Source organism: Diabrotica virgifera, chromosome 8, assembly GCF_917563875.1.
Source record: "Diabrotica virgifera virgifera chromosome 8, PGI_DIABVI_V3a".
Classification (NCBI taxonomy): Eukaryota; Metazoa; Arthropoda; class Insecta; order Coleoptera; family Chrysomelidae; genus Diabrotica; species Diabrotica virgifera.
The window spans coordinates 187,089,127-188,242,559 of NC_065450.1; the positions used below are offsets into that span (position 1 = coordinate 187,089,127).

The 1,153,433-nt window shown below is 32.8% G+C and overlaps 9 protein-coding genes and 1 long non-coding RNA gene across 29 annotated transcripts in view; 4 read left to right on the forward strand and 6 right to left on the reverse strand.

Annotated features, from left to right (window-relative positions):
• LOC114341504 (GRAM domain-containing protein 2A) overlaps nt 1-118,070 on the forward strand; it is a 390,019-nt gene extending 271,949 nt beyond the window's left edge. For all 9 annotated transcript variants that reach the window (XM_050657718.1, XM_050657717.1, XM_050657723.1 and 6 more), the window contains 5 exons: nt 77,265-77,547; nt 80,851-81,054; nt 108,063-108,192; nt 109,884-110,203; nt 117,659-118,070. In XM_050657718.1, the coding sequence (XP_050513675.1) occupies nt 77,265-77,547; nt 80,851-81,054; nt 108,063-108,192; nt 109,884-110,203; nt 117,659-117,772 (1,051 nt within the window). In that variant the 3' untranslated portion in view covers nt 117,773-118,070. The remainder of the gene's footprint in view (nt 1-77,264; nt 77,548-80,850; nt 81,055-108,062; nt 108,193-109,883; nt 110,204-117,658) is intronic.
• Nucleotides 118,071-182,706: 64,636 nt separating this feature from the next.
• LOC126889419 (probable phospholipid-transporting ATPase IM) lies at nt 182,707-717,679 on the forward strand. Of its 5 annotated transcripts, none has more exons than XM_050657714.1 (18): nt 182,707-182,859; nt 498,747-499,258; nt 565,203-565,261; nt 594,082-594,294; nt 619,021-619,226; nt 632,542-632,872; nt 635,315-635,642; nt 641,263-641,582; nt 642,637-642,921; nt 647,623-647,899; nt 651,007-651,328; nt 671,587-671,864; nt 673,221-673,444; nt 675,859-676,084; nt 680,994-681,097; nt 685,984-686,259; nt 699,303-699,552; nt 703,525-717,679. In XM_050657714.1, exons 2-18 carry the CDS (start codon nt 499,210-499,212, stop codon nt 703,584-703,586), a joined length of 3,810 nt encoding a protein of 1,269 aa, XP_050513671.1. In that variant the 5' UTR covers nt 182,707-182,859; nt 498,747-499,209; the 3' UTR covers nt 703,587-717,679. The 5 variants fall into 5 exon arrangements, with proteins under 5 accessions (XP_050513671.1, XP_050513670.1, XP_050513669.1 ...); XM_050657713.1 differs by lacking the exon at nt 182,707-182,859 and adding an exon at nt 366,029-366,400; XM_050657712.1 differs by lacking the exons at nt 182,707-182,859; nt 498,747-499,258 and adding an exon at nt 517,612-518,213 and having other exon boundaries at nt 703,498-717,679.
• On the reverse strand, nt 484,530-486,313 carry LOC126889421 (piggyBac transposable element-derived protein 4-like). The gene has a single exon (XM_050657726.1). The coding sequence runs from the start codon at nt 486,269-486,271 to the stop codon at nt 484,916-484,918; it is 1,356 nt and encodes a 451-aa protein (XP_050513683.1). The 5' UTR covers nt 486,272-486,313; the 3' UTR covers nt 484,530-484,915.
• LOC126889422 (uncharacterized) lies at nt 530,520-533,027 on the reverse strand. Of its 2 annotated transcripts, none has more exons than XM_050657727.1 (3): nt 532,764-533,027; nt 531,690-532,619; nt 530,520-531,624 (listed from the first exon to the last, which is right to left on the reverse strand). In XM_050657727.1, the coding sequence occupies exons 2-3, from the start codon at nt 531,787-531,789 to the stop codon at nt 530,570-530,572; spliced, it is 1,155 nt and encodes a 384-aa protein (XP_050513684.1). In that variant the 5' UTR covers nt 531,790-532,619; nt 532,764-533,027; the 3' UTR covers nt 530,520-530,569. The 2 variants fall into 2 exon arrangements, with proteins under 2 accessions (XP_050513684.1, XP_050513685.1); XM_050657728.1 differs by lacking the exon at nt 532,764-533,027 and having other exon boundaries at nt 531,690-532,194; nt 532,427-532,700.
• Nucleotides 568,861-569,940, forward strand: LOC126889424 (uncharacterized). The gene is made up of 2 exons (XM_050657730.1): nt 568,861-569,452; nt 569,512-569,940. The coding sequence occupies exons 1-2, from the start codon at nt 569,182-569,184 to the stop codon at nt 569,682-569,684; spliced, it is 444 nt and encodes a 147-aa protein (XP_050513687.1). The 5' UTR covers nt 568,861-569,181; the 3' UTR covers nt 569,685-569,940.
• A 7,235-nt stretch (nt 717,680-724,914) lies between the features above and the next one.
• Nucleotides 724,915-737,012, reverse strand: LOC126889423 (syntaxin-18). Its single transcript, XM_050657729.1, has 2 exons — nt 736,225-737,012; nt 724,915-725,315 (listed from the first exon to the last, which is right to left on the reverse strand). The coding sequence occupies exons 1-2, from the start codon at nt 736,901-736,903 to the stop codon at nt 725,059-725,061; spliced, it is 936 nt and encodes a 311-aa protein (XP_050513686.1). The 5' UTR covers nt 736,904-737,012; the 3' UTR covers nt 724,915-725,058.
• Nucleotides 737,013-743,968: 6,956 nt separating this feature from the next.
• On the forward strand, nt 743,969-898,629 carry LOC126889420 (glutamate dehydrogenase, mitochondrial-like). Of its 2 annotated transcripts, none has more exons than XM_050657715.1 (8): nt 743,969-744,613; nt 780,267-780,467; nt 817,913-818,101; nt 822,529-822,731; nt 845,201-845,359; nt 851,405-851,609; nt 858,499-858,650; nt 898,193-898,629. In XM_050657715.1, exons 1-8 carry the CDS (start codon nt 744,178-744,180, stop codon nt 898,307-898,309), a joined length of 1,662 nt encoding a protein of 553 aa, XP_050513672.1. In that variant the 5' UTR covers nt 743,969-744,177; the 3' UTR covers nt 898,310-898,629. The 2 variants fall into 2 exon arrangements, with proteins under 2 accessions (XP_050513672.1, XP_050513673.1); XM_050657716.1 differs by lacking the exon at nt 898,193-898,629 and adding an exon at nt 889,082-891,278.
• A 12,267-nt stretch (nt 898,630-910,896) lies between these two features.
• On the reverse strand, nt 910,897-943,331 carry LOC126889665 (collagen alpha-1(IV) chain-like). Of its 5 annotated transcripts, XM_050658178.1 has the most exons (8): nt 943,216-943,331; nt 937,773-937,802; nt 925,453-925,481; nt 922,828-923,053; nt 917,550-917,624; nt 915,738-915,965; nt 914,208-915,557; nt 910,934-911,155 (listed from the first exon to the last, which is right to left on the reverse strand). In XM_050658178.1, the coding sequence occupies exons 2-8, from the start codon at nt 937,795-937,797 to the stop codon at nt 911,019-911,021; spliced, it is 2,070 nt and encodes a 689-aa protein (XP_050514135.1). In that variant the 5' UTR covers nt 937,798-937,802; nt 943,216-943,331; the 3' UTR covers nt 910,934-911,018. The 5 variants fall into 5 exon arrangements, with proteins under 5 accessions (XP_050514131.1, XP_050514135.1, XP_050514133.1 ...); XM_050658174.1 differs by having other exon boundaries at nt 910,897-911,155; nt 914,208-915,965; XM_050658176.1 differs by having other exon boundaries at nt 910,934-911,152; nt 914,208-915,965.
• A 98,039-nt stretch (nt 943,332-1,041,370) lies between these two features.
• On the reverse strand, nt 1,041,371-1,052,438 carry LOC126890322 (uncharacterized). The gene is made up of 3 exons (XM_050659186.1): nt 1,051,628-1,052,438; nt 1,044,854-1,045,164; nt 1,041,371-1,041,803 (listed from the first exon to the last, which is right to left on the reverse strand). Exons 1-3 carry the CDS (start codon nt 1,052,436-1,052,438, stop codon nt 1,041,726-1,041,728), a joined length of 1,200 nt encoding a protein of 399 aa, XP_050515143.1. The 3' UTR covers nt 1,041,371-1,041,725.
• A 73,264-nt stretch (nt 1,052,439-1,125,702) lies between these two features.
• LOC126889773 (uncharacterized) lies at nt 1,125,703-1,129,064 on the reverse strand. 2 transcript variants are annotated; one of them, XR_007700172.1, is made up of 3 exons: nt 1,128,416-1,129,064; nt 1,128,181-1,128,334; nt 1,125,703-1,126,573 (listed from the first exon to the last, which is right to left on the reverse strand). It is a non-coding gene; the product is annotated as an uncharacterized LOC126889773 (long non-coding RNA). The 2 variants fall into 2 exon arrangements; XR_007700171.1 differs by having other exon boundaries at nt 1,125,706-1,126,573; nt 1,128,893-1,129,064.
• Between the last annotated feature and the right edge of the window lie 24,369 nt (nt 1,129,065-1,153,433).

Genomic DNA, 1,153,433 nt, shown 5'->3' on the forward strand with positions numbered 1-1,153,433 from the left:
TCTACACTGTTTTGTTTATCATGAATCGCGAAAACAATAAGCACTCTCACTATTATACAACGTGTAAATTCCATATTATCACTAATTATCCATACGTACGGAGCATTAGCATTAGAACGCATGATCGCGTCTCAGTTTTATTAAATATTATTGTAGGCAGGACCCTAGGTTATCCCGAGATGCATGGACGGAGCCGAGAAGCCCAGCAGTCTCCGTTGCTAATGCTTCGTGCAGCGCAGCAGGCGTTTAAGGAGACCCGGTCTCCTAACAGTGGCATCTACGGGGCCATCACACGCTGCCCGGAGATATACCAAGGGAGGCAGAGTAGCTTCTCGGCTCCGTTGCGTGGTTGCGTGCGTCTCGGGACAACGAATTTTAGGGTCCTGACTAAAAATAATGAAAAATCTAAAAGTGCGAATTTTGTTATGAAATTTGGTATGTGGGGTTATAATAATATTTGGAACAACTTGCTCAAATAACTTTTTCCGATATCTCTAACTCAAAGCAAAATATCGGTAATTTATCATGTTTTTGAATTCGCAGTAGGCCGCGTTTAGAATTAAAAAAATTCAGTTGAGTATCTTAAAAAATTTGAAGCTTCATTATGTATGGACTGCAAAATTTAAAATCTGTATTTATTTTGATATGCATAGGTATCTATTTACAAATAGATGGAATTGTTAACAAATAAACGACACAAACTTTGGTATTAAACTTTTACAATTAGACTAACTATTTTTAAAATGATATGATATCATGAAATTATGAATTAGGATGATATTATGAAATGTAAATAAAAAATGGTCAAAAAATGGAGCCTTAAATTACATTTTTTGGCGCATTTTTTTGCTAGTGCAAATTTGTCTAGATATTTTTCAGTTAGGTATAGCCTCCCCTATTGTAAAAATCACGAGCCGCCACTGCCTGCCACAGGTGCTTCTTTCCACACAATTACATAAATTCAAAGTAGATTTATAAGGTTGGTACTACATTAAAGTTAGCATTGTTTGTAAATTTAACTTACAATGAATAGATACGAACGAAATTTCAACTCGTCAATTATTTCTGGTGGAGAATTAACCGTAATCGTTTTAAAATTATTTTTAGAAATAACAATAAAGTCACGAGCATTAGGAAACACACGGACGAGCAATTTGTTTAATTATATTTATGAGGTAGAAGTCATAAACTATCCGCCTTTTATATTAAGTAGTCAAGTTACTAAACGATAATACATTTTAATATTAAATCAGGTCAAGCCGCAGGTTGCCTGAATGACACAATATGGAGAAATAAAAATATCAGAAAAGAAATGAGAGGCAGAATTTACAAAACAGTCATCAGACCAATAATGATATACGCGACAGAAACACGACCCGACACAGAGAGAAAAATATTGCTCGAAACAGCGGAGATGAAAACCCTTGGAAAAATCCATGGAAAGACTCTATGGGACAGAGCTAGAAGTACAGATATACGACGGAGATGCAGTGGCGTAGCGTGAGTGTCGGCCACCCGGGGCGGAAGACAATTTTGCCGCCCTCTTATTGAGGTGTTTTAATTTATTGTATGCTATACATTACATACATTAATTATAGAGAACTTTTTGGCGAGAACAGTCATCATTATTTTGCATATTAGGGTGTTTGGTAAAGAATGGGCCATAGCTTAACCTTAGATTCCTGAGCTTAAAATAGGTCGATTTAAGCTAACTTACCTTAGTACAAAAGGTAATAATAACCTAAATACAGGGTGTCAAAGTTAAACTTTTATTTTATTTATTTTTGAATATTTCCTAACAGGCATGGGACAACAACACGAAATTTGGTAAGTGGCGCTGGTATTGTACAATCTACTAAATTATGTTAAACAAACGTTTCTGGCTACTACCAGAGGCGTACTACGGGGAACGTAAATGGTTGACCCTTCCCAAATTCTACGCCACTGGCGGAATTGATATTTTAGTGCAATTTTTTTATTCTCCAATACTTTTGTAAAAAACATACTCTTCATTCGTAACGATAAAGCCATTAGTTTTCGAGATATTTGAAGCTAAAAACGAAGGAGCATAATACAATAATCAAAATAAGTGTGCCTTTTCATTTTTAACTTCAAATATCTCGAAAACTGATGACTTTATCGTTACGAATGAAGAGTATATTATTTGCATAGAAAGTATTGGAGAATCTAAAAATTATGCTAAAATAGCAGTTTCGTCAGTGGCGTAGAATTTGTGAAGAGTCAACCATTCACTTTCCCCTGTCATACGCCTCTGGTAGTAGCCAGAAACGATTATTCAACATAATTTATTAGGGTGTACAGTGCCTACACTTTCTGCCAAGTATCACACGGATATGTCAAATTATTTTAAAGTATTCTTTTTTTTTTTTAAATAATTTATTCTATATTTAAAACTTTAAGAACTATGTGTGCCCGATACTATAAAACTATTTGACATATCCTTATGGTACTTGGCAGAAAGTGTAGGTACTATACATCCTACTAAATTATGTTAAATAATCGTTTGTGGTTAATACCAGAGGCGTACGATAGGGGAAAGTGAATGGTTGACCCTTCCCACATTCTACGCCACTGACGAAACTGCTATTTCAGCATAATTTTTAGATTCTCCAATACTTTCTATGCAAATAATATACTCTTCATTCGTAACGATAAAGTCATGAGTTTTCGAGATATTTGAAGTTTAAAATGAAAAGGCTCACTTATTTTGATTAACGTATTATGCTCCTTCGTTTTTAGCTTCAAATATCTCGAAAACTAATGGCTTTATCGTTACTAATGAAAAGTATGTTTTTTTATATAAAAAGTATTGGAGAATCAAGAAATTGCACTAAAATAGCAATTCCGCCAGTGGGGTAGAATTTGGGAAGGGTCAACCATTCATGTTCCCCCCTCGTACGCCTCTGGTAGTAGCCAGAAACGTTTGTTTAACATAATTTAGTAGATTGTACAATGCCAGCACCACTTACTAAATTTCGTGTTGTTGTCCCATGCCTGTCAGGAAATATTCAAAAATAAATAAAATAAAAGTTTAACTTTGACACCCTGTATTTAGGTTATTATTAACTTTTGTACTAAGGTAAGTTAGCTTAAATCGACCTATTTTAAGCTCAGGAATCTAAGGTTAAGCTATGGCCCATTCTTTACCAAACACCCTGTACAGGTTGGATTTTAAATTAAAAAGTTTACCTAGGTTTTACAATCACGTATATTAATACAAAAATTCTTTAACTTTAACCAATTAGATATATTAATATAACTTAAGTACCTTTCACTTAAGATTAGGTACACCTTGACGATCGACAAAATTAAATAAAATCAATTTTTAATTAGAACTAGAACGATACTGTTATATTTTTATCAAAAATGAATAACCATTTTCAATTTCGTTGCAACACGAAACTACAGCCGCATCATTATTCTAGTTCCATTATTAGTTTTTTTTTTTATATTTTTATCTTTATTGAAAGGTAATATGAGTATTTGTTAGAATTAAAAACAAAACTTCCGTCTTCAATTAAAAATTTATACGTGTACTTTTTTTAAGAGCAAATTCTTTTATTGCACCGTCAATGTCTATCGCATCACACACCTCTTACTCAATAGACAAAATAGCCAAATTAGTTAGTCTTATAGTACTCATTGTCGATCTTAGTGGCAATTTTGTAAACCCCTCTCATAGCTGGCATTGCTTATATCAACTGTGGAAAATATTCGGAATATTATTAAAATATTGGGCAGTATTGGAGTATCTTCCAGCTTGGATTTAACAATAAATTTAAATAATTCAAGTTAGTGCATTAATCAATTTCGTTGCCTGTAGCAGCAACGAAAGTCCGCAGTCGAAGTTTTTATAGCTTGAAACCCTGCTCGTCAATTTCGTCAGATGCGTAGTCTCTACATTTGTACATTCAGTGCACCCCCACCCCCTTATCTATGGTTCAGTGTTGTCTGGATCTAATAATATAGCCGACGTTAGATAAACAAACTTATCCGTTAAATTCTGTACCTGTTTAAAACGCTCACGAATTTCTACAATAACTCTATCTAACGAAGAAAACAGCTTTCGTCTCAACTCATTTTAACAAGACAAGTTAGCACCTCTAGTTCTGTCATCAAAAATATGCTTTCTTGTTATGCGCCTCCGAGGTTTTAAGGAAATTCCAAGTTCTTCACACATATTTTTGCATAACCTACAACGCCATTTGTCCATTCCTCTCTTTTCTCTGTCAATACCATCTGCAAAGCATTTACTTTATGAGCGCACAATCTTATGACAAGTCCCCTTGTTTGTAAATATTTTTGTGCATCATTCACTTCATGTAGCACCAGTTGCCACAGGCCCAAAAAAACAAAGAAAGGAAAATAACTGCATCGAAACTAGTAAAGCACCTGCATCTGTGCTAGTGTTTAAGCTTTCACCTGCCTCTATCAGTTTTTCCAAAGTGACGAAAATGTCTTTGTAATGATGCCATGTCACATTTACGGCATCGCCTCTTGCACTCCACCGCGTGTCTTGAATCCTTCTTTTGCCTGTAGTTGCTATCAGAACTTCCCAACGATGTGTCGATGAGGAAAAAAAAGAATAAGAACGTTCTAAAGTGCCGAAAAAAGTTGTGTTGATTGTTAGTCATAAACGGGGAATTCCCACAAATAAGTATAGACGTTGTTGCCAGTCGCTACAAAATATCCAAAGAAAAGGAATTCCCCGAATTCGTCACAAAATAATTAATGACAAATTCCGTGCTCCTTTCAATCGGTCCGACTTCGTAGTTGCGATAAAAATATAAAATGGTTCAAATATTTACAAAATATTTTTATTATTGATTGTTAAATTTTGCCGCCCCCTAAAACGTGCCGCCCGGGGCGGACCGCCCCTGCCGCCCCCACTACGCTACGCCACTGCGGAGATGCAAGGTGGATAACATTAAAAACTGGGTAAGAAGCAGAAGAATAGAATGGAATGACCACATAAGCCGAATGACAACAAATAGAGTAGTCAGGACAGCGAGAGATGGTTCCCCAATAGGAAGACGATTAGTGGGAAGACCACGAAAACGATGGAACAACTTACTAGAGGCACATTGAAAAAACAGACAGAGTTATGTCTGTGTTATAGTCAAAGCCCGAATTTCAGGCACTCCTAGGTTTGACTAGGCAATCCTCAGGTCTGACTGACGGTCTTAGTCAAAGCCCGAAATAAATTACAATTTCGGCCTTTGACTAGTCAAACCTAGGAGAGACTACATTGGTCAGGCAAAGGTCGAAATTTAATTTTATGAAATCGGGGTTTGACTAGTCAAACCCCGATCAGCTATTAAAATGTCGTAATTTGTTATATTAGGTTTAATAAAAAGTCATTTTTTAATTTTAATGTTTAATATTTTTATATGTTCGTAATTAAAATAAAAAAATTAGTGTTTATTCTCACATGTTGAGGCATTATGGCATTTAGATTTGCACAATACGTTAGACCTTTTACACTTACATAATTTTGAAGAGCATTTCTTATTGCAGTAGCATTTTATAAAGCCTTGTCCTTCAAATTTAGAATATTTGTACTAATTTCTCTTAGAGACAGCTTAACGTCTAGAACATCTTCGAAATTAAGTAAATTCTCTTTGCATAGTCTTATTTGATTTCTTGAAAAAAGTGTGTTTATTTTTCCTTATTTCGTACCCACTCTATACAAACCGTCAATTATTGTTTTATCGTCAACTGTGAAAGAAGATATTGCAATCGGAGAAAAAACTAAGTATCACAATAATACTAACGAAGCCCCTGGACCGTCGTCACTAGGAGAGGAAGAAAATTGTCAAACAATTCAGATTACTTCTTCAGATGTGGCTTGTTGTATTTGCCAAAAACAGAGCTTTGACGCACATACGTGCATAATTTGTAGTATGGTGGTACATGTTGGATACGCTGACAGCACACTTGGTGCATACTATGAAGGTTTTGAAAGAAAAGTTACATGCATGCTTTGTGCACACACAAAAAAGATTAAAATAAATAAAGGAAAGGCGATTGAAGGTCTTTATGCCCAGGCTAATGCTATGGAACAATTAAGTGAAAAAAAATTCCTCCAATTTCGATCGGAAAAACTGTAACAATACCGATCCCTAGCTTTGATACAGCCATAGGAAATGCTCGAAATATTTTGGGTATCATACAAGATCAAACAATAATTGACGGTTTATATAGAGTTGGTACGAAATACGGATCAATAAACACACTTTTTTTCAAGAAATCAAATAAGAGAATTTTCTTAATTTCGAAGATGTTTCAGACCTTAAGCTGTCTCTAAGAGAAATTAATATAAAAGATTCTAAATTTGGATTACAAGGCTGTATAAAATGCTACTGCAATAAAAAATGCTCTTCAAAATTATGCATGTGTAAAGATCTAACGTACAGTGGTACCTCGATATACGAGCCCCCCTACGAGCTGCCGAGCGAGCGATGTTTTGCTTTGAGATGAGAGCAAAATTTGAGATACGAGAAACCGCTTTTATTAAATTTCATGCCTCTTTTTGACTACCTATTTCTAACTTGAAGGAGGTGATAAATGGTATAATGCCAGCTAAGGGCGTTACAATAATTTCCAAGCTCCGGACCTCTCTCCATGAAAAGATGGAGAAACTACTGATGGTGTGGGTGACAGAGAAGCAGCTTCAAGGAGGAACCTTATCACAGAGCAACGTATGTGAGAAGGCACGAGCGATTTATGAAAGGGAGGAAGAAACAAACCTCTTTGGACAGTTTTTTAAACGAGCGGCAGATGAAAAAGAGCAAAGTGTGATGAAAATAGCGAAGACAACTGACGAAAATTAGCCCTTCCGTAAGCACCTCACTTTTTCTTATGTTTTTACAGAATATGTATGTATTTTTTGTTATTTATAAATAAATGTTTCTTCTTGTAAAAACATTTTTCTTATTTAAAAAAACTTAACAAAAACAACTAAGGTGGTTTTTTGGGACTAGAACGGATTAATAACACTTCAGTTAATTTCAATGGAGAAAATTGCTTTGACATACGAGCAATTTGACATACGAGCAATTTGACATACGAGCAAGGTTACGGAACGAATTATGTCGAGGTACCACTGTATTGTGCAACTCTAAATGCCATAATGTCTCAACATGTGAGATTAAACACTAATTTTTTTATTTTAATTACGACAATATAAAAATAATAAACATTAAAATTAAAAAATGACGTTTTATTAAACCTAATTTAATAAATTACGATATTTTAAGCTAGATTTCATAAAATTAAATTTCGACCTTTGCCTGACCAACTTAGTCTCTCCTAGGTTTGACTAGTCAAAGGCCGAAACTGTAATTTATTTCGAGCTTTGACTAAGACCGTCAGTCAAACTAGTCAAACCTAGGAGTGCCTGAAATTCGGGCTTTGACTATAACATCTATACAAAACGAAGAAGAAGAGAAGAATATTAAATCATGTGTACATTTGTCAAATTATTAAAGAAGATTAGGTAGTATTAATAATTTAAATTAATTTAAATTTACAAGATCTCCAGACATTAGTAAATCTAGTCAGTGAACAAGTTATCGGAGAGGTTTAAAAATCAATACATATTTCAAAGACAAAGTGGATGGAAGTTGGAAAGATTAATGTAGATCAAGGCGTGCTTTCTCTTGATGGAGACGAGTTGGTTAAATGTAAAGTGCGACTCGGATGAAGAGATAATAACCAAGATCGAAATATCACGCAAGGCTTTTATGACATGGAAACCAGTTTTATGTAACCGAAGCCCGTCGATAAATATTCGCAAGAAGGTCCTGCTATGTGTGGTCTATATTATTGTATGGTTGTAAGACGTGGACGTTAAAAATCACAATGATAAGTAAATTAAATCTTATTTTTCACTTAGAATACGGAGCGCAGTCCAGCACTCTGAATCGACGATTTTCGACTCTTATTGGAGTCATCATCGGAGAGACGTAGGCCTGCTGCTCCATACTCGAAGTGACCAACCATGAAAGCTTACCCCCACATTGCAACTGACGTGTATGGATTAGGTGACTAGCGTCATCTGGCAATTGAAAGGTAAAGTTTTCAATCCTAATAGCAACAGATTGAAAACTTTACCTTTCAATTGCCAGATGACGCTAGTCATCTAATCCATACACGTCAGTTGCAATGTGGGGATAAGCTGTCATGGTTGGTCACTTCGATTATGTAGCAACAGGCCTACGCATCTCCGATGATGACTGCAATAAGAGTCGAAAATCGTCGATTCATAGTGCTGGACTGCGCTCCGTATTCTAAGTGAAAAATAAGATTGTTTTGCCTTCGCATTACAACTGAATAAAAATGGTATACATTTTTATTTTTATTTTATATTAGTATTAGGTACTCCTATAGAGTAACTAGGTCCATTTTCCGTTGGAACTTTACCAAGCTGCAGACGGGGGTTGTGAATAATTGCATAGTGTAGAATTCCTTACCTTTTGTCTTCACTGCAGCATCCATCTGGCTTGCATATTGTAGAAACCTTGGGGGTGTCACGAGGGAAATGGACCACTAAGTTTTCAATTTAAAAATCTTTTAGTAATATTTTTATTGTTTTTCAATATTATTAATGTTGCTATTAGGATTGAAAACGTTACCTTTTAAATGGACAGCCTAAGTCTGACGTCACAAATGTCACAAAATTGGGAGGAGCTTATATTTTGCAAACAATTTTGTTTGTAACGTTAAATGGTCATGAGGAATTTTTCATGTATGTGCTTTGTGTGGCAAAATAAGACTTCATTTAGGTATTTCGTTAAAGAAACGTGTTAATTAAGAGATTTTTATTCGTTTTTGCTCAGGTGGTTTTTATTTCTTAGTGGTTGAAAATAAACATAACCTCAAAACTGTTTACGTTCTAATCATTGCATTATATTAACTCACCTGGACAAAAACGAATAAAAATCTCTTAATTGACACGTTTCTTTAACTAAATACCTAAATGAAAAGTCTTATTTTGTCATACAAACCACGTAAACAATAAATTAAAAATTCCTTATGAGTTATGAGTGTTTAACATTATAAACAAAATTGTTTGGAGTCAAATAAATAAGCTCCTCCCAATTTTGTGACGTCAAGACTTAGGATGTCCATTAGAAGTATTTGAATTGTGGTGGTATCGACGAATCCTAAAGATATCGTCGGTTTCGCACACTTCCAATGAAGATGTTCTCCAAATGATGAATTCAGAACGTCTCATAAACATCATAAAGAGGAGAAAAACAGAATACTTCGGCCATATAATTAGAGGACCTAAATACCTCGCATCTACTTCTCCTTACAATACAAGGAAAAGTAGAGGGAAAGAAGGCCTCTGATCCTTAATGGTGAACAATTGGAGCTGTCTAAAGAGGTAAAGTATCTAGGGGTTATACTGGACCCAGAACTTACCTGGAACAGACAGCTTGAAAGAGTAATTAAAAGAGCGGAGGCGACATTAATGCTGACCAGACGCACACATGGAAAAACATGGGGACTCTGTCCGAAAATGGCGTACTGGACATATACAACGATAGTGAGACCCATGACAACATATGCATCCTTGGTATGGTGGACAAAGATGCAGCAAAGAACCGCTATAAACAAGATAAGCAGGATACAAAGACTTGCATGCTTGGGAATAACGGGAGCAATAAAAACAACACCGACGGCGGCACTGGAAACCCTGTTAGACCTACCACCTCTTGATATATTTATCAAAGGGGAAGCGAGGATGGGAGCATACAGGCTGCAAGGAAAACCAAGGGATAAATACGAGAACCTTGGGCATAATCAGATTTGGAACCATGGTGGGGTAAGTATATCTGATACATACACTGACCACATGGTACCAAAATACACATTTAATAGGAACTTCGGAATAGAAATCAATAACCGAAGGGAATGGAACAGCATCAGTAGCAAAATCAGGGGAACGATCTGGTATACAGACGGATCCAAAACCGATGAAGGCACTGGAGCCGGTATTTTTAGTGAAACAGAGAATGTAGGACTCAGTTTCTCACTAGGAACATACACAACTGTGTTTCAAGCGGAAATGTACGCAATTCTGCAGTGTGTCGCAATGAACAACTTGAGGGCCTATGAAAATAGACGGATCAATATACTCACAGACAGCCAAGCATCACTGAAGGAACTAATGAGCCCGAAAGTGACGTCAAGGCTGGTATGGGAATGCCGGCAAGAACTGGAAGAACTGGCCGAAAGAAATAGTGTAACTCTATTCTGGGTGCCAGGACACACCGGGATAGACGGTAATGAGAAAGCAGATGAGCTGGCAAGGAACGGTTCATCAACTTTATATTTTGGCCCAGAACCTGCTCTAGGAGTACCTAAAACAATAATGAGGGGACAAGTCAGGGAATGGGTCAAAAACAAACACAAAGAATACTGGGGGAACGTACCTGGTCAGCGACACGGGAGGCCCTTAATAAGGGAACCCTCAAAACGGAGAGCTGAGGAACTAATAAAATTACATAGGAGTCAGCTCCGCATAATTACAGGTCTTCTCACGGCTCACTGTGCCCTGAAAGGACACCTGAATAGAATTGGGCTGTACGAAGGGAACCTTAACTGCAGACTGTGCAATAGGGGAACTGAAACAGCATATCATGTACTGTACGAGTGTGAGGCTTTGGATCACAAAAGGCAGGCTATTTATGGACAACCAAAATTAAGTCCAGCAGAATATGCCACCCAACCCATGCGAGGGATGTACAATTTGGTACGTGGAACCAAGCTTGTGGATTGGGTGACATAAAAGGTAAGATGGTTGGCACAATAAGCCCATGAGGCTGCAGTGCCATCGGAGACATATGTCAGACGACCTCCAAAAAAGGCGACCTCCATCAAAAAAAAAAAAAAAAAAAAAAAAAAAGAGGGAAAGAAATGGATTGGTCAAAAGAAACTTTCATGGTTGCGTAATATTAGACAATGGTGAGGTTCCACGGTAGAAGAATTATTTCGCGAAGCAGACGATGGAGTAAGGTTTCAGGAACGTGTAAACATGATGACGGCCAACTTCTGGATACGGACACGGCACCCAAAGAAAAGAAGAAGTATTAATAATTATGATGATATTTTACTTATTATTGCAATCACAGATTGGTGCGCAATCACATTTACAATAGATTGTTAGTGTAGTCACTGAAGGTAGATATGAGCTATTACCTCCGATTTCGGTGAACCTCCATCGATTTGCATGAAAATTGGTAGTTAAACTTGCACTTTTACTCTGGAGGTGGATGCCTCCCCTTCTCGGGAGTGAAAATTATTTTATTAAAAATAACTTTATAAATCGTTATGAGAGACGAATTCTAACCAAAATTTGTTATATAGTGTTAAAGTTGTATTAAAATAAATCACTACTTTTTGAGTTATTTAGGACCAAAAAATTTTATTTTTCGTGAAAAAAATACATGTTTACATATTGAATGTATGTATGAATATTTGTTTTTCGGCAAGTACTGAAATCTAACCATTCAAGCTTAAATAACAGGAAACCGATGCATTTTATAACATATACTGGGTTGGGATAAAGTATGGAACCAAGCAAATATCTTTGAAACGAAAATAACAATATTTATGAAACTTTGCATGCAAGTACAGTGACGCAAAAGGCGGCATCTGCTGCCATATTTTGTGTTACTACTCCACTTCCGGTTTCACCGGAAATACCCTTAACTTATTTGATTTAAATGGGACACCCTGTATATTTTTGCGGATTTTAAAAGAACTTGTTATTTTTAATTCCTACATACCAAATTTGGTAGAAAAAATTTAATTTTTAAAATAGTTTTTATTTAAAAACTAATTCCAAAATTCAACACACACAGTTTTCCTATTCCCACAGGCGAAAAATATTCAGCTACTACCTTGCCATGTTTTGACGTTTATTTGTGTGTCAAGGCATGTCGTCAGGGGTCAAAGGTCTGGACCAGTCTCACAAGGGTTTCTAGGGAGACTGGTCGAGAGCAAAGCACGGACAGTACACGTAAATGTCTATGGAACCAACAACAACTCCATCAAACTTTCTTCTCTGTTGCCTTTTTAGCCTTCTGGACACCACCGTCCGGCATAACCCAGGAAACCAGAAACACCAGGATACGACACTTGCCCCAGTGTGTTTTTCGGACTGTTTGCTTTTGCGGCCACATTTTACATTCACCACAAACCCTGAAGAGGACTAAATCCTAAACGGGGACACTCATTGATAGCATTTCTACATAGCAATTTATTCTACAGTGCGTCCATAAAGTAACGGATAAATTCATTATTTCGTAAACCGGCGACTTTAAGGAAAAATCCCGAAACAGGTCGATTTTTATTTTTAATTTCCGATTTTTTGGCATATATATCATACTAGTGACGTCATCCATCTGGGCGTGATGACGTAATCGATGATTTCTTTAAATGAGAAATGGGGTCATGTGATAGCTCAATTGAAAGGGTATTCAATTATCTATTCACTAATATAAACATTAACATAATTATTTATACAGGGTGTTCAAAAAAACATTTTTTTAATTAAAATAATTGAGACAAAAAGAAGAATGTATGTAATTTATTTTATTCAAAATGCGTTTTACTACTGTCAGAAAACAGAAAAAAAAATTATTTGACAAATAAACATTGATTTTCGCTTAAACGAAATGTTCAAACTGGCAAGAGGCATGTGGGTGGCAGCTTTAACATTGAATTTAAGCGAAAAACAATATTTATTTGTTAAATAAACGATTTTTTCTTGTTTTCTGACAACATTAAAACGTATTTTAAATTAGATAAATTACATACATTCTTCTTTTTGTCTCAATTATTTTAATTAAAAAAATGTTTTATGAACACCTTGTATAAATAATTATTTCAAACTGGCAAGAGGCATGTGGGTGGCAGCTTTAACATTGAATTTAAGCGAAAAACAATATGTATTTGTTAAATAAACGATTTTTTCTTGTTTTCTGACAACATTAAAACGTATTTTAAATTAGATAAATTACATACATTCTTCTTTTTGTCTCAATTATTTTAATTAAAAAAATGTTTTATGAACACCTTGTATAAATAATTATGTTAATGTTATATAATGGAATAGAGAATTGAATACCCTTTCAAATAAGCTATCGCATGACCCCTATTCTTATTTAAAAAAATCATCGATTACGTCATCACTCCCAGATGGATGACGTCACTAGTATGGTATATATGCCAAAAAATCGGAAATTAAAAATAAAAATCGAACTGTTTCGGCATTTTTCTTTAAAGTCGACGGTTTACGAAATACTGAATTTATGCTTTCACTGTATACACGCAAATCAAACAATGAGAAGAAAGGTCAAAGGTCAAAGTTTCCTCAAGTGGCTACCTTAGTAGTGTCCTCAAGTGTCTGTAGATAATTTTTTGTATTAATTCAACGTACTTAGTAGGAAATAAACGAGTACCATCTATACCAGAGGTTCCCAACCAGTGTGCCGCGGCACACTGGTGTGCTCTGAAGTACCTGTAGGTGTGCCGCGAAATTTGATTATACTCACTACCATTAAAGAGATTATTTAACCAAGTGTGCCGTGGTTGAACCAGTTTTTGAGTTAGTGTGCCTCAAGATAAAAAAGTTTGAAAATCGCTGATCTATACTGTAGACTAAAATTGTTGTTTGCATGCACTGCATGACTTATTTGAATTTAGTATAGTAGGTAAATAAAACTGTTACTGAACTAATTGACAGAAATAAGTTGTATTAAAACTGATTCATTTAAGTGAAAAAGATCGTATTGAAATATTAATAATAAATCGGTTATGGTGAATTTTTATTTTTTGGAAGTAAATTTTCCAAATCGACGGATTGGACGTAGAGGATTCATAGAATGGCCCGCTCGTTCTCCGGACCTCAACCCGTTAGATTTTTTTTTCTTTGGGGTTATCTAAAATCACGTGTTTACGTTAGGCGATCAATATGCTTGCAGGATTTGAGACAAAGAATAATTGATGAATGTGAATACGTGGAGAAATCTTGCAAGAAGTGACTCACGAATTCATTTATAGGCTTGCACGTTGTCAGGAGGTGAACAGCAAACATTTTCAACATTTGAAATTATTTTTTTTTTATTTTTAATATCATTGGTATAACGTAAATAAATTAACCTATTTTTTAATTGTAAAGAGATTTATTTTTTGTTTTAATAGTTTTTCTTCCAAACTTGGTATGTATGAATTAAAAATAACAAGTTCTTTTAAAATCTGCAGAAATATACAGGGTGTTCCATTTAAAGTAAACAAGTCAAGGGTATTTCCGGTGAAACCGGAAGTGGAGTAGTAACAAAAAATATGGCATCAGATGCCTTTTGTGTCACTGTACTTGCATGCAAAGTTTCATAAATATTGTTCTTTTCGTTTCAAAGATATTTGCTTGGTATATAAGATTTTTCAACTCTGTATACTTGCTAACCACTTGTCAAAGTACTCAAAAAGCTATTAAATGCGCTCCAGAAGATGTTGATAGTATTAAAATTTAGATGTGCTCCAAGAATTTTTCAAAATTTAGTTGATAAATTTTTATTTTATAATTTTTTAAGATGTCCGGTTCATCCAAAAACCATTTGAAAGGTGATTGCAAGGGCTTTACCATCATATTAAACTTAATCTTTTAAATCTCATATTTTTTTAAGCTAACTGTTAAAGGAACCCGGTTACATAGTTCTCGCAGTTTCTCTTTAGGCTTTAGACGTTTCTATCTCGGTTATTTTTTATCCTACAAAAAAGAAAGATCTTTGTTAAAAAAGACTTGAATTTGCATTCTAAACTGGTCAAAATATTTAAGGTTATTACTTATGCTAAAGTATATAAATTATTATAGGGATTACTATAGATCAGGGGTTCCCAACCGGTGGTACGCGTACCTGCCTGTCGGCGGAAGTGCCATTGCGCTACTTGTATTAAATTTGTACAATTTGATTTTCATGAAAAAGTTATAGAAAATGTTTCTGCGAACCGCTGGAATCAAACATTACAGCGGTACTCATTTTTAATACAATAAATGAGTATGTGCAAAAGCTATGTCAGGAAAATTGACTTGGCTAGAAGTAAAAATAAAGAAAGTTGCTCCTGAATGCCAGAGTACACATTGTGTCATACATCGAAAAAATTTAGCTGCTAAAAGCATGCCGGAAAATATGATATCCGTTTTATCGCCTACTTCATAAACGCTAGAGCTCTTAATTCAAGATTATTCTTATTGATGTGTGAAGATATCGGTAGCAAGTTTAAAACTCTTCTGGTACAGGTGGTTATCTCGAGGGAAAATTTTCACCCGTCTCTTCGAACTGAGGTCAGAAGTTTTAATGCTTTTAACTGAAAAAATAATGACATGAAAAACGTGTCCTGTGATGAAGAATGGTTGTCAAGATTCGCGTATCTAGCCGACATTTTTGACAGACTCAACACGCTAAACATGGGTCTTCAAAGAGTAAACACAACGCCCTTCGCAACCAATGAGAAAATTAACTTAAAAAAGTTGGTTCTTTTATGTTCTCAAATACAGTGGAAGAATGTATTTGCATTTCCTATGCTGTCATCCTTTTTTGAAAAAAAAAAAACGAAATATCTCCAATACCAGATGTGGTTGCTGATATAATTCTTCACTTGGAGTCTGTTCAAGAAAGTTTTGATAATAATTTATCTGCAGATTATTCCAAACTTTACTGGACCAGAAATCCTTTCGCAAGAATCTCACCAAATGAGTTGAAATTACAGGGAACATTCATCGATCTAACATTAGACAGTTCTATTAAAGACAGTTTTAAAGAGAAATCCTTCATTTGCACAAAAATTAGAAAGCATAATTGACAAATAATTCTATTTATTGTTGTCTTGATAAATGCTTGGAAAAGTGGATGAATAATTAAATATAAAGTTATATTAGTTATTTAATTAAAATAAAACAAGCCAGTGGACATGTTTCTGATAGTAAATATGAGGCTATGCGTGCAACAAGGGCGAACTCGACTTTGAGCGATTTTTTTTACCATGTTCGTCACTTCACATGACACATTGTTTCATTAATTCATAATTCGATTATTGAGTAAAATAATCAAATATGGCGAGTTTGTCCTCATTCAACAACTTAATAATTGCATTTTTCTCGAAACGGAGATTTTCTACAAAAATAATTAGGGTCGCCCCCCCCCCCCCGGTGTTTGGTGGTACGCCAAAATCTTCAAAATATTTCAGGTGGTACGCAAGTGCTAGAAGGTTTGGAACCCCTGCTATAGGTTTTAATTTTTATGAAAAAGGCGTATATTTTATTATTCACTTTTTCCTAAAAAATGCGAAAGGATCCTCTTATTTTCATCATAACTTCCTTAATTTTGCTGGTATCGATTTCTTCTGCAGCTCATTTGATAGGTATTTCTGAGTACTTTGACAGTATATGTTTAATAAGTATATTTTATCAAATGCATAGTTTTCCTGTTATTTACACTTAAATATTTGAAAAAACGATGGCTAGACGACATCAAAGCAAAAATGGAGAGAAACTGGCACCAAATAGTACAAAACAGAGAAGAGTGGAGAACTCATGGGGAGGCCTTTGTCCAGGAGTGGATGCAAACAGGCTGAAGAAGAAGACTTGAGATTTGAGTACTTCCGAAAAAAATATACATTACTCACTTTGAATTAATATTAAAAGGTTTCTCAAGTAAGAAATTTATTCTATTTTTTAGTAGCTTCAATTTTGGTAATGTTAACTTTTTTGTAAAAACTTATAGTTTTTGAGTTATTTAGGAAAAACCGCTTTAAAACGGGCATTTTATTCACGAAAAATTAAAATCTTTGATTCTCAATATCTCAAAAATAGTATGGTATAAGAGCCTCAAACCCAGAAATCCAAAGTGAAAGTAATCCTTCAACACCAAATTGTTCTGTATGGCCCATATATTGTTCAATAAAAGGTCACACCATTTTGAGCGTCAGGTTTGGGGGGGAGGTGCGGGAGAAATTGGTAAATTAGGAGTTTTTACGTTTTTCGTCAATATTTCTAAAACTATGCGGTTTAGCGTGAACAATTTTCTATACAAAAATGTTCTACATTAAATTTTAAACAAAAAAGGTTCTATGCACAGTCCTTCTAAAACGAACTGTTCCAAAGTTACGGAGGTAGTATAGTATAATTGGTCCAAAAAAGGCTTAACCCCGTCTTAAGGTCCAAATTAAAGTTTCCCTGCAACACCAAATTGTTCTACATGGGCCACATATTCTTCAGTAAAAAGTTACACCATTTTGAGCGTCGGGTTTGCGGGGGATTGGAGGGGAAAAGTCGGTAAATTAGTATTTTTACGTTTTTCGTCAATATTTCAAATCCTAAGCGGTTTAGCGTGAACAATATTCTATACAAAAATGTTCTACATTAAATTTGAAATGAAAATTTTACTGTTGGAAAGATATTCATGCGATATTGTCCATAGAAAGTTCAGATTGGGTTTCTCCGTACCAGAGATAACAAAATCCTGTTAAAAAAATTAGTTTCTTCAGTAATAATAATATAATTTGTCCAAGCAATATAAAAAATATGGAAAACCTCCACTTTACACCCTCTGTAACTCCGGAACCGTTGATTTTAGAACAATTATGCATATAACCTTTTTCATTTCAAATTTAATGTAGAATATAGACTATTGTTTACGCTAAACCGCTTGGGTTTTGAAATATTGACGAAAAACAAAAAAAAATACTAATTTACCGACTTTTCCCCTCCCCTCCCCCCCCCCCAACCCGACGCTCAAAATGATGTAACTTTTTACTGAAGAATACGTGGACCATATAGAACAATTTGGTGTTGGAGAAAAACTTTAATTTGGGATGCCGGGTTAGGCCTTTCTTTTGACCAATAATTATACTATACCGAATCTTTGGAACCGTTCATTTTAGAAGGATTATGCATAGGACCTTTTTTATTTAAAATTTAATGTATAACATTTTTGTATAGAATATTGTTCACGCTAAACAGCATAGTTTTAGAAATATTGACGAAAAACGTAAAAAACTCCTAATTTATCAACTTCTCCCCTACCTGCCACCCAAACCAGACGCTCAAAATGGTGTGACTTTTTACTGAATAATATATGGACCATATAGAATATAGAACAATTTGGTGTTGAGGGATAACTTTCATTTTTGATGTCTGGGTTAGGTATGCCTTTTTTTGGAACAACTGTCATACTAAAAGTATTGATTTATTTTAATAACATGATATAACAAATTTTGCTTAGAATTTGTCCCTTTATCGATTTATGGGGTTATTTTTAATAAAATAATTTTCACCCTTGAGGAGGGGTGGCATCCACTCCAGGGTAAAAGTGCAAATTGGCACCATGTCACTTTTGTTTCTTAAGGTATCCTCTAACTACCCATCAATTTTCATGAAAATCGATGAAGGTTCAAGGAAATCGGAGGTAAAAACCTTCAGTCTGACTGTCTGTACTAAACGGTTTTTTAGTTGTTATTTAAATTGCAAATTTGTGCGCAATCACATACTCACAATATAATAGATTGTGTAATACGAATAAAAGATTTGGAATAAAAACAAACATTGCGTTTTAGAATAAATATTAATATCAAGATCAATATTAGCCTAATTATTTATTAAATCCATGTAGATCATTCGTAAACGTACATACAAGGTGTCCCATATTGTTAGGTTTAAATATTTATTTATTTATATTTATTTAATAATATTGTTTTCGCCCATTTTACAACATTAAAATGTAAAAAAAATTGTATTATCCATGTCTCTATGTCCGTCCGTGAACACAACTCCACCGTATTAGAACAGATAGGATGACAAAAATAAGGTGTCGAATGAGACGTATCTACTTCCGGTTTTTATATTGCTACCGGTTACAATGTTGTACCCGGAAGTACCAGATTATAGCAGCAAAAATAGTACATGTGATATTAATCGACGAGTAATTTGAGTGGAACTCGAATATTTAGTTCCGATTTAGATGTCATTTCAGTATAAAATGTACGACCTTTTTTTCTGAAAAAAAAAACTTACCATTTTAGTATGTTATGCCTTTTTGGAATTAAAAAATGATATGACGACATCGTTTTGTTGGTCGTTAAAGTAACGTTTACACGTATCCAGTAACTGGCGCCAGTCTCACTGGAATGCGAGTGCTTGACTAAGACAGCGCTGGATAGGTTAGTTTACACGTATCCAGTAACTGGCGCCAATCTCACTGGCACTCTTATTAAAAATCCTAATACGGCCACTGAAACCACAGGTACGACAGCGCCAGCGACTGGAACGCTGTGTTTACACGTGTCTACAACCACTGGCACGGGGTTAGAGGGGACGCGGACGAGTGCCACTGGCACGAAAAATAGACCAGCCTTCTATTCGAGACAGCGCTGGCAGACAACGCTGGACTGGAACAAAAAAGCGTTTACATGATGCCAGCACTGTCGTTCCAGTGCGACTGGCGTCAGTTACTGGATACATGTAAACGCGCCTTAACACTTCTGCAACATTACTAGTAGCCAAATCAAAGCTTTTCACTCTTAACCCAAATTCACTGTTAATAACTCTACCTTTGAATAGATTCTAATAGATCTGCAGATTCACATACTCTCTCAAAAGATCAAGATGAGACTGGTGAATGCCCTTGTATTCTCAATATTTTTATACGGGGCAGAGGCTTGGACTCTTCGCTCGCGCGAGCGCCAAAAAAGTGATGCCTTTCTGATGTGATGCTGGAGAAGAATGTTGCGCATACCTTACACAGCTCATAGGACAAACGTTTCCATTCTAAACTAACTCGAGATTAAAAAAAGGCTGTCCACAATATGTCTGCAACGAATTCTGCAATTCTTCGGTCACGTGGTTCGCAGATGTGACGATAGTTTGGAGAGATTAATTGTTTCTGGAAACGTTCCAAAGAGAAGATCAATAGGACGATCACCAGCTAGATGGTCCGACCAGATTAAGAATTCAGCTAGAAACTCATTCAGCGAAGCTCTTAGACCAGCTGAAAATAGAGACCAATGGAAAAAAATTGTTAGGAATATTGGAAGAAATCACGATCCTCTGTAATGGGGAAACGAGAGAGATGACCAATGGCCACTTCCTATCGGAAGAAATCAAACGAAGAATAAGTATTCTGGAAAACAAGTGCAATTTTGGGCTGCGTAGACACATAACTCAAGCCAGAAATCAAAAATAACAATACCTATACAAAAACCCTTATACTGCCAGTGTTGACATAAGAATCAAAAATTTGGACCATCTCCAGAACAGATGAAAATCTCTTTCTCATGCTTGAACGAAAAATCCTAAGAGGAATATTCTGTGGCATTGCTGAAAACGCTATTTGGAGGAGAAGGTACAACTATGAGATATACCACAAATACAAACAGATAGCTGGTGGTAAAGACGTCATAGCTCTCATACAATTAGGAACACTAAGATAGACAGGACATCCAGCAAAATCGTAGCAGAACAAAGTACAACACTCCTTGATGAATCTTTATATCAAGTCGGTGGGAAGTAAACGAAGAGATCGAGCAAAATTTGGAAGAATAGTGTACGATAACTTGTACATAGGTGAGATTGTGAATACAATTTTAGGATTGGACTGTATGAGGATTGCTAGTTTACTGGTTCAAGTGGGAGTATAAAGGTTTTATACATACAATATTGATATGTAGATAAGAGTCTTACCAAGTTGTGAAGCCTTGTTGAACACTAGAGCCGGTCACACACACGAGTTGACTGTTCTCGTTCCACGTGCCCTGCGTTTTTACTGCTACGAAATCATGTATTGCGTCACTCCCGAATTAACTGTTCGTGACCGACTTTTGATTGTTCGTTTCAGCCCAAAAGAAAGGCTGTATACCCTCAAGAGATGAGCGGTACCGACTTGATCCGTCGAAAGATCGTAAAGAAAAAGAAAGAGGTTGCACCCTCGGGGAGAGTGGTACGTGTTGACCGTTTTACCGGTGTAGGAGAAGAGAGAAATTCTCAATCGCAAGTTGTCCAAATATTGTCTATCTCTAAGGGTGAGGAGAGATGGTAAGAAATAGGAGGGATGAAATGGTACTATTGAACAGGACTGGCTTGAGATCTATTTAAAGTTAAGGGTTTTAATAAGAGAAGGGGTAGAATTTTATAAACTGGAGTATCGTTGGAGAAGTATGTTGATGTTCTGGGAGGCTGTACTGAATAATGAAGTGTATTTCAAACCATAAAATTGTGTTTTTCTTAACTTATTGAACAGTTTAAATAAAGCGTAAAACTTAGTGAATAGTCTACTAGTATATTGGGAATGTCGAGGCTCCACAATAGGGCTGTAGCACCAATGATGACGATGATGATAATGATGATAATCATGATAATGATAATAATGATGTGTTTACGTATATCTTATTTATATTTTTTTGTTTGAAAATAGTTGTTATAGTCAGTGTAGTATTATGTTTAGTTTGTGGCATTTTATCGCGAAATGTTTGTAATTTGCAGTTGTTATCAAATTAGTGGTTTCGCTGCCCTCAATTAGTTACACTTTTTTTATAGTTTTACTACTTTTAAATAATAGCTCGGGGAAAAAACAAAGTTTTTATTATTGTGAATTAAGTTGTTTTCAACGGTTTTTTGCAAAGTACAGGCATCAATAAATCAACACTGTTTTTAGTTCACACGAAAATAGAATTAAAAAATGGCACCAAACTTTCAAAACAAAAATACATTTCTGGTAAATATGTTGCAATTGTTATCTTGTATTTAATTGCGAATTATTAATATTAAATGCATAGAAGATTTTTCATTTAATTTGTTTTTGTTTTCTCTTCTTCTTCTTCTTCTTCTTCTTCGTTCTTGTATGTAGGCTTTAAAGCCTGTTTCTTCTTCAATATTAGCCTCCTAAATTGTTTAAATTATCGCACCATCTTTTTCTTGGTCTGCCAATACTTTTTCGTCCATTTGGTCCATTTTTTATTAAACTCTAAGGTATTCTAGTGCTAAAAAGTACTCTTGCTTTAAGTCGGTATGATTCACCGTTTTCTAGAAAAATCGATTTCAAAGTTGCCATAAGAAAGTTCATTCTTTCTTATTTATTATTCGATTCAGATTCATTCAGTCAACATGAAGCTTCACTATACAGGGTGAGGCAGATAACTGGCCTATTAGAAATATCTCGAGAACTAAAGGCAACAGAATCATGAAAATTGGAATACAGGGGTTTTGAAGGATGATCTATTAAATGAAAATATTTTCATCTCTTTGCAACTTCCGGTTATACCGGAAGTTGCTTATAACTTCGTTTTTTTTAATGGGACACCCTGTATATTTTTACATTTTTGGATTTTCCTCAACATCTTCTTTCTTAAAATATAAGATTTTGTAATATTATACAGGGTATTTTTAAAAGATATTTACGTTTTTTTATTAATTTCGTAGCAACATTCACACCCTGTAGAATTGTAATAGTTTGACACTAAAAACTCTGCTTTCGTTCAAGTGATTTTTAATATAGTCTACTATTGTTAAGAATCATTAGTATAGCTAAATTTTTAATTTTAGTGTACAGGGTTGGTCGAAACTCGGAATGAGTATTTTCTGAGTTTTCTTAAATAGAACACCCTGTATTTTAGTATTGTAATGAAATGATATTTTATGGTACTTTTTTATTTCTTAAGCATTCCCTATACCTAACTGCTTTAATTTGTGCTTAATTGTTAGTCGCACCAACAATCTTAACTACGTAGGTATTTTAATAGCTAAACCATTATTGGTAATTTTAAGGAACAGTCTGGATTAATATGTATTTATTTCTGAAAAAATTTTTGTGATTGAATATTTTCACGGCCAACCTAATAAAATTTTAGTTATTTTTTGTTGCAATTAATGTTTAGTTTGAATCACCAATAACTCACAAATTAAAGCAGGTAGGTATAGGGAATACTTATAAAATAAAAAACTACTATGAAATATCATTTTATTACAATACTAAAATACAGGGTATTCTATTTAAGAAAACTCAGAAAATATTCATTTTGAGTTTCGACCAACCCTGTATACTAAAATTTCAAAATTAGCTATACTAATGATTCTTAACAATAATAGACTATATCAAAAATCACTTGAACGTAAGCAGAGTTTTTAATGTCAAACTATTACAATTCTACAGGGTGTGAATATTGCAACGAAATTAATAAAAAAACGTAAATATCTTTTAAAATGCCCTGTATAATATTACAAAATCTCATATTTTAAGAAAGGAGATGTTGAGCAGAATCCAAGAATGTAAAAATATACAGGGTGTCCCATTTAAAAAAACCAAGTTATAAGCAACTTCCGGTATAACCGGAAGTTGCAAAGAGATGAAAATATTTTCATTTAATATATCATCCCTCAAAACCCCTTTATTCCAATTTTCATGATTCTGTTGCTTTTAGTTTTCGAGATATTTCTAATAGGCCAGTTATCTGCCTCACCCTATATATGGCAATTATTATTAAAGAGTCTATAGAGTATAATATACACTATACCTTCGTTTTCTCTAAGTTCCATCTTCTATTGAAGGTTGGAAATCATCATGGCTATGCGGACCCTATTGACTGCCGCTCTTAATAGCTCTGCACTACTGCACTGGAACTCTATGCTCTATACTAAACAAAATTTACATTCAAGATGCAGTAGAAATAAACAAACCAAGATACGTTAAGTGCTACTAGGAGCACTCCCGAATCATAATTTACAATTTATATACATTGCAAATCCCAAATCATGATTTCCAAAGTTTATACATTATAAATTATGATTGGGGAGTGCTCCTAGTAGCATTTAACGTGTCTTGGTTTGTTTATTTCTACTGCATCTTGAATGTAAATTTAGTTTAGTATAGTGTATAGAGTTCGAATGCAGTAGTGCAGAGCTATTTAGAGCGGCAGTCAATAGGGTCCGCATAGCCATGATGATTTCCAACCTTCGATAGAAGATGGAACTTAGAGAAGAAGAAGGTATAGTGTATATTATACTCTATAGACCCTTTAATAATAATTGCCATATATAGTGAAGCTACATGTTGACTGAATCAATCTGAATCGAATAATGAATAAAAATTAATGAACTTTCTTATGGCAATTTTCAACTCGATTTTTATAGAAAACGGTGTATCCTACCGACTTAAAACAAGAGTACCTTTTAGCACTAGAATACCTTAGAGTTTAATAATCTAGTGTCAAAAATACTTAAAAGTTAAAGAAAACAAGTTATGCCATGGGTTAATCTGGAAATATTTTTAACATCCTTTAAAAATCTTAAACCACATATTATGTAACCTTTTTAATGTAACAATTTTTAAAACAACTCAAGGATTTTTACCCGTATATTTTGGTGGCTTAAAACATGTAAACCTGTAAGTATAACTATAGTCCAGGGCCCATCTGTTTTGAGATGGACGTTGAGAGGAACTCAAATTTTTTTGCAGAAATTGCTTGAAAATAACTCAAATAATAATATTTGAGTTATCCTCCCACTCAAAATGGCCTGGAACATTGTTTAAATAATCAAAATGTCAAAAAATTAAGAAAAAATTCGATTTTTTTCTTCGTTTTTTGATTATATCTTTAAAAGTATTCATTTCCGGGAAAAGATGTACTGACATAAAAGTTGCGTAATTAAATTTCCTACAATATAGAATTGGTTAAAAATTAAAAAAATAGTCACCCTTGTTGCAAAATAGCAATACTTGCGAAAAAAACATACAAAAACAAATATTTGCATTTTACGTTTTTCAACCATTTATGCTACACTTAGGACCTTAATATTTCACCCAGAAAAACATTATGATACAGTAAAAAAATACTATAAATTTCATTAAGATCGGTTCAATAGATTTTGCAAAATAAATTTTGCAATCCAGCTTTCTCAAAAAAAAATCATTTTTTCAAAATGTTACAGGACTGAAAATAAAGCAGATAGCAAGTTGAAATTTTTTTTGCTTATAGAAGTGTACTGTATCTTTCATTTTCAATTTGCAAAATTAAAATCGATTAACTATCACGGCGTCAGGAATTTTTTTAAATAAACATTAATTATTGGTGCTACGCGCAGGACAGCGGTGTTCGATTCACACAAGTTGATTTCCACCAAAATTTCTTCCAATCTTTATCTAATATATTATTTTCTTACTTTATATTTTGTTGTATTTTAATATTTTAATTCCACAAAAATCAAACTAAGTTTATTATTGTTTGTGAAATATTGTTTAAACAATTGCATATGTTTAAAAATAATAAACTTTTATTCTCTAAGTTAAAATTTTATGTGAACAAAGAAAGTTTTTGCTAAAAAAAGTGTTATTTCAAAGGATAAAGTATGTGTTTTTATTTTGCAATAAACAAATTTATTTATTTATATCGAAATGTAATAAAAATTAAAATGTATCAATAATTATCAAAGGTCATTGGAATGCCCAATTAGAGCAAACTATCCGCTGTCCTGCGCGCAGCACCAATAATTAATGTTTATTTAAAAAAATTCCTGACGCCGTGATAGTTAATCTATTTTAATTTTGCAAATTGCAAATGAAAGGCACAGCACACTTCTATATGCAAAAAAATGCGACTTGCTATCTGCTTTAGTTTCAATCCTGTAACATTTTGAGAAATGAATTTTTTTTGCGAAAGCTGGATTGCAAAATTTATTTTGCAAAATCTATTGAACCGATCTTAATGAAATTTACAGTATTGATTAACTGTATCATAAAGTTTTTCTGGGTGAAATATGAAGGTGCTAAGTGTAGCATAAATGGTTGAAAAACGTAAAATGCCAATACTTGTTTTTGTATGGTTTTTTCGCAATTATTGCTATTTTGCAACAAGGGTGACTATTTTTTAAATATTTAACCGATTCTATATTGTAGCAAATTTAATTACGCAACTTTTATGTCAATACAACTTTTCTCGAAAATGAATACTTTTAGAGTTATAATCAAAAAACGAAGAAAAAAATCGAATTTTTCCTTCATTTTTTGACATTTTGATTATTTAAACAATGTTCCGGACCTTTTTGAGAGGGAGGATAAATCAAATATTACTATTTGAGTTATTTTCAAGCAATTTCTGTAAAAAAATTGGAGTCACCTCTCAATGTCCAAATGTACCAATATTTTTACAGATGAGCCCTGGTCTACTATCTAATAACTTTTTACCTTAGGCTTTTTTTAGGCAAAACTTAACCTTACCTAGTTATACTTATTTTAGGTGATAACACTGATGATGGAATATTGATTCCGAAAACGTTCTGTTTGTGATATAAATCTTTTTAGTGATTTTAAATATACCTTTTGCAAGATAAGGTTTTTATTTTTTGTGATTTATGGTATACAGCCAGTTACAGAAATTTTTTCCTTGTGATATTTTAAAAAAGGTTATGGAATAAAATAACCGTTGCCCTACCCAAAACCATAGCTGGCCAATACCCGGGTACAAGTACCCGAATTTTGTACTCTAAGTACATTTTGAGTACTCAGTACCCAGTACCCGAGTACATTTTCAATAAAGTACTCGGTACTCGTAGCGTATGGGTAAAATACCCGGTACCCGCCTTTATTATACGAGTACATTTTCCAAGTACTTTTTGCAAGTCTAAACTTGTCGCTGCATGTGGTACAGCAAATTAATAGCAACACGCAAAACGCCGTTTTCAGTATCAGTCCATTCGCAAAGTCAAGCAAACGCCTATTAGTCTAGTAAAATAAAATTACACTACATGTAAATCAAAATGTAAATTCGTACAGGTTGAAACAAATTTTATATCAAAGTTTAGGTGGGTACAAAAGGTATTTTCAAGAAAGTATCCAATCATACAAGGGGATCATTGTTTAAATAATTAAAAAGGAGTCATTTTTGCAAAAAAAATACTTTTTTAACGGCTGAGGTCATTCAATTACTAATGAAGGTCTATAGGATTGTTTTCTGCAAAGTTGAAGGATAAATCTTTCACATAAGACTTACTAAATTAAATTTGACCCCCTATTTATTTAAATAATCATACATAAAACTTTAAAAACAAATTGGCAATAAATTATTTTTACCGTTTTAAATCAGCATTATAAAACATCTTATTTTACAGGACAAGTTGCGCTATGTTATTGGTATTAATTAAAAAAAAATTGGTCCAAAAATATTTAATATTTTTTGAGATATTGAATTTGTTTATTAAATGTTGCTCTATTTTCAATTGCAAAAACGCGATTGTTGCCAAAGAAATAGTCACCTGTATTAAATCTTATTATTTTTATTTTTATGTATGTTTTCGATAAATGTATTGATAAATTCAAATTTCAATTAAACTTCCCCCTAAAATGGCATTTGAAAATTATTCAAATTTGTTTCTAATGTTTTTTTTAATAACGTCGCGGAGATGAATTTTTTTTAAAAAGCCCTTTCGATAATTGCGTTCCTGGGAATTTTTCACTAATTAACAAATTTTTTTGTCTTTTTTCCTATTCTTTTTTTTTTCTTGGAGTTATATTGCTACGGGCCCTTTTAGGGTTAAGTTTCATTAAGAATGTCGAATCTCTAAGTTGTAGATTCTAGACCTAAAAATATTAAGATTTAACTAAAATCACTTAAATAAAATGTGACTACTTACTGAGTTACAGGGTGTTTTATTTAAAAATTTAAAAATTATTTTTACCAAGTACTTTCAAACTATTTGACGTATCCTTATCATACTTGGCAGAAAGTGTGGGTACTATACAGTCTACTAAACTGCGATAAATAAAAGTTCCTAGCTACTACCAGAGGCGTACGACAGGGGATAGTTAATGGTTGACCCTTCCCAAATTCTACGCCACTGAAGGAATTACTATTTTAGCGAAATTTTTCGATTCTCCAATACTTTCTATGTAAATAATATACTCTTCACTGGTAACGATTAAGTCATTAGTTTTCGAGATATTGGATGTTAAAAATGAAACGGCATATTTATTTTGATTCATCCATTCATTCATTTTAAACTTCCAATATCTCTCAAACTGATGACTTTATCGATACCAATAAAGTTATTTACATATAAAGTATTGGAGAATCGAAAAATTTCGCTAAAATAGTAATTCACTCAGTGGCGTAGAATTTTGGAAGGGTCAATCATTCACTATCCCCTGTCGTACGCCTCTGGCACTAGCTAGAAACGTTTATTAATCACAATTTAGTAGAGTGTGTAATAGCCACACTTTCTGCCAAGTATGATAAGGATACGTCAAATAGTTTTAAAGTACTTGGTAACAATAATTTTTAAATTTTTAAATAAAACACCCTGTAACTCAGTAAGTAGCCACTTTTTATTCATGAGATTTTAGTTAAATCTTAATATTTTTAGGTCTAGAATCTACAACTCAGAGATTCGACATTCTTAATAAAATTTAACCCTAAAAGGGCCCGTAGTAATATAACTCCAAGAAAAAAAAGAAGAAGAAAAAACGACAAAAAAATTTTGGTAATTAGTAAAAAATTCCAAGGAACCCAATTATCGAAACGTCATTTCAAAAAACTTTATCCCCGCGACGTTATTAAAAAAACAAATTATAAACAAATTTGAATAATTTTTAAATGCCATTTTAGGTGGGAGTTTAATTGAAATTTGAATTTATCAATACATTTGTCGAAAATATACATAAAAATAAAAATAATGAGATCTTAAGCAGGTGAATACTTCTTTGGCAACAACCGCGTTTTTGCGATTGAAAATATAGTAACATTTAATAAAAAAATTCAATATCTCAAAAAATGTTAAATATTTTTCGACCAATTTTTTTTTGGTTAATGCTGGTAATATAGCGCAACTTACTCTGTAAAATAAAATATTTTATAGTGCTTATTTAAAACGCTAAAAATGATTTTTTGCAAATTTTTTTTTAAAGTTTTATATACAATTATTTAAATAAATAGGGGGTCAAATCTAAATTAGTAATTTTTATGTGAAAGATTTACCCTTCAGCTTTGCAGAAAATAATCCCATAAAACTACATTAATAAGTGAATTACCTCAGCAGTTAAGAAAGTAATTTTTTTGCAAAAATTACCCCTTTTTAATTATTTAAACAATGATCCCCTTGTCTGATTTGGATACTTTCTTGAAAATATCTTTTGTACCCACCTAAACTTTGATATAAAATTTGTTTTAACCTGTACGAATTTACATTTTGACTTTTTTTATTTTATTAGGCTATATTCTCTTATGCCATAATAATTAATAAAAATAACAAAAACGTTGAAAAATTAGTTATCTTAAAAGCCGATAAAATTAATCAGTGAGTATGAGTGGTGTTATACTGATTACAGTAAAACCTGTGTTACCGGCCACCTGTACTTACGACCGGTTTCAAAATTCCACAAGCCAATTACATATTGTATATTACCTTATTTATGACCTGCTATTTACGGTCACCTTGATAATACGGACGCGGCCAAATAATCACATATTTTTAAAGCTCATATTATGAAAATTGAATGTGAATGTCGGCCAAAATAATTTTGGTCAAAACGGCAAACAGGTGTATGTTTTCAAAAAAACTTTTGATAGTGTGTAAAAAATATTTTATTATCAGCTAAGTACTTTCGACACATAACGTGTCATCATCAGAGCTTCGTCACAGCATAGAAAACGCAACAGCAGTGACACACTAGTAGGCGGGAAAAGTTCGCGCACTATTACTGCGCAGATCGTCGGCCATTTTGTGCGTAGTACCAGACAATGTAGAAAATCGACAGTGTTGCCGATTTGTACATAATTATCAGATTTACTCAACTTTTGTGACATTCATATTTTTTAACATAATTTTATACGTATGCCTGTGGGAATTATGTCAATAATTGGGACATAACACAAAATATTGACGATGAATGGCGATTGTATTGTTATTCTTTTGCATAAATTCCAGAAATTATTCAAAAAGAATCTCTTACGGGTAATAAAGTTGGTGACATCGGCAACACTGATGAACCAACACATCACATCACCACTGAGATGTACTACGCGAAAAATGGCGACCCTGTACTTTTCAACTTCAAAGGCGGCATCAGGGAGTGTCCTTGCTGGTTTCGTTTATTATGCTGTGGCTTCGTCCTCTTATAAAACCTTCATAGAAGAGCAATTGCTAAACAAGACAATAAAAAACATCGATACTGGGCAAAAGCCACAGATATAGGGTATAATAACCCTTTATTTATTGTGTTGTTTAGCAATTGCTCTTCTATGAAGGTTTTATAAGAGGACGAAGCTCTGATGATGACACGTTATGTGTCGAAAGTACTTAGCTGATAATAAAATATTTTTTACACACTATCAAAAGTTTTTTTTTTAAACATATACACCTGTTTGCCGTTTTGACCTATTTAGAAGTGTGTACAAGTCTTGCAGTCTTTTCCAATTCAAAATAATTTTGTTAAAATAATTTTGTTTATTTGTTGATGGAGATTCCCAGGATTATTTATTAAGACCTATTGTATCTACCTAAACAGGAGATTAAATAACCTGCATCGGGTCGGTGGTCACAAGGTTCTTAAATTCCTATAATAAAATGTCGTAAAAGCGTTGCAAAAGAGAAACCTTTGTCACTATTTATAAGTATGATTTAAATTCACAAAAGTTGGCCGAAAAATATGGTACATAAAAAAATAAAAGTGAGTTGAAACATTCTTTAAAAAAGCTTAATATCAATCTGTTTTTTCCGTAGTATAGTATGTACCTACCTAGTTTTGTTTTATATTAGGATATTAAAGTCGTTTTTTTAGTAGTTTCCGTTTATGTGTAGACTGGTACTAGAAATTTGCAATTAATAGAGTCGATTTATCTCTGGAAGATAAATAGACGTAACAGTTTTCGTTTTTCTAAATAGAAACGTTCTTGAGCTATTTTAAAAAAACTAATTACAAAACGTCATCTTCAAAGCCATCTAGCTCCCTTAAGAAGCATTTTCGGACTAGATGAATTGGGTTAAATTATCTTAAAATTATCTGAGGAATCTCCGGTCTTCGTTTGTCGGGAGAGTTTCTGGACACCCTGTATATCTACGAAGAAACTAAAAACTTTATTTTACAATCTCTCATTATTACCACAATACCAGTCATAACGTAGAATAGAAACTATTATTTTTTGATAAGTACATTAATTACACGTGAGTGTTATCATTTTCTTGGGTTACAATAAGTACTGTTACAATGGGCGCGTTCACCAGATGCAAACGTTGGCAATCAGTTTGCGCTTTATGGTTCTGAACGACTTGCTAACGTCAAACATGTTTGGAAAGCGGTCGCCATTTTTGCAAACATAAGATATTTAAGTTGAACTTTGCAAACGTGTTGAAATATGGCGGGAATTTAAATTCTATATATTGTAAAATATATTGATAAGGGTTTTATATATAAAATAAAGGCTACTGAAGACATTCTGCTACGTTATTATCTATTATATAAATTTTCTTTTTTCCTTTAATAAAAAAAATAAATTCAAAAACGTATTTATTGAGAAAATTTATTTTAGGTTACGTTCAAACCAAGCAAGCAAAATGTCAAATTTTAACCTAAACAACCAACCGTTCAGTTCGCTGTCAACAAGTTTAGAATCAAAGCGCAAACATTTGTGAATGTGTTTGCATCTGGTGAACGCAGTCAATACCGAAGTTTCTTAAAATTTTGGTAGGAACGCTGGAAAAATCCAGCGTCAATTAAATTTGGTAACATCGGAAGATCCATTCATATCCTGTGTAAATAACCCATAAAATTTACATATTATTGTTTTTATAAGTACCATTATTTCTTTTATTAAACGCATTATATACTTAAATGTCGCTGTAAAAGCAGCATTAGTTAGTTTTATGTGGATTTATGATGTGAATGGACGCAAAACACAAAATATAAGGTGACGCATTGGATAAACCAACCTTGTCTATAGTTCGATTCAAAAGTTTGGTTAACACTTTGTTGTGTTAGTTTTCGTTGTTTATATCTCGAGAATTATTGTGTTTGAATCAATCATGTTTTCGCCTTACTTCTATATTGTAAAGTAAGTAAATATATTTTAGCTTCCTGTTATGGACAAAAAATTATTTTTGTCAAATTTATATAAATAGGATTTGTTGGGTTGTTGTATATAAAAATATTTGTTTAAATTTTAGAATATAAAATTTTTCAAAACATAAATTAAGGTATCTCGATTTAAAATATCATTTCAGATTCAAACATTTTTTAATTAACTGAGATTTTTTCTATTTTTTGTATTTATTTATTCATTAAGCATACTGCTGTTTTGATTGTATATTATATGGCTTTCTTTGATTTATTTTTCTTGAATTTTTATTTGCGAATTACTTTAAAGTATTTCATTGTAAGCTGTATGATACGTTAATCTATAAAATAAAAGTAAATTTGGTTCATTTCTAGACACTGATCATTATATCTGCTGCTACACCCTGAAAATAAAGCCTTGATAATCCCAACTCTTTTTTGGCTAATGTCTTTGACAATATTACCAGTTTTTCGCATTATTTTTCTAATACTATCATCCAAGCCATCCTTCTATTTCATTTTTGATCTACTTTACGTGTCTTTCTCCTGCAGATGGGTGGTCAGATAACAGAACAAGTGATGGAGGTTAGATATCTGGCATCACACTATCTAGCTACGACGGAAAGCTCGAAACAGAAAAGTGAATAGAGCAAACAGAGCCGCAAGTTGCCTGAATGCAGGGCCGGCGATAACGGGCCTGCAAGGGATGCACTGCAGGCGGGCGCCCCTGTTCAGGGGGCGCCAAACTGAGCTTTTTGTTCAGCTGGTGCAATACAAAATATCAATTTAAAAAACCGAAGGGCGCCTATGCTAGTGTTGCAGGCAGGCGCCTTATACCCTAGCACCGGCACTGCCTGAATGACACCATATGGAGAATTAAAAATATCGGAAAAGAAATGGAAGGCAGAATTTGCAAAACAGTCATCAGACCAATAATGACATACGCGGCAGAAACACGACCCGACACAGATAGGACAAAAAGATTGCTCGAAACAGCGGAGATGAAAACCCTTCGAAAAATCGATGGTAAGACTCTATGGGACAGAGCTACAAGTACAGATATAAGACGGAGTTGCAAGGTGGAGAACATTAATAAAGAAACAGAAGAATAGAATGGAATGACCTTCTTCTTCTTGCAGTACCGTCTCCTAGCTGAGGTTGGCTACCATCATAGCAATCTTAACTTTGTTGGCTGCAGCTCTGAACAACTGTATTGAACTGCACCCATACCACTCCCTTAAATTTCGCAACCAGGAAATCCTCCTACGTCCCACATTTCTCTTTCCGGAGATTTTTCCTTGGATTATGAGTCTTAGCAGAGAGTACTTTCCTCCTCTCATTATGTTGCCTAGATACTCCAGTTTTTTCGTTTGTATGGTTTTTATGACTTCGCATTTCTTCCCCATCTTTAGCAAAACATCTTGATTTGTTACTCTTTCTGTCCATGGTATTTTCCACATTCTCGTATAACACCACATCTCGAATGCCTCAATGTTTTTGATGTTTATCTTTTTCAGTGACCAAGCTTACATGCCGTACAGCAGAACGGAGAAAACATAGTACCTTAACATTCTCATTCTTAAGTTTATATTTATGTCCCGGCTGCATAGGAACTTTTTCATTTTGACAAACGATTGTCTCGCTATCTCAATTCGCCTCTTGATTTCTATTGTCTGGTCATTAGTATCAGTGAAACAAACCCCTAAATATTTGTAGTACGTAACTCTTTCAACTGGCTGATTATTTATGGTTAAATTCATATTGGTGTATAGCTTCTTTGTTACAATCATGAATTTAGTCTTTTTGATGTTCAGTTTTAGACCATACTTATTGGTATGAGTGTTTATGTTTTCCATCAAATACTGTAAATTTGCTAGGTTATCTGTTACTATTAGCGTGTCATCAGCGTATCGTATATTGTTAATTAACTCTCTGTTAATGTTCACACCAATGTTTTGCTCTAGGAGCGCTTCCTGACATATTGTTTCGCTATATATATTGAATAGTAGTGGAGAAAGCACACAACCCTGACGCACACCTCGACGAATCTCAATTTCTTCGGTTAACTCATTATCAACCTTGATTTTTGCTGTTTGTCCCCAGTACAACCTGGATATGATGTTAATGTCGCGACTGTCGATGTTTTTACTTCTTAGGATTTCATACAGCTTTTGGTGTCTGACTTTATCGACGGCCTTCTCAAAATCTATGAAACCTACGTAGAGGACTTGGTTTACATCCAAACATCTTTGCATTAACACACTCAGACCAAACAAAGCTTCCCGTGTTCCCAGTCCACTTCTGAATCCAAACTGTGTGGCGCTTATGTCCTCTTCTAATTTATTAAATATTCTTTTGTGAATTATTTTTAAAAATACTTTTAGTGTATGGCTCATCAATGCTATAGTTCTGTGGTCTAAACACTCTCTGGCGTTATTCGTCTTCGGGATTTTGACAAAAGTAGAGGAGAGCCATTTCTTTGGTATGATGCCTGTTCTATAAATTGTGTTAAAGAGGTTCACCATTATTTCAAGTGTGTCGTCGTCTATAAGTTTCAACAATTCTACAGGAATTTCATCTGGTCCTGCAGCTTTACCCCCTTTTGTGACCCTTATAGCATATTCTATCTCGCTTTTTAGGATTTCAGGCCCTGTTGTGTCGTCTGTAGGTTCTGCCACTGCTATTTCTGGTCTTTCGTCTGCAAAAAGTTCTTCAATGAATGTGTATTCTGTCCATCTTGCCAGTTTTTCATTTAAATCTGTAATTATTTTACCTTTTTTGTCCTTTACGATGGATCCTTGTTTCACTTTTTTACCTGTTATTTCCTTGATCTTTTTATCCATGTTAAAGCTATCGTACTTTCTTTCATATTCTTCTATTTCCTTGCAGTTTTCCAGAACCCACTTCTCTTTGGCTAATTTTTCTCTTAATCTCACGGTTCACTTCTTTGTATTTTGTCTTGTTGGTTTTATTTCTTCGCCTTTCCTCCATGAGGTACAAAATTTCGTTTGTCACCCATTCCTTTTTCTTAATTTTGCTTGGAGCTAAGGAGCCTTCACCAGCTGTCTTAAGGGCCTTTTCTATCTCCATCCATTTGTCCTCTACACTGCCTGTGTTCCTATTTTTTGCAGCGAGGTTTCTAAGATTGTTGTTTACCTGTTCTCTTGTCCTTTCCAGTATAGTTGCGTCTTTCAGTTGCTTAACGTCTATCTTTTGTTTAGCTGCATTTTTCTGTAGTTTCTTGAATCTTATATTTACTACAGCCACCACCGGATTGTGATCCGACTCTATATCAGTACCTGGATATGTTGTTGTAGACGTGATGGAGTGTTTAAACCGGCTTCTGATTAGTATATAATCTATTTGATTACTGGCGATGTTGTCTGCGTTATCCCTTGGTGATGTCCACGTGTACAATCTACGGTTTGGTAATCTGAACATTGTGTTCTTTACTACAAATTCTTTTTCTTGGCAAAATTGTACGAGGCGTTCACCTCGGTCGTTTCGTTGTCCAAGTCCAAATTCACCAGTGCATCCATCAGTTTTCACCTTACCAACTTTAGCGTTGAAATCGCCCATGATTACGGTGACCTCTTCTTTTTTGGTCGATTCCAGAATGTATTCTAGTTGCTTGTAGAATTCTTCTATTCCCTCATGCTCTTTCTCTGCTGTCGGTGCATAGACTTGAATAATGTTAATTTTTCCTTTGTTCGACTTTAGTTGGATTGCTATGATTCGTTCTGAATATGGGGTAAAACTTAGTACCGATTTGTTGACTTCCATTTCGACTATTATTCCGACGCCATAACGGTGGTGTGATGGAATGACCAAATAAGCCGAATGACAACAAATAGAGTAGTAAGGACAGAGAGAGACGATTCCTCATTAGGAAGGCGATCAGTGGGACGACCACGAAAGCGATGGAACGACAATAATTTACTGGTAGTGTAGGAAACAGAGGTTGAACCTTGCAAAATGGACACAAGTCCGGTTTTATTTTTTTTCTGGCATATCAAGGGGTGCTTATTATAAGACTAACTTTTTCTGAAAAAATTTCGCCCCGGAACCCCCCTTTTCTCCCCTTTAAAGGGGGTAATTTATGGTTTTTGCAGAACGTAACCCTTCCTGTACCTTTTACAAAAAATTTCTTTTATAGAAATATGAAGAGGACTATATTTTCTACGATTTATTTCCGACAGCATCTCTCTATCATCCACCGTTTAGCAAGGGTGGCGCCCCAAAGTTGACAAGTTTTTAAAAAATATGTTTTTAAAAAATATATATTTTTCCCTAACTGTAACGGAAATTAAAAAGAAATGCTGCGGACATTATTCACAAATAGATGATTGATTTTTTGGTATAGGTTTCACTTAAGGGTAATTGCCCTTTTTTTAATTACAGGGTGTTACATTTTAAAAAACCCCTTTTTATACCATCTGAACCGTTTATGCTAGAGTAAAAAGACTTTCAGCGATTACCCATGTACTGGTGTTATTTACAAATTTGTATAATGCACCCCCATTTTTTCCCCGGAACCACCCAAAAAAAAGAAGAATTAATAAATAAAGTGATTTTCTTGGAATCCTTCACACACAATGCCCTTCATTAATATGCTTCATATATCATTTTGTGCAAGTTATTATTGCCCATGCATGGACACTAAAAGCGATTTTCTAGTGCAACCCCTGTAGCCAAAAACAATAAATAAAATGGGGGGTTAAAATTTTTTTTTTGTTTTTTGCTTTTTGATCCATATGGGCATATGCTTCATCAATAGTGCTTTTCAAAAATATATATGGTTATTGCAACATCCCTGCGCAAACCACCCCTATCCTTGAAAATATACTGCAGAAACTACCCCTATACCTTATCCAGCATGTTTTTACGATTTTCTCATTACCTATTCATTTTTTTAAACAAAACTTATACAAGGTTAAAGACCACTATTTACTCTAAAAATTAGGTCCTATTCATTTTTTTCGTTTAAGCAACCGTTACGGCACAGTGGCGCCGTAAACCTCATATATGCTTTGACGGGCTCCAGTTTTTGTTTATTTTTTCGTCATCTGTTTGTTTTATTGATAAAGTACTTATATAAAATAAAACAACACAGTGTAACCTACAAATCATGACCTATGCACATTTTACATTCTTTGCTCCCCAAAGCTACAGTGGTGGCCCAAAATAAATTTTTTCATATTTTCGCCACCTACACGCATTTTATTGCGTTAATGCTACCTTAATAGCACAATATTCACCCCTAAGTGGTCGCTAAGCAGTGGCGGATCCAGGGAGGGGTGATGGGAGCGATCACCCCCACCCCTCTCAAACCAAGTGATATTATATTTGAAGATTATAAAAATATTCATTTATTTTTATAGAAATACTTATATTATATTAATATTATTTTTATAAGAATGACTTTTTATGCTTTAGCGACAGTGGCGGATCCAGCATCGTCAAGAGGGGGGTGCCAATTGGTTAAATTTCTATAAAAATAAATGAATATTTTTATAATCTTTGAATATAATATTACTTGGTTTGAGAGGGGGGGGAGGTGATCACCCCATCACCCCTCCCTGGATCCGCCACTGCGTAGCGACCACCTAAGGGTAAATATTGTGCTGTTAAGGTAGCATTAATGCAATAAAATGCATGTAGGTGGCGAAAATATGCAAAAATTTATTTTGGGCCACCACTGGGGCTTTGGGGAGCAAAGAATGTAAAATGTGCATAAGTCATAATTTGTAGGTTACACTGTGTTGTTTTATTTTGCATAAGTACTTTATCAATAAAACGAACAGATGACGAAAAAAAAAAACAAAAACTGCAGCCCGCCAAAGCATATATGAGGTTTACGGCGCCACTGTGCCGTAACGGTTGCTTATACGAAAAAATGAATAGGACATAATTTTTAGAGTAAATAGTGGTCTTTAACCTTGTATAAGTTTTGTTTAAAAAGAATACATAGGTAATGAGAAAATCGTAAAAACATGCTCGCCAAGGGATAGGGGTAGTTTCTGCAGTATATTTTCAAGGATAGGGGTGGTTTTCGCAGAGATGTTGCAATAACCATATATATTTTTGAAAAGCACTATTGATGAAGCATATGCCCATATGGATCAAAAGCAAAAAACAAAAAAAAATTTTCAATCCCCCATTTTTTTTATTTTTTTTTTTTGCTTCAGGGGTTGCACTAGGAAATTGCTTTTAGTGTCCATGCATGGGTAATAATAACGTCCACAAAATGATGTATGAAGTATATTAATAAAGGGCATTGTGTGTGAAGGATTCCAAGAAAATCAATTTATTTATTAATTCTTCTTTTTTTTGGGGTGGTTCCGGGGAAAAAATGGGGGTGCATTATACAAATTTGTAAATAGCACCAGTACATGGGTAATCGCTGAAAGTCTTTTTACTCTAGCATAAACGGTTCAGATGGTATAAAAAGAGGTTTTTTAAAATGTAACACCCTGTAATTAAAAAAAGGGCAATTACCCTTAAGTAAAACCTATACCAAAAAATCAGTCAATTATTTGTGAATAATTGCCGCAGGATTTCTTCTTAATTTCCGTTACAGTTAGGGAAAAATATATATTTTTTTAAAAACATCTTTTTTAAAAACTTGTCAACTTTAGGGCGCCACCCCCGCTAAACGGTGGATTATAGAGAGATGGTGTTGGAAATAAATCGTAGAAAATATAGTCCTCTTCATATTTCTATAAAAGAAATTTTTTGTAAAAGTTACAGGAAGGGCTACGTTCCGCAAAAACCCTAAATTACCCCCTGTAAAGGGGTGAAAAGGGAGGTTCCGGGGCGAAATTTTTTCAGAAAAAGTTAGTCTTATAATAAGCACCCCTTGATATACCAGAAAAAAAATAAAACCGGACTTGTGTCCATTTTGCAAGGTTCAACCTTTGTTTCCTACACTATGGAGGCACATTGAAAAAAAACAGAGTCATGTCTATACAAAAGGAACAAGAAGGACTAACAGGTAGTCAAAGTTTTTAGAATAGGATGTGTATCAATACATATTACTTACTTAGTTACTTAAGCCGTCCTCGTATACTTTACTATGTCGAGGTACAACCACCAAAATTTTTGATGTTTGGCTAGGTTTATATCTGTATATTCTTTTTTTTTTCGTCCTATGAATTCTATTTTCTATTTTATTTATTTACATCGTTTGTTAGAAAAAACTGTTTTATATATTCTATATGTTTGTATTTTTTGTTATCTATGAATAGTAAAACCGCCTACATTTTTAATGATACACTGTGTGGTTTACGATTTCCTTTGGTTATTCAGTTGCATTTATTGTGGTTTTTATAGTTATTAAGGTACCAAGGGTATTTTATGGACATTAACGCTTGAGGTCAATGGTGTATAGACCGAGGGCCTTCGGCCCGAGGTATATACGTTGACCGAAAGCGTTATTATTATAATACCCGTGGTGCCTTCAACGTTTAATGTCCGACTAAATTATTCTTTATATGCAAAAAATTTGAATAATATTTGCCAGAAATAGTCGTAACGTAATTGTGGTAGCCATAGTTTTACTTAGAGTTTTATTTGTCAACTTGACAGTATTTAACTCGTTATTTAAATTTAGTAGGCCCTAGGGCGTTTTTTTTTTTCAATAACACGCCCTTGAGCGTTATATCGTACTTAATAGACTTCGAAATAATGTCATTATTTGTCAAATAATAGACCAGTCGGACATTAAAAGTTTTAATTACAAAACGCATTGATATGTTAAATATGTAGAGGTTATAATTGACATTAACAACGGACAGAATATATTGGAAAAAAAATGTCATAATAAATATAATATTGAGTTAAAATAATCATCAATGGCGTTTCAACTAGCAAAGCGAAAAATTCCAGATACAAAATTTATTATTAAAATTATAATAAATAATTATTTAAATCTTAAAACTTTTCTTGTTGAAACTTCTTTCTGGTACATTCTTAATCTCTGCCTTTTACAATGTATAAGACAAGAGACGACGAATAAAGAGAGCGAAAAGGACTCTACAATATGCAGTCACATTCCGCTTTCATTAGTCTAGGAAAAACGGTCCGAAAGAAAGTTACTAGTACTCAAATCTGAATAAAGATAGAAAAGAAAAAGACAGCTTATGCTTTCTTTCTATTCAGAGGCGATGCACAATCTCTAGACAGCTGTTTCTGTCTTACGACTTCCTCAGTAGAGCTGCGTGCACACCTCTGAAGCAAATCGAAACTCGTGTCAACTAATTTCTCGTGTCAACTCTTTATGAGCCATTGCCACCTTTAGGCCCGGCGCAAATTGAACCTAAGCGTGACACAACCTGCACCGGCGAACTGTGTAGACAGTTTTGCGCATCGTACTATCAGTCTTGCTTGGGAACGTTTGTCATCGGCGTATAGTTTTCTTGGACCGTGGGACGCGTGACTCACCGCCAGATGTTTATTTTTACTTGTTTTTGTTTGCGATATGGACGTATCTGACATGAATACGGATGGTACCTAAGTATGTACAATTTATTATGATAAATAAAAATATTAGCATTGTGCATAGTCAACACCCCGAGAGAAAACTGCTTTGTCTTTGTCATTAAATTCTGATAACTTTTGGTAGACTAAATAAGCGACGATACGAAATTAATAATCAAAGTTATGCCTTTACAAAAACACATTATTAGAAAAATAAGGTGAAAAATTATTCATGTTACTTAAAACCGTGATCGATAAAAATATCGTATTTCCCTCAAATTTAACTTGTCGGCATATTAAATTTTTGTTTATTACATATTACATTTTTTATGCTTAAAAATTAAAAACGAAATATGCAGATAGTGTTATTTTTTATGACCGATCAGTAGTTGAGGGATTATGAATTATGACCTGCAGTAATTGTAAATGATTGCGATCCTGCAGTAATCGTAAATGATTGTGATCCGAGCAGTAAATTGAGGAATATGAGTAATGACCGAGCAGTAGGGGAGAGAGTATTTTATATATGTACCGATTTTAAGTTGGAAATACCGATTTTAAGTTGCCTACTCAATTCAGTATAATGATCAGATACATCAGTATCTTGTAATCAGTATTTGTACTCAGTACCTCTGAGAAGAAAAGAAAACTAGCTGTGGAAGAAAAGAAAACTAAATTGACGCTAATAATTGGAGACTTCAATGCCAAATTAGGGGTAAGAATAGACGAAGACGAACACAGAATAGGACAATATGGATACGGCGAAAGAAATAATAGAGGACATACATTAATGAACTACTTGGAGGAAAGACAACTTTTTGCTATGAACTCGTTTTTTAACAAAAAACCTCAAAAAAAAATGGACATGGATAAGTCCCAACGGCAATACTAAAAACGAAATAGATTACATCCTTACAACAGAAAAAGCCATCATCAAAGATGTTACAGTGCTGAATCGTTTCTCAACCGGTAGTGATCACAGAGCCAAACTCAGCATTAATAGCCAATTCGAAACAAAAAAGAAAATTGAAAATAGATCGAAACTAGATATGGGAAAACTTAAGAAAGCAAAAGAGGAATATAAACAAAAAATAAGGGAAAGTATACCGGCCACTAGAGATTTGGAAAACAAAAATATCGATGAAATAAATCAGCTATTAACCGATACATTAGCAAAGGCGGAAAAAGAGGTAGCACAAACAAGAATAAAAAAGGAAAACTATATATCCCAGGAAACAAAAAACCTCATGAGCAAAAGAAAAACATTAATAGAACAAGATAAGAGAAACACAGTAGATTACAAAGAGGTAAACAAAGCTATCAGAAGGAACACCAAGGAAAGTCAAAGGAGAGTACAGGAAGAAAAAATAGAAAAAACCATTGAACAAAATAAAAATATGAAGTGCTTAAAACCACAGCTTGGAAGCACACAGATTAATAGTATAAAGAACAAAGAAGGCATAGAGACCAATAATATAGAAGAAATTATACAAATAACACAAGAATATTATAAAAACCTCTACAATACAAAACAGAAACCAACACAAGAAATCCTTAAGCAATTACAAATAAAAATAAAAAATGTCAATTCCGACTTACAACCAGAAATCAGTAAGAATGAGATAAAAAGAGCACTCAAGGAGATGAACAATAATAAATCGCCAGGAAAAGACGGGATAACTGTAGAAATGCTAAAAAATGGTGGGAAAACAACTAGAGAAGTTTTGTACACACTTATGAATAAAATATTAATGACAAAACAAATACCCAACACTTGGAACGAAGCAGTAACATTGTTACTATTTAAGAAAGGAGATAAAAAGGATCTAAAGAATTACAAACCCATAACTTTACTAAATGTGATGTACAAACTATTAACCAAGATATTAACAAACAGATTAACAACTAAATTAGATGGATACCAGGCAAGAGAACAAGCCGGATTTAGAAAAAACTTCAGTACAAGTGACCAACTTTTAACGATGAAGATATTAATCGAAAAAGCTAACGAATATCATATCCCGCTATATATGGCATTTATTGACTTCCAAAAAGCATTTGATAGTGTGGAACACTGGGCAGTAAAGAATTCCCTACAAAACAGCAGAATAGACTACAGATATACCGACTTAATTACAAATATATATGATAAGGCAACAACAACTATCAAGCTAATGAAACAAACGGAGCCTATTAAAATAAACCGAGGAGTAAGACAAGGAGATACCATCTCGCCCAAGCTATTCAACCAAGCGCTAGAAGATGTGTTCAAACAACTGCACTGGGATTGTTTGGGTATAAACATAAACGGGCAATATCTGAATCACTTACGATATGCTGATGATATTGTATTAATAGCAGAAAGAAGTGAAGAATTACAAAGAATGATGGAAGAACTAGATAGAGAATCGACAAAGATAGGACTGAAGATGAATTACAGTAAAACAAAAACCATGACCAATCAACAAGAAAAACTAGTAATTACAGTGGCACAAACAAGAATAGAACAAGTAAAAGAATATATATATATATATATATATATATATATATATATATATATATATATATATATATATATATATATATATATATATATATCTAGGACAAATCACTAGATTAAATAGAGAAAATCAGACCGAAGAAATAAAGAGAAGAATAAGGTTGGCCTGGGCATCATTCGGAAAACTGTCTTATATTCTAAAGAACAGAAAATACCCGCAATACCTAAAAACAAAAGTCTTCAATCAATGTATACTCCCTGTTTTAATATATGGCTCTCAGACATGGACGTTTACAAAAGAGAATATGGAAAAAATAGCAAAGACAGAAAGAGCCATGGAAAGACAAATGCTGAACATTAAATTATCAGACAGGAAAAGAAACGAATGGATCCGTAACAAAACAAAAGTGAAAGACGTCTCTACCCAAGTAGCAAAGCTTAAATGGAAGTTCGCCGGACACACCCTACGGCAGAAGGATGAAAGATGGACTAAGATGATTATACATTGGAGACCATGGAACCACAAACGAAAAAGGGGAAGGCCACAGATGCGATGGTCAGATGACCTGAAGAAACACACTGGGTCAAAATGGATGCAAATTGCCCAAGATAGAGAGGCATGGAAGAAGGAAGAGGAGGCCTATATCCAAGGATGGATGTTTAGGGCTGATTAGATAGATAGACCTCTGAGAACCGGTATCAAAAGTAACCGTTACATGTTGGCACTGATTTTGCCCGTCTCTATTCGCCACGTCGATAGCCAACGGTTGGGTTGGGTTGTGTTCAATATGCGGTGCGCTAGAAAAATAAATGCACGGGTCACCCGTCCCGCCGGCGCAGGTTGTGTCTCGCTTAGGTTCAATTTGCGCCGGGCCTTACTGTTAGTCCCCCATTTTCTCAGACCCTCTCCGACTACATCTTTCCACGTCTTTTCTAGGCCGTCCAACAGTTCTCCCAGCTTTTAAAAAACAGGTTGTTTATAAGTTGGCTGTGCCTACTCCGTATCACATGTCCTGCCCATTTTATTATATTGATCTTTATGTATTACACTAGATTATCCTTTCCGAACAAAGTATCTAGTTTGTTGTTTTATCTGAGTCTTCATTCGTCTCATACTATTTCTGCAAGAGATATAAATAACTCAAAGGATTTTCCTTTTGTTAGTGTCCATGTTTCGCTTCCATACGTGTGTCGTATTATGGTCCTATAGATTTTGATTTTGATACCTCGTGTGAAAAGTTTTGACTTCATTAGATGTTAAAGTACAAGATGTAGAAACACACAAACTAATGAAATAATTCCACTGTCAAAAAACCGACAGCGCACGCTAATACATGGTATTAATTACTTAGTGAAAATTTCGGTAACTCTGTTGCGTTTTTAAATTCCCAAAATGCAATCGATATATAAACAAGTTTTAATGTTGATACTGCCACCAATTTTCCACATAGAATTTCCAATATACTTCTGTGGTTATCCATATCTAACCAAAATTTAGTATAAAAATCCTTGAATAACTTACGATTTTTTATTGTTTACATCCTACTTGAAGTGTGTGTAAAACGTTTTAGCAATTGCAATAAATTTAGTTATTAGTATTGTGATTAGTGTTTATAAAAAAAATTGGTAAGATGGTTGCGTTTATATCTTAAGTGTCCTACATGTCTGTAACAAATAGTAAAGAGGTAGCTTATAGTCTATGTCACAGGAAATCAAAAATTAAAAATTTTCTACCATATCTAGTGAACAAATTTTCAATAACTGATGCCTATTTCAAAGGACCCCGCAACACTCCTTATGGAAAAGTGGTCCCGGTCAAATTTAACGAAAGTTCGGTCAATGATAGCTCTTAGAGAGTAGATTAAAAAAGTCCATGGCACCTAGGTCTGAAAAATTATTATTCTCGAGCTACAGCCGTCTAAAGTTCTGCAATTAAGGTACTCGGTTTACGTTAAGTGCACTTAAGTGGTCAGTGAATGAAAATATCTATTATTGAAAGAAGACGTTCTTTAGAAGATTTTCTTTATGCACATTTGCGCGTTTCATATGAATTCGTGGTCAAAAATAGATGCATTGTATTGTAGTCTTCAGAAAACCTCCGAAAAATCCTCAGAAAACTGAAGAAGTGCGATAGAAAATGTGCTGCTAGAAATGACAAGAATTATCATGTTTTCATAAATGCTTCACACGTATCCAATACCAGCTTGCAGTTCCACCTTATCTGTAGAAAACTACTGAACAGTGGCGAATCTATGGGAGAATAGGGGAATTCTCCCTAGGTTGGGTTAGGTACAGCTCTCTTTCATTGCTCTGATCTCTCTTTCTTTTAATAATTTAATTCGTTAATTCCAGAGTAGACGATAACAATTTTTATTTACTAAGTATATGTAAATAATACTAATTAATTTATTCTACGGGAAATAATACAATTTTATGTTATTCTTTGTCCTATAAATTCATATATATTCAAATATTATATTTTATGAAGCCTGACTAATATGTCTGTTTTTTTGTTTAAATTTATTATAAGATTTAATTTCTTTATTTGTAACAATTATGCTCATAGAATAAATAAAAAAATAAATAAAAATTAATTACTTGTGCAAACAGTGTTTATCCTGTAAGGCGTGTCATTTTTTAGTTTGTCGTGAGAAAGAGAATATTCAGGATAATTAGAATGGAAAATAATGATAACATTATGATAATCAAATATATCTTGTTTTGTGTTCCTCTAGACTTTTGTTGGTTTTATTATGTTGTTATTTTGTGCTGCCTGTGGTGACCAAGTCTTTACAACGCTATGAATGAGTTAGGAATTCCAAAAAAACTCAAAAAACTCATATGTTTGATAAAAATGACAATGGCGAAGATGCTATCAGCAGTAAAAATTCAAAACGACTCGTCAACCCCATTTGAAATACATAGGGGGTTAAGTCAGGGAGATGCGCTGGCGTGTAAGCTTTTTAATGTAGCCTTAGAAAAAGTTGTACCAGACGCTAATTTAGATAGCAGGGGAACAATATTTAATAGATCAGTCCAAATTCTAGCATATGCAGACGACGTTGACATTATAACAAGCACCAGGGCGAGAACTGCGGAGATCCTAACCGATCTAGTAGCAGCAGCAGCAGCAGAACAAATGGTATTACACATAAATCAAAATAAAACCAAATTCATGGCGACTAACACAAACACAAGAGCTGGAAATGTTGACGCGGATCTAATCATCAATGACCAAAACTTCGAAGCGGTCAAAGAGTTCATATATCTAGGGACATCGGTTAACCCCAATAATAACACATCTGAGGAAATAAAAAGGCGAATAATAATTGCAAACAGGTGTTATCATGGTCTATCGAAGTACTTATCCAACAAACGTCTGTCTCAAAAAACTCGTATAAGGCTGTATAGAACATTGATAGTCCCTGTTCTCACATATGGATCAGAGGCATGGACGCTAACTAAAACAGATGAATCAACTCCATCGATTTTTGAAAGAAAAGTGCTACGCAAGATATTCGGAGCAGTCTGTGAGAACGGAATATGGAGGCGTAGATATAACTTTGAACTGTAGAATATCTACAAGCATACGTTTGGTGGAAAAGATATTATCACTGTAATTAAGCGAAACCGCCTGCAGTGGGCAGGACATGTAGCCCGGGCCCCTGAATCGAACATGATAAAAAAGATTCTAACAGCTCAACCCGTGGGAATGACAAGACGGGGTAGACCAAAGTTGAGGTGGATGGACGGGGTAACACAAGATGTCGAGAAGATTGGAGTCGGCAACTGGAAAATGCAAGCAAGGGACAGAACAGAATGGCGTAGAAATCTTGAGAAGGTCGAGGCCCTCTAAGGGCTGTAACACCAAGATGATGATGATGATGATATTTTGTGCTGCTTTTCAGTTGAAATATCATAAGTGAGATAGAAAGAATAACACCCAGTAATACTGAATTTTTTACCACTAATTTCTAGGAATATTTATTGTTACTGTTACTTCCGATGGCCATACAAACCTTTCAGAGTTTTACCCCTCCACTCACCCCGTCACCTTTCCAATGGTGCAGATGTTATTGAACATACATATTATGGTCAGACATATAAAAGCTAACCAGATAATATGGGCGGCTCATGTAGTAAGATCAGAGGAAGACAGAGTATTAAAGATAGTGTTTTTTGAGAGACCAGAGGTTAGAAGATCAGTAGACCCTTCCAAAGATGGAAGGATGATGTTGAAACCGATTTGTCTAGGATTGGGGTAAAAAATGGGGTAAAACTAATTTTAAACAGTGAAAAATTATTTTGCAAAAACATGTCGATTTTTTGCTTACTTATAAACAATTAGAATAACTTTTTAACCGTTACCCGTAAAAAAATTATTTTTTGACATTTAGAAAGACTGAATTTTTATACACATTTAGAAGGAAAAACAATTGTCCAGCACCCCACCCCCCGGTTTTTTAATTCACATGTTGTTGCAAAATAATTTTGCAATATTCAGAATTATTTTTTGTCATTTTTTTTTAATTAAATTAATAGTGTAAATTTATGAGTTACTTACTCTCAAAGTACCCCGCACAAACCTTATGGAAATTAGGTCCCAGTGGATTTCGTTCATACTTTGGGAAAATACTCTTTGAAGCATCCTGATAAAAAGTTCTCATGGGCACAACTCAATCGTATGAAGGATTTTCAAGATATAGAGGCACAAACTCGGAAAATTATAAGATTTACTGGGTATTCCAATTCCCTGAGTTACTGGTTATCTGGCAACATGTAGAAGTTTGGATCAAGGAAAAGTACTATAGTCTAGGATTTTTTCCTGACTATCCAATGGCGACCTTTACTTTGACCTTGACCTTCAACGGACATCGTCTTCTAGAGTTTCGAGGGTTTTCGGCATTAAATTAATATAAACAGATTACTCATGGGTTTTTGGGATCGCTAAACACGAATATGCCATCACAATTGACCTCCGGAGGACGTGGTGGCCAGGGCTACTGCAAGGGACGTCATCTTCTAGAGTTTCGATGGTTTTCGGCATTTAATTGATGCAAATGAATTACTGGAGGTATTTTGAGGTCGCTAAATACGAATATGCCACCGACTCCCGGAGCACCTGGTTTAAAGGTCAATGAAAGGCGCTCCTGGAGTTTCGAGAGGATCTTTGGTACTACATGAGTGCAAACGGATTAGTTATAGGTTTTTGGGGTTGCTGAACACGAATGCGTAATCAGCACAGACACAGGAGCACCCGGTGCCTAAGACAGGTTATCTTCTGGAGGTAAAAACCTAAGAGTAATCTATTTCTCCGAAACTCCAGAAGATAACCTGTCTTAGGCACCAGGTTCTCCTATGTCTGTGCTGATCACGCTTTCGTGTTCAGCAACCCCAAAAACCTATAACTAATCCGTTTGCATTAATGTAGTACCAAAGACCCTCGAAACTCCAGGAGCCCCGTTCATTGACCTTGGAAACCAGGTGCTCCGGGAGTCGGTTCTGGTGGCATATTCGTATTTAGCGACCCCAAAAAACCCTCCAGTAATTCATTTGCATCAATTAAATGCCGAAAACCATCGAAACTCTAGAAGATGACGTCCTTTGCAGTGGTCCTGGCCACCACGTCCTCCGGAGGTCAATCGTGATGGCATAATCGTGTATAGCGATCCCAAAAACCCATGAGTAATCTGTTTATATCAATTTAATGCCGAAACCCCTCGAAACTCTAGAAGTTGACGTCCGTTGAAGGTCAAGGCTAAAGTAAAGGTGGCCATTGGATAACCAGGAAACAATCCTAGACTACTAGTACTTTTCCTTGATCCAAGCTTCTACATGTTGCCAGATAACCAGTACTATCGAACAAGCGAGACCTAGCGCGTGACCTTGTCGTATTGTGCATTTATCGCTGTGTATTTTCGGGCAAGGTCAGCCGCCAGGACTCGTTTGTCAGATAGTAACTCAGGGAATTTAGACCAGGGCGCATCTGTAAAAATATTAGTACATTTGGACGTTGAGAGGTGACTCAAATTATTTGCAGAAATTGCTTGAAAATAATAATATTTGAGTTATCCTCCCTCTCAAAAAGTTCCGGAACATTGTTTAAATAATCAACATGTCAAAAAATTAAGGAAAAATTCGATTTTTTTCTTGGTTTTTTGATTATAACTTTAAAAGTATTCATTTTCTAGAAAAGCTGTACTGACATAAAAGTTGCGTAATTAAATTTCCTACAATATAGAATTGGTTAAAAATTTAAAAAATAGTCACACTTGTTGCAAAATAGCAATAATTGTGAAAAAAACATACAAAAACAAATATTCGCATTTTGCGTTTTTTAACCATTTATGCTCTACTTAGGACCTTCATATTTCACCCTGAAAAACTTTATGATACAATAAAACAATACTGTAAATTTCATTAAGATCGGTTCAATATATTTTGCAAAATAAATTTTGCAATCCAGCTTTCGTAAAAAAAATTCATTTTTTCAAAATGTTACAGGACTGAAAATAAATCAGATAGCAAGTTGAAATTTTTTTGCGTATAGAAGTGTACTGTACCTTTCATTTGCAATTTTGCAAAATTAAAATCGATTAACACCACGGCGTCAGGATTTTTTTAAATAAACATTTATTATTGGTGCTACGCGCAGGACAGCGGATAGTTTGCTCTGATTGAGCATTCCAATTAGCTTTGATTATGATTGATACATTTTAATTTTTATTACATTTCGATATAAATAAATAAATTTGTTTATTGCAAAATAAAAACACATGCTCTATCCTTTGAAATAACACTTTTATTAGCAAAACTTTCTTTGTTCATATATTTTAACTTAAATAATAAAAGTTTATTATTTTTAAACATATGCAATCGTTTAAACAATATTTCACAAACAATAATAAAATTAGTGTGATTTTTGTGGAATTAAAATATTAAAATACAACAAAATATAGAGTAAGAAAATAATATATTAGATAAAGATTGGAAGAAATTTTGGTGGAAATCAACTTGTGTGAATCGAACACCGCTGTCCTGCGCGTAGCACCAATAATAAATGTTTATTTCAAAAAATTTCTGACGCCCTGGTAATTAACCGATTTTAATTTTGAAAATTGCAAATGAAAGGTACAGTACATTTCTATAAGCAAAAAAAAATTAACTTGATATCTGCTTTATTTTCAGTCCTGTAACATTTTGAAAAAATGAACTTTTTTTGCGAAAGCTGGATTGCAAAATTTATTTTGCAAAATCTATATAACCGATGTTAATGAAATTTACAGTATTGTTTTACCGTATCATAAAGTTTTTCTGGGTGAAATATGAAGGTCCTAAGTCTAGCATAAATGGTTGAAAGACGTAAAATGAGAATACTTGTTTTTGTATGGTTTTTTCGCAATTATTGCTATTTTGCAACTAGGATGACTATTTTTTAAATTTTTAACCCATTCTATATTGTAGGAAATTTAATTACGCAACTTTGATGTCACTACAACTTTTCTCGGAAATGAATACTTTTAAAGTTATAATCAAAAAACCAATAAAAAAATCGACTTTTTCCTTCATATTTTGACATTTTGATTATTTAAACAATGTTCCGGACCTTTTTTAAAGGGAGGATAACTCAAATATTATAATTTGATTTATTTTCAGCAATTTCTACAAAAAAATTTGAGTCACCTCTCAACGTCCATCTCAAAACAGATGCGCCCTGGACTAATTGGAATACCCAGTAAATCTTATAATTTTCCGAGTTTGTGCCTCTCTATATCTTGAAAATCCTTCATACGATTGAGTTGTGCCCATGAGAACTTTTTATCAAGATGCTTCAAGGAGTATTTTCCCAAAGTTTGAACGAAATCCACTGGGACCTAATTTCCATATGGTTTGTGCGGGGTACTTTGTTAAAATGCTTAACTTTTAAGTAATAGACGAAAAAAGCGAAAAGTTACCGTTTTTTGATCTTCATTTGTTTATAACTATGTATATCATCAAAATCGGCTGCAGGAAACGTATAGGTTATTATTATAGATGTCCATACTACTCAAAAAATTTGGTTTCGGCCTGGAGGGTGTTGTGTCACCAACAGGATATTTTTTCCCTTATTTCTCTGAACTATAACTAAATAACTGATTAGTCAACATAGAGAATTAGTCACTGTCATTTTGACAAACCTGCGTCAGATTTCTAAGTGTAATAGCTAGCACGATTCTCTTATCTGTTCTGTTATCTGGGCCCAGAGCACGCCAAATAGAATTCTGTTTGGCCTGCTCCCGGACCAACTTGTATCGATATCTGTTCAGTGCAGTAGTGTATTATTATTTTAAGGATTCGTTAGTGTTGATCCATAGTGAAGTACTGTTTATTTTATAATTAGCTTATTATATTTTTGTGTAATAGAACAAAATTGTTGGAATATGTATTTGAAAAAATAAATTATTGTTAATTGTGAGTTTTACTTATAGGTACGTTGAAACTAGTTCAGTACTATTGGCGCTCTATGAACTAAATAAAATAAGACGGTTCTTGTTTCGCTTCAAAGCGAAGTGACTATTTAATATTATTGTTTTATTATTATTTCGTGCAAGTACTTATGTTAACATAAAATTTTCACCCATTTTGGTTTATTTTTATAAATATGTATTTACTAATAATAAACTGGTTTTCTATTACTTCCATTTAGCGCGGCTATGAGTATTATGTCAAAATATTGATCTTAGATAATGTCAAATATTGTCACTGTTGCCAAAATTTCACAGAACTTTCGAAAAAAAATATACTATCTCCCGAAGTTATATTGATGTTGCGCTGCTGTAGGCTCTTAAGATTTTCAGTTAGACTGCATAAAAAATAACGCCGATTATTTATTAATCACCGTGTATATTTTAACTTAACTACTCATCTTCGTAAGATATTTCAATTGGGGTCAGTCTACCAAATAAAATATAAATATTCATTTCCAAAATGATAATTAGTTGGTGCATTCGGGTTATCCAATCAAGATATTTTTAACGTGGGTTCAAAAATATTTTTGTTTGGTTACCAACGCGTCTGTCTACCGCTGGCACGTAGCAAGATGATAATATTTAAATTATTATAAATCATATTATTACGTTAGCGTATTATCACAATAACATAGTGGACGGTTTTATTGGTTGAATGAAAAGCTCCAATGCTAATGCATTCTAGTCGGTTGGCGGTGGCGGTGGTAGAGTGTGATTGTGATTGTGCTTGATGAGGTTAATTGGTAATGTATTTCGATTTTTACGATTAGGAATATCCATTTAACAAAAATGCTAATAGGTCGAGGCACTGGCGTTTGACCTTTTAATAATATCTCTACATAAAATGGATAAACAAACTTTGAATTGGTTTATTTAAAAGTATTATACCATATACACTAACCGGCACAAAATTCCGCCACTAATAAGGTTTGATTAAGTTTGACAACCTATAACTTTATTATTTGTACTCAGATTTTCAAGATTCTTGCATCAGTTTGTAGGTACATCGTTTGTTATTATTCCGGTAACCAAAAAATGTTTGCTTAGATGGCATTATACGGGAGTAAATGGAAGCGTTGTATTTTCTCCTAACATTAAAAATTCCCTGGAGAAATTGAAGGCTGGTTTTATTTCATACTCCTTTATATTACATATTTCGGAGGCAACCCATTTATGAAAGTCAGAAAGTGACTAAATCAAAGTTTAAAGCCCCCCCTACCAGATCCTGAAGAAATTTGTGCCATTAATTTATTACTACTGTTATTTTTACTTATTAACAATGAGTGGTAAGAGCGTATTAAGGCGGCCGTCAATGTGAGTGCGAGTAAGATGCGCCATTGGACTGCCAAAATGGTGCATCTCTTTCGCACTCACCATTGATGGCCACCTAACACGTGCATAGCGCTCATTGTTAATAATTAAAAATAACAGCTTAGTAATAAAATAATGACAAACATTTCTGCAGGCTCTTGTAGGGGGTGCTTTAAACTTTGATTTAGTCACTTTTTGACTTCCATATTAATTTTTAACCGATTTATTAAGTCTTGAAAATGGCCATTTTCGCGTTTTTCAAATTTTAAATCGCATATAACTCGACAACTATCAATTTTAGAGAAAAATCACAAGAGACTTTGCTCAGAATGACCCAAAGAATCTAAAAACAATTTGTCCGAAGTGACAAAATTGATTTTTTGAATTTGTGTAAAACAAATTGTTTAAACAATTGTCCGACCGCGCCACCTCCCGGCACCCTGTGGATTTGTTATAAGGACCTCTTTTTGAGTAAGTTTGTGCAAAAAAAACGAATCGGAATCATTTACCTAACGGGGGCGACGATATAGCCTGGTCTACACTATCAGAGCATGCCAATCATCTATAAAAAATACATTAAAAAAAGTGTGCTTCGACAATTTTATCAAAAATTCAAGGGGTGTCGGTAGAGTTTCACGATATTCGATAAAAATAAAATATCGATATTGTATTGATATCGTATCGAAAACCAATACGATACCGATACAATACATACCTTAGCAATAGTAATGTCGATATGGTACTTATTATCTGAAATCAATATTGTATTGTCGATACGCTTGCCTCGATATTATTGAAAATATCGATATCGAGAAAAAAATAATAAAACGCCACAGTTGTTTGATTATATTTTGTGGAATAGGTATTTAGATCATAATTATTTATTACATAAAAGTATAAGTCATCTGCAACCCAAGCATCAGCTGTTATAATATTTTACACTTGAGTGCATAAACTTAAAATTCTTGAGAGTGCAGCGGCGGATCCAGCATCGTTAAGAGGGGGGGCCGATTGGCTAAAATGAAAATCGGATCGAAGAACTGAAAAATACCTGTTCATTAATTTTTAAAAATCTACCGAATGACACCAAATACGACCCCCCACTCCAACCCCTGGAGGTGGGGTGGGGCTCAATTTTAAAATCGAATTGGAAACCCACAGTTTTTATTGCAGAATTGGATTCCTTACGTAAAAGTAAGTAACTTTTATTCGAGACATTTTTTCTATTCCATAGAAATAGAATAATATAGAAATAGTCTGTCTCGAGAAACACACTTCCAAATGAAAAACTAAAAAGCACGTGTTTAATATTTTTCAAAAACCTATCGAATGACACTGTATCGTGATTGGTGGCATTCGATTATTCGATAGGATTTTGAAAAATATTCAACTTTTGTTTTTTGATTTTTCATTTGAGAGTGTGTTTCTATAGATATTAAACAATTTCTATAAATTACCTATGGTATCACGATAAATCGTTTTTCAGATTATAGCGCCATCTATCCAGAATTCGAAAAAATGTCCCGAATAAAAGTTGCTTACTTAGAAATACAAATCTGCAATTAAAACTGGGGGGTCTCCATTAAATATTTTAAAGTTACCCCCATCCCACTTCCAAGGGATTGAGTAGGGGGTCGTGTTTGGTACCATTTGATAGATTTTTAAAAATTATTGAACACATATATTTTTCATTTTTTCGATCCGATGTTCATTTCGCGAAATATTCAACGGTTTCGCTACTTTTGGGTTGGGACACCCTATATATAAATTTGATGAAATAAAAATAAATATATGTAGTGAATTATCATTGAAATTTAAAAAAACCTACAAAATGAGACTTTTATAAGTTAACAACTCACAGTGTTTCGGAAATGTAATAATGAATTAACCGAATGTAATTTTCAAAAAATCAAAATACTTTACTTTTTTCAAGGCAAAAAAATTCATGTCGAAATAATAGTTTTAATTTTATTTCGTAATGGGAAAGTACGTCATGTGACACCTCATTTAAAATCGTTTTAAATACTGATTACAAAAATGTATAATACGTACATGCGCAAAATTTTGGTCAAATGCTTTTTAAACGCACTTTTTTTTCGAATCCTGAGAAAACTAATACGAGAAGCTTTGAAAAATTTAAACGCAGAATAAAATATTACATCATTACCGAGGGCCAAAAGTCCATTAAAATAAACAAAAAGTTTCTTTTGAATGATATATTTTAAATTAACACGCTGACGGACAGATCGTCTATAGACGTCTAATTTCCATTGATGTAATGTGACACAACGTCTATAGACGTTGCATTTTCCCCTATTCTACTTTGCAAAATACATATAGTGTCACAACACTTGCTTATACATTTGACGCACTGTCCGTCAACGTGTTAAAAATCATACTCAATTTTCTCTTTTTTTCACCCCTGTAACTTATTAAAATAAACATTATAGAAGTTTTCAGGGACTTTAGACCCTCGGTAATAATCTAATCTTGCATTTTGCGTTTAAATTTTTCAAAAATACTTATTAGTTTTCTCAGGATTATAAAAAAATTAATGCATTTAAAAAGCATTGGACAGACATTTTGCACAAGTATTGCCTATACATTTTTGTAATCAGTATCTCAAAAGCTTTTAAATGAGGTGTCAAATGATGTACTTTCCCATACGAAGTTTAAAATTTAATTTATTACCATAATTTTATATATGGATGATTGCATCCCGCGACATAAATGACTATCTATCGTACTCGTGTAGAAATACTCACTTCTGTCAAACGTGATATAAAATAAACTTATATAATATATACGACATACATTTCATGCATATAAGACATACCTTTTTTCATAAAACTCTCGAAAGTAGAATTGGTATTTACTGCATCATCGTTGATTTTTATCGGACACACTGAAAAATCGCATGACTTGTTTTGAATGCTCTCAGAACTTAAAAATTTGATCCAAGATCAGTAGGTCACATAGTATGATCTATCTGATAAGATGTACCTTGTACATATTTATTATCATAATTACTATTAATATTATTACTTACCCAAATTACGTTGATTTTAAAAAAATATTCAGTTATATTGCGAAATTTGAATTTTTTACTTTTTAAGTTCTCGGTAGAAGCTTCTGATTCCTTTCGTTTATTTGACATCTTATAACTCTTCGTAAATCACAAACTATATTAATATAAAAAAAGAAGAATAAACTGAAAATACTATTAATCACGCTAACATTTTACAAACTAAGATCTGTACGAATCAGTAGAGATGTTACTTGCATCAATACCAAAAATACACTAATTAATTGACTAATTACTAATAATTAATAAGGGTGTTCTTTTTTCGTGGTCAGCTAAATCGGCGCGGCGTCTGAACATATTTATATTTTCGGCGAATTAATATAGTTTTTGCTAGGCGCGCAATTTTCGAGAGATTTTCGGCGATTCTGTTATCTGCAAACGATTTTATAATTATACGTGGAGATGCTTAAGTATGCGTTCACAGTATATAGGATTACATATTTTTTTAAATATGCTTATTGTGATCATTTTTAATTCTTAATATATAAGGATTATAAATTACTCATTTCCAAAAACACTGGCGTCCCTGGCCCGTTTTACCCAAGCCCATACATACTGTGCCCATACTAATAAAATATATTTATATATAATTCATAATTCATATAATATTGTAATTTTAAAACTGTATAATCCATTTGAAAAAATAAATGATTCTTGTAATCTTTATATTATAATTTAAAAAAATAAATCACTTGGGTTGAGAGGGGGGGCCGATCGCCCCCATCGCCCCCCCCTGGATCCGCCACTGTGAGAGTGAGTAAATGTCTGTTATGATTACCCTGTTTATATCATAATGTGGCATTTGTGGCAATATTGTGGAAGTAAGTGATGATGACTCAAAAATAATTTTTAACAAATACTGAATTGCGATTTATTCCGAAGCTCCGGGGATTTCCCTATATTTTCAAAAGTAGTTTTTAAATAATACAGAATTAGTAAGTATTTGTCGACTTTCAAAGAAGCATTCAGCCATATTCAATCTTTATAAGAATATACATATAAGTTATAAGCAATATTCGTAATATTTTTAGAATAATGTCCATTTGCCAAGCATGCAAAAGTGGGCATAAAGGGCCTACACAGCTCAGCCTCAGATGTATAATCCTTTTTATGTCGATATTTTATCGAGTATTGTATCGATATCGTATTGAAATCAATATTAATACCTACGATTTTTATAAGAAAGTATTGCCGATATCGATACTCGATACGATACTTCATCGGCATAACCAATACAATACTCAATACTTAAAAAGTATCGATATTGTATCGTATCGTGAAGCTCTAGGTGCCGGTGACTGTAGAATCGAATAAAAAAAAAGAATGTGTGTGTACTTTGTACGCACGTAAGAAGTTATACTTCTATTATATGATTTCAACGAAATTAATACACTTTAAATAGTTTATTTATATTTTATTTAAATATTAAACTAATTTTAATACTTACTACTTCTCAAAAATTTTTATTAAAACAGTGCCAAAAATTAAAATAATAAAAGAATAAAACACAAACAAACACATTGAAAAATGCCACAAATGATTTCTGAACAATGTAGGAAAAAATTTTAACTAAATACGTATTTTCTGAAAAAAAATTATACAGCGTGTCCAATTAAGTCGGCATCCTATGGGAAACTTTTTTATTCTTAGTATTATGAAAAAAAGTTATTCTTTTAAAAAGTTGTGCATGGTCTAAAACTTAAAATGCAACCATCAGTTATCAATTTTTTTAAGCCGTATACAAGGTATGTCAAAAAATATGAATTTTACTCAAGAGTAAAGTAGCTTTATTTTCCACAGTATTGAAAATTGTTATATTGAAAAGTTGTTTGGAATTAAGAACTATATTTTAATATGCAATTTCGTCCTTCCAATTGAAAAAAAAAATTAAATGTTTTTATGGATAACCAACATTATTTTTAGTTATTTCCATTAAAATAACTCTTTTATTATTAATTTTACGAAAAAAATGTATGCTTTGTAAAAAGTTCCGCATGGTCAAAAGCCTTAAATACAACCATATAATATCAAATTTGATCAATTTTATACGAGGTATGTCAAAAAAGATGAATTTCGATCAAGAATAAAGCACCTTTATAGTTCAAAATATTTCAATAAGAAGGATGTATTTACATATTGAAACATGCTTTTTAGTTCAATACAACTTTACATAATCACAATTTTCCATTTTGTGAAAAATACCGGTATGTATTTTATTTAAGTACTCATATTTTTTATATACCTCGTATAAAATGGACAAAATTTGATATAAGATGATGTAAAATTAATAATAAAAGAGTTATCATAATTGAAATAACTGCAAATATTGTTGGTTAAGTTTCCATAATTAAAAAAAAATTCAAGTTTTTTTTTTCAATTAGAAGGATAAAATTGCATATTAAAATATAGTTCTTAATTCCAAACAACTTTTCATTATAACAATTTTCAATATTGTGAAAAATAAAGCTACTTTACTCTTGACTAAAATTCATATTTTTTGACATACCTCGTATACGGCTTAAAAAAATTGATAACTGATGGTTGTATTTTAAGTTTTAGTTAGACCATGCACAACTTTTTATAAAGAATAACTTTTTTTCATAAAACTAAGAATAAAAAAGTTTCCCATAAGATGCCGACTTAATTGGACACGCTGTATAATAAATAAACTTACAATCATAAAATGTATAAAAAACATAAAAAAATAAAAGTTTCCATTGGGGTTCGAACCCGCTTATCAGCGCAGTTAGTATTGAAATTCATTCACCTTAAACTTTTACCCACGGAGACCATGTGTTATCATGTGCGAAGATCAACTAACTAAACGGATTAAACTTTTGACGGTTCTGAATTTAACCAAATTATTTTGATTTTGAATTGAAATTATTTAGAATTGAAAGAAATATTAAAATACAACAAAACATAGAGTAAGAAAATAATATATTAGGTGAATATTGATAGAAATTTTGATGATAATCAAATTATGTAAATCAAAGCATTACATACTATTTTGGTAGGTTCTTATAAAATTTTTTATTAGGATACTGAAACATTTACAATTATTACGTATCTGTCGCTTTTAAAAACTATTTAAAAAGTCACTACAATATTATAAACTTGCTTTTTCTCTGCCATCACAACAATAAAAACTAATATACACAACATTAATTTGTTTATCCAAAATCTCCATATTGAACAATTATTGACAGATGATTTTAACACCCAATTAGATCCCGTATAACGTTTATACCATACTGTGTGTGTGCGCATGAGCGCAGTATTATGAAATTTTACTCTCAAGCGCGCCTAAAGAAGTATAACTTCAAAATTATATTGTGCGATAGAAATGCAAAAAAAAATAGTCAGTAAATTTCGTTTCTAATCGTTTTTTAGGGGTTAACCGTTCGCCTTTTACATTCAGATGGAGTAGTAAGTAACTTAGCCGAATTTCTTCTTTAAACATCCTCATATTAAGTTTGGTTTAGTATTATATAGGAACTCGGCGCCAGTGAGACTGGTTGACGATCTGGCCTTTTAAAAATTTCCTGTTCCCGGTAGTATATTTTTCGCTTGAAGGATACTTGGCAATTCCCCAAGCTTTCAGTGATATTTGATATATTTCCTTTTATTATATTTATAGGGTTGTAAACCTAATCGTTAAAAACCGTTATAAACATTAACAAAACTTCCATAAAAATAATGTCTTTTGTGATAGAAATACCAATACGACTTTTAAAATCAAGAAAGTAAACATGAACTACCAAGGAAACTCTGAAACATTTCATAATATGTAACCTATTTATTTATGCGTTAAGGATTGCCTACATATCAACATAGAACTGCAAATCTTTTAAAATTAATTCACTGTTACATTTAAGGAACTTATAAATTGCGAAAAATAATAATACTAGGTCTGGATCCTGCGTACCAAAAAAAAGTTGATTAATAGCAAGCTGAAAATTTTTTAATAGCTTAACGGTGTCTAGTCGGACAAACTTTGATGTACGGGAACACTGGAATGGGGAAAGTTTTAATTGTGGACATGATTACCAAGTATAAAATATATGGTGTTTAATTTATGATAGTCTCTTTAACAACTAATTCTAATTCAACGACTATTAGACGTAAGAGTATTAAATTAGTAGATAATTACTTCCTCTCTTAAACATAATATTTCAAGAAAAAAAATTGAATATAGAACAGAGTGTTCCATAAGAAAAAAATATAACTTTCCGATATTAAAATTTATTGGTCCATTCTGAACGTTGCCTTTATCAATTACTACTAAAAAATACTAAAGTGCCAAAATTTTTATTGTTTCGCTGTATATCTCCGTTGGTAGGGGAGCCCAAGCGGGGATTTTTGCAGTTACTCGAGCGCGTCAGATTAGCATATAGGGAGAAACCTGGTACCCTGCAGATGTACCTCTGCCATAGATTGGCTCTTAACACAGTGGAGTTCGTTAAGGGGGGCCCGAAAAAAAAATCTATTCTTAAAAAAACTCGAAATTGTCAGATTAAGATAAGGTAAGTTAAGTACATGCAAAAGAGTGTATATTTCAAAAATCTGACGATTTGAGCCGGGCGTAAGGAAATGGGCGAGTCCCAAAGATTCACAAGAAAAAAGCGAATATTTCGCGAAATGAATGACAGATCGAAAAACTAAAAAATATGTGCTCAATATTTTTTAAAAATCTATCTAATGATACCAAACACGACTTCCCACGGAGAGGGGTGGGGGGTAAATTTAATCTAACAATAAAAAACTGAAAACGTTTGTTTTCTATACTTCCACAAAATTTATTATATCTAAGTGACTACAGCTGTTTCGGCGGAGTGCCTTTCTCAAGTAATATAGTTTACAATGTGTTTGCCTTTTTAATCTTCAACTGAAGAGGTTGAGGAGTGGGGAGCTGTTTGTCTCGAGTTGGTCATTCAGAATTATATCTGTATTTTTCAGTTTATTAATTTCCATAGATTCTAAAAAAGATAGCTTAAGGCCTTTATTTTGAATATGTAGAATTTTAAACTCTTCATTGAAAGAATGATTATGATCTAGAAGGTGAAGTGCGTATGTAGAAGTGTCTGTTTTTCTATTGTTGAATGCCCTTTTGTGTTCTGCTATCCGTTTGTCAAAAGTTCTGCCAGTTTGACCGATGTACGTTTTCGGACAGTCACCACAAGTTAGTTTGTACACACCACTCTGTAGTTGCTTTCTCTTTCGGCTTTTATTGTTCTTAATATATTTGCTTAAGTTGTTGTTAGTTCTGAAAGCTGGTGTTATTCCTTTCTTTTTTATGTATCTGGCTATTGTTGTTGTTATCTTGCCAGTATATGTGAGAGAGCAGAAGGTACTGGGTTCTTTCTGTGGTGGTGGATACACTAATTTCAGGGCTTTCTTATGGAGTTTTTGGTTTAAAATTTTGTTAACTGTTTGTTCGTTATAGCCGTTGTTTACTGCTATTTGTTTAATGATGTTTAGTTCTATTTCGAAGTTATTTTTTGTCATGGGAATTTCTGTCAGTCTATGTATCATGCTATGGTAGGCTGCTAATTTGTGTTGTGTAGGATGGGATGATGAATTGTGTATAGTTGTGTCAGTATGGGTAGGTTTATGATATATGGAGAACTCATGTTTGTTGTGTAGTCTGGAAATCGTTACATCTAGAAAGTTTATAGAGTTATTCTGTTCTGTTTCTACTGTAAACTCAATATTATTATGAAGTGAATTAATATATGATAGAAATTGGTCAAGTTGTCTGTTAGTTCCTGTAAAGCATACTAGTATATCATCCACGTATCTCCACCAATATAAGAACTGTTTAAATACGGGATGTTTAGAAATTGTTGTTTCAAGTTGGTTCATAAATATATCTGATAGCAATGGGCTTAGAGGATTACCCATAATAAGTCCTGCACTGTTGTTTGTGTATATTTGATTATTGAATTCAAAATAGTCTTGATTTATGCAAGGTAAATTTAATATTTTAAATACGAATCCCGCGATATTTCGCGAAATGAACATCAGATCGAAAAACTGTAAAATACACTTACTCAATATTTTTAAAAAATCTATCGAATGGCACCAAACACGACCCCCATAGATGTAGGGTGGGGGGTTACTTTAAAATCTTAAATAGGAGCCCTCATTTTTTATTGCAGATTTGGATTCCTTACGTAAAAATAAGTATCTTTTATTCGAAACATTTTTTCGAATTATGGATAAATGGCGTTATAATCGGAAAAAACGATGGTTGGAAATGGAAAATTAAATTAAAAAATGGCAAGCGCCCACTAAAATGGAAAACTTTACTTAACTTTTTTTGGTTTTAGGACCTACTCTTCACAAACCAATAGGTCCCCAAAGCGCTCGAGTGACTGCACATTTAGCATACTTTGCTCCCCTACCACGTCCCATGGGTAGTGATTCATCCTGTATATTTGGAATAAAAAGTAAAATTTATTTAGGTTACTCATCTACAGAGAATTTCACGACAGATAAAACATATTAAAATATGTTTTATCGACAGATGCCAGGTCTCCAGCTCCGACTTTTTGTTTACCACAAAATGAAGCACAGTATCAAACGATATAACAAATTTAATCGTGCATGTTCTGTCTTTGTGGTATGTATACAAAATATTGTTTGTTCGTATGTATATGTATACCAGCATGTTGGAAATAGTCAGAAACAGATATTTGTGCCATTTTGCATCCATCTTTTTTTGTCTATTTTCCTTTTTTTCCATGTTATGAGTTTTGCCAATAATTATTACGTATCTGTTTATACTAAAGTTGATTTTTTAACCAAGAGGAGTAAACTAAAAAGACAGATTCACACCCAAGAAGGTTACTAGAAAAGTCACCAAATTCATCTTCTTTTTTCGTTGATCATATTAGCTTTCGATGATAATCCATACATATTATATTATACTAACACATCGCTAAAGAGTTCTAAAAACAACTGTTTTTATATAAAAGTAGACTAAAAATCTAAAAATTAAAGGAATAATGCAGAAAACACAAAAAATCGCCGATATATTTAATTAACCTATAAAATGACAGAAGTGCCAAAATTTCATAAATGTCATTAGTGTCAAAATTTAATAACAGTGGAGTAAACTTGCCTGCGGTTGGACCAATTAGAAACAAGCATTACGGCGTGGTACATTTGAATCACTCCTCTTGGTTAAAAAACAAACACTAGGACCTTCATGAATTGACATCTTTTGTATTATAAAAAATTCTGGCCTTCCTTTCTTCATGTTGCTGTAGCTTCCTCCGTGGCTGTGTTAGTAGCTTTGGAGATTCAGGCTTTTCCAACATTATTACCACAAAATGGTCGCATTGCTCCTTTAGTGATTCTTTCTCACGTTAACATACACCTATTCAAACTTGGCTATTGGGACCGTGCAAGTTCGGAAAAGCGACACCTGGCCTCATAGCTTAGCAACATTTTTAGCACTTTTAATTGTATTGGCCAATTACCAGAGAACGGCAGTTCTCGCCAGTGGCGCACAATACCCCTACATGCGACACTATACACGAAATTTTCGATTTTCTAAATCTGACTGAATTGAAAATTGGGCCAGATCCCTTCTTAAAGTTTAGGAAAAGACTCATCCATCCATATGTCATTTCTCCATTTTGGTCCAAGGAAGTGGATTTCACGGCCCCTCCCACTTAGGGTCTGTTTTTCGTTCTCGTCCCCAAAACTCCCAAAAATTTTAAAAATTTAAGTCCCACCTTTGATCATTACCATTCCAACGCATGTCTAATTTTGAAAATCGGTTATACTATTCAAAAGTTACCGAGCTCAGAAGTATGACTCAATTTTTATTTAAAATGGGGAAAATGTTTGTCTGTTTGTGGATATGTATATGTATGTGTGTGGAAAAGTTACACCGATCTCAATTTTTTTCTGTTTCAAGAGGGGGTCAGGGCCAATTCAAAACCGGTGTAGTTTGTGACTTTTGACCACCCATAAGCCAGCTGTAGGGCTAGGAAGATACAAAATGGCATATTTTTTGGGCGTATATATCTTAGTTTCAAGAAGAGACAGGAAAACCGCAAATACACCAAATCAATAGCGTTGAGTTAGTCTTTCAAATGGTGCCTGAGAGGTCAAGATCAAACCTACACACGGCTCAGGGCTCAGTATAGCCGAAAAACTGAAGAACTAATCTTTGAAAATTTTGGTTTTTCGACAACTACTCAAAACGTCAAGCTACGAATTGCGCCAGTAACTGAGCGTTTGTAGGGGGACTCTAGACGCATCTAAAGGTGTATACCGTATATCTGGGAAAATTCGAACTTTTAAGTTATTGGCTTCATAAGTATGATCAAATCTATTTCTTATGGGAAAAACGCTTTTTCAAGCTCAATAATTCCTCTAATACCTTCAGTTATCATACTTGACCTTGGATGTATCAGATACTACTTGTCAATACGATTCAAACTGATTTTTAATGATCAAAATCAGTTAAGTCGTTCAGAAGTTATTGAGATCCAAAGGTATAATCCATTTAACCATTATCGCCGAAATGGCTTATGTAGTTGTAGTGGTTACGACGGTAAATTGATATGGCAATTCGAGTTCGTCCTGTCGCCAGGGGGGGTACAACGGCCTCCTTAATTCAGATGGACTTACCCAAGTTTTTTTTATATATTTTGACCCGCAGAATACGAATTTTTTGGGTAACAGTTGATCCGGATGTCGATAAGATTGTTATAGACAAAGAACTTGAGGAATTACATAACAGCGATTTCTCGCAAAACAAAACATCTTTTTGTATTTTTTGGGTCATTTTAAGCAAAAAATATTCCTACAAGTTTTTTCGTAGAATGCATAGTTTTCGAGATAACCGCGGTTAAACTTTCAAAAAATCGAAAAATTGTAAATTTTAAACCCGAATAACTTTTGATTAAAAAATAAAGTAGCAATTCTGCTTACCGCATTTGAAAGTTTAAGTCAAATTATATCGGTTTTGATTATTTGCATTGCTAAAAATTTATTATTTTATTGTTAAACAAAGCTGTAAACTGTAGTAAACACCTAGTATGTGAGTGATGTTTTCTATGATTTCTCATTTAAAATCTAACGAGTAGGTAGAGTAGCTACAAGTGCAAGCGAGGCAATTTCTACGTAGCATGCGGTAAAACGCATGTATTAGGCACGGGAAACCTATGTGTTTATAGATTAGTTTAACAATAAAAAAATTAATTTTTAGCAATGCAAATAATCAAAACCGATATAATTTGACTTAAACTTTCAAATGCGGTAAGCAGAATTGCTACTTTATTTTTTAACCAAAAGTTATTCGGGTTCAAAAATTGCAATTTTTCGATTTTTTGAAAGTTCAACCGCGATTATCTCGAAAACTATGCATTCTACGAAAAAACTTGTAGGAATATTTTTTGCTTAAAATGACCCAAAAAATACAAAAATATGTTTTGTTTTGCGAGAAATCACTGTTATGTAATTCCTCAAGTTCTTTGTCTATAACAATCTTATCGACATCCGGATCAACTGTTACCCAAAAAATTCGTATTCTACGGGTCAAAATATATAAAAAAAACTTGGGTAAGTCCATCTGAATTAAGGAGGCCGTTGTACCCCCCCTGGCGACAGGACTGTACCGGCCATCCCAATATTTTTTCCAATCTATTTCGAATAGAAAAAAATATACTGTACATTCGATGGACACTAGATCATTTAAGAGATAATGCTATAAAGGCGACCATTTATAACACTTAACTTGGAATCCAAAAATATTACATTCAACTTCATACATTTAATTTATAAATAACTTTGAAAAACTCCTGATACAAGAATAAAAAACCGCTAAACGCCGTAAAAATGAGTGGCGCATACAATATTTCAAGCTACAAAGGAGCTGATATGAATATTAGGTACGTGGCGCGAAAATATATTTTGATTTTGGTGAAAAATAAAATTCTGGTTTTATTTTAAAAAAGGTTTCCATAATATTTTCTAAATTTGAAGTAAAACGCTCCACAAAAGAGCTTCAAAATACAAACTCTATCAAAGTTACTCTTTTGTGGTGCGTTTTACTTCAAATTTATCAAATATTATGGAAATATCTTTCCAGCTCATTTGTAGCTGGAGTATTGTATGCGCCACTAAGTTTTACGGCGTTTAGCGGTTTTTTATTCTTGTCATATTAGTCCTGGTTGCTGGATAACTGTCAAGGCCACAGCCCAAAAAATATAAGAAGAAAAAGTAAGATTGAGGTTATGTTATTAAAAGGTAAACAACTGTATGTAGTAAACAAAATTAATTATTAAAATGCAGTACTGCAAGAAAAATACAATTAGGTGTTTAAATTAAATTTTACATATATATGTAATATTTGCATATCATATCAATATTGTGGAGCAGAATATAATTTTTCTTCTTCAATGACAGTAGTAGGTATGAAATATACGTCAATTTGACAATTTGAATTGACAATATGAATTATTTAAGAAAGTTGGAATATTTCTCCGCTATTCGCTCACGATCGTTTCTCGTATCCCCTCCAAGTACTTGCACACGGCGAATACCATACTGATGACGACTAATAAGTCAGAAACATGTGTCTACGGTTGAATTCCACCTTTTTATCTATTTTTCTTTACGTTGGATACTCATAATTGCGGACTTTCGCTTTTAATACCACTCTAGCTCACTTTAAAAGTCACGGTATATTGCTTGGTGATCCGTTATTCAGATTGGATCGTTATTCTCTCTATTTTCTATAACTTCTTAATTTTAGTTTTTCCTAGATTTTTGATTTATTGATTATTACTTTTATCTTGAGTACTTTATGATGTAACTTGTTTGTATACTTCTATCCTGGCATCTTAGTGTTTGTTCACTTTATAGCGACGGTATTAGTTTTTCACTACCAACTTTATAAGAGACTACTTAATATTCAGCTCAGCTGGCTGTTATTTTTGAGGTGGTGGAATTCCATAAACAAGGGATCTTCCTCTTTTATGAAATGGTACCTTATTTATGTAATTTCATACATCGAATGAAAATTAATCACCACCCACGCGATGGACGAACGATATAAAAAGAATGACCACTAATTGGATTCTAAGCGCCTAGGACAGAAGACAGTGGAGAGAAATAGGGGAGGCCTACATCCAGCAGTGGATGCAAAGGGCTGATTGGTGATGATACATCGAATCATAGCTCGAATAATAGACTGAGTCTCGCAAAAAGATGGTAATACTATTCTGATCTATTCTTAAGCGGCGAAAACTCATATGAAAGTGGACAGTCATATTTTACAGACCGATTTAATTTTTTGACTATTTTTGTATTTTCGATAAATTACTACCTAAGTATGGAATCAATACTTGATACAATAATTAAAAAAAACATTGCATTTTAAGCTTATCTTTTGAAATATTTATTACTCTCTTACGCAACTACATAGCTAAAATTTACAATATTTTGTATATAAACCAAATAGTCGAGGAAATGAAACAGAAAAAATGGCAAAACCTCGCAATTTTTTCGTCCAGCATCGATTTGTACAAAAATTTGGGATTAGTCTCATTTCACCCTCTAGTTCATTTTCTATATTGAGCCGTTGTACGCTTTTGGTTTTTTAAGGTTGAAAACTACCCCTAATTCTAAAAAATTATAAAATAACATTTTAAACTTTAATATTGTGAACATTTGGTTCTTATTAGTTACATAATGATTGTTTTATGCTTTAAAATACACTATCATAATATTTCAACCCTTAAAACCACCCTTGTTGGAGCTATATATACAATATTTACTTATCCTAAAAGAATAATTTAGGATCATCTCAAGGGCGTTGATAATTTTTAGGGGTGTAAACTACCCATTATTGTCAAAAATTATATAAAAACATTCTAAACTTTAATATGGGTAAAATTTGGTTTTTATTGGTTAAATAATGATTGTTTTAGTCTTTAGGATATATATACAGGCTATACACTCCGTGCGGAGTTGGAGCCACTCTTATTGAGCTCATTGACTCATTTTTTGTGGTGAGTCACTCCACATTCTTTCTTCTCTCAGGTTAACTAGTCTAATCTAGGGTTCCTCTTTGCGTCCTCTGTTATTTTCCTCCATATATCCCGGTCCTGTATTTTCTGTCTCCATCTTGGCACTTCCAATCTTTTTATGTCCTCCAATACCTGGTCTTCCCACCTGCTTTTTGGTCTTCCTTTCGCCCTTGTTATATTTGGGTTCCACATTGTAACTTTTCTTACATCTTTTTCTTCTCCGATTCTTCTTAAGTGTCCATACCACCGTAGTCGCTGGGTTTTTATAGCTTTCACTATGTCCTCACCTCCTAGTATGTCTCTTATTTCTAAATTCAAGAGCCTTTCATAATCTCCGTGCACTGTTTTCTTTGGTCCATAAATTCTTCTTACCATTGTTCTTTCAAATATTTTTAACATTTCTTCTTCCCTCTTTGTTAGGCTCATGGTTTCTGCCCCATATATCACCACTGTTCGAATTGCTGTTCTGTATACTCGGATTTTCGTAACCCTGCTGATTTTTTTGTTTTTTAAAATACTGTTGTACTTATAATATGCTCTATGACCCGCTTGTATTCTGTTGGTAATATCTATGTTTCTTTCATTTTTGTTGTTAATTGTGACTCCTAGGTATTGAAAAGTACTGACTATTTCAAAATTATAATTCCCGATTTTTATATTTCTTTCCTCTGTATCTTTGTTTTTCCTCTCTATTTTTATGTATTTAGTTTTCTCTTCATTTATTGTTAAGCCTCTTTTCATCGCTTCCTTTTCAATTTGTCTGGTTATGTCATCTAAGGTTCTTTTGTCTCTCGCCAGCACCGCTAGGTCATCAGCATATGCTACTATGTGGACTGAATTGTTGGTGATCGTCCCATTGAGTTTGCACGTCTTAATTATGGCGTCTAAAGTTATGTTAAAGAGCGTAGTTGATAGCCCATCTCCTTGTCTTACTCCTGCATTGTATTCGAATTCTTCTGTTGTTCCTTCCTGCGTTAATACGGATGCCTTTGATTCTTTCATCGTCATTTCCACGAGTCTTATCATCTTTCCAGGCACTTCTATATTCCTCATATCGTTTACTACTTCTGGCCTCTTAATACTATCAAATGCTTGCTTGAAGTCAATAAAGAGGATATGCAGCCACATGTCATATTCATAGAATTTCTCGACTGTCTTAGTCACTATGTGTATGGCATCTACGGTAGATTTTCCTTTCCTAAAACCATTTTGATAATCTCCTATTTTTATATCTGTATGCTCCATCAATCGTTTATTTATCATTGTGGTTAAGATCTTATAAACCACATTTAGAAGAGTAATGCCTCTGTAGTTTTCACAAACTTTTGGGTTTCCTTTTTTAAATATCGGAATAATTAACCCTTTTTCCCATTCTTTAGGCATTGATTCTTTTATCCAAATCTGTTTAATCAGGTTATACAATCTTTGCTGTATTGCTGTCCCTCCATGTTTAATCAACTCATTAACTAAACAGTCTGTTCCCCCTGCTTTATTTTGTTTTAGTTGGCTTATCACTTCGTTAAATTCTTCTGCCGTTGGTATGTTTTGTTCAGGCCGTTCTTCTTCTGTTATTTCCAAAACTTCATCTTCATTTGCTTGAATGTTTTCTTGCGTTAAGAGATTTTTGAAATAATTTTGCCACTCTTTCTTTTCTATTGTTGTCATATTTAATTTTTTATTTTGCTTGTTAGTATATTTATACAGCTTGCCGTTGTTTTTTGTGTCTTTTTCCAGTGCATCCATGGTTTCTTCAATCCACCTCACCTTTTTGTGTTTTATTAGTTTTGTGGCTCTGATTTTTTGGTATATTCTGTAATCATCTGTGCATCCCGTTCTTAACCATTTGAGTCTTGCTGATTTTTTCTTCTTTAATATTTCTTCGCACTCATTGTCGAACCAGTCATTCCTTTTCTCTACATATTTTCTTCTTAGCACTGTATTTGCTGTGTTTTCTATATTTCTTCGTATATTTTCCCAGTCTGTTTCAATGTTTTCATTTTCTACATTTTCCAATAGTTGTTGTTCCATTTCTTGTTGATATTGCCGTTTCTTTGTTTTTAACTCTTCTATTCTCCATCTTTTCCTTTTGTTTTCTTTTTTCTCCATATATATCATTCTTAGCTTAAGCTTTGCTATTACAAGGAAGTGATCAGATCCCACATCCGCGCCTCGATATGACCTTACATCTTGGATCATTCTTGTTCTCTTTTTATTTATTAGAACATGATCAATTTGGTTTCCTGTATTTCTTCCTGGAATAAGCCATGTTATTTTATGCTCTAGCTTGTGCCGAAATTTAGTACTTACTACAAACATATTCATATCTGTTGCTAGATTGCCCATTCTTGTCCCATTTTCATTTGTTGCGTCATGTGCTGTTTCTTTCCCTGCTACCGATCTCCAATGTTCCTCTTTACCCATCTTTGCATTGAAGTCTCCTAGAATTATAAGTGTGTCATGATTTTTAATTTCCTCACAGAGCCTTTCTAGAGCTTCATAAAAAACATCCTTCTCTTGATCATCGGCTTGTTCTGTGGGTGCATAGATATTTATAATTGAGATATTAGCAGCTCTATTCTTTATCCTTAAATAAGATATTCTTCCATTTACTTTTTTAAATTCTAATACATATTCTCTCCATCTTCTACTTATCATGAAGCCTGTTCCATTTCTACCTTGTGTATTTTCTCCTCCGTAGTACATTATGTAATTTTGCTTGTCGATCCTGCCTTCTCCCTTCCACCTCAATTCTTGCAATGCTATTATGTCTATCTTATAATCTCTCATTTCTTTTGCTACTTCTTCCATTTTGCCCATGGCTAGCATAGTTTTTATATACCACGTTCCTATATTTATTAAACCTTTCAATTTTCTATTTCTATTACTTTTAGGTGCTCTCTTATTCGTTTTCCGTATCCACGCCTGGTCATTATTCTGTACATCCACCCTTTGACCATCACTTGCTAGTTTTTTGGGTCTGTTTTAGTAAGTTTCCTTTGTTGTTCATTTAGCCGATCACTCTCTGGGGATCGTTCACTTGTAGAGCGTTTGTAGTATTTTTCTTTTTGTTCTTGTTCTTGTTCATTAAAGTTTTCCACTGTATAGCTCTTGTCCTTTACAATTTATTTTGTCTGAGATATGCTCGTTTTCCATTTTCTCTTGCTTCTCTGAGATATGGTAGCAGCATTTTTCTTTCTTCTTGCACCTTTTTTGGGAAGTCATCAGATATCCAAATATCGGTGCCTTTTAGCTTTTTTGATTTTTCGAACACATCTCTCTTCTTTGCCCAGTTTTGCAGCTTTATTAGAATTGGTCTGTTTTTGTTTGCTTTGAATACTCCCAGTCTACATATTTCTGTGGTGTCAGTTTTCACATTGACCTCTGCTCCGATGTTGTTAAAAACTTTCTGTACTTTATCTTCCACCTCTCTCTGTGTTTCGTTATTTATGTCTTCTATGCCAACACATACAATATTATTTCTTCTTATTTCTTTCTCTACTATATCTAGCCTTTTTTCTTGATTTTTTATTATTTCTTTTAATTTTTTATTTTCCCTTTTGAGACCTATTATTATTTCCGAATTTTTATCCATTTTTTCCTCCATCGTTGTTAATTTCGCCTGGATTATCGAAAACATGTCTTTAATCTCTTCCATGTTATCCATTTATTTGTGCTTTACAGCTGGCGCCAGAAAAAAAAAACACCCTCGGTTCAACCCCGCTGTAGAGTGTTTTCTACCTACTGAACGTTTTGACTATTATTTTGAATTTTTTAAGCCCTGACCTGTTTAGATCTCAAAAATTTTGAAGTGATTATTTCTACTTTTGTAGGACGGTTTTTATCTCTATTATTACTAATCACCTTATCTTTTTATGAATAAATTGGAATTTAATGACATGTAATTTGTATTAATTTCTATTTTTCTACTGTTTACGAATTTTAAAATTGAGAAAAAGCATGCAACAACTTACAGATTATGGCTGTTGTTTTACACACTAATTCACTGCACTTTATATTTTGTTCTATATTAAATTTCATTAATTTACTGTTCGTTTTAACCACTGAATTTTAATTTTTAACAGGAGTTACTTCTAACTGCGTGTTAACTGTCCATTTACCAGGACCGGCTTTCAGTCTTTAGGATATAATATAATATTTCAACCCTTAAACACCACCCTTAATAACATTACAATTTTTATAAGTAGATAATTTAATAGATATATATAGAAAAGAAAGTAGAATTAAAGAATTACCACATTTATTTACACAAAAATACGAATTCACAAATACGTACAAATACAAATAGAAATAGTTTTTTAGTCATCTTCCAGTATACTAACCGCTTCTGTGGTATTATACATACATTGAAAATGGTTCACAAGCGGTCTATTCGAATTTTTCAAAAAAAAAATCGTTTTATAAACATAACTCCTTCATTTTTGGCGATAAAAAGTTTTTTTAAAAATTATTTTGTAGGATTTTTGAAAAGATATACGACTGTGCAAATTAAATTTTGTAAAATCCTTTAGTTTTTAATTGGGGTGGGTTTAAAGGGCTCGAATAAGGGGGTGTTTGCTCGTAAATAGAGGTTTTAAATAGCTATATCTGGCTAACTCTTCACTGTAATGAAAATCTATGCATAATGAAATTTTAGTTATTAAAAAAGCTACAATTTAGAAGTCTATCATTTTTTTCGTATCTCCAGCATTTTCGGAGATATTTTGAAGTAAAAGGTGAAAAATACGAAATGGCAAAAAAATTAATTTTCCTTTAAACTCCAATTTTTCTAAAATTGGGCCGTTTAAATAGGTCAAACTTTTTGGGTGTATTGATAATACCAATATAAAAGGAATTACAGAAAGGTAGAGACCAATTTTTAATTAGGAGGGTAGTTGGGGGTTGGTTTCACTGATTTTTTCCTAGAGAAAAGCAGGTACCGACCATTTTTTGATCATAAGTCGGTCAATTTTCACGCTAGAAACTTTTCATTATTATTTTTTGAAAGGTCTTTTTATACTTGAAAAAACATGGTTTAAGCTTTCCTCGAAAAATGCAAAGTTTTCCCGTTATTTTTCTTTGAATATTTCAATTTCAAATTATACATTTGACGAAAAAAGCTAACCTTTAACATGCCGTATCTCGGTTTATTTTGGTCGTAAAAATATTATAGAAAAAGAATTTGATTTGTGTTACTAAAAGATACAATTTTGATATCTACAGTTTTTTTGATTAAATGCATATTTTTCGAAGTATTCTAAAAAAACCCTCTAAAAAAGTCGATTTTTTCGTCGAAAAACTGTTACTTTCAAACGCGAATAATTCGAAAAATATTAGTTTTACGAAGAAAATGTAAAAAACGTTTTCTTCTTAGAATTACTTTTTACATCGATTTACATATGTAGTTAAAGTGTAATAAAAAATTCCCACCCCCGAGATGGGGTGGCAACCACCCCCAAGGTTTTAGCTTACAGCGGCATGATATAGAAAATGATCCTTGTACTATTCCCTGCCTTTTGTGAAAATTTCAAGTAAATCCATGCTGGACGAAAAAATTGCGAGCCAAAATGCTTCATTGCCTGGACTAAAAGTGACGTTAATACAGACGTAATTCAGCTGGCATGTCATGTGTTCTGTGTGCAACAAGTAAAGACTGGATTATATGCAAAATGCATATGCATATATATGCTGCATATTTCTCATGTTTTTCATAAATGCATATGCCTTGCATATTTGGAGATTTAAGAGCATATAAATGCATATTTTGATGGGAATTTACTCTACCCCATTTAAAAATAAGGTATATATTAGTAACATCAACATCCATTAAAATAAAATGTGAAAGTAAATATTTTGCTGTTAAGCTCCTTTGTTGTTGTACCCATAAACATAATGGGCGTTATTTATAGCTGCAGGTATCATTATCCGGATATTTAAGATTTATAGACTTCTCAGAATTTACAAATTACCTAAGTAAATACCGATTATATTTTGAATAACATTACAAATATTACCTGTACTTTCTGCTGGTGTCGGCCAACTATGAATTATTCTGGGAAAACCAACCAAAACGAAATTTTAAGGCAGCGTTGCCAATTTAGCTTATTTTATGCTAGATTTGGCATATTTTTGTGTTGTTTAGCTTATTTATTTCTTGTTTAGCATATAGCATATTTTCTAGCATATTAAATAATATAAAAATTATTTAGTAAAAATCGAAAATCTTCTAATTCAGAACAAATTTTTATGTTGGCCTTACAATTACTAAAACAACTTAGGAACTCTCTCACAGGAACTTGAAACTGATATCAGTGAGTCAAATCTGATTCCTAACAAAAAATGTTTAACCATTCACACATACACACCTACATCAGCAAATCCCTTCGCCTTCAATAATGTTTATATTAGTACTTATGTCTGTGGACCATGAGATTACTATTAACTACAGGATCATGTTTCAGCATTTTTTAAAACAAATAATTTATCTGTACTGGGTTATGCTTGCTATAGGGATTTTTTATTAGTTGATAATGGAATACCTACTGTTGAACTGATCATTCCATCATTCTTGTGAGGTTTGGCAAATACTATATTGGTCGAGTTGGCAACACTGTTTTAAGGGTAGGATAGATTATTTTATTTTATGAATGGTTAGTCTTAAATCAATCGCCGATTATTCAACTTTTGTGATTGCAAGTTATTGACTATACTGTGTAAAAAAATCATTTTATTATTATTGTGAAAATGCCTAAAGTAGCAAGGGAAAAATCAAGTCTTCTCAGAAGTTGGATTGGAAGTAACAATCATCTAAAAGTTATCGACAGTGAAAGTATGTTTTGCACCATTTGTGATAAAAAGGTAAGTTCTCCACTTCAATAGATTTTTAAACTTATCAAACTTCTTTGCACATCTATGTGTCTGTCTATTCTAAAATGACAAACCGTCCCATTTCTTCAAAAACTGTTTTTTAAAGTTCGCAACGGTTTGGCTTATACAGAGCGAGGTGTTGAGAGTGGCCCACCCTGTATACTACGGTACACTGACTGTACTTTATTGTTTGACGATTTCAATTTCACTTTGAGAAATAAAAAAAAATTGGGGGAGGTTTAAAAAGTTTGATCATTTTAATGTAGGTATCTATTTACGAAAACATCTAAAACATCATTATCATTATATTCCAGATTCCATGTCAAAAGAAATTCCAAGTAGTTCAACACATAAAAACTTCACTTCACCAAACTAAGCTATCAAAAAATGATAATAAACCTCGCCAGCAGATTCTACAGAACAGTTTGCAGATTCAGAATACGTCAGTTGGGCAAGAAACCTTTGCAAAGGATTTATGCCATTTTTTTTTGAACTGCAATATCCCTCTGCACAAGTTAGAACATAAATCGTGTCAAAACTTTTTAAAAACTTATTGCAAGATTAAAGATAAACCAGCTCAAATACCAAGTTCTTCAACTCTTCGGAAAAAATATGTCAGTGCATGTTACAAAGATGTGATGACGAGTATTAAAAATCAGTTAAAAGCCGATTATCTTTGGATTTCCGTCGACGAAACAACGGATACAAAGGGTCGACAAATTGCGAATCTAATTGTTGGAGTTCTTAACGACTCTGGCGATTTTAAAAACTCATACTTAATTAGTGTAAAATGTTTGGAAAAAACAAACTATGCTACAATAGCTAGATTTGTTAACGAATCCCTAACAAATTTTTTTTTACCTGATCAAGTACCATTTGAAAAAATATTATTAATGCTTAGTGATGCCGGCTCATATATGATGAAAGCTGCATCCAATCTTAAAATCTTTTTCCCTAATTTAATTCACTGTACATGTTTGGCGCACGGCCTAAACAGAGTTGCAGAGAAAGTTAGAATTGAATTTCCCAATGTAAACACCTTAATAAATAATGTAAAAAAAGTATTTCTGAAAGCACCACTACGTGTACAGGTATATAGGGAGATGCTTCCCGATATTCCTTTACCACCAGAACCAGTATTAACCAGATGGGGAACTTGGCTTAAAAGTGCTATATTTTTATCTGAACACTACGACGACATCAAAAGCGTTATTTCAAGTTTTGATCCGACTTGTACCGCTATTGATAACTGTCAAAATATTTTTAAAGAAAAGTCTATTAAAAATCAATTGTTGTATATAAAATCGAATTTCGATATCATTGAAAGTTCAATTACAAAATTAGAGGCTCAAAATTTATGTCTTCACAATAGTATGTCTATTGTTGATTCGGTTAAACAGAAAATAACAAATCTGAATGGGGAAATTGGAGTAAAAATTAAAGATAAACTTGATGACGTTTTAAACAAAAATGAGGGTTTCACTTTATTGCGTTCAATAAATAATATAATCAATTTTGGAAACTTCGATGAAAATATTAATATGGATCCGTCTCTAATAGCAAAGTTTAAATATGCCCCAATTACATCTTGTGACGTTGAGAGATCTTTTTCTGCCTATAAACAAATATTAACAGATAGAAGACATAATATTAGTTTAGAAAATATGAATCAATATATGATTATTTATTGTAACAATAAAAATATGTAAATTTGTTTTATTGTACTCTTTTTATAATATTAGTTTAGAAAATATGAATCAATATTGTAACAATAAAAATATGTACATTTATTTTATTGTACTCTTATTTATCTTGTGGTCAAAATAAAATATTTTGCCGTTTTATTTGTCACAAAACCTGAAGTTAAAAAAATATATTAAGAAATAATAATACAATTTGGTTTAAATTCAAACCTATTTATTTATTTTTATTATTTTTTATTTATTTATGTATTTAACGTAAACCATAAAATTATTCATATAAAAATAAGTGCATATATAAATGCATATTTGCATGTTAATTGTGCATATTCAGCTTGTTTTAAAATGCATATTGCATGCATATTTTAGACATTTTTTAGTGCATATTTTCCAGTCTCTAGCAACAAGTCTTAATGCGAATGCTTGGAGCAGTACGGCAAGAGATAAGGGCTTGCAACATGGTGGTACTCTTCCATAGATCCCTTCCGAAAGTGCGTGACGCGCATAACTTAACAAATATTGGAAAACTTGATTATAACACTTTGAAGTTAAACAAAATTAAAATTATCTAACTAAAACAGCTAATAAAACCATATCTTTCTTATTAAAGCAACTATCACTAACGATTATATTTTTATTGTTACAGAGCATCTTTAAAGCACTTGTCAACATCAACACCAATAATGACAGCACAAGCTCAAGTAACAGAACCTCCTAGTCCTAAAACAACCAAAGATCCAAAAATCCGTACAACATCCAAAGCGAGGCAGAAAAAATTCATGAGGCACTTTCCTAATGTGGAAGAAGACGAAAAAGTATTGAACTATTACTCATGTGCACTAATAGGAGACATTCTATTACAGGGTCATCTTTATATCACGAAAAACTATTTCGCGTTTTACTCAAATGTTTTTGGATATGTTACAAAAGTAAGTTGATTTTTGCTTTAATGCGTATTTTTAACTCTCTCGTAACATTTTCTGTTTATAAAATATATCTCTGTTTCCATATTTTCTTGACTGTCTAGTTCCTTTGACTATTTCTGTCCAATTATCTTCTTCCTTTGTATATTGTTTTGCTTCGGAGAATCAGTAAACAGTCAGGTCCGACCATCGTGCTCATGGGCGCCGTGCCCCCCCCCCTTGATTTTCGGGTGCTTTAAATTATATGGTTATCCAAAATATACAAAATATAATGTGCAACAACTTCACGTCTGGCCCCCCTAAATTTTTTTATGGGCGCCCGTGATCGTGCTAGAGATCTTCCTCTGGTTATAATGTCCAGGGGTATTTTGCTCGCACGGAATACTAATGCTCTCTCTCTTGTCGTTTCCCCATTACTGAGGATCGTGATTTCTTCCAATATTCCTAACAATGTTTCTCCATTGGTCTCTATCTTCAGCTGCTCTAAGAGCTTCGCAGAATGAGTTTCCAGCTGAATGCTTTATTTGGTCAGACCATCTAGTTGGTGATCGTTCTCTTGATATTCTCCCCGGAACGTTTCCAGAAACAATTAATCTCTCCAAACTGTCATCACCTCTGCGAACCACGTGACCAAAGAATTGCAGAATTCGTTGCAGACATACAGGGTGTCCCAGATAATAGTGCGTTCCTTAAAGGTATAGGTAGAAGGCACCATGTAGAACAAAAAACTCTTATAACATTTTTTTCTAAATGCAACCGTTTGACCAAAAAATTAAAATGTATTTTGGTAGGCAAATTTAAATCTGACAACTATGTGCGGTACGCAAATTTAAGCATAGACAGTCCCATGTAAATAAATAGATAGAAGATAGATAGTAAACAGATAGTTTTAAAGAATCCTGTTTAGTGTCAATGCCGAAAATGTTTCCGAATAGTGAGTGTATTACCTACATATTATGTTATTACCTATGAATGGTGTTTGTGAAACGTTACTTGAAACATCTATTCGGTATAATAATTATTTTCAAGTAAGTACAACTTAGTTATTTCAGTTCACAAGTAAACAAATTACTGAGACATTATCTGGTGTATTTAAGTTCCACTGTAAACTATTAAAACTATGTAATTCAGTTAAAGCCCTCAGCAATACTCAGCATTCAACCCATTTAAACCTTACTAAATACATAATACTAGTTCAGTTAAAAGATGTGTTTTTATGTTAAAAGATGTGTAATTCGTTTAAAATTATGCAATAGGTATTTCAATACATTTCAAAAGAAAATAATTTTAGTAAACAAATAGTAAATACATAAGTATTACCTACTATTAGGTTGGATTATTTTAAATACTGTTAATCACAATCACAAACGAGTTCTTATTATGTTATTATTCCGTAGTGCGTACGATGTTGCCAGTTTATTAAAATTTCCAAACATTAAAATACAGGTATATGGAAAACAATGTTAACTTTTTTTTGGAAACGGTTAACTTTAGAAAAAAATGGTATAGGACTTTTTTGTTCCAACTTGTGTATTCTCTCCATACCTTAAAGGAACGCACTATTTTCCGGGACACCCTGTATTGTGGACAGCCTTTTTTTAATATTAAGTTGGTTTAGAATGGAAACGTTTGTCCTATGAGCTGTCCAAGGTATGCGCAGCATTCTTCTCCAGCACCACATCTCAAAAGCATCAATTTTTTGGCGCTCGCATGCGCGAAGATTCCAAGTCTCTGCTCCGTATAGAAATATTGAGAATACAAGGGCATTCACCAGTCTCATCTTGATATTTTGAGAGATAGATCTGTCTTTCCAAACTTTAGTTAGCGACTCATCGCATTTTTTGCCATACCAATACGTCTCCGAACTTCTGCTTCACATATACCATCGTTAGTTATACTAGACCCGAGATAGACAAAGGTGTTTACTATCTGGTATTGCTGTAACGTGTTAGACAGTTGAATAGTGTCGAATCTGTCGACCACCATTATTTTTGTCTTAGCTTTATTGATTTTCAGACCAGCTTTATTGCTTTCGTACTCAACTCTTCGCAGAAGATCAATTTCTTGCTCATTTGCTGCTATAAGTGTAGTGTCATCAGCAAATCTTAAATTGAAGATTTTCCTACCAGCTACTGTTACTCCACCGGCCCATCCTTCTAAAACCATGCTCATGACATGTTCACCATAAATGTTAAATAAGTCAGGTGACAACACGCATCCTTGTCTAATACCTCTCTCGGTCTTGAATTGGTTTGAGAACTTCTGATCTAGTCGTACTGTCGCTATATTAGACTGGTACAGATTTTTAATAAGTGTCACCAGGTGCATTGGTGCGCCCATTTCTATTAAAATTGAGCACAGATTTATCCAGCTTACACAATCAAATGTCTTTTGGTAGTCAACGAAGCATATAATCATAGGTACTTGAAATTCTCTAGACTTTTCAATGAGTTGTCTCAGGTTCAGAATTTGTTCCCTTGTACCTTTGCCCTTTACAAACCCCGCTTGTTCCTGAGGTATTTGGTAATGTAGATAGATTTTTAATCTGTTTTTGATGAAATGCAACAAGATTTTACTAGCATGTGTTATTAGTGACATTGTGCGGTAGTTTTCACATCTGGTGGCCATTTTCCTGAATTCCAAACAGCGACACAAATGAAATGGATGATATGTAATCCTTTGTCACCTAGTAACTGTAGTATTTCACATGGTATTGAATCAATGCCTGGGGATTTATTTCTCTTTAGTGATTTAATTGCATCTTTGACTTCAGCGAGTAAGACAGTAGGTTTTCTAAGGTAGATCATACTAATGCTACTACACGATAATTGTTGCAATTTGTCGGTGGACCTTTTTTATGTTCTTCTTCTTTTTGAACCTGAATATTCTTGCAGAGTAATGATTGAAAACTTGAGGAGACAAAATACAGCCTTGCCTCATACATGGATCATACTTGATGTCCAGAATCAGTTAGATTTTCTTTATGCCTTCATCTTAGTCCACCTGTGAAGACTTTGACTTTCCTTTGTATATTGTGATTATCGTACCTACTTTAACTATAGAGTCTAAATTTATTCTCATCTTTCCATTGCTTCATTTTCTTTCGATTGTCTGATCTTTCTTCTTATTCTTATATTTATGGTTTTATTTCTGCTTGCGTCATTTTTGTCTTTTCTTCTTTCGTCCATCAGCTTCTGGATCTTATCTGCCATCTATGATTTTGTATTGATTAATTTATGTGCCTTTAAGTGCTTTCCTTTACATTTTGAACATTTTGAAGTTAATAGCTTTTAACTTTCTTTATTTTAGTTATTGATTCCAATATTAACGGTGGAAGATATTACAAAAGAAAAAACTGCAAGGATAATACCTAATGCCGTAGGTATAGCTACAAGTGAAGACAAGCATATATTTGGAAGTTTGATATCGAGGGACAGTACGTTGGTGTATATGAAAACAGTATGGCAAAAAGCAAAAAATGCATCACCAGTTATAATTGAACCAGAAATAGAGGTAAGGAATATATATTTTGTTTACATAAACACACATATTGTCTTAAAATAGTAGATCATTGTTGTCTTAATCTCCTAGTCTGGTAGATATTAAAACCAATACCAGATTTGTCTTTTTTACATGTTAACAATTTGGACAAAAGACTGAAAAAGAAACTTCTACCAAATCGTAGATCCGGCAGGCTTCCTGATACAGTATGGAGCAAATGATCATATTATTATTTCATCGAGAATGTACATACAATAGGCCATTGATGGTTGTGTTTGTTGACATGAGACCATTGAAATGATTTCTATTTTAGAAGATCTTATTCAATACCGGGTATGATATAAATACACCCGTTTGATAAATGCTATTTACAGCAACCAAGTGCGTTTTTCAGGACCACACAACTTTAGCTACAACTTCCACTCAATACCGCGTTGGTTGCATCATTGTCCATGACGTGAGATCGTTTGTAATGTTTTTTTATGTAATTATGTTTTTTTTTGCAATCTACATCATTAAAAAAGTATTAAGCAAATTTGTTCCATGTTTTTGGGCATAAAGAAGAGACTTCCAATGATGTCTCATCTTATTCTATTTATGTTTGAGTTTTAAAATAGGTCCTGAGGCCAGGTTCTATCTAGTCTCCTTGTGGCAGGGCCATTATGGAATAATTCCCTTACTAACTCATTTTCATGGTGAATGGTACGCTCTTTTTGTGACCCCGTGGCTCGATGGATTTCTTCTCTGATGAAAGGCATATTTAAGTCTTCGTGAAGTGTTTGATTACTTACGTACCATGGTGCATTCACTATTGATCTTAGAACTTTAGACTAAAATCTTTGGATGATATTCAGTGATGTTGACTTTACACAGCCCCAGAGGTGTAGTCCGTAGTACCAAATAGGTTTGAGTATTGCTTTGTACAGAAGAATTTTGTTTTGGATGTTGAGTTTTGATCTGCGTCCAAGGAGCCAATACATTTGCCGGAATTTCAAGTCTAGCTGTCTTCTTTTGGTCTGGATATGTTTCTTCCAAGTAAGACGTTGGTCAAGATGGAGGCCAAGGTATGTAGCGTCTGTTACTGTTGGTATTCGTACATTTTCCATTCTTACAGGTGGGCATGTGTTGTGGCGGTTGGTAAACGTTATTTGAGATGATTTTGTTTTGTTTACTTTTGTTCGCCATTTTGTGTACCATTCACTGAGTATGTCCAGATGGTGTTGCAGGTCTTGTGAGGCCTGTATGGGATCTTCATTTACAGCTAGTATTGCTACGTCATCAGCGAAGGAAGCGATCGTAGTATTATGAGACTCTGGTATATCGGCTGTGTAGAGTGAGAAAGCAGCGGCCCGAGAACACTACCTTGCGGAACTCCGGAGTTAATAGGAGAGAGGCTGGATTGTTGGCCTTTGAATTTTACAGAGAAATATCTATTTGAAAAGTAGGATTTGATTAGGAGGAAATAGTTACGAGATAGTGCTAATTTTACTTTGTAAAGCAGACCTCTGTGCCAAACTTTGTCAAACGCTTGTGAGATATCTAGGAATACAGCGTTGCAGTATTTCCTTTCTTCGAGAGTTTTTGATATTTCATTTACTATTCGATGGACTTTTTGTTTAGTAGAGTGATTTTCCCGAAAACTAAACTGATGTTCTGGTAGTAATGTTAGGAATTCATGATCTGCGTATATTCTTTGTAGCAGCAATATTTCAAAAACTTTGCTAACGATTGGGAGTAGGCTGATGGGTCGATAAGATGTTACTTCATTGGGCGCTTTGCCTGGCTTTAGTATCATTATGATTTCTGCAAATTTCCATATTTTTGGAAAGTATGATAAACTTAGCATGCGATTAAATATTACTGTTAGCATAATAATGGACTTACGAGGAAGTTGTTTTAGTACTTGTGCCGAGATTAAGTCATAACCTGGAGCCTTTCGTGAGTTAAGTTTCGTTATTTCTTTCTTGACTTCTATAGGAGTAAAACTTTTGATTGGAAGGGACATTTGACATGCTGCGCTAATTAGTTCTTCCACTTCTTCATCAGGGTCTGGTGGCTCGGTTTGAAATACACGCGTAAGATGTTCAGCAAAGACGTCCGCTTTTTCTTTGTTGGAACAAGCCCATTCACCATTTTGTTTATGGAGGGGAGGAATAGTTGTGTATGGTTTTTTGAGCTTCTTAGTCGCCTTCCATAGCGTCTGATTATTTGCTGTAAGGTTTGTAATGTAATGTTCGAAGGTTTCGTTGTTTGCAGCTTTGATGGCTACTCCAAGTTGTCTACGTAGTCTATTGTATATATGTTGATCTATGTTGTTTCCAGATCTTTGCCAGTTTCTTCTCGCACGACGTTTTTTAGCAATGACTTACCGAATGTTTAGGGGAACATTTGTTGTATGTGTCGGTCTGCGTTCAGTTCGTGGTGTAGATTGCCATGCCGCTTCTTGCACAAGGATGGTGAAATATTGAGCTGCTGTATCTATCTCATATATGTGGAGATTTGATTCGCAAATTAAGATTAATATTTTCTTCTAGGTAGTATTGGAAATCTGCCCAGTTGGTGTTTTTGACGCTAGTCGAGGAGGGGGTGTGTTGTTTATAACTGTGGTACTCTTGTTCATAATAACTGATGTATAATCAGATGAGAGATCAGAGATCATAGCTGGATTCTATTAGACAGGTGTTGTTTGTAATGTGAAAATTTAAAAGTTCAGCCTTTATAGACATATTTCAAATGCCTCATATTTGTTGCCAAAACTCAAAATGGAAATTTCTTGTTACAGATTTTGAAGATTAGTCTCTAGCAATGGAATATCCAATATTTTGTTCATTTCATGAGTATCGCAAAAATCGCGCAAAGTTTATTTATTTAAGAACTTTATAGAAACAAAGCCCGGATTTCACGAGGCTAGTTTTTCAAGCTCGGATAGAAAGCTGGATATCCCGGTATCCTAGCCTGAGTTAATATCCTGGCTTGGCTCATGCTATAACGATTTACATGTGGCTAGGAAATTTTCAGCCAGTAGCTAGTACTATTGATATAACATGAAAAGGGAATAGAATTTTGACAAGATGTTGTTATGTCATATTAGGGAATGTTACACAATGAAGGACATGGCCACGGTCGCTCAAGTCTCAGAGATCTAAGGACTTGGATTCTTAAGAGATGTTATAGTATACTCTTATTAGCTTAAAAAAATAAAAGAAAAATCGAAATAGGGATGTCAAATAAAAAAATAAAATATTGGGCGCCACTGGTTACCTCAAGGGAACCAAAAATTTTACAAAATAGAAATAATAAACGAAAGATAGATAAATCAAAAATAAAACAAAAAACATAGTCAAATAAAAAATATATAAAATACTTTAAATTTACAGCAAATATGGTGTGACTTAGAAAAGAGAAAAAATAAGATGGTAATTAGCAAATAAAACATTATTTATTAAAACAAAAACGAAATGATGAATCTGTGATCTCACGGTGTTACAAATTGAGATCGAGATTACCAAACAAATAAATGAAAGAAAAGTTCTACATAAAAAAATACCTTGTAATCATTGTCCTTGAATCTTCCTGTGGTTGTTGTTAGGTATAAGACGCGATTTCACTGCACAAAAGTCACTCCACGATATTAATAGATACAGCAACAGTACATATTTGATGAAACCAATAGTTCATAAAAAAAATTTTATAGAAAAATTCAGCATTGTCTAAATAAATTAGCACTTAGGTACTCGAACAAAAATATATACAATGATTTGTCTTCTAGTTCATTAAACTGGATCAAAAATACTAAAATGAAAACAACTCCGTGCTTTAAAAGAAAACTTCTACTTTCTTGTAAAGAACGATGGTACCAACAGTGGTACAAAATTTCGCGTTCGCCTAAAAACGGAGAAAACGCGGTGGTCCACGACTTGCTTAGACCATGATGGGACCAACACCAACCAGTCACAAAAAAAACCTCTGCAATACACTTGCAAAACTTAGCTGGAACTGCCCTGCTAATTTTTGCCGGTAGCCGCATATCGCAGCCGGCAAGATCTTAACTTTTCGGTAGCTCTCTCTCCTGAACTCGATGACAGCCTTACTAGAACTCTCTAACAGAACTACTTCTCTCGATCTCCTCAAACTCTAATCCCCTCTAGAAATAATTCAATCTTTCATCTTTCCCATCAAGAACTCAACAACCAATTACCGATCTAAGACATTCAATTAATCAAATCCTAACCAATAAGAAGTTGCAAATTACGCACCAGGGTAATCCCTTTGGCGTATACCAAAACAGCTCATCCAATCAATGAAAAGAATACACCAAGAGACCTCAATATTTCACTCCACCCATTTTTCTCACCAAAAAAATGCGTACTTGGACGTAGTCACAGCGAAGAACCGTTCTCATCGAAAATGCTTAAGTCAACTATAAGAACACTTGTTAGATTATATAAACACACTCAAAGGCTCTTATCGATATTCCAACTCCTAAATAAATAGAACCCAGATTTTCTGTCGGTAAAAACAATTTACTGAAAGATCTATGACTTTGATGCCTTTGGCGGTGAGCCTCTCGGCAAACACCGCTGATACACTTAAAACAATTACGTCACATTCTGCGTAGAAACAGACCATACATTCGCATTCGACTATTCGTGAGAATCAAGAACAAATTACGTAGTACGAAAGATTTGTGAGAACTTACGATTCCTCGATCAACAAACATGAATTCAACAAATCTATTAGACAAAATGCTTATACTGGGGTAGTAATATAGTTATTGTCTTAAAACAAAAAAATTAAGGGGTGATCATTGACCTTCGGATCGTTATATTGTGAGATCACTGCTCCAGACTGGTTGATTTTTCAATTTTTGACAGTTCCTGACAGTAAGTTGCTCGTAAATTTTTTATCTTCATTTTTATGTCTTTGATAGACATTTATGTCAAGTTCTAATACCTTGCCAATTTTTTTGTAGTGCTGAATCACGAATAAACTTATCTTTATATGATGGAATAGTGGTGTTCCACAGACATGCTTCCTCACAATACATTTATACAAACTTTAAATTAATCTCAGCACTTAATTTTGGCATATTAGTTTTAGAAGCACATGGTTATCTCTTTGAAAAAATAAAACAGGTCGACACTACGCACTGGCCGTTCGAAAACACTAGCTTTGCCGGCCAGACGAGGGTGGTACACAAGCCAGGATAGTAAAACCTGTAGAGGGGGATGCAGTAGCTTAACAAAATTGAACTCCATGCTATTAAACTAACTATCCTAGCTTAAGACACTGGCTTACTGTCTTTCTCACTAGCTTACTAGCCTACACGCGAAGCTAGTTCTGTATACATAAAGCTAGTAATACTAGCTTGCTAGTTTAAAAGCGCTAGCTTGCTATCCTGGCTTGGAAAACTAGCTTCGTGTAATCCGGGCATTGATAGCACACTCTGATTAAAAGATATCGAATTTTTACCATCGAGTAACTGTCATTCAGGGGTCTAGGACGTTTCATCGCCGCCGTTTCGATGCCGCCAGTTCGATGCCGATGCCGGCCGATTCATCGCCAGTCAATTAATCGCTATCTGATATATTTCCGAATTTTCGACAGTTACAATTATTAGTTATTTTTAGTATTAATTAGGAATTCTAGAAAATGCGAGATATGACTGCGATGAAATGGACTGGCGATGAACCGGCGGCATCGAAACGGCCGGCGATGAACCGGCGGCATCGAAACGTCCCATTCCGGTCATTCAGAATCGCCGGTCGTTTCAGACGTTGTTTTTGAAGAACGGTTCATTCTACATAAAAAGTGTTAATAAAGTTTTTTTTCAAAATTACCTCAGCTATATTTCTTGTGAAACAATTTTTTCTACGGCGTACAGATTTGGAAAATAGATATTTTCCATCCCCCCCCCTATACGAGGGTGGCTTTTAAGGGAAAGTCCGGAGGTATAATTGGCAAACTTTTTTGCATCATCCAAGTTTACATTCTCAACAAAATTCAGCTCTAGCTGTTCGTCTCGTTTTTAGAGACAAATTTTTGACGACTGGACCAAAAAGTGATTATTTCATTATTTTGTAGTATAGTTAGGACAATCTATATAGAATAATATGTTTTAAGTTAATTTTAAATAACCTTATCAGATGTGCACTATCGGAGTGACATTGACCGCAGGTGAACTGATGAGACGTGTTGTTGTGATTAACAATTAAATATAAAATAGAGGACAAAACATATGAGGAATCAATTATATTATTGTACGTAGAATTGCGACATGCCTCGGCTTATTTAGTATTATTGTTTATAATAAACTTCGAAGACTTATAAATAAAGTATGTAGTTAGCAGATGAAGTAGTAATTATTTAAATAAGGACTATAAGGGTTAATTATGTACCAACCCTTCAACATTTCCTTACAATATTATTTTACTTAATAATCAGTTGGCCTTGAATTTAATATTTATTACAAATTTTATAGTTATCTTGAAAAATTAATTCAATATAAATTTTTAAACTACACCCTTTTCCCATTATCTGCTGATTTGTTATATTTTACAAAAGATTTTATCGACTTTCTCCTTGGATTAAACTATATAAAAGTTTTTACAGCTCTAACTTATACCCTTCTTTCTTTTTACGACATATTTTTTAGATGTTTTTTGGTAGTATCCAGCCTTTTTGATTAAGATTTAGTCATATCTTTCTTAAAGTAACAGTTTGAATATAGAGGATCTTATTAGACTCCCAAAAATATAAAATATGCAACAGACGAAACCTCGAATTAAAATACCGTTTTTTGCTTTAAAACTCAACTTTAACTCAATAATAGAACCTACCGTTTTTCAGGTTTATTCATGTTGTTACATTTATTATACCCTATATACAGGGTAGCGACCAATTATGGAAACTCGGTAATTTCTCGGAAACAGCTATAACGATTTTTATAGATTTTGGTATTTAAGGGTCTTCTAATGCGGCCGATATTATACTGATTATTTCATTCATAGGAGATTCTGACCAATCTGTAGAAAGCTACAGAAATCTGAATTAAATTGATAATTTTTGATAATTGCCTGTCGTTAAGTATATTACGTCAGATGCCCGTCAGGTGATAAAAGTGATGACTTTCAACCGTCAAATTAATATTTATAACAACTGTTTCTTTAATTGTTCTAATTTGTACTTGCATAAATAAATTACAATAAAATTTTGGTTTTGAACAGTTTTATTCATGAAATAATCGCAACAAATTGCACTCGGTCTCTAAAATTAATATAGAATTTTAGAGCTCTTGTGCAATTACTACTGATAATTACATTGTTGTCAAATCTTCCGTTTTTCTGTAAATCCAATGAACTTTCTTATTTCAAATGGAACACCCTGTATATTTTTTGGGTTTTGAAGTCCATGAGAAATACTGATTATTTTTCATGTTATATTCCCTATACCTAAATTCCATAATTTCGGAGTTATTGCTACATTTATTAAAAAAAAATTTTGAACAAATTATAAAAATCTTTTTCCGCCCAGGTAGACATTACTTCAGGTTCTTTGGATCATTAGGAATAAAAAAGGTCTTTTGTAATTTTCCTCTAAAGTTAGTCGTTTCCGAGTTATAAATAATTTAAAAGTGAAAAAAAAAATCGAAAAATGACGATATTATTCAAGGTTCAAAAATACAAGTAAAAAAATAATCTGTGAAATTACGAAACACCTAAATTCAATCTCTAATCAGCTCCCTATAAGAATTTTTGGCACTCTTTATTCTAAAACATTGTTTTTTTAATTGTTAATGAAGCGCATATGAGAAAAAAATTGATCAAGCTCAATTAACAACTAAAAACAATGTTTAAAAACGAAATAAGACCAAATTACTTACCGCTAATAATTAAAATAAGGTTTGAGCTTGAATTTAGGCACTTCGTAGTTTCAAAAATAATATTGTTGACTTGTGTTTTTGAACCTAGAAAATCGTCATTTTTCGATTTTTTCAGTGTGAAATTGTTTGACTTAAGAGGAAAATTAAAAAACACCTTTTTTGTTCCCAATTATCGAAAGAACCTAAAATAATGTCTACTCGGGCCGAAAAAATTGATTTTTATAATTTGTTCAAAAAAATTGTTTTAATACATGTAGCAATAACTCCGAAATTATGGCATTTAGGTATAGGGAATATATCATAATAAATAATCAGTATTTTTTAAGGACTTCAAAACGCAAAAAATATACAGGGTGTTCTATTTGAAATAAGAAAGTTCATTAGATTTCCAGAAAAACGGAAGATTTGACAACAATGTAATTGCCATTATAATATCGGGATCATTAGAAGACCCTTACCCACCAAAATCTATTAAAATCTTTCTAGCGGCTTTCGATAAATTACCGTGTTTCCATACTTTGGCGCTACCCTTTATGAGTGCCCTAATAACCGGCAAAATAACGCGAAAGATGGAAAACATATTTTTTAGTTTTGAGATTTTTATTTTAATGTCCCATGTTATTCGTGTCGGCTGACATAAATAAACGTCAAATCGAAATCGAAACGTCAAAGGAACTTAATTTCAAACTAAAATTGTGGCTTATTCCAAACTAAAATAGTAGAACACTTAAAAGGAATATCAGGTCCCAAACTTTGTTTAAAACAAACATTTCCAAATTCGTACATCGAAACCACTTGACTGAGTGCCAATTAAGTATAAACTAAATAGTAAATTGCATAAGCTGCCACAAGAAAATGTTGCTCTAATTGTTTTTTAGAAGATTTTCCGAACTTTTTTAATCTTATTAGTCCATTCTTTCACGGTTTTTGCTCTAAATTTTAAAGAACCGCTTGGATTGACATGAAATTTGGCATAAGTATAGCTTACATGTCAAAGAAAAAAAGTGATATTGTGCCTATGTGTGCTTTTGCCCTGGGGGTGACTTTCACCCCCTCTGGGGTGACTATAATGATTATAACTTTTTTAAAGTGTTTAAAAAATCTTTATTTCCGTTTTTACAAAAAGTTTCTAGCATTAAATTTAAGCAAGTTACGCTCAAAATAAAGTTGGTCCCTTTTGTTTTTGCAAAAAAAATCGGGAAGACCACCCCGTAATTAGCAACTTAAATTAAATTAATCGTTATCGCTCCACAAATTATTTTACTTATGTTGTGTTTATATGATCTGTAAGTTTCATCGATTCAAACTGCTTATTTTTGAAAAAATTTGGTTTCAAAGTATAATTTTTAAAAACTTAAATTTTGGAAAATATGCTTTTTTTAAAAATAACTTAAAAATTGTTGGAGATACCAAAAATCTCGAAAAACAAAAAAAGTCAGATTTGCTTTTCTGAATATTAAGTATTTTTTTGTTTTTCTGTTAGACAAAAATTGATTAAGATTTGGTGTTTCTAAATTTGCATACATTCGTGATCAGTGACTCGTTCAACCCTTTTTAACTATAGCCCTTTCAATAATAAGGACTTGGAACCGATGAAACTTACAGATCATATAAACAATATATACACGAATCAAGAAACTTGTGAAGTCGTAACGATTAAGTTCATTTAAGATACTAATTGTGGGGTGATTTTCTCGATTTTTTTACCAAAACCAAAAGGGACTAACTTTATGTTGAGCGTAACTTGTTTAATTTTGATGCTAAAAATTTTTTTTAGAAAACAAAAATGAAGCTTTTTTTAAACACTTTAGATAAGTTGTAATGAGTTTTCCCCGAAATCTGCTTCATTTTTGGTTATTTCACGTTAATGTATTCCGTTTGGAATTTGACGAATATGAACCAATTTTTCATTAGCTATAACTCTGCTTCTACTAGGTGTAAAGACGTGACATCTACACCATTTTTTAAATTTTTTACAGGCTATATTTTTGCTAAGAATATTTTTTCGACAAAATACTTACTATTTGAGTTATTTGCGAGAAACCGTCTAAAAGCGTGGGTATTTTGTTGAAAAAATGAACATATTCACTGCCAAATAACTCGAAAAGTATTGACTTAGTGAAAAAACTCTATAGAACAAAAGTTACTTAAAATTAGCCAATTTATCCATTTCCTGACTTTCTTTGGACGAATATTTTTTCACCCCCAAGAGGGGGTGAAAACTACCCCCAGGTCAAAAGCACATATCAGCACAATATCACTTTTTTTCTTTGACTTGTTAGCTATGTGTATGCCAAATTTTATGTCAATCCAAGCGGTTCTTTAAAATTTAGAGGTTTTGCAATATTTTACCGTTAAAGAACGGACTATATGCTGCCTTATTTGACGATAACTAAAACATTACAAGTATTACCTTACAATAATTAATGAAGAGGGCTAGTGAAATGAGATTAAGCTGACTTATACTCTTTTTCCCAAGGAGCGTAGTAGGGAAGAAAGTGAAACAAGGTTAGCTAGAGCCGTATAGACTGAGAGAAAAAGGTCAAAACGTAGGAAAAAGAGCAAATGTGAAAGCTAGTTGTGAAAAAATAGCAGAAGTCGGAATTTCACATTTTGATTATCGAGAAATTAAATATTTTTCAACTAAACAAAATCATTATTGAATGAATCAATGAACGACTGAACGAGCATTTAGAAGTAAAACAGCGTAACTCATAACAAAACCAAATAAACAACAATAATTGTTTGTATTCGTTTTAATAAACATTCTAAACGATTTCCACAAATTTGAATAATAATACTGGTATGTAGGTATTTTCAAATTTAAATTAAACTGACTAATACCAGATAGTGTGCGAACCATTTACAATTGTTATCATTACTCCGTGACCTAATGAGTCATTTAAGTTTATGTCAATTTATCATAATATACATATGTATACTACAAAATAACTATGTACAAAGTTTTACATTAAAAATATTATATTATATTAACATTATTGTAATATGTTAAACTTATACATGTTTAATTTGGTCCAAAAGGAAAAGGGGGCCGATTTTAATGCTTGGATTACACCCAAAAGTTGCTAAAAATGTAATAGTATGGTATAACTATACCCAAACCCAGACATCCAAAGTGAAAGTTATCCTCCAACACCAAATTGTTCTATATGGTCCACATAATGTTCAGAGAAAAGTCACACCATTTTGAGCGTCGGGTTTGGGGGGAGAGGGGAAGAAATTGGTAAATTCGTAGTTTTTTAAGTGTTTTGTCAATATTTCTAAAACTATACGGTTTAGCATGAACAACTTTCTATACAAAAATGTTCTACATTAAATTTGAAATAAAAAAGGCCCTATGCATAATCCTTTTAAAATGAACAGTTCCAAAGTTACGGAGGTAACTGGTCCAAAAAAAGGCCTAACCCAAACATCCAAAGTAAAAGTTTTCCTCCAACACCAAATTATTCGATATGGTCCACATATTGTTCAGTAATAAGTTGTGGGGGAGATGGGGGAGAAGTCGGTAAATGAGTAGTTTTTTTACGTTTTTCGTCAATATTTGTAAAACTATGCTTTAGCGTAAACAATGTTCTATACAAAAATGTTCTACAAGAAATTTAAAAAAAAAAAAAGCATACATAATTGTTATAAAATCAACGGTTCCAGAGTTACGGAGGGTGAAAACTGGAGGTTTTCGATACTTTTTATATTTTCTGGGCAATTTATATTATTACTGATTTTATTACTGAAAGAAATTTTCTTCAACATGATTGTGTTTTGTAAATCAAATTTGCTATTTCAGTGGCCGATGGTATGTTAGTGATAAGCCCTTGAAGTTACGTCAACCTCACCACCCAAAATCATCATCAATTGCCCAGTAAATATAAAAAGTATCGACAACATCCACTTTTCACCCTCTGTAACTCTGGAACCGTTGATTTTATAGCAATTATACGGTACACGACAATTAGACCGAAATCATTAGACCGAAAGCAGTAGACCGAACTCATTAGACCGAAAAGCACTTTACCGAAACCTTACTAGACCGAACAGCATTAGACCGAAATGGTAAATAAATTTAAAAAGTTTGCAGTAAATTATGCTAAGACTTTGTATATCTGTCCTTTTGTTTATTGTATTTTTTTTGTATTATTTTATATATAGACTGTGTAAATTGTTACTCTGTGCAGTCTGATATGAAATAATTTTCATCCGTTAAACAAATTAGTGAAGCTAAAAATAAATTAAGGGTAGAGTGACGTTAACACTATTTTAACTGTTTATAATAAACATCCAAATAACATTTAGTTGTAATTACATTAGTCTTATCTCTTTTACTGCGACAAGCAAAAAGAACTGCTTTTCGGTCTTCTGCTGTTCGGTCTAGTGAGGTTTCGGTAAAGTGCTTTTCGGTCTAATGAGTTCGGTCTACTGCTTTCGGTCTAATGATTTCGGTCTCTTTACAGTAAACCCAATTATACATATATAGGACCTTTTTTGCTTTAAATTTTATGTAGGACGTTTTTATATAGAACATTGTTTACGTTAAAGCATAGTTTTAGAAATATTGACGAAAAACGTAAAAAAACTACTAATTTACCGACTTCTCCCCCATCTCCCCCAAACCGGACGCTCAAAATGGTGTAACTTTTTACTGAACAATATGTTGACCATATACAACAATTTGGTGTTGAAAGAAAACTTTCACTTTGGATGCCTGGGTTAGGCCTTTTTTTGGACCAATTATACTATACTACCTCCGTAACTTTGGAACCGTTCGGAGCCAAGCTCAACTCTTCTTCTAATAGCTTGCCATAAGATTTTTTGGCTCGTTTTATTCTATAACATTGCTTTTTAATTGTTAATGAAGTGGATACGAGAGGACGGGCGAACTAAAAAACAATATTTTAAAACGAAACATACTCAAATTATTTATTGGCAACACTGATAAAATATTGCTTGAACTTGAATTTGGGTACTTCGCAGTTTTAAAAATAATATTTTTTATTTGTGTTTTCGAACCTTGAAAATCGTCATTATTCGATTTTTTTCAGTTTTAAATTGTTAATAACTAGGAAACGATTAATTATAGACAAAAATTACAAAAGATCTGTTTTGTTCCCAATGATCCAAACAACCTAAAATAATGTTTACCCGGGCCGAAAAAATTTACTTTTATAATTTGTTTAAATTTTTTTTTTATAAATGTAGCAATAGCTCCGAAATTATGATATTTAAGTATAGGGAATATCACATAAAAAATAATCAGTATTTCTTAAGGACTTCAAAACGCAAAAAATATACAGGGTGTTCTATTTGAAATAAGGAAGTTCATTATATTTCCAGAAAAACGGAAAATCTGACAACAATGTAATTAGCACTATAATATCGGTCGCATTAGAGAACCGTTACACACCAAAACCTATAAAAATCGTACAAGCCCTTTCCGAGATAATTGAGTGTTTCCATACCTAAAACTCACTCTGTATACAAAAACTTTGCATTAAAAAATATTTAAGCTTTCTAGATTTGTCTTAAGCGGGCTTCACACTCTCGGCGAAGTTACTTTGCCAAAGTTGACCGAAGTCCGAAGTACTCTCTCTACACACTCGTTCTACTTCGCGAGGAAGTTCGATACCGACAAAGATCCCTTTGACTCGGACGCGCCAGACCGACAGAGAATGGAAGTAGAACGAAGTGAGGCAAAGTTGCTCATGGTGGCCGTCTACACTCTCGTACTTGTTGAACCTCAATCGACTTCGGCGAGAGTGTGGAGCTCGCAGTAAAAGCTATTTAAATAAAATGTTCGAATATGTTGTTGGTATACCCTACTTTCTTTATATTGTCATGGTCAGAAACTTCTAAAAAATAGTATTTGTCAATGCTTTTGCATTCCCACTTGACCTACTTATTACTTATTGACGCACAAAATACAACCTGTCCAAACACAAGAGGCGTGTAATCAAATTGAAACGACCTTTTTAGACGCTGATTAATATGCGCTGGATTATATAACTACACTGCATCCGATAATCCAGTAATGTATTGTATTCTGTTATGTTACACGAGTGACGGAACTTCTGGCTATTTCAAATAATAAGTGTTATCTCTGAATAAAATTCGTTTATCCACAGAGAACGGCAGTTCTCACCAGTGGCGCACAACACCCCTACAAACGACACTATATATACACGAAATTTTCGATTTTCTAAACCTGACTGAATGGAAAATTGGGCCACATCCCATCTTAAAGTTTACGAAAAGACTCGTCCATCCATATGTTACTTCTCCATTTTGGTCCAAGGGTGTGGAATTTACGGCCCTTCCCATTTAAAGCCTGTTTTTCGTTCTCGTCCCCAAAACTCCCAAAAATTTCAAAAATTTAAGCCCGACCTTTGCGGCTTCTGATAGCATAGACCAGGGGTGGGCAAACTTTTTTTAGTAAGGGCCACAAAATGTTTTTGGTCGGCCACAAAATATTTTTGGTCGATTACCGAGGGCCGCAATATTTTTTACCTTACATGTTCGAATTTTTAACTTAACTTTTTACTAATTTTGTTTAGGGGGGGGGGAGAATGATTTTATATGGGTGAGTATTCACAAAAACACATATTTTGTGAATTTTGTTTGAAACTATGATAGAAATATTTTATTTTTAAATTAAATAGACATATGTATTCAGTACAATTCAAAGAATATTCAAAAAAGCTTTCAAAACCAAACTTTGCAAAATAAGCCAACAGCGGCAAATTTTTACACACACCTCAAAAAAATGGATTTTGCAGTAGACATCAGAACTCGTCATTGGATCATATGAAACAAAGAATATAAATTAATATTTTATTAGCTCATGAGTTTCTCGAGGTAACGCTACCGAGGTTTTTTGGTGTTAACGATTTTTGAGTTCATGATATCACTCAGAAGTCAAAATGAGAAAATTATTTGTAAAGGTTAAAAATCAACATATTTATTATTATTGAACAAAAAATAAGCATAAAACAAAAGATATCTCGACAGCGTTACCTCACGAAATGTCTAAAGAAAATCTATGAAAAAATTTCAGGTGGATATGTCAAGTCAAGTAGCTTTTGAGTTCTAGTTGAGTTGATGTCCAACGCCTTTGGGGGTTTAATAAAACCGGTTAATAAAAGCAGTTTTGAGAAAAACGCGTTTAAAGTTTTGACAACTTTTTTTTCAATTTCTTTTTTGTCCGTCAAATCGTAGAGTAATGCACACCGTAAAATGTTTTTGAATGGTGGAGTAATTTACAAAAAAAAGGGAACAGCTTTTAAATTTTGATTGTTTCTCACTACGCTCAAGCTGCTGCAATGTGAGTGGAAGGTAGGGATATTAATCATGTTGTTTTTCCGGTAATTTTACTCCGGTCAAACACATGAACACAAACGGTTTCTGAAACACATTATTTATTATTTACAAGCTTACAATAATATTTATTAAAATACGAAAAACGAACCTTAAGAGCGTAAGCGCCAAATTTCGGTCTAATGCTTTTTACATGCATTCATTTTGTTTTCGAATCCTGAGCAAACTAATAGGTGTTTTTAAAAGATTTAAACATAGAGGGAAAGATTACATTATTACCGAGGGCCGAAAGTATCTAAAAACTTCTATATTATTTATTTTAATAAGGTACAGGTGTGAAAAAGAACAGAAAATTTAGTGTGATGTTTAATTTTAAATATGTCATTCAAAAAATACTTATTGTTTATTCTAAAGGACTTTTGGCCCTCGGTAATAATGTAATCTGTCATTCTGAGTTTAAATTTTTCAAAAATATTTATTGTTTTTCTGAGGATTCGAAAAAAATGCATGCATTTAAAAGCATTGTTCCGAAATTTTGCGCCTATGCTCTTAATGGCTTTTATTAAGTTTTACTTTAGTAGTTTTATGTCCTCGTACGTTCATGATTTTTTCTATTTCGGGAGTAGTATTTATTCTAATTGCCGCTTCTAATATAAGTCATCACCAATTCCGGTCCTCAATAGATTTTTATTAATGTTCATTATTCAAAATGTTTGTTCACAAATGTAAGTAAAACTATAAATAAAAAAAACAAGTAAAATCCTTTATAAAAGGTATATTTATTAAAATTTCCTAAAAAGGGCTACATCACAGAACTAGTTTTCGATCGGATGTCTGAGCCATCATCAGTGCTGATATGGTAACCACCAAAATGCAAAAATATACGGGTAAAAACCTTTTAAAATTGATCCGTCAGGGAAACATAGATTAAATTCGTGAACTTGAAGATGGATGTACAAAATATCCCATGTATTCTGCTCGAGGTACCATTTGAGCCCAAATTGACTTGTTCACATGTTGAATAGATGATGGCAAGTGGAAAACTTGCCATCTAACTATAAATAATTTAGCTATGTAGGTACTTTCGGACATTTGCAAAGATTTGTAAAATGCAAAAATATTGCAAAGATATGCAAATTAATCTATTATTTCTAGTTGAATGTAGACTGGTACGGAATCAATTTGAACTGGAAAATAATCTTTATGTTTTCTCAACATTACAATATTTGTTCCTCTTAAATTTGGTACTCCGTCGGTTGTTACACTTACTAGCTGGTTACGGGTTAATTTAAAAATTTCCAAATAGTTCCTAACTACTTCAAAAATATCGTTTCCATTTGTTGAAATTTCATGGATATCATTGAGGGAGCCGACAAAACTCTGTGCCAGAAACTCAAATAATTTCCCGCGTTGAAAGTTTGCGGAAAAATCACCCGCTGCGAAACTGTTGATTAACAGCTGCATTAACATTATTTAATTATTACTATCATCAATAAATAAAAATCTTTAAATGAAAATAATCCCCTTTTTTTCGCGGGCCGCAAAAAAATGTCTAAAGGGCCGCATGCGGCCCGCGGGCCGCACTTTGCCCACCCCTAGCATAGACCATTACCTTTCCAACGCATGTTTAATTTTGAAAATTGGTTTTACCATCCAAAAGTTATCGAGCTCAGAAATATGACTCAATTTTTATTTAAAAAATGGAAAATGTTTGTGGATATGTATGTTTGTATGTATGTATGTATGTGCAAAAGTTAAACCGATCTGAATTTTTTTTTCTGTGTTTCAAGAGGGTGTGAGGGCCGATTCAGAACCGGTCTAATTTTTGACTTCTGACTACCCGTAAGTTAGCTAGAGGACTAAGTAGATACAAAATAGCATATTTTTTGGGCGTATATATCTTAAGTTCAAGAAAAGACAGGAAAACCGCAAATACACCAAATTAATAGGGTTGAGTTAAGCTTCCAAATGGCCCTTAAGCGATCAAGCTGAGACATACGCACTGCTCACCATAGCCAAAAAACTGAAAAATTAAACTTTGAAAATTTTGGTTTTTCGACAATTACTCAAAATTTCAACCTACGAATTGCGCCAATAACTGAGCGTTTGTAGAAGGACTCAGGACGCGTCTAACGGTGTATACCTTATATCTAGGAAAATTCAAATTTTTAAGTTATAGGGTTCATAAGTATGATCAAATCTATTTCTTATGGGAAAAACGGTTTTTCAAGCTCAATAATTCCTGTAATACGTTCAGTTATCATACTCGATCTTGGATGCATCAGATACTACTTGTCAATACGTTTCAAATTCATCTTTAGCGATCAACATCAGGTAAGCCGTTCAGAAATTATAGAGCTCCAAAGGTATAATTAGTCCAGGAACTGAAATTTTTCACTTCGCAATTTTTACAGAATGGATAGATTTGTTTAAAAATTTGACAATAAGTAGTGGATAGTCCAAGGATCAAAATCTATATGATGCCGAAAGACGCTTTTACCAAAGGGGTAGTTGCCACCTCATCTCGAGGGTGGAATTTTTTTTTTTATATTTTGACCGCAAAGGCTGGTAAAAATATTAGTTATAAACAAAAAATGTTCATTATACATTTTTTTGATAAAATTAATAGTTTTCGATTTATTAGTTATCGAAGCTGTTAGTTTTATATCGGAAAGATTACCAGATAACGGCAGTTCTCGCCAGTGGCGCAGAAATACACCCCCCTACACGCGACACGATTATATACACGAAATTTTCAATTTTCTAAATCTGACTGAATTGAAAATTGTGCCAACTCCCGTCTTCAAGTTCAGAAAAAGACTCACCCATTCATATGTCAACCATCTATTTTGGTCCAAGGGTGTCGATTTTACGGCCCTTCCTATTTAGGGTCTGTTTTTCGTTCTGGTCCCCAAAACTCCCAAAAACTTCGAAAATTTAAGTCCAACCTTTGCGGTTTCTAATAGAACTGATCATTACCTTTCCAACGCATGTCTAATTTTGAAAATCGGTTATACCATTCAAAAGTTATAGAGCTTAGAAATGTGACTCAATTTTTATTTAAAAAAGGGAAAATGTTTGTGGATATGTATGTATGTGTGTTTGAAAGTTAAACCGATTTGATATTTTTTCTCTGTATTTAAAGAGGGGGTCAGGGCCGATTTAGAGCCGGTGTAGTTTGTGACTTTTGACCACGACCACCCATAAGCCAGCTATAGGACTTTGTAGGTACAAAACGGCATATTTTTTGGGGGTACATATATTAGGATCAAGAAGAGGCATGAGAACCGCAAATATATCAAATCAATAGTGTTGACTTAAGCTTTCAAGTGGTGTCCAAGCCGTCAGGATCAGACATACACACGGCTCAGTATAGCCGAAAAACTGTAAAACTAAACTTTGAAAATTTTGGTTTTTCGACAATTACTCAACATTTCAACGTACGAATTGTGCCAATAACTTAGCGTTTGTATAAGGACTCAAGACGAATCTAACGATGTATACCTCATATCCGGGAAAATTCAAATTTTTAGGTTGTAGGCTTCATAAATATGATAAAATCTATTTTCTGTGGGAAAAACGGTTCCGAAAGCTAAATAATTCCTGTACCTAATAGCTTCAGTTATCATACTTGACCTTAGATCCATCAGATACTACTGGTCAATACGTTTCAAACTCATGTTTACTGATCAAAATCGGTTAAGCCGTTTAGAGAAGTTATTAAGATACAAAAGTATAATCCAATTAACGATTATTCCCCAAATGGTTTATGAGTTGTAGTGGTTACGACGCTAAATTTGATCTAGCAACGGGCAATCCGACTTCATTTACCGGCCATCTCAATATATTTTTTTTTTCAATCTATTTCGAATAGAAAAAAATCTAGTGTACATTCGATGGACACTAGATGATTTGGGAGATAATGCAACAAAGGTGACCATTTATAAAGCTTGACGTGTAATAGAGGAACATTGCATTCAACTTCATACATTTAATTTATAAATAACTTTGAAAAACTCCTGATACAAGAATAAAAAACCGCTAAACGCCGTAAAAATGAGTGGCGCATAAAATATTCCAGCTACAAAAGATCTGATATGAATGTTACGTGGCGCGAAAATGGATTTTCATTTGATGCAAAACAAAATTCTAGTTTTATTTTAAAAGATTTTTCCATAATATTTGCTAAATTTGAAGTAAACGCGCCACAAAAGAGTTTCAAAATTCAAACTGTATCAAAGTTACTCTTTTGTGGCGCGTTTACTTCAAATTTAGCAAATATTATGGAAAAATCTTTTAAAATAAAACTAGAATTTTGTTTTGCATCAAATGAAAATCCATTTTCGCGCCACGTAACATTCATATCAGATCTTTTGTAGCTGGAATATTTTATGCGCCACTCATTTTTACGGCGTTTAGCGGTTTTTTATTCTTGTATTTTTATACAGTAAACGCCACCGTACTAGATACATATGGTAGGGGAGCCCAAGAGGGGATTTTTGCAGTTACTCGAGCGTGTCAGATTATCATATGGGGAGAAACGTGGTACCCTGCAGATGTACCTCTACCATATATTGGCTCTTAACACAAGGGCGTTCGTTCAGGGGAACCCGAAAAAAAAATCTATCCTTAAAAATACTCCCAATTGTCAGATTAAGATAAGGTAAGTTAAGTACATGCAAAAGAGTGTATATTTAAAAAATCTGACGATTTGAGCCGAGCGTCAGGAAATGGGTGAATCCCAAATTTTCACAAGAAAAAGTCGAATATTTCGTGAAATGAATGACAGATCGAAAAACTAAAAAATATGTGCTCAATATTTTTTAAAAATTTATCGAATGATACCAAATACGACTTCCCACGGAGAGGGGGGGGGGTAAATTTAATATTTTAAATACGAATCCCGCGATATTTCGCAAAATGAACATCAGATCGAAAACTGATAAATACACTTATTCAATATTTTTGAAAAATCTATCGAATGGCACCAAACACGACCCCCCACGGAGGTGGGGTAGGGGGTTACTTTAAAATCTTTAATAGGAGCCCCCATTTTTTATTGCAGATTTGGATTCCTTACGTAAAAATAATTAACGGTTATTCGAAAGATTTTTTCGAATTATGGATAGATGGCGTTATATTCGGAAAAAACGATTGTTGGAAATGGAAAATTAAATTAAAAAATGGCAAGCGCCCACTAAAATGGAAAATTTTACTTAACTTTTTTTGGTTTTAGGACCTAATTTTCACAACCCAATAGGTCTCTATAACGCTCGAGCTCGAATGACTGCACATTTAACACACTTTGCTCCCCTACCAATAGGAATATTGAGCTATTGCAGTCCTGGAACCTTCACTTGTTGCAATGTTAATTTTTATGTCTAGTGACGTTCAGAACGTCAGAAAATGTCAATGTCAACCAACTGAACAATAACATAAAAAGTTGACAAATAATGGATCAGCTGTATACGCTGTGAGCTCGTACGTAGAGGGGATATTTACAAATTCGCGAGCGTCAGTAGTGGCAAGTCTGTAAACGTTTACCGGAAATTGGACATAAATGTCAAAGTGATTAATTTAAAATTAAAATTAAAAACATTAATTATAAAAAATATTAGTTGGTCAAAGCTGTGGTATATATTTTTACCTTAAATATACTTACGTTTTAAATGCTGAATTTAAGTTTTTTTTAATGTTCCGTAATATGTAATTATAAATTAATCTGCGCCATCTCCACGATAATTGTGAAAGTATCCGAAGTAAGAAATTCTTATTTTATCAATAGAACGTCAAAATGATTAGCAAAATCTTTAAAAAAATCGATTACAATTTAATTGCTTTTTTGCGTTGTAAATATTAAGCGATAACAATTAAATAATAAATTTAAAAATTACCGGTGAAAGTTGAATTAGTAATCCGCCAGGAGCGACACCAGCGAAGCTCAGAGTGTATACGCTGTGAGCTCGTACGTAGAGGGGATATTTACAAATTCGCGAGCGCCAGTAGTCGCAAGTCTGTAAACGTTTACCGGAAATTTGACATAAATGTCAAAGTGATTAATTTAAAATTAAGATTAAAAACATTAATTATAAAAAATATTAGTTAGTCAAAGCTGTGGTATATATTTATACCTTAAATATTTACGTTTTAAATACTGAATTTAAGTTTTTTTAATGTTCCGTAATATGTAACTATAAATTAATCTATTAATATTAGCGCCATCTACACGATAATTGTGAAAGTATCCGAAGTAAGAAATTCATATTTTATCAATAGAACGTCAAAATGATTAACAAAATCTTAAAAAAATCGATTACAATTTAATTACTTTTTTGCGTTGTAAATATTAAGCGATAACAATTAAATAATAAATTTAAAAATTACCGGTAAAAGTTGAATTAGTAGTCCGCTAGGAGCGACACCAGCGAGCTCAGAGCGTATACTACAGATCGATGAAATATTAATTTCTTACTTCGGATACTTTCACAAATATCCTGTAGATGGTGCTAAGATTAATAGATTAATTTATAATTATGGTTTGTTCAACAGTAAATGGTTGAGTTCAATTAGTGCGGTCGTAAATATTATTAAATTTATCTGACCTGGCCCATTTTTAAGACCCACCCGGAGCGATAAGCCACCGAGGTAGACAGTGTTGGTCTTTTGCAATTAACACTGACTAGACGGTACTCCCATAATAAAGCCTGAAATAAATTTTACCTGAAACCGGGCCTTTTATACTATTATCGGTTAATCCAGGATGTTTATAGTGGTAACTAATTGAACTCAACCATTTACTGTTAAACATACCATACATATTACGGAACATTCAAAAAACGTAAATTCAGTATTTAAAACTTAAGTATATTTAAGGTAAAAATATATACCACAGCTTTGACCAACTAATATTTTTTATAATTAATGTTTTTAATTTTAATTTTAAATTAATCACTTTGACATTTATGTCAAATTTCCGTTAAACGTTTACAGACTTGCCACTACTGGCGCTCGCGAATTTATAAATATCCCCTCTACGTACGAACTCACAGCGTATACGCTCTGAGCTTCGCTGGTGTCGTTCCTAGCGGATTACTAATTCAACTTTCACCGGTAATTTTTAAATTTGTTATTTAATTGTTATCGCTTAATATTTACAACGCTAAAAAGTAATTAAATTGTAATAGATTTTTTAAAATTTTGCTAATCATTTTGACGTTCTGTTGATGAAATATTAATTTCTTACTTCGGGTACTTTCACAATTATCGTGTAGATAGCGCTAAGATGAATAGATTAATGTATAATTACATATTACGGAACATTAAAAAAACGTAAATTCAGTATTTAAAACGTAAGTATATTTAAGGTAAAAATATATACCACAGCTTTGACCAACTAATATTTTTTATAATTAATGTTTTTAATTTTAATTTTAAATTAATCACTTTGACATTTATGTCAAATTTCCGGTAAACGTTTACAGACTTGCCACTACTGGCGCTCGCGAATTTATAAATATCCCCTCTACGTACGAGCTCACAGCGTATAGGGCTTTTCATTCACAGTCATTTGTTTCGAGCTTCTGTCATATGTCGTATAATCCGTGTATCATAGAGGTAAATATTAACATAGAGTGAGTCTACCCTCCGCGCTTCCTGACGATAAGATCTCTTGGACTGGTTTGCGGTATCTCTTTTTACTTTCTAGCACATTGTATCGCGGAACTAAGATGACATAAATGTGAGTATAGGCACGGAAGGGGAGGACTACTGTCGCAGCTTTACTATGCGTAAGAGTGAAACCTTGGTGCAGAGAGTACAAGCATACAAGAAACTAGGCTGCTGGGTGAATGAAAAATGGGATTTATCACAGGAAACCAAACGTAGAATAGAGCAAGCGAGAATATAATTTAGGAAAATGCAAAAGGTATTAACCAACGGAGAGCTAAAAATTACGCTAATAATTCGTTTATTACGCTGCTACGTGTTCAGCATTTTGTTCTATGGAATGCTTTCTATGGATCAGCTTTCCGCGAGATTATTGAGGATATCGTGGATGAACAGAGTAACAAATCAAGCGGTATTGCAGCGGCTAAACAAAGAAAGAGAAGTACTGAATATCATAAAAAGAAGAAAACTAGAATACTTTGCCCACGTGATGAGAAATCCGAAATATGAAATGCTACGTGTAATTATCCAGGGAAACGTAGAGGGAAAGCGCGGCCCCTGGCGCAGTAAAACATTAGAGGGAAAGCGCGGCCCCTGGCGCAGTAAAACATTAGAGGGAAAGCGCGGCCCTTGGCGCAGAAAAACATCCTGGCTTAATAAGCTCCACCAGTGGTATGGAGTGAGCACCACGATGCTATTTAGGTCAGCTGTGAAAGTAAAGATCATGCGACTGATCGCCAATGTTCTGGCAGGACAAGGCACTTAGAAGAAGAAATGAATACAGAGTATTTTTTATTGTTATATTACCTATTTTCGTACAAAATGTACATTTTGTCGTAAAAATCTATAGAGACAATTTCATAAATTACTTACTTAAGCCGTCCTCTTGTACCTTACGGTGTCGAGGTAAGTGGAGAAATCAGACGTCTCCATGCCTTTCGGTCAGTAGCTAGTCTTTCTACTTCTCTACACCCAATATTTCTTTTTACGCAAGCCTTTCCAATATTTGCGTCACACGTTCTTGCTGGCCTGCCTCTTCGTCGTTTGTTGTCAGATGCCGCTTTCCATACCCTCTTTACAGTTCTACCTTCACTCATTCTCGCCATATGTCCGAACCACGATAACTGTTTCGTTTCAAGTCTGTCTAAGGTCCTTCCAACACCGCACTTTTCACGTATGTCTTCATTTCTTATACGATCACGTCTGGTCACCCCGGATACCGCACGTAAATATCGCATTTCGCATGCTTGAATTTTACTACGGATGTTGTCGTTCACTGTCCACGTTTCACTACCGTAGAGTAGCACCGGCTCGGTTACAGTTTGAAATACTTTTATTTTTGTTTTCAGGCTTACTTCTTTCTTCCTAATAAAACTTTTATTTAGTGCATAGTATAATTTTGTTGCACTCATTATCCTGCTGTTTATTTCTGGTTATATATTTCCTTGCCCATTCATTGTTGATCCTAGATACTTAAAGTCCTCTACTTGTGTAATGGTCTCATTATTCAGCTTTACATTTATATTTTCTTGAGTTTTCGATATTACTAAAACTTCTGTTTTTTCAATATTTATTTTCATCCCAAATTTCTTAAAGGCTTCATTCCAAACATTCACATTCACTTGCAAGTATTTTTCTGATTTTGCCACAATTACCAGTTCATCGGCATATATCAACTCTGACACGTAAACTTGTTGAAGTTTATACACCCCAACCCTAGTTCTTTTTACCTTACCCCTGCATTCTTTTGCAATTTCGTCCATTAGAGTGATAAATAACAAATGACTGAGAACACCACCTTGTCTTACACCTGTCCATGTGTAGAATTCTAGAGATGAGCGATTGTTCGTTCTTACATTATTACGTGTACATTTATATATACTCTATATTGCTTAGATTAACTTCGGTTTCACATTTCTACGGTTTAATATTTCCCAGATCTTGTTCCGTGGCGCGCGATCAAATGCTTTTTCCAAGTCCACAAAACAGATAAACAACTTACTGTTATGCTCTAGGGCTTTTTCTGATAACTGTCTCACCGTGAATATGAGATCGGTTGTACCTCGCCCTGGCCTAAAGCTGCATTGGCTGTCATCCAGTGTGGCCTCGATATTTTCTCGAAGCTTTTTCTCTAGTATTATTTCGTAGATTTTACTAGCAACTACCAACAATGATATTCCCCTGTAGTTAGAACACTTATGTTCATCTCCTTTTTTGTGTAATGGTAGAATAGTTGCAAGAGTCCAATCTCTAGGTATGCATCCGATACGCCAACAGCTCCTTATGATCTTCCATAGCAATTCTAATCCTTCTCCTTCCATATATTTAATTAGCTCAGCCTTAATATTATCGTGTCCTGCAGCCTTGCCATTTTTTAATTTTAGAATTGCTTCCCTGTATTCTTCGTATGTTATGTCATCATCATCTTGTTGTTCATTTAAATTGTACTCCTCCCTGTCATTCTCTATTTCGTTGTTGTCTCCCATTAATACTTCCATAAAATGTTCCCGCCATCTTTCGGTGATCTCTTCATTTTTTAATAATATGTTACCATCTTTGTCCTCTAAACCTGTTACTCCGTTTGATTTCTTTTGTCTTAGATTTTTTAGGGTCCTATAGAGCAATTTCGCATTACCCTTACGATCACTTTCCATTTTATTTCCAAATTCTTCCCATTGCCGATTCTTAGCTTCTTTAATTTTATTTTTAACCACTATTCTCTGTTCCTTATATTCTTGATAATTACTTTCACTTTTATTGCTTATATACTTTTTCCACAATTTTTTCTTCTTCGAAACTTCCAATTTTATGTCATTATTCCACCAAGCTGTACCTTTCAGATATCTTCCTTTCGTACCAAAATTATGGTAAGGTTGTATACACTTCTTGTCTTTATAAAATATCCATCACATTTGTCATATTTAACTTTATTTGCTAAAAATTCTAATTTAAAATAGTGACCGATCTGGAAGCTCTTTATGTTATTTATATCAAGAATATAACTTAAGCTTCTAGCACAAATATTATATCTATATTTTTTCCATTCCATCTTCATCCAAAATAATTTCACTATAGCTCAAAACCTTCCACTGGTAATTTAAATAGTCTTTCAGAATATTAAATAGTGATAGGTAAAGGTAAAACACAATAATAAAATCAAAAAACGGAATAAAACGGTCATAATCAAAGACAAAGGACAAACACACAATAAAACAAAGATGAAGAATGTCCTTAATGAAAGAGAGTGTATAAAATAGGATGCTGGATAAAATTATGAGAACTTTTACTTGTAATTTAGGAATGTCTTAAGGTCATTAAACATTAACGGACCAAAAAGTTATCCAAAGGTACTAAGAATTTAGAGAGAGAAATACAAATTACTTATTAGTCTTTCGCATGTTTGTGTAGACTGTAGACTATTATCCATATAAGTCAGTATCAACGCAGGTCTTGAATGTAAAGATGTGGTGATGTGGCAACCCTGGGGTCTAAGGTTTCCAAGAAAACAATGCAAAAAACTTCATAAAAATCACTTACTGCTTTACACAAAAATGGCACAACTTATAATCATTTGCTAAATCCTTGACGAACTTGTAAGTGCATCTGCCAACAGATATGATGACAGAAGCAAATAAATAAAAATTAATTAATTGAAATATTCTGCCGGATTTATACTCAGCTATTGCCACTGCTGCTGCCGGAAATATTGCCCGAAATACGATATCGACGCGAGTGAGGTGTTCACATCAGTTCCTCGCCAATGTCCTCACAACTCATTTATCTCGTCAACCGAAACGACTTTCAAGAATGGAATGTAACGACAGCATCGTCTTGCTCCCTTACTCACTTGCCGCTTTGCCGGCGGCAAGTGAGAGAAAGAGAGAGTAGTTGAATGTGAATGCTTACTCGCCCTCGCGCTGCCAGTCCTCTGACTTCCATCTCGAAAACCGACTTTCGAGGGAGCGCTGTACAATGGCAGTAGCATGAACAACAGCAGCGCGAGTAAGCTATTTACACATTCACGCTGCCCACTTCCCTGTCCAGCAGGACTGAGTGTAAATGCGGTATTACATGGTATTGATCTTTATCAAACAAATACAAGTTTTAAAAATATCTTTAATAATTTAAATTTGTTCTTTCGTTTTAGGAACCAGACTTAGATTCTAGTGATTCAATAGAAGTAGAAAGTGGTCGAGATTCACCCCCAATTGAAATAAAGCCTAAGTTTTCTTTAGTCAAAATAATTCCAAAAGATCTACGACCTAGTGGAGTAGAAGGTGAGTAAATTTTTATTTTATTTTAAAAAACTTAAATGTTTGCTTTTCTGTGAGTATCTAACTCCATTAAACATATAACTGTATCATATTATGTTTAATGTTTTTTCATAGCTGATTCAGATTTGAATCTATAGCTAATGCCATGCTTTTGGTTCTGGATCTTATTGTACTCATATCGATTCTGTGTGTACTCTTTTACACTCAACCAGAGTACGGAACATAAATTCATTAAAGGTAGAGAAACAGTAGATATTAAATATGTAGGTATATGCTGTATGTACCATATCTAGTAATCTACACTCACCGGCACAGAAAACGGGCACCCCAAAAAATGGGTCATTTTTAATGTCTTGTATTTCCTAAACCTGATGTCCGATTTAAGTATTTTTTTAATATGTTATAGCCTTATTCTTTATCAATATCGCTGTATACAGGGTGTACGAATTTGGCAAATTTACTAATTATTTAGTAATTATTTTTTTTGCCAAATTGGTAAAATTACTGACTAAAATCACTAGTCAGTTGTGTCTGAGTTTAGCGAACCGACTATATGAAACGTTGTTTGGAATAAAAAATTATGGTCTGATATGTGCAATTACATCCTTTTAATGGAAAAAAATATTTGAAGATTTTTCTCAAATTATGGATACCAATAACATTTTCATTTATAATTCTTTTATTTTTAATTTGACGAAGAAAAGTTATTCTTCATAAAAAGCTCTTCATGGTCTAAGATTTATGATGCAACCATCATATATCAAATTTTATTAATTGTATACGAGGTATATAAAAAATATGAGTTTCGATCAAGAGTAAAGTACCTTTATAATATAAAATATATAATTGCACATTAAAACATAATTTTTAATTCTAAACAACTTTTCATAATAGCAATTTTCCATATTATGAATTAAAATACGTAAATAAACAAAGTTTTCTTTATGATAATTCTCGCATTTTCAGTTTGTTTCTCATTATTTCTCATATTTTTAATTAATCTCCAACACTCTCTAACGAACATAACAACTCTTCAAAAAAAAAAGAAAGGGCGACACTGTTTACTCTATCTCATATTATGTATAAGTTTTTAGTTTGTGAAAACTGTCATTATAGTGCTTGAAGTAACAATGTATTTTAAATGGGATTTACTTTTTCGCACTGTTTTTTAGCACACTTTCATATAATAAAATATCCTTAACTGTCGCATTGTCATGGTGATGACATGTAAGCAATAAATTACTACAAAAGTTTGGACAGTTTTGTGGTTTGAAAGTAGTTAGAATTTTTAAATGTCAAAGTTCTAAAATTGTAGAATAGAAATGAATTCTAGTGACGAAGAGTTACAGTTTTTTATTTGTTTATCGTAGATAAAATATTGTATGAAACTGTGCGTGAAGTACTTTTTGCGAACTTACGCGATGTATAGCACTCGCACCTCTGTCGCTCGTGCTCTAAACATCGCGTGCGTTCGCGAAAAAGCATACTTCAAGAACTGTTTCATAAATAACCATTAGGTATTGATTAGTAATGATTACTATGACGTAACTATATTAGTCTCCTGTTTTATTTTTAACCTTCATAATTAATTTAGCAGCCCTGCAATTTTACAGTATTACAATAAAAAATTAAGGTGTAAACTATTCAGTGATCGTAACTGTACATACTTAAATTTAATTGTCGTTAAATTTTAGGGTCGGATTATGACAAGGACTCTGGAGGGTTCATGAAAGTGCTAAAGGAGGCCATCGTCGAGTTTAGAAAATTACCAAGACAAAGCATAATCTTGTGTGCTACAACACTCTTGCTCATTCTTCTCTTTTTCTCAGCCGGGCTGTTGCTCTATCGAATAAGCAAAATTCAAAACAAATACTCTCTGGCGCTGCACGAGAACATGATCAAAGGATCCAAGGATGTATATAGCGACCTCTTGCAGTGGCATTCTCAGATGCATTCGAAATCGGCAGGGGCCGTGAATGACTTTTTAGATTCGAATTTAGTTCTTATTGCTCAGGTTAGTATACTTACTGATTACTGTTATTATCATCATCAAAACCACTATTATAATCAACATTATTGTGATAATTCGAGGGCTCAGAACAGTAAGGTTCCAAGCGTCATTTCTAATTTTAAACTGTCGCAACTTCGTTATTTGAAGCCCTCTCTTGTATCCTTCTCCTCCATTGTCTTACATTCATAGTTTTCAGGTCGTCTTCCACGTCATCCAACCATCTCGTTCCTCTTTTTTCGTTTTTCTATCGGCTTCCATTGTAATATTTTCTTCGTTATTTTTGAATCTTCTTGTCTCTTTACATGTCCTAGTCATGACAGTCTTTGACTTTTCACAAATCTTATAATATCGTACCCTTCATGTAATTCATTAATTTCGCCATTTCTCCTGATTCTCCATGTACCTTCTTCCTCTTGCACCGGTCCGTATACTTTTCTCAGTATCTTTCTCTCGAATGTCTTGAGTTGGGCTTCATCTTTTTTGTCATTACCCCAGGTTTCACAACCACAGGTTACTACGGGTCTAATCAATGTTCTGTAGATAGTCATTTTGGTTCTTTTGTCTAATAATTTCGATGCGATCAATCTACAAATATTTAATGGTTTGATCCAAAAATTTAAACTGATACTAATGATCAGACAAGAGAAATTAAGAGGCGAATAGAAATATCGAGACAATCATTTATTAAAATGAAAAAGTTCCTATGCTGCCGTGTGTGCTATGTTTTCTCCGTTCTGCTGTACGGCATGGAAGCTTGGACACTAAAAAAGATAAACATCAAAAACATTGAGGCATTGGAGATGTGGTGCTACAGGAGAATATGGAAAATACCATGGACAGAGAGAGTAACAAATCAAGATGTTTTACTGAAGATAAAAACCATACAAACGAAAAAACTGGAATATCTAGGCCACATAATGAGAGGAGAAAAGTACTTCTCACTAAGGCTCAAATTCCAAGGAAAAATCTCTGGAAACAGAAATGTGGGACGTAGGAGGACTTCCTGGTTGCGAATTTTAAGTGAGTGGTACGGGTGCAGTTCAATACAATTGTTCAGAGCTGCAGCCAACAAAGTTAAGATTGCGCTGATGGTAGCCAACCTCCGATAGGAGACGGTACTGCAAGAAGAAGAAGCCTTCAATCTTTTATTAGCATAGTACGATTACCACTGGATATACGTGGATTAATTCGCTACATACGAAATTCTTTCGATCGATTTCTTTGCCCAGATATTTGAAGGCATCCACACGTTCAATGGTAGAGTTCTCTATTATATTATTATTTGCATTGTCAGGTGTTCTTTGGACGGTTATTTTTGTTTCTCTTATTTTAAGCTCTCGTTTTTGAATAATACTAATCGGAGTTATTTTTCTGATATTTTATTACTTACTATTCTAGCAAATCGGTATTCTCCTTTCGAAACGCAATCAGTGCCGGATTTACCATTTTTCTGCCCTACGCTAGTTAAAAATGCCGCCCCTAAGTTACCTAGGTAAATAGAAACAACACTCCAAAACTAGATCATCATCATCATTGGCTCGACAGCCCTTTCTGGGTCTTGGCCTGTTCCAGGATTCTTCTCCACTCTGATCTGTTTCGTGCTTTTTTTCTCCAGTTTTTTATTTTTAAGGTTTTATATCATTTTCTATTTGTTCTAAATATCTCAGCTTCGGTCTTCCTCTTGTTCTTTTTCCTACTGGCATCTGTTTGAATATTTTGTTTGGTATTTCGCCTTCTTCCATTCTTTCTACATGTCCCATCCAACGCAGCCGTCCTATTTTAATGAATGTTATGATATCTGGATCCTGGTATATTTCGTATAGTTCAAAGTTGTACCTTCTTCGCCAAATTCCATTTTCTTTTGTGCCCTTATATATGTGTCGCAAGATTTTTCTTTCAAAGGTGGCTAGCAATGTTTCCTCTCTTTTTGTGAGTGTCCAGGTTTCTGAGCCGTATGTGAGTACCGGTCTTATTAGGGTTTTGTATATTTGGCATTTTGTTTTCCTTGCGACGTTGTCTGATCTTAGTTGCCGAATTAAGCCATGATAACTTTTATTGGCAATAAATATTCGCCTCTTCACTTTTTCTGCTACGTTATTATCAGATGTGACTAGGGATCCCAAGTATGTAAAGTTTTTTACCCCCTCAATGTTGTATTCTCCTATTGTTATATTTTGTGGCTGCCTTATTTCTGTGTTTTTACTTACCTGCATATATTTTGTTTTGTTCTGGTTGATTTTCAGGCCACTATTTTGTGCAGCTCGTTCTATTTGATTGAATGCCTCTATCATTTCTCTTCTTGATCTTGCGATTATGTCAACATCATCTGCAAATGCTAGTATTTGCACGCTTTTATTAATTATTGTTCCTCGAGTATTGACTGTTGTGTCCCTCATTATTTTCTCGAGTACAATGTTGAACAAGATGCATGATAGAGCGTCTCCCTGGCGTAGTCCCTTTTTCACATCTATTGTTTCCGTTAGTTCGTTTTGTATCCGGATTTTACTTTCTACTTTTAGAGATTCTTTTATCAGTTCTATTAGTTGTGTTGGTATATTAAATTCTTTCATTGCTTTTATTAAGAATTCTCGGTTTATATTGTCATATGCGCTTTCGAAGTCTATGAAGAGATGATGTGTGTCGATGTTATGTTCACTTGTTTTTTCAAGGATCTGTCGCAGAACAAATATCTGGTCTATTGTTGACTTCTGTCTACAGAAGCCACTTTGGTACCTGCCAACTATTTTTTCAGCGTGTGGTCTAAGTCTTTCATGAATGACGTTGGACATTATTTTGTATGCTGCATTCAGCAGCGTGATTCCACGGTAGTTTCCACATTCTAACTGATTCCCTTTTTTATGTAATGGTACAATAATACCACTATTCCACTCCGCTGGTAGCTGTTTATTTGACCATATCTTTGTTATCAATACATGTATTGTTTTCTGTAGTGCGTCTCCTCCTTCCTTCAGTAATTCCGATGCTACTTGATCCGATCCCGGTGATTTATTGTTCTTTAATTTGTCTACTGCTGTTCTAATCTCGGCTATTGTTGGTGGACTCTTTTCTCTGTTGTCTGCTTGGTCTAATGGTATATCAGGGTTCGTCTGACTCCCATCTCCTTCAAGCTTTTCCGTAAAATGTTCTGTCCATCTTCTTAGTATCTCTTGCTGTTCTGTCAATATATTACCTTCCTTATCTCTACACATCGTCGTTCTCGGTTTGAAGTCTTTTCTGCTTTTGTTCAGTTTCTGATAAAATTTTCTTGTCTCTGTCGATCTACTTAGTTCTTGCAGTTCCTGAAGTTCTTTGTTCATATATTCTCTCTTTTTTCTTCGGTGAGTTTTCTTTTCTTCTCTGCGTAGTTGTTTATATTCTTCCTCTGCTTGTCGGGTTCTGTGCCCCTGTTGCATCAGTAAATATGCTCTGTTTTTTCTGTCTGTTATAATCTGACATTCTTCGTCAAACCAGTCATTCGTTCTTGTTCTTCTTTCTTTACCTTCTATGCCTAACACTTCTTTAGCTGTCTCTTTTATGATTTCTCTGCACTCTTCCCACTCCTTATTTGGGTTTTCATGTTTTGGTCTGTTTTCTAGTTTGATGCTTATCTTTTCTTTATACTCTTTATTTTTGTTTGTTTCTTTGAGTCCTTCTACCTTGTATCGTTCATGTTTAGAGCCTCTTTCCTTTTTGATGTTTGAAATTCTAGCCCTTACTCTACTTTCGACCAGGTAGTGATCAGAATCCGCATTTGCCCCTCTTCTGGTGCGGACGTTTATTATATTCGATTGGTGTGTCGAGTCTACAATAACATGATCTATCATATTTACTGTCATTCCATCTGGGGACTTCCAGGTACCCTTGTGTATATCTTTGCGAGCGAAGTATGTGCTAGCAATCACCATGTTAAGTGATCTTGCTAGGTTTATTAACCTATTGCCATTGTCATTTGATTGCTCATGGAGACTGTGCCTACCTATTGTGGGTTGGAATTGCTGTTCTCTTCCAACTTTGGCGTTTAGGTCTCCATAGATTATTTTTATATCATTTTTTGGGCATGACTGATATGCGGACTCTAGTTCATCATAAAACTCTTCTTTAGTTTCATCTTCTTTTTCTTCTGTCGGGGCATGCGCATTAATTAGACTGTAATTAAAGAAACGTCCTTTAACTCTTAAAATGCACCCAAAACTAGATTATTATTCAAAAAATACATCTAAATCAGTATAATAATTTACATTACTTTTCGTCCAGATTTCATTTCATTTAATAATCGTATCAAAATCTAAGGTTGTAGTCAAAGATTCTATGGTCAATATTGTCAAGCAATTAAGTCTGTCTTGCTCAATGGTTGATCTTAAGTACGTTTTTAACCGTTTAAGTGTCCATTTAGTGTCCGCCGAGCAAACTGTGACAGCAATGGAGACAAATATGCGCATGGCGATTTCGACGTTAGGAAAACCGGCTTCCAAATTATAAGCCCGAATATATAATAGTATACAGGGTGTAACAAAAATACAGGTGATAAATTTAATCACATATTCTGGGAATAAAAATAGTTCGATTGAACCTAACTTACCCTTTACCTTAGTACAAATGTGCACATAAAAAAAGTTACAGCCCTTTGAAGTTACAAAATGAAAATCGATTTTTTCCAATATATCGAAAACTATTAGAGATCTTTTACTGAAAATATACATGTGGCATTCTTATGGTAGTAGTATCTTAAGAAAAAATTATAGTGAAATTTGGACACTCCATAAAAATTTTATGGGGGTTTTGTTCTTTAAACCCCCCCCAAACTTTTGTGTACGTTCCAATTTAATTATTATTGTAGTACCATTAGTTAAACACAATATTTTAAAAACTTTTGTGCCTCTTGGTACTTTTTCGAAAAGTCAGTTTTTATCGAGATATTTTGAATATTTGTCAAACCTACCACGTATTTGGATATGGCTAAGTACGATTATGGAGACTTGGTAATAATGAAAATTTATTTATGATTTACATTTTTAGGTATATTTTGAGCCATATTAAAAAAGAAGTCACATCTCGATAAAAAGTGCCTTCTCGAAAAAATACAAAGGCGCAAAAAAGTTTTAAAATCACTGTGTTTAACTAATGGTATCGCAGTCAAAGTTTAATTGGAACATACACAAACATTTGGGGGGTTTAAAGGAACAAAACCCCCATAAAATTTGTATGTAAATATATTAAAAAAGAAGCCGCAACTCGATAAAAACTGCCTTATCGAAAAAATACTAAGAGGCAAAAAAGTTTTAGAAATATTGAATATAATTAATGGTACCACAAAAATAATTTAATTGGAACGTACACAAAAGTTTGGGGGGGTTTAAGGGAACAAAACCCCCATAAAATTTTTATGGGGTGCACAAATTTCACTATAATTCTTTTTTAAGATGTTCCTGCTATAAGAATGCCACATGTCCATTTTCAATAAAAAATCTCTAATAGTTTTTGATATATTCGAAAAAATCGATTTTAATTTTGTAACTTCAAAGGGCTGTAACTTTTTTTATGTGCATATTTGTACAAAGGTAAATTAGGTTCATACGAACTATTTTTGGTCTCAGAATATGTGATTTAATTTATGACCTGTATTTTCGTTACACCCTGTATTTGATAGAGTAATTTTTTCATAAATTACGTCTTTTTTAATAAATCGGAGAAATGCAAAGATTCTTGTGGAAAGGAATCTTCCAGATAGTCCTGATAGCATTGTTGTAGGCAGTGCCGTTTTTGTAACAACATAGGTTCCGGTACGCAATGTTCTGGAGGGTCTGGGGAGTGTTCATAAGGGGGTCCACCCCCGGGAAAACGTTTTAAATTTAGCCTCAGTAAGGGCGTTTTAAAGTTATTTGGGAGCAAGGAAAAAATTCAGGAATTTGTCTATAATTTTGTTTTTTTTTAATTTTTTCCCAAGAGGTACCGGCGCGTACCGTCACAAAAACAGCACTGGTTGTAGGTACTTGGCACTTTCTATTAACGTTTCGTGGGAGCTTTCTTTGATGGTAAAAGGATTCTCTAAATTTTTTGAAAATATTTTCATATGCTTCATATCTTTTTTCAATTTTATCGTAACTATCAAGTATAGAAAAATATTTTTCTACCTTTAATTGCTCCCTGCCAGTCAGGATAGTGTCATCATCCCTATTTTCATCTAGAAAAAGTTTAGGTCTTCGATTTCGTTGTCGACTATCATTGTAATTTTCGTCCATTTTAGCTTTGTTGAGATACATTTCAAACGTTTCAGTATTTCGTAATGACTTTATAAAATTTATCAAAGATAAAAAAAGGGTAGTTGGGCCTTCAGGGTTGGTATCAACGCTTTGAAGTATTTGATTATTCCAGTTGCTTCCGCGCGAACCATTGGTTTTTCAGAGATCGATGGCTCAATCATTGTCAAAGCATTTAAATATTCGCTCCAACTCTGGCATAACCTCACTAGAGCATCATGGAGCGCAGACCATCTTGTTCCATCGACCCGTTTTGGAACTTTAGCGCCAGTTTTTAAATGGGAAAGTAAAATTTTCCAACGGCGAGTAGATGCTGAGCAAAATGTATGTAGGTTAAGCACTGTTTCAAAAAATCTTACACCTTCTTTGTCACATTCAGCAGCACAAACGCCCACCAATGAGTGGGCAGCGCATGGTATGTAGTCGGCAAGTGGGTTGCGATTTCAAATCCTTGCTTATAAACCACTTTAAAATCTAGACATGTTACTGGCATTGTCATTAGACTGGCCTCGACAACGCTTTAATTCTAAATTAAGCTTCCCCAATTTAAAAATTATGGCATGTTTCATTTCTTCCGATTTATGTCCCACCTTTGGTAAAAACCCAATAAATCGCTCCACTGGTTTTCCGTTGATTGTAATATACCTAATAAGTCGACTGTCGAGTCAAGCATTATGGAAAAGTATTTTGACTTTTTAATTTCGGACATGATCTGTCTTATAAGCTCAGTCGACATTAATTCGATGAATTTTTCACATATTGCGGATGAAGGGTATAACGTTTTCCCACTTCCTGGATTTTCATGTTAACGTTTATGCGTTACTAAAAAAGGATCAAATTCCGCCATAAGCTCCAAACACATCATGAAATTTCCATTGTGTGGATTTCCAAACTTTTCCACTGTTCCTCTTAAACGGTAGCCCCCTGGAAGCCAATGTAACAGCAACCGTAGACCGGCTTACTTCGTCGGCTATGTTTAAATATGCATTTTATTTGATTTAGCATTGAAGCTGTACGTCTTCGCCGCCTTTTATATTTTGCCACCTGACGCCTTTGCGTATTTGGCGTAATGGGAAATACGGCACCGGCCGCCATGGTATTCTCCTGTAATGTAATCACTACTCTCTCTTGCGTACTGATCTCCAAATTTATTTTTAATTATAAGCATACATAATAGGTTATTTAATTTTTTGTTTTTTAGGTTAGGCAATCGTTAGAAGCATTATCTTCAATTCTGGTGCAGTCTAAAAGTACATCTCAAATGCACGAATCAAACGCAAAGCCCATAGAAGGAGCAACCAAAGACAACAGTTAGCCAATTAATCAGTCCTGTATGAACAACAATCCTTTGTCCCGATGAATATGTTGAAAGCAAAAAACCTTATCAGTATTTTGATAGAATTTTAAAAACTCCACCAGTAATAGGTCACAAAAATTTCAAATCCTTATAAAATAGGTTATTACCGCTGAAAGCAGTATATTGAATTTCTGATCGTTTGATAAATGGTGGTAAATGGTGGCTTGAGTTGTATAACCTCGATAGAAATCAAAGAGGGTAGATATGTTAAGTAAATTAGCAGAGATATATTAAAAGATTATTTTGTTTAAAATAATTATTATTTTTTCATCCTATGTTAGTGAATTTGTTTAAAAACACCCGAACCCAAACGATCCTCTATTGTAAACTCTATTTAACTGTGTCCAAGAAACTGTAAAAAAAGAATAATCTTATCTGTAGACAATATTGCGTAGGCAATGGTCGCATTCAGAAGACGAAAAAGTGAGGGAGCAGTTCCCGATGGAGCGGTAACAGTTCTATTTCGTCTTGTGAACGCTCAGCTCCCTAAATTCGTGACAGTCTATTACTTTCTGTTATATGTGAGGTTATATACTTGCCTCTGCATAATAAATTGTTTTTATTTCATAATCATGGTCATAGACCATGGATTGTTTACCGTCTGCGCTATTTTCCAATTGATAATTAGTACTTGACGCCATCTTTCAACAAGTCTATTGACAAATTCACAAAAGGAGCCATTGGACGGAGGTAGCAGAATTAAAGTGTCATGGCGACCGTTCCGTAACACGTTCCGCAAGTAGCGCCACATTCAGAAAATGAATTCCCAACAGTTGCGGAACCGCTCCGTCACTTTTTCGTCTCCTGAATGCGACAAATGACTACTGGGATCCAAACAGCATAGGGATTACGTACACTCGATACGCATCGTATCCGCCATGTTTTCCCGTAAGGCGCTATGGGAAAATATGGCGGATACGATGCGTATCGAGTGTACGTAATCCGGGCCCAGATATACCTACGGTTCTAATTGTTGACAATTTGTTGACATACTGACAGGCATAATCCAATAGACGGCCGAAGTGTGACGTCACGGCCAACTGCGGCTATATTCAGTGTTATGATCACTTTCCAAAAAAAGATTGTAAACACGTTGAAAAGTAAGGTTTTACCGAATCTAGAGACTTTTTAATTAGTGTAAAATCTAAAAAAAATAAAATAAAATCTAAAATTTCTAAAAATCAAATAAATTCTAACCTTACTTCACCCATACATACATTTTATTGCTATTTATATAAAACATCATGCTTTATTATTTACACAACCTTGTAAAATTGTTGTAGTAACTATAACAATACTTACTTATTGCAAAAAACGGAAATATTATCTGTAAAAACTGAAAAAATAATAAAAAATACAAATTTGCCACACTAAACAACGTTTGTTTGGAAAGGTTTGGAAAAATTTGACATGACATATGTCAATAAAAATTGACACTTCTACGTCATCGCTCCGGCCGTCCATAGGTAGCACATGGTATGTATTTTCAAGAGTCGATCACCATTGCTAACTCGTTCTTTGCACTCGTGAGAAAGTAACAGGTAAGCTAATAACGGTAATAATATCCAAAGCTCTCATTAATATTCAGTAACCTCAAATTACTTTAAGATATCTTTGACCTTGACGTACGTACATGACATATGATGTTTCACGTAACCGTTATGTTTAATTCATATAAATTTAATGATGGTGCATGTGCAAAATCTCATCGCAGCAAAAATTTGTATTTGTTGTACCTATTTTTTGTCTTTGAGATAATTTCCTAAATAAAGTAAATATTTTTAAATGCCATGGGAATTACAAAAAAAAAACACCTAAAATATAAATAATAAAAAGTAGATAAATAAATTAGAAGCTAACTATACGATATAGGTACGCTTTGCAGTAAATCGGCAAAAGGCACAAGTGATTCTTTAGATTACCCGGAATGGATCAATTAGTTTCTAACTTATTTAAAGTTAAAACTGTAGTGCTAATGAGAAATAATGTTTAGGACGTTCTGACAGCTAAACTCTAGAAAGTTTTATATCAAATATAGACTCAAGATATTAGTTAAAATGGTGAAGTGTAAAATCCAACAGACCAATCAAATGGATACTATTAGCAGGCGACTATTATCATAGAATTTTATGTTAAATTCAATCAATTCAATAAGTAATCAGAATTTGATATCATTCTGAGGGCAAAAACCCCACACAAATAATTTTAACTAAAAGCATGACTAGTTACCTACAACATTGAGGCCAAAGTAAGTCACCCGTCAAGTTTGAAAAATACATAACTCTAAACAACTTTCGGGTATAAAAATCATAGATATAATAACCTGTAGATTAGGCTGCTATGAGCCGCTCTGTGCATCGAGGTGTTCTGTGGGTGGTGTGTTGACGGAAACAATTAACTAAAATAAAATAAGTGTAAAACAACGAACAGTAATATATTTATTTATTTTTGGTTAAAAAGGCGTGCTTATATCTCGTAAGAGGGTTTGTTATTGTTTGGGCCCAGCGAGGGTTGTATGACCGACCGATGCCTGCTGGGGTTGTGTATCGACTGCTGTGGCTGAACTAAAAACACATGTCTGTGGTTTTACGTTGAAGACTAATTTATCGACATAAACAAGGCTGGCCCTTTATCTGGTGTTTTAAAAGCTGAAAACACTTCTGTAGTTTTAAGAAGCGTCTTCGAATGCATTTAAAAAGTGATTTATTAAAATAAGGTCTGATAAGGTAACTATTTAATGGGGAATTTGTTTCCCAGAAAAAACATTAATTTTATACAATCTGGTTTTGTATTTTACGAGCGAAACACATGTGAATTTTAAATGACCCATATTATTTTCGTTTAGAAAAGAAAGTTAATATTTAAAATTAGCAATTAAAAAAATAATAAATGAAGCGTGTCGCTATAGAGGTGTAACGCCGATATCAAGGACGCCGTTGGTCAATATTCATTTTGAGTGGTCTAGCCATCTTTGTCCGTCATATGAGCGGTATCGCTTAGTAAAAAGAGATAGATAGACCACCGATCGACTGGCGCGCGTTACGCTTTTTTGCTCAGTATGCCTTGTCTACGGTTAACATGTCTCTGATAAAAATAGACCGTACTATTTCTTGAACTTAAACATAATAGTTATAGTCGGTTCGCTAAACTCAGACACCACTGCCTAGTGATTTTAGTAGGTAATTTTTTTGTTTTTTGCCCATTTTGCCAAAATTGGCAAAATTACTAACTATTTAGTAATTAATAACTATTTAGTAATTATTTTTTGCCAATTTTACCAAATTGGTAAAATTACTTACTAAAATCACTAGCCAGGTCTGAGTTTAACGAACCGACTATAACTTAGCTTCGACATACCACATGCCACTCTAGGTGTATTTCTAGTCCTTAAGAAACCAGTAGGGCAACTAGATCAATAATAAATAAGATTAGAAACTAATCGTAAACTGAGAATAAGTTTGGAACTTCATTAGTAATAAAGGAAAACCAAGAAGGGATAATGAAAATAGATCAAAAAGAGAAAACAACTCTGAAAATAAACTAAAAAACCAACAGTGAAAAGCAAATAACGTTATTAAGCACTCAGTGGATATGAAAATATAAATCGGCTTAAATAAGGGCAGGGATGAGCGTGATTACATAACACAAAATCACGAAAAGTTATAACCTATACATTAACTTTTGTAAAAACAATAAAATAAGATTTTGCAAAATAAAAAATCGTTTCCGACAAAAAATTTACTAGAAAGCCCAGAAACTTATCACGAACCATCAGTGAAACATCGTAGTGATTATTTAGCACGAATTATTTGCACTACTAGTGCTAGTTATAAACGTACTAGCTATCTAAGAGACTCATTAATGTTCAGCTCAGTGGGGTGCTACTTTTCGAGGTGTGGAATTACATAAACGGGATTATTTCATGAAACAGGTAGATCCCTTGTTTGTGGAATTCCACACCTCGAACAATCTCACCCTGCTGAGCTGAACATTAATGAGTCTCTTAGATAGCTGGTAGGTACTACTTTGCTATATTTCATACTTTTACATTAATATTATCAAGCGATCGGAAATAATAGATCTGTAAAATGCCAAATATATAAAATGCCATTGTTTAAAAAGGTAAGATTAGTAGCAACCACTTTGAAAACATGTATTGTACTTTTAGTTAAGCAGCACTTTTTGCCTAATGTTAAGCTCTATAAAGGTTTGTAGGATTGGAGTTGTCACAACTTATACTCTCTTCGAAATAATTTTGGGAATGTTTGTTATTGTCTAATTGACCAAATTAATTCTTTTTCCAAAAGATTAAAGCCTTCATTTCCAGCTATCATCTTCTTCTTTCTGGTTGGCATTCGAGTGCTTGTTTAGTTAATATCATTTTGGTATAAGTATAAGCAAATACATTAGACTATAATACATACAACTCTTGACATTTCCCATTAATTTTGTGGAAGCAAACAAAATAGCGCCATCTAGTTGTATGAGTTATAACCACAAACTATACATTTAAAAGAAAGGTATTTTTATAGGATTAAATCAAAATACAAATTTAGGTGTGAGCTTTTGCTTGTTTTCGATTCAGAGGGATGCACAATCGCTGGACAGCTGTTTCTGCCATTGCAGGCTTCCTCAACAGCGCTAGCGTGCACACCTCTGAATCGATAACCAGCTAGCTCATCCATTTAAGGGAAATTTCAAAGATGATTGAAATCCCCATTGGGACGCAATTCAGCGACATCTCTTAAACAAACTGAAAAGTCTCAGATGCAGAAATCAGCATTATAATAAAAATTAAAATGGTAAATAGTTATTTAAATCTGAAACTTTTCTTTTTTTTATTTGCAAACTCACTTCAGCCTGTATGGCTATTAGCGAAAATGATAGTTTTATTAACAATAATAATAATAACTATAGAATACTACAATTAAATTTTATATAAACAGTTTATTGCTTTTAAGAATTGAAGGATCACTTTGGAACCGCACTTTGAGAATAGTATTTTCAAATCATCCGGGATTCCGAATTGAGCTCTATCCGAGCTGTGTAAAGGGCATTCCACTAGAAGGTGTTTTATTGTCAGAGGGGTCTCACAAGCATAACCTGCTGTTGAGGATCTCGTGTCATCAGATCTTCATGCGTGAGGCGGCTATGACCAAGCCGCAATCGCGAGATGATCACTTGGGAAAAACGATTTTTGGAATTATCATACCATCGTTGAAATGTTGGTTTTATTTCAAATAACTGAAAATATGATTTGAGATGTGACGCTGGAGTTTTTGGATAGATCTCTATAGTTGCGTCCTCTAAGGCTTCTCGAGCATGTTTATCTGCCAGTTCATTTCCAGCGATTCCAATATGAGATGGAACCCACAGGAAAGCAACGTTTTTGTGATTTAGATTGTGCAATTCTTGTCTTATGAGTTTGGCCACAGGGTGGAGAGAATAGATTTTAGAGATGATTTCTAAAGAATTTAAAAAGTTCGTAATTATGAGAAAGTTAATTTGAGTAACTTTTTCTAACGTGACTTAGGGCTTTATATATCGCAAAGAGTTCTCCTGTTAAAATGGGTCTAGGACGTTTCATCGCCGCAGTTTCGATGCCGCCAGTTCATCGCCGCTGTTTCGATGCCGCCAGTTCATCGCCGGCCGATTCATCGCCGGCCGTTTCGATGCCGCCAGTTCATCGCCAGTCAGTTAATCGCTAACTGATATATTTCCTAATTTTCGACAGTTACATTTATTATTTATTTTTAGTATTAATTAGGAATTCTAGGAAATGCGAGATATGACCATTTTCGTTGCCATACTTAATCTTTTAATAGACTTTTAAACTTTTATAATATACTCGTAAAATATAATTTCAAACTACAAATTTAATACTGTTTAGTATCAAATTTCGGGGAAGTAAAAATAGAACAGTAAATTAATATAATAATATTTTTTATCTATTTATTTGTCATAAGTTTTGAACTGAATTTAACGTCGTGTCGTGTCATCTCCCATAATACAAGATCAACTGACTAACTGGCGATGAAACGGCCGGCGATGAAATGGACTGGCGATGAACCGGCGGCATCGAAACGGCGGCATCGAAACGGCGGCGATGAAACGTCCCATTCCGGTTAAAATAGTGTTTGTCTCCGCTAGTTTATATTTCTTTATTTCATTCTGTGTTACAAAGGCAGATGCTACACAATATTTAGTCTTTGATCCATCAGTGAATAACTGTTCGAATGAGGAAAATTGAGAAATTAAGGTTTGATATTTAGAAATAATTATATGACGACTCGTTTCTTTCTTATTTTCTGACACTAGATCCAATATTAAATGAGGAGAAGATATTAGCCAAGGAGGGGGAGTTGGTATTTTGCTAGGATAAATTTCGGGAACTTTAAGGTGTAGTTCATTTATGATTCGTCTGCATTTTTCTTGAAAGGGAATGTGAGTTTTTGTATGCTGAGTACTTGAAGAGGAAATGGTTTGGTGACATTGTAAAGAGTACCACTTCACTGCATATGAGAGTATTAATTCCTGTCTTCTTAAATCTAAAGGTAGTTCACCGAGTTCGGCCTGAAGACCTATAATAGTAGTTGTTTTAAATGCACCACATATTTTTCTAAAAGCGTTGTTTTGAACGATATCTAAAACTTTTAGAGTTGTTTTTGAAGCAGATGAGTAAGCTTGGTATCCATAATCAATCTTGGAACGGATCATATAATGTTAGTAGAGTTCTACCGTCCGCTCCCTACTTTGTGCCAGAAAGACATTTCATTTCATAGTTATATAAATCTGAAATTTTTCTTGTTGGAAGTTCTTTCTGGTACATCCTTAATCTGCGACTTTTACAATTTATAAGACAGCAGACGACGAATATAGAAATCAAAAAGGACTACTATATGCAGTCACATTCACTTGCTGCACTTGCTTTCGATTCAGAGGGATGCACAATCCCTGGACAGCTATTTCTGCCTTATAGGCTTCCTCGGCAGAGCAGAGGACTTTCTGTCCTTTTCCTAGTCGAATGAAGAAGATATAAGACATTTTCTATAAAAATACAAACACAATTTGCCAAGATTAGCTAATTAATTATCCAAAAGTTAACGAAATTAAATTGTATGTTTACGTTGAAAAAACGTAGTTCAACTCAAGCCGGCAGAGGCGCTAGTGGCAACGTGCTTCCAGTTTTCTGTGGGAGTTGTATATATTATAGTCTAATGTATTTGGTATACGTTAAATGTATTAAATTAACTTAGGAATATGGCTCTGCAGTTGTTTCTCAAAATTAAATAAAAGTAAGCGTTCCTCTTATTGTTTCGAATAGTGTACTTAGTTTATAAAATTTGTTTGTTCAAAAGTAACTTGAAACGTTTGGATTTTTGCCAGATTCCTAGTGTAGATTAGTACAAATTACGTATTCCAATGTTTATAGATTTTTTAGTTATTTTGTTTAATACGGGGTAAAAAACGAGCAAGCCAGTACCAAACAAGAATGAAAGTGACACCAATATGTATAAAAACAAAAAAATAAGAAAAGTATATTTCCGATATAACTTTAAGAATTTGTTTTATGTAAGTATCTTTTTGAGACCTGTATAGTTCGGAAACCTCAGGAAGGTTAAATTTATGTTAAGTTAGTTACTTCACTAGCTTTAAAAAATTGTTTTAAAGATTTTGCGTTTTAACAGTTCTTCTTTTTTATTGCGAAAAAGATTTTGGTTCTAGTTTTTTTTAATTTTCTTGAAAACAATTTTAAACGGACTGATTTTATATTATTTATCCAAAACGGCACTAAGACCTTATTCTATCGTTATAAAGATATATGATCTTTTTTATTTTGAATATTAAATTTTCTTTTGTTTGACATATATTTTAGGGATATACAGTGACTCACAGCTTAAATGATGCAATCCCTACTCAATAAAACTAGCTTGTGTCAGTGGCTCAATATTTATTAGAAAAAAATTACATAATAAAATTAAACAACTATTAGTCTTTTAAAATAGCATGAGCTATTTTTTGGGTTTTAAATATACCTTACTTAAATAACAATAAATATTTAATTATTTTATGTATGATTTTGATGTCACAGCTAAAATGATGCACATTTTAAAAGAAGAAAATTAATAAAGAAAACAAACTTAACGCATTGAAAAATGATTGCTAATATTTTGTAGGGCCTCCTTCATTATTAATTACAGCCTGTAGTCGTCTAGGCATGGATTCCACCAACTTTCTAGTGTACTCTGGGGAAATTGTGTCCCAAGCTTCAGTAATTTTGACTTTTAATTCATTTCGATTTGATATTGGGGGACTATTTACTTTATTTTTAATCTCAACCACAAATTCTCAATAACATTTAAATCTGTAGGTCGAAGTTTACATCGATGACCAGAACATACCGAAGATACCTTGCTTTCAGTGTTCTTTGCGGTTTCTATATAACCAAAAGTTGTCTCGACCTGATTACAACAAGAAATGAATGAATAAATACAACCAGCCGTATCTCCGGCGAATGTCACGTGGTTTAAAAACTGCCAATAAACTTTAATTTACCACACGATCAGCAGCTAGATCGCGATGTAAAACAAACTATATTCGCATTGCAACTGAATAAAAATGGAAATTTTATTTTTATATTGGTCGTTACTTCTTTGAGTAACTAGGTCCATTTTCTGTTGGAATTTACCAGCTGAACAGACGGGGTCGTGAATTGTAAGTTTTTGAATTCCCTCTTGTCTTCTTCGCTTCAGCATCCATCTGGCTTGCAAATTTCAGAAGCCAGGAGGTGTTACGGAGAAAATGGACCAATAAGTTTTCAATTTAAAAATCTTTTAGTAATATTTTAATATTTTTAAATAATATTAATATTGCTGTTAGGATTGAAAACTACTTCATCTTTCAATTGCCAGATGACGCTAGTCACCTAGTCCATTCACGTCAGTTGCGGTGTGGGGGATAAACTCTCGGTGTTGGTCAATTTGAGTATGGAGTAGCAGGCCTACGTTCTCTCCGATGAGACTCCAACAAGAGTCGAAAATCGTCGATTCAGAGGGCTGGACTGCGCTCCGTATTCTAGTTGAAAAATAAGATTGTTTTGTCTTCCCATTGCAACTGAATAAAAATGGAATTTTTATTTTATTTTTATTATGGTCGTTACTTCTTTGAGTAACTAGGTCCATTTTCTGTTGGAATTTACCAGCTGAACAGACGGGGTCGTGAATTGTAAGTTTTTGAATTCCCTCTTGTCTTCTTCGCTTCAGCATCCATCTGGCTTGCAAATTTTAGAAGCCATAGAGGTGTTACCAAGAAAATGGACCAATAAGTTTTCAATTTAAAAATCTTTTAGTAATATTTTAATATTTTTAAATAATATTAATATTGCTGTTAGGATTGAAAACTACTTCATCTTTCAATTGCCAGATGACGCTAGTCACCTAGTCCATTCACTTCAGTTGCGGTGTGGGGGATAAACTCTCGGTGTTGGTCAATTTGAGTATGGAGTAGCAGGCCTACGTTCTCTCCGATGAGACTCCAACAAGAGTCGAAAATCGTCGATTCAGAGGGCTGGACTGTAGAGATGTTGAAAAAGTATCTATTCGTTACAAAGTACTCGTTACTTACGAATACCGAAAGTAACGATTACTATACAGAGAGGCAAATCGTTACTTTGATTACTCTGATTACTTCGTACCACAGCCACCTTTACTTTACAAGCCATGAAGAGAAAAAGTTGACGTCGGTAGTGTGACTTTCGGAATACAGCTTTCGAAACTACAATTTTAAAGTACAAATTCAAGTAAAATTTATAGTATTTTTTGAGTCGAACAGGAAAATATATTAATTAGAAGCTTTTACAAAATCAAATTAAAAGTAATTCAAAAATAAAATAAAATTTTTAAAATGGAAATGGACCAATAAGTTTTCAATTTAAAAATCTTTTAGTAATATTTTAATATTTTTAAATATTATTAATAATGCTATTAGGATCGAAAGCTTCATCTTTTAATTGCCAGATGACGCTAGTCACCTAATATTTTCACTTCAGTTGCAATGGGTGGGAAAAGCTCTCGGTGCTGATCAATTGGAGTATGGAGAACAAGCCTACGTTCTCTCCGATGAGGCTCCAATAAGAGCCGAAAATCGCGATTCAGAGGACTGGACTGCGCTCCGTATTCTAATTGAAAATAAGATTGTTTTGCCTTCGCATTGCAACTCAATTAAAAATAAAAAAAAAATTTTAATTTTATTTTATTTTTATATTGGTCTTTACTCCTTCGAGTAACTAGGTCCATTTTCTGTTGGAATTTACCAGCTGAACAGACGGGGTCGTGAATTGTAAGTTTTTTGAATTCCCTCTTGTCTTCTTCGCTTCAGCATCTATTTGGCTTGCAAATTTTAGAAGCCTTGGAGGTGTTACCAAGGAAATGGACCAATAAGTTTTCAATTTAAAAATCTTTTAGTAATATTTTAATATTTTTAAATATTATTAATAATGCTATTAGGATCGAAAACTTCATCTTTTAAGAGTAATTCCTTGTAAGTAACGTTTATTATACAAAAAACAAACAATGACAAGAATATATGTAAAATACTTTATTTTAAATAAATAATATCTTATTTTAAATTATATATACAAAATATCGCTAGAAATAACTATAAAAACAATTGCTCACAATATTTGATGTGCATTGTTATGCTTTAAAGTAGATACCTAACTCTTTTTTGTTATCGCCCTTATCGTTATTTTTCTTTTTATAATTTTTTGAAGATTCATTACTTTGATGGCTGCTATTTTTGTATAATTATTTAAAACAATATTACACATAATTTTTATAACAGCAGAATAAACTTTGAAGGCATTTTCCCCACATTCTCACTAAAATTCAAAATTTAAATGAAATCCTTCATGCTGTTGTAAACTTTTCATTACCAAAGATCATAATAACATCAGGTGACAATAATTGTTTTGCAAAAATAATTTTTTAAGATTGAGATTATTAATAATACATTCAAATGATGAACAAAGGTAACTATAAATAAATTTTACTGAATCCGTTGCTAAGCACAAACCATCCCTTTGCAAATAATCATGGTAATCTGCTCCAGTTGTCTCTCCTTTCCTGCAAAAAACAACTGATTTGAACTAGAATCTCTGTTTGAACTAGAATCATCTGAATAACATACCTGTTAAAGCTCTTTATATTTTGTAGCACGAAATATTGTAAAAATTTTCATGTATTTCTATGTAAATATGTGAATATTGTATACAAACAAATGAGAACTGACAGACTTAACCGGTCTACCATTAGATGTTGCCAAGTTTTAACTTCATGGCTTGTTAAGTAAAGGTGGCTATGTTCGTACCAATCGTATCAGAGCGAGTAACGACTATTGTATCTACTTTGATTACTCTGATTACTCTGATTACTTCGTACCAATCGTATCAGAGCGAGTAACGACTATTGTATCTACAACCAGTACACTTGATTACTTTCTACCAATCGTATCCCAGCGAGTAACGGACGGGACCGGTATTTTACGAGTGTTATCGAATATCTTTATCGGTATGAAGCGTTTTAAGGGTGTGAGCCTCAGAGCCTCACACTGTGAGGGTGAGGAGAAGATAGAAGATGAAACAGAGGGAGGTATAATGGAGATAAAATATGTAATGTATGTCATTAACAAAGATCGAATGCGAGAACCCTATATTTTTATCTAGATGTATATCTATACCTATACAAAATACCTACCTACTGAGAAATACGATTCTCGATATGATTACCGGTACTCAAATACAAAAGTAATCATAGTAATCAAAGTAACGAATACTGTAAATGATTACTTTATACAAAAGTAACGATTTGCAACGAATACTCGAAAGTAACTATAATCAACATCACTACTGGACTGCGCTCCGTATTCTAGTTGAAAAATAAGATTGTTTTGGCTTCGCATTGCAACTGAATAAAAATGGAATTTTTATTTTATTTTTACAAACTATTTTATTTTGGCATCGACATCGCTGTAAACCGCGATGATAGGTCTCGAAGGAGAACGTATGACACATTCTTGGTATGTGCGATCTCATAAGAAAATGAAGGTTTGTTTTGACATCGATGTAGACCGCGATCGCGACCTACACCGAGCACATCCATGTATCTTCGGCATGTTCGTACCCTTATGAAACTGACCACTGCGTACTGCGTTACTGGCTTGCCGCTTATTTGATAACACTCGGCAGAAAGAAAGTATTTTGGTCAAAGTGACGAATGTTAAAGGAATTGGACAATATTCATTCACGTGAGGTATATATTTTTGATTAACTTTCTATATACATGATATATAAAAACAATGTCGAAGTGTAAAAAGTAGGTACATGTGTATCAACAGTATGTTCCGTATTTAGTACGAATAATTTTAGAACATATCAAAGAAATTGAAGCCGTTGAAGTACACAGAATGTTCTTGACTTAGAAAAGTAATAAGTTTAGGATGCTAAGTATATTGGGTAGCTTAAAACTAATCTAAAAGGGAAACATGGCAGTGATTGCTTTAAAAAAATATTAAACTTTATGGAAAATAGCTAGTTAGTAGGGACCAAAATAAATATTTAAAATGAAGTATTGCTGCATCTTATAAAAATCTGCTTTAGTATGATGTTTTCGTTTCCAGAAAGGAAATAAACCCTTTTATTAAAAATTGTTATAGAATATAAGCAATATACTAATTTACAAATTCAGGAATAGTAACAATACACATCAATTTTTAGTTACTTTTATTTGCATGTCCATTAGAATATTTTTCACCAAGAATAAAAGACCGAAATCTTTGTTATTTGACTACTCATAGTATATAATATACATTTGGAAGGTATATTTGCCATCAAGTTATTGCAGAAAACCTTAATCTTCAGCATATTACAAAGTAATTTGTATTTGAATGGTGTGGTTAACTTTACGCAACAGGTAGAAATTAATAGATTTTAAAAAGACTAAGTCTTCAATCTAATAACACATAAAACAACACCAAAAACTGTTGTTCCACATCCTACCAGACTGAAAACAATGGGAACCTTCTCTACTAACACCTCCGAGGCTTCTACAATTTGCAAGCCATAACGGATGCTGAGACTAAGGAAGATGATGGAATTTTACAATTTATAATTCACGTCCCTTCGTACTCCAATCGGAGTAAACATGTAAATCAAAAATGAATAACCATTTTCAATTTCGTATCAACACGAAACTATAGCCGCATCATTATTCCTGTTCAATCAGAGAGTGCAACAAGCACCTCTACCGGTTTCGAAACTAATTAGTCTCTCATCAGGAGGCACATATGCTGCTCTCTCTGACAAAACTACGACAAATCCCGGCGTGCAGTCACGGATTGCAACGAACGAAATGGCAGAGACGCCCTAGCGGCAACTGCTAGCAAAAGACTAAGTCTTCAATCTAATAGCACATAAAACAACACCAAAAAATGTTGTTCCACATCCTACCAGATTGAAAACAATGGGAACCTTCTCTGGTAACACCTCCGAGGCTTCTACAATTTGCAAGCCATAACGGATGCTGAGACTAAGGAAGATGAGGGAATTTTACAATTTATAATTCACGTCCCTTCTGCTCAGCGCGGATGGAACTTCACCGCAATAAATTGTAAAATTCCCTCATCTTCCTTAGTCTCAGCATCCGTTATGGCTTTCAAATAGTAGAAGCCTCGGAGGTGTTACCAGAGAAGGTTCCCATTGTTTTCAGTCTGGTAGGATGTGGAACAACATTTTTTGGTGTTGTTTTATGCGCTATTAGATTGAAGACTTAGTCTTTTGCTAGCAGTTGCCGCTACGGCATCCCTGCCATTTCGTTCGTTGCAATCCGTGACTGCACGCCGGGATTTGTTCTAGTTTTGTCAGAGAAAGCAGCATATGTGCCTCCTGATGAGAGACTAATAAGTTTCGAAACCGGGAGGTGCTTGCTGCACTCTCTGATTGAACTGGAATCAACGGCGTAACCAGGAGGGCCCTAAGGGGGGTTACAAGGCCCTAAGAGGGGTTACAAGGCCCTAAGGGGGGTTACAAGGCCCTAAGGGGGTTACAAGACCCTAAGGAGGGGGGTTACAAGACCCTAAGGAGGGGGGTTACAACTACTGGAAGGTCTCTAGCTGGTATGGTGTTAAGCGTATAGAGCTCAAAGTACATCCCAATGAGGGGGTTATAACCCCCAAACCCCCCTGGTTACGCCTATGACTGGAATAATGACGCGGTTGTAGTTTCGTGTTGCAACGAAATTGAAAATGGTTATTTATTTTTAATAGATTTTAATCTATTGTCCTTTTAATTATTATACCTACTATTCAGTATGTTTACCTTTATAAACTTAAGGACGCCATTTAAATACGCCATACGCCATTGTAATAAGAATAAGATTAAGGTTTTCTAAAATTACTTGATGGCAACTATACGTGCTAATCGATTCACCGCTTAAGGCCCTTGAGGGCTTTCATTTGACACATACCTTCACCTTGAGTGACTAATTTATGGTACTACTGGTATTGTATAACAATTCCAACTTACGCCGTAGAAATACATTTTGCAGAGAATAAGTTAGTATTACATAATATAGGAAATGAAAAATATAAAATACATAATGAAAAATACATAATATAGGTATGTAGATGAAAATGCAACTATGATAGTACAACTAGACGAAAATACAAATCCCATCCCCATTAAGAGAGGAGTGAGACAAGAAGACGTAATATCGCCAAAGCTTTTCAACCTAGCCCTAGAAGACGTCTTCAAGACTACAAATTGGTCAACCTATGGCATTAACGTTAATGGCAACAAGTTAAACCACCTCAGATTCGCTGACGACATTGTGATTATCTTCTTCTTGATGTGCCTATCCGTGACGAATGTTGGCGATCATCATGGCAATCTTCACTTTATCTGCAGCAACGCGGAAAAGCTGCACAGATGTTGTGTTGAACCAGGTTCTGAGATTCTTTAACCAGGATGTTTTTTTCTTCCTGGACCTCGCTTTCCAAATATTTTTTCTTGCAGGATGGCTTGCAGGAGGGCATATCTGGATTCATTTCGCATAATGTGTCCAAAGTATTCCAACTTTCGCGATTTGATGGTGGTTAGTACTTCTCGGTTCTTCCCCATTCTTCTAAGAACCTCCTCATTTGTGACCCGATCAGTCCATGGGATTTTAAGAATTCTCCGATATAGCCACATCTCAAATGCTTCCAATTTTCGGCACATATCCTCGTTGAAGGTCCATGATTCAACACCATAAAAAAGGACAGAGAAGACGTAACATCTCAGCATTCTTACTTTTATACCAAGAGAAATGTTGTGGCTCTTGAAAAACGCCCCCATACGGTTGAAAGTTGATCTAGCTTTTCCGATCCGCGCTCTTATTTCTTGGTTGTTTGTCCATTCTTCATTTATTGTGGTGCCGAGGTAGTTGTAGTGCCTCACTCTTTCTAAAGGGGTTTGGTTGATATAGAGTTGAGCTTCTGTTATCTTTTTCTTGCTGACGATCATAAGCTTTGTTTTCTTTACGTTTATATTGAGTCCCTATTGTTGACTGTAATACGTGATTTTGTCCATGAGGACTTGTAGGTCTTCTAGGTTGTCCGCAAATACTATGGTGTCATCTGCATACCTGATAATATTTAGCCGGTACCCGTTTAGTAGAATACCTTTTTCAGTTTCGTGCAAAGCTTCGATAAATATTCTTTCAGAGTAAAGATTGAAAATTATGGGGGACAAAATGCAGCCTTGCCTCACTCCACGCATGATTTTGACATATTCGGTGAGTTCACCGTCAACTCTGAGGTTTGCAGTCTGATTCCAGTAAAGGTTTCTAATTATTTTCAGATCTTGGTTGTTAATTCCGGCTTCTTGTAGTATTTGCATCATCTTGGCGTTTTGTACTCGATCAAACGCCTTCTCGTAATCAACCAGACATGTGTATACGTCGCAATTTACGTCTCTGCATCTCTGGAATAAGACTTGTATTGAAAACAAAGCCTCTCTCGTACCAACAGCATTTATGAACCCGAACTGGTTGGGCAAAATTTGACTTTCACATAGCTTGTAAATTCTCGTATGGATTACCTTTAGGAACAATTTTGGGAGATGACTCATCAGGCTTATCGTACGGTATTCTTCGCACTTTTTGGCTCCTGGTTTTTTTGGAAGTGCAATAAACTCAGACTTCAGCCATTCTGTTGGTATTTGTCCAGAGTTGTATATGTTGTTGAATATCTTTGCGATTATTGCTATTGATTCGTTGTCCATCAGTTTAAGTAGTTCTGCTTGTATATTATCGGGACCTGCTGCTTTGCCATCCTTTAGCTGTGTTATGGCAGAATAAACTTCCTACTGTAATATTCTTGGTCCATCATTTACCTCTTCTTCTAGCTCAGAGGTGTTATCTCTTTGGTCTTCAAATAGTTTTTCTAGATATTCTTTCCACGTTCTAATTTTACTCTGTTTATCTAAGATGATGTTTCCGTCAGAATCAGTTAGATTTCCTCTGTGTCTCCGTCTTAGTCCACCTGTGAGTTCTTTAACTTTCCTATGTACATTGTGACTATCGTACTTTGATTGTAGAATCTCAATTTCTTGGCACCTCTCCATTGCTTCTTTTTCTTTCGCTTCTCTAATTTTCCTTCTTATTGATATATTGATTGTTTTGTATGTGTCGGGGTCATTTTTGGCATTTCTTCTTTCGTCCATTAGTTTCAGGATCTCATCTGTCATCCATGATTTCTTCTTGGTTAATTTATCTGCCTTTAAGTGTCTATCCTTTACACTTTGAACTATTTCGGTCATCTGTTTGATCATTTGTTCTTCGTTCGATGCGTCTCTAATTGCAGTCACTTGCTCGTTTAACGTGACTTGGACCCTCATTTTCGTGGCAGGGTCTTTTAGCATACGTAGGTCGTATGATTGTGATTTCTTTTTCTGCACTATTTTGAGTTTGATGCGAAATACTCCCACCAGTGGAACGTGGTCCGTCTCTAAATCTGCTCCAGGATAAGTCTTGACAGATGTAAAGCTGTTTCGGAATCTTTTGTTTACTAAAATGTAATCCATTTGATTTCTAATAATTCTCCCGGGTTTGTCTTGAGGGGATTTCCATGTGTACAGCTTTCGAGATATTAATTGGAAAAATGTGTTAGTGACAACGAGATCTGAGTCTTCTGCGAATTTTTCTAGGAGGTCTCCTCTGTCGTTTCTGACTCCAAGTCCATATGGGCCGATGTATTGCGTCTTATCTCCAGTTCCAATCTTGGCATTAAAGTCTCCCATAATGATAAGAACTTCCTGTCGCGGAATTTTCTGTATATATTGTGATTATAGCGAGCTCATTAGAGGAACTGCAAATTCTGATGGAGGAACTCGCAGGCAGCTCCCAATACGGCGGCCTAAAATTGAGTATGTGAAAAACAAAAATAATGACGAAACACAGATGACCCTAAACTTATGACTATAAATGACAGTGAGATAGAAAAAGTCCTGAAACTTGACAAAGAGAACCAAAGTGCGGACATTACTGGGAGAGCAAGACAGCATGGCAGGATTTGGAAAACTTAGTTGAATACTTAAGAATCGCAAAATACCCCAATACTTGAGAAGCAAAGTGTTCAACAAGTGCATCCTTCCTATCATGACTTATGGATGTTAAATCTGAACCCTCACCAAGGCAAATATGAATAAACTAGCCACAACAGAAAGAGCAATGGAAAGAGCAATGTTAGGTATACGACTGTCAGATAAAAAGAGGAACGACTGGGTAATATCAAAAACAAAAGTCGAGGACATAACAACAAAAGTTGCCAAACTTAAATGGAGCTTCGCAGGCCACACTGCTAGACAAAAATACCAACGTTGGAATGCAACAATACAACATTGGAGACCTTACCAAAGTAAACGAACGAGAGGAAGACCACACATTAGATGGGTTGATGATTTTAAAAGAGTAGCCGGAACGAATTGGAAATATGTTGCTCAGGATAGAGACCGATGGAATCAGTTGGGTGAGGCCTATGTCCAAACGTGGACGATAGAAGGCTAAGAAGAAAAAGAAGTTAGTATTTGGGTTTACTTTTTTCTTTCAAGTGAGTTAATAAAATCTTATCTGTTATCATTCTAAAGTACCAGCCTATTATAGTATTTAATACTTACTCATATATTACTAACGAAGAATTCTCGTGCTTGGTGAATTTGTATAATTTGACATGTGCGTCTTTTATTTTAAGTGCATCTCTATTTATTTTACTTCTAATTTATTTCTACTAACCCTATTTGAACATTCTGTGTACATTAAGCCTTTGTATGAACACCGGTAAAGCATATTTCAGCGTTTTTGTAAATATAAGTTATTGTAACTGCTTAAAAATTGTGTTTGTTCCCATGATAGCTATTAGCCTTTTTTCCCCATTGTGTAGTAATAATTGTACCAATGTTCGCTGTGTAACATGTCTCAATTTCGTAACCCTGGAAATATGTTTCTTGTTAATTCCTAGTCATGTTACTTGTTACATTACATTGTTTTTCAGTTTTAACTCTAGCAGTAAATATATGTATTGTGAACATTTATGTTTACAGTAGAGATCATATAACTCACAAGAACTCTGAAGTAGATCATACTATACAGGTAAAATAGACAATTGTGAAACTCCTAATCTTACCTAATGTAACCTAACTTAATTTTAGAATTAAATACTACAATGTATTTCTTATGTACCTATACCTATCAGTGGCGGATCCAGATATTTTGTTTGGGGGGGTCATGAGTCTTGAGGGTGATTTAATTACCTATCTCTGATGCAAGGTCACTTAGTCTTACCAACCCTAGGATACGTGGGTTTAGAATTATGAAAGGGGGGGGTCATGACCCCCGTGACACCCCCCCTGGATCTGCCAGTGATACCTATACCCTATACTATAACCTATAACGTTAATAATAGGTTTGTTCGTGCAACGATCAGTAACCGTTGTAAATGATCAGACGCATGCGCAGTTAACAGTTAGCGATGCGCAGTTAACAGTTAGCGTTCGTAGACTACGAACGCGCATGCGTCTGATGGTTGACAACGGTTGCCGATCGTTGCACGAACAAACCTAATAACACCGTCAAAACTCTGAAGCCTCTTAATTTTAAAGTGACAGTGCTAGTATTTGAGGCTATTTTACCTGTACCAGAAAGACTATTTTACTGTAAAAGTAACATTTACCGATTCGTACAAGGCAGCATATAAGCATAAGATACTTAAAAAGAGTTAATTAGCGCCGATGTAATAATGTCCCTATAACCCTTTACCAGAATGGAAACACATTTTAGTCTATGTTTGTAGACTTCTAGTCAAGGGAATTTGTTATTTAAAGTTGTATATTTTTGTATGTAGTCTAGAGGTAGGTATTTTTTAAGTTTTATCAACTGGTTCAGTAATTTTAGATGTTATTTTATTATTTATTATTATCAACCGTAGTTGATTTTGTATGTTGTTATAGTTTTGTTGTCTACTTGTCCAGAAAAGACTTTCTCAACAAAAGAGGAAAAATGTTAATGGTGTGAGTGAAACAGTTAAAAAAGGTGCTTAAAAATAGTCCTTAAAAGACGTGCTTGTGAATTTTTTGAAAAAGTCTTCTCTGTTATTCCTAATACAGAAATACCTGTGATATCTTTGTTTTGCTTTTTTCCATTTAATACATTATACCTAACATTTCACTGTAAAGGTTTGTTTTATTTACCAACTTTTCTCGATCATCAAAGGCTGACAAAACAACTATAATGCAGTTACAAGTTTCCGTTTCATTACAAACGAACCAATTATGAACAAGTCAGTGGCGGCTCGTGAGTTTTACAATAGGGGAGGCTCTAACTATAAAAAATCTAGACAAATTTGCACTAGCAAAAAAATGCACCAAAAAAAGTAATTTAAGGCTCCATTTGTTTTTGACCATTTTTATTTACATTTCACCTTACGGGGACCCTCCCTCTTACCGCATGCTTGCATTGATAACTGCGATGTAGAATAGCTTTTGTAACTAATAATAATATTATTCTTACTAAAGGAACTTTATAAAAACAGGATTAAATCTAAAATTAACGAAATTTTTCGAATTTTGAGTCATAATTACCCCACAACGATAGAAGTTCCTTGTAATTGCCGCGATTAATGGAATAATCATCACTTTCATCGTGTCTGCGAAAAGCTAATTCTTGCGAAGCCAAATATAGTGTTATATCGATAAGCCTTTTTAAATTCATCCTATTCTCCAAAACCTGATTATTGTAAGTAATTATGGCCTCTTTTTGAGCTGTATCTAAAGCAATTACTATATTTTGTTTAGCAAAAAGTTTTAATTTACACAAAAAATTTTTTCCCTCTTAACAGACCCGGTTAACCAGTCCCATTTATTATACCAGTTAATATTAAATGCACGATTTTGACGATTACCTGAGAATTTAATAATAGTTAAATTTGGCTGTGGTCTTTCTAAGGTTTTAATAATATAAGCTTTATTATAATATATTACTATATTAAAGTATTAAAATTATTCATTTATATACATTTTATATAAACAAACAACGGTACGTAAATTGTAAAAATAACCTTACCAAGCCAGTAACAACACAAATAAAAATATATCAAATACAAAAATTCACCAAACACTAATTAAATGAAACACACCAATAAATACCCTGACTATTAACTTCCTTATAGAATATAAGTAAAACCACAAGTCTAATTCTGGTTTTGCCTCCCTTGGCATATATTTCTGGGTAGTTTGACGTGAAGCGATATAATATTACGTTTCTCTATCGAGTATTATTGTACGCATAGGAAACTATATCGCTGGTTTCGAGACGTTTGTCGTAACTTAGAACACAACGGAGTCGAGTCTGGCTTCTACCTCCCTTGGTAGGGATATGAGGAGCTGTTCACAGCATACAGGTGGGCATATTGATGCATTCCAGATGCGTTTAGTTACAAAAGTGTGCAATAATTTACACTTTCTATTAGTACGAGCGCTTGTTGTTTCTCGTGATTCAAAATAAACAAAACAGTGACATTTCATCAATAATTCTAGAAATATTATGTCCCAGATATGACATAAAATGTGTAAAAAATTATGGGGAGGCTAAGCCTCCGTTGCCTCCTCTGACGAGCCGCCACTGGAACAAGTTTTTGAAATTCAGCGGAATTCAGTAATGAAGTTTCACCATAAGTTTACCCGGACCTATGGGGTGGTAGGGGCGAGCACGTGATCCGGGCGGCAGATTTCAGGGAGCGAGGCGGCAAAATTTGAAAAGTTTATAAAAAAATAACATTTTTCAAAATCACTACAAAATACCACAATCAATATTGTTTAATTTTATTTGATTTTGTTGCACAATTTATCTGCTACATTAGATTGATACTATGTACCAAATTATTATCTAAAGAAAAAAGTGATCTAATTGAAAAAAATGAAAAATTGACTGAACATAAAAATTTATCAAAACTTTGCTTTTATTCGTGGAAAACTGTAGAATATTGTTTAGGAATGAGAGGTATTGGTGGAGAACTCCCAAAACAAGATCCATGAAGAAGAGTGTCACTGGAAGACGGTATTGCGCTGCATTATTGATTAGGGGAGTGCATATAGATTTTCACTTCAGAAAAAATCAAACAAGATAGAACTTTTTGTAATTTCATTAAGAAATGTTTAATACACAACATATCAAAAAGTTCTACTCGATAAGTGGGTGCTTCATTTTTTATTAAACAAATGAACTGCGAAAATAGATGTTTTTTAAATAACTCCGAAAATATAAATTTTTGAAAAAACTGACTTGGCCATTAAAAAATTCAGAAAATTTTACAAAAAAAACCTTATATGAAGATGTTTCTAAAATTAGATCTGTAGCTTCTATAATTTTTTATTTATAACGCTAAAGTCACCCTTCTCACAAACATTGACGCACTGTAACCTAGCGTACGGCGAAGCGCACGGTTGAATTATTTTAATGTAATTTTTTAACTAATCGATCAAAGAAAATTTTACAAATTGAACATGAAATAAGAATAATTAAGCTATTTTAGAGTTATAATAAAAAGAAACAAAATGTATGGGCATAAGTACGGTGTGGGCTGAAAGTAAGACACATGAATTTTGTTCAAAAGTGATTTAAAAATAACTAATACCATTTTTCTTATAAAACTCTCAATTTTGCACAACTTTCCTTTCAATCCTCTTACTAAACGATGTTTCATTCAAAAAAAATCTCAAAAATTTAATTCAAATGATACGCCGTCTCAAAAAATGTAATTTTTGAAAACTTCATAGTTTTACAGAATTAACACCATTTTAAGACGGTATTACTAAATTTTCAACAGATCTATTACAGTTTTATAGGTGTTTTTTAAAGCTCAGGATGTAGTCTTTAAAATGCACGATATTATTTTACTTTAGAAATAGAAATGAAATAAACTATTTCTTTTTGAGAAAATTAAGAAAGATAACAAAAATGTAATACAAAAGCCGAAAATTACCAGCTAAAAAAATGTTTATACAAAGTGATCAAAACTTTTTTCTGTAAAACTTATATAAAATACATTTAATAATAAGCTTCAACAATAATAAATGTTCAACAAAAAATTTTTTTAGCTCTTATACAGTATGTCTGCGTAACTTGGAACCTATTGATAACTTTTTTATTATCAGTCTTACAAAAAAAGTTATTCTTTATAAAATACTCTGCATCGTATATAATCTAAGATGCAACCATCAAATATAAAATTTTATTAATTTTAAAAAACCAATACAGAAGTAAAAACTTCGAGATGTATTCTGGTATAAAATCGTTTATTTAAAACTATAAAATGTCATCGATTGCAGAACGTTTTCGTTCTAAACAGAACATCTTCAGTGCCTAGAATGAAGTATTTCCACGTTAGTTTAAAGCAAAAGGTTAAAAATGTGACTGTTAAAATGAAAAAATGTGGGAATACTTACATCCTGCCGAGTATTTTGAAACTAGCACACTGTAAATAGTGTTAACATCATCATATATGGTTTACATAATGTAATATGTTAAAATGTTATGACTACAAGTCGATGTTAATGGATAAAGTGGAACACATGCTAAAAGGGTGCCATGGTTCCCTGCTCGAAGATACTAGGTACTTGCCAATTCAATGGGCACAGACCAACTGAGAAATTATGAAGTGGATATACAATTTGACAAGGGTGACATGACATGACAAGATAAAGCCAATTTTTGGTTAAAGTTTCATTTGATTTTGGATTTTTTAATAAAATGCGAAGGTTTGTCTGCAAAAGTAATTTAAATTATTTGAATAATAAAATCTACTGTAAAGTTTAAATTAGCAACTCTCTATTCCAGAATAACTTATAGATTCATTAAAAATGCAGATATATTACGTGGTTTAAGTTGTGACGTCATCGGATGTGAAATGACGAGATGAAAGTTGAGTTTTGTTGAAACAAGGAAATACACTACATAATAAAAGATAATTAGACTTGCGTGGAAAAACAAAGCTAAACAAGCCGAGAAAACCAGAATTTAAGAGTATTTTTATGTGATGAAATGTTGGTTGCCTAACAAGGCAAGCAGGCAACAGGTTGAAGGTAAACGGTAGAATATTGCGGGAAAACAGTATATATACAAAAGGTGGCTATTTATTGTGTTAAATTTATTATTATACTATTGTAATGAATAATTATGTCTGTTAAAAGTTGGAAAATAGTTGTTAACAAAATTAAATAACTAAAGATTACTGTTAGTGAGGTAGATATATGTGTGAAGGATATGATTGTATATAGTATTGTGAAATGAATGAAAGTATGTAATAATGTAATAAAACTAAACTATGTGACATAAACTCTAATTCATCTTTATGTAGTTTTGAAAGGACTGAATGAATTGGAAGTATTGTATCTTGATAGTCTACTAACGTAGAATAGTGAATAAAATAATTAGAATGAGAGCTACCAATATAGGTCAAATTGTGGGTTGGTGTCAGTATGTAAAGAAGAATCTAAATTGAATGAGTATATGAAGTAGAAAAGTATGAGATTGATTTCTATTGGTGCTAGTGGAGTGAACAGACTGAACTAAATGAAATATATTTAAGTGCAGAACTTTATGAACGTATGTGATTGTAACTGAAATCAAACAAATGAAAATGTGAAAAATTTTTATTTTAAATTGGGATAAATGGATATTGGAAGTTGCCTGATATGAATGGAAATGAAAAGATAGATGAAAAAAGAAGAAAAGTGAATGCAATAAAACTTAAATGTTATAGTCTGAAAGAAGTTTGACTGAATGGGTCGTAATGGATATAGGTGTGCAGTATCCTATTGTTAAGTAAAGTCTAAGAATCTAAAAAGAAAGAAGTGACAGAATGTTACTAAGTAAGGAAAGTGATATATATGACAGACCAGAGTGATTGGATGTATGGTGTTTTTTATTATTGTAAGCGGAGATGAGAGAAAATGAGTAAATAACATAACAGGCAACAGGATAAGTGAGTGTGAAGAACATTCCAAAGAGACAATAAACCAGACCGATTTAAGGATTAATAATAATAAGAGCCATTTAAATAAATTATGAAAGAAATGGTGAGATGAGATATAGAGGACCTGAAAAAGAGACAGAGACACAAGGTCAAACCAGAAATGACTAGGAGTGGAGAAAAATATGAAGGATAGGAAAATAGAAGAATCAAAACTGTGTTAGGGATGGGATAGTGGGGGAGGCAGTAATGAAGTTGAAAAGAAATTGCAAGTTGAGATATGTGTTAATGGGTGATTAGTATGGAAAGAGAAGATTGTTATAAACTAGTGGGGTAGTGGAAAAAGAGGGGGAGGGGGAAATGGAGAATAGGAGTAAAGGGGAAGGGGGGTGAGGGGAATAATGAGAGAAAACTAGGGTTGGATTAAGGGAATAGTTGTCGATGGATAGGAGTAAAAGGACGATTTAAAGTTGTTTGACGATTAACGCAATTGGGGCTGGTCCTCATGTCTCTGGAAATCTCAAGGTACTCGTACAAATCCAGGCGTAGATTGTTTCTGTCTTGGATGTTATGAATTAATTTAACACCATCAGGGATGTCAAGATGATGATTATTAACTTTTAAATGATGGGAAAAGACTGATGTAGTGTCTCTTTTAGAATGTTCAGCAGATCTGGTTGAGAGTGATCTGTAAGTCCTGCCGATGTAAGAGGCATCACAATCAGAACAAGTCAGTCCACCACCACAAGTCAGAACACCACTACGATTCATATAGTGTATTGTATCCTTAGTATTTGTCAAAAAGTGGCCAAGGGTATTTCCAACTTTGAAAGAAATATGTATATTCTCAGAAGAGTTAGATACAATACGTTTAATCTTTTCAGATAGATGTGGGTTATGATATGGTAGTGACCTGTAAATAGCAGAAGAGGAAGATGACTGATGGAAAGCAGAATTTTGAAGCAATTTAGATTCTCTTTTACGGATGAGTTTATCTATTATAGAGGGATCGTAACCATTGTTGACAGCTATTTGTTTTATAAACAACTTTTTGTTTTTGTTTTCATTTGTTTTTTCAACAGATGAAATTAAATTATTAAACTATGGTCTCAAATACTCCGTTCCTAAAGATTTATCTTTACACGATCTTGAGAGTCTATCTATTGAGACAGATGTAGTAATCCAAAACCTTTCATTATCTCTTTCACAAAGAACGTCAACTAGAAATTCCTGTTACCGTTACATAAATAAATATAAAAATAAGATTTCTTCATCTTCAAATTCTTCTTCTTCTCAGAACTCTTCTTTTATTGATAATCTATCATTTAAACAAGCTCAATCTCATCTCAAAACTCTTAAATCAATTAAACATAAAATTGCTAATCACAACCTAATTTTTTCTAAAGCTGATAAAGGTAATTGATGACAAGATTTCTTTCAATTCAACAACAAATTCTATAAACAACCAGATGGTTTAGCAATGGGCAGTTGCTTATCCCCATTCCTAGCTGATGTCTTTATGGATCATTTAGAGTCCAATCACATTATGAAAAATCCAGAAATTTTACATTGGTTTCGTTACGTAGATGACTGTTTGGTCTTCATCGCTGGACATCATGACTCAGCTCAACAACTACTTCTTAAAATTAACTTAATTCACCCTAATATCAAATTTACCATGGAACTAGAATCTTCTCAGGCCATTAATTTCCTTGATTTATCTATTACCAGACTTAACAACCAATTCAACTTTGGTATCTTTCGTAAACCCACCCAAACTGACCATGTAATTCATTTTTCTTCTAATCATCCTCTATCACACAAACTAGCAGCTTTCAGAAGCTTCATACACAGACTTTTCTCTATACCTATGTCAACAGATTCATTCAACAAAGAACTCAACATTTATAAAACAAATAGCTGTCAACAATGGTTACGATCCCTCTATAATAGATAAACTCATCCGTAAAAGAGAATCTAAATTGCTTCAAAATTCTGCTTTCCATCAGTCATCTTCCTCTTCTGCTATTTACAGGTCACTACCATATCATAACCCACATCTATCTGAAAAGATTAAACGTATTGTATCTAACTCTTCTGAGAATATACATATTTCTTTCAAAGTTGGAAATACCCTTGGCCACTTTTTGACAAATACTAAGGATACAATACACTATATCAGCGGTTCTCAATCTGTGGTACATGTACCACTGGTGGTACATTTCATTATTTGAGGTGGTACACAAAACTCAAAACAGCCAAAATATCAGCACCACTATTGGCACAATTATAGGTAATTAGATCACCTAGCTAGATAGGTATTTTAGTTAGGTGGTACCAAAAATTATAAAAAGTATTTGGTGGTACCTTACTCAAAAAGATTGAGAACCGCTGCACTATATGAATCGTAGTGGTGTTTATAGACTGACTTGTTCTGATTGTGATGCCTCTTACATCGGCAGGACTTACAGATCACTCTCAACCAGATCTGCTGAACATTCTAAAAGAGACACTACATCAGCCTTTTCCCATCATTTAAAAGTTAATAATCATCATCTTGACATCCCTGATGGTGTTAAATTAATTCATAACATCCAAGACAGAAACAATCTACGCCTGGATTTGTACGAGGACCTTGAGATTTCCAGAGACATGAGGACCAGCCCCAATTGCGTTAATCGTCAAACAACTTTAAATCGTCCTTTTACTCCTATCCATCGACAACTATTCCCTTAATCCAACCCTAGTTTTCTCTCATTATTCCCCTCACCCCCCTTCCCCTTTACTCCTATTCTCCATTTCCCCCTCCCCCTCTTTTTCCACTACCCCACTAGTTTATAACAATCTTCTCTTTCCATACTAATCACCCATTAACACATATCTCAACTTGCAATTTCTTTTCAACTTCATTACTGCCTCCCCCACTATCCCATCCCTAACACAGTTTTGATTCTTCTATTTTCCTATCCTTCATATTTTTCTCCACTCCTAGTCATTTCTGGTTTGACCTTGTGTCTCTGTCTCTTTTTCAGGTCCTCTATATCTCATCTCACCATTTCTTTCATAATTTATTTAAATGGCTCTTATTATTATTAATCCTTAAATCGGTCTGGTTTATTGTCTCTTTGGAATGTTCTTCACACTCACTTATCCTGTTGCCTGTTATGTTATTTACTCATTTTCTCTCATCTCCGCTTACAATAATAAAAAACACCATACATCCAATCACTCTGGTCTGTCATATATATCACTTTCCTTACTTAGTAACATTCTGTCACTTCTTTCTTTTTAGATTCTTAGACTTTACTTAACAATAGGATACTGCACACCTATATCCATTACGACCCATTCAGTCAAACTTCTTTCAGACTATAACATTTAAGTTTTATTACATTCACTTTTCTTCTTTTTTCATCTATCTTTTCATTTCCATTCATATCAGGCAACTTCCAATATCCATTTATCCCAATTTAAAATAAAAATTTTTCACATTTTCATTTGTTTGATTTCAGTTACAATCACATACGTTCATAAAGTTCTGCACTTAAATATATTTCATTTAGTTCAGTCTGTTCACTCCACTAGCACCAATAGAAATCAATCTCATACTTTTCTATTTCATATACTCATTCAATTTAGATTCTTCTTTACATACTGACACCAACCCACAATTTGACCTATATTGGTAGCTCTCATTCTAATTATTTTATTCACTATTCTACGTTAGTAGACTATCAAGATACAATACTTCCAATTCATTCAGTCCTTTCAAAACTACATAAAGATGAATTAGAGTTTATGTCACATAGTTTAATTTTATTATATTATTACATACTTTCATTCATTTCACAATACTATATACAATCATATCCTTCACACATATATCTACTTCACTAACAGTAATCTTTAGTTATTTAATTTTGTTAACAACTATTTTCCAACTTTTAACAGACATAATTATTCATTACAATAGTATAATAATAAATTTAACACAATAAATAGCCACCTTTTGTATATATACTGTTTTCTCGCAATATTCTACCGTTTACCTTCAACCTGTTGCCTGCTTGCCTTGTTAGGCAACCAACATTTCATCACATAAAAATACTCTTAAATTCTGGTTTTCTCGGCTTGTTTAGCTTTGTTTTTCCACGCAAGTCTAATTATCTTTTATTATGTAGTGTATTTCCTTGTTTCAACAAAACTCAACTTTCATCTCGTCATTTCACATCCGATGACGTCACAACTTAAACCACGTAATATATCTGCATTAAATTTAATGAATCTATAAGTTATTCTGGAATAGAGAGTTGCTAATTTAAACTTTACAGTAGATTTTATTATTCAAATAATTTAAATTACTTTTGCAGACAAACCTTCGCATTTTATTAAAAAATCCAAAATCAAATGAAACTTTAACCAAAAATTGGCTTTATCTTGTCATGTCATGTCACCCTTGTCAAATTGTATATCCACTTCATAATTTCTCAGTTGGTCTGTGCCCATTGAATTGGCAAGTACCTAGTATCTTCGAGCAGGGAACCATGGCACCCTTTTAGCATGTGTTCCACTTTATCCATTAACATCGACTTGTAGTCATAACATTTTAACATATTACATTATGTAAACCATATATGATGATGTTAACACTATTTACAGTGTGCTAGTTTCAAAATACTCGGCAGGATGTAAGTATTCCCACATTTTTTCATTTTAACAGTCACATTTTTAACCTTTTGCTTTAAACTAACGTGGAAATACTTCATTCTAGGCACTGAAGATGTTCTGTTTAGAACGAAAACGTTCTGCAATCGATGACATTTTATAGTTTTAAATAAACGATTTTATACCAGAATACATCTCGAAGTTTTTACTTCTGTATTGGTTTTTTAAACTATGGTATACAGCCAACTATTGGGATTTTCCCATTGATTTTTTATTAATTTTATACGAGGTATGTCAAAAAATATGAATTTCACTCGAGAGTAAAGTACCTTTATATTTCACAATATCGAAAATTGTTATAAAGGAAAGTTGTTTGGAATTTAAAAATATGTTTCAGTGTTCAACTACATCCTTCTAATTAAAGTATGAAGTTGAATGTAATGTTCCTCTATTACTCGTTAAGCTTTATAAATGGCCACCTTTGTTGCATTATCTCCCAAATGATCTAGTGTCCATCGAATGTACACTAGATTTTTTTCTATTCGAAATAGATTGAAAAAAAATATTGAGATGACCGGTAAATGAAGTCGGATTGCCCGTTGTCAGATCAAATTTAGCGTCGTAATCACTACAACTACATAAACCATTTCGGGAATAATCGTGAATTGGATTATACTTTTGTAGCTTAATAACTTCTAAAAGGCTTAACCGATTTTGATCAGTAAACATGAGTTTGAAACGTATTTACCTGTAGTATCTGATGGATCTAAGGTCAAGTATGATAACTGAAGCTATTACAGGAATTATTGAGCTTGAGAAACCGTTTTTCCCGTAGGAAATAGATTTGATCATACTTATGAAGCCTATAACTTAAAAATTAGAATTTTCCCGGATATGACGTATACACCTTTAGATTCGTCTAGAGTCCTTCTATAAACGCTTAGTTATTGGCGCAATTCGTAGGTTGAAATTTTGAGTAATTGTCGAAAAACCAAAATTTTCAAAGTATAGTTTTTCAGTTTTTCGGCTATACTGAGCCGTGTGCATGTCTGATCCTGACGGCTTAAACACCATTTGAAAGCTTAACCATTATTGATTTGGTGTATCTGCGGTTCTCCTGTCTCTTCTTGATCCGAAGATATATACCCCCAAAAAATATGCCGTTTTGTACCTACCAAGTCCTCTAGTTGGCTTATGGGTGATCAAAAGTCACAAACTACACCGGTTCTGAATCGGCCCAGACCCCCTCTTCAAACACAGAAAAAAAATTCAAATCGGTTTAACTTTTAAACACACATACATACATATCCTCAAACATTTTCCCTTTTTTAAATAAAAATTGAGTCATATTTCTGAGCTCGGTAACTTTTGAATGGTATAACCGATTTTCAAAATTAGACATGCGTTGGAAAGGTAATGATGATCAGTACTATGAGAAACCGCAAAGGTCGGACTTAAATTTTTGAAGTTTTTGGGAGTTGTGGGGACGAGAACGAAAAACAGACCCTAAATAGAAAGGGCCGTAAAATCCACACCCTTGGACCAAAATGGATGGTTGACATATGAATGGGTGAGTCTTTTCCTGAACTTTAAGATGGGACTTGGCCCATCTTTCAAATCAGTCAGATTTAGAAAATCGAAAATTTCGTGTATAGTGTTGCGTGTAGGGGGGTGTTGGTGTGCGCCACTGGCGAGAACTGCCGTTCTCTGGTAATTCTACTCATAGTAAAGCAAGGCAGTTGAGAACTGTAGAGGTCAATCCTACGGAAATGGGTCAAACATGGTGGGAAAGAAAAAAGGAGTTTAGTCCAGTTTACGTTAGAAGAACGAGCTAGCATATTTTGTCCCTTATGCTGCTCACTCCCTCAATTTGGTTTGGTACTGATGCGGCCAGTGCTACTATTGCGGCTAAATTTTTTTCTGAACTTTGAATACCTACTTAGTATGTTGTTTCCTTGCGGCTTCAACTACAAACTGGGAAAATTCCCGCTGAATCCGAAAATATATGCCACGGGCATTGAAACCTAAAAACAAAAGTAGATGGTCTACAAGATTAGATGCGGTCGAATATGTGTAGAAACATTACGGTAAAGTTGTGCAGGCTATAGAGGATCTTAAAATCTATGACCTCTCAACACTTCAAACTATGAGTGAAGCCAACCCCCCTTGACAAATATTTGGAAACTTAAATTCATTGTTTTGGCGTGGTTTTGGCATGCTTTGTCAAAAAATTCCGTTGTCAATGAGCTTCTCCAAAGAAAAGATCTGACCGTAAATTTGGTTGCCCGGAACCTTCAAGGTCTTTTAACGTTCTTTTGAACACTTACAGAAAGTTTATTAAAAAATGTTTATTTGATAAATAAATATTGTTTTTCGCTTAAATTCAATATTAAAGCTTCCACCCACCTACCTCTTATCAGTTTGAACATTTAAATTAAGCGAAAAGCAATGTTTTAATCTCAATTATCTCAATTAATTGAGATAATTTTTGTGGGCACCCTGTATAAATAATTATGTTAATGTTTATATTAGTAAATAGAGAATTGAATAACCTTTCGAATGAGATATCACGGGACCCCTATTCTCATTAAAAAAATCATCGATTACGTCATCACGCCAGATGAATGACGTCACTAGTATGGTATATATGCCAAAAAATGATAATTTAAAAATAAAAATCAACCTGTTTCGGGATTTATCTCCAGAGTCGCCTATTCTCGAGAAAATGAATTTATTCCAACTCAAACGTTCTCACTGTATATTCCAAAAGCGAAGTGAACAGTTTCGGTGATATGGTGTCCCCCTGACATACTCTACACTCCACGTTATATCGGGAATTTCTGGATTTGACGATCACCCACTCTAACACTAGCTATTGCGTTTTGGTATATTACTCCAGGGAAATAAGGTTTTTGTCGGGACACTTGAGCAGCCAGGTTCCAAATGGGTTTGTTGGGTACTATATACCTAATACATTTACATACAAAAATGCCCGTCACAGTTCGGACGAGAATTTTGGTTATTAACAAATAAGGGTCAAAAATGGCAGTTTTTTCGTTTAAATCGATACAGATAAAAATAGGGTAATTATATATCTTATTTATAGTATTCTTCTTTTAGTAGATGAGCCAATGTTTAAAACGGCAGTTTTTTAATTTTGGTCCGATAATTTGTTGCTTCGAAAATTGCAAAATAAAACTAAAATTTCGAAAATAAAAAATTTGCTATAACTTTCGCGAAAGTGACCTTACGACTTTTATATTTCACAAAAAGTTGAGTCAAAGAGTCCATATATTGCACAAAAATGTTTAAGACGATTCGTCAATTAGTTTAAATTTTATTCAATTTGTTTATCCCAATGAACTTTTTTTTGGAATGTTATTGTTCAGAAAATAATAATTATATAGAAATTCTGTGTAAACCACATGAAAGAACAATAGTCTTGTTTTCAAATTATCGAAGAAAATCAATAAAAAGCAATTTTTGTCACTACGAAAACATTTTACTAAAGTAGAGACATTTTTGGCTTGAAAACAATTGGAATATATTTGTTAATATTAACTGTAGAGTAAATTTACCTTGGAATTTCAAAAACTGGTATTTTTACACAAATTAAAAAAAAACTTTTCGCCTATGTTAATTACGGTCAAAGTTAGCCACTTTTATTAGTTAATTCACAGTTACTTCAATATACATAAAATTCTCCTTTAACAGTGTTAGTTACCATACTACTCCAAAACGGCTTGGCCGATTTTTATGATATTTTACAAGTATATCCTATGGGACTGAGAATAGGTTTTAATATATTTTTCATACCCATAAGTTATAAGGGGGGTTGCCCCCCTGACATTTGTTTAAATTTTTTTGGACAAAATTGTCTATCTTAATTTTATATGATCTAGGATTAAAAAATACATACAACCCTTAATTTACACTTTTCCATCACCAACCCCTATTTGTTAATACCCATCTATATATTTACACATATAAAATTCTCCTGTCACAGTGTTTGTTGTCATACTCCTCCGAGACCGCTTGACCGATTTTTATGAAATTATATATGTATATTCGGTAGGTCTTAGAATCGGTCGTAATCTATTTTTCATATCCCTGAGTGATAAGGGAACTCCCCCTAACATTTTGAAATGTTAGGTGGGGATTTACGTACATAACGTACTCTACAAGACTACGAGTACATACAATTTTAAAAAATTATGATCAAAATCCATCAACAAGCTCTAGAGATTTTAATCGCAGCATATGTTTGAAGAATCAGTTTAATTTTTTGAGTGCACGGATTTTAATAATTCATTTCCACCGACCACAAATCGATTTCGTTTGATCGTTATTTTAAAGCTTTATTAACAACTCTGTTGAAGTTTAAAGTTTACTCAAACTTTTACACATAAACTATATACCTTTAACTTCGAAATGGCGCTAGTTGGGTTGCTTAATTGTTATAAACAAAGTAGCTGTCAATTAAATAAAAAAAGTGGCTAACTTTGACTGTAATTAACGTAGGCAAAAAGTGTTTTTTTGAAAATTCGTATAAAAATACCAGATTTTCAAATCCCAAAGTAGTTTTAACCTACAGTCAATATTAATTAAGTTATTCAAATTGTTTATGAACTAAAAATGACCCTACTTTAGTAAAATGTTTTCGGAATGATAAAAATGACTTTTTAATGATTTTTTTAAAACACTTTGAAAACATGACTTTTCTTCTTTCATGTGGTTTTCACAGAATTGCTATTACTTTACTATTTTCTGAACAACAATATTGCGAAAAAAAAAACTCATTGGGATAAACAAATTGAATAAAATTTAAAATAATTGACGAATCGTCTTAAAAATTTTTTTGCATTATATGGACTATTTGTCTCAACTTTTTGTGCAATAGGAAAGTCTTAAGGTTATTTTCACAAAAGTTATAGGAATTTTTTTATTTTCAAAATTTTAGTTTCATTTTGCAATTTCTGAAGCAACAGATGATCAAACCGAAATTCATAAACTGCCATTTTAAACCTTGGCTCATTTACTAAAAGAATGACAGTAAAAATAAGATATTTAGTTACCCTTTTACCCGTAGCGATTTAAACGAACAAACTGCCATTTTTGACACTTATTTGTTAATAACTAAATTTCTGGTCCGAAGTGTGACTGGCATTTTTGTATGTATAATGTATTAGGTATATAGTACCCAAAAAACCCATTTTCAACCTGGCTGCTCAAGTGTCCCGAACATGATATATTTTTGCCTTATTTCCCTGGAGTATATGTGTTTAATTATATTTATTACTGAGACTTAAGGCCATTCTTCTTCTTCTTTTAGTGCCTATTCGTTTCGAATATTGGCGATCATTCTGGCTATAATTATTTTATTAACTGATGCTTTAAATATATTAGTTGTTGTTGTGGGGAACCATTTCCTCAGGTTCTTTAACCATGATATTCTTCTTCTCCCAATTCCTCGCTTTACGAATACTTTATCTTGAAGGATTACCTTCAGTAATCTGTATTTAGTGCCGTTTCTCATTATGTGTCCGAGATATTCTAACTTTCTCCTTTTAATGGTATACATCACCTCTCTTTCTTTGCCCACCCTTCGTAATACGGTCTCGTTGGTTATCTTATCCGTCCATGATATCTTTAGGATTCGCCTGTATAGCCACATCTCGAAGGCTTCAAGTTTTTTCTCCATTGCTTCAGTGAGTGTCCAGGATTCAACTCCGTAATACAATATTGAGAAGATATAACATCGTAGGAGCCATATTTTTATCTCTTTGTGGCTTTTAAAGAGTTTGGCCATGTTCTTGAATGCACTCCTAGCCTTCTCTATTCTACATTTTATTTCTTGTGAGTGATCCCATTGTTCATTTACTATTGTTCCAAGATGGTTATACTGTTTTACTCGGTCCACTGGTGTATTATTGATAAGTAGTTGGGCGTCTCTAATTTTATTTTTGCTGATGATGATAAATTTAGTTTTTGATATATTTACTTGAAGTCCAAATATTTTACTTACTTCATTTACTTTGTTTATTAGTTGCAGTAAACTGTTCAAACTGTCTGCAAACTGTTCAAACTGTTAGCCATGCAAACTAAGGCCATTACTGAGAGTAAATTCGTAACATGCCTAATGATCTATCACCTGACTTCTCAGAAAACAGAAAACAGACAAAGAACAAAGAAATAAATACCCGATGAGCTGTGTAGCGATGAAGCTTTTATAAGTGTCGAGAATGTGTACTAAGTAGCAATATTTCAGGTTATTGACTGGGCGATTAAAAAACTAAGTGACAGATTTGGGAATTTGGACAAACCAAATAGCAAGTTTGGATTTTTGAATGGAGTTCCTATTGAAGGGATACAAATAAAAAACAAAATATCTAAAAATGAAACCAGAAGAATTGGCAAGCATCTACGCACCGATAATCTTAATATTGAAGAATTTAAATTTGAAATAGAAAGTTTCAAGCACCACGCTGTATGCTTATGGAAATGTAAAGAAAGCCGCATCAAGAGAAATGTTAAGTCTTATTTTTCGGTGTCGGAAAGTTGGTCGAGAACACTTCGTCGTCGGAAAATTAGTCGACAACGTTTGGTCAACAAACAGTTGGTCGAATGCACAATTCGTCGACGAACATTTGATCGAATGCATTTTACGTCGACAAATACCCAAAGGGAATAATGGTGACAAATGAAGGATTATTGATTTTTATTTTTTTTTCAAGATTTTGTTTAAATTTTCTGCTGTAGTCTAAAATGTTGATAAGTATCAATTGTCCGGAAATGCTCCGTTCGCAAGTGCGCCGACACCAAAAAGAAGAACGGTATAACATCACTAATTAAAATATCGGTTTATATTTGCTGTCTACTTTCCCACTGCAGCCAATTTTTTCATTAAATTTAAAAATAATTAAGATTTAGAAAAAAAAATTAACAAAATACCAAAAAATAAATAAATTCAGATATTTATAATACAATATTCCAGTTAACAAAATAAAAACCAATAATCCGTCGTTTGTCACCATTAATTCCTTTACCCTAAATAACAGTTTGTCGACGAAAAATCCATTCGAACAAAATTTGTTCGTCGACGAATTGTACATTCGATGAATTGTGCATTCGACCAAATGTTGTCGACTAATTTTCCGTCGACGAAGTGTTGTCGACCAGGACCAACTTTCCTAGACTCATCTTATTTATAAAGTCCGGATTATAAGCATTTTGCTTTTTTTGCTTATTATTGGGATTTTTAGTAGAAATGCTTATTTTTAAGATATTTATGTTGCTTATCTTTGTTTATTTTGCTTCTTATGATAAACTATAGTTAAATTTCATGTATTACTGTCTTAAGCAAAATTCTATAAGTATACAGAGCTATAAAACCCTCGGCTCCACGGGCGAGAAATTGACGCTAGCAGTAGCAGTAAAATGAACTTAAGGTTCCGCGGAACAGAATGGGAATAGCCGAACTGTACCGACTACAGGACCAGGGACGCGCCGTCCATATGGGCAAGGTCGTGCGGCGCACGACGGCGCCAAGGCGTTAAAGGCGCCCTTTGACTCGGCAAAGTTAAACAAATATCCAATTCAAAACTAAATATTTTTTGAAGCAAAAAAACATTGCAAAAAATAACTTAGTCCACTCATTCCCAAACATTACTATTTCGTTACGTATATTATTAATTATTATAGGTAACGATTTCTTTAGCTTCAGCCGTTCTAGCTAAGCGTAGTCAACATGTGAACAACACATGTCCATTTTTCGAATTCGACTTTATGTATTGTTCTTATAGAATAGTAGTTTATTTCTCCAGTTCACACATTTGGTTCACATTGCATAGAAAATTTTGATAGTTTTAGAAAAACAACAGATGTCCATGCGGTTTTTTGTAAAAACAACACTTGTCCCATCCTAGTCAACGGTAGTTGTAAGTGTGAATGATCTTATCCTTAAATTTATCAGTTGTGTGCATTCTTTGATAGTAATAATGTGATGTTTGTTTCTTTTGTATTAGAAATAGTTCAGCATAACAGAAACTATATGTACAACACAATACCTCTCTATTTTAGAATATATTTTGGTAAGTTTGTACAATTATTTTGATATCCACATTCCTTCCACTGAATGTATTAATAAAAGTAAGATTTGAAATAAATTAAAGCTGGGCAGTTTTACTTGATTTTCCAAAATTTTCATTTTTGGACAAGTGTTGTGTTTCAAATAAACGCTTCAATTACTTAAGATCTAGAATGGGTCAGGAACGGCTAGAAAATCTTACTATTATTTCTACAGAATCTGAGTTTTTAAAGGACCTGAATAATGAAAATCTAATTAATGAATTTGTCAAAGGTAAAGCAAGAAAAGTTCAATTTCTATAAGAAATATCCGTTGGTTTTCATCACAATAAGTACATTTGTTTAAAAAATCGCAATATAAATATGTTTAATTTTTTTATCTTCAATCTTTTTTAATAATTTTAAGTAACGCTGTATAACTTTAACATAGTTTTTATTCTGTTCTGTTTTATTAAGCAATATAATTTAAAAAAAATTATTTTTAGCAACTACTACACTACTAGAAACAACGGAGATGAAAATACTTCGACGAATATCAGGCAAAAGACTGTTGGATAGTAAGAGAAGCGAAAACATAAGAAGATCATGCAATGTAGAAGACATAAAATGGATGGGTGACAAAACGGAAACAGGAGTGGAACGAACACATTAGTAGAATGGCAGAGGATAGGATAGTACGAATAGCACGAGATAAGTCACCAAATTGACGAAGAATTATTGGGAGACCAAGAAAAAGATGGTGCGATAATCTAAACAATTTAGGAGGCAAATATTGAAGAATAAACATGCTTTAAAGTCTCCGTACAAGGTACAAGAATGAAGAAGAATATATTATTTTTTATAACAGTACTGTGTACTTATTATTTCCTTCAAAAAAATCTGGGTAGACGTAGAAAAAATTTCATAGTTTTCCACGTTGAAATGTGAAGGAGTGATTGATATTTCTACCATGGTAATTTTGATAAAGGCGCTTATCAATATTTTGCACGACGGCGCCGAAGTTACTTGGCGCGTCCCTGTACAGGACTTGTGCGTAGTCGGTTCAATTCGGCTATTCCTATTCCGTTCCGCGGAACCTGTTCGTTTTATGGCTACTGCTGGCGTCAATTTCTCGCCCGTGGAGCCGTAGCCTTAGCCCTGGGAAATTGACGCTAGCAGTAGCAGTAAAATGAACTTAAGGTTCCGCGGAACGGAATGGGAATAGCCGAACTGAACCGACTACGCACAAGTCCTGTAGTCGGTACAGTTCGGCTATTCCCATTCCGTTCCGCGGAACCTTAAGTTCATTTTACTGCTACTGCTAGCGTCAATTTCTCGCCCGTGGAGCCGTAGCCTAATGATTCAATAAACCATAAGAATTTTAATGTTGTTCTGAAGCTATTTCCTTGTGGCATTTTTATAATCAACTATTTTCAATGGGAAATAAGCCACAATTTTACCAAAAAAATGATTTTATTAACGTTTCGAAGCCCACATCGGGTTTCGTTGTCAAAATACAAAATACTACTAAAATAAACAAAAATGTTATTGCTAAGTAAAAAAATTCTTCTAAAAATTTATTTAATCTGACTCATTTATATTGGCAATTCCGACGTATATTATACATTTTAAAGTAGAAGACTTTAAAATGATATCGAAAATATTTATGAGTTGCGTTCCTGGGACGACTTTACTAAAAGATAGTTCATTCGATTACATGAAATCAATCTCAACTCAAGAATATCCGTCACAAAAAAATCATAGCATGTGATCTGTCTTTAAAAAGACAACCAAATGCAACGATGACAGTAAAATTCTCGCGTTAGAGATTCCATAGTAAATCACGATATCATTTTAAAGTCTTCTACTTTAAAATGTATAATATACGTCTGAATTGCCAATATGCATAAATGAGTCAGATTAAATAAATTATTAGAAGAATTTTTTTACTTAGCAACAACATTTTTGATTATTTTAGTAGTATTTTGTATTTTGACAACGAAACCCGATTTAGGCTTCGAAACGTTAATAAAATCATTTTTTTGGTAAAATTGTGGCGTATTTCCCATTGAAAATAGTTGATCATAAGAATTTTAATCCCGTAGGCTTAGGAGATAAACGGGAAAACCCATCGTTATATCTGTCCATGTAATAAACTAATATTTGTCTGCAGAAAGCCCAAATTTATTATATTGTTGTAAAATACTTTTCGGTAGTATCGGTACATTTGCCTAAATTTAAATACCTACACACCACTCACATCTGCAGATGTTGAAAGAAGTTTTTCTACGTATAAATAATATGTCTACAGATAGAAGACAGCTTTTTACAAGAAAATTTTGAAAAACATATTGTTAATTGTTTTTATGCTGATGGCCATGCCATGAATAAAAAATATATAAATACTATGTTAATCATTTTTCGATTTTTTTATTTATTATAGTTTAATACTTTTGTAATTTTTTATTTATTGTTAATAATACGATAACTAAAAATAAATGTAATTTAATGTTAATGTCCTTTATTCATATTTATTTCATATCCATGTTTACTTACAGGGTTTTTCTTGAACTTTGCTTATTTCATAAAAACTTTGCTTATTTTTACGTCATTTTTTGCTTATGTAAGTGCTTATTTTGACCTTTCTGTCATGCTTATAATCCGGGCTTTATTTATAAACATAAATTAGAGGACGAAGGCTACCCTAACAATATTACTGCACTGATAATGTTTCTCACGCTACACGAAGTTTTGACAAACTCAAAATCATCAAAAGCTACATAAGAAGTACACTGGGACAGGGGGAATCGTTAATCTAAGAATGACATCATGGTGAACATAAAATGCTTAATTGTATGTCAAGAAATGCACAATAGGGCTTTTCATTCACAGTCATTTGTTTCGAGCTTCTGTCATATGTCGTATAATCCGTGTATATTAATATTATATACAGATTTTACAACATATGACAGAAGCTCGAAACAAATGACAATCGATGAAAAGCCCTCTTAAAACCCACCAAATTTCATTTGCATATCTCAACCGGTTTTATAGTAATAAATAAATCATCAGTTTGTAAGAAAAATTTCAACACCCACTATCTCGGAAACGAAGCATTTGCAGACATACATTTATAAAGCAATATGCCATTGTATATTCCACATTAGAATATTCCACAGGGTGACGCAAACTTTGAGAAAAAAATCACAGTACCACAATTTACCTGTCTAGCAACAATATCATTATAGACCAGGGCAATAAGCTAGAAATAGACCATGTTCGGGACACTCAAAGATCCAGGTAGCTGACTACTTTTTTAGTTATTGTATACCTATAGGATGAAAACCTACCTGTTTCCTGCCTAGAGTTCGCGTCCGTTTTTTAATTTTTAACAATTAGTCCATTCTTTGACGGTTTTTATGGTAAATTTTAAAGAACCGCTTGGATTGACTTGAAATTTGGCATACATATAGATAATATGTCAAAGAAAAAAAGTGATATTGTGCCGATGTGTGCTTTTGCTCTGGGGGTGGGTACCACCCCTTCTCGGGGGTGGAAATATGTAACCTCAAAAATAACCTCGGAAATTAATAGATATTTCAATTCTGAGTAAAAAATCTTATATACGACTTTTTCGGTAAATTGATATTTAGCAAGTTATTCACGATCGAAATTGATGATTTCCTACATGAAAAATGCATGTTTTTGAGTGGATTTTCAAAAATATCTCTAAAATTATGCATTTTTTACGAAAAAGTCATTATAATCAAAAAGAAACCTATTAAATGAGTGAATGGAGTGGTGTTTTTTAAATTATTATAGCAATAACACAACCTAAGTTACAGCCTACTTAAAATGGGGGTTTTTTCGAATTAACCTTGAATCAAACATTTTATCATTAAATAACGCAAGAAATAGAGATTTTTAGAAAAAAATTATGGAGACATCTTTTAAATATTTTACTGATGCCTTTAAAAGGTGCTATGATAAAAGTGATTTGGATAAAAAATGGCTGAGTTATTACAAAAACAAAACGATTATGTCGTTGAAAAATCAAAAGAGTAATTACTTAAATTGGTGAATTTTCCACAAAAATAAAAATTAACATTATTCCATACACAATTAGGTTTATTTATAGCCTGACTACGCGTTCTGAGATTTTAACCAGTTTAAATTGCTTAGGTTTGAAAAAAATTTAAATTTAGTATTAAATTATTTTTTAATATTTTATAAATGTTTTCCATTTTTCCAAAATTACTTGAAACCTAAAAGAAATCTGAAAAATATATATCAATACTAAAATGTAGTCTTTTTTATACTAAAACTTATTCAGTTTTTTCAATGTCCCTATGGTAAACACTGAGTGAGATATTTATATTTTAAGTTTGCACGTAAGTGTGAGAAGCAGTTTTCTAAGCCCTTTGAATCGCATGTTTTAAAAATCAAAGACATCCAGAAAGTTCAGCTTCTGCTTACTATTAGCACTTACAATTTCCCACAAAATAAGCTTTGGAACAATGAAATATCTTGAAAATTACAGAAGTTATCGTTAAAAAACCACATTGAAACTTATGTCGAATACTTTTTAAGCGTTGATATAAGTATTTTATTTTTTTTTTTCATGAAAAAGGCGCATCGTGTGAAAAAAAGGGAAGATATATTTTCTGTCATAAATTAAATAAGTAACTCAAAAATGCTTTTTAATTTGAAATACCTCAGTGACGTACTATTTTTTTTTTAATTCAGAGTAGTACCCGTATGCGCGCCAATGATGAATATAAAATTCTTAATATTAAGCCTGTCAATAAATGCGTAATAACTACCTCTTAAAACCCACCAAAATTCGTTTGCATATCTCAACCGGTTTTAGAGCAATCAATAAATCTTCACTTTGTAAGAGAAATCTCAACACCCCGTATCTTGGAACTTCATTAGCTACGACACTGGTTCTACTAGGTCTCCAAACTTCATACATACACAAATTTTTTCAGTTTTTTATAATCTATATTTCTGCTCGGAATATTTTTTCGATAAAATACTTACTTTTTGAGTTATTTGCGAAAAACCGTATAACAACGTGGTTCTTTTGTTGAAAAATGAACATATTCACTCGCAAATAACTCGAAAAGTATTGACTTAGTGAAAAAACTTTATAGAACAAAAGTTGCTTAGAATTAGTCAGTTTATCCATTTTCGGACTTATTTTGGACCTATATTTTTTCACCCCCGATAAGGGGTGAAACTCACCCCCAGGGCAAAAGTACATATCGGTACTATATCACTTTTTTCCTTAACTTATTAGCTATATGAATGCCAAATTTCATGTCAACCCAAGCGGTCGTTTAAAATTCACAGGTTTTGCAATATTTTAACGTGAGTGAATGATCTAATAAATCTATATGTAGGGGTAATTTATAAGGGTTGAAAATATTAAATACTTAATAAACTAAATTGCAAACATAAAATAAAGTTTAGATCACTACAAAATACATTATTACTTAATTATAGTTACAAAATATTTTTAAACAAATTCTTATTTAGAGGGTAGTGTTTAAGGGTTTAAAAATAGTTATAAACTATAAAATACATTTCAATATGAGACGCAATCAAATTCCTATATTTAACATACTATTTAACGTACCTACACATAATTTAGATTTAAATAACGCTTATATAGGCTGTTTTTAATTTTTGGTAAAAAAGGGTAGTTTTCACCCCTTAAAAATAAAAAGCACATATTGTAGTCATATCACTTTTGAAGAGAAGGATAAGATAAGCTTATTTGCAAAATTTCTTCTAAATTGGAGCGGTTCTTTAGAATTTAGAGGTCTTGCAATATTTTACCGTTAACGAACGGACTAAATTTAGTGCAAAAATCGCGATTTTTTCGATTTTTTGCACCTCTTTCAAAAGCTAAATAGTTGACATAAAATTACAAAATTTAATTTTTTAGAACATTAAAAAACCTTCAAAATGCCAATTTTTGAAAGTTAAAAAGTTAATTTGTTGCTACGCAAACTGCAAAATAAGTCAAAATGGTTATTTGTTAATAACTTTTACTAAAACTACCTTAGCACTTTAGTGTTTCACCCAAAGTTGGGTATTGGGGTACTTAACAAACCCTCAAAATTTGAGACCGATCCATTAATTAGTTTAAGGGTTATTCTAATTGCTTATCCCAGAGACCTTTATTGTGCAGTAACATAAGACAGAAAATACTGAAGATACGGCAATTCTGAGTATGCCAAATGAAAGTAGAAAACTGATTCTATAAAAATGTACTAAAAAACGATAAAAAGATTATCTAATATACGCTGTGAGCTCGTACGTAGAGGGGATATTACAAATTCGCGAGCGCCAGTAGTGACAAGTCTGTAAACCTTTACCGGAAATTTGACATATTTGACATAAAGTGATTAATTTAAGATTAAAATTAAAAACATTAATATTATAAAAAATATTAGTTGGTCAAAGCTGTGATATATATTTTTACCTTAAATATACTTACCTTTTAAATACTGAATTTAAGTTTTTTTAATGTTCCGTAATATGTAATTATAAATTAATCTATTAATCTTAGCGCCATCTACACGATAATTGTGAAAGTATCCGAAGTAAGAAATTCATATTTTATCAATAGAATGTCAAAATGATTAGCAAAATCTTTAAAAAAATCGATTACAATTTAATTACTTTTTTGCACGATTAATCATTTTTGACTGTTTACCGTGACAGATTTTACGTCAGTGGGTGACATTTACTAGCAACTCGACGGTAAGTAATCCAACTCGACGGTAAGTACTCCAACTCGACGGTAAGTAATTCATTTACCGTCGAGTTAAAAAATGTCTTAATTTTAATTTATTTTTTGAAAGAATAAAGAAAACTAACGAATTATTTATTGATATTGAAACTTATGGTACAATTTGTTAAATTATTTAATGAAATCCCACTTAAAACTTTGGTAGGTATTTTGAATTTTGATAACGGATTTTGGATTTTTCGGGAATAATTGCGGAACACCCTTCTTCCCAAGCCCGTTCAATTTCTTCAAATTCACTTTCGCTCATATTTTAATTTATAATAATCAAAATTGTACTTAAAATTATTGACAACTAAATAAAAACTCAATTCTCCATTGTTGTTATGCACCCTAGTTACTACCTAACAACCAAAGTATCTATCTTGATAAAATGAATGAAACTAGTCAATATGACGAAAATGTTTAATTTCATAATTTATAATGGTATCATTCGTGCAAAAAACGTTATAAGCATGTCGAACGTTAAGGGTAACCGATCTCAGACAATAATTGGAGTCGTCGCCCCGCTCCTCCTCCAAACAATTGTCTTCGATCGGTATAAAACCCTTACCGTTCTCCATACTTAATATACTATTTTGCGTTGTAAATATTAAGCGATAACAATTAAATAATAAATTTAAAAATTACCGGTGAAAGTTGAATTAGTAGTCCGCTAGGAGCGACACCAGCGAAGCGTATAGTCAAAACTCCTAATGCCAAATTTGTGAAATTTTGTAGTTTAAAAACATTTAGAATAACTTTAAAAATATTGTCTGAAAAAAGTCATTTTACATAAACTGCGCGTCATAGAAAACGGGCACCCTAAAAAATGGGTAATTTTTGAGGTTGCGTATCTCCTAAACCTGTTGTCCGATTTAAGTGATTTTTTGGATATGTTATAGCCTTGTTCTTTGGTAATATCCCTGTAATAATATTTTTGCTAAACAGGTAAATTTTAATTGTATATCGGGTGTACGAATCAGACTGTGTTTATTTCTCAAAGTTCGCAACACCCTGTGGAATATCCTAGCATTTATAAAATACTGAAATTAAAACTCAACTATAGCCTCAGGTTTTCTCAACATTTTTTTTTTGATTCACTCGCTTATGTTGGATAATACAAAAGTTAGGTACTTTAACAATTAGCCATGTTCTTTTTCAGTACAGGGTGTTTCTAAACAAGTGCGACAAACTTTAAGAGGTAATTCTGCATTAAAAAATAATGACAATTTGCTTTATAATCGTATGTCCGCAAATGCTTCGTTTGCGAGATACGGGATGTTGAATTTTTTCTTACAAACTGACGATTTATTTATTGCTTTAAAACCGGTTGAGATATGCAAATGAAATTTGGTGGGTTTTAAGACGTAGTTATTGCACATTTTTTGACATACAATTAAGAATTTGATATTCACCATTGGCGTGCATATGGGTAATATGATCGGTCATATTACCCATATGCACGCCAATAGTGAATATAAAATTCTTGATTGCAAGTAAAAAAATTCGCAATAACTATCTCTTAAAACCTACCAAATTTCATTTGCATATCTCAACCGGTTTTAGGGCAATAAAATAAATCGTCAGTTTGTAAAAAAATTTAACATCCCGTATCTCGTAAACGAAGAATTTGCGGACATAAGTTTATAAAGCAAACGGTCATTATTTTTTCATGCAGAATTACCCCTTAAAGTTTGTCGCACTTGTTTAGAAACACCCTGTACTGAAAAAGAACATGGCTAATTGTTGAAGTACCTAACTTTTGTATTATCCAACATAAGCGAGTGAATCAAAAAACAAAATGTTGAGAAAACCTGAGGCTATAGTTGAGTTTTAATTTCAGTATTTTATAAATGCTAGGATATTCCCGAATATTGTATACACCCGGTATACAATGAAAATTTACCTGTTTAGCAAAAATATTATTACAGGGATATTAACAAAGAACAAGGCTATAACATATTCAAAAAGTCACTTAAATCGGACAACAGGTTTAGGAGATACGCGACATCAAAAATGACCCATTTTTTAGGGTGCCCGTTTTCTATGACGCGCAGTGTATTACAGAAGCTGGTATTTTACACGAATTTTTAAAAATATTTTCACTGGTGACTAGTCGTAGTAAGTGAAGGGGGAGCTGGGAGCTGACAAATGCACGAGTTCAAAAACTAAAAAAAGCAACTTAAAACTACTATCATTTTCTATATCTCGGGATCTACTGAATATATTTTGATCGTTCTTTTTTTAATTTGTATGTAATTTTTCTGTACATTACAAATATGTAATTTGTCTAGACATTTATTAATTAATAAACAGTCTAATTTGTTTAAACAATTTTTGAAAAAATATTTTTGTCACAAAAATCCATGATTTTAATCATACTATCCCTATTAATCATAGAAAAAGTTAAGATATACTTTAATAAATAAATTATCTTCAATAAATAATTATCCAATAAAAATCATTTATTTATTAAAGTGTACTTTAACTTTTTCTGTGATAATTAATGATACTATGATTAAAAAAATAGATTTTTGTACAAAAAATATTTTTTCAAGAATTGTTTGAACAAATTAGACTGTTTATTAATTAATAAATTTATAAACAAATTGCATATTTGTAATGTACGTAAAAATTACATACCAATTAAAAAATAAATATCAAAATCCATTGAGTTGATCCGGAGATACAGCAAATTATATTCGTTTGAAATTGCTTTTTCGGTATTTTAAATCGCTGGATTTGTAGGTTCCCCCTAGTAATCGTTTGCACTAAATTTTTGAAAAATCGTAGAGGGTGCTGTGAAGGTATAATGTTTGTGCAAATTTTTTGAGAAAAAATGCAAATCCCCTTCTTTAAAATGGCATTAATGAGATTCCTTAATTAGTATAAACAAATTAGCTGTGAGTTAAAAAAAACATATGGCTAACTTTGTCCCAAATAAGCCCAGGCTAAATTTTTTATTTGAAAATTTGTGTTAAAATACTATCTTTTCGAATATATAAAAAGATTGTTTCTACGGACAACATTTTTAAAGTTATTCTAAATGTTTATAAACTACAAAATTTTAAAAATTTGGCATTAGGATTTTTGGCTATGTTAACCATTTTTTTATATTTATTTAATACATTTTGATACTATCACTCTTCTACTTTCATTTGGCTTAATCAGAATTGCTCTATCTTCATTATTTTCTGTCTTATCTTATTGCAAAATAAAGGTCTCTGGGAAAAACAAATAGAATAACTCCTTAACTAATTAATGGATCAGTCTCAAATTTCGAGGGTTTGTTAAGTATCCCAATATCCAACTTTGGGTGAAACACTAAAGTTGTAAGGTAGTTTTAGTAAAAGTTATTAACAAATAACGATTTTCACTTATTTTGCAGTTTGCGTAGCAACAAATTAACTTTTTAACTTTCAAAAATCGGCATTTTGAAGGTTTTTCAATGTTCTAAAAACTGAATTTTGTAATTTTGTCAACTATTTAGTTTTTGAATAGAGTGCAAAAAATCGAAAAAATAGCGACTTTTGCACTAAATTGTTAATAATTAAGAAACAGGTAGGTTTTCTTCCTATAGGAAGAAAACCTACCTGTTTTTTTTCTACAATAACTAAAAAAGGAGTCAGCTACCTGGATCTTTGAGTGTCCCGAGAAAATCCTTATTACCCTGGACTATTACAGCGATATTGTTAAAGAATAAAGCTATAATAAAATGTTAAAAATCGGACAACACATGTTAAAATCACTTAAATCGGACAACAGGTTTAGGAAACTCGAGACATTAAAAATGACCAATTTTTAAGGTCGTGCGTTAATTTCTTGGAGAAGTATAGGCAGGGCCACCGAGAGGGATGAGCGGGCCCCGGTAAGAAGTGAACTGGATAAACTGACTAATTCTAAGCCACTTTTGTTCTATAGAGTTTTTTCACTAAGTCAATACTTTTCGATTATTTGCGAGCGAATATGTCCATTTTTCAACAAAAAAACACTTTCTTTCACGTTTTTCTTTCGCAAATAACTCAAAAAGTATTTTATCGAAAAAACATTCTTAGCAAAAATATAGCTTATAAAAAAGTGAAAAAAATGGTGTATGCATGAAGTCAGTAGATCCAGATGAAGCAGAATTGTAGCTATTGAAAACTAGGTTCTTATTCGTCAAATTCCAAATCAAATACCTATTTCAACGAGAAATAAACAAAAAATTAAGCACTTTTCGGGGTAAACTCATTACAACTAAGTTTCATCGGTTCAAAGTGCTTTTAAAAAAAATTGGTTTTAAAGTATTTTTTTTTTAATTTTGAAAAAATTACATTTTTTTCAAAAAAACTTGAAAATCATTAGTGATACCAAAAATCTCAAAGAGTAAAAAAATGTACGTTTTGCTTTTTTGATTATTTTGGATTTTTTGTTTTTCTGTAAGACAAAAATTGGTTAATCAGCGGTAAAAAAATGTAAAACCGTAGAATTTTCAGAATCAACACCGATTTTAATGAAAATTTGGATTTAAGCTCGGTTGATCCTCTTCTTCAAAATCTACCCTATGCCGAACCGGGCTTTTGCCCTGGGGGTGAAAACAACCCCATCTAGGGAATGAAATTTTTTCAATCAAAATAACTATGGAAGTCGTTAGATTGACCAATTCTGAGTAAATTTTGTTCTATAAATTATTTTTGCAAATTTAATATTTTCCAAGTTATTAGCGATTGAAACTATGCATTTTTCATTGAAAAAACTCACGTTTTATGACCGTTTTTCATGAATAACTTATATATTTTTAATGACCTATGAAAGATGTCTCTTGTTTTCCCAAAAATATTTCACCACATTCGAGATATTTGAGATTGAAGGTTCTCATAATTCGGTTCTAATAACTTTCAAAGTATCAACTTTCCAAAAAAATTTTATAGAATAAAATTTACTCAGAATTGGTCAATACATCGACTTCCATAGTTATTTTGATTAAAAATATTTTCAACCCCTAGACGGGTTTGTTTTCACCCCCAGGGCAAACGCCCGCTTTGGCGTAGGGTAGATTTTGACAAAGGTTAAAATCTACACTACCCTGAAATCGACTTTGATTCTCAAAATTCCACGAGAAAATTTTGATTGGACAGATTGGACTATAAGATATGGCTGTTCAAAATTTGCATACTCTCGTAATTAAGGAACTCGTTCAAGCCGTTTCAACTACAGCCCTTTCAAAAATAAGCAGTTTGAACCGACGAAAGAAACAGATAATAGAAATAATACATAAGTAAAGTAACTTGTGAAGCGGTAACGGTTAATTTCATTTAGGATGCTACTTAGGGGGTGATTTTCACGATTTTTTTTACTAAAAAAAGGGACCAACTTTATTTTGAGTGTAACTTGCTTACTTTTAATGGTAGAAACTTTTTTAAAAAACAAAAATAAACAGGTTATGATGAGTTTTCCCCGAAAACGTGTTTTTGTTTTTTGAAAAATGGACATATGCACTCGCAAGTAACTCGAAAAGTATTGACTTAGGCCCATTCTTTTCACCTCCGAATAAATAGTTATCGGGAAGTTTAACCGGCAGATCACATGTAAATCTGTCAAATAAACTTCCCGATAACTAGTTATTCGGAGGTGAAAAGACCGGGCTTTAGTGAAAAAACTCTATACAACAAAAGTTGCTTAGAATTTGTCAGTTTATTATTTATATCCGGACTTGTTTTAAACGTATACTTTTTCACACCCGAGAAGGGGTGAAACTCACCCCTAGGGCAAAAGCACATATCAGCATATCACTTTTTTATTTGGCAGGTTAGCTATGTGTATGCCAAACTAGATGTCAAGCGAAGCGGTTCTTTAAAATTTGGAAGTTTTGCAATATTTTATTGTGAGTGAATGGACTAGAATCGGTATTCGGTATTCGATCCGTGCGTGACCATGGTGGGGGTACCTAGAAACGATGTCAGCGTGAGTAGTGGCGAAAATGACATTTTTGGAGCTATCTTTGTAATGTCATTGACATTGTTGGTATAACCAATTTTATAAAAAATGGTAAATAAATGTTATCTATTTATCATACGCTTAACGTCAATTTGTAAGACCCTAAAAAGGTCAGCACCTCGATTTTTGACCCTTCGCTTCGTTATCGAACGTATTCGCTTGGTATCTGTTTAGTGTACAGATAGCGAATGATCGATAACGAAGCGAAGGGTCAAAAATCGAGGTCCTGGTGAAGCTAGGTGTTGCGTCAGTCATGCACGGAGCGAATACCTACAAACTATTTGTTATGTGTTTAGGAAAGTAATATACCGGGTGATCAGTTAAGGGTAGCGAGCGGCCATATCTCATAAGATATTGGTCGTATAGAATTGAGAAAAAAAAAATCATGATAAAAGTCGCCAAGAGAAATTGCTGGAAATTATTTTCGAGTTTGTCAAACGTCCGCTAGAGGGCGTAACAACCAACACATAGTAGAAAAATGCGATTTTCATAGAATTTTGTCTAATGAAAGTTTATCGATGATATCATTTTCATATTAACAGACCATTTCCCTACATTTTTTGTCTAAAACGTTTTGTTCTATCTATCAAAATAAAGCGGTGGGAGAAGTTCAATTGTTTTTTTAAACAAACCAAGATTTCTTCCGTTTCTTTTGACCGATTTTAGCAAACTTAGGCTCATATAAAAGAGCATAATTTGCACTACAAAACGCTTATTTGGTTTTTAATTTTTGACGTTTGCTGTCGCCGCTAGATGGCGTTAACTGAAATGGTAGCAAATTTTTGAGCTTTTTTCAAAAAAAACAAATGTAATGATATATTAATTTTTATATATTTTAAAAGAGGATAAATTTCTCTATAATTTAATGAAAATAATTTATTATCTACCTTTTTTTGAACCGTTGATATTGACCAAAATATAATTTTATTACATTAAAAAATGTCACGCCACTGTTTTTTATCAAAATAAAAATCAGTTTCATAATCTCTTATGAGTTGCTAACAAAAAGAACCTCTTGACTTTTTTTCGTCAGACAAACGGTTTTGGATTGAAAAAATAAGATATGTTTACATGGGGCGCCCATATCTCGAAACATACTAATTTACATATTTGGAAAAAAATCTTAATAAAACTGTCCAACAACAGCAAGAGCAGTAACACTAAAAACAAGAACACAGAACTTTAAAAATAAACGTTAAAACTAAATTAATAATTTTGTCGTAAATGTTCAAAATGTTGTCCGTTATTTTGAATGCACTGGTCCAATCTCTTCTGGGTGGAGTTGACAGCTGCCTCAATTTCCGCTCTTGGTATAATATTTATCGCGTTTTGAATTCGGACTATCATGTCTTCTCGAGTAGTTGGTCGAGTTTTATACACTAAATCCTTTATTCGGCCCCATAGATAAAAATCAAGGCAGGTTAAATCAGGGGACCGTGGTGGCCAGAAAAATAGGCTGCCTCTACCAATCCAACGGTTAGGAAAATGCCTGTTCATAAAATCTTGCACATTTCGAGAATAATGTGCCGGGCATCCGTCTTGTTGAAACCACATGTTTCTTCTTACTTCTAAAGGCACGTTTTCTAAGAGTCCTGGTAAATCGTTCAATAAAAAGTTCAAATACATGTCACCGGTTAGATTGCCATTAAATATGTGCGGACCGATAATAGTACCATTAATAACACCGCACCAGACGTTAACGCTCCATCGACCCTGCTGATAATCTTCACGTAACCAGTGTGGATTAGTGTCCGACCAGTAATGCATGTTATGCAGATTTACCTTGCCATTACTGCTAAACGATGCTTCATCTGTCCATAATATTTGTGACAAAATAAGACGGTTTTCCCTAATGAAGTCTCTAAGCCAGTAGCTGTAATCGAGCCTACGTTCAAAGTCAGTCTCTTTTAAGGATTGATGAATCACGACGTGATACGGATGCATTTTAAAATCCATTAATATTTTTTGCACTGAGCCATAGGATATTCCTAAATATCTGGAGATCTCTCTTATGCTTAAATGGGGGTCTGCATGAATATAAGCCAACACATTTATAATGTTATCTTCTCTTCTTACTCTACGATTTCTTCTCAAAGTTGGAGTTGGTTGCACTTGGCCATGTTGCCTTAAACGTAAGGCTAAACGACGAAAAACCATTCTCGAATGCCGTCTACGGAGGGGATAACGCAGTGCATACTGCATAGAAGCAATCGCCGCATTTTCAAAACATTGAAAATAAATTCTCAACATATCAAAGGCTTCTTCATTCGTAAAAGGCATGATTTGTTGTAAAAATACTTTTTACATAACATTAAATTAGATGTCAATGGCAGGAACTGTCAAAATAAATATCAGCGTGATTGACAATTTGGTGTTTTCTTTCATTTTATTTTCAGTTTCGTAGATCATGGCCTGCTTCGCTTAAATGCGATGTTAGTTCAGTTTGATTTTTAATTTAATTTATGAAATAATAATAATTATTATTAATAAATTATGAACTAATGCATTCTCTCGCTAATTAAATAATTATTAATGATAAAAATAATAGGTAATAATTTTATTATTGTGAGATGTAATATTTAAAAATAATTTTGAACCTTATAATTATCAGTATGTAAACCTATTTTATTTTTTCAATCCAAAACCGTTTGTCTAACGAAAAAAAGTCAAGAGGTTCTTTTTGTTAGCAACTAATAAGAGATTACAAAACTGATTTTTATTTTGATAAAAAACAGTGGCGTGCCATTTTTTAATGTAATAAAATTATATTTTGGTCAATATCAACGGTTCAAAAAAAGGTAGATAATAAATTATTTTCATTAAATTATAGAGAAATTTATCCTGTTTTAAAATATATAAAAATTAATATATCATTACATTTGTTTTTTTTTGAAAAAAACTCAAAAATTTGCTACCATTTCAGTTAACGCCATCTAGCGGCGACAGAAAACGTCAAAAATTAAAAACCAAATAAGAGTTTTGTAGTGCAAATTATGCTCTTTCATATGAGCCTAAGTTTTCTAAAATCGGTCAAAAGAAACGGAAGAAATCTTGGTTTGTTTAAAAAAACAATTGAACTTCCCCACCGCTTTATTTTGATAGATAGAACAAAACGTTTTAGACAAAAAATGTAGGGAAATGGTCTGTTAATATGAAAATGATATCATCGATAAACTTTCATTGGACAAAATTCTATAAAAATCCCATTTTTCTACTTTGTGTTGGTTGTTACGCCCTCTAGCGGACGTTTGATAAACTCGAAAATAATTTCCAGCAATTTCTCTTGGCGACTTTTACCATGATTTTTTTTTCTCAATTCTATACGACCAATATCTTATGAGATATGGCCGCTCGCTACCCTTAACTGATCACCCGGTACATACCGATAAATTATTATGAATACTATAAATATTTACAAAAAACAACGATTACACCATCAGAGAACAAATATAGTTCAGTTTAATAAGAGAAATAAGGGTTGGTAATACAATTATGGGATCAAACTAATACTTTCTGCCATTCTTATACCTACCTACGATTGGTAAGTTTTAAATTTTGCAAGATAATAAAATATTACTAACATTTCTGGTAATTTCGCTATTGTAAAAATTTTTTTTTGGCTCCTACTGGCGCCTTTTGAATAGGGCGCCGGGGGGCTCCGCCCCCTTCGCCCTTATGGACGGCGCGGGCCTGCCCGAACCAGATAAGTTGTTTTGTCGATAAGTCATCCATGGTTGTTTGTTTGATTCCCATTATTTCTCTAATGCGTTAGTTGGTAATCCTTTCTCTTCTAGATCTTCCTGCTGCTCTTCTTCAAAAATCCGTTTCCGTTGCTCTCAGCGTTGCCAGTGTTCTTTCTTTCAATAGCCATACCTCACAGATGTATAGGGTGATCCTTTTCACAACAGTCTTTTATATCCTCTTTTTATTTTCTTTGCTGATGGATTGGTCCCCTAAAATCCTGTTTAACACAATCCTGTTCAATGCACAAGTATTCGGTTTTCTTTTCTTTTTATTCACTTCTAGACTCCATAATATATCGTACTCATCAATTAATTTTCGGGCCATATAGTTAATGGCAACTCACCGACATAATGGAACATATGTTACAGTTCAAGTTGATTATCCAGTTGGAGTTGACTCCAACTAGTTGGAGTCAACTCTAACGGCTGGTTTCAGTAAAAGTTGATTATAAATATAAAATGAAGATTTATATTCAACATTTACTAGTAAAAGTAGACTCCAACTAGGAAAAGTATACTCTTCCCAATGCCATTTAGTAAAAGTTGATTCTGATTCACACAAACAGCCGATTCTAGAAATTAAATGTTACTGAATATGTTCAAATTAGTCTAGGCTGTATCGTCGCCCCCGTTAGGTAAATTACTCCGATTCGAATTTGTTGCACAAACTTACTCAAAAAGAGGTCCTTATAACAAATCTACTGGGTGCCAGGCAGTACCTTGATCGATAAATTGTTTAAACAATTTTTTTTAGAAAAAATTCACAAAAATAATTTCTCAATAATCATTTGCGTTATTCTGAGCAAAAAAAGGTAATTTGTGATTTTTCTCTAAAATTGATTGTTGTCGAGTTATACGCGATTTAAAATTTGAAAAATGCGAAAATAGCCATTTTCAAGGCTTAATAACTCGGTTAAAATCCATTATTATGAAAGTCAGAAAGTGACCAAATTAAAGTTTATAGCCCCCGCTACAAGATCCAGCAGAAATTTTTGTCACTATTTTATTACTAAGCTTTATCTTTAATTATTAACTTAACAATGAGCGCTAAGTGCGTATTAGGCGGCCGTCAATGGTGAGTGCTAAAGAGATGCAGCATTCCAGCCGTCCAATGGTGGATCTCACTCGCACTGACATTGACGGCCGCCTCAATACACGGTTAGCGCTCATTATTGATAATTAAAAATAATATCTTATTAATGAAATAATGATAAAAAATTATTCAGGATCTTATAGAGGTAGCTTTAATCTTTGATTTTTTTTAGTTTCTGACTTTCATAATATATAATATCGTATGGCATTTTTGCCTTTCGGACAGTTCCGGCGCCAATTACATCTTTAACCCTGAATCAAGTAACTAGTGTCGATGAACACTAGCCCAGGGGGACCGACGGCTTAACGTGCTCTCCGAGGCACGGTGAGACGGCTCGTGTCATTATTGGAAATAAAAATAGTTTGTCTTTAGCAGGGCTCGAACCCACGTGCACTGGCGTATGAGGCCAGCGATTATGCCGTTACTCCACGGCCGCTCGCTCGACTTTCACAATAATTATCTTTAACCGAGTTATTAAACCTTGAAAATGGTTATTTTGGCGTTTTTCAAATTTCAAGTCGCTAATAACTCGACAACAGTCAATTTTAGAGAAAAAAGGCCCAACGGATCTAAAAAAAATTTGTACGAAGTGAAAAAATTAAATATGTTTGCGAATTTGTTTAAAATCATCGTTTATCGCCAAACGTCACTAAAATCATTCATTATTGTACTCATTTGCCCTCATTTTCGGCAGTAAAGTAACACTTTGTTGTATCGAAAGAAGAATGTTACTTTACCTGCCGCGATTATTAATCAAATTAACCGAGATTGAATGTAAGTGGTCAATGGCTGCAATCGATTATTTATTTGAGTGAAATTAAAATTTGTTTACTTTAATTAATAAAAATATTGTACAAAATTTATCTTATTATTAATAAAATTTATGTCAAAAAGTAAAATTCCGTGTTTCGCAATTATATTCATACAAAATAAATCAAAACTTTACAGATTTAGTAATTAGGTAGGTATACAATATTGATAACTATCGATTAAACATCAAAACCGGCCATCATGCATCAAAAAAGTCATCTGGGATTACTGTCATTACTGTCATACAAATTTTTTATTTCGTCTAAAATTAAAAAAAAATCCTCAAAGTTGTAAGTGTTAATGTTTTTTTATGATTGAAGATACAATTTTGTACGCACCACCTCAATACTCTTTATCGAACGCGTCTGTTCCTTTGCTCGTAATATCAGACTCGTTCGATAAAGAGTCACTTTACTGACTGACTTTACTGAAATTGGACAATTTTTCGACCGCGGTATCGCGTGACACCCTGTGTATTTGTTATAAGGATTGTTATACGGATGTATTTCTTTGAGTAAGTTTGTGCAAAAAATCGAATCAGAATAATTTACCTAACGGGGGCGACGTTACAGCCTATACTAATAAGCAGTTGAAACGGTCAAAACAAAGAAACGCACACTCATTAAAAATGCACTTGAGATTCTCGTATAATCAACATTTACTGAATCGATCCAGGAAGAGTCAACTCCAACTAGTAAAAGTTGATTTAAATTTTTAAAATCAACTTTTACTGCTCGTTTCAGTTGGAGTTGACTCCAACTAGTTGGAGTCAACTCTAACTGAGAATCAACTTGAACTGTAACATATACATACACTCAACTTTGAAGAGTTATACGCTCAACTCTTCAAAGTTTAACGTTTGTATATACATACCATAGTGTTGGGGAGTGGGAGCCCCATTTTTTTACATTTTCGTTTCCATCTTTTTAAAGCACTTTCTAAGTATATATCAAATAAAGTGGGGGACAGGCATCATCCTTGCTTTAATTCTTTTGATGTTACACACCCTGGTGTTATTTGTGTCCCTGCATTTATTTTTGTTATGTGATCAATGGTGGATGGATCTATACAAAATCGTGCTTGTTCTTCTACTTCAGAATCTAAATATTCTTTCTCGATTCGATTCTTTAAAACTTTTCCATATAAGTATTCTACTCATAGATGATATATTCTAACTAGGGCTTCCAATCCCGCAGCCTGAGTTCAATCTCGGTATTTGCGGGACTACAAATTTTCAATCCCGCGGGATCTCGGTATTTGCGAGATCCCGCATATTGAAAATAGTCATATAAGGCAAATAAAACAATAAGTTAATCAACTAACTCCACATTTATTTAAGTATTATTATTAGTATGAGATCAAAACTGTTTTTTCTTCACACAAAACAGTAACAAATACTGAAAAAACAAAAAATCTATCTTCTTCAAAAAATACACCAACGAAATTTAAAAAATCAACCAAAAAAACCCATTTTCAACTGAAAATTATTATAGTTTACTAATATAGTTGCTATATGTATTACTTAGCTATAAGTTACTATTATTTAGCTAAAGCTTTCAATTCAAAATGTTTGCAAAGGAAACACAACATATTGGATAGTATGAATAAAAACGGAGTATAAACTCCGAGTACGTTCTCATAAGTATGAGCATAAAGTATAAGTTTATACTACATTTCATATGAATAAAAATATGTTGATGTGATGAGTTTCTACTCACCGTACATGAGAGCAGATACTACCGCGTGGAGTATGTAGGTACTCCAAAATTTGGAGTATAAACTACATTCTCATTTTTATTCATACGAGTCAATATCTAAATCTAAACTGTCATCTGCCAAACTCCTGCGTATTTTAGACACAATATAGTCAGCAGCAGAAAATGCCCTTTCAGCTTCCATACGTCGACGGTATTCCTTTTTAGGGTTTATATGTAAATGTATGATATTTTCCCGTTGACTCCCCAGATTCATAGAGAGTCATTTTTTCTATTTTAATAATGGACTCGAGTGTATTAGCTCGAGATGGCGACGGACAAAGTAAATACATTACATGCTGACGATATAGTTAACTCTAACTCCTGTTGCAATGTAAGATCAAGATCGAAACCCGATGATGGAACCTCTACATTGTTTCTCACGTGTTTGCTACTTGATCAGCCTCTTCGTCATCATTGCTCTCAGATGAATTTAAAAGGCTAAAGTTCATTCCCGTTACAAAATCATTAATTTCTTTTCGAAGTAAACTTTTCGGTGGGAGATGAAAAGTTTCATCGTCACACGACGCGCGACGCTTGGTAACTACGAGGCTTTTGGAGATAAATCAGTAGTGCAGTCACTTTTCTACGTCGTTGTAAAATACGGCGCAAAGACAGTTTTTTGATCATTTTGAGCGTAGCTACAGCAGTAATGTACACTTTTTTCAGTCCCGCAAATCCCGCGGATCCCGCGCCTGTAATCCCGTATCACGCGGGATTGGAAAATGACGCGGGATCCCGCAATACCGAGATCTCGGTATTGCGGGATTGGAAGCCCTAATTCTAACATATTCTACTGTTACAGCTATTCCTTGGTAATTTTCACAATTGATTTTATCATCCTTTTTATGTGTTGTACTGAGATATGATGTTTTCCATTCCATAGGGATTTCGCTTTTGTTTATGCATTCTTAAAGTAGTTGCCGAAGATTTTTGCATAATTCAATATAATATATTCAAAAAGATAAAGGTCATATTAAATATACAGGGTGTCCAGAAACTCTCCCGACAAACGAAGACTGGAGATCCTTTAGATAATTTTAAGACAATTTAACCCTATTCACTTAGTCCGAAAATGCTTCCTAAGGGAGCTAGAGCACTTTGAAGATGGAGTCTTGTAATGAGTTTTTCTTAAATACCTCCAGAACGCTTCTGTGTAGAAAAACAAAAATTGGTACGCGTATTTATCTTCCATAGATAAATATATTCCATCCATTGCGATTTTTTAGTACCGATCATAGGCGTCCGTTTTGGGCAGGGCAACGGTTATTTTATCGCATAATTTTTTTGTCTTTAATTTTTAAGCATTTTTGTCACTGTATTATTAAATTGTGAGATATTCTAGTGCTAAAAGGTACTCTTGTTTTAAGCCGGTAGGACACACCGTTTTCTAGAAAAATCGATTTGAAAATTTTTCGTTCTTTGAATTAAAAAAAAAATTCAAAAAAAACCTATTTAGAAAGTCGAAAACTGGTACATTTATTTATATTCCAGAGATGAATCGATTTCATTAATTGCGAATTTCTAGTACCGGTCATAGGCGTCCGTTTTGGGTAGGTCAACAGTTATTTTATAGCGTAACTTTTTTGTCCTTAATTTTTAAGCATTTTTGACACTAGATTATTAAATTATGAGGTATTCGAGTACTAAAAGTTACTCTTACTTTAAGTTAGTAAAATACATCGTGTTTTTTTGAAAATTTTGAAGATATTCTTCTTTAGCGGCGATTCGATTGAGGGTAAAATTGTACATAAAACTGCGCGCCTGCGCACACAGACCGTATGTAGTTCCTTGCTAATCTTTCAAGATAGGTATTTATGTATCTGTATCCGTGGAAATAAGTCATTAGAAGAATATATTAGTGTTTTTAGTAAATGTATTATTTATTATAATTCTTGTGTTTTTGGATTTGTGTTTCTCTGTAGTAAAATAATAAAATATTATAGACATAACATTCATTTTTACACTATATGTCGCCGTGTTGTGTAATTATATCCGAAACTTACATGTCAATTAGAAGTACCTCGGTGGTGTAGTTGGTAGGGCGTTAGCTCTGTGAATGGAATGACGCGGGTTCTAATCCCGGCAGATTCATATTTTTTTATTTTTGGTTGTTTTAATTTGGTATTTAAAGAAAGTTACTTTAATTGTTAAATAAAATACATATAACAAAAAACAATAAATCCTGTATAAAAGGTATATTTAAAAAACCCTCAAAAGGGCCACATCAAATTCACATAACTAGTTTATACAATACAAATAACCTATTAAGTATATTTACTTCGTTGAAATTACCTATATAATAGAAGAATATCTTCTTACGTGCGTACAAAGTACACACACATTCTTTTTTTTCAATTTTTTTCAAATTCCAAAAACGAAAATCTTTCTAATCGATTTTTCTACAAAACGGTGTGTCCTACCGACTTAAAGCAAGAGTACCTTTTAGTACTAGAACACCTCATAATAATCCAGTGTCAAAAATGCTTAAAAGCTAAGGACAAAAAAGTTATACGATAAAATAACCGTTGTTCTACCCAAAACGGACGCCTATGACCGGTACTAGAAATTCACAATGGATGGAATCGATTCATTTCTAGAAAGTAAATATGCGTACCAATTTTCGTTTTTCTAAATAGAAACGTTCTGGAGTTATTTAAGAAAAACTAATTACGTGACGCCATCTTAAAAGAGCTCTAGCTCCCTTAGGAAGCATTTTCGGAACTAGGTGAACTGGGTCAAATAATCTTAAAATTATCTAAAATATCTCCTGTCTTCGTTTGTCGGTAGAGTTTCTGGACACCCTGTATAAATTATAAAAATATATAAAGCCGAGTGATAAATTACTAATTAAGCACATAAAGTGAAGAGAAAAAAACAGGAAAAAATTATGTCTTTGGTCTGGTCGACACCGGGCCCCTTACATCGCCGGGCCCCTGTAAAATATACCGGCTGTACCGCCCGGCGGTACTCTCGGCGGGCCTGAGTATAGGTATGTCTATGATGAACTACTTTTTTTTGATTTTACTTCTCGCGTCTCGAAAGGACGTCTTTACACATAAAGAATAAAGAATGTGTTGGCTATTTTTCTAATGGTAGGTGAGCCCAAGCGGGGATTTTTGTAGTAACTCGAGCGCGTAAGATTATCATATGGGAAGAAGCCTGGTACCCTGTAGATGTACCTCTATCATATGTTGGCTCTAAACACAGGAGAGTTCGTTAAGGAGGGGGGCGAAAAAAAATCTATCCTTAGAAAAACTCGACATCATCAGATTAAGATAAGGTAAATTAAGTACATGCAAAACAGTGTACATTTCAAAAATCTGACGATTTGGACGGGGCATAAAGAAATGGGTGAGTCACAAAGTTTCACAAGAAAAAAGCGAATATTTCGCGAAATGAACGATAGATCTAAAAACTAAAAATACGTGTTCAATATTTTTCAAAAATCTATCGAATGATACCAAACACGACTCCCCACGGTGAGGGGTGAGGGGTAAATTTAAAATTTTAAACACGAATGGTATCAAACACGACCCTTCACGGAGGTGGGGTGAGGGGTTACTCAGAGGCGGCTCTAGCCCATAGAGCGCCCGTGTGCAGTCGATGCCCTGGCGCCCTTTAGTAGACGCGCAGTCAAAATGGAATAATCGAATACGTACCTACCTAGTACTAGTACATAGGGTTTTAGAGGGTCTTAGGTACTCTTATAATGCAAACAAAAATCCAGATGCAAATAGTGCAATATTAAATTATGTCGGGAGCTAATGGGTATTCACGGCGTCAGAACAACTTAGCCAAATTATGTTAAAAATATTTTAATTAAAAATGAACTTTTTTATCTGTGAGGTGAGGTTGAAAATGGGTTAAGGAAATTTGACAGGTTTGAGTACACGAGTAACTAGTACTTTTAGGAGGTATTGGTTAGATGAATAAAAAGGATTAACTTTGTGATTATTTAAAAAAATAATAATTTATTAATGAATTATTACAGGACGCACATACTACAACATATAATTATAAAAAAGATTCTTTTTGTGCTTTTGCATTATAGTCCATTCTTTCACGGTTTTTGCTCTAAATTTTAAAGAACCGCTTGGATTGACATGAAATTTGGCATACGTATAGCTTACATGTCAAAGAAAAAAAGTGATATTGTGCCGATGTGTGCTTTTGCCCTGGGGGTGACTTTCACCCCCTCTTGGGGGTGAAAAAATATATGTCCAGAATAAGTCCGGAAATGGGTAAACTGACTAATTTTAAGTAACTTTTGTTCTATAGAGCTTTTTCGCTAAGTCAACACTTTTCGAGTTATTTGCGAGTGAATATGTTCATTTTTCAACAAAATAACCACATTTTTAGACGGTTTTTCGCAAATAACTCAAAAAGTAAGTATTTTGTCGAAAAAAACGTTCTTAGCAAAAATATAGCCTATAAAAAAGTTAAAAAAATGGTGTACACGTTAGGTCTCTGGATCTGGTAGAACCAGAGTTATAGCCAATGAAAAATAGATTCATATTCACCAAATTTCAAATAGAATATTTCGACGTGAAATATCCAAAAAATTAAGCACTTTTTGGGAAAAATCCATAATAACTTTTTTAAAGTATTTAAAAGAAGCTTTATTTCTGTTTTCGCAAAAAGTTTCTAGCATTAAATTTAAGCAAGTTAAGCTCAAAATAAAGTTGCTCAATTTTGTTTTTGCAAAAAAAAAATCGGGAAGACCACCTCCTAATTAGCAATTTAAATGAAATTAATCGTTACCGCTCGACATATTATTTTGCTTATGTTGTGTTTATATGATCTGTAAGTTTCATCGATTCAAAATGCTTATTTTTGAAAAAATTTGGTTTCAAAGTAAAATTTTTAAAAATTTAAATTTTGAAAAATATGCTTTTTTTCAAAATAACTTGAAAATTGTTAGAGATACCAAAAATCTCGAAAAACAAAAAAAGTCAGATTTGCTTTTCTAAATATCATGTATTTTTTTGTTTTTCTGTTAGACAAAAATTGATTGAGATTTGGTGTTTCTAAATTTGCATACATTCGTGATCAGTGACTCGTTCAATTCCTTTTCAATTCCAACTAGAGCCCTTTCAATAATAAGAACTTTGAACCGATGAAACTTACAGATCATATAAACAATATATACACGAGTCAATAAACTTGTGAAGTCGTAACGATTAAGTTCATTTAAGATACTAATTAGGGGGTGATTTTCTCGATTTTTTTACCAAAACCAAAAGGGACCAACTTTATTTTGAGCGTAACTTGTTTAATTTTGATGCTAGATTTTTTTTTTATAAAACAAAAATGAAGCTTTTTTTAAACACTTTAAATAAGTTGTAATGAGTTTTCCCCGAAATGTGCTTCATTTTCGGTTATTTCACGTTAAAGTATTCCATTTGGAATTTGACGAATATGAACCTATTTTTCAATAGCTATAACTCTGCTTCTACTAGGTGTAGAGACGTGATATATACACCATGTTTTAAAATTTTTTACAGGATATATTTTTGCTAAGAATGTTTTTTCGACAAAATACTTACTATTTGAGTTATTTGCGAAAAACCGTCTAAAAGCGTGGTTATTTTGTTGAAAAAATGAACATATTCACTGCCAAATAACTCGAAAAGTATTGACTTAGTGAAAAAACTCTATAGAACAAAAGTTACTTAAAATTAGCCAGTTTATCCATTTCCTGACTTTCTTTGGACGAATATTTTTTCACCCCCAAGAGGGGGTGAAAACCACCCCCAGGGCACAAGCACATATCGGCACAATATCACTTTTTTTCTTTGACTTGTTAGCTATGTGTATGCCAAATTTCATGTCAATCCAAGCGGTTCTTTAAAATTTAGAGGTTTTGCAATATTTTACCGTTAAAGAAGGGACTATAAGCAAAATCTTGAATAATGTCACTTACTTAAATTTTTATTTCAGGTTCAATACTTACTATGATAAAGTCAATCGACTTTGCGACAATGTTGACCGTAGATAATTTTTAATTATTTTTAATTTAGAAAATGATCTTTCACTGTCACTGGCAATGTGAGGTAAATTCTAAGAGCAGTGAACAAATTTGGGAACACTGACAATAATTTATTTGTATACAAGTAATTTAAAATATCCAAAGGTGTAGTAGAATCATCAATAAACATTGGTAATAATTCTATTTCATTAATGAGCTCAAACCTATCTACGTCTGAAGAGCCAACATGACACAATTTATTTTCTAACTTAGAAAAATATGCTCTTTTTGTATCTAACTCTAAATCCTTCCAGTCTTTTAATTTTTGAAGAAACGAGAAAGTGTCATTATTTTTCTTTAAAAGTTCACAGTAATAGTAAAAGTTTACTTTAAAATGTAGTTTCGCGACAGTTACTGGTTCATCTCCCCCCTCATAATTAAAAAAATTTCTACGAGTACGAGGGCGGGCAGGTGTGAAAAATTCTGCTATTGCTTCGACTTTTCTGCTACATTTTTCGCAGTATTAATAAACTTGAGGAGTTCATTACGCATACTCATTGCATAAATCACACAAACTTATTTTTGCATGATCAATCATTTTTACAGCTTCTGACAATACGACATCTGACTTTTGAAGAGCTTTGCTAACTATATTTATCTTGCTTAAAATTTCAAACCAAATAAGCAAAGAGCAGATAAATTTAAATGACTTAATTTTTGCCAATATTGAATTTGCCATATTTCTTTACTCTGCATCTTTGGTGTTATCGGAACATATGCTAAACAAGGCATCATACATTTTTTTCATATTAAAACGAAGAGCTTTTACTGCTTCAACCCTGCTCTTCTATCGAATATTTGTCCCCAAACAAAGTAAAAGACCCGCACTTTGGCGCCCGGCGCCCCCGACCTATCGGCGCCCGTGTGCACCGCACACCCTGCACAATAGGTAAAGCCGCCTCTGGGGTTACTTTAAAATTTTAAATAGGAGCCCTCATGTTTATTGCAGATTCAGTTTCCTTACGTAAAAATAAGTAACTTTTATTTGAAACATTTTTTCGAAATGTAGATAAATGGCGCTATAATCGGAAAAACGATTCTTGGAAATGGAAAATTAAATTAAAAATTGAAAGTCCCCACTAAAATGGAAATCTTTACTTAACTTTTTTTGGTTTTAGAACCTACTCTTCACAACCCAATAGGTCCCCAAAGCAATGAGGATGGCATATGCTTTTTTGCCCCAAAGCAAAACTGCATATTTAGCATATTTTCCTCCCCTACTATAATAATATATTAATTAACATACCTATAAATGTATTAAGTTTTACGAAAAGCCTCTTGCCTCTTGATATTTTTGATTTTGAAAACTTTACTGAAACATTAGCCGTACATCTGACAACGCCGGACGGTGAGCCTCCGATTCCGTTTTCAGCGAAGTCAAAACATAAAACAGGTGTAACTGACTGTAAGGTGGTAGCGAGAATACAGATAGCGTGTTTGTGAAGTGTATTTTCATTATGAGTGATAGTTCGGAAAAACAATATGGATTTATAGTGCCCAAATGTCAGTGAAACCACGCCAAAAGAGTGGTTGATTCCAACACCATATCAAGGTAAATTAAATTTTGTTTTATTTTGAAACTAACCTTGAAGTCAAAATATAGGTTATGTATATTGAAATTTTAACAGGTATTTTGTTCTATGAAAGTGAAAATATACAGCAGGGATTTGTTTATATTGTGATAAAATTGATGATTGTATTAATTGCCAGACACATTGAAATTTCTGGTTTTGTCATTAATCGAGTCATATTTTTGTAAATATCGCTGAATATGTCAATTTCTTCACGTTTTGCTACATGTAGGTAATTAACTAACACTTCTTGTATAACACTCGGATTTTCCCATAAGTAAAATTTATGATTTTCTGGTAATTTTAACTAAGTGTCAACTAATAATTAAGCTGTGTAAGTATATATAAATATTTTAAAATTCTGTAATTTTAATTAACTTATACTAACACGTATAAGTGTTTACTTATTAACTTATAACTTATACTTTACACTAACGTATAACTGTTCCTTTTTTATACGTTCTTATTTTTTTTATAAATTATTTTTCTATAAATTTCCATGGCAATACACATGCATTTTCATTGCCAATGCAGAGGCGGCATAGCCCAAATAATGTCTGTTTGTAAACAATATCGCATATCAACACACGTAATATTGACTCTTATTCCGATAAAAACTAAATTATTAAATTAAAGAACTAGGTTAAGAAAAGTCTATCTTCTTCCTTAGGGTTTCATTCAGCCCTCTCTTGTGCCCTTAATACGTTCAATTTTTTTATCCCCCACTCTACATACTTTTTGAATCAAAACTTTTACTCTCTTAATATGTATTTTTACTTAAAAAAGTTATACTACATTCATCTCGCTAAACTCAACTGTTTTCGAGATAAACGCATTTTAATTATGCGGTGCAACATATTTTTTTGCATAATATAGGTAACTGTAGTTACGCCTAGTGTTGGAAAATTCTCGAGATTGAAAAATCGGAGAATATTCTCGAGAATATTCTCGATATGGAGAATTTTCTGAGAATGAACCCCATGAAGCAACTAAAGAATATTGTTGAAGATGAAAAATAGGATTTTAAAAATCATGATCTTATATACAAAATTATGAGAAGAAACAACAGTGTTCTTTGTATATAAAAAAATACAAAAACAACAGAAAACACAAAATTTCTTTGATAAAAAAATGAAATTTTCTTCTTAATAGCAAATAATCGATGTGGTATGATAAAAGATGAGACCTCAGATTCAGAATATAGTTCTATCATTAGCTCATCCTAGTCATCTACAATCTGCATTTCAATGTACTGATGTGATGAGTTGTGGGATTTTGTTTTTCATGAGTGGCCAGCTCAGTCATGGATTGGTCTACGTCTAACAATTTTAAATTGTGAGCAATAAAAGTTACCTTACGAGCCCGTTCAGCAGTGAGCCGGTTTTTCTTTTAGAGGAGTGGATAAAAAAATCATAAGTACTGAAACTTCTTTCTTAAGGCATGCTTAATATATCAACTAGGTACTATTTTAGTTAATTTTGTTCCGAAAAATGTACCTTTTCACCATATGATTAAGTCTAGTTTTTCAATTGATTTTACAACGTATGGTTTTCCAAAAAATCCCTCCTTAGACCGATAAAGTGTCAAATCTGGCATTATGTCAGCCGACTCATCACCATATTTTAAAGTTGCTAAAATAGGTGCGTTCGCGGGAGCCTGTCGACGACTAGTCGGCAACAAATTAGCAGCAAAACGCATGCGCACTTTAAAATGATATAATTAATATCGTTAATAGATAAATATACAAGGTATATTTTAATATTATAATTTAATAATTAGTTATTAATATTAATTAAAAGTAAATATACCTTGTTTATTTATCTATTAACGATATTATTTATATTAAATGAGGTTAGAAATTGTCGGCGACAATTTGTCAACTGTACCCGCGAACGCACCTATTATCTACAAACTCAGTTTCCTCAACTTGTTCTTCTCTGCTTAAATGAACACCATTCTAAATATTTACACGTTAATACTGCACCAAAACAATAAATATTGACATGTAAACACCCTTGCTAGTGGTTCATGGGATTGGCAAAAACAATATACCTCATATTTTTCAAATTACAATAATTTGACCCGATCTAGTTTTTATTTTTGTTTCGGTTTTTGAAAATGTAGAAAATTTTTGCCGAGAATATTCTCGAGAGAATTTTCTGGCCGAGAATATTCTCTTGACAATATTCTCTTCTAACATCACTAGTTACGCCCGAAAAATAAATTTTAAAGCATAATAATTGTACAAGTTCTTATATTTATGAAATTGCATTGTAAATCCCATTTAAAAAAATTTGCGATAGATTTTTGGAAATTATTATGGTTTAAAATTATTTTTTCTACTGCCGTGCTAAAAGAGCCACATTCATGCACGCATTTCGTTTCCGAAATTTGCACTTTCCCGCACGGCGTGCGTGAATGTAAATTTTCCCGCACGGCGTACGGGAAAGTAAAATACCTTGTATTATGGCATTATAATATATTATAATACATGCAATAAACTAATATTTAGATATTATTTACTAATTTATTTCAAATTTATCTTATTGTGTTCATGTTTTAATGAAATTAGCGCGATAATTCCATGAAATAAAATTATTTTGACATAATTATTTAAAAGTCAGATCAGTAGACAATTACAATGGTTTTGAATCGTCGTCATGGAAACCAATATCGTCATTGTGGTAACCCATTATATTGAAAGTTTGGTTTTGACAGCCTTGTCAAAGAATTAATTTGTCTATTTTCACTTCTAAATAAAAATTGATATAACTCTATTTTTTGTGGCTTTTTTCCATACGTACGGCCCTAGAAAAAATATTGTTCCTAACTCATGCGGAAAGTGTCTTCCCCGCACTCGACTGCTTGCCCGAACTCCGCTATCGCGTCGTTCGGGTCAACGGCAGTCTCGTGCGGCACTACTTAGTTACGAAAATAACTATTTCGGGTCCAGAGGCGGCTTTACCTATTGTGCAGGGTGTGCGGTGCACACGGGCGCCGGCATGTTGGGGGCGCCGAGCGCCAAAGAGCGGGTCCTTTACTTTGTTTCAAGATAAAATAGGCTTTAAAACGATGAATGAAAAATTACATTGGCAATTAGGCGCGATTTATAGATTGCCGCCCGCCCGTCTGTCCGTCCAACGCTCCAATGGACAATCTTTTGATTCATTTGAAGACATATCGACAATGATTTCGAAATAGGTTGTGGAACCTATAAAGGTCAAATTGCTTGGGACTTGCCGGGCGTTTTCAAAGGCGTTTGTACACGTGTCGCGGGGTAATTTTGCGAAATAAGCGTTGACGGAATGGATTATGTATTATATTTAAGTTAACATGTAAATATAGAGTAAAGCGGCTGTTCTTTTGATTAAAATTATTTAAAAGGAAGATTTTTCTTTTATTACTACCACAATTATTGCAACTTTCAGCAGAGTCAGAGCTTCTCAAAAATTATCCATATTAACAATTTGTTGATGGTTTTTTTTTTGTAATACTGAAAATACGTAGTTCATCGTAGATTAGATTCGAGTAGGCTCTTCTGACGCTGTGAATACCTATTGGCTCCCTACATAATTTATATTGCACTATTTGCATCTGGATTTTTGTGTACATTATAAGCGTACATAACACTCTCTGTACCCTATGTACTAGTAATAGGTAGGTAATACCTATTCGACTATTCCATTTTGACTGCGCGTCTACCAAATAGTCCTCGGGCCCACATATAAAATTATTATTTATGCCCACACCGTCGAAATTTTTTGTACTTGTTATTTGGGTGGGGTCGGACAAATTTGGAGCTTGGCGCATTATGGTAGTGGGGTGTTTGTCTGTCAAGCTGCCACGAAGTTGTTAATTTTATGCAAGAAAAAAATTTATAACCACATTGGTCATTTTATTTTAATCAATGGTTTTTATCATATAAACAGCGAAAACAATTTTGTCGGACAAAAATATTGGGCCATATGAGGCGTCGGACACGCTAAATATGTAAAATTTATGAAAATAATAAATTTATTACCACATGGCTATTTTTAACAGAATCCACCATAAAACATTTTTACAATACCTTGTCGGACAATTTTCACGGGGCTTATGCGCAGTCGGATGCGCCGAAGATGTCAATTTCGTGGAATTTTTTATTTACAACCATTTTTCCGACAAAAATAGGAGGTTATAAGTAATTATATTCTAACTCAAAAATCTAAGTGTTCGACAAAAATATTGGAGCAAATCGACAGTCAGACAAAAAGTTTAATTTTTATTAGTAAACTATAATTTTAAACTATGCTAGATTCTTGCATCTTATCTTCAAAACCATTTTTCCGACAAAAGAAGTAGGTTACAAGTAATTATATTCTTAAACTAAAAATGTAATTGTGTGACAAAAATGTTATGCAAACGAACAGAAAACTTAATTATTTTAGGTTATCAACGCCCTTACGAGGAGGCATTGTCAAAAAAAATTTTAAAACAGTTTTTCTCGGTTAATTTTGAATCGATTTAGCTGAAAATTGGTACACACACTAAGTACAACATTTAAAAGAGCGTGACATAGAATTGTACACAAAATTTTCCAAAAGATTTTCCGACAAGAAGGAAAATTTTGGAAAAATTTTGATCTGAAAATTTGTGTACATACTCCTTGAACAATGACGAACATCGTTCTGTAGTTTCTTTTCTCGAATTTTCAAAGAAATTTCCGACAAGAGGGAAAATTTCGGAAAATTTTTTGAAAATTTTGAACCCATTATTTTTGGATTGTGTTTGTTACATTGTGTTAAAGTTAGTCATGTGATAATAAATTTATTATTTTCATAAATTGACATATTTAATTTAGCGTGTCCGACGCGTCATATGTGGCCCAATATTTTTGTCCGGCAAAATTGTTTTCGCTGTTTATATGATAAAAACCATTGATTAAAATAAAATGACCAATGTGGTTACACATTTTTTTCTTGCATAAAATTGATAACTTCGTGACAGCTTGACAGACAAACGCCCCACTATCATAATGCGCCAAGCTCCAAATTTAATAATAATAATAATAATAATAATGACTTTATTGCTTTTTTTCAAAAAAAATACAAACTAGACAAACAGTAATAATTATAATAAAGCAAAAGGCGACGTTCGCTCTTAGATGATGTTCCTAGAAACACCAGCTAAGAAGCGCTCTTCCACGTAACCGCAACAATGACTCCACCGTGATACCAATGACTCCACCGTGATTTGCCGACTCCACCCAAATAACAAGTACAAAAAGTTTCGACGGTGTGGTCATAATTTTATATGTGGGTCCAAGGACTAAAAGGGCGCCAGGGCATCAACTGCACACGGGCGCTACATGGGCTAGAGCCGCCTCTGGGTATAACTACAATGTTTTTATGCAAAAAATTGTGTTGCATCGCAGTTTAATCTGTTTATTTAGAAAACGGTTGAGTTTAGAGAGATGAATGTAGTATGTATACCTTTTTTAAGTAACAGTATTAAGAGAATTTAAGTTTTGATTCAAAAAGTATGTAGAATGGGGGATAAAAAAAATTGAATGTATTAAATGAGCGCTAAAAGATGTATGTGGCGCCCTCTGGGTAATACATGATTTTTGGTGGATAATTTAGATTTGCCGTCCCAAAAAACCCCTGCCTACCAAATTTCGTGTTGTTCCCCCATGCCTGCCAGGAAATATTCAAGAATAAATAAAATAAAAGTTTAACTTTGACACCCTGTATTTTGGTTATTATCAATTTTCGTACTAAGGTAAGTTAGCTTAAATCGACCTATTTTAACCTCAGGAATCTAGGGTTAAGCTATGGCCCATTCTTTACCAAACACCCTGTATAAATTTCATAAACATAAAAATACAAAAGGCGATTTTTGGTTGAATTTTGAAGAAATTTGGTTTGAAGAAATTATTCAAGATTTTGCACGGTGTATTGGCTGTACGAAGATACTACAATATGTTTCCAAAAGTGGGATAGCAAGTACCTATTTTAAGACATAAATTTTCCCTTTAAACTCAGCCAACCTTGGAAAAATTTACAATAATTAAATTCCTGCTAGCTACGGAATCTTTATACCTACCACCTTTATACCTACATACGTAGAAACGTATATTTCTTAGAACGAGGAATAGACTAAGAGCCGCTATAGGTGAAAATAGGGCTTACAATACCGGGACTCCGGGATCCCGAATACCGGAATCCCGGAAGATTTTTGTCCGGTATTCGATACCGGTATTTATAATAAAAATACCGGTATTTCGGTATTAGCTTAATTTATAAAAAGTGAATTGATGCACAATAAACTTTCTTGTGAAATATTTTTTGCTATTACAAGAAATTCTTTTTGAAGATAAACAACCGTTATCATTTGTAAAACATATTTATTAAACACGTTTATTACACATACAAGTCAAGTAAGTATAGCGTTTTCTAAAAGCGTGAATGTCGTAAATTTCAGGCGAAGGGTTATATCAGTTTCTACAACCAAATTATTAAATCTCGTCTATACAAATATATAAAATGAGTTATAAAAAATTCTTAAATTTTCAAAATTAGACTACTTTATTTTATAAATAAGCCGTAAGATAATCAGAATTGTTTTTACATTTTTAGATCTATTTTTAATTTTTTTGTGTATTGTAGTGTATAAATTATTTTCTGAATTATTTATAATAATTGAAAATATATAGCAGTCTAAATACAGAGTAATCTATATTGAATATATTTATGTCACAGTAAGGTAATCTTTGTATCAATATAATTTAAAGTTAATTTAATTTACAAATACCAAATTTCATAAGTAAAAGTACTATCCTATTATACGCAAAATTTATCCTAGAATCAAATATATAGTTTTTCTATTTGCACCTTTTTTGTATCTATCTATTCCTACTCTCTATGTAATATTATAAACAACGTCTACTCATTTGAAAACAAAATTTAATAGGTTTCATATGTATATTATTTAATGACAAGTCGATATCACACCAATGTATATTTTTTATTCATAATACCGGTTTTAATACCGGGATGCCGGTATTTGAAATTTTAAATACCAAATACCGGTATTGAGATTTTGGCTCGGTATTGTAAGCACTAGGTGAAAATTCTTAATCATTTTAGGCAAGACGGGACCCTATAACTTAAATAGTAGAACCTAAAAGAAAACGTTTGGGCACTGTGCCGTCACTTTTCAGTGGCACATGCATCTACAGTGGCGCATCAAACTTTCCACTTATGGACGGGATACATAAATTAAAAAATACCCTCCCTAATTACCAGAATTTAATTTTTTTCATTTTTTAAGTTTTATGTGATTAAGACATAAGATTCATCGTAATTTTAACCCACCACCCCCTTCTCCCTGCCCCCACCATCAAAAACTTTATTTTTCGATTTTATTTTTTTTTGTGGGATGCAATCAATTTTAAAATTTCAAAAAATGTACACGCATAGGTAAGGCTTTTATAAAACACGTCTATTTTTATAGACCTCGAGGTTGAGTGTACATAACCTCAAAAAAATTTTAAAATTTTTTTTTTGAAAAAAAGTATATAACTTTTTTTTAGGGATAGCTGCAGATCTAGTTTTTTCTTAGTCTTGTGTATTTTGTCAACTATATTTCTGATTTTTTTCAGATTTTTCTGTAACGTTGGTCACCTTCAAAAATCCAAAAAACTGTTTTTTAAGGGGGTTTTGGGGGGTTTGAACGTGTTTTTCTGATTTTTAAATATTCTAAAGAACTCAGTTACTTCAAGTTACATATAACCTATAAAAACAAAATTGATTTGATATATTATGAAGTCTATAAAATAGGGAAAATCCCCCAAAACCCCCCAAAAAACAGTTTTTCGGATTTTTGAAGGTGGGGAGACTTACGGAAAAATCTGAAAAAAATTAAAAATATAGTGTTTGATAAAACACACAAGATTAAGCAAAAATTTAACCTGCAGCTATTCCTCAAAAAAAGTTATATGCTTTTTTGAAAAAAAAATTTCTTTTAATTTTTTGAGGTTATGTACACTCTACCTATGGGTCTATAAAAAATAGGCATGTTTTATAAAAGCCTCAACTATGCGTGTGAATTTTTTTAAATTTTAAAATTGATTGCATCCCACCAAAAAAAAAAATAAAAACGAAAAATGAAGTTTTTGATGGTGGGGGCAGGGGGAAGGGGGTGGTGGGTTAAAATCACGATGAATCCTATGTGTTAATCACATAGAACTTAAAAAATAAAAAAAATTTAATTCTGTTAGTAAGGGAGGGTATCTTTTAATTTATTTATCCCGTCCATAAGTGGAAAGTTTGATGCGCCACTGTCGACGCATGTGCCACTGAAAACTGACGGCACAGTGTTCAAACGTTTTCTTTTAGGTTCTACTATTTAAGTTATAGGGTCCCATCGTGCCTAAAATGATTAAGAAATTTCACCTATAGCGGCTCTTAGTCTAGAAACAATAATTATTGTTGACTATGTTGTTTGTAAAACAATCGCTAAAATGGAAAAAAGAAGTAGTCGAAATAAAGTATGTAGGTTACTAACGAAAGTTTTACTTTTAATATTAACAATATTAAAAATAAAACTTAGCAGAACTAATCTTCTGGTTACACCATTCGTGGCTTCTAAAAATTTGCAAGCCAACGAATCGCCGGAGCAAAGAAGGCCGAGGAGATCTATCAACTTGCATCTCACTACTCGCCTGTCCAGCTCGGTAAAATTCCAACAAATATTAGTTCCCAATACTCAGAATAGGAGTAAAACTAATAAAAATAACACACACAACGCAAAAGTCTAGGGATATTTTTATAAATAGACGTATTTTATTTATCTGGAATCAACTTAAAAAAAGTAACACAAAATTTGTAGTTTAAATTGTTGTTTAATATGTCAAAAACCATAAATTGAAAAAAAAAACAGAAAATTGGAACAAAAAATAGTATATTGTGCAACAAGTGCAGAAAGGTACTAATTTCTCACGAGTTTGAAAAGTTGCGGTACGAGCGCAAGCGAGTGCCGCAATTCAAACGAGTGAGCAATTACCTTTCTGCACGTGTTTCACACTATACTTTTTCTACAAGCACAGTTTTTCCTAAAAATAAAAATCACAATTTCCAAACGACGATTAATTATAATAGGTACCTACCTATGTGAAAAATTTTAAACTGTATTTAATTAATACCTACTAATCAATTTAAATTCCTTATACCTAAATAAATTGCACAGAAATCAGTTAAAAAATTAATGCACTGCCTTAATTTGTTTAAATTTAAACAATTATTACACATTATTGACATTATATTTATGCAGTCACGGATTTACACAAAACCTACTTCATTCGACGTCTCTTGCACAGGTTGCTAAATCCTTATTGGTTATTTGATAATTATAAAATGTTTAATAAGAATAAAATTGTAAAATAAAACAGTTGTAACATCCATAATTTAGTTTCTATGCTATAGTTAAATATAATAATTGTCTTATAGGTTATATAGTTGTCTAAAGTTTAACCACGGATGTAAACAGAATATAACGTTACTCAGAATGCGGTAGTCCACGGATGTAAACAGAATATAACGTTACTCAGAATGAGGTAGTCAACTGTGCAGAAAAGAACTTTGCGGCACAGAAACGTCACTTTGCGGCACAGAAACGTCACTTTTCTGCACACTAATATCAAATATCTTATACTGTGAGAAAATATCAAGTGTGCTAACATAAAACCGTGCAGAAAAGTGCACTTTGAATAGTGGTTGTAGAAAAAATATATTGCAAATCACCCATGTGTCACATACCACCATAAAATATCAAATATACGAAATATAAACTTAAAATAAAGTATGGCCACCACGTTGGTTTATCACAGCTCTACATCTACTGTTCATGCTCCGAATCACATTGTTAATGTCTGCTTGAGGTAGTTGTGTCCATTGTTCTCTCATTATAGATATTGCCCATATGTGGAGTAATTCTTCGTTGGAGCATGTCCCATACATGCTCAATGGGATTTAAGTCCGGTGATTGTGTTGGCCACGGCAATACATCAATAACCTCGTTATCAAACCAGTTTGTTACAATATGCGCAACATGTGGTCGAGCGTTATCATGCATAAAGTAAAAATTTTCTCCAACAGCAGCAGCAAACGGGAGCACAACAGGTTCAAGAATAGTGTCCAAATATTGCTGAATTCTAAAGAAAGCCACGTGGGAAAATGAGGTAAGTTCTTCCGTCAATCATGATTCCGCCCCATATCATTATTGTACCGCCTCTGTATGCATACACTTCTTGAAGATGTCGTAATTGTTCTCTATTTCCGGATAGTCTCCAAACTCTTGTTCGACGAGAATCTGGATGAAATCCATACCTAGACTCGTCACTAAACAAAACTGTGGCCCAGTCATTGTCAGTCCAATTCTGAAACTCTTGACACCAGGTTAATCTTGCAGCGGGATTGCCTCTAGATAGAGGTGGACATCTCAGTGGTTGCCGACTACGAAGATTGTCTTCATGGAGACGATTCCTCACAGTACTGCGGCTAATTGTTACATTATGTGCAAGCTGTTATTCATTAACCAGCTCGGGTGCTGTGATTGTTGGCTGCCTTCTGGCATTTAAAATTAAATATCGGTCTTGAGCGACGGTTGTAGAGCGACCACGTCCTGGATGTTGCTCGGCTGGACTCCCAGTGTGATTAAACCGACGCCACAAACGACTTACGACGCTTTGGGAGACACCCAGGTGGTCAGCAACTTGAGTTTGTCGCATACCAGCTTTAGACCAGGGCGGATCTGTAAAAATATTAGTACATTTGGACGATGAGAGGTGACACAAATTTTTTTGCAGAAATTGCTTGAAAATAAATCAAATAATAATATTTTAGTTATCCTCCCTCTCAAAAAGGCCCGGAACATTGTTTAAATAATCAAAATGTCAAAAAATGAAGGAAAAATTCGATTTTTTTCTTCGTTTTTTGATTATAACTTTAAAAGTATTCATTGCCGAGAAAAGTTGTACTGAGATAAAAGTTGCATTATTAAATTTCCTACAATATAGAATTGGTTATGAATTTAAAAAATAGTCACCCTTGTTGCAAAATAGCAATAATTGCGATAAAACTATACAAAAACAAGTTTTCGCATTTTACGTTTTTTCAACCATTTATGCTACACTTAGGACCTTCATATTTCACTCAGAAAAACTTTATGATACACTAAAACAATACTGTAAATTTCATTAAGATCTGTTCAATAAATTTTGCAAAATAAATTTTGCAATCCAGCTTTCGCAAAAAAAATTCGTTTTTTCAAAATGTTACAGGACTGAAAATAAAGCAGATAGCAAGTTGAATTTTTTTTTGCATATAGAAGTGTACTGTACCTTTTACTTGCAATTTGCAAAATTAAAATCGATTAACTGCCACGGTGTCAGGATTTTTTTTAAATAAACATTAATTATTGGTGCTACGCGCAGGACAGCGGATAGTTTGCTCTGATTGGGCATTTCAATGACCTTTAATAATGATTGATACATTTTAATTTTTATTACATTTCGATATAAATAAATAAATTTGTTTATTGCAAAATAAAAACACATACTTTATCCTTTAAAATAACACTTTTTTTAGCAAAAACTTTCTTTGGTCATATATTTTAACTCAGAGAATAAAAGTTTATTATTATTAAACATATGCAATTGTTTAAACAATATTTCACAAACAATAATAAAATTAGTTTGATTTTTGTGGAATTAAAATATTAAAATACAACAAAATATAGAGTAAGAAAATAATATATTAGATAAAGATTAGAAGAAATTTTGGTGGAAATCAACTTGTGTGAATCGAACACCGCTGTCCTGCGCGTAGCACCAAAAATTAATGTTGTATTTAAAAAATTTTCTGTCGCCGTTTTAATTATTCGATTTTAATTTTGCAAATTGCAAATGAAAGGTACAGTACACTTCTATAAGCAAAAAAAAATTCAACTTACTATCTGCTGTATTTTCAGTCCTGCAACATTTTTAAAAAATGAATTTTTTTGCGAAAGCTGGATTGCAAAATTTATTTTGCAAAATCTATTAAACCGATCTTAATAAAATTTACAGTGTTGTTTTACGATATCATAAAGTTTTTCTGGGTAAAATATGAAGGTCCTAAGTGGAGCATAAATGGTTGAAAAACGTAAAATGCGAATACTTGTTTTGGTATGGTTTTTTTCGCAACTATTGCTATTTTGCAACAAGGGTGACTATTTTTTAAATTTTTAACCAATTCTGTATTGTAGGAAATTTAATTACACAACTTTTATGTTAGTAAAACTTTTCTCAGAAATGAACAGTTTTAAAGTTATAATCAAAAAACCAATAAGAAAATCGAATTTTTCCTTCATATTTTGACATTTTGATTATTTAAACAATGTTCCGGACCATTTTGAGTGGGAGGATAACTCACACATTATTATTTGAGTTATTTTCAAGCAATTTCTGCAACAAAAATTTGAGTCACCTCTCAACGTCCATCTCTAAACAGATGAGCCCTGGACTATTGAAGGAGGCCCACGGCTCTATTTATCTCGTCCAACGTTAAATGTTGTCGTTGCATGGTAAAAAGACAATATCTTTAACTCACCTATTAATCAAGAATGGTATAAAGTGACTAAAATTAAAAATAAACAAAACGTAAAAATGTCGATTTTTTTGTCCCTTATAAAAATCATTCTAAAATACGTATTGCTATCAGTTTTACAATTTTTTTGATAAGAAGTGAGTGTCTGTATCAACAATTATAGTACAAACAAATTTATATGGTCATGAAATATCTGTCATTGGTACTGCCAAATTATTAAAATATCCTTAGACTTATGCGTTGTGTGTAAATAATCATTTCGTTGTGAATCGAAACAAGAGCAGTCTTATTTTAGTTAGTTCAGAGAGCGCTAAAATTGCTCTAACTAGTTTCAACTCTTGTTAGAGTTTCTTCAGTGAGCGCATATTTGATTCTCTCTGAACCACCAAAATTCTGGCCGTCATCCAGGTTACCTACATTTACTGTCATTGATGTTTTGAAGTTGATAGGAAAACAAAGTCTTGCAATAATAGACCAGAGTCAGAGCATTTGGCACAAAATTAATCGATTTTTAAATACAGCGCTTAGAGACTTGAACTTTTTGCATTGTGTTCAGGATGACGCCAGGCAAAACGTCTACTATACAAAGGTATGAGAAAGAGCTGGGGAGAGGTAGCAGCTATGGCCACATACAGAATCCAATGGAGAAGCTTCGTGGATGCCCTATGCTCCTTTACGGACTAACAGGAAATAATATATACAAAAATGGGTGGAAATGCATAATATACCAGGACGGATCTGTTTTGAGGTAGATGTGAGAGGTGGCATTCGAATTTTTGCAGATAAAGTTAGGTGACAACTTCAATAATTATAATTGACTTATGCTCCTTCTCAAATATGCCCGGAACATTAATAAAAAATTGAAATATTTAAAAATTTCGAAAAATATCGATTTCTTTTTACTTTCATTGCTTATAACTTTAAAACGATTCAATTTGGAACAAAGTCGTAGGGAAAAAATATAGATAATTGAATTTTGTAGAATATACGACTGGTTTAAAATGTCTTAAATTATTACCCTTTCTGCAAAATAGCAATGAATTGAAAATAAAGGGGCAAAAAGACTGTTTTTATTCAATGTTTTTCAACAACTTTGGTTGCACTTAGAACCTTCATAATTCCCTTAAAAAATTGTTACAATATACTTAAACCGTCCACCAAATTTCATCAAAATCGACTTCATAGATTTTGCATAATAATTTTGCAATCTAAATTTTTTTAAAATAGTTCAATTTTTTTAAAAACTTTCTGAACAAAAAGTAGACCATTTAGAAGTTGTCTAATTTTTTTACATATAAAGAGGTTCTCTGCCTATCTAATACACTTTACAGGATTAAAATCGGATTATTTAAGCGGCCTCAGCACTGTTTTAAAGTTATAAACAATGTTTCGGCTTATAAACAAATACAGTGAGGACGTTTGAGTTGGAATAAATTCATTTTCTTGAGAATGGGCGACTCTGGAGATAAATCCCGAAACAGATGGATTTTTATTTTTAAATTATAATTTTTTGGCATAAATATCATACTAGTGACGTCATCCATCTGGGTGTAATGACGTAATCTAAATATTGGAATTAATTTAATTCAATTTTTTTTTAATTCAAACCTTGTAAAAATAATTATGTCATTGTTTATATTAGTGAATACAAAATTGAATAGCCTTTCGATTCAGCTATCACCCGGCACCTATTCTCATTTAAAAAAATCATCGATTACGTCATCATGCACAGATGAATGACGTCACTAGTATGATATATATACCCAAAACTTAGAATTTAAAAATAAAAATCGACCTGTTTCGGGATTTATCTCCAGAGACGCCTATTCTCGAGAAAATGAATTTATGCCAACTCAAACGTCCTCACTGTATTTGTCTATAAGCCCAAAAATTGTTTATAACTTTAAAACAGTGCTGAGGCCGTTTAAATAATCCGATTTTAATTCTGTAAAGTGTATTAGACAGGTAGAGAACCTCGGACAGCTTGGATATTAGTGCACCTTATGTAACCCACAGCTGAATCTTATGTTTGTGCGTCAAAGTGTTGCCATACTGTTTCCTTTATTTCTTTCATAATTTCAATCAATGTTAAATGTACCTACAAGAATAATAGAATAATAGTTTTATAAGAACGTTTACTTCTCCGTCATTATACCTAGTAGAATGACAAATGAGGTGTCAAATGAAAACTTTTAATCCAAGGATGGTACTAAAGGTGAGAAATTTGACCTAGGTTGTCTGTCCGTCTGTCCGTCCGACCGCGAATATAACTCCTCCGTCACTATACCAGGTAGAATGACAAATGAGGTGTCAAATGAAAGCTTATAATCCAAGGATGATACTGAAGGTAAGAAATTAGACCTAGGTTATCTGTCCGTCTGTCCGTTTGCTCGTGAATATAATTCTTCCGTCACTATACCAGGTAGAATGACAAATGAGGTGTCAAATGAAAGCTTATAATCCAAGGATGGTACTAAAGGTAAGAAATTAGACCTAGGTTGTCTGTCCGTCTGATCGCGAATATAACTCCTCCGTCAATATACCAGGTAGAATCACAAATGAGGTATCAAATGAAAGCTTATTATCCAAGGATGATACTAAAGCTTATAAATTTGACGGTCTATTCGTCCGACCACGAATATAATTACACCGTCATTATACCAGGTAGAATCACAAATGAGGTGTCAAACTTCTCACCTTTAGTACCATCCTTGGATTATAAGCTTTCATTTGACACCTCATTTGTTGTTCTACCTGGTATAGTGACGAAGCAATTATATTCGCGGTCGGACGGACAGACGGACAGACAGCCTAGGTTAAATTTCTCACCTTTAGTACCATCCTTGATTTATAAGCTTTCATTTGACACCTCATTTGTCATTCTATCTGGTATAATGACGGAGGAGTTGAGTTTACAGACAGACAAGACGGACGGACGGACGGACAGACGGACGTGGATTTTTTTCAAAATTGGTTTTCACATTTTTCACAACGTTGGTTTTCACAACGTTTTCACATTTTTTCAAAATTGGTGAAAACAACAACATAATAAACTTTACTTTAATTGGTCTTTCAAAACTACTTATTTTTTACACATTACACAACATTACAAGGTTTCTAGCAAGTTAAACTTCAACAATGATTTAAAATAATCAAGTAAAAACCTATGTATACATAACATATTAGAACATACCTAATATACACAAAAAATGATACATTTCACTCACAAATTATCACAAAAAATTGTAATGTGATAGTATGAAAAATAGAGGATACGGCAACGGTGTTACATGTCATGCTCGAATCTAATAAAATCTACACAGACATATTACGGTGCACTAATATCCAATCTGTCCGAGAACCTCTATATATGTAAAAAAATGAGCAAACTTCTAAATGGTCTACTTTTTCTTAAGAAGGTTTTTAAAAAATTTAAACTTAGATAAAAATTTAGATTTCAAAATTGTTCTGCAAAATCTATCAGGTCGATTTTAATGAAATTTGGTGAACGATTTAAGTAACTATGTTGTAAGAACTTTCTAAGCGAATTATGCAAGTTTTAAATGCAACCACAGTGGTTGAAAAACATTGAATAAAAACAAGCTTATTTTGCCCCCTTATTTTCTATTTATTGCTATTTTGCAGAAAGGGTAATAATTTAAGACATTTTTAATCAGTCGTTCATCATACAAAATTCAATTATCCTTAATTTAATTCCTTACGACTTTGATACAAAATGAATCGTTTTAAAGTTATGAGCAAACAAAATAGAAAAAAATCGATGTTTTTCGAAATTTTTAAATATTTTAATTTTTTTATTAATATTCCGGGCATATTTAAGAAGGAGCATATTGAAGTTGTCACCTAACTTTATCTGCAAAAATCCGAATGCCACCTCGCACATCCAAAAATATACGTTTTTTCACAGATCCACCCTGGTCTATAATTGCACTTTAAAGTACATAATTTAAAAATAAAAAACGACATGTTTCAGGATATTTCCTTGTCGCCACCGCCGATTTACGAAATAATGAATTTATGCGTTACTTTATGGACGCACCGTATACGCAATTTCGGATTTCAATAATAATAAGTTAGTAGGAGTTAATGAACGATATCCTTTTATGATAAAATATGAGTATGCTTACCGTAATCGAATATTGATTACAGTTAAACTAGGTATTTAAAAAGTCATAAATTATCTGCTAAGTTACTTAATTGGTTGACAATTTTGATATACAGGGTGTCCCAGACTAATTTAGCCAGGCTATATCTCTTAAACGAATAGAGATTTTCGAATGGGACAAAAACTGATCTATTCCATTTGTAATACACTGTAATATGGCGTAGAAAAAATCATCCCCTAAATATTCATCCCTTAGTTATAACCCCTAACTTTATTTTTTTAATAGCACCCTGTACATTTTTTTATAGTTTTGGATGTGATCTTCGATCGTCTATTCAACACATTTTTTAAAAATAAAATCGGTTCATAAATAATCAAGAAAACATCAGTTTATTTTTGTTAATTCAGACTAATTTATCCAGGCTATAGTTCTTAAACGAATAAAGATTTTCTAATGGGACAAAAACTGATCTATTCCATTTGTAACACTTTAATATGGTTTAGAAAAAAAAATCATCCCCTACATATTTATCCCTTAGTTACAGGGTGCTATTAAATAAAAATTAAAGCTAGGGGTTGTAACTAAGGGATGAATATTTAGGGGATGATTTTTTCTACGCCATATTAAAGTGTATTACAAATGGAATCGATTAGTTTTTGTCCCATTCGAAAATCTTTATTCGTTTAAGAAATTTAGTCTGGGACACAATTATCAAAAATAAACTGGTATTTTTCTTGATTACTTACTAACCGATTTTATTTTTAAAACATGTGTAATAGACGATCGAAGACCACATCCAAAACTATAAAAAAATGTACAGGGTGCTATTAAAAAAATTAAAGTTAGGGGTTGTAACTAAGGGATGAATATTTAGGGGATGATTTTTTCTACGCCATATTACAGTGTATTACAAATGGAATAGATCAGTTTTTGTCCCATTCGAAAATCTTTATTCATTTAAGAGATATAGCCTGGCTAAATTAGTCTGGGACACCCTGTATGTAGCTCAACTTTTTAACCTATTGATACTATATTTGAGGACCTTAGAGCACAAGGGGTCTAAGTAACATTTTTGAAAAAAATGAGTTAGGTGCATGAATGAGTTGTAAAAATATTAATCTATTTGGTGGTGAAGAGATCCAAGTGATTGTTTTGATAGATGCTGCCATCTAGCGTGGTGCCCCTTAACCACTGAGTAGTGATAAGTTTAAAGTTGGAACGCTAGGGGTCCAAAGGCACTTAGATCCCTATACCACGAATCGTCACAGTTTAGTTGTAGTTGACATAGGTGTTATTAAGAACGATTTTGATTATATTTTCTTTGTAAATGGTTTTATTAAAAGTTATTTTACTGCTGGTGTTTTTCAAAGTATATATTATATTATTTAAGGGTGTTACAATAATAAAACAATTCCTAAAACTCTTACTAAATGGAAAAAAGTGAGGAAGAAGTTGAATCTAGCCTACAATATGCAGGTAAGGTGTAATTACTAGATATTCCTACTTACTGTCCTATTTAGATATAGTTAGTATTTTATTAATATGCAAGAATTAATATAGCAGTAATAATAAACATAGCAACTGTACATTTTTTTACAAAATGATACGTTTTATAGATTCTATTCACGAGGAAAGTAATGAGCAGAATTATGAAGATGCACATGATGACAATGTCAGTTTTTTAAGTGGTAGCAGTGAAGGGCCATTATTTGGAGAAGGCCATGATTCCGAAATAGACAGAGATTATAATCCTGAGGATGATGAGCAATCTGGTAATTCTTCTTCAGGTATGGTAAAAGTTATTATTTAATAAATCTGAGGAGGAACGACACACTTCGTTGTCTTATTAAATTTATACACTTTGGGTCAAAATTAAGAGGTAGTTATTGGGTTTTAAGAGGTAGTTATTGCACATTTCTTAACATACAATTAAGAATTTAATATTCACCATTGGCGTGCATACGGGTAAAATGAGCCATGCTCCAATCTTAAATATTAAATTCTTAATTGTATCTCAAATATGTGCAATAACTATTATGCCTGTAAGTATATTTTGTATAATAATTTTGTATACCTATAATCTAACCTGCATTCTTTAAGTGCCTGTAATATTTTGCTAAGCTCAACTCTGTCAAAGGCTTTGTGAAAATCGATAAAAATCAGAACTAGAGGTTTATTGTATTCGTTCCGTAGTTCCGCATTTGTTCCGTAACTTTTTCGGAATCCTGCCTGTTCTCTTGGTTGTTAAGTCTCTAACTTTCTTTCCATTCTCTTAACTATTATTCGCGTAAATAACTTATATAAATGGCTGAGGAGGCTAATCGGTCTGTAATTCTCTAAATTAGCTTTGTCTCCTGCTTTGTGTAATAGAATCATAGTAGCGTTGTTCCAGTATGTTGGAATATTGGCGTTGTGAAGGCAGATATTGAAAAGTAGTTTAATTTTTTAAAGTAGTATAATATTTCCTCCACATAAATGATACGATTTAATTTTTGTTTTTTTGATTAACGGTGAATATTTTTCAGATAATACAGAAGAAGAAGAAGGGAGACCTGGACCAACCAATACTTTTCCTCTTGAACCTCAACAAGGGAAAAAGAAGCTAAGAAGAGAGGAAACATGGAAATGTTATAAGAAAAGGAAATTGAGAAACACAGGGCATGCTTATCTGGATCGTAATATGAGAAAACACGAGTCAAAAAAGTTACGTGAATATAATCACCGGCGTAGGTTTCATTGCAACGAAAAGATTCCTTACGAACAGAGGGAATCAATATTTAATGAATATTGGAAGCTAGGTAACTGGGAGCTTCAGACATCGTTTTTAAATGGTGCCTTAGAATTGCAGCCTGTTAAGAGGAAGAAAGAGACTGCAGTCAGTCATAAAGACGTATCGCGTAACTATAACCTGGGTGGTCATAGAGTGTGCAAGGTTTTTTTTAAACTCTTGACATTTCTAACAAAAGGATAAGGAATGTTATTATTAAAAAAAAGATAAATCCATCTGGCATATCACAACGTGACAAACGAGGAAGGAGGGAACCGCCAAACAAAATTCCAGCAAGAAAAGTGGAGATAATTATGGAGCATATAAGAAACTTTCCGACTTACTCAAGCCATTACAGTAGGGCTAAATCTCCAAACCAAAGATACCTAAACCCAGGCTTGAATGTGTCAATTATATATCAACTGTATGAAAAATTTTGTAGAGAAGAAAAAAATGTGGAACCTGAAAAAGAAAGCTTCTACAGATTTATATTCCAAACAAAATTCATGCTAAGCTTCCACAGACCTCACACCGACACCTGTGTCACTTGTGACAAGTTACAAATGAAAATTAGCCACGGCACGCCTGATGAGAAGCAAGCAACTGAAGTTGAAAAAGAACTTCATTTAAGGAAGGCAGAGGCAGCTAAAGAAGCTAAAAGAAAGTGCAAATTATTAAAGAATGACAGTCAAGTTTCGATATGCTTTGATTTGCAAAAGATGATGCCGAGACCTTATGTGACAAATTCAAAAGCCTATTATTTGCGCCAACTCTGGACATATAATTTGAATATTCACAACCTAACAAGTGAAGCTGCCCACATGTACATGTGGCACGAAGGACAGGCAGGTAGGGGCTGCCAGGAGATAGCTTCTTGTTTATTAAAATTTGTTCAAAGTCTTCCTCCGACTGTGAAACACATCTCTGCGTTCAGTGACAACTGTGGAGGGCAAAACAAAAGCCACCTAATTGTCAAATTTTGGCTTTATATTGTTAAGAATACCCAAATTGAAACTGTTGATCACCACTTTCTAGTAGCTGGGCATTCTTACAATGAATGTGATCAAGATTTTGGCATCATAGAGCTTAAAAAGAAGAAGAACCAACGTGATATCTTTGTACCAGAAGACTGGATAAGTTTGACTGCCTCAGCAAGTAGAAAATTTATTGTGACTAAGTTAATGGATGAAGACTTTATTGATCTTCAGTTATTAATCAGTACTTCCGAAAAAATGTGCCAGGGATACGAGGAATGCAGATATTGCATTATGAAAAGGCAAACCCAGACTCTCTGTTTTATAAGACAACATCAGCTGAGGGTATTATGCCTTACAAAAAATTACCAATGAAGAAACAACGAGCTGGTAGAATTCCTAATCAGTTTCCCATGTTTCATCCGATAATTGAAAAGCCCAAGCTTAAATACAAAAAGTATGAAGATCTGATGGAACTCTTGCAATTCGTCCCACCGATATACCATGAGTTTTACTTAAGCCTATCTCACGAAGCAAAGACTGGAAAACCGTTAGCTCCAGGTACTGTTGAAGGCAATGAAAATGATGATAATCACTTTGGTAACAACGTTTATGACTCAGATGACAGCAATTAAATAGTTTTAGGGTGCCAACATATAATATTTTCTGTTTTAATACTGTTGTATAAAAAGAATTTACAAAAATAAAAATAAAACCACTTATGTATTTTTGCGCACATTGAGCATTTTCATTCTTACAAAATTAATGAGAGGTAAAGGGATCTATGTGCGCACCATCAATTATTTTTTATACATAAAACAATAACCAAATGTTGTAATACTTTCTGCTGTTGGTAATAAAAATAAAAAGACCTGATTATCATTCTTACACAGTCAAAATGATTCAATTTTAATTTTCCCTCTTACATTAATCTTTCAACTTTGACTTGTGTTTTCTCAAAATGTTGATTTTGCTACTTAGACCCCTTGACCTCTAAGGGCCTCATTTGTTAAAGTCTAACAAGAGAACTAAGGCCGCTTACAGACGAACCACTTTTTGAAGTCTGAAGTCGACAGCAAAAAGTCGACAGTTTCTGGTTTTCGATCGCTGCTTTAAGTCGTCATTTAACAACAATGCAAAACGCATTTCCTTTTCACACGGGCGTTTTCTCGACAGCACTATAACTTCTCAATAATTGTCGGCTGAGATCTCAATAATTGTAGCGATTCTCTTTTCACACGAACCCACTTTGAAACGCCGGTAGTAGCGACAAAAAGTAAAAGCGTGTTTCATTGCCGCAGTTCAGGCTGAACCTGCGATCTGGGCTTCGCAGGCTCACTTGCGAATCACTCAAAAGTGATTCGTATAGCAACATTAATGCAAAGGCTTGACTTTGACCAGATGGTCTGATGCCATAAAACGGATCGACAAAAATTGGATGCAAACAGCACAAAACAGAAATGCATGGAAACGACTGAGGGAGACCTATATCCAACAGTGGATAGATCCGGGTTGAACGATGATGATGATGATTACTCTTCTTTGTTCTACGTCTTATCTCGGCGTTTCTAATCTTGTTTGCATATATAATATTTCAGGCATGTTTCGTTCCATTGCCTTTTGCGTTGTTTCCAGTTTTTAGCAGATTTTCTGGTAAGGGCTACGGCTCCAAGCCGTAGGTACAAATTATTGTAGTATGCATGTTTTATACATATTTTCTTTAAGTTTAGAGTGTTTTTCCAGATATACGTTAGTTTACCGAAAGTGACCCGTGCCAGTTATTTTCCCAGTTTGATGACATGGCCCAGATATACCTTCATAGTGTTCAACATTTTCTATGACATGGTTTTGTATTGTTAGTTCATTTAAGCAAGAAACCCATTATGAACAGCCAGCACGGCACAGCCCGGCACAGCCCGGCACGGCACAGGACAGTCCAAATTCATTTGTATAGTTTTAAATGCAACGTAACCCATTATGAGCAGCCAGCCCGGCCCGGCACAGGCCAGCACGCAAACGGAACGGCCGAAATTCTCCGAGTAGAATAAAATCCGTTGGAGTCGAACGGCCTCTGAACGGCCAGTCGGCGCCAGTGTGTCATAATTGTTATAAAATATTATATTGTTGATTTTTTAATTGAAAACGCGTTGTTTCTTTTGAAATAATATGGACGAACTTTTAATTGAGAGTGTCAGAGAATACCCATTTTTGTATGATGCATCGGACCCAGGTTATCACGATAGCAAGATAAAGGACAATGCATGGGTACAAATATCCGAACATTTTGATCAATGGACAGGTACGTACATTATCTTTTAACCATGAATTCGTTTTTTTAACATGATGCATATTCATTAAAATTGTGTAGTTTATGTCTTTTAAAAACTTTTATTTTACGATAGTTTTTAAAATATATCATAGATGACATGATGCGTTTCTAAAATAAAATTAAAACAATACATAACATTTTTCTCCTATATAGAGATGGGCTAAATTATGGAATAAATTCATTTTCTCTAAAATGGACGGCTTTGGAGAAAAATCCCGAAACACGTCGATTTTTATTTTTAAATTTCAATTTTTTGGCATATATTTCATACTAGTGACGTTATCCATCTTCTGAGCGTGATGACGTAATCTATGATTATTTTAAATGGGAATATGGGTCGTGTGGCATCTCATTTGTGGCCAAAAAATACTTTTTTAATTAAATTAATTGACGAAAAAAAAAAGAATGTATGTAATTTATTTAACTCAATATACTTTCTAATGATGCCAGATAATAGATAAAAATGTTTATTTGGCAAAAAAAAACATTGCTTTTCGCTAAATTAAATGTTCAAACTGTCAAGAGGTAGGTGGGAGGCTGTTTGTGATTTAATTTAAGTGAAACGAAATGTTTATGTGTGAAATAAACATTTTTTTCTATTTACTGACAGCAGTACAATGTATTTTGAGTTAAATAAATTACATACATTCTTCTTTTTGCGTCAATTAATGTAATTTAAAAATTATTGTTTTGGCTACCCTGTATAAATAATGATATTATTGTTAATATTACTAAATAGAGGATTGAACACCCTTTCAAATGAGATGCCACACAACCCCTATTCCCATTTAAAAAAATCATCGATTACATCATTAAGCTCAGATGAATGACGTCTCTAGTATGAAATACAGTGGAAGCTCGATTATCCGTCAGGGCACCGGACCAAGGGTATGACGGATAATCGAGAAGACGGTTAACAGAACATTAAAAAAATAAAAATCATACTGTTATGGTGACACACAGATATTAACTAATAATTTGTGTGATGTAAATTTTTATTTTCGGCTTGCGATTCTAAAAACAGAACTCTAAAAGTATGGTATCATTTATCATTACCTATTTAAATTGAAATTTAATCCAGAGCCCTGAATAAGAACAAAAATTATTTACATAAAAAAATGCGGTGATGGCATAACTGCACGTGTACATTTCAATGAATTTCGTTTGGCTTATCGCAATGCTCAAACAAAATGAATTGATGACTCAATTTTTACTTGTGTATACAATATAACTTAATGGACCCTGACGGTTAACAGAGGTGACGGATAATCGAGGTTCCACTGTATATGCCAAAAAATTGTAATTTAAAAGTAAAAATCGACCTGTTTTGGCATTTTCTTCCAAAGCCGTCAATTTTAGAGAAAATGAATTTATTCGATAATTTAGCCCCTCTCTGTATATATTTTATTAATAAAAATACATTATCATTTATGGCAAATGATCATTTTTCCGGTGCCGTACCGCGCTGGCCGTTACAAATGGGTTTTTGGACGGGCCGGCCTGTGCTGTGCCGTGCCGGGCTGTGCCGTGCTGGCCGTTCATAATGGGTTTCTTGCTTACACAGCTTGTTTTACCGTAGTTTATTTTTAAGCTTACCGTTCCAAAAACTTCATTTAATTGTTGTAACATTTCATTTACTTCTTGTCTATTATCTGTTATTAAAACTGTCATCTGCAAATCTTAAATGGTTTAAATGATTCGTCTATGTTTATATCTTTGTTGTTCCGTTCTAATTTCTTAAAAATGTCTTCTAGCTCTAGCGCAATCGGTCAAACTGTTATCTTTCTAAAATAGGAGTTGGTTGAATACTCGAATATATGGAATTTATAGAAGTAAAGGGCAGATTAAGCACTTAGTTTATTAAATCTTGCCCAAGTATACTTTCGCTCCTAGAGAATCATCAGGGACGTCTGAAAGAAGCCAAAAAAAAACGCCATTGCAACAAAAGAAATAGTTGGAAAAACTTTCAAAAAAAAACCGAAGTGAAATAAAATTGACGGTAGTGCTTAAGTGATATATGACAAATGACAACTGATGTAACTTTGACAAATATTGTGTACAGTCACTGTAGAGTGAACTGCATATTACAAGAATTTAATGTATATTGAACACCGACCCCCAGTGGCGTGCTGGAACTTTTCAAGCGGCCCGGTGATTTTACAGAAAAGAGGCCTCACATCCTTTTACCTTCTATTATCAGCATGTTTTATTCGTTATTTATAAAAAAAAACAAAAATATAAATTATTTTTAAATCAAACATAAAACTTTTAATTAAATGATTTTTTTAATTTGCTATATATTTTTATTTAAGAATAAGCAATCTTACAAAATAAATGACATGTATGATATTGTATGCAGTAAGGCAGAAACCATCATTTCCTGAATAAAAAAATATTATATGAATTTAATGTAATTAAGATAAAAGTAAAATAAAATTTTGAGAATTTTTCAATTATGTATTAAGTTGAATTTTAGTAAATCAATTTTACAAGAGAGTACAAATACAAGTACATACAGTGCAAATATTTTAAATTTAACAATATTTAAAATGTTAATACAACGCAATAATCTAAACATTCTTTTGAAATTATTTAATAAAATAATTACTTAACTCTCGATCAATAATTTTCGTATTAAGTAGAGTTTTGAGCAAATTCGTCGATTATTTTTAAGTTTCTTTTTCTAAAGCCACTACGCACAAGTCCAGGGCCCGGATTACGACACTCGATACGCATCGTATCCGCCATGTTTTACCATAGCGCCTTATGGGAAAACATGGCGGATACGATTCGTATCGAGTGTTCGTAATCCGGTCCCTGTAGTCGGTTCAGTTCGGCTATTCCTATTCCGTTCCGCGGAACCTTAAGTTTGTTTTACGGCTACTGCTAGCGTAAATTTGTCGCCCGTGGAGCCGTAGCCTAAGCATAAACGTTTCCAAGTGATCTTGTGGTAAAGTACTTTTTAACCGATTTTGTATGTATTTTAACGTTGAAAAGCTTCTTTCGCACGATACGGCGAAATAACCGGCAAAATAACGCAAAAGATGAAAAACAATACATTGTGAAGTTAAAAAGATGAAACTAGTAGTTGTCGAAATTATCGATATAAACGTATAAATTAACATTACATTACATATTTTCCCACCTTTAGATGTCTGTGACATGAGTAGTTTATAAAATTCTCCTGTCACAGTAACAGTTGTCATACTCCTCCGGTACGTCTTAATTTTTACGTTTATATCGATAATTTCCACCTCTGCTAGTTTCATCTTTTTTAACTTCACAATGTATTATGTTTTCCATCTGTTGCGTTATTTGGCCGGATATTAGCGCGCTTATCACTGTATACTCTATATTTAAATTTGGATAAACACACTGATGTAAGTTGTACTTATGCAAAACAGCCTAACAGCAAGCTATAAAATCTTTACACTTTTTAGTAATACACGGACGCGAAGTTTTCACGATATCAACAACATCGTCATTTGTTACTTCATATTCATTATCACTTAGATTAATAATATCATCCTTTATATTTTCTGTAGACTGAACATATTCATCATTAACTCGATCTTTTAAAATTTCAGTATTTTGCAAAATTATATTTTTTAATACAATCCATTTATCAGCAAAATCCACGCGTTCTTATCTAATTGCAGTCGCAGTGTCGCAGATATGGTAGGATAAAAATTTCTTAATTTTTCAGTAAATGATTTAAATGCCGTTAAAGGTATACCATTTTTTATTGTATCAAAATTTCTCGGATGTACGTACAGTGCTTATATCATCATAAAACGATTTGTCTTGATCAAAGTGTTTTTCGATACTCCCAATAATTCGGTCAAAAATGTGCAAGACGTTTTTCCATTTTTTATTCTGCAGAGTACATACATGTTTGAAGGAAATTGGAGAACCATAAATAAACTTATGAAAATAAATATTATGTATATAGAGTCGTATTCATTTAATTAAACTGTATTTTATAATTAAAATTTTTTTAAATTTTTGGGAAATGTTTTATTAATAGTACTAGCAAAATTAACATTTGATTAGAAATAAAAAAATATTTTTTTGTTACATCTAAAATTTTTTGTGAGAAAAAATTTAACCGGCCTCAAGAGGCCGTGGCCTCTCGGTGATTGCACCGATTCATTTATATGACCAGCACGCCACTGCCGACCCCAAGCGCAACAAAACAGTAGCATATGTAAGCAAGAGAGTGAAATTAGACATGATTAAAAACAGTTTTTAATTTTTTGGTAGTTAAAATGTGTAATCCAGTTCACAAATTCAAACCTGTCGAAAAAAGTAAATTTAGTTGTTAGTTGGAGACAAATGTAGTGGACATGGAATGAAAGTGAGAACCGGATTGAAATTTTGATACATGGTTGGTTGTAGACACTAAAAGGTTCTTGTTAAGTAGCAAACGTATTATAGACAGAAGATTTTATCTTTCTATTATTCATATTTATACCCACCCAGACGCTCCCGGTAATGAGCAACGGGGCCTTTGTATTGTTCTTGTGTTAAAAGCGGCTTATTATCACTTAAAATTATTACTTTTTGGGCGTTTCATTATGCAGATAACATAGCCATTATAGGGAGAAGCAAATATGTATTTACAGAAGGATTCTCACACCTACAGGAAGCTTCAAAAACTATCTAACATTGCCATGGGAGTGGCAATAAACATCCAGCAAGCAAAATATAAGGTAGTTCCAGCAACCCATCAACGGGAGACGCAAAATTTAATTAAAGATGGATAAACCATCGAAGCTCTTCAAGAATTTGTATATTTTGGATCTCTTGTTGATACAAAAAATTATAATAATGAAAAACGAATTCAAGAGTCGAATCCTACATGCTAACAGATAGTACTTTGGTCTATCAAAACAACTAAAATCAAGTAGGTAAACTCGAGAAGTAAAAATACTAAAATGTATAAGACAAATTTTAGCATATGGGTCAGAGACTACTTACCTACACTCACTTAACCCTTATCCGGGCAAGGTGGGCCCGGCGGGCCCTAGACGTCAATTCTTTTATCATAAATTGATAAAAAAATGTTTATTAAATTTTATGCATCACTGAATTTGTTTAGAAGTGTGTTTCCTTCAACGTAGTCATGAGCTATTCAAAATATTCATTATCATTTTTGAAATTATTGCATCGAAAGAATATTGTCACGTAAAGGGGCAATACGGGCCTGTCGGACCCTACTTGTATTTATAGCTAAAGTCTAAATCTTTGTTACAGAAGTTAATCTGGCAGTCAGGTAATGTTTTTGTGGATTATGTAAAAGACTTTTATGATTCCGGAAATCCAATAATAAAGTCTAAACGTGCATCAAACAATGTAAACATCTCTTTGATGTGAACATCAAGGAGATGCTTACAATAGGTGTTATATCTATTCTAAATGAATTGTAAAAACTAATAATGATTGTTGGAATGTAATAGTATTTTTAGGAAGGTATAGTTTAAGTAACCAATACAGTGAAACGGGTCAGATTTGTAAGTCCTGCTAGTTCCCCTTTAATATAGTTCGGAGGCTGGTTGTTTTTTCTGGTGATTAAATATGTATTTAAAAATATTTATTTTTACTTAGATATACCGTTAAAGCAGGACATATCGTATGTACTAAAATTAATTATTAATTAATTAATTAATCTTAAATTAAACAACATTTTACACTCCATTATCGAGCTTTAAATCACACACCTATACTCCAGTAAGACATACTACTGAACTAAAAGTTTTGTAAAACTTGTAAATGTCTGAGGGGACCGATTATGTGGGTGTGAAAAACAGATGTCATCAAACGAACCGCCTCTTAAAACATCTTTGACAAATATAATACCAAATTTTGCCGACCTTAAAGCTGTTTCACAATATAAATTTCTCGAACTATACCTATACATATTTTGAAATAAATAATGCATCTGCTATCAGTCGTTTGATACCAATGTTAGTGTCGACAACTACTAAGCCAGTAAAATTATATTGAATTACAGTGAAAGTAGATACTGCGATTAAAATGTCCCGAAAACCATTATCAGTTGCAGAACTGCAAGATATTGCTAATAATTTATGGGATTCCGATGATGAAGAATCTCCTGAAGTAGTTGGCATTGAAAGTGACTCTGAAATTGAAGATCATCTTTCGGAAGCAAGTGAAGAGGATGATCAGCAAGTGATTGAGTGATAATGAAGAAGAATGTGTAGCTACCACTTCCCAGATTTCAGAGTGTGTAATTTTTGAAACTAAGGATGGAACTAACTGGAAGAGTCAACCACAACCGACAGGACGTATGCGATCCTGCGACATAATAAAAAGTAAAGTGCACAAAGTAATGTTAGCCCCTGGTCAAAGTGTGGATGATCCTGTTGATTCCTTTTGTTTGTTTGTGGACAAAAAAATTGTGAACAAAATAGTGAAGTGTACAAATAAAGAAGCCGAAAAAGTCCTGGGGATAGAGAACTGGACATATTGCGACTCTACAGAGATAATATATGCCTTTATTGGACTCCTACTAACTGCAGGGTACCTGCGTGTCAACAATCATAATTTAGATATACTTTGGAGTAAGTTTTATGGCCCTACTATATTTTCTCTTTTATACTCTTTTCTCAGAAGGGTCTTCACAGAATAATGAAAGGCAACAACACCGTAATCTTTTTCCAGGGTATGCGTAAATACCAATCCCTCTTTTCAAATAAAATGGCCTATTAGATTTACAAAAGATTTTATTTATTTATTAATTAAGTCTTCTTTGACTCCAAATCTTTATTACTTGTAAATAAATATTTTTTCTACAAAAGTTTTTTGCATTTCATTATTTTGTGGAAATCCATCAGGTAGATCGCACCCTCGAGGTAGACCGCATAGGTACTATAGTAGCACCTTTTTTTAGTCTAGAGAATTTAAATTTAACTTTAATAAAAAATCAAAAATATATATTAGGCATAATATATGGGTAAATATGAACAGTACATTAAAGAAAAGTGGTGGGCCCAACGGACCCGAGTTGCCCGGTTACGTAAGTAAAATGTGTTGCCCGGATAAGGGTTAAAAATATAAGTCTTCTGGAAACTGGAAACTTTTGAAAGAAAAGTTCCAAGAAGAGTAAATGAAACTCTACATGACAGTTAATTGTGGATTAAACATATTAATTTTGAGCTGTAGCTGTAATACAGAAAAATTCCGAATACCCGAGATCATAAAACAGTTAAAACCAACATATTGAGTTGGGTATAAGTTTAGATGGGCTGGCCATGTCCCTAGGCTCCCTAATAACCGCCTTTCATCAATAATTTGCGCCTCCTCGGTAATGTCTGATTTGACAGACGAAAAATAAGACGAATTAAGAGACTGAAAAGAAGACGATTTGGCAAACAAACAAGAAGACAATTTGATAGACGATACGACAGACGAAGAAGAAGAAAACGATTTGACAAGAACAAAAAGAATTTACAGAAAAAAAAAACAAAAAGGGTATCTCCCCATCTGTCCATCTATAAGACCTGCCCACCTGTCACACCTGTCCACCTGTCACACCTGTCGGCACATCAAGCATACAGCTTTTTCCCCCGACTTCAATTTTTGGCGAAAATTCAAAATTTTCCCACTCCCAAGTGCCCCATACTTTATTTAAAGATGAAGACCCCGCCCGAAAATATATGTCTGAAAAATCTTTGGAACAGAGACGATGCGGAAGACCAAAGACAAAAAAAGGGAAAAAAAAATCAATGGGAAAATCCCAATAGTTGGCTGTATACCATAGTTTAAAAAACCAATACAGAAGTAAAAACTTCGAGATGTATTCTGGTATAAAATCGTTTATTTAAAACTATAAAATGTCATCGATTGCAGAACGTTTTCGTTCTAAACAGAACATCTTCAGTGCATCCTGCCGAGTATTTTGAAACTAGCACACTGTAAATAGTGTTAACATCATCATATATGGTTTACATAATGTAATATGTTAAAATGTTATGACTACAAGTCGATGTTAATGGATAAAGTGGAACACATGCTAAAAGGGTGCCATGGTTCCCTGCTCGAAGATGCTAGGTACTTGCCAATTCAATGGGCACAGACCAACTGTGGTCAGTGGGCACAGACCAACTGACCACAGTTGGTCTGTGCCCATTGAATTGGCAAGTACCTAGCATCTTCGAGCAGGGAACCATGGCACCCTTTTAGCATGTGTTCCACTTTATCCATTAACATCGACTTGTAGTCATAACATTTTAACATATTACATTATGTAAACCATATATGATGATGTTAACACTATTTACAGTGTGCTAGTTTCAAAATACTCGGCAGGATGCACTGAAGATGTTCTGTTTAGAACGAAAACGTTCTGCAATCGATGACATTTTATAGTTTTAAATAAACGATTTTATACCAGAATACATCTCGAAGTTTTTACTTCTGTATTGGTTTTTTACAAAAAAAGGGCCCTGGATGATGTAGAAGCAGATCCACAGGTAGTGGGAATAAGGACGTGGTGAAGACTGGCACTATACGGGGAAAGCCAGAGGGATCTTTAAGGGGAGCCAAATTTTATCAATAGGTATCTGTAGAACGATAAAGAAAATTTTATAAAAATTCTTTGGCACTTTTGCAGTGTTGCCAAAGATTAAATCTTTGGCAACACTGCACTAAATCAATTTTATGAGTAAACATAAATTATAAAAATACACAATGTTTCAAATATGCATCACAAAAATAATAATTATAATATTGTCTCCCTAAACGCTAAATAATTTTCATTGATGGAATAAACAGCCATTTTACACAAATATATCTCTGTTAAAATATAATGACTATACACCAAGTATTCAACTTTATATTGTACATATTTGAGGACTACCGATTTTGTTGACAAAGTGTTTTGTTTGTTGGATTTCAGTGCTGTTTTATGAAAATGATACTAAATAATATAAACCGCTATTATGAAAAGTAGCTTTAACTGTAAACATCACAATGTCAACAACATTATCTTCACTTTTAACAAATTCTGATACGATATTGTTTTCCATTGAAAAATAAGTACGAAAATTGTAGAATATAATATTATTATAAGAGCGCATGTTTTGAAGTGGATACTTGATTATTCAAAATAAAATAAGATGAAATCAATCATATTTATAGTAGGGGAGGAAATATGCTAAATATGAAACGAATATACCATCAGAACGACATCCGGAGCACCTAGTGTCTAAGGTCACGTCAACTTCTGGAGTTTCGAAGTACATTTCTCTGTAAGAACAATCATTGTTCTTACATTTCCTTGCCAAGATGTAGTATCCGGCAAATTTTAATTAATTTTGATCTGTTTGTCCTTCGTCCAGTGTGTGTTTAATGTTATTTATTAGTTGCACAATTCTTTGAATTACGTTTTTGCCATACAAATGTTATCTACATTTTGCTGGGATATCTTCCTGTTTTGACGAAATGCCCCTGATGATGCTAAGTTAGCGAAAGTATACTTGGGCAAGATTTGATTAAACTATGTGCTCGAAATCTGCCTTTTATCCCTATAAATTCCATGTATTCGAGCATTTAACCTACTTCTATTTTAAAGTAATATTTGTTGCAGAGCATGAAATCCACATGTTTTCAGTTTTAGTAATCCTTGAAGTTAAAGGCTGAGCGGCGTGTTATGTATTTTACTATATTATACATAATATTTTTCTGCGAAGAACAGCGGTGCAATCAAAGAAACAAACCTCAGGGTCAGAAGGTCGAACAGTGATGATTTCAGTTTAGTGGAGTATCCATCAGGCCTCGCCTGTCTAAAGATTGGGTAATCAGCCTTGAACAAATTATGAAACTTAGTTTATGTGAGTGTGAGTCTTGTTTTTAGTTCCGACAAGGTGTTTTCTTTGTACGCTTCTATTTTGACGGGTTTATAATTAATTCTGTTCATTCATTCATCGATGGCATTATGTAATGTTTTAGTATAATTTTCAATGAAATCATGTTGAAATAAGTGGATCACTTATCAGTTTAAAGTGCAAATTGCTACTGAGAACAACCACTTCGTTATTTTGCAAAACTAATTTACTTTATTACTTTATTGCATTATCTGATAAATAATTTAGATGGAAGACGTCTAAATAATCATGCTTTATACTACAATCACACTAAAGATGCAATAAAAATAAACAAACTAAGGCACTTGAATGTTACGAGGAGCACTCCCAAATCATAATTTACAATGTATCATACCCTCGGAGATCGCCGGGAAAATTTACACTCAAAATAACAAAATTCAGTTTGGCAACACTGTGTGAATGTTGATAGTAACGTATCCCTTTTAAGATAAACAGAACTGTAATTTAGTCCAGACAAATTAATATATTTTTTTGCCAACAAAAATGAGATTTTTCAACCAAATAATGTTTCAAATATGATGTGCCAAATAATTTTTATTTGGGTTCTGTTAATGAGCTTGCTTTTTTGTCATTAAAGTAGAAAAAACTTTAAATTTCACTCATTAAATTATTATCGTCCAGTTATCGTCTTAATTCTTTTAACTGTACTAATATCCGTGACTAATTCTGAATGATTAATGGGTTGTTAAAACATTTTATCTGTAGCGGCCTCTGGAATGTCTTAAAAATATTGAATTTTATTGATAAAATGCGCATATTCCACCGATCTTCTGCGTTTCGTTTCCAAAAAAAGTTGGGGTGCAGACCAATATATTTCCTTAATGTTTTATAGATCCTACATACGATCAATTCTAGATTATGGCTGTATTCTTTATGGTTCTACTTGCAAAACAAATATTTTAACACTAGACAGAATACAATATAAATCTATAAAAATCTGTCTAGGAGCTATGATATCCTCACCAAGTCATGCAGTTCTAGCAGAAGCTCAAGAACCACCTTTATACATACGTAGGCAAATATTAGCAAACAAATGTCTAATAAAATACAGAACGTTTAATACAACTATGGTTCACAAAATAGGTCTGCTTTCGACAGAAAATTTAACAAATTCTTACTGGAGGATAAAAAATTCGCCTCCTCTTACAGAATCTTTTATCGATACGAATCTTTACCAACCTTATATTTTACAGCTACCAAAATTTTTCTTTTTTCGAACATGACTTTGAAGTTCTGATAGACAAACCAACCATTATAATGCCATCTTATTCAGACTTGACAACTTTAACAAATCTTATATTTAAATCCATACTAAACAAATTAGGGAAAAGTTTAACAGTAATTTATACAGATGGATCAAAAACAGATGAAAGTACTGGTTTCGCATTTTTTGTTTCAAACAACAATTATGCAGAAAAATACCGAATTCCAGATTGTTGTTCTATTTTTACAGCCGAGGCTGCTGCCTTACAGAAAGCACTAACTTGGTGTGCTTCTAATTATTGCGAGAACGTTGTAATAGTCTCAGACTCTCAGGCAGTACTACAAGCTATTTGTAGCCATCCATTAGATAATTTCCAAAACTCCATTATTCTTGATATCAAAAAAACATTACATAATCTAAAATCCACAAAAAAAAAACAGTGACTTTACTGTGGGTTAAAGGACATAGTGGAGTAGTTGGAAACGAAATAGTGGATGGAATGGCAAAAAATACATCCGAGATACCAGAAATCACAAACATTTTCAACTTCAAAGACCTATTTTCTATTATCAGAAGTGTTGGCAGGGAAAGATGGAGGTCCAAATACGAAGATGTTCAGCAGACATCAAGAAACCATTACTTTTCTATTCACCCGTTATTACCCAAAAGTATACCTCATTTTAACTACAATTATAACAAAGTACATTCCTCATTAATAACCCGGCTAAAACGGCCCCCGATAACCCGGAAGTCCGGCTAACCCGGACCGATTTTCATCAGATAAACATTTTGATTTTCAATATTTTGTATTTTTCAATTTAATTGTGGCTTATTTCCCATCAAAATAGTTAATTATCAGACAAACCTTTCAACAATAAAAATGTATGTAATATAATATTTGAGAGATAATGTGTAGGTATTATGTGTGTAATTTGAACTATACGATATTAAAAATGACTCATAGCACACACTGCAGAAACAACAGCCACCTGTCTGTAGTACCTATTCCTTTTTATTTCAAACTGTCAGCATTGTTTAGGAAAGACTATTTAAAAAATTCTTTTATAAACAATGGTCTTTAGTTTTCACTGGTCTTAAATAACATTACATGGTTTTGACTGTATTGTGTGTCTTGTATTTGCTTACGTTTGTGTTTGGTGTTTTTGTTAGTAATTTTAATGAGTAGGTACTGTGCATACTGCATATTTATAAATATGTTTCATGTTATTTCAATTCTAAGGGAGTTTATCTGTAAGTATACCGTATTTTATTAATTTTTACCATATTCTCCGGCTATCTCGGATTTTCGATAACCCGGATCGGCCGCGGTCCCGATTAATCCGAGTTATCGAGGTTCCACTGTACTTGCGAAACCAACCAACTCATTTTTCGCTTCATTTCTTTTTATTCTGTATGTGTACAGAATGTGCAAATTGATACGATTTTAATGGCTGCCAAGATCGTTCTAACAATCGGTGCTCTGTAAAATTATCAACATTTTGATTTACAAAACATCCTACGTCATTCTTCTGAAGCGTCCGTTATTGCTTTTGTTGAATTCTAGTCTAGAAGACATATTTATCCTCTGTTTTATACATATATGTGTGTTTGAAACTGAAAACATTTGGACTGCAAATATTTAAATTTATATTTTTTTAATTTCTCGGAGGGGGCCATGGCCTTCATGGCCCCCTCCCTGGATCCGCCCTTGAATTACCGGAAATACAGCATATTGAGTATAAAGCATGATGGATTTAAAGAGGTGGTCGTTTAGCCTATTCCACTGCTACCTTTTCAGATCTATTGTGGTCCTCTAATTCTAGATTACATTCTTTAGTCTGGCCCTTTTTAAAAGGTCCAATAAGCCCCAATTCTCACCGCACATTCTTCTACATTTGCCCAAGGACATAGTAGCTTTCTGTGTGGTTTTCAGGATGTGAGTATTCCATTTCAGCCTATGATCAGTATAAACCGCAAGGTATTTTGTTTTTTTGGCAAATGAAATCTCTGTTCCTCCCAGCACCGGTAGTTTTAAGCCTTTTAGTGCTGTCCTTTGGGTGCAGTTGGCGATTTGTTTTCTGAGCATTGACTATCAGTCTCTCTTATTTACACCGGTCGTCAACTACATATATTTGGGGCTACTTACATTATCCCAGACACGAGCTGGGCAAACCTGCCCCTGAGGACGATTGATATATCGTCAGTGTATCCTAGACAAAAAGTCTTCTGTGGAGAGATTTTTGAGATCATCTACCAAGGTTGCTCAAAGTAGAGGTGACAGAACTCCTCCTTGTGGACAGCCTCCACTTAGTGTTGCTTTGATGGTTGCTTTAACTACAGTTGATATTACTATCTTATTCTTCAGGTATAACCTTATCTATCTGCATATTACCGCAGGGATTGTTTATCGACTATCTATGTAGTCTAGATCCGCTAAGTTTAGTTTCAACAGGGCCACCACGAGAAGGGTGCAATCAAAGATTACACACCCCCAATCAATGTTGGGAGTACCCAGCGGTACTCCAAGCAAAACTCATTCCCTGAGATTAGTTCTTTACCCGCTCAGCTTTACGCCGACTAGAAAAAGAGCACATCCCTCGGCCCCAAAAAAAAAACAAAACAAAAAAAAAAACAACAAAAAACAAAACAAAAACAAAACAAAAACAATATTACATTTGATTCATTTTACTTAACGATTTTTGCAATTTTTTTTTGTATTTTAGACTTTTCTTTCAACTTTTGGTTCAAAACTCGCATTCGAAAATACATCCGACATCTAAAAAATAGTTTTTTCACATCACCAGATATTTTAACATGAACTGCTCTTTCCAATAAAGATTTTTGATAATTTTTGATGCCAACTTTAATAGTGTAACCATTGAATTGGCAAAAAATATTTTCTAGTTAACGACAGTTCGTGAGTAATATTTCTGAAGGCTTCACCAAACCCCCTTCTGAGAGATGATCTACCCACGAGGAAGAAGTGTTACTATTTGTAGAACTGCCCAAACTCTCTTCATGTCGTAGCTTGAAAGCTATGAAACCAGCTAAATTTTCTAGTCCATCATGATACAACTCTTCCATTTCAAAATTTGTTTGATGGTTTTCATTTTCTGAAGTTACTGGAAGATTTAATTGACTAAAGAGTGGTTCGGTTATCATCACTGAATCTACTACGTCATTGTTGTAACAATCAAGATTCAAAGAGCTTCCTGCTGTCATGTTTTGAAGCGACATGTTTGTTGTTTCTGGTAGGTTACTTACATTAGCTGAGAGTGAAATAACTTCATCGTTCCGACCCATAATAAAATTACAAAGACGGTATTTAAATTGCAAAGGAGAAGGATGATCATGTAAACCTCCAATCGCACGTATTACTAAGAATAGTCCTTCTAAGCAATCTTGATTTAAATTATATATTGTTATATAATTGATGTTGAAATCTTTTTTTAAATCTAGAAAGAGTAGTCGCAAAAATTTAATACTAACAATAATACCATGCTGAAAGGGCAGTAATGACTATTTCTAATTATATTTAAGAATTTTATCCCGAAAATATAGCTTTATGCTTTCCGAAAACTTTCGCAAATTGCATAAAAATAGAGAGATATCGAAACCCTAAATTAAAAGTTCCTTTATTACAGGATCTTTTAATAAAGGACAAATACAGGATATGTCTAATGAGAGTTATCGGAAACTCAGTTTTAAGGAATCTCTTATTTTAACAAATGACACATTAAATATTTTTGTAAATATAAAAATAACTTATAAAATTCTATTTGTTGATAAAAACATAAATATAAGTGAAGTTAGACGCCTTTCTTTTCTTGTTTCTTCGCATAATTTGACAAATTTGTCACATTTTTGACACGTTACGTCAAAATAAAGGATTCTTTATTAAAAGATTTTTGTCCTCTATTTTTCCTTAAATACGGGCGGCCTGTATTTTATTACAGGACAAAAATAAAGGACGTGATACTGCGCTTGCGTATATGTCAAAATAAAGGATCTTTTATTAAAGGACGATGTTAAATAGGGTTTCGATATCTCTCTAATAACAAACCCAAGTAAAAATCGAACATTTGGCCTGGCGTTTGTCGGTCAGTAACGTAGGCGTAGAAGAGAGAGAGAGGGGCATTGAGGCGTATTCATGCGCGTGGCTTTATCTCTGGTTGTCGTAGTATCATGAGTATAAAGCAGCATTGCACCAGCTTCGCGCCAGAGCGTTTGAGCGTAGTGAGAAACGTTCAACAGCAGCTGTTCCCCTTCTCTGTTGTAAATTACTCCTCCATTATAAAACATTCCGATGTGCATCACTTTACGATTTGACAGACGAAAAAGTAATTAAGAGTTGTCAAAGCTTAAACGCGTTTTTCTCAATACTGCTTTTTTTCAAAAACGGTGGACATTCTAACTCATGACCGATCCACCTGAAATTCTTTAGACATTTCGTGAGGAAACGCTGTTAAAATATTTTTTTCCACCTACCTCTACCGAAAGTATACTTTTCCTGACCTCATTGTAGGGAGCAAAGTCGACTTTTCCTCCCTAGGGAGTGACGTCATGGAATGTCAGTGATGAAATAACTTATTAACGCCCTGTACAATATTTTATTATCTATTACGTAAGTATCTATGTACATTAACGTTTATTTATAAAACACCTTGTATTTTGTAGAATGGTCAAAAACAGTAAACTGTTATTTTGATTTAACAATGTTTACATTAATAATTTGACTTATACTTGACAGTTGACAGTTATAATGTACCTACTTGTTAGTTTTAGTTCTCTAATAAATTTTGTCAGTTAGTTACATAAATAAATTATTTAAAAATGAAAAAATGACTTGTTATTTGAGGAAGGTGGAAAAATCATGTGTACATATAGGAGTACATGGGAGTAAAGTGCCTTTTCCTCCCTTGAATGATTACTGCCCTCCGCTACGCGTCGGACAGTAAACTTCATTCTCGGGAGGAAAAGTAGCACTTTCGTCCCTTGTTATACAAATAGCTATTGTTTCATTCTTATTTTTTGTTTAACAATAATAAATATGTTGATTTTCATCCTTTTTTTTACAAGACATTTTGATATTTTGACCTCTGAGTGTTGCTAAAAACTCAAAAATCATTAAAACTCCACAGCGTCACCTCGAGAAATTCATAGGCTAATAAAATCTTTTGAATTTTTTATTTCACATGATGAGTTCTGATGTCCACCGCAAAATCCGTTTTTTTTAAGTGTGTAAAAATTTACCACCGTTATTTTACTACAATATTTTGACTTGAATTTTTTTTTAAATATTCTTTGAGTTGAACTGAATATAATTATTGAATTTAAAAATAAAATAATTTTACCATAGTTTAAAAAAAATTTACAAAAATGTGCTGTTAATTTCAAACCATACCCCTTTTAATCCAGTTCTGTTCATCATCATCATCATTCTCTTTGCCTTATCCCTATGCGGGGTCGGCTTCCCTAATTGCATTTCTCCACACAATTCTATCTTGGGTCATATCAATGTTAATCGCCTTTACCAACATGTCCTGCCTTATCGTCTCCCCCCAGGTCTTCTTTGGTCTTCCTCTCCTACTCCTTCCAGGAATCTGCACTCAGCTATTCTTCGTATTTTGTGATTAACGTCTCGACGTTGAACATGACCAAACCATCTTAACCTATGCTCTCTCATTTTGGTATCAATTGGTGCCACACCTAGACTTCCCCTAATATACTCATTTCTAATTTTATCCTTCTTTGTCACTCCACTCATCCATCTAAGCATTCTCATTTCCGCCACATGCATTCGTTGTTCCTCTTTCTTTTTCACTGCCCAACATTCAGTTCCGTGCATCATAGCCGGTCTTATGGATGTTTTATAGAATTCTCCCTTCAGCTTCATTGGAATTTTTCTGCCACACAACACACCACTCGCTTCTTTCCACTTCATCCATCCAGCCCTAATTCTACTGCATGCATCTCCATCTATTTCTCCATTACTCTGTAATTCCTATCCTAGGTACTTAAACCTATTGATTTTCACAATCATTTCACCATCCAAAGATACCATTTTATTTGTAGTAACTCCATCTTTAAATGAACATTCCAAATACTCTGTTTTTGTCCTACTAAGTTTTAAACCTTTTTTCTCCAGAGCTTGTCTCCACTGTTACAGTTTTTGTTCAAAGTCTCTTTCACTATTTCTTATTAACACTACATCATCAGCATACATTAGGCACCATGGAATACTACCCTGTAGTTTCGCTGTTATTTGGTCCAAAACTAATGAGAATAAATAAGGACTAAGCACCGAGCCTTGGTGCAATCCTACTTTCACATGAAATTTATCAGTCTCTCCCACACCTGTCCTAACACTAGTCGTTACTCCCTCATACATATCTCTCACAATCTTTACATATTCGCCAGGGACTCCTGTCGTATTGAGTGCCCACCACAGAATCTCTCGAGGAACTCTATCATATGCTTTCTCAAGATCAATGAATACCATATGAGCGTTGGTATCTTTATTCCTGTATTTTTCCATCAGTTGCCTTACAATGAAAATCGCATCTGTTGTTGATCTGCCCTACATAAAGCCAAATAGATTATCGGATATTTCGGTTTCTTCACGTATCCGTCTATCAATTACTCTCTCCCATATTTTCATGGTGTGGCTAAGTAGTTTTATAGCCCTGTAGTTTGTGCATTGTTGTATGTCTCCCTTGTTTTTGAAGACAGGTACTAATATACAGCTTCTCCATTCGTCTGGCATTTGTCCAACTTCCATAATTCTATTAAATAGACCTGCTAGCCAACTTATTCCTGTCTCTCCCAATGCTCTACATACTTCCCCAGGAATATCATCTGGTCCGACTGCTTTTCCTTTCTGTATTTTTTGAAGCGCTTGAGCCACTTCCTCGTTTGTTATTCTGGTAACCATTGCTGTTACTGTCTCCATTAACTCCACAGGCTGTCTGTCAAATTCTTCATTTAATAAACTGTCAAAATACTTTCTTCATCTCTTTTTGACATCCTTTTCGTGAATTAGTATTTTATTATTTTCATCTCGGATACATCTAATCTGATTAAAATCTCTTGTTTTCTTTGCTCTCTGTTTAGCTATTTTATATATCTTTGCTTCGCCTTCCCTGGTATCAAGTTGATCGTATAGGTTTGAATACGCTTCTGCTTTAGCTTCTGCTACTTTCGCTTCCTTTGTGGCGACCATATAGTTTTGAAGATCTATGTCCGATCTGGTTTCTTGCCACTTTTTATATAATTTTCCCTTCTCTTTTATTTTTCCTTGTACTTCATTTGACCACCACCAAGTCTCTTTATCCTCAAACTTCTTTCCTGACGTTTTCCCAAGTATTTCAATAGCCGTCTCTCTAATAATATTGGCCATTTTTCTCCAAATTGTGTTAGGCCTTCCTTTCATGTTCCAACATATTTTTTCTACTATTCTTTCCCTGAATAGACCTTCCTTCTTATCTTTTAGCATCCACCACTTGATTTTTTGTGGTCCTCTCCGATATTTTTGTTTAGTCTCGCTTTTTACTTCGATGTCCAGAACAAGCATTTTATGTTGTTGGCTTACTGTCTCACTAACAATTACCTTGCAGTCCTTGCATTCACGTATGTCTTCTTTCCTTATCCTGAAGTAGTATATTTGGGATTGATGTTGTCCACTTTTGTAGGTAATAAGTTGAGTTTCTCTCTTTTTAAAGAATGTGTTAACAATCGCCATATCCAATGCTGCTGCTAATTCTAGCATGTCATATCCAGCTTCATTTCTAGTTCCAAAGCCTAAACCCCCATGTATTGTTTCATATCGTATCTTGGCTTGGCCCACATGTGCATTGAAATCACCTCCTATTATAACTTTCTCCTCTGCTGGAATATCACTCAGTACGTCTCCTAATTGATCATAGAAAGCTCTTCTTTCATTCTCACCCAGACCTGTTTGAGGAGTATACACATACACAACATTCAATACCTCTTTATCAATTACAAATTTCACTGACATCATTCTATCACTCGTTCTTACAACTTCTACTACGCTATCTTTCATTTCACTATCAGCAATTATGCCAACTCCATTTCTAGTGTTACTACTCCCTACATACCACAATTTGTATCCATCACCTAGTTCTTTCGCCCTTTGCCCTTTCCACCTAGTTTCTTGAATACAAGCAATTTGAACTCTTCTTCGTTTGAGCGCATCCACTAACTCCAGACTCTTACCTGTAAGACTACCAAGATTCCAAGACCCTATCCTGATTTTTCTAACCTGTAATGGTGTTCTCCCTGAGATAGTCCTCACCCGGAGATCCGAACGGAGGCTCATTTTACTTCCGGAACATTTCACCTCAGGAGATGCCATCATTTCAGTATAAGTTTTTTTTATATCATTGGAGAAGGTCTTTTCATTATTATGGCCTGAAAAGATTTTTGGATATTTGATGCCTGAATGCCTTTTCTATCAGCACCATACCCTGCCCTGCACGTTTAGCCAATACACCACCAATGCAACCAAAGTGCAGTATTACCCCACACCCACCTGCATTTTTCTGTATAGGCCAGGATCCCTACTGTAAGGACTGCCCTATAAGCCAATGTATTGTTGCCCGTATCCGCCACTAGGAGGCACGTTCTTTATTCGGGATACTTTAATCCAGTTCTGTTATCAGTAGTAATAGGCCTCGATCCCGCGTACCAAAAGAAAGTTGATTAATAGCAAGCTGAAAATTTGTTGATAGCTTAACGGTGTCTAGTCGGACAAACTTTGCTGTATTAGTATGTATAATGGTATAACTAGACCCAAACCCAGACATCCAAAGTGAAAGTTATCCTCCAACACCAAATTGTTCTATATGATCCACATAATGTTCAGAAAAAAGTCACACCATTTTGAGCGTCGGGTTTGGGGGGGGGGGAGAGGGGGGAGAAATCGGTAAATTCGTAGTTTTTTATGTTTTTCGTCAATATTTCTAAAACTATGCGGTTTAGCATGAACAACCTTCTATACAAAAATGTTCTATATTAAATTTGAAATAAAAAAGGTCCTATGGATAATCCTTCTAAAATGAACGGTTCAAAAGTTACGGAGGTAGTATAGTATAATGGGTCCAAAAAAAAGGCCTAACCCAGACATCCAAATTAAAAGTTTTCCTTCAACACCAAATTGTTCTATATGGTCCACATATTGTTCAGGAAAAAGTTACACCATTTTGAGCGTCCGGTGTGGGGAATAAATGGGAGAAAAGTCGGTAAATTAGTAGTTTTTTTACGTTTTTCGTCAATATTTCTAAAACTTTGCTTTAGCGTAAACTATACGATTTAGCATAAACAACCTTCTATACAAAAATGTTCTACATTTGAAATAAAAAAGGTCCTATGCGTAATCCTTCTAAAATGAACGGTTTCAAAGTTACTGAGGTAGTATAGTATAATTGGTCCAAAAAAAGGCCTAACCTAAAAATCCAAAGTAAAAGTTTTCCTCCAACACCAAATTGTTCTATATGGTCCACATATTGTTCAGTAAAAAGTTAAACCATTTTGAGCGTCCGGTTTGGGGGGGGGGGAGATGGGGGAGAAATCGGTAAATTAGTAGTTTTTTTACGTTTTTCGTCAATATTTCTAAAACTATGCTTTAGCGTAAACACTGTTCTATACAAAAATGTTCTACATAAAATTTAAAACAAAAAAGGTCTTACACATAATTGTTATAAAATCAGCAGTTCCAGAGTTACGGAGGGTGAAAAGTGGAGCTTTTCGATACTTTTTATATTTTTTGGGCAATTCCCTACTGATTTTCTTGAACAGGATTGTGTTTTATAAATCAAATTTGCTATTTCAGTGGCCGAAGGTATGTTAGTGATAAGCCCTTGAAGAAACGTCAACCTCATTACCCAAAATTATCATCAATTGCCCAAAAAACATAAAAAGTATCGAAAACCTCCATTTTCACCCTCTGTAACTCTGGAACCGTTGATTTTATAACAATTATGTATAGGACCTTTTTTGTTTTAAATTTTATGTAGAACATTTTTGTATAGAACATTGTTTACGCTAAAGCATAGTTTTAGAAATATTGACGAAAAACGTAAAAAAGAACTACTAATTTATCGACTTCTCCCCCATCTCCCCCCCAAACCGGACGCTCAAAATGGTGTAACTTTTTACTGAACCATATGTGGACCATATATAACAATTTGGTGTAGGAGGAAAACTTTTATTTTGGATTTGTGGGTTGAGCCTTTTTTGGACCAATTATTATACTATACTACCTACGTAACTTTGGAACCGTTCATTTTAGAAGGATTATGCACAGGACCTTTTTTATTTCAAATTTAATGTATACCCTATTCCACGCTTGTATACCCTATTCCACGAACATACGCTTGTTTTGGATTACTTCGACAACGAATATTTTACTGTGCAAAATAAGAAGAACGAAAGTAAATTGCAAATTACATTGTTGTTTATTGGAATAATTATTAGCGCCATTTACTTTCGTACTTCTTATATTGCACAGTAAAATATTCGTTGTCGAAGTAATCCAAAACAGGCGTATGTTCTTGGAATGGCCCATAGAACATTTTTGTATAGAGGGTTATTCATGCTAAACAGCACAGTTTTAGAAATATTGACGAAAATTTTAAAAAACTACGAATTTACCGATTTCTCCCCCCTCTCCCCCCCAAACCCGACGCTCAAAATGGTGTGACTTTTTTCTGAACATTATGTGGACCATATAAAACAATTTGGTGTTGGAGGATAACTTTCACTTTGGATGTTGTTCTGAAGCTATTTCCTTGTGGCATTTTTATAATTACGTATTTTTTATGGGAAATAAGCCACAATTTTACTAAAAAATGAATTTATTAACGTTTCGAAGCCCAAATCGGGTTTCGTTGTCAAAATACAAAATACTATTAAAATAAAACAAACATGTTGTTGCTAAGTAAAAAAATTCTTCTAATAATTTATTTAATCTGACTCATTTATATTGGCAATTCAGACGTATATTATACATTTTAAAGTAGAAGACTTTAAAATGATATCGCCAATATTTATGAGTTGCGTTCCTGGGACGACTTTACTAAAAGATAGTTCATTCGATTACATGAAATCAATCCCAACTCAAGAATATCCGTCGCAAAAAATCATAGCATGTGATCTGTCTTTAAAAAGACAACCAAATGCAACGATGACAGTAAAATTCTCGCGTTAGAGATTCCATAGTAAATCACGAGGGAAAACCAGGAAAAAACCTCGTGATACTATCCCGACATCGTAAGTATATGGTCTTACATTTAATCTACCTTCAAAAAACTAATACCAAATTCTGACTTTAATATGTTTAACTTATAAATAATATTAATATTACATAGATATACAATAAGTAATACTAAAATATAAAATTTGTACTAACTCGATATGTTATTGACTTACTAATCGTGGTATTTTCTTTCTATTGACTTCCTCTTTCAGTATGGGTAACCACATCCTACTGCATTCTACCGAGGAATTTGCGATACAATTAGTTTCATTTAGCATAATTAGAGCCGCTTCTTTGATTTTTCTCTTTTTACTATCTGATTTTTTCAGTGGAGAGATTCAAGTATAGTCCTGAAAGAATCAGATAGTAAAAAGAGAAAAATCAAAGAAGCTGCTCTAATTATGCTAAATGAAACTAATTGTGTCGCAAATTCCTCGGTAGAATGCAGTAGGATGTGGTTACCCATACTGAAAGAGGAAGTCAATAGAAAGAAAATACCACGATTAGTAAGTCAATAACATATCGAGTTAGTACAAATTTTATATTTTAGTATTACTTATTGTATATCTATGTAATATTAATATTATTTATAATTTAAACATATTAAAGTCAGAATTTGGTATTAGTTTTTGAAGGTAGATTAAATGTAAGACCAAATACTTACGATGTCGGGATAGTATCACGAGGTTTTTTCCTGGTTTTCCCTCGTGATTTACTATGGAATCTCTAACGCGAGAATTTTACTGTCATCGTTGCATTTGGTTGTCTTTTTAAAGACAGATCACATGCTATGATTTTTTGCGACGGATATTCTTGAGTTGGGATTGATTTCATGTAATCGAATGAACTATCTTTTAGTAAAGTCGTCCCAGGAACGCAACTCATAAATATTGGCGATATCATTTTAAAGTCTTCTACTTTAAAATGTATAATATACGTCTGAATTGCCAATATAAATGAATCAGATTAAATAAATTATTAGAAGAATTTTTTTACTTAGCAACAACATGTTTGTTTTATTTTAATAGTATTTTGTATTTTGACAACGAAACCCGATTTGGGCTTCGAAACGTTAATAAATTCATTTTTTAGTAAAATTGTGGCTTATTTCACTTTGGATGTCTGGGTTATGCCATCTTTTGGATCAATTCTATCATACTATATGGGAACACTGGAATAATTGAAGTTTTAATTATGGAACAGGTTAAAAATTTGGAACGTCAGACTACGAAAACGTCAGATGTATTTTGTAGGACAGAACTTCCAATTGATTTGTTACCTTTTCAAACTCTCATGCAAAAATCAGACTGCTATTTACCACCGATATAATACCTGTCATTTGACATGCTCTACGTGTCGGACTTATTAAAATGCCCAAGATATTTGTCGGACAAACATTTTTTCATATATTATACAGTGCTAGTCAAAAGTCCGTACCCCCCCCCCCTCGTATCTTTTGAACGGTTATAGCTATAATAGTGAAATTTGGAGGGAGGAAATAAACGGACGTAAGCTTCTTAACTAGTCATGACAGGTGACGTAACAGTGACAGATGACTTTACAGCGCCACGGTGATAGATATTTTTAAATGGGAACTTATGGCAAGTGATACCTCGTTTGAAAGGTATTGAAAATACCTATTCAGTCATACTAATTTTGTTTGAATTTAAGCTAAGTTTGATGAATAAATGAAATAAATATAAAATTTTAGTTTCGCATTTAATTAAAAAAATTCAAAATTCCGCCTATGATTACTTGTCAAAAAGGTTGACGTTGACGTAAAAACTACTAGAGAATTGAAAAACGTCATCTTTTTGACAAAAAAACCCATAGGCGGACATTTGAATTTTTATTAATTAAATGCGAAACTACAATATTATATTTATTTAATTTTTTCACCAAAATCAAAATCAACTTAAACCCAAAAAAATTAGTATAACTGAATAGGTATTTGGAATACCTTTCAAATGAGGTATCACTTGTCATAAGGTCCCATTTAAAATTATCGGTCACAGTGGCTCTGTAACGTCATCTGTCACTATTACGCCTCCTGTCATGACTAGTTAAGAAGCTTACCTCCGTTTATTTCCTCCCTCCCAATTTCACTATTATAGGTATAACCGATCAAAAGATACAAGGGGGGGTACGGACTTTTGACTAGCACTGTATAAAGTTTGTTATTGAATAAACTTGAAAACAACCTGCCAGTTTTCACAATCATAAACTTGTCATAAGGACACATAAAACTTCCCCTGTTCCAGTGTTCCCATACATCAAAGTTTGTGAGACTAGACACCGTTAAGCTATTAACAAATTTTCAGCTTGCTATTAATCAACTTTTTTTGGTGCGCGGGGCCAAGGCCTATATAACTTCTTTCTCGTAGTTTCTCCTACTTATTTCTTATCTTCTTTTTCTGTTTTTTATACAATAATTGTAATTAAAACTACAGATAAACATACTTTATCGGTAGATGTTTTTTACTCAACTAGTCAACAATTTTACCCAAACAACAGAATTCCGTGTTAGACCGTAAATTAAAAGAAAACACGCAATTTTTTTAACTCTGATTATAAAATTGTACCGCTAATAGTTTTGAATCCGTAACACCTGTGTCTTCCTCAATTTATAATTTATCTTTCAAGTACAAAATATAGGTTATCGATTATTTGAATATTTGATAAAGTTTTCATACGAATATAACCATTTCTGTTTTCTTCATTCGAGAGCTAACAGACCTGTCAGATATTATTTAAAACGGAATCAAATTAAGGCATAAATATTGTAACTGTCACTGCTTTGAAGATATTTAACTATAACATTTTCTTTCTATCGCAATCAATTAATTGATTTAATTGATATTAAAGAACAAATTCGATTTTTTTGAAGTACGTAGTTATTATTTATACAGTATGGTGCAAATGTTCTTGTTAAAACGGTAGTCTGTGTTCTTGGTCCCAGGCATGTTTGCATATCTGTGATAGTCGAAATCCTTTTTACTTTATCGTACTATATACGTAGTATAGTATAATATTACTTTATCGTACTATATACGTAGTATAGTATAATAGATAAAGTTATAGGATCGTGCAAAAAAAATTTTTTCAGATTTCACTTTTTTTCGACGTTTTGAGTCCCGCTGAGTCTAAAAAGCAAATAAAAAAATCATGTCGGAAGTATGTACGTACGTACGTACGTACGTATGTCGCCACCGCCCAGCAAAAACTACCGGACCGATTTTGATGAAATTCGGTATGAGTAAGTTTAAGAGAATTTTGTCGAGAAACTAAGCTTTTAAAAAAAACCTCTCAAAGGGGGGCCGAAATAGGGGGGTTATTTATGGCCCATTTTTGCAAATTTTTACCGAAATGAATGAAATTCAACTCAAAGTAAGCTCATCTATAGGTAAATAAAAATACGGAATTTGACATTTCCAAATTCAAAATGGCGGCCAACATGGCCGACCGCCCACCCTACACATTTCGCTACCTATCTAAAAACTTGTTTAAGATAAGTTTAATTTGAAAACGTCGTTATATAGCTTAAAGATGGGACTATAAGAAGAATGTTATCGTTTTTCAGAGAAAGTTACGGGTTGCCTATATTTAAGGGGTCAAAATTTGACATAAATTTGAACTAGATTTTCTCAAAAATGGCTCCAAGGAATTTTTTTATTTTTTGATATGTTTTTGATATCCTATCGCTAAATTGAATGACATTAGTCAGATTTCTTAACTCCCTATAGGAGGCGAGTTATGTATTTTTTATAAAAGAATGTTTGAGTGCCCGTAACTTCCTTCATAATAGAAACTTAAATTTTAAATTTTGCAGACATATATGGTACTTTATTATCTATTATCACAATAAATTTTACCAAAAATATGGCTTCCGGTTGAACCGGAAATGAATAAAAAATCTTAATCTTTTTAGATGCGCCCTGTATATTTTTACATATTTTGAAAGAATGCAAAATTACCTTTCCAATGACATAAAATTCGTTGCTGTACCTCAAAAACTCGAAAAGTTACGGTAAATAGAAATTTTGCTATAATCTTATGTGTGTCCTCTCTCACGCGTTCATAGCAGAGCATTATTGTAGGGCAGTCAATGAGAGTATTTGGCTCCGAATTCCATCCTACTACATTGATGTACTTGATATTTTCACAGTAAGTAGGGAATAGCTCAAGAAACAAAATCTACCCTATATACTATGGCGCTTTTATCTTGGGGCGGTTCCCACTTCTTCAAGGGGGTGGAAAATTTGTTGGTCAAAATAAGCACGGAAGTGGCTAAAGAACCTATGTCTAAGCAAAAACTGGTCTATACTTTTTTTTGAGAACTCAATACTTTTTGAGTTATGCGTAGTTGAAAATTGGCCATTTTCATTGAAAAATGACACCTTTTCGGACTGATTTTTTGTGAATACCTTAAAAACTATGCATCGAACTAAAAACACTATATAAAACATTATTTAGATTGTAAATAATAAAGAGATTCGTTCATTCGTAAATGTATTTATAATACAAAAATAGATATGGTAGGTGAAAATAGTTTGTTTTTTGGTGCATGCTCAAATTGGTGTATTCAACTTAAAATAACAGAGGAACGGTAGGTTTTAGGTGTATAATGCTACCAACACCTTTTGTAGTGTTTGAAAAGGCCTTTAAAAAGAGCACCGTTAAATGTCGGTTACATACAAATTAAGCGAGATATGGTGTAAAAAAATATAAGACTAATGCACTTTAAGGAAAAATGAAAAGTATATACATTTAACTCCCCATCCAACATAATTTAAATGTATTGTTTTTCTTTTGCAATACCTTTTAATATAGTGTTACTTCTACTTTCAAAAAGTTGAACGAGTTTAAAATGAATGGTTTTTGTAGAAAATGTGATCAAATTATAGAATGAATTTTTAAATTTTCTTAAAAATCTTCCTTTTTCTACATGTAATTCGAAAATAAAAATATTTCACCCCTGAGAATTGGTGGGAACCGCCCCCATGATAAAAGCGCCATAGTATATAGGATTGACTTTGAATTAGGAGATTGGACTACTCCCAAAATTTCCTTAAAATCCATGCAGTAGGATAGAATTCGGAGATAATATCTTGACTGGCATAATCGAAATAGAATGAAATGTAAATAATATAAGCTATTAATTTCTCAGAAAAATGAACTAATTTTAAATTCTAAAATATCAAAATAACGAGTAACTTTGTTATTTTTATAGAATGCCAGTATCTAGTACCATAACGATAATAGATCGGTACGATAAAGTTCTCGGGCGACCCTTCCGTCCAGCGTTTTTGATGTATGTTTCATGTTCGTTGATCCTGACGCTTAATGGACTTGTGGTTTCTCCTACGTAGAAATTGTTGTATTTACAGGGTATTTTGTAGATGCAGTTATTTGACCTCTCCTGTGTGTTGTTCGGTTTGGTTTTGGACAGTATGGATCTGAGAGTGTTGGTTGTTTTAAATGTTGTTATGTTGTACTTATTCCCTATCCGTTTTAGTTTTTCTGATAAACCCTGATAACTTCGTTTTTCAATACCATTTATACCAGCAGACAACTTCCTAATTGCTGTTCTAATTCACTGTTTATAGCTCTACCTAAGAAGACAACAGCAAAAACCTGTGCTGATTATAGAACCATCAGTTTGTTAAACCATTTATTGAAAGTTTTTCTGAAGGTAATACATGGTCGTATCTACAATAAATGCGAGGAATACCTGGATGACACACAGTTTGGTTTCCGTACCGGATTTGGAACGAGAGAGGCATTGTTTGGAATGAACGTACTTGCTCAAAGATGTCGAGATATATCTGTAGACATATACTGTTGTTTTATTAGGTTTGTTCGTAGAACGATCAGCAACCGTTGCCAACCGTCAGACGCAAGCGCGCTCGTAGTCTACGAACTAGAACTGTTAACTGCGCAGCGCTAACTGTTAACTGCGCATGCGTCTGACGGTTGGTAACGGTTGCTGATCGATTGGATCGTACTACGAACAGACCTATTGACTTCCAAAAGGCATTTCATCGTGTTAAGCACTCTATATTGATCGAAGCTCTAAAAGACATAGGCTTGGACGGCAGAGATGTTCGAATAATTGCAAATTTATATTGGAATCAAACAACATCAGTTTTAGTAGATGGTGTGGAATCACAGGCTCTTAATATTAAAAGAGGAGTACGGCAGGGATGCCTCTTGTCACCACTGCTTTTCAACGTTTACTTCGAAAGAATTTTCAGAAAAGCTCTTTCTGAAAAACAAGAATACTTGTGAACGGTGAAGTCATCAAGTCATCAATTTGCGATATGCGGACGATACAGTACTCCTAGCTTCTAGTCAAGAAGATCTGCAAACACTACTTGATAGTGTCGTTGAGAGTTGTAGGGAGGCAGGTCTGGATCTGAACATACGGAAAACCAAAATACTCGAAATAAGTAAACAGCAGCGTATAAAACCGTCTATATATGTAAATAATACCAAACTTAAGCAAGCTGATAAAATCGTTTACCTTGGACAGCAACTAAATTGTAACGCAGAAAGTCACGGCGAAATAAGATCTAGGATAGAGCAGGCTAGAGCCGCTTTTAGAAGGATGTCCAAGGTGTTATGTAACAGAGACGTAAAATTGGCATTGAGGATCCGCCTACTTCGCTGCTACGTGTTCTCAGTCTTACTTTATGGTATCGAGGCTTTCGAAAAATCGCCTTGAGGCTTTCGAAATGTGGTGCTATAGAAGAATTTTAAAAGTTTCCTGGGTGGAGAAGATTCGAAACTCCACAATACTAGAACTTCTCAGCAAGACTACCGAGATTATAAAAAGCATCAAGCAGAGAAAGCTGGAGTACTTCGGACATGTAATGAGAGGTCCCAAATATAGGTTGCTACAAAATATTATGCAAGGAAAAATAGCAGGCAAACGCGGTCCAGGACGAAGAAGAACCTCATGGTTGAAGAACTTGCGAGATTGGTATGGTGTTGATACAAACATGCTATTTAGGGTGGCAATGAATAAAATTACGATAGCTATGATGGTAATCAACGTTCTGAAAGGACATGGTACATGAAGAAGAAGAAGAAGAAGATAAACCCTTTACATATGGTATTGTTGTCATCCTTGAGTCCCTTTGTGTTGTTCTGATGTTTACTTTCTTCTAGTAGAATTTCTTGTTTATAAATGACACTGGATAGTCATTTTTTGTTAGGACCTTAGTTAGCAGGTTCTTTTCGTCACGAACTGCCTTTTCGTTGGAACAGGTATTTTGGGCTCTGTCGTGTAATGATTTGATGATTCCTCTTTTGATGTTTACATTGTGGTTTGAGTTGAAATTTAAATACCTATTGGTGTGGGTTGACTTTGGTTTCGTATCCTGTAACTTCTTTGGTGATCAGCACATCCAGGAAAGGAAGTGAATTGTTTTCCTCTTTTTCCATGGTAAATTTGATTGATTTTTCTTGATTGTTGATTTCAGTCAGGAATTTATCCAATGCTTCTGGTCTATGGGGCCGAATGTGGCCAAACGGTGGCTAATTCCGTATAAGCAAAACTGAAACGAACACGACCATAACTACCCCAGCTAATTGAAACAACATTCGAAAACAAGCTGAAAATGCGAGCATTATCATAACGAAAACTTTGTTTATTTACGTATTTTAATTCATAATATGGAAAATTGCTATTATGAAAAGTCCCTAGTTTAGAATTAATAATTATGTTTTAATGTGCAATTATATCATTCTAATTTAAATGTTATGAACTATAAAGGTAGTTTACTCTTGATCGAAATTCATATTCTTTATATACCTCGTATAAAATTAATAAAATTTTATATATGATGGTTGCATCATAAATCTTAGAACATGAAGAGCTTTTTATGAAGAATAACTTTTCTTTGTCAAATTAAAAATAAAAGAGTTATAAATGAAAATGTTGTTGTATCCATAATTTGAGAAAAATCTTCAAATTTTTTTTCCGTTAGAAGGATGTAATTGCACATATCAGACCATAATTTTTTTATACCAAACAATATTATTTCATATACTGTCGGTTCGCTAAACTCAGACACAACTGGCTAGTGATTTTAGTCAATAATTTTGAGAATTTGGCAAAAAAATGATTAGTAATTAGTTAATAATTACTAAGTAATTAGTAATTTTGTCAAAATTCGCAAAAAACAAAAAAATTACCTACTAAAATCACTAGCCAGTTGTGTCGAGTTTAGCGAATCGACTATATTTTTAATAAAGGGGAGGCCGTATACTCGTATAAACCTTTTTTAAAGCCGTTAATAAATTATTGCTTTTAAAATATACTCAAATTGTATTTTTGAACATCTTATTTATTTTATATAATAATTCAATTCACCATCAAATGTCATTGATGTTTTATTAATACTTAAGTTAAAATTTAGTTTGACATTCACGAAGTGTCAAACTCAAATGTAAATAACCTATGCTTTGCTTAACAAATCGAAATTAAAAACTAGCCTACTTAATAGCAACGATTTCAGCTGGACGTGTAGTGTGTCGGAAGAAAATAAAACGATTGTGACTCACATTTTAGACTTTGAGGTCGATTATCTCTAAAACGGTTAGAAATGTCGAAATGCCGTTTTCAGATTTGGATTCAGAAGAAAAAACTACATAAGAATCCATCGATAAATCTGATCTGTGTATTGCAGGAGCGGCAACGCAATAACACACACACTTTTGCGAATTTATAAACGAAATGTTTTCGTTGATAATATTTCAACCAACCAAGATAGCTATCGTTCACCCCAGCCTAGCTCAGTCTCTCAGGGTGTGTGTTCGTCTTGTCCTAATCTTAGTTATGAACTCTGAAAATTTAGAATGAAGCAAACAAAACACTATTTTTAACCAATTATGTTTATTGTTCAATAAAGATATAATAAAAATATGACTTATTATATGCATTAACAAATATATTCAAATTCTTGCCAAAAACTAACAATTCTGGATTATACTTATGGCTTTTGGTATCTGGTTCGATGGTAACTTATTGATGTCGAATGGTACTGCTGTAAACTTCTTGTAGACCTGGGCAGATGTTCGGCCCTAGGTCCCTGCAGCTGGAGATGGTATTCGTTGCAGTCTAGATGTCATGTTGTCTTCGCCTTATAAGTAGCATCACCGGTGATGTTGACGGCTTGAGGCTCCCGAAGGGAGAAAGGTTGATTTATTCCCAACAAACTATAAGATAAAAACACATCAAACATCAAGAAGAAAACCCAAAAACGAGCCTTTGCCAAATAATCGTAAAAAGTAGTAATTGGCAAAGGATAAATTAAATGGAATTAAGATGAGGGGAACAGTTAAAATTTGATTTACACGTGCATATATGAAAATTAGAAAGAAATAGGTACCTATTTAAAACTGACCGTGTGCTCGCAGACATGGAAGGTTAGGTTAGATACGTAAAAATGATATGATTGTAATTAATATGATAAGAATAAGAACTCACCCCAAGAGAATATTAAAATCTGGAATAAAATGTTTTAGTTTTGAAGCTTCTTCGGCTTTTATACCGAAATTAATTTTCCACCACCATACTGAGAATTGAGAGACGAAGTGTCACTGCAATGACAGTGGGACGTAGGAGGTGGCAGGCATGTTCCGTATTAAAAGACAGATATCTACAGAGTAAGGATATACGGGGTACGTTCAGTATGTTCAGTTGATGATTTAGATGTTAGATGAACAGAGAGATAGTTTTTAGAACAGAGAGAAAACAAGTTTTTAACTAAAAAGCAATTTAAAACGAATAGAAGGTAATTATTAATGAAATATTAAAGAAAATAAAGTAAAACAATTATTTAAAAATAAAATAGCAAAGATGTGACGTTTGTAATGTTACACAACATTTAATCCAAACTTGCCACAATTCAACAGTTTTAGAGCATTATTAATATTTTTTAATCTAAATTATTAACCTCCTCAAAATAGATTCTCATGAATAAAAAATGAACATTTTCTTGAAAGAATCTTGACATTGATTCAGTGACCGATTTTATTCAGTGGAAAGTGGCTCGGAAAATTTGGTGTTTGTTCTAATTACAAATAAGTAAACCAAATCAATAGTTCATGGTATCTAGTGTAATAGAAACATCTTTCGATTGAAGATCTGTGTTTCTGTTTACTGAACGCTGGGATATTGTGGCGATTTTTATTGTGAGACGATATTTTATACGTTTCCTAGAGAGATTTAGATGTAAATGCCAATTACGGTAGTAGCTAGTTCTCGGAATTTAACTGTTTAGAAAAGATTTAACTACATATTCTGTTTTCAAATTCGTTCTCTATTGACGATAAAATATATAAATAAAACTGAAAAGCCAGCTTAATAGACAATTTCCCAACATTTTGGTCTTTGAACATCTTCAGTTTCTTAGACTAGAGTTTTATAATTAACCCGCCTCCTTTTTCTGAAGCTAAAACCGGAGCAGTTTTATAGAAGTTTTGGAAAACATTTGACTAAAAAGCGAAAATAATCAGTCTATTATCGCCAAAGCTATTTAACAGCGGAGAAATCATTAGAATATAACAAACCAGCCTTTTTCTGTTTCATAGACCTAGAGAAAGCGTTTGATAGAATCCAATTAAAAGATGTGATACACCTACTATATGACAAAAATTTACCACTGGACATCATAAAACTGATAGAAAACATATATGTAAGAAATAAAATAGAAATGAAAGTCAATGGAATAATAACAGAACCCATAGAAACAAACACAGGAATCAGGCAAGGAGATTCACTAAGTCTTCTACTGTTTAACATAATCTTGGATGCAGTAATAAAACAAGTGAAGAAAAAACGAGGGCACAACATGGGCAATAGAGAGATAAAAATACTCTATTACGCTGATGACACCGTGCTAGTAGCAGAGTGCGAAGACGATCTACAAAGATTATTGCACGAGTTCAACATTAACGCAAAAGAAATGAATATGAAAATATCAGCCCAAAAAACAAAACGCTTAGTAATTGCCAAAGAACCAATAAGATGCAAATTGGAGTTAGACAATCAAATTATACAAGTAATGACTTTCAAATATCTGGGAATTAATCTATTAGCCGACAACAATATCGAAGAAGAGGTAAAAGACCAAATAATTAAAGCCAGTAGAACGACCGGATGCCTAAACGACACAATTTGGAAAAACAAACACCTAAGATTGGAAACAAAGGCCCGAAGATATAAGTCAGTTATTAGGCCAGTTATGACTTACACGGCCGAAACAAGACCAGATACAAGCAAAACACGAAGACATCTGGAAACCAACGAAATGAAGATCTTAAGAAGGATTGCTGGAAAAGGACTACAGGATAGGGTAAGAAGTGAGGAAATCAGACGCATATGTGGGGTAGACAATATAAATACCTGGGTAAAGAACAAAAAAGAAGAGTGGAATGAGCACATAAGCAGGATGTCTGAATCAAGGATAGTAAGAATAGCCAGGGACAAGTTACCGTTAGGCAGGAGAAGTATAGGACGCCCAAGGAAAAGATGGAATGACAACTTAGGGGCAGAATGAAAGGCACCGTTGAAGAAAAACAGGCAGTATTGCCTATATAAAAGAACAAGAAGAAGAACAATATATTACATCACTGTACCATAAAAATTAAAAATTTTCGATATATTATTATCTTAATCCCCTACAGCTTCGATATATCATTTATTATACCAATATTTTTTTCTCCTAAATTTTATTATCCTAATAAATTATTGTGACAAAATGTACGTTTAATTATAGGATATATTTATAGATTATTAATTATGGAATTCCCATTATGTCAAATGATCTTTTGATATTTTTTAAGAGCGTAGACGCAAAATTTCAGACCAATTCTTTTTAAATTCATTAATTTTTTTTCGAATCCTGAGAAAACTTATAAATATTTTTGAAAAATTTAAACGCAGAATGAGAGATTACAATATTACCTAGGGCCCCTAGGGCCGAAAGTCCCTTAGAATAAACAAAAAGTTGTTTTTAAATGAGATATTTGAAATTAAAAATCAAACTAGATTTTCTGTTTTTTTTCGCCCCTGTAACTCGTTTAAATAAACATTATACACTGTGGGTCGAAATAAAGGAGTCCATTTTTTAGTTGAAAATAATTTTTTTGTTTTTTGGGCGATTTAATTTCTTTTTCCAGGGCTAATAGCCCTAACATGTCTTCAACATGACTGCAAATTTGGAAACAAAAATAACGTACAGGGTCGGACTTCTAAAAAATTTATGTAACGGCGCATTTGAGCTCGTTGCAAATGAAAACTGACTTAGCTCTTAGACTTTAGAAAGCTAAAATTGAACAGATTATTCTCTTTTGGTAGGTTAACTATCCAGAACACTTCAGTAAAACGGAAATTTTTCAAAATTACCGGATTCGCAAAATATCATTTTTTATTTAAATAATGTTCAGAATACGCCTTCGCCATAAAATTTAAAAAAATTCCGAATTTGTAAAATATCATTTTTTACAATTACATCTTTTCCATTGTTTTTGGCTCATATTAGCAGTCATTTTTGTTAAATGTCTTAAGAATTTCTCAAACGTTCAAATATGTCAGTTTTACTTAGTAAGCCATGACTGCTTAGGTTGCCATGGAATTTGTTTGACATTTATAGTAGTTAAATAAGTAAATTGGCCAGTTCATAATGCCAGTTTTAAGCAAAGACGATAGAATATTAATTAAATATTACCTGGCCTATCTGTGGGAATAAGGAAAATCGCAAAAGAAACTAGGATTTCCCACACATCAGTTCGAAGAATCATTAAAGGGAATTGCTATCTTAAAGTATTTAAAAAAGTACTGTCAAAGACTTACTGCCAATGTAAGAGAAAAATGACTGGAAATATGTAATTTGCTACTAAGAAGATTCCGCTCTCGTGAAGACATTAGAAAAATATGGTTTTCAGATGAAAAAATGGTTTATTTACGGCCTCCTAAAAATACCCTAAATAGTAGGGTGTATTCTGATGTACAATTTAAGAGAGAAATTCCTTTAGAGCTTCTTTTAATTGAAAAAAGTCATTTCTCAAAAGATATAATGGCCTCTGTTGCAGTATCCATGTTGAGAAAATCTCGTCTAATTTTTGTTGATGCCGGGGTAAAACTTAATTCAGAAACATATCAAGTACAAATCTTGCAGCACCTACAGTTGAGTCCGGGAATCTTTACCCGTGCGTCATCATTTAAAGCATACGAAATAAGTCGATGATAAGTCGAAAGAAGTCACTTGCTGTTGCGTTTAGTAAATTTCAATTTCCGACTTATCGTCGACTTACTTCGTATGCTTTAAATGATGACGCACGGGTAAAGATTCAGGGACTCAACTGTAAAAATTTTAAGACAACAGACAAATACATATGCATGTACACATACTGGCACTAACAAACGCCCTCATATCCACAAACACATGCAAATGTATGCAGTGTGTGATTATGCAATGTTAACGTGTTTTACTTACATTCCGCTACAAGGAGCTCCTTCTATAGTCTTCAATAACATGATTTATTGCTTAAATTATGCTAATGAGGGTATGATGGGATAGACAGAAAATGTTGTATTGGAGTGTGACCAACTTCAATTCAGTCGAATTCGGGACAAGGCTGAAAAAAAATACCAGAAATCCGGGACTTTTCAGCGAAAATCGGGCCATTTTTCAAAAACCGAAAAAATAACATTTATCAACCATTATTACATCGTTGCATATGGCATATCTGGGACAGCTGATTCATGTGTATACATGAATTGATATTGTTTTTGAATCGTCTTTTCAGGAGACGATATTTAAAATACAGAAACGAAAAAAGTCAACAGTTTGAGTTTTCGTAGAACTGTAATACCATGATATAAAATGAATGCGTTTTGGTTGTGGTATTAGTATCACACACTAGAAATTGTCAACTTTTTTCGTCCCACCAATTTCTTCAGATGAATAACATACCTACCTATTCAAAATTTCATAATATAATTTTACCAAAACGTTGAAAATTCGGATGACCCGCAAGCCTTGTCCGGGACGCCTGGACACGCCTTCGTAATTCGGGCCATGTCCCGGATTTTTCGGACTAGTTGGTCACACTAGTATAGGTTAACAAGCATATGGAAAAGTTCTTGAGGGTAGAGAGATAAGTGACGAGAGGCAGCCAACAAATCTATGTTTGTTATTTTGTTTGTGAAATAGATTTAAAATGGATGTCATATATTTAATTTTAGTGTGTAACGGTTTTAAAGTTTTATCTATATTTATTAAAAGATTTCTATTTATTTATGAGTTGGCTTGGTGAGTGTAAGGCTGGGATATGGGATCTTGGACCTCGCCCGATGGATTAACGAACAACCAAATTGATCATGTGATTATAGATGCTAGACACTTCTCAAACTTGATGGATGTCCGGACCTATCTAGGCGCCAATATTGATTCAGATCACATTCTAGTTGGCACAAGAATTCGAGCTAGAATCTCAAACGCAAAGAAGGAGAGAAGTACCAAAACAACGCGCCTTAATATTGAACTCCTCAAAAATCCGCAAACGGTAGAAAGGTTTCAAAACTATATCGAAACTAACTGCATAATTAATGAGATTCTAGCAACCAGCGAACCATGGGAAATGTGTAAAAGTAATATTAAAGACGCAGCAAATAATATTCTAGGGCCAGAAAAACCACCATCACGCAATGACTGGTTCGATGCTGAGTGTGAGGACATTACAAGAAGAAAGAATGATGCATATAAACAGATGCAGCAAAGAGGAACCCGAGAAAAACAACAAATATATAAAGACCTTAGAAGAGAAGAGAAGTGCATTCATAGAAGAAAAAAGAGAATTTATGAAAATAGAATACTGGAAGAACTTGAGGCATTAAAACAGGAAAATCAAACAAGAAAATTCTATAAAACTCTGAATAATGTAAGAAAAGAATTCAAACCAAGGCTAAGACTATGTAAGGATAAGGAGGAGCACATACTCAATACAAAAGAAGAATTATTGAAAAGGTGGGTGGAACACTATAAAGAACTACTTACCATCGAAGTAGTAGATCCAAATCAACCAAACCCAAGAGCAACCAACAATACACCATAGAGCCTCCATCACTTCAAGAAGTACGGGATGCAATAAAACACCTAAAAAATAATAAATCTCCAGGAAGTGATGGTATATCCGCGGAACTTATTAAATATGGAGGTGCTACCCTGACTAATCAAATATATAAAATAACACTGAGAGCCTGGAATGAGGAACAAATCCCGGAAGAGTGGTGTATTGGAATCGTTTGCCCGCTACACAAAAAGGGTGATCAATTGGAATGTAGAAACTATAGGGGAATAACCCTCCTTAATACAGCTTACAAAATATTTTCGAGTATATTATATGGTCGCCTAAGTGCACATTCAGAGGAGCTTCTTGGAGAATATCAAAGTGGTTTTAGGCCTGGTCGATCAACAACAGACCAGATCTTTGTGCTAAGGCAAATACTGGAAAAAACCAATGAATTCAATATCGACACATATCATCTTTTCGTAGATTTTAAATCGGCCTATGATAGTATCCTAAGAAATAAATTGTATGAAGCCATGGATGAATTCCACATCCCTGATAAACTGATAAGATTGGTTAAGGCTACAATGCGTAAAGTCGTTTGCAAAGTCGAAATAGAGGGAGAACAATCACAGGCGTTTGAAACGAATGTTGGGCTGCGACAGGGAGATGCGCTGGCGTGTCTCGTCTTCAACATAGCTCTGGAAAAGGCGGTCAGAGATGTCCGAATAGACAACAGAGGAAATATTTTTAATAAATCATCCCAAATTTTGGCATATGCCGATGACGTGGACCGAGTTGCCCGCACAACACGCAAGCTAGAAGAAATGTATACTACCACCTCAAACGCCTCGAAAATATGGGCCTGAAAGTAAACGAGGAGAAAACTAAGATGATGGCATCAACACCCAACAATAGAACCAGAAACATTCGGTCACCAATTCTCTGTTGATAACTCTACCTTTGAAGTGGTGGACAAATTCACATACTTAAGCTCCCTGATCACCAAGGAGAACGTCAAGACGGAAGAAATCAAGCGAAGGATAATCCTAGCGAACAAATGCTATTTTGGACTGAGTAGACATATGAAAAGCAGAAACTTAAAGCCAAAAAACAAAAATAACCACATACAAAACCCTTATACAACCAGTGTTGACATATGGATCGGAGACATGGACCATCTCCAAGGCAGATGAAAACCTTCTGCTTATATTTGAACGAAGGATCCTGAGAGGCATATTCGGTGGCATCTGGGAAAATGGTATTTGGAGGAGGAGGTACAACTACGAGGTATACCACAGATATAAACATATATTTGGTGGTAAAGACGTAGTATCTGTTATAAGAATAGGAAGACTAAGATGGGCAGAACATCTAGCAAGATTACATCATAACAACCCTCCTAGAAGAATCCTTATGTCACAACCTGTGTGAAGTAGAAATAGGGGTAAGCCAAAACTTAGATGGAAGGATGGTGTAGATGAGGATGGGAGAAAAATAGGCGCAGCAAACTGGCAACGGTTGGCAATGGATAGGACTGACTGGGGTAATAGACTTGGGAAGGTCGAGGGTCTTTCAGAGGGCTGTAGCACCATTGATGATGAGTGTAAGGCTGACAACGTTTGGATCAAAAGAAGTTAATATATGAGATTGGTGTTAACTTTGGTTGTGCAATTGTAACCCAATTGGTAAGGTCAATGCTCCTTGATGTTCCAATGTCAGGAGCAGTAGTCGTACAAAGGACGAAACAGTTGGAAAGGTCAGAATTGTAACTAAATGATTGTATTAGCAGTCATATGATAAAATGAGATTTGGTAAACATTAATGTAGGTACCAGGAACTGAAATTCAAAACAGAAGGGAAAGAAAAGAAATAGACAAAAGGTTGTGGGGTTGGGTAGAGATTATGTAAGTGCAATATTCAGTTGAAAGTTAATTGAAAATAAAGTGACAATTGGTTTTATTGATTGAAACAGAGAAGAAATTTAATAAACTGTTGAATTAAATAAAAGAAAAAAGAAAAGGGGGTACCTACATTGCGTTATGTTCATCAATAAATAAGTAAAATCCACATTAAAACAAACAGCACAAGAACACAGACGAGACAACAAATAGTTTGGGAAGAGGAGTTAGCTTTAGTTAGTTATTACTTTTAGTATTACTTAGTTATTAGTACTTTTAGTATTACTTAGGAGTTAGTATTACTTTTTCGTTTTGGACTCTGTGAGACCCTCTTTGTAACCGAGGCCCCTAGGCAACTTCCTACTTTGCCTAACGGTTAATCAGGCCGCATGTGGTTCGCGAGCCACAGTTTGACCACCCTTGTTATAGATCCTTATACTTATACATACTTTACTATATAGCAACGCTCAATAAAATGCATAAAGCCGTGTGACTCATTGTTTCTTTATTGTAAACGTTAAAGTCAATAAAAGCTGCATGCTCGGTACATAATAATACAACTTTCGCATCGATTTTCTGTTGTAGATCCACCGAAAGATACACACGTGGTCTATATCTTGATTAAATTCTATTCCTACTCCTTAGGTCCTTTTTATAGTGTTTGCGCCGTATTCACGAAAATAAATTGCGGTCATTAAGAGTATTTTGCACGCAAGAAAAAGTAAAATTACAAATTTTAGGAATTTCATTATTGAGACGTTGACCGGAAGACTTTTTGCGTCGAGCTGTTCAAAATATTTACTCGTATGTACACTGCTCCTAGAAAATTATGTCTCAAGAGAAATATAAAAATATACTTCTTCTTCAGGTGCCATCTCCGCTACGGAGGTTGACAATCATCATAGCTATTTTAATTTTTGAGGCCGTAGCTCTAAATAGTTGTTTTGAGCTGCATCCAAACCATTCTTTTAGGTTCTTCAGTCATGAAATTCGTCTTCTTCCGATGCTTCTTTTGCCATCTATCTTTCCTTTCATAATTATGAGTCGCAGGATGCCATACTTCTCGCCCCGCATCACATGTCCGAGATACTGTAGCTTTCTTTCTTTAATTGTAAGTTCAACTTCCTTCTCTTTACCTATTCTTCTCAGTACTTCATTATGCGTAACTCTATCTACCCAGGAAACCCTCATAATTCTTCTGTAAGTCGTCTCACTGTCTCTAGATTTAACGTTCATGATTCCACTCCATAGCATAGTACACTGTATACGTAACATTTTGTTAGGCGTACTTTAAGAGCTAATGTTAAATCTTTGCTACATAGAACCTTTTTCATTTTCATAAAATTAGAACGTGCTTTTTCGATTCTGTCTTTGATTTCTGCAGTGTAGTCATTATTTTCTGTTATAAGTGTTCCTAGGTAAGGGTTTACTGTAAAGAGGCCGAAATCATTAGACCGAAAGGCAGTAGACCGAACTCATTAGACCGAAAAGCACTTTACCGAAACCTCACTAGACCGAACAGTAGGAGACCGAAAAGCATTAGGTACATAATACAGGCTGCTCAAACAGGACTGGAATCTCTGCAAGCATAACATCATCCTCCCTTCATCCTTTATCCAGGCTTACGACTGCAGCACAAAGTGCTGGCGAGTTTAGAGGTTGTTTTTTGCTTTGTTTTTTGTTTATTTTTTTGTTTTGATTTGTTTTTGTTTTATTTTTTATTTATTATGTACAATACTAAGAATTAAATACTAAAAACAGTTTAACAGATATTGTTTTTTTGCTTTGTTTTTGTTTATCTTTTTGTTTTTATTTGTTTTCTGGTTTATTTTTTATTTATTATGTACAATACTAAAAATTAAATTTATGTGTAATCTCTCTTAAGTATTAAGTATAAATCACTCTACCCTTAATTTATTTTTACCTTCACTAATTTGTTTAACGGATGAAAATTATTTCATATCAGACTGTACAGCGTAACAATTTACATAGACTGTATTATATAAAATAATACAAAACAAGCTGAAAATGCGAGCATTATCATAACGAAAACTTTGTTTATATACGTATTTAAATGCATAATATAGAAAATTGCTATTACGAAAAGCTGTTTAGAATTAAAAATTATGTTTTAATGTGCAAGTATATCATTCTAATTTAAATGTTGTGAACTATAAAGATACTTTACTCGAAATTCATATTTTTTTACATACCTCGTATAAAATTAATAAAATTTGATTCATGATAAATGAATCATAAATCTTAGACCAAGAAGAGATTTTTATGAAGAATAACTTTTCTTCGTCAAATTAAAAATACAAGAGTTATAAATGAAAATGATGTTGGTATCCATAATATGAGAAAATTCGTCAAATATTTTTTTCCATTAGAAGGATGTAATTTCTTATATCAGAACATACCTACTTTTTTATTCCAAACCACATTTTAAATAACAATTTTCCAATATTGTAAAATAAATAATACATACATGATAAAGATACTTTTTACTGATGAACTTTACTTGGATCTACAGACCGAGCGAGTCTCGTAAATTCCACGGCTTTGCGCCACGCTTCACGCAACCGTATTTGCGTACTTGTGTTTCGAGTTGTGTGGTCGTGCGCTCGTCGAGTGGAGTTATAATTTACCAAATTTAAATATAATCGTTTCTACTGATTCATTATTAATATATATAATATGTATTATTGCTTTCAAAATATACTCAAATTGTATTTTTATACATTTATTACACATATTATTTTATATAATAATTAAATTCACTATAAAATGTCATTTATATTATATTAATAGCTAAATAATTTAAAATTTAGTTTGACATTCACGAAGTGTCAAACTCAAATGTAAATAATAACATTTGCTTTGCTTAACAAATTCAGATTAAAAAAGTAGCCTACTTCCTAATCAAAGATTTCAGCTGACGTTTAGTGCCTGGTAGGAAATAACCGGATTGTGACGTCACATTTTAGATTTTGAGGTCGATTATCTCGAAGACGGTTAGAGATATCGAAATGCCGTTTTTGCAGATTTGGATTCAGAAGACAACATAAGAATCCATCGATACATCTGCTCTAAGTATTGCAGGAGCGGCAACGCAATAACACACAGACTTTTGCCAATTTATAAACGAAAAGTTTTCGTTGAAAAATACAATAAACAAAAAGACGGATATACAAAATCTTAGCATAATTTACTGCAATCTTTTTTAAGTACCATTTCGGTCTTAGTCTAATGCTGTTCGGTCTAGTGAGGTTTCGGTAAAGTGCTTTTCGGTCCAATGAGTTCGGCCTACTGCTTTCGGTCCAATGATTTCGGTCTAATTGTCGTGTACCCTTAGGTAAGTGTACTTTTTTACTCTTTCGATCTGCTGGCCCTCTACTATCAAGATTTCGTTAGTACAGTAAAACCTGCCATATCCGGATCAATGTGGCAACAGACCGATCCGGATATGAAATAATCCGGATATCAATCAAGACCACTTCTTTTATAGTCTCTAAAACGTTTTCTCCTTAATACATCCAGTAATCAACGCCGTCAATAACCTTCGTCGATAGACCTGTTTTATAGATTCTATAATACATTATTTCGCCATCTTTTAGTTCTTCTTTGTCGAGATGAGACGGTGCGTTGTCCAACAGCAGGACTGCTTTTCTCGGTATATTTCGGTAGATGCGGACGGCAGAACCGTCCGGATATGGGGAGGTCCGGATATGGCAGGTTGTACTGTATTATGGTTGTTTTTACTAATTTTCATAAACTTAGTCTTTTTGATGTTGGGAGAGAGTCCCTACTCCCTACCACACCTTACTATTTTACTCATGAGTCTTTCCAGGTCTTGTAAACTATCGGCTATTATTACTGTATCATCTGCATATCTGATGTTGTGAACTAAGACTCCATTTACTCTTATGCCGACTGTTCCATCTTCCAGAGTTTCTCGAATTAGCTCTTCAGAGTAAGCGTTAAATAATAGACGTGATAGTATGCAGCCTTGCCTGACTCCTCTCTTTATTTCCATTTCTCCAGATGTTTCTTTTTAAATTCGTACTATTGCTCGCTGGATTGTAATTGTTCGAAAGGAAAGTACTGAGGAGAATACTAGGACCTGTGAGGGAAAACGGAATCTTCAAAAGTCGATACAACAACGAGCTTTATCAACTCTATAAGGAAACACCCCTGTCAGACTTCATTAGAATACAAAGATTGCAGTGGGTCGGACATGTGATAAGATTGGAAGAGGATAGGCTACCAAAAAGAGCACTGAATGCTAGAATGCAGGGAAAGAGACCGGTTCGAAAGCCAAGAAAGCCCTGGGAAGACACAGTAAACAGCGACGCATAAGACCTTTTAGGAGTCCGTCTATGGAGAAGAGGAGCCACAGACAAGCAAGGGTGGGGCAAAAAATAAAGGAGGCAAAGGCTCAATTTGGGCTGTAGTGCCGTAGAAGAAGAAGAAGATGATGCACTGACAGAAGGGTTTGGGATAGACTTTATCTATATACCTTCTATTGATGAAGAACATGGTTAGTAGTTGTTAAAGTACCTACCTTTTTTATTATCAAACATAAACGAATGAATCAAAAAACAGAATGTTAAGAAAATTTTAGGCTATAGTCGGGTTTTAATTTCAGTATTTTATAAATGCTAGAATATGCCACAGGCTGTGGTGAACTTTGAGAAAAAACACAGTTTGATTGGTACACCTTGTATACAATGACAATTTAAATGAAATGAATTTCGACTCGATTCAAGTTCTCTGTTTAACCCAGGTATGATAATACCAAAAGGCACCGTTAGGAAAATATTCCAATTTACGGTTCAGAGAATCTGTATAAAACGAGTCTGTGGACTCTAATACAGAGTATGGCATTAATAAAATAAGAAAATCTACGGTTTCGTTTTGATTCAAATCTGTCTCCCTCCATCCCCCGATAGTACTATCTCTAGGTCTACCTGTTGTCAAGGAGGCTGTGAGGAAGACAAATTTACACCAACACGATCGTAGTTTCTCGATATAAATTAAAACTATTTATATCGCAGTATGGTTAGAACGCCCTCTAACGGGGAATAAGTGAAATAAATTTCGACTCGATTCAAGTTCTCTGTTTAACCCAGGTATGACAATACCAAAAGGCACCGTTAGGAAAATATTCCAATTTACGGTTCAGAGAATCTGTATAAAACGAGTATGTGTACTCTAATACAGAGTATGGCAGTGGTGCTCAGACTTACACTGCGTGGGTTCTACCACATAAACTGCAAGCGTCCAGCGATCAACTGCTAGTAAAAAAAATTGAAAATAAAAAACTTTATTTCACATTTCTATTTGATAAAACGTTGTAACTACAGAGAGTTGTAATTAAAGATGTTTTTCATCTTAATTTTACTTGTATGTTAATGCACTTCATGAAGTGCATGGCACTTCATATCATCCAGACGTGAAAGCAGTCTCCACCTTTTCCATATGTATTTTTTCCGTGAATCGCGATCGACTACAAAAACTTTGGCGATCGACCGTTTGAGCACCGCTGGAGTATGGCATTAATAAAATAAGAAAATCTACGGTTTAGTTTTGATTCAAATCTGTCTCCCTCCATCCCCCGATTGTACTATCTCTAGGTCTACCTGTTGTCAAGGAGGCTCTGAGGAAGACCAATTTACACCAACACGACCGCAGTTTCTCGATATAAATTAAAACTATTTCTATCGCAGTATGGTTAGAACGCTCTCTAACGGGGAATAAGTGAAATAAATTGCGACTCGATTCAAGTTCTCTGTTTAACCCAGGTATGACAATACCAAAAGGCACCGTTAGGAAAATATTCCAATTTACGGTTCAGAGAACCTGTATGAAACGAGTCTGCGTACTCTAATGCAGAGTATGGCATTAGTAAAATAAGAAAATCTACGGTTTCGTTATGATTCAAATCTGTCTCCCTCCATCCCCCGATAGTACTATTTCTAGGTTTACCTGTTGTCCAGGAGGCTGTGAGGAAGACAAATTTACACCAACACGACCGTAGTTTCTCGATATAAATTAAAACTATTTATATCGCAGTATGGTTAGAACGCCCTCTTAGAGCCTCCTTGACAACAGGTAGACCTAGAAATAGTACTATCGGGGGATGGAGGAAGACAGATTTGAATTAAAACGATACCGTAGATTTTCTTATTTTACTAATGCCATACTCTCTATTAGAGTACACAGACTCGTTTCATACAGGTTCTCTGAACCGTAAATTGTAATATTTTCCTAACGGTGCTTTTTGGTATTGTCATACCTGGGTTAAACAGAGAACTTGAATCGAGTCGAAATTCATTTAACTTATTCCCCGTTAGAGGGCGTTCTAACCATACTGCGATATAAATAGTTTTAATTTATATCAAGAAACTACGGTCATGTTGGTGTAAATTTGTCTTCCTCAGAGCCTCCTTGACAACAGGTAGACCTAGAAATAGTACTATCGGAGGATGGAGGGAGACAGATTTGAATCAAAACGAAACCGTAGATTTTCTTATTTTAATGACAATTTATTTGTCTAGCAACAATATTATTACAGCGATATTGTTAAAGAATAAGGCTATAACATATTAAATTAAATCGGACATGTTTAGAACATTCGATACATCAAAAATGACCCATTTTTAAGGTGGTGCGTTAATTTCTTGAAGTAGTGTCCTTATCAAATATAATTTGTTATTTAATTGAAAATAAAGTATGTATATCTAAACATTTTTTGCATCTCGGGTAAATATCAGTTACTAATAGGGTTCATTTTAATAGTTCGAGTCGACAGTTGCCAGAAAAAAGCTTTTAGGCGAACATATAGAATAGATCATTCCCTATATGTATTCACCTAATACCCACCTACTAAATCAAAGTCACAAGTCGGCGTAGAAAGTATTTCGTGTTAAAAATAAATATCTAAATGTTAGGGGCATGTCATTTGTCAGCTACCGCGCTATCAGAAACGAGATATCGACCAATAGGTGTGTTTAGTTAACTTTTTTATTTAAGATTGTCTTTCTTTCATGAATTTAATGGAAATGAAATTATCAGAAAGGGATAGAGTGCTGTTGGTAATTAGAGTAAATGGGACACATTGAAATATAGGTCACTGTCAGGTTATCTACTGCGTGTTTTACGAAAATTAACCAATCTGGGTCTAGCCTGACCTACTCTACATAAAAATTGCCATAAACCTAATCTTTCATTAATATCTCACTATACTTCTTGACCAAATAATTCTAAGACAAAAACTAGTGAATAAAATGTTTACCTGTGCATTAAACTTTTAAATTCCTTGTACGTTGTGTGCTTGTGATTATTTCATTCGTAGGAGATTCTGACCAATAGAAAGCTACAGAAATAAAAATTAAAGTGATAATTTTTGATAATATCCCGTCGTCAAGTATATTACGTCAGATGCCCTTCGTTGCTACGAAAAAATACATTGAGTGACATTAATGACAATAAATGTTCTAAAAATTATAAAAGTGATGACTTTCAACCGTCAAATATTTATAACAACTGTGTGTTTAATTGTACTAATTTGTACTTACATAAATAAATTACAATAAAATTTTGGTTTTGAACAGTTTTATTTATGAAATAATGGAAGCAAATTGCACTCGATCTGTAAAATTATTATCGAATTTTTGCCCTCGTGACACTTTGACATAATTTCACTCGCCTTCGACTCGTGAAATTTAAACTGTCAAAGTGTCACTCGGAAAAAATTGGATAATTTTAGAGCTCTTGTGCAATTACTAATGATTATTTTTTAATGATTTTAACTTCCAATCGTATAGTAAGATATTTGATCACGTGTTTAATTCTGTCCAATCAGATTAAAATTATACTGAGAATTATCTACTGTAGAAAATTACCGATATAATTTTTTTAAGTAGATTGTTTCTGTTTAATGGCAACCAGTTTCCTAGTTTTGACAACTGTCACATTTAAGAAAATATCCATAATATACGTATTAAAAAATAATCTTACGAATATCACACGACAGTAAGAATAAATAAGAAAATAATGCTTCATTTTTACTCAAATTTGTTGTCATTAGGCAATAGTCACTCGAGCCCTGCGGACTCTCGTGTCTGTTGCCAGACAAAAATTTTTCGAAAAACTGTCGCATTATTTTCAATTTATTCTCACTCTCTTGTGATATTATACCCGATAATTTTTGATAATATCCCGTCGTCAAGTATATTACGTCAGATACCCTTCGTTGCTACGGAAAAATACATTGAGTGACATTAATGACAATAAATGATTTAAAAATTATAAAAGTGATGACTTTCAACCGTCAAATATTTATAACAACTGTGTGTTTAATTGTAGTAATTTGTACTTATATAAATAAATTACAATAAACTTTTGGTTTTGAACAGTTTTATTCATGAAATAATGGAAGAAAATTGCACTCGATCTCTAAAATTATTATCGAATTTTTTCCTCGTGACACTTTGACACAATTTCGCTCCCCTTCGGGTCGTGAAATTAAAACTGTCAAAGTGTCACTCGGGAAAAATTGGATAATTTTAGAGCTCTTGTGCAATTACTACTGATTATTTCATTCGTAGGAGATTCTGACCAATAGAAAGCTACAGAAATAAAAATTAAACTGATTATTTTTTCATGATTTTAACTTCCAATCGTATAGTAAGATATTTGATGGCGTGTTTAATTCTGTCCAATCAGATTAAAATTATACTGAGAATTATCTACTGTAGAAAATTACCGATATAATTTTTTTAAGTAGATTGTTTCTGTTTAATGGCAACCAGTTTCCTAGTTTTGACAACTGTCACATTTAAGAAAATATCCATAATATACGTATTAAAAAATAATCTTACGAATATCACACGACAGTAAGAATAAATAAGAAAATAATGCTTCATTTTTACTCAAATTTGTTGTCATTGGGCAATAGCCACTTGAGCCCTGCGGGCTCTCGTGTCTATTGCCAGACAACAAATTTTCGAAAAACTGTCGCATTATTTTCAATTTATTCTCACTCTCTTGTGATATTATACCCGATAATTTTTGATAATATCCCGTCGTCAAGTATATTACGTCAGATACCCTTCGTTGCTACGAAAAAATACATTGAGTGACATTAATGACAATAAATGTTTTAAAAATTATAAAAGTGATGACTTTCAACCGTCAAATATTTATAACAACTGTGTGTTTAATTGTAGTAATTTGTACTTACATAAATAAATTACAATAAAATTTTGGTTTTGAACAGTTTTATTCATGAAATAATCGCAACAAATTGCACTCGATCTCTAAAATTAATATAGAATTTTTGCCCTCGTGACACTTCGACATAATTTCACTCGCCTTCGGTTCGTGAAATTAAAACTGTCAAAGTGTCACGCGGGAAAAATTCAACAATTATTTTAGAGCTCTTGTGCAATTATTACTGATTATTTCATTCATAGGAGATTCTGACCAATAGAAAGCTACATAAATCTAAATTAAATCGATAATTTTTGATAATTTCCCGTCGTCAAGTATATTACGTCAGATGCCCTTCGTTGCTACGAAAAAATACATTCAGTGACATTAATGACAATTAATATTTTAAAAATTATAAAAGTGATGACTTTTAACCGTCAAATTAATATTTATAACAACTGTGTGTTTAATTGTACTAATTTATACTTACATGAATAAATTACAATAAAATTTTGGTTTTGAACAGTTTTATTCATGAAATAATCGCAACAAATTGCACTCGATCTCTAAAATTAATATAGAATTTTAGAGCTCTTGTGCATATACTACTGATAATTTTTACCTGAATAATTAATACAAGAATAAAAAACCGCTAAACGCTGTAAAAATGAGTGGCGCATACTATACAGTATCCCATCTACAAAATAGCTGATATGAATATTACGTGGGGCAAAATTGTATTTTCATTTTGATGGAAAATAAAATTCTAGCTTTATTTTAAAATATTTTTCCACCTACCTCTACCGAAAGTATACTTTTCCGGACCTGATTGTAGGGAGCAAAGTTGTACTTTTCCTCCCTAGGGAGGAAAATATTTTTCCTCCCTAGGGAGGAAAAGTAAAAGTGACGTCATAATATTTCATTCATGAAATATAACTTACTGACGCCCTGTATAATATCTATTTTCTATTACGGAGTATCTATACATTTTAACGTTTATTTATAAAACATCCTATATTTTGCAGAATGGTAAAAAACAGTAAATTGTTATTTTGATTTAACAATGTTTACATTAATAATTTGACTTATATTTGACAGCTGACAGTTATATTGTACCTACTTGTTGTTTTAGTTCTAATAAATTTTGTTGGTTAGTTACATAAATAAATTAAGTAAAAATGACAAAATTACTTGTTATTTGAGGAAGGTGGAAAAACCATATGTATAACATGGGAGTAAAGTGCCTTTTCCTCCCTTGAATGATTACTGCCCTCCGCTACGCGTCGGGCAGTAAACTTCATTCTCGGGAGGAAAAGTTACACTTTCCTCCCTTGTTATACAAATAGCTATTTCCATAATTAGTGATTTTCATCTGCCTTGCCGATGTATCTCGTTTGGTTCAAGTAAAGTCAAGTCAAGTCAAATTTATTCATCACATTATGCGACATTGTACAAAGTACATGTATGAGACAAGTCAAAGTTACAGACATACAATAGTATATTGTGCAACAAGTGCAGAAAGATACTAATTTCTCACGAGTTTGAAAAGTTGCGGTACGAGCACAAGCGAGTGCCGCAATTCAAACGAGTGAGAAATTATCTTTCTGCACGTGTTTCACACTATACTTTTTCTACAAGCACAGTTTTTCCTAAAAATAAAAATCACAATTTCCAAACGACGATTAATTATAATAGGTACCTATGTGATAAATTTTAATAGTATATTGTGCAACAAGTGCAGAAAGATACTAATTTCTCACGAGTTTGAAAAGTTGCGGTACGAGTGCAAGCGAGTGCCGCAATTCAAACGAGTGAGAAATTATCTTTCTGCACGTGTTTCACACTATACTTTTTCTACAAGCACAGTTTTTCCTAAAAATAAAAATCACAATTTCCAAACGACGATTAATTATAATAGGTACCTATGTGATAAATTTTAAACTGTATTTAATTAATACCTACTAATCAATTTAAATTCCTTGTACCTAAATAAATTGCACAGAAATCAGTTAAAAAATTAATGCACTGCCTTAATTTGTTTAAATTTAAACAATTATTACACATTATTGACATTATATTTATGCAGTCACGGATTTACACAAAACCTACTTCATTCGACGTCTCTTGCACAGGTTGCTAAATCCTTATTGGTTATTTGAGAATTATAAAATGTTTAATAAGAATAAAATTGTAAAATAAAACAGTTGTAACATCCATAATTTAGTTTCTATGCTATAGTTAAATATAATAATTGTCTTATAGGTTATATATTTGTCTAAAGTTTAACCACGGATGTAAACAGAATATAACGTTACTCAGAATGCGGTAGACCACGGATGTAAACAGAATATAACGTTACTCAGAATGAGGTTGAGGCGATAAACTACCCCAGATAATTGAAATAATATTCGAGAATAATACTTCAATCAACTACGATAGCTATCGTCTACCCTAGACTAGCTCAATCTCCCAAGTTGTGAGTCCACCTTGTCCTAATCAAAAACATGAACAATGAAAATGCAGAATGGAGCAAATAAAACAATAATATTTAACTAATCATGTTTATTTTTCATAAAAGACATAATTAAGGTATCAAAAAAATAATTTACAAGACCTTGCCGAAACTTTACAGATCAGAGATTATACTTATCGATGGCACTTGGTATCTGTCTGCGGGTTCTTGGTGTCTTGCTGTTGTTCTGCAACGGGCTCTGGCGACGTGGATGTTCTGGCCACCAGGCCTACAGGTGTTGGTTGATGGTGTGGTGTCTATGCTAAATTACTGTAGCATCGCCGGCGATATTGGGGGCTCCAGGTTCAGGGAGTCCTCCCACGAGGTGAAGGGTTGTCCGGTGAAAATTCTTATTTGTCCAGAAAACTAGAATACATACAGGTACATTAGACATCAAGAATAAATGAAAGATATCCTTGCCATTCCAAGAAATAATCCAGAAATGTTGCAGTAAGGCAAGGTTAAACAGAATGAATAGTGTAAAATAATGTTAGTAGTTAAATAGTTGTGGATTACTACACACATATGAAGATAATAGATAATATAAAAATTTTACCATGTGGTACAACAATAAAAAGTACAAAAAGTAAGGTTAGATAGGAACATAAAAAAAATTACGGATATAGGCTTAGAAAAATGTGTACATTTATATTTAAACACTTACCCCAATTAAGAACGTCTGTTTGAAAATGTGGCTATGAGGCCAGACATTGCCTTAAGTAGATTTTAGAATTAAAATAAAAAATATTCTTCATTTTGACAAAGAGAAAGGGTTTGACTTGACATTGACAGAGTTCGTGAGTGGGGGCTTAAAATTTGAAACGAGAGACGACAGTGCAAAGGTGGCTATGACAGTGCGAAGTCACTGTCATGAACCACAGAACGATTGAATAAGAATGTGAATTCTGAGATAGAACAAGAATGTTGAGATATGCCTATAAATACCGAAAGAGGGCGCCAACCAATTTTTAACGGGAAAAAAGGTAAAACAAATAGAAGAGGATTATTATTAAAGAATTATTAAAGAAAATAGAATAAAATAATTATTTGAAAATAAAATAGCAAAGATGTGACGTTTGTAACGTTACACACTCCTACCACCCATCAGAAAAATTTTGAACACAGCTGAGAAATTTTTCTCAAAGAAAGCAAGAACAAAAAGTTCTAACCAGGAATAAATATATGTAGTAGTAATCGTTAAGAACAAATCAAAAATAAATACTCATTATAAATTTATTAAGTTAATGAATATATTGAATTGAAATTATGAATCATAAAAAGTTTTAAAGTATAAAGATAATTTTCAGATGTTACTCTGGGGAAAATAAAAAACATTACCCAATGAATTCTAGTATTCATCACACTAAAATATTGGAGGGATAAATTTAAATTAATCGGGTATCTGGAGACCTTGGTACTGTACATGGACCATACCAAAGGAGCGATTGAAACCATGTTGGCACGAACGCAGTAGCCCATAACCCACGGTTAAACCACGACAGCGCTCCTCAGAGACGATAATCCTATGGTGCCATGGACCCCCCGACGCCATACCCTGGAGACCATCTACCACTGAAGGAAGATCCAGTGGTACGAATGTACATCTGCACCAAAGCTCAGGCCCACAATAAAAAAAATAATAACAAAGGGGACAATGCATCTGGCATATTCAGATATGCATTGTTGAAGAATTCTGTCTTCAGAAATTCTTCTTCGGAAGTACAACGACTTCCTTTGCAAGACAACATACTATACACATAGTATGAAGTCTAATTTATAATTATTAAAGTCAAATCAAATAAGTATATATGTTAAAGGCAAATACATAAAGTAAGGCAAATATATAAAATAGAGATAATATCGCAAATAAAGGAATAGTCAAAATGAAGACTGTCAAAAGAAAATGTTGAATGAATCTCAAAAAATATACCAAGTACTCTGAATAGGTTGAGTACCTAAAGTCAGGTAATAATAATAATAATCACATAACAATATGAGTAAAAGCATATAAATAATAAAATGCAAATGTAATTATTGATAAACACCTCAAAAAAATGTACTAACTGTACTGATATGTCAAATATGACTAAGTTCTACACAAAAGAGTTACAGTAACTGCATAAAACAAGGCCTAAAAGACTAAAAGTAGGTTAGTAATGAAAGAAAGATAATGATACATAATAAATGTTATTCTCACTAAATATAAACCAGGGATCTACACAAAAGAGTAAAATACTGCATAAATATAGTTTACAAAAAATAGAAGAAAACAAGTGAAAGTAGGTATACTACAATCATACTTCAAAGCGCCACAATTCTACACCAGATTTCTAAAAGTAGATATGCATAGAATTGTTTTAACTCCAAAAGAAATAAGAAAAAACTCATCATCCTTAAAAAATATAAACAGGTTTAACTGTATATCAACTGTCTCGAAGACAAAAAAAAAGGAACACAGATTCATATGATCTGGCCCATAATATCCTCAGGATATCATGTATCCTAGGAAAATAAAAACACTAGGTGTCTATGCAGCAACATATATGCCATAAACAACTTACAAGTGCCGGATGAGGCTTTTAATTGTATCAAAATCAAAAAAATTACCCAAGGTAAAATAATACCAATTTAAACAAGGGTATTGTCAAATGAAAAAGGTTAATATGTTTATCATAATCAGACAAAATGCTATAATATAAAGATATACAATAAGAAATATTGCTTTACCATATTAAACAAAATTATTGAGACTCATCATCACTAGAATCAGTAACATTCAACTTAATATCTTGCACATGAAAATTGCCAAGGTCTTTACCATCTAGATCCTTAAGATTATATACCAAAGGAGATAAAACTTTATTTATAATACATGGAATAAATTTGGGAGCTAATTTAGCAGAAAAATCATCCACAGCTTTTGAAAGAATGGTATTTTTCTTCCAGACTTTATCACCTACATGAAATCTTACATCACGTCTACGAAGATTGTAGCGTTTAGTGTTGATATTGTAAGAGTGACGTATTCTTTTCTGAACTTCATCAAAGATAGGAGACATATTCTCTAAAGGCTTGGGATCGAACAATTTATTATTGATGTTAACAATATTATTAGATGTTTCTTTAATAGCACCAAAGAATGAACCATCAACAGGAATGTTTCTAGCAAACGTCAAAAATGAAGGAGAAAATTGAGTTACTTCATGTTTAGCAAGACGAATGGCTTGGGCTATTTTAAAAATTTCCTTGTCCCAATCTTTATGATCGTCTTGGATGAAAGATCTGATTGCAGTAACAATCGTTTTATTAACTCGTTCAGTAGGGTTAATCTGAGGGAAGTATCTAGCATTATACCAAATTTTTTGTACCTTGTATTTTTCCATCAAAGTTTTAAAATCATTGGAAACAAATTGTTTTCCATTATCAACTGCAAAGATTTGCGGTACACCAAAAATTAGAAAAACTTGATTTTCAATAAACTTGACAATAGCTTTAGAAGTAGCATTAGCCAAAGGATGTACAAACATAAACTTTGTAAACCAGTCAACAACAACTAAAAGAAAACGATTTCCACTTTTAGATCTAGGATACGGACCAAGTAAATCAGCAGATAAAAATTGAAAAGGAAAATTAATATCACGATATTGTCCCATAAAACCAGCTGGAGGTAAGTTACTAGGCTTACAAGAAGCACAAACTTTACATTTATGAACATAGTTCACAACAAAAGTCCTCATTTTAGGCCAGTAATAAAGTTCTGAAATCCTAGAAAGGGTTTTAAAGACACCTAAATGAGCAGCTGTAGGATCATCATGATACATATGCAAAATTTCCTTCCTATGTGGAGCAGGAACAAAAATTTTCCATTCTGGAGTAGAATCAGAAAATTTAGATTTAGAAAAAACATGTTTATAAAGAACATTATCTTGAACCTTAAAAGCAGGATATAAATCAGGATTATCTGTAACTTTTGCTATCATATTTTTATACCAAGCATCTGTTTTTAAATCAGACAAATTCAATAGAGAAACTTGAGATGCTTCAGGAATTCTTGAAAGAGAGTCAGCTACTACATTCAAAGAACCACTACGATGAACAACAGTAAATTTGTGACAAGACAGTTTCATTATCCATCTAGCAATTCTAGGAGAAGGATTCTTCATGTTATATAACCACTGCAATGAGGAGTGATCTGTAATCACAGTAAAGTCATCACTACCCTCAATATAGCATCTAAATTTTTCAATTGAAAGCAAAATTGCTAATAATTCTTTCTCAGTAGTTGTGTACTTTCGCTGAGCTCTAGTTAAAGTTTTGCTGAAGTAAGCAATAGGATGTTCTAATCCATCATCCTTTTGAAATAAAACACCACCCACACCAGTGTCACTTGCATCACAAGCAAGATAGAAATGCTTGGAAAAATCAGGACTTGCAAGAACAGGAGCTGTTGTAAGAACCTGTTTAATTTTATGAAAAGCTTCATCAGCTTCAGGAGTCCAAGTAATAGGTTGACCTTTCTTCCTGCCTTTCAATAAGTCAGAAATGGGACTGCAAATAGTAGCAAAATTGTTTAAAAACCTACGGTAATAACCAATTAAGCTAATCAACCTACGTATCTGGGTTGTATTTGTGGGTACAGGATATTCCAAAATAGACTGGACCTTACCAGGATCAGTTCTTAACCCTTGATCATCCACTACAAATCCAAGGAATTGCAATGAAGATCTGCAAAACTGGCATTTCTCAAAATTGACAGTGAGATTTGCATCTTTCAAACGTTTGAATAGCATCTTCAAAGTTTTGACATGAGTATCAAAATCTGGAGTTACAACGATAATATCATCAAGATAATAAAAAACATAAGGTTCTAATAAAGGACCTATAACAGAGTCCATGACTCTACACATAGCTTGTGCGCTATTATTAAGACCGAAAGGTAAAACATTAAAACAAAATAAACCTCTATTTTGCACAGAAAAAGCAGTTTTCAATTTCGATTCTTCATCTAAAGGAATTTGATAAAAAGCCTGTTTAAGATCAATAGAAGATATGAACTTAGCATCTCTTACTTTAGAAATAATTGTGTCAATTAAAGGCATAGGATAACTATCAGGAACTGTAATTGAATTAAGTTTCCTACCATCAAAGCAAACTCGATGTGAACCATCTTTCTTTGGTACGAGCCACAATGGCGAAGACCACGGTGTACTAATAGTTAAGGGCTCTATAACTTTGAGTTTAAGCATCTCATCAACTCCAGCATTCAAAACCTTCTGCATAGCAGGAGATAATGGATACTGTCTCTGTTTAATAGGTTTAGCATTGCCAGTATCTATATGATGTGTATACAGATGAGTTCTGCCAATAGAATCTGTAGGACCTATTTCTTTAAAAAGTTTAACAACAGAATTAAGTTGAGATTGCTGAACATCAGAAAGATTTTCAGAACTAATGATAGTATTAACTACACAAGTAGAAAAATTTGTTGCCTTAAAAGAAAAATCAGAGAAGTCCAAAGAGAGTTGAAACGACTGAATAAAATCCATACCTAATATCATTTTATGTGAAATAGAAGGAACTACTAACACTTTAAGTGATTGAGTTTTATTCAATAAAGTAACAGGTAACCAAACATATCCTAAAGTACTCTGTATGTTTCCATCAGCAGTAGTGAGTTGAATTGAAACATCATAATTAAGATTTAAATTAAGCTTTTTAAGTAAAAATAGAGAAGGAGAACCAATTATGCTGACATTACTACCACTATCAAGGAGTGCAGAAATTGTTTCATTACCTATAGAAACAGAAATATATGGTCTATTATCATTATTATGAATATCTAATAAAGGACCGGAATTGAAATGTACTTTTGAATTAGATAAATCACTAGAAGAAACAGAAGTACTAGAAGAAGGTAAAATTTCAGATTGTACTGAAGAAAAAGTAGAAGTAGATTTAGATGGAAGTGGTTTAGAAATGTTTACTGATTTTTGTTCGCCCCTTTTTGAAAAGTTTTTCCCGGAATATTCTTGCCTTTGCTCGATGTTCCTGGGACAGATGTTTGACTGCTTTGAGGCATGCTGTCTGTCGAAGCGTGTCCTCGCTGGTCGTTTTTTGAGCACCTCATGCATTCCGCAATAGTTACATCCTTCGAGCCACAACCGAAACAAAACGTTCTCTTGGGTTTTCTACAGACATGGAAATTGTGTCCTTTCACATCACAATTCCAACAAGTTGGGGTTGAACGAAGGGATTCTACAGAAAATTTGCTGCGTGGGGAAATTGCCAAAGCAGATTCAAATTTCTTACAATACTTTGTAAGCTCAGCAACTGACTTAACATCTTGGAAAGCAAGAGCTTTAACATATTCAGGAAGAAGACCATTGATAATTTCATCCACCTTTTCAATATCCGAAATAGATTTGGACGACCGGAGCATCAAAGATTCCATATGGGAAATATATGCAGAAACTGGTTGTCGTGAAAACTGTTTTGTGGAACGTATTTGTTCCCATAAATCTCTTTCATAGTTATAAGGTAAATAAGTTTCTTTTAAAGAAGTAACTAGATCAGCCCACGAATGAAATTTCTTTTGAGAGAAATTATTATGCCACCAAGTAAAAGCAGCACCTTCAAACAAATCACATGCAGAGATGAATAAATCTTCATCTGTGCAGTTCCTTGAAAATTTAAAAATTTCAATCTGTTCCAGAAAAGGGATTAAAGGTTGTTTACCAGAAAATTTTTTGATACCCCATTTATACACAGGAACAGGTTTGGAAGGTGATGTTGAAGATTCCGAACAATTAAGATTAACTCTAGTAGATGTCATGGGTTGGTCTAGATCAGGTTGTTCTACAATATTACATAAAGTACCTTCTAACTTTAACAAATTAAAGCGGATAGCTTTCTTCAACTTTTCTTCCTCTGTGGAAGATGACCGCAAACGAGAAATCCTACCAGACAAATGTTGGAGACGAGAATTGAAGGTTTTATATAGAATATCAGACTTTGTTCCTGTAAATTCAGATATGAGAATCTGAAGTTCAGTATAAGAGGCTAAAGCTTGTTTATAATCAACCTCAAAAGACAAAGGGACCGAAATATCTGAAAAACTGCGGCTACTAGTCTCCTGAGAAAGAAGACCAGTAAGAACTGTACGTTTTTCTTCAATATCATCAGGAGCAGAGACATCTCTAATGTGAAGCTCATATGTCAATTCATTTGTGGTAAGATGTGCAGGTTTCATGTTGAAGAGAAAAAAAAATTTAATAAAAATCAAAGAAAGAATTAAAAGTACACTATCCACAAAAACTGGTTAAGTTGAAAAAAAGAACAGACCATTTAACTCACTATAAAAGTACCATTATAAGAATGAGGAAAAAAAATTATGTAAAAAAGCAACAATGTATTAAATGCAAATTAAATATGCTGAAATATAAGATATATTATAAAAATGGTAATACTCTTTACCCCAAACATTTGAAAAATGGTTAAATATATAGAAAATGCTCAAAAAGTATCAAAAATTTGCAAATACTAAGATGTACTACACAACATGAATATAATATGAAAACAGTATTTATTAATGCTTTATTATTTGCTACCGAACTACAAATCCACAGCTCAAATCTTTAAGTAAGACAATTCAAGTTGGGCGCCAAAAGTGAGGCGATAAACTACCCCAGATAATTGAAATAATATTCGAGAATAATACTTCAATCAACTACGATAGCTATCGTCTACCCTAGACTAGCTCAATCTCCCAAGTTGTGAGTCCACCTTGTCCTAATCAAAAACATGAACAATGAAAATGCAGAATGGAGCAAATAAAACAATAATATTTAACTAATCATGTTTATTTTTCATAAAAGACATAATTAAGGTATCAAAAAAATAATTTACAAGACCTTGCCGAAACTTTACAGATCAGAGATTATACTTATCGATGGCACTTGGTATCTGTCTGCGGGTTCTTGGTGTCTTGCTGTTGTTCTGCAACGGGCTCTGGCGACGTGGATGTTCTGGCCACCAGGCCTACAGGTGTTGGTTGATGGTGTGGTGTCTATGCTAAATTACTGTAGCATCGCCGGCGATATTGGGGGCTCCAGGTTCAGGGAGTCCTCCCACGAGGTGAAGGGTTGTCCGGTGAAGATTCTTATTTGTCCATAAAACTAGAATACATACAGGTACATTAGACATCAAGAATAAATGAAAGATATCCTTGCCATTCCAAGAAATAATCCAGAAATGTTGCAGTAAGGCAAGGTTAAACAGAATGAATAGTGTAAAATAATGTTAGTAGTTAAATAGTTGTGGATTACTACACACATATGAAGATAATAGATAATATAAAAATTTTACCATGTGGTACAACAATAAAAAGTACAAAAAGTAAGGTTAGATAGGAACATAAAAAAAATTACGGATATAGGCTTAGAAAAATGTGTACATTTATATTTAAACACTTACCCCAATTAAGAACGTCTGTTTGAAAATGTGGCTATGAGGCCAGACATTGCCTTAAGTAGATTTTAGAATTAAAATAAAAAATATTCTTCATTTTGACAAAGAGAAAAGGTTTCACTTGACATTGACAGAGTTCGTGAGTGGGGGCTTAAAATTTGAAACGAGAGACGACAGTGCAAAGGTGGCTATGACAGTGCGAAGTCACTGTCATGAACCACAGAACGATTGAATAAGAATGTGAATTCTGAGATAGAACAAGAATGTTGAGATATGCCTATAAATACCGAAAGAGGGCGCCAACCAATTTTTAACGGGAAAAAAGGTAAAACAAATAGAAGAGGATTATTATTAAAGAATTATTAAAGAAAATAGAATAAAATAATTATTTGAAAATAAAATAGCAAAGATGTGACGTTTGTAACGTTACAAGGTAGTCAACTGTGCAGAAAAGAACTTTGCGGCACAGAAACGTCACTTTGCGGCACAAAAACGTCACTTTTCTGCACACTAATGTCAAATATCTTATACTGTGAGAAAATATCAAGTTTGCTAACATAAAACCGTGCAGAAAAGTGCACTTTGAATAGTGGTTGTAGAAAAACTGTATTTAATTAATACCTACTAATCAATTTAAATTCCTTATACCTAAATAAATTGCACAGAAACCAGTTAAAAAATTAATGCACTACCTTAATTTGTTTAAATTTAAACAATTATTACACATTATTGACATTATATTTATGCAGTCACGGATTTACACAAAACCTACTTCATTCGACGTCTCTTGCACAGGTTGCTAAATCCTTATTGGTTATTTGATAATAATTATAAAATGTTTAATAAGAATAAAATTGTAAAATAAAACAGTTGTAACATCCATAATTTAGTTTCTATGCTATAGTTAAATATAATAATTGTCTTATAGGTTATATATTTGTCTAAAGTTTAACCACGGATGTAAACAGAATATAACGTTACTCAGAATGCGGTTGTCCACGGATGTAAACAGAATATAACGTTACTCAGAATGAGGTAGTCAACTGTGCAGAAAAGAACTTTGCGGCACAGAAACGTCACTTTGCGGCACAGAAACGTCACTTTTCTGCACACTAATGTCAAATATCTTATACTGTGAGAAAATATCAAGTTTGCTAACATAAAAAAGTGCAGAAAAGTGCACTTTGAATAGTGGTTGTAGAAAAAAGTATATAAATTAATAAATATGACAAAACATACTTAAAAGTTATTTTTAGAATATGGCTCTAGCTCACAAATATATTGATGTACACACCTCCGAAAGTTTGGCTGATGTAAATTCATTCGTATATCTATTGGCAATGTGTTAAAGAAACTTATGGCTGCATAATGTGTGCTACCTTCCAACAAAACAGAACGATGTTGTGGAAGCATAAAGTGATTGTCTCTGAATCTTGTTGAATAAACATGGTTAAATTGAAATTTATTGAATTCATAAATTTTGCAATGTAAATACATTATACACGAAAATATATACAGACCAGGAATAGTAAGAATATTGTTTTGTCTAAAGATGCCTCTACAAGAATCTCTAAATTTCATTTTATAAATTATCCTAATAGCTCTTTTCTGAAGTACGAATATCTGCTCTAATTCAGAGGTACAACCCCAGACTTCAATGCCATATTTGGCTATTGAGTAAAAATGGGCAAAGTATACTGTTTGTAATATTGATGTATTAAAGAGACGTGAAAGAATTCTCAATGCATAACATGCGCTACTTAATCTGGATTTCAAATTAGAAATGTGGTTTGACCATTTAACATTACTGTCTAACAGGACCCCCAGCAACTTCGTGCAGTCTGTTTTATCTACTGCTGCTTGTATAGTGGCTTGATGGTTTAATAAATTATTTGACGTGAAAATCATATACTTTGATTTTTCTTCATTTAAAACTAGTTTGTTGGATAAGAAATAACTGTTGATGGTGGATAGTATCTGTGTAGTTTTATTTTGCAAATTTTGATCGGATGTTGCTGTGACTAGAATGTTGGTATCATCCGCATAACTGATGATGTTAACTCCACTCAGTGAATTAGTTACCAAAGCTATATCATTAATATATACTATAAAAAGTAGAGGACCCAATACACTACCCTGAGGGACACCATAATGGATATCCAATGTGTTTGATTCGTTTACAAGTCCATTAGATGTTATCTTTACTTTTTGTCTTCTATTTTCTAGGTAGGAAGTAAACCATTTTAGAGCTACACCACGAATACCAATCCTCTCAAGTTTTGTTAGCAACAAATTATGATCCAAAGTATCAAAAGCCTTGGACAAATCGAGAAATAAACCACATGCCTTCTCTCGTCTGTCCAACGCATCCAACACTAAGCTGACGAAATTTGCAAGAGCTGTAGTTGTAGACTTAGAAGATGTAAAACCATGTTGAAAATTATGCAAGACACTATGCTTTTTTAGGAATGCGTTTATTCTAGTATAAACCAGACTTTCAATTATCTTTGAAAACACAGATAAGAGACTTACGGGACGGTAGTTGTTAAGGTCATCTTTATCACCACTTTTGAATAAAGGGATTACAATAGATAGTTTAAACATACTAGGAAATATTCCTTGTTGAAAAGAGGCATTGCAAATATCCGTCAGTGGATCTGCGAGAGCCTGAATGCATTATTTTAATAACTTGGGGGAAATCTGATCAAAACCACAACTGTGTTTGGATTTAAAACTTCCGACTATACTAGTTATTTCCTGTGGGTTAGTTGGATATAAAAACATAGAACAACTATTACGGTTTTTTGATGCTGATGTAAACCCACCTATTTTAGTAGGATCCAAAGCGGCAAGTAACTTTGGAGCCATTTCAACAAAATGGTGGTTAAATTTGTCTGCTAAATTATTATTATTATCACTAGGTACTTTTGAGTTGTTTTGTTTCCCGACTGTTAAGTTTACTAAATGCCAAATACATTTCATTTTATTTGATGATTCGTTTAACTGTCTCATGAAGTGACTACTTTTTGCTGCTTTTAATTTAATTGAATATTCTGTCTTTGCTAAATGAAGGACTGGCCTAAGATTACTATTTTGCTGACAGATCGTTTCTAAAAGTATTAGCTGATCCCTTAAATTGTACAGTTCCTGCGTAAACCAATTCGAACGTGTACATTTTTTAGGTTTACATTTAAGTAGTGGAAAATGGGACCGAAAGTAATTTTGGATAGTATTTAAAAAAGCTAATGATTTATCCTCAGCAGAAATTGTATTAAATACCTCTGACCAATTTGTTGACTCAAGGGTTTGAACAAAACGATTTATGTTCCTTTCACTATATGGACGGATGAATATATAGGCATCATTGTCTGTGTTAATGCTACATTGGAACAATTGCGCACGATGATCAGAGATAAAACCTTCCACAACCATTGTTTTTTGTTGGTGATTTATGTTTGTAGCAATATAATCAATTTGAGTTTTACTAGTTGCAGTTACTCTTGTATAATCATTCACAGTTACGGTTAAGCCATAAGAATCTAAAACATTTACCAAGTTCTGCTTACTTAGTGAATTTGATTTGAAATCTATATTAAAGTCACCTGTTAATAATATAGCCTTACCTTCGGAGACTAGTACATCAAGTATTAGATCCAGTTTTGACATAAAAACATCAATAGAGCCACGTCCAGGCAGATAAATACACAACACAACACAATTAAAAAGACAATAGTCTATTTCCACAGCACTCACTTCAAAATTATATTTCTCAGATTGAGAACATATATTATAACGTTCCTTCCAAACCACACCCTCTTTCACATAGATTGAAGACCCTCTATGTTCCCCTTGGTCACGGCAGAAAGATGAAGCCAGAGAAAATCCATTTATATGGTGTAGTTCTAGTTGTTCTTTAGATTTCCAGTGCTCAGTTAAACAGACACATACATTATGTAGACCTTCGCACTGCAGGAAGAACTCTAGTTTTTCAATGCTTGTTGATACACATTGTATATTTTGATGAAGTAAGCCAAAACTTTTTCGATTGAAAGTTGAAGCATTTCTACCAACTGTGTCAAAATTAGGCGAATTGAATACTTCTAACTTATCCAATTTAAAACCAGTTTTCTGACTAACACTTGGGATATTTAACCTTTAACTACACGCGCTGGCGTATTTTGTACGCCAGATATAAGAATTCTACTGCAAATAAATTTAAAAATTTAATTTTTGACCTTGTTTATCTCTAACCTATCAATGGAATGTGCTTTACAATTTGGTTTTAGTTTCGTTATAATCGGCGTTCTGGGAAGATCGTAATTTACAGTTTATTATTTGTTGTTTCCGGTGGTGGACAATATACGCCAGGTTTATATTAATATAAGTAGTAATATAACTACATATTTCAATTGTTTTTTAGTCATTATGGCACAAAATATATTTTTCTTTATAAACGATACTTTTTCTCCTGTAAAAAATGACATTTCAAAAAATTTTTATTAGTAATTTTATTTATTATGGAATCCAGTTATTCCACGATTCCAGTTATAAATCCCAATTGGCTTACTGAAAAGGAACGGATGTTTCGATTGAATCATTTCACATGTTGCTTCAGGAAAATTCACTTTAATTAACTGGGTTAGAGAGTCAGTTGTAGTTTCTTTATTAATTCTTGTAACATGTAGAGGTTAAATTTTTGGAACATTAACCTCATCGCTATTTCTATTGCTACCTACTATAATTTTTCTTCGTCCGTTAAACTGATGTCGCCTAGGCCTAATAGTTTTCCATTCTTGATCATTTTCTGCTTCATTTATAGGTATTTCATCGTTAGTAAGTTTTTCGTCCTCTACTAAATTAATGAACTGATCCATTTTTAATCTGTTTTGTTCAAAAAGCAGTCCTTTCGAAACATCTGTTTTTGTTATTGTTTGGGAATTCCCTTGTTTATTTACGTCAGGTTTTTTCTGAGTAATTACCAGTTCACTTTTTGCTGCTCTGCCCATAAAGTTTTGTTTGTGTTCTTCTTTCTTTTTTTCGGCAATATTTAAATTAGTCTTATAATGTGTTTTGGAGTTCGCAATAGTACTAGTAGATGGCGTTGTATGTATCTTTGGTGAATCTGAATTCTCTTTTAATTGTTTTAGGAGAAAAATTAGATCTTCTTGTTCTTGGCACCTTTTTTCTAGATATGTAAGTTTACTTACAGCGTCAAGTTCCTTTTTAATGGTAATGGTCCTGTCTGATAATGTGTCACAGTGAGAACAGGTTATGTTATCTACCAAATCATAAGATTTATTGTCGCTCTTGCTGTTTATAAATTCACCAATTTTATTTATATAGGTAATCACTTGTGGATTTGCAACATTCACTGGTATAATACATTTAACGTCACAATTATGTCGATTAGTTCATTTTTCTTTAATTTATTTAACTCAGTCGTTAACGTGGTTGTATCACGCGCCGCCATCTTTTTCCCACTCCCCCCATGGTTGCTGCCAATACTCGCAATCTTGTAGCATCATAATATCGACAGCTCTGGCTTCTTGTTGCTCGGCGTATTTTATCTCATCTTAAAAAATGTTTACTCATTCTTTAATATTTTCAAAGTTTTATAAATTTGAAAAAAAATTTTTGCTTAAATGGTGCGGTGGATAAAACGGAACGGCGGATAACCGAAGGGCGGAGAACAGAGACTCTACTGTATTTGCTAAATTTAAAGTAAAACGTGCCACAAAAGAGTAACTTTGATACAATGCATTTGAAGAAACGTAAAATCAAACCCCGTTATATCCATAGTTTTATGAACAATAAAATACTTCTTTTTCTTGTTTATTTTGTATGTTTTCCTATCAAAATGCTTCAATACCTACTTTTAGTGCATTACTTGCGCCTAAAGCAGTTGCAAATGAGCAGTATTATGTGTGCTTAGAATCAAAATCTGCTAAATCCAAACTAAAAGTACAAATTTCTTAAGATGTAAGAAAAATGACTCTATACTCTATACCAAATTAGTGTGTCATTTTATGACATTTAGGGCCGGTTGTTCGAACGCTAATCAACAATGATCACTATCAAATGTTTAATTACTGTCACAACTGTCAATGTCAACTTTGGTTGGGTTGCTGAAAACATAATTGATTATAATTTATGAGATTAGTTAATCAATTAACATAACAATTATTAACATAATAGATTAACTAATTTCATAATTGTAATCAATAACTATGTTTTCAGCAACCCAATCAAAGTTGACATTGACAGTTGTGACAGTAATTAAATATTTGATAATGATTATTTTTTATTAGCGTTCGAACAACCGGCCCTTATTGATTCCACTTTGATTAAGAAATGGGGAAATTTACATTTTTATTGTTTTTTTAGTCTCCTGAAAGATTTCAAAAAATGGATCTACCAAGTTTTTATTCAATAGGCCTCAAATAAAAGTCTAATGGCTACCCGTTCTCTTCCACTACCATCAACATGTATTACATGAAGAAAATACCGTAAAAGAATTCATTCTATAAATTTTATTAAATGCTGACCGTTTTCTTTTTATAAATGGGTTTTAAGGCTTATTAAATGATTGTATTTACGTAATAATATATTCAACATTCTGCGAAAACTGATTTGTATATAAAATCCATATGCACATATTCACAATAAATAACTTTGTGTGCAACATAAACATTGCAATGACGCAGAACGAAAACTTTACTAGAACTGTTTATAATCTTAATTATTTTTTGCATCAAATTTATTTTTGACTAATATATTTACCGTATAATAGTTGTATAAATATACAACCTTGTAATAATAGTATATTACTTTATGAGGCGGAGAATCATGACTTTTCTTGACGCGCCCGATATTACCATAATTTTCGAGCGAATTTTCAACCATAAATAGTACAATTCATACGTTATTTTTACTCGAAATTAACTGTGACAACTATCAAAGTCGTCTAGATGTTAGAAATTAAAATAATTAAGTCGTCGGTGGGATTTGCGTCTCCCTGGTTACAGTTGTTTGACAGTTGTTTGCAATTATTAAAGACAGCTTATTGTTGTTGCAACCGCAAGCACAAATTTAGTGCGAAAATGGAAAACCTAAACGAAATTGAGTCCGCGGCTAATGATGCAGTAGCACGTTTGGGGCCCTCCAAGTCCGGAATAAAGTATCGGTTAGCGTACAAGCACTTCCAAGAGTGATGCGATACAAGAGGAGTACGGCAAGTTACCGAAGACGTTTTACTGGCATATTTTAATATAATGGAGAATGAAAATAAATGGAAATCTTCTACAATGTGGTCACGATACTCTATGATAAAATCCGAGTTAGTTATTAGAAAAAATGTGGATATAAGCAAATTTTTAAAGTTACGTGCCTTTCTGAAAAAGACAAGCGAAGGATATACTGCAAAGAAGTCTAAAGTTTTCTCTACTAAATTATAAAAATATTTCAGATTGTTTTGTTAATTGGGGTTACCGGCGCCTGTCGATGCGACGAAATGGTAAAAATGAAGACTGTGGACATTGAGGATAAAGAAAATGTAATAATTATCAAAATCCCAGACAGTAAAACACGACAAATTAGATCTTTTACGATAATTGGTCAAAACTACATTAAACTGTATAAAAAGTATGCATCACTGCGGCCTGAAAATTTCACAGAAAACCGATTTTTTATCAAGTACCAAAATGAAAAGTGTTACCGAAGCGTCATGGGAATACATTCGATCAGCGCAGTAGCCCAAAAAGTAGCTAGTTATTTGAATTTAAACGATGCAAGCGCATACACGGGTCACTCTTTACGACGAACTTCAGCAACACTTTTAATTGATGGAGGCGGAAATCTAGAATGCCTCAAACGACATGGGGGCTGGAAATCAAGCACGGTTGCCGAAGGATATATAGAGGATTCAATAAGAAATAAGAACGATAATGCTCAAAAAATTTTAAACCCTCATGATTCGCCAACATCGGGAATGATTGCTGAAAGTTGTGCTCGACCATCAGTATCATCAACAATTACCAATGCGTATCAAGAGTCGGGAACATTTTTGCACGGTTTCAATTTTGAAAATGCCTCATTAACTAATTGTACTTTTAATATTACTATAAATAAAAATGATGTTTAATTGTTGTTAATGACATTTGTATTGTTGCTTTGTGACATGTTTCATATTGTTGCCATGACAACATTTTTCCCTCCGCCGTAAAGAAATGGGAAAAAAAAACTGCTGCCGGCGGAGACATCAAACTTTGACAGGATCAAGTTAGATAAGTAATGTCATCATTATTTGACGTTTGAAGAAAAAATATTTTTTCTTTTAAAAACCATCTGTAACTGCTTTCTTGTGAAATATCTAATTTAGATATTTCATATGTTTATATGGGATTCAGCCACAATTTGATTGTAATTAAAATTCAGCAAGAGAAGAACAGCAAGGATTCAGAAAAGACAGGTCGACGACGGACGCAATATTTGTCATGAAACAAGTGAAAGAGAAGTCGATAGAATATAACAAACCTGCATATATTCGCTTCGTAGACATAACGAAAGCATTTGACAGAGACAGACTTAGCGATATAATAAAGAAAATTAAGCAAAAAAGGATACCGGCAAACATTGTTGAAGTCATAAAACAAATGAACAATAACAACACGACAAAAATTAAAACAAACGACACCACTACGGCCAACATACCAACACCAGGAGGAATCAGGCAGGGAGACAGCCTCATTCCATTTCTATTCAATATGCTAATGGATGAAATAATAGAAGATGTGGAATCGCTACAACTAGGATACAGACTCGGCCACAGTAGAATCAGTATAGTGTGCTATGCGGATGATGCAGCTCTGATTGCAGAGGACGAGGATGACCTACAAAGACAACTTTATCGATTCTATCAAGCATGTCGACGACCCAACATGAACATATCCACGCAGAAAACAAAATGCATTACCATTGTGAAAGACCCAATTAGATGCAAGCTCGTGGTAGAGGAGAAAATTCATAGAACAGGTAAACCAGTTCAAATATCTAGGTGTAGAGTTATCAAGTTATCATGACCCAGCCAGAGACCTAAGAGGACAAATTAACAAGGCCGCTGTCTTGTCCGGATGTTTGAGAGATGCGGTCTGTAATAACCCATATGAGAATGGACAGCAAAGTTAGAATTTATAAAACTTGCATCAGACCTGTTATGACCTATGTATGGCATTGAATCAAGAGAAGACACCAATAAAACCAAAAGCATGCTACGAACAGCCGAAACGAGACACTAAGAGCAATAACAGGGAAGACAAGAAGAGATAGAAAACGAAACAACATCATCAGGGAACAATGTGGCGTGCAAGATGTAGTCAGATGGGACAGGCAAAGACGAAGAGAATGGTTCAGTCATGTAAAAAGAATGGAGGAGCACAGACTACCAAGAATTGCTCTAGAAGGAAAACCAGCAGGCAAGCGTCCACCGGGGAGACCACCAAAAAGTTGATCTACACCAAGTATAAGAAGAAGAAGAATTAAAATTACATTTTTAACTAACTTAGTTTGGCGTTTCCATTTCCACTCCGGAAATTGTTCTCAAAATCGTCATTAAAAAGAGGCCACCTAAAATTTTTGGCATTTTTTAATTTTTACGAATCTTACAAGAAATTGATTGTCATTATATTAGATGTTTGAGTAATGTTTAAGAATATGTTCTAAATTAGTATGCAATCATTTCTTAAGTCACAAATATGCCAAAAAAATAATCCCAAAATGATGATTTTAATGGAAAATTAAAAAAAAATTAATATACAGGGTGTTTCATTAATAATTGTCCATATAGTAACTGGAGAAACCTTAGCACAAAATAGGAAGATTTAACCTAAAACACAAATAGGAAGATTTAACCTAAAACACTTATATAAAATGTGGTTCCTTACTGAGTTACAGGGTGTTTTATCTAAAAATTTGAAAATATTTTTGCTCAGCATTTTAAAACTGTTTGACTTATCCTTTTCATACTTGGTGAAAAGTGTGACTACTATACACCCTACTAAATTATGATAAACAAACGTTTCTAGCTACTACCAGAGGCGTACGACAGGGGATAGTGAATGGTTGACCCTTCTCAAATTCTACGCCACTGGAGAAATTACTATTTTAGTGCCATTTTTAGATTTTCCAATACTTTCTACGTAAATAATATACTCTTCATTGGTAACGATAAAGTTATTAGTTTTTTAAAGATATTTGAAGTTAAATATGAAACGGCACAGTTATTTTGATTAATTTATATGATTCATATGATTAAAATTTAAAAATTATTTGTACCCAGTACTTTAAAACTATTTGGCGTATCCTTATCATACTTCGCAGAAAGTGTAGGCACTGTACACCCTACTAAATTAAGATAAATAAACGTTTCTAACTACTACCAGAGGCGTACGACAGGGGATAGTGGCTGGTTGACCCTTCCCAAATTCTACGCAACTGACGAAATTGCTATTTTAGTGTAATTTTTTAATTTTCCAATACTTTTTATGTAAATAATATACTCTTCATTCGTAACGATAAAATGATTAGTTTTCGAGATATTTGAAATTAAAAATGAAGCGACACAATACATTAATCAAAATAACCGTGTCGTTTTATTTTTAACTTCAAAGATCTCGAAAACTAATGACTTTGTCGTTACGAATGAAGAGTATATTATTTTCACAGAAAGTATTGGAGAATCCAAAAATTGAATTAAAATAGCAATTCCGCCAGTGGCGTAGAATTTGGAAAGGGTCAACCATTCACTTTCCCCCGTCGTACGCCTCTGGTAATAGCCAGAAACGTTTGTTTAACGCAATTTAGTAGTTTGTACAGTACCTATACTTTCTGCCAAGTATGAAAAGGATACGTCGAATAGTTTTAAAATGGAAAGCAAAAAATTTTTTTAAATTTTTAGATAAAACACCCTGTAACTCAGTAAGGAACCACATTTTATTTAAGTGTTTTAGGTTAAATCTTCGTATTTTGTGCTAAGGTTTCTCCAGTTACTATATGGACAATTATTAATGAAACGCCCTGTATAGACTAGGAGCCGGTATAGGTGAAATTTGCTAATCATTTTAGGCACAATAAGACCCTATAACTTAAATAGTAGAACCTAAAAGAAAACGAATGAACACTGTGCCGTCACTTTTTAGTGGCACATGCGTTGACAGTGGCGTATCAAACTTTCCACTTATAGACGGGATAAATAAATTAAAAAGTAACCTCAGTTACTCCCAGAATTCAATTTTTTTGATTTTTTTAAGTTCTATGTGATTAAACAATTAGGCTCAGCGTAATTTTATCCCGCCACCCCCTTCCCCATTCTCCCACCATCAAAAAATTCATTTTTCATTTTTATTTTTTTTTTAGGTGGGATGCAATCAATTTTAAAATTTCAAAAAATTCATAGACATAGTTGAGTATTTTCCAAATCATGTCTATTTTTTATAGATCAGTAGGTTGAGTATACATAACCTCAAAAAAATTTAAAATTTTTTTTTTTTGAAAAAAGCGTGTAACTTTTTTTGGAGGTGGCGGAGGTCTATTTTTTTTCTATTTTGTGTATTTTATCAAACACTGTTTTTAATTTTTTTATATATTTTTCCTTAAAGTTCGCCCCCTTGAAAAGCCAAAAAACTGTTTTTTGGGGGGTTTTGGGGGATTTTACCTTGTTTATATACTTAAAAATATATAAAATCAATGTTTTTGTATACGTTACATATAAATTAAAGTAACTGAGTCCTTTATAACATTTATAAATGAGAGAAACACGTCCAGCACCCCAAAATCCCCATAAAAAACAGTTTTTTTTTTGGATTTTCGAAGATGGCGAACCTTACGGAAAAATCTGAAAAAAATTTAAAACATAGTGTTTGATAAAACACACAGGATATAAAAAAAATAGTCCTCCAGCCACCTCAAAAAAAAGTTACACGCTTTTTAAAAAAAATATTTAAAAAAATTTTTGAGGTTATGTATACTCAACCTACTGATCTATAAAAAATAGACGTGATTTGGAAAATCCTCAACTATGTCTATGAATTTTTGAAATTTTAAAATTGATTGCATCCCACCTAAAAAAAAATAAAAACAAAAAATGAATGTTTTGATGGTGGGAGAAGGGTGAAGGGGTGGCGGGATAAAATTACGCTGAGCCTAATTGCTTAATCACATAGAACTTAAAAAAAAATAAAAAAAAAATAAATTCTGCGAGTGAGGGAGGGTACCTTTTAATTTATTTATCCCTTCCATAAGTGAAAAGTTTGATGCGCCACTGTCGACGCATGTGCCACTAAAAGTGACGGCACAGTGTTCAAACGTTTTCTTTTAGGTTCTACTATTTAAGTTATAGGGTCTTATTGTGCCTAAAATGATTAGCCAATTTTACCTATAGCGGCTCTTAGTCTAATACATTTTTTCTTTTTTTTTTATAAAAATTCTGGAATATAAAATTTTTATATTCTGTATTACCACCTCTATTTTGAATTACAACTCCTCATTCGATGTGGCATTTAATCGATCCAAATCTGGATGTTGTCTTGAAGGAAAAGCTTCCCATTCTTCCATGAGCGCCAACCACAGCTGTTCACAATTTATTGGAGCAGGTATTCTGTTTCTTACTCTTCGTTTGGGTTGGTCCCAAACATGCTCAGTCGGGTTCAAATCTTGGCTTTGAGCCGGCCAATTTATTTTTGGCACACCGACGGTTTCCAGGTATTGCATTACCATCCTGGCTACGCGTGGCAGCACGTTGTCCTGCATGAAAAATAAAGTTTTCGCCCACAAACCCAGCAAAAGGCATTAATCCTCGTCTAGAATTTCGGTAGTGTATCGGTGAACATTCAACGATCCTCTGTCAATGTAGTCCAGGGTAATAAGGTTTTTTCCATGACACTTCAACAGCCTGGGTACTGAAGCGTTTTTTCGACAGATAATGCCTATAAGAACAAATTGTAACTGTTTCCTGCGTAGGATCTGGCGGCCATTTTTATTTATAAACAATTTAGTGTCAAAAAAACTGTCTTTTTTCCTTTTTTTTTTTTCAAATTAATGGAAAACAGTCAGACTTATGGTTTTCTTCGTACAAACATCTTCGAGCGAATAGAAAAAGCTTTAAAATTGCGTATTACAAAGTTTAATACACTCATTTATTGTTAATATAATTGCGACAAAGGGTGGAAATTTCAAAAAAAATTAATTTCGCAACAACTATTGTAAAAATAAGTGTACAGTTTTGAAATTTTTGTAAAATGAGGGTTCTTTGGTGCTTAATATGTGACAAAAATTTCAAAAATTGTTTAAATTTTATTCAAATTGTTTATCCCAGAGAGCTTTTTTTTGCAATAACATAAGTCAGAAAAAAATAATGTTAGAACCATTCTACAGGTGTCAAATGAAGGAGCATGAGCTAAGCTTTCAAATTGGTTTAAAAAAGTAAATAAAAAGTGCCTTTATTAGTAATAAATAATTATGCAAAAGTATGCTCAAGAACAAGATATTGGACAAACTCAGTTCGGATTTAGAAATGCTCAAGGAACCAGAGAAGCATTATTTGCAGTAAATGTGCTAATACAGAGATGTTTAGATGTAAACCAGGGCATCTATGTCTGCTTCCTAGATTATAACAAGGCATTCGATACGGTGAAACATAATCCGTTAATAAAACTACTGAGAACAAAGAACATCGACACGGGATATAAGAATAATAAATAATCTGTATTATGAACAAGAAGCTGTCATAAGAATAAATAATTTAAACATCAATAAAATAAAAATCAAAAGAGGCGTTAGACAGGTATGTGTCTTGTCGCCATCACTGTTTAATGCATACTCAGAAGAAATATTCTAAAAAGCATTAGAATATGAAGTAGCAGGCATAAAAATAAATGGCCTAAAAAATAAGACGATAGAACGAGTTCAGAATCATAACTATTTAGGGACAAACATTAGTGAAACAAACGATTATACCAAAGAAATCCGAATTAGAATAGAAAAGGCTAGAAGTGCATTCACTAATATGAAACTAATATGTAGTAGAGACCTCAACCTAAATCTTAGAAAGCGAGTACTAAAATGTTATGTATTTTCTGTTCTTTTGTATGGTGTGGGGACATGGACTCTCAATAAACAATGCCTCAATAGATTGGAAGCATTTGAGATGTGGAAGTACTATGGAGAATACGGAACAGCAGGGAGATACTGGATTCCATCAAAATTAGAAAACTTCAGTAATTGGGTCATATAACACGTGATGACAGATATGAACTCCTAAAATTAATTATGCAGGGAAAGATTCAAGGAAGGCGCAGCATAGGTAGGAGAAAAATGTCCTGGCTGAGAAATCTCAGAGAATGGTTTGGATGCAGCTCAACTGAACTCTTTTGGGCTGTAGTATCAAAAGTGAGAATAGCAATGATGATTGCCAAACTTCGTCGCGGAGATGGCACGTAAAGAAGAAGAAGATGAGACCTAGGTGTTAAAAGCTATTATTCTGAAGCTACAGCCTTCTGAAGTTATTGGATTCATGTGCTCGGTTTACGTTAAGTGCACTAATTTACGGTCAAGTGAATGAAAATATTTGTTATTGAAAGAAGATAGACTCATTTTCTTCATGTATATTTGCGTGTTACATATGAATTCGTTGTCAAAAAGAGATGCATCGTATTTTAGTCTTCAGAAAACCTCTGAATAGTCCTCAGAAAACTGAGATAAAAAGTGAGATAAAAAATGTGCTGCTAGAGCGACATAAGAATTATCATGTTTTCACGAATGATTCACAAAAACCTATACATATAAGATTTTTAAGTGAAATCAATGCAATGAATTTTCACAGATGAACTGTGGTATATGCCTTAATTTGTGTTAATTTATTTAAATTATTTGCACCAATAATAAAACAAACTAACGTATTATTTTTGATGCCTATACTTTCATCAATGACCAATCAAGCGTAATTTTAATTTTATCATTCCAAATCATCAACACGTGCTTGTATTTTTATTCGAAACAATGTCATTGCTATAAACAATCGATTTTAGAGTGAAGGTTGGCAAAATTTATCCGATTTAAATATTTCCTTGTTTACGTTACGGAAATAATTGTAAAAAAAATTCCTCAAAATAATTGGATGCTGATCTCAAGTATTTTTTAATAATTTATTTTTATTTATTCATTGATAATTGAAATTCAAGAGTACCGGATTTTTTAAATTAATCAACATAGCGTCATTTTATTACAGAATTGGATTGTCCCTAAATCTTCGACAGCCAATAGTCCACTCTACTGTTCAGAATAAGAAGTACGAAAGTAAATTGCTATAGTAATAATAGTAATTTACGTAACAAGTTCCGAAAGTATTTTACGAGACGAGTAGGAAGTTTCCAGGGCGAGCCATAAGCGAGTCCTGGAATCCTGTGAGTCTCGTAAAATCACTTTTGGATCGTGTTACGTACAATATTTTTTCTGCACCCGTTTTTTATGTTAAAAAGAATACAGGATGAGTCACCACTAACGGGACGGAAGATTACAGCGAAATGGTAAAAGATTTGAAAAAAATTTTAAATTAGTAGTTTGTAATTTGATAAAATCTACATTTTAAAATTATTTTGAAATATACAGGGTGTCCCAATAAATGGCGGCGTATCAAAGTTATATTTTTTCTTATGGAACACCCTATATTTTATTGCATTTTTTAATTGTCCGCAAAAAATAAGGTATAGTTTCATAAGGCTTCCCTATACCTATGTACGGAGTGTTCTGAGTTATGTTGACTTTTCTTAAAATGTAAAGTTTTAAAAGAAGGCTTATTCTCAAGTTATTTAAGAAATTATAAAAAAATTACTTTTATATTTAAGTATTTGGATACTGGTTGAATGTATTTCATGATTAATTATTACAAATTTATTTACAGGGTGTTCAAAATTTACAGTTTCATTATTAGATTATTCAATGTGTCATATGATTGTTATTTTAAATGGAACACCATGTATATTAATAAATAAATATACTAAACAATTTTACCTCTTTCGAATGGTATATGGATGTCCTATACCTAGGTCTCATAGTTTTTGCGTAATTTACAATTATTTAAATTCTTAATCTGTAAATCGATTTTAAAACAAAAGATGTAGTTAATTAATGGCATTGTATGACATTGTCACCTTATGACATTATGGTCTGGTTTTTATTTTATAATTAATGTATTCCGTGATTGATTATTACACATTTATTTACAGGGTGTTCAAAATTTACAGTTTCATTATTGGATTATTTATTGTGTCATGATGCTTATTTTAAATAAAACACCATGTATATTAATAAATTATTGTACTAAGCACATGTTCCTCTTTCGAATGGTATAGGGATGTTCTATAACTAGGAGTCATAGTTTTTGCGTAATTTACAATTTTCTTAAACGGTAAATTGATTTTAAAAATAATGTTTATAGTCACTCTCGATTTTTAAACAGTACGAAATAAATGTTTGTTTACTGTATCATAATGAAATGAAAATTATGTCTATTTACTAGACCATTATTATGAAAAGTAGGTATGTTGGTCTGTATACAATACATTAAAAATATCAGAATCTTCTATAAAGTCTAAAGTCCATAAACGATAAGTTAAATATTTATCATAATCCTGTTTGGTCTAATACTGGTGTAGTTGAGTTTTATACGGATAATAATGGTTTCTTAAGTATTCTAACAGTCGTTTGACTGATTTACAATTCACCCGAAATTTTTTCTTTACTAGTATTTGGGTTTTCCGTAACAGAAAGCAGGACATCAAGCTCCTTGACGTCATCACAAATAACTGGTTTATTTTTATTTAACTTTCCGTATGCAACATTACCAGTAGCACGGAATCCATTGAAATCTCTCAAAAACGTCCTTTTTTGGGTGTCTTCTATCAGGATACTTTTGAGCGTAAACTTAAGAAGGTAAGATACAATTTTGCAAACACTCCCCAATGCAAAGTAAGTACCATGTCTACTTTTTCGTAGATTATTCATTTTTAGGAACAATTAAATTTGAATTTCATACACGGATGTTTATATTTTTGATAATTACCTGACCGTACTGTCATAAAATGACGATGTCATACAATGAGATACATCTTTTGTTTTAAACTCGATTTACAGATTAAGAATTTAAATAATTGTAAATTACTCAAAAACTATTAGACCTATAGGACATCCATATACCATTCGAAAGAGGTGACTCCGTTTAGTATAATGGTGTATTAATATACATGGTGTTCCATTTAAAATAAGCATCATATAACACATTGAATAATCCAATAATGAAACTGTTAATTTTGAACACCCTGTAAATAATTGTATAATAATTAATTATGGAATACTTTCAACCAATATCCAACTATTTAGATGTAAAAGTATTTTTTTCATAATTTCTTAAATAACTTGAGAATAGGCCATCTTTTAAAACTTTATATTTTAAGAAAAGTCACCATAACTCAGAACACTCTGTACATAGGTATAGGGAAGCCTTATGAAACTATACCTTATTTTTTGCGGACAATTAAAAAATGCAATAAAATATAGGGTGTTCCATAAGAAAAAATATAACTTTATTACGCCGTCATTTATTGGAACACCCTGTATATTTCAAAATAATTTTAAAATGTAGATTTTATCAACTTACACACTACTAATTTAAAAAAAATTTCAAATCTTTTACCATTTCGCTGTAATCTTCCGTCCCGTTAGAGGTGACTCACCCTGTATATGGAATTCAACATTAGAAAAATCTACTTATGAATATTAATAACACAATTATAACAATTATTTACATTGATATTGTGAGGAATATTAACAGAAGTGGCAGTATTGAAATTAGTGTTAGATGTGTCCAGTACTTTTACTATTTTTTGAGATATTAATTTGGTTGCGGCCATTTTCACACAGACGAATCTTAAATGACAAGCGTTGTCATAATAAAATACAAAGTTGATGTTATTGGCAAAGCCGTTACCTAGCTTCCCAAAATCGTCCCGAAAGTGAAAAAATTAGTCCCGAAAGTAGCTACTTTCTATATTCTGCTTTCTATATTTCTTTGTTATATCTGCGTTGTCCTTCCTCATAGTGTGTCTCAGCCAATTCCATCTTTTCCTTTTAATTGCAATTTCAATTGGCTCTTGTTTGGTTTTCTTCCAGAGTTCTTGATTTGTTATGATGTTGGGCCAATATACTTTCAAACATTTTTGGGAGGCATCTGTTTACAAATACTTGGAGTTTTTTGACAGGTTCGTCTGTTATTGCCCAGGTCTCACATCCATACAGTAATACTATTTTAACATTACATACTATTAAATAGTCTTATTTTGGTGTTTTGACTAATTTGTGTTGACCTCCATATGTTTGAGAGTGTTCCAAATGCTTGTTGTGCTTTTCTAAAGGCGCATTTAAATCAAAGCACGAACGAACGAAGGAACGAATTCGTAGGTGCTTGGTCATTCGTTCGCTACAAAGTAGGGCCATTTACATTGAAGCGAACGTTCGCATTCGTTGATGATCGGGAGTGCATATTGCCCGCAGATGTTTTTAAGATGGGCCAGTGCCAGTCACACATTGTGTTTAAGTTTATTTTCGTGTTTCTTGCTGGGTAAATTTTAATACAATAATAGCTTACAAAAATAGCAGGTAGCAGGTATTATACGCTGTTTGAGGGGGCTTAGAACATAACATAATAAAGAACCAGCTTTCTTAAAATTCTTCCTCGAAAAAGTTACTTGCTCTTGATATTATGACTATATTATGTTTAAATAATAAATTGTAAAATTGGTGTATCAAAATAAATTTGCTTTTAATTAATTTTAGCAATTAATTTGATTTGGTTACCTCATTAGTGTTTCTGGGTTGAAATTTATCCAATAAAAACATTAGGCTTTTAAAAGCAAACCACTTCGAACCCTCTTTTTGTCTTTCTCGTCTAAATGATGTCAGAAGCCAATTCATTTTTTTAGTTCAGAGACATCACAACCAATTCCTATAGAAATGTTAAAACAAGCATCAGTTTTCTGTTTATTATTTTATATAGCTTCGATTTTGGGTTTCATAGGCATATTCCATATTGCAAAATTATGTTTTCACAACTACACAATAAACAACCTTCTCAAACTAATGTTTGTAAATAAATTAAATCAGTACTTCTAAACGAATTCGTTCGCTACCGTCTATTCACTGTCCACATTGAACAATGATTTTCTTTGATGATTAGCTCACTTACCGACATCGGTTGGAACATGTGCGAATGCGAACGAATTCGTTCGGTCGTGCTCGATTCGCTGTACAAATACAATAAAGTTAACGAACGAATTCGTTCGCGTTCGCTTTGATTTAAATGCGCCTTAAGACGATGTTTAATGTCCGCCTCGATTCCACCATGTACGTCAACTATACTTCCTAGGTAGCAAAATGCTTGTACCTGTTTTACTTCTTCTTGATTGATATATAATTTTTCCTAAAATAATTATAATACAGACATGCAATAAACTAATAATTAGATATTATTTACTAATTTATTTCAAACGTATCTTATTGTGTTCATGTTTTAATGAAATTAACGCGACAATATTCGAAAGTCAAATCAGTAGACAATAACAGTGGTTTTGAATCGTCGTCATGGAAAATAAGATCGTCGTCATGCTAACCAATTATTTTGAAAGTTTGGTTTTGACAACCTTGTCAAAGAATTAATTTGTGTATGTATTTTCATATTAATTCAATTAATTTATTAAGATTTGGTCATTTTTTCAACGCTCGTAGAAAAAATATTATTCCTAACTCTTGCGGAAAGTCTCTTTGCCGCACTCGACTGCTTGCCGAACTCCGCTTCGGCAAACTGCAATCGCGTGCGGAAAAGTATAACTTTCCGCACTTGTTAGGAAAATATAGTTATTTTCCTAACAAGTGTAGAAAGTCATACTTTTCCGCACGCGACTGCAGTTTGCCGAACGACGCGAAGCGGGAGCTCGGCAAACAGTCTAGTGCGGAAAAGAGACTTTCTCCAAGCGTTCGGAACAATATTTTTTCCACGAATCTTTAAAAAATGACCAAATCTTAATCAATTAATTTAGTTACTATGAAAATACATACACAAATTAATTCTTTGACAAGGTTGTCAAAACCAAAGTTTCAGCATAATTGGTTAGCATGACGACGATCTTAGTTTCCATGACGACGCGCGACGATTCAAAATCACTGTTATTGTCTACTGATTTGACTTTCGAATATTATGTCAAAATTATTTTATTTCATCGAATTCTCAGTAGTAATTGCACAAGAGCTCTGAAATTATTGAATTTTTCCCGAGTGACACTTTGACAGTTTTAATTTCACTAGCCGAAGGCGAGTGAAATTATGTCTAAAGTGTCACGAGAGCAAAAATTCTATATTAATTTCAGAGGTCGAGTGCAATTTGTTGTGATTATTTCATGAATAAAACTGTTCAAAACCAAAATTTTATTGTAATTTATTTATGTAAGTACCATTAAACACACAGTTTTTATAAATATTTGACGATTGAAAGTCATCACTTGTATAATTTTTAAAACATTAATTGTCATTAATGTCACTGAATGTATTTTTTCGTAGCAACGAAGGGCATCTGACGTAATATACTTAACGACGGGAGATTATCAAAAATTATCGATTTAATTCAGATTTATGTAGCTTTCTATTGGTCAGAATCTCCTATGAATGAAATAATCGCGTTAATTTCATTAAAACATGAGCACAATAAGATATATTTGAAATAAATTACTAAATAATATCTAAATATTAGTTTATTGCATGTATTATAATTACTTTAAGGCCATATTAACATATCTAAATTAACACGCGTGTTGAAAAGTAAAACGCGTACGGAAAAGTAAAACGCGTGCGGAAAAGTAAAACGCGTGCGGAAAAGTAACACGCGTGCGGAAAAGTAAAACTTTCTAAACTAAAATGCTTGCGCGAAAGTAGACATTTTTTCACGCTCGTAGAAAAACTATATTACGGTGTTTTTGGTGCTAAATGCCCTGGTCTACGTATGTAAATTTGTTTTAGATATCCCTAAATCTATGTAATAGATATTTTTGTAAAATTCGTTATAATATATTCAATGTCTCTGTATTTGTCATTAACAATTTAGTGACACTTATTCCTTAGTAATATATCGATTCCAAATTATAGCATCGCTTTAAAAATTCATAAGATACGCCGTGGATTCATTGCCAAGGTATTGACAAAATACGTCCACGACTGAAACTGTAATAATCTGGCGGTTATTAATCAGCATTTTATATGGCATTAGCTAATAATTTAGTAGCCAGTCGATTATGTACAAGTACAAGGCGAAGTATAGAGGAGCAAGGTCTGGTTAATTGGGGCAAACTTGCATATTACTGAATAAAACATTAATAGAAACTGTAAGGCGAAAAGATGTTTTCTTTATAATATCCTCTAAAGTTTCTTTCAATTTTATATTACAGTCAATTGAAATAGGTTTGTTTTAGCATCAGTTTCAAACGGTTTGAAACCATCAGCGAATAGTAGACCAGCGTGAGTAGAGGGGATAGCACTGGTGACTGTATTATGTTCTCTCACTGACCAACTGTTTGCTGACGGTTTCTGACTAGTTTGACTGTTTGCTAGAACAAACCTATTATAAACATATGAATCATATATGAATATGTACCTATTTATAGTAGGAAGTAGGGGAGCCTTGAATACTAAATTTGCAGCTTCTAAAGCTTCATGGGGACCTAATAGGTTGTGAAGATATATACACTAAGGGATTTCCTCAGTTTTCACTGTATTCCTTCACTCAACCATTCTCTCCAGCTCTTTCTGTCTTGCCAGTCCCCTTCATGTAGATTTCTTCTCTCCATTTCCTCTTCCTTTTTCCTATCGGGCTCCACTCTGTTATTCGGTTTATCCAACGATTTTGGTCTGTTCTTCTGACATGTCCGTACAAGGGCGGATCCAGGACCGATTTTCGGGAGGGGCCATGAATTTTTTTTGAGGAGGGTGACGGAAAAATTACGGGGGTAATTTTTTAAAATTAGGGTTACAATGGTGAGTTTTAAGGCACTTTTCACACACTTTTACCGTGTGTGAGAACTAACTTAAAACTCACCACTCCTGCCGTAGTACCGATTCCTACACATTTCTTCGGATCCAGGAGAAGTTCTTTCAACAAGTTTAGTACTATTTTTTTCAATGCTTCTCCTGTCAGGCCTTGTTCTTTCCCTCTTTCTTGATTTTCACTAATTAGTTTTAAGTTCTCATAAGCGTCAAGGAACTTGACAAAGTCTTCACGAATGTTGTTATTGTGTATGTATCTCAAATTTAGAGAAAGCTGTTCCACGTGAGATACGTCGATCGTATCGTCAAATATGACAGAGTAACAATTTGCACTTTGAACCTGATTCATTATTTGTTCAATTATTTCTTCACCACAACATGTTATTAATTGATTTTGACTGATGCTACTAATGTATGTTGCTCGGGAAGATGCTGTGGATAGGTGTTGTTTAAGATGTTTGTTATCTTCTGATGCGATTTTAAACCTTAATAATTCCAGCATCTTCGTCCAGAAGCAGAAAGTCATCATCACGATGGTCTCTTCGAGGAATATTTTGTCGACATAAGAACACTATAGTCCCTACTATTGGTCGTAGTCTTTCTTTATTTTTTTGTATCTGTTTAGCCCTCTGAGAGTCTATCTGGCTAATGACTGACTTTTGAGGGTTGCGATAAATTTGTAGAAAATCCAGCTCAACCTGAACGCACTCCTTGTGGTATGATATTTTTTCATGGGTTTGGATGACTTCGTCTATGCTCATGAGTTTGGCGAAATATATTAAAGGTTTCGTGACAAGGCTTTGGGCTGTCATCCCTTTATTGTGACCATACTTTTCATTAGAAAAATAAAACTCAATACTTGTAAAACAATTCCTTTTGACCGTGCGAAAATACCAACCAACTCCTTTGTTCTAAGTGCTGGCGACCCAAGTAACGCTTCATTTATTTTTTATTCTTTGTGTGTATAAAATATGGAAATTGATACTATATTGATAGCTGTCAAGGTCGTTCTAACAATTGGCACTTTGCAAAATTATCAACATTTTGATTTATAAAACATCCTATGTTTATATGTAATTCTAGTCCAGAAATTTATCCCCTGTTTTGTACATATACATGTGTTTGAAATTAAAAACATTTGGACTGCAAATATTTAAATTTATATTTCTTTAAATTCTCGGAGGGGGCCATGGCCCCCTCCCTGGATTCTCCCTTGTGTCCGTACCAGGTTAATCTCTTCTGTTCGATGTAGTCTATTATGTCTGAGTTCACTCCCATTCTTCTCTTTATTTCTGTTATTTCATTCTGTTTCCGGAATCCCATCTCTGTTGCTCTTATTTTATTTTTGGTTTTCTTATTTATTGTCCAATTCTCACACCCATAAGTGAGGATACTTCTTGTCATGGTATTATATATTCTTCTTTTTGTTTTTATGCTGATGTTCTTATCCCACAGTATCGGGTTCAATTTTCGTATGCAGTCTCTTGTTTGTCCTAGTCTACTTTTTATATCTTCCTCAGTTGTTCCTTTGTTTGATATTATAAAACCTAAATACTTGTACTTATCTGTTCCTCTGGTTTGTTTACCTTCGTCTATTTCCAGTTGTTTTATTTCTGTATTCTCCGTTGTTAGGTATTCAGTTTTCTTTAGGTTTATTTCCATCCCATTCTTTATATATTCCTCTACCAGTTTCCTCATCATAAAACTGAGGTCATCTTCATCTTGTGTGATCACTATTTGGTCGTCAGCGTCAGCAAAACTTAGGGTATACGAGTGAGTCACCACTAACGGGACGGAAGAATACAGCGAAATGGTAAAAGATTTGAAAAAATTTTTAAATTAATAGTTTGTAAGTTGATAAAAGCTACATTTTAAAATTATTTTGAAATATACAGGGTGTCCCAATAAATGGCGGCGTATCAAAGTTATATTTTTTCTTATGGAACACCCTGTATTTTATTGCATTTTTAATTGTCCGCAAAAAATAAGGTATAGTTCCATAAGGCTTCCCTATACCTATGTACAGAGTGTTCTGAGTTATGCTGACTTTTCTTAAAATGTAAAGTTTTAAAAGAAGGCTTATTCTCAAGTTATTTAAGAAATTATAAAAATACTACTTTTACATCTAAATAGTTTGATATTGGTTAAATGTATTCCATGATTAATTATTACACATTTGTCTACAGGGTGTTCAAAATTTACATTTCCATTATTGGACTATTCAATGTGTCATATGATGCTTATTTTAAATGGAACACCATGTATATTAATAAACATTTATACTAAACAAATTTACCTCTTTCGAATGGTATATGGATGTCCTATACCTAAGTGTCATAGTTTTTGCGTAATTTACAAATATTTAAATTCTTTATCTGTAAATTGATTTAAAAAAAAAAGATGAAGTTAATTAATGTCATTGTATGACATTGTCATTTTATGACAATACGGTCTGGTAATAATCTTATAATTAATGCATCCCATGATTGATTATTACACATTTATTTACAGGGTGTTCAAAATTTACAGTTACAGAACACCATGGATATTAATCACTTATGTAATAGGTACACATTCAAAATGTTTATACAACAAGCGATTTTAAATTATTTGTTTACATTATTTACATAGCTGGTGCTATAGAAGCAAAAACGTTCGAAATTCTTAATTTCATAAAAATATCATCTGAGGTAGTAGGGTAGGAAGTGTAGCATTTACAATATTTTTAATATAACCCCATTTAAAAAAATTCGTCTTGGTCAATCCTGGTGACCTAGGTGGCCAAATATATGGACCGAATCTATCTATCCATTTATTTCTAAATTTCATGTTGAGGTTGTTCTTAACATAACGTCAGAAATAAGCAGCAGCTCCGTCCAATTGGAGCCACATGTTTGTTCGCACGCTAAGTGGAAGGTTTTAAGAAGGATCCAAAAAACTTGTTTTAAGAAATTTAAAAAAGTTGCTCCATTCAGATTTTCGTCAACAAAATATGGGTCGATAACGTACTCGCTCAGAATACTGCCCCAAACATTAACACTTCATCGGTGTTGGCGATCAACAGTAAAATGTTTGTTTCCTGTATCATAATAAAGTGAAAGCTATGTCTATTAACTAGACGATTATTATGAAAAGTAGGTAGATTCGTCTGTACACAATACGTTCTTAAAAAAATCAGGATCTTCTCCAAATTCTAAAGTCTATAAACGAAAAGTTAAACGTTCCTGTTCTGTCTAATGTTGTAGTTGAGTTTTATACGGATGATAGTGGTTTTTCTTATATATTGTACATACACTCGTTTGACTGATTTCCAATCGACCCGAAATTTTTCTCGTACTAGTATTTGGGTTTTCCGTAACAGAAAGCAGTACATCAAGTTCGTTAACGTCATCAAAAATAAATGGTTTATTTTTATTTAACTTTTCGTATCTATGCAACATTACCATTAGCACAGAATCTATCGAGAAATCTCTTAAAAACGTCATTTTTGTGTGTCTTCTATCAGGATACTTTTAAGCGTAAACTTTAGAAGCTAAGAGACAATTTTAGAAATATTCCCCAATGCAAAGTAGCATGTCTACTCTTTCATAGATAGCGTGATTATTCATTTTTAGGAACAATTAAATTTGAATGTAATTGGCCCGGCCAAAGCCATTTTTAAGTAAAAAAAAATTGAATTTCATACACGAATGTTTATAGTTTTGATAATTACCAGACCGTACTGTCATAAACTGACAATTTCATACAATGACATTAATTAACTACATCTTTTGTTTTAAAATCGATTTACAGATTAAGAATTTAAACAATTGTAAATTACGCAAAAACTATGACACCTAGGTATAGGACATCCATATACCATTCGAAAGAGGTAAATTTGTTTAGTATATATATTTATTAATATATATGGTGTTCCATTTAAAATAAGAATCATATGACACATTGAATACTCTAATAATGAAACTGTAAATTTTGAACACCCTGTAGACAAATGTATAATAATTAATCATGGAATACATTCAACCATTATCCGACTATTTAGATGTAAAAGTAATGTTTTGATAATTTCTTAAATAACTTGAGAATAAGCCTTTTTTTAAACTTCACATTTTAAGAAAAGTCAACATAACTCAGAGAACACTCTGTACATAGGTATAGGGAAACCTTATGAAACTATACCTTATTTTTTGCGGATAATTAAAAAATGCAATAAAATACAGGGTGTTCCATAAGAAAAAATATAACTTTAATACGCCGCCATTTATTGGCGCACCCGGTATATTCCAAAATAATTTTAAAATGTAGATTTTATCAACTTACAAACTATTCAATTCAAATTTTTCTCAAATTTTTTACCATTTCGCTGTAATCTTCCGTTAGTGGTGACTCACCCTATATATAGATATTCGTTCCTTACTGGTATACCCATTCCTTCGCACCATGGTTTCAGGGTTTTTTCCAGGAATATTTTGAACAGGATAGGGGATGTGGAGCAGCCCTGTAGTAGTCGTGTAGTAGTTGTGAAGATTAGGTCCTAAAACAAAAAAAAGTTGAGTTAAGTTTTCCATTTTAGTGAGGATTTTCCATTTTTTAATTCAATTTTCCATTTCCAAAAATCGTTTTTTCTGATTATATTACCAATTCGAAAAAAATGCCTCGAATAAAAGTTACTTATAGTCCATTCTTTCACGGTTTTTGCTCTAAATTTTAAAGAACCGCTTGGATTGACATGAAATTTGGCACACGTATAGCTTACATGTCAAAGAAAAAAAGTGATATTGTGCCGATGTGTGGTTTTGCCCTGGGGGTGACTTTCACCCCCTCTTGGGGGTGAAAAAATATATGTCCAAAATAAGTCCGGAAATGGGTAAACGGACTAATTTTAAGTAACTTTTGTTCTATAGAGCTTTTTCGCCAAGTCAACACTTTTCGAGTTATTTGCGAGTGAATATGTTCATTTTTCAACAAAATAACCACATTTTTAGACGGTTTTTCGCAAATAACTCAAAAAGTAAGTATTTTGTCGAAAAAAACGTTCTTAGCAAAAATATAGCTTATAAAAAAGTAAAAAAAATGGTGTACGTGTTAGGTCTCTGGATCTTGTAGAACCAGAGTTATAGCCAATGAAAAATAGATTCATATTCACCAAATTTCAAATAGAATATTTCGACGTGAAATATCCAAAAAAATTAAGCACTTTTGGGGAAAACCCATTATAACTTTTTTAAAGTGTTTAAAAAAAGCTTTATTTCTGTTTTTACAAAAGTTTCTAGCATTAAATTTAAGCAAGTTACGCTCAAAATAAAGTTGGTCCCTTTTGTTTTTGCAAAAAAAATCGGGAAGACCACCCCCTAATTAGCAACTTAAATGAAATTAATCGTTACCGCTCCACAAATTATTTTACTTATGTTGTATTTATATGATCTGTATGTTTCATCGATTCAAAATGCTTATTTTTGAAAAAATTTGGTTTCAAAGTAAAATTTTTAAAAATTTAAATTTTGAAAAATATGCTTTCTTTCAAAATAACTTAAAAATTGTTAGAGATACCAAAAATCTCGATAAACAAAAAAAGTTAGATTTGCTTTTCTGAATATCATGTATTTTTTTGTTTTTCTGTTAGACAAAAACTGATTACGATTTGGTGTTTCTAAATTTGCATACATTCGTGATCAGTGACTCGTTCAACCCCTTTTAACTACAGCCCTTTCAATAATAAGGACTTTGAACCGATGAAACTTAAAGATCATATAAACAATATATACACGAGTCAAGAAACTTTTGAAGTCGTAACGATTAAGTTCATTTAAGAGATTAATTAGGGGGTGATTTTCTCGATTTTTTTACCAAAACCAAAAGGGACAAACTTTATTTTGAGCGTAACTTGTTTAATTTTGATGCTAGAAATTTTTTTTACAAAACAAAAATGAAGCTTTTTTAAAAACTTTAAATAAGTTGTAATGAGTTTTCCAAAAATGTGCTTCATTTTTGGTTATTTCACGTTAAAGTATTCCATTTGGAATTTGACGAATATGAACCTATTTTATATACGCCATTTTCTAAAATTTTTTACAGGTTATATTTTTGCTAAGGATGTTTTTTCGACAAAATACTTACTATTTGAGTTATTTGCGAAAAACCATCTAAAAGCGTGGTTATTTTGTTGAAAAAATGAACATATTCACTGCCAAATAACTCGAAAAGTATTGACTTAGTGAAAAAACTCTATAGAACAAAAGTTACTTAAAATTAGCCAGTTTATCCATTTCCTGACTTTCTTTGGACGAATATTTTTTCACCCCCAGGGCAAAAGCACATATCGGCACAATATCACTTTTTTTCTTTGACTTGTTAGCTATGTGTATGCCAAATTTCATGTCAATCCAAGCGGTTCTTTAAAATTTAGAGATTTTGCAATATTTTACCGTTAAAGAACGGACTATTATTTTTACGTAAGGTATCCAAATGTTCAATAAAAAATGGGTGTTCCCATTTAAGATTTTAAAGTAGGTACATACCTGCGTGGGGGGTCGTGCTTGGTGTCATTCGATAGATTTTTGAAAAATATTGAACACGACGTTCATATCGTGAAATATCGCGGGGTACCTACTTAAAATTTTAAAGTTACCCCCTAGCTCTCTTCGTAGGGGTGGTGTTTGGTATCATTCGATAGATTTTTGTAAAATATTAAACACGTATTTTTCAGTTTTTCGATCTGATGTTCATGTGATGTGTGAAACTTTGTGACTCGCCCTTTTCCTTACGCCCCGCTCAAATCGTCAGATTTTTTAAATATACACTGTTCTTCATGTCTTAATTAATACACCTTACCTTGTCTTAATCTGACATTTTCGATTTTTTCTAAGGATAGATTTTTTTAAGTACTGTCTCAACGCACTCCCCTTTATTAACAGTTTATATTAGTCAATTTATCCATTTCCGGACAATTTTGAACACATCTTGTTTCACCCCCGAGAAGGGGTGAAGTGGAGGATAAGTGGAATCTAAAGCCAAATTTTCATGTAATTTGGTGGCGACACGGAAAATTAAACGGTATCGCCGTATTTCACGTTCAATTACTGGTTTACATTTAGACCTGGAACCTGCGTACCAAAAAAAAAGTTGATTAATAGCAAACTGAAAATTTGTTAATAGCTTAAAGGTATCTAGTCGGACAAACTTTGATGTAAGGGAACACTGAAACAGGGGAAGTTTTCATTGTGGCACGTGATTTTAATTGTGGAACGTGTCATCCTCGCAAGTTTATGATTGTGAAAACTACCAGTAGTGGAGTCAATGAAGGTTTTCACCTCCGATTTCGTTGAACCTCCATCGATTTTCATGAAAATTGGTAAGTATGTAGAGGATACCTCAAGAAACAAAGGTGATATGGTGCCAACTTGCGCTTATACCCTGGGGGGGGATGCCACCCCTTCTCGGGGGTGGAAATTATTTTATTAAAAATAATACCACTAATCGATAGAGGGACAAATTATAATTAAAATTTTTTATATAAAGTTATTCCAATAAATCAATAGTTTTTGAGTTATTAAAGATCAAAAGTTTAGATTTTTCCTGAAAAAATCCATGTTTTAAAGCAGTTTTTCATAAATAACTCAAAAACCATAAATTTCTTCAAAAAAGTTGTTATTTCCAAAATAGAAGATAATATGAAAATAAATGAGTTTCTTATTCGAAAAATACTTTATTAGATATACAAAGTGAGTTATATGCAATTGAATGTATATTTTTTCCCGCGAGTAGTCAAATTTTAGTATTCTAGCTTAAATAACAGGAAAACGATGCACTTTGTTAAATGTAGACATCAAACATTTTAATAAAGTACTTAAAGGTAACTATCAAAAAGCTATATAAGAAGTCGATAGCATCAAAATTAAGCAAGTTATGATGGAAATAAGAGGACCCTTTCAGATTTTTTAGGGAAGAATGAAAAATGAAACATACGTCATTTCCACAAAAATTAAAATTTATAGTAAACCATTAAAAACTTTATTTACTTTAACATGAAAACGGACTTGGCAATAAGTAATAAACTGAAGAAGGCAACTACCGTGTATTACTCTTTAAATAATACAATTTTTGGAAAGTCAGAAATAAGCAACAAAACTAAACTCAGAGTATATAACAGCATAGTAAATCCGATAATGACATATAGGGCGGAAACATGGATTGTCCAAAAGAAACATGAATCAGTGTTAAACGCGACCGAGATGAAATACATGAGAAGAATAGCCGGAGTTACGAAGTTTGACAGATTCAGAAATGAAGATATAAGAAGACAGCTGGAACAAGAACCGATAATTAGGAAGATCGAAAACAAACAATTAAGCTGGTTTGGACACATACAACGAATGGAGCAAAATAGACTTACAAAGAAGGTACATGAAGCCAAAATGGGAAACAAAAGAAAAAAGGGAAGGCCGAGGAGGACATGGATGGACCAGATCCAAGATATAGGTGAAAGGAGACACATCAGTATGAGGGATATGAAGAACCTGGCCACCAATAGAAGCAATTGGAAGAAGTGGATAAAAGGCGGAACCCGACATCCGACGCCCTGAAGGGCCCTAAGGATTATGAGAAAGAAAAAGAAGAAGGAAGTTCTGTCTGACAATATACATGGGACGTTTTCGTAGTGTGACGTTCGAAACCTGTAACCTGTTCCATAATTAAAACTTCCCCTGTTTCAGTGTTCCCATACATCAAAGTTTGTCCGACTAGACACCGTTAATCTATTAACAAATTTTCAGCTTGCTATTAATCAACTTTTTTTTGGTACGCGGCATCCAGGCCTAATTGTATATTGTGCGAAAACAGAATTCAATGTATCATATTGCTATAAATGAGTTATTTGTAAAAACAATTAATAATCCCTTAGTAATTTGTTCGCTTAAAACTAATTTTCAGGACACTTCCCCCTGACCTATTGTGATCCAAGCACGAAAATGTTAAAAGACTTGCGAAATGTCATGACATTAAAATCACTTCGGAAAAAAATTGATTGACTAGCGAAAGTGTTGAGGGTGCCGTTTTACCAGTTGACCCATATTTAGGAGAAATAGGGTAGTGGGTCAGTCGTGCCTAAAAAGGTTTGTAGAGAAAAGGGAATATTGTGTATTGTTTGCGTATACGTATTTTCCATAATAGTCCAAGCTGTGGGTGAAAAATTGGTCGATTTCAGGATATAATTCAGGAATTTTTGAAACCTATCAGGTGTTGTAAAGGACGATGCCAGGAATAACTTATACTAAAATGCAACCAAAAATGTTGTGCGGTTTTTTATTTATGACGATTTTCATTTGTTAAATTTGCAATTTTTAAAGATTTTTAATTTTGTAGCTTAGGATATTCATTTTAGAGAAAAACTTTTAAATAGAAAATTGTAGTAAATTAAAAAACCTACAATTTGAGCTATGGAATGTTTAATTCAGTTAATACGTTATTGAAAAACAGCCTGAGAAAAGTCCAAAAGGGCCGTTTTTGCAATTGCCTTATTTATTGTAAAAATAACTTTTATGTATTTTTTAAGGCTTTAAAATGAAGATATTTCAATACTAAACCTAAAAAAAATTTGTCGTGCCCGATTGGTGAACTTATTGTTTAGATATTATAATTTGTTTATCCCAAGAGGTCAAATGTCCAAGGCTATAACTTTTTGAAAAAAAAATCGTACAGAGTTAATCCAAGATCCACTCTCCTTCTAAAGACTTATATTTTCATATTCTGATGTAAATAAATGCGTATAACATTTTTCAACCTCTTATTTCGGGTTTGAAAATAAGGGGGCAAATTTCGTTATAAACATTTAGAACTGAAGCCGCCCCTGTACATCCTATTAGTTTCTAACTTGCAGGTTATTGTTGCTGAAGACAAAATAAAGATTAAAAACCAAATAAAAATTTTCTACGACCAACTGAAGCCGAGATAATTGTTTTTGTTTTCTTAAATAGTAGTGACTTTATTTATAACAATTAAGAAATTATTTCACAGTCATTGACTAAATAAAGACTTATATTATCTTAACTTTGTGGAAATATATTGTTTGTAATATAAAATTCTGAAAACGTTGAACTTTTGTTTCTAGGTGTTTATTATAAAATTCGTTGGATAAATAGAACCCTCAATTGTATAATGCTCATTGTATACAAATGATACTAAAAATGTAACAATACCGTACTTTTTACAGATCTAAATAGTCGTTTGGGTTGATAAATAAAAAAGATGTGAGCAAACTGAATCGACTAGTGTGCGGAGAGCAATCGCTTATGCCGCAGGGTTCGTACAAGACGAGCAAGACGCGCGAACCTCGAGACCTGTTTTCGATCGACTCATGTGCGGACGGCCTTACACGGCCGAAATAATACCAGACACAAGCAAAACACAAAGACATCTGGAGACCAATGAAATGAAGATCTTAAAAAGGATTGCTGGAAAAGGACTACAGGGCAGGGTGAGAAGTGAGGAAATCAGACGCATATGTGGGGTAGACAATATAAATACCTGGGAAAAGAACAGAGGAGAAGTGAGAAGAGTGGAATCAACACATAAGCAGGATGTCTAAAGAATAGTAAGAATAGCCAGGGACAAGTCACTGTTAGGCAAAAGAAGTGTAGGTCGCCCAAGGAAAAGATGGAACGACAATTTAGGGGCAGAATAAAAGGTACCGTTGAAAAAAAAACAGGCAGTACTGCCTAGATAAAAGAAAAAGATGTTGATCATGATCCGTTCAGGTGGGTTTTAGGTGGCAAACTTTCTTGAATCTTTGTTGGGGTTTCAAAAATGATATTTTCACTGAGAAATAGTAAATTACCATAAATACCACAAAGAAATAGCTTCAGAACAATATTAATGATATTCTCAGTAAAATTCAGTTTGTTCGTTTCGTTTTTAGAGATCAAACCTCTGACGACAGGACTATTCATAAGTATTTTATATTTATTTATAATGCAGTGGATACATAAATTATACTTATCTTTTTTTTTTTCAGGTAATGCACTTATCAGTTTTGTACTGGTGATTTTGTAATAGGAAACAAATGTGGTAAATATGTAATCTATTAGATTTTTTAAAATTTATTTATAGTTATTCAGTTCCGTTATGTTTGTATTATTATCCTGTAAAAAAAATATTAGTAAATGGTAATAGAATCTCTATAACAAAGCTCTCAGATATTTGAAAGTTAATTGATATCGTTCAGAAAACGAAACAGTTTTAGTCCAGGAACCGAAGCATTTCACCTCGCAATTGTTACAGAATGGATCGATTTGCTTGAAAATTTGAGAATAAGTAGTGGATAGTTCAAGGATCAAAATCTTTATGATGCCGAAAGGCGCTTTTACCATGGGGTCGGTTGCCACCCCATCTTAGGGGTGGAAATTTTTTATTATATTTTGACTGCAAAAGTTGATAAAAACATTCATTCTAAGCAAAAAATGTTCTATACATTTTTTTGATAAAATTAATACTTTTCGATTTATTCGCTATCAAAAGTGTTAGTTTTATATAGAAAAAATCAAAGTTTTTTTATATATACTCATTTACCATTCACTCAATTTTTGCCGTAGAAAAAATTTTTTCAAACCAAGTTCTTGGGAATTAAATAACCTACAATTTAATATAAAAACATTTTTTCGTATATCTGATGCTAATCTTTCTATTTTGAAGAAAATGGCATTTTTTACCAAACTACAAAAAGTCGTTATTCGCTTTTAACTCTAGTTTTTTAAAAACTAATCATTCAAAGCCAGTCAAACTTTTAAAATCTATTAATAATATATAAATAAAGAAGAATTAATGAGGCCAATGACTAAAAGCAAAGCTAACTTACATTATTATGCTTCCAATTGGATTTCTTTTTTTTTTGAAAAAAATATATTGATTTTTTAACCGTAACCTTTTTAATTTTTATCTTAGAAAGTTTGTTAAAAAATAATTTTGTAGGTTTTTACAAGATCTATAAGACTATTAATACCAAATCCTTTTAAAATCCTCAGTCGCAAAAAGTAGTGACTTTGAAAGGATTGGTAAAGGTGATTTTTGCATGTTATTACAAGTTTTAATTGTCAACAGCTCACTCAATTTTTACCGTAGAGAAAATTTTTGCAAACCAAGTTCTTGGGAATTAAGCAAGCTACAATTTTATATTTAAATATTTTTTTGTATCTCTGATTATAATCTTTATATTCTGAAGAAAAGGGAATTTTTTACCAAACTTCAAAAATTCGATATTTGCTTTTGACTCCATTTTTTTTTAAACTAATCATTCTAAACCAGTTAAACTTCTAGAACCTATTAATAATACATAAGTAAAGAAGACGAAATAAGGTGTCTATGACTAATTTTAATCAGGGTGGTGATTAGGGGTTTGCTTTCGATCACTTTTTCGGTGAAAAATATAGGGTCTGACATTCTTTTCATTATAAGCCACCTAATTTTTGAGCAAAAGACTTTTTTTTATTTCTGAAGATAGATATTTTTAAATACTTCAAATTAGTTTAAACAAGTGATCCTCGAAAAATGCATAGTTTTCCCGTCTTTTGACTTTGAAACTACAATATTTAGCATTTGCCGAAGAAGACCTAACATATAATAAAGTATAGCTCGATTACTATTGGTCTTAAAGAAAATTTTAAAAAACGGTTTTGTTGATTTTTTCAAAAGGTACATTTTTGTTAAGCAAAGTTGTTTTGATAAAACAAAAACTTTTTGAGTTATTTGCAGAAAACTGATTAAAAACATTAATTTTTTTAATATAAAACTAACACTTTCGATAGCGAATAAATAGAAATCTATTAATTTTATCAAAAAAATGTATAGAACATTTTTTGCTTATAATGAATGTTTTTACCAACTTTTGTGGTCAAAATACAATAAAAAATTTTCACCCCCGACATGGGGTGGCAACCACCCCCATGGTCAAAAGCGCCTTTTGGCATCATATAGATTTTGATCCTTGGACTATCCACTACTTATTCTCAAATTTTCAAGCAAATCGATCTATTCTGTAAAAATTGCGAGGTTTTGTCCTATTTTGAGCTTCATTACTTGGACTATTTATACAGGTATGCATGCAAGCACGGATCTAGAAATTCATAATAGGGAGCTAGATTTACCCACAATATTGTTATTATTAAAACACCTTGTTAATAAATTCCTTTCAAAATATTCTCAAATTGTATTTTTAAACATCATACTATTTATTTTATAAAATTTATTAATTTTGTAATTTTACATCATTTCAATTAAGTACCCTAACTATAGTTCGTGTTTTATTATAATTTGACAGATATGACATGAATACTGACAGATAATAATAGTCCATTCTTTCACGGTTTTTGCTCTAAATTTTAAAGAACCGCTTGGATTGACATGAAATTTGGCATACACATAGCTTACATGTCAAAGAAAAAAAGTGATATTGTGCCGATGTGTGCTTTTGCCCTGGGGGTGACTTTCACCCCCTCTTGGGGGTGAAAAAATATATGTCCAAAACAAGTCCGGAAATGGGTAAACTGACTAATTTTAAGTAACTTTTGTTCTATAGAGCTTTTTCGCCAAGTCAACACTTTTCTAGTTATTTGCGAGTGAATATGTTCATTTTTCAACAAAATAACCACATTTTTAGACGGTTTTTCGCAAATAACTCAAAAAGTAAGTATTTTGTCGAAAAAAACGTTCTTAGCAAAAATATAGCCTATAAAAAAGTAAAAAAAAATGGTGTACGCTTTAGGTCTCTGGATCTCATAGAACCTGAGATATAGCCAATGAAAAATAGATTCATATTCACCAAATTTCAAATAGAATATTTCGACGTGAAATATCCAAAAAACTAAGCACTTTTTGGGGAAAACCCATTATAACTTTTTTAAAGTGTTTAAAAAAAGCTTTATTTCTGTTTTTACAAAAAGTTTCTAGCATTAAATTTAAGCAAGTTATAAAGATGGTCCCTTTTGTTTTTGCAAAAAAATATAGGGAAGACCACCCCTTAATTAGCAACTTAAATAAAATTAATCGTTGCCGCTCCACAAATTATTTTACTTATATTGTGTTTATATGATCTGTAAGTTTCATCGATTCAAAGTGGTTTGGAAAAAATTTGGTTTCAAAATAAAATTTTTAAAAATTTAAATTTTGAAAAATATGCTTTTTTTCAAAATAACTTAAAAATTGTTAGAGATACCAAAAATCTCGAAACACGCAAAAGGTCAGATTTGCTTTTCTCAATATCATGTATTTTTTTGTTTTTCTGTTAGACAAAAATTGATTTGGTGTTTCTAAATTTGCATACATTCGTGATCAGTGACTCGTTCAACCCCTTTTAACTACAGCCCTTTCAATAATAAGGACTTTGAACCGATGAAACTTACAGATCATATAAACAGTATATACACGAGTCAGAAACTTGTGAAGTCGTTACGATTAAGTTCATTTAAGATACTAATTAGGGGGTGATTTTCTCGATTTTTTTACCAAAACCAAAAGGGACTAACTTTATTTTGAGCGTAACTTGTTTAATTTTGATGCTAGAATTATTTTTTTATAAAACAAAAATGAAGCTTTTTTTAAACACTTTAAATAAGTTGTAATGAGTTTTCCCAGAAATGTGGTTCATTTTTGGTTATTTCACGTTAAAGTATTCCATTTGGAATTTGACGAATATGAACCTATTTTTCATTAGCTATAACTCTGCTTCTACTAAATAAAAAGATGTGATATATACACCATTTTTTTAAATTTTTTATAGGCTATATTTTTGCTAAGAATGCTTTTTCGACAAAATACTTACTATTTGAGTTATTTGCGAAAAACCGTCTAAAAGCGTGGTTATTTTGTTGAAAAAATGAACATATCCACTGCCAAATAACTCGAAAAGTATTGACTTGGTGAAAAAACTCTATAGAACAAAAGTTACTTAAAATTAACCAGTTTACCCATTTGCTGACTTTCTTTGGACGAATATTTTTTAACCCCCAATACTTTTCGAGTTATTTGCAACTGAATATGTTCATTTTTAACAGAAAAAACATGTTTTTGGACGGTTTTTCGGAGATAACTCAAAAAGTAAGTATTTCAGCGAAAAAAATATTCTTAGCAAAAATAAGGCTTATACAAAATTGAAAAAAATGGTGTATACTTGAGGTCTGTAGACCCAGTAGAAACAGAGTTGTAGCTAATTAAAAGTAGGTTCTTCTTCATCAAATTCCAAATCGAATATTTCAATGTGAAGTAACCCAAAAACGGAGCACTTTTCGGGGAAAATTCATTTCAACTTTTTTAAAGTGTTTAAAAAAAGTTTATTTTTGTTTTTTTTTTTAACTGGTAACATTAAAAGTAAGTGAGTTACGCTCAAAATATTGTTGGTACCTTTTATTTTTTGGTAAAACAATCGCGAAAATCACCCCCTAATTAGCATCACAAATAAATTTTATCATTACCACTTCACAAGTTACTTTGCTTATGTATTATTTATATGATCTGTAAGTTTCATCGGTTCAAAGTGCTTATTTTTGAAAAAGCTGTAGTTAAAATGGCTTGAACGAGTACTTAATCACGAGTTTAGGCAAATTTTGAACAGCCATAGTATAACCAATTTTTGTATAACAAGAAAACAAAAAAGCAAAAATATTCAGAAAAGCAAAACGTACATTTTATTACTCTTTAAGATTTTTGGTATTACTAATAATTTTTAAGTTAATTCCATGAACAATTCCATTTTTTTTTATTAAAAAAACTCTTTTATTTTAAACCCAATTTTTTTCAAAACTGAGCACTTTGAACCAATGAAACTTATAGATAATATAAACAATACATAAGTAAAATAACTTGTGAAGCGGTAACGATTAATTTTATTTGAGAAGCTAATTAGGGGGTGATTTTCGCGATTTTTGTACCAAAAAATAAAAGGGACCAACAATATTTTGAGCGTAACTCACTTATTTTTAATGTTAGAAATTTTACGATAACCTCCAAAAAAATAAAGGAAGGATGAAAATTTGGGAATAGGTCGTTGAAATTGTCTATTATTATATAAGAAAAAGTTTACAATTCTGCATCCCCTCCATTTTTCAAAAATTGGGAAATACGGGGTGAAAAATATTTTCTCGGGAGTGAAAAAATATACGTTCAAAATAGGCCCGGAATTGGATAAAATTACTAATTCTAAGCAACTTTTGTTCTATAGAGTTTTTTCACTAAGTCAATACTTTTCGAGTTATTTGCGAGTGAATATGTTCATTTTTAACAGAAAAAACATGTTTAGGGACGGTTTTTCGCAGATAACTGTTCTTTGGGAAAAACGGTCTGAAAACGTAGTTTTTTTGTCGAAAAATCAACATTTTAAATCGCGAAAAACTCGAAAAGTATTGACTTACGTAAAAAACTTTATAGAACAAAAGGTGCTTAAAATAAATCAATTTATCCATTTCCGGCCTTATTTTAAACACGCGTTTTTCACCCCCGAGAAGGGGTAAATGTCACCCCCCAAGTAAAAGCAACCAACAGCACAAATGCAACTTTGAAGTAGAGGGTAAGTAGAACCTAAATCCAAATTTTCATGCAATTTGGAGTTGGCCCTGGAAATTACACTCGGTCAAGTGTCCGGAATTTTTTGACCAGGAGGGTACTGTGTAAACGTTAAGATGTTTTAAGTTTTTGCATAAAAACAGCGCCTCACATGAAAAAAAGGCAAGAAAGGTTTTTTGTTGCATATTTAACGAGGAATAGAAAAATGATTTTTAATTTAAAATATCTGTGGTTTACTAATTTTTTCTATAAAAAGTTCAGACCATTACATTTACGGGTCATATTACCTGTATGCGCGCCTTTGGTGAATACAAAATTCTTAGTTGTATGTCAAAAAATGCGCAATAGCTACCTCTTAAAACCCACCAAATTTCATTTTCATATCTCAACCGGTTTTAGAGCAATACATAAACCGTCAGTTTGTAAGAAAAATTTCAACACCCTGTATCTCAGAAACAAAGCATTTGCGAACATACGTTTATAAAGCAAACTGTCATTATTTTTTCATGCAAATTACTCCTTAAAGTTTGTTATACTTATTTAAAATCTCCCTGTATTGATGAAAAACATGGCTAGTTCTTAAAGTACCTAACTTTTTTATTATCCAACATAAGAGAATGAATCAAACAACAAAATGTTAAGAAAACATGAGGCTATAGTTGGGTTTTAATTTTAGTATTTTATAATTGCTAGAATATTCTACAGGGTGTGGCGAACTTTGAGAAAAAAACGAAGTTTGATTGATACACCCGGTATTCAATGACAATTTACCGGTCTAGGAACAATATTATCACAGCGATATTGTTAAAGAATAAGGCTATAACATATTAAAAAAATCACTAAAATCGGACCACAGGTTTAGGAGATACGTGACATCAAAAATGACCTATTTTTAAGGTGTCCAGGTTTTTTTGGCCAGGAGTGTATTTTGTTCTCAAGCTATTATTATCAACCCCTCAAGAACACACCTCTGCACGTGTTATTGTTTTCCCCTAATTAGTATATACAGAAACCATTAACAGCAAGGCCACCAGAAACATTCCTAATGAAAAATGAAAATGAAATCGGCAACACGATGCTCGTCTATCTATTAATCTTTTTACACAAGCAAACGGACGAGCGTCTGTTCGAAAATCTGACGAAACAAATCAAATGTAAATACGCCCCAGTAAGTCGTTTACTGCAAAGGCGTATCTCTTGTGTCAGTCACACCCTTCGGATGTACGACCTGGCCCTAAAACAAATCCTAGTGTCCGTGTCATGTTTCCTTGAAATTCAGGTCACTTTGTTGAGCATTTCCACATGAGCGTATCCCGTTAAAACTTGGGATAGATACATCGATACAAGTTGATTCAATTATGATACAAAGTAAGAGCTATTGGTGCAGAAACCGGGTATATAATAGTAACAATACAATACAATCCAGGCTTAGTTTAAAAGCTGATTTATGTTGGACGGGTCGTGGACGATACGGGCCGTGGAACAACCGGGCTCCGTACGTGTTTTTGATTTATGCTACGTTTTATTTGCGAATATCTTGAGTGGTTTTAAAAAAATTAATTTTACAAACATGGAATTGCTAGCGATAGCTGTAGCTTTGTTTGAAGAAAAGGTGATGTTAACTATTGCGTAACGCAATTTTTGAAGATTTTTGACCAATTTTTTTTTTAAATCTGATAAGATATCTTGTATCACACGTAACTGATTCTGGTGAACTGATATATTTACACCAATACTGCAGTGTCTGACATCTGACGTTAACGTAGACCTATTATTACCATCGGCAACATTAGTAGACCGACATCTTACTTCAGATCATTGCTTTTTTATAAACTGCATTATGTCGGTTTGAATCTTTCGTTTTGACATATTCACTATTATTCACCGCTAGCAAACACAATTCACGACTATTAATCTCACTGGCCGCTCTTTACCAACTGTAGGTGTTAAGATTAACCTTTCTACTGTCAATGGGTATGCCTGGATTATCTAGTAAAATTCAGATTTTTATATCTTTATTGTATAGCAAATTTGAGACTTGACTTTCCATGAGATAAGGTTTATACCCAATCTAACGTATTTGCATTTTAAAATATCATTTTTGTTATTCTTTGAATTAAGAAAATATATCCGTTGTTTATGGTTCCATCGGTACCCAAACAAATGCGCCTGCAGTTTATTTTTCAGAGAAGGCTGCTTTTATTGGATTTTATGGCTTCTTTCAATTCTTTAGAAGCAGTAGTCATGTATATTTAGTGTTCTACTGATTGCTTGAAGTTTGTAGTTAGCATTGCATGGCCCCGTTGACCCCCTCTGTATCCGCGCCTGCTCGTACAGCCCCAGCCTCGGGGGACATGTGTGTTCCAATAGAACAGTGGGGCCCACATGTCCGAAGATCAAACCGGTCACACTCCGTAATGGAGTGGTATCTTTATGGAGTATCTGACCCCCAAGCCCCAAGCTATACCACCACCCCTCTTCATCGAAAAACATACCGAATGGCGAATGGGGAGGCGTTGTACTTAACGTTACTTTGGATGCCCTGCCTGGGTAATGGGACATCCTCTGTATTACTGCATGTGGTTAAGCCACCTGATTTTAGGAGTAGCTAGAAGAGCTTTTCTCTCTATTAATGATTTAGTTAATTTATTACTTGACTTTGGATTTGTGTCCTAAAAAAGTGTGTTCCGGGCATCAAGGGACCGATCTAAATCGGTGTCTCGCTGTCCAGACCGTGTGTGCTCAGCCGCCGAATTGGCAAAATAAATTTTGTTCTCCCGCGAAAGGTGTGGCCATCAAGCCCACGTCTGTCGGTACGTGACCTTGATGCTCAACTTACGGGACAATGGTCCATTTGACCTACCTGAAGGGTACTTAGTGCCTGAAGGGCGACGTTTGTGTTTGCAGTTAAAGTATTTGTTTGTTGCCTGATCTAAGTTATATCATAGTGGTGATGTCAGACTGCTGTAACACAAGGTTAATTACGTTCTACTATCCCGTGGTTATCTCAATTCTTCATTGTTAAGGGTTTTCTTTATATCCAGCTAACTGTTGTCTCGGCCGTCTATATTCCGTTCTTTGGTTTTCGTCATAGTAAGTCAATTCTCTTAATAATCTGCTATAATGGTTCCTGATATTGTTAAATATTTTGTGTGCTCTTTCGTCTATCATTCTCAGGACTTTCTTTTGTTGCTTATGTCCAAATACGTATCTTAATGGGACATATCCAGGTATATTCAGAGCTTCCCTGATCATGTGGTTTTCCAGGTATATTCAGAGCTTCCCTGATCATGTGGTTTTGGATGGTTTGTATTTTTTCTTGTTGGTTTTACACGTGTGTCCCCATGCGGCTGAGGCGTATGTTAGTGTTGGCAAAATTATACAATTTGCCATCCTAATCTTTGTCTTAAATCTCAGTTTACTCTTTCGACCTATTAGCGATAGCGTTTTGTAAATTCTGCCTTTCATTTCTTTTCCGATATTTTTATTTCTCAATATTGTATCATTCAGGCAACCTGCGGCTCTGTTTGCTCTATTCACTTGATCTTCCACTTTTGTTTCGAGCCTTCCGTAGCTAAATAATGTGATGCCTAGATATTTAAATTCCATCACTTGTTCTATTATTTGACCCTCCAGCACTAATTTACATCTTATTAGATTTGCTGTTATAATCATGCATTTTGTCTTTTTTGGGGAAATTAACATGTTAAATTTTCTGGCGGTTATGTTAAATTGGTGCAGCATACGTTGTAAACCATCTTCACTTTGAGATATTACCTCGTCGATTTTCTCCCATGTGGTATCCTTGTTTAGTTCTTACTTTTTTTATTATTTCGTCCATGATCAGGTTGAACAATAAAGGGCTCAAGGAATCCCCCTGTCTTATCCCATTGCCGGCTTCAATTGGGTCAGTTAGTTCATCTTCCACTTTTATTTTTATTGGTCCAAGGTCTGACTTAGAACATTATATTCCTGTGTATTCCGCAGAAAACTACCGTACACTACTTATATAAACTTAAATTGAACCGACGACTATCTAGGATTGCACGAAGAACATGGAAAGTTTAACCTATATTTTAAAGTGTTAAAGACCAAGGATACTGAAAACTGGTGGCTTATGTTTGTAAATGGATAAAACCTCTATACCGGACGCAATATATAAAGCTTAATCACATTATTGTGAAAACTAGTTATGCTGGTTATGTAGTAATTTCATATTCGTGGCTTAAAATGTTATTACAGTATCAGATAATAGTAAATATTTTAAAAGCGGTTGTTGATTCTACGGTTCTACATACCTATTTAGGTTGTTTAGTTAGAAATGAAACAATTTAGTTAACGTTCTAGATTGATGGGGTGGATTTAGTTAAGTATTTTGTTTACCTGATTTTTACCACATTTTTTAATCTCACTTATTGCATCTACCTTGGTATTTTGACAATTTTATTTGGACATCTATTTGTCGGAGATTTCATTTCGTGGATTTCTAATTCAATTGTTTTGTAACTTTGGCGTGATCCTGTTCTGCGTCGCTAATTTTCTAGTACTTTTCTAAAAATCCTTTTCTAAAAGGACTCAGTATGTTCCTTTTCAGGGAAAATCTTTTATAATCAACATTATGTCGTTACTTTTGTTCACTCATTTTACAACATGTGAAAACCTTGAATTACACAGGTTTACAAAAAAAAAAAATTTTCTTTTACGCTCTGAAAATATACTTTTTCAGAGCGATTGTCGATTTATCTTGATTTGACCTTGAAATTACCTTTACCTGACGTGATAGAGATCAGCGACCCCAAAAACCCCCTAGTCATATGGTTTCGTCAAGTAGTACAAAATTTTTTTTGTAAACCTGTGTTATCCATGTCTGTCTGTTCGTACGTACTCCTACGTTATTAGAACAGATAGGGTGACGAATGAGATGTCAAATTAGAGCTTATAACCCAAAGGTGGTATTAAAGATAAGAGATTTGACCTCGGACTTCCGGTTCCAGAGTTGCAACCAGAAGCATTGTTTTAGAGTCGTCGAAATGGTACAAGCGATATATTATTTGACGTGCCTTAGCAAGACGAGAACAAATATCTACTTCCGGTTAAAAAGTTGTCACTGTAGGCCAGCGGTGCTCAAACGGTCGATCGCGATCGACCGGTCGGTCGATCGCCAAAGTTTTTGAAGTCGATCGCGATTCACGGAAAAAATACACATGGAAACGGTGAAGACTGCGCTAACTTGTGGATGATATGAAGTGCTGTGCACTTCATCCAAGTAGAATTAAGATAAAAAACATCTTTAGGTATAACTCTCTGTAGTTACAACGTTGTATCAAACAGAAATGTTAAATAAAGTTTTTTATTTTCAATTTTTTTTCCTAGCAGTCGATCGCTGGACTCTTGCACTTTATGTGGTAGATCCCATGCAGTGTAAGTCTGAGCACCACTGCTGTTATGAGGCTGGTAAATAGACCCCACTTTAATGAAATTGTTCCAATCTCAGGTTCTATAGGTGCTGGTTCGCTGAGAAAGGTAATTAGCTGATACCACTAAAAGTACCAGCGAGACTGCTTCTTAAAGTGATAAATTTAGAGAAATGAATTTGACGAGACGAGAATTTAACACATTTATTCTAAATCAAACAATTAATATTAAAGTAAAGTGAAAAATATATACATATATAACTAATTCTCCCTCTATATAAAAAAGATGAAGAAGAAGAAGAAGATATATACGCAAATAAAATAATGTGTACCTAAATATAAATAATTATGAACAGTAAAAAACGGTAATACATATATATTAAAAACTAAAACTAATGAAAATGAACGAATGAAAGAAAACTACGATATTGTTTCTTAAATGGTTCCGCGCACGAAAATAGTCCGTTAGGCCTTTATTTTATGAGCTCATAAATATGTCCTTACCTCACCAGCTGGATATCTCTTGCCTCTGCCTCGATATGCAGCAATCTTTCACTCCAATTGTACGAGGAACCAAGTTGACTAAAATTTTAACGTCGTTTTTCGTAGTGATACTTAACGAGAGAGAGAGTATTTGAGTCTTCTGATATAACTATGTATCCACTATCACTATATTATACGAGGAGTGAGACACATACTTGTCTCTTCTGGAGCTACTGTTCTAATTTTTTCTTCAACGAGATAATTTTTGACCTTCTTTTACGGGAGATATATTTTTGTTCTATAATTGTCACTTTGACGTTACCAGAGATGGGAGATGCCGCATATGAACGATAACATAAATAAGGAACGTACTTCTTTGAATTTTATGAATATTTTGTGAGAGTTTCGAACATATTGGCCGGCCTTGACAAGGCGATGTCTTGTCAAAATGTCTAAATAAATTAATAAACTAAAAAAAAATCTCGAAGGACCAGATCCCAGATGGATCAGAATGTAACCGTAAACTAAATCTTATACTACTGTGTAACAATGCTAAAAACTAAAATTGAATCATAATACCTCTACTACAAATATGACTGGACTATCATGTCCTGGGCTATGACATTCCAACTTCCATGAGTTTGGAATCATCAATCGGGAAAAGTGAAACACGTGTAATGGGCCTAACATACTCCCCGGATGAAGTTTTAACTTTAATAGATCGGACTAATCCATCCTTACCGGGATATGTCTCAATCACACGTCCAAGTGGCCAACAAAGGGGAGGCGAATCGTCGTCGCGTAAGATAACTAGATCATTAATCTGTATATTTTTAACAGGTTTACACCATTTAGGTCGATGTTGCAGTTGATGAAGATACTCTAACTTCCACCTTTTCCAAAAGAGTTGTCGAGCTTGACAAATTTTCTGATATATATTCAACCTATTCGAATTATGTTGCGAGAGATCTTTTTCCGGATGAGCAGTTAATGCAGTTCCGATAAGAAAATGCCCAGGGGTAAGGCAGCCATAATCATTTGGGTCCTCAGAAAGTGGGGAGAGAGGACGCGAATTTAAAATTCCTTCTATTTGGGTCACGATTGTAGAGAAAACTTCATATGTAACTGTGAGATTTTTCATTATTCGGTATAAATGCCGTTTCGTGCTTTTTACGGCGGCTTCTTGAAGACCTGCCCAATGTGGTGCCTTAGGTACTATAAATTTAAATTCTATTCTATTTGTTGCACAGAAATCCAAGATGCAATTAGAGTTTGCATTATTTGCAAAAAAGTGGTGCAATTCAACGAATCTGTTACTTGCACCAGAAAAATTTGTACCATTATCACTCCATATAAGGGCAGGATTGCCCCTACGTGCTATAAACCTTTTCAATGCCATTAGATAGGCATCGGTTGACAAGCTGGTAACAACCTCGAGATGTGTAGCCTTTGTCACCATACAAACAAATACGGCGATATAGCACTTTTCAGTAGCGGCCTTTCGTAACTTAGAGGTTTTTAACAAAAAGTAACCGGCATAGTCGACACTAACTTTAGAAAATGGTCTACAAATTTGAACTCGGTCCTTGTGCATACCGGCCATCATTTGAGTAGCAAATTTTGCTCGAAATCTATGACAAAGAATACATCGGTGAATAACCTTCTTGACCTCATTTAAACCGTTTATTACCCAAAACCGTTGCCGAATATTAGCTAGAGTAGCTTGAACTCCAGCGTGTCCGAGTGATATATGCACAGACTTTATTAAAAGCGAGACTGTGTGGTCGTCCTTTGGCAACAAAACTGGATGTTTATGGTTAAAGGACAGCTCAGACGAGCTTAACCGACCACCTACCAATATAAGTCCACGTGAATTATCGATGAAGGGAGATAGAGACCAAATACGTGACGAGCTTCTTGTGCTATTGTCTAAAAGAACCTTGTATTCAGCTTTGAAATATTTTCTTTGGAGACTTTTAACGATAAAATTTTCTGCATTTAGTCGTTCATCCGCGGTTACTACCTTGCCTGACTGCAAGCGACTATTACTTCCCTTGAAACGAGCATTATGAACGAACCGAAATACATAGCTAACGGCCTTAACTAGTCTTTCATATTCAGAAAATCGCGAGAAAAATTCAACCCAGTCTAGCACATCGTCTATTGCGACGTGATGTGAACGAGAATGTTCCGTTTTTTCTTCCGGTAACGAGTCTAGTAGGATTAACTTTAAATTTGAATAGTCAATAATTCTTTCTTGTAAGAAAGAAGGACCATAAAACCACAGAGAATTATTTGAGAGTTCCTGAGGAAAGGAACCTCGAGAATTTATATCCGCAGGATTGCCTGAGCCTGGTACATGATGAAAATGTACCTCTGGAGTCAATTCCTTAATTAATGCTACCCTATTCGCAACATACTGTTTCCATTTAGACGAATCACTGGCTAACCAACTTAATACTATCATGCTGTCTGAATATATGTGATATGAGCTAAAGGATAAACCATTCTCAAAAACCTGTTTTAGAGTTGCAAATAACCTAGCAGCTAACACTAGTCCTGCTAATTCCAATCGAGGAATTGTAATTTCCTTTAAAGGAGCTACCCGAGATTTTGCTGCGACCAAACTTGACGAGACTGATCCATCTAGATAAAGGGACCTTATATAAGCACATGTACTGTAAGCATCCTTGCTGGCGTCTGAGAAAATATGAAGCTCCTGTTCTCGTATTAACTTGTTATGAAAATACCATCTCGCAATTTTACACATATTCAATGATTCAAAGCCATTGACCAACCTTAACCACTCCTTAATGATGGAATCGTCCGTGATGACGTCATCCCATCCAATTTTCAGTTTCCACAATTTTTGCATTAACAGCTTTCCCTTTAAAACAAATGGGTTAATGATGCCTATTGGATCAAAACACTGACTTACTATTGACAATATGCGACGTTTAGTAAGCTTACCTTCAATTAGATGACGAGGACTAGAAAAATAAAAACTATCTTCTTGCGGATTCCAATGCAGTCCTAACACTTTACTATTTTGAGATTCGTTAGTGTGAATTTCTACATTATCGCGAGCTACCAGATTGTTAGACATCAAGAACTGTGATGAATTTGAGTTAAACTTATGAAGAGAAAAACAAGCTGCATTCAGAACAGTAGACAATTGTTCATACAACACTTGCATGTCATTTAACGTTTGGGTACCGGCTAAAATATCGTCTATGTATGTCTGATTTTGAATTGCATTGGTGGCCAAGGGCATTTCATGGGCATTGTCCGCTATATCTTTTAAAACTCTTTGACTAATGTATGAACTGCATTTTAACCCATATAACAACCTTTTATACTCAATTATCTGCAATGGGTCCGAGGTATCATTGCGCCATATTATGCGCAATAATGCATGTTGTGTGGGATCAATGGCAATGTTCATATACATGTTACTTAAATCGGCAGTAAGAACGTACTTAAACATCCTGAAACGACATATAATTGAAAACAATGACGGCTGCAAATTGCCACCATTTAACATTACTTCATTTAAAGCAATGCTGTTAGAAGTAGGACAAGAACCATCGTAAACCACACGAATACCTATACTACCGTCCGCTTTCTGTTTCGAAACATTAAAATGAGGAATGAAGTGTTGATCTTTACCTACCACGGGATGAGGATCTTTGACTATCTGTGAAATTCCTACCTTCAAATGATCATTTATAATAGAATGGTATTGGGCAAATACTTCGGGATTAGCAATCAGCCTTTTTTCAACATTTAAAAACCTTTTCTGCGCAATTCTATAAGAGTCGCCTAGTTTAGACGTCGCATTTTGAGAACTAAAGGGTATAGAGATTTGATACCTGCCATCCGGCAATATCTTGGTTGTTTCTTTAAATATACGCTCAGCCATTTCAGCTTCAGACCCGGGTGTATGGATTATCGGTATCTCTTCAACCTTCCAAAATCTTTCCACGAGAGTGTTAAGGCTTTCATCATTTTCCTCCGACACCAGCAACGATACATGTCGGTCCTGTTCCTCACAAGATGCATAACTCACTAGACCCAAATTTCGAGAAGGATTAGTAGAATCCTTGTGGCGATGATATTTTCTATCAACAGAACCACCAACAATCCAACCGAACAAGGTATTTTGAAGAGTCGGGAGTCCTTTACCTAGGTGAAATATGCCATCCGAGAAAAGTTTATAACAGAAATCTGCGCCGAGGAGAATAGAAATTTCTGACCTAACGTGAAACTCATCATCAGCTAATCTATACTCGAGAGGAATATTGAGCTTGGATATATCAATCTCTACCTGAGGTAACTCACAAGTGATATTTTCTAATACTGCACAATTAATATTTAAACTATTCTTTGTATTACTTGAATAAACTACGAGATCAACCATTTCTGTTGATTTAGCTACCCGAGACCCTACTCCTAGAACACTAGTTGTGTTTGCGTACGTTTGAAAACCTAGTCTTTCTACTAAGCTACTCTTTATCAAGGATAGCTGACTAGCCGTATCGATCAGCATTTTACACGAGATATAATTGCCAAATGCATCTGCTATTTTTACTTTACATGTGGCCAATAGAATAGAGCCCTTTTGTACTAGAGGTCTGCTAACAGCTAGCGCTGCTCGAGAAATATCATTTTCTCTATTGTCATTTAAAATAGTAGCACTCCGTTGTACCTGACTGTCAGCTGAAATTGTAGGAGATTGTCCTCTGGATGCATCAGCGAAGCCTCTTCTACTTCCCATATTCATGTTGCCTTCACTGTTGGACGAATGGTGCAGGGACGAATGATGTTTTTTATGACATAAAGCACATAACTGAGACGAAGTACAATTAGCAATTAGATGAGAATGTCCTAGACAATTTATACAAAGCTTCGATCGTTTCACAAAAGACAACCTATCTTGAATTGAGAGTGCTTGATATGCGTGACAAGCGTAAATTTTGTGACCCGTATTATTGCAAAATGAGCATTTATTGACATATCCCGAAGATGGACTAGCTTTACGATTTACCACCGTTGTATGAAACGAGGCCTGTGTTTCCTCCTTTCTATAATGAGATTTATTCCTTTCTTTAACGTTTAGATTCTCTAGGTGAGAACATCTTTCATCTATAAAGTTAAGGTATTCATCCAGAGAGTCTATTTTTTCGCCTTTTCTTTCAAATTCTATAAATCTACGTGTACCAAAGTCTAAATGTCTATCAATAAAATTAATCAAAATCAATTGCAATAATTCAGAGTCAGAGAGAGTTAAATTATTTATAGCTTGCAACGTATTTTTTATCTGAATATAAAATTCGCGTACTTGAGTATGGCTTGCATTACTATTAAGAGACTTAATATCGAGTAATTCGTTTAATAATGCTTTTATAATATTATATTTATTTGAATATCTATCTTTCAAAGTTTTTAAAGCTATATGAAAGTTATCATTTGAAACTGTTATATTATTAATCATTTTGAGAGCTTCACCTTTAAGATATGACTTTAAATAAATAAAACGTTGTACATCGGTAATTTCATTATTATTTATAATAAGGGCAGAAAATAAATCGAAAAAATTTGACCATTGACAAGGGTCACCAGAGAAATATTGAATAGAAATATTGGGTAACTTTACACTAGGTGCCGTACTTGTCTTATTATTGACTAGTACTTGAGTTGAATCTATTACGGCTCTGTGCTTCTGAGGATTCATCTTCTCAGCTAGACGAGCTGATAACTCAGAAAACAAATCCTCCTGAAGGGACCTGTCCACAGGTTCTTGTGTGTCAGGTGTAGCTAAATCTATTATATCTTGATTTACCGAAAATTTATCAAAGGCATCTTTTAACAGTGACATTTTATTTTCTACAATGAATAAATTAGTTTCCGAGTTTAATTTACTATTAACCCATTTCTGAATTCTGGTCATAGACGCTTTCGCGGATTTGCAATTTTCCTTAGCCGTTTTAATATCCATTCTTAAAGTTCAGAGAAGTACCTTCTTTAGAATAAATGTGTTAATTTATAATAAGAGAAACAAAGAAACTTAATAAATGAGAGAGAAAAATTAATATGATCTTTAATGAGTTAAATTAATAGCAAAATAAGCAAATCACCAATATCTACTCAGATCCGGCTCGAAGGACCATGTTATGAGGCTGGTAAATAGACCCCACTTTAATGAAATTGTTCCAATCTCAGGTTCTATAGGTGCTGGTTCGCTGAGAAAGGTAATTAGCTGATACCACTAAAAGTACCAGCGAGACTGCTTCTTAAAGTGATAAATTTAGAGAAATGAATTTGACGAGACGAGAATTTAACACATTTATTCTAAATCAAACAATTAATATTAAAGTAAAGTGAAAAATATATACATATATAACTAATTCTCCCTCTATATAAAAAAGATGAAGAAGAAGAAGAAGATATATACGCAAATAAAATAATGTGTACCTAAATATAAATAATTATGAACAGTAAAAAACGGTAATACATATATATTAAAAACTAAAACTAATGAAAATGAACGAATGAAAGAAAACTACGATATTGTTTCTTAAATGGTTCCGCGCACGAAAATAGTCCGTTAGGCCTTTATTTTATGAGCTCATAAATATGTCCTTACCTCACCAGCTGGATATCTCTTGCCTCTGCCTCGATATGCAGCAATCTTTCACTCCAATTGTACGAGGAACCAAGTTGACTAAAATTTTAACGTCGTTTTTCGTAGTGATACTTAACGAGAGAGAGAGTATTTGAGTCTTCTGATATAACTATGTATCCACTATCACTATATTATACGAGGAGTGAGACACATACTTGTCTCTTCTGGAGCTACTGTTCTAATTTTTTCTTCAACGAGATAATTTTTGACCTTCTTTTACGGGAGATATATTTTTGTTCTATAATTGTCACTTTGACGTTACCAGAGATGGGAGATGCCGCATATGAACGATAACATAAATAAGGAACGTACTTCTTTGAATTTTATGAATATTTTGTGAGAGTTTCGAACAACTGCTGTAGGCCATCTTCACTTTTGAGAGATTAGTATTGCATCGTATGTATAGCAAATTATTTTAAGTTCTTTTTCGCCCTTTTGGTATCCGTTTTAAGTTCTTAATTTTTTTATTATTTCATCCAGGATCAGATTAAACAGTAGACGACTCAGGGAATCCCTCTGTCTTATCCCATTGCCAATTTCAATTTGGTCAATTATTTCTTCTACTTTTGTTGTGTTGTTCTGGTAGATATTTTCGATTGTTTTAGTTATTCCTGGGATATTTCTCTTGCGTACAATCTTCTTCTTCTTCTTAAAGTTCCATCCCCTAGCGGAGGTTGGATATCATAATGGCTATGGTCACTTTGTTGGCTGCTGCTCTGAACAGTTGTAATGAACTACAGTTAAACCATTCTCTAAGGTTCCTCAGCCAGGAGATGCGTCTTCTTCCTATGCTTCTTTTTCCTTGGATCCTTCCTTGCATAATAACTCTCAGCAGCTGATATTTCTCTCCTCTGGTAATGTGACCCAAATATTCTAGTTTTCTTGTTTTTATACTGTTCATAATTTCTAACTCCTTATTTAAACGTCGTAGCACTTCAACATTGGTAATCCTTTGAACCCACTGAATTTTCAACATTCTTCTGTAACACCACATTTCGAACGCTACTATTTTTCTTATATGTTGCCTTTTCAATGTCCAAGCTTCCATTCCGTATAGTAATATAGAAAATATGTAGCATCTTAGAGCCCTCAATCTGAGAGGCAACTGAAGGTCTTTGTTTGTAAGCAGTACAATAAGCGTACAATAAGTGGATAAAATTCTTTAATTCCGTTTAATGACATAAGGGATTTTTCTCCTTTTTTGAAGAGGGGTATTAGGACGCTTGATCTCCATTCTTGTGATATTCTGTTTTGCTCTATTATTTTTTTTATTAGTTTGATCGGTCAGATCTGGTCCTCCTTACTTTAGGAGTTCATTCGCTATTCTGTTCTCCACTGGTAATTTTAAATTTTTTAATTTCGTTAATGCTTCGGTTACCTCTCCCTTCTCAATGTTTATTTCTTCGTTTATCGTCACTTCTGGTGTTGGGGGTTCATTATCGTCATCTTTAACAAATAGGGACCGAAAGAGTCTGCTCATGTTTCCTTCGGAATGTGTTTCGTTTTTATCAGTTGATCTCTTTTCTTTGTCCTCTGATCATTCTTCATATTTCTTTTTGTGCTGCATCTTTTTCCAGAAGCTCTGCCAGTGTTTTGTTTTTATTTGTTTAACTAAAGTATTAGTTTCATTCAGTGGCGGCTGGTCTTAGATGTCTGCCTAGCTGGTATTAGAGTCACGGGAGGCTTAGCCTCCCCATAAATTTTTTACACATGCTATTTTACTGTTTTGTTTACTTTGCTAGTTTGTTTTGCGCTAGAGATATCGGAAAAAGTTATTTAAACAGGTTGTTCCAAATAATGTTCTAACCCCACATACCAAATTTCATCACAAAATTCGCACTTTTAGTTTTTTCATTATTTAGCAAACTTGCTGATGCTCCGCGCAGTCCAGCAGCGTTTAAGGAAACCCGGTCTCCTCGGGCTAAGCGAACGCCTCCACGAGCGATAAATTTACGCCAGCAGTAGCCGTAAAACGAACTTAAAGTTCCGCGGAACGGAATAGTAATAGCCGAACTGAACCGACTACGCACAAGTCCTGTAGTCGGTTCAGTTCGGCTATTCCTATTCCGTTCCGCGGAACCTTAAGTTCGTTTTACGGCTACTGCTGGCGTAAATTTGTCGCTCGTGGAGCCTTTCGCTAAGGCCACACAAGCGATAATTTACGGCGCCGCCGTAAGAGCAGTAAACCTGACGTGGCATTGGTTGACTAACTCCTATTTCATCTACAATTGGTGGAGGAGCTAGTCAACCAATGGGTTTACTGCTCTTACGGCGCCGTAAATTATCGCCCGTGTGGCCTTTCGCTTAACGCTGCATTATCGCTTAACGTACACGCTGCCCGGAGACGTAGCAAGGGCGGCTGACCGGCCCGCTCCAATTTTAGGATCCTGACTACAAATGATGAAAAAACTAAAAGTGCGAATTTTGTGATGAAATTTGGTATGTGAGGTTAGAATAATATTTGGAACAACTTGTTCAAATAACTTTTTTCGATATCTCTAACGCGTAGCAAAATATCGGAAATTTACCTCGTTTGTGGATTCGCAGTAGGCTGCGTTTAAAATTTAAATTTCAGTTGAGTGTCTTAAAAAATGTGAACCTTCAACCTGTATGACAGTGCAAAACTTCAAACTCTGTATTTATTTTGATAGCCGAAATATAGGGCTGTCTTGATCTTAAATGCGACACACTGTATATGTATAATAATATACCTATATATAAATTTATTATTAAATTTATTAAAATTCTATTTATTTGTATTGTATTTTATTGTATTAAAACAATTCTATTTTTTTTGTCACTTAATATTTCGCCAACTGGTTGCCCGCTTCATCAGATGTGCACTACAATTTTATTAAAGCAAAAGTATGAGCAAAATAAAAATAACATTACATGCATATCTAGATGGAACAAAGGTGGAATTGTTAACAAATAAACAACGCAAACAATGGTATTACACTTTTACAATTAGACTAACCATTTTTAAAATGATATGATGTTATGAAATTATGAATTATGATTATGATGATATTATGAACTGTAAATAAAAAATGGCCAAAAACAAATAGGGCATTAAATTACATTTTTTGCGCATTTTTTTGCTAGTACAAATTTATCTAGATATTTATAGTTATTGTAAAAATCACGAGCCGCCACTGGTTTCATTTGTAATTTATTTATTGTGGTTGTATGCCTGTTGTGTTCTGTATTGTAAAAAGGCTTTTTTTCGGTACATTTTATCTTTACTGCATCTCTAAACCATGGGGTTTTCTTTCTTGATATGTTAGTGTTCGTTATTTTCTTCTCTTCAAGTGATTCTGATGCTGCGTTAATTATATTATTTTTTAGTTTTTTTCAGCTTTCCTAGATCGTTTTCTAATATTTCATTCTCAGCAAGATTTTCTGATATTCTTTTTCTCTATAGGTATTCCGCATTTTTATTCAGTATTTTAAGAAGATCACCAGATGGGAACCAGAAACTGAAAGACCAAGGGGAAGACCCAGAGAAACTGGAGAGAACTATGCGCATATCGAAATAAGTGGAAGAAAATTGTAACGAAAGCCAAGTCATACAACAAGTTTGACAACACACAAGTGGAATGCAGAGTGATTCACCGCAATAAGCGAATCAGAGAACTCTAAGTAAGAACGGCAAACATCCCATCCGGAATGAAAAGTCCTGATGATGATATTCCGTATTTAGTCATTCGATTCTGATTTTTGTTTGTGTTGGTGCTCTCTTATGCGTGAACTATTTCATGGTGATTCTTATTTTACATAAACTAGGCTATGGTCGCTACCTTCATCTGCTGAGTTGAGGCATCTTACCCCGATTGTTTTTAATAGATGTATATATTTGTTGGTTATAGCATAATCTGTCATAGATCTTTGTCCACGCGTGCTATTGAATGTTTATTTGGGTTGGTCTTTGTAGTCAAAAAAATACACACACCGGCAAAATTAGCCGAACACCTTAAAAATGGGACATGTTTGATGTCTCGAATTTCCTAAACCAGTGGTCCGATTTGAGTGATTCTTTTAGTATGTTATAGCCTTATTATTTAAGAATATCGTTGTAATAATATTGTTGCTAGACAGGTAAATATCATTTTATACCGGGTGTACCAATCATACTGTGTTTTTTCTTAAAGTTTGGAACACCCTGTGGAATATTCTAGCATATGTAAAATATTAAAATTAAAACTTGATTGTAGAGTTAGGCTTTCTTAACATTTTCCTTTTCGATTCATTTACTTATGTGGGATAATAAAAAAGTTATGTGCGTTAACAACTATCCACGTTATTTAAAATTAATTTAGCTGAAACTCCACTTTGCGAATGTGGCGAAGAAGGCTCAATTGAGCATTTAGTCTTAAATTGCTCATTAAATACACGTTGCATAAACCAATTTGTAAAAAAAAATATATGAGTATATCAATAGTGAAAATATTCCTATTATGCTACCTTTTAATTTATTAAATTTAATAAAATCCAACAACTTGCATATATATGAAATAATTTTTCGCCACATACGTGAAATGAAATTGAATTTGTAAATGGAAACATTTATTTAAATTGTAAAACGTTAGTGATATAAGTCTTTTGTTTTAACCCAGTTGTTACCCTTTCTATCCGTGGTCTAATTTTGTTTTGTGCAAGTCGCCTTGATGGACCCCTAGGCGTATGTAATAACCCAACCTTATGCTATCCTTTTCTTTCCCGTGAAAAAAAAGATAATTAAAAAAAATAGAAAAAAAAATAAAAATAATAAAAAAAAAATTTAAAAAAAAATAAAAAAAATAAAAAAAATAGATAAAAAAAATAATAAATAGAATATGATAAATAAAAAAAAATAAGTATATGTAGCTATGTACTAGATAAAAAATATATGTATAAGTCAAGATAAGATTAGATCTATATTGTTGTTACGGGTTCTCTCTATAACAGTTGTTAAAAAAAAAAAAAAAACTTGAATTATTTATCAAAACAGAATAGGCTAATGGATTATCTCCCTAGTCATAAAATAAAACTACAAAAAAAAAATACAACTATCCACGTTTTTCATCAATAAATACTCATAGTAGGGGAGGAAAGTATGCTAAATTTGCAGTTACTCGAGCGTTATGAGGACCTATTGGATTGTGAAGAGTACGTGCTAAAACCAGAAAAAGGTTAAGTTAAGTTTTCCATATGGTGGGGGACTTTTTATTTTTTAATTTAATTTTCCATTTGAAACAATCGTTTTTTTCCGATTATAGCGCGATCTATCCATAATTCGAAAAAATGTGTCGAATAAAAGTTGCCTATTTTTACGTAAATAATCCAAATCTGCAATAAAAATTGGGGGCTCCTATTTAAGATTTTAAATTAAATCCCAAACCCGATCAGTCATTCGATAGATTTTACAAAAATATTGAATACGTGTATTTTGCAGTTTTTCGATCTGATGTTCATTTTTCGTCGATGTTGTATATAAAATTTGTAAAAAAAAACATGCAAAAATAAATACTGAATATTACAATGCATGTGCGCTCAGCGTTTGACATTAAAACCCCCCTCAAAGCTAGTTCAGCTGAAATCCACGGGAGATCGTCATTGTGACATCGCTTATTAATATATTTATTTAACACATCTATTGAATTACTTTAGGCTTATTTATTAAACTAAGCAGATAATTATGGTAGGGGAGCCCAAGCGGGGATTTTTGTAGTTACTCGAGCGCGTCAGATTATCATATGGGAGAAACCTTGTACCCTGTAAATGTCCCTATACCATATATTTGTTCTTAACACCGGGGAATTCATTAAGGGGGGACCGAAAAAAAAATCTATTCTTAGAAAAGCTCAAAATCGTCAGATTAAGATAAGGTAAGTTAAGTACAGTACAAACTGCCACATCCAGACCTGTCATATCCGGACCTCCCCATATCCGGACGGTTCTGCCGTCCGCATCTACCGACAAAGGCAGTCCTGCTGTTGGACAACACACCCTCTCATCCCGACCCAAAAGAACTAAAATATGGCGAAATAAAGTGTCTTTTTTTCACCCAAATGTGACATCTCTATGTCAGCCTATGGATCAAGGTATTGATCCAAGATAGTGGAATGTATGAAGGAGAAAACGCTTCAGAGACTATAAAGGAAGTGGTCTTGATATCCGGATTTTTTCATATCCGGATCGGTCTGCCGCCACATTGATCCGGATATGGCAGGTTTTACTGTACATGCAAAATAGTGTATGTTTCAAAAATCTGACGATTTGAGCGGGGCGTAAGAAAATGAGTGAGTCACAGAGTTTCACAAAAAAAAGCAAATATTTCGCGAAATAAACGTCAGATCGAAAAACTAAAAAATACGGGGGGGTTTCAATATTTTTCAAAAATCTATCGAATAATACTAAACATGTCACCCCACGGAGAGGGGTGAGGGGTAAATTAAAAATTTTAAATACGAACCCTGCGATATTTTGAGAAATGAACATCAGATCGTAAAACTGCAAAATACACCTATTCAATATTTTTCAAAAATCTACCGAATGGCACCAAACACGGAGGTGGGGTGGGGGTTACATTAAAATATTAAATAGGAGCCCCCAATTTTTATTGCAGATTTGGATCCTTGACGTAAAAATAAGCAACTTTTATTCACAACATTTTTTTCAATTATGGATAGATGGCGCTATAATCGGAAAAAACGATTGGTGAAAATGGAAAATTAAATTAAAAAATGGCGAGTCCCACACTTTATGGAAAACTTAACTTAACTTTTTTTGGTTTTGGCACCCACTCTTCACAATCTAATAGGTCTCCATAACGCTCGAGTAACTGCAAATTTAGCATACTTCCCTCCCCTACTATGAGAATTTATTGATGAAAAACATGGCGAGTTGTTAAAGCCCATAACTTTTTTATTTTCCAACATAAGCAAATGAATCAAAAAATAGAATGTTAAGAAAGCCTAAGGCTAGAATTGAGTTTTAATTTTAATATTTTATATGTGCTAGAATATTCCACAGGGTGTTCCAAACTTTAAGAAAAAAACACAGTATGATTGTTACACCCGGTATAAAATGATATTTACCTGTCTAGCAACAATATTATTACACCGATATTCTTAAATAATAAGGCTATAACATACTAAAAGAATCACTTAAATTGGACAACAGGTTTAGGAAATTCGAGACATCAGACATGCCCCATTTTTAAGGTGGTCGGCTAATTTTGCCGGTGTGTGTATGTTGTAGCTCGATATTAATTAGTGCATAAGTTTATCATCAGTTCTCCATTCGTTTTTAACATTCTCGTCATCTGTTGCTTAATTCCGGGTATTACCTACTTGGTTGCCTATTAAAACACATTAACCCCCCCCCCCCGTATTTTCATCTTCCCTCTAACTTGAATTATTACTTGTAATTCGTCATAAAATGTTTCCCTTGTTAGTATAAATTAGTTAGTATAAATTATATCAATTCCAAAGAAGAAGTTTTTATACACCCCTTTAATTTTTTTCTAAAACAGACGTTTATAATAGTGTAACGTGACTATTGTAATTACTTATAATTACAATAAAACTAGCGGTTCGTATTTATTTACGACTTTATTATTTATTTATACAAGTTTACTTTACAAACTTTGGCTTAAGACTAAACTGTATTTACAAATATGCCCGTATTTATACCCAGTTGTTATTCTGGAACAATCGACGCCCATCTCTAGCTATCAGCGTGTTCCGCCTACGGGTCGTATGTTCGAGAAGTTCCTCCTCTTTTCCGCCGAGGCCTAGATCATTCGATGACGTCATTCTCGAGGTGTTTACTGTTATACGGCGGTCGGCCAAGTTTTCTCTTTTGTTACACTGCTCCCCTCTTAAGATCTGAGCGTCCCGATCAGCAACTCTAGATGAAGGCCCAGGATGGCGGAATCTACACGACTCTCCAACTCTGCATACACCCTTCAAGAAGAAATAGCAGTCTACTGTCTTTGAAGGGTATGACATCTTCGGGTTCATGCAACACACAGTAATTCGTACGCCAGTTTCTCTGAAGATCACTTCAAGCATGCTTCTCACAATCTTCCAATCCAGATTTTCTACTGCATGGCCTATTTTTGGTATAGCCAAATCTTCGATGTCATAATTACACACGATTTTCTTCAAATTAGTTAGAGCACGCCATATGTTCTCGTAGCTTGGCGTGTCCGTATAAGACTTCCTGGTCACTATATACAGCAAAGATCGAGGACCATCTTCCAATCGCAATATTCTTCCAATTTTAGGTTGTTGGTTCCTTAACTCGTCCAGGCGGCCGAACTTTCTATTGAATACGGACGAGATTCCTTTAGTCATCTCGAGGTCTTGGGCAACACAGTGGGCTAGAGAGACGTTTTCTGGAACACCAAACAGATCTTGCTGAACTTCTGTGGTCACGCCGAATCTAGCACTCTTTCTTTCTGCGTAATTTGACATAAATTCCTTAAAACTTGGCTGTGGTGCATCTTTCATCTCCTGTTGGAGGAGTCGGGCTTCCTCTGTTTCATTTGAGCCAGCATATGGTGCAAGACGATTTATGTGAATAACTTTTGGTTTACCGTTTGGTAACTTCTTAATTCTATATATTACGTCATTTATTTTCTTCTTAACTTCATACGGACCTTCCCATTGTCTTTGCAGTTTAGGACACAGGCCTCGACGACGTTGTGGATTATAAAGCCAGACAAGATCACCTACTTCGAAGCTTTCATTCTTACAGCGAGAATCATATTGATCTTTCATTCTGTCACTGGCTATCTGGATGTGTTGTCGGGCAAGTTCATGAATGTTGTTCATTCGTAACTTCAGGCGGTCTACGTATTCTTCGCCTGCAACATGTCCCTCGGAAGGTCTGCAGCCAAACTCTAGGTCGCAGGGCAAACGAACTTCACGACCCAACATCAGGCAGGTTGGTGTTTGACCTGTAGTTTCATTTACGGCCGAGCGGTAGGCCATCAGGAATAAATGAATGTGTTGGTCCCAATCTCGCTGATTTTCAGATACAACTTTGGACAAGTGTTTACCCATCGTTCGGTTCATCCTCTTGACCATCCCATCTGATTGAGGATGCAGGGGTGTTGTTCTGGTCTTATTGACACCAATCAATTTACAAACGTTTTGGAAAAGAGCTGACTCAAAGTTTCGCCCTTGGTCGGAGTGGATCTCCAAGGGAACACCAAATCGGCTGAAGAATTCTTTAACAAGTACCTCTGCAACGGTAGCAGCTTCTTGATTTGGTAATGCATAGGCCTCGGTCCATTTCGTAAAATAATCCATGGCTACCAGGATGTATTTATTTCCAGCATCAGTTTCTGGAAATGGACCTGCAATGTCGATTGCTACTCTTTCCATAGGACTGCCAACATTATACTGTCTCATGGGTGCTCTCTTTTTACCAACTGGACCATTACCGGATGCACACAGTTCACATTTCTGGCACCATCTTCTTACATCATCTTTACAGTTCACCCAATAGAACCATTCTCGAACCTTTTGCAGAGTCTTCGTAATACCAAAGTGTCCACCTGATGTACCGTCATGCAACTGACGCAATACTTCTGACACTTTTCTTTTAGGTACAATCAACTGAAGCTTCGATTCTGTACCATCATCGTTCTCAAAGGTTCTGTACAGAAGATCATCTTTTAGTACCAGGCAATTCCATTGGCTCCAGTAGGCCTTGACTTCTGGACTATATGCACTAATGTTCTGCCAACTAGGTCTCTCACCTTGCCGCATCCAATCCAATACTCTTTTTATACATGGATCATCCTCCTGGGCGTCTTGTAACTGTTGGGGCTGCCACTGCTCATTAATTACGGTGGTTCGTCTCACGGGACAAAATCGTTCCTCTAATTTAAGCCGGTGATTACAACTTTCACCGCATGGCCGTATCGAGGAAGCATCTGTATTTGAACGAACTCTTCCAGCCCTCTTCACGCGTCTCTTCGGCATCGTGTCACGAATCACCCTTCGTACCATTTCCACCAAACGTTCATCTTTTCTCTTATCGCCTTTTTCCACGGCTATTACTCGATTGTTTCGTGAAGCTTGGCTAGCTGCTTCGTGTTCCAAGGCAATAGCAAGTGCTTCACCTAAAACTTTCGGTCTTGCTAGTCGTAAGGCTTTCTGTAGTTCACTCTCTTTCAACCCATTGATGAAGGTATCTACGGCAATTTCTTCTAAAATACTGTCTGGCGCCTCCGGATAAGCCAACCGCACCACACGAGCCACATCTGCTTCAAATTCTTGCAGATTCTCACTTGCTCGTTGACTTCTACTTCGCAGTTGTGCTTTGTATACTTGTTGTAGATGGGCATCTCCATAGCGTTTTTCTAGACGAGTGAACAAGGTCTGGTAACAATTTTCTTGACCCTTAGGAATTGATCTTAATATATCTGCAGCATCACCTCGCAAAGCAGCAGTCAAGGAAACAGCCTTTTCCTGTTCGGTCCAATGATTGGCGGTCGCAATAGCTTCAAATTGTCTAAGATATATGGACCAAGAGGACTTTCCATCGAATGGTGGTAATTTGAATCTCATATTATGCGACGTTTCGTCTCTCGGTAGTTCATCTTTCACTACAGGATCTAACGCTGCTGCATTAACTGATGGTTGTACTTTTGTATCGGTTATCATGCTCTCTAGTTGTTTGATCTTTTCTTCTACGGTCTCTACACTTTTCTGCATCTTATCGAATGTTCTAGAAACTTCTTCAAATTTCTCGTCATTCTGTCTACAAACGTCTTTAATTACTTGAGAAACACTTTCAAATTTCTCGTCGCTTTTTCTAGAAGTTTCATCGATCTTTTGAGAAACACTTTCAAATTTCTCGTTGTTCTGTCTACTAACTTCTTCAAGTTTCTCGTTGCTTCTTCTAGAAGTTTCATCGATCGTTTCAGAAACAGTTTTTAATTTCGATAAGATTACTTGTTCTGCTGACTGGAAGTGGAACGTCTTTGGGTCTTCTCCGTTCTTCGTGAGGACATCCTCGAGTCGTGCTTGTAGGACTATCTTGAGCCCACTGCTGTCCAGATCCCGTTCCTCTAGCTGTTCACGGAGCTGTTTTACTGTAAGTTCTTGTAGCAACATCTTTGGTCGGCACACACGTACTTTCCAAAATGTCTTTTAACAGTCTTTCCGAATACCGAACAATCAACGCACTTTAACTATTCCCGACGAATAAAGTCCAAAAGTATTTTAAAGTCTTTCCGAATACCGAACAATTAACGCACTCCGGTTATTCCCGACGAATAAAGTTCAAAAGTCTTTTAAAGTCTCTCTGTAATTCACTTATTTATATCGCACTAAGTTAACCGAACACCGACACCAACTGTAACAAAAACGAGCGTTCGGGTATTTATTTACGACTTTATTATTTATTTATACAAGTTTACTTTACAAACTTTGGCTTAAGACTAAACTGTATTTACAAATATGCCCGTATTTATACCCAGTTGTTATTCTGGAGCAATCGACGCCCATCTCTTGCTATCAGCGTGTTCCGCCTACGGGTCGTATGTTCGAGAAGTTCCTCCTCCTTTCCGCCGAGGCCTAGATCATTCGATGACGTCATTCTCGAGGTGTTTACTGTTATACGGCGGTCGGCCAAGTTTTCTCTTTTGTTACAATAGTTATTTATGATATAAGTGTTAAAAGTACACGTTTAAGGCACGCATGTGAAAGTTTGCAGAATGAGCGATAGCGAGTTCTGCAATTCACATGAGTGCCTTAAAAATGTACTTTTTAGCACGCATATCATACAATATTTTTTCTACAAACGTAATTACAGGACAATATCTACAAAAACTTTTACTTGAAGTTTTATATTTTTTGACATTACATCAAAATTGCCTATACGGTCAATACGAACTGCAGTGCCTTAAAAATATTTTAAAGCACTAGTTCCTTAAAGTAGCATTTTTAACGCTCGTATGGAGTGCTAAAAATTGCATTTTTAACACGGTTGTAGAAAAAAATCATTAAGATACCATAAATATATTATCTACTCAAAAATGTTTAGTTATTTAAAGGACACAATAATAAAATAATTATAATTTGTGTAGGTATGTTATACAAAACATAGTTTACTTTTACTAGTTTTTGACTTTATCCAAAACATTCAATATGATTTATGACGACATACAAAAGAACTAGGCCACCTACCTTCGTATCCCTAACTTTCTAATGATGGGTTTAGTTTACTTTTGTTATCAATCCGTTAATTTTGGAATATATTAGAGTAGATAATTATATGTTTAACCTTTTAGTTACCATGGAAAACATAAAGTATTTACAGATTTTTCCGATAGTTTTCAAAATAAAAAATATTGTTGTCGGATCATTTGAAGATAGAAAATTTAATATTTAAATTTTTTCTCTACAGCTCGTGCTTATAGAATTTTCTAGTAGGGGAGGAAAGTATGCTAAATTTGCAGTTACTCGAGCGTTATTTGGACCTATTGGTTGTGAAGATTAGATCCTAAAACCAAAAAAAGTTAAGTCAAGTTTTCCATTTAAGTGGGGACTTTCCATGTTTTAATTTAATTTTCCATTCCCAACAATCGTTTATTCCGATATAGCGCCATCTATCCATAATTCGAAAAAATGTCTCGAGAAAAAGTTAATTATTTTTACGTAAGGAATTCAAATCTGCAATAAAAAATGGGGGCTCCTATTTAAGATTTTAAAGTGACCTTCCACCCCACCTCCGTGGGGGGTCATGTTTGGTATCATTCCGTGGTGTTTGGTATCATTCGATTAATTTTTGAAAAATATTGAACACATATTTTTTAGTTTTTCGATCTGCCGTTTATTTCTCGAAATATTCTTGTGAAACTTTGTGACTTACCCATTTCCTTACGACCCGCTTAAACCTTCGGATTTTTGAAGTTATACTTCTTTACCGGCGATAGAGGGTGATTTTTTTATATGTTAAAACCTATCAGCCCGGCGCATGCGCATTATAACTTTGTTCTGATTGGATGTTCAAATGACATGTCAAAAATTATCCGATATGGCAGCTGTGGTTTGGAGGTAAAGGTAAAGGTAAACAAATGTATAATATATTAGTTTTATTGTTGTGAGGACAGAAACAAAAAAGTTTATAATATTGTAGTGACTTTTAAATAGTTTTTAAAAGCAACAGGTACGTAATAATTGTTAATGTATAATGGGTATAAACCTACCTATTTGATCTGCCAAAATACATAGTATGTAATACTTTTATTTATATAATTTGATTACCATCAAAATTTCTATCAATATTCACCTAATATATTGTTTTTTACTCTATGTTTTGTTGTATTTTTTCAATTCTAAATCATTTCAATTCAAAATTAAAATAATTTGATCAATTTTCAAAATATCAAAATATCACAAGTTTAATCCGTTTAGTTAGTCGATCTTCGTAAATAATGACACATAGTGTCCGTGGCTAAGCGGAGAAGGCGAATGAATTCCAATACCAACCGCTCTTATCAGCGTTGGTTCGAGTCCCAATAGAAACTTTCTTTTTTGTTTTTTTTAATACATTTTATGATTGTAAGTATATTTATTATATAATTGTATTTTCAGAAAATTTCTCGAAAATTTTCGACAATTAATGTTCAGACATCATTTGTGGCTTGTTTAATGTGTTTGTGTGTGTTTTATTCTTTTATTATTTTAATTTTTGGCACTGTTCTAATAAAAATGTTTGAGAAGTAGTAAGTATAAATTAGTTTAGTATTTAAACAAAATATAAATAAAAAGTGTATTAATTTCGTTTAAATCATATAATAGAAGTATAACTTCTTACGTGCGTACAAAGTACACACACATTCTTTTTTAAATATACACTGTTCTGCATGTATCTACCTAACTTACCTTATCTTAATCTGACGATTACGAGTTTTTCTAAAAATGGATTTTTTTCGGGCCCTCCTTAACGACCTCCCCTGTATTAAGATCCAATATATGGTAGGGGTACATTTACAGGGCACAAGGTTATAAAGATTAGGTCCTAAATCCAAAAAAGTTAAGTAAACTTTTCTATTTAAATGAGGACTTTCCATCTTTTAATTTAATTTTCCATTTCCAACAATCGTTTTTCCGATTATGGCGCCATCTATCCATAATTCAAAAAAATGTCTCGAATAAAAGTTAGTCTATGTGCAATAAAAAATGGGTGCTCCTATTTAGAATTTTAAAGTAACCCCCGCCCCACCTCCGTGGGGGATCATGCTTGATGTGATTCAATAGATTTTTCAAAAATATTGAATACGTGTATTTTGCAGTTTTTCGATCTGATGTTCATTTCGCGAAATATCGCGGGGTTCGTATTTAAAATTTTAAATTTACCACCACCCCTCTCTGTGGGGGGTGGTGTTTGGAATCAGAAAAAAGGAGGAGGTCAGAAAAATGAAGTGCAGTGACTGTAGAAGGCAATTGATTGTATTCCTCGTCGCATGGCGACGGGCGTGGCATAATCCCTAGTGTATCTATTTGGGAACATATGGAATGAGTCCTGGCGAGATGCCAGATGCGTGTCGAGATGAATGGCATGCAGCGAGGCTTCACTATTAGTCTGGGCTGATTATCGGAGAATAGGCCATTTTTGGGAAAAGTTATTTACCAGCAATTTTATTGCTGGAATCGAATCTTATTATTGTATGTATTAATAATATAGGTATGCAAAGTCCGCAGATAGTGTGCTACTTTTTTTATAAACAAAATGGCGCCCGAAAATCGTGTTTTTTTCAATTTTTGCTCTATAACTCCAAAAATTTTAACTTTACACCAAAAACACTCAAATAAAAATTCACCGCAATTAAATTCTGCATAGAGACGTGTTTTTCCGATTTACTTCGACGAAAACTTTCCCCGGAAAAAGCGGGTTTTTCCAACAAAATCTTTAATTTTCAACTAAACTTTTAGATAAGTAATTGTTAATCAATAATTAAATAACTTGGTAGTGTAAAAGCCCTTTTCGTATAAATTATAATTCCAGAATCCGATGGAAATTGAATGAACAGTTTAGCAACAATTGAATTGTTAATTAAAAATTTACGGTCGCTATAATAACGACAATAATTGTGATGCATAAGAATAACTATGATTTTTTCATAAAAAGACACTATACCTATCTAATGTACTTTACAGAATTGAAATTGGACTATTTAAGCGGCCTCAGGAATATTTTAAAATTATAAAGAATTTTTTGGCTTATAAACAAATAGAATATCTCGGGAAATATTAAACTAAATTAAATTATAAAAACGGTATTCGAAAAACAGCGGCAGGACGCTTCTTTTAAAGAAAAAACGTTTAATTATGATGAGAAGTTCCTGAGATACAACCGGTCCAATTTGACCGGAATTTACGGCAAAGATATAAATAATAGGATTATAATTTTCAAACCGTCACCTTTTTATTTTTGTTCTCTTTCTCCACACCAATTTTCATATCCTAAAAATACTCACAACATATATTATTATAATAAAAACTATCGATAATACGTGTGAAAATTGCCAAAAATAGCAAAATTCCAATCAAAAATTAGGTTGGAGAACATGTAACCCTCAAAGTTCAAAATCGGTATACGTTAAAAAAATGCATTTTCTCGGCTTCTCGTGGAGAAATTTCCTTCATTCTTTTTTTGTTCCCAAGTAACTCGAGTAGAGCCATCGAACTAACGCATTACTAAATGTCAAACTTGCTTTTGTTTTGTTATAATAAATTAATTTATTTATTATAACACAAAATTTTAATTTGTTTAAATAAAAATTGTTTAAATAATTATACAGCTTTCAAATGAGAATATTTATGTTTTAACTTTAAAAGGTACACTTGTAGTAAGTTTATCTAAAAAAACGCCAACAACTGGAAAAAAATATGTAGTTTTCTGTTCTTTTAAATAAATTAATCTATTATAACAAAACAAAAGCAAGTTTGACATTTAATAATGAGTTAGTTCGATGGCTCTACTCAAGTTATTAGGGAACAAAAAAAGAATGAAGGAAATTACTTCATGAGAAGCCGAGAAAATGCATTTTTTTAACGTATACCGATTTTGTTCTTTGAGGGTTACATTTTCTCTAACCTAGTTTTTGATTGGAATTTTGCTAATTTTGGCAATTTTCACACGTACATATTATCGATAGTTTTTATTATAATAATATATGTTATGAGTATTTTAAAGATATGAAAATTGGTGTGGAGAAAGCGGACAAAAATAAAAAGGTTATGCTTTGAAAATTATGATCCTATTGTTTATATCTTTGCTGTAAATTCCGGTCAACTTTGACCGGTTGTATCTCAGGAACCACTCGTCATAATTAAAAGTTTTTTCTTTTAAAAGAAGCGCCCTGCCGCTGTTTTTCGAATACCGTTTTCACAATTTAATTTAGTTTAATATTTCCCGAGATATTCTATTTGTTTTTAAGCCAAAAAACTGTTTATAACTTTAAAATATTCCTGAGGCCGCTTAAATAGTCCAATTTTAATTCTGTGAAGTACATTAGATATGTATATTGTCTTTTTATGAAAAAATCATAGTTATTCTTATGCATCATAATTATTGTCGTTATTATAACGACCGTAAATTTTTAATTAACAATTCAATTCTTGCTAAACTGTTCATTCAATTTCCATCAGGTTCTGGAATTATAATCTATATAAAGATGGCTTTTACATTACCAAGTTATTTAATTATTGATTAACAATTACGTATCTAAAATTTTAGTTGAAAATTAAAGATTTTGTTGGAAAAACCCGCGTTTGCCGGGGAAAGTTTTTGTCGAAGTGAATCGGGAAAAACACGCCTCTATGCATAATTTAATTGCGGTGAATTTTTATTTGAGTGTTTTTGGTGTAAAGTTAAAATCTTTGAAGTTATATAGCAAACATTGAAAAAAACACGATTTTCGGGCGCCATTTTGTTTATAAAAAAAGTAGCACACTATCTGCGGACTTTGCATACCTATATTATTAATACATACAATAATAAGATTCGATTCCAGCAATAAAATTGCTGGTAAATAACTTTTCCTTGTATTTTGCTAATTAGCCCAGAGTATATAAACGTGCGCTTATACGCTGGTACCTATGATTAATATGATTCCTAATACATTTCCAGTGCAAATAATAACTCTTTGATAAGTGTTGGCGATACAATTTTTTTTATATGCGTGTCAGCGAAGATTATAACTCCCAAAATATTTATAACGAAAAGATTTAGTTCATAATAGATGCCGACCAAAACAATTATTCCCCTTTCTGTTTCTGTTTCTGCTGACGAAAACAATTATTTCCCTTTCTGATTCTGTTTCTGCCGACGAAAAGAATTATTTCTGAAAACTTTTTAGTAATTATAATTTTCGTGGACACACAAAGAGAAATGATGTTTTTTGCTGATACTCCTCAAAAAATAAATTTTTTATCTACTCTATGTCATATTATGTATAAGTTTTTAGTTTGTGAAAACTGTCATTATAGATAGCAGTACGTGAAGGGTTTAAAGTGTGCGTGAGGTAACAATGGTTTTTAAATGGGATTTACTTTTTCGCACACTTTTAATGGGTTTTTTGGCACACTTTCATATAATCAAATGTCCTTAACTTTTGCGTTGTCATGGTGATGACATAATGAGCAATAAATTATAACAAAAATTTTGACAGTTTTGGTTTGAAAGAAATTAGAGTTTTTAAATGTCAAAGTTCTAAAAATTGTAGAATACAGTTTTTTATTTGTTCATCGTAGATAAAATATTGTATGAAACTGTGCGTGAAGTACTTTTTGCGAACTTACGCGATGTATAGCACTCGCTCCGTTGTCGCTCGTGCTCTAAACATAGTGTGCGTTCGCCAAAAGCATACTTGACGAAGTATTTCATAAATTACTATTCGCTTTAACTAACTAACACTTTATTAGAGATTATAATTTTCACGATCATATAATCGAAAATAATATTTTTCGCGGCGTTCATTGAAAGTTCTACTCTTAATGGCATTTTTCGGAGTTACTTTTCGTAGGCGGCGCGCGGCGGCGATAAGGTATTATATTATACAAGGTGTCCCAAAAGTAGTGGAACGGTCGAATATTTCGCGAACTAAACATCGGATCGAAAAACTGAAAAATACGTTTTCAATAATTTTCAACAATCTATCCAATGACACCAAACACCAACCCCCACTACACCCCCTGGAGGTGGGGTGGGGGGTAACTTTAAAATCTTAAATGGAAACCCTCTGTTTTTCTTGCAGATTTTAATTCGTTACGTAGAAGTAAGCAACTTTTATTCAAGACATTTTTTCGAGCTGTGGATAGATAGCGCTATAATTGGGAAAAACAATTTATCCTGATACCATAGGTAAATTATAGAAACGGTCTAATATCTCGCGAAATACACTTCCAAATGAGAAACTAAAAAACAGGTTTTTAATATTTTTTGAAAACCTTTCGAATAACACCAAACGTGACCCTCCAACCCACCCCCTGGGGGTGGGGTGGGGGTAACTTTAAAATCTTAAATAGCAACCCCCACTTTTTATTACCGATTCGGATCCGTCACGAGAAATTAAGCAACATTTATTCGAAACATTTTTTAGAATTGTTAATAGATGGCGCTTTAATTGGAAAAATACGATTTATTAGCGCCATCTATCAGAAATTTTAAAAAATGTTTCGAATAAATGTTGCTTAATTATTTATGGCGAATCCGAATCTGCAATAAAAAGTGGGGGTTGCTATTTAAGATTTTAAAGTTACCCCCCACTCCACCTCCATGGGGTGGGTTGGAGGGTCATGTTTGGTGTTATTCGATAGGTTTTCGAAAAAGATTAAAAATCTGTTTTTTGGTTTCTTATTTGGAAGTGTATTTCGTGAGTTATTAGACCGTTTCTATAATTTACCTATGGTATCAGGATAAATCGTTTTTCCCAATTATAGCGCCATCTATCCACAGTTCGACAAAATGTCTTGAATAAAAGGTGCCTACTTTTACGTAGCGAATCCAAATTTGTAAGAAAAAATGGGGATTTCCATTTGAGATTTTAAAGTTACCCCCCACCCCACCTCCAGGGGGTGTAGTGGGGATTGGTGTTTGGTGTCATTGGATAGATTTTTGAATATGATGGAACACGTATTTTTCAGTTTTTTGATCCGATGTTTAGTTCGCGAAATATTCGACCGTTCCACTACTTTTGGGACACCCTATATAATAAGCTCGCCTGTGAATTAGATCAATATTAAAGAATTTATCTAATTTACCAAGTTTATTGGTAATAACCGGAAATTATGCATAATCACCGATTCGTCACATTTACCGTAACATGTATTGACATATAATTTTACAATGCAGAATATTAAAAAATGTATAAGTTGAATATAGTAATACAGTGGAACCTCGATAACTCGGATTAATCGGGACCGCGACCGATCCGGGTTATCGAAAATCCGAGATAGCCGGAGAATATGGTAAAAATTAATAAAATACGGTATACTTACAGATAAACTCCGTTAGAATTGAAATAACATGAAATATATTTATAAATATGCACAGTACCTACTCATTAAAATTACTAAAAAAAACACCAAACCCAAACGTAAGCAAATGGAAGCGAACAATACAAGACACAATACTAAAGACCATTGTTTATAAAAGAATTTTTTAAATAGTCTTTCCTAAACAATGCTGACAGTTTGAAATAAAAAGGAATAGATACTACAGACAGGTGGCTGTTGTTTCTGCGGCGTGTGCTATGAGTCATTTTTAATATCGTATAGTTCAAATTACACACATAAGTACACATTATCTCTCAAATATTATATTACATACATTTTTATTGTTGAAAGGTTTGTCTGATAATTAACTATTTTGATTGGAAATAAGCCACAATTAAATTGAAAAATACAAAATATTGAAAATCAAAATGTTTATCTGATGAAAATCGGTCCGGGTTAGCCGGACTTCCGGGTTATCGGGGGCCGACTTATCGGGGTTCCACTGTACATATAAATTTAAGTTTTATCTGGAACATCAGAATGGGACGGAAATATAGTTTTTGATTGCGAAATATGAACCACCGGTATTAGATTAAATATAACAGATAACCAACCATGAGTTGTAATACTGTTAATATTTCATTCAATTATCTAATAAATGATAACGATCCCATATTACATACTTTCCAGTGTGCGGTTAATATCAACCTCATATTTAAATTTTTTGACACCACATAAAATTCTCTGCGCCAAGAAATTAACGCACCACATTAAAACTTACAATATAACATGAAAATATTAACTAACGGATTGCAACGAACGAAATGGCAGCAATGCCCTAGCGGCAACTGCTAGCAAAAGACTATGTTTTCAATCTAATAGCACATAAAACAATATTAAAAATATTACTCTACATCCCACCAGATTGAAAACAATGTGAACCTTATCTGGTTACACCTCCGAGGCTGCTAAAATTTGCAAGCCATAACGGATGGTGTGACTAAAGAAGATGAGGGAATTTTACAATTTATAATTCATTTATAGTTCCAACGAGAATGATTCCCTTCGTACTCCAATCAGAGTAAACGTGTAAATCAAAAATAAATAACCATTTTCAATTTCGTTGCAATACGAAACTACAGCCGCATTATATTCTAGTTCAATCAGAGAGTGCAGCAAGCACATCTACCGGTTTCGAAACTTATTAGTCTCAGTCTCTCATCTGAAAAATTACTACTACGAATACCATATAATTGAACAAAAAAATATTATTCCAACACACCAATTTGGATTTCGTGATAAACACTCCACAATTTACCAGATCCATCGAATAATAACTGAAGTAGAGAAAGCATTAGAAGGGGACAAAATTTGTTCAGCAGTATTCCTGGATATCGCAAAAGCATTTGACAAAGTGTGTCACGACGGTCTCTTAATGAAGCTAAAGAAAATATTTCCTATGCAACTCGTTGAAATATTGCAGTGATATCTACACCAGCGAACATTTAGAGTTAAAAAGGAAAACGAGTACTCTTAAAGCAAATAAATGCAGGGGTTCCGCAAGGTAGCGTTCTTGGACCAATACTATACCTTTTGTACACATCTGACATTTCGGAGAGGGAAAACATCCAACTGGCCACATTTTGCTGATGATACAGCAGTCCTGACAATAGGAGCAACTATAGAGGAATCTACGATTAACTTACAAAATGCAATTAATGGCATAAAAGGCTGGTCCAAAAAATGGCGTATAAAGTTTAATGAACATAAGTCAGTTCATATTAACTTCACTAACAAGAAAATCAATAATCTTTTAATTATCCTAAACAACAACGTTGTTCCTAATAAAAAAACAGCGAAATACCTGGGTTTAAATCTCGACGTCAAACTAAAATGGAAGGAGCACGTTAAAAAGAAAACTGAACAGTTGAAGATAAAGTACAAAAATAATTATTGGCTAATAGGTAGGTACTCTCAACTTTCCATCCAGAACAAAGTACTAATTTACCAACAGATATTGAAACCGGTGTGGACCTATGGCCTACAATTATGGGGCTGTACCAAAAAAGCAATTACCGAAATTTAGAAACGCTCCAAAACCGAATATTAAGGAATATTGTATGTGCTCCTTGGTATGTTCGGAATGACGATTTGCGTGGAGATCTTAAAATCGAATCTATTCCAAATGAAATTAAGAAAGTCGCCAGGAGACATGAAGAGAGGCTCCATAAGCATCCCAACCATGAAGCACTTCAGCTTCTTGTCAACGAACCCTAGATGCGAAGGCTCAAGAGGACTAAACCGTTCGAGCTCGTGTAATGTGTGAAGTTGTGCCGGGCTTAGTTAGTGTTGTGCATTGTATTGTAGCCACAACAAAGACGTGAGCTATTAGTGAAAAGCAGAGTCAGTGCTGTGCTGTGTAGCCACAACAAAGAAGTGGGCATTTCATGTAAAAAAAAAGCTAGGATGGACCAGGTGACATCTAGTTTACAAACATTTTTAGGGAAATTAGGTTAAAGAAAAAATACTGATTAATCTTGTAGATTAGGTGTATTTATATTGTTTAAATAAAAAAAAATTAGTCTCTCATCGGGAGGCACATATGCTGCTCACTCTGACCCAACCAGGACAAACCCCGGCGTGCAGTTACGGATTGCAACGAACGAAATGGCAGGGATGCCCTAGCGACAACTGCTATCAAAAGACTAAGATTTCAATCTAATAGCACATAAAACAACACCAAAAAATGTTACTCTACATCCCACCAGACTGAAAACAATGGGAACCTTCTCTGGTAACACCTTCGAGGCTTCTACAATTTGCAAGTCATAACGGATGCTGAGACTAAAGAAAATGAGGGAATTTTACAATTTATAATTCACGTCCCATCTGCTCACGCGGTAAAGTTCCAACGAGAATGATTCCCCTCGCACTCCAATCATAGTAAACATGTAAATCAAAAACCATTTTCAATTTCGTTGCAATACGAAACTACAGCCGCATTATATTCTAGTTCAGTTAGAGAGTGCAGCAAGCACATCTACCGGTTTCGAAACTTATTAATCTCTAAAATTGAAAAAAATCCTTTGTAAAAAGTATAAAAATTTGTTTTATTATTAAAATCCCTTTAAAGGGCTACATTTTCAGTTGCCATTAAGTCATTGAAATGTAAATAACTGAATTTGGATCCCACGTTTTGGGAAATTTCAATACATTACCTTAGGGCATTATCCTAGTTGCCATGTGACCATCATTAGGCTTTTTGTTAAAGTACATATGCACTTCTAACGCATCTATATTATATTTAAAGGGTTTTTACCCGGATATTTTTCTTTTGTGGCTCAGCTAGCATCCAGTTTATTTAACACTGATGATGATTTTTTATAAAAATCGAAAACGTTTTGTTGTGATGTAGCCCTTTAAAGAGATTTTAATAAAATTTTATACCTTTTACAAACGATTTTTTTCCAATTTTGTGATTGATGGTATACAGCCAACTACAGGAAAAACATTTTCTTTTCCTTGTCAATTTTATTAGTCTCTCATCAGGAGGCACATATGCTGCTCTCTCTCTGACCCAACCAGGACAAACCCCGGCGTGCAGTTACGGATTGCAACTAACGAAATGGCAGGGATGCCCTAGCGGCAACTGCTAGCAAAAGACTAAGTTTTCAATCTAATAGTACATAAAACAATATTAGAAGGTTCCCATTATTTTCAATCTGGTGGGATGTAGAGTAATATTTTTAATATTGTTTTATGTGCTGTTAGATTGAAAACTTAGTCTTTTGCTAGCAGTTGCCGCTAGGGCATCCCTGCCATTTTGTTCGTTGCAATCCGTAACTGCACGCCGGGGTTTGTTCTGGTTGGGTCAGAGAGAGCAGCATATTATGTGCCTCCTGATGAGAGACTAATAAGTTTCGAAACCGGTAGATGTGCTTGCTGCACTCTCTGATTGAACTAGAATATAATGCGGCTGTAGTTTCATATTGCAACGAAATTGAAAATGGTTATTAATTTTTTATTTACACGTTTACTCTGATTGGAGTGCGAAGGGAATCATTCTCGTTGGGACTTTACCGCGCTGAGCAAATGGGACGTGAATTATAAATTGTAAAATTCCTTTATCTTCTTTAGTCTCAGCATCCGTTATGGCTTGCAAATTTTAGAAGCCTCGGAGGTGTAACCAGAGAAGGTTCCCATTGTTTTCAATCTGGTGGGATGTAGAGTAATATTTTTAATATTGTTTTACGTGCTATTAGATTGAAAACTTAGTCTTTCCCTTTTGTTTTGGTAGATGGTTAATTTCTTGGAGCAGTGTATTACACCCATGGTAGAACTTGGTTATCTGCCACAGTTTTTATCTAGTTGATGCAATTGTTCTAATGTTAATGTATTTTGGAATGCCTTTAAATTATAATCACAATACTTGATGATAGGGACAATTTCTGCAAACAGATGGAGCATGATACGTATTGAATCTAGAACCAGTATATCTGTATATCTGTATAGCTCTGTATATCTGTTTGTCAAAATTTTTCACAGAACCTGTAGCTTCATATCTTTTATCCGTTTTCTCCACAGTCTATTTGAAGATAGGATCCAATATCTCTTTCCTTTGAGTATGACCTTTTCTTATCACCCCAGCCTACCATCATTAGTAATGATTTAATGATATTCTTTCTTGTTCATTGAAAATGATGATTTACTTTGCTTGAATCAACTTAAACAGTTAAATTAATAAGTATTTTAAAAATTACAACCAAATGGATGCAGCATAAAAAATACAACAAAATAGTCCACTTCTTGTTAAAGTATTTATTAATATAGAAAATAATTTGCTTACAAGCTGAAAGAATAAAAATTAATTTGAAGGAGTTTATTAAATTAATTTATTTAATAAAATCGTATTTCATTTAAATGATATTTTCATTTCAATAAAAATACTATCGTTGTTAAATTTTTATTTCACGAATCTTATTTTTCATAACAATACCATCCATCAATGATTAAACAATATGACAATATTGCTTAATTTAATTATGTTTTAATTGTTTTAAATATTCATCGAAAAAGTGATTTCCGTTTAATTATGTTCCCGGGGGTGGGTGGGGATAGAAATTTTTATGATACTGAATACAGAATCCAAATCTGCAATAAAAATGGAGTTTCCATATAAGATTTCAAAATTGCTGCTTGCCTTATCCCCAGGGGGTGGGGTAGGGGTCAGTTTTAGTGTCATTCGATAGGTTTTTGAAAAATATTAAACACGTGTTTTTTAGTGGTTTTCTTTCCAACTCTATTTCTCGAAATATTAGACCGTTTTGTCCAACTTTGTATTTCGCTAAATATTCGACCGTCCCGATTTTTTTAACACATCCTGTATATAATTTACTATTTGGAAGTCAACACAATTGAAAGTAAAACGGAAACCGAAATAGGATCCAACCACAAGATGGTAGTAGCCGATTGTATAGTTAGTACAATAAGTGAAGAAGGAATACAAGAGTATAACAAAATAGCAATACATAATATGAGAAACAAAGAAATCAAAGAAAAATATGGAAAAGACACAGATATAGAATTTGATAAAATAACAGAGGAAAAACAGAGGAGGACAATGAAAGAAAAATGGAAAGCTTTCGAAGAAATTATACTGAAGACAGCTGAAGAGGCATGTGGAAAAATAGTAATAAATAAACATAGGAAAAAACAGAATGGTGGAACTCTAATGTAAAAGAAAAGATCAAAGAAAAAAAACAGCATGGAAAAAATATCATAAAACAAAAATACAATCCGACAGAGAAAGTTACATATATAGAAAAGAGAAATATAGCGAAAACAGCGGGGAAAGAAGCGAAAATAGAAAGTTGGAGAATATTTGGAGAAGATATAAACGAAGTATACGTAGTAAACAATAAATCGTTTTGGACTAGGATAAGAAAATTAAGAACAAGTAAGAAAAAAGAAATCAGAGCAATAAAAGATAAAGGAAATAAATTAAGGACAGATATGCTGGAAATTTTGGAAACATGGAGGGAACCCTATGAAGAAAAATTTGGAAGTACACCGCACGAAAGGCTGGGAGAAACAAATGACATGGGGGTACAATTAAGAAAAATTTCAAGAAAAGAACTGGTAGAAGCTATACGGAAATTGGAAATAGGTAAAGCTCCCGGGGGATGAAATTGCACCAGAAATGATCAAAAAGTTAGGAGAGAAAGGGAAAGACTGGCTGTGAACAATATGCAAAGATGCATGGAAGGAGAAAAGGATCCCAAAAGATTGGGAAAACAATTTAATACTACCAATATATAAGAAGGGCTAGGAAACTCTTTGTGACAACTAAGAGCAATCTGCAAAGCTCATATAACTTATAAAATATACATAAAAATATTGGAAAAAAATACTTAGAGAATATGTAGATCTAAATCTGGAAGAAGAACAAGGAGCATTCAACCTGGAAGACAGACTAATGATAACATATTCAATTTAAGAAGACTGATAGAGAAATAGAAGAAGGAGAAGAGTTGTTCCTAACATTCATAGACTTGAAAGCTGCCTTCGATTCAAGAGATAGAGAGAAGATCTGGAAATGCTTAAAGGACTTGGAAGTACCCACAGAATTAATCAAGATTATCAAAATTGCATACGACGTAGTGAAAGCTAAAGTACACATTGGAGGCCAGGGGTCAGAAGAGTTTCTAATGGACAAAGGACTAAAACAAGGCGACAGTCTCAGCCCCTTATCCTTTGTAATAATAATGGACCGAATATTAAAAAAACCAGAGCAAGGGGACAAGAAGTTAACACCATAATCGGCTACAGAAATTTGGAACCAGTAAAAATAAATAGACTACTATACGCAGATGATATAGTGCTTATAGCCAATAATAAAAATAAAATGCAAAAAAACCTTAATATATGGACTGAAGAAATTGAAATGATTGGAATGAAAATAAACATAGACAAAATCAAAACAATGATAATAAATAACAAGGAGGACTTAAACATCAAAGAGATAAAGTGCAATCAGATAACATTAGAAAAAGTATCAACCTATGAATACCTAGGGAGTATAATAACTGACGACGCGACGGGAAAATAGACGCTGAAATGGCAAACAGAGGAAACAAATCGGCACGAATATTTTATGCCTCAAATAAACCCATATAGTCCTGTCGCCAGGGGGGGTACAACGGCCTTCTTAATTCAGATGGACTTACTTAAGTTTTTTTTATGTATTTTGACCCGTAGAACACGAATTTTTTGGGTAACAGTTGATCCGGATGTCGATAAGATTGTTATAAACAAAGAAGTTGAGGAATTACATAACAGCGATTTCTCGCAAAACAAAACATTTTTTTGTATTTTTTGGGTCATTCTAACCAAAAAATGTTCCTAAAAGTTTTTTCGTAGGATGCATAGTTTTCGAGATAAACGCGGTTGAACTTTCAAAAAATCGAAAAATTGCAATTTTTGAACCCGAATAACGTTTGAATAAAAAATAAAATAGCAATTCTGCTTACCGCCTTTAAAAGTTTAAGTCAAATTATATCTGTTTTGAATATTTGCATTGCTAAAAATTTATTTTTTGATTGTTAAAAAAAGCTATAAACACATAGTGTTTCCCGTGCCTAATACATGCGTTTTAATGCATGCTACTTAGAAATAGCCCCGCTTGCACTTTTACCTTCTCTACGTACTCGTTCGATTTTAAATGAGAAATCATTGAAACATCACTCAAGCACTAGGTGTTTATAGCTTTGTTTTAACAATAAAATAATACATTTTTAGCAATACAAATAATTCAAACCGATATAATTTGACTTGAACTTTCAAATGCGGTAAGCAGAATTGCTATTTTATTGTTTAATCAAAAGTTTTTCGGGTTCAAAAATTCCAATTTTTCGTTTTTTTTAAAGTTCAACCGCGTTTATCTCGAAAACTATGCATCCTACGAAAAAATTTGTAGGAACATTTTTTGGTTAGAGTGGCCCAAAAAATACAAAAAAATGTTTTGTTTTGCGAGAAATCGCTGTTATGTGATTCCTCAACTTCTTGGTTTATAACAATCTTATCGACATCCGGATCAACTGTTACCCAAAAAATTCGTGTTCTACAGGTCAAAATACATAAAAAAACTTGGGTAAGTCCATCTGAATACAGGAGGCCGTTGTACCCCCCCTGGCGACAGGACTAATACTAGGACCTAGGACATAAAGACTTACAAATGGAAGTGAAAAGGAAGATTCATAATACAATAAAAAGACCAGTAATAACCTATGCAAGCGAAAATTGGACAATACAGAAGAAACATGAGTCAAAAATGGAAGCCATGGAGAGGAAACACTTGAGTAAGACTTGGAGTAATCAAGTAGAAGACATAGGAAATGCACGAGGGAAAACGAAAGAAGAAATGAAACGCCTAGCCAAAAACAGAAAAAAAGCGTGGAAAAAATGGATGAAAGAAACAACGGATCATAATCCGACGCCATAATAGGCTTAATAGCCCGATCAAAGAACACACAATTTTCCGAAAACCTCCAAAAAAATAAAGAAAGGATGAAAATTTGAGAATAGGTAGTTGAAATTGTCTATTATTATATTAGAAAAATTATTATTAGTGTATCCACCACCACAGAAAGAACCCAGTACCTTCTGATCTCTCACATATACTGGCAAGATAACAACAACAATAGCCAGATACATAAAAAAGAAAGGAATAACACCAGCTTTCAGAACTAACAACAACTTAAGCAAATATATTAAGAACAATAAAAGCCGAAAGAGAAAGCAACTACAGAGTGGTGTGTACAAACTAACTTGTGGTGACTGTCCGAAAACGTACATCGGTCAAACTGGCAGAACTTTTGACAAACGGATAGCAGAACACAAAAGGGCATTCAACAATAGAAAAACAGACACTTCTACATACGCACTTCACCTTCTAGATCATAATCATTCTTTCAATGAAGAGTTTCAAATTCTACATATTCAAAATAAAGGCCTTAAGCTATCTTTTTTAGAATCTATGGAAATTAATAAACTGAAAAATACAGATATAATTCTGAATGACCAACTCGAGACAAACAGCTCCCCACTCCTCAACCTCTTCAGTTGAAGACTTAAAAGGCAAACACATTGTAAACTATATCACTTGAGAAAGGCACTCCGCCGAAACAGCTGTAGTCACTTAGTTATAATAAATTTTGTGGAAGTATAGAAAACAAACGTTTTCAGTGTTTTATTGTTAGATAAAATGAACTTCCATCAAGTAACGGTCGAATCCATCAATTATATTAGAAAAAGTTTACAATTCTCCATACCCTCCAATTTCCAAAAATTGGGAAATACGGGGTGAAAAATATTTTCTTGGGGGTGAAAGAACATACGTTAAAGATAAGTCCGGAATTGGATAAACTGAATAATTCTAAGCAACTTTTGTTCTATAGAGTTTTTTCACTAAGTCAATACTTTTCGAGTTATTTGCGAGTGAGTATGTTCATTTTTAACAAAAAAAAATGTTTTTGGACGGTTTTTCGCAAATAACTGAAAAAGTAAGTATTTTATCGAAAAAAATATTCCTAACAAAAATATAGCTTATAAGAGTAAAAAAAAAGGTGTATGTATGAAGTCTGCAGCCCAGTAGAAGCAGAGTTGTAGCTAATTAAAAGTAGGTTTTTCTTTGTCAAATTCCAAATCGAATATGTCAATATGAAATAACCAAAAAACAGAGCACTTTTCGGGGAAAATTTATTATAATTTTTTTAAAGTGTTTAAAAAAAGGTTTAATTCTGTTTTCCAAAAAAACTTCTAACATTAAAAGTAAGTGAGTTACGCTCAAAATATTGTTGGTCCCTTTTATTTTTTGGTACACAAATCGCGAAAATCACCTCCTAATTAGCATCCCGAATAGAAGTAATCGTTACCGCTTCACAAGTTACTTTACTTACGTATTTTTTATATGATGTATAAGTTTCATTGGTTCGATGTGCACAGTTTTGAAAAAAATTGGTTTTAAAATAAATACTTTTTTAATTTTGAAAAAAATTCATTTTTTTTTTCAAAATAACTTAAAATTTATTAGTATGTAATACCAAAAATCTCAAAGAGTAATGAAATGTACGTTTTGCTTTTCTGAATATTTTGAATTTTTTGTTTGCTTGTTAGACAAAAATTGATCATGCTATAGCTGTTCAAAATTGGCATAAACTCGTGATTAGTTACTCGTTCAAGCCATTTTAACTACAGCCTTTTCAAAAATAAGCACTTTCAACCGATGAAACTTACAGATAATCTAAAAAGAATACGCAAGAAAAGTAACCTGTGAAGCAGTAACGATTAAAGTTACTTGGGATGCTAATTAGGGGGTGATTTTGTGATTCTTTTTACCAAAAAATAAAAGGGGCCAACAATATTTTGAGTGTAACTCACTTCCTTTTAATGTTAGAAGTTTTTTTTTAACAAAAATAAACCATTTTTTAAACACTTTAAAAAAGTTGTAACGAGTTTCCCCCGAAAAGTGCTCCGTTTTTTGGTTATTTCACGTTGAAATATTCGATTTGGAATTTGACGAAGAAGAACCTACTATTAATTAGCTACAACTTATCTTCTACTTGGTCTATAGACTTCATGCAAACATCATTTTTTTTCACTTTTTTATAAGCTATATTTTTCCTAAGAATATTTTTTTCGATAAGATACTTACTTTTTGAGTTATTTGCCAAAAACCGTCCAAAATTATGTTTTTTTTTTTTTTGTTAAAAATGAACATATTCACTCACAAATAACTCGAAAAGTATTGACTTAACGGGTAAGGTAAAAAACTCTATAGAACAAAAGTGGCTTAGAATTGGACACTCTATCCAATTCCGGACTTATTTTGAATGTATATTTTTCACCCTCGAGAAGGGGTTTTCTACCTATTTCCTAACTACCTATTTCCAAATTTTCATCCTTCCTTTATTTTTTTTGGGTCAGATTGTTCTTTGATCGGGCTATAAGGATAAAAGACAAAAAGAAGAAGGAAGTCAACACGTATTAAGCGTCGAAAAAATTTCGTACCTCTACCTATGAAGTTATAGTTTTATGTGAATAATTTTTGTAGTGTGTATATTATTGCATTTCGACCTGGCAAAATGTCTCATGCAATTTATATTATTCTAGAAAATCCAACTTTTAGAGATCGATAAAATATAAAACACGTGAGAACTTTTTCCAGTGGAAGGATCTATTATATTATTTATGCCCGTTATATTAAGGAAATTTGCCTTGATTCCATTTAATTGATGGGTTGATCCTGATTGGTTATGTACACGTATTATATTCAAGGGCTATTATGTGATGATATAGTCAATTTTTATTAATCTTCTCTTGTCGAGATATTCGGAGGATTCCTTTTTTTATTTCTTTATAATGATAATTGATGGTTCCAGTACATCTTTTCTGTAGTTTCACAATATGTATTATTGTAAATCTACAGAAGATTCGAAATTACTTATTTATATTATTAGACACTTATATTTATTTAAATAAAAACACTGAATCTATATTCTTTATTAAACAAACTCATTCCTTAATTTATTTAATATTTAAAATAATTTATATGAAGAACACTAAATAGTTATTTATGATATAAGTGTTAAAAGTACACGTTTAAGGCACGCATGTGAAAGTTTGCAGAATGAGCGATAAGGAGTTCTGCAATTCTCATGAGTGCCTTAAAAATGTACTTCTTAACACGCATATCATACAATATTTTTTCTACAAACGTAATTACAGGACAATATCTACAAAAACTTTTACTTGAACTAGCATTCCATTTTTATATTTTTTTGACATTACATCAAAATTGCCAATATGATCAATACGAACTGCAGTGCCTTAAAGTAGCATTTTTAACGCTCGTATGGAGTGCTAAAAATTGCATTTTTAACACGGTTGTAGAAAAACATATTTAGGTAAGTTTTTTTCATTAGATGCATAATTTTTAAGGTATTCGCAAAAATCCGTTCGAAAAGGTGTCATTTTAAAGTTTCAACCACGAATAACTCAAAAAGGTTTCTAGTGATCAGAATCTCTATAAATAAAATAATCAGTGTAAGTAGTAGACCAGGAAATTTAGCACAAAATAAATCGGTTTTTAAATATAGCACCTAGACACTTACAACTTTTTGCATTGTGTTCAGGATGACGTCAGTAAAAAAGTGTACTATACAAAAACGGGTGAAAATGCATTATTGCACTTTGAAGTGCATACAATGCATCCAAAAGAGCATAAACATTTCAAAATAAGTATATTAAGGGCCAAATTTTGTTATTTGGATTTTTGGGTCACTGAACACAAATACGCAATCTAAGCTAAGGCACGTCATCTGGAGTTTCGAGGGTTTTCGGCTCCAAATTGATGCAAACAGATTACTCGGGAGTCCCACTGTTACTGCTGAGGCACGTCAGCTTCTGGAGTTTCGTGGGTTTTCGGCTCTAAATTGATACAAAAAGATTACTCGTAGGTTTTTTAGGATTTCTGAACACGAATATGACATCAAAACCGACCCTTGGAGCACTTTTTGCCCAGAGTGACTGATATACACATCATCTTCTTGAATTTCAAGGGTTTTCTGTTTTTGGAGGTCGGTTCTGATGGCGTATTCGTGTTTAGCAATCCCAAAAACCCCCCGAGTAATCTATTTTCATAAATTTAGTGTCGTAGAGCCGCGAAACTCCAGAAGATGACGGCATATCAGTCACACTGGACACTAGGTGCTCCGAGGGTCGGTAATGAAGTCATATTCGTGTTCGGCAACTCCAAAAACCCTCCGAGTAATCTGTTCGTATCAATTTAATACCGAAAACCCACGAAACTCCAGAAGATGACGTGCTTTAGCAGCATCCCTGAGCACCAGGTGACATGTTTATGCACTTTTGGATGCATTTTATGCACTTTGAAGTGCAATTATGCATTTCCACCCATTTTTGTATAGTGGACTTTTTTCTGACGTCATTCTGAACACAATGAAAAAAGTTGCAAGTCTCCAGGTGATATATTTAAAAATCGATTTATTTTGTGTTAAATTCCCTAGTCTACTAGGTCTGGATCTCGCGTATGAAAAAAAAGTTGATTAATAGCTTAAGGGTGTCTAGTCGGACAAACTTTGATATATAGGAACACTGGAACAGGGGAAGTTTTAATTGTGGAACAGGTTAAAAATTTGGAACGGTCAGACCACGAGAACGTCACATGTATTTTGTCCGACACAACTTCCAATTGATTTGTTACCCTTTCATTAAACTCTCATGCAAAAGTCAGGCTGCTATTTATCACCAAATGGGAATTATATTGAGTGGAACACGTAGAATATGTCAAATGACAGAAATTATGACAGGTGATAAATAGCAGTCTGATTTTTGCATGAGAGTTTAATGAAAGGGTAACAAATCAATTGGAAGTTCTGTTGGACAAAATACATGTGACGTTTTCGTGGTCTGACCGTTCCAAATTTTTAACCTGTTCCACAATTAAAACTTCCCCTGTTCCATTGTTCCCATATATCAAAGTTTGTCCGACTAGACACCCTTAATGCTATTAATCAACTTCTTTTTTCATACGCGGGATCCAGACCTATACTAATTACACTGATTATTTCATTCATAGGAGATTCTGACCAATAGAAAGCTACAGAAATCTAAATTAAACTGATAATTTTTGATAATTTCCCGTCGTCAAGTATATTACGTCAGATGCCCTTCGTTGCTACGAAAAAATACATTCAGTGACATTAATGACAATTAATGTCTTAAAAATTATAAAAGTATAACTGTGCGTTTAATTGTACTAATTTGTACTTACAATAAAATTAAATTACAATAAAATTTTTGTTTTGAACAGTTTTATTCATGAAATAATCGCAACAAATTGCACTCGATCTCTAAAATTATTATCGAATTTTTGCCCTCGTGAAACTTTGACATAATTTCACTCCCCTTCGGGTCATGAAATTAAAACTGTCAAAGTCTCACTCGGGAAAAATTCGATAATTTTAGAGGTCTTGTGCAATTACTACTGATTATTTTCATTCATAGGAGATTCTGACCAATAGAAAGCTACAGAAATCTAAATTAAACTGATAATTGTTGATAATAATTTCCCGTCGTCAAGTATATTACGTCAGATGCCCTTCGTTGCTATGAAAAAATACATTCAGTGACATTAATGACAATTAATGTTTTAAAAATTATAAAAGTGATGACTTTCAACCGTAAAATATTTATAACAACTGTGTGTTTAATTGTACTAATTTGTACTTACATAAATAAATTACAATAAAATTTTGGTTTTGAACAGTTTTATTCATGAAATAATCGCAACAAATTGCACTCGATCTCTAAAATTAATACAGAATTTTAGAGCTCTTGTGCAATTACTAGTGATTATTTCATTCATAGAGATTCTGACCAATAGAAACCTACAAGAATAAAAATTACAGCGATTATTTTTTAATGAATTTAACTTCCAATCGTGTAGTAAGATTTTTCATCACGTGTTTAATTCTGTCCAATCAGATTATTATTACATTTTTTCTACTGTAGACAATTACAGTGGTAATTTTTTTAAGTAGATTGTTTCTGTTTATTTGCAACCAGTTTCCTAGTTTTGACAACTGTCACATTTAAGAAAATATCCGAGTACCGGGTGGACCAAAAGTCAGTTAGCCGTTTTGTATATTAATAAAAGCAAAAATAACTGAAGTAAAAAAAAAGTTTATGTTTATTGTAAATAAGTAGGTACAAAGAAGTGCATGCTTTACATTTTATGTTCAAAATGTAAACCACCTTCCTCAATACGTTTTTGGCAACGTTTATACACAGTGAAACAAGTCTTTCTACAGACTTCCAAGTTGGCACGGAGAACTTCAAATTGGCAAAAACTTTATCATTAAGTACTCTCCACAAGGCAAAATCACAGGGCGTCAAATCTAGCGAACGCGCGGGCCATTCAATTGTGTCTCTTCTCCCTATCCAATCACTAAACTGGTGATTTAGAAACTCACCAACTTGCAATCCGTAATGAGGCGGTGCACCGTCTTGCTGAAAATATCGAATACCTTGTAACTGTGGATTATTTGCAAGGCCCTTCCACAGAGCATGATATATTTTCTTGGCGACGCCGCAAACTTGCACGTGACTTTTTTTGATAGCGTTAACTGACTTTTGGTCCACCCGGTATATAACTCGAGCCCTGCGGGCTTTCGTGTCTATTGCAAGACAACAAGTTTTCGAAAAATTGTCACATTATTGTCAATTTACTCTCCCTCTCTTGTGATATTAATGCCGATAATAGACGGAGAGGCAGCATTGAAAAATCTCTTTAAATTTACTAAAGCTAGATTTTTCACAGTTGATTACTGTGAGTGTGTGAGAAACATACTGCGGTCGGTCAAGCGAAACGTAGAACAGGGGTTACTGAGAGGGTATCAAAGTTGCTTTCCTACGAAGGTAATTAAATCCATTTACTAAGGCTGAAAATCAGTACACACATTCTAAATTAAATATAAATAAAAGTTATTATAGTCGGTCAGCTGTATGACGGGACAGAACCGGTCGGTCGGCCCCAATAGTCGATTGAGGAAATGAAGCATTTTGGCTCGCAATTTTTTCGTCCAGCATGGATTTACTTAAAATTTTCACAGAAGGTAGGGAATAGTCCATGGATCATTTTCTATAACATGCCGCTATCATACGCTAAAGCCTTGGGGGTGGTTGCCACCCCATCTCGGGGGGTGGGAATTTTTTATCACATTTTAACCATGTAATTCGATGGAAAAAGTGATTCTAAGAAAAAAAGTTTTTTACATTTTCTTAGTAAAACTAATATTTTTCGAGTTATTCGCGTTTGAAAATAACAGTTTTTCGACTAAAAAATCGACTTTTTAGAGGGTTTTTTGAGAATAGGTCTAAAAATATTCTACATATTTTTGGCGATAAAAAGTTTCTTCAAAAATGATTTTGTAGGATTTTTAACCTTCCGATGACCAACCTTTTTTTGTTACACGGATGACCAAGGGGGGAAAATGACCCCAGGTCAAAAATGACAATTAACAAAAAAATGAAGTTTTTTCTTTTTTTGGCATGGACTTGATGTCATTCAGCCAGTCACAACATGAGTATTAGTGTCATGTGTAGTGTGTATGTTGAATAAGTGTCTTCTTAATTTGCAAAGTCGACGTCATTAGCGTAAAACTACTTGGAATTACACATAATAGACGGTATTTTACTAAACATCATCTTCAGAATATATTTTTTATTCGTAAAATATAGGGAATTTTTTTATTTCAAAATATGAGGATATCTAGAATGATATTAAAGTCAAATAAAAAAATAATGAGTTAAAAATTGAAAATACTTTTGAATTTATTAAAGAAAAACATACGCTGGGGTCCAGATTTCCCCCGCTTGGTCATCCGAAGGTTAAAGAGCTATAAGACCGTGTAAATTAAATTCCGTAAGATCCCTTAGTTTTTAATTGGGGCGGGTTTAAAGGGCTTGAATAAGGGGGTGTTTGCTGATAAATAGAGGTTTTAAACAGCTATATCTGGCTAACTTTCACTGTAATCAAAATCTATATACAGGGTAATTTTAGTCAATAAAAAAGCTACAATTAGTAGTTTACAATTTTTTTCGTATCTTCAGTATTTTCGAAGATATTTTGAAGTAAAAGGTGAAAAATACCAAATTGCAAAAAATCAATTTTTCTTTAAACTCCAATTTTTACAAAATTAGGCATTTTAAATAGGTCAAACTCATTGAGTGTATTGATAATATAAATATAAAAGGAACTACAGAAAGGTGAAGACCAATTTTGAATTAGGAAGGTAGTTAGGGGGTTGTTTTCACTGATTTTTTTCACTAACTAATAAAAAAATTTCGGTACCTGCTTTTCTCTACGAAAAAATCAGTGAAAACAACCCCCTAACTTCCTTCCTAATTCAAAATTGGTCTTCACGTAGTTCCTTTTATATTTATATTATCAGTACACTCAAGGAGTTTGACCTATTTAAAATTCCTAATGTTGTAAAAATTTGAGTTTAAAGAAAAATTGATTTTTTGCAATTTGGTATTTTTCACCTTTTACTTCAAAATATCTTCGAAAATAATGAAGATACGAAAAAAATTATAAACTACTAAATTGTAGCTTTTTTAATTAATCACTAAAATTATCCTGTGCATAGATTTTGATTACAGTGAATAGTTAGCCAGATATAGCTGTTTAAAACCTCTATTTATCAGCAAACACCCCCTTATTCGAGCCCTTTAAACCCTCCCCAATTAAAAACTAAGGGATCTTACGGAATTTAATTTACACAGTCTTATAGCTCTTTACAAATCCTACAAAATCATTTTTGAAGAAACTTTTTATCGCCAAAAATATATAGAATATTTTTCGAGGTATTCTCAAAAAACCCTCTAAAAAAGTCGAAAAGCTGTTATTTTCAAGCGCGAATAACTCGAAAAATATTAGTTTTACGAAGAAAATGTAAAAAACATTTTTTTCTTAGAATCACTTTTTCCATCGAATTACATGGTCAAAATGTAATAAAAAATTCCCAACCCCCGAGATGGGGTGGCAACCACCCCCAAGGCTTTAGCGTATGATAGCGGCATGTTATAGAAAATGATCCATGGACTATTCCCTACCTTCTGTGAAAATTTCAAGTAAATCCATGCTGGACGAAAAAATTGCGAGCCAAAATGCTTCATTTCCTCAATCGACTATTGGGGCCGACCGACCGGCTCTGTCCCGTCATACAGCTGACCGACTATAATAACTTTTATTTATATTTAATTTAGAATGTGTATACTGATTTTCAGCCTTAGTAAATGGATTTAATTACCTTCGTAGGAAAGCAACTTTGATACCCTCTCAGTAACCCCTGTTCTACGTTTCGCTTGACCGACCGCAGTATGTTTCTCTACACACTCACAGTAATCAACTGTGAAAAATCTAGCTTTAGTAAATTCAAAGAGATTTTTCAGCTCTGCCTCTTGGTCTATAATTTTTGATTATTTCATTCAATTCTGATTCTGACCAATAGAAAGCTACAGAAATCTGAATTAAATCGATAATTTTTGATAATTGCCCGTCGTTAAGTATATTACGTCAGATGCCCTTCGTTGCTACGAAAAAATACATTCAGTGACCTTAATGACAATTAATGTTTTAAAAATTATAAAAGTGATGACTTTCAATCGTCAAATATTTATAAAAACTTTGTGTTTAATTGTACTAATTTGTACTTACATAAATAAATTACAATAAAATTTTGGTTTTGAACAGTTTTATTCATGAAATAATCGCAACAAATTGCACTCGAACTCTAAAATGAATATAGAATTTTAGAGCTCTTGTGCAATTACTACTGATAATTTCTCGTCGTCAAGTATTTTACGTCAGATGCCCTTCGTTGCTATGCAAAAATCCATTCAGTGACATTAATGACAATTAATGTTTTACAACTTGTTACAGAGGACAACAATAAACACGTTAAGCAAATATTCAGGCGAAGATATCAATAAAATATTAGTTAAAATTATTTAAAAAGACAGTTTTATTCATGAAATAATCTTACCGATTACTCTCGAGCTCGAATTATCGATTTGTTTTGCCCTCGTGACACTTCGACACATTAAAACTGTTAAAGTGTCACTCGGGATACAAATCGATAATTTTAGAGCTCTTGTGTAATTACCACTGAAAATATCAAGTAAATCTATGTAGTAGGATGGAATTCGGAGCCAAATACCCTCACTGACTGCACACAAACTTCTATACTGAGCAGAACAGCCAAATAGATTAAATACGATAATGAATAAATGGTAGCGTGTTATAAAAAAGCTTCTACACGTCAGACGCCAGTTGTTATTTCTAGTTGCTCAGTTTTTGCAATAAAAACTTTTGATACAGGTTGTGTCATATACCTGTGAACAAAAGAACAATACCAACTTTCTTATTTAAAATACAACACCCTGTACATTATACAATTTTTGTATGCCTCAGAACTTTCTAGACATATTTCGTGTAAAATCTCCTATCGCATTGCAAAATTTGCTACAACACACTATTCTTAATGCTTATTTCCCAGCAACTTCATGATAATGCATGGCAACTGCGTGATATAATGAGAAAGTAAGCAAAACCTATTTCAGCGTTCCATTTAATGAAATAAAAGAATATACTAATAGTTTTTTACATTACTTTAAAACTAAAACACTCGACCTTAGCAAATTCTTGTCTGTCTACATGGCAGTAGGTGTTGTGACGATAATCGTTTGAATTAAATCGTTAATCTCTATCAGAACAATGGTTCATTTAACAGAAATGCACAAAAAGAACAATTCTACAGATAATTTTTTATGTAGATATCACACCAACACAAAGGTATGCTGCTCGCTTATTCCATGAAGCATTGCCAAATTTGCCGCCTCTATCCTTAAGCCTATCAGTTTGTCGAGCTTATCTATATGTAAAGTAGATTAAAAAAGCAGCTGCCAATGCAATACAAGAATAAAAAACCGCTAAACGCCGTAAAAATAAGTTTAGCATACAATATTCCAGCTACAAAAGATCTGATATGAATATTACGGGGCGCAAAAATGTACTTTCATCTTGATGTAAAACAAAATTCTAGTTTTATTTTAAAAGATTTTTCCATAATATTTGCTCAATTTGAAGAAAAACGCGCCACAAAAGAGTAACTTTGATACAGTTTGAATTTTGAAACTCTTTTGTGGCGCGCTTACTTCAAATTTAGCAAATATTATGGAAAAATCTTTTAAAATAAAACTAGAATTTTGTTTTGCATCAAAATGAAAGTACATTTTCGCGCCACGTAATATTCATATCAGATCTTTTGTAGCTGGAATATTGTATGCGCCACTCATTTTTACGGCGTTTAGCGGTTTTTTATTCTTGTATCAGGAGTTTTTCAATGTTATTTATAAATTAAATGTATGAAGTTGAATTCAATGTTTCTCGATTACACGTTAAGATTTATAAATGGTCGCCTTTGTCGCATTATCTCCCAAATGATCTAGTGTCCATCGAATGTACACTAGATTTTTTTCTGTTCGAAATAGATTGAAAAAAAATATTGGGATGGCCTGTAATGAACTCTGATTGCCCGTTGCCAGATCAAATTAGCGTCGTAACCACTACAACTACATAAACCATTTCGGGAATAATCGTTAATTATTGGATTATACTTGTGTAGCTTAATAACTTCTAAACGGCTTAACCGAATTTGATCACTAAACATGAGTTTGAAACGTATTGATAAGTAGTATCTGATGCATCTTAGGTCAAGTATGATAACTGAAGCTATTACAGGAATTATTGAGCTTGAAAAACCGTTTTTCCCATAGGACATAGATTTGATCATACTTATGAAGCCTATAACTTAAAAATTCGAATTTTCCCGGATATGAGGTATACACCGTCAGATTCGTCTAGAGCCCTTCTATAATCGCTCATTTATTGGCGCAATTCGTAGGTTGAAATTTTGAGTAATTGTCGAAAAACCAAAATTTTCAAAGTTTAGTTTTTCAGTTTTTCGATTATACTGAGCCGTGTGTATGTCTGATCCTGACAGCTTAGACACCATTTGAAAGCTTAACTCAACACTATTGATTTGGTGTATTTGGGGTTCTTCTGTCTCTTCTTGAACCGAAGATATATACCCCCAAAAATATGCCGTTTTGTACCTACCAAGTCCTATAGCTGACTTATGGGTGGTCAAAAGTCACAAACTACACCGGTTCTGAATCGGCCCTGACCCCCTCTTCAAACACAGAAAAAAAAATTCAGATCGATTTAACTTTTCCACATACATACTGATGTGATCTTGATTATTGATATGAGATAATATTCTTATATGTCATTTAATTTAATCAATGCATTAATCATAATCTAATTAATTTACCAGATCACATATCAATATGTTTTCAATCTCAGGGCGAATTATAAAATTAATTACTTACTCTCGTGGCTTCTAAGTATTTCTCAATGGTTCCTAATCGGGATAGGAAAGAAAAGAGTAAAATAATACACACATATGGGTTACAATTATAATCAAAATATTGTTTATTTTATTTAAATGGCAATCACTGCTTAATATTTGCCAGATCTTATTATTCTTAAACATAACATTTACAAATGGGAATCTTATTTCCTTTTGGTTTCCAATTGAAAGTTTTTATTAACATTTAACTATTAGGATTTATTAGCAACAATTCTATTTAAGTTTGATGAAGCTTTTCTGATATTATTTATTATGTTCTTCAATTTATAATGTGGTATTTAATACGAAAAACCCATACATTCATGTCCAAACAAATGAGACTGACCTTTTTCTGGTGAACTGAGAATGTCTTCACACAAGACCCGTTTCCTGCTATCCTTGGCTGCGATCAAAACCTCGTCCTGGCTTTCAGTAATGTTCTCCTTTGAAAACTAGCTCGTATAGCTCTCGTTCCTGCTTCTGTCGTGATGCTGTATTCTACCTTTTTCGAAACTGCAATCAGCTACCGGGACACTCTTGGCTCAAGGAGGTTCTTTTACTCTCAACCTGGCCTACCTCTCGTTCCACGATAGATACTCCACACTCACGGAACTACACCGGCTTTCTCACTCTCCGTACACTACCGTCTACTACTGGACTTCACTTCTCGACAGCTCAAAACATTCTGATCTCTATTTGTCATTCATTCCCCTACTTTCTAAATATCCCTTCCAGATTCACAAATCAACCTTCCACCACCAACTCTCATTCGCAGTATTCCTCAAAACCAATTTTTAAACTTTCTAAATATGCTTAATGGATTTCAAAAAAGAAATAGTTAATTCCCATTCTAAAATTACTTTCTACTATTTACAAAATTTAATGACCTATTCTCTATTTCAACTGAGTCTTATTTAGCATCGGCTAATGATCGAACCTTCCGCGGACAACGATAATGACCTATTATCGATTCCAACTGAGTCTTATTTAGCATAGGCTAATGATCGAACCTTCCGCGAACAACGATAATGGTACGCGCCATTCACTTTGTTTATTCTAAGCGCATTTTCCCGAGTTTCGTTTAATCACTTCTTAAAATTAAATATAACAATTTGTTGTATACAGGTTGTTCTAAATTTATATGCCCGTGGTTGAGAAAATTGAAAATATTTTATATTAAATTGAATTCTGCTTATAATTATCAAAATTTAATTTTCAGATCAAATAGAAATATAACAATACATACATATATATCAACAAACATTTTCCCTTTTTTAAATAGAAATTGAGTCATATTTCGGAGCTCGGTAACTTTTGAATGGTATAACCGATTTTCAAAATTAGACATGCGTTGGAAAGACATGCGACATGCAAATTTGGTTGAAGTCGGACTTTTCGTTTAAAAATTACCGTGCTATTAGTCACATAGTATGTATCGTCGCCATTTTGAATGCCCGCCAATTTTGTAAAAGGTAAACTCTGAGATGGCCTCATACATATCTAATTTTGAATCTTTATATGTGTAGTATATCTGGTCCAAATTATGTGCTTCTATCATTAAATGTACAATTCTTATAATATTTGCACGAATCTGCCGCACTAATCATTTTGTCCAGGAACTTATAATAAAAATTGGACATATTATTATATAAACATAATTAACTACTTATAACATTTTAATAAAAATGAATAATCACGCTATCTATGAAAGAGTAGACATGCTACTTTGCATTCGGGAATATTTTTAAAATTGTCTCTTAGCTTCTAAAGTTTACGCTTAAAAGTATCCTGATAGAAGAGACCCAAAAAGGACGTTTTTGAGAGATTTCTCGATAGATTCCGTGCTACTGGTGATGTTGCATAGGTATAAAAAGTTAAATAAAAATAAACCATTTATTTTTAATGACGTCAACGAACTTGATGTCCTGCTTTCTGTTACGGAAAACCCAAATACTAGTACGTGAAAAATTTCGAGTCAATTGGAAATTAGTCAAACGAGTGTATGTAGAATACATAAGAAAAACCACTATCATCCGTATAAAACTCAACTACACCAGCATTAGACAGAACAAGAACGTTTAACTGTTCGTTTATAGACTTTAGAATTTGGAGAAGATCCTGATTTTTTTAAGAATGTATTGTGTACAGACGAATCTACCTACTTTTCATAGTAATCGTCTAGTTAATAGACATAGCTTTCATTTTATTATGATACAGTAAACAAACATTTTACTGTTGATCGCCAACATCGATGAAGTGCTAATGTTTTGGGCAGTATTCTGAGCGAGTACTTGATCGAGATTCGTGACCCATATTTTTTGACGAAAATCTGAATGGAGCAACTTTTTTAAATTTCTTAAAACAAGTTTTTTGGATCCATCTTAAAACCTTCCACTTAGCGTGCGAGCAAACATGTGGCTCCAATTGGACGACGGAGTTCCTGCCTACTTTTGACATGATGTTAAGAACAACCTCAACATAAAATTTAGAAATAAATGGGTAGATATATTCGGTCCATATATTTGGCCACCTAGGTCACCAGAATTGACCAAGATGAATTTTTTTAAATGGGGTTATATTAAAAATATTGTAAATGCTACACTTCCTACCCTACTACTTCAGATGATATTTTTATGAAATTAAGAATTTCAAACGCTTTTGAAGAACGCTACATATTTTTAGTTACAACTACACTCTCTACTCTATTATCTATAACAAAACTTTGCGAAGATGATGAGTTTAAAAATTGAGAGTTACTATAAATATTTTTAAAATCGATCTACCGTTTAAGAACATTGTAAATAACGCAAAGACTATGACTCCTAGTTATAGAACATCTATATACCATTCGAAAGAGGAACCTGTGTTTAGTATAATCAGTGATTAATATACATGGTGTTCTAATAAAATAACCATCATATTATGCTACATTGAATAATCCAATAATGAAACTGTAAATTTTGAACACCCTGTAAATAAATGTGTAATAATCAATCATGGAATGCAGTAATTATAAGATAATTACCAGAACGTATTGTCATAAAATGACAATGTCATACAATGACATTAATTAACTACATCTTTTGTTTTAAAATCGATTTACAGATTAAGAATCTAAATAATTGTAAATTACGCAAAAACTATGTGACCTAGGTGTAGGACATCCATACACCATTCGAAAGAGGTAAATTTGTTAAGTATAATTATTTATTAATATACATGGTGTTCCATTTAAAATAAGCATCATATTACACATTGAATACTTCAATAATGAAACTGTAAGTTTTGAACACCCTGTAGGCAAATGTGTAATAATTAATCATGGAATACACTCAACCAATATCCAACAATTTAGATGTAAAAGTAATATTTTTATAATTTCTTAAATAACTTGAGAATAAGCCTTCTTTTAAAACTTTACATTTTAAGAAAAGTCAATATAACTCAGAACACTCTGTACATAGGTATAGGGAAGCCTTATGAAACTATATCTTATTTTTTGCGGACAATTAAAAAATGCAATAAAATACAGGATATTCCATAAGAAAAAATATAACTTTGATACGCCTCCATTTATTGGGACACCCTGTATATTTCAAAATAATTTTAAAATGTAGCTTTTATCAACTTGCAATCTATTAATTTAAAAATTTTTTCAAATCTTTTACCATTTCGCTGTAATCTTCCGTCCCATTAGTGGTGACTCACCCTGTGTAGAAGTTTATATATTATTATTATTAGAAGTTTATTCTATCATAAATGAGTGATAAAAAATGTTAAGAATGTATAACGTGAATGTAGTATTTTATAACGTGTTTGTGCATAAAATGTTACATCGAATAATACATTATGCGGTACACACTTTTAAAATATAATCAACCACTATTTTTAGAACTGGTGCTGATATCAAAAACGGAAAACCACATTTCGCTTCGTTTCGTCATCATTGTACAGAGAACAAAACTAGAATTTTTGCATTTAATAATTCCAGCTATACCGGCTTAAATAAACATAATATTGATAATCAAGGCTGATAACGATAAGAAAAACTCAGTGCCGGTACTTCGTACATAAAATATTTTATTTTTAGGTAAAGAGAAATAAATAAAAAAGAAAAAAGAAAGACTTATAATCAATTTATTCTTCCACGGACGAATGTGTCGCATACTACAATTTTAAAAATATATCACACACACATGATATACATATACCCCTCACTACATCCAGAAACGCTCATTTCACCCTACACTCAAAACAAAAACAAAACATACTATACCACACTAAAAACCCATTAAGAAAACTTACACCTACACACATACAATGTGTACCAAAGAGAAAACTGAGCGTTCGCGTATGCTCCATCAGAGTCGCCTAAAACCACACAGGATAGGGGGAAGGTAGTTTTCTGTTGTTTCCTACCTTCATTACACAATGATACCTATTCCTAGGAGACGATCTAGCCACAGCTAACCTCCACGAGTTTTCCAAAAATAAAAATCCCAAAATCTGAAAGGGACCGTTTATTTCCTGAGCTTGTGTCTTCGTTTCAGGCTTGGTACTGAAGCTGAGGAGAAGAAACCCCAAGAAAAACCTTGTCTGGGTGGTAGAAGTGATACGACTGGCGTTTGTTCTTTGGCTGTCATATGATCCCCATTGCAAAACACATCTACTAGCCCTCTTTCCGTGAAGAGGCGAGAAATCCTAGACGCGGGTTAAATAACGTATCTTGACTTGACTTGCTGAACATTCCAGCCTCTGTAAGCATTCGTAAATCTCATCGTGTTAGCCTGATGAGCTGCTGTTAATTTATAGAATGCTACTGGCTTATAATAACGTAAATGTGCAGAAATATGAGTTCTCGAGCTTCTAACAAACGACTATCAAGAACATTTGACGTTAAAGAGCGGTTCCGTAATGCGGAAATCCTTAAAAAACGTTCATCACGTTGATATCCGCACCTTTTTCTGCCTGATCCTGGTCTTCTAGTGCTGTATTCTCTAGTTCAGGGGTTCCCAACCTTCGAGCAACTTCGTACCACCTGATACATTTTGAAGATTTTGGCGTACCAACAAACACAGGTTGGTGGGGGGGGGGGGCGAGGGGCGGTCATGGAAATGAAGGAAGCCACCCAATTTTTTAGAAACATATTTGCTATCAAAATTATGTCCATTGGCTTGTTTTATTTTATCCTTTTCTTTTTACAAGTGTCTTCTGTGAAATTGATGAATGTTTTCTGTAAATCCTGTAATTCTAACTTATTTGGTGAGCTTCCTGCAAAACAATTTCTGATCTAGTGAAGTTTGGAATAATCTTCAGAGAAATATTTATTAAAACTTTCTTGAAGTGATTCCAAGTGATAAATTAAATTAGCAACCACATCTCTTAGTCGAGATATTTCGTTTTCGTCAAAAAATGATGACATAGTCGGAAACGTACAGACATCCTTCCCTTGTGTTTTTGGAAACATAAAGGAACTAACTTTTTCTTGAAGGAGTTTATTTCCTCATTGGCTGTGAAGGGTATTTGCTCTCTGAAGACCCATGTTCAGCGTGTTGAGTCTGTCATTATATTTTTCAGCTAAAAGCATTAAAACTTCTGACCTCAGTTTGAAGAAACGGCTGAAGAGTGGCCCTTTCGCAGTTAAAGGCCCATTAGTAATCGCTTGGTTCACCCATGCGACGCGTACCACCTGAAACCTTTCCGCGTACCACCAGTGGTACGCGTACCACCGGTTGGGAATCCCTGCTCTAGTCTGACAATACGTGGTAGGAGCATCATGGACGATACTTTTAGCAATACATATTCAAATGATTTGCAATATACAGGGTGTTTCATTGGGAAAGTAGCATACGTTAACTGTAGAAAGAGGACATTTAGGCAGTCTCAAAAATACCGTACTTAATGGGTCTTACTCCATTAATAACAAAGATACTGGGTGTTTTATCTATTTTACCATTTTCTTATTTGGTTCATAACTATTTAACCACACTGTATATTTATTTTATATTTGGCAGGAAAATAACCTTTAAGGTGTACAATAAATTAATTTACATTCAATTGTAAAAAATCCAGGTCCGGATTAAAAAATATTGAAAAAATGTTCCGACCCAAAAACAACACACTGTATATTAAATTTTTTTAAAATGGATTTTTCAGTTGAAAAGAGGATGAAAAACTAAATTTAGTGGTATACTTTGAATTTTCGGCAAAATGATTTTTCTGGTCAAATTTTTATTTGAATTCTGAAATTATGTGAATTGCGAGAGCTATAAGTAGAAAAAAATTGAAATACAGCTTACAACTTGTCAACCACATTGTATATTGATTTTATATTTAACACGCGAATATTCTTTTAGGTGTCCAATCAATTAATTTATTTACAATTATAAAAATACAGGTCCGGATTAAAAAATATTGTATAAATGTTCCGACCCAAAAAACACCCTGTATATTAATTTTTTTTAAAATGGACTTTGCATTTGAAAAGAGGATGAAAAACTAAATTTAGTGGTATACTTTGAATTTTCGGCAAAATTATTTTTCTGGTAAAATTTTAAATTTGAATTCTGAAATTACATAGGTATGTCAATTTGCGAGGGTTCTACGTAGAAAAAATTAAAATGCGACTTAAATTTTAATTAATACCAATATTTAATCTAAATTGGTAAAATGTTAACATTTCAGTGTTTTTTTATTATGTGTGACAAATAGTTTATGGCGAATATTCATCTTTAAATAATGAATAAAGGGCCAATAAAGAATACATCACTTTAATCAACAACGTACCTATCTAAAAATAAAAAAATATGAAAAAAAATTTTTAAGAAACGCTTTTCTTTAGTTACGAGTGACTAAATTAAAAATATTATAAAAAAAATAAACTAAAAAGCAAAAAATAAAAAAAAGTGAAAAAATCTAACACATTCGTCAAAGAAAAGCGTGGCGCGTCTTCATCGAATAAACGGTTTTCGCCCCACGCTTTTCTTTAACGAATGTGTTAGATTTTTTCAATTTTTTTTATTTTTTGCTTTTTAGTTTATTTTTTTTATAATATTTTTAATTTAGTCACTCGTAACTAAAGAAAAGCGTTTCTTAAAAATTTTTTTTTCGTATTTTTTTATTTTTTACTTTTTATTAGCCTTACACTTTTTCAAACATTAAAATATATTGTCATGAAAAGTAGTCGGAATCGGCAAAAAATTTGAAACTTTATTGTTTATTTATGAAGCATATGGTAAACAATTAACGTAAAAAGTGAAATTATGTATAGTTCATATCATTAGCTACAATTCGTAAAAGTTTCAAGTTTTTACATTGTAAAAAACAAGAGAATTTAAGCATTTTCCATTAAAACCGTTTTTTTTATTTAAACAATTAATAAACATAAATAAAAAAATTTTTTATTGATTATTCGTGTATTGTTCCCGCGAATGCATATGTCTGCAAATTTTCATTCATTTGCATTGGAGAAAAGGCACTCAAATTAACGGCTAAAAATTTGACGCAAACTGTTGAACTAAATAAAAGCGTTTAATTATAACAAAAGAGCGAAAATTTGCAGCATAATAACTATTCAAAACTAAAGTACTTAGTCAAAATTACCACCATTAAAAATTATTGTTATGTGTGCAAATGTTAATATTTTACCAATTTAGATTAAATAATGGTATTAATTAAAATTAAGTCATATTTTAATTTATTTTACTTGGACCTTCGCAATTCACATAATTTCAGAATTCAAATTTAAAATTTTATCAGAAAAATCATTTTGCCGAAAATTCAAAGTATTCCACTAAATTTAGTTTTTCATCCTCTTTTCAAATGCAAAATCCATTTTAAAAAAATTTAATATTTTTTAGGTCGGAACATGTATACAATATTTTTTAATCCGGACCTGTATTTTTATAATTGTAAATAAATTAATTGATTGGACACCTAAAAGAATATTCGCGTGTTAAATATAAAATCAATATACAGTGCGATTGACAAGTTGTAAGCTGTATTTCAATTTTTTTCTACTTAGAAAAAATTTCAATTCACATAATTTCAGAATTCAAATTAAAAATTTCACCAGAAAAATCATATTGCCGAAAATTCAAAGTATACCACTAAATTTAGTTTTTCATCCTCTTTTCAAATGAAAAATCCATTTTAAAACAAATTAATTTACAGGGTGTTGTTTTGGGTCGGAATATTTTTCCAGTATTTTTTAATCCGGACCTGCATTTTTTACAATTGTAAATAAATTAATATATTGTACACCTTAAATGATATTTGCGTGACAAATATAAAATAAATATACAGCGTGGTTAAAAAGTTATGAACCAATTAAGAAAATGGCAAAATCGATAAAACACCCAGTATCTTTGTTATTAATGGAGTAAGACCCATTAAGTATGGTATTTTTGAGACCGCCTAAGTGTCCTCTTTCTACAGTTAACGTATGTTACTTTCCCAATGAAACACCCTGTATAACGTACACTGAGATCATCTTCATGAAATGCCACAACGTTTGCAATATTTTCGGGAGTCATATCAATACGATTTGAAAACAATAATGAAAAGTGTTCTGAATTTATCAGAATAAACCTGAAACTTATCGTAAATGCAAAAAATCTGTTGCTTGTATAAAACAAGTAAAGTTTTTGCCAAAATTTGACAAAAATACTTTATGAAAAATGTCAAAATTTTGTTTCTATGGTGCCACGATCATTTAAAAACATTAAAAGCACAAAATTAAAAAAATTTACAAAATGGCAAGTGTTCCGATTTATTATTTTTATTCAATACTATTTGTGTAGTACAGTATTTAAACACGTTTTGAAAACTTTCCATTTTCCTTTTTTTGTATTATTTATTATTTGCCGCACGCCGCTGCCTTAATTAACCTACCATTGTAAAGCATTCCTTATCTCTCAGCGGAGCGAACCAACTAGGTGAAGATATCGAAAAACAATCGACGAAAACTCCGCGGAATAAACACAAATAAAAAGTCGAGAATCTTTTTATAAAGTGATTGATTTTTCCAAGGTACTTTGACTATTTGTCAATCTATTGGACGTCACTAGGTAACTGTAGACCATCCCCGTGGAGGTCTAGGAGTTGCCCGTCTAACCCCACGTAAGCGCTTATCAGTTTCAGTTCAGTGTCTGTGATATCAATCCGCGGGTCGTTTCTGCCAAATTGAATTCATTTTATACGGGGTGTTTAGTTTTTGGGCAGCCGTTTTGTGAAAATAATTTGATAGTTTGAATTTGGTAGTGATTGGTTTGATCGGCTCTTTATGAGTAACATGGTTTTCCACATTTTTTAAGGTATGTTGATATAATAATTTATAAATTTATCTTGCCACATTAGTCCAGAGAAATAAGATTTTGCTCGTAACACATCCCCCTCCAGGCCGAAACCAAACTTTTTGAGTAGTATGGACATCTATAATAATAACTTACATGTTTCCTGCAGCTGATTTTGATGATATACATTATAAACAAATCTGGACCTCGGAGGTAAACTACACTATGTCATTTCGAGCAACTGTGTTTAGCGTGTGTTTGCAACAAAGTTTAGAGCACTTAGGATGTTAATAAAAATCTGATATACCCCATAATTATTTGAAAGACAATATGACTATATTTTAATGATAATATATAACCAATTTATATAATCCAACTAATAAAACAAGTGAATTAAAAAAACTTGTTCAAAAAAACACCATGTCGACATAGTGTAGTTTACCTCCGAGGTCCAGAAATGAAGATCAAAAAACGGCAAATTTTCGCTTTTTTCGTCTATAACCAAAAAGTTAAGCATTTTAAACAAATTTGAGAGTAAAAAACTCATAAATCGTATAAAAAACTTCAATTTGGCGTTCGCTGAATATGTCGATCCTTATTGGTTGCTTAGAAAATTACAAAATAAGTCATAAATTTTGAGTTTTTATTAATATTCATAACTTATGTAAAAATTAACTTAGAACATTCTTATTACACGGAATGCTGAGACTTCTGGTGCTTAAATCATACCCTAAATTTCAAAGCAATTGTTAAAATAATTTAAAAGTTATTCAATTTGTTTATCCCAAAATAATTTTTTTTTGCAACACTATAAATCAATATGGGTTCCGCAATGGAATGGGCACCAGAGAGGCATTATTCTCCTTCAACGTGCTGACACAGAGATGTTTGGATGTTAACCGTTCTCTTTACGTCTGTTTTATAGACTACAATAAAGCGTTTGATAAAATAAAACATGACCGACTCATGGAAATTCTAAAAACTAAAAACCTAGATGAAAGAGATTTAAGACTAATAACACATCTCTATTACAATCAGCGAGCAATAGTAAGAATTGAAACAGAAACATCTGAAGAAATGGAAATAAAAAGAGGAGTCAGGCAAGGCTGCATACTATCACCTCTATTATTTAACGCTTATTCTGAAGAGGTAATGCGAGAAACTCTGGAAGATGAAACAGTCGGCATAAGAGTAAATGGAGTCTTAGTTAACAACATCAGATATGCAGATGATACAGTAATAATAGCCGATAATTTACAAGACCTGCAAATACTCATGAGTAAAATAGTAAGGTGTAGTAGGGAGTACGGACTCTCTCTCAATATCAAAAAGACAAAGTTTATGAAAATTAGTAAAAACAACCATAATACTAACGAAATCTTGATAGTAGAGGGCCAGCAGATCGAAAGAGTAAAAAAGTACACTTACCTAGGGACACTTCGAAAATAATGACTACACTGCAGAAATCAAAGTCAGAATCGAGAAAGCACGTTCTAATTTTATGAAAATGAAAAAGGTCCTATGTAGTAAAGATTTAACATTAGCTCTTAAAGTACGCCTAACAAAATGCTACGTATATAGTGTACTATACTATGGACTGGAATCATGGACGTTAAATGTAGAGACAATGAGACGACTTAACGCCTTTGAAATGTGGACGTATAGAAGAATTATGAGGGTTTCCTGGGTAGATAGAGTTACGAACAATGAAGTACTGAGAAGAATAGGTAAAGAGAAGGAAGTTGAACTGACAATTAAAGAAAGAAAACTACAGTACCTCGGACATGTGATGAGGGGCGAGAAGTATGGCATCCTGCGACTCATAATGCAGGGAAAGATAGATGGCAGAAGAAGCATCGGCAGAAGACGAATTTCATGGCTGAAGAACCTGAGAGAATGGTTTGGATGCAGCTCAAAACAACTATTTAGAGCTACTGCCTCAAAAATTAAAATAGCTATGATGATTGCCAACCTCCGTAGCGGAGATGGCACCTGAAGAAGAAGAAGATAAATCAGAAAATTATGAAGTTACAGTAATACTTCGGACAGTTTATGAAAGAAGAACATTTATACTATTAACTTAATTAAAAAAAATGACAAAAATTAATTTTACACAGTGTAAAATTATTTTGCAAAAACATGTAGATTTTTTGCTTACTTATAAACAATTAAAATAACTTTTTAACCGTTACCCGTAGAAAAATTACTTTTTCATATTTAGAAAGACTGAATTTTTATACACATTTAGAAAGAAACACAATGGACAATTAGGGACGAAGTTAGCCCCCCCTTTTTTTTTTAATTCACATGTTCTTGCATATTTAGAATTATTTTTTGTCATTTTTTTTTTATTAAATTAATAGTGTAAATCTTCTTCTTTCATAAACTATCCAAAGTATTACTGTAACATAATTTTCTGACTTGTTGCAAAAAAATGAATTTGGGATAAACAAATTAAATAACTTTTAAACTATTTTACCAATTGCTTTGAAATTTAGAGTATGATTTAAGCACCAGAAGTCTCAGCATTCCGTGTAATAAGAAGGTTCTAAGTTAATTTTTACATAAGTTATGAATATTTATAAAAACTCAAAATTTATGATTTATTTTGCAATTTTTCTAAGTAACTAATAAGGAAAGACATATTCAACGAACGCCATATTGAAGTTTTTTATACGATTTATGAGTTTCTTACTCTCAAATTTGTTTAAAATGTTTAACTTTTTGGTAACAGACGAGAAAAGCGAAAATTTACCGTTTGTTGATCTTCATTTGTTTACAACTATGTATATCATCAAAATCGGCTGCAGGAAACGTATAGGTTATTATTATAGATGTCCATACTACTCAAAAAATTTGGTTTCGGCCTGGAGAGGGTTTTGTAACCAACAGGATATTTTTTTTCCTTATTTCTCTGAACTTCATATTAATAATAAATCGTGATATTGTTCTGAAGATATTTTTTGTGGCATATTATGCAATTCACTATTTTATTTGGGAATGAGCCACAATTTGAGTTTCAAATTTAATTTATTTGACGTTTCGATTTCCGCTTCGGAAATCGTTATCAAAATACAAAACAACAAAAAATTAAACAAATTTGATTAAAAAATTAAACAAATTTGGTAAACAAATTATTCTGATTATTTCATTCATAGGAGATTCTGACCAATAGAAAGCTAGAGAAATCTGAATTAAATCGATAATTTTTGATAATCTCCCGTTGTTAAGTATATTACGTCAGATGCCCTTCGTTGCTACGAAAAAATACATTCAGTGACATTAATGACAATTAATGTTTTAAAAATTATAAAAGTGATGACTTTCAATCGTGAAATATTTATAAAAACTGTGTGTTTAATGGTACTTACATAAATAAATTACAATAAAATTTTTGTTTTGAACAGTTTTATTCATGAAATAATCGCAACAAATTGCACTCGACCTCTGAAATTAATATAGAATTTTTGCTCTCGTGACACTTTGACATAATTTCACTCCCCTTCGTCTCGTGAAATTAAAACTGTCAAAGTGTCACTCGGGGAAAATTCAATAATTTCAGAGCTCTTGTGCAATTACTACTGATAATTTAATTTTATCTGACTCATTTATGTTACACCAACAGATATCTAAATTACAAATAAAATCACAACATCAATGTAGTTTGTGCATTGTTGTATGTCTCCCTTGTTTTTGTAGACAGGTACTAATATACTGCTTCTCCATTCATCTGACATTTGTCCAACTTCCATAATTCTATCAAATAGACCTGCTAGCCAACTTATTCCTGTCTCTCCCAATGCTCTCCATACTTCCCCAGGAATATCATCTGGCCCGACTGCTTTTCCTTTCTTTATTTTTTGAAGCGCTTGAGCCACTTCCTCGTTTGTTATTCTGGTGACCATTGCTGTTACTGTCTCCGTTAACTCCACAGGCTGTCTGTCAAATTCTTCATTTAATAAACTGTCAAAATACTTTCTCCATCTCTTTTTGACATCCTTTTCGTGAATTAGTATTTTATTATTTTCATCTCGGATACATCTAATCTGATTAAAATCTCTTGCTTTCTTTGCTCTATGTTTGGCTATTTTATATATCTTTGCTTCGCCTTCCCTGGTATCAAGTTGATCGTATAGGTTTGAATACGCTTCTGCTTTAGTTTTTGCTACTGCTACTTTCGCTTCCTTTTTGGCGACCATATAGATTTGAAGATCTATGTCCGATCTGGTTTCTTGCCACTTTTTATATAATTTTCTCTTCTCTTTTATTTTTGCTTGTACTTCATTTGACCACCACCAAGTCTCTTTATCCTCAAACTTCTTTCCTGACGTTTTCCCAAGTATTTCAATAACCGTCCCTCTAATAATATTGGCCATTTTTCTCCAAATTGTGTTAGGGCTTCTTTTCATGTTCCAACATATTTTTTCTATTATTCTTTCCCTGAATAGACCTTCCTTCTCATCTTTTAGCATCCACCACTGGATTTTTTGTGATCCTCTCCGATATTTTTGTTTAGTTTCGCTTTTTACTTCGATGTCCAGAACAAGCAGCTTATGTTGTTATCTTACTGTCTCACTAACTATTACCTTGCAGTTCTTGCATTCACGTATGTCTTCTTTCCTTATCATGAAGTAGTCTATTTGGGATTGATGTTGTCCACTTTTGTAGGTAATAAGTTGAGTTTCTCTCTTTTTAAAGAATGTGTTAACAATCGCCATATCCAATGCTGTTGCTAATTCTAGCATATCATCTCCAGCTTTATTTCTAGTTCCAAAGCCTAATCCCCCATGTATTGCTTCATATCCTGTCTTGGCTTGGCCCACATGTGCATTGAAATCACCTCCTATTATAACTTTCTCCTCTGATGGAATATCACTCAGTACGTCTCCTGATTGGTCATAGAAAGCTCTTCTTTCATTCTCACCCAGACCTGTTTGAGGAGCATACACACACACAACATTCAATACCTCTTTATCAATTACAAATTTCACTGACATCATTCTATCACTCGTTCTTACAACTTCTACTACGTTATTTTTCATTTCACTATCAGCAATTATACCAATTCCATTTCTAGTATTACTACTCCCTACATACCACAATTTATATCCATCACCTAGTTCTTTCGCCCTTTGTCCTTTCCACCTAGTTTCTTGAATACAAGCAATTTGAACTCTTCTTCGTTTGAGCGCATCCACTAACTCCAGACTCTTACCTGTAAGACTACCAAGATTCCAAGTAATTCTAAGATTCCTAATTTTAAAATATTAAAATGATATTAAAAAACATAATAAGGTAACATGGTCTTAAAACCCATCACTAAACTTCATTCCCAATTGAGCTTTCACCGGTATCAGTAGTTTAGACATTTATTATTTTGGTTGGTCTTTACTATGCTATGGCTGTTAATTCAAGTTTTAAATATACCTACTCTGTTACATTGTTCCAAGATTTAAAGTACGGTTTAATAAATAGCAATAGGCTAATGGGTAACTGCGAGACTTGCAAGACCAAGACCAGGTGTATTGGCGCAAGACCAAGACTGTCTAAGTCTCGTCCTGTTATTGCATTTGGGCAACACTACACCATTATGATTAATAGGATTTTTAGACTAAGAGCCGCTATAGGTGAAATTTCTTAATCATTTTAGGCACGACGGGACCCTATAACTTAAATAGTAGAACCTAAAAGAAAACGTTTGAGCACTGTGCCGTCACTTTTCAGTGGCACATGCGTCTACAGTGGCGCATCAAACTTTCCACTTATGGACGGGATACATAAATTAAAAAATGCCCTCCCTCATTACCAGAATTTAATTTTTTTCATTTTTTTAAGTTTTATGTGATTAAGACATAACATTCATCTTAATTTTAACCCACCACCCCCTTATCACTGCCCCTACCATCAAAAACTTTATTTTTCGATTTTATTTTTTTTTTGATGGGATGCAATCAATTTTAAAATTTCAAAAAATTCACAAGCATAGTTAAGGCTTTTATAAAACATGTCTATTTTTTATAGACCTGTAGGTTGAGTTTACATAACCTCAAAAAAATTTTAAAATTTTTCTTTTGGAAAAAAGTATATAACTTTTTTTGGGGATAGCTGCAGATCTAATTTTTTCTTAGTCTTGTGTATTTTATCAAACACTATATTTTTAATTTTTTTCAGATTTTTCTGTAACGCTGGTCACCTTCAAAAATCCAAAAAACTGTTTTTTAAGGGGGTTTTGGGGGGTTTGAACGTGTTTTTCTGATTTTTAAATATTCTAAAGGACTCAGTTACTTCAAGTTACGTATAACCTATAAAAACAAAATTAATTTGATATATTATGAAATCTATAAAATAAGGAAAATCCTCCACAACCCCCCAAAAAACAGTTTTTCGGATTTTTGAAGGTGGGGAGCCTTACGGAAAAATCTGAAAAAAATTAAAATTATAGTGTTTGATAAAACACACCAGATTAAGAAAAAATTAGACCTGCAGCTATTCCTTACAAAAAGTTATACGATTTTTTGAAAAAAAAAATTTCTTTTAATTTTTTGAGGTTATGTACACTCTACCTATGGGTCTATAAAAAATAGGCATGTTTTACAAAAGCCTCAGCTATGTGTGTGAATTTTTTGAAATTTTAAAATTGATTGCATCCCACCAAAAAAAAAATAAAAACGAAAAATGAAGTTTTTGATGGAGGGGGCAGGGGGAAGGGGGTGGTGGGTTAAAATTACGCTGAATACTATGTGTTAATCACATAGAACTTAAAAAAATAAAAAAAAAATATTTCTGTTAGTAAGGGAGGGTAACTTTTAATTTATTTATCCCGTCCATAAGTGGAAAGTTTGATGCGCCACTGTCGACGCATGTGCCACTGAAAAGTGACGGCACAGTGCTCAAACGTTTTCTTTTAGGTTCTACTATTTAAGTTATAGGGTCCCATTGTGCCTAAAATGATTAAGAAATTTCACCTATAACGGCACTTAGTCTATTTTCTTTCAAAAGTTTCCAATAGATTGTTATACACACACCGGCAAAATTAGCCGAACACTTTAAAAATGGGACATGTTTGATGACTCGAGTGTCCTAAACCAGTGGTCCGATTTAAGTGATTCTTTTAGTATGTTATAGCCTTATTATTTAAGAATATCGCTGTGATACTATTGTTGCTAGACAGGTAAATATCATTTTATACCGGGTGTAACAATCATACTGTGTTTTTTTCTTAAAGTTTGGAACACCGTGTGGAATATTCTAACATATGTAAAATATTAAAATTAAAACTCAATTGTAGAGATAGGCTTTTTTAACATCTAACTTTTCGATTTATTTAATTATGTGGGATAATAAAAAAGTTATGTGCGTTAACAACTATCCACGTTTTTCATCAATAAATCCTCATAATAGGGGAGGAAAGTATGCTAAATTTGCAAATACTCGAGCGTTATGGGGACCTATTGGATTGTGAAGAGTACGTGCTAAAACCAGAATAAGGTTAAGTTAAGTTTTTCATATAGTGGGGGACTTTTCATTTTTTAATTTAATTTTCCATTTGAAACAATCGTTTTTTTCCGATTATAGCGCTATCTATCCATACTTCGAAAAAATGTGTCGAATAAAATTTGCTTATTTTTACGTAAAGAATCCAAATATGCAGTAAAAGTTGGTGACTCCTATTTAAGATTTTAAATTAAATCCCTCACCCCTACCTCCGTGGGGGCTCGTGTTTGGTGTCATTCGATAGATTTTTCAAAAATATTGAATACGTATATTTTGCAGTTTTTCGATCTGATGTTTATTCTTCGTCGATGTTGTATATAAAATTTGTAAAAAAAAACATGCAAAAATAAATACTGAATATTACAATGCATGTGCGCTTAGCGTTTGACATTAAAACCCCCCTCAAAGCTAGTTCAGCTGAAATCCACGGGAGGTCGTCATTGTGACATCGCTTACATCGGTTATTAATTTATTTGTTTAATACATATATTGAATTACTTTAGGCTTGTTTATTAAACTAAGCAGATAATGATGGTAGGGGAGCCAAAGCAGGGAATTTTGCAGTTACTCGATTATCACATTGGGATTGGTAGTAAGATTATCACATGGGGAGAAACCTTGTACCCTGTAAATGTACCTATACCATATATTGATTCTTAACACCGGAGAGTTCATTAAGGGGGGACCTAAAAAAAATCTATTCTTAGAAAAACTCGAAATCGTCAGATTAAGATAAGGTAAGTTAAGTACATGCAAAATAGTGTAAATTTCAAAAATCTGACGATTTGAGCGGGGCGTAAGAAAATGGGTGAGTCACAAAGTTTCACAAAAAAAAGCGAATATTTCGCGAAATAAACGTCAGATCGAAAAACTAATAAATAGGTGGGGGTTTCAATGCTTTTCAAAAATCTATCGAATAATACTAAACACGTCACCCCACGGAGAGGGGTGGGGGTTAAATTAAAAATTTTAAATACGATATTTCGCGAAATGAACATCAGATCGTAAACTGGAGAATACACGTATTCAATATTTTTCAAAAATCCATCGAATGGCACCAAACACGTAGGGTGGGGGGTTACTTTAAAATCGTAAATAAGGAGCCCCCAATTTTTATTGCAGATTTGGATTCTTGACGAAAAGATAAGCAACTTTTATTCGCAACATTTTTCTAATTATGGAAAAAGCGATTGGTGGAAATGGAAAATTAAATTTAAAAATGGAGAGTCCCACACTTTATGGAAAACTTAACTTAATTTTTTTGGTTTTAGCAGCCACTCTTCACAATCCAATAGGTCCCCATAACGCTCGAGTAACTGCAAATTTAGCATACTTTCCTCCCCTACTATGAGGATTTGTTGATGAAAGACAAGGCTAATTGTTAAAGTCAATAACCTTTTTATTTTCCAACATAAGCAAATAAATCAAAAAAGAAAATGTTAAGAAAGGCTAAGGCTATAATTGAGTTTAAATCTCAATATTTTATATATGCTAGAATATTCCACAGGGTGTTCCAAACTTTAAGAAAAAAACACAGTATGATTGTTACACCCGGTATAAAATGATATTTACCTGTCTAGCAACAATATTATTACACCGAGATTTTTAAATAATATGGCTATAACATACTAAAAGAATCACTCAAATCGGACAACGGGTTTAGGAAATTCTAGACATCAAACATGTCCCATTTTTAAGGTGTTCGGCTAATTTTGCCGGTATGTGTATTTTCGTATATAAAACTGGTCTTATAAGAGTTTTATACATTTTAGTTTTTGTAAGATATATCCAAAATAGAATTGTGCTTTTTAATTTTGAATCATATTTTCGAAATGATGGTATCAAAAAAACGCTAAAATTTGATTTTGTCGGCATTTTTAATTGTTTATTTGCATTTTTCTGTTTTTTTAAGTAAGCATTTTGCGAAAAAAATCACAAGAATAACTTTCGTCTGCAAATAACCCAGATTATTAAAAAAATGTGATCTCGAAGAGAAACAAGCAATGTTTTATAATTTGTCTAAATGTTGTTTCTTTTGGTTTACCACCTTCAACAAGTTTTCACAATGTTAATTATACATATGTTACCGGCCAAACCCGATTTCAGGATAAACTAGTTTGACCTAGGTCAAACTAATTTGTCCTGAACGCGTTAAGACGTTAGAATGGCCTAGGCCAAACTGGCTTGTCCTAACTCGATAGAATAAACTAGTTTAGCCTTGGCCAAACTAGTTTATCCTGATATTAATACGGACGCTGCAGGATAAACTAGTACGGCCTAGTATAAACAGTATAGTATACCTACAAAGCCAAAATAAATAGATAAACTAAATAAACTACTACCAATATAATTGGATGTAAGATAATTATTTTTACTAAAACGATAATGATTCGTCATTTAAAACTAATTGACAATTGGTAATACAAACAACTATATTATAAAAAACTTCAATTATAAAAGTTATTATTTATTTTTCTATCGAATGTTTTGGTGACACTTATAATTGCATAGTATCATTGTCTTCTTGCACTTGCATCTGTTTGTGGAGCAGTTTTTGTTGCAGTTGCAATTGATAAGACCTTGTCCTGATCCAACTGAATTTCTCGTAGCTTAGTAACACATTCGTGGACACGACTGCATATGCAGACACTTACAAAGGAACATAGCTGTCTGCATATGAAGTCGTATCCGTGAATGTATTAAGTTAGAAAAAATTAAACCCAGAATAAAGTTTCTGAAGGACACCAAGTTTGGTGCCAACTTTGGTGCCAATCCTTCGTCATTTGTCTGAAGAATAACTCCATTGATGTTCCTGAGATCACCTTTGCCTGTTAGCATCACTGTCTTTTCTTAGATTAACACTGCAATAATTATTGTATATTATCTTCCTTAAGTTATCTTCATCCTGACTTTCAATTATGGTTGAACTACTAAACCAAGGCTTTGAAATATCGTTAATGGTTACGATAGATTCAGTTGAATCAAAACAAGGTTTTGTCAAATACACCTGCAACAAAAACTGTCCCATAAACAGATGCAAGTGCAAAAGTCAATGATATTCCGCAATTATCACCAAAGCACTCTATTAATAATTTTTCTGTATACACCGTTCTTAGGCGTCAACGCCCTTCGGTAAGCATCTATGGAGGAGTATCACCAAGCCGCAAGCCCTTATCTCTTGCCGTACCGCTCCTCCATAGGCCGATCCGACGCCATAATTTTTATAATTGAGGTATATTATTCTTTTTATAAAAAAACTGATTATTTTTTATATGATTGTTTGTGCTTCCAAGTGTCTATTCGTTTAGGCCAAATCATTATCGTTTTAATAAAAATGATTGTCTTACATCCAATTACTGAGTATTTTATTCAGTTTATGTATTTATTTTGGCTTATATCAGGTATAACAAGAATAAAAAACCGCAAAACGCCGTAAAAATGAGTGGCGCATACAATATTCCAGCTACAAAACATCTGATATGAATATTACGTGGCGCGAAAATGTATTTTCATTTTGATGCAAAACAAAATTCTAGTTTTATTTTAAAAGATGTTTCCATAATATTTGCTCAATTTGAAGTAAAACGCGCCATAAAAGAGTAACTTTGATACAGTTCGAATTTTGAAACTCTTTTGTGGCGCGTTTACTTCAAATTTAGCAAATATTATGGAAAAATCTTTTAAAATAAAACTAGAATTTTGTTTTGCATCAAAATGAAAATACATTTTCGCGCCACGTAATATTCATATCAGATCTTTTGTAGCTGGAATATTGTATGCGCCACTCATTTTTACGGAGTTTAGCGGTTTTTTATTCTTGTATGAGGAGTTTTTCAAAGTTATTTATAAATTAAATGTATGAAGTTAAATGCAATGTTTCTCGATTACACGTTAAGCTTTATAAATGGTCGCCTTGGTCGCATTATCTCCCAAATGATCTAGTGTCCATCGAATGTACACTAGATTTTTTTCTATTCGAAATAGATTGAAAAAAATATTGGGATGGCCGGTAAATATACTCGGATTGCCCGTCCGTTGCTAGATCAAATTTATCGTCGTAACCACTACAACTACATAAACCACTTCGGGAATAATCGTTAATTGGATTATACTTTTGTAGCTTAATAACTTCTAAACGGCTTAACCGATTTTGATCACTAAACATGAGTTTGAAACGTATTGACAAGTAGTATCTGATGCATCTAAGGTCAAGTATGATAACTAAAGCTATTACAGGAATTATTGAGCTTGAAAAACCGTTTTTCCCATAGGAAATAGATTTGATCATACTTATGAAGCCTATAATTTAAAAATTTGAATTTTCCCGGATATGATTTATACACCGTTAGATTCGTCTAGAGTCCTTCTACAAACTCTCAGTTATTGGCGCAATTCGTAGGTTGAAATTTTGAGTAATTGTCGAAAAACCAAAATTTTCAGTTTGTTTTTCAGTTTTTCGGCTATACTGAGCAGTGTGTATGTCTGATCCTGACGGCTTAAACACCATTTGAAAGCATAACTCAACACTATTGATTTGGTGTATTTGCGGTTCTCCTGTCTCTTCTTGAACCGAAGATATATACCCCCAAAAAATATGCCATTTTGTACCTACCAAGTCCTATAGCTGGGGCTTATGATTGGTCAAAATTTAAAAACTACACCGGTTCTGAATCTGCCCCGACCCCCTCTTTAAACACAGAAAAAAATTCAGATCGGTTTAACTTTTCCACACACATACATATCCACAAACATTTTCCCTTTTTTAAATAGAAATTGAGTCATATTTCTGAGCTCGGTAACTTTTGAATGGTATAACCGATTTTCAAAATTAGACATGCGTTGGAAAGGTAATGATCAGTACTATTAGAAGCCGCAAAGGTCGGATTTAAATTTTCTAAGTTTTTGGGAGTTTTGGGGACGAGAACGAAAAACAGACTCTAAATAGGAAGGGACGTAAAATCCACACCCTTTGACCAAAATGGATTGTTGACATATGAATGGGTGAGTCTTTTCCTGTAGTTTAAGATGGGAGTTGGCCCAATTTTCAATTCAGTCAGATTTAGAAAATCGAAAATTTCATGTATATATAGTGTTGCGTGTAGGGGTGTGTGTGTGTGTGTGTGTGTGTGTGTGTGTGTGTGTGTGTGTGTGTGTGTGTGTGTGTGTGTGTGTGTGTGCGCCACTGGCGAGAACTGTCGTTCTCTGGTAATGTTTATACTACGCCGTACCAGTTTATCCTGCACTGTCCCTATTAATATCAGGATGGCCAAACTAGTTTGTCCTAAAATCGGGTTTGGCTGGTAACACCAGTTTTCGTTTTTCTAAAGAAAACCGTTCTGGCTGGAGGTATTTAAAAAAAAACTAATTACAAGACGCCATCTTCAAAGAGCTCTAGCTTCCTTAGGAAGCATTTTCGGACTAGGTGATTTGGGTTAAACCCTAATATTTTGAGCCCAGGGACCTGCGACTAAAATATTTCCAATTAATAATGAAACACCCTGTATGCTTTATCTAAACCTATATCAAATATAAAAGTTGTAAAAGTATTATTAAACCTTCTGCTCTTAGTCATTTATATATTAATAAAATTTAGGCATATGGGTCAATATAAAGGGCCTAGCCGGGTAAGATGGTGAAAAGTGCCCCCAGCTCGATTTAAATTCCATATAGGCCACTTTTTAGCACATATAGAGGAACTCACTTTCTGAAATTTTTAGCCCCCTAGGTGGTCACGTGACCCCCCTAGAGCCTAATTAGGCATTTTATGTTCTTATTTTTTATCTCAGCCGCATCAAGAGCTAGCCAAAAACTTTATTTAAAAAAGTTGTAAGTTTTAAAAAGATCTATATGAAATTTTTTTTTTTATTTTTTTGGCGGGAAATTCGAATTTTTAGAACAATTTTAAACTTTTAAATACCTCTGAAAAAAAACTAAGACACTCGTTTTTACGAAAATTAATTATAATGTGTATTTTTGAACAATCTTTCACCCTTAATTTTTTCAGATTTTTAAAATTGGTGAAACGTACCTTTAAAAATAAAAAACCGCATTTTTTCGGTTTTTTTTTTCGTTTTTTGATACAATGTTATACATATTTTTCAAAAAATTTAACACCGTCACTAGAATAGGTAAAAAACTGAAAAATAATTGGGGTTTGCTTAATAAAAATTTTTTGTAACGATATCCATTTTCAAGATACAGGGCGTTGAAGAAAACAAAATTTTACATATTTTTTACGATTTTGCCGAAACTACTGGCAACATTGTAATAAAACTTGGCGGGTTTTAAGAGGTAGTTATTGTGCATGTTTTGACATACAATTAAGGATTTGATATTCATCATTGGCGCGCATAGGGGTAATGGTCTGAACTTTTTAAAGAATAAAGATAGTACGCCACTGACATATTTCAAATTAACAATGGTTTTTGAATTTCTCGTTCAATTTGTGACAAAAAATGTATCTTCTTATTTTTTCATCCGACGCGCCATTTTTATTCAAAAAATAAAAGATCTTAACCCTTACAAAGTATTCGAACTTCTAGTACTTTCTACATCTACATAATAAACTCGTACATCCATTATTATCAAAATTAATTCGAATACTTTGGAAGCGTTAAGATATTTTATTTTTTGCAGCAAAACGGCGCGTCGTATGAAAAAATGGGAAGATAGATTTTTTATTGAAAATTGAACGAGGAATTCAAAAATGATTGTTAATTTGAAATATGTCAGTGGCGTACTATCTTTTTTTCTTTGAAAAGTTCAGACCATTACCCCTATGCGCGCCAATGATGAATATCAAATCCTTAGTTGTATGTCAAAACATGCACAATAACTACCTCTTAAAACCCGCCAAGTTTTATTACAATGTTGCCAGTAGTTTCGGCAAAATCGTAAAAAATATGTAAAATTTTGTTTTCTTCAACGCCCTGTATCTTGAAAATGGATATCGTTACAAAAAATTTTTATTAAGCAAACCCCAATTATTTTTCAGTTTTTTACCTATTCTAGTGACGGTGTTAAATTTTTTGAAAAATATGTATAACATTGTATCAAAAAACGAAAAAAAAAACCGAAAAAATGCGGTTTTTTATTTTTAAAGGTACGTTTCACCTATTTTAAAAATCTGAAAAAATTCAGCGTGAAAGATTGTGCAAAAATACACATTATAATTGATTTTCGTAAAAACGAGTGTCTTAGTTTTTTTTTTCAGAGTTATTTAAAAGTTTAAAATTGTTCTAAAAATTCGAATTTCCCGCCAAAAAATAAAAAAAAAATTTTTTCATATAGATCTTTTTGAAACTTACAACTTTTTTAAATAAAGTTTTTGGTTAGCTCTTGATGCGGCTGAGATAAAAAATATAAACATAAAATGCCTAATTAGGCTCTAGGGGGGTCACGTGACCACCTAGGGGGCTAAAAATTTCAGAAAGTGAGTTCCTCTATATGTGCTAAAAATTGGCCTATATGGAATTTAAATCGAGCTGGGGGCACTTTTCACCATCTTACCCGGCTAGGCCCTTTGGATTTTAAATATTCACATTCTGCTATGAGTCCAGTAAATGAACGCGAAATACGACGATAACGTGTAACTTTCAGTGTCACCACCGAATTGCATGAAAATTTCGATTTTTGAATCCTCTTACCCACTACTTCATTATTGGACTTGATCCCAGGGTTGCTTTTACTTGGGGGGGGGGGTGAAAGCTACCCATTCTCGGGGGGTAAAAAAGCATACGTTCAAGATAAGTCCGGAAATGGATAAATCGACTAATTCTAAGCACCTTACGTTCTGTAGAGTTTTTTCACTAAGTCAATAATTTTCGGGTTATTTGCGAGTGAAAATGTTTATTTTTGAATAAAAAGACACCCAGACACATCGGTTACAGACGGTTTTTCGCAAATAACTTAAAAAGAAATTATTTTATTAAAAAAAACAGATTCTTAGCAAAAATGTAGCTTATAAAAAAACAAAAAAACGCTGGATTTATGAAGTCTGTCGACCCAGTAGAAGCAGAGTTGTAGCTCATGAAAAGTAGGATCTATAGCACATTATGTATATCTTACAATGCCCCAGTATACGCTTTCTGATATATCTTCTAATAGTCCAGAAAGCCACTGCGCATCCGCTAGGAGAAATATTCTGATTCAGATTTTTTGCACAATCTTACTCAAATAGGACCCCTTTTAATAGATTTGCATGTTGCCAGGTCCAAAAGTGGGTCAAAGAATTTTTAATGTTGTTCTGAAGCTATTTCCTTGTGGCATTTTTATAATTACGTATTTTTTTTGTGGCTTATTTAAAACTTATTTTATATAAAATTGTGGCTTATTTCCCATAAAAAATACGTAATTAAAGAATTTTTAAACGTTTTTTTTTTTGTTTTTTTCCTTTTTTTGTATCTTCTTCTTATGGTGCCTATCCGTTACGAATGTTGGACACTAACATGGCTATTTTAACTTTGTTGACTGCTGCCCTGAAAAGTCCGGTAGTGGTTAAGTTAAACCATTTTCGCAGGTATCCAACAAAGATTTTTTTAGGTTTTTTGGATCATTCCAAACAGAAAAGGTCTTTAGTGACTTTTCTCTAAAGTTGATAGTTTTTGACATACAAGCCATTAAAAATTTAAAAATTGCGAAATCGGCCATTTTTAACTCTCAAAAACTATATGAGAAACTGAAAATTTCAATGTTGCCAAGGTAGGTAGATATTCTTTAGACATCTATTGATGAAATCCCGAAGAGTTTTTGGCAATACAATAGCGAAAACCCCTTTGTTTTTTAATTGCTAATCAAGCGGGCGCGACACTATTTTCAACCGTTGCATGTACCGGGTGTCCCAATAAGAATGGCTCTCGGCCATATCTCAGGAACCGTTTATAGTAGAGCTTTGAAATAAAAAATTTTATAACAAAAGTTGCTTCAGGAAAAGCCTGGAAATTATTTTCATAATTGTGGGACCACCGCTAGAGGGCGTAATTGAATATCAAAAATTAAAAATCTAAATTTTACAAAATTTTCCTAATGAAGGGGCACTGGAAATCCGATCATCGTATTCTTCATAAAATTCTACGCATATTTGATTTAACAAGTTTAGGTCTACCTTTGGAAATAAGAGGTGGGGGTGAGTGGGAACCTTGTTATGAAAAACTGGCTGTGAGTCCGGTTCTGCTTAATCAAATTTTGCCAACTTGGTCTTGTTGAAGACAGATCTTTTTCGTCAATGTAAAAGTTATGATTTCGAACCAACTTACTGAGTAATATGCCAGCTAGAAGGCGTTATTTTATTTTTTTCAGAAATCTAGTGTTCCTTGGAAAATATTAAATACAAACATGCATTTTTAATACCATATTACAAAATTAGACAAAATTAGCAACAGAATAGCGAAAACCGCATGGTAATACCTTTTTTTTATCTCGAGATATCTTACAAAACGTGTAAATTTAAAAACATATCTGTTACTGTCACCGGTAAACGAAATAATTCATTAAAAGTAGTGTGCTATAGAAACAACAAAGAAACATTTTCCAGCTGTCAACGTATATTAGGTCTTTTCAACACTTCTCATTTGTTTCGAGCCTAGTTCATATCTCCTATATTAATATTATACACGGATTATACGGCATATGACAGAGGCTCGAAACAAATGAGAAGCGTTGAAAAGCCATATTACAAAGAAATAAAAACAACTATTTAGTGATGACATAAACGTTCAAATTTTTGCCCATCATTTTCGTTGCAAACATTTACTCTTTCAAGAGTAGATTGAACAGCAGTCTCAATTTCTGCTCTCGATATGCTTTGAATGGCGTTTAGTATTCTCTGGATAATGTATTCTAGAGTAGTGTATGATGGGCAACAATTTGAATATTTAGGTCGTCACTAAGTAGTTCTTTTTGTTCTGTGTTATATTTAATTTTAATAGTATTGTTTCTCTTTATATTGTTGTTTTAATTAATTATATTTTTATACGTTGACATCTGGAAAATGTTATTTTGTTTTTTTCCACAGCACACTACTTTTCATTAACTTAGTTTACCGGTGATAGTAACAGTTATGTATAAAATTTACACGTTTCTCGAGATATATTGAGATAGAAAAAAGGTATCGACATGCGGTTTTCGCTATTCTATTGCTAATTTAATCTAATTTTATAAAGTATGATTAAAAATGCATACTTGTATTTAATATTTTCCAAAGAAAACTAGATTTCTGAAAAAAATTAAATAACGCCTCCCAGCTGGCTTATTACTTATTAGGATGGTTCAAAATTATCACGCTTACATTGAAGAAAAAGATCTGTCTTCAACAAGACCTTTCTTTCTCTTTGCCTTATCCCTATGCGGGGTCTTCAACAAGACCAAGTTTTCAAAATTTGATTTAGCAGAACCGGACTTACAGCCATTTTTTCTTAACAAGGTTCCCACTCACCCCCACCTCTTATTTGCAAAGGTAGAGTTAAACTTGTTAAATCAAATATGCTCAGAATTTGATGAAGAATACAATAATCGGATTTCCAGTGCCCCTTCATTAGGAAAATTTTGTAAAATTTAGATTTTTTTATTTTTGATATTCAATTACGCCCTCTAGCGGTGGCCCCACAATTATGTAAATAATTTCCAGGCTTTTCCTGAGGCAACTTTTGTTATAAAATTTTTTATTTCAAAGCTCTACTATAAACGGTTCCTGAGATATGGCCGAGAGCCATTCTTATTGGGACACCCGGTACATATATTATGTAATATGCTTAAATAATAATATATGTGCGAACAAATATTCTGATTCAATTTTTTTACCATCTCGCTTGAAAGGGTCCTTTTAACAAATGTGCATGTTGCCAGGATTAAAAAGAAGTCGAAAATTTTTTTAAACGTTTTTTTTTTGTTTTTTTCCTAAAACTAATTTTTTTGCATCGGACAATTTTTTTTAGGTTTTTTGGATCATTCCAAATAGAAAAGACCTCAAAAGTGTCTTTTCTGTAACTGCGATAGTTTTCGAGATATAAGCGATTGAAAATTTAAAAATTGCAAAATCGGCCATTTTTCACCCTCAAGAACTATGTGGAAAACCGAAAACTTCAATGTTACCAAGCTACGTAGATATTCTATGAACATCGATTGATGAAATCCCGAAGAGCTTTTGAAGTACAATATCGAGAACCCCTTTGTTTTTTAATTGCTAATCAAGCGGGCGCGACACTATTTTCAACTGTTGCATGTATGTATAATCGGAAAACATTTTAAGTTAAAAAAAATTGGTTAAAAAATTTGTTGATCCATTTTTGACCCTGGAAACATTCAAATTTGTTATGAACCTTTTCAAGCAAGACTGTAAAAAAATTGAATCAGAATATTTTTGCCGCTTGATTAGCAATATAAAACAAAGGGGTTTTCGATATTGTATTGCAAAAAACTCTTCGGGATTTCATCAACCGATGTTTAAATAATATCTACTACCTTAGCAATATTGAAATTTTTTAGTTTTTCATCTAGTTTTTGAGGGTTAAAAATGGCCAATTTCGCAATTTTTAAATTTTTAATCCCTTATATGTCAAAAACTATCAACTTTAGAAAAAAGTCACTAAAGACCTTTTCTGTTTGAAATGATCCAAAAAACCTAAAAAGACTTTGTTGGATGCAAAAAAATTATTTTAGGAAAAAAACAAAAAAAACTTAAAAAATTTTTGACCCACTTTTGGATCTGGTACTTAACATGCAAATTTGTTAAAAGGGGTTCTTTTTGAGTAAGATTGTGCAAAAAATCTGAATCAAAATATTTTTCATAGCGGATGCGCAGTAGCTTTTTCAGTGGCTTTTTGGACTATAAAATATGTTATTGGTTTTTTACTCATTTTACTCATGAAATGTTTAAAAACCATTTTGTATTTTTTTATAGGCAATAAGATAATTTAAATTATTATTTTTTAAACCCTTATGTTTGAAAGGGTTGTAGTTGAAAGGTCTTGAACAAGCCATTAATCATGAGTGTATGCAAACTTTGAACAGCCATATCTTAACCAATTTTTGTCTTACAAAAAATCAAAACATCCAAAATAGTCAAAACAGCAAAACCTACATTTTCTTACACTTCGAAATTTTTCGAATCACAAATACTAACGAGTTATTTTGAAGAAAGGGATTTTTTTCAAAATAAAAAAATATTTTTGCTATAAAACCATGTTTTTTTCAAAGATAAACACTTTGAACCGGTCACACTTACAACAGATCATATTAACAATAGATCTATAAAGTAAATTGTAAAGCGGGACCGATTAATAATTTAATTTTTACTATTTTTTTACCAAACAAGAAAGGGAAACCATTTTGAGCTCAACTCACTTAGTTTTGAATGAGTTTTTGATAAAAATTGCTTCATTTTTTGGTTATTTCACGTTGAAGTTTTCGATTTGGAATTTGATGAATAAGAACCTATTTTTCATGAGCTACAACTTTGCTCCTACTGGATCCATATACTTTATAAATACACCATTTTTTTCGTTTTTTTATAGGCTACATTTTTGCTAAGAATATTTATTCGATAAAATACTTCTTGAGTTGTTTGCGAAAAACTGTCTGCAAAGGTATTTTTTTTTGTTGACAAATAAACATTGTATAGAGTATTATTGACTTAGTGAAAAACTCTATAGAACAAAAGTTGCTTAGAATTAGTCAATTTATCCATTTCCGGACTTATCTTGAACGTATGTTTTTCACCCCCGAGAAGGGTTGGCTTTCACCCCCCAAGTAAAAGCAACCCTGAGCTCAAGTCCAATAATGAAGTAGAGGGTAGAGGGCTATACTAAATTTACAATCAAGATGCAGTAGAAATAAAAAAACCAAGACACGTTAAATGCTACTAGGTACTAGGAGCACTCCCGAATCATAATGTACAATGTATAAACTTTGGAAATTATAATTTGGGATTTACAATTTATATATACATTGTATGATTCGGGAGTGCTCCTAGTGACATTTAACGTGTCTTGGTTTGTTTATTTCTACTTCATCTTGATTTTAAATTTAATAAATCCAAATTCTCCAGCAAATTTGTCGTGGCTAGGAAAATTACGCTCCAAAACGGTCATTTACTGGGCTATATAAATAAAATACACAACAGTAAAAAATATAGGTAATAAATTAAACCATATATTCTGTGGCAAAACATAGCTTGACTGGACCTAATTTATGTTTACAAATAATGTGCACACACAAAAACTTCAAGCGCCTTGAAGTTACCAAATGGAATCGATTTTTTCCAATGTCTCATTAATTTCCCGTCATTTTGTAATGAAAATAGACGTGCCTCTCTAAGTAAGAGCTTCTTTCAAAAAGAAAAACGATAATAATAAATAAATCTGTACACACCATCATGTCATATCGCTTTTGGTGACTTTAAGCATCCACTCGGTGACTTATATATAATACTACTTCGAAACGGCTTGGCCGATTTTTATGAAATTTTACAAGTGTATCCTATGGGACTAAGAATAGGTTTTAATCTATTTTTCATACCCATAAGTTATAAGTGGGGTTGCCCCCTGACATTTTTTTTATTTTTCTGGACAAAATTGTCTATCTTAATTTTATATGATGTAGGATTAAAAAATACATACTACCCTTAATTTACACTTTTCCATCACCAACCCCTATTTGTTACTACCCATCTATATATTTACATCTATAAAATTCTCCTGTCACAGTGTTAGTTGTCATACTCCTCCGAGACCGCTTGACCGATTTTTATGAAATTATATATGTATATTCGGTAGGTCTTCGAATCGGTCGTAATATATTTTTCATATCCCCGAGTGATAAGGGGAACTCTCCCTAACATTTTAAAATGTTAGGTGGGGATTTACGTACATAACGTACCCTACAAGACTACGAGTACATACAATTTAAAAAAATTATGATCAAAATCCATCAACAAGCTCTGGAGATATTAATCGCAGCATATGTTTGAAGAATTAGTTTCATCTTTTGAGTGCACGGATTTTAATAATTCATTTCCACCGACCACAAATCGATTTCGTTAGAACGTTATTTTTAAAGCTTTATTAACAACTCTGTTTAAGTTTAAGTTTACTCAAACTTTTACTCATAAACCATATACCTTCAACTTCGAAATGGCGCTAGTTGGGTTGCTTAATTGTTATAAACAAAGTAGCTGTCAATTAAATAAAAAAAGTGGCTAACTTTGACTGTAATTAACCTAGGCAAAAAGTGTTTTTTTTTTTTTTGAAAATTCGTATAAAAACACCAGCTTTTCAAATCCTAAAGTAGTTTTAATACAGTTAATATTAACAAAGTTATTCAAATTGTTTATGAACTAAAAATGACCCTACTTTAGTAAAATGTTTTCGGAATGATAAAAATGACTTTTTAATGATTTTTTTTAAAATACTTTGAAATCATGACTTTTCTTCTTTCATGTGGTTTTCACATAATTGCTATTACATTACTATTTTCTGAACAATCATATTGCGAAAAAAAAGCTCATTGGGATAAACAAATTAAATAAAATTTAAACTAATTGACAAATCGTCTTAAAATTTTTTGTGCATTATATGGACTGTTTGTCTCAACTTTTCGTGCAATATGAAAGTCTTGAGGTCATTTTCACAAAAGTTATAGCAATTTTTTTATTTTCGAAATTTTAGTCTTATTTTGCAATTTCTGAAGCAACAAATGATCGAACCGAAATTCAAAAAGTGCCGTTTTATACTTTGGCTCGCCTACTAAAAGAATAACAGTATAAATAAGATATTTAATTACCCTATTTTTACCCGTAGCGATTTAAATGAAAAAACTGCCATTTTTTGCACTTATTTGTTAATAACTAAATTTCTCGTCCGAACTGTGACGGGCATTTTGTATGTATAATGTATTAGGTATATAGTACCCAAAAACCCATTTGCAACCTGGCTGCTCAAGTGTCGCGAACATGGTATATTTTTGCCTTATTTCCCTGGAGTATTATGGATGTTATCCGAGTTGTGTACAAAATGTGATTATTTAAATGTGATTTTAATTACCTTCATGTTCTAATATCAGTTATTTGAACGTCTCCGTAAACTTGTAATAAACAAATTCTGTTTTTATTTTTAATTACATTTTAACAGTAAATAAGTGTTTTGGAATCGAGCTAGTTATCAGAAGGCAATTAGTGATAAGAATATATTCAAAAATTCATACCAGTGGAGTGGAGTTAAAAAGGGATATCAAATGAAATGGTGTGCCAACTCATCAATCCGGATATCAGGTGAATAACAATATGTCTTATCAACAAATTGACCTACGTCAATGTCACAGCCCCAAACGGGTTACCATGATCAAAATCAACAGGCCATATATCAGCAAATGCCAGGCTCATCTACTCAAATGCAACCAATTTTCCCACATTATTTTTCACAACCAAATCCTTTACCTCTTGCCCCACACTTAGTATATCAAAATCCACAGGTAGTCAAACACACGAATGAACAAGCAGCTCCTAACTCTGAATCTGAAGATAAATGGGAGACAGTAACAAATAAAAAAGAATAAGAAGTCTCGAAGTGGAAATATCCAGGAAACAAACAAAATTAAGTGATTATTGGCTGCAAAAGCCACTAGAAACAAAAAACTCGTATAGTATGCTTACAGAAGAAAGTGAAGAAAGCAAAGACGAACCAAATAATCAAGAAAACAATACAAAACATGTACCCAATCCCCCACCAATAACCATCTATAATGTAGGTGTTGTCCAACACATTCATGACCTACTTAAGCAAATTACAGTGTAACAAAATGAAGAAAACTTCTGTTGGAGTGAAAGTAAAAAGAAAGATATAGGTACTCCAACAGAAGTAAGGAAAAAAAAGAAAAGATTTGGTAACTAAAAATGAAGAGAGATAGTGGTGTGTGGGGGAAGAAAAGGATGAAGTGACTTCTACGTTGAGAAGCCGCAATAGGAAAAATAAAAAAAAAATACTACTTTGCAGTTGTACTGAAGAAAGGGGGATTAGAAGGGATAGAAGTAAAGTGGGAAGAGACAGAGGCAAACTGAATAGAGTTGGCTAGCTATAGATGCAAGAGAGCAACTTGACACTCAAGGATGGATACGGCTCGTTTGCATGCCTGTCGAAGAACAGTAGCTCTATATAGATAGTAATGATGACTAAAAGATGAAATAATAAAATAAGAATAATGTACTGAAAATGAATGGAGATGACTAATGACTAAAAACGAACAAAATAAATAAAACTAACTAATCATGGGCGCCATGAAAATGATCTTCGATCATTTTCCCAGGTATCTTATACTGCTGTCAAATATTAAATATATTAAACCTGTAATAATGAACATAAAGGAATAATAAAATTCATGATATACAAAATAAATACATATTTATTAAAAATAACTACTAGATTTTTAACAATCTCTGAGTTAAACAAGTTCATATTATGTGACTCTAACATGACAAAAGTTTGCAAAAGTTATGTTCAACCTAAGATAACAACAATGTTACCTGTTACAAAATTACAGGTATAAGTACCTCTCACTAACATATAGGGTACAAAATTACATAAGTCTTCTACCAAATGGTTATAGTACGCCTGCTACGCACAACTAAAGGAAACTGACAAAGATGAAAATACTACAAATAAATAGGCCCAAGCCTCACTAAGGGAAAATACAGTAATGAATAAATAAAGTTAAATATACAATTGACTAAAGTAGAAATGAAGTTGAGATGAATACCGACGATGACCTAAATTAACCGAACAAATGGAATAAAGCGAATAACAGTAAAATATTTGGGAAACAAGCTAGTAATATTAAAAAAATAAATTTACCCGAATTACATAAACCAATATCAAAGCAATAATAAAGTATTAAAAACCTAATTTTCTCTAGGCTTATTCCTGTGCACAAGAAGTTACCGTAGATACAAAGTTTGGGAACTAAATAATCTAATATACAAATATGTCAAAAAAAACCAGAGGTAACCTAAATCTGGAAAAAAACATAGTGTATTTAACAGATAGTCTGAAATATAAAAAAAAACCAATAGTTACTAAAACACCTCACTAAATGTTCCCAAACGAGGTTGCGGTTACATCCTAGAAAATGATGCACCAGGATGGTGCGACCCCATGACTCCTGTAGGCCCAGGTGCCAAGACGAAAATTGAGCTGGAACGCTCCCATAGCTTGCTCCCAAATCGACATACTCTCAATGGTGACTTGGCCGTGGCTGCAGTGGTTTCCCTAGGTGGTCAAAGGGCTAGGGTTTCATGTTAGGGTTTCTTCCAAATGGCGAATGATTCCTATTAGGCTCCAACAGGAGTTGTCACACAAATGTCTCCCTAACTCCAGACAACCCTTGCTGGTAACTTTTTACTTTACGTTAAATTTCTTATGTGATAAAATAAGTTGGAGGAAATCATCCGCCATTCTATATGGTATATCTATTCGACACCACAGCTCACAGTCAAGTCAAGAACGAGAGGCGTTTCTCCGCCAAGGTAAACGTCAAATTCTCTCAGAACCCGAATAATTCTCGATAGGTGGAGTACGTTCCATCACCGAGGTATGACGTCACCTCAGTGGTCCTATACGAGAATTTAAATGAGAGACCGAGGGAAAATAATAATAATAATTATTAAAGAGCTACTTTCGTAACGTGACCGTTACAACAGGAGATAAAGACACGATTAAAACCATTAGTTATGAAACAGTAAAAGTTAAAGTCCTTGAGGCCGAACATTTTAAAACACTGATCACTGAACTTGATAAAAGGAATACGCAATACCACTCTTTTAGGCCAAAAAGCGAAAAAACATTCAGGTTTGTCATAAAAGGACTGCATCATGGTACAGATACTAGTGACATAAAGGCAAATCTAGCAGCACAAGGACACGAAGCAGTAAACATTCACAATATAAAACATTATGTATCAAAAAACCCCTTGCCAATGTTTTTCATTGATATCGTATCGAATAAAAACAACAAAGAAGTTTATAAAATAAAAAAATTAGGAAACAATATCATCAAATGCGAACCTCCTCGTACGAAAAGAACAATCCCCCAGTGTACAAGATGCCAAGACTGCATAAAATCACGTGATGACAAAGTAAAACGTGTCAATTGTAACGGTGACCACCTATTCAAACAAATAATACTCAACAAATACAACCTGATTTAACCTATGCTCAAATAGTCAACAAAAATCAACCACAGCGTATCTATAACAACCAAGCAATACCAGGACCTAACCAACCTAATAACAACTTAGCCAAGCTGGAAAAAATTATGAAAAAACTCATGGAGCAAATGGGCACAGTGCTCATTTGATTACTACTGTCATTAATAAGATTGCTTAATGGCTTTACAACCAAAATATAAAATAGTAGTCTGGAACGCAAATGGCCTTTATCAACGGGCCAAAGAACTCAAATCTTTCATACTTAATCAAAATATTGATATAATTTTAATTTCCGAGACCCACTTTACAAAAAAACACTACATGCTGATTCCCAGCTACAAGTTGTATCATACAAAACACCCAGACGGTAGATCTCACGGTGAAAGCGCCATAATTATACGTGATTCTATTAAACACTCCGAAAGGGAAAAATATAACAAAGACTACCTGCAAGCAACCAGCTTAACAATTGAGGAAGCACATGGCCCAATAACAATATCTCTATACTGCCCACCTAAACATGCCGTTAAAAAAGAACATTTCCTAGAATATTTCAACACTCTAGGGAACAAATTCATTGCAGGTGGAGATTATAATTCAAGACATCCGGCTCTAGACTAACAACACCAAGAGGCAGAGAATTAGCTAAAGCAATGTTAGAAAATATCCTGCAACAAATCTCTACTGGCGAATCAACTTATTGGCCGTCTGACTTAAACAAAATACCTTACGCCGTTTATTTCTGCATCACAAAAGGCATCGATACCAAAAAATGTAAAGCTGAATCATGCTTCGATTTATCATCAGACCACTCACCGTTTATAATAACCATATTCGAAAAAATCTTAAACAAAGTACATCAACCAACTTTGCATAACACCAAGACTAACTAGTCCCAATTTAGAGAAAAACTAGACAGCCTGATCTCACTAAATCTGTCCTTGAAAAATGAACTCCAACTAGAATCAGCTGTAGATAACCTAACAAAAAGCATACAAATTGCTACATGGTATGCGACTCCCAGCTACGAACCATCTCCAAACGGTAATAATGTGTCTCCCACAAGTAAACAAAAAATTTCAGAAAAACGACAATTACCTAAAAATTGGCAACAGTCAAGGACGGCAGAAACTAAGAAAAAACTTAACAAAGCAACAACGGAATTAAAGGAATTAATCCATGAAGAAGAAAACCATGGAATTCAAGAATATTTAGAAAATTTACCACCGACGAAGCTACAGATTATACTCACTCTGAAAAGCCACGAAAAAACTCAAACGGCCCCAGCAGCATAAGATCCCTGAGCAAAGATGAGGCAAACACCTGGGCTAGGGACGACAACGAAAAAGCTGATCTTTTTGGCAACCACCTTAAAAAAGTATTCACGCCATACCCTTCTGCAGTATCTACAGAGGCAGAAACAGAACTAACCAGATTCCTAACAGCACCGTTTCAGATGGATTTGCCCCACATGAAGTTTACAGTCAACCAAGTAAAACAAACAATAATAAATGAAATCAATATCAAAAAAGCCCCTGGATTTGACCTAATCTCTGGCAAGATTCTAAAAGAAGTCTCGGATAAGTGAATAAAACTAATAACCTTTATCTTTAATGCAATCCTGCGCCTAAACTACTTCCCTAGTTCATGGAAAGTGGCACAAATCCTTCTTCTTCTTCTTCTTGTGCCACTCCTATCGGAGATTGGAAATCATCAAGGCTACCCTGACTTTGTTTACAGCTGACCTAAAAAGTTCATTAGTGGTGCAGCCAAACCACTCTCTCAAATTCCGCATCCACGACATTCTTCTACGGCCTGGATTCCGTTTTCCTTCTATTTTTCCTTGCATTATATTTTGAAGTAATGCGTATTTATGACCTCTCATCAGGTGACCCAAATACTCGAGTTTTCTTCGTTTTATCGTTAATAAAATTTCTGGGTCTCTTCCTATCCTTCGTATTACTTCAAGATTTGTGATTCTTTCAACCCAACTTATCTTCAGCATTCGACGGTAGCACCACATCTCGAAACTTTCAATATTTTTTATGTTGTTCTGTTTGAGAGTCCAGGCCTCTACACCGTATAATAGCGTGTTAAATACGTAGCCACTTAGCATTCTTAATCGTAGAGGGATGCTTATATCTCTGTTGCAGAAGAATTTTCTCATCTTTATGAAGGTGGCCCTGGCAATTTCGATACGTCTTTTTATTTCATTGTTTTGGTCTCCAGTTTCGTTTATTAAAGTTCCCAAGTATTTATAACTTGATACTTTTTCAATTTGAATGCCGTTTATACTAATATGTGCTGGTTGTGTCATGATTTTACTGAAGACCATATACTTGGTTTTTTTGATATTAATGTTTATGTCATAATTGTTGCAAGCAATATTTATGTTTGTAAGTAATAGTTGTAATTCTTCTACTGTTCTTGCAACTAGTACAGTGTCGTCTGCGTATCGAATATTATTTACAACCTCTCCATTGATTACGATTCCTTCATTTGCTTGCAAAAGGGCTTCCTGACAGATGCTTTCACTATATACATTAAATAGCAGTGGTGACAAAATGCATCCCTGTCTTACTCCTCTACGTATTTCTATTGCTTTTGATATCTCGTTTTCTATTTTGATGTTAGCTTTCTGATTCCAATATAAGTTGAGAATTATTCGCAGATCTTTATTATCTATGTCTTTTCTTTCAAGAATGTCTCTTAGCCTATCGTGGCGTACTCTGTCAAACGCTTTTTCAAAATCGATAAAACATGCATGTACTTCTTGATTAACGTCTAGGCATCTTTGTGTAAGAACATTCAAACCGAAGAGAGCTTCTCGAGTACCTAGTCCTTTTCTGAACCCCATCTGTGTATTACTAATATCTGACTCCAACTTTTGATAAACTCGGTTGTGGATGATTTTTAGAAATATCTTTAGTAGATGGCTCATTAAAGATATTGTTCGATGTTCTGAACATTCTTTTGCATTGGATTTCTTTGGCAGTGTAACGAATGTAGACAGCAGCCACTCGTGAGGTATAATACCAGTATTGTATACTGTGTTAAATAAGTGCAATATTATACCTATTGATTCATCATTCAAGAGCTTTAGTAATTCAGTAGGAACCTCATCGGGTCCATTTGCCTTTCCAGTTTTGGAATTTCTAAGTGCCATTTCTACTTCACATTTTAGGATTTCAGGTCCCGTTTCACCATTTACCTTGTCAATGTTATTTCTGTTGTCCTCAAACAATTCTCTTATGTATTCACTCCATCTATTAATTTTTTCTGTTAAGTCTACAATAATATTTCCGTCTTTGTCCTTAAGCAAACTTATTTGATGTCTTCTTTGGGTTCCTGTAAGTTCTTTTACTTTTTTATGTATATTGAATGTGTCATACTTTCTTTCATAGTCTTCCATTTCTACACACTGTTCTTTAATCCATGATTCTTTGGCCTTCTTTATTATTTGCTTTATGTTCTTATCAACCTCTCTGTATTTTTCTGAATTATTCTTCAATTTGCGTCTTTCATCCATTAGTTCTAGTATGTCTGGTGTCATCCACACCTTATGCTTCTTTGGAGATTTGGTTAGGTGTTTCTTTCCTGTAGTTCTTATTATAGTGTTTATATACTTCAGTTTTTCATCTATGTTGTCTGTTCTGCGGATTTGGTTTTCTGCTACACTGAGGTCGGTGTTGATTTCTTCGCGCACTGTTTGTCGTCGGTGTTCACTTTTAAGCTGACTTAAGTCTAACGTTGGGATGATGGTTTTTCTCATTTTCTTTGGTCTAGCTTCTAACACAGATACTACTGGATTATGATCCGAACCGATATCAGTTCCAGGGTAAGTTTTAGTAGATTTCACGGCATTACGGTATCTTTTTGTCACCATTATGTAATCTATTTGGTTTCTGATTACTTTTTCTTGTGTGTGTTGAGGTGACGTCCACGTATAGAGTGCACAAATCCTAATGATCCTTAAACCCGGAAAAGGACCGGAAAATGCATCTTCATACCGACCTATAAGCTTTTTGCCTATGATTAGCAAAGTCTTTGAACAAATGCACGTAAAAAGGTTAAAAACGATAATAGACGAACATAAAATAATTCTAGAACATCAATTCGGTTTCCGAGACCAACACGGAACCATAGAACAAGTGCATAGGCTAGTCAACCAAATAAACAAGTATTTTAACGCCAAAAGATACTGTTCTGCTGCTTTCCTTGGCATATCTCAGGCTTTTGACAAGGTTTGACACATAGGACTACAAATAAAATTAAAGAAGCTCCTACCCTATCCTCACTTCCAGCTCTTAAAATCCTACATAGAAAATAGACACTTCCTTGTGAAGCGGTACCAAGCACACTAAGATATATCCTATTCACTCAGGCATCCCACAAGGCAGCGTTCTCGGCCCAATTCTATATCTTTTATACACAGCGGACATTCCAACATCTAGTACAACTACAGTGGCAACGTATGCAGATGACACTGCTATCCTGGCATCCCACACAGATCCATCAACATCAAGAAATCTTCAATCAAACCTAAATAGAATTCAGCAATGGATGCAAGTATGGCGCATCAAATCTAATGGAACTAAGTCATAGCATGTTACATTCACGCTAGGTACGTAGAGAAACATGTCCCCCTGTATATATTGATAATTGTCTAATTCCTCAATCCGAGGACGCTAAATATCTTGGCATGCACTTGGATCGCCGTCTAACTTGGAAAAAACATATTTTTAACAAACGAAAACAGCTTGGACTTAAATTGAGAAATGAGGCCATGAGAGCCAGAGTGGCCTAACTGATTTTAACATTACTTTACATAATCAAAGAAAATGATCAGGAGCTAACAATGTCCGATTGTTTTAGTAGTTTTATGTTGACCAAGAATCATTATTGGTCAACATACAATTACTAAAAGAACTAGAAATTGATAGCTTCTGATCATTTTCTTTGACTATGTAAAGTAATGTTAAAATCAGTTAGGCCACTCTGACTCTCACGGCCTCAAATATGTATTGCCTCATTGGACGCAATTCAAAACTATCTTTGGATAACAAAATTTTACTCTACAAGTCCATCCTCAACCCATATGGACTTATGGGATTCAGCTATGGGGCACTGCTAGCGTCTCCAATACAAACATCTTACAGAGATTCCAAAACAAGGTGCTGCGTGCCATAGTCAATGCGTCATACTATGTATCCAACGAGGTGATTCAACACGGCATCCCCCTAGAATCCGTAAAAGAAGCTATACAACGTTTTAGTGCTAAATACTGTGAACGAGTGCTAGTGCATCCTAATGCGTTTGCCAGACAACTAAATGTGCAACAAAATGTCTTTGAAGTGCGTAGACTAAAACGGCAACTGCCGTCCGACTTGTCCAACTGAATATAATAAGTGTATTCAAACTAATAAAATTTTAATTTTAGAATTGTAATGAGGTTACTCACTGGAGTAACTCTCTACATGTCTGTATTTTTTACCATAACAAGTGCTTAATGCCCAATGGGCAGATTGTTGTACTCAATGGAGTTAATAAAAAAAATTCTTAATAAACATTTTATAATTATCAATTAACCAATAAGGATTTAACAGCCTCAGCAAGATACGTCGAATGAAGCAGGTATGCTGTAAATCCGTGACTGCATAAATATAACGTCAAATGTGACATTATTTTGTAATAATTATTTAATAGTTATTTATCATATAAGTGTTAAAATACAATTTTAAGGCACGCATAGAAGGTTTGCAGAATGAGCGAAGCGAATTCTGCAATTCACATGAGTGCCTTAAAAATGTAATTTTAACACGTATATCATACAATATTTTTTCTACAAACGTTTTATATATCAACAATTGTAATTTATTCATTCTCAATTACAGGACAATACCTACAAAATCTTTTACTTGAACTTGACTGACATTCCATTTTTATATTTTTCTTGACATTACATCAAAACTATAAATACGTAAATCATAACAACTATATAACAACATCTACTTTTATTGTTGTATATTCTAACAATAGGTTTTTTCTACAAACGTGTTAAAAATGCAATACTACAGTTTAAATTAAATTTTAAAAAACCTTTTTCAAATTGCGCAAGTTGTACTGTTAATATTAATGTTAATAAATGAAATATAAAAAATATTTTGGCGTTTGTTTTCAAAATTTGACATTTCAATTTTAACTGCAGTGCCTTAAAAATTTTAAGCACTAGTACTTTAAAGTAACATTTTTAATGCTCCTATGGAGTGCTAAAAGTTGCATTTTTAATATGTTTGTGGAAAAAAATAGTTTAAATTGAAACAAATTTAGTCAGTGCATTTATTTTTTAACTGATTTCTGTGTAATTTGTTTGGGTATAAGGAATTTAAATTGATTAGTATTAATTAAATACAGTTTAAAATTCATAATTTATTATTATTATAATAAATCTTCGTTTGGAAATTGTGATTTTTATTTTTAGCAAAAACTGTGGTTGTAGAAAAAGTATAGTGTGTAACACGTGCAGAAAGGTAATTTCTCACTCGTTTGAATTGCGGGAGTCGCTTGCGCTCGTATCGCAACTTTTCAAACTCATGAGAAATTGGTACCTTTCTGCACTTGTTGCACAATATACTAATTTCCGAGTGTATCACCATGTATCGATAACTGGAAAAAAATGTTTCGTATAAAAGTTACTTTTTTTTTCGAGGAATCCAAATTTTCAATAAAAATGGGGGTTTCCATTTACGATTTTAAAGTTGCCCCCTCTTTGCTCTAGGGTCTAGGAGGTGTAGCTGGGGGTCGTGTTTGATGTCATTCGATAAATTTTTGATAAATGTTGAACATTGTGTTTTTCAATTTTTCGATCCAATGTGGAATTTCGCAAAATATTCGACCGTCCCGCTTCTTTTATCTCACCCTATATATATTTTATAAATAAACTGTTATACAATTTCAAAAATGAAGATTATGTACATGTTACAGTTCAAGTTGATTATCCAGTTGGAGTTGACTTTTCCTAGGCCGAGTCGGCTGGTCTTAGTAAAAGTTGATTATAAATATAAAATGTAGATTTTTATTCAACATTTACTAGTAAAAGTAGACTCCAACTAGTTAAAGTATACTCCTCCCAATGTCATTTAGTAAAAGCTGATTCACACAACAACCCATTCTAGAAATTAAATGTTACTGTTAGTCCGTTCTTTAACGGTAAAATATTGCAAAACCTCTAAATTTTAAAGAACCGCTTGGATTGACATGAAATTTGGCATACACATAGCTAACAAGTCAAAGAAAAAAAGTGATATTGTGCCGATATGTGCTTTTGCCCTGGGGGTGGTTTTCACCCCCTGTTGGGGGTGAAAAAATATTCGTCCAAAGAAAGTCAGGAAATCGATAAACTGGCTAATTTTAAATAACTTTTGTTCTATAGAGTTTTTTCACTAAGTCAATACTTTTCGAGTTATTTGGCAGTGAATATGTTCACTTTTTCAACGAAATAACCACGCATTTAGACGGTTTTTCGCAAATAACTCAAATAGTAAGTATTTTGTGGATAAAATATTCTTAGTAAAAATATAGCCTGTAAAAAATTTTAAAAAATGGTGTATATATCACGTCTCTACACCTAGTAAAAGCAGAGTTATAGCTAATGAAAAATAGGTTCATATTCGTCAAATTCCAAATGGAATACTTTAACGTGAGATAACCAAAAATGAAGCACATTTCGGGGAAAACTTATTACATCTTTTTTAAAGTGTTTAAAAAGAGCTTCATTTTTGTTTTATAAAAAAAATTCTAGCATCAAAATTAAACAAGTTACGCTCAAAATAAAGTTAGTCCCTTTTGGTTTTGGTAAAAAAATCGAGAAAATCACCCCCTAATTAGTATCTTAAATGAACTTAATCGTTACGACTTCACAAGTTTCTTGACTCGTGTATATATTGTTTATATGATCTGTAAGTTTCATCGTTTCAAAGTCCTTATTATTGAAAGGGCTGTAGTTAAAAGGGGTTGAACGAGTCACTGATCACGAATGTATGCAAATTTAGAAACACCAAATCTCAATCAATTTTTGTCTAACAGAAAAACAAAAAAATACATGATATTCAGAAAAGCAAATCTGACTTTTTTTTTGTTTTTCGAGATTTTTGGTATCTCTAACAATTTTTAAGTTATTTTGAAAAAAAGCATATTTTTCAAAATTTTAATTTTTAAAAATTTACTTTTACCAAATTTTTTCAAAAATAAGCACTTTAAATCGATGAAACTTACAGATCATATAAACACAACATAAGTAAAATAATTTGTGGAGCGATAACGATTAATTTCGTTTAAGTTGCTAATTAGGGGGTGGTCTTCCCGATTTTTTTTTGCAAAAACAAAAGGGACCAACTTTATTTTGAGCGTAACTTGCTTAAATTTAAAGCTAGAAACTTTTTGTAAAAACAGAAATAAAGCTTTTTTAAACACTTTAAAAAAGTTATAATGGGTTTTTCCCAAAAAGTGCTTAATTTTTTGGATATTTTACGTAGAAATATTCTATTTGAAATTTGGTGAATATTAATCTATTTTTCATTGGCTATAACGCTGGTTCTATGAGATCCAGAGACCTAACGCGTACACTAATTTTTTTACTTTTTTATAGGCTATATTTTTGCTAAGAACGTTTTTTTTTTCGAGAAAAAACTTACTTTTTGAGTTATTTGCGAAAAACCGTCTAAAAATGTGGTTATTTTGTTGAAAAATGAACATATTCACTCGCAAATAACTCGAAAAGTGTTGACTTAACGAAAAAGCTCTATAGAGCAAAAGTTACTTAAAATTAGTCAGTTTACCCATTTCCGGACTTATTTTGGACATTATTTTTTCACCCCCAACAGGGGGTGAAAGTCACCCCCAGGGCAAAAGCACACATCGGCACAATATCACTTTTTTTCTTTAACATTTAAGCTATACGTATGCCAAATTTCATGTCAATCCAAGCAGTTCTTTAAAATTTAGAGCAAAAACCGTGAAAGAATGGACTATGTATATTATGTTCAAATCGTGATATTTATAGTCCAGGCTGTATCGTCGCCCCCGTTAGGTAAATTATTCCAGTTCGATTTTTTTTGCACAAACTTACTCAAAAAGAGGTCCTTATAACGAATCCACAGGGTGTCAGGTGGTACCGTAATCGAAAAATTGTTTAAACAATTTTTTTAAACAAATTTACAAAAAAAAATTCACTTTATACATTTTTTTACATCATTAATTTGGGCCATTCGGAGCAAAAGAGGTCTTTTGTGATTTTTCTGTAAAATTTATTGTTCTCGAGTTATACGCGATTTAAATTTTGAAAAATGCGAAAATGATCATTTTCAAGGCTTAATAACTCAGTTAAAAATTATTAGTATGAAAGTCAGAAAGTCACCAAATCAAATTTTAACGACCCCCTACAAGGTACTGTAGAAATATTTGTTATTATTGTATTACTAAGCTGTTATTTTTAATTATTAACAATGAGCGCTAGGAGCGTATTGAGGCGGCTGTCAATGTGAGTGCGGCTGAGATGCACCATTGGACGATCGGAATGGAGGATCTTACTCGTACTTACATTGACGGCCGCCTCAATACGCTTTTAGCGCTCATTGTTGATAATTAAAAATAACAGCTTAGTAATAAAATAATGACAAAAATTTCTTCAGGATCTTGTAGGGGGGCTTTAAACTTTGATTAGGTGACTTTCTGTCTTTCATAATACAGTCGAACCCGCTTATTGGAATAGCCTTCGTGCCAAGCACATGTATTCCTATAACCGGGATATTCTAAGAACCGATCATGGGTGGCTGGTAAAATCATTTCGGGCCCTCCAATTTCTATTCCTTAAACCGGGATATTCTTTTAAGCGGTATTCTAATAAGCGGGTTCGACTGTAATAGTTTTTAATCGAGTTATTAAGCCTTAAAAATGGTCATTTCGCATTTTTCAAATTTTAAATCGCGTATAACTCGAAAAGTATCAATTTTAGAGAAAAATCACACGAGACCTTTTTGCTCCGAATGACCAAAATAATCTAAAAAAATTTGTCCGAAGTGAAATACTTAGTTATTTATAAAACAGTTCGTGAAGTATGCTTTTTGCGCACACACGCGATGTTTAGAGCACGAGCGAACCGAGTGCTATACATCGCGTAAGTGCGCAAAAAGTACTTCACGCACAGTTTCATACAATATTTTATCTACCAAAAAACAAATAAAAAAACTGCAACTCTTCGTCACTGGAATACATTCCTATTTTACAGTTTTTTAGAACTTTGACAATTAAAAATTCAAACTTCTGTCAAACCACAAAACTTACTGTCAAAACTTTTTTTTGTAATTTATTGCTCACATGTCATCACCATGACAAGGCGAAAGTTAAGGATATTTGATTGTATGAAAGTGTGCTAAAAAACAGTGCGAAAAAGTAAATCCCATTTAAAATACATTATTACTTCAGGCACACTTTAAACCCTTCATGTACTGCTATCTACATTTACAATTTTCACACAATAAAAACTTATACATAATATGAGGTAGAGTAGATAAGAATTATTTTTGTGAATTTGGTTAACAAAAATTGGTTAAACAATTTTTCGACCGCGGTACCGCCTGACACTGTATTTGTTATAAGGATGTATTTGTTTGAGTAAGTTTGTGCAAAAAAATCGAATCGGAATAATTTACCTAACGGGGGCGACGTTACAGCCTAGACTAATAAGTAGTTAAAACGGTCAAAACAAAGAGACGCACCCTCATCAAAAATGCACGTGAGATTATACTCATATAAATTGTATAATCTACTTTTACTAACAAGAGTTAAACTAGTAAAAGTTGATTTAAATTTTTCAAATCAACTTTTACTGCTCGTTTCAGTTGGAGTCGACTCGAACTAGGAAAAGTCAACTCTAACTGAGAATCAACTTGAACTGTAACATGTACAATGTACATAATGTAAGTTGGATGCACGTGTCTGATGTTCGAGCTAATCGCAACATTGTGGAATCTTTGCATAGGCGAAATTTAAGATAAGTAATATAATAAGAATATTGTAATATCCGTGAGATTTCATCACAATAATGTTTGCTTTCAACAATATGAATAAACAGTATTATCGTAGAAATAGTGGGAAGTAGATATCCACGTGAAATTAATAACCAAGTCGACAGCTAATTTAACACTTGTTTACACTCAACTTTGCAGAAAGTAAAAATACTGACCACAACTGCACAAATAAAATAATTATAATTTTTTTTATTTAGCTTAATGCCTCGACAGCTAATGGCCATTGGTATAGTACAGTTGATTTTGCCATCAGATACCTAGTGTAGTGTGTATGTGTGTTAAGTAAATGTCTTGTTACTTTAAAAAGTCGACATCATTGTCTTTGCAAAGACACGCTAATTGTATCCGAACGTCTGCAGTCCCTCCGGTGAGTACCAATGGCAATCGTACAAGGATAGAAACTATAATTTTTAATAAATGAAAAATATCCTACCCCTGACGAGATTCGAACTCACGACCCCTGAATCTAAAGGTAGGCTCTCTTACCACTGAGCCACAGAGGGGGCAATTATAATTATTGTAACATACAAAATAGAGGATGGAAAAGTAGATTCTTAGATGCCTTAAAGGTAGCATTCCGCAACAAGGGATCGAGACAGGAGGCCGAGACGGGCGACAAATAGGCGAGACCGAGACACCAAATGAACTGTCGCTTCTTAAAATGAGTAGTAGTCCAGGGTAATAAGGTTTTTTCCATGACACTCGAGCAGCCAGGGTACTGAAGCGTTTTTACAACAGGTAATACCTATAAAAGCAAATTGTAACTATTTCCTGCGTAGGATCTGGCGGTCATTTTTATTTATAAACAATTAAGTGTCAAAAAATAGAATTTTTCCCTTTTTTTTTCAAATCAATGGAAAACAGTGAAACTTATGGTATTTTTAGTACAAATATTTTTGAGATTATGGAAAAAGCTTTAAAATGACGTATTACAAAGTTTGATATACTCATTTATTGTTAATATAATTGCGAAAAAAGGTCGGAATTGCAAAAAAAAATTAATTTCGCAATATCTATTGTAAAAATTAGTGTACAGCTTTGAAATTTTTGTCATGGATGGGTTATTTGGTGCTTAATATGTGATAAAAATTTCAAAGCGATTCATTTAATTGTTTAAATTTTATTCAAATTGTTTATCCCAGAGAGCATTTTTTTACAATAACATAAGTCAGAAAAAAATGACGTTAGAACCATTCCACAGGTGTCAAATGAAAGAGCATGAGCTATATTTTCAACTTAGTTTAAAAAAAGCGAATAAAAAATGCATTTATTAGTAATAAATAATTATGCAAAAGTATCGTAAATCTTTCCTTATAAACTTTGTATTTTGTTATATAAGAAATTATATATATTTATTACAATTTTTTATCAATTATGATATAAATAACATTACTTGGTAGTTGTGCACTTAAAACAGGGTAGAAAAGTTAATTTTTTTGGAAAAAGTTATTCAAAAAGTTTATAAGGAAAGATTTACGATACTTTTGCACAATTATTTATTACTAATAAATGCATTTTTTATTCGCTTTTTTTAAACCAAGTTGAAAATATAGTTCATGCTCTTCCATTTGATGCCTGTGGAATGGTTCTATCGTCATTTTTTTCTGACTTATGTTAGTGCAAAAAAAATGCTCACTGAGATAAACAATTCGAATAAAATTTAAACAATTGAATGAATCGCTTTGAAATTTTTATCACATATTAAGCACCAAAGAACCCTCATTTGACAAAAATTTCAAACATGTACACTAATTTTTACAGCAGTTATTGTGAAAATAATTTTTTTTGCAATTCCGACCATTTTTCGCAATTATATTAACAATAAATGAGTATATCAAATTTTGTAATATGTCATTTTAAAGCTTTTTCCATAATCTCAAAGATATTTGTACTAAAAAGATCATAAGTTTCACTGTTTTCCATTGATTTAAAAAAAAAAGGGAAAAATGCCATTTTTTGACAGTTAATTGTTTATAAATAAAAATGGCCGCCAGATCCTACGCACGAAATAGTTACAATTTGTTCCTATAGGTATTACTTGTCGAAAAAACGCTTTAGTACCCTGGCTGCTCGAGTGTCATGAACAGGGTATATTTTTGTCTTATTACCCTGGCCTATAGGTACACGACCGAGACAAGCAACATACCTGAAATGTGCGTCTATGCTTCAGTATATCACATGTAAAAAAGTACGTACATTGGCTTCGAAACTATTCTTTCAAAGGTTACTAGAAGCAGAAGGGTAGAATGTAGAATGTAGAAAATGGGGCGGCCAATAGAGCCTGATACACTGCGACCTTAGTAGATCTATTGTGTTTCCCCTTTCTTTTAAAGCACTTCATCTAGCTTAGTCCCCTTAATGAGACTTAACAGCCTTGATAGTGGCCTTTTCATGTAGCCTGGTGCTTCCGGTTTTTCCTCACCGAGTTCTAGAAACCGCACTCGTGCGAGACCTTCGCAATGACACAGAACGTGTAGAGCGGTTTCCTCTTCTTCCAGACAGAACCGACAGGTGTCCTCTTCTGTCAGGCCTATGAGACTCAAGTGTCTATTGAGTCTACAGTGTCCAGTCAGCAGACCCACTATCATTCTGACAGTGCTTCGACTGCGCGAAATTAAGTCTGTTGTAAATTTAGCCGAATGTCCTTTGATGAACTGTTTGGCCTGCCTCTGTCCTGGGGAGTTGTTCCACCATTCAAGAGACCTCTGTTGCGCCCATTTTTGTATAGCTGCTCTTTTTATCGTATTTGCGATTCCAAAGACGGGTTCCGGACCAACCAGTGGCGTAGATGCGCCTTCTCGGGCCAATTCATCGGCCTTCTCGTTGCCACGATAACCCTTATGTCCCGGCACCCAGGCAAGTGTCAATCTGTTTCGACTTCCCACCTGAGAGAGGACACTCAAACAGTTCCATACCAGCCATGAATCGACCTGTACCGAACTGAGAGCCTTCAGAGCCGCTTGACTATCCGAATAGATAACGATGGAGTCGTTATCTAGATTCCGACTGATTAGTTCCATAGCGCACCTTTGTATAGCAGCTACTTCGGCTTGAAATACGGTCGCATATGTCCCTAGACATACCCGGACTTCCGTCCTTGGTTTTAAGCCATATATTCCAGCCCCTGTACCTATATCGGTTTTGGAGCCGTCCGTATACCATATTGAGTTTGCCGTTATCGGCGGACCAGCTTCCCAGTCCTCTCTTTTTGGTATTGTAACTTGAAAATTTTTGTTAAAGCTATACCTCGTAACCATTCGGTCTACAGGCATTCCTAGAACGGGGTCTGCCTTTATGTCCTGGTATAGCCTTAAGTTATCAGTTCCCTGCATCATACTTATTGGAGCTTGGCCCTGGATCAACCGATGTACTGTTGATCTGGCTTCACTCTGTATGTATATATGTAGAGGTGGTAGGTTTAGTAGAACTTCTAGCACGTCCGTTGGGACTGTTCTCATGGCTCCCGTAACACTCAAGCATGCAAGTCTTTGTGTGCTACTGAGCAATCGAATCGCCCCGGACTGTTGCTTTTTGTTCCACCACGCCACTGAACCGTAAGTTAGCATGGGCCTTATAACCCTTGTGTATAGCCAGAGGTTCATTTTAGGATTTAACCCCCAATTCTTGCCACACATTCGTCTACATCTGTTCAGGGCCATAATGGCCTTCTGTGTGACTTTTTGAATGTGTGCATTCCATGTCAGCCTCTGGTCGAATATTACACCTAAGTACTTGGCCTGACTTGTGAATGGGATTTCTACTCCCTTGAGCGCTAGTGGCTGTAAGCCTTGCAGTGCTCTTTTCCTGGTGAAGGGAACAACGGATGTTTTTTGAGGGTTAACCTTCAGGCCTTCTTTCTCACACCAGCTGTCCACCATCCTCAGAGCGACTTGAAGTCTCTCTGAAATTACTTTGGTAAAGCTTCCTCGAACTACAATTACCAAGTCGTCCGCATATCCCAGACAGTAAAAACCCTCCCTGGACAGCGTGTTAAGTAGGTCGTCCATAAGCGTTGCCCACAGTAATGGGGATAGAACTCCTCCTTGTGGGCAGCCGCTTACTGCCTTCGCTTCAATGGTGGCTTCACCTAACGAGGACACCATGATCCTATTTGCTAAGCAGAAGGGTAAGCTGATATATTACATGTTTCGAATTAAAAGACGAAGGTGTATTTATATAGGTATCTAAAAGGAGATGCGAAGAAGGATTTTACATTTTCCAGGACGATAACATCATTGTATGATTTAGCTGCACTGAGTCGGAGTCGGCTTTCTGTTGGTGACACAACCCCCTCCAGGCCGAAACCAAATTTTTTGAGTAGTATGGACATCTATAATTAATAATAACCTATATGTTTCCTGCAGCCGATTTTGATTATATACATAGTTATAAACAAATAAAGATCAAAAAACGGTAAATTGTCGCTTTTTTCGTCTATTACCAAAAGGTTAAGCATTTTAAACAAATTTGAGAGTAAGAAACTCATAAACCGTCTAAAAAACTTCAATATGGCGTTCGCTGAATATGTCTATCCTTATTGGTTGCTTAGAAAATTGCAAAATAAATCATAAATTTTGAGTTTTTATAAATATTCATAACTTATGTAAAAATTAACTTAGAACCTTCTTATTACACGGAATGCTGAGACTCATGGTGTTTAAATCATACCCTAAATTTCAAAGCCAATGGTCAAATAGTTTAAAAGTTATTTAATTTGTTTATCCCAAATTAATTTTTTGCAACAGTATAAGTCAAAAAATCATGAAGTTACAGTAATCCTTTGTATAGTTTATTAAAGAAGAAGACGTACACTATTAATTTAATTAAAAAAATGACAAAAAATAATTCAAAATATTGCAAAATTAGTTTGCAAGAACATGTGAATTAAAAAAACGGGGGGGGGGGGGGGGGTAACTGCGTCCCTAGTTGTCCTAGGACAATTGTTTTTCTTTCTAAATGTGTATAAAAATTTAGTCTCTAAATATGAAAAAACAATTTTTCTACGGGTATCGGTTAAAAAGTTATTCTAACTGTTTATAAGTAAGCAAAAAAAATCGATATGTTTTTGCAAAATAATTTTACAAAATAATTTTAATAATTTTAAAGTCTCAGCATTCAACAACAGCAGAAGTCACAACATTTATAAAATCTCAAAATTTATTACTTATTTTGCAATTTTCTAAGATTCTAAGCAACAAATAAGGATAGACATATTCAGCGAGCGCCATATTGAAGTTTTTTATATGATTTATGAGTTTATTATTCTCAAATTTGCTTAGAATGCTTCACTTTTTAGTAATAGACGAAAAAAGCGAAAATTTACCAGTGGTGTAACCAGGAAGGGAGGGGTCACAACTACTTGATGGTCTCTGAGGGGTATGAAATAGTAATGGTGTTAAGCGTATAGACCTCAAAGTACATCCAAATGGGGGTGGGTTATACCCCAAACCCCCCCTGGTTACGCCTATGAAATTTACCGTTTTTGATCTTCATTTGTTTATAACTACAGTAGAACCCCGCAAATCCGAACTAATTGGGGGGACAGCCTGTTCGGATTCCGAAAAGTTCGGATTATCCGAAAGTTAGCCTTAACTAGTAGTTCAAAGCTTTCATTGTGATTTTTAGTAGCCAAACGTTCTCGTAAGAGTGTGGACAATATTTTTGGACTCAAGTTGACTACGAGGGAACCAAAGTAAGTTTGTGTTTAACCTTTATAAACACTTATAAACCTATATATTAAAGTATAATATTTATTTTTAAGAAATTTTAAATGTCAAAGTCCTAGTAATCCTACATTGTCCAAATTTCTGGCTTTACTCTGTATAATAAACATGTTTTCAAGTTTTTGTCTTGAATTTTTAAATTTTTTTCACTTTCCGTTGGTTCGGATTTGCCGAAAGTTCGGATTCGCGGGGTTCGGATTTACGGGGTTCTACTGTATGTATATCATCAAAATCGGCTGCAGGAAACATAATATAGGCGACATTAATAATTAATATACAGAGAGAGTCTGTAAAGTGGAATAAATTCAATATCTCAAATACTAATTGTTTTTTTGGAAAATGCTCAGACCCGTCGATTAGTATTTCAAATTGTCCTTTTTGACATTCAATAAAAATGTATACAGGGTGTCCCAATTTAGAGATATGACGTCATCGTCGATTTTCTTAAATGGCAACACTGTCATTTTGATAGCTAATTTGATAGGGTTTGTAAAGTTATACATAACTGCAAAATATCAAATTTTTATTCTCTACCATTTACAAGATAATAGAAAATAACAAAGTTATATCTGTAATTTGGAATATATTCAATAATTAAAATACTAACTGTTTTTTTGAAAAATGCTCAGACCCGTCGATTAGTATATCAAATTGTCATTTTTGACATATAATAATAATGTATACAGGGTGTCCCAATTTAGAGATATGACGTCATCGTTGATTTTCTTAAATGGCAACACTATCATTTTGATAGCTATTTTGATAGCGTGTGTAAAGTTATACACATCTGAAAAATTTCAAAATTTTATTCCTTACCATTTACAAGATAATAAAAAATAACAAAGTTATGAAGAACAAGAAGTAATCAAATAATAATTGAATTTATTTATTTCAATTAAGCAAATGCTCATAACGTTGCCCATTGACAATTTGACAATAATTGAGGGCAACATTATGAGTTTTTGCTTAATTTATTGAAATAATTAAATTCAATTATTAGTTGATTACTTCTTTTTCATAACTTTGTTATTTTTTATTATCATCTAAATGGTAGAGAATACAAATTTGAAATTTTGCAGTTGTGTATAACTTTACACACCCATCAAAATAGCTATCAAAATGACAGTGTTGCCATTTAAGAAAATCAACGATGACGTCATATCTCTAAATTGGGACACCCTGTATACATTATTATTATATGTCAAAAAGGACAATTTGATATACTAATCGACGGGTATGAGCATTTTTCAAAAAAACAGTTAGTATTTTAATTATTGAATACTTTGAATAAATATTGAACTTTGTTATTTTCTATTATCTTGTAAATGGTAGAGAATAAAAATTTGATATTTTGCAGTTATGTATAACTTTACAAACCCTATCAAATTAGCTATCAAAATGACAGTGTTGCCATTTAAGAAAATCGACGATGACGTCATATCTCTAAATTGGGACACCCTGTATACATTATTATTGAATGTCAAAAAGGACAATTTGAAATACTAATCGACGGGTCTGAGCATTTTCCAAAAAAACAATTAGTATTTGAGATATTGAATTTATTCCACTTTACAGACTCTCTCTGTATAGTATGTCCCTGTAAGTTGTATCTATATGGAGAACCTTGTTATTATTAATTTGACGAAAAAAAGTAATTCTTCATAAAAAGCTCTGCATGGTCCAAAACCTAAGATTTAACCATCAAATATCAAATTTTTTAAATATTATACGAGGTATGCCAAAAAAAGTTTGAATTTCACTCAAGAGTAAAGTAGCTTTATTTTTCACAATATTGAAAATTGCTATTATGAAAAGTTGTTTGAAATTAAAAACTATATTCTAGTATGCAGTTACATCCTTCTAATTGAAAAAAAAAAAAATTTGAAAAATTATGGATAACTAACGTTATTTTCAGTTAGTTTAATTCAGATAACTCTTTTATTATTATGTTTACGAAAAAAAGTGATTCTTAATAAAAAGTTCTACATAGTCTAAAACATACAACTATGAATTTCGCTCAAGAGTAAAATACGTTTATTTTTCACAACATCGAAAATTGTTATTATAAAAATTATTTAGAATTAAAAACTATGTTTCAGTATGTAATTACATCCTTCTAATTGAAATATTCTGAACTATACAGGTACTTTACTTTTGATCTAAATTTGTCTTTTTGACATACCTCGTATAAAATTGATAAAATTTTATATAAGATGACTGTATTTTAGGTTTTAGACAATCCAGAACTTTTTATTAAGAATCACTTTTTTTCGTAAAATTAATAATAAAAGAATTATCAGAATTTAAATAACTGAAAATAATGTTACTTATCCATAATTTTTCAAAAAAAATGTTTTTCAATTAGAAGGATGTAATTGCATATTAGAATATAGTTTTTAATTCTAAACAACTTTTCATAATAGCAATTTTCAATATTGTGAAAAATAAAGCTACTTTAGTCATGAGTGAAATTTAAACTTTTTGACATACCTCGTATAACATTCATAAAATTTTATATCTGATGGTTGAATCTTGGGTTTTGGAGCATGCAGAACTTTTTATAAAGAATAACTTTTTTTCGTAAAATTAATAATAAAAAAGTTTTCCATATGGATACAACTTACAGGGACATACTGTATATGTTCATACTACTCAAAAAATTTGGTTTCGGCCTGGAGGGGGATGTGTCACGAGAAAAATCTTATTTCTCTGGACTAAGATATTTTCTTACGTATTTTTACGTAGAATCTTTATCATCCCAATCAAGGGTTTTAAAAGCATGTTCTAGAGCAGTTAAAAAGCTTTGGTGATAGTCTATCACCGTGTCTTACACTTACACCTCTTTATATATTTATTTCGTTACTGTTTTCGTGCAACTTCCCAAGTTTCCAAGACGATTGTTTTGAAAATGTTTATTTTTTAGAAGAAACATATAAATAAATGACTATCTCTAGCGACGAGCTACTTATTTTGATCCATAAAATTTAGTATACATATGTTACTATTATCGCCCCTTTTTATTAAGTTCTAATATAATTTTTTTGTCATATGTAGTAATGTAGTGACAACTGATCCACAAAATCACATTAGGAGTCATATATCATAATGTTGCTTTTTCTGTCTGTTTTGGCGGCCTAAATATTTGAACTGGTCCACCAGATAAACATGAAAACACGGTGGTAGCTTATAAAAAATTCTAACCCAATTTGTCACGCTATGTTTGCCACAACCATTCATTATATTGAAATGAAGTGATTGGCCGAGACCTTCAATGTGAAATGTCAGAAAAAAGATTATTCCGTCTCGGTTGTGATATATTTATACCAAGCGTTTTAAAAAACTTTATTTTGCTACATAGTATCTTTCCTTGAAAACTAAAAGGTTTTAGATATACAACACATTAACACTTAAACAGGCATGGTAATTTAGTAGGTACATTACGAGCAAGATAGATCGATGGAAAAATATGCATATAGCTTTCACCTGGAACTATACATATAAATCAATCAAGTTTGGTTATAATTCTTATAATGTAAACGAACTGAGGAAAATAAAAAAGTAGAATTTTACCTACAATTGATAAAAATTAGTTTTATAAATAAAATATTAAAAACTATTGAACCAAAATTGTGAAATTAGATATATAGATTTTCACTTCGGAAAAAAATCAAACAAGATAGAACTTTTTGTAATTTCATTAAGAAATATTTAATAAACAACATATCAACAAGTTCTACGCGAGAAGTGGTTGCTTCATTTTTTATTAAACAAATGAAGCTCCGAAAATGTAAATTTTAGAAAAAAACTGACTTGACCATTGAAAAATTCAAAAAATTAAAAAAAAAACCTTATATACAATTTTTCTAAAATTAAATCTGTAGCTTCTATAATTTCTTATTTATAAAGCCGGGCTCAAACGACTCGTGTACTTGACGAATAATCGTTACTTGCGTTACTTACTATGTCTTTTGGGAGGGTTACTGGAACAATTCTTTGACAATTAATAGTAGTATTAACATTATTATTATTAGTGTTTGACAAATAGTACAATAATTGTACATACTAGTAACCCACTCACACAGCATTGCTAGTATACGCAAGTGACGATTATTCGCCAAGTACACGAGTCGTTTGAGTCCGGCTTAACGCTAAATTCACCCTTCTCACAAACATTGGCTCACTGTAAACTAGTGTTCGGCGAAGTGCATGGTTGAGATATTTTAATGTAATTCTTAACTAATGGATAAAATGAAATTTTACAAACTGAACATGAAAGAAGAACAATTAAGCTATCTTATGGTTATAATAAAAAGAAATAAAATGTATGTGCATAAGCACGGCGTGGACGGAAAGTGAGGCTTACATGAATTTTGTTTAAAAATGATTTAAAAATGTGTAACTATTAATACAATTTTTCTTATAAAACTCTCAAATTTGCACAACTTACCTTTCAAACATTTTGCTTAACGATATTTCATTAAAAAATAATTTCAAAAATTTAATTCAAATGATGCGACGTCTCAAAACTTGTTGTTTTTGAAAACTTCGTAATTTTACCGAATTACCACCACTTTAAGACTGTTAGACAAGACGAAAACGGCGAGTTCGTTGGGAAAAATATTCCCATGAGATTTTTTTGCATAATTACATTCGTGAGACATCCCAGAATAAGGTTCAAGGAGTCGCCCACGTGAAAAGTGGGTCAATTTTTTTTAACAATTTTTTTTAATCAAATTGTAAAAATCAATATTTTTGGCCCGAACAATTTTTTTGTAGGTTTTTTGGACCATTCTGGATTAAAAAGGTCTCTCATAATTTTTCTCTAAAGTTGATCGTTTTCGAGTTATAAGCAATTTAAAATTGAAAAAAACGAAAAATGGCGATTTTTAAGGCTTAATAACTCGGTTAAAAGTTATTATGATGAAAGTCAGAAAGTGACTAAATCAAAGTTTAATGCCCCCCCCCCCTACAAGATCCCGAAGAAATTTTTGTTATTATTTTATTACTAAGCTGTTATTTTTAAGTACTATAATATTGAGCGCCATGCACGTGGTAGGCGGCCGTAAATGTGAGTGCAAGTAAGATGCACAATTGGACTGCGGGAGTGGCATCTCTCTCGCACTCTCTGGCACTCAATATTATTACTTAAAAATAACAACTTAGTAATAAAATAATGACAAAAATTTCTTCGGGATCTTGTAGGAGGGCATTATAAAACTTTGATTTAGTCAGTTTCTGACTTTCATAATAATAACTTTTCACCGAGTTATTAAGCCTTGAAAATCGCCATTTTTCGTTTGTTTTTTCAATTTTAAATTGCGTATAACTCGAAAACGATCAACTTTAGAGAAAAATTATAAGAGACCTTTTTTATCCAGAATGGTCCAAAAAAACCTACAAAAATTGTCCGGGACAAAAATATTGATTTTTGCAATTTGATTAAAAAAAATTGTTAAAAAAAATTTGGCCCACTTTTCACGTGGGCGACTTCTTGTACCTTATTCTGGGATGTCTCACGAATGTAATTATGCAAAAAAATCTCATGGGAATATTTTTCCCAACGAACCCGCCGTTTTCGCCTTGTCTATGTATGATTCAAGTTTAAACAGATTTATTACAACTTATAGGTGCTTTTTTTACAGCTTTGGATGTAATCTTTAAAATGCACTTAATTATTTTACTTATACAAAGAGATGATTATAGAAATAAAACAAACTATATCTTTTTGAGAAAATTAAGAAAGATAACAAAAATGTAATACAAAAACCGAAAATTAGCAGCTAAAAAAATGTTTATACAAAGTGATCAAAACTTTTTTCTGTAAAACTTACCTAAATAACATTTAATAATAAGCTTCAACAATTATAAAATGTTCAACAAAAAAAATTTTTAGCTATTCTACAGTGTGTCTGCGTAACTTGGAACCTATTGATAACTTTTTTATTATCAATCTTACGAAAAAAAGTTATTCTCTATAAAATACTCTGCATCGTATATAATCTAAGAGGCGACCATCAAATATCAAATTTTATTAATTTTATACGAGTTATGTTAAAAAATGTGAATTTCACTCAAGAGTAAAGTACCTTTATTTCACAATATCGAAAATTGTTATTAAGAAAATATGTTTGGAATTAAAAAATATGTTTTGTGCGTTTAATTACATCCTTCTAATTGAAATATTGTGAACTATAAAGGCACTTAACTATTTAGCGAAATTCATATTTTTTTACATAACTCATATAAAATTGAAAAAGTGTGATTTGAGTGTTGTCGAGTTATACGCAATTTAAAATTTGAAAAATGCGATAATTGCCATTTTCAAGGCTTAATACCTCAATTAAAAATTATTATTATGTAGCGCTAATTGTTAATAATTAAAAATAACAGCTTTGTAATAAAATAGGAGGAGGAGTTTTAAGTTTGATTTGGTCACTTTCTGACTTTCATAATAATAATTTTTAATCGAGTTATTAAGCCTTAAAAATAGCCATTTTCGCATTTTTCAAATTTTAAATCGCGTATAACTCGACAACAATCAATTTTAGAGAAAAATTACAAAAGACCTTTTTTGCTCAGAATGACCTAAATTATCTAAAAAAATTGTTTGAAATGAAAAAATTATTTTTGTGAATTTGTTTAAAAAAATTGTTTAAACAGTTTTTCGACCACGGCACCGCCTGGCGCCCTGTGAATTGGTTATAAGGATCTCTTTTTGAGTAAGTTTGTGCAAAAAAATTGAATCGGAATAATTTCGCAAACGGGGGCGACGGTAGAGCTCCGTCTATAATAGTATGTAGAAGTATTGGATTTTGACAAGAGATATGACTCATGCCGATTTAGTACGTTAACGTGAAATTTTCAAGGTCATAGCTCTTGTCAAAATCCATTACCTATACCTCTAACTCTAATGATAAAGAAATATAGAAATCAATTTTTATTCAAATCGATTGAAACGGGATACCTACTTTCAATACAATTTATCATAAAGACACAGTACAGCGATTATAGTTCAAAGCAAAACGTTCTATTGAAAGATATTTATTTTAAACCCCTACTTAATGTGCCATTTTTCATTTCCGCTGACATGAATTTATATTTTAAATGCCAGTTGGTGCGTTTCTATAAAATTCCTTTCACTTTAGTAAATTCTACTAGTTGTGTAGCAGGCAATTAAAGTTTTGAATTAAAAACGTAGCATTCGTAATGTCGTAATATGTATGTATATTCCGCAAAAAAACTATATCATATCCCTTTACAACCTAAATCTGCAACATCTTTCCCAAATTTCCGCAAAATGACAAAAGCCTAGCTATCTAAAAGACCATATTATTATTCAGTAGAAGAATTTCTTAAGGCCATCGATACATAATTTACAAATATTTTACGGCTATCCCTACTTTTTCTGTCTTTACACTGCAAATTACGTGTAGTAAAATTCACACTGGTATGGATATGTAAACATTACTAGAACGTCATTCTACTTGACAATGTCATGATTAACTTTAATCTTCCGATGACCAACCTTTTTTTGTTACCCGGATGACCAACGGGGGTAAAAAATTACCCCAGTCAAAAATGACAATTGACAAAAAAATTAAGTTGTTTTAAGAAATAAAATAATGTATTCGTAATTTTAATGTTAGTATTGTATCAATAAATGATAAATAAACATTAGTAAATCATATTTTAAGTACAACTGCACAAAAATAGGAATCATGATTCTGAACATAGAACTAAATTTTTTTTAAAATATACACTAATTTACGTCACCGCAGGCTTAACAAACAATTTTTTTTCAAGATTGGAATGTTTCTTACAAACAATTTCACGTAATAGACGGTATTTACTTAATATAAAATTGGAACATGGAAGGCCAAGGGAGTTTGTCTTTGACACCAAATTCAGAAAATATTTTTTTTTTCGTAAAATATAGGGAATGATTTTTTTTACAAAATATGAGGGTATCTAGAATGATATTAAAGTCAAATAAAAAAAATAATGAGTTTAAAATTGGAAATATTTCTAAATTTATTGAATAAAAACATACATTGGGGTCAAAATTTACCCCCCTTGGTCATCCGAAGGTTAAAGAGATGGCTTTTGAATGTTCTTGGATAACTGTTATTTGTATAATTGCAAATTATTAATTCAGTTAATAAACGTGATAATTTTTTCACTAACTATGTATTCAGTGATTGTAATAATTTATATGTACAACAAAAACTAATACTCAATCGAGAAAAGAGGAAAAATGTTAAAGTGATTTTATAATAATTTATTGTTACTATGGAACGCTTACAATTTTGAACATCTTTAACAACAAAATACTTGGATTACAGAATATAATAATATCCTGATGTATTCTCTGCTTGGATCGTCCACAAATAATACACAATAAATAACTTTTTCCGTCGACCGTATATTTATGATCAATTTTAACACCCTCAAAATCATTGATTAATGACCCTATTAATGAATGATTTTCTATTAATGAACGATATCATTATAGGCAACACAGCATACATTGCTTGCATAAATTAATTAAACGCTCTGTGATTGGCAGTGACCTGTGGTGTAGGCAACCAAACATGTACCTATTTATATTCCCACTAAAAATTTAAAATCAAGTAGCCGCTGTTAGTACTATCTGTCATTGCATGTCATTATTTACTTCATTGTTTAAAATTCTGTGTATTTGAAAAATCAAAAGATGGATATATCTTTATTTCTGAAAAGTACGGTCGACGGAAAAGTTTTGTAACGAACTCGTGAATTAAAATGGCGATTAACAATCTCGAACATTAACGCGCTCGCGCCGCTCACGCGTTAAAATATCTCAATTGTTAATCGCTCTTATTAATACACTTGGTGGTTAAATAACTATTTATTAAGTTCATGTCTTAAATCAATTATTTATCAAATACACTATATACCAACATTATTTAATCAACAACTGAAAATATTCCCGATGCCATGTCAAATATTTAAAATTGTCACTGATTGTCACTGTCTGACTGACAATATTCTATTCGACTGAGTGCGTTGTAAGACAAAGATAGATTTGGAAAATATTACCATGGACATTGTGTTAATTTTTTTCGAATCCTGAAAAAACCAATAAATATTTTTGAAAAATTAAAACGCAGAATGAAAGAATAAATTATTACCGAGGGTCGAAAGTCCTTAGAATAAATAAAAAGTTTATTTTGAATGAGTTATTTGAAATTAAAAATCACACTAAATTTTCTCTTAGTTTTTCACCCCTGTAACTTATTAAAATAAACATTATAGAAGTTCTCAGGGACTTTCGGCCCTCGCTAATAACGTAATCTTTCATTCTTCGTTTAAATTTTTTAAAAATACTTATTAGTTTTCTCAAGATTCGAAAAAATGAATCCCCATTTGAATAGCATTGCAGCCGAAAATACGTACCCATCCCCTTAATGAATAACTAAGAAAATTGGGTTTCATATTATGCAGCAGCTTAAACTTATTACTTCCTAATGTACATATTTTATTTGTTGTATTTTCAATTTGCAATTTATATAAATTTTGATCCAAGGAATTCGTAGCATTCGTCTCCAACAGAACATTGCAGTGGCGTCTATCTTTCCTCTTTCCGTTTGTCTCAGTGTCCAAGATTCACATCCGTAAGTCAATATTGGAAATGTTAAGCAGTTGATCAACCTCAGCTTTAGCGCTCTTGAAATTTGACAGCCCTTCTAGACGGAGAGGCAGCGCTGAAAAATCTCTTTGAATTTACTAAAGCTAGATTTTTCACAGTTGATTACTGTGATTGTGTAGAGAAACATACTGCGGTCGGTCAAGCGAAACGTAGAACAGGGGTTACTGAGAGGGTATCAAAGGTGCTTTCCTACGAAGGTAAATAAATCCATTTACTAAGGCTGAAAATCAGTACACACATTCTAAATTGAATATGTATAAATAAAAGGTATTATAGTCGGTCAGCTGTATGACGGGACAGAGCCGGTCGGTCGGCCCCAATGAATGTACAGGGTTATTCACCATATTTTGACCCCCTTGTAAACTGCTTTATTTACAGAATTAGAAAAAAATGTAAAATACAAAAGTTATTCGATTTTTTAATTATGATTTTTTAAAATACTATATATCGTACTAGTGACGTCATCCACCTGGGCGTGATGTAATCGACTATTTTTTAAATGAGAATCGGGTCGTGTGCTAGCTCATTTGAAAGGTTATTCAATTCTCTATACAGTACTATAAACATTAAGATCATTATTTATATAGGGTGTCCAAAAAATTTTTTGAATTATTAATTAAACAATTAAATTAAACAATTTAATTAAAAAATTTTTGGACACCCTGTGTAATTAATCATGTTAATGTTTATATCACTGAATAGGGAATTGAATAACCTTTCACATGAGCTAGCACTCGACCCCTATTCCCATTTAAAAAAATAGTCGATTACGCCATCACGTCCAAATGGATGACGTCACTAGTACGATATATATGTCAAACAATCATAATTTAAAAATCGAATAACCTTTGTATTTTATTTTTGTCTAATTCTGTAAATAAAGCATTTTACAAGGGGGTCAAAATATAGTGAATAACCCTGTACATTGATTGGGGCCGACAGACCGGCTCTGTCCCGTCATACAGCTGACCGACTATAGTAACTTTTATTTATATTTAATTTAGAATGTGTGTAGTGAATTTCAGCCTTAGTAAATGGATTTAATTACTTTCGTAGGAAAGCAACTTTGATACCCTCTCAGTAAACCCTGTTCTACGTTTCGCTTGACCGACCGCAGTATGTTTCTCTACAAAATCACAGTAATCAACTGTGAAAAATCTAGCTTTAGTAAATTCAAAGAGATTTTTAGCGCTGCCTCTTGGACTATTCCATATTGTGGTCATTTTTGCTGTGGCAACTTTTGCTAGATCACATCTACGTTTTATTTCTTCTTGTAGTGACTCTGTGCGCCCTCTAGATGGCTTCAATTCTGTCTTAATAAGATCATAGAAAGTTCGACATTCTAGGTTATTCAATAGAGCCCTGTTTTCTCTTCAATGTTTCTCCTTCGCGTTTTTTTAATCACTAAATTTATGTTGATCGTCAGTGTCAAAACAATTTTATTAATATAAAAAGTATGGTATAAATGGCTTAACGTGAAGTAAAACACTCCCTGGTGTAGGTATATTTTAATAAAAAATAATTTTTTTTTAAAAATCCAAAAGGATTACGTTCAAAACGTTTTCGGACTTATCAGTCCATCATCAGTTAACTCCTTGTCCTTGCAAAATAGCCACAATGCCAAACACTGGTTAGGTGAAATGTTCTAACTACATAGCAAAAATTATAAAATAGTTTGGCTTAAAGTGGATGCCAATGGATTACTTCCAGCAACATGATGCTCTACTGCTCTACATTAACATATTTTTTGTTATTAGGTCTTAGAACATTTCACCTAATCAGGGTTTGGCATTGTGGCTATTTTGCAAGGACAAGGAGTTCACTGATGATGGACTGATAAGTCCGAAAACGTTTTGAACGTAATCCTTTTGGATTTTTAAAAAAATTTAATTTTTTATTAAAATATTATACCAACTACAACAGATAGTGTTTTACTTCACGTTAAGCCATTTAACTATATGGTATACAGCCAACTTTCGAGAACTATCCCGTTTTATTTAAGTATGGTATAAATTTCAAATCAAATATTATATAAGTATAATTATTGTAAACACCTGTTTCTACATTTTTCTTCGTTTTTGATAATAGTCGTTGTAGTAATTTCAAATGCCCTGTTTGTATGTCAAGGTATAAAAAAGTTCGTACACAATAAATTAGATCTGTCACAAATATTAATAATATATTAATTTGCTTTGATCTATTATTTAGTTACCATGTCCACGTCTCTTTAGAACTTTTCTGGAGAAGGTCAGCAGTAAATTAATGGTGTCTGGGTCTTACGTTAGATACTTCTACAATATCAAAAATTTCGAATTTATTAGGCTAATGTACACAATCAAAAATGGATTAACTATTCAAATTCATTCAGCTTTTTAGATTGATTTGTTTAAGTGCTTTAGAAAAAGTCGATATCATATTTGTTGTTTTTTTGGCTGATTGCATGAGCTTATGGTATGTGAATACGCATGATTTTATGGAAAGTGTCATTATGTTCTGTTTGTTTATTTAACATGAAGGTTACTATTTTTTGTAGCAGTAAATAAATCATTTATGTGTTAGTTTTTAGCGCGAAATAAAGAAATATTTAAAATTATAGTGTGAAATTTGTAACGAATGAAATCTCCACGCATTGAAAAGGACTGGATGAAAAACCTATTCTCCTCTACTCTCTCCTATATTCTCTCAATCGCAATAACTATTGTAAAAATTAGTGTACAGCTTTGAAATTGTTGTCAAATGAGGGTTCTTTGGTGCTTAATATGTGACAAAAAGTTCAAAGCGATTCATTCAATTGTTTAAATTTTACTCAAATTGTTTATCCCAGAGAGCTTTTTTTAAATAACATAAGTCAGAAAAAAATGATGTTAGAACCATCCTTCAGGTGTCAAAAGAAAGAGCATGAGCTAAATTTTCAAATTGGTTTAAAAAAGTGAATAAAAAATGCATTTATTAGTAATAAATAATTATTCAAAAGTATCGTCAATTTTTCCTTATAAACTTTTTGAATATCTTTTTCAAAAAAATCTATTTTTCTACGAGCGTGCAAAAATGTGTACTTTCGCGCACGCATTTTAGTTTAGAAAGTTTCACTTTTCCGCACGCGTGTTACTTTTCCGCACGCGTGTTACTTTTCCGCACGCGGTTTTTACTTTTCCGCACGCGTGTTTAGATATGTTAATATGGCCTTAAAGTAATTATAATACATGCAATAAACTAATATTTAGATATTATTTACTAATTTATTTCAAATATATCTTATTGTGTTCCTGTTTTAATGAAATTAACGCGACAATTCGATGAAATAAAATATTTTTACATAATATTCGAAAGTCAAATCGGTAGACAATAACAGTCGTTTTGAATCATCGTCATGGAAACCAAGATCGTCGTCATGCTAACTAATTATATTGAAAGTTTGGTTTTGACAACCTTGTCAAAGAATTAATTTATGTATGTATTTTCATATTAATTAAATTAAATGATTAAGATTTGGTAATTTTTTAAAGACTCTTAGAAAAAATATTGTTCCTAACTCTTGCAGAAAGTCTCTTTTCCGCACTCGACTGCTTGCCGAACTCCCGCTTCGCGTCGTTCGGCAAACTGCAGTCGCGTGCGGAAAAGAATGACTTTCTGCACTTGTTAGGAAATAATATATTGTGCAACAAGTGCAGAAAGGTACTAATTTCTCACGAGTTTGAAAAGTTGCGGTACGAGCGCAAGCGAGTGCCGCAATTCAAACGAGTGAGAAATTACCTTTCTGCACGTGTTTCACACTATACTTTTTCTACAAGCACAGTTTTTCCTAAAAATAAAAATCACAATTTCCAAACGACGATTAATTATAATAGGTACCTATGTGATAAATTTTAAACTGTATTTAATTAATACCTACTAATCAATTTAAATTCCTTATACCTAAATAAATTGCACAGAAATCAGTTAAAAAATTAATGCACTGCCTTAATTTGTTTAAATTTAAACAAACATTACACATTATTGACATTATATTTATGCAGTCACGGATTTACACAAAACCTACTTCATTCGACGTCTCTTGCACAGGTTGCTAAATCCTTATTGGTTATTTGATAATTATAAAATGTTTAATAAGAATTAAATTGTAAAATAAAACAGTTGTAACATCCATAATTTAGTTTCTCTGCTATAGTTAAATTTAATAATTGTCTTATAGGTTATATATTTGTCTAAAGTTTGACCACGGATGTAAACAGAATATAACGTTACTCAGAATGCGGTAGTCCACGGATGTAAACAGAATATAACGTTACTCAGAATGAGGTAGTCAACTGGGCAGAAAAGAACTTTGCGGCACAGAAACGTCACTTTTCTGCACACTAATGTCAAATATCTTATACTGTGAGAAAATATCAAGTTTGCTAACATAAAACCGTGCAGAAAAGTGCACTTTGAATAGTGGTTGTAGAAAAATAACTATTTTTTTACCGTGTTTTAGGTGCACAGCTACCAAGTAATGTTATGTATATAATAAATGATAAAAAAGTGTAATAAATATATAGTTTATTATAATAAAAAAATAAAAAGTTTATAACATAATATTACCCTTTTAAAATTACCGATTTGTATTCATAGACATAATAAGGATAGACTAGGCATGGAATGCAAAATAGTGTAACGCTGTCGATAGATAGTCCATCTATCTCTCTTTACCGTGCGATCCCGCGTGCGCATCAGAAAATCACATGGGGAGAAACCTTGTCCCCTGTAAATGTACCCCTACCATATAAATGGACTCTTAATACAGGGGCGTGCATTGGGGGCAGTCCGTAAAAAAATCTATCTTTAGAAAAACTCTAAAACGTCAGATTAACACAAGGTAAGTTAAATACATGAAGAACAGTGTATATTTAAAAAAAATCTGACGATTTGCGCGGGGCGTAAGAAAATGGGCCAGTCACAAAGTTTCACAAAAAAAAACAAATATTTCGCGAAATGAACATCAGATCGAAAAACTGAAAAATACATATGTGTTCAATATTTTTCAAAAATATATCGAGTTATACCAAACACGACCCCCGACGGAGTGCGGTGGGGGATAACTTTAAAATTCTAAATAGGAACCCCGCGATATTTCGCCAAATGAACATCAGATCGGAAAACGGAAAAATACGTGTTCAATATTTTTCAAAAATCTATCGAATGACACCAGACATGACCCCCCACAGACACAGAGGTGGGGTGGAGGTTACTTTAAAAGATTAAATAGAAACCCCATTTTTTTTATTGCAGATTTAGATTTTTTACGTAAAAGTAAATAACTTTCATTCGAGACATTTTTTAGAATTATGGATAGATGGCGCTATAATCGGAAAAAAACGATTTTTGAAAATGAAAAATTAAATTAAAAAATGGAAAATCCCCACTAAAATGGAAAACTTAACTTTTTTGGTTTTAAGATCTAATCTTCACAACCCAATGGGTACCCATGACGCTTTAGTAACTGCAAATTTAGCATCCAAGGTTCCCCTATCATGAGCATAATTTTTGGCAGTGCATAACTTTTGCGGTAAATGTTAAGCATATGCATTTATTTTTCATAAAGTGAAATACTAGACTTTCCTTTTATAGGAAAATTTATATACAAATTAAAAATATTGTCCGAGACGTCCCACACAACACACAACATCCACCATTATGTACTTCTGTCTCGAGTCTGAAACATACATAAATTATGGCTGTTTAAACAACAATGATATGTATGGTTAGGAGCATACTTTTACAACATTCACACGCACGCTCTTATATACCATCAATTCCAAATAGTCCAGGCTGTATCGTCGCCCTCGTTAGGTAAATTATTCCAATTCGATTTTTTTGCACAAACTTACTCAAAAAGAGGTCCTTATAACAAATCCACAGGGTGCTAGGCGGTACCGTGGTCGAAAAATTGTTTAAAAAATTGTTTAAAACAAATTCACAAAAATAATTATTTCACTTCGAACAATTTTTTTTAGATCACTTGGGTCATTCTGAGCAAAAAAGGTCTCTTGTTATTCTTCTTTAAAATTGATTTTTATCGAGTTATACGCGATTTAAAATTTGAAAAATACGAAAATGGGCATTTTCAAGGCTTAATAACTTGGTTAAACATAATTAATATGAAAGTCAGAAAGTGACCAAATCAAAGTTTAAAATCCCCTCTACAATGAGCGCTAAGGGCGCATTAGGCGGCCGTCAATGGGGAGTGCGAAAGAAATGTACCATTCCGGCTCTGGCCGTCCAATGGCGCATCTCACTCGCACTCATATTGACGGCCGCCTCAATACACGCTTAGCGCTCATTGTTGATAATTAAAAATAACATTTAGTAATAAAATGATGACAAAAATTTCTTCAGGATCTTGTAGAGGGGGCTTTAAACTTTGATTTGGTCAGTTTCTAACTTTCATAATAATTATTTTTAACCGAGTTGAAAGCCTTGAGAATGGTTATTTTCGAGTTTTTCAAATTTTAAACTACGTATATAACTCGACAACAATTAATTTTAGAGAAAAATCACAAAGACCTTTTTTGCTCAGAAAGACCCAAATGATCTAAAAAAATTTGTCCGAAGTAAAAAAATTATTTTTGTGAATTTGTTTTAAAAAAATGGTTGAAACAATTTTTCGACCACGGTACCGCCTGCGAATTTACAAAACCTATACTATTTCATTCATGGGGGCGACTGAATTCGAGTAGGTTATTCATGCCGAATATTAGTTACATATCCTATGCTATTTCGGTCCAGAAATTAACTGTATCGGTGTAGGATTTGTAAGCGAAATTTTTGATTATTATTGAGCAAATGTCTATACTGTTTCAGTCATGTAAGTAAAACTGATCAATATTTACTAGGTGGATTTATTATTATATCATAAAATTTAGATATGTTTTGAAAATTAAAATGAATAATAATATATATTTGGATAATATTAAAAATTAAAAACAAATGAATAATTACTAATATACGAATATATACAGTATGTCCCTGTAAGTTGGAACCATATGGAAAACTTTTTTATTATTGATTTTACGAAAAATAGAAACATATTCTTCATAAAAAGTTCTGCATGGACTAAAACTTAAGATGCAATCATCTGATATTACTTTTGCATTATTACATCTGATATTACTACTAGTAAGTTTTATTAATAGTATATGAGAAATGTCAAAAAATATGAATTTCTGTTAAGAGTAAAGTATCTTTAGAGAAAAAATTTCAATTTTTTTTTAATTAAAAGAATGTATTTGCAGATTAGAAAATTATTTTTAAGTCCAAACAAATTTTCGTAATAACAATTTTCAATCTCGTGAAATATATAAAGGTACTTTACTCTTGAGACAAATTCATATTTTTTGGCATCCCTCGTATACTATTGAAAAAGCTTGATATCAGATGATTGCATCTTCGGTTTTAGACCATGCAGAACTTTTTATGAAGAATATTTTTTTTTCGTATAATCAATAATAAAAAAGTTTTCCATATGGTTCCAACTTACAGGGATATACTGTATATATTCGTACATTAGTAATTATTCATTTGTTTTTAATTTTTAATATTATCCAAATATATATTATTAATTTTAATTTTCAAAACATATCTAAATTTTATGATATAATAATAAATCCACTTAGTAAATATTTGATTAGTTTTACTTACATGACTGAAACAGTATAGACTAGTGATGTAATGAATGTCATTTTTTGAACATTCGCGAATACGAATGCGAATGCAAATATCTGCTACCGACATTCGCGAATGCGGATGCGAATGCGAATATTCTGTTTTTTTAATTTGTGTCTATTTTTGACATTTTTTCTAAATTTACAATGAAAATTTAATTGATATTTAGTGTAAATCAATCTGAATCTTAAGCTTTACTACATAATACCAAATAATAAAATAAAGTGAAGGCTGATAATGTGATTATACAAGGTAAAGTTACCATTTCTTAATATAAAAAAGATAAGAAATTAACAGATTTTGATTTTATCAACCTAATATTATCTTCAAATTATTGTTTTTCTTCTGATATTTATATTCGCAAAACATTCGCACAAATTTCTCGAATGCGAATACGAATGCGAATATGCAAAAATATGCGATTATTCGCGAATGCGAATGCGAATACGAATATTCGTTACATCACTAGTATAGACATTTGCTCAATAATAATAAAAAATTTCGCTTACAAATCCTACACCGATACAGTTAATTTCTGGACCGAAATAGCACAGGATATGTAACTAATATTCTGCATACAAAACCTCCTCGAATTCCCCATGACTGAAATAGTATAGGTTTTGTAAATTCGCTTAACCGTCTGGAACCCTGTGTATTTGTTATAAGGACCTCTTTTTGAGTAAGTTTATGCAAAAAAATCGAATACGAATAATTTACCTAACGGGGGCGACGATACAGCCTGAACTAAAACAATTTTCATGTTTTCCGTTTGAATTATGTATCGGCGGCCCGATGGTGCTCCTGACCTTTCAATGCAAATTCGTTCTGAAAATCAATGGTCAATGCAGAAGGTAATTCCATAAAATATCCAATATTTTCCTATTTATACGATGTGACATTGATACTGACCGCTTTTTGTCGACTTCCTCTTTTCCCGTGAGTGTTTGATATCATTAATAAACAGGTACGCTGTTCCCTTGGGAAGGTAGACGTATAAGGGTGGTAATGTGACTTTTTAGAAAAGGAATTTTTGAATTTGGCGCTTAAAATAAATCTGAAAATAATTTTACTACTTACGTGAAGTTTTGTATTTGTCAAGCGAAAGTTTTACCTTAATAAAATTAAAAATAATATTAAAACAAAATTTTTATTTGGACCAATTTTTTGGTAACGCCTTCGCGGTTTTTATAATTTGCAAACGATACGAATACTAAGCCAAAGAAGGCTAGGGGAGATATAAGAATTGCATCTCACTTCCTGCCTGCTCAGCGTGGCAAAAATTCCAACGAAAACTTGGTCCCACGTACTCTGTTAGGAGTATACTAATAGAAATAAATAATAATTTTGCTGTAAAAAGAAAACTAGAGACGTCTTATATTTCAATTCATTCAGAGAGCGTCAACAATACCCTTACCCAGTGTTTCCCAACGTTGGGCCCACGCCCCACAGGGGGGCAATTTGATTGTTAAGGGGGGACAATTCGAATATGGTCTCGACACGAGCTATGGGCCATTTTAGTGCAATCCTAGATTTCTGTGAAAAACATTAAAGTCTCTATTTACTGTTCATATTTCAACTAATAATCATATTCTTGAGGCTAGTTGTCAAATATTTTTATTGATCGCTAAAACTGCAAAAAGGATGACAAAAATGTAAAAGCTATGCCACTCAGTAACAGTACTGTTAGCAGAAGAATAGACAAATTGGAATATATTGAAAAACAACTTATTGAAAAGCTGGAAACTAGAAATTTCTTACAGCAAATGGATCAATCTACTTTGAGAGAATTTGAGGCCGTTTTGATAACTTATGTAAGATATATTGAGACAGGGCTTTTTGTTGAAGAAATGTTGTTCTGTAAAAGGTTAGAAAGCACAATAATGAAAAATAAAACATCTTGTGCTACTGATGGTGCTCATAATATGATGAGCAAAAAAATGCTTGCTTAAAATCGATGAAAGATGCGAATCCATAAATGATTCTTGTGAAATGCGTTATTCATAGGGAAAACTTGATAGCTAAAACAAAAATATTCTCGCCTATTTTATTTGAAGTACTACATTTCTTAAGAAAGTGTGTTAATGCTATTAAATCTGAGCGTTTCCTCAAGCTAGAATAGAATAGAAGAGAAATATGCTTTATTGTCACTGAAAATTATACAATTTTATGGACAAAGCTTAACATAGATTCACGAAAAAGATATACATAACAATAACAAATACAATTTTATAAAATTAGATAAATCGTCAATAAAAAAAATATAAACAAGTTAAAAAAGTGAAGTAAAAAAACAAAAACCAATATATTGCAAAATTACTATAAATTGCAAAATTGAACATACAACATAATATAATAAAACACAAACAAAGGAACTAATAAGTTTAAGCTGCTGTATGTGACATCCAAATATAGATAAATACACTTTAGTTACTTGTACATTACTGTGATTTCTTAGTTAGTCATTAAGAAACTCTTCTACTGAATAATATGGTCTTTTAGATAAATGAGCTTTTGTCATTTTACGGAACTTGAGAAAGGATGTTGCAGATTTGAGTTGTAAAGGGAGATGGTTGTATAATTTTTTTGCGGAATATAGTATAGATTTCTTTACTAACTCAGAAGACGGGATCGGTAAATAGACGTCAAAAGTTGAATTTCTGGTGGAGTAGTTATGATGAGGCCTTGCTGGAAAGACGTGCATGTGTTTACGAATTAAGCAAACAGTTTCTAAAATATACAAAGATGGAAGGGTTAAAATTTCGTGATCTTTAAAGTAACTTCTGCAATGGGTTGTTCTTCTGAGGCCAAACAGATATCTTATTGATCTTTTTTGTAATTTGAAAATAACATCAAATTGGGCAGCTGTACTAGACCCCCAAAAAGGAAGACCATATCGAAGATGAGACTCGAATAAAGAAAAATATGTTATTTTAGAAGATGCTAAATTGAGTTCCTTCGAAACAGATCTTATGGCATAGCAGGCTGAGGCGAGTTTCTTACTTAACAAATCGATATGAAGGGACCATTTGAGGTTGTTGTCTAAAAGAATACCAAGAAATTTTACAGAATCAACGGTAGAGATCTGGCTGCTATTCACAAGCAGGGGTTGAAGAGCACCTTTATATGATAATGCTACCGTTTTATCCACGTTAAAGGAGAGTAAATTAGAGTCAGACCAGGTTTTTATCGTAAGAAGATCAGAAGTTATAGTTGCATGAAGAGTTGCAATAGTTGAGTGGCTCCAAGTGATACTGGTATCATCAGCAAAAAGAAAAATTTTTCCATCGATTTTTAAATTAGTGATGTCATTTATAAAGATCAGGAAAAGTGGAGGACCCAATACTGAACCTTGTGGTACTCCACATATAATGTTTTTGAGACTAGAGTCAGTATCATTTGCTTTAACCAATTGTTTGAAATTGTCACAGAAATACCTCGAATTCCATAGTAATTAAGTTTTTTAATCAAAATGTTGTGATTTACACAATCAAAAGCTTTGGAATAGTCACAGAAAACAGTGGCAGTATAAAGATTATTGTTTAGTGCTTGGTAAACCTCGTGAAGTACAGAAAACATGGCACCAGTTGCACATTTATTAGTTAAGAAGCCGAACTGATTTTGTGATAAAATATTGTTATCAAAGAGAAAGGACATAAGTCGGGTTTTTATGAGCCTCTCAATAATTTTGGAGAGTACCGGTAGTAGGGCAATAGGTCTATAGTTGCAGGCATTAGATTTTTCGCCACCTTTATGAAGAGGAATAATAATGGCTGTCTTTAGGCACTCTGGAAATTTACCGTTTTCAAAGGAATCATTAATTAATGACACGAGGAGTTCTAACACATTATCTGTGAGATTTGAGAAGATTTTTATGGATAGTCCATCAGTACTACAAGATGATTTGCTTTTGATACTATTGATCGTTTGGATCAATTCAGATTTTAGATTGGTCTTATAAAGAATGAATTCGAGACAATTTCTGAATTAGGGAGATAGGAAATGGGATCTTGTTGAGACTGAATAGTTGATGTTATATTTTTACTCACGTTAATGAAGTATTCGTTTAGATTTTCAGGGTTTGGAAGGGCAAATGTTTGAGCTGCGTGGGTTTTATTTCGAAGATCGTTTATTATGGACCAAGTTTCTTTTGCAACACTTTTGGAGCTTCCCAGACGATTTTGATAGTAGGCTTTTTAGCTGATTTGATGAGTTTTAGGTATGTGACTCTGTAATTGGTGATATATTGAGTGACAGAGACTTTGGTAGTAAATTTCTTGATATAAAGTAGTGAACGCATATTTTTTGCTGATATGCGGATACCTTTGGTAGTCCAGGGTTTGCGACGTTTTGGCTTAATCGTAATTAAAGGAAATGCCTTATTGAAGATACAGACAAGCTTCTCCAAAAAATCACTGAAATTATAGTCCACGTCCGTAGAAGGAAAATGCCAGTCAGAAGTTAAACATAAATTTTGGAATTTATGAAAATTCCGAACGGAAAAAATCCTACCTAAACGTCGGGTTTTCGAGGAGGGTTTGCTAAAGATGTTAAATTTCGTATATACTGCTTCATGATCCGATAGTTCCGCATTAATAACTGTAATATAATCAATTATGGTAGATGTAGTTTTTGTAATCCTTGTAGGAGAATTAACGTGCATTGAGAGACCATATGATTCAAATATGTTAACCAAGAACATTTGGGTAGCACAAGCAGCAGCATAATTTATGTTGAAGTCTCCGCATAGAATTTTTCTGCTTTTGTGAGGCAAGTCATCTAACAAATTTAGCAGGTTCTGAAAAAATAGTTCCACGGAAGAGTCAGGTGATCTATAGATGCAAATAATGTAAAGATTAAGATTTTTATTAAAAACTAAGGAAAATTCAAAGAAGGCTTCATTCAACAAAAAGTCATATTTTGTTATTAGAGAAAAATCATTGTTTGCAGAAAGAATTAGGGTGCCTCCATGAGCTGAGTTTGGACGATCATACCTAGCAATTGTGGTATATTTCTCTACAAAAAAAGGCTCGTTGACTGCAAGCCAGTGTTCTGTAACAGCAGCTATCTGGGGAAATCCTAATTCCTCTAGAAACAAAAATAATTCGTCAGTTTTATTTCTTATAGAACGAATATTAATCAGAACCATACTAAAGTTGTCATCACTAAAACTATTCGAGGTTTCTAGTTCCTCAGAACACGTCGTATTATTTAAAAATTTCGTCTTGGAGAGCTAGTGGAATAATAATTTCGGTGACATTCCCTTGATTTTTGCAGGTGAATAATTCTTTCCGAAGTGAGAAAAGACCTAAAAGCAGCAAGATTAGCGTCTACCTCATCTGCACCAATTCCATAAGCATCGTTGAATTCTAGAAGAATTTTTCTTAGATCTTCACTCTTAGTCGGAAGTCCTTCGGAAGCCAGAAACAGTTTAACACTTGTGTTGGTATACCCATCATAAAATACTGATGCAGGTTGGTCGTGTAGAAAAGCAAGATGAGTTTTAATGTCCTTCAAGATATCCGGTTCCCTTAATCTGGCTAAAAGATATCGACTATTCGAGTTATTGGTCAATCTAACTCTTGGTGGGGTCAAAGGATCCAGATTTATCGATGGTTCTAAAGTATCCTTCTTAATGAAATTAATATGAGAACGGAAAGGATCTTTAGATTTGCACATTGCAATGGCCTGCTTGTCTGTCAGTATATTTGTGGTATCAACTTCATTCTTGTTGTTACTTGGAATGGTAATTGGATTTTCCAAGTTAACCGTGCTTCTGATGTTCTTCCGATTTATATTTGTCTCAGATGAAGTCGTTGGTTCGGAGTATAAGGATTCTGTAGACCACTTAACGTTTACACCCGGTGGCCAAATTTCTTTATTAAATAATAAGTCAATAGATGTTTTAGACTTAATACCTATTTTGAATGAGGAGCCAGTATCTGAGTTGGCATCTTTAAGGAGGGCGTAACATCTTATAAATTCCTTGATACCTAGCTTCTCTTTAATGTAATGAACTACTTGTATAGGTGTGTATATTGGGGTTAAGTTGCTAATGACGAGAAAGTGACATTTATCTTCTGCAATTTTTGTTTTTTTGACTGTACTGGTTTCGAAATGCTGGGTGTCTTCAGTTTGGGTACTTGAAGTGGCATATACTATGTTTTTCTTCGATACCTCTTTCTTCGTTGGTATAGTAGGTAGTTTGTTGGAAAGATTACACATTTGATTAGATATTTCACTGATGTGTGAAGAGAGCCTCTCTAATCCCAACTTTATCTCAGATGAATTTGTATCTTGGACTTTTACCTTAATCGTGTCATTTGAACAGCCGAAAAAAACTGACGATATATTGAAAATATCTTGTTCCATCTGCCTTATGGATTTTAAAAGACATTCAGGATTTAACAAGTTATTTAATTTATATATCTCGTCAATTTTTTTTGTAAGATAGTCTAATTTGTCGTCATTTTTTGCTAATAAATCATATGTCTCTATAAATACAGGCAAATTATCTGTGAGTTTTTTAGTAACTTGAAGTAAGGCGTCAAAGTTCTCTTGTGGTATTTGATTTTTTGTTAAATAAGCTATTTTGTGAAGAACAAAAATGAAGACTACATGAGACTTTACTTCATACTGAAGTAAGATCGCGATCTGAAGGGAACTGCTTGAAAAGATTTATTGTATGGAACTGTCTGATACTGTTAGTGACTTTTTATGCAACAAACCTGAAATTAAGTATCTCTTAACATAATCGATGGTAAAGTATTTGTGAGTTATTTAGTCTTTATATTTTCAATACATTTTGCAAAATAAACTTTGCAACCCAGCTTTCACAAAAAAAATTCATTTTTTCTAAATTTTACAGGACTGAAAATAAAGCAGATAGCAAGTTGAAACTTTTTTTGCTTATAGAAGTGTACCGTACCTTTCATCTGCAGTTTTCAAAATTAAAATCGATTAATTACCACGGCGTCAGGAAATTTTTTAAATAAACAATAATTTTTGGTGCTACGCGCAGGACAGCAGTGTTCGATTCACACAAGTTGATTTCCACCAAAATTTTTTCCAATCTTTATCTAATATATTATTTTCTTACTCTATATTTTGTTTTATTTTAATATTTTAATTCCACAAAAATCAAACTAATTTTATTATTGTTTGTGAAATATTGTTTAAACAATTGCATATGTTTAAAAATAATAAACTTTTATTCTCTAAGTCAAAATATATGAACAAAGAAAGTTTTTGCTAATAAAAGTGTTATTTCAAAGGATAAAAAGTATGTGTTTTTATTTTGCAATAAACAAATTTATTTATTTATATCGAAATGTAATAAAAATTAAAATGTATCAATCATTATCAAAGGTCATTGGAATGCCCAATCATAGCAAACTATCCGCTGTCCTGCGCGTAGCACCAATAATTAATGTTTATTTAAAAAAATTCCTGACGCCGTGGTGTTCATCGATTTTAATTTTGCAAAATTGCAAATAAAAGATACAGTAGACTTCTATAAGCAAAAAAAATTTCAACTTGCTATCTGATTTACTTTCAGTTCTGTAACATTTTGAAAAAATGATTCTTTTTTGTGAAAGCTGGATTGCAAAATTTCTTTTGCAAAATCTATTGAACCTATCTTAATGAAATTTACAGTATTGTTTTACTGTATCATAAAGTTTTTCTGGTTGAAATATGAAGGTCCCTAAGTGTAGCATAAATGGTTGAAAAACGTAAAATGCTAATACTTGTTTTTGTATGGTTGTTTCGCAATTATTGCTATTTTACAACAAGGGTGACTAATTTTTAAATTTTTAACGAATTCTATATTGTAGGAAATTTAATTACGCAACTTTTATGTTTGTACAACTTTTCTCGGAAATGAATACTTTTAAAGTTATAATCAAAAAACTAAGAAATAAATCGAATTTTTCCTTAATTTTTTGATATTTTGATTATTTAAACAATGTTCCGGACCTTTTTGAGAGGGAGGATAACTCAAATATTATTATTTGATTTATTTTCAAGCAATTTCTGCAAAAAAATTTGAGTCACTCCTTAACGTCCAAATGTACTAATATTTTTACAGATGCGCCCTGGTCTAAAGAGATACAACTTTGTTTTTACTGGGTTTATAGACTTCGTTATTACATTATTTTATTCGTTTTTTTATGAGCTAAATTTTTGCAAAGAACATTTGTTTCGGTAAAATACTTACTTTTTTAGTTATTTGCGAAAAACCGTCTGCAAACGTGTTTTTTTTTGTTGAAAAATACAGATTTTCACTCGCAAATAACTCAAAAATTATTAACTTAGCTAAAAAACTCTATAGAACAAAAGTTACTTAGAATTAGTCAATTTATCCATTTCCGGACTTTTTTGATCTTTTGTTTTTTCAACTACGAGAAGGGGTGACTTTCACCACCCTGGAGGCTAAGTAGAACCTAAAACCAAATTTTCATGCAATTCACTGTGAATTACATGAAGTTAACACTGAAAATTACACTCCAAAACGGTCATTTACTGGGCATTTGTTTTTAATACAGATTTCCAAAAGGATTCCGTTCAGTCCCTATGAAGGTTAATACAGATTTCAGTCTTATATGGCTCAAAATCACCAAGGTGCAGAATTGGCTTTGCTAGCAAATTAATGTCTTAAATCTTGACTTAAATGAAAAAAGAAAATTAATAATTGACTACAACTAACCTGTTTTGTGTGTACATCAACCAATATAGTTTATAAATTAAGTAAATTTTAAATTAAATCAATACACATTCATAGAAAGTCATTTCGGGAACGCGTCCTAGTGGACAATTTTCAACAACAAGAACAAAATATAAATGAAAACGTTAAGGCAGCGGTTCTCAATCTGTTTGAGTCATGTACCACCTAAGGTTCCTTTTATTATATTTGGTACCACCTATATTTTTAGATTGTATTATCAATACAGTTACTAAGTACTACAGTTAATTTTTTGTGCATTTTGTGTACCACCGCAAATAATAGTATGTACCACCAGTGGTACATGTACCACAGATTGAGAACCGCTGCGTTAAGGTATTTAACACTTCTATTTACTTACTATACAGTCTTTTTTAAACAAAAACTAATTTTGAAAAGTATACTAAAATATTATTTATTTTTAATAAGTAAAACTGCAAAAAAAGTTTGTCCGATAGCGCACAAGTCATTTAGTGAACGCATCGAAAATCGAACAAAAACAATTCTACAACGTAGAATGAAGTAAACACTTCTGTTGTATATAGGTATATTATAAATTTATTAAAAAAATTTTTTTTTTAAATTCATCCACAAGGGAGTGGTTGTACAAAACGTTTTCGGTCAAACTGACCATCCTCAGTGTAAACGTCCAGTGTACAAGTAATTGAAACTAGCCACTTGAATAGGTGTAAAACCTCAAAATAACATTATTGCTACATTATGAGCTGTATAGTAATCGACAATAAGTCGATGTCTTAAGATTAAAAATGTATCACATGTGGATGTATGTCATCCTTGCTCGGAATTAGCACAAGGTTGTGATCAGGTGAGAGGTTAACAACCAACTGATTAGACAGATTCTAACAAAATTCTAAAAACAATTCTAACTGAACGCAGCCATTCGGTGCCGATCCAGGCTTGCCATGTCTAGGGATTTTCCACGAATCTAGGGATTTTTGGAGCTTCAGTGAAAAAAGGGATTTTTCTAGATTTATCTTTGAAATCTAGGGATTTTTAAAGTGTGACATAATTTTTATATTTATTGCTAGCGCCACATACTATGCAGTGATTAAACATGTATAATTCAAATTTAACAATACAGTTTTCTTCAACTTCATTCAATTTTGTTGGCGTTTAATGTTGTGTTACAAATTGACATTGACAGCTGACAATGACAGTTTCTTCTTTTTTCTTGTTGCCATTGACAGCTGACAATGTTAATTTCTTCTTTTTTTTGTTCTATCATACACGGAATAGTAAACAATTATATGTTCTGTGCTTGTGAATTGAGTTAGGGATTTCTAGGGGAAATTGAAGCTTCCGTCTAGGGAGATCCAGAAATTTCATATGGCAACCCTGTGCCGATCGTCAGTTGACGAAGAACACAATAACAAATACGGCTGTATGTGCTTTTATCGTCAAGTAAATTATATTTAATTGGTAAGTACCTTTCAATTCTTTATTTGTAAAGCGTACATCAATTGTCCGTCAATTCGTGAACGTATTTATTATGTTTAAATATTTCTGAAATTCTTTTTTACAACACCAAATATCAAAATAACCTCAAATATTTTGCTGTTGACAAAGTCAAGTTGCATTTAAAATAGCCGGCGTGCAATCAAAGCGCGCGCTTATTTGAAATCATCATTTCGTGAACGGTCATTTCGTGAACGTTCCCGGACACGATGACACGTTCCCGGAATGACTGTTACGTTCTCGGAATGATAATTATCATTTCTAAGGGCGAATCATTTAAATCTTTAATACATTTCTTTTATAATTTAGTTGCATTTTTGTTGCAGGATAATGGAGACACCTGATAAAGAAAAAAATCAACGAAATACTCGAAAAAAGCTTAAAAAAGAGAGTGCAGCTTATTTACGCTAAAGAGAAAAGGCAAATGCTAGAAAAAGAAAGTTTTTAGATAAGATGACTGAAGAACAGAAAGAAATAAAACGGGCTAAAGACAGGGATTATTATAAAAAGAAAAAGCTAGAAAACAAAGTGAAGAAAATTACCGATATGACCGAACGAGAGAAGCGAAAGCAGAGAAAAGATTGAAAAAAAAAGGTTTACAGAGAAAAGAAAAAAGGTTTATCAAATCTAATAAGTAATACGCCGCCACAATCAGATGACGACTTAGCCGTAGTAACTCCAGATAGAAGACAAGTAGGCAGAAAAACAGTTCGAAAAGATAGGGCGAAAGCATACCGAAAAATTAAAAAGCAGGAAGAAACTATTGTTCAAATGAAGCGGAAAATTCAATCTCTGACCAAAAAACTACAAAGAAAAGAAGCCAGAATGAAAACTGTTCCAAGTCCCGTTAGGAAAGTTAATGCTTTAATTAAAGATATTCACGTTCCTCCTGCAGTACGCAAGCAACTTCTGTATAGCGAAGTATTGACTAGCCAATTGCAAGAAATGGCTGATGCTTTTCCCAAAAATTCAAAAGAGAGAGAAGTCTTTCATAAACGTATCAGTGGAAGCACTTTGCGGAAATACAGAATGCTACATATGGCCAAGAAGATTTTACCAGCTAGGCTAAAGGAAACAAACTCTAAATCAAGTATTTTGAAGTCTGATGTCAAAGTTCGCGAAATTGTTTTAAAGCAAGAAGTTCGCCAAAAGGTCATTGATTTCTTCGAACAAGATGATGTAAGTCGAATGTGCCCTTCTAAGAGAGACTATGTGAAACATAATTTCATTAAAAAACAAAGAGCTTTTACACACAGTTAAAGACCTTGTGTCAAAATTTGTAAAAGAAACTGGAATCGTCTTATCATACGCAACGCTATTGAGAGCAAAACCATTTTGGGTCGTAGCTCCAAAATCAACAAGGGATAGAGAAACTTGTATGTGCGTGAAGCATGCAAATTTTGAAGAAAGGTTCAATAAACTGAAATATGCAAAAGAGCTTAAACACGCGTCTATGAACAATTTATTGAAAAATACACGTGTAATGTTAAGTCTCACGACTGCATGAATAGTTTATGTGAAAAATGCAAAATTCCCGAGTTTGAATTAGGAGATAATAGAGATTCTTTGACATATTTTATGTGGAGGTCCGTTCAAGAAGAGAAAATTATAAAAGATGTGAAGAAGACCTTTAAGATAACAAAAAAAGTTCTCATTTCCAGTACAGTACAAAAATTGAAAGTTGCTTTATTTGAAGATATTCCGGCTATGAAGAAACACTTATATGACATCTATAGTTACAATAAATTGAAAAAAGAACTAAAAGATAATTTACATGAAAATGAGGTAATGATACAAATAGATTTTTCAGAAAACTATATTATGAAATACGCAAATGAAATACAGTCGACACACTTTGCTAAGAAACAAATATCTATTCACACAGGGGTATATTATTTGCGAAGCAGTAACAGTAATAATTTGAAATTAAAATCTTTTGCTACAGTAAGTGATAATTTAGATCATCAAGCACATGCTATATGGGCTCATATGAAACCAATATTAACAACAATTTTGGAAAACAAAAAATTGACACACTTCATATTTACTCTGACGGACCAACATCGCAATACCGGAACCGTACAAATATAACTCTTTGGATACAAACATTGATTAATGATTTTCAACAAGTGACCAAATCTACTTGGAATTTTAGCGAGCCTGGGCATGGTAAGGGTCCTATGGATGGTGTAGGAGGATACCTAAAAAGAACAGCTGACAGACATATCTTAATGGGTAATGATGTTAGAACAGCCTCCGAATTCGCAGATTTGTTCAAAACCGCTATTATCGAAGTAAAGGCAATCCCAGAAGACGACGTGATTGAGGAAAAGAGCCGTGTACCAAATTCTTTGGGTGCCATTCCAGGCATAATGAACATCACAAAAGTGCAATGGCAAAAAGGGTTAGATGTTTCAATACAGTTATATCGATACAAACATTTTCATAAAGAGCTAAAACTATCGAAGCTTTCTAGCCTGTGTAACTTAAGTGCAATTGAACCTGAGAATGTTTTTATGCCTTCAATCCAATCTCCTATTGACGATGAGCCCATGATAACAGACAACTACTTAAATAATTGTAAGAATAGGGTAAGCATTTATAAATATGTATACAACTCTTCTTCTTCGGACGATGAAGACTTAATGACAATATCTCGTCAGCAGCCTAAAGATAAACATATTGATGTTGAGGCAAGTACATCTTATGGCAAAGAAAATATACATCTAAATCTTGTATCCCCTGGAACATTCTTGCTTGTTAAAGTTCCTACTGCGAAGCCAAATATTTTCTTCAGATATGTTGCTACCTGTCAGACGTGTGTCGATGACGATGATGGGGAAATATTAGTAACATTTTTGAGATCTGTGCTGAAAAATATCCGAAAATTTAAACTAGAACCAAAGGATGTGTCGTATATTAACTTTGACCAAATAATCAGTATTATTCCAACACCATTGCAGAAAAAAGAAAATAATCTAGAATATTATTATTTTGATAATGATATTGATGTTTACGAAATTAAGAACTGATTCAAATTCGAAGATAATACTATGATTATAGAAGTTCCATTAGATTGATTTTTAAAAATGTTTAAACTTAATTTTAATAAGAATTTATTAGTAGTAATAGTAAAATTTCTTTTTGTAAACAAATTTGGCAAAATAAATAAATACTTTTTTATTTAATCTGTTGTTTTTAATTTAAATATTTCCTTACTTATAACTTATGATATCAATATTCTCATTTCGGTAACATTTTTGTCATTCCGGGAACGGTTGATCATTTCCGGGAACATTACAATATTTAAAAAAAATACGCATAGTCCAGGAACCGAAGCATTTCACCTCGCAATTTTTACAGAATGGATCGATTTGCTTGAAAACTTGAGAATGAGTAGTGGATAGTTTAAGGATCAAAATCTATATGATGCCGAAAGGCGCTTTTACCATGGGGTCGGTTGCCACCCCATCTTAAAGGTGGAAATTTTTTATTATATTTTGACAGCAAAAGTTGATAAAAACATTCATTCTAAGCAAAAAATGTTCTATACATTTTTTTGATAAAATTAATACTTTTCGATTTATTCGCTATCGAAAGTGTTAGTTTTATATAGAAATGTTTTTCGATATATACTCATTTACCAATCACTAAATTTTTGCCGTAGAAAAATTTTTTTCAAACCAAGTTCTTGGGAATTAAATAACCTACAATTTCATATTAAAACATTTTTTCGTATATCTGATACTAATCTTTCTATTTTGAAGAAAATGGCATTTTTACCAAACTACAAAAAGTCGTTATTCGCTTTTAACTCTAGTTTTTTAAAAACTAATCATTCTAAGCCAGTCAAACTTTTAAAATCTATTAATAATACATAAATAAAGAAGAATTAATAAGGCCAATGACTAAAAGCAAAGCTAACTTATATTATTATGCTTCCAATTAGATTTCTTTTTTTGTTTTGAAAAAAATATATTGATTTTTTAACCGTAACCTTTTTAATTTTTATCTTAGAAATTTTGTTAAAAAATTATTTAGTAGGTTTTCATAAGATATATAAGACTGTTAATACCAAATCCTTTTAAAATCCTCAGTCGCAAAAGGTGGTGACTTTGAAAGGGTTGGTAAAGGTGATTTTTGCATGTTATTACAAGTTTTAATTGTCAATAGCTCACTCAATTTTTACCGTAGAGCAAATTTTTGCAAACCAAATTCTTAGGAATTAAATAAGCTACAATTTTTGTATTAAATATTTTTTGTATCTCTGATGATAATCTTTCTATTCTGAAGAAAATGGAATTTTTTACCAAACTTCAAAAATTCGATATTTGCTTTTGACTACATTTTTTTTAAAACTAATCATTCTAAACCAGTTAAACTTCTAGAACCTATTAATAATACATAAGTAAAGAAGACGAAATAAGGTCAATGACTAATTTTAATCAGGGTGGTGATTATGGGTTTGCTTTCGATCACTTTTTCGCTGAAAAATATAGGGTCTGACATTCTTTTCATTATAAGCCACCTAATTTTTGAGCTAAAGACTTTTTTTTTATTTTTGAAGATAGATATTTTTAAATACTTCAAATTAGTTTAAAAAAGTGATCCTCGAAAAATGCATAGTTTTCCCGTCTTTTGACTTTGAAACTACAGTATTTAGCATTTGCCGAAGAAGACATAACAGATAATAAAGTATAGCTCGATTACTATTGGTCTTAAAGAAAATTTAAAAACACGGTTTTGTTGATTTTTTCAAAAGGTACATTTTTTTAAGCAAAGTGGTTTTGATAAAACAAAAACTTTTTGAGTTATTTGCAGAAAACTGATTAAAAACATTAATTTTTTTTAATATAAAACTAACACTTTCGATAGCGAATAAATAGAAAACTATTAATTTTATCAAAAAAATGTATAGAACATTTTTTGCTTAGAATGAATGTTTTTACCAACTTTTGCGATCAAAATATAATAAAAAATTTTCACCCCTGACATGGGGTGGCAACCAACCCCCATGGTAAAAGCGCCTTTTGGCATCATATAGATTTTGATCCTTGGACTATCCACTACTTATTCTCAAATGTTCAAGCAAATCGATCCATTCTGTAAAAATTGCGAGGTTTTTTCCTATTTTAAGCTTCATTACTTAGACTAGCATACATTGAGATATTTTTAATACACATGTATTTATTATATTACAAAACTCTTACTCTGTTTATGCAACGTTGATTCGATCCTACAAGTCTTGAATATTTTGAAATTTACTAAAAATTATTGAACGATAATAGCATCTTCTTTAATTTTTTGACATATTTTGCTTGTAGAAGATTTTTTATGTATTTTCTTCATTATTGTTTATATAATATGGATACATAATATACTTAAGGTATTAAGCAAACCTTAAACTATGTACTTTGTTTTGTTTTTGTTGATTTTATCAAACTTAGAAAAACGTTCCCGAATTGACGGTTTTCTGTAAATTATTTACTAAAAAGCAATATTACTAAAAAAGTATAAATCCTGTGCGCTGCCCTGTCAATATTTATTAATACACAAGTTTTGCAACAGTATAAATTAAGATTCATCATTATAGCTTTCAACTTTTTTTGACATAAAACCAATTTTGAAATTTGCAACCTTGGTGATTTTGAGCCATATACATAGTTTCTCATGCCTTTTGATGTAAAATAGTTAGAGGAGCAGGAATTTCCCTTTAAACAGTTTAAAAATTTCCATTGACTAGAATTCCGTTTGACGAGTCACCACCCAGTATGTACAGGGTGTCCCCGAAAATAGTGCGTTCCTTTAAGGTATAGATATAATACACAATTTAGAACAAAAAAGTACTATAACATTTTTTCTAGAGTTAACCGTTTCCTCCAAGAAAAAAATTACATTGTTCTCCATATAAGTGAATTTTTATTTTCATAAATTTGAATGACATGGCAACGTAGCATAGAAGAACTTGCTGTGACTGTGGAAATTTAACCTAATAACCCCTTGTTTATTTACTTTGAGGTGTGATTTTTGGGGTTGTTGACATCGTAGGGACCTACCTGCAAAATAATGGATATGGGTTTGGTTGATATTTACATTATTTTACCTACCAGATGCAACTGACCCACAAACCTACTTTTTTAATCTTTAGATTTTTAGTTGCGCGTTGTTGCCATACTTCAATTTGCATATCAAAATGAATTTTCGTTTTTTGACCAAACGGATCAATTTAGAAAAAAATGTTATAAGACTTTTTTGCTCTACATTGTGCCTTCTACCTATACCTTTAAGGAACGCACTATTTTCGGGGACACCCTGTATAATACAAGTTTTAGGTTAAGTATCTAGCTAGAATTTTTCACATCTACAGTCGTGAGTACCCCTTAATTATGTTGCCTACCTGCTTGGTTGGGATTGGTCGAAACATGACCAAATAGAAAAAGTTGTAGTAACTTTTTGGGTGTTTATTAAAACTTTAAAATTATACCTTGGGTTTTTAATTAACTCTACATGTCTGGCGGTCGCTGCCTCTTTACTTTATTATGTATATAACCCACATTTTCACGGTCACAAAAGTTTCGTTAGTCGTTAACTTGAAACTACCACACAGAAAAGTAAGTACGGTCTATAGTAACGGGTAATATTTATCGAAATATTAATCGAACATCAGTAATAAATAATGAAATTTGTGAAATTCTAATTGTGAGAACAAACCATCTGTTTCTTCGACGTTTTGTATCTGTCATGATATTGTGGTGGTCACTGGTATTTGTCCATACTTTTTATAATAGTTAGAATACAGTGACGGCTTGAAATTTATGAGAAAAAAAATAATTACAAATATTATACGTAATTGAAAATTTAGCAGCCACAATTATTTTTTGAAATGTTTAGTACAAAAACACTTAAAAGCTCAGTAACCATTATTTCTTTACATATCAAACACAACTGAACGATTCTTTATATGTGAAAACTAATTTAATATGGTGTGATACCTGTGATTTATTTCGATCTAGATCAGATCATCTTCAGTGCATTCTGCTTACTAGATGAAACTAGCAACCTTATAGAATAGGTGACATCGAGAAATATGATTTACATTTCGAAAAACTGGTGTTAGTAACGACTCTGAGTCGATGTTAAAAGATGAATTTAAAAGTGCTCAAAGGGCAACATGAGTCAATGCTCGATGATAACGTGTGGTTCTTGCCAGTTCAATGGACAAAAAAGAAATGACAAAAAAATATGCTGCCAAAAGTGATTTGGGGGTTGGCTGTTGTCACCTCTCATAACAATCTCATTTGTGCTTCTTTTGTTCCTCTTCTGTGCAGCGTACATACTGGAGAATTATATAGTATCTTACAGGCTGTTAAGAATATTAATCTCCCGAACATAAATGTTACCATTTGTACAGACTATCTAGCTTCCATTTTATGCATTCAGGAATTAATGCATCATCGTTACCCCCACCTTTCTACCTTAAACACTAAGATTACATTTATATGGATTCCGTCTCACATCGATATACCTGCAATGAACTCGCAGATCAGCATGCTAAAACGGCTTCAACAGATACCACGTCAACAACCCACATCCAAATTTGTAAAGATTTGAAAAGAGAAGCCTACAGATTCACATGGAGATTATGGCAAACCCACTGGAGCTCCTTAAATACATCTTTACGTGCAATCCAGCCCTCAGTATATAAGCCACTTTACACTGGCCCCACAGGACTCTCTAGACAAGACCTTAGAATTATAAGAAGAATCCGTATAGGTCACACCAAACTTACTCACGGCTTCCTGACGTCATCAGATATCCAGCCTATCTGTCTAACATGCCAGTGCCAACTTACGGTGAACCATATTATTACCGAATGTCATCAGTTCAGTGTAGTAAGATAACAGCTCAAACTCAAACCGCAGTTATGTGACATTCTAAGTGATACCAACCACTTAGACAGAGTTCTTCAGTTTTAAAAATAATATCATTGTATCATAAACTTGAAATTTTTTTTATGACATAACTTATTAATGCTCTTTAATTATACCTCTTGTAATCTTGTTTGTTTTCGTCCCGTGCGAGTGGCCATAGTTGCCGAGCACGTTAATGTAAATAAAAAAAAATTATTAAGATATATTTACATTTACTTAGTGTTAACGTCTTATACCTGTATAATATGTATAGATAGTACGGCAGATTCGTTCAAATATTATAAGAATTGTGCATTTAATGATAGAAGCATATAATTTGGACCACATATACGACACATATAAAGGTTCGAAATTAAATATAAGGCCATCTCAGATTTTTCCTTTTACAAAAATGGCGGGCATTCAAAATGGCGACGATACATATGTGACTAAAAGCACGATAACTTTTGAATGAACAGTCCAACTTCAACCAAATTTGGTATTTGGGTTCTATTTTTGGTGTATAAGATTAAGTTCTTCAACCGGAAGAATCGGTTTACCAGAAGGTGTGTTTTTTCTGATTTTTTATGTAAAAATATGTTGTTTTTTTTCCAATTTTTTCACCCCGTATATGTTAATTCTTTAAAAAGTTAATACCGCCAATAAAAAGAGCGTAAAAATATTTTTTAGGAAATATTTTAAACTTTTTAGTTACGTTAATTACCATTTAATAAATGCATAACTTATCTTCACATGTAGCTACGTGTGGCAGATTCGTGCAAATATTATAAGAATTATTGTGCATTTAATCGTAGAAGCATATAATTTGGACCACATATGCTACACATACAAAGGTTCAAAATGGCGACTATACATGTGACTAATAGCACGATAACTTTTGAACGAAAAGTCCGATTTCAACCAAATTTAGTATATAGGTTCCTTTTTTGACGTAAAAGATCAAGGTTTTAAACCGGAAGAATCGGTTTACCAGAAGTTATGTTTTTCCTGATTTTTTATGTAAAAATATGTTGTTTCTTTTTTTAATTCTTTCACCCTGTATATATTAATTTTTCAAGAAGGTAATACCGGCGTTGAAAAGAGCGTAATAATATTTTTTAGGAAATATTTTAAACTCTTTAGTTATGTTAATTACCAATTAATAAATGCATAACGTATCTTCACATGTACCTATAAACCTATATGCGGCAGATTCGTGCGAATAATATAAGAATTATTGTGCATTTAATGGTAGAACCATATAATTTGGTCAGCACACACTACACGTTAAAAGATTCAAATTTATATATGAGGCCATCTCAGATTTTGTCTTTTACAAAAATGGCGGGCATTCAAATAAATCTGCTGCACATAGGTACATGTGAAGATACGTTATGCATTTATTAAATGGTATTTAACATAACTAAAAATTTCAAAATATTTCCTTAAAATTATTTTTAGTCTCTTTTCAGTGGCGGTATTATTTTTTGAAAAATTTATATATACAGGGTGAAACAATTGAAACAAAAACAACATATTTTTACATAAAAAAAAAAACAGTAAAAGCACAACTTCTGGTAAGCCGAATCTTCCGGTTCAAGACCTCGATCTTATTCATGAAAAAAAGAACCTTGATACCAAATTTGGCTGAAATCGGCGTTTTCGTTCAAAAGTTATCGTGCAATTAGTCGCATATATATATATATATATATATATATATATATATATATATATATAAAGTAGTTTGGTAATATTGGCTGATACTATGTATAATAGTTTTGTTTTGGGGTTGCAGTCACTTATTTTTTAGGGGCAGGATAAGTAAAATTCTTTGTTATTATCGAGCTTTCGCAAAATTTATTTGCTTTTTCAAGATAAGCTAAAATAAGTATATGATAAATACAATGAAATTAGAGATAAAGTACATTGTATATAAAAGCATAAAAAACTTACAACTTGAGGTTATTCCATAAAGTAAACATTTTTACAAAACATAATGTATATAAATTTCTATTTTATATAATCCAAATAACAATGTTCCAATTTGTAAAAAAATATGAGGAAAGATCTGATTTAATTTAGTTTTAAATTTGACTAATGCCAGAAAGACATTTCAAGTAATGTCAAAAAGAATACCAATATCTGTTTATTTGAAGTTGTTATAAACTAGTATTAGATTATTCAATATTAGTATACTTTAAATTAGAGTAGGTATATCTAGATATATGAATTTTGCCAATTATTCTTTAGTTAATAAAAAATTAAAGTGGTGCCAAAATTTGAAAATTTAATTTATGAAATTTAGTTAAGGAATTTAGTGTTTTTTAATTAAAATATTATTTATCATAAGATAAAATGTAATTGTAGATGTTACTTAGTTTATTTATGTCAGTTTTTTTATTCACACATTGATTTTTATTTATGCATACCATTTCAAGAAATTCCCTTTTATTAAGTTGGTTCTCATGTTTCAATATCGTTGTTTCATTGAAGTTGAATGAATGATTTTTATTTAGTGCATGGTTTACTAATGCACATGTATTTTTGTTATTTCTTAGATCGCTTTTGTGTGACGTTAATCTACCTATTAGATTTCTAAATTGTGAAAAATCATACATCGGACACACATCTAGAAATCTAATAGGTAGATTAACGTCACACAAAAGCGATCTAAGAAATAACAAAAATACATGTGCATTAGTAAACCATGCACTAAATAAAAATCATTCATTCAACTTCAATGAAACAACGATATTGAAACATGAGAACCAACTTAATAAAAGGGAATTTCTTGAAATGGTATGCATAAATAAAAATCAATGTGTGAATAAAAAAACTGACATAAATAAACTAAGTAACATCTACAATTACATTTTATCTTATGATAAATAATATTTTAATTAAAAAACACTAAATTCCTTAACTAAATTTCATAAATTAAATTTTCAAATTTTGGCACCACTTTAATTTTTTATTAACTAAAGAATAATTGGCAAAATTCATATATCTAGATATACCTACTCTAATTTAAAGTATACTAATATTGAATAATCTAATACTAGTTTATAACAACTTCAAATAAACAGATATTGGTATTCTTTTTGACATTACTTGAAATGTCTTTCTGGCATTAGTCAAATTTAAAACTAAATTAAATCAGATCTTTCCTCATATTTTTTTACAAATTGGAACATTGTTATTTGGATTATATAAAATAGAAATTTATATACATTATGTTTTGTAAAAATGTTTACTTTATGGAATAACCTCAAGTTGTAAGTTTTTTATGCTTTTATATACAATGTACTTTATCTCTAATTTCATTGTATTTATCATATACTTATTTTAGCTTATCTTGAAAAAGCAAATAAATTTTGCGAAAGCTCGATAATAACAAAGAATTTTACTTATCCTGCCCCTAAAAAATAAGTGACTGCAACCCCAAAACAAAACTATTATATATATATATATATATATATATATATATATATATATATATATATATATATATATATATGTATATATATATATATATATATATATATAAAATATCGTTAATTTTGAGGTTGCAGTCATAAATTTCAGGGGGCAGGATAAGTAAAACTCTTAGTTATTATCAAGCTTTCGCAAAATTTATTTGCTTCTTCAAGATATGCTAAAAAAGTTTTAGTAAATACAATGAAATTAAGACGATAAAAAATATTGTACATAAAAGCATAAAAAACTTACAACGTGAGGTTAATCCATTAAATTTTTGGCGTACATAACAAAAAAATATATAAAATTCTTAATCTAATTTCTAATCTTCTACAATGCCTTAATTTTAGATAATTTAAAAAGAGAAAAATAATTTGACAATTTAATTTGAAATTTAGTATGTCAGAAAGACATTTGTATCTGTTTATTATATTTTATTTTAAGTTGCTAATAACTAGTTTTTTATTATTTCTTATCTGCGTACTTATTATAGAATTTATGGATATAAGTAATTTGTAAAATATTAGTTTTAGCAATAAAGTGGCACCAAATTTGAAAATTTAATTTTGAATTTAGTCAGGCAATTTAGTATTTTTAAATTAAAATATTAGTTTTCGTAAGATAGAATGTAATTATAGATGGTGCTTAGTTTATCTATGTCAGTTTTTTTATTGACACATTGATATTTGTTGATGTATACCATTTCGAGAAATTCCCTTTTAATTAAGTTGTTTTCATGTTTTAGGATCGTTGTTTCATTAAAATTGAATGAATGATTTTTACTGATTGCATGATCTATTAATGCACATGTATTTTTGTTAAGTCTGAGGTCGCTTTTATGTGATGTTAGTCTGCCTATTAGATTTCTGGATGTGTGTCCGATGTATGATTTATGACAACTTCCGCATGGTATATTGTAAACTACATTTGAGCTTTCCATAATGCTAATAGGAGTTTTAGTTTTTGTATACAATGATGCCAATGTTTTTATATTTTTAATTGTAATTTTAATTTGAGAATAGTTTGAAAATACTTTAGTTAGTTTAGGTGTTAATATTGGTATATAAGGTAGTGACGTAAAAGTAAATTGGGTTTGCAAATTTTGGCTATTTGGTTGTGTTGTGTGATTAATGTTTATGTTTCTATTATTAGGGTTGTTAAATAAAATATTGTTTATTAGTTTGATTGGATACGAATTCTCCAATAAAATGTCTTTAAGTTCCAATAATCCTTTATTGATGTTACTAGTATGGGATAATTTATTTATTCTGTTTTTTAGAGCTACTATTAAATTTATTTTTCCACCTACCTCTACCGAAAGTATACTTTTCCGGACCTGATTGTAGGGAGCAAAGTTGTACTTTTCCTCCCTAGGGAGGAAAATATTTTTCCTCCCTAGGGAGGAAAAGTAAAAGTGACGTCATGTTATTTCATTCATGAAATATAACTTATTAACGCCCTGTACAATATCTATTTTCTATTACGTAAGTATCTATACGTTTTAACGTTTATTTAAAAACACTCTGTATTTTGCATAATGGTAAAAAACAGTAAATTGTTATTCTAATTTTACAATGTTTACATTAATAATTTGACTTATATTTGACAGTTGACAGTTATATTGTACCTACTTCTTAGTTTTAGTTCTAAAAAATTTTGTTGGTTAGTTACATAAACAAATTAAGTAAAAATGAAAAAATGACTTGTTATTTGAGGAAGGTGGAAAAACCATATGTATAACATGGGAGTAAAGTGCCTTTTCCTCCCTTGAATAAAGGGATTTCCTCCCTTTAATAAAAAACTAGTTATTAGCAACTTAAAATAAAATATAATAAACAGATACAAATGTCTTTCTGACATACTAAATTTCAAATTAAATTGTCAAATTATTTTTCTCTTTTTAAATTATCTAAAATTAAGGCATTGTAGAAGATTAGAAATTAGATTAAGAATTTTATATATTTTTTTGTTATGTACGCCAAAAATTTAATGGATTAACCTCACGTTGTAAGTTTTTTATGCTTTTATGTACAATATTTTTTATCGTCTTAATTTCATTGTATTTACTAAAACTTTTTTAGCATATCTTGAAGAAGCAAATAAATTTTGCGAAAGCTTGATAATAACTAAGAGTTTTACTTATCCTGCCCCCTGAAATTTATGACTGCAACCTCAAAATTAACAAGATTTTACATAGTGTCAGTCAATATTACCTAACTGCTTTATATATATATATATATATATATATATATATATATATATATATTATTGTGATATTCAAAGATCGGTGTGCTCAAAGCACTTGATTAGATAATTAACTAATTAATTAAATTTAATTTTAATGATGCACTTATGATTTAATCACACTATTTAATGCTCTAATCTCAGGGTTTTATATTCTCGTGCTTCAATATCTCCTTTGCTTTACATATGATAAATAAGGTCAAAGATTAACGGAATAAAACACATATATGGTACAAAAGCATCTATTGAAATAAATTCACCCTCAAAATATCCTCTAAAAATAATATCTCCTATTCTGATTATTGAAATAACCCTACCACTATCTAAAGTACTTATTGAAATTTGCGTTATGAATAATTCTACAAAAAAAATAAAACTGTCTCTCGGATGATGAGTTGTCCAAATTCTTGTCTCTGGTCGCCTACAATTTACTCTTAGCAGCCCCCTATGTAGTCAGCAATCTCGCAACAAATTATTGCAAGCCTATTGTCATTAATGACCCCCTACAGATGCACGTATCTTTCAAAAAACAATGCTAGCCTTTTCTCCTCTCGATAAACTGAATCTATTTCTCGTTCCGGCATGCAACGGTGACTCTTGGAATATAAGTAGAACAATATAACTTACAATGCTTTACGTGATGAGCTTCCGTCAGGACACTTATTTCAACAAACTCACAACTATTCACTTATCTGCCTTACTACTTCAGGAGACTCTTAGAGATCACCACTAGTCGACTTAACGATCATTTAACAACTGACTCTTCTTCCACCCTCTAACATTTCGCTAAACTCCCATTCTTCATACCTAGCCCCTCCTTTTTCCTTCTTCACCAATCCGAGTTCCTCAATTTTATCCCCATCTACCTTTCAGATAACAAACACCAATTTTCCCTACCATTAGAAATTTCCTAAAACTAATTACATGCCAATCGGTTTTTTTTTCCTTTCTTAATATCTAAACAAAGATTACATTCATTTAAATTTCTAAATACAATTATTCCCTCGCCGCAAAAGTCCATTTGGGAAACCCGGTCTCATTGTCCAAACACATAACCACTTTCTTATCATACTAACTGTACAAAGAAAATACTTAATCCCTATTTAAATTTTGTTTACCTACGGCCATCCAAAGATAATTGACTTTCATTTCTTCGAAATGAATTTTGGTATATTTTTATTATATGTTTTAACTTTTCTAAAATATTAAGATCGAAACCATATTAATTCAAATTTTACATATCTTAACAATATATATATATATATATATATATATATATATATATATATATAAAAACATGAGATGTAGATCCTTGAAACACACTCAGTGATCAAAAGATCCAAGGTTAATGGTTTGACGACCACTCGTACGAAATCAAACAGATGAAATAGAGAATGTGGAAAAATCCCCTTACGAAATGGTGGATGTGTGAATTGTTCGTAAGGGGATTTTTCCACATTCTCTATTTCATCTGTTTGATATATATATATATATATATATATATATATATATATATATATATATATATATTGTTATATTTCTATTTGATATGAAAATTAAAATTTGATAATTATAGACAAAATTCAATTTAATATAAAATATTTTCAATTTTCTCAACCACGGGCATATAAATTTAGAACAACCTGTATACAACAAATTGTTATATTTAATTTTAAGAAGTGATTAAATAAGACTCAAGTGAAATCGATAATAGGTAATTATCGTTGTTCGCGGAAGGATCGATCATTAGCCGATGCTAAATAAGACTAAGTGGAAATAGAGAGTAGGTCATTAAAATTTGTATATAGTAGAAAGTAATTTTAGAATGGGAATTAACTATTTTCTTTGAAATCCATTAAGCATATTTAGAAAGTTTAAAAATTGGTTTTGAGGAATACTGCGAATGAGAGTTGGTGGTGGAATTTTGATTTGTGAATCTGGAAGGGATATTTAGAAAGTAGGGGAATGAATGACAAATAGAGGGCAGAATGTTTTGAGCTGTCGAGAAGTGAAGTCGAGTAGTAGACGGTAGTGTACGGAGAGTGAGAAAGCCTGTGTAGTTCCGTGAGTGTGGAGTATCTATCGTAGAACGAGAGGTAGGCCAGGTTGAGAGTAAAAGAACCTCCTTGAGCCAAGAGTTCCCGGTAGCTGATTGCAGTTTCGAAAAAGGTAGAAGACAGCATCACGACAGAAGCAGGAAACGAGAGCTATACGAGCTAGTTTCAGAGGAGAACATTACTGGAAGCCAGGACGAGGTTTTGATTGCAGCCAAGGATAGCAGGAAACGGGTCTTGTGTGAAGACATTCTCAGTGCACCAGAAAAAGGTCAGTCTCATTTTTTTGGACATGAATGTATGGGTTTTTCGTAGTAAATACCACATTTAAAATTGAAGAAACATAATCAATAATATCAGAAAAGCTTCATCAAACTTAAATAGAATTATTGCTAATAAATCATAATAGTTAAATGTTAATAAAAACTTTCAATTGGAAATCAAAAGAAAATAAGATTTCCATATGTAAATGTTATGTTTAAGAATAATAAGATACGGCAAATATTAAGCAGTGATTGCCATTTGAATAAAATAAACAATATTTTGATTACAATTGTAACCCATATGTGTTATTATTTTACTCTTTTCTTTCCTATCCCGATTAGGAACCATTAAGAAATACTTAGAAGCCACGTATGTAAGTAATTAATTTTATAAAAAGCCCTGAGATTGAAAACATATTGATATGTGATCTGGTAAATTAATTAGATTATTAGTAATGCATTGATTAAATTAAATGACATATAAAATTATCATCTCATATCAATAATCAAGATCACAACAACTGTCGTCCAACGTGGAGGGCATTGATAAGTATTTCTAGTGGCAAATTTGAAGGATAGAAAGAGTAAAGCCGGTATTTGAAAATTTATATGCCTGTGGTAAAAAGTGAGATACTTACATTTGATAACATAAAATTTAAGATCTCTTTAGGTACAAATTTTACATAACTGATTTAATATTTTATTTTTACGATATTTACATTTGATATATTTATTGACAATTGATAATATTTGGGTAAAAAAAAAGTCGTCTTGGTAACATACTAGTAAAATTTCATATTTGGCGGGGATAATACTTCTTGAAAACAAATGTCTGTGACAAGAAGCCAAAGCAAGGACAACAAAAAACAAAAAGAACATTCAGACCAAGAAGATATTTTAGACACGACAATCATGGCATCAGAACAGCAAGAATTATCAGGAATAGATAAACTATTACAACTGATGCAACTCCAGTCACAAAAGCTGGATGACAATCAAAGAGAAACAAAACAAGCAATGGATGAAGCAAAAAGGACAATGGATAAAAATCAGGAGGAAACACAACAAAAAATGGATGAAACACAACAAAAACTGGATGACAATCAAAGAGAAACAAAACAAGCAATAGATGAAACAAAAAGAATAATGCAAGAAAATCAGAAGGAAACAAAACAAGCAATAGAAGAGAACAACAAGAAAATGGAGGAACGCATAGGAAAGTATGAAAAGGAAGTAAAAGGATGTTTGACAACAATGAAAAACGAGATGAAAGAACAAGAAATGAAAATCCAAAATAAAATTAAGGAGATAACGAATTGCCAGAAAAAAGAAATGGAAAGTTTGGAAAACAAGTTGCAAAACGCTATTCAAGCAGACATAGAAGAAGTGGAAAGAAAGATTGCGGAAATCAATACTCAACAAAATGTCGGAGAAAGAAGAGAAATGGTTATACATAGCACAGATGACGTGAAGATAAGGTTTGGCGGGGACGTAAGAAGATTACACCCAGTGCCGTTCATAAATAGCCTGAAAAAGAAAATACAGCACATCGGAAATTTCGAAACAGCAAAAGAAACTATCAGAAACCATCTCAAATATGAAGCAAGCCTATGGTTCGATAGTAAAGAAGAAGAATTCGGCAATTGGCAACAATTTGAACAAAAATTTTTGAATTATTTCTGGGGAAAAGTCCAACAATTGGAAATTAACAAGGAATTGCAAAATGGGAAATACAATGATAGGATGGGTGTATCAGAAAGGACATATGCTTTGCAAATTTACAATAATGCAAAACATTTACAATATAATTACTCATCGGAACAATTAGTCGAACTGATTGCAAGACATTTCGAGGAAACGCTGGAAGACCATATCACATTGCAAAATTACAAAGACATAGATAGTTTATGCCAATTCCTACAAATAAGAGAATCACGTCTAAGAGAAAGAAAATCAAGAAGGTCGCGAGAAGATTACAGGCCCCGAGAAACACAAGATTACAGAGATAGAAATCAAAATAGGAGGGACTATACAAGACGAGATTTTAATCCCAGAAGGGAAAACGAAAATAGAGACAACGGAAGAGGAAATTATGAACAAAGAAATAGGCAATGGAATGAGGACAGAAATCGAGAATACCAGAATAGAAACACCACACGCTCAAATCAAGAAAACAGAAATAATGGTAGACAAAATGAACAGGGATATCGAGAAAACCGAAACAGATCCGACAGACCAAGAGAAAATAGAAGAGAAGTAAATAATACCCAGACAGATGAATATGACGGAGAGAGACATTATGACGAAAATATAAACAACGATGAGCAACCGGCGTCTTTTCACGACGGCGCTCACTAAAAACCAAAAATCAAACAGGAATCTTTTGTCACCCCAAGGAGTTTATTAAATTGGCAGGAAACAACGAAAAGAAAAATGGAATTAATTTAAAATTTGTGGATGGATTTATCAACGAGAAACCAATTAAAATTATGATAGACACTGGATCTGAAATAACATTGGTCAACAGAAAACTAATAGAAGAAGTTAACTTAACAAATTTAATTTATAAAATACCTAGGGTAAATTTAGTGGGCGCAAACAAACGGACATTGGCAACTATAAATGAAGGCATACGAGTAATGGTACGACTGGGCAAGAATATGTATGCACTACAATGTGTAATAATGCCAAACATGTCACATGACATGATAGTAGGAGTGGACGAATTGGCAGAAAAACATGTAGTGATAGATTTTAAAAATAATAAGATGAAACTAACAGAAGAAAAAGAAAAAGAACAGGACAAGGAACATGAGAAACAAAATACGGACGAATCAGGTAAAGAACAAACAGTGGAAATGAATTTGGCAGCGAAGCAAGGACAAAGAAGAAAAAGGAGAAAAGGTCAGAAAAAGATAAAAGAAAATGAAACCTGTGGCTCCTCAAAAGAAGAGTTGAGCCCAGAAGAAGAAAATTTGAGAGTATCAGAAACAAAGGAAACCTGGGATTCCTCAAAAGAAGAGACGGGCTCAGGAGAAGAAGAAATAAAGCAAAAAAATGAAAGTGAAAAGAATATGATTGAAACAGTGGTATTTGAAGAGGAGGTATATGCAAACGAGGATGCAGAATTCACGGTAAACATGTGTGAAGAATCTGAGAAAAAAGACAGAAAATTGATATGTGGAGAAGGGAAAGAAAAAGAATTGCGGTTGATGTTAAGAAACTACGAAAATTTGATCAATGAGGAAAACAGAGTGGCTAAAAAGTACGAACATTCATTTGAGGTGAAAAACTTGGGAAATTTTCGATCAAAGACTTACCCGATTCCATACAAGTATCGACAAGAGGTGAAAGAAGAAATAAATAAAATGTTGGAAGATCAAATCATCGAAAGATGTGATTCACCGTATGTTAACCCGATTGTGATAGTAAAGAAAAGCAGTGGAGAATTGAGATTATGTTTAGATGCCAGGAATATCAACCAGCACACTGTATCACAATATGAATCACCTCTAAACATCGAGGCCATTTTTGGAAGAATCACCGGGTCACACATATTTTCGAAAATTGACTTAAAACACAGTTTTTGGTTGATACCGTTGGCTGAAAAGTGTAGAAACTACACCGCTTTTTCTATTGATGGTATTGTCTACCGGTTTAAGGTAGTGCCGTTTGGATTGCAGAGTGCTTGTGCTGCACTCGTCCGAGCTCTACATACCATTTTGAATCGCCACGAAGATTTCATAGTTCATTATATCGATGATTTATTAATTTTTTCACAAGATACTCAGAGTCATCTGAAACACATAGAAATAATTCTGCAAGAATTGGACACAGCGGGATTGAAATTAAACATTGAAAAATGTCAATTTTTTCAAAAAGAAGTCATTTATTTGGGTTTTCAATTGGACACCAAAACAGTAAGATTATCCGAAGACAGAGTCAAGCTCATAGATGAATACCCAAGACCAACGAATTTGAAAACATTGAGAGGTTTTCTTGGCACGATTAATTATTTTAAAAAACTGATTCCCGATTTGAGCCAAAAGGAAATCCCTCTGATAAAGTTGCTTAAAAAAGGAATAAAATGGAATTGGAAAGAAGAACAGGAGGAAGCTTTCGAAACATTAAAACGAGAATTCGCAAAAGGAACGAAAATATACCACCCCATTTACAATTTACCTTTTATACTCCGAACTGATGCGTCCATACAAAAATTTGCAGGAGTTCTGTCTCAAATACAAAACGACCAAGAAGTGCCGATATGTTTTATATCGCGAGTGACTAAAACACATGAGAGAAAATATAGTGTTACAGAATTGGAGTTTGCCAGTGTACTATATTGCGTAAACAAATTGAGGTTTTACTTATTGGGAGCAAAATTCACAATCGAAACAGACCATGCAGCTTTAGTACATATCATGAAGAATAGATTAGTAAATAATAGAATACATAGAGGCATTCTATTATTACAGGAGTATGATTTTGAGTTCCGATATATAAAAGGAAAAGACAACATAATAGCCGACGCTCTAACACGGGATGAGGACACGGGAAAAAAGGAAACAATTACTCTACAGGTGGGACTAAATAGATTAATACAAGAAGAAGGGATATATTCGTTAAATGAGATAAGGACAAACCAAGAAGACCTAGAGGAAAGAGAGAAAAGAAGAGCGGAAGTAGAAAATGACATATATTTTAAGAGAATAGACGGAGTGGAACTATATTTAGTGACACAGACATTGGCCGAAAAGATAATAAAGAAATTACATGAGGACAATGGGCATATCGGTAGCAGAAAAGTTTGGCTCGTTTTTAGGGAAAATTACATCAGCCGACAGGATTACCGCATAGCAAAGGAAATTACCCAGAAGTGCGATGTATGTCAAAAATATAAGAGTCGGAATTTCAAAAACGAAAATGTTGCCAAAAATATTGAAGCCCGAAACAAACTAGACATTGTAGCAATAGATATGTTAAGCGATCTAATTATGACCACTAAAAGGAACAAACATATTCTGGTAATGGTGGATGTGTTTTCAAAATACGTAAAATTATATAGTTGCCGCACCACAAAGGGGGAAGAAATATTAAGAAAAATCGACAATTTTATAGCCATAGTAGGAACACCAAAAAAGATTCTACTGGACAATGCAACATATTTCCGAAATGATCGTTTCAAGGGACAACTTCGAGAACGAGGAATAGAGACAAATTTTGTCAGCATCAGGCATCCACAGAGTAATCCTTCGGAACGATTCATACAGGAAGTGACGAAATTTCTTCGCATTGCAACAGATGGTCAACATCGCCACTGGGACAGGAAAATGGCGGAAATAGAAAGGTATCTAAATACAATTCCGAGCACAGTAACAAAAGAGACCCCAGAATACATCATGAAGGGTGTACTGCCGATAAGGCCATGGGAAGACCAAGAGCCAAAAGAATATCAACAGGTGATTGAAACCGTACAGAGAAGATTACGGCGAAGCAACGAAAAATATATCCAAAGACAGGAACAAAATAGAAAAAGAAGACCAGTGACTTTCCAAAAGGGTGAAAAAGTACTCGTGAGGGCATTACGAGTATCAAATCTTCCTGGGGGCATTTGCGCAAAGTTGATGCCTGTTTTCGAAGGCCCGTATATCGTGAATAATGAAAATGGGATAAATAGTTATGAGTTGAGGCATAGGAACTCGGAAAAGATCCGAGGAATTTATAATATTCACGATGTATACAAATATCACGAATAGAAAGACAGAATTACATGAAGTAGATAGTAAGTTAGGATATAAGACGTAGATTAAAGTAAGGAAATATACAGGGAGTTGGTTTTGCCTCGAGAAAATTTATTTAAAAATGCAGATAAATTTTATCGAATACAAGGCGGGGATTTGTTATATTTCTATTTGATATGAAAATTAAAATTTGATAATTATAGACAAAATTCAATTTAATATAAAATATTTTCAATTTTCTCAACCACGGGCATATAAATTTAGAACAACCTGTATACAACAAATTGTTATATTTAATTTTAAGAAGTGATTAAATAAGACTCAAGTGAAATCGATAATAGGTAATTATCGTTGTTCGCGGAAGGATCGATCATTAGCCGATGCTAAATAAGACTAAGTGGAAATAGAGAGTAGGTCATTAAAATTTGTATATAGTAGAAAGTAATTTTAGAATGGGAATTAACTATTTTCTTTGAAATCCATTAAGCATATTTAGAAAGTTTAAAAATTGGTTTTGAGGAATACTGCGAATGAGAGTTGGTGGTGGAATTTTGATTTGTGAATCTGGAAGGGATATTTAGAAAGTAGGGGAATGAATGACAAATAGAGGGCAGAATGTTTTGAGCTGTCGAGAAGTGAAGTCGAGTAGTAGACGGTAGTGTACGGAGAGTGAGAAAGCCTGTGTAGTTCCGTGAGTGTGGAGTATCTATCGTAGAACGAGAGGTAGGCCAGGTTGAGAGTAAAAGAACCTCCTTGAGCCAAGAGTTCCCGGTAGCTGATTGCAGTTTCGAAAAAGGTAGAAGACAGCATCACGACAGAAGCAGGAAACGAGAGCTATACGAGCTAGTTTCAGAGGAGAACATTACTGGAAGCCAGGACGAGGTTTTGATTGCAGCCAAGGATAGCAGGAAACGGGTCTTGTGTGAAGACATTCTCAGTGCACCAGAAAAAGGTCAGTCTCATTTTTTTGGACATGAATGTATGGGTTTTTCGTAGTAAATACCACATTTAAAATTGAAGAAACATAATCAATAATATCAGAAAAGCTTCATCAAACTTAAATAGAATTATTGCTAATAAATCATAATAGTTAAATGTTAATAAAAACTTTCAATTGGAAATCAAAAGAAAATAAGATTTCCATATGTAAATGTTATGTTTAAGAATAATAAGATACAGCAAATATTAAGCAGTGATTGCCATTTGAATAAAATAAACAATATTTTGATTACAATTGTAACCCATATGTGTTATTATTTTACTCTTTTCTTTCCTATCCCGATTAGGAACCATTAAGAAATACTTAGAAGCCACGTATGTAAGTAATTAATTTTATAAAAAGCCCTGAGATTGAAAACATATTGATATGTGATCTGGTAAATTAATTAGATTATTAGTAATGCATTGATTAAATTAAATGACATATAAAATTATCATCTCATATCAATAATCAAGATCACAACAATATATATATATATATATATATATATATATATATATATATATATATATATATATATATATATATATAGTTATTTTTTTTATATCTTATCGACCGTTTAGTAAGTAAAAAGATATATATATATATTTATTTTTAGCATCTCATGACGTCCCCCCATGTTGAACTGTAGTCTCTCGTGGCGTCCAGGTCGTCGTGGACTCCGATATACGGTTGCCACGAGGATTTTCTCTAAAATTTATCGCAGGTGAAAGGTACCACTTCCTACAATGCCTGAACAAAATATTGGCCGGATGTCCTCAGACACGTTATCTGTATAATAATATACACATTACTTGGGGCAGTTGCCGTCAGGCGCGCCACGTTTGCTTGCTGTATATCTAAAATCACTTTAACGGTTTTGATGACGTCCAAATATATATTTATTCATTTTAAGGTTGTCGCGGAATCCGTATATTTCAGTTTATGTCCTCATGGCTTCTACTACGCTGTTGCCACCTCAAATGTTGGTATTTAGACTTCGGATATTTTTATAAATAATTATTGTAGTATTTTAAAACAATTATTGTTGTGACAGATTAATGATATTCTCTTTGTATAATTAACAGTGTATTTTTACTGCAAAAATAAAAACAATTAAAAAGTATGTTCATTAAACTTGATGAATTTATCATAACCAGTTGCCGAAACTGGTGGTCTAATTGCTCAATTGTAACATATTATAGAAGTGTTAGATTTTATTCTTAATTCTTTATTAGAAGATCCAGATTTAGAAATTAGAACCACAAATACATTTAAAGAATATAAATATCTCGAATCTATATTATCTAAAGAAGGCAAAAGAGACGTCGAAAACAGAACACAGCAGGGCAAAATAGCGGTAAACATTCTAAGCTCTCTACTATGGTCTAAAGAGATAAGACAAAAAACGACAATCTATCGTACCTTGGTAGAGCCTATTATGACTTATGGAGCAGAAGTTTGGCAGATCACAAAAAAAGATAAAAAGAGAATACAAGTAGGTAGTAGAAATAGATTATCTAAGGGGAGCGTGTGGTATATAAAAGATCGCATCAGGAAGGAGGACAAAAACTGTATATTCCAGTGTAGATAGAATTGAGACGAGACAACTAGTGTGGTATGGTCACGTCAAACGAATGAATGAAGATAGATGGCCAAAGAAAGCTTTAAATTACATACCACAACAAAGAAGAAGAAGGGGAAGGTCTTCAGTTACCTGGGAAGAACATGTACAGCACATCATGAGAGATAAAGCCATAAAAGAAGACGAATGGATGGACAGAAAAAGATAGCGGTCGAAATGCGAGAAGTAGCAGAGGCTATAGGAACCTCGCTTATAGATATACAGGGTGTTTGGTAAAGAATGGGCCATAGCTTAACCTTAGGTTCCTGAGGTTAAAATAGGCCGATTTAAACTAACTTACCTTAGTACAAAGTTTATAATAACCCAGATACAGGGTGTCAAAGTTAAACTTTTTTTTTATTTATTATTGAATATTTCCTGACAGGTATGAGATAACAACATGAAATTCGGTATGTGGGGGTTTTTTGGGTTGAGAAAACCAAATTCCCTACCAAAAATTATGTATTGTTCAGAGGGCGCCACATACGCCTTTCAGCACTAATTTATTACGTTCAATTTTTTTTATCCCTCACTCTGAGTAATTTTGACATTAAAATGTTTATTCTCCTATTAGTTTTACTTAAAAAAAGGTATACTTTTTTCATCTCCCTAAACTCAACCGTTTTCGAGATAAACGCATTTTAAATCTTCGATACACCATCATTTTTAGCATAATATCATTGTAGTTCCACCCGAAAAATAACTTAAAACCATAATAATTGTGTCAGTTCTCAAATTTATGTCATTGCATCGCAAATTCCACTTGAAGAAATTTGCGATACATTTTTGGATAATTTTATGGTTTTAAGTTATTTTTCGGGTGTAACTACATGATATTATGCTAAAAATGATGGTGTATCGCAGATTTAAAATGCGTTTATCTCGAAAACGGTTGAGTTTAGGGAGATGAAAGAACTAATAAAAATTTTAATGTCAAAATTATACAGAGTGAGGGATAAAAAAATTGAACGTAATAAATGAGTGCTGAAAGGCGTATGTGGCGCCCTCTGGGGAATACATAATTTTTGGTAGGGAATTTAGTTTGCTCGGCCCAAAAAACCCCCACGTACCAAATTTCATGTTGTTATCTCATACCTGTCAGGATATATTCAATAATAAATAAAAAAAAGTTTAATTTTGACACCCTGTATCTCGGTTATTATAAACTTTGTACTAAGGTAAGTTAGCTTAAATCGGGCTATTTTAACCTCAGGAACCTGAGGTTAAGGTATGGCCCATTCTTTACCAAACACCCTGTATAGATAGAATTCTTTATTACAATATTTTTAATAATATAATTTTTATACGAAGCAAGTTTTCAATCCTAATAGCAAATAATTAATATTGAAAATATCAAAAATTACTAAAAGATTTTTAAATTGAAAACTTACTGGTACATCCCCATGTATACGCCTCCAAGACTTCTACAATTTGCAAGTCATATGGATGCTGCAGTAAAGACGATAGGGAAGGAATTCTAAACCTTGCAATTCAAATCCCCCGTCTGCAGCCGGCTAGGAACTGAAAGATGCACCATAGTTACTCTACTGAGTAATAAGAAAATAAAATAAAAATGTGTGTACCATTTTTATATATTCGGCTGCAATACGAAGGAAAAACAATCTTACTTTTTAATTAGAATAAGGAGTGCAGCCAGTCCCTTTAACTGCAGTTTTCTGCTCTTATTGGAGCGTCATCAGAAGGAACGTAGGCACTGTTCTCCTTAATCCAATCGAATCGCATCGAAGTGTTTTCCCAAATATTGCAGCCAAAATGATGGTAATGGGTGGCTAGCGCCATCTGGCCGTAAAAATACGAAGCAAGTTTTCAATCCTAATAGCAAATAATTAATATTGAAAATATCAAAAATTACTAAAAGATTTTTAAATTGAAAACTTACTGGTACATCCCCATGTATACGCCTCCAAGACTTCTACAATTTGCAAGTCATATGGATGCTGCAGTAAAGACGATAGGGAAGGAATTCTAAACCTTGCAATTCAAATCCCCCGTCAAATTGCAAGGTTTAGAATTCCTTCCCTATCGTCTTTACTGCAGCATCCATATGACTTGCAAATTGTAGAAGTCTTGGAGGCGTATACATGGGGATGTACCAGTAAGTTTTCAATTTAAAAATCTTTTAGTAATTTTTGATATTTTCAATATTAATTATTTGCTATTAGGATTGAAAACTTGCTTCGTATTTTTACGGCCAGATGGCGCTAGCCACCCATTACCATCATTTTGGCTGCAATATTTGGGAAAACACTTCGATGCGATTCGATTGGATTAAGGAGAACAGTGCCTACGTTCCTTCTGATGACGCTCCAATAAGAGCAGAAAACTGCAGTTAAAGGGACTGGCTGCACTCCTTATTCTAATTAAAAAGTAAGATTGTTTTTCCTTCGTATTGCAGCCGAATATATAAAAATGGTACACACATTTTTATAATATAATTTTTCTATTCTCATACTATAATATATCAATTATAATGTCACCACCTGTATCATAGATAGAATCAGATAGATCATTAGATAGAACTAAAAAAGCAGGACGAACTTCTCCAGGAAGTAGGTACATAAAATAATGCCCTCTATTCGTAACGGAACATCACAAGAGATATGGGAGACTTTTAAACAACACCAACTGATCATCCAAAGATAAATAATCCTGTGAAACGGAAACACTGGATAACAGATGAAACCTTTCAAATCATTGAGAATAGAAGAAATCTTTGTCAAAGTGGTATGCATAGTGAAAGGGAAAAAGCTAGTTTAAGAAACCTCAATAAAAAAAGTAAAGCGAAGATGCAAGGCAGATAAAAACTGTAGTAACAAAGTATATGCAAAGAAATTGAGAGACATGATCAGAATAATCAGCCGAGAGATCTATTTAGAAAAATACGCTACTTAACAAGATACTTCAAAGCCAGAACTTGGGCCATAGAAGACAACACTGGAACACTGAGAACAATCAGAGAAGATATAGCAGAGACATGGAGATCGTATTGCAGGGATCTATATAAAGATGATTAACCCCAAAAACCTATTAACCAAATCTTTGATGAGGAAGAAGAAGAACCTGATATACTTGAAAATAAAGTAAGACTAGCGATCATTAAGCTCAAATATAATAAAGGACCAGGTCCAGATATGATAACAGCAGAAATACTCAAAGCCACAGAAGAAACTGGCGTAAAATTACTTCATCTACTCTGTAACCAAATATGGCATTCTAAACAATGGCCTGAAAACTGGACAAAATCTACAATAACAACAATTCATAAAAAAGGCAGCTTCCATAAATGCGACAATTATAGAACTATTTCTCTTATATCACATGCCAGTAAAATAATACTACATAAATATAATCAATGAGAGACTAAAATCATTCCTTCAAAGAGAAATTCCACAAGAGCAAACGGGATTTACCAAAGGTAGAGGTAATCGAGAACACCTGTTGAATATAAGACAGATAATCGAAAAATCTAGGGAATTCAATATTCCACTGTACATATGCTTTATAGATTCTCGTTAGGCGTTCGACAGGGTCAAGTGGAGACACTTATTATACTAAAAGAAGTAGGCGTACCCCAACACCCTATTTCGCTTATAACTGAACTATACGAACACACAAAGAAGATACAATGTGGAAGCTCTTAAACAAGAAAAAACAAGAATCGAATTCACAAAAAGACTGAAATTAAACCGAACAGCACTGTCCCAACATGAGGAAACAGTGGAAGAAATATGGAAGAACTTCAAGGACATTATGCAAAAACTGCAAACGAAATTATAGGGATGAAAAAAAAAGAGAAAAGAAATGGATAACCGGAGACACATTGTACTCCAGGGAAATAAGGCAAAAATATACGTTCGGAACACTTGACCGGCCAGGTTGCAAATGAATTTTTTGGATACTATATACCTATTACATTATAAATACAAAAATGTCCGTTACAGTTCGCACGATAATTTTAGTTATTAACAAATAAGGGTCAAAAATGTCAGTTTTTGAATTTTGGTACGATTATTTGTTGCTTCGGAAGTTGCAAAATAAAACTTAAATTTTGAAAATAAAAAATTTGCCATAACTTTTGCAAAAATAAACTTAAGACTGATATTACATGAACAATTGGGTAAAACAGTCCATCTCCAGCCCAGATAATACACAAAAAATTTCAAGTCGATTCGTCAATTAGTTTACATTTTATTCAATTTGTTTATAAAAAAAAGCTTTTCTTTGCAATGATGAAGCATGCTTTCTTCATCAAATAATAATGATATAGCAATTTTGTGGAAACAGCATGAAAAAAGAATACTTATGTTTTCAAAGTTTTAAAAAAAAAATAATAAAAGGTCATTTTTATCATTCCGAAAATATTTTAGTAAAGTAGAGTCATTTTTGGCTTATAAAAACAATTTGAATAACTTTGTTAGTAATGACTGCAAACTAAATTAATCGACTTAGGGATGGGAAAAACCTACTGGTTATAACCTAAAACCGGTTTTTTTAATTCGAAACAATCAGTTTTACCGGTTTTTTCTGTCCCGGTTATAACAGGTTTTTTCTTTTTAACGTAATAACCGGCGAAAACCGAACAAGTTACCTGTGGAAAAAAATTTGTTTAGAGAAAAATGAAGAAATTTCTATCTATCTTCGATCTCAATCATATGTATTATAAATAATATGCGAAGTAATAAGTAATTAACCCAAACAACCATAATTCAACTTTTTTTTACTAATAGAGAACTGGACGAAATTGTCACATCAGCTTTTATGAAACAATTTTGGGAATAGTTATTTAGTTTTAGATGATAATATATTTACATAAAAAAGTAAGTGATCTGCTTGAAATCGATATTCCAACCATCATCTAAAAAATTGTTTATACTTGAGTACTTGAGACTTGAGACTCTTGTATGAAATATGAATACCGAAATACGATTAGGAATCTCCAATATGTAATTTTTAAATATTAGGAAATAAAAGGTAGCTATTATACAAACGTATTAAAAAATATTACCTACTGAAATTTTTTGATGGCAGTAGAGAAGTAAATAATGAATTGGTTTATCGAATTTATTTTTAAGTAAAATATAAGTCATTTGGATATTTTTCTAAACTTGATAGATCCAAGGGACATTTCGGGTAGATCGGTACGATCATCATTTTTGAGAATATCCCAATTATTCACAACGCAATATACGCCGAAGCCGTCTACAACTAGCGACGAATCAGAGATTGGGGTACTTTCGCCCATTTTTAGGGTAATTTGAAAGCCCCTGGGAAAATTTTTATAGGTTGAATTGGTTGGGGAATTTTTCGGGAGGAAAATTGAGCAAAATAAAGTGCAATATAAATGTAACATTATAACCTATTGAGTATTTGCTTTTGATTAAAAAAACGAAAACCGGTTTTTGGAACAACCGGTTATTTGACCGGCTATAACCGCCAGGTTAAACCGTAAGTAAAAAAAAACGGTATAACCGAAACCCGGTTTTTTGTTCAACAACCGCCATGCACCATCCCTAGACTTTAGGATTTAAAAAGCTGGTACTTTTACATTATTATTGTATTATCGGTTTATAACCTTCTCCGTCTTCCGATACCCGTTCGCCATTCCTCTCTGTCCGCACATTGATCTACTTGCAGACCTCTTTCATCCATGGCTTTGTTTATTCCTGCCTGCCAAATTTTCCGCGGTCTACCTCGTCTTCTTCTACCTTGCGGTTTCTAGTTTTGCACTTGTTTTGTGATTTTGTCTTCATGCATTATTTGTATGTGACCAAACCATCGTAGTTGTATTTCGTTGATTTCGTCATTTATTGTATGTGTGACCTTCATTATTTCTCGTATCCGTTCATTGGTGACATGTTCTCTTCTTGGTCTTCCTGCAGCTCTTCTCCAGAAATCCATTTCAGTGACATCTAACATTTGTTTTGATTTTTCCTTCATATGCCATACTTCGCAGCTGTATGTTATAATGCTTTTCACTACGGCGTTATAGATTTTTTCTTGTTTTGGTTGTTTATCTGCTTGTCCCAGAGTACTGAGTTTAGGAGCTTTCCTGCCCTGAATATTTCGTTCTTTAATGGCTCCGTCCAGTGTTCCATCATTCGTGATTTTCATACCCAGGTATTTATATTGGTTACATTTACTGATTGTTTCTCCTCCTTCTATAGTCGAGAAAATTAAGCATTTTGGCTCGCAATTTTTTCGTCCAGCATGGATTTACTTAAAATTTTCACAGAAGGTAGGGAATGGTCCAAGGATCATTTTCTATATCATGCCGCTGTACGTTAAAAGCTTGGAGTGGTTGCCAGCCCATCTCGGAGACGGGAATTTTTTATTATATTTTAACCATGTAAATCGATGTAAAAATGAATTCTAAGAAAAAAATGTTTTTTACATTTTCTTCGTAAAACTAGTATTTTTCGAGTTATTCGCGCTTGAAAGTAACAGTTTTTCGACGAAAAAATCGACTTTTTTAGATGGTTTTTTGAGAACACCTCGAAAAATATGCATTTAATCAAAAAAACTGTGGATATCAAAAATGCATCTTTTAGTAACACAAATTAAATTAAACTTAAATAATCTTTTAAGTATACTGTTAGACCTTTCAAAAAATAATAGTATGAAGCTCCTAGTATGAAAATTAAGCGACTCATGATCAAAAAAAGGTCGGTACCTGCTATTCTCTATGAAAAAATCAGTGAAAACAACCCCCTAACTACCCTACTGATTAAAAATTGGTCTTCACCTTTCTGTAATTCCCTTTATATTCGTATTATCAATACACCCAAGAAGTTAGACCTATTTAAAAGGTCTAATTTTAGAAAAATTGGCCTATTTGTCACCTTTTACTTCAAAATATCTCCGAAAATACTCGAGATACGAAAAAAATTATGGACTACTAAATTGTCGCTTATTATTTAATAAGTAAAATTCTCTTGTGCATAGATTTTCATTACAGTGAACAGTTAGAGAGATACTATAGCTATTTAAAACCTCTATTTACGAGCAAACACCCCCTTATTCGGGTCTTTTAAACTCACCCCAATTAAAAACTAAGGGATCTTACAGAATTTAGTTTTCACGGTCTTAGAATTCTTCAAAAATCCTACAGAATTATTTTTGAAAAAACTTTTTATCGTCAAAAATAAAGGAGCCATGTTTAGAAAACGATTCTTTTTTTAAATATCGAATAGTCCGCTTATGGATAATTTTCAATATATGTATAATACCACAGAACCGGTTGATATACTGGAAGATGACTAAAAAACTATTTGTATTTGTACATATTTGTAAATTCGTATTTTTGTGTAAATAAATGTTTTTGTAATTCTTTAATTCTACTTTTTTTCTGTATAGATCTATTAAATTATCTACTTATAAAAATTGTGATGTTATTAAGGGTGGTTTTTAAGGGTTGAAATATGATATTTTATCCTAAAGTATAAAACAATCATTATTTAACCAATCAAAACCAAATTTTACCCATATTAAAATTTACAATGTTTTTATATAATTTTTGTCAATAGGGGGTAGGTTACACCCCTAAAATAATCAACGCCCTTAAGCATGATACAGAATATGAAGTACAGGGTGATGTGATCCTAATCCCAAATTTTTATGTAAATCGATGCAAGCTGAAATGATTCTTTTAGAATAAGTAAATTTTTAATATATAGCTCCAGCAAGGGTGGTTTTAAGGGTTGAAATATTATGATAGTATATCTTAAAGCATAAAACAATCATTATTTACCTAATAAAAACCAAATATTGACAATATTAAAGTTAAAAATGTTGTTTTATAATTTTTTACAGTTAGGGGTAGTTTTCAATTTTCACATTTCTATGTTTATATTTGTATTCTCCATTGCCTCCCATAACTTTACCGAAGGTACACTGTCGTATGCCTTTTTCAGATCAATATAATATACGAAATGGATCTCTTGGTTAATCGCTGTTTTCTTTTCCATGACTTGTGCGATTGCAAAAAGGTGATCAATTGTAGATCTTCCGGCTCTGAATCCTGCTTGCTCTTCTGCTTCCATTTTCTTGTATTCGTCTTCTAGTCGGTTTTTTAAGATCCTTTCGTATATTTTGCTGATTGTTGGTGTACAGGAAATACCCATGTATTTATCACATTGTTTTCGATGTGTACTTTTACACAAATGTTAAAAAAACTTTCACCTTGGCTAATTACGGTCAAAGTTAGCCACTTTTTTTATTTAATGCACAGCTAGTTTGTTCATAACAATTAAGAAAGCTAACTAGCGCTATTTTGAAGTTCAAGGTATGTATATAGTTTATATGTAAAAGTTTGAGTAAACTTGAACAGAGTGGTTAATATATCTTTAAAAATAACGCCCTAACGAAATCGACTCGTGGTCGGTGGAGGGGAATTATTAAAATCTGTGCATTCAAAAAATGAAATTTATTTTTCAAAGATATGTTGCTCTTAATATCTCCAGAGATAGTTGATGGATTTTGATCATTTTTTTTTATTTATATATACTTCTTGTAGTCTTGTAGAGTATGTTATGTACACATATACCTACCTAACAATACAAAATGTTATGGGGCCGATAATTATGATTCTAAGGCCTTCCAGTATACATATATAATTTCATAAAAATCGTTCAAGCGGTATCGGAGGATTATGAATAAAATAGAATAGAAATATGCTTTATTGTCACTGAAAATTTTTACAATTTTATGGACAAAGCTTACATACAGTCAAAAGAAAAACATAATATAAATAACAAATAACAACTACAATTTACTAAAATTAGATAAATCGTCAATAATGTACAGTATAAGATATAAAAGCCAAGACAAAAACAATTTATTGCAAAATATATATAAATTGCAAATTGAACATACAACAAATAAAATAAAATAGGTACAACATAAGGAACTGGTTTTGCTGCTGCATAGGTTTATGCTACTGCGTATGGAACCCAATTTTCTTAGTTATTCATTAAGAAATTCTTCTATTGAATAATATGGTCTTTTGGATAGATAGGCTTTTGTCATTTTACGGAACTTAGGGAAAGATGGTGCAGATTTAAGTTGTAACGGAAGATGATTGTACAGTTTCTTTGCGGAATATAATATAGATTTCTTTACTAACTCAGTGGATGGAATCGGTAAATAAATATCAAAGATTGAATTTCTGGTGGAGTAAAGATGATTGTGCCTTGATGGAAAGACATGAAGGTGTTTACGAATTAAACAAACCGTTTCTAGAATATATAAAGATGGAAGTGTTAAAATTTCGCGATCTCTGAAGTAACTTCTGCAATGTGTAGATCTTCTGAGGCCAAACAAATATCTTATTGCTCTTTTTTGCAATCGAAAAATGACATCAAATTGAGCAGCTGTACTAGAACCCCAAAAAGGAAGACCATATCGAAGATGAGACTCGAACAACGAAAAATATGTTATTTTAGAAGATGCTAAATTGAGTTCCCTTGAGACAGATCGTATTGCATAGCAAGCTGAGGCGAGTTTCTTACTTAACGAATCGATATGAAGGGCCGATTTGAGGTTGCTGTCTAAAAAAATACCAAGAAATTTTACAGAATCAACGGTACTGATCTGGCTGTTATTAAGAGGCAAAGGTTGAAGAGCTCCTTTATAGGATCATGCTACTGTTTTATTTACGTTAAAAGAGAGTAAATTAGAGTCAGACCAGGTCTTTATCGTCAGTAGATCCGAAGTTATAGTTTCATGAAGAGATGCAATAGTTGAGTTGCTCCAAGTGATACTGGTATCATCAGCAAAAAGAAAAATTTTCCCATTGATTTTTAAATTAGTGATGTCATTTATAAAGATAAGGAACAGTATAGGACCCAATACTGAACCTTGTGGTACTACACATACGATGTTTTTGAGACTAGAGTCAGTATCATTTGCTCTAACTAGTTGTTTCCGATTATTCAAGTAGGATTGGAACCAATTCAAAGAAATACCTCGAATTCCATAGAAATTTAGTTTTGTAATCAAGATGTCGTGATTTACACAATCAAAAGCTTTGGCATAGTCGCAGAAAACAGTGGCAGTATAAAGATTATTGTTTAGTGCTTGGTAAACCTCATGTAGTACAGAAAACATGGCATCAGTGGTACATTTATTTGTTAAAAAGCCGAACTGATTTTGTGATAAAATGTTGTTATCAACGATAAAGGATATAAGTCGAGTTTTAATGAGTCTCTCAATAATTTTGGAGAGTACCGGTAGTAAGGCAATAGGTCTATAGTTGCAGGCATCAGATTTTTCGCCACCCTTATGAAGAGGAATAATAATGGCTGTCTTTAGGCACTCTGGAAATTTACCTTTTTCGAAGGAATCATTAATTAGTGAGAGGAGGATTTCCAACACATTTTCTGTGAGATTAGAGAAACATTTTATAGATAGTCCATCAGTACTACAGGATGATTTGCTTTTGATACTATTGATTGTTTGGATCAGTTCAGAGTTATCGACTGGTCGTAAAAAGAATGAATTCGAGACCTGTCTTGAATTAGAAAGATAGGAAATGGGATCTTGTTGCGGCAAAATTGTTGATGTTATATTTTTACTCACATTAACGAAGTAGTCGTTTAGACTTTCAGGATTTGGAAGGGAAAATGATTGAGCTGTGTGAGTTTTATTTCGAAGATCGTTTATAATAGACCAAGTTTCTTTTGCAACACTTTTAGAGCTTCCCAGACGATTTTGATAATAGTCTTTTTTAGCTGAACTGACAAGTTTTAGATATGTTGTCCTGTACTTCATGATATATTCAGTGACAGCAACATTGGTAGTAAATTTCTTGATGTATAGTAGTGAACGCATATTCTTAGCTGATATGCGAATACCTTTCGTAACCCAAGGTTTGCGATGTTTTGGCTTAATAGGAATTAAAGGAAATGCCTTATTGAAGATGTGGAGAAGCTTATCTAGAAAAACACTGAAATTATAGTCCACGTCTATAGAAGGAAATTGCCACTCAGAAGTTAAGCATAAATTTTGGAATTTACGAAAATTCTGGGCGGAAAAAATCCTACCTAAACGTCGGGTTTTTGAGGAGGGTTTGCTGAAGATGTTAAACTTCGTATACACTGCTTCATGATCAGATAGTCCCGCATTAATAACTGTAGAGCAGACATCAAGGGGTGAGAAATCTGAGACAATATAAATATAATCGATTATGGTAGATGTAGTTTTTGTAATCCTTGTAGGAGAATTAACGTGCATTGAGAGACCATACAATTCAAATATGTTTGCCAGGGACACTTGGGTAGCACTGGCAGCAGCATAATTAATGTTAAAATCACCGCATAGAATTTTTCTGCTTTTATGAGGCAGGTCATCTAACAAATTTAGCAGGTTCTGAAAAAATAGTTCCACGGTAGAATCAGGTGATCTAAAAATGCAAATAATGTAAAGATTAAGATTTTTATTATAAACTAAGGAAAACTCAAAGAAGGATTCACTTAACAAAAAGTCATATTTTGTTACCAGAGAAAAATCATTATTTCTAGAGAGAATCAGGGTGCCTCCATGAGCCGAACTTGGACGATCATACCTGGCAATTGTGGTATATTTTTCTACAAAAAAGGCTCGTTAACTTCAAGCCAGTGCTCTGTAACCGCAACTATCGGAGGAAATCCTAATTCCTCCAGAAACAAAAATAATTCATCAATTTTATTTCTTATAGAACGAATACTAATCAGAACCATGCCAAAGTTGTCATCACTAAAATAATTGGCAACTAACACTACGACAGGAGAATTTTATAGACGCAAATAAATAGATGTCTATTAAAAAATAGGGTCTTGGTGATAGAAGGGTGAAAATTAAGGGTTGTATATATATTTTTAATGGTACATACTATAAAATTAAGGTAGACAATTTTGTCTAAAACAATAAAAAAGTGGCAGAGGGTAACCCCCCTTATTACTTATGGGTATAAATAATAGATTACAATCTATTTTCAGTCCTACAGAATATATGTGTAAAATTTCATAAGAATCGGTCAAGCCGTTTCGGAGGAATATGATAACCAACACTGTTACAGGAGAATTTTATGTATATAGAAGTAACTGTAAATTAAATAAGTAATAGAAGTGGCTAAATTTGCTCGTAATTAACCTAGGCGAAAAGTTTTTTTTTGAAAATTCGTATAAAAATATCAGCTTTTCAAATCCCAACGCAGATTTAGTCAATATGTTAATATAGTTATTCAAATTGTTTATAAGCCAAAAATGATTCTACTTTCGTAAAATGTTTTCAGAATGGTAAAAATGACTTCTTATTGATTTTTTAAATAAGTTGAAAATGTAAGTATTCTTCTTTCCTGTGGTTTCCACAGAATTGCTGTATCATTATTATTTTCTGAACAACAACATTGCAAAAAAGCTCTTTGTGATAAACAAATCGAATGCAATTTAAACTAATTGACAAATCGTCTTGCAATTTTTTGTGCATTATGTGGACTGTTTGACTCAACATTTCATGCAATATCAAAGTCTTAAGTTCATTTTTGCAAAAGTTATAGCAATTTCTTTATTTTCGAAATTTAGTTTTATTTTGCAATTTACGAAGTAATAAATAATCAGAACAGAACTGAAAAACTTCCATTTTAAACCTTTGCTTATCTACTAAAAGATATCTACAATTACGTTATTTTTACCTGTAGCCATTTAAACAAAAAAACTGTCATATTTGACCCTTATTTGTTAATAACTAAAATTCTCGTCCGAGCTGTGACGGGCTTTGTTGTATTTATAATGTAATATGTATAACTCCAAAAAAACCATTTGCCACCTGGCTGGTCAAGTGTCCTGACAAAAACCTTATTTTTCTGGACTATTGCAATTAAGAGAAGAAAGAAAGAAACTTAAAGAAGAAATGTTACAAAAAGAAGCAACCGAAGAAGGAAAAGCAGTAGAAAGGAAATACAAAGAAAAATGTAGCGGTTAAAAAGCAAGTCAGAAAAGACAAAAGATACTACGTAAATCATATGGTAAATATGAAAATACAGTACAATATCATCCGAAATTTGACAGGGAAAACGCTACACAGTAATAAACAAAGCAAAGATAAACAAGGAAATAATATAATTAAATCAGAACATAAAATAATACAAAGATGAAAAGAACACTGCAAGGAAATATACTCCAAACACCAGATATAGACGGAGATAATGTAATACAGGAAATAAATATTAGAACAGTTGAAATTACGAAAGAAGAAATACAAAACACACTGAATCAACTAACAAAAATGGCAAAGCCGCTGAAAGCGACAAACTACCGATAGATTTAATAAAGGCGGACGCAAACGAATCAGTAGAAATGTTACACAAACTCTTTAACAAGATATGGGCCGACCAGGAGCTCCCACAGAAATGGAACGTGGGTTTAACCATTAAGATACCAAAAAATGCGAGAATTGGCGAGAAATAACACTGCTAAGTGCCACATTCAAAATAATGTCAAATATCATATTGAATAGACTGAAGCCAGAAATAGACAAGAAACTAAGACTAAGAAGCAACCAAGAAGGTTTTCGCGCAAAACGCTACACTATCGACCACATTTGTACTCTATCTGTACCTCTGTATCTTGTACCTGTACCTCTGTATCTCTTGTACTCTATAATTATCTTGGAACAAGCTGGTGAATGGCAAAAAAATATAAACTTGTGACTTTGAAAAGGCCTTCGATAGTATAAACAGAGAACAAATGTGGAAGATTCTAAAACTATATGGACTACCGATAAAATAAATCAACTTAATCAGACTGTTTTACAAGAAATATAGAGCCAGATTACAACATGCGGGAAAAATGGTAGTAGATATAGCTATACAAAGCGGAGTTAAACAAGGATGTGTGCTATCCCCGACAATATTTATAATAATAACGGACTGGATCATGCAGAAAATAAGCGATAATAAAACAGGTATTAGATGGAAATTGCATAACTAGTTGGACGATTTGTAGTTCGCAGATGACATTTGTCCCCTAACCGAACATAGCAGCCATAAGCAAAAGAAGATCGACAAGCTTGCAAAATACTCCAAGATAATGGGCCTGAAGATAAAGACAAAAAAAAACAAACTTAAAAAAAACAGCAACCAAGAAACTAAAATTAAAATACAAGGAAGACAAATACAGGAGGTAGATAACTTTACATATCTGGGATCGATCATGGAAAAAAAGGCGCTAATAGAGCAGATGTAGAAAAAAGGATAGTAAAGGCACAATAATATGCACTCATTATATAATCATATAATGCATTAAGGTGATACAGTAGCGATCAATAGGTAGCCAAAATTCGTTCCAAGTTTGCGCCTGTAATTTTGAATATTTTTTCGAGATATTTGGCACACGTATTCGTAATATAATAAAGAATGGCGGTACAGAGCCCAAATTAATAAATATATTAATATGTGGAAATTACTCTGTAATTAAATACAATATTAAAAAAAAACGAGCCTGTACCGCCATTAAGAAGAACAAAAAAATACACTTTCTTCAAATAAACTTTTTTATCCGATGCCTAGATTTTGTGTCATTTTGGAACTACTAATGAAATAAAAAAATTTAGTAGTTCCAAAATTACACAAAATCTAGGCATCGGATAAAAAAGTTTATTTGAAGAAAGTGTATTTTTTTTGGTCTTCTTAATGGCGGTACAGGCTCGTTTTTTTAATATTGTATTTAATTACAGAGTAATTTCCACATATTAATATATTTTTCAAATTGGCTCTGTACCGCCATTCTTTATTATATTACGAATACGTGTGCCAAATATTTCGAAAAAATATTCAAAATTACAGCTGCAATCTTGGAACGCGTTTTCGCTACCTGTTGATCGCTACTGTTTCCTCCTAAGAAAAATCTGGAACACACGCGATATATCAGAATTAACCAAAATCAAAATATTAATTGCTGGAGAAGAACTGTAACAAGAGATCATGAAAGAATTGTCGTTGAGATGGAGAGAAGTCAAACAGAGAGCGAGAAACAGAGAGCAATGGAAAATACTTGTATAGCAAATTTCGAAAGAATAAAACAGAAAAGGATGCGCTAATCCTGCGAATCAGTAATCAGTCATCTTTGATTTTTGGCTAAGAAACGCAAGAGCGCCCAATACTTCATAATAAGGGAAGGTATTACAGGGAGAGAAAGAGAGGGAGAGAGAGAAAGAGAGAGAGAGAAACAATACCGATTATTTATCAAAATAAAATTTAAGAATAAACCAAACCTAACCTATCGAAAGGCTCATCAAACAATTATTAACTAAAAAAAAAACATTTGTCAAGGGTATATAGTGGTATTGTTAGGTATATTACATTATAACTTATTCCATCGAAATCTTCCGAAATCCATAATCTTCTTCCATCAAAATAAAATAGAAAATTTTAAAGTCTAGAAAATACATTATTCATAACTACACCCAAGAAATTAAGTTTTTCTAACCTGATTTAAGAGTATAAAAACGGAAACAAAGAATTTACAGCAAATCCTTATCGTATATTCGAGCAAACCACATACTTGGCAAAAGTTATAAATAGAATTTGTCTGGGTTCTTCAACTAAATTCTCACGTAAACACGACCAAGGTTAAATATTTGACTTGATACCATAGTACATTGTTGCCAGTATAACGGATGCCAAAGCGAGCGCTAACTGTATGGAATCATTCTTGTTAATATACACGCTGTATATTGATCGGAAGTCACGAAGAGTCAAAACTATACAGAAGCCACGAGGGACGCAAATGCAATATATATATATATATATATATATATATATATATATATATATATATATATATATATATATATATATATATATAGTCACCATTTTGAATGCCCGCCATTTTTGTAAAGGGCAAAATCTGAGATGGCCTTATATCTAAATTCGAACCTTTATATGTGTCGTATATGTGGTCCAAATTATATGCTTTCATCATTAAATGCACAGTAATTCTTATAATATTTGCACGAGTCTGTCGCACATAGGTACATGTGAAGATACGTTATGCATTTATTAAATGGTAATTAACATTACTAAAAAGTTCAAAATATTTGCTAAAAAATATTTTTACGCTCTTTTCAATGGCGGTATTCACTTTTTGAAGAATTAATATATACAGGGTGAAAGAATTGAAAAAAAAGTTGAAAAAAATACAACATATTTTTACATAAAAACCAGGAAAAACACAACTTTTGGTAAGCCGATTTTTCCTGTTTAAGACTTTGATCTTATACATCAAAAGAAAAAGAACCTATATACCAAATTTGGTTGAAATCGGACTTTTCGTTCAAAAGTTATCGTGCTATTATTAGTCACATATGTATAGTCGCCATTTTGAATTCCCGCTATTTTTGTAAAAGGCAAAATCTGAGATGGCCTCGTATCTAAATTTGAACCTTTATATGTGTAGTATATGTGGTCCAAATTATATATGTCTGGATCCCGCGTATGAAAAAAAAGTTGATTAATAGCAAGCTGAAAATTTGTTAATAGCTTAAGGATGTCTAGTCGGACAAACTTTGATATATGGGAACACTGGAACAGGGGAAGTTTTAATTGTGGAGCAGGTTAAAAATTTGGAACGGTCAGACCACGAAAACGGCACATGTATTTTGTCCGACAGAACAGACTTAAAATCTTCGAACAGAGATTAAACTCTCATGTAAAAATCAGACCTCTATTTATCACCAAATGGGCGTTTTAATGAGTGGAACATGTAGAATATGTCAAATGACAGGAATTATGACAGGTGATAAATAGCAGTCTGATTTTTGCATGAGAGTTTAATCTATGTTCGGAGAGTTTAAGTCTATTCTGTCGGACAAAATAAATGTGCCGTTTTTGTGGTCTGACCGTTCCAAATTTTTAACCTGTTCCACAATTAAAACTGCTCCTGTTCCAGTGTTCCCATATATCAAAGTTTATCCGACTAGATACCCTTAAGCTATTAACAAATTTTGAGCTTGCTATTAATCAACTATTTTTTCATACGCGGGATCCAGACCTAATATGCTTCTATCATTAAATACACAATTGTTTCACATATCGGCTGCACTAAGACAAAAGTGTTTTGCCTTGCGTATCAATTTTTCTAAGCCCGTGCGAGTGGCCATAGTTGCCGAGCACGTTAATGTAAATAAAAAAAAAAAAATTCTAAGCTATTAAACCTACTTAACAATATTTAACGTTTTTTATCATAATTTATTAATAATATGAGCTCGTCTTGGAAGTTTAAAGTTCGGTTCTGATTATTATTTTCCATAGAATATTTGATTAGAGTTTGGTATCGCCGATAGAGACGTTCGTCGTTTGATGAAAATACCTTATGGGTTGGGCGGAGTTTTCAGTCCTTTGAAGGATGCGTCACTTTATTACTCCCACCTCCACCTTGTAAATAGTGATATTGATATTGTGTAGTTAAATGACAGTGTGTAATCGAACTGGCGACGCGGGAAGTTCAAGTTCACGTAATAGATTTTTCTTGCTTGTAAAATATATCGAATAGTAATTTGTGGGAAGTATTTCACAAAAGATATGGCACTATGGTCAGTCAATCAATATTGTCATCAAAGGCATCGCTTCTAATTACTTAAATATACAACATCGTTTGATTTTTCTTTTGATCACTCTCCCTTCTCCCTTCACCTGGCAAAGAAACTGAAATCCCAACAACAAAATATATAGACAGACGAAAACGGCGGGTTCGTTTGAAAAAATATTCCCATGAGATTTTTTTGCATAATCACATTTGTAATACACCCCAGAACAAGGTTCAAGAAGTCGCCCACGCGAAAATTGGTCCAATTTTTTTTAACATTTTTTTTTAATTAAATTTTAAAAATAAATATTTTCGGTCCGTACAATTTTTTTAGGTTTTTTGGACCATTTTGGACAAAAAAGATCTCTTGTAATTTTTCCCTAAAGTTGATCGTTTTCGAGTTATAAACAATTTAAAATTTGAAAAAGGCGAATATGGCCATCTTGAATTGAAAACTTAATAACTCGGTTAAAAATTATTATTATGAAAATCAGAAAGTGGCTAAATCAAAGTTTAAAGCCTACCCTACATGATACTAAAATATTGTGTCATTAATTTATTACTAAGCTGTTATTTTTAATTACTGACAATGAGCGGTAAGATCGCATTGACGCGGCTGTAAATGTGAGTGCGAGTAAGATGCACCATTGACTGCCGGAATGGCATCTCTCTCGCACTCACATTGACGGCCGCCTTATACGGGCATGGCGCTCATTATTGTTACCATTGATTATAGACACATCCGTGTCTATAATCAATGTTTTTACTTAAAAATAACAGTTTAGTAATAAAATAATTACAAAAATTTCTTCAGACTCTTGTAGGGGGCGCTTTAAACTTTGATTTAGTCACTTTCTGACTTTTATAATAATAACTGTTAACCGAGTTATTAAGCCTTGAAAATCGCCAATTTTCGTTTTTTTCAATTTTAAATTGCTTATAACTCGAAAACGGTCCACTTAGAGAAAAATTATAAGAGACCTTTTTTGTCCAGAGTGGTTTAAAACATCTAAAAAAAATTTGTCCTGGCCAAAAATATTGTTAAAAAAAATTTGGACCACTTTTCACGTGGGCGACTTCTTGAACCTTATTCTGGGATGTCTCACGAATGTGATTATGCCAAAAAATCTCATGGGAATATTTTCTCCAACGATCCCGCCGTTTTCGCCTTGTCTAATAAGAAAAGACGGTAGGTGGAAAATGATAGCTGAGCTCGTAGTGATGAAAACAAAGCAAGCACTTTTGCGGAACATCTTATGTATGTATTTCAACCTCATCAGAAAGAAGCTCATGCAGACAACTAAAGACCCAAAATTTAAACAAAATTTAAAACCCACAGTATGGGGGTGATATGTAGATGATGTGTTTTCAATATGGTCTTATAGATCAGAATTGTTGGATATATTCCTAAATATTATAAACGATCAAGAAGAGACAATAACAGTTACAATGGAAAAGGAATATAATAACACCCTGCCTTTCCTCGATGTTTTAGTCTCAAAAAAGGATACTGGATATGAGACTCAAGTGAAAACCAACACACACCAACAGATATCTCAATTACAAATCAAATCACAACATCAACGTTAAAAAGGGTATCATTAAATCCTTATATGATAGAGCCAAAATTACTTGTTCTAACGAAAATTCATTTTTAGAAGAAAAACAATTGTTAACATCTGTTTTATTAAAAAAATGATTATCCTTTATCGTTTATACATAAGGAAATTGTCAAGATTGGATCGATTGGAACAGAACAACTTGGAACGGGATCCTATAACATTCACAAGAAATAATACGAGGAAAATATCAATACCATATTTATATAAAAGGACTATCCGAGAAACTTAAAACAGTAGGAAATAAATTCAACATTTCAACAACATTCAAAACAACAAACACATCGAGATCTATTAGATCTCTCCTTGAGAACTCTCCTTAACAAGAAAGAACAAAGAATTGTATTGCCTATAAGAAAATACCTTGTGAATGCGAAGAATTTTATTTAGGTGAAACATCAAGACCATTAAGCGTTAGAATAAGTGAACATAAGTCTTATATTAAAAATAGAGAATTTGATAGATCTCAAATATGTCAACACGCATGGGATAATGGACATAGCGTTCAGTGGAGAGATTCAAGTATAGTCCTGGAAGAAACAGATAGTAAAAAGAGAAAAATCAAAGAAGCGGCTCTAATTATTATGCTAAATGAAACCAATTGTGTCGCAAATTCCTCGGTAGAATGCAGTAGGATGTGGTTACCCATACTAAAAGAAGTCAATAGAAAGAAAATACCACGATTAGTAAGTCAATAACATATCGAGTTAGTAGTTACAGATTTACACGGCAATATTCTCTCTGTCTTGAGCTATTTTGAACAGTTGTTCGACTCTACGTATCGTGGTCCATTCTCTGACCTGCCATTATTCAACCACGAGGCTTGTCTTATATCAATTCCTTTGCGTCATTCGACTAAATACTGTTCTTCTACTAAAAATGTATGTAGTTCTGTCTAAAGATGAAATTAGCAACAATCATTACAAATATTTCTTTCCTTTCTAGCTGTATATTCTACTCATATTTTTTGTAGTAATTTGGTAATTCCGCGTCGCTGAACCACATGACCTCCAAATTTTCGTGATTTATACGAATTTTTCCTGCAATAACAGTAAAAGCTTTCGGGAATGAAGAACTTAATTGGGTCATTCTGGAAATAGATCAGGTGATAAACCTCGGTCTATGTTTATGAACTTCACAGGACGACATCTTGATGGACAACTACTTTCGTGTTGAGCTTAAATTATATGGGATTGGCTAATATTAATGAAAAGCACATCGAGACAATCAAATTAAAATACTGAATACAGAAATAGGTATAAATTTATGAGAAACTTACTGTGATAGCGTGGAATGAGTCTAAACAAGATGGATTCTGAAAGCTTTTTCGTAATTAGTGTTTTTTTAACATTAGAAACGGAAATTAGGTTAGGGTTTTATACAAAGTGTAGCGAGTTTATGTAGGGGAGCCCAAGCGGGGATTTTTGCAGTTATTCGAGCGCGTCAAATTATCATATGGGGAGAAACCTGGTGCCCTGCAGATGTACCTCTACCATATATTGGCTCTTAACACAGAGGTGTTCGTTAAGGGGGGCCCGAAAAAAAATCTATCCTTAAAAATACTCGAAATTGTCAGATTAAGATAAGGTAAGTTAAGGACATGCAAAACAGTGTATATTTCAAAAATCTGACGATTTGAGCGGGGCGTAAGGAAATGGGTGAGTTAAAAAGTTTCACAAAAAAAAGCGAATAATTCGCGAAATGAACGTTAGATCGAAAAACTAAAAAATACGTGTTCAATATTTTTCAAAAATGTATCGAATTTTACCAAACATGATTCCCCACGGAAAGGGGTAAATTTAAAATTTTAATTAGATCGAAAAACTGCAAAATACACTTAATCAATATTTTTGAAAAATCTATGGAATGGTACCAAACACGACCCCCCACGGAGGTGGGGTGGGGGGTTACTTTAAAATCTTAAATAGGAGCCCCAAATTTTTATTCCAGATTTGGATTCTTTACGTAAAAATAAGCAACTTTTATTCGAAACATTTTTTCGAATTATGGATAGATGGCGCTATAATCTAAAAAAAATGTTGGAAATGGAAAATTAAATTAAAAATGGAAAGTTCCCACTAAAATGGAAAATTTTACTTAACTTTTTTTTGGTTTTAGGACCTACCCTTCACAACCCAATAGGTCCCCAAAGCGCTCGAGTGAGTGCACATTTACCATACTTTGCTCTCTACTATTATAATCAGACCCCCTAATATTATAATCAATGAAGAATGTTGCAGTTTTTGCTGTGGAACGCTGAGAACATCATTTGAAACCATTAGAAAAAAAATACAAAAAAAATATATTATAAAAAATTAAAAAAAAAATACAAAAATAATTATTTATTAGTAGAATTGTTTATTAGAGATTAGTATTAGTACATATTAGTTTTAGGATAAAATACGAAAAAATGACTAATAAAATAAAAAATAGTAAAATTGGCGAATGGATTTAGTGTCCGCAGTCATATAAACCCAAATAAACAAAAATAATTTTGTGAGAAACCACTTACAATTCAAACGCAACTAGTGTGCTTGGTACTAGCGCACCGAGATTTCTTTCAAAACTTTATAAGTCGAGATACAGGGTGTTTCATTGGGAAACGGAAATACTTGAATGGTGAATAAGGGTCACTTATTCTAGAAATGGTTCTAGAAATACTACATTTATTGCATCACCGATTTTTATAACCGAGTTAAAAAGTATTTTATCGATTTTGCCCATGTCTTTCAGAACCCATAATTTTAGAACCATCCTGTATATTTTTTTAATATTTGGTACACAAACCATCCAACTACTAATCACAAGAAAACCCAGGTCCAGACTAAAAAAAATTATAAATTAATTGTGACCTTGAAACAACACCTTGTATATTGAAATTTTAAAACCCATTTGCATATTTGAAAAGAGCACAAAAACTAAGTTTAATGGTTTGCTTCAATTTTTTGACCAGACAATTTAATGACTTTAATTTTGAAATCATATTGAAATTTTTAAGAACTCCGAGATTAAAAAGCAGGTATTATTAACTTTTAATAATAAGTTATTAAAGTTAATGAACAAATACTCATTTTTAAAATAATCAATACTTATTTACTACATTAGAACGACCCATTTACTAATCACAAGAAACATCCAGGGCCGGATTAACAAAAAACATAAAGTAATTGTGACCTTGAAACAACACTTATATTGAAATTTTCAAAATCCGTTTTCACATTTGAAAAGGGCACAAAAAACTGAGTTTATAGGTTCGCTTTAATTTGGGTCGCTTGCTATCTCTGTTTATATATTGTAAAAGCTCCTTATTCGCGCTTCCTTTATTCGCGTTTTCACTAGTCGCGGATTAAAAAAATGCGACCCAATTCCTATAGTCGCGGCCCCAGATTTCTTTATTCGCGGATCGTTAAATTTCCAAAAGCTATCGGCATCGGCAGTTCCTTTGAGGTAACCCGCTGTCGCCGTCGTCGAAGTTTTTGAGACTGTAAACAATGAGAATGTCTAGGTAAAATGACTCAAAATATAGAGCATTAAGTTCTGCCGTGATTGCAGTTTCCATGCTTTGGTAAGAGCTGCATTGTGTGTTTATTGTTTTACTTTTTTATTCGTTACAAAAATTGTAATTAACCCTTTCTTTACCGGTCGTCAATACCTATGTAGTACTGCCAGAACCAGAGTTTTTAAAATGTCATGAGCCCCAGTGCCATATACAGTGAGCACGTAAAGGTTGGAATAAATTCATTTTCTCGAGAATGGACGATTTTCGAAAAAAATCCTAAAACAGGTCAATTTTTATTTTTAAATTATGACTTTTTGGCATATATATTATACTAGTGACGTCACCAATCTGGGCGTGATGACGTCATCGATGATTTTTTAAATGAAAATAGGGATCGTGTGATAGCTCATTTGAAAGGTAATTCAATTCTCTATTCAGTAATATAAACATTAACATAATTGTTTATACAGGGTGTCAAAAAAAAAATTTTTTTAATTAAATTTATTGACATAAAAAGAAGAATGTGTGTAATTTATTTAATTCAAAATACATTTTACTGCTATCAGAAAACAGAAAAAAATGTTTATTTGGCAAATAAATATTGGTTTTTGCTTAAATTCAATATTAAGCAGCCACCCACCAGCTTCGTGACAGTTTGAACATTTAATTTAAGCGAAAAGTCATGAATATTTTTCAAATAAACATTTTTCTGTTTTCTGAGAGCAGTAAAATGCATTTTGAGTTGAATAAATTACATACATTCTTCTTTTTATGTCAATAAATTTAATCCAAAAAAAATATTTTGGACACCCTGTATAAATAATTATGTTAACGTTTATATTACTAAATAGAGAATTGAATTACCTTTCAATTAAGCTATCACACGACCCCTATTCTCATTTAAAAAAATCATCAATGACGTCATCACGCCCAGATGGGTGACGTCACTAGTATGATATATATGCCAAAAAGTCGTAATTTAAAAATCAAAATTGACCTGTTTCGGAATTTTTTTCCAAAATCGTCCATTCTCGAGAAAATGAATTTATTCCAACCTTTACGTGCTCACTGTATATACGGCATTATAGAAAATAGATCAAGAGTTGTTTTATGAGGAGATAATAAATACTATTGATATGAAATAATTGATTCAGCTTGTATATTTTATTATAAGAATATACATTTTAATACATTTCTTTTGTGTGATATTCTTCGAAGCAAGGAAAAACACATAGACCCACGTCGCATTCATTGCACATATATCTTGAATCTCGCCTCTTTTTTTGGTCACGAATTTTAGACTGTGAACAAACAATACATCTTCGAACTTTTTTATTTGGTACCATAGCCGGAAAATGTCGCCCCGTCAGATGTTTTGATGTATTCAACGTCCTGGGTATGGTTTTTGGTACATTATAACTGTAACAAAAGATTTTCGTAAATAAAATAAATTTATAGTCTCTCACAAAATTACCTTTCAAGCAGCTGTCGAGTTAGCCTCAATTGGAAATCTGCCAAGGGCAACTGCCCTGGATTTTGCATAAGGAATAATGCATGACTGTTCAGGACACATAGATCAAGAATGTGAAAGAATAGTTTCTTGTACCACTTTAATGTTTTTCTAACGCATTCTGTGGAACTTAGCATCATATCCGTTCTGTCTACTGCTCCCATATTTTGGTTGTAGTGGACGACACATTCCGGTTTCTTCACAGATTCCCCTGTCTTCATGTTTGTTTTATTTACATTTATCATTTGATCTTTATGAAAAGTTGTCAACATATTAACGTCTCTACGATCTTTCCATCTAACGGCTAACATATTATCGCTAACCATCGATTTTGTTTCGCCTTTTTCTAATTTACCCGATAAATCAGGCATTTGTTTTCTGTTAGTTCTAACGGTACCACATGTATTTGTTTTGTGTTCAAATAAATAGGTAGAAAGCGTTGGAGAGGTATACCAGTTATCCGTGAATAGAGAGTGGCCTTTATCTAAATAAGACTTCATAAGTGTTGTTACAACTGACCCTGATATCCCCAGATCCTTGTATAGCTCTATTTCCGTTTTGGAGCCTGTATATACGATAAAATTTAAAACGTATCCTGTCTCACAGTCGCACAAAAGAAATAGTTTAATGCCAAAACGATGACGTTTTGTCCTTATAAACTGCTTGAAAAGCAGGCGTCTTTTAAAAAGCATTAAACTCTCATCAATTACTAAGTTCTGGAATGGAGAAAATGTCTGAGCAAATGTATTTTTGATCTTTTCGAAAATTCCTCGTAACTTATGGAAAGAGTCGCCTTTAATTTGTTGGGCATTATCTGCAAAATGTAACATGCGTAATATAATTTGAAAGCGGTTTCTGGACATAACTTTTCCAAATATTGGAGTGTACAACAATTCATCTGTCGACCAATTTTCGACAAGTTTGTTTTTTCGATGACGGGCAGCAAGGAAAAGAACAGCAATAAAAGTAAAGAAATCTTCTTTAGTCATTGCTGTCCAAGTTATTTTTGTATTCAAATGTGTCTGTTCTAAAGCATATTTATTAGTCTGCGTTATAATCATGTTCACTACCTCATCATTCATAAATAATAGAAAATAATCCAATTCACTGAATGGAACTTCCGTGTTTTCTAAACAAGCACCAGCAGTTTTATCGTCAAAATTATGTATTTGAGGAATAAACTTGCCTTTTGTCCAGTTCACGCTAAAGTTTTCAGGTAAAGCATTCCTTACCGCTTGTGCTTCTTTCTGTTCATCATTGGCCGCCATTTCATTTATCTCATCCTCACTGTCGCTGTGGTTTTCGGTGCACAACATGTGATCAATCTCTTCTTCGCTACTAGCTTCACTGTCAGTAGGTTGAAATCAGTGATATGGGTGAACCCATATCACTGGTTGAAATTCACTTCCACTGTCAATGTAGGGATCTTCATCCGAATCTAGACAATCTAGTATTCTATCGATATCGGCCTCCGCAAGGCCACACATACTAACTTTAGTTTTCTCACGTTTTCTCTTCCGCGACGTATTCGAACTACACGCCATTTTATTTACTTTCCTTACCGCTTGGCTTGGCACGTTGCACTGTTACTGTTCAATATAACCGACCGGCGGTACCGGTATCCAATAACTCGTGTTGAATCGGGCTCCATCGATATTCTTTGCTGATGCCATATATTTGCGGCGGTGGTTCTGATAGCACGTTTATATGAACGAATTATTACGGCACTGAGCGTACAGACTTGTTTAAACTGCCGTATAAATGTGACGGTGGGTTTAAAATGTGACCAAAAAATAAAAAGTGTCGCCTGTATATTGTCCTAGAATTTAAAACAATTTCACCGGCGAACGTATAAATACGGCGGTGGGACTGAGAGCCCATCTAGTTGTTGCCGTATATATACGGCGCTGGTAAAGAAAGGGTTAAGTAACACGTCTCTTCCGCTCTCTTCCTAATTTATAATTGACTAAAAAGAATGAAAAACGGGTTTTGATCCGAAAAAAACCAGTTTTATCACTTAAAGTGAAAACAGAAATGCTTGATCATAAACACAAAAGAATCATTACAAGAACTGAAACTTGAAATCATGCTGGAAAAAACTGTGGTCTGTTCGGAGTGCGGGAAATGAGGAAGAATCTGTGTTCAAACTTTCAAACATTGATGAAATTGCGGGTGGGATAGGACGAGATGGGTTCGAACAGTTACAATCAAGTGACGTCCAGGAGTCGCTTGAACCAGACTTGGAGGAAATGTTAAATTGAACCCGTTGAAGAATAGGCTCAACAAGCACTGAAAACGTGACATTTAATTTAACAAATATTAGTGAAGGTTTATGAATGGCAAATGAGCTTAGTGATTTCTTTATGAAAATTGATCCATTTATGGAACGAAGTCCTATTTTTAAGAGGCAAAATGCTAATGCCGCTGCTGAATATCAGGCTGAATTAAAGCAATTTTGAAAAACTGTCAAGTAAGAGTTTACTAAATTCTAAACAATTGCATAAACCTGAAGATAATATGTAATAATTAATCAATCTCTATGGTCAAAACTTCAATTAAACTGATTTTTTAGGCATTTGCTTTTTTATTTCCTCACTTAGGAACGTATCCCCTATAACCCCATATAAATTACGATTCCATATTCACGGTTTCCATATTCGCGGCATATTTACGGAACGTATACCCCGCGAATAAAGAGCTTCTACTGTATTCACTTTTTGTCAAATATTTATATATTGTAAAATATACACAAATTGTATTATCTAATTGTTCTCTTAAACATCTATAAACTAAGTAAACGTGCAATTAATAAAAGCAAATTTTGTTGCCGATAAGTATTCCACAATTTATACTTTACTGCTTTTATGCAATTATGATTTTTACCGTAAGATAATAATAATATAGTTACGTATAAATATAATGTGTTAACATAGTGTTAAATATCGCTGAGTGAGAATGAGTTATCATTTTCAACAATAGAAATTAATGATAATTAATGTGTACAGGTACATACTATTTTTTTTTGTTTTTGAAGTGAATACTTATTAGACAAGGCGAAAACGGCGGGTTCGAAGGGAAAAATATTCCCATGAGATTTTTTTGCATAATCACATTCGTGAGACAGCCCAGAATCAGGTTCAAGAAGTCGCCTACGTGAAAATTGGGCCAATTTTTTTTAACAATTTTTTTTTAATCAAATTGCAAGAATCAATATTTTTGGCCCAAAGAATTTTTTCTTTAATTTTTTGGACCATTCTGGACAAAAAAGGTCTCTTATAATGTTTCTCTAAAGTTGATCGTTTTCGACTTATAAGCAATTTAAAATTGAGAAAAACGAAAAATGGCGATTTTCAAGGCTTAATAACTCGGTTAAAAGTTATTATTATGAAAGTCAATATATGACTAAATCAAAGTTTAAAGCCCCCCTACAAGATCCTGAAGAAATTTTTGTCATTATTTTATTACTAAGCTGTTATTTTTAAGTAATAATAATAAGCGCCATGCACGTGTGCGGCAACTGTAAATGCTGAGTGCGAGAGAGAAGCCATTCCAGCAGTCCAATTGTGCATCTTACTCGCACTCACATTTACAGCCGAGTCAATACGATCTAACCGCTCATTGTTATTCATTAAAAATAACAGCTTAGTAGTAAATTAATGACACATATTTCTTCAGGATCATGTAGCGGCGACTTTAAACTTTGATTTAGTCACTTTCTGACTTTCATAATAATAATTTTTAACCGAGTTATTAAGTCTTAAAAATGGCCATTTCCGCGTTTTTCAAATTTTAAATTGCTTATAACTCGAAAAAAATCAACTTAAGAGAAAAATTATAAGAGACCTTTTTTGTCCAGAATGGTCCAAAGAATCTAAAAAAATTAGTGCGGGCCAAAAATATTGATTTTTGAAATTTAATTAAAAAAAATTGTGTTAAAAAAAATTGGCCCACTTTTCACGTGGGCGACTTCTTGAACCTTATTCTGGGATGTCTCACGAATGTGATTATGCAAAAATATCTCATGGGAATATTTTTCCCAACGAACCCGCCGTTTTCTGCCTTGTCTATATCGTTCGATATAAGTATGGAATTTTGGCGAGTGTAAAGTCATATTGGGCGTCATTGAAAATCGTGACATCCTAAAATTAACGGGTAGAATCTCTGGTATATATATTATATAGTGCTCTTCAGATAAAATTATCCACCTTAAATAACTTTTAAACCACTGATTTTTAGAAAAAACGCAAAAACACGTCAAATAATACTTGAAGGGGGCGACATTATGCCATATTTAAGCTTACCGGGAAAGGCACCCTCTCAACCAACGTATCATCCCTTAATTTTTTTTTTTAAATTACTTCCACATTTTTTTATTTTATATTTGGATTCTCCTCTTTGTACTAATTTCAAAAATGATGCTTAAAGTGATTAGTTTATGAGAAAAATAAATACAAAAGCAAGAAAACTGTATTGAAAATAGTATATTGTACAACAAGAGAAAAAAAAAACATATTTCTCACGAGCGCAGAAGTTTGTTAGCACGAGCCGAGGTACGAGGCGAGTGCCGCAAATCAAGCGAGGGAGAAATATGTCGTTTTCTCACGTGTTGTACACTGTAATTTTTCTATGGATGCGTTTTTGTCAAGAGTTCAATCTTCAAAATGAAATAATTTAGGTGCTATTATGTAGATTATATGCCAAAATTGAAATAAAATACATATTATACACATATATAGGTATTTAATATTCTTAATATTTATATACTTTTATTTAAAAATTATACAAACTGGAACATGAAGTAAAAACCACTTCTATGTAAAAGGTATATTTACTAAAAAAAAATTTTTTATTTTTTTTTAGAATCCCAATGGATTCAATAAAATGAGTTCATCAGAACGTTTTCAAACCTATCGGTCCATCATCAGTAAATTTGAATACTTGCAAAATAGCCCCAGAACCAAACAATGGTTGTGATTATAAATAAATCTACATTATGTTGAAATAAATTTAAAATGGCTAAACGCCGATGTTCAGGGATTAAACCTCTGGGAACATGGTGAAACTCTACCCGAGGACCCAAGTAGTCAGACTTGGTAGTCATCGTTGACCGAAGATGGTTGATTGGGTCCTCGGGTAGAGTTTCACCATGTTCCCAGAGGTTTAATCCCTGAACATCGGCGTTTAGCCATTTTAAATTTATTTCAACATAATGTAGATTTATTTATAATCACAACCATTGTTTGGTTCTGGGGCTATTTTGCAAGTATTCAAATTCACTGATGATGGACCGATAGGTTTGAAAACGTTCTGATGAACTCATTTTATTGAATCCATTGGGATTCTAAAAAAAAATTTTTAGTAAATATACCTTTTACATAGAAGTGGTTTTTACTTCATGTTCCAGTTTGTTTAACTATAAGGTATACAGTCAATCCAGGGAACTACCCCTTTTAAGTTAAAAATTATAGTTACCAGTTATATTTGAATAGTTTTGAAAGGTAATTCCTCGTAAGTTTTGATTTGACACATTTTATTTGACAAAAATATTTGTGTTTGTATTGTGCATATTACCATGGAAACCGCGATTCTACGTATGGAACCCGTGAGAAAAAATATTTCTCACTGCAATGGCCGACTTTTCTCACACCCTGAGAAATTGTTCGTTTTGAATGTAAGTAGTGAGAGAAGTTGCACATTGTATAGCATCCATAGAAAAAATTATTTTTTTAACAATTTTATTAGATACAAACAGATACGAACATTTAGAATGAACATTTCACTACCAAAAATTTTAACAATAATTATTATTCAAAATGACTTTTGAAAGTTTGAATAATTATTGTTAAAATTTTTGAAAATGTATTGTTAAAATTGTTTATTATTGTAAAAATAACTTTTATCGCCAACCGTCACTAAAGTCATTCATTATTTTACTCATTTGCCCTCATTTGCGGCAGTAAAGTAGCACTTTATTGTACTGAAAGAAGAATTTTACTTTACCTGCCGCTATAAATCAAATTAACCGAGATTGAATGTAAGTGGTCGATGGCAGTAATCGACTGGCGAGTATTTGAGTGAACTTAAAATTTATTTACTTTAATTATTAAAAATATAGTACACAATTTGCGATATTATCAATTGAATTTATGTCAAAAAGTGAAATTCTGTAGTATCTTGTAATTATATTCATATAAAATAAATTAAAACTTTACCGATTTTAGTAATTATTCAATATTGATAACTATCGATTAAAAATCGAAAGCGGTCATCTTGCAAAAGGTATCTGTCATCACTGTCATGAAATTATTATGACGTCTGAAAGGGCCTAGCCGGGTAAGATGGTGAAAAGTGCCCCCAACCCAATCTAAATTCCATATAGGCCACTTTTTAGCACATATAGAGGAACTCACTTTCTGAAATTTTTAGCCCCCTAGGTGGTCACGTGACCCCCCTAGAGCCTAATTAGGCTTTTTATGTTTTTATTTTTTATCTCAGCCGCATTAAGAGCTAGCCAAAAACTTTATTTAAAAAAGTTGTAAGTTTTAAAAAGATCTATATGAAAAAATTTTTTTTATTTTTTTGGCGGGAAATTCGAATTTTTAGAACAATTTTAAACTTTTAAATAAATCTGCAAAAAAAAACTGAGACACTCGTTTTTACGAAAATTAATTATAATGTGTACTTTTGCACAATCTTTCACCCTGAATTTTTTCAGATTTTTAAAATTGGTGAAACGTACCTTTAAAAATAAAAAACCGCATTTTTTTCGGTTTTTTTTTCGTTTTTTTGATACAATTTTATACATATTTTTCAAAAAATTTAACACCGTCACTAGAATAGGTAAAAAACTGAAAAATAATTGGGATTTGCTTCATAAAAATTTTTTGTAACGCCATCCATTTTCAAGATACAGGGCGTTGAAGAAAACAAAATTTTACATATTTTTTACGATTTTGCCGAAACTACTGGCAACATTGTAATAAAACTTGGCGGGTTTTAAGAGGTAGTTATTGTGCATGTTTTGACATACAACTAAGGATTTAATATTCATCATTGGCGCGCATAGGGGTAATGGTCTGAACTTTTCAAAGAAAAAAAGATAGTACGCCACTGACGTATTTCAAATTAACAATCATTTTTGAATTCCTCGTTCAATTTGCAATAAAAAATCTATCTTCTCATTTTTTCATACGACGCGCTGTTTTGCTGCAAAAAATAAAATATCTTAACGCTTCCAAAGTATTCGAATTAATTTTGATAATGGATGTATGAGTTTATTATGTACAGTAGGAAAAATGAAAGAATACACATGAACGAACATATAAAACACGCTGTATTTTCCTGTCACCGTGTCACACAAAAAATTGGCCAGAGCAAGTACATGTAACAATAATTATTACATGTACTTGCGCTGGGCAATTTTCTTTGTGACACGGTGACAGGAAAATACAGCGTGTTTTATATGCTCGTTCATGGGTATTCTTTCATTTTTCCGACTGTATGTAGATGTAGAAACTACTAGAAGTTCGAATACTTTGTAAGGGTTAAGATCTTTTATTTTTTGAATAAAAATGGCGCGTCGTATGAAAAAATAAGAAGATACATTTTTTGTCACAAATTGAACGAGAAATTAAAAAACGATTGTTAATTTGAAATATGTCAGTGGCGTACTATCTTTATTCTTTAAAAAGTTCAGACCATTACCCCTATGCGAGCCAATGATGAATATCAAATCATTAATTGTATGTCAAAATATGCACAATAACCAGCTCTTAAATCCCGCCAAGTTTTATTACAATGTTGCCAGTAGTTTCAGCAAAATCGTAAAAAATGTGTAAAATTTTGTTTTCTTCAACGTCCTGTATTTTGAAAATGGATGGCTTTACAAAAAATTTTTATTAAGCAAACCCCAATTATTTTTCAGTTTTTTACCTATTCTAGTAACAGTGTTACCTTTTTTGAAAAATATGTATAAAATTGTTTCAAAATACGAAAAAAAAACTGAAAAAATGCGGTTTTTTATTTTAAAAGGTACGTTTCACCAATTTTAAAAGTCTGAAAAAATTCAGGGTGAAAGATTGTGCAAAAATGCACATTATAATTAATTTTTGTAAAAACGAGTGTCTTAGTTTTTTTTTCAGAGTCATTTAAAAGTTTAAAATTGTTCTAAAAATTCGAATTTCCCGCCAAAAAATTTAAAAAAAAAATTTTCTTATAGATCTTTTTGGAACTTACAACTTTTTTTAATAAAGTTTTTGGCTAGCTCCTGATGCGCCTGAGATAAAAAATAAAAACATAAAAAGCCTAATTAGGCTCTAGGGGGGTCACGTGACCACCTAGGGGGCTAAAAATTTCAGAAAGTGGCCTATATGGAATTTAAATCGAGCTGGAGGCACTTTTCACCATCTTACCCGGCTAGGCCCTTTAAAAAGTTTTTAAATTGCAAATTGCAGGTAAGTGTTAAAACCAATATCAAATTATTGTAGGAAGTGAAATTGTAGATAAAATATATTTTGGCATTGTCCTAGCTGCCAAGCTTTCAGTACTTCATTCTTCAGTTTTTCATTCAGGGGTTATTAAAATTAAAGATGATTAATTTTATGAAATAATGAAGATAATCAAATTAAAAAAATTGTGTAGTGATATAATGAGATTTTAAAGAAGTTAAATAAACGACAGATTTTTATTCAATTTTTTTTTTATAAATTTAATATTATTCATAAATAATTACTGAGCCCAAACTCTTACGTAGTCAACTTTAAGGTGCGAATCATCGGAATTCTAATTCCAAGTTGATTTCCAATCAAATTATATGGGCGATAAAATTTTGTATGCACCACGTCAGTAAAGACTCTTTATCGAACTCGTCTGTTACTCGCCTCGCTCGCTACACTCGCTCTTCTCGTAATATCAGACTCGTTCGATAAAGAGTCACTTTGCTGACTTGGTACACAAATAACTATTATTCAATCCAGTTTTTTTTTCTTTTGTATTTATTTTTCTCATAAACTAATCACTTTAAGCATCAAGTGTTATACATTTTTGAAATCAATTCAAAGAGGAGAATCCAAATATAAAATAAAAAAGGTAGAAGTAATTTAAAAAAAATTAAGGGATGATATGAGGGTGAGAGGGTGACTTTCCCGGCAACCTTAAATATAACATAATGTTTTCCCCTTCAAGTATTATTTGACGTGTTTTTGCGTTTTTTCTAAAAATCAGTGGTTCAAAAGTTATTTAAGGTGGATAGTTTTATCTGAAAAGCACTGTATATTCAATCGGGTACCTATATATTATATATAGATAATAATATATTAAATTATAGGCCATAATATACAGGGTGTCCCGAAAAGATTGGTCATAAATTATACCACAGATTCTGGGGTCAAAAATAGGTTGATCGAACCTCACTTACCTATATACAATAGTGCACACAAAAAAAGTTACAGCCCTTTTAAGTTACAAAATGAAAATCGATTTTTTTTTCATATATCGAAAACTTTTAACGATTTTTTATTGAAAATGGACATGTGGCATTCTTATGGCAGCAACATCTTAAAAAAAAATTAAAGTGAAATTTGTGCACCCCATAAAAATTTTATGGGGTTTTGTTCCCTTAAACCGCCCCAAACTTTTGCGTACGTTCCAATTGAATTATTATTGTGGCACCATTAGTTAAACACAATGTTTCTAAAACTTTTTTGCCTCTTAGTACTTTTTCGATAAGTCAGTGTTGATCGAGATATTTTGAATATTTGTCGAATCCACCACATATTTTTATATGGTTAAGTACGGTTATAGAGACCTGTTAATAATCTGAAAATTTATTTATAAGTTACATTTTTAGGATTTTGAAAAAGAAGCTACATCTCGATAAAAGGTGACTTATAAAAAAAGACTAAGAGGCAAAAGTCTTAAAAACACTGTGTTTAACTAATGGTACCACAATAATAGTTTAATTGGAACGTACACAAACATTTGGGGGGTTTAAAGGAACAAAACCCCCATAAAATTTTTACGTAAATATATTGAAAAAACGCCGCATCTCGATAAAAACTGGCTTATCGAAAAAATACTAAGAGGCAAAAAAGTTTTAAAAACGTTGTGCTTAACTAATGGTACCACAATAAGGAATTAATTGGAACGTACACAAAAATTTGGGGGGGTTTAAGGGAACAAAATCCCCATAATTTTTTTATAGAGTGGACAAATTTTGTACAAAAATTTTGTTTTAAGATGTTCCTGCCATAAGAATGATACATGTCCATTTTCAATAAAAAAAGCTCTAATAGTTTTCGATATATTGAAAACAATCGATTTTCATTTTGTAACTTCAAAGGGCTGTAACTTTTTTTATGAGCACATTTGTACTAAGGTAAGTTAGGTTCAATCGAACTATTTTTGATCCCAGAATGTGTGGTATAATTTATGACCAATCTTTTCGGGACACCCTGTATATTAATAGTTATTTATGTACCAAGTCAGTAAAGTGACTCTTTATCGAACGAGTCTGGTATTACGAGAAGAGCGAGCATAGCGAGCGAGGCGAATAACAGACGAGTTCGATAAGGAGTCTTTACTGACGTGGTGCATACAAAATTTTATCGCCAACATATATTTTTTAAATTTAATGTCCGAACCACTGGAGTTATAAACAACAGAAATGGAAAATACATATTAAAAATAAAAAGAGATTTTAATATTAAGTAAATACATATGTACTAACAAAAAGTATACCTGAAAAATTTGTGATACAATTAAATGTCTTTTATTCCTATTTCCGTTAAAAACTGTATGATATTGTTGCTATTTGTATTTGTATTGTCTCTAAGAAGCTCAGATATGTCCCTGGGAAGGTTGAGTTTACTTCTCGTTTGCTGGTATATTTGACAATCGGTTAAGATATGTTTTATTGATATAAAATAATATTTGCCAACATAATTTGATATTGGTTTTAACACTTATGTACTTGCAATTTACAATTTAAGAACTTTTTAAATTTTAGACGTCATAATAATTTCATGGTAGTGATGACAGATAACGATTTTTAATCGATAGTTATCAATATTGAATAATTACTAAATCGGTGTAAAGTTTTAATTTATTTTATATGAATATAATTACAAAATCCTACAGAATTTCACTTTTTGACATAAATTTAATTGATTATTTCATTCATAGGAGATTCTGACCAATAGAAAGCTACATAAATCTAAATTAAATCGATTATTTTTTGATGATTTTAACTTCCAATCGTATAGTAAGATATTTGGTCACGTGTTTAATTCTATCCAATCAGATTAAAATTATCATCATCATCATCCAGCCTCAAAAGTCCACTGCTGAACATAGGCCTCCTCCCCTCGTTTCCAACCCCATCTATCCTGCGCCGCCCTCATCCAGTTTTTATTTACCTTTCTCAAGTCGTCAGTCCATCTTGTAGGCGGTCGACCGACGCTTCTCTTGTCTTCTCTTGGCCTCCATTCCAATAACCTCTTCGTCCATCGCCCATCTGTCATTCTGGCTACGTGTCCTGCCCATCTCCACTTCAACCTGGCTATCCTCTCGATGACGTCAGTCACCTTCGTTCTTCTCCTGATTTCTTCGTTTCTGATTTTGTCTCGCAGAGTTATTCCTAACATTGACCGCTCCATTCTTCTCTGCGTGACTCTTAGTTTGGTAGCCGAGGCTTTAGTTAAGGTAAGTGTTTCTGATCCGTACGTCAAGACTGGGAGGACACACTGATCGAATACCTTTCTCTTTAGACATGTGGGTAACTCACTTTTAAAAGTTTCTCTCAGTTTTCCAAATGCTGCCCACCCAAGACCGATTCTTCTCTTCAGCTCATGAGTCTGGTTATCCCTGCCAATCGTAATTTCATGTCCCAGGTATTTATATCTATCTACGAGTTCTATTTCCTTCCCACCAATACTGATGTTCTGGTTGGGTACCAAATTTGTCATTATTTTTGTTTTTGAGATGTTTATATTTAAACCTACATTTTCTGTAGCTACAACGAGTTCTTGTACCATCTCTCTTGCCATACCTAGATCCTCAGCTACTATGACTATATCATCGGCGAAACGTAAGTTGTTTAGGTATTCTCCATCTATTTTTATTCCCTTTGTCATCCAATCCAAACTCTTGAAAGCATGTTCTAAGACCGTATTAAAAAGTTTAGGTGACATTGGGTCTCCTTGTCTAACCCCCCGTTCTGTTTTTATGCGATTACTGTTAGTATGTAATTTGACAGTGGTTGTTGCCTGTAAGTATATTTTGTGTAATAATTTTGTATACCTATAATCTAGCCTGTATTCTTTAAGCGCCTGTAATATTTTGCTAAGTTCAACTGTGTCAAAGGCTTTATGAAAATCGATAAAAATTAGAACTAGGGGTTTATTGTATTCCACTACTTTCTCTATCAGGGTTTTTATACTTTGTAGATGGTCATTTGTTCCGTAATTTTTTCGGAATCCTGCCTGTTCTCTTGGTTGATAAATCTCTAACTTTCTTTCCATTCTCTTAACTATTATTCGCGTAAATAACTTATATAAATGGCTGAGGAGGCTAATCGGTCTGTAATTCTCTAAATTGGCTTTGTCTCCTGCTTTGTGTAATAGAATCATAGTAGCGTTGTTCCAGTCTGTTGGAATATTGGCGTTGTGAAGTCAGATATTGAAAAGTTGTTTAATTTTTTCAAGTAGTATAAATTATACTGAGAATTATCTACTGTAGAAAATTACCGATAGAATTTTTTTAAGTAGATTGTTTCTGTTTAATGGCAACCAGTTTCCTAGTTTTGACAACTGTCACATTTAAGAAAATATCCATAATATACGTATTAAAAAATAATCTTACGAATATCACACGACAGTAAGAATAAATAAGAAAATAATGCTTCATTTTTACTCAAATTTGTTGTCATTGGGCAATAGCAACTCGAGCCCTGCGGGCTCTCGTGTCTATTGCCAGACAACAAATTTTCGAAAAACTGTCGCATTATTTTCAATTTATTCTCACTCTCTTGTGATATTATACCCAATAATTTTTGATAATTTCCCATCGTCAAGTATATTACGTCAGATGCCCTTCATTGCTACGAAAAAATACATTCAGTGACATTAATGATAATTAATGTTTTAAAAATTATAAAAGTGATGACTTTCAACCGTCAAATTAATATTTATAACAACTGTGTGTTTAATTGTACTAATTTGTACTTAAATAAATTACAATAAAATTTTGGTGTTGAACAGTTTTATTCATGAAATAATCGCAACAAATTGCACTCGATCTCTAAAATAATATAGAATTTTAGAGCTCTTGTGCAATTACTACTGATAATATCGCAAATTGCGTACAATATTTTTAGTAACTAAAGTAAATAAATTGTAAGTCCACTCAAATACTCGCCATTCGATTACTGCTATCGACCACTTACATTCAATCTCGGTTAATTTGATTTATAGCGGCAGGTAAAGTAAAATTGTTCTTTCAGTACAATAAAGTGCTACTTTACTGCCGCAAATGAGGGCAAATGAGTGCAATAATGAATGCCTTTAGTGACGGTTGGCGATAAATAAAATTAAATCTAATCGAATGGATTCAAACCGAATATAATCGAATTTATAAGAAGTATTCACTTCTGTCGGCACTCTGCAAGTGCCACGCTCTATTTTTTTTTCTATATTACGTGAGCATTTTGACTAATATATAGTCAAACATAGATTGAGCATAATTAGTTTTGGTTTGAATACGCAATTTTGCTAATGCTTGGTATTTTTGTTTCAGAACGGTTCATGGCCGGGATATCTGGTTCGGCAGGCATCCATGCTCGCCTTCTGTACTCCCCTTTTGCCCGCCATCGACATCGCCGACCGCCTTCAACTCCACCAAGCCGACTGCGACTGCGCCATTTTCTGACCAGTTTCCTAAGTCCGAACCTTAGCCATCCACCTTACCAGATCAATTCTACTTAACCAAAAAGACAACGAAAGAGTTAGGCCCCACGATTCATTTTCTACCTCTGCAATATTTATATATATAAACGTATTTTATAGTTTTTTACTACTATATCTTTATATACCTGTAGACTTAAGAATAAAGTGGCCTTATTTTCATACCTGAAGTTAGGAATTTGAGAGGAATTATTATTAATTAATATTTTTTAAGTGACCTTATATGTTTGCATTTAAGTCTGTGGCGTTCATATTGTACCTGTACCTGCTTTGACCCTCATCCTATATTCCTAAAAATGGTGGGCAGGTCTTCGTTTAGAAGTAGTAGTAGAACACATGCCGTAGGTGAGTTATGAAAAACAATTTTTTTAATTCGATATAGATAATAGCCAATATTTAGTTCCATTAAAGAGAGGTGCATGACGAGTATTTACTGCTGTATCTAGTTTTATTTCAAGTTAAATCCCAGAGAACGGCAGTTCTCGCCAGTGGCGCACAACCCCCCTACATGCGACACTATATATGTATACTTACACGAAATTTTCGATTGTCTAAATCTGACTGAATTGAAAATTTGGCCAAATCTCAACTTAAAGTTTAGGAAAAGACTCGCCCATCCATATGTCAACTATGCATTTTGGTTCAAGGGTGTGGATTTTACGGCCCTTCCCATTTAGGGTCTGTTTTTTGTTCTCGTCCCCAAAACTCCCAAAAATTTCGAAAATTTAAGTCCGACATTTACGGCTTCTTATAGTACTGATCATTACCTTTCCAGCGCATGTCTAATTTTGGAAATATGACTCAATTTCTATTTAAAAAGGGGAAAATGTTTGTGGGTATGTATGTATGTATGTACAGGGTTCTTCACTATATTTTGACCCCCTGTAAACTGTTTTGTTTACAGAATTAGAAAAAATGTAAAATACAAAAGTTATTCGATTTTTAAATTATGATTTTTTGACATAATATATATCATACTAGTGACGTCATCCATCTGGGCGTGATGACGTAATCAACAATTTTTTTAAATGAGAATAGGGGTCGTGTGCTAGCTCATTTGAAAAGTTAGTCAATTCTCTATTCAGTAATATAAACATTATGGTAATTATTTATACATGGTGTCTAAAAATAACTTCTACTGCTGTTCGAAAACAGAAATAAAAGTTTATTGCACAAATAAACATCGATTTTTGCTTAAATTCAATGGTCAAACTGCCAAGAGACAGATGGGTGGCAGCTTGAACATTGAATTTAAGTGAAAAGTAATGTTTATTTGTTGAATAAACATTTATTTCTTTGTCTGACAGCAGTAGAATGTATTTTGAATTAAATAAATTACATACATGTGTCAATTAATTTAATTTAAATATTTTTTTCTTGGACACCATAATCATGTTAATGTTTATACTACTGAATAGGGAATTGAATAACCTTTCAAATGAGCTAGCACACAGCCCCTATTCTCATTTAAGAAAATAGTCGATTACGTCATCACTCCCAAATGGATGACGTCACTAGTACGATATATATGTCAAAAAATCATAATTTAAAAATCGAATAACTTTTGTATTTTACATTTTTTTCTAATTCTGTAAATAAAGCAGTTTACAAGGGGGCAAAATAATGTGAATAACCCTGTACATATGTGTGTGGAAAAGTTACACCGATCTGAATTTTTTTTCTGTGTTTCAAGAAGGGGTCAGGAATTCAGAACCCGTGTAGTTTGTGACTTTAGACCACCCATAAGCCAGCTATAGGACTGGGTAGGTACAAAAGACATATATTTTTTGTGGGTATATATCAGTTAGGTTCAAAGGGAGACTATTCCATACTTTTGTATCATACTGTAGGTATATAGACGGTTGCTTTTCAATTCAATTCGAGTCTTTTGCCATTCGCGGTTAAAACTAAATTTGGAGGGCAGGTCAAATGCAGTAAAATGGCCGAAATAAATTGTATAAGCAAACATTCAATTAAGGAACAAAACAACACCGATTTGATTTAAAATATTTTTCCGTCGACCGTCCATTTATGATCAATTTTAACACCCTCAAAATCATTGATTGATGACCCCTATTAACCCTTAATGGATAACCCTTGAATAATTTTCTATTAATGAACGATTGCATTATAGGCAACACAACATACATTGCTTGCATAAATTAATTAAACGCTCTGTGATTGGCAGTGACCTGTGGTGTAGGCAACCAAACATATACCTATTTATATTCCCACTAAAAAATTTAAAATCAAGTAGCCTCTGTTAGTACTATCTGTCATTGTATGTCATTATTTATTTATTGTTTAAAATTCTGTGTATTTGAAAAATCAAAAGATGGATATATCTTTATTTCTGAAAAGTACGGTCGACGAAAAAGTTTTGTAACGAACTCGTGAATTAAAATGGCGATTAACAATCTCGAACATTAACGCGCTCGCGCCGCTCACGCGTTAAAATATCTCAATTGTTAATCGCCCTTATTAATACACTTGTTGGTTAAATAACTATTAATGTACTCATAATGGTGATATTTACTAAAAAAATTTTAATAGTGACCAAATTCCATTCAAATTAACAACTTTCTGATTTGTTTATACCACTTATAGTAGTTTAAACTTATTCCGCCAGAGGTCAGATAGGTACTTTGTTTTTAATCGCGAATTGTCTTAGACGTGTTTCAGGGTATTTTTTCTTAATTTTGATTTGTCGATTAAGATGCTCATTACGCTCATTAAATTCTAGTTAGGCTATTTACCGAAAAAAAAAAACTACCCATTTTCACATTATTTTTCTCTCTCTGGTATCGTATAGAATTTTAATAATCACCACCTCATTAAAAAAGTTCCCTCTACTTCCTTCATATAAACATCTAATGATTTCTTGAGCCCAAAACTCATAAAACGTATAAGTACTTTCGTTGTCTGCGATAAAAACGAAATTTCCCATTTTAGTAGGTAGTTTTCGCTTAATAAACTGCATAGGAAATTTTCGAGTGTATGTTAAATTGCCTGTGACAACCCTCACGGCCAACTCATTTCTAAAAATGCTCTAGAGAAATCTGCTGATCTGCAGAATTCCTAAACAATGGCCGCTGTCGTGCATTGCAGGATTTTAGAGATATTTCGAAAAAAAAACTTACGACTGACTAAAAATAGTTGTTTGTTTCTAACTATGGTCATGGATATTAGGGTGGATCGAAAAAAAATAATGTTTCATTTTTTAATCGCTATACCGCGGAAACTTATACATTGAAAGTTATACATTGAACCCCCAGATAGCGCATCATACTTAAAATTTAGTTTTTTTTAGAAATCAAGATTTTTCAATTATTTTTACAATCTTTACTCAATAATATTTGAACGTGCTATAGTGAAAACTGTTTAGTTAATAGTTTAAAAAATAGGAAATAAATTTGAAACAGACAATATCTTTTAATATGCGGTAGCGCAAAATACTCAAAAATTGGTAAAATTCACATATTTATTAGCACCTTAAAAGAAGGTGTGGTCTAGTACGCTGTGCTGGGTGTTAATAGCACAATCAATTTTTTGTTTTTTTACTTTACACTCTAGTCACTCTATATAATTGGAATATAATTATTATAGTGTGTTTAAAGTTATAAAGGATATAAATAAAACAACTTATAATTTTAATAACATGTTTAATTGAAATAAAAAAGAAACCAAATTAAACAATGTCAACAAATTAAATGAAATTTTGACTTTAGAAAGAGTCTTTTACTCATTATTTCTGAGTGGGTACGTTGAAGCTGCGCTTGCTGTCAAACTTTGGCGTCGAAGCTCTGGATACTACGGCAGATCTTATGAAACCATCTCGTTCCTTAGCACCGACAACTTTTTTAGATGCTTCAGTCACTAACTTGACGCAGTGTTCCACAGCTTGAGTATGACATGGAAATTTTCCAAAGTTCCAATCCTTCGGGTGTTTCACCAGCAGTGATTTTAGCCCAAATTTCATCATTAGAGACTCTCCGTAACAGTGGTGGTGGTGTAATTTCAGTGGTGTTCCAATCAATTAATTCAGTATAGTCAGTCGCATGAAAGTTGATTTTTTGAGGTCGAAAAACCCTAATTGTTTCTGTTTTTGTAGCTAACATCCTTGCTGTGATTATTCTTCGGAATCATAATTCTCTGATGTGCTTCCTTTCATCAACTATCATCCTCAGTAGCAAATTTTCTGGGTGGGAAAAAATGCATTTCTTTTGATTACAGGATCAACTACTTTAATCAAATTCTCTGGTAGAAATCTGGTTGATTTGATAGCCTCAAAAACGTGTTCAGGTCCATTTGTTATGTATATGCTGTTCTTTATTTTGAACCATACAGGCATGTATGATTTAAGAATAAAGGATACTAACAATTTTTGTTCAACTGAAGGCGTTTCCACACTTACAGTCTCAAAACTCTGTTAGCTGTAGTCAACCATCGAGAGTGGGAAAGTGGACCTGGTTCTCGAATAGATAAGTCCACAGAGCAGTTGCCTGACTTTATCGCACAACTTATGTGTAGAAGATACTGTTGATCTTTACTCAAAATATTGCTATGAATGTCCGGCAATTCCCAATCAACACTTACAAAATTAACAATTTGAAAGTTTTTCACACTTACTAAGCTGGTTGCCAATTGGACCACTAAATGACTTTGGCCCAGTTGTTTCACCATCAAGGGTATGAAATAAATGCCGGAACGGCAACTCGTTGAGATGCAAAAGAAATATGCCCACTGCAGTGGCCTTTTTACGTTTTCTTTAATAGAACAAATCACACCATTTTTTCAACCCGTGTTAGTAACGGTACCGTCACACCCCATTACGTCAAGTTCATCTAAAGAAATGCCACCTTCAGTCATATAAGAGGTTATACTATAAGCAATATTTTGAGCAGATCCACTTCAAGGTGTGACGTGGCCAACATAAATAGATCCAGGTTCTTGTATTATCGAATAATGTTCTTCTTTATTGTCCTTCTAAAATGTTTTTTGTTGACTTTCTCAATTACAAGGGTGTTATCCTTCCTTCCATCGAAGTAAAGACCGTTTGAGTTCTCCTGTGCTCTGGTTTTGAAGTTCTCTGCGCTTACCTTTTCTTCCTCTTCTTATTTTACATTTACTGACTAAAGCGGAAATAAGAGTTTCATATTTATTTTCTATTTTTTAAACTATTAACTAAACAGTTTTCACTTTAGCACGTTTAAATATGATTGGCTAAAGATTGTAAAAATAATTGAAAAATGTCTTGATATCTGAAAAAAACTATATTTTAAATATGATGCGCTAGCTGGGAGATCAATTATATAACTTTATTTTACTTCGCATTTTACTCATATACCCAAAGGTAACTTTTCCGCGGTATAGCGATTAAAAAATAAAATATTATTTTTTGTTCGACCCACCCTAGGATATATAGATTTATGAATATTTTTAAATATAAGGAACGTGCTTGTGATCAAGTTTTCACCCAAAGTGACCGGAAGTAGAACCAAAAGTCACTAAGAAGAATTCATTAATTTTGAGTCATTTTTGACAAACTTACGGTCATAACTTTTTAACCGGAAATGACATCAAAGCCGGAACTAAATATTCGAGCTCCACTTTTCAATGCACGATAACTGATTATCTCATGTACCATTTCTACGACTACAATATGGCTCTTACCTACGGTTACACCTTTATAACCAGTAGTGGTATAAAATCGGAAGTATGTATACAGCGTGTCTACTTAAGTTGGAAACATATGGGAAACTTTTTTATTATTAATTTTACGAAAAAAAGTTATTCTTCATAAAAAGTTCTGCATGCCCTAAAACCGAAGATTCAATCATCATATATCAAATTTTATCAATATTGTACGAGGTATGTCAAAAAATATGAATTTCGTTCAAGGGTAAAGTACCTTTATTTCCATGAATATCGAAAATTCTTATTATGAAAAGTTGTTTGGAATTAAATACCAAAATCAAATATGTAATTACATGCTTCTAATTGAAAAAAAAAATATTTTACAAATCTTTCTCTTTATGAATACCCGTCATTTTTATTTATTAAAAATTAATATGATAACTCCTTTATTATTCATTTTACGAAAAAAAGTTATTCTTCATAAAAAGCTCTGCATGGTCTAAAATCTAAGATGCAACTATGATATATCAACTTTTATTAATTTTATACGAGGTGTGTCAAAAAATATGAATTTCGCTCATGAGTATATAGTACCTTTATATTTCAGAATATTTCAATTAGAAGGATGTAATTACATTTTGAAACATAGTTTTTAATTCTAAACAACTTTTTTAATAACAATTTTCAATATTGTGAAAAATAAAGGTACTTTACTCCTGAGTGAAATTCATATTTTTTTACATACCTCGTATAAAATTAACAAAATGTGATATCTGATGGTTGCATCTTAGGTTTTAGACCATGCAGAACATTTTTTGAAGAATAACTTTTTTTCGTAAAATTAATAATAAAAGAGTTTTAATATGGGTAATAAGTAAAAACGAAGTTGTATCCATAAATTTGAGAAAAATTTGGAAATTTATTTTTTCAATTGGAAGCATGTAATTGGATATTTGATCTTGGTTTTGAATTCCTAACAACTTTTCATAATAAGAATTTTCGAAATTCAGAGAAATAAAGGTACTTTACCCTTGAACGAAATTTATATTTTTTGACAGACCTCATATAATATTGACAAAATTTGATATATGATAATTGAATATTAGGTTTTAGAGCATGCAGAACTTTTTATGAAGAATAACTTTTTTTAGTAAAATTAATAATAAAAAAGTTTCCCATATGTTTCCAACTTAAGTAGACACGCTGTATATTTATTCTCATCTTGCCAAGGCACGTCGAGGAATATATCGCTTGAACTATTTCGGGACTGTAAAACAGTAGGCACTTTCGGTTACTACTTTAAAACCAGAACTCAGAGGTCAAATTTCTTACCTTTAATACCATCTTTGGATTATGAGCTTTCATTCGACACCTTATTTGTCATTCTATCTGTTTTAATAACTGAGGAGTTAGATTCGCGGACAGACAGATGGACGGGCAGACAGGCATGAAACTGGAAGTATATATTTGTTCTCGTCTAGCTAAAACGCGTCGAATAATCTTTCGCTTGTACTATTTTGGCGACTTTAAAACAGTACTTCCGGTTGAAACTCTAAAACAGGAAGTCCTAGGTCAAATTTCTCATATTGGGCTATAGGCTTTCATTCTACACCGCATTTGTCATTCTATCTGGTTTAATGACGGAGGAGTTGTGTTTACAGACGGACCGTCAGACATGGATAATTCAACGTTTTCACATTTTTTCACAATGGCTGAAAACAAAAATGTTAAAGAAAAAAATAAAACCTATCCGGAAACTAGAGAGGAATTATTACTTTAAAAATTACCAAAATCAAAATAAGTACTGTATGTCTCTGGTGGAATGAACAGCAAGGGTTTGTATCGAAAATATCCAGCACATTGAAACGAAGAACGACAAGCGATAGACTACCCCAGCTAATTGAAACAACATTCGAAAATAATATTTCAGCCAACCAAGATAGCTATCGTTCACCCCAGCCTAGCTCAGTCTCTCGGGGTATGTGTTCGTCTTGTCCTAATCTTAGATATGAACTCTGAAAATTTAGAATGAAAGCAAACACAACAGCATTTTTAATCAATCATGTTCATTGTTCAATAAAGATATAATAAAATATGACTTATTAAATGCATTAACAAATATATTCAAATTCTTGCCAAAAACTAACAATTTGTAGATTATACATATGGCTTTTGGTATCTGGTTCGCTGGTAACTTCTTGATGTCGAATGGTACTGCTGTAGACTTCTTGTAGACCTGGGCAGATGTTCGGCCCTAGGCCCCTGCAGCTGGAGATGGTAGTCGTTGCAGTCTAGATGTCATGGTCTCATTGCTGTCAGCCTTAGTGTCATCGCCGGCGATAGGCTTTATGCTGGAGGCTCCTGAAGGGAGAAAGATTTGATTCCTTTCCAAAAACTAGAAGATAAACCGTGCATAAGTCAAACATCAAGAAGAAAACCCAAAAACGAGCCTTTGCCAAGTAATCGTAAAAAATAGTAATTGGCAAAGGAATAAAATAAAATTAATACTGACGGAATAGTTAAATAATTTGATTACTCACATGTATATATATATTATGTAAGTTAAAAAGATATATTTAAAACTAAAATATCACAACACATGCTTTGACATTGGAGGTTAGGTTAGATACGTAAAAATTATTATAAAAAGCTGTTAGATGTAGAAATGTAATTAAAATATGATATGTAATATTCTTACCCCAAGAGAGATGATTGTTGAAATAGAAATGTTTTAATTTTGAAGCTTCTTTGGCTTTTATACCGAAATTAATTTTCCACCACCATATTGAGAATTGAGAGAGGAAGTGTCACTGCCATGACAGTGGGACGTAGGAAGTGGCAGGCATGTTGCGTATTAAAAGACAGATATCTACAGAGTACGGATATACGGGGTACGTTCAGCATGTTCAGTTGATGATTTAAATGAAAAGAGTTATAGTAAATATAGGAGATAATAAAAGAGGGCGCTAACGAGTTTTTAACGAAAAAAAAACTGGTAAAACAAATACAGAAGATAATTATTAATGAAATATTAAAGAAAATAAAGTAAAATAATTATTTGAAAATAAAATATCAAAGATGTGACGTTTGCAACGTTACAACATATAATTTTACAATAGATCCAGAAAAATCAAATAAATATAAATGGTATTTTTTGTCTGGTAAAATTGTAAAAACTTTTATTAAAATACGAATAGCCTCGATATCCAAATTTGTAATATTTTAAGAAAATCCCAGATGGTCTGGAAAACAGTGGTGATACAGAATATCTTCCAGGAAACCAAATTTTCGTTGTTCTGAAAATGAGGCGGTTCTTGAGATTAATCATAGGTATATTTAATAAAGACTTTTTATTCATTTGGTATGTAAAACAAATAAGCATATAGTTACAGCACATTGAAGAATATAGAACAAAAGCAAAAAAGTTAAACCCTATTGGGATAACATCTGGCGAAGTCTAGCTAAAGCTACTCTTACTTAACCAAATGTTAATCCCCGACGCTTCTAATTAATCTAAAAATAAACCTAAACTAACTAATTAAAACGAAACCTAACTTAAAAAAAAGGTGGGGAAAAAAACTAAATATTAACCAAATACTCAAAAAAAAATATTTTTTTTCAAACTCATCATTGGGAAAAAAATTCTTTCAAAACAGCCCAACCAAAAATATGTCCATGAAGCTCAATGCACAACAAAATTGTTAAGCAATGTTATTGTTTATCAAAAAGATTTAAGATCGTAAAAAATGGCAAACATCGCGCAACGTTTATTTATTTAACAGCTATATACAAAAGAACTTCATTTACGACAAAATGCAAAAATTGCATACAAAAGCTGCACTCTTTACCTTTAAAATGCATTTTGATTTTTGTCGATAGGACACTCTGATCAAAAGATATAGAATTTTTACCGTCGAGTTGATACAAATTTTATTTAAAAAATGAATTTCCCTCGCGTAACTGACATTCATTTGGAACATCTGGAATATCTGTAAAAACAATATCGAGAAAGGAGTAAGACAGGGATGTGTCCTGTCATCTTTGCTGTTCAACGTTTACTCTGAGAAGATATTTAAGAACACTTTGAAAGGCACCTCGGATGGTATAATTATAAACGGGCAATGTATAAATAACCTGCGATACGCTGATGACTAGGTCATTCTGACAGATACTGCTGAAGCACTGCAACGCCTAATGGACTGAGTAAGGACAGCCTGTAGAGAATTTGGAATTAAATTTATTACAAAGAAGATAAAAGCGATGGTCATCATCAAGCACCAAAACAGAAGGGTGAAGGTTAATGTCGACGGAACAGATCTGAAAAGAGTAACAAGAATTACGTACCTTAGAAGTAATCTTGATGAAACTTGGGACCACTAACACGTCTGGAAAAGGAACGTACAGTGTTTTACAAAATGCAAAAAGTTCTATGCAACCGCCAGCTGGGTATCTAATTGAGAACTAAAATACTTAAATGCTATGTTTTATCCACCTTGCTGTATGGTGTTGAAGCCTGGACAATGACAGAAGCAACACAAAAAAGAATCCAAGTATTTGAACTATGGTGTTGCCGTAAAATGCTCAGAATATCCTACATGAGCCATACGAAAAATGAGGAAATCTTGCGGAGGATGAACAAGAGAGCTTATGCTTATAACAAAAGAACGCAAAACACAATATTTTGGTAATAAGAAATCAAAAGTATGAACTGCTCTAACTTATAATCGAAGGCAAAATCAATATCAAAAGGGGACCAGGAAAAAGACACAACTCTTTGCTTAAAAACGTACGACAATGAACGAATGTGACCTCCATAGAACTACTCAGGGCGGCTGCAAATAAGATTAAATGAGCAAATGTAATGGCCAACGTCCTTAAGGATAAGGCCCCCGGCGCAAATTGAACCTAAGCGAGACACAACCTGTACCGGTGGGACGGGTGACCCGTGCATTAATTTTTCTAGCGCGCCGCATATTGAACACAACCCAACCCAACAGTTGGCTATCGACGTGACGAATAGAGATGGGCAAAATCAGTGCGGACATGTAACGGTTACTTTTGATACCGGTTCTCAGTGGTACTGAGTACAAATACTGATTACAAAATACTGATGTATCTGATCCTTGCACTGAATTGAGTAGGCAACTTAAAATCGGTATTTCCGTACTTGTAACTAGTAATGTTTTAAAAATATCTTACACGTTCCTAGTAGTCGTAGCGGTATGACTTTCGAAAACATCGAATTTGATCATAAGCGGGTGCATAAAAAGATATCTTACACTGAGTATTTTATTTCTGCACATAATACCTACATATTTAAAATAATCTCTCCCCTACTGCTCGATCATAACTAGTATTCATCAATTTACTGCTCGGATCACGATCATTTACAATTACTGCAGGATCGCAATCATTTACAATTACTGCAGGTCATAATTCATAATCCCTCCGCTACTGATCTGTCATAAAAAATAACACTATCTGCATATTTCCTTTTTAATTTTTAAGCATAAACAAAAATGTAATATGTAATAAACAAAAATGTAATATGCCGACAAGTTGAATTTGAGGGTAATACGATATTTTTATCGATCACGGTTTTAAGTAACATGAATCATTTTTCACCTTATTTTTCTAATACATAATGTGTTTTTGTAAAGGCATAACTTTGATTATTAATTTCGTATCGCCGCTTATTTAGTCTATCAAAAGTTATCAGAATTTAATGACAAAGACAACGCAGTTTTCACTCGGGGTGTTGACTATGGTAATATTTTTATTTATCATAATAAATTGTACTTAGGTACCATCCGTATTCATTTCAGATACGTCCATCTCGCAAACAAAAACAAGTAAAAATAAACATCTGGCGGTGAGTCACGCGTCCCATGACCCAAGAAAACTGTACGCCGATGACAAACGTCCCTAAGCGAGACCTGCGAACGAATGCACTGATAGTAGGATGCGCAAAACTGTCTAGGCAGTTCGCCGGTGCAGGTTGTGTCTCGCTTAGGATCAATTTGCACCGGGCCTAAGGCACCGTAAGAAGAAGAACTGACATTCAAAATCGCCAGTCGCTTCAAGCGTTGTTAATTTTTGTCCAAAATTATCTCAGCTACATTGTTTCTACGGCGTACAGATTCCTGGTAAATCGATGTTTCGCCCCCCCACCCTCCCACCTCCTATAAATGGGTGTTTTAGGGGAAGCCCGGTGGTAGAAGCGGCAAACTTTTTTGCATCTTTTATGGGGTTCACTATCAGCTTGTTCGTATGATTTTTAGAGGTTCAGTGGCATTTTAGTCACTGACGACTGGACTAATAGTGTATTTTGTAAACTTTTTTGTATGGTATACAAAAATTCGTTAATAACGAACAAACTTTTTAACCAAGGCGACGGAGAATAAAAATTCGTTAAAACATTGTGATAATTGCTTAAATTATAAAAAAAAACCTATTTTTGTAAATTACATATTGCCAATTTACATAATAATAATAATTGTGGTCATGCAAAAAGGATGAAGGATGAATTAAGAATCTTCAAATAAATAGATATTTTTTTCGCTTGGCAACACTGTGAAGCGGGAATTAAAATGCTAACTTCAGTAGCGGTGCCAAAGCGGGGATTTGGGTGTAAAATATTGTATGTGATCAATCATTGTGTTTTCAACGTTCACAAACGGTAATATATTCTATTCTAGGTAGGTACCTACTCATGTTCTTGCATTAATACCAGTTGATCATCCACAAAACATAGTGTATAGAGCAAGTTGTTTTGTATTAATCAAATTCCCATAGTTTTCTAGCGGTTTCACTTTTATAATGGTGTTTCCGTATAACTCTTGCATATAATTTATTAGCGTAACACTAATGTTAGTCAACGGCGTAACCAGGATGATCCTAAGGGGGGGTTATAACTACTGGGTTTCTAGGAGGTATTGAATACCGCCAATTTAAGTTCAACGTACATCCCAATGGGGGGGGGGTTATAACTCCCAAAACCCCCCTCTGGTTACGCCACTGGTGTTCGTACCTACTTTCTTGGACTTTTCCCATAGTTTTGTTTGAGGAAGACTATCACACGCTTTCTTATGATTGACAAATAAAATGTCTATTTCTTGATTTAATGACCCTTTCTTTTACACTGCTTGGGTAATAATAAAAAGGTGATCGACAGGTTGATCTTCCTGCTCTAAAATCTTCGTGTTCTTCCGCTTCCATGTCCCTATATTCTGCTTCAGTTTTATTTTTCAAAGCTTTACCTTATATTCTTCTGATCGTACTTGATACTGCAATTCCTCTACAATTCTGACAATCTTTGGTTCCTTTTTTATGAATGGTTAATAAATATGACAATTTCCATTGTAATTTATGATTCGGGAGAGCTTCTAGTAGCATTTAACGTGTCTTGGTTTGTTTATTTCTACTGCATCTTGAATATAAATTTAGTATAGACAACTTCTAACATCCATTGCGATATAAAAGGCAACCTAGTCACTGTGGCTTCTGGTTACATTTTGAATTTAAGGACTGTCTCTTCAACAGACATTTAGGATAAACTACAATTTATATATCAAGTAGATTAACTATTTATTGGTGTATATAATATAATTTAAAGCAATACAGTTATCATTTTGATAATTGATAATTTTTTATTTTTCATTAAAATTATTTGTAATTTGTATATTTTAATATAAAATGTGAAACTTGTACCCAGTAAATGTTGTTCTGCCGCTGATATTTCTATTCCTTTTCGGCAAGTTCACGGCAAATGTTGACAGAGGCATCTAACGATGGCTAAAGTAAATCACGGTCGCGGTAAAGCAGGAAATTCTAACGGACATTCGATTTGACGAGTGCGGCGCAACTCATCGAACGACATTTCGTATACAGCCACGTCATCGAAAGCCCCAACTCATCAAGATTTTATATAGGTACATTCACAATTCACATTAACACCGGATTTGCTTGACTGACAGTATACCGTTTTTCTTCTAAATTTACTATTATAAAATGGTTTAAAACCCAATCACATTTTAAACTATACTTTTTATAAATCAATAATTAAATAAAATTAATAATTTAAACCAGTGGCGTCTGGTCTGTAAGTGAAGGGGGAGGTCATATCCGGTGGTTCAAGATTTTTTTGGAAAAACAAGACCAACAAATCCCATTTTAAATAATTTCTTATTCCATCATCTGTATTGGTTTCTTAAAACTTATTTTGCAATATGTTGTTTAATGTTGTTCTGAAGCTATTTTCTTGTGGCATTTTTACAATTTTAACTATTTATAATGGGAAATAAGCCACAATATTATTAAAAAATGATTTTTATTAACGTTTCGACGCCCAAATCGGGTGCCGTTGTCAAAATACAAAATACTATTTATATAAATAGTATTTTGTACTATTCGGGCGTCGAAACGGTAATAAAAATCATTTTTTAATAATATTGTGGCTTATTTCCCATTATAAATAGTTAAAAATGTTGTTTAAATTTAAGCGGATCTTTATTTGACAAGTAAATATGAAATAAGTAAAACAAACAAGTCTTCATTACTAATTGTCAAATAAATCAGATAAATAGTATGATATAATATGTAATTATAACAGCCAGAATATCAACAAACTACTTAAACTCAAAACCTAAAATAAATAAAAACTTACATTTTTATGCGGATTTAAAAAGTAAATCGATTCTTCTGGCCTTAGATTTTGCGAAATGATCGATCACTTGCTCGTTGAAATTTGTGATCGTTCGAATACCTACCGCTCAACAACGAAAACGATACCTACGGTCAATGACCACGATTTAGTACCAACTTGCATATAAGTGCGTATTTTCGTGAACGTTCGGATTCAAAGTGCTGTATTCTCACAGTGAGGTCAAATAAATTTCTTGACCATCGTGAATGTTCGTATTTAGCTGTTTAAGAGTAATATTGCGGTAGTTTCAGTCAAAGATAAATTTGGCTATTCGGTACCGTCAAACAGCTTGTATTTCATGTTTATTTAGCGGTAATCTTTTGGCGGCATCTTTGTCGCTATATTTTACAACAACAAAATGACTGAAAAGTCAATACAATAAAAGCAAAATTTAACTTTGAACGATACTATTGTATTCCGAACATTTTTAATACAGAAAATTTTCTTTTTTAAGGAAATAATTACATTATAATCGTTTGATTGTACAATTATTACAGGGAGGTCATTGACCAATCGACCTAAAGGGATAACCGCCACTGATTTAAACTAAATTACAATAAATATGCAAATGCACTTTTGTTTCAGCGCTGTCCCTTTTACAACGCTTTTACATACTTATATTAACAGATACCATAGGCTCCCGTACACATGGGCAGGGGTGGCCGTGGCCCCCTAGCTTTTCGGGTGCTTTAAACTATATTATATTGTCATCCAAAGTATACAAAATGTACCTAATGTGCAACATCTTCACGTCTGCCCCCCCCCCTAAAAGTTTTTATATGGGCGCCCATGACCATGACAGGTACACTTCGCGTCATAAAAAACTGGTATGATTATTAGGGAACGTTCAAGTATTACGTAACGCGATTTTTGGAGATTTTTGACCCCCCTCTCCCCCTACGTACCGCACTGTAATGGGCGTAATTGTCAGAAGTGACTGGAAATTACTACACAACCAACGCACCTGCTCATTTCCAATATTATTAATAGTAAACAGACATAAAAATAACATAAACCTGACGCCAATCAATAATTATTTATTTACACCAGTATAATGTATTGATAACAAATGAGAAAATTATTTATTGTACAAAATAAAAATATTTTGTAGAAATAAACTCTACAAAATTTTATGAGATTAGTAGACACTCTCACTATTTCTAATAATTCTTCTCTTTTTAATGAAAGATTAAGTTGATTTTAGCAGTTAATAGTGTAAGGTAGGAATTTTTGTGTTGTATGTTTCCTATTCTGAATGTGTCAAAAAAAATCTCGCGAGAGCGAATGCAGTATACCTGTCTAAAAACTTTATACATTAATGAACGTTATTTTTTGTATTTAGATTTAGTGCAAATCCATTATCTGTGATAGTAACAACGCCGTGATTCACGAGCCATTGTGTCCAGTCTGAACACAGGTTTACACTGGGAAAAAAAAGTTTACCAGTTTTTTATGACGCGAAGTGTACATAAAAAAGAATGTGTGTACTTTGTACGCACGTTAGAAGTTATACTTCTATTATATGATTTCAACGAAATCAAAAATCAATTATCTACTTTAGACAGTTTTTTGTATTGTATTTAAATATTAAACTAATTTTAGAAAGAACTAAAAGAATACCAAAAATTAAAAAAAATATGAATTGTCCGGATTTGAACGCGGGACCTCTCGATCTGTAGGCGAATGCTCTACCGATGAGCTACCACCGTTCTATTTACATACGATCATTTCTCGGACATAATTACAATTACGGTGACAAATAGATCAATTATTAATAAATAATAAACATTCTCAATAATACTTATTATCTTACTTCCGAGAAAGACAAATTCAAAGACACAAAAGTTATAATAAATACCTATATTTACTAATAAAACCACTAATATATTCTTTTCACGCACATCTTATTTGCACTACATAACTTTTAGCGACTAACACCATACTGTATGTGTGCGCATGCGCGCAGAATAATAAAAATTCACTCTTAATCGCGCCTAAAGAAGTATAACTTCAAAAATTAAATTCTGTGTTTGACTTTTCTAGATTGTTTAGCAAAAATACTTAAAAATTGTAAGAATAAAAATAAACCTAGGGCAAGATTCAATGTTATTTTTAAGCAGAGGCTACAAATATTTTGATCGTGTCTATTAATATGTCCTAATTATTTATTTGTTTATTAAAATAATTTTATTGATTTTCAACGAAACCATTTCGTTTATAAATTCGCAAAAGTTTTGTGTGTTATTGCGTTGCCGCTCCTGCAATACACATATCAGATTTATCGATGGATTCTTATGTAGTTTTTTCTTCTGAATCCAAATCTGAAAACGGCATTTCGATATTTCTAACCGTTTTCGAGATTATCGAACTCAAAGTCTAAAATGTGACGTCACAATCGTTTTATTTTCTTCCGACACACTACACGTTCAGCTGAAATCGTTGCTATTAAGTAGGCTAGTTTTTTAATTTCGATTTGTTAAGCAAAGCATAGGTTATTTACATTTGAGTTTGACACTTCGTGAATGTCAAACTAAATTTTAAATTAAGTATAGGGCTTTTCATCGACTGTCATTTGTTTCGAGCTTCTGTCATGTGTCACATTAATATATCTACGTCATACGTCTTTGGTTTGTATCATTGGTTATATCAATAACGTATGACGTAGATATATTAATATTATGTGACACATGACAGAAGCTCGAAACAAATGACTGTGAATGAAAAGCCCTATTAATAAAACATCAATGACATTTGATAGTGAATTTAATTATTATATAAAATAAATGAGATGTTCAAAAATACAATTTGAGTATATTTTAAAAGCAATAATTTATTAACGGCTTTAAATGGTTTATACGAGTATACGGCCTCCCCTTTATGATAAATGGACTGTTCCATTTGCTATGAAATTAAAATATAGTCGGTTCGCTAAACTCGACACAACTGGCTAGAGATTTTAGTAGGTATTTTTTTTTGTTTTTTGCTAATTTTGCCAAAATTGTCAAAATTACTAATTACTTAGTAATTATTAACTAATTAGTAATCTTTTTTTTGCCAAATTGGCAAAATTATTGACTAAAATCACTAGCCGGTTGTGTCTGAGTTTAGCGAACCGATAGTATATGAAATAATATTGTTTGGTATAAAAAATTTTGGTCTGATATGTGCAATTACATCCTTCTAACGGAAAAAAATTTGAAGATTTTTCTCAAATTATGGATACCAACAACATTTTCATTTATAACTCTTTTATTTTTAATTTGACGAAGAAAAGTAATTCTTCATAAAAAGCTCTTCATGTTCTAAGATTTATGATGCAACCATCATATATAAAATTGTATTAATTTTATACGAGGTATATAAAAAATATGAATTTCGATCAATAGTAAACTACCTTTATAGTTCATAACATTTATAATAAATTAAAATGGTATAATTGCACATTAAAACATAATTATTAATTCTAAACTAGGTACTTTTCATAATAGCAATTTTCCATATTATGAATTAAAATACGTAAATAAACAAAGTTTTCGTTATGATAATGCTCGCATTTTCAGCTTGTTAGAAATGAAGTCTTCCTTTACTTGTAATGTAGTTATGTTATTTGTTTCATCATCATTCTCTTTGCCTTATCCCTATGGCTATGCGGGGTCGCCTTCCCTAATTACATTTCTCCACACAATTCTATTTTGGGTCATATCAATGTTAATCCCCTTTATGTCCATTACCAACATGTCCTGCCTTATCGTCTCCCCCAGGTCTTCTTTGTTTATTAATCTTAAATAATAGTTAAATTAAATGAGGATGCCTAGGTAGTATGAATGCAACAAACTAGTTTTACAAATACCTTTATAAAAATAAATTATTTGAAATATGAAATCAGTGTTTTTATAAAGAAAAACAAATACCTACTGCACATTATTTGTACTATGCAGCTACAGCATCAGATCGGATTTCAATAACGTATTTCGCCAATTTTGCCTGTTTTTGTTTTGAGTTTAAATACTCTACTCTAGAAGAGTCTAGCAAATTTTAACATGTTCTAATAGAAGAGTCTATTATAGACGCTATAAATACATAATATCATTGTATAACTAGACCATATATACCATATGTGTATGTAAATAAACAATAAACAATGATAATATTTATGTTCTATATTTTTTTAACGTATGCGTTGAGTTGGTGTGTGTATATGATTAGGGTCGTATACGATTTGGTGCATGCGTTTTGGGTGTAGAGGGAGTGGGAATTCGATGAGTTGGGTAAACGGACATTCGGTTTGACAGGTAAAATTACTTTATTACCGGTATCCCACAGACTATTTTCTGTCGTAATCTGACAAAACAAAACGATTAAAAAAATTGACACATTAGTGCAAAGATGATCGAATATGTAGTGTGAATTCGTAGTTCTATTAAACAAATATTATGCAGTAGTGAAGTTTAAGTGATATAAAGCACTAACAGGAATGTCTAAAATGCATTAGTTAAGGCTAGCTAGTTAAATCAATCAATCATTTTCCAAGGCAGCTACTTAAAATGTCCAAATTGTGTGTATTTTTAATACATCACGACCATAATATATTCATACTTGCGAAATGATTTAAGTAAATAGTCTAAGTCGAAATGGATTATGAACTAGAGGTCTTCGAAGTATACGACGACAGTGACCAACAGACCTCGAAAAGGCATTCAAAACACACCAGAAAAAAGTGCAAGCAAAAACAGAAGGCGTCAGTACTAGGACTGGAAAATACTGACAATGATATAAGTAAATCTAAGAATAGTGTAGTGGGAAGTGATCGGAGGCATTTGAGCCTTAGAGAGTCGATATTAAGTGTTTTTACAAAACTTGTTGTTTGGAGGGACCAGAAAAGATACCAGAGCACTGTTCCTGAAAAAATTGATTCACCACATTCTTCCAAAGACTTCCGGAAAGGCTATATACCTTGTGGTAAGTAATGAGAGCATGTTTCAATATAAACAATTATTTGTCAATTTTTCTCATTGGTCTGAAAATAGAAATGGAATTTTACAGTCAGTGGTCTAGGTATAACCTAAATTTAAATTAACTATGTTGTTTACACAAAATTTAAATTGTTTTTAATGACAATAAATTTTGGCTACTAAATAAAATAATTAAATGAAAAGTTTTATTATTCATAAATATTTTTGGCCTGAGAGGCAAACTGCGCTGTCATTTCTTGGAGCAACTGTTCAGTAGACCACTTTGAATGTTATAAAAATCTGATATGGCATAATTGTTTGAAAAACAATGCGACCATATTTTAATGATAATATGTAGCCAAATTTGTATAATCCAACCAATAAAATAAGTAGAGTAAAGGAACAACACCAAGTCCACATAATGTAGTTTACCTCTGAGGTCCATATTTAGAATAAAAATAATTATGTGATTTATTTTAAAATACTTATTAAATTACTTAAAAAAACCTGAAGTATAGCCTCATTTTTGTAAATTGGAAAAAAATGGTGAAAGTATCACTATCTTAACACATCTATCTGTATCTGTATTGACAAGCTCGTAACATTAATGTACACTTGTAGTGTTTCGCTTAGAACGCTGGTATAGTTTTGGTGCACGACGAAATAATTTAAAATATTGGCCACGAGAGTGTTAATCTTATTTTTCATTGTCAGCTTCTTTTAATAACATTATCACTGTTCTGATCATATCTATTATTCTGATCCTTCCTAAACTTTACTGATCAAACCACCACAGTATTATTCGTTGAAACCACTATAGACTACTCAAGGCCAGTTCTAAGTTGTTGAGCCCCCCGGTAAAACAAAATATGGTGGCTTTTCATACAATAATATACAAATTTACTGCAATTTCAAAAAAGTAAAAAGGCAAAAAAATCAAAATTTCACAATAAAGAACTGTGTACAGTTCCTTCTTTCTGTGAGTCATTAATTTTGAGGTTATATACGATAGTGACCAACATATAGGAAGTATAAGATGACAGTGACCAACAGACCTCCAAAGGCCATTCTAAACACACCAGAAAAAAGTCATTCAGAAACAAAAGGTGTCAGTATTGGGACTGGAAAATACTGACAGTGATATAAGTAAATCTAAGAGTAGTGTACTGAGAAGTGATCAGAGGCATTTGAGCCTTAGGGAGTCGATATTAAGTGTTTTACAAAACTTGTTGTTGGGAGGGACCAGAGAAGGTACCTGACCACTGTTCCTGAAAAAATTGATTCACCACATTCTTCCAAAGACTTCCGGAAAGGCTATATACCTTGTGGTAAGTAATGAGAGCATGTTTGAATATAAACAATTATTTGTCAATGTTTCTCATACATACATACATAATCGATTGCCTCTTTTACCATTAGGTGTCGAGGATTTCTCCTTTATATAATCTTATTCTTCTACGGCACTACAGCCCAAATTGAGCCTTGGCCTCCTTTATTTTTTGCCTTCACTGTTGCTTGTCTGTGGCTGCTCTTCTCCATACACGGACTCCTAAAATGGCTTCTGCGTCGCTGTTTACTGTGTCTTCCCAGCGCTTTCTTGGCTTTCCAACCGGTCTCCTTCCCTGCATTCTAGCATTCAGTGCTCTTTTTGGTAGCCTATCCTCTCCCATTCTTATCTCATGTCCGGCCCATTGCAATCTTTGTATTCTAATGAAGTCTGACAGGGGTGCTTCCTTATAAAGTTGATAAAGTTCGTTGTTGTATCGACTTCTGAAGATTCCGTTTTCCCTCACAGATCCTACTATTCTCCTCAGTACTTTCCTTTCGAATGTGTCAAGTTTGTTTTTGGATGTTTCTTTCAGGACCCAGGCTTCACTGCCATAGCATGTTATTGGCCGAATTAAAGTTTTATAGATTTTCATCTTTGTATTTCGGTGGACACTTTTAGAGCGAAATATATGGGAGAGGACAAAATAAGCTCTGTTTGCCTGCATTATTCTCTTCCGTATTTCTCCATCTTCTGATCCGTCGGCATATATTTGTACTCCCAGGTATGTAAACTTTCCAACTGTTTCAAAGTCATCTTCATGTATAATGTTTTTGGGACTATATTCTTCTCATCTGAGTCATTATTTTTGTTTTTTTTTTGTGTTAATTTCCATACCTAGCATTTTTGTTTGTGCTTTTAACTCTGTGTATGTTTCCTGTGCTCCTGTTGATGTTCTACTCAATATTAATATCATCAGCATAAGCGACCAGTTGAACCGTTCAGTTGGTCAGTAGGTTTCCTTTATATAATACTCTCTGCTAATTTACGCCACTTCTTCCTATCTGCTGCTAAAACTTTTGCTTCTTGCCACGATGTTCCTCTTTTCTTAAGTATTTCGTTTACACTAGTGTTGCAGCTTTTCCTTGGTCTGCCCCTCGTGCTTTTACCCATTGCTTTGGCCTCCCATCTCATTTTCACTTGTCTGTCATCACTCATTCTTATCATGTGTCCAGTCCATTTTAACTTCTTTTCTTCAACCTTTTCGTTGAGCGATTTTACCTGTAATTCATCTCTTATATCTTCGTTTCTTCTTTTGTCTAATCTTCTTGCTCCCACCACTTTTCTTAAGTATCTCATTTCTGTAGCTTGTAATCTTTTTCTTTGTCTGTCATTAAGTACCCAGTTTTCTGCGCCATATATTGTAATTGGCATATATATGGTTTTATATACTGTCATTTTGGTTTTTCTTGATATTTCTTTTTTGTTTAGGAAATTTTTATACAGTGAATAATAAGTTATCGTTGCCAATTTTATTCTGTTTCCGATTTCATCTTCTTGTGTAGTTTTGTTGTTTAACATTATTCCCAAATACTTAAAGAGGTCTACTTGCTCGATTTTTTGCCCTTCGATTTCAATATTTACAGTTGCTCCTTTGTTGGCTATTGTCATTACTTTAGTTTTCTCTATAGATATTTATTATTAAGTTGTAGTTTTTTAGTTCTTCAGCCCAGATTCTTATGTTATCTGCGAAAGTTCTTGCAACTAATACAATTTATAGTCTCATTAAAGTCAATGTTTCTCATTGGTGTGAAAATAGAAATGGAAAATGGAATTTTAGTCAGTGGTCTATAACCTAAGTTTAAATTATGTTTACACCAAATTTCAATTATTTTTTAATGATAATAAATTTTGGCTACTAAATAAAATATTAAATGAGAAGTGTTGTTAATTATTAGCCATATTTATAATAAATAATTATATGAACTATTTTAACACTTTAATCACAGTGAGACATCAAAGCAATGTTTCACTGTCCGGTAAACTTAGGCCAGCGTGACACCAATAGATGTCCCATGTCAAACAGAAAATAAGATGTCATGGCTCACTGGAATGTCACACGATAGTGATAAGTTTATGGGAATCAATAAATATATATTATAGATACATCTAATATGAACTGGTCTGGAATATTTAGATACATTCAGTATGTCTAGTCAACTAATTGTCATCAATAAGGAGATACTGTATTTAAAAAATAAAATGGATAGATAGTAAACAAAACATTTACATATTAGCATAAACTTGTTTACAAAAATAAACATATACAGTGGAACCCCGTTAACTCGGATTAATTGGGACCGCGGCCGATCCGGGTTATCGAAAATCCGGGTTAGCCGGAGAAAATGGTAAAAATTAATAAAATATGGTATGCTTACAGATAAACTCCGTTATAATTGTCACACAGACACTGGTAAACCACGTTCGCATTCCACACAAAACCACACATACAAAGCGTCGTCAAAAGTCTCATTCTTAGCTTTATTAGCTTTGCACCGATTAAACTGTCTTTTGTTATCATTTTGAAAAAAAAAATTCTTCGATTTTAGTTCTATTTTTCTTCCAATCCGATAATACTGTAGATGTACCGACACCATAATATAATGCTGCAAGATTCACCTTTATCAATTCTACTTAATGCTTCTAGTTTCTTTTCCATTGTCACTACAACATTTTTACGTTTTGTTGCCCTTATAGACAAAAGACACACAAACACAAAATCTGAATAAATTTACGAACGATTACAAAACGGAAGCGAACAATAATACGACTTTACTACACATAATACCGTCTCTGATGTTATGTTATTTAATAAAAGTGATGACTAGGAACCATTGTTAAAAAAAGAATTTTAATAGTCTTTTCTAAACAATGCTAACACAGACAGTTTCAAAAAAATGAAGGATAATACAGGTGCATGTTGTTTTCGACAATGAATGTGGTGTACCATGAGTCATTTTTACTATGTTATATGTAGTTCAATCCGGTTCCATTATCTCTCAAATATTATATTACATAGAGTTGGTACAAAACCTCGTGAACCTTGAAAATGCGTATGTATAAACGAAATAAAATGAAGCCAAAAACATACGACTATTTTATTTGCTGCGAATTGCGCGACAGGGTCCCATCTGCACCCTGATTGCCCTGATATTTTCAGTAATGTCGGATTCATCAATCGTTTCGTTCGTATATTGACGTCACCAAATGAATGAATTAGGTTTACGAGATTTTGTAACAGCAATACATTTTTATTGTTGAAATGTTTGTCTGATAAAAATCGGTCCGGGTTAGCCGGAGTTCCGGGTTATCGGGGGCCGACTTATCGGGGTTCCACTGTATATACCTACTTTTCTCTGTCTCACTGACAATGTCTCACCATCTCTGCAGACCGATTTTTTCGGAAAGACTGCTACACATTAACATGATGTCACGAGAAAAATGATAAAAAATACCTAAAATTTTGAAATAGAACTGAAATATATGTCAGAAATTGGCCATTATGGCCGGTTTCACCAACGAAAAATAGTAGTTAATTCTATTAATAAAGTTATTCGACCAATAAGCTGATATTTCTACATTTTACTAATGTCAATTAAGACTTATTTTATTACTTCATCAAATAAATACTTACTCTTCGAATAAATGGGCAAGTTAATCTCGCTGTAAATATCTATAAGAAAGTAAATTCGTCAGTTTAACTTTAAACTATCAAAATTATATTGAAACAAAATAAAAATATAAACGTCTAATAAATTTTATTCGTCAAATAACCAGGGGCGGTTTCTCCATTGGTTCACTTGTGCAGTGAACACCCAATAAAAGTTAATTAAAATACAGTTTTTTGAAATCTCATAAATATTAAAATATTTCTATTAATCTTATAGAATCATTAAATTAAAATATAACTTTATTTAGTAATCATATTTATTTGCTCTACGCCGCGCCGCTGGATGCACGTGACAAGTGCAGATACTTGTGCTCTGGTGCAGAATTCAAATTGAACCAGCCAGTATTAACCTACGCCTGTATTAGAAAGAGAAATCTTAAAATCGGTGAAAGAGCATTTCGCCTATCTAAAATAGTAAGAATTTGTGCAGTGCACCCAGAGACCAGTGGTGCGTTTCGGCGGAGGACGTTCTCTGGTTTCGGTTCACAGTTTGGAATTTTCTGTTGTGGGTTCTAGTTAAATACAGTTAAATCTTAAATACAATATTAATAGTTTTATGATGGAGCCTTATTCAGTGGATTTTATAAAGGAAAATGCAAATAGTTTTGAAAATCAACTTCTTATAAAAAATAATGGTCCACCTCGGCCGGAGATAAACTTGGTACAAGAATGTGCTATAAAAAACAAAAAGTTTAAACGTTGCTTTAAACGTGTGATAGACTACATTCTTTGTTTTGTTTTCCATGTTTAGTACTTTCGAAAAATGAAACTATTTCTTCAGAGTGGACAAAAACGGGCGTTCGGGATTTATCTCATTTATCGACAAAAATTAAAAATCACGGATCTTCCCAAATTCATTTAAAAAATGAAATGCAACTCTCAGATATTGGCAATATTGATGTTCGCCAATTATTAGATTCTGGGTATAGGAAATCAATATAAAATAGACTTTAACGACCAAGTTAAAAAAATCGTTACATTTTATCCGGTCTTATCGATTGTGTAAAATTTTGTAATTAATCATAATTAAGAGTTGGCGCAATGATACGAAATGACCGTTAAATTGAGACGAATCTATTTATGTAAGTTTTATTGAATTTGAGTTATATATTCCATAAGATGTGTGCGGTGTCCTTTAGACAAAAAAAGGCGAGGTCCCAAAATCCCCCACCGTGTCTATAATTACATTCCTTAATTGAACACCCATTTTAAATTACCACGAGCCGCCACTGCAAATAACTACTCATTGATTTATTTGCTGTTTTATTAAAACTGTTGTTGATTGAGTCTGACTAAGTGACAACTGCCCAAGCAAAAAAAATACTACATCTTAATGTGTATTCCTGTCTAGTACTTAAAAAATGTTTATTATTCAGGATAATTTTTAGTTATGTAATTAACATAAAATAAATATTTCGGTAATTAGCACTTGTTAAACACAATAAAAACTTAATCACACAAATTGTTTATACATGCTTTATAATGTAGTTATAAAGATAAGGGATGTTGCAATTTTATTTATATTTTAAAGTGCAACATAATAACTATGAAAAGTGAACACAGATATTTATTAGGTGGGATTAAACGACAAAGAATTTCCATGAAAATAACATTAATTGCCTTTTGACCTTTAGATTTCCAATGCGGAAATCTTTTTCAAAAAATTATGAAAATAATCTTTAATCTGTTTATGATTGGTGGTAGAAGAGAATACAAATTATACAATTTACTTACTTGACCTCTGTCTTATAGGCACCAGCCATGTTTACACTTTTGAAGATAAAATTTCCAGGAGGTGTTGTCCCCTCAAATGATATCAAATTCAGTGTCTTGTACCTACACAGTACTGAAGACTTTCTGGGACATATAACGGTAATATAACACATTATAAATTATTATATTACGAAAAAGCGATAGAGACAAGATGTGACACAGCAGAAAGCAAGAGGATACTGAGAACATCAGAAATGAGAATGTTGAGGTCTATAACTGGGAAAACGCTGAGAGACAGAATACCAAACGACAGACTAAGAGATCTCTGTAACATACAAGACATAGTACAATGGGGAAGACAGAGAAGCCGAGAGTGAAATCAGCATGTGACGAGAATGGACAGCAAGAGAATAGCCCGTATAGCCAGAGATTCAAAGCCAACAGGCAAGAGACCATTAGGAAGGCCCTTTAAAAGGTAACGAGATAGCTGGGAGTCAACATCACAGTTACAAAATTGGCTAAGAACAGTTCAAGAGGCCTAATATAAGAAGAAGAAGAATATACATATTTCGAAAATCTTGTATACAATTTTATACAGTGTAGCAAAATAAAGAAACGATCAAAATTTGAATATTATTGAAACAACTTACAGGGGTAAATCAATAATTTGTTGATGAACCTCGGTGGGCAACACAACTCTTAAATGTGTCTGGGCTCGCTTCTGATTAGGTGGTCAATATCCCTTCTAGGGCATCTCATTCCATGCCCTAATTAAATCCTTCTGAATAGCTCCGAAAGTTTGAGGAGGATGGTCTAAATTAAGAAGTCTCTGACCCATCATGTTTCACACATGCTCTATTGGGCATAAATCTGGTGATCTTGGGGAACAGAGCAAGAAATTAACTCCATCCTGTTCAAAGAAGTCCATAGTCACTCTCACACTAACCTACTGACAAAGTGAAAGCCAGAATCGAAGAAAATCACAACCACTTTTAGAAGAACTCCATTCAATTGAAGGAGAAATGGTATGTAGAAGTACAATTATTCCCGGATACACCATGGTTTAAAAAATTTCCATACATTAATAGAAGACCCTTAACGAATATATTAAGAATGCGAACAGTACATGGTATATTTGGAACTCATTTACATCGGATCAACATTAAAACACATCCATACTGCGAGTATGTACAGGAAGAAGATTTAGATCACATTTTTCTTCATTGTTCGATTAATAAAAACAATTAATGGGATATACATAATGCGCTACAAGCTGCATTATACTATTATACCTCTTTTGGGTTCTTCTAACCCTGGATAACTTTTTAGACTGCGTACTGCTCTGCTGTTGCCCCAAAGAGAAGTTTAAACTACACCCATACCTCGCTTTACGGCCTAAATACGTTCCACGAAACATGGCCGCAAAGCGAAATGCCGTATAACGAATCAATTATTCTAATACAAATTCATAAAAATTTAATGGGATCGGTTCCAAATTTGTTAAATATGTTACATGCTTTGTCGTTAAAAATAAATTTTATATGTTTATTTTATTTAAATCAAAAATACATACAAAGAAAGCACATACACCATACACTGGTATATAAAATAATAATAGATTCCAAAAACCAAAAATAATCTACAAACTCCAAGCTTTCTGTTGTATCTCAGATACTGTTGTATCTCCATATAACGGGTAAATGATTTTTATTTAGTCCTGTCATAGGCCTTGGATTTTTGGACAAATTAGAAGTGGTTTTAGCTTAAAATCACCAGTGGCGTTTGCACCAAGTAGCAAAGTTAATCGTTCTTTAGACCATTTATAACCAGGCGTAGATTTTTCGGTTTTTGAAATGTACATGCGAGCAGGCATTTGCTTCCAACAAAGTCCTGTTTTGTCTACGTTAAACACTTGTTCAGGTTTATAACCACCTTTTTCTATAATTCCCTTTAAAATGTTAAGATATTCCTTAGATGCGGCCTCATCTCATTTTATTTTCAAATTATGCATAAACAAGTGGAAATAGAAAAGAGTGTGCATCGAGATTGCGTTTGCTCGAGAATGACAACATGGGGCCGTTATATCGAAACATTTTAGGCCGTAAATCGAAATGTATGGGTGTCTTTGTTGTGTTATGTATTTTTTATTAACATTGTCACCAACATGATTATATCCAATTCATTAATATCTTACAAACAGTACTTATTGTACAGGGTGTAACGAAAATACAGGTCATAAATTTAATCACATAATCTGGGACCAAAAATAGTTTGATTGAACCTAACTTACCTTAGTACAAATGTGCATATAAAAAAAGTTACAACCCTTTGAAGTTACAAAATGAAAATCGATTTTTTTCAATATATCGAAAACTATTAAAGATTTTTTATTGAAAATGGACATATGGCATTCTTATGACAGTAGCATCTTAAGAAAAAATTATAGTGAAATTTGGACACTCTATAAAAATTTTATGGGGTTTATTTCCTTTAAACCCCCCAAACTTTTGTGTACGTTCCAATTAAATTATTATTGTAGTACCATTACTTAAACACAATATTTCTAAAACTTTTTTGGCTCTTAGTACTTTTTCGAAAAGTCAGTTTTTATCAAGATATTTTGAATATTTGTCAAATCCACCACATATTTGTATATGGTTAAGTACGATTATGAAGACTTGGTAATAATATGAAAATTTATGTATGATTTACATTTTTAGGTATATTTTGAACCGTATTAAAAAAGAAGCCATATCTCGATAAAAGGTGCCTTCTCGAAAAAATACAAAGAGGCAAAAAAGTTTTAAAAACATTGTGTTTAACTAATGGTATCGCCGTAATAGTTTAATTGGAGCGTACACAAACATTTGGGGGGTTTAAAGGAACAAAACCCCCATAAAATTTTTATGTAAACATATTAAAAAAGAAGCCACAACTCGATAAAAACTGCCTTATCGAAAAAATTCTAAGAGCCAAAAAAGTTTTAAAAATATTGAATTTAACTAATGGTATCACAATAATAATTTAATTGGAACGTACAGAAAAGTTTGGGGGGGTTTAAGGAACAAAACCCCCATAAATTTTTTATGGAAAGCACAGATTTCACTATAATTTTTCTTTAAGATGCTCCTGTCATAAGTATACCACATATCCATTTTCAATAAAAAATCTGTAATAGTTTTGGATATATTCGAAAAACTCGATTTTCATTTTGTAACTTCAAAGGGCTATAACTTTTTTTTTGTGCATATTTGTACTAAGGTAAGTTAGGTTCATTCGAACTATTTTTGGTCCCAGAATATGTGATTTAATTTATGACCTGTATATTTGTTACACCCTGTATATTGCAATGCTAAGAAATGTGCTGGAAAATACACTGGAATGCACGCCAAAAGTGAAGAAAGAAGAAGTTAAAACTGTTTTGACATAGTTCTATATGTTTTGACACAGTTACAATATGTGACAATTATGTTTGTCATATTTTCGCAATACTCAATTCTTCACTTAAGTACCAAAGTAGTAAAATATTATGAATCGTGCTTCTTGCTGCTGAATTATACAAACATGATTGGAAAGTATGAAGGTTTCTTAACAGTGCTGCATATACTTAATCGACATCAAAAATGTAAGTACAAAAATCAAGTTTTGCTTCTTAATATGACATTTAGACTTTATATAGAAAGTTATTGAAGGGAAATAGTCCAGAAAGCCACTGCGCATCCGCTAGGAAAAATATTCTAATTCGGATTTTTTGCACAATCTTACTCAAAAAGGACTCCTTTTAACAAATTTGCATGTTGCCAGGACCAAAAGGTGGTCAAAAATTTTTTAAACGTTTTTTTTTTGTTTTTTTCCTAAAATTATTTTTGTTGCATGGAAAAAAGTTTTTTTAGATTTTTTGGATCATTCCAAACAGAAAAGGTCTTTAGTGACTTTTCTCTAAAAATGATAGTTTTTGACATATAAGCGATTAAAAATTGAAAAATTGCGAAATCGGCCATTTTTAACCCTCAAAAACTATGTGAAAAACTGAAAATTTGAATGTTGCCAAGGTAGGTAGATATTCTTTAAACATCGATTGATGAAACCCGAAGAGTTTTTTGCAATACAATATTCAAAACTCCTTTGTTTTTTAATTGCTAATCAAGCGTGCGATACACTATTTTCCACCGACAGTATGGTGCAAATGAAAGGAATAAATTCGTTATTTTGTAAACCGGCAACTTTAAAGAAAAATCCCGAAACAGGTCGATTTTTATTTTTAAGTTATGCTATTGTGACATATATGGTATACTAGTGACGTTATCCGTCTGGGCGTGATGACGTAATCGATGATTTTTTTAAATGAGAATAGGGGTCGTGTGGTGGCTCATTTGAAAGGTTCTTCAATTGTCTATTCAGTAATGTAAACATTTACATAATTAGAGAATTAAAGAACCTTTCAAACGAGCTAGCACATGACCCCTATTCTCATTTAAAAAAATCATCGATTACGTCATCACCTCCAGATGGATGACGTCACTAGTATACCATATATGCCATAATATCATAACTTAAAAATAAAAATCGACCTGTTTCGGGATTTTTCCTTTAAGTCGCTGGTTTAGGAAATAACGAATGTATTCCTTTCATTTGCACCATACTGTCGCGACATGTCGGTGGAAAATAGTGTCGCGCACGCTTGCTTAGCAATTAAAAAACAAAGGAGTTTTGAATATTGTATTGCAAAAACCTCTTCGGGATTTCATCAATCGATGTTTAAAGAATATCTACCTACCTTGGCAACATTCAAATTTTTAGTTTTTCACATAGTTTTTGAGGGTTAAAAATGGCCGATTTCGCAATTTTTCAATGTTTAATCGCTTATATGTCAAAAACTATCATTTTTAGAGAAAAGTCAATAAAGACCTTTTCTGTTTGGAATGATCCAAAAAACCTAAAAAAACTTTTTTCCATGCAAAAAAAATAATTTTAGGAAAAAAAAAAAACGTTTAAAAAATTTTTGACCACCTTTTGGTCCTGGCAACATGCAAATTTGTTAAAAGGAGTCCTTTTTGAGTAAGATTGTGCAAAAACTCCGAATTAGAATATTTTTCCTAGCGGATCCGCAGTGGCTTTCTGGACTAAAACTATATAAAAGGTTCGTATTCGTAAGTGAATATTTCTTGATATTTTCGAACATGAAAATCGTAATATTTCTTATACATTTTTTTTCTTCCTTATTGGCTTTGGATTACTTGATCCATTCAGCCACGATAGATAATAAATTACTGTTTGCTACAATATTCCAAATATAATACATTGCATTACATAATACCGAGGGGTAAACCACTAGCCTCAAAATTGTACAATGATTTCCAAATTTGGCAATCATTGCTTAATGATTCCCAACTATTTCTGATGATTCCTAAGGATTTCTAGGTTTTGCAATATGATTCCTAGGTATTTCCATATGATTTCCAAGGATTTCCATATGATTTGCAAGGATTTCCATATGATTTCCATGTGGTTTCAAAGGATTTCCATATGATTCCCATTTCAGTTTTTATTATTTTATAGGATTTAAATTTAAAACCGATAATAAAAATAATTAAAAACCAATAATTAAGCAAAGTAGCTTTATTAACATAATAAATAACATAAAAAAATATGTTTAATTTTTTAATGATTTGATGGATTTGATTGTTTTGTATTTCTGTTTAATAGCAATCAAATCATTTCTTTTTAAAGAAAATGGTTCAGTTCCGCTTAGACTAACTGGTCCATAAAATATAAACTCTTTGTGAACATCTTGGATATCATCTTTTTTGGGCCACTTAAAAGTATCCAGGTCTTGTTGTAAAAATTTCACTTTAAACTTTTCTGAGCTGTAGCTGTTGATGACACGCCCTAGATACCATTGTGTATCATAAAACACAGCATAATAAGATTCTAGCTGAATTACTGGCATTTTTGTACTTTCGTTATGGCAATCTTCTAAGTCAGAGAAATCTTCACTCAAAGTTTCACTTTCTAAGCTAATCTCATCTGATTCAGATCGAGATTCAGATGTACTATCTTTATGAGCTCGTTCATGAGGTTGACGAAACATTTTTCTTTTTTTGATATTGCCTGCTGGTTGAAGTCCTTGGCCTGGCTTTTTCCTGAACTGTTTTTTTTTTGATAACCCCTTATGCGTATTTTTAACTGTCATTCCCTTTACCCGGAGCAGTCTGTCGGTTGATAAACGACCCTGTTTTTCCTGAAAAAACCAAATTAGAGTAGATTTTTTTATAATTCGTGTTTTTTTGTCTTTAAGTGTCACTGACAGACACGATTTTTGTGCTTTCTTTTGACCCGTATAGTCTCTCAAATGTAAAGAGTCATAATTATTAAATGTAGAGGTATATTCAAGAAACTCCCGGTCTTCATTAGAAAAGTCTGGCTCGAGGTCTGGCTCATGTTCCTTTGAAATGGTATCAGTGATAATTATACTTCCCTGCACCTCTTCTTGCTCTTCCGGATTGTCACAAGTCGGTAAATTAATTTCTGTACAACAATCCCTGTTCATTTCCATCCCAATTTTTTTAGCGTCAGATAGTGCGTCTTCTTGGGCCTTTTTAATTATGTTAATCATTTCATCAGTTGATGGAAACTCAGTTACTTTAAAGACACTTGAATTATTTCCAAGTCGTTTGTTTTCTTGCCTGGGGAATCTAAAATTGGGACCTGGAAAATAAAGGATTGATCAAATCGAGAATTAAAATAACTTTAGCAGCCAATATGTTATTTACCTAAGTCTGTGCTTATCTCATGCATAGCTTGTATACGTTTTAATCTTCTTAAAACATCCAGCAGTGTATAATTTATCATAGTTGAAAATGTGCTACTCATGGACCGAGTTTCTCTAAATACTTTTTCACATGGCTGACTGCTATACAGCCATGGAAGAAAAGCTTCTGAAATTCCATTTTGCCGAAGTTTTTCAATGACTAAAATAATTCCATGAGCGTTTATTTCTATGCATGTATAGGCATTTGTGGTGATAAAATTCTTTTGGATATTTTCACCATTTTTTTTTTAGCCAGGCTTTCCAAATACGCATGAAAAAAGTTGAATACCAAATTAGGTATACTCGTCTTTCAACACTAATTTCTTTTAACAAGAATGCATCCAATATGTTGCGAGTCAGTATTAAATATTGCCTTGTAGCTTCGGCGTTGGGAACTTCCTTAAGCATATTTGTGACATGTTCAGAACTTAACTTGTCTATTGCATTGAAGTTCATTTTGTCGGAAGCTAAAAAGAAAAGTGTCAGTGCATAGCTCAAAAATGTTTTGTGGACCGAAAATTATTATCTATGTAATACAGCCAAATGCATAATAGTCCTACCATAGCTACATACATACATACATATATATCTAGTTGGGACTTTAATTTGAATAAAGCTGACAAATTGATATATTTTTACGTTTTTCTGGAAGATTCTTGATTAGAAAAGTAAGTAGCAAATTTATTCTAGTATACTTACATTCAAGGAAGCTCTTGCATAATAAGTGTTTATCTCTAGGATAGTTTTCAATTATGTACCGTATATTGTCAATAGATACTCGTTTTCCTCCCATATTCATAGAAATATTTTCATTTAATAAACGAGTCTTAAGCTTCGTTGATATATGTATAGTGTCTTGAAAAACTGCTGGATTTTCTAAATTGTAATTCGCCTAAAAATAATTACAAATTAAGTATAGAATAGTAGAGCAAAATATGTATTGTTTTCGAGATTGTTTTATAGTGAGAAAAAAATAAAAATTTTTGAGGTTTTATAAAATTATGAATTTAGAATATCACAGTACTATATAACTAACCTGAAAATAGGGAGAGTAAGGGTTCAATGAAGTAAATGACAATTTCGATATAATTTTCATACTTTTTAAGCACCGAGTGTCACCATCGCTTGAAAAGCCCAAAATTGTAATTCCATGTTTTCCTGCTTCCTTTATGAGATATTGCCATCGTTTATAAACATCTTCTGAGGTAAATCTATTATCACTGCCAAATATTGATATACAAAATGCGGGTGATCCATCTACTAATGGCTGAGCCATAAAAATATATGCATTTATTGCTAATGTTTTAGTCTTAAAAGCATTTTCAATGTCGCTAACTGAATCAACTGGGAATTTGTTAATGCGAGGAAATCTCGTCTGTTCCTGTAAAGGTGCTACAAAGCCAACCATTTGATTTGAAGCTGAATCATATTGGACTTTTTTGATGAGTGCAGTTTGATCTTCGGATATAAAAATTATGGGTGGATAATTTCTCTTTTGTAAATAAAGTTTTAAGTCTTCAATTCTCACTTCACCCTCTAATATATTATTCATTTCTTCTAGTTGTCTGTGAATAGTTGTGACAGAAGGCAGTATATTTTTTAAATTTGAGTGCAATATTTCATAACTCATCCTTCCTGCGCTAATGAATATATAAAGCCAGAATCGTTTCATTCCATCATCAAATTTATTTGTGTGTCCTGATTTATTTTTAGAGTTTCTTATTGCTGAGTCTAATAGATATTTTAGTAGGCCTTTGGTGCCATAATTAAATTTATTAATGCCTTGATTTTCGGTAAGGATACTTAGGGTGTTTGTAACTTCTGGGTTAGTGTCTATGGCATGATTTATGGTATTTAGAAAAGTTGTTATTTGTGTTTGATGATATGGTAACTCATTTAATATGCGCAAGCTTCTTTCTGTTCTGGAATTGCTATCATCAAATAAAGATTTAGCTTTGGGAGACTTTACTTTTTCAGAACCATTATTGCTTTGATTGATTTCCGCTACATTGTCAAGAAAGAAAAAATCTTCCAATGGAGATGAATTGTCTGGATTATACTCTAATTCAGATACTGGGATATCATTTACAACTTGGCTGGCTCCTTGATGTTCCTCAGTAGAAAAATCATTAACAACAATTGTTCTTAGTTGACTCGACGATTGATTATCTGTTGGAGAGTCTGTGTCGAGGTCTGTGTTATAGTGTAAAAAAACCCCATTAGGATTATTTTGCTGTGCCTCATCATGAATTTCGTAATTTTGGTCAATGAACGAATCATTTTGACTCAATTCAGTAGTCAATTCCAAGTGCAATCCAGATGATGTCGAAGCTCCATAATTTAAATCTGTATTGGGATCGGTTAGGTCAAAGAGATTTCCTCTTGGATCTTCAAAATCTTGGTTTAAGTCACATTTTTTATTAGCATCTTTTTTTATAAAGTTAAGTATAGTGGTCTGAATTTCGGGTTTCTGCGGTTTAATCGGTAATTTTTTAGTTAAGTTGGTTCCATCATCTTTAAAATGTATTTTATAATGTCTCAGGAAGTTTGAAATCACCCATTTTCTTCCGGTTTTGGAGTTCTTCACTGAATAGGCTGAAGAAATAAATGTACATAAAGGGCAAGATATTTTTGCAGTAAATTCACCATCCATTTTGACTTTAAGGTTTTTGGAATTATTTAAAACATCTTGTAATCGTTCTTCACTAATTTTGCCTTTGTCGAATTCATTTCGTGAAAATTTATCGATATAGCTTCGACTAATATTTAAAACATGCTGCATCGCATAATTAACTTGCTCTTCATCTTGAGAAACACAACCATCATTTGGAGTACAAAAACCATCGCCTTCATTACCACTCTCAGATCGAGATGTACTTTTATTTGTCACTGTTCTTCTCTTTTAGGGGAAAGTTTTTTCAGCTGGACAGCCTTCAGACCTTTCACAAAGAAGTGGACGTTTTAGCAGTTTAATTTTTTTTTCTGATTCTTCCTTTACAAAGCGCAAAAGCTTTTTATGGCCTTCCGGAATTTTAAATAGAGAGCATTCTTCGCTGACAATTCCAAACATTGCTTTTTTTTCTTCTCCTTTCAATACCTTTGAAAGGACGTCCCTTGCATAACACTCCATTCTCTCAATGTCTTCATCAATATTAAACTGTGAAAGGGAATATAAATTATCAAATCCGTTGTATATAAGAAGTGATTTGAGATAAGCGGGAACTTCAGCTTCAAAACTTTTTAACAAACCATTAATATATTCCATCGTAAGTAACCTGAAAATAATAACAAATCTAACTCTTAAATAAAGCAATGCCTTTTTACGAGTATATCTCGGAGTATATATAGTACCTATTCTTATTAGATACATTATAACAGTGCTGTCAGATTCGAGCACAGTTTGATTGCAACGACGTACTTAAGCCATACTCTCTAACTTTTACACTGTTCATAATAATTTTATTTTATTTTAATTATTATGTAATGTTAGTTCAGCTAGTCCTAACAAGAAAGGTATAAATTAGTTATCATTAAAAATGTAAAATTTATAGGGCCTGGTTGGAAATCAAAGAAGCCAGAATGTTTGCTGGGTTTGTTAATAATAAATACAAATTAATAAATTTAAATACAGTGAATGCAATATTGACCCTTTAAATTTACATAGATGCAAATCAAACAAATCTAAACAATTCAACTAGATTATTAGCTAAAGATGCTGATAATGTCGGTACAATCACATATTTTTTAAATTCCATACTCAAGAATTAGTATTACTTACCAGTTTTGTAATTTTTTAGCACTAAAAACACTCAAAAACCCACAAAATCTAAACAAAAACAAGGCAGCTAAAACATGTGTGAACACAAGTGATATTAAAAAGTGAGGTTATTTCTATGGATTTCCACATTGATTTCCATGGATTTCCAAGTGATTCCCATGGATTTCTATGTGATTCCCATGGATTTCTATGTGATTCCCATGGATTTCTATGTGATTCCCATGATTTCCATGTGATTCCTATGGATTCCCAAGTTGATTCCCATGTATTGCCAGGTGATTACCCAAAAAATGTACAATGATTTCTAATAGTGGTTTACCCCTCGCATAATACATTACATGTGCGCACATATAATACTTATGCACGCACATACATACATACATATGTAGAAGTGGAAACATTTAATTGACCAGTAGGTATACTCCTCATTCATGGCCCTAACTAACTTAAATTAATTTACAAATAATTAAATCGACAAAAAAAAACTACATGCTAATACTAAATACTAATACTAAATGCTAATAAATATATGTTTTTTTTTACACAGCGATAAGGCTTCAACCCGGATCAACCCCGCGGAGGTTTACACCCTCTTTGTGTTTTTAATTTTTTTTTCTCTTTTTTATTTTTTTATAATTTATTATGCTTTTTTTTTATTTATTTAATTTTTTTTTTAATAAGATTTAATTCTTATACATAATATACTTATAACGGAGCAAACGCTACATGTAGTTAAGAAATATAGTTTTTGCAAATTACTTGTATTGGTCGCTTCAATGTACGATAGTATGTAGTCTTTTTAACAAGATATAATAAAATATCGTTGTAACTCACACACAGCAGGAATATGCCACGGTAATTACGGGCTCCATTTTGTCACCTTTCTTGTACGTACAGCGAAACCAATTCTATCTTTTTAATCAGCTCTGCTGGTATTTTGGTTTGGAAATCAAGAGCCTTATTGTTTTCCAGCTTGTGTATACCTTCACAAACTTCGTCTAATTCTGGCAGCATCATCCCCACTTCCACTGTTTCTTACTCTGTTTGGTCATCTCCTTGAATGTCGTGAAAATTTAAAAGCTCTTCAAAGTTTTCTTTCCATCGCTTTATTATCTTTTGTTTTGTGTTAAGATGTTTATGTTCCCATATTTGTCTTTAATTTAGGTTTTTCGCTATTTCTTCTAGCTACTACTGCTTTGTACTTTTCTTTTAGTTGTTTAATTTTGTTTTCGTGGTACTTTCTTTTCATCTGTCTTATGATATTTCTGACCGCGCGCTTTTCTTGGTATCTCTATTCATGTATATTGGGGTTATCCAACCACTTCGTCTATTAGATCAAGTCAAGTCATTTATTCATGTTAATATACAAAAGTACTTCATACGTCAAAAAAAAGTGTACAACTTTGGTTCACAGATATAAAGTACAAGTATAAAAACACAAGGCATAATATGAAATAATACATACATTAATTAAAACAAACAATTTCTGGGTTCCTAAGAATAAACAAAGTACAATTTAATAGTTCAAAACCCAGTTCCAAACATTAAAGTTAAAATTTAAAAATTCAGCACTGCTGTAAAATACTTGACTTATGAGAAAATTCTTTAGTGATTTTCTAAATTGTAAAATTGGCATTTCAGTAATTTCATTAGGCAACTTGTTTTAATATGTTACACCATAAGAGTTTGGTCCGTCTCTACTCCTTTGGAGCCTGGTTTAGGGCAGTATTAAGGCATGCTTATTCCTGGTTTCATATCGACGTACATCCTCATGTCTTTGATGACAATCTATATTTTGTTTTACATGAACAATACTCTCTAGAATAAATAGCGAAGGCAGAGTTAAGTCGACTTTACACTACATGATTTATCATGTGATTTGTCATATGATTTTTCCCATGACGAGCCGCATGACAATGCTTATGACAAAACGAGCCGTATAACAATGCAAAATCATATGACAAATCACACAGTGTAAACATGTAAATTTCACTCCATGACCAAATCATATGACAAATCACATGATAAATCATGTAATGTAAAGTCGACTTTAGTATGTGCCGTGCAACAAATGCTTGCCGACATTCTTTCTGATAGGACAGGCCAGCAATTATCCTTACTATTCTTCTCTGAATACGAAAGACGTCTTTGGCTCCAGCACTGTGACCCCATGCCAAAATTGCATAGCTGATGTGTGAAGACACAGTGCAAAATAGGCCTGTTGTAAAGTGAACTGAGATACACACTTAGAAAGTCTTCTAATCAGGAAAGTTGCAGTTCCTAACTTAGCAACAAGGGACCTTGTATGAGCTTTCCAACATAGTCCTGCATCCAAGTAAACCCCCAAAAATTTTATTTGTTTGTTTGCATCTCCGGATGGAAGCTGTGTTGTTGAAAGAATCAAAGACTGGGTTTTACTGAGGTTTGGAAGCAACATATTTGCTGCAAACCATTGTTCTGCCTTATCTTGTGCTCGTTTTGATGCCCCTATTGCTGCATTACAATCCCAATCTTTGCAGGTAATAGTACTAGTGACATCAGCAAAAAGAGTAAATGAACTGGTAAGGTCTATCTGTGGAAGATCATTAATATAAATTAAAAATAAAAGTGGTCCCAATATTGACCCTTGAGGTAATCCGATATTTATAGCTCTCTCTGCCGACCTACCCACCTGCACACTCTGCTTTCTATTGGAGAGATAGCTGAAGATCATTGCAATGCTACTATCTCCAAACCCATATCTCTCCAATTTCCTGAGAAGCAGTTTGTTCTTTACTCTTTGTTACAACCTTGTAACATATCGATAATATATTCCTACCTATACGATTTTAATATAATTTATCGCATCTTCTACTAATTTATCTTTATACATATGTTCGGACATCTGCCCTTTTAACTCGAATATGAGAAAAGTCATTCAATTACTAATCCATTGGAACTGTCCGTATTTCCGTTGACTGTCCTTTTGACCTTTTGACTTGGAAACCTTTACGCTCTGAAACAAATTCATAATTTCGATCCTAAGTTATTTTTATTTCTCACACGTTTTCAGCCTTCATAAAAACAATTTATAGCAATTCACCATATATATGGATCAACATAGCTGGGATTAGAAGCTCAAGTTCAGTTCGATATTGCATTTTTATGTTCTCCAAACTACTAAAAGCCCCCCTCGGTAGAAGAAGTGAAAATATCTATAGAAAAACTAAGAAACCACAAATCCCCAGGCAGCGATGGCATCCCAGCAGAGTTATTTAAGCACGGTGGAGAGCAGCTCACCAAGGTGATGCGAGAAATTGTTTGTAAAATTTGGTCTGAGGAGCAAATGCCTGAAGAATGGAGCTTAGGCTTAATATGCCCGTTACACAAAAAGGACAACCAACTGGAATGCAATAATTACCGCGGAATAACTCTCCTAAATACAGCATACAAGATATTGTTAAACATTTTGCACGAGAGATTGAAGCCTTATACCGAAACGTTTCTAGGAGAACATCAGGCAGGATTCAGGCGTGGACGTTCAACCATTAACCAGATCTTTACACTACGACAGATCCTGGAAAAAGCGCAAGAGTTTCACATAGATATGTACCATATTTTTGTCGATTTTAAAGCTGCATATGACAGTGTCTTAAGACCAAGTCTCTACAACGCTATGAATGAGTTAGGAATTCCAGAAAAACTCATATGTATGATAAAAGTGACAATGGCGAAGATGATATCAGCAGTAAAAATTCAAAACGACTCGTCAACCCCATTTGAAATACATAGGGGGTTAAGACAGGGAGATGCGCTGGTGTGTAATGTAGCATTAGAAAAGGTCGTACGAGACGCTAATATAGATAGCAGGGAACAATATTCAATAGATCTGTCCAAATTCTAGCATATGCAGACGACGTGGACATTGTAACAAGAACCAGAGCGAGAACTGCGGAAATCCTAACCGAGCTAGTAGCAGCAGCACAACGAATGGGGTTACATATAAATCGAAATAAAACCAAATTCATGGCGACTAACACAAACACAAGAGCTGGAAATGTTGACGCAGATCTAATCATCAATGACCCAAACTTCGAAGCGGTCAAAGAGTTCATATATCTAGGAACATCGGTTAACCCCAATAATAACACATCAGGGGAAATAAAAAGACGAATAATAATTGCAAACAGGTGTTATCATAGTCTATCAAAGTACTTAGCTAACAAACATCTGTCTCAAAAAACTCGTATAAGGCTGTATAGAACATTGGTAGTCCCCGTTCTCACATATGGATCAGAGGCATGGACGCTAACTAAAACAGATGAATCCGCTCTATCGATTTTTGAAAGAAAGGTGCAACGTAAGATATTCGGAGCGGTCTGTGAGAACGGAATATGGAGGCGTAGATATAACTTTGAACTGCAGAATATCTACAAGCATACGTTTGGTGGAAAAGATATTATCACTATAATTAAGCGAAACCGCCTGCAGTGGGCAGGCCATGTAGCCCGGGCCCCCTGAATCGAACATGATAAAAAAGATTCTAACAGCGCAACCCGTTGGAATGAGAAGACGGGGTAGACCCAAGGTTCATAAATAGACAGGTTGCATGGTAACTTTCCACCAATCAGCGTCGAGAATCTAATGGCGGGAGTGACGTCACCCAGAATGCTGCATTCAAATTCATTCACTTCACTCATTGAAATGAACTCGGAAAGTAGGAATGTTTTTAATGATTGAAAATATATATGTATATTTAAAAAAAATACGTTTGGATTTTTAATGACTATTTATTTAATATATTCTTTAAAAAATGTGGTAGATACCTGTAGAGCTACAAAAATCATAGAATATAATTGCAATTAAATATATGCAGTAGAATAGCATTACTACTTAATTAAAGCAGAAGTAGATTCTTTCTTGTGTTTATATATGGGACTAAATCATTCAAATATCCTAGGTATATTAATAATGGGTTGAATACAATTTACTTTTTTAAATGATTTTGAGTAGGTATATAATCATTTTGAATTGGGGATAGTGCATGTAGTACATTATTATAAATTCCTTCTAACATGTAAACCATGGTGAAAAAGAGATTCAACTAAAGATTTATGTACCTATCAAAATTAGTAGTTTTTCCCTTAAGTTTAACATAAGAGCATCTGATTACGTTAGGTACTGGATTATATCTAAAACTATTAAAACATTATGATTCCATTCAATAGGTACCTGTGAAGTTTTACATTAACAGAAAATTATAAAAAAATACAATTTCAGTGCAATAAAGGGAATTTTCCCCATTTTATATATTCATTTACTTTATAATTGTTTATTCAAACGATCTTCAGATGGCTGCAATATTAGTTATATTCTTTTATGAAACAATTAGGTAGGTACATATAATAGATCTATTATCTATAGACTTAATTAGATATATGATTATGATATATTGTTCAATAAGTCTAAGCAGACTGTAACGTACACAAATGATGTAAACTTGATGTGAAGAACCACAAGAGATATTACAGAACTGTATGTGGAGCTTAAAGAAAATGCGTAAGAAATAGGGCTAGGCGTCAACGTATATAACACTTCTTGTAAAAGAGTTTTGGGTTTAAGTTATTATACTAAAAACACTTAATGATATCTATAGATACATTATATCGCAAGATATAAACACAAATTTAAACACTAACGATATTTAATAACAAAATATAGCCTCCAAACCACGTATCCTATTATGTTTACAAACAATTCGTAAAATTGATCGTCTGGGTGACGTCACGATGACAATATTTCATTTGTCAATGTCAAAGTTACCATACAACCTATGGTATAGGGACCTTGGGGTAGACCAAAGCTGAGGTGGATGGACGGGGTAACACAAGATGCCGAGAAGATCGGAGTCGGCAACTGGAAAATGCAAGCAAGGGACAAAACAGAATGGCGTAGAAAGCTTGAGAAGGTCGAGGCCCTCTAAGGGCTGTAGCACCAAGATGATGATGAAACTACTAAAAGCTCTTTGTGGTACCAGACCGCCCTTATTTATTTTAAAATTTAAATTAGACACGCACAAAAGTAAATGATTGATTTCCCCTTCGTTGTGAAAGTCTAAAGAAGCCGGTTTCTTATGCTGCTCTTTTCAACGGCGATAATAGGTCTTTTCGTGGTGCACATCGTGAATGTACTCTGAACTTAACCCGGATACAAATATATGCGCAAGCGTGTCTCCGAATATATTCTGAATTTGTTTCTGCACGAACAGTTTCCGGATGTTTTTTGGGTTGCCTATGCCAATTGCCTAATTCTTTATCTTTATCTACGACATAGCATCGACAATCGACACCTCCGAGACAGGAAGTAATTTTACATATTAAAAAAAATTGCATTTTTTTGAACATTTAAAAGTCCTACAATCTCTTCCAAATCTTCGTCATTTGAACTGAGGTTCATTATCTAAAAAGGTTCTAAAAATAAGAAACTGAAATACATAATACAATTTAAAAACCTTACCTTTTACAAAATTTTTATGATAACACAACAATTTAAAATCTGTTAGGTTAGAAATAAAATCTCGAATCTCTAAGCAAAATAAATAAATTCGTCATATTAACCTCTGCACATGTGCGGACAATAAATCCTCTCTTTAATTCCAGAACCTGTTGAACGCATTCCGAATACGTTCAGGACAAGTTGTTGCGCTCCGCGAACAGAGAACTTTTTTTTCAGGAGGATTTTTCAACACCGCGAACAGCCAAAATTCTAATGCGCAAGCGTTCTTCCTCTGAACACGTTCAGGATGTGCACTACGAAAACACCTAATAGTTTCCTTCAAACACGGACGCAAATACGTTAATTTCAGTTTCGCAGTTGAATGTTTGTTTCAAAAACGGACTCCTGCTATGAAGGTTTATTTCAAAAACGGACATCTCCCCAACAGCGAATGAGAATGCTGTATTGTGATCACATGACTGCGAAATTAACCAATCAATCAATGATTATAGGAAGTGAGATTTTCATAAAAAGAATAATAGCAGTTGTGTACAAAAAAACCAATTTTTCTTGCATGGCACAAGTCGGTCTTTGATATGAAGCCACTCGAATATATTTTTGCGTTTGATTAAAATTCTTGGATAACAAAACAATCCTTGTCGATGCATTCATGATATTGCAATTTTACTAAACATTCTTCAGAGTTGATTTCTTTAAATGCTTTAAATGTGGTAATTGATTTCATAGTCTGTACTCTACTTAAAACTTTATTATATTTGTTGCCATGACAAATTGTGTTAAAGCGAGAAGAAATAAAAGTTCCTGTAGGATTCAAAATCACGATCATGCGTTAAGTCACAGGCAATTGGTATGCAATAAAAATTAATCAGCTTGTTTATGGGTATATGAATACATAGAAAAGTCTTAACAAATAATGTACTTGCCTTGTCCTTGAACCTGTTTATAAAAAGGTTAACTTGTGACCATTCAAATTAAGCATAAAATTTAATAACGCGTGCATGTGAGGGCCATTTTCATAATGCTTCAGTGCTTAAAAAGCAAATTTATTTATTTATATTTTGTGACTGCTTTTCTCACTCTACACAGCCGATATACCAGAGTCTCATAATACTACGATCGCTTCCTTTGCTGATGACGTAGCAATACTCGCTGTAAATGAAGATCACATACAAGCCTCACAAGACCTGCAACACCATCTGGACATACTCAGTGAGTGGTACACAAAATGGCGAACAAAAGTAAATAAAACAAAATCATCTCAAATAACGTTTACAAACCGTCACAACACATGCCCACCTGTAAGAATGGAAAATATACGAATACCAACAGTAACAGACGCTAAATACCTTGGCCTCCATCTTGACCAACGTCTTACTTGGAAAAAACATATACAGAGCAAAAGAAGACAACTAGACTTGAAATTTCGGCAAATGTATTGGCTCCTTGGACGCAGATCAAAACTCAACATCCAAAACAAAATTCTTTTGTACAAAACAATACTTAAACCTATTTGGTACTACGGACTACACCTCTGGGGCTGTGCAATGTGCAAAGTCAACATCACTGAACATCATCCAAAAATTTCAGTCTAAAGTTCTAAGATCAATAGTGGATGCACCATGGTATGTAACTAATCAAACACTTCACGAAGACTTAAATATACCTTTCATCAGAGAAGAAATCCATCGAGCATCTGAATCACAAAACGAGCGTACCATTCACCATGACAATAAGTTAGTAAGGGAATTATTCCATAATGGCCCTGCCACAAGGAGACTAGATCGAACCTGGCCTCAGGACCTATTTTAAAACTTAAACATAAATAGAATAAGATGAGACATCATTGGAAGTCTCTTCTTCATGCCCAAAAACATGGAATAAATTTACTTAATACTCTTTTAATGATGTAGATTGTAAATAAACATAATCACATAAAAAAAATATTTTGTGACTGTTCAAGCTCTTTTTACTAAATTTACTTTTCGCTATCGATCAATTGTGTATCAGAACTAAAATTTTATGTAACATTGTCCAATTCTCGAAATAGAATATTATGTAGGCTTTTCTTTGACTGAATATTAACCCTAGAATACGGGACGGTTTTTGCCAAACGTAAATACAGTACTATCGTAAATTTTACTACTCCATAGAAAAAAGCCTATATTTTTTACTTTGAATTTTTTATTCATTGTATAGAAAACAATTAAGATTCTTAGTATAAAAACAAAAGCATACAATTATGAAGCAAACATATTTGGGTATTTTTAGGAACATAGGGTACAACTAAACATAAGGTACAACTATCTCCTCGGTGTTCTCCGCAAATTGGCTTCTTGCACTCCTTGCAATAGTTGGTGGCCATGCGCCATTTTTTGCTTGGACAGTAGAACCAAGTCTTCCTCTTCTTTTTCTGGGTCATATTTGCATCATCTCCTTTAGTTATGTTGAGTATTTCAGCTATGTCTTGGAGAATATTTTATCTGTTTATCGCCATGACTATGACTGCTATCAGGGCCAGAGGATGCAGTTTCCAAATTGTCCTCTTCCCAGTCACTACCACTATCTTCAAACGGATCTGGATCACTCTCTTCCCCGTTCATAATATGTGCCGCTTCCTCCTCCAGTTTTTTTGTGGACAAAAACTTTGTATTTGATATCCTAGTAAGAAAAGCTCAAATATTAAATAGTATATCATGTAATGAGAATGAAAATAGTTATTTTCCTAACAAGCGCAGAAAGTCATTTTTTTCCGCACGCGACTGCAGTTTGCCGAACGACGCGAAGCGGGAGTTCCGCAAGCAGTCGAGTGCGGAAAAGAGACTTTCTGCAAAAGTTAGGACCAATATTTTTTCTAAGAGTCTTTAAAAAATTACCAAATCTTAATCAATTAATTTAATTAATATGAAAATACATACACAAATTATTTCTTTGACAGGGTTGTCAAAACCAAACTTTCAATATAATTAGTTAGCATGACGACGATCTTGGTTTCCATGACGATGATTTAAAACGACTGTTACTAGGTTTGTTCTAGCAAACAGTCAAACTAGTCAGAAACCGTCAGCAAACAGTTGGTTAGTGAGAAAACATAATACAGTCACCAGTGCTATCCCCTCTACTCACGCTGGTCCACTATTCGCTGATGGTTTCAAACCGTTTGAAACTGATGCTAGAACAAACCTATTGTCTACCGATTTGACTTTCGAATATTATGTCAAAATAATTTTATTTCATCGAATTGTCAGTAGTAATTGCACAAGAGCTCTAAAATTCTATATTAATTTTAGAGATCGAGTGCAATTTGTTGCGATTATTTCATGAATAAAGCTGTTCAAAACCAAAATTTTATTGTAATTTATTTATGTAAGTACAAATTAGTACTGTTAAAAACACACAGTTGATATAAAATATTTTACGGTTGAAAGTCATCACTTTTATAACTTTTAAAACATTAATTGTCATTAATGTCACTGAATGTATTTTTTCGTAGCAACGAAGGGCATCTGACGTAATATACTTGACGACGGGATATTATCAAAAATTATCACCTTAATTTGCATTTCTGTAGCTTTCTATTGGTCAGAATCTCCTATGAATGAAATAATCGCGTTAATTTCATTAAAACAGGAACACAATAAGATATATTTGAAATAAATTAATAAATAATATCTAAATATTAGTTTGTTGCATGTATTATAATTACTTTAAGGCCATATTAACATATCTAAATTAACACGCGTGCGGAAAAGTAAAACGCATGCGGAAAAGTAACACGCGTGCGGAAAAGTAACACGCGTGCGGAAAAGTGAAACTTTCTAAACTAAAATGCGTGCGCGAAAGTAGACATTTTTGCACGCTCGTAGAAAAAACAATTTACCTCAATTTTTTGTTACTAAAACACTCAAAATCAAAATACAAACAATAATAACCAGCTGATTTATTATATGACATAAACTTTCGTAAAATTTACGAACAAAGCGACGAAAAATGGTCTTAGAATTGGAAATTATAACAACCGTCTACTACACTATCAAGCTCAATACTAATGTGGTGGAAGGTACTCAATTGGGGAAATCGTTAAAATAAACGAGAGTGGATATTTTCTAATCTGTAATGGACGTAATGGTGTTCCCACTGAAAAAGTTCTCGTCCAGAAATCACAAGGGTTTTGCTTCCAGAACTTTTACCTCAGGTTTTTTCATTATTATTTTTATAGAAAGGTTTTCTGACAATTATTGTCACTGTCTCTTACTGGTGTATAATTGATTGCCTGGCTAATATAATGATCTTAAAACCATCCACAATTTAATTTTTGACTGTTTTTTTTTTGTAGAAGAAAACCAAGATTTGCTTAGGTATCTGATCAAAATCGAGTAATAAAATTTTTAAAATCAATTGTCATGTCACTACACACAATCTTCTTTCAACAAAATACACTGTTACCTTTGGTAATGACCTCTCATCCGTCAGTTCTATATATAGACGTTAACTGTACCAGTTCGTATAATATGTACATCAAAGTTTGCTGACACTTCCGAAGTACATATTCGATTTTTACATAGTCGAGCAGTTTTAAAATGGCCCTCAATATGCACATAATTTATGCTAAATTTTAATCATCACATATAACCTTCTAAACCTTTAACCTTTAAGAATTTTCAGTTTACCGGATGAAAATAGCACGTTTCAATATACTTAATTACATTAGTGATAGATAGTTTGACGGAATGCATAATACATTATACAGATTCGGCAATATTTTAACGTATGTATGGCAGTTGAATTACGACAAAAAAAGAAATTATGCGAAAAAAACAAATTAATGTAGATTTCAGCTATTCCCCACTCTCAGTCTAAGAGCTAGAGCCGGAAAATCATCGTCATAATTAATATGGAGTTTTGCATGTGAAATGTGTCTATTGTACATATTATATTGAATTATGACCCCTTTCAGGCTGACACCTCAGTGGATACAGGAAGTAGCAATAAGGAATGAAAGGGGAAAGTTAGTGGAGTCATTAAAGGTTTTCACCTCCTATTTTGTTAAACCTCCATCGATTTGCATGAAAATTGGTGACTAGTTAGAGCATACCTCAAGAAACAAAACTGATTTGGTGCCAACTTGCACTATTGCCCTGGGGGTGGAATTCACCCCTTATCAGGGGTGAAAACTATTTTATTAAAAATAACTCCATGTTTGTTAAATCATGTTATTAAAATAAATCAATACTTTTTGAGTTATTAAAAATCAAAGATTTGAATTTTTCGCGAAAAAAATGCATGGTGTAAAGCGGTTTTTTATAAATAACTCAAAAACTATAAGTTTTATCAAAAATGTTATATTTATCAAAATTGAAGATAATAAAATTCGAAAGAGTTCTCTTATTTTCATCATCACTTGTTTACGTTTGGTGTTATCAACTTCATCTGGAGCTCATTCACTTGATAGGTATTCTTGAGTACTTTGACAAGTGTTTAGTAAGTATGTATATATTTTAGAAAGTGCATCGTTTTCCCATTATTTAAGCTTGAGTACTCGTACTTAGATTTGAGTGCTAGCCGAAAAAAATATATATTCAATCAACTATAGCTCACTTTTAATTCATTCTAAAAGGTCTTTCACGTAAAGAATCCATTCGATTTTTTATTATCTTCAATTTTGGTAATCATAACTATTTTGTCAAAACTTACTGTTTTTGAATTATTTATGAAAAACCGCTTTACAGCATGCATTTGTTTCACGAAAAATTCAAATCTTTTATCTTTAATAAGTAACTCAAAAAGTATTGATTTATTTTAATAACTTGACATAACAAATTTTGCTTAAAATTTGTCCCTCTATCGATTTGTGGGGTTATTTTTAATACAATAGTTTTCTCCCCCGAGAAGGGGTGGTATCCACCCCCAGGCCAAAAGTGCAAGTTGGCACCAAATCAGTTTTGTTTTTTGAAGTATGCTCTAACTAGTCACCAATTTTAATGCAAATCGATGAAGGTTTAACAAAATAGGAGGTGAAAACCGTTAATGACTGCACTAACTCTCCCCTTTCATCCCTTATTGCTACTTCCTGTATCCACTGAGGTGTCAGCCTGAAAGGGGTCATAATTGTCAATATACAATGAACACATTTCACAGGAAAACTCCATATTACTTCTGAGGATGATTTTTCGGCTCTAGCTCTCCGTCTATCTACACATACGACCCAAGTACCGAATGTGTACTGTCAAATAAGTTCTACATAATTGAAGTGGTAGTTTGGCAGTTTCTCTCTAAGAAACAGTAAGTTTGATACTGTAAAAACCTCCTCGAAATAGCATGATTTAAGGAAGAAGAAGCTGACGTGTAAGAACTGTGCAGACATTTTGAAAATAAATGCATACTTACAACTAGTTTAAAGTTCTGATCATTCAAGACTCATTCACCGTTCCGGCACGTAGCGTTTCGTTTCCGAAAAATATTGATTTTAAAGCTCGAATCATATTATCATGCCCGGCACGTACCGTTTCGTTTCCGAAAAATATTGATTTTAATGGTTTTAAATATGAACAATTCATAGTGTCCGGAGCGTATCGTATCATACACTTCTTTGTTAAATCAGGTTTTTCGGAGACTACGTTACGTGCCGGAACGGTGCGGGCATGATAATATGATACTTGCTTAAATATGAACAATTCATACTGTCCGGAGCGTATAGTATCAGACAAATCTTTGTAAAATCAGGTTTTTCGGAGACTACGCTACGTGCCGGAACGGAGCGGGCATGATAATATGATTCTTGCTTGAGTAGCTCAGTAAATGCCGGTACCGGTCCCAAGCCCGGATAAAGGAGGAGGGTTGAGGCGATGGGCTAGCAACTCGTCCCTTGTCAAAAGAAATAAATGCTAAAAATTTCGACAAAAAGTCTCGGAATGCGGACGGATCAAAACAAAGACGACTAATGCAACAGAAAAGGAAAATGATATTGGCTGCATGGAATGTGCAAGGAGTTAAAACCAAACAAGCAGAAGTATTCAAAGAATTAGCGGAAAGAAAAATAGATGTATGTATTCTCACCGAAACCAAGAAAAAGGGAAAAGTAAAATGAAGAGATAGGAGAATATATTCATACCTACAGTGGAGTGAGCAAAGATAACAAATCTAAGAGAGAGTCTCTATTGCTATTCGAGAAAATCTTAAAAACAATATTAAATCATGGACTGAAGTAAATGAACAACTTCTAATACTGGAAATAAAAAAGAATGGGCACAATATCGTAATTGTCGGAGTGTATCCCCCAAATGAAGATGCAGATCCAGAAAGTAAAGACGATTTCTACGACAAGATGAATGAAATAATCTTTCAAGGTAAAGAAAACTGTGAAATATATGTAGGTACTAGGAGATTTAAACGGCAGAGTAGGTAGAGAAAAAAATAACAGAGTCGTAGGAAGATATGGGGATCAAATAACCAATGACAACGGAATGCGTCTTATAGAGATTTTTGTGAAACAATGTCTCTCAAAATTATGAATGGATTTTTTCAACATAGAGACATTCACAAATTTACATGGATACAACCTACTAGGAGTCTGCGCTCGATAATCGACTATGTAATCCAACGTCAAACTTCCCAGCTGAAAACCACTGACGTACAACACTGACAAGGGTATACCGTGGATCCGACCATCGTTTACTTATGGCCAACGGTGCCAATGGTGATAGTTAATTATCGCAAAAATAATAACACTCAGGTGCAGAATATAGAAAAGGGAAAATAAGTAATATCTTCTAACTATAACCTAGAAAGTTTAAAAGAAGATTCAACGAAATTTCTTTACAAATTACGACTGGCCACAAAATTACAAAATGTGAGACGAGAAAATATAACAGCCGAAGAATTATACCAGCAACTTAAAAAATACATTCATGAGGCTGCAAGTGAAGCTTTGGGGTATAAAGACAAAAATGAAACAAAAAATCAAGGATGGTGGTCGGAGATTTGCAAACGTTAGTAAACAAGATGAAAACTGCTTATCAGAAATGGATGTCAACAAGAAAGGAGGAAGATCACAAGAGATATACAGTATTAAATCGAGATGTAAAAAGAGAAGTAGTGAAAAGTAAAAAATGAGATGTGGGATCGAAAATGTGCAGAAGTGGATAGGTATATGGGTGGAGCAAGAGTTGGGCAAGCGTGGAAGGTGATAAAATCTCTCCGGATGGGAGGAAAGAAAAAATCTAACATAAAATTAATAGATCTAAAACAGTGGAAACACCATTATGAGATTTTACCGACAGAAGATAGATGTAAATTCCAAGAGATCGAAATGGAAGAAATATCCGAACATACACAAATAGTTGAGATAACAACCGGAGAGTTAAGCGAGGCCCTCAAAAGATCGAAAACGGTAAAGCAACCGGACCTGGAGACCTGGAGACATTCCAATTGAGTTGGTGAAGTACGGACCAAAAATATTACATGAAATGTTGGTTCAGCTATTTAATAAATGGTTAAACCCTGATGATTGGAACGTTGGATACATCAGCTCAATATACAAGAAAGGGGATAATTGGATATGCTCTAATTATAGTCCGTCTAGAAAGTATCCGGAATTTTATATTTTTCCTAATTTTAATAGATTTCCCTTTTGTAACATTTTAAGACAAAAGTAATGCATCAAGTAGGTTGTGCCGATAGTAGGTTATGGACAAAATCGCATGACAACACCATCTGTCAAATATTGTTGTTTGTAAACAGGCTTAAGATTTGTGAAATAATGTCGCAAGTAGAAAAAAGAAAAGTGGTGGAATATTTGTATAGAAAGGGTGTCCGAAACGTTAAAAAATTAGTGCAATTGACTGAACTCTGAAAAAGTGCAGTGTATGAGACAATAAAGAGGATAAAAAATGGCATAGATATGAGACATAGACCAGTTTCGGGTAGACCGCGTAAGATTCGCGGAAACCATTTAAATGCTTTAGTGGCTTTAGGAGGACAAAATCCGCGCCTAGGATTTCGAAAATTAGCGAACATATTTGGAAATCAACGAAAAATAAAAGTGTGCCCAGAAACTGTCCGCATGTTACTGAAAAAGCAAGGCTACATGTCAAGGAATCCAAAAAAAATCCCTACAATGACACCGCTGCAAATGCAACGAAAAATAGATTTTTGTCAACGTTTTCGAGAAGATAATTTTAATAACGTCTTTATATCTGATGAAAGTTGTTTCCAGCTTGGTGCAAATCATCTAAAAGTCCTATCAAGAGAAAATATTACCGTTCAAATTTCCAAATTTCGCACTAAAATAATGGTTTGTGGACCAATATCTCAGCATGGTGCTACACCTCTCTGTATAGGTAATGGTACTGATGATAGTGCGAAATATTGTGACATCCTAAATGGTTTTCTTCTTGAAACGGCTCATGTTTTATATCCAGAGGAGTGGCGTTTTTAGCAAGATAATGCAAGATGCCATATTTCTGCTTATATTCAAGCTTGGATGCAATAACACGAATTGGCAACAATTCCGTGGCCAGCAGCATCTCCAGATCTTAGCCCCATTGAAAACATATGGAGACTGATGAAGATTGAAGTGGAACGAGCAGCGTCACGAGGTAAAGAAGGTTTGATTCGGTCAGTTTTACAGGCCTGGAACACCATTACCGAAAATTATGGCCTTGATCTAGTTTCGGGTATACCTGGACGTTTAGTTAAGTGTTTAGATTTAAATGGAGGTTGTATAAGTAAATAAGATGAATTATTTGTTGAAATTTTATATTTTAAGTGATAGAAATAAATACCGTAAAATTATAATTCTGCTTTCTTTTTTCCGGATATTTTCTAGACGGACTAAGTATATATAGGAATAACTGTTACCAGCTCAGTAGGGGGTTGTACGGTCGAATAATAAGAGAAAGAATGGAATCAGAATACGAAGACGTGGATTTCGTGCAGGAAGATCGTGCACTGATAATATATTCGTTCATACCAATAACAATAATATGCACTTAATTTGTAAAATCTCTAAGAAAATTTTTGTTTATCTACTGCCTAAATGGAATACAATTGGCTGCCTAAATGGAATACTTTGGAGCTCCGAAATAGGAATACAACGAAAATACAATATCTATGAAACACTTATTAAAATCAGCCTACTTTACGGAGCAGAAACTTGGAGAATAACCGAGAACAACAGGAAAAAATTGGAAGCTGTAGAAATGGATGTGTTTAGAAGATCGTTAGGTATATTCCGTAGGGAAAGAGTTCGAAATGAGAAGTAAGACGACGAATTGGAATAGATGATTACTTAACAACAGACATTGAGAGGAAACAGTTGATTTGGTATGGCCATGTTCAAAGAATGGAAGACACAAGATTGCCCAAAAGTACGGCCCTGAATGACCTAACGAAAGGTGTGTTTATTTCTGGTCTCAACAAAATGGCAAATTTTGTGCAGAAAAAGTAATAGTTTATTTATAAATAGTTCAGTGACAAGTTTATTAGATACCAGTAAGTGCATCCATCGTATTATTTTTATTTAACATAACGTGGTAAACCAGTTTTGGCTAATTCTTATTTAATAACATCGATAAGGTAGGATATAAGCTACAATTTATTCCAGTTTTGTTACTGGTTTAATTACATGCTTAATTACTGGTCAGGTCCGTATTAGTTTTGAACACATGTCTCGTGTTAAATTTAAAAATGGAACCTAACATTCAGAGTCTCTCTGACTCGCAACATGAACAACAACCGCAAACAAATACCAATAAAACCTATTCATTAGCAACTTCTTCTTCTTTTCCGTCGAAACTGCAAGCGATTGTCTTCAGCGCCTTAGAAAATACGAAGCTGCAAGATTACTTAATTCCGTTGGGCAATCTAATTCAACCAAAAAATATTATATTTTCGTCTCGATTGTCGAACAATCGGATATGTATGTACCTCTCAAGCAAACAACTGGTGGACGAATTTATGCAAAAGCACGGACAAATAAAAATCGAGAATAATATTGTACAAGCTAGAAGACTGATTTCTCCAGCCGAACGTATTGTTTTGTCAAACGTATGTCCCAGTATACCACACAGTTTGTTAACTGATTATTTACAAAAAATAGGACTTAATCTTCTCTCCCCAGTCACCTTCCTAAAAATCAGTTCTAATCTTCCTGAATACAATCATATTTTGAGCTTCAGAAGACAAATTTACGTTAGTCCTCACAATATCTCCTTACCCGACTCATTCCTTTTAGACTTCGATAATACAACATATCGAATTTTCTTAGAAACTATGGCCTGTTATACCTGCAAAAAGGCTGGACACATCGCCACAAACTGTCCCGATAAAATGGAATCACTAGCAAATTCAAATAACAGTCAACCAATCTCTTCTCCCTTATCCGAAACTATGCCTCAACCTACAGCTACAATTCTATCTCACGAACAAATTCCTATCGAAGAAAGCTCCGCAAATAATCTAAACAATCCTAATATAGAAGAAAGTCAAGAAGATAGCACCATGGACACCTCCATAGCCATTAATGTCGACCTTCAGTCGAAACGTAGTATCAGCGAGGTTCTCACTTCTCCAGAAACAAGTCATACAGAAAAACCCTTTACTGTACCTACATCTAAACCTAAAGCCAAGAAGATTAAAAGCGACGAGGAGCATGTAACATCAAAATCATCAAAATCATATGACCTTGAACCTGTCAAAAATTTTATCCAAAATCGTTCGACCCCTTTTGTCCTCAATTATGACCAACTGAACCTTCTTATTAGCAATATTACTGGAGCGAAAAATCCTATTGATATTATTATTCAAGATTTTACTCCCGACCTAATGCAATTACACGATATGTTAACTGAAGTTTATACACAATTGAAAAACAGATCATTCAAACGCTTTATCACCACTCTCAGAAAGAAAATCTTACGACACTTGGGTAACGAGCTCTCTGAATCCGAGAGCGAGTCATCTCAGGTTAGCCAGTAAACTTACATTTTCATATAATAAAATTCACTAAGCTACTGGAGTAGAATATAGATAAATTTTTCCATCGACTACCAACCTTTCAAACACTTACTTCTGAATTTTCTATTGCGGTTTTATCTGCTAAGCTCTATGCAGTGCTCAAAGCTATCATGCATATGAATTCTAATGGCATTTCTGATTCAGTTAAGATTCACTAAGCGCTCTTCAAACCCTTAAACAGATCTATCCGCAATGTCCTATTGAGAAACACATAAATTCGAACTGATGCAGGCTCAAGAAAACGCTAGAAGAATCAGATTTTTATAGATACCATTCCACATTGGCATTACAGGCAACGAAAAATCCAACCAGTGCGCGAGTGAAATTGCCGTATGTGCTAATATAGAAAAGATGAGTGCCGAAATACCGCGAGTGATATAAAAGCTTACATTAAGAATCGTGTTTTGTGCAAGTGGATATACCTAATGTATAAGTAATTTATTGGGCACTAATTACTCAATGGACAATATTGTAACATTTCTGAAATCCATAGGAATATTTTATAGAATTTACCTTTGTATTCTGTAGCCGCCGCTAATCACCATTAAGGTGGATGCGGCTATACTTTCTAAATTAAAAAAAAAAAAAAGATTGCCCAAAAAGATTATGCAGTGGGTACCACCAAACCCCAAAAAACGAGGAAGACCCAAAAATACATGAAAGAAAGGGGTAACCAAAGCAATGAGTACAAGGGATCTTAGAGATGGCCAATGGGATGATAGAAGGACGTGGAAGTTAGGCATCGGACAACGTCGAAAGACGTTCTAAAACCGATACATACATACATCTACTGCCTTTTATTGAACGAACTTTTATCGAAGTTTTATTAAATTTTCACCCGTTTCAAACTTTTCAAGTGAAACGAATGGTCCCACTGCTCTTGCTGTCCGTTCTTTACCACTCATTATTAATTTTATTTAACCCTCCGTTAGGCGCGTGGTCTACAATCGTAGACCACTCTCCTTTAAGTGGTCGCAAATTGCATAAAACTGCACATACGCCCCCATCCCACTTAGTAGCTGTCACTAATACTTCCAACTTACTCTTCAGTTTGTTAAACGCCGCCGATCTGTTTGCATTATTTTTTTACCATTATTCAAAGAGTACTGGTCTACAACCGTAGACCACGCGACTAAGCGCGTTCCAGTTTTTAGTTGTATATATAAAGCTAATATGTAGCCTGCTGTGTATATAAAGCTAATAACATAAATGAAAATGTTTCAAGAAGCGACTTCATTGAAAACTTAGCATGGGAACTAATCAAACAGCAAATTGAATGTGGATCAACTATGCCTTCCCTGCTAAGAGAACTTAGACGACGAGCTCGCGTACTGCTCGAAGTTCAAGAAGTCGTACCCCCTTCTCCTAATATTTCAACAAATTACGTGGGACGATGTTGTATTTGTGCATGAATTTGCAATATGTCAACAAGAAGGGCATGCCAAAGATGTGACACATTTGCATTCAAGGATCATTTTGGGGATATTTGCACTGAATGTTTGACGGACTAAAATTGTGCCACTTTGACCATTTAATAGTTTTGTTATTTTTTTACTTTTCAGTTCTATTCTTTATTATTTATCCCTATTGGTTATTCTATAAGTTCAAAGATAAAAAATATTTGTGTTTTTTTAATAAATTGAGCTTATTTTTGTGACCATTTTCATTTACTTGCTAGTAAAGACCCAAAAAATCATGACCTCGTTTTTAATTTTACCACTGTCAAAATGAGAAAAGCCAAGGAACAAAACATATCTAATATCAAAGTGCGAACATAAATAAACATGTTATTAACGACTAATTTGTTAATTTTGTCAAAATCCGGTATTATACGACAAAAAACTATTGGTCTACAATCGTAGACCACGCGCCTAAGCTTGTCAGCAATAACGACGCGCCTAACGTAGGGTTAAGGTCTTGTTAGCGGTTAGCATAATCATCAAGTGCACTTCTCGGGAACATTATTAAACGACTCCCTTGGGTGCAGCTATATTTTACCATCTTGTATATTCCGCTTCAAAAATTATATTTAATCTTTTATTTAAGATTAAGTAAAGTAAACTTTGCAAAGATCAATTTAGTCGTCGTGGTTCATTTAGTTCAGAATGAGCTGCATGCTAAGTATTAAAACTTTTAGTTAGAAGTGGCTGACATCTTTGCTGAAAGAAAAATAAATTTTAAGATAGTTTGAATCGTAATTGATATAGTTTAAGTTCCAGCTAATATTTTTTATAAATACAAAATAGTTTAATCAATAAAGGGATGAATCGATTTAACACGACAATACCTACAAACAAAACTAAAAGTATACATACATAGGAAGGAACTAAACAAATCAATTACAAATGAACAAATAAATCAAGTACTATATGGTGTTCCATATCAGGTATTACATGTCGGTTTATAATGTTCTCCGCCTTTTCCGACTTCCAATCGTCCGATTGCTCAGTTAATTGTCTATTCCTTCGCTACAACTTTTTCTTGGTCTACCTCGTTTTCTCTTTCCTTCTATAGTTGCCATGTTAGTATTTCTTTTGGTATTCGTTGTTCATCCATTCTTTGTATATGTCGGAACCAGATAAGTTGTTTTGTTGATAAGTTGATGATTTTGTTGATGAATTTTGCCAAAACAAAAACAATGACAAACACACAAGATAATAGAAACGTAATACTAAACGACACCACAATACAAGCGGTTAATGATTATATATATTTGGGACAGATAATAAAAATAAATAAGGAAAACCAAACAGCGGAGGTAAAAGGAATGGTCCGATTAGCCTGAGCAGGATTTAGGAAATTAAAATGGGTCTTAAAGAATAAAAAAATACAACAATATGTACTTAAAAACAAGAGTGTTTGACCAGTGCATACACCCAATTCTCACATACCCATGCCAAACTTGGACCTTGACCAAAACAAACATGGAAAAAATAATGAAGACGCAAAGAGCCATGGAGAGAGCAATGTTAGGAGTAAAAGACAAAAAGAAAAACAACTGCGTAAGACATAAAACAAAAGTCAAAGACGCAAACATATAGCCAAGCTAAAATGGAGCTTCGCAGGTCATAACGCCAGACAAACGGACAATAGGTGGAATACATACAACAATGGAGAACATGGACAGAAAAGAGACCAAGAGAACAACCCCAGATGAGATGGGGAGACGACATTAAAAAGATAGGAGGAACGCACTGGAAACATAAAGCACTATACAGAAGCGAATGGAGGAAACTGGGGAACGCCTATGTTTAAAATTGGACGAATTAAAGGGCAAAAGAAGGACAAGACGAAGTTGATAAGCCATCTGTGATTGTTTGTTGAATTGCTGATGATAAATTCTTATTGCTATTGCTAGTAGCACAATTTTGTTATGCTTACTCTCTTAGCACAAAAACCATATTAATCAGCTCCTAATTAGAAAAATTCAGACTAGTAATGGTAACAAAACAACTGGAACTATATAATATCAAATGTTTAAGCAAAAGTATCATAGCCAACTATATGTAAAGTAGAATATTGTATGTTTTTATTAATATTTTACGCATCAGCAACCTTAACTACGCAAGTACAGTACAACCTGCCATATCCGGACCTCCCCATATCCGGACAGTTCTGCGCCGTCCGGATCTACCGAAATCTACCGAGAAAGGCAGTCCTGCTGTTGGACAACGCACACGCACCCTCTCATCCCGACCCAAAAGAACTAAAAGATGGCGAAATAATTTATTATAGAATCTCTAAAACGTGTCTATCGACGAAAGATATTGACGGCGTTGATTACTGGAATGTATGAAGGAGAAAACGTCTCAGAGACTATAAAAGACGTGGTCTTGATATCCGGATTTTTTTATATCCGGATTGGTCTGTTGCCACATTGATCCGGATATGGCAGGTGATCTCATCCAATATTAATAAATTAAGGATCAGTCTAGATTTTTTTTAGAGTATTTTTTTTTCGAATATTTATTTTTGATTGAATATTTTCACGGCCACCTAATAAATTTCACGTAATTTTTGTTGCAATTAATGTTTGGCTTAAAGAATTACGAATATAAAACATTCCGAGAAAACACTCATTCCGAGTTTCGACCAACCCTGTATACTAAAATTAAACATTTCGCTATATTAATAATGTTTAACAATAGTAGACTCTATTAAAAATCTTTTGAACATAAATAGAAATTTTGATGTCAAATCACTACAATTCTACAAGGTGTGAATGTTGCTACGAAGTTAACAAAAAACGTAATTATCTTTAAAACTGCATCGTATATTATCACAAAACCCTATGTTTTATGTATGAAGACATCGAGGAGAATCCAAAAATGTAAAAATATACAGGGTGTTCCATTTAAAAAACATAAGTTTGTGTCACCCTGTCAATACGGGTGGTCCTGTATATTTGAAAATATTTTTAAGGTATAGTCCTATCTGTGCCCCAACTTTTACCTAATTAACTTTTTTTCGTATCTTTTACGACAAACGGGTAATTTTACTATCTCGCACTAATGCCCCACCCTGTATATAAGGAATATTTATAGTCTGTAATTGGACATTTTAGACAACTATTAAAACAGCAAATTAACATTTTATTTGTAATTCCTGCCCTTGTACATTCATAGCAAAATTTTGCATGGAATGGAGTATTGTTTCGTTAATTGCCCTGTCGCTCCTTTTTCATTTTGAAGCATTTTTCATTTTCTCTATGTTGCATTCTGTTAAGTTGGCAATTTACTTTTGTTTGTCTGTCGCCAGCAATTTGTTACAATAGGGATGACTTTCATTTTTCTAATTTTCGATTCCATACGGGACGTCGCGCGTCGTTGTCAACTTCAATGAATACATATTTGACAGTTCAGTTATTTTCTTCAAAATACGGGGGCAATATTGAGCTTATTTGAAGCAATGAATGTAATTGTGATTAAAATTAAAATATGTATTGTTTTGATTCTACTTATTTTCTTTATGTAAGCATTTAAAATTACACTTACATTTATTTTTAATTATTATTATATAACAAATCTTTTATTGGGCTAGCTCAAATTAATAAATTATCTCAGGGTTTTACGTCATCCAATCACAGAAATGCAAAACCAATACTCAGAGAAAACTCATGGAAAAATAAAATTCAAATGTAAAATATAACCGTATATTAACAAAAATTGATTATGCCAAAGAAATCAAACACAAATTTTAATAATAGAATAAAACTGTAAAACAAACAAGCTATGAAATGATTATGCACAATAAATGTAAACGAATATGAAAACTACCGCAAATTATTCTAAAATACAAAGTTACCCAGTATAGATGCCAAAATGAATTATAACTGGTAAACAAAAGTCAATTTAAAAAAATTACGAAATTAAAAATGAATAACCATTTTCAATTTCGTTGCAAAACGAAAATACAGCCGAACCATATTCCAGTCCAATCAGAGAGTGCTGCAAGCACCTCTACCGGTTTCGAAACTTATTAGTCTCTCATCAGGAGGCACATATGCTGCTCTCCCTGATCCAACCAAAACAAACCCCAGCGTGCAGTCCCGAATTGCAACGAACGAAATGGCATAGATGCCCTAGCGGCAACTGCTAGCAAAAGACTAAGTTTTCACTCTAATGGCATATAACATATCCCACCAGAATGAAAACAATGGGAACCTTCTCTGGTTACACCTCCGAGGCTTCTACAATTTGCAAGCCATACGGATGCTGAGACTAATGATTACGACTTTCGATTACGAAATTGTTTATGTAAAAGTTTATGTCCAATTACACTGGACTCTTTATGTAGGCGTCGGTCGATGAAACCAAAGGAAACCGAAATCCTCGCAACAGATAATATTGATAGAGAGATATTATAAAAGTTTGAATACAACAAGTACACCTGCTATCACTTGTCACTGAATTTAATGTTAACTTAAAAAAAAACTTTTACTTAGTACTTTTTGTTTACGGGTGCCTATAAGGCTTTGATTAACGAAGACCGACACCTTTTTTTAAACACAAACTGCTCCTTTTGGCTATCGGGAATACACTGCCTCTTCTTTCTTTGCCAAAAAACTGTCTTGCTCAACTTCCCCTTCCATCAATTACATTCCTTCAGTTATATTGGTCCAAACACATATCCCTACTACGTCCTATATTAACGCTTCCAAATTTTCCAGTCCTCAGTACTTTTACCACTTTCTCGGAAATCTAAAATCCCGGCTTTTTTCAAATGTTTCTCATAACTCCGACAACAAAAACGTCTTATAATCGCTTTCGAGTACTAATTGTTCTTAGAAGTACTTTCTATCAAATCTACCCGCACTGATAAAATTGTAAACATTTGTCCAAAGATCATAGAATTATTTTACCATTGTTAAACTAAATTACTGGGTAATTTCAATCGGTACCTATTTTACATGGTGAATACAAAAAATTAAATATTTTAAAATCGAACTATGTATTTTAACGTAATACAAATTGACAAAATTTATGCATACAAATTATTATACTTTGGATAGTTAGATTTTCTTCTTCTTTTTCTTCCTCTCTGCCTTTATTTATTTATGACAGTATATTAGTTAAAATGATTTAAATAAAATTCCTGTACGATATATTTTTGGATAACAGTTATGTACTTGTACACATAATCGCGTAAATTATTCATTAATTTAATTAATAAGATTATTTTTTCACTATCTAAACTTGAGGGCATAGAAATCGGCCCACTTAAAAATTTGGTCATTTTTGATATCTCGAATTTTCTAAACCTGTTATCCGATTTAAATGATTTTTTTAAATATGTTATAGCCTTACTCTAACAATGCCGCTGTAATAATATTGTTGTTAAGCAGGTAAATTTTCATTGTATACCGGGTGTACGAATCAAACTTTGTTTTTTTCTCAGAGTTCGCATTACCCTGTGGAATATTCTAGCATTTACAAAATACTGAAATGAAAACCCAGCTATAGCATCATGTTTTCTTAACATTCTGTTATGTTGGACCTTTAAAAAGTTAGGTACTTTAACAACTAGCCATGTTTTTCATGAAAAATAATGACAGTTTGCTTTATAATCGTATGTCCGCAAATGCTTCGTTTCCGAGATATTGGGTATTGAAATTTTTCTTACAAACTGACGATTTATTTATCGCTGTACTTAAACTGCCGTCAAACGGTCGTGCACTATAATGCCGTTAACAGCTATGACATCATTCTTATGATTCGTTTGACGCCATTTTCTTCGGCTGCCGTTCGCTTGGAGGCTGGCCATCTTAGTATTAATTTCTGATAAAGAATATATTAATATTAGAAGATTTTCTTATAAACGAAAAAGAAAACAAAGTGAAGTATTAAAACGTATTTTAATTATGGGTAATGATAAATACATAATAAAATTAGTCTTTATTTATTGTAAAACCTGTTGTAAACTAAGCAAAAAAATTAATTATAGAAATTGAATGCTTTCTTTGGAATGGAACCCTTGATCTATTTGAAAATGTTTTGGGGTCCTTTTCTTTTTCTTTGGTAGTCCTATTGCTGGCAGGCCCTGTACTTTTGGGCGTCCTTGTTTCTTTACTGCCACTGGCCTTTTAATTGTCGACAAAGCAACATCGTTCACTTGAAGAGTTTGGTGAGTAATAGGAAGTTCATTTTCTGGACTTGACTCTTGTATATTCCCCTCCACGTTATCTACCCTACTTATCTCTTGACGAACCACCTCACCACACAAGCTTATTTTCACTTTCAAATACAACTTCATCATTACTTTCAATAATAACTTGCGTGTCATTTTCAAATAAAACTTCATCATTACTTTCAATAATAACTTAAGTGTCAGTTTCAAATACAACTTCATCATTACTGTCAATAATAACTTGCGTGTCATTTTCGTCTGTAAGATCTATAGGTGTAAGTTGAACAGCAGTATCATTAATTGGCCCACAGTGTTTTGAGATGTTTTAATAGAGTAAACATTTGCTCAAATAACATGCCCGTACGTTGTGCAGCTAAATCTGCTAGTTCATTGCATAACAAAAGACATTTTTTTCTTCTTTGTGCATAGGAACTTGGTGGTCGATACCCTTATGTGGTCAATGATATAGACATATTAGTTAGATCTACTTGGTAACTCATATTCTGTCGATTCGTTTTCTTCAATCAAAGACGTTAATGTTCTTTGGTTATTTTTATAATAGTCCATTGTCCATCTATGATTTAGGATCATTTTATCAAAAAGCTCTAATTGCAAATGCCGCGCCGTCTCAATATAAAAATATGCTTGCAAGATAAAATCATTGAATCATAGATTATACAGTTGCACGAAGAAACGGAAGTATTTGTGAAACCCTGACTATCGGTAATGATGTAATCACCGTCTGCAAAAATTGTAATATCTCTGATTTGTTTAGAATTACGAATTTCTCTTAAAACATGCTTCGAGGCTTCACGTGTGAGCAATGTAAGATATTTTTTTTTCATCAGAATCTTCCGGAAACATATCGACGGGTTTCTTTAAAATACCATAAACTGCCTTATGATCCCTCTCTGTCTCTAAACTTGAAATAATTGTAAACGAGCTGTGTATAAACTGTTAATAGATTCCAAGCGGTTATTTGTCTTATTTAAAAAATCGTCAACTAGTGCATTAACTCACCACGTGTATATATGCTGAACTGCAAGTGAAAGCGAACGGCACAACGGCAGCCGAAGAAAATGCCGTCAAACGCATTATACGAATGACGTCATAGCTGTTAACGGCATTATAGTACAAGACCGTTTGACGGCAGTTTAAGTACAGCGTTTATTTATTGCTTTAAAACCGGTTGATATATGCAAATGAAATTTGGTGGGTTTTAAGACGTAGTTATTGCACATTTTTCGACATACAATAAAATTTAGAGTTTAATATTCGCCATTGGCGCGCATACGTGTAATATGACCGATCATATTACCCGTATGCACTCCAATGGTGCATTTATAATTCTTAATTGTATGTCAAAAAATTCGCAATAAACCTAATAAAGGGCCTAGACGGGTAAGATGATGAAAAATGCCCCCAACTTGATTCGAATTCCATATAGGTCACTGTTTAGAACATAATATAGAGAAACTCACTTTCTGAAATTTTTAGCCCCTAGGTCGCTACGTGACCCACCTAGAGCCTAATTAGGCTTTTTATGTTTTTATTTTTTATCTCAGCCCCATCGAGAGCTAGCGAAAAACTTTAAATAAAAAAGTTGTAGGTTTCAAAAAGTTCTGTATGAAAAATTTTATTTTAATTTTTGGCGGGAAATTTAAATTTTAAACCATTTTAAAATTTTAAATGAGTATAAAAAAATAACTAAGACATTCGGTCTCACGAAAAAATATATAACGTGTATTTTTGCATAATATGTCAAACTGAATTTTTTCAGCTTTTTAAAATTGGTGAAACGTACTTTTAAAAATAAAACCGCATTTTTTCACTTCTTTTTTTTTCGCTTTTTGAAGAAAACAAAATTTTACACATTTTTACGACTTTGCCGAAACTACTGGCAACATTGTAATAAAATTTGGCGGGTTTTAAGAGGTAATTATTGTGCATTTTTGACATACAATTAAGAATTTTATATTCATCATTGGCGCGCATGCGGGTAATGGTCTGAACTTTTTAAAGAAAAAAGATAGTACGCCACTGACATATTTCAAAATAACATCATTTTTGAATTTCTCGTTCAATTTGTGACAAAAAATCTATCTTCCCATTTTTTCATACGACGCGCCATTTTTATGCAAAAAATAAAACATCTTAACCCTTACAAAGTAACTGAAGTTACCAAAAAAAAATTTTTCGGACAGAACTTTTTGAAACCTACAACTTTTTTATTTAAAGTTTTTCACTAGTTTTCGATGCGGCTGAGATAAAAGATAAAAACATAAAAAGCGTAATTAGGCTCTAGGCGGGTCACGTGACCACCTAGGGGGCTAAAAATTTCAGAAACTGAGTTTCTCTATATGTGTTAAACGGTGATATAGAATTCGAATCGAGTTGGGGGCATTTTTCATCATCTTACCCGGCTAGGCCCTTTCATTTTCATATCTCAACTGGTTTTAGAGCAATAAATAAATCGTCAGTTTGTAAGAAAAAATTCAACATCCCGTATATCGGAAACGAAGCATTTGCGGACATATGTTTATAAAACAAGCGGTCATTATTTTTTCATGCAGAATTACCCCTTAAAGTTTGTCGCACTTATTTAGAAACACCCTGTACTGATGAAGAACATGGCTAGTTGTTAAAGTAGGTACCTAACTTTTTTATTATCCAACATAAGCGAATGAATCAAAAAACAGACGGTTAAGAAAACCCGAAGCTCTGGTTGGGCTTTAATTTCAGTATTTTATAAATGCTAGAATCTTCAACAGCGTGATGATGCGAACTTTGAGAAAAAGACACAGTTTGATTCGTACACCCGGTATACAATGAAAATTTACTTGTTTAGCAACAATATTATTACATTGATATTGTTAAAGAATAAGGCTATATATAACATATTGAAAAAATCACTTAAATCGGACAACAGGTTTAGGAAATTTAAGACATTAAAAATGACCAAATTTTTAAGTGGGCAGATTTCTATGCACGCAAGTTTATGGATTCAGTGACTACAATAATTTATATACTATACAATAAAAACTAATAACCGAGAAAAGTGATAGTCTTTTTAATAATATACTGTTATTATGGAACGAGTAGATAAATTTTGAACATATTTAACAACTTAAATCGTTGTTTACATGCATTGCATCGCTTACTTATTGGAATTTAGTATGGTAAATTTCACATTTATATAGTTTGGAACCCAAAACTTTTTTTATTGCTTAATGTGTTTTTAATGTTTTTAATGGAACTTATTTCTAAATTAATAATATTATTGCGATTTCTTGCCATATCACTGTTTACTTTCAAAAGTATTTAGCATTTGAACGAAAAACGATATTTTGATTTCTAGAAAACGAATAAAATTGTTTGTAATAGTCTTGTGACTAATAAATTAGATGCAATGTATTGAAGAAATGAACAAATGTTTTCAAGGAATTTTCATGGCTAAATAGGTTTATTGAATTTATTGTTAGGTTGTTAAAAAAATCAAAATCCTCAGTATAAAAACAAAATAGACAGTTTCTCTCTTTATTAATATTTTCTTTCTCTTTTCAGATAATCAGAGAAGAATTCACGCAAATGACAGAGTTTTTAACTCTCAATTTCGTTATGCTGTAAGTAACTCCCTATTTTTTTCTGTTATTTTTGCACAGTTAGTCTCTAATAATAGCATCTGTACTTATTAAATGCATGAATTTCAGAAATAAAGAACGAAAAAGCTCATCGTGTTGAGTTCTCTAAAGACTGAAGTTTGCGAGGTCCAGTTTTTACGTAGTCTGCACGTGTGGACAACGTACGGTGTACCGTCTTTTTGTTCCGTCATGCCTGCACAGTTTTGGACTGCACAGGCAAGAAGTTGTGTGTAGCCGGCCCATTAGAATAAACAAAAAGTTTCTTTTGAATGAGATATTTAAAATTAAAAATCACACTAAATTTTTTTTCACCCCTGTAACTTATTAAAACAAACATTATACATTATAGAAAAAACAAATATTATAGAAGTTTCCAGGGACTTTCTACCCTCGATAATAACGTAATCTTTCATTATGCGTTTAAATTTTTCAAAAATACTTATTAGTTTTCTCAGTATTCAAAAAAAATGAATACATTTAAAACACATTGAACATTTTGACAGGCGACATTTTGCGCCTATGCCCTTAATAACTTTTAATAACAATTATCAAATATGAATCAACGTATTGTGTAAATATTGCCTTAACAATATTTAGTCGGATGCATATACAGCTGTCATGTTTGGGATATTGCCAGTTTTTTCATTAAAAACTTCTCATTCGGTGATTCATGAATAAATTTTAAAACAACTTTTCTAGATAGAACTATAGATTTTTATGCCACGTATCTACTTGACACTTCTCTCAACTCACATATGTTAATATTCTTATTAAACCTTGCATTATTTGGACAGATATTTCTACATTTAATTTATAGTCTCTATCGTGGGAGTCTCGAGATTTTAAAGCTTTCGTACATTTTGTATTTTAGGCCAGTAAAGAACAAAACTGTTGAAAATGTCGTATAAAGATACAGAAAAGCTACACAAATGTTATATTGAATCAGGTTCTGAGGTTCTTTGACCATGATATTCTTCTTCTTCCTGAACCTCGGTTCCATCACCATTCCAGGTCCACAATTCAACACCATTCCAAGATAGAAAAGACGTAGCATCGCAGATTTCTTACTTGTATACCAAGAAAGAGGTTGTGGTTATTGAAGAAGGCCCTCCGGTTGAATGGTGCAGCCTGAAAAGCAAAAGAATTCACTATGACAATAATTTCGTCTCAGAAAACTAAAACAATAGTAATCAGTAAAGAACCAATTAGATTGATATCAGTATTGAACAAGTCATCATCATCATCAACATCATTGAACCTGGATATATCCACTGCTGGCTGGATATAGGTCTCCATCAATATTTTCCATGTATTTCTGAACATTGAACAAGTAATGGAAATAAAATACCTTGACATGACCTTGAAAAGAGGACAATGTAACGTACAATGTATAAACGAATGGACACTAGATAGAAAAAAAAGAATGGAATAACCACATAAAGCAGAATGGGTGAGACACGTGTGGTCAAAATAGCAAGAGATAAATCACCAATCGGTAAAAGTATCGGTAGACCTAGTAAAATATGGTGTGACAACCTTCCATAGAGGCATATATCCGCCAATAAACAAGCAGAATTGGATATAAAGAGGAAAAGCAGACGAAGATTTCAAATCTATCCAAATATTGACCAAATCGTTTAGCACTAGTTGTTATATTTTCTTCTAATAGTTATTTATGATAGAAGTGTTAAAAGTACAATTTTAAGGCTCGCATGTGAAGGTTTGCAGAATGAGCGAAGCGAATTCTGCAATTCACATAAGTGCCTTAAAAATGTACTTTTAACACGTATATCATACAATATTTGTACCATTGTTGACTTAATTGTTTACGGAAGTATTGAAGCATCTGTCAGACGTCTGTTAGTTTTTTAAAACGCGGTTGTGGATTTTTCGTTAAAATGCAAGAAAATATCGTAGAAAAAGATCAATTTCAAGATATAGAGGTAGCGGCCAGTCGAGCTATCCTGGATTTGTTGCCGAGGAAATCCAGAATGCAATATGATATCGCTTATAATAATTTTGAGAATTGGTGTGAAGCGAAAGGCGTTTCTGTGGTATCATCTTTGTGGTCGAATTATTCGATGATCAAATCTGTGCTACGGATAAATAGCGACGTAGATATCAGCAAATATTTTAAGCTTATCGCGTATTTAAAGCGTCAAGCAGAAGGTTACCGGCAAAAAAATCAAAAATCTTGACTAGAGACCAAATTGACCAGTTTTTGAAGTGTGCATTAGATGATGAGTATCTTCTGATGAAAGTAGCTGTGATTGTGGGAATATTTGGTGCCTGTTGCAGGGAGGAGCTTTGTCAGTGGACTATTTACGATGTGGAAGATATGGGTACTTCATTACTGATTAAAATATAAGATACTAAAACCAATGTTTCACGAAGTTTCACTATTATTGAAAAAATCTATTTGGATATTTATCGAAAATATGCGGCTCTTCGACTGGCAAATGTCGGACATCGGCGATTTTTTCTGAAGTACCTGAAAGGTAAATGTACCAGAAATCCGATTGGAATTAATTCGTTTGGAAAAATTCCTGCTGCTATAGCAAGATTTCTGGAAGTTCCAAATCCGATCTTTTATACGGGGCATTGTTTTCGTCGCTCTTCAGCTACCTTACTTGCCGATGCTGGCGCAAATTTGACGACAATTAAGCGTCATGGGGGTGGAGATCTTCTACCGTTGCTGAGGGGTACATCGAGGATTCTTTGGAAAATAAGAATTTGATTGCCCGAAATCTGCTACCGGTGCAGCGAACATCACCAAGAACATCCGAAGATATTGTGGCCTCAACTTCTATTGGAAATTCAGTTATTTCTACTCATTCCGCCTTAACCATGGAAAATGGAAAACTGCAGTGCAAGAAATTCATTTTTCAAATTGCGCAAATTAATGTTATTAAATGAAATATAAATATTTTGACGTTTGCTTTCAAAATTTGACATTTCATTTTTAACTGCAGTGCCTTAAAAATTTTAAAGCGCCTAGTGCTTTAAAGTGACATTTTTAAGGCTCCTATGGAGTGCTAAAAATTGCATTTTTAACACGTTTGTAGAAAAAATACATTAATTAATTTACGTAGTGTCCTTGTACCTATTTGGCGATATTTTCATTCTGCCGTTTTTGTTTCGGAATATTTCGTATTTATGAACGTATAATAAAAAATTACGGTTATTTTTAGGTGGAAGGGACTATTTTTAAATTCGTACAGTTGGAACACGCATTTCTCGCGGGAGGCGATATGAAAACAGATCAATTAAAAACGTTACCGTATACACGGCGATTTTTATCTCTTTTGTTAGGCCGGTACTTAAATATAACTACATATCACTAAAAATCAATTTATGCTCCGATAAAGTTTTTAACAGATACATTCAAAATTGCAATACAGTGGTAGGGGAGCCAAGTATGCTAAATTTGCAGTCACTCGAGCGTTATGGGGACCTATTGGGTTGTGATTATTAAGACCTAAAGCCAAAAAAAGTTAAGCAAAATTTTCCATTTTAGTGGGAACTTTCCATTTTTTAATTTAATTTTCCATTTCCACCAATCGTTTTTTCCGATTAACACGTTAAGCCCCATGTGTACCACACTGGCACACACTCTAGTTTTATCTGGGACCGTGTGTACCTATCAGGCCACAGCGAAGTGTCGTGTTCCTAATGCCGTGGCTCGTCGAGGATCGCATTTGCCGTGCTTTCTTATGTATAAATGTGTGTAAACGGTCTGTGGTAAACAAAATCAGAGGTTGGTCCGTTAAACCACGTGTTCACAAACAGGTTAGGTTATAATTTCTAACATGCTTCAGTCAGTATCGGTTCGAACGTCTAACGAGGCTAACACTATTTTCTCTTCAGTTTTTTGTTAAAAAGTGGAACTAAAAAATAAGATAATGTTCCGTAAAGGACTATCGGAAGACGAACTTCGCAGACTTGCTGAGGAGAGTGACTTTAGTGATAGTAGTATGTCTGAAAGTACGTTTTATGATTCTGATGCCGATCCAGTGTACAATGAAAATGTTACTGATGGTTCTTCAGACTCATACAGTAGTGAATATGAGTCTCGTAGAAAAAAAGCTAAAATTTGCAAACAAACACAAAATTGCAAAGAATTTACTGCAGGTTCTAGTTCTAACCAAAAGGAGGCTGATACAAGAAGGATAGGTAAATTATTTAAGAATGCACAAATTCGGTTTGTATTTTACTTTTTTTTTGCTTTGTAGAAAAAGCTGAATCTGCAAACGTTAGCCTGGAAGCTGTTATTGACGATGTATCAAGAAATAAAATAACTGCAGGTCCTAGTTGTATCCAAAAGGAGGCTGATACAAGAAGGATAGGTAAGTTATTTAGGAATGCACAAATTCTGTTTGTAGTTTACTTTTTTTTTGCTTTGTAGAAAAAGCTGAATCTGCAAACGTTAGCCTGGAAGCTGTTATTGACGATGTTGTATCAAGAAATAAAATAACATGGAGCGATGTGCCAAATCCAGATGATCTCAATAAGTTCGAACTATCATTTACTTCAGGAATAAATCAGGAAGAACTCGCAAAACTTACAGACCACAAACCAATAGATTTCTACCTACTGTTTATCGACCGTCAAGTGCAAGATTTGTTGGTTACTGAAACTAATAAATACGCCGAACAAACCATAATCGCTGGTATTGTAAATGAGTCAATAACGAAACATTCGCTTATGAGTAACTGGAGACCAATTGACAGAAAAGAATTGCTTCGATTTTTGGCTCTCATTATTTGGATGGGGTTAGACAGAAAACCGAAACTCAGAAATTATTGGAGTAACAATTTACTTTACAAAAATGAAGTTTCTAAAATGTGTGAAATAAGTAGAAGTCGATTTGAAATATTATTACACTTCTTTCACATTTCAGATAACGAGAGCTGCCCACCTGGAAACAGACTCTACAAAATTTCTCCTCTTGTACAAATACTAAATGAAAAGTTTCAGAAAATGTGTACTCCTAGAGAATCGTTATGTATTGACGAAACTATGGTGCCATTTCGTGGTAGAGTTAGTTTTTTGCAATACATTCCTGGAAAAAGACACAAATATGGAGTCAAATTGTTTAAACTTTGCGTCGTAGATGGATATACGTACGCCGTTAAAGTGTACGGTGGAAAAGAGATGCAACCATCTGAAAAGTCGTTAGCATCCAGAGTGGTGATGGAACTTATGCAACCGCTTCTAGATACAGGCAGAAGTTTATATACTGATAATTTTTATACGAGTGTTGACTTGGCTCATGATTTAAATAATAGGAAAACCCATTTAGTCGGAACATTACGTTCCAATAGGAAACATAATCCCAAAGCGGTAGTCAATGCAAAATTAAAAAGAGGTGACATGAAGTATCTACAGAGTAATACAAAAGTTGTTATCGGAAAATGGAAAGATAAACGGGACGTTTTGTTTTTAACGACCAAGGATATTCCTTTGATGATAGATGTTCAAACAAAACGTGGACCTGTTCCCAAACCATCGACCATTGTTGACTATAATTCTGCAAAATCTTTTATCGATGTGTCGGATCAAAAGGCTGCATATAATTCCCCTGTTCGACGAAGTATGAAGTGGTATCGTAAATTGGCTGTGGAATTACTAACAAATACCGCACTTGTGAACTCTTTAGTTCTCTACAAATCTGTTACTGGCAAACATCTCTCAATTACTGAGTTCCGTGAACAGATTGTTCAAAGTCTTTTAATGCCTCAAACAACTTCTGAAAACTCTTTAACAACTTCTGAAAACTCTTTAACAACTTCTGAAAACTCTTTAACAACTCTGCATACGTTGGACGAGAAAGAGAAAAGGGGAAGGTGTTCAGCATGTTACAAGAACTTTTCGAACCGTGAAGGAAGAGCATCAGCGATGAAGAATGCCAAAAGGGTATACACTTTTTGTCCGGCATGTGCCGTTAATACCGCATATATGTGTGTTAAGTGTTTTGTGAATATTCATACATGTTCTTTGAAAAAATAAATTGTTTTTGTATTTTTAAACTTAAAATATCTTAGGGAGAAGGTATTTGATTATCTTCCTGGTGTGAGCCAATATGGCACACATGGTCCACATTAAAACAAATTACAAAAATAATTATAAATAGACCGTGTGTACCCTGTTGGTACATGCTGTTTTTTTACTTAAAAAATGTATTTTGTTTTTATTTTAGAATAGAAATAAATAGTTATACCCATTCTTATTTCAAAATTATTAAAAAAATGTTCCGGTCTGACAGAAAAATTATGTCATGATGGTCCGGGGCTTAACGTGTTAAAGCGCCATCTATCCATAATTCGAAAAAATATGTTGAATAAAAGTTGCTTATTTTTACGTAAAGAATCCAAATTTGCAATAAAAATTTGGGGGTCCCATTTAAGATTTTAAAGTAACCGCCCACCCCACTTCCGTGGGGGGTCGTGTTTGGTACCATTCGATAGATTTTTCAAAATCTTTTAAAAATGCATTTTGCAGTTTGTCGATCTGATGTTCATTTTGCGAAATGTCGCGGGGTTTGTATTTAAAATTTAAAATTTATCCCCCACCCCTCCCCGGGGGGGTCATGTTTAGTACCATTCGATGGATTTTTAAAAAATATTGAAGACGTATTTTTTAGTTTTTCGATCTGACGTTCATTTCGCGAAATATTCGCTTTTTTTGTGAAATTTTTTTGACTCGCCCATTTCCTAACGTCCCGCTCAAATCGTCAGATTTTTGAAATATACATAATATACTCCGGGCTAATTAGCAAAATTCATGGAAAAGTTACGTACCGGCAGTTTTATTGCTGGAATCGAATTATAAGATCCTATATATTAATAATATAGGTATGCAAAGTCCGCAGATAGTGTGCTACTTTTTTTATAAACAAAATCCAAAACAAAAACTCCGAAGATTTTAACTTTACATCAAAAACACCCAAATAAAAATTCATCGCAATTAAATTCTGCATAGAGATATGTTTTTCCCGATTTGCTCCGACGAAAATTTTCCTCGGAAAATGCGGGTTTTCCCAACAAAATCTCCAATTTTCAAATAAAGTTTTAGGTAAGTAATTATTAATCAATAATTAAATAACTTAATGACATCAAAGCTCTCTTGGTATAGATTGTAATTCCAGAAACCGGTGAAAATTAAACGAATATTTTATCAACAATTCAATTGTTAATTAACAATATACGATCGCACTAATTACCAAAATAATCATGATACATTGATCAAACTTATAAAGATTATAAAGATGAGATGCTTATTTAATATTTTATAGACAAAATATAAATTTTTCGTTTTTTGCATAATCTTTAAATTTTGAAAAAAAAATAGTTATAATACGCTGGTCTAATTAGTAAAGTACAAAGAAAGGTTATTTACCAGCAATTTTATTGCTGGAATCGAATATTATGATCCTATATGCTCTTTGGCTACTTTTTTTATTAACAAAATGGCGCCCCCAAATCGTGTTTTTTTCAATTATTGGTCTATTCGCGAACTCAATCGACTATAGGTGGCAGTGCAGTTGCATGAAAATGGCCGGTGTAATTGGGATATCGTATTTTTCTATAATTAATATTGTTATTGATGTAATTAATTAATATAAATAAATTATTTATTAAATAAACACATCCGACAAACTTTCAAACGACGTTCATACATAGGTTAACGGATGATTGGTTTATATTTTCATCCCAATTCCTCTAGTTCCAAATAAGCGGCAGCACCCTCGCTTGAGCTCGCGAATAACTCCGAAGATTTTAACTTTACACATAAAACACTCAAATAAAAATTCACCCCAATTTAATTCTACATAGAGGAATGTTTTTCCCGATGTGCTCCGACGAAAATTTACCTCGGAAAATGTGGGTTTTCCCATCAAAATCTCGAATTTTCAAATAAATTTTTTGGGCAAGTAATTATTTATCAATAATTAAAGAACTTGGTGAAATAAAAGCTTTCTTGGTATAGATTATAACTGCAGAAGCCGGTGAAAATTAAACGAATATTTTAGCAACAATTCAATTGTTAATTAACAATTTACAGTCGCAATAAAAACCAAAATAATCATGAGACATTGATCAAACTTAGAAAGATTATAAAGATGTGATGCCTATTTAATATTTTGTCGACAAAATATAAATTTTTTAAAGTTATACTTTTAGGAGCGATTGAGAGTAAAATTTCATAATTCTGCGCGCATGCGCACACAGACAGTATGGTATAAACATTATACGGGATCTGATTGGGTGTTAATCATCTGTCAATAATTGTTCAATATGGAGATTTTGGATAAACAAATTAATGTTGTGTATATTAGTTTTTATTGTTGTGATGGCAGAGAAAATGCAAGTTTATAATATTGTAGTGACTTTTTAAATAGTTTTTAAAAGCGACAGGTACGTAATAATTGTAAATGTTTCAGTATCCTAATAAAAAATTTCATAGGTAGGAGCTACCTATTTGGACAATTTAAAAAGAACCTACTAAAATAGTATGTAATGCTTTGATTTACATAATTTGATTACCATCAAAATTTCTATCAATATTCACCTAATATATTGTTTTCTTACTCGTATGTTTTGTTGTATTCTAATATTTCTTTCAATTCTAAATAATTTCAATTCAAAATCAAAATAATTTGGTTAAATTCAGAACCGTCAAAAGTTTAATCCGTTTAGTTAGTTGATCTTCGCACATGATGACACATGGTCTCAGTGGGTAAAAGTTTAAGGTGAATGAATTTCAATACTAACTGCGCTGATAAGCGGGTTCGAACCCCAATGGAAACTTTTATTTTTTTTATACATTGTATGATTGTAAGTTTATTATATAATTCTTTTTTCAGAAAATACCTTAACGTCAACCAAATACCTATCGTGTTATTTGCGTACACGTTATCGTGTACCTAGACACAGCGAAATATAACCATATTAAAAACTAATGCAAATGATGATAATTCATGAACCTTGTGGTTTTAACTGTCGGTTCTCTGAAAAAGCCGTTTAGTTGAGACAGAAAAAGTAATACTGCAATAATTTTTGTCACGTAGCTGCAAGAACTATATTCCGAAGTTAATTCTGAGAAAATTTGCATAAAAATAGCTAATAATTTGGAATTTAAAGTTTGATTGATTTTTTGACAAGGTAGTGGTGTCAGAATTTGAATTGCTGTCGGCTTTTGAAAGTCAGGTATTTTAATAAAATCTTTTATAAATTATAATTCTAATAGCCTAAATTAAAACACTTTAATAGAATAATTAAAAAAAATTTTAAATAAATAAAGCAAACTAGTTTTAAAAATGGGGGACACGTCTGGGGGTGATAGGCCCCCAGATTTAAATTTAATCGAAAAAAATGATAACTTTGATGTTCCAATGACTACAAATACGAGTTATATAGGCAATCTAAGTAATAATAATAATTTAAGAAATAACAAAAAACAAATAATTGTGACTGATAAAAAAGAAAGTATAAATTTAAATAACATCCCATCTAGATATGATATTTATGATAAAGGTCCGTTTGAAGTCTATATAGAATCCAATAATGAAAATTTGAATATCGGGAAATATAACTATTTGGCCATAGCTAGAGAAATCTATGATCTAAAATTAAACGAAATCTTTAAAACTCATAAAAAGGGGATAAATAGAATTAGTGTGGAATTTAAAAACAGAAAAGCGGCAAATGATTTTTTGGATTCAAATACGTTAAAAGATAAAGGATATGACTTGTTCATCCCTAATAAGAATGTAACCTGTAAAGGTATTGTAAAATTTATCAATAGAGACTTCACAGAGGATACCCTGTTGAAATACTCAGAACCCAATACAAAAAATTGTAAAATTATTCATGTCAAACGTTTTAATAGAAGAATTAAGCAAAAAATGGATGAGATATCTCAACAGGGCAGCCAAAGTGAGGAGGTGGTTACACTTCTCCCAACTGGAACTGTTTGTTATACCTTTACAGGGACTACTTTACCGAGGGGAGTATTGATCTGCGGTATAGAACATAGAGTCTTGCCATATATAATGCCAGTGATACAGTGTTATAACTGCTTAAATTACGGGCACACCAAAAATCTGTGCAAAACAAAAAATAGTAAATGCATTAATTGTACTAAAATACATGAACCAAATGAAACGTGTGTTATGAAATGTATTCACTGTAACAGTATTGAGCATAATAGCATAAGCCATCAATGTCCTGAATTTATGAGACAAAAAAAAAATTAGAGAGATGATGTCTTTAGAAAATCTATCTTTTTTTGAGGCTTCTGAAAAAATTCCAAAAACAAAAAACAATAATTTCATTAACCATCCGAGTGATTTCCCTGCCTTTCAAGGCACTAAAAACCTGGAACCACAAAGTATCCCATTAAACTCTAGACGAACGACACACGTCAGTAATCAACAAAAATCCAGCACTTATAGTGTCACACTTAAAGGAAATAAAAGGCGAGCACAAGATAATGGGACATACGATAAAGATCTACACAACGAGAATATATTAAACCCCAATGGTAGGTTGCCATCCACTTCCTCCATGGCATATAGTACCCCAAATTCACCAAATTTTAATAAAACCAATAATCAAACCTCTGAAAATGTTTTCAGAGAAAGCTCTCAGTCCCTTCAAGATATTATGAATATGGCTAGTAAATTAAATAATTCAGACAGAGAACATGTTCTCAATTTTATTGCACAAATTTGTAATTTTAAAAGCATAGGCTCACCTACGTTTGACACAGGCTATTTAGATATTAACTCATCACCCCCCATCATTTTATGGATCAAAATAAAAATAAAACATTCCAAATGCAAGGCTGTTTCACTCTCATGCAGTGGAACATTAGAAGTATTAAACCAAATTATGATAATTTAAAAATCTTCATTAAAGAACTTAAACCAGATGTAATCTTATTAAATGAAACATGGACAAATAACACGTATATATTAAATATAAAAAACTATTTCATATACAGGGAAGATAGATATGATGGATATGGTGGCATTATGATCCTAATTAAAGATAGTTTTGAACACACTAGTATACGAGTGAGCAACTCTGACAGAACATCAAATATGCAGGTGATAGGTATAAACTTACCAAAATTTGACCTAAATATAATTAATATCTACAACCCTTCAGGTCAGCAAATAAAACAATCAACATGGAATAATATTAAAAAAGATTTTCGCAAACCTTATATAATCATGGGAGACTTAAATGCACATGATCAGGTATGGGGATGTGCTGGTAACAACCATAATGGGAAAATAATAATGGAATTCGTTGATGAAGAACAATTAGTTATAATGAATGATGGTACCTCCACCAGAATGGTACAACCAGGGCAGAATCCATCAGCAGTTGATCTTACCATAGTAACTCAAGATTTAGCATCTAAGTGTCATTGGTGGGTACACCCAGATAGTGGACAAAGTGACCATTTCCCAACTATATGTGAAATTATCCAAACACAATCCTCAAATGGAGGCAGCATATTAGGTACCAGAAGAAATTTCAAAAAAACAAATTGGCCAAAATACATGGGCACTATAGAAACTAAGCTGTCTGATCGACATGACGTGGATTATAATGAATGGCATAATATTGTCAATTCTAGTGCAGAAGATAATATCCCTTACATAACAGTTAGAGATAAAACTAAGGGGGCACCATGGTGGGACTACGAATGCGATGAGTTAATAAAAAATAGACGAAAAGCAATCAAAACCTATGTAGATAACCAAACCGTGGAAAATTACATAAACTGTAATAGAATTAAAGCTTTCGTTAAAAAACAATTACAAATTAAAAAAAAATCTAGTTTTAGACGATTTTGTGGATCACTTACGAGGGAAACTCCAGTTAAAAAAATTTGGAACACAATTAAAAAATTTAAAACTCATTTTTCTAATAGCCATGTAACTTTTCCCAATAACGAAACCTCGATAAAAATTCTAAATAATTTAACTTCATGCAATGTAGATCCCTGGTTTAAACTTCTGAGCCCTAGCAATGAAACTGTTGAGGAAATAACCTACACTGAGTACACTAATATAATATACTCAAAAAAAGATAAGGCCACTGGTATGGATAAGGTATCTTATTCGATGTTAAAAAACATACCCACAATAGCAGAATCCCATTTGATAAAAATTTTCAATAATATATTAAAAACAAGTAAGATACCATGGCAGTGGAAACAAACACTAATATTACCTTTCCTAAAACCTACTAAATGTCCAAACAGTCCAGAAAGTTACCGACCAATCGCCTTAACGTCATGTGTAGGTAAAATTCTAGAAAACATAATTAAAAATAGAATAGAATGGTTCGTAGAGCATAATAGTATTTTGCCCAGCTATCAGCTGGGCTTTCGCAAAGAAAGTGGATGTAGTAATGCGCATGTAGCGCTTTCCCACATAGTACTTAATGCTTTTACTGAGAGAAAAGCGGTTTTAACGGTCTTCCTTGATCTAAAAGCTGCTTATGATAATATAGATATCTACCTTTTATATAGAAAAATGGCGGATTTAAAAATACCATATACTGTTATATTTCTATGTGATATGAAAATTAAAATTTGATAATTATAAACAGAATTCAATTTAATATAAAATATTTTCAATTTTCTCAACCACGGGCATATAAATTTAGAACAACCTGTATACAACAAATTGTTATATTTAATTTTAAGAAGTGATTAAATAAGACTCAAGTGAAATCGTTAAAAGGTCATTAAAATTTGTATATAGTAGAAAGTAATTTTAGAATGGGAATTAACTATTTTCTTTGAAATCCATTAAGCATATTTAGAAAGTTTAAAAATTGGTTTTGAGGAATACTGCGAATGAGAGTTGGTGGTGGAATTTTGGTTTGTGAATCTGGAAGGGATATTTAGAAAGTAGGGGAATGAATGACAAATAGAGATCAGAATGTTTTGAGCTGTCGAGAAGTGAAGTCGAGTAGTAGACGGTAGTGTACGGAGAGTGAAAAAGCCGGTGTAGTTCCGTGAGTGTGTAGTATCTATCGTAGAACGAGAGGTAGGCCAGGTTGAGAGTAAAAGAACCTCCTTGAGCCAAGAGTTCCCGGTAGCTGATTGCAGTTTCGAAAAAGGTAGAACACAGCATCACGACAGAAGCAGGAAACGAGAGCTATACGAGCTAGTTTCAGAGGAGAACATTACTGGAAGCCAGGACGAGGTTTTGATTGCAGCCAAGGATAGCAGGAAACGGGTCTTGTGTGAAGACATTCTCAGTGCACCAGAAAAAGGTCAGTCTCATTTGTTTGGACATGAATGTATGGGTTTTTCGTAGTAAATACCACATTTAAAATTGAAGAAATATAATCAATAATATCAGAAAAGCTTCATCAAACTTAAATAGAATTGTTGCTAATAAATCATAATAGTTAAATGTTAATAAAAACTTTCAATTGGAAATCAAAAGGAAATAAGATTCCCATGTGTAAATGTTATGTTTAAGAATAATAAGATATAGCAAATATTAAGCAGTGATTGCCATTTAAATAAAATAAACAATATTTTGATTACAATTGTAACCCATATGTGTTATTATTTTACTCTTTTCTTTCCTATCCCGATTAGGAACCATTAAGAAATACTTAGAAGCCACGTATGTAAGTAATTAATTTTATAAAAAGCCCTGAGATTGAAAACATATTGATATGTGATCTGGTAAATTAATTAGATTATTATTAATGCATTGATTAAATTAAATGACATATAAAAATATTATCTCATATCAATAATCAAGATCACAACAATACATATAATAACCTAATTTTTGAATTCTTAAATAACAGAAATATTTATATCCGAGATAGGGAATACCAAATAATTGGACCCAACATCACTGATAAAGGGCTGGCTCAGGGATCGCCCCTGAGCCCACTACTATTCAACATATATACCAAAGCGCTACATGACATTATTCCATCTAATTTCAGGCTAATTCAATATGCAGATGATTTAGCCCTCATAACAGTTGGTGAAGATATAAATAATCTTATAAGATTAACTAATATATGTCTTACTCACATAACTCAATGGTTAACAAAAAATAAACTACCCTTGTCCCATGGTAAATCCTCTGCAGTAATCTTTAACAAAAAGAAAAACATCACCAATAATATTCCGTTAAAAATAGAGGGAGAGATAATTCCTATTAGAGAATCAATTAAATATTTAGGGACAATATTCAATAATCGACTTAACTGGATTGAAAATATTAAACTTATCGAAACACAAGCTCAAAAAGGTTTGAATATAATGAGGGCAATATGTGGAACCTGGTGGGGAGCAAACCCCCATACAGTCTCATTAATTTATAAAGGAATCGTAAGACCCCATTTGGATTATTCATGTGCAATATTAAAACCCTGTAGTAAGTCCCCACTCTTAATATTAGATAAAATTCAGTTTAAAGCTTTACGAATCATCACGGGCTGTATGAGATCTACCCCCACTAATGCTTTGTTAGCAGAAAGTGGAGAAATTTCATTAGATGCAAGAAGGAAAATACTGTGCGCTAAGTTCTATCTGAAAATCCTAGCTGATCTGAAAAATCCACTGAACGAAATCCTGTCAGAGTTGGAAAATGGAAATGAAAATGGAAATCTATACTCATCAGGAATTTCTTAATGAATTTTCAGCTTCATAATATGGAAATTATACATATGGTATTTACAGATGGTTCTTTCGATCCCGTGTCGAGGACAGTAGGTTTTGGGGTACACATACCTTCAATCAATTATAACTATGCATCCAGATTACATGAGCACACTCAAATATGCACTGCAGAAATTATTGCAATTAACAAGGCAGTATCTGTTTGTATTGAAAAAAATATTAAAGAAGCAATAATTTTTTCAGATGCTAAAAGTGCTATCCAAAAATTACATAACACCACCTGGGGGACAAACAACCATATTGTAAACCTAACTAAAAGACTTATTATTGAGTCAATGGAAGCAGGATTTAATATAATCTTAGCTTGGATTCCAGGCCATACTGGAGTAAAGGGGAATACAGAGGCTGATAAATTGGCAAATATAGGCAAGACTTTAAATGTTCCTGCAGACATTAAAATAGATAAATTTGACTTTTTGCCCTTTATTAAACAAAAAATTGTAAACGAGTTTAAAGTTGAATGGACAAAGCAGTTTAAAACTAAAGGGAAATGGTATCAACAATGCCAAAGTGATTTTTCTATAAACCCTTGGTTCCACAAATTCACATTTGTGGATCGAAGGCACTTGACATCTATTATTAGAATGCGAACGGGCCATTGTCACACACCAGACCATTTGTTTAAAATTAATTGTAGTGATACTCCTTTTTGTGAATGTGGACAGATGGGAAGTATAACTCATATGTTACTTGAATGCCCAATTAACAAAACAAATCAATTTGACCTGTATCAGGAACTAGTTAATATAGGAAGTCCAACCCCCATTTCAATACAAAATCTCTTACATAATATTAATGACCAAACCTTAAGAAAGATCAATCAATTTTTAACAATATTTCAAATTAAAATATAAAACAAAAATAGTTATTTGAAAATCATATCACAATGAATTTAAAGAAGGGAATATGGAAAAATCCAGACCCTTTGAAAAGAGGATTCCCTTCCAGTTAGTCTAAATACGAGGACTGGCCAAGTACCTAAGAGGTGGAGGCCATGAAACTACAAGAAGAAGAAGAACTAATGCAAAACTATGTGACGTCACGGGCCGTTTGAACTACTTTATACCGCAGAAGACTTTAAATATGTATTTCTAAGTTATTACGAGTTTTTAAAGCGTGAAATTTTGGAAATCGCATTTTTAAACAAAACTGAACATTATTATCTAATAAAAAAAAATGTGCAAGTTCCCTATTCTAAAACCGTTTTCCATATTATTCACTTGTAGTGCTATTTTATGTAGTTGTTGCAAAAAATGTGATCAGATATAATGAATATGATACATCGCATAGCTAAAAAGACGTAAGCTACATAATAATGTAAAAAGAAAAATCCGCTCTAGAAATTCAATATAGGTAACTGGGATGAAACAGGAAATGAATGTTAATGTTTCACAGGTCAGGTCGTCACCTTGCTATTACATAATACTGTATTCTAACTAGATTTCACATGAATTAATATGGTTGTAATAAACAAAGCCTGTCCTTCAAACACAGAAAACACAGTCGTTTGCAAACAGATAGTTAAAATTTAAACTTCGTGAACGCTAAAGTTCTAAAGTAGTTTTAGTAAAAGTTATTAACAAATAACGTTTTTCACTTATTTTGCAGTTTGCGTAGCAACAAATTAACTTTTTAACTTTAAAAAATCGGCATTTTGAAGGTTTTTCAATGTTCTAAAAAATTTAATTTTGTAGTTTTATGTAAACTGTTTAGCTTTTGAACGAGGTGCAAAAAATCGAAAAAAATCGCGATTTTTGCACTAAATTGTTTATAATTAAAAAAGGGACGCGAACTCTAGGCAGGAAACGGGTAGGTTTTCTTCCTATAGGTCTACAATAACTAAAAAAGTAGTCAGCTACCTGGATCTTTGAGTGTCCCGAACATGGTCTATATGGCACGAATCATAGAGAGTTATAAAATTTATACCCTCACAGCTGATTTTTGTAGGATTGTATTTTTAAATATTGTAAAAATATTTACAATTAACTAGTAATATTGTCCGACAATCCAGTTGACGGACGCACCAAAATTTAAAAACCTCTATATTTACGAAACGCCCCCTTTCCGAAAATTTTCCGTATTAGAAGTATTTTTTGTAGTATTTTATTATTTTTCTAATAAATCAAATCAAATATTGGATAGAATTTTGAAAATTCAAAAACTGATATAATAGGAAATTGCAAGAGCTTTCAAATGCTATCTTATTTGACCCCCCATTGCCATTAAAAAACGTTGGGGTGATTTTTTTACCCTGGCTTAGAGGTGAAATTAAATAATCGAAAATACCGAAAAAAATGTGCCCCATTTTAATGAAAAATTGACCTGTCGCTGGGTTTTTCAAAAATGTAATTCCTGAGAATGCCTCTCTTTTGTTTTCTTTCAACCACCCTGTATATTGTATATCCCATACGTAAACTTTTGAAAATATCCCATTCCAACGAAACAACTCAACGCAAACTAAATTAATCGCTTTCTGCATATATTATATTCCTGAAATATAGCCTGCCAGGAAGTGGTGTTTGTTCCATATCCATTTTCAATAAAAATGAAAATGAAAAATCTTGAGTTCAAGGCGGGAAGGTGAACCGACGATCGATTTGGCGGATATTTCATTTGTTGTGAAACTATATTCGCTAGCGCTAGGTAATGGATCATGCATAAATCTGTTACTCCAGTGAATAAGTGAATAAGTAGATTTTTTGCCAAAATGGGTTAAGTGCACCAATGAGTGCAGAATGACTTCTCAGATGCTCTAGCCAAAGTTATACGTATGTGTATCTTTGTCCATCTTTGAAATTGATGTACTATTTAGATTAAGTCGACTTACCTAAAAACTTAATAAAATAATATCTTAGGAAATAAATGGTTAAAGTGACCTGCCCAGTTATGACCAATAATCGTTTACTGTGCTAAACAGGTTAACTCGAGTTGACGTCTTTTGGTCCACTCTGGCCACTGTGCATATCTGGTTAACTATACTACTTATAGTTATTACATCACGACATTTTATGACTAATTTACAATCTAAAGCAGATATATTTTGTCATTTTCCACTTACGAGAGCCACTGTTGTCGAAATCGAACTAATAAAAAAAATTACCGTCCAATTTGACTATTTTAAAAATGTTTGATTTGTATAAGGAAGGACGAGCATCTTCTGCTTGCCTACCTATTTACACTAAAATCTTTCGTGATTTAGGTTTAGCTTTTAAAAAACCAAAGCAGCACACGTCACAAACGTGACAATTTTAATGTACAAAAAATTAAATTGTCTTCAGAAGGAGAAACTAAAATCCAATTAATAGCCGAAAGAGACGAACATGGCCCAATTTTCTTATGAGCAGAAAAGTCAAGACAAAGCAATTGCTAAAGAAAATCAATCGAAAGGAGTTTATCCATTTGGCTTGCAACAGTGCCTGCCTACCCCTTACCTTACAACCTCAGTTTCTTTCCACAAGAGGCAGCTGTGGAGCTTTAACCTCACGGTGCATGACATGGTAACAGAGAATCAGCCAAAACAACTTGCTATTTGCCTTAATCATTTTTTAACACACTTGCTTTATGGAAAAACCGAAGTAAAATTTTATTCAGATACATGTGGTGGTCAGATTAAAAATAATGTCGTTGCATTAATGTTTCTTAATTTTTTTAATCAAAAGCAAACCTGAAGATCAACCACAAAATTTTGGTTAGTTGTCATACGCATAGGGAGTGTGATACTGACCACTCCGTTATTGAAAGAGCCAGGAAAAAACAATTTAAATAAATCATCTTAACGACTGGGTACAGATAATCAGAATTGCTAAACAGAACAATCCCTTTGAAATTGTAATGATGTTGAAAGATAATTTCTTTGATTTCAATTCACTTGTGACGAAACATGACCCTTAGATTATCAAGATTATTAAAAAAACTTGATAATGATGGCGAGATGTTTCTACCAGAAACCAGTCCAATGGCTTCAATATGTTAAAAACGGCTCCGAAATTTCATTTAGATGCTCATTAAAACAAGAACATCTTTTTAAAACAATAAATTTGCTCATAGATGACGTCTAACTATATTGTTTTGTTTACCTAACATTAACAAGGAATGAGTGTTGATAGCTACAGACAAGAAAAAAGACTTATTGTCTTTATTGCCTTTAATAGATCCTTCATTCCATGCATTTTATCAAAATCTGAAAACGAAAAAGGATGTCGCCAATGATCCTGAACTCGAGGAATTGGATCCTGACCAAGATATACAACCTAATTCAGAATAAATGTTTTTTAAACTATAAAATTGTTTTTGTTAAATTTTAAATAAAGAAATATTCTTTTTAAAGTCAATAAACCGAAAAATAAAATACATAGAGTGACTTATTTTCATTAACATATTGGGTGAATAACTGGGTAAGCCGACGGTGAATAAATGGTTAAGTCTCATATCATATATCATTAACCTAATAGTCCAGGGCGCATCTGTTTTGAGATGGACGTTGAGAGGTGACTCAAATTACGCAATTTTTATGTCAGTACAAATTTTCTTAGAATTGAATAGTTTTAAAGTTATAATCAAAAAACCAATAAAATAAATCGAATTTCCTTCATATTTTAAGATTTTGATTATTTAAACAATGTTCCGGACCATTTTGAGTGGGAGGATAACTCAAATATTATTATTTGAGTTATTTTCAAGCAATTTCTGCAAAAAAATTCGAGTCACCTCTCAACGTCCAAATGTGCTAATATTTTTACAGATGCGCCCTGGTCTATAATCACTTAGCAGTTACAAAATGAGACCAATAATATGTTTGTATTATATCTTAATTTTATGTAAAGTTTTAGCATTCCATCATATAAAATCGATTTATGACATGTTGTCAAAACTTCGTCAAAAGTCGTCTCCTGAAAACTATTCAAAATTGACTTAACCACTTATTCACTGGAGTAACAGAAATAATACACATAGTTTCAAAGGTTATGCATCACATAAAATTATGCTTATTTTCATAGTTGAAAAAAAATGGTTTTCTTATGTTAAATTTGAGACACCCTCTAGGGAGGACAAGGTACTAGTATGAGTATGCATCAAAATCATGTTCTTATGCACAGTCTTATGTTTTGTTAACATTTTGTTTTTTGAATGTTCCTGGTATCTTTAGAAACAAAAAAAAAATGGACGGTTTTATTCTTTAACATGTGAAATATAAGTTTTGAGACACCCTGGAGGGAGTAAAAGGTACAAAGGTCGGTATATTATATCGAAATTATGTTGTAACCTCGTATTTTGTGAACATTCTATTTGTTAGTTTCTCTGATATCTTTAATAACAAAGAAACTAGACGGTTTTACTCTTTAATATGTTTTTTAACCGACCACATGCGATACGTGAGGAGGCCATGCCATCATACAATCATACCACGTATAGTCTAGTCGCAACATAGGGGGTCCCGTGGACACTTTTAGTTCGCCGCGATTTGATGGTGGTATTATAGGTTTTTTGGGTCGCTGAATCCAATAGAAGTGGTCTGGAAGCCCAAATGTGGTGCGTTTAATTGTTATTAACAAATTATGGTAAAATTAGGTGTTTTTCAGGAATTATTAGATGTCCTGTAAATAAATTGATAGTGTTAAGGTCTTCTCTGGTGTATTTTTGTCGCTGAAACGAATGCGACTAGTCGCGATTACTCAAAATGTGTCAATTGTTTATTCGCCGAAAAGCTCGAAATGCGTTATCTACAGCAAGTTTGTAGTCTTTTTCATAGTATTTTTATACGCTAAATCGATTGTCACTAGTCGTGCTAGCTTAAAACACGTTCCGACTTTGTTATTAATAAATTATTGCAAAAATAGCGGTTTATAGTACGTTTACTCACGGTCTTTGCTCTAAATTTTAAAAAACCACTTGGAATGACATGAAATTTGGCATGCGCGTAGCTAACATGTAAAACAAAACAAGCGATATTGTGCCGATGTGTGCTTTTACCTTGGGGGTGAGTTTCACTCCGTTTCGGGGGTGAAAGAAGAAATCTTTAAAATAAGTCCGGAATTGGATAAACTTATTAATTCTAAGCAACGCTTGTTCTAAACAGTTTTTTCACTAAGTCAATATTTTCGAGTTATTTGCGAGGGAATATGCTCATTTTTCAACAAAAAAAACCAAATAACTCGAAAAGTATTAACTTAGTGAAAAAACTGTAAGAGCAAAAGTTTCTTAGAGCTAATCAGTTTATCCACTTCCGGACTTATTTTAAAGGTTTCTTTTTTCACCCCCGAAAAGGGGTGAAACTCATCCCCAGGGTAAAAGCACACATCGGCACAATATCGCTTGTTTTGTTTGACATGTTAGCTACGTGTATGTCAAATTTCATGTCAATCTAAGTGGTTTTTTTTTTAATTTAGAGCAAAAACCGTGAGTGAACGTACTATAAACCGATATTTTTGCAATAATTTATTAATAACAAAGTCGGAACGTGGTTTAAGCTATCACGACTAGCGGCAATCGATTTAGCATATAAAAATACTATGAAAAAGACTACAAACTTGCTGTAGATAGCGCATTTCGAGCTTTTCGGCGAATAAACCATTATTTTGTTATTAACAAAATCAGAACATATTTGAATAATCGCGACTAGTCGCATTTGATTCAGCGACCAAAAATACACCAGAGAAGACCTATCAATTTATTTACAGGGCATCTAATAATTCCTGAAAAACACCTAATTTTACCATAATTTGTTAATAACAATTAAACGCACCACATTTGGGCTTCCAGACCACTTCCATTGGATTCAGCGACCCAAAAAACCTATAATACCACCATCAAATCGCGGCAAACTAAAAGTGTCCACGGGACCCCCTATGTTGCGACTAGACTAGTAGGCTGCACCTATGTACATTGGATCCGTATTTCTCCGATCCGATCCGACGTCGGATTAAAAATAAACCCATGGTATTAAATGGCGGAGCCTACATTGGATCCTTATTTCTTTGATCCGATCCAATATCGACCGACGTGGAACTGCTTTTCTGCTGTAGCTTCTCCTATCAATCGCCCGATATCGGATCGGAGAAATACCGGAATGGGACGTTTCATCGCCGCCGGTTCATCGCCGCCGTTTCGATGCCGCCGGTTCATCGCCAGTCCATTTCATCGCCGTCCGTTTCATCGCCGGCCGTTTCATCGCCAGTTAGTCAGTTGATTTTGTATTATGGGAGATGACACGGCACGACGTTAAATTCAGTTCAAAACTTATGACAAATAAAAAGATAAAAAATATTACTATATTAATTTACTGTTCTATTTCTACTTCCCCTAAATTTGATACTAAATAGTATTAAATTTGTAGTGTTAAATTATATTTTATATTATAAAAGTTTAAAAGTCTATTAAAATATTAAGTATGGCAACGGGAATGGTCATATCTCGCATTTCCTAGAATTCCTAATTAATACTAAAAATAAATAATAAATGTAACTGTCGAAAATTGGTCGAAAATTCGGAAATATATCAGTTAGCGATTAACTGACTGGCGACGAAACGGCCGCCGCCGATGAATCGGCCGGCGATGAACTGACGGCATCGAAACGGCGGCGATGAAACGTCCTAGACCCGAGAAATACGGAGGCGATGAAACGTCCTAGACCCGAGAAATACGGATCCAATGTAGGTGCAGCCTAAAATGAAATTATTTCATCCTATATATCTAGTGCGAAAGAAACAGAGTGTTTAAAGAAAGAAAATCTGTGCAATAGACCTCTCGCTATTTAAAGAGCCTCCACATAGACACCAAATCCGTACTTACCCTCAAGAAAATTCCACCCCAAACATCACAGAGCCAAGGTGTCTACCAGAAGTGTTAAAGTTATGTGCCTTTCTGTTCTTAAAGGTTTGTGAACTGTTATTTTTTTATAGTTAATTTAGTTTTGTTTCAGTTAAAACACATGTTAAACTACAAAACGGTCTATTTTCTTTGTTTCTAAAAATGTCAGGGACATTCAAAAAACAAAATGTTCACAAAACATAAGACTACAATACGATATCGATGTATACCCACACTTATACCTTGTCTTCTCTACAGGGTGTCTCAAACTTAACATCAGAAAAACATAGTACCTTCCACCCGGTGTGTGTGTGTGTGTGTGTGTGTGTGTGTGTGTGTGTGTGTGTGTGTGTGTGTGTGTGTGTGTGTGTGTGTGTGTGTGTGTGTGTGTGTGTGTGTGTGTGTGTGTGTGTGTGTGTGTGTGTGTGTGTGTGTGTGTGTGTGTGTGTGTGTGTGTGTGTGTGTGTGTGTGTGTGTGTGTGTGTGTGTGTGTGTGTGTGTGTGTGTGTGTGTGTGTGTGTGTGTGTGTGTGTGTGTGTGTGTGTGTGTGTGTGTGTGTGTGTGTGTGTGTGTGTGTGTGTGTGTGTGTGTGTGTGTGTGTGTGTGTGTGTGTGTGTGTGTGTGTGTGTGTGTGTGTGTGTGTGTGTGTGTGTGTGTGTGTGTGTGTGTGTGTGTGTGTGTGTGTGTGTGTGTGTGTGTGTGTGTGTGTGTGTGTGTGTGTGTGTGTGTGTGTGTGTGTGTGTGTGTGTGTGTGTGTGTGTGTGTGTGTGTGTGTGTGTGTGTGTGTGTGTGTGTGTGTGTGTGTGTGTGTGTGTGTGTGTGTGTGTGTGTGTGTGTGTGTGTGTGTGTGTGTGTGTGTGTGTGTGTGTGTGTGTGTGTGTGTGTGTGTGTGTGTGTGTGTGTGTGTGTGTGTGTGTGTGTGTGTGTGTGTGTGTGTGTGTGTGTGTGTGTGTGTGTGTGTGTGTGTGTGTGTGTGTGTGTGTGTGTGTGTGTGTGTGTGTGTGTGTGTGTGTGTGTGTGTGTGTGTGTGTGTGTGTGTGTGTGTGTGTGTGTGTGTGTGTGTGTGTGTGTGTGTGTGTGTGTGTGTGTGTGTGTGTGTGTGTGTGTGTGTGTGTGTGTGTGTGTGTGTGTGTGTGTGTGTGTGTGTGTGTGTGTGTGTGTGTGTGTGTGTGTGTGTGTGTGTGTGTGTGTGTGTGTGTGTGTGTGTGTGTGTGTGTGTGTGTGTGTGTGTGTGTGTGTGTGTGTGTGTGTGTGTGTGTGTGTGTGTGTGTGTGTGTGTGTGTGTGTGTGTGTGTGTGTGTGTGTGTGTGTGTGTGTGTGTGTGTGTGTGTGTGTGTGTGTGTGTGTGTGTGTGTGTGTGTGTGTGTGTGTGTGTGTGTGTGTGTGTGTGTGTGTGTGTGTGTGTGTGTGTGTGTGTGTGTGTGTGTGTGTGTGTGTGTGTGTGTGTGTGTGTGTGTGTGTGTGTGTGTGTGTGTGTGTGTGTGTGTGTGTGTGTGTGTGTGTTTAGATTTATGACCTTGGTTTGAACCAATTGGCCAGGTTTCACCCGGTATAAGTTCAAAAACGAAGTTTGTGTAAGCCTTTGTCAAACTGTGTAAATACCAAAGAAAAATTTAAAATAATTTAGCGGAATCCGTTAATCGCAAAAAAATCAACTATGAAAATGAGCATAATTTATATAATTTAACTTATAGTTTTTTAGCCCGAACAAAGAACACAAAGCTTTACGAAAACCTCAAAAAAAAAAATAAAGGAAGAATGAAAATTGCGGATATATAGTTGAAAGTGTCTATTATTACATAAGAAAAAGTTTACACTTCTACATCCCCTCCATTTTACAAAAATTGGGAAACACCCCCTTCTCGGGGGTGAAAAAATATACATTCAAAATAAGTCCAGAATTGGATAAAATGACTAATTCTAAGCAACTTTTGTTCTGTAGAGTTTTTTCACTAAGTCAATACTTTTCGAGTTATTTGCGAGTGAATATGTTCATTTTTAACAAAAAAAACGTGTTTTTGGACGGTTTTTCGCAAATAACTCAAAAAGTAAGTATTTTATCGAAAAAATATTCTTAGCAAAAATATAGCTTATAAAAAAATGGTGTATGTATGAAGTCTGTATACCCTGTAGAAGCAGAGTTGTAGCTAATGAAAACTAGGTTCTTATTCGTCAAATTCCAAAACGAGTATTTCAATGTGAAATAACCAAAAACAGAGCACTTTTCGAGGAAAACTCATTACAATTTTTTAAAATGTTTAAAAACAGGTTTATTTTTTTTTAATTCTAACATTAAGACCCCGTTCACATGACAGGCACTTAACGCGCGTTTAAAACGCCCGTTGGTATGTGAACGGTTTCAAGTAAAATGTATGTATGTAGTTGTAATCGCGGTTCATTAAAACGATAAGCGCCTGTCATGAGAACGGGGCCTCAAGTGAGTTACTCTCAAAATTTTGGTGGTCCCTTTTATTTTTTGGTAAAAAGAATCGCGAAAATCACCCCCTTATTAGCATCCCAAATAAAGTTAATCGTTACTGCTTCACGGGCTCGGATAACCTAGACGCGGATACGCGCGAGTATTAAAAAAATGAGAAATATATTTAACCCCTCATCCACCAGAAGTTAAATGCATCTTTTTCCTTCGGCAGTTCCTTTTATTATAGTGTTATTTCTATGTTCAAAAAGTTGGACTGGTTTCAAATGCATGGTTTTTGAAAAAAATAAGATCAAATTATAGAGCACATTTTGACATTTTCTTAAAAATCTGCCGTTTTCTCCATGTAACTCGAAAATTATAAAGGTAGAATTCCGCACCAAGCGACCGAGACAGGAGACCGCGACAGGCGACAGATAGGCGTGGTCTCCCCACCACTGCTCTCAATGCAATTATATCAGGGTAGTTCTGCAGCCCGCGACCGAGACCAGCGACCAACTATCGTCTATCGCGACCTATCTGTCGCCTGTCGCGGTCTCCTGTCTCGGTCGCTTGGTGCGGAATTCTACCTTAAGAGATGCGAAAAAATTATACAGTATAAAACTGTAGGTTTTTTAATGTTGTTCTGAAGCTATTTCCTTGTGGCATTTTTATAATTAACTATTTAGATGGGAAATAAGCCACAATTAAATTGTAGGTTTTTTTTATCAAAAATTTTGTTTTTTTTTACCCTAGCATGAAAATTGTCAGAAATATCACTATTTTAAGTTCGGTTGATAGCGCGAGTATCACCTTTACTGCGCCCTTTAAGCCTTTCCCTTGAAAAAAAAAACAAAGACTTTAAATAGATGTGTTCAATGTGGTTTCATAGTCCTTGAAATTTCCTATAAAACGGTTCCTGAATGGATACGGTATCTTTAAAATAAACGGAGTTATTGCAAAAAACAACTTTTTTTCAATTTTGGAGCATATACGAATTTTGGAACAGATATGAATGAGCTCTCGGTATACCGACTACTTACTTTTCACAGCCGCTGGTGAAAAGCAATGATTTAGAAATTATCTTTTGTATTCACCTAAATTTTGATATAAAATTTGTTCCAATCTGTACGGGATTACATTTTGATTTTTTTTATTTTACTAGGCTATAAATGATATCCAAATTTATAACCTAACGTATAAGAACGAATGAGAAGAAGAGAGGAACATTCTTACACTATAATTTTGTTAGATGCCTTGAATCAAGACTTCTCGTACCAATTCATTCGATTTTTTCATTGTTCTGTTCATTAACTACACTACCCTAACGAATATTATCCTTGACAATCTTGTTCTGCGGGTTCGTAATATATATTAACCGGTGAGTTATGGATACGACTCATAAAAGAATATTTCAAATTTTATTTCCCTCCACCGACACCTTTGTACCGAATATTTTTATGAGCAGAGGTTATTACACTAATAAAGAGCTAGACGCCTCATTTAGATTAAGGGAAAGGTAGGCGACCTCAAACAAGCGTGTTAAATGTATCGCTAAAATATACATTTATTAAATTCATAATCAAGATACGTTTTTTTATTAAGAAGTTGGAACATTTTGAAAGATTTCATTAACAAAATGAATGTAAGGTAAAATCCCAGTGCTTGACTGTATACCATAGTTTTAAACATTTACTGGCAATGGGATAAGACAGGGGGATTTCTTGAGTCCTTTATTATTCAACCTGATCATGGATGAAATAATAAAAAAAATAAGAACTAAAAAAGGATACCAAATGCGAGAAAAACAACTTAAAATAATCTGCTATGAATAGACTTGTACTTTTACAAAATGGTTTTATTTTCCATAGTAAACCTTCTTTCCTTTCCTTCAAAAACTGTATCAAACTCCAATCTCAACAAACTGGTATATATTATGGGTATTGTATATGGGTATGGGTATTATATAATACCCAGGTAGGTGGAGGCCAATAAACTAAAGAAGGAGAAGAAGAATATACCTAAATAGGTATAAACATAGCCATATAGTAAAACTATGTGACGTCACGGGTCGTCTGAACTATTTTAAATCACAGAATATCTTAAATTGGTATTTCTAAGTTATTATGAGTTTTTGAAGCGTGAAAGTTTGGAAATCTCATTTTTAAACAAAACTGAATATTATTATGTAATAAAGAAATGTGCAAGTTCCCTATTGTAGCCAACTTTGAGCTTCACATTACAAAATTAGTTAGAATGTTACGGAATGTTCGATAACATAGTGGCATACCAAACTTTGGTTTTTTTTTAAATGGAACACCCTATATTTTATATTCGAAATCTTAACTTCTCCATTACAAAAATATAAAGGTTTGGTATGTTGTACAGGGTATTTACAAAGTTATAACCAATGTTCTATGAAAATCGTAATAAGTTAAGCTCCCTGTATAAATATAAATAAGCACAACAGCAATGGTTTATTGGTGCCATAGTTTTTTGTTGATTGTCAAAATTTATAAAAATGGTTGATATTGCCAATTTTCTTTATATCGAATACAGGGTGAGTCAAAACGCAAGTACATTATTTTCTCAGTATTTTTAAATAGAACACCCTAATTAATAACAGTTATTAATTCTTGCTCTGAAAAATGAAAATATCTCGAAAACTAACAAATTTAGACATAGAGAATATTATACAAAAATTAAAGTACGGTACAATTTCTGAGAAAAGAATGTACTTGCGTTTTGACTTTCTTAAATTCTTAAAAATCTTCACAATTATTAACAAAAAAATATGGCACCAATAAACCATTGCTGTTGTGCTTATTGTTATTTATACAGGGAGCTGAACTTGTTACGATTTTCATAGAAAATTGGTTATAACTTTGTAAAAGCCCTATATAACATAACAAACCTTTATATTTTTGTAATGGGAAAGTTAAGAGGAGTTCGAATATAAAATAAAATATAGGGTGTTCCATTAAAAAAAACATAAGTTTGGTCTGCCACTATGTTATCGAACACCCTGTAACAATCTAAATAATTTTGTAATGTGAAGCTCAAAGTTGGCTACAATTTTTGTTATTAACTTTTATTGCTATCTATTACTAGGTATAGCGGATCTACTGAGCTTTATCAGACTAATCTATCACCATGTATATTGAATTTAAATTTATTTTAAGACGAAAATTTTTTTGTCATTACTTCTTAAACCACAGAAATGTCTGGCAATTATAATTCATATTTCTAATAATGTTTAAAAAGTAATGACAAAAAAATTTTTCGTCTTAAAATAATTTTAAATTCGATATATTTACATGTACAAGTGTGCTGCACAATGAACGCAACCCGTATCAGTAGCCAGATGGCCGGTACGGTGTTCGAGGAAGCATAGCGAACAATATATTAAAGAACCAGTTGTCTTATAATACTTTTTTTCCGACGTTGCTAGCTCTTGGTCAGAGGCTCCAGAGAACGAAGAGAAATTCATTACAGGTGTAGCAGATGAACCCTACCAGATGTATCTTTCCACCAGAAAAGTTAAAATTATCGAAATTGAAGAAGTAATCAAAAACCTGAATACAAAAAATTACCTGGATACGACCTGAATATTTTTAAAAGCTTTAAAAATATGCCAACAATATTAGTTCGAATGGATTTTTCGAACATATATATGATTTAAATATTAGAAAATAAAATAATACTATTTAATCCATATTCTAACTCTAGAAACCCTTAATTTATTTTCGGTGTGTAGAAAGTACTGAGTCATGTACACTGTACACCTTTTAGTGTTGTTGACGAACTTTTTTTTAACATGAGTATTTTCTTTTTCAGAGTAACTACATAAAGACCTCAAAGTACTCGTTACTGACGTTCCTGCCATTGAACTTATTCGAACAGTTTCAACGCTTGGCGAACTTCTATTTTTTGTGCCTTCTCGTGTTACAGTTGATACCAGCGATCAGCAGTCTCACGCCAGTTACCACAGCGCTACCCCTCATCGGTGTGCTCGGACTCACTGCCGTCAAGGATGCCTATGATGACATTGTAAGTAATTATTTTTTATGTATTATGGGTTGCTGGAAATTTTACTTTATTGAGGGGGATACTCTTCATATTCTGGGAAGAATATGGAATCATCATTAACGGCCAATACTTAAATCCTCTAAGATACGCTGACAATATCGTCCTTATCGCTACAGACAAGGAACAACTAGACCAAGAAGCCAGTAAAGTTTAATTAAATATGAATTACAGTAAAACAAAAGTGATAACAAATCAAGAAGATGAGTTCAGAATCGTAGTTAAACAAAACCAAATAGAAGAAGTGAATGAATACATATACTTGGGACAAATAATAAAATTGAATAGAGACAACCAAACAGCAGAAATAAAGAGACGAACGAAGTTAGCGTGGGCCTAGTTTGGTAAGCTCAGCTTCATATTGAAGAATCCAAAATACCCTCAATATCTAAAAACGAAACTCTACGACCAATGTATTCTTCCGGTCATTAATATTATGGATGCCAAACATGGACGTTCACAAAAGCGAATATGGACAGAATTGCGAAAATACAAAGAGCAATGGAAAGACAAATGATCAACATAAGACTGTCAGATAAAAAAAGGAATTCCTGGGAAGGAAATATCACAAAGTTAAGGATGCTATTCGTCCAACAGCTAAACTAAAATAGAAATTCGCCGGTCATACTATTAGACAAAAAACGAAAGATGGAATAAAATTATTACAGAGTGGAGACCATGGACATACAAACGAAAGAGAGGGAGACCACAGATGAGCTGGATAGATGACCTAAAACACCAAGCCGGCTCAAAATGGATGCACATGACTCAGGATAGAAAAAAATGGAGGAGCGAAGGGGAGGCCTATATCCAACATTGGATGTCGCAAGGCTGATAGATAGATAGATAGATAGATAGATAGATAGATAGATAGATAGATAGATAGATAGATAGATAGATAGATAGATAGATAGATAGATAGATAGATAGATAGATAGATAGATAGATAGATAGATAGATAGATAGATAGATAGATAGATAGATAGATAGATAGATAGATAGATAGATAGATAGATAGATAGATAGATAGATAGATAGATAGATAGATAGATAGATAGATAGATAGATAGATAGATAGATAGATAGATAGATAGATAGATAGATAGATAGATAGATAGATAGATAGATAGATAGATAGATAGATAGATAGATAGATAGATAGATAGATAGATAGATAGATAGATAGATAGATAGATAGATAGATAGATAGATAGATAGATAGATAGATAGATAGATAGATAGATAGATAGATAGATAGATAGATAGATAGATACATAGATAGATAGATAGATAGATAGATAGATAGATAGATAGATAGATAGATAGATAGATAGATAGATAGATAGATAGATAGATAGATAGATAGATAGATAGATAGATAGAGAGATAGATAGAGAGATAGATAGATAGATAGATAGATAGATAGATAGATAGATAGATAGATAGATAGCTAGATAGATAGATAGATAGATAGATAGATAGATAGATAGGGAGGGGGATATAGCTTGAATATTTTGAAATTTTCGATTTTATTTTATTATTTTAAATAAAAGTACATGTAACCAGAGAAGGTTCCCATTGTTTTCATTCTGGTGGGGTGTAGAATAGCATTATGTTGTTTTATATGCCATTAGAGTGAAAACTTAGTCTTCTTAAAAGTACATAACTTCCAGAATACTCTCTGAAAATTTTAGATTAATCGGAGCAAAATTACCGAAAATACTTCATTTTGTATATTGTATATCCCTACCTTCGACTCGCTTTGCAGCAGCTTGGCGCTAGTGCGCTTGAGCTTAGTGAGAAACGTTCAACATCTGTTGCCCATATTTTTTGTAAATTACTCCGCAATTCAAAAACATATTGCGGTGTGCATCGTGCATCACTTTACGATTTGACAGACAAAAATGACATTAAAAGTAAAAGTTGTAAAATTTTAAACGCGTTTTTCTAAAAACTATTTTTTCAAACGCGGTGGACATTGTTAGTAAAAAACTACTCGTCCGATCCATTTGAAATCTTGCATATATTTTCCTTAGACATTTTGTGAGGTAACGCTGTCGAGATATTTTTTGTTTTGTGTTTATTTTTTGTTTAACAATAATAAATTTGTTGATTTTCACCCTTTTTATACCAAAAAATTCGTTATTTTAACTTCTGAGTGATATCAAAAACTCAAAAATTGTTAAAATTAAAAAAACTAGACAGCCAGCTAGAGATGATGCTATGAGCGCCTTGCATGGAGTTCATAAAGAAATTGTAGAACAGGCACAAGAAACTACAACAGAAGCCCTTGATCTGTCCAAAAAAAATTGAAAAACTAGAATTTGTCATACTAACAGAATGGAGCTCTTTATTGGAAAGAATAGATAATCCAAGCAATTGTCTTCAGAAAGAAACAATAACACTGGATAGTGCAATGAATTTGTTTACTGCTCTCTATGATTATATAATTAGCCTCAGTAAAAACTTAGGGTTTTATGTATCTTTACGTTCCACATCATATAAAATTTAAAAAAAGAGGTTGTCTGAAGAAATAGAAAAAAATATCAGGGGGGGCAACCCCCCTTATGACGTACGTGTATGGAAAACAAATAACAACCTATTCTTAGACCTGCCGAATACACGTGTAAAATTTCATAAAAATCGGTCAAACCGTTTCGGAGGAATATGGCAACTAACACTGTGACCAGAAACTTTTATACATATAGCTGTAAATATTTTGGTGGTTACTAAAATGACTAAATAAAACCGTATAAACCTTCCCTGAACTTACACAAACAATTCAACATCAAAATTAGTCAAATCGATCCAGCCATTCCCGAGTTTTAGCGAGACTAACGAACAGCAATTGATTTTTTATATACAAGATATGTTAAAATCAAGAGTAAAGGGTTTTTTCTCTTAAAAATGACTGTGGCAGAGATAATTAAGCAGATTTGTATTTGATTGACTGCAGATTTACTCGTACTCTTTTCGTATTTTTTCATTATTTACATCTCATATGGTTATATGCGATTGAGCCACAATTATTGGTGTAATGAAAATTACATTTTTAATTACTGAAATAATAAAATAAAAAAGAAAATAATTATTCTGAAAAAATTCTAGCCTCATGTTATGAAAAAGTTTCCCCAAGTTAGAAAAAAACTTCCCAGAATATTTTCAAAAGAATTCTTTCCTTTCTTGAGGACGATTTCTGGAGTGGGAATCGAAACGTCAAACATTAGTTAATTAAAAATTTAATTTTCATTACACCAACAATAATTGTGGCTCAATCCCATATACACAATATACAGGGTGCGCCAAACCTCTGGTTTTCTTTGACTACGGCTAAATTATGAAATATACAAAAAAAATGTTTTTTACAACATTAATGTATATCGAAGCCGTCTATAATTTAAAATTATTTTCGATTATACAGGGTTAGTCAGAATGACGGTACAAACCAAAGTTGTGTTTTTTTAAATGGAACACCCTGTATATTAAATCATGTTTAAATATATTTTTTAAAAATATTAAGAATTTTATTATAGGCCTAAAGTTAACAATTTTCGAAATATGTACACTTTTATTGAGAAAAATGGTAATATTCAAGGGGCTGTGAATTAGGCTTTTAAGGTAATAAAAATTTAAATGACATGTCAAAGTTTTTTTAGTATACTGTTATTTTTAAATAAATTAACACATTTGACATATAGCCATAAAATATACAGTGTGATCACTATTTGCAAATACAAAATTTTCTCATTTTTTTTTTAAATAGGACACCCTGTATATTAGTATTGCCTTTTGTAGTAAATATTGCAACCTTTCTTTTGGTATAAGGTTGTATGTGTACCTAGTATGTTTCGTTTTGTAGATATTTTAAAAAAATTAGATTTTACGTTTTTGCGGATTTTTTATTAAAAAATTTTTTTGCAAAAAAAAAAATTATAATCTGGTTTTAGAAACATACATTAAAATATCAAATATGAAAATAAAAACGTAATTAAAGATTCAAATAAATCGTATATTAGTACAATTCAATTGAATTTAATAACTTAAAATTATTTTACAAAAAATATTTTACCTTACTAATGAATGCATAAATTAGTTACTAAATTAAATAAACAACCAAATTTGATATCTACCCTAGTAATTTTTCTACCACAGCAACTTTCCTGTACCAAATTAATTGTAAGTTATATTGTATTTACGAGTAAGATCAGTTAAACTTTTAATTTACCTTTTAAATTTACTTACATCTTGAGAAAATAATAATAATTATAAAGTATGCTTTAAAACAAATGAATGTTAAATGTATCAGCCAAATTATTTATTAAAATAAATAGTATTAAAAGGTGCCACAATAGATGGTAATACTTTTGTAGTTGAAATTTTTGTAACAATTTTTTATATTTTAAATTTTAATTTTTCAACCGAACAATTGGTGGATATGACATTTTTGTTTTGGGCGAAACCATTAGAAATTATTACCAGCTTTTTTGTGACACGACTACATAATAGCTGGTAATACTTTTGTAGTTGAAATTTTTGTAACAATTTTTTATATTTTAAATTTTAATTTTTCAACCGAACAATTGGTGGATATGACATTTTTGTTTTGGGCGAAACCATTAGAAATTATTACCAGCTTTTTTGTGACACGACTACATAGATACTATTTACTTCATAATAATATACTTCTATAACGTTCATTTGTTTCAAAGCATACTTTATACGTTCTCAAGATGTAGGTAAATTAAAAAGTTATTAACTGATCTTACTCGTAAATACAATTTAAATAACAAAATTAGGTACCTAGAGTAAAGTTACTAGGGTAGAACAATTTCTAGGGTAAATTTTAAAATTGGTTGTTTAATTTTGAATAATTAATTTATCCATATTAATTCTAGGTCTGGATCCCGCGTATGAAAAAAAAGTTGATTAATAGCAAGCTGAAAATTTGTTAATAGCTTAAGGGTGTCTAGTCGGACAAACTTTGGTGTATGGGAACACTGGAACAGGGGAAGTTTTAATTGTGGAACAGGTTAAAAATTTGAAACGGTCGGACCACGAGAACGGCACATGTATTTTGTCCGACAGAACAGACTTAAACTCTTCGAACAGAGATTAAACTCTCATGCAAAAATCAGACTGCTATTTATCACCAAATGGGCGTTTTAATGAGTGGAACATGTAGAATATGTCAAATGACAGGAATTATGACAGGTGATAAATAGCAGTCTGATTTTTGCATGAGAGTTTAATCTCTGTTCGGAGAGTTTAAGTCTGTTCTGTCGGACAAAATAAATGTGCCGTTTTCGTGGTGTGACCGTTCCAAATTTTTAACCTGTTCCACAATTAAAACTGCCCCTGTTCCAGTGTTCCCATGTATCAAAGTTTATCCGACTAGACACCCTTGAGCTATTAACAAATTTTCAGCTTGCTATTAATCAACTTTTTTTTCATACGCGGGATCCAGACCTATTCCTTATTAGTATAAATATTGTTTGTAACATAATTTTAAAGTAAGTTGCACTTGCATACGTTTTATTTTAATCTTTAATTACGTTTTTATTTTCATCTTTGATATTTTAGCGTATGTTTCTAAAATCAGATTATAATTTTTTTGCAAAAAAAATTAATTAAAATTATCGCGGATATAAAATATCCGCGAAACATAAAATCTATAGTTCTTTTTTAAATACACACACCGGCAAAATTAGCCGAACACGTTAAAAATGGGACATGTTTGATGTCTCGTATTTCATAAACCAGTGGTCCGATTTGAGTGATTCTTTTAGTATGTTATAGCCTTATTATTTAAGAATATCGGTGTAATAATATTGTTGCTAGACAGGTAAATGTCATTTTATACCGGGTGTAACAAGCATACTGTGTTTTTTTCTTAAAGTTCGGAACACCCTGTGGAATATTCCAGCATATATAAAATATTAAAATTAAAACTCGATTGTAGAATTATGCTTTCTTAACATTTTCTTTTTTGATTCATTTGCTTATGTTGGAAAATAAAAAAGTTATGTGCTTTAACAACTAGCCATTTTTTTATCAATAAATCCTCATAGTAGGGGAGAAAAGTATGCTAAATTTGCAATTACTCGAGCGTTGTTGTGACCTGGAGTGGATTGTGAAGAGTGGGTGCTACAACCAAAAAAAGTTAAGTTAGTTTTCCATAAAGTGTGGGACTCTCCATTTTGCAATTTAATTTTCCATTTCCACCAATCGTTTTTTCCGATTATAGCGGTATTTATCCATAATAGCAAAAATTGTTGCAAATAAAAGTTGCTTATTTTTACGTCAAGGATCCAAATCTGCAATAAAAATTGGGGGCTCCTATTTAATATTTTAATGTAACCCCCCACCCCACCTCCGTGGGGGAATATTGAATAGGTGTATTTTGCAGTTTTACGATCTGATGTTCATTTCGCAAAATATCGCAGCGTTCGTATTTATAATTTTTAATTTACCCCCCACCCCTCTCCGTGGGGTGTCACGAGCCCCCCACAGATGTGGGGTGGGGGATTTAATTTAAAATCTTAAATAGGAGCCCCCAATTTTTATTGCAGATTTGGATTCTTTACGTAAAAATAAGCAACTTTTATTCGACATATTTTTTCGAATTATGGATAGATCGGAGAAAAATGATTGTTTCAAATGGAAAATTAAATTAAAAAATGAAAAGTCCCCCACTTTATGGAAAACTTAACTTAACCTTTTTCTGATTTTGGCACATGCTCTTCACAATCCAATAGGTCCCCATAACGCTCGAGTAACTACAAATTTAGTAGACTTTCCTCCCCTACTATGAGGATTTATTGATGAAAAACATGGATAGTTCTTAACGCACATAACTTTTTTATTATCTCACATAAGTAAATGAATCGACAAGAAAAATGTTAAGCAAGCCTAAGTCTACAATCAAGTATTAATTCTAATATTTTACATATGCTAGAATATTCCACAGGGTGTTCCAAACTTTAAGAAAAAAACACAGTACGATTGGTACACCCAGTATAAAATGGTATTTACCTGTCTAGCAACAATATTATTACACCGATATTCTTAAATAATAAGGCTATAACATACTAAAAGAATTACTCAAATCGGACGACTGGTTTATGAAATACGAGACATCAAACATGTCCCATTTTTAACGTGTTCGGCTAATTTTGCCGGTGTGTGTATTTACAAAACCAAACATGCTATGTACATACAACCTTATACTAAAAGAAAGGTTGTAATATTTACTACAAAATGCAATACTAATATACAGGGTGTTCCATTTAAAAAAATGAGAAAATTTTGTATTTGCAAATAGTGATCACACTGTATATTTTATGGCTATAATTAAAAGATATTAAATTATTTAAAAATGACACTATAGTATAAAAACTTTGACCTACCACTTAAATTTTTTTTACCTTGGAAACATAATCCACAGCCCTATAAATATTACCATTTTTCTCAATAAAAATGTAAATATTTCGAAAATTATTAACTTTAGGCCTATAAGACCTTATACAAATTTTTCATATTTTTAAAACTACATATATTTAAAAATGATTTAATATATAGGGTGTTCCATTTAAAAAAAACACAACTTTGGTTCGTACCGTCGTTCTGACTCACCCTGTATAATCGAAAATAATTTTAAATTATAGACGGTTTTAAAATACATTAGTTTTGTTAAAAACATTTTTTTGTATATCCCATAGTTTAGCCGTAATCAAAGAAAACCAGAGGTTTGGCGCACCCTGTATACTTAAATTAGACATGCCACAAGAAAACAATTTAAAACCTTGCCGATTTTCATCCTTATTTGGCCGAGAAAGGTTATTTAAATTAAATTACAGTTTTTAACAAATGATAAAGTAATTTGTAAACATGTACACTTAACAATAATATATATTTAGAAAAACGCAAGTAGTGAATTTACTTGTCTAACATGACTTCATTTTAAAGCAACTGCAAATAACAAGTAAACAACAATTATTAAACATTGATTTTACTAACACACTTTTAAGATTACTTTCAATAATTGATGTTTTCGTACATAAAACAATTTCAGCTGTGACATTATTATTCTATGTTCAACTTAAAATGTATTTACTCGCTAACAAAGAAACCAAACGCACTGCACTACTCTATTTAATAAGAGAAAAATTATTATGTTTGTCTCAATTTCTCCTCTCGTTATCTTGGCCATATCTCATTGTCTTAACATTAAATATTACAAAATCAATGGGAAAATCCCAATGGTTGGCTGTATACCATAGTTTAAAAAGAGATAGAATCAATTTGAAGTTTTTACTTCTGTATGAGTTTATTAAAATTACATTATTTTAAAAGATGAAGTTTTTCAATCCTAATAGCAACATTAATAATATTAAAAATATTACTATACCCTATTCCACGAACATACGCCTGTTTTGGATTACTTCGACAACGAATATTTTACTGTGCAAAATAAGAAGAACGAAAGTAAATTGCAAATTACATTGTTGTTTATTGGAATAATTATTAGCGCCATTTACTTTCGTACTTCTTATGTTGCACAGTAAAATATTCGTTGTCGAAGTAATCCAAAACAGGCGTATATTCGTGGAATGGCCCATGAAAGATTTTTAAATTGAAAAACTTATTGGTACATTTTCCTGGTGACACCTCCAAGGCTTTGACAATTTGCAAGCCAAATTGATGCTGCAGTGAAGACAAAGGGAAGGAATTCTACACTATGCAATTCACATCCCCGTCTGCAGCTTGGTAAAGTTCCAACGGAAAATGCACCTAGTTACTCTACGGAGTAATGCGACTATAAAATAAAAATGTATACCATTTTTATTCAGTTGCAATGCGAAGGCAAAACAATCTTACTTTTCAATTAGAATACGGAGTGCAATCCAGCCCTCTGAATCGCGATTTTCGATTCTTATTGGAATCTCATCGAGGAGAGCGCAGGTTTGTTCTCCATATCCTAACTGACCAGCACCGAGAGCTTTTCCCACACATTGCAACTGAAACAAATAGGCTAGGTGACTAGCGTCATCTGGCAATTGAAAGATGAAGTTTTTCAATCCTAATAGCAACATTAATAATATTGAAAATATTAAAAATATTACTAAAAGATTTTTAAATTGAAAAACTTATTGGTACATTGACACCTTCTACAATTTGCAAGCCAAATGGATGCTGCAATCACCTAGAACTGGCATATCGTCAGTTGGCCATTTAAATCCAATATGTGAGGTTTTCTCCAAAAAAAAATTCCTACCACGTGGGAAGAGTCCTGTGTTGCCCTGGGTAACATCCAGGCATATCTTTGACATCACATATAAATATGTAAAACAAATAAATCGTTTACATTTAAAAAAACACATTTTGGTGGCTCAGGCATGCAATTTTTGTTATACTTAATTTTAGGGCTATTAAACACTGATGATGGATTTCTTAATCCGAAAACGTTTTGTATTGTGACCCTTATTTAGGGTATTTTAAAATATACCTTTTACAAAAAACCTGGTATTTTTGAATATTACAAATATTGTATCGTACATTTTAATGTGAGTATAAAAATCAGACTCTATTTTTTTCTACATATACAAGGTATTTACTTACTTATTTTATGTTTATTTCTTTGCTACAATGCAGTAATATTTACTATAGTATTACAAAGAAACCTTATGTTTTTAATTCTTACAATATTTATCACATATTATTCATAATGACACATATTTTTATATGACTTGTTATTTATTTATTTATTCTAGCTGGAATAAGCAACGAACTGTCAGTATTGACAGTTCGTTGGGAATGAGATACGCATACCGTTGCTGCATTGCCATACGTATCGCTTACGCCCGTTTATAGTGACGAACAACAAATTGTCTGACGTCACAACCGATTCCGCCCGTTGAAAGAATAATTTAAATTCCTCAGTTTTTAATTGCTTATATTTATTTCATAATAATAAAATATGAGTTTTTTTTGTAAACTGGGGTTCTTTTAACAGCATTAAATAACGTTTATCAGTAAATAATATTTCTGGAATATAATTTTTGTGCAAGTTCCCTATTCTGTCGTGTCAGGAGGTCAGGTCAGAATGTGTGTAGGCGTTTATACTTAATCTATTATAGTGATATTTTTTTGTTATTTCTTTAACGAATGTATACATTTGTTATTATTGAATTTTTTAAGTTGGTGTAAATTTTAATAGTAATAAACATATAATAGTCGAATATATGTACTTGTTAATTTGACAATGACGTTATATGTACCATTAACAACGCCCAACTTGCCAATTAACTGTGGAATTTTTTATATGATGTTAAAAACTAATGGATATATTTAAGTAGTTATACAGAAGTATTAATTGCGATATAACTTCAATAGCAAACAAAAATACCAAAAAAATACGATTACGATCTGTACGTTGTAAAATCGAATATTATTTTACTACTCTCATACATAAATTACTGTCAGTAATATAATATGATTTGTTGATCAATTCGACCGATATTTAATAAAAATTAGTTTTTTCTACTCTTATATTTAATATTTCAATTACAATTTGAATACCTTAGGGCAGTGGGCAGTCAATGAGGATATTTGGCTCCGAATTCCATATGACTCTAGTGTCATCTAACGACAAATACTTGAACTATAAACGTAACACTTTTTGAGATAGATAAGAGATTGTAGTTTTTGTTGGATGACGAAAAAAGATGAAGCCCAACTCAGGACATTCGAGAGAAAGATACTGAGAAAAGTATATGGCCCGGTGCAAGAAGAAGACGGCACATGGAGAATCAGAAGAAACGACGAGGTTAATGAACTGAATGAAGGGTATGATATTGTAAGATTTATGAAAAGTCAAAGACTGCCATGGCTGGGACATGTTCAGCGACAAGAAGATACGAAAACGACAAAGCAGATATTACAGTGGAAGCCGGTATAAGAAGGCGAAAAAAAGGAAGGCCCAGGACGAGATGGTTGGATGACGTGGAGGACCACCTAAAAAACCATGAATTTAAGACAATGGAGGATAAGGGCCCAAGAGAGATCTGAATGGAAGGACATAGCCAGAAAGGCAAAGGCCCATCCAGGGTTATGATGCCAAAAGAAGAAGAAGAAGTTTTTGTTAGTGCAATAAAACCGTTTTTATTTATTTTTTTTTTGAGTTGTGACACTATTTGAGCGGAGGTGCGATATGTAGAGCCTTAATAAAGCAGGGTGGATGCGATACTTTGTATTCATTTTGTTTTTTTCTTATTACGACCATATTTATTTATTTATTTACGACTTATTTTTCTTTTAATACTGCTTGATATTTTTGACATTTCTGAAAGGCATTCTCGTTATTTTTGACATTTCAGCTTTGTTGTATATTAAATACTATTTTCCGTCGACCGTCTGTTTATGATCAATTTTAACACCCTCAAAATCATTGATTAATGACCCCCTATTAATGAATGATTTTCTATTAATGAACGATTTCATTATAGGCAACACAACATACATTGCTTGCATAAATTAATTAAACGCTCTGTGATTGGCAGTGACCTGTGGTGTAGGCAACCAAACATATACCTATTTATATTCCCACTAAAAAATTTAAAATCAAGTAGCCGCTGATGGTATGTACTATCTGTCATTGTATGTCATTATTTACTTTATTGCTTAAAGTTCTGTGTATTTGAAAAATCAAAAGATGGATATATCTTTATTTCTGAAAAGTACGGTCGACGGAAAAGTTTTGTAACGAACTCGTGAATTAAAATGGCGATTAACAATCTCGAACATTAACGCACGCGTTAAAATATCTCAATTGTTAATCGCTCTTATTAATACACTTGTTGCTTAAATAACTATTAACACTACAAATCGATTATTGAAGTTATACTTCTTTACCGGCGATAGAGGGTGATTTTTTTATATGTTAAAACCTATCAGCCCGGCGCATGCGCATTATAACTTTGTTCTGGTTGGATGTTCAAATGACATGTCAAAAATTATCCGATATGGCAGCTGTGGTTTGGAGGTAAAGGTAAAGGTAAACAAATGTATAATATATTAGTTTTATTGTTGTGAGGACAGAAACAAAAAAGTTTATAATATTGTAGTGACTTTTAAATAGTTTTTAAAAGCAACAGGTACGTAATAATTGTTAATGTATCATGGGTATAAACCTACCTATTTGATCTGCCAAAATACATAGTATGTAATACTTTTAGGGCCGGTTGTTCGAACGCTAATCAAAAATGATCATTATTAAATATTTAATTACTGTCACCAACTGTCAATGTCAACTTTGTTTGGGTTGCTGAAAACGTAATTATGGATTACAATTATGAAATTAGTTAATCAATTATGTTAATAACTGTTATGTTAATTGATTAACTAATCTCATAATTATAATCAATTAGATTTTCAGCAACCCAATCAAAGTTCACATTCACAGTTGGTGACAGTAATTAAATATTTGATAGTGATCATTGTTGATTAGCGTTCGAACAACCGGCCCTTATTTATATAATTTGATTACCATCAAAATTTCTATCAATATTCACCTAATATATTGTTTTTTTACTCTATGTTTTGTTGTATTTTTTCAATTCTAAATCATTTCAATTCAAAATTAAAATAATTTGATCAATTTTCAACATATCAAAATATCACAAGTTTAATCCGTTTAGTTAGTCGATCTTCGTAAATAATGACACATAGTGTCCGTGGCTAAGCGGAGAAGGCGAATGAATTCCAATACCAACCGCTCTTATCAGCGCTGGTTCGAGTCCCAATAGAAACTTTCTTTTTTGTTTTTTTTTTTAATACATTTTATGATTGTAAGTATATTTATTATATAATTGTATTTTCAGAAAATACGTATTTAGTTAAAAGAATTTTCGACAATTAATGTTCAGACATCATTTGTGGCTTGTTTAATGTGTTTGTGTGTGTTTTATTCTTTTATTATTTTAATTTTTGGCACTGTTCTAATAAAAATGTTTGAGAAGTAGTAAGTATAAATTAGTTTAATATTTAAACAAAATATAAATAAAAAGTATAGATATTAATTTCGTTTAAATCATATAATAGAAGTATAACTTCTTACGTGCGTACAAAGTACACACACATTTTTTTTATTTACTCAAAACAATTAAAGTAGAAATTACGTCTCTTTTTAAAAATATATCTAGACTTTTCTGATGTGTCTGTATATCACTCTTAGGTATTCGCATTTCAATATTTGTAAAATTATTGTAAAAAAAATAGCGCATTTTTAAGAACATCGACTATTTTATTTATTTTATTTATCGTATGACGGTTAAATAAATCTTGAAATATAAAAACCGAAGTAATAGCCAACTTTAATAAGAATTAGCTTCCTAGAAATTCTTGTGATTGCTTTCTACTCCAGGGAAATAAGCAAAATTTAATAGTGTTCATGACGATATCTCAATAGTTAGGTATTTGATGAGTTTTTCCATTAATGTATACCTATAGTAAGCAAACCTAAATGTTTTTTTTACTTTTTAAAATTGTTAAAAAAACAAAGCAAAATCAGCTGTACAAACTTCACGGATATTTCATTATCTACCCCTCATACCTTTAGAACGAAATATATAGGGTGAGGCAGATAACTGGCCTATTAGAAATATCTCAAGAACTAAAGGCAACAGAATCATGAAAATTGAAATAAAGGGGTTTTGAAAAATGATCTATTAAATGAAAATATTTTCATCTCTGCAACTTCCGGTATAACCGGAAGTTGCTTATAATTTCGTTTTTTTTAAATGGGACACCCTGTATATTGTTACATTTTTGGATTCTCTTCGATGTCTTCTTTCTTAAAATATAAGGTTTTGTAATATTATACAGGGTATTTTAAAAGATAATTACGTTTTTTTTATTAATTTCGTAGCAACATTCACACCCTGTAGAATTGTAGTAGTTTGACATCTAAAACTCTACTTACGTTCAAATGATTTTTAATATACTCTACTATTGTTAAGAATCATTAGTATAGCTAAATCTTTAATTTTAGTATACAGGGTTGGTCGAAACTCGGAATGAGTATTTTCTGAGTTTTCTTAAATGGAACACCCTGTATTTTTGTATTGTAGTGAAATGATATTTTATAGTACTTTTTTTATTTCTTAAGCATTCCCTATACCTAGCTGCTTTAATTTGTGAGTTATTGGTGATTCAAGCTAAACATTAATTGCAACAAAAAATACGTAAAATTTTATTAGGTTGGCCGTGAAAATACTCAATCCCAAATAATTTTTCAGAAATAAATACATATTAATCCAGACTGGTCCTTAAAATTACCAATAATGGTTTAGCTATCGAAATACCTACTTAGTTAAGATTGTTGGTGCGATTAACAATTAAGCACAAATTAAAGCAGTTAGGTATAGGGAATGCTTAAGAAATAAAAAAGTACCACAAAATATCATTTCATTACAATACTAAAATACAGGGTGTTCCATTTAAGAAAACTCAGAAAATACTCATTCCGAGTTTCGACCAACCCTGTATACTAAAATTAAAAATTTAGCTATACTAATGATTCTTAACAATAGTAGAGTATATTAAAAATCATTTGAACGTAAGTAGAGTTTTAGATGTCAAACTACTACAATTCTACAGGGTGTTAATTTAGCTACGAAATTAATAAAAAAACGTAATTATCTTTTAAAATACCCTGTATAATATTACAAAACCTCATATTTCAAGAAAGAAGACATCGAAGAGAATCAAAAAATGTAAAAATATACAGGGTGTCCCATTTAAAAAACGAAGTTATAAGCAACTTCCGGTATAACCGGAAGTTGCAGAGATGAAAATATTTTCATTTAATAGATCATTTTTCAAAACCCCTTTATTCCAATTTTCATGATTCTGTTGCCTTTAGTTCTCGAGATATTTCTAATAGGCCCTTTATTTGCCTCACCCTGTATATTGTGAAAATAATGATTTTTCCCATATAGACTGGTGTATAATTATGTTACCGGCCAAACCCTAGACCAAACTAGTTTGTCCTGAACGCGATAGGATAAAGTAGTTTGGCCTATTCCAAACTAGTTTATTCTGATATTAATACGGACACTGCAGGATAAACTAGTACGGCCTAGTTTAAACATTATTTTAGTATACCTGCAAATCCAAAATAAATAGATAAACTGAAGAAAATACTCTGCAATTGGATGTAAGATAATCACTTTTATTAAAACAATAATGATTCGTTATTAAAATTAATGACAATTATTGTTAATATAAAAAACCTCAATTATAAAGATTATTATCCTTTTTCCATCGAGTGCTTTGGTGTAGAGTGTAGAGCATCTTGCATCTGTTTGTAGAGCAGTATTTGTTGAAGTTGTATTTGACAAGACCTTGGGTGGAATGCATAAAACGTAGTACCTGCTAATGCTTCAAGTATGTACTACATTTTTGAAGATTTTACTACACTTACAAAGCATTATTACACTTACAAATGCTTTGTAAGTGTTTTGCTACACTTACAAAGCATGTAATACTTTTTAAGTGTAGTAAAATCTTTAAAGATGGAGTACATACTTGAAGCATTAGCAGGTACTACATTTTATGCATTCCACCCCTTGTCCTTATCCAACTGAATTTCTCGAAGCTTATTGACACATTCGTGGGCACGACTGCATATGCAGACACTTACAAAGGGACATGACTGTCTGCAATATGAAGTCGTATCCGTAAATGTTTTAGCAAGAAAAAATAAAACCCAGAATATAGTTTCTGAACTACACCAAATTTGGTGCCAACTTTGTAAAATCCTTCGTCAGTTGTCTGAAGAATAACCCCAATGATGTTTCTGAGATCAGCTTTGCCTTTGTTAACATCTGAAATAGGTATAGTCAAATTATCTCCAATGTTAATGGTTAATGTTAATGTTAATGGTTAATGTTATGATGGATAAGACTTGTCAGAAGTTGCTTTTATTTTGTTAGCCTGTTTCACACTATTTTCTGCTACACTTCTTCTATATTTTTGAATGGCATTGTCAGATAAAGAAACTTTTTCTTGCTTATTAACTTCTTCAACGTTAGCATCACTTTCTTCTCTTAGATTAACATTGCAATTATTGTCTATTATCTTCTTTAAGTTATCTTCATCCTTAATTTATGATTTCTTGCTGGCTGCAAAGATGAAGTCGAAAGTCCTACCCCAAGGCACTGAAATATCGTTAAGAGGTGCAGCTACGAGAGATTCAGTTGAATCAGAACAAGGTTTTGTCAAATACAGCTGCAACAAAAACTGTTCCTTAAGCAGATGCAAGTGCAAGAAGGCAATGATAATCCGCAATTATCAAGTGTCACCGCAATTGTCAAGTGTCACCAAAACACTCCATGAAAATATAAATAATAATTTTTAGATATAATTTTCTTTTATAATAAAAAATACTCATTATAGTTTTAATAAAATGATTGTCTTACATCCAATTACAGAGTATTCTATTTAGTTTATCTATTTATTTTGGCTTATACCTATCAGGTATAAAATAATGTTTATACTAGGCCGTACTAGTTTATCCTGCAGTGTCTGTATTAATATCAGTATAAACTAGTATGGCCTAGGCCCTAGGCTAAACTAGTTTATCCTATAGCGTTTAGGACAAACTAGTTTGGTCTAGGCCTAGGCCAAACCAGTTTGTTCTGAAATCGGGTTTGGCCGGTAACATACATATACAATGATGTAAATTCAGTGGATATAAATAACAATATACAAAATGAGCCTATTACAACAAAATGCTGTCACTATTACGCATGCAAAGATAGCGACAAAGTTGTCATTGAAAATTCGTTTGTGTTTGTAGTTGGATGATATAATACTACAATTTTTTTCAAGGTTGAAATTGCTACACACCCAACCTCAACAAGATTGTAATAGCGAGTGATTCTATAAATCTAGTTTTAAAAATAGTTAAATTCAAACGCCTACGAAATTTATAACACAGTGATATAATCTCCGATAATATTTCTTTGTTTGTTTACTAGGATCTTTCCAAAATAATTACTTTATGAATATGTTTTCTTTGTTAAAAGAACAACATTGTAAATTATGCATAAATGAATCATTTTTATTTGTAGTAATAAATAAATAATACACTCAGGTGCAAAAAATTTGATCAATGACATTTATGAACAAGATGGTTTTACACAGAACATAAAGGCACGTATCCATTACGTTGGTGCTCCATGTAACTTCTCCACGTTGTGGATACGTTGGTGCTCCCGGAGCGGCGCTCATCCTCGGCGATCCAATTGGTGGCCTTTTATATTATGTAGAGGAGCGCATGCCGTATCCATTGGATCAGTTACAAGGAGCACCAACTTAATGAATACGTGCCTTAATAGACATTTTATAAAGACCATTAATCAGCTGAGAGTAAAATCATGCTTTTACGCCATATTTCATGCATGGAATCGGCTTATCAAATATTCCCAATTGTACTTGTGGCAAAATAGTAGATCTAACACATATTATATTAGAATGTGATTTACAAATTAATAAGACAGTGATGAGCGTGCTAATAACCGGTAAAATAACGCAAAAGATAAAAAAAGAATGTGTGTACTTTGTACGCACGTAAAAAGTTATACTTCTATTATATGATTTCAACGAAATCAATATACTTTAAACAGTTTATTTATATTTAATTTAACTGTTAAACTAATTTTAATACTTACTACTTTCCAAAAAAATTTATTAAAACAATACCAAGAATTAAAAAAATAAAAGAATAAAACACACACAAACACATTGAAAAATGCCACAAAGAAATGATTTCTGAACAATAATTGTTGCCAAAAATTTTAACTAAATACGTATTTTCTGAAAAAATTATATAATTATATACTTACAATCATAAAATGTGTAAAAAAAATAAAAAAAAATAGTATCTTGCATTAGGGATCGAACCCGCTTCCCGTCGATCCCGCCGATCGAAAACCGAAAACCGAAGTGCTTTCCCATTGCGCCACGTTCGCGTGTCTGTCATGTATATAGAAACTATAGTCTAGTAAAATAAAATTACACTACATGTAAATCAAAATGTAAATTCGTACAGGTTGAAACAAATTTTATATCAAAGTTTAGGTGGGTAAAAAAGATATTTTCAAGAAAGTATCCAAATTATACAAGGGGATCATTGTTTAAATAATTAAAAAGGGGTCATTTTTGCAAAAAAAATATTTTTTTAGCTGCTGAGGTCATTCAATTACCAATGAAGGTCTATGGGATTTTTTTCTGCAAAGTTGAAGGGTAAGTCTTTCACATAAGTCTCACTAAATCAAATTTGACCCCCTATTTATTTAAATAATTGTATATAAAACTTTAAAAACAAATTTTCAAAAAATTATTTTTAGCGTTTTAAATAAGCACTACAAAACATCTTATTTTGCAGACTAAGTTGCACTATGTTATCAGTATTAGTCAAAAAAAAATTGGTCCAAAAATATTTAATATTTTTGGAGATATTGATTTTGTTTAATAAATGTTACTCTTTCTTCTATTGCAAAAACGCGGTTGTTGCCAAAGAAATATTCACCTGTATTAAACCTTATTACTTTTATTTTTATGTATATTTTTGATAAATGTATTGATAAATTCAAATTTTAATTAAACTTCCCCCTAAAATGGTATTTGAAAATTATTCAAATTTGTTTATAATTTTTTTTTAATAACGTCGCGGGGATTAAATATTTTGAAATGCCGTTTCGATAATTAGGTTCCTGGGAATTTTTCGCTAATTAACAAATTTTTTTGTCTTTTTTCCCCTTCTTTTTTTTTCTTGGAGTTATACTATTACGGGCCCTTTTAGGGTTAAGTTTCATTAAGAATGTCGAATCTCTAAGTTGTAGATTCTAGATATAAAAATATTAAGATTGGTCTAAAATCACTTAAATAAAATGTGGCTACTTACTGAGTTACAGGGTGTTTTATTTAAAAATTTAAAAATTATTTTTACCAATTACTTTCAAACTATTTGACGTATCCTTATCATACTTGGCAGAAAGTGTATGTACTATACAGTCTACTAAATTGTGATAAATAAAAGCTTCTAGCTACTACCAGAGGCGTACGACAGGGGATAGTTAATGGTTGACCCTTCCCAAATTCTACGCCACTGAGGGAATTACTATTTTAGCGAAATTTTTCTATTCTCCAATACTTTCTATGTAAATAATATACTCTTTACTGGTAACGATTAAGTAATTAGTTTTCGAGATATTGGACGTTAAAAATGAAACGGCATAGTTATTTTGATTCATTCATTCATTCATTTTAAACTTCCAATATCTCTCAAACTGATGGCTTTATCAATACCAATAAAGTTATTTACATAGAAAGTATTGGAGAATCGAAGAATTTCGCTAAAATAGTAATTCACTCAGTGGCGTAGAATTTGGGAAGGGTCAATCATTCACTATCCCCTGTCGTACGCCTCTGGCACTAGCTAGAAACGTTTATTAATCACAATTTAGTAGGGTGTGTAATAGCCATACTTTCTGCCAAGTATGATAAGGATACGTCAAATAGTTTTAAAGTACTTGGTAACAATAATTTTTAAATTTTTAAATAAAACACCGTGTAACTCAGTAAGTAGCCACATTTTATTTAAGAGATTTTAGTTAAATCTTAATATTTTTAGGTCTAGTATCTACAACTCAGAGATTCGATATTCTTAATAAAATTTAACCCTAAAAGGGCCCGTAGTAATGTAACTCCAAGAAAAAAAAAGAAGAAAAAACGACAAAAAAATTTTGTTAATTAGTAAAAAATTCCCAGGAACTTAATTATCTAAACGACATTTCAAAATACTTAATCCCCGCGACGTTATTAAAAAAACAAATTATAAACAAATTTGAATAATTTTCAAATGCCATTTTAGGGGGGAGTTTAATTGAAATTTGAATTAATCAATACATTTATCGAAAACATACATAAAAATAAAAATAATGACATCTTAAGCAGGTGAATATTTCTTTGGCAACAACCGCGTTTTTGCAATTTAAAATATAGTAACATTTAATAAACAAATTCAATATCTCAACAAATATTAAATATTTTTGGACCAATTTTTTTTTGCTTAATACTGATAACATAGCGCAACTTAGTCTGTAAAATAAGATATTTTATAGTGCTTATTTAAAACGCTAAAAATATTTTTTTGCAAATTTGTTTTTAAAGTTTTATGTACAATTATTTAAATAAATAGGGGGTCAAATTTAATTTAGTAAGTCTTATGTGAAAGATTTACCCTTCAACTTTGCAGAAAAAAATCCCATAGACCTTCATTAATAAGTGAATTACCTCAGCAGTTAAAAAAGTATATTTTTTGCAAAAATGACCCCTTTTTAATTTTTTAAACAATGATCCCCTTGTATGATTTGGATACTTTCTTGAAAATATCTTTTGTACCCACCTAAGCTTTGATATAAAATTTGTTTTAACCTGTACGAATTTACATTTTGACTTTTTTTTATTTTATTAGGCTACTAATATACACAACAGTTTTTTATTCATAATCTCCATATTGAACAATTATTGACAGTTGATTTTAACACCCAATCAGATACCGTATAACGTTTGAGCGACTAATTGCTAATACCATACTGTCGGTGTACGCATGCGCCAGGGAATGTAAAAATTCGCCCTCGTGCCTAAAGAAGTATAACTTCAAAAAACATAATACATTGGGAAATAAAAAGAGGTGAAACTAGTAGAGGTCGAAAGTATCGATATAAACGTATAAATTATCATTACATTATAGTGATGTAACGAATATTCGTATTCGCATTCGCGAATATTCGCATGTTTTTGCATATTCGCATTCGCATCCGCATTCGCGAAATTTGTGCGAATGTTTTGCGAATATGAAAACCAGAAAAAAAAATAATTTTAAGATAATATTAGGTTAATAAAATCAAAATCTATTCACTTCTCATCTTTTTTTATTAAGAAAAGGTAACTTAACCTCAAACATGCAGCTACTCTCAAATGGAAATATGCAAGACACAACAGCAGACAAAGAGACGGAAGATGGAATGAAGCGATAACTCACTGGACCTTGGGACTACAAAAGAGGAAGGGGCAGACCACATACGAGATGGTCGGATAACCTAAAAAGATACGCAGGGACCAGATCGACAGCATTAGCACTGAACCGAGAAGAGTGGAAAACTAAGGGGGAGGCCTACGTTCAACTTTGGACAAATGAAGGGAAATAGATAGATAGAACTTAACCTTGTATAATCACATTATCAGCCTTCACTTTTTTTATTATTTGGTATTATGTAATAAAGCTTAAGATATAGATCGATTTACACTAAATATCAATTAACTTTTCATTATAAACTTAAGAAACATTACAAAAATAGAAACAAATTAAAAAAACTATACATTCGCATCCGCATTCGCGAATGTTGGTAGCAGATATTCGCATTCGTATTCGCGAATGTTCAAAAAATGACATTCGTTACATCACTATTACATTACATAGTTTCCCACCTTTATACGTCTGTGACAGGAGTATTTTATAAAATTCGCCTGTGACAGTGACAGTTGTCGTACTTCTACGATACGTCTAAAGTTGGGAAACTATGTAAAGTAATATTAATTTATACGTTTATATCGATAATTTCCACCTCTACTAGTTTCATCTTTTTTTACTTCACAATGTTTTATGTTTTCAATCTTTTGCGTTATTTTGTCATTCTCATCGAGCGCGCTCATCAGTGTAGAGACGAAATTTATAAGGAATTATAATTGTTTCACAATAAACCTTAATTCTGTAATATTTTCAAATGATATGGAAAATGAAAACGCTTCATCTCATTTATAAACATGTTAAATTATATAAATACAAATTGTAAACTTAATACTAACTAGGCATAATCTGTTGATATGGTTTGAAAACATAAGGAAAAAATTAATATATAAAAAGGAACACATAATAAAATAATTAAAAAAACAAAATAAAATGAAAAAAAATCTATACCATAAATTAATATAACAGTATGTCAAAGCCAAATGGAATAAATTCATTATTTGGTGAATGAGCTATTTTGGAAATACATCCCGAAACAGGTTGGTTTTTATTTTTAAATTATGATTTTTTGGCCTGTCCATCTGAGCCTGATGACGTCATCGATGATTTTTTTTTAATAAATGAGATTAGGGATGCTGTGCTATCTCATTTGAAAGTACATTCTGTATTCATTAATGTAAACAGTAAAATTATTATTTATACCAGGAAATTTTTTAAGATAAAAAATATAATTCACATTCCTATATTCCCATAATATTAAAGCAAGAGTAGGGAAATTACGAAATTCACAGCACGATAAAGGAGAAATGCAATCCTAAAAAAATTAATGAAATAACGACACCACTGGAATTGTGAAGTTTCCCAACAGTTGGCAGTTTTTTTCTTAATTTAGCTTAATGTCTCGACAACTAATGGCCATTGGCATGATACAGTTGATTTTGCAATCAGATACCTAGTGTAGTGTGTGTGTTGAGTTGTTGAGTTAATGTCTTGTTACTTTGAAAAGTCGACTTCATTGTCTTTACAAAGAGGTGCTAAGTGTATCCGAACGTCTGCGGCAGTACCGATTCCACAAGTTTAGAAACTATTATTTTCAATTATTAATTTTTAATAAATAAAAAATTTCCTACCCCTGATGAGATTCGAACATACGACCCCTGAATCCAAAAGTGGGCTCTTTTATCACTGAGCCACAGAGGAGGTTAGTTGGCAGTTTTAAAATCGGTCTGAAGAATGAATTACCCTCCCCATTTTCTTGCCAGAGTGTAAAGCCTGGGTTTCCTGGGTCAAAAGCCTATATAGTCCGATCAAAAAACAATCTGACCCCAAAAAAATAAAGGAAGGATGCAAATTTGGGAGTAGGTAGTTGAAATTGTCTATTATTTTATAAGAAAAAGTTTACAATTCTACATCCTCTCCATTTTTCAAAAATAGAGGGGAATACCCTCTTCTCGAAGATGAAAAAAATACATTCAAAATAAGACAGGAATTGGATAAAATGACTAATTATAAACAACTTTTCTTCTATAGAGTTTTTTCACTTTTTTTTTTCACAAAGTCAATACTTTTCGAGTTATTTGCGAGTGAATATGTTCATGTTTAACAAAATGAAACATGTTTTTGGACGGTTTTTCGGAGATAACTCATAAAGTAAGTATTTTGGCGAAAAAAATATTCTTAGCAAAAATATAGCCCATCAAAAATTGAAAAACATGGTGTATACATGAGGTCTGTAGACCCAGTAGACGCAGAGTTGCAACTAATGAAAAGTAGGTGCTTCTTCGTCAAATTCCAAATCGAATATTTCAATGTGGAATAACCCAAAAAAGGAGCACTTTTAGGGGAAAATTCATTTGAACTCTTTTAAAGTGTTTAAAAAAAGGTTTATTTTTGTTTTAAAAAAAAACTTGTAATATTAAAAGTAAGTGAATTACGCTCCAAATATTGTTGGTCCCTTTTATTTTTTGGTAAAAAAATCGCGAAAATCACCCCCTAATTAGCATCACATATACATTTTAACATTACCACTTCACAAGTTACTTTGTCTATGTATTATTTATATGACCTGTAAGTTTCATCGGTTCAAAGTGCTTAGTTTTAAAAAAGCTGTAGTTAAAATGGCTTGAACGAGTAAATAATCACGAGTTTAGGCAAATTTTGAACAGCCATAGCATAACCAATTTTTGTCTAACAAGAAAACAAAAAATCAAAAATATTCAGAAAAGAAAAACGTACATTTTATTACTCTTTGAGATTTTTGGTATTCCTAATTGTTTTTAAGTTGTTAATTCCATAAACAATTACGATTTTTTTCAAAATTAAAAAAAAATGTTTTATTTTAAACCCAATTTTTTTCAAAACTGAGTACTTTGAACCAATGAAACTTATAGATAATATAAACAATACATAAGTAAAGTAACTTGTAAAGCGGTAACGATTAATTTTATTTGAGAAGCTAATTAAGGGGTGATTTTCGCCGAAAAGTGCTCCGTTTTTTGGTTATTTCACATTGAAATATTTGATTTGGAATTTGACAAAGAAGAACCTACATTTCATGAGCTGCAACTCTGCTTCTACTGGGTCTGCAGATCTCACGCATACACCATTTTTTTCAATTTTTTATAAGCTATATTTTTACTAAGAATATTTTTTTCGCTAAAATACCTACTTTTTGAGTTATCTCCGAAAAACCGTCCAAAAACATTTTTTTTTTTTGGTTAAAAATGAACACATTCACTCGCAAATAACTCGAAAAGTATTGACTTGGTAAAAAAACTCTATAGAACAAAAGTTACTTAGAATTAGTCATTTTATCCAATTCCGGACTTATTTTGAACGTATATTTTTTCACCCCCAAGAAAAAAATTTTACCTCGTATTTTCCAATTTTTGTAAAATGGAGGGGATGTAGAATTGTAAACTTTTTCTTATATAATAATAGATAATTTCAACTACCTATTGCCAAATTTTCATCCTTCCTTTATTTTTTTGGAGGTTTTCGTAAAATTTTGCGTTCCCTGATCGGGCTAATATTTAAACCTGTATTAAAGATAATAAAACATATCATTAAAATACGCTTTTTTATTTATTTTTCAGCAACGTCACATTTCGGACTCGCATGTCAACAATAGAAAATCTAGGGTGGTCAGGAGAGGACAGTTGGTCAAAGAAAAATGGTCGGCAGTCCAAGTGGGAGATATTATTCGAATGGACAATAATCAGTTCATAGCAGCCGATGTTTTAATTTTAACGTCTAGTGAACCGAATGGATTATGTTACATAGAAACCTCCGAATTAGATGGGTAATTTGTCTTTATTTATTCATTAATTCGTTTAAATGCTAAACAACCTCTTTGGTCACTGGTAAAAGCTTAAATTAGATTATAGTGATTGTTATAGCCAATAATGATGATTTTTGCCTGGTAGTACAAAGTTTTTATTGTCTTTCCAAGATGTGGAGGTTAGCCATTGCCATTCATTAATTTCCAAATCTTCCGCTGCGTTTCGTGATCAATTGTTTGGTTCTATATTATCCCTTGAATCCTTTTCAGAAACCATTTCGTTGTTCCTGTTCTTCGTTCTTTGCAAACGTCATATATAAAATTTATTCAATAAGAGATTCCCTCTATTTCTTTTGCCATGACGTCTCCACGTAATAACTTGTTTGATATCCCGTTCGCATTGATTCCAACCATTCCACCATTTTTCTTATCTGTAGATTACCTACAATCTTCTGGAGTAATATTTTTGTAATCTTGTATTGGTTTAAATACCATTGTTGTGGTGACATAATCGTTTGGCGGTAAACAAGGTGTTTCTTTGTTATGAATTTAACGACTTTGTTATTGTTAGATCCCCTATCGCGGTGCAAAGAATATTCTCGCGAAACTAGGGCAACATCAAGAAAAGTGAAATCTTATAAATATGACAGACTCAGATGATACGTATTCAGAGGGAGGAAAAAGAAAAGCAGGAACTTGGGATGATGTATTCAAAAATTCCAAAAAAACCTATAGATCACCAAAAAAACGGGATGATTCAAACCCAGAAATGCTAGCCCAAATGATGGATTTGCTAAAAGGACTGGCTGAGGATACAAAGGAAATATAAAATCAACAGAAAAAGCAGGCGGAAACCATGAATATGCTAACTGAAGAACTAAAAGAGCTCAAAGGAGAACAAAAGGAGTATAGAAGAGAAATAGGAGAACTAAAACTAGCTAATAAAAAAGCTATTAAAGAGATAAATCAGCTGCAAAACCAATTAAGTAATACGAATATAAGATTACAAAAATTAGAAGGAGAAAAACGAAAAAGAAACATTGTGATTCAAGGACTTCCAATTGACACGGACAATCCCAATATACTAAAGAATAAAGTAGAAAGTTTCATAGACAAAGAAATGGGAGTTAAAGTAAGGGTAAACGATGCAAGAAAGCTGGGAGACACAACATGTCTAGTAGAGTTGGATAATAAATACGAAAAGTCAAAAGTAATGCAGAATAAAATGAAGCTTAACCAGCTAAGGGACAAAATATATGTAAATGATGATCTAACAAAAGACGAAAGGGAAATACAAGCCAAAATTAGAATAATGGCTAGAGAGCAGCGAAACAAAGGAAAAATCACAAAAATAGGGTACCAGAGATTAATAGTAAACAATGAACTATGTAAATGGAACGAGGGCAAGGAGGGCATGGAAAAGCGGGCAATTGGAAAAAATAAAAGAAGACATCTCAAAAAACTAGAATTAGATGCAGACGAAGATGGATCAACAAAGACGACACCGCAGGCAACACGGACACAAAAAAAAGGAAATCAAAAAACAAATTAATAAAATAACAGAAGAAATGGTAAAAGCAGCAACTTGAAATATAAGAGGATCCTATCAGGAAGGAAATCTGAAGCATTTAATAAACGAAGTTAAGAAATGTAAGTTTGATCTAGTAGCTTTACAAGAGACAAAACAATTGGGGCAGGGTAGCCAGGAAATAGACGACTATATATTTTTCAATAGCGGAGGCACTAACAGACTGCTGGGTACAGGTTTTATAATAAGTAAAAAATTGAATGAATTTGTTTCAGACTTTAAAGCAATTTCGGACACGATGTGCACTCTCAGATTAAAAGGTAAATACCAAAAAATAACATTTGTTAATATACATGCACCCTCGGAGGAAAAAGGAATGGATCTGAAAGAGCAATTTTATAGCAAATTAAATGAAGTATGAGGCTATACCCAGGTATGATATGAAAATCATTCTAGGAGACGCTAATGCCAAAATAGGCAGAGAAGAAATATTAATGCCCACTATAGGCAAGCACAGTTTACATCCAGAGACTAACGAAAATGGATATTTCCTGGTAGATTTTGCCAAAGAAAAGGGACTTATAATAAAAAGTACGTACCACCAACGAAAGGACATTTATAAGGGAACATGGAACTCTCCAGACGGCCGTACAGTCAACCAGATCGACCATGTTTTAATTGAGAAAAACGAAGAACACTGCATAACAAAGGTGAGAACATATAGAGGACCTGATATGGACTCAGACCACTATTTGGTCGGAATATGGATGAAACAATTAGTACCAACTCTTCGAAACAAAAAGAGATTAAAATACGAAAGAAACAAACCAATTAGATTACAGACAGAATGTGAGCAAACGTTGTATGGACAAATTATTAACAACAAATTAGAGAGCATAGTGGATGAAAGGAATGTAGAATGCATGTGGGGAACATTAAAAGATGTAATTAAAGAAGCAGCAAATATTTCCAGCACCAATGACAACACAAAGAAAAAACAAAAAGAATGGTTTGATGAAGAATGTGAACAATCATTGGAAGAACGGGCCAAGCTACGATTAAAAATGATAGCTCAAGGAACAAGAGAAGCGCAGGAAAATTACACTAAACAAAGAAATAGAACCAAAAAAATACTACGAGAAAAAAAAGGAAACATTATGAAGCTAAACTGAAAAATATAGAGGAAAGCTACAAAAATAATCAAATAAGGAACCTGTACCAAGGGATAAAAAATGAGAAACGAGGGCACCAACCGAAAACTGTACATTATAAAGACAAAAATGGAGAAATGATTATGGGTGAACCAGAGATATTAGAACGCTGGAAGCAGTACTTTGATGAGCTTCTAAATGGACCTGAAAAGACAGACGATAATAACGAGGAAACAGAGGATCTAGTAAATGAAATACAAAATCAACAGGGTGAAGAGCAGGCTCCGACTATAAGCGAAATTCAGAATATCATCGATAAATTAAAAATGAACAAAAGCCCAGGAAGCGACGTTATAACGGCTGAAATGATTAAATTTGGAGGAAATCAGTTAGTAGAGAAAATCCATAAACTAATTAATAATATATGGGAACAAGAAATACTACCTGAGGAATGGACAGAAGCAATACTGTGTCCTATTCACAAAAAAGGAAATATGGCCGATTGTCAGAATTATCGAGGCATAGCGCTGCTAAACATAACGTATAAAATTATGGCTATGCATATTAAAAACAGATTAACAACGAAGGTTGATAAAAGCATAGAAGAATATCAAAGTGGGTTCAGAAAAGGCAGAAGTACTGTCGATCAGGTCTTCACACTACGAGAAATACAGGCTGAAAGTTACGAATATAATAAAGACACCATGGTTCTTTTCATTGACTTTAAACAGGCTTTCGATCGAGTGAATAGAAGCGAGTTATTCACAGCATTGCAAGACATGGACGTTTCTCCAAAGCTTATTAGAATTATAAAATTAACTATCCAAAGAACAATGAATAAAGTCAAGATAAACAATACTATAACAGAAAGCTTTGAGGTCAAACAAGGAGTGCGGCAGGGTGATCCATTATCGTCTATAATGTTTAGCATATTACTAGAAAAGGTTATACAGGAAGCAAACATTAATAGAACAGGTCTGATCTACCACAAAAAACATCAGTGCTTGGCATTCGCAGACGATTTGGTAATCTTGGCTAGGAGCAAAATAGAACTTATCGAAACAGTCATGAAACTCGAGGAGAGGGCAGCAACCAAAGGATTGTATATAAATGAAGCAAAAACAAAGTATATGGAATGGACAAATAAGCAATTCGTTCGGGGGCAATACATAACAATGACAACAGCGAAGGGAACACAGTATAAATTCGAAGAAGTTGAGAGATTTGAGTACTTAGGAACTGTCTTCACAAGAGATCCTAACTGTGAAGAAGAAATACAAAAGAGAATTATGTCGGGCAACCGCGCTATATTTGCTCTTAATGGGTTGTTAAGAAGTAAAAATATATCACGAAAAGCAAAACTAAGAACTTACAAGACCGTAATAAGGCCGATAGTAACGTATGCTTCTGAAACATGGGTCACAACAAAAAAACATCAAGAGTTGTTATTAGTTTGGGAGAGGAAAATACTGCGCAAAATCTTGGGTGGGAAAAACTTAAATGGACAATGGGTAAGAAGAATAAATAAGGAACTAACTGAGCTCTATCAAGATCCTAACATACTATCAATAATTAAGGCGCAAAGACTTAGATGGTTGGGCCATGTGCAGAGGATGATTCCATCTAGAATTCCCAGAATGGTACTATCTAGTGCGGGCGTGCATGATTTGGACGCTAAATTTAAAATTCGACGCTGAAAAATAAAATTACCTGTTTCTGCATACATGATTTGGACGCTGGGTCTAATTGAAATGTAAATGGAAAGTCAGGTAATAAAATTCTAGAGATTAAGCTTGATAAGGTTTATTTGTCACTTTGAAATAAATACGACATACATTTTACGAAATGGTATCGATCGATACAGTTAGTTTGATACTCATGTATCCTATCTCTAACGAACATAATTTTTTTTCTACTCTTTGGATCTTTAAGTCTATTACTTTCATGGACACTATTAATTTTAATGTAAGTTTCAGTTTTTCCACTTTAACAGTCATGTGGCTCAAGCAATCTACATTTTCTTTCAACGCACTATGTATGATTTTGGACGGCCTTTCGGTCAAATTATCCTTAGCCTTCCTTTTGGCACTGCTACGCACAATCTGTCTATTAAGCGTCTAGATATCACACTCGTGATTATGTTCTAGATTACTTCGGATCACTAACTTTTCTGGCCCTTTCGTGAATATCTTCGCTTTACACGACCGTTTTACGCACCTCCAATACGGTTCTCCCGATTTTAGTACTTTATCTTGAGAAAAAGTAAAACTGTTCACTTTGAGCAAAATTTTACCACGATTACTTACTAACGTTGAAATTTCCATATTCACTATTAGTTTATATTCCTGTCTAATACATGAGTTATTGTAAATAGACACAGGTTTATGGATTACAAACAAATTACCAGTTTGTTTTTTGCGGGAAACGAAAGTAATTAGTTTCGGTAGTACCGTAAATAAATTATCAATATGTCATCAGATGTTACTATACAGAATGTCTCACCGAATAAATCCTATTCAACCTCTTACTCTACATCAGTGGAATTTATACAACCCGTTGGATGTGCATGATTTGGACGCTAAATTTAAAAGACCCAAAGGAGGAAGACCCAACCCTTCGGTCCTAACTTTACTTTCTGGCAGCGTCCAAAACACGGGTACTTTTAAGACCCTCAGGTACTTTAGCGTCGAAAACATGCCCGCCCTCTAGTGCATTGGCAGGGAAAAGACGAAGAGGAAGACCGAGGTCACGATGGAGTAATAGAGTTAAAGAAGATATGAGAAGAATTAACGTAAGGAACTGGGAAAGAAAAGCGACTGACAAAAGGGAGTGGAAAAGAATAGTACATCAAGCCATAGGCCTACTAGGCTCGTAGTGGTTACATATTATTATATTATTGTTAGATGGAAGTATTTTTTAGAATACAGTTTTTTAATTGAACAATATTAAGGCAGAAACGCATTACAGAGTCGCGAACGCGACTCGTCGCGAACAAGACAGAAGCCGACTTAAGATTCTCATTAAATATTGAATCAAGTCCTCGTCCCGTGCGAGACTTCCAAAGGCGTTCATGAAGATTAAAAACAATGTAAAGAATCTGGTGGACTATCTTATGGCAGATAAATTAAACTTTGTGGTGTGGACTGTACAATATTTGTATGTGAATAAAATACAACAAATTTATAACTATTACAAAAGTGACAATTCTAAAATTAATTCTGACGTGGAGTCTTTTCTTTTTTTTTTGTAATCGATGTATTACTTTGTTGCTATAGTAACTTCATATCGCCACCTTTAGATGTTCGAATACAAAGCACAGGGATGTAACAGGCGCTATGCTTTTTCTCATAATAGACGGAGAGCTAGAGGCGAGAAATCATCGTCATAAGTAATATGGAGTATGGCATGTGAAATGTGTCTATTGTATATTGATAACTATGACCCCTTTCAGGCTGACACCTCAGTGGATACAGGAAGTAGCAATAAGGGATGAAAGGGGAAAGTTGGTGCAGTCATTAAATGTTTTCACCTTCTATTTTGTTAAACCTCCATCGATTTGCATGAAAATTGGTGAGTAGTTAGAGCATAACTCAAGAAACAAAACTGATACGGTGCCAACGTGCGCTTTTACCCTGGGGGTGGATGCCACCCCTTCTCGGGGGTGAAAACTATTTTATTAAAAATAACCCCGCTAATCGATAGAGGGACAAATTTTAAGCAAAATTTGTTACTTCTAATTATTAAAATAAATCAATACTTTTTGAGTTATTAAAGATCAAAGATTTGAATTTTTCGTGAAATAAATGCATGATGTAAAGCGGTTTTTCGTGAATAATTCAAAAACTGTAAGTTTTATCAAATTAGTTATGATTACCAAAATTGAAGATAATAAAAAATAAAAGAGATTTGTTATTCGAAAAACCTTTGAGAATTAATAAAAAGTGAGTTATAGGTGATGGAATATATATTTTTTTCGGCTAGTACCCAAATCTAAGTATTCAAGCTCAAATAACGGGAAACGGTGCATTTTATAAAATATATTTACTGAACACTTGTCAAAGTACTCAAGAATACCTATCAAGTGAGCTCCAGATGAAGTTTATAACATCAAAGCTAAGCAAGTGATGATGAAAATAAGAGAACCCTTTCGAGTTTTTAGGAAAAAGTGAAAATTAAAACGTACGCTATTTATATATTTATTTTCAAAAATTTGTTAACAGAATAATTTTAAAGGAATTTCGGGAATGAAGTTAGGATTATAATTTATTATCAAGTTCGCTTTATTACAATTTAAATATAACAAGTTAAAAATGCGAGCATTATTATAACGAAAACTTTGTTTTTTATGTATTTAAATTCCTAATATGGAAAATTGTTATTATGAAAAGTTGTTTAGAATTAAAAATTATGTTTAATGTGTAATTATATCCTACTATTTAAATATTGTGAGCTATAAAGGCACTTTACTGAGCGAATTTCTTGAGCGAAATTCATATTTTTTACACATTGACTAAAATCGATACAATTTTATATAATCTTATGTTTATGATTGCATCTTGGATTTTAGACCGTGCAGATCTTTTTATGAAGAATAATTTTTGTTCGTAAAACTAATAATAAAAGAGTTATAAATGAAAATGATGATTGGTAGGTATCTCTAATTTGAGAAAAAAATTAAATATTTTCTTTTTATTAGAAGAATGTAGATATTAGTTACAGTCGGAAAAATGAAAGAATACCCATGAATGATCACATCAATCACTTATTTTGTATTTGCTGTCTTTTTCTATAAATAATAAACGTTTGTTATAGACAAAGACAGCAAATACAAAATAAGTGATTGACGTGATCGTTCATGGGTATTCTTTCATTTTTCCGACTGTACATTATTATAATAATTATTAATTATTTAATTATAATAATAACAACTATTGCATATATTAGAACACAGTTTTTAATTCCAAACAATTTTTCGTAGTAACAATATTTACAACAGTGTGAAAAAAAGTTACTTTAATCTTGAGCGAAATTCATATTTTTTAAAATACCTCCTATAATATAGATAAAATTTGTTATCTGATGATTGAATCGTAGGTTTTAGACGATGCAGAATTTTTATGAATTATAACTGTCCAACTTAAGTAGACACACTGTATATTATACAATATAATATACATAATACATAAATCATTGGGTAGACAGCACCAAAAATTTGTAACCTGCCATTTAACATTACTTACATTAAAATTAATAAGTAATATTTATTTATTTGATATTTCAATTCTTTTACAGTTTATATGTAAGTAATATATTTTTGAAATAATATGTATGTTACTAAAATATTATTTTTATATTATTTCGATATTTAATCGAATTTTTTCTATCGATATAAACTTAGTGGCGGTTCTAACCAGGGGCAGGGGGCAGCTGCCCCCCTTCAGTTTTTACAGTACTTTTGTACTATAATTTTCGTTAAAAAGGCACGTTATCTTGTTTATTCACCGGTTGTGTTCCCTTGCCCCCCACTTTTTTTGGTCTAGAACCGCCCCTGTATAAACTGAATATGTACAGAAACTGAGGGTGTCCAATAATGGGCACATTTGACATAATATTCAAATACATTTTTGCTATATTTTATATAAATGTCTTAAAACAATTTTAAAAACTTATATAAATAATATAATTAAGCTCCAAATTTTTGGAGCCTAAACTTTGAAAAATGTTTGTAGCATAATGTTTAATGGTATCAACTTTTCCGGGAGCTCATTTGATACATATTTCTAAGTACTTTGACAAGTGTTCAGTAAATATATTTTATAAAATGCACCGTTTTTCCCGTTATTTGAGCTTGAATACATAGATTTGGGTACTAGCCGAAAAAAAAAATATACGTTCCATCACCTTATAAGTCACTTTTTATTAATTCTCAAAGGTTTTTCGAATAAGAAATCTCTTTTATTTTTTATTATCTTCAATTTTGGTAATCATAACTATTTTGATAAAACTTACAGTTTTTTAATTATTTACGAAAAACCGCTTTACATCATGCATTTATTTCACGAAAAATTCAAATCTTTGATCTTTAATAACTCAAAAAGTATTGATTTATTTTAATAATTAGAGGTAATAAATTTTGCTTAAAATTTGTCCCTCTATCGATTAGTGGGGTTATTTTTAATAAAATAGTTTTCACCTCTGAGAAGGGGTGGCTTCCACCCCCAGGGTAAAAGCGCACGTTGGCACCATATCAGTTTTATTTGTTGAGGTATGCTCTAACTACTCACCAATTTTCATGTAAATCGATGGAGGTTTAACAAAATAGGAGGTGAAGACCTTTAATGACTGCGTTAACTTTCCCCTTTCATCCCTTATTGCTACTCCCTGTATCCACTGAGGTGTCAGCCTGAAAGGGGTCATAATTATCAACATACAATAGACACATTTCACATGCCAAACTCCATATTACTTATAACGATAATTTCTCGCCTCTAGCTCTTAGACTATAAGGATCTTTCAGTGCGTCACAGTTTTTCGATTTCTTTCTAACGCGTTAAATTACATGTGACAGAAAAAAACGCACGTCGGTGATTACATTTCGTCGGTAACATTTATAACATTTATTCTAGTTGTCAATAGATGGCGCTATAATCGAAATAAAAATTATTTTCGAAATATATAATATATCTACGAATATAATCTGTATAATTTATAAGACTATACAAATCAAAGAAAATACTATTCTATAGATGCAATAAACAGAATTGATTTGTTTTTATGCCAAATTGCAAATAAAATTTGACAACTGTCAGATTTAACTAAAATGTCATGTCACTAAAATGTATATTATCACGGACTTACCTTTTTTTCTATCATTTGTGACGCACTGAAAAATGCTCATGAAAAGAAGCATATATTGCCGCATTGCACTATTTTTCTTGGTAATGTCTATTTGGTATAAATGTTCTAACAGAATCTGAGCTAGACTAGTCCGCGACGACTCGAGTCGCGTAATAATTTCTGTAGTCTTATGTAGTATGTACGTAGTTGTATGTTTTTACATTTAATTTTTTTGCTATAGTTACTACAAAGGTGTACTTTAACCAGCTTTGGGGGATTTTCCAGTTACGTATATGTTGTTAAATGTAATTTTTATCCATTTTATTCCCTGTTCATCCATAAGTTTCAAGAATTCTCCACAAAACTTGTCAGGTCCTACTCTAAAGCTTTACCATCTTTCGTTTGTCTAATATCTGACGGGACCTTTCTGGTATTCTGCCTTTCATCTGCAAAAGTTACTTCCACGTATTTCTGCTTAGTATCTAGTCCCTCTTCCACACTTAATAGTGGTTTGCTTAGTTGTCTGCCAAACACCCAACTCTTCTAGTCTAGTATAAGCCTACATAGTCCAGGAACCAAAGCTTTTCACCTCGCAATTTTTACAGAATGGATCAATTTGCTTGAAAATTTGAGAATAAGTAGTGGATAGTCCATGGATCAAAATCTATATGATGCCGAAAGGCGCTTTTACCATGGGGGTGTTGCCACCCCATCTCGGGGGTGGAAATTTTTTATTATATTTTGACCGCAAAAGTTAATAAAAACATTCATTCTAAGCAAAAAATGTACTATACATTTTTTTATAAAAGTAATAGCTTTTGATTTATTCGCTATCGAGTATATTTTATAGTTAGTTTTATTCAATGTTTTTATATTTTACTCATTTACGATTCACTCAATTTTTGCCGTATAACAAATTTTATCAAACCAGGTTCTTGGGAATCAAATTACCTACAATTTCATATTTAAACATTTTTTCATATCTCTGATGCTAATCTTTCTATTCTGAAGAAAATGGCATTTTTTACCAAATTGCAAACATTCGTTATTCGCTTTAAAGTTCAGTTTTTTAAAAACTAATCATTCTAAGCCAGTCAAACTTCTAGAATATATTAATAATACGTAAATAAAAAAGAATGAATAAGGCCACTGACTACAAACACCGCTAACTTACATTATTATGCTTCCAATTAGATTTCTTCTGTTTTTTTTTAATATTGAATTTTTAACCGTAACTTTTTTATTTTTTGTCTTAGAAAGTTTGGTAAAAGAGAATTTTGTAGGTTTTTACAAGGTCTATAAGCCTAGTAATATTAAATCTTTTAAAATCCTCAATCTGAAAAAGAGGTGACTTTGAAAGGGTTGGTAAAGGTGGTTCTTGCATGTTATCACAAGTTTTAATTGTCAATAGCTCACTAAATTTTTGCTGTAAAAAAATTTTTGTAAACCAAGTTCTTGGAAATTAAATAAGCTACAATTTCATATTTAAATATTTTTCGTATCTCTGATGCTAATCTTCCTATTCTGAAGAAAAAGGCATTTTTTACCAAACTACAAAAACTCGTTATTCGCTTTTAACTCAATTTTTTTTTAAAACTAATCATTCTAAGCCGATCAGACTTCTAGAACATATTAACAATACATAAATCAAAAAAACCAAATCAGGCCAATGACAAATTTTAGTTAGGGTGGTGATTAGGAGGTTGTTTACGATCACTTTTTGCTGAAAAAAATAAGGACTGACATTCTTTGCATTATAAGTCACTTAATTTTTTTAGCTAGAGATTTTTTTTTATTTCTGGAGAAACATATTTTTAAATACTTTAAATTAGTTTCAACAAGTTATCCTCGAAAAATGCATAGTTTTCCCGTCCTTTGACTTTGAAACTACAATATTTAGCATTTGACAAAGAAGAGCCAACATAATATAATAAAGTATAGCTCGATTACTATTGGTCTTAAAAAACGGTTTTGTTTAATTTTTCAAAAGGTACATTTTTGTTAAGTAAAGTTGTTAAAACGAAAACTGAGTTATTAGCAAAAAACTGATTAAAAACATTGATTTTTTTGATATAAAACTAACACTTTCGATAGCGAATAAATCGAAAACTATAATTTTATCAAAAAATGTATAGAACGTTTTATAATGAATGTTTTTACCAACTCTTGTGGTCAAAATATAATAAAATTTCCACCCCGAGATGGGGTGGCAACTATCCCCATGGTAAAAGCGCCTTTTGGCATCATATTGATTTTGATCCTTGGACTATCCACTACTTATTCTCAAATTTTCAAGCAAATCAATCCATTCTGTAAAAATTGCGAAGTTTTGTCCTATTTTAAGCTTCATTACTTGGACTAACAGCTTCTTTGATGTTTTTGTGCGTATTGAATGAATCGTGTTTATATTGCGATAGCTGTATTTCCGCACATTGTTCTTAGCCGTATATCCTTAGCCTTTCTGGTTGCTTTTTTGATGTCTTTGTCTATCCTTTGGTATAGTTTTGCGTCCTGATCTTTGAATTTCGCCTCTCTACCATCATATACACAACCGAACTTATATGGAATCACTATGTATTTCAAACTAATATTTATTTAGGTAAAGGCAGTCTACTTAATGTGATAAGATATGCAGACGATACAGTAATTCTGTCAGATAATATTGAAGGTCTCCAAATTCTGCTTGATCGTATTCACGAGGTAGGAGAGGAAATGGGCATTAAAATAAACTCAAACAAAACCAAATTTTTAGTGTTTAGTCGTGACCCACATCCCGATGCAAAGCTTCAATTAAACGGAGTCCAAGTTGAGAAAGTTCACAAAATGACATATTTGGGAACTGTGATAACGGACCAACTAGATCCAGACATAGAAATAAAACGTAGAATAGCTATGACTAAAACTACTTTTATGAAAATGAAGTCATTTCTTTGCAATAATCATCTCAGTTTAGAACTAAGACAAATAATGGTCAAGTGCTATGTTTGGTCCGTACTTTTGTATAGTGCAGAAGTGTGGACGCTAAAAGTATCGATCATGAACAGAATTGAAGCATTGGAAATGTGGATTCATATCCATATTGGACAGCAAGAAAAACTAATGAAGAAGTACTAAGGGGGGTCAACAAACATTGAGAACTGCTATATATTGTTAAACATCGAAAAATGTCTTATCTGGGACGTATTATAGTTAAAGTGAGGGGAAGTCGATATAATAAATATTACAACTGATCCTTAAAGGCAAAATAGAGGGCCGTAGAGGTGTAGGAAGAAAACAAGTTTCTTGGTTAAAAAACATTCGTGAATGGACTCAGATATCAAATGCAGGACAATTATTCCATATTGCAGAAGATCGAGAAGCCTTCGCAATGGTGATCGCCAAAGTCGGATAATTCTGATATGGCACGTGAAGAAGAAGAAGAAAGGCAGTCAAGATTTAATTACGATTCAGAGACCACTACCATCTGTTTATGTAATTTCTTTGGCAAAAAGTTTATCTAATGCCATCCCCTCTTTGTGAACACACACATCTGTTTATGTAGATTTCAACCTCTTGGTTTCATCAGAACAGTCTGTAGTGTGCTCTAAATCGAAATCAAATATTTCTGCCATGTGTGCCAATTATAATGAAATAATTAACAAATGGACGCAGGAGCGACATCTAATGAAAGATAGGCGAAACCCAGAAGTGGAGTATCTTCGGTTTCGCCTATCTTTTATTAGATGTCGCTACTAATTAACTATTTTTTAGTGTGGTAAGCAAGCATTGTTTAACAAATGATTTTTTTAGTATTCTGTAATTTTATTTTGTGTATTTTTAGGGAGACAAATTTAAAATGCAGACAGTGCCTATTAGAAACCGCAGAGATGGGTCAGAACGATGCCTTATTGGGAGAATTCGACGGAGAAATTCTCTGCGAGATGCCCAACAATCTCCTTAACAAATTCGAAGGAGTGTTAATATGGAAGGGGAAGTCCTATTCTTTGGACAACGACAAAATCATGTTGAGAGGATGCGTGTTGAGGAACACGCAATGGTGCTACGGTGTCGTAATCTTTGCTGGTAAAGACACAAAGCTTATGCAAAATAGCGGGAAGAGTAAATTTAAACGCACGAGCATTGATAGGCTCTTAAATTTTTTAATCATAGGAGTAAGTATTTATTTCCCTCTTATTATTTATGCAATTAAAACCTTTTTGAAAAAATCACATTAGTCCAGTTTAACCAAGATTATATTTTGCTGCTAACTGTTTTATAATAGTCATACTTAACGCGTTTCTACAATAAACTGCATACATTCTATTACAAATAGCATTAAAACTTAGCCCATTCTTGTTAGACAATTTTAAGATCCAAGCATTTGATTGAAAAACGTTGTAATTCCACAACTGAAGGGGGTTAAGAGAAAACCGTGGATGTCACTAAATCGGTGAAATTTAGTTAAATACGTAGTCTTGTACATTTTAACAAATACTATCGCACCATTCCGTCAAATCTGTAGAAAACGATGAATGTTCAGAGATTTTAAGCGTTTTAAATTGACCATGTAGGGAGAAAACGATATTTGTCCACGCGTAATTGGGTGAAAACAATCATTGTCACCCAAGCACTGCGCGCCGCGTGTATATTTTTCGGCATATCTATTGTGATGGCTCTGGCGGACAAAATAAAAACTAGACCGTTATAAGATTTATTCACTACATGATAACTGTTGTTAAACGTTTGCGGTCCATTGTCATAACTTATCCTGTGAGAGGGCATTCCTACTTGGAATGCGACAAAATATGGGACTGATCAACCTCAAAAATAGAAGGGAAATGCCTTCAGATTGGGAAGAAAATATATTCAATTTTCGCATAAAACCATTACCATTGTCTGTCATCTCAGTAACTCAAGATCTTGTTAAAGATGGACCAAATTTTTTACCAATACATATCTGAAGAAATGCCCTTTCGCAATGCAAAAATAGAAGTAAATATTGTGCATCAGTTCTAACCCCCTCACTATCTTGCATCGAGATGCATAGGCTTGAAGATCCAATTTGTTCTTCCGCTCAATCAAAAAAATCTAAAAGTCTTAAAGAATCGGAGTTCCATTTGTCTAACCAGTCGTATTTCAACTGTAATCCTATAACTAATGAAAAATATAAAGGTATAGTAAGTTCTGCGAGTCTCGAGATGCAAAAGAGAGTATGTTTCAGTTCCAAGAAAAGAAGCCATGTAAACAAAAAATGAGTGGCAAAAATAAGGCAACACATGATCTAACCGTGAAAAGCAATTCTACGGACTTGAAGCAAAAGATAGGTAAATAAAAAAATAAAAGAAAAAAATGGGGATCAACCAACACCAGGCCCTTCAGTAATAGAGTCTGTAAGAAGATATAACACAACTAAAGGAAACAGAAAATCAAGTAAAAGCTGAAATATTTTATTGCTAAAACCAATTTTTTAACTATAATGTTTTATTCTGTTAAAATGAAAAGCAGAGAACAAAAAAAAAACAAATCAGAAACAAAAACAAAGCAGGAATAATACTGTGACTAAACGCCTGCACTTGGTGACATACATTGTTTTCTTCGTTAAAAGGTGGACATTACGCCACTAATTTTTTATTTTTTTAAAAACAATTTGACTTTTGTTCTTTGTTTACATTAGTTAACATTATCAATAAATTTTTCTATCATTATGTCCATCTTTTGTCGTAAATAGTCTTATAATTTTAAAATTCGTTTTTCTTAACATCATCATTGTTGATGACATCCATGATTTTCTCCCGACACCCTTCAACTTTGAATTTTTCACAGAATATTGACGCGCATGTTTTTTGTCATCCAACTTAGAATCCGGCTCGAAGGACCAATGTATAATTCTGATGCTATGTCCAGACTTCCCGTTCGACGATGCATGTGAAATAATACGTGGTCGAATGTTGTGCAGTAAATTGTTTAATGGTAGCTAAAAATAGGTACACTTAACGTAACTTCAAAATGAGTAACTTCAATGGGATACATACACAAATGAGTTCAACTTCAATTTATGAGCTCTATACCAAAATTATTGGTATACTATTTTGCAAATGATCTAGAATAATCTAGATTTCTTCTTCTCTAAGTATGGTCTCCCAATCGGAGGTTGGCTATCATCATCATTATCTTTACTCTATCTACCGCTGGTCTGAAGAGTTCTATTGAACTTCTATGGCGCTGAGTCTTATTTTTAACCCATTCGCGGACACGACTGCATATGCAGACCCTTTTAAAATGAAATTACTGTCTGCATAATGCAGTCGTGATCGTGAATGAGTTAATTACATAGAACGTAAAAAAATTAATTTGATCTATTTTAATGTCTATAAAATCGGGAAAATCTCCAAAAACCTCGTCAAAAATTAATTTTTCTGATTTTTTAAGGTGACGCACCTTACGGAAAAATATGAAAAAAATTAGAAATACAGTTTTTGATAAAATGCACAAAATTAGACCTGCAGCCATCTCAAAAAAAACGTTTACGCTTTTTAAAAAATTAAAAAGAATTATTAATTAAATGAATAAAATTTATATAATTATAATTCCTTATGATGTTTTTTACTTTTCAGATAGTATTTTTTTTATTGTCCATGTGCCTTTTCTGTATGGTGGCGTGTGGTATATGGGAGTCCCTCGTTGGCCAGTACTTCCAGACATACCTCCCATGGGACACGCTGGTGCCTACGGAACCTCTAGGTGGCGCCACCATCATAGCCCTATTGGTGTTTTTCTCCTACGCTATCGTCCTAAATACGGTGGTGCCAATATCTTTGTATGTTTCCGTCGAAGTCATCAGATTCGTGCAAAGTTTTTTAATTAATTGGGATGAACAGATGTACTATGAAAAGACGGGGACACATGCCAAAGCTAGGACTACAACACTTAACGAAGAATTAGGTAAGAATTTTGTGCATTGTCACAACTTAAGGTACAGTCGAACCCGCTTATTGGAATAGTCTTCGTGCCAAGCAAAAATATTCTTATAACCGGGATATTCTAATAACCGATCATTGGTGGCTAGCCGTAATAAGTGTACCGAATATACGTAATAATAGTACATACTATGTTAATATGTATATGTATATGGTTTTAGGTCTTTTTATGTCAATAATACAATAGCGGAATAGCGTAACGTATTTATTAAAAAAACAAATTACATTATAATATATTATGTGGATGCATACAGTAGTTAATATGAAATGTATGCAATGAATAGATTATGTAAATATTTTCGTATTAAAATACATAATATACTTAATAAATCAGAAAATTACTTATTTAGTCTTGAAAAATAGTCGATAATTGTAGCTTGTTTTTTTTTGTTACATAAAATACTAGTCACGTTTGTTGCTCTGAATTATAAAAATTAGAAAAATTTACAATGGTTTGGTCATCCTTAAAACGTTTTATAACTTTACAAGCGATTAGGATGGGTGAACTGTTTCTTAAAAATTTTATAACAGGCAAGTGGGTGGCAATATGTATAGTTTGTAGACAAAGGAAATTATTTTACAACTGAATTTGTCAGTAAACGATTGAATTGGTGCTCATAACAACGCAATAAAATATTTATTACCTATCTGACAAACCCTAATAATATAAATAAAACAGCACTACAGGCCTGCGGAGCCCTTGGCGAGAAACCATAATACAAGACATAATTTAAATTTTTTTTAGGAAATTCGAAATTGTAGGTAAAAAATTTATTCGTTGACCTGAAAAATATTCTGATAAGCGGTATTGTTTTTTATTAATACGTATTCTAATAAACGGATAAATTTATTAAGGAGTAAAAGAAAATGTTTCGGGACCTCGAATTTATATTTCATAAACCGGGATATTCCTATAACCGGTACTCTAATTAGCATGTTCGACTGTATTTGTTTTTGCTGTTATGAATGCTTTTTTATATAATGCGTGTAAGGAACATTTAGAATACAAAATCCATATTTGTTCTTCCATCTTCATCACTTCTATAACGCATTTGACTTAAGATGTTTTGTATACTAGCATTATACTAGTTTCTTTGAGAGTTCTTTGCATTTTCTTATAAGGACTAGTTTATTGCATGAAATAAATAGTTAATGTAGAACACAACAAGAAGTAGGTACCGTCTATTCCATGACTAAACGTCTGTTTTGAATTCGGTATGAACGTATCGATTTAAATGGTCCAATGTGCTGCATTGTACAATAATAAATTCTCCCAATTTTTAAAATACGGTTGTCTTCTTCTTCTTTAACTTCTTGGAGATCTTTCGATCTGTTTAATTCTGAAGTTGACTCTGATTAATTTCCTGGGAGGTAGATTGCCAACTATCCCTTCATCTTTTAGCTGGTCTTCCGGAGAGTCTTGAACCGGGCGGGTTGTTTTCTAGTGCAATTTTTGGGAGTCTGTTCTCATCCATTCGTCTTACAAGGTTGTACCACATCCTCTTGCGCTGCCTTCCCCATCTTACAATCTCTTGAATTTTGCATTGGTGTCTAATGTTTGTATTTCTCACCTTGTCTCTTCTTGTTTTCCCCACTATTGTTCTTGGGGGTTTCATTTCGGCAGCTCTTAGCATCTGTTTCGTTTTCTTGGTGTCTTAGCGCACTTCTATGCCATATGTCATGATCGGTCGTATGCAAGTCTTGTCGATTCAAATTTTACTATCTGTGCGCATATACGGATTTGACCAGCCTATCTCCCGCAAACATCCTGACAATGCAGATGCTTGATATATCTATGCCCATATATCTGAATTGCATCACCTGTTCTATGGGGTATGGGGTTGTTCTCAACCACTAACTTACATCTGAGCGGATCTTTTGCTATTGTCATACATTTAGTTTTGTTGGTAGAAATGTTCATATTTAGTTGGCGGCTTATTTGAAAAAACTGAAAGCTGTCTCTGAAGATCATCTTCTGATTCGGCAATAATTGCTGCATCATCTGCGTAACACACTACTCGTATACCAATTCTTTTGTTACCCATTCTATATCCGAGATTAAGAGACGTTACTTTGTTTATAATTTTGCCCATGAGTAGGTTAAACAAGAAGGGGCTTAAACTATCGCCTTGTCTAATTCCTCCCGGTGTTGGAATATTTTCAGTGAATTGGTCTCCTGCTCTAACTTTGGTTACGTTGTTGTTATTTAGGTTATAGACTATCTTTGTTATGCTGGTCGGTGTTTTATTTTCTATTAATATATTTAGAATGTCTCCCAGGCGAACCCTGTCAAACGCCTTCGTCAGATCAATGAAGCAAATATACGCTGGCATGCTGAACTGTATAGGTTTTTCTTTTATTTGTTTTATTATAAATACTGCGTCTGTTATAGACCGCCCCTTTGTAAAATCTTGTTGTTCTTCAGCATTAGTGATTTGCCTTTCCAATTTGTCCTTAAGAATACCTGTGAAAAGTTGCATCGTTGTATTTAGGAGGGTTATTCCTCTGTAGTTTTGTGAGCAAGTTTTTTGTCCTTTTTTAAATGTGGGGATTGTGATGCTCTTATGTCATTCCTCTGGTGTTTCTGCTTCGTTTAAGATTTTGTTAAATAGTTGCAACAGTTTACTTGCAAGTTCAGAGCCTCCATATTTTAAAAGTTCATTGGGTATACCATCACTTCCAGGTGATTTTCTGTTTTTTAGCTTCTTGATCTTTGCTTTTAGCTCTTCGTTATTGATTGTAGAATTTATATCTGTTTCGTATTCGTTTATATTCAGCGTTTCTTCAGCATCGTATAGCTCGTTAAGTGCTTTATTCCTGTTCCGAAGCATTTTCCATATTTTCTTTTGGACACCATATTCGCGGTGTGCAAGTACTTGGAAGGGAAACGAGAAACGACCGTGCGCGAGTCGCGGAGAAATATTGCAACTATTTTAAATAATTCATATTGTCAATTGAAATTGTCAAATTGACGTATATTTCATACCTTCTGTCATTGAAGCAGAAAAATTATATATTGCTCCACAATATTGATATGATATGCAATTATTATATAAAGGTAAATTTAATTAATTGTATTTTGCTTGCAGTACTGCATTTTAATAACTAATTTTATTTACTACATACAATTGTTTACGTTTGCCTAACATAACCTGCATCTTATTTTTTCTTCTTATTATTTTTTTGGACTATGGCCTTGACAATTATCCAGCAACCAGGACTAATATAATTGGCCAATATAATTAAAAGTGCGAATAAAAGTACAGAGCGTAGAAATAGAGGTCGCTTTGCCGAACTTGCACGGTCCCAATAGGCGGTGTCCATGTCGTTAGTGAATTTAGCCCAGTGTTCTCTTTTGATTGATCTTGAGTTTACTTCGTTTCTTACTTGGACATATTCTGCGAGAGCTTCTTCCTATAGTGTGCTTTTATATCTCAGCTAGCATTTACGTTTTAATTCAGTGAGTTCTTTAAGCTCTTGACAAAACCACGGTTCGGTGTGGTTTGTCGCTCTCGTTAATTTTCCGCGTTCCAATCACTTCTTATGCTGCTTCGTTGATGCATTTCTTTATTTTTTGCCAAGTATCTTCTACTCTTCTTTCTGGTTGTAAGTCGATCTCTTTTAGTTTGCTGGTAATCATGTTCTGATAAAGGAATTTTTAACTCTCTTTTGCTAGCGACTCTATATTGTAGTTTTCAATGAACATTGGGGATTTTCTGTTTCGTTGCGGACTAGTAGCATCTTGCATAAAACAAGGTTGTGAACGGTCCCAAGGTTAGCAGATGTTAGGGCTCTGACACCTACTTGTGACGGTGTTGTCACTCGATTTGTGATTATGAAATCTATAGTTGATCGCTGGCCTCGATTATTGTTAAAAGTGTATTTATGTTGGCCTTTATGAGGAAAGTATGTGTTGTTGATTCTCATTTCATTTCTAGTGCAGAAGTCTATTAGTACTTCGCCGTTTTCATTAATTTATTTATTTTAATACCTGGTATGACATCGTTTCCGGTCCGTGCATTAAGATCCCCGAGTACGATAATTTTGTGTTTAGCATTTATGTTATGTAACGTTGCCGTTCTTATGTAACACAGCCAGCGTTATATGTCAAGCGCTAAAGGACAAAGTAATAATGAGATTTGGATGTCCCTGCTCGGGCGCCATTTGTAAAGTTGCCGTTCTATTTGATGCTCCAGGTAACAAAATTTAGTCGAAGACAAAGGTTCGCTTTTTAAGATATTTTTATTTAGAATCAAAACATACAAAAGATAAGATAATTAGCCTTAATTGCTACTCGTTAATTTCGTTAAATATTTATAACCTACCTATCGAATATGAGGTTCGGGTCGATGTGACGATATTTTGTACATCGTGCAATTTTTGTTTTGATTAATATGAAATGGACGTATAAGGAGAGGAAATCTCGCTCAACTCGCCAGGGGAAAAGACATGTTGGGAAATACGATCACCGCTCGTATAAGGATAGGTAAAAGGAAAAACCGTCGGATTCGTTCAACGCACCAAAATGACGGCGAAAAATGGTCGGGATAACTCACCTCTTATACCTCGTTGTAGTTTATTATTCTTCGATCAACGCTCCAAGAATAATCAACTAGGCTTTTAGTTCCGACTTTTATATCGTCCGTGACGGTATAAAAACACGTTTTACTTAATTCATTGGCGTACTCTAGACGATAAAATTATATTATCGTCACAGTTATCTACGACGTTTTCTAGTTGCTGATAGAAATTTTCAGTTTCTGCTGTGGGCTTAGGCTTAGATATATGTCTGGGCATACGTGCTTATCTGGAGTGTTGTGATGTTACGCATTTTTATAGAGATTTTTAATAACCCATCGTTGATGTGTTCGATATATTCGATGCTTTGCGTGTATTTATCGTTCAGCAAAATTCCAACTCCTGAATGCGCTCTTTCTTGTTTACCTTTTCCGCTGTATATGAGTGTAAATTCTCCGTATTTTGATGTTCCTTGGCCCTTTTTCTTTGTTTCAGAGATTCCGCAGATGTCAATATTGTGTTTATTCATTTCTTTGATGATCTCTTGGTCTCTTCCGTTCCACGACGTTATGTTGCAGCACCCAATTCGTGTGATGGGGTGTTTAGGTTTTCGTTTACCAATTCGTTTTTCCGTTGTCATATTGTGTGTCGTCATCTGGTAGTTCCGTCCGGTATCCGAGGCTGTATCTTCAGTTTTGTGAACCAGTATGGGTTTTTTACCCCATGTAGGTGGCTAACCTCACCATAGGAACCCTCCTCCTTTATCTGGGCTTGGAACCGGCAGTGCCACCCGATGAGATACTCGATGCACCCATCAGACAACCCAGGCGGAGAATACGGTTTTAAGTGATGAAATTGTGTAAATTCTATATAGTAGGAATATTCAATTACTCGTATAAAAACAAAACATAATTCCGAATTCAATTCAAAAATAATGCATTTTAATGGCTTCCTTTTTCATTTGACATTCGTATGCATTTATTTATGACTGAGAAATGTTTGGAGAATATTCAACCGAAAATACAAATATTGTTGTAATTTAATATGTTTATTTCTTTTTTTTTTAGGCCAAATAGAATATGTATTTTCCGACAAAACTGGTACGCTTACACAAAACATAATGACATTTAACAAGTGTTCGATAGCAGCCCGATCGTACGGTGATATCATTGACCAGAGGACGGGAGACGTCATCGAGATCACCGACGAAACTGAACATTTAGATTTTTCATTTAATCCCAACTATGAAGCCGAGTTCAGGTTCTATGACAAACACCTTCTAGAAGCTGTGCGGAAACGAGATGCAGATGTATTTAGTTTTTTTAGACTGTTGGCATTATGTCATACCGTCATGTCCGAACACAATGAGGGAAAATTGGAATATCAGGTAAGAAAAGCATTTATTTGAACAGTATAACTCAAACATTTTCCCTTCCAGGCCCGAAAATCTAAATGAATACATTGTTTGTGTAAAAATATAGCATCAACTATTTTGCCACAACAAGATTCCATTTCCTATCTCCCTAATTCAAGAAAGGTCTCGAACTCATTCTTTATAAGACCAGTTGATAAATCTGAACTGATCCAAATAATCAATAGTATCGAAAACAAATCTTCCTGTAGTACCTACTGATGGACTATCCATAAAAATGTTCTCAAATCTCCCAGAAAATGTGTTGGAAGTCCTCATCTCACTAATTAATGATTTTTTTGAGAACTACCGGTACTCTCCAAAATTATTGAGAAGCTCATAAGAGCCCGACTTATGTCCTTTCTCGTTGAAAACAACATTTTATCACAAAATCAGTTTGGCTTTTTAAATAATAATTGTACCACTGATGCCATGTTTTCTGCACTACATGAGGTTTACCAAGCACTGAACAATAATCTTCACACTGCCACTGTTTTTTTGTAACTATGCCAAAGCCTTTGATTGTGTAAATCATTACACGTTCGCCTTTGCTGAATATTTCCCAGGAAAACTGTTAATTCAGCTAAAATACAGGTGGGCCTCTAATTGTGAAATCAAAACAACTCTTACTATTCAAAGGCTGCCGAAATCATATAACGTAAATGTTCGCTCGGATGTTCTTAAAGTACCACAAGTGAAATTTATGAGATATACAATGAGACAATCACGTATCTAAAAGTGTGAGAAACTTAACGGTTTTCAAAAGGGAACTAGTAGACTTGATAAGTAAACATTTTATTATACTAGCGGCGGTCAACAAATACGGTCTCATAAAATCGGATATAATTAAGAAAAATGAGGGGTGAAATGGTCGTATCTTTGGCACCGTTTCAAGTTTGTCACAAAAGATTCAAATTTAGATTGAAAATAACGATTAAAAATACTCTTTTTTATGTCTGTGTAAATGAAGTAATAACCTTATCTTTATATTGCGCACTTTGAATATAATGAATTGCATTTTTTATTTAAGGCACAATCTCCTGACGAAGCGGCGCTAGTATCTGCAGCGAGAAATTTCGGATTCGTGTTCAAAGAACGAGCTCCCAACAGTATTACAATCGAATGTATGGGAATCAAAGAAGTGTACGAACTACTCTGTATTTTGGATTTTAACAACGTCAGAAAGCGAATGTCGGTAATCCTGAGGAGAGATGGCAAACTAAAGTTATATTGTAAAGGAGCTGACAACGTCATCTATGAAAGACTTAAAAACGGCCAAGACGAAGTTAAACAGAAGACACAGGAACATCTTAATGTAAGTAGTAAATAATTTATATGTTTATATTATACGTAATTTATATGTATATATGTATATATTATACGAGTAGCCACATGAAGACGACCTTTTCTCCGAAGCAACAATACAAGCTGGGGAGTAAGTACTACATGCGATGTCCGCCAACAGAATGGACAGGTGGTGCAACTGGCCACGAGTCTGGACAAGAAACATAAAATCAGGCGCGCCTGGAAGCTGATTCGGAATCTTGGCAACGATTTTGCTGCCCCGGCATCCAACCTGAGGGAAGTTACTCCTGAACAGATAGCCCATCGTCTCCTTATGAGCTGGAAGATGACATCAAGGAAGAACAAGGTGAGAGTTTAACAAGATTTCGATGAAGAAAGGGATGTTCTAGGTACCTCCTTTTGTTTAAAGGTGATAAGATGCGCGATGCACCAAATGAAAGAAAATAAAACGGCTGTCTCGATGATATACGAACAGAACAAATAAATAACTTTGGGCTAAAAACCGTAGAGTGACTCTAAACATGATGAATTGCTGCATTCGTACATTACATATCCCCAAATCCCCAAAATCTGGAGGAAAGCTAGAGTAGTGGCCCTCTTAAAACCAGGGAAGGACCTGGCGGATGCAAAGAGTACCTGTCTCTCTTTTGTGTCACCTTTTCAAGTCGTTCGAAAGAATTATGCGACTAAAATTCCAGAACAAGGAAGAGTTCAGACCCGGAAGGTGCTGCTGCAGTCAAATCCTTAATTTCACCCAACATATTGAAGATTATTATGTTCTATTGTTTATACAGGGTGTCCAGAAACTCTACCGACAAACGAAGACAGGAGATTCCTCAGATAATTTTAAGATATTTTAACCCAATTCACCTAGTCCGAAAATGCTTCCTAAGGGAGCTAGAGCTCTTTGAAGATGACGTCTTATAATTAGTTTTTCTTAAATCACTCCAGAACGCTTCTATTGAGAAAAACGAAAATTGGTACGGTACATTCCATGTCAAATCACTCAGGCAAAAAATTTTGGATCTCCGATTTGTCTGAAAATTGGTATATAGCTTCTGCGGGACGTAAAAATAAGATATTTAAGGTCAAAAAATCTTCTTCTTTTTTTCTCAAAATGTTATTTTATGCGATTTTACAGTGATTTGGTGTTTATTTAAACAAATTTGCATTTTCTGTCGTAAAGTATCAATGAAAAACATAATATTTTAATAGAAAGGACTCAAAAATGTCATTATATATTATAACAAGTTCTTTTAAATAAAACAAGTTTTTGATCAAATTTTATAATGTAAAAAACGTTAAAATACCGTTCTTTACATTTTCCTCCATTCCCAAAATACATCATCTACGATTTGGCTGAAAATTCGCCCACAGATAGCCAAAAGATAGGACTTTAAGTGGTTAGAAGGATTTGAATTATACTACAATACCAAAAAAGTTACATGCAGTAATATCAGACTCAAAAGTATATATTAGTCCAGTCGGGATAGCATTTGACCTTGAATGCCGAGCTGCCCAAAATTTTATTTTTCTGATCTTTAGGGGAGTCAGTAGTAGCCTAAATTTAAAATCACGAATGAATTCCTCCGTTACGTTAGCCGCCATCTTGATTTTAAAGGAGAACCTGTTTTGCTCAATATCTCCGCCATTTTTAACTTTTCGACAAAAATGGTAGGAACTGAAATTGTTCCAAATAAATCGTATTTACAATTACATATTACAATTTCTTTTTAACAATTTTTGTCGTGAGGTCGATATTTTTGAGTTAATTGTACTTACAGTAGACGCCTATATTTTTGACTATAATATTGCATGTAACTTTTTTGGTATTGTAATATAATTCAAATCCTTCTCACCACTTAAAGTACTATGTATTGTCTATCTGTGGGCAAATTTTCAGCCAAATCGATTATGATGTATTTTGGGAATGGAGAAAAATGTAAAAAACGGTATTTTAACGTTTTCTACACTATAAAATTTGATCAAAAGCTTGTTTTGAATCAAAGTAACTTGTTATAATGCCATATAATGACATTTTTGAGTTACTTCTATTAAAATATTATGTTTTCCGTTTATACTTTACGATATAAAATGCAAATTTGTATAAATAAACACCAAATCACTGTAAAATCGCATAAAATAACATTTTGAGAAAAAAAGAAGAAGAAGATTTTTTGACCTTAAATATCTTATTTTTACGTCCCGCAGAAGCTATATACCAATTTTCAGACAAATCGGAGGTCCAAAATTTTTTTTGCTCCAAAATTGAGTGATTTGAAATGGAATGACCCGTACACATATTTATCTTCCAGAGATAAATCGACTTCATGCATTGCGAATTTCTAGTTTCGGTCATAGGCGTCCATTTTGGGTAGGGCAACAGTTATTTTATCGCATAACTATTTTATCTTTAATTTTTAAGCATTTTTTATTCTAGATTATTAAATTGTGAGGTATCCTACAACTAAAAGGTACTCTTGTTTTAGGTCGATAGGATACACCATTTTCTAGAAAAATCAATTTGAAAATTTTTCTTTTTTTGAATTTCCAAAAAAATTTTCAAAAAAAAACTATTTAGAAATCCGAAAACTGGTACGTTTATTTATAAGCATTTTCGGACTAGGTGAATTGAGCTAAGTTGTGTTAAAATTATCTGAAGAATCTCCTGTCTTCGTTTGTCGGTAGAGTTTCTGGACACCCTGTATAAGATTCTATTATTGAAACATAATAAAATAGTATATTGAAGATTGTTTTGAACGAAAAAGAAACAGGAGTAGGGTTCATAGACCTAACTGTCGCCTATGACACAATTAACCATCAACGGCTGCTGGCAAAACTCTATGAAACTACAAAGAACATCCGACTTACAAGATTAGTGAAATGTCTCCTCCAGAATATAAGCTTCTACGTAACGCTCTAGTCCAGTGATACTCAACCTGCGGGCCGCATGCGGCCCTTCCCCAAAGGCTCACTAAAAGGCCCTGTAAATGGTCAAATTATTTGTCAAATTTCACTTGTTTGTCAAATTATTTGATAGTGTGCCGCTGTGTTTAAGGCGTGTTTGTGCGTGATTGTGAAATTATATTGAAATTTTTTAAGAACTCTGGGATTAAAAAGCAGATATTATTAACTTTTAGATAATAATAAATTATTAAAGTTAATGAACAAATACCCATTTTAAAAATAATCAACACTTATTTACTAGATACATTGGAACAACCCATTTAGTAATCACAAGAAAAATCCAAGTCAGGATTAACAAAAAAATTTAAATTGATTGTGGCCTTGAAACGACACCTTATATATTTAAATTTTCAAGATTTATTTGTACATTTGAAAAGAGCACAAAAACTGAGTTTACAGGTTCGCCTTAAATTTTGGGCACAGGAAATTTAATGACTTTAATTTTGACATTAAATATACTGAAATTTTTAAGAACTCTAAGATTAAAAAGCAGGTTTTTAAAGCACTTTGAATAATAAATTACTAAATTTAATAAATAAATATTCATCTTAAAAATAATCCATAATTATATACAATCCGACAAGCCAGAGGTGGCGCGTGACCTTGAGCGAAAATACACAGCGACAAATGCAGAATACGAGGTCAGCCGCCAGTTCTCGCTTGTCGCATTGTACTACATTGGAATGACACTTACTTATCACAAGAAAAACCCAGGTTTGAATTGACATAAAAATATAAAATAATTGTGACCTTGAAACAACACCCTGTATATTAAAATTGTCAAAATCCGTTTGCACATTTGAAAAAGTACAAAAACAAAGTTTAATTGACCGCTTCAATTTTTTGTGGTGAGTTCTCAGAGTTCTTAAAAATTTTGACCTAATTTCAAAATTAATTGAAGTCATTAAATTGTCGGCCAAAAAAATGAAGGTGAACCATTAAACTTAGTTTTTTGTGGTCTTTTCAAATGTGCAAACGGGTTTTGAAAATTTCAATATACAGGGTGTTGTTTCAAGGTCACAATCATTTTATATTTTTTGTTAATCTGGACATGTATTTTTGTTGTGATTAGTAGTAAGTGGTCGTTCCAATGTAGTAACTAAGTATTTATTAGTGTTAAAATGAGAATGAGAATTATTAAAAGTGCTTTAAAAACCTGCTTTGTAATCTCTGTTCTTAAAAATTTCAATATATTTCATTTCAAAATTAAAGTGATTAAATTTTCTGCGAAAAACATTAAAGCGAATCTATAAACTCAGTTCTTTGTGCTCTTTTCAAATTTAATGTGCAAACGGGTTTTGGAAATTTCAATATGGATACAGGATGTTGTTTCAAGGTCACAATGAATTTAAGTATAATTTTTTTAATCCGGACTTGGATTTTTCTTCTGATTAATAGTTCTATGGTTTAGGTTCTAAATAATACATACTTGTATCAAATATCGAAAAATATACAAGGTGGTTATAAAGTTACGGTCCAGACAAAAATGGGCAAAATAACCCATAAACCAACAAACAAGGCAATTTATTTACGCTGATGATACAGCTGTGGCAGCTCAGGGAAGAACCGTCAATGATGTAGAAGTGAAACTGGCAGGTGCCTTGGGAGAGTTATTATTTATTAATATTGCTTGTTAATTATAGTGATATCAATTGCAAATTATTTGCAAAAGGTATTTTCTTACAGGTATGTTTGTATAAGCGTTCCCCAAATAATAATCGTATAACACTCAACTCTATTTCAGAAATTCGCTGGAGAAGGCTTGAGAACATTGGTGTTGGCTTCTTGTGATTTGGACGAAGTATTTTTTAACAACTGGAAACAAAGACACCAGGAAGCAGCCGTTTCGTTAGAAGATAGAGAAGAAAAGTTGGACGCCCTCTACGAGGAAATAGAGAAAGATCTAGAATTGGTTGGAGTGACCGCCATAGAAGACAAACTACAAGATGGGGTCCCTCAAACTATTGCAAATCTCATACTAGCTGGAATTAAGATTTGGGTACTTACTGGTGATAAACAAGGTAAGTTGTTAGACTATTTTGTAGAATCTGACAACTTGTATAAGTTAAGTTTAAAAAATAATCTTTCTTCATCTTTTCGCTTGGTCTTAAGATTTGTCAGTGTGTTCATACCAATTTCTCTTTTCAATTTTTGATAGTGTCGAAATTTTTCTTTTTTTGAAGTTATACTTCTTTAGGCACTAGGGTGAATTTTTATTTTCCCGGGCGTATGCGCACACCGACAGTATTAGTCGCTCAAACGTTATACGGGATCTGATTGGGTGTTAAAATCATCTGTCAATAATTGTTCAATATGGAGATTATGGATAAAAAAATGTTGTGTATATTAGTTTTAATTGTTGTGATGGCAGAGAACAAAGCAAGTTTATAATTGTAGTGACTTTTTAAATAGTTTTTAAAAGCGACAGTGATTTTAATTGTGGAATGTGTCATCCGACAAGTTTATGATTGTGAAAACTAGCAGGTTGTTTTTAAGTTTATTCAATAGCAAACTTTATATAATATATGACAAAATGTTTGTCCGACAAATATGTAGAGCATTTTAATAAGTCCGACACGTAGAACACGTCAAATGACAGGAATTATGTTGGTGATAAAAATAGCAGTCTGATTTTTGCATGAGAGTTTGATGAAAGGGTAACAAATCAATTGGAAGTTCTGTCCGCCAAAATATATGGGACGATTTCGTAGTCAGACGTTCGAAACCTGTAATCTGTTCCACGGGCAAATTCGAGCAATAATTATGATACATAAGAATAACTATGATTTTTGTATAAAAAGACACTGTATCTATCTAATGTACTTTACAGAATTGAAATTCGACTATTTAAGCGGCCTCAGGAATATTTTAAGTAACTCGAGTAGAGCCATCTAACTAACGCATTAATAAATGTCAAACTTGCCTTTGTTTTGTTATAATAGATTAATTTATTTATAAGAAAAGAAAACTACATATTTTTTCCAGTTGGAGACTTTTTTTAGATAAACTTACTACAAGTGTACCTTTTAACGTTAAAAACATAAATATTCTCATTTAAAAGCTGTATAATTATTTAAATAATATTTATTTAAACAAATTAAAATTTTTTGTTATAATAAATAAATTAACTTATTATAACAAAATAAAAGCAACTTTTACATTTAATAAACCGTTAGTTAGATGGCTCTACTCGAGTTACTTGGGAACAAAAAAAGAATGAAGAAAATTGCTCCATGGGAAGCTGAGAAAATGTATTTTTTTAACGTATACCGATTTTGATCTTCGAGATTACATTTTCTCCAACCTAATTTTTGATTGGAATTTTGCTATTTTTGGCAATTTTCACTCGTAATACCGATAGTTTTTATTATAATAATATATGTTATGAGTATTTTAAAGATATGAAAATTGGTGCGGAGAAAGAGGACAAAAATAAAAAGGTGATGGTGATGGTTCGAAAATTATGACCCCATTGTTTATATCTCTGCCGTAAATGCCGGCCAACTTTGACCGGTTGTATCTCAGGAACCACTCATCACAATTAAACGTTTTTTCTTTTAAAAGAAGCGTCCTGTCGCTTTTTTTTCCAATACCGTTTTCATGATTTCATTTATTATTTCCCGAGATATTCTATTTGTTTATAAGCCAAAAAATTGTTTATAAGTTTAAAATATTCCCGAGGCCGCTTAAATAGTCCAATTTCAATTCTGTAAAGCACATTAGATAGATGCAGTGTTTTTTTATACAAAAATCGTAGTTATTCTTATATATCATAATTATTGTGGTTATTATAGCGACCGTAAATTTTTAATTAACAATTCAATTGTTGCTAAACTGTTCATTCAATTTCCATCGGCTTCTGGAATTATAATCTATACGAAAAGAGCTTTTATATTACCAAGTTATTTAATTTATTGATAAACAATTACTGGTCTAAAATTTTAGTTGAAAATTAAAGATTTTGTTGGAAAAACCTGCATTTTCCGGGGAAAATTTTCGTCGAAGTAAATTGGGAAGAACACGTCTCTATGCAGAATTTAATTACGGTGAATTTTTATTTGGGCGTTGTTGGTGTAGAGTTAAAATCTTTGGAGTTATAGAGCAAAAATTAAAAAAAAAACACAATTTTCGGGCGCCATTTTGTTTATAAAAAAGTAACACACTATCTGCGGACTTTGCATATCTATATTATTAATACATAACTACAATCATAAGATTCGATTGCAGCAATAAAATTGCTGGTAAATAACTTTTCCCAAAAATGCCCTATTCTCCGATAATCTGCCTAGACTATGTGAAGAAATGAAAGAAATTGATGCCAGATTAAGTAAAGCCAATCGATCTGCGGGAGCCATGATTTATTTACTAAGATCAAAACAGCTGTCATGGCATACAAAATTCAGGATTTACAAGACTATAATAAGACCAACAGCGACATACGGATGTGAGACATGGATACTCAACCAAACAACAAAAGAAACAGTAAGAAGATGGGAAAGGAAAATACTCAAAAGAATTTTGGGAAGGAAGAGAACAGATGAAGGGTATATAAGAAGGACCAATGAGAAAGTTTATAATAGAACCACAAATAGATAGAGTAATAAAATCAAGAAGGTTGCAGTGGCTGGGCCATATAGAAAGAATGAACGATGACAGAGTGGTCAAGAAAGTAGCATGGAGAGTACCAGATTATAAAAGAAAGAGAGGAATACCACGAAAGCGATGGCAACTGAGTTGCCATTAAATTGTCGTAATGTAATCAACTCTATTTACATCCCACGTGATGGGAAGGTCCATATCTTACCTAAGGGCATAATTCTTGATTATTTATATCCATCCTATGGAGTTTTAAACAAATATGCACTTTTAATGTAACTACATACCATTTAAAGGGTTTTCACCCTGGTATTTCTTTGGTGGCTCAGCTGGCATTCAACCTGTCTAATATAACACTGATGATGATTTTTTAAGAAAATCGAAAACGTTCTGTTGTTATGTAGCCCTTAAAGGGATTTTAATACAAGTTTTTATACCTTTTACAAAGGGTTTTTTTCCAATACAAATTTTCGAGACTGAAGATATTTTTTTTAAATGATGATTCTTATGCTCAATGTATTTTTTATTCCAGAGACTGCCATCAATATTGGTTACTCGTGCCAACTCCTGACGGACGAACTGGTGGATCTCTTCATAGTGGATGCTTCCAGTTTCGAAGAAGTCCAGCAACAGCTCCTTAAGTTCCGCGACAACATTAAAATCGTCCACACGTTTCAACCCCTTAGTCCCAACGCCAACCAAACGTCAAACGGTCGTGTAGATTCTGGCGAGTCGTCTAGGGGAGGCAGCACCGTCTTCACTCCCCAGACGCTGGCTAGTCCACCGGCGGTCAGCGTCGTCACATTCAGGTGGGACGATGAACATTCTACACAAAGTGATAATTCGAGAGCAAGGTAGATGACGGCGGCGACAGGTTTTTTGTTTCTCATTTGATTGTTTTCTTTCTCATTTTTTAAGTATTGTTCAATGCAGAGTGGTGAACCTAAGAGGATAGAACATGCTTTTTTTCTTTTAAGAACAATAGGAGTATTAAGTATAGACTCCAGACCTCAATATCTCCAAAAATACCAAGAAGATACCAAATCATTTTTCTTCTTAACATATCATACACCAGTGGCGGCTCATGGCTTTAGGGACAGGGTCGGCAAGGTTTTGTCTCTTTCATAGGAGATTTTTGGTTTTTGTTTATTTTTATTTTTTTTTGTTTTCTCCTATAAATTTAGAACCTAAACCTGTTTATAAAGTAACTCTAATCTATGTTATTTCGAAGTAGCAAAATGGGTTATAACGTCATTGTAAAATTTATTATTGTTTTGGAGATATTTTAAAAGTTTTTTTTTCTATTGGCATTTGAGACAAGCTTGACATTATCCCTTGTTTCATGATGTTTCGACAATACGTTTTGACTCTTTTGAGACAAGAGAAATCCCGTTCATTTGAGGCAGAATTTGCCCACATTCGAGAACAATAATTTAATAAGTTCGGGAACAGTTTGTTGTACCTAATGAATTGCAGTACCTATATAAAATTATATATATATATATATATATATATATATATATATATATATATATATATGTAAATAATATACGAAATTAATATTCACACCTCCGTCTTTCCTACCATTCGTAGACCGGTTTCTGCATTATTGCGTCATCAGTACGACTTTATAGGAAAGACGAAGATGAGAACATTCCTTTCGTATATCTGAGGCCGCGATGCAGCCAAAAAGTCATTCAAAGACTGGTGCAATCTGAATTATTTGCAAACAATCTACCTACTTGTTTTGGTAATGAAACCTGTATAGCCTTCCACTTTGAAGGCACTAGATGGCGCCCGGTATTTAAAATAAAATACCTAGAACGCCGAAAACAAGAGGCAATAATTGCTGCTTTCTACTTTAACAAAAGTATGAAAATAATGTGTAAATAATATACGAAATTAATATTCACACCTCCGTCTTTCCTACCATTCGTAGACCGGTTTCTGCATTATTGCGTCATCAGTACGACTTTATAGGAAAGACGAAGATGAGAACATTCCTTTCGTATATCTGAGGCCGCGATGCAGCCAAAAAGTCATTCAAAGACTGGTGCAATCTGAATTATTTGCAAACAATCTACCTACTTGTTTTGGTAATGAAACCTGTATAGCCTTCCACTTTGAAGGCACTAGATGGCGCCCGGTATTTAAAATAAAATACCTAGAACGCCGAAAACAAGAGGCAATAATTGCTGCTTTCTACTTTAACAAAAGTATGAAAATAATGTGTAAATAATATACGAAATTAATATTCACACCTCCGTCTTTCCTACCATTCGTAGACCGGTTTCTGCATTATTGCGTCATCAGTACGACTTTATAGGAAAGACGAAGATGAGAACATTCCTTTCGTATATCTGAGGCCGCGATGCAGCCAAAAAGTCATTCAAAGACTGGTGCAATCTGAATTATTTGCAAACAATCTACCTACTTGTTTTGGTAATGAAACCTGTATAGCCTTCCACTTTGAAGGCACTAGATGGCGCCCGGTATTTAAAATAAAATACCTAGAACGCCGAAAACAAGAGGCAATAATTGCTGCTTTCTACTTTAACAAAAGTATGAAAATAATGTGTAAATAATATACGAAATTAATATTCACACCTCCGTCTTTCCTACCATTCGTAGACCGGTTTCTGCATTATTGCGTCATCAGTACGACTTTATAGGAAAGACGAAGATGAGAACATTCCTTTCGTATATCTGAGGCCGCGATGCAGCCAAAAAGTCATTCAAAGACTGGTGCAATCTGAATTATTTGCAAACAATCTACCTACTTGTTTTGAATGAAACCTGTATAGCCTTCCACTTTGAAGGCACTAGATGGCGCCCGGTATTTAAAATAAAATACCTAGAACGCCGAAAACAAGAGGCAATAATTGCTGCTTTCTACTTTAACAAAAGTATGAAAATAATGTGTAAATAATATACGAAATTAATATTCACACCTCCGTCTTTCCTACCATTCGTAGACCGGTTTCTGCATTATTGCGTCATCAGTACGACTTTATAGGAAAGACGAAGATGAGAACATTCCTTTCGTATATCTGAGGCCGCGATGCAGCCAAAAAGTCATTCAAAGACTGGTGCAATCTGAATTATTTGCAAACAATCTACCTACTTGTTTTGGTAATGAAACCTGTATAGCCTTCCACTTTGAAGGCACTAGATGGCGCCCGGTATTTAAAATAAAATACCTAGAACGCCGAAAACAAGAGGCAATAATTGCTGCTTTCTACTTTAACAAAAGTATGAAAATAATGTGTAAATAATATACGAAATTAATATTCACATAATTTTTCCTATAAAGTCGTACTGATGACGCAATAATGCAGAAACCGGTCTACGAATGGTAGGAGAGACGGAGGTGTGAATATTAATTTCGTATATTATTTACACATTATTTTCATACTTTTGTTAAAGTAGAAAGCAGCAATTATTGCCTCTTGTTTTCGGCGTTCTAGGTATTTTATTTTAAATACCGGGCGCCATCTAGTGCCTTCAAAGTGGAAGGCTATACAGGTTTCATTACCAAAACAAGTAGGTAGATTGTTTGCAAATAATTCAGATTGCACCAGTCTTTGAATGACTTTTTGGCTGCATCGCGGCCTCAGATATACGAAAGGAATGTTCTCATCTTCGTCTTTCCTATAAAGTCGTACTGATGACGCAATAATGCAGAAACCGGTCTACGAATGGTAGGAAAGACGGAGGTGTGAATATTAATTTCGTATATTATTTACACATTATTTTCATACTTTTGTTAAAGTAGAAAGCAGCAATTATTGCCTCTTGTTTTCGGCGTTCTAGGTATTTTATTTTAAATACCGGGCGCCATCTAGTGCCTTCAAAGTGGAAGGCTATACAGGTTTCATTACCAAAACAAGTAGGTAGATTGTTTGCAAATAATTCAGATTGCACCAGTCTTTGAATGACTTTTTGGCTGCATCGCGGCCTCAGATATACGAAAGGAATGTTCTCATCTTCGTCTTTCCTATAAAGTCGTACTGATGACGCAATAATGCAGAAACCGGTCTACGAATGGTAGGAAAGACGGAGGTGTGAATATTAATTTCGTATATTATTTACACATTATTTTCATACTTTTGTTAAAGTAGAAAGCAGCAATTATTGCCTCTTGTTTTCGGCGTTCTAGGTATTTTATTTTAAATACCGGGCGCCATCTAGTGCCTTCAAAGTGGAAGGCTATACAGGTTTCATTACCAAAACAAGTAGGTAGATTGTTTGCAAATAATTCATATATATATATATATATATATATATATATATATATATATATATATATATATATATATATATATATATATATATATATATATATATATTGTAACTTATCCCACCTTCCGAAAATATTTGAATCAGCATATAAAATTTCATTTTCTTATTTTATTTGATTAAAGAATGATGGATAATTTTTAATGAACTTGTCTAATAGATATTTTGAAAATTCTTTGGCGTAACTTTTAAATTTGGAATCGTCAAAGAGGTGAGTAAATAAAGCGGGGGTGTAATAGTTTTAACTTTTGCCTGGAGACCATACAATTCACCGGACATCAAGGCAGCGCCGTCATAAGTTTGCCTTACCAATTTATTTTTGATATCAAAAAATTTTAATCTGTCCTTTAAAACACCAAAAATATATTCTGCTTAAATATAAGCACCAAAAAACCTAAAAACCTCTCATAAATATTAGACGTAACGCGTATCGAAGAACAATTGATAATTGTGAATGACATGTTACCTCTATCAGTAGTTTCGTCTACTTCTACCGAAAAGGATCAAAATGTAACTACTAATTGATTCTTTCATTCTGTGCTGTTTTAGGTACGCCGCTAAATCTCTTCGAGATAGAAAGTAAATTAGAAAATTCCAGATCGTATTTGTTAAACAATTTTATGTGTTCTTTGTAATTAACTTGATTTAACGAATGCTCCGATTCATCCTGTCCCCTAAATGGCAATTCCTGGCAACTTAAAAAAACTACAATATCAATAATTAAACGACGTAAAACTACTTAATTTCATAGTTTCACCCCGGGCGCGCTAGCAAGGTACGTGGCTAGGTACGTGCCTTGCTGCCGTTTGCAGATCACCGATCGGCAGATTTGTATCTGCCGGACTTGCCATTCAAATGAATATGGAGAATGTATAATTGGTTGCCTATAGGCTAACATTCCATAGCTTCTTATTACAAGCAAATCGTCAATCTGGGGACGGCTTGCCGAAGCGGGAACATGGCTATAGGATCATTAATTTGAAAAGTCTCATACGCACAGCGCACATGGATCACTTAACGTATCGGATCGATCGAATTCTTTTAACAACAATGAATAAAATTTAGTCTGTATTATCTCACAGATATTTTTTTAATTCACAGAAACGAATATCATCAACTCTGATTAAATATTTAAAAAAATCTATAATGTGTCCATAAATGTGTCCAGGGCACTGCCGACCCTGACCAGCCGCCACTGTCATACACCAAAGTGCGTAGGCGACTATCTCATTACTAAGGTTCTGTTCTTGGCGGCGTGATACAGCTCGCCTGTGTTGTGTATTCCTGTTCATTCCTTAATATTCCTTAACCAGGATAGTTGTTTGCGGCCGACTCCTCTCCTACCTTCGATCCCTTGTAGGATTAACGGTGGTACTTCATATTTTGCTCCTCTTAATATGTGCCCAAGGTAACTAATCTTGCGTTTCTTAATTAATCCAAAGAGTTCTCTTTCCACGCCGACTCTCTTAAGGACGTCGTCGTTTCGAATTCTATCCACCCACGGTATGCGCATCATTCTTCTCAATGACCACATTTCAAATGCTTCAAGTTTGTTGATTGATGTTCTTTTCAAAGTCCATGTTTCCATGCCATAAAGCAAGATGGACCATATGTTGCACTTGTCCATTCTATAGCGTATTTCGAAATTTAGGTTTTGATTACATAGGAACGGTCCGAATTTTCATAAAAGCTTGTCTTGCCATTTGTATTCGGGTTTTTATTTCACTATGACCGGAGACTATGACCCGAATCAGTTGTCAAAACAGTGTCATCTAAATAGCGGATGTTATTTACTATTTATCTGTTTATCCTGATACCTTCTGAAGAGTGCCATAAAGCGTTCGCAAATTATTACCTCCAAGTAGACTTCCAAGAGGTCGCAAATATTAAATATTGTCGGTGATAGCACACAACCCTGTATGACACCTTATTGTATTTCATTTGGGCTAGAAGTGCTACCATTGGTCTTTTTGATTGCTCAAGAAACTTATTTCGACATTATTCGTTCAACAATTAGTCCATGTGGTGAGACCGCTCCCGTCTGAAAAAATTTCTGATTCGGTTTCTTTGTGATATATTTTTTTAAGTTTTGTGGGTCATTCTAAACAAGAAAGGTATCTTGTAAATTTTCTCAAAAATTGGTAGTTTTCGAGTTATAGGCGATTTAAAATCTGAAAAATGCGAAAATACGCATTTTCGAGGCCTAAAAACTCGTAAATATTTAAATTATTATTTTTGAGGTTGCCAGATACTTACATTGAAGTTTAAACATTCAGCTTCAAGATTCTGAAGAGTGATTGCGTCTAACCCTAATTTATACCGTTGTTTTTTAATTGTTAAATATGCGTGTTATCCGATTTTTTTGTCGGTGCGGCGCGCTCTATTTCAAAAATCTCCTATTTTCCTCCGAGAAATATTGTTTCTAGATTCTTTGGGATATTCTAAATAAAATAAGTTTCTTGACATTTTTCTCAAAAGTTAATCGTTTATAACTTTAAAACTGGTAACTTTTGAGAAAAATTTCAAAAAACTTATTTTATTTATGTCCCAAAAAAATCAAGAAACAATATTTTTCGGAGCAAAATTGGAGATTTTTGAAATAGAGCGCGCCGCACCGGCAAAAAAGTCGGATGTTGAAGCTGAATGTTTAAACATCTGACAACCTCAAAAATACTAATTTAAATATGAGTTTTAGGCCTCGAAAATGCGTATTTTCGCATTTTTCAGATTTTAAATCGCCTATAACTCGAAAACTACCAATTTTTGAGAAAATTTACAAAAACCTTTCTTGTTTAGAATGACCAACAAAACTTAAAAATATATATTCCAGACGTGATTTTCGTAATATATATTCGTAATATATATTCCAGACGTAATATATATTCCAGACGTGATTTTTTTGTATTTGTTTAAAAAAATTGTTTAAAAATTCCGACCGGCACCCTTCAGATTTGTTTAAAGGGGACATTTTTGAATAGGAATCCACAAAGAAACCGAATCAGAAATTTTTCCAGACGGGAGCGGTCTCACCACATGGACTAAATTAAATAATTAAAGGTATGACAAAAACTCGTCGAGACAAAAATGTCTCTTACATATACTGGAAGATTTTAGTTCACTCACATTCTTGCCACGATCTAGATACTGCTACTTATGAAATCTCAAGACGAAATTTAACCTACACCAGAAAAACAAATTTAATCACATGTTTCCTACCTCAATTTTCAATAATACAAAACAAATTGGAAGAAAAAGAAAACAACTAATGTTCTATATCTCTTGAGGTTGCCAAATACTCTGCATTTTTCTTTACTATTCAAAGATTTGGAGAATGTGGTGCTAAATTTAATTATTCATACTAACCAAGGTATTTCTTGCTCGAATTTAGAATAGATATATAGTGATAGCTTGTTTTTGCATTACTATTGATTTTCAGAAAGTTGCATGCATTTTTATTACTAAAATGTGTCAAATTCGTATGAAAAAGTATTGATTAATAAAATGATCCGGAAATATATGATTAATGTAATCAGTCTCTTAATTTTTTTCATCTTAAGGGGCTATCCTAGTGTAAAAGTATGAAATTCATATACTTTTTTTGGGAATTTCTAAAATAAAAGTTACGGTACCAATTGGTTTTAAAATTTGCATGATCATTTAATATAAAAGGAAGTACCTGTAAAACAATTTTCATAAAAAAATGTTGAAAATTAAACAATTTATTCTGCATCTACAGGCACCGTGAAAATAAAATCATGGCCCCACTGCTGCAGTGATTGGGACTAATAGAGATCCTGAAACATAAAATTTTCAAAGTGATTATTGAAATATAGGTTATTTCCTATAACACCAACTAGGATTTTTGAAAAATATTAAAATTTGTAAAAATGACAGTATTGAAAAGAAATTTTAAAATTAGTTAAAACATTTTCAGTTTCAAAAACCGCCAAATTGACATTTTTTATCCGATCAAAAAACCCCTAGTTGATGGTATAGAAAATAACTTGATAATTCAATAATAACTTTGAAATTTTATGTTTCAGGATTTCTATTAGTCTCAATCACTGCACAGTGGAGCTATGTTTTTATTTTCACGGTGCCAGTAGATGGCGCATAAATCGTTTAATGTTCATTTTTTTTATAAAAATTGTTTTACATGCACTTCTTTTTATAATAAATGCTGATGCAAATTTTCAAAACAATTGGTACAGTACTTCTTATTTTTTATAAACTCCCAAAAAGTATATGAATTTCGAACTTTTACACTAGGATAGCCCCTTAATTATGGCTACTAATTGACGACAGGTACAACAGGAAAGTAAGGAGAGTTTACCCTTAAAAACACTATCTTTTGCACTCTTTACCACAGTTAAATGCTAAAGAATCAGTTAGCTCACTCTCGAATTTTGACGGTTCCAATTTTGCAATCCACTCCTGGGACAAAATTTTGAAAGCGCGGCGATAACGACCAATCACGGTAAACGTAAGATGCCGCTAACTGCCATTCATCTGCGCAAAGGACGAAAATATTTGATGAATTTGGTGACATTGTCACCAACATGGAACATCTAACAATAAAACACTGAAAACGTTTGTTTTCTATACTTCCACAAAATTTATTATAACTATGTGACTACAGCTATTTCGGCAGAGTGCCTTTCTCACGTGATTTAGTTTACTATGGGTTTGGCTTTTCAAAGTCTTTAACTGAACAGGTTGAGGAAAGGGGAGCTGTTTGTCTCGAGTTGGTCATTCAGAATTATATCTTTATTTTTTAATTTATTAATTTCTATAGATTCTAATAAAGATAGCTTAAGGCCTTCAATTTGAATATGCAGAATTTGAAACTCTTCATTAAAAGAATGATTACGATATAAAAGGTGAAGTGCGTATGTAGAAGTGTCTGTTTTTCTATTGTTGAAAGTTCTTTTGTGTTCTGATATCCGTTTGTCAAAGGTTCTGCCAGTTTGACCTATGTAAGTTTTCGGACAGTCACCACAAGTTAGTTTGTAGACACCACTCTGTAGTTGTTTTCTCTTTCGGCTCTTATTGTTCTTAATATATTTGCTTAAGTTATTGTTAGTTCTGAAAGCTGGTGTTATTCCTTCCTTTTTTATGTATCTGGCTATTTTTGTTGTTATCTTGCCAGTGTATGTGATAAAGCAGAAGGTAGTGGGTTCTTTCTGTGGTGGTGTATAGACTAATTTTAGGTCTTTCTTATGGAGTTTTTGGTTTAAAATTTTATTAATTGTTTGTTCGTTATATAACGATAACGAACAAACAATTAATAAAATTTTAAATTAAAAACTCCATAAGAAAGACCTGAAATTAGTCTATCCACCACCACAGAAAGAACCCAGTACCTTCTGCTCTATCACGTATACTGGCAAGATAACAACAAACATAGCCAGATACATAAAAAGAAAGGAATAACACCAGATTTCAGAACTAACAATAACTTAAGCAAATATATTAAGAACAATTAGAGCCGAAAGACAAAACAACTACACTAACTTGTGGTGACGGTCCGAAAACTTACATCGGTCAAACTGGCAGAACCTTTGACAAACGGATAGCAGAACACAAAAGGGCTTTTAACAATAGAAAAACAGACACTTCTACATACGCACTTTACCTTCTAGATCATAATCATTCTTTTAATGAAGAGTTGCAAATTCTGCATATTCAAAATAAAGGCCTTAAGCTATCTTTATTAGAATCTATGGAAATTAATAAATTAAAAAATACAGATATAATTCTGAATGACCAACTCGAGACAAACAGCTCCCCACTCGTCAACCTCTTCAGTTAAAGACTTTAAAAAGGCAAACACATAGTAAACTAAATCACTTGTGAAAGGCACTCTGTCGAAACAGCTGTAGTCACATAGTTATAATAAATTTTGTGGAAGTATAGAAAACAAACGTTTTCAGTGTTTTATTGTTAGATAAAATGAACTTCCATCAAGTAACGGTCGAATCCATCAATTAAAATGGAACATAGTATAGAGAACAAAGGATTTTTCGAGGAGTGACATAACTGATCTTTAGCATTATAATATGCCTGTAAGTAGAGAAAAGACGTTAAAATGAAAGTAGACGATTGCATTTCTTTTCATTTCGAACTCCACCATTGCTCTATACTCTATACGTTTTTCGAGTTACTCAACTCACATCAGGAACACTTGTAGTAGTTCAAATTGAAATGAAATGCAATATACACTCACCGGCATAAAATTGTACCACCCTAAATTTTTTATTAAGTTTGACAATGTACAACTCTATTATTTGTACTCCGATTTTCAAGATTCTTGCACCAGTTTGTAGGTACATGAATTGGTATCGTTTGGTATTATTCTGGTAACAAAAAAATTTGCTTGCATGGCATTATACAGGGGTGAATGGAAACGTTGTCTTTTCTGCTAACTTTAAAAAATTCTGTGGAAAAATGGAACAGCTGATTTTGTTTCATATTCCTGTCATATTATTATCCCGGGAGCATAACTAAAATTTTGTTTTTTGAGTTATCCGAATATCTATTTTCTTGTAAGAGCTGTACCATTTTTTTGTAAATAAAAACACTGACTCATAAAATAGAGGTTGGATTGACAAGATTAGAATGGCCCGCATGCAGCCCAGATCTCAATCCTATTGAGCATTTATGGGATGAATTAAAAAAAGCTATTGGCCGTCATCCTAGGCCTCCAGAAAATTTGGTACAGTTATGGCCCTGGTAGAGGAATATCGGGCTATTCCCCAAGCAAGGATAACACATATTTATTCGATGACACAACAGATTGCAAGCAGTCGTTGTTGCATACCCGCTATTTAATTGTTTTGTTGTTAATTTTATTTTGTTTTATTAATTTTAGTGCGTTTGATATTTTTAATTAAATAAAGATTCAAAGCAGTGTTTTTAATTACAGCTCTTACAAGAAAAGAGATATTCAGATAATTCAAAAAACAAGACCTTAGTGATACCTCCAGGATAATACAAAAGTAGTATGAAACAAAATTAGCCCTCCAATTTTTCCACAGAATTTTTTAAATTAGGAGAAGAAACAACGCTTCCATTCACCCCCGTATAATTCCATCTAAGCAAATAAAGTTATAGATTGTCAAATTTAATCAAAAATTTTGGGTGGCGGAATTTTGTGCTGGTGAGTGTATTTGGCCGTCATAGTATCATAGCTTGTCTGAGTACCCTAGAAGCAACAAGAAGTCAAGAGACTTCTCTTTGATGGCGAATTAGGTGAACCGCAAATCCAAGCTAGCTGGAAGCTATTGGATGGTGTTAGAAATAACCTTTTATCCCGACAAGATATCTACAGTTTACCTACCCTTAAAAAACACTCTTCTTCCTGCTTCCTTAATAGGCTCGCGCCTGTTCAATCTTCGGATGTCTCCTTATCAGATATCCAGTTTATCACTCCATCTCTTCCTTGGCCTTCCTATACTCCTTCGGCCGTTTAGTGATCTGTCTCGTGCTATCTTTACCAGTCTTCCTTCTCCCAATCTGCTTATATGCTCCCGAATCGTGTTAAGTGCTTTATTATATCTAAAAATCCACAAGGAAAAAGTTTTCCTGTAGTTGGCTGTATACCATGTAATACAAAAAACAATAAAATCCTTTATAAAAGGTATATATTTAAAATCCCTAAAAAGGGCTACATCACAGAACTAGTTTTCGATTGGTTGACCAATCATCATCAGTGCTTACCTAAAATGAATATAACCTGGTAAATAATGCAAAGATTAACTTTAATAATGTATAGATTAACTAATGCAAGGATAATCTATGCATTATTTTACCAGGTTATATTCATTTTAGGTAAGCACTGATGATGATTGGTCAACCAATCGAAAACTAGTTCTGTGATGTAGCCCCTTTTAGGGATTTTAAATATATACCTTTTATAAAGGATTTTTGAAGTTGTACTTCTTTAGGCGCGATTTCATTGAGGGTGAAATTGTATTAATCTGCGCGCATGCGCGCACCGACAGTATGGTATTAGTCGTTATACGGGCTCTGATTGGGTGTTGAAATGATCTGTCAATAATTGTTCAATATGGAGGTTATCGGTAAACAAAAATATTGTATATATTAGTTTTTATTGTTGTAAGGACAGAAATAAAATCAAATTTATAATTATAGTGACTTTTTAAATAGTTTTGAAAAGCCGCAGGTACGTAATTCTAAATGTTTCAGTTGTATATCAATAAAAAATTATCTTCATACCTATCTATTTGGAAAATGTAAAAAAAAATAATGTAGTTACCTATTAGTAGGCAATGCTTTAATTTACATAATCTGATTACGAACAAACTTTCTACAAATCTTCATCTAATATATCGTTTTCTTACTCTATATTTTGTTGTATTTTAATTCGACAAAAATCAAACTAATAATTTGATTAAATTCATATAAATTATAAACAAACAAAATGTCAAAAAGTTTATGGTGTAAATGTTTAGTTTGTGTATATTCCCACATGACGTATACGCGAATGTGGTGCAGTGGGAAATCGCTTCGACTTTCGTACGACGCGATAGACGTGAAGTGGGTTCAAGCCCCAAGCAAGTTGTTATTTTTTTATTTTTTTTTATAGATTTTATGATTGTAAGTATATTATTATATAATTTTTTTCAGAAAATACGTATTTAATTAAAATTTTTGGCAACAATTATTGTTCAGAAATCATTTTTGGCATTTTTCAATGTGTTTGTGTGTGTTTTATTCTTTTATTTTTTTTAATTTTTGATATTGTTTTAATAAAAATTTTTGGAAAGTAGTAGAGAAACTGTTTAAAGTATATTGATTTCGTTGAAATCATATAATAGAAGTATAACTTCTTACGTGCGTACAAAGTACACACATTCTTTTTTTTTGTTTTTTTTTTATTATATCTAAATTTCTGGATTCTTTTAGATACATTAGAAAATGATCAACTTTCTGAAAACATAATCATATCAGCACAAAATTTAGTTAGATTCGTATGTGTGTTCACATTATCTACCTGCTCTCTAATATACTCGGCTTGACTATTGATAAATAACACAAATTTCTTTCGAATTAACGTTATGGGCCTGGATCCCGCGTACCAAACAAAAGTGTACATATTAATAGCAAGCTGAAAATTTGTTAATAGCTTAAAAGTGTCTAGGCGGACAAACTTTGGTGTGTGGGAACACTGGAACAGGGGAAGTTTTAATTGTGTAACGTGATTTTAATTGTGGAATTTGTGATCCTGACAAGTTTATGATTGTGAAAACTAGCAGGTTGTTTTTAAGTGTATTCAATAGCAATTTTTATATGTCCCGGAAAATAGTGCGTTCCTTAAAGGTGTGGGTAGTATGCACCATTTAAAAGAAAACTTTCTTATAATTTTTTTTTCTTAAGTCATCTGTTGCCTCAAAAAAATAAAATAATGTCTTCTACTAAAATTTATATTTGGCAACCCGGCAGTATTATTTATTTTGACATAGCGAAGATATTTAAAATTGTAAACACAAACAGTCATATCATAATTACCTGTAACCCGAGAATACATCGTATTGTTGTGGTATTGTCATGATTTCGATCGCAAGTATCATGTTAATTACGTACCTATAGTGTATAATTAGTGCAAGATTTAGGTACACCAAGGCGATTTACCTCGAAGTTTAAGGATTTGTATATGGTTTCAAAACAAAATCTTCAGAGAAACCGAATTTCTGTGTAAAGTGTTGTGTGCAGATAAAGCTTGGTTTACGAGAAATGGTGTGTTTAACTCTCATAATTGCCAAAAGTGTGAATTTATGGGCTGGGATTATTAATAATTATCAGATTGAACCATTCGAATTTCCCAGAAGATTGAATGGAGAAATGTAGTACTCAAATTTTTGTAACATGTTATACCGATAGATACTTCCTGAAGACGTAGCTTGATAGTAATAAAAAATTTTCATGTAAGTTACAAACTTTACAAACCTTATTTATTAGATATTTAATAAACACAAATATTATGCTGTTTTTCTATCACTGTTATCAGTATTTTATCAATACATATTATGCCTAATGGTCGATGATTCATGGTAGTTGAGTTACAGTAAAATTATTTTTACACAGAAGAAGGAACGCAGAGTTGCCGGCTGTATTTGCGTTTCTGTGGACATTAATCAAATGCATTAAAAGTAATAAATTATTTTTTTGAAAACGGTTGACTTTACAAAAAAAAATTATCAGACTTTTTTGCTCTAAATGGTACACTTAGCCCGTACCTTGAAGGAACGCACTATTTTCCGGGACACCCTGTATATGTAAAAATGTTTGTCCGACAAATATGTTGGGCATTTTAATAAGTCCGACACGTAAAATATGTCAAATGACAGGAATTATGTTGGTAATAAATAGAAGTCTATTTTTGCATGATAATTTAATGAAAGGGCAACAAATCAATTGGAAGTTCTGTCCGACAAAATACATGGGACTTTTTCGTAGTCTGACGTTCGAAATCTGTAACCTATTCCACAATTAAAACTTCCCCTGTTCCAGTGTCCCCGTAGATCAAAGTTTGTCCGACTAGACACCGTTAAGCTATTAACCAATTTTCAGCTTGCTATTAATCAATTTTTTTTGGTACGCGGGATCCAGGCCCATTATATCTTTTGTCTTATAGCGAATAACAGTAGTTTAACTTAGAACTTTATTATGAATGGACGATTTTGATAATGCATCTAGCGTTGTTTATTTTTCTAACATTTTGTTATGTTTATTTGAATTTTTAATTATTTTTAACCATATAATATTTACTATAATTTTAGAAATCGGAGAAAAACTAGTATATATTTATTTCTGATATACAGGATGGCACAATTAAATCATTCCACTTGAAAAACTTTCATTTTGATTTCAAATGGGACAGTTTTTGGTCTTAAATTAATGGATGCATGGATACTTTAATTTCGTTTGCAAATATACTAACATTTTTATGTCCCACATGTGTCATTTATTTATACAGTGATGAGTGCGCTAATAACCGGTATAATAACGGAAAAGACGGAAAACATAATACGTTGTGAAATAAAACGAGATGAAACTAGTAGTGGTGTGAAATTATCAATAGAAACCTATAAATTTACATTATATTGATGTGTTTCCCACCTTTAGATATATCGGAATCAATCTGTCACAGGAGAATTTTAAAAATTTGTTACAGTGGCAGTTGCCAAACTCCTCCAATACGTCTAAAAATGGGAGGAGTTTGTCAACTGCCACTTTGATAGGAGAATTCTATAAAATTCTCCTGTAACAGATTGAATCCGATACATCTAAAGGTGGGAAACATATCAAAATACTAACAGTTAACGAAACTATACAAGATGTACTGATATCCTAAGTTTCTTGTGGGCCTGACGATGCTGTACAAAATGTAAACAGCGAAACCGGTCGCCCCCATCTTACTTTAATGAAATAAAACCTTAATACGGATTGTGAGTAGAGGACCTTCTTTACTCTTACATACATGTCAGGAATAGGTTTCATGACGGTAATTTTCACGCTGGACGTCCCATTAGAGCTCTAGTATTATCCCGTGGGAATCGCACAAGGAGAATAGATTAGAGGCTTTGATCGAGGGTGTGGCGAACACCTGGCAACGCAGCTCGCTTGTAAACCGTTCAAGAAGTTGACAGATATCAAGAAGTAACTTTGATGGTTTGTGCTGGAGTTTCAATAGGATATCGAGCTGTCATTAATAACAGACGTGACCATACACTCTACCAAAGAATATAGACGTTAGTAGAAGGGTACTGCCCTGTAACGTTTTAGCATAGGATTTTGTGTTCCCACTGGGTAGGTGCATGGACAACGACTACGGTGCTTACGCGATCTCACCACCGCCCGCACTGCGGCCGCAACATCCCTCGTCAACAAGCCTGCTTTGAAGTGACAAATAAACGTGACCATATGGTCCATATAAAAGCCTACAACTTTATTCTTAAATATAAAAAGGAAAGAATCCCTCTCATTGGCTGTATACGATAATAAAAATTACTAAAGGAGTAAAAAATCTTCCTTTGTAGATGGTATATAATTTATTTAAAAATTTTTCTAAAAAAGATCCAAGTTGGACTTAAAGGGGTACATCACTGGTACGATACAAACAAACGTTTTCAGACTAATCAGTCCATCATCAGGTTAAAGTCTAAAATAAGTAAACCACTGTGGTTTACTTATTTTAGAAGTATTTACTTATTTTGGACTTTAACCTGAAGATGAACTGATTAGTCCGAAAACGTTTGTTTTTATCGTACCAGTGATGTACCCCTTTAAGTCCAACTTGGATCTTTTTTAGAAAAAATTTTAAATAAATTATATACCATCTACAAAGGAAGATTTTTTACTTCTTTAGTAATTTATTCTTAAGAGGAAACAGTAGCGATCAACAGGTAGCAAAAACGCGTTCCAAGATTGCGGCTGTAATTTTGAATATTTTTTCGAGATATTTGGCACACGTATTCAATATAATAAAGAATGACGGTATAGAGCCCAATTTGAAAAATATATTAATATGTGGAAATTACTCTGTAATTAAATACAATATTAAAAAACGAGCCTGTACCGCCATTAAGAAGTACAAAAAAATACACTTTCTTCAAATAAACTTTTTTATCCGATGCCTGGATTTTGTGTCATTTTCGAACTAGTAAATTTTTTTATTTCATTAGTAGTTCCAAAATGACACAAAATCTAGACATCGGATAAAAAAGTTTATTTGAAGAAAGTGTATTTTTTTGTTCTTAATGGCGGTACAGGCTCGTTTTTTTAATATTGTATTTAATTACAGAGTAATTTCCACATATTAATATATTTTTCAAATTGGGCTCTGTACCGCCATTCTTTATTATATTACGAATACGTGTGCCAAATATCTCGAAAAAATATTCAAAATTACAGCCGCAATCTTGGAACGCGTTTTCGCTTCCTGTTGATCGCTACTGTTTCCTCTTAAATTTTAGTTGAAAATTGTGTTCTTGGTTGTTACCTGTTGTGTTATTCACAATTAATTGTTAAATTACCGTTTAATTATTCTTTGATTACTTTATACCCTAGGCCATAGACCATTTTAATGTGTGTAGTTTCTCGTCTTGTACATCCATTAGGTGGACACCCTGTATAAAAGAATAAAAATTAAAAAATATCGCATGCAGCGAAATTCAAATAAACTAGTTTAGATTAATATTTTAAAATAAAGTGTAAATAACAATCTTTTTATATTGTAAAGTGCATTTGTCAATTAGTGTTTTCTAAATACCATAATAAAGCTTTTAAGTAAATTACAAAATCGTATGACGTAAAAAGTAATACCATTGTTTATATAGTAATAGTTGGCCAACCCAATAGATAAATTTGTTTGATTTTAATTGAGACAGTCACCACCATTTCTGTCAGGGTCGCAACGTCAGGCGTAACTACGATAAATCCAAAATGCATAGAAACCCAGTTTGTAGCACGCCTATGGATAACAAATGCAAGAAAAATAATATGTATCTCGACAAATTAAACAAACATAAAAATATACCTACTTGGTGCTACATAACTTTACGGAGTGCCTCGGTAGCTCTAAGTCTTCAGAGACCTAGGGGGTGGATTCATAAGAGCTTTTAAAATTTAATAGAAAGCTCATAGAGAGCTCAAGTGCTCGGGGGGCGCCATAATTAAAAGAAAATGAAAGACACACTTAAAACTTCAAAAAAAAATAACTAAAGTAAAAAGTTAATAAAAATATATAGATATCATAAGATACAAACACATTTACATAAATATAAATATAACATGACTTAACATAGTTTTCTCAGTTGAATATCATTCAGGACCAAGAGAAAAGGGATCAAATAATAATAAATAGTCAAAAAGATAATTGCAAAATGAATCAAATTTTTAATAAATTTAAAATAAAAACGAAAATGATGGAACTTTTGTAGATGTACAATATTAAAGATCCTGTTTACAAAAACGATAAAAAAGTTTACAAACAATACCTTGTTATATAGTCCTGTCCTTATTCTTCACGTTGTTAATTTCCAAAGCACTACTTTTCACTGAATTTACATAAAAAGTACAAAAATGGTTATTTCCATGAAAAGTTTCAGCAAAGATAAATAAACTTCCAGATGATTGTCAAAAATAAATAAACTTCCAAATGAGTCTACTCATATTGACTTTTTAAAATATTTAAATAACTTCTAAAATTAACTTCTTGAAGTACTTATTATTATTATTAACACTTAATACATGATTGCTTCAAAAAAAACTTAGATAGTGTATTACACACCAAAACTAACCAGCTTCTTGCCTGAACGCGGCAACGTCGTGATTTCTTCATAAAAACTCAAAATCCGCTACATTCTCACTTGAATTCTCAACCAAAACTTCCACTTAAAACTCAAACTAAAAGGGCCTAGCCGGGTAAGATGGTGAAAAGTGCCCCCAACCCAATTTAAATTCCATATAGGCCACTTTTTAGCACATATAGAGGAACTCACTTTCTGAAATTTTTAGCCCCCTAGGTGGTCACGTAACCCCCCTAGAGCCTAATTAGGCTTTTTAGGTTTTTATTTTTTATCTCAGCCGCATCAAGAGCTAGCCAAAAACTTTATTTAAAAAAGTTGTAGGTTTCAACAAGATCTATATGAAAAATTTTTTTTAAATTTTTTTGGCGGGAAATTCGAATTTTTAGAACAATTTTAAACTTTTAAATAACTCTGAAAAAAAACTAAGACACTCGTTTTTACGAAAATCAATTATAATGTGTATTTTTGCACAATCTTTCACCCTGAATTTTTTCAGATTTTTAAAATTGGTGAAACGTACCTTTAAAAATAAAAAACCGCATTTTTTCGTTTTTTTTTTCGTTTTTTGATACAATTTTATACATATTTTTCAAAAAATTTAACACCGTCACTAGAATAGGTAAAAAACTGAAAAATAATTGGGGTTTGCTTAATAAAAATTTTTTGTAACGCCATCCATTTTCAAGATACAGGGCGTTAAAGAAAACAAAATTTTACATATTTTTTACGATTTTGCCGAAACTACTGGCAACATTGTAATAAAACTTGGCGGGTTTTAAGAGGTAGTTATTGTGCATGTTTTGACATACAATTAAGGATTTGATATTCATCATTGGCGCGCATAGGGGTAATGGTCTGAACTTTTCAAAGAAAAAAAGATAGTACGCCACTGACATATTTCAAATTAACAATCATATTTGAATTCCTCGTTCAATTTGCAATAAAAAATCTATCTTCTCATCTTTTCATACGACGCGCCGTTTTGCTGCAAAAAAATAAAATATCTTAACGCTTCCAAAGTATTCGAATTAATTTTGATAATGGATGTACGAGTTTTATTTATTATGTAGATGTAGAAACTACTCGAGGTTCGAATACTTTGTAAGGGTTAAGATCTTTTATTTTTTGAATAAAAATGGCGCGTCGTATGAAAAAATAAGAAGATACATTTTTTGTCACAAATTGAACGAGGAATTCAAAACGATTGTTAATTTGAAATATGTCAGTGGCGTACTATTTTTATTCTATAAAAAGTTCAGACCATTACCCCTATACGCGCCAATGATGAATATCAAATCCTTAGTTGTATGTCAAAACATGCACAATAACCACCTCTTAAATCCCACCAAGTTTTATTACAATGTTGCCAGTAGTTTCAGCAAAATCGTAAAAAATGTGTAAAATTTTGTTTTCTTTAACGCCCTGTATCTTGAAAATGGATGGCGTTACAAAAAATTTTTATTAAGCAAACCCCAATTGTTTTTCAGTCTTTTACCTATTCTAGTGACAGTGTTACCTTTTTTGAAAAATATGTATAAAATTTTATCAAAAAACGAAAAAAAAACCGAAAAAATGCGGTTTTTTATTTGTAAAGGTACGTTTCACCAATTTTAAAAATCTGAAAAAGTTCAGGGTGAAAGATTGTGCAAAATTACACATTATAATTGATTTTGGTAAAAACGAGTGTCTTAGTTTTTTTTCCGAGTTATTTAAAAGTTTAAAATTGTTCTAAAAATTCGAATTTCCCGCCAAAAAATAAAAAAAAAATTTTTTCATATAGATCTTTTTGAAACTTACAACTTTTTTAAATAAAGTTTTTGGCTAGATCTTGACGCGGCTGAGATAAAAAATAAAAACATAAAAAGCCTAATTAGGTTCTAGGGGGGTGACGTGACCACCTAGGGGGCTAAAAATTTCAGAAAGTGAGTTCCTCTATATGTACTAAAAAGTGGCCTATATGTAATTTAAATCGAGCTGGGGGCACTTTTCACCATCTTACCCGGCTAGGCCCTTTCAACTTAACTCTTCAGAAACCGCCATAAGCGGTCTCCACCCGAGGCTACAACCAACCTCTGACTTCAACGTCCAAAACTTGAATTGTGAATCCTTCAATCTCCAAACTAGAACGAAAACCTTTACTTCCAAAACCTATTCCCTTTGTCTCATTCTACCCTACTCATCCAATCAACCAATAAGAAAAAAATTTAATCCTTCCTTCTTTCATCATTGACTAATAAAAAAATAACTAAGCTTCCTACTTATAGTCTACAGTCTATGCCATAAAAACAAACAAAAAAAAACTTGGTGTCTATGCATTTTGGATGTATCTTATTTACGCGTGACGTTGCGACCCTGACAGAAATGGTGGTGACTGTCTCAATTAGAATCAAACAAATTTATCTATTGGGCTGACCAACTATTACTATATAAACAATGGTAATGTATATAATTTAACAAAAACAACCAAATTTGATTTACAGCACAGAGCTCGCATATCACGGAGGTATTGAAGAAACAGGACCACCTGAGGAGACTTCGGGAGGTTTCGCGATCGTCGTCAACGGTCATTCTTTGGTGCACTGTTTACATCCCCAAATGGAAAGGTTGTTTTTGGAAGTTGTCATGCAATGTAAATCTGTGATTTGCTGTAGAGTGACTCCATTACAAAAGGCGTTGGTGGTGGAATTGGTTAAGAAGAACAAACAAGCCGTGACGTTGGCTATAGGTGACGGAGCGAATGACGTGTCAATGATTAAAGGTGAGGAATTTTACGTGTAAAAATAAATTATTACAAGAGTCAGATTATTGATAATACATCGTGTATAAAAAGACTAATTTAATTTAATGCCCATTTAATATCCACTGCAAGTCCTTCAAAAGGCTCTCCGAAAAGATATTTTATCACGACTTGTTCTAGGACCTTTTCTACCGTTACATAAATCGCATTTCTTACACTAATCTTCTATAGTCCGACCCACATTGACTATACAGTACAGGGAACATAGGCAATGCAGTTCTTATGAGAGTTTTTAGCGCGGTGATGTCGATTTTATTAAAAAGAATTTGAAATCGAGCATTAGAGAGATTAATATGAGAGATTCATATGCGTAATAACTAGTATATCAAATAAACTTAAACGCATACGAATCCTCAAATTGTAGATTGTCTTTCTAAAATAGTTTTAATTTAATCTCTCTAATGTTCGACTACAAATTCTTTTTGATAAAATCGGCATCACCGCGCTAAAAACTCTCATAAGGACTGCATTGCCTATGGTCCCTGTACTGTAAAGTTAAGGTGGGACGGACTATAGTACATGTCGGCGACAATTGATCCAATAAAATCTGTCGGACTCTGGCTAGTATTCTTTTGACTCCAAAATGTTCTTCATGGCAGCTATGAAGTTCTTGCAACACACTTTTATGTGCGATTTTAGCAGTACCGATTGTTGAACCTTACGGACTCCGTAATAATAATCGTAGGGCAGGAAAGTATGCTAAATTTGCAGTCCTCGAGCGTTATAGGGACCTATTGTGGTCCTTTGTGGAAAACAGTCAACTGCTCGCATCACTCGAAAATGGTTCGGTGATTCCGTACCATGACCAAAATTTATATGTTTGTAACGTCTAAGTGGTTGTTCTTACTGTTTTATTATTTTTAACTAAAATCCAGTAATCCAAGAAAAGTAATCCTTCATCATCCGGAGTTGCACAGCAGACCAATGTTCTTAATATGCAAACACTTACAACCCGAAGTAGCCGGTACTTTTTTTATATACTTTGACCATTAGCTCTGATGATGACACATATGTCGAAAGCGCTTAGCTAAGGAAATTAAATATATTTACACACTTTAATATACTTTTTTCACTTTCTTCGTAAACTATTTACGATTTCTACCTCTACTCTTTTACGCTTCTCCTTTTCCTCTTCCTCTTCTTGTCTACGCTTCTCATTTTTCTCTTTCGCTTCTTGCCTACGTTACTTACCTCTTCACTCATTTTTAAAATACATGCAGAGGATCCATTCATCCTCCAATTTGAAGAATTATAGTTTGGAGTTCTTCATTATATCGAAATTTTATTATAATGGAATACATTGTATGATTTTTTCAGCTGCACATATTGGAGTTGGAATATCGGGCCAAGAAGGAATGCAAGCTGTTCTAGCTTCTGACTACTCAATAGCACAGTTCAGGTTTTTGGAGAGGTTACTGTTGGTACATGGAAGATGGTCCTATTACAGGATGTGTAGCTTTTTAAGATACTTCTTCAACAAGAACTTTGCGTTCACGCTGTGCCATTTTTGGTATGCCTTCTTTTGCGGGTTTAGCGCTCAGGTAAGCACATTTTTTTTTTAATAAAAACTTGCTGATTTTTGTGCTAGTAGAATTGAGTCTTTTATGTAATATACAGTAGGAAAAATGAAAGAATACCCATGCGTCATCGATATATGCATACGAATCAAATCAAAAATTTCTAGTCAAAACAACGTCTAACCTAAGTTAATACTGTAAAAAAACGGATCTGACTACTACCCCACCATACGATTTTTCGCTACGTAAATGTGTCAAAAAATGTTTGTGATGTTATTCTTTCCATTTGTAATTAATTATTTGATATAGATTAATAATACAAAAGTAATGAGTAATAAGTAAATAGTAACAGGAATCTTTATGTCAGCTGTATTAAGTGACTTAAATGAAAGTAAACTTAATGAACTCAGATCATTTTGGTATCCAGCTCATTTTCCAGACATTATCTGCAAATAACTGTACATTCGTAAAAATATACTAATCTGTAATTTTATACACTATGATTGAAAAGTCAGAGTAATATGTACACGTTTGGCAAACTCTTAGACAGAAGGTAACCATATTGACAGATGATTACTTACAAATTTTATTGACTTATTTTAATTAAATAAATACTTACCATAGTCCTGTCGCCAGGGGGGGTACAACGGCCTCCTGTATTCAGATGGACTTACCCAAGTTTTTATTATGTATTTTGGCCCGTAGAACACGAATTTTTTGGGTAACAGTTGATCCGGATGTCGATAAGATTGTTATAAACAAAGAAGTTGAGGAATTACATAACAGCGATTTCTCGCAAAACAAAACATGTTTTTGTATTTTTTGGGCCATTATAACCAAAAAATGTTCCTACAAGTTTTTTCGTAGGATGCATAGTTTTCGAGATAAACGCGGTTGAACTTTCAAAAAATCGAAAAATTGCAATTTTTGAACCCGAATAACTTTTGATTAAAAAATAAAATAGCAATTCTGCTTATCGCATTTGAAAGTTCAAGTCAAATTCTATCGGTTTCGAATATATACATTGCTAAAAATGTATGTGTTTATTGCTAAAAAAAGCTATAAACACATAGTGTTTCCCGTGCCTAATACATGCGTTTACATGCATGCTACGTAGAAATAGCCTCGCTTGCACTTGTACCTACTCTACCTACTCGTTCGATTTTAAATGGGAAATCATTGAAAACATCAGTCCAGCACTAGGTGTTTATACTTTTGTTTAACAATAAAATAATAAATTTTTAGCAATGCAAATAACTAAAACCGATATACTTTGACTTGAACTTTCAAATGCGGTAAGCAGAATTGCTATTTTATTTTTTAATCAAAAGTTATTCGGGTACAAAAATTGCAATTTTTCGATTTTTTGAAAGTTCCACCGCGTTTATCTCGAAAACTATGCATCCTACGAACAACTTTGTAGGAACACTTTTTGGTTAGAATGGCCCAAAAAATACAAAAACATGTTTTGTTTTGCGAGAAATCGCTGTTATGTAATTCCTCAACTTCTTTGTTTATAACAATCTTATCGACATCCGGATCAACTGTTACCCAAAAAATTCGTGTTCTACGGGTCAAAATACATAAAAAAAACTTGGGTAAGTCCATCTGAATACAGGAGGCCGTTGTACCCCCCCTGGCGACAGGACTACCAAACCAAAAATACAATATAATATCAAAATAGCTTTTAAAAGAACTGAGTTTATTCAAGTAAATACGACTGATTATTAAAATTTATAAACTCTACCGAACCTAACCCAGTTTCACTGTCAAAGTGACAGAAATTGAATCTGTTAGATTATAGTTGACCAGCACGATTACTCGAATAGTAGTTTATACGATCATTATATCTACTGATGTTGAATGTTTTTCTAAGAATGACATTAGAAGTACAGAAATATAGTATTTTTACTACAAAAGCGATATTACGTAGGTCAAAATTTTTGACGTAAGAGTACTGTCAAAACATTAGAATGTGACTTTTCATTATTGCCATGTTTATTATAAACATGGCAATAATGAAAAGTCACATTCTAATGTTTTGACAGTTCTCTTATGTCAAAAATTTTGACCTACGTAATATCGCTTTTGTAGTAAAAATACTATAGTCAAGTGTGAGTTTAAATTTTCTACTAAATTAATACAACTACGTTGAACAATTGTATCGCCGTCTCACTCTGTCAATTATAAATATGTAACTGCGTATGTCTTGGATAACGTTTTTGCTTAGTAGACAACACTTAATAATCTATCTCTCTCGTTTGTTATTTATAGAAAAATGCAGCAAATCCAAAATATGTGCTTGATATGATCGTTCATTGGTATTCTTTAATTTTTCCGACTGTAAGTAGTGGGTTCATAAGCCACCATTTAAAAATTAACTTTTTGTTGATTTGGTAGCAGTTTTAAGAAGAGAAAAGTAATTATTTTATTTTCAGACTGTCTTTGATCCCATGTATATATCAATCTACAATCTTTTCTATACATCGTTGCCCGTCCTAGGGGTCGGCATATTCGACCAAGACGTAAATGACAAGAATAGTGTCCTATACCCACAGTTGTATAAACCAGGTCACTATAACCTTTTCTTCAACAAAAAGGAATTTTTTAGAAGTGCTCTTCAGGGCTGCTTCGTCTCAATGGTGCTTTTCTTTGTTCCTTTTGGTAAGATTTTTAAAAATTATTTATATAAGTTTTAGTAAGTGTAGTATATATAGTATGTACACTATGTACAGCTGGCGGCCATTAACATTTTGCTCCCTTACATATCTATGGTTTGTTTCTAAACCAGTAGGAGTAAACTAAAAAGACAGGTTCACACTTAAGAAAATCACTAGAAAAATCACCAAATACATCTTCTTTTTTGGTTGATTATATCGGTCTTCGACGGTAATCCATACATAATCCATTCGTCTTCCTAGACGAAGAGAAGGTAAATGCGTGGCCTAAGTGTCCTCTATTTGCTTTCTCCTATTTTCGTCGTCTCTACGTGATTATATATTGTAAAATCCGGAGATATGGGATGTAGCCAGAAAGCAGTTTATTAGCGAGAAGTCTTAGATTTAAAATATTGTTTATTATATTTTTATTTCAATTATTCTAATTGTTTAAAAAGTAGTAAACTTTGTATCTGGGGCTTTTCGTTGTTTTCCTCGTAATACGAGAGATGTCGCTGATTTGCGTCTCAAAAGGTGGGTTCATTGCATCGCGATGTTTTGCCTTAAAAGAGGCAGAATGTTTATATTCCCTTCAGAGTTGTGACTGCATAATCTTCACTGATGATGCATAAGGATGCTGAAATAGTTGCTATATGGAGATGGTAGTTCAACTCTGAATCGAATATAAACAAAACCTGCCTTGAACCCTTTTTAATCTTTTTCATTTTACTCAGTTTTTGAGTATTTAGAAACTGTCTTTCGGTCCTTTTCCTAGACGAAGAGAAGGTAAATGCGTGGCCTAAGTGTCCTCTATTTGCTTTCTCCTATTTTCGTCGTCTCTACGTGATTATATATTGTAAAATCCGGAGATATGGGATGTAGCCAGAAAGCAGTTTATTAGCGAGAAGTCTTAGATTTAAAATATTGTTTATTATATTTTTATTTCAATTATTCTAATTGTTTAAAAAGTAGTAAACTTTGTATCTGGGGCTTTTCGTTGTTTTCCTCGTAATACGAGAGATGTCGCTGATTTGCGTCTCAAAAGGTGGGTTCATTGCATCGCGATGTTTTGCCTTAAAAGAGGCAGAATGTTTATATTCCCTTCAGAGTTGTGACTGCATAATCTTCACTGATGATGCATAAGGATGCTGAAATAGTTGCTATATGGAGATGGTAGTCCAACTCTGAATCGAATATAAACAAAACCTGCCTTGAACCCTTTTTAACCATACATTATACTAATACGTCGCTAATGAGTTCTAAAAACAACGAAACTGTTTTTTATATAAAAGTAAACTAAAAATCTAAAAATTATAGGAATAACGCAGAAAACACAAACAATCTCAGATATAACTTAATTAACCTATGAAATGCCAGAAGTGTCAAAATTTCATAAATGTCATTAATGTCAAAATTTCATAACAGTGGAGTAAACTTGTCTGAGGTTGGACCAATTACCAACAAGCATTACGGCGCGGTAAATTTGAATCACTCCTCTTGGTTTACAAACAGACCATAGTAGTCGATTTTTGAATTTTTACTTCGTTCAATGGCGGACCCAGCATAGGTTAATTAAAATTAATCAATCAAAATAAAAGATAAATAAATAAATCAAAATAAATGTAAAAATGAAAGTGTAAACTATTCAGTGACCGCAGCTGTACATATTATAGAAAAACATATTTCGTCGGCTTACTGCCAAAACAAGATAACTCGACTTCATAAACTTGAGAAATCTACATTTTAAATTAGTGATTAATAGTGATCTAATAAGTGCATAATATGTACTAAAGTAAATATCATTGCAAACGAAAAACTTTCAAAAAAATTGTGTGTGTGTGAAAAAGTCGTTCAAAAGGCTCTCGGGAAAGATTGTACTATTTGCTTCTTGTTTTAGGACATTTTCTACCGTAACATACATCGCATTTCTTATACCACTCTTCTATACCTCGGCGTAATTGATCCAGTAAAATTCGTCTCGAAATGAGGCAAGTGTTCTTCAAAATGTCCCCAAAAACGCTGCTATGAAGTTCTTGCAACACACTTTTAGTGTGTGATTTTGGCAGTACCAATTATTGTTGAACTGTACTCATCGCGACTTTCCACTTCTAATAGTTCATTGGAAAGATACGGAGATTTCCATTGAGCCCAGTACACCTTTACAGTCTTAATGTTTTTGATTATTTCCTGCCAAATGTCTTATCATTTTTTAAGTCATTCTTGTATGACTTTTAAGTCATTATCATCCTTTTGATTCTTTTTGAGGTTTTCCGGGGAAGTCTGGTCATTATCTGCTTCCTGTGTAACTGTGGTCATCTGGAGACTTAACTTCTTCTAGATGTAAATGTACAAAATTAAAAAGAAATCATAAAAATATCAGAGAAAATTTTTCACAGACACTTACACCGGCCAATGCTCAAAAATCTGAACAATACTAACGGTGAACAAGAAGAATCATCAAATGGAGTCACACTTTATTAGACGAATTTGAGGAGGACTACTAATAGATCGGGGGATTAAATTAAAAAGTAATGGAAAAGTGGTTAGGAAAAGCAAAATAGAGAAAATTGGTGAAACTAAGATATGTTGTTGGATAACTATATAGGTGCATATTAGACGACATTGGCTTATAGACAAGGCGAAAACGGCGGGTTCGTTGGGAAAAATATTCCCATGAGATTTTTTTGCATAATCACATTTGTAATACACCCCAGAATAAGGTTCAAGAAGTCGTCCACGAAAAAAGTGGTCCAAATTTTTTTAACAATTTTTTTTAATCAAATTGCAAAAAATTATTATTTTTGGTATGGACAAATTTTTTTAGGTTTTTTAGACCATTCTGGACGAAAAAGGTCTCATGTAATTTTTCTCTGAAGTTGATGGTTTTCGAGTTATAAGCAATTTAAAATTTGAAAAACGCAAAAATGGCCATTTTTAAGACTTAATAACTCGGTTAAAAATTATTATTATGAAAGTCAGAAAGAGACTAAATCAAAGTTTAAAGCCCCCCTACATGATCCTGAAGAAATTTGTATCATTCATTTATTACTAAGCTGTTATTTTTAATTATTAACAATAAGCCGTAAGAGCGTATTGACGCGGCTGTAAATGTGAGTACCATTTAAATGGACTGCGAGTAAGATTGGACTGCCGGAATGACATCTCTCTCGCACTCAACCATATACGGCCGCCTAATACGTGCTGGCGCTCATTATTATTACTTAAAAATAACAGCTTAGTAATAAAATTATGACAAAAATTTCTCACTTTCTGACTTCCATAATAATAATTTTTAACCGAGTTATTAAAGTCTTAAAAATGGCCATTTTTGCGTTTTTCAAATTTTAAATTGCTTATAACTCGAAAACGATCAACTTTAGCGAAAAATTACAAGAGACCTTTTTTGTCCAGAATGGTCCAAAAAATCTAACAAAAATTTGTACGGGCCAAAAATATTGATTTTTGCAATTTGATAAAAAAAATTGTTAAAAAAATTGGACCACTTTTCACGTGGGCGACTTCTTGAACCTTATTCTGGGATTTCTCACGAATGTGATTATGCAAAAAAATCTCATGGGAATATTTTTTCTAACGAACCCGCCGTTTTGCCTTGTCTATTAGTGATGATAATGATGTAGGTACACTAGTTGCATGTATAATAGGCTCGGAGATCGGCTAGAAAATTTAAACCGAATATGTATAACAAAATTCAGTTTGGCAACATTGTGTGAATACCAAGCCTTCTAGGACATCAACAGAACCCTAATGTAGTGCAGACAAATTAATATATTTTTTTACCAACCAAATAATGTTTCAAATATGATGTGCAAAATAATTTTGAATTCGATTCCGCTAATGAACTTGCTTTCTTTGTCCTTAAAAGTAGAAAAAACAGTTTACTTTCTCTGGCATAATATTTATCGTTTAATTATTTTAACTGTACTAATATGCAAGTGTTTACTGTAAGTTCTAAACTGACTTATTTATAATGATTAATGGTATCTTAAAATACCGGCAAGTGCCTTATCTTTAAAGCGGCTACTCGAATTTCTTAAACATTTATACCAAAGCGCGTTCACCAGAAATAATCGGTTTACGTTTCAACTAAACAGCTGTGTTTCAGCGCTTTAAAACTGCGTTTCAGTCTGGTGAATGGTATTTTTCCGTTTGACACTTTGATAGTTGGTTTTGTTTTGTGTTCTCACCTGTTCTATGAACTTAACCTAAAACGAGATTCGTTTTTTTTTGTTTATTTATGCGATGGTGCTATCGTTCAACGATAACTTGGACGTGTCTTAAACAAATTTCATTCAAAAATGGATAATATACTACCTTGATTGTTTTTTGATAATTAACAAGAAATAATTTTTGGTGCTGTTAATGCTATGCTGAACTTGGCAGAACCATTGGATGATGTATTCCCACCAGAAAGAAATAATAATGTCACGAGAAATATGAATTACATATGTTGAAAATATTGTTCCTCAATTCTCAATACACAGATTTACAATTTCGTGAGCATATACATTTATGTATCTCGTCAGTTTCAATTACATACTTTATAATTAAAACCATTGTAAAAGTAAATATTTTCAAATAAGCGAGCCATTACAATATATTTCCTAAACACGTTCACTATTAAGCGATGTAAATCCTACGCTGAATAAAATGGCGACCGCTTTGTCAGCACGTTGAAGTTTAGCCTCAATTAACATTGACATTCACCAGAAAAAGCTTAAACAGTTTCAAAGCGCTGAGACAGCTCACTGGTCTGGTGAACGCACCCATTGATACCGCCACTTTGTTGCGCATTCTGATAGATTTCAGTTTCTACTATATATTTTGGTATATTGCAACATATTTATAGTGCAACATAGTATTTATAGTTATAGTCAAGGTATCTTTTATAATTTTAGGTACTTACTTGGATGCAGTTGCCTATAATGGTCAAAGTTTATCAGACTATATGTTATTTTGTAGTGTGACTGCAGCTATACTAGTTATCGTTAATACTGCACAGGTAAGGAATATATTTTGTATAAATATTTTCTCACATTTTTGTCAAATATTTCGCTATATACTACGTATGTTACCTACGTATTGGAACCTACACCGTAGTGCGTTTCTGCGTACTAGTACCAGTCAGTGGCGGCCCGTGAGGTAGTGCCATGGCTCTATACCTTGCTAACTATGCAGAAACATATTTTTTATCTTCAAAACTTTTTAATTCCTGTTAATTTTTTTGTGTGTATTTCTTTTGGTCTTCATAAATTATATAAAATACGGCAACTATGGGCGTAATACAATCCCTGCCACAGCGGTGATTATTCGACAGGAGAATCTCTCCTTCGTGCCAAAGTCAGTACTGACACGACTAAAGAGAGAAAGATTTTACGAGCATTCTATTTAAGTAACAGAGAAAGAGCTATATTGGACTATTAGTATACCTTTAAATGTGAATCTCTGTGCCGGGCACGAGGTTGAGTTTCTTTACGTGCTGGTTTGTCGCTTTTATTATGTATATTTTCTGTTAAAAAGTTTTGTATTTATAATTAAACTTTTAGGGCATCATGATAGTGGGTGTAGTGTGTAGTATAAATAATATTTTGATTATTTCTTAAGTTTAATTTATTAATTGACAATGAAGATTAGTATCTTAAAAAAAAATTTAAAAAGCTTAAATTTTTAAGAATATTTTTTTTATATTTAAAAAAAAACTACAAATGTTATAAGGTTTTGTGGAGCTTTTGAGGTAGCTTTAAGAGGTCACAACGACAAAGAAAATTCAGAAAATACAGGCATATTTAAGGAGCTGGTCAATTTTAGCGCCGAATTAGACAACGACTTAAAGGTTCATATTATTCAAAGTACCAGATCTTTCAAAGGTCTACCTTCTCCGGACATTTAGTTGCTTCTAATTTATTTATGTCGGGGAAGTTTTATGCTTATAAGCATCAGTTCTCCGAATCATTTCTTAATGAAAAATGGAGACAATTTTAATTTTTAAACAAAACTCGATTTAAAACTGAATTAGAAGTAGGTACTGTATTGGCGAGACGAATTAAGTACTACCTCTGGGGCTGTTTCGCTATGGGTTTTATTGTAGAGGGAAAGCTTAAAAAGCACATTTAAAGACACTATTAAACTTTTAAGTATTTTAGTTACCATTCCTATATCAACATCTGAAGCAGAACGCTGTTTTTCGATGTTAAAATATAGTGCTTTAGGTATGCTATCTGCAGAAAAGCATTTTGTAAATTGTATTGATAATTTTAATAATAAAGGCATTGAAAACTTTGCAACCCAAAAATTTGTGCATGTGTGTGAATAATGAAATAGTATTATTTTTATAAATTGGTAAATAGAGACTAAATCTTAATAACAAACTTCAAGCACTATCAGCAGTAAATGCTGGTGGTAGGTTAAGAGGTTTTTATTATTAATTAATTTACGGAACTGTTTTGATCAATGTTGGACAATTGTTTGGCACCTCAGATCAATAAACATAAGATGCATAAGATAAAAGTATCCGCGCATATATTTTTTCAGTTTTTGTTGTAAGTATACCTTTTTTGACAATACCGTGAATCCGTCACTAAAAATTTTGGCGGCTGCCCGAGTTCTGGCACTAACTTCTTAAAGTGGTACGAGCCGCCACTGGTACCAGTTAATCTTTCTTCAGTCTAGTATTATCTGATGAAGTCCAATAGGAGCTAAACATGGCTAATGTGACAGGGGCACAAGCCTTTAAGACACAGATAATGGCATATTTATTTTATTCTTAGTTGGACGCCTTTACGGGTAATAGATTACAAGAAAACTTCCTGACCTAGAAGAACTTTGTAAGAAAGTATGTCTGACACAGACAAAAAATAGCGTTTTTGAGAAGCAAGGAGGTGACGGGCGAAAAATTGATTCAGGTTGTATCGATCTCAAAAATATGATTAACCCCGCAAAAACCCCTAAATGCCTTGAAAAATATTGTTATTTGGGGTGTTTGAACGTGTTTAGCATAATTTTTGAATATTCTAAAGGACTCAGTTACTTCTAATTATACATAACATATAAAGAAAACTTGATTTGATCTATTTTGAAGTCTATAAAATCGAGAAAATCCCCAAAAAAACCTTAATCAGTTTTTTGGGTTTTTGAAGGTGCGTACCTTACGTAAAATCTGAAATAATTCATAAATACGGTTTTTGACAAAATACACGAAATTAAAAAAAATACACCTGCATCTCCAAAACGTAGTTATACGCTTTTTTTTAAAAAAAGCATTTTTAGATTATGTACACCCTACCTACGGGCCTATAAAAACTAGACATGTTTTGAGAAAGCTTCAACAATGTGTATGAATTTTTTGAATTTTTTAAATTTATTGCATCCGACCTAAAAAATTAAAAATGAAAAAATTACGTTTTTGGTGGTAAGGGCAGGGGGTAGCGGATTAAAATTGCGCCGAGTCTTATTTTTTATCACATAGGACGTAAAAAATGAAAAAAATTTAATTCTGGGGGTGAAGGTATTTTGCCTATTTTAACATGAGGTACCCTTTGCTATAAACAAATATTATCCTGTATTTTGGAATAAAAATTGACTTTTTGAGCTCTTTTTAGGCGGCATTAAACAAAATGTACATTATAGCCCGGGAAGTAGTGTCAAATTTGACCGAACAATTTTAGCATGGCTCTTTTTTTATTTAGTTGAGTGTTCCAAAGCTTATTAACAAATGTGTCAGTAGCCCAAAACCGGGGCTTTTAGGATAGCTTTGTTTGACAATAAAAAAATTAATTTTTAGCAATGCAAATAATCAAAATCGGTATAATTTGACTGGAACTTTCAAATGCTTAAGCAGAATTGCTATTTTATTTTTTAATCAAAAGTTATTCGGGTTCAAAAATTGCAATTTTTCGATTTTTTTAAAGTTTAACCGCGTTTATTTCGAAAACTATGCATCCTACGAAACAACTTTTAAGAACAAAAATTGAAGAAAAAAATCTTCTGTGTAAAAGGTATATTAGTTTGAAAACCCCAATAAAGGGCTACATTAAAATACAGAACGTTTTCGCTCTAAAGAGAGCATCATCAGTGTTCTAAGCAAACTCTACATGCTAAGCCACCAAAAATACATGGATTAAAACCCTTAAAATGCCGACCAAAGGTCTTACATTGGCATATTATTTATTAAACCCTGGCGATGGGTGAAATTTAAAGGGTATACATCAAGGCACCATATGACTATACCACAAGCATGTGGGTGGTTGAGTTGATTTTTCTTTGTGAAGACATTTTTCATTAGCTATAACTCTGCTTCTACTAGGTATAGTGACCTATTATATACACCATGTTTTTCACCTTCTTATTGAGTTATTTGCGAAAAACCGTCTGAAAACTTGGTTATTTTGTAGAAAAATTAACATATTCACTCGCAAATAACTCGAAAAGTATTAACTTGGTGAAAAAACTTTATAGAACAAAAGTTGCTTAGAATTAGTCATTTTATCTCTTTCCGGACTTATTTCTAACATATTTTTCACCCCCAAAAGGGGGTGAAACTCACCCCTAGGGCAAAAGCACACATTGGCACAATATCACTTTTTTTTCTTTGACTTGTTAGCTATGTGTATGCCAAATTTCGAGTCAATCCAATCGGTTCTTTAAAATTTAGAGGTTTTGCAATATTTTACCTTTAAAGAACATACTAATATAAGTTGTAGGGTTTTGCGATCGACTTTCATATTTTATCTTTTCTTGTCTAAAAGCCCCGGTTTTGGGCCAGCTGACACATCATTTGTTTATAAGCTTAGGAACACCTAACTAAATAAAAAAAAACAGCCATGCTAAAATGCTCCGGTCAAAAACTTGACACTACGTCCCGGGTAGGTATGTATTCGCGGTGTGCAAGTACTTGGAGGGGATACGAGGATTTAATTGCTACATACATCATTTTATTTACTACATACAATTGTTTACTTTTTAATAACATAACCTGAATCTTACTTTGTCTTCTTATTAATTTTTTGGAATATGGCCTTGACAATTATCCAGTAACCAGGACTAATATAATTGGGCAATATAATTAAAAGTGCGAAGAAAGTTGCTGAGCGTAGAAACCAGGGGTCGCTTTGCCGAACTTGCACGGTCCCAATAGCCAGCAATTGAATGAATAGATGATTTTTAATAAAAATAACACAGGTTTACAAAAAAAAAATGTGGACTATTTGACGAAACCATATGACTAGGGGGTTTTTGGGGTCCCTGATCACGAATCAGGGGTCCGCTGACCTCTCTCACGTCGAGCTCAAGGTCAAATCAAGATAAATCGACACAATCGCTCTGAAAAAGTAAATTAGGGGGTTTTTGGGGTCGCCGATCACAAAACTGGGGTCCGTTTAGCTATACCACGTCAGATAAAGGTCATTTCAAGGTCAAATCAGTTTTGTGATCAGCACCCCAAAAAACCCCTAATATACATTTTCAGAGCGATTGTGTCCATTTATCTTGATTTGACCTTGAGCTCGACGTGAGAGGTCAGCGGACCACGGATTCGTTATCAGCGATCCCAAAAAACCCCTAATATACTTTTTTGGAGCGATTGTCGATTTATCCTGATTTGACCTTGAAATGACCTTTACCTGACGTGATAAAGATCAGCGGACCCCGGATTATTGATCAGCGACCCCAAAAACCGCCTAATATACTTTTTCATAGCGATTGTCGATATATCATGATTTGACCTTGAAATGACCTTTACCTGACGTGATGAGATCAATGGACCCCGGATTCGTGATCAGCGACCCCAAAAACCCGCTTGTCATATGGTTTCGTCACATAGTCCACATTTATTTTTTTTTGTAAACCTGTGTAATCATTTCGTGTATTTAAATGTATATTTATTATTTTTAGATCGCCTTGGACACAATGTATTGGACGGTCTTCAACCACATTATGATATGGGGCTCTCTGGCATTTTATTTTATAGCGGACAATTTTTATAACTACCTTTGCCGCGGCCCGTACGTCGGCTCTTTGATAAAAGCGATGTTAGAAGTGAACTTTTGGTTCACAACCGTCCTTGTCGTTATCATTTGTATAATGCCTGTGCTGGCGTGGAGGTTCTACTTCGTAGACGTGTTCCCTACCTTATCTGATAGGGTTAGGTTGAAGCAAAGGATGGCACAGGTAAGTTATGTTTACTATTTTACTTATGTAGGCCCTTAGATAAATTATTCAGTGATGGATTCGACCGTTCCGTGATCGAAGTTCGTTTTATGTATTGTCCAAGTAAAAAATACTGTAGAATAGCTTTAAGCCGGTGAAATATGATATTCTTCAAATATAGATGTTAGGTCAAACGTTTAAGAAGCGGCCCTTTGTGAAAGCATCTGTGTTTTTACGGCCAGACCTCCCGCATATCTATTCACAAGTTTCGTGCAAAAGATTAGTTTTAGTTCGGTAGCTAGCAGTGTATTAGTACTGGAGTGTACGTGTGTTAAGTGATACGAGTGTTTTGTTTGCTGTAATTATTTTGAATATTGGTTTAGTATTTCGTTTGGAGAGTGTCAAGTGTTGATTATTGTAATTTAATTAATGTGAATAGTGATGTGGCGCCCGTGGGATAATGTAAATATCGCGTACGATAACGCTGATATTGTAGAAATTGCCAGTGCTAGTGTGAATGTAATTACTAAAAAAAAGAGATCGTAAAGAAGATTCGAATGCATTTAAATGCAGAAACACAGCAAGTATGTTTGAATGTATACAAAAATCTACGTACGAAATTCGGCTTCGATGAAACACTATTGGCACAAGCCACCTCTGATTTAACAGAAATTCCACTTTCTACTGTATATAAAATAGTTAAAAATGAACCCTATCATCGCAAGAAACGATGTGACTACAAATTTTCAAGACCTTTAAATCCTTCACTTGTAAAACTATTGAAAACCACAATATACGACTGCTACAAAAGCAATGAAATACCTACAATAGAAATAATAAGAAAGAAATTGGAAACAACCGGTCGAAATATGAACTGCTGTGAGAAAACTCTTCAAAATTGGATAAAAAAAATGGGCTTTAAGTTCAAAAAAATAAATAAACGTCAAGCAATTATGGAAAGCCAAAGAATAGTCAACAGACGTAATATGTACCTAGAAGAAATTACTAAATATAGGCAAGAAAATAGGAGACTTTATTATTTAGATGAAACTTGGTATGATACCCACGATACAGTAAAGAAAGGATGGACAGATGGTTCAAGCATGTGCATACCAGAAATGCCTGCAAATAAAGGCTCGCGACTAATTATTGTACATCGCGGAGGAAGTGAGGGATGGGTTCCGAATGCTTTAAAATTATGTGGGAAGAAAATGGAAGATTGTAACGTTGACTACCACAAGAATATGGAAGCTGACATTTTTGAAGATTGGTTTGAAAACTCGCTGATCCCAAACTTGGAGAAAAACAGCGTAATAGTGCTTGACAACGCTTCCTATCATTCCCGACAACTCACTAAAATACCAAATACATCTTCAAAGAAAGCTGACCTACAAAATTTTTTAATGGAAAATGATTTGTATTTCGAAGATTTTTACACAAAAAAACAACTTATTGAAGTTCTACACACAAAGCAATTTAGAAAATTATACGCTCTAGAGAGTATTGCCGAAAAGCATGGACACACTATATTGAGACTTCCCCCCTACTTTTGTGTTTTCAATCCTATTGAGTTAATTTGGGGACAATTAAAACCAAGTATAAGGCGTTCAAATAAATTTCCTAAATTTGACAAAAAGGTAATTGAGATCATTAAAAAAGAAGTAGCCAATATTACCAAAGTAGACTGGCAGAAAAGAATCGCCAAAGTGATCAAAGTGGAAGAATATTATAAGAAGATTGGGCACTTCCACATTAATGGTGGAAATAAATTTATTATTGAATTGGGCGATGATAGTGACGAAGAAAATACGGAAGAAGGAGAAAATGAGTTAAGTGTATCAGTATTTTAATTGTTGTGTTGTGTAATTCATTTTCCAAGCATAAGTGTACTAATGAAAAGACTCGGTTAAAAAAATATTTTTAGATTTTGTATTTTTAATAAAAAAAAGAGCGGGGACATGCTTGCATTTTGTGCTGAATTTTAAAGTTTTGAACTGTATACCTAAAGTAATTTTAGATCTAACTGTGTTTTTATAAAGTTCTTTTAGTATCAGTAATTCTAACAATAACAAGATTAATTATAAAAGCTATTCTACATCAGTTATTAATGCAAGCATGCGGTAAGAGGGAGGTCCCTGTGAGGTTAAATGTTATTAAAAAATTGATAAAATTAATTTTAACACATACAATATTATGTCCTGCTTTAACGCTATTTACCTAAGTATAAATAAATATTTTTAACTACATATTTAATTACCAGAAAACACCAGCTGCCGGCCTAATATTAAAGAAGAACAACCCAAAGAAAGCTACAAATCTTACCTATTACACTATATAGATTGCTTGAACTATAACAATAAAACTCTAAAACATTTTGTTTTCTCAATATTCTACAGAATTAATTACAAATTAATGTGATAATTACAGCTGTTTCGGTATGTTAAAAATGTGAACTTCGTTCAAGAGATAATTACCTTTATATTTCAGAATATAAAAAATTATTATTAAATTGTTTGAAATTAAAAACTATGTGCAATGATGCAATTGCATCCTTCTAATTGAAAAAAAAAATTGTAAAGGACCCCGCAGAAACCTTATGGGAAATGGCTCTCTGTCAAATGCTCTGAAACTTTGGGTTCTGGTAGTCCTTGATGTGTACAACAAAAGACTCAATGGGCGCATAGCTCCAAAAAATCATGGTTTTAAGATATAAGCCTCTGAAGTTATAGGTACAGTGAGGACGTTTGAGTTGGAATAAATTCATTTTCTCGAGAATGGGCGACTCTGGAGCTAAATTACAAATCGGGTCGATTTTTATTTTTAAATTACAATTTTTTGGCATATATATCATACTAGTGACGTCATCCATCTGGACGTGATGGCGCAATCGATGATTTTTTTAAATAAGAATAGGGGTCGTGTGATAGCTCATTTGAAAGGTACTTCAATTCTCTATTCAGCAATATAAACAATAATCTAATTATTTATACAGGGTGCCCAAAAAAATTTTTTGAATATAATTAATTGAGACAAAAAGAAGAATGTATATAATTTATTTAATTCGAAATACATTTTACTGTTGTCCGTAAACAGGAAAAATGTTTATTTGATAAATAAATATTGTTTTTCGCTTAAATTCAATATTAAAGCTGCCACCCACCTGCCTCTTAGCAGGTTGAACATTTAATTTAAGCGAAAAGCAATGTTTATTTTTCAAGTTAACATTTTTTCTGTTTTCTGACAGCAGTAAAATGTATTTCGAATTAAAAAAAAATTTGGGTACCCTGTATAAATAATTATGTTAATGTTTATATTAGTGAATAGAGAATTAAATACCCTTTCAAATAAGCTATCACACGACCCCTTTCGCTTAAACTAAATGTTCATACTGCTAAGAGGCAGGTGGGTGGCAGCTTTAATATTGAATTTAAGCGAAAAACAATATTTATTTATCAAATAAACATTTTTTCTGGTTTCGGACAACAGTAAAATGTATTTCGAATTAAATAAATTATATACATTCTTCTTTTTGTCTCAATTAATTTAATTAAAAAAAATTTTTTGGGCACCCTGTATAAATAATATTGTTAATGTTTATATTATTGAATAGAGAATTTAATAACCTTTCAAATGAGCTATCACCCGACCCCTATTCTTATTTTAAAAAAATCATTGACTGCGCCATCACGCCCAGATGGATGACGTCACTAGTATGATATATATGCCAAAAAATTATAACTTAAAAATAAAAATCGACCTGCTTTGTAATTTACCTCCAGAGTCGCCCATTCTCGAGAAAATGAATTTATTCCAACTCAAACGTCCTCACTGTACCTATAACTTCAGAGGCTTATATCTTAAAAACCCACGGTATAATTAACTCGATGGTAACATATAGCGCTTGGCGCCGGACGGTCGGTCAGTGAGTGACGCCACTTGCAGAGTTGAGTGAGAATCTAGCATTCGTATAGTGCAGGTATTCAGATAATTTTCGGAGTATTTTCAAAGTTGTTTTTTGTAATTTTACGTATTTTAAAATTTTTACGTATTTTGAATTTTTACGATATGCGTTATTTGCAGTATTTGGCTGTTCCTCTGATAACCAGAGCAAGCGAAATCCTTGCCCTGACACGAGATTTTTTCGTTTCCCTAAAGAGGAAAATTTAATAAAACAATGGGTGCACGCCACCGGTAGGAAAGATAAATTTAACCCAAAGACGGCTTATGTTTGTTCCAATTGCAATTGCTCTGCAATTGCTGCTTGAAGATATAAAGAAACGATACAATATTAACTACATTTTGACGAGGCGCTTAAACCAAGATCCGTTGGAGAATTTTTTTGGGGTTATAAGAGCGAAAGGTGGTTTAAACGATCATCCCACTTCTTTGGATTTTAAGTATCGAATGCGTTCTTATTTAATGGGAAAAAACGAAGGTGCTTTTTCTGACTACTGTAATGATGAAGACGATGGTACTCCTACATTAACTATAAGTGGTAATATGATAGAAAAGCTTGCTTCAACAACAACTTTTGACACCAATCCTACGGATGGAGATGACATAGTCCTGTGTAAAGAACTTGATGATTTAGTGTATGATGGACTAGAACATTTAGGAGGATTTATTTGTAGCAAGCTTAAACGGAAGTTACCAAATTTGACTGATCAAAGTTCGACGTCTTACACCTGGACCGATCATTTGACAGAGGGTGGACTATGTAAACCTTCTAACGAATTTATGGCTCATTTGGAAAAACTAGAAGAAATTTTTCAAAACTTTAATGGGGATACCATATTTACTGGCAAACAATATATTTCAAGTCTGTTATCCTTAAGTGTTGATATTGATTGTCCTCAAGATGCTAAGAAAGTATTTTTTCGGTCACGTATGTACTTCCGTATAAAAGAATTCAATAAAAAAATAATTTTAGCACGTACTAATAAAAGAAAAATTCAAAAGACTATCGCGTAATGTCCATAGTTTTATATTTTTAAAATAAATTGTTTAAGAACTGTTTTATCTAAAGACAATTATTTTACCTTTGGGAATTTTAGAGGGCTACGATACTGCGATGCGGAAAGCTAGTAGAAAACTACCGCTTTATATTCCTCAGGACATCCGTTCGCAGATTTTTCTTGTCATATTGGAAGAGACAAAACCTGAGACTGAAATAAACAGCAGAGAAGAACCAGCCAGAAATGCTTTTTTGAGGCTTCGTAAATTTCTGACTGGTCGGAAGTTGGATTTCAACCTGAGATGCAAGATGCTAAAGTGTTACGTTGGGCCTGGTTTCGTGTATGAATGGAAGCATGGAAGTTAGAGGCCAGCTCCATTAACAAACTTGAAGTCTTTGAAATGTGATGCCTGCGCCGATTGCTTAGAATATCATGGACGGACAGACTCAGAAATAAGGAAGTATTAAGCAGTTCTAGTTTCCAGGATAGGGAACTATTTGATTATATAAAAAGTAAGAAGACTGCATACTTAGGGCACATTTTGCGGGAAGAACTATACATTTTTCAGCAATTGATACTCAACGGAAAGATGGAGGGTAAGAGAGGTCTAGGACGTAAAACGATATCATGGCTGCATAATATTCGTCAATAGATAGGAATCCACAGCTATTAAATGCTTCGCAATGCCCCTTCAAATAGAATAATTTAATCCTGACTATCTAACATCTCACGTGATAAGATAATGTAGAAATGCACGACATCTTAAGTAGAAGAATTATTTAGCAAGAATATTAACACGATAGCAATATTTATTTTTTTAAGATCGGCATTGGAACGGCTGTTTTAAGTATCTAAATTTAACCATACATAATTAGTGGTAGTAGTACTTAAAACAACCATTCCAATGCAGATTTTCAAAATAAATATTGCGATCGCGTTAATATTCTTGCTAAATAATTCTTCTACTTAAGGTGCCGTGCATTTCTACATAATTATTATTCATAGGTATATAAAAAAATTATTACTGGAAAGTGATGAAAATTGCTAGTAAGTACGTAAATAGGTATCTATCTATATTTTTTGTATTAATGCACTACTTATTAGTTATAATTAGCATAACAATTAAACATAGTTGACTGTAAAAATATGATAAACGTTTGTTCTCATTTAAAATCTATGTAAAAAGTAAAATAATATGCAAAATATAAATATTTAACATGACTAAGTTACCAGCGCTTATGTACACAATTTGAATACTACTCTGCAAGTGACGTAGGCTGCGCATAGCTGACGCGAATTTACACTTCGGAATAGGTGGGCCTGTTAAAAACCATGATTTTTTGGAGCTATGCGCCCATTGAGTCTTTTGTTCTACGCATCAAGGACTACCAGAACCCAAAGTTTCAGAGCATTTGACAGAGAGCCATTTCCCATAAGGTTTCTGCGGGGTCCTTTTTTAAGTTACGGATACCCATTTCATTACAATTTTGATAACTATTTTATTATCAATGTTACGAAAAAAAAATATTCTCATAAAATGGTCTACCTGGTCTATAATCTAAGGTGCGATCATGAGATATCATTTTTTAAATTTCATACGAGGTATGTCAAAAAATATGAATTTCGCTTAAGAGTTGAGTACCTTTATTAACCTACAAAAAAAATTTGTAAGTGCAATTCTCATTGGCAGTTCACGTTCTACGCCTGAATGTTTGTTGGCAATGCGATTGCGAATATCTGTCAAATAATCGAGGCTCAGTAGAGTAGGCTCTTCAGATAATGGAAACACCAATAGCAATTAGACAATTTATTTATAACACCGACACTAGGGTAGTTACCCCGGGAGAACGTTGAGTACTGATTGTGACTTGTACGCGATTTAGTTGAAGACTCTTTCTCTGCATATTGATTCTAGTGAGTGAAGATAAAGGCACCTCTGGCCTGGTTGAAGTGATTCTTGAGAATGATTCTAAAATGTATGTTCTTTCTCAGCGGTGGCACCAATATTGGTGTCAGGCCACGCGCTGATAGTTCAGAGAAACAAGGAAAAAAAATATCCTGTTGGTGACACAACCCCCTTCAGGCCGAAACCAAATTTTTTGAGTAGTATGGACATCTATATTAATAACCTATATGTTTCCTGCAGCCGATTTTGATGATATACATAGTTATAAGCAAATGAAGATCAGAAAACGGTAAATTTTCGCTTTTTTCGTCTATTACCAAAAAGTTAAGTATTTTAAACAAATTTGAGAGCGAAAAACTCATAAATCGTATAAAAAACTTCAATATGGCGTTCGCTGAATATGTCTATTCTTATTGGTTGCTTAGAAAATTGCAAAATAAATCATTAATTTTGAGTTTTTATAAATATTCATAACTTATGTAAAAATTAACTTAGAACATTCTTATTACACGGAATGGTGAGACTTCTGGTGCTTAAATCATACCCTAAATTTCAAGGCAATTGGTCAAATCGTTTAAAAGGTATTTAGTTTTTTTATCCCAAATTAATTTTTTTTTGCAACTCGTATAAGTCAGAAAATGATGAAGTTACTACATTAATACTTTGGATAATTTACGAAAGAAGAAAATTTATACTATTAATTTAATTAAAAAAAATGACAAAAATAATTCTACATACTGCAAAATTATTTTGCAAAAACATGTGAATTAAAAAAAGGGGAGCTAACTTCGTCCCTAATTGTCCTAGGACAATTGTTTTTCTTTCTAAATTTGTATAAAAATTCAGTATTTCCAAATATGAAAAAATAATTTTTCTACGGGTAATGGTTAAGTTATTATAATTGTTTATAAGTAAGCAAAAAATCGACGTGTTTTTGCAAAATAATTTTACACTGTTTAAAGTTACTTTTTGTATTTTTTTTTAATTAAGTCAATAGCATAAATGTTCTTCTTCCATAAACTGTCAGAAGTCTTACTGTAACCTCATAATTTTCTGACTTATAGTGTTGCAAAAAAAATGAATTTGGGATAAACAAATTAAATAACTTTTAAACTATTTGACCAATTGCTTTGAAATTTAAAATATAATTTAAGCACCAGAAGTCGCAGCAATTCGTGTAATAAGAAGGTTATAAGTTAATTTTTACATAAGTTATGAATATTTATAAAAACTCAAAATTTATGATTTATTTTGCAATTGTCTAAGCAGCCAATAAGGATAGACATATTCAGCGAACGCCATATTGAAGTTTTTTAGACGATGTATGAGTTTCTTACTCTCAAATTTATTTAAAATGCTAACTTATTGGTTATAGACGAAAAAAGCGAAAATTTACCGTTTTTTGATCTTCATTTGTTTATAACTATGTATATCATCAAAATCGGCTACAGGAAACATATAGGTTATTAATATTGATGTCCGTACTAAAAAAATTTGGTTTCGGTCTGGAGGGGGATGTGTCACGAGAAAAATCTTATTTCTCTGGACTATGAGTATGTTTACAAAATATTGAGAACAAAGAAATATATTCGATCATCAAATTAAATATGCAATTGCCCGAATTAGTGTTTACAATTTACAATTCGTGAACTAAATTAGAGACCCGCACATGTAAATATACAATACCAAATTGGTTCATGTCATATACGGGGTGATAAAATTATACTGTTAAATATCGGATATGAATAATGAATGTTTGATATTTGACAATATCCTTAGATTATAGTACCTTTCGAGAAATGACAATAGGTGGCAAAAGGTAAAACCATCGCCATTTTGTATGAACTTTTTTATGCTATCTCTGAATAACGTTATATTTAAATATTTATAGTCAAACAGTCATTTTAATAATTGTTGTTCTGAAGCTATTTCTTTGTGGCATTTTTATAATTAATTATTTTCTATGGGAAATAAGCCACAATTTTACTAAAAAAATGAATTTATTAACGTTTCGAAGCCCAAATCGGGTTTCGTTGTCTAAATATAAAATACTAATAAAATAAACAAAAATGTTGTTAAAAATAAAAATGTATACCATTTTTATTCAGTTGCAATGCGAAGCCAAAACCGTCTTAATTTTTACTTAGATTAGAGAGTGCAGCCAGCACTCTTATCGACGATTTCACCTCTTGTTAGAGACTCTTCAGAGAATGCATAGGCTGCTTTCTCTAATCCTTGTAAAATTTTTTCGACATATTAATCTCCCATTGCAACTGACGTGAAGGTAGTAGGTGCGTAGCGGCATCTGCTAAATGAAAGACTAAGTTTTTCAACCTAATAAAAATATTTATATTTGTAAAATAAAACATTTTTAAAAGATTTTTAATTGAAAAACTTATTAGTCCATTTCCCTGGTGACACCTCCAAGGCTTCTACAATATGCAAGCCAAATGGATGCTGCAGTGAAGACAAAAGGGAAGGAATTCTACACTATGCAATTCACAACCCCCGTCTGCAGCTTGGTAAAGTTCCAACGGAAAATGGACCTAGTTACTCTATAGGAGTAATACTAATGTAAAAATAAAAATGTATACCATTTTTATTCAGTTGCAATGCGAAGCCAAAACCGTCTTAATTTTTACTTAGATTAGAGAGTGCAGCCAGCACCCTTATCGACGATTTCACCTCTTGTTAGAGATGTTGTTGCTAAGTAAAAAAATTCTTCTAATAATTTATTTAATCTGACTCATTTATATTGGCAATTCAGACGTATATTATGCATTTTAAAGTAGAAGACTTTAAAATGATATCGCCAATATTTATGAGTTGCCTTCCTGGGACAACTTTACTAAAAGATAGTTCATTCGATTACATGAAATCAATCCCAACTCAAGAATATCCGTCGCAAAAAAGTCATAGCATGTGATCTGTCTTTAAAAAGACAACCAAATGCAACGATGACAGTAAAATAACGAAACGTTAATAAATTCATTTTTTAGTAAAATTGTGGCTTATTTCCCATAGAAAATACTTAATTATTTTAATAATTATTAATAAATTTAAAAAAAATACAAATACCTAATGTTTTCGTAATGCTTAGATATCTATTTAACGAATGATAACAAACTGATTTTGATATATTTAATAACAGCATTTATTCATGACAACACTAGGCATGCGTTCATGCGTTTAGATGTCCTTGTCTGAATCATATTTTAAACAATTCCCTTTCAACTCCTATTAATGTATCGTCCATCAGAAACACGGTGGGAACAATGAAGTCAGTAATTTTTTAACATGTCAACCAAGAGAACTGAAGTTTTAAAACTTAAACTCGGACAAAATTTAATAAGTTTATGCGTACAAGATGGGTTGAGCGCCATGAAAACGTAATCTAGTTCAGATCTGGCATTTTACATATAACTGAAGCACTAACATCTATCTCAACATGATCATGGAAGGATCCAAGACTGCTACACTTGCATTAACGTTGTTTAATCTTTTTGCATGCACATCTGAGTTTCTAGAGTCGATGATGTCACTGACTGACATACTAAAATTAATATTAGCACTAAGCCGACTTCTATAAACGAAATCTCTTGATTCTAACCTGGCGACTAAGGCTGTTTCCAATACCATGTTGACTTTGAAAGATAGAAGATCTAACTGCGAAGAAAATGTTAGTAAGATCGTTACCGAAGTTAAAGAACTGGCAGACGAATTGGACGTTACAGTTAAGTTATCTAGATTTGTGGTTAGACAGACTAAGAGAGCCAATCATCCATGTGGCCCAGAAAAATATTACAGACGTACAATTTACATACCTCTTCTAGTTCTAGACAATGTTGTACCGATTTAACGTCAAGACTACATGTCACCTCACTGAGTTGTTTGTGGCTACGGGTCATTATTTCTACACTCCTAGCTGATTCGTAAGAAGAAAAAGAAGTGGAACTATTAAAACCTTTGAAGAAAGCAGTTGAACAGTTTTCACCTATCATGGACATTGGTGATACACAAACATTCTTCTTTTGCCAAATTAAGTAACAAAGGTGCTTGACGTCTGTGACGCAAAATATTTTTAAGGCGCTCAAAAGTATGTGAAAAGAAGTGCCTTAAAACTCACTATTTTAACCCTGATTTTTAAAAAATTTCCCCCAGACTCCCGGGTATCTCCCACCAAAAAAAGTTTATGGCCCCTCCCGAAAATCGGTCCTGGATCTGCCCTTGTCATACGTAATATCTGAAATCATCTGAACTGGGTTCATGAACGCTTGAATTGCAGCGTTCAAACTGAACGCATTTTAAACCACCAAAAACCGTTTGAACGCTAATTGAGAAAGACCACAATCCATATATCGTCGCCGTGGAGGTCAATAGGCTCAATCCACAAAAGTAAAATCCTGAGAAACGGTCGCTTAAAGATTTATTGTGACAAAATGAATTAGTTTTTGCAAATTTTAAGTATGAATTTATTGTTTTTTCAAGACCAAATTTTGAATATACATGATTATAGATTATACCTATTTACTTTATTAAATTAATTCATGTTTAAGTTGTTACTTAAAAAGATATGTGTATTAGACCTCTTGACCACGGAACAGTAACATAATAGTTACTATCTTGTGTTGCAGTCAAAAGCGTCAACCCTCAGAATTATTGGGTGAGATACTGATTATTAGTGGAAAAGCGTCTAAATTTTTTTATAATCTACAATACCTATTAATCTTGTTATCATTAAAAGTAAATAAGTAATATTATAAAAATGGTCGCATTTAGGTTCTCAAAATTTATTAATTCAAATAAGTAATACAAAAAAAACGACAATAAATTTACAAAGTCAAGAACTAGACTAACATGGCTATATTCCCAAAGGCAAAATAATTTATTGTCAGTCTGCCTTGTAAATATGCGCTTTGAAGAGTCTTTACAAAATATCACAATGAGAATCAGAAGACAAGAAAAATTAAATTAAATTAAAAAAAAACAATTTTTAAGAAGAAAATATAAAAAAACTACTTTTATCATCATCGTAAGTTGGATATTATGCACCAATCAATTTTATCATTAGTAAAATAATACGAGGGTCGTTAAATAATCTCTTAGAAAAAGATAAAAAAAAAACAAGATAAAAATAGTTGTCAGATAAAAGTTATACATTTTTTCCCTGTTCTGTTTGACACTTGTTTGTAATTAGCTGGTTGCTATATTTCTTATAATCTAAAAAGTCAGAATAATCCATTTCAATTACCTTGTGGTAAGGTTTACTGTTTTTTTCAGGGTGTGCAGTCATGTACCACCCTTCTGGTATGTACACGTCAACTTGCTTTCCACGGGACTCTATTATACTTAGTGAGGGAATGATGTGTGTTATATGAAAAGTTCGATCTTTCACAATCTATAGCCTGATCAATCTCGCATGTAATTAATTCTAAATTTTTTGAAAGCATAAGATTTTTTACCACTGAGGTGCAGATTTACTAAATACACAAATATTAGTCGGGTACCAGGTATCAATCCAAACAAATATAAAATAAAAATAAATATTCTACTTACCACCTTCGAGATTATCTCTGTTTTCTTTATTTTTGGTCCAAACTATTTAAAGCTAAATTAACCAAATTTTTCCCACGTGAAAACATTTTTCAAAAACTTACACTTACAAAGTGAAAAAATGAAAGCAAACATCAAGTCATGGATAGCAAGGTCAAACGACTGATAAAAAATAAATTTTCTTATTAAATTCTTATTTAATTTGCTTATTAAGGGTAAGATATCATTAGTGAAAAAAACGTTTAAATCTAACCAATGCGTGGACCGGTTGCATTATATTGAGTGGTCAACAGAGATATGCCACTCAGATTGTTGTTGACTTCGAATTCTTTTAAGATATAGATAAATAAATTATGGAAGTCAATGGACACAAGCAGCTTATTGTCGTTGACTGTTTTAAAGTTTGTGTGCTAGATCTATTGGCGAATTATAAAATAGTAAAGAAGAAGACATTTATGGCTCAAATCGATTGACCACGGAATTTTTTGAGGGTTTTAAATGCATCCTATGTACTTAACTCAATTTTGATAAATTTGTGGCTTGGCTCCCTTGACCTCCACGGCGACGATATACAGTTTTCCGATTTGTGAGAGCTATGACTCATCATGAAATAATTACCAATGTTGTTAATGCAGTGTTTCGTGTTTTAGGTGCGATCTAGACATAGTCACGACGCCTTAAGAACGCCTTCTGCAAGACGAGTAAGACGTTCGATACGTTCTGGCTATGCTTTCGCCCACCAGGAAGGTTTCGGTCGTCTCATCACGTCCGGAAAGATTATGAGAAAGTTACCTAACACCGACTTCATTATAAACAAATTAAACATGACTTCTACAGGAGGTGAACACCACCATCATCATAAAAATACCTCAACGGGAAGTGCTGCCCCGCCGTCAGATGGTAAGTTTAAAAACTATTTATCTTCCCTTAGGTTTAAGACTTATTTAGCCAGCCAATTTGTTGAATAAGTAAAAACAGTTAACTTTTATGCTTCCTTTAAACTTTAAACCATCTGGCAATTTCCTATTTTTGAGTAATTTTTGGCAAACTTCCTAACTTCATAACTTTTTAACCGGAAATGACATCAAAACCCGAACTAAATATTCGAACTCGACTTCTCAGTACTTTTTCTTCTACTACAAAGTGGCACTTCCTCCCCTAAAGTGATATAAGGAACCGGAAAAGTATACATTTATTAGAGTAAAAGACGGTTTTTGCTTGTTTTCGATTCAGACGGATGCACAATCCCTGGACAGCTGTTTCTGCCTTACAGGCTTCCTCAGCAGAGCTAGTGTGCACACCTCTGAAGAGAAAACGAGCCAGCCCATCTATTTAAGTGAACTTTCAAAAATCATTGAAATTCACATTGGGACGCAATTCAGCGACATCTCTTAAATGAACTGAAAAGTCTCAGATACAGAATCCACCATTATAATAAAAATTAAAATGGTAAATAATTATTTAAATGTGAAACTTTTCTTGTTGAAAATTCTTTCTGGTACATTCTTAATCTGCGACTTCTACAATTTATAAGACACCAGACGACGAATATAGAAAACAAAAAGGACTCCACTATATGCAGTCACATTCCGTTTTCCCAGCCCATCTATTTAAGTGAAATTTCAAAGATCATTGAAATTCACACTGGGACGCAATTCAGCGACATTTCTTAAATGAACTGAAAAGTTTCAAATACAGAATCCACGGTTGCGGAGAAAGCCATTTCGGCCTCTATGCTGGTTGGTTTTTCAAAGTCATCAAATAGCCATAGACCATGGACAAATTATCGCCTTTCACTCCTTCGGTGCCAAAATCGGTCATTCCCTTTTCCAAAATCTTTTCATAATCTTTTTGATAACCAGTTTTTTTGTTATAAAAGTTTTCTCTTTCTCGTTTCAATTCAATCTCAAGCTCTTGTTCTAAAGTAAAATTCACGGGCTTCGGATTAGTTCGCACATCTCCTTCCATTATGTCCTCTTGCACTTGTTCCACAATCACTTGTTTATTTTTTATACGACTCAACAAATTTTTCATCTCTTGTCGCATTGCATTCTGTTTCGTTATGGGGAAATAACCAGGATTGTTTAGTCCTTCGTCATACTTTTTTGGATTTTGTAAGTACATTAATGTACCTGTAACTTCGGAGAGGTGCCGTTCAGCGATTCTGTTGCGTCCTGACCTGGCTATTTAGTTTGTCTAAGACAAATTTCATGGTTGTGTCGGCCGTTATCAAAGTGTACTCTCTTCTGCAAAGAGCTTCTACAGCCAGTTTTACCAGTCAAAGAGTAGGATCATCTCATTGTTTATTGACTACTCGCCAGCAGAGAATTTTGTAGCAGAATCAATGTCTATCAACGCTTTATGGATGCAAACTTTTAGGCTGTAGAAACTTTGGACATCTTGAATATTAGTGCACCCTAATATGTCTGTGTAGATTTTGGCATTGGATCCGACCATCACTTGTAACACCGTTGCCGTATCCTCTATTTTTTCATACTATCACGTTACAATTTTTTGTGATATTATACACGAGCGGGACACCCTCAAAAAAGCGCTTAGTTTTCGAGATACTGACCACGGAGGGGTGAATGGCTAATTTTATTCATACTTTATATTTTTGAGGGTGCTGAAAACGAAAATGAGGTTTATTTTAAATTTTATGTGGGGGAACATTGTCAAAATCGCAATTTTAACCTAAAAATAAAAAAAAATGAAATCACGTTTTTTGCGTTTACCTCGCTACAACTCTGTTCCATTTTAATATTTTTTTCTGAAATTTTTATAGTATATAGCTCTAACATTTCTGAAGACAAAGGTACCTGCTTCAAATTTTTATTCTTATCATGATAAAGGTTATGAATTTTTCAAAGAAAAAGCTGCGGATTTGTGCATTGCAAAGTTTAATCGCAAAAGTTGTGTGACGAAGTTTAAAATTTAACTTCTTAATCACGTTTATTTGAAAGTAAAGAGTACAAAGAAGTTTTCTGGTAAGTTTTAGATCAAAATGTTTTATAGAAAAAAAAATAGTGCAACTTTTAATCATGCCTATTCTGTAACTCATTTCGATGATAGAAGTCAGTAAAATCGAATAGAAGTGACCAAGTCGAATAGAAATAGTCCAAATCCGTATTCCATAACTACTTCGGAATCTCTACAATCGTAATGTGAATAGAAATCACTTCGACAGCATTTACCCTGTCGAGATGAGATTTCGATTATCGGAATTGTGGTTGACGCAAGCGCATTTTGTTTTGTTTTGACGTTTATATTTTATATATAAAAATAATTAATTACATACTACTTATTTATAATTATTTATAGTATTTGTACCTTTTTTTAGCTGCTTAATTTTTAGTCTGTGGTGTTATTTGTTTAGAGAACTATATATATTTCATTTAGACATGTTGTACGAGTATGAATAATTGGACCTAATCTTATTTATTTGCTACTTGGCGTCTGAATGTTTCCCATTCACATTGTTGCCATATTTTGTTCGCATATTTCTTGTACAATTGCAATCAATTGTATAATGCACAATAATAGCATACGATAGACTTCTTATGCGTTAATTGATAAATAAATATTATACCAGTATACTTGTATATTTATCAGTCAACGCTCATAGTCTGAACAAATTATAGAAAAGATGCCATTTTTGGGAAAAGCTGTTTAGCAGTTATTTCAACTGGAATCGAATCTTAAAGATTGCATATTATTAGTAATATCAATTTTAAATAATTTATTAATAATAATGAATTAATAACATCAATTTAAATATCTTTGATTTAAAAGCATTTATACTTCTTATCTTCACTTATCTTTTCTATTTATCAGTTTATCTTCTTTTTTATATCAATTTTATTTAACTTTAATTTAAAACCATTTATCCTCTTTTGAGCTTTTTGCATCCAGTATTTACACGAATATTTTATTTACTTCTCAAAACTTTGAGGATAGTATGAAGAAAGTATGAAAACATTGAGGAAATGGCAACGGTGTCATATTTCAAGTAACAAAATAGGTCACAGAACACAATTTCGCTGGTTACTGCGCGGTTGCCACCTCCTCAGAACCGCGTGAAATAGAAGTCAGAGATTTCGATTACGATATGAGTTACAGAATACCGATCCAAACACAAAAATGACGCGATAGATATCAAACATTCCGATTTTGGGTAATTACGATTCGACTTGGTCATTTCTATTCGATTTGTTAAAAGTTACAGAATAGGGCTGAATGTCGACATTAGAAATCCCCAATATAACGCTTATTTTTTGAGGGACAGACAATCTAGGTCTAATTTCTCACCTTTAGTACTATCCTTGGATTATAAGCTTTTATTTGACACCTCATTTGTCATTCTACCTAGTATAATGACGGAGAAGTAAACCCTCTTATTCTATTAATATTGTAGGTACATTTAACATTGATTTAAATTATGAAAGAAATGGCATGGCAACACTGTGACGCACAAACATAAGATTCAGCTGTGCGTTACATAGGGTGCACTAATATCCAAGATGTCCGAAATTTTCCAGCATACTTGAGCTACTGCTAGCGCGATAGAATGGCAAGTTGCCGACTCACGGCTTTGAATAAAAAGGCTAATGAATACATTAAGTAACTTATTTCGAATTTGACACGTTTGCGGATCCGCGCTGCTGGATCCAGCACGGTTTGCTGGATGCAGCACGGTTTGCTGGATCCAGCAATTGCAATCTCTAGTGTTTTTTGTTAAATGTTTTTTTTTTCAATTTTTGCAATATTTTTACACACTTATAAAATAATTTTTTTTCCCTTTCATCATTTAAAAATGTTCCCTAATATATAAATTTGTCTATTTAGAGTGCTAATACATTGTTGCGGTTGCAGGAAGCAGTAGCGGAGGTCCTGGCAGGGCACCCATTCAAGATTTGGACACCATCAATCTATGACGAATGTGCTCTGCTTAGACAAAAAGGGCAATGTTTTGTTTTTGCTACTTAAGATTAAAAGTATTGTTTTGGTTGTTAAACTAATCGCGAAAGTGGAAAATGAATGTTTCTTTTTTTTTGTATATATACATATTTTAATTAGACGGTAGCATTTTTGCAGATTAATCGAGAATATTAATAATAATAATAATAAAAGAAATATGTGGAATTGTTACACCGAATAATAAATACTTATTGGAAATAGAGGCTATATATACAAGGTTTTATACAAAAATAATTGCCGAATACTTAAAAGAAATATACCATATATTCAGCAGTGAAAAATATATACAATACATACCATAAAACTCTATTCGAATATATACAGTGTGGCCCATTTAAATTGGAAATATCCCTGCAAAATCTGAAGTTGTTCACCGATTTCAAATTTTGTTAATATTTAGATAATAAAATATGTACTTCAAATCAAAATTTAAAAAGTTTATTCAAATGCTTCAGACATATACATACTTTGAATACTTGAAAATATTTGAAAATTTGAATAAAACTTGTAAAGTTTTATCTGAAGTGCATTTATTACTTGTACACCATTATTTATTAACTTGCTACATATTTGACGAAAAATGACTAAAATGATTTACCTTTTAAGTTACTCCTGTTAAGTTACTGATTTTTATTTAAGGGCGTCACACGGTATAATGAAATAAAAATTTGTAGTTTTACAAATAATACACAGCTTTTTTAAATTTCTAATAAAAAACCAAAAAAATCCATTGCATTGTATGTGTTTTAGAAAGCTTTAAGAAAAATGACAAAAACTAAATAAAGTGTCTTGAAAATCTTAAATTGTCAAGATCTGTGATAATATATAAAGTAGAAAATAGTTTGACACAAAAAGTGAAATTTGATAAAATTATACCTGTTTTACATTCAACATTAAGTATAATGAATGTCTATACAGGGTGTCCCGAAAAGATTGGTCATAAATTATACCACAGATTCTACGGTCAAAAATAGGTTGATTGAACCTCACTTACCTATATACAATAGTGCACACAAAAAAAGTTACAGCCCTTTGAAGTTACAAAATGAAAATCGATTTTTTTTCATATATCGAAAACTCTCTGAGATTTTTTATTGAAAATAGACATGTGGCATTTTTATGGCAGCAACATCTTAAAAAAATTAAGTAGAATTTGTGCACCCCATACAAATTTTATGGGGGTTTTGTTCCCTTAAACCCCCCCAAACTTTTGTGTACGTTCCAATTAAATTATTATTGAGGCACCATTAGTTAAACACATTATTTTTAAAACTTTTTTGCCTCTTATTACTTTTTCGATAAGCCAGTGTTTATCGAGATATTTCGAATATTTGTCGAATCCACCACATATTTGTATATGGTTAAGTACGGTTATAGAGACCTGTTAATAATCTGAAAATTTATTTATAATTTACATTTTTAGGTATATTTTGAAAAAGAAGCTACATCTTGATAAAAGGTGACTTATGAACAAAAGACTAAGAGGCAAAAGTTTTAAAAACACTGTGTTTAACTAATGGTACCACAATAATAGTTTAATTGGAACGTACACAAACATTTGGGGGGTTTAAAGGAACAAAACCCCCATAAAATTTTTACGGAAATATATTGAAAAAGAAGCCGCATCTCAATAAAAACGAGCTTATCGAAAAAATATTAAGAGGCAAAAAAGTTTTAAAAACATTGTGTTTAACTAATGGTACCACAATAATGAATCAATTGGAACGTACACAAAAGTTTGGGGGGGTTTTAGGGAACAAAATCCCCATAAATTTTTTATGGGGTGGACAAATTTCACTATAATTTTGTTTTAAGATGATCCTGCCATAAGAATGATACATGTCCATTTTCAATAAAAAACCTCTAATAGTTTTCGATATATTGAAAAAAATCGATTTTAATTTTGTAACTTCAAAGGGCTGTAACTTTTTTTGTGAGCACATTTGTACTAAGGTAAGTTAGGTTCAATCGAACTATTTTTGACCTTAAAATGTGTGGTATAATTTATGACCAATCTTTTCGGGACACCCTGTATATTACATTTGCAAAACATTATCATAACAATTTCTTTTTTCTTTATAAATGGTATGAAAATTTTAGTAAAATCTTCTCTAGGAATACCCTTTCTGATCTGTGTTGCATATTGATTTCAACAGTGTGACAATTGTGACAGAAGTGACAGAATCAAAACCTGCTGAATCCTAAATTTTTCGTTATGCTAAATCCAAACTAAAGTACAAATTTCTGAAGATGTAGAAAAATGACAAATTAGTGTGCCATTTTATAATATTTATTGATGCCCCTTTGATTGAAAAATACCGGATACTTTTTGAAAAATTTACATTTTTAATATTATTTTTGGTAGGGGAGCAAAGTATGCTAATTTTGCAGTCACTCGAGCGTTATAAGTTATGGGGACCTATTGGGTTGTGATTATTAGGTCCTAAGACCAAAAAAAGTTAAGTAAAATTTTCCATTTTAGTGGGGACTTCCCATTTTTTAATTTAATTTTCCATTTCTAACAATCGATTTTTCCGATTATACCGCCATCTATCTATAATTCGAAAAAATGTCTCGAATAAAAGTTTCTTATTTTTACGCAAAGAATCCAAATTTACAATAAAAATGTGTGGACCTCATTTAAGATTTTAAAGTAACCCCCACCCCACCTCCGTGGGGGTCGTGTTTGGTATCATTCGATAAATTTTTCAAAAACATTTTGAAAGTGTCTTTTGCAATTTTTCGATCTGATGTTCATTTTGCGAAATATCGCGGGGTTTGTATTTAAAATTTTAAATTTACCCCCCACCCCTCTTCGTGAGGGGTCCTGTTTAGTACCATTCGATAGATTTGTGAAAAATATTAAAGACGTATTTTTTTGTGAACGTATTCCCTTTTTTTTGTGAAACTTTTTGACTCACCCATTTCCTTACGCCCCGCTAAATTGTGAGATTTTTGAAATGTACACTCTTTTGCATGTACTTAACTTACCTTATCTTAATGTGACAATTTCGAGTATTTTAAGGATATATTTATTTTTTCGGGCCCCCCTTAACGAACTTCCCTGTGTTAAAAGCCAATATATGGTAGAAGTACATTTCAGGGTACCAGGTTTCTCCCCATATGATAATCTGACGCGCTCGAGTAACTGTAAAAATCCCCTCTTGGGCTCCCCTACCATTTAGCCTCCTGACAAAATTTCAACACATAGATCTAGCAGGTTTTGATTCTATAGGCCTCATTTATTATAGGCTCTCTAGCGACTCATAATGTTTATTAAGAATAAAGAAAATAAAAAATCATAAAAGTCATAGCGTAGCCAAGACATCTGGGTGAAGAAATATATTTGGGAAATTGATCTATCTTATCCTGACAGTACTCTGAAATTTACCATGTACCTCTACCAAAATAGCCGTAGACTTATTCGCTGTTTGTCGTTTTTATTAAAAATGTGTCAATTTTCCTGTACTTAAAATTCTGTCTTTTGCAAGAAACTAACTTAGTATTTTGATCATAGACTCCTAAGCTAACTTTGAGGTAGAGTTTTATAAAATACTGCATTAGTTGAGAAAAACAAAAAACAATATTGAAAAATATTCAATATATGAGGTGTATACTTATCTGATCTAGATATGTTCACTTGCAGTTATTTGGACAACTCTTTTGGCTATTAATGTATTATATATGTAAGAAATTTGTGGTTTGATAGCTACTAGGCTTAATTTCTTACTTCATAATTTAAAAAAATATTTTTGTAATATATCATAACTTTTACAGTTTGATAAAACTTTTATTTTTGGTATTATAGTAACAAATGATGATTCGACTTGACAACTCAACTATTTTTTACACAGTTTGTGTTCTTACAGTATTAAAAATCGATGTAACAGTTACAACATATACGCCAAAAACTAATCATATCTTGTTTAAATGTTGTTAATTGTCCATACATAATTTTTACCTCTGAAAATGGATTTTGGTACATTGTTAAATCAACCATAACTGTTCGACGAGTTTTTAAAGACATCTGTGATAATAGGTTAGATAGTTGAATAATTTAGATTCACCTCCCTACATTGGAAATAGTACTTTAAAACGCTTAGAAATAGAATACGAAATGTAGAAGTGCTGTACTTAAGAATAATACTAGGCTCCGCACTGTAATTCAAATTGAAATATATAATGAATACTTACATTAGAATTTATTGGAAAATTGAAACAAATAAAATAACTACTGTACCTTTATTGTTTTGACTAAATAGAATATGTATTACAGGTTTCTTCTATCTCAAATTTTATCAGTTTCCTTGTTTTTATTCTCTCCTTCGCAGATATTTTGGCTCATCAAGTATATCAATGATATCATCAGGAACCTATTATAAAACGTTACACCCTATTTATCTTCAATGTCTACCTCGCCGTACCATAAAAAGGTACGCATGCTATTTAGGTCACCCTAAATCGCATGCTTGTGTCAATAGACCAAGTCACTACACCAAGCTCGCAAGTTGTCCAACTATGAAGTGCTTCTTCGTCCTGGACTGCGTTTCCCTTGCATAATATTACAAATATAGCAACCTATATTTGGAAACTCTTATTACATGCCCGATGTACTCCAGCTCTCTCTTCTTGGTGCTTTTTATAATCTCAGTAGTCTTGCTGAGACGTTTTAGTATTGTGGAGTTTCGAATCTTCTTCACCCAAGAAACTTTTAAAGTTCTTCTATAGCACCACATTTCGAAAGCGTCAAGCGTCACATTTCAAAGGCTGTCAAGCATTTAAACATTGCTTCACTTAGTGTCCATACTTCTACTCCATATAGTAGTATAGATAATACAGATAATAATATGTACATATAAATTAAAATATAATTCAGAATCATATTGTCTACTATTTTGTGATAAGTTAACATTTTCTTCTAAAATGATGTATCAACAAAAGTCGTATCTGGCGCTACTGCTGGTTCTAATAATTTATCACTTTTATTAACAGTCCAAGTAGCCCAATAAAATAAAAAAAAATCAAAATGTAATTCCGCACAGGTTGGAATAAATTTTATAGCAAAGCTTAGGTGAATACAAAAGATATTTTTAAAAAAGTATCCAAATCTTATGAGGGGATGATTGTTTAAATAATTAAAAAGGGGTCATTTTTGCACAATATCTACTTTTTTGATTGCTGAGGTAATTTACATTTTAATGAAGGTATTTAGGGTATTTTTCTACAAAGCTGAAGGACAAATATTTCACCTAATAATAAATTAAATTTGACCCCCTATTTATTTAGATAATTATATATAAAATTTAAAAATCAAATTTGCAGAAAAATATTTTTTGCGTTTTAAATAAGCACTACAAATTTATTTTATTTAATAGGAGAAGTTGCGCTGTATTACCAGTATTAGTATTAAGCAAAAAAAATTGGTTAAAAAATATTTAATAATTTATGAGATATTTAATTTGTTTATCAGTTGTTACTATATTTTCAATTGCAAAAACGCGGTTGTTACCAACAGAATATAAACCTGCTTAAAATCTCATTACTTTTATTTTTATGTATGATTTCGATAAATGTATTGATAAATTTAAATTTCAATTTAACTCCCCTCTAAATTGACATTTGAAAATTGTTCTAATTTGTTTATAATTTGTTTTTTTAATGACGTCGCGGGGATTAAACATTTTGAAATGCTGTTCCGATAATCAGGTTCCTGGGAATTTTTCACTAATTAACAAATTTTTTTTGTGGTTTTTTTCTTCTTTTTTTTTTCCTTATAGTAAAAGATATAGTTTTGCTTATAGAGGGGGTTTCATTAAGAATGTCCAATCTCTGAGTTGTCGATTCTAGACCTCAAAATATTAAGATTTAACCAAAATCACTGCAAAAAATATGGCTCCTTATTGAGTTACAGGGTGTTTCATTTAAAAATTTAAAAATTATTTTTGCTCAGTACTTTAAAACTATTCGACATATCCTTTTCATACTTGGTAGAAAGTGTAGATACTATACATCCTATGAAATTATGTTAAATACAGGTTTCCGGCTATTACCAGAGGCGTACGACAGGCGTACAGGGGAAAGCAAATGGTTGATCCTTCCCAAATTCTACGTCACTGGTGAAATTGTCATTTTAGCACAATTTTCTAATTTTCCAATATTGTCTATGTAAATAACATCCTCTTTACTCGTGACGATAAAGTCATTAGTTTTCGAGATATTTGAAGTTAAACATGTAACGGCATAGTTATGTAGTTATTTTAATTAATATATTGTGCCGCTTAATTTTTAGTTTCAAATATCTCAAAAATTAATGATTTTATCGTTAAGAATGAATAATATACTCTTTAGTCTTAACGATAAAATCATTAGCTTTTTAGATATTTGAAATTAAAAATTAAGCGGCACAAAACCTTAAACAAAATAAAATAACTGTGCCGTTACATGTTTAACTGCAAATATCTTAAAACGAATGACTTTATCGTTACGAGTGAAGAGTAAGTTATTTACATTGAGAGTATGGGAGAATCTAAAAATTGCGCTAAAATGGCAATTTCGCCAGTGACGTAGAATTTGGGAAGGGTCAACCATTTGCTTTCTCCTGTACGCCTGTCGTACGCCTCTGGTAATAGCCGTAAACCTGTGTTTAACATAATTTCATAGGGTGTATAGTACCTACACTTTCTACCAAGTATGAAAAGGATATGTCGAATAGTTTTAAAATACTGAGCAAAAATAATTTTTAAATTTTTAAATAAAACACCCTGTAACTCAATAAGGAGCCATATTTTATTGAAGTGATTTTAAATCTTAATATTTTGAGGTCTAGAATCGACAACTCAATTGGACATTCTTAATGAAACCCCCTCTATAAGAAAAACTATATCTTTTACTATAAGGAAAAAAAAAGAAGAAAAAACGACAAAAAAAATTTGGTAATTAGTGAAAAATTCCCAGGAACCGGATTATCGGAACAGCATTTCAAAATGTTTAATCCCCGTGACGTTATTAAAAAAACAAATTATAAACAAATTAGAACAATTTTCAAATGTCATTTTAGAGGGGAGTTAATTGAAATTTGAATTTATCAATACATTTATCGAAAATATACATAGAAATAAAAGTAACGAGGTTTTTTTACACAGTTTTATATTATTTTGGTAACAACCGCGTTTTGCAATTGAAAATATAGTAACATTTGATAAACAAATGAAATATCTCATAAATTATTAAATATTTTTTAACCAATTTTTTTTTGCTTAATACTGGTAATATAGCGCAACTTCTCCTATTAAATAAAATAATTTATAGTGCTTATTTAAAACGCAAAAAATACTTTTTTGCAAATTTGATTTTTAAATTTTATATATAATTATTTAAATACATTGGGTGTCAAATTTAATTTAGTAAGTTTTAGGTAAAAGATTTATCCTTCAGCTTTATAGAAAAAAACCCTAAAGACCTTCATAACATGTAAATTACCTCAGCAGTTAAAAAAAGTTAATATTGTGCAAAAATTACCCCTTTTTAATTATTTAAACAATGATCCCCTTATATGATTTGGATACTTTCTTGAAAATATCTTTTGTACTCACCTAAACTTTGATATAAAATTTGTTCCAACCTGTACGAATTTACATTTTGATTTACATGTGAGTCGATCATAAAGTAGGTCCGAGAACACGTAGCAGCGAAGTAGGAGGATCCGCAATGACAATTTTAGGTCTCTGTTACATAATACTTTGGACATCCATCGAAAAGCGGCTCTCACCTGCTCAATAATTGTGGATCTAATTTTACCGCGAATCTCTGCGTTACAACCTGATATCAATCTTTTTACGCTTTATAAAAATAAACTTTAGCAAAACGTTAGTAATCTTACTTTTAACTAGTAAAAGGCTCCATGCTCATGTCAAAACATGACATCGGAAATTTAGTCTTGCGCGTTTTTTCTGTGCATTTTTTTATTTGTACTTTTTTCCGAACACAGTTCTGTAAATTAGCCTTCCTTTACTAAGCATTTTTTGCCATAGCTGTCTATGAACAAATTTGACGCGGTTTGTAAGTATTCATTTTATAAATAACATTTTGACAATGCTGTAGTTTATTTAGTAGAATAAAATGAAAATATTTTTATATTTTGCAAAAAATATTTATTTTTGTTACACACGTTTTATGTTATGTCTCCGTCTTTAATTAAACCATAGCATTTTGGAGGGTATGGAAATAAATTAATAATTATAACAATTCATCTTTTATTTGGTTTTTTGCTAGTTTTGATTATTAATTCGGTAAATAATCATAAAAACTCATTATAAAAAATTAATTAGAAAATATATACTTTATAAACATGTATAATAAATTTTTAATTGTAAGAATGTTAATGAATGTTAAATTTAAAATGCCCGCATTGAGGGCAAGACGATTTTGTATTATTGAAAATGCAGTACGGGTATGATACACGGGTAAAGGAAAATAGTTTGACCGATTAATAACATTCATATAATTAGCTTCAATTTTAAATACACAGAAACTTTTGTTTAACGTTGAAAATTTGTTGTATGAATGTTAAATTCGTCATACACATATGAATTTTTATCTGAAGTTTTGAACTAGCTTAAAATGATTTTTGTGTACATTGTGTTATTAAAATTATAAAAACATAATTGATTGACCAAAATGTCGGTTGGTACAAAAATACGTTTTTTGCAAAATGATAATAAATTATATCAAATACTTCTGTAGTTTTAGTTTTAATCTTGCTACTTAAAAACATGACATAAAGGAGATTTATCGCACTTTTAGCAAATATGTTGCAAAAAGACAAAAATACGTTGAAATGTATGTGATTATATGTTTGTTAATGTGATCGTTACTTGTATATTATTTGTTAATAACACAAGAAGCTATACACTGGTACTTATAACTGAAACAGTAAAAATTTTGTTATAAAATTGTTTTGTTTTAATTAATTATTATTTGCAAAATTGGTGCCAAATTGGTCCAGTAATTGAGGGCTTTCATTTGACACATGTGTTCAGCTTGGGTAATAAATATGTGTATTTTACTACAGAGTGCGTCAAAAGTAGAGTCGAATATTTCGCGAAATGGACATCGGATCAAAAAACTAAAAAATACCTGTTCAATATTTTCCAAAAATCGATCGAACAACAGCCAACACGACTCCACACTTTATCCCCCTGGAGAAGGGGTGGGGAATAACTTTTAAATCTTAAATAGAAACCCCCATAATATTTTTTTAAAATTTCTCGAGTAACACCAAACACGACCCCATACTCCCACCCTTTGGGAGTGGGCCAAGAAACAACTTTGAAATCTTAAATGGAGAACCACATTTTTCCAATGGAGAACCAAGTTTTATCTGAATTTTTTCTATTCGCGATAGAAAAAATTGCGCTGTAATCACAGAAACACCTATACAAATCCAAAGTCTGGGAACTAATTTTTATAGTATGGAATAGTTTTTTAAGAATGTTTTGTAGAATCAGAATCTACATTAACATTTGGGTGTTCCTATTAAAGATTTCGAAGTTACCCCAACCCCACTTCCAGGGGATGGAGTGTGGAGTCGTGTTTGGTGTCATTCGATAGATTTTTGAAAAATATTGAACACGTATTTTTCAGTTTTTGGATCCGATGTTGAGTTGTATGTACTATTTTTTTTATAAATATTGAAAGGGTTTAATTTGATATGCTTTTTGTTGAAACAAATAAAATTTTAAAAACTTTAGTAGCGAATATTCCCTCCTCTGGCAGCGATAATAACTTGTAAACAACGATGCATGCTTTGGATCACATTTTGGATCAAATTCTGCGGAAGATTGTTCCATTTCTGCACCAATATGTCGCCAAGCTCTCTTGACTTTCTTTTGCCCCCCACATTACTCCGTAAACGTTTTTTCAGCTCATCCCAAACATGTTCCATGGGATTAATATCTGGACTGCGAGCAGGCCAAACAAATTGTATGATTTGAACTTCCCCAAGCCAATATGTCGCCAAGCTCTCTTGACTTTCTTTTGTCCCCCACATGACTCCGTAAACGTTTTTTCAGCTCATCCCAAACATGTTCCATGGGATTAATATCTGGACTGCGAGCAGGCCAAACAAATTGTATGATTTGAACTTCAAGATCTGACCCTCCACTAAATAGAAGTCGCTCGACAACACATACTTGAGCATATCTCTCGCCTGGACATTGCCACACTCTTACAAGTTTGTCTGAGCCCATAAGACAGAATCTCCGTATTGTCCAAGCTGTGTTTTCGTGCAAAATTAATATAATACGGCAAACGTATTATATAGGTATACTTATCAGAATGAATTAACACTAATGCACTATAACAGCCTTTTGCAGTCTGCTTATTATATCATCGTGTAACTGGAACCTACTTCATGTAAACAGTTAATACTCCCCATTTTTTGTGATGTATTTTTGAATAAACGTTATACCTACTGTCATCGTACGTATGATCTAGGTATTGTGAATTATAAACCGTCTTACGTAATGTTACGGTAAATGGTAGCTCACAAACTATTTTAACAGTTAATATTGTTGCCTCCCTCTATTTGTTGTTTCCTTTCCGCTATCCGGCTTGAAGGACCATGTCTAATCTTCGTGCTCAGTGGAGGTTGATCTTCAGTAATAGAAACGCCAATAGGACTTATAAAATTTATTGATAGCGACTGACACCAGGGTAGTTACCACGAGAGAACGTTGAGTACTGATATGTGGCTTGTACGTGAATTAGTTGAAGACCCTATAATACTACATGTTGGATGTATGAAGAAATGAAGTTAAAGGTACATCTGGCCTGGTTGAGTTGATTCTAATGAATAATTCTAAAATGTATTCTCTCTTGTTGGCAACATGAATTGGGTCATAGCCCACACTACAAAAAGAACAAAGGTTTTACTTTGTCAGCTAAATTAATGTCCATTGTAAAAAAAAATGTTTATGAATTGCAACAATTAAACATATGAAATAACCCGCACATGTTTAAATATAATAACAAATTGGCTGATGTGATATAAGGGGTGACAAAAATATACTGTTAAATGCGGATATGAATAATGAATGTTTGAGATTTAACACCTCTTCGAATATTGGTACGTTCTATTTAATTTAGTTTTATGACGAATGTGTTTTCGTTGTATATCCAGCTCTCTTCTTTTTTTTCTTTGGACAGTTTTGGTTTTTAAGAAATTCTTGAATATTTTTATACAATTATAAAATTTTTCTTTAAAATAACAAGTGACTGTGCCCTTCTTAAAGACCGACATTATTGTGTTAATCTGCCAAATGAGTGATTATTTTTCAGTGAAACTTAAAGGGCTATAATAGTGTAAAAGTAAGAAATTCATATACTTTTTTGGGAATTTCTAAAATAAAAAGTACTCTACCAGTTGTTTTGAAAATTTGCATAGCATATATTATAAAAATAAGTAAATGTAAAAAAATTCATAAAAAAAATTAAAATTAAACGATATATGCGTCATCTTCGTACTTTTACACTAGGATAGCCTCTTACAGTACCAGAGAGTGTGTAAGTTCTACTTATCAGAAATATCTTACGCTTATTTGTAATGCCAGAATATTAACTGTAAACTGTTATTTTACAAAAACTACTGGACAATACAATTAATTAAAACGGGATAGTTCCCGGGAATGGATGTATACCATATAGTTTAATAACTCTTTAACATCGAAGTAAAAAACTCCTTAGTAAGAGGTATTGAAAATTAAAATGTTAAAAATCCAAATGAATTACATAAATGTTCAAAACGTTTTCGGACCTATCAGTCCATCCTCAGTAAACCTGAAAAGGTATAACTCTAATCCCACTTAATGAAATTGAAAAATGTGGTTGAAATTTTGATTGTTAATAAAAATGTGGTTATGATTACTTACTCTTATTACTTAAGTAATAGCCCCAGAACCAAACAGTGGTTGGATTTAATATGAAATTTTCATTGTGAAATTGTAAAATTGAAACTGCTTAAAGCCGATGTTAATAGATAACTACCGGGAACATGAAGAATCCCTACCCGAAAATAATCAACACAAACCTTTTGATCTACATTCGTTTGCCAAATGGGTCTAATAAGAATAGACTAGGTAAGGTATACTTACCTTACGTAAGGTATAAGAGAGAGATAGATAGACCACCTAACCACTGCTCGGCGTTACACTATTTTGCCTGCCATGCCTAGTCTATTCTTATTATATTCTTATTATGGTATAATATGCGGAAGTAATTAAATTGTCAGTGACAATGACATTAAGGAAAAGGTAGTCAATTTTAAATGAGTTGACTGTTATGATCAAGATTTTATAGATCAACTCATTTAAAATTGACTACCTTTTTTCTGAATGTCATTGTCACTGACAATTCAATTACTTCCGCATATAGGCCATTCCAACATGCTGTCAAAATGAAATCAATCTGGCAGCGGGGAGGCAAACATAAATGTTATTCTATCGGTTCTTAATGTGTTTTAGATCATTTTAGTTGCGTTCCTTTGTAATTTTGTTTTGTACAAGGATTAATTTAACATTCTCACTAAAAGAATTAATCTAAAAAGATAATATTCCTCATTTCTGTTGTGTTTTGAAGTGTGCAATGCGAAGTATTCATGATAAAGTTCGGTTTTACCATCAGTACTACATTTTAAGCGCAAAACAACTAAGTAAGTTATAATCCGAGAGACAAAAACAATAGTTAAATGCTATAAAACGTCCTATAAAATGCTAAATAACTAACTATATCCATGTTACTTACGCTTGGAAAACGTCTAAACTGTAGGTTAACTCACAGCCCTTGAGGGAAAGTGGACCTATATTAGTGGAAAGTGGTTATTTTGCCAATCTTTTGCTTGTACCTACCACTGTACGTTTAGATACCTACTAACAACATTTGTATTGTCTACCAACAACTTTATATGCACTCATGTTTATTCATTCACTGCTTAAAACTAAATAAAGTCGTTCAAGTACTTCTACACGTAAAAACTACACAAGATCAAAAAAATTTTCGGAGAATACAACTAAAAAACTTAACAGTAAAAAAGGTAAGAAACATGTGGTGCAAATAATATAAACAAACATAATCTTTGACAGTTTTGCCTCCCAAACGTTAAAGTCTTGGAATACCCTATTAAAAACGTTTGTGTTGATTATGTTCGGCTAGGGAATCTTCACTTTCCCGGTAGTTATCCATTAACATCGGCTTTAAGACGTTTTAAGTTTACAGTTTCACAATCTGAATTACATATTAAATCCAACCACCGTTTGGTTCTGGGGCTATTAAGCAAGTAATACGAGAAGTTATCACAACCACATTTTTATTAACAGTCAAAATTTCAACCACATTTTTCAATTTCATTAAGTGAGATTACTTATTGCTTTTAGGTTCACTGAGGATGGACTGATAGGTCCGAAAACGATTTGAACATTTATGTAATCCGTTTGGATTTTTTAAAATGTTAATTTTAAATTAAAACTATACCTATTACGATAGAGTTTTTTGCTTCGATGTTGAGAGTTACATACAATTAATATCTTTAATCAAAATAAATATAACATTAGATGTAATCGTTGAAATTTATTGAAAAGTTTTTTGCAATATATTTGCTTTAAGCGGAAATATGTTTTCCGTTGACTACGTATCATGAAACATTCATTTTTCCATTCGGTAAATTACTGTTTTTTTATATATATAAAAATATGCACGTTGTATATCTTTTATTTTTGTAAAAAACATTGTTGATATTTACAAGAAAAAATATTAAAATATGTCGAAAAAAGTTCATTTGCTACTGTAAGTATTTACTATGTGATTTTTCACTTAAACTTAGATATATACATACATGTACAGTATGAAATCATTTTATGTTTTAGACTTTAAATGTTAAGCTTCTACTAGTCAAACAAAGTATGTTTAATGTTATATGAAAAAGTATTTCTTTATTACCAAGTTATTTAAGATTATATGCTTTTCGTTTTTTATTAAGAATAAATTTATTTTTTCTGTATTTTGCGTATTATTTTCTATTTCACCTAAGATAACCACCAGATAACTATAGAGGTCAGTGTAATGCCTTCAACAAGATTTTTTCTGTAGTTATAAATAAAAAAAAATTGAAAAGCACATGGACCATTATGGCGAAGAATAAGCCGAATGCCGAAAAGCTAGATCATGTTGAGATAATATATTCATCCTGAGACGAGTGATAGAAAAGAACAAAGTGATAAATAACAAACGCATATGACTTTTATCGACTTTGAGAAAGCATACGATAGTGTGCCCAGGAAAGAACTGTGGGAAGCAATGAGAAGGCGCATAAGAGAGAAATGGGTGAATATAACACAAAGACTGTTTTTAGACGGTTTTTCTCAAATAAACCAAAAAGTAAGTATTTTATCGAAAAAAATATTCTTAGTAGAAATATAGCTTATAAAAAAGTGAAAAAAATGTTGTATGTATATACGAAGTCTGTAGATTTAGTAGGAGCAGAGTTGTAAGTAACTAATGAAAACTAGGGTCTTATTTGTCAAATTTCAAACCGAATATTTCAACGTGAAATAACCAAAAAATGAAGTACTTTTCGGGAAAAACTCACAACTTTTTAAAAGTGTTTAAAAGCTTTATTTTTTGGTTTTTTAAAAAGTTTCTAGCATCAAAATTAAGTATGTAACGGTCAAAATAAAGTTGGTCCCTTTTAAGTTATTGGTGACCAAAAATCTCAAGTAGTAAAAAAATATATGTTTTGCTATATTGTGAGTATTTTGGACTTCTTATTTTCCTGAAGACAAAAATTGATAGGGCTGTTCAAAATGTGCATACACTCGTGATTAGTGACTCGTTTAAGCCCATTTAACTATAGCCTTTTCAAAAATAGCACTATGAACCAATGAATCTTACAGATCTTATAAACAATACATAGGTAAAGTAATTCGTGAAGCGGTAATGATTAATGTCATTACGGATGCTAATTATTAGGAGGTGATTTTCACGATTTTTTTACCAAGAAAAAAAAGGTCCAACATTCTTTTGATCGTAACTTACTTTTGATGTTAAAACAGTAATAAAGCTTTTTTTTAATTACTTTAAAAAAGTTAAAATCAATTTTCACGTTGAAATATTCAATTTGGAATTTGACTAGTAAGAACCCACTTTTCATTAGTTACAACTCTGCTTCTACTGGGTCTACAGATTACCATTTTTTTCACTTTTTTATGAGCTATATTTTTGTTGATAACATATTTTTTGTTAAAATACTTACTTTTTGAGTTATTTGCGAAAAACCGCCTAAGAAGTGTTTTTTTTTGTTGAAAAATAAATATTTTCACTCGCAAATAACTCGAAAAGTGTCAACTTAGGGAAAAACAGTATAGAAAACAAGTTGCTTAGAATTAGTTAGTTCATTCAATTCCGGACTTACCCAGTTCCCTGTGTTCCTTAATAAATTTTGTTTTTTGATTAATAGGTCCTCTTCGTTTTTATTATTAGGGTAAGTACATACACAAAAATTTAAATTTATTAAACAGTTACATTTGCTAGTGTGTACTTGTGTAGTTCAAAATTTCCTCATCAAATTAGAAACAAAAAAAGCAAAAAATGCGTTAGAGCGGTGCCCGGGCCTGGTTCCACGGAACCATGCTCAGTACGCCACTGATACACCACAACAAACGGCGTCAAACATAGATGTGGTCTATTCGCTCCGTGCGTGGCCATGGTGGGGATACTTGAAACGATGCCAGCGTCCGTAGCGGCGAAATATGACAATTTTGGAGATTCTTTGTAATATCAGTGTCGTATAACAAATTTTATCAAAAATAGTAAATAAAATGTGTACTAACCTAATTCTGCTACTAATAGGCAAAATAGAATGTGTAGGTTTTATAGATCTCCAATAATTACGTCTAAATTAGAGAAAAGATTTAAACTAGGAGGAGTAAAGTCAAAAGACAGATTCACACCAAATAATCACTATAAAAATCACCAGATTCATCTTCTTTAGTTGACCATGTCCGTCTTTGACGGTATTACAGTAATCAGTATCGGACAACTTATAAGACTGATAACAATAATACGTCTCTAAAGAGTTCAAAAAACAACAGTTTTCTAATATAAATACAGACTAAAAATCTAAAAATTAAAGGAATAACTCAGCAAACACAGAAAATCGCCGATATAACTTGATTAAACTATTAATATTAAATGTCAATACTGTCAAAATTTCATAAATGCAAATAGTGTCATAATTTCATGGAGTAAACTTGCCTGCGGTTGGACCAATTACAAACAAGCATTACAGTGCGGTAAATCTGAATTACTCCTCCTAGTTTAAAAACGAGGATAGATTTTTTTCCTTTTTGCTCCATTTGGGGTTGAAAAGATAAATTGTGAAGAATTTTTAGAAACCCTGTTCTTAATACTACATCTATTTTATACAGAAATAGGAAAAATATCGTTAAACAACTAATTAATAATTTTCAACTTCACAATATGTATTTACCATAATATGCCTAAGTTCAAATTGTGGTCGCCAAAAATGTCAAGTGGCGAAGCTAGGTGTCGCGTCATCATGCACGGAGCGAATAACCTATACTTTTTAACACATAGATCAGGCTTTGAAAAAGTGATGTAGAAAATACGTAACAATGGGCATAACAGTATACAAGAGAATGTATACATTCACTACTTTTTGCAGATGACCAAGTCATTTTTGCACAAGACAGGGAGGACATGCAATCTATAATAGGAAAATTAAAGGAAGAATATGAGTTATGGGGACTCCAGATAAATATGTGTAAGACTGAACACTTGTGTACTGGATGCGACGTTGCAGATTTGAACTTAAGTTTAGAAGAGGAGATTATTAAAACTTGTAAAAGCAGCTTTACATCAAGGCTATGCAAGTCTCATGCTATGCAAGTCGTCTTGCATGGCATATCTCTTGACTAGCCTGACCTTTTTACATCAGAGCTATTTCTGTGCAATTGTTGATATCAATTTCATTGTTGCCAACAACAGAAATATACCAAAACATTAACTTTAGATATTTCAGTTGGAAATTTCAGTCCAACATTAAATATTTCAGGTATAAATCACAAATTATAATTACTTCCAATAAATAACACTTAAATTTCCAAAATAAGGTTAAGTTTTATTCTAAACTGTAAATTTTGTTATATTGGCAACATGAAATTTGACAACTTGCATCAAAATAGCATGAAAAATAGAACATGTTTTAATTTTTCATCTAGCACAGGAATTGCATGGCTCTTGCCTAGCATGAAATTAGCATAATGTAAAACTGTCTTAAGACTTTTGAAGTATGTATTTAACCACGAAAGAACTCCATGGAGTGATATGAACAAATATTCTAACCAAAGAAAACAAAAAAAAAATTCAGAACGTAGTGCTGAATATTACAGTATATGGAGCGGAAATATGGCCAATGACCTCATAAAAAAATAAAATAAGAACAATAAAAAATGTATAAACATTTTCAATTTCTTTGCCACATGAAAATGCAGCAGCTGCATAATACTCTGGTTAAATCGGAGAGTGCAGGAAGAGTCTATATCGGTTTCGGAGGTCTTTTCCCCCTTATCAGTAGTCCATATCCTCTTATCTCCGATTTCTCCAGGCATCACACTTTGGGCCTTTCCGAATTGCAAAGAAAGAAATGTCACGGATGAACTAGAGCCATCTACCGAAAAACAAAGTGAGTTATCCAATGAAGTAGCACAGAAAACGACAATAAATATCGTTTCCATACCACCAGATTGACAAGAGGTGGAATATTTTCTTTGGTTATACCTCCTGAGATTTTCAAAATTTATAAATCAAACAGGATGCCGAGGAAATTAAGATGACAGAATTTTAAATAATTCACAACTCATCTGCTCAGCGTGGTAAAAGTTCCAACAAGAAACATTCCTTAATAATTCCTAATTCCTTAATACTTTCTTGTTGGAACTTTTACAACGCTGAGCAGATGAGTTGCGAATTATTTAAAATTCTCTCATCTTAATTTCCTCGGCATCCTGTTTGATTTATAAATTTAAAAGTATTCCACCTGTTGTCAATCTGGTGGTATGGAAACGATATTTATTGTCGTTTTCTGTGCTACTTCGATTGATAACTTACTTTGAAAATAAGAACAGTTTCTTAATATTAAAAAAAATCCAAAAGGAAAATAAATTCCTGTAGCTGTATACCATAAACCACAAAAATACTAAATTCATTTGTAAAAGGTATTTTTAAAAATCCCTAAAAGGGTTACATCACAGAACAGAACGTTTCCGGAATACTAGATCCATCATCAGTGTTAAATTCCAATAATGTATATGCCTGAGCCACCAAAATGTTTTGTATAAAACCCTTTTAATCCCTTCGCGCCGGACCGTCATACGGCAAGTCGCACCTATACACGTATAAAACTACTTAAAGGTGGGTTTCGCCACCTCTAGATTTGAATATGAACATTCGGATCGAACAAGAATGCCTTAAATATGATGCAGACGTCTGCAACGCCATATATGGCGAACGCAAACTCATGATACATCTGTGTATGTATATGTCACAGTGTGGCAGACAAGCATGATGCACACGGGTGCATCACCGTATTCGCCGTGTGCAAGTACTTGGAGGCGATACGAGAAACGATCGTGCGCGAATAGCGGAGAAATCTTGCAACTTTCTTAAATAATTCATTGTCAATTGAAATTGTCAAATTGACGTATATTTCATAATATCTACTGTCAATGAAGAAGAAAAATTATATGTTGCTCCACATAGTCTAAGAGCTAGTGAACCCTCCGACTAACGGTCGTCCTGTAAGGCTAGAAATTTGTCTAGTGATAATTCATAGCACACCAAGGCTAAAAACCATGACCTGGCAGGCATCAGCGGTGCACGTGTATCTACCAGGTGCATCGAAAAGTGCAAATTTAGGGGGTAAAATAAACTTTCTCCTGTAAGGTTTAAATTGAAGTATTTGTTTAAGTAAGTCATTTAGAAGAAATGTGTACAATGACAGGCGATTCTGAAGAGCATAAGACCTTGCCAGGCGAGGGGAAAGATTAGGGGTTGTTCCTAAAATTATTCTTTTTGCATCGAACAAATTTTTTTTAGGTTTTTTGAATCATTCCAAACAGAAAAGGTATTTAGTGATTTTTCTCTTAAGTTAATAGTTTTTGTTATATTATAAGCGATTGAAAATTGCGAAATCGGCCATTTTTAACCCTAAATCGGACATTTATCTAAAAATTTCAATGTTTCCAAGGTACGTAGATATTCTTTAAACATTGATTAATGAAATCCCGAAGAGTTTTTTGCAATAAAATATCGAGAACCCCTTTGTTTTTTTAATTGCTAATCAAGCTGGCGCGACACTGTAGTATAAGTGAGGACGTTTGAGTTTACATAAATTCATTATCTCGAGAGTGGGCAAATTTCAAGAGAAATCCTCAGACAGGTCGATTTTTATTTTTGAATTAGGACTTTTTGGCATAAATATAATACTAGTGACGTCATCCATCTGGGCGTGATGACGTAATCGATGATTTTTTTAAATAAGAGTAGGGGTGGTGTCTGATAGCTCATTTCAAAGGTTATTTAATTCTCTATTCAGTAATATAAACATTAACATAATTATTTATACAGGGTGTACAAAAAATTTTTCTTAATCAAAGTTAATTTAATAAAAAATATTTTTTGTACACCCTGTATAAATATTTATGTTAATGTTTATATTAGTGAATAGAGAATTAAATAACCTTTCAAATGAGCTATCACACAACCCCTACTCTCATTTAAAAAATCATCAATTACGTCATCACGCTCAGATGGATGACGTCACTAGTATTATATATATGCTAAAAAGTCCTAATTCAAAAATAAAAATCGACCTGTCTGAGGATTTCTCTTGAAATTTACCCATTTTCGAGATAATGAATTTATGCAAACTCAAACGTCCTCACTTATACTACAGTGTCGCGCCAGCTTGATTAGCAATTAAAAAAACAAAGGGGTTCTCGATATTTTATTGCAAAAAACTCTTCGGGATTTCATTAATCAATGTTTAAAGAATATCTACGTACCTTGGCAATATTTAAATTTTTAGATAAATGTCCGATTTAGGGTTAAAAATGGCCGATTTCGCAATTTTCAAAATTTTCAATCGCTTATATAACAAAAACTATCAACTTAAGAGAAAAATCACTAAAGACCTTTTCTGTTTGGAATGATTCAAAAAACCTAAAAGAAATTTGTTCGATGCAAAAAGAATAATTTTAGGAAAAACCCCTAATCTTTCCCATAGCCTGGCAAGGTCTTATGCTCTTCAGAATCGCCTGTCATTGTACACATTTCTTCTAAATGACTTACTCAAACATATACTTAAATTTAAACCTTACAGGAGAAAGTTTATTTTACTGTACATAGTAATAACCACTGTACATAGAATGTACGTGGTTATGCAAAATATTCCGACCACCTCGTAATTTCCAGAACACAATTATTATAAAATAAATTCACCTACTTAGTTTCCAGTTTTTGTTTAATTAAAAATTGTTATCTGTTGGTGTAAAATAAATTGTAGTGTACCTATTAACTAAATTGAAAACAAAATTAGAAATTCTAAGATAGATTAATAATTTTTAAAACGCTGTGTAATTATCGGGGGGCCAGATTTTTTTATGAAAAAAAGGTAAAAACAAATCAGTACCTAGTTAGCATCAAATTTTAATGAATGCATACAGCTGAAACATAATTTTGAGTCGTCTTTAACTTATAAGATGTCTTAGTGGCAAAACTTAGTGGTTACTTTGGCAAAACACTCGTGTAAATGATTTTAATTTAACGTTTTAGAACTGAGAGGTCAAATGACAAAATGTCCTCTGTCGGAATTTAATTTTACGAATATAATTAAAACTGCGAAAAATGTTGCCGAGCTATGAAACCAGGTGTCGCTTTTCCGAACTTGCACGGTCCCAATAGAAGGGGTTAATGGTATGAAGTTTTAAAATTTGCTACATAATGTTTGATGCAATTAAAATGTTGTGATGTGTTGCAAATATTCCTGGATTTGACCAAGGGCAACAAAGGACTCTTCCCAAGTGGTTGCGATTTCCAGACTAATAAAACCTCACAGATTGAATGCTAATTGGCAACTGAAGTTGGAATTAAATAATAATTACATACATTAAAGTGATATATTGCTATGCTGTAGATTTAAATAAATAAAACAAAAACTTTGTATATTCCTCAAACTGATTTAATATAAAATTTACTGTACAATAACCACATTACCCTTGCAGGATTAAATCAATTTAAAAACCTGACAAGAAAATCACTCTGTGCATAGCCCAAGCCATTCTAAAATAATTTCACATACATTTAATCATTATACCAATCTAAAAACAACAGCGAAAATGACATAACTAGTAAAAAGAATAAAATGTACACTCTAAGTCCAGCATTTCTCTGAATTGCTTGTCTAATTTGTTCATTAGCATCTTTCATGTTTTCAGTGGATCCAACTACAGTTGTCGCTATCCTTTCAATATCTGCTTGTTGCTGTAATACTTTTTCCGTAAATAATTCTTGTAACTCTGCTATGTGCACAACTTTACTTTCCATCTGCCTGACTTCATCTGCAATACATAAAAAAAATTAATTAATAGCATTGATTAATAAATATAGGGGATATATAATATCCCCCCTCTATAATTTATCAATCAACGGTAATAGAACACCTGTGATCTAAGGATTATTAGCAATCTTTACTGGAATCAAATGTTCGCTATCTGTACAGAGGTAGGATAATCTTATGATATCAAAATCAAAAGTTGGGTCCAACAGGGATGTATACCAACTCTGCTGTGGTACAATACAGTGATATTCACTGACAGTTATGAAGCCATCTTGGAGTTAATGAATAACATCACAGAAGTAAGTCAGAGATATGGACTTTCACTAAATATTAAGAAAATAAATTGTATGATTATCTCTAAGAAGGAACATCAATTTGGACCAATCAGTGTGAACGGTCAACAAATAGAAAGACTAAAAGCATAAACCTACTTTGATATGAACGTCAATAAAAATTGGAACCATTCCCTAGAAATCAAATGTGGAATAGAGAAAACAAGATCTGAATTTCAAAAAATTGCTAAACTATTGAAACATCATGATTTATCAGTACCTATAAAAATCAGATTACTACGATGCTTATATCTTTTCTATGCTGCTGTACAGAGTTGAGTCCTGGACTTTCACAGACACTTCCTAGTTACAAGAAAATTGAGACTTTCAAAATGTGTCTTTATCATCGAATCCTGAAGACCACATTAGGTTGACTAACCGACCATGTTACTAATCACGCCATTTTATTATGAATATAAAAAGAAAAAGAGCTATTAACCACAAGAAAAACAGCCAAAATCAAATAATACAGTATTTCTCATGATCATCTTTCAGTGCGTCACAGTTTTTCGATTTCTTTCTAACGCATTAAATTGTATGTGACAGAAAAAAAGGCACGTCGATGATTACATTTCGTCGGTGACATTTTTATAACATTTATTCTAGTTATTTTAGTTGTCGATAGATGGCGCCATAATAAAAAAATAATTTTTTTTTAATTAGATAATAATATTACAAATATAATCTGTATAATTTATAAGACTATACAAATCAAAGAAAATACCATTTTATAAATGCAAGAAACACATTTGATTTGTTTTTATTCTAAATTGAAAATAAAATGTGACAACTGTCAGATTTAACTAAAATGTCATGTTAGAATAAATGTCATAAATGTGTATTATCACGGACTTACCCTTTTTCCTATCATTTGTTACATGCCCCGCTAACTCTAATAAAAAACATGTAATCGTATTTATTTTCCTTCCGTTTAGTCAGAGGCGCTGATGTCGGCATTGTGATTGGTGGAACATGACTTTTGACAAATCCTGCGCTATCTGTGAATCTGTAATCTGTGTTCGTTCGTTCGTTGTCGTTCACTTATTTTATATGGTCGGTTATGTGATGTGTTTGTTGGTGTTTGTGTTTAGTTTGTGTCACCATAAAAAGCTGATATTCAGTCGTGTTTTTTGATATTTTTGTTATTTCATAATCGAGTACCTTTTTAAAGGTAAGTTTTTCTGATTGTAGGTACTGTTTATCCAACAGTTTTAAAATACACATTTTATTTCGCGTTTTGTTGTTTGGTCTAATGGCCGATCAGCTGTTGTGTGCAGCCGATAAATTCAACAAGTAAACATATATTTATTCGAAATTAAATACTCATATTTCTATGTAAAATGTCACATTATTGTATAAATAAATAATTAAGAAACAAAAGTTGTTTGTGTTTTACCTTTATTGTCCACTTGAATAAAATAATATTAAATATTGGAAGTAATGTATGGAGGCTATGGTGTACCTAGCGTGGAGGCTAGATAACGCTACCCTTCCTATCCAATCAACAGCAAGAACGTTTAAAATTTCACACCTATCATGTCGAAGCTACAGACCACTTATGTGGAGGCCAGATTTGTAGTATCCTTCCAATTTTCCAGGTGCTGAAATACGTGACATATTTTTTGAAGGGTAAGATCGCATTCTACCAAATCACACAACACTTTTTTCTATGATTTGTTACGCACTGAAAAATGATCATGAAAAGGACAATATCTAGGTCACATTAAGAGGAATTTTAATGTTGTTCTGAAGCTATTTTCTTGTGGCATTTTTACAATTTTAACTATTTATAATGGGAAATAAGCCACAATATTATTAAAAAAAAAACTCATAAATATTGGCAATATCATTTTAAAGTCTTCTATTTTAAAATGTATCATATTATGTATCTGAATTGCCGATATAAATGAGTCAAATTAAATAAATTATTAGAAGAATTTTTTTACTAAGCAACAACATTTTTGTTTATGTTAATAGTATTTTGTATTTTGACAACGGCACCCGATTTGGGCGTCGAAACGTTAATAAAAATCATTTTTTAATAATATTGTGGCTTATTTCCCATTATAAATAGTTAAAAAAGAGGAATTTTGTATTGCATTTTAAAATTATTATATATTTACAGCTGTAAAAAGTGGAAACATGTCTCATAAATAAGTAAACATATTGCCTTGTGTTTTCATTACATTTTGATGACAAAAGTGATAAGACACAAGAAAATTACTTAATAATATACAGTTGCCAATTATTGAGTACCTGGAAATAGTAGGATGACAGAACTAAGAAAAATATGGGAGAAATAGTTAAATGCAGATAATATAAAAATAGTATAATCAATAATGATATACAGTTTATCCCATAAATATATGGCTGTTCTGGATTATCATGATAACATGGGGACAGCCTCAGTCCATGCCTATTTAATTTAATAATGGATAAAGTTATAGGTAGTGTTAAAAAATGAATCAGGGATACAAAATGGGTAACCGAACCATGAGAATACTTTGCTATGCAGATGATGCAATCTTAATAGCCGAAAACGAAGATGACTTACAACACTTACTACAAAAATTTAAAATAACTGCTGAAAAGTATAACCTGACACTATCCACAGAGAAAACCCAATCGATGGTAATATCCAAGAACCCAATTAGATGTAAATTAATAGTGGACGACCATATAATCGAACAGATAATGGATTGTAGATACTCGGGTGTGGAAATATCTAGCGACAGGCATCTGTGGAAAGAAACAAAAAAGCAGGCAACGACAGCAGCGAGAATATCTGGTTTCCCGAGGGATATAATCTGGCGGAATAAATATATGAGCACCGAAAGGAAAGTCCGCATTTTTAAGGCATGTGTTAGACCCGTACTGACATACGTAGCTGAGACAAGGGCCGAGACAACAAAGACCAAACAAATAATGAGAACAACAGAGATGAAAACCCTAAGATCCATAAGAGGTATCACACTCAAAGATAGAATATAAAAAGAAGACACATTAAGAGAGCTAGGCGTTCAAGACGTAGTGAGATGGACAAGAGCACGACGACGCATGTCAAGAGACCACGTAGATCGGATGGGCCCTGAACGTATGGCGCATTGGGCGAAGACAGAAGCTCAACACCAAGCGACCCATAGGAAGACCCAAAACACGATGGTACGAGAGCTGCAGCTCTGGATCGCAGCAGAGACTGTAACAGAAGAATCAGGACATAGTCCTATTACAAGAAGAAGAAGATGATAAATTTAACTGTGGAACAACAGGAAGTACGAAAGTAAACTGCTCTAATAATTATTTAAATAAAAAGGATCTACTGTCAGTTTGACAGAACTTAGTACTGATTCTAATTTCAAAGAGTGTGTTTTTCAAAAATTAAAAATGAGAATTCAGAATTTTGGTTTGTGTATAGTTCTGCAATCAAACTAGGAAAGTCATTAATATTCAGCTCAACGTGGTACTATTGTCTGAAATGTGTACTTAAATAAACAAGGGATCATTCCATAAAACAGGTAGATCCCTTGTTGATAGAATTTCACACCTCCAAGAATAGCACCCCGCAGAGCTGACTATTAATGACTCTTAGTTTGATTGCACTGGTATATTATGTACTATTGTAAGTTCAAAACCTCGTGAACCTCGTAAATACGCATGCCCGAAAAAATAAATGGAACCTAAAAACATGAACCATTATAATTACATAGGAAATTAGGCGACAGGGTAGGATTTGCACATGGTAATGATGTCCAGTATTTCCAATAAACATGAGATATTATGTTTCTCTAATCTTAAATATTCCAGTTAGTCATCGCATTTTTAGAGAGAGAGAGAGAGAGAGAGAGAGAGAGAGAGAGAGAGAGAGAGAGAGAGAGAGAGAGAGAGAGAGAGAGAGATACTTTATTGATACAATGTACCAAAAGGCCATCGACCGAAGTCTTTCAGCCAATTTACACAATTAATATACATTATTACAATATATGTTTTTTGTTAATATTAAAATACAATACAATAATTAAAAAAAAAAGAAAAAATATTTGTATGTGGCGGTAATCACAATATCACTGACAATTAGTTACAATACAGATGATGATTTGAATGGAGTTGTTTATTGTCTTGATGTGTAGCAGATTTCTTCAAAAAGAGTTCTTCCTGGATATCTACGGGCACTGTCCTCTGGTATCTTCACAATGTGGGGCTCAATCAAATTTTTGTTATTGTCATTAATAAAGAGATATTTAAACAGCTTATTGAGTCTCTCATTAATAGGTTCAATTCCAGTTTCCTCGTACAGCATTCTGTTGGATGGATTGTGAAGTGGATTATCAGGATGGCGCATTCTAGTAATTTGTCGAAGGCTAGTTGTTTCAGCCACTTTTATATTATTTTTGGCAGGGCCTTTAGAATTATAGAAAATTGCAGAACCATACTCCAGCATGGGCCTGCAAATCATTTTATAAATATTGGCTGCTGTTTCAATCGTAATTCCCTCATTCTTGTATGTTAAACTTCTGAAGTGTTTTGCTCTAGTTATAATTTTCCTTTTTATAACTGCTGTGTGGTGGTTGAACGTCAATTTGTTATCTATTTCTATTCCCAAATACTTAACAGTTTGGGAGGGTTTAATAATATTGTCGCATATGTTTATAGTTGGTGAGTGATCTTGGATTCTATGGTTAAATATTATTAGTTTTGTTTTAGAAGGATTTATTGTTAATCTCCATTTATTCATCCAAGATATTGTGTCATCCACCTGCCTCTGCAATAAGTCCATTGTCTTTATTAAATTTTTTCCATATGATATCACTGCAGTGTCATCAGCAAATTGTAGCAAATTAGTGTTGGTTAGTCTATTGTCGCATATGTCACTGCAATAGAGATTATACAATAGAGGGGAGAGTGGTGAACCTTGTGGAACTCCTTGTTGCACTGAAAATGAATGGGAATATGTTTCATTGATCTTAACTATACACCTGCGTCTTCTAAGAAATTCGTCAATAATCCATATTAGAGAAGGGGAGCATTTCATTCTGTGAAGTTTATATAACAATCCTCTATGCCAAACGGAGTCAAAAGCCTTCTTGATGTCCAAGAAAACTCCAGCGGCCTTTAGTCCTTGCAATCTTGCTGCCTGTATATTGGATGTTACTATTGAAAGAGGAAGGATTGTAAATGATTTTTCTCTAAATCCAAACTGGTGTGCTGGAATATGTTGGTTTAATTCATTATATAATCTTCCTTGGATAATTTTCTCAAAATTTTTTCCAATTACTGGGAGAAGGGTGATTGGACGGTAATTTTGGGGTAGTTGATGGTTAGTATAAGGTTTAGGGATAACTATTACAATGCCTGTCTTCCACTCATCAGGGAAGAAATGATTCATGATACAATAGTTATATATGCTCATTATCCCCTTATGAATATCTGGATCTAGTTGTCTAAGGATTTTACGATTGATGGAATCTTTGCCTGGAGCTGTATTTTTTCCTTTATATAGAGCCTCATCGTATTCATCTTCTGTGATGTCCTGAAGAGCATTCAGATTACGACTATCTTCATAAAAACTTCCAAACCAACTATCCACCTCCTCTAAGGTATCTCTATCAAAATTGTCATCCTCATCAAATTTGTAGGTTTCTTCAAAGTATCTAGCAAAAGCACTACATTTTTCTTCATCTGTACTATATGTCTGGCCATCATATATCAGTTCTGAAATCTGTTGTCTAAACGATTTATATTTAGACAGTTTTTTTATTTCATTCCAGTATGTTTTTCCTTCATGGAGTTTATACTTTTACATGCTAGGATCCATTTATGTTGTTTAAATTGTGATATAAGTTTGTGAATATCTTGGTTTAGTTCATTAAATTGTGATTTTAATGCATGTGTCTCATTTTTTTGGATCTGCCTGAGTAACTGTCTCTTCAATTTAATCAGAGACAAAATTAAGGGTGGAAGATTGTAATTAAAGGGTGATTTCTTCTGTTTGGGCGAATTTTCTATTATTAATTTAGACAACATAGTGTTGAAATTTTTAATGTAATTTGGGCAAATGTCATGCCTTATATTCAAAAATTCTTTCATTCTACTATTTACATTTTGTACATTACATTTTGCTATATTGGGAAGATTAATTTCATTAATGTGGATCATGATGTAGAATTAAATCAAATTGCAATGCCAAGTGATCACTTCCCAGATCTGGAGTTACAAGTATATTTGTGATATTATTTATAATATTTTTAGAACAAAATAATATATCTGGAGTTGTGCTTGGGTTACCTGCCATTATAAACGTAGGAGGAGTAGGTATTTGACAAAAATTAGAACTTTGAAGAAAACCTCTGATTTGCTTCATACGTGAGGGGCTTGATTTTGGGTTAAAATCGCCAATTATTATTGAATAATCATAAAGGGATGCCTTAATGAAGATAGTTTCTTCAATTAGTGAGGAATTGTGAATATAGACTACGAAAATATGTAATTTGGAGTCTTTAAAAGGAAAAGAGACATGAATGCAGTTATTAAGAGGGTTGTTTATTCGTGGAGGATTTTCTTTCCCCATCTTCCATGTTTTTCTGGATTGTATAAGACTGCCTCCTCTGAAGTTTTGGTTTAATATATTTCCTTTTTGTTGGATTATAGACCAGTCACAATATGGGTTAATAAAATCTTTATTTTTGCTTTCCACACACATAAAACTATCGATATTGTTAGCTTGTAAATAGTTGTATATTAAATATTTCTTTGGTTGAAAACTATTGATATTGAATAAAGAAACCTCACCTTATGAGCCATTATCCTGAAATATTGCAAGGCCTTGCTGTGGCATAGTTGGTGAGTCATTGGTTGGTTTTTCCAGATCGAACATGAGTATAAATAGTCGATTTCCGCTAAATACTGGGGTAGTATCAATGTTATATAGATGTACAAATCTCTTTTTTAGCTTAATTATGATTTCTTGACGATCTTTATTTTTAGGATTATTTAGTTTGTTAGTATATGTTTCAATAATATGATCATGATATGTCATTGGTGAATGTATTCTGCTCGTACCAGTAATTTCTGATGGCATTTCGGAGGATTTTTTGTTCATAGACTTAATTCGCGCATTAGGAATTCCTTCGATAGGTTTAGTTGGTCTGTTAGGACATTTAGGTGACCATGCTTGGTGGTCTTCGGCGTTGCACGACAAACACTTTTCTGGAAGAGGAGAGGTGCACATTTGTGTTGAATGTTTTCCTTGGCATTTCCTACAGCTTATTGATGTGGTGCAGTTCTCTGTAGTGTAGGTATATAGTAAGCATTTAGAACATGGGATAGGAGAAGGTTCGGGTGGTTGACTGGGATAAACAGGATAGTGGTAGTTCTTAAAGAACACTCCCTCGCTTAATAGTTTTTGAAATGATGAGTAATCTCCCGTAATTATTCTAATCAGAGGTGTCAGTTTTCCGGTTTTTCTTGATGTAATTCTTTTGCAGTATCTGTGTGTTATTCCGATATTGGTAAGGTGGTATTTTATATGTGTATCCTCAATATCCAATTCTACCGATGATATAACACAGGCGAAAGTTGTGTTTTGTGATTTATGTGGTGTTGATGGATTTTGGTTAGAATTTGTTTCTTTGTATTCTTTGACCACACCTGACTGGACTAATGATTTCAGCTTTGTTTTAATGTGTTTATTATCCTGATTACTTTTTAAAATAAAACCACTTCTAGTTTTTATTATAACATCAGAAGAGTTTGGATCTCCAACACTCCAATAATTAGCCAACTGTAACCTTGATAATTCTTGATGAGTTGTTAAAAAAAAATTGTTTATAGTTTTTATTACTGATGGTTTTCATTTGAAGTGAATAGTTTTGTGTGTTGTTGTAAGTTACCTTTTTTTGATGACTTGGAGTGTTGATATCTTTTTGTGAGTTTTGCTGAGTTTGTTGTGTTATGTTTTCAGAAGATTGTGGTCCAATTATTATATCTTGCACTTACTGTTGAGATAGTTGTGGTTGTGTGATTCTTTTTTTTGCTGGATTATCCAAATGTTTTTTCCTTTTCCTTTTCACTTTTGTCCACTGTCCGGTATCATCCATTTCCATTTCTTCCTCTTCTTCTGTTTCGCTGCTCTCGGAAGCCATGATTATTAACTATTTTTTTGGGTAAATCAACTAGTTAACAACCTGCTCACTAATTGCTTTGTAATGAATTCGCATTTTTATTTTATCTCACATTGAAAGATGTATCTAATAAAAATTTACGACTTCCCGTCTTCACTGCGGATAAAATATTTACATTGCACTAATTTGGCTTATAAATAAAATTTTTAAGAACTGAAAAAAATCTAGAGGACAAATAAATAAATAACAAATTAATGTATGATAGAAAAATAATAGGATTTTGGTTATAAATTCAGCAAAATATGTTTATACAAGACGAAAACCTCGAATTCCTTGGAAAAAATATTCACATGAGATTTTTTGCATAATCACTTTCATGAAATACCGCAGAATAGTATTCAAGAGATTGCCCATACAAAAAGTGGCCCTAATTTATTGAACGTTTTGTATAAATCCATTTTTTAGGTTGTGAAAAGGGCGTCAAACAACTAAAAACAATGTTTTAAAATCAAATAAGTCCAAACTTAAGTATCAGAAACTCATAGAACAAGGTTTGGTAAATTCAAAACTTTAGAGTCAACTTTAGAGAGATCAACTTTAGAGAAAAATTACAATAAACCTTTTTTATTCTGAATGATTAAAAAAACCGAAAAAAATTTTGTCCGGGCAGATGAAATTGATTTATATTTGTTTAATAGTCCATGTGGTGAGACTGCTCCCGTCTGGAAAAATTTCTGATTCGGTTTCTTTATGGATTCCTATTTAAAAATGTCCCCTTTAAACAAATATGAAGGGTGCCGGGCGGAATTTTTGGGCAGAAATTGTTTAAACAATTTTTTTTAAACAAAAACGTGATCAAGTTTTTTTGCTCCATGACATATATTTTTAAGTTTCGTGGGTCATTCTAAACAATAAAGATATCTTGTAAATTTTCTCAAAAATTGATAGTTTTTGAGTTATAAGCAATTTAAAATCTGAAAAATGCGAAAATATGCATTTTCGAGGCTTAAAAACTCATATTTAAATTAGTACTTTTAAGGTTGCCATATACTTAAATTGAAGTTTAAACGTTCAGCTTCAAGATTCTGAAGATTGATCGCGTCTAACCTTAATTTAAATCGTTGTTTTCTAATTGTTAAATATGCCTGTCCATCCGATTTTTTTGCAGGTGCGGCGCGCTCTATTCCAAAAATCTCCTATTTTCCTTCGAAAAATATTTTTTTATAGATTCTTTGGGACATTCTAAATAAAAAAAGTTTCTTGACATTTTTCTCAAAAGTTTATAGTTTTAAAATTATAAGCGATTTAAAAACCGAAAATACGTTTTTTTGTCATTTTTCGGACTTTAAAGCGCTTATAACCTTAAAACTATTAACTTTTGAGAAAAATGTCAAGAAACTTATTTTATTTAGAATATATCAAAGAATCTAGAAAAAATATTTTTCGGAGGAAAATAGGAGATTTTTGAAATAGAGCGCGCCGCACCGTCAAAAGAATCGGATAAACATGCATATTTAACAATTAAAAAACAACGGTATAAATTAAAGTTAGACGCGATCACTCTTCAGAATCTTGAAGATGAATGTTTAACCTTCAAATGAAGTATCTGGCAACCTCAAAACTACTAATTTAAATATGAGTTTTTAAGCCTCGAAAATGCGTATTTTCGCATTTTTCAGATTTTAAATCGCTTATAACTCGAAAACTATCCACTTTTGAGAAAAATTACAAGATACCTTTCTTGTTTAAAATGACCCAAAAAACCTAAAAATATATATTTCAGATCAAAAAAAGGTGATCTTTTGTATTTGTTTAAAAAAAATTGTTTAAACAATTTTTGCCCAAAAATTCCGCCCGGCACCCTTCAGATTTGTTTAAAGGGGACATTTTTGAATATGAATCCACAAAGAAACCGGATCAGAAATTTTTTCAGACGGGAGCGGTCTCACCACATGGACTATAAAAACAATTATTGTTTAAATAAATTAGAACCACGTCTTCTGGTATTATGTTTTAAGACGAAATAAGTTAAATACAAAGGTAACAATTAATAATCACAAAAAAAAATAAAAATATTAAAGCTATTTCACTAACGCAAAAACTAGTTCGTCTCTGTCTCGCTACGATAAGGCACTGAAGAGAACTACATGTTTTTAGAAATGCATGATATCATTGTTTCGTTCGTAGATCGACGTCACTAAATGATTACGTCAGATCCACGACATAATGAATTACCAATACTAATTGAATATTCAACTAAATAAATATACACAACTTCATCACATACAATAATTGTATTTTAAAAATTGGGAGAATTTACTACTGTACAATTCAGCACATTGAACTATTTAAATTTTCATACCAAATTCAAAAAAACAATCGTATATTCATGGAATAGATTGCACCTAGTTTCTGTTGCATTTTAAAATACAAAGTACCAAGAAAAGGTTAGCATATTTACCTGAAATACTATTAAGTTCGTTATAAAGAAGATTGTTTTCTGTTTCAAACATCTGCATTTCTTCTGCAGATAGTTGGTTGTCATAGTCAACTGATGCAGGTGGAACCCTAACATTCTCTTTAGGAGAAGACACATTGTTTGGAATATCTAAAGTAGCTTTATTCTGACTATTGTTGATTTCTTGTTTTTGACTTACTGGTTTGGTTTCTAACTTTGATAATTTATGTGTTTCAATGACACGTTTTACCCTCACAGCCTTTGCTTCAGTATATATTTTAGAAACATTTTTTAAATAACATTCTAAACTGTCAATGACGTTCTGATAGTGCTCTTCCTTTTGACTACTTTTTGATAAAGCCGTTATTTCCTTTTTGTACTCCTTTATTAGCTTACTGCAGTTGTTTATTATTTCTTCTGCCATTGTATCAACTTTCTGCCTATCGATTTCCGACATGGTTTTATTTGTAGATAAATAATTTATGACATTTAGGTAAGCAGCCTTATTTTCTAATAGAAAGCTTTGGAGTTTTGTTATCTGTTTAACTATGTCCCTTGCAGTTGAGAGATGGATATCTCTATGGGTTTTTAAAATATTTGATTTCTGATCTCTTATGCCAAGAGACTTGTTGGTAGTACGTACTGTTTTGACACAAGCTTTAAATAAGGCGGTTATATCCATTTTGATAAAATATTAAAATAATTTTAATAAATGGACAAATATGGGACAAATGGACAAATCACCATAAAACATAACCAAACTTTTAAATGTCAGTTTATCGCGAACTCTGATGAACTGTCAAAGTCAAAAACGTTAACCCTGGACAGGCCACGTGTTGAAAATATTCAGCTAATGACAGTGGCGGAGGAAAAAACATTTTTTCCAAAGTAAACTGAAACATTCACATTTTTTATATTAAAATATCTACACGTGGAACTTATTGTAATATGTGATATGTATACGGATAGATACTGTATTTTTCTACTAAGATACTGCAGAAAATTTATTGTTCTTAAGTGTCTTTTTAATCACTTGCATTGTGAAAAAAAAAGGAGTTTGTATAGTGTTTATAATCATTTGGATTATTTATATATTTGGATATTTATATTATAGATTAGGTATTCTTTATTGTACATCATAAACTAGATAAGATATTTCTCAGCATCCTTTTTTTGTGACTCCTTTTTTAGTTCATATTAAAATAAATTTATGTATATCTGCTTCATTCTAAAATATGTTTAAGATATAAACTGCGCGTCAGATAAAACGGGCCACACATAAAGTTTAAGAAATTTTTTCTTTTAATTTTTTTTTCTTTGCCAAAGCTATTTATCAGAAATAAAATTTTCTTGAATGAATGAATGAATGAATATCTAATTAAATTGATTCAGTGACTCTTGTACCACGTAACCCGACATTATCATTAGTAAACAATGGAAAACAAGAAAAAATTTGAGAAAGTTAGATGTATTGAAATTTTCGAAGTAATACCTACCATTACGCAGTTATTACAGTTATCACAATAATTAAATTATAGAGTCAAGTAAAGGCAAGCGCGTCACTCGTTCAAATAATGTGTGTTGCCAACACGGTTCTGGATGACACTCATCATCAACGTTGTTGGAGCAGGTATACGACGTCTGACACGCCTTTTGAGAAGGCTCCATATATGCTCAATATGATTAAACTCTGGGCTTAATGCCAGTTCATTTTTGGAATACCATTATCTTCAAGATACTGTGTTACAATCCTTGCCATGTGTGGTCTCGCAATATCTTGAATTAACAGAACGCCATTGCCAATAAACCCAGCATATAACATCACATCATATTGTAGGATCTCCGTTATGTATATGTGTGCTATTAATGCGCCCCTCTCAATCAAGACGAGATCCGTGTGTGCCTCAAAAAAATCCCTACCCAAAACATTACCGAGCCACCAATACAAGCGTCCCGGTGTGACCGAGTACAGGCAGCATAACGTTCTCCAGCCCTTTTGTAGACCTTATTTCGACTGTCTTTACCACAAATTGATATTCTATACTCATCCGTAAACAATACTTTCTTCCAATCGTCTGTTGTCCAATTGACAAATGTAACTCTGCGACTATTGTTTCTGCGGTAAGTAATGTCTCTGTTGCTGGATTGAAAGGTGTCAAACCATGTTCTCTTAACCTTCGTTAAAACAGTAGAAATGAAGATTACTGATCCTTGGGATTTTTGAATATGTCTTTGGAACATTCTAGCAGTGTACGTCCCGTTTCGCAATGCAGCAATAGTGATAACGCGATTTTTTCTGACTGTTGTCTATCACTGTTGATGAGGTCGGGTTTCAATAAATCGTTGGTAAGTTCTCTGCATAGTCGAATGACTAACATTCAATTGTCTTGCCACATTCCTTTAGATTGATCCATTTTCCAGCAATGTAACAATCTGAACACACTTTCGATATTTTCCATCGTTATTAAGAAATGCACGTCACTGTAAGGATGCCAGTGTAACACTAAGATCAGGACCTATTTTACCACTAGGCCCGTGAGGCACCTGCCTCGGGCCCGCATTTTAATGGGGCCCGGAAAATCACCAAAAAATTTTTATTAAAATAATAAAATAAATTTTCAAAATTCTTTTATTTTACGAACAGGAAATGATAAATGATATCAATAAGAGTAGATTGCCTTGTCGGCATCAATAAAATAAACAACATTGTTAGACACAAGGATTAACAAGATATAAAGAGATAAAGGATTAACAAGAGATAGAATTTACAAGAGGGATCTTCACTATTATCTTTTCGGTATAAAATATATAATATACCATACATAATATTTATTCAGAATGCACTAAATTTAATATTTAGTTTGATGCCGATTTCTGCAATGATGAGGTCTTGCTTGCTTGTATTAGTTTTCAGTCCTGTGCTTCTTAGTACAACTAATCTATTCATGAATCATTAGTCGTTTTATTAAATTTCTATAAACATTTATTTTTCTTAACTAATCGTTTCGTTATTATCATGAGTTACGAACATTAAGTGGGAGTGAAAAACGATAAAAGCAAAAATTAAAAGACCAGGAACGGCAGACACAAAAAGATGCAATATTATTATTTTTTACACCCCACAACAGTGCGCAAAAAGGAAGTTCGTCTTCCCATTCTGTTTCTGATCAATTTGGGGTGACTAGTGATAGTGATAGTGAAAATCAATTATATGACGAAAGGCGAGTTGCACTCAAAGAAAATGACTGTACTGTTCATTTTCAAGTAACTTCACCTGCATCTCCGTCATCTCCTATAGACAATGTCAGTAACTCTTTTCTAGCAATATAGGGGATTAGCCAAAACATTTAAATGTGGAATTTTAACAATATTTTATAAATAATCGACCAAATCAAAATATTGATAAAATTAGTGAGTGTGCAAATTACGATTTTTTATATAACGAAAGCTAATGGGGAAAATTCTTCGCGAGTGGTTAGTGTAGTTCTAAATGTAGCCATGTTTATTGTTACATTTGTAAGCTGTTTTCCCGAAAATTGTTCTTCTAACTTCCGATGGGTGTATTGACTGGAAAAATATCAATAGGACAGTTATTCAACATGAGCGATATCCTGAATATATGTATTTCATCAATTGGCACGTTAGTAAAGTTTTATTGTTATTTATAATGTACCAATAATGTACCTACTCTATACCTATTCAATTTTCACTCATGTTTAAAAATTTATATTTAAACAACTAAACAATGTTTAATTGTTTAAATATAAATTTTATTTATTGTTAGTAAAAAATTAAATTTCTGGTGCAACTATATTTCTATTAAATAATTATTACATTTAAAAAAGTTACTATTATTAAATTATATTTAGGGGCCTGAAAATTGTGCAGTGCCTCGGGCCCGATTTGAAATTAAATAGGCTCTGACTAAGACATCTCATAAACTCTTTAGAATACTACAATATTTTACAGTTATCAAAACCATCAATTCCGCGAAGTGACAACAAAGAAGTCCCACAAGAATAGGAATTATCGTATATGTCAGCAATATACAAAAAAGGAGATCGAAAACAATGTAACAACTACAGGGGTATTTCCGTTACACCAACAATAAGCAAAATATACAGACGGATCTTAAAACACCGAATAGAAAACAAATACAAGGAACTGGAGGCAGAAGAAGAAGCAGGATTTAGAGCCGGAAGATCCGGAAGTATGGAAAAGAAAACAGCGGTCAACCAAGAGATTCATTTCGTATATATTGATCTGATAAAGGCGTACGACAGTGTACTTTGGTTAAGTTATGGGAGGCAATGGAGAATACAAATATAAACATAGAAATCATAAAAATAATTAAAAATTTTTATAACACGACCACGAAAATTAAACAAGGAAACAAACTCACCGAAGAGTTTTTGACAAAAAAAGAGTTAAAACAAGGATGCTGCCTCTCTCCAACACTTTTTAAAATATATTTGGAACAAGCTCTGAAAAACTGGAAAAGGAAATGCAAGAAAATGGGACTCCCATTGAATGACCATACACTACACACTCTTTAGGTCTGTTCGTACAGGAATCACTGACTATCAGCAACTGCACGACGCATGCGTGTTTCAATTGTGCGAACGCTAATATTGAAACACGCATGCGTCGTGCAGTTGCTGATAGTCAGTGATAGTTTCTGATTCCTGTACGAACAGACCTTTTGTTTCGCAGACGACCAAATACTAATAGCACAAGTCTACGATGATATCTGTTACATGACAAGAAAGCTAATAGAGGAATACAGGAAATGGGGACTAGATATCAACATAGGAAAATCCAAATATATGAATATCGGTGGAATACAGCACGACTTGATACTAGACGGAAGACAAACAATCAGTACATGTAACGAATATAAATACCTGGGTATAAAAATCACGAATGATGGAACACTGGACGGAGCCATTAAAGAACGAAATATTCAGGGCAGGAAAGCAATTGCGCTTCTAAACTCAGTACTCTGGGACAAGCAGATAAACAATCAAAATATAAAAAACATCTATAATGCCGTAGTGAAAAGCATCATAACATACAGCTGCCAAGTATAAGAAGAGCTGCAGGAAGATCAAGAAGAGAACATGTCACCAATGAACGGATACGAGAAATAATGAAGGTCACACATACAATAAATGGACGAAATAAACGACACACAACTAAGATGGTTTGGTCACGTACAAAAAATGCATAAAGACAGAATCCCAAAACAAGTACAAAACTGGAAACTGCAAGATAGAAGAAGAAGAGGTAGACCGAGGAAAAGTTGGCAGGAAGGAATAAACAAAGCCATGGATGAAAGAGGTCTGCAAGTAGATCAATATGCGTAAATATTATCTTTTGAAGATACTTGTTTATTACCTTTCAGCCCTACATATTTTGTGGGAAGAATGGTATCTTTCCAGCTCTGATACAAGAGGACATTCATATCTTACTATCTCATCTAGCAAAAATATTCAAGATCAGTTTCATCTTGCTACATTGCAAAAGAATGGTGATACTTACATGAAGGCCTGCTTTATTCATGTGAGTGGCAAATGTGTTCCAGAGAAACCAATGTTATATAGACTTCCTTTCCAATAAAAGATGGCAAAATAGCTATTTGTATAACAAGGGAGGAAAGTGTAACTTTTCCTCCCGAGAATGAAGTTTACTGCCCGACGCGTAGCGGAGGGCAGTAATCATTCAAGGGAGGAAAAGGCACTTTACTCCCATGTTATACATATGGGTTTTCCACCTTCCTCAAATAACAAGTAATTTTTTCATTTTTACTTAATTTATTTATGTAACTAACCAACAAAATTTATTAGAACTAAAACAACAAGTAGGTACAATATAACTGTCAACTGTCAAATATAAGTCAAATTATTAATGTAAACATTGTTAAATCAAAATAACAATTTACTGTTTTTTACCATTCTGCAAAATAAAGGATGTTTTATAAATAAACGTTAAAATGTATAGATACTCCGTAATAGAAAATAGATATTATACAGGGCGTCAATAAGTTATATTTCATGAATGAAATACCATGACGTCACTTTTACTTTTCCTCCCTAGGGAGGAAAAATATTTTCCTCCCTAGGGAGGAAAAGTACAACTTTGCTCCCTACAATCAGGTCCGGAAAAGTATACTTTTGGTAGAGGTAGGTGGAAAATAATATATCCACATACCTAACAAGTGAAAACTTACCGCTCCACGAAGAAAAATTTGCCTGTCAACTAGGAACTCTATTAAATTTGCTACAACAGGACAAGTTATACCGTCTTCCATCCAGTCGATCACTATAAGAGGAGTAATAAATTGTGTTTAGGTAGTGTTAGTGCTTCTTCAAGAGCCACAACCTCTCTCTTGACATAAAAGTAAGAATGCTGCGATGCTACGTCTTCTCTATCCTTTTATGGTTGTTCTCCATATGCCGTCTTCCTCTTGCACTGGCCATATACTTTACTCAGTATAAATGAAGTAAAAGACAGACGTACTCTCAATCATTTATTGTAACTTCCGACGACCAGTTTCGCTCATTTTTTTTATTTATTTTTAGTGACTTGTAACCGTTGACCTGAAGATGCTCTACATACTTTAAAGAGCGAAACCGGTCGTCGGAAGTTACAATAAATGATTGAGAGTACGTCTGTCTTTTTCTTCATTTAAAATGAAGTCTCACATGCAACCCATTCAACATTTACTCAGTATCTTTCTCTCGAATGTCCTGAGTTGGGCTTCATCTTTTTCGTCATTACTGAGGTCTCGCAACCATAGTAGGTTACTACGGGTCTTGGTTCTTTTGTCTAATAATTTCGATGTCATCAGTTTTTTATTAGAATAGTATGCACGATTCCCATTGGAAATACGTACGTGCATTAATTTCGCTACTTAGGTACGGAATTCTTCTTATTGATTTCTGTGCCAAGATATGTGGAGGCATCCACACGTTCACAGTATAGTTGGTCTATAGGGCTTTTCATTCACAGTCATTTGTTTCGAGCTTCTGTCATTTGTCCTATAATCCGTGTATATTAATATTATTCACAGATTATACAACATATGACAGAAGCTCGAAACAAATGACAATCGATGAAAAGCCCTATTGCGATACTATTTTCACTGTCATGTGTTCTTTTGACGGTCTAGAGTAAGAAAGCACTACTAGCAATAGATTTTTTGCTCAATAGTCTCTAAAAACATACACTGCCAAACGACACTGAAAACTCTGAACTGTTCAACTGCGATCTGCAAACAGTCCCTCTAGCACAATAAAGTAACTGTGATATGAATGCTGGAAAAATATTCCAGACCAAGGGCAAGCAATTTAAAGATTAGAAAATCCTGCTCTTCTTTTTGTATTTTTTTTATCAATTGTTTCCAAAAACTACCTTTAGCAACGCCTATGTGTTTGGTTTGTATTGATCATTCAGTGTTGCGTATTTTGTATTATGTCATATTTATTAGGAAAACTTTAGTATACTATTTTTATATATAACTATTCTATGACAAAATTTCAACTAAGCAATACGCTTTAAAAAAAACAATAGAAAAATAATATTTGTAAAATAGTAAAAGTTACAAATTTAATATGTAATTTAAAATTTAGAGTAGTTAATTTTGTCAATAAATCCAACAATCAAGAAAATTGGCAACCTAGCCGCGCGATTTTAACTCAGCTGTCAAATGTCAATCGCAGCCGCACCACTCGCACCAGCCACAGCCTGCCTTTGCTTTTACCAATTTTAATTTTCAATTTAATAATAGCAGTGAGGTGAGATAAGGCTTGTTGGTGCGTTTCGGTACTGGTATTTTGTCACGTTGGTGCTTAGCGCGGTAATTACGTAAGGCGTTACAACTGCCGGGTGGTGTCGGGTTTCTATGATTTGGGGATTATATACTAACTAATATTAAATCTAACACAAATTATCAAAATGTTGAATTTAAAAATGATTTCTAAATTTGCGCCTCTTAAATCAAGGAGTGCGGAAGTTAGCACATTACTTAAAGCCTTACCAGCAGCATGCAACCAGCTCCAGGGAAGGACTTACGCGGATCATGTCATTCCAGACAGACTAAAGGATATGCCTAACAACCCTAATCCTAGGTTTTTCGACATGGTTGAATATTTCTTCCACAAGGCCTGCGTTTTAGTAGAGGATAAATTGGTGGAAGACTTAGGAAACGTTAAGGGATCCAGGTTGAATTTGGATCAAAGAAAAGCCAAAGTAAAAGGTATTTTAACCTTCATGGAACAATGCGATCACATTCTCGAAGTTGCATTTCCCATTAAGAGGGACAATGGGCAGTATGAAATCATTAAAGGGTACAGAGCTCAACATAGCACCCACAGAACTCCGTGCAAAGGGGGTAAGTATTTCTTTCCAATTTTTGTACAATTAGTTGTGTAACCTGGTCATAATAGGGGTTAAGTAATTTGTTCATATCACTAGGTTTATTTTGGAAATACAAATAATAAAGGAATATAGACTCATATTGGCTCTATATTCCTTATTCCTTGATATTATTGCTGGAATCTTGTACTGTTATCTGTTGTGGTAAATTTATAGTACCTAGTACCAGCCATCTAAGAGACTCATTAATATTTAGCTCAGCTGGGTGCTATTGTTGGAGGTGTGAAATTACATAAACAAGGGATCATTTCATAAAACAGGTAGATCCCTTGTTTATGGAATTCCACTCCTCAACAATAGCACCCCTGAGCTGAATATTAATGAGTTTCTTAGATAGATGGTACTACCATAGATATATAATACTCTAGATTGCGCCTTACGATCTTAAAATGGGTGACGGTTGCGACAGAGATAAATGAGCCTATTTGGTCGGTAGTCTCTTTCTAATTCAAGGGGAGTATCGACGACGTCACTATCCTACTCTGTCGTCGAGTATTTTAGATGGTTTGACAGTTCGAGCGGATGGCGACGAGAACTGGTCGTTTGTCTTCGGACGTGAATAATCCTGGTTCGAATCCCGTACCAATCTTTACTTTTTTTATTTTTTATTTAATCAATATTGCGTTTATTAAATATTATTACATCTCTAAAGTAAATCTATCCAAAGAAATATATAACAAATAAGAAAAACTGTGTAGGTACCTATAGATTTTTAAAAATATAAAAGCCAATGTTATTTTTTTAATAAGTTAATTGTAGAATAGTATAAAGTAATTGTTAAAAATATTCGTAAAAAATTACCAATAATTAATATCAACATAATGTACCATCGATTTATTAATTGAATCGGTCATTTCAAAACCAACATGAGTCACATATTCCTAATTTTACAGAAGAGCAAAGAAAACTAACTAATAGTCGAAAGATGGATGAAATGGATGACATCAAAATTCAGAGTTATATTGCAGTTTTGTTGCTAATGTTTTTACTGGACTGGTCTCGTTTTTGCACACAACGTTTATCTTAAAGGAGTCTATTCCTCTCAAAAAGTTAGTTTCTGAAAATTGTGGACTTTGCTGTTTTTGAAATGACCGATTCAATTATAAGTAGGTAATAAGACATTATTTTTATTTATGAAACTATTGTTACAATTTTTTAAAAAAGTAGAAGCAAAACAAACATTCACATCATTCGAATAAGGACGAATTTATATTAATAACGAATGACTTTTATTTTACTATGCAGTTCACAAATTATGTATTCCAATATTAACTTACTATACATACATTTATTATCTGCTAGATTTACTTAGGTCCATTTTTCAGATGTAAAAATATCTAATAAACGCAATATTGTATAAATAAAAATAAAAAAAGTAAAGTTGGTATGGGATTCGAACCACGATTACCCACGTCCGAAGACCAAAGACCATTTCCCGTCACCACCCGCTTGAACTGTCAACACATATTACTCGATAAAGTGGGATATTCACGTCTTCGATATTCCCCTTAAATTAAAAAGAGACTACCGACCAAATAGGCTCATTTATCTCTGTCGCAACCGTCACCCATTTTAAGATCGCAGGGCGCAATCTAGAGTATTATATATCTATGGGTACTACCATACAAAGTTGACATTATAAGAATAAAAAAATTATTTTTTAGTTTCAAAGCCACAGTAGTTAACAAAAGAAAATGAAAAAAAAAAATAGGAGTTGACACATCCAAGAATTCTGCCATGCTTAGCGAAAACGCTGTATCTGCAAAAATCTGAAAAAACTAAATTTTTATTTTTTTCTAACCCAAATGTGCATATCTATCTTATATGCTTACTAAAAATGACATAAGTTAAGCCACAATACATTAAACACACCAGATCTTATGCTGTATCCTGTGTAAATGTATATGAATACTTCGAACAAAAATCGATTTTACTCAAATATGTGATATCTCTGTAGATACAGTGTTTTGGCTAAGCACGGCAGAATTAGTGATTAGCACTCTAGGTAGAGAGAACTTTATTAACTCTATTAGGTAAGCGAAGATGTCATTCGCTTCTTAAGGCACAGGTGCATGATGTCTTTCTACACCATCAGCACAGGCGCATAAATTACTTTAGTACATTGTCAGCCTTAAGCAGGCGACATCTTTCGAGTCATTCGCATTGAATGGGTTAATAACATATAATTATAGTATATAGTCGAACCCGCTTATTAGAATACTGGTTATAGGAATATCCTGCTTTAAGGAATAGATATTTGAAGTCCGAAACATTTCTACTAGCCACCAATGATTGTTTATTAGAATATCCCTGTTATAGGAATACTTTTCAACTGTAGTAAAATAGGGTTCAACTGTAATAAAATATTTAAATTGAACCATCTAAGTCTGGAAACTAATAGTTTATTCTTTACATCCACTGAGTGGTGACTAATAATGACTACCTCTACATAGATCTTGAACATGGGTCAGGTCATATTACATTTAATTTTTTATAATTTTCTACATCTTAAAACCTCTGTCTAGTGGCCATTCCAGATAAAAACTGGGCTCACCTGTTTTTAATCCCAGAATGATATACAACCTAAAAAAAGAGATTTGGTTGCTTGTTTTTTGTTTTGGTGGCATTGTTTCAATGGCTTTCATACAGTAGCTTTTGTTTTTTTCCATACTTCTTCAATTCTTGTGGTATTCACAGTTGAAAATATTCATGACATGTTTGTTTCAACAACAAAGTAATACATACTAAAGGTATAGAGAAACTTGGTATCTGGACAACTTGGAAGACCACTTAAAATCCTGTAGAAGTAAAAAAGAGTTCCTTTTGTCTTAAGACTTAAAATCCATAAGACATAAGACAAAAAACGAAATTGACAATCTATCTTACCTTGGTAGAGTCTATTATGACTTATGGGACAGAAGTTTAGAAAAAGAATAGAAGTATGTAGTAGAAATGGATTATCTTAGGAGAGCGTGTGGTATATCCAAAAAAAGATCACATCAGGAATTTCAGGAATGAAGATATTACAAGGAGGACAGACACTGTATATTCCAGTGTAGATAGAATTGAAACGAGACAACTACTGTGGTATGGTCACATGAAGCGAATGAATGAAGATAGATGGCCAAAGAAAGCTTTAAATTACATACCACAACAAAGAAGAAGAAGAGGAAGGCCTTCAGTTGCCTGGGAAGAAAATGTATGGCACATCATGAGAGATAGAGCCATCAAAGAAAACGAATGGATGGGCAGAAAACGAAGACGGTCGAAATGTGAGAAGCAGCAGAGGCTGTAGGAACCTCTCTTATAGATAGCTAGAGTGTGTTGTTCAGGTTTCCAGATTTGAATCAAATATTATCTGTTAATCTGTTAACAGTTATGTACTTAATAATTTCCGTTATAGCTAGAATAATTACTCTAGTGAAATAGTGCAAGTCCAAACATAAATAGCTAAATCATGTCTAGTGTCTGGCTGGTGAAAGAAGTTAGAGATGGTTCCATTATTTATTCATTAAAGTGGTTCTGGATTTTTCTACTCTAACAAATTAAATATAGTAAATAAAATCTCTATTTCGACATAAAAGTTTAATTAAATCCACTGTTGATTTTATGGAAGCTTTAAATAAGCATTTATTTAAAAAGATCTTTAATATGAACTCTTAAAGAAGCCATAAATTAGTGTGACGAGGTCAAATAATATATTGAATGTCTGCTGGGATATACAATTGTTCAATTAAGTGCGTCAGTGTGAGTGCTGCCATGTAGCTTTAAGTACAGGACTAAAAAAACTACATTGTAAGAAAATAATAATAAAATAAATTCATCATGAAATAAATAATTAAAAAAAATAGTATGACTGATGATGAGTGCGCTAATAACCCGCAAAATAACAAAAAATGGAAAACATAATACGTTGTGAAATAGAAAGCGATGAGACTAGTAGAGTAGAGACCTTTTGATATATTGGAGTCAAACTCTCACAGGAGAATTTTATAAAATTCTGTCACAGTGGCAGCTGTCAAACTCCTCTGATATGTCTAAAGGTGGGAAACTATCAATATAATGTAAATTTGTAGGTTTCTATTGATAATTTTCCACCTTTACTAGTTTCATCTCTTTTTATTTCACAACATATTATTTTTTTCTGTCTTTTGCGTTATTTTGCCCGTTCTTGGTGCATTCATCACTGTATATTATGGTATTATGAGGTTAAAAAAATTGAGGGAATATGTATCATTAAAGTTTTCTTAGTGGGAGTCTCACAGTTCTCTTATTTTTCCATTTTATTCATTGTATCTTCTGCTCCTAGATATAAAAATCAATATAGAAGATAAATCATAGGTTCCCTTCTAATTAGGTATTTAGTATTCTCCTGGAGTATCTAGTTCTATGCCCTAATTAACTCCTTCCGAAGTGTTCCCAAAGTTTGAGGAGGATACTCTATATTAGAATGCTCCAACCTCTTGTGTTCCACATGTGTTCAATTAGGGATAATTCTGGGGATCTTGGGGGCCAAAGCAAAATGTTAACCTGTTCAAACATGGTGACACTTGCAATGTGTGGGTGTGGCCTGCTAAAAAATTTGCCAGTTTGACTTGAGTTAGAGTTTGTGGGGGAAGGTGCATGATTATTCTCAAAGTATTATAGGCGCAAAATGCAAAATTCATTAAGGTGTTCTCCATTCAGTTTTATTGTCTTCTGTATTAATCTTTTAGACTATTATGAAGATTCTCATTTGAACCTTCCGGCCTTCCGGTTTGCTTATGTCCGAAGCTTCAACTAATGTAATGTATGAAGTTTACTATGTTCTGCATCTATTTTATTATTTTCTTTAATACGTGTTTCTAAAAGGTATTTTAGGTATTCTATTAACTTTTAAATTATTTTGCTAATTTATGTGCGTATGCTGTCAACGGTATAATTTGGGGAAATAAACAATTAAAATTATTAATTACCCTACGCAACAGATCACAACTAAACAATATTTTTAAAATTCGTCCTTAAATTTTAATGCACATACATAGGTAAACACTAAAAAAAATAATGAGATAATGAGACACATGTTTCTACTATTATCGTTAGTTTTAAGTAGAAATTTATTAATTAGTTGGTGACAGGAAGTACTTTACTAATGCCAATTAGTCATTATTCAGCGACGAGAATAATGACCAGAGTTTTTAATGATAATTTATAATATTCTTAGCATTGAAAAGGACATTAACTATTTTCTAAAAACAAGGTTATCATAATGCCCTTTCTTGTACAATCTGAGAATATAGAGCAGCAATTTCTTTAGTGAAAGTTGGTCTTGGATGATATTAAGACTGAACAGACTGCACAGAATAGAAATCAGTGGAAGGAAATGGAAAAGGCCCATGGCCAGAAATACGTAGATACAGCCTAAAGAAGAATAGAATCGATAAGATAGCCAACCAAGCCAGATGACCGAATCGAATTCACTTTACTGTATGATCTATCGGAAAGATAGTATAGGTCCTGGCCATAAAACAAAAAAATTAAGGATGTAACATAGTTGCTGCAGCCTCTCACATATCATAATACGGCCCTAACGTATTTCTTACTAGTAGCACACCTTTGAACTATATTTTGTTGCAATATATTTACCACAAAAAGTCTGAGTTTTGTGTTAAATTAAATGTCACATAAATCACAGACCATTTCATAGGAATATAAGAAAGATTATTTACATAATATCTATGAAGCCGACCCGTCGCTATATTAAAAACAATTTGAATCGACTCTTGTTCGTTCACACCTGCATAAATCTGACCCTTTTTTATTTACCTACATAATACTCGAAGTGCTAATTTTAGGCGTCAGTAGGCTAAAATTCCTTCTATGGTTATGAAGAAATAATTTAAACCACACCTGTATTTTTTATCCTTCTATTTTTACTAAAATATCTCGCCATAGTGAACTCGCTTTCACTCGCTTGACATATTAAACGCACATACTCTCTATTTAAACTTAATTATTTTCAAGACAAATTGTAAAATAAAGTTGTTTGTAAAATGAACACTGCGAATAAATTAAAAATACTTAAATCACAATCTACTATTACTTCAACATCGCACTATACTTTACTTCGACGAAGGTTAATTACTCAGTCTTTTATAATCAACCACTTAGAAGTTTGGTTCTCGTCAGTGGCAGTGTCCCGGGGCCTTCGGCCAAAGGGTGCCCCGCAGGGGCCTCTTTGGTTGGCAGTGCATAGATTTTAACGAGGAAAATAAAAATATGTATTTAAAAAGCCGATCCCAACGAAATATTTTCAAATGACACAATTTTAAAATGACCTTACAGGGGCACCCTACATAGATCTCAATATAAAGCTAATTTTTCACTGGGGAAATTAGTCTTTTCGACTAAAAGGCAATTGGAACAGAACAGGGGCCCCTGAGGCCTGAGCTAAGCTGGGGCCCCGAGACCTTAACATAAAAATTTAAATTATAACTTAGGAAATTAGTTATTTCGGCGTAATAAAACCGTCTATTTTCTTCTTTCATTGCTTGCATTTGACTTGTTTCTCTCTATAAAACCTTTTCTTGCCTTTCTGTTTGTTCAAACCTTGCTGATTCTTGTTTACTTCTAGTTTCCATGTTTATTTTTATAGCACTTCTAAACGTACTGAATAAAGCTTCAAAATGTAATAAGTGGTATATATTTTATAGAGTGTATGTTAAACTACGTTTCACTCTTTTCTCAAGAGATTTCAAACTAATAAAATTAAAATGGTAAAATAAAATTACGGAAAAATAAAATAATGGAAATTTTTTAATAATAACAACATGTTTGTAAAAAGGCAAATTGCCTTTTACATTGTTCGGCTACACTGTAGGTTTGTAATCGCGTTATAACAATGTAATTAACATTACAGTATATTTTTTTATGAAAACAGAAAAGATGTTATATTTATTGTACTCGCAAAATTATTTAGCTTAAAATAAGGTGATTTCTAAATTGTTTTGTGTTGGTCAACTAAAATAGCAATATGTAGGTAAGTATAAGAAACTTCAGTCATGTAATGCTTTAAAATACGTTATCAAGAGGTTAAATATCAAACATTTTTCTGGACCCCCCTTCCGCTGGGGGCTAAACCCTCCAGAGCAGGGGGCCCCCAGATCACGTTTGCCCCGGGGCCCCCAACATCGTACTTACGGCCCTGATGTATATACCTAAATGTAGAAGAAAAAAGTTATAATGAGAAATTTAAAAATAATCGTTAAACATATCAAAAATCGGTAAAAGTATAAAAAATAGTCATACAAACTTATACAATAGACCATTTTAAAGGCAATTGACTTCTCTTCCTACTAAATGTACCTACCATTGCATATACCTAAAACTGCGTAGAAAAAAGTTAGTACAGATCAATGTTTGCAAAATAATATAGAAAATGGCTGTGAGTGGTGAACTTTGAAAAATCATATTTAGAAAATTATAAACCCTAAATACTTCTACCAAACGCCATTTTAAAGAGGAAGGATAGAAGTTTTTTTCTGTGAAGCAATGCCTATACCTATATCTCCGTGGAAAAAAGTTATGGGGCAAAAAACAAAATTGCTTTCTTTCGTGTTTTTGTTTTGCTTTTTTTTTGAATATTTTTTTGTAAAAAAGACGTGTTTGTACCAAAAGTGCATAGAACTCACCCTAATGCACCCTGTGCCTAGGGACTAATTCACCCCTTTCTCAAAAACGCACACCTTTAAATGGTAGCACTCCGCGGTTTTTTCATATTTGGAGGTCCATTGACCATATGAAACAATAAACCCCCGTTAACGTTGTAGTTCCTTTCTACAGTACAAGTCAATAGCCTAATGCCTAATTATTCTGATATTGCAAGCTTAAAACGTGTATAAATAAATCAAAGTTTTTCACTGGCAGCTGATATCATATTGCGTGGAGAGAACCAATTTAATTGAAATTATCTGCGTATCAATTTACTGCAGTGTAGACGAGCAGCTTTGTTATGGTAATTGATTAAATGGATAGCGGAAACTCCTGTTATAAATTAAACTTCATAATGCATCACATCAGTTCAAAGTTTTGTCTCTTTATTGATCTTCAATTAAATGTAGATGGTGACAAATGTTTTCAAGCAATGCTTTGACGTTTTACTGTTATTATTATTTGTAAAATGCTGAGCTTATTTTACATAAAGACAGATTTTTTATTTCATTTGATATGCCAAATCATACAGGGTGTCAAAAATAGTTTGATTGAACCTCACTTACCTATACAATAGTGCACACAAACAAAGTTACAGCCCTTTGAAGTTACAAAATTAAAATCGATTTTTTTTCATATATCGAAAACTCTTACGAGATTTTTTATTGAAAATGGGCCAGTGGCATTATTATGGCAGCAACATCTTAAATAAAAATTAAAGTGAAATTGGTGCACCCCTTAAAAATTTTATGGGGGTTTTGTTCCCTTAAACCCCCCCCCCAAACTTCTGTGTACGTTCCAATTAAATTATTACTATGACACCATTAATGAAACACAATGTTTTTAAAACTTTTTTGCCTCCTGGTACTTTTTCGATAAGCCACTGTTTATCGAGATATTTTGAATATTTGTCGAATCCACCACATATTTGTATATGGTTAAGTACGATTATAGAGACCTGTTAATAATCTGAAAATTTATTTTATAATTTACATATTTAGGTATATTTTGAAAAGGAAGCCACATCTCGATAAAAGGTGACTTATCAAAAAAAGACTAAGAGACAAAAAAGTTTTAGAAACACTGTGTCTAACTAATGGTACCAAAATAATAGTTCAATTGGAACGTACACAAACATTTGGGGGGTTTAAAGGAACAAAACCCCTATAAATGTTTTATGTAAATATATTAAAAAATAAGCCGCATCTCGATAAAAACTGGCTTATCGAAAAAATACTAAGAGGCAAAAAAGTTTTAAAAACGTTTTGATTAACTAATGGTACCACAATAATGAATTAATTGGAACGTACGTAAAAGTTTGGGGGGGTTTAAGGTAACAAAACCCCCATAAAATTTTTATGGGGTGGACAAATTTTACTGTAATTTTTTTGTAAGATGTTCCTGCCATAAGAATGATACATGTCCATTTTCAATAAAAAATCTCTAATAGTTTTCGAGACATTGAAAAAAATCGATTTTCATTTTGTAACTTCAAAGGGCTGTAACTTTTTTTATGAGCACATTTGTACTAAGGTAAGTTAAGTTCAATCGAACTATTTTTGACCCCAGAATGTGTGGTATAATTTATGACCAATCTTTTCGGGACACCCTGTATATAGACACGGAAAAAACTTATTTAACTTACGTTAGTAGGTATTACAAAATTAGCAAGAAATACTAACAATATGTTTCTACTTAATTAATTATAATTAATTATAATTAATAATTTTAATTTAAAAACATGAAAATTTTAGACCTGATGAATACAAAGGGAATGAGACCAAAAAAATGAGACAACACTGAGACTCTACTAAATATGTATTGACAAATGTTAATTAGCTCAGTATTAACCTTATTAAAATAATACCAAAAATTAAACAAAAAAAGGAAACAAACAACATGCGGCGTTCCCAAGCGGTCATCCATCCAACCTGTTACCGCGCTCGATACTGCTTGACTTCGCTGATCGGATCGGTATATTCAGTGTGGTATGGCCGTTGTCAATTTATAAATGAAATAAAATTGATCTCTAAGTTTTCATTACCATTTTCTTACATGAAATTAAACCTCTGTTACTAATAAATTATCAGTAAATATCTATCAACGTCGTATATACACTCACCGGCACAAAATTCCGCCTTCTTCTTCTTTTTAAAGTTCCCTCTCCTATTGGAGGTTGGATATCATAATGGCTATGGCCACTTTGTTGGCTGCTGCTCTGAATGAGATGGACGAACTCTGGGCAATGTAAAATTAATGATCATCACATATATTATTCAGGTAACCCTAATGGAAGACACGAAAATGGGGTAGGTATAATCTTAAATCAAGAAACTGCCAGACATGTTAAAAATTTTGTACCTATATCGGAAAGAATACTCCTCCTTCAACTTAATACCTACCCAATTACAACTAACATTATCCAGGTATATGCCCCTACAGCTGACAAACCGGACGAGATAATTGAAGCATTTTATAATGAACTATCCAACACCTTAAAATGCCTCCCCAAAAAGGATTTAACTTTGATTATGGGTGATCTAAATGCTAAGATTGGTAGGGGACAATCGGGAGAATTCATAGGGCAATTTGGACTTGGAGAAAGAAATGAGCGAGGAGACCGACTGGGTGAATTTGTGGCAGAAGAAGAGTTTGTGATTACTAACACTTACTTCAAACTTCCTTACAGAAGATTATATACATGGAAATCACCTCAAGACACTCCAGGCCGCATAGTGAGAAATCAAATAGATTACATCATGATTAATAAAAGATTCCGTAACAGCATAACATCAGTCAAGACATACCCAGGAGCTGATATCAAGTCAGACCATAACCCACTGATTGGCAAAATTAAGCTCAGGCTAAAGAAGGTTAGACGTAGTGTCAATCCAAAATTCGACATAAGGCTATTAAAAGACCAAAACACAGAACAGAGTGTAAAACGGTATATACAGAACAACTTGAATACCGTTATTCAATCGGATGTAATGGACCAGGAGATAGAAAAGTTGCATACAGTTTCACAAGACATACGTGAGAAATTCCTCAAACCACCAAAAATAAAGAAGAAATCGTGGATGACAAACGAGATTTTAGATATGATGGAAGAGAGGCGAAAGTCCAAAGATCAGGACATGTCATTATACAAAAGAATAGATAAAGATATCAAAAAAGCAATTAGAATAGCTAAGGATACACGACTAAGAGAACAGTGTGCAGAAATCCAGCAATTGCAACATAAACACGATTCATTCAATATGCACAAAAAAGTTAAAGAAGCTGCAGGCTTATACAAACCTAGAAGAGTTGGGTGTTTGGCAGATAACCAAGGCAAACCACTGTTAAGTGTGGAAGAAAAACTAGACACGTGGAAGAAATATGTGGAAGTAACTTTTGCAGATGAAAGGCAGAATACCATTGAAGACATTGAATGCCAAACAGGACCCCCGATTACCATTGAAGAAGTCACGTCAGCTATTAAAACAACTAAAGATGGTAAAGCTGTAGGGCCTGACCAGTTTTATGTAGAATTCCTAAAACTTATGGATGAACAAGGAATAAAATGGATAACAACCGTATTCAACAAAATATACGTAACTGGAAAAATACCCCAAAGCTGGTTAAAGTCGACCTTCGTAACTTTACCCAAAAAAGTAAATGCCAAAACATGTGAAGACTACAGAACAATTAGCCTAATGAGCCACTTACTCAAAACGTTTCTGAAGGTGATACATGGCAGAATATATAAAAAATGCGAACAACAGATATCATGGACGCAGTTTGGATTCCGCGATGCCTTAGGCACCCGAGAGGCTCTATTCGCTGTCCAAGTGCTTATGCAAAGATGCAGGGATGTTGACTGTGAAGTGTATATTTGTTTTATCGACTACAAAAAGGCGTTTGATAGAGTAAAACATGATAAACTCATAAACATCTTGAAAGAAGCGGGAGTAGATGATAGAGACTTGAGAATCATATATAATTTGTATTACAACCAAACTGCCAATATTAAAGTGGAAGACCAATTAACAGAGGCAGTCTCCATAGATAGAGGAGTGAGGCAAGGATGCATCCTGTCCCCGGTGCTGTTTAATATATACTCTGAATGTATCTTCGAGCAAGCGCTGGGAGAACTACAGGAAGGCGTATTAGTCAACGGAGTGCGTCTGAACAACATTAGATATGCCGACGACGCTGTAGTTTTTGCAGACAGTCTAGATGGTTTGCAAAGAATAATGTCGCGCATATCAGATATAAGTAGAGAATACGGACTTGATCTCAATACGAAAAAAACAAAGTATATGGTAGTCAGTAAGCGCGAAATATTAAATACACAGCTTTTGGTTAACCAACAACTAATTGACAGGGTCGACAGCTACGCATACCTTGGTACCAACATAAACAGCCAGTGGGACCACTCAAGTGAAATAAAACAACGCATAGGAAAAGCGAGATCAGCGTTCATAATGATGAAGTCTCTTTTCAGAAGCCACGATTTACCTCTTGCTACCAAAATCTCTATCATCAGATGCTATGTATTTTCTACGTTATTATACGGAGTAGAGGCCTGGACACTTTCCGAGGCTTCTTTGAGAAAACTCGAGGCATTTGAGATGTGGTGTTACAGGCGCATTTTGAGAATTTCGTGGGTGGATCGTGTGACTAATATTGAGGTTCTACGTAGAATAGGCAAGGAATGCGAGATTATTAACATAATCAAAGAGCGCAAACTAGAATATCTTGGCCATGTTATGAGGAATGAACAGAGATATGGCTTGTTGCAACTCATTCTTCAAGGCAAGGTATTTGGAAAGAGAGGACCAGGGAGAAGAAGAATATCTTGGCTTCAAAACCTGAGAAAGTGGTTTAATACATCGACAACCGGACTATTCAGAATAGCAGCAAGCAAAGTTAGGATAGCCATGCTGGTCGCCAACATCCGGAACGGATAGGCACCTTAAGAAGAAGAAAGCTCTGAATAGTTGTAATGAACTACAGTTAAACCATTCTCTAAGGTTCCTCAGCCAGGAGATGCGTCTTCTTCCTATGCTTCTTCTTCCTATGCTTCTTCTTCCTTGGATCCTTCCTTGCATAATAATTATCAGCAACTCATATTTTTCTTCTCTGGTAATGTGACCCAAATATTCCATTTTTCTAGTTTTTATACTTTTCATAATTTCTAACTCCTTATTTAAACGTCGTAGCACTTCAACATTGGTAATGCTTTGAACCCACTGAATTTTCAATATTCTTCTGTAACACCACATTTCGAACGCTTCTATTCTTCTTATGTGTTGTCTCTTCAATGTCCAAGCTTCCATTCCGTATAGCAATATAGAAAATATGTAGCATCTTAGAGCCCTCAATCTGAGAGGCAACTGAAGGTATTTGTTTGTAAGCAGTGTCTTCATTTTTATAAATACTTGCCTTGCAGTTTCAATTCGGACTTTAATTTCTTTGCTTTGGTCATTTTTGTCAACAACCCAGGTTCCCAGATATTTGTATGTCTTAACTTTTTCCATTTGGGTTTGCTCTATCATTAACCTTTCATTTCCATGTTCTGTTTTTGAGACAATTAAAAATTTAGTTTTTTTCTTGTTTATTTTTAGTCCGTATCGAATGCAATAATCGTTAATAATTAATTATTCTATTTAGCAATTCTTGTAGCGATTCCAGGGTGTCTGCCATTATAACGGTGTCATCAGCGAATCTTATGTTATTTACTATTCTTCCGTTTATAGAGATTCCATCACTTAGCTTCGCTATCGCTTCCTGAAATATGGCTTCACTGTACAGGTTAAACAGTAGCGGCGACAGAACACAACCCTGTCTTACTCCTCTCTTTATATCAATATTCCGCCACCCAAAATTTTTGATTGTTTGATAATTTATAACTTTATTATTTGTGCTCCGATTTTCAAGATTCTTGCACCAGTGTGTAGGTACATGTATTGATATCGTTTGGTATTATTCCGGTAACAGGAAAATTTTGCTTGCATGGTATTATACAGGGGTGAATGGAAGCGTTGTATTTTCTCCTAACTTTAAAAAATTCTGTGGAAAAATGGAAAAGCTGCTTTTGTTTCATAGTCCTGTCATAGTATCCCGGGGGCATCACTAAAATTTTGTTTTTTAAATAACCCGAATATCTCTTTTATTGTAAGAGCTGTAACATTATTTGTAAATAAAAACACTGATTGACTCATAAAATAGAGGTTGGATTGATAAGATTAGAACGGCCCGCATGCAGCCCAGATCTCAATCCTATTGAGCATTTATGTAAAATAAAGGTGTTTGTAAAATTAACTGTCCGAATAACATAAAAATACTTAAATCACAATCTACTATTAGCACCTATTTAAACATCGCACTATACCTTACTTCGATGAAGGTTAATTACTCAGTCTTTTATAATCAACCACTTAGAAGTTTGGTTCTCGTCAGTGGCAGTGCCCCGTCATTTCTATTCGCCGACATCCTCGGCCTCCAAAAAATTTGGTACAGTTATGGCCCTGGTAGAGGAATATCGGGTTATTCCCCAGGTCAGGATAACACATCTTTATTCGATGCCAAACAGATTGCGAGCAGTCGTTGCTGCAAGAGGTGGACATACCCGCTATTGAATTGTTTTGTTTTGTTGTTAATTTTGTTTTGTTAATTTTATTGCGTTTGATAGTTTTAATTAAATAAACCTTCAAACAGTGTTTTTATTTACAGCTCTTACAAGAAAATAGATATTCGGATAATTCAAAAACAAAACCTTAGTGATAGCTCCAGGATAATAAAAAAGGAGTATGAAGCAAAATAAACCCTTCAACTTTTCCACAGAATTTTTTAAAGTTAGGAGAAAATACAACGTTTCCATTCACCCCCGTATAATGCCATCTAAGCAGAAATTTTTTGTTACCGGAATAATATCAAACGACATAAATACATGTACCTACCTACAAACTTATGTAAGAATCTTGAAAATCGGAGTACACATAATAAAGTTATAGATTGTCAAACTTAATCAAAAATTTTGGGTTGCGGAATTTTGTGCCGGTGAGTGTATAAGTGAATTAAGATGTGCGCGTACTTCAGACTGTCATTTTTATAAAAATTCACTCTCAACATTTTCCCAATCGCGCCTAAAGAAGTATAACTTCAAAAATGCTTACTTTCTGGTTTAATTTGCAATAACTTTTTTGTTATTAATATTTTTTAATTTAGAAAATGCCATTTTAAAGAAAGTAGACTGTTAAACGTTTTCATCTACAACGCGTAGTTTTTCACAATATTGAAATGAATTAAAAAAGTCGCTTTTTTGCTTAAATGTTAATAAAAACCATGACTCAGTAAATATTTCGATACCAACGAGATTGTTCGCCTTTTCTATTGACTTCCCCTAGACATTCCAGATGAAAAATAATATGAAGTAATTTTTCAATTTTTAAATGCTTTGTTTGCTGTGGTATAAAATATTTTAATTTTCTTTATAATAAAATGGATGAGTCGATAATAAATACCTTTAGGTTATTTTTACTTGGAATCAACATGCGATGACCTCCCATCACACACCTATAATTTTTTCTATTTAATCATAGTTTGGTAGTATGTATTTTAACACGTATTTATCTTAATAACTATGGTGATAAGAAAATAAATCGTTTAAAGAGGGAAAAACCAAGACGATATGCACACATCGGAAAAGTCTAGGGATATTTTTATAACATAATAAAATTAATAAAACTAACTTCACGTGATCATTTAATTTCAATTAAATTTGTGCAATGGCTCATCCTGTAAAGCTTTGTGAGTAAAACATAACGACAAAAGTGATAACGAATAATTTGACAAAGCTTTTTGCAGGAGAGGAAGAAACTATAGGTTTTATACCGCAGTAAATCTTCTGCTAGTTTCGATAGTGCATTGAAACTATTGTTTTTTTTATCATGGAACGACGTCATTTAACTTTGGATGAGATAAATAGGACTGTAAGCCTTCTTCAATATGGCATGCGGCAAGGTAAACTAATGTAATTAACGGAGTCTCCCAAAGTGTTACAAGTCAATTGTGGCAGAATTTTTGTGGATACTGGAAGTCAAGCCTAACGTCATCTAGGACCTGAGCGCGCTACAACTGCAGCTCAAGACTGATTAGAAGACAACCAACAATTACAGCATCTGAATTGGTTAACGACCTGTAGAGGGCACAACAGGTAACCATGGGCTCTGATACTGTAGGAAATCGTCTCCATGAAGCCAATCTCCACAATCGAAGGCCATTATATCCAGACAACCTATCTCCAGAGTCAAGCGCTCTGCAAGATTAGAGTGGTGTCAATAATATCAAAACTGGGATGCAAATGATTGGGCTACAGTTTTATTCTGTGACGAATCTAGATTTGGATTTTATCCAGATTCTCGTCGAGTAAGAGTGTGGAAGTGATCTGAAAATGTAGAACGCTTAAATATGTTCAGGACGTTTACACATACAGAGGTGGTGCAGTAATGGTATGAAGTGGAATAATAGTCGGTAGCAGAACGGATCTCGTTTTTCCAAACCGCTTCCTTACAGCTTAGCAGTAGCTCGACACCATTCTGCAACCTATCGTTCATCCGTTTGCTGAGGCGGTTGGTCAAAACTTCCACCTAATGCATGGTAATGCCCGTTCACATGTTGCACGCCCAGTGCCACACTGGCTTACCAACGAAGGTATTGATGTGTTGCCTTGGCCAGCACAATCCCCCGACCTCAATCCTATCGAGCTTGTATGGGACATGCTTCAACGAAGAATTGCTCCACATATGGGTAACATATACACGCCGTTTCGTTTCTGAGAACGTCTGTTAGAAGAATGGGCAAACGTACCTCAACAGGACATCGACAATCTCATTTTGTCTATGAACCACAGATGTAGAGCCTTAATAAACCAGGGTGGATGCGATACTTTGTATTCATTCTGTTTTTTTCTTACTCGAACATACACTCACCGGCAGAGAAAACGGGCACCCCAAAAAATGGGTCATTTTTAATGTCTTGTATTTCCTAAACCTGATGTCCGATTTAAGTAATTTTTTTAATATGTTATAGCCTTATTCTTTATCAATATCGCTGTAATAATATTGTTGCTAGACAGGTACATTGTCATTGTATACAGGGTGTACGAATCAAACTGTGTTTTTTTCTCAAACTTTGGAACACCCTGTGGAATGTTCTAGCTTTTATAAAATACTAAAATTAAAACCCAACTATAGCCACAGATTTTCTTAACATTCTGTTTTTTTATTCATTCGCTTATGTTGGATAATAAAAAAGTTAGGCACTTTAACAACTACCCCTGTTTTTCGTGAATACAGGGTGTTTTTCAATAAGTACGGCAAGCTTTAAGGGGTAATTCTGCATGATAAAATAATGACAGTTTGCTTTATAAACTTATGCCCGCAAATACTTCGTTTCTGAGATAGGGGGTGTTGAAATTGTTCTTACAAACTAACGATTTATTTATTGCTCTAAAACGGTTTGTGATATGCAAATGAAATTTGGTAGATTTTAAGAGCTAGTTATTGCGCATTTTTTGGCATACAATTGAGAATTTTATATTCACCATTGGCGTGCATACGGGATATATCTAAAATATTTATACCCGTATGCACGCCAATGGTGAATATAAAATTCTTAATTGTATGCCAAAAAATGCGCAATAACTACCTCTTAAAATCTACCAAATTTCATTTGCATATCACAAACCGTTTTACAGAAATAAATAAATCGTCAGTTTGTAAGAACAATTTCAACACCCCCTATCTCGGAAACGAAGCATTTGCGGGCATACGTTTATAAAGCAAACTGTCATTATTTTATCATGCAGAATTACCCCTTAAAGTTTGCCGTACTTATTTAAAAACACCCTGTATTAACGAAAAACAGGGGTAGTTGTTAAAGTGCTTAACTTTTTTATTATCCAACATAAGCGAATGAATCAAAAAACAGAATGTTAAGAAAACCTGAGGCTATAGTTTGGTTATAATTTCAGTATTTTATAAAAACTAGAAAATTCCACAGGGTGTTCCAAAGTTTGAGAAAAAAACACAGTTTGATTCGTACACCCTGTATACAATGACAATGACCCATTTTTTGGGGTGCCCGTTTTCTCTGCCGGTGGGTGTATTTTGTGATGACCTATTTTTTTTTTAATTGTACCTCTCGATATTTTTGAAAGGCATTCTCGATATATGTATTTGACACTTCAACAAATTTTGTTGTACCTATATTAAGTACTACATACTAAATATACGGGATCCGAATATAGGTCGATCTGTACTCATCTGCTTGCCGGATAAAACATTTTTTTTACATACATAGACAAATATTTTTAGCATGGGTTGCCTATCAAAATCGTGTCATAGCAGCTATCCTTAAGGTGGGGCCGTAGGGGTTGAAATCAATATTTCAAGCACATTTTTTTTTGAAAGTATGGTAGAATTATTGTATTTTTAAATTAAATAGGATCTATATATATATATATATATATATATATATATATATATATATATATATATATATATATATATATTAATAGGCATATTCAGTACAATTCATCGATTACTCAAGAAAAAATTCAAGGTCAAGGAAAAATATTGAAAAATAAGCCAACAGTGGCAAATTTTTAGACACTTCAAAAAACAATGAATTTTGCGGTGAACTCATCGTTGAATCATGGTAAACAAAAAATTCAAAATTTTATTAGCTCATGAGTTTCTCGAGCTAACGCTGCCGAGTTTTAAGTTTTATCGAATTTTGACTTTTTGCTATCACTCAGAATTCAAAACAACGAATTTTTTTTTGCAAAAAAGGGTGAAAATTAACATATTTATTATTGCTAAGCAAAAAATAAGCATAAAACAAAAAATATCTTGACAGTGTTACCTCAAAGAATGTCTAAAGAAAATATATACACAATTTCAAGTGAGTTGGTCAAGTAGTTTTTGAGTTACAAGGTATACCGGCTTTAAAAAAAAGCAGTTTTGAGAAAAACGCGTTTAAAGTATTCTCAACTTTTATTTTCAATTTCTTTTTTGTCTGTCAAATCGTAAAGTGACGCACACCGGAATATGTGTTTGAATTGCGGGGTAATTTCCAAAAGAAAATGAGAACAGCTGTTGACCGTTATTCACTACGCTCAAGCGCGCTGGCGCGAAGTTGCTGCAAAGCGAGTCGAAGGTAGGGAAATAGTGTTGAATATCCCTATCTTTGACTCGCTTTGCAGCAGGTTTGCTCCAGCACGCTTTGAACGTAGTGAACAACAACGGTTGTCCTAATTTTCTTTTGTAAATTACTCCGCGATTCAAAAAGATATTCCGGTGTGCATCATTTTACGACTTGACAGACAAAAAAGAAATTGAAAATAAAAGTTGACCATACTTTAAACGCTTTTTCCTCAAAACTGCGTTTTTCAAAGGCTGTAGACATTGTATAACTCAAAATCTACTTGACCGACCCACTTGGAATTTTGTAGGTACATATTTTCTTTAGACATTCCTTGAGGTAACGCTATCGAGATCTTTTTCGTTTTATGCTTATTTTTTGTTTAACAATAATAAATAAGTTGATTTTTTGCAAAAAAATTCGTTGTTTTGACTTCTGAGTGATATCAAAAAGTCAAAAGTCGATAAAACTAAAAAGCTCGAATTTTTTGTTTATCATAATCATGATAAAATGATGAATTCTGATGTCCACCGCAAAATTCATTAAATTTGCCACCGTTCGTTCTCTTCAAAAATTTGCCGCCGTTGGCTTATTTTTCAATATTTTTCCTTGAATTTTTTCTTGAATAATCTACGAATTATACTTAATATGCCTATTTAATTTAAAAATAAAATAATTCTACCATACTTTAAAAAAATGTGCTTGAAATATTGATTTCAACCCCTACGCCCCCCCCCTTAAGGATAGCTATGACACGATTTTCGATTTTGATAGGCAACCCATGCTAAAAATATTTGTCTATGTATGAAATTTAATAAAAAAATGTTTCATCCGGCAAGCAGATGGGTACAGATACAGATCGACCTATATTCGGATCTAAGACTATATTGTCTATAACTAAATTAATTAGTATCCATTTTTGAAACACGTACACGTGTTGTGTTGTACGTGGCGATCAAATCTCTTTTCTTTTTGGCATTTTCAAGTTGATTTTATTTTTCACCATTTTTCACAAGTAATTTTCTGCTTGATAGTTCAGAGAAATAAGGAAAAAAAATATCATGTTGGTGACACAGCCCCCTCCAGGCCGAAACCAAATTTTTTGAGTAGTATGGACATCTATATTAATAACACATGTTTCCTGCAGCCGATTTTGATGATATACATAGTTATAAACAAATGAAGATCAAAAAACAGTAAATTTTCGCTTTTTTCGTCTATAACCAAAAAGTTAAGCATTTTAAACAAATTTGAGAGCGAGAAACTCATAAATCGTATAAAAAACTTCAATATGGCGTCCGCTGAATATGTCTATCCTTATTGGTTGCTTAGAAAATTGCAAAATAATTCATAAATTTTGAGTTTTTATAAATATTTATAAGTTATGTAAAAATTAACTTAAAACCTTCTTGTTACACGGAATGCTGGGACTTCTGGTGCTTAAATTATACACTATATTTCATAACAATTGGTCAAATAGTTTAAAAGTTATTTAATTTGTTTTTCCCAAATTAATTTTTTTTTTGCAACAGTGTAAGTCAGAAAATGATGAAATTACAGTAATACTTTGGATAGTTTATGAAAGAAGATGATTTATGCTAATAATTTAATTTAAAAAAAATGACAAAAAATAATTCTAAGTATCGCAAAATTATTTTGCAAGAACATGTCGATTTTTTGCTTATAAAAAACAATTAGAATAACTTTTTAACCATTACCCGCAGGAAAATTATTTTTTCATATTTAGAATGACTGAATTTTTATACAAATTTAAAAAAAGAAAAAATTGTCCTAGGACAATTAGGGATGAAGTTGCCCCCTCCCCTTTTTTTAAGTCACAGCAGCTTTATTTATAACAATTACGAAATCAAATCAGTCACATTTGAAAGAACATACTACAGAGCTTTAATGTACCAAATATAAAAAATATATACATACTTACAAACAAATCTTACACAAAGCTTCAAAATGTGAGCCTTAAAATCGGCCGGTTTTGAAACTTGGGAGATCGATGAGAAGGGGGAAGGAACTATTAGCTGTATCTCTTGTTCTCGCCTATGGATTTCGACGTTTCTTTTTTAATTTGTATGTACTTTTTGCGTACAGTACGAGTATGCATTATTTAAATAAATTAATTGTTATATACACCATCAAATTTGTTTATACAATTTTTTTTTCAATTTTTTTTATAATATTTAAGTAATTTTAATCACAAAACATGAATATTTATGAATAATATAATAATACATAGTTTTTTATAAAACTTAGTAATAATTTAAAGTATGAAAAAACAAATTATCCCATTCAATTGTTTCTAAAAATAATATTGGTCTATGGAAATCAGAAAATCTCAAATAAGATTTTGATACACTATTTACTAGTAAACATGCTATTAGATGAATGAAAAACTGAAGTTACAGAACCACCAAACAAGAGATAAACGTAATTGATTGGGGTTGGAAATTAAGCTAAGAACCGTTAGTATCAATCCGATCAACAGATCTTCTTTATACACGGGCGCCCATATAAAAATTTTCAGGGGGGCAGACGTGAAGATGTTGCACATTATATTTTGTATACTTTGGATAACCATATATAGTTAACAGCACCCGAAAAGCTAGGGGGCCACGCCCCCCCCCCTGCCCATGGCATATCTTTATACCAGATATTTTATTAAAATAAACTATCTGCTCTTGCAAAATTGGTTGCACCGAGTAATTGTTAGTACAGAGATATAAATAGTTTATGGACTTCGATAACCAAAACCTCTATCTTTCTCTATTATCTATTTTGGAGTTTCTTTTTTTAATCTGTATGTACTCTTTGCGTACGTTACGGATATGTTTTTTGTTAATAAAGTGGTTATTTAAATAACTATGTAAATTGTGTAAACAATTTTTGGAACTTCTTTTACGATATTTTTAGAATGACTTTGTTGGCAATCATAGGATTGGATCATATGCACTTGACTTTACAATAACTTATAATAAATAGGTAACTGATAATTGTTACGTTTTTCATAAAATACAAGTATTCCTAAATAAATCTCGTTTAATTTTATTTTAATAGTCTTGTTATAATACCAAAATGTATGAAATATCTTAATTTTTGCTTTTTTGCAATCTTAAAATTATAACTTTCAATCTTGTAAGATACAATTATTACAATGTTGTAGAAAATTTCTGAAAATAATTTTGTTCTTTTTATCCTCTCTCTAATTTTGTTACATTTCATTTTTCGTTTTCTAGTAGCATGTTTATCAAGAAATAAAACTTAGTTTATTTGAGATTTTTTATTTTCAATTCAATATTATAAGCCAATGTTAGATTTATAAATAATTGAATAGGATTAGTATATGTATAATAATTACGGGGCGTAACAAAAATACAGGTCATAAATTTAATCGCATATTCTGGGACCAAAAATACTTCGATTGAACCTAACTTACCTTAGTATAAATATGCACATAAAAAAAGTTACAGCCCTTTGAAGTTACAAAATGAAAATCGATTTTGTCCAATATATCGAAAATTCCGCGAGATTTTTTATTGAAAATAGACATGTGGTATTTTTATGGCAGGAGCATCTTACAAAAAATTATAGTAAAATTTTGACACCCCATAAAAATTTTATGGGGTGTCTTTTTGTGTACGTTCAAACTTTTGTGTACTACCTATTAAATTATTTTTGTGGTACCATTAGTTAAACACAATGTTTTTAAAACTTTTTTGCCTGTCAGTACTTTTTCGAAAAGTCAGTTTTTATTGAGATATTTTGAATATTAGTCAAATCCACCACATATTTGTAAATATGGTTAAGTACGATTATGGAGACTTGGTAATCGTATGAAAATTTATTTATAATTTACATTTTTAGGCATATTTTGAACCATATTAAAAAAGAAGCCACATCTTGATAAAAGGTGCCTTATCGAAAAAATACTAAAAGACAAAAAAAGTTTTAGAAACATTGTGTTTAACTAATGGTACCGCAATAATTCACAACCGAATCTATCAAAAACTAGACATCGATATTAACGATACACAGATGGGATTCAGAAAAGGATTAGGTACAAGGGATGCTCTCTTTGCCTTGAACGTTCTAACACAGAGATGCCTAGATGTTAACCAAGAGGTACACGCCTGCTTTGTAGACTTTGAAAAGGCCTTTGACAAAGTACGCCACAGTAAACTCAAAGAAATCCTGGAGAGTAAGAACATTGACACCAGAGACATACAAATAATATTAAATCTGTACTGGAATCAGCGAGCTAATATAAAAATAGAAGAACAAACATCGGACGAAATAGAAATACGTAGAGGAGTACGACAGGGTTGTATATTGTCACCGCTCTTATTTAATATCTACAGCGAACAAATATGCCAAGAAGCTCTCTCATATGCAAACGAAGGGATAATAGTCAATGGAGAAGTTATCAATAACATTCGATATGCTGACGATACTGTGATAATGGCAAGAACAGCGGAAGATCTACAACATTTAGTTGAAACTATGAATGAGATATGTAATAACTACGGCATAAGGATGAACGTCAAAAAAACCAAATATATGACCTTCAGTAAGAATCCAATAAATGACACTAGTATCACAATAAACGGTACCCAACTTGAAAAAGTAAACGAATACAAATACTTGGGAACCCTTATCAATGAAACAGGTGACCAAAATCACGAGATAAAAAGACGTATTGAAATTGCCAGGGCCCGGATTACGTACACTCGATACGCATCGTATCCGCCATGTTTTCCCATAAGGCGCTACAGTAAAACATGGCGGATACGATGCGTATCGAGTGTACGTAATCCGGGCCCAGGTCTACTTTTATAAAAATGAAAAAATTATTTTGTAATCGTGATATTAGTATTCATCTACGAACTAGAATGTTAAAATGCTATGTATTCAGTACTTTGCTCTACGGTGTGGAGTCATGGACTCTTAAACAGAGGAATATTAAAAATCTTGAAAGCTTTGAGATGTGGTGCTATTACCGCCGTATACTACGAATAAGTTGGGTGGATAAAATTACAAATGAAGAAGTAATACGCAGAATAAATAACGAGCCAGAAGTTCTACGGAGTATAAAAAAGAGAAAACTTGAATACTTAGGCCACCTGATGAGAGGACAAAAGTACACATTCCTACAAAATATAATACAAGGAAAAATCCAAGGACGAAGAAATTCAGGCCGTAGAAGAATGTCCTGGATGAGAAATTTGAGAGAGTGGTTTGGCTGTACCACTAACGAATTGTTCAAAACAGCAGTAAATAAAATTAGAATCGCCCTAATGATATCCAATCTCCGATAGGAGAGGCACTCAAAGAAGAAGAAGACCGCAATAATAGTTTAATTGGAACGTACACAAACATTTGGGGGCTGCAAAGGAATAAAACCCCCATAAAATTTGTATGTAAACCTATTAAAAAAGAAGCCGCAACTCGATAAAAACTGCCTTATCGAAAAAATACTAAGAAGCAAAAAAAGTTTTAAAACAGTGAGTTTAAGTAACGGTACCACAATAATAATTTAATTGGAACGTACACAAAAGTTTGGGGGGTTTAAGGGAACAAAATCCCCATAAAATTTTTATGGGATGCACAAATTTCACTATAGTTTTTCTTTAAGATGTTCCTGTCATAAGAATGATACATGTCCATTTTCAATAAAAAATCTCTAATAGTTTTCGATATATTGGAAAAAATCGATTTTCATTTTGTAACTTCAAAGGGCTATAACTTTTTTTATGTGCACATTTGTATTAAGGTAAGTTAGGTCCAATCGATCTATTTTTGGTCCCAGAATATGTGCTTTAATTTATGGCCTGTATTTTTGTTACGCCCTGTATAACTAATATGTACATTTTACAATAAAAGTTACATCAAATATTATTTAAAAAATTGAAAAAAAAATTGTTTAAACAAATTTGATGGTGTATATAACAATTAGTTTATTTAAATAACGCCTATTCGTAATGTACGTAAAAAGTACATACAAATTAAAAAAAAGAAACAACGAAATAAATAATCGAGAACCAGAGATACAGTTAACAGCTCCTTCCCCCCTCTCATCGCTATCCCAAGTTTCAACGCCGGCCGATTTTAAGGGCCACATTTTTAAACTTTGTGGACGATTTCCTTGAAAGGAAATCTTTTGTATACTTGGTAAGTTAAAACTTTGAAGTATGATCGTTCAAATGCGGCTAATTTTATTTCTTAATTGTTATAAACAAAGCTGCTGTGAATTAAAAAAAGAAGGGTGCTAACTTCGTCCCTAATTATGCTAGGACAATTGTTTTTCTTTATAAATGTGTATAAAAATTCAGTCTTTCTAAATATGGAAAAATAATTTTTCTACAGGTAACGGTTAAAAAGTTATTCTAATTGTTTATAAGCAAAAAATCGACATGTTCTTGCAAAATAATTTTACACTATTTAAAATTATTTTTTGTCATTTTTTGTAAATTATGTTAATAGCATAAATTTTCTTCTTTCATAAACTGTCGAAATTATGTTAATAGCATAAATTTTCTTCTTTCATAAACTGTCGGAAGTATTACTATAACCTCATCGTTTTCTGACTTATAGTGTCGCAAAAAACATTAATTTGGGATAAACAAATTAAATAACTTTTAAACTATTTGACCAATTGCTTTGAAATTTAGAATATAATGTAAGCACCAGAAGTCTCAGCACTCTGTGAAATAAGAAAGTTCTAACTTAATTTTTACATAAGTTATGAACATTTAAAAAATCTCAAAATTTATGATTTATTTTGCAATTTTCTAAGCAAAAAATAAGGATATAGATATCCAGCGAACACCATATTGAAGTTTTTTATATGATTTATTAGTTTCTTACTCTCAAAATTTGTTTAAAATGCTTCACTTTTTAGTAATAGACGAAAAATGCGAAAATTTAGCGTTTTTTGATCTTCATTTGTTTATAACTATGTATATCATCAAAATCGGCTGCAGGAAACATATAGGTTATTAATATAGATGTCCATACTACTCAAAAAATTTGGTTTTGGCCTGGAGGGGGATGTGTCACGAGAAAAATCTTATTTCTCTGGACTATGAAGCTACTTTCAGTTTTACCTGATGAGAATGTTTGTTGTATCATAGAGAGCAATAATTTTGCGGTTCGCCGAAGCTATTACAGGTAATCTGTAATCTAATAGATGACTGCCGTTGCCTCAGGCTAGCACACTGAGAAAATGATGGGTTGGATTTATACCGCATTTTTTGTTATTATGTCTTTGTCTTCAGAATTATTCTCCTACGAAGTTGAATAATCTATTGTCCTTGATTTGTAAACTGTCTGTGCTTTAAAGTCAGACAGGGTCGTATTTGTATATTTTCTACAGACTTTTCAAAAGTGTTTGAAAATGTCTGTTAGAATCGGTGGAACCAGTGGCGGTTTCTCCATAAGTGCACATGTGCACGTGAACCCCCAAAATTATTTCCACACCAACATTCATAATATGTAATATTTATCATTCTATAAATAACATTTTAATCTAACTATACAGTAATTGAAATTCGAAATAACAGATCCAAGGAGTTTATAAGTATGTAATAGGTAACATTTAATTATTTTTATTCTATTGCAAAGGAGAAAGTTCACGAATGCGAGGCCTTAGACAGAACCCCGCGTTCACCGCTCTCACAGTGGTTCCTATTCCAATGACTTTTCATACTACAAAATACAACTCACCACCCACCCCGCTACCCGCTCCAGCCCACAAGTTTAGATGGCCACAGGATCACAAGTTTGATGCGATCTTAGGTGTTTTCAACGAGCACGGCACACGTATGTTTAAATTTTGCTTTCATGAAGTTCGAATTTCGGAACTATATTAAGAATGGAAGGATTTGTGGACGTAAATGTTAGCGTGGAATTCTTAAAATCAATTAAATTTTCTTCATTATATTTAGAAGAAAAATTAAAAATGCCGAAAACAAATTTGTTAATTAAGAATGTACCAAAGTGCAAACGTCGGGATTATAAATGATTATTTTATATGGAGATTTGTGTAAAAACTTACAAATTGTGTAGGTGTGAAGCACATATTTGGAGAAAAGAAAGCATAATGAATAAAATAGAAGATACGATTTTAACTATCCAGTTGGAATTCCAGATTGGAATTCTCCAATTATGTACTTGTTACGATGCCAGTGACAACTGCAGAAACAGAACGATGCCTCTCTGCATTGAAACGTATCAAAACTTTCCTTAGAATAGCTATGGGCCAGGATCGATTAACTGCACTCGCAATGTTTTCAATAAAAAAAAATGATTCAAGAAATTCCAAACTTTACTGAATTTGTTTGTGAATAATTTATCTAAAAAATAACAGGCGACTGACTTTCGTTACAAAACTTGCTTGTAACATTTAAACACTAAATTATAATTTTAAGTCAATAAAATACATTATTTATTGTAATTTTTAATAAGGTCCTTTGATTTTTACAATTTGAAGACACTCAAAAACCTTTACCTACGGAAATAGGGTCTCAAGGTCTTTTTATATGTTAACATTATGTGTGCACCCCCAATATTTTACACCAGGCGCCGCCACTGGGTGGAACATGTTCAAAAATCAAATTTTATGCAAAAATGCAAAAAATAAATTTCGATGATTTTTCATATTTACCTAGCTGTATCTTTGGTCGCTGTAAATATTTCCTTTTGAGAATTTTACTGTATCATCTTTGAAGTATTTAGATAACAATGAGATTTGTCGAGATGTTTAAACGAATTAAAAGTTGTTAATTTTTATACATTTTGTCGTCAGATTTCGTTAGTTTCATGTTTACTTAAAAAAGTTGGGTGACAAACTTTTTAATTTATAATTTTAATCAACACATTATGTATTAAAACATAAGTCATGAAGAAGTTTTCTGGAAAATTTCAAGTCAAAATACGCAATCGAAAAAAAGTTATGTGACTTTATAGACTAGTAAACGTCCCCAAAAAAAACGCTTATTTCTCCAGATACTGACCACAGTGTGGTGAATGGCTAATTTTGGTCACACTTTATGTTTTTGGTGGTGTTGAAAACGAAAATTAGCTAATTTTATGTGGGGAACATTATCAAAATCGCAATTTTACCCTAAAAATAAAAAAAAATTAAAGCACATAAGTATTTCTTAAAATTAAAAGTTGCACTATTTTTTTTCTATAAAACATTGTATTTTTTGTGCTCTATATTTTAACATAGACTTGATTAAAAAGCTAAATTTTAAATTTTGTCACTCAACTTTTGCGATTAAACTTTGCAATTCAGGAATCTGCACCTTTTACTTTAACAAATCATAATTTTTATTATAATAATACAGAAAGATTGAAACAGGTCCCATTGTCTTCAGAAAGGCGAGAAATATATACTGTAAAAATTTTAGAAAAAATATTAAAATGGAACAGAGTTGTAGCGAGTTAAACGCAAAAAAACGTGATTTCATTTTTTTTATTGTTTAGGGTAAAATTGCAATTTTGACAATGTTCGCCACGTAAAATTCAAAATAAAGCTAATTTTCGTTTTCAGCACCATCAAAAACATTAAGTATGACCAAAATTAGCCATTTACCACACCTTGGTCAGTATCTCGAGAAATAAACGTTTTTTGGGGTGTGCCGCTCGTCTATAAAGTGAGATAACTTTTTCCTATTGCATATTTTGACTTAAAATTTTCCAGAAAACTTTTTCATGAATTATTTCTGTGTTGGTTAAAATTATAAACTAAAAAGTTTGTCACTCAACTTTTTTAATACTCTGGGCTAATTAGCAAAATACAAGGAAAAGTTATTTACCAGCAATTCTATTGCTGGAATCGAATCTTATTATTGTATGTATTAATAATATAGATATGCAAAGTCCGCAGATAGTGTGCTACTTTTTTTATAAACAAAATGGCGCCCGAAAATCGTGTTTTTTTCAATTTTTGCTCTATAACTCCAAAGATTTTAACTTTAGATCAAAAACACTCAAATAAAAATTCACCGCAATTAAATTCTGCATAGAGACGTGTTTTTTCTGATTTACTTCGACGAAAACTTTCCCCGGAAAAAGCGGGTTTTTCCAACAAAATCTTTAATTTTCAGATAAGTAGTTTTTAATCAATAATTAAATAACTTGGTAGCGTAAAATACCTTTCCATATATATTATACCTCCAGAAGTCTATGGAAATTGAATGAACAGTTTAGCAACAATTAAAATGTTAATTAAAAATTTACGGTCGCTATAATAACGACAATAATACTGACGCATAAGAATAACTATGATTTTTTCATAAAAAGATAGTATACCTATCTAATGTACTGTACAGAATTGAAATTGGACTATTTAAGCGGCCTCAGGAATATTTTAAATTTATAAACAATTTTTTGGTTTATAAACAAATAGAATATCTCGGGAAATATTAAACTAAATTAAATTGTGAAAACGGTATTCGAAAGACAGCGGCAGCACGCTTCTTTTAAAAGCATTAATTTATTATAACAAAACAAAAGCAAGGTTGACATTTAATAATGCATTAGTTCGATGGCTCTACTCGAGCTATTAGGGAACAAAAAAAGAATGAAGGAAATTGCTCCATGGGAAGCCGAGAAAATGCATTTTGTTAACGTATACCGATTTTGAACTTTGAGGGTTACATTTTCTCCAACCTAATTTTTGATTGGAATTTTGCTATTTTTGGCAATTTTCACACGTATTATCGATAGTTTTTATTATAATAATATATGTTATGAGGATTTTAAAGATATGAAAATTGGTGTGGAGAAAGAGGACAAAAATAAAAAGGTGATGGTTTGAAAATTATGATCCTATTGTTTATATCTTTGCCGTAAATTCCGTTCAACTTTGACCGGTTGTATCTCAGGAACCACTAGTCATAATTAAACGTTTTTTCTTTTAAAAGAAGCGTCCTACCGCTGTCTTTCGAATACCGTTTTCACAATTTAATTTAGTTTAATATTTCCCGAGATATTCTATTTGTTTATAAGCCAAAAAATTGTTTATAATTTTAAAATATTCCTGAGGCCGCTTAAATAGTCCAATTTCAATTCTGTAAAGTACATTAGATAGGTATAGTGTCTTTTTATGAAAAAATTATAGTTATTCTTAGGCATCATAATTATTGTCGTTATTATAGCGACCGTAAATTTTTAAATAACATTTAAATTGTTGCTAAACTGTTCATTCAATTTCCATCGGCTTCTGGAATTATAATATATACGGAAAGGGCTTTTACGTTACCAAGTTATTTAATTATTAATTAACAACTACTTACCTAAAAGTTTAGTTGAAAATTAAAGATTTTGTTGGAAAAACCCGCTTTTTCCGGGGAAAGTTTTCATCGAAGTAAATCAGAAAAAACACGTCTTTATGCAGAATTTAATTGCGGTGAATTTTTATTTGAGTGTTTTTGGTCTAAAGTTAAAATCTTTGGAGTTATAGAGCAAACATTGAAAAAAACACGATTTTCGGGCGCCATTTTGTTTAAAAAAAAAGTAGCACAATATCTGCGGACTTTGCATATCTATATTATTAATATAAACAATCATAAGATTCGATTCCAGCAATAAAATTGCTGGTAAATAACTTTTCCCAAAAATGGCCTATTCTCCGATAATCAGCCCAGACTATAAGTAAACATGAAACTAACGAAGTCTGACGACAAAATGTTTAAAAATTACCGACTCTTCTTTTAATTTGTTTAAACATTTTGGACAAATCTCATTGTTATCTAATTACTTCAAAGATGCTACAGTAAAATTTTCAAAAGGAAATATTTACAGAGACCAAAGAGACAGCGAGGTAAAATTGAAAACTCATCAAAATTAATTTTTCGCATTTTTGCATAAAATTTGATTTTTGAACATGTTCCACCAATTCTAGAAAAAAATAAACTTTTTATGCACATTCAACTACGTCAAAAACATAAAGAATGATCAGAATTGGTCATTCACCTTAAAGCTGATTTTCGTGGTCGGTTTAACGTAATTTTAGGGGTTGCCTAATAGTAACTATACCTCGTTTAATGAGGGTTACAATTTCTTTCCGTATTTAAATCGGCAGATTTACTAAAAAATTTTTACAGTGTACTTTTTATAAGCAACTCTTATCTTTTGTTTTTCTTTTGAAATTGCAACATAAAATTTAAATACAATAGGAGAGGTACATACTTCGAAAAACATATATATTATGATAAAACATTTTATTGGTTTCGTTATCACAATGGAAGTACATGTAAATTTTAAAAACAACCAAATAAAGCTCTTAAATCATTACTTGTAAGATATAACAGCGTGTGATGTAAGAACATCATGTGCTAGTAGTGCGATATACAGGGTGTCACAAGAAGAATGGTTATAAATTACACCACGAGTTTTAGGGATGAAAATAAGCTGATTTGGCGTAATTAACCTATATGCAAAAGTACACCCAGAAAAAGTTACGGGGTGGTAATGAAAATTTATATTATGTCTTAACATGCCATGGTCAATAAAACCTGTGTAGCGAAAATATTTTCTTCTCGATTTTTCTAGACGTTTAGAGGAGGTTAAACCTTTACTTTTGCTCACCCCCAACTTTCTTCTAGTATCATATTGGATTAAAAACGAGACGATAGTCTTATGAAGAAACTCCCCGTATATATCGCAGATAATATAAGCTGCAAGCCAAAAATGCTGATCAAGAGCCGTTCCTATGTATAGCTGGAATGAGTATTAAGTATGTTTGAGAAACTGAGAATATACTGGAATGTTTGCGTATATTTTAAAAACAACAGCATTTAAATCAGGATAATATTATCTAAAAAATGATGTAATATATAAATATATTCACTAAGGAGCAGCTGTTTTAACATAAAAAATGTTGATCTTGAAATATTATGGATTATGAATAATAAGGCTGCACATTTTACGAGGAAAAACAAATTTATGTTTATATGTTGTGAAATACAGTTTTTGGATGCCGCCCAAAATTTTTCATGAAACCTTGGTTCATGCTCCATGCGTTGTTTTTTCATTTTCTAATATATTCTACAATGCTACAAGAAAAAAAAAATCCATACCGAACAAAAAGCGGGAGAGAATGTGAGCTAGAACGTGGGAAAGAAACGAATAACTAGATATGCAAAGATTTATGGAAAATACACTGCGCGTCACAGAAAACGGGCACCCCAAAAAATGGGTCATTTATGATGACTCGTATCTTCTAAACCTGTTGTCCGATATAAAAAAATTTATTTAATATGTTATAGCCTTATTCTTTAACGATATCGCTGTAATAATGTTGTTGTTAAACAAGTAAATTTTCATTGTATACTGGGTGTTCGAATCAAACTGTGTTTTTTTCTCAAAGTTCGCAACACCCTTTGGAATATTCTAGCATTTATAAAATACTGAAATTAAAACCCAACTATAGCCTCAGGTTTTCTTAACACTCTCTTTTTTGATTCATTCGCTTAAGTTGGAGAATACAAAAGTTAGGTACTTTAACAACTAGCCATGTTCTTCATCAGTACAGGGTGTTTCTAAATAAGCGCGACAAACTTTAAGGGGTAATTTTGCATGAAAAAATAATCACCCTTTGCTCTATCAACATATGTCCGCAAATACTTGGTTTCCGAGATACGGGATGGTAAATTTTTTCTTACAAACTGACGATTTATTTATTGCCCTAAAACCGGTTGAGATATGCAAATAAAATTTGGTAGGTTTTAAGAGATGGTTATTGCGCAATTTTTGACATGCAATTAAAAATTTTGTTATTCACCAGTATTAAGTAGTAGAGGCCCGCGTTTAGGTCAATTGACGCCCTAGGCAATTCTCTAGTAGCCGCCCTTCAAGCATGTACCATTTTTGCGAAAGAAAAAATGCAAGTAGAATTTTTTATTTAAATAAGAATGTTAGGTTCTTCATACAATGTTTGGAAATGTGTTAAAAATATTCTTTATTTTACATCAAGCGTAATGTTACATATTACTATTATAAAAAGGCGCCATGCATTTTTTTTACAATATTACTATTATAGTAAGTAAAAAACTTGGGTAAGTCCATCTGAATAAACGAGGCCGTCGTAACAACCCCCCCCCCCCTCTGGGCGACAGGACAAAATGCAATTGCATATTGGAACATAGTTTTTAATTCCAAATAACTTTTCAATAACAATTTTCGATATTGTGAAATATGAAGGTACTTTTTTCCTGAGCCTAAATTCATATTTTTTAACATACATCCTATAAAATTAGTAAAATTTGATATCTGATGGGATGTGTTGCGATAGCAGTAGCCGTTATTTTTTAACTGTTATTTCACTGAAGCTGCTTCACACTGTTACACCATTTTCATAATAACTGAAATATTCAGGTATTCAGCTGACTACTTTTTTAGTTATTGTAGACCTATAGGAAGAAAACCTACCCGTGTCCTGTCTAGAGTTCACGTCCGTTTTTTAATTATTAATAATTCAATTTGTATGTAATCTTTTTAAAATTCGTATATAATTTCTACATACATTACAAATATGCAATTTTATTATAAATGTATTAATTAATAAAGGGTCTAGTTTGTAACATTCCTTGAAAAAATATTTTTTTCCCAAATATCTATTTTTTAATCATATCATTAATGATCATAGAAAAAGTTAAAGTATATTTTAATAAATAAATTATTTTTATTAAATAATAATTTATTGAACATAATTTATTTATTAAAGTATACCTTAACTTTTTCTATGATTAATAATGATAGTATCACTACAAAAATGGATTTTTGATAAAAAATTATTTTTTCAAAAATTGGTTAAAAAAATTAGACTGTTTATTAATTAATAAATGACTAATAAATGTCTAGACAAATTGCATATTTGTAATGTACACAAAAGTACATACAAATTAAAAGAAGACATATCAAAATCCATTGAGTAGATCCCAAGATATAGAAAATGGTAGTAGTTTTAAGTTTATTTTTTAGTTTTTGAACTCATGCATTTGTCGGCTCCCGCCAGGTAGCTGACAGTTTTTTAATTATTGTTGACCTATAGAATGAAAACCTACATGTTTCCTGCCCAGAATTCGCGTCCGTTTTTTAATTATGAACAATTTAGTGCATTCAACGCTCCCCCTTTACTTACCATGACAAGTCACCATTTGAACTACATTTTTAAAAATTCGAGTAAAATTTCACCTTTTCGAATATGTAAGAAAATGTTTTCTATGGACAATATTTTTAAAGTTATTCTAAATATTTATAAACTAGAATTTTTTACTATATTAGATAATTTTTTATTTTTTCTTAATACATTTTGATAGTATCACTTTTCTACTTTCATTTGGCATACGCAGAATTGTCTTATCTTCATTATTTGCTGTCATTTGTTATTGGTCTCTGGGATAAACAAATAGCATAACTTTTAAACTAATTCATGGATCGGTCTCAAATTTTGAGGGTTTGTTATGTACCCCAATACCCAACTTTGAATGAAACACTACAGTCAAAGTTAGTTTTAGTAAAAGTTATTAATAAATAACGATTTTAAGTTATTTTGCAGTTTACGAAGCAACAAATTAACTTTTTGACTTTCAAAACTCGTCATTTTGAAGGGTTTTCAAGGTTAAAAAAAAATAAATTTTGTAATTTTATGTCAACTACTGCAAGCGCCAGTTAACTTGGCGACAGCGAATACGCACAACGACACTGAGACTGATGATCATCCCATAAGCCACTGTGCAATGCGTCTCGCCAAGTTAACTGGCGCTTGCAGTATTTAGCTTTTTAATTGAGTGCAAAAAATGGAAAAAATTGCTTTGATTGCACTAAATTGTTAATAATTTAAAAACGGACGCAAACTCTAGACAGGAAACATGTACGTTTTCATCCTATAGGTCAACAGTCAACAATAACTAAAATAAAAAAGTGGTCAGCTACCTCGATATTTCAGTGTCCTGAACATGGTCTATTTCTTGCTTATTTAACTGGAGTATATTTGTGCGACGACACGAACCTTATCTGCTTGTAATAATACAGTTTGAAAATCCCAACTCTAACTCGATGTCCTACTGTAGACAAGTCAAATCTTTAGTTTCTGCAAAATGTGCAATATTGAAGTGTTCAATAGCCCACCGCCTTTGCCGAGCTGCCGGCGGCCCAATAATCACTAAATTTATGACTTCGTCCTTTTTGAATGAATAGTGTTAAGATAACAGAATGCTATGTTTATTTTATTTTTGTTATGAATGAAATTTGTTTTATTCTATTTAGAAATGAATGCCCACTTCTATTTCATTGATGGATGAACATACATACATGCATACTTGTTATTTGATTTTAATTTTTATATACAAATATTTTTTTGTACATTATTTTTGCCGCTCTTTCACAATTTGCCGCCCTAGGCAACTGCCTATATTGCCTAATGGATAAAGCAGCCCTGATAGTACTAAATATGATTGACACACTTTTCTCTACTACTGAGTTAAATACTCAAAATTTTCTGACAGCTCTCCGGCTATTGACGTAATAATCCCTGTGGTCATACCGGCTTGCATCGTATGACGTAGCGTAGCACTGTTGCTGATATAAAATATATTCTCTGTCTATAGCCCTGATACAACCATGTATTTTTAATTTATTTTTTATTGCTTTATCTTAATTGTGTTTCTTAACATCATGTTTCTTATGTTAAACCTTGTTCTTTACAGGTATGCGTTTCTCCATGGACGTTTCCAGAGACGAAGTCAAAGCTTTGGCAGCCTTGATGACATTCAAATGCGCCTGTGTAGATGTTCCATTCGGAGGAGCGAAAGCTGGAGTTAAAATCGATCACAAGAAATACTCTGAACATGAATTAGAAAAGATCACTAGGAGATTCACTTTGGAATTGGTCAAAAAAGGATTTATTGGTAAGTTTGCCAGCATTAAATATAAATATGTTGTAAAGTGATATTTTTGTAGTATATTCAACACATGTTTACATGAAAGTAACGTGTTATTCTTTCTCTTCCTCTACTATCCGAGATTGGATATCATCAAGAGTATTCTAACTTTGGTTAAAGCTGTTCTAAACAGTTCATTTGTGGTGCAACCACCATTACCACTTAAATTTTTCTCTGCATTATTATTGGGAGGAAAGTGTAATTTTGTCCCCGCATTAGATGACCCAAATATTCCAGTTTTTTCTATTTTATGGTAAGTACTACTTCGGGCCTTTTTGTTCATTAGATGTAATACTTCTTCATAAAGACCGCTGCACATCCCAAGATGCAACCACCATTAACACTTAAATTTCTCATCCAGGTCATTCTTCTGCGGCCCGGCTTCTTCAATCTTTCTCTGCATTATATCTTGTAGGAAAGTGTATTTTTGTCCCCGCATTAGACGGCCCAAATATTCCAGATTTCTCTTTTTTATGGAAAGTATTACTTCGGGCCTTTTTGTCCATTAGATGTAATACTTCTTCATAAAGACCGCTGTACATCCCAAAAGTGATGGTTTGGTGTGCTGTATCGCAAACTTGCTTCATCGGTCCTTATTTCTTCGAAGACGGTAATGGCAATGTTACCGTGAACTTGGAGCGCTATGTGGAAATGATCACCAACTTCTTTTCACCTGGATTACGACGACGACTTAGTCCATTCCGACGAGTGTGTTTTCAACAGGATTGGGGCGACCACCTACACGCAGACAGAACAACGATGAACGTTGTTCGCCCTATCTTCATTCTTCTTCTTAAAGTTCCCTCACCTATCGGAGGTTGGATATCATAATGGCTATGGTCACTTTGTTGGCTGCTGCTCTAAACAGTTGTAATGAACTACAGTTAAACCATTCTCTAAGGTTCCTCAGCCAAGAGATGCGTCTTCTTCCTATGCTTCTTCTTCCTTGGATCCTTCCTTGCATAATAATTCTCAGCAACTCATATTTTTCTCCTCTGGTAATGCGACCCAAATATTCCAGTTTTCTTGTTTTTATACTGTTCATAATTTCTAACTCCTTATTTAAACGTCGTAGCACTTCAACATTGGTAATCCTTTGAACCCACTAAATTTTCAATATTCTTCTGTACCACATTTCGAACGCTTCTATTTTTCTTATGTGTTACCTTTTCAGTGTCCAAGCTCTCTCTTCCGTGGTTGCCTTATTTCCAGATTTGGTGATGTTCATTGGCCTCCTCGGTCCCCAGATTCATCATTCTGCAATTATTTCCTATGGCTCGTGTATACGAACACAAGCCCCGAACTCTGGACAATTTGAAGGAGGAAATTTGCGTGGAAGTCGCTTAAGTTGAGAGAACGTTATTAGAGAGAGTCTATGTGAACTTTCAAGAACGTCTCCAGGAATCCATCGTAAAAAGCGGTCACCACATGACTGATGTGATTTTCCACACTTAATTGTGATAAATGCTAACGTTCACACCAAAACGTAGACTGAGCTTACCCTCCGCGCTTCCTGACGACAACATCTCTTGGACTGGTTTGCGGTATCTCTTTTTAGCACATTGTATCGTGAAACTAACATAAAAATACGTGGGTATATAAGCACGGAAGGGGAGGACTACTGTCGCAGCTTTACTATGCATAAGAGTGAAACAGCACTGAGAAAAAAAAACATTGTGTCGTCATGACACACTTCTTTAACATGACACTCTGTCCATGTTAATATACACTAAGCATCGAAATTAACGCACCACCTTAAAAATGGAACATTTTTGATGTCTCGTATTTCCTAAACCTGTTGTCCGATTTTAGTGATTTTTTTAGTATAGTATAGCTTTATTCTTCAAGAATATCGATGTAATAATATTATTGCTAAACAGGTAAGTGTCATTGTATACTGGGTGTAACAATGATAGTGTGTTTTTTCCTCAAAGTTTGGAACACCCTGTGGAATATTCTAGCGTATATAAAATATTGAAATTAAAACTCATCTGTAGGCTTAGGCCTTCTTAACATTTTGCTTTTTGATTCATTCGCTCATGTGGGATAATAAAAAAGTTAGGTACTTTAACAACTAGCCATGTTATTCATCAATACAGGGTGTTTCTAAATAAGTGCGACAAACTTTTAGGGGTAATTCTGCTTGAAAAAATAATGAACGTTTGCTTTATAAACATATGTCCACAAATGCTTCGTTTCCGAGATATGGGATGTTGAATTTTTTCTTACAAACTGAATTTAATTCTCAATTAAGAATTTTATATTCACCATTGGCGTGCATACGGAATGTATCTAAAATATTTGTACCCCTATGCACGCCAATGGTGAATATAAAATTCTTAATTGTATGTCACAACATGCGCAATAACTTCCTCTTAAAATCTACCAAATTTCATTTGCATATCTCATCCGGTTTTAGAGCAATAAATAAATCGTCAGTTTGTAAGAAAAAATTCAACATCCCGTATCTCGGCAACGAAGCATTTGTGGACATTGGTTTATAAAGCTAACGGTCATTATTTTTTCATGCAGAATTACCCCTGAAAGTTTGTCGCACTTATTTAGAAACACCCTGTATTGGTGAATAACATGGCTAGTTGTTAAAGTACCTAACTTTTTTATTATCCCACATGAGCGAATGAATCAAAAAGCAAAATGTTAAGAAAGCCTAAGGCTACAGTTGATTTTTAATTTCAATATTTTATATACCCTAGAATATTCCACAGGGTGTTCCAAACTTTGAGGAAAAAACATATATACTATCATTGTTACACCCGGTATACAATGATACTTACCTATTTAGCAATAATATTATTACATCGATATTCTTGAAGAATAAAGATATAATATACAGTACCTGGCGAAATTATTAGGCCAAGCAAAGAAAAATTTACTATATGAAGTTATTTCTCTCATTATTATGAATATTTAAAAAAATACCGTTTTGTTCCTTTTTTGTGAATATGTATTAACTTTAAGGTGCGTATCCATTAGGTTTGCTGCTCCGCGCTCCCTGCAACTGCGCTAATCGATACGGCATGCGTTCCTCTACATATAAACCGCCACCGATTGGAGCGCCGAGGCGGAGCGGGAACGGTTGCATGGTCCAGGAGCACCAACGTATCCACTATGTGGAGCAGTTGCAGGAGCGCAGAGCGGCGAACTTCATGGATACGCACCTTTATATGTAAAGGAGCGCATGCCGTATCGATTGGAACAGTTGCAGCGAGAGCGGAGCAGCGAACCTAATTACCTTAAGAGTTAATATTCACAAAAAAGGAAACAAAACAATATTTTTCAAATATATTCATAATCATGCGAGAAATAACTTCATATCGTAAATTTTTCCTTGCTTGGCCTAATAATTTGGCCAGGTACTGTACTAAAAAAATCACTCAAATCGAACAACAGGTTTAGGAAATACGAGACATCAAAAATATCCCATTTTTAAGGTGGTGCGTTAATTTTGATGCTTAGTGTCTACGTACCGAACCCTTCTGTCAGTGCATCATAGTTTGTCAAATTCTCTTTATTGTGATTATTATACATAGAACCATCAGAAAATTATGTATTCGTTGACGGATAGTTGCATACTTTCACAATGTCAAGAGGTAAAATTATTGCCATTGAATTATTGTCATTCTAGGTTAATATATTTCGACATTTTATCGTTGATGCACTGAAAGAAGAGTGTGGTATGAACTATTCTGAACCCAAATCCGTCAATAAAAATTTGTTTTTGAGTAAAAATGACCGATTTTGAGATTTTTAAAAACTAGTAATCTCTGTATGATGAATGGGATTTTTATCAAAGATCATTTACTTGCGATTTTGTTGATTATTTACTTTATTTTATCAAAGATCTTGGTATTAATTTGTCAAGGTGTACTTTACATTAAATTTAACTCTTATCATGTTCTTTCCCAAGGTTAATATTCAAGAGGAAATGTCCAAATTGAATAATAACCTTCTTATAGATTTTTGGGTATCTAAAAAAGATATGCCTCGTAAGTAGCCGATAGCTATAAAAATGTATTGTTTTTTAATGTAAATTAGTTTTGAATGATTCCTGTCATCATATCAATAACCATAAGTAGGTGCTGACGCTTAGTGTGTTAAAAACAACTTTGTTCTTGATATTGGTAATTTGTTTTAAGGCTAATTTTAGTATTTTTTTCTATGCCTTATAATTGGTGATAAAATCATGTCTCGAAGTAATCAAAATCCTAGTGGAATCTGAGTTTTATAGTTCTTATCACGGCCATTTTTTTTTCATTGTCCCATTTCTTTCTAATCCGTATACGAGTAGTAGATAACCAAAATATTGCATCAAACAAATATACACACACCCAAACTTATATGGAATCACCATGTATTTCAAAGTAATATTTATTTCTTTTGAAAAAACTTGTTATTGTTGCGAAGATTAAAGGTTTTTATTGAAAATAAACAAATATACAAGACAATCGGATAGTACAGCCTGGTACGGTAAAGATTATTTGCTTGAGTTGCAAGTCGAACGAAAATAAATAAACTAACTTTTGCGTCCAAAAACGAAAATATGCCTCATGTGGGGTTATAAAACTTACAACGAGGAAAGATTATTGGTCTTGTGGAGAAAGTAATGTTCTCAGATGGACATAGCTGCAGAGGTAGGCGTAATAGAGGGCGTTCTGTCCAAAACATATGCTAGGTAACAGGAACTAGGAAAGCTCAAAAATAAAGCAAGGGAAAGTCGCCAAAAGTAATAACGGCTCTCCAAGATCATTTAATTGTCCAATCAGCTGGAAGACACCCAACCATTTCTCACCTGCAGCTCCAAAGGCAGCTTTTGGAAGCTACAGGTGTAACTGTTTCAGTTGAAACGATAAGAAGAAGAGCTCGTACCAAGAAGTATACAGCAGAAGACAGTTATGGGTTCCCGAGTTATCCAGGCAGCACAAGATTGATCGCCTAAATTGGTGTCTTCACCACCAAAACTGGAACATTGGGAATTGACAAAATGTGCTATTTTCAAAAACAGTCAGGATTTAATGTAATCAGATGGAAAATCAGATGACCCACGAAATCGTGTACTTAGAGGTCGATGAAGACAAGCAAGAACGAAAACTGTCAGATCTGTTCACAAATATACAAGGGGAAGAGTAATGTTCTGGAGAGGAATTGTGATCCATAAAAAAACTCCTTTAATTTTCATCCAATCAACTTTAACTTCTCACAGGTATGTTGATAACCTGTAGTCAGGCTCTGAAGAGGTGCAACAGGAGAAAATTTAATTTTATTGCATGATAATGGACCTCTACATACCATTAGAGTGACTACAGACATCATTGAAGCAGAAGGTATCCTTGTTTGGAGTGGCCTGCTTGCTCACCCGAGCTTAATCCTATAGAGTATTTGTGGGATATGCTTAAAAGAAAAATTAGAGCTCGACGGGATAATCCACAAAACACCGCACGGCTAGTACAAGCTGCTTTTAAAGGATGGAGCAACCTACCACAACAAAATGTTGATAATTTGATTAGGAGCGTGCCCACGGAAACTAAAGCTTGCGTAAGGACTAGAGGTGATAATACTGACTACCACAAAATACAAAAAAAAAAGAATGTGTGTGTACTTTGTACGCACGTAAGAAGTTATACTTCTATTATATGATTTAAACGAAATTAATATACTTTTTATTTATATTTTGTTTAAATATTAAACTAATTTACACTTACTACTTCTCAAACATTTTTATTAGAACAGTGCCAAAAATTAAAATAATAAAAGAATAAAACACACACAAACACATTAAACAAGCCACAACTTATGTCTGAACATTAATTGTCGAAAATTTTTTTAACTAAATACGTATTTTCTGAAAATTCAATTATATAATAAATATACTTACAATCATAAAATGTATTAAAAAAAACAAAAAAGAAAGTTTCTATTGGGACTCGAACCAGCGCTGATAAGAGCGGTTGGTATTGGAATTCATTCGCCTTCTCCGCTTAGCCACGGACACTATGTGTCATTATTTACGAAGATCGACTAACTAAACGGATTAAACTTGTGATATTTTGATATTTTGAAAATTGATCAAATTATTTTAATTTTGAAGTGAAATGATTTAGAATTGAAAAAATACAACAAAACATAGAGTAAAAAAACAATATATTAGGTGAATATTGATAGAAATTTTGATGGTAATCAAATTATATAAATAAAAGTATTACATACTATGTATTTTGGCAGATCAAGTAGGTAGGTTTATACCCATGATACATTAACAATTATTCACTACATAGTATAAAAACTATTTAAAAGTCACTACAATATTATAAACTTTTTTGTTTCTGTCCTCACAACAATAAAACTAATATATTATACATTTGTTTGCCTTTACCTCCAAACCACAGCTGCCATATCGGATAATTTTTGACATGTCATTTAAACATCCAATCAGAACAAAGTTATAATGCGCATGCGCCGGGCTGATAGGTTTTAACTTATAAAAAAATCACCCTCTATCGCCGGTAAAGAAGTATAACTTCAATAAATAAAAACAAGTTAAACATTATTCGTTTTACATTGAAATTTTGTATGCTATTGACTTTAAAACAACTACTTTCAATTTTTTTGTTAAATACTTTATTCTTTTATTTAATTGTTATGTATTTGTTATTAAATTGCTTTAAAATAAATATTGTTTAACTTCATGTGTTTGTTTTTTAAATTCGCACGGAATAATAAGAAATATCAGATGATTCCATATAAGTTTGGGTGTGTGTATTTAAATATTCAGAAACCGAATTTTTATCCCTTACCAATCGAATCTTACGAATATTCTGTCGTTCCGTGAGCCCTTAGAGCCCGTTCGCATGAGAGGCGCTTCTGCGTATGTGGATATTCTATTCTTTTTTTTTATATTTATTATATTTTCTATTTTCATAGTGTCCATTCGTTTTTTTTCTATTTAGTGTCCATTCGTTTATACACTGTATGTTATATTGTCTTCTAATGTCTTCATTCCTCTTTCGATCTCTCAGCGTATTTCATGTAATTCTTCTCAGTACTCTCATCTCTGTTGTTTCTAGTAGTCGTTGTTGTAGTAGTAGTCTGTTGTGGCTGTACCGGGTCTTGTTTCTGATGCATATGTCGTTATTGGTTGAACACTGGCTTTATAAATTCTTGACTTCATCCTCAAGTGTTAATATGTCGGTTTCGCCATAGTGTTATTAAGACATTCTGCCAGTTTATTTCCTTTTTGTGCTTGATTTCTCACTTCTTTGTCATTGTCTTACGTCTGACAGATGAAATCAATAATCGATAAATGAATGTTAAAGAACAAGTTCTGCAAAATACAGAAACGGATACAAAATGGTTATAAATAAAGACAGACAGATCAAAATCAAAGAGAAATTCTGACACCAACCACATACAAAAAGAAACAATCGATGACGGAGGAAATTTTAGATTTAATGGAAGAAAGACGTCAACATAAAAACAAAGATATTCAGGTATACAAAAAAATGGATAAACAAATAAAATACGAAATTAAGCAAGCGAAAGAAGAATGGTTAAAAGAACAATGCACAGAAATAAAAGAATACCAGAAAAGGTATGATATCTTTAACACTCTCAATGATTACTCTCCACCATTTGTGCAATCCCTAAGATGCAAACGCTAAAGACTGCAGTAAATACAGAACAATATCACGTCATGTTCTCAAATTATTCTTGAAAATAATACAATTTGTATAAATAAAAAACTGGAAGAAGGAATAGATGATGGTCAGTTTGGGTTCAGAAACGGACTAGGAATCAGAGAGGCGTTATTTGCTTTTAATGTGAAAACTCAAAGATGCATGAATATGATATGCACATTTTTTCAAGTAATCACCTTTTGTTATAAATTATCAAGAAAATTATTTCCTTGTTGTATAGCGATAAAACATTTTTATTACGCACGTATAAGTTAATATCACTTTACCTACGTGTATTTATGACTTATGAGTAATCAAATTGGAAATACCTGATAAGGTTTCTGGTTGGCAACAACACTGCTTCCTGATTGGTAGTTAAAAAAGGAGTGTCGCCACGTCACGCACAAATAAATTCTACGTGGAATTGAGAATTGATTAATGTAATAGTGTAATACTATTAACACGTATTTCAATTACTTTTTTTTTATCAACAACGGAATTTGTAGCAGTTGTAAAAAACAAGTTTATTGAAGGTCAATCTAATATCTAATACAAAAAAGAACTTTTAAATAAAATATACTTATAGATATATGAAAAAAGGTCAATACTCACAATCTTTATTAAAAGGTGTTAAAGAAGGCGACCGGTTTCGAGTCTTACATTTTGTGCACCATCATCAGGTCCGGTTAAGAGTTTGTTTTTGTAAAGGTTCTTAGCGTCCTAAGAATACTTCACAACAGAATTGGACGCAAATGCGAAAATCTCGAAGATAACCAATTTGGTTTTAGAAATGCTAGGGGAACCAGGGAGGTACTATTTGCACAAATATCACAAATTGCACAAATATATTTGCATTCAATAAAATCAAACGTAAAATTAATGCAGATGCTAAAAAATATAGGAATAGATGACAAAGATATTTGTGTCATTAAAACTTTGTACTGGAATCAAACTGCTATCGTAAAAATTGGAGATACACCAACAAAATCTCCATACAATGAGGAGTCAGACAAGCTTGCATTTTGTCGCTAACATTGTTTAATGTTTATTCGGAGAAGTTATGTATTTAAAAAGACATTTGAGAGACAGTCGTATGGCTTAAAAATCAACGGGGAACTACTCAATGTAATCAGATAAGCGGACGATACAGTAATCCTGTCAGAAAATATTGAAGGACTTCAAATTCTGCTGGATTGTATTCACGATGTAGGAGGGAAAATGGTCATTATAATAAAGTCAAACAAAAACGAAATTGTTAGTCTTTAGTCGTAACTCAAATCCAGATGCAGACATTTATTTGCAATATTAATCATCTCAGTTTGGAACTAAGACAAAAATGGTTAAGTGCTATTTTTGGTCTGTACTTTTGTATGGCGCAGAAGTGTAGACGCTAAAGTATCAAGCATGAACAGAATTAAAGCATTAAAGCTGAAGATACCTTGGACAACAAGAAAAACTAAAGAGAAAGTACTAAGGAAGGTCAACAAATATAGAGAATTGCTAAAGACTTTTAAACACCGGAAAAGTCTTATTTAGGACATATTATAATGAGGAGAAATCAATACAGAATACTACAACTGATCCTTAAAGGCAAAATAGAGGGCCTTAGAAGTTTAGGAAGAAAACATGTTATTTGGTTAAATCGTTGAATGGACTCAGATATCTCCATGTAATATGGCACATGGAGAAGAAGGACTATTTCTTTCAGTAATACTGCATGAAGTGTAAAAATATTTACGAGGGCTGTTGGCAGTCTATTGGTAGGACCACTAACCCCTTGTAATAAATAGTGTGATGTTAATGTATTTTTGGTCCCAATTAATTAAAACTCTATTGTTTGGATAACTTTATATTTACATCGTATAAACGGTGATTCAACCATAATTGTTTACAAATACAAATCATTACCTATACCACACATTTGTACATATCAAGTATCTAATTATAACAACTCTTGAATTTACCTATGCTGCATTTTTATACACTACCTAATATGTAAACCTCACGTATTAATTCACGGTCAGGAGTCATTGTCTTCGAGCATGGCTAATACACTACATTATATTTTGATAAAGATATTTACAACTTAATTTATATAGGTTGTCCCAACTATATTACATCTCCCTGTTTTAAAATGAGATATATTTCTCTTTCCCTTTTACAAAATGTTTATGGTTACCTAATACTATTTTGAAAAATTAAATTTCCTAACTATGCTAACTAACTGTAACATGGTACATTTCAGATCAATCAATTTTTCCCTAAACATGTATATTCTTTTTCCTATTTTACACAAAAGTTCATATTTTCCCTATACTAAAACTGGTATTTTATAACCTATTACTAGTTCACGTACTTTCACGTCGTGTCTTTTCGTCCCTTTTTTTTTCCGTTCACTAATTCACTTCATCAAAACAGTGTCCACAGTGAATGAAATTGATCCTAACTTTTAAATAGTCTTTTAGTGCCTATAAGCCGTAACTAATCTAATTGTAATAAAATCTCGACTTTAATACTTCCTAAGCTAAGCTAAATATTACCTAAACTTCTATTAAATGGTATATAAAAAAGAATTTAACGTTACTTTACTATTTCATCTTATTATTTCAGTCTTATTTTGATTTATTTATATACGCCTTACTAACTTTAAAATATTGTACCTATAATAAAAATGTAATCTCTCTAAAACTTTTAATATGTGTCTCTAAAAAAACTTCTAATAACTCTCTTGTACCTATAATAAAGATTTAATCTCTCTAAGAACTTCGCTTTTTGTGTCCCTTTGCTTACTATCTACTAACACTATTGTAAGATATTGTCTATCCTTAATTCAAACACTTCCATTTTACGCGAAAATTTAACCTGAATTCATTATATACATTTAAAAATAAGTTATTTATAGTTTACGTTACTTTAGAGAAAAAAATTTCAACTTTAATTCTTAGACAAAAATTCAATGATTAGCTACTTATTTGATATTATTCTTAATTCTGCTTTATTTTGACATTTCTGACAAATTTTATTTTCCTTCTTCCATTTTTCCCACATATTTTAATAAAATTATTTTTTTTTCTCTCTCTCTTTTTCTTGTCTGGTACTATAACTATATTTCTTCATTTTTCTCCACATAATAACACTTCTACAGTGTACATAATTCATCTTCATATAACAATCATTTGTCATTTAATCATCAATATATCATTTCATAATATAACATCATAATAATCACTTCCTTTACTTATCCCTCAATGCCTACGTTCGACTAATCAAAGTGGCTTTACTCGAGAGAAAAGTTCCAATTCTTCTACATATTCCATATAACAATCATAATACTCAATACTAGCCACGAAACCTCTACAATCTACCTTAACAGAAGTGGGTATAACATCGTTGGCTAGATCAAATTCTTTTACAAATTTCACAACCTCAATCCCTTGCTTTGAGGCCGTTGTTTATTCACGAATAATCATGAATAAAATAGGTACTCTCAAAACACAGAGTGGGTCTCTAACAAGCTTCCAAGCTTCTATAAATCACTTAGTACCTTCCCAATTTGACAAGAGCAGTGGGTTTCTTATTGTCTCAAGTTGTCTCATAATATTTAGCTTATACTATTGTTAGTTCTTCTTCTTATCTATATAGTTCTTCTTCAAATTCCTTATCTCGACGCATCAGGTCGGTTCGTTAAAAATAAATCTCTTGCTTATAGCAATGTTTGTCTTAAGCTCTTATATTAACGTATGTCATCACTAATCATTATTCATTAAAAAAATCATTTATATATCACACAAAAATTATTAATTCAGGTTCATATCATACAAAATTTAACACAAAATCGATGAAAATGTACTAAATATACTCGATAAATATCAATATGTAATAAGATAACTGGCTAATAAAAATTCAAGAATAGTATACATATTCGACAAAAATTCGATAAAAATTCAAAAATAGCATATGCAAAAGTTAGATAAAAATATTCAAAATCAGTTCATATCTCAAAATTCGATAGAAATTTTTGAAAAAAATTCGATATTCCATAAAATATTCAAAAATAACCGTATTAAAAATCGAAATCGGATAGAGATTTTTCAAATAAATTCAATAAAGATTCAAAATTCAATAAAAATTCAGTAATAGCATATATAATAAACTTTGATAAAAATATTCTCAAAAATCACTTCATGTTTCAAAATTCATAGATATTCTTAAAAAAAAATCGATACTTCATAAATTATTCAAAAATCAGCAAAGATAAATATTCAATGTTCAATAATAATATAAAACGAGGGAAGCATTTTTAATAAAGATAGACATTCTTACTTACATTTTATCACTTGTGTCTTTTTTCACTGGGTTCTCTGCATTCTTCCTGTCCTGGTCTGTTTTCGCCGTCTATACTTCCAAGCTGGTGCCGCCATCCTTGTTCCTTACAGAAGATTCTCCAATTAGTTTACAGGAACGCCATGTATTAAATAGTGCGTGTGTTGTTACTGCCTTCTGGTTCTAATTAATTAAAAAGACTAAACACGTCTTACTATACATTATATTTTATTCACTGGTATCCGATATGTAAACAATAACATTAATGATTCATAGCGCCTTACTACATACTAACTTCTAATAATTATTTGTATATCTATGTTTCTGAATGTCTAAAAATTTCACTTTCTGGCAGGATCGCCATGTAATAAATAGTGTGATGTTAATGTATTTTTGGTCCCAATTAATTAAAACTCTATTGTTTGGATAACTTTATATTTACATCGTATAAACGGTGATTCAACCATAATTGTTTACAAATACAAATCATTACCTATACCACACATTTGTACATATCAAGTATCTAATTATAACAACTCTTGAATTTACCTATGCTGCATTTTTATACACTACCTAATATGTAAACCTCACGTATTAATTCACGGTCAGGAGTCATTGTCTTCGAGTATGGCTAATACACTACATTATATTTTGATAAAGATATTTACAACTTAATTTATATAGGTTGTCCCAACTATATTACACCCTATTACTATTGCTTCGTATGTTTATGGCCTCTTGAGTATAAGTAATGGCATTTCTTCTGCTCTGAACTATTATATTGGCTCACAATCGGCTAAGGCGATATTTACTGACTGTTCTAATTTGTTTTTGCTGCCATCATACCTGTGGACGTCTTCATGGATTGCGTTGTTTCAGTCTTTAGAAGTTCTAAATGTGTAGTAAAGCTGACGAGCTTAACATACTGAGCCTGTAAAGATAAAGGTGCTTTTCAGATAAATCTTCCTATATATGGAGGTAAAAGTTCTAGCATAGCAAAGGTCCCTATATTCAAGCGAGGATTGGCACTTGTAAAACCCTATTATTTTAAAACCCATTTGCACCTGTATTTTTATGAACGATGTTGTTCACTGCTCTGTATCTCGAATATTGGCTAAACCGGGGCATTCACGTTCCGATTTTTGGTCCCTCTAGTCATCTAGTGGCCCGACAAGAGAGAGAGAGTGATACGTTGGATCTAAAATCAGACCGTGAGTGGGTGATGGTACCACTAGTAAGTGCACTAGTGGGACCACTAGTGGTCCAACTAAGAAAGTTGGAGCGTGAATGCCGATGTTGGATGTTGGATTAAAAATTTCCACTACACTGCTCATTTTCATAGTTGATTTTTTCGTGAACGGCTTAACAGATTTCGCCATTTTTTTTAATATCTTATATATTGGCAGTTGTGCAAACATTTAATTAAATTTATTTTTTGTACTTATACCGGGTGGAAGAAAAGTAATGTTTTTCTTATGTTAAGTTTGTAGTCTTATGTTTTGAGTACATTTTGTTTTTTGAATCTCCCTGATATCTTTAGCTTTCTAAAGATAAAGGAACTAACAAAGAAAATAGGTGGTTTTACGCCTTAACATGTATTTTAACTGAAACAAAACTAAATTAACACTAAAAAATAACAGTTAACAAAACTTTAAAAACAGAAAGTCACATAACGTAAACGATTGTCGATCAGGTAAGCGGTATGCACAGCACAACATAAGAGAGACGAGATTGTTTAATGGAGGCTATATGATGTTTTGGGGTGGAATTTCCCTGAAAGTAATACGGATTCGGTGTCTACCTGGAGGCTCTTTAAATATCGAGAGGTACATTACACATATTATTTTTCTTTGAACACTGTTTTTCTTTAGCACATGACTTAGCAAGACATGACCTCCTCACTTATTGCAGTCATCAGTTAAAACACTTTAAAAAGTAAACGTTAAAAAGTAAAACCGTCTAGTTTATCTGTTATTAAAGATATCAGAGAAATTAAAAAAATAAATGGTTCACAAAAGATCAGACTACAACACAGTATCGATGCATAACCACCATTTTACCTTTTCCTCCCTAAAGGGTGTCTCAAACTTTTGTTTCGGTTAAATCACATGTTAAACTACAAAGCCGTCTATTTTCTTTGTTTCTAAAGATATCAGGCACATTCAAAAAACAAAATGTTCACAAAACATAAGACTATAATACGATTCTGATGCATACTCATTATTGTACCTCGTCCTCCCTACAGGGTGTTTCAAACTTAACATAAGAAAAACATTTCTTTTCCTCCACCCGGTATAAGTATAAAAAAGAAGTTTGAGTAAATCTTTGCACAACTGTGTTAATACTAAAGAAATATCTAAAATAGTAAAAAAATTAGCAAGACCCGTTAATCCGTTCACGAAAAAATCAATTATGAAAATGAGCATAAATTTTCTATATCCCTAACTTATGCCTCGCAGTATAGTACGTATGGGATGTCTACAAGTTTCTTTACGCAAACATTCCTAGTTTGCAAATATAACTTTTGCAAATATAACTACCCTACATCTTAAAAAGTAAAAATTACAAGAGTCGTAAAAATTAATTAGTTCATATTATCAGCTCTATAGACAAATGCTAGATCAGGGGTGGGCAAAAGCCGGCCCGCGGGCCGGATCCGGCCCTTTTGCTTACTTTATCCGGCCCGTTGAAAAATTCTTCTTCGTCAAATTTCTTTGTCTAACTAAATGCTTTAAAATGATACTTATAGCGTTTGTGTGAAAAAAATCTTGGGCAGTGCAGGGAAAAACTTCACCAAAAAGATTGGCGGGTACACAGCGTGCGTTCACGCTATAGTCTTCCGACCCGGGAGATATTTTGAAAATGTCATTTTGGCCCGCGCTTAAAAGTATTTGCCCACCCCTGTGCTAGATAGTCCAGAAAGCCGCTGCGCATCCGCTAGGAAAAATATTCTAATTCGGATTTTTTGCACAATCTTACTCAAAAAGGACTACTTTTAACAAATTTGCATGTTGCCAGTACCAAAAGGTGGTCAAAAATTTTTGATCACATCCCGAAGAGTTTTTTGCCACACAATATTCAAAACTCCTTTGTTTTTTAATTGTTAATCAAGCGTGCGCGACACTATTTTCCACCGACAGTATGGTGCAAATGAAAGGAATAAATTCGTTATTTCGTAAACCGGCGACTTCAAGGAAAAGTCCCGAAACAGGTCGATTTTTATTTTTATGTTATGATATTGTGGCATATATGGTATACTAGTGACGTCATCCGTCTGGGCGTGATGACGTAATCGATGATTTTTTTAAATGAGAATAGGGGTCCTGTGGTAGCTCATTTGAAAGGTTCTTCAATTCTCTATTCAGTAATGTAAACGTTTACATAATTATTTATACAGGGTGTCCAAAAATTTTTATTAAATTAAATTATTTGACAAAAAAAGAAGTAGAAGGACACCCCGTATAAATAATTATGTAAATGTTTACATTACTGAATAGAGAATTGAAGAACCTTTCAAATGAGCTACCACACAACCCCTATTCTCATTTAAAAAAATCATCGATTACGTCATCACGCCCAGACGGATGACGTCACTAGTATACCATGTATGCCACAATATCATAACATAAAAATAAAAATCGACCTGTTTCGGGACTTTTCCTTGAAGTCGCCGGTTTACGAAATAACTAATTTATTCCTTTCATTTGCACCATACTGTCGGTGGAAAATAGTGTCGCGCACGCTTGATTAGCAATTAAAAAACCAAGGAGTTTTGAATATTGTGTTGCAAAAAACTCTTCGGGATTTCATCAATCGATGTTTAAAGAATATCTACCTACCTTCGCAACATTCAAATTTTCAGTTTTTCACATAGTTTTTGAGGGTTAAAAATGGCCGATTTCGCAATTTTTCAATTTTTAATCGCTTATGTGTCAAAAAATATCATTTTTAGAGAAAAGTCACTAAAGACCTTTTCTGTTTGGAATGATCCAAAAAACCTAAAAAAACTTTTTTCCATGCAAAAAAAATAATTTTAGGAAAAAAACAAAAAAAAAAAAAACGTTTAAAAAATTTTTGACCAGCTTTTGGTCCTGGCAACATGCAAATTTGTTAAAAGGATTGAGTAAAATTGTGCAAAAAATCCGAATTAGAATATTTTTCCTAGCGGATGCGCAGTGGCTTTCTGGACTAAGAGAAACGAAACTTTGGCATGCCTTAATTATGAAACCTCAACTCATATACTCAATGTTTAAAAACACAAATCCTCCGAATTATATTTTGCATAGACTTTACTCGATACATTTTTGGCTGAGCAGTGTACACCACCGTGAAAACAGGTGACTGAAAGGTAAAGACTGAAGTTGGAGGCTAGTAAGATAAAATGTTGGAGCGTGAATGGTGCGGAACATCCAACTAGTAAGACCACTAGTGGTCCCACTAGAGGGACCACAATTCGGATCATGAATGCCCCGCTAGTCAACAGGTGGTGAGGCCCAAACACTCCCAACCTCTTCCCCATTTTTCTGAGATACCTTATGATGGGCCAAAATATTCCGTAAAAAAAGTTATTTTAAAATAGAAATAAATAATATGCAACTTTTTCGATACTAAATTAAAATAAGGGAAAATATATATTAAAATAATTACAAATAAAAAAAATTACAATGTGTTTGGGACATAAAAAGGTAAGTTTTTACCAAATCTCGTGAAACAATTTTTTTGCGGAAGATAAAAATAAAAATCCAAAAACTCGGCAATAGTATGAGGAGGTCCTTGTTACTGTATAGTGACGTGAATACACTTTTTTTATAGTAGTACCACATGGTAGATGGTGACCTAAATTTCAATCCCTATCGGCGAAAAGAAATTAATTAAAAAAAGGGAGTGAAATCAAGTAAAAAAATTATAGCGTTTTTATATTACCTTTTTATACATTGAATTTTTAAAATCTCTATAACTCAAAATTAAATTGAACAGACCTTCAAATAATATATTTACATAAAAATCGAAATATATTTACTTAGTAATACAAAGCTAATATTGAAATAAGATTCTAGTTTATCTGTTAATTAGTTTAACAAAAGACAGGTGTTACCATAATCTAAAAATAAATTGGAGGTATATCACTCTCCTGAAATCCTATTGGTTGGCAGTTTATTCAAATATTCGCAAGTTCCCTTTGTGACAAAAATAACAATCCGAAAGTAGGTCCATGAGCATGTGACATGTGACACGTGAAATACCGAGGTGGTTTTATCTCTATCAGTTTTATTGACTACTTTTTTATATTACCTAATTAATATTTCAATCAGCGCTAATAGAAAGGCAATTGGGATTTTTAATTAATTGTGTAAGTCTTCGCCAGATATAAAATACAGACATCTATGAATAAATACACTGTAATTAACGGGTTTATAATTAGAGCACAAGTAATAGACAAACAACTAAAAATACATTATAGGTCAGGCGGTGTATGTTTTGAGTTGGATAGGAAGTATACACAGGGTGATTCATAAACCCTTTCAGGACTGAATACATTCCGAAGATATCAAAAACTTTTCAGACAAAAAATACGATTAACACATTAACCGCCACACTAAAATTTTTTGTTTGTGCCGTCAGGCTCCACGTGCAAAATCTCAAATCTCCCTGTGAATTATATTTAACTCGCTGAGCGCCTGGGCCAAACAAGGCGCGAGTTAAATACAACTCGCATGGCGTTCAATGTGTTAATAGTGTTAAAATGGTGCCTAAAGTGATATTTTTTTTAAATATCCTTAAATCCTTTGGTAGGACATGGGACAACTATGTCCCAGTAGTGTTTTATATTGGGACCAATGTGTCCCATTAGTAATACCTAATCACGTTGTACAAGAACACCTATTTCACACATATAACACATATTTAACAAAACGAAATGATTAGTAACAGGGTTATATTTGATTAAAGTGAATTTAGGGAACAAATAGCCACCAATAGAGCTTTTTTAAATTTTGTGGGACAGGGACATATAGGTCCATACAGTACCGAAAGGGTTAAAATGTCCATTACCTGAGTTGTAGATTCTTCTTTTGCGTATGTGAATCACAAAAAAATGGTTAAATTTGTTTGCAAAAGGTATATATTTATAAAATCCCTAAACAGGACTACATCAAAACAAACGTTTTCGGAATTACAATTCCATCATCAGGTTTTATTTCCTAAAATAAGTATAACCTATTTAATTAAGGCAAAAGTGAATTAAAATTTTGACAAAGGTTAAAATGCAAGATGGTTATACTTACAGGTTAGCATGCCTGGTGATTATAGGTAGTATGATACTATTTTTAGTCTGATCTTTGTATTTCACTCTTACTGTTTCGGTCTTCTGGATTTATTGATATTTTCCATTGGATACAACAGTCTTCTGTAGTATCTTTTGTCGTCTGTAGGTTTCTCACGGTTACATCCAGGTTTCTATGTTTTGCCGCTGTAGCAATGTTGTCTACATATAGGCCGAGTAGAGTTCCGGGTGTTCTTGGAACGTCAGCTGTGTACACGCTGTACAGTAGGAGTGACAACACTGCCCCTTTGGTACTCCGGCACACTGGGGCACTCCGGGGCACTTTTTTCGGACAGAACCTGTCCTATTCGAACCCTAAACCTCCAGTTACCAAGGTACGTGGTGACTAGTCTTGTCATTACTCCGATGTATCCATTTTGTCTAATTTTATATACTAGCCCTTGGTGGCATACTCTGTCAAATGCTTTGCTTACAATTCTAATCTTCGATGAGCTATAATTCTCGAGAATTCAGTATACTTGCTTCTTTAATATTTCAGCGATCTCGCGGAAATGTTAATCAATAGTAAGTTTAAGTTTAATAATTCTGTCTAAATCCTGACCCACTACTTTGTGCCGTGTAATTTGTGTTGCCTATATGAGCTTGAATCGACGAGATGGGCATATAAATAATAAAGTTTTGCTGTATTGACCCTTTTAAAAATTCACATTGTAAGGCATGAATCATGAATGAATCAAATATGTAGTACCTTTTTGTAGATGTATTTAAAAATGAAACTGAAAAGTTATTACTATAAAGAGTGATATGTACCGATACTGTGGCTTGACTAAAATAAAACTTACATAGATATAAAAAAAATCACAAATTTTATTAAATTTGGGAAAGTTTTTGGGTAATTTTTTTCTTAATCATCCACTCTTTTTGCACATTTTATATTTTTAACCTGGTATCAGAGCTGATGGCCAGTATTTCAAAACTTACATACTTTTTGTAAGTATGTAACTTACATACTTTTTGTAAGTATGTATTTTAAAATTTTGGACTTTAGAGTAAGTATTTAAATACCAAGTATTTAAATACTCTATAATTATAAATAAGTACTTTGTATTTAAATGCTCTAAAGTCTAAAGTGTAACGTATTTAAATACCTACAAATAAGTATTTAAATTTTGAAATACGGCCCATTAGCTCCGATACCAAAGTAAAAATATGAAATGTACAAAAAGCGTGAATGATTAAGATAAAAATTTACCCAAAAACTTGGGTACATTTTTTGTATTTAAATACTTGGTATTTAAATACGTTTCAACATCGGTATTTGTATTTATGATACTTTCCCAAATTTACTAAAATTTGTGATTTTTATATCTAATTATTGTGTTATTTAAGTCAAGCATAGCCACAGTTATATACTTCATCTAATTTACTAACCGTTGCACGTCATCCGCGTCATAGCCTTTGACTTCGCATGATACCAACACGAAATATTTAGGTGGTAGGTGTGTTCTTTTTTAGAATCATTTTGGCGAATACACTGGAATTACAGCCACTAGACATATTTTATTATATACGCGTAGAAATAATATTTGAAGATTTCTATTAATGTTAACCTAAAGAAATACGCATAGACCAGGGCGCATCTGTAAAAATATTAGTACATTTGGACGTTGAGAGGTGACTCAATTTTTTTTGCAGAAATTTCTTGAAAATAAATCAAATAATAATATTTGAGTTATCCTCCCTCTCAAACAGGTCCGGAACATTGTTTAAATAATCAAAATGTCAAAAAATTAAGGAAAAATTCGATTTTTTCTTCGTTTTTTGATTATAACTTTAAAAGTATTCATTTCCGAAAAAAGTTGTACTGACATAAAAGTTACGTAATTAAATTTCCTACAATATAGAATTGGTTAAAAATTTAAAAAATAGTCACTTTTGTTGCAAAATAGCAATAATTGCGAAAAAGCCATACAAAAACAATTATTCGCATTTTACGTTTTTCAACCATTTATGCTACACTTAGGACCTTCATATTTCACTCAGAAAAATTTTGATACAGTTAAACAATACTATAAATTTCATTAAGATCGGTTCAATAAATTTTGCAAAATAAATTTTGCAATCCAGCTTTCGTAAAAAAAAATTCATTTTTTTTTAAATGTTACAGGACTGAAAATAAAGCAGATAGCAAGATGAATTTTTTTTGCGTTTATAAGAGTATTGTACCTTTCATTTGCAATTTTGCAAAATTAAAATCGGTTAACACCACGGCGTCAGGAATTTTTTTAAATAAACATTAATTATTGGTGCTACGCGCAGGACAGCAGATAGTTTGCTCTGATTGGGCATTCCAATGACCTTTGATAATGATTGTACATTTTAATTTTTATTAAATTTCGATATAAATAAATAAATTTGTTTATTGCAAAATAAAAACACATACTCTATCGTTTGAAATAGCAAACTCCTCTATACTTTTATTAGCAAAAACTTTCTTTGTTCACATATTTTAACCTAAAAAATAAAAGTTTATTATTTTTAAACATATGCAATTCTTTAAACAATATTTCACAAACAATAATAAAATTAGTTTAATTTTTGTGGAATTAAAATATTAAAATACAACAAAATATAGAGTAAGAACATAATATATTAGATAAAGATTGGAAGAAATTTTGGTGGAAATCAACTTGTGTGAATCGAACACCGCTGTCCTGCGCGTAGCACCAAAAATTATTATTTATTTAAAAAATTTCCTGACACCGTGGTAATTAATCGATTTTAATTTTGCAAATTGCAAATGAAAGGTACGGTACACTTCTATAAACAAAAAAAATTTCAACTTGCTATCTGCTTTATTTTCAGTCCTGTAACATTTTGAAAAAATGAATTTTTTTTGCGATAGCTGGATTGCAAAATTTATTTTGCAAAATCTGTTACACCGATCTTAATGAAATTTACAGTATTGTTTTACTGTATCATAAAGTTTTTCTGGGTGAAATATGAAGGTCCTATGTACAGCATAAATGGTTGAAAAACGTAAAATGCGAATACTTGTTTTTGTATGGTTTTTTTCGTAATTATTGCTATTTTGCAACTAGGGTGACTATTTTTTAAATTTTTAACCAATTCTATATTGTAGGAAATTTAATTACGCAACTTTTATGTCAGTACAACTTTTCTCGGAAATTAATACTTTTAAAGTTATAATTAAGAAACGAAGAAAAAAATCGAATTTTTCCTTAATTTTTTGACATTTTGATTATTTAAACAATGTTCTGGACCTTTTTGAGAGGGAGGATAACCCAAATATTATTATTTGATTTATTTTCAAGCAATTTCTGCAAAAAAATTTGAATCACCTCTCAACGTCCATCTCCAAACAGATGCGCCCTGGACTAACAATAATATGTTTCATTTAATTTGTATAAATGGATTATAAAGCGTTTTTATGAAGCACATTTACTCGAATCACACTGTAGCTGTAATCGAACGAAGGTGACATTTTGTCTGTTCGCTAAACTCAGACGCAACTTTCTAGATATTTTAGTCGGTAATTTTGCCAATTTTAGTAAAATTGGCAAAAAATAATTACTAAATAGTTAATAATCACTAAATAGATAGTAATTTTGACAATTTTTGCAAAATTGGCAAAAAACAAAAAAATTATCGACTAAAATATCTAGCCAGTTGCGTCTTGAGTTTAGCGAACCGACTATAACATTTATTTGACAGTTGCGGTGATGACACTTCATATTTGTTTATATTCTTCACTATAAATATCTGTTTTATTATATTTACTGTTTTTATCATTTACTTTACTATAAAAACATCCTCTACTATAAAAATATAAATTTCACCTAATTTTATCACGACTTGGAATTGTTATAAAATGAGTTAGGTGAGCTAACTAGCTAACTAAATGACCATCAACGATTATAAATTTATTCTTAATTACAGGACAATAGGAAACTTGACTGACATTATATTATATAATTTTCTGACATTACCTTACTTCTATTATCAATACTGTCAAATACATAGAGTATGTATTCGCGGTGTGCAAGTACTTGGAAGGGGAAATGAGAAACGACCCTGCGCGAATCGCGGAGAAATATTGCAACTATCTTAAATAATTCATATTGTCAATTGAAATTGTCAAATTGACGTATATTTCATACCTTCTGTCAGTGAAGCAGAAAAATTGTATATTGCTCCACAATATTGATATGATATGCAATTATTATATAAAGGTAAATTTAATTAATTTTATTTTGCTTGCAGTACTGCATTTTAATAACTAATTTTATTTACTACATACAATTGTTGACGTTTTCATAACATAACCTGAATCTTATTTTTTCTTCTTATTATTTTTTTGGACTATGGCCTTGACAATTATCCAGTAACCAGGACTAATATAATTGGCCAATATAATTAAAAGTGCGAATTTTAGTATAGAGCGTAGAAATAGGGGTCGCTTTGCCGAACTTGCACGGTCCCAATAGAGCAACATCTACTTTTAACGTTGTATATTGTAACATAATAACCGAGGTATCTGACAACTTTTTTAGTTGTTATTGTAGACATATACAAAGAAACCTCCGGCTTCATGCCAAGAGTTCGGAGCCGTTTTTTAATTATTAACAATGCAGTGCAAAAACGCTTGCACTGCAAATCTTAAAAGATTATAACTTAATTCTTGTTCTCTATTTCTTAAGTTTTTACTTATTTACATTGAATATTAATTTGTTTTGTTGTATAATCCACGTTTACAATAATTATGTGATCTATTTGATTTAAAATGGATTCAGGATTTTTTTATACTTTGGCAACTATGTCAACTTAGATCTCTGGCGTAGATAATGACGTGCAACGGTAAGTAAATTAGATGGACTGTAGGTACCCACATATCACTCTTTATAGTAATAACTTTTCAGTTGCATGTTTAAATACATCTACAAAAAGGTACATACTACATTACATATTTGATTGATTCATGCCTTACAATGTGAATTTTTAAGTGGTTAATACAGCAAAACTTTATTATTTATATGCCCATTTCGCCGATTCAAGCTCATATAGGCAACCCAAATTTCACGGTACAAAGTAGAGGGTCAGGATTTAGAATCATAGGGGAGTGCAATTAGAACGAAAAGATACAATGTTTCGGAAAAAATCAAACAAGGTTATATTTTTCTAAAACTTTTTTTGTTAGTTTATAAATATGTTAAAGTAAAAAGTTCTACTCACAAATTTCGCCGCTAATTGTTTATTAATTGTTTAAACAATAACAATTGTTTTGTATATAATGTTAAGAATATGGGTGAATTCAACATTTTATTTTGATAAAAAATGTTTTTATTTTAGTTTTGATTATGCTGAACCCGAATCTGACATTACAATTTGCAAATTCAAAATGGCGGATTAAAAATGGCGGATTTTTCCCTAAAAATCCTCAAGAGGATCGGAACGTATTTTCGGCTGCAATGCAATTCAAATGGGGATTCATTTTTTTCGAATCCTGAGAAAACTAATAAGTATTTTTGAAAAATTTAAACGCAGAATGAAAGATCACGTTATTAGCGAGGGCCGAAAGTCCCTGAGAACTTCTATAATGTTTATTTTAATAAGTTACAGGGGTGAAAATCTAAGAGAAAATTTAGTGTGATTTTTAATTTCAAATATATCATTCAAAATAAAATTTATATTTATTTTAAGGGACTTTCGGCCCTCGGTAATAATTTAGTCTTTCATTCTGCGTTTAAAATTTTCAAAAATATTTATTGGCTTTTTCAGGATTTGAAAAAAATAAACACAATGCCGTGGTAAAATTTTCCAAATCTATCTTTGTCTTACAACGCACTCAGCCGAATATAATATTGTCAGCATATATTGTCAGTCAGACACTGACAATCAGTGACAATTTTAAATATTTGACATTGCATCGGGAATATGTTGAGTTATTGATTAAATATTATTGAAATATAGTGTATTTGATAAATAATTGATTTAAGACGTGAACTTAATAAAAAGTTATTTATTGTGTACTATTTGTGGGAGATCCAAGCAGAGAATACATCAGGATAATATATTCTGTGATACAAGTATTTTGTTGTTAAAGATGTTCAAAATTGTAAGCTTTCCATAACAATATATTATTAAAAAATCACTTTAACACTTTTGCTCTTTTCTCGATTGAGTATTAGTCTTTGTTGTACAAATAAATTATTACAATCACTGAATACATAGTTAGTGAAAAAAATATCACATTTATAAACTGAATTAATAATTTCCAATTATAAAAATAACAGTTATCCAAGAACATTCAAAACCCATCTCTTGAAATTAATAATGACATTTTCAAGTAGAATGACATTCTAGTAATGTTTACATATCCATACCAGTGTGAAGTTTACTACGCGTAATTTGCCGTGTAAAGACAGAAAAAGTAGGGATACACGAAAAATATTTGCGAATTATGTACCCATAGCCTTAAAAAGTAGTTGTAAAATCCGATTTTTTTTTATAAAACGTGTTTGTTTACATATATGTGGATATTTTTGAGAGGTTGCTGAACCTGAATCGAATTTTGATAATTTAAATTATAAAATGGCAGATCCAAAATGGCGGATAACTTAAAAAATAGTTGTAAAATCATAATTTCTTTACAAAATGTATTTATTTCCACATATATTTATTTTTGAGAGCTTTGATAAACCTAACTTAAATGTTAACATTATAAACTATAAAATGGCGGATCCAAAATGCCGATTTTCTAAAAAGAACATAAAAAAGAACGTTTTTCTAAAACATATATTGTCTTTATTTTTAACAGGTTGTTGAATCTGAATTATAGATTAAAAATTAAAATTTCAAAATGGCGAATCCAAAATGGCAGATATTTAAATGAAAAACAAGTAGAATCCAATCAAAGAAATATGGAATTTCATTCTTAAAAAAAAGATAAACAAATAATTTTCACAATAATATTAAAAATTAAAATGTATTAAAAAGGATATTTAAAAAAAAAAATTTTCGATTAGAAGGATATAATTACATATTGGAACATAGTTTTTAATTCCAAACAACTTTTCTTTATAAAAATTTTCGATATTGTGAAATATAAAGGTACTTTACTCTTGAGTGAAATTCATATTTTTTGACATACCTCGTACAAAATTAACAAAATTTGATATTTGATGGTTGCATCTTATGTTATATACGATGCAGAGTATTTTATAAAGAATAACTTTTTTTTTGTAAAACTGATATTAAAAAAGTTATCAATAGGTTCCAAATTACGCAGACATACTGTATAAGAGCTAAAAAAAATTTTGTTTGTTGAACATTTATTATTGTTGAAGCTTATTATTAAATGTATTTTAGGTAAGTTTTACAGAAAAAAGTTTTGATCACTCTGTATATACATTTTTTCAGCTGGTAATTTTCGGTTTTTGTATTACATGTTTGTTATCTTTCTTAGTTTTCTCAAAAAGAAATTGTTTATTTCATTTTTAAACTAAAATAATTCAGTGTTTTTTAAAGACTACATCCCAAGCTTTAAAAAAATAGCAAAAAGATTGTATTAGATTTATTCAAACTTGAGTAATACCGTCTTAAAGTGGTGGGAATTCTGTAAAACTACGAAGTTTTCAAAAATTACATTTTTTGAGACATCGTATTATTGGAATTAAATTTTTGAGATTTTTTTTGAATGAAACATCGTTTAGTAAGATGATTGAGAGGTAAGTTGTGCAAATTTGAGAGTTTTATAAGAAAAATTGTATTAGTTACACATTTTTAAATCATTTTTAAACAAAATTCATGTAAGGCTCACTTTCCGCCCACAACGTACTTATGTCCATACACTTTATTTCTTTATATTACGTCTATAAGATAGCTTATTTCATCTTCTTTCATGTCCAATTTGTAAAATTTCTTTTGATCCATTAGTTAAAGAATTACATTAAAAAAACTCAACCGTGCACTTCTTCCAACGCTAGTTTACAGTGCGGCAATGTGTGTGAGAAGGGTGACTTTAGCGTTATAAATAAAAAATTACGGAAGCTAGAGATTTAATTTTAGAAAAATCTTTATATAAGGTTTTTTTTGTAAAATTTTCTGAATTTTTCAATGGTTAAGTCAGTTTTTTTCTAAAAATTATATTTTCGGAGTTATTTAAAAAAACATCTAACTTCGCTGTTCATTTGTTTAATAAAAAATGAAGCACCCACTTCTCGAGTAGAACTTTTTGATATGTTGTTTATTAAACATTTCTTAATGAAATTACAAAAAGTTTTATCTTGTTTGATTTTTTCCGAAGTGAAAATCTAAATGCACTCCCCTATCAAGTTACTTTAATTTATGCATACGATACGAATATTACATCGGTAATTATGAAAAGTTAAAGTTAAACGAATATGCGAATATTGATATGAAGTGTTTAAATGTAAGTAATCTACTTTACACTGATGTTGGGCAATTTAGTATTATTGCTCTGCAACAATATAAAGTATATCAATTAAACATTTATTGACCTTCAAAGAGAATTATCTCTATGGGCAAATAACACTTCAATTACGTAATGAAAATGGAGATAAAAATGTAATACATAATAATATTTAACTACCTTGTGTGATAATGCCACTTGTCACTCGTGGTGGTAAACACTTCTTGATGTTTATTTTCTGACAGTATCACATTATCAGAGGCGGCTCTAGCCCATGTAGCGCCCGTGTGCAGTCGATGCACTGGCGCCCTTTAGTGGACGCGCAGTCAAAATGGAATAGTCGAATAGGTACCTATCTACTATCTAGTACTAGTACATGGGGTATTAGAGGCATTAGGTACGCTTATAATGTAAACAAAAATCCAGATGCAAATATTGCAATTTAAAGGTTTCGGAACAACCTACCCAAATCTGTTAAAAATATTTAATGAAAAATTAACTTTTTTATCTTTGAGGTAAGGTTAAAAATTGGTTGAGGAAGTTTGACAGGTTTGAGTCCACGAGTAAATAGTACTTTTAGGAAGGAATTGGTTAACTGAATAAAAAAGAACAACGTTGTGATTATTTAAAAAACAATAATAATTTATTAACGAATTATTACAGGACACACGTACTACAACATATAATTATGAAAAAGATACTTTTCGTGCTTTTGCATTAGGAGTAGGGGAGTAAAGTATGCTAAATGTGCAGTCACTCGAGCGCTTTGGGGACCTATTGGGTTGTGATTATTAGGTCCTGAAACCAAAAAAAGTTAAGTAAAATTTTCCATTTTAGTGGGGACTTCCCATTTTTTAATTTAATTTTCCATTTCCAACAATCGCTTTTTCCGATTATAGCGCCATTTATCCATAATTTGGAAAAATGTTTCGAATAAAGGTTGCTTATTTTTATGCAGAAAATCCAAATCTGCAATAAAAAATGGGGCCTCCCATTTAAGATTTTAAAGTAACCTCCCACCTCACCTCCATGGGGGGTCGTGTTTGGTACCATTCGATAAATTTTTTAAAAATATTGAGTAACTGTATTTTGCAGCTTTTGGGAAATATAGCGGGGATTTGTATTTAAAATTTTAAATTTACCCCCACCCCTCTCCGTGGGGGCTCATGTTTTGTATCTTTCGATAGATTTTTGAAAAATATTGTACACGTAGTTTTTAGTTTTTCGATCTGACGTTCATTTTGCGAAATATTCGCTTTTTTTGTGAAACTTTTTGACTCTCTCATTTCCGTTCCGCTCAAATCGTCAGATTTTTGAAATATACACTCTTTTGCATGTATTTATTTTACCTTATCTTAATCTGACAAGTTCGAGTATTTTCAAGGATAGATTTTTTTTTGGGCCCCCCTGAACGAACTCCCCTGGGTTAAGAGCCAATATATGGTAGAGGTACATCTGCAGGGTACCACGTTTCTCCCCATATGATAATCTGACGCGCTCGAGTAACTGCAAAAATCCCCGCTTGGTCTCCCCTACCAATAGCAAAATCTTGAATAATATCATTTACTTCAATTTTTATTTCATGTTCAATACTTACTAGTGATAAATTTGTCAATAGACTTTGCGACAATGTTGACCTTAGATAATTTTTAATTATTTTTAATTTACAAAATGATCTTTCACTGTGCGCTACTGTCACTGGCAATGTGAGATAAATTCTACGAGCAGTGAACAAATTTGGGAACACTCAAGTTAAAATATCCAAAGGTGTAGTAGAATCCAATGTAATTTTTCATTAATCGTTTTAAAGCATATTTTATGTTGAAAAACAAAGTAAAGGACCCGTTCTTTGGCGCTCGGCGCCCCAAAATCCCGGCGCCCGTGTGCACCGCACACCCTGCACAATAGGTAAAGCCGCCCCTGCACATTATCGCACCTAATCCAACTTATTAATAATTAATTCTATTAAAAGAAAAGAACAGAGCAGTACACTATCACACTAACAGCTAGCTGACAAATAAAAAAGTTATGGTTTTGGATCCAGAAGAATTTCACTGTCTTTAAAAATGTCGAGAGTTTTATGCCATAGCATATTTCCCTTGCAGTGACCATGGAATACCATATATTTTAAAATTGTTTCTAAAAATTATACATCAAAGGATATAATATAGACCAGCGATACTCAACATTTTTCTTTCCCGGGCCACATAGTAGCTATTGCCACAGCTTGCGGGCCGCAATCAAGATGAAGTAGTATACAGGGTGTTTCATTGGGAAACGGAAATACTTAAATGGTGAATAGAGGTAAATGAGGCGGTTCTAGACATACTAAATTTATTGCTCCATCGACTTTATAAGCGAGCTACAGGGTGTTTTATCGATTTTACCTATTTCTTTCTGGACCCATAACTTTAGAACCACATTGTATATTTTTTTGATATTTAGTACACATATGTCACATTTACAATCCAAACCACCCAACTACTAATCACAAGAAAAATCCAGGTCCGGATTAAACAAAATTATAAATCCATTTTGACTTGGAAACAACATCGTGTGTATTGAAATTTTCAAAACCCGTTTGCACATTTGAAAAGAGCTTTAATGGAGCTTCCATTTTTTGCGCAGACAATTCAATGACTTTAATTTTGAAATTATGTCGAAATTTTTAAGAACTCGAACTCTCAAAACAAAAATTTCGATATAATTTCAAAATTAATGTCATTAAATTGTCTGCGCAAAAAATTGAAGCGAGCAATTAAACTTAGTTTTTGTGCTCTTTTCAAATGTGCAGACGAATTTTGAAAATTGTAATATACAGGGTGTTGTTTCAAGGTCACAATTATTTTAAATTGTTTTTGTTAATCCGGACCTGAATTTTTGAATTGGTGATTACTAAATAGGTCGTTGCAATGTAGTAAATAAGTATTGATTATTTTTAAAATGAGTATTTGTTAATTAACTGTAATAATTTATTATTAAAAGTTAATAATAATTTGATTTTTAATCAAAGTTTTTAAAAATTTCAATATAATTTAAAATTAAAGTCATTAAATTGTCTGCTTCACTCCCAAACACGCCTCAAACACATCGGCACACTATCAAATAATTTGAAAAAACACGTGAAATTTGACAAATAACTTGATCACACAACTCCTTAGTTAGCCTTCGGGCCGCATAAAAAACGCTAGAGGGCCGCATGCGACCCGAGGGCCGCAGGTTGAGTATCACTGATATAGACTGTGCGAAGAAAAAATCAGCCGTACACAGTTTGGTTTTGGTAGAGACGTAAATTGCGATACTTATGCATGTTTTATTGATTACCATAAAGCGTTCGATACTGTAAAGCACGACAAGCTGATGGAGATACTAAACAATATTGGAATAAACACCTGTGATTTAAGGATTATCAGCAATTTGTACTGGAATCAAACATCATATATCCGGACAGAGGCAGGAGAATCCGATGATATCAAAATCAAACGTGGGGTCAGGGATGTATACTATCACCACTGCTGTTTAACATCAACTCTGAGGAGGTTTCAGGAAGCAGTGGACAATGTTGAAGCCGGAATTCGAATTAACGGAGAATGTATCAAGAACATAAGATACGCAGACGACACAGTGGTATTCGCTGACAGTGCTCAAGCCCTCCCAAGAGTTAATGAACAAAATCGCAGAAGTCAGTCAGACATACGGTCTTTCGCTAAACACTAAGAAAACAAAATGTATGATGATCTCTAAGAAGGAACAGCAATTTGGACGAATCAGTGTGAACGGTCAACAAATAGAAAGAGTAAAAACATACACCTACCTTGGTACGAACGTCAATGAAGATTAGGACCATTCCATAGAAATCAAATGTAGGATAGAGAAAGCAAGATCTGCATTTCAAAAAATGGCAAAGTTATTCAAATGTCATGACTTATCGATACCCATAAAAGTCAGGTTACTACGATGTAATATCTTTCCTATACTGTTGTACGGTGCTGAGTCGTGGACTCTCACAGACGAAACCTGCAAGAAAATTGAGGCGTTTGAAATGTGGCATTATCGTCGAATTCTGAAGATATCTTATACCGACCACATTACTAATCAGGGTGTATTGCTGAGAATGCAAAAAGAAAAAGAGCTGTTAATCACAATAAAAACAGCCAAAATCGAATACCTCGGTCACATCATGAGGAACAGTGAAAGATATGGGCTGCTGCAACTAATCTTGCAAGGAAAAGTGGAAGGAAAGCGTGGACCAGGAAGGCGAAGGATTTCCTGGCTGAAAAATCTAGGTACGTGGTTCAACACAACAACCACGAATCTTTTTAGAGCAGCAGTGTGCAAAGTACAGATTGCCATGATGGTCGCCAACATCCGAAACGGATAGGCATTACAAGAAGAAGAAGACCATGGAAGACAGCTAAACAACAATATGTTGTTGTGGTCCATAGTCCATTAATGGAATGCCTCATACGTAGGTTTGCTGTACGACTAAAGTAGTTGTGTGAAAGGAGCGTTATAGACCGGAAATACGGACTTCTTGGCCTTTTATCTATACTACCATATACTTCCATATACTTCCAATGGTTTCGGCTATTTTTTTGATGTCATTATCCGTCTCATCTGTATGTGTGGTCTTCCTCTTGGTCATCTACCTTTGTAAGATCTCCAATGTTGTATCGTGGCGTTCCAATGTTGGTCTTTTTGTCTAGCAGTGTGGCCTGTGAAAGTTTTTGATCGTACGCCTGTCGTTCCTCTTTCTATCGTATATTCAACATTGCCATTTCTGTTGTGGCAATTTTATTCATATTTGTCTTGGTTATGGACCAGGTTTGACATCCCTATGTCCGTCATACGAAGGATTCACTGGTTGAACACTGTACTCTTCAAGTTTTCAGGTACTTTGCGGTTGCAGGCCGATCAAGTTTAGCGTCGTAACGACTATAACCTTATAGACCACTTTGGTGATAATGGTTAAATGGATTATACTTGGAGCTCGATAACTTCAAACTATTCAAACGGTTTAACCGATTTTGATCAGTAAACATGAGTTTGACAGGTATTTACAAGTAGTGTCTGATGCATCTGAAGTCTATAATGCATGAAGGCAACATAGGATTTAGTGAGCTTAAAAATCCGTTTTTCCAATCGGAAATGGATTTTATCATACTTATGAGGCCTATAGCTTAAAAATTCGAATTTTCCCAGATATGAGGTGTACCTCGTACAAACCACCTACAAAGCTAAGTTATTGGGTAATTCGTAGGTTGAAATCTTGAGTAATTGTCAAAAAACCAAAATTTTAAAAGCCGCAAATAACCGTTTTTTTATTCCTGGAAGGTTTTTTTACATGTTAATAAATGTGGTTTTTATTGCCATTAAACCACCTATATAAGTTAAAATAAATTTGATTTATTTTTGTTTTAATATTAAATAACCGTGCAAAGGTTTCTTATTTTAACCAACACTAATTTTGGGTTTGACGTATTGGCGATAAGTAATCCAATTTTAGATATATTTATTATTTTTGACAATCGCGATTGTTGTTCAAATAATATGTATTTTAGTATTATTACTTAATCTAACCTTGACATTATACGACATACTGTAACATTTTTATGATATTTATACTTTATAGCATTTAATAAAAAAAGCCAAGTACATACATGCAATCGCACAAACGACTACATAATACCACATAATATCGATTAAAAAAATGATAAGACATCTGCAAACAGTAGATTTGTTTATATAAACATATTTATTTCTATTGAGTAGCATGTAGACCTAATTTTTGACATACTGTATGTTTACCATCTACTCATAACGTCAGCTTAACACTGCGATTGTCACACAAAATAAATAAGAGAATCATAATATAATGTATAGTACAATTATTATTGTATTTTACCTATTTTACCGCGTTGCAAATTTTGAGAGATGCGATTCTCGAAATTTTTATCTTTTCAAAAAGAGACAGGGTCGAAACAGGTAAAAAACTATATCTTATGCAATTAATTGCATCTCTGTATTCAATTTTGTTAATAAAAGTAATTAATCAGAGTTACAAATGACTTACAATTGAATCGGTTATTTCGGAAACAACAGAAGTCCATATTTGGGGTAAAATGACTTTTCGACGCCATGATGATTTCAAGATTGAAATCCACCATTCCGCGTGAAACCAACGCAAGTTACTGTTTAAATTAAAATGTGGCATGGCAGGTCGGTATGTTTTTCGTTTAGTTCGAAAACAACGTATCGTCCTATTAGAGGTAAAACTCACTAAGTGTACTTTTTTGAGATTTTGACATTTTCATCAATTTGAACTTAATACGCTACTGCTCAGCTCTGGAGAAGTCACCTGGGGCTCTAACCCTTCTAATTGCTGAGATAATTTATGGCACAATTCCCTAAGTGCATTATTGTGAATTTCGGTTTCAGGGCAAAACTCATTAAAACGTATTATTGCACTTGGTGAATTTTTCCTTCCAATATGGAGTGCAATATTGTGAATTTCGCTTTCAGGGTAAAACTCATTAAAACTTATTGTTACTTAGTGATCTTTCAAACAATACATTAGGTAACATAATCTATTTTGCGATTAAGCCGGCGACTTGTGTGTTACATTGTATTGTTGAAACTGTACAAGCTGTACATTATATTTCTGTGCATTATCTGTTCGGCGATTGATTAAAGAAATATGAGATTAAATTTCTTTGTAACCGTGATAGCAAAGAATATAGACCTCATAGAAGGGTGCTGCCCTGTAACTTTTCAGCATAGGATTTTGTGCACCAACTAAGTTAGTGCATGTGGCCTGACAATGACTACGGTATTTTCAAGGGACAAATAAACGTGACCATCTGTTCCATTCAAACTCTTCTTCTAGGAGAGTATATTATATTCTTTGGTGATAGCTTACATAAAGGGTAACATAATCTATTTTGCAATTAAGCAGGCGATTTTTGTGGCTGTCATAAATGCCGAAAGAATTGCATTTATTTTCGAAGAACGAAACTTATTGTTCATTTTTAAATAATATACTTATTTTTGATAGTTCGTTCGTTGTAAGTCAGCGAAATTTTATGGAGACAAATTCATTAATTTCTCAATATCCAATAATTGTGATCAAGGAAAAACTCATCAAGTACAAAGTGTAGTTAGTGAGATTTACCTCTAATAGGATATCAATATCCAATAATTATGTTCATGGAAAAACTCATTAAGTACAAAAATTGATCTAATATTGATTGTATCATAATTCCTGTGACGAAATATGGCTTGAAATATCTGTTTTTATTTATTCTTTAAAGTTGCAGTAAAAAAATTCCAATATTCAGTCAGGTGAATTTAAAAAACAATTTGTACCTTTAAATCGATTTTTCTCCACTTTCTGAAAAGTGTAGTTAGTGAGGTTTACCTCTAATAGGTCCCTATTCATATCAACTTTTATGAGTGTAAAACATATTAAATATTGTTTAGTCTTTTGATAATGTAAAATACATATTATATTTATAATATATATCTAAGTTTCATATTTTGACTGCTTGCAGAAAGTAAAGAAAGTTTTAGTGCCATTAAAAATTATGGTGTATACGGCGTTTTTGTTGTATACATACATAATATATCTGAAGTTTCTATGTATTTTGGCTGTTTCTTGTTGAAATTAAAGAAAGAACAATAAAAATTATGATTCATTTCGATAACATAACTCCACAGAATTAAAAACTTTTAATAAGTACCTAACATTTACTTCAGAAACATGCATTTATAACCCATAATACTTATATAAAATATAGTATTACCTCAAAATACCCAACTATTAATGGAAAGATTTTTACGTTTCCTGAAAAATTTACTTATTGTAACATGTGTTGTTTTCGAAATGACCGATTCAATTATAAATATTGTATTATATTAAATAATATTGGATTAGTCTATTCATAAAGCTCCATATTCCACTTTTTTATATTTTAATGTGAATGTAACGAAAGTGCCATAATTTATTTATCATTGGGTTAAATTATACGAATGATTTATACTGGGTTGGGATAAAGTATGGAACCAAGCAAATATCTTTGAAACGAAAAGAACAATATTTATGAAATTTTGCATGCAAGTAAAGTGACGCAAAAGGCATGTGATGCCATATTTTTTGTTACTACTACACTTCCGGTTTCACCGGAAATACCCTTAACTTATTTAATTTAAATGGGACACCCTGTATATTTTTGCAGATTTTAAAAGAACTTGTTATTTTTGATTCATACATACCAAATTTGGAAGAAGAAATTTGTTAAAAAGTGTCTGTAGATAATTTTTTTGTATTAATACAACGTAGTAGGAAATAAACGAGTACCTACTATCTGTGTAGACTAAAATTGTTGTTTATATGCACTGCATGACTTATTTGAATTTAGTATAGTAGATAAAACTGTTACTGAACTAATTGACAGAAATAAGTTGTATTAAAAATGGTTCATTTAAGTGAAAAAGATCGTATTGAAATATTAATGATAATCGGTTATGGTGAATTTTCATTTTTTGGAGGTGAATTTTCCAAATCGATGGATTAGACGTAGAGGATTCATAGAGTGGCCCGCTCGTTCTCCGGACCTCAACCTGCTAGATTTTTTACTTTGGGTTTATCTAAAATCGCGTGTTTACGTTAGACGACCAACATACTTGCAGGATTTGAGACAAATAATAATTGATGAATGTGAACTAATACGTGGAGATATCTTGTAAAGAGTGACTCACGAGTCACTCAAGCCATATAGGCTTGCACGTTGTCAGGAGGTGAACGGCAAGCATTTTCAACATTTGAAATTATTTTTTTATTTTTAATATCATTGGTCTAACGTAAATAAATTAACCTATTTTTTAACTGTAGAGAGAGTTTTTTCTTCCAAATTTAGTATGCATGAATTAAAATTTCTTTTAAAATCTGCAAGAATATACAGGGTGTCCCATTTAAAGTAAATAAGTTAAGGGTATTTCCGGTGAAACCGGAAGTGGAGTAGTAACAAAAAATATGGCATCAGATGCCTTTTGCGTCACTGTACTTGCATGCAAAGTTTCATAAATAAATATTGCTCTTTTCGTTTTAAAGATATTTGCTTGGTTCCATACTTTATCCCAACTCTGTATAGAGACCTCTATAAAGTCGAATATATCCCAAAGGAAATTGGGGAAGTCGCCAGGAGACATGAAGAGAGGCCCTAAAGACATCAAAAACATCGGAGACAAAAATTATAACCGCAAAGGCAATTTTTATTTTAATCGATAGTTTTTAACATACAGTATGGTGCAAATGAAAAGAATAAATTCGTTATTTCGTAAGCCAGCGACTTTAAGGAAAAATTCTGAAACAGGTCGATTTTTATTTCAATTATAATTGTTTGGCATATATATCATACTAGTGACGTCATCATCTGGGCGTAATGACGTAATCTATGATTTTTTTTAAATGAGAAAAGGGATTGCGTGCTGGTTCATTTGAAAGGTTAAATATTTAATTCTCTATTCAGTAATATAAAGAATAACATAATTATTTATATAGGGTGTCCAAAAAAATTGTTTTTTAATTAAATTAATTGACACAAAAAGAAGAATGAATGTAACTTATTTAATTCAAAATACATTTTGCTGTTGCCAGAAAACAGAAAAACATGTTTATTTGACAAATAAACATTGGTTTTCGCTTAAATTCAATGTTCATACTGCCAAGAGAAGGTGGCTGGTATCTTGAACATTAAATTTAGGCGAAAATCAATGTTTATTTGTCAAATAAAATTTTTATCTGTTTTCTGACAGCAGTAAAATGTATTTTGAATTAAATAAATTACAAACAATCTTCTTTTTGTGTTAATGTTTGTGTTAATCAGTAACGTCTCAGTGATTGTTTTTAATGTTTTACAAGTACTATTAAAAATTATACTAATTTTCATCGTTCGGAGTTGCACAACTGACCAAATTTTCCAAATTTCTTAATGAGATGCAAACACATACAAACCGAAGTAGCCGGTACTTTTTATACATTGACGTAGTTAAATAAAAAAACTGTGTACTTAGACATCTTTTTGCTTATTAATTTAACTTTTTATTGTAGCATTAGCTCTGAAGATGACTTTTCAGTCGAAAGCGCTTAGCTAAGGAAATAAATACATTTACACACTTTAATATACTTCTTTCACTTCCTTCGTTCACTCAAGTGTGTACAAATCTATCAGTCTTTCAACTAATTAATTTAATTCAAAAACAATTATTTTTGGACACTCAATATAAATAATTATGTTAATGTTTATATTACTGAATAGAGAGTTGCAAAACCTTTCAAATGAGCTAGCACACGATCTCTATTCTCATTAAAAAAATCATCGATTACGTCATCACGCCCAGATGGATAACGTCACTAGTATAATATGTATGTCAAAAAATCACTATTTAAAAATAAAAATCGACCTGTTTTGGAATTTTACCTAAAAGTCAGCGGCTTCGACGAAATAACGAATTTATTCCTTTCATTTGCACCATACTGTATGAAAAGCGGAAAAATTATTAAAAGAGTGGTATATTACGTGCTTTCATTGTGTAGATACTACAATACACTTTTAATAAATTAAACAATATTTTGGATTTTTTTCATTTATATATTTTTTTTCAGGACCCAGTATTGATGTACCTGCTCCAGACATGGGTACCGGCGAAAGAGAAATGTCCTGGTTAGCCGACACATATGCCAAAACCATTGGTTACCAAGATATAAACAACCACGCCTGCACTACTGGAAAACCCATCAACCAAGGTGGTATCCACGGACGTGTCTCTGCTACCGGTCGTGGAGTTTTCCATGGTAAGTAACTATTTTATAGATCTTTAACGAAAAACATTATATGTTGGCACGAAAAACCACCACAGAAAATTGAAATACTATTGTAAAATAATATTTCAATGAACTATGATAGCCAGCGTTTAGCCTCGGCGCAAATTGAACCTAAGCGAGTCACAACCTGCGCCGGCGGGACGGGTGACCTGTGCAGTTATTTTTCTAGCGCAACGCATATTGATCACAACAAGACCCAACCGTTGGCTGTCTCTGCAACGAATAGAGGGACGGGCAAAATCAGTGCGGACGTGTAACGGTTACTTTTGATACCGGGTCTCAGTGGTAGATACTGAGTACAAATACTGATTACAAAATACTGATGTATCTGTATCTGATGTGTTTCATAGAGTATAACAAGGCCTTTGATAAAGTGCGGCATGATCATCTAATCAGACTCCTGGCAGAAAAGATTTTAGATAAACGAGATATCCGACTAATAGCACATATGTACTATAATCAGAAAGCAGTAGTGAGAGTAGAGAATATTACCACTGAAGAAATTGAAATAAAGCGAGGTGTGAGACAAGGGTGTATACTGTCACCAACCCTGTTTAATCTCTATTCCGAAGACGTAATGAATAGAACACTCTTTGAGCAATCCATAGGTATTAAAATAAATGGTGTTAGATTAAACAATCTGAGATTTGCCGACGATACCGTTCTGATCGCAGAAACACTTGAAGAGTTACAGACATTGTTGAATAAGATAGCAGACTGCAGCGAAGAATATAGACTATCTTTGAACATAAAGAAAACTAAATTTATGGTAATATCGAAATCAACACGAAATGTCCAAAATTTATATTTACACAATGAAATTATCGATCGAGCAACGATAGCTCAGCAGAAATCAAAATAAGAATAGAAAAAGCCAGATCCATATTCACTAAAATGAAGAGATGAATAAATGCAAACAATGTCAGATTGTCAGTTGTGCGTGACACAACATTAGTATGCAATGGTAAAATTATGGAATTTTTCGGGGAACAATGAAATACTTATTTTCTAATTTTTTGAGAAACAATACAATGAGATATTTGCTAATTTCCTTCCCTTTCAGGCACGCGACTTTGAGGTGATGTTTAAGAAAAATTCTAATCCTAAAATCCTAATAACTAGGACTGCGGACAATAGATTTCTACTTCCTCTTGTAATTTGCATCTCATTTTTGGCTTTAAGTACCTTTTAAAACTTTAAATGCCTACTTTTCTCAACAATTAACAAATTTGCTTTTATGTACGTCAGTGTCCCCAGAGGTGCGAACTTTGCTAAAAACTAATTATTTTATCAGCCGATGCCGATACTATTATTATAAACAACACTGATATTGATTGGATTGTCGTTGCAAAAACTGCTTACCTATTACATATATTTATATCTCGTCTACATATTTTGTTTTTAAGCATGAACAAGCCCGGTATGATGACACATTTTATTTGAGGGTATGCGATATTCACAGATATGCTTAACGGTTTTTAATAATGAATCATTTTTAATGATAATGTGTAGATTTAAGAAATTAATGATATTTACAAAATTTTTATACCTATAGAAAAGGGATTACGCCATCATTTGTGACATTGTATTTCTAGGCCTGGATCCCGCGTACCAACAGAAAGTTGATTAATAGCAAGCTGAAAATTTGTTAATAGCTTAACGGTGTCTCGTCAGACAAACTTTGATGTACGGGAACACTGAAACAGGGGAAGTTTTAATTGTGGAACAGGTTAAAAATTTGGAACGTCATACTACGAAAACGTCCTATGTATTTTGTCGGACAGAACTTCCAATTGATTTGTTACCCTTTAATTAAACTCTCATGCAAAAACTAGACTGGTATTTATCACCAGCTGGGCATTTTAATAAATCCGACAAGAGAATAATTTTAGCATGAGAGTTTAATGAAAGGGTAAGAAATCAATTGGAAGTTCTGTCTGATAAAATACATGGGAAGTTTTTGTAGTCTGACGTTCCAAATTTTAACCTGTTCCACAATTAAAACTACCCTTGTTCCAGTGTTCCCATACATTAAAGTTTGTCCGACTAGACACCGTTACGCTATTAACAAATTTTCAGCTTGCTATTAATCAACTTTTTTTGTTACGCGGGATCCGGGCCTATTCGTTTTAAGTAACCTTTTTTTTCTAATAATGTGTTCTTGTAAAGGCATATCTGTTATCGCCGTTTATTTTGTCTACAAGTAGGTACCTAATAAAGTTATTAGAATTTTAATGACAAAGCGGTGTTGGGTTTTGATTATATTGTACTAGAATTTATTTATCACAGTAAATTGTACTTACCATTCGTATTAAGTTCATTTCCGATTTTCTCCCATACTTCGTCTTTAAGTTTCGTCCTCATATAATCCTTGTGGCTGGTATCATATACAATGGGATAATTCCGAACGAGTTCTATTAGCTTTTCTACGTCCATCTCGAAAACAAAACCACAACTGAGAATTGAGTCACGCGTCCCACGACACCAGAAAACTGTACGCCGATGACAAACGTTCGCATGCTAGACCTGGCACTGTATTCATTGATATTAGGATGCGCAGAACTCTCTACGCAACTCGCCGGTGCCAGGTTGTGTCTCGCTTAGGATCAATTTGCGCCGGGGCTTATGCTAGCCTAGCTAAGTCTCTCACGTTGTGCGTATGTATTGTCTTAATCAAAAATATGGAACTATGAAGATCAAGATTGAGGCAAATAAAACAATAAGTTAACTAAACATGTTTATTTTTTATTGTAAATATAAATAAACTGATGTATTATCAAATCAAATCTTTGCCGAAAGCTAACAATTTGGATCATACTTATTATGGCTTCTTGACGTCGGTCGACTGTTGGTTCTGCGACTGACTCTGTGCTCCGCGATGTGGCCATCGGATCTACTGCAGTTGGTAGTTGCTCATTGGTACACCTCCGGCGATAGAGGCTTCAGGAATTTCTCCCAAAGGGAGAGACGGTTACTTAATTATTGTCAATAAAAACTAGAATACAAGCTGTGTATTAGTGACATCAAGAAGCATTGAAAAGTTCCTTCCGATTCTTCATAAAATAATCAAAAAACTAGCAGATGGCAAGGATAAAGTAAACAAAATTATTATTACCATTAAGTAGATAAATTTTGTAAAATTCCTACATGCATATAAGTAAAGAATGTATAAAATTATAAAATCGACACGTGGTTTTGGAGAAGTGAGGTTAAATATAAAAAATGATTATAAGAACTATGACAATATGTCGGACACTAATATAAACTAATTACCCCAAGAGTTTATGGTCTTAAAAATAAATGAAATTACCAGGCTACATTTCCTTAAATGGCTAAAATAAGTATTAGACTCTCACACCATATTTAATTCAGTAGGGATACTGACACTGACAGAGTCGGTGGGGGCTTGACATTTGACATTGACATGGAGCGTGTTCGGAGCATAGAACATAAAAATGTCTTATGATAGAATTAGATGTTTGTCACAAGCACAAGCCTACAGAAAAGGAAGAAAGAGGGCACTAACTAATTTTTAACAAAACCCAGTAAAAACAATAGAAGAAGTTAAGAAATTCATGAATTATTAAAGAAATTAGAATAAAATAATTATTTGAAAATAAATTAACAAAGATGTGACAGTGACATTATAATGTTTATAACGTTACAATGTTATAATGTTTATGCCTTTTTTGCCATTAAACTAACAAACAAACTTTTATCGAATTATTACAAATTTCTTTTATTTAATTGTCCTACATTCTGAGAAGAGTTACAAAAATATTTTATTTCTTCTTTACATAAATCTGTAGTAGATTTAATATTCTAATATTAACCAAATATTGGCCAACAAAAGATATCACAACGCTATCATAAAGTGCAAAAACATATCCAAAGAAAATTCAATTTTCTTAGGTAAATTCCTTAGGAAAGCCCACAGTTTTCACATTTTACTCTTCTGTCATTTCATCTTTTAGTTTTCTCAAAGGCATAAGAAATAAAATCGTAGTTGAAATTGAAACCACTGTTTTTTTTCTTGTTGAATTTGCGTAGTCTATTTAAGTAACTATCGTCTACTTAAATAATTAAACACGTATTTACGAATATAAACATTTATTAAATACGCAAAGATAATTATTACACGATCAAAACACGCACCGTCAAGAATATATAGTTTTATATTCAACCACCTGAAACATACTACAATAAATACATTACTTATCTGTCGCATTCTACTGTGACTGTATTAGAATGTCATAACAGAATTACCAGTATTCCCTTCCCGGTTCCGTCTTTAGATGATTAGCATATTAGTAAGTTAGTGACTTAAGCTGATCACCGTATAAGGAAGATAGTGACTGCATTTGTTGTACACTATTACAGTTTAAATCTCTTTGTAGGTATCGAAAATTTCAGCAACGAGGAAAGCTACATGCAAAAGTGTGGATTGACAACTGGCATCAGAGGAAAAACTGTAATTATCCAAGGTTTCGGTAATGTCGGTTTGCACACCATGAGGTACCTCCACAGGGCAGGAGCCAAAGTAATTGGTGTTATTGAATACGATGGTTCTATCTTCAATGAAAACGGTATTGACCCCAAGGTTAGTAGACTCTTTTCTTTTACTGTTGGTATAATATCAGAGAACAACAACCACAGAGAAACGACACGCCTTTGATATTTCGTGGCTAAGCCGCCAACGACACTTACAGCAACCAGAACGACCAGGGAACCAATAGTCAGTGAGCATATCACACAATATAAATTCGTAAATAAAATTAAGCATTTATGTTGACTTTCAATAAATATAAAATATTGCACCGAGAAAAAAAGTTGCGTACAGGGCCGGCTTTTGTTGGCATTATTTAAAATAATGGAATTATTTTTGATTTACAAAAGGTTGCAAATATATCGCACAATGCAAAGTAATGGTGAAAATCATATTGATTGGAACCATAAATGAAAATACCTTTTTGTGTATCCTGATTTTGGCATTGAAAGACCAATAATAAAATATACCTATTTATTACGGTAGGTGTGACATTCACTGATTGTGGCTTGGACTGATACAAGATATAATTTGTTCGTCGAGGTATTTCCTAATAAATTATATTTTTTAATATAGGTTATCTAAAAATAACACAGCCATTGTAACGGCCACGGAAATGTCACAAACTCTGAAAGTTCCAATTCTCTTTGGGTGACAAATGTTCGTGATCGATAACAAGAAACTTTATGTTGAAATCGAATGTCAATATTGTTCTTGTCTTGGAAACCTATCAAAAGTACATTTTTCCTTTAAAGTCGAATATCGGAGCAAACGAATAAAAACCCAAGAAGTACTGTAAGAGTATATTTCTATAAATATAAATATGCAACAATCTAAAAAATAATCAAAAAAGTATTATACGAATCGTTACAATTACACCGATTTGTAACATTACATACACTACATAACCGCGTTAGGATAAACTAGTATGGCCTAGGCCAAACTAGTTTATCCTATCGCACGTAAGCCAAACTAGTTTGTCCCAGGCCAAACTAGTTTATCCTGATATAAATAAACACACTTCAGACCAAACTAGTTTGGCCTAGGCCAAACCAGTTTGTCCTGACTTACGGTCGCGTTTGTAAAACCGGGAGTCCTAGAACAAATTTCTCACCTTTAGTACCATCCTTGGATTATAAGCTTTCATTTGACACCTTATTTGTCATTCTACCTGGTATAGTGACCGAGTAGTTATATTCGCGGTCGGACGGACCGACAGCCTATATTAAATTTCTCACTTTTATTGCCATCCGTGGATTATATGCTTTCATTTGACACCTCATTTGTCATTCTACCTGGTATAGTGACGGAGTAGTCATATTCGCGGTCGGACGGACCGACGGACCGACGGACAGACAGCCTAGGTCAAATGTTCACTTTTAGTACCATCCTTGGATTATAAAGGACGTGATTTGGGAGTTCCCCGCATGTAACATGTTCGCTAAATTACTTTATACTCGGCTAAATTGGTTTAGACTAGGTCGTACTAGTTTATCCTGAAGTGTGAGTTTTTATTATATTAGGATAAACTAGTTTGGCCTGAAGTATGTTTATTTAAATTAGGATAAACTAGTTTGGCCTATAACAAACTAGTTTGGCCTACGCGCGATAGGATAAACTAGTTTGGCCTAGGCCTGAAATCGGGTTTGGCCGGTAACATATACAAGGAAATGAATCACTTTCGTCATGATTTATTATCAATAATATTTATACAAGTCAAATTAAGACTATTAGATACCTAATAAGTAATATGTAAAAATTACAAAGCAATAACAATTATGTACTTGTTATTATTCTTATCAAATCTAAATAAACTTATTCCTCTTCCTGTCGCAGAGGAACATCCGTGAACCACACACGAGTAACCAGACATTTTAACTATTATAATAATTATTATATAAATGCTCAAACAAACTTGTTAAGTCGAGTATTTACCATACACGCCTACGGACTATCGTAACACAACCAGAGGGACAGAATTAGCTGGAATTAGCATGTGTTGGGAACACTTAAAGCAACCAGGTTCGCGCATGCGTCTTCAAAAACGGTACACGTTTTAAGTACGGTCGTGTCGTTTCTCTGTGGTTGTTGTTCTCTGATAATATGTCATCTTGACACATACACACAATAAGGCTATCTTCAAAGCAAACTAACTGATAAGTAATAATTATTAACCCATGAACATCCAAATTATTTTTTTCAAAATTTTGCCTATGCGCTCTGAGCTTCGCTAGTGGCGCTCCTAGCGGATTACTAATTCAACTTTCACCGGTAATTTTTAAATTTATTATTTAATTGTTATCGCTTAACATTTACAACGCAAAAATGTAATTAAATTGTAATCGATTTTTTTTTAAGATTTTGCTAATCATTTTGACGTTCTATTGATAAAATATGAATTTATTACTTCGGATACTTTCACAATTATCGTGTAGATGGCGCTAAGATTTTTAGATTAAATTATAATTACATATTACGGAACATTAAAAAAACTTAAATGCAGTATTTAAAACGTAAGTATATTTAAGGTAAAAATATATACCACAGCTTTGACCAACTAATATATTTTATAATTAATGTTTTTAATTTTAATTTTAAATTAATCACTTTGACATTTATGTCAAATTTCCGATAAACGTTTACAGACTTGCCACTACTGGCGCTCGCGAATTTGTAAATATCCCCTCTACGTACGAGCTCACAGCGTATACATAATAATTGTCAGTAATATTGTTCGTTAGCAGTGGCGTGCGGTGACTTTTTCGGAAGGGGAAGCGATTCAATAACGATATAAAAATATTTTCTTAAGGGTCGAGTGTCCAGCCACTTCCCACCTGATAACACTCTGATGCGCTATAGGGGCTCTCTATCAGCAAAGTGCTTATGTGAGACGTCCTGGGTACACACTAAATCCTACCCCGATCAATGCGTGAGGCACTCTATTCCCGCTATTTCTAGTGACTAGTGACCTATCATTGATCTATATTGCTAGCTCGGGCCTTGAGTCCTCGCGCCGGGCTTTGTTTCCTAAAGAAGAGTTCTATTAAAAAAAAATTATATTCTGAGGCATTTTCCACAACACACAACTTTCAACAATATGACACTTATTTATACTTGAGGTCTATTCTCCTATCAACTTCTGATAATTGAATGGTGGGCTACAACAACGTTGTAAGCGACAGATTGGGTCAAAGTGAGGTTTTAATGCAATATTATTGTATATCCAATGACCAATGCGAGCATCTTTCAATCAGGCTAAAAACATTTTACCTTCCCCGAGTTTTTCGTACCACAATATTGGTATCCGTATTGTCATAAATGACTTGTCAATAAGTTTTTTCCATCTCCTGCATAATCTTAATTCTGTCGCTTACAACATTGTTGTAGCCCACCATTCAATTGTTGAATGCAGTCTTTTTCAATGGATAATAGGGCTAAATTTCGCTTGTTGAATTTCTTTTAAACTCTTAATTTGAAACTTTTAATGCATTTTAATAATGAAAAACTTTGTTCAACTGATGCAGTTGTGGCTGGGATAGTTAGTACCTACTACTTCACACAACTTGACCACTTCACACAGTGACTTGTTTAAACCAGTAGTTATAAAGAAATACCCAGATTTCTGGGTATTTCTTTATCACTAATGTCAGTTGTTTCATAAACGACACTTAACTGAGAATGCAAAGCTGGGATATCAAAAGATTTTCATTATTAAATCGTAGTGAAATAAATTCCTCTGTGGGAAATTTTGATGAATTATAATTAGAAATATTGAGATTATATATAATTCTACAAATTTTTAATCGTTAAAATTTTGAAAGTTAGAATTCATTTGTTATAGAATATTATCAAAAGGTCTCTCTGTTGCCGACATTATCATTCTTCATTATTTTTCTTTCATGTTCAAACTCCATATTTTCAGTTTTATCCCAAAGATTTTTAAACTGCTCTCGTTTTTAATTATCGTATTAATAAAGTCATCAATTTGTCTTATACAAAATGCAATGTCATTTGACTTCATCTGTAAAATGTCAAATAAATGATCAGTAAAAGGAAAAATATCTGCAAACAATTTAAATCGAAATACATATTCTTTAAGCGAATGTACATGTACGTACCTAACCACCGCTGCAGCAGTAACAGTCGGAAGGCGCTAAGATGCGCTAGGACTATCGCTTCCAGAGAGTACCAAAATTCGCGCGACTAGTGGGTTGCGGTCATTGAACCCTGACCAATTTTTAAACCGGACAGCTGCTTGACAAGCGGCGATTTTGAGATGCGCTTCTGTCAGGAGTGGACCTAATATGTAGTTGAATTGTGGGCATATTGATTTCGTTCGTACGCGATTAATTTTTAATATTTTTCAATGTGTATGCCTAGGTAATATGTAGATTACTTGGATTAGGGAAAAATTTTTGTTATTAAATAGGTATTAATTAATAATAGATATATTTTCTTATATCGAAGTAGGTATAGGGAAGCGGCGCTTCCCCCGCTTCCATGGACCGCACGCCTCTGTTCGTTAGTATTATCATAATTGACACACATAAAATGCTATTTTCAAAGGCAGCTAACTGATGTGTAATTATTAACCCGTGCAGGTCCAAATTTTTTTTTTCAAAATTTTTCGTACCTATATTTCTTCCACTCTAATTTTTCCTATGCATGCAATTATTCACGAATTACTTTTTATACTAGGTCTCTTTTTTACTCACAGAAACAAGTATCGCAAAATTAAGCCGCTTGTCCATAAAAAACCACAATAAGTTAAACAAGCATAAGCAATATGGCATGTCGTTGATACCTTGTTTACTATGAATTATAACGTTTATGATTTTAAGTAACAGTGACATTAGCGCATTTGTTGGTTATTATTTGAATTTATTGTTTATTTGGTTTTTCAAATTATTTAACTTTTAGTCTTTATACAGGGTGATCAACTTCTTGACAAAGTCCAATATATCTGTTATTATACAGTATATGAAAAAAAGTTGTCGATAAAAGTTATAGTCACCTTTAATTTACACATTTTAAAATTAGTGAGAAATATACAGGGTCCTCCATAACACGGTGCCAAACCAAAGTTATGTTTTTGAAGTTATACTTCTTTACGCGCGATATGAGGGTGAATTTTAATAGGATTAAAACCTTTGATCCCGGCGCAGTCGCATTACAACTTTGTTCTGATTGGATGTTCAAATGACATGATAAAAATTATCCAATATGGCAAAACAAAAAAGTTTATAATTGTAGTGATTTTTAAATAGTTTTTAAAGCAACAGGTACGTAATAATTGTAAATGTATCATAGGTACCTACCAAAATACATAGTATGTAATATCATTTGAACTATCATTTGAACCTACCAAAATACATAGTATGTAATATTTTTATTTACATAATTTGATTACCATCAAAATTTCTATCAATATTCACCTAATATATTGTTTTCTTACTCTATGTTTTGTTGTATTTTTTCAATTCTAAATCATTTCAGTTAAAAATCAAAATCATTTGATTTACATAATGCAAAAATGTCAAAAGTTTAATCCGTTTAGTTAATTGATCTTCGCACATAATGACACACTGTCTCCGTGGCGTAGCGTTTAATGCGAGTGAACCCCAATACAACGCCAATACCAGCCGCGGTGGTAAGTTGGTTCAAATCCCAAAAGAAACTTTTTTTTTATTTTTTTTATACATTTTATGATTGTAAGTATATTTATTATATAATTTTATTTTCAGAAAATACGTATTTAGTTAAAAAATTTTCCGACAATTAATGTTCAGAAATCATTTGTGGCATTTTTAATGTGTTTGTGTGTGTTTTATTCTTTTATTATTTTAATTTTTGGCACTGTTTTAATAAAAATGTTTGAGAAGTAGTAAGTATAAATTAGTTTTATATTTAAATAAAATATAAATAAAAAGTATATTAATTTTTGTGTGTACAAAGTACACACACATTCTTTTCTTTAAATGGAACACCCTGTATTTTATTAAAAATCTGGTTTCTCTACATTTTTCTGATTCTAGAGATATAACCCTTGTCTAGTGTTATACTGAGTGTTTGAAAGTTACGAGCACTTTTATTAAAAAATCATACTGATTTGATCGCCCTGTATGTTTCTAATGGCGTAATATAAACTTATTGTTTTAATGCTTTTGACTGTCAATATTAAAGTAGTTTTGCAACAATGTACAATTTTTTTATAACTACACAAATTGTATACAGGGTAAGTCAAAATGTAAATACAAGATTTTCTTCATTATTTTAAATGGAACACCCTGTATTTTATATTATTATCGAACAGTTCTATCACTATACTTACATATCTTTTAAATAATCCCTATACCTAAAGTTATTAGTTTTCGAGATATTTTAGTTTTATTGTTGATAACAACATGTATTACTTAGTTATTAATAACAATACTTTAATTTATTAAAATTTAATAAAAAAACTAAATTAAATAAAAAATGTTCAACGTACTTCTTATGTTATAAAAGGTGTTTAAAATGACCTCCCATAACGTCTACACAAGCCTGGAGACGAGTTTCGAAAGACCTACTGATGTTTGTAAGCATTTGTTGTGTGACACTTTGAAAGGCGTTTTGAATCCTTATTTTCATATCGTCAACTATTGTTGGAGGTGTCCTATACACTACGTCTTTAATATAACCCCAGAAAAAGAAGTCAACTTCGTTTAATTCTGGTGATCTGGGTGGCCAGTGAACTGGCCCATCTCTTCCTATCCATCTTTCAGGAAATAGTTCATCGAGTTCACCGTTAACAAGTGCGTTGTGGTGAGCAGGGGCTCCGTCGTGAAGGTACCACATAATATGTTGGCGGATGTTTAATGGTACATTTTCAAGTAGAACAGGTAAATGATTCACTAGAAAGTTTAAATAAACCTCACCATTTACCGATTCCTCAAAAAAAAAGGACCTATAACGTAATTGCCTATGATTCCACCCCAAACATTTAAGGACCATCTCGTTTGACTATGTGTCTGAGCACAGTACGGATTGGTTGTGGAATAATAATGAAAATGGTGTCTGTTTACACTACCATTTTTGTGGAATGTGGCCCCGTCTCCAAAAAAAAAGAACAAACTCAAAAAAATCTCTCTGTATAACTATTTGTTGTTGTGAATATTGACAAACTTGTACTCTTCGTTCGAAATCATCCCCAACAAGTTCCTGATGTAATTGTATATGATATGGGTGCATGTTGTTTTTCTTGAGTATGTTTTGGATAGATCCATAACTTATATATTGCTCTCTTGTAATATTTTAAATACTTGTATGAGGATTTTCTGTAACAAGCAGTAAAATATTTAATTCATTTTCATCCGTAATAATGATTTTTGTTTTTTCCTTTGCTTCATAAAAAGAACCAGTACGATTAAACCTGTCTAATAAGTTGTCAAATGCTCTTTTATTTGGTTGTTGACGCTATGGACACCGTTTCTTATAAATTCTTGTGGCAATTAATGAGTTTTTAAAACACTCTCCTAAAATCCATATAATATATGTCATTTCTTCACGACTAAAATTCATTGTTAGGTAACAATTAAAGCAATATGGCCAACAATTATAATCAATAACAAAAATAAAAACGTACAGATAATTAAAATCTTACATCTGATAGTTCTTGTGTCAATTATTTCAAAGCCACCTTAAACAAGAACTTGCAGCAATTTATAGTTCCCATTTCTTCGCGGAAAATTAATATAATTTGGTTAGTAAATTTAAAATTGTCGTTATTGTATAGAATTTACCATAAACTTGGAGAAAAAATTAAATGCAGTCTAATTTTAATTATCATTAACAAACTCATTGGAGGTTTCTAATACTAAGGGTAATTAATTTACTGTAATAAACGTATCTATGAGTTATCAACAATAAAACTAAAATATCTCGAAAATTAATAACTTTAGGTATATGGAATATTTAAAAGATATGCAAGTATAATGAAAGAACTTTTCGATGGTAATATAAAATACAGGGTGTTCCATTTAAAAATATGAAGAAAATATTTTATTTGCATTTTAACTTACCCTGTATACAATTTGTGTAGTGATAGAAAATTGTACGTTGTTGAAAAACTAATTTAATATTGACATTCAGCAGCAGTAAAAAAATAAGTTTATATTATACTGTTAGAATCATACAGGGCGATCAAATCAGTATAATTTTTTGATAAAAGTGCTCATAACTTTGAAACACTGAGTATAACCCTAGACAAGTGTTATATCTTTTTAATCAGAAAAATGTAGAGAAACCAGATTTTAAATAAAATACAGGTTGTTCCATTTAAAAAAAGAAAACTTTGTTTTGGCACCGTGTTATGGAGGAGCCTGTATATTTCTCACTAATTTTAAAATGTGTACATTAAAGGTGTCTACAACTTTTATTAACAACTTTTTTTCATATATTTTATAATAACAGATATATTGGACTTTGTCACAGAAGTTGATCACCCTGTATATATGTTATTGTAATTTTTATTTTTAAACATAATTATTGTTAGAACGACTAACTACTGTCCTCTCTTAATTTGATTAATTTCTATAAGAACCTATTTATTTTTTTACGCAAACGTGACAAGTAAGGCTGGATTTATAGTTTCACGTAGCGTAGACGTAGACGCACTGGAGACGTAACGTGGACGTAACAAATGGACTGTAAATTTATGTCAGTTTATACATCGACGTAGTTGAATTCTTGCGCATGAGTAGAAACAGTGGCTTAATTCAACATAGCCTATATATACGAACAAACAAACGTTGTGTTTATTGATTTATACTATTATTTATTATAATATTTACCCGTTTTGTGTGTTACAATGGATTAGGAAATACACGAAGGTATGCTCCTTGGTGCCGTGGGATTTCCAACTATTTTGTTTCATTTGCTGGTCTTTAAAATGTTTATTGGATTTATCGTATTCGCGGTGTGCAAGTACTTGGAAGGGAAACGAGAAACGACCGTGCGCGAGTCGCGTATAAATATTGCAACTATCTTAAATAATTCATATTGTCAATTGAAATTGTCAAATTGACCTATATTTCATACCTGCTGTCATTGAAGCAGAAAAATTATATATTGCTCCACAATATTGATATGATATGCAATTATTATATAAAGGTAAATTTAATTAATTGTATTTTGCTTGCAGTACTGCATTTTAATAACTAATTTTATTTACTACATACAATTGTTTACGTTTTAATAACATAACCAGCATCTTATTTTTTCTTCTTATTATTTTTTTGGACTATGGCCTTCACAATTATCCAATAACCAGGACTAATATAATTGGCCAATATAATTAAAAGTGCGAATAAAAGTACAGAGCGTAGAAATAGGGGTCGCTTTGCGGAACTTGCACGGTCCCAATATGTGTGGATAACGCCGAATTAGGCTAATGAACAACTCATATTTAAGAGGCTCGGTACGTATTTTCGGCTGCAATGCTATTCAAATGGGGATTCATTTTTTTCGAATCCTGAGAAAACTAATAAGTATTTTTGAAAAATTTAAACGCAGAATGAAAGATTACGTTATTAGCGAGGGCCTAAAGTCCCTGAGAACTTCTATAATGTTTATTTTAGTAAGTTACAGGGGTGAAAAACTAAGAGAAAATTTAGTGTGATTTTTAATTTCAAATATATCATTCAAAATAAACTTGTTATTTATTCTAAGGGACTTTCGGCCCTCGGTAATAATTTAATCTTTCATTCTGCGTTTAAATTTTTCAAAAATATTTATTGGTTTTTTCAGGATTCGAAAAAAAATGAACACAATGCCGTGGTAATACTTTCCAAATCTATCTTTGTTTTACAACGCACTCAGCCGAATATAATATTGTCAGCATATATTGTCAGTCAGACACTGACAATCAGTGACAATTTTAAATATTTGACATTGCATCGGGAATATGTTGAGTTATTGATTAAATATTATTGATATATATTGTATTTGATAAATAATTGATTTAAGACGTGAACTTAATAAAAAGTTATTTATTGTGTATTATTTGTGGAAGATCCAAGCAGAGAATACATCAGGATAATATATTCTGTGATCCAAGTATTTTGTTGTTAAAGATGTTCAAAATTGTAAGCGTTCCATAACAATATATTATTAAAAAATCACTTTAACACTTTTCCTCTTTTCTCGATTGAGTATTAGTCTTTGTTGTACAAATAAATTATTACAATCACTGAATACATAGTTAGTGAAAAAATTATCACATTTTTTAACTGAAGTAATAATTTGCAATTATAAAAATAACAGTTATCCAAGAACATTCAAAACCCATCTCCTTAAATTAATGATGACATTTTCAAGTAGAATGACATTCTAGTAATGTTTACATATCCATACCAGTGTGAATTTTACTACACGTAATTTGCCGTGTAAAGACAGAAAAAGTAGGGATACACGTAAAATATTTGCGAATTATGTACCCATAGCCTTAACTGAAATATTGAAATTACACTATGATATATTTTTATTAAATTAATAACTTAACATCCATTGTAACAAATAATTAACAAAATTCGAATATGTTGATAAACAACTTTATCTTTACAAAATTGATGAGGGCGGGATCATTTAGGTTGACAGAATAACATTCTTCCTTTTGATTGGCCAGACGCAAGAAACGCACTGTAAAAGATGAAAGTTGGCCAAGTCTTCGGTTCCGTTACGTTTCTCTTACGTTCCGTCATGCGTTTACGTTCATTTATAAACAAGAGTACACAAAATTCGGACCCGTGTTGAGCTGGCCCCCCCCACTTGCAAAAATTAAAAAACAAATACTCCTGATTTATGAGCTATTTATGAGCTCTCATATTCCGCAAACTAAAAATTTTGAGCTCGTTCAACTGAGCAGGAATTTAATACCCTAGTGGGGGCTGAGTCAGCCCCCCCCACTACTTAAAAATAGGAATATTGAATCGGTTTTTGCGGCAGAATTACGAGCTATTTATGAGCTCTTGAAATTATATAGTTTCGATTTTTGAGCTCATCCCCTTCACCCCCAAACAACCCTTTAATTGATTTAACTTAAGAGAAAGATGCTGAGAAAACTTAAAATATATCGTATTGCGGATATAATTCCTATAGCTTATATACTCTAAGAATAAACTATTAAATCAAGGGCATTTCGATTATTGAGCTACAACCCCTTCGCAAGAAAACCACCCTATCTTCCCGGCTTAAGAGAAAGTTGTACTTAAAATGCGTTAAACTAATTATTTGGCGACTACATATCATTTAATAATTTATAAGCTTCCAAATTACGCGCATTTAGATCAGTAAATTGCAATTTATTTTGTATTCGCGGTGTGCAAGTACTTGGAAGGGGAAACGAGAAACAACCCTGCGCGAGTCGCGGAGAAATATTGCAACTATCTTAAATAATTCATATTGTCAATTGAAATTGTCAAATTGACGTATATTTCATACCTTCTGTCAATGAAGCAGAAAAATTATATATTGCTCCACAATATTGATATGATATGCAATTATTATATAAAGGTAAATTTAATTAATTTTATTTTGCTTGCAGTACTGCATTTTAATAACTAATTTTATTTACTACATACAATTGTTGACGTTTTCATAACATAACCTGAATTTTATTTCTTCTTCTTATTATTTTTTTGGACTATGGCCTTGACAATTATCCAGTAACCAGGACTAATATAATTGGCCAATATAATTAAAAATGCGAATTTTAGTATAGAGCGTAGAAATAGGGGTCGCTTTGCCGAACTTGCACGGTCCCAATAGTGCAGTCACTGAAGGTAAAAATCAACGATTACCTTCAATTTCGGTGAACCTTCATCGATTTTCACGAAAATTGGTCAGTCGTTAGAGGATACGTCAAGAAACAAAGGTGACATGGTACCACCTTGCGCCTTTACCCTGAGGGTGGATACCGCCCCTTCTCGGGGGTGAAAATTATTTTATAAAAAATAACTGCACAAATCAATAAAAGAACAAATTAAAAGCAAAATTTATTATACAAAGTTAATAAAATAAGTCAATACTTTTTAAGTTATTAAAGATCAAAGATTTTAATTATTTGTGAAAAAAATGCATGTTTTGAAGAGGTTTTTTGTAAATCACTGAAAAACTGTAAGTTTTTACAAAAAAGTTAATAGTAGTTTAATTCGTATAGCTTATATTCTAAGAATAAACTCTAAAATCACGCGCCTTTCGATTATTGAACTACAACCCCTTCGCAAGAAAACCATCCCTTATTCCCGGCTTAAGAGAGAGTTGTACTTAAAATAATTTAAATTAATTATTTGTCGACTATATATTGTTTAATAATTTATGAGCTCGCAAAATATACGCATCTCAATTATTGAATTGCCATTTTCTTTCTATAGTGCAGTCACTGAAGGTAAAAATCAACTATGACCTTCGATTTCGGTAAATCTCCATTCATTTTCACGAAAATTGGTGAGCGGATTTTGATACTATCAACTTTTTCTGGATCTTATTTTTGATGGTTATTTCTAAGTACTTTGACAAGTATTTAGTACCTAAGTGTTATAAAATGCATCTTTTTCCCGTTATTTAAGCTTGAATCCTTAGATTTGAACAGTCGCGGAAAAAAATATACATTTAATTACCAATAACTTACTTTAAATTAACATTAAAGGTTTTTCAAGTAAGCAATTTATTATATTCTTTATTAGCTTCAATTTTAGTGATGAAAACTTTTTTGTAAAAACTTACAGTTTTTGAGTCATTTATGAAAAATCGCTCTAAAGCAGCGATTCTCAAACTTTTTTTTACACGTACCACTTACATAAATTCTGCGTCAATCGCGTACCACCTATTAAAAAATTAGATAATAACGTTTACTAATTTTGGCAAAAATGTATTTATTTAAAAAAGAGCATTATAAATGTTACAAAATAAAACTTAAGAGTCTAACCCAGTACAAAACTTCAGTGAGAAGGATGGTTCTGCATAGCTACAACAAGTGAATCGATATCAGGATCAATTGTGCTTAGTTTCATTCGTAAATTTGGATCAAGATTAAGCCTACTGCGAAATTTATTTTTCACTTGTAGCATAGCAGAAAATCCAGTTTCACACAGGTAGGTCGTCGTAAAAGGAAGTAAAAATAACAATGCTTTTTCTGATAAGGCTGGATATTCATTTTTAATATTTAGCCAGAATTCAGCTAATTCTAATTTTGAAAACTCTATTTTCAAGCCCCCATCACAAGATAGTTCTATTAAAGACTCTTTTTCATCCTGTTTTAATGTTTCAGGAATGCTATCCAAAATAAATGGTTGTCGTATCCAAAGAAACTGAGCATAGTCTTCGTCAAAATATTCTTTAAAACTATCAATTAGCATTTGACAATGCTGTTTTATGTTAAAAATAAGATCATCTTTAATCTTTATTTCATGTTCAACCACAAAATTTTCTAAATTGGTAAACGATTGCAAGTCTTTGTTTGAAGCACTATTTTTCATCATATAACATTTCTTGATAAAAGAATTTATTTTGTCGTTTACAGAAAATCGATTATGTGATTTACCTTGTAAGCTTAAGTTTAGGTCATTTAATCGATTAAATATATCTGTTAAGTAAGCTAGTGTTGTGAGCCACAATTCATCTAATAACCGATCACGCAGTTCAAAATTGGTTTCCATTAAAAACACATGTACCTACTTCAGAACGCAACTCGAATAATCTGTTCAACATTTTTCCTTTTGATAGCCATCTTATCTCTGTGTGTAGCAATAACTGAATATGATCACTCCCCATTTCAGAGCATAGTTTTGAAAATAAACGCGAGTTTAAGGCTCGAGATTTTATGAAATTGACTATCTGAACGGCTTCATGGAGAACATGTTTAAATTCATCGGGCATTCGCTTTGCTACCAAAGCTTCTCTGTGGATACTACAATGGGTAAAAGCACAATTTTCTGCAACCAGTTTTACTTTGGCAGTTACACCTCCGTATTTTCCTGTCATGGCTCGGGCACCATCCGAACAGAAACCAACGCATTGTTTCCAGTCTAGTCCATTTTCCACAAAAAAATCATTGATTTTCTTAAATATTTCATCGGCAGTAGTTCGTTCCGTTAAAGCCTCACAAAATAAGTATTCTTCTTCGATTTTGGTTTGAAATATATATCGCACATAAACCATAAGCTGAGCATAGTTTGTTACATCTGTGCTCTCATCCAGTTGTATTGCAAAGAAAATACTATTTTTTATCCGGTTTATCAATTTTTCTTTAACATTTAATGCCATTATTTCAATCCTACGACGTACGGTATCATTGGATAATGGTATAATATTAAGCTGTTTACCTGAATTCTCCCCAAAAATACACGTTACCATATCTTGTGCGGCAGGCAGAACTAGTTCTTCACCGATTGTATGAGCTTTTCCACACTTCGCAATTCTTAAACTCACGAGGAACGATGCCTCTACTGCTTTTTGGTTGCTGCCAGTGAAATTCGACATTAATTTTTTTGTGCCTCTCATCTCCGTTAACTTCCGAACGAAGTAATCCTTAGGTTTATTTTCCAACACTGAATGTTTTGTATTGAAGTGGCGTTTTAATAGCGAAGGTTTCATACACTGGTTAGAAAGAATTTCCGAACAGATTACACATTGGGGCCTTGGCTCATCATTTATATTCGTGAATGTAAATCCCATATTAATGTATTCAGGATCATATTTCCTAACCGCCACTTTTATTTTTTTGAAAGAACTCTTTTTGTCATCACCCTGTATAGACTCCGACTCTGAAGTGGAGCTCGATGGACCGGGATTTTCAGATGTTCTGTTGTCTCTTTTAAGCCACTTATCCATTTTTTATATACAAAAATTAGCACGAATCAGTAACAGCAAATTACTAGTTTCGACAAAACCAACCACAACGACTTACGGCCACGAGGAAACTGATGACGTGATACGTGATGATGTGAATCAAGGGCGGTGACAGTTTGCCGCGATTCCAGTGTTGCCAACAATGAATAAGACATTACGCGCTTGTGGTTTCAAACTCGCAGCGTTGCCATGCACAACGTAAAAGATAACATTTGTTGGTAAATTTTATTAAAATTCTTCGTTTCTTCTAGTTTATAGAGTACCACCTTAAAGTGCTTTGCGTACCACCAGTGGTACGCGTACCACAGTTTGAGTACGGCTGCTCTAAAGCATGCATTTTCTTTCCAAAAATTAAAATATTTGATCTTTAATAACTCAAAAAGTATTGATTTATTTTAATCACATTATATAACAAATTTTGCTTACAATTTGTCCCTCTCTCGATTTGTGGGGTTATTTTTAATAAAGTAATTTTCACTCCCGAGAAGGGGTGACATATACCCCAGGCTAAAACCCCAAGTTGTTATTGTCAATTCGTGAAAATAAATGGAGATTTACCGAAATCGAAGGTAATAGTTGATTTTTACCTTCAGTGACTGCACTATAGAAAGAAAATGGCAATTCAATAATTGAGATGCGTATATTTTGCAAGCTAATAAATTATTAAACGATATGTAGTCGCCAAATAATCAATTTAAATTATTTTAAGAACAACTCTCTCTTAAGCCGGGAAAATGGGGTCGTTTTCTTGCGAAGGGGTTGTAGCTATGTAATCGAAAGGTGCGTGATTTAAGAGTTTATTCTTAGAATATAAGCTATGCGAATTAAACTACTATTAACTTTTTTGTAAAAACTTACAGTTTTTCAGTGATTTACAAAAAACCTCTTCAAAACATGCATTTTTTTCACAAATAATTAAAATCTTTGATCTTTAATAACTTAAAAAGTATTGACTTATTTTATTAACTTTATATAATAAATTTTGCTTTTAATTTGTTCATTTATTGATTTGTGCAGTTATTTTTTATAAAATAATTTTCACCCCCGAGGAGGGGCGGTATCCACCCTCAGGATAAAGGCGCAAGGTGGTACCATGTCACCTTTGTTTCTTGACGTATCCTCTAACCACTGACCAATTTTCGTGAAAATCGATGAAGGTTCACCGAACTTGAAGGTAATCGTTGATTTTTACCTTCAGTGACTGCACTATACAAAATAAATTGCAATTTACTGATCTAAATGCGCGTAATTTGGAAGCTTATAAATTATTAAATGATATGTAGTCGCCAAATAATTAGTTTAACGCATTTTAAATACAACTTTCTCTTAAGCCGGGAAGATAGGGTGGTTTTCTTGCGAAGGGGTTGCAGCTCAATAATCGAAATGCCCTTGATTTAATAGTTTATTCTTAGAGTATATAAGCTATAGGAATTATATCCGCAATACGATATATTTTAAGTTTTCTCAGCATCTTTCTCTTAAGTTAAATCAATTAAAGGGTTGTTTGGGGGTGAAGGGGATGAGCTCAAAAATCGAAACTATATAATTTCAAGAGCTCATAAATAGCTCGTAATTCTACCGCAAAAACCGATTCAATATTCCTATTTTTAAGTAGTGGGGGGGGGGGCTGACTCAGCCCCCCCCACTAGGGTATTAAATTCCTGCTCAGTGGAACGAGCTCAAAATTTTTAGTTTGCGGAATATGAGAGCTCATAAATAGCTCATAAATCAAGGCTATTTGTTTTTTAATTTTTGCAAGTGGGGGGGGGGGGGCAGCTCAACACGGGTAAAATTCGGTGTTGATCTTTTCCAGTACGTCTACGTTGCGTCTACGTCTACAGTACGTCAAACTATAAATCCAGCTTAATATTATGTATGAGTGTGGCTATAATAGTTCTGTCAAATGGAAACTTATTTATTTTTTTGAGATTACTCTTTAACTTTTTGTTTTCTTTTAGTTTATTTATTACCGTTCTATATTTATCTTTATACTAGTAATATGGGATATGATGTTTAAGCTGTTAATGTTGAGTCCATAAATCTTCTACATATTGAAAAAAGATTAAACACTTCAATAAAATAACTTTATAAAATGCGTCCACGGGATAATAGCCATTTTCTAATTATTACCACTGTCAGTAGGTACGTATTAATGATATGATACTACACATCGACGTACGTTTCACTTTATGTTTTGATTGAACTTTTTTGAAAATGAATCAGCTAATCAGAATAAATGATGTAGCTAACCATATGGTGAAACAAGAAAAGATGTGTAAAATGGTCACTTTTACACTAACTAAAAGTTCATTTAGTTATTTGATGGGATTATTTTAAATTTAAATTGTCGCACATTTTAATGATTTTAAAATAAAAAAGATATTTTGTATTTTTATATATAATTGTAATAAAGTCGTTAATTGAAAAATAAACATTACATAATTACAGAAGCATTAGGGCATCTTAATTTTGTATAATTAGGTTATATGCATGGGCCATTATTGTGTATTTGCTAATTTGATAAGATGTATGTATTTATATGACGAAACTATTTACGTAATAAGAGTGTTTTTTTTTAAATCAATATTGGAACGCAAGGTCAAATAAAACAATATAACAGAATTATCTCGAATGTATTATCAAAGACGTTTGAAGTATTTTTATACTCCGATAGCACATCTATGTTTATTTTAACTGTTCATTTTGTCTAAAGTAGTACATTACTTCTGAAGTTTGTTTGATTCCTTTTACATGTCATCGAGATCATCATTGTTTTCTTGCAATTAGTTGTACACTTCTTCGATGATATATTATGGTTTTTAGTATTTCTAGACCCTGTCAATTTAGTTGTTTAGTCGTTTTTCATTTTTTTTTACATTCTACTACTGACTTATAGTCCGTTCACTGACGCTAAAATATTGCAAAACCTATGAGTTTTAAAGAACCGATTGGATTTATATGAAATTTGGCATATATGTAGCTAATATGTCAACGAAAAAAAGTGATATTATTCCGATGTGTGCTTTTGCCCTGGGGGTGAGGTTCACCTCTTCTAGGGGTGAAAAAATATACGTTCAAAGTAAGTCCGGAAGTAGATAAACTGACTGATTCTAAGTAACTTTTTTTCTATAGCATTTTTTCACTAAATTAGGTAATACTTTTTGAGTTATTTGCGAGTAAATAATGTTCATTTTTCAAATGAAAAAACAAACACGTTTTTAGCCGTTTTTTGCAAATAACTCGAAAAGTAAGTATTTTATCAAAAAAAAAAACATTCTTAGCAAAAATATAGCCCATAAAAAAGCAAAGAAATTGTGTATGTATGAGATCCCTAGACCCAGAAGTGTTTAAAAAAGCTTTACTTTTGTTTTTTAGAAAAGTTTCTTGAATTAAAAGTAAGGAAGTTACCCTCAAAATAAAGTTGGTCCCTCTTTTTTGGTAAAAAATCCTGAAAATCACCCCCTAATTAGCATCCCAAATGAAATTAATCGTTACCACTTCACAAGTTGCTTTACTAGTGTATGTATTGTTTATATGATCTGTAAGTTTCATCGCTTCAAAGTGCTTATTTTTGAAGGGGCTGTAGTTGAAAGGGCTTGAACTAGTCAATAATCACGAGTGTGTGAAAATTTTGAACAGCCATATCTTAACTAATTTTTGCCTTACAGTAAAACAAAAAATCAAATATTTAAAAACGCAAAACCACTGTTATTAGACTTTATTACGGTTGTCTTGTCCGACGGTGGTGGGAAGACTTATTCCCATATTTTTAAATGATTTTCGATCATTGAATGTGTGTTATTGTGTATATATGTGTATTATTTGTGTTATTATGAAATAATAAGACAAATAGTACACATTTTATCTTATACTGGGTGGTGAATCGTAAAAAGGGCCATAGGAAACTCAATGTAAAATTCTAAATTGTTGAATTCCTGCTTCCCTAATTATTTTACATCAAAAGTCATGAGAGAATACTTGTAGAGAATTAAAATCTGTATTAAAATCAAAAGTTAAAATTGTTCTACGATTTAAATGCATTCCAAGATTTTGAAAAATACCTATGATACATTTACCACAATAGGTATGCGTGTAAAAGTAAGGCCACACGTTACTATTTAACTGACAGTGCTCACACCATTGACTGAATAAAAAATCTTTATTATTAATCCTTTCTCCGCAACTGAGGGTATCTTATCAACTATATTGTTTTTAAACAATAGATGATAAAATAAAAATATTGACAGTTCAAAAATGTGAACATTATTGCATTGTGTGTGGCCTAAGTTTGGGCTGAAAACTAAAATGTATTACATTTTTACAAAATTTTGGAATATGTTTAATTACGTAGACCAATTTTAACAGTTATTTCCAATACAGATTTCAATCCTCTACAAATAGTTTTTAATGTCTTTTGATGCAAAATAATTATTAGGGAAGCTGGAATTCAACAGCTCAGAATTTTACATTGAGTTAATGCAAAATTTTGACGCATGTCAAAATTCTCAATGTGTTTTAATTGTATTCATTTTTTTCGAATCCTGAGAAAACTAATAAATATTTTTGAAAAATTTAAACTCAGAATGAAAGACTACGTTATTACGGAGGGCTGAAAGCCTGAAAACTTCTATAATGTTTATTTTAATAAGTTACAGGGCTGAAAATAAAAGAGAAGTGTGATATTTAATTTCAAATATTTCATTCAGTAGAATCTGCTTGTTTATTCTAAGGGGCTTTCCGCCCTCCGTAATAATGTAATCTTGCATCCTGCGTTTAAATTTTTCTAAAATACTTGGTTTCTCAGGATTCGAAAAAAATCATATTACGATTCAAATGACAGTAAACTCTCGTGACGTAATCTCACCCTTAATGTTCATTGGTTAGTCGATTTAGGCAACCGTAGTAATGTCTAAGAACCGTGCGCAAAACCTACATTTTTACTCTCTGTGATTTTTGGTATCTCAAATAAATTTTAAGTTATTTTGAAAAAAAGCATTTTTTCAAAATTAAAAATTAAAAAAAATTTACTTTAAAAATAAGCCCTTTGAACCGATGAAACTTACAGGTCATATAAATAATACATAAGTAAGGTATTGATTTAAGGTACTAGTACACTTTGGAAGACCAAAAATAAGCATTTTTTCAAGATTTTTTTCTCAGAAGCTTTATTAAAAATGAACATAAAACTTTTTAACATATGTATTAATATTTAACTCTTAGTAAATACAAAAAATATATCTTTCTTGATTTATGCACGTACGCTAATATTGTAGAGGGCGCCAAAGTCGAAGCCTCGAAAAAAAGTAGTTCCGATGGCGGACAGTTAATCTCAGGATTGGGATCTCTGAAACAAAAAAAATCGTACGGCATTTGAAAAAGGAAGGTTTCTTACGTGACAATTTACCACCGTTAGTGAAAAATTCAAAAAAAAAAAGATTTTACACACATTTAAAAAAAAATTTGTGAAAAAATCGCCCGTTTTTCTTCAGTTTTTCATGGTTAAAAATATTTATTTTTCATTTTTTGGTCAAATTGTGGTAAATTGTCACGTAAGAAACCTTTCTTGTTCAAATGCAGTACGATTTTTTTATTTCAGATATCCCAATCCTGAGATAACTGTCCGCCATCATTTTTCGAGGCTTCGACTTTTGCGCCTTCTACAATATTAGTGTACGTGCATAAATAAAAAAAAAAAATTTTGTACCCTCTAAGAGTTAGATTTTATATGTTCATGTTCATATATGATAAAAGTTATACAGTGAGGACGTTTGAGTTGGAATAAATTCATTATCTCGAGAAGGGGCGAATTTCGAGAGAAATTCTGGTCGATTTTTATATTTAAATTATGACTTTTTGGCATATATATCATACTAGTGACGTCATCCATCTGGGCCTAGTGACGTAATCGATGATTCTTTTAAATGAGGGTTAGGGGTAGTGTAATAGCTCATTTGAAAGGTTATTTAATTCTCTATTCACTAATATCAACGTTAACATAATTATTTATACAGGGTGTCCAAAAACATTTTTTTGAATTAAATTAATTGAGACAAAAAGAAGAATGTATGTAATTCATTTATTTCAAAATACATTTAAGTGCTGTCAGAAAACAGAAAGAAATGTTTATTTGACAAATAAACATTGTTTTTCGCTTAAATTCAATGTTAAAACTATCACCCACCTGTCGCTTAGCAGTTTGAACATTGAATTTAAGTGAAAAGCAATGTAACATTATCCAACAAAAAAAGACCAACTTTATTTTGAGCGAAACTTCCTTACTTTTGACGCTAGAAACTTTTTTATAAAACCAAAATGAATATTATTTTAAACACTTTAAAAAAAGTTGTGATGAGTTTTCACCAAAAACTGCATCATTTTTTGGTTATTTCACGTTGAAATATTCAGTTTGAAATTTGACGGATATGAACCTATTTTTCGTTAGCTACAGCTTTGCTTCTACTGGGTCTAAGTCTAAAGAGTTTATAAGTACACCATTTTTTTCACTTTTTTAGAATTTATATTTTTGCTAAGAATGTTTTTTTTTTCGATAAAATACTTATTTTTGAGTTATTTGGAAAAAACCGGCTAAAAACCTGTTTTTATTCGGTTGAAAAATGAACATATTTACTCGCAAATAACTCGAAACGTATTAACTTATAGTTGATTTTTTAACCAAGAGGAGTAAACTAAAAATACAGATTCACACCCAAGAAAGTTACTAGAAAAGTCACCAAATTCATCTTCTTTTTTCGTTGATCATATTAGCTTTCGATGATAATCCATACATATTATATTATACTAACACATCGCTAAAGAGTTATAAAAACAACTGTTTTTATAAAAGTAGACTAAAAATCTAAAAATTAAAGGACTAATGCAAAAAACACAAAAAAACGCCGATATACTTAATTAACCTATAAAATGACAGAAGTGCCAAAATTTCATAAATGTCATTAGTGTCAAAATTTAATAATAGTGGAGTAAACTTGCCTGCGGTTGGACCAATTAGAAACAAGCATTACGGCGCGGTAAATTTGAATCACTCCTCTTGGTTAAAAAACAAACAATAGTGAAAAATTCTATAGATCACAAGTTGCTTAGAATTAGTCAGTGTGTCCATTTCCGGACTTATTTTGAACGTATATTTTTTCACCCCGGAGAAGGAGTAAAACTCACCCCCAGGACAAAAGCACACATCGGCACAATATCACTTTTCTTCTTTGACATGTTACCTACGCGTATGCCAAATTTCATGTCAATCCTATCGGTTCTTTAAAATTTGGAGCGAAAACTGGATTCAATGATGATTAGGAATTTTTCATCCTTTCATTAGTTCTGTTTATTGTTCTTAATGATCTAGATTATGCTATTAGCGTGCTTAATAACTATTAACATTGAATTATAAGGTAATCAAAACATTTTTAACGTCAATGATATTCTATTTGAAAAGGCAATGAATCTATAGGTAATAATACAGGTTACAAACTAGTTGCTTAACCAAACGGCTAAAACTTTTAGACACATTTCTTTGACTAAAACTTTGACCATACATTGAGCTTCCAACATTATCACTTTAACATTATCCTTATTATTGTTTAATGCTGTAGGCACATTATTGATGGATGGTATTTTTCTAGGACCTTGAAGATTACAGAGTTACCAACGGTAGCATTAACGGTTTCCCTGGAGCCAAGAAATACGAAGATAACTTATTATTCCACGAATGTGATATCTTGGTACCCGCTGCCACTGAAAAAGTGATTACCAAAGACAATGCTGACAAAGTCAAAGCTAAAGTAAGTACTATGTATATTGTAATACCAACCTAACCATTTTGTTGTACCTACTACTCCGGGGAAACATGGGCGCCCATATAAATTTTTTTACATTATACGCCCATTACATGTTGTATACTGTGGATGATAATATATAGTTTAAAGCACCCGAAAAGCCAGGGGGGCCACGGCCCCACTGCCCATGTGTATGGGCGCCTATGCAGGGAAATAAGCAAAAAAAGACCCTATTCCAGGTTTCTGACAACTTTTTTTGACACCCCATTTGAAAAGCTCAATAGTTGACATAAAATTACAAAATATTATTTTTTAGAACATTGAAATAGATTAAAATTGTGCTTTTTAAAGTTAAAAAGTCAATTTGTTGCTTCGCAAACAGAAAAATAAGGCAAAATCGTTATTTGTTAATAATTGTTATTAAAATTAACCTAGAACTTTCTTATTTCACCCAAAGTTGGGTATTGGGGTACTTAACAAACCCCTCAAAATTTCAGAACAATCCCTCAATTAGTTAAGTTATTCTATTTGGTAATCCCAGAAACATTTTTCTTGCAATAACATTAATCAGAAAGTAATAAAGATACTGTAATTCAACGCATGTCAAATAAAAGTTTAAGATTTAAATCAATATGTATCAAAAAATGTTAAAATTTTTATAACCAAAAATGGTTTTCCAAATTTATTGATATTTTTAACATATAAATAATTAGAATAACGTATAAGCTATTATTCGTAGACGAAATATTTTTCCATATTTAAATTTGACATTAATTTGAATACAAAACAAAGATGTTGTATTTGAATACAACAACAATTAAAACATAAAGAATACGAACATAGTTATTCTAGGACGATTTGGTAAAAAGTAGGGATAAGATTAAACTTAGACAGCATTGTCTGTGACTGCTAAAAATAAGGCTGAAATGAAAATTAGTTGTACCATTTTAAGGGGAACTAAAAATTCAAGCGTTGTAAAATGATAATGAACTTCAAAATACTGTAAGTTTCATTATCTCGGGTTCTAGTTGATAGATTTTGATCTCTCTTTTTTTAATTTGCGTGTTCTTTCTAAGTACATTACAAATATGCAATATTATAATAATACATTATTATAATACTGCATAATACTATGTATTACTAATTAACAAATTGTGTAATTTGTTTAAAAAGTTAAAAAATATATTTTTCCCAAAAAATTGTAATTTTTGATTAAATTCTAATTAAGTGTCTATATACACTCAGGTGCAAAAAACCGATCCACTAATTGGTCATTTTTGAAGTTTCGAATTTCCTAAACCTGTTGTTCGATTTAAGTGATTTTTTTACCACGTTATAGCCTTATTCACTGACAATATCGCTGTAATAATATTTTTGTATTATAACCGATAATATTACCCGTACGCACGCCAATGGTGAATATAAAATTCTTAATTGTATGTAAAAAAATGTGCAATAATTACGTCTTAAAACCCACCAAATTTGATTTGCATATCTCGAGTGGTTTTAAAGCAATAAATAAATCGTCAGTTTGTAAAAAAATATTGAACATCCCGTATCTCGAAAACGAAGCGTTTGCGGACATATATGATTATAAAGCAAACTGTCATTATTTTCATGTGTAAAATTACCCCTTAAAGTTTGCCGCACTTATTTAAAAAAACCCTGTACTGATGACGAACATGGCCAGCTGTTAATGTACCTAACTTTTTTATTATCCAACATAAGCGAATGAATCGAAAGACAAAATGTTAAGAAAACCTGAGGCTATAGTAAGGTTTTAATTTCAGTATTTTATAAGTGCCAGAATAGTCCACAAGAAGATGCGAACATTTTGAGAAAAAGACACAGTTTGATTCGTACACCCGGTATACAATGACAGTTTGACTCCCTAGCAACAATATTATTACAGCGATATTGTCAATGAATGAGGTTATAACGTGGTAAAAAAATCACTTAAATCGAACAACAGGTTTAGGAAATTCGAAACTTCAAAAATGACCAAATTTTTAGTGGATCGGTTTTTTTTGCACCTGAGTGTATATTATGTAGCTTTTTTACAAGCCTTTTAGGCCCAGAGCTTTTTTGTTCTTTTCCATAGCTTCCTGTTATTTGTCAACTTCTTCCAGTCTGTTATTCCTTTTTCTTTTAGTCTTCTATTGCCGCCTTTCTCCATCGCTTTCGTGGTCTCCCTCTCTTTCTTTTATAATCTGGTACTCTCCATGCTATTTTCTTGACCACTCTGTCATCGTTCATTCTTTATATATGGCCCAGCCACTGCAACCTTCTTGATTTTATTAAGCTATCTACACTGCAGTGCAAAAAAATCGATCCACTAAAAATTTGGTCATTTTTGATGTTTCGAATTTCCTAAACCTGTTGTCCGATTTAAGTGATCTTTTACTACGTTATAGCCTTATTCATTGACAATATCTCTGTAATAATATTGTTGCTAGACAGTCAAACTATCATTGTATACCGGGTGTACAAATCAAACTGTGTTTTTTTCTCAAAGTTCGCATCACACTGTGGACTATTCTGGCATTTACAAAATACTGAAATTAAAACCCAACTATAGCCTCCGGTTTTCTTAACATTAACGTCTTTCGATTCATTCGCTTATGTTGGATAATAAAAAAGTTAGGTACTTTAACAACTGCCCATGTTCGTCATCAGTACAGGGTGTTTCTAAAATATTTGCGCAAAACTTTAAGGGGTTATTGTATATGAAAAAATAATGACAATTTGCTTTATAATCATATGTCCGCAAACGCTTCGTTTCCGAGATACGGGATGTTCAATTTTTTTTACAAACTGATGATTTACTTATTGCTTTAAAACCAGTTGAGATGTGCAAATCAAATTTGGTGGGTTTTAAGACGTAGTTATTGCACATTTTTTGACATACAATTAAGAATTTAATATTTACCAGTGGCGCGCAAACGGGTATTATGACCGATATTATTACCCGTACGCACGCCAATGGTGAATATAAAATTCTTAATTGTATGTCAAAAATGTACAATAACTACGTTTTAAAACCCACCGAATTTGATCTGCATGTCTCAACTGGTTTTAAAGCACAAAATAAATCGTCAGTTTGTAAAAAAAATTGAACATCCCGTATCTCGAAAACGAAGCGTTTGCGGACATATATTAGCAATTGCGGATTATAAAGCAAATTGTCATTATTTTCTCATGTAAAATTACCCCTTAAAGATTGTCGCACTTATTTAGAAACACCCTGTACTGATGACGAACATGGCCAGTTGTTAAAGTACCTAACTTTTTTTATTATTTGAATGAATCAAAAGACAAAATGTTAAGAAAAAATGAGGCTATAGTTGGGTTTTAATTTCAGTAAACAGACAACAGGTTTAGGAAATTCAAAACATCAAAAATGACCAAATTTTTAGTGGATCGATTTTTTGCACCGCAGTGTATTTGTGGTTCTAATATTTACAAAGAACCACATTTAATTGTCTACTGTATGATAAGTCTTTATCTTTAAAATGAAACTAATTACTTTTTTTTAATTATTGAAAACAAATTAGTTGGAATTAAAAAAAATAATTACTAATTTTTATCTAATCGTCCCAGAATGACTATTTCTTTCAAATTTGTGGAAAAATTATTATTAGCTTGTCGAATATTTAAAACGATTTTTCTACGAACATTTTTTTTATTTACCTTAAATGCCTCGACAACTAAGGCTATTGGCATAGAACCGATTTCGCAATTAGATGTAGTTGGCCGGAGTAGCTCAGGCGGTAGGCTATCTGACTTCCATGCCTGATATTCTTCAACCAAGAGGCCTGTTTCCTACCAATTCCTCTGCGTCCTTCGGTTTTACCCATCATAATAAGTTGAAGAATTCCATGGGATTTTTAATGTACGTCTGTGCAGCCACATTTTAAAGGCCTCCAAACGATTAATGGTGGATATTTTTAATGCCCATGCTTCGACACCGTATAAGAGGACTGACCAAATGTAACATTTAATCATACGCTTTCGAAGTTGAAGTTGCAAGTTATCATTACAGAAGAATGACCTCATTTTTAAAAATGTTGTGCGAGCTATCTCGATTCTACATTTTATCTCTTTATCTGGATCTAGTTGTTCAGTAATATGGTAACCAAGATATTTAAAACTGGGTACTCTTTGAATTATATGACCATCAACATATAACCGTGAATCTTTCTGTGCTAAACGGGTAAACACCATGTATTTTGTTTTTGAACAGTTTATGTTTAGGCTAAACTCTCTTCACACTGTGTCAATGGCATTTAAAATACATTGCAATCCATTCATGTCATCACTTAAAATAACTGTATCATCATCTGCATATCTTATTGTATTTATCAGGATTCCATTAACTTTCACGCCCCATTCCAAATTATGCAGCGCTTCTTTAAATATTCTATCTGAATATAAATTGAATAACAGTGGGGGCAGTATACAACCCTGTCTGACACTTCTTTGAATTTTACATGTTTCTGTTGATTTTCCATTTATGCAAGCTGTCGCTGTTTGACGCCAGTATAATTTTTCTATGATTCGTACGTCTTGATCATCAGCTCCTTTATCCTTTAATATTTTAATTAATTTGTGATGATTCATATAGTAGACCACCCTGCTATAACCCCAGAGCCGCGTTAGCGGTATAAAACGGGATGGTAGGGGAGCCCAAGCGGGGATTTTTGCAGTTACTCGAGCGCGTCATATTATTATATGGGTAGAAACCTTGTACCCGAACATGTACCTCTACGATATATTGACTCTAAATGCACGGGAATTCGTTAGGGGGGAGGGGGCGAAAAAAAATTCTGTCCTTAGAAAAACTCGAAATCGTCAGATTAAGATAAGGTAAGTTAAGTACATGGAAAACAGTATATATTTAAAAAATCTGACGATTTGAGCGGGGCGTAAGGAAATGGGTGAGTCCAAAAGCTTCACAAGAAAAAAGCGAATATTTCGCGAAGTGAATGAGAGATCGAAAAACTAAAAAATACGTACCCAATATTTTTCAAAAATCTATCGAATGGTACCAAACACGACTTCCCACGGAGAGAGGTGGGGGGTAAATTTAATATTTTAAATACGACTCTCGCGATATTTCGCGAAATGAACATCAGATCGAAAAACTGAAAAATACACTTATTCAATATTTTTGAAAAATCTATCGAATGGTACCAAACACGACCCCCACGGGGGTGGGGTGGGGGGTTACTTTAAAATCTTAAATGGGAGCCCCCATTTTTTATTGCAGATTTGGATTCCTTACGTAAAAATAAGTAACTTTTACTCGAGACATTTTTTCGAATTATGGATAGATGGCGCTATAGTCTAAAAACGATTGTTGGAAATGGAAAATTAAATTAAAAATGGAGAAGTCCCCACTAAAATGGAAAACTTTACATAAACTATTTTTGGTTTTATGACCTACTCTTCACAACCCAATAGGTCCCCAAAGCGCTCGAGTGACTGCACATTTAGCATACTTTGCTCCCCTACTAGGAGACTATTATTATAAATATGATAATGTAATGTATAGTGCGTGTGTTGAGTAAATGTTTTGTTACTTAATTAGTAAAGACAATATTTTTAAAGTTATTTTAAATTTTTTAAAACTAAAAATGTCAATAATTTTGCATTATCATTTTTGACTATAATAAAATAATTTGAAGTAGGTACTTAAAGTTCTAGGTTAATTTTATTTAATAGTTTTTACAAATTGACCTTTCTAACTTTCAGAAATCGCTATTTTGAAGCTCTTTCAATGCTTTAAAAACTCAAATTTTGTAATTTTAACTATTTAGCTTTTTAATGGGGTGCAAAAAATCGAAAAATCGCGTATTTTGCACTGAATTGTTAATAATTAAAAATTGGCTCCGAACTCTTGGCAGGAAGCCGGTAGCTTTTCTGTATATGGGTATACAATAACTAAAAAAGTTGTTAGATACCCGGATTATTCAAAATCCTCAGACAAATCTAACTTTCCTGGACTATAAAATATTACACCATATTTGCAATATTTATCATTTTTTTTAGATCATTGCCGAAGCCGCCAACGGACCATTGACACCAGCCGCTGATCAGATCTTACTCAAAAAGAATGTTCTAGTCATTCCCGATTTGTATGTTAACGCCGGTGGTGTGACAGTCTCATTCTTTGAATGGTTAAAGAACATCAACCACGTCTCATACGGACGATTGACCTTTAAATATGAAAAGGACTCTAACTACCATTTACTACGTAAGTGACGATTTACTATTTTATACTATTTACTATTTACTATTAGACTAAGAGCCTAAAAAATTCAATATTTTCATTTTTTTAAGTTCTGTGTGATTAACACATAAGATTCAGCGTAATTTTAACCCACCACGCCTTCCCCCTGCTCCCATTATCAAATACTTTATTTTTCGTTTTTATTTTTTTCGGTGGGATGCAGTCAATTTTAAAATTTCAAAAAATTCACACGCCTTGTTGAGGCTTTTATAAAACATGTCTATTTTTGAAGTTATATTTCTTTAGGCGCGATTGAGAGTAAAATTTCATAATACTGCGCGCATGCGCACACAGACAGTATGGCGTTTAGTTGCTAAATTTTTCAAGGTATGTACAGTCCGTCTAATTTACTTACCGTTGCACGTCATTATCTACGCCAGAGATCTAAGTTGACATAGTTGCCAAAGTATAAAAAAATCCTGAATCCATTTTAAATCAAATAGATCACATAATTATTGTAAACGTGGATTATACAACAAAACAAATTAATATTCAATGTAAATAAATAAAAACTTAAGAAATAGAGAACAAGAATTAAGTTACAATCATTTAAGATTTGAAGTGCAAGCGTTTTTGTACTGCATTGTTAATAATTATTAAAAAACCGCTTCGAACTCTTGGGAGAAGCCGATAGGTTTCTTTGTATATGTCTACAATAACCACTAAAAAAGTTGTCAGATACCTCGATTATTCCAAGTCGTGATAAAATTAGGTGAAATTTATATTTTTATAGTAAAGTAACTAATAAAAACAGTAACTATAATAGAACAGATACTTATAGTAAAGAATATAAACAAATATGAAGTGTCATCACCGCAACTGTCAAATAAATGTTACCAATCTATTCTAAAATGTCACCTTCGTTCAATTACAGTTACAGTGTGTTCCGAACAAATGTGCTTCATAAAAACGCTTTATAATCCATTTATAGAAATTAAATGAAACATATTATTGTGTATTCCTTTAGTTTAACATTAATAGAAATCTTCAAATATTATTTCTACGCGTATATAATAAAATATGTCTAGTGGCTGTAATTCCAGTGTACTCGGCAAAATGATTCTAAAAAAGAACACACCTACCTTCAAATATTTCGTGTTGGTATCATGCGACGTCACAGGCTATGACGCGGATGACGTGCAACGGTCAGTAAATTAGACGAAGTATATAAATATATCAGTGCAAGAAAAGGTGTGAAAAGAATATATTAGTGTTTTTAGTAAATATATTTATTATAATTTTTGTGTCTTTGGATTTGTCTTCCTCAGGAGTAAGATGAGTATTATTAAAACATTTTATTGTATATTTATTATACTTCACCTTGTCTGTTTGTTACCGTGAATTGTCATTAGGTACGTCCGAACCGATACAGACACAGTCCTCGTAGCTTGTTTGGTATAGCATTCGGCCAAAGATCGAGAGGTCTTGAGTTCAAATCCGGAGCAATACTATACTTTTTTTTTTAATTTTTTTTGAAAGCGGTAAGCACAAAATTAGTTTGGTGTTTAAAAAAAATTAAAACAAACTGTTTAAAGTATATTTATTTTTAAGAAATCATATTACAGAAGTATAACTTCTTACGTGCGTACAAAGTACACACACATTCTTTTTTTATAGACCCTTAGGTTGAGTGTACATTAACCTCAAAAAATTAAAAAAACATTTTTTTTGAAAAAAGCGTATAATTTTTTTTTGGAGATAGCTGTAGGTCTAATTTTTTCTTAATCTTGTGTATTTTATCATATTTATTATTTTTTTCAGATTTTCCTCAAGGCTCGCCACTTTCAAAAGTCCGAAAAACTGTTTTTTAGGGGGTTTTTGGGGATTTTTCCTATTTTATAGTCTTCATAATAGATCATATCAATTTCTTTTTTATAGGTTATATGTAAAATGAAGTAACTGAGTCCTTTAGAACATTTAAAAATGGGAGAAACACGTTTAAACCCCCTTAAAAAAACCCCTTAAAAACAGTTTTTTGGATTTTTGAAGATGGCAAGTATTACGGAAAAATCTGAAAAAAAATATACTGTTTGATAAAATACACACGATTAAGAAAAATTAGACCTGCAGCTATCCCCAAAAAAAGTTATACGCTTTAAAAAAATAAAATTAATCACTTTTTTGAGGTTATGTACACTCAACCTACGAGTCTATAAAAAATAGAAAGTTATAGGTTCTTATCGTGCCTAAAATGATAAAGAAATTTCACCTATAGCGGCTCTTAGTCTATATTTGATTCAAATTAAAACGATCCAACCAAGAAACTATAGAGCAAAGAAAAAATCTGGCAAAAGGGACCACTGAATATAGAGAAACAAACAAAATAATTAGAAAAATGATAAGAGATGACGTACGAGACCATAGTAACGACGGCCATAGAACAAAAAAAAACATGAAGATATTAAAAACAGAGTGAAGAATTCCATGGAAACAGCCGCAATACAAAAATTGAAAAATGAGTGGAGACATACAACAAGGACACAGTGGCAGATTTACGGGGAGAGAAAATGAGGCAATTTCCGCACCTAACAATTAAAGGAAAAAAATTGTTCAAACATTCAACCCAATAAACACGCTAGTTAGGAAAATTAAGGAAACTTAATAGATATAAGTATTTATTTATGTCTTTTATGTAATCTGAGTTTATCTTTTTGTTTATCTTTTTTATGTCTATTGGTTGGATTTTCATTGGAAGTTCCTCCCTAAGGCAAATTTCTAGCTCCGCCACTGCAATAACATAAAATATTTGATATTGTTAAAAAGTATTACAAATAAATATACGGGTCATTCCATTTCAAATCACTCAATTTTGGAGCAAAATAAATTTTGAACCTCCGATTTGTCTGAAAATTGGTATGTATAAAGCTTCTACGGGACGTAAAAATAAGATATTTAAGGTCAAAAAATCTTCTTCTTCTTTTTTTCTCAAAATGTTATTTTATGCGATTTTACAGTGATTTGGTGTTTATTTATACAAATTTGCATTTTCTATCGTAAAGTATCAATGGAAAACATAATATTTTAATAGAAGGGACTCAAAAATGTCATTATATGGCATTATAACAAGTTACTTTGATTCAAAACAAGCTTTTGATAAAATTTTATAGTGTAGAAAACGTTAAAATACCGTTTCTTACATTTTTCTCCATTCCCAAAATACGTCATAATCGATTTGGCTGAAAATTTGCCCACAGATAGACAAAACATAGGACTTTAAGTGGTGAGAAGGATTTGAATTATATTACAATACCAAAAAAGTTACATGCAATATTATAGTCAAAAATATAGGCGTCTACTGTAAGTACAATTAACTCGAAAATATCGACCTCATGACAAAAATTGTTAAAAAGAAATTGTAATAATTCTAAATACGATTTATTGGAACAATTTCAGTTCCTACCATTTTTGTCGAAAAGTTAAAAATGGAGGAGATATTGAGCAAAACAGGTTCTCCTTTAAAATCAAGATGGCGGCTAACGTAACGGAGGAATTCATTCGTGATTTTAAATTTAGGCTACTATTGACTCCCCTAATGATCAGAAAAATAAAATTTTGGGCAGCTCGGCATTCAAGGTCAAATGCTATCCCGACTGGACTAATATATACTTTTGAGTCTGATATTACTGCATGTAACTTTTTTGGTATTGTAATATAATTCAAATCATTCTAACCACTTAAAGTCATATCTTTTGGCTATCTGCGGGCAAATTTTCAGCCAAATCGATGATGATGTATTTTGGGAATGGAGGAAAATGTAAAAAACGGTATTTTAACGTTTTTTACACTATAAAATTTGATCAAAAACTTGTTTCGATTCAAAATAACTTGTTATAATGCCATATAATGACATTTTTGAGTCGTTTCTATTAAAATATTATGTTTTTCATTGATACTTTACGACAGAAAATGCAAATTTGTTTAAATAAACACCAAATCACTGTAAAATCGCATAAAATAATATTTTGAGAAAAAAAGAAGAAGAAGATTTTTTGACCTTAAATATCTTATTGTTACGTCCCGCAGAAGCTGTATACCAATTTTCAGACAAATCGGAGATCCAAAATTTTTTGCCTGAGTGATTTGACATGGAATGTACCATACTCAAGCCAAGTACTAAAACCAGATGAAATACAACTCCGCAATATATCTAATGTCCGTCGGCTCGGAAGTACTTTCTGAAGTAACAAAAGAAGAACCAATTCGGACGGAATAACAACCGAGATGATCAAAATAAGTACCCCTGTTGAGCTGCCCCCACTTGCAAAAATTTAAAAACAAATCGCGCTGATTTATGAGCTTTCATGTTTCGCAAATTAAAAATTTTGAGATCTTTAGTCGGGGGGATTGAGAATTGAACACCCTTTCAAATGATCTACCAGACGACCCATATTCCCATTAAAAAAAAATCATCTATTACGTCATCACGCCCAGATGGATGACGTCACTAGTATGAAATATATACCCCAAAATTGTAATTTCAAAATAAAAATCCACCTGCTTCGGGATTTTTCTCCAAAATCGTCCATTTGAGAGAAAATGAATTTATTCCATAACTCTTTCTGTATATACAGGGTGTTTGGTAAATAATGTTGTACCTTAGTACAAAAGTTGATAATAATCTAAATACAGGGTGTCAAAGTTAAACTTGTATTTTATTTATTGTTGAATATTTCCTGACAGGCATGTGACAACAACACGAAATTTGGTAAGTGGTGCTGGTATTGTACAATCTACTAAATTATGTTAAACAAACGTTTCTGGCTACTACCAGAGGCGTACGACGGGGGAACGTGAATGGTTGACCCTTCCCAAATTCTACGTGACTGGCGGAATTTCTATTTTAGTGCAATTTTTTTATTCTCCAATACTTTCTATGTAAAAAACATACTCTTCATTCGTAACGATAAAGCCATTAGTTTTCGAGATATTTGAAGCTAAAAACAAAGGAGCATAATACATTTATCAAAATAAGTGTGCCTTTTCATTTTTAACTTCAAATATCTCGAAGACTAATGGCTTTATCGTTACGAATGAAGAGTATATTATTTGCATAGGAAGTATTGGAGAATCTAAAAATTATGCTAAAATAGCAGTTTCATCATTGGCGTAGAATTTGGAAAGGGTCAACCATTTACTTTCCCCTGTCGTACGCCTCTGGGATTAACCACAAACGATTATTTAACATAATTTAGTAGGGTGTACAGTACCTACACTTTCTGCCAAGTACCATAAGGATATGTCAAATAGTTTTATAGTACCGGGCACACATAGTTCTTAAAGTTTTAAATAAAGAATAAATTATTTAAAGAAAAAGAATACTTTAAAATAATTTGATATATCCATGTCATACTTGACAGAAAGTGTAGGCACTGTACACCCTACTAAATTATGTTAAATATTCGTTTCTGGCTACTACCAGAGGCGTACGACAGGGAAAAGTGAATGAAACCCTTCCCAAATTCTACGCCACTGATGAAACTGCTATTTTAGCATAATTTTTAGATTCTCCAATACTTTCTATGCAAATAATATACTCTTCATTCGTAACGATAAAGTCATTAGTTTTCGTGATATTTGAAGTTAAAAATGAAAGGCACACTTATTTTGATTAATGTATTATGCTCCTTCGTTTTTAGCTTCAAATATCTCGATAACTAATGGCTTTATCGTTACGAATGAAGAGTATGTTATTTACATACATAGAAAGTATTGGAGAATAAAAAAATTGCACTAAAATAGCAATTCCGCCAGTGGCGTAGAATTTGTGAAGGGTCAACCATTCATGTTTCCCCGTCGTACGCCTGTGGTAGTAGCCAGAAACGTTTTTTTAACATAATTTAGTAGATTGTACAATACCAGCACCACTTACCAAATTTCGTGTTGTTGTCCCATGCCTGTCAGGAAATATTCAAAAATAAATAAAATAAAAGTTTAACTTTGACACCCTGTATTTCGGTTATTATCAACTTTTGTACTAAGGTAAGTTAGCTTAAATCGACCTATTTTAAGCTCAGGAATCTAAGGTTAAGCTATTCTTTACCAAACACCCTGTATACAGTGATAAACGCGCTAATAACCGGCAAGGTTAATTACATTGTGAAGTAAAAAGAGAAGAAACTGGTAGAGGTGAAAATTATCGATATAAACATGTACATTAACATTACATTACATAGTTTCCCACCTTTAGACGTATTGGAGAAGTATGACAACTGTCACTGTGACAGGAGAATTTTATATAAAAAAAATATGTAATGTAATGTTAATTTATGCGTTCATATCGATAATTTCCACCTCTACTATAGCCCATCTCACCTTGACTTTACAGTATAAGTAACATAGGCAATGCAGTCCTTATGAGAGATTTTAGAGCGGTGATGCCGATTTTATCAAAAGAATTTGTAATCAAACATTAGAGAGATTAAATTAAAACTGTTTTAGAAAGGCAATCTATAATTTTAGGATTCATATGAGTTTAAGTTTATTTGATATACTACAGTTATTACGCATATGAATCCTAAAATTGTAGATTGCCTTTCTAAAACAGTTTTAATTTAATGTCTCTAATGTTCGATTACAAATTCTTTTGATAAAATCGGCATCACCGCGCTAAAAACTCTCATAAGGACTGCATTGCCTATGTTCCTTATACGTAAAGTCAATGTGAAACGGACTATAGTTTCATTTCTTTTTATTTCACAATGTATTATTTTTCCATCTCTTGCGTTATTTTGCCGGTTATTAGCGCTCTCATCACTGTATATAAACCATTATTGAATTGACAGATGATTCTCAGATCTCTATAATAAACATTATCTCTGGTCTTTTGACTAAATATTGAATGTACTCTTTCCAGAATCTGTCCAAGAATCTCTCGAAAGGAAATTTACCGACGTAGGATCAATCCCCATCTTGCCATCTACACCCTTCAACAAGAGAATTGCTGGTGCTTCTGAAAAAGACATTGTACATTCTGGTCTCAGTTTTACCATGGAACGATCTGCAAAGGTAAGTGGGTGTGTCGCTGTATGGATGTTTTATTTTAAAATCATATTGACCGTTATAAAACATGATATTAAATTTTTGTTTGGTATAATGTTTTAGAGGAATTATCAACAATGACATAAACTAAAACACTATATTTTTCCATGGAAACAAAACCTAAAACTAATCTCAATTTTACAAATAAAATATTTAACCTGTCATTGGGCGTTCTCGTAAAATTTTACTACCATTGGAAAAACATAAATAATTTTCATTCTTCTTCATGCGCCTCATCCTTTAAGGACATTGGCGATCATCATGACTCTGTCTGCAGCGGTTCTGAAGAGTTCTATTGTTGTGTTTCCACTCCTTTGCTTTTTCATCCAGGATGTGCCCAGTCTCCCCGGTCCTCATTTTCCTTTCACTTTCCCTTGTATAACCAATCACATTAACTCATATTTTTCATTTCTTAGTATGTGACCACAGTAACTCATTTTTATTTTCTTCGCAGGGCTCTTTAGGCTCGTAGAGTATTTCTTTTTCTTTTTTCATCTTTCTTTATGTTCTCGTATTTGTTACGTGTTGTGTCCATATTTTCCACATTCTTCAATAGTCCAGGGACCGAAGCTTTTCACCTCGCAATTTTTACAGAATGGATCGATTTGCTTGAAAATTAAAAAAAAAATGGTGGCTAGTCCAGGGATCAAAATCTATATGATGTCGAAAGGCGCTTTTACCATGGGGGTAGTTGCCACCCCATCTCGGGGGTGGAAATTTTTTATTATCTTTTGACCACAAAAGATGATAAAAACTTTCAGTCGAAGCAAAAAATATTGTATACATTTTTTTGATAAAATTAATAGTTTTCGATTTATTCGTTATCGAAAGTGTTAGTTTTATCTAACAATAAAACACTGAAAACGTTTGTTTTCTATACTTCCACAAAATTTATTACAACTATGTGACTACAGCTGTTTCGGCAGAGTGCCTTTCTCAAGTGATTTAGATTACTATGTGTTTGCCTTTTTAAAGTCTTTAACTGAAGAGATTGAGGAGTGGGGAGCTGTTTGTCTCGAGTTGGTCATTCAGAATTATATCTGTATTTTTCAATTTATTAATTTCCATAGATTCTAATAAAGATAGCTTAAGGCCTTTATTTTGAATATGTAGAATTTGAAACTGTTCATTAAAAGAATGATTATGATATAGAAGGTGAAGTGCGTATGTAGAAGTGTCTGTTTTTCTATTGTTGAAAGCCCTTTTGCGTTCTCCTATCCGTTTGTCAAAGGTTCTGCCAGTTTGACTGATGTAAGTTTTCGGACAGTCACCACAAGTTAGTTTGTAGTTGTTTTCTCTTTCGGTTTTTATTGTTCTTAATATATTTGTGGTGTTTACAAACTAACTTGTGGTGACTGTCCGAAAACTTACATCGGTCAAACTGGCAGAACTTTTGACAAACGGATAGCAGAACACAAAAGGGGTTTCAACAATAGAAAAACAGACACTTTTATATACGCACTTCACCTTCTAGATCATAATCATTTTTTTTAATGAACAGTTTCAAATTCTGCATATTCAAAATAAAGGCCTTAAGCTATTTTTATTAGAATCTATCGAAATTAATAAATTGAAAAATACCGATATAATTCTGAATGAGCAACTTGAGACAAACAGCTCCCCACTCCTCAATCTCTTCAGTTAAAGACTTTAAGGCAAACCCATCACTTGAGAAAGGCACTCTGCCGAAACAGCTGTAGTCACATAGTTGTAATAAATTTTTTGGAAGTATAGAAAACAAACGTTTTCAGTGTTTTATTGTTAGATAAAATGAACTTCCATCAAATAACGGTCGAATCCATCAATTGTTAGTTTTATATCGAAAAAATCAATGTTTTTCGATAATACTTATTTACGATTCACTCAATTTTTGCCGCAGAAAAAATATTTTCAAACCACGTTCTTGGGAATTAAATATCCTATAATTTCATATTTAAACATTTTTTCGTACTCTGATACTGAAGAAAATCTTTCTATTCTGAAGTAAATGGCATTTTTTACCAAACTACAAAAACTCGTTATTCGCTTTTAACTCCAGTTTTTTAAAAACTAATCATTCTAATCCAGTCAAGCTTCTAGAATCTATTAATAATACATAAATAAAGAAGAATGAATAAGGCCAATGACTAAAAACACCGCTAACTTACATTATTATGCTTCCAAATGGATTTCTCCTTTTTTTTTTTCAAAAAAAATATTGATTTTTTAGCTGAAAGTTTTTTATTTTTTATCTTAGAAAGTTTGGTAAAAAAGAATTTTGTAGGTTTTTACAATATCTATAAGACTATTAATATTAATTCTTTTTAAAATCCTCAGTCACAAAAAGAGGTGACTTTGAAAGGGTTGGTAAATGTGGTTTTTCCATGTTATTACAAGTTTTAATTGTGAATAGCTCACTCAATTTTTGCCGTCAAAAAAATGTTTGTAAACCAGTTTCTTGAGATTTAAACAGGCTACAATTTCATATTTAAACATTTTTCCGTATCTCTGATGCTAATCTTTCTATTCTGAGGAAAAGGATATTTTTTTCCAAACTACAAAAATTCGTTATTCGCTTTAACTCCATTTTTTTAAACTAATCATTCTAAGCCGGTCAAACTTCTAGAATCTATTAATAATACATAAATAAAGAAGACCAAATAAGGTCAATGACTAATTTTAATTAGGATGATGATGAGGAGGTTGCTTCCGATCACTTTTTCGCTGAAAAAAGTAGGGACTGATATTCTTTTAGACCTTTAGGGACCAGTCGATCGCGGCCTCTAGCTCAGTTGATCGTGGAAAAGGAAAAAATTATCGGTACCTACCTATTCCCGTCCTGCGTAAGGCCACACGGGCGATAATTTACGGCGCCCCGTCCTGCGAAAGGCCACACGGGCGATCATTTACGGCGCCGTAAGAGCAGTAAACCCATTGGTTGACTAACTCCTCCACCAATTTGAGATGAAATAGGAGTTAGTCAACCGATGCCTCGTCAGGTTTACTGCTCTTACGGCGCCGTAAATTATCGCCCGTGTGGCCTTAGCCTAAATTACGAAAATTATTGGAGTGCTAGCAATCTTTCATCGATCATCGCGAGCTACTCATGAAGTGCCCACTCAATGATACTATTCATGACACCTTTGAAACAGTATAGTTAAAAAAAAAGAATGTGTGTGTACTTTGTACGCACGTAAGAAGTTATACTTCTACTACATATTATGTGATTTTTAAGACAATACCAAAAATTTTAAAAAATAAAAGAATAAAACGCACACAAACACATTGAAAAATGCCACAAAGAAAAAATGATTTCTGAACGATAATAATTGTTGGCAAAAATTTTAAATACGCATTTTCTGAAAAAAAAAATATATAACAAATATACTTACAATCATAAAATGCATAAAAAAATAAAATAATAAAAACTTGCATCGGGAGTCGAACCCGTGAATTTCGTCGCGCGTTGATTCGTAATCGAAGCCTAGACTCACTCGTCCAATTCCACATTATTTGTCATGTGGAAAAATAGGGTAACTGAACGTTTTACTGTTTGACAGTTGTTTTGAATATAATTAAATTATGTTGTTTAAATTTTGTGGAAGAAAATATTAAAATATAACAAAACAGTAAGAAAACAATATATTAGATGAAGATTGGTAGAACTTTTGTTGGTAATCAAATTAAGTATGTAAATCAAAGCATTACATACCTACTAGATAAATAAATCTACGCCAAAAAATCATAATTTAAAAATAAAAATCGGACCTAATTTGGGATTTCTCTCTAAAATCCCCATTCTTGAAAAAATAAATGTACAGTAGAACGTCGATTATCCGAACGTCGATCAACCGAACGACCGCTTATTCGAACTATTGACTCCCGCGTCAAATACCGAGCAAGCGTTAGTAATTGACGCTTAAAATATCTTCAATTTTCTTCAATATTGTATCCAAAAATAATTATGTTGTTGCAAAGACTGCACTTTTTTGTTTAGTTGCTAGTTGTCATTATCAAGATATAAATAAATATGTAGGTATATAAATATGGCTTTTATTCACTTGTGGATAAATATGATCACTCTCAAACAGAACAACATAAAAAATATTGAAAGTTTCGAGATGTGGTGCTACCGTCGAATGCTGAAGATAAGTTGGGTTGAAAGAAGCACAAATCTTGAAGTAATACGAAGGATAGGAAGAGACCCAGAAATTTTATTAACGATAAAACGAAGAATTACTTCAAAATATAATGCAAGGAAAAATAGAAGGAAAACGGAATCCAGGCCGTAGAAGAATGTCGTGGATGCGGAATTTGAGAGAGTGGTTTGGCTGCACCACTAATGAACTTTTTAGGTCAGCTGTAAACAAAATCAGGGTAGCCTTGATGATTTCCAATCTCCGATAGGAGTGGCACAAGAAGAAGAAGAAGGATAAATATGTATGACTATAAATATGTATCAATATATTTTAGTTCGATTATCCGAACAAATCGGTTTTCCGAACACCTATGTCCCCCAATCGTGGTAGCGGGTAGGTACCCCTCTATGATCCCGATAGAGAGCAGACTTACTTCAGGGATTTAGCGCCCCTGCCCACGCGAGCTCCTGGTTTTTTCCTCCATTTCCTATTTAGAGGTAACCAGGCCCCAACCTCCGTATTATCCTATCCAAACCCCAAATTCCTTCCCTAATATCCCCTCCCACCCACCAACCCGTCTGGCCAGCGTGGTGGGTTATGGCCAAAACCTCCACAAATCAAAAATGTCGGTTTCAACAGATATACGGAAGATACCCCAGGTGGGTAGGAAGTTTATTCCACAGTCCCACACCGAAATAACGGTCTGCCTCGAGGATTCTGGGGGAGGCAAGTCGACATTGAAAAAGAAGAACAACAAACAACTCCATATAGCAACTTACAACATCCGTTCCATGGCAAAAGACGAAAAACTCTACGAACTAGAAGAGGAATTAGGGAATATGAATTGGGATATAATGGGACTATCAGAAGTTAAAAGAAGAGGTGAAGGGTATGTGGACTTACATTCAGGCAACAGGCTCTATTATAAAGGCAATGAAGACTATACATACGGTGGAGTAGGTTTCTTAATCAACAAGAAGAGAAAATCACAAATTCAAATAATTGACAGCATCTCAGACAGGGTTACATACATGATTTTAAAACTAAATCGAAAAACCAAATTAAAGATTGTGCAAGTTTATGCTCCAACTGAAAAGGCAACTGATGAAGAAATAAATACTTTTTACGAAGATCTTAAAAAAGCTATAGACACCAACAGAGAATCCAAAATAATAATAATGGGAGATTTTAACGCCAAAATTGGAAGTAAGATTGAAGACTCTGAAAGCAAGATTGGAAATTTTGGATTCGGCACAAGAAACACAAGGGGAGAAAAACTTATGGAATTTCTGGAACAAGAAAACATGTATATTATGAATACCTTCTACAAAAAGAAACCTAACAGAAAGTGGACATGGGTTGCACCTAACGGAACCACCAAAAATGAAATAGACTATTTTCTCTCAAACAACAAAAGAATATTCGAAGACGTAACAACAATAAACAACGTAACAACGGGTAGTGACCATCGTATAGTTAGAGCAAAAATAAATATTAACATGAAAGAAGAGAGGAAAAGAATATTTAAAAAAACAACGCGAATAGATGCCTTTAAAGTAAAAACAAATGAAGAGCAATTCCGAGAGGTCTTAGCGGATAAGTTCAAATATGATCCTTCACATAATCAAGATGAAATTGACGAAATTAACAAAAACATCAATAAGAACCTTCTCGAAGCCGGACTACAGGTCGCAAAGAAAACAAGTACTAAAGAAGACAAAATAAGCAACGAAACTAAACAACTGATGACGGAAAGACGACAACTACTAACGCAAAACAAACGCCATACTCAAGAATACATAGAACTTAATAAAACAATTAGAAAAGAACTAAAACGCGACTTACAAAAATGGAACGAGAACTTAATAGAGCGAGTCATTGAAAACAACAGAGGCTTAAAATGTCTAAGACCCGCATTGGGTGTTCAAAAAATCATTAAAATTAAAGAGGCCAATAGTAAGGAAGAGAAGGACAAATATAAAATAACAAAAATAGTCGAAGACTTCTACAAAAGCTTGTACAGCTCGCAAAGCCAGCCTAATGAATCAACAAAGGAGAACGTCAAAAGAAAAATAAAAAACGTGGGATCAGAAGTACTACCAAATATAAAGGGATTCGAAATAGAAAGAGCTTTAAAAGAACTAAAAAATAATAAAGCTCCAGGACAGGACGGTATAATTGCCGAGCTCTTGAAAACAAGCAAGACAGTAACAATCCCTATACTAACAGAGCTATTTAATAAATGTCTCCATAATAGCAAGATCCCTAAAGACTGGAACGAAAGTCTAGTAATACTTTTACACAAAAAAGGGGACAAATGTGACCTACAGAATTACAGACCGATATCGTTGCTCAGTCAAGTATACAAACTATTCATGAGAATTATTAACAACCGGTTGACCTACAAAATGGACAATTACCAACCAGTGGAACAGGCTGGCTTCCGCAAAGGATATAGTACATCAGACCATCTGCTGACAATGAGAACATTGATAGAGAAGGCAAATGAATACCAACTACCCGTATTTCTTGCCTTCGTAGACTATGAAAAGGCGTTTGATAGTATCGAGATGTGGGCCATAGAACAAGCTATTAATAATTGTAGAATAGATTCGAGATATAGACAACTAATACATAATATATATGAAAATGCAACTATGATAGTACAACTAGACGAAAATACAAATCCCATCCCTATTAAGAGAGGCGTGAGACAAGGAGACGTAATATCGCCAAAGCTTTTCAACCTAGCACTAGAAGACGTCTTCAAAACGACAAATTGGTCAACCTATGGCATTAACGTTAATGGCAAGAAGCTAAATCACCTCAGATTCGCTGACGACATTGTGATTATAGCGAGCTCATTCGAGGAACTGCAAATTATGATAGAGGAACTCGCAGGCAGCTCCCAATACGTCGGTCTAAAAATGAACATGAAGAAAACAAAAATAATGACAAACACAGATGACCCCAGACGCATAACTATAAATGGCAGTGAGATAGAAAAAGTCCAGGAATATATCTACCTAGGCCAAATCCTGAAACTTGACAAAGAAAACCAAAGTGCGGAAATTAATAGGAGAGCAAGACTAGCATGGGCAGGATTTGGAAAACTTGGTTGGATACTTAAGAACCGCAAAATACATCAATATTTGAGGACCAAAGTGTTCAACCAGTGCATCCTTCCTATCATGACATATGGGTGTCAAACCTGGACCCTAACCAAGGCAAATATGAATAAACTAGCTACAACAGAAAGAGCTATGGAAAGAGCAATGTTAGGTATACGACTGTCAGATAAAAAGAGGAGCGACTGGGTAAGATCAAAAACAAAAGTCGAGGACATAACAACAAAAGTTGCCAAACTTAAATGGAGCTTTGCAGGCCACACTGTTAGACAAAAAGACCAACGTTGGAATGCCACGATACAACATTGGAGACCTTACCAAAGTAAACGACCGAGAGGAAGACCACAGATGAGATGGGTTGATGATATTAAAAGAGTAGCCGGAACGAATTGGAAATATGTTGCTCAGGATAGAGACCGATGGAAGGAGTTGGGAGAGGCCTATGTCCAAACGTGGACGATAGAAGGCTAAGAAGAAGAAGAAGATGTCCCCCAATTAGTTCGGATAATCGACGCTCTACTGTATTTCAACCTAATCCAAATGTATAATTTCAATATGATTATAATAAAAACTACTTACCAAATTAGAATGAGTTTTCCTTGTCCAAAATAGTCCAAAAGTCCAAAAATATAGGTATATGAAAACTATTTAAAAAGGCAGTATAACTATTAACTAACTTTTGTTTGTTGTTTCTTTTCAGACAAATTTTAAAACGCAACAACCATTAATAATCTAACTACAGCTGTGCCACAGCCGCCATATTGAATAATTTTTGACATGTCATTTGAACATCCAATCAGAACAAAGTTATAATGCGCATGCGCCGGGATCATAGGTTTTAACATATAAAAATTCACCCTCATATCGCCGGTAAAGAAGTATAACTTCAAAAATTCCTAGTCTGTAGATCGCAAAGGATTAGAAAGGCAGATATATAGTAGATTTCCAATCCCATTAAGTTGGTCACCCCTGTAATAAGTATAGCTCGATTACTACTAATTGGTGTTAAGGAAAATTTAAAAAAGCGGTTGTGTTTATTTTTTTAAAAGGTACATTTTTGTTAAGAAAAGTTGTTTTGATAAAACGAAAACTTTTTGAGTTATTAGCAGAAAACTTATTAAAAACATTGATTTTTTCGATATAAAACTAACACTTTCGATAGCGAATAAATCGAAAATTATTAATTTTATCAAAAAAATGCATAGAACATTTTTTGCGTAGATTGAATGTTTTTATTAACTTTTGTAGTCAAAATATAATAAAAAATTTCCACCCCCAAGATGGGGTGGCAATCACCCCCATGGTAAAAGCGCCCTTCGGCATCATATAGCTTTTGATCCTTGCACTATCCACTACTTATTCTCAAATTTTCAAGCAAATCGATTCATTCTGTAAAAACTGCGAGGTTTTGTCCTATTTGAAGCTTCATTACTTGGACTACAATAATACCACATCTTAAAGCTGGCCAGTCTTTTTTCAGTTGCGTACGTAATTGTCCAGGCTTCTACTCCATATAAAAGGACAGAGAATACGTAGCATCTCGATAATCTAGTTCTAATTTCTATTCCCAGTTTCCATTGCAGAATACTGTTTTCATCTTATTGAAAGCGCTTCTGGTCATCTCAATGAGTAGTTTTATTTAATAATATTAGTGGAATCACTGAAGGTTTTCACCTCCGATTTCGTTGAACCTTCATCGATTTTCATGAAAATTGGTAAGTAGTTAGAAGATACTTCAAGGAACAAAGGTGACATGATGTTAACTTGCGCTTTTACCCTCCCTTCTCGGGGTTGAAATTTTTTATTAAAAATAATACCAGAAATCGATAGAGGGGCAACTTCTAAGTAAAATTTGTTATAAAGTTATTAACATAAATCAATACTTTTTGAGTTATTAAATATAAAAGATTTTATTTTTTCTTAAAAAAATGCATGTTTTAAAGCTGTTTTTCACGTATTACTCAAAAACTATAAGCTTTTGTAAAAAAGCTATTATTACCAAAATTAAAGATAATAAAAAATTTAATACACTCCCTACTTAAAGAACTAAACTAATGATATTTTAAAGTGAGTTATGGGTAATTGAATGTATATTTTTTTTGACGAGTACTCAAATCTAAGTATTCAAGCTTACATAACGGGAAAACGATGCATTTTATAGAATATACGTGTTAAGCACTGGTCAAAGTACTTCGGAATACCTATCAAATGAGCTTCAGTAGAAGTTAATAGCATCAAAATTAAGCAAGTTATGATGAAAATAAGAGAACCATTTCGATTTTTTTAGGAAAAAGTTAAAAACTAAACATACGCCATTTCCGCAAAAATTAAAATTTGTAGTAATCCTCACAAGAATTTCTTTATGTTATCATAGTTAATTATTTCAACAAATTTGACCGGTTTAGAATGCATATTTTTGAAAAAAAAGGTATAATTTAAAAAAATCAGAATTTTTAGAATTATCGTACTTTTCATTTTCTTTTGATAATAACTCCAAAAATACTCAATATACGTAAAAAATGATAAATAACTAAATGTCTGTAACAAATACTTTACCCATTTTACTATTTTCGTAGAGTAAAAAATAACCGAGATAGAAACGTTTAAAATTTCAATTTTGCTGCGAGAACCATGTAACCGGGGCCATTTAACCTTTTATTTTTAAAAAAGTAAGAGGTATAAATGACTATTTTGACGTTTTTTTATAGCTCTTGGAATAAAATTTTAACCAGTTATTAGATGAACTTGCTACTTTAAAATTTAACTGAGTTATTTACAAAAAAAACAATAACATTTTTTAGAAAATTTTTTAAAAGATACATTTTGAAACATTTTTGGTGCATAAACTTTAATGCTATCAACTTGTTCGAACACTTATTTGATAGATATTTCAATGAGCTTTGACAAATGTTTAATGAGTTTATGTTATAAAATGCATCATTTTCTCGGTATTTAAGCTTGAATACTTAGATTTGGGTACTCGACGAAAGAAATATACATTCCATTACCTATAACTCACTTTCAGTTAACATTGAAAGGTTTTTCTAGTAAGGAATTTATTAGATTTTTTATTAGCCTCAATTTTGACAATAATAACTTTTTTGTAAAAACTTACAGTTTTTGAGTTATTTATGAAAAATCGGTTATGATCGGTAATGAAAAATTAAAATTTTTGATCTTTAATAACTCAAAAAGTTTTGATTTATTTTAATAACTTTATATAACAAATTTTGCTTATAATTTGTCGCTCTATCCAATTGTGGGGTTATTTTTTATAAAATAATTTTCACCCCCGAGGAGGGGTGGCATACACCCCCAGGGTAAAAGCGCAAGTTGGCACCATGTCACCTTTGTTCCTTGAGATATCCTCTAACCACTCACCAATTTTCGTGCAAATCGATGAAGGTTCAACGAAATCGGAGGTAATAGCTCATATTCACCTTCAGTGACTGCACTATATTCATAGTTATGATTAAGCCTACCTTGTTATAAACTTGAAAAATTGGGACCATTCCCTAGAAGTCAAATGCAGGATAGAGAAAGCAAGATCTGCATTTCAAAAAAGGACTAAGCTATTCAATTGTCATATTTTACCAATATCCATAAAAATCAGGTTAATACGATTGTTATCTCTTTTCTATACTGCTGAGTCGCAGACTCTCACAGACGTCACCAGGAACGCGAAGGACCAAGAAGGCGAAGGATTTCCTGCCTCAAAAATCTACGTACGTGATTCAACACAACAACGACAGATCTTTTCAAAGCAGCAGTGTGCAAAGTACAGATTGCCATGATGGTCGCCAACATCCGAAACGGATAGGCACTACAAGAAGATGATTAAGCGAATTTCTGATCGTGATGTTGACCAGCTGGATAGGGAGAACTGTAAAGCGAAGGTTAAGGAGGAACACGGTGTTTATGTGTTCATATTGTCTATATTCAAGGAGTTCAAGGAGTCACTAGAAGGGATAGGGTAAGGAATAACTACATAAGAGAAGAGCTGAAAATCGAGTCAATGATGGAGTATGTTGAAAAAAAGACAATTAAGTTGGTGGGGGCATTTACAACGACTACAGAAAGAAGTATCAGTTAAGAAGATATGGGAAACGAAGGTGCAGAGGAAAAGAAGTAGAGGAAGACCGAGAGAAACATGTAACGAAGTGATGGCAAGGATTCTTTACAAAAAAGGAATATCATGGAACGAAGCTAAGGCTATGGCACAGGACAGGAAGCAATGGAAGAGATTTGTGCACTGTTAACAGAGCAAGTCATATCTACACCCGAGAGTAAAAGTAATTGATGAATAAATAATACAAACCTAAGTTGCAGCCAAATGAATTAACGCGACTTTGTGAAATCGTCCCTGTGTCAATTAGCTTTACCAATTTTTTATGCTTAATGTTTGATGGTTTTATTTTTTAGCATACTATTTTATTTATAATTTTTTCAAACATAGTTTTAGCATTTTTTGCTTTAATAAATTGTGAATCGTGTTACTAATATTGTGAGTTATGAAAATTATGCATGGAGTGAAACATTTGGCTTTTGCAGTTTCTTTTGTAGATACTAACTTCCGTAACTATGTACCGGGTGTCTCAATATATAAGTATATATTTTAAAAGGTTGAACAGAGAAATAAGCGATTTTCATTTACTTTAGAATTTAGAATGTTTACTTTTACAATTTTTTTCTTAGAACAAAACTTTTCAAATATGGAATATTGTTACTGAAATGAAGGTATGGTATTGTAAGATTTGTGAGAAGTCAAATGTTATGACTGCGACATGTCCAGAGACGAGAAGATGCAAAAACAGCAAAGAAAATATTACAATGGAAGGCTATAGAGAGGCGAACAAAAGTTAAGGCCCAGACGAGATGGTTGGATGACGTGCAAGACGACCTGAAAACCACGAACATAAGACAATGGAGAAGAAAGGCACAAGAGAGATCCGAATGGAAGGACATAGCCAGACAGGCAAAGACCCATCCACGGATATGATGCCAAAAGAAGAAGTTACTGAAATGAAAATCCACTTATATCATTAATATAAACAATATAATTGGTAATATAATAATAAAGGCAGTTTTTGTTTCTATTCGATTCAGAGTTGGACCACCATCTCCATATAGCTATTTCAGCATCCCATGCATCTTCAGTGAAGCTATGCAGTCACAACTCTGAAGCGAATATTAACAACCCTGCCTATTTAAGGGAAACCATCGCGATACAATGATTCCACCTTTTGAGACGCAATCTAGCGACATCTCTCGCAATATAATTGGTGTTATGATTATTAAACACAACGCTGTTTTCGCTGAGTATATGCTTAAAGTTAGCATTACATGGGAGTTCAAATTAAGTAATTTTATAATCATAAACCAACAAAGGAATTGATGATATAGTAGATAATCTGTAACGTCATTAATTGTTCGTGTGTTTTGTCCAAAACCAGCTCAGCCATTATCCCTCAGTCACCATATTCACCGGACTTAGCCCCCTCCGACTTTTTCCAAAGATAAAAAAATATAAAAGGACGGAGATTTGCAATCATTGATGTGATAATCACCGTTAGGAGAGCTCAAAATATTGAACAGCTGAATAGGGCGTTAAACATTTATGAATCACTGCAAATCTCTAATAGCTAGAGTAAGCGTTGAACAAGATCTGTAAGATAAATATACCGGGTGGTGAATTGGAAAACGGGCCATAGGAAACTCAATGTAAAATTATATACTGTTGAATTCCTGCTTCCCAAATTATTTTACATCAAAAGACAGGAGAAACTATTTGTAGAAGATTGTAATCTGTATTGAAAACAATTGTTAAATTTTTTCTACGAATTAATCATATTCTAAAATTTTGTAAAAATGTAATTCATTTTTCAGAGTATCACGCCAAAATTAGGCCACACACTGTGCAATAACGTGTGTCACGATTGCGTTCGGTCACAATGAAGTTATTATATTAACCATAATTACCATATAAACTGTCATTATTTTTATTTTATCATTTATTGTTTAATAAAACGATAAAGTTAAAAAGATATCCTCAGTTCAGGAAAAAGTATTAATAATAAAGATGTTTTACTCAGTCAATAGTGTGCGCACTGTCAGTTAAATAGTAACGTGTGGCCTTTTACACACATAGGTACCTACTGTGGCAAATGAATTATATTTTTCAAAATTTTGGGATATGTTTAAATCGTAGAACAATTTTAACTTTTGTAGATGGCCTTAGGTCATCCGTGACATTTCTTTCTTTGCAATTCGGAAAGGCCCAAAGTGTGGTACGTGGAAGAATCAGAGAGGAGGATATGGGACTACTGATGAGGGGGAAACAACCCCCGAAACCGGTATAGACTCTTTCTGCACTCTGAGATTTGACCATAGTATTATGCAGTTGCTGTATGTTTATACATTTTTAATTCATTTATTCTTTTGTTTGAGTATTAAGGAATCTTTCTTGTTGAAGCTTTTACCACGCTGAGCAGATGAGTTGTGAATCATTTAAAATTCTCTCATCTTAATTTCCTCGGCATCCTGTATGATTTATAAATTTTGAAAATCTCAGGAGGTGAAACCAAAGAAAGTATTCCACCTGTTAGTTCAGAGAAATAAGGAAAAAAAATAGCCTGTTGGTGACACAACCCCCTCCAGGCCGAAACCAAATTTTTTGAGTAATATGGACATCTATAATAATAACCTATATATTTCCTGCAGCCGATTTTGATGATATACATAGTTATAAACAAATGAAGATCAAAAAACGGTAAATTTTCGCTTTTTTCGTCTATTACTAAGAAAATAGTCATTTTAAACAAATTTGAGAGTAAGAAACTCATAAAAGGTATAAAAAACTTCAATATGGCGTTTGCTTAATATGTCTATCCTTATTGGTTGCTTAGAAAATTGCAAAATAAATCATAAATTTTGAGTTTTTATAAATATTTATAACTTATGTAAAAATTAACTTGAACCTTCTTATTACACGGAATGCTGAGACTTATGGTGCTTAATTCATACCCTACATTTCGAAAAAATTGGTCAAATAGTTTAAAAGTTATTTAATTTGTTTATCCCAAATTTATTTTTGTTGCAACACTGTAAGTCAGAAATTGATGAAGCTACAGTAATACTTTGGATAGTTTATGGAAGAAGGAAATTTACAGTATTAATTTAATTAAAAAAAAATTTCAAAAAATAATTATAAATATTGCAAAATTATTTTGCAAAAACATGTGAATTAAATAAATGGGGGGGCTAACTTTGTCCCTAATTGTCCTAGGACAGTTGTTTTTCTTTCTAAATGTGTATAAAAATTCAGTCTTTCTAAATATGAAAAAATAATTTTTCTACACGTAACGATTAAAAAGTTATTCTAATTGTTTATAAGTAAGCAAAAAATCGACATGTTTTTTCCAAATAATTTTACACTGTTTAAAATTATTTTTTGTCATTTATTTTTAATAATGGTAATAGTATAAATGTTCTTCTTTCATAAACTGTCCGAAGTATGATTGTAGCCTCATAATTTTCTGACTTGTAGTGTTGCAAAAAAAATGAATTTGGGATAAACAAATTAAATAACTTTTAAACTATTTGACCAATTGCTTTGAAATTTAAAATATAATTTAAGTACAAGAAGTATCAGCATTCCGTGTAATAAGAAGGTTGTAAGTTGATTTTTACATAAGTTATGAATATTTTTAAAAACTCAAAATTTATGATTTATTTTGCAATTTTCTAAGCAACCAATAAGGATGGACATATTCAGAGAACGCCATATTGAAGTTTTTTATACGATTTATGAGTTTCCTACACTCAAATTTGTTTAAAGTGCTTAACTTTTTGGTAATAGACGAAAAAAGCGAAAATTTAGCGTTTTTTGATCTTCATTTGTTTATAACTATGTATATCATCAAAATCGGCTGCAGGAAACATATAGGTTAATAATATAGATGCCCATACTACTCAAAAAATTTGGTTTCGGCCTGGAGGGGGATGTGTCACGAGATAAATCTTATTTCTCTGGACTATGATGTCAATCTGGTGGTATGGAGACGATATTTATTGTCGTTTTCTGTGCTACTTCGATTGATAAATTACTTTCTGTAACTTTTGTTTTTAATACAGATTTCAATGCAAATATTTTCTCCTAACTTTTGATGTAAAATAATTAGGGAAGCAGGAATTCAACAGTTTAGAATTTTACAATTCACCACCCGGTATATATATGATAAGCAGAGTAGACAAGGTTGTGCCTCTCACTTCTTCTCTTCAGCTTCCTAGGAAATATTTAAGGAAAATTTACTGGGGATATTGTAGTGAATGGCGACAAGAGGATAGCAGTATTAGAGTCGGAGATGCAGTACTGAACAGAGTGGAGAATCTCACGTACTTCAGCAGTAATATCAATGAGAGCTGGGATCCAACCAGAGAAGTTTAGCCGAACAGAATGGACCCGAGAAACTTTTTCAACATGGCAAACGTTCTTTGTAGCCATAATCTTAGGGTTGACCATCTAGCTAAATGACATTGTTATGTCTTTCCAGTGCTACTGGACTGGAATTTTGAGTTTAATATATGATCGCCTATGTAGCTTAAAATAATTACATTTACTTAAGTAGCATTTTCCGGAGATATATACATTTCTCTTCAACCGTTTAAAAAATGATGCATTCGATACTTGAATAGACGAAGCAACGAAGCACTAAAAAGCCCAAAACCTAGGAATTTTCTGCAGTAAGATGAATCGCCATGCAACTTTTTGCATTCAATTTGAGATAGTGTCAGGCAATTTTGTGAACTAAATTGATCTCCGGCAAAAAATTGTGCATGAGAAAATGCATTTTCAAAGTACATCTCGAAGAGATGGAAAATGAAAAATTTAGAACTCGGGAAATATTTACGGAAATGAGTTCAATTTTTATATTTGGTGGTTTTGGAGGTCAGTGAACACAAATTTCAGGACGGCGATGGTCTCCGAGATACCTGGTGCCCAAGGTGGATCTCGTCGCCTGGGACGATCGAATAATTCGCGAAATGAAGATTGGATCGAAAAACTGAAAAATTCGCGTTTAATATTTTTCAAAAATCTATCGAATGACACTAAAGACGACCCCCCACTCCATCCCCTGGAGGTGGGGTATTGGTAACTTTAAAATCTTAAACGGAAACGCCCATTTGTTATTACAGATTTGGATTGCTTACGTAAAAATAAGCAACTTTTATTCGAGAAATTTTTTCGAATTGTGGATAGATGGCGCTATAATCGGAAAAAACGATTTATCGTGATACCATAGGTAAATTATAGAAACGGTTTATTTCGAGAAATATACTTCCAAATAAAACACCAAAAAATACGTATTTAATATTTTTCAAGAACCTACCGAATAACATCAAACACGACTCTCCACTTCACCTGGAGGTGGGGTGGGGGTTAACTTTAAAATCTTAAATGGGAACCCCCATGTTTTATTGCAGATTTGGATTCCTCATGAAAAAATAAGTAATAGGAACAGGAACGCAACTCATAAATATTGTCAATATCATTTTAAAGTCTTCTACTTTAAAATGTATCTTATGTATCTGAATTGCCGATATAAATGAGTCAAATTAAATAAATTATTAGAAGAATTTTTTTTCTAAGCAACAACATTTTTGTTTATGTTAGTAGTATTTTGTATTTTGACAACGGCACCCGATTTGGGCGTCGAAACGTTAATAAAAATCATTTTTTAATAATATTGTGGCTTAATTCCCATTATAAATATTTAAAGAATAAGTAATATTTATTCGAAACATTTTTTAGAATTGTTAATAGATGGCGCTAATAAATTGTGTTTTTCTGATTATATAGCGCCATCTATCCATAATTCGAAAAAATGTCTTGAATAAAAGTTACTTATTTTTACGTAAGGAATCCAAATTTGCAATAAAAATGTGGGCTCTTATTTAAGATTTTAAAGTTATACCCCACCCCACCTCCAAGGGATGGAGTGGAGGGTCGTGTTTTATATTATTCGATAGGTTCTTAAAAAATATAAAAGACGTGTTTGTTGGTTTTTTATTTGGAAGTGTATTTCTCGAGATATTAGACCGTTTCTATAATTTACTTATGGTATCACGAAAAAATCGTTTTTTCCGATTATAGCGCGATCTATCCACAATTCTAAAAAAATGTCTCGAATAAGAGTTGCTTACTTTTACGTAAGCAATCCAAATCTGCAATAACAAATGGGGTTTCTATTTAACATTTTAAAGTTACCCCCACCCCACCTCCAGAGTATGGAGTGGGGTGGTCATGTTTAGTGTCATTCGATAGATTGTTGAAAAATATTCAACACGTATTTTTCAATTTTTCGATCCAATTTTTTTTAGCAAATTATTCGATCGTCCCGTCAATTATTCGGTCGTCCCAGGCGACGAGTTCCACCCTGGGCACCAGGTACCTCGGAGACCATCGCCGTCATGAAATTCGTGTTCAGTGACCTCCAAAACCGCCAAGTATAAAAATTAAACTCATTTCCGTCAATATTTCCTGAGTCCTAATTTTTTTTATTTTCCATCTCTTCGAGATGCACTTTAAAGATGCTTTTTCTCATGCACAAACATTTTTGCCGGAGATCAATTTAGTTCACAAAATTGCCTGACACTCTCACGGATCAAATGCAAAAAGTTGCATGACGATTCATCTTACTGCACAAAATTCCTAGGTTTAATGCTTCGTTGCCTCGTCTAGAAGCAGTATTTTTAGTTACAGTTTTTTTGGTTAGTTTTTTTTTGTTTTTAAATGACTGGATTTTATGAAACTAGTTAAAGATTTTTTTATATTAGTTTTATGTAAATACTTATCAATGGGTTAGTTCTTAGTGAAAGAGTATTTTGAAAAAAGTGCATAATAATTAAGTGAAATATACGCCTTACATACAGTAAGTATTATATGAATATACGCTCACAGTATTATAACAGAATTGCAATTTAAACTGAACGTAAACTCGAACAGGATTTTTCAAGTATACAATAAAACATTCTCCGCTTGACCTTGAGACATTTAATCAAAAATTGAAACCAAAGAAAATTATAGAACTAGAAACATTTAGCTAAGCTGTTGCTCTACACTCTCCATAGAGCAGTGGTTCTTAACCTTTTCAAAGCTGGGGAACACTTGACAAATTTTGAAAAAGTCGCGGAACACCATTGTGTTATTTTATAGGAAACACTAAATAAGGGGTGCAAATGTAAATACAAATGTAAATAAAACACGTTCTTTAACTGCAAATACATGCAAAAACAAAATATAAGAATAAAAACATATTCTAAAAATAGAAAGTAACAAAAAATATGTAGATTAGTAAATACATTTTATTACATTTTATTTTACAATTAGATGTATGGGCATAACTAACATAATAACATAAAAGTTACACAAATTTCAAATTTAGTGCGACACTTGAGCCTGATGACTTTTGCAAATTTTAGCAATGTCCGGTCTAATATGCGATAGCGCTACCCTCATTTCTTCATCAATATTCCCAAGTCTTTCACGTTTCTTTGTTTTTATGTTGAAAAACCTAATTCACAGAAGTATGACGTTGCAAACTGTAGTAATACCGTTAATGCTCTTGTAGAAAGAAGTGGGTGTTCAGCTTGCACAGAAATCCAAAATTCTTCAAGTGACATTTCAGAAAACTTTAGTTTCAGAGTGCGATTTGTTGACAAGCCTACTAACTCTTCTTCCTCTTGTAATTATAGCTGGTATTTCGACATATTAATCGAGATAAAAGAATTTCGAATCCAATCGTAATTATCTGTATTTAGGGAAGGAAAGTAGTGATCAATTTTTTCTTCTAATAGCGTCAAATGTTCAATGATAACGAATTTCATCTCTTCAATATTTGCGCTAATACTGGGAAACATATCCAATGTACCTTTTTCTAATATGCGATTTTTCCAAAGAGATATTTTCTTTTAAAACCCTGATAAAACAATAAAATAATTTCTTTTAAAACCCTGTCAGTACAAGACAAAATATTTTCAGATTTTCCTTGGACACTCTTGTTAATATTATTGTGGTATTTAAAAATGTCAATCAAATATCCTAATTTGGCAAGCCAAATATTATTTTCTAAATATATTGCAAATTTATCTGTTGCTTCACCTTCTCCTTGAAAAAATGCTAACAATTCACATTTAAGCTCTAAAACTCGATTCAAGACTTTTCCTCTGCTTAACCACCTAACTTCAGTATGCAAAAGCAAAACTTCGTGTTGTGCTTCCATTGCAGAACAAAGCTGTTTAAAAAGGCGTGTTTTTAATGGCCTTGATTTTATGTAATTGACTATTCCCACTACTTGATCTAACACAGGTTTTAAAGCATTTGGCAACATTTTGCATACTAGTGATTCTCTGTGCAAGAAACAATGCGTAATTATTATGTTTGGGTTTCTCGTTTTCGCAAGTGTAGCAAATCCCTTAATAGAGCCTAACATTGATGGTGCCCCATCTGTACAAATACCCACGCACATATTCCATGATATTAACTTTATTTTTATTAAATTACTTACCTATCAACTGGAACTTAAAACTCAATAAAAATAGTGCGTCGTTTTCGGCGAGAAACGGTTGCGTGCACGTGACAAATAGGGCGTATTCAAGCAAAACAAATGAGCAATCTTAAGCTTGGAGTTCGTACCACTACCGAAGACCGAGACCAGCCGTGTTGCCAGGTACACCAGAAAACAGGTAACCGGGTAACCGCTACAATAAATACACGCATAGCATAAGGCCGACGAGATTGTCAAGAGAATTTTTCATTCTTCCCGATCTCTTGGAAGCGACAGAATTTCACGTCGGTCTGCGAGATTAACGTATATTTTTCGCGGAACACTTGCAACACATTCGCGGAACACCGGTTAAGAATCACTGCCATAGAGCAATAACAATGATCAAAATTATAAAATTATACCAATGAACAAAAATATTAAAAAAATGCTCGTATTTTTTTTAGATTCTTATCGTTTCTTGCTGTATTATCGAGTTTAACCCATTAATGATCAAATTATTTTTTTTCCAAATTTTAAAATTTTACTTATACATAATTAATTATCAGTAGGCAATATTGTTCTTAATAGGGAAATATTGGAAAAATATTTTATATATTTGCATTTCTAAGTTTTGACCCGTCCTGATAGATCACTGAACGTTAGTGTTATCATAATTGCAAGTATGTATGCATGAGTTATGAGTTAAAAACAGTTATGTTAAAAAAAGTTATGGTAATGAACGTTTTTATTTCCGTCTAATAAAAATAAGTTTATGTTTTATGATATTGTATAAACCAATTAGAGCAGGCTGTATAGTCGCCTCCGTTAGGTAAATTATTCCGATTCGATTTTTTTTGCACAAACTTACTCAAAAAGAGGTCCTTGTAACAAATCCTTGTAACAAGTCCTTGTATCCAAATAACAGGATGCCAGGAGGTGCCGCGGTTAGAAAATTGTTGAAACAATTTTTAAACCAATTCAAAAAATCAATTTTTTCACTTCGGAAATTTTTTTTTAGATTCTTTGGGGAATTATGAGCAAAAAAGGTCTCTTGTGATTTTTCTCTAAAATGTATAGTTCTCGAGTTATATGCGATTTAAAATTTAAAAAATGCGAAAATGACCATTTTTATAATGAACTATTTTAAATGGGAAATAAGCCACAATTTTACCAAAAAAAAAATGAATTTATTAACGTTTCGACGCCCAAGTCGGGTGTCGTTGTCAAAATAATGGCCATTTTAAGACTTAATAACTCGGTTAAAATTATTTTTTTTTTTGTTATTTATTTAGCTAATGCCTTGACAACTAATGGTCATTGCCATGGTAGGTACGGTGAATTTTTGCAGTTAGGTACCTAGTGTCATGTGTAGTGTGTGTGTTGAGTAAGTGTCTTGTTACTTTGCAAAGTCGACGTCATTGCCTTTGCAAAGAGACGCTAATTGTATCCGAACGTCTGCGGTCCCTCCGGTGAGTACCGATCTCAAAGGACAGAAACTATTTTCATCTATTAATTTATAATAAACGAAAAATTTCTGACCCTGGTGATATTCGAACTCACCACCATTCGGAACTTTCGATCCAAAGGTAGGCGCTCTTACCACTGAGCCACAGAGGGCGTAAAAATTATTATTATGAAAGTCAGAAAGTGATTACATGATCCTAAAGAAATTTGTGTCATTAATTTATTACTAAGTAGTTATTTTTAATTATTAACAATGAACGGCTAAGGTCGATGCCGCACTGCAGGAAGTTTGGTAGGATGGTGGATGGTAGATACCTGCCAAGCAAGCAAGCAATTTGATTCAACCCGACCTGTGGGAATGTCCACCCTCTCGAAAGAGTACATTCGGGTGTAACAATTCATTGGGGCGAGGTGTTTTGACCCGAGTATAAACAGGGATCACTTCACCTCGCTCCAATGCCCCAGGCCATCCCTTTCCCCCCCATAGCACGCTGATGCGCGATGAGGGCACAACTATCGTAGCCAAATGCTCTTCACAATGGAATCCTGGGTAATAAGATTCCATGTGGTACCCTAATCGAATGCAAAAATCTTAGGCTCAGCGTGATGCGCTCTATGCCTTTATCGTCTTACTTACTTATCCGCGGTAACTAAAATTGCTTGCTTGGGCCCCAAGTCATTGTGCTGAGCCCTATTGGGCTCTGCCCAATGACTTGTTGCTCGAGTTTTTATGTGTTTTTTTGGTTTATTATATTTTTTTGGGGGCTTACGCCTTTTTTATATCTTATATATATTTTTTTGGGGGCTTGCGCCCTTCTGTAATTTTCTATAATTGGCTTACCTTGAAGGTGATCGTGGTGTTGGATCTTCGTGTGTAACGCTGTCTTCGGCACTTGGGTAGATACCTGCCTGGCGACTATCCAGCTACTTATACCACGAATAACAAAACGACGGTAGCCGCAGTGGCCTCCCACTACCATCTAACCATCCGGTGGTTCGCCAGGTGTCTATCCACCCAAATCCAAATCAGTCGTGTTTGATATTCCATCCGGGTAGCCTGGCTATGGAGGAAAACGTAATAAGTGCTGTGTATAAAAAAGGGCAATTTGGGACTCAGCAGACCCATTATGTGACGAAACATGGCTTAAAATATCTGTTTTATTTATTCATTGCAGTTGCATTAAAAAAATATCCAATATTCAAGTCAGGTGAATCTAAAAAACAATTTGTAAATACCTTCAGTCGATTTTTCTCCACTTTCTGAAAAGTGTAGTTAGTGAGTTTTACCTCTAATAGGACGATATGCTAAAAAACAAATCAAATGTAACGTAACAAATGAAACAAACGATTCCTCGGCAGTCAGTTGGATACTAACTTCTGACTTCATTTCACTTTTTCACTGCGCCCAGGATGCCGCGCCCCTCCACCATCCAGCTTTAAAATCCACCCTCCAAGCGACCATCTAGCATCCTGCAGTGCGGCATCGGCAAGAGCGTATTCAGGCGGCCGTCAATGTGACTGCGAGTAAGATGCACCTTTTCGGCAGTCCAATGGTGAATCTTACTCGCACTCATATTGACGACCGCCTCCATACGCTCTTAGCCGCTCATTGTTTATAATTAAAAATAACAACTTAGTAATAAATTAATGACACGCATTTCTTCAGGATCATTTTTTGTTGGTTAACTTTTTCTACTATCTGCTTCAGAGTGAATACGTGGTCCTGGGTGCTTCTTCCTTTACGGAATCCACTTTGCGCTTCGTGCAGTGAACTTTCAATTTTCTTATACAGTCGCCTCTCAATTATTTTTTCGAAGGCTTTCATAGACGTGCATAGTAAAGAAATTCCTTTATAATTACTGCAGCATTTCTTGTCTCCTTTCTTGTAAATGGGCAAAATCAGCGCCATTTCCCAATCTTTCGGAATTATCTCTGTCTTCCATATTTCATTAAAAATCTCCAGGAGTACTTCATTTCCTTTATCTCCCATGTGCTTCAGCATTTCGTTCGTTATTCTATCGAAACCAGGTGCTTTTCCTTTTTTTTAGCCATTTAATAGCATCCTATAACTCTTCTAATTTTATCTTATCTGTTTCTCCCTGTTGCAGTATGTTTCCTACTTCCTCCTCCACTGTATCTGTATGCGTTGCTTCCAGAAGTTCTTGAAAATACTCTTTTCATCTGCTCATTATTTCTTTGTTTTCGGTTAACACTTTTCCTTCTGAATCTCTAATATATTATATATTTGTTTCTTTTGTATCCTGCCTGAACGATTTAACGATTTTATAAAACAGCTTTTGGTTTTCTTTGCTATTTTGTTCCATTTTTTCTCCAAATTCTGCCCAACCTACATTTTTTGCCTCTGCAACTAGTTCCTTTGCTTTTTTCCTTTGTTTCTTGTACTCCTCGTAATTAATTTCGTTCCTATTGGCCAAGTATTTTTTCCAAGCGGTTTTCTTATTTTTAATACAATTTTTCACATTCTCTGTCCACCAAGATGTTTGCTTCTTGTTTTTGACGGTTCTACAAGTTTCACAAGCTACTTTTGCCGCTTCTAAGATTGCTTCCTTGTATATAACCCAGGAATACTCTACGTTTTTATCTCTTCTTTCTATTGAAGTAGTCCCTAATTTTTGTTCGACTAATTCTTTGAATGTGTTAGCTACTCGTTTGTCATTTAATTCGTAACATCTTATTGTTTCACATTCAGTTTTTTGCATGCTCCTATTCTTATTCTTTATTTTTCTTTCATTTACATCTCTTATTTTTGATATTACCATAAAATGATCACTACCAATCTCTTGTCCCCTTCTAACTTTTGTATCTAGGACATTTTTCATATTTTCTCTATCTACTATGACATAATCGATTACTGATTTCTCGTTTCTTGTTGGTACCTCTCTTGTATAAGTATGTATCTCTTTATGTTTGAACCAGAGCCCGGACCACGCAAAATAGAATTCTATTTTGCTGACGTCACAAAATAGAATTTCATAATGGGAGAATCGACGGTTGCTAGGCAACGTGACGTCTCTAAAATAGAATTAGAAAGTGACAATAAATGTATTAATCCTGTTATCCCCGTTCCTTATTTCAACTGACATGATTCTCTCAGATGTTGCTTCCCATTCATATATGTTTTGCTATTTATGCTATTTTCTTGTGAATAATACATCCAACAATATTTTGAGCGTAACTAACTCACTTACTTTTAACGTTAGAAGTTCTTTTAAAACACAAAAATAAAAATTTTTTTAAACGCTTTAAAAATGTTGTAATGAGTTTTCACTGAAAAGTGCTCCGTCTTTCTGTTATTTCACGTTGAAATATTCGATTTGGAATTTGACGAAGAAGAACCTACATTTCATTAGCTACAACTCTGCTTCTACTAGGTCTACAGACTTCATACATACATCATTTTTTTCACTTTTTTATAAGCTATATTTTTGCTAAGAATATTTCTTTCGATAAAATACTTACTTTTTGAGTTGTTTACGAAAAACCGCCCAAAACATGTTTTTTTTTTGTTAAAAATGAACATATTCACTCGCAAATAACTCGAAAAGTATTGACTTAGTGAAAAAACTCTATAGAACAAAAGTTGCTTAGAATTTGTCATTTTATCTAATTCCGGACTTATTTTGAATGTATATTTTTTCACCCCCGAGAAAATATTTTTCACCCCGTATTTCCCAATTTTATAAAATGGAGGGGATGTAGAATTGAAACTTTTTCTTATATAATAATATACAATTTCAACTACCTATTCTCAAATTTTCATCCTTCCTTTATTTTTTTTGGGGTCAATTTGTTTTTTGATCGGCCTATATGATCCACAAGCTTTTTTACCAAGAGTTTTGTATTTTGTATAGGACACTTCAATCCATTTTCCCGCAAGGTTGCTGGTGCTTTTTATTCCCATGTTTGTAGATGAAATAATAAATAAATTATTAAAAAATATTCGGTAGCTTGCAGGTTCAGAAATGTTATCTAACATATCAAGTGCTACTCTTAATCCTAAGGTCAAATATTCGCGATCATTTTTAGTAATGTTTTTGCCAGTATAAAAATCAAAATTATAACAGTATCAGCTACTTCCACAAAAATCGAGAAAAGCCGAAACGAATAAGCTTTCCAGATATAAATGGCTTCCCAGGAATAAAGGCCACCTAATAAAGCAAAAATGGGAAATCCTTGATCAAATACCGGATCTAAACTTCTAAAATGCCTGGTTGCACCAACAGACCTTAAGCTCCAGCGTAGCCCAGCTCAGCTTATACTTTAGGGTTACTTCTTCTTCTTCCTTCTTGTATGTAGGCTTTAAAGCCTGTTTCTTCTTCAATATTAGCTTCCTAAATTGTTTAAGTTATCGCACCATTTTTTTCTTGGTCTGCCAATACTTCTTCGTCCATTTGTTGACTTATCTCGTGCTATTCGTACAATCCTATCCTCTGCCATTCTACTAATGTGTTCGTTCTACTCCTGTTTCCGTTTTGTCACCCATCCATTTATGTCTTCTACATCGCATGATCTTCTTATGTTTTCGCTTCTCTCCCTATCCAACAGACTTTTACCTGATATTCGTCGGAGTATTTTCATCTCTGTTGTTTCTAGTAGTCGTCTCGTTTTAGATGTGTCAGGTCTTGTCTCCGCCGTATATGTCAATATAAGTATAATCGCTGCTTTATAGATTCTTGTTTTTGTGTCTTGTCTTAGGTGTTTGTTCTTCCAGATTGTGTCATTAAGAGATCCCATTTAGGAGGTAACATTTATATTTAAGCTTAAGGCACGTCTTAAGCTTAAGATCTGTTGGTGCAACCAGGCATAACACATTTACGAAACTGGAATAATTCCACAGTTGTATGGCTGGGTTCTATATTTATCCCACTTTTACACTGATGTGCATAGGCCTCCATCAGTCTCTTCTAATGGTCTTTACACTGGGCCGCTTGTAGCCAGTTTCCCGCTTCCTTTTCACATCGGTCTATCTAGTCGGTCGTCATCCTCGTCTTCTATAGTTTCTGGGTCTACATTCCATGATTCGTTTTGTTCACCGTCAGCTTGTTTTCCCTCTAAGTGCCATATCCTGTTCCAATTTAATGTCGTGATTCTTTTGATGACTGAACTTTTGATCTTTGGCAGATTTGTCGGTTTGTTATGTGGTCTCGAAGGCTGGCGTCCAGCAATTCACGTTCCATGGCTTGATATTTAAGTCTATTTGAGGATTTTTGCGATAACGCTAAAGTCTCTGCTCCATAAGTTTGTACGGGTAAAACACATTCGTTATAAACACCCCTTTCTTGAATTGAACTGCACTTCTTAAAATATGGCTTGGTTTGCCAAATGCTGCCCGTCAGGCATATTCGTTTTTGTATTTCATATCTCGGCTTATTTTGATTTCGTATTCCAGATATTTGTCTTGTATGGTATCATTGTCAATAGTTATTTCTTATTACCAGATTTGCTATAGGTTTAATTTTCTCAAAGTTTCTCTTTAATCCTGCACTTTCAGAACTTTTGTATCTTTGCTAATCATTTTCGCTTCTGGTCCAATTTAGTGCAAAATTTGAGATGTGAATTTTTAACCGAGTCTGTTATTTAATTTATTGCGATCGTCGATACTTAGAGGTTTGGTATTAATTAGTACTCTGTAGAGGTTCGGCTATATTTTCTATGTATGCTTCTGGCTGATTTGATGAAATCAAAACTATGCGTTTGCACCTGTTTACCATCTTTGCTCTTTTTGAACTATTTGTTTTTCAGGTACATTTTGAACTATTTGTTTTTTAGGCCAAACTGGACTGGACTAGCGCACATCTATTTCCTGTTCTGCTTCTTATATTAGATAGTTTTTTCTCTTTCACTTCTTACTGCGGTTCCAAAATCTCTGATTATTTGTTCGTTCTTTTTCTTTCCGAGTTTGCTGTTAAATCTTCCATTACCACATTGTAATGTACAGAATTATTTTTACGTTGTACTTCTTATTCAATATTAGATTTATATACATAACTCTTGCAGAAATACAGTCAATACTGTATGTTTTTCTTTGTAATGTTTTGTGTATTAATAGACATATTCCACATGTTTTCCATTTATAGTGGAATATACTTTCTTACTGACTCCGTGGCGTTACAACCCTTCGTGGGTTTTAACCGACTCGACAACATGCCTCCACTGTTCTCTGTCTTGAGCAACCTCCATCCAATTCCCCACGCCCATAGCTTTTAGCTCTCCTGCTATATTATCTCGCCACCGGAGGCGAGGGCCTCCGCATGGTCTTCTTCCAGTTGGGACTTCCTCCCACACAAGCCTTACTGTTCTTTGGTCATAATGTCTTCTGAGGTGTCCTGCCCATTGGAGTCTTCTGGACTTTATTTCTTTTATGATATTGGCGTCTGGGTAAAGTTCTTCTAGCTCTTTGTTAGTTCGTATCATATATTGTCCTGATGCTTCATCCAGCATAGGCCCAAAGATCTTCCTTAGGATTTTTCTTTCCCAAACACGTAGTCTCTCTTCGTTTGACTTTGTTATCGTCCACGTTTCGCTTCCATACATCACAACGAGTCGTATGATGGTCTTACACACTTATATCTTCGTACGTCTTGTTAGTTGTTTCGATTTTATAAGGTTTTGGAGGACAAAAAGACATCTGTTGCCGGCCTGGATCCTATTGTTTATTTCTTGTGATCCGTTATTGTCTTCAGTTATTGTTGTTCCAATATACTTAAATTCCCTAACGCGCTCAAAGTCATGGATGGTGATGTTCTGGCCGATTCTGTTTCTGCTTTGATTGAGGCTCATATACATATATTTCGTCTTATATTCGTTGATTAGGAGCCCCATCTTCTCCGCTTCCTTCTCGCACCTCACGAAAGTCTCCTTCATCCTTAATCGGGTGTTTCCTATTAAATCGATATCGTCTGCAAATGCCAATAGTAAGTTTGTTCCTTCTCGATGAAATACTGTAGTCGGGTTTTCGATTTTTGCACTTCTGATTATGTGTTCCAGAGCTAAGTTGAAGAGTTGTGGTGAATAGTGGAATATGTTACCTGATTTTAGTTTGACCTGATCTTTTCCTCTTTTTTTCACTTTGTAATTCATATAATATCCTATTTGACATGTTCGAGTTCTTTCTCCAAGTCCGTCATGTTCTCATCTGTCGATAAGGTTCTTACATTCTATCGCAGATTTATAATATTTCAATCAACGATTATATGTAATGTAATTACGTGCAGTGTTCATCGTTGTTGGTAGCCTCTTATAGTCCGAGGATTTTTTGCGACTTCTGACAGCTGTCCTTGAATTCTATCACTACCTTGGTTGGAAACTAGCAAGCTGCCGGGGTCTGAGGGCTCTTTTCTTGAATATCTGTTCAAGTTGAGGGGGTTTTGGAATTTAAATACCACGCTTGCCAGACGTGTTGGTGAGTTAATTTGGGAAATTGGTAGGATATGGTAGGTATTGGGTAGGAATGGGATTTGGACATTATTTCTATCCAATACAGGAGTTGAAAGAGAATCAAGACTTGCGTATGGCAGGGTCGCATCCTTGAAGTAAGTCTGTCTTCCATCGGAATTATGAAAAAGTGCCTACCCGCTATCAGATAGTAGGAGAAATATATTAGATCCATCTTATTATAGTAGAATTAATATAATGTTTTGCATGTACTTAACTGACCTTATCTTTATTTGACGATTTCGAGTTTTTCTAAGGATAGATTTTTTTCGGACCCCCCTTAACGAATTTCCTTGTTTTAAGAGCCAATATATGGTAGAGGTACATTTACAGGGTACAAGGTTTCTCCCCGTGTGATAATCTGACGCGCTCGAGTAACTGCAAAAATCCCCGCTTGGACTCCTCTACCATTAGGTTCACGACTTTTTACAGTTTATTACTAAAATTTATTTACTAAATCTTATATATAAAAATCAATTACTGTTCGTTAGTCTCGCTAAAACTCAGGAATGCCTGGACCGATTTGGCTAATTTTGATGTTGAAAGTATTTGTGAAAGTTCAGGGAAGGTTTATACGGTTTTATATAATCATTTTAGTAGCCACCAAAATATTTACAGCTATATGTATAAAATGCTCTGGTCACAGTGTTAGTTGCCATATTCCTCCGAAACAGTTTGACCGATTTTTATGAAATTTTACACGTGTGTACGGCAGGCCTAAGAATAAGGTGTTATCTATTTTTCATACCAGTAGGTCATAAGGGGGTTTGCCCATGACACCGTAACTCTCACAATTATGACGATACGATACGATGAAAATACGAAATTAAGCAGATATACTCCCAGCTGAATTGTGAACAGAACCGTACTTAAAATTTTCTCTAGCGCAATCGGTTTCCGAAATAACGACCCGTAAGTGGTAGAAACATTCTGAGCATACGAGAAGAACGAGTGCAAATTTCATAGAAGAGAAGTGTAACAGTTTAATATTATGACTTAAATTGAGCAAAATATAAATTTTAAAATTTTGCGAAATTTTCAAATAATTTGTAGGTATCTACAAACAGAATTTTTTCTCACGAATACTAGCGGTAAATTTCATGGAAGAGAAGTGCAAAATTTTAACTTTTGAACTTAAATTTGACAACATATTATTTTTTTAATTTTTCGAAATTTTCAAAAAATATCTCTAAACGGAACTTTTCTGACGAAATGCAAGTAGGAAAAAGCAAATTATAAAATTTTATTTAATTTTTTTTACTTTTGTTTAATTTTATTTAAATAAACCAAAAAATTTAATAATTTCAAATATATTAATAAACAAATTTAAGATTGTAACTGTGACACTACAAACTTTATTTTGTTACTTTTATATATTATATAATCAAATTCCCTTCTGCCTACTTTTAACTAAACTTTATTACTTTAAACATCATGGGTAATTATTTGAAAATAATAATAAAACCTCATTCATATCGAGCATTTTTTGTTTATTGATTACGAATTGTTTTTGTTTATTTTAAGTGTATACAAAAGTTTAGCTTTTTTTGTCTATTGAGGCAGTACGAAGTCTGCCGGGTCAGCTAGTAATAAATACAATATTTTTTATCGAAATTTGGAAAATCCTGCTCAGTTTGTAAACAACTAACATGTTTCTTGTAATGTTAATAAATAAATATTTTTTCTAGGCTATCAAGGATACATCAGAAAAGTACGGTCTTGGATTGGACCTTCGGTCGGCCGCCTACATCAACTCAGTGCAAAAAATCTTCCTCACCCTCAACGATGCTGGTTTCGCTTACTAAACAATTTTAACCAAACTTAACCAATCATTTTTACATTCCGACAAATGTGACATTCCATTACGAATAATTTTTCATTCTAAGTATTAACCCATTCCAGAAACAATGTTTTTTATGATTCACAATTTTAATTTTTTACTTTTGTGTTTTTATTGTACTGTTAAATATCAGGATGATTTTATAAAATGTATAGGTAGATAGAAGTTTAGATTTCTTATATCAATGACACCTTCAAGCAAAAAATGACATGGCATATGAAATATAACATGATCAAGAATTTAAGGGTAGTTTAAAAATATATTATTTTGTTCTAAATTTGTTCAAAATTGATTACCTACTATTAGACCGTCTCGAAATTAGAGTATACTGAATATTTAATAACAAAAATTTTAACGCAGTGTTAAATATCTTTGTAGTATTAAAATCTCAAGAGGATCTTCAATCAAAGTCTCCAGAACCTAAGTAACTCAAAGTTTTAGTATTACTCAAATAATTACAATTTCTAAAATGGGTAAGTTGATATTGAGGGCCTTTGTAAGCATCAGCTTCAAGTACTACTAGTCTTTTCAATAATTCTCATTTTGTTACTTTTTCACATACCTGTTAATATTAAAACATTTTAGATACTTTAGTGTACTACAATGTTGTTATTACATAAATGGAGTATGAATAATATATTACAGAAAATAATTTTCCATTAAGAGATCTTCAAAGATCTTCCTACAAAGGGAAATACCTCCAGGTGAAATCGTCACACACATAAGGAAAAATCAACACAACTCACTCTGCTTTGACCTACCCTCTTGATTTGGAGGAATTATAAAACGGAATCAAAATCAGCTTTAACTGTAGATTTTAAGAATATAATATAGCTCTAAGGGCGGCCGTACAAGGACTGTTGAAGCAGTTTACCACTGAGCGACATACACGGACTGCTCGAGCGGTCGTCGTTGATATCTGGAGCAGTCGTTGACTACTTGAGTTGTCACTTGTTGCCTTGCAACCGCTCTCGAGCTGTCAACAGCACGATGGATTTTCATCGTGCTGTTGACAGTTTGAAGAGGTCGTGACTGTGCTCGAGCTGTCATGTGTATGTCAGCGAGTATAGGATTATAGTTCACCGTGCGGTCGCTGGTTCAAGCTGTCCGTGTACTGCCGACCTAAGATGTGTTTTCAAAGAATATCGGATATTAAGAAGATGAATAGATGTACAGTGTCAAGCGAAAGAAAGAAAATAATAAATTACTTTAAGCAAATCAGACAAAAGAAGGTCAATATCTAATTAATAGGACTTAACAATTCAATTGGATAGAAATCAAAATAGAAAAATCAATCCTTTAGTTTTGTGGAGTGCATTCGTCTATCTACCCGTCCGAAGAATTGGTGGAACTGAAACTCTAACGTATAGAGAAAAACTGACGACGATTCATATATATAAAAGAGTAATTTCAAAAGTCCTCTACCGACTAGTACAGAGGAAGAACATATTCATACATTTTCTACTTCCCACCCCTCCCCATTTTGTAAAGGTTCGCGTTTTCTCACCTTTATTTAATAAATTAAATAACTAGGGAGATCATATTTTGAGATGGGTACTCCAAATGAGAACGAAAACGATAGATTCCAATATTATAACACCTTCAAGTTGTTATATTGATAAAAAAATGCTTGAATAGCTGGACAATCATAAAATGATCATTCATTATGGATATTGTATATATAAAGCTACTTAAACCATAATACTCAATTAAATCCACGTCTGTATATAATTTATTCTTTAAAAGATCTAATTATAAGAAATCCAATATCTTACTACCAAATTTTTGAATTCTCCCTAAACTAACCTTCCCCGCTAAAGTAAACGTATTGTACCCTATTATTGACACAATAAAATTGTAGCAATAATATCCATTCTAAATTACTTTTATTTATGCATTTAAATGTTTGTAAAACAATTATTGTAATTACTAGATTATTTTATCTTTCCAGCATCAAATGCTGGATCATTTAGCGGACATACCATATCAGTAATTAATACTTAATTTAAATTACTTAGTACTTCAGTATAAAGATTGTTTCAACAGTATGTGTTTTCTTTGAGTTTTCCTTCCCTTATAAATTAAAGGTTCATGACGTAGACTGTGTGCAAAACCTCGTGAACAACCTCATATTTTACAAGAAGAATAATTAATTATTGGCTTATTCTGTAGCAGACGTGGCCTCAGATCACAACCTACTTATCGCCAGGATTACACTCACACTTAGATTAAACATTAAAATACATCAAAAGATTCCTACAGTCCTACACAATCAAGCTTAAAGAACCCAACATATAAGAATGCTTCCAACGCGAACTGCATATGAATTGTGGCAAACTGAACATATACACAAATAATATTGACGAGCACTGATCGACTACAACGTTGTCTACTGGTACTGGAACCGTATGAAGAAATACTCTAGACTTCCGCAAGGAGAAAAGATAAATGGATGGATGGAATGACGAGATACTCAATAAGATGGAAACATGGAGACAATGTAAGAACAAAGATAACAATAAATATATTGAGATTAACCACGAGATCAGAGGCCTGATTCTAATTCATTTCGATGTCGCAATTTAATTTCGACTCCGCCATGATGGTCGCAATTTATAGCGATTCTTATTCATTTCGATATTAGTTACAACTGGGGATATTAACGTTATCATTTTGAAACTGCTCAAAATTTGGGTTGGCGCTCCGGTTTATTGGATTTATTGGCTACGCAACCACCGCAACATTTGTTGATAGTCTGGGAAAATTATCGAAAAAATTTTATTATTTACACACACCGGCAAAATTAGCCGAACACGTTAAAAATGGGACATGTTTGATGTCTCGTATTTCATAAACCAGTGGTCCGATTTGAGTGATTCTTTTAGTATGTTATAGCCTTATTATTTAAGAATATCGGTGTAATAATATTGTTGATAGACAGGTAAATGTCATTTTATACCGGGTGTAACAAGCATACTGTGTTTTTTTCTTAAAGTTCGGAACACCCTGTGGAATATTCCAGCATATATAAAATATTAAACTTAAAACTCGATTGTAGAATTATGCTTTCTTAACATTTTCTTTTTTGATTCATTTGCTTATGTTGGAAAATAAAAAAGTTATGTGCTTTAACAACTAACCATGTTTTTTATCAATAAATCCTCATAGTGGGGGAGAAAAGTATGCTAAATTTGCAATTACTCGAGCGTTCTTTTGACCTGGAGTGGATTGTGAAGAGTGAGTGCTACAACCAAAAAAGTTAAGTTAAGTTTTCCATAAAGTGTGGGACTCTCCATTTTTCAATTTAATTTTCCATTTTCACCAATCGTTTTTTCCGATTATAGCGCCATTTATCCATAACAGGAAAAAATGTTGCGAATAAAAGTTGCTTATTTTTTCGTCAAGGATCCAAATCTGCAATAAAAATTGGGGGCTCCTATTTAATATTTTAATGTAACCCCCCACCCCACCTCCGTGGGGGATCGTGTTTGGTGCCATTCGGTAAATTTTTGAAAAATATTGAATAGGTGTATTTTGCAGTTTTACGATCTGATGTTCATTTCGCAAAATATCGCAGGGTTCGTATTTATAATTTTTAATTTACCCACCACCCCTCTCCGTGGGGTGTCAAGAGCCCCCACGGAGGTGGGGTGGGGATTTAATTTAAAATCTTAAATAGGAGCCCCCAATTTTTATTGCAGATTTGGATTCTTTACGTAAAAATAAGCAACTTTTATTCGACATATTTTTTCGAATTATGGATAGATAGCGCTATAATCGGAGAAAAATGATTGTTTCAAATGGAAAATTAAATTAAAAAATAAAAAGTCCCCCACTTTATGGAAAACTTAACTTAACCTTTTTCTGATTTTAGCACATACTCTTCACAATCCGATAGGTCCCCATAACGCTCGAGTAACTGCAAATTTAGTATACTTTCCTCCCCTACTATGAGGATTTATTGATGAAAAACATGGATAGTTGTTAACGCACATAACTTTTTTATTATCTCACATAAGTAAATGAATCGAAAAGGAAAATGTTAAGCAAGCCTAAGGCTACAATCGAGTATTAATTCTAATATTTTACATATGCTAGAATATTCCACAGGGTGTTCCAAACATTAAGAAAAAAACACAGTATGATTGGTACACCCGGTATAAAATGGTATTTACCTGTATAGCAACAATATTATTACAACGATATTCTTAAATAATAAGGCCATAACATACTAAAAGAATCACTCAAATCGGACCACTGGTTTATGAAATACGAGACATCAAACATGTCCCGTTTTTAACGTGTTCGGCTAATTTTGCCGGTGTGTGTAGCTTTACCAGCTATTTTATTGCTAAAATCGAATCTTAAGATTGCATATATTAGTAATATGGGGTATGAAAAGTCCACAGAAAGTGTGTTATTTTTTTATAAACAAATTAGCACTCCTAAATCTTCTTTTTTTTTTAATTATTGCTCTGTAACTCCTAAGATTTTTCCTTTAAACCAAAAACACTCGAATAAAAATTCACCGTAATTTAGTTCTGCACAAAGTTAGTTTTTTTCCAATTTCCTTCAACAAAAATTTTACTCGGAAAATCCGAGTTTTCCCAAAAAAATTCTGCAATTCTCAATTAAAATTATTATTTATCAACAATTAATTATTTATTAATAATTAAATAAATTGATGACATGAAAGATTTTTTATAGTAGATTATATATCAGGAGGCCGGCGACAATCTAATCAATCGTTTAGCAATAATTAAAATGTTAATTAAAAAATTTCGGTCGAAATAATAACCAGAAAGATTATGATACGCCAGAATAACTATGATTTTCGTATAAAAAAGCACTACATATACCTATTCAACGTAGTTTACAGAATTGAAATTGGACTATTTCAGCGGTCTCAGGAATGTTATAAAGAAACAATTTTTTGGCTTATAAATAAATGGAACCCCTCGGAAAATATTAGATTAAATTTCGCATTTCAACGTCGCCATATTGACTGCGACTTGTTTTCAGTCGAAATTTGAATTAGAATCAGGGGCCAGGAAGATTATAAAGCAGGCAAAAAATTACTTAGAAGACAAACGCAAAGAGATCTATGACCGTAAAAAAAGATACTATAGTCGATTCGCTAAACTCAGACACAATTGGCTAGTGATTTTAGTTGGAAATTTTTTTGTTTTTTGCCAAAATTGGCAAAATTACTAACTATTTAGTAGTTATTAATTATTTAGTAATTATTTTCTTACCAATTTTACCAAACTGGCAAAATTACTTGCTAAAATCACTAGCCAGTTATGTCTGAGTTTAGCGAACCGTATATCTTTTAATCTACACTGTGACGGGTAGGCTCTTTCAGGACGACGGACTCAGTAAACACAGGTTAGAAACAAAGTAAATATATTTAGGGTGTTTATATACAGTTCAAAATAAATAAAATAAAATATAATTCTGATTCTATCTTGCCCCGTTGCGGAGAAGGCCCCCTTGATGGATGTCTGCAAAAGAAAAATAAAATTAATATTATCAAAAGAAAATAATCCTTACACCTCACTACAGTGTAAGGCACAAACAGTCACGCAATCAAAATATTAATAATCATACGGACATCCATACGATTCTGATCGGAAGCCGCTCACTCCACGGCTACCGTTTATTTACGAGCGGTGAATCTCTTCACTACGGAGTCTCGTTATTCAGGTCGGCCTGCCTGCTCGATTCTCTGGCTGGCCTGGGAGCCAAGAGCTGGTCGCTGCAAGCTGCAAGACTGTTTCTTCTCCGCTCGGTGGCCTCCTTAAGTACGCTCTATGCCTCGACTGTTTCGGAAAAGTGGAAATGAGTGGGGTATCGTGTTGCGCGAACGTTGAAGCGCCAACGGTTCGATCTATCGATGTGGTGCTCGAGGCAAATCATTACAACACACGAAAGTTAAAGTAATGGCAGGACTAAAAAAAAACAAAATCTCACTGGTGCACTTCTGGATAGACACGTGATTACTATAACAGAGAAGGATGAGAAAGTACAATGCTGGACAGAATAGATCCAGATATTATAAAAGAAGAAATATTAAATGCATTAAAAACAATGAAGAATGGGAAAAGCCAAGAAATATTGGATAACGTCGAAAGACTGGTTAACGTCGATCTTTATTTTTCTCTCCAAAAAGAAAAACACAAAGACGTCGGTCAAATAGCTAAACGGTGCGAGGCGCTCGATCGACAAATCTAGCGGATCTAAGTTCGAGCCCATGACCGGGTGAACAGAAAAATAAGAAGGCTAACGCCGTAGTATAAAATTCAAAAGAATCTAGGGCTTAGTCTGGAATAAACTGGTGTTTGATCGGCCTATAGGGGAGCAGTGCAGCAAGGGATAAGGGCTTGCGGCTCAGTGATACTCCCCCATAGATCCCTACCGGAAGGGCGTTGACGCCTAAAAATGGTGTATACATGTGTTAATATGCTGAAGCTAATATAAATGCGACCGAACGTCAATCAAGATCTATATGTGTGTTTTATTTGATTGATTATAGTAGTAAAGTACGATATGAACACTAATGCCCTGAAATCAAAAAAGAAAACTACAATGGCCTCAGGATCAAATCGAAGTTATACTAGAAGCAGCGAGCAAAAGTACTTATTAACGAACAGCTGTCGGAGGAAACTAAAATTACACGTGGGGTGAGACAAGGATGCGTATTGTCACCAATTCTCTTAATGCCTACTCGGAAGAGATTCTGAAAAAAGCTGTCAAGGGTAAAACAGCACGAATAAAGATAAATGGAGTTCCCATTAATATTAGATATGCGGATAACAGTGTCATCTTAGCCAAAAATATTGAAGATCTTCAGAGACTGGTGACCAGAATAGTGGAGTATCATACTCCATAAAAAATCTCCTCCATAATGGAGGAGATTTTTTTTGAAAATTTAGTAATATTTACAATCTCTCCTTAATTAAGAACAATAGGTAAATTATTTGACAAAAATTGAAAATTTGACCTGTAGAGGGAGATCCAGTGATCACCCTCTTTACATAAATTAAATTAAAACAAGTTAAAATAACTTTAGTTATCACAGATTATTCGAATCTTCTTGTTAAGTCCACTATTTTGAATATCTTCAAGCGCCGTACATTATTATGGTCATCAGTGAGGTTACTGGCTAACTCGTTTGGATGTGATTCTAGTCTCTTGGAATATTTTTTGTAATATTCTGTTATTACTGTTTTTTATGGATGGCACATTGAGATCTTGCTCTATCACATAGTTTGGCACGTACCAAGGGGCATTCAGCATTGTTCTAAGGACTTTGTTCTAGAATCTCTGCAATATTTCTACGTTTATTGACTGGCTGTTCCCCCAAAGTTGGATACCGTAGGTCCACACTGGTTTTAATAAAGTTTTATATATCAGCAGCTTGTTTTCAACAGATAGTTGAGATTTACGACCGATGATCCAGAACATTTCTCGAAACTTTATTCCTAGTTGTTTTCTTTTTGTGAAAATGTGCTTTTGCCAAGTTAATCTCTTATCAAAGTGGATTTCTAGGTACTTGACAGTATCGGTTTTGTGTTTCGTTCAGAGTTACAGATGGACATGTTTGTTTTTTCATGGTGAATGTTACATGGGTGGATTTATTCTCATTCGCCTTTATTTTCCATTTTTTTAAGCCATCTTTTGATATTGTTAAGATCTTTTTGAAGCGTTCTGGATGCTGTGATTGGATTATGGTGAGAGTCTAGTACAGCTGTGTCATCATCAAAAGTTGCACACGTTGTTCTGTTATTATAGTAGGTAGGTCAGCAGTGTAGAGCAAGTACAATATCGGTCCCAAGACACTTCCTTGTGGTACTCCGGCTTTTATTGGTCTTAGGCTTGTGTATTCATTACCCTGCTTGATATGATTCCTGCTTGATAATTTTGGCTGGAAATATAGCTTTTTAGGATTTGATAAAAAGAATGGGGAAGGTTTTTCTATAGCTTATAGAGGATACCATCATGCCATACCTTGTCGAAGGCCTGGCCAATATCCAGGAAGGCAGCAGAACAATATCTTTTAGTTTCTAGATCGCTTCTGATGTGTCTTACTAGTCTATGTACCTGTTCTATCGTTCCGTGTTTTGTTCTGTACCCAAATTGGTGCTGGGGAATTAGTTTCCTTTCTTCAATGACTGGGGATAATTCTTTAAGAAGAATTTTTTCCAAGATTTTTGATAGAACAGGAAGAGAATACGGTCAAACAGTGAATGTCAAGGAGACGGAACTTATGAGAATAAGAAAATACGAGAAATACAAATAAATAACGAGAATCTTCTAATAAACGGAGCCAATGTCAAACGAGTGGACAAATACACTTATTTTGAAACAATGGTTAACTCCACACATGATTACTTCTAGGAAGTCAGAATTAGAATAGAAAAGGCTAGAGCAAATTTCAACAAAATGAGAAAAGTGCTCTGCACAAGAGATCTAAAAGTGGAGTTAGGTTGGCGAGATGCTACGTTTTTTCGAATTTATTTTATGAAATGGAAGCTTGGACCTTTAGTGCGACATTTAGAAGAATTCTGAAAATGTAGACAAGACACATCGCAAACAAAGCGGTATTAAGGATGTTAAAGACATGGAAATCTTAAATACAATCAAAACAAAGTAATTGGAATATTTTGGACATATTGCAGGTGGAGAGAGATACAACTTGCTTCAACTGATTATACAGGAAAAGATGCAAGGAAAAAGAAGCATATGAAGACGTAGAACATCATGGCTGCGCAACTTGAGAGAATGGTACGGATGTACATCAAATGAACTTTTCAGAGCAGCCTTCTCTAAAGTCCGAATAGCTATGCTGAATGCCAACATATTAAAAACTCGGGCCCATTAATCATTTATTGCGAACGTTTTTTATTAATTTTTATATCGTTGCCATCTTTATTCTAACAAGTAATTATTTTTACAGGCGATACTTAAAACCGCCAGTCAGTACAACCTTGGTCTCGATTTAAGAAGCGCAGCGTACATCAACTCCGTTCAGAAGATTTTCACAACTTACTCCGAGGCTGGTCTTACTATGTAAACACTTTTTACCTAAGGGTGAAATATAAAATACTAACAATCAAATGTTACCTTACTAACTATGCTGTTATACATTTGCTATCCAGAATCTGGATAATTTTTTCGCTAGACTTTTTAGGTATACAAGTTTTATAATCATTCATAACTATCTTTAATGAATGATATTATACACATACTTTATTAGTGCCACTGTTAATATCGTAAACATTTTATAATAATCAATTTCATTATACAACTATACAACTATGTAATTATAAGAATGTATTTACAATCGTACAATGTACAAGTTACTTTAAAATAAATTTAAATATTTGAGTACCATTTGATTATTTCACAAACTAATACAATTCCCATTTACTAACATCTCAAAAATATCTTCTTTTTTAAGTGCCGTCTTTCAATCGGAGGTTGGATATCATCATCTCTATCTTTATTCTATCTAGCGCTGCTGTGAAGAGTTCTATTGAACTGCATTTAGACCAGTTCCTTAAATTTTTCGACCATGGCACTTTCCTTCCCACAATCCTTTCTCCTCTAATCTTTCCCTGTATTATCAATCTTATCAGGGAGTGAACACAAACTAGTCCTAGCAAAAATAAGAATGAAAATAACATCAAAACATTTTATACAGGAAATCACCGAGGAAAAATTCAATATAGAATCACTGTGGAACTATTCTACAAGAGAAATGTACCAAAGGAGGCTAGCACAGAAGATACAGCTGAAACAAATAGACGACATCGAAGATATAAACGCGAGCTGCGAGAAAATTAAAAACAACATTGAAGAGGCAGCAACAGAAGCTCTAGGAAAACGCAAAATCATACTGAACAAACGAAACAACAACAATACACCATGGTTCAGAAAATAAATAAAAGAAATGTAAAGAGAAGTGAGAGGCCTACATGAAGTATAAAACATCAAACACTCCAGAATCCAGAGACACCTATAGAAGAATACGAAATGAAACAAAAGAATTGGTAAGAAGAACAAAAAATGAACACTGTGAACAGTTTACAAAAAGGATGGAAAGCGACTTCTACGGAACACAAAAACAAATATGGAGATTCATAAGAAACCAACGGAAAGAAATGGCAGAATTAAAGGAATACAATAACATACCAGCAAAAGAATGGGAAAGATACTTGACGGAACTGTTTAAAGGAAAGGAAAATAATATTCAAAACAATAACCTACCTGAATTAAGACACGAAATAGTAATCAGTTTTCAGGAAGTAGAGATAGCCATAAATTCACTCAAAAACAGAAAGTCGCCATGACCAGACGGAATAACCAACGAGCTTCTAAAATACGGAGGAGAAAGTATAACCCTAGAGATGACAAAACTTATACAAAAACTAATATTGCACTGCAAGATAAACCAAGGTTTAGATATCTGGGAATGGATATAACCAGTTACGGAGATGTTGAAGAGGAAGTACGACAACAAAGCTTAAAAGCAAGTAAAGAGGCGGATCCCTTAATGACACAATCTGGAAGAACAAACACCTAACACAAGACACAAAAGCAAGAATCTATAAAGCAGCAATTAGACCTATATTGACATATACGGCGGAGATAAGACCTGACACATCTAAAACGAGACGACTATTAGAAACAACAGAGATGAAAATACTCCGACGAATATCAGGGAAAAGTCTGTTGGATAGGGAGAGAAGCGAAAACATAAGAAGAGCATGCAATGTAGAAGACATAAATGGATGGGTGACAAAACGGAAACAGGAGTGGAACGAACACATTAGTAGAATGGCAGAGGATAGGATAGTACGAATAGCACGAGATAAGTCACCAAATGGACGAAGAAGTATTGGCAGACCAAGAAAAAGATGGTGCGATAACTTGAAACAATTTAGGAGGCTAATATTGAAGAAGAAACAGGCTTTAAAGCCTATATACAAGAAGGAAGAAGAAGAAGATCAATCTTATTATTTCATATCGCTCTCTTCTTATTTGTAACTTTCTTATTTTTATTGGGATTATTGTTTCGTATTCTTTGTCAGTTTCTCGCAATACTTCCGTGTTAGTTTTTTGTGTGTCCATGCTATTTTAGCATCCTAGAAACACCACATTTCAAATGACTGTAGATTATGTATGTATTTTTGTTTCAGTGTCCACTCTTACTCTCAGTTCTTATCTAAGGTCTTTATTGTAGAGAATTGTTTTCATTTTTATAAACGCATTTCTTGCTATTTCTATCCTGGCCCTTATTTATTTCGTTTGTTTGATCATTAATTTCTGAAATCCAGGTTCCCAGGTATTTGTATTTATGAACCTTTTGTTTGTATATGTTTTCTTTGTTATTATCAAATATCTATTCTTTTTTTATATTCATTTTTAGTTCCAGTTCGAATTCATCAGTCTAATAGTGCGGACATAAATTCGTGTGCTGGTATTTTTACTTTTTGCTGAGATAAGTATATTACCTGCTAATTATATTTTAATTGAAATACCTATTATTTCAACTATTGTTTCCTATTTATATTTAAGAGTTTGGTTTTGATTTTACGATTTATATATTTTATTTACAAATATTATTTAAAAACATTTCTAATATTTTATAAACCATGGGGAAAATACGGGCGGGAAACCGCCCGATTTAAATTTAAATAATTGTCCGAACAATACTGAAAAAGAAAATATTGATTCTAGTTATAATAATATTATTGATTTAGAAAATCGTTATAGACCAGGCGATAAAGGTCCTTATTTTGTTTTCGTGGAAAGTAAAGAAAAACATATTGGAAGGCTTTTCCCAATTAAAATTGGTCACTATATACTCCCGGAGGAGAAATTAAGTAAACAAGTGGAGGATATAAAATCGGTAGGAATAAACCGCGTAAAAGTCATATTTAAAACTATGGAATCCGCTAATTCGCTAGTAAATCATTATGTTATAAATCAAAATAACTTAGTAGCATATATCCCTAAATTTTACACCCATAAAAAAGGCATCGTCAGAATGGTTGATACGACTTTCTCCGAGGAGTATCTACTAAAAGCCATCATTTCCAATAAACAAATTGTAAGCGTTCAAAGAATGAAAAGAAAAATTATAGACTCAGACGGAAATTCCAGTTTAGTTAACAGACAAATGATTATAGTACAATTTCTGGGCAATGAAATCCCACAAAACATACAAATTAATCTTTGTAACTTTCAAGTAGAACCTTATGTACAACCGGTTGTCCAATGCTTTAAATGTTTGCGGTATGGCCATTCGGCCAGACAGTGCAAATCTAAAGAAAGCAGATGCAAAAAATGCACAGGTTTGGATCATCTGGAAGATGAGTGTCAATCAGAAAATGTTTGTATTTACTGTAAAAACAATGAACACACTTCAATCTCCCGTAAATGCCCTATTTTCACAAAACAAAAACAAATTAAACATATTATGGCTCAGGAAAACATTTCCTTTAAAGAAGCTGAAAATATGTATGTAAATCCTTCCTATGCCAAAATTATTACGAATAACAGGTTCTCGGTGTTAAATAATATTAACAACTTTCCACCATTGCCTGAAGTAAGGCAAACATCTTCTCAGAGTTCTTCAGCCGTATTAAGGAAACCCTTTATCAAAACAAATATTCCTACTTCCAAAAAACGAAAACCTTCCCCACTATCTCCCACTACAGAAATGTCACCAATAAAAAAAACCCCCCAATTAAAATCAAATGCTAATACTGTTCTTCCTAATCCTTATAGGGACGAATATATGAACTATAAAGAAAAGTCAGTACTTATACTATCTACATTCATTAAACAACTTCAAAAAAGTTTTCCGTCTAGCCCAGTTTCTTTTGCAGAATCAGATATAAGAGAATTTGTTAATAATATGTTTGATACCGACAATCACACAGATGGAATGGACATTAATATTAGTGGATCTGAATCCGAATATTATTAACCTTCCCGATTCCTGACCATAATATTAAAAAAGACAAACTATATATTTTGCAGTGGAACTGCAGATCTTTAAAATCAAATAAAGCAAGTTTAATTAATTTTGTTAACAGTACAACTATTGACATCATTGTTATATCAGAACTATGGCTTAAGCCTGACGAAAACTTTTTTTTGAAAGGGTTCAATTTAGTTAAAAAATGTAGAGTTGATGGTTATGGTGGCGTTGGTATTTTTGTAGCGCAAGGGCTCGGTTTTAAAGAGGTTAATATCATCCAGCCGTTAAACATAGATTTAGAAGTGTGCGCAATTACTTTACCTTCTATAAACTTATCAATAGTGTCTATTTACCGACCACCTGACGTGATTGTCAATTTTACCGACTGGCTACAATTATTTCAGCAGTTCAAGTCCCATACTCTTTTTTGCGGAGACTTTAATGCGCACCATGATAGGTGGGGACCTATACCTGATGATCGACATGGTAAAATTTTAGTAGATGCAATAGATCATCTAGACCTTGTTGTATTAAACGATGGTACTCCCACTAGAATTAACTCTAGTGGAAATCATTCAGCTGTTGACATAACATTAACCTCTCATTTTTTAGTTGATAAATTAACTTGGACGGTTTTAGATGACACTATGGGATCGGACCACTACCCAATAGCTATCGACATCCAAATTAAGCCTTCAAATTTTTCAATAAACCCATCCACTAAGTGGAATGACACATGCGCAGACTGGGAATTATTCCAAACACTCTTGGAAAAAGATGTTACTCAGTTACTTACTGAAAATAACACAAGTAATGCATCAACATTTTTCGAAATGATTTCCAATGCAGCGACTCGGTCTATGCCTGTTAAAAAATCTTTTACTCCCATTTCCCCAAGACCAATTTGGTGGGATCAGGAATGTAGTAAGATGGTAGAAAAACGGAAAACGGCCTTAAAAAATTATAGAATTCTGTCCAATCATAATAATTATTTAGTTTATAAAAACGTAGCTGCCCAAGCTAAACGTTTATTTAAAAACAAACAACGTTGTAGCTGGATTAACTTCCTAAATAAACTTAATAAAAATACACCACTAACTGAAATTTGGAAGTTCGTTAAAGCTGTAAATAATAAAAATTTTCATTGTCCCAAAAAACCTCTTTCAAAAAAATTAATAGAGGAAATACTAAACAAAATAGGTCCTCCTTCTGCTTCTAATTTTGTGGTTAAATCAGTTAACAAATTCCCATTTAATCATGAAGATGAATTGTCTACTTCTTTCACAATGGACGAATTGGATTTAGCGATCAAAAATAGTCGGAACACAGCTCCCGGGTTAGATGGCTTTACTTATAAAATAATTTATAACTTACCATATTCTGCTAAAAAATTTCTTTTGCAATTATTTAATGACTGGTGGAGGAAACAAAAATATTATGACTGCTTTAAAAATATTATAATTTGTCTGTTACTTAAACCTTATAAAGATCCAGAAATTCCATCATCATACCGCCCAATCTCGTTAATATCATGCGTGACCAAAACATTCGAAAGATTAATTAAGTTTAGATTAGAACATTTTGTGGAATATAGATCCCTTTTACCAAGCATTCAATATGGTTTTCGCAGAGGACGGGGAACAATAGATGCGGTGAGTCACTTAGTTTCAGATATACAAATAAGTTTTTCCAGAAACCTATATACATTATGTTTATTCATAGATCTAACAGGGGCCTATGATGTAGTTGACCTAAATATTTTATCAAAAAAGATGGAAAAAATTGGAATTAATAAAACTGTATGTACCAATATCTTAAGTATCTTTCATAATAGAAAAATATTTTTACGTGATCATAATAACGTATTACATGGTCCACACACAGTATGTAACGGTTTACCTCAGGGGTCTGTATTGAGCCCTATTTTATTTAATATATACACTGCAGATCTGCATACGTTAGTAGGTGATAAATTCAACATGATACAATACGCGGATGATTTATGTTTTTACTTCAGCCATGGTTCATATGAGAAATGTTTAGATGACTTAAATGAATGTATGCATTTGATAACAGGTTGGTTTAATGACATGGGATTCAGTGTTTCTCAGGATAAGACTGCCTTGGTATGTTTTACTCGTCACCGAGTTAGAACTGCTAGAGCTGCTTGTCTAGACGAGTTCACGATTCCATTCGTCGACGAATATAAGTACCTAGGTATAGTACTAGATAAAAAACTGCTTTGGACTAACCACATAAAATATATTAAAAAAAGATCCGAACACGGCATAAATCTACTAAAAGTGGTTTCCAAAAAAAAATGGGGAGCAGATGTTACTGTATCGTATACATTCTACAAAGCATATATTCGTTCCATATTGGACTATGGTTGTACATTATACGGGGCGTCATCCAAAACGAATCTAATCACTATTGATCGTATACAATATAAGGCTTTAAAAATTTGTATGGGTCTAATGATGTCATCGCCTAACCAAGCAGTCCTTGCAGAAATACAAGAACCCCCATTAAATATACGTAGACAGTACTTAGCTGAAAAACAAATAATTAAATACAGAACATTTAATACGAGTATGATCCGAAAAATAGCTTTTATTAACACTTGTAATCTTACAACACCTTATTGGAGGATAAAAAATTCCCCTCCCTTGGCAGATGGCTTTGTTAATACCAACCATTATGAAATTTTTTTATTAAATAGTCCCAAATATCCAATATTTCAATATAGTTATCAAAGTATCATATTTCGGCCAACAATTATATACCCTGAATATTCAGAAATCCCTAATTTAAATAACCTAATACTCACCACCACATTGAATGCTTTTGGAAAGGATGTAACTAAAATATTTACAGATGGGTCCAAAAGTGAGGTTGGAATAGGTGCAGCATTTTTTGTTTCACACATCAATCATGTCGAAAAATTTAAACTAGCGGATATATTCTCTATTTACAGCGCCGAGTCCTTGGCGATTAAAAAAAGCCTATTATGGTGCACGCTAAATCCAGTTCAAACTGTTTGTATTATGTCAGATTCTAAGTCCGTTTTGCAAGCTATTGAAGGACCTCCAATAAATATATACAATCAAGAATTAATTTGTGAAATAAAAAACTTATTGTACCAATTAAATCAGCAAAATAAAAAAATAATCCTCATATGGGTAAAAGGTCACAGCGGTATTATCGGTAACGAAAGGGTTGATTATGAAGCGAAAGAAGCTTGTAAATCAGATAAATTCGTAAAAATATCTTCACATACCGACTTAAGTACTAAATTAAAAAAATCTATTAAAGACAGATGGACAGAATCTTACAATAATTTTAGCAAGACATCGAAAAATCTTTATTTTCAGCTTTATCCACAACTTCCAAATAAAATACCGCATACGACTTTTGATTATATCAAAAGACATACTTCAGTTATAACTCGCTTAAAATTGAATCACGGCCGTTTTCCGGCGCACCTTCATAAATTAGGGATACTTAACTCCCCGTTATGTGACTGTGACAACATGTCCATAGGTGACATTAACCACATGTTCCTGGAGTGTCAAAAGAATAGCACAGCTATTTTTAAACTATATAATTCCTTAATAGAACACAACACACCTCTCCCTCTCAACATCGGTTCCCTGTTATCTAGCAATAATAAACTCGTCTTCGATGCTATAATAAATTTCATTAAAGAAGCTAATATCGATATTTAATCTTATATACATCTAATATAAATATGCGTATGAATAAAAATAAATTCTGTGGCTAATAGACTGCGTCTAAGGCCATCCCTTTCCTCTACACACACACACACACACATTTTTAGTTCATATGTTTCACAAAAACTGCTTATCCTATTTAGTAGTACATAGTTGGAGTTGATCGATGAAATGATTCGATGATAAATTTTGTTCCTAATAAGGATGACAATGTAATTGAGGACTTTTATACACAACTACAAGTGGTCCTCAAAAGTATACAGAAAAAGGAACCCATAATAATAATGGGTGATTTCAACGCCAAAGTGGGTCAGGGTAGAGTGGAAGTTGTGTTGGAGACTATGGGTTAGGAGACCGTAATGAACGTGGTGACAGAATGGTTCAATTTTGTCAAAATGAAAAATTTGTAATTACAAACACAATGTTTAAACTCCCGAAGCGTAGACTTTACACATGGAAATCCCCTGCTGATGGTAACGGGAGGATAATTAGAAATCAAATACTCAAACATTCTGGTCGACCACAGATTTAGAAATTCTATACTATCAACAAAGACCTACCCAGGTGCGGACATCTACTCTGACCACAATCCGGTTGTATCTGTGTTAAACATAAAATTGAAGAAACTAAAAAAGAAAAAAGCCACTCGGATAGATTTCAATAGACTAAAAGATACAAGAACAAGAGAAGACATAAAAGAAAAATTAATAAAAACTTGAAAGAAATTAATAGCGTGAACTCCGAAGAAGCTGAAAATAATTGGAAACAGATAAAGGCAGCACTAACAACAGCTGTTAAAGAGACGTTGACTCCTAAACGAACTGAGAGAACTAAAAGAAAGACATGGATGACAGAAGAAATTCTTAATTTATTGGATGAGAGACGTGCCTATAAGAACAAAAACAAACAACAATATGATGCAATAAATCGAACCATAAAGAGAATGATTAAAGAGGAAAAAGAAAAATGGTTGTCAGAACAATGCAAGGATATTGAGGAATGTGAGAGAAGGTATGATAGTTTCGGCATGCATAAGAAGATCAGAGAAATGACTGGTACAAAGAAGAAGCCTCATAGTGGAATAGTGAATGATTCAGAAGGCAAGATTATTATAGATTTCAAACAAAAACTCACAAGATGGAAAGAATACGTAAAAGAACTTTTTGACGACGAAAGAGAATTAATAACAGTGAAACGAGAAGAAATGAATGGTTTAATGATACTTAAACAAGAACTGGAATATGCTTTAGAAAATACCAAGGATGGTAAGACACCAGGGCCTGATGAAATACCGGTTGAAGTATTATATTGATGAAGAAGTGATGAACATGATACTCGAGTTATTTAACAACATATATGATACTGGAATAATACCACAAGACTGGTTAAGGTCCACATTCATTTTAATACCTAAAAATCAAATGTAAAAGAGTGCTCGGATTACAGAACGATTGCCTTGATGAGTCACATGCTTAAAGTTTTTCTAAAAATCATTCATAATAGAATTTTCCGCAAACTTGAAGAAGATATAAGTGAAACACAAATGGGCTTAACGGCCTTGGTACGAGGGAAGCGCTCTTTTGTGTGGGCGTACTATTTCAGCGGTGTTTGGATATCAATCAGGATGTATACGCCTGCTTTATAGACTTTGAGAAGGCCTTCGATAGAGTCCGACACGACCGACTGAGACAACTTCTAGTCGAAAAGAACATTGATGAAAAAGATATTAGAATAATAACTAATTTGTAATGGAATCAAACAGCACAAGTCAAGGTCGATGATGAAATTACTGAGGAGATGAAAATATGTAGAGGAGTAAGACAAGGGTGTATTCTGTCTCCTCTTTTGTTTAATTTTTATAGCGAAGTCATATTTAAAGAAGCTCTGTCGGAGGTTAGTTGTGGTGTAATGATCAACGGAAATACAATCAATAATGTGAGATACGCTGACGACACAGTGATATTAGCAGACAATCTTGCAGATCTGCAACGACTGATGGAACGTATTAACCACTACTGCAACAGCTACGGACTTACATTAAACCTCAGAAAAACTAAATGGATGGTAATAACAAAAGATCCACACGCCAGGAATGATTTGGTTGTCAATAACACCGTTATAGAAAGGGTATCCTCCTATAAATATCTTGGAGCTTGTCTGGATCATACAGGCGATCAAACAAAAGAAATAAGAGCAAGAATAGAAATAGCTAGATCAGCATTTAACAAGATGACAATATTTCTCTGTAGTCGTGACATAAATCTTGATCTGAGAGTGCGTATGCTGCGGTGTTATATCTTCTCCACTTTATTATATGGAGTTGAGTCATGGACCATGAAGATGGGCAGCATTAAAAACATTGAAACTTTTGAGATGTGGTGTTACCGTAGAATGCTACGTGTATCTTTTGTGGACCACGTGACGAATGTCTAAATTTTACGTCGGATCGGAAAAGGATGTGAAGTTGTACTTACTGTTAAAAGAAGAAAGGTTGAATACTTTGGCCATGTTATGAGAGGTGACAAATACTCGCTGCTGAGACTGATCATCCAGGGTAAAGTCAGGGGTAAGAGAAGTATCGGTAGGCGCAGAATATCTTGGTTAAGAAATCTGAGGGAATGGTTCGGCTGCAGTTCCCTCGACCTCTTTAGGGCGGCCGCCAGTAAAATAAGAATAGCTGTGATGATTTCCAACCTCCGATAGGAGACGGACTTTAAGAAGTTGGAGTTGTTGAGTAGAACTTATCATAACTACGGTGTCATCTGCACATCTTATGTTGTTAGTAGTTCTTTGCTTAATTATTTAAATTAAATTTCTTCACTTTCAGATAGTCATGATTCTTAAAAAATGGATTCACTATATGCATTGAATATTAATGGAGACATAATATATGTACATCCCTAAGTCCTCTAATGAGTTCAATATCTGAACTGGGTTCGTTATCTGTTAGTTTGTGCTCTTTGATACCAGCATAGATTTGTTATTATTCTTAAGTCTCTTTTACGTATGTTGTTTGTCTTTAGAATTTGGACTAATTTTTCTTACTTTGTCAAATGCTTTTTCAAAGTCAAAAATATACCTAGGTATCAAAAATATACCTACCATATAAAAAAGTAGGAAAAAAATTAGAAAGGTAAACTCTCAAGAATGGCAAGAAAATAAGTGTGACACAGTTATTCAAAACTATGAACTACGAAGCTCTGATGATAGCATTTGCTATGCTGAAAGTACTTAGCTGATTTTAATAAATACTTTACACACTATCAGTTTTTGAAAACATACACCTGTTGCTGTTTTTACTTAATTGCTAATTAAACCTTACGTTGATTTTTTGTTTCCTACAATGAAAATATTAGTAAAGCTACTCTTGGTTTCACAGGAAATATTTGAATATATAAAATTTCCAAATATAGAAACATGTACTTATAGGAATATAAGCGGAAAAAAGAAAGACAGATGCCACTAAAATGTTCTGTTAGAGAAGAATGTTACGAATTCCGTGGACCGACCACAGGTCAAATAATTCAATTTTAAATTATTATCTGAAAGTCAGCAAACAGCTGTCTAGTCCATCTCCAACAATTAAAATACTTTGGATATAAAATATATAAACATTTTCATAATACTCTGGTTAAATCGGAGAGTGCAGGAAGAGTCTATACCGGTTTCGGAGGTTTTTTCCTCCTCATCAATAGTCCCATATCCTCTTCTCTCCGATTTCCCCAGGTATCATATTTGGGCCTTTCCGAATGGCAAATAACGAAATGCCGCGGATGAACTAGTGCCATCTACTGAAAAACAAAATAAGTTATCAATCGAAGTAGCACAGAAAACGACAATAAATATCGTTCCCATACCACCAGATTGACAACAGGTGGAATACTTTCTTTGGTTACAACCTCCCGAGATTTTCAAAAATTATAAATCATACAGGATGCCGAGGAAATTAAGATGAGAGAATTTTAAATCATCAAAACCCATCTGCTCAGCGTGGTAAAAGTTTCAACAAGATAGATTCCTTAGTACTCAACAAAAGAGTAAATGAATTAAAATGTATAATAACACTTTCAATTTCTTTACAACACGAAAATGCAGCAGCTGCATAATACTCTGGTTAAATCGGAGAGTGCAGGAAGAGTCTATACCGGTTTTGGAGGTTTTTTCCTCCTCATTAGTAGTCCCATATCCTCTTCTCTCCGATTTTCCCAGGTATCATACTTTGGGCCTTTCCGAATTGCAAAGAACCAAATGCCGTGGATTAACTAGAGCCATCTACCGACAAACAAAATAATCGAAGTAGCACAGAAAACGACAATATTTATTGTCGTTTTCTGTGCTACTTCGATTGATAACTTATTTTGTTTTTCGGTAGATGGCTCTAGTTCATCCGCGACATTTCGTTATTTGCAATTCGGAAAGGCCCAAAGTATGATTACTGGGGAAATCGGAGAGAAGAGGATATGGGACTACTAATGAGGAGGAAAAAACCTCCGAAACCGGTATAGACTCTTCCTGCACTCTCCGATTTAACCATAGTATTATGCAGCTGCTGCATTTTCGTGTTGCAAAGAAATTGAAAATGTTTATACATTTTAATTCATTTACCTACTCTTTTGTTGAGTACTAAGGAAACTTTCTTGTTGGAACTTGTACCACGCTGAGCAGATGGGTTGTGAATTATTTAAAATTCTGTCATCTTCAGTGCCTCGGCATCCTGTATGATTTATAATTTTTGAAAATCTCGGGAGGTTGTAACCAAAGAAAGTATTCCAAATGTTGTCAATCTGGTGGTACGGGAACGATATTTATTGTCGTTTGAAATGACCAGACAGACTCTTTGGAGACAGACAATACACGGCATCATGATGATCACTACTTCACTACACTCCCTCCGGGTGGTTAGAACTGAAGAGAGAGATTGAAACTATTCTTTAAGTTATTGTTTTATTCACAATATTTATTCATATAAAATATATTATATTATCTACAGTTGTTACTTATATATAAATACATTTAAAATATACAAATTATGGAAACATAGAGGTACTAATGGAAAATTATTGGTATGGTGGTAAATATCCTCTCATTGGTTCTTGAGGCCTTGATCCAGGAAAACCTGTACTAGGTCTACCACTTGGATATCCGCCTCCTTCTTGTGTTGAACCAGTGGTTGGTGTCGTCGTTGGATAACCTGCTGATAAAAATAAATTAATTACTGTCAATAATGATATGATTTTTTGATCAACTCGACCGATATACCTATTTATAGTATGATAGAATTGATCCAAAAGATGGCATAACCCAGACATCCAAAGTGAAAGTTATCCTCCTACACCAAATTGTTCTATATGGTCCACATAATGTTCAGAAAAAAGTCACACCATTTTGAGCGTCGGGTTTGGGGGGAGAGGGGGGAGAAATCGGTAAATTCGTAGTTTTTTACGTTTTTCGTCAATATTTCTAAAACTGTTCGGTTTAGCATGAATAACCTTCTGTACAAAAATGTTCTACATTAAATTTGAAATAAAAAAGGTCCGAGGCATAATCCTTCTAAAATGAATGGTTCCAAAGTTACGGAGGTAGTATAGTATAATTGGTCCAAAAAAAAGGCCTAACCCAGACATCCAAAATAAAAGTTTTCCTCCTACACCAAATTGTTCTATATGGTCCACATATGGTTCAGTAAAAAGTTACACCATTTTGAGCGTCCGGTTTGGGGGGGGGGGGAGATGGGGGAAAAATCTTTAAATTAGTAGTTTTTTTACGTTTTTCGTCAATATTTCTAAAACTATACTTTAGCGTAAACAATGTTCTAGACAAAAATGTTCTACATAAAATTTAAAAATATAGAAGAATAAATTATAGAAGATTAAATGAAAGCAACTCTTATAGAGTAAAACCCAATGGAGGCAAAGAGAAGTGTTAAAGCTGTTTATTGTTACCCGTGCAAATTATTTTCAATTGAAAAAAATAGCTTAACTGATTTTGGATATATTTTACCCACTGGAAATATTAAATATTTGAATAGTTTACTCAAATCTCACGAAGAAAGTAAATTTAGATGGATGGATCATCAGTTAAATTAGAGTTATAGAGGTGGCTTGAAAGAGCAAGTAGAACGCGAGGTTCTAAGAAGAGTTGTTGTCACCATTAAATTACTTGCTTGTCAAGGACTAGCTTTTCGTTGACCCCATGAGAATTTAGCGAGTCGTCATAAGGGAAATTACTTAAGTTGTCTTGTATACTTTGCTTTTGACAACTTCTTAGCTCAGCATTTACAACGGAATGCGAATAAAGAAAAAGGTTCAGTTAGCTATCTGTCTGATCAAACTTGCAATGAATTCCTGGAAGCGATGAAAACAAAACATGTAGAAACTTTTGACGCTGTAAATGCTTTACTTAAAAACTACGGATCCATCAAAGATATTTTTCAAGTTTAGCAATAATAGAGACAAAATAATCAGCAGTTAAAAGTGAAGCCACGGCACTACATAATAAAATGGATACCTTTGAGACAGGTTAGCTTAGATACTCTATTGACACTGATTTGGGCAAGTATTTTAAAACGAGTGAATGCAACAAGCAAAACGTTAGAAACTGTGGACTTCAACGTGTCAATTGGAATAGAATTAATGACATTTGTGCTTTGTTGGAGGCGTAAGAAACAAATTAAGCGAAATTGAACTAGAAGCAAAAAATATTTTTTTGTGAAGGCAATAATCTCAAACATAACCTATAGAATTGGCCTTCAAAAAACAAAGAAAAAAACATTTTTCGATGAAACAGTTGAAAGTGAAACAGTTTTAAAGGGGCAAGAGATATTCAGAATTGAAGTACCCATTTAATGTTATATATTATGCCACAATATTTCTCAAGATCTTTTAAAGAGAATATAATGCCACAAGGATGTTACATCACCTGTTAGATGTTTTTTTTTACCTTAAATAAAGAAGAAGTCAAAAAGTGAATTAATATATTTTATGCGAGGAATATAAAAAAGATGTTGATGAAAAGAAAGAGAACTTGCATAATGAAATTATTAATTTTATAACGTTATGCCAAAATTTGAATAAACATTTGAAAATTTGGTGTCATCCAGGATGTAAAGGCAACTTTTGCCAATTTTTAATTTTACTGCAAGTTTATTTGACGATACCAATTTCAAATGCGTCAGGCGAGCGGTCTTTTTTTGGCTTTAAAAAGAATAAAGATACATATTGAAGGTCAAAGGCTCAAGAAAACCTAGACGCATTATCACTATTGTATTATAAAAAATTAAGAAATGTAGCAACTGAATTTTGATAGTATTAATATGGCAGTTTGCTAATGCCTAGTCAAGAAAAAAAGTTAGCTAATTTTTGTCTTATATATTTTTCTGTTTCTGGTAACTTTCTGTTTTTTTATATTTTTAAATGTATTTTTTGGAATATTTTTTACGTTTGCTATTTTTCTCGTTTGTTTTAAAGATCTTTTTTAAAATTTTAAAAAATGTATGGGTTTTACAATAAACGTTTATAGTTAATGCATGTTAATGCATATGTTTTTTTTAATGACAACGAATAGCAATGAAGGGGGTCCCTAAATCTCTAGTGCCCAGAGCCCGAAGTTAGGTTAAACCGGCACTGATAATATGTATATAATATTTAATGTTATTGTACGGGAATAAAAATAAAGCTGAAACTGAATATCTGTCTATGTATGTTCTTTTTCTATTCTAACAAAATAGTGTTTTATTATAGGCTAGAGGCCCCATTTTCCTAATGAGCCCAAGGCCTCTAATAGGTGAAAGACGGTCCTGAAAGTGGTTAGTAGTTTTGGAATCATGAAAGCGTGCAGAAGACACGAATTATATAAATTGAAACAAAATGATGTCTACACGTTTAACTAAACTCTTTTTGTACCGATAATAGATACAAAAAGCACACAACACAAACATTTACAATCACAGGGGGCAGGGAAACTATTACGAAATTTGTAAAAAATACATCAATCTTCGGCCACAAGATTGTACAACGCAAAAGTTTTTCACCAATTATCAGAATGTAAAAAGTTCAAAATATTGGAGTCAATAAATTTTAGTGAATTCTTTTAAGGTTTGTGTGTATTGTTTGTTTTTATAAGTTGATTTTATGTTACTTACTCCCAAAATAAAAGCCTTATACTAACTTCATTAGAATCCGTGAAAATCAACAAATTAAAAATTAAAAAACAATCAATATTCTTTCACCTTCGAGCATATTACTAACCTGGTTCTAAGCTAGGATATCCCGTATTTCCACCATTAGGCTCTTGTCCACTAGGCCTAGGAGTAAAGCTTGGTCTACCGTTTGGACCTTGCGGTGATTGTCCTGGACGTCCTCCGAATTGATCCTGTCCTTGAGTCTCCCTTCCAGGATAACCAAATTGATCTTGACCACCCTGAGGGTAGCCACCTCCTTGTTGTTGCGGTCTTCCACTTGGATATCCCGCAGAACTTTCTTGCTCGCTGGGTTGTTCAGGATATCCCGGCCTTTGGGGCTTTCCACTTGGATATCCTCCGTTTTGATATCCTGGCTGTGATCCTTGTAATCCAGGTGAACTTTGAGGTCGCCCATTGCTACCAGGTCTTGAACTAGCTTCTTGAGGTCTACCTCCAGTAGTAGGTCTTCCACTGGGATAACCACCTTGGGGTCCCCCGTCAGGACCAGAAGGATATCCTTGCTGCGTAGGTCCTCCAGAATAGTCTCCAGGTCCTTGCTCGTAACCAGTGTTTTCTTGCTGACCGGAATATCCTTGCTCTCCACCTTGCGGTTGATATTCACTTCCAAATGCTCCACCTGAACGACCTCCTGTGCCTATCATTGAGTAATCGTAAATATTTGCGTTTTTGTCATACAGTGATGGTGCAGAATCGCAATCAAAAAGATTCCACCAAACACAAACCAAGTATTCTTGGTGGAATATTGTCCCGTTAGGACATAAAAAGTCATACGTTTTATTATTGGCACATATATGAAATACTTGACACCTTGCTTCAACGTTGGCATAATATCCAGGATATTGTTGTTGGTCACAGCTAAATGAAGTTTGGGGAATTTCAGAAAATATTGGATAATCTTTATCAGGTTCTCCAGGTATTGCTGAGTAGTCTCCTTCAAATTGTCCCTGATCACCCTGTCCAGGAAAGCCGGCGTCTTCTTGACCTGGGAATCCGCTTTGTCCTTGCTGCCCTCTTCCACTCTCGGAAAACTGACCTTCCTGTCCAGGAAACCCTTGTTGCTGACCAGGAAAACCTTGAGAACTTGGCTTTCCTTGATTGTTTGGGGCGTTGCTGGGATATCTTTGACCACTCCCTTGTTCACCAGGAAATCTCTGTCCGCCATTGCCACGATTTGAATAACCACCTTGTGGGCTGGGATAGCCTTGATCGCTACCTTGTGATGTTGGAGAACCTTGACCTCCTGTTTGACTGGGATACCCTTGTTTACCAGGAAAACCTCCAGTTCCTCCTTGTTGACTTGGATAACCTTTATTTTTTCCTTCTTGTGTTGGATAGCCCTGATCTCGGCTAGAAGAGCTTGGGTATCCTTGATCGCGGCCTGGTGCACTTGGATAACCTTGACTACCTCCTTGTTGACTTGGATACGCTTGATCCCGTCCTGATTGGCTTGGATATCCTTGATCGCGGCCTGGTGCACTTGGATAACCTTGACTACCTCCTTGTTGACTTGGGTATCCTTGATCCCGTCCTGATTGGCTTGAGTATCCTTGATCGCGGCCTGGTGCACTTGGATAACCTTGACTACCTCCTTGTTGACTTGGATACCCTTGATCCCGTCCTGACTGGCTTGGATAACCCTGATCGCGACCTGGTGCACTTGGGTAACCTTGGCTTCCTGGTTGCTGACTTGGATAACCTTGTTCACCTCCTGCTTGACTGGGGTAGCCTTGATCACCTCCTTGTTGACTGGGATAACCCTGTGTACCACTTGGTCTGCTGGCATATCCATTTTGTTTTCCAGGGGCTACATAAAAAATAATACTGATTATTATTAAACAAAAAATGAACAAAACTTGAAAAAAATTACCAGATAGCAAAAAAATCTGGTAATTAGTCGGGGAAGCCCCTCAACGCGATATACCGACAATCTCAAATGAATTGTGACCAATTGGATAGTTGAAGCTCAGAAGAGAAATAGATGGAAATATATAGAGAAGGGGAAATATATAGAGAAGGCCTATGTTCAACAATGAACAAATGATGATCTGGTAATTGTGATTAAATTAAAATAAATAAATCTGATGGCCATATTTGTCTATATGTTTCCCAAATCTTGTTATTATTTTGTTTTATATAATTTAATATTAATATAGTTTTTCTATTTTGAAATCTATATTTTCTCTGAATTTGATTTACTTATTACAATTTATAAGTTGGAATAAAATATATAAAACAAACATAATATAAAAGATCAAAAGCATATAATTGTAGTAAAAAAATTTCAATGTATCCGACAATTGTTTAACTAACTAAAAGTTAGCATACATACTGAAATGGTCCCTATGTACATTGTACAGGGTACAGGTCGACCACTTTATCTTTGCGACTTAGTTTTTTCGGAATTACTAGATCCAAAGATGCGTTGTAAATAGGGCCGGGGCAAAGCTTCTTAGATGCCATTTGTTGCAACACAGGGCGGTGTTCTATCTCATTTTATCTGATTACTTTCTTTCTCTTGACCACGCGTACCAGGCTAAAATTTGAGCCACACAGATATAATGGTTGACCTATAATGTATGTTTATTCCCTTTCTTCGAAATAAAAGCACAAGCTGCAATACTTTTGATCTATCACCACTGAACGATTGAACGTGCTTAAAGCGATAATATTAATGATTAATAATAAATATGTTTGATGAATCCAAGGAGAAAAATCATTATTCCCATCAAGTTGTATACTTACTGGTTTCTCATTTTTATTTGCTTCTCTTTATTTAGTTTTCTCGTTTTTTTTGGAGTACAGTGGAACCTCGATAAGTCGGATTAATCGGGACCGCGGCCGATCCGGGTTATCGAAAATCCGGGTTAGCCGGAGAATATGATAAAAATTAATAAAATACAGTATAGCTACAGATAAACTCCATTATAAATGCAAAAACATGAAATACATATGCACAGTACATCTAAATTACATACAGTTGTAAACAGTATTGTTCATTTTTTGGTAAAAAACTCAAACTGAAAAAATGTTTGTTTTGTCTGATGAAAATCGGTCCGGGTTAGCCGGACTTCCGGGTTATCGGAGGCCGACTTATCGGGGTTCCACTGCAATTCTAATATTGCTTATAGTTGTGTATTGGATTTATTTGTAATATCGAATTTGTAATAGCCCCCATACCGAGAAATTGTGTTCAAAAACCAATGTCACTTTAAGTAGACTTTGTTAAAAAGGCTGTGCTGAAGGGGCAACTTTAACCTAGGTATGAACTACAATATTAATGATTAATGATTAATATCTACCACTCCACTGATTCCACTCTTAGGTCGGGTGGAAGTGTGGATAAGAACCCACTTATATTGAACCTAACTTAATCTAACCTAGCACTCACCTAAACCAGGTCTTTGGGGTCCGCTTGGGTATCCACCATCAGGTGCTTCTGGTTCAAGATATCTATCACCAGGTCCTTAAAGTTTCAAACAAAAGCAAATTATATTTTAATCGATATCAACATTTTTAGTCTTATATCTCCAGTTTGTTTATGTTTATATTTTTCAAATACCTATGTGTAAAAAAATAATGCACCACAAAAAAAAACAGTAGTGCCAACAATTAGTAAAGACAACTAGATTGTGGATTGGAATTTTAACGAAGAAAATATTACATCAAGAAAAATAATCAGACAAATAAATATAGAAATGAACAACTCATTAGCGGAGGTTATAAAAGGAGCGGACAATAGAAAATATATCAACACATAACCAGGTGCATGACAAGGCAAAGCATTTAGATAACAGGAATTCGCAAGTAAATTCAACAAAGCTTCATAATATTATAAGTTATGAAACAGTTTAGAATACTGAAGATTCGTACAGAGATAGTAAAAACAAGAAGACTATACCTAAATAACACTTGTTGTTCTCATTTATAGGGTCTAGTATTCGTTTTAGTCCCTGTCTTTCAAAGATGTCCATGCCACCGATCCATGCGTTTTGCAGATTTTTGAGTCAATACCCAAGTTTCACATCCATAGCTCACTTTTGGTCAGATTATGGTTTTGCAGATTCGTATCTTAGTTCTTTGATGTACGTTTCGTGAATTAATTATCTGGTTCATAGCAAAGTATGTCGTATTGGCTAGGATGATTCTTCTGCCTTCTGCCACAGTATAATGCTAAATAATCAATAGGGGTAGGGGCACTCCTTGAAAAATTCTTTGTTTTCTATGTTCCATTTTACGTTGTCACCAAATTCATCACAAATGTTAGTCCTTTGTGCAGATGAATTACAGTTAACGGTATCCTACGTTTGCCATGAGTGTTCGTTATCGTGGCGCATTTGCCCTGGACCTCGATTTTTGACCCTTCGCTTCGTTATCGATCATTCGCTATCTGTACACTAAACAGATACGAAGCGAATACGTTCGAAAACGAAGCAAAGGGTCAAAAACTGAGATCCTGATTGGTCGTTATGGTCGCACATTCAAAATTTTATCTCAGGAGTAGATTGCAAAATTAGAACCGTCAAAATTCGAGAGTGAATTAACTGATTCTTTAGCATTAAACTGTGCTTTTGCTAAGCTCTGCACTGTCAATGTTTTCCCTTTAGTTTAGTCGCAACATAGGGAGTCCCGTGGACACTTTTAGTTCGCCGCGATTTGATGGTGGTATTATAGATGGTTTTTGGGTCGCTGAATCCAATGAAAGTGGTCTGGAAGCCCATATGTGGTGCGTTTAATTGTTATTAACAAATTATGGTAAAATTAGGTGTTTTTCATGAATTATTAGAAGCCCTGTAAATAAATTGATAGTGTTAAGGTCTTCTCTGGTGTATTTTTGGTCGCTGAATCTAATGCGACTAGTTGCGATTACTCAAAATATGTTCTTATTTTGTTAATAACAAAATAACAGTTTACTCGCCGAAAAGCTCGAAATGCGCTATCTTCAGCAAGTTTGTAGTCTATTTCATAGTATTTTTACACGCTAAATCGATTGCCGCTAGTCGTGATAGCTTAAACCACGTTCCGACTTTGTTATTAATAAATTATTGCAAAAATAACGGTTTATAGTACGTTATAAAAAAAACCAAATAACTCGAAAAGTATTGACTTAGTGAAACAACTGTATGGAACAAACATTGCTTAGAATTAATCATTTTATCCAATTCTGGACTTATTTTAAAGGTTTCTTCTTTCACTCCCGAAACGGGGTGAAACTCACCCCCGGAGTAAAAGCACACATCGGCACAATATCGCTTGTTTTGTTTGACATGTTAGCTACGTGCATGCCAAATTTCATGTCATTCTAAGTAAGTGTTTTTTAAAATTTAGAGCAAAAATTATAAACCGTTATTTTTGCAATAATTTATTAATAACAAAGTCGGAACGTGGTTTAAGCTATCACGACTAGTGACAATCGATTTAGCGTATAAAAATACTACGAAAAAGACTACAAACTTGCTGTAGATAACGCATTTCGGTCTTTTCGGCGAATAAACAATTATTTTGTTATTAACAAAATAAGAACACATTTTGAGTAATCGTGACTAGTCGCATTCGATTCAGCGACCAAAAATACACCAGAGAAGACCTTAACACTATCAATTTATTTACAGGGCTTCTAATAATTCCTGAAAAACTCCTAATTTTACCATAATTTGTTAATAACAATTAAACGCACCACATTTGGGCTTCCAGACCACTTCCATTGGATTCAGCGACCCAAAAAACCTATAATATCACCATCAAATCGCGGCGAACTAAAAGTGTCCACGGGACCCCCTATGTTGCGACTAGATTACTTGTGATGTTGACTCATAAATAGACAAAGCTGTCTACTTTTTTGTTTTAGTTAGTTTTAGGTTTGTTCCAACTCGATACAAAACCGTTCTTGAACGGTTACGAATATGCGCAGTAACGAAAATTGTGTTACTGCGCATAATTATTTTAAATAACGGTTTTGTATCGAATTGAAACAAACCTTTTGTTTAGTTAGTTTTCAACTGTCAGATATGATCGTGTTGCTATCTCTGATCGGCATTGTACTAGGATTTTTTAGTATTTTCTGTGTTTATTGACTTATTTGTTTAGCATGTGAGTTAAGTTTTACGTATTGTCTCCTGGTGCTTTAATTGTACTGATTTATTGATAAGTGTGTTGTTTCTACCTTCTGATGTTTTTCTAACTACGTATTCCAGTGCTAAATTAAACAGTGTTGGTACCAGCCCATCACTCTGTCAATAAACTGTAAAATAAAAAAAGATATCCCCAATATCATAAAACCAGAAACATATAATTTTAAGCAGTTCTCTTTACAAGACAAGACAAGATTTGGTAAAACTGGTGGCGCCCAAAAATCGCGATAGCCAAAATCCCGACAGCCAAAATCCCGACAGCCAAAATCCCGACAGCCAAAACACCGACACGCCAGAATCCCGACATGACAGAATCCCGACAGGCCAAGACATGCAACAATACTCGCATAAGCAAAAATCCCGACAACTACATTTTGAATATGTATTGTTTCGTTTTCAAGTGCAATACCAAATCATAGTATACAGTATTGAAATTGAAAAATTAATTACTTACTAATAAGTACGGGTATTAATTATTATGTATTTTAAAAGAAAAAAATCATTAAACACTTCATTTTATAATATAAAAGCTATACTTACTGAAATGGAAGGTTGTAAGTGACATGATAATATCTATTATATGAAAGTAAACTTGAATTCAAGATTTGATTATACATATTATATTATTGGACTATTAATTGGCAAAAAAAATAATTTAATTCATATACCTATGTTAGAAATTTTATTTAGAAAATTAGTTCATATTAAATGGTAAATACTTTTGTTTAGTAAAAAAGAATGTGTGTGTACTTTGTACGCACGTAAGAAGTTATACTTCTATTATATGATTTCTTAAAAATAAATATACTTTAAACAGTTTGTTTTAATTTTTTTTAAACACCAAAATAATTTTGTGCTTACCGCTTTCAAAAAAATACAAAAAAAGTATAGGATTGCACTGGATTCGAACTCACGACCTCTCGATCTCTGGCCGAATTAGTCGAGGCATTGAAGCATAAAAAAAGGCCTTACTATCGATTTTTGGCGCAGTAAGACGGATTTTAATGCAGTTTGGTGCGTTGGATTCGTGAGAATGTCAGGAAATTTTGTGAACAATTGTAATGAATAAGAAATCTGAAATTGCATTTGTGCATAAAAAAAATTCATTTCAAAAGTGCATTTTGAAATAGGCAATTATTATAAATTTGCAACCTGGTAAATAGTTGGGCAACATCCCGATTAATTATTTTAATTATTTTTAATTATTTTTAATCATTTATAAGACCATATAATAATAGTCTAAGATGTCAATAACCATTAGTAATAAACAAAAAAAATTTCCTTATGTGGGAATCGAACCAAGTACTAACAGATCCGTAGCTAAATACACATACCGCTAATCTACGCAGACACTTGCTAGACAACGGCGATATTAGGTATAAACAAAACAAATTGGTAAGTAAAAATTGTAAAGAAAATTACTACATACTTAAATGTATTATAAAATTAATATATTCCTAAATTTTAGAAGAAACATTCGTAAATAGGTATTATTAATATCTATTAATGTTACTAAATGAAATATAAATATTTTGACGTTTCACAATTTGACAATTCACTTTTAACTGCAGTGCCTTAAAATTTTTAAAGCACCGGTGCTTTAAACTAGCATTTTTAACGCTCCTACGGAGTGATAAATTGCATTTTTAACACGTTTGTAGAAAAATATATTTAAAAACACTAATATATTCTTTCCACACATTTTCTGGACTGATAAATACATAAATTAAAACATTTAGTAACGAACTCCATACTGCCTGTGTGCGCAGATTACTTAAATTTCACCCTCAATGAAATCGCGCCTAAAAAAGTATAACTTCAAAAAGGCAGTATAACTATTAACTAACCTTTGTTTGTTGTTTCTCTTCCCACAAATTTTAAAACGCAACAACCATACATAACCAAACCGTCAACCGTCCACACCACAGCTGTGCTACAGCTGCCATATTGGATAATTTTTGACATGTCATTTGAACATCCAATCAGAACAAAGTTATAATGCGCATGCGCCCGGATCGTACATTTTAACATATAAAAATTCACCCTCATATCGCGCGTAAAGAAGTATAACTTCAACAAAAAATAAAAAACAGATGGCCATAAACAAAAAAAAAACCAGAAATAATTTTAATTATATGTTAAAAAGGAACTTATCAAACCTGTCAGGATTCTGGCGTGTCGGGATTTTGGCCTGTCTGGATTCTGGCGTGTCGGTATTTTGGCTGCCGGGTTTTTGGCTGTCGAAATTTTGGGGTAGACCCGGTAAAACAATCTACCTGAAATAATTTTTTCCCAAAAATGCGTATAAGAGTTGGAAAGAGTTAAGGTCTTTAATAACCAGTAAGTTAGTTTGTCTGGATATAGAGGGGATTAATATGGCAATAACAAACTGAAAGTGGAAACTCAAATATCTATAAAGTAATGCTAAAATAAATAAAATTCTTCAAAGTACTGGAATTAAATTTTGAGTATTGGTCCAATATTAAAAACAACTAAAGTACTAGATAATGTATATTTGCTATGAAAACTATGTGATACCTTGAGGTCTTGGAGTAAATTCGGGACCTGATGGCCTGCCTCTTCCAGGATAACCAGATTGATCTTGCTGCCCAGGTCTAGTTGCTCCACTGGGGTATCCTCTGTCTGGTGCTCCTGGCTGACTAGGTGGTCGTCTAGGTCCCCCTGGCCTGCCTTGTTCTCCTGGCCGCTGTGGTCCTTCTGGTAAGGGTCTTGAAGGTGTTGGGTAGTTATAACCCTCTTGCGCCTAAATAATTAAAAATTATAAAATTATTAGTCAGAAGCTGAAATTGGTCATAGAGCCATATTTTATGTAAGAAAAGCAAATAAGAAAGGTAGGTATAATTGAAACAGTCAGCCAAACACCTGCGTGTACAGAAAATAAGCAAAAACGATGTAATGTGATAATAAAAACAGAAGAAGAAACAACATAATATAGATTCGAAAAAATTTAAAATTTGAGTATTTAGGGATCAAATTTACTATTAAATCAAAAACATATTAAAAAAAAGGATTTATGTCTGGTAATCATTATGTCGTATATGTCCTGAAACACTGATAAATAAAAATTTTTAAAGAACGATTTTAAAAGTAAAAAAAGAACGTAGGTATAAAAAGTGTTGCTAGAGCAGTTGTCATCCTAAATGATACCATGAAAACCCAAATATTATGATCCTATTGAAAAAAAGTACTGAAAAAATTGTTTGGTGAGAAACTTTCAAATGTAATGTGGCTGAGATCAAAATAAAATGGAGGTCCTATATCTTAGGAGTGATAAGAGCATACAGGTTTTAATAATTAGATTAAATCGAGCGATGTTGATTGAGATTATTATTAAGAAAAAATAATATACAGATTCATCGAAGCAAAAAGGGAAGATTTTGAAAGGTGAGCTATTTATTATTATAATTAAAAGTTGACTATTAGACCGGGCAGTATCGTCGCCCCCGCTAGCAAAATTATTCCGATTCGATTTTTTTGCAAAAACTTACTCAAAATGAGCTTCTTATATAACATATCCACAGGGTGCCGGGCGGTGCCGTGGTCGAAAAATTGTTTAAACAATTTTTTTAAAACAAATTCACAAAAATAATTTTTTTATTTCGAACAATTTTTATTAGATAACTTGGGTCATTCTGAGCAAAAAAGGTCCCCTGTCATTTTTCTCTAAAATTGATTGTTGTCGAGTTATATGCGATTAAAAATTTGAAAAATGCGAAAATGGCCATTTTCAAGGCTTAATAACTCGATTAAAAATTATTATTATGAAAAATCAAGTTTCAAACCCCTTCTTCAAGGTCCTGAAGAGATTTTTGGCATTATTTTATTACAAAGTTGCTATTATTAATTATTAACAATTAGCGATATAGTCCAACTGTATCGTCGCCCCCGTTAGCGAAAGTATTTCGATTAGATTTTTTTGCACAAACTTACTCAAAAAGAGGTCCTTATAACACATCCCCAGGGTGCCGGGTGGTGCCGTGGTCGAAAAATTGTTTAAACAATTTTTTTTAAACAAATTCACAAAAATAATTTTTTCATTGCGAACGATTTTTTTTTTAGATAATTTGGGTTATTCTGAGCAAAACAGGTCTCTTGTGATTTTTCTCTAAAATTGATTGTTGTCGAGTTATATGGCCATTTTCGCATTTTTCAAATTTTAAATCGCGTATAACTCGACAACAATAAATTTTAGAGAAAAATCACAAGAGACCTTTTTTGCTCAGAATGTCCCAGATTATCTAAAAAAATTGTTCGAAGTGAAGAAATTATTTTTGTGAATTTGTTTATTTTCGACCACGGCACCACCCGGCACCCTGCGGATATGTTATAAGGACCTATTTTTGAGTAAGTTTGTACAAAAAATCGAATCGGAATAATTTCACTAACGGGGGAGACGATACATCTTGGACTATAGCGCTAATTGTTAATAATTAAAAATAGCAGCTTTGTAATAAAATAATGCCAAAAAATCTCTTCAGGACCTTGAAGAATGGGTTTAAAACTTGATGTGGCCATTTTTTGAATTTCATAATACAGTCGAACCCGCATATTGGAATAGCCTTCGTTCCAAGCAAAAGTATTCTTATAACCGGGATATTCTAATAACCGATCATTGGTGCAGAAACGTTTCGGGACCTCAAATTTATATTCCTTAAAGCGGGATATTCCTATAACAGGTATTCTATTAAGCGGGTTCGACTGTAATAATTTTTAATCGAGTTATTAAGCCTTGAAAATGGCCATTTTCGCCTTTTTCAAATTTTTAATCGCGTATAACTCGACAAAAATCAATTTTAGAGAAAAATGACAAGGGACCATTTTTGCTCAAAATGACCCAAATTATCTAAAAAAAATTGTTCGAAATGAAAAAATTATTTTTGTAAATTTGTTTAAAAAAAATTGTTTCAACAATTTTTCGACCATGGCACCGCCCGGCACCCTGTGGATATGTTACAAGAACCTCTTTTTGAGTAAGTTTGTGCAAAAAAATCGAATGGGTATAATTTCGCTAGCGGGGGCGACGATACAGTCGGTCTATATTACTTATGTTTTTACAATGAAGAGTAAAAACTATTGTAGTTTCTATTACTAATCTAGTGCAAATTGATGCATTTTGAATACTATAAATGCATATATACTTACAGATAAGGTTCCTACTACTGTGAAGAGAACTGGAATAAAAATAATTTACAATCAGTAAATAATTTTTGTTAAGATTATATATTTAGTCTAAGAGCTAGTGAACCCTCCGACTAACGGTCTTCCTGTAAGGGTAGAAATTTGTATAGTGATCATTCATAGCACACCAAGGCTAAAAACCATGACCTGGCAGGCATCAGCCCTGCACGTGTATCTACCAGGTGTATCGAAAAGTGCATAGTTAAGGGAAAAAAAACTTTCTCCTGTAAAGTTTAAATTTAGGTATATGTTTGAGTAAGTCATTTAGAAGAAATGTGTACAATGGCAGGCGATTCTGAACAGCAAAAACCTTGCAAGGCGAGGGGAAAGATTAGGGTTTTTTCCTAAAATTATTATTTTTTGCATCGAACAAAGTTTTTTTAGGTTTTTTGAATCATTCAAAACAGAAAAGGTCCTAAGTGACTTTTCTCTTAGGTGCCTTTTCCTGCCTACAAGATGTCTCACACTTTTGTTTCGGTTAAAACACATGTTAAATTACAAAACCGTCCATTTTCTTTGTTTCTAAAGATATCAGGGAGATTCAAAATACAAAATATTCACAAAACATAAGACTACTGATGTATACTCACATTTGTATTAAAAATACTTCGTCCTCCCTACAGGGTGTCTCAAACTTAACATAAAAAAAAACATTTCTTTTCTTCCACCCGGTAAAGTACAAAAAACAAGTTTAAGTTACCCTTTGCACAAGTGTGTAAATACTAAATAAAAATTTAAAATAATAAAAAAAACATTAGTGGAATCCGTTAATCTGTTCACGAAAAAAATCAACTATGAAAATGAGCTTTTTGAAACTGAATTTTGAGCAAAATGAATTTTCTATATCCCTAACTTTTGACGAGCAGTTTATAATAGGAACCCAAAAAAATAGAGGGTGGTACCTTTTCAAATGGTACCTTTTCAAATTGACACACTGTATATTATTGAGGTATTAAGTATTTTTCAAACGTGCTTTAAAAAAATAATTGATATTAAGCAATTTCCTAATTTTATTTTAAGTAATTTGTAACGATTTAAACCTATCAACATACGCATTTATTTGTTAATGGTATAATAATGATAATTATGCGTGCCAGTTCACAAGGAGAAATGAAAATAATAGAAGCAGTGTCCTTCAAAGAGTTTAATTCTTGTTGCATTTTCAGAGGTAGACTTGCCATTTGAGCTGTTCAAATTTATAATCCTTAACATAATAATATAGTTTGTCCTTTAACAGGTTGTACCTATAATATAAGGTTCAAATAAAAATCTTTAACCTTAAAGTAAAACACTTCTATTGTACCTAATTGGTCTTCTTCTTTCAGTACCGTGCCCAAATTTTAGGCGTGGGTAGCTTCCATGACAATTTGCCGATATCGTTCTCGATCTTGTGCGGCATGTAATAGTTGATCTGCTGATAAGCCAGTCCATTCACGAAGGTTTCGCAGCCATGAATATTTCTTGTCCGGACTACTACAGAGGAATAACTCTCTTAAATACGGCAATGAAGTTATTCACAGGCATACTCAAGGATAAATTGGAATGACCGATAAAGAACAGAGAAGAACAGCAAGGATTCATAAAATACAGGTCGACGACGAACGCAATATTTGTCATGAAACAAGTGAAAGAGAAGTCGATAGAATATAACAAACCTGCTTAGACTTGCTTCGTAGACCTAACGAAAGCATTTGACAGAGTCGGACTTAGAGATATAATAAAGAAAATTAAGCAAAAAAGGATACCGGCAAACATTGTTGAAGTCATAAAACAAATGAACACTGACAACACGACAAAAATTAAAACAAACGACATCACTACGGCCAACATACCAACACCAGGAGGAATCAGGCAGGGAGACAGCCTCAATCCATTTCTATTCAATATGCTAATGGATGAAATAATAGAAGACGTGGAATCGCTTCAACTAGGATAAAGAGAGAACTAAGATAAACAAAATGCATTACCATTGCGAAAGACCCAATTAGATGCAAGCTCGTGGTAGAGGGGAAACCCATAGAACAGCTAAACCAGTTCAAATATCTAGGTGTAGAGTTATCAAGTTATTATGACCCAGCCAGAGATCTAAGAGGACAAATTAACATTTCTTGTCTTGTCCGGATGTTTGAGAGATGTGGTCTGGAATAACCCATATATAAGACTGGACAGCAAAGTTAGAATTTATAAAACTTGCATCAGACCTATTATGACCTATGGCATTGAATCAAGCAAAGACACCAATAAAACCAAAAGCATGCTACGAACGGCCGAAATGAAGACACTAAGAGCAATAGCAGGGAAGACAAGAAGAGAGAAAATACGAAACAACATCATCAGGGAACAATGTGGCGTGCAAGATGTAGTCAGATGGGGCAGGCAAAGACGAAGAGAATGGTTCACTCATGTAAAAAGAATAGAGGAGCACAGACTACCAAGAATTGCACTAGAAGAAAAACCAGCAGGCAAACGTCCACCGGGGAGACCACCAAAAAGATGGAGAGATAGCTGGCAGTGTACCTCTCAAGAAATACTTCAACGTCGGAATTAACAGATCTACAGATCTACAACAAGTATAAGAAGAAGAAGAAGAAGAATATTTCTTCTTACCAATTCCTCTTTTTCCGTCGATTTTTTCATTGAGTATTAACTGCAGCATCCTGTACCTGCTACCTCTCATTGTATGCCCGAGATATTCAAGTTTTCTCTTTTTTATCATCTTGATTAAGTCACCTTCTCCTTGACCTACTCTGTTTAAGACTTCTCTGTTTGAAATGCGTTGAACCCAAGATATTCTGAGCATTCTACGATATGACCACATCTCGAAGGCTTCTAATTTGTTCATCATGTTAACCTTCATGATCCAGGTTGTGCATCCTACAGTAATACAGGATACACATAACATTTTAGGAATTTGATTCTTAGTTGTAAATTCAACTGAGAGTTGCTCAGAACAGATCTAAGTTTCATAAATCCCCCTCTTGCAATTTATATAGTGATTTAGATTTAGTGTCTCGTTTATCCAACATCCTAGGTATTTAAATGGTTAATTTTTGTTAAAGGTTTACTATTGACAATTAGTTGCATAGGGCCGACGCCGACGTCTTGTTTGCTAACCACAAGTAACTTTGTCTTTGTTGTATTTATGCCAAGTCCGTTATTGGAGCATTCTCTAGTGCAGGGGTCACCAATTAGCGGACCGCGGTCCGCATCCGGACCGTGAGCTAGTTTTGTGCGGACCGTCAATAAATTCAGAATATACTTAGTTTTCCAATTTTGAAAATGTTTGGCCATGAAATTGTGTACTATGTTTGGCTCAACTTATGTGTGCGAAGCCGCTTTATCAAGAATGAACTTTATTAAAAATCGGTAGAGATCTCACTTAAGAGATGAATATCTCAACTCCCTAATGAGACTCAGTTGCACTAAACTCACTCCAAACTTCAGACAGGTTATACATAAAAAAATGTAATTTTTCTCTCTGATAATTTAATTTTGTAAAGAGTTTTCCCCCTTATTGTTATACTCACTAATCATTAATTTTGAAATTAAGTAAGCTGTAATATAAAATTGTCATGTGCATTTAATTAAAACAATTTTCAGATTTAATAAGTTTGCAACAAACACCTTGCATTGAAACTAATGTAGAAAAGATAACATGTTAATTAGCATTTTGTACTATGATTATTTATTTTAAATTTCTCAGGTTCCTTTCTACAAAATTGAAGATGTCTAAAAACTTCATTAGCATTCAAAATATAAGTTCCTAATTTTTAAAATATTCTCAGTAACAATTTACAATACTGAAGAAACCTAAATATCTCATCATCATATTATATTAAGGAACAAAATATTTATAGTAATTATAACCGATAGGAGATTTCTGAAAACTATAACTATACCTAAAATATATTTTTATAAAGAAGAAGGAGTCTCATACTAATAGTCACATTTTAAAACTAACATTGTCCTAATATAAAGAATATAGCAAGATATTATGCTGTGTTTTGGGTTTGGGCCTATAATATACAGGTAGTCAATGCAGCATTGGTTATCTAATAATTTGTAAGTGTGAGAACATAATAGCTTTTAATTATTTTAAATATAGACAATATTATAATCTTTAAAGAACCTTTACAATATAATAGTAATCATACAGTGAAGTAAATAAGATTTGTTCATTGGTTTAACTACACAAATAAGTGTCCTAAATTACAGGTCAGATCCTGGCCTGCCTAATTGCTTTATTTTGATTTCGCTGAACTAGTATTATATAATTTTATCGGCAAAAGATCTTTATCTTGCTAAACATTTCGTACTGTGTGAATATTGTGCAGACAAGACAGAGTTAATTCAGGATATTTCTTGTTTTGTTTAATTGTTATTGTACTCATTGTTATTTTCGCTTGCAATTGGATCACTTATTCAATTGCAAATCATTTGACCATAAATTATTTGTTATCGTAATATCTTTCGAGAACAATGACACAGTTCAGTATGTTCAACATAATAGATCTAATTATGCTCTTCTTTATGTGATACATTATCTGTGATTTTAAGATTATGAGATACTGAGTACATATTTGGGAAAAGTGTTTTCTCTACAACGTGACGATTGAGTACAAACTCCTTCGTGAGATTGTATGTATAGGTAGGTATTTACGCATGTAACATAATAAATCAGTGTAAAATTAAGGTGACCAACTATTTTTTGTTCAAAAAGAGTACACTTTGCAAGTACAGTGGACTCTCTCTATAACGAACACGGATATTACGAGGTTTCGCTTATAGCGAGGTACATTAGGTGTCCCATGAAATTCCTATAGAACTATAACCATCTATAACGAGGAATATTTGGTTATAACGAGGAAAAATGAAACCGAAGAATATGTTTTTTACCTGTATTTAGGGCAGTAATGGCTATAAATAAACACCCCAACTGGCTGTATACAGAAATTCCTAACATCTTTGTTATTATCGAGGCAAGTGCTGTAATATGCTTCGCCGCTTGCAATAAACTTCTTCTTGTGTATCGACCGATATTGATTATTGTAGGAAATTTACAATTTACAATGGTGAGGTCTAATTGTTCACCATCGACCCCTAATAACCTACGTAAGAGATATCAAAACATATCAATATTACTGTTGTCTAATATAACGAGATCCTCTTAATGTTGTTCTCAAGCTATTTCCTTGTGGCATTTTTATAATTACGTATTTTTTTATGGGAAATAAGCCACAATTTTACTAAAAAATGAATTTATTAACGTTTCGAAGCCCAAATCGGGTTTCGTTGTCAAAATACAAAATACTATTAAAATAAAACAAACATGTTGCTAAGTAAAAAAATTCTTCTAATAATTTATTTAATCTGACTCATTTATATTGGCAATTCAGACGTATATTATACATTTTAAAGTAGAAGACTTTAAAATGATATCGCCAATATTTATGAGTTGCGTTCCTGGGACGACTTTACTAAAAGATAGTTCATTCGATTACATGAAATCAATCCCAACTCAAGAATATCCGTAGCAAAAAAATCATAGTATGTGATCTGTCTTTAAAAAGACAACCAAATGCAACGATGACAGTAAAATTCTTGCGTTAGAGATTCCATAGTAAATCACGAGGGAAAACCAGGAAAAAACCTCGTGATACTATCCCGACATCGTAAGTATTTGGTCTTACATTTAATCTACCTTCAAAAAACTAATACCAAATTCCGACTTTAATATGTTTAAATTATAAATAATATTAATATTACATAGATATACAATAAGTAATACTAAAATATAAAATTTGTACTAACTCGATATGTTATTGACTTACTAATCGTGGTATTTTCTTTCTATTGACTTCCTCTTTCAGTATGGGTAACCACATCCTACTGCATTCTACTTTTTTTTTGCGACGGATATTCTTGAGTTGGGATTGATTTCATGTAATCGAATGAACTATCTTTTAGTAAAGTCGTCCCAGGAACGCAACTCATAAATATTGGCGATATCATTTTAAAGTCTTCTACTTTAAAATGTATAATATACATCTGAATTGCCAATATAAATGAGTCAGATTAAATAAATTATTAGAAGAATTTTTTTACTTAGCAACATGTTTGTTTTATTTTAATAGTATTTTGTATTTTGACAACGAAACCCGATTTGGGCTTCGAAACGTTAATAAATTCATTTTTTAGTAAAATTGTGGCTTATTTCCCATAAGAGATCCTCTTATAACGAAGTAATTAGGCCGCCATTTCATTTCTCGTTATAGAGGGAGCTTACTGTATTTCATAGGCCAAACAAAAAAAAGAAGAAAAAAGGATAAAAACTTTATTTTCTTTTAAAACATATTTTTCTTTGGAGTGCATTTTTTTGCTAAATGAGGATGTTCCTATAATAATGTAGCCACATCCGAACAACTTTTATTTTGCATATTAAATTTGACTGTTAAGACGGCAGATAATGTTTTGTTGACAGAAAGTTGCGACTTCTCACTGCTCCAATAATCATTCCCTAGTGAAAATACCCTTTCAACAGCAGCATTAATTAGGGTCTGGACAACAAGCAAATTTCTATTAAAACTTTTAAATTTTCATGATGGATATGTTCTACTCTAAAATGCCGAAAGATTTCTGCCCATCTTTTTTCAAGTTCTATTTTCTCATTGTTCCATTTCTTCAATTTTTCTTCATTTAAATATAAATTTACTCTTCGAATTTCTTCCTTCATTACAAATTCGACTGCTGAAGAAAATTCTTTCCATTCAATTTTACTGTTTAGAAGGGTCCATTTGAAACAATTTAATGCTCTAAAGTTCACTATCCATTCTATCCGTTCACAATGAGTATAAAATTATACAAATGAGTACTTTCAGAGTACAGGATTTGAAAAGAGTACGGTTTGCGAAAAAAGAGTACAAAACTCAGTAAATGAGTACAGTTGGTCACCTTAGTAAAATTAAATCATCAAATTTAGATGAGATAATTATTTGACAGAGTGAGGGAATGTTAGAATTATAGGTCAATTACATTGCGAAATGTAGTAGGTATACAAAATTTTTTCTGGTATTATGTATAAAAGATTGTTAGAATACTACGAGAATATAATCGGTGATTATCAAAATGGATTCAGACCAAATAGAGCTACCACCGACAATATATCCATATTAAAAACGATTCAAGAAAATGCTTATGAATACCACAATACCACATCACATAGAACTATAATGTATGTATAAAATAAAAGCTTTTGCTACTGTGAAAAGAAACAAAATGTTAGAAAATATTCGTAATCTAGGTATAGTTAACAAATATATCAATATCAGCATCATAAAAATGACGTTGCAGGGTTCAAAAACGGCAGTTCAACAGTAATGTGGGAGTAGTCCTTGAGGAAGTCATCAGAAAAACCAATGTAACCGGCCATACAAGTACCAAACCAGTACAAATTACTGCATATGCAGATGATGTAGCTGTCATTAATAGGAGCAAGCAATTTTCAAGAAAATTGATCCAAGTCACGAAAAAGGGGGCTTAAAATAAACGAAACAAAAATCAAGTAGGTATATCACCGTCAAAGGATATCTGACAATGAAAATAATATCGCAATATGCCATCGAACCTGTGTATACCTTTATATATCTGGGCACATAGATTAATAAAAAAATTGTTACAACGATTTCATATCTTTCCTATACTGTTGTACGGAGTTAAATTGTCTACTCTCACAGACGCCACCTATAAGAAAATTGAGGCTTTTGAAATGTGGTTTTATCGTCGAATCCTGGTAGACTGGGATATATTATACAGAAGTTCAGCCACGATTTTCTAAGTCCTGCCTTTTGCAATAGTGGAAGGGTAGACGATGTACTTACAATCTGTGGAAACATCCACAAATTTCCTGTGACATTTTCCTGTAAAAATTAGATTTTCCCAAAAAATAAACATAGGGTTTTGCGATGAATTTCTAAGTCCTGCCATATCTGTAGATAGACAGGATACTATCGATTTTATGAAGAAAATTTTTTGGGCAGGAGGATTGCAAACGGGGTAACGGAGTATATATGTATACAAACATGTAAGGAAAATAATGAAATTTTCATGATTTTCTAGGTCCTGCCAACTAAATAAACTAAACATATTTATTTCAAAATGATCAAAAAAAATGACGTGGCATGACGTCTCCTAATGTTTAAGTATACTTGTCGCTTGGAAAATTCTGCGGAAAATTTTCACCCTGATTCCGTGATTTTCTTAGTCCTGCCTTTAAAAAGTTATTATACTCAAATACAATCAATACCTTTTCGGTACTCGGCAGGAAGGTTAAACGGTTCTTGTAAGACGGCAGGAGTCCTAGATTTGTAAGAAAATTCGTGAAAAAGTCAACGATTTTCTGAGTCATGCCATTTTGCACATGTTTGAAGAATCTTAATATAAGTCTATTTACAAAGAGGCAGGATGGTTTTATGGTTATTTTGTATACAGGGTGGGGCATTAGTGTGACAAAGTCCAATTACTCGTTTGTCGTAAGATATACGAAAAAAGTTATTTAGGTAAAACATGTGCCACATATAGGACTATGATTTAACAGTATTTTCTAATATACAGGGCTACCCGTTTTCACAGGGTGATACAAATTTATATTTTTTTAAATGTAATACCCTGTATATTTTTACATTTTTGAATTCTACTCGATGTTTTCTTTAATAAAATATAGTGTTTTGAAATATTATACGAGGTAGTTTAAAATGTAATTACGTTTTTTTGCTAATTTTGTAGGAACATTCACACCCTATACATATTGTTAGTGATTTGATATCCAAACTTCTATTAATTTATGTTTAAACGATTTTTAATATAGTCTACTATTGTCAGTTATTAATAGTATACCAAAATGTTTAATTTTAGTATACGGGGTTGGTTGAAACTCGGAATGAGTATTTTCTGAGTTTTCTTAAATGGGACACCCTGTATTTTAATATTATAATTAAATGATATTTTATGGTACCTTTTTATTTGTTAAGCATTTTCTATACCATATTTATATATTAATTTCGGCAGTAAATTGATACAGACATATTACTCAGGTGGTTTTTGGGGTTTCTGAACAAGAATGTCACATTAGAACAGATCTTTACCTAGTACTCGGGGTGACTAATATACACGCCATATTCTTAAATTTCGAGGCTTTTAGAAACTAAAGTGATACTCGAGGAGTTTTGTGGTTGCTGAACATGAATACGCCATCAGAATCGACCTCCAAAAACTCTCTAAATTCGAAATCAGTCACCCTGGGACCAGGTGCTCCGAGAGTCAGTTGTAATGTCATATTCGTGTTCGGCCATCCCAAAAACCCTCTAATAATCTGTTTTCTTTAATTTATTGCCGATATCCCACGAAACTCCAGATGACGTGCCTTAGCAGCAACTCTGGGCACTAGGTGATTCGGAGGTCGGTTCTGCTTGCGTATTCGTAACTCCATAAACCTCCCAAATAACAAAATTTTGCCCTTAATACACTGATTTTGACAGGTTTATGCACTTTTGGATGCATGTTATGCACTAAAATGCAATTTCCACCCATTTTATATTGTACACCTTTTATTTGAATTTTGAAAAAATTTTAAAAAAATTAAAAAAAAAAACGGTGTATTTGCCGACTTAAAGCCAGAGTAACTTTTAGTACTAGAATACCTCATAATTTAATACTCTACTCTCAAAAATGTTTAAAAATTTAAAGACCAATAAGTTATGAGATAAAATATCCGTTGATCTACCCAAGACGGATGCCTATGACCAGTACTAGAAATTCACAATTGATAAAATCGATTCATCTCTGGAAGAGAAATATACGTACCAGTTTTCGTTTTCCTAAATAGAATTTTTCTAAATTCTTTTAAACTCAAAAAACCAAAAAACGAAAAATTTTTCAAATCGATATTTCTAGAACACTGCGTATTCTTCTGAGTTAAAGCAACAGTACCTTTTAGTACAAAACTATCCCAGAATTTAATAATCCAGTGTCAGAAATGCTTAAAAGTTAGGCAGAAAAGTTATTCGATAAAATATCAGTTTCCGTACCCAAAGCGGACCCCTATGACCGGTACTAAAAATTGACAATTGATAATTGACATTTGACAATTGACCTCTGGAAGATAAATAAGTGTACCAGTTTTCGTTTTTCCAAATAAAAGCGTTCTGCAGCTATTTTAAAGAAACTAATTACAAGACTTCGATATTCTTCTTCTAGACGAAGCATATCGAAGTAGAGGTCGTCCGCCAACCAGATGGTCTGATGCCATCAAACGAATCGACAGAAACTTGATGTAGACAGCACAGGACAGAAATGCATGGGGCAGACTGAGGGATACCTATATCCAGCATTGGATAGATCCGGGTTGAATTATGACGATGATGAATTACAAGACGCCATCTTTAAAGAGCTCTAACTTTCCACGGAAGCATTTTTGAACTAGGTGAATTGAGTTAAATTTTCTTAAAATTATCTGAGGAATCTCCAGTTTTCGTTTGTTATGAGAGCTTCTGGACACCCTGTATAATATAATGGGTAGGTAAATTCCCTACTGTAACCAATAAATTGTAAAAATTGTTTATTTACTTTTATTGCGTTTACCTAAATAAAAATATGATCTAATCACTTAAAATAAAGATGTTACAGTTTGCTATTAGATTTGAAAAGTGTGTAAAAATTCCGAGACATGGTTCAGGAAAATAATATTTAATAGAATACGAATGTTTTAATGATTAAATAAATTTGTTGTATTATTCATATTTGCGGTTATCCTGCCAAGTTGTAAACGGTTTTAGATTAGGTTTTTTTTAAGCATACTCTACATGGTATGACTCAGAAAATTGTGGTGATATGAATATGTTTGTATAACACCCTGAAATAATTTTACAGATACACAATTTAATTTTTTTATACGAAATAACTATACAACCATCCTGCCTCTTTGAAAATAGATTTATATTAACCTTCTTGAGATATGTGCGAAATGGCATGATTTAGAAAATCGTGTAATTTTCCACGAATTTTCTTACAAATTTTTTAACTACATATATACAGTGAGCACGTAAAGGTTGGAATAAATTCATTTTCTCGAAAATGCACGATTCTGGAAAAAAATCTTTTTTTCTGGAAAAAAAAAAGTACGACTTTTTAGCATATATATCATACTAGTGACGTCACCCATCTGGGCGTGATGACGTCATCGATGATTTTTTTAAATGAGAATAGGGGTCGTGTGATAGCTCATTTGAAAAGTAATTCAATTCTCTATTCAGTAATATGAACATTTACATAATTATTTAAACAGGGTGTCAAAAAAAATGTTTTTTTATTAAATTTATTCACATAAAAAGAAGAATGTATGTAATTTATTTAATTCAAAATATATTTTACTGCCCTCAGAAAACAGAAAAAAATGTTTATTTGAAAAATAATCATGGCTTTTCGCTTAAATTAAATGTTCAAACTGTCACGAGGCTGGCGGGTGGCTGCTTTAATATTGAATTTAAGGAAAAAACAATATTTATTTGTCAAATAAACATTTTTTCCTGTTTTCTGATAGCAGTAAAATGTATTTTGAATAAAATAAATTACATACATTCTTCTTTTTATGTAAATAAATTTAATTGAAAAAATTTTTTTTGGACACCCTGTATAAATAATTATGTTAATGTTTATATTACTGAATAGAGAATTGAATTACCTTTCAAATGAGCTATCACACGATCCCTATTTTCATTTAAAAAAATAATCGATGACGTCATCACGCTAAGATTGGTGACGTCACTAGTATAATATATAAGTCAAAAAGTCGTAATTTAAAAATAAAAATCGACCTGTTTCAGGATTTTTTTCCAAAATTGTCCATTCTCGAGAAAATGAATTTATTCCAACCTTTACGTGCTCACTGTATAGTAAAAAAGGTGTAACTAAACATCCTGCCATTTTGAATAATGTCTACTGAAATTATGTATTTTATAACAAAATTTATTTTATGACTTGGAAAATCACGGTAGGAAAAATTTCCTACCCCTGATGAGATTCGAACTCACGACCCCTGAATGAATCCAAAGGTAAGCTCTCTTACCACTGAGCCACAGAGGGGGTGACCTTAGTGACCTTATTTTAAAACCCGAAAATGTCCGAAAATTTGTTTTGGAAGCGCAAAAGATAAATAGTGACTTTTTACGTTACTGGTTACATCTACGAGTAGGTACATAAGTTTTAAGTGTTAATATTGTTCTTTTACTTACATAATCCTATGTACCTCCATTCCATGTTATCTGTAAAAAAATATGGAATACATTATATTCCTATATTTATAAATATAATTAAATATTTTTTAGGATCTGAATTCTTAAATTCTACGTGTAATGAAATGGAAAACACTCATATTATCTAACAGATCTTTTTATAATTATTATGGGAGGGGCATATTAATCAAATTAATAATCAAATACTTGGGAATGATGGTGAATGACCAATGGGATACTCAACAAGAAATAAAATGCCGTACCGAACAAGCAAGACAACCTTTTATTAAATTTAAACCGCTACTTTGTAACCACAATCTTTCCTTCAATCTCCGTTACAGAATGGTTAAGTGCTATGTATGGTCCATATTGTTATACGGCATGGAGACATAGACGTTGAAAATATTTTCCATTAATTTTTTTTTATGTTTATTAGGCAATCTGTTACAATATATAACAATAGGCACATTTTATCTGTGAAAAAATGACATGAAGATATTGTGACCAGCGCCACACATCTCTATAGAGATAATATTAAATTGCTATATGTACAGTACACACATTAACTTAGCTACTGTAACAATATTAATGTCTGTGCGGTAAATCTAATGGTGTCTGTCTCTTTATCCGTTTTGTGTCCTGACTGTTGTCCAGCAAATTAATTGCAAGCACATTCGCGTGGCTTTCAAGACGTACGATGTATTTTGCAGTTAACTGCACTATCACTTCACTGACGGTTTTCGTTTCCAGATCATTGTAAATATTCCTGTTAGTAACAAACCACGGAGCATCGATGATTGAACGTAACACCTTGGACGGGAATCTCTCAATTATTGATACATTCGACTTGGATGCTGTTCCCCAGAGCTGCAGACCATATGCGCAGGGGTCATTCCATTTCAAATCACTCAATTTTGGAGCAAAAAAATTTTGGACCTCCGATTTGTCTGAAAATTGGTATATAGCTTCTGCGGGACGTACAAATAAGATATTTAAGGTCAAAAAATCTTCTTCTTTTTTTCTCAAAATGTTATTTTATGCGATTTTACAGTGATTTGGTGTTTATTATTTATCAATGAAAAACATAATATTTTAATATAAAGGACTCAACAATGTCATTATATGGCATTATAACAAGTTACTTTGATTCAAAACAAGCTTTTGATCAAATTTTATAGTGTAGAAAACGTTAAAATAGCGTTTTTTACATTTTTCTCCATTCCCAAAATACATCATAATCCATTTGGCTAAAAATTTGCCCACAGATAGACAAAACATAGGACTTTAAGTGGTGAGAAGGATTTGAATTATATTACAATACCAAAAAAGTTACATGCAATATTATAGTCAAAAATATAGGCGTCTACTGTAAGTAAAATTAGCTCGAAAATATCGACCTCACGACAAAAATTGTTAAAAATAAATTGTAATAATTGTAAATACGATTTATTTGGAACAATTTCAGTTCCTACCATTTTTGTCGAAAAGTTAAAAATGGCGGAGATATTGAGCCAAACAGGTTCTCCTTTAAAATCAAGATGGCGGCTAACGTAACGGAGGAATTCATTCGTGATTTTAAATTTAGGCTACTATTGACTCCCTTAAAGATCAGAAAAATAAAATTTTGGGCAGCTCGGCATTCAAGGTCAAATGCTATCCCGACTGGACTAATATATACTTTTGAGTCTGATATTACTGCATGTAACTTTTTTGGTATTGTAATATAATTCAAATCCTTCTAACCACTTAAAGTTCTATCTTTTGGATATCTGTGGGCAAATTTTCAGCCAAATCGATGATGACGTATTTTGGGAATGAAGGAAAATGTAAAAAACGGTATTTTAACGTTTTTTACACTATAAAATTTGATCAAAAACTTGTTTTGATTCAAAATAACTTGTTATAATGCCATATAATGACATTTTTGAGTCCTTTCTATTAAAATATTATGTTTTTCATTGATACTTTACGACAGAAAATGCATATTTGTTTAAATAAACACCAAATTACTGTAAAATCGCATAAAATCACATTTTGAGAAAAAAAGAAGAAGAAGATTTTTTGACCTTAAATATCTTATTTTTACGTCCCGCAGAAGCTATATATTCCAATTTTCAGACAAATCGGAGATCCAAAATTTTTTGCCTGAGTGATTTGACATGGAATGTACCGCAGACTGATTTGAATATTGTGTTGTAGACTAGCAGTTTTGTTCTTGTCGTGAGCTTAGACTTACGCCCTAGAAGCCAATAATGCTTACTATAATTTTATGCCCATTTGTTTACGTTAGTTCCATATATGGGTTCTCCAGGTTAATCCCCTGTCCAAGTGCATGCCCAGATATTTTACAGAGGTAACTGAGGGAATTACCTTATTATTTATTGTTACTGTAGGTGATTCACTGTGACATTTTGTAAAAACAATATGGTTTGATTTTTGCTCATTCAATTTAATTCTCCAATTTTGTGCTCATATATTTATTTGATTTAATACTCTCTGCAGTTTTGCAGCAGCTTCGATGGGATTTTTGTGTACTGCTAAGATTGCAGTATCGTCTGCAAAGGTGGTGGTCGTTGTATCACGATTTGTGGGTAAGTCAATTTCAGTCAGGCAAGTTTTCAATTTGATTGAAAATGAATTGTACCGCATGGGAAACGTTATAGTGGACGGACTATATGTATAAATTATATGTATAAATTAGAGACTAATAAGTTTCCAAACCGGTAGAAGTGCTTGTGGCACTCTCTGATTGAACTGGAATAATGATGCGGCTGTAGTTTCGTGTTGCAACGACATTGAAAATGATTATTCATTTTTGATATAAATTAAATATTTGTTAAAAAAATAGATTTTGCATTTTTTTTTTAAATCTATGGTCTTTTAATTCATAGTCAAATTTGATTTTCTTATTAAAAATTAAGTAATCGTGTGGGGAAAAATAAATATGCCATTTTAATTGCCTATTTTTTTAATTTGTAAAAATCTTATTAGAGTTTTCAAAAACCATATACAATGTGAAATTTTTTCTAATACCACAACGAACTAATTTTTTAAATTCGGGCCTGATTTTGTTCTAGTTTGAATAAATCAGTTGATTGGGTGGTAACTTATAAATTAAATATTTGTTAAAAAAAAATTAATTTTTGTAATAAAAGTTAATTTTTTTAAATCTATGGTTCACTTTACCAAAGGACATCGCACACATCTTATGGAAAATGTAATGTCACTCAAATTCAATAAAATTTATACGAATAGATTCGTTTTAAATTAACGGTCAAATCTTATCATTGCGCCAACTCTATATTTTCAATAATAAGAGCAGAAATTGATATAAATAAATCTGAAATCAAATGGATACGTACATAAGTTAGAGAGAGAGAAAAAATATTTTAAAACACCCAAATTGTCGGTACTCCATAAATCAGAGGATTAGTTTCACTAATTCGCTTAGGCCCAGCGGGGGTTTAAGCTCTTTTGAATAGCACCCAGAGCAATAGTGATGGTAACTGACACTTTTACTGACTCAAAAAATGTGATTTCGATAAACTTTAATTGCAATTTGCGCCGTAATTAATCATAATTAAGAGTTGGCGCAATGATAAGATTTGGCCGTTAATTTAAAACGAATCTATTCGTATAAATTTTATTGAATTTGAGTGACATTATATTTTCCATAAGATGTGTGCGATGTCCTTTTAATTCATAGTCAAATTTGATTTTTTTATAAAAAATTAAGTAATCGTGTGGGGAAAAATAAATATGCCATTTTAATTGCCTATTTGTCTAATTTCTAAAATTATTATTAGAGTTTTCAAAAACCGTATACAGGGTGAATTTTTTTCTAAAACCAAAACGAACTAATTTTTTAAAGCCGGGCCTGATTTTTTTTCTAGTTTGAATAAATCAGTTGATTGGGTGGTAATAGTGTAACAATTTACCAAAATAAGAGACAAATCGATCTTACCGTTCAAAAATTATGACGAATACAAATTTCTGTAAAAATTAACAACTCGCCCTGTATATTACTAACCAATGGAAGCAGACACTTTTTAATGGTCATTTGTTATTCCCCATAGGGACCTCCATACGCAGTAGGAGTATGTACATTTCCTCATGACTCACCCAGTATGTATGTGACCACCCATATTTTTATTATGATTATGCGATAATTTAATACCAAAACAAACGTAACTCGTTTCACAAATTTTATTTACTGTTCTGAAGATATTTTGAATTATTTCAAAAAATTATTTCTAAAAATTGTGGGTAAACTATTTTTCCACCTACCTCTACCGAAAGTATACTTTTCCGGACCTCATTGTAGGGAGCAAAGTTGTACTTTTCCTCCCTAGGGAGGAAAATATTTTTCCTCCCTAGGGAGGAAAAGTAAAAGTGACGGCATGGTATTTCATTCATGTAAATATAACTCATTGACGCCCTGTATAATATCTTACATTTTTACGTAAGTATCTATACATTTTAACGTTTATTTATAAAACACTCTGTATTTTGCAGAATGGTAAAAAACAGTAAATTGTTATTTTGATTTAACAATGTTTACATTAATAATTTGACTTATATTTGACAGCTGACAGTTATATTCTACCTACTTGTTAGCTTTAGTTTTAATAAATTTTGTTGGTTAGTTACATAAATAAATTAAGTAAAAATGAAAAAATGACTTGTTATTTGAGGAAGGTGGAAAAATCATATGTATAACATGGGAGTAAAGTGCCTTTTCCTCCCTTGAATGATTACTGCCCTCCGCTACGCGTCGGGCAGTAAACTTCATTCTCGGGAGGAAAAGTAGCACTTTCCTCCCTTGTTATACAAATAGCTATTTCATATATCAAAATATTGTTGGAAATTAAAAAAATTAAAAAAAAATATAGAGTGGGAGAGAGGGACAGTTCGCGATATTCAGAATTGAAACCCAGACTAAAAAAAACTGACTATGCATATGCAAACTGCTGGAAGGAATTAGAAATAATTGAACTTACAAGAACACACTCAAACTAAATGTTCAATATTCAACAATTTCTACATTACTACGATTAACATCGGCCAATTTAATTTTGTACATAATATTACAGGCACACATTCTTCGTATGCAAAACAAAACAATTTTAAACAAAAGAATAAACTAAAAATTAATCATTCAGCACATTTACATTAAAAAAATATATTTTATAAAATTTATTTTTTTAAACTTTTAAATGCGATAAAATTTTTATTTATTATTGTTTGTTTAATTTTATTTATTTAATTTATAAAATTATTTTTTTATCACTGTTTGTTTCACATAATTCCGTAAACGCAGCACATTTTCAAAAAACAGCCCTCACAACATCAACCCACCTTAGTTTCTAACCTAAGTCACTAAACTGTTAACAATAAACTGGATTAAAGCTTTATCTGAATGTTCTTTTATACGAAATCATACCTGGAGGAACATCTTCAGATGAACGCCATCCACCTCCGAAAATTCGCAATGTTAGATAATCTTTGCGAAGGAAGAGGGAAGGGAGAGCAGATGAGTCGCAGGGTCGTTCTTAGATGTCGGAATGATACGAAAAATTGCAGCAATTACGAAAGAGGTTACATATTTCGAGCTACTAAGTACGTAGCGCAAGTAAACGAACGGAGCGTATAACGACTCGATGAGCGATGTGTTTTACGTGAAAATTTAAATTCACAAACTCAATTTGCTGAAAACCGCGACGAAAATACTTAAAGATATAAAGATATAAGAATAAGGATATTTAAAGCTTTTGTCACTGTAATGTTAGCAATTAAAGAGATAAGTTTATCGTTAATTTATCGTGTAATTCTTTTTCTTATTTTAATTTCTTTTAATTCCCTGGCGAATCTATTATTTTAGTCCAGGGCTGATCTGTTTTGAGACGGACGTTGAGAGGTGACTCTAATTTTTTTTGCAGAAATTGATTGGAATTAACCCATATAATAATAAGTGAGTTATCCTCCCACTCAAAAAGGTCCGTAACATTGTTTAAATAATCAAAATGTCAAAAAATGAAGGAAACATTCGATTTTTTTCTTCGTTCTTTCATTATAACTTTAAAACTATTCACTTCCGAGAAAAGTTGCACTAACATTAAAGTTGCGTAATTAAATTTCCTACAATATAAGATTGGCTAAAATTTTTAGAAATTGTCACCTTTGTTGCAAAATAGGAATAATTTCGAAAAAACCATAAAAAACAAGTATTCGCATTTTACGTTTTTCAACCATTTATGCTACACTTAGGACCTTCATATTTTACCCATAAAAACTTTATGATATAATAAAACAATACTATAAATTTCATTAATATCGGTTCAATAGATTTTGCAATCCAGCTTTAGCAAATTAAAAAAATTAGCAAAAAAAAATCATTTTTTTAAAATGTTGCGGGACTGAAAATAAAGCAGATAGCAAGTTGAGTTTTTTTTCGCAGATAGAAGAATACTGTACCTTTCATTTGCAATCAAAATTAAAATCGGTTATCTACCACGGCGTCAGGAATTTTTTTAAATAAACAAAAATTTTTGGTGCTACGCGCAGGACAGCGGTGTTATATTCACAAAAGTTGATTTCCACCAAAGTTTCTTCCAATCTTTATCTAATATATTATCTTCTTGCTCTATATTTTGTTGTATTTTAATATTTTGATTCCACAAAAATCAAACTAATTTGATTATTGTTTGTGAAATATTGTTTAAACAATTGCATATGTTTAAAAATAATTAACTTTTATTCTCTAAATTAAAATATATGGACAAAGAAAGTTTTTGCTAACAAAGTGTTATTTCAAAGGCCTATGTGTTTTTATTTTGCAATAAACAAATTTATTTATTTATATCGAAATGTACTTCTTAACGTGCCCTATCAAGTTTCCTTGACGTTGGCGATTAACATGGCGAAACTGTATCTGTCTCGAGCTATTCTAAATAGTTGTTCTGCTTTCTTTATTCCTGTCCACTCCCGGATATTCTTCAACCAAGAGGCCTGATTTCTACCAATTCCTCTGCGTCCTTCGATTTTACCCATCATAATAAGTTGAAGAATATTATACCGGTCTCTCCTTATTAAGTGTCCAAAATAGGTCATCTTTCTATATTTTATGTTATCAAGCAGCTCGCGGGCAGCATTTGCTCTCTTAAGGACTGCCACATTTGTCAGCATAGCCGTCCATGGTATTTTCAGTATACGTCTGTGCAGCCACATTTCAAAGGCCTCCAAACGATTAATGGTGGGTATTCTTAATGTCCATGCTTCGACACCATACAAGAGGACTGAAGAAATGTAACATTTAATCATGCGCTTTCGAAGTTGAAGTTGCAAGTTATCATTACAGAAGAATTATCTCATTTTTAAAAGTGTCGTGAGGGCTATCTCGATTCTACATTTTTTCTCTTTATCTGAATCTCGTTGTTCAGTAATATGGCAACCAAGATATTTAAAACTGGGTACTCTTTGAATTATATGACCATCAACATATAACCGTAAATCTTGATGGGCCAAACGGCTAAATACCATGTATTTTAAAAAATGAATAACCATTTTCAATTTCGTTGCAAAACGAAAAAACACACAGCCGAACCATATTCTAGTCCAATCAGAGAGTGCTGCAAGCACCCCTACCGGTTTCGAAACTAATTAGTCTCTCATCAGGAGGCACATATGCTGCTCTCCCTGATCCAGCCAAAACAGACCCCAGCGTGCAGTCCCGGATTGCAACGAACGAAATGGCATAGATGCCCTAACGGCAACTGCTAGCAAAAATACTAAGTTTTCACCCTAATGGCATATAAAACAACATAATGCTATTCTACATCCCACCAGAATGAAAACAATGGGAACCTTCTCTGGTTACACCTCCGAGGCTTCTACAATTTGCAAGCCATACGGATGCTGAGACTAAGGAAGATGAGGGAATTCTACAATTTACAATTCACGTCCCATCTGCTCAGCGCGGTAAATTTTCAACGAGAAATCATCTTCCTTAGTCTCAGCATCCGTATGGCTTGCAAATTGTAGAAGCCTCGGAGGTGTAACCAGAGAAGGTTCCCATTGTTTTCATTCTGGTGGGATGTAGAATAGCATTATGTTGTTTTATATGCCATTAGGGTGAAAACTTAGTCTTTTTGCTAGCAGTTGCCGTTAGGGCATCTATGCCATTTCGTTCGTTGCAATCCGGGACTGCACGCTGGGGTCTGTTTTGGTTGGATCAGGGAGAGCAGCATATGTGCCTCCTGATGAGAGACTAATGAGTTTCGAAACCGGTAGGGGTGCTTGCAGCACTCTCTGATTGGACTAGAATATGGTTCGGCTGTGTGTTTTTTCGTTTTGCAACGAAATTGAAAATGGTTATTCATTTTTTATTTACATTTACTCTGTGTGGAGTATGAAGGGAACCATTCTCGTTGGAAATTTACCGCGCTGAGCAGATGGGACGTGAATTGTAAATTGTAGAATTTCCTCATCTTCCTTAGTCTCAGCATCCGTATGGCTTGCAAATTGTAGAAGCCTCCGAGGTGTAACCAGAGAAGGTTCCCATTGTTTTCATTCTGGTGGGATGTAGAATAGCATTATGTTGTTTTATATGCCATTAGGGTGAAAACTTAGTCCTTTTCACCATATATTTTGTTTTTGAACAGTTTATGTTTAGGCCAAACTCTCTTCCCACTGTGTCAATGGCATTTAAAAGGTGTTGTAATCTATTCATATCATCACTTAAAATAACTGTATCGTCTGCATATCTGATTGTATTTATCAGAATTCCATTAACTTTCACACCCCATTCCAAATTATGCAGCGCTTCCTTAAATATTCTATTTAAGCTTACTTTTTTCGGCTAGTACTCAAATCTAAGCTTAAATAACTGGAAAACGATGCATTTTATAAAATATACCTACTAAACACATACTGACTAACTACTCTAGAGTACCTATCAAGTGAGCTCCAGATGAAGTTAATGACATCAAAGCTAAACAAGTGATGATGAAAATGAGAGAACTCTTTCGATTTTTTTAGGAAAAAGTGAAAATTAAAACATAGGTACGCTATTTATGTATTTATTTTGAAATTAGTTAACAGAATAATTTTCAAAGGAATTTCGGGAGTGAAGTTAGGATTATAATTTAATGATTAAATTATCAAGTTGGTTTTATTAAAATTCAAATATGTATAATAAGCTAAAAATGCGAGCATTATTATAACGAAAACTTTGTTTATTTATAAGTATATTTAAATTCCTAATATGGAAAAATGCTATTATGAAAAGTTGTTTAGAATTAAAAATGATGTTTTAATATGCAATTATATCCTTTGATATAAATATTATTTAAATATTGTGAGCTATAAAGGAACTTTATTGAGCGAATTTCTTGAGAGAATTTCATATTTTTTTTATATAAGCTCTACAGACTTTGCGAATTTATAAACGAAAACAAAATTTTCGTTGAAAATACTATTTATTTATCACTTTCGCTGTCACATTCACTGAAACCGCTATCATACTTATTTTAATCACTTTCGCTATTATGAATCTCATCATCAGCTTGCTCACCATTCATCTCATCGTCTGTTTCATTCTCAAAAATAATATCTCTAACAATCTCTGGCATTTGAGACCCTTCAAACCATTTGAATTTACATATATGTGATATCTTCAGCAAGTTCCCAACCATTTTGTTCAACAATTTTTCAAAAAGCTCTGTTGGATTTTTTTTATAGGCGTTCAAGCAAATACTTATAATATATCGTGCTCGTAAAAGATGTTGGTAGAGCTCAGATTGATATGGTGGTTTTTGCGTTATTTATGAAAAACCTCTTTACACCATTCATTTTTTTCTCGAAAATTCAAATCTTTGATCTTTAATAACCCAAAAAGTATTGATTTATTTTAATAATATGATATAACAAATTCTACTTAAAATTTGCCCCTCCATCGATTTGTGGGGTTATTTTTAATAAAATAGTTTTCATCCCCGAGAAGGGATGGTGTCCACTCCCAGAGTAAAAGTGCAAGTTGGCACCAAATTAGTTTTGTTTCTTGAGGTATGCTCTAACTAGTCACCAATTTTCATGCAAATCGATGGAAGTTTAACAAAATAGGAGGTGAAAACCTTTAATGACTGCACTAACTTTCCCCTTTCATCCCTTATTGCTACTTCCTGTATCCGCTGAGGTGTCAGCCTGAAAGGGGTCATAATTATCAGTATACAATAGACATATTTCACATGCCAAACTCTATATTACTTATGACGATGATTTTTCGGCTCTAGCTCTTAAAGGGGTGATACACACGCGAGTAAGTACGCGAACTTATGGCTCGACGACCTTTTTCGCGCGTGTATCACAGCAAGTACGCGTAGGTACTTTAAGTCCGCCAAGTACGCCGTCGATCCAACAAGTTTGAAATCTTACTCGTAACCCGTACGTGTTACACTTATATTTTCACTAATTAAGCAAATTGCCTAGAAATAATTCAATCGTTTATTGTTGAAAGGAGACAAGTTACATTTTATAAGTTTTGAGAAAACCGTAAAACACTATTTTAAGCTATACTAAATTATTTTTGATTATTTGTTTTTGAGTAAACCTATTAATTATTTATAGGCTGTTTTATCCTCCTGATGAAAATACCCTCTTATCTATGATATTTTGTTTTTTACCCACACTTTTCGATTTCGTCTTTTTTATTAGTATTAAAAATATATAACACGATAGGATACGATACGAAGTATATAATACGATAAAATTCCTAAATAGCACAAACCACCGACGGCGACCGCGATCTTTAAAACCGCGTACTTTAAGTCTGCCGTGTATCACCGACGGCGAGCCGAGTAAGTCCGCGATCTTTAAACCCGCGTGCTTAAAGTTTGCGTGTGTATCACGCGCTTAGACTAGAGATATCCCAGTTGAAAAATAGAGGCCAGCAATTTTTCGTTTTTTAAATGTTTCGTTTCCTGGGCTATTAGTTTTAATTAATCAGTGTTGTCTACTAGTAACGAACCTAGTAATGAATATTACGAAACATAATATTATTATTAGCTCTTTATTGTTTATTCGGCTTACAACGTATGGTACCGATGAATAGATAGCTAATTGTGATAAATGACAAACCTTTGATGAATACGGTTCTGCAAAAGTGCAGAAAAATTTATAGTTATTACAGTTTTGCAGAGATTTTCAGATTTACATGTAGATTATCAGTAATTCTATTTTGCTGAAATGAATACGTGCATATTCAGGATAGAACGTGATGTAGGTACCTACGAAGTATTGGTACTTACTCATATTTTTTAATGTGTCTACGTTCTTGATGTTCTATTTTCCGTTGCACAATTTGTCGCTAGCTCTTCATTTAAGGTTGTATAAGATCAGTGGTGTGTCGTATACTAGAGTGGTTCAAAATAAATCGATATTTTCTTTTCTTTTTCGCAATCTCTGTCATTCTCTGTTTCCCTTTCTTGTTATGAAATTAATAAGATCCTGTTTCAAGATAAGTTTTAACTCCTACAAAAAAATTTTAGAGGTCGTTCAACATTTTTTTTACAAAAATCAAGTTATTTTTTGACTAAAAGCAATAAAAAATTCATATTCCACGTATTTAAGTGCCTTTATTTTTTCCCCAAGTTGTTTCGTCTTTGAATGGCATGTTGACTGAAAAAAAAAATCGTTAAAAGTGTCTAGAAAAACCTATATTTATTCGGGAGGCTCTTTATATCGATATTTTTTCCAATTTTAAAGGTTTTTTTAATTTTTCCTAGGTGAGTACAAGGGATTAAAAATATCTCTCGTAATGTTATTTAAAAACTATATTTTTCTACAACCACTATTCAAAATGCACTTTTCTGCGCAGTTTTATGTTATGTTCTGCACAGTATATGATATATGACATTAGTGTGCAGAAAAGTGACGTTTCTGTGCCGGAAAGTTCTTTGCTGCACAGTTCCATTACATTCCACAAAATAGTTATTTATGAAACGCACACTTTAAATCCTTCACGCACTGCTATCTATAATGACAGTTTTCACAAACTAAAAACTTATACATAATATGGGATAGAGTAGATAAAATATAACTATAACATGTTTTGATGAAATTGTTTTATTTGAGATATTAGATTTGATAATACTTTTAAAAAAAAATCGATTTAACTACATCTCATGTTCGAGAAATCTGGAAAATTCGCTTATTTAACACATTATTTTTGAACTTTAAAATTTAGTATTCTACAAATGACTACCTCATTCTGAGTAACTTTATATCTTCTGTGTACATCTGTGGTTAAAGCGTAGACAAATATATAACCTGTAAGACAGTTATTATACTTAATTATCGTATAGAAATTAAATTATGAATGTTACAACTGTTTTATTTTACAATTTTATTCTTAATAAACATTTTATAATTATCAATTAACCAATAAGGATCAACCAATGAGGATAAGCAACCTCAGCAAAATACGTCGAATGAAGTAGGTTTGGTGGGAATCTATGTCTGCATAAATATAACGTCAAATGTGACATTATTTTATAATAATTATTTAAAATAGTTTAAATTCAAACAAACTAAGACAGTGCATTAATGTTTTAACTGATTTCTGCGTAATTTGTTTAGGTTTAAGGAATTTAAATTGATTAGTAGATATTAATTAAATACAGTTTAAAATTTATAATTTATTATTAGAATAAATCTTCGTTTGGAAATTGTGACTTTTATTTTTAGCAAAAACTGTGGTTGTAGAAAAAGTATAGTGTGTAACACGTGCAGAAGGGTAATTTCTCACTCGTTTGAATTGTTTTCAAAGGGGGGGAGAGGGGGGTCATGGATCTTGAAGGTAATTTAATTACTTTTCTCTGATGCAAGGTCACTTAGTCTTACCACACCTAGTATAACTGGGTTTTCAATTATTTTATGGATGTGCCTAATTTTTTTTTGCTTGACAGCTCTCGGTTTTTCTATTTTTTTAGGATTATTGCATTGATGTTTATTTTCGTTTGGTGGGGGGGGGTCATGACTCCGTGACCCCCCTCTCTGGATCCGCCACTGGCTGAACTTTTGAAATCCGACAGTCTATTATACAAATTTCAGTATTACATACCTACTTCACTCCGCCTCTGATGACAATGGGGATTTTTAAAAAACATCCTTTATTGCTTATTACTCTGTGAGAAGCTTATTTTAGGAACTCTTAAGATGTGGTTGTGTTCACTCAAATTGAATGTATTTATTAAGTGTTACTAGTCCAGAAAGCCACTGCGGATCCGCTAGAAAAAAATATTCTAATTCGGATTTTTTGCACAATCTTACTCAAAAAGGACTCCTTTTAACAAATTTGCATGTTGCCAGGACCAAAAGGTGGTCAAAAATTTTTTAAACGTTTTTTTTTGTTTTTTTCCTAAAATTATTTTTTTGCATGGAAAAAAGTTTTTTTTTAGGTTTTTTGGATCATTCCAAACAGAAAAGGTCTTTAGTGACTTTTCTCTAAAGTTGATAGTTTTTGACATATAAGCGATTAAAAATTGAAAAATTGCGAAATCGGCCATTTTTAACCCTCAAAAACTATATGAAAAACTGAAAATTTGAATGTTGCCAAGGTAGGTAGACATTCTTTAAACATCGATTGATGAAACTCCGAAGAGTTTTTTGCAATACAATATTCCAAACTCCTTTGTTTTTTAATTGCTAATCAAGCGTGCGCGACACTATTTTCCACCGACAGTATGGTGCAAATGAAAGGAATAAATTGGTTATTTCCTAAACCGGCGACTTTAAGGAAAAATCCCGAAACAGGTCGATTTTTATTTTTAAGTTATGATATTGTGGCATATATAGTATACTAGTGACGTCATCCATCTGGACGTGATGACGTAATGGATGATTTTTTTAAATGAGAATAGGGGTTACGTGCTAGCTCATTTGAAAGGTTCTTTAATTCTATATTCAGTAATCTAAACATTTACATAATTATTTATACAGGGTGTCCAAAAAATTTTTATTAAATTAAATTATTTGACAAAAAAAGAAGTAGAAGGACACGCTGTATAAATAATTGTGTAAATGTTTACATTACTGAATAGAGAATTGAAGAACCTTTCAAATGAGCTACCACACGACCCCTATTCTCATTTAAAAAAATCATCGATTACGTCATCACGCCCAGACGGATGACGTCACTAGTATACCATATATGCCACAATATCATAACTTAAAAATAAAAATCGACCTGTTTCGGGATTGTTCCTTAAAGTTGCCGCTTTACGAAATAACGAATTTATTCCTTTCATTTGCACCATACTGTCGGTGGAAAATAGTGTCGCGCACGCTTGATAAGCAATTAAAAAACAAAGGAGTTTGGAATATTGTATTGCAAAAAACTCTTCGGGGTTTCATCAATTGATGTTTAAAGAATCTCTACCTACCTTGGCAACATTCAAATTTTCAGTTTTTCATATAGTTTTTGAGGGTTAAAAATGGCCGATTTCGCAATTTTTCAATTTTAATCGCTTATATGTCAAAAACTATCAACTTTAGAGAAAAGTCACTAAAGAGCTTTTCTGTTTGGAATGATCCAAAAAACCTAAAAAAACTTTTTTCCATGCAAAAAAAATAATTTTAGGAAAAAAACAAAAAAAAAAAAAAACGTTTAAAAAATTTTTGACCACCTTTTGGTCCTGGCAACATGCAAATTTGTTAAAAGGAGTCCTTTTTGAGTAAGATTGTGCAAAAAATCCGAATTAGAATATTTTTCCTAGCGGATGCGCAGTGGCTTTCTGGACTATACATAATTATCTGCAATATTTTGACCAAAAATAATTTTTGAGTATCTTCCTTAATAATTAATCAGAGAAAAAGTGTTAAGAAACGATGGTCATTATTTAATTTGGCAAAACTGCAATTATTTATAAAGGTAAAATTTTAATTATTTTTATTGTTTTTAATGATTTTACAGAAAACTAATTCAATGCCATTTCATATGGCTTATGGAATAACCTCGTCTATAAAGCATAGGTATTTATATAAATATCCGAATTCTAAGTAGGTAAGAATTCTCAGTTTCAAAAATACTTATCTACTTACTTTTACCTGACTTTACACAGTATAAGCTATTTGCTACTTACCACATGTCATTTCTTCTTTTCATATATGTCTTCTTCAGTGGGCTCTCTTTTCTTCATTACTGTTTTTATTTGTCCGTTCCACTGTAATCTAAGACGTCATTTTGCTTTTTCCTTCAGCGGTATTAGTCATCTATCGTTCATTCCGCACTTTGTCCATTAGTGTTAATCTGCAGCTTTTTCTCCAAAACATCATTTCCATTGCATTTATTCTGTTTTCTATTCTTTTATTGGTTACCCACGTTTCAAAACCACGTTTGTTACCCAAACTTATATGGAATCATCTGATATTTCTTATTATTTCGCGCGAATTTAAAAAAAACAAACACACGAAGTAGTCCAAGTAATGAAGCTTACAATAGAACAAAACCTCGCAATTTTTACAGAATGGATCAATTTGCTTGAAAATTTGAGAATAAATAGTGGATAGTCCAAGGACCAAAATCTATATGATGTCGAAAGGTACTTTTACCATGGGGGTGGTTGCCACCCCATCTCCGGGGTGGAAATTTTTTATTATATTTAGATCGCAAAAGTTGGTAAAAACATTTATTCTAAGCAAAAACGTTCTATACATTTTTTTGATAAAATCAATACTTTTCCATTTATTCGCTATCGAAAGTGTTAGTTTTATATCGAAAAAATCAATGTTTTTAATCAGTTTCTTTCAAATAACTCAAAAAGTTTTCGTTTTATCAAAACAACTTTGCTTAATAAAAATGTACCTTTTGAAAAAATAAACAAATCTGTTTTTTTTATTTTTTTTAAACCAATAGTAATCGAGCTATACTTTTTTATGTGTTAGCTCTTCTTCGTCAAATGCTAAATATTGTAGATTCAAAGTCCAACGACGGGAAAACTATGCATTTTCGAGGATAACTCGTTGAAACTAATTTAAAGTATTTAAAAATATCTATCTCTAGAAATAAAAAAAAGTCTCTAGCTCAAAAATTAAGTAACTTATAATGAAAAGAATGTCAGTCCCTATTTTTTTCAGCAAAAAATTTATCGGAAACAACCCCCTTATCGCCAGCCTAATTAAAATTAGTCATTGACCTTATTTGGTCTTCTTTATTTATGTATTATTAATAGGTTGTAGAAGTTTGACCGGCTTAAAATTATTAGTTTTTAATAAAAAGGAGTTAAAAGCGAATAATTAATTTTTGTAGTTTGGTAAAAAATGCCCTTATCTTGAATAACAAGATTAGCATCAGAGATACGAAAAAATGTTTAAACATGAAATTGTAGTTTATTTAATTTCAAAGAACATGGTTTGCAAAAATTTTTCCTACGGCAAAAATTAAGTGAGCTATTGACAATTAAAACTTGTAATAACATGCAATAACCACCTTTACCAACCCTTTCAAAGTCACCTCTTTTTGAGACTGAGGATTTTAAAAATATTTAATATTAATAGCCTTATAGATCTCATAAAAACCTATAAAATTCTTTTTCACCAAACTTTCTAAGATAAAAAATTAAAAAGTTACGGTTAAAAAATCAATATATTTTTTTGAAAAAAAAAAAAAAGATATCCAATTGCAAGCATAATAATGTAAGTTAGCGGTGTTTTCAGTCATTGGCCTTATTCATTCTTCTTTATTTATGTATTATTAATAGATTCTAGAAGTTTGGCTGGCTTAGAATGATTAGTTCTTAAAAAACTGAAGGTAAAAGCGACTAGCGAATTTTTGTAGTTTGGTAAAAAAGGCCATTCTCTTCAGAATAGAAAGATTAGCTTCATAGATACAAAAAAATGATTCAATATGAAATTGTAGATTATTTAATTTCCAAGAGCTTGGTTTGAAAAAAAATTTTCTTGCGGCCCAAATTGAGTGAATTGTAAATTAGTACCTATACCGAAAAACATTGATTTCTTAGATATAAAACTAACACTTTCGATAGCGAATAAATCGAAAACTATTCATTTTATCAAAAAAAATGTACATAACATTTTTTGCTTAGAATGAATGTTTTTATCAACTTTTGCGGTCAAAATATAATAAAAAATTTCCACCCCCAGACGGGGTGGCAAACACCCCCATGGTAAGAGCGCCTTTCGGCATCATATAGATTTTGATCCTTGGACTATCCATTACTTATTCTCAAATTTTCAAGCAAATCGATCCATTCTGTAAGAATTGCGAGGTGAAAAGCTTCAGTTCCTGGACTAAAGTCAAACAATATTTATTTTAAAGCAATTTAATAACAAATACATAACAATTAAATAAAACAATAAAGTATTTAACAAACAAATTGAACTTAGTTGTTTTAAAATCAATAGCATAAAAAATTTCAATGTAAAACGAATAATGTTTAAATTATTTTTATTTATTTTTTGTTTTTTTCTTGGTGGTCAGTGTTATCACCTTTAGTTCTTATGCAAGCTTGTTTGCGTGGGCACGCTCCTAATCAAATTATCAACATGTTTTTGTGGTAGGTTGTTTCATTCTTCAAGAGCAGCTTGTACTAGCCGTGTAGTGTTTTGTGGATTATCTCGGAGAGCTCTAATTTTTCTTTTAAGTATATCCCACAAATACTCTATAGGGTTAAGCTCGGGTGAACAAGCAGGCCACTCCAAATAAGGGATACTTTCTTCTTTAATGATGTCTTTATTCACTCTAATGGTATGTGGAGGTCCATTATCATGCATGAAAATTAAATTTTCTCCTGTTGCACCTCTCCAGAGTCTAACTACAGGTTATCAATATATCTGTGAGCAGTTAAAGTTTATTGGATGAAAATTGTAGGAGTTTTTTTAAGGATCACAATTCCTTTCCAGAACATTTTTCGTTCTTGCTTGTCTTCCTCGACCTCTAAGTACACGATTTCGTGGGTCATCTGATTTTACACAAATCCTGACTTTTTCTGAAAATAGCACATTTTGTCAATTCCCAATGTTCCAGTTTTGGTGGTAAAGACACCAATTTAGGCGATCAATCTTGTGCTGCCTGGATATCTCGAGAACCCATCACTGTCTCCTGCTGTATACTTCTTGACACGAACTCTTCTTATCGGTTCAACTGAAACAGTTACACCTGTAGCTTCCAAAAGCTGCCTTTGGAGCTGAAGGTAAGAAATGGGTAGGTGTCTTCCAGCTGATTGGACAATTAAACGATCGTGGCGAGTCATTATTACTTTTTGGCGACTTTCCCTTGCTTTATTTTTGAGCTTCCTAGTTTCTGTTACCTAGCATAGGTTTTGGACAGAACGCCCTGTATTACGTCTAGCTCTACAGCTAGGTCCCTCTGAGAACATTACTTGCTTTACAAGACCAATTATCTTTTCCCATTGTAAGTTCTATAACCCCACATGAGGCATATTTTCGTTTTTGGGCGCAAAAGTTAATTTATTTATTTACGTTCAATTTGCAACTCAAGCAAATTACCTATACCGTACCGAGCTGTACTATCTGATTGTCTTATCGATTTGTTTATTTTCAATAAAAACCCTTATTCTTCGCAACAATAACAAGTTTTTTCAAAAGAAATAAATAATGTTTTGAAATACATGGTGATTCCATATAAGTTAGGGTGTGTGTAACTTTCCGTCTCTCTCCAATGGCACTAAAGCCTGGGCCTCCTCCAAACTATGCCTTCAATCTTGTCAGTCCCCTGCAGATCTTCTCTAATTTCTCACATCTGCCAAATTTTCATTTCATCATCCCAACTTTTCCGAGGCTTTCCTTTTGGTCTTGCACCCTACATTGGAGGCCTTACCACATAAAGATATGTATACCACATACGTGGTACGTTCGAAGTGACCTTTTCTAGTTGTTCATATTCTGCTTGCAGCTCGTTATCTAAGTGCTCTATATTTGGCATGTAGGGAAAATAGATGAATTGTGCTCACATACGAAAAAAAATGTTGACATTTTTTAAAATAACTCACTTAAATAATAAAATAAGACGATTTGGATATTTCTTTCATTGAGATACATTTTTTCGCCATTTTTAAACCTCTCCAGAGCTTTCATCATCATCCAACCCATTTACGTCAACGGCTGGACATAGGTCTCCCCCAATTGTTTCCATAATACACGGTTTTATGCTGATTGTTGCCAGTTTTTACTAATCAGCCTGATATCCTACAGGTTATGGCTGGCCTGATATCCTATAGGTTATGGCTGGCCTACATTCAGTGTAAGATGTATAGTTTTTTAAATTTACATTTTTATTAGAAAGTTGGGATTATATCTATAATTTGTTATGTTGGAGAACCAATATAACAAAAATTATACTAAAATGATGGCATATTTTCAAGTAAATTGTTCTGGAAGCTAACTGAGACTATGTTGGAATTTCTGGGTAAGGACTATTTCGATAGGACCCCCATTACAGGTTAGAACAATCAGGATAATGTGGTGTCGGGTTCCCGCTACGGCTAATCCAACCGACTCTCCATGTTACATGTGGATAGTGGAAACCGGTATGTGGATACACCACAATAGAATATACGAATCTTCGATATCTTACTGGTAAGAGTATGAATTCGTAGAACTTAAAATAACGAGAGTCAAAAGGATAAAGAGCGAAACAACTATTTGAAGTATGTAGGAATACTAGGAATGGAGTTGGTCTAATTGCTGATAGAGAGATGAAAGATAACATAGTACAAGTATGATAACTAGTGAGAGAATAGTATTAGTAAAATTTGTACTTAATAAAGAATTAATGAATGTTGTGTGTATGTAGTGTTTGCTTCTTAAGTCGGTCTGGGTGAGAATGAAAGAAAACCTTTCTATGATCAATTAGAAAACATACTTAGAGATATATTGTCCAAGTAGGGTAATAATAGAAGGTGATTTTAGTTCACATATAGGCTAACCCAAGAGGATATGAAGGAAAACATGTAGGAAATGGAGGAATAAATTTTTGAACAAGAAATGGTACGGATGATGATACGATTGCGTAGCATTACGAGTAGATAATATGGTGACTGTATATTTCTCGTGTGGGATGCTAGTCCCTCATTGGGTGCCTTCTCTGATGGATAGGGTAATATGTGTCCAAGATATGAATGATACCGGGGAAATGTATACTGACGCACATTGGACGGCTGCAAACAGCGCCTGCCGAAAGCATATATCGACGTCGGGTATCGGGTAGACTTTTAATTTGGAGGTCAGTAGACTATATTCCCAAAATTTCATTAAAATCGATGGATTAGGTTAGAAATCGGAGATAATATCCTATTTTTTCTCTCACTGACTGGAGTATTAGTTCACATAAAAGTTCCGATTCGTCAACATTTCAACTAAAACCGCCAAAACCGGAATCTTATGCAAACCATAAATCTACCACTCTTTTTTACGAATCATTGTGAATGTTACGGATCGTGTAAAATATATCACATGCATTTCCAAGATGTAAATAAAGTTTGAGAAAAAAGAAAAAGGTACGAGACTTGTTAAAGTATAACCAGTACGACACGCCGCAACTATTTTGCTTTCACGGAAAATAGAAGAAGATTACGTCCTCTTTTCGTGCGCATGGATTACACAGCTTTAAATTACCCTTTTCTTTTTTGACTTTGTTCTTCTCAAGTGAATAGTCACGCAAGGCTTCTTGGGTTTCAATGACATTAAAATTTAACAGTATTTTTTCGTATATAGTGTATATTTTAAAGTTTATCAGCATTTGACAGTATATTAGCAAACTAACAATTAATAAGTCTTATAAAATAGTTCAATTATTAACAATTAGTTAAAAGCATTTTTGTTTGAAAAATACAATGTTCGCCAGAATAAAGAGTATGTATGTACACACCGGTGCATTAGGCGTCAACGTCCTTCCGGTAGGGATCTATGGGGGAGTATGACTGAGCCGCAAGCCCTTATCCCTTGCCGTACTGCTCCCCATAGGCCGATCAGACACCAGCATATTCCAGTCTAAGCCTCAGATTCATATTAGAAATTTAAACTGATGCGTTAGCCTTTTTTATTTTTCTGTTCACCGAGCCAGGAATCGAACTCATATCCACTAGAACACCTCGCAGTGAAGCTAAGTGAGGGCAACCGCTTGACACGCATTGCTGTCCGACCGATCAAAATAATCATCATCATCATCATCTAGCCTTTTTCGTCCACTGCTGGACATAGGCCTCCCTCATGTTTGTCCATTGTGCTCTATTTTGAGCACTTTGCATCCAATTTTTTGGCATTTTCTTGAGATCGTCAGTCCAACGAGTAGGTGGTCTTCCTCTACTTCTTTTGTCTAATCTGAGCCTCCACTCAAGTAATCTCTTCGTCCACCTCCCATCACTGATTCGGGCTACGTGTCCTGTTGTTCATGCTAAACCGCATAGATTTCCCCTCTCCCCCCCAAACCCAACGCTAAAAATGGTGTGACTTCTTTCTGAACATTATGTGGACCATATAGAACAATTTGGTGTTGGAGAACTTTCTCTTTGGATGTCTGGGTTTGGGTCTACTTATACCATACTATATACTATATACCATATGAAATGAGTAAAATTTTGAAAACAGGCGTTAAATCCCGATAGCTTATTCTAGTTTCTTCAGCAGTTTGAAAACTAATATCAAGAACTTCCTTTGCTATCACGCACTTATACCAGTTCATATCGCTTAACCACTTAAAAATAAAGCCTCCTTCGGTGATACGGAAAATAACATCAGTGACCGTTTTAAATAGAATACTACCCTTTTGCATATACATGATCGGTAACATGTTAACATAATTATCAGTAGTAATTGCACAAGAGCTCTAAAATTATCGAATTTTTCCCGAGTGACACTTTGACAGTTATGTCAAAGTGTCACGAGGGCAAAAATTCGATAATAATTTTAGAGATCGAGTGCAATTTGTTGAAGGGGAGTGAAATTATGTCAAAGTGTCACGAGGGCAAAAATTCGATAATAATTTTAGAGATCGAGTGCAATTTGTTGCGATTATTTCATGAATAAAACTGTTCAAAACCAAAATTTTATTGTAATTTATTTATGTAAGTACAAATTAGTACAATTAAACACACAGTTGTTATAAAACATTTGACGGTTGAAAGTCATCATTTTTATAATTTTTAAAACATTAATTGTCATTAATGTCACCGAATGTATTTTTTCGTAGCAACGAAGGGCATCTGACGTAATATACTTAACGACGGGATATTATCAAAAATTATCAGTTTAATTTTTATTTCTGTGGCTTTCTATTGGTCAGAATCTATTATGAATGAAATAATCAGTAGTAATTGCACAAGAGCTCTAAAATTCGATAATAATTTTAGAGATCGAGTGCAATTTGTTGCGATTATTTCATGAATAAAACTGTTCAAAACCAAAATTTTATTGTAATTTATTTATGTAAGTACAAATTAGTACAATTAAACACACAGTTGTTATAAAACATTTGACGGTTGAAAGTCATCACTTTTATAATTTTTAAAACATTAATTGTCATTAATGTCACTGAATGTATTTTTTCGTAGCAACGAAGGGCATCTGACGTAATATACTTGACGACGGGATATTATCAGAAATTATCAGTAGTAATTGCACAAGAGCTCTAAAATTATTGAATTTTTCCCGAGTGACATTTTGACAGTTTTAATTTCACGACCCGAAAGGGAGTGAAATTATGTCAGTGTCACGAGGGCAAAAATTCGATACCAATTTTAGAGATCTAGTGCAGTTTGCTGCGATTATTTTATGAATAAAACTGTTCAAAACCAAAATTTTATTGTAATTTATATATTTAAGTACAAATTAGTACAATTAAACACACAGTTGTTATAAATATTTGACGGTTGAAAGTCATCACTTTTATAACTTTTAAAACATTAATTGTCATTAATGTCACTGAATGTATTTTTTCGTAGCAACGAAGGGCATCTGAAGTAATATACTTGACGAAGGGATATTCTCAAAAATTATCACCTTAATTTTTATTTCTGTAGCTTTCTATTGGTCAGAATCTCCTATGAATGAAATAATCAGTTTAATTTTTATTTCTGTAGCTTCCTATTGGTCAGAATCTCCTATGAATGAAATAATCGCACTAATTTCATTAAAACATGAACACAATAAGATAAATTTGAAATAAATTAGTAAATAATATCTCAATATTAGTTTATTGCATGTATTATAATATATTATAATGCCACATTACAAGGTATTTTACTTTCCCGCACGTCGTGCGAGAAAATTTACTTTCACGCAAGCCGTGCGGGAAAGTGCAACTTTCGGAAACGAAATGCGTGCGTGAAAGTGGCTCTTTTAGCACGGCCGTAGAAAAAATAATTTGTAGCCATTTATTGAGAAATTATTCGTGAACTGTAGACGACAGCAGTTCTGTTAAACGCCACTTCACGCAAGCACATTTGATAATCGTCACAGTTTCTCCAGTACTGTCGTCTCATTTCAGAATCTGAATCCTTAGGCTACGGCTTCACGGACGGAATAGGAATAGCCGAACTGAACCGACTATGCACAAGTCCTGTAGTCGGTACAGTTCGGCTGTTCCTATTCCGTTCCGCGGAACCTTAAGTTCGTTTTACGGCTACTGCTAGCGTCAATTTCTCGCCCGTGGAGCCGTAGCCTTACGCTTTGGCCACACGAGCGATTTTTTACGGCGAAATGATTTAATCTAAAATTGGTGGAGGAGGTAGTCAAACCAATGGGCGCCGTAAATTATCGCGCCGTAAATTATCGCGCCGTAAAAAATCGCCCTTGTGGCCAAAGAATCCAAAAGGAGGAGAATTCTATACGGTATGAAGTCTGTTGTCCTCTACGCAGCAAAAGTCTGGAGTGAAAATACCGGCATACAAGAGGCTCTTGGTACGTGCGAGCAGAACTAATCTACTGCGGGTAGCAAGCACCTTGAGAGCTGTATTTGCTACAGCTTGTGGTTGATCACTGGCTGTGTTCCCTTACAAGTGCTTGTGACAGAGAAGAGAGAGAGTATTCCATGAATGAAAACAGGAAGATAGAAGGGTTGAATGGCAGAAAAGATTAGAGGTCTATGTGGTAGGATGAGTGGGACGCAAGAGGGGATATGGCATAGTGAAGGAAGTCACTGATACCTAACCTGCGGAGCTGATTGGACTGTGGGCACAGGCACCTAGATTATTATTTGACGTAGGTGCTCACAGGACACGGCACATTGCGCAGCTACTCATACAGATTTAAGAAGGCCAAATAAGACAAGTTCTGTTGGAGAATGTCAGTTTGGGGGAGAAAAAAAAAACAAGCTGCAGAAAATTGGTTAAAGGAGTTGGTACAAAAGATGGTGACGAATGTCAAGTCAAGTCTAGTCTTTATTGATCACATGCGACATTATACAAAGTACATGTATGAGACAAGTCAAAGTTACAGACATACATCTTAAAAGTATATAAATTAATAAATACGATAAAACATACTTACAAGCTATTTTTAGAATGTGGCTCTAGCTCACAAATGTATTGATGTACACACCTCCGAAAGTTTGGCTGATGTAAATTCATTCGTATTTGGTAATTTGTTAAAGAAACTTATGGCTGCATATTGTGTGCTACCTTCCAACAAAACAAAACGATGTTGGGAAAGCATAAAGTGATTGTCTCTGAATCTTGTTGAATAAACATGGTTAAACAAGAATAAAAAACCGCCAAACGCCGTAAAAATAAGTGGCGCATACAATATTCCAGCTACAAAAGATCTGATATGAATATTACGTGGCGCGAAATGTTTTCTTATTTTGATGCAATATAAAATTTTAGTTTTATTTTAAAAGATTTTTCCATCATATTTGCTAAATTTGAAGTAAACGCGCCACAAAAGCGTTTCAAAATTAAAACTGTATTAAAGTTACTCTTTTGTGGAGCGTTTTACTTCAAATTGAGCAAATATTATGGAAAAATGTTTTAAAATAAAACTAAAATTTTGTTTTGCATCAAAATGAAAATACATTTTCGCGCCACATAATATTCATATCAGATCTTTTGTAGCTGGAATATTGTATGCGCCACTCATTTTTATGGCGTTTAGCGGTTTTTATTCTTGTATCAGGAGTTTGTCAAAGTTATTTATAAATTAAATGTATTAAGTTGAATGCAATGTTTCTCGATTACACGTTAAGCTTTATAAATGGTCGTCTTTGTCGCATTATCTGATTACCTCCCAAATGATCTAGTGTCCATCGAATGTATACTAGATTTTTTTTCTATTCGAAATAGATTGAAAGAAAATATTGGGATGGCCGGTAAATAAACTCGGATTTCCCGTTGCCAAATCAAATCTAGCGGTAACCACTACAACTACATAAACAATTTCGGGAATAATCGTTAATTGGATTATACTTTTGTAGGTTAATACCTTCTAAACGGCTTAACCGATTTTGATCACTAAACATGAGTTTGAAACGTATTGACAAGTAGTATCTGATGCATCTAAGGTCAAGTATGATAACTGAAGCTATTACAGGAATTATTAAGCTGCAAAAACCGTTTTTTTCCATAGATAATAGATTTGATCATACTTATGAAGCCTATAACTTAAAAATTCGAATTTTCCCGGATATAAGGTATACACCGTTAAATTCGTCTAGAGTTCTTCTATAAACGCTCAGTTGTTGGCGCATTTCGTAGGTTGAGATTTTGAGTAATTGTCGAAAAACCAAAATTTTCAAAGTTTAGTTTTTCAGTTTTTTGGCTATACTGAGCTGTGTGTATGTCTGACCGTGACATCTTACACACCATTTGAAAGCTTAATTCAACACTATTGATTTGGTGTATTTGTGGTTCTCCTATCTCTTCTTGAACCGAAGATATATACCCCCAACAAATATGCCGTTTTGTACCTACCAAGTCCTATAGCTGGCGTATGGGTGGTCAAAAGTCAAAAACTATACCGGTTCTGAATCGGCCCTGACCCCCTCTTCAAACACAGAAGAAAAATTCAGATCAGTTTAACTTTTCCAGTCACATCATATCCACAAACATTTTCCTTTTTCTAAATAGAAATTGAGTCATAATTCTGAGCTCAGTAACTTTTGAATGGTACAACCGATTTTCAAAGTTAGACATGCGTTGAAAAGGTAATGATCAGTACTATTAGAAGCCGCAAAGGTCGGACTTAAATTTTCAAAGTTTTTGGGAGTTTTGGGGACGAGAACGAAAAACAGACCCTAAATAGGAAGGGCCGTAAAATCCACACGCTTGGACCAATAGGGATGATTGATATAGGAATGGGTGAGTCTTTTCCTAAACATTAAGATGGGAGTTGGCTTAATTTTCAATTCAGTCAGATTTAGAAAATCGAAAATTTCGTGTATATATAGTGTCGCGTGTAGGGGGGTGTGGGCGTGCGCCGCTGGCGAGAACTGCCGTTCTCTGGTAATTAAATTGAAATTTATTAAATTCATAAATTTTGCAATGTAGATACATTATACACGGAAATATATACAGACCAGGAATTGTAAGAATATTGTTTTGTCTAAAGATGCCTCTACAAGAATCTCTAAATTTCATTTTATACATTATCCTAATAGCTCTTTTCTGAAGTACGAATATCTGCTCTAATTCAGAGGTACAACCCCAGACTTCAATGCCATATTTGGCTATTGAGTAAAAATGGGCAAAGTATACTGTTTTTAATATTGATGTAATAAAAAGACGTGAAAGAATTCTCAATGCATAACATGCGCTTCTTATTCTGAATTTCAAATTAGAAATGTGGTTTGACCACTTACAATTACTGTCTAAAAGGACCCCCAGCAACTTCGTGTAGTCTGTTTTATCTATTGCTGCTTGCATAGTGGCTTGATGGTTTAATAAATTATTTGACGTGAAAATCATATACTTTGATTTCTCTTCATTCAAAATTAGTTTGTTGGATAAGAAATTACTGTTGATGGTGGATAGTATCTGTGTAGTTTTATTTTGAAAATTTTGATCAGATGTTCGTGTGACTAGAATGTTGGTATCATCCGCATAACTGATGATGTTAACCCCAGTCAGTGAATTAGTTACCAAAGCTATATCATTAATAAATACTATAAAAAGTAGAGGACCCAATACACTACCCTGAGGGACACCATAATAGATATCCAATGTGTTTGATTCGTTTACAAGTCCATTAGATATTATCTTTATTTTTTGTCTTTTATTCTCTCGGAAGGAAGTAAACCATTTTAGAACTACACCACGAATACCAATCCCCTCAATTTTTTTAGCAACAAATTATGATCCAAAGTGTCAAAAGCCTTGGACAAATCGAGAATTAAACAACATGCCTTCTCTCGTCTGTCCAAGTGGAATGTGTGGTGGTGGAACAAAATACACAGCTATGTGAAAAAGGTGTCATCGAAAAAAAAAACAAATCGGGAGTTTTGATAAGCAATCGTTAGGTTGATCGGCGTGCGGATGATTGGCGCTCTACTGTATATAAAAAGGTCCAAAGATAACTAGGATAAAGCTGTCAAAAAGACATAGAATTACTAATTATAGAATGCTACTGGTTTCCCTCTGCAGAAAAAAATAAAAGGCGTTCTAAAGTATTTCGTGACAATTTCTCCAAAAAATATAACTATGGATATACCATAGGAAATGAGTAAAATTTTGAAAACAGGCGTTAAATGCCGATAGCTTATTCTAGTTTCTTTAGCAGTTTGAAAACTAATATCAAGAACTTCCTTTGCTATCACGCGCTTGTACCAGTTCATATCGCTTAACCACTTAAAAATAAAGCCTCCTTCGGTAATACGGAAAATAACATCAGTGACGGTTTTAAATAGAATACTACCCTTTTGCATATACATGGTCGGTAACTTGTTAACATAATTATCATAGCAATAAACTAACGGGTCATTATCAACTGAAAAATAATTTGTAGCCATGTATTGAGAAATTATTCGGGAACTGTAGAGGACAGCGGTCCTGTTGAACGCCACTTCACGCAAGCACATTCGATGATCGTCACAGTTTTTCCAATACTGTCGTCTTATTTCAGAGTCCGAATCATTGAAGGATCTTATTGAATTTCTGCTGTAATACGTGGTCAAATTATTTTCCAAAATCGCCTCAAAACTCGAATATTTCTGATCAAAAACTTTCAACAATAAATTTCTTGCTATAAATATAGTAAACATTTGATTTAAATAGAAGGATTGAAAAATAATTAGAGTCATTGCGAAATATCCACTGAATGTTAATGGTATGCTGTTTATACATGCGATGGTTATGGTAATTTTTAAAACTGTAGTGATAACTCTTATTGGGCTTATAAAGAATTTGCTTCTTCTTAAGATGACATTGCTTATGTATAGTAACACTCCATTAAGTATTAATGCTAATATAATTGATATTAAAGTTGTTACCCCTCCAAATATACGTGTAATATCCACGGAGTGAATGCGTACTACTGGATAGAAGGGAACGCACACCGTGAGTGAATCAGCCATGTAGTACATTGTAGAATCAAATGATCGGTATCTCATCACCGTTTTTGTATAGCCTCCAAGAACAATGTCTACCTCAAACTTAAGCAATTTGTCAAAGTTTCCATCTCCGGAATGATCGTCAATCATTTCGCCCATAATATCGGATTTATAATAAATCACATCGTAATTTAACTTCTTTGCTACTATGTGCAGTATGTCCATTTCGACACCATGGTTTACAGAGTTACTTGACACAGTCTTCGCAGCTGTGTAAGGTGGAGCGGCAAAGTACCCAGCTCTTATAGTACAGTTTTGATACTTTAAATCCATACTTCTTGCAATGTGTATCTTTTTAGTAATCTTACCAAATAAACATGGTTCTAAATGTACCACTTCTCCTGAAAATTCGTTGCATACTTCTGTGGAAAGGTTCCATTTGTAAAGTTCCCAAGTTTTGCAGGATTCGCATTGCTTAGCTAGCAGGAGTGGGTTCAAAATCTTTTTCTTAGATAAGTCGATAAATAAGTCTCTAATTCTAATTGAATTTGGTTTTAAAATCTCTTGAGTGACTATTATAAATTTGGCTTTCGCATGATTCCAAGTTCTTACTTCTATGTTAACATCTTCTTCCACGGAGTTATTTAAAAAAATAACAAAATTTATAGCTGCTTCTCTTATATCTGCATAATTTTTGAAACCATGATATTGCACATTTTTAGTTTTTATCATCACTGCTCGTTTCCCTTTTTGAATAAACTTAGGATACATATAATGAAATAGGTCAGTTATGTTATTTCCAAAATGGGGTAAGGATACCGTTATATAACCTTTATCCATACATGTTTTGATGATTGTCACCAAACAATCGTTTAAAGAAACTAATGGTTTGATAAGTTTCTTGTAATTTATAACTGGATTAGCTGCAATACTGTGGCATAACAAAAAAGTAATTAGGATTTGAGTTGTCAACATGTTTACTTGAATGAACTATTAACAATGTTATCACTCATCCAGTTTGAGCACATACACGGATATTTTTCATAAACCTTTAGTGTGGAAATAAAAACAGCGCGCAGCTAGAGAAAAATGTTATTTTTGTATTAAAATATCATTTTGATTAACGCGAAGACCCTTGAAAGCGACCAATACAGTTTTTTATGAATATCCAAAATATTTTTAAAAACGTGGCTTCAAATAATAAACAAGAGTGTTTATCATAATAAACTAACAATCGAGAATTTATGGAAGGAAACTTTAATAATCTGATGTATATCATAAAGCAATATTTTTACATTTTTTTAGTAAATAATTCTTATTAGAAATTAATAAAGACACCAAAAAATACAATTGGTGTGGATCAAAGCACATTAGTCCAGAGAAATAAGATTTTTCTCGTGACACATCCCCCTCCAGGCCGAAACCCAATTTTTTAAGTAGTATGGAGATCTACATTAATAACCTATATGTTTCCTGCAGCCGATTTTGATGATATACATTGTTATAAACAAATGAAGATAAAAAAACGGTAAATTTTTGCTTTTGTCGTGTATTACTAAAAGGTGAAGCATTCTAAACAAATTTGAGAATAAGAAAGTCATAAATTATATCAAAATCCTCAATATGGCGTTCGCTGAATATATCTATCCTTATTTGTTGCTTAGAAAATTGCAAAATAAGTCATAAATTTTGAGATTTTATAAATGTTCATAACTTATGTAAAAATTAAGTTAGAACCTTCTTATTACACGGAATGCTGAGACTTCTTGTGCTTAAATTATATTTTAAATTTCAAAGCAATTTGTTAAATAGTTTAAAAGTAATTTAATTTATTTATCCCAAATTCACCTTTTTGCAACACTACGAGTCAGAAAATTATGAGGTTACAGTAACACTTCGTACAGTTTATGAAAGAAGAACATTTACACTATTAACTTAATTAAATAAAAAGTTCTACTTTTGTTATTTAAAAAAAAGGCATTTTTCCAAAATAAAAAAACTTTTAAATTTTTTCAAAAATAAGATCTTCCAACCGGTCAAACTTACAGATCATATAAACAAGAAATATTTACAGACAGATTTTCACGATATTTTTCACCAAAAAAGGGGCCAACTTTATTTTGAGCGTAACTTGTATGGTTTGGGTGCTAGAAACTTTTATAAAAAATAAAAATAAAGCTTTTTTTAAGATTTTAAAAAAGTTTTAAGAATTTTTCCCGAAAATTGCTTAATTTTTTGGTTATTTCAGGTTGAAATATTCGATTTGGAATTGGATAAATAAGAATAATTTTTCATGAGCTTCAACTGTGCTTTTACTGTGTCAATAGACTTCATGAATAAGTACACCATTTTCTGTATCTTATAAGCTACATTTTTGCTACAAATATTTTTTTGATATCTAATATTTAATTCGATGAAAACTTATTTTTGAGTTATTTGCGAAAAAACCCGTCTGAAACGTTGTTTTTTTTAATAAACATTTTCACTCGCAAATTACTTGAAAAGTATTAGCATAGATAGAGAAACTCTATAGAAGAACAAAAGTTACTTATAATTAGTCAATTTATACATTTCCGGACCTATTTTAAACGTATGTTTTTCACCCCAAGCAGAGGTGTCACCCCCCGAAGTGAAAGCAACTAGAGTGTAACTAGAATCCAAATCCAAATTGTCAAGCAAATACGTCCGTCGTGACGCTGATAATTTCAGTCCAAAACTGTCATTTACTGAGCTATTGGTGTATTAATGCATTGTTTATGACGACTTACATTTTTCATCTTTATTGGTATAGAATAAAATAGAACAAAAATTACTAAATGATTACATTAGTATTATTCTATAACATGAACAACTTTCTTCGTGGACTATCTACTATCAGCGAATATATCTACAATTTTATTAATTCGGATGGACAACTTCATTTTCAATAGGTACTGCACTTCTTAAAAAACGTATGTATGCAGATCACATTTTTACATATATTAGACAACAAGATGGGGCCCTTGACATATTGGTGCCCACCGTAAGCTTTATGCTGCGGGGGCCTCTCTTACGCCTCTGGATAATTGTATCGAAATACTAAATGTAGTTAAAGATTAAAGAGAAAACCCATTTCTAGATTTAGAAATATTGTTCCAAAATTCGGCAAATTGCAATTCTCAAATCTTTCAATAGTCACGTACAAAGCATTATAGTTTATTGTCGTTACCATAAAATTTCGGTAGGCCGGAAGGTATTAAGTTTCTAGATATTATGAGATGATTCACTTGGCAAATACGTCTATTTAGAAATTTACGTTTTTAATTTTAAACACACAACGTAAAATAATATAACAATAACAGATTTTTACATAATATCAGATGAAAAGATGGGGCCTCTAAGCGATTGGGGCCCCCCGCAAGCTTCACGCTGCGGGGGTCTCTGTTACGCCCCTGTATTCCAGCTACAATAGATCTGATATGAATATTACGTGGCGCGAAAATGTATTTTCATTTTGATGCAAAATAAAATTTTAGTTTTATTTTAAACGATTTTTCCATAATATTTGAAGCCACAATTTAACTTAAAAAATGATTTTATCAACTTCCATTTCGAACGTCGTTGTCAAAATACAAAATATTAATAAATTAAACAAAAATGTTGTTTCTTAGTAAAAAAATCTTCTAATAATTGCCGATATGAATGAGTTAGATTAAATTATATTATTCGAATAATTTTTTTACTAAGCAACAGTATTTTTGTTTAATTTATTAATACTTTGTATTTTGACAACGACGTCCGAAGTGGAAGTCGAAACGTTAACAAAATCATTTTTTAAGTTAAATTGTGGCTTATTTCCCATTTAGAATAATAAATTACATAAACGCCACAAAGAAATAGCTTCAGAACAATATTTTAGGTTAAATTATATGTTTTAAATACTGTTATGATCTGCTTTCTCTTACTTTTATAATAATTAGTATTTATTTAATTAATTATTCAATTGTCGCAAATCATACATAAAAATTAAGAAAAATCTCAGGGTGCCTTTTTTATCATACAAAAAAATAACTAAATTATCTTATGTTATACTTATCCTTTCTCGTGGTTTCAGTATCTCTTAGTTGATCTTTATCCGGATAACATAGGAAAAGGAAATAAATAGAAATACCATAAATAAGCCCATAAAAATATCTTTTTATATTAAAAGCAATACTCTGAAAATTTATCAATTAAATCCTGTGGGCATAACTGTCCCAATGAAACTTTTACCACATAAATTAATTTTAATTCAACAAATATTTATCGGTTTGTTCTTGATAACATTGATAAAACAAACTAAACAAAAAAATTTAGGTATTCGCAAAACTACTTATACTTCCTATTAAATTTTTGAAATATTGGAACCTTAGCTCATATGCTTTTCTTAAAAAAAAATTCACTTCTGAACATAAAGAAAATCTATCACATAAATTATTGACTGACCTTTTGATTCACACACAACGATGTCTCCTCTTGACCCAATCAGCTCTTCCTTGTTGATTATGTTAGGCTACCCATCAAAGCCCTCTCCGTTCTCAGCATAAATCCAGCAGCATACCAGCAACTAATTCTCCAAAACACGAGCCAGGCCTCTTTTAACCAGTACCCGTTCTAAAAAACTCCAAAATTCTCTCTTCTTTTTCTCACAATAATAGACTCCTGAGACCCAAGTATCTTTTTTACTTGGTGTCACAAATAATTTTTTCTCTCGTTCCACTTTTCAGCTACACTCTTCACTATCAAACAACCACTGGTACTTGCTTCTGAACTATTCACGAAAACTTTGACTGCTTTTCTCCGATGCCGGTCACATAATAATCTCCTTTTCCAAAACTATCTGAACATTCAAGCTTCTCTCATCCCCATTCCAAATTGCTAAACCAATCAGAAACATTTCTCTCTCTCCATTCCTCCTTTTCATTCGAAAAACCCATGCACCCTTCCAAACAAATACTTCTACTCATGATAATTACTTTTCGGGAATTCTATAAATTTACTTGGGGCTTAAACAAAGAGCCTTAAAATTCCAACTTTCTCTACCTTACTTTTCTAAATATAATAATTACCTGTGGCTTTTGGCCTCGCCTGTAACAAAGCAACCGTTTTAAAATTATAATCCCGAAACAAATTGTCTATTCACATCACTTTATTTACTAATGTCTTTAATTCTTCAGGGAAAAACTCATTAAGGATAAACCCACTGCTTAAAAACTAACTTATATTAAATAGTTACATATCAATATACAGGGTGTATCAAATTTATGTGCCCGCGATATATTAAAAAAAATAAAGTTTTTTTCTATCTTTGATTGACAAAATGATACACAATAATACATATCCATAAACTTATAAAAATAATAACCCATTCGTACCGCGTATGCAAAGAAAGCTTATATTGTAGAAGGATCTGCAATCGCCTTGTGCATGTAGTGGGTTCGGTTCGGTGCCATTCCTTGGCGCGGTGCGGACCCTTAAGTCCGATTACCTACTTTCGGCTCATTCGGCTGGGCTCGCTATTTTAGTAAACTCGTAAAAGAGAGATAGAATGTAGAGGTTCTAGTTCAAAGATATTTTCTACATGCCAATGTTAATTTTGCTGTGATATCTGGTGTTAATGTCTGGAACTTTTATATTGGTCCCCTATTTGAAATGCAGTTCAAACGCAGTGTCTTAAAAGCCTATGATCCGTTTTTCTTTGATTTGTACTGTATCAAGCAGTGATTCTTGAGGATGCAGTCTATATTGACCCACAAGACAAACAAAACTCTTTGACTTACTGTCTTTCGAATTATTAGGAAAAATAGCTTTCGAATTTATTTTAATTCTTTTTCAAGACATCTGTTGACAAAAATATACACATAACAATTATGTACCTACTTACAATTTTCTTAATTACTTACAAGTCATGAGATTACATTGAAAAAATTATGAACTTTACCGAAAGGACAATCATGCACATATCAAAAATTATTTTAAAACCATATACATACAATTACATATTATGTTGTCTGTTGGAAATACGTCACGAAATATATAAAGTGTATACACTTTATGTAGAAGGAAAGTAAAACTAGTAACAATATAATTTTTTATTAGATTTTATTAGTTTGATCTGAAAAATAAATTAAATTAAATTAATCCAGTCAATTTGTCTAAAGCATATATAAATTTTAATAATTGATGGATTCGACCGTTACTTGATGGAAGTTCATTTTATCTCACAATAAAACACTGAAAAACGTTTGTTTTTCTATACTTCCACAAAATTTATTACAACTATGTTATTACTACAGCTGTTTCGGCAAAGTGCTTTTCTCAAGTGATATATTTTACAATGTGTTTGCCTTTTTAAATCTTTAACTGAAGAGGTTGAGGAGTGGGGAGCTGTTTGTCTCGAGTTGGTCATTCAGAATTATATCTGTATTTTTCAATTTATTATTGTGAGATAAATTTTAATGTTGGATTGTATGATAGAAAATCTTATGATGTGCTAATTTTTTGTTAATATGCTAATATGTAACAATAAATGTTACTTAATTTGTCTATATCTGATTTTCTATTTATATATTTTTTATTTTTCTGTATATTAGGGGAGTGCATATAGATTTTCACTTCGGAAAAAATCAAACAAGATAGAACTTTTTGTAATTTCATTAAGAAATTTTTATTAAACAACATATCAAAATGTTCTACTCGAGAAGTGGGTGCTTCATTTTTTATTAAACAAATGAACTACGAAATTAGATGTTTTTTTAAATAACTCCGAAAATATAAATTTTAGAAAAAAACTGACTTGACCATTGAAAAATTCAGAAAATTTTACAAAAAAAAACTTTAAATAAAGAATTTTCTAAAATTAAATCTGTATCTTCTATAATTTTTTATTTATAACGCTAAAGTCACCCTTCTCACAGACAATGGCGCACTGTAAACTAGCGTACGGCGAAGTGCACGGTTGAGTTATTTTAATGTAATTATTTAACTAATGGATCAAATAAAATTTTACAAATTAAACATGAAAGAAGAATAATTAAGCTATCCTATCGTTATAATAAAAAAAAAAAAATAAAATGTATGGGCATAAGTACGACGGTGGGGACGAAAAATGAGCCTTACATGAATGTTGCTTAAAAATGATTTAAAAATGTGTAACTAATACAATTTTTCTTATAAAACCCTCAATTTTGCACAACTTAACTTTAAAGCATCTTACTAAATAATTTTTCGTTCAAAAAAATCTCAATTTAATTCAAATTAGATGACGTGTCAAAAAATTTAATTTTTGAAATCTTCGTAGTTTTATAGAATTACCACCACTTTAAGACGGTATTACTCAAGTTTCAACAGATATATTACAGTTTTATACATGCTTTTTTAAAGCTTAGGATGTAATCTTTAAAATACACTAAATTATTTTACTTTAGAAATGAAATAGACTATTTCTTTTTGAGAAAATTAAGAAAGATAACAAAAATGTAATACAAAAACCGAAAATTACCAGCTAAAAAAATGTTTATACAAAATAATCAAAACTTTTTTCTGTAAAACTTACCTAAAATACATTTAATATTAAGCTTCAAAAATAATAAATAATCAGCAAAATTTTTTTTACCTCTTATACAGTATGTCTGCGTAAGTTGGAACCTATTGATAACTTTTTTATTATCAGTTTGACGAAAAAAAGGTATTCTTTATAAAATACTCTGCATCTTATATTATCTAAGATGCAATCATCAAATATCACATTTAATTAATTTTATACGAGGTATGTCAAAAATAAGAATTTCACTCAAGAGTAAAGTACCGTTACATTTCACAATATCGAAAATTGTTATAAAGGAAAGTTCTTTGGAATTAAAAAATTTGTTTTAGTGTTCAATTACATCCTTCTAATTAAAATATTGTGAATAATAAAGGCACTTAACTCTTAAAAAAATTCATATTTTTTACATACCTCGTATACAATTAAAAAATTTGATATCTGATGGTTGTATCTTAGAATTTAGACCAAGTGGAGCATTTTATGAAGAATAACTTCTTTTCGTAAAAGTGATAATAAAATAGTTATCATAATTGTAATAAAATGATGATCAGTATCGGTAAATTGAGAAAAAATTGAATTTTTTTTTCGATTAGAATGATGTAATTGTATATTTAAACATAGTTTTTAATTTCAAACAACTTTTCATAATAGCATTTTTTGATATTCTTGAATATAAAGGTACTTTGCTCTTTAACGAAATTCATATTTTTGACATAACTCGTATAAAATTGATAAAATTTAATATCCGATGGTTGAGTTTTAGAATTTTTACTATTCAGAGCATTTTATGAAGAATAACTTTTTTTCGTAAAATTGATAATAAAAAAGTTTTCCATGTGGTTCCTAGCTACGCAGACATACTGTATAAGAGCTTCTGTGTTAGACCAGGGCGCATCTGTAAAAATATTAGTACATTTGGACGTTGAGAGGTGACTCAAACTTTTTTACAGAAATTGCTTGAAAATAAATCAAATAATAATATTTGAGTTATCCTCCCTCTCAAAAAGGTCCGGAACATTGTTTAAATAATCAAAATGTCAAAAAATTAAGGAAAAATTTTATTTTTTTCTTGGTTCTTTGATTATAACTTTAAAAGTATTCGTTTCAGAGAAAAGTCGTACTGATATAAAAGTTGCGTAATTAAATTTCCTACAATATAGAATTGGTTAAAAATTTAAAAAATAGTTATCCTTGTTGCAAAATAGCAATAATTGTGAAAAAAACATACAAAAACAAGTATTCGCATTTTACGTTTTTCAACCATTTATGCTAAACTTAAGACTTTTATATTTCACCCTGAAAAACTTTATGATACAGTAAAACAATATTGTAAATTTCATTAAGATCGGTTCAATAGATTTTGCAAAATAAATTTTGCAATCCAGCTTTTGTAAAAAAATTCATTTTTTCAAAATGTTACAGGACTGAAAATAAAGCAGATAGCAAGTTGAAAATTTTTTTGCGAATAGAAGTGTACTGTACCTTTCATTTGCAATTTTGCAAAATTTAAATAGATTAAAACCACGGCGTCAGGAATTTTTTAAATAAACATTAATTATTGGTGCTATGCGCAGGACAGCGGATAGTTTGCTCTGATTGGGCATTCCAATGACCTTTGATAATGATTGATACATTTTAATTTTTATTACATTTCGATATAAATAAATAAATTTGTTTATTGCAAAATAAAAACACATACTCTATCCTTTGAAATAACACTTTTATTAGCAAAAACTTCCTTTGTTCATATATTTTAACTTAAATAATAAAAGTTTATTATTTTTAAACATATGCAATTGTTTAAACAATATTTCACAAACAATAATAAAATTAGTTTGATTTTTGTGGAATTAAAATATTAAAATACAACAAAATATAGAGTAAGAAAATAATATATTAGATAAAAATTGGAAAAAATTTTTGGTGGAAATCAACTTGTGTGAATCGAACACCGCTGTCCTGCGAGTAGCACCAAAAATTATTGTTTATTTCAAAATTTTTCTGACGCATTGGTAATTAATCGATTTTAATTTTGAAAATTGCAAATGAAAGGTACGGTACACTTCTATAAGCAAAAAAAATTTCAACTTGCTATCTGCTTTATTTTCAGTCCTGTAACATTTTGAAAAAATGAATTTTTTTTGAGAAAGCTGGATTGCAAAATTTATTTTGCAAAATATGTTGAACCGATCTTAATGAAATTTACAGTATTGTTTTCCTGTATCATAAAATTTTTCTTGGTGAAATATGAAGGTCCGAAGTGTAGCATAAATGGTTGAAAAACGTAAAATGTGAATACTTGTTTTTGTATGTTTTTTTCGCAATTATTGCTATTTTGCAACTAGGGTGACTATTTTTTAAATTTTTAACCAATTCTATATTGTAAGAAATTTAATTACGCAACTTTTATGTCAGTACAACTTTTCTCGGAAATGAATACTTTTAAAGTTATAATCAAAAAACGAAAAAAAATCGAATTTTTCCTTCATTTTTTGACATTTTGATTATTTAAACAATGTTCCGGACCTTTTTGAGAGGGAGGATAACTCAAATATTATTATTTGAGTTATTTTCAAGCAATTTCTGCAAAAAATTTGAGTCACCTCTCAACGTCCATCTCAAAACAGATGCGCCCTGGACTATGTAAGAATTTTCAAATTGCAATGCTATATTCGGATTCAGCATAATCAAAAACAAAATAGAAACATATTTGATCAAAGTAAAATGATGAATTTATCGATATTTTTAAAATTATTTATACAAAACAATTTTTATTGTTTAAACAATTAGCGGCCAAATCTGCGAGTAGAACTTTTTACTTTAACATGTATGTAAACTAACAAAAACAGTTTTAGAAAAATATAAGCTTGTTTGAATTTTTCCGAAACAATGCATGTTTTCGTTCTAATTGCACTCCCCTAATATGTGTCATTTCTATAAATAACCTCTTCTGTTCATTTTTCACCCTCTGTAGGATTGACGCTTGTGAAAAATTATATGTATGATTTAAATTAATTGAGTGGTCGGCTAACGCAATTAATTCATTAACTAACTTTGATAAAAAATGATAAATGATAAATAAAATGGAAAATCCCACTAATTCCACGATAGGCCCCCATGACGCTTTCGTAACTGCAAATTTATCATACTTGCCTCCCCTACTGTAAATTATTGAGACAATACTACTGCTTAGGGCTTAGAGTATAGAAAAATAAGATTTTTCTCGTGACACATCCCCCTCCAGTCCGAAACCAATTTTTTTGAGTAGTATGGACATCTATAATAATAACCTATATGTTTCCTGCAGTCGATTTTGATGATATACATAGTTATAAACAAATAAAGATCAAAAAACGGTAAATTTTCGCTTTTTTCGTCTATTACCAAAAAGTTAGGCATTTTAAACAAATTTGAGAGTAAGAAACTCATAAACCGTATAAAAAACTTGAATATGGCGTTCGCTGAATATGTCTATCCTTATTGGCTGCTTAGAAAATTGCAAAATAAATCATAAATTTTGAGTTTTTTTAAATATTCATAACTTATGTAAAAATTAACTTAGAACCTTCTAATTACACGGAATGCTGAGACTTCTGGTGCTTAAATCATACCCTAAATTTTAAAAGCAATTGGTCAACTATTTTAAAAGTTATTTAATTTGTTTTTCCCAAATTCATTTTTTTTGCAACACTATAAGTCAGAAAATTATGAGGTTACAGTAATACTTCGGACAATTTATGAAAGAAGAACATTCATACTATTAACTTAATTAAAACAAAATGACAAAAAGTAATTTTAAACAGTGTAAAAGTATTTTGCAAAAACATGTCGATTTTTTGCTTACTTATAAATAATTAGAATAACTTTTTAACCGTTACCCGTAGAAAAATTATTTTATCTACTCTATGTCATATTATGTATAAGTTTTTAGTTTGTGAAAACTGTCAATATAGGTAGCAGTGCGTGAAGGGTTTAAAGTGTGCGTGAAGTAACAATGTATTTTAAATGGGATTTACTTTTTTCTACCGGCCGTGCTGAAACAGCCACTTTTGAGCACGCATTTCGTATTTGAAAGTTGCACTTTTCCGCACGGCGTGCGGGAAAGTAAATATTCCCGCACGGCGTGCGTGAAAGTAGAATACCTTGTAATATGGCATTATAATATGCTATAGTACGTGCAATGAACTAATAGTTAGATATTATTTACTAATTTATTTAAAATTTATCTTATTTTGTTCATGTTTTAATGAAATTAACGCGATTATTTCATTCATAGGAGATTCTGACCAATAGAAAGCTACAGAAATCTAAATTAGACTGATAATTTTTGATAATTTCCCGTCGTCAAGTATATTACGTCAGATGCCCTTCGTTGCTATGAAAAAATACATTCAGTGACATTAATGACAAATAGGGCCGGTTGTTCGAACGCTAATCAAAAATGATCATTATCAAATATTTAATTACTGTCACAACTGTTAATGTCAACTTCGATTGGGTTGCTGAAAACATAATTATTGATTACAATTATGAAATTAGTTAAACAATTATGTTAATAATTGTTATGTTAATTGATTAACTAATCTCATAATTATAATCAATTATGTTTTCAGCAACCCAACCAAAGTTGACATTGACAGTTGTGACAGTAATTAAATATTTGATAGTGATCATTGTTGATTAGCGTTCGAACAACCGGCCCTTAAGGTGATACAGTAGCGATCAACAGGTAGCCAAAACGCGTTCCAAGATTGCGGCTGTAATTTTAAATATTTTTTCGAGATATTTGGCACACGTATTTGTAATATAATAAAGAATGGCGGTACAGAGCCAAATTTGAAAAATATATTAATATGTGGAAATTACTCTGTAATTAAATACAATATTAAGAAAACGAGCCTGTACCGCCATTAAGAAGAACAAAAAAATACACTTTCTTCAAATAAACTTTTTTATCAGATGCCTAGATTTTGTGTCATTTTGGAACTACTAATGAAATAAAAAATTTTAGTAGTTCCAAAATGACACAAAATCTAGGCATCGGATAAAAAAGTTTATTTGAAGAAAATGTATTTTTTTGTTCTTCTTAATGGCGGTACAGGCTCGTTTTTTAAATATTGTATTTAATTACAGAGTAATTTCCACATATTAATATATTTTTCAAATTGGGCTCTGTACCGCCATTCTTTATTATATTACGAATACGTGTGCCAAATATCTCGAAAAAATATTTAAAATTACAGCCGCAATCTTGGAACGCGTTTTGGCTACCTGTTGATCGCTACTGTTTCCTCTTAATGTTTTAAAAATTATAAAAGTGATGACTTTCAACCGTAAAATATTTATAACAACTGTGTGTTTAATTGTACTAATTTGTACTTACATAGGTAAATAAATTACAATAAAATTTTGGTTTTGAACAGTTTTATTCATGAAATAATCGCAGCAAATTGCACTCGATCTCTAAAATTAATATAGAATTTTAGAGCTCCTGTGCAATTACTACTGATAATTCGTTGAAATAGAATTATTTTGACATGATATTAAAAAGTCAAATCAGTAGACAATAACAATGGATTTGAATCGTCGTCATGGAAACCAATATCGTCGTCATGGTAACCAATTATATTGAAAGTTTGATTTTGACAACCTTGTCAAAGAATTAATTTGTGTATTTTCACTCCTAAATAAAAATTGATATAACTCTATTTGTTGTGGATTTTTTCCAAACGTACGGCCCTAGAAAAAAATATGTTCCTAACTCATGCGGAAAGTGTCTTCCCCGCACTCGACTGCTTGCCCGAACTCCGCTATCGCTTCGTTCTGCTCAACGGCAGTCTCGTGCGTGAAAGTATCACTTTCCGCACTAGTTAGGAAAATAACTATTTCCACCTACCTCTACCGAAAGTATACTTTTCCGGACCTTATTGTAGGGAGCAAAGTTGTACTTTTCCTCCCTAGGGAGGAAAAGTAAAAGTGACGTCATGGTATTTTATTCATGAAATATAACTTATTGACGTCCTGTACAATATCTATTTTCTATTACGTAAGTATCTATACGTTTTAACGTTTATTTATAATACACCTTGTATTTCGCAGAATGGTAAAAAACAGTAAATTGTTATTTTGATGTAACAATGTTTACATTAATAATTTTACTTATATTTGACAGTTGACAGTTATATTGTACCTACCTGTTAGTTTTAGTTCTAATAAATTTTGTTGGTTAGTTACATAAATAGATTAAGTAAAAATGAAAAAATTACTTGTTATTTAAGGAAGGTGGAAAGACCATATGTATAACATGGGAGTAAAGTGCCTTTTCCTCTCTTGAATGAGGAAACTTCATTCTCGGGAGGAAAGTAGCACTTTCCTCCCTTGTTATACAAATGCTATTTCGCACTGTTTTTGACACACTTTCATGTAATCAAATATCCTTAACTTTCGCGTTGTCATGGTGATGACGTAATGAGCAATAAATTACAACGATTTTGACAGTTTTGTGGTTTGACAGTAATTAGAATTTTTAAATGTCAAAGTTCTAAAAATTGTAGAATAGAAATGAATTCCAGTGACGAAGAGTTACAGTTTTTTTATTTTTTTATCGTAGATAAAATATTGTATGAAACTGTGTGTGAAGTACTTTTTGCGAACTTACGCGATGTATAGCACTCGCTCCGTTGTCGCTCGTGCTCTAAACATCGCGTGCGTTCTCAAAAAGCATACTTCACGAACTGTTTCATAAATAACTATTTTTATATTTAGAAAGACTGAATTTTTATACACATGTAATATGTTACTTTTTACACCACTATAGACTGGGACTTGGGACTTTTGACTTTTTTTTTAACTAAATTGATGTCTCTCTGAAAATACAAAGTTTATTAATTTTACAATATTTACAAACTTAAAATTATACTACCTGAAAATTCAAAGAAACAACAATTTAAGCTAATTATTCTACGTTAAAAAATTCTTAATCATTTATGACATTAAGTAATTTTAAGAAAGTTTATTCATGACATTTTGCCACTGTCACTTCACTTTATCTTGCTACTTGGCTAGTGTCTCAGCTACTTGCTTCAAACTTAAATTAAAGAGAATCTCGACAGCAGATATTGTATGTCGGGATTTCTCTTTGCATCTCCACCCTTCAGGTGAGAACTAGACAGGTATTTGTGTGTTCATTTTTGGATTCTTCAAACAACGGTGTTAGTTTTGTAATGTGGAACAGGTTTGACTCTTCTTTACTGTGTCCAGTGTCCAATTCGTAGATAGAATTCGACCATTTCTTCTTAATTGTGTACGGTCCAGTTCGCAGTTCGTTTAGCTTTGCTCTGTTTAATTTATTACCATTTTCCACGTATACTTGGTCTCCAACATTTAGTTGTAGGTCTTTTCGATGTGCATCAAATCTTCTTTTGTTGCATTCATGTGATTTTAATGTATATTTCAATGCTAATTTTCTATCTTTACTTAATTTTTCTTGTGCGATTGTAGGTCTTATTTCATCAGGTAGTATGTTTGTGTTTTCACCTTCTACTAGATATTTTGGAGTAAACCTTGTTATCGTATGCTCTGTTTTATTGTAGGCTGCTACACATTTTTGTGCAACTGTTGATCATGCAACTTTGTTTTTTGTTTCATTTATTTTACATCTTATTTTATTTACGAGCGTTTGGTTTACTCTTTCATTCAGCCCATTGGAAAATGGTGCATCAACAGCAGTGAATACTAGTTTTGTATTATTATTCTTAAGAAATTGTTTGCATTCTTTCGAGTTGATTCCAGGGTATTGATCTGCTAACACTATGTCGACTTGGTAATTGTCTGTTACCATTTTTGTCAATTTTATAAAGTCCGTTGCACTTTGATTCTGTGATGTTAAAATATAAACGTACCTTGTAAAATGGTCAAATATATGGAGGTACTTCTTTGTTGACCGACATCCACCAAATCCTCCAACAGTGTCTATAGAAACTATTTAAAATGGTCGTTTTGCTGGACCTAAATGTGACATCCATCCATATTTGGGTTTTCTTCTTGATTTGTTTTTCAAACAAATTTCACAGTTATTGCATATTTTTCTTATATTTTTTAACAAGTTTTTTGCTGTATAAAATGGAGTTATCTTGTTTATCATCTGTGTTTGTCCTAAATGGCAGTAGGTGTAATGTGTCCTTTTTATTAGATCTATACTAAAATTTTCTGATATTAAAATTTTGTCTCTTTTTTCTTATTTTTCTATAATAGATTCCATTCTTAAATGTCAAATTACTATTGTGTAAATCTCTTTGACCTTGTTGTATCTCTGCGATATCTATTAAGTTAATTTTTCTTGTGGATTCACTCATTTGTAAATCACTATAATAGTGGTTTACAAACTGAAGAAAATACCAAATTTTCCTCTGGTTCTAATACTGGATGTCTGCTCAGACAGTCCGCTTCTTGGTTTGTTGCCCCTGGATTATATTTAACCCTAAAGTTGTACTGTGATAAGTAGTAAGCCAAATCACCTAATTCTTCATCAGTTCTAGCTTTAAAATTCATATTTTCTAAGGGTTTATGGTCAGAATATACCTTAAATTTTTTGCCCATTAGCCAATGTTGCCAATATTTTACAGCTTCTTTTATGGCTAAGCATTCTAGATATATTGCTTTTTTCTTCTTTTGTGCTTCTGTTAATTTTTTTGAAAAATATGCCACTGGTCTACTATTACCATTTTCATCGTCCTGTTTTAGCACAGCTCCCACACCAATCATGCATGCATCTGTGTAGATTTTAATTGGGACGTTTGGGTCAAATATCTTCAGAATTGGTTGTGAACACAACCAATTTTTTATCTTATCGAAGGCTTCTTGACATTCTTTTGTCCAGATGAACTTAACATCTTTCCTTAATAGGTTATATAGCGGTTCAAGTATAACTGCTCTGTGTGGTATAAATTTTTGATGAAAATTTATTTTCCCAAAAATTGATGGATATTTTTTCTCTTTTCCGGAACTGGAAAATCTTTTACAGCGGTCAGGTAATCTTTTAATGGTCTCACCGAATTCTTTTTGATTATATGACCCAAATATTTTGCACTATTTTTCGCAAATGAGCATTTTGAGAATTTTAGTTTAAACCCTTCTTTCATAATTGTTTCCAATAATGTAGATATATGTGAAATGTGATCTGTGAATGTCTTTGAAAATATTATAATATCATCAATAAAGTTTATTGCAAAATCTGACATTTTATATTTTCTTATTATGTTACTCAGTATTCTTTGGAAAATGGCTGGTGATGTCTTCAATCCAAATGGTAGATAGGTCCATTGGAAGTGTCCCTCTTGTGTTACAAATGCTGTTTTAGGTTTATCTTCAATTTTCATTGGAATTGACCAGAATGCAGAGTTAATATTTAATGTTGTAAAGTAATTACAGTTTACTGTTTTTATTATTAAATCTTCTATCAATGGAAAAGGCAGTGATTGAGGTGTGACTATTTTGTTAAGTTCTCTAAAGTCTATACACAGTCTTGATTTTTCCCCTCTTCTTTTTTATATGCCAATGTAACAGGAGCAGCAAAAGGACTGTATGATTCTTCAATTAAACCCTTTTCCAATAATTTTGCTACTTGATTTTCTATCTCTTTTCTGTCCTCCATTGTGCATCTGTAGGGGCGTTTGTAACAGTATTTTTCTACCATTAGATCTATGTGGGCTTCATAATCTTTAACTGTACCAACATCATATTTATCCTTGGCAAATACCGTTGCATATTTATCAATTATTTTTTCAATTTTAGCTTATTTATCTAAATCCAGATGATTTTTTTCTATTTCAAATTGATCAATATTTAAATTTTCATTGAAATTAATTTTATATTCTTTTTTCTTTATGTCACCTAAACTATAATTCCACAATTTGGGATAGTGATTTCATCGTTTGAAAGTGGTGAAGCTTGAATATTGTGGCCTATTTCGAACAAATAATATTTAAAAAATATAACATAATTAACGTTGAAATGAAAGTGAGTGTAGGCCACTGGATCTTCACATGTCTTTCCCCGCTTCACCTGCTTCAAACGATGAAATCACTCTCCCAAATTGTGGAATTATAGCATAGTACATCAGGAATTTTGACATATTTACCTTTTTCTGGTGATTCTATATTTCTATCATTGTTATGTATAATCTCTAGTCTCTCATTGTGACTTATATTAAATTTTAAACAACAGTCCAAACCAGCTAAAAAATCATACTTAAATTCTTCATTTTCTATAACAAAAACATTCATTTCTTTTTCAACGTCTAAAATTTTTATTTTTAATGTAATCATACCTTTTGTTTTTGAACTACCATTAATTGTGTTTAGATTAACTGAATGTTTATTATTCCATTACTTCTGTTTTATTTTCAATATTTTTGAATTTATCAGTGACACATTGGATCCTGGATCATACAGTGCATTCACATTCAGTATGTTGTTTATTTTTACGTTGAACACAATTAATGGTATTATTGTAAGTTTTTTGGATTCTCGTTGCTCAATTCCACTTCTAACATTGCATTGCTATTTATTGTCCTCACTTGACCAGCTTTATCTTTTTTTTTTCTTTAAACCAGCAATTCTCCTCAGAATGGAACCGTTTTCCTCTATTTGAATTTTCACATATTTTACAAGGAGTTTTTTCCTCTGATTGTTTGAATTTATTTTCTGCATATTTTTCTTTTTCATTAGACTTCTAGTTGCAAGGTGTTCAAGTTTACCTATCTCATTGTACAAATCTTGGGTACCTTGTAATATTTCTCTATCAATTTTATCTGCAACATTATTTGGTAGGCCAATGGCTATTAAATCTATTAATGTGCTTGTGTCAATGGATTTACTCACCTGCAGTAGTAGCTTTTCCTTTTTTATTGGATATTTTAATAAGGAACCAGTCTGGTATTTAAATGTGTGAGCATATCGGATTTGAGACCACCCTTTACTTCCAAAAGTTCCACAAAATTTATTTTTCCAGTCTTCCCAATCTGATTCTACTGTAAATTTTAGTATCATACAGCTGTACCAGTCTATACTTGAATTTTCAAGAAAAAATTTTAAAATTTCAATCTTTTTCTTTTCTTCTAGTATTAAACAACGTCCGCATTCTCTTTCAAATTCAGATAGCCATTCGTTTGCGTTTATATTTTTTCCATCAAATTTTTCAATCATAAAATCTTTTGCTATCTTGCTTAAATTCTGAATTTCATATGTTTGTTCTTTATTTTCCAATAGTTTTTGTATTGTGTCAACTTGAACATCTGATGTGGGTTCACTATCACTCTCTGTCAGTTCTTCTAAATATTGATTCTCAAAATATAAATATTCATCTTCATCTAGATAAATTTTTGATAATTCTTCTGTTAAGGTTATCCACACTTTTCTAGATTTATTTCTTTTCTTTATAGAGTTTTTTATTCTTGCATATACCTGTGTTTTGCACACTTCTTTGTGCAAATTCGCTGGCTGAAACTCATCTGGTAATAAAAAGGTTTTTCCATCTGGTGTGCCAATTGAAGTTATACACATCATATTTGTTTTTCCATCTTGTGCTCCTACCATTTTAAAGCCAAACCTTAATTTTTCCATTTTTGAGTGTACTTAAGTAAAATTGTTGTTTTGTAATATGTTACTTTTTACACCACTATAGACTGGGACTTGGGACTTTTGACTTTTTTTTTAACTAAATTGATGTTGCTCTGAAAATACAAAGTCCAGTGGCGGCTTTAGCGGGTAGGCAGGGTAGGCAATTGCCTACCCAAAATTTGTGGGCAACGCATGTGGAATTGTGGATCATACATCACGCAATGGGCCGAGCCGTGTATTACACTGCCAGAGCCGTAGTGACACAGCCGGCGTTGTTAGCAGGGCCGCGCGGGCGGGCTCAAGGTTACACAGAACCGCCACCCCCCTCCCCCCCTTATAAGAAAGCAGACGCCATCCAGCAGTCTATCTGACTTTTTAGTTTTTGAAACTACCGGAAAAGGGAAAGCAACGTGCAATGATGAAAGTGTTTCTAAAAAAACTCAATTTAAAGCAGAACTCTTTAGCATAGTTGATAATATTTCAGAAGAAATGGAAAAGAGATTCTCAGAAAATTCAAGTCTTCTAGCTTGCATATCATCATGTAATCCAAACTCACAAAATTTTCTGGATCCAAAAGAATTGTGTTCCTTTGCTAAATTTTGGGGAAAAGATGAAGAGTTTTGCATTCAACTAAAAGCACAGTGTGACTTAGGCAAATCTATGTTTTCCAAATGTAAAAGTACAGAAGATCTGTATAAAGAGCTTTTTTCCTTCGGTTCATTCAATGAGTTGAGATATATAGTGTCCGTTGTTCTAGTGATGCCTGTAAGTTCGGCGACAGCTGAAAGAAGTTTCTCATCGATGAGACGAATTAAAAACTGCTTAAGATCTACAATGATGGGGCAAAGACATCACAGTTTGGGAGTGATTTCAATAGAACGAGAACTTAGCTACAATCTCCTATGTCACCTTGAAATTGTTGTAGACGAATTCGCCGCTCAAAAAGGGAGAAGACTAAAGTTCCTTTTAAAATGAACTCCATCAGTTACATTTTTCTGTTCAATAGAAGGTTCAATTAAACAATTCATTAAACATTTTAAAATAATATGTACAACTATTTTTCGAACACTGTAAGAATAACTAACTTGTGTAATACATTTTGTGTGATTTGTCTCGTCAATTTGATTTTGTCGTTTTTATTTCCCAATACTAATTAGGCTAAATACATTATATATACATAGTGCGCTTACCCTAACAGAGTTCTGTATCAGGTACCGGTAAGTTTATTAAATTTATAACATAAGACTAGACTATAGAGGTAGGCCTACATTAAGTTTCTTGGAAAATATATATTAGTATAATTGTTACCTCCAGCTAGGCATTAACTCACTTAACAAGTTGTTTGGAAAATTAAGTCAGAGAGAGCCTAAAAACTCACAATTTCGTTTGTCATTTCCAAAAAATTTTCCCCAGACCCCCCTTTTAGCTGGGGGGTATTCCATACCCCCCAGAAGCTTGCCTACCCAAAAATAAAATCCTGGAGCCGCCCCTGACAAAGTCTATTAATTTTACAATATTTACAAACTTAAAATTATACTACCTGAAAATACAAAGAAACAACAATTTAAGCTAATTATTCTACGTTAAAAAATTCTTAATCATTTATGACATTAAGTAATTTTAAGAAAGTTTATTCATGACATTTTGCCACTGTCACTTCACTTTATCTTGCTACTTGGCTAGTGTCTCAGCTACTTGCTTCAAACTTAAATTAAAGAGAATCTCGACAGCAGATATTGTATATGTCGGGATTTCTCTTTACACACATTTAGAAAGCAAAACAATTGTCCTAGAACAATTAGGGACGAAGTTAGCCCCCTCGTTTTTTAAATTCACATGTTCTTGCAAAATAATTTTGCAATATTTAGAATTATTTTTTGTCATTTTTTTTATTAAATTAATAGTGTAAGTCTTCTTCTTTCATAAACTATCCAAAGTATTAATGTAACTTCATCATTTTCTGACTTATAGTGTTGCAAAAAAAATGAATTTGGGATAAACAAATTAAATAACTTTTAAACTATTTGACCGATTGCTTTGAAATTTAGGTTATGATTTAAGCAGCAGAAGTCTTAGCATTCCATGTAATAAGAAGGTTCTAAGTTAATTTTTACATAAGTTATGAATATTTATAAAAACTCAAAATTTATGATTTGTTTTGCAATTTTCTAAGCAACCAATAACGATAGACACATTCAGCGAACGCCATATTGAAGTTTTTTATACGATTTATGAGTTTCTTACTCTCAAAGGAGCAGGCAACACTCCTTATGGAAAAGTGGTCCCGGTCAAATTTGATGAAAGTTTGGTCAATGATACTTCTTGATGTGTAGATTAAAAAAGTCCATGGCACCTGGGTCTGAATAACTACTATTCTCGAGTTACAGCCATCTGAAGTTATTGGATTCGGGTGCTCGGTTTACGTTAAGTGCACTAATTTACGGTCAAGTGAACGAAAATATTTATTATTAGAAGAAGAGAAACTCATGTTCTTCATACATACTCGCGTGTTGTATATGAATTCGTGGTCAAAAATAGTTGGATCGTATTTTAGTCTTCAGAAAACCTCCGAAAAGTCTTCAGAAAACTAAAGAAGTGCGGTACAAAACGTGCTGCTAGATCGATATAAACATTATCATGTTTTCATGAATCCTTCTCAGTTATGCAATACCAGCAAAACTGCAGTTCGGCTTTATCTTTAGAAAACTACTGAACAGTGGCGGATCTAGGGGGGATAGGGGTAATTCCACCGGTAACATGTTCCAGAATTAATGAAATAACTTTATTTAACGAAAATGAACGAGATGGAGCCATCAAAACACATTTATAACCAAAGAGCGGATAGTGTGACGAAAAGACGTAAGCCCAGAGCACGGGCGCCCATATAAAAATTTTTAAGGGGGTGGCAAACGTGAAGATGTTGCACATTATATTTTGTATACTTTGAATAACCATATATAATTCAAAGCACCCGAAAAGCCAGGGGGGTCACGCCGCCCCCCCCTGCCCATGGCCCAGAGTACGATTTAAGGACCAGAGAAGATGAGTTACGGGTGTTAAGATTACGAAATTGGAAAACCAAGGCGGAGGATAGAATGGAATGGAAGCTGATTCTCGAACAGACCGAGGTCCACCAGGGGTTCTACAGCCAATGATGATGAGCTTTTTAATACAAAATATTAGGGAGAATAATTTTGTAGGGTTATTTTTATAACAACTATAATATTCATTCTTAGGTATATTCATATAGAATAAATGGTCAATGGAGAAGGTTTCATAATCATGATTTTGCTAACTTTCCTGTTTTCGACTTAGACTACCTAAAAGACCTTACGATTGGGATATATCAAATTAAACTGGCACCATCTTACATACAAGATAAAATAATAAGAGAAAATAACGAAGAGTTTCAAATTGATGAGAATATGGATGAACCGGGATTCATAAGAGTTCGAATATTTTCTAGGTTTCGGCAAGCTACAAAACACCAAGTATTCATTTTCTATACGGTTGATGAAGTTAATGATGCAGTTGAGCCTGTAGAAGAACCGATTAACGGGTACTACTGTACCTGTCAATCTGGTGCGAGAACTGAAGGTACTTGTGCTCATATCACCAGTGTGTTATGATTGTTTTTAGGCTTTGCACGACATCAAGCCAAGCACCCATTAGCATTTACAAACTCTATTTACTTTGTTTTTTTTTTGTATTGAAATCAAGTCCGTGTTCTCTACCTGTCTTATATCTGATATGCGGCACAAGTTTCATGTCAACTAATGTATTTTTTTTATGTTTAAACAATTTTTTCTTTAATTATTCTGGAACATGTTACGAGTGGAATTACCCCCACCCCCCCGAGATACGCCACTGTTCAGTAATTTTCTAAAGATAAGGCGGAATTTTAGTTTTGCTGGTATTCCATAACTGAGAAACATTCATGAAAACATGATAATGCTTATATCGAACTAGCAGCACCTTTTATACCGCACTTCTTTAGTTTTCTGAAGACTTTTCGGAGGTTTTCTGAAGACTAAAATACGATCCAACTATTTTTGACCACGAATTCATATACAACACGCAAGTATGTATGAAGAACATGAGTTTCTCTTCTTCTAATAATAAATATTTTCATTCACTTGACCGTACATTAGTGCACTTAACTTAAACCGAGCACTCGAATCCAATAATTTCAGAAGGCTATAACTCGAGAATAGTAGTTATTCAGACCCAGGTGCCAAGGACTTTTTTAATCTACACATCAAGAAGTATCATTGACCAAACTTTCATCAAATTTGACCGGGACCACTTTTCCATAAGGAGTGTTGCCTGGTCCTTTGTTTAAAATTCTTAACTTTTTGGTAATAGACGAAAAAAGCGAAAATTTACCGTTTTTTTGGTCTTCATTTGTTTATAACTACGTATATCATCCAAATCGACTGCAGGAAACATATAGGTTATTATTATAGACGTCCATACTACTAAAAAAATTTGGTTTCGGCCTGTAGGGGGTTGTGTCACCAGCAGGATATTTTTTTCCTTATTTCTCTGAACTATTATGGCAAAAAATTATTATAGGTGGGCTTTAAATGATTTTTTATATTTTGGAACGTACTAGTGTTGCTCATATACCAGAAATGTTTCTGTTGACACTCACATTACGTAAACAGTTATAGTAGTGATAACAATCATTCCATTTATTTCTAAATTTAACTGTATCATCTCCTTGGAAATAATTAATGCAGTTAGGTCCGTAAGTTGTAGTAAGATTTTCTTCAAAAATTTTATCAATACTACCATACTTTTGCTCGTATTTACTTTTTACTAAGTTACTAGTCGTTTGTGATGAATACAGTTGGTTAATATAAAAAGCGAAAATCAATGCAACTACCATACACAATCTGCTGCTTGAGTGAAATATCTTCTGGTTATGTCCTACATTGGTCATAATCCTCATAAAGGTCAATGCTACAAACATATAATCTCTAAATTTTTTGTTGTCAGGTAACAGCATAGAGCTTATCCAAAATACTATACTCATTATGACAGTTACCCAAAATATTGACCAAGCATTGACTTAAGTGTTCATAGTTATTGGTTTTCTGCACAATGTTTGGTACACAGAAGCTTAATGAGTCTAGGATGTAGAATTTAGTCGTATCGAATGCTAAATATCTGTTATATGTTTTGGTGTAGCTGCCTGAAAACAAAAATAACAATTAATGTCAACCACAGATATATAAATAAGAAATAAAACTGTTCGTCAGAAGTTTGCAAAAGAGGATATAACCCGGATATCTGTCTTTTAAGCACAAACCTCGAAGATCAATATACCAAACTAGTATATGGCCCTATACCAAAAACTCATTCTCAAACCACAAGCTATCTAGTTTAGAAGGACATTTAACTTCAAAAAGGTAAACTGGGAAAAGTACGCAGACATGTTACATTTTGAGCTGGTATGTCTTGAACCAAAATCAGAAAACTACGAAAAATTTATAGAATTAATACAAAATACAAATGTGTCTAGGAAAGTTATCCCTAGGTAATGTAGACAATAATATGTTCCCGGGATATCCAGCGATTCCAAAGAAGTAACATGACACATAATAGCAGCACAGCATGCAACTTTGTTAAAATAACAGTATGTATCCTCAGGAACATAAGCCATCTTGCAAGGTTATAGCAAACCAAGTATCCACTCCTTGTCCCAAGACCCAAACACTAGAAGAAGATTGAAATCAAGAGACAAACTAACTAGGAACTCCATTTACACTATAAGAACTCACGACGGTATGAACAGGTTATAAAATGGAAAATCTGCTGGTGTGGATGATATATGCAGTAAACAAATAAATAATCTAGGCCAAGGAGCAAGAAAACGGATCTTGAAATCCTAGCATGTGCTGTAAAGCCTGCGAAATAAAATAATAGCCTTGTTAAAACCAGGAAAGGACGTAGAAAATACCAGTATATATCTATTGACCCATTTCCCTGTTGTGTCACTTTTTCAAACCATACGAGAGATTCATCCCGGCCAGAATAGAGGAAAAGTCTCGACAACACCTGATTCCATAAAAAAGAGGATTCAGACCCGGCAAATCTTGCACCAGTCAAGTCCTCGAACTCGTGGTCCCCGTAAGGGTTAATGGCGCCTGTGCGCAAAAAAGGATTTTGGCGCCCCTTAAGGCATTTTGGATCATGTTTTTTATTTATTTTTTGAAGGTAGGTAGGTGCTAAAACCTCCAAATTTTAAAGAACCGCTTGGATTGACATGACGTTTGGCATACACACACATAGCTAACATGTCTAAGAAAAAAGTGATATTGTGCCGATGTGTGCTTGTCCTGAATATGAGTTTCACCCTTTCTCGGGAGTAAAAAGACATACGTTATTACTAATTTTAAACAACTTTGGTTCTATAAAGTTTTTTCACTAAGTCAATACTTTTCAAGTTATTTGCGAGTAAATATGTTCAATTTTCATAAAAAAACACGTTTTTAGAAGGAATTTCGCAAATAACTCAAAAAGTATTTTAATGAAAAAGAATAGCTTATAAAAAAGTGAAAAAATTGGTGAAAGTTCCTATATGTATATTATGAAATCTGAGACCCAGAAGCAGAGTTGTAGCTAATGAAAAGGAAGTTCTTATTCGTCAAATTACAAATCGAATATTTCAACGTGAAATGACCAAAAAATTAAGCACTTATCAGTGAAAACTCATTATAACTTTTTTAAAATGATTAAAGGAAGCAATATTTTTGTTTTTTTAACATCAAGAGTAAATTACACTCAAAATAATGTTTTGCCTTTATTTTTTGGTAAAAAAAATTCGTGAAAATCACCCCCTAATTAGCATCCCAAATGAAATTAATCGTTACTGCTTCACCACAAGTTACTTTACTTATGTATGGTTTATATGATCTGAATGTTGTTCTGAAGCTATTTTCTTGTGGCATTTTTATAATCAAGTATATTCACATGGGAAACAAGCCACAATTTTACCTAAAAATGATTTTATTAACGTTTCGACGCCCAAGTCGGGTGTCGTTGTCAAAATACAAAATAATATTTTGTATTTTGACAACGACATTTTGACAACATATTTTGTTTAAATACAAAATAATATTTTGTATTTTGACAACGACACCCTACTTGGGCGTCGAAACGTTAATAAAATCATTTTTAGGTAAAATTGTGGCTTGTTTCCCATTTGAATATATATGATCTGAAGTTTCATCGGTTTACAGTGCTTATTTTTGAAAAGGTTGTAGATAAAAGGGCTTTAACGAGTCACTTTGAACGGCATCACGAGTGTATGCAAACTTTGAACAGCCATATCTTAACCAATTTTTGTCTTACAGGAAAACAAAAAAGTCCAAAATATTCAGAACAGCAAAACCTACATTTTTTACTGCTTGAGATTTTTGCTATCACTAATAATTTTTAAGTTATTTGGAAAAAAAAGGAATTGTTTCAAGATTTAAAAAATTACGTTTTTTTTACAAATCATATAAATAATACATATTATAAAAGTAAATGGTAAAGCGGTAACTATTAATTTCAATTGGAATGCTAATTAGGGGATGATTTTTACAATTTTTTTTATCAAAAAAAGTCCAAAACAAGGTTGCTTGTTGCATGCTCTTGATGCCAGAAACTTTTTTAAAAATCAAAAATAAAGTTTTTAAACGCTTTAAAGAAGTTGTAATGAGTTTTCCCCGAAAACTGCCTAACTTTTGGATTATTTCACGTTGAAATATTAGATTTGGAATTTGACGAATAAGAAACTATTTTTCATTAGCTACAACTTTGCTTCTACTGGGTTTGCAGACTTCATATGTAAATTACTTTTTTCACTTTTTTGTAAGCTATATTTTTGCTAAGAGTATTTTTTTCGATAAAATAATTAGTTTTTGAGTTATTTGCGAAAAACCCTCTAAAAACGGGGGTTTTTGTACGCGCAAAAAACTCGAAAAGTATTGACAGTGAAAATCTCTATAGAACAAAATTTGCTTAGAATTACAGTGGAACCTCGTTAACTCGGATTAATCGGGACCGCGGCCAATCCGAGTTATCGAAAATCCGGGTTAGCCGGAGAGAATGATAAAAATTAATAAAATACGATATACTTACAGATAAACTTCGTTATAAGTGAAATAACATGAACTATATATTAGACGGAGAGCTAGAGCCGAAAAATCATCGTCATAAGTAATATGGAGTTTTTCCTGTGAAATGTGTCCATTGTATATTGAGAATTATGACCCCTTTTAGGCTGACACCTCAGTGGATACAGAAAGTAGCAATAAGGGATGAAAGGGGAAAGTTAGTGCAGTCATTAAAGGTTTTCACCTCCTATTTTGTTAAATATCCATAGATTTGCATGAAAATTGGTGACTAGTTAGAGCATACCTCAAGAAATTAAACTGATTCGGTGCCAACTTGCACTTTTACCCTGGTGGTGAATACCACCTCTTCCCGCGGGTGAAAACAATTTTATTAAAAATAACCCCATAAATCGATAGAGGGACAAATTTTCAGTAAAATTTGTTATATCATGTTATTAAAATAAATCAATACTTTTTGAGTTATTAAAGATCAAAGATTTGTCTATTTAAGAGCACATGCGTGAAGTTAAGGATGATAAAAATAACATATTAATTAATTGTATGTTAGTAAAATATTATTTTTATATTATTTCGATAATTAATTGAATTTTTTCTATCAATATAAACTGAATATGTCCAGAAACTGGGTGTGTCCAATAATGGGTACATTTGACATATTCGAATACAGTTTTGCTAAATTTATAATATCGAAATAATATAAAAATAATATTTTAGTAACATACAATTAATTAATTTGTTCTTTTTATCATCCGTAACTTCACGCGTGTGCTCTTAAACAGACAAATATTTGATCTTTAATAACTCAAAAAGTATTGATTTATTTTAATAACATGATATAACAAAGTCGGTCTTGACGGTCCAGTTAGCTGGGGCTCAGTCGATCGACAAGTTTAGTGGATTTGCGATTTGCGGTCGCTGGTTCGAGCCTCAGCTAGGTCATGAAATTTATAAAAGGCCAACGTCGTAGTATAAAACTCAATAGAGTCTACGGCTTGGTCTGGAATAAACTGACGTCTGATCGGCCTATGGAGGAGCGGTACGGGAAGGGATAAGGGCTTCCGGCTTGGTGATACTCCTCCATAGATCCCTACCGAAGGGCGTTGACGCCTAAGAACGGTGTATACATACATATAACAAAGTTTACTTATAATTTGTCCCTCTATCGATTTGTGGGATTATTTTTAATAGAATAGTTTTCACCCCCGAGAAGGGGTGGTATCCACCCCCAGAGTAAAAGTGCAAGTTGGCACCAAATCATTTTTATTTCTTGTGATATGCCCTAACCTGTTTCCAATTTTCATGCAAATCGATGGAGGTTTAACAAAATAGGAGGTGAAAACCTTTAAAGACTACACTAACTTTCCCCTTTCATCCCTTATTGCTACTTCCTGTATCCACTGAGGTGTCAGCCTGAAAGGGGTCATAATTATCAATATACAATAGACACATTTCACATGCCAAACTCCATATTACTTATGACGATGATTTTTCGGCTCTAGCTCTTAGACTATATGCACAGTACACATCTAAATTGCGTATCAATTACGCCTTTATCAATTAGCTTCTTTTCCATTGTCACTACAACATTTTTATATTTTGTTACCATTACGTAGACAAAAAACACGCAAACACAAAATATGAATAGATTTACGAACGATTACAGAACGGAAGCGAACAATACGACTGTACTACACACAATACGGTCTCAATCGCAACGATGTTACGCTATTTAATAACAGTGAAGACTAAGACCATTGTTTAAAAAAGAATTTTTTTAACAGTCTTTTAGTCTTTTTTAAACAATGCTAAGACAGTTTGAAATAAATAAAGGATACTACAGGTGCCTATTGTTTCCGATAACACGACAATGAACGTCATGTGCCATGAGTCATCTTTACTATCGTAAGTATTACTAATACTATCGCATTAGTAGTTCAAATTACACAAATACCCATTATCTCTCAAATATTATATTACATACATTTTTGTTGATGAAATATTTGTCTGATCAAAGTCGGTCCGGGTTAGCAGAACTTCCGGGTTATCGGGGGCCGACTTATCGGGGTTCCACTGTAGTCAGTTTATCCAATTCCGGACTTATTTTAAACGTATATTTTTTCACCCCCGAGAATACCCCTAGGTATTCTCGGGCGTATTCCCCTGAGAATACCCCTTTTACTCCCAGGGCAAAAGCACACATCGGCACAATATCACTCCTTTTCTTAGTAGCTGTGTACCCATATGACAAATTTCATGTCAATATAAGCGGTTCTTTAAAATTCACATCAAAAACCGTGAGTAAATGGTCATTTATTTGTAGACTAAAATATCAACATGAACTGTAGAGGACAGCGGTTCTGTTGAACGCCACTTCACTCAAGCACATTCGATGATCGTCACAGTTTTTCCAATACTGTCGTCTTATTTCAGAGTCCGAATCATTGAAGGATCTTATTGAATTTCTGCTGTAGTACATGGTCAAATTATTTTCCAAAATCGCCTCAAAACTCGAATATTTCTGATCAAAAACCTTCAACAATAAACTTCTTGATATAAATATAGTAAACATTTGATTTAAATAGAGGGATTGAAAAATAATTAGAATCATTGCGAAATATCCGCTGAATGTTAATGGTATGCTGTTTATACATGCGATGGTTATGGTAATTTTTAAAACTGTAGTGATAACTCTTATTGGGCTTATAAAGAACCTGCTTCTTCTTAAGATGACATTGCTTATGTATAGTAACACTCTATTAAGTATTAATGCTAATATAATTGATATTAAAATTGTTACCCCCCCCCCCAAATATACGTGTAATATCCACGGAGTCAATGCGTACTACTGGATAGAAGGGTACGCACACCGTGAGTGAATCAGCCATGTAGTACATTGTAGAATCAAATGATCGGTATCTCACCACCGTTTTTGTATAGCCTCCAAGAACAATGTCTACCACAAAATTAAGCAATTTGTCAAAGTTTCCATCTCCGGAATGATCGTCAATCATTTCGCCCATAATATCGGGTTTATAATAAATCACATCGTAATTTAACTTCTTTGCTACTATATGCAGTATGTCCATTTCGACACCATGGTTTACAGAGTTACTTGACACAGTCTTCGCAGCTGTGTAAGGTGGAGCGGCAAAGTACCCAGCTCTTATAGTACAGTTTTGATACTTTAAATCCATACTTCTTGCAATGTGTATCTTTTTAGTAATTTTACCAAATAAACATGGTTCTAAATGTACCACTTGTCCTGAAAATTCTTTGCATACTTCTATGGAATGGTTCCATTCGTAAAGTTCCCAAGTTTTGCAGGATTCGCATTGCTTAGCTAGCAGGAGTGGGTTCAAAATCTTTTTCTTAGATAAGTCGATAAATAAGTCTCTAATTATAATTGAATTTGGTCTGAAAATCTCTTGAGTGACTATTATAAATTTGTAGTGAAAGTCTGGAGTGAAAATACCGGCGTACAAGAGGCTCTTGGTACGTGTGGGCAGAACTAATCTACTGCGGGTAGCAAGCACCTTGAGAACTGTATTTGCTACAGCCTTGTGGTTGATCACTGGTTGTGTTCACATACAAGTGCTTGTGACAGAGAATGGCAGTGTGAAAGGTTGAATGGCAGAAAAGATTAGAGGTCTATGTGGTAGGATGAATGGGATGCAAGAGGGGATATGACATAGTGGACGAAGTCACTGATACCGAACCTGCGGAGCTGGCTGGACTGTGGGCACCGGCACTTAGATTATTATTTGACGTAGGTGTTCACAGGACACGGCATCTTGCGCAGCTACTCATACAGGTTTAAAAAAGACAAATAAGACAAGTTCTAAAGACTAAGTTTTCACTCTAATGGCATATAAAATAACATAATGTTACTCTACATCCCACCAGACTGAAAACAATGGGAAACTTCTCTGGTTACACCTCCGAGGCTTCTACAATTTGCAAGCCATACGGATGCTGAGACTAAGGAAGATGAGGAAATTTTACAATTTATAATTCACGTCCCATCTGCTCAGCGCGGTAAAGTGAATGGTTATTCATTTTTGAAGACAAGTTCTGTTGGAGAATGTCAGTTTGGAGGAGAAAAAAACAAGCTGCAGAAAATTGGTGAAGGGAGTTGGTACAAAAGATGGTGACGAATGTCAAGTCAAGTCAAGTCAAATTTATTGATCACATGCGACATTATACAAAGTACATGTATGAGACAAGTTAAAGTTACAGACATGCATCTTAAAAGTATATAAATTAATAAATACGATAAAACATACTTAAAAGTTATTTTTAGAATATAGCTCTAGCTCACAAATAATGTATTGATGTACACACCTCCGAAAGTTTGGCTGCATAATGTGTGCTACCTTCCAACAAAACAGAACGATGTTGGGGAAGCATAAAGTGATTGTCTCTGAATCTTGTTGAATAAACATGGTTAAATTGAAATTTATTAAATTCATAAATTCTGTAATGTAAATACATTATACACGAAAATATATACAGACCAGGAATTGTAAGAATATTGTTTTGTCTAAAGCCTCTAAATTTCGTTTTATACATTATACTAATAGCTCTTTTCTGAAGTACCAATATCTGCTCTAATTCAAAGGTACAACCCCAGACTTCAATGCCATATTTGGCTATTGAGTAAAAATGGGCAAAGTATACTGTTTTTAATATTGATGTATTAAAGAGACGTGAAAGAATTCTCAATGCATAACATGCGCTACTTAATCTGGATTTCAAATTAGAAATGTGGTTTGACCACTTACAATTACTGTCTAAAAGGACCCCCAGCAACTTCGTGCAGTCTGTTTTATCTATTGCTGCTTGTTTAGTGGGTCTAGGACATTTCGGCGTCGCCGTTTCGGCGTGGCCATTTCGGCGTGGCCGTTTGGGCGTAGAGCCGTTTCGGCGTAGGCCGTTTCGGCGTCGGCCATTTCGGCGTCAGAGATTTTATTTTAGTTGACTAAATACCTACATTGGAGTCTATTAGTAAGACATTATTTTGAAAAAAATCTTTTAATATAGTTATTTAAATAGATACATTGGAGTCCATTGATCACAAAATTTTAATATTAATGGTAGATTTGTATATGTCAATTTTATACTTATGTGTGTGTGCTTGTTATTTAGCTCATAGTTAATGTAATATCTGTAATTGGCTTCTAGCTGTAGATATTATATATAAATAAATGAATAAACAAGATTTTGGAAAAATGAATATTTTATTTTAGTTATTATTTACATGTTATAATTAGATATGTGCTAGTCCAATTAAAAATCCTGAAACATTTATATTTACATACAAAACATTTATATTTAACCTACAAAACTTATTCACGAAATATTAATTAAAATAAAGTATTTACATGTTATAATTAGATATGTGCTAGTCCAATTAAAAATTCTGAAACATTTATACTTACATACAAGACATTTATATTTAACCTACAAAACTTATTCACGAAATATTAATTAAAATAAAGTACCTACTTACATATTATAATTATGTGCTAGTCCTCTTAAAAATTCTAAAACATCCCCGTTTGCATCAAAATTTCCCACAAGCCGTGAAATGCGATCATCTGCGTCTCTGTATTTTCTTAATTTCAATGGTGGGAGATTACCTGCCACAAGTTGCTCGAAATAGACATCTCGACCTTTCTGCACCTGACGCAGGCCATCTATAAATTTCCATATGGTTGGATGATCTGCTCCCAATTCCATCTTGAGTCTTCTATGGGCGGCCTCAGCGTGATTATTTGTCCGGTCTTCTCCATCCAGAGTTCTCTGGTAGAGGTTCCACATCCTTTGGGGAAATAAACTTGGTCTTCTGCCATTTCCTCTTCTGTTCATACGTCCAATATAGTAGTCTTCAAACCAGTCTACAAGTGGTTGGTGTTCAGCAGGTAGAGCTTCCGCTAGAACGGCAAAGGCATCATCTAAATGTTCGATAGGAACAAATGCTAATGCTGTCAACATTCTGCAATTTAAAGCGAATTGTGGATCAGCATTATACTCTCTCGTATATCCCATAGCAGCCACTTGTTTCTTCATATTTTGTGCCAAATGGAAAAAACATCCATTGATGTCGACGCCTGGAAAACAATCTTCCATTGCCTTAAATGCCGCCTGTTCGAAATCGCAATGGATTGCTCTGGGTTGCAAATTTGGTACAATTTGTCTGATCAATTCAAACATACGGGTATATGTGGATCTTGTTTTATTCGGCAGCATGGCATAAAATATTGGATGGACTCCATTATATTTTGTGGCCATAACTGTGTATACTTGTAAAAATAGAGATGGTGCTATAGCAAATGTACCGTCACCATACCACACATCTGAGGTCTGTAGATGTTGCAGCCACGATTCTCTCCCGAAAATCAAAATTCTTTGCAATCCTTCTCCATCATCTGCTAATAAAAAATTTTCTTCTACACCATCTTGTAACGTGTAAACACGATAAGACTCGGGAATTACTAACTCTTCAACAGTTGTCGGATTTGATGGGGCTGCATGAACTTCGTTACGTTTTCGTCTGATGAATTTTCTCATCGCGCCAGTGTTTGGGAGCCGACCATGACAAGCTTGACTTGTATTTCTCAGGCACTCATTGATTACCACTATTGTCCCTTCGTTTGTTTCTGTAGCACGCTTTTTAATTTTTGTAACAACTTGTGCTACTTCCACGTCCATCGCCGAGGAGTCGTGAGTGTGAACATTTACTTTCTTGATGACTTCACCATCTCTTGTATGTATTCTTGCTTTGCACGTTTGTTTCCTCTCACACCTCCAAAATTTTAGGGATTCATCGCTTTTACTAACAGCGTCAAAAACATACATGAAACCATCAGTGGTAAATTTCTCTCTTCCTCTGGTCGATAAAATTTTTCTACATTTCTATATAATGTATGTCTAATTAAAGTTGAAAAATGTCAGTTATCATCTAATTAGCTCTGGGACAATTAAGAGAACAGCAATTATTATTAATATGCATTAATAAAAAATCCAATATAGGTATTTGCAGAATAAAATATAACAAAATGTTTATAAAAGAAATATATTTAGTTTATTTTTCTACTTGACCATTAATGTTAAAATTGTGTGACCAATGAACTCCAATGTATTTAAATAACTATATTAAAAGATTTTTTTCCAAAAAATTGCCTGACCAATAAACCTCAATGTAGGTATTTAGTCAACTAAAATAAAATTTCTGACGCCGAAATGGCCGACGCCGAAACGGCCTACGCCGAAACGGCCTACGCCGAAACGGCTCTACGCCCAAACGGCCACGCCGAAATGGCCACGCCGAAACGGCGACGCCGAAACGTCCCATTCCGTTGTTTAGTGGCTTGATGGTTTAATAAATTATTTGACGTGAAAATCATATACTCTTCATTCAAAATTAGTTTATTGGATAAGAAATAACTGTTGATAGTGGATAGTATCTGTGTAGTTTTATTTTGAAAATTTTGATCAGATGTTCGTGTGACTAGAATTTTGGTATCATCCGCATAACTGATGATGTTAACCCCAGTCAGTGAATTAGTTACCAAAGCTATATCATTAATAAATACTATAAAAAGTAGAGGACCCAATACACTACCCTGAGGGACACCATAATAGATATCCAATGTGTTTGATTCGTTTACAAGTCCATTAGATATTATCTTTATTTTTGTCTTTTATTCTCTCGGAAGGAAGTAAACCATTTTAGAACTACACCACGAATACCAATCCCCTCAATTTTTTTAGCAACAAATTATGATCCAAAGTGTCAAAAGCCTTGGACAAATCGAGAATTAAACAACATGCCTTCTCTCGTCTGTCCAAGTGGAATGTGTGGTGGTGGAACAAAATACACAGCTATGTGAAAAAGGTGTCATCGAAAAAAAAACAAGTCGGGAGTTTTGATAAGCAATCGTTCGGTTGATCGGCGTGCGGATGATTGGCGCTCTACTGTATATAAAAAGGTCCAGATAACTAGGATAAAGCTGTCAAAAAGACATAGAATTACTGATTATAGAATGCTACTGGTTTCCCTCTGCTGAAAAAAATAAAAGGCGTTCTAAAGTATTTCGTGACAATTTCTCCAAAAAATATAACTATGGATATACCATACGAAATGAGTAAAATTTTGAAAACAGGCGTTAAATGTCGATAGCTTATTCTAGTTTCTTTAGCAGTTTGAAAACTAATATCAAGAACTTCCTTTGCTATCACGCGCTTGTACCAGTTCATATCGCTTAACCACTTAAAAATAAAGCCTCCTTCGGTAATACGGAAAATAACATCAGTGACGGTTTTAAATAGAATACTACCCTTTTGCATATACATGGTCGGTAACATGTTAACATAATTATCATAGCAATAAACTAACGGATCATTATCAGCTGAAAAATAGTTTGTAGCCATGTATTCAGAAATTATTCGGGAACTGTAGAGGACAGCGGTCCTGTTGAACGCCACTTCACGCAAGCACATTCGATGATCGTCACAGTTTTTCCAATACTGTCGTCTTATTTCAGAGTCCGAATCATTGAAGGATCTTATTGAATTTCTGCTGTAATACGTGGTCAAATTATTTTCCAAAATCGCCTCAAAACTCGAATATTTCTGATCAAAAACTTTCAACAATAAACTTCTTGCTATAAATATAGTAAACATTTGATTTAAATAGAAGGATTGAAAAATAATTAGAATCATTGCGAAATATCCACTGAATGTTAATGGTATGCTGTTTATACATGCGATGGTTATGGTAATTTTTAAAACTGTAGTGATAACTCTTATTGGGCTTATAAAGAATTTGCTTCTTCTTAAGATGACATTGCTTATGTATAGTAACACTCCATTAAGTATTAATGCTAATATAATTGATATTAAAATTGTTACCCCTCCAAATATACGTGTAATATCCACGGAGTCAATGCGTACTACTGGATAGAAGGGAACGCACACCGTGAGTGAATCAGCCATATAGTACATTGTAGAATCAAATGATCGGTATCTCACCACCGTTTTTGTATAGCCTCCAAGAACAATGTCTACCTCAAAATTAAGCAATTTGTCAAAGTTTCCATCTCCGGAATGATCGTCAATCATTTCGCCCATAATATCGGATTTATAATAAATCACATCGTAATTTAACTTCTTTGCTACTATGTGCAGTATGTCCATTTCGACACCATGGTTTACAGAGTTACCTGACACAGTCTTCGCAGCTGTGTAAGGTGGAGCGGCAAAGTACCCAGCTTTTATAGTACAGTTTTGATACTTTAAATCCATACTTCTTGCAATGCGTATCTTTTTATTAATCTTACCAAATAAACATGGTTCTAAATGTACCACTTCTCCTGAAAATTCGTTGCATACTTCTGTGGAAAGGTTCCATTTGTAAAGTTCCCAAGTTTTGCAGGATTCGCATTGCTTAGCTAGCAGGAGTGGGTTCAAAATCTTTTTCTTAGATAAGTCGATAAATAAGTCTCTAATTCTAATTGAATTTGGTTTTAAAATCTCTTGAGTGACTATTATAAATTTGGCTTTCGCATGATTCCAAGTTCTTACTTCTATGTTAACATCTTCTTCCACGGAGTTATTTAAAAAAATAACAAAATTTATAGCTGCTTCTCTTATATCTGCATAATTTTTGAAACCATGATATTGCACATTTTTAGTTTTTATCATCACTGCTCGTTTCCCTTTTTGAATAAACTTAGGATACATGTAAGGAAATAGGTCAGTTATGTTATTTCCAAATTGGGGTAAGGATACCGTTATATAACCTTTATCCATACATGTTTTGATGATTGTCACCAAACAATCGTTTAAAGAAACTAATGGTTTGATAAGTTTCTTGTAATTTATAACTGGATTAGCTGCAATACTGTGGCATAACAAAAATGTAATTAGGATTTGAGTTGTCAACATGTTTACTTGAATGAACTATTAACAATGTTATCACTCATCCAGTTTGAGCACATACACGGATATTTTTCATAAACCTTTATTGTGGAAATAAAAACAGCGCGCAGCTAAAGAAAAATGTTATTTTTGTATTAAAATATCATTTTGATTAACGCTAAGACCCTTGAAAGCGACCAATACACTTTTTTATGAATATCCAAAATATTTTTAAAAACGTGGCTTCAAATAATAAACAAGAGTGTTTATCATAATCATAATAAACTAACAATCGAGAATTTATGGAAGGAAACTTTAATAATCTAATATGTATATCATAAAGCAATATTTTTACATTTTTTTAATAAATAAATCTTATTAGAAATTAATAAAGACACCAAAAAATACAATTGATGTGGATCAAAGCACATTAGTCCAGAGAAATAAGATTTTTCTCGTGACACATCCCCTCCAGGCCGAAACCAAATTTTTTAAGTAGTATGGAGATCTACATTAATAACCTATAATGTTTCCTGCAGCCGATTTTGATGATATACATTGTTATAAACAAATGAAGATAAAAAACGGTAAATTTTTGCTTTTGTCGTCTATTACTAAAAAGTGAAGCATTCTAAACAAATTTGAGAATAAGAAAGTCATAAATTATATCAAAATCTTCAATACGGCGTTCGCTGAATATGTCTATCCTTATTTGTTGCTTAGAAAATTGCAAAATAAGTCATAAATTTTGGGATTTTATAAATGTTCATAACTTATGTAAAAATTAAGTTAGAACCTTCTTATTACACGGAATGCTGAGACTTCTTGTGTTTAAATTATATTTTAAATTTCAAAGCAATTACTTAAATAGTTTAAAAGTTATTTAATTTATTTATCCCAAATTCACTTTTTTTGCAACACTATGAGTCAGAAAATTATGAGGTTGCAGTAACACTTCGTACAGTTTATGAAAGAAGAACATTTACACTATTAACTTAATTAAATAACAATTACAAAAAGTAATTTTAAACAGTGTAAAATTATTTTGCAAAATATGTCGATTTCTTGCTTATTTATAAACAATTAGAATAACCTTTTAACCGTTACTGATATTTAGAAAGACTGAAGTTTTATACACATTTAGAAAGAAAAACAATTGTCCTAGGACAATTAGGGACGAAGTTGGCCCCTCCCCCTTTTTTTAATTCACATGTTCTTGCAAAATAATCTTGCGATATGTAAAATTAGTAGAATTATTTTTTGTCATTTTTTTTTAATTAAATTAATAGTGTAAATCTTCTTGTTTCATAAACTATCCAAAGTATTATGGTAACTTCATCATTTTCTGACTTGCAAAAAAGATTAATTTGGGATAAACAAATTAAATAACTTTTAAACTATTTGTCCAATTGCTTTGAAATTTAGGGTATGATTTAAGCACCAGAAATCTCAGCATTCCATGTAATAAGAAGGTTCTAAGTTAATTTTTACACAAGTTATGAATATTTATAAAAACTGAAAATTTATGATTTATTGTGCAACTTTCTAAGCAACCAATATAGATAGACATATTCAGCGAACGCCATATTGAAATTTTTTAGACGATTTATGAGTTTCTTACTCTCAAATTTGTTTAAAATGCTTAACTTTTTTGTAATAGACGAAAAAAGCGAAAATTTACCGTTTTTTGATCTTCATTTGTTTATAACTATGTATATCATCAAAATCTGCTGCAGGAAACATGTAGGTTATTATTATAGATGTCCAGACTACTCAAATAATTTAGTTTCGGCCTGGAGGGGGTTGTGTCACCAACAGGATATTTTTTTCCTTATTTCTCTGAACTACATCTAGGACTTACATGTCGTAATAAACTCGTAATGGTAGGGGAGCCCAAGCGGGGATTTTTGGAGTTACTGGAGCGCGTCAGAAAATCACATGAGGACATGGGAAGAAACCTTGTACCCTGTAAATGTACCCCTACCATATATTGGCTCTTAATACAGAGGCAGGGGAGTTCGTTAAGGGGGGTCCGAAAAAAAACCTATCTTTAAAAAACTCGAAATCTAGAGATTAAGATAATGCAAGTTAAGTAAATGTAGAACAGTGTATATTTAAAAATCTGACGATTTGAGCGGGGCGTAAGGAAATGGACGAGTCAAAAGTTTCACAAAAAAAAGCGTATATTTGGCGAAATGAACGTCCGATATAAAAAATTAAAAAAAAATAAGTGTTTTATATTTCAATATTTTTCAAAAATCTATCGAATGATACCAAAAACGACACCCCACGGAGTGGGGTGAGGTAGGGAGTAAATTTAAAAATTTTAAATAGGAACCCCGCGATATTTCGCGAAATGAACATCAGATCAAAAAACTGAATAATACACCCATACAATATTTTTGAAAAATGTATCGAATGACACCAAACATGATCCCCACGAAAGTGAGGTGAGGGGTTATTTTTAAAATCTTAAATAGGAGCCCCCATTTTTTAATGCAGATATGGATTCCTTACGTAAAAAGAAATAACTTTTGTTCGAGACATGTTTTTCGAATTATGAATAAATGACGCTATAATCGGAAAAGACGATTGTTGTAAATGGAAAATTAAATTAAAAAATGGAAACTTGACACTACAATGGAAAACATAACTGAACTTTTTTTTGGTTTTAGGACCTAATCTTCACAACCCAATAGGTCGCCATAACGCTCGAGTAACTGCAAATTTATCATACTTGCCTCCCCTACAGTAACAAAAAAGTCCGTCATTCATGGCACACTAACCAAGTATCAGCTTTGTATTCTAGATGCTTTTGTTTGAGGAACTAAACAAACAAACAACTGGCAAACACACTGGGAAAAGTATGTACTGTATTTTGACAACACAGTGCAGTTTGATACAACCGATTATTAAAAAAAACCTTCGAAAATACATCATCATCAGTAGAGTCAGTTTGGTCAGGCATGTTATCCTGCATATTACCAGAGAACGGCAGTTCTCGCCAGTGGCGCACACACACACCCCCTACACGCGACTTTATATATACACGAAATTTTCGATTTTCTAAATCTGACGGAATTGAAAATTGTGCCAACTCTCATCTTAAATTTCAAGAAAAGACTCACCCATTCATATGTCAACCATCCATTTTGGTCCAAGGGTGTGGATTTTACGGCCCTTCCTATTTAGGGCCTGTTTTTCGCTCTCGTCCCCAAAACTCCCAAAAACTTCGAAAATTTAAGTCCCACCTTTACGGCTTCTAATAGTACTGATCATTATCTTTCCAAGGCATGTCTAATTTTGAAAATCGGTTATACCATTCAAAAGTTACTGAGCTCAGAATTATGACTCAATTTCTATTTAAAAAAAAGGGAAAATGTTTGTGGATATGTATGTATGTGACTGGAAAAGTGAAACCGATCTGAATTTTTTTCTGTGTTTAAAGAGGGGGTCAGGGACGATTCAGAACCGGTGTAGTTTGTGACTTTTGACCACCCATAAGCCAGCTATAGGACTTGGTAGGTACAAAACGGCATATTTTTTGGGGGTACATATATATCTTCAGCTCAAGAAGAGACAGGAGAACCGCAAATACACCAAATCAATAGTGTTGAGTTAAGCTTTCAAATGGTCTAAGCCGTCAGGATCAGACATACACACGGCTCAGTATCGCCGAAAAAGTGAAAAACTAAACTATGAAAATTTTGGTTTTTCGACAATTACTCAAAATTTCAACCTACGAATTGCGCCAATAACTGAGCGTTTGTAGAAGGACTCTAAACGAATCTGACGTTGTATACTTCATATCCGGGAAAATTCGAATTTTTAAGTTATAGGCTTTATAAGTATGATCAAGTCGATTTCCTATGGGAAAAACGGGTTCTCAAGCTTAATAATTCCTTTAATAGCTTCAGTTATCATACTTGACCTTAGATGCATCAGATACTACTTGTCAATACGTTTCAAACTCATGTTTAGTGATAAAAATCGGTTAAGCCGTTTAGAAGTTATTAAGCTACAAAAGTATTATAAAATTAACGATTATTCCCGAAATGGTTTATGTAGTTGTAGTAGTTACGACGCTAAATTTGATCTGGCAACGGGCAATCCGTGTTCATTAACCGGCCATCCCAATATTTTTTTTCAATCTATTTCGAATAGATGGACACTAAATCATTTGGGAGATAATGCGACAAAGGCGATCATTTAATTTATAAAAAACTTTGGAAAACTCCTGATACAAGAATAAAAAACCGCTAAACGCTGTAAAAATGAGTGGCGCATACAATATTCCAGCTACAATAGATCTGATATGAATATTACGTGGCGCGAAAATGTATTTTCATTTTGATGCAAAATAAAATTTTAGTTTTATTTTAAACGATTTTTCCATAATATTTGAAGCCACAATTTAACTTAAAAAATGATTTTATTAACTTCCATTTCGAACGTCGTTGTCAAAATACAAAATATTAATAAATTAAACAAAAATGCTTAGTAAAAAAATCTTCTAATAATTGCCGATATGAATGAGTTAGATTAAATTATATTATTAGAAGAATTTTTTACTAAGCAACAGTATTTTTGTTTAATTTATTAATACTATTTATTTATTTTGACATTTTGACAACGACGTCCGAAGTGGAAGTCGAAACGTTAACCAAATCATTTTTTAAGTTAAATTGTGGCTTATTTCCTATTTAGAATAATAAATTACATAAACGCCACAAAGAAATAGCTTCAGAACAATATTTTAGGTTAAATTATATGTTTAAATACTGTTATGATCTGCTTTCTCTTACTTTTATAATAATTAGTATTTATTTAATTAATTATTCAATTGTCGCAAATCATACATAAAAATTAAGAAAAATCTCAGGGTGCCTTTTTTATCATACAAAAAAGTAACTAAATTATCTTATGTTATACTTATCCTTTCTCGTGGTTTCAGTATCATCTCTTAGTTGATCCTTATCGGGATAACATAGGACAAGGAAATAAATAGAAATACCATAAATAAGCACATACAAACATCTTTTTTTATCAAAAGCAATTCTCTGAAAATTTATCAATTAAATCCTGTGGGCATAACTGTCCCAATGAAACTTTTACCACATACATTAATTTTAATTCAACAAATATTTATCGGTTTGTTCTTGATAACATTGATAAAACAAACTAAACAAACAAATTTAGGTATTCGCAAAACTACTTATACTTCCTATTAAATTTTTGAAATATTCTGAAATAAATCTATCACATAAATTATTGACTGACCTTTTGATTCACACACAACGATGTCTCCTCTTAACCCAATCAGCTCTTCCTTGTTGATTATGTTAGGCTACCCATCAAAGCCGTCTCCGTTCTCAGCATCAATACAGCAGCATACCAGCAACTAATTCTCCAAACCACGAGCCAGGCCTTTTTTAACCAGTACTCGTTCTAAAAAACTCCAAAATTCTCTCCTCTCTTTCTCACAATAATAGACTCTTGAGATCCAAGTATCTTTTTTACTTGGTGTCACAAATAATTTTTTCTCTCGTTCCAGTTTTCAGCTACACTCTTCACTATCAAACAACCACTGGTACTTGCTTCTGAACTATTCACGAAAACTTTGACTGCTTTTCTCCGATGCCGGTCACATAATAATCTCCTTTTCCAAAACTATCTGAACATTCAACCTTCTCTCATCCCCATTCCAAATTGCTAAACCAATCAGAAACATTTCTCTCTCTCCATTCCTCTTTTTTCATTCGAAAAACCCATGCATCCTTCCAAACAAATACTTCTACTCATGATAATTACTTTTCGGGAATTCTACAAATTTACTTGGGGCTTAAACAAAGAGACTTAAAATTCCAACTTTCTCTACCTTACTTTTCTAAATATAATAATTACCTGTGGCTTTTGGCCTCGCCTGTAACAAAGCAACCGTTTTAAAATTATAATCCCGAAACAAATTGTCTATTCACATCACTTTTTTTATTAATGTCTTTATTTCTTCAGGGAAAAACTCATTAAGGATAAACCCACTGCTTAAAAACTAACTTATATTAAATAGTTACAAATCAATATACAGGGTGTATCAAATTTATGTGCCCGCGTTGTATTAAAAAAAATAAAGTTTTTTCTATCTTTGATTGACAAAATGATACACAATAATACATATCCATAAACTTATAAAAATAATAACCCATTCGTACCGCGTATGCATAGAAAGCTTATAGAAGGATCTGCAATCGCCTTGTGCATGTAGTGGGTTCGGTTCGGTGCCATTCCTTGGCGCGGTGCGGACCCTTAAGTCCGATTACCTACTTTCGGCTCATTCGGCTGGGCTCGCTATTTTAGTAAACTCGTAAAAGAGAGATAGAATGTAGAGATTCTAGTTCAAAGATATTTTCTACATGCCAATGTTAATTTTGCTGTGATATCTGGTGTTAATATCTGGAACTTTTATATTGGTCCCCTATTTGAAATGCAGTTCAAACGCAGTGTCTTAAAAGCCTATGATCCGTTTTTCTTTGATTGGTACTGTATCAAGCAGTGATTCTTGAGGATGCAGTCTATATTGACCCACAAGACAAACAAACCTCTTTGACTTACTGTCTTTCGAATTATTAGGAAAAATAGCTTTCGAATTTATTTTAATTCTTTTTCAAGACATCTGTTGACAAAAATATACACATAAAAATTATGTAGTTACAATTTTCTTAATTACTTACGAGTCATGAGATTACATTGAAAAAATTATGAACTTTACCGAAAGGACAATCATGCACATATCAAAAATTATTTTAAAACCATATACATACAATTACATATGTTGTCTGTCGGAAATACGTCACGAAATATATAAAGTGTATACACTTTATGTAGAAGGAAAGTAAAACTAGTAACAATATAATTTTTATTAGATTTTATTAGTTTGATCTATGAAAAATAAATTAAATTAAATTAATCCAGTCAATTTGTCTAAAGCATATATAAATTTTAATGTTGGATTGTATGATAGAAAATCTTATGATGTGCTAATTTTTTTGGTAATATGCTAATATGTAACAATAAATGTTACTTAATTTGTCTATATCTGATTTTCTATTTATATATTTTTTATTTTTATGTATATTAGGGGAGTGCATATAGATTTTCACTTCGGAAAAAATCAAACAAGATAGAACTTTTTGTAATTTCATTAAGAAATTTTTATTAAACAACATATCAAAAAGTTCTACTCGAGAAGTGGGTGCTTCATTTTTTATTAAACAAATGAACTACGAAATTAGATGTTTTTTTTAAATAACTCAGAAAATATAAATTTTAGAAAAAAACTAACTTGGCCAATGAAAAATTCAGAAAATTTTACAAAAAAAAAACTTTAAATAAAGAATTTTCTAAAATTAAATCTGAATCTTCTATAATTTTTTATTTATAACGCTAAAGTCACCCTTCTCACAGACATTGGCGCACTGTAAACTAGCGTACGGCGAAGTGCACGGTTGAGTTATTTTAATGTAATTCTTTAACTAATGGATCAAAAAAATTTTACAAATTAAACATGAAAGAAGAATAATTAAGCTATCCTATCGTTATAATAAAAAAAATAAAATGTATGGGCATAAGTACGACGGTGGGGACGAAAAATGAGCCTTACATGAATTTTGCTTAAAAATGATTTAAAAATGTGTAACTAATACAATTTTTCTTATAAAACCCTCAATTTTGCACAACTTAACTTAAAAGCATCTTACTAAATAATTTTTCGTTCAAAAAAACCTCAATTTAATTCAAATTATATGACGTCTCAAAAAATTTAATTTTTGAAATCTTCGTAGTTTTATAGAATTACCACCACTTTAAGACGGTATTACTCAAGTTTCAACAGATATATTACAGTTTTATACGTGCTTTTTTAAAGCTTAGGATGTAATATTTAAAATACACTAAATTATTTTACTTTAGAAATGAAATAGACTATTTCTTTTTGAGAAAATTAAGAAAGATAACAAAAATGTAATACAAAAACCGAAAATTACCAGCTAAAAAAATGTTTATACAAAATGATCAAAACTTTTTTCTGTAAAACTTACCTAAAATACATTTAATATTAAGCTTCAAAAATAATAAATAATCAGCAAAATTTTTTTTTACCTCTTATACAGTATGTCTGCGTAAGTTGGAACCTATTGATAACTTTTTTATTATCAGTTTGACGAAAAAAAGGTATTCTTTATAAAATACTCTGCATCGTATACTATCTAAGATGCAATCATCAAATATCACATTTAATTAATTTTATACGAGGTATGTCAAAAAATAAGAATTTCACTCAAGAGTAAAGTACCGTTACATTTCACAATATCGAAAATTGTTATAAAGGAAAGTTCTTTGGAATTAAAAAATTTGTTTTAGTGTTCAATTACATCTTTCTAATTAAAATATTGTGAATAATAAAGGCACTTAACTCTTAAAAAAATTCATATTTTTTACATACCTCGTATACAATTAAAAAATTTCATATCTGATGGTTGTATCTTAGAATTTAGACCAAGTGGAGCATTTTATGAAGAATAACTTCTTTTCGTAAAAGTGATAATAAAATAGCTATCATAATTGTAATAAAATGATGATCAGTATCGGTAAATTGAGAAAAATTTAATTTTTTTTTTCGATTAGAATGATGTAATTGTACATTTAAACATAGTTTCTAATTTCAAACAACTTTTCATAATAGCATTTTTTGATATTCTTGAATATAAAGGTACTTTGCTCTTTAACGAAATTCATATTTTTGACATAACTCGTATAAAATTGATAAAATTTAATATCCGATGGTTGAGTTTTAGAATTTTGACTATTCAGAGCATTTTATGAAGAATAACTTTTTTTCGTAAAATTGATAATAAAAAAGTTTTCCATGTGGTTCCTAGCTACGCAGACATACTGTATAAGAGCTTCTGTGTTAGACCAGGGCGCATCTATAAAAATATTAGTACATTTGGACGTTGAGAGGTGACTCAAACTTTTTTGCAGAAATTGCTTGAAAATAAATCAAATAATAATATTTGAGTTATCCTCCCTCTCAAAAAGGTCCGGAACATTGTTTAAATAATCAAAATGTAATAACGTGAAGATGTTGCACATTATATTTTGTATACTTTGAATAACCATATATAATTCAAAGCACCCGAAAATCCAGGGGGGTCACGCCGCCCCCCCCTGCCCATGGCCCAGAGTACGATTTAAGGACCAGAGAAGATGAGTTACGGGTGTTAAGATTACGAAATTGGAAAACCAAGGCGGAGGATAGAATGGAATGGAAGCTGATTCTCGAACAGACCGAGGTCCACCAGGGGTTCTACAGCCAATGATGATGAGCTTTTTAATACAAAATATTATGGAGAATAATTTTGCAGGGTTATTTTTATAACAACTATAATATTCATTCTTAGGTATATTCATATAGAATAAATGGTCAATGGAGACGGTTTCATAATCATGATTTTGCTAACTTTCCTGTTTTCGACTTAGACTACCTAAAAGACCTTACGATTGGGATATATCAAATTAAACTGGCACCATCTTACATACAAGATAAAATAATAAGAGAAAATGACGAAGAGTTTCAAATTGATGAGAATATGGATGAACCGGGATTCATAAGAGTTCGAATATTTTCTAGGTTTCGGCAAGCTACAAAACACCAAGTATTCATTTTCTATACGGTTGATGAAGTTAATGATGAAGTTGAGCCTGTAGAAGAACCGATTAACGGGTACTACTGTACCGGTCAATCTGGTGCGAGAACTGAAGGTACTTGTGCTCATATCACCAGTATGTTATGATGGTTTTTAGGCTTTGCACGACATCAAGCCAAGCACCCATTAGCATTTACAAACTCCATTTACTTTGTTTTTTTTTTGTATTGAAATCAAGTCCATGTTCTCTACCTGTCTTATATATGATATGCGGCACAAGTTTCATGTCAACTAATGTATTTTTTTTATGTTTTAACAATTTTTTCTTTAATTATTCTGGAACATGCTACGAGTGGAATTACCCCCACCCCCCCGAGATACGCCACTGTTCAGTAATTTTCTAAAGATAAGGCGGAATTTTAGTTTTGCTGGTATTCCATAACTGAGAAACATTCATGAAAACATGATAATGCTTATATCGAACTAGCAGCACCTTTTATACCGCACTTCTTTAGTTTTCTGAAGACTTTTCGGAGGTTTTCTGAAGACTAAAATACGATCCAACTATTTTTGACCACGAATTCATATACAACACGCAAGTATGTATGAAGAACATGAGTTTCTCTTCTTCTAATAATAAATATTTTCATTCACTTGACCGTACATTAGTGCACTTAACTTAAACCGAGCACTCGAATCCAATAACTTCAGAAGGCTATAACTCGAGAATAGTAGTTATTCAGACCCAGGTGCCATGGACTTTTTTAATCTACACATCAAGAAGTATCATTGGCCAAACTTTCATCAAATTTGACCGGGACCACTTTTCCATAAGGAGTGTTGCCTGGTCATTTGTTTAAAATTCTTAACTTTTTGGTAATAGACGAAAAAAGCGAAAATTTACCGTTTTTTGGTCTTCATTTGTTTATAACTACGTATATAATCAAAATCGGCTGCAGGAAACATATAGGTTATTATTATAGACGTCCATACTACTAAAAAAATTTGGTTTCGGCCTGTAGGGGGTTGTGTCACCAGCAGGATATTTTTTTCCTTATTTCTCTGAACTATTATGGCAAAAATTATTTTTGGTGGGCTTTAAATGATTTTTTATATTTTGGAACGTACTAGTGTTGCTCATATACCAGAAATGTTTCTGTTGACACTCACATTACGTAAACAGTTATAGTAGTGATAACAATCATTCCATTTATTTCTAAATTTAACTGTATCATCTCCTTGGAAATAATTAATACAGTTAGGTCCGTAAGTTGTAGTAAGATTTTCTTCAAAAATTTTATCAATACTACCATACTTTTGCTCGTATTTACTTTTTACTAAGTTACTAGTCGTTTGTGATGAATACAGTTGGTTCATATAAAAAGCGAAAGTCAATGCAACTACCATACACAAGCTGCTGCTTGAGTGATATATCTTCTGGTTATGTCCTACATTGGTCATAATCCTCATAAAGGTCAACGCTTCAAACAGATAATCTCTAAATTTTTTGTTGTCAGGTAACAGCATAGAGCTTATCCAAAATACTATACTCATTATGACAGTTACCCAAAATATAACAACCAAGCATTGACTTAAGTGTTCATAGTTATTGGTTTTCTGCACAATGTTTGGTACACAGAAGCTTAAGGAGTCTAGGATGTAGAATTTAGTCGTATCGAATGCTAAATATCTGTTATATGTTTTGGTGTAGCTACCTGAAAACAAAAATAACAATTAATGTCAACCACAGATATATAAATAAGAAATAAAACTGTTCGTCAGAAGTTTGCAAAAGAGGATATAACCCGGATATCTGTCTTTTAAGCACAAACCTCGAAGATCAATGTACCAAAGTAGTATATGGCCCTATACCAAAAACTCATTCTCAAACCACAAGCTATCTAGTTTAGAAGGACATTTAACTTCAAAAAGGTAAACTGGGAAAAGTACGCAGACATGTTACATTTTGAGCTGGTATGTCTTGAACCAAAATCAGAAAACTACGAAAAATTTATAGAATTAATACAAAATACAAATGTGTCTAGGAAAGTTATCCCTAGGTAATGTAGACAATAATATGTTCTCGGGATATCCAGCGATTCCAAAGAAGTAACATGACACATAATAGCAGCACAGCATGGAACTTTGTTAAAATAACAGTATGTATCCTCAGGAACATAAGCCATCTTGCAAGGTTATAGCAAACCAAGTATCCACTCCTTGTCCCAAGACCCAAACACTAGAAGAAGATTGAAATCAAGAGACAAACTAACTAGGAAGTCCATTTACACTATAAGAACTCAAGACGGTATGAACAGGTTATAAAATGGAAAATCTGCTGGTGTGGATGATATATGCAGTAAACAAATAAATAATCTAGGCCAAGGAGCAAGCAAATGGATCTTGAAATTCTAGCATGTGCTGTAAAGCCTGCGAAATAAAATAATAGCCTTGTTAAAACCAGGAAAGGACGTAGAAAATACCAGTATATATCTATTGACCCATTTCCCTGTTGTGTCACTTTTTCAAACCATACGAGAGATTCATCCTGGCCAGAATAGAGGAAAAGTCTCGACAACACCTGATTCCATAAAAAAGAGGATTCAGACCCGGCAAATCTTGCACCAGTCAAGTCCTCGAACTCGTGGCCCCCGTAAGGGTTACTGGCGCCTGTGCGCAAAAAAGGATTTTGGCGCCCCTTAAGGCATTTTGGATCATGTTTTTTATTTATTTTTTGAAGGTAGGTAGGTGCTTGAAATAAACCAAAAAACTGAACTCTAGAAGTCATATTTATAGTCCATCCACTTAAGATAAAATATTGTAAAACCTCCAAATTTTAAAGAACCGCTTGGATCGACATGACATTTGGCATACACACACCTAGCTAACATGTCTAAGAAAACAGTGATATTGTGCCGATGTGTGCTTGTCCTGAATATGAGTTTCACCCTTTCTTGGGAGTAAAAAGACATACCTTAAAAAAAGTGCGGAGTTGGATAAAATGACTAATTTTAAACAACTTTGGTTCTATAAAGTTTTTTCACTAAGTCAATACTTTTCAAATTATTTGCGAGTAAATATGTTCAATTTTCATAAAAAAACACGTTTTTAGAAGGAATTTCGCAAATAACTCAAAAAGTATTTTAATGAAAAAGAATAGCTTATAAAAAAGTGAAAAAATTGGTGAAAGTTCCTATATGTATATTATGAAATCTGAGACCCAGAAGCAGAGTTGTAGCTAATGAAAAGGAAGTTCTTATTCGTCAAATTACAAATCGAATATTTCAACGTGAAATGACCAAAAAATTAAGCACTTATCAGTGAAAACTCATTATAACTTTTTTAAAATGATTAAAAGAAGCAATATTTTTGTTTTTTTAACATCAAGAGTAAATTACACTCAAAATAATGTTTTGCCTTTATTTTTTGGTAAAAAAAATTCGTGAAAATCACCCCCTAATTAGCATCCCAAATGAAATTAATCGTTACTGCTTCACCACAAGTTACTTTACTTATGTATGGTTTATATGATCTGAATGTTGTTCTGAAGCTATTTTCTTGTGGCATTTTTATAATCAAGTATATTCAAATGGGAAACAAGCCACAATTTTACCTAAAAATGATTTTATTAACGTTTCGACGCCCAAGTCGGGTGTCGTTGTCAAAATACAAAATAATATTTTGTATTTTGACAACGACATTTTGACAACATATTTTGTTTAAATACAAAATAATATTTTGTATTTTGACAACGACACCCGACTTGGGCGTCGAAACGTTAATAAAATCATTTTTAGTTAAAATTGTGGCTTGTTTCCCATTTGAATATATATGATCTGAAGTTTCATCGGTTTACAGTGCTTATTTTTGAAAAGGTTGTAGATAAAAGGGCTTTAACGAGTCACTTTGAACGGCATCACGAGTGTATGCAAACTTTGAACAGCCATATCTTAACCAATTTTTGTCTTACAGGAAAACAAAAAAGTCCAAAATATTCAGAACAGCAAAACCTACATTTTTTACTGCTTGAGATTTTTGCTATCACTAATAATTTTTAAGTTATTTGGAAAAAAAAAGGAATTGTTTCAAGATTTAAAAAATTACGTTTTTTTTACAAATCATATAAATAATACATATTATAAAAGTAAATGGTAAAGCGGTAACTATTAATTTCAATTGGAATGCTAATTAGGGGATGATTTTTACAATTTTTTTTATCAAAAAAAGTCCAAAACAAGGTTGCTTGTTGCATGTTCTTGATGCTAGAAACTTTTTTAAAAATCAAAAATAAAATTTTTAAACGCTTTAAAGAAGTTGTAATGAGTTTTCCCCGAAAACTGCCTAATTTTTGGATTATTTCACGTTGAAATATTAGATTTGGAATTTGACGAATAAGAAACTATTTTTCATTAGCTACAACTTTGCTTCTACTGGGTTTGCAGACTTCATATGTAAATTACTTTTTTCACTTTTTTGTAAGCTATATTTTTGCTAAGAGTATTTTTTTCGATAAAATAATTAGTTTTTGAGTTATTTGCGAAAAACCCTCTAAAAACGGGGGTTTTTGTACTCGCAAAAAACTCGAAAAGTATTGACAGTGAAAATCTCTATAGAACAAAATTTGCTTAGAATTACATAGTCAGTTTATCCAATTCCGGACTTATTTTGAACGTATGTTTTTTCACCCCCGAGAATACCCCTAGGTATTCTCGGGCGTATTCCCCTGAGAATACCCCTTTTACTCCCAGGGCAAAAGCACACATCGGCACAATATCACTCCTTTTCTTAGTAGCTGTGTACCTATATGACAAATTTCATGTCAATATAAGCGGTTCTTTAAAATTCACAGCAAAAACCGTGAGTAAATGGACATTTATTTGTAGACTAAAATATCAACATGAACTGTAGAGGACAGCGGTTCTGTTGAACGCCATTTCACGCAAGCACATTCGATGATCGTCACAGTTTTTCCAATACTGTCGTCTTATTTCAGAGTCCGAATCATTGAAGGATCTTATTGAATTTCTGCTGTAGTACATGGTCAAATTATTTTCCAAAATCGCCTCAAAACTTGAATATTTCTGATCAAAAACCTTCAACAATAAACTTCTTGATATAAATATAGTAAACATTTGATTTAAATAGAGGGATTGAAAAATAATTAGAATCATTGCGAAATATCCGCTGAATGTTAATGGTATGCTGTTTATACATGCGATGGTTATGGTAATTTTTAAAACTGTAGTGATAACTCTTATTGGGCTTATAAAGAACCTGCTTCTTCTTAAGATGACATTGCTTATGTATAGTAACACTCTATTAAGTATTAATGCTAATATAATTGATATTAAAATTGTTACCCCCCCAAATATACGTGTAATATCCACGGAGTCAATGCGTACTACTGGATAGAAGGGAACGCACACCGTGAGTGAATCAGCCATGTAGTATATTGTAGAATCAAATGATCGGTATCTCACCACCGTTTTTGTATAGCCTCCAAAAACAATGTCTACCTCAAAATTAAGCAATTTGTCAAAGTTTCCATCTCCGGAATGATCGTCAATCATTTCGCCCATAATATCGGGTTTATAATAAATCACATCGTAATTTAACTTCTTTGCTACTATATGCAGTATGTCCATTTCGACACCATGGTTTACAGAGTTACTTGACACAGTCTTCGCAGCTGTGTAAGGTGGAGCGGCAAAGTACCCAGCTCTTATAGTACAGTTTTGGTACTTTAAATCCATACTTCTTGCAATGTGTATCTTTTTAGTAATTTTACCAAATAAACATGGTTCTAAATGTACCACTTGTCCTGAAAATTCTTTGCATACTTCTATGGAAGGGTTCCATTCGTAAAGTTCCCAAGTTTTGCAGGATTCGCATTGCTTAGCTAGCAGGAGTGGGTAAAAAAAACTTTTTCTTAGATAAGTCGATAAATAAGTCTCTAATTATAATTGAATTTGGTTTGAAAATCTCTTGAGTGACTATTATAAATTTGTAGTGAAAGTCTGGAGTGAAAATACCGGCGTACAAGAGGCTCTTGGTACGTGTGGGCAGAACTAATCTACTGCGGGTAGCAAGCACCTTGAGAACTGTATTTGCTACAGCCTTGTGGTTGATCACTGGTTGTGTTCACATACAAGTGCTTGTGACAGAGAATGGCAGAGAATGGCAGTGTGAAAGGTTGAATGGCAGAAAAATTAGGAGGTCTATGTGGTAGGATGAATGGGATGCAAGAGGGGATATGACATAGTGGACAAGTCACTGATACCGAACCTGCGGAGCTGGTTGGACTGTGGGCACCGGCACTTAGATTATTATTTGACGTAGCTGTTCACAGGACACGGCATCTTGCGCAGCTACTCATACAGGCTTAAAAAGGACAAATAAGACAAGTTCTAAAGACTAAGTTTTCACTCTAATGGCATATAAAATAACATAATGTTACACTACATCCCACCAGACTGAAAACAATGGGAAACTTCTCTGGTTACACCTCCGAGGCTTCTACAATTTGCAAGCCATACTGATGCTGAGACTAAGGAAGATGAGGAAATTTTACAATTTATAATTCACGTCCCATCTGCTCAGCGCGGTAAAGTGAATGGTTATTCATTTTTGAAGACAAGTTCTGTTGGAGAATGTCAGTTTGGAGGAGAAAAAAAAAAGCTGCAGAAAATTGGTGAAGGGAGTTGGTACAAAAGATGGTGACGAATGTCAAGTCAAGTCAAGTCAAATTTATTGATCACATGCGACATTATACAAATTACATGTATGAGACAAGTCAAAGTTACAGACATGCATCTTAAAAGTATATAAATTAATAAATACGATAAAACATACTTAAAAGTTATTTTTAGAATATAGCTCTAGATCACAAATAATGTATTGATGTACACACCTCCGAAAGTTTGGCTGCATAATGTGTGCTACCTTCCAACAAAACAGAATGATGTTGGGGAAGCATAAAGTGATTGTCTCTGAATCTTTTTGAATAAACATGGTTAAATTGAAATTTATTAAATTCATAAATTCTGTAATGTAAATACGTTATACACGAAAATATATACAGACCAGGAATTGTAAGAATATTGTTTTGTCTAAAGATGCCTCTAAATTTCGTTTTATACATTATACTAATAGCTCTTTTCTGAAGTATCAATATCTGCTCTAATTCAAAGGTACTACCCCAGACTTCAATGCCATATTTGGCTATTGAGTAAAAATGGGCAAAGTATACTGTTTTTAATATTGATGTATTAAAGAGACGTGAAAGAATTCTCAATGCATAACATGCGCTACTTAATCTGGATTTCAAATTAGAAATGTGGTTTGACCACTTACAATTACTGTCTAAACGGACCAGCAGCAACTTCGTGTAGTCTGTTTTATCTATTGCTGCTTGTTTAGTGGCTTGATGGTTTAATAAATTATTTGACGTGAAAATCATATACTTTGATTTCTCTTCATTCAAAATTAGTTTATTGGATAAGAAATAACTGTTGATGGTGGATAGTATCTGTGTAGTTTTATTTTGAAAATTTTGATCAGATGTTCGTGTGACTAGAATGTTGGTATCATCCGCATAACTGATGATGTTAACCCCAGTCAGTGAATTAGTTACCAAAGCTATATCATTAATAAATACTATAAAAAGTAGAGGACCCAATACACTACCCTGAGGGACACCATAATAGATATCCAATGTGTTTGATTCGTTTACAAGTCCATTAGATATTATCTTTATTTTTGTCCTTTATTCTCTCGGAAGGAAGTAAACCATTTTAGAACTACACCACGAATACCAATCCCCTCAATTTTTTTAGCAACAAATTATGATCCAAAGTGTCAAAAGCCTTGGACAAATCGAGAATTAAACAACATGCCTTCTCTTGTCTGTCCAAGTGGAATGTGTGGTGGTGGAACAAAATACACAGCTATGTGAAAAAGGTGTCATCGAAAAAAAAAACAAGTCGGGAGTTTTGATAAGCAATCGTTCGGTTGATCGGCGTGCGGATGATTGGCGCTCTACTGTATATAAAAAGGTCCAAAGATAACTAGGATAAAGCTGTCAAAAAGACATAGAATTACTAATTATAGAATGCTACTGGTTTCCCTCTGCAGAAAAAAATAAAAGGCGTTCTAAAGTATTTCGTGACAATTTCTCCAAAAAATATAACTATGGATATACCATACGAAATGAGTAAAATTTTGAAAACAGGCATTAAATGCCGATAGCTTATTCTAGTTTCTTTAGCAGTTTGAAAACTAATATCAAGAACTTCCTTTGCTATCACGCGCTTGTACCAGTTCATATCGCTTAACCACTTAAAAATAAAGCCTCCTTCGGTAATACGGAAAATAACATCAGTGACGGTTTTAAATAGAATACTACCCTTTTGCATATACATGGTCGGTAACATGTTAACATAATTATCATAGCAATAAACTAACGGATCATTATCAGCTGAAAAATAGTTTGTAGCCATGTATTCAGAAATTATTCGGGAACTGTAGAGGACAGCGGTCCTGTTGAACGCCACTTCACGCAAGCACATTCGATGATCGTCACAGTTTTTCCAATACTGTCGTCTTATTTCAGAGTCCGAATCATTGAAGGATCTTATTGAATTTCTGCTGTAATACGTGGTCAAATTGTTTTCCAAAATCGCCTCAAAACTCGAATATTTCTGATCAAAAACTTTCAACAATAAACTTCTTGCTATAAATATAGTAAACATTTGATTTAAATAGAAGGATTGAAAAATAATTAGAATCATTGCGAAATATCCACTGAATGTTAATGGTATGCTGTTTATACATGCGATGGTTATGGTAATTTTTAAAACTGTAGTGATAACTCTTATTGGGCTTATAAAGAATTTGCTTCTTCTTAAGATGACATTGCTTATGTATAGTAACACTCCATTAAGTATTAATGCTAATATAATTGATATTAAAATTGTTACCCCTCCAAATATACGTGTAATATCCACGGAGTCAATGCGTACTACTGGATAGAAGGGAACGCACACCGTGAGTGAATCAGCCATGTATAGCGATGTGAAATTACGTGTAATTTCAGAAATTGTAAGTTACACGTGTAAAATTACCCAAAAATTACAAACCAGATGTAATTTATGTAACTTATGTAATTTATGTTCATTGTATTAAAAAATCAATTGTTTGCATTCATATTGAATATAATAAACACAAAGTAACTACATACTTATGAAATAAAGAAAAGTGGATAAGAAATACATACAAATAATAAAGAAATGAAAACATAGGTTCTTTAGTTTTGTTTTAAGCGGCTTTTATAAATCACAACTTCCTTTTTCGCAGACAACTGGAGACCTTCTTGTTATAAAACGTCGAAGTTTCAATTGTTTGCTCTTCCAATGAGCCTTGTGTAATTTTTTTTATCTCCGGCAAATCCAGAACTGCATCCTGAAATTAAATAGGAAAGTGTAAACATAGAGAGTAAAAATAATGGGTTTATAATATAATATATACAGATCTAACTACCTTGTTTTCGGCATCTGAAGTATCCTTCTCGACTTCCGTTTTTTTTTGGGGTTGTTCTGTGCCTTTACCCTGAAATTGATAATTTTGGAATATAAACAATAAATATGTATGTGTTTACACTAATTTACCGATTTCATTAAGACGTTTTCTAAAATGTTCACTTTGCTTTGTCTCAAAATGCGTGCTGGTCTCTGTTCCCTAGTTTCCATTCTTTGATCAATTTCATCATCGGTCATTGCAAAGTCAGCAAAATTAAAATCATCGTCGGAATTTCCATTTCCTGTTGTATTTGAATGCCATGATGATATTGTCTGAAAACATAAGATTTATAATTTTTTATTCGAAAACGGTGGAATGCATTGGAAAATCGGAAAAGAAGCAAACTGCATATATCACATGCACATATCACATATCTAAAAAATGCCTAAATTTAAAATTACCTCGTCTAATTCTTCCTCTTCGGAAATATGGTTTTCAATTACTTCTATCTCCTTCTGTAAGTTTCTACCTTCTATCGAAACGTTGTTCTGTACAGTCTCTTCTATAGGATATTGACTTTGTATGTGATGTTGTCGTGAACGTTTCAGCAATTTTGAATTATATTGTATATAATTTAAATTTGCTGCCCTTTGAGTTGTTAGGCGATTTCTTCTCTTCGTATGAATGCTGCTCTGGGAGCTAAAGCTTCTCTCTGTTGCCGCAGAAGTGCACGGCATTGTCAATATCCTGACTGCAACTTTGGAGAGGCATGAATGTCCACAAAATCCTTTCCACCATGTAACCAAAGAGACATTATCGAGTATGTTCCATAAAAATGTTTCGCCAAAAAAGTCTGTTTTAGCTAAATAGTTTCCTAAATCCTCAGTAATCTTTGACACTCCTTCATCACCAATCTCTATCGTGGTCGTGGTTGACATAGTAGTAATGTATTTCATCGCTTCAATCCTTTCGGCTGATGATAAATTTGCACCAACAGACCGAGGGTTTAGTAAGTCTGCGGCAAAATGGATCGGTTGAAGGGCGTATTCCTTCCTTGATATAAATTTATCCATCGCTTCTGTTTTTTCGCAATCCGTTAGTTTCACGCATTCTAAATGAGTAGATATGTTACTACCGATTTTCGCGAAAGTTTCACAAACCAAATGAATTGACGAAGAATCTCCTTCAAGACGTGTTATTGCTTCAGTAATTGGCTTAAGCAATTCAACAAGAGCGCTAGAATTTATCCAGAATCCTTCATCAAGTAAATTTGCTTTTGCGCTGCGTATTCTATCTTGAATTGTTTTATCTGGAGATATTGCTAGACGTTGTAGGACGGACTTGCATTTAGTCAGATCTTGAAGACATTTTACATGTGAACCCCATCTTGTTTTTACAGGTAGGCTAAGAGACACTCCACACTTCATCTCATTTCTTATTTCTGTGAATTGAGCTCTCAGTACTTGACACTGGTTAATAGTTTTAACGATATGTATAATATGTGACAAATGTGTCTCTATTGAAGATAATTTCAAAATATCGCTGCACAATAAATGTAATGTGTGCGCTAAACAGCCGTATGATACAAGATGGGGATACATCTCTTCACATTGTCTCACAGCCTTCCTCATATTCTTTGCGTTATCAGTCACAATAGCGAAAAATTTTTTAGGTCCATACTCCTCCAGAACTTCAACCATTAATTTTGTTATATATTCTGCGGTATGCTTCTCTGCTTTTGTTAGTACTGATTTGACAAATAACGGTTCGGGTGTTGTAACAATGAAATTAATTACACTTTCATTTCGCAAGTTGGACCAACCATCGCATTGCAATGATAAATTGTCAGCTTGCTTAATTTTATCATTAACTTGAACTTCAACTCGCTCGTACTCTTCGGTCAGGAGACGATTTGATAACATATATCTCGATGGTAAGGTGTATGAAGGTCTAATTTTTTTAAAAAACAATTTCCAATCTTCATTCTCGGTAATTGAATGTGGTGCTGAACTGGTGTAAATAGCTCTAGCAAGCAAAATATTCAATTCGTTATTTTGTTCGTGTGTCATTCGATCACAAAATGATTGTATTCTGTTGATTTTTGTGCAAACAGGTGTTTCCACATGAATGTTATCAGAAGCAGATGTTGATGCTGTGGAAACCGTTGATGATGTACAAGCAGCATCAGTGTTATCGTTATCCAATTTTGCCGATGTGATCTTTTTCATGGATGTTTCAAATGGAAATTTAGAGTGATTCCCCTTTGACTTTGGAGTTAAAATATTGAATTTAAGTTTTATCATATGCGGCACATAAGTGCATTGTTGAAGATGAGATTTCATTCTTGTAGCATTTTTTGCATGTACACTCTTGCAAAATTTACACCTCACATTTATGGTCTTTTGATTAGAAGAACCCGCAGGTAACACTTCAAAATAAAGCCAGATATCTGTCTTACGTTTCACCATGTTTTATGACCTAAAAAAAATATTCAGGTAGACTTAAACATTAAGAAGGGAAAAAACATTATTTTTCAAAGTATTTGATGGGCACGAGGGCATAAAAAATTGTTAGGCATCCTTAAATAGAAGAAAGATTAAAATTGAATCTGTGTAACAATTTAATGAAATTCGAATAAGCAGAATACTGGATCGGACAACTACATTATTTTGCCCTCAACGTTATCAAAATTTTTTATTTAGTAAGTTATGTCAGTGTAATTCAATTACACATGCTACATGCACAAGTACCCCCCGTTGCTCCTATCATTCTTATAGTTATTGTACAGTAAACTAATCTAAAAAATCGAATAAAACTTGGTAAACCGAATTCAGAATTAAGTACTGTAGCCACATATAAAATGACGCGCGTTAGATTTAACGTACAGTCGATATGCGATAGGCCCGCCCCTGTGTTTCCCAATCTAAGGTTGCTATGGACATCACCGGCACGTGTTTTGCTGTTTGTAGAAATAATATATTTCTTACCTTATAGTTTCTGTGCTTCCTTATAAATAAATGTAAAGTAACCAACGCTGCGTGAATGAATAGAGAAAGAACAGTCGAAAACTAACTTATACATACACATTACACATACAATAACAGAAATGTAAACATAACCTGCCTGACTCAGACTAAGGAACGACTAACGAGCGACGAGCGTAATAGCACCCACTGGTTCGCGCGCGCCGGCACCGGCGCACCGCACTTACGACAATTGCGCGCGCATAAGTTGCCATAATATATGTAATTTTACCAGTAATTACATAAATTACGGTAATTTATGTAAATTTATCATAAGTTACGTTAAATTTCATAAATTACGTAAATTCCAAAAATTACATAAATTACATTAAGTTACGGGTATCATGTAATATTACCGTAAGTTACGTGTAATTTATGTAACGTAAGTTATGTAATTTTACAACTCACATCACTAGCCATGTAGTACATTGTAGAATCAAATGATCGGTATCTCACCACCGTTTTTGTATAGCCTCCAAGAACAATGTCTACCTCAAAATTAAGCAATTTGTCAAAGTTTCCATCTCCGGAATGATCGTCAATCATTTCGCCCATAATATCGGATTTATAATAAATCACATCGTAGTTTAACTTCTTTGCTACTATGTGCAGTATGTCCATTTCGACACCATGGTTTACAGAGTTACCTGACACAGTCTTCGCAGCTGTGTAAGGTGGAGCGGCAAAGTACCCAGCTCTTATAGTACAGTTTTGATACTTTAAATCCATACTTCTTGCAATGCGTATCTTTTTATTAATCTTACCAAATAAACATGGTTCTAAATGTACCACTTCTCCTGAAAATTCGTTGCATACTTCTGTGGAAAGGTTCCATTTGTAAAGTTCCCAAGTTTTGCAGGGTTCGCATTGCTTAGCTAGCAGGAGTGGGTTCAAAATCTTTTTCTTAGATAAGTCGATAAATAAGTCTCTAATTCTAATTGAATTTGGTTTTAAAATCTCTTGAGTGACTATTATAAATTTGGCTTTCGCATGATTCCAAGTTCTTACTTCTATGTTAACATCTTCTTCCACGGAGTTATTTAAAAAAATAACAAAATTTATAGCTGCTTCTCTTATATCTGCATAATTTTTGAAACCATGATATTGCACATTTTTAGTTATTATCATCACTGCTCGTTTCCCTTTTTGAATAAACTTAGGATACATATAAGGAAATAGGTCAGTTATGTTATTTCCAAATTGGGGTAAGGATACCGTTATATAACCTTTATCCATACATGTTTTGATGATTGTCACCAAACAATCGTTTAAAGAAACTAATGGTTTGATAAGTTTCTTGTAATTTATAACTGGATTAGCTGCAATACTGTGGCATAACAAAAATGTAATTAGGATTTGCGTTGTCAACATGTTTACTTGAATGAACTATTAACAATGTTATCACTCATCCAGTTTGAGCACATACACGGATATTTTTCATAAACCTTTATTGTGGAAATAAAAACAGCGCGCAGCTAAAGAAAAATGTTATTTTTGTATTAAAATATCATTTTTATTAACGCGAAGACCCTTGAAAGCGACCAATACACTTTTTTATGAATATCCAAAATATTTTTAAAAACGTGGCTTCAAATAATAAACAAGAGTGTTTATCATAATAAACTAACAATCGAGAATTTATGGAAGGAAACTTTAATAATCTAATATGTATATCATAAAGCAATATTTTTACATTTTTTTAATAAATAAATCTTATTAGAAATTAATAAAGACACCAAAAAATACAATTGATGTGGATCAAAGCACATTAGTCCAGAGAAATAAGATTTTTCTCGTGACACATCCCCCTCCAGGCCGAAACCAAATTTTTTAAGTAGTATGGAGATCTACATTAATAACCTATATGTTTCCTGCAGCCGATTTTGATGATATACATTGTTATAAACAAATGAAATTAAAAAAACGGTAAATTTTTGCTTTTGTCGTCTGTTACTAAAAAGTGAAGCATTCTAAACAAATTTGAGAATAAGAAAGTCATAAATTATATCAAAATCTTCAATATGGCCTTCGCTGAATATGTCTATCCTTATTTGTTGCTTAGAAAATTGCAAAATAAGTCATACATTTTGAGATTTTATAAATGTTCATAACTTATGTAAAAACTAAGTTAGAACCTTCTTATTACACGAAATGCTGAGACTTCTTGTGCTTAAATTATATTTTAAATTTCAAAGCAATTGGTTAAATAGTTTAAAAGTTATTTAATTTATTTATCCCAAATTCACTTTTTTTGCAACACTAACGCCCGGTTTCCGAAAGGATGATCATCTCAAAAATTATGTAATCGACGATTAACAATAGATTAAATGCGTCAGAAATGTCAACCAAACTAGTTTTAACAACAGTCGATCACCTGACAAAAGATTAATCGTTAGTTAACAGCCGATCATGAGTGTTTTGAGTCTCCGAAAGGTCGATTAACCAGTTTCGCTTGTCAAACGGCGGTAAAAATGGACTGTTACCTAATCTGCGACTATCCGTCGATTAACGGGCTGTTAAGAGCTTTTTTTAGTTTTTTAATTACTGTAATTAACAAATACCGGGAAAAAAATTGTCAAATAACACATATATAAATGATATAAGTCATATTATTCAATAAAAATGAGTTTTTTTATGGAAGAAATAATTTAAAATAATTATTTAACTTGCAGAACATGGATATCTCGGACATTTTTTATATTTGATTATATAATTTATATTTTTTTTCTTTTAAAAATGTAAGGTAACAAGGATGCTAGACTCATAGGGCTATTTTTTGAGAGGCCAGAGCTCTAAAAAGCAGAACATAATGATTATAGCGATGTAAATAAGAGGGAAAACGTGTGAGAAATTATATCAGCTAACTTTGAAGACAATAAAACAGCCGGTAAATAAATTAAAAATAAATATAAAAAGTAAATATTTAGACCAAAAATAAAAATACGATTATAAAATATTATAGATCATAAACTGTTTTATATCTCCAACTCTCGTCACATTACCTAGCCTCATTTTTAAAATGCTCTCGTTAAATTCTTGCTCCAAACAAAAGTGACAGTACGTAAGAGAGAATGCACCTTTAGAATCTAAAGATACAAGTTTGGATTTAGAGGTTAATATCATTGAAATTTTGAAGGATAACAGCCAATTGTGACAGTATCGCTACCAAATCGTATGCAATCATGCAATTTTACAATAATTGGCGTTTGAGAAACCCATCACAGGTTAACAGTTGATCAAATCTGACAGCCGATTAGATGATCGGAGATTTGAATAACGTTTCGGAAACCGGCTGTATGAGTCAGAAAATTATGAGGTTACAGTAACACTTCGTACAGTTTATGAAAGAAGAACATTTACACTATTAACTTAATTAAATAGAAATTACAAAAAGTAATTTTAAACAGTGTAAAATTATTTTGCAAAAACATGTCGATTTCTTGCTTATTTATAAACAATTAGAATAACCTTTTAACCGTTAGTGATATTTAGAAAGACTGAAGTTTTATACACATTTAGAAAGAAAAACAATTGTTCTAGGACAATTAGGGACGAAGTTAGCCCCTCCCCCTTTTTTAATTCACATGTTCTTGCAAAATAATCTTGCAATATGAAGAATTAGTAGAATTATTTTTTGTCATTTTTTTAATTAAATTAATAGTGTAAATTTTCTTCTTTCATAAACTATCCAAAGTATTATGGTAACTTCATCATTTTCTGACTTGCAAAAAAAATTAATTTGGAATAAACAAATTAAATAACTTTTAAACTATTTGGCCAATTACTTTGAAATTTAGGATATGATTTAAGCACCAGAAATCTCAGCATTCCATGTAATAAGAAGGTTCTAAGTTTATTTTTTACACAAGTTATGAATATTTATAAAAACTGAAAATTTATTATTTATTTTGCAACTTTCTAAGCAACCAATATAGATAGACATATTCAGCGAACGCCATATTGAAATTTTTTAGACGATTTATGAGTTTCTTACTCTCAAATTTGTTTAAAATGCTTAACTTTTTGGTAATAAAAGCGAAAATTTACCGTTTTTTGATCTTCATTTGTTTATAACTATGTATATCATCAAAATCTGCTGCAGGAAACATATAGGTTATTATTATAAATATCCAGACTACTCAAATAATTTAGTTTCGGCCTGGAGGGGGTTGTGTCACCAACAGGATATTTTTTTCCTTATTTCTCTGAACTACATCTAGGACTTACATGTCGTAATAAACTCGTAATGGTAGGGGAGCCCAAGCGGGGATTTTTGGAGTTACTGAAGCGCGTCAGAAAATCACATGAGGACATGGGGAGAAACCTTGTACCCTGTAAATGTACCCCTACCATATATTGGATCTTAATACAGAGGCAGGGGAGTTCGTTAAGGGGGGTCCGAAAAAAAACCTATCTTTAAAAAAACTCGAAATCTAGAGATTAAGATAATGCAAGTTAAGTAAAAATGTAGAACAGTGTATATTTAAAAATCTGACGATTTGAGCGGGGCGTAAGGAAATGGACGAGTCAAAAAGTTTCACAAAAAAAGCGTATATTTGGCGAAATGAACGTCCGATATAAAAAATAAAATAAGTGTTTTATATTTCAATATTTTTCAAAAATCTATCGAATGATACCAAAAACGACACCCCACGGAGTGGGGTGAGGTAGGGAGTAAATTGAAAATTTTAAATAGGAACCCCGCGATATTTCGCGAAATGAACATCAGATCGAAAAACGGAATAATACACCCATACAATATTTTTGAAAAATGTATCGAATGACACCAAACATGATCCCCACGAAAGTGAGGTGAGGGGTTATTTTTAAAATCTTAAATAGGAGCCCCCATTTTTTAATGCAGATATGGATTCCTTACGTAAAAAGAAGTAACTTTTGTTCGAGACATGTTTTTCGAATTATGAATAGATGACGCTATAATCGAAAAAGACGATTGTTGTAAATGGAAAATTAAATTAAAAAATGGAAACTTGACACTACAATGGAAAACATAACTGAACTTTTTTTGGTTTTAGGACCTAATCTTCACAACCCAATAGGTCGCCATAACGCTCGAGTAACTGCAAATTTATCATACTTGCCTCCCCTACAGTTACAAAAAAGTCCGTCATTCATGGCACACTAACCAAGTATCAGCTTTGCATTCTAGATGCTTTTGTTTGAGGAACTAAACAAACAAACAACTGGCAAACACACTGGGAAAAGTATGTACTGTATTTTGACAACACAATGCAGTTTGATACAACCGATTATTAAAAAAAAACCTTCGAAAATACATCATCATCAGTAGAGTCAGTTTGGTCAGGCATGTTATCCTGCATATTACCAGAGAACGGCAGTTCTCGCCAGTGGCGCACCCCCACACCCCCCTACACGCGACTTTATATATACACGAAATTTTCGATTTTCTAAATCTGACGGAATTGAAAATTGTGCCAACTCTCATCTTAAAGTTCAAGAAAAGACTCACCCATTCATATGTCAACCATCCATTTTGGTCCAAGGGTGTGGATTTTACGGCCCTTCCTATTTAGGGCCTGTTTTTCGTTCTCGTCCCCAAAACTCCCAAAAACTTCGAAAATTTAAGTCCCACCTTTGCGGCTTCTAATAGTACTGATCATTATCTTTCCAACGCATGTCTAATTTTGAAAATCGGTTATACCATTCAAAAGTTACTGAGCTCAGAATTATGACTCAATTTCTATTTAAAAAAAGGGAAAATGTTTGTGGATATGTATGTATGTGACTGGAAAAGTGAAACCGATCTGAATTTTTTTTCTGTGTTTAAAGAGGGGGTCAGGGCCGATTCAGAACCGGTGTAGTTTGTGACTTTTGACCACCCATAAGCCAGCTATAAGACTTGGTAGGTACAAAACGGCATATTTTTTGGGGGTACATATATATCTTCAGCTCAAAAAGAGACAGGAGAACCGCAAATACACCAAATCAATAGTGTTGAGTTAAGCTTTCAAATGGTCTAAGCCGTCAGGATCAGACATACACACGGCTCAGTATCGCCGAAAAAGTGAAAAACTAAACTATGAAAATTTTGGTTTTTCGACAATTACTCAAAATTTCAACCTACGAATTGCGCCAATAACTGAGCATTTGTAGAAGGACTCTAAACGAATCTGACGTTGTACACTTCATATCCGGGAAAATTCGAATTTTTAAGTTATAGGCTTTATAAGTATGATCAAGTATATTTCCTATGGGAAAAACGGGTTTTCAATCTTAATAATTCCTGTAATAGCTTCAGTTATCATACTTGACCTTAGATGCATCAGATACTACTTGTCAATACGTTTCAAACTCATGTTTAGTGATCAAAATCGGTTAAGCCGTTTAGAAGTTATTAAGCTACAAAAGTATTATAAAATTAACGATTATTCCCGAAATGGTTTATGTAGTTGTAGTGGTTACGACGCTAAATTTGATCTGGCAACGGGCAATCCGTGTTCATTAACCGGCCATCCCAATATTTTTTTCAATCTATTTCGAATATATGGACACTAAATCATTTGGGAGGTAATGCGACAAAGGCGACCATTTAATTTATAAAAAAACTTTGGAAAACTCCTGATACAAGAATAAAAAACCGCTTAACGCCGTAAAAATGAGTGGCGCATACAATATTCCAGCTACAATAGATCTGATATGAATATTACGTGGCGCGAAAATGTATTTTCATTTTGATGCAAAATAAAATTTTAGTTTTATTTTAAACGATTTTTCCATAATATTTGAAGCCACAATTTAACTTAAAAAATGATTTTATTAACTTCCATTTCGAACGTCGTTGTCAAAATACAAAATATTAATAAATTAAACAAAAATGTTGTTAAAATAAATAAAAATAAATTTCGACCACGAGTCAGGATTCTGTTAACCAAGATACGATAGTACCAAGCGGCGCCGCTAGGAGGAGCACTCCAACAATGCGTCTCAGAATACTTTAACGAAACGTGGTCATTTTGTACTCTAAACCGAGTAAGGTATGAAAAAGAAAAGAAAATAATCGTTTTCGTTTTGATTCAATTCGAGTCTCTTGCCATCCTCTGACACCGTGTTTCGGGGTCTCTACCCCTTATCAAAGAGGCTATGCAAGTAGACTCTAAAAAATGTTGTTGCTTAGTAAAAAAATCTTCTAATAATTGCCGATATGAATGAGTTAGATAAAATTATATTATTAGAAGAATTTTTTTACTAAGCAACAGTATTTTTGTTTAATTTATTAATACTTTGTATTTTGACAACGACTTCCGAAGTGGAAGTCGAAACGTTAACAAAATCATTTTTTAAGTTAAATTGTGGCTTATTTCCCATTTAGAATAATAAATTACATAAACGCCACAAAGAAATAGCTTCAGAACAATATTTTAGGTTAAATTTTATGTTTTAACTACTGTTATTTATTTAATTAATTATTCAATTGTCGCAAATCATACATAAAAATTAAGAAAAATCTCAGGGTGCCTTTTTTACCATACAAAAAATAACTAAATTATCTTATGTTATACTTATCCTTTCTCGTGGTTTCAGTATCTCTTAGTTGATCCTTATCGGGATAACATAGGAAAAGGAAATAAATAGAAATACCATAAATAAGCACATACAAATATCTTTTTTTATCAAAAGCAATACTCTGAAAATTTATCAATTAAATCCTGTGGGCATAACTGTCCCAATGAAACTTTTATCACATAAATTAATTTTAATTCAACAAATATTTATCGGGTTGTTCTTGATAACATTGATAAAACAAACTGAACAAACAAATTTAGGTATTCGCAAAACTACTTATACTTCCTATTAAATTTTTGAAATATTGGAATTTTAGCTCATATGCTTTTACTAAAAAAAATTCACTTCTGAACATAAAGAAAATCTATTACATAAATTATTGACTGACCTTTTGATTCACACACAACGATGTCTCCTCTTGACCCAATCAGCTCTTCCTTGTTGATTATGTTAGGCTACCCATCAAAGCCCTCTCCGTTCTCAGCATCAATCCAGCAGCATACCAGCAACTAATTCTCCAAAACACGAGCCAGGCCTTTTTTAACCAGTACTCGTTCTAAAAAACTCCAAAATTCTCTCCTCTCTTTCTCACAATAATAGACTCCTGAGACCCAAGTATCTTTTTTACTTGGTGTCACAAATAATGTTTTCTCTCGTTCCACTTTTCAGCTACACTCTTCACTATCAAACAACCACTGGTACTTGCTTCTGAACTATTCACGAAAACTTTGACTGCTTTTCTCCGATGCCGGTCACATAATAATCTCCTTTTCCAAAACTATCTGAACATTCAACCTTCTCTCAGCCCCATTCCAAATTGCTAAACCAATCAGAAACATTTCTCTCTCTCCAATCCTCTTTTTTCATTCGAAAAACCCATGCATCCTTCCAAACAAATACTTCTACTCATGACAATTACTTTTCGGGAATTCTACAAATTTACTTGGGGCTTAAACAAAGAGCCTTAAAATTCCAACTTTCTCGCCTGTAACAAAGCAACCGTTTTAAAATTATAATCCCGAAACAAATTGTCTATTCACATCACTTTATTTACTAATGTCTTTAATTCTTCAGGGAAAAACTCATTAAGGATAAACCCACTGCTTAAAAACTAACTTATATTAAATAGTTACAAATCAATATACAGGGTGTATCAAATTTATGTGCCCGCGTTGTATTAAAAAAAATAAAGTTTTTTTCTATCTTTGATTGACAAAATGATACACAATAATATATATCCATAAACTTATAAAAATAATAACCCATTCGTACCGCGTATGCGTAGAAAGCTTATAGAAGGATCTGTAATCGCCTTGTGCATGTAGTGGGTTCGGTTCGGTGCCATTCCTTGGCGCGGTGCGGACCCTTAAGTCCGATTACCTACTTTCGGCTCATTCGGCTGGGCTCGCTATTTTAGTAAACTCGTAAAATAGAGATAGAATGTAGAGGTTCTAGTTCAAAGATATTTTCTACATGCCAATGTTAATTTTGCTGTGATATCTGGTGTTAATGTCTGGAACTTTTATATTGGTCCCCTATTTGAAATGCAGTTCAAACACAGTGTCTTAAAAGCCTATGATCCGTTTTCTTTGATTTGTACTGTATCAAGCAGTGATTCTTGAGGATGCAGTCTATTTTGACCCACAAGACAAAGAAAACTCTTTGACTTACTGTCAAGCTTTCGAATTTATTTTAATTCTTTTTCAAGACATCTGTTGACAAAAATATACACTTATAAAAATTATGTACTTACAATTTTCTTAATTACTTACTAGTCATGAGATTACATTGAAAAAATTATGAACTTTACCGAAAGGACAATGATGCACATATCAAAAATTATTTTAAAACCATATACAATTACATATGTTGTCTGTTAGAAATACGTCACGAAATATATAAAGTGTATACACTTTATGTAGAAGGAAAGTAAAACTAGTAACAATATTAGTCCTGTCGCCAGGGGGGGTACAACGGCCTCCTTAATTCAGATGGACTTACCCAAGTTTTTTTTATATATTTTGACCCGTAGAATACGAATTTTTTGGGTAACAGTTGATCCGGATGTCGATAAGATTGTTATAGACAAAGAACTTGAGGAATTACATAACAGCGATTTCTCGCAAAACAAAACATATTTTTGTATTTTTTGGGTCATTTTAAGCAAAAAATCTTCCTACAAGTTTTTTCGTAGAATGCATAGTTTTCGAGATAACCGCGGTTGAACTTTCAAAAAATCGAAAAATGGCAATTTTTGAACCCGAATAACTTTTGATTAAAAAATAAAGTAGCAATTCTGCTTACCGCATTTGAATGTTTAAGTCAAATTATATCGGTTTTGATTATTTGCATTGCTAAAAATTAATTTTTTTACTGCTGAACAAAGCTATAAACACATAGTGTTTCCCGTGCCTAATACATGCGTTTTAACGCATGCTACGTAGAAATTGCCTCGCTTGCACTTGTAGCTACTCTACCTACTCGTTAGATTTTAAATGAGAAATCATTGAAAACATCACTCACGCACTAGGTGTTTATAGCTTTGTTTACCAATAAAATAATAAATTTTTAGCAATGCAAATAATCAAAACCGATATAATTTGACTTAAACTTTCAAATGCGGTAAGCAGAATTGCTACTTTATTTTTTAATCAAAAGTTATTCGGGTTCAAAAATTGCAATTTTTCGATTTTTTGAAAGTTCAACCGCGGTTATCTCGAAAACTATGCATCCTACGAAAAAACTTGTCAGAGCATTTTTTGCCTACAATGACCCAAAAAATACAAAAAGATGTTTTGTTTTGCGAGAAATCACTGTTATGTAATTCCTCGAGTTCTTTGTCTATAACAATCTTATCGACATCCGGATCAACTGTTACCCAAAAAATTCGTATTCTACGGGTCAAAATAAATAAAAAAAACTTGGGTAACTCCATCTGAGTTAAGGAGGCCATTGTATCCCTCCTGGCGACAGGACTATATCATTTTTTATTAGATTTTATTAGTTTGATCTATGAAAAATAAATTAAATTAAATTAATCCAGTCAATTTGTCTAAAGCATATATAAATTTTAATGTTGGATTGTATGATAGAAAATCAGATTATGATGTGCTAATTTTTTGTTGATATACTAATATGTAACAATAAATGTTACTTAATTTGTCTATATCTGATTTTCTATTTATATATTTTTTATTTTTCTGTATATTAGGGGAGTGCATATAGATTTTCACTTCGGAAAAAATCAAACAAGATAGAACTTTTTGTAATTTCATTAAGAAATTTTTATTAAACAACATATCAAAAAGTTCTACTCGAGAAGTGGGTGCTTCATTTTTTATTAAACAAATGAACTACGAAATTAGATGTTTTTTAAATAACTCCGAAAATATAAATTTTAGAAAAAAACTGACTTGACCATTGAAAAATTCAGAAAATTTTACAAAAAAACTTTAAATAAAGAATTTTCTAAAATTAAATCTGTATCTTCTATAATTTTTTATTTATAACGCTAAAGTCACCCTTCTCACAAACATTGGCGCACTGTAAACTAGCGTACGGCGAAGTGCACGGTTGAGTTATTTTAATGTAATTCTTTAACTAATGGATCAAATAAAATTTTACAAATTGAACATGAAAGAAGAATAATTAAGCTATCCTATCGTTATAATAAAAAGAAATAAAATGTATGGGTATAAGTACGGTGGGGACGAAAAATGAGCCTTACATGAATTTTGCTTAAAAATGATTTAAAAATGTGTAACTAATACAATTTTTCTTATAAAACCCTCAATTTTGCACAACTTACCTCTAAAGCATCTTACTAAATAATTTTTCGTTCAAAAAAATCTCAAAAATTTTATTGAAATTATATGACGTCTCAAAAAATTTAATTTTTGAAATCTTCGTAGTTTTATAGAATTACCACCACTTTAAGACGGTATTATTCAAGTTTCAACAGATATATTACAGTTTTATACGTGCTTTTTTAAAGCTTAGGATGTAATCTTTAAAATACACTAATTTTTTTTTTACTTTAGAAATGAAATAGACTATTTCTTTTTGATAAAATTAAGAAAGATAACAAAAATGTAATACAAAAACCGAAAATTACCAGCTAAAAAAATGTTTATACAAAATGATCAAAACTTTTTTCTGCAAAACTTACCTAAAATACATTTAATATCAAGCTTCAAAAATAATAAATAATCAGCAAATTTTTTTTACCTCTTTTACAGTATGTCTGCGTAAGTTGAAACCTATTGATAACTTTTTTATTATCAGTTTTACGAAAAAAAGTTATTCTTTATAAAATACTCTGCATCGTATATTATCTAAGATGCAATCATCAAATATAACATTTAATTAATTTTATACGAGGTATGTCAAAAAATAAGAATTTCACTCAAGAGTAAAGTACCGTTACAGTTCACAATATCGAAAATTGTTATTAAGGAAAGTTGTTTGGAATTAAAAAATTTGTTTCAGTGTTCAATTACATCCTTCTAATTAAAATATTGTGAATAATAAAGGCGTTAAATTCTTAAAAAAATTCATATTTTTTACACACCTCGTATACAATTAAAAAATTTGATATCTGATGGTTGTATCTTAGAATTTAGACCAAGTGGAGCATTTTAAGAAGAATAACTTCTTTTCGTAAAAGTGATAATAAAATAGTTATCATAATTGTAATAAAATGATGATGAGTATCGGTAAATTGAGAAAAAATTGAAATTTTTTTTTCGATTAGAATGATGTAATTGTATATTTAAACATAGTTTTTAATTTCAAACAACTTTTAATAATAGCATTTTTTGATATTCTTGAATATAAAGGTACTTTACTCTTTAACGAAATTCATATTTTTGACATAACTCGTATAAAATTGATAAAATTTAATATCCGATGGTTGAGTTTTAGAATTTTGACTATTCAGAGCATTTTATGAAGAATAACTTTTTTTCGTAAAATTGATAATAAAAAAGTTTTCCATGTGGTTCCTAGCTTCGCAGACATACTGTATAAGAGCTTCTGTGTAAGAATTTTCAAATTGCAATGCTATATTCGGATTCAGCATAATCAAAAACAAAATAGAAATATATTTGATCAAAGTAAAATGATGAATTTATCGATATTTTTAAAATTATTTATACAAAACAATTTTTATTGTTTAAACAATTAGCGGCCAAATCTGCGAGTAGAACTTTTTACTTTAACATGTATATAAACTAACAAGTGGAAACTAGCAAGTGGAAAAAGATGCCCTGCAATATATAGACGAGAGAAGACTGAAATGGTACGGCCACGTACGCAGAGCAGAAAACACTTGGATAAACAAGGTTGCAGAATGGAGCCCAAGAGGAACGAGAAGAAGAGGACGACCTAGAAGATCTTGGAAAAATGAAGTCGACGAAGCCATGTCTAAGAAAGGATTAGAAGACGGAGACTGGGAAGATCGAAAAAAATGGAAGTCCTGGCTGACGGAAGGGAAACGGCATTAGCTGTAGACAACCCTTTATATATATATATATATATATATATATATATATATATATATATATATATATATATATATATATATATATATATATATATATATATATATAAACTAACAAAAACAGTTTTAGAAAAATATAAGCTTGTTTGAATTTTTCCGAAACAATGCATGTTTTCGTTCTAATTGCACTCCCCTAATATGTGTCATTTCTATAAATAACCTCTTCTGTTCATTTTTCACCCTATGTAGGATTGACGCTTGTGAAAAATTATATGTATGATTTAAATTAATTGAGTGGTCGGCTAACGCAATTAATTAATTAACTAACTTTGATAAAAAATGATAAATGATAAATAAAATGGAAAATCCCACTAATTCCACGATAGGCCTCCATGACGCTTTAGTAATTGCAAATTTAGCATACTTGCCTCCCCTACTGTAAATTATTGAGACAATACTACTGCTTAGGGCTTAGAGTCTAGAAAAATAAGATTTTTCTCGTGACACATCCCCCTCCAGGCCGAAACAAAATTTTTTGAGTAGTATGGATATCTATAATAATAACCTATATGTTTCCTGCAGTCGATTTTGATGATATACATAGTTATAAACAAATAAAGATCAAAAAACGGTAAATTTTCGCTTTTTTCGTCTATTACCAAAAAGTTAGGCATTTTAAACAAATTTGAGAGTAAGAAACTCATAAACCGTATAAAAAACTTGAATATGGCGTTCGCTCAATATGTCTATCCTTATTGGCTGCTTAGAAAATTGCAAAATAAATCATAAATTTTGAGTTTTTTTAAATATTCATAACTTATGTAAAAATTAACTTAGAACCTTCTAATTACACGGAATGCTGAGACTTCTGGTGCTTAAATCATACCCTAAATTTTAAAGCAATTGGTCAAATATTTTAAAAGTTATTTAATTTGTTTTTCTCAAATTCATTTTTTTTGCAACACTATAAGTCAGAAAATTATGAGGTTACAGTAATACTTCGGACAATTTATGAAAGAAGAACATTCATACTATTAACTTAATTAAAACAACATGACAAAAAGTAATTTTAAACAGTGTAAAAGTATTTTGCAAAAACATGTCGATTTTTTGCTTACTTATAAATAATTAAATAACTTTTTAACCGTTACCCGTAGAAAAATTATTTTATCTACTATATGTCATATTATGTATAAGTTTTTATTTTGTGAAAACTGTCAATATAGGTAGCAGTGCGTGAAGGGTTTAAAGTGTGCGTGAAGTAACAATGTATTTTAAATGGGATTTACTTTTTTCTACGGCCGTGCTGAAACAGCCACTTTTGAGCACGCATTTCGTATTTGAAAGTTGCACTTTTCCGCACGGCGTGCGGGAAAGTAAATATTCCCGCACGGCGTGCGTGAAAGTAGAATACCTTGTAATATGGCATTATAATATGCTATAGTACGTGCAATGAACTAATAGTTAGATATTATTTACTAATTTATTTAAAATTTATCTTATTTTGTTCATGTTTTAATGAAATTAACGCGATTATTTCATTCATAGGAGATTCTGACCAATAGAAAGCTACAGAAATCTAAATTAGACTGATAATTTTTGATAGTTTCCCGTCGTCAAGTATATTACGTCAGATACCCTTCGTTGCTATGAAAAAATACATTCAGTGACATTAATGACAAATAGGGCCGGTTGTTCGAACGCTAATCAAAAATGATCATTATCAAATATTTAATTACTGTCACAACTGTTAATGTCAACTTCGATTGGGTTGCTGAAAACATAATTATTGATTACAATTATGAAATTAGTTAAACAATTATGTTAATAATTGTTATGTTAATTAATTAACTAATCTCATAATTATAATCAATTATGTTTTCAGCAACCCAACCAAAGTTGACATTGACAGTTGTGACAGTAATTAAATATTTGATAGTGATAATTGTTGATTAGCGTTCGAACAACCGGCCCTTAAGGTGATACAGTAGCGATCAACAGGTAGCCAAAACGCGTTCCAAGATTGCGGCTGTAATTTTAAATATTTTTTCGAGATATTTGGCACACGTATTTGTAATATAATAAAGAATGGCGGTACAGAGCCCAATTTGAAAAATATATTAATATGTGGAAATTACTCTGTAATTAAATACAATATTAAGAAAACGAGCCTGTACCGCCATTAAGAAGAACAAAAAAATACACTTTCTTCAAATAAACTTTTTTATCAGATGCCTAGATTTTGTGTCATTTTGGAACTACTAATGAAATAAAAAATTTTAGTAGTTCCAAAATGACACAAAATCTAGGCATCGGATAAAAAAGTTTATTTGAAGAAAATGTATTTTTTTGTTCTTCTTAATGGCGGTACAGGCTCGTTTTTTAAATATTGTATTTAATTACAGAGTAATTTCCACATATTAATATATTTTTCAAATTGGGCTCTGTACCGCCATTCTTTATTATATTACGAATACGTGTGCCAAATATCTCGAAAAAATATTTAAAATTACAGCCGCAATCTTGGAACGCGTTTTGGCTACCTGTTGATCGCTACTGTTTCCTCTTAATGTTTTAAAAATTATAAAAGTGATGACTTTCAACCGTAAAATATTTATAACAACTGTGTGTTTAATTGTACTAATTTGTACTTACATAGGTAAATAAATTACAATAAAATTTTGGTTTTGAACAGTTTTATTCATGAAATAATCGCAGCAAATTGCACTCGATCTCTAAAATTAATATAGAATTTTAGAGCTCCTGTGCAATTACTACTGATAATTCGTTGAAATAGAATTATTTTGACATAATATTAAAAAGTCAAATCAGTAGACAATAACAATGGATTTGAATCGTCGTCATGGAAACCAATATCGTCGTCATGGTAACCAATTATATTGAAAGTTTGGTTTTGACAACCTTGTCAAAGAATTAATTTGTGTATTTTCATTCCTAATTGATATAACTCTATTTGTTGTGGATTTTTTCCAAACGTAGGGCCCTAGAAAAAATTATGTTCCTAACTTATGCGGAAAGTATCTTCACCGCACTCGACTGCTTGCCCGAACTCCGCTATCGCGTCGTTCGGGTCAACGGCAGTCTCGTGCGTGAAAGTATCACTTTCCGCACTAGTTAGGAAAATAGCTATTTGTATAACAAGGGAGGAAAGTGTAACTTTTCCTCCCGAGAATGAAGTTTACTGCCCGACGCGTAGCGGAGGGCAGTAATCATTCAAGGGAGGAAAAGGCACTTTACTCCCATGTTATACATATGGTTTTTCCACCTTCCTCAAATAACAAGTCATTTTGTCATTTTTACTTAATTTATTTATGTAACTAACCAACAAAATTTATTAGAACTAAAACAACAAGTAGGTACAATATAACTGTCAGCTGTCAAATATAAGTCAAATTATTAATGTAAACATTGTTAAATAAAAATAACAATTTACTGTTTTTTACCATTCTGCAAAATACAGGATGTTTTATAAATAAACGTTAAAATGTATAGATACTCCGTAATAGAAAATAGATATTATACAGGGCGTCAATAAGTTATATTTCATGAATGAAATATTATGACGTCACTTTTACTTTTCCTCCCTAGGGAGGAAAAATATTTTCCTCCCTAGGGAGGAAAAGTACAACTTTGCTCCCTACAATCAGGTCCGGAAAAGTATACTTTCGGTAGAGGTAGGTGGAAATAACTATTTTCACCTACCTCTACCGAAAGTATACTTTTCCGGACCTTATTGTAGGGAGCAAAGTTGTACTTTTTCTCCCTAGGGAGGAAAAGTAAAAGTGACGTCATGGTATTTCATTCATGAAATATAACTTATTGACGCCCTGTACTTGTCTATTACGTAAGTATCTATACATTTTAACGTTTATTTATAATATTTCGCAGAATGGTAAAAAACAGTAAATTGTCATTTTGATTTAACAATGTTTACATTTATAATTTTACTTATATTTGACAGTTGACAGTTATATTGTACCTACTTGTTAGTTTTAGGTCTAATAAATTTTGTTGGTTAGTTACATAAATAGATTAAGTAAAAATGAAAAAATTACTTGTTATTTGAGGAAGGTTGGAAAACCATATGTATAACATGGGAGTAAAGTGCCTTTTCCTCTCTTGAATGAGGAAACTTCATTCTCGGGAGGAAAAGTAGCACTTTCCTCCCTTTTTATACAAATACCTATTTCGCACTGTTTTTGACACACTTTCATATAATCAAATATCCTTAACTTTCGCGTTGTCATGGTGATGACATAATGAACAATAAATTACAACAACAATTTTGACAGTTTTGTGGTTTGAAAGAAATTAGAATTTTTAAATGTCAAAGTTCTAAAAATTGTAGAATAGAAATGAATTCCAGTGACGAAGAGTTACAGTTTTTTTATGTGTTTATCGTAGATAAAATATTGTATGAAACTGTGTATTGTATGTTTATCGTATATAAACAATTGTATGAAACTGTGTGTGAAGTACTTTTTGCGAACTTACGCGATGTATAGCACTCGCTCCGTTGTCGCTCGTGCTCTAAACATCGCGTGCGTTCTCAAAAAGCATACTTCACGAACTGTTTCATAAATAACTATTTTTATATTTAGAAAGACTGAATTTTTATACACATTTAGAAAGAAAAACAATTGTCCTAGAACAATTAGGGACGAAGTTAGCCCCCTCATTTTTTAAATTCACATGTTCTTGCAAAATAATTTTGCAATATTTAGAATTATTTTTTGTCATTTTTTTTTTATTAAATTAATAGTGTAAGTCTTCTTCTTTCATAAACTATCCAAAGTATTAATGTAACTTCATCATTTTCTGACTTATAGTGTTGCAAAAAAAATGAATTTGGGATAAACAAATTAAATAACTTTTAAACTATTTGGCCAATTGCTTTGAAATTTAGGGTATGATTTAAGCACCAGAAGTCTTAGCATTGCGTCTAATAAGAAGGTTCTAAGTTAATTTTTACATCAGTTATGAATATTTATAAGAACTCAAAATTTATGATTTATTTTGCAATTTTCTAAGCAACCAATAAGGACAGACATATTCAGCAAACGCCATATTGAAGTTTTTTTATACGATTTTTAAGTTTATTACTCTCAAATTTGTTTAAAATTCTTAACTTTTTGGCAATAGACGAAAAAAGCCAAAATTTACCGTTTTTTGGTCTTCATTTATTTATAACTATGTATATTATCGAAATCGGCTGCAGGAAACATTTATAGGTTATTATTATAGACGTCCATACTACTCAAAAAATTTGGTTTCGGCCTGTAGGGGGTTGTGTCACCAACAGGATATTTTTTTCCTTATTTCTCTGAACTATTATGGCAAAAAATTATTTTTGGTGGGCTTTAAATGATTTTTTATATTTTGGAATGTACTAGTGTTGCTCATATACCAGAAAATTATTTCGCATAAAAACACGAGTGTAGAAAACGAGTACGCGTATATAATTGCTTGAAATAAAGGGACTAAGTGTTTCATTCTAATCATATTGCCAGTATCTGAGTACAAATTTATCTCATATACTTCTAGATCTTCTTTTCTGTTAGAAAGCATATCTCTTATCCACTTCGAAATAATTCCGTTTTCACTTAATTTGGAAATAATAATATTGAATTTTGGTATAAAGAAAGCACCTCTATTGGTGTACATTGTTGGAATGAATTTCATTAGAGAGATATCAAAACAGTAAACTAATGGTTCGTTGTTATGGTTGACAAAATTTTTGGTTATGTATTGCATGATTAAGATAGCTGTTGAGTACGAAGTGTTTCTGTTGACAGCCACATTACGTAAACAGTTATAGTAGTGATAACAATCATTCCATTTATTTCTAAATTTAACTGTATCATCTCCTTGGAAATAATTAATGCAGTTAGGTCCGTAAGTTGTAGTAAGATTTTCTTCAAAAATTTTATCAATACTACCATACTTTTGCTCGTATTTACTTTTTACTAAGTTACTAGTCGTTTGTGATGAATACAGTTGGTTAATATAAAAAGCGAAAATCAATGCAACTACCATACACAATCTGCTGCTTGAGTGATATATCTTCTGCTTATGTCCTACATTGGTCATAATCCTCATAAAGGTCAACGCTACAAACAGATAATCTCTAAATTTTTTGTTGTCAGGTAACAGCATAGAGCTTATCCAAAATACTATACTCATTATGACAGTTACCCAAAATATACCAACTAAGCATTGACTTAAGTGTTCATAGTTATTGGTTTTCTGCACAATGTTTGGTACACAGAAGCTTAAGGAGTCTAGGATGTAGAATTTAGTCGTATCGAATGCTAAATATCTGTTATATGTTTTGGTGTAGCTACCTGAAAACAAAAATAACAATTAATGTCAACCACAGATATATAAATAAGAAATAAAACTGTTCGTCAGAAGTTTGCAAAAGAGGATATAACCCGGATATCGGTCTTTTAAGCACAAACCTCGAAGATCAATGTACCAAAGTAGTATATGGCCCTATACCAAAAACTCATTCTCAAACCACAAGCTATCTAGTTTAGAAGGACATTTAACTTCAAAAAGGTAAACTGGGAAAAGTACGCAGACATGTTACATTTTGAGCTGGTATATCTTGAACCAAAATCAGAAAACTACGAAAAATTTATAGAATTAATACAAATGTGTCTAGGAAAGTTATCCCTATGTAATGTAGACAATAATATGTTCCCGGGATATCCAGCGAATCCAAAGAAGTAACATGACACATAATAGCAGCACAGCATGCAACTTTCTTAAAATAACAGTATGCATCCTCAGGAACATAAGCCAACCTGCAAGGTTATAGCAAACCAAGTCTCCACTCCTTGTCCCAAGACCCAAACACTAGAAGAAGATTGAAATCAGGAGACAAACTAACTAGGAACTTCATTTACACTATAAGAACTCCACGACGGTATGAACAGGTTATAAAATGGAAAATCTTCTGGTGTGGATGATATATGCAGTGAACAAATAAATAATCTAGGCCAAGGAGCAAGCAAATGGATCTTGAAATTCTAGCATGTGCTGTAAAGCCTGCGAAATAAAATAATAGCCTTGTTAAAACCAGGGAAGGACGTAAAAAATACCAGTATATATCTATATACCCATTTCCCTGTTGTGTCACTTTTTCAAACCATACGAGAGACTCATCCTGGCTAGAATAGAGAAGAAGTCTCGACAACACCTGAGAGAAGAGCATAATATGTATCTCATTTAGCTAAGAAGGCCTGAATACGGTGGAGATGCTTGCTGTACTCTCTAAAGCGAAGGTTAAGCAGTATGGACTGATTGTTAATAAGCAAAGTATATGAAAATGGTGATATACAGGGTGTCCCGAAAAGATTGGTCATAATTATACCACAGATTTTTGGGTCAAAAATAGGTTGATTGAATCTCACTTATTTATATACAATAGTGCACACAAAAAAAGTTACAGCCCTTTGAAGTTACAAAATGAAAATTGATTTTTTTTTCATATATCGAAAACTCTTAGAGATTTTTTATTGAAAATGGACATGTGGCATTCTTATATCAGCAACATCTTAAAAAAAATTAAAGTGAAAATTGTGCACCCCACAAAAATTTTATGGGGGTTTTGTTCCTTTAAACCCCCCCCCCCCCAAACTTTTGTGTACGTTCCAATTAAATTATGTTTGTGGCACCATTAGTTAAACACAATGTTTTTAAAACTTTTTTGCCTCCTAGTACTTTATCGATAAGCCAGTGTTTATCGACATATTTTGAATATTTATCGTATCCATATAAAGCTGACTGGTCAAAAAAAGACTAAGAGGCAAAAAGTTTTAAAAACACTGTGTTTAACTAATGGTACCACACTAATAGTTTAATTGGAACGTACACAAACATTTGGGGGGTTTAAAGGAACAAATCCCTCATAAAAATTTTGTGTAAATATATTAAAAAAGAAGCCGCATCTCGATAAAAACTGGTTTATCGAAAAAATACTAGGAGGCAAAAAAGTTTGAAAAACGTTTTGTTTAATTAATGGTACCACAATAATAAATTAATTGGAAAGTACACAAAAGTTTGGGGGGTTTAAGGGAACAAAACCCCCATACAATTTTTATGGGGTGGACAAACTTCACTATAATTTTGTTTTAATATGTTCCTGCCATAAGAATGATACATGTCCATTTTCAATAAAAAATCTCTAATAGTTTTAGATATATTGAAAAAAATCAATTTTCATTTTGTAACTTCAAAGGGTAACTTTTTTTGTGAGCACATTTTTTGTACTAAGGTAAGTTAGGTTCAATCGAACTATTTTTGAACCCAGAGTGTGTGGTATAATTTATGACCAATCTTTTCGGGACACCCTGTATAACTGATGATACCATGTGTGAAGACATTACTGGGTTGGGATAAAGTATGGAACCAAGCAAATATTTTTGAAACGAAAAGAACAAGATTTATGAAACTTTGCATGCAACTACAGTAACACAAAAGGCATCTGTTGCCATATTTTTTGTTACTATTACACTTCCGGTTTCACCAGAAATGCCCTTAACTTATTTAATTTAAATGGGACACCCTATATATTTTTGCTGATTTTAAAAGAACTTGTTATTTTTAATTCATACATACCAAATTTGGTAGAGAAAATTTGTTAAAAAGTGTCTGTAGATAATTTTTTTATATGTATTAATACAACGTAATAGGAAATAAACGAGTACCATCTATACAGTAGACTAAAATTGTTGTTTACATGCACTGCATGACTTATTTGAATTTAGTATAGTAGGTAAAACTGTTACTGAAATAATTGACAGAAATAAGCACTGCATGACTTATTTGAATTTAGTATAGTAGGTAAAACTGTTATTACTGAACTAATTGACAGAAATAAGTTGTATTAAAAATGGTTCATTTAAGTGGAAAAGATCGTATTGAAATATTAATGATAATAGGTTATGGTGAATTTTCATTTTTTGGAAGTGAATTTTCCAAAACCATGGGTTGGACGTAGAGGATTCATACAGTGGCCCCCTCGTTTTCCGGACCTCAACCCGTTAGATTTTTTTCTTTGGGTTATCTAAAATTACGTGTTTACGTTAGGCGACCAACATGCTTGCAGGATTTGAGACAAAGAATAATAATTGATGAATGTGAACTAATACGTGGAGAAATCTTGCAAAAAGTGACTCACGAATTTATTTATAGGCTTGCACGTTGTCAGGAGGTGAACAGCAAACATTTTCAACATTTGAAATTATTTTTTTTTGATTTTTAATATCATTGGTCTAACGTAAATAAATTAACCTATTTTTTAACTGTAAAGAGATTTATTTCTTGTTTTAATAGTTTTTTCTTCCAAACTTGGTACGTATGAATTAAAAATAACAAGTTCTTTTAAAATCTGCAAAAATATACAGGGTGTCCCATTTAAAGTAAATAAGTTAAGGGTATTTCCGGTGAAACCGGAAGTGGAGTAGTAACAAAAAATATGGCATCAGATGCCTTTTGCGTCACTGTAGGTACTTGCATGCAAAGTTTCATAAATATTGTTTTTTTCGTTTCAAAGATATTTGCTTGGTTCCATACCTAATCCCAACTCTGTATAACTGAAAACTACCACAAACAAGGTGAGTAAAGAGTATTGCTTCATAAAGATGACGGAGTTTGTGTATCTAGTACGAACTCTAACAAGTAAAGGGGGCAGCCAAGAAATTGAGAAGCGAATTTCGAAAGAAAAGAAGACTGTTGGAGCTCTACTCTAACTACTAAGAGCAAAAAACATCTTCAGAGAGGCAAAATTGAGACTATACGGAAAAGTGATCCTGTCCATAGTCCTTTACGAAAACCAAACATGGGTTATGAATAAAAATCAATAAAATATGCTGAACATCTGGGAGCGGAGTGTTCCCAGGGAGTTTTCGAGGGAGTAAAAGACAATGAAGACGTTTGTAGGAGACTAACAGATTCAGAGGTCAGAGAGCTGTACCAGATATCAGAAATTAGCCATATCATCAGAACAAAAAGGCTTAGATCGTTAGGTCTTCTTGCGAGAATTACTAACCGAAGGTGGGCAAAGGACTTGCTGCTGAGGGTTAAGGAAAGGAAAGGGGAGAACAGGATTACCACGGAAAAAGTGGCTAGAACGTATGAGGACCTCGAAACAATCGGGTTAACAAATTGGAGAACTACTACCATGTACAGAAGAAAATGTAGGAAAACAGTGGAAGAATTCCAAATAGTCCATGTGGTGAGACCGCCCCCGTCTGGAAAAATTTTTGATTCGGTTTCTTTGTGGATTCCTATTCAAAATGTCCCCTTTAAACAAATCTGAAGGGTGCCGGGCGGAATTTTTGGGCAGAAATTGTTTTTTAAAAAACAATTTTTTTAAACAAAAACAAAAAATCACGTTTTTTTGCTTCGGAACATATATTTTTAAGTTTTGTGAGTCATTCTAAACAAGAAAGGTATCTTTTAAATTTTCTCAAAAATTGATAGTTTTCGAGTTATAGGCGATTTAAAATCTGAAAAATGCGAAAATACGCATTTTCGAGGCTTAAAAACTCATATTTAAATTAGTATTTTGAGGTTGCCAGATACTTAAATTGAACTTTAAACATTCAGCTTCAAGATTCTGAAGAGTGATTGTATCTAACCTTAATTTAAACTGTTGTTTTTTAATTGTTAAATATGCATGTGCATCCGATTTTTTTGCCGGTGTGCCTATTTCAAAAGTCTCCAATTTTCCTCCGAAAGATATTTTTTCTAGATTATTTGGGATATTTTAAATAAAATAAGTTTCTTGGCATTTTTCTCAAAAGTTAAAAGTTTTAAAGTTATAAACGATTTAAAATCTGAAATGCGTTTTTTGACATTTTTCGGATTTTAAATCCTTTATAACTTTAAAATTATTAATTTATGAGAAAAATGTCAGGAAACTTATTTTATTTAGAATATCCCAAAGAAAAAATATTATATATCTATAAAAAATATTTTTCGGAAGAAAACAAGAGATTTTTGAAATAGAGCGCGCCGCACCGGCAAAAAAATCGGATAAACACGCATATTTAACAATTAAAAAACAACGATATAAATTAAGGCTAGACGCGATCACTCTTAAGAATCTTGAAGTTGAATGTTTAGTCTTCAATTTAAGTATCTGGTAACCTCAAAAATACTAATTTAAATATGAGTTTTTAAGCCTCGAAAATGCGTATTTTCGCATTTTCAAATTTTAAATCGCCTATAACTGGAAAACTATCAATTTTTAAGAAAAATTAAAAGATACCTTTCTTGTTTAGAATGACCCAAAAAAAAACCCAAAAATATATGTTCCAGGGCAATAAAACGTGATCTTTTGTATTTGTTTAAAAATATTGTTTCAACAATTTCTGTCCAAAAATTCCGCCTGGCACCCTTCAGATTTGTTTAAAGGGTACATTTTTGAATAACTATCCACAAAGAAACCGAATCTGAAATTTTTTCAGACGGGAGCGGTCTCACCACTTGGACTAAAACCATAGGCCTTTAAGTTAAACTGTATATTGTTGTGGAATTGTTTTTTTTAAGGAAATTAAAAAAAAAATTAAATTTATATCAACGACCATGAAATGATAGTTTTTTATCACCGTGTATATGGCCAAATTTGTTTAGAATTTAAGTTTGCTTTTAAACAAGTGTTTCGGACAAATTAAAACGATTAGTGATAATTATTCGACGAAATGGACGGGGCATTAACAAAACATTTCGGTGATTAGAAAGTGGAGAGAGCGTTGACGGGACAATAACGTTTTTAAGATCCTTCCGGGAAGGTATTTTAATGTGGTATACAAACTGTATTATTTTAGTTGTAAAAAGTAGAAAGTAGAAAATAACTAATTATGATTTTCCTTGAAATTTGACAAATTGGAAAAAGTTATGTGGAAGAATATTGGGTTTCTTAAGAAATAAATGGTTTGAGAGAGGGTGTTTGTTTATTGGACGAAAAATGTCGGGAGAAGGGATAATGGATGTGAGAGTATGGATTTGAGAGAAAAATAAAGTCAGTGTGTAATGAACATCGAGAGAAGGCAGCCGAGTTTTTTAAAAGTGTAGAATCAGTGTAGAGATCAGCCTTTGCGAGCAGAATCAAGTTGAAACCAAATCGTCCTTGTTGAGAGAATCAAGGACAGCGTAATCCAGAAAACGAGGGAGTGAAGAATAAAAGGTTAGTCAAATCATTTGTCTGAATGGAGAAAAGTTATTTATATCAAGACCATATTTGTTTACTTGTTTATTGAACATTTTTTTTGTAACGCAGTTAGTCATTTCAAATTTGAGAAATCAATTCAAAAGAAGAAAAGTAAAATTCATTCAATTTAGTATGAGGAAATAAGAAATGAATTAAATAAATAATTTTGTCAAAACAAGGAGATATCAGAGTTAGAGTTTTAATTTAATTAAGTTAGGAATTGTTGCAACAAAGTTAAATTTTAATATTTTTGAATCATATGTACACGACTTAATTGATAAAAACAATAGATTACATTTATATGAATTTGAGTGTTGTCAATGTCCCTGTTTCTACCCTGGAAGAAGTAAGCAACTAGAAATACTAGAATCCACAGATTACAGGTATTTTATCAAATACAAAATTAGCCCTGATAATAAAATTGATTGGAAAATTTAATTGGAATTTAGTTATGTCTTTACATAGGCAATAAATAAAATAATTGGATAATCAATCAAATTAAGAATTTGCTAATTAATCTAAATAAATAGAAAAGGTAGAGCATAACAACATGTTACATATAAAATAATTTTAAACTATTTTACCTATAATGATATCAACTTCAACCGATTCAAGCCTCTGAAAATTGCCAAATGAAGAAAGATTATTCCATACATCCCCCATAATCTTTGACTCAATGTAAATTACATTATACCCGAGATGTGCAGTAACTAAATTTAGTAATTGAACTTCCAAACCTTGTAAAATTGGTTTTGATAAACTGTTCTCATTTGAATTGCCTCTCTGGGATGGTTTTTTCACCTTAACATATGGGGGGGCTTCAAAATACCCTGCACGAATTGTACAATTTTTAAAATCGCTGTTTTCAAACACTGGCCGAGTACCCTTGTCAAGTTTTCCAAATGCACAGCTATCAATTTTGATCAACTTTCCAGAAGTTATTTGGCAATTTTGTGTAACAGGTTTCCAGATATACAAATCAAACATTGTTCCTTTCACGGTTCTGATAAGTAGCAGCACACGAAACATATTTTTCTTTCTGAGACCCTCAAATATCGCGTTTATCCTGGTCGAATTGGGCACAATTTCAAAACTAGCAATCAAAAATGTAGCTTGTATAGGATGCCAAGCTTTGATGTCTAGAAGCCAGTGGTTAGGTTGAGATACTGGTGAAGATTGTATTCGCTCTGAGTGTAGGTAGTGTATGAACTGATACGCATAGGTCCTCTGTATTAGATGCACAAAGAGCTTTTGGTAGTACTTATTAGGCGATCTAATCTTCAGCATCCAATTCGATTCGGATTGAAGCAGTGGTATCAAACTTCTAACGCTATCAACTGCCCTCAAATATTGATGATATGCTATGGTAATTGATCTGTTGTTATGATAATACATTGTTGAGAGTTTAAATAAACATTGATTTACTGATAATTCTTCTAGATTATGATCTGGTGGTTTGATGTACGTATGTACTTTGTTCAATATCAATATTATTATAAAATACCTAAACATATTGTCGAATGTTTAATAAAAATAACGTTGGTTACTTCGGTTTTATAGCGGTATAAAAAAGATCAAAGATCGAGATAGTTTTGTATAGAATTCTAATTATATTAACAAAGAAATGAAATACATTTTCATACATATAAGAAATGTTTTGTCACGGAATTGAAATCTACAAAATAAAGCAAAAAACTTGAGTTTGAGTGATGAGGAGTAAATTTTGGAATAAATAAGATTCTCGTTAAATTAAGTCATTATTTATAATGACCACATTATTTGTCTCCAGTTTGACAAATTTTTGTTGATAGATTGGTATAGAAAAAAAGTTTTTATTAAATAAAACAACCTTGGATTGTATACAGTGCTAGTAAAAAGTCCGTTCACCCCTCGTGTCTTTTGAACGGTTATACTTATAACAGTGAAATTTAGAGGGAAGAAATAAACGGATATAAGCTTCTCAACTAGTTATAACAGGTGACGTAATAGTGACAGATGACGTTACAGCGCCACTATAACAGATAATTTTAAATGGGACCTTATGGCAAGTGATACCTCGTTTAAAAGGTATTAAAATTACCTACACGCTGTGAGCTCGTACGTAGAGGGGATATTTACAAATTCGCGAGCGCCAGTATAGTGACAAGTCTGTAAACCTTTACCGGAAATTTGACATAACTGTCAAAGTGATTAATTTAAAATTAAAATTAAAAACATTAATTATAAAAAATATTAGTTGGTCAAAGCTGTGGTATATATTTTTACCTTAAATATACTTACGTTTTAAATACTGAATTTAAGTTTTTTTAATGTTCCGTAATATGTAATTATAAATTAATCTATTAATCTTGGCGCCATCTACACGATAATTGTGAAAGTATCCGAAGTAAGAAATTCATATTTTATCTATTGTTTTTTATTCATATTATGTTCTAACGAAAATTCATTTTTAGAAGAAAAATCATATTTTATCAATAGAATGTCAAAATGATTAGCAAAAAAAAATCGATTACAATTTAATTACTTTTTTGCGTTGTAAATATTAAGCGATAACAATTAAATAATAAATTTAAAAATTACCGGTGAAAGTTGAATTAGTAGTCCGCTAGGAGCGACACCAGCGAAGCTCAGAGCGTACAGCCGGAAAAATGAAAGAATAGGGCTTTTCATCGATTGTCATATGTTTCGAGCTTCTGTCACATGTTGTATAATCTGTGTATAATATTAATATACACGGATTATACGACATATGACAGAAGCTCGAAACAAATGACTGTGAATGAAAAGCCCTATACGCTGTGAGCTCGTACGTAGAGGGGATATTTACAAATTCGCGAGCGTCAGTAGTGGCAAGTCTGTAAACGTTCACCGGAAATTTGACATAAATGTCAAAGTGATTAATTTAAAATTAAAAGTAAAAACATTAATTATAAAAAATATTAGTTGGTCAAAGCTGGGGTATATATTTTTACCTTAAATATACTTACGTTTTAAATACTGAATTTAAGTTTTTTTAATGTTCCGGAATATCGTTGATTGAAATAAACGGTAATCTTAGCGCCATCTACACGATAATTGTGAAAGTATCCGAAGTAAGAAATTCATATTTTATCAATAGAACGTCAAAATGATTAGCAAAATCTTAAAAAAATTGAGTACAATTTAATTAATTTTTTGCGTTGTAAATATTAAGCGATAACAACTACATAATAAATTTAAAAATTACCGGTGAAAGTTGAATTAGTAATCCGCCAGGAGCGCCACCAGCGAAGCTCAGAGCCTATACGCTGTGAGCTCGTACGTAGAGGGGATATTTATAAATTCGCGAGCGCCAGTAGTGGCAAGTCTGTAAACGTTTACCGGAAATTTGACATAAATGTCAAAGTGATTAATTTAAAATTAAAATTAAAAACATTAATTATAAAAAATATTAGTTGGTCAAAGCTGTGGTATATATTTTTACCTTAAATATACTTTCGTTTTAAATACTGAATTTACGTTTTTTTAATGTTCCGTAATATGTAATTAAAAATTAATGTATTAATCTTGCCGCCATCTACACGATAATTGTGAAAGTATCCGAAGTAAGAAATTAATATTTTATCAATAGAACGTCAAAATGATTAGCAAAATCTTTAAAAAATCTATTACAATATAATTACTTTTTAGCGTTGTAAATATTAAGCGATAACAATTAAATAATAAATTTAAAAATTACCGGTGAAAGTTGAATTAGTAATCCGCCAGGAGCGACACCAGCGAAGCTCAGAGCGTATACCCATGAACGATCACATCAATCACTTATTTTGTATTTGCTATATTTTTCTATAAATAACAAACGTTTGTTATGGAAAAAGATAGCAAATACAAAATAAGTGATTTATGTGATCGTTCATGGGTATTCTTTCATTTTTCCGACTGTATTCAGTTATACTATTTTTGTTTGAGTTTAAGTTGATCTTGATGAATAAATTAAATAAATACTAAAATAATATTTTCGCATTTTATTAGTAAACATGGTAAAATGTAGTAAAATGTACGCCTATGGTTACTTGTCAAACAAGTTTACGATGACGTAAAAACAACTAGAGAATTGAAAACGTCAACTTTTTTGACAAGTAACCAGAGGCGAACGTTTGCATATTTATTAATTAAATACGAAACTACAAGTTTAATATACCTAGGTACTCAATACCTAATACTAATTTTTTTGGGTTTAAGCCTATCTTGATGAATAAATTAAATAAATACTAAAATTCAAACGTCCACCTATGGTTAATTGTCAAAAAAGTTGACGTTTTTCAATTCCCTAGTTGTTTTTACGTCAACGTAAACTTTTTTGAGAAGTAACCATGGGCGGACGTTTAAATTTTTACTAATTTAATGCGAAACTACAATTTTAGTATTTATTTAATTAATTCATCAAAATCAACTTAAACGCAAACAAAAAGAATATGACTGAATAGGTAATTTTAATACCTTTCAAACGAGGTATCACTTGCCATAAGGTCCAATTTAAAATTATCTATCATAGTGGCACTGTAACGTCATCTGTCACTATTGCGTCACCTGTTATAACTAGTTGAAAAGTTTACATCCGTTTTTTTCTTTCCTCCAAATTTCACGATTATAAGTATAGCCGTTCAAAAGATACGAAGGGGAGAACGGACTATTGACTAACATTGTATAAAAGCCTTATGTCATCATCATCAGCTTTTTTATTTTTTCTTTCCATTATTTGCTTAATTTCCTACAATTTTGTGAAATTATTTTTTTTTATAAAATTAATAGTTTTTGATTTATTCGCTATCGAAAGTGTTAGTTTTATATCGAAAAAGGAAATGTATTTAATCAGTTTTCTGCTAATAACTCAAAAAGTTTTCGTTTTATCAAAACAACTTTACTTAACAAAAAATTGCATTTTAAAAAAATAATCAAAACGGTGTTTTTGAATTTTTTTAAGACCAATAGTAATCGAGCCATAGTTTTCGAGCCATAGTAATCGAGCCAAATGACGGGAAAACTATGCATTGTTTGAGGATAACTTACAAAACTAATTTAAAGTATTTAAAAAGAACTATCTCCAAAAATAAAAAAGTCCCTAGCTCAAAAATTAAGTGACTTATGATAAAGTGTCAGTCCCTATTTTTTTCAACGAAAAAGTGATCGGAAACAACCCACCTTAATTACCAGCCTAATTAAAATTAGTCATTGATCTTATTTAGTCTTCTTTATTTATGTATTATTAATAGATTCTAGAAGTTTGACTGGATTAGAATAATTAGTTTTAAAAAAAGTGTAGTTAAAAGCGATTAACGAATTTTTGTAGTTTGGTAAAAAATGCTATTTTCTTCAGAATAGAAATATTAGCATCAGAGAATCTAAAAAAGGTTTAGATATGAAATTGTAGCTTATTTAATTTTCAAGAACTTGATTTGCGAAAATTTTTTCTACAGCAAAAATTAAGTGAGCTATTGACAATTAAAACTTGTAATAACATGCAAAAACCACCTTTACCAACCCTTTCAAAGTCACCTCTTTTTGCGACTGAGGATTTTAAAAGGATTTGATATCAACAGCCTTATAGACCTTATAAAAACCTACAAAAAAGCTTTTTACGAAATTTTCTATGATAAAAAATAAAAAAGTTACGGTAAAAAACCAATATATTTTTTTGAAAAAAAAATGGAGAAATCGAATTGGAAGCATAATAATGTAAGGAAGCGGTGTTTTTAGTCATTGGCCTTATTCAGTCTTTTTTATTTATGTGTTGTTAATAGATTCTAGAAGCTTGACTGGCTTAGAATGATTAATTTTTAAAAAAATTGGATTTAAAAGCGAATATAGAATTTTTGTAGTTTGGTAAAAAATGCCCTTTTCTTCAGAATAGCCAAAAAATCCTTAGAAATAGCATTTTCTGATGCTAATAGATTAGCATCCGAGATACGAAAAAATGTTTAAATATGAAATTTTATGCTACTTAATTCCCAAGAAATTGGTTTGTAAAAATTGTTTCTACGGCAAAAATTAAGTGAGCTATTGACAATTAAAACTTGTATTAATAAGCAAAAACCACCTTTACCAACCATTTCAAAGTCGCCTTTTTTGCGACTGAGCGTTTTAAAAGGATTTAATATTAATAATCTTATAGATCTTGTAAAAACTTACAAAATTCTTTTTTACCAAACTTTCTAAGATAAAAATAAAATAGTTACGGCTAAATAACCAACATTTTTTTGAAAAAAAAATCCAGTTGGAAGCATTATAATGTACAGCTGATTTCTAAAAAAACTGATACGACTCTTATTAAGATTTGATCATTTTGAGCAGTGTATTTGACTGGTCTGCCATTATATTATATTTATTATAACAGACCTCTTTGCAAAGACAATGACGTCGACTTTGGAAAGTAACAAGACACTTACTCAACACACACACTACACATGACACTAGGTACATAACCGCAAAAATTTCACCGTACCTACCATGCCAATGGTCATTTGTATGCACGCACGAAGTTATAATTCTATTATATGATTTCAACGAAATTAATATACTTTAAACAGTTTATTTATATTTAATTTAAATAGTAAAATAATTTAAATACTTACTACTTTCCAAAAATTTTTATTAAAACAATACCAAAAATTAAAAAAATAAAAGAATAAAACACACACAAACACATTAAAAAATGCCACAAAGAAATGATGTCTGAACAATAATTGTTGCCAAAAATTGTAACTAAATACGTATTTTCTGAAAAAAATTATATAATAATATACTTACAATCATAAAATGTATAAAAAAAATAAAAAAAAATAGTAACTTGCATTGGGGATCGAACCCGCCTCCCGTCGATCCCGCCGATCGAAAATCGAAGTGCTTTCCCATTGCGCCAACTTCGCGTGTCTGTCATGTGGGAATATACACCAACCGAACGTTTATACCATAAACTTTTTGACAGTAGTTGTTTATTACTTATATGAATTTAATTAAATCAGTTTGATTTTTGCGGAATTAAAGGAATATTTTGTGGAATAACAATATATTAGGTGAATATCGGTAGAAATTTTGATGGTAATCAAATATGTATATCAAAGCATTACATACTATTTTGGTAGATTCAGTTTAAATTTTCCAAATAGGTAGGTACCTATGTAGTTTTTTATTAGGATACTGAAACATTTACAATTATTACGTACGTGTCGCTTTTAAAAAACTATTTAAAAAGTCACTACAAATATAAACTTGCTTTTTTCTCTGCCATCACAACAATAAAAACTAATATACACAACATTTTTTTATCCATAATCTCCATATTGAACAATAGGGAACTTGCACTAAAAATTTTTTTTGCATAAAATTGTTAATTTATGTTTTAAAATGTTATATTCAAAGTATTACGTCTTAACAATGAATAGTGTACGTACAAAATCTGATCAAAGTTCCGCGCCTAAAATTTCCGTTTCAAACAACTTCAAAAGCGAGAGCTGGGGTCTGAGGTCACAGGCCACTCGTATCGTTTGCTCGTTCGGTGGGCTATTGCATTTAATGCAGTTTGCCCATAGATAAATAATATAGTTGAAATATCTTGTTTTACTCTGTGGCAAAAATGATTTTTTCTGTGACAGGCAAAATATTAACATTTTACCTCTGTTGACATGTATCAAAAAGTTCTTTTTTATGAAATTACTTTTGTCGTTTCTTATGTTGAAGAACAAAGAAGCAACAAGTAACTTAAAAATAAACAAAACTTTTAGTAATAAAAGTAAGAGTAACTAAAAAGTATTGGTGCTACTATAGTATGCGGTCTACAGTCGGGTTTCTACTATAGCTTGCGGTCTACCGAGGGATGCGGTGTAAGTATAAGCTGAGATGATAAAGATATTAACTTGTAAAATTACAATAATGATTCTTCTTATTTATGCGTATTATTAACTTTGTAAAGAAGGATTTTGTTGGCTATGTACACGTTCTATCGGTACGTCTGCTAATCACCATAATCTTTTCTCAGAAGGCTTTGAACACAATAATGAAAGGCTCCAGTATGTACTAATAAACATTACAATAAAATATAATCTTTATTATAATGCAAATTACACCGTAATTTTTTCCAGGATATACGAAATCCTTCGATTAGAGGTAGGTAGATCAAACTCACGGGGTAAACCTTATACTATAATATAATGGTACCAAAGTATTGTTATAAACGGTTTAAACATGCTTATTAATAACTCTTACTTATTTGCCTTGACACCTCGCATTTCTCCAATAGAATAGCTTTCACTACTTTTTATAAAAGTTGCCACCATGAAGACCTCAACGGTAGGTAAGTTAGTCAGATTGACCTTTTGAAAAACCCTCGTCCATCATATTATGCGTTTTAAACTCTTTACAAAGTAGCACTCAACTTTATCAATTTTAGTTTAAAACTAAGCTGATTGGGGAACTACTTATTACAATATGTAAGATGAACATAAATAATGCCTAGGAATTTTCCATTAAAGACGATTAAAATGTAATATACCTGTGATACCTACCTTAATCCCGTTGTTTCCGACTATGCTAGCCCGGTTGACCGTGGCCCGTGACGTCGAACCAATAAAAGGACGTTCAAGAGCCTCCTAAGATATTTGAATTTTATAACATTTTCAAAGCGTCGTAATTAGCGTACGGGTTAAAAATATTTGTTTTTTTCGCTTGCAAGCGTTTTAAGATCATGTTATCTTACGTTTTTTAATATCATTTTAATATTTAAAAATTTATGCATATGATTTTAACACCCAATCAGATCCCGTATAACGTTTGAGCGACTAATACAATACTGTTGGTGTGCGCATGCGCCAAGAAATGTAAAAATTCACCCTCTTGCCTAAAGAAGTATAACTTCAAAAATAGTAACTTGCATTGGGGATCGAACCAGCTTTCCGTCGATCCCGCCGATCGAAAATCAAAGTGCTTTCCCATTTCGCCACCTTCGCGTATCTGTCATGTGGGAATATACACCAACTGAACGTTTACACCATAAACTTTTGACAGTTGTTTATTACTTATATCAAGTTAAACAAATCAGTTTGATTTTTGTGGAATTAAAGGAATATTTTGTGGAATAACAATATATTAGGTGAATATTGGTGTATTGTGTGTAGTATACACACAAAACTCCGGGTCTATAAAACAATAATCAGGCCCATAGTAAGTTATGGCTGTGAAACATGGGTGGTGACACAGAAATCTGCTAATGCATTAGATGTGTTTGAAAGAAAAGTATTACGTAGGATACTGGGCCCAATAAGTGAAAATAACAACTGGCGAATTAGGTATAATAGAGAAATATACGAGCAATATAGCGAACCAACTCTAACACAACACACTAAACTGCAGAGACTACGGTGGGCAGGGCACGTGGTCCGCATGCATGAGAATAGAATCCCCAGAAAATTGCTGAATGCAAGAATGCAGGGAAGAAGACCTGTTGGAAGACCTAAAAAGAGATGGGAAGACGAAGTCGATGAGGATGCCAGGAACTTCCTGGGAACGCGTTCATGGAAAAGAACAGCGGTAAATCGAAATTATTGGAGAAGCTTATTGAAGGAGGCCAAGGCTCGATTTGGGCTGTAGTGCCATTGGATGGATGGAGGTGAATATTGGTAGAAATTTTGATGGTAATCAAATTATGTAAGTCAAAGCATTATATATACTATTTTGGTAGGTTCATTTTAAATTTTCCAAATAGGTAGGTATAGTATAACAGAGTTAACAAAAACCCTCAAGGTCACTTGCACCGCCTAAACGATCTTCTGTCGGCTCTTCTTCTCAGGGTTGCAGGCAAATCGCTATTACTATACCTACGTAATTGTTTATTATTATACTGAAACATTTACAATTATTACGTACCTGTCGCTTTCAAAAACTATTTAAAAAGTCACTATACTAGCTTGCTTAGTCACTAAACTTGCTTTTTTCTCTGCCATCACAACAATAAAAACTAATATACACAACATTTTTTTATCCATAATCTCCATATTGAACAATTATCGACAGATGATTTTAACACCCAATCAGATCCCGTATAACGTTTGAGCGACTAATACCATACTGTCGGTGTGCGCATGCGCCAGGGAATGTAAAAATTCACCCTCGGGCCTAAAGAAGTATAACTTAAAAAAATATATAAAATAAACAAACAAACAACAAAACAACTGATTACATTATGTTAATTCATAAATTGTAATGAATACGTAGGTATTGCAGTATCGAGAACTCGTAGCATCTCAAAGCTCTTACTCTTAGTTCTAATCTAAGGCCTTTGTTGCAGATAATTGTTTTCATTTTAAAACCTTTTTATATACTTGGCTTGGTTGTTGTCACGGACTCAGCAAATTTTGTAATCCATTTTAAAAATAGTTCTAGCCTGGGTAGGTACCTGAAATTTTCAGAATAGGTTTGAACTAGCTAACAATGTAATATTTAACTGCTATTATACAGGGTGATTGATTAGTGGGGTAAAGCTCCGTAGATCCGTTATAATAGTAATGGATAGCGATAAAAGTTGATAACAAAAATTGTAGCTAATTTTGAACTTAATAGTAGAAAATTGGTTAGAATGATACAGGATGTTCGATAACATAGTAGCAGATCAAAGTTATGTTTTTTTAAATGGAACACCCTGTATTTAGTTCTATATTCGAAATCTTCTTAACTTCTCCATTACAAAAATATAAAGGTTTAGTGTGTTATACAGGGTATTTACAAAGTTATAACCAATTTTATATGAAAATCGTAACAAGTTTAACTCCCTGTATAATGATAAATAAATATAAATAAAAATAAGCACAACGGCAATCGTTTATTGATGCCAGATTTTTTTTGTTTATTGTCAAAATTTTCATAAATGATCGATATTGCGAATTTTCTTTATATTGATTACAGGGTGAGTCAAAACGCAAGTACATTATTTTCTCAGTAATTTTAAACAAAACACCCTGTATTTTATATTACTATCGAAAAGTACTATTACCGTACTTTAATTTTTATATAACATTCCCTATGTCTAAATTTATTAGTTTTCGAGATGTTTTCATTTTTCAGAGCAAATTATTAAGAGCACACAGTAGCGATCAACAGGTAGCAACAAACGAGGTCCAAGATTGCGAAAGTTCTGCTAACTTTCCAAAGTGAGGCAACAATGCGTCGGTAATTCGACACTGACAGTGACGTTTATACTATCAAAAACAATAATTTTTATACACATAGGCGCGAAATGTTGCCAAGCCAGTGACGTTCGATTTCTTGTTATAAAAAAATCGATTTTTAGTAGTTACAATGTAACACAAAATCTAGGCACGGGATAAAAAAGTTTATTTGAAGAGAAAGTATTTCTTGTCTTTCTTAATGGCGGTACAGGCTCCTTTTTTCAATATTTTTTTTAGTTATAGAGTAATTTCCACATGCTAACATATTTCTGAAATTGGGATCTGTACCGCCATTCTTTATTATATTACGAATACGTGTGCCAAATATCTCGACAAAATATTCAAAATTAGAGCCGCAATCTTGGATCGCGTTTGTTGCTACCTGTTGATCGCTACTGTTTGCTCTTAATTACGTGTATAAATATATCCAAATTTTAGGTAAGCCATGACTAAATCGTCTAAAACTAACAATTTACATATTTGGCTACAATTTTTGTTATTAACTTTTATTGCTATTTATTGTATTATATTATCTATTACTATAACGGATCTACGGAGATTTACCCCACTAATCAATCACCCTGTATGGATAAATCGATTTGTTTTTGATTTCAAACTATTTTACAAACGTGACTAATGCAATGATATTTTAAAAATACCTACGGTAATAAATCGATATCTACAAATTGATGGTGGGTCAGTGGCATTATACTGCAGATAGAGAGTTCCCTAGTTCGAACACGGATGTTACGTATCTTTTTTTAATTTTTTTAATAAATAATTAAAAGTTGATATACTTAAAATTCATATTTTATAAGTTAACTATTATATATAAATATTATATAATATACCATTTTAAACAACCGTCTTATTATAAAAAGTACTTTTTTATACTAGTGTAATTTTTGGAATTATAATTTTAACAGTTAACCCCGTCTGTGGCGCAGTGGTAAGAGCGCCTAACCTTTGGATCGAAAGTTCCGAATGGTAGTGAGTTCGAATCTCACCAGGGTCAGAAATTTTTCATTTATTATAAGTTAATTAATGAAAGTAGTTTCTGTCCTTGTGGGATCGGTACTTACCGGAGGGACTGCAGACGTTCGGATACAATTAGCGTCTTTTTGCAAAGACAATGACGTCGACTTTGCAAAGTAACAAGACACTTACTCAACACACACACTACACATTACTCCCCTGAGTTAGTGATAAGTTAACAATTACGTGGCTAAAGGTTCTAGTTCTAAACCAAGGCCAGACTCAGAGAAAAAAAATGTAACAGTTAATACACCTACTAAAAATCCATATTTTATTCTTTCAAAACAGTATATAACAAAACCGTGTTATTATAAAAAGTACTTTTTTATTATAATGTAATTTTTGGAATTTTAAGCATTTTATAACGTCAAATTATTTTATATTCTCCCCTATAAATAATAAAAAGGTTTTATTATTAAAAAGTTCTTTTTTATAAAAGTGTAATTATTTACAAACGCATTTCTTGCGTTTTTTCCATTCCTTAACTTTTTCAATTTGTTAGTGCATAATAATATTGTTTAGAAGTAGAGGAACTAATTATTTATGAGTACGATATGGCTAATTTTTAGGAAGTTATATAATTTGTAAACTCGAGATATCTAGCTTAAACGATCGATGATTAGGTAATTACACGTACTGTTCGTGCTAAGAGGACATATTTTCACGAAGATGAATAAACCACCGCTTTGGTACACTATTAATTTAAATTGAGCTTGAAAGATGCGCCTCGGTCGAAAACAAAAACAATTTTCCTTATTAGATAAAAGAAACAAGCACATTTATCATGGCATAGCTAAACAAACAGGAACAGATACTCAATTCAAATTGTTCTGTGTTAAATCGTGCTGAGAGCGTTGTGTTTCGGAGCTGTTTGCGAATTTCTCTCGGTGTAGGAGCTGTATCTTCTTTTTTTGTATCATTGGCGTAGGATACTGATTATCAGCAAATGAACTATACTAATCAATAATTGGAAATAGATGTTCTATTTATAACAAGAAATAATAAAAAATTGATCAAGGGGTGGGGTCATTTCTGTGATTTTTTTTTAAACCATGGTACATTGAAAAACAAGCCAAAACGGTGGAAAATTCTTTTACTAGTTCTTTTACTAGTCTCCTGTGTTTTTTATATTCTTCATAGTTTTCTGGTGGTTTGTTTTGTAAGTATATTTTCCAAGCACGTTTCTTTCTTTTAACTTGTTTTATTTCTTTATTCCACCATGCAGTTTGCTTTCTTTTATTGCTCTTTTTACTTGTTCCATATACTTCTGTCGCTGTATTTAGTATTATCTCTTTGAAGTAGTTCCATAATAGGGAACTTGCACATATTTTTTTTATAACATAATAATGTTCAGTTTTGTATAAAAATGAGATTTACAAAATTTCACGCTTCAAAAACTCATAATAACTTAATAAGAAGTACAAATTTAAAGTCTTCTTATCTTAAAATAGTTCAAACGACCTGTGACGTCACAGAGTTTAACTATGTGGTTCTGTTTATGGTTATATTTACGTATATTCTTCTTCTTCTTCTTCTTCTTTAGTGTATTGGCCTCCACCTACTTGGGTATTTTTTCAGCTCGTCGTCACTGAATAAAGGAAAAATATTTATATTATGACATTTATCGTATATCGCTGTAATAATATATACCAGTTTGTTGAGATTTGATACAGTTTTTGAAGGAAAGGAAAGAAGGTTTACTATTGAAAATAAAACCATTTTGTAAAAGTACAAATTTTCTATGAATAGTTCAAACGATCAAAAACACTTTTAACGTCACATAACAGTATTTTTTCCTGACGTTTATAATGTCTAATTTAAAATTATATATACAATTGGTCTAGAATGTAAACATACAACCTTGTGACGTCACGACGCGTTTTGGGGTGGCTGGTATAAGTTGAATTTTTAGTCGTGTTTAGGGGCCAAACGAAAGACAAACAAAACTTTTTTATCTTTGATACAGGTTCTAAATTATGTTCTGTTGTGATTTTACCATTTTTTTCGAATTTAAAATTTTATGCAAGTTCCCTATTGTTCAACGTTTTGACCCTCTCTATTTTCTTTAGTGTTTTCTAGTTTTTGATTCATGATCATCTGGTACTTCTCAGTATTCTCTGTATTTCTCAACTTATATGACTTAATAGTTTCATATTCTTGCTTCTTTTCTTGCATTTTGTGATTGTTGTTATTATCTGACACATTTTGTTTTATTTTCATTATTACTAAATAGTGGTCACTTCCTATTTCTGGACCCCTTCTAACTTTTGTGCCCATTACGTTTTTCTTGTTATTTTTTTCTACTAACATGTAATCAATTATCGATTTTTCTTCTCTACTTTTAACTTCTCTTGTGTACTTGTGTATGTTTTTGTGTTCAAAAAATGTATTAGTTATTACTAAATTGTGCATAATACAGAAATCTAGCATTCTTATACCATTGTTGTTTCGTGCTGTTTCTCCATATTTTCCCAATACCTCTTTATATTCCTGGCTATTGGCTCCGACTCTGCTATTAAAGTCTCCTGCTAAATATATATCTTCTTTTGCTTGTTCCGTGACTACTGCTAATTCTTCCCAGAATTTATCCTTATTATAAGCCGAATCGTCTTCATTTGGACCATATACAATTATTATTGTGCCTATTTCTATGGAGAACAAGCCTACGTTCTCTCCGATGAGGCTCCAATAAGAGCCGAAAATCGCGATTCAGAGGACTGGACTGCGCTCCGTATTCTAATTGAAAAGTAAGATTGTTTTGCCTTCGCATTGCAACTGAATTAAAAATAAAATTTTTATTTTATAATTATTATTGTTTTTAGATTCTTGCCTTTATCTTTCATTTCAACCGATAGTATTCTCTCTGACCAGGCTTTCCAATTATTTATTTGGTCTGTTAATCTGGTGTGCACTTTGCATCCCACACCTGCCGCTGCTCTCTTGTTTTCTTTTATTCCGCTATATATTAAGACATGATCATTTTCTGTTTTTACCATTCCTTGTCCTTTTTTCTTAGTTTCAGTTATTGTTAGTATATCTAGTCCTGTTTGTTCAAACTCCTTCTCCAGTTCTTTTTCTTTGCCTTGTATACTTCTAATATTCCAGGTTCCCAGCTTCCACATTTCTTTTCTGTTCTCCTTGTTTCTTTCTTCCTCTTTTCTCGTTTGTCCTTTTCTTTCCTGTCGTTTATCAATCAACATATTTATTATTGTTAAACAAAAAATAAGCATAAAATCAAATATATGTCGACAGATTAATCTCACAAATGGCACATAATAGACCGATTAATGATGTAACGAATGTCGTTTTTTGAACATTCGCGAATACGAATGCGAATGCGAATGTTTAGTTTTTTTAAATTTGTTTCTATTCTTGATATGTTTTCTAAATTTATAATGAGAAATTAATTGATATTTAGCGTAAATCAATCTGAATCTTAAGCTTTATTACATTATACCAAATAATAAAACAACGTGAAGCCTGATAATCTGATTATACGAGGTTAAGTTAACTTTTTTTAATAAAAAAAAGATTAGAAAGAGAATAGATTTTGATTTTATTAATCTAACGTTATTTTCAAATTATTTTTTTCTCTGATATTCATATTCGCAAAACATTCGCAAAAATTTTGCGAATGCGAACGCGAATGCGAATATGCAAAAAGATGCGGATATTCGCGAATGCGAATACGAATATTCGTTACATCACTTGACCAGATCTCGTATTAGTTAATCCTAATAAATTAACGAGACAAACAACACTCATTGATGTGGAGATTCCTAATAACAATAATCTACGTACTAAATTTACTGAAAAGATCGCCAAGTACAGAGATCTGGAAATTCAAATACGAAGACAATGGAGAATGCAAAGTACCCAGACTATACCTATTATAATCTCTACTACTGGAGTCACCCCGAAGAACCTCCTAGAAAACATAACAATGCTTGATTTGAATGGACATCTTTATAAGACCATGCAGAAAGCTGTACTACTACAAGTCACCTAGAGCTCGATAAAACGGAAAGAGCCCCACCAGAGCTCAATCCTTTTGATACCGTAGGTATCTGGGATGAGTCAAGTTTCCTCTTAGAGGGAGTGTGAGCAGTATGGCTAAATCTCGATAATAATATGTGGACAACCTTATATATATTTTTTGGTTTTTCTTTTTAATTGTTTTTCTTTCTATAATTTTTGCTGAAATAAATGCCTCCATGTTCGAAAACAATCCACAAAGTATATTGACAATATAGCTGTGATACGTCTATGGAGAAATGAAACATTCAATTTTGATTTGGCTATTTATTTATTACCAACTGGGGTATCTTATCGTTTGCTACTGTATCAGATATTCTCGTTAGTATTCGCCTTTTGAAGAAGGTACATAACAAGATTAAATCAGCACGGAACTAAGGAAAGCAAGAATAATATAAGGAAATTGTATATCCATACATATATCACATACTGTTTTATTTCATTACTTTAACGCTACCGTTTTAGGGATCTTTGAATTAATCTGATAGTAATATGTCACAGAAGAGCTTATTACCTAACGCTTTATGTACCTATGGTTTCCGTGACACATCATTTTTGATTCTAAACCAATGAATTTATATATATTTATATTTATGAGTTCTGTGAAAAAAATATAAAAAATTCTCCGAAAAAAAATATATAAATATGAGAGAATTCATGATGGTAGGGGAGATCACGCGGGGATTTTTGCAGTTACTCGAGCGCGTCAGACTATCATATGGGGAGAAACCTGGTATTCTGCAGATGTACCTCTACCATATATTGGCTCTTAACACAGGAGAGTTCGTTAAGGGGGGCCCGAAAAAAAAATATATCCTTAAAAAACTCGAAATTGTCAGATTAAGATAAGGTAAGTTAGGTACATGCAAAAGAGTGTATATTTCAAAAATCTGACGATTTGAGCTGGGCGTAAGGAAATGGGTGAGTCCCAAAGTTTTACAAGAAAAAAGCGAATATTTCGCGAAATCAATGACAGATCGAAAAACTAATAATATGTGCTCAATATTTTTGAAAAATCTAACGAATGATACCAAACACGACTTCCCACGGAGAGGGGTGTGAGGTAAATTTAATATTTTAAATACGAATCCAGCGATATTTCGCTAAACTGTAAAATACACTTATTAAATATTTTTGAAAAATCTATCGAAAGGCACTAGACACGACCACCCACGGAAATGGGGTGGGGGGTTACTTTAAAATCTTAAATAGGAGCCCTCCTTTTTTATTGCAGATTTGGATTCCTTACGTAAAAATAAGTAACTTGTATTCAAAACATTTTTCGAATTATGGATAGATGGCGTTATAATCGGAAAAAACGATTGTTGGAAATGGAAAATTAAATTAAAAAATGGCAAGCGCCCACTAAAATCGAAAACTTTACTTAACTTTTTTTGGTTTTAGGACCTACTCTTCACAACCCAATAGGTCCCCATAACGCTCGAGTGACTGCACATTTAGCATACTTTGCTCCCCTACTATGAGAGATAAACAGCTTAGAACTACATACAGTAACCACATCAACGAGAACCTGAGAAATATACAAGTAAACTACATAGAGGAAACCTGTGAGAAAATAAAAATGGTTAAAGCCAATGGGGACGAAGCAATCGCAAGTAAAATAAAAGGATATCACAAAAACGAGTGGATGACGGAAAAGATACTTGACCTAATGGAGCAACGCCGACAGTACAAAATACATCAGAACCATAGAACCAACATAAATACAAGGAAACCCGACGTACGATAAGGGCAAGAATTAAAACCGCAAAGGAAATCTGGACGAAAGAACGTTGTGAATAATTAGAATCACTACAAGAAAAGGGGGACAGCTTTGGTCTACATAAAAAGGTTAAAGAAAGTACCCCGCACAAACCTTATGGAAATTAGATACCAGTGGATTTCGTTCATACTTTGGGAAAATACCCTTTAAAGCATCCTGATAAAAAGTGATCATGGGCACAACTCAATCGTATGAAGGATTTTCAAGATATAAAGGCACAAACTCGGAAAATTATAAGATTTACTGGGTATTCCAATTCCCTGAGTTACTGGTTATCTGGCAACATGTAGAAGTTTGGATCAAGAAAAAGTACTAGTAGTCGAGGATTTTTCCTGGCTATCCAATGGCGACCTTTACTTTGACCTTGACCTTCAACAGACGTCATCTTCTAGAGTTTCGAGGGTTTTCGGCATTAAATTTATATAAACAGACTACTCATGGGTTTTTGGGATCGCTAAACACGAATATGCCATCAGAATTGACCTCCGGAGAACGTGGTGGCCAGGGCCACTGCAAGGGTCGTTATCTTCTAGAGTTTGGATGGTTTTCGGCATTTAACTGATGCAAATGAATTACTGGAGGGTTTTTTTTGACGTCGCTAAACACGAATATGCAACCAGAACCGACTTCCGAAGCAGGGCCGGCGATAACGGGATGCACTGCAGGCGGGCGCCCCTGTTTAGGGGGCGCCAAAATGAGTTTTTTTCTGCTGGTACTATACAAAATACTAAATTAAAAGAATCCGAAGGGCGCCTATGCTAGTTTCTCAGGCGGGCGCCTTATACCCTAGCGCCGGTACTGTTCCGAAGCACCTGGTTTCCAAGGTCAATGAAAGGGGCTCCTGGAGTTTCGAGGGTTTTTGGTACTACATTAATGCAAAGGGATTAGTTATAGGTTTTTGGGGTTGCTGAACACGAATACGTAATCAGCACAAACACAGCAGCACCTGGTGCCTAAGACAGGTTATCTTCTGGAGTTTCGGAGAAATCAAATGGAGGAATCAAATGGATTATTCTTAGGTTTTTAACTCCAGAAGATAACCTGTCTTAGGCACCAGGTGCTCCTGTGTCTGTGCTGATCACGCATTCGTGTTCAGGAACCCCAAAAATCTATAACTACTCCGTTTGCATTAATGTAGTACCAAAGACCCGCGAAACTCCAGGAGCGCCTTTCATTGGCCTTGGAAACCAGGTGCTCCGGGAGTCTGTTCTGGTGGCATATTCTTGTTTAGCGACCTCAAAAAATCCTCCAGTAATTCATTTGCATAAATTAAATGCCGAAAACCATCGAAACTCTAGAATATGACGTCCCTTGCAGTAGCCCTGGCCACTACGTCCCCCGGAGGTCAATTCTGATGTCATATTCGTGTTTAGCGATCCCAAAAAACCATGAGTAGTATGTTTATATAAATTTAATGCCGAAAACCCTCGAAACTCTAGAAGATGACATCCGTTGAAGGTCAAGGTCAAAGTAAAGGTCGCCATTGGATAGCCAGGAAAAAATCCTAGACTACTAGTACTTTTCTTTGATCCAAACTTCTACATGTTGCCAGATAACCAGTGACTCAGGGAATTGGAATACCCAGTAAATCTTATAATTTTCCGAGTTTGTGCCTCTATATCTTGAAAATCCTTCACACGATTGAGTTGTGCCCATGAGAACTTTTTATCAGGATGCTTTAAAGAGTATTTTCCCAAAGTATGAACAAAATCCACTGGGACCTAATTTCCATAAGGTTTGTGCGGGGTACTTTAGAGTATATACAAGAAACACCACGAGACCCTCCTGAAAAATGATCAAGGAGACTACGTACATACCTACCCAGGAAGAACTACCTACAATCTGGACAGATTTTGCTTTGTCCCTCTTTGCAGATAATAGACCGAATCTGCCAACTACTAACCTACAAGAAGAAACTTTGTCCGGCCCTCCCATTATTATTGCCGAGGTGGAGTACGCTATAAAAATAGCAAAACTGGGAAGGCCCCTGGACCGGATGGCATTACTACGGAAGCCCTAAAACTATTTGAGGATGACAACATCGACATGCTGTTAACAATTTTCAATGCCATATATGACACCGGCATTCCAACGGATTGGCTTTGTTCAACCTTTATAATGATCCCTAAGTCACAAAGAGCGACAAGGTGCAAGGACCACAGACTGATGAATTTAATGAGTCATTTACTTAAAGTATTTCTTCGCATACTCCACACAAGAATTTTCAGAAAGCTAGAAGAGCTAAGCGGCGAGACATAATTTGGTTTCAAGAACGGACTCGGGACACGCGAAGCAGCATTCTGCTTAAATACCCTTGTAGAAAACTGGAATAACGAAAGGATATAATCATCACATTCCTCGACTATGAAAAAGCGTTTGACACCGTAAAACATGGTGCAATGATAAACATGCTGTACAATGCTAATATTGATGAGAAAGATATAAGAGTTATCCAGAATCTCTATTATTGGATTCAAAAAGCACGGGTGAGGCTGAACAAATCAACGAACATAGAGGCATTTGAAATTTTAAGAGGGGTGCGACAGGGGTATATTTTGTCTCCTGTGCCATTCAACCTCTATGTGGAGAATGTTTTTGCAGAGGCACTTGAAGGCACTGATTGTGGTATAAAGGTCAACGGGTACCCGATAAATAACATTCGTTACGCTGACGACACCGCGATAATCACAGATAACGAACATGACATGCAGTTGATACGAAACAAAATAAATACCGCAGGAAAAATATGTGGCTTTAAGATAAATGCTGGAAAAACTAAATGCATGGCAATAAGAAAGAGTACAACTCTTTTAGAAAGAGTCTTTTAAGAGTACAACTGCAAGTAGATAATGTTCCAATCGAGCAAGTGACAACATTCAAATACTTGGGAATGATGGTGAATAACCAATGGGATCCTCAACAAGAAATAAAATGCCGTACCGAACAAGCAAGACAAGCTTTTATTAAATTTAAACCGCTATTTTGTAACCGCAATATTTCCTTCAATCTCCGTAACAGAATGGTTAAGTGCTATGTATGGTCCATATTGTTATACGGCATGGAGACAAAAACCGCTAAACGCCGTAAACATGAGTGGCACATATAATATTTCAGCTACAAAAAAACTAATATGAATATTACGTGGCTCGAAAATGTATTTTCATTTTTATGGAAAATAAAATTCCAGTTTTATTTTGAAATATTTTTTCATAATATTTGCTTGAAGTAAAGTAAAACACGCCACAACAGAGTAACTTTGATACAGTTTGCATTTTATGAATATATGAATATTACGTGGCTCGAAAATGTATTTTCATTTTTATGGAAAATAAAATTCCAGTTTTATTTTGAAATATTTTTTCATAATATTTGCTTGAAGTAAAGTAAAACACGCCACAACAGAGTAACTTTGATACAGTTTGCATTTTGAAGTTCTTTTGTGGCGCATTTGAGTTCAAATTTAGCAAATATTATGGAAAAATCTTTTAAAATAAAAGTCGAATTTTATTTTTCATCAAAATGATAATACATTTACGTGCCACGTGATATCAGCTCTTTTGTAGCTAAAATATTGTATGCGCCACTCATTTTTACGGCGTTTAGCGGTTTTGTAATCTTGTATCAGGAGCTTTTCAAATTTTTTTATAAATTAAATGTATGAAGTTGGATGTAATATATTCTCAATTACACGTTAATAGTTATAAATGGCCGCCTTTGTCGCATTATCTCCCAAATGATCTAGTGGTTACGACACTAAACTTGTGATATTACAATCAAAGTTCATATCCCAGCCATCCTAATACTTTTTTTTTCAATATAATTCTTTGTGTCAATCGAATGTACACTAAGATTCTTTTGTATTCGATATAGATTGAAAAAAAATATTGGGATGGCCGGTAAATGAACTAGGATTGCGCGATCAAATTTAGCGTCGTAACCACTACAACTACATAAACCATTTCGGCGATAATGATTAAATGGATTATACTTTTGGGGCTCAATAACTTCTAAACGGCTTAATCGATTTTGATCACTAGACATGAGTTTGAAACCAATTGCCAAATAGTATCTGATACATTCAAGGTCAAGTATATTAACTGAAGGAATTATAGGAATTATTGAGCTGGAAAAACCGTGTTTCCCATAGGAAATAGATTTGATCATATTTATGAAGCCTATAACTTAAAAATTCGAATTTTTCCAAATATGAGGTATACACCGTTAGGCGCGTCTAGATTCCTTCTACAAACGCTTAGTTACTGGCGCAATTTGTAGGTTGAAATTTTGAGTAATTGTCGAAAACCCAAAATTCTCAAAGTATAGTTTTTCTGTTTTTCGGCTATACTGAGCGACTTGTATGTCTGATCCTGACCTCTTAGGCACCATTTGAAAGCTTAACTCAACGCTATTTATGTGGTGTATTTGCGGTTTTCCTGTCTCTCCTTGAACCCAAGATATACATATACCCCCAAAAAATATGCCGTTTTGTACCTACCCAGTCCTATAGCTGGCTAATGGATGGTCAAAAATCACAAACTACACCGGTTCTGAATCGGCCCTGACCCCCTCTTGAAACACAGAAAAAAAAGTTCAGATCGGTGTAACTTTTCCACACACATACACACATACAAAAATTTTTCCCCTTTTTAAATAGAAATTGAGTCATATTTCTGAGCTCAGCAACTTTTGAATGGTACAACCGATTTTCAAAATTAGACATGCATTGGAAAGGTAATGATCAGTACTATCAGAATCCGCAAAGACCGGACTTAAATTTTTGAAATTTTTGGGAGTTTTGGGGGCGAGAACGAAAAACAGGCCCTAATGGGAAGACCCGTAAAATTCACACCCTTGGACCAATATGTATGGTTGACATATGGATGGTCGAGCCTTTTTCAAAACTTCAAGATGGGATTTGGCCTAATTTTTAATTCAGTCAGATTTAGAAAATCGAAAATTTCGTGTATACATATACATATATAGTGTCGCATATAGTGGGGTTGTGAACCAATGGCGAGAATTGCCGTTCTCTGGGATATTTTTTTAAATTTTTACAGCAATTATTTTTAACATTATTTTACAAATGTATTGACTTTACCTGAACTTCCAAAAAATTACCGATCTAGTACCTAAATAGCTTAAAATACTTATTATCTACTTCGAGGTCTTTTCACGGTTTCAACAAATTATGTGAAATTGACCATGAAAACACTTTCGCAATACTATCAACACACATCTACATTTAATGGGTGTCTAATTTGGTAATTATATTTACGTCTTGGTGTAATTACCCTGGCTATTTTTTTATTCTACTGATTTGAAAGATAAATCACAAAAAGTTTCTTCAACATTTTTTTGCTTATTTTCCTCAAAAATTTAGTAGATACAAAATCTACGTAACGCAATACATAAAATCAAATCCATGAGAATAAGTGCAAGAAACAGCATACTATTTTTATTAAAAACATGCAGATTAAAAATGTGGAAGATTTTATAGTATCTTGGAAGTGTCATAACAGAAAGTGGAGGTACAGGAAAAGCTCAACTAGCAAGCAGCATTCTCAGCGATGGTTGAAGGCCTGGCCAGTACACTACAAAGGCAAGGATCCGAATATTCCAGTCAAAAGTCATGTCTGTTCTACACTACGGGTGTGAAACCTGTAAAGTGACAAAAACCCTTAGTAGTCCAGAGTAGTAAGGATTTTCTCGGGACACTCAAAGATCCAGGTAGCTGACTACTTTTTTAGTTATTGTAGACCTGTAGGAAGAAAACCTACCTGTTTCCTGTCTAGAGTTCGCGTCCGTTTTTAATTATTAACAATTTAGTGCAAAATTTGCGATTTTTTCGATTTTTTGCACTCCATTCAAAAGCTAAATAGTTGACATAAAATCAAAAAATTCAGTTTTTTAGAACATTGAAAAACCTTCAAAATGCCGATTTTTGAAAGTTAATTTGTTGCTACGCAAACTGCAAAATAAGTGAAAATCGTTATTTGTTAACAACTTTTACTAAAACTACCTTAGAACTTTAGTGTTTCATCCAAAGTTGGGTATTGGCGTACTTAACAAACCTTCAAAATTTGAGAGCGATCCATTAATTAGTTTAAGAGTTAAGAGTTATTCTATTTGTTTATCCCAGAGACCTTTATTTTGCAATAAGACAGAAAATTATGAAGATAGGGCAATTCTGAGTATGCAAAATGAAAGTCGAAAAGTATCAAAATATATTAAAAAAATATAAAAAAAATAATTAATATAGTCAAAAATCCTAATGCCAAATTTTTGAAATTTTGTAGTTTATAAACATTTAGAATAACTTTAAAAATGTTGTTCGTAGAAACAATCTTCTTATATATTCGAAAAGATAGTATTTTAACACAAATTTTCAAATAAAAAAATTTAGCCTGGGTTCACTTGGGACAAAGTTAGCCATATGTTTTTTTAATTCACAGCTAATTTGTTTATAATAATTAAGGAATATCATTAATGCCATTTTAAAGAATAGAATTTGCAATTTTTCTTAAAAAATTTGCACAAACATTGTACCTTCACAGCACCCTCTATGATTTTTCAAAAATGTAGTTCAAACAATTACTAGGAGGAACCTACAAATCCACCGAGTTAAAATACCGAAAAAGCAATTTAAAACGAATATAATTTTCTATATCTCCGGATCAACTCAATGGATTTTGATCTTTCTTTTTTAATTTGTATGTAATTTCTACGTACATTACAAATATCTATGCAATTTGTTTATAAATTTATTAATTAATAAACATAAAATTTGTTAAACAATTCTTGAAAAAATATTTTTTTACAAAAATCTTTTTTTTTAATCATAGTATCATTAATGAACATAAAAAAAGTTAAAGTACACTTTAATAAATAAATGATTTTTATTAGATAATTATTATTGATTGAAGGTAATTTATTTACTAAAGTATACCTTATCTTTTTCTATGATTAATAACGATAGTATGATTAAAATCATGGATTTTAAGAGACCTCTCTGTATATTATCACGGACTTACCTTTTTTTATCATTTGTGACGCACTGAAAAATGCCCATGAAAAGGACCATAGTTATATTTACGTTAATATATACTATTTTATATTAAAAAAATCACCTCAGATATTATGATACCAAAAATTTCAAAAAATCTATATTATTCATGTAAGTGTCTAGATAATATTCTCCACCTAAAGATTACGAAACAAATGTTCTGAAAAATAAACGTTACAACATTTACCAAATGTGCAATTATTTTTAACAGATAATATGGCGTTAGTGAGGTATCGTTTATTTATAACATTGTCGCTGAAAGATAATTATATGCATTGTAATAGTATTCCTCTGGCTTCATTAAGGATGTGATATGTCGATGTATCATGGCGTAAATAATTCCACTAAGCGGTCGGCAAACTTATTAGCCAAAGAGACAAATATTACCAGAGAACGGCAGTTCTTGCCAGTGGCGCACAACCCCCGTACATGCGACACTATACATATTATATACACGAAATTTTCGATTTTCTAAATCTGACTGAATTGAAAATTGGGCCAAATCCCATCTTAAAATTTAGGAAAAGACTCGCCCATCCATATCGTCGGTCTAATAAGCAAATTGCCTAAGTCCATTTTTTGCGAAAATTGATTTTTGGTGTCATCTAGAATCTAGTAGTAGACGGTAAAAGCTACCGCCTGACAATTCCCACAAGCGCCATTATTATTTTATTTCGCGCCAATTTCGCTTAACGAATTTTGCTGAAGTCCAAACGTTCTTTCCCATTCATACGAATATTGCCTATGTCAGTGTTTCTAAAGTTGTTTTGATTGAAAACGTTAGAAAATGTAAGTAATTAAATATATTTTGATTATTATTATTAATCTGGATATAGTATATCTAATAAGTAGAAAGTTTGTGTAAATATTTTGTTTAATTAATTTTGATCAATTATACAGGGTGTAACAAAAATACAGGTCATAACATAAATCACATATTCTGGGACTAAAAATAGTTCGAATGAACCTAACTTACCTTAGTACAAATATGCACATAAAAAAAGTTATAGCCCTTTGAAGTTACAAAATGAAAATCGATTTTTTCGAATATATCGAAAACTATTAGAGATTTTTTATTGAAAATGGATATGCGGCATTCTTATGACAGGAGCATCTTAAAGAAAAATTATAGTGAAATTGATGCTCCCCATAAAAATTTTATGGGGGTTTTGTTCCCTTAAACCCCCCCAAACTTTTCTGTACGTTCCAATTAAATTATTATTGTGGTACCATTAGTTAAATTCAATATTTGTAAAACTTTTTTGGCTCTTAGTATTTTTTCGATAAGGCAGTTTTTATCGAGTTGCGGCTTCTTTTTAATATGTTTACATAAAAATTGTATGGAGCTTTTGTTCCTTTAAACCCCCCCAATGTTTGTGTACGCTCCAATTAAACTATTACTGCGATACCATTAGTTAAACAAAATGTTTTTAAAACTTTTTTGCCTCTTTGTATTTTTTCGAGAAGGCAACTTTTATCGAGATATGGTTTCTTTTTTAATACGGTTCAAAATATACCTAAAAATATAAATCATACATAAATTTTCATATTATTACCAAGTCTCCATAATCGTACTTAACCATATACAAATATGTGGTGGATTTGACAAATATTCAAAATATCTCGATAAAAACTGACTTTTCGAAAAAGCACTAAGAGCCAAAAAAGTTTTAAAAATATTGTGTTTAAGTAATGGTACTACAATAATAATTTAATTGGAACGTACACAAAAGTTTGGGGGGGTTTAAAGGAACTAAACCCCCATAAAATTTTTATAGGGTGTCCAAATTTCACTATAATTTTTTCTTAAGATGCTACTGTCATAAGAATGCCATAATATGTCCATTTTCAATAAAAAATCTTTAATAGTTTTCGATACATTGGAAAAAATCGATTTTCATTTTGTAACTTCAAAGGGTTGTAACTTTTTTTATATGCACATTTGTACTAAGGTAAGTTAGGTTCAATCAAACTATTTTTGGTCCCAGAATATGTGATTAAATTTATGACCTGTATTTTCGTTACACCCTGTATATTGCATAGAGTTAGGCAATTTTCTCTTTTTTACCTTTCTTCTACAATTTGCTTATTAGATCGATGATATGTCAACTCTCCATTTTGGTCCAAAGGTGTGGATTTTACGGCCCTTCTCATTTAGGGTTTGTTTTTCGTTCTTATCCATAAAACTCCCAAAAATTTCCAAAATTTAAGTCCGACCTTTGCGGCTATTGATAGTAATAAGTCTTATCATTACCTTTCCAACGCATGTCTAATTTTTAAAATCGCTAAGTTACCGAGCTCCGAAGTATGACTCAATTTTTATTTAAAAATGGAAAAATGTTTGAGGACATAAATATATGTACCTATGTGTGTGAAAAATTTACACCGATCTGAACTTTTTTTCTGTGTTTCAAGAGGGGTCAGGACCGATTCAGAACCGGTGTAGTTTGTGACTTTTGATCACCCATAAGCCAGCTATACAGCTCGGTAGATACAAAATGGCATATTTTTGGGCGTACATATCTTAGGTTCAAGAAGGGACAGGAAAACCACAAATACACCAAATTAATAGCGTTGAGTTAAGCTTTCGAGTGGTGCCTAAGCGGTCAAGATCATACCTACACATGGCTCAGTATAGCCGAAAAACTGAAAAATTAAACTTTGAAAATTTTGGTTTTTCGACAATTACTCAAAATTTCAACCTACGAATTGCGCCTCTGTTTCACGTTAATTCAGGAAAGTAACACTAGAGGAGATATACGACCAAACTGTGGAAATAATATTCGAAGATGGAAATCATCCACAAATACTTATTTCTGACTATTTGGTGTTATCAGTACCTACAGTGCAGCTAAGTTATAGAATAGGAGCATGTTAATTTGGTATAGGATCAATGCAGGAGCAATGCAACCACTTTGCGGCAATAATGTTGAGAAGACCTCAAAGCAACAACTAACACATCCACGGCGCAAGTTGTAGCTAAGTCCAGGCCCGCGCCGTCCATAAGGGCGAAGGGGGGCGGTGCCCCACGGCGCCGTATTCAAAAGGCGCCAGTAGGAGCCGAAAAAAAAATTTTACAATACCGAAATTACCAGAAATATTAGTAATATTTTATTATCCTGTAAAATTTAAAACTTACCAATCGTAGGTAGGTATAAAAATGGCAGTAAGTATTACTTTGATCCCATAATTGTACGAACCCTTATTTCTCTTATTAAACTGAACCATATTTGTTCTCTGATGGTGTAATCGTTGTTTTTTGTAAATATTTATAGTATTCATAATAATTTATCGGTATGTATATTACTTTCCTAAACACATAACAAATAGTTTGTAGGTATTGGCTCCGTGCATGACTGACGCAACACCTAGCTTCACCAGGACCTCGATTTTTGACCCTTCGCTTCGTTATCGATCATTCGCTATCTGTACACTAAACAGATACGAAGCGAATACGTTCGATAACGAAGCGAAAGGTCAAAAATCGAGGTCCTGACCTTTTTAGGGTCTCGCAAATTGACGTTAAGCATATGGTAAATAGATAACATTTATTTACCATTTTTTATAAAATTTGTTATACCAACAATGCCAATGACATTACAAAGATAGCTCAAAAAATGTCATTTTCGCCACTACTCACGTTGACATCGTTTCTAGGTACCCCCAGCATGGGGGATCATGGGGGGTTTCATGCACGGATCGAATACCGAATACCGATTCTAGTCCATTCACTCACAATAAAATATTGCAAAACTTCCGAGTTTTAAAGAACCGCTTCGCTTGACATCAAGTTTGGCATACACATAGCTAACCTGCCAAATAAAAAAGTGATATGCTGATATGTTCTTTTGCCCTAGGGGTGAGTTTCACCCCTTCTCGGGTGTGAAAAAGTATACGTTTAAAACAAGTCCGGAAATTAATAAACTGACAAATTCTAAGCAACTTTTGTTGTATAGAGTTTTTTCACTAAGTCAATACTTTTCGAGTTACTTGCGAGTGCATATGTCCATTATTCAACAAACAAAAACACGTTTATAAACCCACGAAAAGCACTTTTCGGGCAAAACTCATCATAACTTGTTTATTTCTGTTTTTTAAAAAAGTTTCTACCATTAAAAGTAAGCAAGTTACACTCAAAATAAAGTTGGTCCCTTTTTTGGTAAAAAAAAATCGTGAAAATCACCCCCTAACTACAATCCTAAATCAAATTAACCGTTACCGCTTCACAAGTTACTTTACTTATGTATTATTTCTATTATCTGTAAGTTTGGTCGGTTCAAAGTGCTTATTTTTGAAAGAGCTGTAGTTGAAACGGCTTGAACGAGTCCCTAATCACGAGAGTATGCAAATTTTGAACAGCCATATCTTATAGTCCAATCTGTCCAATCAAAATTTAAAATTTTCTCGTGAAATTTTGAGAATCAAGGTCGATTTCAGGGTAGGGTAGATTTTAACCTTTGTTAAAATCTACCCAACGCCAAAGCGGGCTTTTGCCCTGGGGGTGAAAACAACCCCGTCTAGGGGTAGAAAATATTTTTAATCAAAATAACTATGGAAGTCGATATATTGACCAATTCTAAGTAAATTTTATTCTATAAAATTTTTTTGGAAAGTTGATACTTTGAAAGTTATTAGAACCGAATTATGAGAACCTTCATTCTCAAATAACTCGAATGTGGTGAAACTTTTTTGGGAAAACAAGAGACATCTTTCATAGGTCATTAAAAAAATATAAGTTATTCATGAAAAACGGGCATAAAACGTGGGCTTTTTCAATGAAAAATGCATAGTTTCAATCGCTAATAACTTGGAAAATATAACTTTTTTAATAATAAAAGTGTGTCAGTATATAAAAAAATTAGTGAATTTGACGAAGAAAATCGTGGCTTTAAACTGATGAACTAACGTGCTAAATATAAACTAATTTAACTATTTTATTTGTGTTTATAAGTGACGAACAAAAAAAAAACAAGAACAACAGTGTTAAGTGCTAAACAACAGGACAGAAAGGGGCTCTTGGCCCACGAAAGAGCCTTCCAGACACCGGATGACGACTAAGCTAAGTACCTTAGATGATTTTATAGACAATAATATTTTTGAAAGCTTGCCTGAATTGACAGATGACGAATTAGCTAATGATTTAGAAAATTCAAAATTAAATAAGACAAATAAAGTAAATTCAAATCATACCAATAAACTAAAAACAAAATTAGGTCCATCAGACAATTTAAAAATAATAAATAATTCACAAACAAATAAAAAGAAAATAGATATTGCAAACATTGAATTCCTAAATAAAGCTAATTCTACATATTCTGTAGGTAGCATAGTAACAGTAGTTACTGATTCCATGTCTAGTAATAGTAATATATCCACATGTATTTCCCATAATAATTCTAGCGAGGGTGAAATAAGTGAAAGGGAAGATGAAATCAGTGAAAATAGTACAAATATAAGCAACGTACAAAAAGAGAAAAGAAAAAGACTCAATTCCTTAGGAAGCGGCTCAGACAAAGGAGAAATTAAACGTGCCAAAGAAATGGACACATACCACAAAGAACTAGTTCGATCATTGGACACATTAACTGAACAGATGAAAAAAATGGAGGCGGAAAATAAGCGCCTAATGAATCAAATCCATCAAATGCAAGAAGAAAACAAGTTCCAAATGGTCAAACTAGAAGAGAAAATAACCGGCAAAGATCAAGAAATACAGAAACTAACTCAAAAGCTACTTGAGATGATAGACAAACATGCGGAAAAGGAAAAGCTGATTTTAAAATCGAACGAAAAACCAACGCAAGCTGAAAAACAAACGCAGAAGAAAACGACGGTAGAAGAACCAACAAATATGCATGAAAAGGAAAGACGTAGAACTTCTGCTAATAGTCCAAATAAAGAAAACTTAATTGAAATGGAAAACAACAATGCTGAATGGACAACCCAGCAGCACCAGAAGAAAAAACAAAACAAAAAAACCAAAATAACAGAAAAAAACGTCACAGAAGAAGAACCGAAAAATATTAGCGCTGCTGAAAAGCAGACATTAATAATACAAAAGAGAAATGAAGAAGCATGCGTAGCCAGAGGAATGCTAAGAAAGAAATATGAACAAGAGAAAGATCAACACACTGAAATAGAAATGGAGACTGAAAACGAAAATGAAAAAGAAAAATCGAAAAACAGTATTCCCAAATTACCAGCGCAAAAACAAAATACCGTAACAACAACAGAAAAAGAACAGCCAACGAAGGCTGCACCTAGACCACCGGCGATTATCCTCAAATCGATAGGAAAAAGCCAAGAGATATTACAAAAAGCCGCAGAAAGGGGAATCGGATCCGCTAATAAATTCGCTAAATCTGGAAGGTCAATCGTGATCCAGACAAATAATAGAGAAGGGTACCTAGCAATGATCAAGATACTTGAAGAACAAAATACAAAGAACCCTGAAAGCCCTATTGAATACATCGCATATCCAATAGATTCAGAACGCACCACAAGATTAGTAATCAGAGGATTACATGAAACAACAGAAACAAGCAATATACAAAAAGAACTTAACAAAAACGGAATCATGGCCATTAAAGTAACAAATATGATCTCCAAGAAGGAAGACAAGAAAAAATTGCCACTTTTCTTAATTACAATAAACGAAGAAGATAAAGAAAAAATGAAAAGCTTGACAACTCTCTGTTACATGAAAATATATATCGAAGAAGAAATAAGAAAAAATACAGAAGTAATACAGTGCTATAACTGCCAAGGATTCTACCATGGATCCAAAGCCTGTCACTGTGGAACTAAATGCGTTAAGTGTGGCGGATCACACATTAGCAGCGAATGCACAAAGGACAGGAACACCGAACCAAAGTGCGCAAACTGTGGCGAAGCCCACACAGCTAATTACAGAGGATGCTCCAAAGCACCAAAAAGAAAAACATACACCGCACAGGCACAAACAAGAAACAGAACAGAAGAACACACACCTACAGACAGAAGTACCAACAAAAGCTACGCACAAATAACAAAGACGACAGATGAATCTAAACAAAACAACGAAACGGCAAATCTCATGGCAATTGTAAATGAACAGATGAAAAACTTCATGTTCATGTTCGAGAGGATGACCAATGTAGTGAGTGCTATGGGCAATATTGGTGTAAACAGAACTAACTAATCAGTTGGGCGATCTGCGTATAGGGTCATGGAATCCAAATGGGCTAAAACAGAAAATTAACACCTTGGACGAGTTTTCCAACAGACTCGAACTAGACATCATAGCCTTACAAGAAACTAAGATAACGGAAAAAACAAAAACAAAATTTCCAGGTTATGATGTCTATAGAAATGACTACACAGCCACATCAGGAGGCACGGCGATCTTGGTGAAAAAAGGAATCAAACACCAAGTAATTCCTACACCAGACGGACTCATCACTATGGAAGCCACCATAGTGAGGATCAAGACAGGAAAAGATATGCTGAAAATTGTTTCAGCATATGTTAGACCAAATGATCCAATCTTCAAGGAAGACTTAAATGTCATATTAGACACAGTAGAGCCCTCTATCATTATAGGAGATCTGAACGCAAGATCTCCGAACTGGTTCGATAGAACCACAAACCGCAACGGGAGAATATTGTGTGGCTATCTCGAAGAACGACCAAACACGATGGTGGCGGGACCCATAGAACCCACATGCTTCCATGGTGGAAACAGACTTCCCACATTCCTAGACATAGCAATTCTACAAAATGTGGGTCAACAATACGAAATATATTCAATGAATGAGGGTGACTCAGATCACAACCCAATTGTACTGACCCTGGGAGCAGTAGAAACAAACAACTTGCAAACCTATAAGAAAAAACGAACAAATTGGCCAAACTACAAAAGAATAGTAAGTGAAACTATTGGTGCAATACCAACAATAAATACAAAAGAAGAACTAGAGGAATGCGTTAAACATCTAGAAAAAACGATACAAAACGCTATCGAGGCCAGCACCACAGAAGAAAAAACTCCAACAACAAAAGGAAGATTCAGGGAAATCAGCAATGAGCTGAAAGAACTGATAAACGAGAAAAACAGGAAAAGAAGAAGAGCCAACAGAACAAGAAACCCAGAGGACAAAAGAATTGCTAATGAACTGAATAGGGAAGTCAAAAAACAATTAGACGATCATCGAAATGAAAACTGGGACAACTATATCCAGCAACTAAACCCAAATAAATCCGCGTTCTGGAAGCTATCTAAAATACTAAGAAAAGATAAAAAACCAATCCCTCCTTTACACGGTGAAAATGGAATTGTGTACACAGAAGAAGACAAAGCGGAAGTAATGAAAAACACGCTAGAAAGAGAATGTAGGGAAAACTATCATCCCGATGAAGATCTAGACTTCACAGAAGAAGTCGAACGAAGATGTAGAATTCTAAAAAGAAGAAAGGGCATTATAGGTATTACACACACCTCCCCTGAAGAGGTCAGACAGCTGATCAAGCGTACTAATGCTAAAAAAGCTCCAGGACCGGACAAGATTACAAACAGAGCTCTGAAAAATCTGCCAGGAAAAGCAATAGTGTACATAACAAATTTAATAAACAACATCTTAAGACTAAGACATTTTCCTGACAGATGGAAAGAGGCTCACGTAATCATGATTGAAAAACCAGGAAAAAATGGTACATTTCCACAGAATTATCGACCGATAAGCTTATTATCAGCATTAAGCAAAATCGCAGAGCGGGTCATATTAGTTAGGCTAAAAGAAGAATCTGAAGCAATCGGAACAATACCTGAAGCACAGTTCGGATTCAGATCCGAGCACTCGTGTGAACTTCAAGTGCTGAGGTTAACAGAATATATCACGAAAGGGTTCAACGAAAAGAAATATACAGCGGCCGCCTTTCTAGACGTCAGTAAAGCATTTGACAGGGTATGGCACGACGGCCTGCTGTATAAAATGAACCAATATGGTTATAGTGAGGCGATGACGTGTCTTCTCTCGTCATACCTAGCCAACAGGAGGTTCAGAGTTCGGATAGGGCCAACCCTGTCCGAAGTTGGGACCATGGAGGCTGGTGTGCCACAGGGGGCAGTGTTGTCGCCATATCTATATACCATATATACGGCAGACACCCCAACTGAACCCAGATCGTTGCTAAGTCTATACGCAGATGATACAGCGATAGCTTTTAGCAGTACCCACCCAGATTTTGCAACAAGACATCTACAAAGAGCTCTTGACGAACTACAAGAATGGTGTGTGCAGTGGAAAATAGCTGTCAATCCTGACAAAACACAGGCCGTTATGTACCAAAAAAGAAGAGGCAGACCAAATGAGGTACTATCCCTATTTGATACCCAAATTGAATGGTCAAATCAAGCCAAATACCTAGGCGTAATGTTGGATAAAAGGCTGACCTTTACAGAACACGTAAAACAAACGGTCAACAAAGCTAAAGCCCTTAGGAGTCAACTGTCATCGCTAATAGGTCGAAAGAGTAAACTGAGATTTAAGACAAAGATTAGGATGGCAAATTGTATAATTTTGCCAACTCTAACATACGCCTCAGCCGCATGGGGGCACACGTGTAAAACCAATAAGAAAAAAATACAAACCATCCAAAACCACATGATCAGGGAAGCTCTGAATATACCTACATATGTCCCATTAAGATATGTATTTGGACATACGCAACAAAAGAAAGTCCTGAGAATGATAGACGAAAGAGCACATGAAATATTTAACAATATCAGACACCATCCTAGCAGATTATTAAGAGAATTGACTAACTACGACGAAAACCAAAGAACGGTACATAGACGGCCTAGACAGCAGTTAGCTGGATATAGAGGAAACCCTTAATGAAAAATTGAGATAACCACAGAATATCGAAACACAAATGTCGCCCTCCAGGCACTAAGTACCCTTCAGGTAGGTCAAATGGACCATAGCCGCGGAATGTGAGCATCAAGGTCACGTACCGACAGACGTGAGCTTGATGGCCACACCTTTCGGGCGCTCAGCCGTCGAGGAGAACAAAATTTATTTTGCCAATTCGCCGGCTGAGTGACCGAGCACACACGGTCTGGACAGCAAGACACCGATTTAGATTGGTGCCTTGATGTCCGGAACACATTTTTTTAGGACTCAAGTCCAAAGTAAAGTAAAAAATTAACTTAGTCATTAATAGGGAGAAAAGCTCTTCTAGCTACCCCTAAAACCAGGTGGCTTAACCACATGAAGTAATACAAAGGATGTCCCATTACCCAGGGCATCCAAAGTAACATTAAGATCAACGCCTCCCCATTCGGTATGTCCTTCGATGGGGAGGGGTGGAGGTATAGCTTGGGGGTCAGATAGGTACCACTCCATTACGGGGTGTGACCGGTTTGATCTTCGGACATGTGGGTTCCACTTTTCCATTGGAACACACATGTTCCCCGGGGCTGGGGTTGATACGAGCATGTGTGTGTGTGTGTGTTGGAAAATATCAAATTTGCAAAAATAATTTATAGAACAAAATTTACTCAGAATTGGTCAATCTAACGACTTCCATAGTTATTTTGATTGAAAAATTTTCATTCCCTAGATGGGGTTGTTTTCACCCCCAGGGCAGAAGCCCGGTTCGGCATAGGGTAGATTTTGAAGAAGAGGATCAACCGAGCTTAAATCCAAATTTTCAAAATTCCACGGTTTTACATTTTTTTACCGCTGATTTACCAATTTTTGTCTTACAGAAAAACAAAAAATCCAAAATATTCAAAAAAGCAAAACGTACATTTTTTTACTCTTTGAGATTTTTGGTAGGTATCACTAATGATTTTCAAGTTTTTTTGAAAAAAATGTAATTTTTTCAAAATAAAAAAAAATATTTTAAAACCATTTTTTTTAAAGCACTTTGAACCGATGAAACTTAGTTGTAATGAGTTTATCCCGAAAAGTGCTTCATTTTTTGTTTATTTCTCGTTGAAATAGGTATTTGATTGGGAATTTGACGAATCAGAACCTAGTTTTCATTAGCTACAATTCTGCTTCATCTGGGTCTACTGACTTCATGCATACACCATTTTTTTTTCACTTTTTTATAAGCTATATTTTTGCTAAGAATGTTTTTTCGATAAAATACTTTTTGAGTTATTTGCGAAAGAAAAACGTGTTTTTTTTTGTTGAAAAATGGACATATTCACTCGCAAATAATCGAAAAGTATTGACTTAGTGAAAAAACTCTATAGAACAAAAGTGGCTTAGAATTAGTCAGTTTATCCATTTCCGTACTTATTTTAAACGTATAGTTTTTCACCCCCGAGAAGGGGTAAAACACCCTCAGAGCAAAAGCACACATCGGCACAATATCACTTTTTTTCTTTGACATGTTAGCTACGCTTATGCCAAATTTCTTTTCAATACAAGCGGTGCTTTAAAATCCGAAGCAAAAACCGTGAGTAAATGGACTTATTCACTAAGTTGCAAAAAACTACTTACAAGGGGAGGAGGAAAGGGGCGCCTAAAATTACTTGCCCCGGGGCGCTTGAAAGCCTTGGCGCGGCCCTAGCTAAGTCTTCCTTATTTTCTTTACCTTTCTTCTTCATTTCCTCTCTAAACTATGAGGTGTTCTTTTTTTTAATATGTTACTGTTCATAACTTTTCTCTCTCAAAGTGCTTGTGTTGCTGCGTTAGTTATGTTATTTCTGAGTTTTTAACAATTTTCTTTAATGTTATTGTGTTCAAATATTTCATTCTCAGCAATCTTTTCTGATATTCTTTTGTCGTATAAGTATTCCGCGGATTCCGCATTGAGTCTTTCGGCTCTGATTTTTGCTTTTGTTGGTTACAAAATACTGTTAGCTGATCGTTGTATTTCTTCAACAGTTTGTAGACATCTCTGCCTTTGTTATGATTTGTTATCTGAGAATCTTCTTAACGATCTCAGTTATCTAGGAGGGTTATTTTTTCTGTTATATTTTGAGCCTAGCCGTTTTCGTTTATTTGTTCCAGATTTCCCAACAATTTTTTAAGTAATTGATGGATTCGACCGTTACTTGATGGAAGTTCATTTTATCTCACAATAAAACACTGAAAACTTTTGTTTTCTATACTTCCACAAAATTTATTATTTACAACTATGTGACTACAGCTGTTTCGGCAGAGTGCCTTTCTCAAGTGATATAATTTACAATGTGTTTGCCTTTTTAAGTCTCTAACTGAAGAGGTTGAGGAGTGGGGAGCTGTTTGTCTCGAGTTGGTCATTCAGAATTATATCTGTATTTTTCAGTTTATTAATTTCCATAGATTCTAAAAAAAGATAGCTTAAGGCCTTTATTTTGGATATGCAGAATTTGAAACTCTTCATTGAAAGAATGATTATGATCTAGAAGGTGAAGTGCGTATGTAGAAGTGTCTGTTTTTCTATTGTTGAAAGCCCTTTTGTGTTCTGCTATCCGTTTGTCAAAAGTTCTGCCAGTTTGACCGATGTACGTTTTCGGACAGTCACCACAAGTTAGTTTGTACACACCACTCTGTAGTTGCTTTCTCTTTCGGCTTTTATTGTTCTTAATATATTTGCTTAAGTTGTTGTTAGTTCTGAAAGCTGGTATTATTCCTTTCTTTTTTATGTATCTGGCTATTTTTGTTGTTATCTTGCCAGTATATGTGAGAGAGCAGAAGGTACTGGGTTCTTTCTGTGGTGGTGGATACACTAATTTCAGGGCTTTCTTATGGAGTTTTTGATTTAAAATTTTGTTAACTGTTTGTTCGTTATAGCCGTTGTTTACTGCTATTTGTTTAATGATGTTTAGTTCTATCTCGAAGTTATTTTTTGTCATGGGAATTTCTGTCAATCTATGTATCATGCTATGGTAGGCTGCTAATTTGTGTTGTGTAGGATGGGATGATGAATTATATTCATATATCATATTACAAGGAGGTGTAAAATTTCAGATGCAATTATCGGATTTGTACTATGAATTTTGTACCTTGAAATTTGCATAAATCAAGACTATTTTGAATTCAATAATCAAATATACACAAACAACAGTGCAGGACTTATTATGGGTAATCCTTTAAGCCCATTACTATCAGATATATTTATGAACCAACTTGAAACAACAATTTATAAACATCCCGTATTTAAACAGTTCTTATATTGGTGGAGATACGTGGATGATATACTAGTATGCTTTACAGGAACTAACAGACAACTTGACCAATTTCTATCATACATTAATTCACTTCATAGTAATATTTTAGAGTTTACAATAGGTTTGTTCGTAGTACGATCCAATCGATCAGCAACCGTTGCCAACCATCAGACGCATGCGCAGTTAACAGTTAGCGCTGCGCAGTTAACAGTTCGAGTTCGTAGACTACGAACGCGCTTGCGTCTGACGGTTGGCAACGGTTGCTGATCGTTCTACGAACAAACCTAATAGAAACAGAAGAGAATAATTCCATAAACTTTCTAGATGTAACGATTACCAGACTACACAACAAACATGAGTTCTCCGTATATCATAAACCTACCCATACTGACACAACTATACACAATTCATCATCCCATCCTACACAACACAAATTAGCAGCCTACCATAGCATGGTACATAGACTGACAGAAATTCCCATGACAAAAAATAACTTCGAGATAGAACTAAACATCATTAAACAAATAGCAGTAAACAACGGCTATAACGAACAAACAGTTAACAAAATTTTAAATCAAAAACTCATAAGAAAGCCCTGAAATTAGTGTATCCACCACCACAGTAAGAACCCAGTACCTTCTGCTCTCTCACATATACTGGCAAGATAACAACAAAAATAGCCAGATACATAAAAAGAAAGGAATAATACCAGCTTTCAGAACTAACAACAACTTAAGCAAATATATTAAGAACAATAAAAGCCGAAAGAGAAAGTAACTACAGAGTGGTGTGTACAAACTAACTTGTGGTGACTGTCCGAAAACGTACATCGGTCAAACTGGCAGAACTTTTGACAAACGGATAGCAGAACACAAAAGGGCTTTCAACAATAGAAAAACAGACACTTCTACATACGCACTTCACCTTCTAGATCATAATCATTCTTTCAATGAAGAGTTTCAAATTCTGCATATCCAAAATAAAGGCCTTAAGCTATCTTTTTTAGAATCTATGGAAATTAATAAACTGAAAAATACAGATATAATTCTGAATGACCAACTCGAGACAAACAGCTCCCCACTCCTTAACCTCTTCAGTTAGAGACTTAAAAAGGCAAACACATTGTAAATTATATCACTTGAGAAAGGCACTCTGCCGAAACAGCTGTAGTCACATAGTTGTAAATAATAAATTTTGTGGAAGTATAGAAAACAAAAGTTTTCAGTGTTTTATTGTGAAATTTTTTAAGTGTCCCTGTGAAGTTTTAGAAGGTCATCCTGCAGTAGTGTATTACAAAATATACAATACATTATAAGATATAATTTAAGTTTGAGTTTCTTCTCCTTCACGTGCCATAGCAGAAATATCTGATGTTGGCTAACGTGGAAGAACTGTCTTGCGTTTGACATCTGAGTCCAGTAACAAATGTTTTTTAACCAAGAAACATCTTCTTCTTACACTCTAAGGACTTCTATTTTACCTTTAAGGATCAGTTGTAGTACCTACTTTATTGTATATCGATTTCCCCTCACTATATTATACCAGATAAGACATTTTCCAGTATTTAATAGTTTTTAGCAGTTCTGTATGTTTGTTTATCTACACCGCTACACAAAAAAGGAACGACTACCAGATGTGAAAACTACCGCACACTGTCACTAATAACACATCCTAGTAAAATGTTGTTGCATATAATCAAAAACAGATTAAAAACCTATCTACATTACCAAATACCTCAGGAACAAGCGGGATTTGTAAACGGTAAAGGTACACGGAAACAAATCCTGAACCTGAGACAACTCATTGAAAAGTCTAGAGAATTTTAAGCACCTATGATTATATGTTTCGTTGACTACCAAAAGGCATTTGATTGTGTAAGCTGGATAAATCTGTGGTCAATTTTAATAGAAATGGGCACACCAATACACCTGGTGACACTTATTAAAAATCTGTACCAGTCCAATATAGCAACAGTACGACTAGATCAATTCGAGTTCTCAAACCAATTCAAGACCGAGAGAGGTGTTAGACAAGGATTCGTGTTATCACCTGACTTATTAAACATTTATGGTGAACATCTCATGAGGGTGACTTTAGAAGGATGGACCGGTGGAGAAACCGTAGCTGGTAGGAATATCTCCAATTTAAGATTTGCTGATGACACTACACTTAAAGCAGTAAATGAGCAAGAAATGTTTGATCTCCTGAGAAGGTTTGAGTACGAAAGCAATAAAGTTGGTCTGAAAATCAATAAAGCTAAGACAAAAATAATGGTGGTCGACAGATTCCACACTATTCAATTGACTAACATGTTAGAGGAATACCAGATAGTAAACAGCTTTCTCTATCTCGGGTCTAGTATAACTAACGATGGTAACTGTGAAGCAGAGGTTCGGATTATTGGTATGGCAAAAAATGCGATGAGTCGCCTAACTAAAGTTTGGAAAGATAGATCTATCTCTCAAAATATCAAGATGAGATTAGTGAACGCCCTTGTATTCTCAATATTCAAAAAATTGATGCCTTTGAGATGTGCTGGAGAAGAATGCTGCGCATACCTTGGAAACCTCATAGGGTAAACGTTTCCATTCTAGACCAACTCGAGATAAAAAAAAGACTATCCACAATACGTCTGCAACGAATTCTGCAATTCTTCGGTCACGTGGTTCGAAGTGGTGACGATAGTTTGGAGAGAATAATTGTTCCTGGAAACGTTCCGGAGAGAAGATCAAAAGGACGATCACCAACTAGATGGTCCTACCAAACTAATAATTCAGCTGGAAGCTCATTCTGCGAAGCTGAAGATCGGAAAAAAATTGTATTGGTAGGAATATTAGAAGAAATCATGATCCTCAGTAATGGAGAAACCACAAGAGAGAGATTTTTGTTTATTATGTTGAAATTTGAGCAGTGTATGTAAATCACTCATATGATACCACTTATATTTTAATTTATTGTCTCATATACACATATATAATATAAACTTTCTATAAAAGCTAACCACGATTATGCATCGGGGCCAAAAGATGAAAATCGTACGTCAATTATATACCAATAAATTCTAATTGAAGTCCTTAAATTGTGCTTGTACATTGTATCATAACAGTTCTATGTGTGACTAATTTAATCGATCGTTTTCCATGTAAGGTAGCGATTAAATCAATTTCACAGTTTCAGTTGTTATCAAGCGCGATGTGTAACCCATCTCTAAAAAAGACAATAGCCTTGCCATTTAGAAGTAAAGCATTTTTTATTATCTGTAGCATATCCTGGTAAAAGAAAGATATTATGTAAAAACTATCAACAGGAAATTAAAAGATCTTGAAAAGTCAGTATAAAATTTATTGTACCGTAGGTATTTATTATGATAAACTCAGCTGAATTATACCAAAATTTTATGTTAAAAAAAATTTTGGTCCACTGGTCATATAGATCATTTCAAGAACGACATTGTTCGATAATTCCATTATGATACAGAATATGATTCAATAAAATTGTGTTTTGACTAGGAAAGTTTTGGGGTAGTTCTGATTTCTTTCACTTATATGGATTTTGGGCTGCTGAATCCGACTATGAGGTTTGCGGACAAAATTTCTTGCCGGAACATTGAAAATATCGCGAAAAAACCAAAAAATTTCAGCTTTTTTCCGCTTTTTTGCTCAAATCTCGAAAACTATTAAATTTTAGTAAATGGTCTGTTAACATAAATTAAAATACTTAAAATTATCTACAAATATCAATATTTACTTTTTTTTTCAGACGAACCGTTCGGCCTAAAGTACAAGTTGAAAATTGCCAATTTTTAACGATCTCGGCAAAACCCACTTTTTACATTCCAAAACTTTATTTTTTATTAGAATGCTGTCATTTGATAAATTTCTCCTAGTTTTCTGTACAAATAATAAATGTTAGTTCATAGGTATGGTATGTCTCTTGTGACAGCTTCCATGAGTTCATTCCGTCCTAAGAGGCCGGGAATGTCTCTGCTTTTCCCTTAGAGCCACAGAAAATCAGGCACAGATGGAGTCAGAGTTTCAGTTGGTGTGGACATTTCCTTCGGATCTGTTATTTTGATTTCTGATAAACCTTTTGTTTTTGTCCTTTTAAAATGAATTAGTTGAACAGCTCCCTGACTTCCATAAACCTCAGGCGCGGGTTTCTTTATTATCCGAGGAATGGATTGCTTAGGAGCTACTGCATGTTTTGGTGCATTACAAGAAATGCCACATATGACGTGAAAAGTGTTATTCGTCGATTGTATGTACGTTAAAATCAGCGTTATCGTACACCTGCTGTGTAAATCACGGCAGGTCAATTTTCTGCGGATCGCCTGCGAATGCTGCCACTTCCAGGCGAACAGCTTCTGTACAGGATGAACAAAACCCCAAAGAGGAAACTACATCAACCTATTTTCTTGAGCCGTACTTTTTGTAGAGAAAACGGCCAACCCTACAAGGAATGGTGAGACCAACTATCTGGGCCTTACTGCCACTACAAGACTTTGAGCAAGCGCGTTGCTTACCTGGAAGTGTCAGCAATCGCAGGCGATCCGCAGAAAATTGACCAGCCGTGCTTTACACAACAGGTGTACGAAAACGCTGATTTTAACCCTATCTATGCCAGGCCTTAAACTGCATGTTGATCCCTCAATCCCAAAGGTTTTTTCATGCTTAGAGTCCCATTGCCTTATATATACGTCGCATATAAATAAACAAATAAATGACCAAAACATGTTTTTTAATGAGTTTTTTTAACCAACTTAAACGTTTTATTTTCAAAAGTACTCATCAGAGAGCAAAACCAACTTGAAAAAATGTAACTAACTTAAAAATAATAATGTATTGTAAATTACATTTTCTTTTGTGTGGTACTCCTCAAAACATGACACTACGCAAAGGCCGACTCCGCATCTTGCACACATGTATCTCGATTCGCTTCTTTTTTTCTGGTCTTTTCTGTGGCTACAAACGCTTCACCTTCTAGCAGCTACCTATAAGCGTTGCCACCAGTGCTACAATATAGCATATATCTAAAATATGTGAACAAATATATACGGCAATGAGTCCGCATGACCTGTCTTAGGTGCCAACATTTTGAGGCTTTGGGAACAATAATCTAACATTTTCGGACATATTTCTACGGCATTGGGACACCAATGAGTCTAAAATTTTATAAGCAACGCATATTTTCGGCTTTGGTAAATTGAGACCATAACACCTTGAACGTATATAAGTATACGGCGGATGGGAATACAGACCCACTTTTTCAAAAACATATATATGCAGCGTTGGGACAGAAAGGGTTAACGTACATCCAATCGACGGATACCACACTTTTTACGTCATTTCTTGTTATGCACCAAAACATGCAATAGCTCCTAACCAATCCATTCTTCGGCTAAAAACTAAACCCGCACCTGAGGTTTATGGAAGTCAGAGAGCTGTTCAACTAATACATTTTGAAAGGACAAAACTTTTAGGTTTATCAGAAATCAAGATCCGAAGGAAATGTTCACACCAACTGAAACTTTGACTCCATCTGTGCCTGATCTTCTGTGGCTCTAAGGGAAAAGCAGAGACATTCTCGGTATTTTAGGATGGAATGGATTCTTGGAAGCTGTGAGAAGAGACATACCATATTCATATTATGAACTAACATTTATTATTTGTACAGAAAACTAGGAGAAATTTATCAAATGACAGCATTCTAATAAAAACTAAAGTTTTGGAATGTAAAAAGTGGGTTTTGCCGAGACCGTTAAAATTTGGCAATTTTCAACTTGCACTTTAGACCGAACGGTTCGTCTGAAAAAAAAAAGTAAATAGTGGTATTTGTAGATAATTTTAATTACTTTAATTTCTGTTAACAGACCATTTACGAAAAGCTAATAGTTTTTGAGATTTGAGCAAAAAAGCGGAAAAAAGCTGAACTTTTTCGATTTTCTCGCGATTTTTCCAATGTTCCGGCAAGAAATTTTGTCCGCAAACCTCATATTCGGATTTAGCAGCCCAAAATCCATATATAATGGAAGAAATCGGAACTACCCCAAAACTTCCCACTAGGGAGCTCGTAGAGTACAAATTGACTGAATCAATATACAAAAAACTTATTTAGAAAAAATGTAGGCAATGATATTCTAAAACGGTTATTAATAACTATGCGGTGTATAAATATCTTGGGTGGACTGTATTATTTTTGTGGTTCTAATAAAAGGAATTTATCTTCAATTTATTAAATTTATTCTTCGTCTAAAATACATTCGTTGGTGTACGTAATGAAATTGAATTATTGGATCTTGTCATTCTGACAATCGGCAACTTACTAAAAATCAGCAAATATGTCATTGCCACCTTATTTAGGATTAAACAAATTATGTATTAAGTTTTAACATAGCCCCCACCTTGAAGGGAACCTTCAAATAATAATAATATTAATGTAATATAAAACACAACAAAATTAACTACATTACACATGTGAGTCCTGTAATGGTAGTAAAGAGAGGTCTCTAATAGATCGTTTTAAAACACCATTGGACGTCCGAACTTCCGCTACCCTAGAGATATTGTCTTTTCCAAAAAAAAAATTTTAACACTCGTCCAATGTTCCATCGGAAAGCCGGTAACTGGCTATTCTTGATGAGGACAAAACTGTCCACTATTATTGGAGATGCAGGTTCGTTCCATTTATACTGCTTGTGTAGTTGAGTGACATAGTCTTTTGAAAACCGATTACAGATTGTTGCTTCAGTTGTTGCACAAATTGAAGTCTAGATAGTCGGTTAGATGGAACTTCTTGAAAATCAGCATCAGGAGGGTCTGTGATGATCCGTCCAATAAGAAAATGTGAAGGAGTTAGAGGATTTAGGTCAGGAGGATCATTGGATAATGCAAATAACGGCCTGCAATTTAATATTCCTTCAATTTGAATTAATAGTGTATTAAACTCTTCATATGTCAATATTGCATCTTTCAAAATTCTTTTAAAATGAAATTTTGTACTTTTGACAGCAGCCTCCCATAGGCCACCAAAATTGGGAGAGTATGGAGGTATAAAATGCCAGATGAAACCCTGATTTGCTGCAAAATCTAAAACAACACCTTGATGCTGTTGTAAAAATTGACCCAACTCCTTAAGTTCATTGTAGGCACCTATAAAAGTAGTACCATTATCTGAGTATATATTTGAAGGCATACCTCGTCTTGAAATAAATCTACGTACATGCCACAAAATTTTCACTCGTTAAATTTGAAACTAATTCAAGATGTATTGACTTGGTTGAAAAACATACAAAAACACATATATAGCATTTGGTAATTAGTTTACCTCTTCCCTTTCTATCTGCAATTGAAAATGGACCAGCATAATCTATACCACTATGCTGAAAGGGAAATGATTGCAAAACACGTTTGTCAGGTAAGTTAGACATGAGTGCTGTACAGAGAGTAGGCTTTTCCTTAAAGCATATCATATAGTCTTTTATAAACCTTTTAGCTAGTAGATTTTTTGCTCCTCTTATCCAATATTTTTGTCTAATAGAAGACAAAAGTGATTGAGTTCCTGCATGTAAGAGTGTATTTTGTTTGTGTTTAATTATGAGGTGTGATAATGGATGCTTTGAACATAATAATTTTGGATGTTTTATGTCAAAGTTAAGCAAAGTAAAACGTAACCTGCCTCATACACGCAAGACACCAACCTCATCAATAAAAAGTTGCAATGAACGTATTTTATAATGCTTTGGTAATTGTTTATTGGTATTTAGAATGTGAATAATATCATAAAATGACTCAATTTGGGCTGATTTATTAAGTTTCATTGTAACACTATTGAGTTTACTTGCATTAAGAGTTCCTTTATTTATAGAAATCTTTTGTAGTTTGTTAAGGTTTTTTAATTGAACATAAAATTCATGCCAAGTTTTCCACAAGTTTTTAGGAATATGTTCATCCCATAGTAATTCTTTAGACCATAACTCTTGAATAATAATTCTTGCTATTATAATACATGAGCTAAGCAATCCTAATCGATCATAAATTTTGGAAATATAAGATAGAATAATTGTTCTTTTTGTAACATGGTCTGAAGGTGTAATAAACAAATCTGGTTGACTAAGCCACTGAATGCCTATAGTTTTAGATGATTCATTTTCTCCTAACATGAGAATTGAGTTGAAAACATTGTTGTCTGCAAGTTCATTTAACAAAGACTGTGAATTAGAAATTCACTTTCGAAGTTGAAAATGGCCCGAATTTAAAATAGAACAAATTTGTTGACACAGAAGTTTAAGTGTTTGAAGCTCCTTGGCACCAGTTAATAGATCGTTTACATAGAAGTCCTTTAAAACAGTTTTGGAAGAAAGTGGGTATTTATTTGAATGATCAATACCTAACTGATTTAAACATCGTATGGCTAGATATGGAGCAGCTGAAGTGCCATATGTGACTGTACTTAACTGCAAAACCTGAAGTTCTCTCTCTGGATCATCTCTCCAGATAATTCTTTGTAGTGATTCATGTTCAGGGATCATTTGAATTTGTCCATATATTTTTCTGACATCTGCTGAAACTGCGTAAATGTATTGTTTGAATTTGATTAAAATAGGAAATATATTACTTTGGATCTTAGGACCCACATATTGTATATCCTTAAGAGACAAACCACTAGTAGTTTTACAGCTTCCATCGAAAACTACTTTTAGTTTAGTAGTGAGACTTGATTTTTTGTATACACTATGATGAAGAAAGTAATAGGTTTGAAATTGTGTATCAATAGTCCTTATAACATTGAATAATTGACCAAATTCTTGATATCCATCAATAAATTGCTTGTATAAGTATTTTAACTTTGGATTGGTTGTGAGTATTTTTTCGAGAAAATAGAAGCGTTTTACCGCAGTATCAAAGAAATTGCCTAATATTTCTGGAGGATATTTAAATGGCAATTTAACAATGAATTGTCCATTGGGAGCTTTAGATGTAGTATTTAAGAATAATTGTTTACTTTCAATATAATCTTGTGATAAAAAGTTACTTTCAGGAATTTTTTCTAATTCCCAAAACCTTTTTAATTGCTCATCTAAACTTTCAATAACAGAAAAATTGAAAATGTGTTGACTTGAAATGGGTTTTGATATTGGTGCTAAGCCTGCTACTGTCCAACATAGCATTGTATTTTGTAAAATTGGTAAGTTTTTCCCTAATTTTATTTGGCCTTTTGATAGCAAAAACCAAAATTCACTAGCTCCAATTAGTATGTCTATGCATACTGGCTCATAATGAGACGGATCTGACAATTTAATATTTTCAGGAATGCGCCACAGAGAATTGTTTAAGACATATGATGGAGTAGCAGTGCTAATACTTGGTACTACTGGACAGTTCAAAATTGTAGAAAACTGTTTATTGCTTGAAATTATATTGATGCTGCTTTTTTTATGAGTAATGCTTTCAGATTGGTTAATACCGATAATTGGAATATGTCTATTGATCAATGGAATATTAATTTTTTGACAAAAAGGCTCAGTGAATAAATTTGATTGTGCACCAGTGTCTAAAATTGCTCTAGCTTTATGAAAATTGTTGTATTTATCCTTACCTTGAAATGTTACAGTAGGCAGCAAAACTTGTGTAACTGGAATCTTATTTTCAACTAATAAATTTGTTTGACTAGTAGATGGCTCTAAAATTATTGTTGATTTAATTTGAGAATCAATGTGCAGCAATGTACTATGCTTTTTTGAACATTTTTTACAATTATCTAGTCTACACTGATCTTTGGTATGGCTTATATTTGATTTTATTTTTGGTAAAAAGTTATTTTTTATATAGTCAAAAGATTGATTTGAATTGGGGAAAGTTGTACCATTAGTAACATTAATTGCATTTTTATTCACATAGTTCATTAATATTGCCATAGCATCAAAAAATGATGTTTTAAATTGCTTTCGTGTTTCATAATGAGTCTCTAGATCTGTTTCATCACATTTCTCCTCTATAGTTCTCTGGAGTTGATTAAACTCTTGTAATAAATCATTGTAACCAGTTAACCTGTATTCTACATCTGAAATAGTAGGCAAATTGGTATCTATACTTGTAGCAAATTCATTTAACATTGCTAGTTCTTGAGTCAATGAATTTCTGTTTCTTATTAATTGTTTAATAGACATATTAATAATCAAAATGGAAATATAGGCTAAATAGAAATTGTAATCTAGCAATGGTTTGACAAAGGTATAAATAGACCTTTGACAATAATTGTATTTGTATTGTAACAGAGGTAATATCGTATCTACCTCGTAATCCTCGTATAATCGTACCTCGTAATATAGAAATGGTAAATTGGCAATTGATTGAAAACAGGTATAAATAGACCTGTTAAAATTGTAATCTAGCAATGGTTTGACAAAGGTATAAATAGACCTATGACAATAATTGTATTTTTCGTATTTGTATTTGTATTATTTGTATTCGTATTTTTATTCGTATTTGTATTCGTATAGAAGTAAAATCGTAATACCTCGTAATCCTCGTACCTCGACCTCGTTATATAGAAATGGTAAATTGGCAATTGATCGAAAACAGGTATAAATAGACCTGTTAAAATTGTAATCTAGCAATGGTTTGACAAAGGTATAAATAGACCTTTGACAATAATTGTATTTGTATTGTTATAGAGGTAATATCGTATCTACCTCGTAATCCTCGTATAATCGTACCTCGTAATATAGAAATGGTAAATTGGCAATTGATTGAAAACAGGTATAAATAGACCTGTTAAAATTGAACTTATATTGAACTTATATTGAACTTGAAACTTGAACTTGAACTTATGGAAATAGTATCCCAAGTGTAATTATTGTGCAATGGTAAATGGACAAATTATTTCATCAAAAATAATTGTATTTTACTTGAAAATTGTATCAATTTTGAAATAATAGAAAAAATGCAATATTGACCTAGAAATGTACACCAACGTTAAATGAAATCAGTTCCAAGATCTAAGTAACTCGAACTGGAATCGAAATGTCAATTTGACAAATATTCAAAAATAAATATTCTAAATAATTTCAAAATAATCGTTTTAAAGTTGCAAATAGGGGGTAATTAAAATAATGTAAAACTGCAAACCCTTAATTACAGTAATATGATCAGAAAATAGTTTAAAAGGATATCCTCGTGTTATAATTTTAATAGCGTTCTTGAACTGTAATTTATAGTTGACCAATTCGTTTATAGATTGAATGTCACCTCTTTGTGTAATAATTTCTCTAAATAGTTCACTACTTGACTGGGCCACTGACTGCTACTATAGACTTCGCTTGTGGCTTCTTCTTCAATAGATTGTTGCAATTGATTTTATTGAATATCACCTCTTTGTGTAATAATTTCTTTAAAATAGTTCACTACTTGACTGGGCCACTGATCGCTACTATAGACTTCGCTTGTGGCTTCTTCTTCAATAGATCGTTGCAATTGATTTTCAAAATATGGGGCTCGAATTGGACCAAAAAATATGTATAAATATCTTGGGTGGACTGTATTATTTTTGTGGTTCTAATAAAAGGAATTTATCTTCAATTTATTAAATTTATTCTTCGTCTAAAATACATTCGTTGGTGTACGTAATGAAATTGAATTATTGGATCTTGTCATTCTGACAATCGGCAACTTACTAAAAATCAGCAAATATGTCATTGCCACCTTATTTAGGATTAAACAAATTATGTATTAAGTTTTAACATGCGGTAAAGCAAACATACAATTTTTAAATAGGATACCCTGTATATTTTCTCAGATTTAGATTTCTCTTACAATCCCTGTGCTTACACTATGGGGGTTGACAATATTATTCAGGATATTTAACGAGTTATGACCAGTTTTATTTAGAAATCGTTATGCAATAAACACACTGTCTACAGGGTGGTCTTTAACTAATTGTACAAAAAAGAACAGTAGATTCTACACTTTAAAATATTACGATTTCAGCCAACTTGCTTTAATCTCTCTTATCTTCCTATGCAATCCACTAATGGATGTTCGCGATCACGTTTGACCATTTTCCTCTATCCCTTCCAGTATGTATTAGGTCTCCTGTTTCTTAACACTGTCCATTGTTTGACATTACGGAGCCATGACATTTTCTTCCTGTCCACTCCTCTTCTTTCTTCGATCTTTCCTTCAAATAAGGTAGCAGAAACTGGTATCTTTCGTTTATAATTAGGTGCCCCGGGTATGCTGTTTAATTGTGCCTAGCAGTTGTCGTTCTGTACCAATTCTTCTCAGGGTTTCTTCATTTGTCATTCGTGCGGTCCAGGGAACTTTAAAGGATTCGTCGATAAATCCACATCTCAAAGGGCTCCAGCTTATTCATCGTGTTTATTTTTAAAGTCTATCCTTCCATGCCATATAGGAGCACCGATCATATATATCATTTCGTGAATCTTAATCTTAGGTTCAGGTAAAGGTCAGAATTCGTAGAAACGTTTCTGAATTTCATGAATGCACTTCTGGCCCTTTCTATCCGACATCCAGTCTTCACATAGCCAGGTTCCCAGGTACTTAAATTTTCTTACGCGCTCTACATCTTGATGTTATATGCTAGTCTTGTATTTGGATGTTGACATAATTGACAGCTGATTATAAGGAACTTCGTCTTTTCTATGCTGATGCTAAGTCCCATGTTCTCGGTATGTTCTCCAATTTTATTAAGAAGGTTTTGGAGGTCAGGTACCATTTACTTACAGCATTGATGCCGCTTTCGCATTCCTCAAGAGCTTCCTGAAAGATACTTTCTGAATATAAATTGAACAGTAGTGGGGAGAGAATGCATCCCTGCCTTACACCTCTGAGAATTTTTTGAGCTTGCGTTGTTTCATTATTCACCTTGACGACAGCTGTTTGATTCCAGTAAAGATCTTCTATGCAACGAATATCTTTTTAATCTATGTCGAGTTGTTTTGTATATGTACGAGTTTATGATATTGTACTCGGTCGAAGGCTTTTTCATAATCTATAAAGCACATCATTACATCTTTCCTTTGATCGTAGCAGTTCTGAGCTAGCACTTGGGTTGCAACTAGTGCTTCCCTGGTACCCAGGCCTTTTCTAAATCCAAATTGTAAGCAACCAATAACCTTATCGCATTTTGTGGAGATTATGTAGTGAAGAACTTTGAGAAATAATTTTAAAGAATGGCTCATCAGACTTATCAGTCGGTGGTCTTTACACTTTGTTGCGTTGTTCTTTTTTGGCAAAGGTAGATACAAGCCATTGGACAGGGAATTTTCCTTTTTTATAGATTTGGTTGAAAAATCTTTGGAGTATCGTAATTCCCTCTTCATCTAACAATCTGAGTAGCTCAACAGGAATTTAATCAGGTCCAATTGCTTTCCCGTCTTTCGAGGTATTTATTGCTCTAGTAATTTTTTCAATTGTGATCTCGGGACCAGATAGGTTGTTAATATCTATCACTTTTTTCTGAACGACTTCTATCTGCTTTAATACAATGTTGATATTAAGAAATGGTTAATAGCATAATTAATAGTTTATTCTTAGAAAAACTGCTCAAAGATGGTACCACAAAATACTTTGTTACGGATGCTAAATGTTTTAATTAAAGCCAGTTTTGAGTTTTGATGCTATTAGACTACCCCAATCTTATTTATTGCATTACGGGAAATCTTAACATATCTATTAGGCTGATGTCACCAATACTTTTGACAACTAAAAATAAGAAAAACAAAAGATACCAAGGCATAATAATTTTTCTAATATCGATATGAGAGATATTAATGTTATTTATTGTCAGCAATATTTTAAGGGGCGCACACCGAAAAGAGAATATTTAAGAAGATACCCAAACAGACTGCATGTGTGACAACTCAGGCAGACCGAAAATCGTTGCGCCCTTAGAGTATCGAAAATTTCACCCTTCTGAAATTTTCCATACTCTAAGATTGCTCCTGATCAAAGAAGAGAGCAGATGAAGTAATCATAGATAACAGGGTGGAAGTAATGGTTCGCGTTGTCGATGATTCTTAAGTAAATACATGACGTTTCCCTGGAATAGAATAGAATAGAAGCTGATTATGAAAACTTAAACTTAATGCTGTTCCTTTACTTCCTTTTTTCATTTTGATCTCTCTACCTGTTTGTTTTCTACAGTGAATTGTTTAAAGCTTTGCTGTTAACCTTAAACTGTCATTATCCTTTTAACTTTTCAAGTTCTTTAAAAGTCTTATTAGTAATTACAGAGACTTAACAAAAAACCTTGACATAAAGAAAACATTTTTTACCAGAATTATTTTCGCATAAAGTTTCAGGAGCGTCTGACTTTAAACGGTTTGGAAGATTCTGTTAATGTTAAGTAACTCTAAGTAATATTTGTACATATTACTTGTATGAAGAAAAATTAATTCGTGTAAGGTCACGGTTCATTGGATACGGGACTAGTTATAATATTTCTATATCTAGATATACATATTATACAGAGAGGGGCTAAATTACGGAATAAATTCATTTTCAATAAAAAGGACAATTTTGGAGAAAAATCCCCAAACAGGTCGATTTTTATTTTTAAATCACCATTTTTTTGCATATATTTCATACATGTGACGTCATCTATCTGAGCGTGATGACGTAATTGATAATTTTTTTAATGGGAATAGGGGACGTGTGGTAGCTCATTTGAAAGGTCGTTCAATTCTCTATTCAGCAATATAAACATAAAAAACATTATTTATACAGGGTGACAAAAAAATAATAATTTTTGAATTAAATTAATTGACGCAAAAAGAAAAATTTATATAATTTATTTAACTCAAAATACATTGTACTGCTGTCAGAAAATAGAAAAAAATATTTATTTCACAAAGAAGCATTTGTTTTGGCTTAAATTAAATTACAAACAGCCTCCCACCTACCTCTTGGCATTTTGAACATTTAATTTAAGGGAAAAGCAATGTTTATTTGCCAAATAAACATTTTTTTTCTATTTTCTGACAGAAATATAATGTATTTTGAGTTAAATAAATTACACACATTCTTCTTTTCGCATCGATTAATTTAATTAAAAAATGATTTTTCTGGCCACCCTGTATAAATATTGATATTAATGTTTATATTAGTGAATAGAGTATGGAACATCCTTTCAAATAAGCTATCACACGACCCCTATTCCTAGTTAAAAAAAATCATCGGTTACGTCATTACGCCTAGATGGATAACGTCACTAGTATGAAATATATATCAAAAAATTGTAATTTAAAAATAAAAATCGACCTGTTTCTGGATTTTTCTCCAAAATCGTCCATTTTAGAGAACATAAATTTATTCCATAATTTCGCCCCTTTTTTTCTACGTGGCTTGTCTTTTTAGTTTTGCATATAGCCGTTTAGAGGGCGCCACCAATAAAACTTTTTAACACAAACCTAACCTCAATCTCTTGTTGACATAAATCGAGAGTTTCATTGCGATGCAACAAGTCGTGTAGATACAGTGAATTTTTGAAATTGTCAAACCGGTAGAAAAATGGATCTTAGCCGAGAACATTTTCGAGCAATAATTTTTTACAATTTTCGGAGAGGATTATCCCAACAGCAATGTCACGCTGAAATGTTTCTGTGTTTGGGAGTGAACTATTTCCCGCTGGTATTGCGAATTTCAACATGGTCGCTCCAGTCTCAGCGACGAATCCAGGCCATGTCCACCCAAAACATCAGTCACACAGCAAAATATTGATGCAGTTCGTCAGCTAATTAAGGATGACCGCCGTGTAACATACCAGCAGATAGAGGCATCTTTGGGCATTTCAAAGACCTCAATCCAAAAGATCCTACATGAAGAACTGGGTGTTAGGAAGTTGGTTTGCTGTTGGGTCCCTCATTTGCTTACAGAAGAGCAAAAAGCGGTTCGCGTCAATTGGTGTCGAAAAACATTGGAACGATTCAACAAAGAAAGATTAAAAAACGTTTATAGTATTGTTAAAGGCGACGAATCTTGGAGTTACTCCTACCAACTGGAAAATAAACGCCACTCCGCTGTGTGGGTGCTTCACGATGAGGAAAAACCAACAAAAAATATCCGTTCTCGAAGTGTGCCAAAGAAAATGGTCGCAACTTTTGTGTCAAAATCTGGTCATGTGGCAACAATTGCTTTAGAAGATCGAAGAACGGTTACTTCTGATTGGTATATAGCAGCTTGTTTACCAGAAGTTATCGCGAAACTCTGACAAAGCAACAAACAACGGCGAATCATCCTACATCATGACAGTGCAAGTGCTCACACTGCCCAAAAGACAATAGAGCTTTTCGAGCTTCAAAACATCGAATTGTTAAACCATCCACCGTATAGCCCCGATCTAAGTCCCAACGACTTACGCATTATTACACTGCATAATTTTCTGCACTTTACTTTTTTTTATTATTTCCATTCACGAATTGATAATCCAAGATCAGTTATTATTTATGTACTTACAATTTTAAATTCTTAATGTATTGATGACTACATTAAATCCATAAAGCAAAATACAAAAATGTTAAACAACTAAGGTCAGTTCGCTTAATTACGATTAATGTTGTTAATGAATTTAATAATACGTGTAAAGTTTCGTTCAAATTATAGGTTGTTTACATAATATTTTGCGCTTTTATGGTTTTATTTCACATGTCTTTACATTGGGTTGTACAATAAGTGCAGCAAAATTAAAGGTTTATAGAACTTGCGTAAACGTTATGGAACAATCATGAAAAATAATAAATATTTAAAAAATTTTAATAGTAATTAATTATATAATAGACTAGAAAATTTTACAAGGAAACCAAGCAATACACACAAGGATACATGACAAGAACAACAGTTTGCAAGAACAAAAATGGGGCAATCAGCAGCGAGAAAGAGGAAATAATGAAACGGTGGAAGGAGCATTTTCATAAGCTCTTAAACCCACAAAAAAGAACAAATAAATGAAGAAGAAATAATTCACCACACAACAGAACAACTAGTTGAGCAACTGACATTGGAATAAACGATAAACGTCATGCATAAGACATCTAAAAAATAACAAAGCACCTGGCACAGATGGAATAACTGCAGAACTGATAAAAAATGGTAGATATGTGCTATAGAATCGTGTCCATAAACTAATCTACCACATATATATGGACACTAGAAGTCATCCCAGAAGATTGAAAAGTAGGAATCATACTTCCTATGTACAAAGGGGAAGACAAACGACTCTGCAAAAATTATAGGGGCATAACAGTTTGATATGTGGTCTACAAGATATTATCAGGAATTACATACAGCCACCTGGAATCGTTTTCGAAAGAAATTATTGGTGAATACCAATGTGGTTTCAGACCAAAGAAAGAGGTCAACTATAGACCAAATACATATGTTAAGAGGTATACAAGAAAAATGTGTTGAATATAACATACCAATTTACAACTTGTATATCGATTTAAAACAGGCGTTTGATGAAGTAGATAGACAAAAGATGACAAAAGCAACTATCTATCTTAGGGGTACCCAATAAGTAAGTTAAAAAACTTACTAAGGAAGTAAAACTTCGCTTGTAGGTAAATGGTATATAATTTTTTTTATTTATAATATATATTTATAATATAATATATATATATATATATATATATATATATATATATATATATATATATATTATAATATATATTATATATTATGATATTTATAATATTTAATTATTGTAAAATGAAGGTCTTTTGACCTATCTATGTAGCTGGTTCCAACTACTTTGGATCTAAAGTTTCTACCACCTGATGATGGACTGATTGGTCCGAAAACGTTTGTGTGATTTTGTACTATAGATGTACCCACTTTTATCCAATTTGGATTATTTTAGTTAAAAAAAATTTTAATAAAAATTTATATACCATTTACCTACAAGCGAAGTTTTACTTCCTTAGTAAGTTTTTTATTATGGTATACAGCCAATGAGAGGAATCTTTTCCTTTTTATTTTATTGATGAAAGTAAGTTAAACTTATACGATGACTTTGGAGGTTCCAAAGCTTTTGTTAGAATAGATGGAGATATGACAGAGGAGCCTTTGATATTAAAAGTGGAGTTAGGCAAGGTGATGCCTTATCAACAACACTTTTTAATCTAACTTTGAAAGATGTTGTTAGAAAATTGGATATGAACGGCTGTATTAATACAAGATCTATTCAAATATGCGCATATGCGGATGATGTCATAATAAGCCGCAACAAAAGAGTAATAAAAAAATACAAGATCCTTTGTAAAAGGTATATTTAAAAGACCCCAATAAGGGTTACATCACAAAACAAAACGTTTTCGGATTAATAGGTAATCCATCATCAGTGTTAAGCCAATAGCATGCATGCGTGAGCCACCAAAAAGTTATGGGTAAGAACCCTTTAAAAGTTTCAAGATCTTAAATGATACTACATATTTTAAAACGTTTTTATATAGGTACTTGGCTTGGTTGTTGTCACGGTCTCCGCAAATTTTGTGATCCATTTTAAAAATAGTTCTAGGCTACCTAGGTACCTGGAATTTTCAGAAGAGCTCAGATCTAGCTATGCAATATTTAACTTTAACTGCTATTATACAGGGTGATTGATTAGTGGGGTAAAGGTCCGTCGATCCGTTATAGTAATGGATAGCAATAAAAGTTAATAACAAAAATTGTGGCCAAATTTTGAGCTTCACATTATAAAATTAGTTAGAATATTACAGGGTGTTCGACAACATAGTGGCAGACTAAACTTATGTTTTTTTAAATGGAACAACCTATTATATTTTATTTTATATTCGAAATGTTCTTAACTTCTCCATTACAAAAATATAAAGGTTTGGTATGTTATATAGAGTATTTACAAACATATAACAAATTTTATATGAAAATCGTAACAAGTTCAACTCCCTGTATAAATAAAAATTAGCACAACGGCAATGGTTTATAGATGCCATATTTTTTTATTTATTGTAAAAATTGTCATAAATGATTGATATTCCTAATTTTCTTTATATTGAATACAGGGTGAGTCAAAACGGAAGTACATTATTTTCTCAGTAATTTTAAATAAAACACCCTGTATTTTATATCACTATCGAAAAGTATTGTTACCGTACTTTAATTTTTATATAACATTTCCTATGTCTAAATTTATTAGTTTTTGAGATATTTTCATTTTTCAGAGCAAATTATTAATTACGGGTCTAAATCTTTCCAAATTTTAGGTAAGCCATGACTGAATTGTCTAAAACTGACAATTTAGAATTACTGGTTATCAGTCTGTAATCAAAGTTGGCTACAATTTTTGTTATTAACTTTTATTGCTATCTATTACTATAACGAATCTACGGAGCTTTACCCCACTAATCAATCACCCTGTATGGATAAATCGATTTTTTTTTAATTTCAAACTATTTTAAAAATGTGACTAATGCAATGATATTTTAAAGTACGTTAATAAATCGATATCTACAAATTGATGGTGGGTTAGTGGCATTAGACTGCAGATCGAGAGGTCCCTAGTTCGAACCCGGCTGTTGCGTATCGTTTTTAATTTTTTTAATAAATAATAATTAAAAGTTGATATACTTAAAATTCATATTTTATAAGTTAATTATTATATATAAATATTATATATACCATTTTAAATAACCGTGTTATTATAAAAAAGTATTTTTTATTATAGTGTAATTTTTGGAATTTGAAGCATTTTATATCGTCAAATTATTTTATATTCTCTCCTATAAATAATAAAAACGTTTTATTATAAAAAGTTCTTTTTTATTAAAGTGTAATTATTTATTAAAACAGATGGATGTTGCAAATATTCCTTGATATAACCCAGGGCAACACAGGACTCTAACCCACGTGGATATGATATGCAAGGAATCAACCTCACATTTAAAAAGAGTATTAAGCGAAAAACCTATAGAGCTGAAACGGGAAGCTGCTACGTTTGGTCCATATATAAATGAAAGTAAAACAAAATATATGGAGGGCACAAAGTCGAATCAACATGAGAATCTAAAGGTAGACGTAGACAACCATACCTACAAATATGCCTAAACTTTTCCCTACCTAGGCTCAATAATAAATAAGTCTTCCTCAGCTGATCTGCTGTTCACGTGGTCTCAAAATGGTTTGACTCAGCCATGTTGTCTCACTAATTAATAAAAGAATTTAGATGTGATTTTATTCACTTTAAAGGGTTATTATACCCTACATCTGTGGCTTTTGCCCAGTATACATGTTTTTTATTGTGTTGTTTAGCAATTGCTCTTCTATGAAGGTTTTATAAGAGGACGAAGCTATGATGAAAACACGTTATGTGTCGAAAGTACTTAGCTGATAATAAAATATTTTTTACACACTATCAAAAGTTTTTTTGAAAACATACACCTGTTTGCCGTTTTGACCTATTTAGAAGTGTGTACAAGTCTTGCAGTCTTTTCCAATTCAATAATAAATGACAACAACAACACCACTCAATAAATACAAGTACGGATTCTTAGCGGTAATAAGTGCTTTTATGCGTACAAAGACTTAATGAAAAGTAAGTTACTGAATCGTGAGTCTAAGCTTAGAATCTACAAAACAGTAATTATTACACCAGTGGTCACGTATGGATGTGAAACGTAGACCTTCTCAACCACTAATAAAAATTAACTGAGAATATTTGAGCGCAAAATACTAATGAAGATATTTGGACTAACCCATTGCAGCGTCGGATCGTGGAGAAAAAATGAACTACGAGCTGGATGAACTAATGCAGAGCGCAGATAATGTTATATTTGTAAAGTCACAAAGACTAAACTGGCTTAGTCACTTAAATAGAATGTCAGATAATAGATCTGTAAAAGTAATCCAGAGATAAAAGCTCCAAGGAAATAGAACAAGAGGAATACCCCGTAAAAGATGGATCGACGACGTAGAGAGAGATCTTAAAACAATGAACATCAGACAGTAGCGAAGAAAAGTATCCAACAGGGCAGAATGGAAGAACATTGATATATCGTTAAGCAGGCCAAGACTCACACAGGGTTGTGGCGCCATTAGTATGCCACTCGCTTATTGTATAAAGGGAATAAGTCCACTTCCGTACGAAATTAAAGTGAGATATACATTTTGTTAAACCAACGTCGACGGATCGATGAGTCTAAAAAGGAAATTTGTACCTCTCACCATACACGAAATATCGCACGATAAAATTTTTGTTGAGCGTATAAAAGAAACTAGTCCGGGACTGATTACGTTTATACAATAATTCTTGTGGCGCCACCATCGTTTGTGGCGTTTTGTTTACAGAGTCATTTATTTTATTAATTCGGTCAGCTTACGTTAGTTAGTCTTACGATGTATTTTAGGTCTTGTTTGTAATAATAAATATTTTTTATAAATAAATTAATAATTTAACTGTAGAGAAGTAGCACTATTTCGTTTTTTATTCATTGATTGTATAAAGGAATCAAGTCCCAGCCTTTAAAAACGACTTTTTGGCCTTAATAGTTTTCAAAGCCAAGTTTGCTGTATCACATGTCACTCTACTAGTATCCTTCTACATTTCATCTGTAGAACAAAATCTGATAGGTCATCAAATTTCTAAACTAAACAGTTTTTTTTTCGTTATTCTCAAAACTAAGTATTATGCACTTATACCCTTTATACAATAAGCTCTTCAAATATCAAAATCTTTTCACTTATTTTTGGTAAATAATAGGATTTATTCTCGTATAGGGTTCATGGATTATAAAGAAAATTGAAGTTCGCATTATTTTTCTTCACCTTAACGTTAAAATTTTGTGTAAATATTGACAGCATCAAAATTACCAAATTAATATCCATACATACATGAAGATGTTCGTTCAGGTTTTTATCAGACAACACGATCCGTGCAAGGAACCTTTTGCAATGCATTTAACTAAATGTGAAATGTTAAATTAACTTTAATTAAATATCAATTTTTAGGAATATTCTGAAGTATTTAATACTAGGTTAGAAGAAGATTGCTATAAATTTTAAACGTTTGGGTAAAGACGTTTAATTTTCCACTTTGAAATACGAAATACGAAACCATTCATGCGTGCCTTTTGTTACATTACTTTTATTGCCTTAAATTTGCAATCGATATATTTTACACTATTCGAAATATGGGAAAGTTTCATTGAAATTATTAGTTGAAAACGGTTTTTTGTATTTAGTACGTTAAGTACATTATTTAGTATTTACTAAAATTAACACTTTCGATAGCGAATAAATCGAAAACTATTAATTTTATCAAAAAAATTTATAGAACGTTTTTTGCTTAGAATGAACGTTTTTACCAACTTTTGCGGTCAAAATATAATAAAAAATCTCCACCCCCAAGATGGGGTGGCAACCACCCCCATGGTATAAGCACCTTTCGGCATCATATAGATTTTTATCCTTGGACTCTCCACTACTTATTCTCAAATTTTCAAGCAAATCGATTCATTATGTAAAAATTGCGAGGTTTGTCCTATTTTAAGCTTCATTACGTGGACTATAATTTATCATATTTCGCACCTCTGGTAATGTAGCCTAAATATTCCAGCTTTCTTGTTTTGATGCTCTTTATGACCTCGCGATCCTTTTGTAGCCTTCTTAACACTTTTGCATTTGTAACTCGTTGGATCCATGGTATTTTCAAAATCCTTCTATAGCAATAGCACCACATCTCAAATGCCTACAACTTCTTTACATTATCTAGTTTAAGTAGATAACAACAATTCCATACAACAAAATCGAGAACACATAGCATCTTAAGGATCTTATCCTCAGCTCCAGAGGAAGATCTTGATTAACAAACATTTTTTTTTTTTTTCATTTTTATAAATACTTGTCTTATAATGCGTGTCCTGATTTCTTTACCTTGGTCATTGTTTTCATTTAACCAGGTTCCCAGATATATGTAGTTATTCACTCTTTCTACTTGTTTTCCCTCGATATCTATATTTTCTAATGTATGTTGCTTAGAAATATTCATGAACTTGGTTTTCTTAACGTTCCATACGTTTGTATTCCATATTTTATACTGACTTGATGTCATCTATTTACTAATCGTTGCAGTGCTTCTAGACTGTCTGCAAAAATAGCGGTGTCGTCTGCGAATCTTATGTTGCTCAAGATTTTTCCGTTTATTGATATACCCTGTTCTTCCTCTGATAATGCTTCCTTAAAAATAGCTTCGTTGTACATATTGAGTAACAATGGGGACAATACGCAATCTTTTAAAACACCTCTTTTGATTTCTATTGTCTATAGTTTCTGTTTCGACATTTTCGATTTAAACCTTTGCTTTTTGATTCCAATATTGACAATAAACCGTATTTCTCGACTGTCCACCTTCTTTTCTTTTAAAAGTTCTAGTGTTTGGTATACTCTGCAAAACCCAACGGATGTTCCGATTTGGGACATTCTGTACAATTTAATTCATACAAAATAAAAATAATTTTCAATTATTGTTATTTTCGAATTAAAATGAAAGCAACTTAACGCTCGTTAAAAAATAAATAGCGTACCTATATCACGACAAGAAAAATATATTCCATAATGACTACTTTTATTTTACATAGATCACGTACTTTATGGGTATCATCTCTATTTCACAAGAGCATCATCATTGTCTTATGCATCTGCTAAAACTCCAACATTTATACCATAAAAACTCAACAATATACTTAAATGTTATCTGAATCGTTATCGGCGAACAAACGTCAAGAATCTGGAAAGATATAAAACATATTTTACATACAATGACTAATTGCCCAATGGATACAGGAGACACATCTTCTACTTTCCCATGTGTATTACAGGTACGTGGTACGTGAAACTACACAGTGTGAACATTTCGTGGCTACGGCGAGATTTTGGTCCTCGCGAAATCCAATGCCAGTACCGGCTTAAGCTAGTGTTTTTGATGATAGTTTTCGATTATTTTCACTACTGAAAATACAGTAAAACTTGATAGAACGGACCTCTATCTAACGGACTTCGGATATAACGGACAAAAAATCAGATCGAATGTAAAAAAAATTGAATGCAAAAAAATATGAAAAATGTAATTAAAACAGGATCTCATCACTGCTTTGTGCTAACGCCGATGGATCGCATGGACGCGTGGATTGACTACTATAATTGTTGTAAAATCTCGTAAACCTAGTATTGCCAAAGATATAATCATCAAAGGGCATCATCTACCCGTTTCATATTATAGCTTTAATAGTAGACGAAGCAATAAAGTACTAAAATCGACCATACCCCCGAAAAAAAAAAGGACAAGACGGATCTTAATAATTATTTTTGCATTCGATTCGTGAATGCGCCAGGAAACTTTGTGACCCGGAGCCATGATACAATATTGAAAAACAGCATACAAAAAATGCATTCTTAAAGTGCATCTCAAACAGACAATAAAAAAATTCAGAATTCGTCAATTATTATCGGCGGAAATAAGCTCAATTTTGTTACTCGGAGGTTTTTGGGGTCGCTGAAAACGAATATCACGTCAAAAGTGATCTCCGGAGTCCGGAGTACCTGGTGGCCAGGGTACCTACTGTTTACCTCGTCTTGTGAAGATTGCGGCAAATTCATTAAAAATTAGTCAAAAATCATTACTCGGGGGTTTTTTGGGCCGCTAACGACGAATATGTTATCGGAAGTGATTTTCGGAGTACCCGGTGCGTGCCCAGGGTACTTACTGTTAACATCTCGTGTGGAGTTTTCGGCAATAAGTGTATTAAAAAATTAGTCAAAATTAATTACTTGGGGGTTTTTGGGGTCGCTAACGACGAATATGACATCGGAATCGATCTCCAGAACACCTGGTGCCCAGGGACCTACTTCTTATGAAGTTTTCGGCAAATTCATTAAAAAATTAGTCAAAAATCATTACTCGGGGAGTTTTTGTGTCGCTGACGACGAATGACATCGGAAGTGATCCACGGGGTACCTGGTACCCTGGATACCTACTTTTTACCTCGTTTTCTGGAGTTTTTGGCAAATTCATTAAAAGATTAGTCAAAAATCATTAGTCACGAGATAAACAGTAGGTACCCTGGGCACCAGGTATTCCGGAGACCGCTTCCGATAATTCATCGTTAGCTACCCCAAAAACCCTTAAGTAATTATTTTTGACTAATTTTAATAAATTTTTTGCCGAAAACTCCACAAGACGAGGTAAACAGTAGGTACCCTGGGCACCAGGTACTCCGAAAATTACTTCCGATGCCATATTCGTCGTTAGCGGCCCCAAAATCCACAAGTAATGATTTTTGACTAATTTTTAATGACATTGCCGAAAACTCCACAAGACGAGGTACACAGTAGGTACCCTGGGCACCAGGTACTCCGGAGATCATTTTTGACGCCATATTCGTTTTCAGCGACACCAAAAATCCGCGAGTAACAAAATTGAACTCATTTCCGCCGATAATTGACGAGTTCTGAATTTTTTTTGTCTGTTTGAGATGCACTTTAAGAATGCATTTTTTGTATGCAGTTTTTCAATATTATAATATGGCTCCGGTTCACAAAGTTTCCTGGCGCATTCACGAATCGAATGCAAAAAGAATTATTAAGATCCGTCTTGTCCTTTTTTTCGGAGGTTCAGTGCTTTATTGCTTCGACTATAGGGCATGGTCCACCAGAGATATTTTCAAAAATTTGTTTTTAAAGGATTTGTACTTGCAGTGAGAAAATTTCAAGAGAAAAAACTGGTAATATCGCCTAAAGAGGTGAAATGTTTATTTATTTTAGACAAAACTACTGCTAATCCTCCTGAAAGTATTCTAAATTCAGAAGATGACAACTTTAATAGTATGTTTTGCAAAAAAATACATTGCTTATTCAACCCATTTACCTATCAGTGAATAATTTTGTCAACCAAAAGAGTATATTGCAGAAAGTTTTTAAATGAAGTAGAAAAGGAAAAAGGTAGCGAACAAAACTTTATTCCTTTTTTAACTTACAGATTTGTACACTCTATCTAAATACAGTACCTATATAATTTCAAAAAAATATTTTATCTACTCTATCTCATATTATGTATAAGTCTTTAGTTTGTGAAAACTGTCATTATAGATAGCAGTGCGTGAAGGATTTAAAGTGTGCTTGAAGTAACAATGCATTTTAAATGGTATTTACTTTTTCGCACTTTTTTTGGCACACTTTTATACAGGGTGTCCCGAAAAGATTGGTCATAAATTGTACCACAGATTTTGGGGTCAAAAGTAGATTGATTGAACCCCACTTACCTATATACAATAGTTCACACAAAAAAAGTTACAGCCCTTTGAAGTTACAAAATGAACATCAATTTTTTTTCATATATCGAAAACTCTTAGAGATTTTTTATTGAATATGGACACGTGGCATTCCAATGGCAGCAACATCTTAAAAAAAATTAAAGTGAAATTTGTGCACCCCATAAAAATTTTATTCCCCCTTCCCTTTTGTTCCCTTCAACCCCCCAAACTTCTGTGTACGTTCGAATTAAATTATTATTGTGGCACCATTAGTTACACACAATGTTTTTAAAACTTTTTTGCCTCTTACTACTTTTTCGATAAGCCAGTGTTTATCGAGATATTTTCAATAAATTGGTCGAATCCACCACATATTTGTATGTGGAAGTATGAAAATTTATTTATAATTTACATTTTTAGGTATATTTTGAAAAAGAAGCCGCATCTCGATAAAAGGTGACTTACCAAAAAGAATACTAAGAGGCAAAAAAGTTTTAAAAACACTGTGTTTAACTAATGTTACCACAATAATAGTTTAATTGGAACGTACACAAACATTTGGGGGGTTTAAAGGAACAAAATCCCCATAAATTTTTTATGTAAATATATTAAAAAAGTAGCCGCATCTCGATAAAAACTGGCTTATCGAAAAAATACTAGGAAGCAAAAAAGTTTTAAAAACGTTGTGTTTAACTAAATGTACCACAATAATGAATTAATTGGAACGTACACAAAAGTTTGGGGGGGTTTAAGGGAACAAAACCACCATAAAATTTTTATGTGTTGGACAAATTTCACTATAATTTTGTTTTAAGATATTCCTGCCATAAGAATGATACGTCTCCATTTTCAATAAAAAATCTCTAATAGTTTTCGATATATTGAAAAAATCGATTTTCATTTTGTAACTTCAAAGGGCTATAACTTTTTTTATGAGCACATTTGTACTAAGGTAAGTTAGGTTCAATCGAACTATTTTTGACCCCAGAATGTGTGGTATAATTTATGACCAATCTTTTCGGGACACCCTGTATAATCAAATATCCTTAACTTTCGCGTTGTCATGGTGATGACATGGGAGCAATAAATTACAATAAAAGTTTTGACAGTTTTGTAGTTTGAAAGAAGTTAGAATTTTTAAATGTCAAAGTTTAAAAATTGTAGAATGGAAATGAATTCCAGTGACGAAGAGTTACAGTTTTTTTATTTGTTTATCGTAGATAAAATATTTTATGAAACTGTGCGTGAAGTACTTTTTGCGAACTTACGCGATGTATAGCACTCGCCCACTCGCTCCGTTGTCGCTCGTGCTCTAAACATCGCGTGCGTTCGCAAAAAGCATACATACTTCACGAACTGTTTCATAAATAACCATTTTGATTGATTTTAAACCTATTTTTGGGTGGTTCGCCAAAATAAGCGGCATATTGTGTAACTCGCTTTTTTCTTAAGTCCTTTGCATACTGTGTTTCAAATTACGTTGCCAAAGTTAAGTTATACAATAGATGAATGTACGCCACTTAACATTAATTTAAAATAAAGTATTTTTACAAGCATTTTATGCAATTTTAATGTCAAAATATCAACTTCGAGGCTGTAACCCACCTTGTTTTTTGATCAGTTTTATAGTATTACACACCGAAAAGTTACAAAAGTGCAGATTATTTTATCAATAATTAATTAAAAACCGAATGTAATTTAAAACTGTCAAATTAATAACTTTCATTTTTAAAATTAAATCATAAAAATCTACTACTAAAAACTGTAATCAACTTTCTGCATCAATACCGAGGCTTCATGAAAATATATGAAAATGTAGGCCAAACTGCACTATACTGTATAGTCTGGGCTGATTATCGGAGAATAGGCCATTTTTGGGAAAAGTTATTTACCAGCAATTTTATTGCTGGAATCGAATATTATGATTGTATATATTAATAATATAGATATGCAAAGTCCGCAGATAGTGTGCTACTTTTTTTATAAACAAAATGGCACCCGAAAATCGTGTTTTTTTCAATTTTTGCTCTATAACTCCAAAGATTTTAACTTTAGACCAAAAACACTCAAATAAAAATTCACCACAATTAAATTCTGCATAGAGACGTGTTTTTTCCGATTTACTTCGACGAATACTTTCCCCGGAAAAAGCGGGTTTTTCCAACAAAATCTTTAATTTTCAACTAAACTTTTAGATAAGTAGTTGTTAATCAATAATTAAATAACTTGGTAACGTAAAAGCCCTTTCCGTATGTATTATAATTCCAGAAGCCCATGGAAATTAAATGAACAGTAACAATTGAAATGTTAATTAAAAATTTACGGTCGCTATAATAACGACACTAATTATGATGCATAAGAATAACTATGATTCTTTCATAAAAAGACACTATACCTATCTAATGTACTTTACAGAATTGAAATTGGACTATTTAAGCGGCCTCAGGAATATTTTAAAATTATAAACAATTTTTTGGTTTATAAACAAATAGAATATCTCGAGAAATATTAAACTAAATTAAATTGTGAAAACGGTATTCGAAAGATAGCGGTAGGACGCTTCTTTTAAAAGAAAAAAAGTTTAATTATGACGAGTGGTTCCTGAGATACAACCGGTGAAAGTTGACCGAAATTTACGGCAAAGATATAAACAATAAGATCATAATTTTCAAACCATCACCTTTTTATTTTTGTCCTCTTTCTCCACACCAATTTTCATATCTTTAAAATCCTCATAACATATTATCATTATAATAAAAACTATCGATAATACGTGTGAAAATTGCCAAAAATAGCAAAATTCCAATCAAAAATTAGGTTGGAGAAAATGTAACCCTCAAAGTTCAAAATCGGTACACGTTAAAAAATGCATTTTCTCGGCTTTCCATGGAGCAATTTCCTTCATTCTTTTTTTGTTCCCAAGTAACTCGACTAGAGCCATCGAACTAACGCATTATTAAATGTCAAACTTGCTTTTGTTTTGTTATAATAAATTAATTTATTTATTATAACACAATATTTTAATTTGTTTAAATAAAAATTGTTTAAATAATTATACAGCTTTCAAATGAGAATATTTATGTTTTTAACTTTAAAAGGTACACTTGTAGTAAGTTTATCTAAAAAAGCCTACAACTGGAAAAAATATGTAATTTTCTGTTCTTATAAATAAATTAATCTATGATAACAAAACAAAAGCAAGTTTGACATTTAATAATGCGTTAGTTCGATGGCTCTACTCGAGTTATTAGGGAACAAAAAAAGAATGAAGGAAATTGCTCCATGGGAAGCCGAGAAAATGCATTTTGTTAACGTATACCGATTTTGAACTTTGAGGGTTACATTTTCTCCAACCTAATTTTTGATTGGAATTTTGCTATTTTTGGCAATTTTCACACGTATTATCGATAGTTTTTATTATAATAATATATGTTATGAGGATTTTAAAGATATTAAAATTGGTGTGGAGAAAGAGGACAAAAATAAAAAGGTGATGGTTTGAAAATTATGATAGTATTGTTTATATCTTTACCGTAAACTCCGGTCAACTTTGACCGGTGGAATATCAGGAACCACTCGTCAAAATTAAACTTTTTTTCTTTTAAAAGAAGCGTTCTGCCACTGTCTTTCGAATACCGTTTTCATAATTTAATTTAATTTAATATTTCCTGAAATATTCTATTTGTTTATAAACCAAAAATTTTTTTATAATTTTAAAATATTCCTGAGGCCGCTTAAATAGTCCAATTTCAATTCTGTAAAGTACATTAGATAGGTATAGTGTCTTTTTATGAAAAAATCATGGTTATTCTTATGCATCGTAATTATTGTCGTTATTATAGCGACCGTAAATTTTTAATTAACATTTTAATTGTTGCTAAACTGTTCATTCAATTTCTATAGACTTCTGGAATTATACTATATGTGGAAAGGGCTTTTACGTTACCAAGTTATTTAATTATTAATTAACAACTACTTATCTAAAAGTTTAGTTGAAAATTAAAGATTTTGTTGGAAAAACCCGCTTTTTCCGGGGAAAGTTTTCGTCGAAGTAAATCGGAGAAAACATGTGTCTATGCAGAATTTAATTGCGGTGAATTTTTATTTGGGTGTTTTTGGTCTAAAGTTAAAATCTTTGGAGTTATAGAGCAAAAATTGAAAAAAAACACGATTTTCGGGCGCCATTTTGTTTATAAAGAAAGTAGCACACTATCTGCGGACTTTGCATATCTATATTATTAATACATACAATAATAAGATTCGATTCCAGCAATAAAATTGCTGGTAAATAACTTTTCCTTGTATTTTGCTAATTAGCCCAGAGTAGTATGGCAGGCAGCTTGACAAGAGAGGAACGCTTCAGTCTAACCCAAATTGTGGAAGAAAGTGGACGAACATGATATCGTTAAGCGATAGAAAATTTTTCAAGTTGTCTTAAGCTAAGCGTATGTTTTTATACAGTCAACACCGAAGCCTTCGTAAAAACTTAATTTTGCTAATTTTTTTAATATGTTTTTCTTTTAAGTATGCGCTATATAAAGTTTTTTGACACCCTATGAATAAAGCAGAATTATTTTTAATATTTGTAGAAAGTAGATTTAAAAATGTATGAAATCATCAACACCGAAGCCATCAACTCCGAAGCCCAGTCGTGCCTCGGAGTTGTTGAAAGTGTGTGAGTGGTCATTCTTAAACTAAAAAAATACAATTTAAATTTAGTCTGATATAGGAAAAGGGTTACTGGGTAAGCTCTCAAGATGTTTCGGTCGGTTTGGTAATATTATCTTCTTTTTATAGAAAATGGCTCGTATACACTGGAGTACGACAGAAAAATGAAGGCGAAAACCCCCAAAATCGTTAAATAAAGATTTTATGAAAGAAAGTAATATTTTATGCAGCTATGCTTATTTCTGTAAGAATATACCATTTTGGGTAGTCTTCTCTAATATTGATAAAAGAGACATCTGTCTATGTATGCACATTATGTGAAAACATGGAGCTCATGTGTGGAAGCGGATAACAAATCATTATGTTGCGCAGAAAAGACAGAAGAATGTATAGAAAGGAAATGTCAAGATTGTGTTCAAAAGTAGATTAGATTTTTAAAGTTTAATGGAGAATACACGGCTACACATTGGAAAGTTTTGTCAACACGAAGGCTGGTCTAAATCAACTCCGACGCAATTGATATTTTACCTATTTTTCATGTTTTTTTGTAGTAGTTCATATCAAAATGGAAGTGTTTTGTATAGTTTTATTACATACCAATTTTTATTTAATTGTTACGATCATAAATTTCAATTAAAAGAGAATTACGTCAACACCGTGGACACTTAGTCAACTCCGAAGTCACATTTCCGTTTTTCGGAAAATATTTAAGAATGATCTCTGCTGGTATCATAGGTAAGTTGAATAGCTCATTTTATAAAAAATATTTAAAAATGAACTAATTCTAAACCATGTTTTAAATTAAATTTCTCTACCTCGAAATTGCCGTCTATTTTGGCGAATCACCCTTTTATACAACGGACTTTCGGCTTTAACGGACATCTCGTCCCCCCAATTAGTCCGTAATATCGATGTTTTACTGTATTTTCTTCTTTAAGTGCCGCCTCCTAATCGAAGGTTGAATATCATCATCACTATCTTTACTCTACCGCTGTTCTGAAGAGTTCTAGTTCTATGGAACTGGATTTAAACCAGTCCCTTAAATTCTTCAAACATGGCACCCTCCTTCTTCCAATACTCCTTCCACCTCTTATCTTTTCCTGTATTATCAGCCTTAGCATTTCATATTGCTGTCCCCTCATTACGTGTCCCAGATATTGTAACTTTCTTATTTTTATTGTGTTTCTTATTTCGCCTTATTTGGCAATTTCTCGCAATACTTCTGTGTTCGTTTTCTGAAAATCGTTTGTTTGATCATTTTTCTCTGAAATCCAGGTTCCTGGGTATTTGTATTTATCAACCCTTTCGATCGGTACATTTCCCAAATGTATGCTTGTTTGTATATGTTTGTTTTCTTAGTTATCATCACGTATTTGGTCTTTTTTATACAGTGGAACCCGCTTATTAGAGTACCGGTTATAGGAATATCCCGGTTTATGGAATATAAATTCGAGGTCCCGAAACGTTTCCATTTACTTCTTAATAAATTTATCTCTTTATTAGAATACGTATTAATAAAACAATACCGCTTAGTAGAATAGTTATTTTTCAGATCAACGAATAAATTTTTACCTACAATTTCGAATTTGCTAAAAATTTAAATTATGTCCTGTATTATGGTTTCTTACCAAGAGCTTCGAAGGCCTGTAGTCTGTTTTATTTATATTATTTGGGTTTGTCAGATAGGTAATAAATATTTTACTGCGTGAGTACCAATTCAATCGTTTACCGGGTCGTAAAATAATTTCTTTTGTCTACAAACAATACATATTGCCATTCACTTGCCTGTTATAAAATTTTTAAGAAACAGTTCGCCCATCCTAATCGCTTGTAAAGTTATAAAACGTTTTCGGGATGGCCAAACCATTGTAAATTTTTCTAATTTTTATAATTCAGAACAACAAAAGTGACTAGAATTTTATGTAACAAAAAATCAAGCTACCATTTCCGATTATTTTTCAAGACTAAATAATAGTGCAGTCACTGAAGGTGGATATGAGCTATTACCTCCGATTTCGTTGAACCTCCATCGATTTGCATGAAAATTGGTGAGTGGTTAGAGGATATCTCAAGGAACAAAGGTGACATGGTGCCAACTTGCGCTTTTACCCTGGGGTGGATGCCACCCCTCCTCGGGGGTGAAAATTATTTTATTAAAAAAACCCCACAATTCGATAGATCGATTTAAAATTTTATGCAAGTTCCCTATTACTTTAGAAATTCAAAAATAAACTGAATACAAAAAAGGGATTATATAAAAAGTATCAACTCAGATAGCGCAGGTAATGACAACTTGCCTTCGAACGGACCAATCACAGGGAAGCATCCTTGTAGGTCGCGCAGTAGACATCCATGTAAAACAAACTCATTTTATTTTCAAAAGCATCGATGTAAACCTCCTGGATGGTATCGCGCTAAATCTCCACCGCGACTTACCTGCTCTGTTCTCTTCCATTCACTACAATGTGTTTGTTTTACATGGATATCGACATCGACCGCGACCTCCACCTCCACCGCGACCCACTTGTTCTGCTCTTACCCTAAGATTCGCAGACGACACCGCTATTTTTGCAGACAGTCTAAAAGCACTGCAACTGCAACGATTAGTAAATAGATGACATTAAGTCAGTATAAAATATGGAATACAAATGAACGTTAAGAAAACCAAGTTCATGATAATTTCTAAGCAACATACAGTAGAAAGTATTATCGAGGGAAAACAAGTAGAAAGAGTGAATACCTACATATATTTGGGAACCTGGGTAAATGAAAACAATGACCAAGGTAAAAGAAATCAGGACACGCATTGAAATTATAAGACAAGTACCTATTTATAAAAATGAAAAAAATGATTGTTAATCAAGACCTTCCTTTGGAGCTGACGATAAGATCCTTAATATGCTGCGTGTTCTCGATTTTGTTGTATGGAATTGTTGTTATCTACTTAAACTAGATAATGTAAAGAAGTTGTAGGCATTTGAGATGTGGTGCTATAGAAGGATTTTGAAAATACCATGGATCCAACGCGTTACAAATGCAAAAGTGTTAAGAAGGCTACAAAAGGATTGCGAGGTCATAAAGAACATCAAAACAAGAAAGCTGGAATATTTAGGCTACATTACCAGAGGTGCGAAATATGATAAATTATAGTCCACGTAATGAAGCTTAAAATAGGACAAAACCTCGCAATTTTTACAGAATGAATCGAATAACTTGAAAATTTAAGAATAAGTAGTGGATAGTCCAAGGATCAAAATCTATATGATGCCGAAAGGCGCTTATACCATGGGGGTGGTTGTCACCCCATCGGGGGGGGGAGTAGGTGGAAATTTTTTATTATATTTTGACCGCAAAAGTTAGTAAAAACGTTCATTCTAAGCAAAAAACGTTCTATAAATTTTTTTGATAAAATTAATAGTTTTCGATTTATTCGCTATCGAAAGTGTTAATTTTATATCCAGAAAATCAATGTTTTTAATCAGTCTTCTGCTAATAACTCAAAAAGTTTTCGTTTTATCAAAACAACTTTACTTAACAAAAATGTACCTTTTCAAAAAATGAACAAAACTGTTCTTTTAAATTTCTTTAAGACCAATAGTAATCGAGCTATACTTTATTATATGTAAGCCCTTTTTCGTCAAATGCTAAATATTGTTTCAAAGTCAAAAGACGGGAAAACTATGCATTTTTTGAGGATAACTTGTTTAAACTAATTTAAAGTATTTAAAAAGATCTATCTCCAAAAATAAAAAAAATAGTCTCTAGCTCAAAAATTAAGTGACATAATAAAAAGAATGTCAGTCCCTATTTTTTTCAGCGAAAAAGTAATCGAAAACTTCCCCCTACTCACCACCCTGATTAAAATTAGTCATTGATCTTGTTTGGTCTTCTTTATTTTTGTATTATTAATAGGTTCTAGGCTTAGAATGATTAGTTTTTAGAGAAATGGAGTTAAAAGCGAATAACGAATTTTTGTATTTTGGTAAAAAATGCGCTGAGATACGAAAAATGTTTAAATATAAAATTGTAGCTTATTTAATTCCCAAAAAAGTGGTTTTTTCTGCGGCACAAATTGAGTGAGCTATTGATAATTAAAACTTGTAATAACATGCAAAAACCATCTTTACCAACCCTTTCAAAGTCACCTTTTTTTGCGACTGAGGATTTTAGAAGGATTTAATATTAACGGCCTTATAGAGCTTGTAAAAACTTATAAAATTCTTTTTTACCAAACTTTCTAGGATAAAAAATAAAAAAGTTACGGTTAAAAAATCAATATATTTTTTTGAAAAAAAAAAGGAGAAATCCAATTGCAAGCATAATAATGTAAGTTGGCGGTGTTTTTAGTCATTGGCCTTATTTATTCTTCTTTATTTATATATTATTAATAGATTCCAGAAGTTTGACTGCCAATGATTAGGAATGTTTTTATCGACTTTTGCGGTCAAAATATAATAAAAAATATCCACCCCCGAGGTGGGGTGGCAACCACCCCCATGGTAAAAGCGCCTTTCGGCATAATATAGATTTTGATCCTTGGACTATCCACTACTTATTCTCAAATTTTCAAGCAAATCGATCCATTCTGTAAAAATTGTGAGGTGAAAAGCTTCGGTTGCTGGGCTATTATGGCTCATAATGCAAGGTAAAATTAAGGGTAAAAGATCTATAGGAAGGAGAAGAATTTCCTGACTGAGAAACCTAAGAGAGTGAGTTTCAGCTCAATAGATCCTGTTAGAGCAGCTGACAATAAGCTACGGATAGCTGTGACTGTGACGATAGCCAACCTCCGACAGGAGAAGGAACTACAAGAAGACAGAAGACCAAACACTAGAGGAGATAAAGAGTAGTTAAGATGTCGTGACTTCTTTTTTAAAGTAACGATTATCGTGTCCCGGTGAATTCGTAACTATTTTAGTCCCCCATCCTAATTACAGGCCAACTGGCAACTCTGGCGCGCCGTAATTTTTCGATAACCCACTAACTACCGGTGAATTTGTAACTTTCATTTTTTAATTAATGTTGATAATCTAATACCGGTATTCCAGGTATCTACCTGTATAAATTACCCTCTTTGAAGGTGGTATAAAAGGTATTCATCATTTATGTATTGTCTCTTGGAAGAGATACTAGAGAAAATCCAAAGAAATTTTCTGAAAATGGCTGAAATTCTTGTAACAGATTTCGTAATGAGTGAACGTGGATGTAAGTTATTGGTGGTAAATAATTTTAAATTTCACTTAAAGAAAGTGCTAAAAAGTGGAAAACATTTATGGTACTGTTCTGCATCTGGTTGCAAGGCAACCTGTTATACTGACGGTAAGTTTTTTTTTAATATTTTGAGTAGTAACAAACACTTATGTTGGTTATCAACAATTTGATGTCAAAAATGCAATTTTTTGCTATTTTTTGTCTGCCAGTAAGAACCCTAATAACACAAAACATTCCATGAATGTTCCTAGAATGTACTCACAGGACATTCCAAACATTCCTGGAATGTCCCCAAATGCACACGAATGTCCCTGGAAAGTCCCTGGAATGTGCTGTGTCAGCATTTTAAATATTCTTAGAATGTTCTGTTGGAACATTCCATGAATGTCTACGAATGTTCTTTGGACATTCACAGTATATGTTTTAGACTGAATGTCTTGTTGGAACATTCCATGAATGTTCTTTGGACATTCACAGTATATTTTTTAGACTGAATGTCTTGTTGGGACATTCCATGAATGTTGGAACATTCCATGAATGTTCTTTGGACATTCACAGTATATTTTTTAGACTAAATGTCTTGTTGGAACATTCCATGAATGTCTACGAACGTTCTTTGAACATTCACAGTATATTTTTTAGACATTCTCTGAAATATATCGTCAGTGCTGTGACAATACCTCCTATATCTTTTTTCATGAGGTTTGCAGGAGACGAAAAACATTTTTTAAGGTCACCTCCTGTTTGCATACGTAAGTTCTGGCTTGTTTTGTAGTAAATAGATAGTTAAATTTACTGCAAAACAAGTCAAAAAATATATGAAAACAGGAGGTGGCCCAAACAAGTTTTTAGTCTATCTTACAAATCTCATGAAAAAACAGATAGGAGGTATTGTCACATCACTGACGATATGTGGCCATACCAAATAATGCATCCTTGATAAATATAAACATTTTTATTGCAAAAAATCTTTTCATACATTTTTTTAATGTAATTTACTGATATTCCTATAAAAAAATGTGTCACATTTGCTTTGTAAACCTTTCTTTTGCCTTTCATAGCCACATATTCCATTTCCTTCCTGGTTTTTTGTAGACCACTTCTCTCAGCTGATTCTAAAAGAAAATAAAATAAATGGTAATTTTTCTATCCTTTACAATTAACAATCAGAAGAAATATTTACAGGTAATAATATGCATATAATAATAATAATAAAATAAATAATAAATTAAATAATATTTAAATAAATAATAAATAATATTTAATAAAGAAAATAATAAAACATTTTGTATTTTGACAACGACGTCCGATGTGGAAGTAGAAACCATAATAAAGTTATTTTTTCAAGTAAATTCTCGCTTATTTCCCCATTAAAATAGTTATCATAATTACAAAAATGCCACAAAGAAATAGCTTTTTCACAAACTAATAAGTATTTTGTTTTATTATATTTATTGTTTTTATTATTTACTTTAACTTAAGATTATAACTTAATTCTTGTTTTCTATTTCTGATGTTTTTATTTATTTGCATTCAATATTAATCTGTTTTCTTGTATAATCTACTTCGCAATAATTATGTGATATATTGGACTTAAAATGAATTCAAAAAATTTTTGTAATTGGGCAACAATGTCAACTTAGATCTCTGATGTAGATAATGAAGAACAACGGTATCTACAGTTGGAAAAATGAAAGAATAGGGCTTTTCATCAATTGTCATTTGTTTCGAGCTTCTGTCATGTGTCACATAATATTAATATATCTACGTCATATGTCTTTGGTTTGTATCTATTATTGTATATACCAATAACGTATGTCGTAGATATATTAATATTATGTGACACATGACAAAAGCTTGAAACAAATGACTGTGAATGAAAAGCCCTATACCCATGAACGATCACATCAATCACTTATTTTGTATTTGCTATCTTTTTCTATTTTAGAACAAATAGAAAATGATATAAAAACATTAAAAATAAAAAACTGGAGAAAAAAAGCACGAAACAGATCAGAGTGGAGAAGAATCCTGGAACAGGCCAAGACCCAGAAAGGGCTGTCGAGCCAATGATGATGATGATCTTTTTCTATAGGTAACAAACGTTTGTGATTTATAGAAAAAGACAGCAAATAGGGCTTTTCATCAACTGTCATTTGTTTCGAGCTTCTGTCATGTGTCACATAATATTAATATATCTACGTCATATGTCTTTGGTTTGTATCATTGGTATATGCCAATAACTTATGACGTAGATATAGTAATATTGTGTGACACATGACAGAAGCTCGAAACAAATGACTGTGAATGAAAAGCCCTATACAAAATAAGTGATTGATGTGATCGTTCATGGTTATAGGGTTTTTCATTCAGTCATTTGTTTCGAGCTTCTGTCGTGTGTCACATAATATTAATATATCTACGTCATATGTTATTGATATAATCAATGATACAAACCAAAGATGTATGACGTAGATATATTAATATATGTGACACATGACAGAAGCTCGAAACAAATGACAATGAACAAAGCCCTATATTGCTTTTCATCGATTGTCATTTGTTTCGAGCTTCTGTCATATGTTATATAATCTGTGTATAATATTAATATAACACGGATTATACGACATATGACAGTAGCTCGAAACAAATGACTGTAAATGAAAAGCCCTATTCTTTAATTTTTCCAACTGTATATTATTAATTGGGTTAAGCATATTACCTGTGTGATATAAGCTATTGGAACAGCACAGTCTCTCAAACGGTTGAAAGTGAAGTTCTGTCAATATCTTTTTCTAAAAAATGTTTTGAACATACTGCTCTATTAACAAATCTGATCAATACTTCATGCCTTCTTCGCAGGATCTTCTGGAAAGCTAAAAATACAAAATATATGCATTACTGAGCATTATTAACAAATTTTAGTTTTAAATAAAAAATATGATTAATGAACTCACAAAATATTATAAAAAGCAGCTTAGAAATTGTTTATTAGTATAGTCGTTTCCCTAGCCACAACTGGCTAGTGATTTTAGTAGGTAATTTTTTTGTTTTTGGCCATTTTTGCCAAAATTACTAACTATTTAGTTATTTTTTTGCCAATTTTACCAAATTGTCAAAATTATTTACTAAAATCACTAGCCAGTTGTGTCTGAGACTAAGTTTAGCGAACCGACTGTACTATTCATACTGTGTATTCATTAGTTGGTACTATTATAGTGTGTGGTCTACCATCCTGTTTATAAACGCATACATTAGCAAAAACGCAAAAAAAATTTTAATTTTACAAATAATCCGTTTGTTATTATCTCTATTTATTTACTATTTTAGTTAGGAATAAGCAAGTTTGTGGCTTATTCGCAATTATTAAAATAATAAATGGATATTTTCTGAAATAGGGGCATGCCTTTGTTTACATATTTGCATATACTAACCTTTGAAACATTATTCCTGCAGATTTTTTATCTACATTGCTTCTGCTACTCCAACTGATTTTATGCACTATATTAATAATACTATTAAAGTTATTATAAAAGTATCCGAATTAAAAAATATTCTTAAAAAGCACAAATAAAAACAAACAACGATCACGCACGGCAAGGTGGCCATGTGGCTAAGGCCAAGATGCATGTCAAGATGGCCGAAGCACCGAAGTCTGAAGTGAGGTCATTGGTCGTTTTTAGTCACGTGATGCCCTCTCTAAGCACCATGCACAAATACATGCGCCGTGAATTTAAAAATGAACATATAGGAACATTGGTAGTATGTTCACAGAATGTCTTATGGTAACATTCCACGAATAATTTAATCAGATGTTCACCGAATGTTCCCTAAATGTCCAGGACATTCAAATATTGATAGAACTTTGGTAGTACATTCCTGGAATGTTGTGTGTTGTTAGGGAAGAAAAGCATTTAAAACAAAATTTAAGATAACCGCATTATAGTGCATGTAAAACAATTTAAACAAGGTTTTATAAATCTTACTATACTTAATTGTTGCTTATAAAACTATAAATTAAGTCAGTTAAACGTTAATAACTTATGTAAAAATAAAACTTCTATCTCGATATTACGTGAAATAGCCCAAAGAAATGAGTAAAATACACGGTTTTTATGACACTCAGTCTAGTCATATAATGTAACAATTTATTTTTTTAATTTCTATATGGATAGAATTTGGTCTGTTTTTCTTTGTTAAGTCAGATATCATAGTTTTTCTTTTGTTTTGCTTCTTACACAATTAGAAACATTCACTTATCCATATTCTTTGATTTTAATTTAAAAAATTTAGCAGTTACCGTTTAAAACTGACAGCTAAATAAAGATCTAAAATAGTTATTTTTCTACGAGCGTGCAAAAATGTCTATACCCTATTCCACGAACATACGCCTGTTTTGGATTACTTCGACAACGAATATTTTACTGTGCAAAATAAGAAGAACGAAAGTAAATTGCAAATTACATTGTTGTTTATTGGAATAATTATTAGCGCCATTTACTTTCGTACTTCTTATGTTGCACAGTAAAATATTCGTTGTCGAAGTAATCCAAAACAGGCGTATGTTCGTGGAATGGCCCATACTTTCGCGCACGCATTTTAGTTTAGAAAGTTTCACTTTAGTTTTTACTTTTCCGCACGCGTGTTAATTTAGATATGTTAATATGGCCTCGGCCTCAAAGTAATTATAATACATGCAATAAACTAATATTTAGATATTATTTACTAATTTATTTCAAATATATCTTATTGTGTTCCTGTTTTAATGAAATTAACGCGACAGTTCGATGAAATAAAATTATTTTGACATAATATTCGAAAGTCAAATCGGTAGACAATAACAGTCGTTTTGAATCATCGTCATGGAAACCAAGATCGTCGTCATCCTAACTAATTATATTGAAAGTTTGGTTTTGACAACCTTGTCAAAGAATTAATTTGTGTATGTATTTTCATATTAATTAAATTAATTGATTAAGATTTGGTAATTTTTTAAAGACTCTTAGAAAAAATATTGTTCCTAACTCTTGCAGAAAGTCTCTTTTCCGCACTCGACTGCTTGCCGAACTCCCGCTTCGCGTCGTTCGGCAAACTGCACTTTCTGCACATGTTAGGAAAATAACTATTTCCTAACTAGTGCGGAAAGTGATACTTTCACGCACGAGACTGCCGTTGACCCGAACGACGCGATAGCGGAGTTCGGGCAAGCAGTCGAGTGCGGGGAAGACACTTTTCGCATGAGTTAGGAACAATATTTTTTCTGAGGCCGTAAGTTTGGAAAAAGCCACAAAAAATAGAGTTATATCAATTTTTATTTATAAGTGAAAATACACAAATTAATTCTTTGACAAGGTTGTCAAAACCAAAATTTGAATATAATGGGTTACCACGACGACGATATTGGTTTCCATGACGACGATTCAAAACCATTGTAATTGTCTACTGATCTGACTTTTAAATATTATGTCAAAATAATTTTATTTCATCGAATTATCAGTAGTTATTGCACAAGAGCTCTAAAATTATCGAATTTTTTCCGAGTGAAACTTTGACAGTTTTAATTCACGACCCCAAGGGGAGTGAAATTATGTCAAAGTGTCATGAGGGCAAAAATTCGATAATAATTTTAGAGATCGAGTGCAATTTGTTGCGATTATTTCATGAATAAAACTGTTCAAAACCAAAATTTTATTGTAATTTATTTATGTAAGTACAAATTAGTACAATGAAACACACAGTCGTTATAAATATTTGAAAGTTGAAAGTCATCACTTTTATAATTTTTAAAACATTAATTGTCATTAATGTCACTGAATGTATTTTTTCGTAGCAACGAAGGGCATCTGACGTAATATACTTGACGACGGGATATTATCAAAAATTATCGGGTATAATATCACAAGAGAGTGAGAATAAATTGAAAATAATGCGACAGTTTTTCGAAAATTTGTTGTCTGGCAATTGACACGAAAGCCCGCAGTTCTCGAGTGGCTATTGCCCAATGACAACAAATTTGAGTAAAAATTAAGCATTATTTTCTTATGTATTCTTACTGTCGTGTGATATTCGTAAGATTATTTTTTAATACGTATATTATGGATATTTTCTTAAATGTGACAGTTGTCAAAACTAGGAAACTGGTTGCCTTTAAACAGAAACAATCTACTTAAAAAATTCTATCGGTAATTTTCTACAGTAGATAATTCTCAGTATAATTTTAATCTGATTGGAAAGAATTAAACACGTGATCAAATATCTTACTATACGATTGGAAGTTAAAATCATTAAAAAATAATCAGTTTAATTTTTATTTCTGTAGCTTTTTATTGGTCAGAATCTCCTATGAATGAAATAATCGCGCTAATTTCATTAAAACATGAACACAATAAGATAAATTTGAAATAAATTAGTAAATAATTGTATTAGTTTATTGCATGTATTATAATATATTATAATGTCATATTACAAAGTATGTATTTTATTTTCCCACACGCCGTGCGGAAAGTGAAACTTTCGGAAACGAAATGCGTGTGAAAGTGGCTCTTTTAGCACGGCCGTAGAAAAAATCTATTTTTGTCTCTCCTGAAAAATGTGGTTTTTTGAATTAAGACACTTTTCTCCCAGATGAGCGACATGTATTTGTTTTAAATTTTATATATAACAAAAGTTCATTTAAAAATTGTTCTACAAAGATTATGGAAAATGCTTTTAAAATTAGATAAAATAACTACTGATCGAGCTAAACGATTTATTCGAGATTAATGGAACATTGCCATGTTTTCAGAATAACGTGAGATTAAAACAGACGGATAAACAGGGTACATAATTGTTGTTTATTACATAAACTGCAAGGGTACTTACCGTCGTAAGTTTCGTCATCAGATGCTCAATACCTTGAAATTTATATATACATGGCTTTGATGCAAGAATACTATAAAAAATAAAGTTTGAGAAATCGAATCTAAAGAAACGTTTATACTAAATCCGTTTGACGTCATTAATATATTTTCAAATTTATTTAGTCTCGCCTTGAAAGCATTACCTTCCTCTTATTTTTCATTTTAGTTTATCCCTCTATACAGGGTACGGCATTAGTGCGAGACTAATAAACAGTGCCGGATTAACCAATAGGCAAAGTAGGCAGTTGCCTAGGGGCCTTGGCCCCAAGTGGGGCCTCGCAGGGCCCATAATGAAAAAATAATAATTAGATTTAAATAAAAATTATAAATCATATTATGTTGAAAAATTCAAATATCGCGCAATACCATAAAAGTGATGGTGAACGTATAAAACTACATTACAATTCATACTTTTGTTCACATAGAAAGCCTATGTTGTGAGAATAAGTCGCTAATGAATGCCGTTTAGTAGAAGGAACAGTACTGCCTATCAGTCTGCACGGTTTCCTAGAAAAGTAGTAAGATCAAGAGCAACAGGCTCATTTATCTAAAGGCTGGTATACATATGCGCTCTGCTCGGTGTGCGAGCCGCTCGCGCGCAGCATATTTGTTAGATTAGTACGTGTTTTCAAGTGGCACACAAACGGCTCGCACACGGCGCACCACGATCTAACTTCTCTCGGCTTTTCAACAAATGCTTTGATGGTTCGCAATACGTATTTGGACGGGTTTGCGAGTGGTTTGTTGGTTTTTGGGCGCCTGAGTTGAATATTTGTTAGTAATGGAGTGTTAGGAAGGAAATATCAAACTTATTGATGTTTACCGTGGAAAGTGAAAATGAGATGATGACACTGAATATATTTAAACATGTTAGCTTGCAACCCCCAACTTGCAACCAATTTGCAACCAACTTGCAACCACTTTGCAACCAACTTACAACCAATTTGCAACCAACTTGCAACCAATTTGCAACCAACTTGCAACCAATTTGCAACCAACTTGCAACCAACTTGCAACTCAACTTGCAACCAATCGGAATGAAACCAAACACTTCTCTATGAGAATAGGAGAAGCTACTCCCGACGTCGGCCGATATCGGATCTGATCTGATCGGAGAAAAACGGATCCAATGTAGGCACCCACATTTAATACTAATTATCTACAATTACTAAATGTTCGTAAGTTTCCTCTGGATCGCAGAAGGTTCGTCAAAATGAAAAATTTTAACGAACATTAACCGCGCCATGAACGCGCGGCGCTCACACGGCGCGGAGGTCGCGGCGCGGATATGTATTTCCGCCTTTAGATGAACAAACTTGCAATTTACATTTTTTGTGCCGCACACTCGCTTTAGTTGGGGTAAGTGCTGCTAAAAGTTGCGTTGTACCCGTTGGAGCAATATTGTATTTTGGATTTTTTCAGTCCGTATACAACTTTTTTTCAGCCTCTACCCATTGTTGGGAATCTAGGGGAAGGGGGGGTATGATGGGATAGCTAAGGAAAATAACAAAAATACAACATAATTACTACGTGTATTACTATTACTAATTGATGGCACGTTACGTCATTAATCTAACTATGATTTGGTACAATCTTTGGAAAATCAACCTATCACATTTTTCAACAATTAGCCATTAATAAGAACATTATGAAAAACCATCTTGCCCCATACTATGGGGTATGATGGGGTAATGGACTTGGGGCATGATGGTGATGCTAATTAATTCTCACAAAACAAACAAAAATGTGTATTTGCTCCAGATCTTCATTGTCCACCCTAGCATAAGCATTGTGAGCTCAATCAACATCCACAGATTTGGCAGCCTACCCAGGGTTCTGACGATGTCACTTTATCTATGGCTGTTTTCATAGCATCTCTTGACCAATCTCCTCTTTTGGTTTTTTTCTTATAAGTACGTACCATGGTATTATCTAAAATAATAATCCAATGTTATTTATTAAGAAATTTAATTTAACCCAGACTTACCACAAATGTCCCATCATACCCCGTACCCAATACCCCATCTTGCCTCAAAAGGTAACTTTGAACAAAAAAAAATTCACTAATTAAATGTTTAACGTATTCACACAAACAATATGCCATTATCAAAATAGGAATACTAGTAAACAACGATAAAAAAGACATTAATGAGGTGATCATAATTACCTTAAAATAACGATGGTTGTCTTTGCACAAAATTAGATCAACGGATCGCTAAAACAGTTTTCCGTTTGTAAAAAAAAAACGCATGCACTCTCATTCACGGTTTCTCTTGCAGGGACCGTTAGTCGAATGACTCTTCCTATTGACTTACTGCATGCTATTCACCAACGTGTAGTTTCTTGTTTGTGTGCGGTACCCCGTCTTACCTCGAGACCCCGTCATGCCCCCCATTCCCCTACGATCAAATGTTTAAATGAAACTCAACTAAGCGATCCCATTCGCCACGATCTAAACCTTGTCCTTAAGAGAACAAGCAGCACTAGATGGACTGCAAGGGCTGATGCAACAAGAGCTGTGTCTAAAGGTTACAACGCCTTCAAATTTGCTCTTCATACTCTCGCTGAAGACCCTAATCAGAAAGCTGAATAAGTGTTTGTTGAAAGAAATATCAAAACAGAAACATTCATAATGAATGAGTTTTGGGCAACAATTTTAGAACTCAGAGAAAAGAGATTGTCCTTGAAACTGCAGTTCAGCTTCTAAGATGACTTTTAGAGTTCTTAAAATCACAAGAATATAATTTTGCTTACTACGAGCAGAAGGTCTGCGATCTACAATACTCTGAATATACAAACAAACAGGAGAGTAAACAACCGCGAGCAAGAAAACTACATTTTGATGATGCTAATCCAATGAAGTTTTTCTACAGGGTGAAGAAAAATTAAAGGTTGAAACGAATCTACCAATTTTGGATAAGCTAATTATTGAGCTGAGTCGTCAGTTGACAGCGTACGAGTCAGTAACTCAGTAATTTGGTGTTTTGTGTGTTTTTCCAAAACTGAGTGATACTCAAATAAAGGAGTGAGCTAAAAAATTGCGTGAAAACTATACTGATGATATTGAACCTAAAATTTAAGATGAACTACTGCAGTACAAATATTTTATAGTCCATCTTCAGGACTTGTAGCAAAAACAATTATTTATTCCTGCTTCATAGTCTTTTTGGGCTATTTATTAGAACAAATTCGAATCGAAATTTCGAAATTTGTCAGTAGTTGTAAGATTTATCTTACGCTAATGACTACAAAAAATGCAAAAGGCGAACGGTCATTTTCAAAAATGAAAATTATTAAAAACTGTCACTTAGTCCAGGAACCGAAGCTTTTCACGTCGCAATTTTTACAGAATGGATCGATTTGCTTGAAAATTTGAGAACAACTAGTGGATAGTCCAAGGATCAAAATCTATATATGATGCTGAAAGGCGCTTTTACCATGGGGGTGGTTGCCACCCCATCTCGGGGGTGAAGATTTTTTATTATATTTTGACTGCAAAAGTTGATAAAAACGTTCATTCTAAGCAAGAAATGTTTCATACATTTTTTTGATAAAATTAATAGTTTTCGATTTATTCGCTATCGAAAGTGTTAGTTTTATATCGGAAAAATCAATGTTTTACGATATACCCATTTACGATTAATTTAATTTTTGCTGTAGGAAAAATTTTTTTTAACCAAATTCTTGGGAATTAAGTAACCTACAATTTCAATTTTAAACATTTTTTTGTATCTTTGACGCTAATCTTTCTATTCTGAAAAAAATGGCATTTTTTACCAAACTACAAAAATCCTTATTCGATTTTAACTCCAGTTTTTTTAAAAATAATCATTCTAAGCCAGTCAAGCTTCTAGAATCTATTATTTAGACATAGAATGAAGCCTTCTTTGAATTTTCCTTAGTTTTTAATAAAAATCTTAATCTTTACATTATTTGCATCTATAGATCACCTGACTCTTCCGTGGAACTATTTTTTCAGAACCTGCTAAATTTGTTAGATGACTTGCCTCACAAAAGCAGAAAAATTGTATGCGGAGACTTCAACATAAATTATGCTGCTGCTTGTGCTACCCAAATGTTCTTGGTCAACATATTTGAATCATATGGTCTCTCCATGCACGTTAATTCTCCTACAAGGATTACAAAAACTACATCTACCATAATTGATTATATTGTCTCCGATTTCTCACCCCTTGATGTTTGCTCTACAGTTATTAATGCGGAACTATCGGATCATGAAGCAGTATATACGAAATTTAACATCTTCAGCAAACCCTCCTCGAAAACCCGACGTTTAGGTAGGATTTTTTCCGCTCGGAATTTTCATAAATTTCAAAATTTATGTTTAACTTCTGACTGGCATTTTCCTTCTACGGACGTGGACTATAATTTCAGTGATTTTTTGGAGAAGCTTGTCTGTATCTTCAATAAGGCATTTCCTTTAATTACGATTAAGCCAAAACGTCGCAAACCCTGGACTACCAAAGGTATCCGCATATCAGCAAAAAATATGCGTTCACTACTTTATATCAAGAAATTTACTATCAACGTCTCTGTCACTCAATATATCACCAATTACAGAGTCACATACTTAAAACTCATCAAATCAGCTAAAAAAGCCTACTATCAAAATCGTCTGGGAAGCTCCAAAAGTGTTGCAAAAGAAACTTGGTCCATAATAAACGATCTTCGAAACAAAACCCACGCAGTTCAAACATTTGCCCTTCCAAACCCTGAAAATCTAAACGAATACTTCATTAACGTGAGTAAAAATATAACATCCACTATTCAGTCTTAACAAGATCCCATTTCCTATCTCCCTAATTCAGAAATTGTCTCGAATTCATTCTTTATAAGACCAATCTATAAATCTGAATTGATCCAAACGATCAATAGTATCAAAAGCAAATCATCTTGTAGTACTGATGGACTATCCATAAAAATCTTCTCAAATCTCACAGATAATGTGTTAGAACTCCTCGTGTCACTAATTAATGATTCCTTTGAAAACGGTAAATTTCCAGAGTGCCTAAAGACAGCCATTATTATTCCTCTTCATAAAGGTGGCGAAAAATCTAATGCCTGCAACTATAGACCTATTGCCCTACTACCGGTACTCTCCAAAATTATTGAGAGGCTCATAAAAACCCGACTTATGTCCTTTCTCTTTGATAACAATATTTTATCACAAAATCAGTTCGGCTTCTTAACTAATAAATGTACAACTGATGCCATGTTTTCTGTACTTCACGAGGTTTACCAAGCACTAAACAATAATCTTTATACTGCCACTGTTTTCTGTGACTATTCCAAAGCTTTTGATTGTGTAAATCACAACATTTTGATTAAAAAACTGAATTACTATGGAATTCGAGGTATTTCTTTGAATTGGTTTAAATCTTACTTAGATAATAGGAAACAATTGGTTAGAGCAAATGATACTGACTCTAGTCTCAAAAACATTATATGTGGAGTACCACAAGGTTCAGTATTGGGTCCTCTACTTTTCCTGAACTTTATAAATGACATCACTAATTTAAAAATCGATGGAAAAATTTTTCTTTTTGCTGATGATACCAGTATCACTTGGAGAAACTCAACTATTGCAACTCTTCATGCAACTATAACTTCTGATCTTCTTACGATAAAAACCTGGTCTGACTCTAATTTACTCTCCTTTAACATGGATAAAACGGTAGCATTATCATATAAAGGTGCTCTTCAACCCCTGCTTGTGAATAGCAGCCAGATCTCTACCGTTGATTCTGTAAAATTTCTTGGTATTCTTTTAGACAGCAACCTCAAATGGTCCCTTCATATCGATTTGTTAAGTAAGAAACTCGCCTCGGCCAATTTAGCATCTTCTAAAATAACATATTTTTCTTTATTCGAGTCTCATCTTCGATATGGTCTTCCTTTTTGGGGGTCTAGTACAGCTGCCCAATTTGATGTTATTTTCAAATTACAAAAAAGAGCAATAAGATATCTGTTTGGCCTCAGAAGAACAACCCATTGCAGAAGTTACTTTAAAGATCACGAAATTGTAACCCTTCCATCTTTGTATATTTTAGAAACTGTTTGCTTAATTCGTAAACACATGCATGTCTTTCCAGCAAGGCCTCATCATGACTACTCCACCAGAAATTCAACTTTTGATGTCTATTTACCGATCCCGTCTTCTGAGTTAGTAAAGAAATCTATACTATATTCCGCAAAAAAACTATACAACCATCTCCCTTTACAACTTAAATCTGCAACATCCTTTCTCAAGTTCCGTAAAATGACAAAAGCTCATTTATCTAAAAGACCATATTATTCAGTAGAAGAGTTTCTTAATGACTAACTAAGAAATCACAGTAATGTACAAGTAACTAAAGTGTATTATCTATATTTGGGTGTCACATACAGCAGCTTAAACTTATTAGTTCCTTTGTTTGTGTTTTATTATATTATGTTGTAGGTTCAATTTTGCAATTTATAGTAATTTTGCAATATATTGGTTTTTGTTTTTTTACTTCACTTTTTTTAACTTGTTTATATATTTTTTTATTGACGATTTATCTAATTTTATAAAATTGTATTTGTTATTGTTATTGTTATGTATATCTTTTTCGTGAATCTATGTTAAGCTTTGTCCATAAAATTGTATAATTTTCAGTGACAATAAAGCATATTTCTATTCTATTCTATGAATAGGGCCAATGACTAAAACCACCGCTAACTTACATTATTATGCTTCTAACAATAAAACACTGAAAACGTTTGTTTTCTATACTTCCACAAAATTTATTATAACTAAGTGACTACAGCTGTTTCGGCGAAGTGCCTTTCTCAAGTGATATAGTTTACGATGTGTTTGCCTTTTTAAGTCTTCAACTGAAGAGGTTGAGGAGTGGGGAGCTGTTTGTCTCGAGTTGGTCATTCAGAATTATATCTGTATTTTTCAGTTTATTAATTTCCATAGATTCTAAAAAAGATAGCTTAAGGCCTTTATTTTGAATATGTAGAATTTGAAACTCTTCATTGAAAGAATGATTATGATCTAGAAGGTGAAGTGCGTATGTAGAACTGTCTGTTTTTCTATTGTTGAATGCCCTTTTGTGTTCTGCTATCCGTTTGTCAAAAGTTCTGCCAGTTTGACCGATGTACGTTTTCGGACAGTCACCACAAGTTAGTTTGTACACACCACTCTGTAGTTGCTTTCTATTTCGGCTTTTATTGTTCTTAATATATTTGCTTAAGTTGTTGCTAGTTCTGAAAGCTGGTGTTATTCCTTTCTTTTTTATGTATCTGGCTATCTTTGTTGTTATCTTGCCAGTATATGTGAGAGAGCAGAAGGTACTGGGTTCTTTCTGTGGTGGTGGATACACTAATTTCAGGGCTTTCTTATGGAGTTTTTGGTTTAAAATTTTGTTAACTGTTTGTTCGTTATAGCCGTTGTTTACTGCTATTTGTTTAATGATGTTTAGTTCTATCTCGAAGTTATTTTTTGTCATGGGAATTTCTGTCAGTCTATGTATCATGCTATGGTAGGCTGCTAATTTGTGTTGTGTAGGATGGGATGATGAATTGTGTATAGTTGTGTCAGTATGGGTAGGTTTATGATATACGGAGAACTCATGTTTGTTGTGTAGTCTGGAAATCGTTACATCTAGAAAGTTTATGGAGTTATTCTGTTCTGTTTCTATTGTAAACTCAATATTATTATGAAGTGAATTAATATATGATAGAAATTGGTCAAGTTGTCTGTTAGTTCCTGTAAAGCATACTAGTATATCATCCACGTATCTCCACCAATATAAGAACTGTTTAAATACGGGATGTTTAGAAATTGTTGTTTCAAGTTGGTTCAATGTGTTGTTTCAATACAGTTCTTATATTGGTGGAGATACGTGGATGATATACTAGTATGCTTTACAGGAACTAACAGACAACTTGACCAATTTCTATCATATATTAATTCACTTCATAATAATATTGAGTTTACAATAGAAACAGAACAGAATAACTCCATAAACTTTCTAGATGTAACGATTTCCAGACTACACAACAAACATGAGTTCTCCGTATATCATAAACCTACCCATACTGACACAACTATACACAATTCATCATCCCATCCTACACAACACAAATTAGCAGCCTACCATAGCATGATACATAGACTGACAGAAATTCCCATGACAAAAAATAACTTCGAGATAGAACTAAACATCATTAAACAAATAGCAGTAAACAACGGCTATAACGAACAAACAGTTAACAAAATTTTAAACCAAAAACTCCATAAGAAAGCCCTGAAATTAGTGTATCCACCACCACAGAAAGAACCCAGTACCTTCTGCTCTCTCACATATACTGGCAAGATAACAACAAAGATAGCCAGATACATAAAAAAGAAAGGAATAACACCAGCTTTCAGAACTAGCAACAACTTAAGCAAATATATTAAGAACAATAAAAGCCGAAATAGAAAGCAACTACAGAGTGGTGTGTACAAACTAACTTGTGGCGACTGTCCGAAAACGTACATCGGTCAAACTGGCAGAACTTTTGACAAACGGATAGCAGAACACAAAAGGGCATTCAACAATAGAAAAACAGACAGTTCTACATACGCACTTCACCTTCTAGATCATAATCATTCTTTCAATGAAGAGTTTCAAATTCTACATATTCAAAATAAAGGCCTTAAGCTATCTTTTTTAGAATCTATGGAAATTAATAAACTGAAAAATACAGATATAATTCTGAATGACCAACTCGAGACAAACAGCTCCCCACTCCTCAACCTCTTCAGTTGAAGACTTAAAAAGGCAAACACATCGTAAACTATATCACTTGAGAAAGGCACTTCGCCGAAACAGCTGTAGTCACTTAGTTATAATAAATTTTGTGGAAGTATAGAAAACAAACGTTTTCAGTGTTTTATTGTTAGATAAAATGAACTTCCATCAAGTAACGGTCGAATCCATCAATTATTATGCTTCTAATTGGATTTCTCCTTTTTTTTTTTCAAAAAAATATATTGATTTTTAACCGTAACTTTTTTATTTTTTATCTTAGAAAGTTTGCTAAAAAAGAATTTTGTAGGTTATTACAAGCTCTATAAGCTTATAATTGTTAAATCTTTTTAAAATCCTCAGTCGAAAAGAGAGGTGACTTTGGAAGGGTTGGTAAAGGTGGTTTTTGCATGTTATTACAAGTTTTAATTCTCAATATCTCACTTAATTTTTGCCCTAGAAAAAATTTTTGCAAACCAGTTTCTTGGAAATTAAATAAAATACAATTTCATATTTAAACATGTTTTCGTATCGCTGACGCTAATCTTTCTATTCTGAAGAAAAAACCATTTTATTCCAAACTACAAAAATTTGTTATTCGCTTTTAACTCCATTTTTTTTTAAACTAATCACTCTAAGCCGGTCAAACTTCTGGAACCCATTAATTATACATAATTAAAAAAGACCAAATAAGGTCAATGACTAATTTTAATTAGAATGGTGAATAAGGGGTTGCTTCCTATCACTTTTTCGCTGAAAAAAATAGGGACTGACATTCTTTTCATTATAAGTCACTTAATGTTTGAGCTGGATAGTTTTTTTATTTCTGGAGATAGATATTTTTAAATGCTTTAAATTAGCTTATACAAGTTATCATCGAAAAATGCATAGTTTTCCCGTCTTTTGACTTGGAAACTACAATATTTAGCATTTGACGAAGAAGAGCTAACATATAATCAAGTATAGCTCGATTACTATTGCTCTTAAAGAAAACTAAAAAATACGGTTTTGTTTATTTTTTTTTTAAAGGTACATTTTTGTTAAGTAAAGTTGTTTTGTGATGAGAGAATACAAGACAATACTTATTTGGCGACGGACGAGGCAAATAAAAAGGAAATGAGTGCAGATAAATTGATGTATCACAAAAAAGAAATAAATAAGAGCAGACAAGGAAACAAAAATACAAGACGAAAACAAAAAAATAAAAAACATAAAGAACTGAAAATAAGCACATGGAATATAAGAACGATGTTGGCACCAGGAAAAATGCTAGAAATAAGCAAAGAACTAGCAAAGTATAAAATAGATATTGCAGCACTGCAAGAGATACGGTGGGAGGGACAAGGACAGATTGATAAACAAGACTTTACACTATTATACTCAGGAGGAAAGAAGCAAGGACAAAAAGGAGTGGGATTCATGATTCTAGGACAGCTAAGAGAAAAAGTCATAAACTTTAAACCGATATGTGAAAGAATTGCGTATGTAAGAATAAATAATAAACCATTCAATATATCACTATTAAACCTATACGCACCTACAGAAACAAGCAACACAGACGATAAAGACAATTTTTATGATAAGATAGAAGAAGAGATGGAAAAAATACCCAAAGAAGATGTTATAATTATACTAGGAGACCTCAATGCCCAGATTGGAAAAGAAGATTTTTTACAGCAAATTGCAGGAAAACACACCGTACACAAAAACACTAATGATAATGGTCTAAGACTATGTAACCTAGCAACAAGAACAAACATGATAATAAGCTCAACAAAATTTGAACACCCTAAAATGCATAAAGTAACATGGAGGTCACCTGATCAGAAAACGTATAGCCAAATTGATCACATACTAATAAACAAAAGAAAACAATCTTCAATGAAGGACGTGAGAACTTTCAGAGGTGCGTGTGCGGATTCAGACCACTATATGGTCGCAGCCACCATAAGACAAAAAGTTAAAATCCAAACTAAACAGAAAAATCAACAGAAAAAATGGAATGTCAATAAATTGCAGAATGCAGATATTAGAAAAAAATATGAAGAAGAAGTAACAGTGCAAATAAGAGAGAAATATAAAGCAGAGGACATCAAATCAGAATGGGACATGATCAAAAAGTCAATAGAAGAAGCTGCAAAAAAGCAGGTAGGCAAACACCAGAAGAAAACAAAAAACGAATGATATAACAACGAATGTAAAGAACTAACAGCACAAAAGGTGCAAGCAAGAATTAAATGGCTGAGAACGGATAAAGAGGAAGACAGAGAAAGTTATGAAAAATTAAGAAAGGACGCTAAGAAAATTATAAGACAAAATAAAAGAAGATGGGCAGATGAAAAGATGCAAGAAATAGAACAGGAAAGAACAAATAGAAACACGAAACATTTCTATAAAAATATTAAAGAACAAACCAAAAAATACAAAGGTAAAACAAACGGAATAAAAAATAAAGAGGGAATAGTCATTGTAGAAGACAATGAATATAGGCAGGTATGGGCAGATCACTACAGAGAACTCTTGACGGAGGAATACACTGGAGAAGAAATGTACGAAGAAGAGGAAACGGTGGACGAAGAAGCAGACGAAATACACATTGCAGTCTCAAAAGAGCCAACAATAGATGAACTCGAGGAAGTAATACAGAAGAGCAAAAATGGAAAAGCTCCAGGAAAAGACGATATTAACATGGAACTTATCAAATATGGAGGAAAGGAACTGAAGGAAAAAATACTATCACTATTGAAAAATATATGGAAGGAAGAGAAGATGCCAGAGGACTGGGAGATAGGGCAGGTAATAACAATACATAAAAAGGGAGACCAACAAATTTGTGAAAATTATAGAGGAATAACACTACTAAGCACAACATATAAAATATTGACTTCGATAATAAGAAAAAGATTGTCAAAGATCACGAAGAAGAGAGTGGGACAGTACCAATGTGGATTCACAGAAGGAAGATCAACAATAGATGCTATACACACAATAAAACAAATAATGGAAAAAGCAAATGAATACAAACTGCAATTAGAAATGCTATTCATCGATTTCAAACAGGCATTTGATTCGATTAAGAGAAAACAACTAATGATTGCCCTGGAAAAATTAAAAATCCCATATAAACTCAGAAAATTAATAAATATGACAATGAGAACTACCAAAATTAGCATAAAGACGCAAAGAGGCGAGACAGATGAATTCATTATAAATAAAGGAGTGAAACAAGGGGATGCCTTATCCACGACACTGTTTAATCTAGCTTTAGAATATGTACTACGAAATATAAACAAAGGAAACCTAAGAACAAGAGGTGGACAAATAATTGCATATGCAGACGACATTGTTATTATTGCAAAAAATAGAAACATAATGAAAGAAATGCTAGAAGAAATAAAAGAGAAAGGGGAGACAATGGGACTCACATTAAATGAAGAAAAGACGAAAATATTAAGACTAGGGAAACCAGCAATAAAAGGAAAAACCAAATTAGGAAATTCAGAGTTTGAAGACGTAGAACATTTCAAATACCTAGGAGTGACAATAAGCAAAACGGGTGAAAGAATACCAGAAATAAAAGAAAAAATATTGGCAGCGAATAAAGCTTATTTTGCAAATAAAACACTACTTAAAAGCAAAATACTGTCTATTAAAACCAAGATGAGAATGTATAACACCATAATTAGACCAATATTATTATACGCAGCAGAAACAATGACGATGACTAAAAAAGATGAAGAAAACTTAAGAATAGTGGAGAGAAAGATCATGAGAACCATACTGGGACCAATCAGAACAGAGCAAAATGAATATCGAAGCCGAACAAATGCAGAGATTAAGAAAGTACTAAAAGAAGATATCGTGACCAAAATAAAGCAATGCAGAGTTAGATGGTTAGGTCACATCTGGCGGGCAGGAGATGAAGCAGTGACATATGCTATGATAGAATGGAATCCAGGAGGAAGAAAGAAAAGAGGAAGACCAAGATCAAAGTGGTTGCAAGAAGTTGAAGAAGACTTAAAAAACGCAGGAGTCAGAGAATGGCGGGGAAAAACTAGAGATAGGAAAAAATGGAGAGAAATCGTTAAGAAGATAACATAAGCAAAAGGGACTGATCCTCCCTAAGAAATAGGATCTAGAAAGCTTACGCGACTTAGCCCCATATCGGGGTGTACAGTCACTATATATATATATATAAAGTTGTTTTGATAAAACGAAAACTTTTTGAGTTATTAGCAGAGAACTTATTAAAAACATTGATTTCTTCGATATAAAACTAACACTTTCAATAGCGAATAAATCAAAAACTATTAATTTTATCAAAAAAAAATGTATAGAACGTTTTTTCCCTAGAATGAACGTTTTTACCAAGTTTTGCGGTCAAAATATAATAAAAATTTTACAACCCCGAGATGGGGTGGCAACCACCCCCATGGTAAAAGCGCCCTTCGGCGTCATATAGATTTTGATCCTTGGACTATACACTACTTATTTTCAAATGTTCAAGAAAATCGATTCATTCTGTAAAAATTGCGAGGTTTTGTCTATTTTCAGCTTCATTACTTGGACTAACTGTTCGACAGTGGCACAAAATAGACTAGCATTTTCTTCAAATATGGCTATTGAGAATGATGTGCTCGAACATTTGGAAGTTGAAGATATTTTAAGTAGTTTTATTTCTATGAAACTCAATAAAGTTGCTTCATAATAATTATAAGGCTTTGAAAACTGAAACTAAATTTAATCCATAATTATTTATTATTACATAATTATGTGATAAGTAACAGTCAACAGTATATGTATTATTCAACGAGCATGTAAAGATGGGTGTTACTCACGACGATGAAGTTTGCGACGAAGGCGAAGGCGAGTGTCGTTATTCATCAGAGTGGGTAATAGCCATTACATGTGAGTAGAATACTATACTTTTTCTATGACCTTCTTTTTTTTTCATTATTAGAAAAATTATTATACTACTTTAAAATGAATCGTTCGTTTATTGATAACTATAACAAAAAAAACTAAATTAATTTTTTATTGCAAAATTTAAGCAAAATCATATAAATAAACAGTTTGTTGACTATTTCTTGGTTTTATTTCTTCAAGCAACACGTTTTACAAAATGCAACAAACATTTAAGTTTAAATCTACAAAATGTCCGCTAATATATCAAAGGAATACCGCTCGGAGATGGAGGGGTTATCCGAGGTTTTGGAGGGAAAAGACAAAAGTTTTTTAGGGGGTCTCCTAGCTTGAGTTGCCTAGGGGCCTCAAGATTCTTAATCCGGGACTGCTAATAAATTCAAATAATTAGAATTCATACTCTCAAAGAATGGAACCACCGAGCAAGAGATTACCAGCAGATTGGCACAGACAAGAACATGTATTAAACAAATTAACTGTGGATAGACAGATTACCAGAAATACAAAGAAGAGAATACATAACACTTTGGTACGTAGTATAATGACCAATGAAGAAGAGAATTGGGTAATAAACAAACGAAACAGGTCCAAAACTACAGCAACTGAAATTAAGTTCATGAGAAGAAGCTGCAGAGTGACAAGAATAGAATGGAAATGGAAATTGGAAATGAGGAAATAAAACGAAGAATGGCAGTAGAACAAGACATCCTTAGCTACATCGAAGAAAAACGTTGAATTTGGTATGGACATGTGAGAAGAGCAGTTCGTACAAGGTGGATATCAAAGATTTTGGATTTGAGCCCAATAGGAAAGAGAAGAAGAGATAGACCCCGATGATCATGGAGGGATGAAGTGGACGAGGTCATGGAAAGAGTATAGGGGTCGCCAAATTCTTGAAAATTTCAAGATCTTGTCTTGATCTTGTAATCAAGACAAGATCAAGACAAGAAGCAATTTTATATTTCAAAACAAGACAAGAAATTTTATGTCAATACCAAGAATTCTTGTCAAGAAATCTTGAAATATCTTGACTAATAATGTAAACTCTAAAACGTATTTATTTGTGAAAAATAAAACATATTTGAACATAACATAACGTATTTTAATTTATTGAACTATTTTTTTGCTAAAACGATTTACAAAAATGTAAATTAAAAATAATTAATGACTAATCCTGTTGAAAATAAAATTGCAACCTATATAGAGAGAGAGAATTCTACTTTATTGTTTATTGATACTACACTCACGGGCGCAAAATTCCGCCACCTAAAATTTTTGATTAAGTTTGACAACTTATAACTTTAATATTTGTACTCCGATTTTCAAAATTCTTGTACCAATTTGTAGGTGCATGTATTAATATCGTTTGGTATTATTCCGGCAAAAATTTTTTGCATATATCGCATTATACAGGGGTGAATGGAAGAGTTGAATTTTCTCCTCACTTTAAAAAATTCTGTGGAAAAATGGAATAGCTGATTTTGTTTCATAGTCCTGTCATAATATTCCGGAGGCATCACTAAAATTTTGCTTTTTGAATTATCTGAATATCCTTTTTCTTGTAAGAGCTGTACCATTTTTTGTAAATAAAAACACTGATGCCCGGTTGCACCAACAGATCTTAAGCTTAAGTCGAGAATATCATAAGAATTAATATAATATAATTATAATATATTAAAATAAGAATACCATAATATAATAATAAATATAATTGATAATAAGGTAAGAATCTAAAAGTATGGTGCAACGTAAGTGATACTCAAGGAGGCCCTATTTATAAGTAGAGCTTAGCTAATCTGGAACTTAAGATCTGTTGGTGCAACCAGGCATTAGTGACTCATAAAATAGTGGTTGGATTAATAAAATTAGAATGGCCCGCATGAAGTCCATATCTCAATCCTATTGAGTGTTTATGGGATGAATTAAAAAAAAAAGCTATTCGCCGTCATCCTAGGGCTCCAGAAAATTTGGTACAGTTATGGCCCTGATAGAGGAATATCGGGCTATTCCACAGGCAAGGATAACACATCTTTATTCGATGATAAACAGATTGCGTTCAGTCGTTGCTGCCAGAGGTGGACATACCCGCTATTGATTTGTTTTGTTTTGTTGTTAATTTTGTTTTTCTCTGTTAATTTTAGTGCGTTTGATCTTTATAATCAAATAAACCTTTAAGGCAGTGTTTTTATTTACGGCTCTTACAAGAAAAAAGATATTCGGATAATTCAAAAAACAAAACCTTAGTGATAACTCCAGGATAATACAAAAGGAGTATGAAACGAAATCGGTCCTCCAGTTTTTCCACAGAATTTTTTAAAGTTAGGAGAAAAAACAACACTTCCATTCACCCCCGTATAATGCCATCTAAGCAAAAAAATTGTTATCGACATCAATACATATACCTACAAACTGATGCAAGAATCTTGAAAATCGGAGTACAAATAATAAAGTTATAGATTGTCAAACTTAATCAAAGATTTTGTGTGGCGGAATTTTGTGCCGGTGAGTGTATGTATCAAAAGGTAGATTTTATTTTAAATAATAAATTTAGCAAATGTTTAAATCGGAATTGATAAGCCATGGCATAAGGCAGGATAACACTTTTTATGGAGTCAACGCCTAGCCGATTTTTTGGCTTTGCTATTGCTAAAGCTGCTCTTGAAAATAGCACTTCCGCAGGTACAGACGTTGCTGGCGTTCCGAGAAAATCTCTGGCCATTTTCGATAATGACGGGTAGACATTTTCGTGTCTTCTGTACCAATCAAGTATATTCTCAGTATCTTCTGACCTAGGCTCATTTTTAAATATTTTCCAATTTCATACTTCCAAGATTGTAAGTTATAATTATCAGCTTTCTTAAATAGGTAAGTAGGTAATAATATCTAATATTAACAAAGCAGCTTTATCCATTAGGCAATATAGGCAGTTGCCTAGGGCGGCACATTATGAGAGGGCGGCAAAATACTGTACAAAAATATTTGTATATAAAAATTATGGATCTGGGTTCTGTTATTTAAGAGTGTATGAAGCTCTTTCAAATTACTTTACCGCAAGGAAGCCAAAAAATTGTGCCCAAATAACAATATAAAGAAATAAGAAAGATAAAAAGAAAAATTCAATTTGACGATGAACTAAACTTTTCGGCTAGTGATGAGATGAAAATAAACACATTCTATATTATAGTCGACACTCTGGTAAGATACCTGAATAGACGTCTGGAATCTTATCGACTTATTTGTCAACGTTTTCGTGTTATTAACAGATTTGCCAAAATTAAGCAATGAAGAAATTATCAAAGAAGCTGAAAATCTGATACAAAATAAAGACGACCAAAATACTTCTTTCATACATGAATTCATTCGCTTAAAGGGTTGTTTATATACCACAATACAATCACCAATTGACATATCTTAATATTTATAGAAGAGTTAGTGCATTCACTGAAGGTGGATATGACCTATTACTTCCGATTTCGTTGAACCTTTCATTGAACTCATCGATTTGCATGAAAATTGGTGAGTGATTAGACATCTCAAGGAACAAAGGTGACATGGTGTCAACTTGCGCTTTTACTCTGGGGGTGGATGCCACCCCTTCTCGGGGGTAAAAATGAATTAAAAATATCCCCAGAATTCGATAGAGGGACAAATTCTAAGCAAAATTTGTTACATAAAGCTATTAAAATAAATCAAAACTTTTTGAGTTATTAAAGATTTTAATTTTTCGTGACAAAAATGCATGTTTTTAACAGATTTTTCATAAATAACTCAAAAACTATAAGATTTTACAAAAAGTTATTATTACCAAAATTGAAACTAATATAAAATAAAATAAACTCCTTACTGGAAAAACCTTTTGATGTTAACTAAAATTGAGTTATAGGTAATTGAATGCATTTTTTTTTCGGTGAGTACCCAAATCTAAGTATTCAAGCTTAAGAGGATCGGAACGTATTTTCGGCTGCAATGCTATTCAAATGGGGATTTATTTTTTTCAAATCCTGAGAAAACTAATAAGTATTTTGGAAAAATTTAAACGCAGAATGAAAGATTACGTTATTAGCGAGGGCCGAAAGTCCCTGAGAACTTCTACAATGTTTATTTTAATAAGTTACAGGGGTGAAAAAACTAAAAGAAAATTTAGTGTGATTTTTAAATTCAAATATCTCATTCAAAATAAACTTTTTATTTATTCTAAGGGACTTTCGGCCCTCGGCAATAATTTAGTCTTTCATTCTGCGTTTAAATTTTTCAAAAATATTTATTGGTTTTTTCAGGATTTGAAAAAAATGAACACAATGCCGTGGTAATATTTTCCAAATCTGTCTTTGTCTTACAACGCACTCAACCGAATATAATATTGTCAGCATATATTGTCAGTCAGATACTGACAATCAGTGACAATTTTAAATATTTGACATTGCATCGGGAATGTTTTGAGAAATTGATTAAATATTATTGATATATAGTGTGTTTGATAAATAATTGATTTAAGACGTGAACTTAATAAAAAGTTATTTATTGTGTATTATTTGTGAAAGATCCAAGCAGAGAATACATCAGATATATCCTGCGATCCAAGTATTTTGTTGTTAGAGATGTTCAAAATTGTAAGCGTTCCAAAATAACAACATATTATTAAAAAATCACTTTAACACTTTTCCTCTTTTCTCGATTGATTATTAGTTTTTGTTGTACAAATAAATTATTACAATCACTGAAAACATAGTTAGTGAAAAAATTATTACATTTATTAACTGAATTAATAATTTGCAATTATAAAAATAACAGTTATCCAAGAACATTCAAAAGCCATCTCTTTAAATTAATTATGACATTTTCAAGTAGAATGACATTCTAGTAATGTTTACATATCCACACCAGTGTGAATTTTACTACACGTAATTTGCCGTGTAAAGACAGAAAAAGTAGGGATACACGTAAAATATTTGCGAATTATGTACCCATAGCCTTAAATAACGGGAAAATGATGCATTTTGTAACATAACCTTATTAAACATTTGTCAAAGTACTTAGAAATATCTATCAAATGAGCCCCCGAACAAGTTGATAGCATTAAAATTTATGCACCAAATATTTTTCAAAATTTGTCTTAAATTTAGTTGTACGTAGCAAGCGTACTATAATCATTTGGTAGTAAAGGGACTCATGTGAGTTGTACCCTATGTATAAGTAAGAGGTACATCTTTTTATACATATATATAACAGGACTGTTGTTATATGATATATCATGTTTAACGATAACTTTTTTCATGTTAGAGTCACATACTATTAAATTTGGTTTAACTCAGAGATTGTGCAAACCTAGGTACCTAGTTATTTTTAATAAATATTTACTTATTTTGTATATCATTTATTTTTATTATTCCTTTATGTTCACATTTACTGATTTATTATATTTAATATTTGACAGCAGTGTAAGATACCTGGGAGAGTGATCGAAGATCATTTTCTTGGCGCCCATGATTTGTTAGTTTTATTTAATTGATTCTTCTTTAGCACTTATTCATCTATATACATTTTCAGAACATTATTCTTATCTTCGTATATACCTTTGCTAGTCATCATTATCTACTTTCAGCTACTGTTTTTCGACAGGCATGCAAACGAGCCGTATCCATCCTTTAGTGTCAAGTTGTTCTCTTGCATCTCTTGCTAGCCAACTCTATTCAGTTTGCCTCTGTCTCTTCATACTTCTACTTCTATCCCTTTTAATTCCCCTTTCCTCAACTTCATCATCTTATCATTATTCCCTCATACAAGTACTACTGCAAAAATTAGTATTTTCCTACTACAGGCTTCCAACGAGAAGCTCTTTTCATTTTTTGTCCCATTAGCATACAGCTGTCTTTCTCTGTTGGAGTATATCTTTCTCTTTACTTCCACTCCAACAGAAGTTCTTCTTTATTGTTACATTCATTTTGTTACGTTTTGTTACATGTTTTGTTACTTAAAATTTTTTTCCAAAAAAGTTATTTTTTTTTAAATAACTCCGTTAATTTTTACGATATCAGGTTTGTCTAAAAACCATTTGAAAGTTAATTTTATTGTTTATTAAACCACGGTAAATCTAATCTTTTACATCCCTTATTTTTTAAAAATTAAAGGTTAAATGGCCCCGGTTACATGGTTCTCGCAGCAAAATTTAAGCTTTAAACGTTTCTATTTCGGTTATTTTTTACCCTACAGAAATAGTAAAAAGGTAAAATATTTGATACAGAAAAAACTAAAATTTGGTATCACTTTTAACGTATATTGAGTATTTTTGGAGTTATTATCAAAAGAAAATTACGATAATTTTAAAAATTCTGATTTTTTTAAATTATATCTTTTTTTTTCAAAAATATGCATTCTAAACCGGTCAAAATTGTTGAAATCATGATCTACTTATGCTAATATAAAGAAATTCTTCTAAGGATTACTATAAATTTAAAATTTTGTGGAAATGGCGTATGTTGTATTTTTCACTTTTTCCTAAAAAGTTCTAAAGGGTTCTCTCTTTTTCATCATAACTTGCTTGATTGTGATACTATTAACTTATACTGGTGCTCATGTGATAAGTATTCCGAAGTACTTACTTTGACAAGTGCTTTCCCGTTATTTAAGCTTGAATACTTAAATTTCAGTACTCGTCGAAAAAAATATACATTCAATTACCCATAACTCACTTTGAATTAACATTAGTTTAGTTCTTTAAGTGATAAGTGTATTCAGATTTTTATTATCTTCAATTTTGGGAATAATAACTTTTTTGTAAAAGCTTATAGTTTTTGAGTTATACGTGAAAAACAGCTTTAAAACATGCATTTTTTACGAAAAAATAAAATCTTTGATCTTTAATAACTCAAAAAGTATTGATTTATAATAATAACTAATTTTGCTTAGAATTTGTCTCTCTATCGATTTATGGTATTATTTAAAAAAATAATAATTTTCACTCCCGAGAAGGGGTGGCATCCAACCACAACAGAAAAAGTGCAAGTTGGCATCATGTCACCTTTGTTTCTTGAGGTATCCTCTAACTGCTCACCAATTTTCATGAAAATCGATGGAGGTTCAACGAAATCGGAGGTGAAAACCTTCACTAACTGCACTAAGTGGATTGAAAGATATTTTCCCTAATTTTGACATTGATTTGCACATTTATTTGTGCATCCCAGTTGCCAACGTGTCCGCTGAAAGGTCATTTTCGAAAATGTCAAGAATTAAAAATAATTTCCCATCAAGTATGACGCAAGAATGTGTTAATTTCTCGATTTTGTCAAGAAAATTTTTTTTTGAAAAGTCTTTTTTTTTAACAAGTCTCTGATGTGATCAAACTGGAATGACAATTTTTTCTGTTATAGGTA

Excerpts from the sequence above, each read along its gene's own strand:
- LOC126889420 (XM_050657715.1), top strand. The coding sequence starts at position 744,178 with ATGTTGAATTTAAAAATGATTTCTAAATTTGCGCCTCTTAAATCAAGG. Across the intron at positions 818,102-822,528 it reads CGGTCGTGGAGTTTTCCATG|GTATCGAAAATTTCAGCAAC; the intron begins GTAAGTAACTAT and ends ATCTCTTTGTAG. Across the intron at positions 851,610-858,498 it reads CTCTAACTACCATTTACTAC|AATCTGTCCAAGAATCTCTC; the intron begins GTAAGTGACGAT and ends TACTCTTTCCAG.
- LOC126889419 (XM_050657710.1), top strand. The coding sequence starts at position 517,886 with ATGGATTATGAACTAGAGGTCTTCGAAGTATACGACGACAGTGACCAA. Across the intron at positions 619,227-632,541 it reads GAAACCTCCGAATTAGATGG|GGAGACAAATTTAAAATGCA; the intron begins GTAATTTGTCTT and ends GTGTATTTTTAG. Across the intron at positions 642,922-647,622 it reads AGACACAGGAACATCTTAAT|AAATTCGCTGGAGAAGGCTT; the intron begins GTAAGTAGTAAA and ends ACTCTATTTCAG.
- LOC126889423 (XM_050657729.1), bottom strand. The coding sequence starts at position 736,903 with ATGGATATAACCGCCTTATTTAAAGCTTGTGTCAAAACAGTACGTACT. Across the intron at positions 725,316-736,224 it reads CGAACTTAATAGTATTTCAG|ATGAAGTCAGGCAGATGGAA; the intron begins GTAAATATGCTA and ends TATGTATTGCAG.
- LOC126889421 (XM_050657726.1), bottom strand. The coding sequence starts at position 486,271 with ATGTTGTGCACCGAAAACCACAGCGACAGTGAGGATGAGATAAATGAA.
- LOC126889422 (XM_050657727.1), bottom strand. The coding sequence starts at position 531,789 with ATGAGTAGCACATTTTCAACTATGATAAATTATACACTGCTGGATGTT. Across the intron at positions 531,625-531,689 it reads TGAGATAAGCACAGACTTAG|GTCCCAATTTTAGATTCCCC; the intron begins GTAAATAACATA and ends TTTATTTTCCAG.
- LOC126889424 (XM_050657730.1), top strand. The coding sequence starts at position 569,182 with ATGTTCCGTAAAGGACTATCGGAAGACGAACTTCGCAGACTTGCTGAG. Across the intron at positions 569,453-569,511 it reads GGCTGATACAAGAAGGATAG|AAAAAGCTGAATCTGCAAAC; the intron begins GTAAATTATTTA and ends TTTGCTTTGTAG.
- LOC126889665 (XM_050658174.1), bottom strand. The coding sequence starts at position 937,797 with ATGGAATGGAGGTACATAGGATTAT. Across the intron at positions 923,054-925,452 it reads CAGTAGTAGGAACCTTATCT|GCGCAAGAGGGTTATAACTA; the intron begins GTAAGTATATAT and ends TTAATTATTTAG. Across the intron at positions 911,156-914,207 it reads ATATCCTAGCTTAGAACCAG|CAGGTTATCCAACGACGACA; the intron begins GTTAGTAATATG and ends TATTTTTATCAG.
- LOC126890322 (XM_050659186.1), bottom strand. The coding sequence starts at position 1,052,438 with ATGTATTATCATAACAACAGATCAATTACCATAGCATATCATCAATAT. Across the intron at positions 1,045,165-1,051,627 it reads TGAAGTTGATATCATTATAG|GTAGCTACACCAAAACATAT; the intron begins GTAAAATAGTTT and ends TTTTGTTTTCAG. Across the intron at positions 1,041,804-1,044,853 it reads CAAGCAGCAGATTGTGTATG|GGCCCTACGTTTGGAAAAAA; the intron begins GTAGTTGCATTG and ends AATTTTTTCTAG.